The sequence below is a fragment of the Anas acuta genome, chromosome 4, assembly GCF_963932015.1.
Source record: "Anas acuta chromosome 4, bAnaAcu1.1, whole genome shotgun sequence".
Classification (NCBI taxonomy): Eukaryota; Metazoa; Chordata; class Aves; order Anseriformes; family Anatidae; genus Anas; species Anas acuta.
Window position 1 is genome coordinate 65,086,404 of NC_088982.1, and position 1,034,317 is coordinate 66,120,720.

At 37.2% G+C, this 1,034,317-nt stretch overlaps 3 protein-coding genes and 4 long non-coding RNA genes across 17 annotated transcripts; 4 read left to right on the top strand and 3 right to left on the bottom strand.

Annotated features, from left to right (window-relative positions):
* The first annotated feature begins 15,676 nt into the window (after positions 1-15,676).
* LOC137856385 (uncharacterized) lies at positions 15,677-17,124 on the top strand. The gene is made up of 2 exons (XR_011096412.1): positions 15,677-15,847; positions 16,451-17,124. It is a non-coding gene; the product is annotated as an uncharacterized lncRNA (long non-coding RNA).
* A 29,774-nt stretch (positions 17,125-46,898) lies between these two features.
* On the bottom strand, positions 46,899-53,700 carry LOC137856386 (uncharacterized). Of its 2 annotated transcripts, XR_011096414.1 has the most exons (3): positions 53,314-53,700; positions 48,635-48,780; positions 46,899-47,850 (listed from the first exon to the last, which is right to left on the bottom strand). It is a non-coding gene; the product is annotated as an uncharacterized lncRNA (long non-coding RNA). The 2 variants fall into 2 exon arrangements; XR_011096413.1 differs by lacking the exon at positions 48,635-48,780.
* A 43,548-nt stretch (positions 53,701-97,248) lies between these two features.
* On the bottom strand, positions 97,249-167,401 carry SNCA (synuclein alpha). The gene is made up of 6 exons (XM_068681704.1): positions 167,156-167,401; positions 165,286-165,431; positions 158,732-158,773; positions 149,534-149,679; positions 99,440-99,529; positions 97,249-97,875 (listed from the first exon to the last, which is right to left on the bottom strand). The coding sequence occupies exons 2-6, from the start codon at positions 165,404-165,406 to the stop codon at positions 97,843-97,845; spliced, it is 432 nt and encodes a 143-aa protein (XP_068537805.1). The 5' UTR covers positions 165,407-165,431; positions 167,156-167,401; the 3' UTR covers positions 97,249-97,842.
* Positions 167,402-186,640: 19,239 nt separating this feature from the next.
* Positions 186,641-204,182, bottom strand: LOC137856390 (uncharacterized). The gene is made up of 2 exons (XR_011096416.1): positions 203,864-204,182; positions 186,641-186,984 (listed from the first exon to the last, which is right to left on the bottom strand). It is a non-coding gene; the product is annotated as an uncharacterized lncRNA (long non-coding RNA).
* Positions 194,926-236,899, top strand: MMRN1 (multimerin 1). The gene is made up of 8 exons (XM_068681705.1): positions 194,926-195,621; positions 208,907-209,026; positions 211,470-211,576; positions 216,868-216,966; positions 219,724-219,897; positions 224,895-226,874; positions 233,988-234,134; positions 235,288-236,899. Exons 1-8 carry the CDS (start codon positions 195,068-195,070, stop codon positions 235,707-235,709), a joined length of 3,603 nt encoding a protein of 1,200 aa, XP_068537806.1. The 5' UTR covers positions 194,926-195,067; the 3' UTR covers positions 235,710-236,899.
* A 13,450-nt stretch (positions 236,900-250,349) lies between these two features.
* LOC137856391 (uncharacterized) lies at positions 250,350-292,711 on the top strand. Of its 4 annotated transcripts, none has more exons than XR_011096420.1 (4): positions 250,350-250,579; positions 257,818-257,967; positions 275,403-275,575; positions 292,595-292,711. It is a non-coding gene; the product is annotated as an uncharacterized lncRNA (long non-coding RNA). The 4 variants fall into 4 exon arrangements; XR_011096418.1 differs by lacking the exon at positions 292,595-292,711 and adding an exon at positions 275,877-277,452 and having other exon boundaries at positions 250,354-250,579; XR_011096419.1 differs by lacking the exons at positions 275,403-275,575; positions 292,595-292,711 and adding an exon at positions 261,267-262,995 and having other exon boundaries at positions 250,380-250,579.
* A 7,079-nt stretch (positions 292,712-299,790) lies between these two features.
* CCSER1 (coiled-coil serine rich protein 1) lies at positions 299,791-964,499 on the top strand. 7 transcript variants are annotated; one of them, XM_068681710.1, is made up of 11 exons: positions 299,792-300,053; positions 367,343-368,707; positions 371,283-371,470; positions 441,627-441,720; positions 490,921-491,041; positions 576,123-576,333; positions 627,970-628,047; positions 683,307-683,390; positions 738,862-738,939; positions 843,750-843,795; positions 957,643-957,864. In XM_068681710.1, the coding sequence occupies exons 2-11, from the start codon at positions 367,387-367,389 to the stop codon at positions 957,726-957,728; spliced, it is 2,307 nt and encodes a 768-aa protein (XP_068537811.1). In that variant the 5' UTR covers positions 299,792-300,053; positions 367,343-367,386; the 3' UTR covers positions 957,729-957,864. The 7 variants fall into 7 exon arrangements, with proteins under 7 accessions (XP_068537810.1, XP_068537811.1, XP_068537808.1 ...); XM_068681707.1 differs by lacking the exon at positions 843,750-843,795 and having other exon boundaries at positions 957,643-964,499; XM_068681711.1 differs by lacking the exons at positions 843,750-843,795; positions 957,643-957,864 and adding an exon at positions 740,151-740,405.
* The last annotated feature ends 69,818 nt before the right edge of the window (positions 964,500-1,034,317 follow it).

Sequence of the window (1,034,317 nt, forward strand, 5' to 3'; positions counted from 1 at the left end):
GCATTGGGCTCACCCTTATGAGTCTCCACTGGAACACATTTCCCCACACTCCCACTGGGAATGACCTCAAGCCTCATGTGATGGAATCTTTCACCCTCCCATCTTTTCCATAATTGTGCTAAATGTTTCTGAGCCAGCTGCCAGTTTTTCTTGGAGGGCATATTGACGGGGTGACTACAAAACCTGAAGCCTGGGGCTAGTCCTGCCTTCCTGCTCATCATCAGATTCAGATGGTGTGAGGTCCTGAATGGGGTCACTGAGTGTGATGCCAAAGCTGAGGGAGAATAAAGCAAACCAAAGTCCTCTTTCCTCTACTACTTCCATACTATAGATGAAAAACAGCAAAGCTCTCAGTCATTATGGTCAATGTTTTCTGTGGGTACATACAAACAAACACAATGAGATATATCCTTCTAGGCAAAGGCTAGCATAAAAGCTAACTTTTAATGCTGCATGAGTGTTTTCTTCAAAGGATCTGGACCTCCCCTTTTAATTATTTAATTATTATTATTATTTTAATATTTAGTCCCCCTAACATAACCATGTTGGATTTAAATGAGAGAATTGTACTTATTTATTTATTTTCTGAGCCAGGCTCTTAATCAAAATGAGGTCTACTGATTATACTGCAAGAAGAAATCATTATCAGTAAGCTGAAATCAATGGATCTTTGGCAATTTATAATGGATAAGAATCTGCCTTTAGCAATAGATAAAGCCTTAAAGCTGATCTAAAATGCCCAGTAAGACACAGAAATCTTCAGCAGTCATAAAGCTGTCATAACGGGTTAAGTGGGCAACCTGGGGATTTAGAATGAGGCAGCATTGGCAGATACAGCACATGCTTCAAAAAGTCCTGAGATACAAAGCAAATAGCTGCAGCTTCAAGTAGTCATAAAACTGGCCCTCCTTTTGCTGGGTATTTAGAGCTGCAAAGACTCTGAGAATGAGGTAGTGACATGAGGCAGCCTGGATCCCAGGAAGACATACTGAAGTTCAGCCAGAAAAAAAAAGAAAGGTTTCTGAATGCTAAAAAATGACTTGAAATTTTAACTCTCTCTTGGTGTTGACTCTTTAGAATACATGGAAAAGGAATGTTTCTTACTTCCAGCAAAACACGGTACTTTAATGTCACTAGAATAAAAAATAAAATAAATAAAATTTATAGGGGTCTTTTTCTATCAGCTCTTTGTCCACATATAAATCACTTTTACTCGTTACGGGGGAATAAAAGCATAAATATGACTTGACATTCTTATCACCTACTCAGTCCTCAACCAGAAGATTTATTGCATTGTTCTCTGGGAAACATTCTGTAGTTAAGGGACTCAGAGAGAGAAAGTCAGCTTACCATATGTACGTATATGAGAGATGTAAGTGAAGCTATAGCCATCTCCATAAAGCTACAGTATATTAACTACCAGATTGCAAAGGGTGGCTAAGACTCTGCTATTAGTCACTTTACTTTGACATGACTATCATACAACCCATATTCTCCACAGAAGATTATCATGTTTGAGAGGCTCATGGCCATTTAAATTTGCTAGAGAATGGTTTACTATTCAAAACCATTTTTTTTTTAAGGCAGTGAATTCTTTGCTGAAATAATATCATCAACCTAACTGAAAGAAATGATTTATATTTCGTTAATGTTATTTTCACCCAGAATCATTGCAGATTTCCTCCAATTCCTTTTAACTCACATGTATATGCGGAAGCATTCTGTTCCAGGAGACACCAATACCCTGTTTCAGTAGGCACCAGTGCGATTTTTTCCATGGGGATGTCCCCAGTTCTATCAGATCTTGCAGTTACTTCACATTTTTTCCTGCTTTTCTCTGAAAAGGGTCACATTGTTTATTGGAAAAGCAGTCCATGAACTCTCTTCAGCACAGGAAATTTGGTTGAGCCTGGTCTTAACGTGGATTGTGCTAATGGACAAAAAGGCTGAAGCCTGTAACAGATGGTGTACAGCAATTTTGGCAATATAGCCAATAACAGTCTCATATGTTGCGGGTCCTCTAGAAGAACCTCTGCGCCTGTGTAACTTGTCTTGAACCCAACACAGCATCAACCTTTAACATAGACAAAGATAAACAATAACTTCAGTAATTACTGAAGATGGTACTGAAGATCAGCAAATACCTTTTAAAGTAAATCTTAATGGGATTAACTTCCACTAAGATGAATGAGTTTGCATTTGATACTAATGGCAACATGGTTATCTACCTGTACACATAAACAATTTCCTATTGTGCATATACATGCAAAGAATTCATATTGCCAAGAGGAAAAAAATGTAAACAAAATAGATTGATATGAGTTGAAGAGCAGTATGAACAAGTCACATTGGCATAGACACATATGGAGAAAACCTACTTCTGAACCTGTTCACATGATTCAACCCCTCTCTATTTTATTTTATTTTGAGCCAGCTGAATTCTTTTGTCCTGGAATAAATGACAGAATGTTTGGAAATTTGACAAATGAGCCCTGGTTTAATCAAACGAGACTGAAGGTTAATCCTTCCCAACAGGAATTGCCATCCCCAGATGTGTGGAAGAAAAAGGGTATTTGTGCTTCACCTCAGCTGCTTCCATGCCAAGAGTGACATGCTTAAAGCCATCTTCATTGTGATTTTAATAAAAAGCTCTAAAGCCTATCTTTTCTTTTAAAGTTCTCTGATGTTCCTCCTCTTTTCAGCCTAGGTTGCCTTACTCTTTCTCAGTGCATTCTCATGAGATGATTTTGACAATCTTCTGCTCTACGAGCAGGCATCACTGCCACAGCAAGATGATGCTGACAAGAAGAGCTTCCTATTTCGCCTGCTTTCTCAGGAATGCAGCCTTCTGAAGCATCTCAGCCCGTACTTAAGTACAGCACATCCTATTCTTTAACCACTGTGTCCTTTAACCACTGGTGACTTTTAAACAACACTGGCCATGAGTTTACACGCATCCACCACTAGCTAGATAATTCAATGGCTGTTCAGGGATATATTGGAAAGATTCAATTAGTCCTTGAAGAAGTGTGTATTAATGAAGCGTGTCTATCTATGAAAGTGCTGTAATAGGCAGCAGGAGAATTGTTGTGAATTCTGCCAAGGGCAAAGGGTACAATTTATACCACTAACAGGGGATATCACTCACAATTAGAAGAATAAATTGGATATTACCAATGTACTGAATGGCTCTCTTGAAATAGAGGTGGGGAAGAAAAAGCAAAATCTCAGTTGCAATAAAGAATCTATCAAAGAGTTTGAGGCTTTTTATTAAAAACTGTAATCAAAGATAGATCCTATTGTGCTCTCAGTCTAGGTTAATGGTTGGCAATACTTCTCTGATCTCAACAGCAGTGCTAAGAAGGGACTCAGCTTCAGCTGAGCACAGTCAGAGGCAGATTCTTTTTAGTCTCACTTAAGAGGCAGATTCTTTTTAGTCTCATTTACTTATATTAAGAGAAATGTGGACTGAAGAAAAAAACCACACAACTATTTATGTACTGAGGTTGACGAGAAAAGGCTAGATAAATGAAAGCGATATTCCGTCCTGTGTTCATTTGTATTGCACAACTGCACAGGTTAACCATTCCACCTCCAGAGGCAAATCCCCATGGATTTGAATCACAGTAGGGCACAGGGGAATTTGTATGTGCTTGCCTGTTTGCTATGGGCTGCTCTATGACTGCCATTAAGGGCATGGTGGTGCTGATCAGAACTTCTGTTAGATGACAAGCATCTTGACATACATACCCTATAGCCTTGGTTACAAATTACTGGGTCAAGTCATTAGCACCCAACTGGGCTTCCTCAGCAAGGCCAGCCTTTCAGAAATGCATGGTTTCTCCTTCAGTTTGGGAGGTTTCTTCCTCTGGCCCCCACAAACAGCATCTTGCTGTCAAAAACTGGGATCCCGTGTGCCTTCTTCCTGCTCAGCAATGCTTTCCCCAGGGTCAGGAGCAGGTCCTAGGACCAGACATTTCAAGCAGTGTCCTGAATCACACTGTACCTCATTTTTCAAAGAAAACAGCACAGATGACCTAAACTTGGACAAAGCGTCTGTGAGAATTTGACACCTTTATAAAATTAGGCTAGATATATTGCTCTTTGCAACATTGGCTAAAGTTGAGATTCGTATTTCTTTAAATTTTTTTAACTGCTTGGCTCAGGCTACCCTTGCGTAAGGCAAGAGTATCTTAGGGAAAGAAGATGCTGAAGACACATCCCATGCTAGGAAGAGATAAAACAAAGTCTATTCCTCTCTGAAAGTCACTGAGAGTTGTGTAATATTCTAGAGGGAGCAGAACTGAGTCCCTCATTAAAAAATAAATAATGAAACAAAACAAAATAGCTCCCACCCTCTAAAAAATAGCAAACCACTAGAAACGTCTCACAAAAAATCTAGGGCATGTACAGTTTTCAAATATTTAATCCTCTGGCAAATACCGTACATCCAAACGTGCTCCTAGTGAGGCTTCTCAATGCAGTCACTTATTTGTGTTCAAGAAAATGTTGGACCTGTACGTGAGAAATAAGCTGGATACATTTACATGGGCATTTCTAACAAATAGCTCCTTGCATGGGCTATGACTTAATAGCCAGCTTTATCTAACTGACTCTTCAGAAGTTAAAGAAAATTGTGAAGTGAATTGAGACAAATGAGTTAATTTCGAGTCTCTTGAACCAGAGAGATGCAGTGTATTTGAGGACTAATCAACACATTGCTTTTCCATGTAAGTCAGCAACGTGTGGATTTTTCTTGTGCTGCATGTGTTGTTTACTGACTCGTTTTAATCTTGTTTCCATAGAGGAGAGCAATACGCTTGCTTTCCATAGCCACAGAGCTCAGGCTTTGTCCAGTCTCCTCCAGGACGTTTCCCCTGGGAGCCTCATGCAGGAAGAATTTCCCTGCCTGCATGATGCAGGAGCAAGGACAGCCTTTCCAGAAACATAAAACAAAGACACAGAGGGAATTCAAGGAAGAAAACAAGACAGTTACCTAAGATATTTTTCTCCCTTTATAAGATTTTCTGAAAATCCTGCAACCCAGAGGCTTTCTATAAGACAGGCTATCCCTTCTGAAAAGTTTATAGCCATCCACTGCAACACTCCAGTGCGAGTTGATCAGGATCATGCCTTCATGTATTTCAAGATTTTATTAGTGCCATCTAGCAGTCTCCCAGTCAATTCCTGGGCATGAATGGCTGGCAGGTAGGATGCTCCAGATCCACCCCTAACAGCAATTTCCATGCAATCATCCTGTTGTAGAGGATATGAGAATTTACAAAATTCAATGCAGTTTGCTTCATGCTATTTGGACTCATCCTTTGGTAAAGGGAGCACAGACTCAGCCTTTGCTTGAGGGCTGTCAGAAGGATGTGCAGGAGTGTTGTTTCAGGGCAGTACAAACTGGCTACAGCTCTGCCTGCCTCACTCCCTCTCCCAACCGCACACTTCTGCCTCTCCCCAGAGCAGCATAAACTCCCACCCTACCTTCATCATGAGGTGGAACTGAGGGCTAATCCAGGCATAATCTGTCACTCTACAAACTCGTAATTGTAACAGCTTTCCAAACCACTTCACCCCCAAGTGCCTACAGAACTCCCATCACCTCAAGTGACGTGCAGATACAGGAGTGAAGCCCCCAGATCATGGACTTCAACTGGCCTGAGCTTTTGTGGAACTGTACCTAAATCATAGATAAGATCCCAGTTCTCTATCACTTCTCTTTTCAACATTGATATGAAAGTCAATTGTTTCTCAGTTCTGCTTCAGAAAGAAGAAGTAGGCCTTTCAGTTTCTATAAATAAAAACAAGCCTTTTTTACAATAAGACAGTACTCCAAGGTTTATTGAAAAGAAAGGGTGGCTTCTTCAAAGGCTGAAATATTAAAGAAATATTTTAATGGATCTTACCACATAGTGGTTACTATTGCAGCAAGAAACTAATAAAAACAGTGGCCCTAGGAAAACAGACTCATGGAAAAGCTGAATGGTCACCTACAAGAGAATAACTTGTGATGGATACTGTAAGCTCATTTGGCATGTGCTGTTCCTTGTTGCATATCTGCATATTTGCACAAGGCTTTAAACAATGAAACCTTCTTTGTTATGGACTCATAGGCAATGCCACAGCATGCTATACACCAACAGAATCGTTGCCAGAAATCACTCTGTTAGGAGACTCTGGGTACAGTTTTCTTGCCAAGAAGGTTTGTGGTAATGTTAGTCAGGACATACTTAGGTTGCCATTTGTCATACAGATACTAATATATATAAACACATACATATAAATAAGAACATTTAAATGCTACAAATAAAGTATACCAAATGCACATAACTAGCAGAATTGTGTGATGAAAGACTTCAATCCAGTTACAGTATCTGACGGCTTGTATGTTGAGTTTCCTCTAACCTGTAATTTTGAATTACTTTCCCATTTAACCTACAGAAGGTGAAGTTCTAGATACAGTTGCTCTGTAGGGAAGTTTACCCAGAAGACTGTACTACAGCTGTGAGATCTGGAAGCCCTAACAATGTTTTTTTTTTTTTTTTTTTCCTGGAAAGCAAGAGCTCACCTAGGAGCCTCCTTTATGCTTCCCCATGTCTGCTCCCCATGCTATAGCCAAAAGGGCCAGGCCTCCAGAAACTGGGAAACAAAGCGCTGGTACAGTCAAAGCTTTTTGGAAGACATTTTCTGCAACAAATGATTTCTGGAGATGAAAAGGACCTTCAGATATCTGGAACTATCTCCATGCTGTTACATCTGCTAGAAGGCTGTTGAAGCGCAGGCTGAGTATGTCCCAGAACAGCTCAAGAAGCAAAATGGCACACTTCCTTGCAGAAACCAGGCAAATGGCTCCAGGAGCCTGCCTTTCTCTGGACTGACACTGAAAGACATTTGCCTTTACAAGATTCACCAAAATCATTTCCAGCTGAGCACTTCAAGTGGGTCTAGCATCCCTCCCTCCAGGACAGCTTGATAACGTGAACACACCATTCAAATTTTATTTTTGAAAGTGGTGGCACTAAGATTCTCCCCTTGAGAGGAAGTTCAGGTAATGCCTAGTTGGCAGCCATTTAAAAGTGAACCTTAGAAGCACCCAAAAATCTCCAGTTCCACAAGTAGTACATATATAAAGCATGCCCATTATTCATCACGGTGCTACTCCAATTGAATTCCAAATCAGCTCTGTAACCAGTGCAAAACCTCACTAACGAAGTGCTAAATCAAGCCCAGCAAGTGGAAGGATTCAATTCTTTTTTTTTTTTTTCTTCTCCTTTAAAGCTTTTGCAATTAAGGATAATTACGATCCAACATTTATATTGCTTCTGTTTCAGTTTTCTTGCAGATGAGATTTGGGTTTTGCACACATAATACTGTTTAGTTTCAGCAAATATTTCAGTAATAATATAAATGCTCCATTATCATGTAGTAAAAGTCTGTTGCAACATTTATTTACTAATAGCCCTGAACTGTTCAGAAAGAACCAAAAAAAAAAAAAAAATAGAAGCAGCAATGGGTTTACAAAAGCACTGTTTGCTTTTTCTCTGCAAGCTTCTATTTCTGCAGGGAAATTTGATTTATGAAGCCTTGATTCCATGTCTGCTACAGACCCTGGCCTGTTGCTTAATTTAGCAACAAGGAATCGGTTGTGGATTGGCTGCCCTGGAGCAGCACAGTGGTTGAGCTCACTCCTGCTTTCCCTTGTGTAAGGTCACTTTCTCCATGAGCATGAACATATGATGTGTTGCATACAAATGGACAGGAGAAAGCAAAAGCTTGTTTGTGAAAAATGACTGGCTTTCTGGTCCTCATCAGTAATCAGGTTTCTGCAACTGCAGTGATACTCCTTTACTTCTCCAGCCTTACACCTCAAATCTCCCTTTAGACCAATCTTTTTCAACAACTCTTCCCTTTCCAGCCACCTATGCTTCCCATTTGCAGTATTACTTGATAGCACATTTATCCAAGAAGCTTTATCTTGCATACTTTTTGGAGTGAAGACAGACCACCTGAGCTCCATTACAGCTCATTAGACCAAACAGAAGGTGGTATGACAGCTGGTGTAAGTGTAGTATCAGTAAGCACATGTAGCTAGGTGCAAGGGATTCTTAAGTCTTACAACTTCCCATGCTGAGTGGCTAGAAGGTGTAAGATCTGTATTTGGTAAACTAACAAACAAAACAAGTAACAGGAGGCCTAAAGGGTTCATCGCTTAAACTTTTTTTTTTTTTTTTTTTTTTTTCACAGAATCACAGAATTTCTAGGTTGGAAGAGACCTCAAGATCATTGAGCCCAACCTCTGACCTAACACTAACAGTCCCCACTAAACCATATCCCTAAGCTCTACATCTAAACGTCTTTTAAAGACTTCCAGGGATGGTGACTCCACCACCTCCCTGGGCAGCCTGTTCCAATGTCTAACAACCCTTTCGGTAAAGAAGTTCTTCCTAACATCCAACCTAAAACTCCCCTGGCACAACTTAAGCCCATTCCCCCTCGTACTGTCACCAGGCACGTGGAAGAATAGACCAACCCCCACCTTGCTACAGCCTCCTTTAAGGTATCTGTAAAGAACAATTTTTTTTTTTTTCCCCGGGCATCTCTTTGTGCTTTCAGAGCAACATATAAAATTTCTTCCTATTTTTACTTTATAGTCCTTATGTATATATTCTTCCTAACCTGTATCTGTTTAGATCTGGAGTAGCTACAGTTACTCCTAGGAATCAAATAGGGAATATGGGACGTCGTAAAAAATTGTATTTATCAGATGACAGCAAACAGAGATAGTGTTTAATGGTCAAGAAGTAGTGTTTAATGGTCAAGCCTCTTTTGTCCTCCTCCTGTAAACACAGAGCTTACATCTCTTTAAAAATCACTGATCTCCTTGGATGGATTGACATTTTGTTGGCTGATTTCAAGAGGTGGCCTGTTTGACCATGTACCTTTCTGGATACACACCTCATTCCCATGGACAGAAACTGAATGGAGCTTCGTAAGTGAAGCAGAGACATCCTGCAGCTCCAGGGCTGTCCTTCTGTCAAACATCGGGCTTATTCAAGCAAAGAAAAAGCCTCAAGTGCCCATTATAATGAAATCTTTCAGACAATCTAAATATAGATATTTCTATCAGCTTCCTCTCTAATAAATCACAAAGAAGAAAACATAATTGCTGTTTACATAGGAGTCAAATCAAATAACCTAACCTTTATTTAGCATTAATTTCTGCTATGATTTTTTCCATAGCTGACCTTTTCTACTCCAGAGAGATCTTTATAAAGAATAGGCAAGAAGGTAAAAAAAAAAAAAAAAAAAAAAAAGTTATCTTGTGAAATGATAATTAGGCAAGACAAGGGCCATGAAAATAATGTCTTTTCACGCAGCTTGCAAAGGTCTGTGTATACTCAGAGTCGCCTTGGGCAACGGGACAAACTCAGTGATGCTCTGACCCTCCTACAGCGCTTCCTGTCTCTGACATCAGCATGGCACTGTCATTATTACTGTTATAAAGAGGCAGACAGGGCTGATGTGCTGGCTGAGAGAAGCTGTGACAGCTGCTTCGTGTATGTCACTGTGTTTTATCACTCCCTTACAAGATAATAATAATGATTAGCCTTGCCCTGCTCTAAGACTGGAAAGAAGTATTTTTGTTGAAAGAAAATACAAACTTTGTTCAGGAATCATGGTGAGATTTTGAGAGTCAGTAACATCCCTCAGTACAACCCTGCATAGCTATTATAATCTGTGTTACAATAATGCCCAGCTGGCCAATGTGTGAGACAACCCCTGGCCTGAAGGGCTCATAGGCTAAAAAAATGAGGGAAATGGCATGGAGGAATCCATTCTCTGAGCCACACAGCAGGGATCAAGCTTTTCCAGTTATCTGTGTGTGAAACCAGAGTGTACTGGGTCAGCTTCTCTAATTCAGGTTGTGGGGTTTGTGACGCTTCAGCTGCCAACTTTACTCAGTCTCCCATCAGTCGTCAGCTCCTAGGTTGATCAAAAATATTTGTGGAGTGCAGTCAACTATTTCTCTGCAACAGCACCCTTTCTGCTTTACTGGTCTTCTAATTCCTTCTGCTGCCTTTACCACTGACTGTAATGCTTTCAGATAAATATTGCTCCAACATTCTTACAATCACCACTAGCAATGCTTCAAGATATATACTGAAACACCCACTTAAACTTTTCAATAGGGTAACTGAATAGGGGTCAATAAACGTCTCACTTCACATTTTCACCTGCCATGCAGCACCCATTGCTCTTAGCACTGCCCTTCTTGCACTAAGAAAGACTCTGTTTAGAGCTAAGATCTCTTCTCTCAGAAATTTTGCACCAGGCATCAGTTAACATCTGCCTTCTTTGATAAGAATTTGTACAGTAACTTACACAGCATTTTTTTTTTAGGCTGTGCTAAACCATAAACACAGATGCTAGACAAGCTGATCTGGATGAGGAAGCCAGATAGTAAAAAGTTCTGCTTAATTATTCCACTAAAGTACAATTTTTTTTTTTGGCCTCAGCCCTGAAGTTACCTTCCTAAGCATATTTAGGGAACTACGCTGCTAGTTCTTTAACATAACAGTTAAATATACCCATGGGGACCGTGCAGTGGGGTAAATGCCTCAGTTGCTGCCCAGCTCACTTTACTTGACTTGCAGGTTGCTGGAATAGCATGAAGGCTGTGGTCTGTACCTTAAATTAGACATGGGTCCGTAAGATGGCAGGATCACATCCACAGCAGCCCCTAGCGGGTGGTCTGCATAAACCAAACACTCTACCGACCACAGGAAATTTAACAAGAACAAATGCTGAATTCTGCACCCAGGATGGGGCAGCCCTGGATATATGTACAGACTGGGAATGAGAGAGCACAGCACTGCTAATCGGTCAAGGGAAGGGATTGCCCTGCTCCGTTTGGCCCAGTGCAGCCTCACCTTGAGTACTCTGTGTCTAAGAAAGATATAAAACTATAAAAGTGTCCAAAGGAGGGCAACAAAGATGGTGAATGGTCTAGAGGGCAAGACGTATGAGGAGCAGCTGAGGTCCCTTGTTTTGCTCAGCCCCGAGCAGAGCAGGTTGAGGGGAGGCCTCATGGCGGCCTGCAGCTCCCTCACAGGGGGAGTGAAGGGGCAGGCGCTGATCTGTTCTCTTTAGTGACCAGTGATAGGACCCGAGGGAATACTGAAGGCTATCCGTGTAGCCTTCCGAGTTCAAGAAGTGTTTGGACAGCACTCTCAGGCATATGGTCTGATTTTTGATGGTCCTGTGTGGAGCCTGGAGTTGGATGTGATGATCCTTGTGGGTCCCTTCCAGCTCAGGATGTTCTATGATTCAATTGCTTTGCTATTTCTTTTCTATTAGTTACTTCCCTAGTTTAAATGTTAGTAGTCTGTGTGACGATTCTAAATCCGCCTTTTCCAGTAATATATCAGACCAATCTGCATTTTCTTACCAGGGGCCCCGGAACGTTGTTAGCTCATGGAGTACATAGAGTGAGCAGTGCATGAGGAAGAACTGAAAGAAAAGAATGATTCTTTTTTTCTAAGCTTAAAACATTACCAAATTAGTTAAAGGTTTTGGTCAAGTGCAGGCTTCCTATTTGATGGTAACTGTATAACACAAGAGATATCCACAAGGACCTAAATAGAAATCACACAGACAACCTCAATTTCTGTATATTCTGAGAGCTCAAAATTTAAATTCTTATGCTCATTAAATTCTTAAAAATACAATTCATTCTCAAAAATACAAAAATATAAAAATACAATTCTTATGTAGTTTACGCTTTCAAATGAATGTGAAATATTCCTGATATTGATGTCTGACAACCACTTACATGAGTAGGTATTTGCACAGTTCTTAGCATGCCTCTCTTTATGCTTGCACTTAAATAGGAAGTAAAGATCTGTGTGCAAATACACCTACACTAAATGACTGAAAGTACACACTGATGTGCAGACACAGATTTTGTGGCTTGTCTTTGGCCAGGGTTTTTCATCTGCATTTACTTTAGGACATACCTTGCTCAGGAGATTACTGTGAATATAATTAGGATTTCCTCTGATTTAAGAATAAACAAAATCACAACTTTAATGAAGTATTTCACTTCATGAAGAGAAAAGCTGGAGTTCTCAGGAAAAAAAAAAAAAAAAAGCATTTTTGAATGAAACAAAGCCAAAGGAAAAAAATAAAATAAAAAAGTCAGCCTTTCCTTTAATTAAATGAGCCCCAGACTCAAGACTGTTCTGTGATGCAAGCGATCCAGATCTTCCTCTATAAGATTAAAAAGAACTTGAAGTTTGTTCATCTCCTTTGCTATTCTGTAGTCTGTTCTCTTCAACTACAGCTCTTTCATGCCCTATCAGCTAACTCTTCACTGACCACAGAGATCATGAACAAGATTGTCCCTCCTGTGTCCTGTGTTCTATCACTTGCCAGTGTGTAAGATGTCAGAGTTTCAAGGCCTTATCTTGCCTGATTGACTCAGTCTCACATAGTTAATACTGATGACTGAAACACCGGGGTTTTTGTTTGCCTCCCCCCCCCCCCTTTTTTTTTTTATCTTGGGACAGTAGATAGTGAGCTTTTTTTCCTTTTGTATAGTAAGTTATTGCACAGAATCACACACAGAATCACAGAATTGTAGGGGTTGGAAGGAAGAACTTGATTCCTTGTCTGCTAGATTCTTACACATTTTCAGGGATTAGTATGTTGTATAATCACCATATGTAGTTCATAGCCAAAGTCTACAGGGCCAGCTATCCTGAAGGTTGTTTTTTTTTTGCCCTAGGAGAGCTTACCCACTTCTTTCCAACCAAGAGAGAACTGGAGTTGAGTTAAACCATGAGGCAGGTAACTTGTGAGAAACTGAGAGCAAGAGAAGATTCTAGCTTCAGAACATACCAGCAATTTGGAATCCTAGAAAAGCCAGCCTGTAATCCACAGAATCAGTATAGGACTTGACTGCACAGTCTTGACATTGATGGAAGCAGAAGCAGTCATCATTCCTTTGTGGGTGTGTAATGAAGTCGAATACGGTTTGGGAGTAATCCAAAGATATCAAGTTAGTTACTCAATGCTATGTCTGTGTGTTGTGCAGAGGAAGAAAGTGGGTGACATTGGTGGTAGAGTGATGGTTGGACCAGATGATCTGGCAGGTCTCTTCCAATCTTAATGATTCTATGGTCCTTTACACCTGGTGGTAACAATTTTGTATCTGATTTAAGATTTATAGTTACACCATTTGGCTTAATTCCATACAGACTAGTTTAAAACAAAATAGACTCACAGTCAGATACAACAGTTTAATCAAATGAGGAAAATCATGCCTTAAACCAGGCTTCCCCTCCAGGTCAAAAATGGATAGAGTGGGCCTCAGAAAAGTGGTTATTTTGGGGCACCTGTATTTTTGTCTACTGCCTTTCTCAACTCATCCAACCCTCTGCCCTCCCCCAGCTAATCTTGTGCCAGTCACAGCACAGATTACAGATGGACTGCACAACAACCTGACTTGATATAACCAAGGAAGGCTGAGAGGGACAGTTCAGGCTGACTTCACTGAGCTGTGGGTCATTAGCACAAGGCAGTCTGGGGTACAGTCTCAGTGCAGCTCTGCAGCAAGCAGGCCCTGCAGGACTAGGGAGTTGCACACATCCTTATTTTCCTTTTTTATACTTTAACATTAAAATAAGTAATTGCTGAAATATATAACGCTTTGTAGCATTCACCTGCTGTAGGTCCATAACCATGGCACAGACAAGCAAGAAATCAAGATGTGATGCTAAAAATCAATATAAGTCAATAGATGCTAAATAAATATACACACCACACACACAATCTCTTCAAGAAGGGCTCCTGCCTTTACATGCCATGAACACCTAATCACTAGCCTCCTTCTCATCTCTAGGTATAATATGGGATACTACTAAGGGCATATTAGTTTTATAAAAGTCTTGTCAGATATAAAGCTTAAACTCTGGCTCCATACCAGCTGCCTGTTATTATTCTGGCTTTGTACCAGGGTCTGGGAGAACAGAAGGAGGAAAACCTTCCAGTTCTATAGCTGCTCAGAGGAGGAGGGCTTGGTTTGGTCCCATTTTACTTTTAACATTAATTGCATGTTTATGTTTTTGGGCAGGAGGCCAAAAAATGAATAACAGCTTCCACCATGAACACGGCTAGGGCCAAGCAGCAACAATTAGGGCCATCTTGTTCTTATTGTTTCTGGCAGTGAAAATCCTCAACCAGTTCAGACCCTCTCTCATTATCCTGGGTGGGTACTGCAGGATACCTTGCACATGTCACAGTGCAGTATGAAACATGGCTATAGATACCCACAGTGCGTGAGACCGTCTAAGAAAATGTAGTGGTTTGCAAACACCACAGTTTACTCTTGCTGTATTGGTAGTTTTGTTGTCTCTCTCCCCCTTTGCACTTAAGTTGCACCAGCCTCAGTTTCTCATTAAGAAAGTGAAGACTTAATATGCTCATTTTTTATTTGAAAATGCTTGTTTTTACTCTTTGCACATTACACTCAAAAAGAAACCAAGTCATTTTAAAAGAAATGTACAGAAATAGAGAATACATTTTCATTTGCTTGTCTCTCAGCAGAAAAAGGATTTGGTTTCTAAGTAGAGTTGCACATGACAGACAATACAGACTGATACCAGTAATCAGTTCTTTACACTTCAGAGAGAGTCAAGCTTAAGTCCTTCATAGCTTGATGTGACCTCAGCTACAGAAAACAGCACTGATACAAGATAGCCAAAGAAAACGAACCATGAGGAAGGGGTGGTGGGCTTAGGAAGAGAATGATATGATATGGTTATAATTCCTCCTCCCCAAGATTGACCCAAATCTCCCATAGTCTGTTGTGTTTGCTCTCAGGGCTTTGATGTGAACTAGAAGATGCCCTAGCACTACCCTGCTCATGCTGGCTTTACAGTTCATCCAGAGACATCCCATTGCTTACAGGTCAGCTCACCCCAGCTCCCAGGCAGTTCAGGAGGATCCTGTGCCTCCATGTGCATCTTCAAAACAGATTGCAGCAAGACCATTTGCAAAGGACCTGAGCTTACCTTTCCGTGTGACAACCACAACCCCAAAAGCAAACAGGAACAAGCTCATTCAAAATTGTGTTTTTCCTTCTCAGCATGTTTTGACTATACTTATTACAAAATAAGTTCTTTTCCTTACTACAACTATTGTAACTAGTTATTCAGCAGTCATCTAGTATATAATTGCCTTCCTTCCACCAACACTTTTCCCCAGGTCCAAAGTCATTAGAGAAACAATTAACTACAAATTTCATTTAGCTGACTAAAATAGGAAGAGATGTGTTTATTTGTTTGTACTTGTTACTATAAGAATAATAACAACATTGCTTGTTTGTTTTTGCAGTGACTTAAGGGGGAAAAAACACCAACTTCTTTCAAACATGTAATAAATACCTAATGAAAAATAACAGTACTTACCAGTAAAATGTCAAACAAGTATGAATTCTCCAAATCCTCTATTTCACTTTCTTAAGCTGTTTCTATTTTTAAAGAACTCTTTATTTTTTTTTTTAAGTTATTTTATTCTTAAAATAGATTTGGATGAGCTGTTCATAGAAAATACTGTATTTGATGGCATTTTTTTAAAATTTTCTTCTCTGTATCAATGCCCTAGGGATGCCTGTTGAGTTTTCAGATGTATATGTAAATGTATCCCAGCCTACAGCTTGAATGTGTGCTATTTGCTCCACCTGTTCTGTGTTTGCAAAGTGTGATTCAATCCCCTCTATCAGATGGCACTGTTTAGATTCCCTCGTCGTCTAGCAAAAACATTGAAAGGTGAAGAAAAAGTAAGTAATTTCAAGATAGCCAAATACCCTTTCTCCTGGTTAGATATGCAGGTAAACTATCACCTGCCTAAAAGGTTTATAGAGTTTCTGAACAACACATCTAAAGAACAGAAAGGAAACAGAACAGGGGTTTTGATACTAATGAGATTTCTTTCATCTAAGGGAGAGTGGACAAGGGGAGATTTGTGGGAGATTTGCTTCTACTTCCCTCCTCCTATTCTTTGATATGACTTTCAGTACTTGGCATTAGGAACAACCTCCAAAGGTACACCCCTGCTGCATTGCTGCAATAGCACAGGGAGGGAGATAGCCAGGTTGTCCTGATCAGGCTGTATGGAGTAGCTCAGCTGAGAGTGCCAAGTAGCACACCCTTCTTGGCACTGTACTGCCACAAGCACAGCTAGCTCCTAGTTGCTGGAGAGTATCTCATCTATCTAATTTATCTATACACTGTGCAGTGTGCATGCACCTTTCATATGTTTCTGCAGCCCCATAGCACAAGAGGTCTACTTTTGAAGCATTACAGTGGCTTGCTCTTACATCCCATGTGGTGTGGGGAGAAAATTACTTACCAATGTCACAATCTGCTTTGTTTTATTTCAGGTCAGGTTCAAGCAATGTGGACAAGCTACAGTTTGTCTCATCAGCACAAGCAAGCAAGGGCTTTGAAGGCTAAAGAAAAGAGTGGATAAGCAGTTATTCTTTTTGTCATCTGTTGTAATGATAGACAAAAAATATGGCTGTCATCCTCAGCAAGCCCCTTTCCCAGAACCATTCCCTGACTCCAAAGTATCCCATAATAAAAATAACAACAAAAACCCCGGAGTTCATATTCAGTCACCTCATTCCATCATTCTTTTTACCTCAGAAACATTGGAAGAAACAGAAACATTCCTTCGTGAACCCCTCTCTTCTGCAATAGACTGCATGAAAAGCAAGAAAGCAGGGAAATAAAGGGAAAAATTTCCTGCAGGAAGTTGGCACGTTGTCTTTAGCAGTGCTACCCACTTCCCTTCCTGGAGCTTGTTTCTTCTGACAGCAATACCGGATGGCTTAGCGACTCTGCAAATGGTGAGACAAATGTACTGTGGAGCAAAAAAACATTTCCTCGTAGCCATGTCAGGTTGTTCTCCTCTGCCTCCCCCGCTGTTAAGAGCTACTGGTGTCTCGCAGCCATCTGGTGCAGGATTCAAGACTTCCTGCTGATAACCCTGGCCAGTCCTGGCATCACTGTGCACTTGAAACAGGTTTTGAGGTATTTGTACTAAGCTAGGAAAGCAGTGGAAAGGCTAGAGGCAAATGAGTGGGAAGGTGTGAGGTGGAGACAAGACAGGCTGGTGATGCAGGAGGCCTCCATGTGTTTCTCCTTTTTAGAGGATAAAAGACAGGGTTTTGCCAAGCAGCGATTCCTGATGGGATGCAGCTGTGGGAGAATACAGCAGTAGCTGACATGGCTCCTCTTTATTCCCTACTGGGGAATGGAAATGCAGACAGATTTACAGAGAAACCCAAGGACTTAAAGCCCTTAGGATGAAAGAAGGTCTGAGAAACCATCTGCCTCAGTTTCTTCCACCAGCTCCTCACTGTCTGATGGTACTCCTGAGTGACAGTGGGGAAGCTAAAGAAACATTTGTAGTACGTTTAGGCTAGTGCGCTTTAGACTACTTTGTTAATGCACTTTTATTTTTTTTTTTTCATTCCACAGGCATAGAGGAATGTCTCATACTTAATAAATGATTAATTTGGCTATGTCAGAAGATGTAACTGCTCTCAGACGCAGCAGTAGTGGTGCTAACAAAAGTGTAGAACACCCTTCCACAGCCCCAGGCAGATCTGGGAGAGCCACTACCATTCTAGTTCAGACCCAGTTTATCTCAGACTGCCTCCTCATTGCTTTGTAAAGCTGTCAGTCACTGGGACAAGTTTAGGATTTAGAATTCTAAAGTTCTTGAGCTCATCTGTGATGTGTCAAAAGCCCACTCATTTCTTACTGTGTTGTTCTTCTGAATTATGGATGAAGGTCATCAGTCATTCCTCAAAAGATGTCAGAATGTAAGTCAGAATTCCACATAACATTAGGAACACTTGAATCAATTAGTAACATTGAATAAAGACAAATATATATATATATATATATATATATATATATATAATTTGGCTAAACTGTGCCTGAAAAGTAAGTCTGTACTTTGGGCATAGCATACCTGGAACAGCCCTGACTTACACAGGGTCTCAGAGACACCTCTACGAGTTTTAGGCCTCTCCTTTCTACAGGTTTTCTTGTAAGTCTTGAATGACGTTTCTTGTCCTGAATCTTAGAGAAAAATGCAGACTTGGGAATCATGGCTTTTATTTCATAAGAAAACTCATCCTCTGAAATACCTTGTCCTTGCAATTACAGTGTGTGACTTGGGGCAGCCTAACACTAATAGAAAAAGCAAGGACTATTTATCTACTTCATTTCCCTACGCACATCCAAAGTTATAATACTTTGGATATTCTAAATATTTCGATTTATCAAATCAGGTTTTAAAAAGAAAGGCAAAGATCAGCCTGCAGCTGTATAGGTATTTTTAGTATTATTCCAAAAAGGAAGCTTCATAACTTCAATAAGGATTTTACCTGGATAAAGGTCCCGTGAGAAGACTCATTCAGCCTCTGGTTAGCTTGGGGGTAGATGTGTTAAGTTATCATTAGCCAACATGAATATCTCCTTCAGTCATATGTAGACTGTTTTTTTTTTCTTTTTCCCTCAACATTACTAAAGAAGTACAGTTTTCATGCAGAGAGGCTTGATTTTTCCCTAGTGGGAATAATAGGATGTCAAACATTTACTTATTTAGTTATCAGTATCTGAATTTTGGGAAGGAGTAGTTAGCTCTATGTGAAGGGAGAATAATCTTAGAGATTAAAAATAAAAAATTGTCAACTAGTTTTAAACACCCCTTCAAATATTTCCTGTAATATTTGTAATGTATGTTATGTATGTATGTATGTAATATTTGTAATGTATGGATGTAATAGCACAACCACAGGACTGAAGAGAAGTTTCCCATCTTTTCACACACCATCATCTGAGTGCTTGAAAACAATCAGCTGGAGGTATTATTAGGAGGTATTTTCCATTTCCCAACGAAACATTGATGAGATTATTTTCTCATATTTTCAAATTTTCTCATGGTTCCAGTCAATTTCCTGTGTCCTTACAGTCTCTGTCCACGTGTGAGGCTTTTTCTTCCTGTATCTTCACACAGAGAGAAAAACTTATTGGCACAAGCTGGTGTAGCCTCACTGAGTCATTATCTGCAGTGTTCTCAGTAGCCAAAGATGTATTCAATGTTATACGTATCCTTGCTAAGCACCATCTTAACCACCACCCAACTGAATGCCCTTGGAAGTCAATTAAAGAGTGTCCATTCATTTGAATTCTCTTGAATTCTCTTTCAGTCAGGCTCTAGCAAACCTACAACTTTAGTCCTATTCAGGCAACTGTACACGGACTTCAGGATAACTTCACTTCCTGAATAAAGAACAAAAAATATTTGTCCCACAAGAGCTGAAGTAACAGCAGCTCTGAGAAGTACACAGAAACTTTAATGGCCCCATACTAGGGCTGCATAAAGTGACAAAGCCATGCTTAAATGCAGTGCAGCATCTCCTCAGGTCTGAATTATGTTTGTGACTTGAGCAACCCAAGTCTTTCTGCACACCAGCCCCTTTACATATTAAAAGCAACACAAGACAGCTTTTACAGGTACCCTTGCAAAATCTGGAGAGGGAGACAATAGATAGAAATCCACATTTTGCCTTTCTTTGATGCCATTCTATCCATTTGCATATTCCTTTTATAGCTCAGTTAGATGATTCTAGGAAAACCACAACAATAATGTGCTTTTCTTTCTACCTTCAACTCATCACATGCCTGGTGGTCAAGGCCAGAGGATCCAAAACCAGCTATGGAATGGATCCATGTACAAACTTCACATAGATTTAGATATATGCAGGAGAGATGATTTTGCTTGGTCCGGGTATCTACCATAGACTTGTATTAATAGATCAGTCAGTAGTACAGATCATTGGTAAAGATGTTGAAGAGAAGTGGCCCCAATACTGAACCCTGGGGGACACCACTTGTGACTGGTCTCCAACTGGATTTAACTCCATTCACCACAATTCTTTGATTCTGGCCACCCGGACAGCATTTTCACCCAGCAAAGCATACACCTGCCCAAGGCATAAGCATCCTTGATAGTTTTACACTAGAAAAGTAGTATGAAGAATCAGCTCAATAGAGAGGAAAGCAATACATTCTTTTTCTTAAATGAAAGTTTATTTTGTTGCTTCCTACAGCTAATGCATAGGGAGTAGCTACCCTATCATAGGATGTGAAAGTAAATACAGAGAAACATTTATCTGTATGTGAGATCTGCAGATCATTAAACAGAGCCTTTTTTTTTTTTTTGTGAGGGTACATTTCTCAGTAGTATTTTTTTCTTCTTTGTAGTCATTTACCAAGTTTAGCCAGCAAATTAAAAGAATCAGCTGTACATTCAGCACCTTCAGAAATGATCTGCCTATCCAAAGACTTCTGCATGACAAAACAAGAGATTTGTGACTGTTTCAGCATTGCACTGGTAATGTAGGAATTGCTTGCATTTTCTTATCAGCTATAGAAGGATACAAGTTTATATGAAAGCTTTCAGATCTTACAGTATTCAAGTATTCAGAGATGAATTTATTAAAAGAGCTCCATAATTTACCATGAATAAAGAGAAATCTGGTGATTTCAACTCATTTTGGCTGCATTGCATTTGGATGCATAAACATCTTTTAATTGACTTTAGAAAGGACAGAGCCTCATTCACTGGTGTTTTGTATTTCTTGCAGTTGGGAGCCCAGTCTGACAGTGCTAGGATTAGAGCCCTTGGAATCCAGGGTCAGTGTGGTAAAATAGGACTGTTCCTTTGTTTCAGCTTCTATTCCCAAGTGGTCTCCTGTGCAATGGCAGGTTGAACCCTGGCCCAGAAATCCTTATTAATTGCACTGTGTATATACCACTGTCTTCCCCCAAAAAGCTAAAAATAAATGTATGTCTAAATCTGTAGACACATTTCCTTTCAATACTCTATGTGGAACTAGGTTGAATTCATTTTGAGGGCTGTGAGAACATCAGGAAGGATCTAAGAAAGATCTAAGAATGCCTTTGAAGAACTTCTATTGCCTAGAAATCTATGAAGACTGCTTTTACAAGTGTGATTTTGGGTCAAAATATTCTCCCCATCCATCTCACTCCTCATCTTCCTGTGGATATAAAAGCTTATGGCATGACAGGCAGCTTGCTGTCTATAGGTGGCTATTTGTTATTTATAGTTATTATGGTCTGTATTTTCCGATCTGTTACGTATGTGGTGATGTAAGACTTCTATTTTAAAGACAATATTTATTTATCACACCAGAAGTGGCCAATGTCTGGAAGGTTATATCGGTAAAGTAAACATGAAGCACTACTGAACAAAGTATAACCTAAATGGTCTGTTTGCATTCAGTAATGAGTTTTTAATCTTATTTCCCCATGCTATTACAAACAGTAAGGGGAAAAAACAGTATGGAATCCATAGGAAAAATGGAAATCCGTAGGAAAACACATGCACGGAGTCCTTTTTTTTCCTGTTTATAGCCTCACAAGTTTATTAGGGGTGAAAGCAAAGGTGAAAAGGAGGACAGGAAGGAAAGGAGGGCTTTGCGGTGTATAGGCTGCACATTTTATAATAAATGTCCTTGACCTGCCTGCTCAGAGAAGCGGACAGGGAAGCTGTTTGAAGGCCTGAAGCAGTTGCCAAGAGAGATGGATAGTCAGCACCCTGGAACCCCATAAAGCCTATGTTCCCAGGCAGCTCTACTCTCTTGGGATGCAGCCAACAGATAAGGGGACATATTCTACTTTCAATTCCCTTATTATTATGGCCCTGGAGGTGAGGGTAAATGAGAATGGGAAAAGCCAAACAAAGTGTAGAAAGAAAGGTAATGAGAGGTTAGCCATCTCAAATGGGGTGGGAAATCAGACTTCACTTCTGAGTCCTCCGTAAAGTTAGTGCAAGCTATCTGAGAAAGAGCCCTTCTCTCAGAAGGCACATGAGACCTACAAGCCATGCTGACCCTACTGGGCAGCCCAAAGATTAAAACACTCCTGTGACTAGATCAGGAGGATACACTGTATGTATCTACTCTATTGCCCTTCACAGCACCAGCCTGAGAAATTTATCCAGTGATTTTTGCGCTGTCCATGGTAAAACTTTTAGAACACTATCTGATATCATTTAAACACCCATTTGACAACTAATCTGTCATTTTTCCTGTTCAGTTCCTCTCTTCCAAGAATATCTTCATATGTCCATCTACTCTTTCCCTTTTTGATTAAATATCTGCATTTAAGTAACATGATTACCAGGTCTCATTATTTGTGATTCTTCCCTGAATCCCCTCCAGGCATCTATATCCTTTCCACATGATCCTAGAGGAAGCCTCAGCAGTTCTGTGTGCACAACTATAGGAATATGTCCATCTTGCATTTTGATACTGGTTTTATCCCTAAATCTTGTGTTTAGGGCAGCTGCTGTCATGGTTGTTTTAAGAAAAGTCTGAAATTGTATTGTTGAGCTTAAAAACAATGGAAAAGTCATAATTCTGTTGTGATTTCTGTGATGACACAATGAAGGTCAAATAGGCATGTTGAAATAGGAAGGTCAAAAAGTGAAGAGAGGGTAAAATCTTGAAATAAGATTTGCCAAAATCTCTGGACAAAGCAAACTTACTTGATTTCAGTTGACACAATCCTTTTAGCTCCATTTTTTCCAATGCCAGTCCAACAGCCAGACCCACAAACATTTCTATAAACAGTGAAAGCAGCACAAAGTAAAGAAGAACGAGGGAAATCAGAACTGACTACTATTGATTTTGTGATAAAGGCTCCATGGAGACCAGCTGTTAATTACCTTTCCAGAGGATAGACTCGTTTAGCTTGGAGCCAGGGTTGTTCCCCTCCTTTCCTCTCAGGTACAATAGACTGCTAGTACTGCTAGGATTAGCATAAGATTTAAACTATAAATGTGCATTGGCACTGAGTTATTATTATTAATCCATTTTATTATGGCACTGCTAAAGACCAGGCAAGAAGGATACAATACACAAAATAGATGCTCCCTGTCTCAATCAGTGTGCTGGTGAGTAACCTTTGCAGCAGAGTTTACCATCTGAGAGTCCCTTCTAGTCAAAGTTAGGCTGAAGCAGCATGCATCTGTCCATCTTCTTTTCCTTTCCACTGCTTCATTTACATGCATTAATGATCTAACCCTGCCAGGTACAGAACTCACCTGTCTCCTACTGCCTCCAGCATGGGGGGGAGAGGGAGGGCACAGCACAGAGTCACTGTGCTTTGCTTCTTTCCAGATAAAACCACTGAGCCCAGGCCATATGACCCAAGCTGTGCATGGCTGAAGACTGGCAGGTAGGGAGAAATGAGGCTTGAAAGCCATCTGTTCCCTCACCAGAGCCCGACATGGGCTAATTCAGCCCGTGACATGGCTGCTGCGGTATACACTGGCCTGCCCATGTGATGTTAGCTGTTACTTATGACAATAACAAACGCAAAGCCTCCTAACAGAAGTGTTGTTTTTAAATCCCTGAGCCTCTTTGATAACCCAGGGAGAAAGCAGGCTGAGCTCTTCAGAGCTGCAGACTGACTTTGTACATGCAACCTGAGCAATTACAGATGCAAAATAACACTGGTAAGCAAAGTCGCCCTGTTCTGTGGTTCTCAGAATTACTAGGGATAGTGCACAGAGAACAGCAAAACTTGGGAATCTTTGAAGAACGCATCTGTGCAAAGTAGACAGACTCTTTGGTTAGTCACTCTTTTTTTTTTTCCTGCTTAGTTTGCATTTATTCAGATTTTCTTTGTGCCTGTGTAGCACATCCAGTGCAAAATAAGTCAACAGTGTAAGATAGAAGCAATCAACATGATCTTAGATCACACAAACTGTCTCTTTACCTTAGCAAACTGCCACCCTCAAGGAAGTCAGTACAATCACAAATTAATGATCTCTGCTTGGTTTTGACTCCAGATCTATTGTGTCTTGAAAAATATTACATCTAAAAATACTCTCTGTTAAGATCCTCAGCTTGCTTTGTGCACAGTGTTCTGGAAATGATCTGTAATATTTCACACGTTAAAAAGCAGCAGTGGCCTTGGTGAAGAACAGTTTTGCTCATTTGTATTTATACACACTCTCAGCCTAGCAAGGCAGCCAAGGTGACTTTGGGGGGAAACGCCGCTCAAGTACAGCTGGCGCAATCTGGGCCTACAACTTTCTGTGCATATCAGAAAGTGTTTGCATATTCATTATCTTTTGATGGGCACTGAGTGGTCAGGGGAAATGTACCAAGAGAAATACACCCTTTTGGTGTATATCTCGATTTGCTCAGCTTTCTGTAAATCTTGTGCGCTGTATCAATGTGAGCATCAATGGGCTTGTTTATTGTAAGGATTAGATCTTTCCCCCAGATTACTGTGGGTTTTACTGTAAACACAACACCTGAGGAGGCAGAGAGCCTGTTGGGAAGCCTGCCAGGAAGTATAGTTGTTATACTCATTATAGTTATTAGCTGCTTAATCAAGACCAGTCCCTAGGACTGTTCTTGGAGGCAAAAGGAGGTGCTTGTTCACTGGGGTGCAGAGGCACAGCTGCCAACCAGGGTTTGACACAAAACCAAGAAAATCTATCATCAGAATCTGTCCTTAGCTGAAGTTAAAAAAAAAAAAAAACAAAAAAAAAACGAACAAAAAAAACCCACAGCTCTTCTGTCCTCACAAGGAAGGTGAGTGTTGTAGGAAGGAAGAGTTGAAGCAATTTGTGATCCAATCCTATAAATAAGACAGAAGCAGCAGCAGAAAGAGTTGAGACTTACCAGATGAGTGAAAACACTGTGAGTGATTTTAATCCTGGAGAGGTCACGTTCCTGAAAGCTGAATGTGCTTGCTCAGATTGCTTTCTTTCAGTGAATTCCAGGAACAGCCTGGCTTGTGGCTCTGTAGGAACAATCTGGTAGGATCCTCTTAGGGTACAACAGAACAGCAATGCCACTTAGTGGCTTCATGAAAGCTGTTTTCTCATGAAAAATATGTCTGTGTTAGCAAGAAATTAATCCAAGTGAATTGCGCAGCTCACTGTGGAGTCCTGAAAATACAGTTCTTTGTTGGAAAAGTACACCCTCCCCAAAAGTGCTGCAGAATAAGAAGAAACAGACACCACTCACATTTTCCTGCTTCCTCTTTTCCAGCTCTCATATAAGGTAAACCCTCCAGTGGGATGTGCTCCGTCCGTGGGTGAATGCCCAGAGCAGATACCATGAGTATGATATTATACGAGTCTTCAGTGTCAGATAGACAAGGCCGGGCTTTGGACACAACAGCCCACCTTGCCTTAAGAAAGAGCTTCAGCATCGCAGTGGAATTAGTGTGATTAACTACAATTAAGCAGGAAAAGTGTTCTCAGGGAACCACCAGAAGCTGGAGCTTGTTTACTGATGGATTTGTCAAGGTGCTGTGCCATCTAGAGGAATTTGGTATGCATGTTTCCATGCTCCTGCTAAAGCCTTACAGGATATCTGCCGCAGCCCCCAGACAGTAGGACCTGCTTCTGGCAGACTCGGTGCCTGGTGGTCCTGCTCTGGCACAGCAACAAGGCACAGCACTGCATGCACTTGCATGAATTATACTAAACACCATTAAAATGCACTGCCCTTACAGTCTGAATGTGCTGATCAAGGTTTTCTTTCCTGTTTCAGTTTACATCCATTGGTGGTTTACAGAAATGAGGGCACATGTGTACCAAAAATACCCTGCTTCTGTGGACAGAGGTACCCGTTAATAGATGAAACAACAAACAAGGGCTTCATCAATTCTGCTTTGTCATGTGTAGCATTCTCACCATCTAGAAATAGTCAGATAACCCTTCTACAACCTGCCCCTTCATGATTTGCCTCCACATTAAATGCCCTCTGCTCCTGATTTTCTCCCCATTGATCTGCAGAGCACTGCTCTGTGTCATTTGGCTCCCAGAGGGAAAAAAAAAGTCAGGCAGGAGGTGACTGTTACCAAGTGACTATCAGAGTGCAGTGTTTGTTATTTGAGCTGTCACCTCACTCCGTGTGGAATCAAGTTTAAAAGAAAAAAAAAAAAAAGAGTTCAAATGAAGTGTTATTGCTATGAGAAATAACCCATTAGCATCATTTCATTCAACATGTGTTCGGGAAGCCACTTGGTAAGCTTTACTCTGGTTTCTGAGAATTCATCAAAAGACATCAGCTGCAAGCTCTAGATGACGGTGAGGTGAGGAGAGTTGGTGTAGGCAAAATAAAAAAAAGAATTTAAAACTTCATTTGTCACTTGACAGTCCTCACTGGAAGTTTAAATGGGCTTTACTGGAAGATTTAAACATTGTCTCCAGGTGTCGAAAACATCTGCTCTGTTCTTAGAGGCTGAAAATGGAAGAACCAAGATAACATGGAAAAATTGTTCTCACACTTACTTTTCAGTTGGTATAGGTAGTGACTTAGGCATGGTGTCTCCAAAAGTTAAATACCAAAATGAATATTATCAAACAGGTCCAGATTTCACAAGAAAAATGAGCGATAGCAGCAAAAGTCATTATTTTTAGATGATTATTATACTTGCCAATGATTCGTCTTCACCTAGAAGCCCAGATGGAGATAAGGGCACCAACCTGCTGCATGCTGTATAAGCATGCAAAGCATCATTGAACCTGAGGGTTTTGAGGCTAAACAGGCACTGTAGATAAGAGGTGGGGCAAGCAGCAGAAATAAATGCAATTAAATGGATTACCACTAAAGCTAGGAACAGTGACAAGCTTCTCAAATCCTCATCCATGATCCTATCCTGTTGATCATACTTCCTTTAGCTGATATGAAAGTCTTTCCTGCTTTGTGACTTGTCTGATGAAAGAAAATCATGGGAAGGAATAATAATAGCAACAACATGAAGATTGATCACAGAACAAGACCATGCCTCTAGAGAAATTTGGGCAACTTCATAATGTATATTGTGTTTTCTAGCCTAGAACATCTTTTTCATGCTCTGGTCTCTCCAGAAGACATTAGGATTTTCATATATCTATTTCAATTGTCTTCATGCACTGCTCTTTGTCCCTCTAGTGAAGGAATACCCATATTTCCTCTTATGCACGTCTGCTGTTTAAGACAAATAAGATGACTAAAATATAATTCATATGCTCCTCCCTCTCCCCCCATCATTGTTCATTCACGGCTTCAAACCCCCTTCTCTCCACACACTCTGGCTGAACACTAACAATGTGTAGAGCAATGAGAAAAGAGAAACAGGACAGAATTTGTTCCAGCTGAAAAGAACAGGCTTAGCTTCCCTAACACAAGTTCTCAGTTGAAGCAATCCAACTTCCACCAAAAAGAGAATATATCTTTTTTAACAGAGTCACCTTGTTGTTCTTTTATGTGTTCCCTTTGCATTCCTGTCATTAGTTTGTTTAGCAGATGATAAATTAGTATGACATGTAGATCCTTTGCAGACAACTAGGAAGAGTGAAGCTGTCCTGTCACAAACATCGTTGCACATAGAGGGCTTGGCTGGACCATTGCATAGAGGTGATCAGAGAAGCAAAACGAGGAAAGCAAAGACTCTTAAAATAATTTAAATTAAATAACTAGGTAAAGAATTTGCTGGCATGCCTGGAAATATTTATGCTTACACAAAGATCTGACTTTCCCAAGCCTCTGGTGCAGTCACAGAGATGAGGGCAGAACTTCTGCTGCCCACAGACTGCAGAGTTTTACCTGATCCACATCCAGGTGCCATAAATCAACCTCCCCACAGAAAGGTGAAGATGGAAGCAGTGAGAAATGAAGTTCTGCAGCACAGGAGGAAAATATATGTATTATAGCTATGCAAGATTTGATCTAGTCCTTTTCTTTTAAGATTCTGTCTCATTCTTCCACCTCCAAGAGGAATACAAGGTAAAAAAAATGGTTGTCATTGCTGTTCCAATATACAATTCCATAAAATTCTATTTCTGTACACAAAAAGCTCATTATGACATATGGAAGCAGGGAAAGTAGAAGACAGATCTTGAATCTTTGGCAATGAATTGTAACAAGCATGAAACATAGCCATCAGCTTCATCTGGAAACTATATTTAATGCCCCGTTCCTTCAAATGTGCAAGAGGTGTTGCTCACAGGTCCTCTTTCATGAAGCATTCCCTTTCCTCAAGAGCATATCTTATGAGATTATACATTCACAGCACCTCAGCAGTTGCAACCTGAATAGTACAGTTAAAGCTGGGGGACAATACAAAAGCTTATTCTGAACCATACTTGTCTGTGTTGAAGATTGTTTTTTTTTTTTTTTAACCAACTTAATAAATTTCTCCTTCCAGGAAAAAAAAAACCTGTCTTAGTTTTTCTTTATGATAAGGATTGCCAGAACCTGTGTGTTTGAGGTGAGGGTTGAATTGGGCTAGGAAGAAAAAACAAAACAAAACAAAACAAACAAAAAGAACACAAGCAAAATTAAAAGACAAAATTGTCATTTTTAAAAATTTGTAGACTTTCAGAAACATCACCAGAGATATAAAAATAACAATGTGTGGAGTTCTCAGTAACTCATACCTGGGATGTAGACAATGAAGTCACTACCTGAATTTATTTTCCCCAACACACAGAAGGGATTATACTTTAGATTTTGAATTGCTGCTTATTTTCACCAGCTACCTTTCAAACACTATCTTGTTTAAAGACACAGGAATCACATATATTCATAATTAAATGTCTAAAGAGTGAAATCCAAGGAAACCTTGTAAACTACCACTGCTTCAAAATGAGATGATTTCACTTTACTGTGGGGAGCAGAGAGGACACATCCTGGCTTGCTTAGTAGCACTGAGTAGAACTGTATGACTTGTGGTGGACCAGTGCTCTTTGGAAACTGTCTTCCAAGACTGACCATGTGTGTGCTGCCCTCAAAATTATCAGAGCATGAGTCCCAGCACCAAACAACCAAACAGCACTACTCTTCCTAGTGGCATTTTCCCCTTAACACTGCAGGTGTCACTGTAAAATAGAAAATCTGTGTGTGACAGCTTCTGTTCTAGTTACTTTGCAGGGGGATGGACACAACTAGGATTTATGGTGAGCTGGCTGTGAAAATAGAGCTGAGAATTTTCTTCAGCTATGATAAATTAGAAGCTATCATCCATTCTAATACTGCTGCTGGAAGTGTATTTGAAGGTCCTGGTTCTCACAGAAAGAACATGTTGATGTTGTCAACAAAGGCCCTTTCCAATAATGTTGCCATTTTGTGAGAAAAATGCATAGAATTCCTGGTCTGTAAATTCAAAGTATTGTTTTGAAAAAGCATAGCAGAGCTGTGACGGTTCAGTGGTGTAAAAAACACTTTCTTTCTGTCTCCATGGGGATAGGGTTGTCCATGGAACTGTAGCTTTCAGGGATGCCTAAGTAATTCCATGCAGAAAGAGGTTCAAATACTTCACTCAGAGGGCATATCCGCAGTCCACAAAGTTGTTAGGACAGTATAATGTAAATCTACAGCAAGTTCCAGTCTAGTAAATGTGAGAGGTATCTTAATTTTGCTGTAACACAGTTCTGTACAACAGGGAAATTGTATCCGGTCTCAAAAGGAAGATAAAAATATTAAAGAATGTTGATCACTTAAATATTTTAGTTGTGAGGTTCCGATCAGATGCCAAGTGAGATTCACCTCCTACTCAGGAATACCAGTTTTTGCCTGTTGTCTCTTTATGTTCTTGCTGTATGATGGCAAACCACTGTGTGAAGCCAAAAAAAGTAAATAGTCTGCTGCATTCCCCACAGCAAGCAAAATTATCTAATTTATCCACAATTAGCCTTGTGTCCTTCAGCATTACTGCCTCCCAGAGCCCCATCTGCCATACAAGATTGAATTACAAGTCATAGTTCACAGAAGCAGATAATTCCACGTGTAGATTGATAACAGCTAGAGAAGTGAAGTCAAGCATTTCCCTCCTCACTTTGTATCATCACCTATCTTACATTTGACTTCTCTTTCCTATAAGGCTCTTGCTTTTTGTTTCTGCTCACAAATCAATGTGTAAACATGGATGCTAGTGAAAGCCAACAAAAGGCTGGTTCCTAGTTTACTTAGCCATTTCAGAAAACATTCACTGATTAACGATATGCACATTCTGGAGGCTTGAGCACCCTTGAAAATACCCTTGAAAAATCCAGTACAGGATTTTGCAGTCTGTCCTCTCAAGCCCTGCATCCTTCAGTCAAAAAAAAAAAAAAAAGAAAAAAAAGCCAAACCCTGATTTTTATTTATTTTGCCTTAATTGCAATTATCTATGCCTTTGAAATATCCCTAGGGTTACTTTAGTAATATGAATTTTGGTATATAAATGGCTTAATTCCTTTAAATGTTTCATACAACTTTAAATCCTAGCTGCAGCTCCTGCAACTGCTGCTGACAGCAGGTGCCTTAGAGATAGGATTAGGAGCATTTGTATTTTAGCTGCTAAATTGATTGTATTCCTCTTTGTCTTCTAAGATGAACACATTCTTTGCAATATTATGGGTAACAAATACTATAGGTAGGACTAAAGCAGCAGGTCTATCTTTTGCCCTTGTTTGTGCTTTGTGTTGCTCTAACTATTGTCTTTGGGTTACAGTGCCTGTAGCCTGGGCAGAAATTTAGTTTTCAGGAGAGCTAATGAGCTGGAATTCAGCCCAGAGCTAAAGCCATACATCTGTGTCAGCTATAGCCCCACTAAGCCACCTTGGAGACAAACACAGACAGACCTCTTCTAGCTGTGTGCTACCTGACCCTTTCTCTTGATGCTAATAGGTGGCATGGAAGCAAAGAAAATCTGGGCTGAAAGAGCCAGCCCATCTCCAGCCTCAATTCAGGAATAGCTGTACTGATGTTACCATGATAGACATTTCAAAGCCAGTACTTAAATTTTTTAACTGTGGTTATGCCACCACCTCTGCTGGTCCTCATCTGTCTTGCAATGCTTCATGTAAAACTGGACCCATGCTCCAGTTATTATATTGCTCTATATAGAATTACAGGGTCATAGAATCATCACAGAATGATTTAGGTTGGAAGGGATGTTAAAGATCCTTTATATCCAACCCCTCTGCCATGGGCAGGGACACCTTTCACAATATCTGCTTGCCCCCAAAACCCCATACAATCTGGTCTTGAACACTTCCAGGGATGGGACATCCACAGCTTCTATGGGCAACCTGTGCCAGTGCCTCACCACCCTCTGAGTGAAGGATTTGTTATTTAATCTAAAATTACCCTTTTTTAGTTTAAAGCCATTACCCCTTGTTCCATCATTACACTCCCTGATGAAGAGTTCAAATACTGCCAGTTATGAGTAAAGTTGAACACTACTTCATTGCAGATAGGTTTTAAACTTCAGCATAACAGAAGTGCTACTAAACCAGCTATACCCAGTGCCATCTTGCTATATGGTAGTGATAACTCCTTACTAAATATAAATAATAATTACTTTTTGCTTGTTGTTGAATTGCATCCTGTTTTTCCAAGCCATTATGCCAATTTGTCAGGATAATTTTGACCAGCTAATGACATCCTCTATTTGCACATATTTTCAGATTTCTTTCACTCGAAAATCTGACATATTGCCTTTTTAGCAGAAAATACAGACAAGAAGAACCAGACCTAAGACATGCCCTGGCAGCATCCTGCTTGGTATAGCATTTCAGTGATGATCCCACCAGTAAGTATTCTCCTATGCATCATTTCCCAACCATTATCTATGTTCTGTGGTACTTCCCCTAACCAGCTATGGAAGATGTCCCATGAGACAGAGTCAAAAACATTATTGTCTATGACATCTCCCCATGGAAAGTCAATTGCAGCAGAAGATAAAGTAAAAGCAACACATGAGCCATAGAAGTGTGATTCTATCTACTGTGCATCCCTCCTGAAACCTTCATATCCAAACAAAATGCAACCAAGATAGGCAAGTAGTGGATACTCACATTTTTACTGCGTGCTGCCATACAGAAGGGGGATGGTGGGCTCTTCTTCCTGGTAATTCTTTAGAGGGATAACCCACTACTATTGCAAGATATAGGACAATGACACCTACAGAATCTTTAAATACCGAAGATTTCCTCCCTCTTTTTAATTTTCTAGCTTTCTCTCAGCTCAGGGAAGTTCTAGGAATCCATGGGCCTGCTCAAGCAGTTCTGGTTAAACCCGTGAAGACAGGGAAATTAGGGTAGCCTAGTTCAAAGGTGATGACAGTTCCCAGGTTTCCACAGAGAACATAAGCTGGCTATAGGAATCAAACTAGATGAACCAAAATGTAAAAGTGTTGGACTATAAGTGGGATTTTGTGCTTGCAGCAGGGAAAACAGCTAGCATAGCCCACTGCACAGAGATCTTTTCCCTGTGATTAAATTGCACTGCCTCACTGCATCCAGATCTCTGGGGGAAAAAATAAATCTAAATGCTGCAGCTGAGTAGCCTCCTAAAAGAAAGGATGGGCTACAGTCAGGTTTCATGCACCTGTGGGGTCCTCAAAGTCACTGCTTCTCTCTCATTTAAAATTTTATAAAATTGTTTCTCAGCTGTCTCTTTTGTTCTGAGTGCATGCCTGTCATTTCAGTGTATAGTAATTCTTGTTTCACAGCCAAGTCTTTAAAGAAGAAGAAAACAATCCAAATCCATTAATTATTACTCCTCCACACACAATTTAAATGGTGAGTTGCTGTGCCACGTCCAGCCTTCTAGCAAATGGAAGATGATACTAGGGATCAGAGACTCAACATAGGATCCCAGCTTCTGCTGGTTGCCAGTTCAAAAGGATCTGAACAGATCAGAAGACAGAAAAAGGGCGGAAGGAATATTACAGTACTTAAGATGGGCCAGTATCTTCACATACCCGTAGATGGTGGTCTCATCATTAACTCTCAACATACACAGAGATTCCCCAAAATACATCTTCATGCTGTGCTCTAGTAACAAGGTGAATCCAGATTACCATTCCAGCCCTTAGTTCATCTTCTAACAGTCCTGGCAGCACAGGGAGGAGCTGGGGCGTATCTTTATAAACACAAAGACTCACCCAGTAGCACTATACACCTGGAAACCCTTCCCATTTAACACAATCAACAGTTGCTGCAGCCTTGACCAAAACCCAGTTGATCAGGTTGTCTTTATGAACCAGTTCTGTGATTTATGCTGAAATGACAAACACAGTGAGAATGAAAGGCTTCAGGATATTTACCCAAAAAGATCTGAAATAAGTTGCAGTCCGTCAGGTATTCCCTAGGTTTTTGCACTGCAGAGGTTTGAGCCATACAAAAACTTTGGTTGAGCGATCACAGCTTCCCTTAACCTGTAGAATAGCAGCTCTAGTATGCATCTCAGAGAAGGCTTTATTAATGCACCTGGGCACCAATAATCATTTTACTAATTGGGTGGTCGACCTTTTTGGCAAGTTGAAAGGCTTAAGTGAAAATGGAGAGCTCTATTTAGCACCTCTGAAAGGCTGACCTAGAGTGGTCAGTAATTTGATAGGAAGGGATTTGATGGGAAGGTGTGAGCTAAAATACCAACAAGTGGGAGACTATAAGATTAAAAGGGAACAAATTTCTTTTGCTTTTGTTCTCTCTCTCTCTCTTGTTTTTTTTTTTTTTTTTTTTTTTTTTTTTTTTTCTTCTTCTTCTTCTATGCTTCTTTTACTGTAATTATAAGACCTCCTTACCTTACTTAGCCATTATCAGATCACGATGAGCTAATGCTCTTGACTGAGTAGTTGAGCTTTCAGAGAATTCTTTTGCTTTTCCTAATATGTTTTCTTCTCTCTAAGACACCAAACCTTTAAAATACTGTGTGGTAGTTGCTTTTCTCACTGTACAAAAAAAGATCAACTGCTGAACTGTGGTAAGAAGCAAAAGGTGTATGAGGTACCTCAGCTGGAGCTATGCTCACACAAACAGAGGTGCCACATTATACTAGTACCATCCAGGGAGCAGAGGAAAACAGATTTTAAAAATGTGCAGATATGCTTGCTGAAAATACATACGTGTAGCCCTGAACACAGGATGAAGGCTAAAGGGGATTTGTCAGGAACAGAGTAGAAGGCATCCTAGGATCAGGATATCAACAATTTTATGGCTGCCATGGTCACGGTGGTCAGAAATTGACTTGCAGAGCCAAACAGAACACCAGTATTTAAACATTTAAGTCAAGATTTTAAAGATTTGTGCTGCTCTGTTTGGCTGGATTTGTTTTGCCTATTTACATAATTTCGTGAGCAGTTGAAAAAAGAAGAAAAAGAATTTTTGGATAATTTTTCAAATTTTTTTTTGCACTCTCAGTCAGCTTTGGGTGCAAGTCAGGACAAGCACGTTCCTTAATGCAGGAAGAGAGGGCAAAGCTACACCACAACACACTTCTCCTTGCTATGTATATACTCATGCTTTTCTGAAGTCAGTAAAAGACTGGAGCCTCTAAGAAACGGTTCAAGGAAGCAAAAGGAGCATCATTAATCTCAGCTGTGCTCCTGCTGTCCGAGTGTTCTCATAGCATCAAACAGCATTTTTTTTTTACTGTTTGTTCTTATTTTCTCCGAGTTAAACTATCTTAGGTGAGAGACTGTTTCCAGTTCCTAGTAAAGAGCACCCTCTTCATAACCACTTGCAAAGAAGACAGGAGCTGACAATGAACTATTGATGATGAATTAAAAAAATAGAATAGCAATGGGAAAGACTAGACTGGAAAGATCAGGCTTTGCTCTCTGGTGCTTATGTTCTTTGTTGATAGTGTCTCTGAGGGCTCAGCCTACAGAGCTGCTGCAAGCACCTTCACAAAAAACAAACTTGGAGAATGCCTCCAAGATTGGCTCCAAGGCACTGCTGTGGCACTTTTTTCAAACGTGGTATAGCTAGGCTTTAGTTTAAGATTACAAAACTGCTCCTCTGAGGCATTTTAAGATTCCTTAGCCATTTGAAAACTGGTACACAGTGGATTAATATAGAGTCAAGTTAATATCCACTTGATGGAAGATGTTTTAAAAAACTATTTCAGCTTCTTTTAAGAGTGATGCAAGAATCCACAGAAAATGTAACCTTTACAAATGACGTAGAACACAATTTAAACTTGGTATTAGAGATATTGGAACTGTAAACTGTGGGTCATGATGGAGTCTTCAAAATAGATTTTGTTGTTTTTTTGTTTTAATTTTCTGTTATGGATGTATGCATTTCCAACATTGTATTCATTAAGCTGCAAGCATCTTCATAGACTTCAAATTGCTAAAACTCTCCATCTCCTGTGGTTACACCAGTAAGGTTATAGAGCCAGTTCCACAGAATCACTCATTTTTATTTGTGATAAGATCCTAGAATTACAGCGTAGGCTCTCAGCAATTGCAGTGACAATAAGGAGACAATAATAAAATAATATCTACTTAATAAAATTTCCAAATATTTCTATATGTTTGTTTGTTTTTAAGCGGGCTGTTAAAGTCATAAGGGAGCTGATACATTCTGGCATATTTCAACAGGCTTTGCTCCTTCCCTCCATGCCCTATTTTATTAGCTGATTGTTCAGTGAAGTTTCTAATATTTACAGCAGGTAGCCTCGTGGCAGCTTTGTCCATCTACTACCCAGCAGCTCTGTTTTGATCCACTGTATTTATTCACCACTGTGCTGCTTATTTGAAATACAAGCTGTGCTGTGTAGATTCACTCCAGGATCTACCCATCTGGCTAGGAGGGAGGACTTGTGAACATTTAATTTCCTGTCTTGCTGACTCCTATCCAAACAGCACTGCCATTCTTACTAAATTATTTTAAAGGCTTTGGTAGCAAATCCTTTCTTCCTTCCTTTTTTTTTTTTTCCTCTAACAAAATTATTCTTAGTACATCATATGAGATTAGATATCATGGAGAGAGAAAGATCCTAACTGTCTAGCAAAGTGATATGGCACCCATTTAAATATTTTTCTATAAAAATCCCAAAGGATATTTGCCAGGATAACAGAATATCAATATTTCCATGCTTTCCATTTCTCAGGCTGGGCAGTGATCATTCACAGGTATTTAACAGAACATTAGCTTCTGTAGCATGAACTGTTGCTGTGCTCCACTAAAATCTTGACTACTAGAGTTCTGCCATTCAACCCATTTCTGCTCAGCACTCAGTGCAACAAGGATGTCAAGACTCTATAGTGACTAATTTTACTCGCTTTTCAACTCTGCATATGTGTAGGCTAACAACAGGGTGTCAGCAGGATCTGTAAAGAACATCCTTACGAACCTGCAGGAAAAGAGAAAATGTGCAGGCACACTTGAGCCAAAGTGTTTTATGCCAATATTTAAATAATATGTCTATACAGGACAAAAGTTCTCACCTCCCAGTATTTCACATGATTCTACTGCTATGACCATGAGCATGGAAAAATACTGTTGTTGTTCTTCCATAATTCAAAAGGAAATGATTGCTCTAGGCACATCTTTATCTTTGATTTGTGGGCCAAATCAGCCTTCAACTTCTCAACCTCTCCATATTTGTCTATATTATTATATGGTGCTTTATTCTCATGTTTGTAGTTCCTGCAATGAACTCAATTAACTTTTTTTTTTTTTTTGTATTACAGTTTTTCATAGAACATTATAAGAAGTTTCTTACTATTTAAAATTAAAACAAAATAAAGTACACCTTAAGGTTACAGAGAGAAAATAACACTACCCATTGCTTCATTCCAAATTATTTCACAAGGGAAGGAGTGTCCATTACATTGATAAGTAAAAATTCAGTTTCCACATTCCACTTCAATAGAATTGTTACTGGTTATCCTTGCTTTCTTTCTGCTCTTTTCTTTCTCTCTTAAAACACAATTAGCTATTCTTTCCCTAGTAGATATTCTACTATGCAACTTCCAAATAGAAGAAACTTTTTGAAATGTGAGGAACACTCAAAGTAAGGTAAGCTGAGAAGTTATATATTTCCTCAGTGAAACAGAGAGAATGATAATTCATTGAATTTCTTATATTATTAAATTTTATTTTTTATTATATCATTAAATTTTATTTTTTTATTCATTAAATTATCTTACTAAATTCTTATATTATACCCTTTTGGGTATAATTACATTTATTTTGTTCTGATATTTTAGTAGTCATTTATTTTAAAAAGTGGTAGTTTGGTGAAACTCAGCACATTGACTTGCTACATGACAGGTGATGATAAATACTATTTGTAGGATTAATAAATTGTTAGTCAAGTACTGATTATGTCTATGTATCCTTTAAACAGGCCAGTAAGAAATGGCTTACAGGATACTCATTTAATTTTAGCTATCATATTTATATACTTCTTCTTCCTCAGGGGTCCTGAGAACAATTCTCTTGTTAGACTCTCCTATTTCATTTGACACAGCAGAGACTTCAGTACTGCACTCTGCTGTGAACATCTATGATGCTGTAGAAAGGGGTGCAAAACTCAAGAAAGGAGGGGTTTTGATTTTTTTTTTTTAATTTTATTTTAGTGTTTGCTATTAGCTCATAGGAGCGAAATTCTGAAACCTGGGAAAACACTTAAGGCTGCTTCATAAGATGTGAATACAATGTGAATAAAATCCAATTCCTCTGAAAATTCATGGTTAGGACATCCACTCAAGAGCAGTCAATGTTCTTCTGTGGAATTTGTGATCGTTTGTATAGTAAAATGCTGCTGATGCAAGCCCTGATCCTACAAAACACTTAAATGCATGCTTAAACTTTAGTATCTACACATGTGCTTTTCTGCAGTGCAGTTGGTGTCTGGCAGTTTTCAGGTCCATTACCCAGTGGGAAAGGATTTTGAAATATTCCATGAGAACTGCAGAAAAAATAACACCTCTTCCAAACAGACCAACAAAGAGGAAGATATTTTCTTTTGTTCTGCTGGGCAGGAAGGAAATGGAGAATGAAAATATAGTAAGAACGAAGCCTGCTTGACTCAAAAGGTACATCACAGCTGTGGGCCTGTTTTCTGTGTTAGCAGTGATTATGAATAGGCTGCTGAGAGAAGAGTGACTGATGCAAAAAAAGTGGAGCAAATTAAACTCAGACATTTTCTTCACATTTTGTTAGTACAATACTGAATTCACACCAGACAGAGAAAGATCAAGAAGAATGACAATAAGGGTCAAACACGAATTGAGCAGGAAGTACGTCACTCTGACATGGATTGTAATTATTCTGAGACATGCATCACATCCAGATCTTGGTTTCTGTACAGTTCTGTACAGCCTATCTTTGTGCTCAATAGGTAGCAAATGAATCATCACCATTCCTGGTAGTCATCTAGCACTGGAGGAGGACTGGAGGTGACTGACTGGTCTTGAGCTCTGTGCGTATGTTTTGTAAAAATAGTTACCTTACTTGATTTTTTTTTACTCTGAAATCATAATATAGTTTAATATATACATATATATATATATTAATTTACACCAACCTGACTAGAATCTCTAGGGGATCTGCAAGAGCCAATGCAGAACTATTGTTTCTATTCCTTACCAGTACAACAAACTTAACATAAATATTCCAGCAGTTTTCAAGAAGGCCAAGTGCCTGGCCTGTACTTGGGCACAACAAGCCTGTGCAACACTACAGGCTTGGAGAAGAGTCTGAAAAGCTGCACAGAAGAAGGGGGCCTGGGGGTAGAAGCCAGCAGTGTGCTCAAGGTGAACAAGAAGGCCAGCGGCATCCTGGCTTGTGTCAGGAATGGTGCAGCCAGCAGGAGCAGGGAGGTGATCGTCCCCCTGTGCTCTGCTCTGGTGAGGCTGCACCTCAAGCGCTGTGTTCAGCTTTGGGCCCCTCACTACAATAAGGACATCGAGGCCCTGGAGCATGTTCAGAGCAGGGCTACGAAGCTGGTGGAGGGCCTGGAGCACAAGTCCTGTGAGGAGTGGCTGAGGGAGCTGGGGGTGATTAGTCTGGAGAAGAGGAGGCTCAGGGGAGACCTCATTGCTCTTTACAGATACCTGAAGGGAAGCTGTGGCAAGCTGAGGTTGGTCTCTTCTCACAGATAACTAGTGAGTTAAAAATACAATTTATTTTTCCATCTTATTGAAGCCAAAAAAGTGTTACCCTTCACAACAGGGCTGGATAGTGATTTCAGAAGTATTGATAGATATGAATCTTTCCTCAAAGTCTGCATAAGCAAATAAACAGATAAACGTAGTACATAGATTTGCCTGATATACAGAGAAATATGCAAGAATAAATATTACAAGAGAAAAAAAATGAAATATATTATAGAGAAATATTGCTAGAACTTTAGAAATATTGCTAGTACTTTAGAAATGCACTAATTTACTGTCTTAGAAAATGTAGTTCAATAAGAAAGACTTTTTTTTTCTGTGTGTAAAATGCATAACTTTGTCCAGTTTCATTATGGGATGTAATCACTCTTCCCATTCATACACATAGGCATGTACAAAGAGAATGTCATATTAATCTTTGCCCCTCTTTTCTTACAGGTAGAATTACCAACTGTGAGCTTTTTTTTTTTTTTTTTTCTTTGATCTTTTTTCAGATCTTTTTCACTGATCATAGTACTCGAGGTGTGGCCTCACCAGAGCTGAGTACAGGGAGATGATCACCTCCCTGGTCCTGCTGGCTACACTATTCCTGATACAAGTCAAGCTGCAGTTGACCTTCTTGGCCAGCTGGACACACTGCCAGGTCATGTTCAGATGAGCATCGATCAACACTCCCAGGTCCCTTTCCTCTTCACAGTCTTCTAGCCATTTTGCCCCAAGCCTATAATGCTGCATGGAGTTATTGTGGCCAAAGTGCAGGACCCGGCACTTGGTCTTGTTGAACCTCATCCCATTCACCTCAGCTCAGCAGCCCAGCCTATCCAGATCCCTCTGAAGGGCCACCTTACCTTGAGGCAAATCGACACTACCTCCAAACTTGTTGTCATCTGCAAACTTACTGAAGGTGCACTCAATCTCCTCATCTAGATCATCAATAAAGATATTAACCAAGATAGGCCCCAGTACTGACACCTGGGGGACACCACTTGTAATGGGACACCAGCTGGACTTAATTCCATTAACCACTACCCGCTGGGCATGGCCCTCCAACCAGTTCTTTACCCAGAGAAGAGTATACCTGTCTAGGCCACAAGCAGACAATTTCCTCAGGGGAAAAATAAATAAATAAATATATATAAATATATATATACATATATACTGCCACCTGTTCCAGCAGTCTCTATATATAGCCTGTCTCTCTATATACACCATGTCTCTATACTGTATATATACTGCATCTACATATACTATCTATTTCTATACATCTAAAATAAGATGGAAAATATGTATTTCAAAAGGAGAAGGAAATAAATAGGGAAATAACTTAAGTTTTTGTATGTAAACATGTTCATTTTCAATTTGTAAAGGTAGAGCTCATTGTTCATAAGCAAATCTAGGCACATACTGATGTCTCTAAGCAATAACCTCTCTGAAGTCCCTGAAAAATGAACAAAAATTATGTATAACATCTCAGATAGGAGACATACTCATCTAAACTAAAAAAACAATTGTCTCAAAACAGATTTTTCGTAGTCAACAACTTTTCTCTGTGTTTGTATCTGATGACTACGTTATTACTGTTTTATTTGTGCAAGATAGGAAGAGTTCCTTTTTCCAAGACAGGATGAGATGCAACCAGAATTATCAGATAAATCATGGAATATTACTTTCCAAGATTGTACCTGTGCAATCCCCTTGAAGGCTGTATTTAATCTGAGCAACAACATTACAGACCAGCTTTAGGTGATACAGACCAGCATATCTGTGTTTTGCTTGGTCAGCAGTAAAATAAATTTGATAGGCAGAGAACAGACAGACAAAATATGATTAATTTCATAATCACTTCTGAAATCACATATCACATAATCAGAAAATAAGCATTTTTCCCAAAACACCTCTCCCTGTAGATCATTGGGAAAAGCTGTGGCAAGCCGCAGTTCTGACTCATGGCTGAAAGTGTGAGAATGGGTACTGTAATAACCAATATTGTTGCTCAAAATGGTGAATTACTATTGGTGCTCTTATTCCATGAATCTCAAAACATTTTTAAAAAGGTAGAGTGTAATTTACTGTCATTTTCTAGTATATTGCCAATGGGCCCTAGAATAGCTTAAATTTATTTATCTGAGTTAATAATCATATGACAGTTGAGAAAGAAACATAATTCAGAATATACACTTTTTCCAGCTGGCTAACTCCTTATTTGTTGATAATGATGGAGAGATAATAAAGCCAGAATAGAATAAATGGGGATTCAAAGATGTAAGCACCAGTATTTACAGACATCAGTACAAAAGACAGATTGGTATAAAATAAACTATTCTGTCCATTCTCATAAGCAGTTTTAAGACAATTTTCATTCCTACTTCTCATCTATAGACCAAATGGTGTTTCTGTTTATATAAAAAAATATGCAAGGCTGCCTTTTGTGTTTTCTATTTCACAGCTGTGTGAAGCATTGGCAGTAGCAATCCACATTCGTCAGCATTCTCCAGAGGTTTTCTTTATTGTCATTTGTCTGACTTTTCCCTCTTTTCTCTTTGCTACCCTGTAAGCTCTGTGAGCTATATCCTGCTGCCAGTTCTGGTTCTGCAGTTCTTCAGTTATCCACTGTAGTAACCACATATAATTCATTTACAGTTGTGGTAGTCTAGCCCCCAAACTTGTCCAAGTTTTGTTATGATCAGCACTGCCATACCCTAAATGAACACCTAACAGGCATCAAGTCCTTGTTAGAGGAAGTTTTCATGGACCTCTTTCCCTGTCAGTTTAACTCCTGTACGACCCCATTTTTTTTATTTTTCCCTTTTACTTTTTTTCTTCCTTTCCCCAGTGCTGATGTGGTGCTTTCAGCATTCTGCATTTAGCTGTTACCTTGACACATTTAGAGACTACCTTGAAGATGGGAAGCCCAGATGAAAGGCAGTTTGGAAATGTGTTCTCACCAAACCAGGACGCTATACTAGGGACAAACACATGGTATTTTAACTATGAACTGCCTGATAGTCTACCAGCAAATTTCAAGGCTATATTGGGCCTTCCTCAAAACTTAGAGTAGCTTTTACACTGATGAATTTACATCTCTGCCACCATTTTACTATTGGGACTCTCTGTAAAGGGCTACAGTGGGAGAGACAGTTGTCAGCTTACTATAGTCCAGTCGCTGAGATAACTGCATAAGGTAAGAAACTAGGACTTGTAGTACTTCATTTATTTATTTATTTTCCTGTCGAATCATTCTCTGCCTTGGTAGTAAACTTTCATAAGACTTCAGCTGCATCTTGCTGGTGTCCTCAAGATATCTTGTCTGTTACTAAACCAGGAAATAAAAAAAATTCCAAAGTCCATCAGCTTCATCATATCCAGTACTGAATCTGCATTTAATACTAAACTCAAATACCAACTTAATGGCATCATGTTGTGTCAATATTTTGTACATAGTAAGGATCTTCCAAGTTTTGTGTGTTTAATTTCTTTCTTGTTTTCTGACTAAGTCACAGTGCAAGGTAGTTTAATTATAAACAACACTGTTATTATTTGAACATGTAATTTAGCTTTTAACGCCTCTGGTGTGAGTTATGAACTCAAAGCTTCTCTCAGATAAATGAATCAGTCATGGGTCACACAAACTCCTCTCCCCAGTAGCATCCTCTCAACTAGAGCTTGGAATTACCTGGAGAACCTGGACACTCATCCTAGAGTGCCAAACACGTGAACTCAGCCAGATGGCTCTGAGCTGAAGCAGAAGTCAGGGTCACAAGATTGCTTGGGGTTCATTTAAATTAAATTGTTTGTTGACTTCCTGACAAAGGCCAGTTTTCTCTCTGGATTCCTCAAATGCAAAGAAATATACTATTTGCGGACCTGGAACAGACAAACTGAGTAAGCTAGGGAGGGCTTCATTAGAAGACATCACTGTCTCAACACTGTCTCAAGACAGTCATTGTGAAGTACAGTAGAAAGCTCTTTCTGTGCAAGGGATTTGGGCTATTACCAACCTGATGCTTATGCACTGACAGCATACTGTGCTGGATGTGACATGCTGCACTGTTAGCTAACAGCAATTGATTAACATTGCACATAGTCAATAAAATCAATGTCTGCAGAATTATAGATGAATATTTTTAAAATGTTATGTTTTCAGGAGAAAGGCAGGAGAAAGCCTTATTTTGACTTACGCTTATCACTGAATTATTTTAAGAAATTCCCATTGTAGTTCCTAGATGTAATTTTATATAATTATAATTACATGTGATTCATAGCATTCAGTACACATTTTACCTTACCTCTGAAGCATAGGCATAGCAATAAAATGTGTGCCCATTTTGTTGTTGTTGATTTGTTTTGTTTTTGTTTTCTGGATACCATGGACTAACCTAGAAATATATATAAATAAAATCCCAAAGCAAAACATCCACTGCTCTAATTAAAAAAAAAAAAAAAAAAAAAACAACACGTATTTGAAATCAGTCTGGGCTGTAGTAACTGGTAACTTGTAGGATTTCAGTTATTTTGGCTTTGAGTTTCACATGGGCTTCATCCATCTGGTGCCACTTTACTACAGGCATCTGTTGGGTCTGGTTCATACCTGTTGTGTACCACTGGTCTTCTAGAAAGTTTATAACCCTGTGAATCAGATCAGGAAAGGCTGAATATCACGGAAATTGTAAACTATGTTTTAAGCTGCATATAAACAGCATTGCTAAAGGGTGACAAAACTGTCATTGAAATCTTTCTCTATTCTTCCTCATGGATGTAATTAATGGCAATTTTTCTTCTCAGCCTCAGCTGCTGCGCATCACTGAGACATTTCAAAGCTCTGACATGCTGTTGCCATTTGAATGAACAACCCTGTTAGCAGCCAAGATCATAGAAATATCAGAGATTTCCAATTGCTTCCAGACTTGAAGCTTCAGTAAAAGTGACATAAGAGACATCAAACTGTCTGTTAGGATGACTCCTTCCAACATACAATTCTAGTTAACTAGAGGCATCTCAGAAGGAATGAACTTCCTCCTTTCTGCCCACCTATAATAGATTGTAGCATCTCTGAAAATCCTTGTGTGCATGAGGCCACAACATGCCTTCTCATAGCAGCTACCCCATGGCCCTGCTTTGTCCATCCTGTTTGGTGAAGCTTCTGCAGTAACAAAGATCCGCTCTTCCTCTTGCTTAAGTAAGAAAATTTTTATTCTGCTGAATGGGTCTGTAAAGAGCATCCAAAGCACGTCTGTCATTTTGCCACCTCAGGCTGTGCCAAAAACCTCAGAAATACTGACCAGGCAAGTCGGAGTGATGTCTCGCAGCCATTACGTGAGCCTGGATTTAGGTGTGTGACTGAAATGTGGTGAGAAAGAGACCATACAGGTGCCTCATGCCCTATAACAATCTGGGACTGCTGAACTGCTAATTTCATTGAGGCTTCAGGGTTGTTATCAGACCATCGTGCTGATGAAGTGTGCTCAGAGGCCTCAGCTTTGACTCTCTGCCAAGGAGAGTCTGCTCCTTGGTATCCAAAGTAAAGAAATAGGGATTATTAGGAAGTAATTGATAATCTTGTCCTGCAACTGGTCACCACTAAATAGATCCTGACTCCATCCTCTTTGCACTTCCTCTTCAGCTATATATATAGGTATTTCCTTTTCTCTTGACTGAGAATTACATTTCTTTGAATGGTGTTCTACACATGTACAGTGTCTCACCAAAGTCCAGGGATTCTGTGGAAAGGTGATGAGAAAAATTATCTGTACCAGTAACAGAGCTGCTCTGCTCTTGCATTAAGACCTGGTGTTGCAGAAAGTGCTTTTGCGAGGAAGAGCAGATAAAGTTACTGCCTCCAGTAACTCTGGCAGAGCAGTATTACATTAAGATGTCAGATACGGCAGGTAAACAGAATATATTGCAGTATATTACTGGTATTCCATTAGTTTTTGGCCTCTGACTTCCTTTGTTTATCATTATTAGGAAACTGGTTGCCTTAAAATTTTTGGAATTTTTACATTCATACCTGATTGAGGAAGGATTCAGGTGTGAAGCTGTTAGCTAAGCAGGACTGTAACTCATTAATATTTTCAGTAAAATGAATGTTCAGACACTCTCCTGGAGATAGGTTGGCTTCACACTGGCTCAGCTGAGGAAATCATGAGGTCAAACATTAGTCACATGGTCTGAACTTTTGGGTAGACCTGTGTGGTGTCAAGAGTTGGACTTGATGATCCTTAAGGGTCCCTTCCAACTCAGGATATTCTATGATTCTATGATTTTGCCTGGAATGAATCTGAGTTAATCATGTCAGAAATCTCACCACATTCTCAATGACTGCTTGGCTTTTTTCCTCTTTTTACTCACCTGTGTGATACGAATCATTAAGCAGGCTCTCACCCGTATAGGTGGAGCAAGTCTTTTAAAAGAACATAATTAGCATGGAAAGAAAGCTCTCTTGCCACTAATTGTATGGCATGCAAACAAGTCTTGGAATGAGGCCAATCTACCTCAATAAGTAAATAGGCTACACCTACAGAAAACGAAGTGAAAATCAGAGGGAACTGTATGAATAGATAATTTCTTCCTAACCTAAAGACTGCCAACCATTAAGAAATAAATCAATTCCTCCTAACATCTCCTCTCCCAACATATATTTCAGACATCTCCATGTCTGTATTTTGCCACTGGTTTTGTCACCTTGTTATGCCAATTCTATTGAGATTTTGTTTTACTTGACTTGTATTTACCTCTGTTTACTAAAACTCTCCTCTGTAGTCTTCCCAGTTGTTTCCATACCTTAATTTCTTCCTTCTTGTGTGTCTTCTTCGTAGCTTTTGCACTTTACAAATATTATCATATTATAATCTCCCTGCTCCTGGCAATTTGAATTACAAATCTTCAGGAAAAGACAAAATCATCTGTTTTAGCAAAGTAAAAGAAACCTGATTTCTTTACCCTGTTTCTCTAGCTTTCCTTGATGGAAAAATCAAAGCAGTGCAATACAAGGATTATGGCTACTATTTAGACCAAGCAGACAAATCTGCTGAGCTAACACCCTTTCAAATGTCTCAGAGTTTTTAGTATGGCTGAGGCTTATAAGCAGCTACAAATGCCAGCCTAACCAATCTTACAAAAAGCTTTAGTTAGACAGGTGTCCATATCCTTAGAGAATGACTTAAAACTTTCAGTATTTCTGTGCTAAAAGTCTCCTTGCCCCAAACCAAACCACACAAACTAACAGGCCAATTTCCAAGGGTCTGGGCAAGCTCGCTGAGCACAGAGGCACAAACACTGTTTAAAAAGCTCATAGAAGGCCTTTTTTCTGATGTGATTCCATGAAGAAACCAGTGAACTGTGGAAGTGCATCCTTGCTTCTAGCTCTTTCTGCCAGGAGTTGGAGTGGTGCAAAGGCTTTGCAGAATAGCTGAGAAGATGTTTCCTGAATTTATGAAGAAAAGAAGCCATTTATAATGAGAAAGCACATATAATTTGTTTGGAATAAATCAGCAATTTACTAGAGTAACATTTTTTTTTTTAAAGTTAAATATAATCCATATTTTTGTTTTGAAGTTTTATCTGAACTGCTACTGTAGCTCACAAAGACTGCATGAATTATAAAGTATCAGCTACAGTATTGTTTATAACCTGCATTTTAGAGCTTTGGCCATTCATCTCCTAGGATACTGTTTAATATAAAGCTTCAAAGGGTAACTGGAATCCATGATTTTAATAAATTATACCATAATAACAATAGAATAGCATTCCTATCAAATGCAGATTTTATGTTACTCATTACTAAGTTTTCCAGTAAGAGTTGTAACAACTGACAGGTGCAGATTGTTTATTTAACACAGTGGGCAAGCATCACATGAATTGAATGAGACATCATAAACATATGGTTGGGATTTTATTGACAGATAAAGTTTAAATAATTTCCTGTTTTACAGAGAGCATACCTGACCATAAAGAAAAGAGCTTTGTAAAATAAACATTGCTTGAAACATGTTTCAAATTAGATAAATGTCTTAGAGGTTTTATAGCTCAGTAATATGTAAGATATAATACTTTTACCTACTAGTTATAGGAAATGATTGTCTGAAAACTTTTGTTTTCTCTAGTAGGGATACATCAGAAAACCAGCAATATCATCACACCAAAGGGACTGAAATTCTTGCAGTTACCTAGAATGACCTTCCTGATAGCCCCAGGGACTCCTGTTTTTCCCTACCCTACAGGGCTACCCCTGCTGCTTCTTCCTAGCCCATCCCTTCTGAAGAGTTTGTAGCCATCCATCGGAGCACTCCAGTTTTGCAAGCCAACCATTACATGTATTTTTGGGGGCCTCAAATGCAGTACTCAGCAATATTTTCACACTGATGTACCTTACAGCCCGTGGTGAGTAAGCACAGTGTTTATCCATCCTGTCATAATGTGATTTGAGTTGGTAGTTGCTGATGGGCTCCCCACATTTCTTTTAAATAAACACCTGTCATCAGAATCATTTTTAACACCTCTTCTCCCCATGTCATGACTAGCCCACTGCCTAAACCCAAGTGCTTGGCTACTGTTAACATTTTAGTATCTGAGCGCTGCTAACAAACTATCACAAAAATCTTTTGGGTGAAAGCTATAGAGTGCGCCACAGGAACTTCAAAGAGGCAGGATCCCCTGCTCCTGCGTGGGCTCCTCTCCATGGGCTGCAGCTCCGGCCCAGGGCCTGCTCCTGCAGGGGCTCTCCATGGGCCGCAGCCTCCTCCAGGCCACATCCACCTGCTCCACCGGGGGCTCCTCCATGGGCTGCAGTGTGGAGATCTGCTCTGCTGTGGGATGCAGATTACCTCTGCAATTAAACAGAAAACCATCCAGTGGGTGAAGCATTCATTAAAATCTTCCCACAGTCCTATTTTTTGACAGCTCCATCGCATGGATATACATGTAGACTGATCAAATGGTGGCTAACTGAATTAAATTAATTATGGATCCTCATCTTAAGCGTTAAAAATGTTTATCCTAGAGAAATTAAAAGTCACTTTAAACAAAGAGCTCTGTTGTCAGTCAAGTGACTGTCTCAAAGGTTAGAAAATAATCTGAAATTATCACGAACTTTTTATTCTCAGATGACGGGATACAGTGTTAATGGTAACTCTGGAAATCATTGCCAGATTTACTGTTCTAGGATGTTAGATGCTCTTTGCTGTTCCTCATTCATGAAGGTTTCAATTTCCTTCACAAATAATACATATTTCTTTCTTTCCCACCTGGATGGGAAACACCACACTACTATGCATTATCTTTTTTGACACCGATTTCCTTTTATGGGGCAGATTTCCAACATAAAAGAAAATATAAGGCTACTTAATAACAGCACAGGAAAAACTCTTGGCTGGCAAAGAAGCACTGCAGCAGCTGATCCATGTGATCTTCCTTTTTTCTGTAACTGAGGAAATTCATCATAATGACAGGCACACTCAAAAGAAGATCCATAGTCTCTCTTCTAGTCATGTATCCATGGAGCATGTATTAGAGACAAAGTTCACCCCTCCCTCTTCCACACAAATTTATGGCTATTATCTGACACTCAAAGCACAGAGAGCTGAAGAGACTGGATCTGACAGCATACATACTATTCTCTTTCTTCTGCTGTTCTGGATGAACACTCTGAATTGGTTTCTTCTAATAAGATGTTTTCACCAGCAGCTGACTTGTTTCCTCAACCAACACTTGACAAAGCGAATGCTCCAGACTCCGCTTAGCTGCATTTTTCTCAAATCTAAAAGTAATTCAGTATTTTATTATTCTGAAGAATGTCTTTATGGTCCTCAAAAATACCTGGCCAATCAATTATTCCACTATTGTTTAACCCAACAGGCATTTGTGCCACACAACCACTTACTCACTCTCCCCAAGTGGGATGGGGGACAGAACTGGAAAGGTAAAAGTGTGAGAACTCATGGATTAAGGTAAAGCAAAAGCTGTGCTTGCAAGCAAAGCAAAACAATGAATTCCACTTGCTACTTTCCATCAGCAGGCAGATGTTTGGTAGCTTTTTTTTTTTCCTCTCCACATTAGAAGTCCTGCATTTCCTGAGTTAAGTAAACAATAAAATAATTCAATATTGTGCTTAGAGAGGTTTATTTCTGCCTCTCCTGTGGAGAGTGCTTGGAAAGGGAATATGGGAGCTACAGTAAGGTCATACACTATTGCCCTTTTGGCTCACTGATGGCGTGCTTGGGACTAAGCATGAAGCTGGACATTGTGTAATTTGATTTCCTCAAATGGCATTAGAGAAGTGCCAGGTAGAGTTTTTCCTCATGATTCTCAAGGTAGTTTTCAAAAACACGTAGAAAGAGGGAGAACAAACATTAAAGCCTCTTTCCACTCTGAAAACATTGATCTGTCTTATCAGCCAGGGTAGTCAGTAAAACAAAGGAATGGACCACAGACTTCTGACTGGATATTGACTGGTCCCAGGCAAGTAACTGACTGAGGATCTGGAAGTAACGTTTGTTTTCTTGATCAGCCAGATTATTACTTCTATTGTGTCCACTTGCTGTTCCTTTGTAAATAGCTGAGTTTGGAGGAGGTGATCCTTGAATATTAAACAGATTTTCTTAGTCCCTCTTCCCTCCAGGACTTTGTCAGATCCCCAAAGAGGCCAAAGTTTGCTCTTTCGAAGTCCAGGGTAATGAGCTAGCTGTGCACCCTCCTTGCTGCCCTCAGAATCCTAAACCACACCATTTCATGGGCACTGCAGACAAGGCTGCCCTTGAACTTCACAGTTCAATTCCAGGCCCATCCCCCAGGTCCTTTCACTTTCCACCGGCTGCAAACTGTGATTAAGACTTTTAGAATCTTCATCCTATCAGATGGGTATAAAACAACTCCAGGATTTGTCACAGCAAACATGGCCTTAGACACCTGGACAATTAATACCTGGAAAGTGTATACCAGCATCCCCATCTCTACCGTACAGCTCCAGATTTACAGTCCTAATCCCCCTTTAGAGACATAAGCAAAACTGAGCTTCTTCTGGACAGGATAGAACAAATATGATTCTTTCCATGATATAGGAAAGTAAAATGGACAGTTAGTGAAGAGGATAGCAGAAAAATAAAAAGTATTTCACCCTCTCAGCTTTCCATGGTACTAACTGCTGAAGAATGAGACAGATAAAGATGTCATTGTTTGCTTTCTAATGGCTCTATCAAATACTTACACTTTTTATTCTTCATAGATACAGGTTGTTTCATTAAATACATTATTGGTTAATTTAGCTTCCGTACATTTTCTGTGGGGTTACAAACTCCTTACACCCAGGCTCAAATCATTCTTTCATTCCACGTTTCCTTTTTCCTGACTGCCATAACTCCATTGTTCTGGCTTTTAACTCTTCTACCAAAACAACAATTGCTGCATAAAATGCTTTTGTTGTCCATTTGCAAGAGGTGACCTTCCTTTTCCCTTTGCCACAAGTCCCCAGATGAAAGAGTAATCTTTCATGGCTGAATGACTTTCAATAAGACAAAAGCAGAGTGAAAACCTGCTATTAAAGCTTCTGTCTATAAACAATTACTTGTCTTAATAGGAATTAATATAAGAACTAATCCATTACAGAAAGAAACTGAAACCATTGCAAATCCTGTGTTGCAGCTGTAATTTCCTCCTGCAAATAGAGCTGTGGAGCTGCTAAACAAATTGGGCACTCTTCACCAGGGAGGTTACCAACAGAGTTTAAGTGCAAAACCAAGCTATAATAGTATTCATGGGTGATATATCATATTTTTATATATATTTTTTGTGTACATATATATATGATTACTTTTTAGTTATGAAGACTGAAAATAGATGATGACAGACATAAGATGCATGCTATATGCATTTTAGTGGCCTGTTAACAATACAAACTTTACACATGATTTCAAATATTGGAAAAATGACCAGGGTGTGCAGAAGACTAGAAAAAAAATCACAATGAGCTAGGTAATCATTTTTATTTGTAGAATTTCTAATGAACTGTCTGTGCATTAGAGTAACAACTACACAGAACAAACTACTCAGAGATGCTGAGCACTAGCATAATCAGTTAGATTAAATGCAACCTAGTGAACCACTAATCAGATTACATTTCAGTGAGCTAATCAATGCAATACTATGATTACATGGAGTTAGAATAGATTATTAGAATGGAAATAAGAACAGTCATTTAGATAGACTTAATAATTTGTCTTTTCTCATTTTTACGTTTCTTAATATACAAGCTCAGTGGCACTAGCTTTTATTTATTACATTCTGTTTATCTGCTATTCACTTGGATAACTTTGTTCATCTAAGCAGAGGGATTAGGAGAAGTTTATTCCCTGCCAAACTAGCAGCAACTATTTTTAAACTAGCAAGCTATTTCTATTAAATATTGCCTCACTTGTTTTAAATATATGTATATATATGTATTTAAATTGGTGGTACCATGTAAAATACTGTGCTTAAGTGTAATTAGATGAAAACTGTTTTACTTTCCTGTCTTAAGAAAAATCAGTCTTACTGATCCAGAGTTTAATTTGCTCCAGTCTGCTATCTACAATTGTAGAATATTTCTATTTTTTCCAGTCGTTTTCAGAATTTTGTGTATCCTGGGGCCGTATGACAAAAACATTTGAACAACTCACTTTTAAAAAGCAAAATTGATTCATTTGTTATTCCCTGGTTATGACATTAAAGGTACCTCAATCTGATGTTTATTCAATATTATGTATACATGTATATAAAAATCTTTGACACCTTAAGATCTGGGATGGAGGAGACCCTGTTTTTCTGGTCCTTGTGTCTTTTATAACCCTTAGGGTCCTATTCTACTTCTAGTTTCCTTATTTAACTATTTATTTCTATAGGTTAAACTAGCTTCTGCTGCAACCTTTGTGAACACTTAGGTAAACTGTGCTGAATTTAATCCCATTCTCTCAGTTTCATCTTTTCTTTTTCTCTCCACAAGACTTTGTTCTAATTTCCTTTCCATGGTCACTATCTGCCCGAGCAGCAGCAATTTTTGCTTTATCATTATTTTATGATCTCCTGATATCTTTTTTAATATCCCCCTACTGCAAGTTTTTTATTCTTTCTATTAAAATAAACAACAATTAGAATACTACTGCTACATTTTAATATTAAAAAAAAAGAATAAGCAGATAAATCCAACTGAAATAAAATCTAAACGCTATTTTCAAGCAAATCAGTGTGAAATGCTTGGTGGCATCAACCTGGTTTTCACCATATTTTTGAAGGTTTGAAGGCTAATCTACTTCTAAGCAAGATTTCAGGTTAGGAATCCTCTCCTTGTATACAAATGATCAAAGCTTTTGTAACTGTTCCTAAAAGCAGAACAGTTGGTATGGCTGTCCTTGCTCTGCTTGACATACATTCAAACAACATAGTGATGGTAGCATATGGCATAATAAACCAGCAGCCAGTCCAAACCAGCAATCACAAAAGCATGATATGGAGAAAAGAAAAAATTGAGTCCATAACCTAGTTTGTCTGTTTTTAATCTGAGTTTACAGTGTTTTGTCACCTAGTACAGTCAAGCCTGTTAGCCCAAATACATGAGTTCAAGCACTTAGAAAAATTACAGTTGTAAAAATCTCCAGCAACCTCACTGTAGAGTAGTCAGTCACGGTATGAATAGGAAGAGATCAACAAGCACTGATACTAATCACCCTTGCTCATTTGTTTCTTGCTTAGGAATAATAGAAAGCAATTATTCTATGCTTTTCTGATTTTCTATGGCTGAAAAAATGAATATACAAGGTCAACTCTACAAGTGCCTGCTACAATAACTTAGTCAGCAGAGTTTGGTAGGACTGAAGAAGCATAGCACGATGGTCTTGTACATGGAGACAGACAGCAGCTATTTCTTGGTATACCCAAGCCTTTTTTAGATTCTTCGCACTAACTGCTCAGAAATGAATTTGACTTACACATTTCAAATATTTAGTTATGGGACTGAGGTTCCAGAATAGTTTTTCAGCAGAATCATGAAGATAACCCACCACAACTGTATTCCAAAATGGTTTAAAGCCACTATAAAAGTGGTTTGGAATGGGCAGTTGTAACATCAGGTGACTGGGAGCCCTCTCCATGTACAGCACTCATTCCTGGTTGACTGTCTTATCAATCTGAATGGGCATTTTTGCTGACCTACATGAAAAAACATGCACTCAAACAGGAAAAAAAAAACAACAAAAAACACACAAAACAAACAGCAACAAAACAAACAGATGCCTCCACAGGAGGTTTCTTGGTGTGAACTTACACACTGATGGTGACAGGTATTATTTCTTCCATTTCTCTTCTTTATGCAGATTAGTTTCAGGTAGATTGCATCCACTAGCAACAGAACTCACAGCATGCAACGACTTCAAGGTGAGTTTGATTTGCTTTCCAGAAAGTTATACTTGCCCCCAAAAGCCTATAGTAGGTTATCTAAAAGTGGATAATAGAGGGTAGTTCAGAGAAGAAGTTCATCTCTGTTTTCCTCAAAAGGAAGTAAAGCCCTACGTATTTGCCCATCAGTGGTACAGGACCACTACTTTGTTTTCCCTAGCCTTCTATTCAAAAAAGGACTAACAGTCCATTAATTAAATTAATACACTGAACCACAACAGACAGTAACACGTAGATTTCACAACAAAGTCACAACGCTGTCAGAATTACCTTAAGAATCCCTGCCTCTTTTTGTAAGGCTCAGAACACCTGTGAATCACTTACCAATAGAAGATAATTAGCTTCTAATTAACAATTACACCTGTCACAGCAACTTTCTATCATTTAACATTTTATAGTTTTCCCAGCTTAGCCTGTTCTGAGCTATGAATGAACAGCTTTGCCTTACCCTTTTCTACTAACCATATTTGCCTTGGCTAATATTAGACTGCCACCCAGAAAAAAAAAATCTTGGCATGAAATATTTCTGAATGGAGATTCTGAGTACTGATGCTCTTGTACAGCCTTGTGTGTTAGACACCACATCGTGTTATACTGTTGTGGATCACTCTTTCTAGGGTTGTATCTCTCCAGGTACATAGACAAGATGAAAACACCTTTTCTAATATATTTTTAATTTTTAATGAAATTCTGATTAAGGCCAGAGCAACACAAAACTTAAGTCAGTAAAGAGCTCTGAGGACATGGTAGCAACTTGACTGAATATATGGGAAGCAGCTAGGTTGTACTTAACAGTGCATAATTTAGTAGAAAAAAAATAAAAAAAAAAAGAAGTATGAGATCATAGCTTCCCATATAGTTTCCCATTTCTTCCCTCACAATAGAAAGATTTACTGTGACATTTTCTAGTTCACTCACTTCCAGACAAGAGAGAAAAGCATCCTAAGGTGATGTCATGCAGAATTTCCTTCAACAAGTGGATTCAAGACTGTTCTCTTCTGTCTGCCTCTTACGTGTATGTTACTTTCACCAAGTAATATGCAGCACGACATAACCTAGAGTGTTGCCCAGTCCATCCGCAAGGTAGTGTTCTTCTATGTCCTGCATCTGCATGAGTATGATCCCCTCAAAATAGGAAGGGTAAGGAAAGCAGATTCATTCCCTAATATGAAACCTGTTTTGACTGGGTGTTTCCAGGGTGTATAATTTCTTAGTAATGGTCAAATATGTTCATGTTTTTTGAACTGAAGTGAGAGGAATTAGTTGATGCTGTTTTAGACAGTATCCAGTGAGGTGCAGCAAGAGTGGTGCTTATGGTGATATGAACCGTCACCCACTAGTCTATCCAATTATGTACCCACTCAGTAGGTATCTCTATCATGGGAACGTTAGATAACTCTGAAGTGGTTAAATGGAAACATATTCACGAATTCAAGGAATTTATTGATCTGACAATTTTCAGCAAGAGATTATAATAGGCACTACACCACCACACAGCACATCCACCTTCCTGAGAGATATTATGAAATAACTAGCAGTATTTCCACAATATTTTCAAATTTGGCAATGCTTCACAATGAGCATTAAAAAAACAGTATATGCAAACACAAAAAAGTAATCTGGATAAAGTCTCTTAGTCTGTATAACTTTCCCAGTTATATAATTCATTAAGTTAATTCATTAGTTTATTTCTTTCATTTATTTCATTTTGTTTAATTGATAATGATAGGACAAAGGGGAATGGTCTCAAACTAAAAGAGGGTAGATTTAGACTAGACATTAGGAGGATTCTTCACTCAAAGGGTAGTGAGGCACAGGAACAGGTTGCCAAGAGAAGCTATGGATGCCCCATCTCTGGAAGTGTTCAAGGCCAGGCTGGATGGGGCCTTGGCCAACCTGATCTAGTGGGTGGCATCCCTGCCTGTGGTGGGGGGGTCAGAGTAGATGATCTTTAGGGTCCCTTCCAACCTGAGACATTCTATGATTCTACGATTTCTTTTTCAAAGTCAGTTTGAGAGATGTGCACTCTACTGTTTCCCAATCCTGCTGCTAATCCAAACTGCTACACAACAGCAGTTTGGAGAGTAGTTTGGAGAGAGGAGTAAGAAACGAGGGAGAAACAGCCCTGCAGAAAAAAAGGTTGGTGAAGGAGGAGGAGAGCTGAGGGGGATCTTATTAGTCTGTATAAATACCTGAAAGGAATTTATCTCTTGCTGAAAATTGAAAAGAAGACAGAACCAGGCTCTTTTCAGTGGTGCTTGTGCCCGGTCAAGAATCACGGGGCATAAATTTGAACACAAGTGGTTTCATCTAAGCACCAGGAAGCACTTCTGTAATGTGCAAGGTGATGGAGCACTGGAATAAGTTGACCTGAAAGGTTGTGGAATCTCCTTCCTTGGAGATCTTCAAAAATTGTCTGGGAATGGTCCTGGACAACCTGCTCTGGGTGGCCCTGGTTGATCAGATGACCTCTAGAGCTCCCTTCCAGCCTTAACCTTCTATGATTCTATGAGTGGGACAGCTTCGAAGCCCCAGCATAGTGAAGTTAGAGAGGAAGCAATTTGTACAATAAGTCATGATGACTGGCAACTTCCACATAATTTACCAGTTCAACTGGTGAGTGAGTATAAGTCTTGTAACTCGGTCACTTCTGATCATATTTTGACCATTAAAATGGCAACTAATGGGTGTGGATCTTATAAATCCTTTCCCTATTCACCAGCTTAAGTTAAACAGCTTTTAGCTTTCACAGTGCTTGTCAAAACCTTTATAACATACTTCACATACAAGGGATTTTGCTGCATTTCTTAAAATGAGTACATCTTTGCTGCAAGGTTAGAATAACCTTGGTTTTCCTTGCTATGATAACACTCCTTGCAGGTAATGCTTTGCTTGGAGCAGTTTGTTCTCACTTCTTCAGTGATTTTACAAGGTTCTCTTTATCTCTTCATCCCAGACTAATTCATTATAAATGTCTTCAGCCTGTCTCTGGTCTTGTCAGTGCTTGTACTAGAGCAGTTTGCTCAGCTGCTGCTGCTGCTACTGCGGTTTGCTGTATTTCAGGCAGCTGTTTCACATCCTCCATACCTTCTTCTAATTTTCTCCATTGGTCTGCTGCATCTTGTTGACCACCAGGCTAGATCGGCCTCAGTTAATGCCAGCCATTTTTTGCTTGTTTCATTGCTGACAGTGGGATTATTACAGAATAGCACCGATTCACTTCGTCAGAAACCTTTGAATCTGGTGACAAAATCATAAATTAAAGCCTTGATAACAGCTTGTTTGTCCTTTCAAATCCATAATTTCTGAGGCCCAACAGATGAAGGTATTGACACTCGTTAAATGTATCACTCAGGACAGAATTCAAAATAACTGTCAAAAAAGCCATGCATTTCAATGGCTTAAGCAAGGCGATTTACCTGCTAATTTAAAGGAAGCTATAAGCTTTTATCCCACCAGTCCACTTGAGTAAAAATGATTCTAGTAGAAGGACATCAACACATTTATATTTCCATTACCTTCACTTTAACAATACAGTAAATGACACAGTTGTCTTGAAAATGTCTTCAGAAAATTGTAGACATCAGAGCAGCCCAACATGTCTCATGTCTCAGTTCCTTCTCATGCAATGAAGAAACATCCCTGTAATCCAGTCCTTATGTATTCCAGAAAGAGAAATGCATAACAATTTCATGGCCTTGAGAGCCAGTTGCCAATAGCAATTCATTGTGTGTATCATCCCTTTCCTATTTCTGTTATGCTGGCCAGCACAGGTGAGCCAGATTTAAGGACCAGATTTCTCTGTGCATTGTTAAACTCACAGTGACTTTAACTCAATCAACACTGTTCATTGTGTGCCACTCAATTTCTTTGTTTTTCCCCAGACTGTACTCAAGGTTACCTCCCACAGTAAGTATCCAGATGAGGGGAAACTGTCCAAATTTGTGAATCCCCAACAGCATGAACAATCTGAGCTGTCTTTTCCAAAGGAAAGGGAATCAATCCAGGTTGTACAGTGACTCAGACATTTTCAGATGACTATCCTTTGGCTATACTTCAAAAAACACTTTCAACCTACATAAACAAGCACAGCCATTGAAAGAAGCAGTACTGCCCTTTTCCCTGATCATTTATTTTCACTCATTTCCTTCCTTGTGCTAGCACAAAGTTTTCTGAGAATATACTGGGGAATTAGCTAGCTGAAAAATAAGCCTCTTTTTTTTAGTTTTCGTCAGGTTATATTTTAGTTCCTTGGGTCTTGCCTTGTCACTTGATGGCACAACTGATTTGTTCTAGCTCAAAGGCAAGGTAGGTTTGAGGCCAGAGTAAATGACTGGAGGTGGGTAGCTTCATTTCTTTCTGTGGAAGCACTGATTCAGCTTCAAGACAAGGGGAAACTACAGCCTTCCTACCTACGGTAAACTGTGCAGCTACTCCACCAGTTGTCGCCTGACAGCAACGATGTCCCTCCAAGTGAGGGTCACAGTCCAAGCTCCAAGTGCTCTGATACCTGATGGCACACTCGTGCAATGATGCACATTTGGTCTTCACAAAAGAAAAGGGGACTTCAAACCACCACTAGAAAATGATCTTCCAACAGCAAAATAGCAAGCGTCATTGGTCTATAAATGGCTTGAATGACAGGTTCCCATCCCATTAAGATTTATTTATTTATTTATTATTATTTATTTATTTTTTTCCCCAGAATAGCCCTTGCTTTTGGGCCGGCTTGTTACTTTTGATCTTGAAACTTTGCCTCATAGGAACCTTTGTTGGAAGAGAATTGAAAAAAACAGAAACAGAAAAAGGACTTTCTAGTTTCACTCCTGAATGACAATTTTGTTCTGGCTTTGATATGTCTTTTACATTCCTTGGTGTTCCAGCAGAAAGAGAGCAAAATACAATTACTCTTAATGTAAAGCTGTGAAATGGAAAAAGCTGAGAAAGAAACACAGCACAGCAAGCCATTTAGGTGAGCACTTTTGGCTCTTCCTGAGGAATACGAGTCCATTTATCTGTTAGGTTCATGATGAACAGCCTCAGGACTGGACAACTGAGTAGCCTGACCACCTGAAAATGACAAGTGGTGTCTACCATTAGGGACAGAAAGAGACTTTTATTTTTTGGTGAAATCACTGTATAGATTCTCCTGGATGAGGTGGGATGTATATTTGCACGCTTGCTTCAGTCACAGTCTGAATATCAGTAAAACCAAGAAACAGGGAGAGCAGTGATAAAGAGGGATCCCAGCAGATACTTTCAGAGTGGAGAACCAGCTCTTAGATGTTTTAGAGACCTGTCCTATGTGCTGCCTTAATCCAAATACAGGATAGTACTAGATAGTCGGTGTCTAAGGATTGTAATTGCAGATAGTTGTACTCTTGTAAATTTAAGCTGAATTAAGAGGAAGCAATACAGTTGTGCTGAGTATAATGATCAGCTCTTTAAATATACTAACTTACTGAGCAAATTACATGCAGGAGGTTCTTTTCTTTATGACTGACCTCAGCTATTAAACCTCCATAACATTTAAAGACAGATCATGACAAAAGTGCCACCGCACAAGACAACCTATGATATGCTGGTGACCTTCACCCAGCTCACTGATGTGAAATTAACTCCCTAGAGCCTCCCTGAGCCTGTGGTCATCCATTCACTTAGCACATTCACTGTTCATCATAGACAGTGTTCATCCCACTCACCCTTAGTCATCAAGGTGTCTTACAAAACCCATTTTTCTCTGCTTCTTCACTAGGGGAAACAATAGAGTTTTCAATTAGTTATAAAAAACAGGTTTGCAAACAGAAATACAGAACAGAATGTCTGCAAATGATTCAAGTTCTATTTTCTAAAGAGTGTTTTGCAGTTTCCTTGAAATGCAATGTGCTATTTACCTATTATTGGTCAAACCATGTGTACTTGTGTTCAGCATATTTTAAATGCTTTCTATATTGTCTGTAAGATTTGTGAGTTATGGAGTGAAATATAACTTTGCTTTCTTTTGCAGTTATATAAAATGTTGAACTTAATAATTGCCATTAACAAAATGCAGGACTTGCAAAATTAAGCATTATGTGTAAGAATTACATACTACATAGATTTCCTCACAGGTCCATAAATAATTATTTTTACTTATATAACCAGATTTTAGTTCTCTAACATTATTTGCTTATGCATCGAGGCAGTGAACAGATGTATCTGTTTTTCAAGCCAGAATAAATAACATTATTTATAGATTATAGTTTCTTCTTAATTCATTCTAAATTAGAACTAATCTCTTCCAAGTATGTTTTTTCTGTGCATTGTTTTCTCACAACAGAGCCTTCTGCTGTATTGGTCTTGTGTTTATACAGTTCAAATGGGGGTGGGTTTTTTTGTTCTGATTTCCCAAAGAGTGTTTGAAACACTGACTATTATTTTAAGCCTATTCAGCAACGGGTACACTGAATGTTGTACTAATAGGTGCTTATGGGAACTTTAGGCAAGTTAAAATAGAGATTTGCTAAAGTTATACTTCAAGAAATAATTCCAGATAAACATTAGAGTCATGTTTAACTATATAATATACAAAATTTGCTGGGGCTCAGATCAGCATTTCATTTTTTTATTACAATATGCTAGTTTTTAATGACTCATCAGTCTGACTTTCTAATTAGTGTAATGTATGTGCTCAAAATTAAGTGTAGTTAACATAGGGAACTTCCGTTCTACTCTTTGCTTAGATAAAACCATTATTAAATGTATAGATAGCTCTTACAGTTATAACTGTACTTTTTCTAACAGGTAGTAGTAATTCTTCAACCCTCAATGTGTTTTCCTTTCATTCTCACAGGTAGAAAGATACTTTTAGCAAAAATAACCAGTATATTCAGTTACTGCATTGAGTTCTTAGTCTGTTTGCTGAGTCTCCACCATCTGATGACTATTTGCTGGTTCTAGTGACTCATATAAACACCCCAAAAATTGACTTGTTTCTTAATTTCACCATATTCATCACCTGTGGGTTGGTTTTGTTTGTTAGTTTGCTTTGTTTTGTTTTCCTGATTCTGCACAGATCACAGATATTATGAGTCATTTTAGTAGTTAGAAGGAGCCACCTATAGTAGTTCGAAGGACCTGAAGACTGAGCATTTTGATGTTACATTTTGAAGTTAGATCATTATTTTTTATCTCGAGTTAGATTTTTTACAATTTGCGTAGCCCTTGTCTCTGTTGATGTAGTTTGCCATTATCTGTGATGCATGAACTAAACTGTACACTTTTTTGTTTTTGTTTTTGTTGTTGTTATTCATGTAATTTCTCATTTTATTTACTTTATGCTTTCTTTATACAAATGAAAATATCACATAAATAAAAGTAAGGGAATCATTTTTCCAGCTTCACCAAGCCCTTCAGTGATGATCTGTTTGTGTATTCGTTCCTCTTTTCCCTATTTTTTAGAGGATATGGAGGCACAGAACCAGTGTTGAGCCCAAGATCTTCTACACTCTCTTGTCCAAAACCAATACTTTAAATCCGTTTTGGAAAGTGATTATCATCATTTCAGTGACATTTGAGAATGGTAAACGTCGGGTTTGAGGGAGCTTCTCCCCATCAAGTCAGCAGGTGGCGATGTAATGTCGGCAAAACCAGCCTCTCCTGGAAGCTTGGAGATGTCTCTTGAAGATGTTCCCTGGCTGACTGGCATCAGGAACGCCGCCTTTCTGCGAGCAGCTTGAGCGGTTAAATACCTGATAGTGTCAGAAATTCCCTTCATTAGGTCTCCCTCTCCCCACAAGCCCTATTTTGTGGGTAATTCTCAACTTACTGGTGTTTGAGCTTGCAAATGCTGTTCTGAAACGTGCAAGATTTCTCCTTGACTCTCGCCCCAGCTTTATTTTTCCATTTGTGTTCTAAAACCTTACCAGAACTAAAGCATCTATTTTTCCTACATATTGTCTGACTAAGTTCTTGTATTGACTAGGTAGTCTTTTGGGCCATTTAAGATGTGAGAGTAAGAAGACCAAAGAAGGTGACAACATATTTTTCTAATATTTAAAAGGAAATGCTTTGTAAATCAGTTGTGTGAGGAATGTTTTAACAATTCATGTCAATAAAGAACAGTCCTGTCTGCCTCTGGGTCCTGCACTGGCAATTTAATTCTTGAACCACAGGTGCAGTGTGTCCCAGTCTCCCCCTCATTCTAGTCAATTTATCAAGTCTTCAGAAAATACTCCTCAAATCTATGAACCTGTTTGCTTTTGCTATTCCGAACTCCTATTTCTAACAGTTACAGCCTTTTTTTTTGTCTTCTTCGAGATTGACTTAACACTGCTATAGGTGTGACTGTCCCTGTGAATGGCTGGTGAGGAATGTTTTAATTACTCGTGAAGTGTCAATAAGAGCTATTTGTGTTTGTATGAAGTCTTTGATGTCTGGGGGTTTCAGAACAACTGATTACAACTAGTGACTGTTATGGGATACTATGCAGGCCTCTGATATCTGGCCAGGTGGCCAAGAGATTAAGAAGAAGAAAAAAAAGAAGCTGAAGGTCGGCTAGGAGACAAGACCTGCAGGGGATGCTGTATAAACTTGACACGGTGCCAAGGAGTACAAAAGGGAAGGAGAAGAAAAAAACCTGGAGAGGAAGACTACGAGCCTTCAGCATGAAAGACCCCTAGGAACCCCCAGAGGAGACTGATGCGCATGCTCCAGTAGGAGGGACTGGACCCCGGAAGCTAATTATAATAACCTATTTTTTTAGAAGTAGTAATGAATACGTATTAGTCTAGGAGTATAAAAACCAGCTACTTGATGTGGATGGTGTGCGTCCTGGTGGATGGGAGACTCCCGGTGCACCCAGCGCTGTTTGCTTACCTCTATTCTTTTAATAAATCCTATTTTTATTTAATCCTATTTTGAAGACTGAGCCATTTATAACAGTTATAATACTTTTTAATACATTCTGTAAGGCAGCATGGCTCTGCAGTACCATCATAATCATGAACTCCCTTTAAACCCGTGTGACCTGTGGAATGTCAGTGTCTCAGAATGAAATATTTTTGTTAAATTCATCTCATTTTTACTTGATAAAGCTCTGTTTTACCACCAACTGTAAAGCCAAATTCACAAAAGCTTCATAATTTCTAAAGCTACACTGAAGTGGTTTAGTATTGAACACAATTCTTTGCAAAAAAAAATTGGCTGCCTTTAGGACACAGTTGATTGAAACAGCATATACAACTTTTCCCGTCCTCCTGGTTTCTCTTGCTTGTCAAGCCCTTCACTAAGTACTTACTAATGCCAAAAGAAGAGAAAAGAAATGAAAAGGCATGAATTGTTCAGACAAAGAAAGTTGGAGAGTGTTTCAGGGCCCTCTCAGACATAATAACAAGAAAAATGTAGGTAGGTTTATTTTGGCAGGAAGAAGCAGTGACTAATCATGCACAAAAGAAGCTTCTATAGAGTGGGAGTTTCAGTTGCAAGTGGGGGAAGAAATAAAAGGACGTCACCAGGAGAAAGAAAATTAACATTATCAGGACAGGGAATTTATATTTTCTACGTGTGGCTGGGATTCCCTTCATGATGTCTCCATCTGTGCTGGTGGTACTCATTAAAACCAGAAGCTGTCACAAAATGATTTCAGCCAAACTCTGACCTATCTTGAAATCTTATGAAGTTAAAAGTAAAATGAGCAAAGAGCATTGCATTACGTGCTGTGAGAGAAGAGACAGAAAGGAAGGGGAGAACTGAGCCCAGAGCTACAGAGATCATACAGACTCTCAGAATACAAACATTAGCCATGGAATTTGAGCCCAGTGAGTTTGCAATGAGTTTAACCATGAGTGTCATCACACTGATTGCTGAGAAAACAAAAGGCAAAACGTATCTCTTTGGCTTTTGCCACCTGCAGCCAATATAATGTACAGTTTTTACGCAGCTGAAGAGGAGGAGGAGGGAAACAAGCCCATTATCTGCTAAATCTGCAAACAGAACTGCATTCCTGATTACAGCTCTATTTTAAAAGTAAGTACAAACTGTTTTTTAAGTCAAAGTCAGAATAAGCTGCAAGAATTCAGAAACATTCCTGAACTCCTGAAGTCTATCTATGCAAACATCTGGGAAACTAGCACAGAAATCCAGCTCGTGGGCACTGAAGATGTCATCACAGAGCTGTTATGAAGACACAGACAACCATTTACCTCCTCAAGTTGTGTCCTCCAGTTAGGTCTTTAAATGAGTTAGTTTCTGATTTGGAAGAGGACTTTTGTTTGCCTAACACACTATGCTGTTATATGCTATGCACAGGAGGACTGAAATTGCCAAGGTAATTTACCTTAAACAAATGAGCTTCATATGCCTAAACAAAGGCAGGAATCACTAGCAAGATGCTTCCAGGGTCTGGAAATGCCATACAAGTGTAAAGAGAGATTATTCTGTGAGCCCCATCTGCAGAAAATGATAAACACACATGTCATAACCTGCGCTCAGTGCAATGCATGAGCTGCCCCCGGATTTCCAGCATTCCCTTACCTGAAATGTAACAGAAATGGCCAAAGCAGATATGAGTGGGGGAAAAAAATCACAGAATATTTGAGGTTGGAAGAGACCTCTGGGGGTCATCTCATCCAAAATAGAAATTCACAAGTGTCAAATAACTATTGGGAAGTAGCTGGATAAGAATTGCTGCCTTTCTTTTTTTTTTTCTCTCTCTCTTTTTTTTTTTTTTAAGCTGAACTAAACTTTCATGAACTGCCTGCAGGGATTTCTGTTCAAAGAAGCAGCTTGAAAAGCCAAAGAATGGGTAAAAGTGTCCCAGAAGAGAGAAGAAAATATTCTGCCTTTCCAGAGCAAAAGAAAGCAATCAACCAGGTAGTTGTTCCAAAGACAAAAGCAAGTACTATGTGATGACCAGCAGACAAGCACAGGATGCACACACAGGTGAGCACATGAATGTCAGTCAGGACTATATATATCTAAATCCCTGCTTAGACTTTGTCAGGCTGATCAGATTTTCTACTGTAAGATTGTTGCTTCATCTGGTCGGGAACAGAAAAAAATAAACTACTACAATATGAAAATAACTAATACTAACTAAACCTTACCTATGAAATATTAAAGCATCATCCAAAGAACAGAATATCCAGTAATGTGGCATCAGTAATTTTTGCACTTTGGAATACAATTTTGCCTTGAGATTTCTGAAACTACATGAACACCCCCAAGATTACTCAGAATATAGACCTTTGGCATTTGCAGGATTCTTCTTGTTATAAGCAGAGATCATTAGTGTTGTGCCTCAGTCTTATTGTATAACGGAAACTCAGTTTAGCTCTATGGACAAAAAAAAAAGTAAATCCAGACACATGAATGTCTCCTGAGGTTTACAAGCACATTCCTCAGCTGTTCAAAAATAGAGAGAAACTGAAACTGCAGTTCTGCTCATGCATTTGTTATTTTCAACAGAAAATTTGAATGGGGTTCATCCATCCCTGCTGGGCAATTTCTAAGAACGAATCTGTGTAATTGTGTGCTTCTTACACTCTATATTGTATGCATATAAACTAAAGTAGGAAAACCTCTAAGTCATAATCCAAGCCACCTATTAGAATAATCAGTCTATCGTGCTTCTTGTAAGTCAGTAATGAGAGGCTGGAAGGACTTCTCTTAGCTGTACAGGAAGGTCTGGAAAAGATTCAGTCATTTCATAAACCTGAGAATGCCATCAGTAAGAGAGAAACTAAATGTACAATGTTATTATAAACAAATGTCCCCAAATTTCAAGCCCAATTTAATACTGCCTTTGCAATAGACCAGAGTAAGGGGTGATATGTGACTTTACTGCTCTGTCATGTTGCACATTTTCAACTTCCCATTTCTTTCACTCTTCCTCTCTGTCCTTTGGACATACATTTGTAACCTAGGCTCCTAGGCCATTTGTACATAAAGGGGGTACTGCGATGTTTGTGCTAAAAACCTTTTATGAACTGGTATGAACTATGTCTTCTTGGGATGCCTGGAAACCACCACACTCCATGAGTGTTGTGCCAGTCTCGGGCAAACACATCTTGCCTTTCTCATGGGTCAGATTGTGACACAGCACAATTTAATATCCTGGCCCACACTGGGCATCAGCTACAAGATGTCAATATCTTCACCAGACAATGTGGATTTGCTCCTTTTTTTTTTTTTCTTTTTTTTTTTTTTTTTCCCTATCACTCTCATCAGTGAATAATTTGAAAAGGGAACATAGGGACCATGAATAGCAAGATTTACCTTGGGAAGATTTTTGTCAAGCACCTGCAGTTTGGACACTGCGAAATAAATAAATAAATAAATAAATAATGTTTCAGAATTATCTTTAAAATCAGTCATCCCTGATAGGGCTGAGTTGGAATTATTCAGAGAAGAGGAATGCCCCTGTGCCATGTTTGGAGCTAACTGGTTTGTTTTGTAAATCTCATTGGAAATAAAAAGCTATGCCTGGTATATCTAAGACTGCATAAACATTCCCAGTTGATAACATGCATATTCTCTTCTGAATTAAATAATTTAAAATGCTCTCCACAGAAAGCCCACACCAAGTAATTCAGAAACATAAAAGAGTGTGACATTTCACTCTTGTCCAGTTATTTTAAGATTCTGATATTTTGAAGACATTGCAGGGTTTCTGGGTACTCTGTTAATGAATTAAAAATGTTCCAAGAAAACAAGCAATTCAGCAAGCCCAAAATATCTTACTAGAAGCCCCATGTGTTTAGGAAGCCAGGCCTGGACTATTTTGCATGAAGACTTTATTGTTTGACCACCTCAGGGCTAAGGCCCAGTGCAGGCAATGCATTTCCCAACACCCTTGCAGTCTCTGGGCTTGCTGGCGCTCCTGTCTCACCTCAGAAGTCCTCAATCCCTTGCCCTGCACCACGCTTTTGGTGGGACAACAGTCACAAGGCTCTCGTGCAACACCTGTCTCCCATCATGTAGCAAGAATCTGCCAACACTCCGCTCCAGCATCTAGAGGAATATACCGAAATTCCTAAACCACAGCCAGACATGTGAATGCCAGCATTCCCGTAGGAGAGCTGGGATGGAGGAGCTGGAAGTTTTGGGCTGCTTGTAAACTGTGTCCAGCAGGGGTACCCTGGGACCCCCCTCACTGTTTCGTGGACCTCATTGCTGACATCAAGGATATTATTGTCCCCTGCAGCAGCTGCTGAGTGAGTGAAATATTTTGGTTCAAATGCACTGTGTTCAAGTGCTTCTGAAATCAGATTTTCTTTGATTTCTGTTTCACAGATTTCTGCTTGAAATAGAACAAATCAAATTAAAAGAATCAAATAATGTCTCATAAATGGTGGACGCTGTCTGTGTGGCACTGTTCTGTAGAATAAAAGTTAATTTGAGGACATTTCCCATTGCCTTCCTGCTGGTAGATAAAATAATAATATGGATGCTGGATTTAGCCGTATTGCAGCTTTTTTAGTTACACAAATAGCATGAGAACCACAGTCTTAACACCTGTGCATGCAACAACTATGCACAGTTTTGCCAACATCAATCAAGGCAGGAATCTTTAAAACAATTATGTGAAGTGGGAGTAGGAAGCATTGCAGCTCTGATCCATCACTGTGTTCACTCAAATAATATACTCATTTTGAAAACATCACCTGAAGCAACCTCTCACAGAGCAAAGAAGAAGGGAGAGCAATAAAGTTACATCTGTGGCTGTTAGTTTCCCCTTATGAAGTGGCCAATTTGGTAAACCTCTACAGGGATCACCAACAGGCATTCTGCTTTCCTCGTCTTCTTCTGAATCATGTCACACCCCTAAAGGATTTCAGTTTCCTGCTCAGTAACAACTCAGTCAAACGATTTCTATGCAAGCAAGGTGACTGGGGAACTGTGTTCCAGCTGCTCACCTTCCTGTCTCTCGTGAGCAGCGTGCTGCAACCTGCTCCTGCAACCTGCTGGTGTGCATCCTCTTTAGCCAAATGATGTTTAAGATAAAGTTTTGTTTGTTGTTTAAAGTGCAGAGAGGTCAAGCAGGCAATAAGAGCATATGCTGTTTTGTACATAATAGGATTTGGTATGGGGTAAGGTGAGAACTCAGTAATGGTTTGTTTTCACATATTGGCTTCTTATTTTAACAGGTATTTCTGCTCTAAACAGGAATAGAATTGTGCTCAGTCTCTCCTTACTAGTTATAAACACGTGTAACCTAAGAAAGGATAACATAACTCTTCCTTTGTAGGAAGAGATTTCTACTGCTTATGAAAGACAACAGCAGTCCTGACTGCCTGCCTCAAGTGCCTGGCCACAGTCTGCTCTCTAAAGAAAGAGTCTTTTCTCCATACAGCAGTCTCATACAAATGCAATACCAAGTGCCTAGAGAAGATGCACAGTGCAACACCCATGTGTATTGCTCAGGTCAGAGATACAGGTGTGAGCAAGTGCTGCTGGGTTGTAGCACCCTGGTGATCGGCACGGCCCCCTAATCAAGGTGTTGATCCCAGGGTGAACATCTCCACATTGCCTTTGGTTGTGGCTCTGTATTTCCCTGACAATTTGGAAACTTTATTTTGAGTACCGATACAATAAAATATTAAACAAAATATTCGGCTCTAATTGCTTTGGAAAATTAGTTCCATAAGCATTTTTAAGTTGAATTACTAGATTCAATAAAACTATAATAAACATTCATTAAGTTATATAAATTAGAGATAAGGACATAATTTGCAAATGTATTTTTGCTTCACTTTGCCTCACTGTTGGCACAGATGTCTGGGGACTATGATTCATGAATACTGTTTTCAGGTCAGATTTACTTTTAAACCCCAAGGTACACTTACATTAAATGAACAACTTTGTGATGCTTTTATTCCAGATTTTCTGAGAAAAATGAATCCTGCTAGTTCTGGGCTGTTAGAAAGCCTGTAAAATGTTTGTCTCAAAAGCCTTTGCACAGCTGAGAGTGGTCTTTGGGCTTGTATACTTCATTATGAAAGGCAGAGGGGAAAATCGGTAATACCACCCCAATATTAAAATGTTTCCTATAAACAGTTAATATAATTTAAAGAAGAGGAGGCTGAGGGGAGGCCTCATGGCAGCCTGCAGCTCCCTCACAAGGGAGGAGCTCTGCTCTCTGCGGACAGCGACAGGACCCGAGGGAATGGCATGGAGCTGGGACAGGGGAGGGTCAGGCTGGGGGTTAGGGAAAGGTTCTGCACCCAGAGGGTGCTCGGGCACTGGGACAGCTCCCCCGGGACAGTGGCCATGGCACTGAGCCTGATGGAGCAATTTGGACAATGCTCTCAGACATATGTGCTGATTTTTGAGTGCTGCTGTGCAGACTCAGGAGTTAGACATGATGATCTTTGTGGGCTTCTTCCATCTCAGGATACATACTATGATTCTATGATTCAGTGTTTCTTTGGTTCTATGATTCTAATTTAAAGAGAATAATTCAAAAAAAAAGGCATAGCTTTCATACACTAATCCTCAGGCAATAGCTGGAATTTACAAAAGAACGTAAGCATTCTGCCTTTGTTTCAACTTGCTCGCTAAATCTTCAGTTAATAACATTGTGGGATTCAGAATAGTTTTTATTTTATTTTTATTTTTCCCATTTAAAGAGGGTGAACAAATTTGATTAAGGGTTCTATTAATAGTTTAATTGAACATCTGTCTCCAATTAAATTGTAAAAGTCTGCGCTAAGAAGTTTATAATTTGTGATGTTTTGATGATACTTAATTAGTTGAATTCACTAGGTGATGTGTGTACATTACCTTGAAGATGAATGCCCCTACTTAAGTGCTATGTAGTACCATAAACATATTTGTAATAGTTTGGGAGACTAATTTAGAAGGGTATTCTGAATAGTTTGTTTTCAGACTGGTAGTAGATTTCTGTTTATGTCATACCTAGGTCCCACACTTCCCAATACATTCCAATAAACCCGATTGTCCCTTTCCTCCCCCTGGCTGGAGGCAGGGCCCCTCTAATCCTGGTCATAATATTCATCACTGTCTGGGGGACTGCCTGCTGGAAATAGGAGCAGCAAGTTTCTCAGAAAACCTCCCTTTTGTGATTGTTTTTCCTTGCAACTCTCATACCCATGCCTCTAGGGTTGAGGTAGATTTTCCATCCCATTTTCTCATGTCCTATCCATGGTCACGTAGGTAAAACCACAGAGTGGCACGGGGTGTGTACCCACTGTATCTTCTTCCTTGAACAGCAGGATGCTTGCCCCTGATAACTGAGACACTGTTTTATTTTTACAGGTGGGGAGGAACATGAATTCTCTCTAAGTTGGTTGGAAACTTCAGAACTTTTCTCCAAAGTATCCTCTTTTAGGTGGTGGAACTCTTGAGAAAGTTTTTCCACAGCCAAGATGCAGGCCTGTAGGGAAGAGAGACTTTCTTTGCACCACTGGAGTTTAGCCAATTCATCCACCCTGGGCTCCTCATGGTCTTTCCAGGTCATTACTGCCAATGAATTGGCATATGATGATGGTGCAAACTCCGTACAAACTTCCACCACATGGGTCATATACACTTGACTTCATCTGGATCTTTGGATAGCTGGTCATTATCTAGGTCATCATAAATCACCTCCCGTTCAGCTAATTCCCTCAGGTAATGGATTCCCTTCTCCATGGTGGCCCATTTGCCTGGTTGACATACAAGATCTTCCTTGAAGGGATACCTTTCCTTCACACCTGACAGGAGATGCCTCCAGAGGGTGAAGACTTGTGTTCCATTTCCAATTGCTTTGTCAATGCCTGTGTCCCTAGCAAGGGATCCCAGCTGCTTGGCTTCCCGGCACTCTAATACCAGACTATTGTCTCCAGTGTTCCAGCACCAGGGCAGCCAGGTGACAAGGTGCTTACGTGGACAACAACCGAAATCCTTTTGCATATCTCGTAGCTCATGCTGGGATAGGCCTTGGGTAGTTCTTGATGCTTTTATGATATCTTCCTCTTCATCTTCCTCTTCATGTGATGGTCACTGTGGAGTAGCCCATCTCATCGTCGTCTTCCTCCCCAGTCTGAGTAGGAGTTCCTCAGTGTTCTAAATGACCTGACTTTCTCATCCAAAGAAACAGCTTTGAAGGTCTAATATCACCTACGAATCTGAAGAATCCAGAGTGACTCTGATGACATCAGGGATATCACATTATTTGTTAAAGTGAATTTCCAAGGAGAGTGAGGTATCAAAGTTTATACTGAGCCAATATAAAATATAAAATACATTGCATTTGCAGATGGAAAAAAATGGCGTTGTTCTCATTTCAGCAAGCTGAAAGCAAAACAGCAAGAATTGTACTTTTGATTAATTCCTTTCTTGAAGCTATTTAAGCAGTGGAATTCAGAAGAAGGTTTAGTGAGGAAATCTACTTATAAAACCATAAAAATCTAACAGTTTTCTAAGTGCAGTGAAATCATTCTTCTGTGCTTGGAAAGTGAGCAAGTATAAAAATGGTAAAACAGAGAAATATATAAATAAACTATATTAATTTTATTATTTCATCCCTTATTTGTATTGACAACACAAAATGTCTCATAAAAATTAATTTAAATTAAAAAAAAAAAAAAAGTAAATCTAAAGCAATTTCGTCTCTCTAAGAACGATTGATGGCATCACAGAAGAGCCCATGGAGGGTGAGAAAGTTACAGGAGCAAATAGGAGATGCGATTCAACCATTCAACCTCTTATAGAGGAGCATAATTTACAAAGCCCTGTATGTGATGAACTCACTCATAGGTAAGGAAACTGAAAGAGCAATTTCTTGAGGACAAAGGGCAGCATTGTGAGGGGAAGAGAAAAATGATACTTTTTTTCTAATAAAGTTTTAGATTATATCAAATAAAGAGAGTTATGAAATGCAAGGCTGAGGAAGATGACTTGTAGATTACAATCATTCGACAATATATGATATATATCAAAGAGTTCTATGTTGGTCCTGTGGTTTCTGAATGAGCTAGACTACAACTCTACAGAACATATTCTCATTCCAGAGATTTGATGTAATATAGAACCCACTGTGACAGTGGAGATATCTTTTTACATTAACCTTTTTACTGAAATACATCATCAGTTGAAAATTAATGGTAAATCATTGTCTTCCTCACACCTACAATAACTACTTTTTTTTTTCTGTCCCCCAAAAAACTCTATTTTGAAAATGCCACTATGGTATCCCAAGAGAGTAGTGGTTAGATACTTCCATGTCTCACTTTTCTTTGTAAACTAAGTGAATTAATCAGAACATGTCTCACATGGTACTTCATGCATCTTCAAAAAGAGAGGAGAAACACCTATGAAAACTCTGTAGGTGTTTCTTGTAACTCCTAAAATGTACCAAATGTGTAGGATTTAGTTGTGAGTGGATTCAGTGAAACAACAGATTTTCACAATAAGAAAAATCTTTCTGTAATAAGTATACTGGAAGCCTATTTTGCCTTTAATTAAAAATTAAAAATAAAATTAAAGAACAAAATGACCACAGTTTCCTTCCAACCAGCTCAAACTGAAACTGCCTTTAGTTTGGCTTTGTCTTCCAGCCTGTGTATTAGATTACACCTTTGTCTGAGAAGACCCCACCACTACCAGTGATCTGCAGGACATTGTGCTATTGGGCTGCAGAAGAGTACCCCTTTGGCCTTGTTGCAGTAGCTGAAGCGAAAAATTACCAGAGTACTTTTATGAGATCTAACCGAAACCCAAATTTGTAAGGAAAACTAAGAAACCTTAATATGACACTGATCTTATCAACCAGAACAACAAGTCAAATACTGCAGAGAATGTTACCAATTTGAGAAGGAAAGCTCTTGATTGGGAGAAAATATATATAAGAAATTCAGAATAAAAGAGAATGAACAACAGTGTAAATTGCAGCAGGCTTGTCACTATGAAAAAGAAAGAGTGAGTTTAATTAAAAATCATGCTTTTTGATGTAGGATTATGTAGTTTGGGTTGTGTCAACATGTTATCTGCCTAACAAGAGTATACAAAAAGCTGGTAGCCGTGAGATAAAGTACAAGCCAAGGCAACATGATTTTTTTTTTTTTTAAATTGCCTCCCTACCTCATATTCTTTTTTTGTTGTTGTTTTTCCCTGCATTAAGCAGCCTTACACTCTGCACTTCCAGCATATTTCAGCATACTTTCCAATCACATGAAAATTGTCGAAGAAAACTGAAGAGCATAAAAATCAGTCAAGCTCTATTTCCTCATGTAGTACCTTTTCTATTTCTATAATTGGTATATTTGTATGCCAGTGATGCTGAAGCCCGTATGTTTGTAGTTTCCAAGTTATAGTTACTGTAAGGTAGTAAAGATTCAAATTATTGGCAGACTTTGTTGTAAACTTTAGACTACGGATTTAGAATTATGATCTGATTTCTTTTCTGCATGTACTATCTTGTTGGGAATAAGCAACTAAAATGGAAAGACATAATAATGCAAATATGAGTGACTTTATTCTCAAACGCAATTACAGCAACTCAATGCTGAAGAGCTGGAGCAAAGCAAATTAAATGGTTTTAGTACTGATGCCTTTTTGCAATTTATACACAAGACTAGAGGGAAAGAAGCTTTCTGACCTCTGTTCAGTCACCAGGGAACTAGAATCTGGTTATCCTTTATTTTTGGTATATTTTGTGACCCCAAATCTGTAGCTGTCCAGTCACAACAAGGTTAAGAAAATTCTGAGGGCAAAAGAATCAAAAGACAGTAAAAAGCTATGTGTGTATTTATGTTATTAGATTTTAAATAAAAAATAATAAAATAAATATGTAATAAAATAAATCAAATTATATAAGATATATTTTATATAATGATATACATGTATACATTATATATATTATATTGAACAATTATATTTAACAATAAATATATAATAAAATAAAGATAAAATGAAAAAATCATCTTTTTTAGTAAACAGATGGCAGAAACTGTTCAAATATACATACTTTCATCTGCTACTTTGCAAAATATCTTTAATTCTAAGTGAGCAGAATGTTTTGTTTATTTTTTTTCTGCAAAGAACAGATATTGCTAACCCTACTGTATCCCCTTTTATTTCCTGCCAATATTTTCTTCCTGATAATTTCTGTCAAAGAATTACTGAAAAAAAGGAATATGAACACATGAAAATGTGCCAGAACCAGGTGTTTAGCTGACGAATTACATTTTCTTTCTACTCCTAAGTAGAATGGAGTGCACTTTCTCAGACAGATGTAGTTTTTATTTTTATATATATATATATATATATATATATATATATAAAAATAAAACTATACATATAAATATATACATGCAGACATATATATAGTTTGTCAAGAAACAATGGTTATTTGTTTCTGTTTTCAGGAGAAGTGAGTCAACAATCATCTGCTGCCTGCAACACTCACATGAATACTGTAATGAGTTATTTCTGTGGATGCCACCACATAGAATGAAATATCTATCTATATATATATATTAATTTCAGCTTGACCAACTAGTGATATTTTTTAGGCCAAAATTCAAAAAGCAGGAAGAAGATTATCTAGATAACAACAGACCAATTAATTCAGCACAAGTCCCAAATAAAGTCACAGGAGAATTGCTACGAGGTTTGACCAATAGGTAGTTAAGGATGCAATTAATAACATCAACACATCTTTATGGAGAAGATCCTTGAGGATCTATGGCTTGTTTAATGGAGAAAATTTCACGTGTATAGTGTAGCCTACATAGACCTTGTTGAAGTGTTCAGTTTAGCTTTGCAGCAGATTAGGTAAGATGGATAAGAAGTAGCTCATATAAATGGATCTGACATGACAGGCTGACAGATTTCAAGAACACAATTATATGAAGGAATTGTAATTGAAGTCACATTGTTTCTAGTGATATTTTTGCATGGACTATATTAGGTCTGATATATATATATATATATATATATATATATATATATATATATATTTTTTTTTTTTTTTCCCCCACCAGTAATCCAGAAGTACTTTCAAAAACTTTGATGATCAAATTTTCAGGTGACAAAGAAGGGTAGAATGAAAATGTTGTGACATACGAGCAGTTTTAGAGAGCAGCAGAAACAATTTGTAAGTTGGGCCTAGCCATGAAATTTTCATCCTAATAGGCTTCAGTGCAAAGCACCGCATTTAGATGCACTGATGACAGGACAAGCTTAGAGGGTGGTGGTCTCCACTCTTTTGTAGAAGCTCAGGGAAGGCTCTGCATGATGCCCAGAAATCTCAACCTGAGGTCACAGTGTCATAATATAACCCAAAACAAAACAAAACAAAAAAGTATTGCAATGGGAAAAGGAATGTATACTAGTAGCATTGAGATAGATGTTACAAATTCCTTTCCAAAGATTTGGAGAAGGTGCAGAAAAGAGTTTCCACATTGACTTAGGAGACAAGGAATACACCTTGCACTTGAAAGGCTTGAGGAAGACAACGTCTACTGCATATCAAAATGAAGAGTGAAAGGTGATGTGATTACGATATACAAGTACATCCCTGGAGGGGAACAAGAATTTCCTCAAGTGCTTTTTAATCTAGCAAGGAAAGGCATAACTTAGATCACTTGATGCAAGCTGATGCCAGATAAACTCAAACTGAGAGTAAAGTACAACCCTTCATTGTGACAGTCATTAATCATTGAAGCAAATTATGAACAAAAGCAATCGATTCTGCAGTGCTGGATGTCTTCATCAAGACCAGGTGCTCTTCAGGAGCATACGTGAATGCAGCAGAACACAGTGTCTAAAATGGCTTCAGGGACCTGAACACCCTGCTATGTTGCCAGTACTTCATAAACACAAAGCAAATCGTAACATCCCTTATCTCTGGAAATTAAAGAACATAGACACAATAGATGCCTATATACAGTCAAGTGGAAACAAGCATTCCCATTTTTCTACAGTATTGACATGGATCTGCTGTTGATGCCGATAGAAAACAGCACATCAGCTAACAAGTTAAATGCATCACAATAATAAGGATAAACTTTTCATAGGAAAGGGGGTAAACACAGCAGTGTAAGCCTACTGCATTTCTCAAGGTGAACAAGAAATGAGAAACTGCATGGACACAGGTATCTGAAACAAAGCCCTGTGATTTGAGCCACCTGAGGCTGTGTGATTCATGGCATTAATGATCCTGGCTTCTGAGAAAATCTGGCATCTTGTGCAACAGCTGCAACAGCCAACAGGACAAGGATCAACTCAGAGAGAGACAACAGTGCATGCTACAGATGGAAATGGTTAATGCTGAGAGGAGATTTGAGGATGAAATATTAACCTGCACTGCACTGTTTCAGATTTCTGCCTCTCCAGCCTCTTGGCTAATCCCTTCTTGACGTGGTTTCCCTGCATTATTCTCCAGTGGTATATCCAAGGACTAGATCTGATCTTGAATGGTGCCTTAGCAGATGGCAAGGCGGTAAGAGTCTCAGGGGTCAGCTTTCAGCCACAGCAGCTCCAGTTCTGGCCCTGGCAGTAAGTCAGAGCACACAACCAATTAGGACCACTAAGGGACCAATGACCAGCAGAGATTTGGCATCTATACAAAACCCTCCCCCATCCCACTCTCATTCATCCTCCCAACTACATGCCGTTTGGCTTGGAGTCCTACAGTAAGATGATCCAAAACACAAACAGAGGGATCAGGCATTTCTTTTCAGAAAGCCTGCCTAAAGAGTCAAAGACAGCAATGGCTTCCTCTTCCACAGACAGATTGAGCTGTGAAGGTTTGCCTGCCACACAGGAGGAGGTTAGGAATGCTTCCATCTCTGAAACACATAGCAGAGTTTTGCTTATACAAATTCAATTTTTGGTCAGCTGTTCTTTGCTAAAGCAAATATTCTTGCTCTTGTGCAAGAATAATAATGGGAGTTGGTAGCCTGTGTATGTGAGCAGGAGAACAAGAAAAAAAGTTCTCTTGCCATCTTATTCTGAAAAAGCAACTAAATATAAGGTGGCAGCCAAATCTTTACCCTGGGTAGTAAGGTTCTTTGTAAATTCATGTTTAATCACTGTGTCTTTTTGCTTCATCTCTACTCCTTTGTTTCTACTTTTTTCTTTCCTGGATGTTATCTACTTCATGCACAAATCCATAGAAGATATTCTGCTGACAGCAGAAGAAAGTTGTGGTAATGTAAAAGGATGCCATGTAATGCTTATTAAACACCTAGCTCAAGCCTTCATCCATGTCACTGAAGTTATCAGGGACAGAATTATGTCAAGTTCACCTGGAATAACACTTGAAGATGCCTTACCATCTCTCCCATCTGCGAAAAACACCTAGGGCAAGCTTAAAGTTGTACACACTCATTCCTGGGCCAAAATACTGGACATGCAACGTTGAAGGGATGCTCATGGTTCAAGCTGAACCATGAGCTCACTGCTTCTAGATCTCTTCAGGTGAACATCTCTGCTCCACAGGTTATATTTGATTCCTCAAGAGCCCCCAGGTATGACAGGTTAATAACAGCCATGAGTGATATGGATAGCAGTCATTTATGTTTTATTACTACTAAACTTCTAAGCAGGTGACAGATTTAAGGATATTGGTATCGACATCTGATGTTTGCCAGGTTCATCAGTGCTGTGCTAAAGCCGAATCCAGGTCTTACCCAGTACCGAGATGACAAGGTGGTTTGAGGCCTTTACACATGTCATATTGCTCTGTTCTTCACAAACTGAAGCATGACAAATACTAACTAGGTAACCATTATCAGAAGCGACAGTGTCAGCAATGGTTCTGTAGGCAGACAGCACAACACTTATGGGCAGGTAGGTGATACACTCCTCCAAGGAAGGAGCCAAGGAAGTTGCTCTGTGCTGCTCAGATGCAGTACCCAAGGACCACCCCTCTAACTCATCACAGTGATGTTAGGACCAGACCACAAGATGCAAACAAACAAACAAAAAAAAAAAAACACCATTCTTGTTCAACCCATCCCGATCCCAGTCAACTAGAGACTGGCTTAAGGCCTAAAGCCTATGGTTTAATATCCTTACTAACCCCTCCTGTCATGTTCAATTTCAGTTGTGGTTTGTCTGACTGTTCTACAGGTTAATCACACAGTATAACTGCATGAACACAGCTTCCGTGGCTCACCGGGACTCAGGAGAGCTGGGGCTGTGATGCGTTTCAAAGCAGGAGATCTAGTGGAAAACATCAGCCCACAGCAGTGAAGGGTGGGCTGGGAAGCGTTCAGAAAAAGGCAGTTGTAATGCAGCACAGGCAGGCAGATCAGCGAATGCTGAACTACCCCCAAAGCAAATGAGCTCTTTAGACTTTTCCATGGACGTGCTGCCTTCCTGTTGGGTGTCCTGTAGGCACACACGTATGCCCTCTTGAACAGCAGGCCATAGTTGGGAATGGTATAAAGGAAAGTAGCCTAAAATTAATTACAAAAATAAATCAGATTTCTTAAAAAAAAAAAAAAAAAAAAAGAGGAGTGTATGGGGGTGGGGGGAGAGAAAGCCTTGCTTGGTCAGGCAGCAGGAAGTATAACTGTTTTAGTACTTGCATTTACCTTGACTAATAACTTTTCCTGTGTAACTATGAACAGGATTGGAAGAAGAAACATGAAGTGAAAAAATTAAAACAAACAAACAAAAAAACAAACACAGAATGCGGGTGAATACACTTGCTAATTTTAAATCTTTTAAATGCATGAACCCACTGCCTTGAGACAAACCACATCCCTGTCACTTCTGGTTAGAAAATGAAAGCTGTATGCTACATAAAGATAAATGATTTAAGGTCTCTCAAAAAAGTGCTGCCATTCATTGAAAATTTATATACCATGAAGGCAGAGATGCATCTGGGAGAGCAAGATGATCTGTGGACTTCCTTTTGTCACCACAACACCATCTGGATCGGAGCATTTGGCACTGTTCCTGACTCTGCCTATGCTGTAGTGTTACCTAGGGGAAGGTGGCTGCTTCTACTAGGGCACCAGGCTTGTGAAACTCTGTGACCAACTCCAGTTTACTGAGGCACCAGTTGACCCAGAGCCAGCTGAAACCTAGGGGATTCTTAGCCCTGATTTCAATTGATTTTGAAGGAAAACAAGAAAAAAAAAAACAACTCCAAGTTAAAGTAGTCTTAATCAATCTTATTCACAAAATCTTTTTTTTTTTTTTTTTCCCCCAGACGAAGTATCCACGCTAACTGGAATGATCACGTCTGTATTAGCAGCAAAAAATCTGGAGGGACTTGCTTTGTGACACATGTTATTTGTCAGACAGTTTAAGACATTCATCAGTCAGTCTTGAGAAGTCACAGTGATTTTTTTGTCTGTATTTAATACAAACAACATCATAGCAGCTGAGTGCTTTCAAACCTCCATTACAGTCTAGAAAAAAAAAGAAAAAAAGGCAGAATAGGGGTAAAAGGAAATTCAGTTTTGTGCAAGACAACAGTAGAGTTCACAAAAGGATTTTGCTCTTGGACAAGTGAAACAGGGGGATCAGGCCTAGTCCACATGAGTTCATGAAATGCAAGACCTGCCTGACCAACCTCATCTCCTTCTATGACAGGATGACTCGCCTGGTGGAGGCTGTTGATGTTGTCTACCTAGGTGGGTAGGAAGGCCCTACAGAGGGGCCTGGATAGGATGGGTTCATGGGCAGAGATCTTGAACCTGCTCTTCGCTTACAGTGGGAGGGACTTCGATCCCCCATCCCTCTTCAGGTTCACGAGTAATACTTTTAAACTAATAAAACAAGGCAGGAATAAATTGCTGTTATCCCCACTTCAGCAGCAGCATTAGTGAGAGGGGAGCTGGTGAACTGTTGTAGAAGAGATATTTGAAGTCCTGTGCTCCAAATTGCAAGCATTTACCCTTACTTTTAGTGTTTTCCTTAGGGGTACTTCTTCTAGATACTGGCAGAATAGGATCAAAACTATATCAATCTGTAAGGCCGGAGAATGGGAAGGTTTCATAGGGACAATATTTCTGAATGAGATGGAGGTCAGGCAGAAAATAAGATGCACATTTAACTGAAATATGAATGACTATGCACTAACGCAAAGGGGGCAAAACGATGCCAAATATTTCATTGGTTTTGAATTTTTTTTTTGTTGTTGTTGTTTTTTTTTCTGTTTTTTTTTTTTTTTTTTTTTAAATCCAGTTTGGTCCACAGTCATACTTTTTGTTAACAGGCTAAATGTTTTTTGTTTCTTTATTATTTTTAGTCCCCTCAGGGTCTGTGACAATCACTTTCTCAGCAGTTTCTGAGGTTTTAATGCGACTTTTCTATTATATTCAACCTGTTGATTAATTGCAGTCTTTCACTAGTTGAGTTGGCAGGGTATTTGAAAGTAGTCTTAGATTGTTTGCCTCTATGAAGTGGAGAAGAAGCAGAATTAAGCAATTTACAGAAAAAATGAATAGACTGATGCTGGGGAGGCCCAGGAAATGAATGTGTTAGTTCAGAAAGGAAATGAGCTGAAGGGAATAGAAATGTTTTTGCTTTCCTTTCCACGCGAAGCAGTTCATCTCCAGAGAGGAGGCTTGCTTTCATCTTCTGACAGAAACCTGTATCAGCAATTTCTCATGGGATTGCCTTCCTGACAGTCCTTCAGTTGCACTTGTACCTAAGAGACCTTTGCTGATTTTTGTTTGTATTAGTCTTGCAGCTACTGGAAATTTCCTCATGCGTACCAGGAGCTATCATCCAGCAAAAGTGATTAATGTTTTATACAGGAAACATTCTGGTGGTTTTGAAGGCATTAATTTTTTGTGCTCACATGCTCCTGTGTTGATTTTTCCTCAGAATTATGTCTGCGACTCTCATTCTATCTTTTTTTTTTTCTGTCCCAGTATGCCATATCTTTTCACCAGAGTCATCACTACAGTATTTAAATCCTAGGCAGAACACTTTCTTTTGAAATACTCTGATTTTTTAAAGACATGCTTTTACAACATATACACACGAGCTCTCAGTCTTACGATGTGCTGAAGCACAGTCACACAGTTGAGAGCTGTGCTGCCCCCCAGATGAGCAGCTGGATTTCTAAAGCAGAAGCCTAATGAATTGCATGTCTCTCCATTCCCATCCCAGTAATGGCTTATACTTTTCTTTCCCTGTGGACAGTATAGAGAAATACATTAATATTAATTTAAACCCTATAGGTTATGGAAACTTTTCAGAAAAATATAGTCTTATATAGCCCCAAAACCTCAGAGTATACATCTAGAAAACATTTGCAAGACATACAGGAAAAAAAAAGTTATTAAAAGCTACATGTAGCTTTTAAAAAAAAAAAAGCTACATGTACCATCATCAGTAAAATCAGTTATTTTCCCTGCCTGCGAGCTCCCCTTGAGGGAGCCTTCAACATTTCACCTTGGGCTTCGAGTTATGCCTGAAATGTGAAGAGAAGACTGTAAGAGCGTGAGCATTGTAAGAGTTAGATGAAGTAAACTACACAAATTTATCTATTACAAAGACTAGTGGGTATCTAAACCCCATAGGCTCCTTTAAAAAATCCCATGCTATATTAGAACAGTAGCTAGCAAGTCTTCTTCTTTTATTACTCTGAATTTTATATGTATTTAAGGGTCATTGACTAGGAATATTTTTCATCCAGGACTAAACAACCAAGTACCCCTTGGTGGCCGTTATTTAACACAGAGCAAAACATTATCCTTGGTAATGAGAATACACTGAATCTTAAGTTAACAAGCAGAGGACATGGATATACTAAAACTAGACTGAAGGAATATAAAAATATTTACACATAGTAGTTTGCAGCTGTTTCTCAGCATAAGAATATTGCAGTACATGGGAATTGCAATGACTATTTTATTTTATTTCAAGTGCTATAGATTCTAAGTCTCTATATATTTCCTGTAGTTTCAGCAGTAGATTTGCAGCCCATGGATACATGTCATTCTATCTGTAATGTTTATATTAATAACTATATGTCTTTCCCAGTACTGTCCAACAGACATGGGAGTGTAGTTGGATAAATGGGTAGGGAAGGTTGTAATTTAAGCCATCTTTTAACTATCAGGTCAGTGTATAAGAGTCATGACATAACTTAAAGTGGTGCTTAATAATCACAATAGGCTCGTTTAGCAGGGGAGACTCATGGATTTGCAATGAAACTGAAGCTGAGCATCATAAAGAAAGAGCTAATAAATGACTGGTCTTCATAAAAATACAAGATAAAAAAAAAAAAAGAAATTGATGTTTTTAAGAAAGCATGTGAGTAGAAAAGAATGATGAGCTTGACAGTGCCTCTATTTCAGCCATTTTGATTGACTAAAATGTCTCTCATTGTTTTCTGGAAAATGGCAAATAAAAGCAGATCTGGAAAGAAGGAATACCAGCAGCCAAGACAGAATTCTAACTCAGCTGAAGACAGAAGCATAAAAGTCATGCCAGTGCTTTGAGCAACAGGCTATACTCAATACAGGCTTTGTTTGGAAAGCTAATTTACTATTTATACTTGATGGGCAGCCTTCCAGTAGCCAGGCTAATCATGTAACATTTTCTTTATAATATTTTAGTATGCCACACAGAGAGATTTAAGTCAGTAAGCAAGGCTGCCAGCACAGAAGCATGTCCTGTCACCGCAACCTCATGTTCTCCAGATTATTCTGGGGTTTGGGATTCCCAGCCCTCCATTTGACTGGCTTGGCACTGTGGCAAGTATTGCAGCCCAGAATTGACAGTAGTTTCTCCTTTGCCCACGTGCAATGATGGAAAAACCTTAGGAAGTCTGAATGTTCTATCTGAACAAGTACCTGACATATTTTACTTATTTTTTACTCCTTTTGGGAATTTAAATTTTGGTACAACTGCCTTAATGCACCAGACCTTGAAGATGCACCTTAAAGAACCAGACCAGGCTGGAAATATAATACAGCAACAGGAACTTGTGAAAGGGCTTAAACCTGAACTCAAGTAAGAGAAGCCTTTTTGTTTCCATCTTTTCTCAACCAAGTTCCAACAAAGATGCATATGGGACCTGTGTAACAGGAGAAATTTGCATTATATTGACAAGCTAAAAGGCAGAATTGAGTTCTATTACTGCCTTGGAGCACTATTTAGACCTGACAAATCAAATGCCACATCAAAAACTCATCAGTTGTGCTAGGATTAACCACCTACAACCCCCTCTCTCCCCCCATTATTATTTGTTGTTGTTGTTGTTTGTTTTCATTACAACCCTCCAGTCCTCTCCTCTCTCCAGATAGAAATAAACTCATTAGCCAAAATTGGAAACGGTGAGAAAAACAATGGTACTCCCTTTAACAAGCCTGTCTTCAGAAAGCAGCCATAAAATGCTAGGGAAAAAAAATAATGAATTTTATGGCAGCAATGAGAAAACAAAGATAATTAAAAACAACACCAAAATTCTTTACCATCATGATACCTATGTAATAGCTTCCCTATAGAAAAATAAAGGAACTATCATCCACGTATGGGGGAAGAAATGTTTATTTCTCTCAGGAGCAGAAATAAGCGACAAGTACTTGCACTGCTATCCACCAAAGAGATTTAATCCAAGGTACTGCAAGGCTAGAAACATTCTGGCAGCATCAATCTCCATTCACCAGGCAAACATTACGGTGACAAGGCCCTGTATGGTACTTCAGTAGTTTTTTTCCTCATTAGACTGAAAAGCGTAAGGAAATCATGGGTCTCTGGAAAAGGATTATTGCAGTTCTGCAGAAACTGTTCTTACTGAGCTGGTTTCTTCCTGTGGCTTTTGCAGAATGAGCTGTACCTTTTACAATACCAAAATCAGGTGTAAGCGTCTGGCCAACTACATGAAAACAACTTCTGTGCACAAGTAAATGAATAACAAAACCTGCTCGCTTTTAGTGGGCAGGCTCCTGGGCATCACAGAAGTTCTTCCTGCCACAGGGCTTAAGCCCACAAGCTCTCAACAAAATTCCTGGCAAAAGCAGGGTCATTGTCACCTCTGCTGCTCCAGCAGCTTCTTTCCCACCGAGCTGCACAGCCACTGTCTGGGATGGCATGCTGAGCTCTCCAGAGAGGGGAATATTTGACTTGTCTATCTACTGCACTGAGACACTAGCTGTACCAGCTGACTTCTCTTTTATTAATCCTTCCTTACAGGTGCTTTTAACTGCAAGCATCGCCTGTCCAAAGCAACGATTTTCTGCTCACACCGCACTTCATCTCTTCTCTTCTATCATCCCAGCTCCAGTACTTATTACTGCTTCAGAATTTCTCCTCCAATGTCATAACTGTATATAGTGCAGAGACTGAGCTGCTTATTTTGAGAGTTAAAATGGAAATAACTGTCATTTGTTACACCTTTCTTCTTGTCCTTTAAGAAGATTTCCCATTCTCCAGGTCTCACATGTTTTATTTTAGCAGCAGTTAAGAACAATTTTCAGGTTTTGAGCGGAGTAATACCAAAGTGATGGCAGAATGAAGTCCTGTGCTGGCCTGGTGGGCAGTGATGAACCTGTGCCTCCCCATCTCCAGAACCTTGCAGTCAGAGGTGCAGACAGGTTCACCCTGGTGCCCCGCCACCTTGCAGAGAAAAACAGAAATGCAGCCCAAAGCGTGGGCTGTGGGCATAACCACTGCAGCAGGGCTGCAGACAACCACGTTTCAAGGCTCATCTAAAAAAAAACCCACTGAGCTGTGTACAGAAATCTGCCAGTGCTGAAGGAGTAGGAGGCTTCCTGGGAGGTGACTGAGCACGAAAGGGCAATTTCACAGAACGGGTGTGCATGCTGGGGTGTATTTAAGGATTGTTTGCTTTTCTTTTATATTCACTTATTCTTAACAGTGCACCTAAGATTTAAATGCTGTCCACAAGGTCTCTGGTGAGAAGCAAAATCTTTGCAGATAAAACAGTTTAAGCTAACAGCTTCCCTTTCTGCAAGCATCTTCGAACCACCAGCTGTGTCTGCCAGAGTGAGTGTTGCCTTAAATAACTCCCTCTCAAGACAGTTAAGGTGAAGCTGGCAACAAGACAGATCTTTTGGATGAAGTTAAAAAAAAGTCAAAAAAAAAATCAGTCCATCAACAGCTCTCTAGAAGCAGTAAGTCTCACACCTGCCTTTTTAATTTTAATAGGCTTTAATTAATAGCACTTTTGGAAGGTGGGATTTACAATGAAACATTTCAGCTCTGTCCCCATGTTGTGTACAATTTCGTGCTGAGGCCATCCCCTGCTGCTGTTTCCCCACTGTCCTATCTTCTTGGAGCCCACCAAGCATGTGTCTGAACTCTTTCCTCCTTTCTGCCATTGATTTTCCTTGGTCGAGCATCTGTCCTCCCTTTTCTGCCCAAAGAGCTCTCAAAGCATCTGTCACGCTGGCCCTTGGCTTTTATTGTGCTCGTTTCTTTGAATATTTGTGTCACCAAAGAGAAACACTCCAAGCCCACCTTTTGTAGGATCTTTGCCAGGCTTCACCTTTGCCCCTTTCTTTGGTTTCTCTGATCTGACCTATGACCAGAGCCCTGGAGACTTTTTTTTTTTTTTTTAAATGGCAAAACCTCTTTTTAAGAAGCAATTTCTATGAATTTAGCAATGCAACGCAGGTAAAGGTACATACTCAAAAATACAAACACATACAAAAATCTCCCAGGTTTGTTTCTGTTCTCTAAATGCATATTGCAGACCAAGGTAAACATTTCTGTTAGCAGCTCCAGCAATCCAATAAGGACATGTAAAACAGTTCACTCCAACAATTCAACAGTTGAATCTGATCACCTGCAGTACCTCACCTTGGCCTTTATAAAGGTTTTCTATGGTGGCATCAAATTAGACAGCAAGCTTACCACCTCCCCCCAACAAGTTATTAAAGCTACCAGATGAACACTGAATTTAAACATAAATCATTCTTCCTCTCTTGGATAGACTTGATCAAGTCTCTCAGCATTGTCTGCATCTATATGCAGAGATGAATATGTAACATTTTTTGTGCATCTTTCCTTTCATTTAAGGAACAATCCAAGGCTGAGGAAGTGTCAGCAATTAAAGCATTATGGAGTCCTTGTCACTGTCGACATTCAAACATTATTTGTACTTTTTTTTTTTTTTAAAGCAAGTCCTGCTGAGATTCAGAAATATTTGCATTTGAGGATTACTAATTAACTCTCATTCATCAACCTCTTATCAGTCCACAATGTAAAATACAGTTGAAGTCTGAGTAGAAGACTGACTGGTTGTGTAAAATACCTATCATTCATCTATGGAGGATAAAGTGCCAAACTGCACTTTCTATAGGAGGATTCCTGTTTTTTGCCCCTTCGCCCAGCTCTTCCCCAAGATCAAAGAACTACTCTGCGAGCAGGAAGATGAGCAGGGTTTCTAACTCATGAAGTGCCAAATCACACAGGCATCACTCCCAAAGAAAATCCCAGCAAGTTTCAATAACCTGCTCAAGCCTACTCATTGGGATTAGTGCTTGCCATTGGGATGTAAGGGATGCTTGACCCATTTTTAATACATAGCTGGGAATAAAGACACCTCAAAGTGCTGCCTTAATCTAAGCTTTTATATCTTGGCACTGAGAAAATACTCAAAAGTCCAAGGCAACTGATCACGACATGGAAAAACTTGGGTAGTATAAATATCTTTTCACAGACTGGGTAGTTATCAGCCTCCAGGTTGTATTTTACAGTCCCCAAATACCTGCTGTTAACGTTCATCTTCTGCTAACAATATCAAAGTATCACAAGACAGAAAAAAGCCTCTGCTATGCCTTCACACATTTAACAATTTTCAGGTTTAGGATTTTTTTTTTTTTTTTTTCCCTAAAGCTTTTGTAGATGAGAACAGACTGAGTGAATATTGGTCTGTTCAGACTTTAAGAAGAGCACATCTGGAGCAGAGAGGGAGACAAAACTTGCAGAAAGGAAAACCTCTAATAGATTGGTTGCATGTCAGAATCTGTCAGCAGCATGACTCATTTGTACTGTAATAAATTACTGCTTTTCTAGGCTTGAATTTTCTCACTTGCTGTTTCACTACAGCACTGCATGAAATAACCCATTGCTGATCACCGCACTGCGGGAATGCCACATGCAGTTAATCATTAGCAATATAATTTTAGAGAAGAATGGAAAAGGGTGGTGCAATGTATGAATAAAGAAATATTAAACAAATAAATACAAACAAGCAGCAGGAGGATTAGAAATGAATGGCATGGCATAATTGCAGTGTGCTATCTTACGCTGAGTCATCAATTTGAGCCCAGCTTGGTTTTGTTAGTGGTATTGCCATAAAACAGACACCTGTTTTATCTGTCATGATAGTGGCCATGTGTGTGGCCCCTGGCCGTGTCTTTCTGAACTGGGAGGAGCAGATTTTCAAGCACACAGAGCTTGATCACAAGCAACTAAGGACAGAAAAAGTGGAGCATCCCTCCATCTGCATTCTTTCTTTCTTCACAACAGACATTTCTCTTGCCACTTTTATTATTTATTATTATTTATTTATTTTACTATCTTCTGTGCATGTTTCCTTTGTCCTAGTCTTTGGTCAGTTGGTGCCACATCTGACCAGCCATTTTTTAGAAGCCACAGTTGGATGCTGTGAAGGAACAGTGCACTCTGTCATTTCCCCAAACAACTAAGATATTGTCCTGCTTCAGTGTCGGTAAGAAGAGAAAGCAGGAGTGCGTGAAAAGGGTTGAAAAAAATAGAGGAGCCTTCTTCTGTGAAAAGGGTAGACTGGAAGACTTGTCTTGCTGGGCATTTCTACAGTACTTTTCCTGAAACCGGAGGAGGAAGAACAGAATTCTTCTTTCACTTCCCCTGAGGGATTTGTCACTGTTTTTTTTTTTCTCCCCTCTTTGAAAGTAGAAATTCAAAACTCAGATTTAAAATTAAAATTAGCACCCACCACCACCTCACACCTAACATGACATTTGAGAGTCAAGTACCCAATGTGAGTGTGACATGGAAGAGACTTTGCTGAAAGTCAAGAACTGATGCAAGAAATATGAATCCACTAATATGAAATAAAGACTTTTGACACACTTAATGCTGAGTTAAGTGAGTATTTTTAGAGCTGCTTAAACAGCACCTGGCTGTCCTCTTCCATTCTAGTAGATGTTCCTTTCCATCTGAGTTGCAGATGACATGTGACAAAAGGATCATGACTTCTAATCAATGGCAATATAAAAAATAATCAAGCACAGACTCTTTAATGTGACTGTTTTCACACAAGTACTGAGCAGGCTTCAAAGAGAGTAACTTCCTCCCAGAAAAAAAAGTGAAAAACAAGAAAGTTGTACTAGTCATTTTCATCATACTGGCTTGTGTCAGAGACAAAAAATCATGAGATAAGGTTTTTAAAAGTATCCACAAAAATCTGTTACTTACGTACATGTGAAGTGTTTTATATTGCAGCATAATAAGCCTGACTTCACAGGAACATTTGACAAATTATGGTATTTGTCTGTAACCCTGTTATTTTTATTTCTTTGTCCACCAGCAAATGATCTAAGGCCTTGACCTGGAAACGCCCTTCATCAGGCTTTTCAAGGCTTCATCAGCTGTTGTGTGTGCACATGTAGCAAAAACAACAGGAAATGTGGGGCAGGTGAAACAGCAATGAGTCAGGGGTGAACAGGCACGGAAATTCAGATGCATTGCCTTGCCTTACCTTACCGAGAGCCTGACCTACTGGGAATTAAATGTATACCATTTTATCACTAGATATCACTAAAAAAGTAAACAGTGCATGATGATTTGATTAATTATTCATTCAAAAAAAAAAAAGTAATCTTACATGTAATCAGATTCTCTGCTCCTCAGCTCCTCGTCTGATGGCCTGAGTGATAATTAATGTTTAATAAAAGATAAATAGGCATATTGGTGCTATGAATCAGATGATTTTAAGTTCTTAAGAAGAACCTATTCAAAAACTGTATGGAATAGGTAACTTTTAAGGTGTTTTCATACATGCTGCTGAAAGATGATACTGGTCTTAAAGATATAAGAGAATTAGTCTTAGAAGTTGGGGGCCTTTATCTAAAATAATAGCAATGATAAATATACAGAGCCAGAATCGGTTGAGGAGTAGAGTGCTGAGGGCAGGCCTAAGATATTACAGTATTTCAGTAGAAATACTGGCAAGGTATTTTTAAAGTATGTGGTGCTAGAATATGAAAAACCTTACAAATTTCCACCCAAATTTAAATCCCTCATGGGACTGAGTGACTTTGCCAAAATCTCACTGAGCAGAACAAAAAAAAAAAAACACACCTAAATTGCTAAACATCTTTGGAAATATGTGTGAATTTTATTTCTGTTCTGAAACCTTCCAGCTTAATAAACTTAAACTGTATTGTAAAATGAAATGTTTCCTCAACTCTTATTTTAGAGGGTTGGCAAGTAGTTTATTCAGGACGAGTGGAACCACACTAGTTTTTAATAATTTGCTCATAGATAACTCATGCTGATAGCTTGGAATTCATACAGGTGCCCTATTCTTGAGCACCTGTAGAGAGCGTAACAAACCTTTAATTAACTATCAGAAGTAATAGGACAGTCTTTAAAGTCAATCTGATTAGTTAGGTTGTTTATAGTCAAACACAGCTGATTGTTAGCAGTCATACAGCTCAAGCACCAAGTGCTGGGGTAACAGGTGGAGAGATTACTGGTTCTCAGTCAATGCATCCACACCACTGGGAGGCCTTTGAGTTGCATCCCAGTTTGCTGTCTGCAGTGCAGGTTGAGCATATGTTTTCCAACAGCACTGCTTGAGCAGTGAAGCACAGATACCCTGTAGAGCATTCTTATTCCAGCATTCAAGAGTCAAGGTGTGTTCAGAAAGCTCAGGAATGGTAACTCTCAGCCCAGACCTTGCTGTGACATCCTAACAAAAAGAGGAGTACACCAAGTGCTGGCTTGTCCTGTTACTTGCTGCTCAGTCACAAAAAAATACTCTCCAGTTTACCTGTTCTTTCATCAGAAAACACAATATAGATGAATGTGAGTGCCACAAATAGAGATAATGCAGGGCTACAAGAATATTTTGTGGAGGGCCAGTACTCAATCCCCAATGTGTCAGTCTGTAATGTATTTTTTTTTTCTAACTGATTCTGAAAAAACATCTCCGTCACCCTCAAACATCAGTAATTTCAGGCAAATGGGGTTACTGATGGCATTTGAAACTTAAATATTTTGAAGTCTTTCCCTGCAATATTGTTGTTTGTTTGCATGACGCTAGGGATGTACCAGATGTTCTAAAAAGTCACCAAAATTTCATCTCCCCTTCAGCTTTGCAAATCCGTTTATCAGCTATTTGTCAGCTCTGTTTCTTCAATCTGATATTTTAGAGCCCCTGGCCCAATCATGTCTAGGGCCCATGGATGCTCTCCTAACAGAGACAATAAATAATAATACCCAAAGCACCTGGGATTTCATGGATACATAACTGCTACAAAAGTAAGATCTGAAATAAGCTGCAGGCCTGCCCAGAGAATTTACAGTCTAATCAGAAAACAGTGAAATGGCACCAGTGAGTTAGCCAATAAACTGTACGTGACAGTCACAAATATAATTTTCCTTAAAAATAATGTTATTAAAAATGTCAGTAAAATGACATCACTGTGTAAGCACCAACGGGAAAATGATAAGTCTCTCTGTGCTTAGGAATCTTTTCTCAAGCAACAAATAAAGCCTTGCACATCCACAAAAACTGTAGCAGGATCCTTTGGGAAAAGTTAGACCTCATTTCTACCTGAGAGAGTGAGAAATCTGAAGCCAGGATGCTCTTGGTAGAGTAGGAAGAAATGGCTTCTTTTAGGATTTTTGGGCACTTTAGCAGTAGTATCTGCATGACACAGGAGAGCCTGCTATCTCATTTTTTGGTACTTGCAGTTCACTTGTTTTCTTGATATTGTGATATGTACTTCCCAAGTCAAGATAGCAATTTGGCTCTGGTAAAAGGCCTAAAAATGTGTGACAGGCCATTCCAAGACAGAGGAAAAGAACAAAACCCAACAACATCAAACTGTGGTACCTAGCTAGAAATTAATTTCCAGTTGTTTCTCTTTCATATTAGTCAAGGACATTAGATTAGCTTTAGATCTGGCAATAATAACACCTCCCAGATCTGCGAGCATTTTAGAAGCAGAGCTATTTCTGTTTTACAGTTAGGGTTGTAAATGCAGCTGGGGTGACTTTCATTCAATGACACAATAAGCAATTAGCAGAATTTGAATTAAGATCTGCTTCTATATCTTACAATACCAAAGGATGTCCTTGCCATGCTACAGTGTTGTAGGATATGCCGTTGCCCATTTATTTCTTCTAGTGGCAGCCCTTCATGCCCATCACAGACGGAAGAGGAGAAGGCATTGCCCTATATTAGATACACTTCAGGGACCGATGGCAAAGCAGTATTCCTCACTACCTAGATGCTTCAATTCATGTGGGCATAGTTCTACCCTGTTTGAGCAGTTGGTTTGGACAGATGACTTTCAGAGATCCCCTCCAGCCTAAACCATTCTCTGAAAATGACATCCCTGTTGGCCAGGTGGAGGAAGAGCTGCCTTTAGATACTCAGCAATGGGAGCTGGGCGAACACAGGGCAATCACTTTGGACAACGCCAAAATTCTTCGCTACTGAGTAAACCAAAACTTTATTTTCCATGGCATTGCTGCTGTTTTCTGTAATTAGAAGGCTGGTGAGAAGTCTGGCAACAGATTATGACAAGCTGGGGTACCTTGTAGGGGTCGAGAGCTGAACTCTGATCCAATGCCACCCACACCATTCTCCAGCAGTTCTCAAAAGGGTCTCCAGAGGCAACAGCTCATGAACCTCCAGTTCAACAGTATTATCCTCACGCTTCATCTTTGATTCAGAAATGCCTACGGTCCTGTTGCACTAGGCGGTGAACAGTTATGGAACAGGCAATGACCTTTTCTCCAGCAATCTTGTAGCAAGAAAGACAAGACAAAGTAATTAAAGAGAGAAAATAGATGGGTGATTTATCAACACATTAAATGTCGTTTCTCCCCAAAGTGCAATCTTCTCACAGCCCATTCTCCTCACTCCAGCCCCCAGCCAATTCCCTTCAGTGTTTTATTAACCCAGGTTTCTTTCAGAACTACCCATGCTCCTGAGGGAACATGCACTTTTGATTTCATTTCCTCTAGATGACTTGCATTAGCCAGCTAATGTCTGCATAGAGCAGCCTTGCAATCAAGCCAGTCATTTCATAGGTGCCACAAGCATCACAAGTGGAAATTCTGGGAGGATTTTATGTGAATTGGGCCATAAGCTGACACACAAACAAGCTACTCTGCGTCAGAGCTGAGCTACTAACAATCATTTATTCAATCTTAGGATGATTCCCTTTATTCAAGCAGCATGATTATCTCTTTGTGAAACAGAAACAGATGACCCTGCATTTAGCATGCTAGTTTGAGCATGGGCTCACCAGAGAATGGTTGACATGAAGAGCTTGCTCATGGTCACAGAGGAGCCATCATCCTACTGGCAGCCAGTGGTTCAGAAAAAACACACTGCTCCTAGAAGCACTTCAGAAGGCCAACTCCACATTAATAAAGGTTCGCCAAGAAATCCCTTGTGTAATTAAGCAGTGCCAGGGTTTCTGGGTAGGGTGCTTTTATTATCACACTCAGTCAAGTGGAACTGGCACTATGACAAGAGCTTCAGGCTCTGAAAGAGCACTGTACACAAGAGGGGAAGAATAAATGTGATTCTCTTCTGATGTAGATGTACTATCAAGAACACTTAGTCCAGAAGTATAGGGGCAGCTATGCTTTCTTTTATTTTTTTATTATTATTTTTTAATAAATATGGCACATTTGACTGTAGTGGGTGCATGGAACAAACAATGTTGGTAACCTTGCTCTGCAGCAAAGAAACCAAAACTAGGTTTACATGGCTATGCGGCTTCACCAGCAAAACTCTGTTAATGCAGACTTGGCCTGTTCACTGTGAGGCTAGGATTCTGAAGCTTTCAAATATTTTACCTAGTATTTATAATAAATGACTTAAAAATGCATTCCTTAAATTTGTCATAATCCTTCCGCCCTGTCCCTATCTCTCCCTCCCAAGGAAGATCATTATTAGAATTGTAGCACTTTACAATATGTAATGGTAATGCCCATACATACTTACCTGTGTACATGGATGCACACATAGAATATACATTAATATATATGTGTGTGTGTGTATTTGTATATATATTTGTAAGACAAACTCATAGAACACTTTCCTAAGGCAAGATACTTTGAAAAGCTTCCAAAGCAACATGGGCAAATGAGAAAAAAGACATACACGATGTGATCTAAGATGGTGGTGTCCTTGTGAACATGTGTAAAATCATATTCCACAGACACATATTAAAATACATGAAAATTGAAAAAAAAAAATAGAGAAAATCTGGCTTCCAGAAATTCCTTTCCTTCCTTCAAACATTTTCTGAATAGTGGGTCTCCATCAGATGAAGGCTTTGAATTTTCATTTATTTCACACCTAAGAACATCCAATTATTCAAATGAAATATATCACTGTTTTGCTGCAAATCTGGGCCAGGAATGGAAGTAGATTTTGGAGTGAGGAGGCTGAATAAATGGTAGAAGCTTTTATGAATAGTGAATTTTGTTTTAAGTGTTTCTTGGGAGCTGCCATCACCTTTTCTTGTCAATGAAAGTTGTCACTTAGTGACACTTAGTGGCCTGAGATAAGATTTCCTATCTTTTTGGTCATATTATTTGTAAATTATTGTCCTTTATGTTTTCCCTGCTAACAGATTTGTTCTCTTTCACTCAACAACAGTGTCCTATCTTCTTGGTAAGGTAGATTTTTTTTTTTTATTTTTATTTTTTTAAAGACAGGTCTCCTCAAGTGCATATGTAAATCTCACATTCCCTTTTTCCACAGAAACATGCCAGTTAGGGATCAGATGCTGATAGACTCTGATGACTCTGACCTATTCAGAGATGCAAATATTAACAAAAAATGCTGAAAACCCACTTTTAGGCCTCCATTGGAGGAAGCATTTTCAAAGCATTTCTTCTAACATGGAAGAAATCTCATCTGACCTAATTTTCTACCCTGTTTGTTACCTCTCGGCTGTCTCATCTGAGGTTCCACCTGCTGTTTCTCCATCTGCCAGCCTTTTTTAGATCAGATGAACCTTCTGAGTTACACATTAAATGTCAGGCTGGCTTGAGAAAAATTGTTTATTTCTGCTTTTAAACAGATAATATTTTCCATTAAAAATGCAGCATAGAGGCACTAAAGGCTAAGATCTCATTTGCTTTTGGTTACCTTCACTCTCGAGCAAGTCTGCTTTTGTGCAAACTGATGCTATTGGTTCAGACCCATGGTCATCCAAGCAGAATGATACCCTGTGAAGACTATTATTAGTGTCTTTTCCAGTAATATTCAAAGCCTTGAGCTGGAGGCTAAAAAGAATAAGATAACTCAGCCAATGCTACTGAAAGCCCTGTGTGGACTGAAATCAAACCCAAATCCAGCATCAAGCAACCATCTATCTTTTCCCACTTACCTTCTAAGCAATTCCAGAGCAGAAGACAAAGATTTAGTTTGCATTAATAGGTCATTAAGTATCAATTAGCTGAAGGATGTACAACCTAAGGACAACTACTCCGTACAAACCCAACATTTGAGGTATGCTTTACCATGCAGCATTTACAGAATTCTGCCAATGTGTAAGATCACATCTGAGAAAGCCTTGTGAGGGCTTGGCTGTGGGGTTTTATGGTGATCTTTGTTTTTCTGCTACTTTTGCCAATTTTACATATTCTGCCAAGGGACTTATGATCATCTGATCTCTGCTATTTCTAATTGCTCTGCAGACTTCAGAGAGGTACCAGGAATCATTCACACCCATGACAATCAATGGAAAAACTCCCTTTGTTTTCAGTGAGTTGGGGATCAGAGTTCTGGATTATCAACTCCACTGTGCACCATCTATCTGACAAAAATAAGATGCTGTGCCATCAGTGTTCTGGGAAACCCTAGAAGTAAAGATTTCAGGAGTTTTCTGCCTTCTGAGCGTAGGAAGAAGAATGGGAAATTCATCACATCAGTATGCACTGCCAAACCTCATTTTTGTGAGACGAGCAAACGTATATTGAAGCTATGGGTGTCCTAAAACAGCCATGTGAAGACAGTGGGGATCTTTCAAGCAACTTTGCATAAAATCTTAGAGGTAATTAAGTAGTCCTATGTGGTATATTAAGATTTTATGTGTAGGTAGCCTTCTCTGCCTGCCTACTGGTTTGCTCTTGGATGAATTTCAGCCACTAAATGCACAGCCCTGCATGTCCAAACTGATTGATCCTCTGTCCATGTCACATGCTTCTAAATGAGAACACAGAGACCAGAGTGCCCAAGACAGGAAAGCTAGGATGAGCTGAGTAGGTACTTACTGAAGTGAGGCAGGCGTGTAACTTCTCCTCAAGTTCAAGACATAACTTACCTTAATTCACCTACAACTGTGTTAAGGGAATAAAGGAAAGCCTTGTTAGGGGCAAGAAAGCATTTCTTGCCTTATGTCTCGTACAAATACAATAGCTTGAAAGTCATTAAACCAAGGGCATGTAACACAAGTATTAACACTATGATTTACAGTAATAAAAATGATATTACAATGTGTCTAATTAGAAGCCATTATAAGACCAATTAAGGCTGTCAAAATAGAAAAAAAGCAACACGTGTTTTTTTCCCTGGAGGACTGGGACATGGTGAGACTCATTATTAACTCATAATTTGAGGACAGAAGATTGCTTCCAGTTGAGTTGAAATCTAGGCTCTTGCAGAAAACAGAGCTCTGAGATATATTCCTCTCTGGCAGACATTGCTTAAGCAAAGATTATCGCAACATGGTAGAAGCACTTTTTAATACCCAGAACACTTTTAAAAATGTGAATACAGCAAAAGCTATATAGTTCAACTTCAGCATCCAGGACAATTCTGACATTTGCAATCCACATTTCAGCATTCATTTCACTGCAGGAAATAAGACAAAATGGCATTTATTGTACCTGGAAAGGGTGGCTGGACAGCCTTTAAGGAATCTAATTAAAATGCAGCTTGTTACCAGAGCCGTGCATCACACTGTGCTGCCATAGAAACCAGGGGTCCCATGGACCTTCAGGGCCATTTGAGGGCATGTTAGCAAGAGGCACGAGAACCACACCGATCACTTATGATACATTTTAAATGAATGACCTGAAAAGTCTGAATGACTTACTGATGTTAACCTACAAAAGAAAATAATTAACCCCTATATGCTCAGACAATGGGTCTGTCTCAGGAGCCAATTTATTCTCAGTGCTGCTTTTTATGACACAATACTCCCGCAGCTTATTTAAGAAGTGTGCAACTTATTTGCAACATCTGAGTAACAAAACAATTTAATTTGAGTTCCTAATAGAGAAACAATTGAGACCTGTGGAAGAGAAGATGAACAACAGAGATTTGTACTACACTTAGGCTGCTATTTCCAGTGTTTCCTGCAGTATCACACATTTGGCTGGTCATTAGGAAAGCAACTCTCTGTTATTGCTTTTGGTGGCTGAGTCTCTGCTAGCACACTAGGTAAAAAAATCACACTACAGCACTGTGCTTTTCTCCCAGTTCCTTCTGTTAGAAAAGAAAGATCTTTAAACAACATTAACAATTATAAAAGTGTGATCTTACATTATATGCTGTCCTGATACTAATTTTACATGGAAGCAATCAATAGATTTACCACTGAGCCATTAAGAATTTAACAGTATGTCCGGGTCAAGAGATTCTCTTGACACATCATCTGTGAAGGAGATTGAAAATTGATAATGGTTTGTTGCAGATTACCATAAAAGAATTCTGCAAAAGAGCACAGGGCTTTAAGCTTCATTAAGCAATTTAACTATTGATGAAAATATCCACAAGTTGTTTGAATGATCAAGGGGATTTTTAATTGCTTTTGAAAAAGAGTTTGGTAGCAATTCTTCTGAAATAAATGAATTTCTCTAGAAATATGGGGTTGGGACTTGAAGGTGACATTGGAAATAGAAACACCAGTTCTCAAAGCACCATGAAAACATCATGTTCATGTGATTTTGGCTGAAAGTATGACACGACACTGTCAGCTCCCACAGTATACAAATGAGACGAGCACATACCTGCATATAATCTGTTCCACATTGGGCATGCCCCAGAACACTGGAAAGACTTTAAGGGTACTTTAAAATCCTACTTAGGGTTACAGAATGTTAAATGAAAAAAAAACTGTACTGTTCAGGGTTAGAGGCAACATTTGATTCAGACAGTAAAACATGAGAGAAGTAAAAACATCTCATGTTTATATCTTTTTAATGTATGGAAAAGTATCCAGGCAACATAATAACTAAAATTACCACCTGTAAAAACAGACGCTAAACTGTACTTTTACTAAATGAGACTTTATACAAGACAGCTTGATTGCAACTAATCCATCACTCTTCTGTACTCTTGTAGCCCAGTGTGTTAACAACCTTGAAAAGGTAATTCCTTAAAGAGCCTCACAATACCCTGATAGCCTTCTGTAACCCATTATTAATGGCTCCATTCACTCTTAGGTTCTCCTTACAGTGGAAAGTTCATTAGCACTACAAATAAATCTCTTTTGTCAAACAATTTACTCCAGCTGAGGAACCAGCCCTGATACTCTCATCCTTCATCCTGATTTGGTACAAACCAGATATCTGCTTGCTTGTTTTGTTCCTCCAGCTCTTTCACAGGAAGCAATGCAGCCTGAATTTTTCACCATGTGCTATTGCAGAGAAAATAAGGTGTTACAAATCATCACTAACTTGTAAGTTCATTTTTAATGGGTTATATTTTATTTGCTTCAGTTGAACACTATTATTTACAGACACAAGTTAACAAAACACATCACAAAACAATAAAATTTCAACAGCTAATATTTATAGGTGCATAGTTCATGCTCAGTTACTTTTTTCTATATATAATACATACACATATATATAAAGCTCTCACAATAAGTCATCTCTGCACAGAAAGAATAGTCATTGGAAACAAATAAAAACTGTATCATAAACAATATCAAATTACTGACAGCCTATCAACAAAACATGTACAGAGTTAAAAATAAGCAGTAGACACTTAGGTGTTTTTATTTAGTATTTTCTTTTTAATTTTTAAACTTGAAGCCACAATATCCACAGCACAACAATGACCTTGCCAACCAGCTTTCATTTCAGCAGGAGGGAAATGCTGAAACAAGGTGGATGCAGTCACAGATACTCCAATCATTGCTGATGGAAGACTTCAAAATACACTGTAAAAACTGTAAAAAAATTTTACGACTGGGCACATTGGAACTCAGCACTTGTACAGCATGTGACGTCTTTGTTAGTAGGTTTCAGGAGATACAAAGGAAGGAAAGGTCTCTCATGCTTCGGGTTCATAGTCTTGATACTCTTCCTAATGAGAAGAGCAGACATCAGTGCTACTATTTCAGATAAATACAACCTAACATATAACCTAACTTTTACTGCTTGTCCTAGTCATACTAGATACAGTGAAAAAATATGGATTTTCATGTGATAAGGATATTGCCTTTTATTATTATTTTGTTACATCTTCCAGATACTCTGTCTTACAAACCGTGGTGTTTACAGAATAGGCTTTCACAGTGGTTAACATACAATTCAATTACCAGAAAGACTCACAGCAATGAACTTGTGAGTAATTCTCAGCAGGCATAATGATCTAGGGAAGAAGGGGAACATTGGCTTTCTGTGTGTGAAGTCTACATATATAACTCTTCGGCATTTATTTTTTTTTAATCCTGTTCATCTGAGTGGAAGCAAGCTGCTACACTTTATCCGGGATCCAGCAAAACACTTGGATGTGTGCTTCAACAATAAAGACCATGAATATCTGAATACTTGCAACTGGGCTCTTATGTCTGCTTACAGTGAGTTACATGAACCTGTCACTGAAGAATCAGGACTGCAGGCTGTCTTACAAAGGGCCATTGTGAAACACTTCATGCCTTAAATGGTTTCCTTAAACACCAGAGGCAGGTGAGCCTTATCTGTGGCTGAACTGTTAACATACACATTTCAGGCATGTTATCTGTACTGATACAGGACTTGACCCGGCATGGTCAGAATTACAGACGGATCTCTTCTGGTCCCCACTGATATTGCCTGGAGCCCATGAGGCCACTCACAGCAATTCACTTGCCACAGATGGGAGGAGAAGAACCTTTGGGCTGAACAACAAACCAGGTGCTGCACATACTGATAAGAGCTAGTAAATCATTTAAACATGTGTTTAACTCCAGGTACTTGAGAAGCATCCATATTTTCAGTTATATTCATGGTGTTAAAGATCAAGCAAGTTTTACTGCATCATGGCCTAGATGTTTTATATTCCTGATTTTCAGACTAATCATAGAATCATTTAGATTGGAAAAGACCTCTAAGAGAATCTAGCCCAACCTTTAACCTAGTACTGACAAGTCCACCACTAAACCATGCTACTAAATACAAAATCTACATGTTTCTTGTTGACCGCCAGGGATGGTGACTCAGCTGCTTCCCTGGACAGCCCATTCCAATGCTTCACAACCCTTTCAGTGAAGACATTTTTCCTAATATCCAACCTAAACCTCCCCTGGCACAACTTGAGGCCATTTCTGCTTGTCTTATCATTTGGTGCTTGGGAGAAAAAAACAACCCCTACCTCACTACAACCTTCTTTAAGGTAATTGTATAATGTCTCCCCGAGCCTTCTCTTCTCCAAGCTAAACAACCTCAGCTCCCTCAGCTGCTCTTCATAAGACTTTTTCTCTAGACCCTTTACCAACTTGATTGAACATGCTCCAGCACATCAATGTCTTTGTTGTGCTGGAGCACACACCATTATGTGCCACAGTAATGCCACCAGTGTGTGCCACAGTAATGCCACTCAAGCATGTGGCTCCCCACCCTTGCTTTTCTCCTGTGTGCATGCACAGCAAATACCACAACAGATTTACCTCTGGAGGCATTTCATAAGCCTCATTCTCAGGATCCACAGGAACATCTGTATTGTTCACCATTCCTTCCTGCAGGAAACCTTCTTCATTCTACATTTAAAACAGAGAAGAAAAGTGTCAGACAAACTGCTTGCTTCAACATTTATTCCAAAGCATGTCCTTCCTCCCCAAGCAGTGACTACTGACTGTAAAGGGATTTTACAAAGTATAAACAAAAACTCAAGAAATATGCACAATAATAAAAGCCCATAATGTATTTTGGATCCTAAGTGACCCCTCTCCTTGAGTCTGGACCTCTGTTTTGTAGCTCTGTTGTAAATTTTTCCTACTTAAGTACCATCCTGATTTCCATTTAACTGTCAGTGCAGCTACGGTGGCTCAAGGATGTTGCCGGGGGTTGTGAAGTACTAGAGAACATCAACTCCAGAGAGATCTCCTCCAGTTTCCTTGTGGGTGTCCATGTGAATGACTACCATTATCTTATTGTAGAGCTGAAGTGCTGCTATCCCACTTCTCTCTTGCCATGGACAAGCCAAGAAGTCAATCTAAACAAAAAAATGATACTGCCACCAAGTTAAACCCATTGCAAATGTGTTGGACAAGTCATAAAGCAAAACAAAACAAGCTTTTGCTCCTTAAGGGTAAATACAGTCCCACATAACTTGTTCAAGTTGGTTGTCCCATTTACATCTATTGGGGGAATTATTATCTAATTATTATTATTTAATTACTACTATCTAATCGAATAATCTATTATCTAGTATTATGTAATAATTATTATTATTATTATCTAGTTGGGGGAATAAAGTCATAGGTGTGCAAAAGTAATTGTAAGAGCAGGCAAAAAGAATTGAGTGGTATCAAGACAGAATGACACTAATCCTATTAGATATTTTGTTATATTATAGACAGATTAATCACTCTCATAAATCATTGCTTATTTTCTAGTTTTACCATTATTTCAAAGTGGCTAAAGGAGGGAGAAATATTATAATTCAAACTTCTGCATGCTGTTTTTTTTTTTTTTTTTTTTTTCTAACAGTTTTAGAACCTAACCATATTGGGAAAAGTCTTTTTTTTTCCTTAATGAGTCACATTTTTATATGCTTTCTTACGTCAATTAGCACGTTACTCTATGCAGTATTAGTATATGACATGAGGCACTATGTGATGCAAGACTTGTTACACTCTCCTCTGGGCATCGGTTATTGACCATTATAGAAGTGTTTCTACTTTCTGTGGTAATTTTTACAAGAACCTCTAAGAATTAATGGGATTACATAGGAATAAGGACTAAATTGCTGAGTAAAACTGTGTGTTTTCCTAGAACTGTATGTACTATTTATCATCTAAACCAAACACAAGTTCTGAAGGAAAACAAAATAAAACTAAACAAAAACCATGCCAATAGGGCCAATTCCTGTAGTAGCTGTTAATGCAGAAGGTCATGGAGAAGAAACATGAGTTTTGCCTAGCATACAGACTGCTGGAGTTAGTACTAAACTGTAAGAAAATTTATATGAAAACCAGAAGACAAGCTCAATGGCAGTATTGTGACTACATTGAATTATTCCACTTGCCAGTCTAGACAGAAATGTACTAAAGAAAAACTATGAAATTTAGGAAGAAATTCACTAAAAAAACCTTGCATGTGAGTACCGTGGAAAGGAATATAAAATTAATGATCTTTAAGGTCCCTTCCAACCCAAACCACTCTATGATTCTATGATATTTCTATAAATTACTTGAAATAAGGGGACACATTCCTAAAATGTTACATGAGACATCCTCAACGATACACCGAGATTTCACAAAACTAAACCCAGTAATTCAGACTGAACTTGAAAATGCTTAACACATGAACAAAATTTCTCCAAAATCATAGCTGAATTCAATCAATCCCTCTTTGCTCTTTTTAATACTTCCTCATCTTTTTTTTTTTTTTAGTTTTCTTCCTTTTATTAGCTTCTTTGTATAAGAATTTGTACATCCTAATAATAAGTGTTCAGTAGTAATAACAACTGTACAATACTAACATTCTGCAAACACAGGAACACAGGAAAAGGAGATAGGCCTTGCATATTTCGGTTTCAGATACTTAGCACTGAACACATTTTATCCTGCATATTGTTCATACTTCAGATGTGACTTTAATAATTACCTCTCTTTCACCCCCCCATCTTTTCTTTGTCCCCCTGTATGGCTTTTCGCACTGACTTTCATGCTTATTCTGATGTTCTGCTCCCTTCTTTTGCTGTTACTCCCTTTCACTATTTCATCTCAGCCTCACACTTCTGCTGTTCACTGTTTGCCATGTATCAGCTTTTTCTGTGGTCCAACCAGGTAACAACAGTCATATTCCATTCCTCACTTGCTGTATCCTTCCATGCACTGAATGTGACTTTATCTGCCAGATACAAAACCTGTTCGTCCTTAGTTCAGTCATATATTCACTTTGGTACTTGTGCACGTGCATGCGCACACTATTTTCACCCTCAATATATAAGCCCATGATGTGCAGAATTTATTTCTATAGTGTGAATTCTTCTCTCTTGCTCTTACTACAGATTACTGTTATAATAGTGACACAGTATCAGTCAGCAGCTCTGCTGGAGTCTTATTTTCTTATCTCAGAAAAATTTCAATTGGTTGTGCCTGTTTTTTGGGGGGGATAGAAGTATACAGTCTTTTGGTGAATTCCTCAAGTATACCTAAGTGAAAAAGATAGGGCAAGTAAAAAACATAGGACAAGTCACCAGTGTAATATAAAAGGTCCAGTATGAAGACATACATTGCTCCTAAATGGGACCAGATATCCTGTTTCCTTTAGAGGTAAACAGAATAGTTTGTGTGGAGTCAATACCTGGTAATCTGCTGAGCTCCCTTCACACAATGCCTGCTAATTAGTATTCTGCACTGCTCTGTGGTACAGTTAACATAGACAAATTCCACAATCGAAGGGACACTGATGAATAGAGCTGCTAATATCTTTATTTAGTCCTGTGTTTTCCAGGAGAACTAATATTTTTGGATGTTCACCATGACATGCAATTTCTCAGGCATGAAACTATCAGAAAAAACAGGCCCATTTACAGTCCTACCCTGGCTTATCAAAATGCTTAAGCTCCTGAGATTATTTGATGTGCAATATTTAATTATCCTAGCTTTTAAGCACATTTTTAGAAGTGTTTTTGCCTGGTTACTTCTCTGAGAAGTAGAATTAATCCCTACCAGCTCTGGCTGAATTAGCTACACCATGTGTGTGATGCAAATTTTAAAGCTGTTACAGTGCACCTCATCTAACGTATCAGCTCTAACGGCCTACAGCTCCTGTCTAGTGCTCACTCTTTTATTACAAAATACTGTTTCATTTCTGCTTCTCCCTATCATTAAAGAACAGCTTTGGCTAACAATTGGTACATCAAGTAAAAAAAACGGTGCTCAAAAATCAGCCTGGAGGTTGCATGAGAAAGAAAGTGAAGTTTAACGTTATCTGCAGCAGGAAAATAGGCAGCAAGTAAAACCACCAGGACCATTAGTAATGATGAAACAAAAGATTTGCCAGCAGAATTTTAGAAAAGAGCTTCAAAGCTCATATGGTATGTTTTTTGTAGTTGTTGTTAGGAACCTCTGAGCTGCCCATCAGGGTTACAGAGACACAATGCCTAAAAAAGGCAGAATTTATCATCTTCCCAACTTCCTTTAGCAAGTACCAATGGCAAGTTCAGGATGGAGAATCCTTTAAGGCCTCGAATAAAAGAACCAACAGCACTAGTAAAATACAGTGATCACAACATCAGTATTTCTTTGAAATGAAGCAACTCACAAACCATACCAAACCACCATGGGAACTCCGCTTTGGAGTGGCTTGTCACCTTTGTCTAGTTGTAAACAGTAACCCAAACACTACCCTTCATCTTGATGTCACTGCAGATCACATGAGAATGCTGTTACTCAATGTCACATTTGTTACATGTAAAGTATAGCACAGATCACCACATCACAGTTTTAATGGCTCTTCTCTCTGCTTCTAATGTACAATTCCTCTAAGGTTAAAATATCATGAAGGTAAACAACCACCCCTAGTAACAGAGACCCATTTAAGGTACACATTATATCATTACTTACTTCCATTAAAACAAAGAAATGCAATTTTACTTTCTCATGATCAATAATTCCATATCCTAACTTAGTTACAGAAGAGGAAAAGCACCTTAGAGAACAATTTTTTCATATTATGAAAGATGTTTTTCCCTTCAAGCTGCCACCTCTTTTATTTATTTATTTTTTAAACCATATAGAAAGGTAATTCCAGAGGGACAGTTTTTATTAGAAGATCTGAAAAGCTAAACATTAAATTTCTGAGAGATTACGTCAGTTCTGAAATGGGGAATTTGAACTCTTTGGCAGGCAAAACACTTAAAAATGGAAAATTGCAAATCATGCAATAATCAAGGTGTTAAAAGGTGAAGTGAAGAGAGATGCTTGTCTCCTGAGGCTTCCCTGAAGAACAAGTGCCTGCCTGTATCTTGGTTTAAAACCAGATTGCTCTGGGTTAGACTAGTACTTTTGCATTCTCTAGTCTTGTGGTCTCAGACCCTAACCTAAATTATGGAATTAAGGAATTCATACCTTGACAAAGCTTTGTGATTATCAGACTTGGACAGCCCAAGACCTGCACACCATCAGGCAGCCTAACCAGCCCTGTTTAAATTATAGAAGTATTTGACAAAACTTCAGGCTTAACCTTTTTACCAGGAAAAAGAAAACTAATGGGTTTCTCTTATTTCATTGTTTTCAGTGAAAAATAGCAACCCATTCCTTCCCTTTACTCATTTTTTTTTCACCTTATAACACTCTTGGTAGAAGGGAAGAGACTGTTTAAGATGCTCTACTCATTGAAAACTGACCAAGCTATCTGCTTGTGCTACTACATTTTGGTCAGCACTGGGTACCAAAATGGTCCCCTACTGGGTACTGGAGTGTGCATTTGATTTTCTCACTGAAATGTCTTTGAACGCTGAGTTATTTAAATCAGAAATAAATTATTTCACCTCAAGGCACAGACAAAAGCAACTTTAAAAGGAAGCAGTGTAATTGTAACCTAGCAGTAGTTCTATGCAGTGTAATTTACTCTCTCTGGCTAGTAACACATTTTTTCTTTCCAATATGAATGCTAAAAATGTCTTACAATCATAAATATTCTCATGATTACTGCAAAGTAATTCCTTCTGGAGTGGTTCCATATTCTGAGATAAGTAAAGCAGAGTATTTAAGTGTTAGGTCTTCAACTATTTATACCAGCAAGAGGAGATCACCTTGGAAGTCAGTTCAGTAATCACCAAGGCAGGAAGGCACCTCTGGAGATCTAGTCCAGCCCTCTGCTCTGCTCACAGCAGGGTTACTTACAGCAGGCTGCTCAGGAATATGTCCAGTCAGGTTTTGACCGTCCTCCCCACAATCTCCCCACAATACTGGATATTGTGGTCCAGCATTTGACCACTCTTGCAGTGAAGCAGTTTTCCCCTATGTTTAAATGGAGTTTCCTGCATTTCAGTTAGTGCTGACTGTGCCCCCTGTCATTTCACTGGGCATTGCCTAAGAGTCTGGTTCAATCTTCTTTACCACCACCCCCATCAGGTATTAATATACACTGTAAGCTCCCCACCCCAAAATGTTCACGTTCATGTTATTTAACACATGCTGGTTTTCTGTCTGTTCTTATGAAACAGACTGTTCTTATATTCTTATGAAACTTCCCATGCAGATAACGTGGGAGGATTATTTCTCTAGCAGAAAGCTCTACTGTCCACAAACCACGATATACATAAAAATAAGGCAAACAATAAGGTGGTTTCCCCAAACACCTAACAAATTAAAGTAAAATGAGAAATCATAATTATTTTAAAGAAAATAGAATATTATAAACTCATTAGCTCTGGTCACATCACATCACTTGCCAGTCTGTTATTGAATATTTTATAAATAATGGTTAGTTTTGAACCAAAAGGCTCTATGGAGAAGGCAGTGAACAAGAATAGGTAAGCAACTGTTTTACAGGGTAATTTTGGGATGGCTCTTTTGTAAAGGCCTTTAAAGTCCATTATGTAAATCTTTGAAAACCTCACTGAAACATCCCACGCAGAGCACTGTTGATGAAGTCCAGACATTTGTGCATATGGATCAGGTGCAAACTGGGAGGCTCAAAATAAAAATAAAACTGTAAAAAAAGAAATAAATTACATCCAATAGCATCATTACATTGCAAATTTCCATGTAGTGCTAAACTGGTGTAAGTCTAGTATTGCTCTCTACTACTGTATTTCCAGACCCTGTGCACATCAAGGACAGAACTGGCACAGAGGTGGGGCGGGATGTGATATTTGGTGGGCAAGGTTAACAGCTGTTAACTTGGTCAGCAGCTTTAACTTGGTTAACAGCTAAAGCTGTTAGTCTCGTGTCTGTTACCATATCCCAAACCTATAAACAGGCAGGGCTGCCTTAAGTCCTTACCACTGGTAACTGAATATCCCTTCCACCTCACTAAGCCCATTTCATTTTGATATTATGCACTCTGCAAGAACTTCCCTCATATAACCATCATTATATGGCAGATCTTGCAGAAAAATCTGGGGATTCCTGATTAAAAGATTACCTTTTGTATACCCATGCAGCTATTTTGCCTGCTGCCCAATTTAATTTCTTACTACAAGCTGAACTGCAGTTTGCTCTGCCAGTGGGATTAAAATTCCCCTTTGAAATGAAAAACCACGTGGACTCTTTCTTCTCCATCAAATGTCAAGATACTTTTGGGACTAGATACTGGAACAAAGAGAACAAGTAACTGCCTTTTCCATGTGGCAACTTACCTTTTACAGATATTTTGAACATAAAGCCGAACTTACCCAAAAGGGAGAAAAATCCACAAACAAAACAGAAAATCCAAAATAGCGTGCAAAAGAAAGTGCTGCCAAAATGGCCTTGATTTATTTGGTTTCCTAGTCCTAATGTATTCATTGTGTGGGGCTGATTGGTTATAACTGAGTTGTCAGGTCAGTTTAGGATGCCCTCAAGCTCCTGCTCACTCACTGAAACAGCCAGTGCCTCCCCTCCTGCCTGTGGCTGGAAGCCTCATCTGGGAATGAAAAAGCACTAGCAGCAGTCTAGTGGTTTTATTCCAGTGTCAGGGAGACACAGAGAGCAAACACACCCATACACTGCCTAGAAAAAAAAAAAAGCTTTTAATTATCCCTACACTAAACACCTATGTAAAGAAGATTTCAAGAAAGCACTATTGCTTACATGCAGCCTGAGATGTGAAGGAATCTAGCTGTCCTCATTCATGACTCAGAATGTTAATAGTGAAATGGGGCCACTGTTTTCCTCCTTAAATAGAGAGTGTAAGTGAAGAAGAGGCATTTAATTAAACAAATAAATGTCAGAGCAACAGCAGAAGTCCAACAAAATGCTAACATAGTGCCTGCAAGTGCTCCAGGCTGCATTTAGATTCATGTTTTTATGCCCTCCAGTTGCTAATGACAAAGAAGTGAAAAGGATAAAGACTGAGGCCTATAGAGAGAGGAAGAAATGTGATGACTGTCTAAATGTCTGCAGTTACATGCCCATCGTGGTGTCTGCAAGTGAGTACAAATAGTGGCTGTTTACAAAAATTTATGAACTGTTGCAAATTCCTTAAAAAAATGAAATATCTTAATACAATACAGAATGTGTATATTATTGCTTTAAAATTTCCCCATTTAATGGTACTTGTAAAGATGAAATCAAATTCAGTTCAGAGTACTACGCGAACATTTTTGTGGGCAATCAACTTTCCTAAAACCCATATTCATGTTTTGCATTAACCAGGCCAGTAAAATTACCTAGTTAGAGCTGCTGTTACTTTTGTTATTCATTTATAAATGTATGTAGTTTACAGGTCCTACTAACAAGTGGAATACATTTGAAAGTCACATGAAAGACACGTGCATTAATTACTGATGATGTGAAATAATAAATTGCATAGGGGCCGGTTTGATGTGCCATCCATAATGCATGTAAATGCATCCAGAACACACAATCCTTCCACCTTCACACTTTTCACCTTTGAACCATTGAAAACTCCACTGAAAACATTGAACATTGACATTGAAAACTCCACAGCTAGGGGAAGAAAAAGCTAGGACTCATTCCATCTAATTGTGAAGTACCAGGAACGACACATGCTAGCTAAACATCAAGTCAGGGGCAGGCTGCCAAAAAGCTCCAAACTCTCTCAGCTGCAAGGCAAAACCAAAACCTTTACTGAAGAGGGATGAGAGACTTGAATTTTGGAAGAGAGCCAACTTGTGCTCTTCCTCACGATGAAAAAAAAAGTGGAGCAGGAACACAGACCAGTCAGCTAAGTGCCCAAACAAATAAAATACCCAAATAAACAGAAAACTTTTTGAAACCAGCTAGAGAAAACAGGGAAATGGATTCAAGCCAAAATCAAAACAAACCATGACAAAACTATTTTTTTTTTCTCCTGGGTCAGTGTAATTCTCCTCATGGATATCAGATAACTTTAATTTACTACAGTCTTTGCTGTGTCACACTTGACATTCTTCTGAAAAAGGTAGAGAAGCATAGGTTAACAAAAATATTTTAGGGTGACTGTAAGTAGCCTTGTTGATACTGGACATTATTCAAGCGGATCATTCCCAAAATTGAAGTCTCTATCAAGTAAAATTTCACAGAGACCAGACACACAATTCAGTAACACCAATAACTTCATTAAGGATTTGGAAGAAGGACCAAAGACTGTATGTTCGGCCTTCAGCATAATAGAGGGACAATTTATAGCCTGAATTTATTTTTGTTATTCTTACTACAATTTAAAGTGAGCAGAACGAAATTGAATAAGTGACTGAAATAAATAACATGCAGTTCAATGGGAAAAAAGTGTTAAGATACTGCATTTAGGCACTCAACAAATCGAAGAAGATGGACAAATAGTGCACAGAAATGAATTACAACGTCAAAGAGTAATATTAGCCAGTGATGTCATGCTACTGGAAGAAATACAGACCATTCTTTTACATTTTAACAAGGTCTGTGAGGTAATTGGCTTGGTCAATTACAAGCATGCCTTCTCCTGAATCCAGACTTCAGTCTACACAATGCATGTTAAAAAGGATGTTGGAAGATCCCAAAGGAGAACAGCAGAAATTATTATGTCCTAGGATAGAGAGGAGAGATGAAGAGACCTGTCAGGAAAGTATAAAGGAACTTATAGGCTCATATAATCCTAAAGCAATCACCTGAATTAGAAGTCTTTTAGAAGAGGATACCCCTACATCTTGCAGGAGCTCCATGGGATTATCCAAACACATCTGACCTCCTCTACTGCAGCGAAGGAGTGTCTGATCCGTATGAACCTATTATCAAGAACGACCTCCCAGTATGATACCTGAGCTTTGTCTTCATTAAATAAAAACAGAACATAATGGTAAATAACATTGATTGATCATGTTAAGTAAACCAATGACTTTGCAGTCAGCATAGAAATAAGCAATCATCTTCAGATGTGGCTTCACTGTTAATGTTAATAAAGACGATTTAAAATAGCGTGGTCCCACTCAATGCTTCAAAGTTATTATACTTTGTTTAAGACCGCATGAAGATCATAATCACATTTCAAAGTAATATAAATTTTTAGTGCAGATAAATTCCAAAACTCATTGTACAGGCTGTACTTACTCATTGTAAGTATACATTCTCTTTACTAACAGAAAAATTTAGATGAGGAAAATAAGTTCACTCTAAAAAAGATCTCACCTCATGTAAATAGTTCATCCAGTGCTGTATTACCTAGAAAAAACAATCTCTAAAACATAATAATTTCTGTTATTAGAAAACAATCCCCTATACAGAGCTGCAGGAAAAGTAACGCTCTAGCATCGTGGACAGCACTAGTTCTGACACTGTTAGATGTAGCCCCAGAGACAGCACACGTTTCAGTTCTGTATCACATCTTATGTGAATGTAATCACCAAGCAATAAAATAACATGCAATCTTTGTAGGTACAAATGAAACTATTGTATTCTATTCTAACTTCACTCATTTCCAAACTGCCTACTAAAAAATGCAATTTAAACAACAAAATATGAATAAGTAAAAATGTACACACTTACAGGCACACACATGCACATGTATGTGCTCATGAATAGAGGCAGAGAGATTAATAAAATCCCATTTGCTTTTCATCTAATTGAACATTTCCAAAAAGCAAAACATTGTAAATGTAGGGTCAGATTCTGATGTGTTTATACATGTCACACGGTACTTCATTCCAGGAGGGTGCGAGTGGATAAACTACTGCAACAAGCATACACTCATTTGCTTTTACTCTCCAGCATATTGAGCTGTGGGTTGACAGGGGAGTTAGTGGCAGTACGGTCACATTCAGAGGCTGTAACTGATGGACAGGACATGCTGCTAGTGAAGGAGTTAACTCTCAACTATTAGCAGTGAGCATCTCTCTTCAAAGTGTTCCTTCAATTCCAACATATTACAGCACTTTACTAGATGGGGAATTTTAAAATGCTTTATCTAAAAAAGAAATAAGCAATTGCTCTGAAAAATGCCTGCAGCAATTATTTGAACTATAAAGATTTTGGGTGTATTTCCTGCAATTGTGATCTATTCAGCTGCAGATCAAACACTACAAATGACTAGAAAGTCAGGATGCATTTTAAAATTTAGAGTCCTGAAGTATCCCTCTTCATGTGGAAGCAAGCATGTAACTATTCAGATCTCTCACTTGCATTGGGAAAAATTACTTAGTTCACTGGCATGAAACACAAACTTAACCTAAACTCTTAACTTTTCTCCTCTAAAAGGGGAATAATTCCTTTTAGCTAAGTTGAAGGAATTATTTAATAAGACCATAGAAGGCAAGGAGAATATTACAGGACTAGTTCCTAAATATATGATACTTGTGTATCTGTGGTTTCCTTCCATCCTCCCTGGAATTTGGTACTGTTACCATTGCTTTTCTTTTTGGCTTAGAAGGAAAGATCAGACTGAAGTCTCCTGTCCTCTAGACTTTGTGAGAATGGAGTTCAAGGCAAAATTATGACCCTGTTTTCAGACATCTGCTGTTCTGAAAGTGATACATACCACGCAAATCTGTATTACTTCTTCATATATAGAAAATCACAAGAGTGCAAGTTTGGAAGGGCCTTGAGTCACCTAAGTCTCTGCTTTAGGCAGGTTCAGCTTTCCCTATGTCATTCCCAACAGATGTTTGGGAAAAGCTGACTTAAAAGCCTCTTGTGACAAAAGTTCCACAGCATGGCCAGGCAATCTATTCCTGCACTTAATTGCTGTTAGCATTAGAGTCTTACCTGGTGCCCAACCTCAATCTCCTTCACAGCCATTTAATGTTAGTATTTCTAGTCCTATTCCCACTGGGCACAATCCCCTTTCTCTCTGTAGCTGTCTGATACAGGACAGACCATTATCCTGACTCCTTTCAGTCTCCTTTTCCCTGGACTAAACAACCTGTTTCTGTTCATACAATACAGTTTGCTGATCTGTTGAGTATCCACTGCGCTGTATCTCCGTTGCTTGTTTCAGAGTCACACGTAAGGTATCTCTTGCTATAGTAAGGATGTGGCTGCTTGGTGTTTGGAACGGAGTCAAGTAGGTCAGAGAGGCAGTCGTCGGCCTGCTACAGGAAAAGGAGGCCAAGCCCCAGTGGGGTATAAAGCAGGAAAGCCACTTTAACTAATGTGTGCTGATGATCTCCTCAGCCACTGATGTAGCTTCATAGGGGAATTGTTACTGCACTGCTTTTACCAAAAAGAAACTTCTATTGATAAACTGTCAAATCATTTGAAATTAAAATACAGACCTGCTCATAAGTGATCAAAAATAAATAAATAAATAAACCAACAAAAACAAACAAACAAACATGGAAAATAGGTTATCAGAATTGTTTTTTTTTTTTCCCTCTGGTCCTCCTTTATTATTAACCACAGTAGTTCAACAAAGTTTTGCCTGTTTGGCAGAGGTCTGCTCTCTGTACTGGGAAGGAACTGCAGTCACAGTGTTGTGACACAGCAAAATGTTCACCATAAACTGCCACAATTCACAAGTGTCAGTTGGTGCCACAACCACAAGGAGCATAACAAAAGCAAAATACCCTCTTCTTCACTTTATGGCTTGAGAGAGGGAACTCTAACTATGTTAGAGGCACTGCCCCACTAATATTTAAGCATACAAGAGGAAAAAAATGGTGCATATTCACCATTGAGGTAATATTCAAAAGAGCAGTTGAGGTAAAGTATTCATTCTGTTCACTTCATCCAGATAAACAGAAACAAACAAATAAAAAAAAAAACAAACATTTATGTCTGGAAATTCTGAATGAAATATTACTAGCATAGCAATTGCACTCATTTTACCCTCAACTTTCGACTATTCATATATAGAACAAAATAAATAAACCTACTTTTCTTCAAATTGTAAGTCATTTACCTGTTATTTACAGAAGCTCAGTTGAAGTAGAGAAAGAACACTTTTATGTATGTCATGCCTATGAGAATAATTATCAAAGTTTATTCCGTCTTAATGAAGGGGTTCAGTTAAAACACAAAGAAGGAGCTGAAAGAACATACAGTTCACAAGCAGCAAATGATAGTTGCTGCGGTTCTTTCTCCTACAATTCACATTTGCAGTTTCTGTGATCAACATTGATATGCTGCCCAGAGGAATACAACATTTTCAGCATTTAGGTTCTCACTGTTGTAGAGCTCTTTCATATTTTACAGCTTTACAGAGATTTTCAGCACTGAGGATGATGCAAAAAGGCTGCCAGGACTGGTCCATGTTTCAGAAAAAGATGGTGTGCTTCTGACATGGCTCCTTGCAGTTTGAAAACAACACAAGAACCTATCTGCTATCACTTATAGAGACACTCCTCTACGCGCACTCTTTTTGGTGAGCATTTAGATATGAACGAGAGCCAGATCTTGAGAATCACTCATGCAGAACTCAACATGAACAATGCACTTGCATGATTATCACAGCTGGATGCTGAAGCGTTTGCAAATGCTCAAGCTATATCATCAGTTAGATGCCCAGCTGGTCAATTTATGCACAAATGCCATTTTAAAAATGAGCCAAGTTAGAAAATAATTAGGTGGAATACGAAGCTAAAAGTAAATGTAGTTTGCCATGAACGAAAAAACTAAATAACATTTGGCAGTACGCTATATCATCTTTTAATCATGATTTCCAAATTATTCATCTCTATTTTGTTCCAGTTGTCTATGATAAATGTTTGTGCTCTCCCATCATGGAGATACTTCAACAGCTGTCAATAAAGTATGGTAATTTTTGCAGAGGTTTAGCATGAAGCTAGTTGATGTGTTTACTATTTTATATAAAGAAAAAATAAAAAATCAACAAGCAGATTCAGCAAGAAACCATACTACTGAAAATAATGATGAATGGCATCTTGGCCTGCATCAGAAATAGTGGGGCCAACAGGACCACGGAAGTGATTGTCCCCCTGTACTTGTCTCTGGTGAGGCTGCACCTAGAATACCAAATTCAGTTTTGGACCCCTCACCACAAGGATATTGAAGTGTATCCAGAGAAGGGCAACAAAGCTGGTGAAGGGTCTAGAGAAAAAATCTTAAGAGGAGTGGTTGAGGGAGCTGAGGTTGTTCTATTATTCGGTGCACTCTTTGCAACAATGACAACAAATGTATATTTTATTGTAGCATTCTGATAAGTGAAGCCTAAAATAATATTGGCAGTTAAAGCTTAAAAGCTGATCTACTTGAACTTGAATTATTTTTACTCATTTAAATTCATATAAGCCCTGATTTAGCAAAAGATTTTAAAGCATATACTTAAGCAAATAGCGAGCTTCCATAAGAGTGAAAGATTTTATGTAGGTTTAATGCCAAAATAACTCCATAGTGAATCAAGAAGCAACTGAAGAAACTTGAAGTATTTCATGTGCCAAATCATACCACTTAATATAAGCTATGATTTCTTTGAAACCTGATGCCTATCACTTTTATCCAGTGAGACAGACAGGCTCAGTATTTATCCACCCATCTGTAATTCCATAATTAAATCAGTGATAAGAGAGCTTTTCTACTGCATCCTCTATGCAATAGAAGCTTAAAGATTCACACATAAAGGGACAGAACTCAAATAAAGTGTGTTCCTAAGACATTTTCCAAGGCCCTGTGGAAACAAGATTTATACAAGTCAAAGAAGCCTTTCAGAACAGGATTTCGAGACAATATTCCTCCGATTGCAGAAACAGAAAGCCTTGATCACTGAAGTTGTTTTTTATACTGCTGCTGATTACCTCGAGCAAACGAAAAATGCTCCAGAGCTGTGTGTTGTGTGGGTGATACTCCCATTTCCCAATTGAGTTAGACCCAACGTTTATAGCAGAGGTAAAGTGTTCTAAATTGGCTTGTATCAGTACAATGACTCAGTGATCACTGCATAAGTGGGAGGACTTCAAGCATTTGACATTGCTTCTCATATTCTTGCTGTCACAAATGCAAATGTTAGAGAATTTAAACTCATTTTTATCATGTTATTTTAAAATTGTAAAAGGGACTTTGATCGTTCAACAATCTGTTAAATATTTAGTAGTCGGGATGAGAGGATTTTTTTGCAAAGAGGATTTCTGCAAGTGTTTAAGTGCTTTCAAATGTAATATTCCTTCACATGAATACCATGCATTACTGTTTCTGCTTTTTTTCCAGCACAAAATAAATTCATAAATAAACTCCTCAATTTAAAAATCAATGTTTCTTTTCAACTTAAATGAAAAGAGAAAACAAAGTTAATATAAACAGGCAGAAGATGGGATTATGAACCCCATAAGCTATGCAATCTCTATGCACAGAACATGTGTGTATCTTGGGGCTTCCATGAAATACATTTTAATTGTTGTGTCTCTGTTCAAAGCTAAGTGCCTTGCAAATAGTGGCTGGAGACATGCTCATTGAATGCAGAATTAATGCTACCTCTTCAAAAGTGTAGGATGTTGGTCCTGCTGGCACCGATACACTAAAGCACTTAACCGTGTTAATCCCATTGAAGTGTAGGTGATTGTGTTTCATCGTAATATTAATCACTCGCTATTAGGATATCTGTCTCTAACCAATGAGCTGAAATTAATACCTGGGGGGACTGTGACCAAACTCACTCCGTTGGTCAGCCTCTCCTTCTAGCAAGGTAAGGAGAGGTGAATCCTTCACCTGCCCACACAAGTGCTTTTCCTATGCTTACTACCCGCCTGCCACCTTAACAACTCATCTACATTGCAGAGCACCAGTTCAGACACTTCTTTAACCACCTTAAGCATCTGGGTTTTGCAGTTTGATCAAAGCCTGTTGGAATCCCTACTATATGAATAATTCAGGTTTGATCCTTACACACACAAGGAAGGCAGTTGGGTACCTCACAGCAGGAATAGTACTTCAGCAACGACTATGTAAGTTCACAAAACTAAACAAAACAAATAAACAAAATGCCACCACCTTTTGGTCATATTCCTTTTTTCCATTCCACTACTGGGTATATTCCTGCTTATTTGTTATCAGCCAAAATACTGCTTGCAGAATGGGATTGTTAATTTGGGTGAATGGCCAGGCAGTCACCTCTGGTGACATGATTGTGCAGAGAATTAGCATAAATCACTGCCTAGCCTAAGCTTCCTGGAGAAAAGTAACTGACTATAGCTTGTTCAACAGTATGAAAAACCTAGAGTAAATAATAAATTCACTGTACTGTAAATGGATGAGAAAGTAAAAGGTCTCCATCCAAATATACTGCAAGAGGCATTGTATGTTTTATGTGAATGAAAAAGGTACGGAAAAACATTGCAAGATGTGGGGAGGAGTGTTTACTTTTAATGGACTCTTACACTTTTCTCCCACAATTATCATGATGCTACCACAACTGTGAAAGAAACTGGGCAGCTGCTTTGAAGAGACATTTTTTCCTTTCTGTTACTGAGTAGGATAAGCAAGAAAGCAAACATCACCCCCATAAGCAAGTTAAAAACATGGTTTCCAGAAGCAAGGCTTACAAGGCTAAGGTCTCTCCCTTGCAGTAGGCAGACTACACTTACTTTCAGGTTGTTGGAAAACAAGGGGGAGGAGGCCAGCCCACATGGTCTACAGCAATCTCAGTTTCACAAGAGAAGTAGAGATGGCTCTGGCAGCAGCCAGGACACAGCCTATGGAGTCAGATACTGTCAATTCCAAACCGGAGCCTCCAGGGTCACTGACACCATACCAGCTCCTCTATTGCTTCCTTCTGCCTGCTATGGCTGTAGTCTTCCAAGCCTTAGTCTGGTGCTGGCAATCATCCATAAAGGAGAAACACAAATGCTACTACAAAGAGAAGTCTCACATCTAACATGATCTTTCTCCACAGCACACAGATAGATCATATTAGATTAGATTAGATTCACAGCTTCTTTACATCTCTTTGAATTACAATTATCTGTTTCTTAATTCTTTCTGAAACAACTTCATTTTATTCCATTTGACAAATGGCTTCTTTTTATTACTGCTAATGACAAAATAACTTGGCATCATACTGTACATCAAACAGGTTTCACAGAAATAAACACTAGAGCAAAGTGCAGTGTTAGCAAAACATACATATAACTGATGCAAATTTATGTCCACCCATGAGTTAGGCCATCAATTTGTTTTCTGCTGAAGCTTCAAAACTACTGTCAGTCATTTCAACACCCCGAGAGGCTTTATCACTGAGACTAACAGAATAATTCTCCCTTCTAACTCCTTACACTGATTAATGTACTATTTGATGTACAGGTTTGAGCCAAGAACAAACAGTAGCACAAGTAATTTTATAGATATTTAAGCGATAAGATATTTATCACTTAGATATTAAGTGATACATCAAGACTGTACCACAACTTGACATACAACATTCTTAAAATATGTATTTTCTAGGTACTGAGAAACACACAGTCAGCAGGTGTATATCAGAGCACTTGCACTGACTTGACCACTGTTTATCTACCACGATCAATCACTGCTTACCTATCAAGACTGTATATACCCCAAATCATTGCAACTCTAAATGCAAAATTCGTTAAGGCTACAAAATCTTTTCAGGTAAGTTTTACATAGCCCTAAGTGAACTGTTGGATGTAAGATTTAGTTAACTGGAGCACTGATACATTTTCAAAGAAGGTCTGGTCAATCATACAGGTATCATAGAAGTTCTTGACAGAACAGTAAGTATTTTCTTAGTATTTTAAAGCTGATGAATCTCTACAGTGTTGTAGGAAAAGTAACTTGTACCATGTAAAAGTACAATGATGACAGTGATCTTAGGAGAGGAAACATGCTCATTCTGTCCATCTGTGAGGGCTTACAACTGCAACTGTTCATCACTTTCTTGGCTTTACTCTGTGAAACAAAGATAATAATAATGTGGAAATCTCATATCTCCCTTCTTGGTAACCATGGCTGAAACTGTTATTTGCATATTAGGTTTTGGCTGCTGTGGCATAGCGATCTTTCCTTGATTTTATCTTCTCGTGTCATTTCATCATAACTGCTTTTCAATGAGACAGTTTAAATCTTACTTAAAACAATGGTTGTATTTTTATTTTTTAAAAAATGATGAGCAATTTTGACCTCCAAATTATTAAACTGAGTGCTTACAGTCCCAATGTTTGTCTTAGAAATTTCAGTGCATAAATTCAGAGGGGGGAAAAAAAAAAAGACTATTACAAGGTGTATCTGTTTGGGAGGGATGTAGATTTCATAACCATGGGCATAAAAATATAGATGTCATTGAACACTTGGTCTAAAGTACTGCAGAAAATTTGTCTTGACCCCACCAAGATAAAAATATAGATGTCATTGAACACCTGGTCTAAAGTACTGCAGAAAATTTGTCTTGACCCCACCAAGATATTCTCAGATATTTTTGGCCTTAGTTAATACTCATCACTTTTGCTTCCTTCATGCAGTCAAGCCAGAATGTTTGCAGCTTTATCTGGAAGTTTTACAGCACCAACCAGTAACTCACTTGTCACTCTGCAATGAGAAACTAGCAAAGTTTAATTTCAGGAATATTTCCCAGTGGTGTGGCAAGCTTGGCAGATGGAAATAAATGACCTTCTGAGTATAAAAATACGTGTATATTGACAAAGTAATGTGGACATAAGTGAAGAAGCTTATTCGCATCCTTATGGGCACTAGCTGTCACAAAGTTTAGTTAACTTCAGCTCAAGCAGTTTGCTTCAGCCAAGTCAAAGGTATGGCTTCCTCTGCAAAGGACAGGGGAACGCCTGTCTCCTGACTGTGGCTACTGGAATCAAGCCACAAAAACAGAATTAAGACTGGACGTATTAGGCTAAATGGGTAATTCCCTAACATTTGCATCTTTGAAACTCCACCCAGTTTCCTTCTAGAGAACAAGCACCTGCAGCTTTCCTGAAGGAAGTGTTCATTCCTCCTCTAGTCTACCTAAATAATACCTTTCTGGCACAGAGGTGTCTGAGCACAGAAAACAACCTACTTTTACTCGTGTTGCTTACAGATGATACATTTCACTGTCAGACAGTAGCCTCAGACCCGAGCTCATCACAGAAAGAGGCTGCCCACAGTTGACAAAACTCCCAGCCCATCTGGGATCACTTCTCAAGGGGGTTTGTTTTTCTGCCTAAAATACATTTTGTTTCCCCTTCTGCTTTTGAATTTATTTATTTATTTATTTGTTTATTTAATGCTTTAGGATTGCACACCACAAATCCAGCATCTATTTGTTGCCTGCCCCTCAAAGTCAAAGCTCTTCTGGTGGGTGGCCCCTCAGTGAGGACCTCAGTCACAGTCCCACTGTGCTTTTTGATTTGGGTAACTGCTGTCCACTAAGAGCAGTTCTCACCCTGTGAGAACAGTGAAAACTGCAACACTGACTGATACAATGAATGGTCCCGGGTCATTACACAAGAAGATGTCCTGGCCCAAGGGGCAAGACCCTCGGAAGTAACTGGGCTTCTCTCCTCCATGTCCTGAGAGAAGCGCCTACCCTGGAAACCTGAATATCACTGCCTGATGTCTTGCAGGACAACTCCTCCAATATGCAGGCCTGGTAGCTGAAAACTAAGGAAGATGAGGAAGAAAAAATGCAGTATTGACCAAATAGTATTTGGTAAGCCGTACAGATAAAGAAGAAAAAATGCAGTATTGACCAAATACGCAAAAATCCTCAACACTCTTAATTCAGGGGACATTACTGGTTCTGCTCTGCCACTTAGATTCTATATTTTAACTAACTCTTAGACTTAAAATGTCAGTAAACTATCCACTAGGTGTTTAAGTACTCTTAACACACTGGTGTACTTATCAAAATACTAAAGGAGCTTTCCAGTTCAAATTAAACAAATTTTCCACAATACATTTCCTTGCTTTAGTCACGGCAAACTGACACCGCTCAATAGCCTGTATTCAACCATTTGCAAATTAAAGTTGTCTTTCTACACAGGAGTTTAACAATGTAATTAACTCTAGATGCTGAGCTTGCCAAAATTCAGAATGAAATCACCATAGAGAAAACCTAGACTGAATTTCCACTGGTAAGTTTTGCTGGAATAATTGTATGTATTGGTATCACAAAACTAGTCTGTCTTTATTTATGAGGCCATGCCAGCAACAACTCCCATAACACAGTTTCTTTACTGGTATGGCATGCTCTGAGAAACTTTCATATACCAATTTTTTGGTTTGTTTTTTAACTATAAAAGCTGTGTTGATGTTTGAGATGAAATTCCTCAGAGCTATAGCAGTGCCTCTCTGCCCTAGAAATATAATCAGCTCCTCAGACATCTATCAGAACCTCTCATGGACACACTGAACCTGTTCATGCTTTCCATACATTCAGTGACCAATTTAACCTTGCTTTTGCCAGATTTGGGTTGTATAGATCTGTCAGCACTTCTCTAACAACACTTTTTTCTTTTCTGTCAATTATTAATTTGTGTGGTTAGTTTTTTCCTCCCAGTGCAACATGACTGCTGAGAACGAGCCTTTTTCAAAGTCTGTACAGTTCATAAGCAAAAACTGTGCTTTGATGCTTGCTCCTCTTCAGGAAGAACTACGCAGCAAAAACCAGCTCCTAGTCCCTTCCCTGAACAACCTCTCAGTTTCACAGACTGCTTCTTGAGGTCCATTTGAAGTATGGAGTGATGAGCTTTGCACCACTACAAAGCCAAACAGTCCCAGAGGCTACCATGGCTTTGAAGTCAGGAGCACACCGTGTTTACTTTCAATTTCTGTTTCCTTCAGAAAGTTTTGGAGGGAAAAGTTAAAAATAAAACACTCATTGCTGATATAAAGCAGTGCCTTCCAAGTGCAAACAGAAAGTACAAACAAATATTTGTATGCATGAAGAGATGCTTAAGGTATCATGCTTTGACATGATCAGATATGGCCATAACTGAGCATAACAGTCTCTGCTTTGAAAAAATTCTGATTATTCTTTTTATTATTATTATTAGTATTATTATTATTATGTTTGTTTTTGTGGGGAGGGGAAGGTTACGCTTCAGGTAATATTCTTCAAAGGGCTATATTACAGATACTAAGATAAGCAAAGCACTCAAAAATCATGAAACACCATCTGCTCTGCTTTATCTCCTAATATGTACCGGTATTACCAATATTGCCAACATTAGTCACCCTCCTCATGATACCGGGTGTTTTTCTTATGCTCTCAGCTCCCATAATCAAAATTACACAACTGCATTTTAATTTAAAATTTCCAGTCCACCTGCTGCCTGAGAAAACTAGTGCAAAAAGTAAAGCCAGAAGCTCAAAAAGGCAAGTTAAAAGCAAGTTATTTAGACAGATTTGGACTCAGGGACTTGTTATGATAATAACTGTACACCAGGGAGTATTTTTCAAAGTAGCCCAGCTTCCACAGGGCACCAAAGAAATAATCAGACTTGAGATTCAGGGTACTGTATCTTTCAAAAAGCAGATTTTTTACTCCAACCACAGAATATTTGAAAAATCCATTCCTAACCCCATTTTAATATTGGTTTAGATTGTGACAGAGAAGTTAGTTGAACACCCTACCTACCTCTGGAAGCCACAACGCTCAAGTGCAAAGCCACTCATTAACCACAGGTCTCACATCCTGCTCATCCAAGCACAGGCTGTGTTAGTGTCTGGAAGAGAGGAGTGAAAGCTCTGCCTTTCCTGCCAACTTTACACTATCAGGATTACGTGTGACTCAGCTGCCTCACACCATCTTTATTTTTATGCAAAGTGAAGAAGAGTTTTGCTATTCTTAAACAGAAAGTATGTCACAGGCACTGCCTGCTAATGCCAACGAGTGCTCTGGGCGCTGTGCTCCAGCAAGGTACCAGCACATCCTTGGCTGTCAGGCAGGAGAAGGCAGCCCAAGCTGAGCTTCTCACACGTGCTTTTAGTCTGATGCAGAATGGACAAGACTGGAGAGATTTCAATTCCTTTTGGTGGAGAGTGCACCACAAACCAAGAGCTGCTCTGGCACCTGAGAAATACAGGTGGCACCCATGCTGTCCCCTGGAAACTTTCAACCAAAACAGCATCCCCAGCCTAGGCTTGCTGTAAGCACCAAAGTCTTTAACCCTGTCATTCCGCTTATCTCTTATAGGGCAATATAGGCTGAACCCTGTAAAACCAGTTAGTGCTCTCCATGCTAAGTTACAGACGTGTTTAATGGCTTTAAACTACAAGAGGGGAGATTTAGATTAGAGGTGAGGAAGAAATTCTTCACTCAGAGTGTTGGTGAGGCACTGGCACAGGTTATCCAGAGAGCCTGATGGCTCTCTGGGGCAGAGATGCCCCATCCATGGAGATGTTCAAGACCAGGTTGGGAAAGGCCCTGGAAAACCTGGCGTAGTGGGTGGCATCCCTGCCTATGGCTGGGTGGTTGGAAATGGATGATCTTTCAGGTCCCTTCCAACCCAGGCAATTCTATGATCTTTGGAAGAGTGCTGTGCTCTGTGATTGATAATCTGACTCACTGAAGGCCTGTATCGTTAACAGTATATGCCACAGTGACAAAACAGTATTTTCCCTCAGTTTAGAAGCTATTTTGATGTTATAAGTGATAAGGAAGAAACATTCACAAGCCCAGATAGCTTGGGATAATGCAAGGGAGTCTTGTGAGAACATGATGTTAACATGCTCCCCATGAACCTGGCCTAGACAAAGCACCAGAGTTTCCATGGGAGCTTGGGCGCAGGTAGCAAGGGTCTCAAGCCAGGATGCTCGCCTCATATCAGGTACCTCAGACTTGTTGATGAAACTGTTTTGGAGCCTTATGGCTGCCCTTAAATTCTTCACAAGACTGGGAACTAAGGAGTAAAGAGGAAAGAAAACAATTGGAAAGTCTCTTATTTCTCCCATTACAAGGTATCTGCATACCTGACGGTTTTTTAATGCACCAAACAACACTCCTTGGAGCATCACCCCCTTTCACAAACTCAGGCATAAGAAAATTAAGGATCAGCTTCTCAGGGTACTCAGGTTTTTAAATCCCTCGTTTCTTATTACTTTAAACACCAAATACACAAACTGTGGAAGTTTTAGTTGACAATAACCCCCATCTCAACATATTTCAACATCAGCACCCTGACGTCCTGATCCTGCTCAGGATTTTACATACACATGCTTAAGTTTACATAGTCACACCCAAAAACAAACCCAAGCATGCATCCTTTGCATGAGCTATAATGTTTCTTTCAGTGTGATTTTGGGGAGGCAATTCACAGAGTTGCTTATCTTTTTATTTCTATATTTTCCAATAGGAAATACTGCACTTAGTAATTTCCTTACTACTGTTACAAGTTTTTTCCCCAGCTGAGCCAGGAGGAAAAACAGGATTTCAGTACATTTGAACATTTCTTATAAAGTTACCTCCCTCTCTTGTTCACTGCTGAGACACCAGCCTTAATAAAACAAAGTAATTCCTCCCCCACACTTAAAACCACTGAGTTCATTAATTACTTAATGATTTTTGTGCTTTTCTGTTGCACAGCTGCAAGCCTCAGCCTATTTTCCAAGTATCAACTTTTTTTGTCATTTTTATTACCAAATTTTGTGCATAGAGATTTCCCAGGTGTCTTGTGGAGTGAGACATGTTTCTTCACAGTAGGAAAGGAAGAAAATGATAGAACGGCGGTATTAAAATTAATATTAAAACATTTATTTCATATGTCAAATCAAACCTACAGTACCAATCCCAGAAGCTGTTAGTTGTATTACACCAGAGTAAGGAAATATGGACAAAAGGTATATATATTGAAAATATATACTGGAAATGAACAATTATTGATTGAATATCACTGTGCTTTGAGACATTATCAGGTATATAACATTTTGCTATAGAAACTGTGTACCATAAAGCAGAATTGCCTAAACATTAGGCAATTACATCATTACTGTTTTTTCATTACATGTAATTCTACTGGAGAAGGCAATAATTTATCATTGGCCTTTAAGGGCTTATTTTAGAAAAATTTTCACAGGGTATTTGGATATTCAAAACAAGACAGCTTTTAGGAACCTATTTTTGACGGAATATGAAATTAGTCTTCTCTGAAAATCAAGCCTTCTTGGATGTCAGGGCAGATTATCTGAAGAAATTATTTAAATTATGCTTACTTTTAAGCCATTAATTTTAAGAACTAGAAGGGATAGGACAGAGCACAGGTTGATCTCATTTGTTGACCTCCAACGGCTACTGCCATTACAGGTGTTGGGAGAGTGCAAACATTTAACACATACAGGAAGCCATCCTCTTGTTTACTACAAATCAGAGCAAATGACCACCTGAGTAGAATTTAATAGCTATTATACACTACACCTGTAGCCACTATGCTGCAGTGGTCACTAATGCATGCTCAGATGTCTTTGAACTAATCACTAAACTCCCAGACTGCAATATCTTTCTAAAAATTAACCAAGCATCTATTATGTTGGCATAATGTCAAGTTTATATTTTACCCAGTCAAAAACACATAAGGCCAAAGTACTTGGAATTAAGCAAAAGGCCTAGATCCCGAGTCAGTGGCATTATTTGGCCCAGTCATTTTTTCATCATGCTTTGTGGCTGCAAGATTTTCAAGACTAGAGCTGTCATTCACCTCTTAGGTTTATACTGTTGGAATCTTAGCAATGACAATGAAAAGCAAAATGTGAGGCTGTCAGACTTATCACATCTTATCTAGGTCACGTGGATCCCTCTAGTATTACAAAAATCCTTCAGTTATATGCCCACAAAAAGTGGAGGTGAAAGTAGTTAGCAAATTGCAGTGATGTTGGAAAGCATCATGATTTCAGCAAACAGTACTGCAGCAACTGTCGACAGAGTCAGGAATATAAAGAAAACAACAGTGGCACTATCTATTTCCATGTTGCCAAGCCTTCAATTACCCTGCAGTTAATGGGGAAATTTCATCCTTGCTTCTGAGAGGTAGAAGAGAGGTGGGCAGACAGCGAAGATTATTAGAGGAAATAGTTTTGAAGAGTAACCATGTAAGCAGAGTAAGCAATTAGCAGATAGCTACAGAAGAACTGGAGGAAAAAAAAAAAAGAGAGAGAAAGAGACAGAGAGAATGAATCCCTGTCACAGGCAAAAACCTACTGTTCTGTCTCTTTATAGTGGCCTTTCCTGAGGCCAAAGGTTTAGGAAAGTTTTCCTGAGGCCATAGGTTAGTATTCACTAACCAGGTGTCCTGCTCTTCTGGCCTGGGAATAACTAGGGATGCTATACACTATTTCTCAGCAACACTTGTATTATGGAGAAGAGGAACCTTCTTTTCTCCTACTCCTAACATGCACCTGCCCCCCACCCCCTTTAAAAAAAAAAAAAAATGTTGATCCTGGCATTCACATTTCTACAGTGTTGTTCAGATTAGTACTGTGGATTTATTTTTCCTTTCCTACTTATAAAATGCGTGGTGAATAAAACAATCTATAATACCACAGACGATTTATTTAAAAACAGAAAATACCTCTATTTATGTTATTTGGCATCCAAGAATTCTGTATAAAAATAAAGAACAAAACAAAACACTTCCAGACAAAATATACAAATTGCAAGTGAGACGGTACCTGAAGATCCTACTGTGTAAAATCTGTATGAAAGAGGAATAAACGAGCAAAGCTGTCATTACTAAACCAACTTCCATGGTGCAATGAAATAAATGTCTCATGGCAGCTTTGGTGAAACTATTAAGTCCTCGTTTGTGATAGCTCTGTTCCTCTGCAGTTTCTGATGGGAAATGTGTGAACTAAATGGGGAAACAGATATCTCAACTACCCAAAAATCATTTCTCAACCAATAAGGAAACAGAGGGGAAAAAAAACAAACAAAAACCCACAAAGCTAATAAGACAGCTTCCGACAGATTCCTACATTCACCAAACCTTCTTTCCACCACTTTCATGTAACATTTCATTTCATTAATTTTTTGCTAATGCTACCATTATGGTAACAGCCATGTTACTTATGAGCTTCCATTATTGTGGGGACTTTGTCTTCACTTAATCACCTTATAGCAAACAGAATATACAGAACAAAACATCCAGAATGAACCTGTCTTGCACAGGAATATTTTTTGGGAAGAGTAGTGCTTCAGGTTTGCAGTAGAATTAAAGTCTATATGTCAATGTCAACCGAATCCATTCGTTGTCTTGTTCTGAATGCTTTACACTGTGCTGATGATATATTCACCTCTGCAAAAGCCTTCAACTTGCTTAAAACAGCAGTGTCACAAGCTCTTATGCTCTCTATAGACAAAACATAGATATATTACACACTGTACAGGTAGGGAAAGACGGCTTATCAGATCCTCAGTGATTCAATGCACAGTCACAGGAAGTTTATGGCAGAGCAGAACCATTCTTCTGATCCAAATTTCAAAACACTTCAAAATGCATCCCTGGCATTTTAAGCTCAAGAGTTTGCCTAGGAATGTGCCCATAAAATAAATGAATTGAAGCTGAGTCCTTGAATTATAGCTAAGCATATCACTTGCCATTCGTGAGCTCCTCCTTGGGAGATTTGGTAGGTATGTCACCAAAGTGAAGCTCTAGGACAAGTCTTAACCAGGTAGCTGATGCCAATACCATGTTGTTCAGAGCAGGATTTTGCTGGCAGAACATGCAATCCCAGATTTTGGTGATGCTGTGAATAGTCTGTCAGTTTCTGGCAGGAATCATAACTCTTTTTAGGATGTTCAGAGAAAAGTTATCTGATGGTGCATCATAGATGATTTTCATTTTCCTGTAATCCCCATTCTAACTCTCAGCTTGTCTTTTGATTCTTTCTTTCAGTCAGAATCCTTGGTATTTCTCAGGTCATTTAAAGAAATAAGAGAACTGTAATACAACAACTTTCTTGCAGAATGATGTATCAAAATGTATTATAACGGAGAATGAGTTAATTGAAACGTAAATGGTGCTGAACACTCTGCAGAAAATTTATTAAGCCAAAATAGTGAACGATAAAATTCCCAAACTTCCCAAATAGAGGTAATTCCTTAGCTATTCTAGGTACAGATTTTGGCAAAACCTTATGGTTTAAAATTCTTTTCTCTGCTCTGTCTATTACTCTGTGCCATGTTTGTTTTCATAAAAACGGTATCTTTCTCAGAGGCTCAAAGAAATGAAACAAATGATCTTATTTAGTTTCCTTCTCCTAAAAAGAGCACTAATTTCAGGGCTGTGTTGTAGTTTGTGGAATGGTATGTCTTGCTAATTAAACAGTGAGAAATAGCTTTTCCAGCAACATAGTGCATAATGCAAGATTTGGAGATTTATTATGTTTTTCAGGAGTCTTAACATACTGTATTTGTCTATTCACATTGTACTGAATCCTCCTTTTCAGAAGAGGTTCCTACACGAACCATGCTAACAAAGACGACATTTATGAGTTTCACCATAAGCCTTTTTTCTCCTCAACTGACTTTGTCATGGTAGGAGTATGTCAATTATTTATGGCATGCATTTGGGTGGAGTGTGGGGTTTTAATCACCAACTTGAGGAATTTTTGTTGTGGGACATTTTGACCAAGACTGCGATCATTTAAGAGTGGTTCAGAGTTAGTAACACTGAAAAGCCCAGTAGGACGCACATTCAAAATACCTATTTTTGGGCACTTATAATTAATCATGAATTAGACACTTTAAACTTAGAAACCTAATTATGGGTCACTCAACTATTCCTGTGGAGGGTGTCTTAATTTTTAGTTCAAAAATGACAAAACTTATTTTATAGGTGCTTAGAAGGAAACAAAGTAATTAGTTGTCCCCTTCTAACCAGCAATTTAAGTTTCCTTTTCACCTGGAAATATTCAAAATTGTACAGTTATCTTCAAATAAGGCTTCACCGAGTTAATTTCTCCACTGCCATGGATAGGCTCCCATTGCACAAAGACAACACCAGGAGACAGGGGAGAACTGCATCAGTAGAAAGCTAAAATGGGTATATTGTTCCACTTTTTCAAACAAACCCTGTTTCTCCTCTTTCATAACGTTAGAGTACAAACATCACGTCCAAAAGCAATATTCCCTCCAGTCATCTCAGAGAATGGAATAAAAGAACCAGGACAAGCCTACATTATCTCTTATGTGCTAGGTTTTGGGGAGCTTATTTTCATTTGTTTTTCTGTGGGAACTTACCATGGACAGGTGAATAAGAGTAAGTCAAGTCTGTCAGAAGAAATGGTTCTCTTTCCTGACTATATTACCTTTATGAACTCTTGAGAAGCTGGAGTTGATTTTACTGCAAGATGAGTATTAGTACCTATACTAATTTTTTCCTTTGAAGACTAACAGAATCACAAATGTTCCATCTTTTCTACAGCGATGCAAACAACAGGAAACAGCTTCTGTAACCTAGAAAACCCACAACCCTAAACAAATAAACAAACAAAAACAAACCAAAAGACAACAAGAAATGAAATGCTTTTTTTTTTTTTTCCTTAGATCTAGTTACCCTCCTACCAAATGTTCTAGTGAATACTTTGACCAGACCAGGTGGTCTAAAATAAGGATCAGTGAATACCAACAGACAACCAAAGAGAGCAAACATTCTGTCAAATAAGTAGACATCCAGGGTAGGCATTTAAGAACCACTCCACTCAAGCCTTAAAGCTGTTCTCACAGAAGAGATCAGTAAATCTCCAGCTGACTGCATGGATAAAAGATGTAGGCCACCACTACGCACAGCTGAAGATTCTAGGCCTGGAGGGAAGCAGATTCATGAGCAATAAAATGCATAGACCTGTTAAGAGCAAATCTTGCCTGACAAGATTTCTTCTTTTTCAGAGAAATGCAAAATGTGGGGATTAACGAGGAATTTGTATATTTAGATTTTAATGAAGCATTTAGTGTTGCAACTCAAAATTTTAATTAAAAGAATGATTGGTTTGAATAAAATGATATCTTTGCAAGCAAAACTGAAAGCCAGAAAAGAAAGAATGCTAAAAAATAACTATTTCAGCTGAAAGTAGGTGCCTCACCATTTACTAAAGCGATCTTCTTAAAAATGTTCATAGTGATCTGTGGCAGAAAAGACAGTATAGTATTCACTAATTTAAAAATGGTAATGAAGTGGAAGGAGTTCTGAATACTGGCAACAGAACGGGAACACAAACATCTAGAAACTGAATCCCAAGAACAAAAACTGCATAGTTCACCCTAGCAGCTGTATCTGTATTTGTTCAAGAGTCTTGTTCAAGACATGTATTCATTCAAGTCACTTAAAACAAACAAACAAACAATTTCTGGCACTTGTTAGAAGGAAACCTTGACAACATGAGCCAAGCGTAACTGTTCCATAGAATTGTGTTCAAAACATTAAGATCCAAATTATAGCTCAGAGATGGTACCTCTCCAATTCACTTCAGGCTGTCAAGTCTGAAACCTAACAACAGTTTAAAGGTCAGCACAATTACCTATCTGAGTAAGTTTCACCACAAAAAAAGCATCCAGCTAATGCCCATATATACCCACAATGGCAGATTCCCTTTCCCACAAGGATACAAGGATTTCCAGTATCAGCTGTGATAATCACGTCCATATGGAGATACACTGTTAAGTGTGTGTGTGTGTGTATATATATATATATATACATACATATATATATATATATTAGCGAAGGACATCTCCAAATTTTTGCACTAGAGCATTCCTGAGATAATAGTAGTTGTGTATACAATTTATCTTGGACTATGTGGTACTTTCACTTACAATGTTTTTCTTAATAAAGTATAGAATAACTAAAGATTTTAAATAAAAAAAATAATATATATATATACATATATATATGAATTTCTACCTCAATGTTGTATAGAAAAGAGAAATTTGAAGACAGTGTCCTTACAACACCCATTTTAAAGTATCTAGGAGAATGTGTTAGAATGCTAATCCATCACAAAATATTCCAGAACACTTGTACAAATACAATTCTTATAACCGTTTCAATTGTGCTCACCATTCATTTATTTACATTCTATTATCATACATATGAAAAACCACTGCAAATACACATGAAGTAAAGTATTTGCCAGAGTATTTGCACAGTCCCTTCAGAAAGGCTTTGTGAGTTTGGAAGACAGCCAATCCAAAAGCAGAAACATTACTGCATAACCAGTGGCCAAATGCATAGTACAAATAACAAATTGAAAATAACAAAGACAGAGCAATCAACAGTCTGGAACAGCCAAATAATTTTGAATAATGGGCAAATTCATGGAAACTGAAGTCTGTTCATACACCATTTATGGATGCAACTGCTGAAAAATCTTTTTTTTTTTTTTTTTTTTTAAACAAAGATTTGAACTAAGCATGGGAAAACGTACTATATGAAAAAAAGATCTCTACCAGGTCTGAGATGGTTGGTTTTCATTTCTCTTTTCAATTTTTTTTTTTTTTTTTTTATTATTCAGTCTTTCTATTACAACAAAACACAGTTCTATTGATTAAGTTACAGAAAAATGTAGGTTTTCCTCTTCTCTCCCATTTTATTACAATGTGAATATTTTTCAGTGAGCACAAATAAGAACAGAAGCCCAGTTAACACCAAAAAAATATATCAGCATGAAGAGCAACTGAAAGAGCTCAGATTTGATTTTTTTTTTTTTTTGATCAGCATGACCTTTACATGATAAACAGCAAAGGATGATAGGGAATAATAGGTCAGCTATCTTTATAGATGAAAACTGAAAGACAATATGAAATCACCAGTGTCACAACCAAACAGACAAAAAGTACTTTCTCACAGAGCATTTTAGTTAAAGTGTGGTACTCCCCTCTGTAGGACAATGAGGCTGAAGAGGGTCACATGCATTTAAAAGACTACTGGACAAAATGAGGGGTATCACATAGAAACATGGCACCCTTCATATAGCCTACTGGTACTTCTGAGTGCCAAAGTTTCTCAAATTTGAATCCCTGCTGGCAAAGGAGGAATACTGTGGAGCAATACCATGCTCCATGTGTCCTGCATCTTCAAGATGGGAGCCCATGCCACACCAATGTTTATAACTCTTCTTATATTCTTCTAACCGATGCATTTATAAACAACAGGACTAAAACACCTAATGTTAATTTCCAAGGTGGGGAGGATGGATAACTGTTCCAGCAACTACTCATGCTCCAGAGGAGTCAGTGTGACACTGTATAGATGGGAAAGTTTTCTCAAAGTCAGCATGTACTGGGAAGGTTAAAAAAAAATAATAATAAATAAATAAATAAAATAAATAAAAATAAAAGGGCCAGGGATGGCTTCCTTACACATTTGCAACATGTTCAAATAAGTGTGGAAGGGAAAGCACAAGTGGCTAGAACCTCAGAAAACATTGAAGGCCATTTCTATCATCTGTGGCAATGAAAAGAGCTATGATCATTTACAGCCTTATGGCTTTTACAAATGTTTCTATCACAGGATTTACTCATCTGTGTTGGGTGTTGGAGGGAACTTCTCACAAAGGTAGAGACTGCTTTGGCTTTTTTTTTTTTCTTTTTTCCTAGTACTTACCATACTTTCCTGGGAGTGAGTATTGCTGTATGTGTATGTCGTTAGGTGCTTTTCTAATTTTTGACTGCAGGATCAACGTCTACTCAAGCTGCTTGGCCACTGGGGTGAACCCTCACTCTTCTGACATAGGTTTGACCTCAATTCATGACAGCTTACTGAAGTCCAGACACGTATCTTTTGCTAGTGTCTGGTGTCACAAATGGTTACACCTAATAGCAATTGAAAACAGTGCCACCACCAAGTAAGAAAAATACCCTTGTTGGATATAGAGAAGGGAGTTACAGGAAAACCCCACTCACACACTGCTCCTTTTTTTTTTTCTCTTTTATTTATTTATTTATTTATTTATTTATTTATTTTATTATTTTTTTTTCCTCCACATTCTCCTCTCTTCTTTATGAGGTAAAAAATGATTCCTGCCCTCAATACTGAATATTCATTGTTGTCGTCCCCAGGAACTATTTGGGTATTTATAATCAGGAGTTATATCATTTGCTCTTCTAGAGCAAACAGGATGATCTTGCCTATTGAGTATGAAACAGTCTACTGTTAAAAAATTAGAATGAATTTTAAAATTAGAATTCTGTCTAGAATGAAATCATTCTAGACAGAATGATTTCACAGCCCACTAGCGCATCCCAAATCAAAACGTACCTTCCCTCTGAGCTGGTTCATGAAGGCCAATAAAACAAAACAAAACCAAAACCCTACAACAGCATCTATGCAGAATAGTTTATATACAGACAAACTACAAATTATATTCTCATACTTTTTAGACATTTCAGGACTGAGAAACAACAAAGGCTATGGCAGCAAATGTTAACTGAAGATCTAGCCACTTAAGTATCTTTTAATTCAAGCATTTCATTTTGATTCAACAGTGTAGAAGGCCAAAAAAAGCCACCATTTTTTCCTTTCAAAATTCACTGAATATTTAATATCATAAGCAACATCAAAGAATTCAGTGACTGTTGTAATTTCAACAAGCACAATAAAGAATTTAAATCTTACGTTGTAGGTGTAATCCAACTCTGAACCCTCAGAAGCAGTAATATCAAAAGATGCATTTCTGAATCTGAAGAAACCAGTGTCACGTCTGAATTTCACATTGCTCTGTGAGACTCCCCTTTGTCTTTATATTAAAAGCTATTAAACAGAAACATTGTCCAAAGAGAGTGCTGCCTAGCTTTGTTTTCCTGTTACTGTAAGCACCTTAATCTTCAAAAAGCTTAAGACAAACAGTCATCACCCAAATAAAATTTTAATTAGTTTGAATTTGAGAGGACAAGTGATTCATGGGGGTTGGGCTGTGCATGAGTAGACAGCTGGTGTCAACATTTCTTTCAGCATTCAGAAGCTGTTGACAGCATGGTTTCTAAAATGCTTTAGGAGTACTGGCAAATTTTAATTAATACAGATAGTTTTTGTAGAGGAATATGATACTGATCGTCCAACTCTGGCCTCCAAAATCAGCTCTGTCTCCCTCTGGGACAGGCCTGCAACTTAATTTTCACATCATGAAGTCAAGCATCCTGCAGTCACGTTCCTAGGTTGTTCTGCACTCTCAGGAAGAGGGACAGATCTGTGGTAGTTTTCAGCATGAAAAAGATTTTTGATCCTTAGACTGGTGCCAAAGTCACAGAGGATGCTCTAATAAACCATCTGAACTCTACCTGTAGGTGCCTACATTGAAACTGAGGCAGTGAACCTGCAGGTCTACTGCAGACAACTGGCCAGTTCAGCTTCCCACCTCTGACATTAGCATTACTAACTGGGCTAAGTAGTAGAGTACCTTCTTCTGCCTCCTAAACGGTGAGAGGAATCTAAGCTAAGACTCAGCTTTCCAACAGACTAGAAGCATCTGCTCTAAAGATGAAAAGCAACATTTGGCTTTTAAGATTTTTTTTTATTATTATTATTTTTAGTAATCTGCATGCTCTTTGGAGCATAAGAACAAATGATTTTTGTCAGTTTGAAAGTTTGTCTTTCTTGTTCTAGTGGATTACACTTCTGCATTTTTCTGCATAAAATGTAAAAAAAAAAAAAAAGAAAAAAAAAAGCCCACAACTAAACTAAACTAAAGCAAAAAAAGCAGCACACACTACAAAATCTGGAGTACTGTATTACTCTATCCATCTAAATTATACACTCTTCAGGATACAGTTCAACTTCAGGCAACAGCATAGGACTCTTCACCCAAAGACAACTAAAAATATAATTATAATGTTCTACTCACAAGCTTTTATTTCAATTTGTAATGGATTTGAGGGAGGCAATTAGCAGTCAATCCCTTGTGACTGGGGAGTTTTTTCTAATGAGTCTGGTCCAGTATTAGAAGTACAGAAAGAGAAGTATCAACATGATTAGCTTTGGGATTAGCACTGCCATGTGCACAGGTCCTCCTCAATGAGGCCCATAAAGGAATAAAGAATCCTCTGCCCCAGCCACAGAAGAGGTAAACTTTCATTTTCCACAAGGAGCTGTCTCAAAGCTACTGCAGTCAATGTGAGGAGACTGACCAGGACCTCATGTTGCTCACTGTCTTCTAGAATGGAGCTGGACCATGCAAATCCAGTTGTTTATGCAACATCTGTATCTATCATATCTGGACTGACTGTAAGAAGTCACATATGAGCCCACTGTTTTCAATTCAGGATGTCTGAATATATACTTTTAAACTCCATCTTTAAATATTAACCAACACTGAACACTTGATTCAGTTTCTCAGCTCTTACCTCAAACAGAACTAGGCATTTATATGCAAGATTTGAGACAGTCGTGTCTAAACAATATGACACAGAAGAAGAAAGTCAAGAAAAACACACATAGAACAATGCTGCTATCATAGTTCATCCTACTGGATATGAGCTTGTGTAGGGAACATTTCAAATACAGTCCAAGTACTAGGCTAATACTTAAATCACAAGGATGGAAGAATTACTATGCACTGGAAGATATAGCAAAAGTAAGCCAGGAGAAATTCTTTCTCTGAAATTTAAAGTATAATCACTATGGTGCAAAATCTCACATACATCTCACTGAAAATTTAATAGCCGCAGCTCTATTTTTCTGAAATGTTTCCCTGGTGTAAACGTGGCTCCATCTGCGATCACTAACAGTAATAAGATTGGATAAATTTCAATGAATCCAAACTACAAAGCAGACAAAAGCTCTGCTCCCTTTCTGCCTAAGCACTTTTCCTTCCAGTGATGGACATGTAGTGAAGGACAAAGGCTAGAATATACAGTATTCTACCACCCTGTCCTCCCAAAATAACTGTTCAAGAACTGAATTGCATTGCAATTTGACCAGCCTTACAATTGCTCTATCTGATATGCTCAGCAGCTATACAAAGACTCCATCACTGTGCAAAAATTGTCTGCTTCTCTGGCAATTTGAAGAAGGGTCTGATAGTTTATTGTATTACCAAGAAAATGTTGCTGAAGACACAAACTGCATGAGCTGGGAAGAAAAAAAAAAAAAGAGTGGAAAGTGGAAAAAAAAGATAGGATAATTCTAAATTGTTATCACTTACTACAGAATTCAAAAGTCTGTGTACAGAGGAGTAAATATACTAGTAGGGGAAAATAAGCTAAAAGGCTATGTATGCTTGTCACTGACCAAAGCACAAATAATAGACTTACTATAGACTAACTGGTTATTGATACAATTCTACTTTAGGTAAGCAAATATATGACAGTCGGGATGTTCTGTGTAATAGAACTACTCACATCTGTGTTTACTTTTTATTTATTTTTTAATTGTGAAGCAGTTCTGTACAGTGCTTCACTGAACATTATTTCATATATTCACTGCTAAAGAACAAAACAGATGACAAAAACATCCTACTCTCTGGCTTCTGTGTTTCTTCACCTTGTTACTAGTATCACAATTACATCAGTACTGATGATGAAGAAGTGGAATACAGTATTCAGTTTGAAATTGGCCTTGTACCAAATTATCTCAGATTCTCAGATGTTTAGTCTCCGCACAGTCTATAAGAACAAAACTGTTGATATGGCATATTTAAGGCCAGAGTAATCCTGAAGCAAATGACAAGTGAATGGAACACAAGTGTTTTAGGCTTAAGTAACAGCATTGTTCCTTCCTGTCTTTCCCCATCCTTCCCTTCTGAACTCACCCTCAAGGAGTGTCAGTCCACGCTTGACATGGCTGAGGAAAAATGAGCTAAAGCTTACTGTCAAAGGAAGTGAACAAAACTGAACTGCCACCTTTGTCCAGCTGACACCATACTAGCCTTACCCTCTCATTCCTAATAAATTGTAGTTTCTTTAAAATCTTACCAATTTTTAAGACATACCAGGGTGATCAATAAAACAATGATACAAACCGAAATAACAGTTAACAGGCTTAAAACAATCCTTTTTCATGAGGCAGTCTCAAATGAAATGGGATCAAGGGATGATTTTACCAGACCCCAATACCACTCTTCCATGGTACAAATGTTTCTTGCAGCTCTGTGTTATTTGGATGTTATTCACCTATTGGTTGATGTCTCTGGAATACAGCACCTGCCCAGATTATACACTTCCAATTTTAATGTTAGCATATTACAGTAATTAACCCTATTTAGCACACCCAGACATAGCTGATAATGAGTAGCATGCAGTCAAGCACAGGCATATGCTTTCAGTGAATGCTACTTTCTCATGCATAACTCATTTGCAAGTGTGTGCTGAGTCTCCCCCAGTGCTAGTCCATAGAGCACGCAATTGTTGAACTATTGTCTCTAGTCTTTTGAGTTTGGACTTGAAATTGTGTTTCTTCACATCCATAGTTCAATTCAAACATCAGCAAAGGCTCCCTCACTCCTAAGATGTACTTGGTTCCTACTAGTAGACCTTTCAAACTCCTCTTCTGTTAGCTTCCCATCCCAAAACAAGTGAGAAAACTTTGTGCCATGCCTCACTGTGAGGAAGAAGGCTGCTCTTAGGCAAAAGGAAACAGGACAGCTGTATTTCTTTGTCCCCACCCCTCTAATCAGTCTCAGACTGTGGCACATGCTGAATGGCATCACGTCAGATGTTTATGCATTCTGTTAACAAACAGCCAGCAATCAACAGATAGATACCCATCTACCCTGTTCGAAAGGACAGGCCACAATGTCTGGTGAAAAGCCAGGCAAATTCCTTCTTCCCCCTCAGAAGAGATTTAAACAAACAAAACAATTCAATACATGTACGTCTCAGATGTGAATCTGAAATTACATGACAGTCTTACAATAAGGGACATCACAGACGAGACGCTAACACAGTAGCTCTTCATTACTATAATGCATACTGTAGTTTGAAACTCGGTCATGATTTTAACAGCAATGTTGACATGATTTTTGCAAGCAAGGGATAGTTCATGTCACAACAAAAATTACAAATTATTTCAAGTTTTCTTCCTTCTAACGAATCTTTAGTAAACGCTATGACAGGTGTGTTTTTCTCTCTGAATACCAGATATGCTCATCTAAATGTAAAGAAAAGCCACTAAGTCAAGCTAAGATCTTATTTCCCTTGAATCATCACCATTTATAAAGACGTTTCCAGAAAAATTACATCTTCAGTTCCTCCTGCATAGACCCATAGGATAAAAATCCCGTACATATTCACATCTGGGCAAGCAAGTTAGTCTTCAGTTTAAATAACTGAAATTGAGCATAAGGGTAATAAAAAACTTGACTTGTAAGGTTATGATTCAGAAGAAAAGCAAGAACGCATCAATCCAGTTCTGATCTATCGGGCTACATGAGAGTTCCCTTGCCATCCTAGTGAAAGGCAGGCCAGTGTCTACCAACATAAGGTGGCTGCAGAAATAAAGAATCTAAGACACAATCTCTTCTTCCCGTAGGATTTATGTTAATGCCTAACACTGAAAAAAAAAGCAAAACGTCAAGCTGAAATATTCAAATTCCAGGGCAGCTAGACTTCAGAGCCACTATTTACCCAGCAAAAAATAACGAGCTGGGTGTTAGAGAAAGGTAGAAACTATTGCACACACAGTACCACTGGCTGAGCCCTCTTTCTTTCCTGTTCCCAGCACACTGGGAATAGCAGCAGCAGAAATTTGGGTGGAATTTGAAGCCAGCATCCCATATCCCAAAAGAAACAGGAATAAGAGGTTGCCTCATAATGTTTTGAGCATTAAGGAAATAAGAGAGCTACCTTCTCTGAGGCATGGTCATCCTCTTTTTTCACTTCTCCAGCCTTTTCATATTTCCTGAACCCAACCTGTCCCCACTGTAGGCTTTGACTCCACAGAGCAAAATTGACTTTTCCTACCTAGGCAATGCAGAGAAAAAACCTCAAAGCATTTCAGAGGAGATACCAATAACAGGTGAGAAAAAAACCTACATTTGCATGTCCTAGAACAGCAATGCATGCTTCTAGATCTAAGAGCTACTTGACTTCTGCCTCTTCTTTCCCCAAAGGACATTTTTGTAGTAACTTTTCCCTTCCACCACAGGCTGAAAATAATAAGGCGCATATGATTGTGAATACCAAACCCTGTGCACAGTTACTCTAAGCATTGTTGCACAGACTTGCTTTCATTCACCTGAGTGATTTGGGTACTTTCACAAACTCTCCAAAATAAATAAATAAATAAATAAATATTAAAAAATGTTTAAAACAAATCAGTGTTTGAAAAGCTGAAGACTTGAAGCATTATCATTCCACAGACAACAGTGACTAGTTCCTTATCCTTCTAATGTCAGAAAAACCTTTAGCAGACCATCCACAGCTATGATTAATCTTTAGCTAAATCTGTATATGATTTCTAAAATGGTAGCCAAATTCTGACATGGGATGCACATTACAGCCTGTGAACTTCACACAATACCTGATGTGTCATTTTCCTTCTGATTTTTCACTGTAAAGGGTATCAACTAAATGGTTTTAATATACACGCTTACAAAGCTTACCAGAGCCCAGAAACTTAGCTGCTGCCATCAGTGCAATCTTAGCTTTAAGCACCCAGTTACTGCAGTAATTGATACACGACCAGCCTTCATGCTGCTTTTGCAAAACTACAGTTTCTCTCACCTCTTCAGAGTTTTCAAAATTAAAGCCCTCTCAGACCTACAAGCAGGCATGGCTTCAATGCCAGAGACCTTAGAGACCTCCAGATCTAAAATCTGCAACTTTTAATGGCCTGGTAGCTGATTTGAGCAATTGTCAAAGATCTCAGTGGAGCTGATCATTGTGTTGTATACAGCAGTAGCACACATTTCAGAGCTGCAGGGAGTAGTGGCAGCAGAGTTAAAGAGAAAACTTTACCTGCAAACTAACCCTGTTTTGCTTTCATGGGCACTGTTGTAATCCATCTGCAGTAACACAGTTATGTACTTAGCTTCGTAATAATTACTGCAAAGAATACACTGCCAGGTTAACAAGATCTACCAGCACAAACAAAGTGTGACAGCAACTTTCAACAGCATCTCATCAATGGATGCTGCCAGGATGGGTCTAAAGCTGTCTGTCCTAAAGCTGTTAAAGCAGCTACCATCTTCTCAGGCAAATTTTAAATGTGAAGTGTTCCTTAGCACACACAGAACTTCAGGTACTAGAATGTTCTTAACAGCCTGAGCTAGAAGAACAATGTAGCTTGGAGGTGATTGCTATCGCTATAGATACCTTGACCAGTTACATTCACCCACGTTATTTCAAGTATGACCTATAGTCCTCCTCCCTGCTCTCTTCTCATGGCTCGCATACTGACATGAACTGCCAAGTTTGATTCCCCTTCAAGAAGCCAGTGAAGGACTCTATGTAGTTACTTCACTGCCTGTAACGTACCACACGTGAAATCTAGAGTTAAAAAAAATTGAGGTAAGGAACAAAGAACCCAGGAACATGATGAACAAACAAATCAACTACCTTCATCTAAACCAACATCAAGGTTTGTTCCACTCCCAAAAAGACTTCAGAGGAAGACCTATTTGTTTTATTTATTTTTTTAATAGTGGTTTCATTAATTCTTCCTTTATTTCCCCAGGTTGGAATACAGCAAACATTTACAGAATTCCTACCAGCTGTATTATAAACACACCTCTGAAATGAAGCTTAGGGAAAAATCTGCAAAGAGAATTAAGACTTTAAATTCTTATTTCATAGATGTATAGATAGTGTGTAGGAGGTGGAAAGAAGCATTACTAAATCTGTTACCTTTCCTGAGAATGATGAGCACGCCACCCCTTCCAAAAATAGACTGTGAAGGAAACATTATTCTGATGACCATGAAAAGCAAATTCACTATACTGGTTTAAACAGCCGGTCAGCTATATTCAAACACACTTCCTCCTTCAAAGTTACTAGTAATTCCTTTTTATTTATTTATTTAAGTAAAGGCCTGCAATTTATCTGAAATAATGATATTCGGAAAAAGAACCTCATCCTCGTTTCAAAAATCCATTTTATAAATTCTAAGCTAACAAGAGTAACCAACAACAGGGCAGTGCATATGCTGTCTTGATGCTGTGTACAAGGACAAATATTTAGCTGCTAAATGCCTTGGTCCAGCATGACCAAATACAGAAAATACACTTCAGATAAATTTCTAAGAACATGGTGGGGATGAGGAGGAGGGGGAGAAATCTTTCTTCATTGTGGTTGCCAGCATGAAACACACTCAAATTGACATCACCTTTCCAGTGACTTCTCTCTTGACCTGCTTGAAGAACTATTTCCACAGAGGGAAATTAATTCAGCCTTCAGCTCTGATCAATCTCTGATCTTTCTCTACAAAATCATTTAAATACAGTATGTCTATCTGAACTCTGTAATTTATACCTTGAGGGACTTGTAAGATAAAATATTGTGAGCACAAAATTAAAAGCAACCCTTAAACCTGGTACAAGTAGGAACCTGAAAAGAAGCATTTGTTCAGATCAATGACACAAAGCATTAGCAAAGTCAGATGGGTTAAACAGGCATGTTAGAATATAATTCTTACATGGCTAAGATATGCCAGGTGTTAAGTATTGAAATGAAAATTTTGATAGCTTTTTCAGCTACTGGCACCTTCACTTCTTCAGCAGGAATGGACCGTCCATGTTACAAAAGCTGTCACTATGGTTAAGAACACATTTCTTGTGAGTGACACTCATTATGACACTCTAATTGATTTTTTCCCACCACTCTATGGTGGGAAACATACGCCTTTGTTTAGACCAGAGTGCATCCTTTGGACACTTAACCTATCACAGTGAATTGGTAAGAGAAAAATCCCTGTATCTCCTTTACATATAATAGTGCATGAAGAAAGGATTACATTCCACAATACCAAGTTGTAAGAAAATAATAAATAAAAAATAAATAAATAAGCCTTGAGCCTTTGCTTCATCCCATAGCCCCTGAGAAGAAACAGGCATGGCTGAAATTACACTGGCAGTGTCAGCCGCTCTAGGTGATATCCTTTCTTCACAGGACAGAGTAGGATGTGGGGTAGAGGGCCTAAGCAGACTCAAAGGCACAAATCCTATTTCATGAATTTGTGAAGGAAGTACAGTTACAGACTGCTCCTCTTTCTGTTTGTGGCTGATCTACTAGGCAGGGCAAAAGAAATTCTTTATTAGCTGGTTATGTTCTGACAAAGCATAAGCAAACAGCTCTGAAAGCAAACATCAAAACCTTAGAGGGCAATTAGCATGTCCAGTACATTTCAAAATCCACATCTGGGTTTGCTTCACTCTTGCAAAAATCAGTTCTTGGTATGATCTTTAACAGCTCACACCTCCATTTTCCTCAAAGGAAACACTCTGCTTTAGACAGGCCACTGGCAAAACAAACAAACAAACAAACAAACAAAACCTGAGATATTCAATTTAGCTTTCTCCAGTAACAAATTCTGATCTCTAGACTAAAAGCTAGAAGCTTTTGAAACAAGTACTTAGAGACAAGTAATTTGCAACTAAAATGGTTATCAATAATCCTTATACAGGTCTCTTAAATTCCTCTAAGGGGCAGATTTAACACAGCTGAATGCAGGTGAAAGCCAGATGTTAGTTTAGTGTAGAAAAGATGGGTCATCATGACTTCCTTTCTCTTCAGTAATAAGCTAGCAGCTTTGGAGAAGTTGCAGACACACGTAGACTCTTTAGGAACTTCCGCTGGTGGTCAAAATAGCCATCAAAATGGGGCATATCATATGCCACTGATACTTGCTGATTATCACCACTCCTTATATAAAGTCCCCTCTACTAATAGGAATAACAACTGCATTGCCAATAAGTAGGTAATCCTAACCAAAGCATTCTGCCTCTTTCTTCCTCCCTCTTCTCTTTTACAGGTGTTTTTAGTTTGTTTAGCTTTTTAGATGATATTCTGAAAATACAGATCACCTTATTTCTCCACAGAGAGAAACTTCCTCTACACATCAGTCTCGAGACATTTTCAAGTTTCTATTACTCTCATCAGCACAGCAATCCAGGACCTCAATTTGCCACTCATACCTATCAAGCACCTCACTGCAGTGCTCCGCTGAGCAGAGACTGGCAGACATAAACAAATGTAGCACTGCTTTGCCAAAAATGTCACTTCAGCACCTGTCAGAAACTCTTTGCTAGCTAAAAACTGTCAACTGCAATGTTTGGCTTGTACTATATCAGCAAATGGCACCAGCTATATTCACAAACCTTCTGAAGATGACTTCCAGATAGGCACCAAATGAATCACATTTAAACTCCATGCCTTTCCAGGGTAACTGAGTTATGCTTAAACACATGATATTGGCCAGCAGAGAAAAGAAAGAACACAGCAGAAGGAGACTTGCAGATTATCAAACCTGTACCTTAAGCTTTACAAAAATACCACTATTATGTCTGCACAGCTATCATGGGTTACATAAAATTGTCTCCTATCTGAAACAGCAAAATCTTTTGTGCAACAGTGGGCACGAACAGGAATAGTTGGCATGAATATGAATCATCCCCAAACGAACTTAAACATATTGCTCTAAGCAAGCAGCACTTTTCTGAATATTTAACATGGGTTTGGCAACTATTTAGAACAGGAAAAATATATGACTGTGAACACTGCATGAAATCCCACAGATGGATGCATAGGAAAGACTGGAACACTGTGAAACAGAACTGGTGCCGCATGAGCCTTGGGGACTTGCACAGCTAAGCCTCTGTGTACACAACCAACCAGGATCAGGAGAGAGGAACACAGCAGCCTGGAACATGCTATGGGGGCATATATTAGGTTCGAAAGAAAATTGGAAATGGAAGAATTGGAATGCAGATGAGAGTAAAGAACACAACGGAGAGGAAAAAAAAACAAACAAACAAACAAGCAAGCAAACAAACATAGACTGCAAACAAGCAAACCCTTACAATAAATGTAGATGTCACTTGCCTGATGAAAGCATGGGAAAGGTCTTTTGTTTCTCCTTCACAAATTAAACATGTATTTTACTACTGTAGATAGATTTATAAACGTTCATTACATATGAAAAAATCATATTCAGAATGCATTCATCCTTTTATTAGCTAGCAAAGAGTTTTTAGGATCGGGGTGAGGAGGGTAGTTTTTTTCTCTAGGGTCAAAGCTAAATCTGCAGTTGAGCAATTGCTAGGAAAGAAAGATCAGTATGAAGCCACCCAAAAGCTCCACAATCTAAATTCCTCTGTAGATAATTAGGAATTCTTTATGGCCAGAAGGCAGCAGGTAGACTGGGAACATCAGTCTGCACTAAAATGTTATCCCACAGCAGGAAGCCAGGAAAACCCAGGAGACCTTTACATTAAACTGATAGTTGTTTCTGAATTAATGAAGAGCAATAAACTCCAGGACATCTAGCTAATACCACACAAGTTATCCTGCTCTGCAACTCAAACAACTCCTGTTCTGTTTGAGTCACAGATGTCAATACATGGAAATGCTTTAACACGGAGAACAGTCTGCCTTTAAACACTGCTCTTTTGCCCTCTGAGGAAAAATAGTGATGATGAGCCCCACAACAGGAAAGGCATTTTCTCAGCTAACCAGGGAGGCTAGGAACAGGTCACAATTCAAAATCCTCCTAGCACTTCACCACTCTGGTCAACAAACACTAAAACTCCAGCACTCCTAACTGGAGTCAGGCATCATCCATTTTTCCAAAGTTTTTGTTATTTTCCTGTGCATATTCATCTCTATATTCCCCAGCCTCATAAATATTTCAAATAGTGTTTCAATGTCTCAATGTTCAAACAGAGATTTGACTGTGCAGATTCAAAAAAAAAAAAAAAAAAAAAAAAAAGCAGAATCAAAATCTTAATATTGTCTACCTGGAAGTGCCTTATATTTTAGAAGAAACTCAAGTTTCCTGTGTTACTTGTTTCAGAAATATGGATTAGATTTTCAGAAGTGTTTTGTTATACGATATTCTGCTGGTTACTGTGAGACTTGAAGAGTTCAATCCCCTGTACAAAAGGCCAAGCCAAAATCAGTCCAGCTCTACTGTAACAAAAGACAGATCTCAGTTCACTTGGCAATCCCACTTACTTTGTGAATTTGAAGAAAAAACTAACAAATGGTTTCTCTTAAGAGGGCCTTTCAGTGATTCAGTTTGTGAACAATGTGGATCCCCTAATGGGGATTAATCTCTTCACTTGTTCTTTTACTCTCAATCCATCTACATGCGTTAAAAAAGGAAACAACACTAATTCCTGATAAATACCCTCTGTTTTGCAGCAGTCGTTCATACATTATGCACAGAAAAAAGAAATAAAATTATAAGGGAAAAAACAACCCTATCTCAAACTAGATGCTCTTTTTTATAATTTAAATAGAAATCTGAAAGCAAGTATTGTCTGATGGATGCTCAGTTGTGACAACATGAGCAGGCCTGCTTATATATGTCATCTATCACATCTGGTTTCCCCGAAGACAACACTGTCTGGTAGTTTTTCTACCGCAAATCACCAATGAAAGCTTTCCAAAAGCAGAGTCAACCGCTACAATTGCTTCCAGAGACAAAGCATGAGTGTCACCATCAGAACCACAGCCAGGCCAATTCTGAACAACCAAAAATTCCACCCTCTGTATTGCACTACAAGGCAGAACTGGCATTGCTTGGTCTAAGTTTAGGGAATGTCCTGATTCCAGCTGGGATAAAGTTCTTCCTAGCAGCTGGCAAGGTGCTGTGTTTTGGATTTAAGATAAGAGTACTGATAACACACTGATGCACTGATGTTTTAGTTTTTGCAGAGCAGTGCTTACACTAAGCCAAGGACTTCTCAGCTTCTCACACTGTTCTGACAGTGAGGAGGCTGGGGGTGCAGCAGGAGCTGAGAGGGGACAGAACCAGGATAACTGACCCCAACTGGCCAAAGGGATGTTCCATACCATAGGGAATCACGATGAATGATAAAATGTAGGGGGGGAGTTGGTGGGAGGGAAAGAGAGTGGAGGGGAGAACAGGGAACTTGCTTCTGCTCAGGGACAGGCAGGGCATTGTTCAGTGGGTGATAAGCAACTTCATTATTCATCACTTATTTTGTATACTCCTAACATTATTACTGTTATTATTGTCTCCTTTTTTTTTTTTTTTTTTCCCCTATTAAACTGTCTTTATCTCAACCCATGAGTTTTATCTTTTCCCCCCAATTCTCTGCCCCATCCCATGGCAGGGCAGGGAGAAGAGTGAGCGAATGGCTGTGGTGCTTAGCTGCGTGCCAGCTTAAACCACAGCCGAGGGTTAGACTTCTGGCTGCTTGTCAGGCTCAACAGGGATCTAGATTACATATACTTAATCACAAATGTGTCCATTCTCTGATGTGGCCTTCTATTAGAGCCAGAAATGGCAAGAACTAATGGAGTGAAGTTGTTAAGGAAGGCAATTAGATGATACTGCATCCTCTTAGACTACTTGCTTTACAGTGTCTGTAGAAAAGCACCAGGTCTGGAAGTTAATAGGATATAAGTCATTTCTGCATTTGCCACTTCAGTGGCAAATCTCACTACAGTTTCCTTAATTTATGACTTTACGTTTTAGCCATAATAAGCTCCAGGGGAAAGGAATAAACCTGCTCATCACAACAAGAGGACAGAAGCTCAAGTCTCATGTATCTCACACTTACTGTCCTGCTATTTGTTGGGGTCTAATAGTGTTTAGGGACGTCAGCTGTTTCAAAGCATGAAATGTAATGGAAAGGTGGTAAAAACAAACAAACAAAAACCCTCCGTAATTCCATTTCTGAATGAGGGAATTCTATATCTATGCTCAGCAGCTCTTCTTTAATGTTTCTGAGCTAAACTTTTTAAGACTAATTGACTCATGTACAGACTGGTAAGAAGGCAGGGAACAGTGATCTTTCAATAAGACAAGCATTCTGCAGTGTACACTGCGTGTGAAGGTGGTCAGAACCCTAGGAGATACTTATATTCTATCAAAATGCAGACTTTAAAACCAAATTTTACAATGATTAGACCTATTTCTGGAATGTTACTCACAAAAAAAAGTACATTAAAAATCAATTTTAACAGTTCCAAGCTTTTTACAAGTGTCATGTCAGTATTAACTCACAGAAGGAATTATGCACATTATATTTCAAAAGTTATAAATAGACAAAATCAGAAAATGTCTGTTTGAACTTCCCAAGATAACTATTAAAATGCTTTTGGATATTTCAGTATAAGATAATGTATAGAAGGACTATTACCTGCTCTCTAACTATATTTTGTTTATATAACTATTATATTATCTGCTATTGTAATTCCGTTTTCACAAGTATAATTCAGTATGTAATATGTTAAATTAAGAGACACTTTATTAAAAAAAAAAAAAAAAAAAGGATTTAGGGCATACAGATACCAAGCACAATCTTTAGGATGAGGCCTGTTACTGTTTGCCTTAAATTTTCTGTGTTGCACATCTCACTGTCTAAATCTTTGCATTGTTCTCCAAGTAACTTGAGGTTTGAGCTTAACTGTGTTTTGGTGGTGGTGGTTGTTTTTTGTTTGTATGTTTGTTTTGGTGCTAGAACAGTATAAATAAAATTATTTGTCATAGAAATCAGTGAACTTACAAACAGATTTATGTCCAAAATGCTAGAGAAACTAAACATGGAGTGACATGAATTTAGTGAGGTTAAGAACTTCCAATATTTAATTACCCCTTTTAAAGTAAAAAACTTTGTAATCCATATTTTCTTTTCTATATTATAGCTAATCACTAGGTAGTACCTCTTCACATTAACTGGATCTGTACATCCATGTTAAGCTGAAAATAGAGTACTCAAACGATTTTACAGTTTTCTTGACTTAGGAAAAAGCGTTGATTTCTACAGCAAATGTAATCAGTATTAATCTTCTTTTTTTTTTTTTTTTTTTTTTTACTTTTACATGGTTAATTTAGAAGCATACTCACACTATACAGAAGTAAATAATGCACAGTCACAGAATAAATGTAAAAATGTAGAACATCTTGTATCTATACTGCAGTATTTCTTTCTATTGTCTTCTCTTAACAGAAAGGAGGAAGCATGAAAAGAAGTTCATTTCTGATGCCAGGAGTTAAAATGATTACAAATAAAATTATTATTGCTCATAGACTTTAAAATTAAAATGAATTTATAAGTACTTTATAAAGAGTTAATATGCTTTTAATAGGTTCTGTGCTAAAAGCTAGTACAAACTAGAAAAAAATTCTGAGTCGATGCAGGCTGGCAAAGCATGAAAAAGTTTAGAATTCTAAATAATCTTAAGAATTGTTTGGCCATTTATTAAAGCATTACTCGTGGTGCATTAGCCCTTTTAATGCTAATGCAAGCCTACTAAATGCAACCATCCTCACTGTGTTAAGTACTGAGTTTCTGCCAACATGTAAATCCCCTGGAGCAGTTCTCTGAATGGCACTATCAAGTCATCCCTGTCACTCACTAGTCTCAGCTGTCATGTTGGCTGACAGCACAGTGTGACAGCAGCCCTCCAGGCTGGCCTCGGCTGGATGGCTATGCCTGCTCGTCATGGTCCACGTGCTGTGCAAAAAGCCACACAGCCAGTATTAAAAGCTACAGGAGCCAACCTCATACAAATGTCTCTAGAAAGTGTTTTACCAAGAATTTGCTCAGTATTTCATTTGCAGAAATACCATTTTATCCACAGGTAAACACTGAGACTGTTTTCAATGAGTTTAAAGTCAAAACCATAGTGCCATCATGGCACAAGAATAATGCCAGTCACAATGCAAGATTACAGGCTTTCACACTTGCACACAAATCACTAGTGGAAAATGCCAGCAATGACTGTTAGTTTATATGGGCTTCCAGACACATTGGGAAACAGCTGATCATATTTAATTCACAGTCCCTGATCCTGTAACTGAAGGCCTCTGGTTGCACAGAGGCTGAGTTTATCAGCCTTCTGAGTTTACAGCATAATTCAGTTGGACCTGATTTTGCAGGTCCACATTAACTGGAAGAAACAATTCATCACAAATTTAGAAACCAACTGAAACATATCACTAGCTAATGCCTTTTAGTCTTCTGTGGAGAAAAATAAAAGAAAGATTAACCTGTAATGACATTTCTATCCACTTTTGATGGATAATTTGCATTTTCCTGTCAAATCTCGTGACTTGCACTGTGTGAGCAAATGTTATTGCACGTGGGATACACAGTCATTTGCTTTAGGACAAACTCAAATAGATGTTCATAGGAAGAACAATCTGTAAAAGGCACTGGCTAGCCACACTCAAGCTCAAGGAATGAATTTGCTAGTCATAGTTGCATATTCCCAGTTTACAGTAGACTAGGGATAACACAGCCTTAAGAAACATCATGTTATAGAGATATATAAACAAAGTTACATTAAGATTCACATTACATGCTTCTTTTGTACCTTCTGTTATTTCAGGAAATCCCATCCTCTTTCCTAAAGGGACCTATGTCCCGCTTCCAATGTGGATATAATTACAGAAACCAAACCGTCTCATATGCATAGCTGGTATTCTGAATGCCTTCAACTGGTCCCCACCCAAACATCACTAGACTTGAAAAACCAAAGCAAAATCAATCTTATGTATCTCTGAACTGCAAATGAATGCAAAAAATACTAGGTTCTACAATACCTTTAGATGACTAAATTTAGATGTCAATGTTTTTGAAATGCCTGTTCGTCCCTTGCAAAAACAGTAAGACACAGAAATGCAGAGTAGTCTCTTAAGAGCCACAGGTACTAATCAGCTAGGTGGCCATACTGAACACATAACTGAGCGTCTCAGTCTAAAAATACCAGTATCAAAAATCAAATGTATGGTTTAGTGTACCTAAAGAACAAAGCATTGGTTCAAAATAATGATGCTGTTTATAGGACTATAAAATAATATATATGCACATTATAAATGTTCTTTAATTTCACAGACGTGATTTTATTCTATTCTAACCATCACGACTCATATTTAAGCATTACAATATACAGAAGAGAACTAAATGAAAGTCTGTCGAGATTCGTATCACATTTTTATAATTATAAGGCACTATAAGTATATATTAATATTAGCATGAAAAAAATCTTAGTTATAGTCAATACTAAAGTAGGTGATTGCATATTCAAACAATGATGATTCTTATGACACCCCACTAAAGGGTTCAAAGAGCTACCAACAGAAAATAACATTCTCAACATAAAACAACTGAAGGGCTATTGGTGAACATTAGATTACGGTATGGTCATTCCATACTCATGTGTCCCCTGGCATGTTCATTAGATACTCAAATCTATAAATCTTCAAAATAGCTTTTACAAAGGGCTGTGAGCACATCAAAAGCAAGATTTTCTTTATATCTGAACAAAAAGGGACTAAAAGCACATCCCCCCCAGAAAACTCCTTTGAAAAAGAACAAAACCATCATATTTTCAAGACCATTCTACTGCAGCAGAGTGAATGCCTACCACAATGTAATACCACTTTCTTCATCTGACTTAAGCACCAACAAATTTGTAAGACAGACAGAAATAAAACAGATAAGGATAAAGAAGAGCATTTAAGGATTCAATTTTAACAGCACTTCTGGACTCTAAGTGGAAAAAAAGGTATGCCATAGAACAACTGAATTCTAAATCAATATGACACCCATATTTCTGTGCAAATACTGGTATTCTTCATAACCCCATTTTGCTATTATGAACACACAAATGTTCATACATAAAACAGTATGAAAGGAGATGTTTGTCTCTTCTGGGTTATTTTTGTCTCCAAACACAAATATACGTGTTTTGGGAAGTATAATTCCCACCAGCTATAAGAGGTCATGTTTCATCTAGTGTAAGTGGAAGAGTATGACTGTAGTAGATCAACAATAAAATGTGAATCTTGGTATTGAGCAAATATATAATGTTCACCTCTGTGCTGAAATAAAAATACCTACAGGGTTCGTTTTTTTTTAAATATGATAAACTAGAACAAATTTAATCTGATGACTTCAGGATGGTTTGGAGGCATTCTTGAGTTCATGTCATTATAATCATGGAAAATAGGGACTCTCCAGCTACATCTTGACCTAAGATGCAATGTATCAGTGAACTGGTACATGACCCCTTCTGCTTTTCATCTGCAGAGGATACAAACTGTGCTGTTAAACTTGAGATTCAGCTGTTTGACTTCTCAGCTCCCGCAGGTTCCTTTTCAGTCCTGAGTTACTTGGAAAAACAGTTATTTTCCCATTATACTGAACAGCAGCAGTACAACTGCTGGGCCCTACTAGAAGCTACTGAGTTCAGAATCATCATTAGATAACACTTCAAATATATGAAGGCTTTAAAGTCAGATGCCCAATCCTACTCAAGTTCTTAAATCCTCTGTGTCATTCAAAATACAAGCTACAAAATGCAGATATTTTCTTTGATGATTGTTTGTTTAGCCTAACACAAACCATCCTCTATTCATACTATTTACATGTGCAAAAGGAATCACTCCATCTGCCCCTTGATACAGAAGCCACTCATCGTTTACTTCATCATTTGGAAAAAAGTGTAAACAAACCAACCTGTTTAGCCAACTGATCCTTCTTCACCAAGCCAGTGGCTGCAGCAATGTTCCCTGCACCTTCCACTGTCTTCTGGGCCACTGCCGTCACTCCTGTCACCACAGCTCCCCCAACATTAGATACTTGCTCTTTGGTCTTCTCAGCCACTGAGGAAGCAGAAGACAGAAAAACGCATTACACCTCTGGGAACTTTAAGTTACTGACATTTTTAGAGAGTCATATTTATGACTAACAGCTCGTTGTCATGAAAAACCATTGGGCCATTACACTGTGTGCACCCCAAGTGGATCTTCAGAAATGAGACTCTCAATCTGATCATACTGGAGCAGCAAAGGTAAAAATAAGCTTCATCTGTAGCTCAATTTCTTTCATGTGAAAGACATTCAACATATGCATTCACATCTAGCCATACTTTAGGGAAGAAAACTCATTACTCAAGGGCCCTGACTATGCCCAGCTCACTGTGCAATGTATAGTAATCACATTCAATATAGCAGTTTGGAAATGCATTCCAATTAGTTCATCAAACACACTTGCTGCATGTTACAGGGCATGGAAGACACTTTATACTTTAGACACAAAAGCTATTGATTATTCTTTTTATTTATTTATTTATTAAATATAAGCTTGATTAATAAGCAGAGCTACTGTTGCTTGACCAGAGAATTTCTAATACAACATCTTATCTGACTTTCTGAGATTTCTGCCCAACAGCTGATGTTTCCATCCATAACATACTAATCTACAAAAAGATTGAATGCCAAAAATGCCAAAGCAAACTGGATTAATAGCTCACTTCAAAGCCCCAGGGAAACAACAACTCATTTAGCCTACATATACATCAGTGGTTGCCTTTCTACTTTTCAGAGTATTACTGAATTCTTTCTGCTCATTCATTCCCAAGTGCTCTTTCCTGCCAGAAGCTTGTGCTATAGTGAAACCACTCTAAGAGTAAAGAGAACAAATGACTTCATGCCTTCAAGTTACAGGGCCAGATTTCAGGGAAAAGGAAACAAAAACAAACAAAACAAACAAACAAAAAAATCATTTATTTATCTAAACAAAGAACTGTTCTTAAAAAACATCCAGAACACAGCTTTGTAATTCCAACTAATCTTATATTTTCCTCCAGACAAAATTCCATCTGACCCATAAATTGTATTCATAGCTCTAGTTACACCCCTTGTGAGCGCAGGCTGGATTTTACTTAGCAGACAGACAACCCTTTCAGAGACTGCTTTTGGAAACATATACTAAGAGATGACTTTCTATAGATAAATTAGATTTAATTCCTGATAGAATTTCTTATCAGCTGTCCATATCAGAGGGCATGCTATATTGCTATAATTGACATATAAAAATAGTCTGTTCCAAAGATCTTTCAACATATACATGTTAATAATATACAAATTGGCAACAAACATCATTGTATCCATCCAGTATTCTTACCCCACACTTTTTCCAGAAAAAAGTGTGTTTTGCTGAAAAACAAACATCATCCTCAGGGAAGGTTTGATTTAGTGCTAGCAGGTGCAAGATAGCATTTGTGAAGATCCCACATTTGATTATTACCAGCTACAGAGTACAAAAGCTCAGGATTCTACAGAAGTCTCTATAGGAAGTTTTTCACCAGTTCTTGAAAATGCTTGTCTTAAGATCCTTGTTCTAGTAACACATTATAACTTTCAGATAACATTAAGATCTAAAATTGTGCATTGAGTCTTTCAGAAACAAAATGAATAGCGTGCTGAGATGGAAATAGGTACTGCTTCCATATTATTTAGAACGGTAGAAAGAAATCTCAGAGCTATGTAAAAAAGCAGTACACTGCAAAAATATGTGTTAAAGTACTATTCTCCAAGAAATTAACAACAACAAAACGGTAAATGGAGAGGGGAATTTTGAATAAGTTTCACTCTTGCTTTTCATTTCTTATTGTAGTGGGTTTAAATGGCAAGGTTTGGGGTAGCAGGGTCCATCGGGTTGGCTTCTCTGAGATGAATCCAGAAGCAGCCCCATGTTAGATAAGGGGCTCACTGCTGGCCAGAGCCGAGACAACAATTGATGTTGTTTGTGCCTCTGTGGGAACAGATTTAAGAAAGGGGAAAAATAAACAAAAAAAAAAAAAAAAAAAAAACAAAAAAAAAACTGCTGCACAACAACAGCTAGGAGAGTGAGGAGTGAGAAGCAGCCTTGCAGACACCAAGGTCAGTGCACAAGAAGGGCAAGAGGTGCTCCAGGCAGGCAGCAGCAGTTCCCCTGTAGCCTGTGGAGATGCCCCTGGTGGAGCAGGCTGTCCCCCTGCAGCCCGTGGGTCCCACATGGAGCAGATCTCCACACCGCAGCCCGTGGAGGAGCCCCCGATGGAGCAGGTGGATGTGGCCTGGAGGAGGCTGCAGCCCATGGAGAGGAGCCCATGCAGGAGCAGGGGGTCTGGAGGGAGCTGCCGCCCATGGGGGACCAGTGCTGGAGTAGTTTACTCCTTGGGGATGGACAGACCCCATGGTACAGATCCGTATCTGGAGCAGTTCTTGAAGAGCTGCTTCCTGTGGGCAGCCCCTGCTGGATCAGTTCAGGAAGGACAGCATCCTGGGGGAGAGACCCCACATGGAGCAGGGGAAGAGAGTGACTGAGAAGGAGTGGTGGAGATGAAGTGCTATAGACTGACCACAGCCCCCATTTCCCCATTCTCCTGCACTGTTTGAGGGGAGGAGGTGGTAGAGGGTAAATGGATGGAAGGCATTTTTAATTTCTTTCCTTTGTTTCTCACTTCTCTAGCTTGTTAGTAATAGGCAGTAAGTTTTACTAATCTCCTTACTCTGAATCTGTTTAGCCCAACATGATAACTGTTGAGCAATCTCCCTGTCCTTATCTCAACCCTTGAGCCTTTTCATTGTATTTTCTCCCCCTTTCCCTTTGAGGAGGGGGAGTGAGAGTGGTTATGGTGTAGCTCAGCTGCCTGCCTGAGTAAAACCACCACACCTATCTCATTCTTTTTCTTCTGTCCCAGAGGACAGAAGGAAGAAGAAGAAAAAGCCAAAAAAAAAATGTATAAATCAAGATCCTTTGTGTGTGTGTGTGTATATATATAACATATATACATGTATATATATATTCCTTTTTTCCTCATTCCTGTATGGAAGTGATATATGTTTTTTGAAAAATTCTCCCTTTTTCCAAAATGCCTCAAATGTCAGAACTTTTAAAAACAAACAAGTTCAGAAGGTTTGATATTGGCAGTGACTCACATGCTCAGCTGATCCGAAGCAGACTCCTCCCTCTGACAAAGCACAATTGCACTATGCTCCATTGTCAGTAGTCATAATTAGTGTCATTATCTTAAGATCTTCAAAAAGTGCACCTCAAAAGCTATGTATAAAGAAATAGAGTGAAATTTGGTGCACCATAGATGCTTCAGTTCAGCTGCAATATAAAATGCCCGATTACTGATGCCAATATTAAAACCACATTTCTCATACTACGTTGTCATGGCAAGTATGACCACCTACCAAGCACACTACCTAGCGGCTACAGTTCCTGCTATCAGTATGTTTTGGGAAAGCTCTTTCTGAAGTCTGTTTTTTCCTACCAGAAAAAAGATTTCTCTAGGAAAGGCTTAATACTGCACACAAAACAACAAACAAAGCAAACAAACAAGCAAACAAGAATCAGGTCATTAACGCTGTTACTGGCCTTACTGTGGAAGAAGGGTGCAAAGAGGGATCGATGGTCTTTTCAGTGGTGTTCAATGCCAGGACAAGAGCTGATGAGCACAAACTGGAACACAAGAGGTTCTACCTAGTCTAAACACCAGGAAGCACTTCTTCACTGTGCAGGTGTTGGAGCAAGGGAGCAGGTAGACCAGTCTCCCTTCTTGGAGATCTTCAAAAGCCACCTGGTCATGGTCTTGGGCAACCTGCAAGTTGGACCAGATGACCTGCAGAGGTCCCTTCCAACGTTAACCATTCTATGATTCTGTAGGAATCACTGACCCACACTGTCACCACTAAGAGAAGCTGCTCAACAGCTAGACAGCCGTATTTTTAAGGAAAGCTGCATACAAGAGACAACTAACTTGAAGTGGTTCTGCCCTGAAAGAATAAAGCAAGCTGTTCTATGTAGAAAAAGAACAAAGAGTGGCATCTAAGCAGCATCTTCCAGCTCAAAACTGCAGCTCCTACCTAAGTGGTTCTGCCAAACACAGATTTAGGTATTATTCTTAGCTGAAAACTTCAGCAAAACTGAGGGCCTCAAATTAAATTTGGGTTTAGGTTTACAAGCCTGTCTATATATAATTTAAACTCTGAGGCTTTCTAAGTGTCTGAAGATGCTAACAAGTTCCTACTATGTCATGTATCTCATAAGAACTTATCATTGGGTACCAAACCAATAAGCTGGCTTTTTAGTAAGATACTGTCTTTCAGAAATCAGAGTCATTAAGATAAATCCAGAAAACTATACACATAGCACAGATCTGCAAAAGCACTAATACTAGCAGGAGAAACTCTACTTTCCTATTTCTAAGGAATAGGAAAACATCATCAAAGTTCTATTACCAGAGTGATTCTGTAAATAAGCTCCAACTTTGTAAACCTTCAGCTCTGTAACCCTAATAACAAGAGAAGGAAAAACAAAATAGGTTTCCAGTCTTATGTGTTTTATTGATTACACTAAGTAGTATCAAGGGAAAAGCATTTAATGCACACAAACAAATCAGTTCAGAATGCAGGGAGTTAATACCAACTAATTAAATTAATCTGAATACTAGGTTGTTTAATGATCTTAAGCCATTAAGTCTTTGTAAAGTTGATGTCTGCTTTGTATCACAGTGCTGAGAAACAGAGGAAATCAGCTTCTGTAAAGCTTGACTCTGCTATAGCCCGACTACTTGTGTCCACCTGTGGAGTAAGTGATCTGGAATGGTGTACAAAGGCTAACATTGAAATAGAAGTTCTAATACTGACTATAGCATACTGCAAAAATTATTGGCTTTTAAGGTTTCTTTGTCCCTGCTTGTCATAGATAACTGGGTAATACAAGCTTTTAACATTAAATTTCTAGAACATTTCAAAATGAGAACTTGCTGCTTTCTACTTTGAGCACTAGATGTAGATGAAAACTGCATGCTTTCTCTGGATTAATAACATTATTCTGACTGCACTAAATACACTTTTGAATATTAATTTTAGATGATCATATTGCCTCAGGTACTTGAAGAATTCATTTACAAAGAAGCCATAAGTATGTTGTGAGTTCTTTAATTTATTCATTCACTATAAGACACCTGGTAAAGTTAAAACAAATGCAACTGGAATACCAATGACTAAGTATATTAAGGAAAACAAACAAACTAAAACCACAAGAATGATCAGATAAAAGAATTAAGAAAAAGGTTCACTACGGTTCATAGCTGTTGAGACCACGCCCTCATTTCACTTCAGGAAACTGACATCTGCTTGAAGTACTGAGTTAGGGGTTTTTTTCACCTTGAGCTTTCCACAAACCATTGCTTTTCTTTGGCTATCAGGATATACTCTGTAAATATTCCATCTTTGAAACTGTACATTTGTAGCCGTTTATCCCTGGGAGATGAGCAAGATGGATGAATTACGCACAGTCAAAGAAAATGGATAAATTATTATAGCCAAAGGCCAGTAGACATGTTAATTAGATAGGCTAGTCAGATAAACAAACTAACACCCCGTAAGACCAAAAAACGACATTTCTTCCTTTACAGAAGTTCTGAGAAAAGGCAACCTGACAAATAGCATGCTCTCTGTATTCCTGTGAATCACAGCCAGGCATCCTCATTTTAGCGTCTTGATGCAGCTAAGCCTAGTGCAATCGGGTCATACCTTAAAACAAGGAACTCCTCAGTCTAGTATTCCTGAGTTTGGAAAGTCCCTAACTGAAAAGCATATTTAGTTGTTCAGCACTTTGAGGTGTGTCAGTACCCTTACCAGCCAAGGGTTTTACACCATAAACTATTCAAAAATAGCAAAACTAGCAGGACCTTAGAGCTCAAACAGTAAGAAATGGTTGATTGAATAACTGTCAACACACATTTATTTGGATCTGTGATTCTAGTTCACATTTGACTGTCTCTAGCCTCTTGAATCATTTTTCTGCATGTAACAAAATGTGTTATTGCACTTCAGGTTTCACATATCAACACCCTAGAGCATCATAAGATCACCAGAACTGGCAAACTCCTAGTCCTATGAAAAAAAGACAAGTAGGTCTTTATAAGTATCCTAAAAGACAGTTAACACAGCAACTTTAAAAGCATTTATTTAAATGGATTAGATTTATAGGACAACTTCACTAGCATTTCTCAGTGTCTTTACATTATATCTCAGAGCATCACAACAGTGAACCCAAATCTTTTTCCACTTACCTTCTCTGCTTTCCAGAACAACTCATAGATTTGCTTTATTTATTTATTTTAAAATATGTCTAAAAATAGAGCAATTCCTCTATTCTTTTACTATCAAGCCCATACTGTTTCATTTTAGAAATTATGCTCTTTAGATTTTGCATTAGGTCCCTTCTCCTCACTGCCACATATCAGTCTGCTCTCTATCCATTTTCATTCAACAGCTAAACTCCTTTCAGCCAGTTTAATGGGCCAGAATTATTGAAGTTGTGGCACAACTTTGAGAACATTATTCTCAAGCTTTGGGTGTTTCACTTTGAGTCACCTTTTTCCTAAAGTGGAAGAGGAGCTTTTTGCCTAAAACAAATTTTGCCTTAAATTCTCAGTAACGTTGTTGAACATTCTATTCATAGTTGCAGTACAGAACAGATGTGTTCTCCTTATGTTTTGCTTTGTAGTCTGTTTTATATCTTGCAGAACAAAATTTAACATCTTTTCAAAAACTTTGTTCTTCTACCTAAGATTTCCTGTCTTGCTCCACATATTACAGCAGATCAAGATGGAAGGAAAGAACTCCCTCAGTAAGCTAGCCTGGTAGAGAAACCCACCTCTTCAGCAAGTTTCACAGACGTGCAAATTGCCTTGACTTTTATTCTAACACAAAGCCCAGCTTAGTTAACATCACCTCTATTAACTTGCTTGCTAGTGCTATCCACTGCTGTTCCCACATCTGTGATAATATGGGATATATATGCCTCAAATCTCATTCTAATGCAATCATCTACTGGTTACAGTAATGATCCCTCTGAGTATTTCTCTTAATTGAGGTTTACCATTATGAGATTTCAAACCTCGCAACAAGAGCATAGATCTGTTTAGCCTGCAGCTAAGTTCGGAGGGCCTGTGAGGGATGTTCCGATCAGTTTTGTTACTAAAAATACTACTGGTTTATTTCTCAACTCATTATTTGCATTGTGATATTTTGTACTGCCAAGTTAAGTCCAACTACCGTTGTTTATCCTTGGTATTGGCCTGTGTGAGCACAGATGAATGACACACTGGTTGTACCCAAATCAAAAGAAAGAAGAAATCCTTTTCTAATCCCACTCTCATTTGTTTTCTATTTTCTTAAGGCAAAAACACCTTCAATTTCTTGACCAAGCATCTTCTTCACATCTCTAGATGTCCCATAATCTATAGCAGAAGATTTCACATTTGACTCTATGCACTACGGTCAGCTCAGGTTTTCCTTCACTCTGTATAGATATAAGGCTTCCATTAATTTTGCCACCCACTTATCACTCCAAATTATTGGTTAGTTGTTTCAGTTCTTATCTAAAATGAACCTTGCAAATCGATTTGAAATGCAAATTTACTCTTTTTCAGTGTAGAAATACCAATGTGAACATATATGCCCAGCATTAACTTCAAAGTTTCAAAGTGTTGTTGCTACTGAGAAATTATGCAGTTCTAAAAAAAAAATAAAAAATATATTAAAAAAATGAAACCTTCATAACTGTGACAAATTCAAATTAGTTTATCAGAATTCTGAAATGTGTTTCTTTCCTGTAAGCTATTTCCCTCTTTTCTTCCCACCCAACCAGTTCCAGGGAGACATATTAATGAGTCACAAGAATCTTTCAGGAATGGAAGGAGCGATGGGGCACGTCCATACTGTCATTGTAGCATGACTTTACCTGAAACCACATTATTTGTAGATCTCAATCAAGGATGAAGAACCACTAAGAATACCACTGATATTCAGGTATTAAGTTCAAGTGGAATTCTCTGCTGCCACAGATACAGCCATAGTATAGTTATACTATACTACAGTTATACTTCGTTATACTAGAGGCAGCCAGCTTAATGGTAGCTTGGGTATAATCATGCAGGCTGCAGATAACAGCAGTGATTACACTGCAGAGCTGTTAATGACTGCAGAGGTGAAACTCCATTTTGCATCACTGTTTCACTGTGGATAGTCAAAAAGACAGGCATGGACAAGCTATTGACACTGCTGTTTGCCTTAACTGCAAACACTCACAGTGATTTTTCCTTTCTACCCAGCTCTTACAATCCTAGCTGTATAAAGGAGGTTCCTTCCACAATATTTTCCCTCCTTCATGTGTCACAGTAGTTCCTGTCTGTTCCACGAGCAGCAGTCCTGTCTGACTGTTTCTATGAAGTCCTAAAGCAAAAGATTAAAGTCCTCCCAACATATGTCCAAGTCCCTACACACTCTGCCTTCCACATTCCTCCTTTAGTGGCACTCCTCCACTCCCACCTCCAGACACCACTGTTCCTCCTCAGATCACAAGGAGACAGACTTGGGCATAGTGGCATAGTCTGTCAGAAACCAGGCTGTTTCTACAAGAAATTCTTCACAGGAAAAAAAATACAATAATTATTTTATGCCAGCTAGTTCATAACTTTCTGGCATCAAATATTTTACCTTTTGCAATAAACAAAGAACAGAAAGACCCTTGATTTTTCTACTTCTACAAACACACACTATTTCCTTCTGTTAAGGAATCTGGTTTCATTAGCCTCCTGGCTCATCCTGGTATTACTTGACTTCAATTCAGAATATTGCTCAGAAAACTCTCCTCACACATAAACAGCTATATTAAATATACATTTTCAACTGTAAAACTATGCATTTTTGAGAAAATGAACATTGCTTTCTGCCTCTCAGTTTGACGATATTTTTCCATCCTTCAAATATTGGAGTGCTGTCAAAGAAATACACCTAAAATTTAGAGATAAATGGTTGGTTAAACAGAAATAGGGAAGCAGTTGAAATTGAGAGATAATTATCTTACCTGTTGTGACACCATGAACAACTCCTTCCTTGGTCCTGGAACCTAAACAGAGAACAATATTAGGTTGAAAATATTTGTTCTGAAGTACTGGTAAAGATAAGATGGATAATAAAGCAAAGTGAATAGATAGACTACAAACAGTTGCACACAGCATTTCCTAAAATGATTAAAATTAATTCAAGTGAAATTAATTCAAGAGATATTTAATCTAATGGAAAGGCCAACACTACCAATGAAGAGCAACTGTGTGAATGTAGATTGACTATAGAAATGAGTAACACTGGAAACACTGCTGCAGCTTATTTCTTGTACATTTTGACTTCATTGTCATTCTTTTAATAGTCACATTAATTAAGCCTGCCATTCTGTAAACTAATATGGACAACTCTGCACAGAAGTCATCTTACTGTTAACATTCTAATGAGACTCGTGTATGCATTTTTATAAGATTAGAGCCAAAGTTCCCAGAAGATCCTTATTACTTGTAATAACTCTTACTTAGATCTTGGTTTGCAGGGGTTAACAAGCACTACTGAGCCTGTGGAAAGACCCAGTGGTTAAAATCATGGGGAGCTTGTAGGATAGCCAGATTTAGACAGAAGGAATCCGAAAGGGACATATAACGTAGTAGACAGTTCTCAAACATGAAAATGCCACTGGAGTCAAACCCAAGATCTGCCTAATTCAGTTTGTTTCCTTGTCACAGAAAAAACAATCAACATAAAGACTCTACAGACCAAAATCTACAACTTGTGCTGTACTCAGATATAACGTAAGACTTGTGTGAGCAACGTAATTCTGAAGCCAAAACATATTCTGGAATGCCTATGTGAAAGTATCATGATAATATGACTTGAAAAAAAAAAAAAAAACAACTATCAGAAGTTACCTTATTTGTTATACAACTTTTAGTTTGTATGCCATTCAGTATTTCAGATATCATAATTTGTGGTTCTGACTTTACACTTCCAATCTCTATAAAATTTTAGCATTATCACTGTCTATAAATATAAACATATACAACCTGCTATGAGCAGAAATATATTAGAAGATAATAATAAACCAACAGAAACGTATTAGAAGAAAAAATACTTTTTCCACAATGCTATATAATACAATTAAACACTGAAATAACATACAAGCTCATTCATCAATGTGTCTTATTTGCTGCTAGTGCCAACTTGTAGAGCTTAAGCCATGGCTCTATCAGATTGGTTACAACATTGAAAAGGCTCTGTTATCTATGAGCAAGAGCATTATTCCATTATAAAAAATAAAAAATTGTTTCATCAAGTAAAATGACTTCCTCTTCTTTAGCTAATGAAGAGGATAAACAGTTGAGAAATCTTCCTACCTCCTTATTTTGATTTTCTCTTTAAAAAGCAGTAGCTTGTTTTCTGTCGTTGAAAATATTTACCACTGAACGAGACATTAGTTTTATTAAATACAAGGTAATAGTGTCTAAGGACTTGTTTTAGAATTTTGATTCTCAATCTGGCAGCACCATGGGAGCAGAACAAGCACAGTACTTCAAACACATACTGGAATACAAGCAGATGACTAGTTCTACTGACTGCTAGAAAGAGACTAAACACCATTTTAGGCTTACAACATGTCTGTTGGAATGTTTGACATTGAGGATGTACTTTTAACTTCTTTGTTAGATCTGACCAAAATCTCATTCATCTTGTTGAAGTTATTGCCTGCAATCCAAGCCATTAGCAAATCCAAACCTGTGAATAGCAAGTATGCAGTTCCCTAGGGCTGAGATGGATGAGGGTAAGAGATTGATGACATGACAGAACTCCCTGGGGGCTTCTGCAATGCACGTATCTCCAAGGAACATCCACAATTGATTACTATTTCATGTAAAACTGCTATAACCACAGCTCCACAGCTAATCTAGAAACGCTAGTCTCTTTGCATTGATAGGCTTTGTTTTAGTGAAAACACAACTTGCAGACCTGTATAGGACACACACACACACACACATATATGTGTAAATAACCAGCTAAGCAGTGGTCCAGACCTCACAGCATACATTAGAGCTAAGCATTATTTGTCCCACTACTGCACACTTATGTGGAAGTAGCTGTTCCTCCAGTTAGAGCTACAACAGGACCTGTAAGTACATTGGGACTTGACAGAACTGGCCTATAAATGCAACAGCTGAATTTGGTAGGATGGCTTCTGGCTAGGAACAAATAAAAGCTGGTCATCCACATAGTTTCTCATAGAAACTGTCTTTCATTCTGCCATTTCCAAAACATTGACAATCTTTCTCTTTATACCATGCATAAAAGAAAGACTGCCTATGGCAGAGGGTTTGAAACTAAATGATCTTTAAGGTCCCTTCCAATCCAAATCATTCCATGATTCTATGATTGGAAGAATCAGAATATGGGTAATATAAAGACAAAAAAAAAACAAAAATCTGACACTGACCAGCACTACTTGGGTGAATCAAGAGCAATAGCTGTACATGCAATGCTCCTTTTCCTTGCTATAATACACAATTGTGTGAGCTGGAGGGAACCAAATCCCCATTTTTTGCCTTTATGTAATTATCCAAAATACAACAGCCTCTCTTCACTTCATTATTTATCATGATCAGTATCATTATTCCAAAAAAGAAAGCATCTATCAGCAGTTTGGCAGTACACTCATTTCTGGGCCTTCTGAGAGATGAGCAGAATATTCTAAGCAAGCCTTTACTGAGATTCAGGCCACTTAGTAAGAGCTTGATGAAGACAGGGAGACATAAACCCAAATTAGGGGAAGAAAAAGTCATTGTCTAAGGAAAATACTTGTTCACAAGTACTGAAGCCCGTTATTCCACCAGATGGACCTTGAGTCCCATTTACTACTCTACCAGCTGCCATTACCAAAGGAAAATAAGAAATCTTAAGAAAACAAAGTGCAACAGAGGAATTTGGATGGTCTTGCCAAACAGGTCACGACTGTACTTATCTACTCTAAGGGCAGTTAATGCAGGATATAATAAATTCTTCTGTTACCCATTCCTCACCTGATAAGCTATTTCTCTATTTTGCTATGATTTATAACAGCCAAAACGATCAGATTGGAAACTTTCATTCCTGAGAACTAAACGTGCACTCAGGAGTCAACTGAGTACAAACTGTAGCTCCCCAGTACCAACACAGAGCTCAAATGAATTATTTAGCAGTATATCACTGATAGCATGCAAGAGCATTATCCTCACTCACAGTTCCTGGTTTCAAAATAAGCGTGGGTAGGCATTGCCACTCTTCCTTACCGCATCGCACCAACAAGTTTTGAAAGATACATGGAGACCCAGTTCTGAATTTATGGCATTCATGATCCAGCACAAGACTGCTGAGTTGCTGTCCTCCTTTCTAATTAGTGACAAGGTGCTTCTTTGACATAGAGAAAAGTCCTGGTGCTGCACTGGCCACTCCAAAGCCACTGCATTTCAGCTGGCCAATGCTCAATTACATCAGCAGAGGAAATTAGGAAAAAAGCTAACTGAAAGCATATAAGCACACTATAGACCGCACTGAACTGTCTGTATTGACTGTATTAGGTATTTTTTAGGTTATTAAAAAGCAGGACAAACATGGTAAGAGGGAAGAAAACGGACTTCTACATGAAAAAGAGAAAGAATCCAAAGTATATCCTTCAATAGACACCCTCAGAGCAGTAGTTTTCCCCTTCACAAAAGGAAACTTCCCCCCCCCCCCAGTGACCACATTTGATTCTAGCTTTTGTTAATAGACCTGTATTACGTAGAAGTATGTTTCAACCTTTTAGTGTAACCATATAGCTAACCATAACCCAGACAGAAAGGTCCAGATGTTTTCATTATTTACTTAAATAACACTCTTAAATTCCTCAAATTCTACTAATAAAATTCCTCTCTTAAATGAAAGACCATAGCACCTTGAGGTGCCAGCAATTTTGTATTTTATTAATTCTTTAATCACAGTGGAAGGCTGAATGTCATAGAGGTGACTGTCAAAACTGAAAATGATTAGCAGGTCCCTCTTAGCCCAGTTTTGTCAGGCTCTTCTTTGCAAGATGTCAAGTAGCTTTCACAATCTGGCTGTGAAATTTGTATCTGAAAATCCACCTACAAAGGCAAGGAGAGAGAAACCTTTAGAAGCCCTAATGCAGTACCCTGTTCCTTCCCTGTGATTATAAAGGGTTTTCACCATCTTTCAGGATGCAACCATTATCAGCCTACAGAACCAAGAGATTATCACATCAGCCTTTGCTAATGCTGTTCAAGAGATGAGTTGCCCCTGCTGTGTGCTAGGGAAGCAGAGATATACCCAGTTCAGAAATTGAAGGGTGTTCAGGGCAGCCTGAAAATGCTGCTTTGGCAGGGAGCATAGGGATGTGACCTACTTTCGGCTGGCCTCTGCCAGACCCAAGCCCTCACAGAAGTCCCCTAACACCACTACAACACTTCAATGATTTCTGCTCCGATGTTTGCTCTCTTAGTTTTATTTCTGGCTTTTCCATTTACAGCTGGAAAACCTGAGGAAGCAATAACCCAGCGGGCTCATCACTGTGGTCCATATCCTATCGCTGATTGTCTTGAAAATTCCTCTATGGAAGCTGGCTTGCTAGACCCAGGCACACACCCAGACAGATTACCTGCCAGAAATCTTGGGAAGAGCTTCCGATGTGATGAAAGAAAGGCTCTTTTGCCTGCATATATGCCTAAAACTATGCATATAGCTCTTTCCTCCTGAAAAGCAGCCATCTGCTTCAGGAAGGGTCCTTCACCATTACTGCAGTCACATGCACAGACCTCTATTATGGCTTAGGGCTCTGTTGTCTTATTGTTTTTGGAATAAATAGCAAACCTGCCCTCCAAAGTTCAATCTCATAAAAATAGGAAACCTGTTGCCTTTGGGAGGAGAACTAGGTTCAGACATTACCGTGATCAGGAGAACATGTCAGGCACAAAGATTATTTCATACACAATGCAGGTTTTTAATACAAAGAAATCAATGAGTCTAAAAGCATGTTCAGGAATGACAAGAATATTAAATTAAAAAAAAAAAAAGAAAGCCATACCCTGAAAACTAACTCCACTATCAAGCACAATGTGCAGTGAAAGAACAGCTATTTTGATACTGAAAATGAGCAGACGCTCATTTTAAAATAGACTCATCTTACAACTAGTTTTCAAAATGACTTCCATCTCTGTTGGCAAGACCACGAAGCTTTGCTACAGCTCAGCAGGAGAAAAGTATATTCCAAATAAGTAGTCCAAACTATCTGGAGCAGAAATAATTTTTTACGGACTGACATTAGCCTGCGATGGCAGAGGGAATCCTGGAAATACATAGGAATTGAAGAAACCCCAGTGCTCCCATTTAAAAGAAATGTCTCCAGTTTTCAACTTCATTCAATCTCTCTTTGATGTGTGTGTGCATCTCCCTAGGCTCAAATAGCATCCATTACAGAACTGACCTGCTATAAAACCATGAGAGCATAAAAGACCTACAGAAAACAGTATATTTTCCATTCTGCTGCAATACAAATTAATTTGACGAACAGAGAAAGAGGTTCCATCATTTTTTTTAAATGATCATTTATTCATATGGTTCAGAAGATTCTTTTCCTGTGAATTTTTCATGGTGGCATTTGCAAGAGATACTTGCTAAGTGAAGATGACGATCATGCAGTCAACATACCAATCCGGGATTTGAAGATTATCTTATCCCTGGCTCTGTACAAAATTCTTGTGTGGCCTAGATAAGTCAATTAACAACTGTTTCCCATCTTCCCCATTGCTGTCTTGGGGGGCTACCTGCTCTACCTCACTGACTGTAAAGGTACTTCTTGGAGGAGCCATGGAATATAACTGGTATGGATATGCAATATTAAGTACAGAACATTAATTTAAAAATTTAACTTCAGAAGACAAGGAGCTGATACTTTGGTACACAAAACATTACCACTGAGGATCTGTATGTACGATTTGTGAAAGAAGAGAATAGGCTCCCTTCTATGAAGTGTACACCTTTCCACTTATCTTCATTTTATTCCAGGAAAAGCCATGGGCATGTCTTAGGCTCAGCTCCTGAATTAACCTCTCAAGTTTCTTCTCTCAAAACCCTGCTTAAAACCTATGATTTCTACAGGAGTGTTTTTTATACTGTTTTTTACCTCTTCAGCCTTAACCTAGCAAATGTATTGGATACAGTGTCAGCTAGTCACCTGTATTGTAAGACCCTTTCTACAGCACAATCTTGTACTGGATGCTGCTACAAATATGGCTCCACAGTACAGTCACGCATGGCCAGAAAAACGCAGCGACATATGAACCATCAAGTCACATAAGAACCAGCAAGCAAATGCTTAAAAGACTTGGAGCTCAGAAAGGCTCAACTCTCATCTTGTTTACATTGCAATAGTGTCCTATGAGTGGTTACACTTTTTTTTTTTTTTTTTTTTTAACAGAGGAATAGGTCTGATGAGAATCCAGATCTTTCTTTCAGATGAACATGAAGGTCAGGGTACACCAACCAGAAGCATGAACTCTACTGTCCACCTACCGACATAGAGGACGCCTTCTTTCGTCTTTCCTGCTGCTTCTGCTACACCCTGCTTGGTTTTTTCTGCTGCTGCTACGACTCCCTCCTTCGCCTTGTTAAGTCCTTTCATGAACACATCCATGGCTGAAGAATTTCTTCACACAACACTAGAAAAAAGAGAGCACACTCTAAATAACAGTTTTTCAGCTTTTTTTTTTTCTCAGAAAAGAAAGACTTCATTCAAACTGATTAACATATCCATTATTTTAGAATATTATTTATATCCATATACTATGTAGCTTTGATCTACATCTCTATTAAAATTTAGCAATACACACACCATGTTGCATTCAGTATTTCAAATAAACAGTTAAATAAATAGAAAACCAAGGAGTACAGTTACACAAATCGCCTTTATGTTTTCTCACATGCTGCCATATATAGCAAGTCAAACAGCACTGCAAGAATGGTCCAAGAAAGGCTCAGGAGTTTCCACAGAAACCTACCGTGGGGTTGCTGATAACATAGTGCTGGTTGGATGATGGATTCATTGATATAAGTCCTTCCCTTGCCTACCACCATTTCATCCAAAGGACAGTTCTGTGCATGTACAGACTGCAAGATTTAGTCCTGTGATTTGGTGATACTCCATCTCATCCAGAGACCAACTTAAACACTAGCAACTTTAAAAACACCCCTTCTAAATGACAAATGTTAATTTGCTATTGTTAAAAGAACCTTCTGCCATAACCCAAAAGGACCAGAGCAAATACAAAATGCTGCTTTTCCAGTAGCCCAGCAGATTGTGCACTGTCCATATCACTCTTCTAGAAACTGAGTTTTCCCAAATGGATTCTCCACTTGTATCAGGACTGAGAAAGATTTTACTAAAAAGCAGAAGCAGGAATACACAATTTTAACAGTGCTGCACTAAAGCTAGCAAGGGAGTTCTGCAGCAGGTATACAAGCCAGGACTGCATTTAAACTACTAGCTAATTAATAGTAATTAAAACCAACAAGTCAGGGTTCCTTCAACGAATCTATTACCAATAATCCTTTCTCTCCTTCCACCGACACAGAAAGATGTGGTGCCTGCTATTTCCTTTCCTCTGCTGGAGGCCAAGTAGGAGGAATGGATGTCTAGGAAGACATCTGCGCTGCCGCAGCTTTCTACTAACTTGTGACAAGCGTTTGAAGAAGGGCAGGATTCGTGCTCCAGGCACACTGCCCACGGTGCCTGTCCCCCTGGGGCTGTGGGGCGCCTTGTGCACACACGTTTGGGGGCAGGCAGCTCCCAGCTCCGCCGACACTGAGGGATCCCCGGGACGATCCCCGGGGCAGCGCCGCGGCCAGGTGCGGGAACACCTGGGGGCAGCAAGGAGAGAAGCTATCTATACATAACTATATATCCCTATGTAAATCAAATAACGGGCACCTGTGGAAGGAAGGAGGGAGAGGGCAGGGCGTCGCGACCATATGCATGTATATAAATATATAGCTGCCTACCGAGGGGGAGGCAGGGCGACGTGACCAGATGGGCACCCAGAGGCTCCGGCTGACCCGCCGTCGGCACAAGGTGGCCACAGCGCCCGGCTTCCCTCCCTCCCTCCCCCGTGGCCAAAGAATAAACGTGCATGGGATTCAAGGATTCGTGTTCAAGGTTAAATGTATATATGCCTGTCCACGTACACACACCTATATGCATGCGCGCACACCTCGTACCCACGCACACCTATGGCTGCCCAGCCACAAAAGCCCAGCTCCAGGCACTACCGAGAGAGAAGAGCGATGTAGGGGCGAAGGAAAGGCTCCGCTCGCTCCCTCCCCGACCCGACCCAACCCGACCCAGCCCTGCCCTGCCCTGCCCCCGGACGCCCTCCCCGCCGCTTACCGCCGGGCTCCACCGCCGCCGGCTCCGGGCCGCTGCGAGGAGGCTGTGGGCGGGGGGAAGAGGAGGAGGAGGAGGTGGTGAAGGAGGAGGATGATGATGAGGAGGAGGAGGAGAAGAGCGATGCGCTGAGAGGGCCCCTTCTCAGCACATCCCCGGGGCGGGGGAGCGCGGGCTGGGTCTCCTGGCGCCGCCCCGACGGCAGCGCAGCGGGGAGCGAGTGTGAGGGAGAGGCAGGGCGAGGAGAGGAGAGGAGGGAGGATGCGCCGCGGGGAGGCAGGCAGGGAGCGGGAAGGAGGAGCGGAGGAAGGTAGGGAGGATCCCCCCCGCCTTCCCCCTGCCTCCAGCCCCGGCTGAACGAGGGTTGCCGGGGGGCGCGATGAGGCGGGAGCCCCCGTCCGGGCTCCGCAGACCGCGGGGGGCACGGGAGCAAAAGGGGGCGAGCAGGCATCTCGCCCTCTCCCCCCGCTCTCTCCAAAAGCAGGAGCTCCGCGAGCTGTTGATGGCGATTTCAGCAGCACAGCCATGTTTCGCTTCACCGACGGCTCAGGAAATTTTCTTCAATCTCTTAGTTACTTTTTCTTTCCCTTCCAAATCATCACGCCTAAACGTCTCGAGTTAAATGATGCTGTTCTCTCAAGATTTATGATCCCGATGCATTTTTAAGGATGGCAGGAGATGGTCTTGCAAATGTCATGTGTGTTAACACTACCACACACACTAAATAATTAACTCTACATCCCAGACCAGGAAGAGAAACCCAACCTTACTCCTGTCAGATCCCTGCACTTCTCCTAACATCCTCCACCTCTCCATCCATCCTCTTAGCCCCAGGGCCACTGCTACTCCTTCCTCTCTGGATACCCTGAAGTCACTTTTCCTCCAGAGAGGGAAAGCTGTCAGACTTCTCTATTTTGGTTTCAGAATTTAGTCACAAAAAGCCAAGATCAGTAGGAGACAAGGTATCAGAACAGATGGACTTTCAGCTTCAGTACATCAGTTAGTGTGCTGTATAAAATCCTGCAAGACCTGGAGAAACAGTTTTTTAGTTTTTTTTATTGCACTCCAAAAGAGAAACAGAATATGGTATAGATGAGACACAAGGATGGGAGTTGCATGGAATATCTTCCATCCATCATCCTGTGCAGGCAGCTGATGAGCCCCTGGTTTTATTTCCATTCTGAACACGTAGTGCAGAGTTTTCAGCCTTCCAGGTTTCTTTATAAGTCTTAATATTTCTCTACTGCTTGGTAAAATTTCTTGTTTCACCCCACTACTAGTTTTAATCAAACAAGCATTTGGCAATATATTTTAATTCGTTGTGTAAGGAGATGCTGACAGAATACAAATCATTCCTTTGTAATTCTGCCCTCCAGAAATGCCTTAAAATTTATCCAGGAACTGTATTGCATAAGGTGCCTCATCCCATTCATTATGTGCAGCACATTCACACTTAGTAGTGCAACAGCTAGATCGGGTTATTTCCCTCCAGTTTTGGGGAAGGAACACAAGTATAGTTTTAGACAGTAAATCCAAGTAAATCAAAATCATACACTTTCTGCATGGAGGCAATGATTTTTCCTTCCATATGTGACAAAAGCATGCAGGGAATTTTACTTAATTTAATGCCAATTAACACTTATCTTGTTTTTAATACTGGGTTCAATAATTAAAATACAACATTAACAGTACTGTTTATTTCCCTCATTCCTTCTTTCCCCTCTCCTTCCTCCACACTAAGTTGGGTCCCTCTAATAAGCCCAGGACACTTGCTGGAGTCAAAGCACTGTGATTCCTTTTTGCTATACTATTTCCTCATTCAACTTCTACGGCCCTTTGGCTCACCCTTGCGTTTAGGGGGCAGAAAAAGAAGAGCAACTCCCATTTGAGATGATCTCCTATGGTAACAGTCTTACCTCAGGTTCTCTCTCTTGTTCTGCCACTAAAATAATGAAGTATTAACTATCAAAGCCTTATTACAACAGGATTTTCTAGCTGTATTGCAGAAAGCTCAAACATGCTGTAATAGACATTGTGCTACACCTCACCCTTTAGAATCATAGAATCACTTCAATTAAAAAATACCTCTAAGATCATAAAACCCTTCCAACCCAAGCTGTTCTATGATTCTGTGATTCCATTCAGAACTCTTTAGACCCAGTCACACAGGCAGTTCTTTATCCACCAAAGCATATGCCCAACCAGCCCATGAGCAGTCAGTTTCTCCAGAGGAATGCTTATGGGAAATGGTATTAAAAGCTTTACTAAAGTCTAAGTAGATAATATCCACAGCCTTTCTCTCATCCACAAGTCATCACCTTGTCATAGAAGAAGGTCAGGTTCCTCAAGCAAGACCTGCCTTTTGTCAAACCCATGCTGACTGGGCCTGATCACCTGGTTGACCTGTAGGTGCTGTATGATGGCACTCAAGATGATCTGCTTCATAACCTTCCTTAGCACCAAAGTCAGACTGATAAACCTGTAATTTCCAACATCCTCCTTCTGGCCCTCCTTATATATAGGAGTCACATTTGCTAGCAGCCAGTCAGCTGGGACCTCACCTGATAGCCAGGACTGCTAATCAATGATGTAAAGAAGGTTGGTGAGCATTTCTGTCAGCCACTTCATTACCCTTGGGTGGATCCCACCTATCTCCATATACTTGCATACCACTAAGACTTCATTCTGCTCTCTGTCCCCATCTATCAAGCCACAGAGCTGGGTACCTAGAGAACAACTGCTCTTGCTGCTAAAGACTGAGGCAGAAAAGCTTCACACTTGGTAGAAAGCCAGCTTCTAAAAACAGATCCAGAGATGTTAGAAGAGCTCCAGGTTTGCTTAGATTTACTCAGTGTACTACCTTTTATTGTCAGCAGGTCTAGCAATTCATATGGCTTAGGGAAAGCCAGTCAATCAAGCATTCTCTACTTACTACTGAAGCCAGGAAACTTAGATGAATTAGTATGCCCTTATAAAGAGTGAATATTGCACTCCTTATGTGAGTATTATCCAAGTTTAAAGCACCTTTCTGTTTCTCTAGCATTCAGAGGTTCTTTTTTTCCCATTGATGTATTAGAGGGAGGCACGATGTTCTACTGTTTGACAGAGTAACAGCTTGTGGGTTAATAAAATCATGCAGCTAGATATAGAGGGCTAGATACAAGAGGTATCAGTTTCCAGAGCAGAAATAAAATTTAAAAATTCAGCTGTAGTGCTCAAAAAAGGCAGATGTTAAGTTCTAGATCAGAGGGTGAGAGGCAGAGAAGGTAAAAAAAAAAAAATAATCTGAAATTCATTCTGAAAATGGGTGGGACTTAGTGGAAAACAGAATTAACTATGGTAGGGAATTAGCACTGTATCTCCAAGGTAATACCTATTTAAATCACATTGTCTACAACAGCTGGCTTTTTTAGGTTGTCTCCTCAGCGCTATTACTATAACAATAAGTTTTCCCCTGAAGCCTTTCCTGTCTGAAGAGAGGATTGTAGCAAGCAGATTGCCCACTGATCACATTTAAAGCAAATCTTTATTTAATGGCACTATTTACTTTGCATGAGCATTTAGAGTAAAAATCAATTAAGTTGTAATAAAAGTTCCTTCAATCAATCTTGCATTGTGAGCTAACTTCTTGGTTTACCTGCTAGTGATCAAGTAAATCTACTTCATCACTATGAAAAGAACAGTTACAGAATTATTGACAACTGACTGATATTGCAGAGTAAAATTTATCAGAATTTGCTCTCTTTAGGTAGAAAAAATTAGAATGTAAAACTCTTCACGCAGAAACACTGGAAAGATGTCCCCCTTGAAGACTATATATTAAACTGAAAGCACTGTCCTGTTTATTCAAAGTGACTCACAAATGTTCCCTGTTGCCACAGAACTGGTATATGATGTTACTCAGCAGAGGGGTACCTTTGAAAACCTGAAAAACTGCAATATGAAAGGAAGCTGTCCTAGTCTACATAACACTGCAAAATGAGAGAAAATGGGCAGGCTATTCACAGGTGACATTTATTATTCCACTGCAGGGTGTTTTTTTTTAATGGTTGCACATAATATGAAAACTGCCTTAATTTCACAAATTCATTAACTGTGTAAAAATGGGATTTTTATGCAAATGTATTTCAGTCTTAGGTTTCTTACAGGACAGCTTACTATCTGTATTGTTTTAAACTCCACTGAAAGTTCAGACCATTTTCATACTCTTACATCACACCGTTTGCATTTCTGTACACGCTCACGTCCCTGTGTGGGACATTGCTGTTCTTGACCATGCTGTATGTGCATGAGCAATTTTTTGAGAACTCAGAAACATGTTCAATTTCAAAAAAAAGTTGAGTACGACCTCTCATTTGCTTACAAGTGAGTCTGAGTCTTGGTACATCATTTTCTTAATACTTAGCATGCTCCGGAGTGCTTTGATTGTCAGTGCAGGTGGATTCATTAGAGATCTAACCAAGAAAAAGATCTCTGCCTGGGCACAGAAAGCCTAGAAGGAGGGGTTTTTCCCTATGTCTTAACACTTGAACAAATTTCACTGGAACGAAAAGCATGTCTGAAAAATAAATAAATAAATAAATAAATAAATAAATACCCACACATGTATCCCAGCTGTGATTGCTAACCCTCAAATTCCTTCTTTCAAACATGAACAGTATAAACATTCTCAAAACAAAATTTCATAGGTAAAACATAAGATTTGTCCCCATCATCTCAGGCTTAGATCAGCCATTTTAAGCAATTACTTATTATTGTGCACATGTATATTTATATATATAAAAGAGAGAGGGAATATATATAAAGTGCATAAATTAGAATCTTTCAATTGAGACTGATAAACGTACAAAAATACCATGTTGGGTACATATGTGTGTATGAGTAGGTATGTATGTATACATATATATATTTAAAGAAGGCAGAAATGACCAGAGGTGACTCTCTGACCTAATAAATATCAGCTCAAATACACAATCCTGACCTATCTTTAGCCAATGGAAAGAGGGGCCTCATAGCTTTATGCCATCTCTGTTACACGCAAATCCTGCTAGACCTTCACCTACTTTACTTGCAGTCAAGGCTGAAGTTATAGAGATACCACATTTTGCATAAGCAATGGTAACATTTTGTAAATTAATGAATTTATCTGGGCTAGAAACTCAGTGCATAAGAGGAAAGCAACCCTGTTTGTTCCACCTGTGACCTTAGGTGAAGCTCTACTCTGAAAAGCAACAGCTCAAGTGCCAAGGAGGCCATCTGGCAGCATGTTTCTACTCAGACATGCAGTACATCAGATCAGGCTGACCAGAGGGTGTCTGGCAAAGCCAATGCTGATTGTTCTTTAAGATGTTTCCCATTACATAGCACCAACAAGATGACTGTAAATGAGGGAAAGAATCATCTTCCTCCCATGTGATGCAACATGTTAGCACTATCTGATATAACTAACAAGCTAATACTAGAAAAGTGGGACTTGTCATGCAGGATCATGTCTGATGCCTGTGTAGTCCCAAATCCTGTTTCAGTTAGAGGTCAGCACCAGATGCATCCAAGGTCAACGATAATACTGTATGCTCTGAAGTAACCTGCCACAAACCTATGTATCCAAGCTGGTGGAGGCACAACACATTAATTACCTGGCAGCATTCTCAGGAGATACACCAGGAAGGCAGCAGCTTTAATTAGACACTAATGTTAGGAGCCAGCAAACTGTTTAAACTGTTTAAAAAAGTGTAAAACCCAGGCAGGACCATACTATATTCTATCCAACTGTCTTCTTTCTACAATTTTCAAGGGGAGGCAGACATCGCACAAAAGAAAAGTGTCAATTTTCAAACAGGTTGCAGTTTTGTCACCAGAGGTATTAATAGCCTAGAGGTGGGAAACATATTTCACAGAATTTCACAGAATTTTCTAGGTTGGAAGAGACCTCAAGATCATCGAGTCCAACCTCTGACCTAAAACTAACAGTCCCCACTAAACCATATCCCTAAGCTCTACATCTAAACGTCTTTTGAAGACTTCCAGGGATGGTGACTCCACCACCTCCCTGGGCAGCCCGTTCCAATGCCTCACAACCCTTTCAGTAAAGAAGCTCTTCCTAACATCTAACCTAAAACTCCCCTGGCGTAACTTTAGCCCATTCCCCCTCGTCCTGTCACCAGGCACATGGGAGAACAGGCCAACCCCCACCTCGCTACAGCCTCCTTTAATGTACTTATACAGAGCAATAAGGTCACCCCTGAGCCTCCTCTTCTCTAGGCTGAACAAGCCCAGCTCCTTCAGCCGCTCCTCATAGGACTTGCTCTCCAGGCCCCTCACCAGCTTCGTCGCCCTTAAAGCAATCCAAGCACATGATTGCACCTTCACACAGAAATTCCTGTTTTTCATGTTGCTTCTGAAAACGTTTCCTTTATTGCTACAAGTCTTTCATCTGACACATTTAATAAACAAAAGCACGTTATGTAACTGATGTTCCCCAACAGCTGTTATGCAGAAAGGAGATTTTGTTATTGAATATTCCATCTCTGGAAAAAAAAAAAAAAAAAAAAAAAAGTATATACAAAGATATACAGAAAAAGTAGGTAAAGACTACATAGCTTGCTTTATTACGTTTTGCCTTATTAAGTCATAAGGAAAAGCTAAAGTCTTCTCTGGAAAAGGTAACACATTATTCCCTTCCCATTTCTTTGATTCCAACATGCAAGATTCCCAACCAGCTAGGTCCCTTAGATACATACTGTTTGCTAGGACAGGTACAATCACCAAAACCTCATTACATGGTCATGAATTGCCAGCACTTTTTGTAACATTAACTGTGAGTCCAATTCAATTCTCATTTATTCTGAAACTAATCCAGAGATTTCCTCAGAGAGAATCAAGAAGAGCAAGAATATAGAATCATAGAATCATAGAATATCCTGAGTTGGAAGGGACCCTTAAGGATCATCAAGTCCAACTCTTGACACCGCACAGGTCTACCCAAGTTCAGACCATGTGACTAAGTGCACAGTCCAATCTCTTCTTAAATTCAGTCAGGCTCGGTGCAGTGACCACTTCCCTGGGGAGCCTGTTCCAGTGTGCAACCACTCTCTCTGTGAAGAACCCCTTCCTGATGTCCAGCCTAAACTTCCCCTGCCTCAGCTTAACTCCATTCCCGCGGGTCCTGTCGCTGGTGTTAATGGAGAAAAGGTCTCCTGCCTCTCGACACCCCCTTACGAGGAAGTTGTAGACTGCGATGAGGTCTCCCCTTAGCCTCCTCTTCTCCAGGCTGAACAGGCCCAGTGCCCTCAGCCGTTCCTCGTACGTCTTCCCCTCCAGGCCTTTCACCATCTTCGTAGCCCTCCTCTGGACACTCTCCAACAGTTTCATGTCCTTTTTGTACTGTGGTGCCCAGAACTGCACACAGTACTTGAGGTGAGGCCGCACCAGCGCAGAGTAGAGCGGGACAATCACCTCCCTTGACCTACTAGCGATGCCGTGCTTGATGCACCCCAGGACACGGTTGGCCCTCCTGGCTGCCAGGGCGCACTGCCGGCTCATATTCAACTTGTTGTCTACCACGACCCCCAAATCCCTCTCTTCTAGGCTGCTCTCCAGCGTCTCATTGCCCAGTCTGTACGTGCAGCCAGGGTTTCCCCGTCCCAGGTGCAGGACCCGGCACTTGCTCTTATTGAACTTCATGCGGTTGGCGATCGCCCAGCTCTCCAACCTATCCAGATCCCTCTGCAAGGCCTTTCCACCCTCATTCGAGTCCACAACTCCTCCAAGTTTGGTGTCATCAGCAAACTTGCTCAAAATGCCTTCTATTCCTACATCCAGATCGTTTATAAAAATATTGAAAAGTACCGGCCCTAAAATGGAGCCTTGAGGGACCCCACTGGTGACCGCCCGCCAGCCTGACGCAGCCCCATTCACCATAACCCTTTGGGCCCTGCCCGTTAGCCAATTGCTCACCCATCGTATGATGTTTTTATTTAGCTGTATGCTGGACATTTTGTCCAGTAGGATCCTATGGGAAACCGTGTCAAAAGCCTTGCTGAAGTCCAAAAAAATCACATCAGCTGGTTTCCCTTGGTCCACCATACGGGTGATCTTATCATAAAAGGAAATCAGGTTAGTTAGGCAGGACCTACCCTTCACAAACCCATGCTGGCTGGAACCAATGACTGCTTTGTCCCCCAGGTGCGCCTCAATACGTTCGAGAACCATCTTCTCCATGATTTTACCAGGCACTGACGTGAGACTGACAGGCCTGTAATTGCTAGGGTCTTCTTTCTGACCCTTCTTGAAAATCGGCACAACATTTGCCAGCTTCCAGTCTACCGGGACCTCTCCAGACTCCCAGGATCGTTGAAAAATAATTGAGAGAGGTTCCGCGATGACGTCCGCCAGCTCCTTCAGCACCCGGGGATGAATCCCATCCGGACCCATGGACTTGTAGGGATCCAGGTGGAGTAGCAGATCCCGCACACGTTCAGGGTCGGTTGGGAGTTTGTCATCCCCACCGTCCCGGTCCTCCAGCTCGGGGCACCCTGGGTCCCGAAGCCCATCATCGGCATTGAAGACAGAGGCAAAGAAGGCGTTAAGCGTCTCTGCTTTGCCTATGTCATCGTCTGTGAGAAGACCTTCCCTGTCAAGGAGCGGCCCTATGTATTCTTTAGTTCTCCTATGATGAAGGATTTCATCATAGGATGGATTAGGATGATTTCCTAATATGAAGGAAAATATCTGTATAAGAACTTGTATTCAATTTTCTCTGCCTCCATTTATTTTTTTTTTTAATGACATGGAATCAATTAGTGGGATCCTATCTCCATCCCACACTGTACCTTATGTCTATGTTTTTATTGCCACAAAACATTTAGGTACCTGTCTTGATTAAAAATCCTTATCTTTAAGGCAATAAAAAGGGTATTAATATTTATCTATATGCAGCTCAGGGCACACAGTGGCTGCAGAGAGCAGTTTCACAGTTCTTCACAAGGGGATCTAGTCTTAAGCTTGAGCACTGGAGACAAATAATAATAAGAAGAAGAATAAGAATATTTTTCCTCTTATTCATGCACAAAATAAATGCATCTGTAAATTAAATTTAATTTAAATTACCATTCCAGGAACAGCCTCAGGCTTAGATCTTGAAAAATATCTACATTAGCAACACTTAGTTTTTGTTAGGTTCTCTGATTTTTTTCAGTTCACAAGTAGTTTGAAGCATTCATATTTACAGTGATGCCTAGAAGGTAGAAGAAGACTCAAAAGACCACTTAAGTATGGAATAAGTTGGTTAGGGAAGAGACAAAGGGAGAACAAGGCCACCCAGAACACAGGTGTACAAAGCAGCAATGTGGTGGCAGCAGTCCCAACAAAAGGTCACAGGAGGCCTCAATTCAAGTTGTCAGTGGTATAAGTAGACGTGTCTGGGGAATAACTTCTCTTGCATTAAGGTTGATCGGTAAGAAAGAACAAAATATTTTCAGTCATTAGCTTTGGATGCCACAGACACCTGGCAGAAGAGAGGCAAGAACCGATGTGTTGGCAGCAAACAGGTGGCAGTAGGTTCTGCAAGGACAGGCCACAAGGAGTGCTGTCCAAGAAAAGCAAGGGACAGTGCAGAACTGTGAAAAGAGTGGTGATATGGTGGAAGCAATGCCCTAGGAAAATGATTTCTATAGCAGCTTATGGAGGTGATATGAGTGGAAAAAGGAAATATTTGTCAAAGTCAGAGTAGAAGCTGTATTTGCCAAGGCCTATCCTACAAGCTGTCAGACACTCAGATCATCTTAAGTGCTCCAACCCAGCAAGTTACAGCAATCATGTTCAGCCTCTGCTAGGATAAAAGTTTGTCAGACCAGACAGTAGGAACACTTGCTTTCCAGATCATTTGTACTATCGGTGACTGTAAGGTGACTCACTGTCAGACAGAGAAATACTCAGAATTTAATGCTTGGGTGAGTGAGGTCAACCACCCAAAGCATCTAGACAGGAGTCCAGGTTTGCAAAATTTCTGCCTGTAACAGATGAAACTCAGCTTTCTCCAGAACCAGCACTACTGTTTTATTTGTCTAAATAGGCTTTTTCATTTCAACAGTTAAGTCTAGGAACTTTGACATAATTTCATAATCTCTCTGTGACACAAAGGCCAGAGTAATGAAACTGTAGGACAGCTATACTGCTTGGTTTTTACTATTGTTTTATTTATTTATTTATTTTTAAACCAAATTGTATACAACTTTCATCACTTTTAATGATAATATCACTATTAAACATTAAATATTAGTAAGATTCAAATTCAGATGATACTGATTTGGCAGACACTAACCTCCCCAAAGTACTGTTTTTAATTTTAGCCACTAAAGATTAGGATTTGATTCAAATTTAAATTTAAATGTTCTTGTCTTAACTTGCTACCAGGACAAATATACACTTTATTGGGGATTTTAGAAGGAAAAAGGAGTTATAGTGAGAGAAATCAGACACTGCCTGGACTATGGAGTGTGAAAATAATGAACACAAAATCCAAATCAAGGCCCTCTAAAAGTCTGAAGTTGTTTCAGATCCCTAGATTTTGTTCAGGTTATCACAAACACAGAAGCTCTAAGAAATAAATTGTTCTCAATGATTCACTTTGCTTTGTCCTTAGGGTGCATTCAACACTCGTTGTTGCGGCTCAGACTCATTAGTAGCCACTCCCCTGCTTTGTGCTCTGTGTAAGAAATCCAGACAATCTTGCCTGAAACAGCTGGATCTCGCTTTTTAAAACAAGTAGTCAGTTCCTTAATATTTGCACTCTATTTAAAGAGTGGTCTGCTTTCATACTGGCCATCTGTATCTTTCCCTGGGCCAAAACACAGATTTCCTTTTGTGTTTTGAAAGATACAGGACTTTTACAGAATCGGTGTGTCTCAGGAGGTCATCTGCATCTTATGATACTTCTTTATTCAAAATACATAGAAAGACCAGAAACTATCTTTTTTTTTTTCTTTTCTTTTCTTTTTTCTTTTTTTTTTCCAAAAGAGCTTGTTTTGTGACAAAGTACAAAAAGGCAAATAAAGCATAGATGAAGGATGTGAGAAGGACAAGTGAGAGTGAAACAGGCGAACCATTTGCAGCAACCAATAATCACAGATCACTGCCTGCCTAGGTACCAACTGCCCTGCAAAATGAGAGTTTAGTATCACTGTAGCTTTTATTTATTTATTTATTTATTTATCTATTTTTCCCTTCCTCAGGGAACTTAGATTAGAGAATGGGTTGTTTCTCTCCAGCTTCCACTATAATTTTCTCTGCTATTTGCTGTCCAGGTTTGCATGTGTTCAACCCATGGCTAACACACCACAAGATGCTGCCTTTGTTGCTGTTAATTTCAAGCTTCTCTGATAGAGATTGATTTGATTTGCTACACAATTAAAAGATTCTTGCTTACGCAGTTGCTCAAAAATATCGATGTCAAGATGCATTGATCCTGATGCATCCTTTCATACACCACACACCCCCATTCAATATTTTCCTTTCCATGCTGTCAGGAACAGTGCTGCTTTGGTTTGGTTAGGAACAGCAGAGGCTAACAGCAGGGTTTATGGCCCTAATCAGGACCCTCTCATAAATAAGACTGTTTTGTCTACAATCTATGCTAAGAATTTGTACGTAAACTGTTTATAAAAAGCTAATGTGTTTTCAATGTTTGAATCAATTGTTAATAATAATTATTTACTGTTAATGTCTAACCAAGCAGTAAATTGTTCACACCTGTGGCACAAACTCATCAGTACTGTCTTCTGCTGGTGTCCTTATAACCACATTTCTAGGTACTTCTGAAACTCCCATCAAATATTAAACTCTTTCAGAAGTACTTGAAAAGGGCATAAATCATAGCGGTAAATAATTTCCCTTGCTATTCACAAGCCAAATTCATCTTTCTTTGTTCTATGACTAGCTTGAATGCTCTGCTGAAGGAAAGCATTCCCCATCATGAGCAAACTTGTGTTTCAATTTGAAATGTATCTGCTGACATACTTTTCGGCTCATTTGGGAAGCTGACTACAATTTGACTGATGTTCTTCACTTAAAATCAGTGTGCTGAACACCTTAAAGAAATGATGGGTATTATATTTCCATTTAGCGATTTTAGAAGATTGCATTTCAGTCATTGCTACTCTTGTCTACTGTGGATAATAATTCAGTCTGTGGGGGTCATCTGTGCTGTGAGATACTAACACCATCAATAAGAAAATGAGACTTTGACGCCTCATTAAGCCATCTCAGCCTGAGAACAGCATTTCCAGTGTCTATACATATTTTTTTTTTTTCGCAAGTCAGTTATATTGCTCCCATCCAGAACCTTCTGAACAAACACAGTGTTATAATTTTGTAGTTTTGACACATTTTTGTCGTCCCAAACCATCTTTGGTTGCTTTTAACTTCAGTGATCCCCATTTGACTGCACTTGTCTAATTGGGGCTACCAGTTAGTACAGCAGAAGGAGGGAAGGAAGGAGGGAAGGAAGAGCAAACCAACCAACCAAATGTTATACCAAATACATACCAACCATATGTATTTCAGATAAAGGTATTCTAGGTTAACTCTAATTTGTCCCGTGGACAGAATACCCATGAGTGCAATGAGCATATCTTTTTGTTTACTTTCACCCAAGTGAAAAAGTTTGTGTACCCTGAGACAGGTCTGTGATGCAAGTCAGTAAGTCAGGCAGAGTGGGAGGTCTGCTCCAGGAGTGCTCTAGTGCTCTCCTGATCTGATTTAGAACAGTAATGTAGATTCACTGAGGCAAATCTCCCCTAATGCAATTGTGAATAAAAGAAAAAAAATGTATTGTCATATGGCCTAAACTAATTTGAATGCTGTTCTCCAGCAATGAAACAATGAATCCATCAATGTACTTTGTACAACTCACTTTCCTTTTCTTCTGAGTTGTATAAATGGGCACAGCTACAGAATGAGAAAAGGTTCATTTCTTATCACTTACAGAATGTCTCTATATGGTCTATTTTGTTGGTAAAAATGTGGGATTGGGATTGTAGAAGATAATGTCCTTGTGCTGCATGATAAATTCAGTACAGCTTTATTGTAGTATTTCCAATATTTGCAGAAAACATAACTATTGTATTATAATTCTGTGACAATAATACCTCTCTTCGATGTCTGAGTTAATTTTACTACTACTAACAGAGGAAATAGGGGTTAGTTTTAAAGATAACTGGCATTGCTAGCTTCAAGTCTTGTGTAAAAGTCATACCAACTAATATGAAGAAAAGATTTTCAGTGATGATAAAGGAATTCTGGTACTCCTAGTGTAGTATTTGTTGCTTTATTTCACAAAACAGGACACTGAGTATTTTTTCGTTTTTAGTCTTTTTTTTTTTTTTTTAAATCTACGATGTTCAAAAACATTTTAAGAGTTTAAGAGTTTTGCTAAGTAAGCAGCAAACTGCATAGCTTAGCCTGAGCTATGAGTTGTTTTGTTTAGAGAAACTACTTCATGAAGAAGAAAAAGAAAAATCTTAAAAAGAAATTGAGAGTTACTAATTCTGCTTTGGTTACTGGTTGCTTCTCAAGGAAATTATTTTTGAAAAACACGCCTGTCTTATGGAAAGCTTGTTGGAGAAAATGGAGAATTTCTCATTAATTTCATCCATTTTGTAATCTTGTCTTTGGTGTTCCATTTCTTAAGCAAGAAGTTTTCCCTTTTTGACCTTTTTTTTTTTTTTTTTTCAGATAAATTAAAAAAAAATAATCCTATTTGGCAGGCAAACTGCTCGTTATCTGACATTATCAATTTCTATGGGAAAACAGTCACATACAAATTATGTCAATATTTGATATCTAGTATTATTCTTAATTGAATATTCAGAACAGAAATATATGTGGAACAGGGAGGCACTTCCAAAGGAAATTTTAGTTGTGAGGTATATGTACTGGTTGTTAAGGTAACAGAATAACGAACCAAGAGAAATTTTCATTTAAGTCTAATTCTCATTGAACTCAATGCATTTTGCTTGACTGAAGAGTTCGTTATCTAAAAACTATAAAGAACATAGCAAGAGGTTGAACACTGAGAAGCATTAATCCATTGGAGAAAACAGATTGATGAGTCTGCTGTTACTGAACCACTTCTTCTGCCACGACATAATGACATATTCTTCATGTCCCTCTCTGCAAATTTTGTACATTGAAAAGAGAGAGACAAGGTTGTAACTGACAGAGTATAATAGAGGATAGGAAACGTAAGGACACTGCACAGCATCTCAGAACTTAGAACCTGGTAAACAAATGTGGAGTCAAGTTCCTAATATTAACTGCAGTTCACACATCTAGAAAGAAGGCCAGAAAGGTTGCAAACTAGAGTGAAGGATGATTCGACAACTAAGACAAAGCATGGAGACAGTAGCTTGGAGGAGGCAAGCAGGCTGTTGACCTACTCTGTAAATGAGACTCGCTAAGTGCCTCATCTAGGCTGCATCAACATAGACAAATGAAAGTCTTCCTTAGCTAGGCCTGTCAGTGTGGAATAGCCTTGTTTGGAGAGGGCCATTTTGTTTGCATGTACATTTATATCTGGAAGCTGTACATTACACGGAGCCTTTTAGCAGGGCTGAATTTTATATCTGTTCAGCTACACAGACTCCCAGACTGAGTTTCCTCACTCCAACACATTCAAGTCTTTCTACATGTGCCTATGCAGGAATGTTGATAAAAACACATTTGATCTTCATCAGTTTCTCAGATGGAAAGAACTGCCTTTGTGGACTTATATCAACAGTTTTATTGCAAGAAATACCTTGTTCTCTCCTTACAATTACAAAAAAAAAAAATATATATATATATATATATATATATATATATATATATATATATATATATATATATATAATACTGCAACTTGCTTAACCTTATTTCATTGTTTCTATCATGACTGCTAAAATGCATTGCTCTCTCAAGTAGTCCTGGTCTCTCAAGCAGCTCTGGTTCTCCCAATTTTCTTTTTCTGCCATCAATAGGCTGTCTGTCTGAAATCTGTAATCACAACAGCAGATGAAGAAAGTCTCAAACCCTGCATTACAGGTTAGCCTGACTGCACCATTAGCACTCAGGTCAATGCTGCATACTAGAATATGTAATTTTCTTTGTGTACACTCAAGCCATCACCATCTTCAGTATGCAATTTCATTTCGATATCTAAGCTCTGTAATACCTCCAGATTTACAAGGGTGCACAAGACACAGCTGCTTCACCAGAATAAAGTTATTTCTGGGTAAAGGGAAAAACATCAAAATATCAAACTGGGGGCCCCTACTCACCTCCCAGCCTTTCCACCAGTTTGTTGGTGGCCCTATGAAGGAGATCCAGTGCTGAGGCTAATGGATCCATGCATATACTCTGCCACCTCACACCTGATCCAGACAACAGCAGGACTGAATGCTGAGGCATGCTTCAGGCAGTGCATACAGAGCCTGTCACTCCCCTAAACGTATTATATGCCTTCTACTGTGGGTTATTCAACATCATGATGCACCTTCAGTCAGGCGTTCCTGTATTTTTTTATATAACCTGCAGTGATTCCCTGAATGACTTCACGAAGGCTGTACCCTACTGCTTTAGGTAAGTATATTTTGTCGCACAGCAACAGCTACCATTCCAAATACCGCTGTCTTTTCTACCCCTGTCTCACAAATTTATCAGCTAGGACTGACTAAAACTCAGCAAACGTGGCTGTGGCAAACCAACAGTGAAGCAGAACATGTAGAAATTGAAACGGGGCTCATAGGGAAAATTTTATTATTGCAAGGGGTGAGCATGGCTCACACTCAATCGTAAGCAAATGTCTTGGGGCCCTTCCTGCCACATGACAGTAAAATGTGCTGTTCAGTTCAAGCAGTTTGCAAAGCCAGTAATTAGCCATTGTCATTTCATTTTACTATGCCTTGTAAATTTGCCAAGCCTGCACTTCCCAGCAGACCTTGCAACCCATTCTATAAACCCAGAGAGCTTCCCAGGCAGCCAGGCACGGTGTCACCCGCTCTGTTCTGTTACATTTTCTTTGGGTTTTCATCCACAACTCATGTCATTAACAGAGCGTCCTTTTACAAGAAATGAGGCTGCCCCTCCAGCAGTTGGAAACACCCCTGATTAACGACCCTGCTTACTGGCAAGCCTTGTGCTGCACTGCAGCACATAGAGATTTTTTTTTTTTCTCCTGCTACTTTCAGTTTGCTACTAGCACTACAGACTCTGTTCCGCATGTTACCAGTGTGTTGCATCCAAATTAAAGACCAGATTACTCAAATTCTCCATCAGGTTGACATACTTCAAATCCTGTTATGAGCAGAAAGGGGAACACACCTTATGTGTAAAACCAATAACTGACTAGAGCCGAGCTGTTCACAGTCCTGGGACCTCTGATATCCTGTGCCGATCCTTTAAATTTTTCATGCTAATCCCATGCCTGTGGTCCTTTTTGCTGCATTTTATTTGAGGGCCACAGATAATTCATTCTATACATAATATCTACTTGCTATTGCTGTGTGTTAATTATAGATAACAGTCAGCGTTGCATCACACAATTTTACAAAGCTAGCAAACACTAAAATCAGGTTGGCTATAGTTACCTGGTCATTAGGCAACTGTTGCAACCAAACAATCTAAAACAAAACTTCAGGGAAGCCAGAAAAAGTCCAGACATTTCAGAAAGGCTGTTTGGTACAAATAGGGAGAGGAGAAGAAGCACCTACACCACTCCCTTTCCTCTAAATAGAAAAGAGCTGGGGGACATAAAAATAATCAGCCTCCATAGGGCTCAGAGCTCTGGTATTCCCCAGGAGTGGAAAGTAACACGCACATGCAGTGGGATCAGCTGGAGAAAGAAGTTCTGCAGATGTTGAAAGAGCAGGATTTCTCTCTCCAACAAAATTAGATTGGAAGAACTCAAAATCATGCAGAAATTTTACAGAGCCTTTCTCACCAGTGATATTCACTGCAATACAATATATGAAGTCAAGGTCAGCTCCCTCCCAGGCCAAGAAGCAGCCAGTCAAATTAGTGGCTCGTTTGTTGTTTCTAGGTCTCTGAAGGATCCTGGCACTATGGCCCAACAATGTGACTTCCAATGAAAAGCCTGGCGTTTTCCATAATAGATGCTTCCTGTTCCCTTGAAAAATGGAAATGATGGATCAACCATTTAACTTCTTAAAGGGAAGGTGAAGCCTCGGTCACTCCTAATTCCTCTGGGTATTCATTCCCAAATGGGTTCACCTTGGGCACTAACAGGCCATGTTCCCAAAGCCCTTTTGATACACCTGCACCAGGTTTGAATAATCCAATTGCTCAATGCTTGGAAAACATCTTTTCCTTTTCTTTTTCAATGTCTGAATGTGATGTAGAGGGCTTGAGCAAATCTCAGTGCCTTCCTGCCAAGGATCAGGGAGGCTGCCTGATCTTTTCAGAAGGATTTAAAGCCACTCAGAATATAGATCAGACAGGCTCATATTGCTGTACCTCCTGTAGGAACACTGTGCTCAGTGTCACACTGAGATCTTACATTCCTCAGTTGCTAAAAGAGGTGGTAGCAGGCCTTACCTTTCAGCTACAAATGATAAAACGTATTGGGTTCAATTCATCTCCAGTGTAGCTCTAAGCAGAGTTGATAGAAGAGAGAAAAAGGGTTTCATAAGAAGCTTTGAAATTTAAATTTCTTAGCTGATAAAGTGGAGCAATTTTACATTCACTTTTGTTTTTTTCTGTGAAGTATTTTTATTTTGAAAGCCTTTTCTCAGTTACTCAATTTGTTTCTCTTCTTTTTATTTCCCTTTCATCTTTTCACCACTGGTGACTAGTGTGGAAATGAAAAATACACAGTTATTAATTTGTGGGTTTTCTAACATAAGAAAAGGAAAAGCATTTTGATGAAATGGGACATTATTATTATTTCTATTTTTTAAAAATAAATAAACCTTTTCTGTAGATTTACTGGCACACTCCTGGTGATTCAATCTGAAAGTGTAAACAAAACCAAGAAGCCAGGTGTGAAATTAGAAATCATGCTTATTCACTTAGTACAAGGTTTTCCAGCTCTTTCATTTGAAATTAGTAGCTGGTGGCCATTACTACTTGCTCCTATCTTCTTTGACTCTCTCTTAACCTCCCATTTTCCTCTTATTGATGCAGCTAGGAAAGAGACCCTTGAAATCCAAGAGCTCGTGTACTTACTGTGTCATGGCTACTATACATGAGCATACATACATATATTTAGATATAACACTTACTCCCAAAGCTCATTATTTTCTAAATTAAGCTTCTTCAGGCTCCAATCCAAATCTAAACTCCCAGCTGCAGCAACCGTTGCACAGTACATTAGTCACCCCTCCTTTGCTTTTTGGTTCCAAGGAAAAAATTAGTCACTACGACAGATCGACAATTGTTCAAATTGGAGATTACACACAGAGTTTTCTCTTGCCCTCCTTCATTTTTTTCTCTCAGGGCATGTCAGGTCTGCTAGCTAATTTTCTAGGAATAGAGTTAATTGTATGGTCCTGGGAAAAGTCTCATGAATCTATTTTCCTTATGATGGTGAAAGCTTCTCTGTAAATAAGAGAGGGCTTGTTCCTAGGTCTTGGAACTGTAACCTTCTCCTTGAAACAGCAGCATGCTTTGAAAAACCTTCAGCATACACAAGCTTCACACATAACTAAGGTTTCTGGAAAAACAAAGGACAGCCTTAAATAGTAGCAATGTACAGAGTGACAGAATGTAAGGTTTAAAATCTGGATACAAAAGATATTTTCAAAATCTTTCATCAAAGGCTACAGTAAAGGGTAAGTTTCAGCTGGTTTGTCATCTCTTTTCTGACAAGATAAATCCAGGTTTTTAGGCTTTCCCCATGGCCATAAACCATTTTCTGACTGGAAACTTAAAATTTGATCTCACTGGACACATCCAGAGGTAATTTGCCCTATCCTCAAATGCTCAATTTTAAGGAACATAGATCCCCAAGTATTTTTATAAGTAGAGAAAAATGGAGAAAAACATGATAAATTCCATGAAAGAAACTGAGCAGCTTAAATCAAAATCAGTGTTGGAAACTGGCTCCAGCCAGTCATTGCAAATCATATTAATCTCTTGTGAAGGCATTCAGCATTTTCATCTCTTCTACCAAGCTTATTCATATAAAAACCTGCTTAAAGATCCAGCTAGACAAAATACCTCTCTGCCACAGGACTACTCTGATCTGGAGATAGCTCCTTTTACAGATTCCTCTGTAACGTGCAGCTCAGGGATACCCAGCTTACCCCTGAGTCACAGGTGAGTGAAATTATGACACTACTATATCTTGACCTAATGTACTTCACAGGATCACAGAATTGTAGGGTTTAGAAGGGACTTCTGGAGATACTTCAAGTCACAGAGATGGCAGTTGGGAAACACCAGGCAAATCAGTTCTTTCCCTACTGGACTACAATGTGATTATCAAACCAAAGCTCATTTCAAAACACAGAGACTGCCATGTTTATTCCTGTGCAGTTTGTACTTGCAGTTTTGCTATGAGCAGCAACAAGCTTCAGCCATGTATCCAGCCAAAGCTGGATACATCAAGCACAACAGCAAAAATTAAGAGGCAGGATTATGGATAAACTTGGATTTAAATTTATGCAGACTGAAGGGTCAACAGCTGTATTCTCACCTTCCCTTTTAGAGGACTATTCCACTAGCACCCCAGGCAGTTTGGCACTGAGTCACATGCATGATGGAGGGCCTTCACATCTAGCTGCACTTCCATCTGCAAGACTGGGGCCTCAGTGCTGGAAAATGGAAACAGGTTGATTCTGTGCATAAAATACAGAGAAGAAAGTTGACCCGTAGGTGAATCAAATAACCAAAATGTAGAAAAATAAAAACATAATAAGAATAATAAGAAATAATATTAAGAAATAATAATAAGAATATTATTCTTATTATTAATAATAAGAAGAAGAAAAATAAAACAATGATCAGAATGCTTACGGTCTTAGGAAATCACATGCGGATTTTCATGGAGCATTTTTCATTGATTGCATTCATTAAGACTTGCTCTTTGTGTTGCACATGAATTATGCTTAAAAAAAGTAAAGGGCCTTTCACTGTCCCTTTAAGCATCTGAGACTCTCACTCCAGACTGAGGTGCTCAAGAGGGAGGAAAAAATCTATTTTTTCCTTGAAATACATATCTACAAGAGAAGTGATAAAAGAGTGTGCTTGTAGAAAGCCAAGACTGTATATTTGTCATGGAAACAGCAGTTAAAAGAAACAGTGATGGGAGGGATATCAACTATTGCTTCAATCTGATTATTCCAGCATGCAGGCATAGGCAACTGCGGGTTGCTCCTTGCACAGTCTGACAGATCCACCAATTACTTGGTAATTTTGGGTTGTTTCAGGCTGCAACTTTTGAAACACCCTAGGTATCCTTCATTATATTCAGAAAATACAATGAATTAAATGGAAAGGGGGAAACAAAGTTGGGAAGGCCCCTCACTGGACACTGGACACTCTGCTCATGTTTGTGAGGCTGGCAAAAGACGCGATGCACATTTCGTTTGCCAGGTTCCATATGCCTGTTTCTGGCAGTGGCATGCAGTATGTCCTGGCAGTGGCATGAAGTATAAGGAAAGAGAGGGACCTGTGGAGACAAAGCAGCATAGGTCTCATTCCAGTGTTCTACTTGTTGAAACTTCTTGTTTCATCCTTGTCAGGAAAAGCTTGGAATTAAAAGAAACTCTGAGGTCTAAGTCAGCCTAATCAAAGATGCAAATCCAAAATTTAGTAAAGAGTTCCCTTTCTAGGACTATCTCCTTAATTGTCAGCAATTTGTTCTTTGCCTCTTTCAGTTTCCTTTCTGCTTTATGCCTTGTTCCTCTTCAGTCACCTGTCCCTTAGCTTTTCCCTTCTTTTTGCAACAAAAGGATTATGGAAGCATCCTGATCTCTCTTCTCATCTCCACCAATGTAAAGCAAAAATACAGCCAAACCAAGTGACCATTTTTTGCTAAAGGGAAGAGAAACACATGTTGAATGCAATTTGCAAAACAGAGATAATTCATGTCCTGGAGGAATTAGCACCATTTGATGAGCTGCCATTGTAAGAAAGGGGTTCAGTTACTTCTAGTTTTCAGGTGAATGTCATTCTTCCAAGCACCTGCAGCTCTTATGTTCACGAGGTTCCTAATGATCTCTCTTTGTGGTGCCATCCTCCACTGTGAGAAAGCAGCCCACTGTAGATCTAAATGGATGGTACCAACAGAGGAATTTCTTACTGCTCTTTTTTATTTTATTTTTTGTCACAGCCCTGGTTTCCACAGAATATTATTGATCAATATAGTAGGAAATGAACTAGCATGGGAGCTTCTCGGTGCTTGTCTCTAGCAGCACGGTTTGTTTTTCACAGAGTGTTGCTAACGAAGCTTTCTCACTAGCAGATATGCGTGGGAATGTCACACCACCAGACAGATTAAAAGTGCATCCAGGAAATTTCTGTCCTTCAGAAATGATTACTTTTTCCACAGCTTGCCACAGTCTCCTGAATTAAATGCAAGTAAGGCAAAGCCTTGACTCTGGGGGTTAGCCAAGCTTTTCTTAGTGTTGGTTCTGAAAGCTATAAAAGTAACTGTTGTTTTCCTTTATCTTTGCTGATTTCTAGGCTCATGCAAATGGTTTGGTCACCAAAATATTGCAGGCATTTCCTAAGCTAAACTGACTTTTATCTGAATCTGGTGGAGGCTGCTAAAAGAGGCCATGATACTCACCAAAGATCACTGTCTCCATCATACTTGGGAAGTAATACAGAGAATGAAATGTCCAAGATTAGAGCTCTGCAGCAAGTTATTTCTTTTGTTCTAGGAAATCCTAGTGCTTGTTTGCTTTATTTGCATATTAAGATCAATTTTGGGAAGAAAACTCTAGAAGCCAGACCACATCAATTCCCACTTGCTTGATGTCACCTTTATCTTAAGGATAGGCTGAAGTTAGAGACAGCAAAGCAGAGAGCAATCTCCCTCACCAGCTGCCACAGTTCCCACATAAAGATATTTTCAATACGAAAATATATATATTTATGCCTAAAAATGTGCCTTTCGGGCTAAAAACTTGCTCACAGTAAAAGAAGAAGACTATACGGGAATCAGTTTCAAATCACAGCTCTGACATGATGCTATAGGAAAGGTTTGCTCAGATACTATGGGCTATTGTTTAGTTTGATCAAGGATGATGCTAAAGATGGAATATGACTCTTAGCACCTAGATTGTAGCTGAGTCATCAAAACCACTAAGAACTCATGCAGTAACCATGCAAACTGCACATACTGACCTTTAATTTGAAATTCCCTGTGCTGTTATCTCCTTGCACATAAGGTAATGATTTTTCCTTTTACGAATATTCTAAGTAAAGATTCAAAGGAGTTGTTTTTGAGAGGGATATAGTGGTGTTTCACAGTCAAAATAAACCTAAAGGAATCTTATTTATTCATTGAATCCTATTTTAGATTTACAATGTGAACAAACAATGTTGATTTTTCTAGAGAAATGTTCTACACAATGCTTATATCAGTTATATAGGAGCACCTCTCCTACAAAGATAGGCTGAGAGAGATGAGGGTGTTCAGCTTGGAGAAGAAAAGGCTCTGGGGACATCACGTTGTGGCCTTTCAATACATAAAGGGGTCTTATAAAAAAAGATGGATAAGAATCTTTACTCAGGTAGATAATGATAGGACAAGGGGGAATGGTTTTAAACTAAAAGAGGGGAGATTTAGATTAGAGGTTAAAAGGAAATTTTTCACTCCGAGGGTGGTGAGGCACTGGAACAGGTTGCCCAGAGAGGTCTTGGATGCCCCATTCCTGGAGGTGTTCAAGACCATGTTAGATAAGGTCCTGAGCAACCTGATCTAGTGGGTGGTGTCCCTGCCTAAGGCAGGGGAGTTGGAACTGGATGATCTTTGAAGTCCCTTCCAGCCCAAGCCATTCTATGATTTCTATGATACTGTATGCAGCCACTTTGAGCATGATGGCATCTCTTATATGGCATATCCTATCAATTCATGCTAACCAGCCATACACATTGGATACATGCTGTTAACTTTTAAAACAATGAATATGGAAATTCAGAACTGCTCAGAAGCCTAGTGCTTACTTTGGGAGCTGATAGGGAAAATATTATGAGAAGAAAATGAGACTTTGCTTTCTCTTATTATATAGAGTAGATTTAGAGCTTATATAAGTTGATGAGAACTTTTTCCACCATGGCAGAGTTACATAAGTTATTTCTTCTTCCTGATTCAATATCTATTTTCATGATCTTAGTGCTGCCCTATCCCGTCTGTATATGAGAGGAAAACAAAGTGGTTGTTTCACTGGACCTGGTACTAAAAGTAATGTGAAATACTATCTCAACACAAATGTAATTTATCTGAGACGCAGGAAAGCTAAATTCTCCCAGCAGCAGCCATGCTAGTGGAATAAAATGCTACCAAATGGCAGCTTTCTCAAATAAAAACTCATATTTTTTACCCATTTTGCTTTTGACACTGCATGCTAAGCAGACAAACAGCCCATGGGCTAAGCAGTGTTTTACAGATGCTGTAGCTGCCGGCATAGTTGGAGAAAATGATCTGGCTGTGCAATCCTTGACATCACGTATTCTTGGCTGGCCAGCCCCTACAGATTCTGGCAGCTTCAGACTACTCTAAGGCTAAGGACAGCCTTACTACTAGTAAACCTCCAAGAGTGAGGATGATAAAAAGCAGTGAGACAAACCACAGCAGTGTAGCAGAGGTGAGCTTATAGAAGCTGTTTAATAATCTGAAGAATGAACACTAGCTCTGCCAAAGTGAATGTGCCGTCTAACTGCAGAACAGAGCAAACCCAATACTCCCTTCACTTTGCTTGGGGAGAGTTTAAAGTCCCCAGAGATGACTAAAATTATTCAATGACATGAGCAAGGATTTGTCTAAAGTCACAGAACTGAATGAGTGCCATAACCAGATGTTAAGTACAAGAGTGTTTCTAAAATCCCATCTTTGATCAGTTTACTCAGGCTTCTGCAAAGTGCTTGCCCCATCGCGAGAGCCACAGCTGAGACCCTGAAGATAAAGGCTCTTCTCTTTCTTCTACAGAACTAAGAAGTGATAGCTCTTCTGTGAGAAGGGTGTTGCTCTTCTAATGTAGACTGTTGATTTGAATGCTCACCAGGAGGTCAGCTACATCTTCAGACCATATCTTCCACCTCCCAGCAGTTTTTTTTTTGCCACCCTGTGTTCTCATAGGAGAAGAAGGAACTCTGCCATCCCTCCTGCTCAGTGTGCCGATATATATTAAATTTAAGATTCACTGAATGGAAGAATATGTGTACAACAGTAATGAATGTAGACTCCAGGAGGGGTCACTTAGTAATCCATGAACTCAGAACCTGAGGTTCGGTTTCTGCTCCAATACTAACATTTAAATTTTACAATAAAAATCCATGAGGCTAGCCCACTATTCAGTAGCACTTTAATACAACTACCGAAAAAACAGTGGCATCTGTGGATTTACGCATAAGGGAGTAAGCAGTGTGTTGAGTAGGAGTTTTCAGGATAATTTTGAACCTACATGTATTTCTACCTAAGTTTTACCAAATGCGTCTAAGCGCTTATCTTTCCCTATCTTCAGTTTGCAGTGAGACAAGCAGCACTTAGATGTAAACTAATGCTGAAATACTATTTATGAGGAACTTGGGATTTAGATCCAGCATGCAGCAATCTGAAAACTGATAGCCAGTGTTTCTTACAGTCCAAGGTTATTCTGCTAAATAAAAACAACTTCAACTAATTTTAACTTGTGATCAACTGCCCAGACATTTATTAATAAAATTATATTAATACTAAATGTTAATTTAAGGGTATTCAAAGAGGGAAAAAGCACTGTTGTAATGAAATTTTCCAGCCACCAAAAGCCAGATTCTTCTACATTGCTTTTCTCTGCATTGGTGGAAATCTGCAGTTGCTGTGTTGACTGCAGAGACATAATTAACACTTGCAGTGGAGTAATCGAAGGAAGAATACAAGCTTTTTTTTTTTCTTATTAGGCAAGTTGATTGTATAAATAAACACACTATATACCAGCTGTTACTATTTTTTTAAAGCCAGCTTGCATTTAATTTGCAAATATGGTCAAGAGTAATTTACCTCTCTTTTTATCTTGGGATTTCTAAAAATAGGGGATGACAGATGCTAATTCAGGTAATGGTATTAATTCAAAATCGCAAATGTAGAGCTCAGAAAGAGAAGCACTCACATGAAATAGTTTATGTTAGCCTTTCAATGAGATTGCTCATTAGACTGTGGTCTACATACAAAAGGTTTTACAGGCTTTTATTATGAATGAGAAGAAGAGGGAAATAAAGTCTCTGAAAGGGAGCACAGCTGCATTTCTTCTTTAACATGTTATATCACAAAATGGCAGGGGTTTCACTTGCACAGTAGAATCCTACACATTAAAGATACAATAAAACAAAATGATAACAAATGGAAAACCCAAACTTTTGGCATACCTAAAAGGCCAGACTATCAACTGGAAACTGAAGGCAAGACACTGTTAATCCAAACACCACAAAACATGAGCCGGTATTACAGAAATTTAATTGACTTCAATAAGAACTAATTGAGTTTTGAATATATCGAGGCACAGAGATCCCACAACTTCTCCGGGTAATCTGATTCAGTATTTGTTTACTTTTCTGGTGTAAAAATAAATAAATAAATATATTTCACTCTTTATATTGAACATCCACCATCTCCATCTGATCATTTATGTAGAGTTCCCAATATCATGCTAAGGCTGTAATTAATGCTGGTTTAGAATAGCATCTTGTACTACTCAGACTCCATTGTGAAAATAATGTAATGCCTTGTGAGGTATTTAAACAACTTACAAGTAAAAGATGTAGGAAAAATATATATACCAAAACAACCTTAATTTTAAGATCAACCTTGAAAGTTTTATGAAAGAGGTTACAGGAATTTAGAGTGTGCAATAAAAGGGAAGGAATTCCCTTGTACTCATTGATTCAGGATATTCATTTAAATCTTGTCTGTATGTGGGATTGAGCTAGCAGAATTAGAAATATGGATTTAGATGTCCATAAATATGAGTCTGTATTTGAACTAGGGGTCTAAACTTCGGTTTATAAGCTTCTAAAATCATTTGAAATGCTCTCAAATATCCTGCCCCTGAAGGACACATATCTCCCATAGATTATACACCATCTCTGCCACGACCATGTAGATGTCTATTCCATCCAAGACGATCTTAAAAGACACCAGACACAGAATCACAGAATCACAGACTGGTTGAGATTGGAAGGGACATCTGAAGATCATCTAGCCCAACCCCTCTGCAGAGCAGGATCACCTAGAGCACATTGTTCAAGATGACATCCAAGCTTATGCTTGTGTGTAAGCAGCAAAACCAAGCTCCTAATCAAGACAGTCAATAAGTCAATGAGTTTAAAGAGCTCTTTTGATCATCCTAAAATAGCCTCCATTTAGTCAGGTAGTACTATAAAGTCCACCTTCATTAATGACCAGGGTAATGAGACAGGGTGTGCCCGCAGCAAGTCTGCAGATGATAAAAAATTCAGAGAAGTCCCTGATGCACCAGAGGATCCTTCTGCTATGAGATGATAGGAATGTCCACAAGGGCATGTGAAGTTCCACAAGGGGAACTGCAAAGTCCAGCATCTGGGGAGGAACCAGTACATGCTGGGGCCGGCTGGCTGGAAAGCAGCTTTGCACAGAAGTACCTGGGAGTTCTGGTGAATGCCAAGTTGACCATGAGCCAGCAATGTGCCCTTGATGCAAAGCAAGCTAAGAGTATCTTGGGCTGTCTTAGGAGGAGAGTTACCAGCAGGTTCAATGAGGTGATGTTTCCCCTCTATTCAGCACTGCTGAGGCCACACCAGGAGTGCTGGCACCAGTTCTAGGCTTCCCAGTACAAGAGAGCTACGAAGATACTGGTGGGAGCGCAGAGAAGGCCCACAAATATAATAGAGGGAAAATAATAGAGGGACTCAAACATCTCACCTGTGAGGAAAAGCTGAGAGAGCTGGGACTGTTCAGGCAAGAGAAAAGATAGCTCAGGGGGAATCTCATCAATATGTATATTACCTTTGGGTATTTATAGGGGAGGGTGTCAGGTTGTTTTGAGTGGTGGGAGCAATGCTATAGGACCAGGTTGTGGTATACATGTATATAGCCAATGACCTACAGGTAAGGGATTACATAAAAAAGCTTGTACTACAACAATGAGTACAGCATGATCCTATTTTTCAACACCTCCCTATGTTTGGCAGCAGTGTGATTAATTATTCAAAGCAGAAGAGAAGACACAGCAAACCCTGAGCTTTATGTAGCACACCAGTTTTCCAAGTCATTTTTCAATAACAAGGTCACAAGTACAAATCATTCAAAGTGCATGTGACAAGTCACTTCTGCTCTCTGCACATGTACACGTGAAAGGAAAATTACCTACCAATTTCAGTTTTTATCTCTCAGGATTACTTCACAGTACATATTTTTCCACATTTCTATTGTGCCATTAATCTTTATCCTGTGCCTTCTGCAAAAACTTCTTTTTTTTCCTTCTACACAGGCTGCCAGGCTCCTGCTCTCTAAGGGGTCAGAGGTTGCAGAGGAATCCAAAGAAACAGGAAACCAGGCTTCCTCTGTCAGTTTTGAAACACCAAAACCTGTTTCCTTTCTACAAAAAAATAAACCCCAGCAGGACGTTCTCTGGATAGGCTCTTTGCTGTATGAGTAGCAGCTCAGGAGGAGAGAAAAGCCACAGGGTTCTTGCTTGGGAAATAAATGTGAGACATCCTTAGCATTTATAAACTAGCAGAATGAAGGAGGTTATCTTCTTGCTGTTCCTTTTGCACTTCCAGAGTGGCAACCTTGGATTTAATACTCCAGGAAAGCTTTGGAACACAGAAGAGGGTGATGAAAGCCCAACAACTTACTCAGACATGACCCCATCTCCAACTGCAATGCCTGGCTCTGTGAATGCAGTGACAACTGCGGGGTCACCCTATTCTGAGATACAAGTTGTCAAGGAGAGTGCATCACAGGCACCCACTTCTGCATCTTCAGGCAAGACTCTGGGAATTAAAGCAGCGAAGAAAACTTCCAATTCTACAACCTCCATCCCTGCAAGCCAGTCAAATGGACACAGTGATGGGGACTCTGACAAAGATAAGATGAGAAGCTCATCTAGCAGCAAAATGACATCTCTACAGAGCAATGCAAGAGAGGCCCCTCTCCAGCAAGAGGTCACTCCAAGCCAGGATAGAGCAGCACGGAACAGAGCTCTCAAGCAGCCATCCTACAGCACTGATATCACCAACACCCAAAGTGATGCCAAATCTAAAACATCTGGCTCTCAAACTACCAGGGGAAAGTAAGGAAAACTAAACTTTTTCTTTTTTTTCTTTTTCTTGTCTTCTATGTACTGTTTAGCAATGCTATTCATTAATTTCCAGTGAAATAAATGGCAAGTGTCCTAGTAATTTCAAGTAAAACTGTTTTCTGAGCTTTAGGAAGATCATGAAAAAACAAACAAGGGACCAAACCTACAGTATTTACTCAGTCAAAACCATTGTGACAGAGTAAAGACTGAAATATTTATTTCCTCATGGTGCTTATCTCAAAACCAGCAGGAAAGTCATTAACACATATGGATAAAAAAGGACTACAATAGATGCCTCTGTTTTGTTCATACTAAAATTTCGTTGTTTTCTTTGTTGTGGGTAAAAGAAATTTTAAATGCAAGATTTCATTCTATTAAAAATGATTGTGTTTCTAAACTTCCTCACTACTCTGAAATTACAAACAATTAAAGATACAACAGTGTATGACAATTGCAGCATTTTATTCTGTGACAAAAACTTATAGCAAATAGTGCTGCAGGTGAATGTGCATTCAGAATTGTATAGCTTAATACATAATAGCTATGCTTAATGGAGTATATCAACTTGTACTGGCTATCTTTATAGCTCTAAACACAATTATTTTCTTTGAGCTTCAATACCTTCAACTCAAATGGGGATGTTAATACTGACTTTGGAGTTGTTGCAAGCTTCACGTAATTACTGATATATATTCAGATACTGATGTAAATGGAAGACACAAAGGACTGGTGATTTTCTGTCATATTTAAGGATAGAGGGCTTTCAGAATATAGATTCCTTCTTTTGATTGTAGTTGACAAATGCTAACATCCAAAATGTGGAAAAACTCTTTCTCTTAAGTTCACAAAAAGAGAATAAAGCACTCCTTAGAAACACTCCTACAATTATGTTGCAATGTGAGGCTGTGAGCTAATATTCCTCCAAGACAAAGAAAAGATTCCCATAGACCTGAGTGTCTTTTGGATCATGCATAGATGAAGTGATGCCAGAAAGATGCAAAGCAAAGGAGTTCTTCACCTCAGCGCAGAAGAAATACCCAGTAAGAAGCAATGCTTCCCAGGCTGCTTTCCTAGCATACTCCTTTAGAAGTGAATGTCATCTCTTACAATACCTTATCACAGTTTTTGGCAGTGTCTGAGATAACCTGGCTTATGTGGGCTCTCTTTATTTGTTAGAGCCTATACACCATTTAAATAAGTCTTAGAATATGCTAAGCTAGAGACTTTAACTTTCTCGGCTTCTCTCAAGAATAATATTCCAGTGAAATCAATATTCAGAAAAACTCTGTGAATTGGCAAGTATTGTTTCTACCCTTTACATAAGGTACAAAAGCAGAAAGTGAAAAATCAGTCTCTGCTGAAGAACTCACATTTTAGTTATCACAATGGGATGTGGTTGCAAATGTGGAGAGGAAAAAAAGCAATTTTGTGTGGGCTACCACCTTATTTCATGAGTGGTTGAAGAGCAACCTGCTGTGCAACCTGCATAAAGGTCCTATTTTGTTTGAGTGCTTTAAGCAAGTTAGACACAAAGCAAGGTTTACATATGATATTACAGGATTGAGTAACAGTGTGAAACCCCAGCATAAAACTGAATGCTAACTCCCCCCTCTCTTTTTTAAACTGTTCCTGGGGTGGTTTATCCTTCACACATTAAGATGTTTGCCTTACAACTCTAGTCCTCCTACTGCATACAAGTGCTTTTGCAGCCAGATTGGGTGATTTGAGCTTATCTTGCAGTTTTGTCACCGACCTTTGTCACTGTGAATTGAGTCACTTCACTGTTCTTTCTCCCTTTCCCTATGAATTAGACTTGGATAAATAAGAAAGTCTTTTGCCATTCGACTTTTTTCAGTAAAGTCATGAAAAAAAATGTCTGGTGTGCTCAATATTACCAATCACTGCTGTGAAGCATCTGGAAAACTACTGCTGAGAAACTATGCATAAGAAAACAACTATTTATATTTATTATGTGCAGGTGTTATTGACTACACATTACATTAATTTCTAGCTTATTTCTTATTTTTTTTTGCCCTTTTGCATCTTTATTGCAAATAAAGTGAAAGAGATGCACTAAAGCTTCCAATAAATACATGCAGCTACCTTTGAGGTTTACTTCTCTAATTCCTGAGTGCATCTTGAATGAGTCAGTAACAGATTTCACAATTGTAAAGCATACTACCTCTGAGGAAATTTGGAAGCACAATTTGCTTTTTGGTTTTATTTTGAGTTGAAGCAACTGTGTAGTGACAGTGCCTATCCCAGCCTGAATTTTGAGGTGACTTTGTAGAAACTGCATGATTCTGTTCTCCTTTATGGCAACCCATTGTGCTAACATATGTGCAGAAATGCTGATGTTAAAAGATTCCATACAGAAGGGCCAAAACAAAGAAGTCAGAGAGACAAGAGTAAGAAAAATAAAGGAAAGCAATTTAAAATATATATACTTATAATTAAAAAATAATAAAGTAATATACTTTATTAGAGAGTCTCCACGGCTGTCAGGTTACCCAAAAGATACAGTATGTGCTCATTGTACAAGATTAATTACCAAAATACCCTCTTTCTGAAGGAAAAAGGTTGTGTACTCAATTGGCTTAATTATAAAGAGATTTCCCTCAGTTGTCTCTGCTCTATGTTATCTGAGGATAAGACTATGTACATATATCATGCACATGGTAGAACTAGATTTAAAAATAAAAGTTCTTCTGGTTCGTTCTGTTTTGGCAAAATTCCCATGAAAATGTCAAAATAGTATAATTTGGAAATATTTTATGGATTTTCAAAGTCTGCGCCTGAAAAATATTTCTGACAACCAAAAACAAATGCAGGCAGGGCAGACTCAGATATGGCAACTAGCATCAGCCCAGAGGCCAAATCACAAAGTGCTGCTGTGGTGAGGCTTCAAGCCAGATGTCAAGCCAGGACGGCAAGTCAGTGAGTGCAGATCAGGCCTGGTGACTTATTATTTCAGAATTTACAGAAAGAAAAAAAAATGCATCTCAGAGGAATCTAAATATGCTAGCTCCTAAAAACTTCCCTACTCCTAATTGTTTACTACTTGGGCATCCCTCTAGGATGAGTAATGCTGGAAAACTAAAGCTGTGCTTCAGCAGCAGATTTTTTTTCCAGAGTTGAGTTAAATTAAACGTGAGCACCAATTTAGTGTCAAAGAAGAGAATTGATGATACATTGTTTTCAACTGACTTCATGTGAGATACATCTTTTTCAGTCTGCAGAAAGGACTTAATTGAAGGATTTCGCTGTATGAAACAGACCAAGTAACTATGAGACTCTGGAGCGAGTTTGAGGCTGAGTCTTGGGATGAGCACAGTCTCCTTTAATTCTGAAGCCAATTTTATTAATTATTATTCAAGGCAGCTCCTGAATACTTGAAACATTCATTCAGGCTGTAAATTAACTACGCTACCTCCACACTGTTGGATGGCTCTGTATTACTCATTTCTCTTAGTACGTGTATATTCCACATTTTCCAATTATCATGAATCCACTGAGGGTCTTCACTGGCTTCCCCTGCCATTACCATGGGTAGTGGTGAGGTGACAGTATTTTATTACTAAGCACAGAAGATTTAATAAAGTCAGCACCAGGGACAGATTTACTTAACTGTCATATGTGATAGGAGTGCTGAAATATTTCATTCTCAAGACCAGAGCTCTGGATTTCTCCCCAGAAATTGCTTTTACTGGCTTGGTAGAATTTCTAGTGTACTGGTGAATTGAAATGAATGGTTAAGTTCAGCACATGTTTCAAATACAGAAGAAGCATAGAAACTGATTTTACTGCCTGGGTAATGTAAGGTCCACAGTCTCTTTTGATCATGTCACTTTTTAATGGAGCAGAGAGAACAATTCTTAAATGGATTCCTTATGATTTTGCATCACTGTGCATTTACAATAAATAAAACTCACATGACTTAAGTTTCTGCCTCACTAGGTGTATTCACTAGGACCTGGAAGAAAGAACCCCTTACACTACTACTTAGGCTGCCCTGGTGGCTAAATGTCAGAATATGTTTGACAGTGCTTTGCCCTCACAATGTTGCACTCCAGCCATGCAGAAGACAATGATACCTTATTCTCCAGCAGCATCTTGAACATATTTCTTAAGTATGGCTATGAGTCCACTATCTAATTTCCCTGCATATGCTGAACACAGCATTACTCCCATTGCACTCCTGGAAAAATAGTAATAGTAGTAGTAGTAAAACTACTAGTACTACTAATAATAAATGAAATCAGTAATCCAGGAACTGGTATTCAGTACAGGGGAGCAAAATACATAATTATGCACTTCCATAATGATGCATGAGGCATGGCACCAAGAAAATGTAACTCCAAAGAGAATTTTAACACAAGTATTTAGAGATCGGCAATTAACAGGTGGCTGAGGGCACTGGTGTGAAGTAGCCAAGTGCCTTACCACATCGTGCAGATCACATACTACTGCAAGCTTTACAGCAACACTGGTATAGGGCAGCAGGTGCAGAGGGTTCATGCAATTCACAGACATATTCTTTATATCAGTTTATATCAAATATCCCATGCACTGAGGAAATCTTTCCCACTGCTGATGTCCCATGCACAGAAAGAATTAAAGAGTCTGTTTAAATGCGAAACTCTGCAATGTTCACATTTCAAGTAATTCCAGTACCTGAAAGGAATCATTGAGGGAGACCCAGCTTGTACTGTCTCCCAGAGTGACCCTATAGGATATTTTGTCTTTCAGGGAGAGAAGAAATGGTAAATATATGCTCATGCAATTCTGGAATATAGGTGATAAAACTGTCATTTCTGAAAACTAGACAAAAATTCCAAAGTAACAAAATCCATAGTTTTGGTTTTCTCAGACAGCCTTTCAGCAATGATGGCTTGGCACAATCATGACAGACTTTTCAGTAGCACGGGAAATATAGCGCTGGTAAAGAAAAAACACATCTCCACCCACACTGCTTTTGAGACACTCACATGGTACTTAAAAGAGAGGGAAAGTCCCAGCCCCTTAGTCCCTTACCTCTTGGCTTCCTCAGAGTTTGGTTACTTAGTTTTTTTATGATCAGATTTAGATAAAGCACTACTATGCATATGACTTCTGAAATACTTTAATGATGTTAATAAAGGTTTCCATTAATTTTCATTAATTTCATTACACTGACTACTGCATCAATGCTCATGCTTATCCTTGCTGTTGCTCTTTGCTTCATCTGCCATGGAAACAGTGAGGATTAAGAAGAGAATGCTTTCCATCCCTATTTATATCTCTCCATCTCACTGAATAGATCAGAATTACTTTAACAAACTGGACAGGGTGTTAGGATTTATCTCCTGGTAACTGCAAAAGGTATTTTTTTTTTAAAAATATAATTCCATCTAAGGTACACCAGAAACATCTGCTCAAATTTCCACAGAAAATTTGCATTATCACAAACCCAAATATTATTAACATTGTAGAAAACTGACACTCTAATTCCTGGAGTAGATGTGGCAAGGAAAAGAACAGTGGCAAGGTGTCCCTGTATGTTTTATAAAGACATTCTTTGTGTTGCTAGTTAGAGAATGTAAGTGATTCAGAAGACACTTCTTGTGCCAAATCTCATAACATCTATGCTGTATTATACTCCTAGCAAGTAATACCATAGGTCATGAGGAATAACCTGGGGAAAAAAAAAAATATAATTTGATGGACTTGTGCTTGGATTCTTTTTGTGAAAAAGCTCCACAGAAATCAGTGAGTAGAGACACAGCTCTGCATGAGTAAGTGGCAAATCAGGTACAAAGTGAGACAATTTAGCCATTGAGTGAAGCTAAATAAGAAAAGAAAAGCTGCCCAAATACTCTAAACAGATTTAAAAAAGAACAACATTTGTCCTGGGAACTGGGATGGGATCTTCTATTTTAACATTTTCATTTTGTGTCACTTTTCCTTTGCAGTATGTCAGTAATGACTTTACTCTGAGAAATGCTGACAATCTCCTTTTCTGTAGATTAGAAAAGGACTAACACAATAGCAAAAACCAGTACCACTGAAGGTCATCTGAGAAGCAGTGTCAGTAAATTAGACCAGAATTAGATTAAATTAGACCATGAATTCTGTAGTCTGTGCCAGATAGATGATGGAAAATCTATATTCCAGAGGGGGGGAACAAGAAAAATTAAGACACTTCAAACAAACAAAAATTGGTTTGACTGGATTTTCAAATGTTAATCGGTTTAACTGTATTTTCAAAAGTGTTTTCCTGGATGATTCTCAATCCAGATTAAAGGAAGTCTTCTTAAAATTTTAAATTTCATCTTTAGAAAAGTTTGATTATTTTGAGGGGCTTCAAACACAGTGAAATAAGTTCTAAAAGACCTAATGTGGTATGCAGCAAGACATCTTTTTTAATGCTAAAACTGATGGGTAAAATGCTAGCCAAGTGGAAAATGTGAATTAATTTTTGTAGCACAAGACAAAAAACACAACTGTTCACAACAGTAAATAAAAATTTGAGTGAGACAAAGAGGCTATTCACAGTCCAAGGTTTCAGCACAGTACACACAAAAAAAGGAAATGAATGATGACAGTAGAATTTGTATTTTGTAACAGGCAGGACAAAATGTCAAGACCCCAAATCCTACAAAAAACATGGAATAAATGGTACAACTCCCCCAGCTGATACTTTAGTGTCAACAAGTCAACTGTTTCTCAGGGTCAAGAACCATATCCTATAAAATATTTTAAATCACTTACTGTACTGTATTGCCTATCAAAAATGTAATTTTCAGAGGTCATCCAGGTTTGTCATTCCAATCAGGACATAAAACAGATTTCCCAATCTGATTTTTGTTTATGTTTTTTTTTTTTTTCTCCAGTTTCTAGTGAGTTTTCATTTCAGCTGAGATTAGTAAATTCATATATTTTAAAACTAAGGAAGCTGAGTAGAAAACAGAGAAAAATACCCAATTTTGCCTCAGCTTTATGACTTCTGTTTGAAGTAGAGCTTATACTTCAGAAAGATATCTGATGTTCATTTAAAGATACAGAATTTGCTATAGAATCATAGAATCACAGAATGGCTTGGGTTGGAAGGGATCATTTAATTCCAGCCCCTGCAGTGCGCAGGGACACCTCCCACTAGATCAGATTGCCCAAAACCTCATCCAACCTGGCCTTGAACACTTGATGGGGCATCCACAGCTTCTCTGGGCAACCTGTTCCACTGCCTCACCACCCTCACAGTAAATAATTTCTTCCTAATACCTAGTCTATACCTACCCTCTTTCATTTTATAACCATTACTCCTTGTCCTATCAGTGCACTCTCTGGTGGAGTCTCTTCCCATCTTTCCTGTAAGCCCCTTTTATGGACTGGAAGTCCACTAGAAGGTCTCCCACAGTCTTCTCTAAGCTAAACAACCTCAACTGTCTCAACCTCTTTTCACAGGAGAGGTGCTCCAGCCCTCCGAACATCTTTGTGGCCCTCCTCTGGACTCTCTCCAGCAGGTCCATATCTCACTTATGCCGTGGGCCCTAGGGCTGAATGCAGCACTCAAGGTGAGGTCTCACTGAGAAGGGGAGAATCACCTCCTTCAACTTGTTAGCCACACTTCTTTTAATGTAGCCAAAAGGCTATGATTGACTAGTATCAGAAAGGTCAGAGGTCTCCTTTGTCACCTAGTAGAGTTCAAAAGAAGTTGCTGAAGCCAAAATCTGGTCTCCCATGCAATACCAACAAACCAACCAAACCAAACAAAGAAACATAAAGGTTTCAAGGATGCTTTCTCTCCTCTTAATCTGAGTGTTAACATTTTGTCAATCAACGTTATCTCTCTTCACCAAAACTTGGCAGAATAGTTAAAGGAAGCTGAAAATACACAACGGCAATGTACTTTATACAACCTAAATCCAGGGCCTCTGTTTAACACTCTTTCATACTTGGAAGTGTCCTATCTTAAGAAAAACTAGAAAAAGATTGGCTTCTTCCACACAACGTCAATACATGTTCTTCCATATGAATGCTTGTATGCTACCATATTCAGAAGAACAATCATACCACCTAAACTGTATTTGTGCATAAGCAAAGAGCATAGGTTCACAGAATCATAGATCAGTCAGGTTGAAAAGGACCTTGGGAGGTCTCTAGTCCAACCTCCTGCTCACACCTGGGTGAGTTATGAGATCAGACCAGGTTACTCAAAGCCTGATCTAGACAGATCTTGTGTTCCAAGGCTCACCTGTTCAAGGCTGGTGACTGTACAACCTTTAGGTCCTGCTCCAATGCATGGTTGTCCTTGTGGGGAGCAAGCTTCTTTTATTCAGTCTGACCATCTCTTGTTTGAATTTGTGCAGGTTTCCTCTCATTCTCCTGCCACACATTGCTCTAGGTCCAAACGCTCAATAAGGTCCCTGTAGGTCCTTGGGGTGGAGCTGGGGCAGAGCTGCTGTTGGGTGCCCCTGAAGGCCTTCCTTCCTCCAACTGAACATGCCACAGTTCCTCAGCCTTTCCTTCTAAGGCACTGACTATAGCTGCTCATAGCATTTTTCTACATTCTCCTTGCCTAGGTATAAAGGAAGGCACTAAATGAAAACAGGTGTAGAATTGGGATTTGTATTTCATTAACTGTTCTATGAAACAGCCATCAGCTGCATATAATCTGAATGAGGCATGGCCACCAAGCCATGCTCTGGCTTTAACAGTGTCTCCAGCTCTGTGTCCTGCTGTCTTCCTGCAGCAACACAATAATCTCATTTTCATGATTCAATGATGTTCAGCTGTGCTGATTCAATAGCATTTCTATTAAAAGTCAGGTAATCTAATTTACTTATGGATAAAAATAACTCATTTTCAGATATCATATGAAAGGTACAGAATGAAAACTCTACCCTTCATGTCCCAGCTACCACTGGTATTCCTTCTGTGTGGCTTTAAGACTATTCACAAGGATTGTCTGAAAGTATGATCTGTGCTTAGAAGCAAAGGGAAGAAATTGTGTACAGCTACACTTGATCTCTAGCCAGCAGTGTGTTGTTGTTCAATTACCCAAGGAACAGCTTAAACCAGCGGTGTGCTGTGGAAGGGGTCACTGAAGTCTCATAACTTCCACTCACCCTCTCACTTTCAGGAAATTGTCATTTTTCGATGATAGCGTAAGTTGTACTTCCCCTTTTACCAACACCAAGCCTGCTGCTATGGGAATAATTCTACTGACTGCAAATGTATTAACAACAATCCTTGTGCAGACTGGATAACTTTACCAGCAAGCCAGCGTATCCTCATCACCTAATTTCTCAAAACCAGAGAATTTATTTTCACCTAAAAAGTGAATGAAGAGCACATCCTCAAGGACAAAAAGAGAGAAAGGGACAGAAGTCAGAGCACTCTCATTCTTCAGGATTTGGAAGCGAACATAAATTTATTTCCTTCTTGGCCACTATTCCTGTCAACAGACCCTCTGCCCTCCCTCAGCAGCCTCGGGAGCACGCAGAGAGGCGTTAACGGCCGCCGCTTTCCCGCCTCTGCGGGCAACGGCCGCCACCTGCCGGAGCCTCGCGGCAGCGCCGCCCGCCTCGCCTCGCCTCACGCAGCGCCTCCTGGCGGCAGCGGGCCGCTCGGGCAGGGCTGCCGGGCTGCTGTCGAAGCGGTGTAGAGAGGCTTTGCTAATTAAAAAATTAAAAAATTGAGAGGGTTTTAAGAGCGCTGGCAATGCGCCAACGGAGCAGCAATGAGTTTAGGAGCTCTTGTTTGCAGTCAGGCGTGACTGCCAGTCCCCTGATTCAGCGCCCAGAAATACATGTAAGAGGACACGGAGATACAGTTGCTTCAGACCAGCTGGGGTGTTTTTCTTCATATACCCTCAAGTCAAGCTTTGGAAATCTGCGTAGTAAATTAAGAAACTGTGCACCAAAGGGCAGACCTCCCCAGGCTCCACGGTTTTATGACACAGACAAGGAAGTTGCTCTTTGCTGAGAATCGAGTCCCATTAAAGTTGCAAAATGTCCAGTAATTCAGGCTGTATAGCTTCGTAACTGGAGTCTGATGTAAATCACCAAGGATGAGTCAGCTAAACACAAGGAAACACTCCAGTAATTTGTCCCCCCACCCTCTTTTTTTTTTTTTCTCCAGCTGACAGAAGTACTAATACAAACTCATGTAGCCTGGGCATGGGGCTTCTTGCCATGGAGTAAACACAGTGTGGGCAGCCCTTCCTTACGACTGCCCTGAAAAATCTTCTATTTCACAGTTATCTCCAACCTATTTTCTGACCAATAGCTGAAAGGAAGGAATGCCTCACAGGAATGTTTTCTCTGTTGAAAAAAGAAAAGGAATAGGAGTGGTGTAAGCAAAAGAGAAGAGAACTTATGCAGTAGGGTATTAATACAAGATCTAAATGAGCCTTACAGGACATGCAAGATCCCAAAAGGCAAAGAGAGGCTTATAGGCACCATCTAGGTTCCATTTGCACTGTCAGTTGTAGGCTATGTGTGCAGACTCCACAGGTTGTAAGCTACACAGACCTTGAATTTGCAATGGCCATAAAATCCCCAAGATTCAGGCCAGCTGGAGTTGTCGAGCTTGCATGCTTATTGCTTGCACAAGAAAAAAACGTTGCTCTTCATATTATGCCCAACTTCTCAGATAGGGTCAAACAGCACTTGATGTATATTTGGTTTAGGAATATTTATATTTGAGCTGGAAATACTACTGCAAATATCACAAGTGAAGAGGCTATTTCAAAAGTCTGAGGACTGAAAGGTATTCTTTGACACCTTGCTGTGAGCGAGCTTTGCTGGTCAGCACATGACAGAAAAGGATAAAATCTGTCACATTGTCTTTATGCCAGTCAAGACTTGCACTACACTCTCCAGGCTGGATTTCTGTTGTACACTGTGAAAATGTTGTTTTGGTTTTAAGAACAGTTTTCCTGGTTGAAATCGGACCCAATGCAAAACAAACAAGAGATTCCTGCAGCTTTCAATAAAATCTACATGTTAGAAGCTTGTGTTGCTGATCTGAAACATATTATTCCATGGAGTAAAGAAGATTTTCAGGTTTAAGTTCCTGTTATGCAAAAGAGTTGTTTTCCATTCTGCCTTTGCATTAACACAGCTTGTCATAGTTCTTCCGCCATGCTTCACCTTCTATTTTCAAATCTACATTTTTTCAGACAATTTGATTTCAAAATTATATTTACATTCTTAACATCTCTTAATGAGCTTATTTCATTGGTAGCATAAACCTAATTATAAGTCACACCAGGGGCTCTGTGGATATTTCCTCCAATTTAGCCTGATCAAAGATTTCTGGGTCATGTGAGAACAGCTACAGCCATTGTACTCACAGAGCTTAAGAATAAGTTAAGTGTTTTAAACAGAAACAATCTGTTCAAATTGAGTTAAATTTTTGATGGAAATCACAGACTGAGTTTAGGCTATTTTTAAAAACAAACAGCAATCCTTAACTGTTAAGTTTGGAATGTATTGTACTGATCTTTCCTTGAGGGCATCTCCAAATGGACATGTTCCAGTAGCTGTTATGTTGAAGTTGGCTGCTTTCAATAGTAATGATAATTGTTGGATTTATATTATGAATTTTAAAAAGTAGATTATTTTTTTTTTAACTCACCTCTCTGTATTCCAGGACTTTCATATATTTTGCAGCTGCTTTTTATGCTTGTTTTCATTGTTTTATCTTTTCATTAATCACATTTACTTTGATGTGAAATGGAATCCAGTTACTAAAACCTGTACCTCCATATACACTGCATAAAAGACCAACACTGACAACATTGCTGTATTTCCTCTTATTAGTCCAGCTCTGGTGAGTTGTCAGGCCTGCATGTGAGGGTAGAGTGCAGGAGAGGGAGCCAGGAGCTCAAGTCCTAACCATAGCACTGGCAGGTTGAGATGATCCACTTCTGCCCAGATTTTAAAATCTGACTCCTATTTTTGGGTCTTGATTTGTAGATGTGGCAAGACACCTTTCTGCTGTTTACTCTTAGTCCCTCACTTTCTAGACAGATAACTTGCTTCAGTAAAAGAGGTGTGGTACTGAACTGAGGTGTATTTATCACTTCAGATGTCTTCTGATCAGAGTTTATATGCTATCAGTTAATTGCTGAAAGTTATTCAGAAACTTATATGTTTATATTTTGTATATTGAGTTTAAATCATAAGCAAATCGTAAGCAAATCACCATCTTTAATCAGGGGTCATCCCCCCCCCCCCCCCCCCCCCCGCCCCAAATAGAACACTGTCAGTCTGGACCAGCATCACTTTATTCATCTATTAAGAATTGTTTACTATGACATTCATGTGTTGATAGATTTCTGTGTTGTTTGCTTGTTTGTTTTTTAATTTAAATCTCAGTGCTGCAATTCAGAGAAAATTATGCTTTTTAATATCAGGTATGAATATGCAGAACCCTTACTACAGCTATGAAATAGAGGAGGCTTCATACCTGTACAGAATTACAGAACATCCTGAGTGAACTAGAAAGATCACCATATCCAACCCATTTGTGGTCAACACAGAACCACCCAAAAATCAAACCATATGTCTGAGAGTGTTTTCCACATGCTTCTTGAAGTCTGACGGAGCAATTACTGATATTACCTGAAATTACTTTTAAAAGAAAGTGGCCTTACACTTTTCAGCTCCCATAATTCTGTACTGCAGTTAGCAGTCTGGTTGTTTCATATGTAGCTTCCCTCTAGGAAAGGGTGTGGAAAAAAAGGCACAGGCAAAGGCAGTGCTAAGGCACAACATAGTCATGTGTGTCCTTGACCTCAAAGTGCACTCAAAAACACAGTCTAATTGTACTGACAATATTTCAAGGAAAAGGGAGGAAGAGTTGAAATATCTATCCGCAAAATGGAACCTATAGGTGATTAGGAACCTTGTTAAACAATCTTTTGACTACTGGAGAGACGGATTCTATGGTCAGAAATATAGGTGTGTTATAAGATCTGTTATTACTGCAGTCCAGAAAGGCTTCTTTGCCTTGGTGTTCTGCAAACATTTACAAATAAAAAATCCGTTATACCATATAAATAGATAGAAGTTTAAAAATGATTGCTTTCTTTGCTAATGAGTAGCTGAAGCACAAAAACTAAGTAATTTGCCTAAGATTACACCGTCAGTCTGAGAGAAAGCAAATTTTATTTTCATAACTTAACCCTATCCCTAAATTATGAGTTTGACTTCCCCACTAAGTATCATATCATATTGTGTGAAATGTTATTTGTCCTTTAATTATATTTACATTTTCTTTCTTACAGAAACTGGTGCGCTTATGTCCATACCAGACTATTACCTACAGTAGTAGTGGACAACCTGGAAACCTTCTCATCAGGCAGAGCGAAGCCTTGCACTTGGCTTATTGGATCCTGTGCTCAGAGGTGTGTAGACAATGGAACAAAGAGTACTTGAGGTTAAGAGTGCCACATAGGCCTAATGAATACAACCACAACTTCAGAAATTTAAAAACAGAACAACACAACAACAACAAAGAAACACCCACGCATTCACAAAACGCACACAAAATAAATAAATAAAAAATAAAGCAAAGCAAACCAAACAAAACAACAACAACAACAACAACAACAACAAAAACAATGAGCAAACAAAAAAAAACCAACCAACCAAGCAGAACAAAAACCACCAACCACAGGAGGGAGCAGAGAGTGTGTTTCGAGTTCTCATCATGACGTGTTGCTAGTAAAGCAAGTAAGCATAGCAAGTAAACAACATAGTGAAAAAGCTCATGACTGGAAGTATCCTTGAGCTCTGCCATATGGGCTTGGTACACCCTCACTCTGGCACCCTCTGATCTGTTCAAAGCCTTCAAGTAAGCCCAGTGCCTTCTCCTCTCTTCTGAAGTACTACAAGAGAAGGTACAAGGCTTTAAAGCATGTGTGGGAAAGAAAGTCTTTTCTGTGCTTATGCACAGAAAAACTCTTTTCCAGGCTTGTGCATTGTTGGAGCAAAAGGCTTTCTCTGAATGGCATAAATATTTTTGTTACTATCTTTGCTGGGTGCTTATTTGTGGCACAGCTTTGTTGCTCAGGCAGTGAACCTAGAAAAGTAATTGGCCTGAATGCAATGTGTAAATAACAACTGCTAAACATATTCAGATTGTCCTTTGTGATTTGAGTGCCTCATTGGATTCTCACGCATTAGATTTCAATAGTAAATGAAGTTTGATTTTAGTGCGTGAGACTGGAAAATGGCATCCTGAAATAGCACCAGCAAAACAGAGGCTGTAATACATTTCTTCCCTTGAAAAACTTCAGAAGCTTCTTACAAACCAGCTTGTTCTGAAAATTGCCCTCTAGGTGGTAGGACTGAACATGCTTAAAGCTTTGAGGTGAAACCTGGAACAGAAGTGTCCTTAGGATTTGCGAACTCTGAAATATAATGAATTGCATCACAAAACTGTGAGATGAGCCCTGTGGTTGCAATGTTGCCAGCTTTTTTTTTTTCTAATTCAATCTGGAAGATTCACAATATCTCTGATTATTATTATTATTTTGTTTTTAAGGAAAATGAGTTCACGGGGCTGTTCCTGTAAATAAGTCTCTGCTATATACACTTCTTGGTCTTTTCTACATGGAAGTTATTTTTGTAGTATCTATTTCTGATTAACTTCTTTTAGGGACATTTGTTTTTAAGGTTGCTTTCAGGAATCAGTTATACTAATGCAGAACAAAGCAGTTGTACCATAAAATAAGAGCATCCATATGGTTAAAGAACTGAGAAGAAATCCCTTGATTTCAGTTCACCTTAATCTTTATTGAGTTCTTGTAGCTGAAAAGCCTTTTCTCAGAGGCAAAGCTGTTTGGGGACATATGCAAAGCTCCCAAAAGTTGATACAAATTTTAATATGCAATACTGAATTCCTTGTGAAAGGCCAACCAGATTACCTACTGTATAAAACAAGATGGCATGTTTTTGTAATTCAGTGGGAAGGCATTTTTTGGTCTGACAGTCTTCAAATATGCCACCTTTCTGGCATGATTTAGACAGGGATTGTATGTCCAAGAGTTCTGTAGACATTATATTTTTGTATTTTCTGAGATTTGAAGTATTCTTCATGGTAGTGTTTAGCAACTACCAGAACCATTTGATACACTTTTTATTCAAACTTTATATTTAAAAAAGACAAGTTTAGTTGCTGTAGTTTGTTTCTTTCTGTTGCAGCATGCCTATTCTACACTAACTTCTCTGAACTTCAGAAAGCTAAAAGTGATGGTGTAGCCAGGACATACAGAATGTGACGGAACACAGAAACAAAATTGCCGCTGACTCTGCAGTTACCTACAGTAAAAACAGAGGCATCACAACTACATAGCTATACCCTCCTTTCAGCAAGTTACAGAGTGGAAATTTTCATATTTTATCAGAATAATGTGTCTGTAAACCTACAAAAAATAATCAGAATGGAAGGTTTCTGGTATGTACTTAATATGAACTGGCATGGCATAGATTCATCATAAGTGCTTTTTGTCACTGATTTCAAAGTAAACAGGATTTCACAATTTTATTTTTGACTCAATCTGTCCAGTATAGTATGTATGAATTATAATAACATAACAGTTATTAAGATTTGACTTCTGAATAAGATATTCAGGGAAGAAATCTGACAGCCCTAAGTAGACATGATCTGAAGGATGCAATTCTAACACTGATTGCTATTGAAACACCAAATCCTAGTTAGGCTTCACTTTCAGTTTCAATGGGTTAATGAAACAATACATAAGAAAACATATTGTTGATGTACAGGTATCCTACAACTCCTGCTTGGTCACCTAAAACAGATTTTAAAAGTTTTTTGTTTTGCAGGTCCCAGACAACAACGCACGTGGCCTACAGAACTAAGCATAAAATAGTAACATCACTGGAGTGGAAGTGCTGTCCTGGGTACAGTGGGCAAAACTGCCAATCCATGGGTAGGTGAGAGTTGCACTAATTTCCAGATCAGCTTAACCAGAACATCGCTTCCTTTCTTCCCATCTAAAACTCACAAAATCTTCAGCCTGATTCCATTTTGCTGAAATATGGAGTTTGCATTCAGTGCTTCTCTTCTTTCAACCTTTCAATTATTGAGTATTACAGTGCTAGGATATTAAGCCCAGGTCCTGTATTGAATGCTTACTGCATTCATCTGCAGCACTGTGACCCTTTGGCTTTCAGTTTCAGTATCTAAGAATATGTTTCACACATATGATAAAATAATGTACCAACATTGTTTCTCTCTGAATCGAGCAGGAATTTTGCTCAGTTCAATGGTGACTGAATTTTACTCAGTATTACATGTGATCCATATATAACTGTGTCCTTTTTCAATAAAATAGAACATTTTTCCTCTGCCCTGGTGATCAAACATATGGCAATATACTGTAGTTTAACATCTGTGTAATAGCTATTTCTTTGCTGCTGGCCTTAAACAAGCTGCCCTTGAAAAATAAGATATGGCATCAGCATACATATTTTAAATGAATGAATATTACAAGAAAGGCCATTAGATGTGGTAGGGAATTCAATCAGCAGTGGTAAAGTAGGGGTTGTGATTAAAAATTAATGTACAGGAATGAAGAGAAATCACTGTTATTCACATCCAGGAGGGAAATTTTAATGCTGAAGAGCCAGAACCTCAGCAGGCACAGAACTCTCTTCTGTGTAGCTGAGTATGGAGTCAGGTATTAACAGGGGACACAGTCAGTCAGCAAGGCTGTCCAATGAGCATGGATCAGATGTTTTAAAGATTTGCATTTAAAAAACTCAAACATTAGCAAAAATAAATTTCAAAAATGCTTATAAAAGGGTCAGAATACAGTTGATAAAATGGAAACGACATCAAAACAACATGGAAGCACTGACCAGGAAAAAAAGCTATTAATTCAATTTGTAGTGGTATCTATGTAAAAACAAGAGTAAAGGAATGCATTGTCAAGTGTTACAGGACTGGGTTTGAAATTACATCTCCCGGGTACTGTTTTCAAGCCTCTTCTGACTTGCTGAATAACTTGGGGAAGCCACTTATAATCTGCATACCCAAGTTTACCCATCTAGAAAATTGAGATGACATTTATCTCACAGGGGCACTGGGATATTTAATTAATTAATGCTCGTAGAAGTGTTTAAAGAGACTGGGATGAAAGGTGTTATGTCAGAAATGCTCCTCTTCCCTGCTACTGGAATCCTCCCTCCCATGAGGGGCAGACCACCAGCACAAGCCCTGCCTGTATTATTCAATTCCCATGAAGGGACATCAGCTAATGAACTTGAACAACTGGGAGTCCAAGAGCCCTGTCTTCAGGCACTCTATCTCTACAGTGGTAGGGAGAGAGATGTTGTAAGCTCTGACAGTGGCTCTCCAGAGTCCCTGAGGCCTCCACGTGGCCTGTCTGTGCTTGATCTGCTTAACAACAGAACCATTTATTGAAGGATTTCTGTGCTAAGGGAATCGGGGTATTCTGATGATTTGTTTTGGATCTTGGGAAGGCACCATTAGTGTGATGTGGATTGGTTGTAGCAAACGCTAATTCAAAACTCGTGTTTTAGCTTCCCTGTCAAACCAAGTTAACCCATACTTAATGATTTCAGTACAACATTCTAGGCAGCAGAAAAACTTGTTTCCATCTGACAGCTATTTCTAGACATTTGTAAACTGCACTTGGTATCCTCATTATAACTGGCTACAGATACTTCTGTAGGTAACAGTACTGAGTGACACAGAAGAGCCTCTGGAAAGAAAGTGGTGTTCATATCACTATTTCCAGCTCTACTTCCCATGTGGCTACACATTCCTAAATTGGGTAATACATGTATCCTAGCGTAGCATGGACAGCGCAACTTTACAAGAAAGGTTGTTGTTGTTGTTGTTTAAAGAAAAACTATAGACATGAATTCTTTATTATAAATCTCATGGAACAGCAGAATACGAACAATTCAACAAACAAAATGACAGTATTTCAATTCAGAAATATCAAATGTTTAACTGTGAGCAAAACTGCTGAAATTAAAGAGCTTGTCAGTTCTGAGTTACAATTTGTGACATATCATTATTGCTAAGCACAGCTTTATTCTAACTATTTATCCTTAAGTTAGAGAAAACAATTTGTCTGTGGTAATGTTTTGGGGTGGGAGGGAAATCTCATTTCATTTTTGGACATAAGGTTAGTGGATACTACATGATGTGTCACAAATAACTTCAAGAACTGGAAAATGCATCTTCAAATATAGGTCATGCTGCATTCAGCTTTGCTTTGGAGTGAGGTAACTTAATGTGTGGTAATTTGTTTCCATCTATCCTGGCTGTGGTTTAGAGCAAAGGGCTTGTTATTGAAATTGCTGACAATACAGTAGCCATTGTTAGCACTGAATTCTCTTGCCTGGTAGCGATGTCATTTCTCCAGCAGATGGCTGTAAAATGTTCTGCACAGGAGTGAGTGCCGTCCTCAGCGTGGGGTGAGATCCAGACACAAAAGGTAGCAATTCACCTTTAAACACAGGAGTGCTCTGAGAGGGAGTGGGAGGAAACTACCTAATTCCCCACAGGGATTTCTCTTGAAACACTCCTGCTCCATCAAAAGTTTATTGAGAGAAAAAGATACAATTTTCATATTTTTAATATTCCCTGAAATCATTTTGCACATAATTTTGTTCTATGTATTTAAAAATTATACATCTAGGCCAATATATTCAACATCAGGAACCTAGTGTTGGATTCCTATGTGCGTTACCTGATATTTGGAAGTGCTAGGAACCTTCAAGCTCCTTGAGCTTCTTATTGTAAATGGCATCTGTAGGGTGGACTGGAAGTCTAATTTTGAATTTATATTTTCTATTTTAGCTTAAACTGAGCATAGCATATCCCATTTCAAGTTATTTGATGGCTATTTTGAACCTACAGAATGTGTGTGTTGGTATTTCAGTTTGGTGCTCCTGTCCCATCTGCTGCTGTTTGGGATCTAGGATGGGGATCTCAGCTGTGGGACCAATCAGCACCTAAGACCTAATTACTTTGTGATCCTTTGTGATTCCAAAGTGGTTCCTTTGGAAAAGGGCTGAGCTAGCCTAGAGGAATAATAAAGGAGAAGTTATATTGCCACTGACTGTTCTGAATTTGTTTCACCAATAAAATTCCTGAATTTCTAGGGCTGTATGAGAAGTGCCTTTCCTATACAGTGATGAAATTCCATAAATGTACAATCCAGAGAATTCTTTTTTTTTCTCTCTCTACTTTATTTATTTATTTATTTATTTATTTATTTATTTATTTATTTATTTATTTATTTATTCAGTTGGTAGCTGGGTTGGTTTTCTGTGTGTGTATGTGTGTGAATTGCTGGCTACAGTCCTTGCTGCTGTTAGAAGCAGTACAATGCATTAGTGGTTTGCTCCATTACTGGGTTACTCCAACAGGGTGATATCTATGTCCTGGGTTTTACAGGGATTAAGCTATCTGAGCAGTTCAAAGCATTAGTAAAACAATCATGCAGCAATACATACATGTCCTTGAAACTCTAAAAGCAAATAAAACTGACTGTAAGCATTTGGGTGTTCTTCAATGTAAGGCACTTGATTTAATAGGGAGAATGAAAGATAAGATGGATAGTATAAAAAATCTGATATCTGTAACAGTGGTGCTGAATACATTTAGAGCAACAGAAGGATCAGTAAAATGAAAGAATAAAAGGACATCAATCAGCTGGTCTTTATCATGGGCAAGTAACTGACTCCTTTGTCATAGATTATATCATCACATCAGCAACTGGTAAATGCTGTGTAATGAATTGGGGTGAATGCAAGTATTTAACTCCTGTCAATAATCATGCCATGGAAAAATAACAGAACCTACTGAAATTGTTACTAAGGATTTTGTATTTTTTATCAGACCATTTTAGAAAATTCTATGAAAATTTCAGTCCATTTAATAATTTCCTTTGATGTTTTCCCATTCTAATTGTTACTTCGCCCATTAATTTACAACCTCAAACACTTTATACTTAAATGAAATCTATTGATCCTCATATACACTGCAAAAAGGCTGGTGGAAAACAGAGAATTTCTTGATTCAGCATTTTGTTCTGTTTCCCTGGAAACTCACATTATGGTCGTACTCTGTTTTAATATTTGAACTGAAGAATAATGTTGCCGTATCCAAGTTCTTCTTTTACTGTACTAAAAGGCTGGAAATCACATCAGCTAAAGTGTCATTCCTCAGATGTGCTCAAGATGGAACAACAGCCAATACAAAATGCTTCATGAACTTAACAAACGTAAAAATTGGTCTGAATTTACACTAACAAGTTTACAACCTGCTTTGTACATATTTCATTTTTTCCCCACTACCATGAAATGAAAGTGAATTGAAAGAGAATTAAGTCCTGAAGGTGGAAATCTCATTTCATTTCCCAGAACCATCAGCTGTTTCCTATGTTTTGTGGGTGACAGTATCCCCAACAGTAGTACTGAAATAGTAATGTTAGTCCAGCTTTTTACAAAGTGCTTTTGTATCTTGGGATTGAGAGGTAAAACAAGCACAGAAAAACCTCATCTACCATGACCAGAGGAAGTATTTACAAACTTACCACCTTCCTAAGTTTAATTAATAATGTAGGTACCAGTTGAAAACCTCAGATAATAGTTGTTGGAATCTGGAATCTGATTACACTTTATAATTTTTTTTTTCATATTTTTTTTTTTAGGTGCTGCAAGCATCACATTAATGAGAAGCTTATTATAATTTGAAGATTTATGTAATCTACCAAAAATAAAAAATAATTAAAAAATAATTAAAAAATAATTTCAACAAACTTTACTATTATCCCTTTCACCTAGGAAAAAAATAATCTTATAGCTGCAAGTAGATAATTTTATAGCTAGCAATCTTTGTATTGTATTTGTATTGCTGTTTAATATTGATCTAAAATGTTCATCTGGAATTTTTAGCCCTGTATATTTCCATGTTCTGTTCATTCTAGGGCAAGTTCTGACCTTATAGTATTAACACCAACCCTCACCAATGTCAGGAAGACGTTTATAAAGCTGTTCACTATGTTAATAAATATGTGGTTCTGCACTCTGTTACATATGTACTAAGCAGAAGAGTAAGCTGCAGTGTTTTTTTGTTTTGTATGGTTTTGTTTTGTTTTTGAAAGCAATTGATTCAGAATCCTCATTTAGGTACATTCAGTATTTCACTTACATCCTTTCTTTTTTGTCTGTCTTTTAGCTCAAGAACAACAATTGTTTCTACACAGCAATCAGGCTGAAAGCAGCAGAACTCTCAGTGAGAGGACACCAGGAGTTTCACAGGACCCCAGTGGTCCAGGTCGGTACTTATAGCTAATTTCACGGTGGGGCAGTGTGAGAAGCTGAAAAGTCTTTGACTTAGTGTAAGCACTGCAACAACTAAAACATCAGTGTGTTATCAACATTATTCTCATCCTAAGTCCAAAACACAGCACCATACCACCTCCTAGGAAGAAAATGAACTCTATCCCAGCTGAAATCAAGACAGAACTATAGAGTGTCCATGACAAAGCCAAAACCAGAAAAAAAAAGAAAAACAAGAATAAAAAATATTTAACCCACTGCATTACTGAGTTAGATGAATTAACAGAAGAACAAACAAACAAAAAATGTAGTAGTGTAGACTGCCTTTGCAATTTGAAAGAAAATGTAGTGATGTTAATTATATTACCTGAATACACAATTCTGTTATGTATTTGCTTATAAAAATTGTTGCTCAAAAAATTGTTGTTATTCAAAATCAGTACAGTGACTCTTTGAACTTTGGCAAAGGTAGTTTAGATGTTTTTTAAACTACTCCATCTATGATGATCAAATAACTAAGCAACACAGGGACGATATACCACTCCAAACCACAAATGTTTGAGACCGTGTCTTATTGCACTACTCATTTGCTCACTACGTTCATATTTTGCCCACATTTGTTAATTTTAAGCCATAAGGTTTTGGAACATATTGATCAGTGTTTTCCTCTATGGGCGTGTACAGAGGGCCCATATGAAAAAGTGAGCCTGATCACTAGTGTTAAATAGAGACACTTCTCTTAGTAGCAATTCTGGCCTGAAAAATAACTCTAAAACTGAAATCTCAGCACTCCATGTTAATTGATAGGATTAGTTTAGAGTATAAAGAGATACCTGTTCTAGTTGCCAACTCTGCAAACACAACCTGGGGTCAGGAGTATTTGACTACCCTGGTCTGCCACTCCGTAAGCTGCTGTCAGAACTCAACAAGCCAGCTTCTATTTCCATCTGCTATAGCATTTATAAACCACAGTTTCAAGTTAATTTTTGAAGCTTGTCTACTCCCTTTAATAAGACTGACAGAAATGTAACTGAAGAAAGTGTTGCACTCTGCAAATTAATTATCATTCAGTTATTAGATCTGATGACTATACATGAGCCAGTACTGAAAACAACTCAGTTTATTATGGTGGTAATTCAAATAAGAGAGATACTCCTTCAAAGAGCAGAAATATCCAGACTTGTCTTTTTGTCTTTGTCAGAGAGTAGTATTATGCCATGGAGCATTCAAAAAGAACCACCAATGGCTTGTCTCCACAATGATGCTGAGGAAAGCTGAGGAGAATTGCCAGACTCTAAACTACTTAGTTGAGATATAATCACAGTTTTCTGTCTAAGTGGACACCAAGTGGGAAAGTAAACAGCTGGAGATGCTAACACTCTAACCTAAAACACGTTATTCATCAAGCTATACCTATTAAGAGTTTTACAGTCAAAGTGTCTCTACAGGAAAGAATTCTTGTGGGTTTTGGCACAATTCATCTGTACCGACTTGATGCATTTGGTGAATTCTCTGTATTTTCCCACATGCTATTGAGTTAGATATGATACATTTATTTTTTTTTTATTTTTACATATTAGAATATTTAAGAATCAAATTCTAGTCAGAACATTCAGGTTTTAAACTTGCTTTTTCTTGTCTTTAGGACCCTGTGCCTACAGCCTGTATTTTACACTAAACCTGTGCCTACATGATTTCTGATTATAAGTGTACTGCCATGAGAAAAGACACTAATGCCATAATGAAAAGTGACTAAAGATCAATAGCAATACTGTAAATTTGCAGTAATAAATATTTATCTGTATTGCTTAAGAATCTTATGCATAGCAATTTGTTAAGTCATGGTATAGTTTGGATAATGTGGTGTAGTATATTATGTGTATAATGTATGTGTATAGGCCATTTGAACTCGATTGTTGAAGGACCTGAAGAGATTTTATAGCTTTGCATACAGGAATTAAATCATTTAATTTTCTCAATATCTCCTGAAAATCTCAGACTAAGTCTCGTTCCTGTCAGCTGTGAAACTCTGGTGGATAGCTGATGTTTCATGAAGTCTCAGTTTGCAAAATCAAGGCCTTCTTTACCAGTATCTTACAAGCATTCAGATAGGCCTTTTTGCACCTGAAGAGACTACAAATGCCAGGAAAAATTTGGGCAGGTTTTGAAAAAAATTGACTGAACAGGTTGGACATCTTTTCTTAGTGACAGACTAATTATTCTGAAGTCATTTATCTATTAGCTGTTTTTCTGATTTTTTCCCTTGCTGCTCTGTTGAACAAGTCTTTATTTTGACCCCAACACTGAAAATATGATGTGTTTCTTCAGAAACAAGCCTTGGAAATTCATGAAGTTATGCTATAAATGGAAAGTAAAAATCAATGCTTTTGTGATTGTGTTAAAGGAGGTAGACTAAATGAGAGTTAACTGAATACCCTTAGGGTGCTAGGTGGAGAATGGCATTATGCTGATTAAAATATGCTAACCATTCAAAGTACTCTTCTGGAATTATAAATGCTTTATAATGGATACAGATGCTTCAGTAATTATTTACTGCTGTGCTGCTGAATGTCACTAATACATGATACATGACAAAAATCAAGATGATTCACTCCAGGCTAATAATTCAGAAACTTTTCACTGCACTCTCAGCTAATGTCTCTCAAGTCAATTGCATTTTATTTTTACCCTCACAATTTTGTAATGCTACTTTTTTTTTTTTTTTTTCTTCTCATTTTTTTTTGTGAACAAGCACTTACACAAAAAATGAGCGAGAAGATTAGCAGCCAGGAGATGAAACTGACTTTTCTACAGAAGAAGGTTGACAACATTACTGCTGCCATGAATGATGCAAGCAAGACTCTTTCTTCTCTGGAAGGCAAAATCAATGAAGATAAGGGCAGAGACCTCCAGTCTTTTCTAAAAGGTAAGAAAAATAAATTAATGTAATCACTCACCCAGTTAAAGGTGCCAGGAAAAAAAAAAAAAAAAGGAAAAAAACAATTATCGGCTGTCTTATTCTATTGTTCAACATTTGGAGGGAGAACTCTTGTTTCATAACAGAAAGATTTATTTTTTTTTTTAATTTTTAATTTAAGCATTTGTTATGGTATCTTTTATAGTAACAAAAAGGACTTACATTCTTATGTACTACATCATCTATATGGTAACTTAAGCTACTATCAACGCATTTTCTCTTAGAGCTTCTGCAAATTTTCTTATCTCTGCTTTTAATTTACCTGACAGCTGCTAAAGGAGGTAGCATTTCCTTTTATACTAAGTTCAAGCAATATTCTTTAACACATAATTCACATATGCAGAGGAAACATACAAGGATTTCTGTAGTTGCATTTATAACATGTCAAACATCCCCCTGAATAATTTGCCTCTGTGATAACATTAGGCTAACTTTGATAAAGATCTGAGCTCATGAGCTAAAAATCAAGTAAGAAATTATCCTTCTTCTATTGGATGAATGAGAAAGACGTAGACAGGGATCAGAAGGTTGGGCAGATTTTTATCAGCAAAATTATGCATCCATTCTTTGTAAATCCCACAGCAAGATCTGTTCGATATTTATATAGAAACAGTGCTTAAGAAACAGACTGGGACAGAAGCTTTCATTTCCTTGATATGCAATACTTTCCTATTTTTTCAGGATTTTTCCCAAACTGATTGTATAATATGTTACAGAATCCAGAGAACTTTCTGTTGATTAAAAATAACATGGGGGAATTGGAACTTTTTCACAGAGGTAAAACTAAATGAAGCAATAAGTGCTTTCGTATTTCCCTTACAATTATCTGGTGTTGTCCCATTTCATGTATTTTCAGTTCTCTTTTGTTTCCCAAGTTGCTCATGCCAAATGCTAGATGGCTCTCTTGTACCCTGGATCACATTTATCCCATCTCTCACTTTGTGACCTGCTTTCACCTCTCCACATATTGCTAGATGGCATTCTTGACCCTTGGGCATACATTTAATTTGTCTTTGAATATTTCCCATTTCCCTTTCGCTTTCTCTTCATTCTTTTTTATATTCCACTCATTCTAGCTGTCATTTTGATGCTATTCCAAGAGGTCATTTGCTGTGCTCCTGCTTCTCCATTCCCTATCTATATTTAGGGGCCCAAGTCCTAATTAAAATGCACAGTTAAAAAACAAAACAAAACAAAACAAACAAACAAACAAACAAAACACATTATTTCCTACTTGTCTGTAAATGTGGTTTAAGTCTTTATTGTTTTTATCTACCATGTTCTATTTTATACCTGCTTCAATGAAATCCCCTCTTGCTGGCCTTTTTTTTGATTTATGTCCTTGATCTACCTCCTAATCAGGTAGCTGTAATGAAAATGCTGCCATCAGCTACTTTCCTTAACTCTCATTATGGGCACTCCAATACAGGTTATTCTTGGCTTGTACATAGGTAAACAGCAGGAATGAATGGAACAGGGGAGAGAGGACAAGCTTCATGTTTCTGTTGGCTCATGTAATAACATTAAAGGGCAACTGTAGTTTCTGCCCAGGGAGTATCATTCTGTCATATCCCAAGTGGGCAAAGAATATTCTAAAGAAACTGAAACTGTCAAGAGTTCCATGCTGTCCTCTAGCTCAGTACAGACGCAGAGCATACATCAGAGTTGCTAAAATTACTGTTAGAAGCTCACCTGAAGCAAAACACTTCACAAGCTTCCCCACTACCACTGCCTGCTGAAGCAATATGCTTTCAAAGAATAGCTAAGACTGTACTTCCTTCATGTTATTCAGGTTTCTTCCTCCTGCCTTTGCATTTTCTTTGCATGATGCCCACCTCCTTTCTCACAAACATTATTCACCTTTTTTTCATATCAGAAATTCTAATGGCTGCCCAGATTTTTATCAAGGTTTGTTTGGAGTGAAGTCTTTTTCTTTGAACAAACAATTCAATACAGTTTACAAAGTCTTTATTTCTTGTTTTTATCTGTAAATAGACTTTGGTCCCACAAATCTGTCATCTGTTGATACAAGGTGACACTGTAGTAACTGATATGCTCCTCTAATTTTATTATTGAAGTCTTCCATGCATTTAAAAAGACTGCTTTCAGTACTCAGGAGACTCATCCTACTTTTTACTTGTCTTGAGAAAATGATTTGGCGTTCTCCCTTTCATTTAATAAACTCTGCTTATTTTTTGCTATTCTTTCTTCCTTCTTTCATCCACATCAAGCCCTTTTATATACTCCTTTCCTCTTCATTATTAAAATGCACACTCCTTTAAAAATGAACTCAGCAATGGAGAGTTAATCACTTCCAAGTCAGAAATGTCATTTACAGCTGGATGTATAACCTCAGCTCAGTCTCCTGTGTACATACATTTATTTTGCACACTATTCTTCAAATAGTAATTGAAACTGCAGAGGGAGTATATGTTGACACAGAGTAATTACGCACTGTGGATTTCAGCCAGGGAGTTAAAATTAAAATTCATAATCTCATAAAAAGTTCAAGAGATCCTTAGTGATCACAGGTAGTTTGGAACTTTCCATTTCAAAATGAGCAACAGAAAGATTGAGTTGCATCCATGAATGTACCCACATGTATTCTTAGCTCAAGCTTAAGATTGTCACCAACAGCAGGAATTTGGTTCAGGTTTTCCTGTGAAGTATGCTCCCACAGCCTCAGGTAGCAATAAATTCATAACAGTACTTGCTTACCAAGTACCTAGTTGTCCTAGCCAGGAAACAATGGAAAGAAACCCCAAGTTGTTTGTTTTGTCAGGTTTCATCATCTTGGTAATAACAAGAACACCTGAAAACCAGAGCTGAGCTCCACAAAACACCCATGATCCAGCTAAATAGAGTAGGAATGGGAGAGGAGAGACTGGCAGTTTTCATCCAAATATGTTGCTGACATGAAGAAATGGAATGAATTCCTCATAGAAGGCATAGAGTAACTTTGTTTTTTTTTCCACAGCCATTAAACTTCTCTTCACTCCTTGTGACTCTTAAAACTACAAAATATTTTCTAGCACCTTCAAGTATCCTGACCAAATCATCAGTGATAATGGTTTCCTCTACATGTCAATTATTTTATTCTTCATTCATATCTTGGATCCTCCCCTCAGCTGCCAGTATATCCTCATTTTTAAATATCTTGCTGTTTTTCTTTTAGTGAAGTTCATTGACAAAACTCTGCATATATGTGTGCACATTCATGTATACATATTTGTCTAGTCATTTACTTGCTGTTTGGGTAGTCAAAAGTGAAAAAATAGAGGCAATCTCAATATTATCACTTTGTTGTTTTGCATATTGTATGTAAAAAAAAATGCTGTAACATCTGTGACCACAGTTGACAGTAACTGAATGTATTGCTTGGGAAACTTCATTTTGTATTTCTGAAGTGGCTTTTTTCTATGCTATCAAATTTACTGCACCTGCCTATTATATCCTACATTGAAAAAAACACTTGAACAAGTGACAGATTTCTCCCCTAAGCATCAGAGATGTTTACTGTCCATTTTACCAGACATAATGAAGACTGAAACTCATTTATAGTTCATAGAAAGCAGCCATTATCAGTTACATTAGCCTGTTTACAGCTGGAAGGACACACATAATTCAAATGGATTTCCTGAATAGAAAAAGTACTATGTTTCTAGCTTTCTGAACAAACCCATTTTTATTGGGACTTTCTTTTGCACCCTTGGGGCCCGGAGCTGTATTGGCATTTATTGTCCTTATATTTTATGGATCTGATTTCCTGCCAGTTATATTGCTCTTGCTGAGAATGTATTTTCAAATAAGGTTTCAGAGTTTGCCTTGCTGTTTTAGAGGTGAAGGCTCCAGCCCTCAGACTGGATATAGCATTCCAGGCTATAGAAGTAATTTAGAGGAAAACAGAGAAAGGCAAAGGAAGAGTTTCTATCTTTATCAATAATTTTTAATCTGAAAACTGATAGTCATCAAGGTATTGTAGAGCTTGAAGAGTATAATCATTATATGGCAAGCTGGCTACAGGGTCACTGGTGTTTGTGCAAAGAATGTTTCAGTGCTTTAACTGGACACAGGGGCTACCTTTGGAGAAAAAAAGAAAAAGAAAAAAAAAAAGAAAAAAGAAGAAGTCCTTCTAATCTCATAATGGAGCAGAATTATTGCTCTAATTAATTCAATATTTTTATGCAGCAGTCTTGATGGACAGTATTTTATGACTGCTTTTACCCACTTAAGACTATACAGGATTCATATTTTGATATTTTACACAGGAGCAGAATTCCCACATAATTACCTTTAACCATTGCTTTTCAGGATCAGTATTCCTAGGAGCTATTAAAGAAGTTATAGTATTCAAGACTAACTTAAAATGTGTACCTTAAAAGTCTGTCTTTTGCAACATTTTTATCATACCTTAATTTTAGATATGTAATAAGGCTATTACTTTTATTTTCTTCTTTCTCACTATAGTGCGCCATATGATCACTTATCATACATGATAGAATAGGAAGGTAATAATAATCTCTGCTATTACTTCTTCTTGACCGTAATGTTGTTAAAGCCATTTTTTTTCTTACATTCCAAATGGAGAAAGGACACCTTGTTTTCTTCTGAGCAAGCCACAAAAGCATACAACTCTCCTAATTTCAGTGCTCAGAGACAGCTTATCTAGGCAATCAAAACTGAAACTATATATGCAGCAGATGAGTTTGCATTTTCAAAATAATAGCAAATTTCCCTCTGATTTCATTAAAAGCAGGGATGAGACTTCATACAAGTAGCCGTCTTCTGTGTTCCTCAGCTGCACATTTTCCTCTGTGGGTGGGTAACCAAAGTGGGCATTTCACTTCCTTATAGCACTGTGCTCACATTGTGGAGAGAAAAAAAATATAAATAAATATTTCTGACTATTGATTTGATTGTTTGCATATTTATCCTTTTTCCCAAAGGTCTCAAATCCAAGAGTATTAATATGTTAGTCAAAGACATTGTCAGAGAACAGTTAGAAGGATTTCGAAGAGAAATACAAGAGAGCATTGCTCAAATTTTCAAGACTGTGTCTAGTTTATCAGAAGATCTTGAAAATACAAAAGAATTAGTCAAACATCTGAATGAAACCCAAAAAAAATTTGCTCAAGAGAAAGAGAGTGGGCCAACAAAGCTTGACATTCTGGAGCTAAAAAGTCATATGGTGCAGATGAAAGAGGAAATGACCCTAACTTGTGACAAGCCTGTGAAAGCTTTACAGAAAAAGCAGAAATCCTTGGAAGAGAACTTGGAACATCAACAGTCAAGAAGTGTCATTTATTTTGAATCTTTAAATAGGACCCTTACTGAAATGAAAGACGCTCATGAACAACTTTTATCAGCTGAACAGTCTTCAAATCAAAACATCCCTTCAACAGATCAAGTCACAGAGTACAACATTACAGAGTACATGTTCACACTGAATGAGAAAGTAAAGAAACAGGGCCTGATGGTGCTGCAGATTTACGATGACTTAAGAATCCAGGACAGCAAAATCAGCAATCTCAGTGTTGAACTGGAAATTCAGAGAGATTCTGTTCTGGGAGTCTGTGATGACATGTTGTCAGAGAGCAGAAAGGATTTCCAAATGCAGCTGGCAGCAACCCAAGAGAACGTGCTTATCCTAAACAGAAGTCTCTCTGATATGGTCCTTCCATTGGACAGTAAGATTGATAAAATGAATGAGCAAATTAATGATTTGTGCTATGACATGGAGATCCTGCAACCCTTGATTGAACAAGGGGCACCTTTTAGTCTGACTTCAGAGTATGAACACCAAATTCAAGCTGAAGCAATCAATGAAAAGCTTGAAAACCTCACAACTGTCATTAACAGAATGAGTTCTACAATCAAGGGACTTTCTAAAACTCAGGAAGGACTTAAAAATGAATCTCAGGCTTATCAGGAACTCTTTGACAGTCGTATTAATGAATGCTCTATGGAAATAGAGGATGGATTAAACAAGACCATGACAGTAATAAACAGTGCTATTGATTCTATTCAAGATAACTATGTACTTAAACATACGCTACATGCCCTGAAAAATGAGACTGAGGTCTGCTGTAGCAGAGCGGAGAAGCTGGACAGCCTGATGGCTCTAATTTCCCAGTTCCAACAGTTGAATGAAACCCTCTGGACATTGCTTACTGGCAAGAAACAGGAATTCACTTCACAAGTAGTTACATCCATTTCTGATCTTCCTTATGTAGAGTCTGACAAAATTATGCTCCACAATTTCAGAAGACTTTACTATATTTTAAATGAAACATCATCAAAAGTGGACAATCAACAAAAAGAAATCACCCGACTGGAAGAAAAAATATTTGACTCTGTGGAGGAATCTAGGGACCATGAGGTTCGCCTCCTGGGTGTGGAGTCAAAAATTTCTAAGTTTTTGGCAAATAACTGTGTCTCACTGAAGAAAAACAAGGCTGCCTCAACAGAGAAAGAACAAATGATCTCACTTCAGCTCCAGGCACTGAATTCCAGGATTAAAGCTCTGGAAGCCAAGTCGATCCGATTCTCAAACAACATTCCACTTCTGAACAGGACTGCTCATGAAGCCTGGGGGCTGTGTCAGGATGCCAACAGCAGCATCCAAAAAGTGAATGCAAGTATACCTGTGCTAATTAAACTTGCTCAGCCAGATATTCCCTTACTGCAAAGAGGCCTCAAAGAGCTCATTGAATCTGTGCTTGAAATAAAAGCAGGGACTATCCTGATGAATTTAACTGAGCATGTTGACATACTGGTGGCAAGTGCAATGAACAACATCACCAAGCTTCAGAAGCAAGTGAAACCAACAATAAAGAAACCAGCTCCAGTGAAAAAAGGGACAACAAACTTCACCATGAGCCTGCCAAGCCGAAGTCAGAGGAACACAGATAATACTATAGATTCAGGTAATGTGTTTTAGTTTAGGAAAAAATTTTGTAATAGCGGGTGTTATGTAATTGGTGAGATGAACTAAGTCAGAGAGTAGTCTTAACAAGTGGCATAATAACTTAAGGAGAAGGAGAATAAAAACTCAGAGAATGCCATAGTGTTTTGGAGGAACTTGAGGTTACTCTTCCAAGAAGGTTTATTTTTCTTATGAGGAGACTTTGCAATAAGACATCCCAGAAGCTCCATGTAATTTTCCTTAATAAATTCACATCTAATCAGTTTAAGATATATGTGTATGCACACACTCAGCTGAGGACCTGACCTTTCAAACCTAACCATCAATTTAGAGAAAATCTAAACTACAATAATTTTGTGCCTGCATCTCAATTAGCAATTTCAGTAGAAATGTGAAACTTGGGAGAGATATCTATCTATTGCATCAGTCCTTTGCAGCATCAATGGGGATGAAAGGTATTAAATACCTAAGCAAATAAATACACCAAATGATTGCAAAGAAGCTTTTGCCATCTCCTACTTGAATTCATTAAGATAAGTTACAATAATAACAGTGTTCTTGCAGAATCAGTAGTCCAGCTAATAAAGTGTGTTTGACTCTTGAATTCATCTAGAGAATGGCTCAACTGAGTAGAAGCTGCCATTCTTAAAAAGGACATTTTGGATATGATTGGCTTCCTTACTTAAATTCAAACATCATCACATGAAATTAATTTATATGGATGAATTCATAGAAATACAAAAGTTTTGCCTTTTGGCATCATATCTGAGTGAAAATCGATAGCACAAGCTGATGTTTTATGGAAATATAGTTTCTGGAAAAAAAAATCCTAGAGGAGACTAATTCACATTAAAACAAGCGAGACAGACTCCTAAATGACACGTGAACGTCCAGATACTTTTGAATGTCAAGACTTAAATCTTTTCTATACAGCATTCTTAAATGTATGAACATTTCTGAAAGCATATTTCGTCCCTGTTGTAAGCAGATGTAGTGGTAGAAAGGGCTATGGCTATTGTTATGGTGCAGTCTTGCCCTCCATCCCTTCTTTTTTCCTCCTGTCCTATATACAGCACTTTTCAGTAATCAATGGAAAGGATGCGCATTAAAGTTCTAATCCCACAAGTATCTGACTTATGATGAACTCCATCCCCACTGAAGGACTTAACACACTTCAATTAGAGGGAACACACAGCTATTCCAACAAGCAGTCACACTTAAAAATGCACTTGCTACCAAGAAAATAATTTATTTTAACATATTGAAACAGCAATTCTTTCTCGGTCATTTTTGTTTTCTGCCTGTTCTCACCACTGCAAGGGATGGAAATTCAAAACCCTTGATCACAATTAAAACTAGGTGAAAATGAGATCTGATGTCTTTGATCCCTCCTGAGTCTTCTACTGTTTTGGAAACTGTCACCAGTGCCACCTGCCTGGAGCACGCAAAGTTGCCACCTGCATTAGTGAATTAATGTCTTTCCTATTTATTATTTATCTCATGCCATATTTATTAAATAGCTTACTTGATAACATTAACTATGTGCTCGCACTTACAAAAAGTGCAGATCATTGCAGACATAACAAAGCCGTATTTTTAAGCAAGGTCTTTAAGTAGCAGTGTTTATGCAGTTTTCCAGCAGTAATGAAATTTTGCACTCAATGAAGTTTGTTGCCTAGCAAAGTCATACATTACATTTCCATAAGTTAAAGAAGTCAGACCATTGTCTTAATTAACAAATATCCATCTTCTACATCAGTAGATTTTACTTCTCCAGGAAAGCTTTTTCTCTCTAAGTTCCATGAGACCATCCAGAGATATATGCTGGCCCTACTAAAGTTTCTAGAAGAAATCCTAAGGTACAATCAGCTAATTATAAAATGCATTAGCTCTTAGACCATCATTTTAATCCACAAATCATATTCTATAAACAGTAATAAGGTGAATATCAATTCTTATTGATTCTAACATGTTCATTATTCTATTCTACTCTAACAGACTGAAATTTTTCATTGGCTTTAATGTGTTCAGGATTTGGCCCTGAGGTAACACTTTCCACAACAATCATTTGACATCAAGGAGAAACATTGTGAATTTCCACTATGTATGCAGGTACATGCAAGTTTGAGGACTTCTCAAGTTGTGGATTGAACAAAAGAAAATCTTTTTTTTTTTTTTTTTTTTCAGCTAGAAGGTGGAATATGTGTGAGGAATACAGAATATCTCTCTCACCTGATAATAACTTAATAGCTATGTGGAATGGATAAAAAAGCAATTAGGATCTTAAGATACTTTCAAGTATCTAACAAAGGGGAAAAGACATCCTTTAAAGAAAAAAAAAGTAGTAAACTCTTCATTAGCCTTGGTTATGGATTATGTCTGGTCCTACCCTCCAGTACACTGTTCTACTGCAAAAATGCACGATGCAGAGCAAGGGCAGCTTAGCTAAATTCCAATTTTCCCATTGCCATTTAGTGTTGGTTTTGTTCTCTAGAGAACCTAGAGGCTGTCACAGTTTTCAAAGTTGAATGCACTCTTGGGGCATGTCTTGTGTTAGTTGTGGCTATGCCTTATTCAGATTATTCTGCCCTCCCATCAACATGAATAACTGAGAGTGCAACTGTGTTATATTTATGTATTTAAAACAGTGCATCATTGTAAGATAAAGGTCATTTAATTCTTCACCTTCTTTTGATCTCACTCCAGATCTTAGTACACTCTTAGTACATCTTAATACGCTCATCTTAGTACACTCATCTTACGTAACTTAGTATACTCACATGGGAATGACAAAAATCAGTGTTCTCAGTACACTGGAGAATGAAGTACCAAAGGAGTTAAAGTGTATTTAAGATTTCAATAATAGTTACGTTTTATCTCCTATCTTCTTGCTTCTGTCAAAAACTCAGCAAAGCAAGACAACTCCCTGTACTGAAAGGATGGTCAATGCTCCTAACTTTCAATAGGCTACATTCTATCTTTTAGTTTTAATCCAAGCTCCCATTTGTTTTTTTCAGCAGGGACTACACACTGAAACTGAGGGCAAAGTCAGAGTGTTTGCAGTTGTATATGTGGAAATCATTTTTATTTATTTTTTTTTCTGTCAGATTTTAGTTTCTCATGATTTCTGACTCCTGACATAAATGCAAGCCTCCATTGCCACTCTTTCATTAAATCCTGCAGTGAATTTAAACAAATTAAATATTTTGATCCCGTGTTCCTGTGATCCACTAGTTTGATGATTATTCTAGTTCAGTTTGATGGCACACACCTCCATTTTGCATAATTACACTTCAGACTAACAGGTGGATGAAATTTCTTTGTTGTATTTAATTTAGTAAACCTGAAAAACATCATGGTTGAAGTGTTAGAAATCTCTGTTTAACAAAGAAGCACCTCAACAGAGTTGCCAGAGTCTAAGTAGTTTGGGTCAAGTTTGACAAACTGTCTCCACCTAAAGCTGGGGAGAACAGCTGCAGTGATGAAAAGGCCTCCTGTCCTCACTTTTTGTCCAAGATCATTGTGTGGTGAGTGTGCCTTTTTGTAACTTGGATAACTTGTAACTTCATAGAGCACTTGCACCTGAATTCCCTACCAAGGCCCTGAGGGCACCAATAGCCTGCATTGCCCCAGGCAGCCCTCACACTGCACCCCCTGCCCATATGACTGAGAGCCCCAGTCCAGCTCAGGCCAGGATTCATGATCTGGTCTTTTGTGAGTCATGCTGGGCTGTGGCTGATCCCGGTTGATGTGATTGACCTGCCTCACTCTGCTCATCACCTCGCCCCATGTCACTCCTTGCATCCTGGCTACTGAGGATGCTCATTGCTTTTATCGCTCTCAGATTTCCAATCTCTTAAGGCTTCCACAGAGACAGCTACAGATAACCAAATATTGAGAAAACACTGGAAAGTCATTTCTTGTTCAGACACTTCCAAACTGAACCACTGGAGTCACTTCTTTCCATAGGGAGACTATTAGATTGCTAAATATTTCATTTACTTCTAAATAATGCTGCAGTAGATACTGACAAATCTTCATTATTTGTTTGAAGAGTTGTTTGTACAGCATTGGCAGCCTATTTCCCAAAAGAGTTTCTGGCTGCTTGCCCTCCCAAAGTAGAAAAACTTGGCATTAATACACTATCTCCACTCTTACTGTTCTAAGCATAAATAACAACTGCATTTCATTTGTTCTCCACTATTCATAGCTGCAATTAAAGTTTTTCATCCATTTTCTAAAGTGTTTCTTCTTCCTCATCTACACTACTAAACTGTGAAAGATTAATTAAAAATAGGATGTGTACAATAGTAAGAAATCTTTTCCTAATCTGAAACTTTTGGCATCTTTACCCCAACTAGAGTATCTGTCACACGGACACAGTGTTCCAGAATGCCCTTCAGCAAGGAACAAAAAGAAAATGCAGGGGAGATGAGCAGCATCAGCCAGAAGTGACAGCAAAAATATGCTGTTGTAAAACACACAGATGTTACACATAGATTGCTTATTCCTTGGAGGTCTAGGGCATTGGCCTCTTACTCTAAAACTCCTTATTTGACTCTAGTCTTCACAGATTCTCCTAGCTTGTAGAAAGTAAAGCAAACCCCAGCAATGCTGCTCCATGAGGGTTAATTTACAAAAGTAAAGCTATGTCTGAATTTGGTTTAACTCCAAGGTTAAATTCAGGCAAAATCATCCCTCTGCAGACTGCTAAAACACTGGTCTCAATCTCATTATCATTTCCTTTCGTGTGATCTTTTTCCTGTTTCTTGGGTATACTTGCTTATGATAAGCAGAGGACAATTAGCAGAGAATGTGCTGTGTTTCTACACAAAACATTCTATGGTATTTTGGGAATATGATACAGTCGACACAATCAGCTGTTTTCCTTCCTTTTTCTGCTTTCCTTTAACACAACTTCTAAACCGTTGTGGACACTTGGCAAATATGAGTGAAAAATAACTTCAATTAAATCTGCAGCAAAACTATAATCAAGGAAGAAAAGCATAATTTCCTCGTGTCCAGTTGCCTGTGCTGTGACCTCCATCATGAATTACTGAGTTCCTTTATTTTAGGCATTATAGGGTGAACACCATTTTCTGTGAAAAAAATTACTGTTGTGTTTTTAGGTCTATATGGTTCATCAGTGCAAGTTCAAGTGGCACAGTACAGTATGCTTTAGCATTCTACTCTCTGAACTAAAATTTCCTGTGGAATTTAGTTGCCTTAATGCAGCAGTCTGTGAAATAGTCCGATAGGAATCTTAGCTAACTGTGGGAATTACTGGAATACCTATGTGAAGATCCAGTTTAATACTTCCTTGGCAATAAGTAAACTCTTTCACGAAAGGCTTTTTCAGTTCCTACCTACCAATCTAGATTTATCACAGGACTATATGGAGTTCTCTTTCCACAGCTCTACTGGTAGTTACTGGCAAAGAAAAGTTTCATTTTCTAAAACATCCGACTTTTATTTGACCAAAGCAAAAGAAAAAAAATATGTATAGTTTGGGAATACTTTGTGTTTCAAATTTTTCATAGTGATGTTTAATTTTTAACATAGCTTGAATGTTGTTCCTCCAAACGGCTATGACAAAACATTATATAATTTCACTCAGTAATTATGCTTCTGAGCTCAGAAGCACTGGAATTACAGATTTCTCCATATCGGTTGAGCATGATTTGGCCAGGACATACATAGGAAGAGAGGTAAGGACATCCTCAGTGAAGATGCTCTGCAAAATCATCAATAATTTTTATTGCTTGAAATATAATTTTTTTTTTACAGCAATTTTGGTGGATATTCTGGAACTGAGTTTATTTATGGACAAAGAACCAGTACTGGAAGTGGTTTAGATAGCTTTTAAGATCTTTCATCTCCAGTAGCTGGCTCACCCCCAGTGGTTGTGACACATTTGGATGAATAATGTCATAGACAGGACAGCCTATCCTCAACACCAGAAGTACAAAATCTGTGTTTTGCTACGCCCAACAATGAATTGAATATGCCCTTTGAGAACAACTTTCTGTGCTTGCATTAGTTAAACCAAATCAAGACACAGATTTGCTTGAAGCAACAGAAAAAAAAATCATTTCATTTGTCTTACCAAAAGAAGGAAATAAAATTGCATATGTCAGCATTGCCTCTCCAAGTTTTGCTGTTTGTTTCTGAGGGGCTCCTGCAGTCAGCTCCAAACCTCTCAGCACATTCCCATTAATAAGCTTATCCAGCCTACTTCTTTAATCACACGATCACAGACTGCCTGATTTTCACTGTGTCTTGTTTTGTTGCAGTGTCTAAGAGCTACAATACAGTAAGAGAGGATGAGGACTGAACCAGCTGTGTGATAGTCAGCAGAGAAAGTCAACTGACAGTTGATGCTGGACAGACTGCAGGTCTCTGTGCCAGGAGGGGTGGATTCTCAGCACCTTTTCCTCCTTATGGGAATGAGTATCTTCCAAATGGAACCTGTCCCAAGGACCATCTGTAGGTCCACCCTGCCTTAAATTGTTATAGAAAGACTATGTGTCAGGAACAGCAGAAGGAACATTTCCTAATGCTCGGCTGTAACCAGGCTTTGCTGGCTTTAAACTTTTATTACGAGGAGGGAGGTCATTAAATTTAAGGAGGAAGGAATGGGGAGAAATGAGCAAGGAAAGGTTGCTATTTCTTGACAGGACTCTCTTGGACTATGCAATCACAGCTGTTCAGATATCTCAGTCTTTTAATGCTTCTCATGTGTGGCATGCAAGATGCTCCAAAAAAGGTAGACTTATAATATCTTTCATCTTATTACATGTATCTGACCCCCAGAGAAAAGCAGAACTAAGCTTTTATAGGTATTTCTGAATAATTTGGAGACCAGCTCAGGATATGCTATGTTCAGGGAAAGAGGCAGGCTGAATTAGCAGAGATGCTGAATGACCTGGACAGGATCTGAAGTTAGCCTTCACACAGAACCTCAGCAGAAATGACACCAGCTTTATGAATTGATGAAAAGACCATCCAAAATCCAAAATATTGAAAATTTGGGCAATGTCACTGTAATGACTGTTTGGGTATGTACATGCCATTGAAACTTAAGGTTGTTGATTTTTCTCTCTCTCTATCACAGGGCAGTATTCAGCTTGTGGCAGCTCCCCATGCCAGAATGGAGGAACCTGTATCAATGACAGAGAGAATTTTATTTGTGCTTGTCGCCACCCCTTTGGAGGAGTCAACTGCAGTACGAAGCTGGTGGACGACAATTCTCTGAGTGTTGGCAAGTAAAAAATTTAGTAGTGCAATATGCTAGCAGCACGGGCATTTGCCCCAAGGTCTAATTAGAGAGCATTTGCTGGTCAAAGGTCTCACATTTCACTTTAATGAGTACCAACTGAAGAAGTAATGTCCTGTGTTTTGGTGCTGAAGACATCAATTCCTGTGGGTGACTCTCGATCTCTTTCTTTAATATGACCAGACAATAGGATTAAATTGGGTTGGGACCAGCCATAATAGCTGGAAAGCTCCCTGCTGACTTGTGCAGAAGGCTGCTGAAGGAGGGAATGCAATAGATGTAGCTGAACATGACATCATGGAATTCAAGGGGGGAGGTGAAATCACAACACTTGGGAATACTAGCTTCAACACTGCATGAAATGCCCTATAAATACCACTAGCTATCATAATATATGGGACTATAGCCTGGAGGAGTCATTTTAGGCATACCTCTGATTTTCAGTAGCAAACCATACATCCCTTGAAAGATATTTCAAAGAAGAAAAGTGCAAACTGTGCTTATTCAGCCCAGAAAACAAATAAATAATTTACATCCAGGCTGCATGGAATGAGAATTTAATGCAGCTTTCAGCAGCTGTTTGGCTGATTCTCATTCATGACAGCATATGAATAGTGAATAAAATCATTTTTACAGTGGCAGGGAATCACAGTGTGCATGCTCAGCTGGAAGAGAAACACATATACTTTTACTCTCTCATTTAACATCAGGAGGACTAAACCTCTCCACTATTTGTCTAAGATTTGTGGAGAAAATTCTTGGCTTCAGCACACGCAGATGAACAATGAAAGATATCATGGGGTGGGGGTAGAGAGGGGAAAAGAAGAAAGAAAAGAAAAATAGCACCTCTCTTCATGTTAACTTAGCATAGTCCATCACAGTTACCTTGCTTTTTTCTAAATTTCTTCTTTTGTGGATACACCTAGCACTAATTCTGAAGAAAAATGCTTTTTTATACAATATGGAAAAACTGTGTGCTCATGTAGAAATACTGTTTTAGTTGCTCAAATTACTCAATTATGTGACTTCAGAAAAGCTTTTTCTGATCTTCTTACTAATCCAAGTCTACAATATAACAGGAAGAATGAGAGGGAAATGCCATGGATATTACTTGAAATTGTTCTTTATTCCTTTCCAGATTTTTCAAAGGGATCATACAGATATGCACCTATGGTGGCTTTTTTTGCCTCTCATACATATGGGATGACGACTCCAGGACCCATCAGATTTAATAATCTGGATGTCAACTACGGAGCTTCATTTGCCCCCACAAGTGGGAAGTTCCATGTTCCATTTCTTGGGGTGTATGTTTTTGAATATACCATTGAATCATTTAGTCCCCGTGCCTCTGGCTATCTGGTCATTGATGGAATAGACAAACTTAGTTTTCAGGCTGAAAATATTAACAGCAACAAGTACACTGACAGAGTAATTACTGGAAATGCCTTATTAGAATTAAATTATGGTCAAGAAGTCTGGCTCAGACTGGCAGCTGGCTCTATACCAGCCAAGTATCCACCAGTCACTACCTTTAGTGGTTACTTGTTGTATCGTACATAAGTCACTCATAAATGTATAAAGTAATCATCAAATGAAACAACTGGCATATAAATTTATCTTTGCCTTTAAAATACTTAATTTCTTTCACTTCAATAAGTTTCTGAAAGTAACCAAAGCAATTGCACTGGCATTTGTGTCTGATCCTACAAGTTGCTTGTGTGTAGCATGTACACACCTACAAAGAGTCCAGAGGCTGGGGACAGGGGAAAAGTAAGCATCTTTCTTCTATGAGTGAGAAACACAAATATAATTATTTTCTACATTTACATCTCATAAATATACTTACATAAGGAAGCTGAGAATCAGTTCTCAAGAAAAATCAAAGCTGGTTTTGATGATCACTTTACAAACTGAGTGCACACCTAAGTGATGGATAGATTTGTTGATTCAGATGTTGGGTTACTGTGTAGCTCATTGTATCAAGTGATAGTCATGTATATATTGTTTGGAAAAAATATATATATTTTTTTTTCATTTTGCCTGACATCATTGACCACATACCTAGAGAATTCTGCATTTAATTGTTTCAAAATTTTGTATGTAATCAGTATGATAACAAACTGTATTTTTTTTTTCTAGCAGAAATAAAACAGGGAATACTTAGAAGTTGCATATTTATATACTCAAATCAGAAATAAGGTGGTCATTTTTCCCAGTGAATATAATTAGTCATGGCAAAAACATTACAATGGATTTGATGGACTCTTTCTATTGCTTGAAGCATTTAAACCACAGAGAGATTTTCCTTAGGTGACATTTGTTTGAGTAAGCATTATTATATGGGCTTCATATACATTTTGCTGTACAAACTTTGGCCTATGTATAAAATGTTAAATGAGATAATCATAATAGTCCTTTCCAAGTTTGAATTATATAAATCTATTATTTTATTTTTTTCTGCATCATATTCACTAACTGTTAAGGCAAGATAAAATGAACTTTGATCTGAATAATCCAAAATGTGATTTCCAAGCATCAATACAATAAAAAACAACATATTTTCACATATGACTGCCTGTATGCAATAGCGGATCACATTGCCTCATAAAGTAACAGCTTGAACATACATGTGGATAAAAATAAGATAACTGAATTGTACATACTTATTCTAGAAAAATGCTACTACTGATGTATATGAATTGGGAATTATGTCCTAGTAAAATTTTACAGTAAAGTCAAACAAAAGAACACATACTGTAGTGCTCCCTCTGTCCCATCCTGTGTCCGTTCCCCCTCCCACACCCTGCCCCCCTTGAGTTTATTAAATATTTTCACTGCTAGATGGTAGACTAATTCTTCATTCTTAAGGGATACTAAGAGCAGTCACCTTGACCAGCAACCCTAGCCCAGGACTCCTCCTGCTCGAGCCCAGGCCAGTGTCCAGGATTCAACTTCTGCTGAGCTGTGAAGTTGCTTATCTTGTTGGGAAGGGAAGTTATTCAAAGTGTCCTGTAACAGCAAACACCAGCAGCGTATCATGCATAACATGACCTCAAATTTAACGCTGCTCTTAAATGCTAGAAAACCCAAGGGAGGGCAAAAAGTGATTTTACCATCTGCTCTAATCTTGGTTTAATCCTGCTGTGGAATATGAAGTCTATTTGACCTAGGGAAACGGATACAGCCTACTGCAGGCCAAGTTTTCCTATTGCATTTCTTTTTAATCTGAACACTGTTATCTGAAAGAAAGCCTCTTATCATTTCTTTGCCTACATTAGCTAGTTGGTTACATGTCAGAGGCTTATTTTCCGAGATTTCAAGGGAGATGAAAACTTTAGATAAAAGCCTATTTTCTGAAGCCTTAAATCCACTAATTAATTGTTAATGGATCCTGCAGCACATCATTAATCATACAAAATATCCTATGTTTCCTTAAAGGATCTGAAATAAATAGAGCCACTGTAATAAAGGTCAACTGCAAATCTCATTAACAGGTTGGAATGTTTTGCTGTTGCTTGTATTTTTTTTTTATTTCTATTTTTTTCTGAGGCCACAAATCCTTTCACTTTCATGCCCAATGGATTCTCAATATACCATGAACGCTGAATGAGCATGCTACAGACCTTTCTCCTGTTGCATACTACATTTTTCTGTAAATACTCAAAGTCCTTGGTATGGCACTAACTCAGCCTTCCATATCATTGAATTTTATCAAACATAATGACCACGTGCCGCAATCCCCCCTTGTATGATTTTGTCATTTTAATGTGTTTAGTCTTCTTTACTCCTGCTATGGCTATGGCTAAATGGCATGAAAATTACTCTGCAGATGAAATTCAAATGACCCACCAGAGACTGCATCTCTGTTTTAATGTAACTTTCTTTGCCCTTGCTTCTCTTGCCACTAAATCGTTCAATCTGGATCCTCATCTTCATAGGCACTATTTTTCCCCCCAGAGCCAGAAACTTTCCAGATCATGGTATTGGTTTTCTTTCCTCTCTCCTTCTCTCCCTCTCTTCCTCTCTGCCTCCCATCCTCCCTCCCTTCCTCCATCTCTCCCTCTCCCCCTCTCACTTTCACCACCCTCCCCCCCCCCCATTTTTTTTTTTCTCTCTCTCAACTCCAGGTTCATTAGTAGTAGTGTAAGGATTCTGATTAAAGCCATGTCTGTAGCTGTAACACACAGAAAAATCATTTCCTTAATTCAAAATAGCACTGAAGCTTATTATTTAAAATATGGAAGAAAAAAAAAAAATTAAAAAAAAAAATCAAAACAAACATAATAAATGTACCCTATACAATTTTACTCTGTGCAGATGTATTAAAACTGAGTACACTGGACATTGTCTGTTGTTAATAAACAAAGTACAGATTCTTCACCATGCATATAGGTTTGCATTGGCCCTTGAGGCTTATTTATGGGCCTGTGGCTCTGTACATTGGCTGCGTAGACTAATGAAGCACATAATATTGAAAAATAACTGAAGATCAATAAAATCTGAAGCCATTATGCAGAATAGACAATGATAAATTAATCAGCCTGAAATCCCAGGAGAACTTTTTAGGAAACAACCAAGAAAGGTCATTCCTAAGGTACTTTGTCACCCCTCTACTTTCATTTTCGCTGTCTGATTTGCATTCCCTAATAATAGCAGGCAGCAAATCTGAATGTTCATCTCTACCCACAGCTCCTGTGAGGGACCACAAAGACATCCTGAGCCTTTGTACTTTAGAGTGAACAGTGTTCTCTTTATTTGGGTGATTCAATAACCATGGCAACATTTGGTCTGGTTTGGCTTTGACAAGCCCATCCAATTTACTTTGAAGCTTGCATTATCATTTCCTCACCTATACCAACCAAGTTATCACTAAATGCACTCCCCAGCCCTTCATATACTTTGCATTCATGTTGAGATTAGCAGTTTATTTTCCTCACATACCTTTTCTAGTTGAATAGGCAGCACAACTCTGCTTCCTTCCAGCTCATGCCAAATCCCTCTGTTAACACATGCCTGTCTGATGCTGACTTACATGTATGGGTATTGCCTTCCATCCATGCATCTGGGATATTTTTGTTCAATTGTTTTTTTCTTTCTGGGGAAAAAAATAATTACCGACATTTACAGGAAGTGTAAAGAGAGGTGTTATTTCTGAATTTATGCATTGATGTGAATGTACCTATTAGAAGGAACAATGCAGCTAAACCCCACCAAATGGTTTGGTGCCTCATGATTAAGTACCTTTGCAGTGTGATTGCAAGTGTTTTAAGACAGTTGTGAAAGTGAATCTTCCTAGCAGCTGTATCTGGACACAGGAGAAGAAAAGCTCAAAACTATTAAAAAGAAACAAAAATATACTTGTGGCATTTACAAAGAAACTGCATGCAAAAATGTCCCCAGAAAGACCATAGATTTACACATTTTCCTTATCAAGTTGTAGTGACTGGCCTAACATTTTATATGACCCAAAACTCTGCACACACATTGCAAAGATCAGTTAATAAAATATTAACAGACTGCTACTATGTGACTGCAGGAAGCCTAGAAGCTTCGTGGATTTCATTAACCCTTTTAGGCCATCAGATGTGTCACAGAGTTAACACGGTCTTCATTTTTTCATCCTGTTTTAACTTGCTTAATTCTTCTTTGTACACTCAACTGACTTCTAAAAAGCAAGAGCCACATACATAACACTGTCCCCATGCTACAGTGTTATCAAAAGGAGAAGGCTTCTTGATTTACAGTAGAGGAAGTCTTTGTATTGACTAAGCCTTCCCAATGTAATTATGTTTTCAGCAGAGTTCTATAAGAAATACAAGTATTTATTACCACTTTGTATTTAAAATATTCAGTAAAAGTCTAGTTCTAGTCATTTGTTATTTGCAAAGCTGTCATTCTCCTTTTTGTATGAGAGCAGAAATGGCAGGAGAGTTGACAAGAATTAGATATAATAAAACACAATCTTTAAATGGAATTCCAGTCAAGGGAGCTTAGAAATAAAACTTTATTATCAAGCTGCTTCCTAGCTGAAGTTGCTATAGACATGTTAACACTGAACATACTGACTTGTAATGAACTTCATTGCCCTGCTTAAATCTGTGGTGGTGGCTGCTAAATGAAAACAGTCTTCTGCATTCACATATTCCATGTAAACACACTGAAGTGTTTCTGAAAATATTTATTTTGGAGGTTGCTGTTGAAGATTCTTATTTTACAGAAAGCAACTTGCAAACAGAATAGACCATGGCTTTTTACAAACAGTGGACAAGTGCTTCCAGGAAGCTTGCTGTGTGGATCTGCAAGAGTTGGGATGTACCATACAAATGATATGAAGTGCCCAGAAGTTCTTTACAAATACCAAAAACCTTCTGAATGATCTGTGAAGCCATTATTGAAAAACAGTATATCTCATCCATGTAGATTTAGCATCATGAAGGCTTGGTCGTCTCAGATGAAGTCATACATTTGACACTAAATGTCTACTTCCATCTTATCTAGTGGCAAAGTCAAGAATGATCATGATTTAAAAAAAGAAAAACAAACAAACAAACAAACAAACAAAACAGACTAAAATTGTGGATCTGTTTAGACAGAGAATTATCCTCAGCTGTGTTTGACTACTCTGAATCTTCCAGAAATTACCTTGGAAGGGAACAAAAAAGAAAAAAAGAAAATCACTTAGGCTTCTTATATGTTTCAGTGAAGTGAAAAAATGCACTTATGAAATGAAAAAACACATGGGAGAAAGTTGTATAAGGTCACTTCCTGACAAAGGAAGTGTCATTACCAGCTTATACAAGCAGGAGGCAATTTTCAGATAGTGTTTAGACACAGTCAAGAGGAACGTAGTAGGCCTCAAGTATGTTTTTCCACAATAATTTTTAGTGTCTAAGCTCATCATCCTGTTGACTTGGCCCCAACACCTGGGCATTGCTATAGCTTTTTAACAGATACACACTACCATAATATATTTTATTCTGAAAAAAAAAAAAAAAAAAGGAGCTACACTTACATGAAATGGAGAGAGAGCCTACTGAAAGCTAAAGGGAACCAAAGAAAACCATGGAATGCATTAAATACAGATAATATTGGTGTGTTGGGATTATGTGGCAAAATTTTGGTAGCAGGAACCTACAGGAGTGGCCAGTCTGAGGAGTCCAGAAGCTGCTCCATAAGGGCCAGATTCAGTTGGCTTCAAAGAGACCTGCTGCTGTCTAGGGCCGAGCCAATAAGCCCGCTGAGAGAGCAACTTTAAGAAAAGGAAAAAAGAGCTGTGCAACAGCAGATGGGAGAGAGAGGAGTAAGAAACAGCAGACACCAAGGTCATTGAAGAAGGAGGGCAGGAGGTGCTCCAAGCACTGGAACTAAAGTTCCCCTGCGGCCTGTGGAGAGGAACCTGGTGGAGCAGGCTGTCCCCCTGCAGCCCATGGGTCCCACATGGAGCAGATCAATCATATTTTCTCTTCCTTTCTCTATGAGGAGTGGGAGTGAGAGAGAGTTAGTGGTGGAGAATAGCTGCGCAGCAGGGTGAAACCACCAGACTTAACCAAAAGTTGTTAATGGCTGTCTCTTTAGATGTTGAATTATTTGCATGAGCTAAACAGAAATATGAAGGTAGCAATGAGGAACTGTTAGTTTCTAGAGCAGAAGATACTAGGTAAATTTTTCAATATGTCTATGGGTTTGTCTTGTTTGCATAGGTTTGGACTTGTACGTATGGCCATTTTCCCCAAAGAAAGTTCAAATGCTTAAATAATCATGAAGTAAAGACACAGATTTGTAATTTAGGGAAATAACACAGGCCCTGTTTGTAGGGAGTAAAGAATAAAATAAACTTTTACCCTTTTTCTTGTTTGATGACCTGTACAACCAACCGCGTAGTAAACAGTCTACAAGTTGTTTTTTATATAGCAAACATCTGGAAAATAAAACAAATGATGGCTTTAAAGAAAATGTATGAACAACAATACATGAACCTATCTAAATAATGATGAAGAGAAAAATAAGATGAAATTAATATATTTTAATATACTTGACCAATAAATGAGAGTGCTCATCACCTAACCCATAGAAAGGCTTAATTCTGAATGATTTCAGAATAGAAACTATCTTTCCCCATGATTATTTTCTTGGAAAATCATTTCCATGTTTCACTGTATGAAGCAGATTTTCTTGTGGGACTTCACCTCTGTGGTTTGAAAGAAATCTTATTTGCCCAGTGCATAATGTTACTACACAAGTAAAAAACTTCACTAAAAATTTTGTAGAAGGTGGACAGCTTGAACTACTGCTCCTTTGAAGCCATGTGACAAGTGTACTCAGTACACGCATTTCCCAGGTATGTCTTTCAGACTTTCCTCATACAGCAGATATCAATAAAACATACATAATAAAAACAACTTATTTTGAGAATGTGCTTTTTATTTTGAAGGACACTTTGTTAGAGTAGCCTGACCCGATGTGCTCCACGCTATTCATTTTCTTGCAGTATGAGTGTACATTTCCTATGATTTAAACTGAATAAGTCATGACTTTTCTAAGGCTTTCCTGTCTTATACAATGCATTTCTTTCTACTTCCCTGCTAGTTTTGAGAACAACTGGACTTCAGTGAATTTGGATTTTTTTTTTTTTTTATGATGCAGTATCTTTGTGTCAGATTTCTTCTGAGCCATAAACCCAAATCTTTATTTATTTATTTATTTATTTATTTATTTTGCTAATTCCTATAGTCAACCGTATTACTGTTATTTTAGTTCTGCTATACTACACTGAAAAATCCCAAAAGTTTGTGTAGAATAATGGGTAGAGTATTTTTTTCAATCAATTTGTACACAGAGACAATAGTTTGTTGTTATTGTTTGTGTCTGTGTTTTGTTTTGCTTTGTTTTGTTTTTCCAGGTAGAAACAGAAAAAAAGCTGGTGGGGAAAAAAATCACTTTTCAATCCAGTGATGTACACTTTTGTTACAGGAGAAAGTGCATATCTGAGAAACTGTCAGGTAGTTTCCTGTTCAAAACTTCATGCCATTCTTTTCTCTTTTACCGATACATATACATTTTGACTATTCATTTGTTGGCTTGTTTCATATCTCTGTCTGCAGATGATACTCTCTGTGGTTATTTTCCCAGTAACTGATAGTAAGATAACATGTGTATGTGAAAGGCTCTTCAATGGCAGGGAAAAATAATAGATATGTTATAAAAATCCAAGGAGATCCTTTCAGACTTTGCTTTGTTACTTGGAATAATGTGATTAAACTGGGAGCTGCTCTTATTGTGGCATCTCCAACTATTAGATCAAACGTACAGTATAACTTACAACAGGTGTGTAACAAGCCTAATTCCACCTTGTACACTGTTGCATACATGCAGAGCTTCCCTTGGCTTATGAACACTGATAAAAATAAACTCATTAAATGAAGTGTCTATCTCATTTCAAATTACCTGGTTTATACGATTCTGAATAGAGTTTTGACCTAACTTACCTTGGGAAAAAAAAATTGAATCCTTATCTAAATGAGAACTGCTTGTTCAAATTTAAGCCAAGTAATAACTGTTGCATAAATATTTATTTAAGATGGTAATGACATTATGTTTTGCAGTTAAACTCCCAAGACAGGCTTTAAAAATTGTAGCAAAAAAGATCGGACAGTTTTTCCCTGCATACTGAAGGAAGTTAAAAGGGGGAGTTGGTTTTGTAGCCTTCAGTTCTGCTAGTCTCATTGAACTTGTTGGAGGGAGGAAAGAAATTCTTCCTGCACATGGAACAGTATTAGTGGCAGTATTAGTGTGAGAAAAAAAAAAGTTAAAAAAGTTAAAATCTTGAGCTTAGGTGGTTACAGTAATGGGTGAGGACAGGTATGTATGAATAAATACTGGACTACATATGTGTAGTTGTTCTTGTCTAATGGGTTAGAGCTATGTAGAGTAACATGTACATAGTAGGTACTCCAGTGCAATGATGTATAAAAGAGTGATATGTCTGACAGAATAAAAATAACATTTATAGGAGGCATGAAAATGCTCAAGTACCAGAGAAGTAGAAGTAGGGCAAGTGCCTGATAGTACTGAATGATTGAAAGCCAGGCTCCATCTCAAGTAAAGTTTTGTTGTTCATCATCTGTTTGTACCTTTCCACCTTCGTGCTACTGTAAGATATGATCATGCGCCTCATAGCCTGCAACCAGTGTGTTCATTATAAACAGCAATATCTGTTTTCTGTCTATCAAGAGCATGACCAGAACCAGTGAATTCTGGTAACTTGTTTCAAAACCACCTAGTGCTAGTGTGGACCACTGCCTTCATGTTGGTGTGTTGCCTATAACTAGTTATGCTGCTGTCTTTGTAAATTGGAAAGCTCTTGCTTCTCAACTATGATGTTCAGTGGTAAAGGGTCTGTCCTGGAGTAATCTTTCATCACCATCCAATTTGCTACTTTTCTTCTCACCATGATTTTCAAAAATGCTGACAAAGACAACTTGGTTATGAAGCTGCTTCCCAGCTAACACCTTTAATGAGAAATTCTTGTTTGGGTTTTGATCTTTTACCAGCATGATGACTATCCATTGCAAAGTTACAGTGCCAGTTATGTGCTTATGTATGCTGATAACAGCATGCTGCAAGTGCTGATGTTGTTGGACCTGTCTCCTGAACCTGACAGAATTGATCACAGGAGTTCACATCTGCAGTGTTCAATACTTCTGCAGTATTTCAGCCTTTCTGTAGAGAATCTCATACAATTTTGTACTTTTAACTTGCTTTTATTTCTTGCCACTTCACTCCATATACACTGTGAAATCTCATGAGGACTCAAATTTTACATCCATGCTTTTCTGAGCTTCTGTATTTCTTTCAAGAACAAGCACTCTACAATATAATTTCCACTCTCATTGTTATGCTGATGATTCATTGGTTTATTAATCAACTGCCCAGGGGTGTGACTTCAAATCCTATTACTTCTGTAATCTAGGAAGCATAAAAGGAATTACCTTGTGAATAGCTTCTTTTTGTACCACCTCAGTATAAGTCCGCATTTGTTTTTACGCGTGTGTTGTGTGATCTCCGAACCACTTTGGTTTACAAAATTTAAAAACATCAGTGTGTTCCTGTGCACCTGCTTAAAGCATGGTCTGTGAGAATGCTGCTTCAGTCAGCCCCAGTAAGTTGATTCACACGTGCCTTAAGCAATTAACTATCTCTTCAGGGTAAATTCCCTTCAAGGCTGCACTTGAATAGTTTTCCTTTCCCCACTTCTTTCACAGATGTGCCTCTTTATATAACATAGTGTTTGTACTTAATTTTCATCTGACCAGTCTGGGCTTGCCTACCCTGTCCAGGGACACCAGGCTTGGGAGCTGTATGAATAAGAGTAATTTCTATACAATGGGTTTCATGTGGAACTGAAAATATTGTCAGGATCCTGCTGCCAATACCCAGAGGCAAAGACTTCTAAGTCTCTGAGGATAAAAACTAACTTCAGTAGAGCTACACATCGGAAGCTGTACAGAACTAGTTCCTAATCTGGTATCATGTCTAGTTTTATACATTTTGTTTGTGAAAAGCAATTTAAAATACACTGAATACTTCTATTTTTCTCTCCTCCTGGGATCGCTTTGATGTCTGGTACTTTTCTTGTTGGAGAGGAACTATTTGCCACAGCATTTCAAAAAATTCACTTGAAACTATATATTCCTCTGGAGTCCCCAAAACATTTGAAGCTAAACACTTTACAAATCAAAGGGGCTTTGCTCAAATACATAGATAAAAAATGCTTTCATAGGAGCAGTTGAAGCCCTTTTAAAACATTCCCTCATTTTCCACCCTGAATTCGTGTTGCAGCTTGCAGATCTTAACTGCACATTTTGAAGTCACGAAGCTTTCTTGTACTAGGAGCTGTGAACACAATCCCTGTGTGAAAATATGCAGATTGTTGAAGTGTCATAATCTTTCAGAAAATAGTGAATTTTTTACTTTAGATACTCACTCTCATTTACTCATAGGTTGCCAGTTTTACATGAATTGTCAGATACTCCTGCAAATCTAAAATCCTCCAAATAAAATGTCTTTAGCATGTGTGTGCCTTCATGGTCCTTTCATCCCACCATATAGGATGAGTTTGGGATTTATAACTGCTAATTTGATAATTATTAAATCATGCAATAATACAGAATGGTAACAATTCAAGACTTATAGAAAAACAAACAAACAAACAAACAAACAAAAAAAAACAACACTGAAAACAAAAGGAAATCATCTTGCTTTGTTCTTTGTTTCATTCCTTTATACTAATACTAACTAAAACAGTTTTTTCCGATTAAGATTGAAACAAGAAGCCTGATTCTTAAGGATAGCAATTCTCTTCTCTTCTCTTCTCTTCTCTTCTCTTCTCTTCTCTTCTCTTCTCTTCTCTTCTCTTCTCTTCTCTTCTCTTCTCTTCTCTTCTCTTCTCTTCTCTTCTCTTCTCTTCTCTTCTCTTCTCTTCTCTTCTCTTCTCTTCTCTTCTCTTCTCTTCTCTTCTCTTCTCTTCTCTTCTCTTCTCTTCTCTTCTCAGTATAATTGCACTGTCAGAGTATAATTACACTGTCAAGTGTTCATTTATGTTCCTCTGGTAGCCATGTTGTTCTATTTCAGCTTTCCAATTTCCATCTCTTATGGGATCCACAGCCCTTAAATGGTTGTAACATTGCTACCCATCTAAAACATTTGTGTTCGTGCACTGATGAATTGCATACCACCTGCCCACCACCCTAACTTAGTGCCAAACAGATAAATATGACAGACCCATTCCCAAGAGGCTCCTGGCCTCTGCTTTGTAACAGGTGGCTGTACAGCAGGATCCGAGCCAAGGAATGTCACTAGGAAATGAAAGTGGGAAAGAAAAAAAAAAAAAAAAAAACAAAGTTCAGGAAGGAAGGAACCATATTTACCAGATTAATGCTATGAGAAGAACTGTTTAATTTATTATTATTATTTAGTGTTGAGCAGAATATGCTTTCCTATATTCCTGATTTTTTCAAGCTAGACCAATTTGTCCTCATGCTATGTAAACCTACTACAACTCGCTGCTACTTGTTTTTGTTTTGGTTTTGTTTCCTCACAGAGATATGCTGTAATAGCATGTGCTGCACAAAGCAGGAGAGGGAGAGACAAGGTGAATACTGGGGAGGGTAGAACGGAGCAAGATAGTATCCTATGGATGTATTAGTTTTAATTATGAAAGATATGCTATAGAAATAGGGGACAGACATGAACTCAAAGAATGAAGTTTGGTTTATTTTTTATTATTATTAATATTTTGATTTTTTTATTGCTCTTACTCATTATAGCTGTTTTTAATGCAACTTGCAATTTGCAGATGATTTCCTTGTGTGCCTTTCTGTCCTCATGCTCTTAATTTTGTAATGTGTTTCTGGCAATGCTGTGAACTATATAATGGTTTTTGTAAACTATGTATATATATTTTTTCTGCTATTCTTTCTAAAGCTCAAAAAAACATCTAAAGCGTGATATGGTCTGAGTTGGCACTGTTCAATTGATTCGCAAACAGCTGAATGTGGTATGGTGGAAGGGTGGGGAGAGGGGGAACTTTACCCTAGTATTTCAACACAAAATTAATAGTGATAGAAATGATACTGTTCTTAATTTTTCACCAAGACTGTTGAATCTGAACAGATATTATTAGTAAAGCTTTCCATTTTCTATTCTCATTTGATATGATGCTCTGTTGACAGAAAGATGATTTATTTGCTTTTCCACCATCTCTGCAGAATTCATGCTTGTCACATGGTGAAGTCTTCCTGATTCAGTGGGTTTCTGTAGAAAAAATGCATCTCTTTTTCTTCCTTTTTCATAAGATACATACTTTCTTCCCCAACTGTATTGCAAGTGGACAAACATGGGATTAAAAATTAAAGATGCAAAATTTTGTGCTCATTGGTTGCTTGGTTGTGGTCACAAAAGTCTACTCAGACATTCGGAAGCACAGAGGTTGCCACAAGGTGTGTCCTAAGTAGATTTGGCTTGCCACAGGCAGCATGAGAGAGGAGTGAAGGTTGATTATATCAGATGAAGCAAGAAACAGGAAGAAGCAAGAATCAATGTGAAGTTAAGGTGAGTCTGTGTATGCTTTCCTTTGAAAACAGTCTATTAAAGCTGAAAAAGCAGTCCTTCCTTGTGATTTGACTTGTTTCTGGAAACAGCTTTCATATTTGGCTAGGAATACTCAGGGCTCAAAAATTCACTGTACTGTCATAAAAACCAGGAACAAAAGCAATTTTTTTTTTTATTTTTTTTTTTGGGGGGGGGCAGATTTTATTTGCCTACGTTTCCAACACTGAGATCTATTAGCTGAAAATTAGCTGAAAGGGGTAGAAAGGAGGGCTGAAGGTGGAGGTATCAATTTTGAGTAAACGTTAAGGTTCTCATGTAAACCCTGGCTTTATGATCTGGACATTCAAGGAGGAGTACTGGGAGAGTCAAGGAAACTTATGATTACATTTGTTTGTACTGAATGTCAGGCTTGCATACCACAGCTGCAGCCTGAGAAGTTGTGGTTTATATAAACCAGTCTTGAATAGGTTTCTCCATCCTTCTTTTTATTCTGATACAACATTCATGACTATCCTGTTACCATTCACTAAGACTGCAACAATTATCTATTACAAAATTCAGGGCTGTGGCACTAATAAAATGACAGAAGGATCAGTACGTGTGCATGTGCAAATAATCATGCGATGCTTTTTTTTTACTGGATCTTATATATTCAAAGCCCAACACTGTATCCGGTCCCACCAACACTTTACATTTAAATGTAAGTCACTGTAAGTGACAGATGCTGAAATAAATATACAAGTGTGTCTGTGTGTTTGGGGAGGGGGGGAGCATTAAGGTATTCATTTATATATAGTCATTTATCTTCTGATAACACGAGCAAAGCTTAAGTCTGACACAGTTAAATGAACTGAAGCTTTAACAGTACCTTTTGAACTGCTTGAATTAACAAAATCAATCCTCATAAATTAAACTATCATTGATCTATGATACAATTAAGTTCTATAATCAAAATACGCTATCAGTGCATGCAGTGTAACCATACTTGTTCCAACACTGAATTTTAACCACTGCTGGCTAACTGCTCCTGTCATCTTGTGTGAGACTCCCATCTGGCATGTGAGACACTAACATTATGATACAGTATTTCTTTTCCATTTTTCAATTTAGGCTGACATCTGCTGGTCTACGCAAATGGTAGGCAACCCTGCTGAATGCAAAACAATTTGAGGCAGCAGTGATTCCAGTTTTCCTTTTGTCAGTTTACAAAGCTCAGAACTGCAACCATGTCACTTAATTACAAAGGAAATTCACGCAGAATAATAAGTCTCTGGAAGAAGAAAGGCAGCAGCAACACTGTGTAAAAGAAAATGAGTTTGACATGATAAATTACATGCATGCACGCCCAGTGTGCAGTGTAAGCATTCAAAAGGAGCCAGTAGAAACTACTATATATTGGCCAATTAGACCTACACAAAAAAAGGTGTTATTTAAGGGCACCACACTGTGGGCCTTAACAAGGAGGCGGTAGATAGGGGTTCACTCTTTTTACCCTATCAATAAGGCTAAAGAGAGGGGGAGTGGCACCATGTTGGGCAATCAGCTCTAGACATTTGAGCAGGCATAAGGCAATTATCACATAGTGCTTGGCTTTCAAGGGTGTGAGAGGTTCCTCAGTAGCTACTGGAACTCCAGATGGAGAAGTGTTTTGCAGCTTGTCAGAAGCAGTAGCAGAAAGGGGAGGCTGCTCTCCACCATGGAGACCTGGACAGGCTTGAGTTGTGGGCCTGTGAAAACCTCATCAAGTTCAACAAGACCAAGTATAAGATCCTGCACCTGGCTCAGGACAATCCGAAACACAAATACAGGCTGGGTGGAGAATGGATTGAGAGCAGCCCTAATGGGAAGGACCTGGGGGTGTTGGTTGATGCAGCCCACGATGCAGTTGACTTTCTGCATGTATTTGGCCTGTATTTGTACTTGGGATTGCCCCAGCCCCAGTGCAGGACCTTGCACGTGGCCTGGTTGAACAGAGGCCTACCTCTCAGGCCTGTTCAGGTCCCTCTGGATGCCAACCCTTCCTCACAGTGGGCCAACCACACTGCACAGCTTAGTGTCATCAGCATGCTTGCTACAGGTGCACTCAATTTCATTGTCCAAGTTGCTGGCAAAGATGTTAAATAGTGCTGGTCCCAATACTGCCTCCTCATTACTGACCTCCACCTGGTCTTCAAGCTGTTGACCACAATTCTTTGAATGCAACCATCCAACCAACGCCTTCTCCCTGGGAGGTTCATCAGTCAAATCCACATCTCTCCAATTTAGAGACAAGGTATCATGCAGGGAAAGAGCAGTCATCTCTGATTCAGCTGTAAATATGGGTAAGTACTGAAAGTTACAATGTTCAAGTTGTAAACAACATTTTTGCTTTTGCCACCTTGTTTTCCTCCCCCGCCCTGTTCCTTGATACTGGTAATGTCATTGTTTACTTCACCTTCTATTTCCCAAGCTACTTCCTAAGCATAAAAAAAGATAAGGGAATTTAATTACACGATAGCAACTACTCCTTTAATTTATGGGTGTTTTGATCACAAAACTGACTGTCTGTTGCCTGTACCAGCCACAAGCTTCCTGGCCTTCAGCAGCAGATATGTGGTGGTTGGAGTATGACCCTGTTTTTTCTATGGTAATTAGCCCTGCTTTTCAGCAGCACAATTACATCGTCAGCTCTCTCACATAAATCCCTGAGACATTTCAATGTTGTGGTGGGTTTACATGGCAAGGTTTTGGTAGCAGGGGACCGTAGGGGTGGCTTTTGTGAGAAGAATCTAGAAGCTGCCCCATGGTAGGTAAGGGCCCTGCTGCCGACCAGAGTTGAGCCAATAAGGGATGTTGTTTGCACCTCTGTGAGAGCAGATTTAAGAAAGGGGAGGGAAAAAAAAAACCACACTGCCACGCAGTGGCTGGGAGAGTGAGAGGAGTGAGAAACAGCCTTGCAGACACCAAGGTCAGTGCAGAAGGAGGGGGAGAGGTGCTTCAGGTGCTGGAGCCAAAGTTCCTTTACGGGCTGTGGAGAAGCCCCTGGTGGAGCAGGCTGTCCCCCTGCAGCCTGTGGGTCCCACGTGGAGCAGATCTCCACACTGCAGCCCATGGAGGAGCCCCTAGTGGAGCAGGTGGATGCAGCCTGGAGGAGGCTGCGGCCCATGGAGAGCCCCCGCAGGAGCAGGCCCCGGGCCGGAGCTGCAGCCATGGAGAGGAGCCCACGCAGGAGCAGGGGGTCTGGGGGGAGCTGCCACCCACCGGTGGGGGACCCATGCTGGGGCAGTTTGCTCCTGGGGGATGGACCCTGTGGTACGGAGCCATGTGGGAGCATTTCTTACAGAGCTGCTGCCTGTGGGAAGCCCACACAAGATCAGTTCAGGAAGGACAGCATCCCATGGGAGGAACCTCATGTGGAGCAGGGGCAGAGAGTGACCAAGAAGGATCGGTGGAGGCAAAGTGCTATAGACTGACCTCAGCCCCTGTGCTGCTTGGGGGGAGGAGGTAGATGGGGGGGAAGACATTTTTGTTTGTTTTTTTTTTTTTCCTTCATTTCTCACTTCTCTAGCTTGTTAGTAATAGGCAATAAATCTTACTGTCTCCCTACTCTGAGTCTGTTTTGCCCATCACGATAATTGTTGAGCGATCTCTATCCTTATCTCAACCCTTTTCATCATATTTTCTCCCTGCCCTTCTTTGAGGAGGGGGAGTGAGAGAGTGGCCATGGTGGAACTTGGCTGCCTAACTGAGTAAAACCAAATTGTACATGCTGCTAGTACCTTTTTTTTTTTGGCACAGGTATAGTGGTGGTTACTAATTACAATTAACAATTATTGTGTGTTAAGTGCTGACAGACATGGAAGGAGACCATGCCCAAGTATAATAACAATCAAATAAATCAGCAGTTGTTGCCAGCAATCCTGATCGCAGGTGCTAAGGTGCAGCTGAAGTACAGAGCTGGGCTTGATGAAGATTCTGCAGTGTCTGGCACAATGTCAGAGCCAGGACAGTCCCTTGTGCTTCTCTTGCTAACTCTGCAGAATTTACAAGAATAAAATAGAATTTCAAAAAATATGTCCTCTGAGTCCTAACTCTGAGAATGCATTTAGGGAGACAGACAAGCTAGCCAACAGGTTGACTTTTTGTCTTTGTACTCCAGGTCGTATCAATTACCCAATTAGCCATACCAGTACATGCAATACAAAACTATAGGACTGAAGCTTGTGCAAAAGTTTGCATCAATCCATATAAAGTATGTTTTTTTTTTTTTTTTTTTTGTTTGTTTGTTTGTACCTTTTTCTGTTAAGGTTAGAGCTTTGAATCATCTTTATAAAAATGATGTGAGAAGCAGTGGTGAACAATAAAGCAGGTGCCATGGCAATATCAGTGTAAGCCTCAAGAAAATCCTTAAATTACCTTAAGCCTTTAAATAACCTCTTTTCTGTTTGAACTGCTATTTAAGTGACCGTATACTCTCGGGTGCTTCTTCAGGCTAAAGCACTCTGGATGTTCCCAACATCTCTGAATTGCAGTTCAGACTGTTTTGTGTAGTTGCTTCCAAATGGAAGTGAATGCATTTACCATTGAATTGCTGTCTTATCACTGGCATTCATTTCTCTCACTCTCAAATTCTGCAGATGCCTTGTTTCTGTCTATGACAATATAGTGACATACACCCAAGTATGGTGTAATTTACTAGAGCTGATGGGGAAATGTTCTCAGACCTGCGCTTGCAAAATGTAGCTGTTTTATAACTTTCAAGATTGATGTTCTTGAGAACTTCATCCCTCTGGAAGTGCTGATAGACAATTTTCCTTTCCATTCATTCCTGTGCTTATCATAATAGATACTTTCAGCACAGATCAGTGACCTGTAAATCTGAACAGACTCCTCAGTATTTCGAACAGTAGAAGTATCATAGAAATCAAATTTGTAACAAAGCTAAAATAAATTATAGCACAAAGAAAGCTTGCTAAGCTAGCTTTTAAGCACCAGATCTTCAATGTCAGAATGAGAATATCCCTTCAGGTCAAGGTTTTATATCTGCCTACTGTAGTGCTGCAGGTGGTAGACATATTAAACTGAGTGATATAATGGATTGCTGGATGAACCTCTGAAGTTCTCATTTGAACGGACTTCTGTAAATGGAGGCTGATGTTTACTGTGCTGGACACCCTGTATTCAGTCAATGGTATGGTGTAGAATCACTTTGTACACAAACAAGAAGCCAGGCCAAAAGTCAAACTGTTCCCCCATTGTGTTGAACCTTAAATCATTAGTGGAAAGCTTTATTGTGTATTTGACTTTGTTACAATTAGAAAACACAGAGCATGACACACAGGAAAAAAAAAGACTAAAGTGTGTGGTCTTTTACTATTTGTTCACTGCTTTTTAGTACTAAAAACTTTTGCCACTTGATTATATGATAGGTAGAGCTTTCCTAGTGAAAGTTGAGGTAGTTGATTTCACATTTATGAATATAGCAATACCTGAACATTTAGCATGTGCTATTGTAACACCTAATTTTGTGTCATTGTAGATATTCAATTTGCATAAATGCTCTCCCACTTAAAGAATCTCTTTAATAATGGCATTACTGCTAATGAACAAGACCTGTAGATACTATTTTTTCTGAATTTAAAGTATAATCAAGTGAGAAAGTCTAGAGGATTTCAGTTGGTTAGGATCCCACTTGAACTGATAATGCAGTTTTATTCTCTGGGCTCCTATCGAAATGAACATAATAGGGATGCAGAACAGCATCAGTTCAGCTATACAGGGCCCTCTTCAGATATTCAGTTGACAACAAGAATCATCTTTTGTCCTTTTAGTATTTCTGACTTGTTTCTGTTGAAGCTCATTAGGTTTAAAAAAAAAAAAAAAAAAAAAACCTGCTTGATACAAATTGAACTCTATCAATATGACCTCTCAAAGCTTTACAGAGAGCTGAGGTCAGTATGGAGTTGGCAGCCCCTGAACTTGAAAGAGAAGAGGAAGATGGGAATTAGTGAGTTCGGTCACTGGGATGACCTTTTACTGAAGTCAAATTATAGAAAACTCTAACAACAATATGGAGAGGGGGAGTGAAAGCTTTTATTTCACTGCAACATCACAAATAAATAGAAGAGGTCCCAATGCTATCATGTTATTTCTTGCCTGAGAGTCTTTTTTACAGTCTTTTTTGCCTGAGAGGATTTTTACAGACAATATAGCCTTCCAGACTAGCTTCTAACTACTTTAAAATTTCTGGTCTGCTTTCCCACAGCCTTCCGGGTCTGTGTCTTTTATGCTAGTAGAAGTTATGAGCCATTTTAGAACAGCTCAGATGCTAAAACTATACACAATTTGCCTCTCATTATTAAGCTTAATATGCTAGTGAAATGTAATGCACAGATAATAGGCCTGCAAACCAGCAACGATTCAAATGGTGACCCGATACGGCAAGACTGGGGCACTTCTAAGAAGGGTGAAGAGCAAGGTGAAGACCTCTTTGCACAGTGGAGCTCAGGGCAGCATACACTGAGTGAAGCTGTTCCAATGGTATGTGAGACAGAAGTAGGGTGGAAGCTGGTGGGGCTGGACAAGGTCATGCTGGGAGAACTGGTGTCACAGCCTGAGTAACTGTGAGGATTTAGGGGGCTGCAGTGTGGATGCAAATTCTCCATAAGCCTCAGCAGTGAAGAGCTCAGGCCCAAAAGCTTCAGTGTTGCTATAAAGTCGTCTTCTGCCCCCATTCAGCTCGCTCAAGTGTGCTTAAGCAGCAAAGTTTACACTTAATCGAGTTGTGTGAGCAAGTAAATTTTGCTGCATTTCCTGTTGCCCTACCACAATGATGTGCTTTGATTTTTGTTTATTTGTTGCTTAAAATCAAGGTAAGGATCTTTAATTCTTTCAATATAGTCTATCTTCCTGATTCTTCACTTCTTTGTGGAGCTGCTGCTCCTAGGCTCATGTGTACTTCAGGCTGCATGCAGTGTATATCTGCAGGGAATATTGTGATCTGCAGAGCTTTCACCTGACCTCAGGCCTGAGACAGAATGTCAAGGCTGGACCCTGAATATCTGAATTAAAGGCTTAACTTTGAAAAGCAAGCCATTGAAGAAGTGGCCAGGAGGCCTGTGTGGCACACAAAGCAGGTTATTGTGCATTTGGGCCCTGCACTAGCTTTCCATCTGCTGCCAGCAACCAGGGCTGAAAGAAAGAGCTTGTGTTCCACAGCACCAGGTAACAGTAGGAACAATAATCTGATGAGGGAAAAGAAGCAAAACTCCTTCTGAAATGCTCAGTTTGGCAGGGGTTGCCCTTCTCACCTCAGTTCTGCACCTTTGAAGCAGCTGACTTTCTCTCCCCTGGTGACTGAGCTCACTCAGTTCCCTTGCTATTGCAGTCTGCAAAGCCTTGCTGTCTTGATAATTGACACTTGTAACAGCTGTATAATGTCTTTATAGAGGCACAGCTTCAATTCTGTAAATAACAGCACTCACGAAGGCACACCTCTCTCCCAGCCTTGTCCAACCCATGCTTCTCACCTCATCATGAGTGCAGGAGGAGCTGCTAGTGTCCCAGGGTGATGTGGCTCCTAGGCATCTTTCTTCATGAGTCACACAGAAACATTTAATTTACAGAGCTGACATATTAACTCCACTGGCCTAAAAGAATAAATGAGTAATACCGTAGGGTTGCCCGCTCAACAATGGGAATGTTTTCCCAAAGATCTCTCTTTAATTGAAGCCATTTGTCATTTTGAATGTAGAATGTATTCATTAGAAAGCAGCACCTCAGAGGAGGCTGGAAAGCTCAGGAGATTAGTAACAGGGTACAAAGCCTTTTGCCTCTAGGTTGCCAGTTTCAAACCTGGCCATGTTATTATTGATCAGAAGAAGTCATTACAGGCTGACAGATGTTGGAATGCTTATATCGAAGTGACCTTGTCAGACTAGTAAAATTCTTTGTTAGGAGATATCTGCACTCACAAAAAATAAGTCCTCATTAGCACTTTTTTGGTAGTCCTTACAACTTCAGTATGGACAGGGTGAGCTTGTTTATGCAAAATCAGAATGGAGGGAGTTTTCAGCTGTAGGAAGGTTGAGTGAAACATTTTCAAAGCATCTCATGATGTGCTTTGAAATTTTCAAGCTGATTCCCCTGCATAATTTAAAATGAACCCTTCTTGCAATACTTGCCACACTTAGATCAATATGAACTTTTTTAAAAGAATCTAAGGATTCATATGTTTTTAGAATCCTCAAGATGTGTATTAACAGTAAAACATTTTACTAGCAAAATATACATTTGAAATAGTTTCAAAAATGAACAGATGTACCACATAATTTCTTTTCTTAACTTTCAGAGTAAGGCCCGAAGTGTTTTCAGTCCTCATGCTGAATGTCTTTTACCAATGCTGAAAGCAGAGATCTCTCCTTAGAAGGCTCTTTTACTTCAGCATCATCCTTATCTTTTACAACTATACAAGTTAACCACTTGAGAGAGTGTACATGTGGGCTTTCAAACACAGGCTCTTAGAGAGACCCCTTTTCCTTGTCCATTTGAGGATCCTCCAAGGAAGATAATTCGCCTTGGAACAGAACTTCCTCTACTCAAGGAGACCTAACAGAAGTGCAGGGCAGAGCTGGAGCTCTGGATGAAAAACTTGAATGGGAGATGCACCCCATTAACTTCTCTGGAGAGGAGGAAAGAAAATGCAAGAAATCCAGTGGGAATTCAATTTGCTATAAGGAAGAAATGATGTTTTTGTGAGCTTTGCAGCCTGTGCTGCAAATTAAGTTTGAGATAGTATGAACACCCCACAGCAATTTTTCTTTATACATCAGCAGCAATAAATATCAAAGCCAGTTTGATAACTTTGTTGGAAGAAAAAAGAAGTACATGTGACATTGGTTTGGTGTTGCAAATGGCAAGTAAAATGTCTTGGTTGGTAAGGCAGGTAGTGGAGAATTTGTTCTTTTTTTTTTTTGATTCCAGGCCAAATTGTACTTCTAGGATGTTGGATCAGATGCTTTCTTAAGTTAAAGGTGCCTCCATACATGGGCTTTGCACAGGACTCTGTTTAATGCGTTCTAACATCTCCACAATGGGGATGAATATCTTCTGCAGTGCTATATGCATTCAATGATACCTTTGGGCTGGTCTAAGAAACTTAAATTTTTGGCACCCCTTGTTGTGTGTCAAACACAAACACCTTTAGGTAATTATAGCATGTGACTGGCCCTTCCTGTGTCAAGAATATTTGTTGTAAAATGTGCAAGGATATGGGAAGGTGTGCCAAGACTTCTGTGCACCTTCAGCCACTCTCAAGGTGGTGTGAATACACAGGTGCTTACATCACTGTCAAAACTGGGGATTTATCCTTTTCAGAACAGAGAACATCATGTAGTATTCAAGTGTTGGGCAAAAAGCTATGACGATATACTGTATTTGAGAGTTAAGGATTGTGAATCAAATAGTGTTTTTGTATTATTTGTATTAAAGTATACATATATGGACAAATGTATAATGTCAAAACACTTCAGCCTTCAAACTCAGATGATTTTATTTATTTATTTATTTATTTTTATCACAGAAGGGATCTGACCTGTCTCCCCATAACCAAGCTCTGGGAAGGACAGTTTAACACAATGCGGATGCGGAAGACTAGCTTGTTCTTAAAGCAGTGACAAGTAAATGGTGACATCGCCAAATCATATCAATAGGGTCTGGATCTTCACCACAGGTAAGGGTCTAGTCCTCTAATGATTTAATGATTATCTGCAACTACTATCTTTTTTTTTTTCCTTTTGATTTTATGCAAGTTCACAAGCTAAGTTTTAAATAACATAGTTAATGATGCAACTGGAAATATAACCCTGTGATTTTATAGGTGTCTAAAAGAGAAAATAAGACATATTTTTCAGTGTATTTTCATGGGAAAAATACAGAATCAACAGGCATCTCTAATTAATCTCTAATTAAGTAAAATGGTGATGAATGCTGTGTTATGGACTGGTATATGTGCCACAGGCTTTTATGGATTGTCTCCTAATTAATGTTAGGAGATGTTGCTTTGACCTGGACGTACCTGGTTATGTATTATGTTCCTTTGACTTGAGATAAATAATACCCAATGAAAACTCTTTCAAATGCTACATATCAAACATGTATCTGTTAACATAAAGAACAGAGTCCCTGATGACAAATAAAACAAAAACATCAGTAGAAATGTATTTCAGAGTGGATGTATGCATGGGAACACTGATGGCTTTGTGAAGGCAATTTGACTTGGCTCTCTGTGATGGTGTAGCTAAACAGATGCTTGTTCTACCAGTCTGTGCAGCCAGCCTTCCCAGACGTGGTGTTTCTCGATGGACTCAGGGAATTTTTTTAGCCTGTTTCAAGGCAGTCAGCCAAATTAATTTAAATTACCACTGAAGGTGTTTCAGAATAATCTGGCTAACTTCTCTGAGTGCGCTCAAAGCCTTCACACAGCCAGCAAAAGCTGCTTAGCTGGGGTGTTCCAATGGAGTGATTGGGCAGCAACTCTCTAAACCACTCCAGTTTTCCTCAACATAATCATGTTTATAAAGCAGAAGAAAGACTACAAATAATACTGCAGAACTGTGTAAGAAGGCTAAAATAGCAAGGCACATGATTTATTTAAGGCTTTTCCTCTATTTTCAATAATTATGGTTCTTCCGTGCATAAAAATTAGAGCAAAAACTTAAAAGACTAAGGATTTTTCAAGGTCAAACAAAGTTAAGAATTTTAAATGTCTGTGCAAAAAAAAAAAAGTTATGAAAGGGGTTTGGAAAAAGAGTTTGTAAGTGTAAAACATTCGAGCACAGCTTTTTCAGTATTGTTTCAGCTAGACCTTTGCCTTTGGTCAGGTAAAGGTAGCCATGCAGTAAATTAAAACAAACAGTGTATTATACAGAGGACTACATCTTCAAGAGAAAAAAAAAAAAAAGTAGAACAGCTTAAAATGCACAGCTACTAAAGAAAAGATCATTTCTGAAGCTATTACAAGTAAATATATCACTCCAGGAGATTCTGCAACACAGAAAGGAAAACTAAGCTTTACTGACCATATAGCCTTTCACCAAAAGAAATCACTGTATTGTTGGTAGCCTTGCTTCCATTTTTCATTTGCTTTTCATTACATTTCCTATTGAGATTAATAAATACAATACACATCCAAAGTGGAAGTGCATAATTTTATTTTCTTGGTGATTTCTTTGCATTGCTACAAAGCTTCCAAAGGATGAGTGAGTGAATGGTGTGAAGTCTGCATAGCTTGAGCTACACTTTCTTAAACTGCTGAAACAGTTACCAGCATGACCAAGCTGGTCTTTGCAAGGCAAACAAAGGGAGAGGCAGAAGAAAGTAATTTTGAACCACTTGCTCTTTTGGCTCGTTTTGTATTTGCCTGTTTCTACCATTCCCAAGTGCCTGCACTGTCCCTGGGGAAGCTACCTAGTTGGGTAGGTACTTCCCTTTTCTCCTTCCTCCTTCTCAAAGGAATGCTACTAGAAAAGCTTCAGCTGGGTGTCCCCAGAACATACGCAATGTGCTCTTTGCACGCACAAATGCTTTTCTCAAACCATGGCTGTGAGCAGCTAATCACTTTTTAATCTTACTAGCCTATTTGCCTCAGCCGTATGTTGGGGTCAAAATTCCTGCTGATAAGATTAAAGGCTGTCTTTGACTGGGGCCTACATAAATAATAGTGTTATTTCCAGAGTGGCATACATTAGAATAAAATGTTTTTTTTTTTTTAAAAAATAAGATGCCAGTCTTCATGCTGTGGGAGACCAGCCAGCTGCTAATTGTTTGTGATCAAAAAAGTTCTTTATTTGTCATCCTTCAGGGGTCTTATGTCTGTTGATACAATAACATTTTATTCCTCACACTGAGCTCACCTGTATTTATATAGTGTTGGAGCTAGATCTTTACTTTTTGAATACTGGACATCTGAAGTGTGGCTGTATTAGGACTGTTTGTCTTTAACTTTCTTATCAGGTTATAATTTTTGATTTGCTTTGCACCTGCTGTCAAATCTTCCTCACTGGCAAAGAGCGTCACCTCAGATTTAATCCTCTCATAAACTGATGTGTTTTCCCTATTGTCACACCATTTGTGACTCATTACTCCCTTCTGCTGACAAGTCATCCATTATATTATTATGAGTCTGAGAAGTACAAAGACATCATTCTAGCAATCTTTATTTAAAAATTAATCAACATATGTTGGAGAAACAAAGTGGATAAGTCTCTTGTTGCTTCTTAGATTATTCAGTAAAACATCTGCCAGAGAATGTACATTGAAATTGTGGCTTGACTCTTTGAAGATGCTTTGTGCTCTGTCACCAGCTTAAGCATAAAAACCAGTAGAAGATGAATTTTAGTCACACCTGTCTGTCCTGTAGTGACTAAATGCTTTGGTTGCTTTAGCCTTATGTTGGCAGACTGATGAGGCTCTTGGATGCAACCAGTGACATCTAGAAAATATTCTGAACCAAATAATGTACCAAGACAAAAAATTCTTTCAAGCTGTGTTCTAAATCAAATACATGGTTTAACTTGAAAAATGAAGGATATGAAAAATAAAACCAAACACTAGCTTTCCAATCAACAAATGCCTCATGTTGAGTAATATAGGCATGCCTGAAACCACTTTTGATGTCAAAGAAGTGCACAATAACATGTATTGTACAGATATGTTAACATTTCCAATATTGTCTGTTTAATTTTTAAAAAATGTGTTTACATGTTAATCCCTCTGGGGGTGGGAGTAAGATGGCAAAAATCAGCGTATTTCATGCCTTTTTGCTAAAGGTATGCAAAGATTGCTTTGAAATCCCTAGCTGAATGGCTAAAATCATACAAGAAATATGACTGATCTGGGAGCAGTGCTTTTGCCAAAAGAGCTTTGTAAGTCATGCCTGCATATATGTCAAATAAGACTTGCTTGTGATGCCATTCCCAGTTGCGTGTGTCATGAATTATCTTCGTTGTTCCTGTGTTGTGCACTCTTAAGATAGAAATGCAAATTTCCTGATGTCATCTGGATGGCCATGGAGGGAAGAAAGTGAGGAATGGAATCAAAGAGAATATATTATTGGTGACAGCAGCTATACTATGTGAGAGATGCAAGCATGAACTGAAGATCTTGTTAATGAGAGCATGGGAGGGAAAGCAGACCACCGTACAAGCTAAACCAGAGGTTGGGGGAAGGGGGTGGGGTAGAGAAAGGCACTTGCTGAGAAAAACAAAATAGACCTCATCTGGTGATATTTCTGATTCTGCAACCCTGGCCTTCTCAGCAAACAGAACTCACTTCAGCTGATATGGCCAAAAGCCCTCTAATCTTCCTCTTCCTATTGGTATGCTTCTCCTCGAGAGCACAGGTGTATTCCTGAACTCTCATGTTCTCAATAGTGATGCTAAAAATATTCAAAGGAATGCCGTTTTGTAATGAATTAGTTATGACTTACACAATTATTCTTTCACTTTCTAGTTTGCTGTTACTGTATCTTCTAGTATTTTAAGTACAAAATGTTTTCTTTATTCGAAAAATAAGTTTCCAAGCAAAATAATATTCTTCCCAGAATATTTCTTCCCTAGGGATTTCAAAATTAGCATGTTTTATTGTAACTTACATTGAAGCCAAGACAGCTTTTGAATTAACTGAAGCCTTTGCCAAATAATATATTCATCCTTTTGCCAAGTCTAGTTCAGGCTTGTAACAAAACAGCAACAGAAGAGATCTTGTGTTACACGCATCCCTACCGCTGTTATGTAAGACATGTAAACAAGTGTGTGTCCTCATCTTGGCCTGTAACTTCATTTCACTGCTTCTTTAGTTAATTTTTATTATATTACTATTACAATCCTTATTTCTGTCTTTCCCTAAAGGCTCAAAAACCACACTGAAGAATTTTATCACAGTACCATTGTTCTTAAGTTATGTACTTCTGGAAATGTTTGGTACTGCTTTTGTGTAGTTATTATCTTGTAAAATTTCCAGACCCTTGGTTTATACTTTTATGTAATATGTAAGCATCATTCCACTTTCTACTAATCATTCTTTGTGTTTAACTACTATTGGCATTCTTTCATCTATGATTAAGGTGATCTTCTCTGATCAATACAGTTTCTAGGTGTAGGTTTTACACATACTGTCTTATTAGCATCTCTCTGCAGAGGTCTTGCCTTTATATTCTCTGCTCTGTCACATTTAAAACTCCTTCAAAATATTCTGAAATCATAAAATCCCTAACCAAGATCATCAAAATTAGCTGCATAAAAATTATCATCTAGAGTGAGATGGAAAAACTGGATGTATACTGCCTTTTTCTGTTAGAGAAATATTACTTAAACTGTTGGTTTCTCTGCTTTCAAGTAGAAATAAAAAATAGTATTAGAAATTACCAAGTGTGTTACAAAGCATGAGGACTCAAATCTTTTAGAATCAGGCCTGCAGATAATGTCCAGATGTGGGTAACTTCAAAAATGCAGATGGGGGTTCTAGTAGATGTATCCATAATACCTTAGAAAAGCTTTACCTAGAAATTAAACATGAGGAACTTGCTTTAGCACTGCTTAAGCTTCAACACTCAGTCTTCATGGTGTGTTGAAATAAGCTGTGCCCTGTATTGTGGGGAGAAAGACACCAACATTTTAATGAATGGCTGTTATGAATGCATGCAATGTGTCTCTCCTACTCATATTACCATGTTATCTGAACTATCTCCCCAGACTCATCATGTATGTGCTGATGTTTAAAAGCACACGCCTGTCAAACAAGGTCTACAACAGAAATTACAAATGTCATTGGGGGGAATACCAAAATAAGAGTTCAAATAGAAAGTTAAGATGAATTTGGATAACCAATATATATCGGTTATTTTAGAAATTTAGATCAGTGAATTCAGTGTAAATCATACACACAAAAAAGTAATACGCAAGTCATATTCAAATTTTATTCCAAAAATTTATAGTGTCGCTTTGCTTTCAGATCAGGTAACAATGATAGTGCATGTTGGTGAAAGCTCTTTCTGCCACTCTAGAAAGAAAAGTAATTTCTGAGGTTCTCTTTGAGAGCACTTCTAACAAAAAAAAAAGACAGTGGAAATGAATTAATATTTCTCATAGGGAAACTATACAATCATTTCATGGGAAGGTTGCTTGAAAAATAGAAGTCATGTTGGGCAGGAAGGAATAGCTCCTTAGATGGTCAGGTATTCGAAATAGTAGGGAGTTAAATCAGCCCACTTCTCTTAGACTGTTAAGAATCAACCTTGTGTTCTACAGCACTCTTAATGCATGCAAGCAGACAAATCATTAGATGATTTTTAAAAAAGGCTCAGGTATAAAACTGTGTAATTTATATCCATTTGTCCACTCCCAGAAAACTCACATTTCACATGAAGCTAATATTGAATTAACTTGAGACTTCTTGTAGGAGGAAATCTGTTTCCACAAGTCCCACTGCTCAGAAAAACTGCATGCATTTCTGGCCTTTGCTAAAGCTGCTCAAGTTTTTCTGCTTTTCAGCATGACTACCTTTTAGTACATGTTCTTAGTCAATGTAATTACTACTTAGATTTCCTGTAAAATAATAGGAAACAGGAAGCAAGAAAGGTTGTTCTGTCTTGGAGATAAGTTACTGGAAATCAAAGTAAGGGGAAGAGGGTGAAAACAGTCTTGCAGGACTGAGGCCTTCTCCTAGTGTATGAGATACGTGGTCCTTCATCACTGAACAGATGTCAGAGGTCTGGTAACACAGCAGATCTACAACACAGTGACAAAGCCAGAGACATCTAGGCATTAACACAGGTCCTTCCTGATAGGCCTGTGGAGTGAAAAAAAATAAAAGAGCGTATAGCACAACCACTACAGCTCGAGAGAAGTGGATTTGTCTCCAATTTCCATTCTGGCCAGGAGGATGGTAGCAGAGGGAAGGGATTTGCTGACTGTCAGCCACCAGTGCCAAAAGCCACAGAGCACAACTTCAGTTCCATGGGAAACTTTCAACATTCTTCCTACCAAGAACAGCTCTAATGCATTATGGAAAGCCCACATTTTAGGAAGAGCCAAGATCCATAGACAAAACACCCTCCAGTTCTAGCAGCCTTAACCTGCTGGGGACACAAGGTGCCTACGTATCCTTTCTCCTCCATAAGCAGACAACTGGATGAGAAGGACTGTAATGATTTGAATTATCTCTTGCCAACAGCAGAAAGTCTGGCTGTATTATTCTAAGACAATTTATAAAAGAAAAACTATTTATACAAATCATTTTCCAGGCAGTGCATAAATATCTTCTGAATTTGTATGTTGAGGTGCTAGGAAATATGATTGCTAACTGGAGTATGGAAAGGTTAATAATTTTAATTCTTTTTGAATGTGGGAATGCATTAATTTGAATAGAAATGTCCTCCTAGCTAAGGAATTGTCCCCTTCCTAATTAGCAATCATGATTCTGTTAGTTCTATGTATAAAATAAGTATCATGCTATAAAGCATTCTTGTAGTTCTTACTCTTGTCTGTTTTGTGCATTTGTGATTTGAATGCAGAAACCTTTTTGTGTGACAATGAGTAAAAAAACATCAGCAATTTTCTTATCTTAAGGCAGGTATAAACCTATGCCCCCAGAAACAGTGGTTTCAGTGTTCACTTATAATGTATGTCAAGAACTGCAGCTATTCTACAGAGTATTAGTACGAGAACTAATTACTTTTTTTTTTTTTTCCTGCATTTTTCCTTGATCAGAATCTGATGGTTTCCTACTTTGGACACATTGAATTTATTTATTTATTTATTATTATTTTTAAAGAAAAAAAAAAAAAGGATGAATCCTCTGCAAAATGAACAAGCTTCATTTGAATTCTTCTCTTGTAACAATGTATTTATGGATCTAGTTCATTCCTTCCCTGTTGGGAAAGGCTTATTGCAAAATACTTTAGCTTCCGTGCACTGGATACCAACAATTTCATTCTGATTTCATTCTATAAAGCTCAGAAGGTGGGAATATCGAGTTCAGATGGGGCCAGTCTTGAAAACTGCAGGGCAGTGAGGCCCAAGTTCAACAAAGCACTTGTTTAACTACCAGCAAATTCAGAGTCACATGGCAGATAAGAAAGCAACTTTTATACTTAAAATTTATCACACGTTTAAGTGCTTTTTTGGACAGAGTCCAGAGTTCTCACCACTTTGCAGGACTGAGCACACACGTAACCTGCTCACCTGCCCAGGTCTGAGTCCAAACTCATTGAAGTCAGGGACTCTCTCACTCTCTCTGTGTTAATGGACATTGTTATCTTCATCAGCCTTTGAACAAGGCTCTTTCACTGCAGATTTTTTTCTTAGCTTTCCCGAACACTTTGTTTCTTAAATTTGAAGGATGGGAGAGATGGAGATTTCAACACAACTTTGTTTTTCCTGTCTCTTAAATCTCCTCCTAAAAATTTTACAATATTATTCTATTACTTCTATAACTATTTCTATTATCTAAGTCCTTAATAATGCATATTGCTCATACTTCTTCGCTTTTTTCCTCTTCAGGGTGACTGGTAAAAGATAACAGTTCATTAACCCTGCCATTATAAAATTCTTGTTAATTTGATCATTTCCCTCATTTATCAGTGGACCTGTTTTTCTCTGGTTCTTCTTTTATGCCTCTTCCATTAAACAGGTTTTTGCAATCAATGCCCCTTCAAGCATTGCTAATTCTTTGCTATTTACCTGAGTGACTGTAGTTCAAAAGAAACTCAGCCAACATCACCCAAAAGAAACCTCCTTTATGCTCCCCTGATTTCCTACATTTGGAAGATTCATGACCAGGGTGTTGCCAGTCTGTGCTCACAAGGGGAAGGAAAGTCTGTAGCTTAACTTCTTTTGTACTCTTACACATAATCTCTATTTATGTTACTAAAGCACTAGGATTAGAGTAAAAACACTGAAGTAGTCCCAGCAGGAATGGCAAAAACAACTCTATTGCTTATTTCCCTAGAGCCCTCATCATGGTTAAACCTCCTACTTTATCTGATTGGTAGCTGGAGAAGAACAAATCACAAAAGAACAAAGATAAACCCCACCAACTTGAATGGAAGAAAACCCACAGCTGTATCAGCTGGATCCATGTCAGCATCTCCTATTTAAATATTTATCTCTGGAAAAGATTTCTAAATATTCTACTTGTACAGAGTTCTACTCAGCCACATTGCTGGCTAAAAACCAAGTAGTCCAAATGCTGGTTCCTAGTCTTGAAAAAAAGGAAAACTTACCCATTCCAAAGCATTTACTCTCTTCTATAATGTATTAGTGAATACTTTTTTTATGACAAGACCCCAAAGATTCAAAATATGTGTAGGGTTCTATACAATTTAATAAGAAGGCAGAGCTTGTAGTCATTAAATTCGGTCCATCCCTCTATATAGATCAAGGCTCTTCAGGCACAAGAGTTCACCTTCACAAACGTGTTAGACTGGAGGTTAAGCTGAGAGAAGACTGCAAGAGGTTTTGACCTTTGATGAGGTACAAATTCAACATGGAGGATGAGATTAATGACAAATGTATGAAGATTGGACACACAAACAGATGGGATGATGCTACACTAATTTCTATCAGGCATCTGATTGCAGGAGCCCATTCCCAGCAAGGAATTACCATGCACAGGTTTACCTGATCTGTGGGTATATGTATCACGGAAAACAAGGAGTCATCCAGCATTTTCTTTATAAATCCATAGCCCTTGAAGAAGACATAGGAAACATGATAACCTTCTTCCTGACATACTCTCTCTCTTTTAAATGTTTCCGTGTTGCCGCTTGGAAATAAGGACCAGACACAAAAGCTCATCAAACTTGGAGTTTTCTCCTTTTCACTGGAACAAATTCTCGCTCACCTCCTCTAATGTGGGGATCCTGCAGAGAAAAGATGCTCAAAATAAATAAAAGCCCCCTCCCCAAATTTGAAAACACTGTGAAGTTGATGCTTAATACTTGTATTTATTGTTCACAGAGCATCATAATTAGCAGGACAATCTAGAATACAGACAGGTTATGCATGATGCATGCTTACTGCATGAACTCCCAAGTTGTTCTGAGGAGTATACTTCCAGCTCCCATTCCTAAGCAAATTAAGTGTTTTAATGACATATGCTATTCAACATGTGTTGAATATTTTCATCATATTCAACTAGCCAGCCATCAGGAACAAACAATAATTTTGTTTTGCATTGTTTGTAGATCTCAGCCATATATGGAATAGCTCATAGTATCTACTCCATATCAAAACAGTTTTGGAGAAATTATCCATATGAATGACAAAAGACCCTAACTCAGAGCTCCCACACTCTTTTGACTCTTATCAGAAAAGTGTTTTTCTCAATTAATTTTTTCCACAGAGTACTGTAAAATGTGACATAGCTGCATGCCACTTGCAACAAAATCAATATTTGCTTAATATTCTGAATACACTGATTTTTTTCCCTTGCATTCTCTTTTCTAAAGCCCCACTTGCATGCCAGCTGGAACACTGCAGTGACAAGGGAATTGGGACTAGGGATGGTACTAGGGTGAGTAAGAGGGGAAATGGAGAGGCACAAGAGACCTCTGTTTGTGGATACAAGATTTCCTCTTGGAGCTATCATTAACAGCTCCCACATCTCTCCTTTACTTTCTGTCTCCAGCATGGATCTTAGTCTTATATAAGTTAGTATATCTTGACAGGGTGGCTAATAAGTTAACATGACCTAGATTTTTTTAGTTATATATTGCCCCTAAACAGATGTGACAAGATAATATTTAATCACTGTAACATTCTTGACATCCACTGGGCTGAATGCCTAAAATCCACCTCTCATATCAGAAGTGTATGACTGGAAAAGAAAAAAAAAAAAAGTATATTTGCCTATTTCCTCAATTGTTGAGGAACTATAGACACACAGCTGCTCTTTTTCATTACTCCATAGCACGCAGAGCATAGTATTCACTGCTAAGCAGAATAATTGCAGGGGAAAAAATTAAAAAGGGAGAAATGAAGAGAGAAGAATGACTTGTCTAATTAAGATAATTTGTTTAGAACTGGGAAATTTGTGATTCTTCCATCCATACCTATTGTTCACTTGTATTGTATTTGCTTCTCCATCGCTGAAAATAAGCTTAGAGATTTTTTGTTTTGTTTTTCATCAGAGAAAACCACCAGTTTTATTCATTTGTCATTTATGGTGTGCATTCTTCTGTGCTCTTTGTCAGACTGCAGTGGCATATTATTTGGCTACTAAGAAGCATTATCTGACACCGGAGTGAAGTGGGGGTAGAAAGGCAAATTGACTTTTTCAACCCATGACCACGGAGCCACATCTGGAATTGTAGGATGTCTACAATAAATCCCATCTTATTATCCCGCGTATGAAATATAACTCAGTTAATGACCATATGGAGCAGATTAATGTGAGCAGAGTCTAATTTAGTAAAGACAGGAAAAAAATGGAATTTCTTACTTAATTATCTAAGGCAGAAATAAAGCAACAGACAGCATGAAAAAAGGATCATATTTAAGGGGCTGCCCATCAAATGTTTTAATGACATATGGGAACCAAGGCTAATCTGAAAATTCCTGGCATTGTCAAAATACTTGTAATATGGCTTTGCATTTAAAAACATTTGGCTAACATTTTTGAAAAATATTTAATTATTGGGGATATCTTGATTTTTCTGTCTGTCCATCTTGCAGTACCTCCAAAGGAGATGATTTTTGGTGACTATATTCTGTAATTAATTATTTCAAGGTGGAGTAAGTTAGACTTTCCAAAAATCAAGGCACCCCTGACTTGCTCAGAGGAGGATATACATGAGGCAAAAGACAAGATAAATCCAGATGCTGCTTGTTCCCAAGTGGTACTCCAGAAATTTATCTCATCTGGGATAGCAGTCTTCCATCATCTTAATACATGTAAAAACAACTTTCAAGTATCGTGTTCTGTCTGTATGGGCAGTGGGCCATCACTTTCCATACATCACTGCTTTTGATTCCTTATCCAACCCAGACAATTCCTTTGATTACTACTGCAGCCCTTAGAGACCATTTGTTTTCTCATGTATTCAGATTAGCCCTGGTGTATGACTGCTATAGTAATACCTATGAAGAGTGTTTTTTCTTTCACAACACTAGTTTTAAACTGATTTTTTTCTGTGCCACTGAAAGGCCCCAGCAGCTGTCGACCTGGTTGTGAAGTATGTTGTGCAGACTCAAAGAAAAAGATATTACTGTCTGAGAATTAAAGAATGAGATAAGTGATTTGTAAAAATCTACAGAGAAAGTGAACATAATTTTATAGCAGGTCTCACAGTTGTGCAGTAATTGTGAAGTCTATTTTGCTTTTTGCTGCTCTCTTTCATTATCAAGTTAGCAGTCACGTAAGTAAAAGATAAAACAATGTTGTAATTTATTTTTTTTTTTACCTACAACCCTTAAATCTTGTAAAATACAGGAAAAAACAGAGTTTTTTTTTTTTAATTATTATTATGTATTTATTTATTTATTTTTATTCCTGACAGCCTTCCTTTGGCTTTACCACCATCCTAGCTACAAAACTGATTTCTATCTGTGTTGTCACATATATGATGCTGGATGGCTTGGATTATGTATAGCAAAATGTAATTAAAGTTACATATTCCATGAGAGAGGTTGATTCACCAAGGAAAAGAAGATTTGCCAATCCAGAAATGAGGATTAAGAGAGAAGGATGTTTGCAGAGACTTGAATACATTAATTTTTGTAACAGCTTACATAGCAATTCCAAGACTTCTATTGTGTACAGTGTAGCTACTGCTTTCCTTGACCTGAAATTAAGAAGAAGGAGTGTACCTGTGTGGAATTAGATGCAAGAATATTTTATTTTGGAGTCAAAGAACAAATATCCTAGACTGATAAGAGTAGCTGATAGATTGCAGCCAAGTGGCCAGGTCACAGATGAAAAAAAAAATATGTTCAATCTTGTCTTTTGGGACTGCAGTTGACTGAAAATTAAATGGTTGACAATGATATTTTCCCATATCTCATTGTCTCACAGTGCTTGTTGGGCTTTTGTTGCCTTGGGCTCATGATGAACCAGATCTGAGAATGAGATAGAAATGTCACTCCAATGCTCTCTATGAGCTGTTGAGTCTCAACCAAAGGGTCTTAAGCCAGCCTCAGCAGTTAACAAAGAGAAAAAACATCTGTGTAAATGTAGGTGTGTAATAGAATGAAAAATATTATTTAGAAAAAAAAAATCTTTAGGAAAAAATATTATTCAGAAAAATATTCATTATTCTCACATTTGGTGTGTCTGGACTGTGGTAACAGAAAAACACCCAGGACAAATTATGTTATCTTGATATCTGCAATGGGAAATTCTGTATTTCCTTCTGAGTCTTGAAAGACACTGCTCCTGTCAAACAAATACATCTTCATTAATAAATGCATGTATTTAATAATTACTGTAAAAAGGAGCCCAAAACACATCAAATTTGTGGTAAGACTTCAGGAACGTGAGTCATTGTTTTTGTTCTTTGGAATCAGATTCTTTAGGTTTAACCTTAATCCTAAAGGATTCTTTCTTCACACACTTGTTTCTCCACACAGGCACAGACCTGCTCGTGGCTGTGGCTGGGGTCTGCAGCCCATGGAGCACAAATTCTTCCTAAAGCCATTCACGTGCTGCCTGGCTGCATTTCCACTAGCTGCCCAGCCCTTTACCCATCTGCTCGCTTCAATTGTGGTAGCAGTCCCAGTGCACTGGATGCATAATTTCCTGCCTGTCACCCAGAACAATCCACAGTGATTGGTCATGTGTTAAATATGGGTCCTTGCAAGCATTGCAATATTTCATTTTATGCTGCTGAAGGATCTCAGTCACGTGCCAGGTGTGTTTTCTACACGCTGAAAATCCTTGACTTGATTTTATATGAACCCGTATGATACATGATTTTTCCTGTAGATGTTGAAGTTTTTTTGTAGAGCCTGAAGTATGAAAAGAAAAATGTGCAGCTGGCCTGAGTTAAACGCAACTTTGCATTTTGTCCTGTCAATGGAGTGTGCATAAGTGATTTCGTTGTGAATACAGATTAAGGCTTTTTTAAATTCAGGGATTATTATGAGAGCTGAGCTTTCTTTCAAATCATGGTTTGTTGGGAAAGTGAGAGCAACTCCCTCTAAACCTTATGCCCCACAATAACCCCACATGGGCTCATTTCATCTGGTTCTGCAAATGTGTGTCCATTGCACAGAGCAAGTGGCTCCTATCCAATGCTTTCATTTCAGCTATATTTTGTGATAGAGTGTGTGGGACATGATACTGAAAATGCACTGAAGGGGATTGTTTTAGTGGGAGTTTTGAGGTGTCTTTCCCTCAGCTTCAGCCCTTCCTGAGAAGCAGCATAACAGATGGATCTTGGGCCTGCTGCTGGCTCCTCTGGGAAGCTTGACAGTGCTTCCCAGACCTTGTACGCTACCACTGTCTTAGCCACAAGTGTGTTCATCATCTCAGGCGAAAATTATCTGTGAACCTTCAGGTGTCTTTTTCTTAACTATTAAGTTATTTCCATACTTTTTTTTTTTTTTTTTTAAGTTCTTTGATACTTTTGGAGCTTGTCACAGCCACCAATCTCTTCAGGAAACTACTAGAGAATAAAAAGAAACAAATCAGAACAACAACAATGACAAAACACAGGAAAACGTCTCAGCCCACCACATATGCTGGTTAAGAGCAGATTGGCCAACTCCCATTCACAATATGTTGGATGTTGCTCCTGTAGTGAAAAATACATCCCCTACACCACTGGTGATTTGTACTGAGTTGGAAGAAGATGTTGAAGTGACATGCAAACTGCTAACATCTGTTAATACTAAAGGTTACAGGAATTTTGTGAAATTCTTCATTATACAGAAACTGCCACCTCTATATGTGATTGATCTGCAGCTGCATAGGAGCCTGCCCAAATTTCTGCCAAAGCTGTTCTCTTACTGCCTGTGCTCAGTTAATTCATCTGCTCTTGAGACACTCTGAGTGTGCTGAATCCCTAAAATGTTTACTAATGTATCTGAGCAAATGCTTTAACATAGTGTGGAGGTATGCAAAATAACGGTAGATTTAATTAAAAGCCACTGGATTTAGAAAATTAAAACACAAAAGTTAATGAAAAGGAAAGGTAGACAAAGCTGAAGAGCAGAGTTTAGATCACTTTTTTAACCTCTATCCAAATTTCCTTTAAGTTGCAAAAAAAGGATTTGTTGAGAAAGATTTAATTATTATTGACTGATCAATCAATGGCATTTCCTGCCAGTTCCTTTTAGAATGCCATACGCCAAATGCCAGTTAATCACACTGGTCTCTTTTTAAACATCTTTTCAGGAATCAGACAAGACCAACTGCATGCTGTCTAGTACACACTTGACTATTCAGTAATTAGCTCCTGTTATATCATTAATATTAAATCTAGATTTTGGGAAACGGAGGCTAGAGGATGGTGAAAACAAACCACTCAGCATAAATTCACATACAGACTATTTGATTTGCAAAAGTTTGTGTCTGCTCTTATAATGATTTGTCCTGGAAGTGCTTCATAATCTCAGATGTTACAGAAACTGTGGAGGGATTTGTACAATCTTATTTTATTTTGAGAATGAGGCAAAGCCATTTATTAACCCCTAATTCATACCCTTGCATGAAAATGCTCCGAAAAGAACTATTTACAGGAGCTAATTGTGTTATACTGTTTTGTTTTAAACCAAAACTAGTGTTTAAAGGTTGTGCATTAGCTATACTAAGTGGTATATGAAGCTGTGTGCTCTGAAAAATCATGTGCTATGTCTATCAAATAACATCCCTACAGTGATAGTGTCTTTTTTTTTCTCTTGCCTGTGCTTCAGTTTCTTTTCTGTATGACAGAGATAATATCATCCACTCATCTCACAAAGAGTGCAATGAAAATTAATTAATTTTTGCAATACACCCAGGTATTAGGGTAATGAGATTCTAATCCTCACCCCCCCAACTTTCTGTAATATCTGATTCCTTTCTCTTTTACTGATTCCTATTTTTATTTTAGTATGCACCCCTTAGAAAAAATGACATATGTTCAAAAGTCCAGAAAAAATTAAGAATAAAAACATTGAACAATATCAAACATTTCTTTTACTTGGGATAAAGACTTTCACTTTCAGCCTTTTTAACCATCTTTGTTAATAAAACAAATGTGTTATCTCCAAGTTAAGTGTTCTGAAAACTTTAATCCTTTCCAAAAATCTTCTCCTCTTCCTCTTCTATTTTGAAACAAACATATTTGTTAAATCCAATTTGAGGGCACAAAACCATTTTGTTCTTGGAACATTTTCTCCTATCTCCTTAAGCTGAAATTGTCCCTGAATTGCTAGCCCTGCTCTCTAATAAAATAAACCCCAGATGCTTTGAATCAGTGTAGCTGAGAGATTTGCACAGGTTTCTGATTCAGGTGTGAGAAGTCTTTGGGGTTGGATCCAGGGCTTACTTGTACCCTCCTTCCCTCCCTCCCTCTTCTCTCCCTCTTTCAGAATGTATACCTGTCCTATTCCTTCCTTTCATTTGTTTTGTGGTGAAAAATGACTGAGGCAGCAGTGCAGAGGTAAATTCAAAAATGCTATGAAAAGAAAAGTGCTTCTTTTGATGAGCAGAAAAGGAGCAAGTAAGAGAGTGAATTTCATCAGTTTGCATGGAATGGATTTTAACTGCTCAGCTTGGTGCAAAATGACTACAGAAGATAGCAAACAGTAAAGCTTTCTTAAGGAGACCTTGCATTCATTTCATTTTTTACATAAAACTGTTTTCAGTGTGAAATGTTTGTGCAATTGCCATGCAGTCTTGTGCTAACATTCTGCCTCATTTTCAAATTGGTACACAAGGGAGATATGAAATTTCACACTATAATCACAACTTGGTCCATAATATTCTAGATATTGTGATAATAGCTAAGAGAATGTGAAATTAAAATGCATACTTATCTAGAGGGGTGAAAATCAGTACACAAAAGAATCACATGGTGAACAGTATTGTAACTTAGCATTCTTTCTTTAAACTGTTTTTGAACTGCAGCAGTTAGATCTAGATATTGGAAAGCAAGCTTAGGGAATAGCCATTCATTAAAAACTACTTAAGCTCATGTTCCCGTAGAAGTAATTATGTGGTCTTTACTGTGAACTTAATACTATTAATATAAATATCATAGCTTCAAAAGGCTGGTTCTAGGAAAAGAAATGTTTTGCATCTATGCAACTAAACTACTCAAAACACTTGTTGATGAAGCAAACATTCACAAGACAAAGTAGTTGTGAATTATGTGTCTGATGACAGGTATTTTGGTCATTCTTGTATCCCGTAAACCAAAAGAATTAAAAGATATCTGATTTTTAATCCAATCATGTATGTGTACAAAATGTTTACTATTTACTATGTACAACGCATACACCTACAGGTCCTTATACATATTTGTGGGCATAACTCTATAGCCTATTCAACCAAGGCTTGTGTCCCAGGTTCTTCCTATCCAACCAGTGATAGCTTCATGCAGAGGTGTTATCCTAGCATTCAGGGACTTAGTGAATTTCCTTTCCCTTGCACACTTGGTTTGTCCTCCACCCCCGTGGTGTACACAGCAGATGATTAGGTTTAAAATGATGGATGTATGTTGCTTTTTGCAGACACATTTGCAGAAAACTAATGACAAGAGATTCAATAGCTTTTCCTAAAACTTTCCACTTAGGTTTCTTTATTTCCTATGTGCCATGATTACCACCATTAAAATTTGTTTTGAAGGTAGATGGTTTTAGGTAAAGAAACTTGATATTCCTAGAAATTAAGAGAATGAAATATGTGTATTTCCCCCAAGGGAGAAAGGGGGGTATTTTCTGTTATGTTTTGTAAGATAGTGATGGAGATTCTTATTTATCAGATTCCATATCTAGTAATGAAATATTACTATTACCTATTATAGCATATTTTTTTTTGAAATTATGTCTCTTTTTCAAGATTATTTCTGCATAGTTACTGTAGAAATGTAACTCACTGTTAAGTCAAAAAAAAAAAAAAAAGTTCCTCTGTGCTACCATTTATAGGAAGGTACAATTTTTTGTTTGTTTGTTTTTGTTCCAGGGATTTGTGACATCCAAGAAGTCAGCAAACAAAGGATGGCAGTGCGAGTCTTCCTGTATTCTGTCAAGGACTTCTCAGTCTTCATGCTTGCTGTGGTGCTGTGGTGTAGCAGCTGTCATGTTGCTGATGTCCAAAGCTAGGGGTGCATACTATCATCTACTGAACCATACAAGGTAGGAATTATTTTTCTAGTGATTTCAACTTTAGCTTCTAAACTCATTAAGAAAACACTACCTATTCTATAGCTTCAGGCAAAAATATTTTCACATGATATCATCCACTCTTGCTTGTAGTATTAGTCTACTTTCCACAGAAGTATTTCTATTTCTTCAGCCTAACACAAATACATACATGTTGGTATGATAAGTTGCCACCAAAAAGGCTGTTTCCACAGTTTGGAGGTGAATTACACAAAATAAGTGTTTCACTGGGGAAAAAAAAGCTGATTTATTGCTTTATTGTTTTCATTTGAAGCCTGAGGCTCTGCAGTCAGAAACAAAAAAGGAACCGATGCATCATGAGAGATGTATCCAGGGAATGAGTGCCTCTTTTGACAAGTGTTTCTGACAATTGACAAACTGTTGCCTGCCATGTGGATCCAAGGGTTGACTGATGTTAGCAAACTCACCTCTCAACCCCCTCAGATAGCACTGGAAACCTGAAGGAAGGTAGAGACAAGTATTGCCACTGCTGCCAGGTTGCCCTTCCAGAGACTGTGAGAGACCTTGGATAGGAGCTGAGCAGCAAACATGAGGCTTTCCCAGCAGGTGGCTGGGCACTCTGAAGATGTTGGCTTATCAAATCCTCTATTTTAGGTGACAAACAGGCCATAAATCTGAGCATCAAGCATCTGTCCTTGCTAGTGAGCTCTAAAGTTAATGTGGGTAAAAGATATTCTCTCCTATAACCACCAAAAAAATATAGGTGAAAAAGTGTTAGAAACTGCCTGTAAAAATCTGGATTTAAGCCTGAACTATGTTGATTGGCATTAAAGTATATCACTTTTTTTTGCAATGTCATGTCACCCTGAGATGCACAACATGAATATACCACCAGCTCAGTGAGACCAAACTTTCTATTTTCTGCCCATTTGTGCCCTGCAAAGACAGGCCACATCAGTAACAACAGATATCTTGGTATCTTGGATATATCAGATATCTTGGTATATTGCTTATGTTCCTGCTAGAATTTTATTCCTATTTTGAAAATGTGATGCTACTGTCTGTATTCTAACGCATAGTAAAACATTCCTCTGATGTTAAGTGCATATGCAGACATATATTAAATAAAAGCATGATTTTTTTAATTTTTTTTTTTAAATACTGCTCTGTGGAAGACTGCTCAAGCTCGAGAATATACAACCACTAATTATCACAGATACCTCTGTTTCAGTAAGTGACAAAGCTGCTCATCCCTTCCCCACTACTCCATTGGCTTCCTGCTGTAGAGAGGTAAATATTATTTTCAGCCTTCCCACAGCCTTCAGGTTCTACGGTGGTGCACAACTTAATTATATAGCTTTGTTTGAGAGAGTGAATTACTGTTTGATAGCATAAGATTTAAAACCTATGAAGTCACATCCCTCAAGTTCTAATCTGTGTTTTCAGAGATCTGTAAGCAGACTTTTAAGTATGGTTATGAATGTATCTTGTGTGTGCATCTGTATTCTGTATGCTAGAACTAGAGTCCTTCACAGATCTAAATGCAAAATTTCTACCTGTAGAGAACATAAATGATTCCTGGGAGAGTATTTCTGCAAGTCACAAAATTATTGTCAGAAAAGCTGTAAGCTTTCTTTTTTAGACTCTGCTCAGATATTTAGTCTACTGATAGGAAATTGCAGAAACCTGAATAAGTTAACATGAAATATTTAAGCATTAAAAAGAAAATCTGGTTATCAACTAATCTTAATTGGTACAATTAGTGAGCTCAGTGGAACTCTCTAGATTTTTATATTGTGAAAATTTTGCCATTCAGTGGTGGATATGTGTTTCCCTGGGTTTTTCTCATTTCCATTCCTCACCCCTGCAGAAAAAGTAGATTGCTTCCTCTCCACAGCCCCCTGCCTATTGCTTATTAAAAGCAACATGAAAAATGAATAGCTGGAGTGTCAAATTATTCTGAGTAATCAAGAAAGCTAATTATGAGTTTTAATATTTACTTTTAAGAGCAATTAGCCATTGAAATAAAAATGCCTGGGGAAAAACTGGGTTTTCTTTCTTTTGCTGTCCTAAGATCTGGCTATCTTTTTAAAAGATAAGCTATAGCTCAAACCAAATTTAGTTTTAATGTAGATGTTTCTAGATTAGATTTTAACACCTAGTTTAGTAAAGTATACAATATAACAGTTTATTTTACCTGGTGTGCTTACAAATGTCAGAGGGAACATTTGTTTTTTGGCACATGAAAAGGACCACCAGATTGCACGCTTAGAGCAGGATTAAATGCTGTTTCTTATTCTTACAACAGCCGTCAGAGAGGTGGAATAATCTGCTGAGGTCAATAAAAAAAAAAGTATTGTAAGAACCAATTATGTGATTCAAATCTTGGCAACACTTAGGAAAATGTATTGTGTGAGATGGCTTCAGTTAAAGCGGGACCCTTTCCTGAACTTGGAAACTAGAGGCATCGTAACAAACTCTGAAATACATTCTGCAGTTCAAAAAGGACGATTGAACTATGTTACCTGGTTGAAACATTTCACTGACTCTGGGCTTTCTCTGGTGAATACATTTTTATTATGGTTATATGACCCTGTTCATCACTGACTATTTGACAGATCAGACATGGAGATGGGTCTTTTTAAGATATTTGGTGCTTGTCCCCATAGAACAAGATACAGATTCTCCTTTGTGGTGTGCAGGTGCTGCCATAAGTTACGTTGTCATGTTGGCACAGTATTTCATGTGCCATTGACCTCTCTGAGAGCAGGCAGAAGTGAAGAGCATTGAAATTCCCTGAATCCTTCAGTCTGAATCAATGCTGTGACAGCTATGTGAGGGCCATAAACTTGAGGAGTCTCCCTAGTAGTTACAAGATGTGGAAATTTTTTAAAACTTTTTCTGTATAGACCTACACTTGCCCTGCATACTTCTATTCAGCAATGTAGTCAGGCTCAGGATAATTATTTTTATGCTTCTTTTCAACACTGAATACTGCCTGTTACTTGAAAGAACTTTATTAAGGAAATTTTTGCATTATCAGATGCTCGCGTGTTAACATCTATGGTTAGGGCTGATGTAGCCCTCTGTTGACTGGTAGACTAGAGTAATTCCTGAATGCATCAGGAAAGAGTGAAATAAATCTCAGCCATCTACATGAATATTCAGTGAGGCCTACACAAATGTTTCTACTCATATATTATAGGCAGAAACAGCCTCAGGAGGAGCTAACTGTACTTTGGCAGAAGGGATGTAAGAAGTGCAGGGCCTTTTTCCTTTTAGTGCCATTACCCTTAGCAGAGAACTGTCTCAAGTGGAATGCAGAGCCCCGCTTACAAAGCTGCTTGCAGCTGGACCCAAACATTTAACAAATCTCCCCCTGCTTCTGTCTTTAATGCAAACCTCATTTGTGCAAAGCAAATAAAAACTGTTGTACTTTGCTGTTCACTGCAGATTTTCAAGGCTCTGAGAACTGATAGAATAGTTTAAACATTAGCTTTATAATATAGGCTATGCAAAATCTCTGCTACATCACAGAAGACAGTAAAACAGGAGTCTGCTGAGAAGATAAAGGGCTCAGTTTTCTTTGTGATGTGTCACTGTAGAGTAACAGCTACTAATGTGAGCTGTAGTTAATCCTGTGCTGCTCATGGAAAGGAAGGTAGAGCTCAATGGAAAGATGACAAGATTGGTAAAACCCAGCCCCCCTCCTTTTCTGTGTTGCTGACCCTCAGGTTCATTATTGCTAATGCTTCTGCAAACACGTGCTTCTGATAGCACTCATCACCGAAGTATCTGAATGGTGATCACAGGAAAAAGCAAGAATGGCCATAGAGGTGTGTGCTCTATTGCCAACCTCCTCCCACGCTCAAGGTTTCCTTAGAGCCTGCCTTCTGGCACCCTGACGCTGACAGTCAGTCTGCAAATGTCTGCCTGTGTCTGTTTTAAGTTGCCTCTTGTTGCAGGAGACAACTGTCTGTAATTTGACAGGTGGCCTCTTGTTATGCTTGGGGTCCTGCTTGAGGCAGCGCTGTTGTACAGCCTCCAAGTTTGATCTATGAGAGAGCCCTTGGGAAGCCTAATGTGGTGATAAGGATGCAGTTTTTAAATCTTTTTGCCCCTCCTTGGAGAGTGCTGGGAGTTGGCTTGCTATGGGAAGTCTAGGAGCAACTGACATTGCTCAGCAAGATGCTTCTGTTTGAAAGGTGAAGGCTCCTAAGCTGTCCTGCATTGTTCTCATAACAGAAGCAGAGTGGGCACATCCGGATTTATCAATTACAGGCTTGTTAACAGGCACAGACATTCCATATATCCTGACAGCTTCTTTTAGTAGGTAGAAATTAAACTACTTGGTATTTGGCAATAGAAAATTCTCTTGGAGGTGGGTGAAATGAGGGGGAAGAGTAAATTTCTTATTTTACAATTTCTGGTAAAACTTTCCAATGAAATCTTACCCTTTGGTACCATCACTTCCACTTATTTGTTCTGTATGGTGGTATATTTCCAGTGCCTTGGCACGTGGGACTACCTAAAATGTGATGATCTGATCCTTGGCTGACTTTCTTTTATGTTGTATTGTAGCCAAGTAGTAGATAAAGAACAGTAAAATCACAGCAGTTTTACTTTCTGTTGCTACTCAGGACTGCCCTAAAATGAGGTATTTTTTTCCTTGACTGTTTGTATTGTTGTGTTGTTTTCCATGGGAAAGAAAAACAATGTAAGGATGCAAGGTATATGCTAAACATGTCACACATCTAATACACCAGTCAGTGAAGACATGCCAAGACTAAATTCCAATCAATGAAAAACTGCAAGTTCAAGTACTATTTTAAACATATTGCCTTTGTTCTTAATTAACACGGAAAGCTTTGCCGAGATGGGGCAGTTTCTCTGTTCAATTTTAAACAGAGAGCCAGGTAGGAGCACCCTGAGTGCATGAAGCTCACTGATGGTCCCAGTGGAAGATCCACATGACCCAAGCTCCTGGCCCTTGCTTGTGCTTGATACCACAAAACACCCTGCAGCCATCCACACCCAGAAGTTCAATTTCATAAACATAAATGGAGTGTAAACAGGTTAAGTGACATACAGGTCTGTCTTCTCGCAGGTTCGAAACAACAATAGAAGGGGTTGACCACATTTTCTAAGGATACACTTTCTATCATTTAAGCACATTCTTGTATTGACCTACCAATCTTTGCCAGTTGACATTCTGTTTCACTAAAAAAATTAAATAAAAAAAATGTTCATTCAGGGTCATCCAATTTATACTGGGATACTTAGGAATGAAGAGAAGCTGTGGGCTTTATGAAAAGCTGAGTATTGAGCAGAGTAAATTCCAACAATAAGTATTCAGTTATTTTGTGACTTCTATAACTAAAACAAAAATAAGGCAAAGTAATTTAAGTCTCCCTTTTGAATTAATCTGATGTGGCTCTGAAGCAGTACTGATGGTTATGATTTTTTTTTTTTTCCCCAGTTACATGGACACCAGCTATACTGCCATTTGTCCTGTACAATTATCTAGTGGTATTTATCACTGCACTTTTAAAATTGTTTAGTATGAATTCACACATAATGCGAACTGCTTAGATGGTAAAACCATATGCAGCAAAAATAACTGATGTTGTTTGTGAGTGTTTAAATGCACACAACTACAGATAGTGCATTTTAATGCACATATTACTATCAGTGTTTTTTTCTGTTCCATTGTAATTAAGTTCCACAATTAGTTTTAATTATTACCAATCTCGTGGTAGCTTTCTGCATACCACAGACATTCATAAAAAATACATACATGTATAGATGGGTAGTTCTTGGAAAAAAAATTAAGACCTGAGCTTTCAGTAAAATAAGTGGCTAAAAGTGAATAATAGAAACACTTTTTGTTATTGTTGTTAATAATCTACAGAGATGCAGAGATGCTTGACTGTTTAGCATACACACAGCTTAAAAGGAAACACCTGAAGCATGGCCCAATCCTGCTCATATGATGTTAAATGCAGTTCTTTTGTGAGCCAGAATCTGCAAGAGTCATTTTAATGTGGACGAAACAATACATAGCACCTTTGCAAAGCTGAGCAATGAAGCTTTCTAGAAAAGGTAGGATTTTTAACAACTGCTAAAGGAAACATGGCTGGTACACAGCTTTTGTTACTGAGTTAATTTTTAAGGGCACAGACAAACACTGAAGAAACATCAAATTGCAAAAGAAGGTGGAAGACAGAAAGCAATTAAATGTATGGCTTCAGGTCAGAATACAAAAGCAACTCCTGCTTTCTCCAGGAATGGGATGGGATACCAGGGCTGTTTTTCCAGTCCAGCTCCATATGTTTGGAAACCATGCTGGGAAGGCAGAAGAGATACAACTCCCATGGCCAGAGCACAACCCAAAAGGAAAACTTGGTGCACCAGCCACACACCACTGGATGGGGGCCTCTGTTCTCTCCACCTGTTCTGTCTCCATGGGATTAGGCCATGCTTTAATAATCTCATTCAAATCAGAGCAGTTGTCTGGCCATGGATTGGAAATGGAATTGGAAGAGCACACTTTCATGTATGTCGAGGAGTGTTAGAGGGTGTGAAAGCACTTGTAGTGGTGAGACTTCAGCAAGCAGGAACAGGAAGAGTGACCAACATTAACATCACGACAGCCAGCCACAGAAACCAATTCTGTAGTAGAGGTTCCTGTTGCCTCCAGAATGAGGCAGATTGTTTGGGACCGGTGGCCTTCACTCTCATGATGTTGTGCAGCTGGGATAAGCAGAATCACCAGATAACCTCTAATCTCCCAGCTCTTCCCCTCTTCATCTCCCCTCTACAACTGGGGTTTGACACTGTCCAGAGACAACATGCAAGTTCTCTTTAACATGATGAAATCTCCAGCATCTGCAGGGTGCTGACGGCTGCCCTCCACCAGTTATTCCTGCTCCTTCCAGGCAGTCACAAAGGATGCTTCAGTGACTGCAGTGGCATTGTTATGGGTGCAAGTCGTGCAAACTTTGAAACCATCATCACCTCCCACAACCTGCAGCTGGAGCCAGGGACAGGTTTGACTCTGACAGCTTCAAACCCCAGGGAAAACTGAAGGAAGGTGTATCACCTCGCTAGCTCCTTTTAAGCACCCGCTGACTCAGACTCACTGGTGCAGTGTTGGAGGCACTGAGACGAAATAGTTATTCTTGTGTAGACTGAGGAAGTGCACGTACAATTTAATCATGCTGGTGATTTAAAAAAAAAAAAAGAAGAAGAAGATGAAACACATTCCAAGATTCTTTTTGTGTCTGCCTAGGTATTCTTTAAAAAATAAATAAATTATAGTATCTTTCTTCTTAATTTTATGCTTCTTAATTTGCATGTCAAATAAAACCTCAGCAATTAATTTTGATGACATTGCAAATGTTTAGCTCTGCAGACAATCCCTGCAAGACGTCATTCATTATCAGATAACCATTGACTAACTAGCTAACTGCTTGCTTCATAGTCTAATGTGTAACATTTTTCTCAAGAAATTAAGAAAACTCAAGATTCCTACAGAATTGTGGCTTTTATTTGGAATGAATTACGTGCAATGCAGGAAAATAAGAATCAGGTCAAGAAGTCTGACTGAGAATCCTTCTCCCTCTACACCAAAAGCCTCCCCTACAGCCTATACACCCTTGAGACATGGGCTATATTCCAGTCTGTTTTAACCAAAAATATTCCGTACCTTTATGGATGTGAAACTGCCAATGTGGTTTCAAGATTATCATTCTGGACCAGTCTAACAATAATGCTGGTGTTGCAGATACGTCCTGAGTGCTATTGATCTTAGTGTTATTTTTCCTTTTTATTTTCCCAGTGTGGTTGTTTATTATTATCATTATATTTAATAATGCATCTATTTCATATTTCAGTTGCATCTGATTGGATTTTAAGTATCTGTGAACAGCCATTTGTTAGGTTGCAGAGCAAACTTGAGGCAGAGACAGCGGAGCATGTATATGGGTATTTTGCCTGGCAGGGGGTATGTCCTTCGCTAAGTTATGGAGAATGTGGATATTGCATTTTCATATCAGGCACAGTGGCGAGCCTCAGGTTTTAGAGCTTAGTTTCCAGTCAGTTCCCTGAGTCAGTGAGGTGAAGTGATCCATACTAAAGAGATTTTTCAACAATATCCTAGCAAATGTCAAAGAAACCACCTCTTTATTGTTGGCAATTATTGTCCCCCATGGAATGACATCCTGTTTTGATATGACAAAACAACAGGAAAGTGCAAAGTTGGCCTTGTCAACTATGATAGAAGATTTGATTGTATGCACAATGGCAAAGAATAATTAAATACATAAGCTTTTCCTAGGAAATGCTAGCTAAAGTGATATTTTTGGGTTGTATCACAGAACAGTATTTCATTTGTCTCTGCATTATGGTTAGCAGACAAAATAAAACATCTTACATGTGCAACGTTATTACTAGATGTTACTCATAAACATGGTTTTGCATTAGTTCAATGAGCTGATGTAATGTATAGCAGAAATATTTATTTTCTCCTAAAAAAAGACATGATGATCAGCAAAGGATTTTTTTTTTTTTTCATGAATGGAATATGAATGGAATTCAAGTGTAGGTGTCATAAGTCATTTAAGAAGAAATAAAAGATCCTATGGAAAGGTCATGTAGAAGGTTTACCTCATTTGAAAGGTAAACTTGAGCTGTTTCTTAAAGTCCCCTCCTCAGGGTTTAGTAAAAAACAAACAAACAAACAAACAAAAAAACAAAAAAAAACAGAGTGAAATCTTTGAAATCTTTCTTTTCCTCTTTCCCATTCTCAGGATTTCCTGAAGGCTTTCCTTGTCTTTGCACCTTGCTCCTCTCATGATGGGGTTACTTCCCCTTACTCTGTTGCTGAGCACACATAGGGGAGGCTGCTGCGTGGGGCTGGAGTGTTTCTGCAGGTGTTCAGTGCTGGCAAACAAAGGGCTTTGCTGTCTTTATTCCTCAGCTGCAGAGAGGCGAGGGAACAAATTAAAACTGATGTTAAAGTTTCCCATGTTAATAACATGCTGCCGTCATATTGTGGTTAGAAGCTTGTGTTACCTGTGCACCTCTTCTCCCTGCCTGTACAAAACTATTCAGGTGCTTGCTGGCTTACTATTTTGAGAACATTGCTTGACAGCTCTTACCCATGGATGTATGCATTCTCCGTTTGTTCAGGTGCAAATAGACCAGAAATGCTGCAAAAGACTCGTGAAATTTTGGCCCCTGTTCTGAGGGTCTGCCCCAGGTGCTGGCTTCATCTTGTGCTTACCGAGAGCAGGAGCAGACCAGGGAGAAGGAAGAAACAGGAAAGTGAGAAGCCATACCCAGGCTTTCTTCCATCACAGCGGTGCTTGGAGGAGGTTGTAGCAGTGAGAGCACAGCCAGGGCCAAAGAGCTTTTCGGGGCTGGCCAGGACCCTCCTCTCCTCTCTCCTTGAGCACCTGTCTGTGCACCTAGCCTGGCCTCTCCTGCAAGGAGAGGAGTTGGGGGTGGTCAAAGAGAAGGTATTCAGTTTCTCAGGAGGTGGATAGACTCGAATATCTGGTTCCATCATGGTTCACAAGGTCTGCTCACTGAAGAGATCAAAGCCTATTTATTTCTAGCACAATACTGACACAGCTCCCTCCAGCTGTGTCAGCAGAGCGTGGATGAGCTCCCTGACCGCTGTGTTCACTGTTGCCACACCAAAACTTCACCATCCCTCTTTGTCCCTTTTAGAAAAAATATGTTTTAGCTACAGACCAAGTTTCCCTATTAATTAGTTTGTAATACTCTGTAACACCAAATTGTCTTGGTTGTTTTTTTTTCTGTTTTTGATAGTTGCGTCACGTATCAAATTGACTGAAATTTCCAGGCATCCAAGCAGAATAATTGTGAAACAAGACAATCGACTGATTCATCTAAGGTCATGCTATAAAATATGGTTTGATTCAGCTCAGAATTTAGGCTCTGCTGAGCTACCCAGGTGAATCATTACCTCTTTGTCACTGACCAGTGTTGCCTGGGCTCTGTGACTGAAAAAAAATACAATGTTTATGTGGAAGTTAGAAACTATCTAACCCTTGGTCCTAACCTATTGCAATTGATTAACGGCATAGCTACTATTCTGATGTTCATAGGGTTTTATTTGTTAATTTTCTCATGCTTTCCTTAGAATTTTTCTCACCTTGTGAAGAGACAGGTTAGTCCAGAGCCTTTCTCCCCACAGTTCTACCACATCAAAAGCTGTACCTTGTGTTAGGGGGACCGGTATTGCAACGTCATTTCTTCTACTGTAACCATAGTGTTTCTATTCCAGTCATCTTCATCCATATTCATTTTCTTTATTCAAATAATAATTCACACACTAATGGAATTTTGTTTGAGTCCATTTCCAAAAGAGTAGCTCTTAGCCTTTTTATTATTATTATTTTATATAGCTGATATTGGGGCATCTCTACTATTTTCAGCAGTATACCAGAGGTAAAAGGAATTTTAGTGCTCTGGCGGCAGAGCCACTGTGGATTCTGATCTCTTCTTTGCCTCATGACTTTCTGTGGCAATGCCCCTTTTACAGAGGCTGATTTGATGTCTTGTAGGGTCAGCAGAAAAATGGCATCATGGTAAAGGTGCTACAGAGCACTGCAGTGCTTCCAGAAGAGGCAGGGTGCTCAGCATGCCAATGCCACCTTCTGAGGGCTTCCCCACATGTCTCAATGTTCAATGTATAATTAGCATTTAAGCCTAAATCGGGCATGCAGACTCCCTGTACAATGCACAAAGAAGTGAAACAAAAGTCTGAGGAAGTGATCCTCTGAAATCAGAAAATCCCCTGTTGCCTGAACCAGCTGGGAAGTGAAAATCAGAAGAGTTGGAGCTTATGTGCCCCTCACTGCCTCTTCACATAGGATCTAGAGGGTCAGCCTTTGCCTCGATTTCACTCCAAGCTGTGATGGCAGTTGGATACATCTTTGAAGCTGGCCCTGCTTTGAGCAGGCATTGGAGCAGATGACCTCCTTAGATCCCATCCAACCTAAATTATTCCTGCCCCATGGGGACTGGGCGGAGGGAAATAACACAATGTTGCTACATTTCCAATGGCTTGTGACTAAAGCAGCCACATGTGAGAGGCCAAGTTCATGTTCTCACTCAGCCTGTTTCACAAAAATGTTCATCCCTGTGATTTACTTCTCAAAGGGACTGTCCTGCACACACACCCAGTTAATAAATACGTAGTTATTTATGCTGTGTAGATTGGGAAGAATAGAAAACAGCTTCCAGGTTCCTGTGCTCACCTTCAGTGTTGGCCAGCTGGGTGGAGAGTGTGTTTGAACATGACTCTGACCTCCTGGCTCAGCCCATTCACAGCACCAGTAACTGCTTTGGCTTCCAGCAGGTTTTTATCTCTTTAGACAGCATTTCTATTTATGCAGTTAAATGCACACCAGTGCCAAAAACATGTTTACAAACAGGGCTTGGCAGCAACCATCCTAACATTGAGGAGATACCAGCAGTTCCTGAATGAAGCTGGAAGGTGCCCTTGTGTCTTTACAAATCCGGCCCCTGGTGCGGCAACAGAAAGGTCCTGGAGGCCTTATCTGTTTTTTTTTTTTTTTTTTTTTTCTTCACGAAAATCTTATTCTACAATGTGTCAGGAGGCTTTCTTCTATAAATAATGCACAAACAAGTTTCCCAACCAGTGCTGAACATCACATTTCCTTGAAGTATTGAGTAAATACTAGAATCTAGGTTTCTAGATATTTACCCTACTGTAGGGTCTGATCATATTCCTACAACACTGTAATTAAGATCCAGATAGTTTATAAAGAACACTTCATTTCTACAGGCACGCACACATAAAATTATGTTGGTGTAATGGAATTTCTGTTGCAAAAGATAAAAAAAGTACATATTTTTTGCCTCTGGTTTGTAGAAGTTAAACAAGTCAGTGTGCATTTCAAATTAGGCACTTTACATAAATCATGAATCACTGAACAAGTTTAGGTACAACACCTAGAAATAGCATTTTTAGGCCTTTTATTGTAGTAAAAGGGACTGTTCTGCAAAACCAGCTTCAGCTTCAGATGAACTTCTGCACATAGATTAATATTAGTGGAATTAATATGTGAACTTGGATCAAGTCCAAGGAAAAATAAATTGCAGTGAACCCAATGTTGAAGTTAAAGGTAATTCTGTCATTGATTTTGGTACAGACAGCTGTTGGAGCCAAGCAGGATGCTGTAAAAACTGACATTATTTCTATTATTAGCTCTGTGCTGGGGATCTGTCTGCTTCAGATACCTCATCCATTTGATAGTACTCAGTCCTGATTCTCTTAATGAGTTTAATCAAATCTTGCTCGGAGTTTTTGAAGCTGCGCAGGCACGTGGGGAAGGAGCAGGCAGTGGGCACGGCAGCTTGGCAGAGCTGCTGGCCCCAGGTGTTGCCTGTTGAGCAGAGCCAGAGCTCCAGTGTGGGGCATCTTGGGCTTCTCAGTCAGGGTCCAGGGTCCACATGCAAAGTACTGCAAAGAAATATCCAAATGCTGGCAGCTCCTTTTCATCACCCAAGTAATTCAATATTATTGTTTTGTTGTTTTCCAGAGAAAATGGTTGACTTAAGTGTTCAAGCACTAATATAGCAGGCTCCTAATAGTCCAGTCATGAAACTCAAGGCTTGATAGCCAAATCTGTTATCTCACCAGTCTTCTGATAAAACAGCCTAGGTGTTCCTGAACTAGAGGACATCTGTGGCATCGTTTTCTTCACTGTGATGAGAATCCACACAGTTCTTTTAGATAATTGGGTTGCTGTATTATTTTTTTTTCACACTAATTAAAGGGAAAACATTTTGAAGTGAAGTCAGTCAGTCTCTATTGGCAAAATGCCACACTGAATCGTGCAGGGGTGGGCTCATTCACAGCACTCCTAGCTGCATAGAGCATACTGTGAGGGACATAGAAAAAACATCAGTGAAAAATGGACAGTTCAGTGGAGACGTAAGCCATAGCATTATTAGATCAATAAAATAAACATTATGGTTTTTATGTACAGCTATAATTATTTTCCACTAAAAAGGTTGCATGAAAGGGAGAAACATAAAGAACAATGTAGTTCAGTGCTGGCAGCCTGAGTGGCAGAATGTCTGCCTCCTCCTCTTTGCCTCTCTCATGCACACATCAAACAATTGCATTAGCACTTCTACTGCCTTTCTTCTCCCACCCTCTTTTTTCACACTATTTAAAAGCTAAAGCAGAGTGGTGTTGATAGTTGAACCTAGCAGCAAGTTTTGTTTGAACACAACATATACTATCAATGATAATTCAGAAATGTCTGCATACATTTTGAATGCCAGTTTGAGTAAATCTTAAAGACACATTTCAGCATTTACAAATAATAAATCAGTTTTTCAGTTTACTGCTTCCAAGATCATGTATTTGTAGAAAAACAAGGTGGTAGATGTTGGAACAGCATAAAATCCTCACTCTGCTCACAGGGATGCACTCCATGTACCTGTAGATTAAGACTATAGTATTTTAAAAAACTGTTTTTACCTTATTATCCCTTTTTATTAAAAATATGTTATTGTGGAAGAACAAATTTAAATATTCAGTCTTTATTGCTGCCTCTAGTACTGTGGGAGCAGCTGTTAAGGAACGGCATCTCAGTAACAGTGTGCTTGCTGCAGAGAACTGCTTTTTTCTTGACATGTTTTTAACAGTATTTAGATCAGATCCCAAATATTTGTAAATACCTTTCTCTGTAAAAAGCCATTATAGTGTAGTCATCCTCCCACCTGCATTTCATGTTCTGGCTATTAATGCTATATAGATGCTTTAAAATACATAGCTGTATTCTTCCTTCCTTCCTTCCTTAGCTGTTCCGTTCCTATTAGTTAATGCCCCACATTCTCTTTCTGGCAAAGAGGCAGAGAGAAACTTGGAACTTTACATAGAAGCACCCCCTTAAATGGGGCATGTGTTTAGCATTGTGCTTATAGTCAGTTCACCCACTGAAACGACTCCGGTGCTGGTCCCGTTAAAATTACTGGGGCATTTGCTATCAAGTTCAGCAGATAGAAGTTTGTGTTCTTCATTTAAGTATTAGCAAAATATACACATATCTACTCATGAGCTTCCATAGCAAGCTTGCTCTTTCACTGAGTTAATATGCCTTCTACAGGGCTGAAATTTCATGTTCATCAGTGGTCTGGTGTAATGCAAGGTAGTTACAAGTCTTAATTTCTAAATAAAATCTGTGGACATCATTTGGAAGGTCTTATTTTTTTATATAAAATAAAATAGACTTACAAATCTTATAGGCTCAATTTAGCATGGAACCCATTTAGTATGGAATATTTGAGGAAGTCTGTGGGAGCCAGCATCTAATTTCTAATATTTTGTAGGACTTAAATCCCTAACTCCGATATACCCTCTAGAATATCTCAGACACTACCCAAAATCTTATTCCCCAAAATCTCAAAGGAAGACCAGAATCCAGCTAAAAAACAGCACACAAACACATAAGAAGTATCAATTTCTTAAAAAAAAATAGAAATATAAAAAGGAAATAAGAGCCCATAGGTTTGGGTAGAAATGTCTCATTCCAACAATACCGAAAAAAAATATTAACACATGTTGGGGTTATTTTGGCTTGACCCAATGTTTTTTTGAATCATCATTTAATGAATATAATTATCTAATACATTTTTTCTCAAAGATTAATTCAGTATCTTGGAATTAATTAAAGTACATATGATTCCTAAGGTTTCATGGCAAGTATACAAATGTTTATTGAAGACAGAATCATTTAGGGACATAAATCCATGCTGCTTGTTGAGGCATAACTTACTGTTGCCCTTGGGAGGGAAAAACGCACTGTATTTGTGTGTGTGTTAATGAACACACATTTAATATACCAGAGCATTTTATTTGCTGTGAAACTGGGGTTTTCATTTTATATTTTTATATAACATCCATTTCAATAGCATTTAATTGTCTGGGGTGTAGGAACAGATGAATTAAAGAAGTCTCAAAAACTCTGAAAACTAAATAGAGCTGGTAGCAAATATCTATGTTTATTTCATAACTGCTCTATACATGTATCTCAGAAGGAGCTTATTTATTATCTGTATATGATTCACAGATTGTCATGGTAAAAATAAAATGATACTCAGGGGGAGAGTAAATAGGGATATAAAAGTCAGCAAACCTGACACATGAATTATTATCACTGTATATTAGCGAAATAAGTTCTGCTCTCTGAACAGTTTTTGTTATTGATTTGGTTTTGAAGTGTGTATATTAGGCAATGTTTGGGCACCACTGAACTCAAATTTCTGGTACATTTTTGCATGCATCCATTATGCTACTCTGTTTGCTACTGCTTTTGAAATCCATGCTACTCAAGATTTGGCTGTTTAATGCCAGTTATCACATTTACAAGACTATGAATAGCATAATTAGTTAAATTATGGAGGACAAGTTAACAGACCTTTCTAGTGTCGTTCTTCAGGTCATTGAAACTGAATGCCACCTGAGAGAGGAAGGTGCCTGGCAGAATGGCAGCTGTCAGTTCTGTGGCAGTGGTGTCTTTCTCTGAAAGCCTTCAGGCTTTCTGACTCAGGGTGGGGAAACTGCCTTGGACTTGTCCCCTTATCATAGATCCTCTTCTCCTGATGCATGTTCTCTAGGAAGGGATGTATGCTTCAGGGACCTGAGCCAACACGTGAGCCTGTTCAAATATTCAGAGCATGAGGCAACACTGAGCATTTCTATATTTGGGGAAGTGTGCTGTTTTTTTTTTCTCATATTGACTGTGATAGAGATATATATCATGGGTGTTTGTGAAGCTCATAACAATAATATTGTGTAATAATAGAGTATGTAATGGAGTGGTAAGTATCCTTTAGGATCTAAGCCAAAGCCCAGTAAATTCATTAAGCATACTAGATTTCCAGCCACAAGCAGCAGACCTTGCACTTACATCAGAATTACAATATGGATTTCAGCCACAGTTAGTCTCTAACAGTGTCTAGAAAATTTCAGGATCTGACTTTAAAATGAGATTTTTGAATAAAGCTTTTGAATGGCTCTTTCTTCCATAAATACTAAATATGAGGGCAGGCACAATGGGCATGAATGTGAAAATGGATACATCTTAGCACATCTTTGCCTCTCAGTTTGATTGCACATTATGAGAGCTTGAGGTGTGCTACTTTCTCTCCTGAAGCCTCATGATCATACAAGCCAGTGCAACATCTGGTAAAAAGAATCTGTCCCTGCCACAGCAGCACTCTGAAGTGAAATGCAAGGCACCAATCTCTTGCAGATTTTGTTAAAAATTCTGTAAATTTTCATCGCAAGTAGTACTCTACAAAAGTGCTATCTCACATTTGCATGCATCTGCCTGAGATTGTATTACTTGTGGTAGCAAATATAAAGTAAGGGTGCTTCTGTGGAAAAGGCAACAGGCCTTCTTCTAACTCCAGCTCAGCAAGGGGTTTCCAACACGGCACTGCCAATTCATTTAATCCTGTATGTCCACTCTCCAAATGCCAACTCAGACAAGGCACAGGAACATGCTTGCTAAGTACTCAGGCACCCCATAGTAGCTCATAGTAGCTCATAAATAGTCTGCTTCTGAGATTAAAAAATAAAGAAAGAAATAGATGTGTAGTTAATACCTTAGTTTTTACTTGAGTACATTTTTACTGTTTTATCGGCATTTAAGGTTAGCTACATTTATTTATTTATTTATTTATTTTAACTTGATGTAACTGCTAAAGGTCTAAAAAACTAATGTGCTTTTTTCTGTCCTTGAGGAAATATGGAGCTGATATTTATTTCTTTATTTGTTTGTTTATGAAGACCAAAAGCTTTGCCTTACTGGAAAAGCACTAGGGAGCACTAGTGATCATCCCTGTACAACTCTCTGAGTTCTTGCCACTGTGGCTGCTAAATAGCCAACAGACAGAGATACCACACTGAGGGGACTCAAAAGGTATTGTGTATTTAACTGCAGGATGTTTTTCCAGGTAGATTCCTCCAACTGAAGATCTGACTGAAAGGCTGCTTGGAAGAACATCAGTAAGTGAATAATTTTATATTTTTTCTGGATGTTGCCAGGATGCTAGCTATAAGTAATACAAGTGGGTAATAGTTGAATAAAATAAAATTCATTACATATATTAGTTCTAGTTCTTTGACCATTATCTAAAGGTTTTTTTTTGTTTGTTTTTGCTTTACAATTATTATTATTTAATTTACCAAGCTAAAGAAGTAGAGAAACCAATGTTTTCTCCTCAGTGATTGTCAGTATAGATTGAGTGAAGCATGAAGAACAGGTATTTCAGGAGACAAATGTGGTCTATAGCAGCATAAGTGAAAGAGAAAATTTGGAAAGGAAGTGCTGAAAATCTGGCATTGCTCTACCTCGTTAAATATTACCAAGCAAAACCTCTGATAAAGAGTTCCTGAAATAGCTGTAAACATGGACTGCAGGGCCCTTAGTCTATCTGTGCTGGAAGCTTTTTCATTAATTTGTCTTTTAGGTGTTATGCTGCATAATATGTGCATAATATTGCACCGTGTATGCTTTATGTATTAATGCATATGCCTGGACATCCTGCATTCCTCTGCATTATCTCAGGTGATTTCTACCTCTTACATGCCTCATGTATGGTCTTTTGTCTGCAAGGCACAGAAGTTGTTGCTCGCTAAACATATGATGAAAACTTTCATAATTCCACACTAACTGAACAACCTTAGGCATTGCTTAGGCCTAAGGCAAACCTAATTAATTAAACTTAAAGGCAGAATTTTTTCAGACCCCCAGGATCAGTGGTACTGTGGAAAGCTCCTGCTGTGATGATACATTAGAGTCGCAGATATGATAAAATGAGGCATACATTACTTTTTTAACAATCCTTTATTCCTGGTACAGAATGCCACCCTCAGACTATGTTTTCACTGTTAACAATCAATCTGTTTCAAATAGAAATGCAGTTTTCCCTTCCAGCAGGTTTCCTTCCTATTCCCATTTTGTACAATGGATAAATAACAACACCGAAAGGAATGCTTGTCAGCTTTAATTTTGCCAAACATGTAAATGTTATAAAAATAAACTTAAAAAAATTCCCTAGACAAACCAAAATATTTCCACAATTTAAATACAAAGAATGCAAGTCTGAACAGACAAATTACAAAGGAAAAAAGCCTATTAGCCTGGAGAACCAAAATATTCTGACATGGTGATCCTCAAAGGGAAAAAGCTCAGAATGAAAAGTAAAACTGACTTTATACGGGCTTTTGTTGTCCAAATAAAAAGCAATGCAAACACACAAAGCACGAATTACATGCTTTCATTAAGCTCTTGTCTGTAAAAACAGTGCCCAAGTCCTTTGGAGTCCTTCAGATTTCTATAACCACGTGGAGCTTTGGGGATTGCTTCAGGAGCAAACCAGGAGTTTGTTCACCTACTGCAGGATCAGCCCCCCAGCCAGCTGGTGTGAACAGATTTTACTGCAAAAATACTCCTCTGAGTTAGGAGTGACAATTTTTGCACCAAGACATTTTTGCCAGTGGAACACTGAAAGAAATTCCTTTATGCTTCTACAGAACTATGTTCTCCAGTTATGGCATTTTTCTATATGGAAATGTAAACAAACTGTACCACTAAGGTCATTTATATAAATAATAGAGCTGATTAGAACTGATAACTGTGGTCCAGTTACACATTCATTGTCATCCCAATTGGATGATGCCAATATCTGCATTAACAGTTTGAATGCTAGATTCTGCACTTGGGTAGGAATAATGCTGGGCATAACTACAGATTGGTTAATGAGTGATTGGAGAGCACCCCTGCAGAAAGGGACCTGGGGTTGCTGGCTGACAGTAGGCTCAACATGAGTCAGTGAATGGTGTGCCTTGGCAGCCAAAAGGGCAAACCACATTTTGGGATGTATTAAAAACTGCATAGCCAGATGCTCAAAAGAGATGATTCTCCCTCTGTATTTAGTGTTGGTGTGGCCTCACTTTGACTATTGTGTGCAGTTCGGGGCTTCACAATATAAAAAAGATGTTAAGGTACTTGAATGTGCCCTGAGGAGGTCAACAAAGTTGGTAAAAGGGCTGGAAGACATATCCTATAAGGAGAGGCTGGGAACACTGGGTTTGTCAAGCTTGGAGAAACGGAGGCTGAGAGGTGACCTCATTGCTCTCTGCAGCTTCCTGAGGAGGGGAAGTGGAGAGGGAGGTGCTCGTCCTTTCCCCTGCTATCTAGTGACCGGACACATGGCAATGGCTCAAAGCTGTGTCAGCAGAGGTTCAGACTAGACATCAGGAAAAACTTGTTTACCAAGAGGGGACTCAGACACTGGAACAGGCTTCCTAGAGAGGTGGTAGGTGCTTTGTGCCTGTATATATTTAAGAGACATTTGGACAATGCCCTTAATACGTTTTAACTTTGGGTTAGCCCTGAAGTGGTCGGTCAGTTGGACTTGATGTTCTTTGTAGGTCTCTTCCAACTTGAACTATTCTCCTCTGCTCTGCTCTGCTCTGCTCTGCTCTGCTCTCCTCTCCTCTCCTCTCTTCCAGATACCTCACTGGTGAGATAGTAGAAAGAAAAAAGTTTTTCATTCAATTTAACAAGATAAATTTTGAGATTGTAATGAGCATTTCTCTTTTTGAGTGAATAGAAACTCTACACTTCTAATTGTCATTGCTCTTTTTGACCCTAGTAGTGACGGTGATCATCTTGCAAAAAAGTGGTGTCATTTGTGCCATTGACACTGTGGGAGTCCAATGACAGAGACTATAAATCAATTTACAAGAAATTTAAAAGCAGTGGACAAAACCCATGAACATTAATTTAAAAACTGCTTCAGACCACCATTATTTTTTATTAACTAAAGTGCACTTTGATCTCCTTTGAGATTTTAATGTCAGTGTGATGAAATCCATCACATTTAACAAACTGACCAGTGTCAGTGACAGTATTTATCCAGTACATTGCACATACATGGCACTACACAGCAAACAGAAGGTCACTCAGTTAATCCTGGCTCCAAAGGTATAAGTGGATATGATGGCACACAACACAAAAGCAATACATATTGATCAGTATGGCACTGCTCCACTGAACAGATGTTTCCTGAAAAGATAGTGGAAGTAATTTGGTACAGGAGGCCTCCTTTGCTCTGTCCTGTGATGGTAAACTGGGACTTGACCAGACTGCTTCATGGTTACTGTGGAGCAGCAACACTCCCAACGCCATCCTGGCTCAAACAGTATTGTTTGAGAAAAACCTGCAGTGAAGTCAATGCAGCTTTGCATCCCCTCCCAAGATGCCCCAGAGTATCCAAGTGCTGAGGTTAGTTTACTCTGCCAGCATGTGGCTGTGAGTCACAGCTTGGCAAGCAGAGTTGCTCTCACAGAACCGGTTCCTTTAAGATTCATTAAATGCTCCTGCAAAACAGAGATGAACCTGTTTTACACGCCCCCCTCTGGTGTTTTACCGGCCCTCCTCCCCCCAAGTATTTTGTTTTATAGCTATGTCCAGCCCCTAAATCTCTGCAGTTAGGGTCAGTCGTGCAGAGAATCACCGACTGTCCTGACTGCTGAATAAGGCAGAGCAGCTCTTCTCTGCACTGAAGGCTTGTATCCAGAGATCTTAAGGTCTTACAGAAGGTTATACAGGGATGCACACTGAACCCTGATGGACGTGGCTGTCAAAACTTATTTGATCTCACATGCCTCAGCTCCCTCCATGCCTACCCTGAGATGAATCCACAACTGAGGTGGAGAAAAAGTGAAAAAAGTGTGGTAAAAAACACAGCCCTCTTTTTTATTAAGTAGGTGGCAGCATCAAGCACGGGGGATCATGTGAAATGATTAGTCAGGAAACAAGGAATGAACTCAAACTGAGAGGGAATAGAAATAGCTGATAGACAATGCAAGGGGATCAGACATGTCTGCTGTAGTAATTTTCAGGACATTTATACCCCAGCAAGAAGAATGCATTCATCCTGATGAATCCACATCTCTGCAAACCTGGAATTTTCTGGTAAGACTTGATTGTGTTAGCAAAGCCTGATGATTATTTTGGTGTAATACCTGTCATACAGAGAGGTTTTCTGCAAAAGTCACTGGGGCCACACTAGCAGGAAATGGGTGGGAGACTAGAATCAGGTTACTTATGCTTGGGAAGGTCCTGGGTGTGGTGGCCATAAATTTTCCTCCTCCTGTAGCTCCCATAGCTATCTGCTGAGGTCTCCGTTAGCAAAGCCACTTCAAAACAGGTATTGCTTGATGCTTAAAATAATTACAATGTTTTGTTCCCCCCCCCTCCCCCTAGAATGAAATGTAATTTTTGAAAAGCTGCCATTATTCTGTACAATCTCTAGCTGCTGGCTGTTCTTCTGCCTGTGTCACTGGGCTGATCAAAGCCTTTCTGACTTCACTAGAAGCATCAGTTGTGAGTGTGTCTGGAAGTGCCACTTAATCACAGGGGCTAACCTTTCAGGGCAACAGCAGGCAGGAGAGCTTAGAGAAACATGCCAGAGAGTCAGAGTTAACCATTAGGAGGCTGTGAGAATCTTCTACTGAACACAGGCAGGAGGAAGAAGGGTGAGAGATGGAGTTCAGAAACCACGCAAGGCTCTTGGGAGAACCCTGGTTCAGCAAATCACAGATTCCTCTGTCTTTAACTTCAAGGTTGCCTAAACTTAATAAAGTGGCTAAGCAGACATATAATTTTAATTATGGCAAAAAATCCTAGTCTTCATTAAGACAATTTATGCACATAGAGCTGCATACATGCTTAAATGCTTGGATGATACCGGCACTCAGTAGAACTATTTTGCCACCATATCTTCTTGGTTGAAATTCCCACATTGCGAATATAGGCACTTTGAATAATGAATATCTACTCTTGAGGTGGTGTCCCATGAGATTTTTGAACATTTTAAAATGTGGATGACAAGTTACTAAAAATGTCTATCTAGCATCATTATGGTACTGTTGTGTTCAGCATACTCCAACTGTTTCTCTGTGACTGTAGAACATTTTATCTGTTACTATCTGGCCAAGAATCATAGATTTATAAAGATTGGAAAAGACCTCAAAGATCATCTGGTCCAACCATCCCCCTACCACCACTGTCACCGACTAAACCATGTCCCTAAGCACCATGTCCAACCTTTCCTTGAACACCCTCAGGGATGGTGACTCCACCACCTCCCTGGGAAACCCATTCCAATTCCCGACTACTCTTTCTGAGAAGAAATGTCTCCTAATTTCCAACCTGAACCTCCCCTTGCACAACTTGAGGCCATTCCCTCTAGTCCTATCACTGGTTACCTGTGAGTAGAGGCCGACCCCCAGCTCCCCACAGCTTCCTTTCAGGCAGTTGCAGAGAGCAATGAGGTCTCCCCTGAGCCTCCTCTTCTCCAAACCAAACACCCCCAGCTCCCTCAGCCTCTCCTCACAGGCCTTGTGCTCCAGGCCCTTCACCAGCTTCGTAGCCCTTCTCTGGACATGCTCCAGGGCCTCGATGTCCTTCTGGTAGTGAGGGGCCCAAAGCTGAACACAGTGCTCGAGGTGTGGCCTCACCAGAGCAGAGCACAGGGGGACGATCACCTCCCTTCCCCATGCTGGCTGCACTATTCCTAACACAAGCCAGGATGCCGCTGGCCTTCTTGGCCACCTGGGCACACTGCTGGCTTGTGTTCAGATGAGCATTGACCAGCACTCCCAGGTCCCTTTGCCTGTGCACAGCTTTCTAGCCACTCTGCCCCAAGCCCAAGTAGAAACAGAAACAAACACCTTTCAGTTTGGTCATTACATTTCATACAGCATAGTGGTGAACTTGTTTGACTGACTGACTATTATATCTAAAGATAATCGTGTATGTCAGATGGCCTTGTCTGAAAATTTAGATTTTGTAAAGACATATTTAAAACCCTCCAGATTCCTGTCAGTTTCATACGAAATCTACACAGACGTAACTCCCTCTTTATTTTCACAGAAGTATTTTCAGGATTTCAGCCGAAATTGGCCTCATTGTTGCTGTTAAGTTGTAGCTGCCTGCATTTCACAGAAATGTGTTTTAGTCAGAATTCTTCAAAACTCTCATTGACTTAATTTTGATCTACACTTTAGTGTATAAGTCTAGTACTTAACATTTCTTTGAGTTCTTCAGTTTCAGAATGAGCAATGATGTTTACAAAATGAAGTTATTTTGCTAGTTGGGTTCAAAGCCAATATGATACTCTGTGGCAGAGTTATGCATGTTAGCTTTTGTAAGATGAGGTGAGGTGGTGCCTATCTGTAGCCTGCCATCCACGTGAATTGTCACTCATTTTACTTCAGCAAGGTAGCTTTGATAAGGGATGTGGGAATGGTGCTGTATAAATTGGCAAGAAAGAACATAATACGAAAACTTTATCCCTTAAATATTAGTTGCATAGAGCATGGCTATTCCTCTGTTTTACCCTTCCTTTCTGGGTTGGGAAGGGACCTTCATTCCTTACAGCAAATGCCCTGTAACTGGCTGCTGTCCTGACCAATATTCCAGGTGGATTATTTCTGTTTTCACACCGATGTGGATGAGACCTTGCCTTTGGTACCGTAACTGCTTTTTAAGTGCCCTTTACACGATTTTATTTTATTTTATTTTATTTTATTTTATTTTATTTTATTTTATTTTATTTTATTTTATTTTATTTTATTTTATTTTATTTTATTTTATTTTATTTTATTTTATTTTATTTTTTACGTATGGCAACGCGCCTGGACTGTGACGGGCTCACAAGAAAAAAAAAAAATAATAATTACGAAGCGCGTTATCAGAAAAAAAGGAGATGAGGAAGTGAAATCAGCCGGTTCCCCTAGCGTGCGGGGGAGGCAAAAAAATAAATGAATAGGTAAATAAATAAACAAACAAACGCGAAATCCTTGAGCAGATGGCGAGTGTAAACACACCGGGGCAGCGCTGAATTCCTGCCCGGCAGACGCGGACTTTCACCCCCCCCCCCAACCCCAACCCCAACCCCAACCCCAACCCCAACCCCAACCCCAATCCCCCCCAGCGCTGCTCCAACCCCTGCCGGCCGGGGAGGCTGCCACGCAGGGACACCCACCCGCGTGTGCAGCCGTGCCCCCCGCAGCCCCCCACGCGATCGCAGCCGGCCCCCCCCGGCCCCGACACACACACACACACACACACACACACACGGAAGCACCGCCCCGGCCCGCCCCCCCCCTCCGCCCGCTGCCTCCCTCTCTCTGTCCCCGCACGCCGCCCACCCGCACGCACACCCCACAGCCGCAGCATGACCGACTGACACCGACGGACAGACGGATTGACACCGGCTTGGGGCGAGCGGCCCCGGCCGCATCGTTCTCCCGGCGAGCCAGCAGCAAGGCGGGCGGGGAGGTGGCGGCGGTGGCCGCCGCAGGGGTCCCCAGCCCCCGCCGGTGGAGCCCGGCCAGGTAACGCGTCCCCTCCCTTCAGCGCGACCCCCGGGCGGGTGGCGGGGGGCGCCAGGTGCTGAGGGGATGCCGAGGGTGGCGCCCCGCGGCGGCCCGGCCTCGCTTCGCCTCGTCTCAGCGCTGGCGGGGCGGCGGCTCCCGGCCGCCCTGCGCCCTTGGCTGGGCGCTGCCGGTGCCGCAGCTCGGTGCCGGGGGGCGAGGAAGCGGCGGGGAGGTGGCGGGGGGCAGCCCGCAGGTGGCCCCGGGGCTGCCGTGTGGCGGCTGCAGCTTCCCCGCTTCCCCCCCCCCCCCGCGGAGCCGGGCTGCGCCTGCAGAGGGGTGTGAGCCCCGCAGGTCGGTGGGGAGACGCGGTGGTTTTTGTCTGGAGCCTCGCCTTGGGGCTCCTCTCCTCATTCTTCTCCTTCTCCTTGCCCGGTCTATCGAGGAATCTGCCCGCGACCCGTGGGGGTGAGAGGCAGGAGCCTCCTCAGCAGCGTGAGCAGCGCCGTGGGGGTGCTGCGGGGCCTTTGCGCGGGGCTGGGTTTGGGGGAAAGGAGCTGGAGGATGCTGACAGCTCTCCAGAAACACACGGCAGGCTCGAGAGGTGGAGCAGATGGCGGTGGTGCCGCTTATTATGGGAAAGGTTTGTGAAAATCCCACCTCTCCTCTCGATAATTTGTGCGTTTTCTCCTGGCTGGAAGAGGTGATCTTTCACTTTCCTGCAAGGGAAAGAAAGTTGCAGCGAGTTCTGTTATTTTGCTAGGGAACGCGGCAGTCCTGCTTTTCCGCAGAGAGCTGAACCCCTCAGAGCTTTGTGTCTGTCTTGCCTTTGAAACTGACAGCAGTAAGTTTCTCAGCTTAGAGAAACGTGGTCCGCTTTGTTTTCCTATCGCACACCTTTATAGGGGAACGTAACCAGAAGGGAGACTCAAAATCCCTTCTTATTCTCTTCTATGCCAGATGCGTTTTTTCCATCTAGTATATATTGCACTTGAAGTGTTAAACTCTCAGGGGGCAGGGAGGTGGGGATGTGAGGCAAGGTCTACTAGTTACTTCAAACAATTCTCTGTGCTCACACTTAAGAAGGAGAGAAAGGAACATGTTGTAAAAGCAGCTGAGGAATATATAAAAGTGAAATATTAATGAACTGGAAAAGCTTAGATAGTAAGACATTGTGCCTAATCATTTAGGGGGGTTCTCGTCCTCCTTACAATTCCACATTTTATGTGTCTCTGTAGTACAAATGCAATTAGTATAAAGGACGACAAGATTTGTATTTATCTAGCTAGAAGTAATAATAATGCATAAACCTTGTTTTGCATTGGTGATTATCTCTTGGGGCTTGCTTTGCCCATGATTTCTGAGGCTGCCGTAGAACAGAGTATTATTACAGGAACAGTGGAAAAAAAAAATATGTCAAGAATGTTTTCTTAGAAATGGAAATGTGAAAGGCTGACTCAGTCCTAGAATAACTCAGAGGAAGGATTAGCCTTCGAAAGTCCTCTCAGAGACATGATAATGACTTTTCACTCTGAAGTTATTGTTCTCTAGGATCGCAAGCAGAAAGCAACACCCCAAAAATAGGCAGCGCCGTCTCAGGAGAAGGTAATAGTGTGACTGTCCAGGCTATGCTGGAAGCGTGTCATGCAAACAAGGGATATGTCCTGCAGGTTGGAGTTCCTTTACCTGCTGGAGTCTGGAGTGTGGCAGTCCCTTTGGTCTTTCAGTCTGGAGTCCTAACATGCATTTCCAACTTCTGGGTTGTTTCATACATCTGTGAGTGAATATACTTACTGAGGAAGAGTACAGGCAAATTAAGATCCCTTGCTCTGGTAAAGACTGCCTCAATCTCAGTAGTTCAGCCACTGGGAAATGGAAAGAGATTGTGCAGCTGTCCATTTACACTGTTTTCCTTTTAGTTCTAATTTGTTTGCTTTCTATAAAGATTAGTCTCTGGCTTGCCAGGATGTTCCCATTTGTTGTTGTGGTGCATTGTGTGTGTGTTTATTTATTTATTTTTAATTAGTTCTTAGAAAGAAGCAGATAAAGATGAAAGCCTTACCCGATCCTACTGGGAAAGGTTACAGAGAGGAGCTTAGGTCTCTTCTTACTGGAGACTGATCCACTTTCTGCTAAATTCTGAATTCTTGCGGTAGCTCTCTCAGGCAGCTCGTTGGGAGAATTTAGTTCAGTAGGCAAGTTGTCTGTCAGTCTGCAGCGTGGAGTACCATAGCCCTGACCTTGCTCCCTGGCAGGACTTTTTGGAATATCTTGTGCAAGGCCTAACTTCCGGAGGGCTTCGTGCAGGCCTGAGTAAGGAGATGGGTGTAGAGTCATACCAGAAGGAGGACCTCAAATAGTATGTAGGTATGTACCATATCTGGGTTATGTGGAGAGAGAGCATTTGGTATTTGTCTGTTAGTCACAAAATGCTGAGAAGGTGAAGTCTTGTATCTTCAGGCCTAAGCATATGGTTGTGTGAGAGTACAGTCTGTTGTGCTGCATAAGCTGTGGTGGAGTTTCTGATTCAAGCCTAATGCCTTAAATCAGCTTTGTAGTCAGTAGCTGAACATGGAACAATTTTAAAATACATTTGGCAATGTTTCTGTTTTTTAGTTGGATTGTTTTATAAATTACAAGAGGGGTGTAAAGCTGTTGCTCCATGTGGTCAAATTCCTACTCCTCCATGAAGGTTCTTGGGCTTTGGTTTTATGGCTTTATTGGATTAGCTCATCTGGAGCAGTTGGAAGCTCACAATTGCATAAGGTCCATGTGTGGTTTTGACATGTGGTTACAAATTATACAAATCCAAGTCTCTGAGAAAAATATTCTGTGAAAATAAACTTAATGGTAGATTTTGAAAAACCTAAAAAACCTGCCTGTTCTCAGGATGTGACATTTCCATACCGTTTTAGTTTGTGGATCTAGTGCTTTCACTGCACTTCCAGAGATGTCCTGGTTTAGGGAGGCTGTGTGTTTACCAGGTGTTATCAACCTCTGAGGCAAGGTTGGAACTGAAAACTGTACAATTGTTTTTCTGTGGTTGATTAAAACAGGTTGGATGAAATGGTATTTGCGTATCAGTGAAAGTATTCATGGAAAGGAAATCTTATACACACTTCAAGTCAAATTAATAGGCATAGTTTATTTTTAGAATAACTACCAGCTTGTTAGGGGCAGGAATTTAGAATTCTACTCTCTATCTTGCAGACATTAATACTTGTTATAAGATTCAGTGCCTCAGGTCTTCTACCTTGTGAGCAACTGTGTTGAAACTGGAGGGGCTAGTCACAGAGGGAGGGGAGGAAAAAAAAAAAACACAGGCCCTGCTTGCCACCGCATATGCATATTTTCCTGAGAAATAATTTTGCAGCTTTATTGTGCTTTTGTCTCATTGTGTTTATTTGGCCATTTTCTACAATGACAGTAAATGGCTTTACGTTGACCAAGTAAGTACACTTTTGTATTAGACCTTAACTATTGAGTGTTTTGGCTGTGTGGGATGGCATGTCAAATACAGCACTTGTAAGCGCTTAAAATGCGTAGCATGATTTGTGCCTGTACCATTGCATGTTGATTTTTATGCTTCAGGAAGGGCCTGTAACGGTGAGGTTATGGAAGATGCAGCCATATATTTTACATGCAGCTGTATGAAAAGCCTGTATAGCAGTTCACTAGTTAACTGTCTGGTTATTTTTATTTACTGCTTTTTGATTTCTACTGGATAGTAGGGTGTATCACTTAGGTATTGTAAATGCACACACTTTGTGACTGAAGAGTGTAGTTTGTTCTCCATTGTGTGGCAACGAAATGTTAGTGTTTCCTACAGAGACTCTGTTTCTATCTGAAAGAGGGGTCTGCCCTGTGCAGGATACTCGTTTTATACTAAGATACAAGGATAGTAGTATAAGAGAACAGGCAAGCAGTAAATAGAAAATGACATTACATTAGAAAAATCATGACATTAGAAAAATGGATTGTATGTTGTAGGCATTTTGTGATTCTACACAAAAACAATAAAAGAAAAAAGTAAATACACTATTGAAGTGTATTATAGAGATATGAATGATGATGCTGACACAGAGTATCAGCAATGTTTTCACCTGACCTTAATGACATGCCAGAAACTTGCAATATCCAAAAGTACTGTTACATTACTTTCTTTTTCTTTATTTTTTCCCCCCTACTTATTAGTATTAAATCCCCTGTGAGTTTTGAAGTGTGAATCTGTAATTATTATCTTCACAGATGAGAAATTGAGCCAGTGTTTGGGTTGAAGTCACACAATTGATTTGTGATAGAAAAACACAGTTGAACTGGAATATGTATCTCAAGTTCCACAGTATTATCTTAATGACTCATCTGTCTTAGTATAGTTTTTTTATTATTATTATGATTTGGCATAGATGTGGAAATCTTCTGCAGATATGGTTGAAGGATTTGGACATGAAATTATGCAGCATTTTCTCTGTAAAGATTCATTACTAGCAAACCGTTTTTTCAGTCTAGGAGAAAAAGCTTTTCCAGGATTTTGTTTTGTTGTAAGTGTAAGAGAAAGTAGTTCAGTTGCTCCTAGAATGTAATGACACTTTTACATTATTTAAGAAAATGCCACTTAATTTTTTATAATGCTCTAGCATATCAGGAATTGGAGATCCAACGATCAGTAATGCTTCTGAGGGTCACAGCTGCCTTCTAGTGAGAAGAACCAGTTGTGACAGATTGGTAGGAAGCTTTAAAAAATACTCTTTGCCTGTAAATTTTTATAGTGCAAATCACTGCTTCAGAAAAATATATTGGTTCCAGTGCACTCCCAGCTTTCGTGTTCTCACTCTTGTTTTTTGGCCTCTTTCCTGCTGCTTCCTTATGACATGCCATCTTGATGTGATCTTTTGAAATGTTTTGATGAGAAAATATCTGTTCTCCAGTGATTTTTTTTTCTTTTTTTTTTTTTTGTAGTGCTGTGGTATTTAGGATAGAAATATACATACATATATACGCACACATGCCTACAGGTTCCTTATCTGTGTTTTGCTTGTGACATGGATTAAACCTTGAAGCAGAACCTGTGAAATAATGACATTTGTGCAAATGCCACCTCCTAATGATGTTGGCCTGTCCTGGTGGCCAGCACATAATCTCAGGCCCTAAGAAAGATGGAGTAACCTGAGTCAGCTGGAACGTGGTGTAAGGTGTGTGGGCTGTGCAGGTTACAATGGCAGCTTCTGCACCCTCCATCAGTAACCAAATACACCAGTATTCATTAGTGTCTCATAATTATATGTAGTGCAATGATTATACTGCTGATGTATATCTGAAATCTCCTTTATTTATTATTTTTTTTAATTACTCTAGTGTTTTGCATCCATTTTTCATTGTGTGCCTGGTGAGGGGTGGGAGGGGAAGAGTGAAGTTTTGCAATACATTCTTGCAGAATTTTTGACCAGTGGTGGAACTGCTACTGATTTGAATGGGAGCCTCAGTGATTATTTAAACAGCTTGTATAACTTTAAAAAAGATTATTAAAATATGCATATGCAGGTTGGATTCTTGATGACCAACCATACAATGAGTACAAAGATAATAGAATAACAGTCCTGCGAAAAAGAAGATTGCCTTTAATTTTCTCTATTAATTGTCTTCATACTTATTACTTCAGTCTATACAAGAAAAACAATATTTATTCTGTTAACACAAAAGCCTTAAGTAAGAATTTAATATGTCTACCAAAACAATGAAAGTGCTAACAAGTTAATTTCATTTGCAGTATTCAGACACATTAATAAATTGCCTTGGTAAGCAAGTTCTTCCAATGTTATATTAATTTTTTTTTCTCTTCATATTGCTGAAGGGAGGTGACTGGCAGAAAATGATAATACAGAAAATGATATGGCTTTCTGCATGCTTATGTAGAGCAAAGTGATGCTGTAAGTTGATGTTGATTCTTTCAGATTCACAGACCTCCTAAAATACCGTGAGAGCAGATCATGCTATTAGCTGAGTGTGAGCTATCAATTGTACTTAAAATGATAAAGTAGCCATAGGTAATAAATATTGATATTCTTTTATTTATTTATTTATTTATTTATTTATTTAATATTTCTCTATATTTAAGAAAAGTATTGTTTGGGACACATAGTGTTTATAGGAAATAACATTTGCAAACTGACGTAATGTATCACACATGTTAGTTTTGGTATGCCTATAGAAATGCAAACATTGTGGTATAATCCCTTGTTGCATTACTGTGCTATTTGAAAAAAAAAAATCTTATAACATGAAAGCACACCTGCTCGTCTTCCAGAGACACTCTGAGAAGGAATGCTAATTGTTCATGTACATCTTTTCTGTTTGAGATTGAGCTCTAAGGAGCCTTGAGTGGGTGAACCATGTAGGTACCTTCTATTCTATTTTGGTTTTGCTGTTTTCCAATGTAAAAGTAGATGTGATGGTAGAAGGAATGTGGTGTGCAAAGGTGATGTGTGGCAACCTCTGCCCTCACCGTGAGCAGCAAAATAAAGTAGTTTAGATTTGTTTGAATTATCTGGTGTCTTGTAGCTATAGTTAGTGTGATGACTATACTGTGAGTAGAAAACTGAAGCATATTTTTTTTAGTGTTTTCAATACATTTTTTGTTTAGTTTTAAATGTGTCGGCTATTAAGTTCTTTAAGAAAAGTTGGCTCTGTAAACCAGTGGTTAAACTGGTATTGATTTTAATGATGCCTTGATTATATCCTTAAATAATATCTTAGAATCTGTTAGTTCACTTTGTATGATGTGATTTTTTTTTTCCTGTGGACATATTTCAAAAGTTAGTGGGCATGTAACTTTTAGTCTTGTTTTTATTTATTTATTTAACATCATTGAATTGTTATCACCTCTGAAAATAAAATTATCACCACTTTTTTTTTTTTTTTATGATGTTGTTTATAATGGCCAAAATGCTGCAAATACAATTGATGTGAGTAAGTTCAGTGTGTCTGAAAATAAACGGATCTGTACCTAGAGGCAGCTAGTGGCAGTTATTCATGGGCACAAGACCAAGTGGGAAACAGGATATTTAGAGTTTTTTTTTGTTTTTTTTTTTTGTTTTTTTTTTTTTGTTTTTTTTTTTTCAAAGTTCAGGTGGAGCAAAATGGGGATGTTAAAATGCTTGCCGGGATCTTAAATATTCAGAGAGGAAATACGGAAAAGTAAAAGGAAGCATACAGGATTTAGAAGAGTTGTATCAAAACATAAAAATGAGGAGAGTTATGGAAAACATGCATATGGAGTACATGGGGAAGAAATAAAAGGAACATAGATGAGTAAGTTTGTCAACTGCTAGGAGCTGACACTACAAATGGTTTCTCTTTATCTGCTGTTCTGCTTCATAGCTAGTAAAGTTGGGCATCTGTTGAGAGGGGGGGAAGCAAAAGAGGCAGAGGAGAAATGTTTGGGAAATGAAAGAAAAATCAGCTGTTGTGTTCTCTCAGCTCTGTCTTTGTTCTACCCCTCCACAAAAAGGCTGTTAGAAGAAATACAGGGATTAGTCACATGAGCGGCAAGGTAATCTCAATCCTCTCTAAACCCTCATATTAACATCCTGATCTTGGTCAAATGGGTTTTTGGTGGCTGACTGCCTGTGGCAAGGTCTCAGTGAATTTCACACCAGTCTTTAGTACTGGCTCATGGCTAGCAATAAGGGAGTCATGTACAGGTTGAGAGTTTTGTCTGTTAATGTAGGTTTTGTTTTAGATTAAACTTTTAACAGGCAGAAATTGGAACCAGAAGAAAGCTGTCCTAGACTGTCAGATCTGCAGCTCTGCTACGCATATGTATATTTTTTATGTAGAGATGTTAGCTAGAATTTGTTTAGTGTTTGACATGAGCTAAGAGCATTCATGCAGTTCCCTTATGAGGCATAACTAAGGCCTAGTAACTTGATTATCCATCTGAAACGTCTTTGCCAACAGACGCATATCATTTATATCTGTAGTAGTTTCAAATTAGGAATGCTAACAAATGATGAAGGCTAGGGCATTAATGAGACATCAATGAGGTTTTTAACTAACATATCCTGTGTGCTGTTTAGAAGGATACCTAATATTCCCCAGACAACGCAGGGATCAATTTTCTGGGGTAAATACTGCGTGCAAGCATATACTTATATGTAAGCATTTATGTAAGTTAGAAGGTAAGTTACGTTGCTTTCAGTTGAAAGCTAGGCCCTGTTTGAGATGTAGAGTAGTGAGTGTTGTGCAATAGTTCAGAAAAGAAAAAAAAAAAAAAGGTTTTCTTTCATTTACTTGCTTTATTGCAATAAAATCCAAAAGTATGTTCACAGATAAGCTTATAAAAATCTACTCCCACATCACTAAATATTTAGTAATTGGGGAGGGGAGAAAATAACAAAACAAAAAAATACTTCTCATTCTGTTTTTAGGGAGTTTAACATCTTGTGTGCAGGTGCTTCTGAAATCTGTATATTAGCACTGTTCACGTTACAGCTTTCTTTAAAAATGTCCTCAGGGTGATATTTGTTGTTCACTGAAGAAGGTAAGCAAGAAGTTAGCATTGGAAAATGCTGTGAGAATTATAGAGTTCCTGTTTTTTCATGCTTTCATGTTTATTGGATTGGGATCCTACAGTGTAGCTATTTTATTGTGATTCTGTATGCTTTGAAAATAGTCAAGGGAAAAAAAAGAAGTTGTATGTTCAGGTTAATGGTTCTCTCTTCCTTATAGTTTGCCATTGGTTGGGACAATACCTTTAACTTCCAAAATGCTGAAGCTGAACACCAGGGAAATTATAAAACACTTACGCAGCACTGTATCTTTATACAGCATTTTCTAAATATAGTCTAAGTCCTTGTCGTAAAGAGTTTGTGTACTTTAAATAAAATAAGACATGACATGACACAGAGCAGTTTGAGAAGCCTGAGGGCACATGAGAGCTATTGGTAAGGGAATGGAAGAACTCTTTTAAGTTAAGAATTTGAGGAAGGCTTGAATGTATAGTGAAAATGCATTCCCCCCCCCCCCCAAACAAAACAAAAAACAGCCAACCAAACAAAAACCCACAAACTTTGAACTCGTTGTCCCTGTGAGGTTTTTATTACTGGTTTGCAGAAACCACTATTTCTTTGTACATAGATAATAAAGCAGTAAATACATGAGATTTTTTTCATTATTATTATTATTATTTTTTTAATCTGCATGGTATTAAATAATGAAGTAATAAATAAAAGTAGCTTGTGGGTCTGGATGCTCAGCCAGTATTATAGTATTACTTCCTTTGATGGAGCCAAATGTACCTACTGCCAATAGCTCCTGTTGGCCTTGTGTTTATTATACTGAGTGGTGTCTGCTGATGCTGAACTATAGCGCCTTGAGCACTTATACTGTTGGTTCTCCTCCATTCGTCTTGAAACTGGTTCTCTGTCCCAGAATTGAAAATGAAGCTTGCAAAGCTTTGGTAAATTATGTTACTCAGAGGATAAATGAAAACACAGTAGCATGACAAAGCTTGTCCTGATTTCTTACAAAACCAATACCTGCTATCCTAGTGTCCTTGTGTATTGTTTCTGCATTAATCTGCACCAGAATTTTTGAACTTACTAGTTGCTTTCAGCAATATTTGACAAAAGGTTGGAGATCTCCAAGCTTAATTAAAGTTTTAATAAGGTTTATGAAATCTGAGGAGAGGTAGAGACTAAGTTCTTCAACTGAGAGAAAAGATGCCTGGTAAGCTCATTCTATGTTAAACAGCAAAGAGTTGAGCTAGAAGAGGATTCTTGTACGTGTCCTGGCTGCTGGGAGCTTCCTAGGCATTAAAATGAACTAACCACAATATGCAAATATATAGGAAACTAGGTCTTGTTAGATCTGGTGCTCATTATGATATGCAAGAAAAAAGCCTGAGCGATTTTCTTAATTATTTTTTTTATGGTCTTCCTCCCTTCCCCTAGGTTATTTTCATATAACTTTTTCTAAAAGTGTAGGGTGGAGCACTCGTTCAGGGCATCGGACTGACGCCTGCCTTAAGAGAGTTGATTTGTTTGAGCCCGTATGCTGTATTTGTTTACACCATCAGAAGATTTGTTTTTGTTTTTAATGCTTGCTTACCTGAAGTTCTCAAGGAAGCATGTTGCAGGTGTGGAGTTTTTGTTAAACTCTGCTTTTGACTAAAAGGACAACAGGTATTGTATTCCTAAGTTAGTCTGTTTTCATTGACATCCAGTGAGTCTATCAGCAGAGACAAAGAAGGCCAGACTTGATTTCTGTCTGTTGTGTGGTGCCAGAAGAGGATGGAGAAAGCCCAAACAAACCTTGTTGTCAGGAAGGTACAGATTAACTGCTTTTGTTTTGAACTAATGCACCAAAATACTTGGAAGGAGAATAGAAAACATGCCAACATACTGAACTGGCCATAGTGTAAGTAACTGAATGAAAGACCCCAGTTACAGGTACCCAGCTGAGAATGGGAAACAAAGTAAACTGTGCGATGTTGTCAGTCAGTGTAAGGAGCCACATCAGAAGTAGAGAATCAGGAGAAACTTCAAGTAGAAATATGCATTTTTCTGTGCAATAGCAAAACACATAGCAATTAGTAGTCAAGGCAAAATCCAAATACACCAGAGTGTGTGATCCTACCAGAGTTTTCCGTGATTAGTTGCTCTAGTAGCAAATGAGCTTAAAAATAAAGCAAAAGAGTCTTTGTGCCAATAGAAGCTTAACATATGCGTGGAAGCATAAATTTCAGTACTTCACTCTTTGTGCTAAAATTTACAAAGCGTATTACATTTTTAACTGTAGCTGGTCACAATTTATGATGAAGAACAACGTATAGTATAAATACGGAAGAGGTGTTTGCCCTAGACTTTGAAAAATGATCATAAGGTATGAGTGCTTGGCACAGTTACAAAAGCAAAAACCTACTTGTGTGGTTATTTATTTTGGAAAACAGGTTGGGCAGATTGCTTGATAGTAATTATTCAAGAGCATGTTTATACATACCGTGAGCTTGGATTGCTCTGTCAGACAGGTGTATGTTGACATGTTCCAGTAAAACCACTCACTGGGCCTGTGTGCAGAAAAAGCACCTATTTATTGGAAAGCAAATTTCAGCTGAGATAAACTGGTATGCAGGGTACAACAAAGTGACTCCAGGGTGAAGCATCCTTTTGAAGCTGGAATTCTTGCTTTGGCACTGAGATAGTTTTGTATTTGTTCGTCTTAGTCGCACTTCAGTCAGTGTTAGTTGTACTCAGGTTACTCTACATGTGTATTAGACCTTTTGTAGTTTATCAATTATGAATTGTTATGAATTGCTATGTACGAATTGTTCAGGAAAGCTGTATTTCAAGGGCTGTTTTATTATCTTGAATACCACAAATCTATAATATTTAGAGATTTACCAGAGGGATTTAATGAATCTGGGACAATAGAAACAATTACAGAGGTGGTGGAAAGAATCCTTGAATGCATTAATTTTATTTCCCTGGAGTTAATCTTCCCATATCAAAGTAAATTAAGCAGAATGTGCTGCTTAGATGTTTTTTGGATTCCCGAGCCAAAAGCTATTATGAACACAATATAATTCTCTTTATTCCCTGTCCTATAATCTTTACTTGAAGTATGCTCCAAGTGAAGTAAAGTCAGTATAACTGCAGAATCATATTCTGCATCCATTCATGGTAGTAAGGAAAAGACACCGTCAATGTGGTGTGTGCAGGTGCAAAATATGTTTCATTATTTCAGAATATACTTTGCCATCACTTTTTTTTTTTTTCTCTATTTACTAGGTCGGTGCCATTTGTTAATTAATGCATTAAAAATTATCAGTGTTTTTCCTGTAGTGAGTGCTAGCTAGGTCATAGACTTGTATCACTCTGCAAAGATTTTTTTTGAAGAGTGCAGTGTTTCACCATGCTCTGCTAACATGGAGTGTTTGCATGTCTCACTTTGTCTATTTAATACCCTTAGGGTTTTCCTGCTGAGTGGCATTTACTGGAGAAGGCAGATTTGATGGAAACCAGAATGATATAACTGTCTGGAGATGGAACAGAATATATTTTATATTTGTTTATTTGCCTAGGCATAGATGCAAAGAGAGATGAATTTCAGTGTAATCCTCAAACTGTTTACTATGTTGTGCTAATCTCTACAGCTACATCTGATTACAAAAGCAAAAAAAAAAAAAAAGCCACCAGTAGGCTTTAAAAGTTTCTGCCATCTGTCCTGGTGCTTACCCTTCGTTTGCCATAAGGATGTATTGTCAGCAGCTTGACAGGCTCCCAGTGTATTGCAACCTTCTATATGCAGTTTTACCTTCTGTCTTTTCTGCTCTGTCTGTTCTAACAGAGCAGTGTGTGGGTTATGTGCTTCACCACCAGAACGATACATAACCTCAGATCCTCTTCTTCAGTCTCTCAGTGTAGCAGCTTTGTGTTTGGGACCTTCTTTCTATACCCTATCTAAAATGACACCTTGCACAGTGAAGTTTTCACACGCAACTGGTCTTCTGGGTCTGCTGTAGAAACAGCAGCAAGTAGAAGTGTGTGCTTCCCAGCCCATCCACCCTTGGGGTGTTACTGCTCCCAGGCTAGTTTTACCCTGCTTGCCTTTTTAGCTGATTGCTTCTCCAAATCCTTACCACTTAAATGACCATGCCCTTTAGCTAACTTTATGGATTGTGTTCATCCTTTCTCCTCATCTGACACTTCACTGTTTCTGTGTGCTGCAGGGATCTTGCCAGATTTGAAACCACAGGAGGGGGTTGGCATGTGCTTTCGGCAAGACAATAGCTTTCTGGCAACTCCTGGCCTACTTTACAATATGTGTGAGCTCCTGTAGTTGAAAGGAATATGATCACTCGTGATTGCTGTGGAAGAACAGGCTATTGTCTTTTGAAGAGCTGGGTAAGGTGTGGAATTCACAGCAATGTTTTTGCCATGCTGAAGTACCTCATACATCTAAATCACATTTCATCACAGTATTGAATGTAATAAACAGTATGTCATTAAAGCTAGTCATGACCTCCGTGGACTTTTGAAAAAATACTACCTTTACTGAAAGGCTGGATTAATCTCTCCCTAAATCCCTAAGTAATTCAGGCTGTTACTGTGGTTTTAGCACTTTTCCCTAGAAAGCACAGACTGGTCAAGTGATGGAGATCAAGAACATAATCTACAGATGCAATATCTGAAAACCAATCCATGCATTTTTAAATATGAATTAATAATTTATTAAAGTATTTAAAATATTTTCAATATTTAAAGTATTGTTTAAAACACCATTTCAACAACTCTTGTTTTCTTAATTTTTTTTTCTTTCTAAATGTTTCATGATAGAAGTTCCAGGTATGATTTTTTTTTTCCCCTTAATCTATTTTTAAATGAAGTATCCTATATTGTTCGTGAACATAACATTTTGCTAGTGCCTGAGGCAGGATTGCAGGCTGCCTGAGTTTTAGGAATGGCCAGATCAAAGTTCTTAATTGGCAAAATTTCCTCAAATTCCAAATGCGTAGACTTGTGGAAATGAGGAACTTGGAAGTCTCTGTGAGAGCTAGTTATGAACACAGTGCCCAAGATGATGCAAATCACACTAGCTGACAACATTATTCTGGGAGCTAAGGGAATCTAGCTGATTTTTTTTTTGAACACTGATAATCTGCTGTCCCATGTGCCAAACATGTGAGTTCTTGTTTTCTGTGTATCAAATGATGGCAACGATTTCCTGGCAGCTGAATTTATTTTATATTCTATAACATGACTTCAGATTAACATTTGATTTCTCACAGGTAATGGTATTTTAGCCTCTGAACTCTGTTGAAAGGAAGGGGAAAAAAAAGTCCTCCCTCTGAAACATTTATGTTTTAGATCTGATCTTGCTCTCTCTCTTATGCAGTGTGTTTGTCAGTTTGACCCCTTAATGGGTAGCTGCATGAGAAGCATTGTGGCCATGATGTTAGCATTGCTTCTTTTTTTTTTTTTTTAAATAAATAAATATCAGTTCTTAAACTCCAGACTCTAGGTGAATAAAAAGGTTGTTAGCGTATAAAATGAGAAATTCAATTTCAAAGAGTGATCTGAACTGTATTAACAAGGTGAACTCACTTGTACAGGATTCATTTTAGTAAGCTAAATGAAGCATCATATGAATAGGAAACAGAGATTTTAGGTCACCCTTAAACTGTTTGAAAAACAGTGACTTACTGAAGTGGTGGGTGGGCAATCCCCATTGCATACAGGCAATGAGGTTTTGTGTGCTGTTATGTAGGAGGTCTGACAATCATCTTGGTTGCTCTCTCCTTGAAATCTGAAAATAAGAGTTATTCTTTGGATGCACATGATCACACAGAAACTTTATTTTAAAATTCTGGGTTGAATGGATTAAAAAAGTGGTTGTTTTCTGAGTACTCAGCCCAGATGTCTTCTGTATAGAAGTACAATATTTTTAATACAGAAGTATTTTTCACTGCTCATATTAGTTTACTTTTTTTTTTTTTATAGCAGACAAGTAGAAAAATGGTCTAGCCTCTTCCATCTTCATGTTCTTGCGCACTAGGGCAGATTTAATAAGGAAGTTGATGGAGAGAGGTTAATTCCTTTAATTAGTTTCAATGGGATTTGAAAAATAAATATGGATACAGTTCATTTTTTCAGAGAGGACTGTTTTCTGTAAGCCTACATATTGAATTAAATTTAGCTTAGAATCTGTTTGGAGGAACTGTTTTTGATATAGTCTAAGCACAAGTGTTTGGGGAGTAAAAAGAGGACAAGAAGAGTGCTTCTTTCCATTCTTGGTAGCAAATATCCTTCCCCAGGCTACTGCAGAAGTGACTTCTATGTTGCATGCCAGCCTGTGTTCAGGAGGAGGCGTTCAGCTGCCGGGTCTGCATTCATTGCTCAAGCAACCGTTCTGCATCTCCTCCAGGTGATCATCCAGATGGAAGTGCCCCCACATGCCCGGGACCATCCACAGGCGGTCCTCCAGATGATCCAAATGGCTAGCCTGTGTTCATAGCTCTCGTGATAGGTATTTCGTACTAGCATAAGCAGGTTTCCTAAAAGGTTGCAGTTCTGCTGTGCTTAACTTTGCTTTTTTTTTTGAGAACAATGATACTAATGAAAAAGATCAGGTGTTTTTTCTAACTCAGAAATGGAGTGGCTGTGGATTTTGCTAACCAGAAATTGATGTTTCTTCCCCTCTCCCTAGCTATGACTGCAACTGCTTTCCTTGCTGTTTGCTGGCCTTTTGCCTCTTACATCTGTGGCTGCATGTGGTTGCAGTCACCCTCTATCCTACATTAGCACTCCATGCCAAGAGGAGCCCTCAGAGACCATGGCTTAACTCTTCTTAGGCTTTGCTGTACAAGCCTGTTGTTAGACAAAGCTTCACACTGAATTCACGTTTTCATTATGGAAACGTGCATCTAATTGGTTCCTTCAGCTAGCTTAAATGAAAGATGGGTGGCATCTGTTTAATAAGATCCATCATCATCTGGAGATTAAAGGGGGAAATATTTATGCTTTCCTGTATGTTAGTGTATTGGCTTAGTACTTCTATAGTGTTCATTGCTGACTTGGAATTTTATAAGTTTTAAATGAGTTTTACTTACTGCATAAGTAAATTTTACAAATAATAATAAGTAAATTTACAAAGGCTCTAATGTAACAGTGTTTCTCTCATTTATTTCCACTATGATTCTCTGTTAAAATAAAGCAGTCTGTATTTATAGGGCTTCAGTATATGATTTTTGTCTTACATTCTTAGAAACAGTGCCTTTCCGAAGAAATGTTTATGCCAAGAGTGATGTTCAAACTCATGCATTTCAAAAGGAAAGCAAACTACAAAAGTTTGTAGGTAATTGAGGTATATCGTGTGTTGTCACCCACTTTACCACAGCTGGCTTCTTCAGAAGATTGTCAAGGTAGTGTTTGGCTGGGTGTATGGAGAACATATGGCATGTTTCTTAGCTAGCCATGAACTTCTGACTTTCACTGTATATAGCACAGACATAATGCTTTTTTAATATAGGTTTTGTGTGTGTGTGTCTATGGGAGTTGATTTTATACTACAATATCACAGGGTGTCATAAGGTATAATTAGGCAAGCTATAATTAAACTACTACTGAGTTGTGTGGTTTAGGATGATACATTATTTCCTTTTGGATTGAGGCCCTTTCTTTCATGTGGTTTCCCTGTCTGCGATTTCTTGTTCTTCAAAATATGATTAAAGCCTCAGCAGACATGCACAGCTAATGACGTAGTGGGAAATTAAGTATTTTAATGACTTTGAGGCGTAAAGCCTGCTGCGCCCCCCCCCCCGCCTTTATTAAAAACATTATATAATTCTTAATCATGTGAAAACGTATGTGAATTAAGTATGAAAGTTGGACTTGATGATCTTCAAGTTCTTTTCCAACCTAAATAATTCTGTGATTCTGTGATAAAAATGAAAGTGGTTTAATAAACACAAGCATAAAATGTCTATGGAGAAGCTGAACTGTAGATGCACAGGATACTGCAAGTAAAGGGTGTGCTCCAAGGCTGTTGTAGTTGATGCAGAAAGGATTACAGCGATGCCAGGTCACAGTAGCAGGCTATAGTGGGAGCACTGATTGCTGAACAAGAGGCTAGGTAAGTGTCTGATGACTGAAGGATTTGGGTGGGGATGCCCTGTGCTAAGGACTGGCTTTGTTTCTGCCCAGTCAGCTGTAGCAGACGTGTTCCTGGAATGGTTTGTGTCAGCCACTTCAATGCCATGTTCCAGCTCCAGTTATAGCAAAAGATCATAAGGCAACGAAAGACTTTGATGGTGCCTGCCTCTGAAATGGAAACATGTCTTCATGGAAAACTGAATGTAATATCAGTAGAGGGATAGCACCGAGTGCCTGTGAACAGGGAATGAAGAACTCCAGTGCTGTGGGAAGAATGGTATTTTGTGTGTCAGCATTCAGGTAGTGTGCCAGGCACTTGACAGTATGTTAAAGATGACAATAGGACTGCCGATGTTGAATGATGCTCCTTTTGCCAAATGACAGCTCTACAGCTGTTCTCTTTTGGATGAACCTGTTTGGCTGGAGACCAGGGACCAGGAGGACTGGGTTTCAGAAGAGACAGAGAGACAGCAGCACTGATGTCAGATGGACAGTCTGACAGTGAATGCCAATTTAAATTTTTTTAAAATTTTTAAATTTTTTTTTTTTGGTGTGTGTGTAAAAAAAAAAAAAAAAAAAAAAAAAGAAATTGGAACATACATACATTGCGTTTATGCATGTGTGGTATGTGAAATATCTATGTAAGCTGCTGTCCTTTTGCAGCATAATTTCTATGGTGCAGGATGATACAATTATTTACTAGAGTCTGATGAAAACTGTGTGCTCTGACTAAATGTTTCTGTCGAGATTTCTGCAGTAGTGATCTTCATTTCTATTTGATTTTTTTTGTGTGTGTGTGATGTTGGTTATAAGTAAAAGCAAGATGGATTAAAGCTTAATAAATATCTGCCCTGCTACAAGAATATATAGTGCTTTATTAAAACTAATAGCATATAGCTTTTGACTAATTTAAAACCTTTTCTGTCTCCTTACCACAGCAATAACATTTGGTGCTTACACAGTGCTTGACCTTTCAAAAAGTACTTTACAAACATTAATTAATTGTTTCCTGAGATTGAAAAAGCCACACAGTGAACACTGTGGGCAGGAACAGTGGGAGCAGCCAGACCAGGAGGACAGAAAGCACCTAGCTACACCTTGTTATTTCCTGTTGTAGACTATTGACGGAGGTGCCAGTCTTCTTTCATGGTTGTTCCCTTCTGAGAGCTCTTACCTTGAGAATTTCATCTTGCGTATTTCATAGCAAATTTCTCCTCTGACAGTGCACAACAAAATTTTGCCTCCTGTATGCTTGCAGGCCCACTGAGGTTTCCACAGGAACTAGCTGGTATAGCTATATTCTCTTAGTACATCTCAAACCAGGAATGATGAGCATTTGTATGGTACATCCAAGCAGTGATCCTAAGGAGTGTAATGAAGTTGGCATTTCTCTGTTTTGCAGATGTGTAAGAATTAAAACTCAGAGAGGACAGAACTGGAAATAACAAATTGGTCTCCTGGCAAGTTGCTCCATAAGTGAACATGTAATATCGTCTAAATATGGAAAATAAATGCTTTGAATTCTGAAATAGAACAAGAATAGAGGACTTAAAAGGTGCAATATATTTTCACATCCTGTGCCTAAGTCAGAGGAAAGGGAAAGCCAGTATAACTATGCTTGTCAAATTGAGTTCATGGTAAGGTAGTGCATACCCTTGGGTATTTGTGAAATAACGTCTACTATTGTTAATTAATTTCATTAGCAGATTGCTTGGCAATGGCCAAGTAAGCTAACTTAATAACCACTTAACTACCACCACTTAATAATTACTACTTAATAACAACTAACAGCAAAAAATACTGTCTCCAACCACACCTATTGCCATTGCTTCATGCATTTGAGATATAGACCAATGATGACTTCTGTCATCAGGGGAACTGGCACAGCTTTGTTGAAATCCCAGTTTTACTACCAAGCACATTAAGCTGTAGTCCTCTAGATTGTAACATGTGCCCTAGGCTCTGGCAGCCCACTGAGTTTGTGTAAATAGTTGTCTGGACTAGAGCTTGTGAAGTTTGAGTGCACCTTTCTTTATACCTTGCCCCATCCTATTCCAGGGTAACAGGATGGCATTTCCAGTGATCCCACAGCGTCTTAGTTCAAAAGTTGATTAAGAAAGGGAAGAAGGTGTCAGGAAAGAATGAAAAAGGCAGATGAAATCAGGAAAGAAGCTTCATGTTTAACCGTGTTGAAACCTGCTGTTTAGCTGGAATAAGGTTTTTGTAGAGCAATGTCTGCTGCAGTTTCAGGAAATGGTATTGGCAGATGAAAGATTAAAAAAATGATTTGTTTTGTTTTTTATTTAGTATGTTTTCTTGACCCTTCAGAAGCAGAAACTCAATTAGCTGATGATTATGATAAATGATGATCTCCTGAGAAGTCAAACAGACTCAGTTCAGATGATAATTATTTATCATCCTTGCCTACTAGATAACGATCAGTCCCGTATACTATTGCCTCTCTTGCTGTCTTTCACTGCACATCTTAGTTAAGGTTTGGACTTTCTATGGGGCATTTTGCAAAGTTAGAACATACCTATGGCTGAAATAGGTCATTCTGTGGCCTATTTAATCCAGTGTACTACCTTGCACAGGAAAGAACAGCAAGTGCTCCAGGAGGAGTTACAGGTGTTTCTTGCATTTCAAGATTTTGTGAAGCTGAAAGATGATGTAACAAAATATTTGGACAGGTTGTTAATATTGCGTACCACAGTCATCAGCATCATCTTCTCCATGAAATTGGACACGTGGTTTCTGTTTCATTTCAGATTCTTGCCTTTACAACTGGTATGCACCAGGTTTCTGCAGTCTTGGTAGCCCATCAAGAAATGAGAGCTGGGAACATAGATGACAATTGGTGCAAAGCATCTGTGGATGTGCTAAAATCCCACAGAATTACAAATTTTGATCATTATATGCACAGTGAATCAATGCATCTTAAATGGCAGAGGGATTGCTTTAGAAAAATGGACAGCTAAACCCTAATAGCCTAGTCAGCACAGTGTATATTCAGTGCTGACAGTCTATTTGTGCTCTTACTTTGAGGCAGCTAAAAACGGATGAATATCCAATGTTAGAGGCACCTTGTGTTAGTTTAAATTGTAATGACCTGGAGAGCTAATGTGTATACACAGGTCAGTTTTAAGTAAGAGTTGACTTTTTCTTTTTAGATTTTGAGTACACATCTTTGCTTAATTATGCTCTTCACTTCCTTTGAAGTCCTCTCCATTTGTATGTTTGCAGTTTTCTGTATGAGAGTGTACATTAATGTTGAGGAATTCTTCAGGGACATAGGACTGAAAGAGCTAGTACAGTGGATTTTTGGATTTTCTTTTCTTTTCTTTTCTTTCTTTCTTTCTTTCTTTCCCTTTTTAGGCAGGTCTGATAAGGTGTAATTAGACTCCCAGTTCATCACCTCAGCAGGCAGCAATTCTACTCTTGTTCTAATGTCTCACTGCACTGTGTCTGGTGACACTTGATTAAGATGTTATCTGAACACTTTATCTAATTGATCAATGACAAATTTCTTAACTTGATATTTAGATTACTAGGTTATGCATTGTTTTTATGAACAGTTGCAGTTCAGTGTCACACATAGGGATATATTTATAGTCTTCAAGCAGAGAAATAACTCTGCTTTGGTTTCTGTGTATTTGTAGTAAGAAACTTATCTTGGAAATATAGGGTTTTATCGGTATTTTTGGCAGCCTAGGTCTTGCAGGAATGGTTAATCCTGTAATCAGAGCAGAAACTCTAAAGTTTTTGAAAATACAGGGTCCTGATTGTTGCTTATTAAGCTGAGTTTCCACATTACGTAAGAGTAGTAGTAATAATAATCAAGGTGAATATCCAATTATCCAATTAGCAGAGTATACAGTATAACACAAAGGCTACTTAGAAACCAATGAGCTGAAAGATTTTTGGCTTTATAAAGGTGATGTTGAAATCCACATTAAGTAATCCAGATTAAATGAATGGAGTGAATGGGGGCTGCTGCTGTCACTGCCCTATATATATATATATATATATATTTAAAAAAACAACCAGATGTTCTTGTTGTTAGTTTCAGTGTAATGCTGTGATGGGCATTTTTCATCTGTATAGGAACATTCTTCATGGAAGCATTGAACATGAAATGAACATTGTTTACCCAAGCAGTTCTTGCAATATAAATAGTGGCATATATTCTATGAAATGTCTCTGCAGACTGACTGCTGGAGGTCAGGGAGTTAAATATTGGAGTTGGATTCAAACAGGACCGGGTAATTTAATAACCCATAAAAGCATTAGTAGTTATGCATGCTAAGATAAAGGTTATCATGCTTTGCTCCCTAAGCTGATTGTTGTAGGGACCTGTGGTGCCGCTTCTTACCTCTGCTGACTTTAGAACAGCACAAGAGCTAATGGCATTGAAGAGGTAGAAGGGTTTTCTTAAAGTTGAATCAACTTTGCAAAGAAGAAAGATAGTGGGTTTAAATATTCAATGATCTCAATTTGTAATCTTACATTGCTTTGTCTGTGCCAATGAGATACTTGCAAAGAAAGTGTTGCATGAGGGTTGGTTAATGTTGATGCAGCACCACGAGGAGGTAAAATGCTGAGTCTTATTCTATTGCCAAAAATATTACTAGGGTGAAGTAATAGGAGCAGCTTGTTATGAGTCAGAGAATTTAGAAGTGGATTAGGAATTTTTAATCTCCATGTTGGTCCAGATGGATACCTCAATAGAGAGAATCTGGTAAGCTTTTGGGAAAAGATGTTCATAACAGCCATACTGAGACTATTAGAAGAGCTAATCAGAACTGAACAGCTTTAAGCTGCTTGCTTACTACTGCAAGTGTGCACACAAGGAAACATGGAATAAAAATAGCATTTGAAAGGTAATAAAATATTTCTTGTTTGTTGATTTAGCATACTTCTTTTGAACAAAACTCATAGCCAATTAGTGTTATGAGAGAAGAATGTAGAGTATGCTAGCCAGACACGCTCGACTAGGAAAGAAAATCTACTTTTTAGTATCTATTTATTCAGGACTGGCAGCAATTTCAAGTATGCCTCTTGATCTGGACTTCATGAGTGAATATTGAACAGAAGGAACACATTTTGAGTGGGATTGTTACTTGATGGTCAAGCACACCGAGGCAGCAGTTGAGTGTGTGCTGAAACATATTGTGCTCTAATACCAGTCTGGGTATATAGAAGGTCTCATTACAGTTAGATTTTTAATTCTGAGGGAGGAGCTATTAACTTGAAATATAATTACCTTGTCACTTATAATATTTGTTCTCATATTCTGTTCCTCCCTTTCTATTTCTACTTTTTTTCCCTCTTTTCTTGGAAGTACTTATTTACATTTTCTTATTTCTTCTACACTTCCCTAATTAATGGGAAGATGGAGGAGTACTGGAAATGTTGAGTTAGTGTTAACTGTGCATTGTCCTTGAATTGCATTCAAACATGGGAATCTTAAAACAAGGAAAAAAAAAGTGCATAGTTCTCTAGTTTCATTTTACAAAGGTGGAGGACTTCAGGGACTTTTCTTGGTGTTATTTTTTTCCCTCCATTCTTCTGTCTTTTCCAGTCTTGTAGTTTATAGTCACAAAAGCCAGGGATGCCTTGAGTTGCCAATAACAGGGATTCCCTCCCCCTTCTCAATCTCAAGCAGCAGAGGAAAAAACAATCCCCTCATCTAACTGAATATCTAACTGCTTTTCATGCTGGAGGTTACTGTAATTCGCATCTACTGAAGTTGGTCTAGGAGTCTGGAAGGGAAACGATAAATGAGTCCCTGTGTAACCGTGACTGATCTTTCAGAGTGTAGGCAGTTTGTCTGGTGTCATTGTTAAATGTCAGGAACAGTGCACAGAAATTAGGATTTCAGCAAACATTTTTACCTGACTTTGTGAAATTGTGGTGACCTTTTAAATCTGGTTGCTGAGATTAGAGGCGTAGGACAGAAGGAAAGTTTAATTTTGAGGGTTGGTTGTGTCTGTACACATCAATCCCCCTGTGATGCAAACGTTTGCTCTTTTATTCCCTTTGATTAGTGATAACTTAGTGAAAATCAGGAAGTGTTCATAAGCAGGTATGGAGATAACAGAGTCAATTAAATAACTCAAGTGATCATTTTGAGGTTATCTAATTACCAGTTGTGTAGTATTATAGAGCATGGTATACTTGAATTATTTTTTAAAACAACTTTTGTTAAAATATTTATGTATTTTTGATACATAATGATTTAAAGAAGTCTTTAAAAACTGGAAAGACTTTTAAGCTCCTTGTGCTTTGCCAGGAAGGGAGAAACTGAGTAATCCACAGATAGTGAAATTCAATAAACACAAGTATTGCATACCTTTGGAAAGTAGAAAACACAGATGTATTAATATATAGTGTTAGGTGCAACATCTAAGTGATTTTTTTTACCTTTTTCATCAGAAAAGCCCTCAGCTGTGGTTTTACTGTTGGAAAAAATACTAAGTAGAGCTTTTGTTAATTCTGTATTTGAATAGGTTATGGTGTGTTCTTTGTTTATGCCAAATCTTTTTTAATTGAAAAGACTAAGTGTAATATATTAGCTGAAGGCCTGTGCTGGAGGTGCCTGTCAGAAGGTTATCTGGAAATTTGTGACAATGGTTAGTACATCTTTTATGCACAAGTGCTCATCCCTTGGAAATAATAGTAAATGGACTAGAGGGCTTTAGTAAATGGGCTTTTTTTCTCTTTTAACATGATCAGAGGTTGCAGTCACTGTGTAGTTACCACACTCAAGAAACCAGTCTTGCTTTCAGGTAGTGGGAACTGTTTATAATGCTATACAAGTTCATGGGCAGTAAGGAAACCTTTAGTGGTTCATCTGATACCTGAAGGAACTGTCACTTGTGAAAGCCAACCTGGCTTCTAGAAAATAGGTACAAGTAAAAGCTCTGGTTGGATTGGAATGGATTATGATAAAACATGCAGGTTACTTTCAGAGAGGCAAGAACAAGGGGTCCAAAGGCCTTGATTAGCTTGTTTCAAATGGAATGAAAATAAGATGAAAATAAGAAATGAAAAATAAGACTTTCCCTCCTAACGTATCTGCTGTGGTTTAACAAACAACCTCCCCTCCAAAACAAGTGAAATTACAGCTTGAAAATTGACATTGAGTTCTTCGTGTTATTTGCTCAGAAACCACCTCTGAAAGGAAGTTTCCCAATTTTCTGCCATGGAATTCCACTTCCTTGTATTTGTTTATTGTAATGTTGTTCCTTGAAATGTTTTGGCAGAAGAAATGTTTTAGTTTAGCCTTATTTAAAGACCTTGTTCGTGTGTGTAACAAATGCGAATTTTTATGTGATGGGGTATGTTATTTTTTGTTGCATTTTGGTAAAATGGTAAGTATAGATTTATTTCTTTCAGATTTTAATGTGTATTGGTATTTTTAATTATTCCGTCCGTTAAAAGGCAGGTGGTTAGCTTAATGCACACTGAACTGTGGTATATCCAAAGGGGTTACATTTCAGAGTCTAATCCCCTCTTAGATGCTTCAGGGAGTTTCTGGAGTATTTCCTGATACCGTCAAGATACACTAGCATACTGTAGTGTGCTACATAGTTAACAATTATGACGAGGAGAACAAAAAAATGTTCTTAATTCTATTTATGACCCATGTATTTCAATTTTGGAAGTTTTGAAACTGAGAGGGAGTAATGGTCAGAATTTCTGAAAAAAAAAAAAATCCACATGCTATTGATTTTGTATACAGTAATAGCGGACTGATTTGAGGAAAAAAATGTTGAGCATGCAGGCTCCAAGGATGTGTGCACGGGTCTTGGACTTGGTCTGATTTACTTAACCATTGACATGGTGACATTACAGCTGTAGGAGTAAAAATGCTTTGTTCTCCGTTATTGACCAGTAGCGTTGGTGGACAGTTGCAAGAATAACTGCAAGCAGTCAGACTGAGGGTTAAGCAGTGTTTTTTAAGTTGCAAGTTTCCTAGGATCACTTGGAGTGCTTGAAGTTAATCATTAGCTAAGTGCTTTGTTGGATCAGGGCCAAGGCGCTCCCTTCCTCAAGGACCCCGCCTCTATTTATTTTAATCTGTTTTTCAGTCAGTTAAGGGGGACTTTTTAAAATTCAAACAGGTCATCTCAGTGTCGGCATTTGATGCTGCTTTATTCTGTATTGTTCTTCTATGTTTCCTAAAGTACAAGCAAGAAGGAGAAAGCTCCTGGCGGAAGGAACCTGCAGCCTGATGGGAGGCAATGTGAGAAAGCGAGGTGGTGTTCAGCTGGGCTGGGGTAGGGAGTATGAGGGCTCCTGCAGTCAGATCCCACAGTTACTTGAGCATGCATGCATCTTGATTCAATTATTTGGGTTAAACAAAACAATTGCTCACTAAGCTCAAAACAAAACATAATGAAATCTCAAAATACATTGTTGGAACTTCTTGCCTCTGTGATTTTCAAATGAAATAAGAACTATTAAAAATTTGTCCCAAATCAACAATATTTACACTGTCTGATGGCCCTTTCTCTTGCAGTAGCTGTTCTCAGTGTTCTTAATCAAACAGCAGGTGCTGTTTCCATACAAAAAGAAACATGCCAAGGAGAGCAGCAGTGTGGCCAGAGATGCTTTGGCTGAGATTGGACAACAGTATTGAATGAGAAAATGTTTGGAAGGATATGTAGTCTGTTTGAAATATGGAGCTACATCTCTTTATAACCCCATAATGAAAGTAAAATCACACGTATAAATCAGACTAGTACATTCAGTTGCAAGTGTGGCTTGTCAGAAGGGACATAAAATAGAGAAATATTTTAATGAATTATAACTCTTTTCTGTGAATGTTTGGGTTTAGAATAGAGGCAAACATAAATAAAATTCTCACAGAGTAATTTCCATGAAGGTAAGTTAGTGGGCTCCATGGACTTGTAAGGCTTCATTCCTTCAGCAGATCATACATACATGTATCTGGAGATAAAAAATACTTAACTGTCTGAATGACTGATTTTAGGAGCTGTCCTATTGTCAGAAGCACAACACTGTAAAATCAGTAACTAACTGAAAGTAAGGAAGCTCACTAAGAAGTGAGGATGTTGTACATCTGTGTTTAGCTCAGCCTCTGGTTTTATTCTTTGCTTGTTTCCGCTCTTAAATAGTTCACACCAACAAGGCAAGGTGTTTAGTTCTGGAAAATGGCCTGAGAGCTAGGACAGCAGCTTGGCGATGAGCAGGAGTATGCTCTGGGCTAGCTGGAGAGCCCTGCAGCTCGGGTGTGTGGCTGCATGGGGCCGTCGGTGCTCAGTGATGGATGCATCAGTGCTCCTTCCAGCTCGGCTCAGCCTTCACTTGGCTTCGCTTCAGGAGCAAGCCTGAGCTGCCTTGCTTTCTGTGCACTGCTTCTTACGTGGTCGTAAAGGAGGAGTTCACAAAGCTGTCTGAATTGGATTATTAGGCTAATAGTGACCTGCTTGAAGCTTACCTGCTGATAATATACAATGGCACACACAAGCATTTTTCTGTGCCATTTGTGGAGATATATATATATATATATATTTTTTTTTTTTTCATAAGTAATTTTATGGGTGCTTTCATTTGTTACTTGAAAAGCAATTATTTTAGGTTGTAATGAAAAGCAGATTATTACTATTTTATTTTTTTTTCATAGAAGTGAAGGCATATTACCAGACCTTTTCTGTCTTCAAATTTAAAACACCAGCATTTTCTCGGGAACAGCTATTTCTGCAAATAAGAACATTTTGTCTTTGAAGGGCATTGCTTTGATTAAATTTAAGTGGAAATGTTCACCCCATGTCTGTGGAATATTCTTTTCATTATATGCAAAGTAGTCAGTCCATATAAAATTCAAATGTATAGGCTGCTGCTGATTTTATGCCACCACGTGAAGCCAGAACAGGGAGTGACAAGGCTAACTGGAGCCTCTTTGGCTTACTCATCCATGTACAGTGTTTGCTAGTGTAAAATTCAAGGTGCATTGCACTCAAGAAAGATATATTTGCTCAGAAATGTTTAATATGTTCTAGAGATGCTTGGGAAATTTTGAATAAAATCAGGAGATTGTAAAAACCACTTAGGTCTCTCATTCTATTTCTGGTAACTTTGAAAGCAACAAGCGTGGGCTGGCAGGGATGTTGAAGTGCTCATGTGTGCTTCTGCTTTTCATCTGGAGGTAGCTGAGGTTTGAAAAGCTGACACCTTTTTTTCAAGTGAGGTGTATGGCTTTTCATTTTTTTAACCAGGGTCCCAGAAGTTATATAAAAGCTTTCTTGGATCTTACCATCAATATAACTTCTCATAGTTCCTGGAAGGACTTCATGATTATTCTCACTGTTGTGTGTAATATTTTGATTTTGTTATAGATTGTCTGTCAGTAAAAATACAGCCGGTCTACTATTACTGTGCAGTAGGACAGATACTGCTTCCATACAAATGTTGATGAATGGCAGATTAATTAAACTTAGTTGTTGACTGATCTTGTCCTAGTTTTTGTCCCTTTCTTTTTTTTTTTTTTTTTTTTAAACCGCTATGCAAATACGCTATATAAGGCCTCTACTAGCGATGGACAAGCAGCTGAAATCACCTCCTGTAATCATGTTCTCAGTACGGTGAAGTATCAGACTTTCACAGAGTGATAGCTAGACTCTGATAAGCCTGAATTATACTCAGGGTGGATGTGTGTACCCTGAGGGCATCTGTCCCCTCCTTGAAGTGGCATGTCAGATCACATCTGTAAGCGTATGTAGCCAGTATTGAGATTGAGAGGACTCTTAAAATGCAATTCAGAGTGATTTGTAATCCTTTTACTGGGACCTATTTCTGGGTTATTTTTCTTGTATTCATTTAGTTTAAAGCTGTGTCTATTAAATTAAGTTGCCTTTTTTTCCAATGCATTTTCTCAGCCTCTCGGCTTCTTAAGATAATAACGAGTGAAAACCGAATCTCACACTGTGACCTTCTAGCTTTTTCTTTAGTGGTCCAAATCAATCATAAAGATGTGCATGTTACATCAAATACGTATTTAAAATGCAGCCTGAACACAGAAATGCAATGGTGAAATGGTGCAGAATCAATAAAAGTCAGCTACAGCTCTTGCTGTTTAGCTAGCTGCTGGGTGTTTCAGCACATAGGTAAGAGAAAGCTAGGGTCCTGGTTTACAAAGGACAGAGATACTAGCAAGGTAATTGTTAAACATTTTTCCTGCAGAGCTCAGCTTGTGTTAAATATTGTCAGTTCATTGCCCTGTAACTTCAAGCCCATTTCTTCGCAGGATTCTTTCCCCCTCAAGAAGCATTAGCATCAAATGGTGTCAGTTCTGTTTGGTACAGTGCATTGAGATGTGGGGATTGATCAAGTGTAGCTAATGATACAAATTTGCTAACCAGGCGGTGGAAGCGCCATGCTCCTCAAGCACCCCTACAACATTGTTTTTTTTTTTGTTTTTTTTTTTTTTTTCTGCACTGAAATGCCTTGATACAATTGGGAGGTATGTATTTGAAAGTAAGTGCCACCAATTCCATGTAATACTTTTATGGGCTTAAACCACCTGTTTCCAACTTTACAAAAAATACCCTCCTGATGGGTATAACATGGAGCCACTCACCTTCCCTCAGAAAGAGTAGGTGAATGCTGAACAGTAAAATTAAAGGCACTGTCACAGTAGATACAGCTCTTGGAGTATCTTCCATTTATGATAATAGGATGTATAGCTTCCAGAATGAAATCCACTGTTTTGAATAAAGCTGTTTGTACAGTTGATACTGCATCTGGTTTATATTTTATTTATTATTATTTTTTTAACGTCTTGTGAGCATCAGCTTGTAGTTGGCACCATCTGTCAGCTATGGAGTGACAGGTGAAGATGAACTGATGCCCCTAGCTTATTTCTTTGCGTGCAGGTGAGCTTGTGTTGTTAACATGTGCTATGAAAGGACCATTCAACAGAAGCATCTTCTCTCAGTAGCATCTAATACATACTAGATCGATGATTGGAGGGAATCCTGTGTTATTAACTCATATTCACATTTGTTGTTAACAAAATACCTTTGAAAATATTAAAAAATAATTTTAAGAGCAATTTTAAGAAAGAAAAGAATGCTGTAGAATCCTTGTGAGTTTCTTTCTTTAAGCAACTTCAGTAGAAGCCCTAGAAATGTAGATATAGACTAAAAATGGGGGGAAAAAAGGCACTGAAAACATAGTAAACAAACAAACAAAAACATTTGGGAGCTGGTCATAAGATTTGGAATTTTGATTGTTGTTCTGACATATTGGAAACGTTTTGGGGGCAGTAATCAAAAGAGTAAGTGGAAACATTAATATACTGATTAACCTTTCAGATCGTGTACAGGTGTAGGGAGGTTTTCTTACAGCTGAGTAGATAGCACAGAAAGAGAAGGACATACTTCAGAATATATTCCTTCAATTTTGGAGCCTTTTTACCACATTTCCGAGATGGTAAAAGCTTCCAGATATCTCAGTTTGAAACAGATCTTGTACCATCTTTCTATTATGCTCAGCGTGAGCCCAGGGAAGCCGAAGCTTTGGCCAGGGCATGGTTTTTGGCCTGTGTCTTTCTCTGGCAAATGGCCTGCAAGAAAATAGCCTTCATTTGTGCTTTAGACTCAGGTCCAGCAAATAATTCATCAAATGCATCTGCTGTCACAGTGCAGTAGAAATTGGAGAAGAAGGGGTGAAAATGGGTCAAAAAACGAAGATTGGCATTGAGAACATAGGTAACAGAAAGACTGCTTTTTCTTTGTGGTGTTCCTTTTTCTTTAGAGAGCTGATTCCCCTGGAGCAAAAAGGTGATTGTTTTGGAAAGCTGCCAGGTATCAAGTAATCAGACTGTTTGTTTATCCATGCTGACAAACGGGAATTGCTGTTTCAAGACCTTAGAAATGAATGGTATGGCCAATTTAAAATTAAACCTCATAGAGGAATTAATTTTCCTATTATCTTCCCAGGTATTTTCCTTTTCTATGAAAGGACGTCAAAGCCTGAAATGCCATACACATCTTACCCTCAAATCCTGGGAGCAAAACTACTCTGGGAAGTTCTTCAGTCCTCTGTAGAGGAAGCACAGAAGTGAGCCATAAAGTTAGACTTAGAAAATACAGATTTTCTTCTGTGTTCATCCCTAAAGTCTGGAAGGCTTATAATAAGCACCACATCCTCACATATTGCTCCACAATGCTGTGTCTAGGGGGATAAATACTGTTATCTTGAGGTAGTGTGAGCAGAGACCAGCCTTACTAGGAAATGATGTGAAAATTTATGAAGTCTTCCACATCCTACCCCTTGAAGCCCCTGTTGAAGGTGTGAGGTAAACAGAGGGAAATATTTGACCGCCACTCAAATTATGATATATGGGCAAGTGCAAGGATGTGCATGTCCTAGGCTTGACTATTGCTTGATGTACAGTCATTTTTTCTGCCATGCAATTAGGGGTGACAGGGCAGCCTTCCATGTGTGCGGAAGTTTGGTTTGCAAAGCAGCACAGATTACTTGGCAAAATCTCGCTGCTGCAGAACACACGTGAAGAAGGGAGAGGCCTTTGTGTAGCCTTGTGCTTACAGGAAAAAGATGTTGGGAGTAGTACGAGAGCTTCCTGCAAAAATTTGGAAACATATAAAGGTTCAAATGTTATCCCTTGCTCATCTCACAAGAGAACGAATTTTAGTCATTTGCCCCAAAAGGAAGGAAGGAATAATTTGTCTGAAACTCTGCGGAAATGGTAGAGTTCCCTTACATACACACACAGGTGTTTCCTGGATTGAATGTGATATATCCATATATTAGCATATAGCTTTGCATGTCTTTGGCATTCTCTGGAGCAAAATAGGTGAATGAATTTTGTTTTCCTTAGCCTTGCAGTTGTGGAAGTAGTATAAACAACTTTTCAGCCACAGTGCACACTGGATATTTCTAACATCAGCGTTCCTCGTTTTGTTAAAACAGTTTTTCATCAACACAAGTCTCAAGGAAGGACAGGGATGCTTTTCATAAGGCTAGCAAGTTAGCAGCAATAATATAGGTCCTTAGCACCTCAGACATAGCCTTATAAGTCATCTCCTACAGGGTGAAGATGAATACATCATTTGAGACATGTTTTAGAACTAAACTGAGCAAAATTATGAGTAGACAGTACACTGAAACTGCAGTCTTGAGTGCTGGGCATTCTTAAATGCTGTAGTCATGACTGGGTGTACTGAAATTCAGGGCGTCCGTGTGGGATGATCCTGCCATTATCTTTGTTCCAGGCATTAACGTTGGGTGGCTGTTCCTTACCATAGCTTGTGGGAAACTTGATTTGCTTTTTTTTCTAGTTAGTTTTCAACCTGTTACGTTCTCTGATTTGGTTTATTCCCTGCTCTAATAGCAGCCATGGTGGCAGGAAAGGATGAGGTGGGAGAGGAGGCCAGAGTCCATATGCAGTGGCCAAATGGGTTGAAGTGACTTGCAGCTGTTTGCTGGGGTATTTAGCATGCATGAAAACAAACAAACAAAACAAGCAAAAAAGGGAAACTAAACATTGGATTTTGTTTCTGCTCTTAGAAAATATTTCAAGGGGGGGTGGGAGGAGGGAAGGAGAAAATGATTAATGTATTTCTCTTAATGTTGCAAGCAATGAATACTACTAGATTTGGTGTGCAATCACAATTTCTGTACTTTTTTGATTGTTATTGAGGCACACATTAAAGCTAAAGCTTTCTTACGGAAAGCAGCATGTCTAGGCAGCAGTGTGATTGACAGCCATGAGGAATTTCCAGCTGGCACACAATATGCTAGTGTACCAGCAAACAGCATAAATTGGTGAGGATGCAGGCTGTGCCCCCTGTTCCAGGTGTTGCTCTGAGTCCCTCTGCAATTCCCATTTGAGCTGAACTCCTAAATGCTGATCTTTAAAAACCCTCCCTTGGCTGAACTTCTGCAAAGGATTACAGCACAGGGATGTTCTGCTCCACGGGGAATTTCCCTTTTTGAGAGCTGGGGGATTGTCTGGCCGGTGTGTTTGTTCTTTTAGAGGGCACTGCCAAGCCCATCACTGTTCTGTGTGGCTGAAGTGCTGCTGCCAGGTAGCATTCCCATTTCTTCCTTTGAGGACTCGGTTTTAACAGCTCAGTGAAGTTGTATAAAATGTATTTAACACATAGTAAACAGGCTCTTGAGTTAGCTCATGTATTTTTCCAGTTAATTTAGTACTTTACTAAGCACTGTCCATTTGTAAATCTGGTATGCATCCTGTACCTTTTTTCTGTCCATACAGCACATTTGAAAAAGGGTTTTTGCTAATTACAGTTCAATAGTTCAGACCTATTGTATGGTGAAACCATTCTAATTGCATTCTCAGAGCATATATGGAGTGCACTGGTGACAACATTCATGATTTTTTTTTATTAGAATTGCTACCTCTCTTCTCATTCCTGGAGATGCTTTCTCTTAGAAACACAGCTACATTTTGCTGTATTATGATAAAATGAATTGATAATTGATATTCAGAGTCTCTTGTTTGTACCTTATCACAGATTCCAGACTAAAACTGAGAACATTTTTTTTTATTTTTTTTTTCTGGATGTATGAATGGTACAGGACATGGAGAAACTATGTTTTAGAAAAATATGTAAAAGCTCCTACAAATGGGCAAGCAAAAGTCTTAACACCATGTTTTTAGTATGAGAATGGTTCTTATGCTGATCATTAAAGAAAACACTGAAGTGGCTCCTTTACTTATGCATTAAAGTGATATACTTACCACTGAGCAGAAAATACATATTGCTGTTTTAAAAATCCTTGTTTCAAGCTTTTGTATATATATCAATGAAGGAGATGATTTATGCTTCTGCTACAAGCAGTTATATTGCATCTTAAAGCTGCAGTTGCCATACAAGTTCAGAAAAACAAAATCTCCAAGATTAAAAGCCATTGTCCAGCTGTGGAAATGTGGTGATTTCTGAACTGGGGGTGTGAATCTCAGTTCTAGTGATCTCAGATTATACTTTAGCCAGAAGTGAAAGTTCTTCAGAGTAGGTTTGTGTTCATGCATTTGCTAATACACGTAATTTGATTTTTTGGTGGATGACAGCTGGTGATGCACAGTGCCTCCCAGTCAGGTCTTTACATTTTTTTATTTTATTTATCTATTTATTTATTTTGCATTAGAAACCTTGTAGGGAGTACAAATCTGCAAATCTAGTTCATGATTTCAGTAGTTTTTGTGCAAGATCTGCTTGATGAATATGAAGATATATTTCAATACTAGGTTTGCTTACAGCTTGGCAAGGTAGGAAAGTGAATTTGTACATGCTTGAGCTGAAATTTTCCTGGTACCAGGCTCTTTTATTGTTTAAATTTGTATTGCTGCCATAATTCATTAGAAATTACCTTCAAGAATGCATCTACAGCAGGTGGTTCTTTGTATTGATAAATGGAAAATGGGCAAGGATTCTTTTCTGTTTCTTAATTGTGTTCAGCACACACAGTTTGGTTAAACTAAGGATCATTCTATTTGCCCATGGATCTAGATTTGTGATTTATTTTCCGTTAAATTAATGACTATCTCTCTGTGTATTGGAGCCTGTTGACTTCAAAAAGTATAACTGCATCTAAAAATGTTACGTGGTCCTTTCCACTTAGTTGTATTTGAGATTTTTGCTCTTTTTCAGAAAAACATCTCTGCAGCAAAAAAGATGTCAAGCCCATGTGGTAGAGATGTTATTTTGCTTTTACTGTGTGCTTATTAACTATTGAAAATGGAATGTATTTTGATGAAAGTTGACAATGCTTACATATTAAATCTCAAGTTTTATGTATTTTAAATAATTAGCTAAGAGGATTGCTAGGATTGAAGAAATAAGTGGAATTGGTTTTGTTAATATTTGTTGCAGAAGCAATGTTGTTTATATTTCTTAATGTTTTTGTGCAACATATGTATCTGTTCTAATTGCTTTTGGTTAATATAGAATATGCTTCTTCCAAGGAGCTGAACAAATAAACAAACAAAAAAGCTCCATGTGTTAACACAGGTGAGGATTTCAACAAATAATTGATCTTTGGCTTAATGTCTTAATCTTTGACAGCAGTAGGAGCTGTATTAAAGTACTTGTTGCAGGAAGCACAGCCGAAAGCACGACAGACACCAGTAGAGTCAGATCATGCTCCATTTTATTGCCCAAATAGCCTAACTTTTATAGTGAACTTAACAGGGGCGGACGGTGTTTCACACAAGATTATTGGTCAAAAGCACTCAGACAAACAACTACAAGAAAACAACCCCACCTGCAAGAAAACAACCCCCTTGTGATTAGCAGTCACACAGACCTTGTCCTTGAAGCCAGCTGCTGGTAACAATATTTTTCTGAATTCCTCAATTGGGCGATGTGGGAACACTGTCATGGGAACTTCTCATAGTTGCCCTGGTAGCTTGGTTTGCTCAGCTACAGCAAGCCATGGGATTTTTGCTGTTTCAAAAAATCCCTCAACAAGTACTAAAACAGAGTCTGAGGTCTGATTTTTTTTTTTTTATTTTTTTTTTTTTATTTTTTTTTTTTTTTAATTTTTAAGTCTATTTGTTTTGTTCTGGTTTTTGGACCTGGTGCGTGGGGCACTGCCTTGGCTCAGATTCCCTCTGCGTGGTTCCTAGCAGAAAGAGGCAGCCCAGGTTTTCCGTGTCCTGAATCGGAGTCCCCTTCATCGAAGGTTATGGTAACCTAGCCAATGGCTCTCCCCTGACCTAAGACCTTTTCTGACCAGATGTCACCTTATCTTACCAGCTTGGTTATTTACGGTGGGTAACTGCACTAGTTAGCTAGGGAAAACGCTGCGTGAGAAGCAAGGGGGAAGAGGTAGGGAGTGCTACACAGGGAACGAGTGAAATCTCACCGGCCTTCGGCAAGGGGGAATAGTGCTTCTTGTTTCTTCACTAAGCAGTTGACAACTCATAAAAAAGCATTTTACTTGATCCGCTTTTACTTTAAAGAGCTATATACCCTTTACAGTGAAGTAATTGATTAAAAAGACGGTGAACAGAAGACCACTTAGAACATGGAATTTAAGGGCATAGGTATGACAAGCAGTTAGTTACTGTGCTGTGAGGATGCTGGAGGGAAGGAGAAAGCATGGGAGTACATGGCAGGTGAACAAATAGGCTGTGGATGGTATGGAGCTGAGAAGTACATCATGTTCTAATGCGGTCTTAATAATGACTTCTGTGCTCTAAAAATGGATCAAATTGATGCGGATTTCAGGAAGCGAGTTGGGGTATGTTTCTTTGGTCTAATCTGTACAGATGCGGTGCACTGTTCTGCTAAATTTGTTTGAGCTCCATTTAAGTGTTAGGATCTGTGCATGGGCAGCTGAAAGAAGCAGGATGGGAGATAACTGAATGTCCAAAAATCAAGTTAGGAAAAGCAAAATTCTGTTTCTACATTCCTATTAGCAGTAAGATGTTTTTTCTCTCTCTCAAATGCCATGTTTGTCTCTTCTAATATTCCTGATTATCCTCTGTGCCTATTCACTTTCATCTTAGAAATTTATTTCACTTTATCATTATCTTTTTTCCCCCCTCTGTCTTCCTCAAGCCTCTTCTTTTTCCCAAGGGTCCTTGTAGGATTTTTGGCTACAACCTTCCCTGCTACCTCTGCTATTTTTGCTCACTAACTTGTGATTGATGACTGTGCTTCTAAAGGTTACTCTTTAATTTCTACAGTCCTCCTGTCTGGCAGCATCCCAAAACATGTTTGGAATGGCTGGAGCTGAAAGGTGGAGGAATAGTTATTAACATGTTTGCTTTAGGGTGGCCTTAAAGGGATAACAGTTAGCAGAACATCAACCTCTAAGACATATTATTTTTCATGTAAAGAAAAAAAATTAAGCATGTATACCGATTGGAGTGGAACAGAAGTTTAGCAGTGTAATTCTTGTAATACCCTTCTACTTTTTTTTTTTTTTTTTGAGTAGTATTTAAAAGTTTGCTTCTATGATTTGTTTTTCATTACATTTTGTTTCATATTCCAACTACTCATTCATTTCTTTATATACTGTCATGTTCTTCTAAATCCTGTAGTAACTCTTATGACAGACAGCTTGCTTAAGAGAAATATAGGTAAGGCCATGGAGTTTGAAAATTGTTTTATTTTTTATTTTTACAAGATTTTTTAAGATGGATGAGTATTATATGACAGTATTTACAGTACAATTTTGAAGTAGGTTCTTCTAATTTGAAGTAGGGCAAGATTTTTCATTCTGCAAAAAATTGGTTTATTTTCTTTCACATAAAAAATATACTTTTTTTTTTTTCCCCTTGGTAAAATACACACTAAATTAGCTTTATTTTCCAGTATGTTTTTTCTTGATTAATATTGATTTGGGGGAGATAGAACTCTTGTGCTTTATTTGCTTATGGAAAAGAAGAGGCCAGGCAGTACATGCTGCCTTCATTCGAGCTACAGCTGTAATTTACTAGTGATGTTAGTAATAGACTAAATGAACTGTCTGAACTTTGCACTCCTCAAATAAGATTCAATGAGCTTTTTCTATGTTTGGAGAAGAAAGAAAAAACTGGAAAATTGAGTGTGCTTTGTTGAATGAGAAGTAAATTTAACTTAGCACATCTACATACAGCCACATACATGCAGTTGAAATTTGACTCCTGCTTTTGACAGAATGAATGCATTTGATTCTGAAAATTTCAGCACTTCCAGGTTTTCTAGTATGGTTGGGTGAAAGTGCTAAAGCGGCTTAAACAAGCTAATGGTCTGCCAGGTTGTGCAGTGTAGTTCATGACTTGATTAGGGCAGGGTTTTTCATCATGTAGTGATTGAGTGGTATTGAGTGGTATATATTAACATCAAGAAGACCTGAATGAAATATTTGTCATTTGAGTTGAAAGGGAACAGGGGAGAGACCTTCAGGTTTTTCAGTAGAGACAGATGTGATCGTATTAATTCTGCCTTGATAATTATACAATTCAACATTGTTTTTTTAAAAACAAAGTCTACCATGGATTTAGTTTCTGGCTTATCTCTACTGAATAAAATACGTAAGAGAATGGTAGATTTTTGTTGCAAACGGTAGCTTATCTGAGATTTTTTTTTTTGTTTGTTTGTTTTAATTTACTTGATTTTAGGTTTTTCTCATGAGAAAGGGATGAAAAGAAATACAGGGATGTTTTATGTATTAAAGTATCCAAAACTGTTTTAACAACTGATAGATCCTCTCTGCCTCCTGTGATTCCAGGCTTCTGAGAAGTATCAAGAATTTGGAGATTCAAATCCTTTCACATGGTAGAAAGGTATCCTTGGATGTGGTTTTTAATCTTTACACCTACTGAGCAAAACAATCTTTTTATTTTAAGGACTAATGTGATTCTAGTATAGACTCAAAGTTTTTTTTTTTTTTTTTTTTTATGATTCCTGAAGCTGTATATTGAGGCTAGATACTGTTCTCACTTGAGATAAAAAGGACAATGGGTACCTTGTTAAGTGGTACTGGCACGATGAAAAGCGAGTTGCAACTATTTACATATTCCGATCTCAACTGACATTTCACGTGTGCCTTAGGAACTTTACAGAGCTCCCTCTTTACAAAAACTTTGGAAGCCCATCACTCATTTATTTAATCAGAAATCTTTTATATGCAGAACGATACTATTTTACTCTTAGAAAAGATGCATTGAAGCCCAAAGCTCACTTTCCCTATGTAGATAAAATGATTCTTTGTTCTGGTCCATATTGTGGCCTGGGCGGTTATACCACAGTCCTCACTGACTGTGAATCAAGTTAAGCAGAGAAAAGAGAATTTAACTGCAATGTTTCTGTTCACAGGCTGCCCTGAGATCTGTTAATAGCATAACTGTAGCTACAGGGCTCTTGGTGAGTCCTTCTATTTAAAAGCTCCTCAGGGAAGAAGTATACCTATAAATACTGCTTAGAAGAATTAATTTGTACAGAATTTCGAAAGTAGGTCAATTGTTCTAATTGTGCTTCTTCCAAGAACTGTTCTGTTGTCATTGTTTTCCTTTTCCATATTTCCTTTCATGTGTGTGAGATTCTGATTTTGAGAAGCAAAGTGTTCTCCAGGATTTAAAAAGAGCAATGTTCATACCACAGATTCCTGATCGGGTATACATAGGGAAGTGGTAAAATATAGTACCGAAAGTAGTAACTTGGAAAATCTTGGGGAAAACAAAAGCCTCATTCACTTGTTTGGTATTTGATTAAACAGCTTAGGTATGCTTCCTGGTAGAGCAATCTGGGTATTAGAACCAGTTGTAATATGAATGTGAAGCTCTCTAGACTCCTGAGGTTAAGCCTCCAACATTTGGGTGTAATCAGGATGTTCAAAGTATGCTGTTAGCCCTCTCACTGGCTGTGTGGAACAGGTGCATTTATTAAGCTGACATTCAATACCCATAGGTGGCCTGATTTATTGTATGCACAGCATCCATGTGTATGTAGACTGTAGAGCTTGTAGTTGTGCAAGGGCCAATAGTCATATATTATGTTTAGAGAGGACTTGTCAGTTACCCAGCATATTCCCAAGGTTTTAGAGAGTGCATTTCATGTGTAGATCGTTATGCCAATTATCTTCCTTCCAGAGACAGGGAAGGCAAAGCACGGGGACATTAAGTTACCTGCCTGAAGTCACAAGAGAGTCCACAGGCAGGAGCTGACTCCACATCTCATAAATCTCTTGTCTGTGTTATGCCCACTGAACCACAGTAAGACGTTCATGTTGACTGAGTTTAAGAACTTTGAAAGTGCTGCCTTGTTGTTACAGGCACTGCCTTTCAGAGTGCTTTTAGACACCTTTTAAGCAATACAATTGATTATACTCTGAGAAAGGGGGAAGAACCCAGGTGCTTTTTCACTTGTACTAAAACAGGCGTTCACACCCAGACGTAAAGTCCCATCCCAATGCAAATTTTACAGCTCAGGCTATTAAACCGTGAAAAAGAATTCATAATGGAAATGCTGACAGTCCCTTAATTACAGTGATTCTAGTAAAACCTGTAATAATAAGATAGCACCTAAGTTGGTTAAGCTGCTGTGTCAGCTGTCAGATCCAGACTCACAAAAATCCCTTTCTGAGTGGGGATTCGGTATAATGCCTTCCAAGGACATCCTGCATCTGCTGTTCCCAATGAACGTCAGCTAATGCCTTTAACATCACTTTCCGATCATCTTGGCTGATGTCCTGCTGCTGGAAGTATGTCTTAACACAGCTGTAGTTGTCTCTGCTTCTTTGCAAGAAAAAAACATTTCCTCCTTAGACTGGGTAAAAGCTAGTGCTGTTCTAGGCAACTGGGGAATAATAAGCCAGGTAAAAATAAAAATGGTAGTGGTTCTTTTTTTCTTTGTTGTTAGAATGCTCATAGCACTGTAGAAGGCTGATACACCAGTGACCCTAATTTTATAACGTGTTCATTTTTCATTCTGCTGTGTGATAAACCAATACTTTTTCTAACTTACTTCAGAGTTTAGAAAATAGTTAATGAAATTAGATTTGAAGAGAGAAAGAGCCTTTAACTGGCATCATGTGTCTGAAAAGCTCAGCTGGGGAACAAAATCCTTTCCCAGGTATGCTGCCATCCAGAAGTGGGCACTGGGTTGCGCTCATTACCATAGGTAGACCACAGTTATTTTTAGTCTCTAACAACCAGCTGATATTCGTCCTTTCTTTGCCAGATCACGAACACTTTGCCAGTACAATACCCAATAATGCCAAACCAGTCATTTTAGATGAATATTTATTGGGTTTGGGTTTCCTAGCACATAAAAGCACACATGAATGTTTAGATGTGATTGGTACCTATTGTATTCCATTGTTACTAAAAATACTTCATTTTGGGTTAGGGATGAAACCTTTCTTGTCACTGTCTATCCAAGAATTTGTATAATTGCTCTTTAAATATCAGTGTCATCCGCAACAAGACTTTCAGAGCAGGAAGAATAAAAGAAGAAATCGCTGAAACAAACAAATATCTTCTGCATTTGTCTAGGATTTCTAAAACATATTTCAAATATGGGATGAAAAAACAGATTTTTTAGAATCATTTTGTGTAGTGCAGAGACCATCTGAGGTAACAGTCAGAATAGTGTTTGTATGTGTCTTCCAGGAGCTAATCTTTTTATAATGGCTTTTCTGATGGCTGTTCAGCCAACTGTATTGATCACTTCAGTGCTACTGAGACATACACTGTGCTTGGAGCATTGATTTGTGACATTACGAGACCTCTTTGGATAAATAGTCTTGTATAAAATAGATTTCGGTTTTATTTTTCAAGGGATGTATTTTTAAGTGGAGAAAAAAAAGTCACCACAAATATTCCAAAAATCAGTTTCATTTGATATTTATTAGTTATAAGGATTTAGTTAGCATTACATCATTTGTAAAGAATAAGCAAAAAATAAATAAATATATATATATACTATATATTATAATACATATAATATATTACATATAAAAATTATATATTTATATATATATATATATTTCCTAATAACAAGAAGCCGAGAACTAAGTGAAACAGTTTCTTTGGCTATCTTAGAGGTGGAGGGAGCAATTCTTTTTTTTGTTGTTGTTGTTTTTTTTTTGTTTTTTTTTTTTTCTCCAGGTGGTTTCATAAATATGACTATAAGAATACAAACTTTTTTACTTTGTTATAAAAATAAATCTGTTTTTGATGACACTGGACATCATTTCCTGTTAATATTCATTTGGAGTGGGGAGCGATTAAAAAACGCTTAATAGAGATTTGAGGCTGGGAGCCTTAGGCTTGCATTCTCATAGGCAGCTGGTCATACAGGTGAAGTCATTGAAACACTCTCTGAAGAACGACATCTGAGGCATCAGTAAGCTGCCTTTGACTTGCAAACATTTCTACACTGTTATAAAAGCCAGTCGGAAAGCCACGTTTACCTTGAGAGTCTAGCCTAGGCACACAGCATGCAGTTCATTGTTACTAACCTAAATAACGGTATTGATTTTTAGGTGCTAGGGAGTGTGTGCACCTGCACTGTTCGATTTGATAGCACTCAGTCATTTCTAGAGCTTTGATACTGATATCACCAAAATTACAGTTCAGATAGAGATATGCAGGTATCTCTGCCGTGCCATAAAACCGCATACTGTCAACTGCTGTACAGTTTTTGTACTCTTCCTATGTTTGTCAGGTATCAATGGCTGTTGGGTACTGTGTAAATCTTACTAATAACACCAGCATTAGACAAAGAACGTTAAAGAAACCTACTACTTTTGCCACTTAATGGTGGCAATGTGGCATCTCAAAATTCAGATCATAGCAAGAAAAATGCAAGGATAGGTCTTTCTCAATTTCTTTCAGCAATTTTAGCATTAGCTAACATATTTCAATTGTTTTAAAGTGCTCATCGTGAGATGTCAGTGGTGATCCATGAGTCTGGGAAGGCTCTTAACTTATGAAACTAGTTTGTCTGTCACATCTTCCTCTTTGAACTTAATCTGAAATCTGAATCCATTACTTTTTATTGCATTCTGTTCTGAGTTGCTTATTTTCTTTTGCTTATCTATGATAGAGAAGGCTGAAATAAAACTGAAAGAAAAATAGCAAAAATGATTAATCTTCAGGTGATAAGGATAATTATATGTTCCTTCTCTTATCTCATCTTTTCAATCCCCCCCCCTGCACTTTTATCCTTACCTCTTTCTCCTTTCCATGCTTCCTGCCTGGAATTAGGCTTTTCACCTTTTTGGCTTACACTTTCTTCCCGTTGCTTACTGCAGTGCTCAGATCACTGATGTAAAGAGCAAATGAGTTTTATTTTCAGTACTCAGGGATTGGCAGTGGGAATTTCTTTGGTGAGGCAAATAGTGCATGTAGTCACATCTCTGACTTAAGCACTCTTGAAAGCCTGTACCGTGCTAGCTACTAAATGTGATGCTAATCTCTGGTCTAAACAAAACCTTGGCAACTTTGATTCATTTACTGTCTGTTTTGCTTTGGACTCCTTACCTTCTCTGGGGGGATGCCAGCCTACCCCTTGCTGTGGAATATATCCAATTGCTAACGTTGGTCCAAGTTGTGCCTAGAGTATTTGGTACAAGCATGTTAGAGAGATTTTGGGCTGAGTGGCCTCTGAGTGAGGCAGATAATGGGGAATTACCTCTAGTTGAGTGTATGTGGACAGTGGGTTCTTGGTTCCACTTATAGAAGAACTGTGTTTCTGCCTAGCCTCACCAGTGCAGATTTCAGCCAAAGGTTTTGCTCTAAAAATTCTTTAATTGTTCTCATTCTTGAAATCTCTGACTCAATCCCAAGTATGCTGGCAGTCATAGCCACTATTGCAATAACAAGTGCTGCTGCGGGGGATGTCAAAGGATGTTGGTGTATTATATTGTCTTTTATGTAATAAAACAAGCAAACAACAACAACAACAAACTATTGGATAATGACCATCTGTGTTTCAGATAGAGTTCAGTGTGGTTGAACTTGTGAAGTGTGAACACGAACAAAGCTTCTTCTCATTTGGAAATGGAAGTGCTATAATGGCACACTTTGCCATGTATGATTTGGGTAAATGGGCAAGCAAGGTATAATTGGCATTAATTAATCCGTCTTTGCATAAAGTGGTCTGAGTTGCACACTGCATTATTACATATCTTGTTGTGCCTCAGGTGGCTCCGGTTGTGAATCGTGGGCTGTGTTCATGGCTGACATTTCACAGGACCATTGTGCTGAATCCTTCCAGGCTGATGCTGGCATTTCAGTTATGTCCATGTTACTTTCCTGTGGCACAGCTGTGGCCATCATTTCTTGGGGGTGTTGTAGCTATTCGTACCGTTGTGCCCTCACTGCATCTGGCCTGTTATACTTACATGTTTGTCAGCATACTGAATATTTCTTCCTTCCCCGTAGTAAGAATGCCTCCATCCTTGGGAAGTAGAGGTCAGTTTGGCTTTTTACTGCCCCAAATAGTAAATTATAGCCAAATATGTTACACTTTCCAGTTGGCGTTTCCCATGCATTTTGATCAGAATAATGAGAAGTCATCAGAAGAGGAGCTTGTTAGAGAGATTTTACTTCTCTTGAGTAATTCTCCCTCCCTCAAAGAAGGAGACTAATTAAATGTTTCCTGTTTGGTATTGTGTTCCTGTATAGCCCATTCCTAAATGTGTGAATGACTTAAGTATTCCTGGCTAACCCTATAAGTCTTCCTGGCTCTCATTCAGTGTCACCTTTTTTGGCTGAGAGGTTGAGAGGATATCCTTCTGCCCTATTCAGCCCTGGTGACTCCACATCTGGAGCACTGTGCCCATTTCTGGGCTTCACAGTACAACAGGGACATGGATTTCCTGGAGAGAGTCCAGCGGAGGCCTACAAAGATGATTGGGGGTCTGGAACATCTCTCTTAGTAGTAAGAGCTACTAACATTGAGTTATCTATCACCTGGACATGTTTCTCACTGCATTGAAATTTCAGTGCCTCTAGATATTGCTTTTCAGTTTCTTACAGCACCTGTTGCTTTTACTGCCTTTCCAGAAACTCGCTGTACTGCCCTATTTCAGTCTTCCCTTTCTTCTCCCTTCCCTGTCCCCAGTGAATCTCAACTTCAGAAGTTGCAGAGGGAAATTCAGGTTTGTGCCGTTCATTCAATTCATCTGTTGTTTCTGTCCCTCAGAGCTTGAGGACTACAGTAGTCACTTTGGCTATTCATTCAAGAAGCTTTGGTTCTTTTAGATGTTCACGGTCTGAAGCTGGGGAGACATTTTGGAGCAGGTTCCCAGTCATGCTGCAGCAGGTGGACAAGGGGCAGGGCCACACCAGGAGCAGCTGTGCGGGTATGTGCCTTCTATTGCTGTCCTCAGCTTGAAAACTTCACACAGCATAGACTGGCCTGAGCTGAGGACGGTCAGAGCAGGAGTCCTGAGAGCAGAGAATAATAAATGCACAGACTGATCTTTTTTTTTTTTTTTTTTTTTTCCAACAACATTTTATCCTTCCACAGCAAATTAAGCAATTGCAGATGACATGAATTGCTGATCAGGGCTAGGTTTAGCACCTCCGTATTTGCTGTTGCCATATAACTTCGGTTCTTCTGGAATACAGCAACTGAGTTACATGTATAGCAAATACAGATAGGTAATAGCTTAAAATCAGCTGCAAAAAGGTTGGTTGATGTTGACATCTGGATTTTTACCAGTATCTTTGGCATGGACATTCCCTGTAGTGTTGTATTTTCGAGGGCTGAAAGTGTTTTTTTTTTTTGTTTTTGGGGGGGGGAGGGAAATAATATGCTATTTATAATGCTTTAATATATCAAATAACTTGTGGTTAAATTTTCAGTGCAATCTCAATTGCCTGTCTAGCTATCTCTTCTACAAAACTTTGGGAATACTTAAGTAGTTCGACTCCACCTCTGTTTTTAGTAACCTTCTTAGTAAACCTCACTTTCCTTGGTACTTCCTATGCAGCTGAAATTCCTGTGCATTTTGTTCTTTGTTTTATAATAAGCCATCTTCCTGGGCAAAGTTTAAAGTCTGAGTAGTTGGCTGCCTTCTCCATTTTATGGGTGTGTCTGCTTACTTGCTTCCAGCTTTCTTCAGGTACTCAATATAAAAGGAGATTTTTAAAGTTGGAGTCATGGTGGATCAAGAAGAGACCATAGCATGTAATATAACCTATTGGCCTGAATATTGCAAATATTTTCCTGCATAGTTTCCTCAAATCCAACATAGGCAGGTATGTGAAAGTGCCATGTGCATGCCTATGAAGTATTTGTGTAAGAATAAAACTAATTTCAAGCAGTCACTCCAGCATCTGAACTTTGATCTGGTAATGACTTCCTCATTGAAAAATTGTGGAGCATTGAACTACTGTGCTTGGCAAATTCAGGCTGCTTTTCTGTCAAAGCTGAATAAGAGGGAAATGTATATTTTGTAGTCCATTTCAAAGAAAATGTAAAAACCAGAAGCTGTTGTCAAAGGAGCAGTAAGATGCTGAATAGCCTTTTTGTATGTTAAAAGCAGGTGAAACACACTAGGACTAATCCCTAGTATATGATAGGTGCACTTGCATTTGTGTTAAATTAGATGATTCATCTGCTCATATAAACATGGGAGTGTCTTACACGCTGACGAATGGGTAGTGGTAGAGGACTGGAGATAGTGGGAGTAGTAAGAGGTTCACAGATATATGAAATCATTTACATGTACTCATACATCTCATATTACTTACTACTCCAGCACATGCAGGTTTTTGATGGGCATATTTTGATTGCAGAGTTTAGTACAGACATCCAGCACAGATTGTAAGTCTGATGCTGTAACACAGAGTTTATTTATTTATTTATTTATTTAATATCAAAACAAAAGTAATTCTGAACCTATTTATTTTCTCTGGAGGTTAGCCTGTTACTGCCACTTAACCCAGAGAGAGAAAGATTTTCGTATACTGTTTGGTCTGTTGAATGAGTTAGGGCCATAGCTACGCATTCAGAATGGGAAAAAACACAAGGACAAAGTGAACAGTGCAAAACATGGCAGTGCAAGCATGTGCTCAACCTATGATACTCAATGCTACAGCAACTTTTGTGTAGTTAGTGCAAGAAGATGAACAGTGCAAGTACGTCTCATGCTATGCTTTATTATCTAAATAGTGCTATATTCCCTTAGTCAGCAATTCCTGTTAAAATTGTACCATATGTTCTCAGAAAACAGCAGATGTACAGTCTAACAATTAGCAACAGAACTTTCCCACTTGAGGATTTGGGATAATACCAAACTAATTCATAATTAACTTGTGCTCCATGTGTAAGGCAGATCTTCTGTTTGTTACTGTTTGTCCTCACTATTTGCTGTGCACACGTGGTATTTCAAAAGGGTTTGCCACTTGACAATTTTAGAGCTCTTACATAGACACGGCATTAAATCTTTTCAATAACCCTGAAAGGATTAGCCACTTTAATGCTAGAATGACGAGGTGACTTTCCCAAGATTGCACAAGGCACCCTAGAGATGCTGGAGGAAGACCACAGGTGTCTTGAAGGATAATGTTCCTGCCAAGACAGCCACAGCTGCAGAGCTGATGGGGAGCTGCCCAGGGGCACAGCATCTGCTCTTTTGAGAAGGTACCGTCTTGGAGGTAGTGCTGAATGGCAGTGTCTCTTCAGCCGCTTCACACCTTTTGAGTACTATATATTTCATTAATAAAAGGAGTTCCAGGTATTGGATTTTAATTCCAGTTTTCTCTGCTGATGGGTGTTGCTTGCTTTGTAACACCACTGAATGCTGAGAAGGTTGAAGGCAGGTATAAATTATGTCAGAATAGGATGCAAAATAATGGAAGCAGGGGAAATGGCCTGATTTCCACTGCAAGTTTTGATGGATCTTCTCAGCCCTGAAGTAGTCTGAAGGATACAATCTAAATTAAATTCCACTAGAATAAGCCTTGCTGTGGGAAGGAGTTGACCAGCTTAAGAAGATAGATTTTTTTTTTTTTTTTAAAAAAAAAAAAAGCTAAAATTGCTCCAGCCTAGTTTTCCTGTACTGTTTGTTGTGAATACTATGTTAGCCTTTATATCCTCCTGAGAAATGTATTAATTAACTTCCCTTTTCCCAGTTTAGCCTCATTTCTATGGAAATGTGTATGTTGTTTATGAACCTTCCTTCAGTGGAAAATTATCTTATGACTTTCTTATATAGCCCTTTGTTATAGAAGTATGTAATTTTATGGGGCTTTGATTCTTGAGTTCTTGAAAACAATGCCAAATCTGTAAGAAAAGGTAAAGGTTACCTCTTTCTATTCAATACTTTTAACCATTGAACTTTTTGTAGTAGTTTTGTCAAATGTCAGACTTTGATATTTTCTGTACAATGTGTTATGGTCTCTTTCTACAGTTTTTATTTACAGTGGATTAGATGTCCACTTGTTTCTTTTTCTCCATTCTTCTTCAGTCAAGCAATAATTGTCAAGTATTTCCTTAGAAATTCTGCAGTCTGTAGATGTTTGATCTGAGAACCAGTCAATGCTGAATACTTACTTTTTGATGTTCATAAAGTTATCAGAGGCACCATAAACGGGAACAAATGGCATGTTTTTTTTTTTTTTTTTTTTTTGTTGTTATTTGGACAAATTTCTTTTAATTTGTTTCATACATCATACATGTAGATAATTTTAGCTTATCCAGCCACTGTAGTATTCAAAGTGTCCTGTGAGAATAAAACACAGGCAAAAAATCCTACCACTGTTCATTTGTATTTCATGGTCATATCTGGATGAGTGATCAAACTGTGTAAGACTGAATTAGTTGTATCAGTATTCTGTACTTTCCCAGAGTATGCATTGTGGTTCTGGTGGTGAGGCATGGATATTTTTTTTTCACTAGGAAGACAGTCATTAATTTTGGCATTCAGCATATCTGTCTTTAACTTTTCTGTCTGCTAAAGACATTTGTTAATTTGACCTTCACTGTACTACTTGTTTTTCCAGGACAGTCAGGTAGCTATGGCTTTGAAAAACATCTGGTTTTCTTCTATGCTTTTTCTTCTAAGATTAAATCACCTTATTTGTACAAAAGATGAAGCTCATAGGGTTCAGATTTGAAGACAACTAGCTACCCTAGAAGTATAAAACCACTACTCTTAAAACCTTTTTTTTTTTTTTACTAGTTTGAAACACCTCCCTAAACTCAAAATACCTTTACTTCCAGAATCCTTTGGTTGGCCTTAAAGTCCCATACCTGCATCTGTTACAGGTGTATCAATTTTATTTGAAAAAAAAAATGTCACTCTTTTGGCCATTGGGTATGGAATTATATTGAATTACTTTCAGGTCATGGCCTGAAGAGAAGAGGAGGTAACCACTTCACTGTTGGTAACAACTGTCTTTAGTGTTTTCTCTGGTGTTTTCTCTCAAACCAACTGTAACAGTTATATCTCAAAATAGTCATCTTGGAAACAGAATTACGATAAGAAAATAAGTGCAAAAAATAAAAATAAAAGTGTTATAGGTTTCATACTGACCTGATGGGTCATATCCATATGGGATTCTGCCCAGTTTATTCTTGGTCAGAGAGCAGGGAGTCTCAAACCCCAACCCTACTTTGGTCTTAGCATCTACCTCCCAGTCTCTCCTCTTGTTAAATGGGTTTCTGCACCCCTTTCTTTGAGTGAGGAAATCTTTCCTAACTTGAAAGTTAGTTTTTAAAAGGATGGTTTCCTAAATCCCTGCTTCGGTTGTAGTAATGGTTAGAATGGCAAAGACAGATAGTTAATTACAACACCTGAGACCTTGATTGAGGACAAAGGTGCATTTTATGTGAATGAAGAGGCATGCGTAGCAGGGTGAGTGGAACAAAGGAGGTGTTTGGGCAATGAAAATAGTAAGAATTGGCAAAATTTTATGTTGGTCTGTGCAAGCATTTGGATGGGAATTTTTACATGGGAAAGCAGCCTTGCTTAACCCAGTGGGACTAATTATAGGAATAATGTTATTCACATGCAGTAGAGGTCTCATTTTTTTTGACAGTGCTTTAACTGCTGCTGATATAGTACTCCTTGTTTTGTGCTTTTACTTTGGAGAACCCTGAATCAGAAACCTAGATGGAAGTTAAAGGTGCCATGTTAGTTCAATTTGCCTTGCTTTTGTTTATTAAGTTTGATTTCTTACTATAATAATGAAATAATTTAAAATCTTATGGTTGGAACTTTTCTTTATTCTACAGTAAATAACATTTTATATACATTTCTTAACATTTTTAATATATTCAATTGTTCTCATACTTCTCAATATAGCATAGAGATGACACAAATATCATTCTTTATTAAATGGAAGAAGTTTTCATTCCCTATCCTTGTCCGTTTATTGGCATAAACTCAAAATATGTAATTTGCTGGGGCACATTGCTTCCTGATATAAGTCTTGTGACTTTAACTTGTTTTACAGTGGTTAAATTTGGTGGTAGACTGGCTGCTTTCTTCTTCACACCTTTTTCACTGTTCAGTATGTAGCTTTTGTTGTGGTGTTGTTAGATAAGGTCATACCATTCTAAAACACCCGTGAATCTTTCCCTTGGGAAGCTATACATGCTTGATGAGAGGACTTTTATTTTGTGGGAGTGTCGATCTGCTTGAGGCTATGTAGGAAGGCTCTGCAAAGGGATCTGGATAGGCTGGATGGATGGGCCGAGGCCAAGTGCATGAGGTTCAACAAGGCCACGTGCAGGGTCCTGCACTGGAAGCAAAGCACCCCCACATAACGCTGTGGGAAGAGTGCTGGAAAGCTGCCTGTTGGAAAAGGACCTGGGGATGTTGGACGATAGCCAGCTGAATATCAGACAGCAGTGTGCTGGCTACTAGGGGTGGGTGGCCAAGAAGACCAACAGCTTGTTGGCTTGTATCAGAAGCAGTGTGGCCAGCAGGCCCAGAGAAGTGATTGTCCCCCTGTACTTGGCTCTGGCTCTTGGTTGCACCTCACCCTGTGTTCAGCTTTGGGCCCCTCACTGCAGGAAAGACACTGAGGTGCCGGAGCACGTCTGAAGAAGGACCATGAAGCTGGCGTAGGGTCTAGAGAGCAAGTCCCATGAGGGAAGTTGTTGCGATGCCATCCCTGAGATATTTAAAAGACGTGTAGATGTGGTACTTAGGGATACAATACACACAACCTCCATTGTTTTGTTTCACACACATTATTCACTGGAGAGAAATCCCCCAATTCCCTCCCAGAGCTTCTTGGGAGCTGTGGCTTTCTAAGCAGCTAGAGAAAATACTATCCTCCTCTTCCATGTCTTCCACCTTTCTCTTCTTCTTGGTTCTTTGGGTCCTGCCAGCTTTTGGGTGGTGGAGCAGCTCTCTTAGGTGCTTCTGCATCAGGATGACGTTTCTTTCCATCCGGCATAGCACCTCATAGCTGTCGTAGGAGTATCCACAGTGGCAGCACGTCCCTGATGAAGCTGATGGTGTCTGGCTCACCTCCTGTAAACAAGAGGCCAAAGGGGCATGATGAAAGGAACATGGGCCTTGGGGGGCTAGAGACATCTACAGCTGGGCTTGGCCTCTTCTTGAGAACTTTGGGTCCTGCTGGGCTGCTCCAGGCAGCATGATGTGCAAAGAAAGCCTCAGGCAGGCCCCATATTTTTCTCCCTCTGGCATCAGCATGTCACTGTTTCTTCTTCTGAGGATGAGACCCACCTCTGCCTCCCACGGGTGGGAGGAGGTCCAGGGAAGAACCAGGGCACCTTTGGGTCCTACTGAGTCCTTCATGACCACATAGGCTGTTACTCCTTGTCCTTCCCATTACTGACCCAAAGTCCAAGGCCTGGCAGTCCCAGCAACCTGGCACTGTCTGACCTGCCTGACCCCCATACTCACCTCTCTCTGGCATCTCCTGGCTTTCCTCCATAAGCAAATCCTCCAAAGGAAAACCCCGCCAAGCACGCACAGGGCTGGGCTGCTCCTACAGAGCACCTCCATGGACCAAAAAGCTCCATCCAGCAAGTCGAGGGAGGACCACAGCTGGTCCAGAAGGTAGGGCAGGTAGGAGCACTGGCTGCCCGTGCCAATGCCCTGGTGCTCCAGGTCCTCAGGACCCACGTCCCACATAACCGTGGCCCAGGAGGGCCGGCTGGAACAGCCAGGGCTGCTCGGGAGCTGAGAGGCCATGCAGAGCAGGAAGATGAGGGAGAGCCCCAGGCTGAGCATTTTGCTGCTCCTGCTCTGGGCGTGATCTCTGGCCGTCACCAGCAGCACCACTGTCTGCACGCTGAGCGGGTGATGGTGCCAGCAGCCCCACAGTGCTGTCACCGATGGCCCTGCGATGTCACAAGGTCTTCGCGGGGCACCCAGCAAGAGGGGACGGTCTTGGCGGGGAGGCAGGGCCCGGGGAGCCGAATTTCTCAGCCGGCTGCTCCTATGGCTGCTGTGGCATTGCCCACAGCACTGGTGGGGTACTCAGGGGCTTTCGTGACACAGGCAGGAGCAGATTGCGGGCCCAGTTGGGGTCCTCTGGGGTTGGAGTGGCTGCAGGGCCTGCAGTGGGAGACAGATCCATGTTGAGTGCAGCTTGGTAGATGTAGGCCAAACTCAAGCATGTTGCAGTGCTTTGTGTCTCTTGGGGATTGCCAGTGTGCTGGCTAATAGGTGAAGATGGCCGAGAAGACCAACAGCTTGTTGGCTTGTATCAGAAGTAGTGTGGCCAGCAGGCCCAGGGAAGTGATTGTCCCTCTGTACTTGGCTCTGGTTGCACCTCACCCTGTGTTTGATTTTGGGCCCCTCACTGCAAGAAAGGCACTGAGGTACTGGAGCATGTCTGGAGAAGGGCTGTGAAACTGGTGAAGGGTCTAGAGAGCAAGTCCTGTGAGGAGAGGCTGAGGGAACTGGGCTTATTTAGCCAAGAGAAGAAGAGGCTTAGGGGAGACCTTAGAGCTCTTTACAGCTACCTCAAAAGAGGTTGTAGGGAGGTGGGGGTCAGTCTCTTCTCCCAGGCACGAAGTGACAGGACAAGAAGAAGCGGCATCAAGTGGCACTAGGGTTGAGGTGGGATGTTAGGAAACCCTTCTTCACTGGAAGGGTTGTGTGGCATTAGAACAGGCTGACCAGGGAAGTGGTTGCGACACCATGCCAGAGGCTGCACCCAGGTGGGCCTCGGCGGGGCTGAGGAGGCGTGGGCCGAGCCAGCAGCAGCAGGGCCAGGCTGTTAAAATGGGGCCTCGCCGCCATTTTGCAGCCAGACCTTGAGGCAACGGGCTCTGGGGCAGACGCATTCTGCGGGCAGGGCTTTTGCTCTGGCATCGAGGCCACTTGAGGCAGCTGCCAGGGCCCGGCAGCCCTCACGAGGGAGGCTGAGGAGGTGCGGGCAGTGCCAGCAGCGCCCCCTCCACTGCCGTGCAAAGGCGGTCCCTAGGGAGCGCAGAGATCAGGGCATGTGCCGGCAGTGCCTGCAGGCAGGGCACTCTCACGGCTCTTTTCTACTGGTGGCTGTAACCTGCTTGTGAAGAGTCCAGCCTTGGTACCCACCCCACAGAAAGCCATGGCATCTGCATCTCTTGTGGCCTCTCCAGCCACTGTCACTGATGTGGATACCCAGACAGAGGTATTGGGAAACAAGCAGCTGTGTAAGTCTTGGGCTGCAGGGTGTGCCTGAGCCATGTGACAGTAGTGGCAGTGCGTATGCCTGTGGGAGGTGTTCCAAGGTTGAAGAATTGCTCAGCCTGGTGGCAGAGCTTCAGGAGGAGGTGAGCAGGCTGAGGAATATAAGGGAGTCAGAGAGGGAATCTGAGTGGTGAAAGCATACTCTGCCCTCCCTGAGACAGACTCGGGACCCAGCCACCACACAAGAAACAAAGGTTCCCATATCCCACCAGTCAGCCACTACAAAAAAGACGAAGGTTTCCCCATCCTAACAGGCAGTAGGAAGGACCTAGGTCAAGGGGGAGAATGGAAGCAGGTTTCTGCTCGGGGTGGTAGGCGAGCCATCTCCCTGCCTGCCTCACCTTCCTGACTACCCTTAAATAACGGGTATGAGGCTCTAGAACTTGACAGTCAAAACAGCAATGTAGACGAAGAAGAAGCGGCATCAAGTGTTACCAGGGTTGAGGTGGGATGTTAGGAAACCCTTCTTCACTGAAAGGGTTGTGTGACATTAGAACAGGCTGACCAGGTAAGTGGTTGCGACGCCATCCCTGAGGTACTTAAAAGATGTGTAGATGTGGTAATATGGGACATAGTTTAGTGGTAGACTTGACAGTGCTGGGTTAACGGTTGGACCTGGTAGTCTTAGAGGTCTTTTCCAACCTTATGATTCTGTGATTCTGTGATTCTGTGATTGCTGTGCCTTTGCTTGGAGCACCTTTTTTCCTTTGGGAGGACTCGTTATCTCATGCTTTGGTGCAGAGGGACCTCTAGTGTCCCTTTCTGGCCCATGCTTTGGCCTCACAGTCCATAGCTTGCTATTTCTTTGTCAAAAGACCTTCCTTTCAGACATATAAGAAATCCTAATATGAATTGTAAGTGATGAGAAAAAAAAAATTCCAACAGGAAAGAAGAGGTAGTAGTAAATTGAAGTTAAAAAATACCTGTAGTACCTTTAGAGTCAAGGCAGAGAAGGAAGACTCATTTATACTGACTTCCATCAGCTACGTTGGGTATACATGTAATTCTTGCTTTTAAGACCAACTTAGAACCATAATAGAAAACTTCATACCATGACAAAATAGCTCTGTAGTTTCTATATCATTATATTTAAATTCATTTTGCACCATTAAGTTGGCCCAGTTTTTACAAAGATGCAAAGAGAGTCTTCACACAATGTACTTAAATGTGTGATTTAGAAGTGCAGAGCAAGTGCTCCTTTTCTGATGTGCAGGTGATGGTTAGGACTAATGAGAGATACTAGGCTAAGTACTAATATACTTAGCGTCATGATGAGACTTGTTCCATGTATTGGCTTGCTCCTAAATCATAGAATCATCTAGGTTGGAAAAGATCTCTGATGTTATGAAGTCCAACCATCACCCAACACTACCAGGTCCTCCTTAGCATCACATCTTCATGTCTCTTAAGAACCCCCAGGGTTGATGACTCCAACCACTTCCCTGGGGAACCCATCCCAATGCCTAACCACTATGTTCTGTGAATAAGTTATTCCTAATACCCAGTTTAAACCTCCTCTGGTGCAACTTGAGGCTGTTTCCTTGGGTCCTCGGTGACTACTTGTCACCTAAGAAAAGAGACTGACGCTCTCCTCGCTGCAATCTTGTTTGAGGTAGAGACTGATGAGGTCTACCCACAGATTTCTTTACTCAACACTGAACAATCCCAGTTCCCTCAACCTCTCCTCACATGTCTTTGTTTTCTAGTCAAGTCATTGTTCTCTGAATGCATTCCAGCAACTCAGTATTGTTGTGGTGAGGGTCCCAAAACTGAACACAGTACTTGAGATGTAGTCTCACCAGTAAGGAGTACAAGGGGACAATCACTTCCCTCATCCTGCTGGCCACAATATGTTTGATGCAGGCCAGGATGCCATTGGCCTTGTTGGCCACCTGGGCACACTGCTGGCTCATGTTTGTGATTTGTGCTATCTATATCTTGTTTATGCTATCGTTGTGTATCTGCACAAGAACAGCAAACAAGTGTACTAAACTTGCATTTACAAGGTTGTTTCATGCTTTCACACTAAGATTGCTTGGACTGACTTCTGCTGTTGGAATTAAGAGAATAAAGTAATGTCCCCTAAAGTTGTGGTTTCAGTTCACATCTTCTAAAAAAACATTATTTGTGTATTTAGTAAGTAGTAGAGTATTTTCATCTGAAGATTTGGTCTTTTTTTTTTTTTTTTTTCTTTTTTCTTCCTGAAGAAGGATAACCAAAGAGCACATTCAGTTTCTGGAAACTAAACTTAGAAAGTACAGGGAAACCTGCAAATATGGAAAGAGAGAAACTGTTAAACAAGTATACTTGTTTCAAGTGCTGCTTATTCACTGAAGCTGGTAATAACAATAGCTTAAATGTCCCCATTCTGATTTTTAACTTGCTAGTTTGTGCCAGTTTGCAAGCTTCATTATGTAACAAGCAAAAAGATGACAGAATCCATAAAAACTAATGAATGAAAACTAGTATACATGGAGATCTGCAGCTGGTTTTTGTATTCAAATGTAAATGTGCTCTGCCTTGGGAATACATTCATGTGTTGTGCTACTACAGAAGAAGTCCCAGCGCATTTCTATTTTTTCCTTTCTTATTAAAGAACTTTCCCAAAGCTGCAGGTCTTAAAATCAGTTTGGGGCCACCTTTGTGAGTCACCTGGAATTCAGGTTTAACATTCAGGTCTACCAGGTGTTTTGCTTTGGCATGCAGTTATTCTAGCAGTCTTTGTGCACAGTCAACTGTGCTGTCAGTTGCACCCTTTTCCATGTTCCTTGGTGGCTCAGGGAACTGGACAGAATCAGTTGGCTTAGTTTTCAAGTGCAACAAAACTTTCTGACTGACATTTTCCAATTTAAACCATGTACACACAAGAAGAATAAAGTAGAATTATTGCACATGTAAAAGCAAGCCCTTTTACTGGGAAATACTAGCAGGTTTAATACAAGGCACAAAAGCAATAATATTTACTGCTGGGAGTGGTAGCTTTCTTTTGTGTTCACTTCAGGGCCATGGAAGAATGAATGGCTCTTGATCAGTTGTTTTCAAAACAGCTAAGAGACTTCACGTCTATATTCATAGAACACTTTGTAATATTTTAGGTTGCTTTGAAATTACGGAAGCGTCGCTGCTATTTAGTATTGTAGAGCTCAGACATAATTAAGTAAGACATGAATAGACACTATCATGGACTGATACTTAAAGCTGTTCAGATCTTCTAACTGTGGGCCTGTAGTGACTCGGTTGTGAGAACAAACATAGTAAATGAAATCATACAGTTTAATTTTCTGAATTTATCCTCCTGTTTGCTAATATATTCCACCCCCTGCAAGTTTTCTTCAGACTAACCAATACTAATAAATCAGCCAAAGCATGCTTGTGTAAAAGGATATACAAAACTACTTATCTCATTTGTCCCAAAAGAGCATGACTAGATCAGAAAAAAACTTCCATCTTGTATAGAGCTAGATGACAGTGATGTATGTGTTAGTATTTCATGAGTATTTACACAGAGATGCAGTAATATGTGCCCCTGAATCCATTTTTCACCTGCAAATATAAAGTGATAAAAAATAAGTGTACAAACTGTTAACTTATTAAGAGCAATTGATGTAATTGGAAAATACCCAAGGTTGATTTTTGATACTTTTTATGTATTGCAAATTGTGTTTCAGAACCTCATGAAAGCACAGAGATCTACTGCATTTAGCTGTCTTTTAATCGGAGTTTTGTGTTCACACACAAATGTGTGAAAGCTGCTTTTATGTCTCTGATTTTTTGGAACTGAGAATCACATGATACCTTGTTTTTACATTTCTTAGATCTTCGTAGCTGTGTTTGCATAGCAATTAAGCTTGTGCATAAATTTAAGAAAATAATAGATTCATTTGTTCTAGCTGTAAAAAATATGCTGAGAACTCATTAGAGCTTTTACCCTAAAAAGCATTCAGAGTAGGGCAATTTGGTTTACAGTTATATAGCAAATTTAACCTTTAAAGTTTGTGTTTAATATTCTGTCTTTTATTATGAAATGCAAGATACAGGATGCCCAACTCATCCAGTGAAGGGGGGGTAAATTATATCCTGGTTCACTGATCCAGTAAAGCATTCAGAATTGTGCTTATGTCCCATTGAAGTCAATGGGACCACTCATGTTTTGAAAGTTAAGTGTGTGCATTTAAGTGTTTTACTGAATAGGAATGGGATTATTCTTAAAGTCAAGCATGTGCTTAAGTGCTTTGCTGAATTGAATTTGTTAGCATCTGTGAGCTAGCACAAGGATAAAACAGTATACACACTTGTGCAGAAGGTCCTTTTTGTTAGTACCATTGGATTTGACTGGCTCTGAGGTACTGCTGTTAAGCAATAACTAAGCGGTTCTACATGATGTCTTTCTGTGGAACTGAGGAAAAAAAAGTCAGGATTGCCTGGGGACTCTTCCCATTCTTTGTTTTATCACCCAATTTTTATTTCTTCTATCTTTATATCTTCTGTTCACTTTTCTTGTATTTTCCAGCTGCTTTTTCTCTTAATTGTCCCTTTTATCCATTTACATTCTCTATAGCTTGAGATAAGAGTTGAATTTCTTCCTTGAGTTTCTGAGCAGTCCTGTATTTCACTGAGCATCTGTCCAATTGGTGCTATCTTCCTCATTCTCTGTATTCCCTAGCCTTGAGGTAGGTCCCCAATGCAACAGCCCACTTGAACTTCACATAGGAGATGACTTCTGTCATTATTTCTTCCTTTGCTCACCAGACTTTGGGCTCAGTTCAAAATTCTTGTATGTTGAAAGTGGTTGGAGGGAAAACGCAGGTGACAGATGTGTATTTTTAAGATGTGAAGGGACATTCTGTAAGTAAAGAAACAGGTGTTGGTCTTCCTGCCAGACTTGCTGCCCTCATGTAGTCACCTCTGCTTTTTGTCTTCCTCTCCAGTTCTGTGGTAAGAAGTTAAATTTTTGATTAGGCTACCAGGACTGAATTGAAACTTTTGCTTTTATGAAAATGCCATCACAGGTATACCTGATTGGTCAGAAGACTGTGCTAGCTTTGAGAGTTGCCTTTGATGCTAGTGGGAAGTAAATGATCCTAACTTAGAAGACATTATTTATGATGGAGTCTGATGATAGATGTTTTCAAACTGTACAGCTTTATTTTGGTTGAAGATGACAACACACAATAACTGTCTCAGGATTTTATCAATTTGGGGGATGATTGTTCAAAAATGTTAAAAAGTGGTAGTGGAGGGAGGTTCAGATAAGAGATCTCAATTGAGAGAGACAATATTGTGAGGCAATAAGCTTTAGAACAAATGTAAAAGATTACTAATTGAACACCTAAACTGGTTTTACCCATTTGAAGCCTACTTCATTCACTTTTTTGATACTCAAGCAATCTGAATGAAACTAAACTGTCATTTGTTCATAGGAGCCACCATACAGCTTCCCTTTTCAGGAAACAACCTCACTTGCTATAAGCAGTATTTCCCCTTACGTGTTATTCTTCTGTAAGGGTTGTTTTTCACCACATCTCATCACCTTATCTCAATACAATGCTAACCTGAACACTAAATCTTGTTTTGACAGTAGTTGTAGGTAGGTCACTTCTCTTTCATTTCATACAGTACTAACTACTAGAATTGTCTTGAGTTTGTAAGGTGTTACGTTGGTGTGAATAACTTTATTAAAGATTGTTTCTGGTATAATGTTTCATAATTCTCTGATAATGCTATAAGACTTTACTATAGCCTTTCATCTAGCTGTCCCAATTTGCTTTTACAGGACAAAACTAAAATGCCTGTGTGATAGGTCAGTATGATTCTCATTTTAGATGAGAAGGATGAGTTTCCACAGGGCCCCTGGTCACATAGAAGATCATTGAAGAGACTCACTGCCATAGAAATATGGTCTACTGTGTTTTCAGCATAAAACAACTGATTAACAACTCAGTCAGAATTAGAGTATATGAATATATTTAATAATTGTGAGAATTTTCATCTGGAGTTTTCCTTTCTTTCATTGTTTTTATTAGTAAAATGAGTCTAATACATCTAATATATTATTATTATTATTTTCAATAAATCAAAAGTGGAATTCCCTGAGTCTTTGCTAAGGTTCATGGAAGTCTTCATAGTCATGTAGTCGTCATGATAAATGTGATTTATTTCTAAATATAGTGTGATTTATTTGTAAAAATGTGTTCTTACAAAAGTGATGTCCAGTGGAGTACATGAAAATATAAAGAAACCAAAGCAATTAGGTTGCAGCTGAAATTACACAATATCGGAGGTGGAAATTATTAATGTATTTAATATTCAGCCCCATGAGGCACACATCTTATGTCTGGTAAAGCCTGCAGGGAGCAGGAATTGTGCAGTTCCTTTCACTAGAAGTCATCAAGCTCTGGATTTTCTGCGGATTGTCTGAGGATTTTCAGTTCATCTTCTTACAAGGGACAGCATGGGAATTGTTTCTGTCTTCTGTTGAATTTAGGGGAATTTGGAAAAGAGCATTTTCTCTCCTGTTGCTGTTAATGATATATTATTTCATGTGAACATAGTCAACAGCTGCTACAGTGATGTACTACAATTATCTTATTGTTAATCAAAGACTGATCTATAAATTAGCCTGCATCATGTTAGGCAAAGCCATCATGATTTGCTTTTATGAGTGCTATTAACTACATTGATTTATTTTTATTTTTTAAATCCCTCTATTTATCTGGACCCCCTGGCAGAGTTCTTATCACCCAGTCCTTTTTTCCTGTAAGGATGTAAGGTGGGCTATGGATCCTTCTGTCTTAGTATTGGTTTTAACAGACACTTAAGGAAAAGTGGGAATGGAACACATATATAATATGAGTCTTCAGAACTGCACAATTAATTTGTAAGGGATTTGTCAGTTTTCATTATAGCCCATTGAGGTATGAAAGGGTTATTGCACTTTGCCAACAAGAAAAAGAGAAACACAAACAAAACCCTGCTTTGATTCAGTTAAGCTGGGAATCTGTGTACTACAGGTGATTATATCATACATGTCTAAGGATTGCTTTTGCAAGAGTTAAAGAAATATTAGCAGTGGGGTGAGCAAGGCTTATAAGGAGGAGAGGCCAAATGGTTTAAATCAGCATGATTCACTTCAGCGGAGCCCCATGAATTTACAGCAGATGAGGATTTGTTTCTTTTTAATGCAGTTAAGGTCACACATTCAGCCAGTGACAGAGGTAATAAATGACCGTAGCTCTTGTTGTCACTATGGTTGCCACATACACAGCAGAAGCAGGCAGCTCTTGAGACTGCAAATAGCCAGACTAGAAAAAATACAGGAAGCTTTAGCATAAAAAATGCTTATATTTGCTGATGGCAATGAAGTTGTGATTCTGGAAGATAAGAGGAATAGACAAGAGAGAATACGGACAAAATACACTTGATCCTAATGGGTCCACAGAGAGCTAAGGCAGTTGTGAGATGGTTGCTTGAAGGTGTCAAGAGAGATGAATTTGTAATGCATTGAAAGAGATTTTGGAAGGAACACATTAAAGCAGAGCTTGAAATCACTAGTGACTGTGCAAATCAACCAGAGTGTGCTCTAAAGACACTGACGATGTCTTGTGAGCCAGCAGAATATTTTAAGTTGTTTCATGGGGGAGCAGATAGAGGTCCTTTAAATGCCTCTGGGAGCTGTAGTCAGTATTGGCACTTTGCTTCATGCTACTGACGGATTTTATGCCATGAACAGTGCAGTGTAGATATAGGGCTAGGGCTGTGTTGTTTCCTGTGTTTTTCTTGTGAGAATATCAGCTTGCTTGTGCAGCAGCGATCTGTTCCACTTCAATTGCAGAGCAAGGAGCTGGCAAGGAGTCTCTCCCGCTTTTCATGTTGTGGGCCAAGTGAAATGCCAGCTCTGTTTGCTGGTATATGAGCTGGTCAGTGCTCTCATGGGTACGTTACACCTGGTTTTCCTGCATGAAGGAACAAGAAGATCCTTGATGTCTTCTTGATTGCTTTTCCTTTTTAGATACCTTTATGCATGCTGAAATAATTAAAACTAAGGAAAGACTGCTTGTAGTGAGGAGCAGGGTGTTGTGTATACACAGGTTAGTAATGGGGCTTGAAATCAAATCACCATCTATAAAGGAACACCTCCTGTGTTTATGGCTAAATCCTAGTACTTAGTGTGAAGTCCAAATGCACTTATTTTTCGTAAAGTCTTAATTACACAAGATTCTCTGTTACTTCTAAGCGTCATAAAAAACCTGCCATCAGCATCATGGGTGTAGGGGAGGAGGGAAAAAGGATGTCATTTATTGCTGTTGAATCCTGTCTGATTACCAGACTGCCGTTTCTGTGCCCATTAAAGGTGTCTCAGCATTAGCCAATGTGTTCAGGCATGGTTCAATTTCCATTTGCACTCAGGGACCTAAGCAAGTCAAGGCCACTTCACTTGTTACAAGTGAATAATTCACTTGCATTTGAAAACTTTTAAAAATAGTAGTCAGAGGAGTGGGTGGCACGACGTGAATCACGAAGCAGGAATAAACTCTTTGAGATTTACACCAGGTTATTTACAATTGTAACTGTTTCTAGTTAAGCTACATAAATAATTGTGAGTAGCAGATACTGGTAAGAAATGCATTGTACACATCTCCAGAATCCAGATAACAAATGAGGGTGAGAAATGCAGTTTCTGCTCTATTCCAGACAAACCCATCAAAAAACATTCACACAAGTATGGCTGCTACCTCCCTGTGGTATGATCCTTGCCCCATTTCTGACCTACTTGTGTCTGATTGCGGGACAGGTGAAAAACTGTTGTTTCACTTCTTCATACAGTGAACTTTTTGCTAGTAGATGATACCAGGTCTTACTGAAGAGTAACTGCTTGCTGACTGTGTGTAAAGAGTACCTGTAAGATTGTTTCACTGATGTCCCAGTATTTCGTGTATTATAGTGAAGTTCTTTGAAATACCTTTCCATATGCTACAGAGGCATTTGAGTTAGTGGACATTTTAAATTTAAGAAGGGAAGAATTGTGGCGTGCAACTTTCTGGAGATCAGTTTCCCTGCTTCTCTTTTAGTAAACCCACAAGTTCACCTGATATAAGTGGTTGGATTTACATACCTAGTGATAATGAATAAAAGCAGTAGGCACCTCTGACTTACCTCATGCTAACATTTGCCTCCTGGCTAATTTAAAGTCAAAAGGTGATATAGATAATTTATCTCTAGTTTTCTTCTTTGAATGTTTGTTACTGTTCAAATTTAATCAAAGCACTGGGAATAGCAGTTAAGGATTTATAAAATATCTGTCTTCACTTGGTAATTGATTGGTCAGAACTGGAGAGGGGGTGTTGGGATATGTGTGTGTGTTCAGTTTTATTTCTTGAAAATTCATCTGACTCCTTCCTCTCTTGTTTCCTGAAAGCATCAGAACATTTGAAAAAACAGGTGTGTGCTCCAGGACACGTAAACTGGAGGGAAATACAATTTCTCGCCTTCTTCTTGCACTCTCAGTGCTTGTATTCTGTGGTCTTTTTTTTTTTTTTTTTTTACTTTTTTTCTTTTTAACTTTTTTTTTTTTCCCCCCAGATACATAAAAGCTCTTTTGCCCAATCAGCTTTCAGTACAGAGAGGAAAAAGTATTGGGTTGTATGTGCATGCAGTTTTCCAGAGGTTTAGCCCCTTAAGTTGAGTAGTCTCTTTGCTTATAAATAACTGTTGAGGAAAAATCAAACTTAAAGAACGTGCAAACAGCATCGTAGCTTATAAAATCACACACGGAGAATACAGCTGTGGTCACTGTTCTGCAAAATAAATGATTGAGCTCAGTGACATGCTACAAGGGTTACATGCACAAAGAAAGAGGAGAAAGTGTTATTCAGAAAAGCAGATGGAGATGTTAAATGTTAGAAGGAGTAGCATTCATTTCATTTGCAAAAACAAATTGCTTCAATATCAACAGTCCAACCTTTCTTAGCTTGTGAAGGTGTTCTGTTGTAAAGGCATTTATCTCTGCTACTATTTTCAATGAGGTCATTTTAATCCGTTTGTGTTATCCTGGATGACGACTAAAGTTCTAGGGGTTTATATATAGGAGTTTTACACTAAAAAAAAAAAAAAAAAATCCAATATTAGGCTCTTATATTTACCTTGGGTACAGGTTATAACTGACTTCTGGAAGCTATGCAAATTAAAAAAAAAAAAGTGTTTCAAATGTGCTAGAGAAACAAGTAATATTGGAATAAAATTGGTAAAATTGGAATAGTTTTGAAGGCAGTAATGCTTAGCTGCTAAAGATCCAAATGTGGAGTTTCTTGATTTGCATGGGAGCCACAGGCTGTTATGTTACCTGTTGGGTTCAAGGACAGGACTTTGCAATGGATTTCTGTTGATGCACCACTAATTAAATATATTCATTTTGCATATATTTGTTTATTTGGGAGTTATTTCAGGTATCTGTATTACCCTGAGGTAAATATCTGCTCTGTGCAAGTCTGGAGCCAAGTAGTCCCTTCAGACTTACTTCTCTGTGATGTGACCCCTGCATCCTACCCTGTGGTAGCTTGTGAGGATTGAGCACGTTTGCAGTTTATAGTATCCACATGATACTCCTGTGTGTTTCCTATACCAGAGGATTCCTGATTCATAGCATTTAAAAAGAAAAGTATCGTCTCCCGTTTCTAACTGTGAGCTCAGCTTAAAAATCACACTGCTGTGGAGCAGTGCGGTAGGGAGCAGAAGAGTAGGGCCTTTCAGGTATTATGTTAGCTTCCAATTTAGAATTAGACAGTTTTCTCCTTTGTTTGGGGGATATTGTTTGATGTTTCTAGGAGGTGTATCTTTAAGGAGAACATCTGTAGGAAAGATTAGTATAGAAAGTGTTGAGAGGTAGTATTTTATAAAGGGAGCATTTGTATAGGCCTATACATCACGGTTACTTCTTGAGTAAGCATCTACTAGCTTTCTGTGTGGACATGTATTTATGGTAATTGCAAAATTCTTAAATAATTTCAAGTCCTAAATTTGTCTCAAAGGGCACGGGAAATGCAAAAAGCACTGACTAATGCTTTCTCATATTTGCAGTTGATGTAAGAGTGGATCCACTGCTCCATCTACTGGAATTCAAAATCCCCAGGCAGAGCTGCATGCTATTGAACGCATCGTGTGCTTTGGCACAGCTTTGTGAACAACCCTTCGCAGAAGGTTCAAAATGTTTTTTATTTTTCAGTTGGTGAATTGATGGAGTAGATTTCCCTAGAGACACTTTGTAATATTTTGATAATTTTACCCCTTTTAATATTTTTTCCCCCACTTTTATTGTCTGAAGGTTGACCACATTGTTTATTTTGGCAAGATGCCATAATACATGAAGTACAGAACATGTAAAATTCTTAGCCTGTTTACGTATTTCATACTCATACATCTTCTAATATTGTGTGGTTGGATGATTCCTCCTAAGAACTCCTGTGAAGAAAGAGTAAACCTTCAAGTTAAAGCATTCAGCATCTTTGTTTTTTCTTGCAATGAAGTACATCACTTAAAATTATTTTGAAGATTACGCAGAGGCTTATTTTATTTATTTATTGTTTTTTTTATTCACATTTCTGCAATATCTTGGTGCCCAGCAAACCTATTTCCATTTGATCAACTTCTGAAATTGCTAATATGAAGGAAAATGTCTTGTTTGCACTTTGTCTCACACTTTGTCTGTTTCTCATTTGTGTTCGTTTCAACATTGGAGCTGTAGCCAAGTGTTTGAGGAAAAGCAGATCCTGAAATAACCTTCCATTGCTCTGGCTTCAACTAAGCGTTTTAAAAATTGTTTACTTGATTTCTTCCAGTGTATCATACTTTGTCTCATATGATACCATATGCAAAATGGCTCATCAAAAAGCCATCCCATAAAAAGCAAAATTTGAACTTTTATCTACTGCAGCAGTTTCAGTATTATTTGGGTTTTAGAATTAAAATACATTTTAAAAGTAGTGGTTTATGTATTTACTGTGTTAAGTTATTATATTAGCAAACAAATACATGATTAGAATAAAACCTAATGCATTTTTTTTTTTTTTGGCAAGATACATGCATCATTTGGAACATAAATATATATATTTTTAAATGAACAATAATTTCAAAATGAATGCAAAAAGTATATATTTATTATTCTGGCTGGTTTGATCCACGGTGACTCGAGTAGTTGGATTTTGACTTCCGTATAGAATAGAATACCATGGAGTATTTTGACTATTCACATAATATTACAATGGTGCAAAATATTTTTCCTCTTAAATGAGGAGCCAGACATAACTGGAAGTCATCCCAGAGATTCTGTCTGTCTTTTTCCAGGATCCTTCTTGTCTGTTTGACTTTGTGCTAGTATTTTAACAAGGCTCCAGTTTTTTTAACAGGGTTTTGTGGTAGATCCTAGATTGAACGTGCAGGATCAGAATTGCTGTGATTGTTGTAGAGAAGTCCACTTTGGTTGAAAGATTAGTCTGGAATGACATAATGACCTTGAAAAGGTGTGTTTCTTTGCTGTTTTCTTTTTCCTTTATCGTGGCTTTTAAGATTTATGTTGGTAGGGATGAGAATGCTGTATATAGAAAATTAAAGGTTTAGTAGAGAGTGAGTATACAGCTGTGCAGAGAATAAGAATGTAGCTGAACTGAATTTCACTCTGTAAGGGTTACAGCTATGAAGTGGTAAGCACAGTGTTTGAAATATGACGACTGAACGGAAGCACTTCCTATTTCGAAAATGTTAGGACACAGATGGCATTTTATAAACCATGTGCAATTAAAAAAATAAAAATAAAATTCTTATGTAACTAATGTCTGAGGGTATCGATATATTAAAGTATGTATTATTTTTTCCTGTATTTCAAGTAGGATTGTCAATTTAACTCAGTGCCAAGCTTTGTCATTTAACACTGTCCTGTACATGCAAAGAAGCATACATATATACATGTACACATATGTGGATGTTTGTTCTCAGAAATGTCCTCTGATAGCCTTTGTATACTTAGAAAGAATGGTATATATTATAATGGGCTTATACTTCATTATAATGGGCTTATATTTTATTATAATGAACTTTTATTTTGTGTGAGGATTTCTGCTGCTTAGACAATAGGAGAAGAGTTGACAGCTTCTTTGTGTTCTTCCTTCAAGAAGCAAGGAAGAACGAATGAACACCATTTATGCTAGTTGTTTTTACAGGGAAAGTATTCTATTTAAAAGATGTTACCACCTGTATGGTACCATGGGTCGGTTGATAGGAATAATCTCTTATTATTTTAGACACAGACTTCTTATTTCCATTGGAATTACAGTTCTGTGCTTTTTGCTTAGTTTTCTACTTCTTAGTTCAAATAATTCCTTAATTATAGAACAGAATGGCTTGTTCTACAGTGAAGTGATACGATGTGGCCATGAGAGTGAACAATGGGAGCGAATAATGTTTTGCCTGAGCATAAAAAAGTCTATAGCAATTTAATATATTTTAAAAAAATAATAATCTTACCTACTGCAGCTGTAAAATTGCATTCTAAAATCTCTTTTTCAGTAGTTATGTCTGATTAAAATACAAGGAAGAGCCTTCACAATCTGTAAATGAATATGCTTGTGTGGTGCATATGTGCATATCTGCACACATCTGCAAACCCGCCAAAAAATCCCATGATATATCAGTGGTTAAACAACTAGGATAGATTTGTTTGGAGGGAGAAGGAGGGTAGGGAGGGCTGCATGTGGCTTTCTGACACACGTTTTCAGTGGGTTGAGTTGTGGTAGATGAGCAATTTAGTGTAACATAAGCTCCTGTGCAAGTTGGCAGGGCCTTGGCTCTTCTGTACCATTGGCTGCACTCTTGCTCTTATTGTTTACTTTACATTTCAGTGAAATACAACAACTGGCCTTGCATCAGTCTGTTTAGTGGATACAAAGCTACTTTGATAATCTGTGTCTGTTCTTGTACCATCAGCTTTGTCCCAGTAAGACTGACATTCAAATGTGTGTTTCAATTGCAAGACCTCAGCATCATACAGCTCAGGTTTTAGCTTGTCATCAAAAATCCCCAGTGAGTTCTATAAATTAGTGACTGTTTTCAAGCTGTGCCTCCTTTCATAAACGACAAAATTGCTTATTGATTCCTGATGCTTGTGGCTCCTTATATTGTGGCTGCTTGGCAGTGCATGTTCAGATTAGAGCTATGCTTGCTTTCAAAGAAAAAAAAAATCAAAGCAGAAACTGCAGTTCAATGTCTAGTCACAAGTAATCTCTGAATTTACTCTTTACCCTTGATTTTCCAATAATATGCCATGTATGCAGTTTCATTATTCCTTAAATACTCAGTATCTATTTGAATATGCATACATGTGTGTATACATGTATAATACATACTGCATAAATATATATACTGTTCATAGGCATTTGTTATATCCACGTAAAGCACATTAAATTGCTTTTTAGATTAATTCATTTGTTTTTGTGCTTGGCATACAAATATTGTTTAGATAAATGACCTGATTTTATTCCTATGTGCTGAATACTTGCTGCTGAGGAAGTTTTGCTTAGGCATTATACCTCTTGTTCTTCTGATCATACGTCACCTGTTTTTATTGCTCTCTCCATGGTCCTGTCTCTCGCTACAGTAGTTTATTATAACAAGAACAAAAAGGAGATGGAACTGACATACATTTCTTAAAGATTATTTTTCTTCCAGTGTATCTGCTGAGCCGATAATGTTTTTATTGCTTAAAATTTGCCAAATGCCTGTGTATGAAACACATTTCACTAATTTCAAAGAAGTCCAAAAACATCTAGTTATAAGTAAGAAAAATAGACTTCAAGAACAATTTTAAAGAATAGTTAAAAGGAAAGCTTCAAATTCAAATCTAGAAACATGATCACATATTTTGACAGTAAATTCCAAGAACTTAAAGTTCTCTAGGAAGAATGGGTGTTGGTGCATATTTTAGCATGACTGTAACACTAGCATTTTGTCTGCTGTAAGATAATACGTACCGTCTTTAGTGGGAGAATATGAAGGAATTAAAAATCCAACTGAACACGAAGATTGGAGACTTTAAATCCTGTTGTTTCTTGCAAAAATGAGTATTTAGGAAGCCAAAATAATATTTTGCTTTACTCAGATCATAAAAAATCAAGTCTATTCTGTGAAAGCGTACAGTTTATAAGACTTGTCCCTAGAACTTAGAGAAACAAAGGACTTTGGGGTGAAATGTTTGTATATCATGTAGATATATACTGTTACCCAGTATGATGTGCATTGCATTATGTATAAGATTATATATGTCACATGTAAAATGTTTTGAGCCATGTCTTTGCTCAATTGCTAGGATTTTGGAGATACAGATCAAACATCACTTTGAAAATCTAAAAAAAATGTTCAGCACTATATATATGCAACAACTTGCAGCTATACATAATATAGATATTGGCATCTGGGGTGTTTTGGCTGACTTAAAGCTTGTTCAAATAGACTTTGAGGCTGAATCATTTCTCTCTCTTTTTCTCAACCCAGATTAGCGTATTGGCTGCGAAGAATTGCAAACGCTTCGTGCCCTGATGGGGGACTCAGGATCCAGACGATCAACTCTAGTATCTCGGTTGCCAATATTCAGGAGAAGTATTAGCCGGAGACACGACTCCCTTCCTTCCTCACCTTCCTCTGCTAGTGCCGTGGGTGTCCACACCTCCTCCCCATCCAGCACTAACTCCAGCTCAGGGAGCACAGGCAAGCGCCGGAGTATTTTTCGGACTCCTTCTATTAGCTTCCATAACAGGAAGGGGAGTGAACAGAAGCCTGACTCCACCAGCCAAAATGTTAACATCTCAAATGGTGCCCAGTCCTCCTCTCTCAGCACTTTTCAAAAACTGAGCCTAGATGAACACATTAAAAGTAGAGGAAAGCATTCAGTTGGCTTTGGCAGCTCACGTAGCAAGAAGATAACAAGGTCTTTGACAGATGATTTTGAAAAGGGAAAGGAGCCCTCAGCTAATAAGAACGTCTTTATAAATTGTATAAGCTCTGGGAAAAATGAGGGCGATGATTCTGGCTTTGCAGAGGAGCAAAGCCGATGCTCTGTCAAACAATCCACACGGAAACTTCTCCCTAAATCTTTCTCATCGCACTACAAGTTTTCCAAACCGGTTCCGCAGAGTCAATCCATTTCCTCTGTGCAGCAGTCTGGATGCGTGCTGGAGATTAAATCGTATGTTGAAAGTGAACCGGTGATTGCCAGGTCCTCTTCTCCCTGCTCGGCTGAGACGACGGAGTGCGTGGGAAGCACGTTGCAGTCCCCACTGCTCTCGGCCGACCTCACGGCTGCCCAGACGCCCTCAGACTTCATAGCCTTGACAGAGGATTCTGTTTCGGAGGTTGATGCTCTGCCCAGCAGTGGGAATGGAGTGCTGCTGGCAGAGGATTTTGGCCACAATGTCTCTACCTCTCAGATCTTCTTTAATCCTGCTGCTGGTCCGGTGAGGGGAACAGATTACGTGGAAAGTACGTGCCAGTCTGCTGGTGGTGTATCTCCTGTGAGCCGCACAAGCTTTTGTAGTGTTGAATCTAATACCTTATTCAAAACCTCAGCTGCTAATCAAACAAAAGTATCATTGCAAGCCAATGAACTATGTATTACAGATACCAGGCACATAGGAGAAGTTAACTCAGCAAAGACAGAGTTAGAAACCTTTGGGTTACAGCACAGAGAAGAACCGGTGATGCACTCTCCAATGGCACAGGGGTTGAGTAGGGACCAAGATGAAAGCACTCTAGCTAAGCACACAAAAGAAACAGTTCCTGTAATGGAGTCTAAGATTATTCAATGTTCTGAACCTCAGTCCCTTAAAACACAACTGGGATATGAAACAAACCATCCTAAAGGTATGTATTCCGCTTTTTCATTGTAAGGTTTGATGGCTTGGGGGATGCTTTTTTTTTTGTTGTTGTTGTCCGTAGTTCTTTTGTAAGAATTGTTTGGTCATGAAGTGTTTGTGTACTTAGAAAGATCAAAAGTTAGGAATTTTACTCTCCTTCCAAGATGATGCTTAATTCAGAATTATAAAAGGAATAAAAAACAAAATGCTTTGAATTTTGAGTTGATGTTTTTCAGTGTAATAATAATCATCAGTGCTGTTGGTCACTCTGTTTCCTTCTGATAGAAAATGAATTAAGAAAGAGTATTGATTCTCACCTCTTGTTGAAAGCCGAAGCTGGTATTTTTGAGGCATAACTATTTTGGACTTGAACCAAAGAGCTGCATTGTTTGAAGAGGAAGGATTGCCAGAGAATAAACTTCCTTTAGTCTGGTTATGAAAGATAACATACTTTTATCTTATATTGATCTGGGTTCGTGACTCTCAGATACATTACAGAGCAGCTTGGACAAGAATATATTGCTGTTTCCATCTGAAATAGCACTGCGCAAGTTCTTACTACATAACCTATGAAATATAGGAAGTTCACTACCAAGTAAATTTCACACTGTGTCTTTAGCTTATAAAAATGAGTTTGGAAATATTAACAAGAATAAGTGGAAAGGCTGTACTTTGAATTATCATCTGTAGACATGCAGATCTTCATCTTCCATCAAAGACACCCAGCCTTTGATTGAAGGACACCTGCCAAATGACATTTAGCTCTGCCAGTTTACTTTCTCAACTAACCTGAAGACCAATGCTTTGTTGAATAATCCTGAGCCTGTATCTGGTGGGGCCAGATTTGTGACGGTTACCAAAAACGCAATTATGTTGTTAGTATTGAAAGAGGAATGAATGCAAATTCATATGAGTCCATACCCATCCTTTTGCTTGGTGATGTAGTCATGTAGATTATAAGCAATCGGAAGCAATCTCACTTTTGGAGTTACTTGTCTCTGCACAGTATTAGTTGCATATCTTGTAAATAAATAGCTATGTATAGTCAAATTAATCCACTAGATTATCTTTCATAAGAAGAAAACTGTTTGCCTCAGAACATTAGTCAGCTGGGACAAAAATATTTCCATTTATGTATATTATCTGTCCAGAGCACTTTGGTTGGTCTTCTTTGCAACTTTGGCTCATCTGTGAATAAGTTCATGCTTTTAAATTTAATTTACTGGAGTGGAGTAGTTGTAGAGCAGACCAGTGAGCAGCTCAGAGTGATGTTTGGAAATACACAGTGTGTTTGAAACTCATGCACCAGCAGCTATATATTTAATCTTCATGCCTGTAAGGCAGCTGGAGTTGAAACTGCAATAGAGAGATTTTTGTAAATAGGCTTGGTATTCACAGAAACACTAGAGCTAATGTTGCACTATTTAAAAGTTGATGATTGATTTTTATGGGTTTATACAAGTAGTTTTATTCCTAATGCATTTTTTTCAATTTGTATAGTGAAGAATGTATTTAAAATTAGAAAATTGGAAAGCAAACATAGGGACTGTTGGAAAAAAGCATAAAATCCTGCCATATTAAATGAAAAGAGTAGAGAAAAAGTTTGTGGTGTTCAGAAAGGTATAGTATAAGTAGTTATATATTTTGCCAACAGGCTGTTCGGACCAATTGGTTTTGCTATAACAGTATTTAAAACCAGGTGCAAATGTAAAATATTTTTGTGCATGTTTTGGCGATAGATACTTTCTTTTCCATGGTAAATCTCATAGTAGATTTTATTGATAGATTACAAGGTTTGTCATGTCATACATTTTTTAATATATGCTTATATATTTTTAAGTGGTATGAACCTTTTTGAAAAGCCATTGAGGAAATGTTCTCTTGCAAAAGGCAAAAGAATTTTTTTTTTTTTTTAATGTTACATCTATTATGCTATCATGTTTTTCTCTTTTCCTCATCTCTAAATTTTCCTTAACACTTCAAAATGTAATTTTCTCCTCTTTTCCAATATGTTATTGTTTAAAAGGTGTTGGGGACTGGGATGCAGCCTGAATGCTGTGCTTTGAGAGCACAGATACAGAGCTGATGTGGGAAGGCCAAAGAGAAACTAAAACCTGTATGCATCAGGATGCTATGCGCTGGAAACAAAACTGTGAACTGGCCCTAAAAAAAAAAAGGGCTTGGCTTAGGACAGGATAAGGCAGGCTGGGTTTTTGCACCATGGAATCAGTGATAGTTTCTCTGGTGGATTTTACTGTGAAGAAATTCCTAAGTGTCCAAGAATGAGAGGAGAAAGGAAGGAAAGTGGCAAAAATCCCACTGGATTTGTTAAAGAACTGTGGGCTGGGCTGTAGCATGCTGAGCACGTGAGTCAGCAGGAGCTGAGCAGTTAGCAGGTGGCCCAGATTGCTTTGCCTAGCTAAACAGGATCTGCTTTCTACAGAACACCTAAGAAATTATTCTTACTTTTTTACGATTACTATTCAGTGGTAAACATTTAAAGCAAAGCGCTGTTCTTCCTAAGAAAATTTTTGTAGAGAATAATTCTCTGTAATGATTGGTGATTGTTTGTCTATTTGTAGTTGATCTTGCCAATAGCTTCAGTCCATACCGAGACGGCAGATTTATTGAGAAGCGACTGAGGTCCTCTTCAGAAGGTACTGCTGGAAGCAGTCGGCTGATCATAAAACCAAAGGATGGAAATTCAGAAGAGCTTAACAGCCTACGGAAGCAGAGAGCAAGCTCATCTTCTTCAAAAATGAACAGCATGGTGAGTTTATTCTCATACACGTATTTGTTTGTTTGTTTTTTCTACGATAAGCGTAACTATACTAAGCATCGACTTCACAAGTAATAGATGGTAATAAAAATTAAAAAAAAAAAAAAAAAAAAAAAAAGCCAGCTCAGGCTTCCAAAATGTGGCAAAATGTGGTCTAGGCTAAGATACAGAGATTAAAAAGCAAAAACAAAAACAAAAACATTTGTTTTCCACAATGTGACACTGAAAAGATTTGTCTATTTTCTGTGAGGAGGCTGAAGTCATGCTTTGTTGATTTGCCTGGGATATTACAAGATTCAGACCAGAAGTTTTGTAGAGAGGAAGTTGTTGGTGAAGAGGCTCATTATGGAAAGCTGGTCACAAGGTTCAGTGCTTTCACACTGAGCACAAATTAAGGATGAAAGGAAAGGTTCACTTCTGAGAACCCTTGAGAATGCCTAGGACTAGGAAATCTAAGACAGATCAGATCACTGTGGGAGAGTACTTCTGAAACCTCTTCTGGTGCAATAATAATAGAAGTAACTGACTGACAAGTGTGCCTTCCTATACCCAGCAAGAAAAAATGTTTTAAGATGAGTGTAATTTATAAATATGCATATGCTCTCTAGTGAGAGAAAAAGAAGATACTAAGGTTGAACATTGACAGCAGTGGTATCTACTCTTCAGTTTATGGAAATCACTAAAACAAGTTTTACAGTTATTATGAGTTTTAAGTATTTTATTCAACATGCTAACTGTAAAAAAAAAAAAATCATTTTGCACTCATATTTGAATAGTGTTTACCACTGAAAGTAAAAAGCTGTAAGTTTTTTGCCCTTGTCCAGTGCTGTTAAACAGATATATAAATAAATGTGTTTTTTTCCTATTAAGGTTCACTTAATAGCAATTGTATTATAATGTTTTAGGACCAAACACATTCCTAAGAGACTCAGATGTGAACACAACTGCCTTTTCTAAGATAATTTTTTTGCAGTTTTTCAAAGATGTGAAATTAATTGTTGCAAACTGACATTAGATTTCCACAGCATGTTATTATGAAACAACATGTTCTTTTGATGTGGTTTTACAGACTAACACAAAAACTCAACAATTAATACAATTACTTACGTAATGTTTATGTCTCTGTGCTACCTTGTCTGCCTTTAAAGGTAAGGAATATCCTATCTCTCTCTCACCCAAGAAGCCAAGGAAGGCTAAACTTGTCTTCCTGTGTCAGATTCATCCATACTGGTTCTTGGTTGGTAATTTTAAAATAGGTCCCTAGATACTAAAATGATTTAGCATGAATTCTCCTTAGGAAAACTGTGTCAGGAAAATGTGATTTGGGGTTTTCTCAAAAGCATGTGAAATTTGTCTTTGGTCGTGGTAAATCTCACCCACATGTAAGTTAGTCAGCTAAACCCTTGCTCATGTTCAACACTGCTCTGGATGGCAGGAGAAAATTACATCAGTACTGAAGGTATTCGTGCTATGTCTGGCCAAGGTAAACAGGAAAACAGGTTTTCTGGTTTTCCAGGTAAACTGGAAAACAGGTTTTCCAGTTGTACCAGTGTCCTTAAGTATTAGTCACTACATCTGCCTTTTTCCCTCTTTTCTAGATTGCTGCCAGCTTGTCAGACGTGGTAGTAATGTAAAGCAAAATTTATGTCAACAACAAAAAAAACCACACACCTGTTTTCTTTTTTAATAAATCCACTGAATTATTACACACAGAGATGCAGGATGGAAATAAAGATGTAGAATGACTAAAAAGTAGAAAAATAATTTGTGCTATTAAAGTGTATAGGTACAACATGTTTATTCAGTAAGTTCATATCCAAATATCACTGAATAATATCTTATTTTTCAAAATCAGAACACTGTGACATTTGAAGCTCATGTTTCCATGTAGGCATACAGGGCATTATGCAGGCATAGTTTCTGCCCTAAAAAGCTCATTAACCTTGGCTCAAGCCTTTAAATACTATTTGGGTCATCAGGCCCAAGCTATTACGCAGATCTTTGTATTTATTTAAATACTAGACAGAACTGATGTATTAACTTCATTATATTTAGTCCTGTATTAACGATGCAACTGGGAAGTGACAACACTGTAGCAACTGGAAAAAAGCAAAGTGAACATGGGATGGTTTTTATTTTATTTTTTGTTCATGTTTTGCGTATGAAATCCACATTTTTCGTTGTTTGTTTTAACTTTCATTAGCAATATTGTCCACAGATTTGCTAGAATTTGTTTGTGCTTATTTGTATTTCGGTCACAGACCAAGAACTTCACCCTCATGAGTGAAAGTAAAGTTCTTCCTGTTTTCCACCCAATAAATGCAGCTACCATCTTTCTATACTAAGAGAAATGCTAAATGAAAGATTTTATATTTAAAAAATGAGATTTAATGGGAAGGAAATAAAAACACGGAAGGCCAAAAAAATAGCAGAAATTCAAAAAAGGCAAAAGGAATTAAAAATGAAACAAATTAAATGTTCATAATAATAATACAAAGCTAAAGAGAAAAAAGGCCTCTTCAAAGTACTTGTCACAAGCAATTAATGTTTAACACCACAGTAGCAGCCTGTTGCCAGTGAACGATCGTAATGAAGAATAAATACTAGGTAAAGAATTGGAGTTGCTAAACCAAGTATTATTAAAAACCTTAACCTAACTTTCTTGTTTGCCTAGAAAATCATTAATCACTCTTCTGTAGCTATTCATATTCATTTTCACTTCTGGAAGAAAATTAAAGGTTCATGTGAGATTCCCTGGGTTTCCCTGAGGAGGGCAGCGTTGCTATTCAGTTTGCTTCTGTGGCACCAAGCAGTAGTAGCTGTGGATACTGGTATTTTGGCATCATCCAGAAGTCATGTTATGATGAAGAAGCTTTGTAGCCTGTTAAATACCTTTTCCTCACAAGCTGAAGAAAGTCTTCCAAGACTGTTTGCTTTCTTTCTTGTTGGCATAAAGCATGGGATTCTTCTGCTGACTGCCTAGAGGGAATCAGAAGATCTGAGGGGATACCAGATTTTTACAGGAGATGAAGAAAAACAAACAAAAAACACAAACAAACAAACAGAGATTACATTTGAGAAATTGTTCTTCCTCCTAAAGAATTCACTCAGCATAGTATTCCTGTTTGATCAGTACAACAGGTACAATAGGTAAAAGCTTAAATAGGTGGATCTCCCACTGTATGTGTCAAAACCTATAAAGAGAGTCACCAGCTCCCCAAAGAGTGGCATTATTTACTTTCAAAACCTTGCAAGTGAATTAATCTCGATGAGAGCAATGCAAATATCATGCAAGGAAAAAAAAATAAATATTAAAATAACTCTGCAAATGTGCCAACTTTATAGCAATGTAAATAATGAACTGAAGCAGATGCATGAGATTAACTGCTCAGATTACTTATTATGTGTGTTTTAATCAGAATAAACAGTTTTGAAGCAGTCATTCTTGCAGTGACTGATTTATGCCACAAGATGTCAGTATTTCACTAAAAATTGTTTTAAACTTCAGTGTTCCCTAGTTACACAAAAGGTGAAAACTGAAATTCAGGACAGATTTTTTGGAACACTTTGAAACTGATTAGTCCGTGCAGGATAATAAAATATTTTCAAATGCGCATGGCTAACATGGATGAGAGGTTTAAAGAGGTTCATATTTCTATAGAAAATCTGGTCATTAAAATGTTAAGTCATCAGTTACAACTTTAAATATTTAGACATAAGATGTAGACAATTGGCTACGGCTATCCTTCTTATTCTCTATTTAAGTTCCCTTTCTTTTCCAATGTGTAAGATTGGAAAATATAAAATACACAAGAAAGAAAGAAGGAAGGAATTATGGAAAGGAGGCAAACAGCCTGGTAAAAGACATGAATGACCTGAAATACGCAGACCTGCAAGACTAATGGAAAGAACATAAATCTGGGAAGTTGAAATGTAAGAAAGAATTAAAACAACCACACTGAAAATTATGATCAAACCCCCAAATCAGTGTGAGTAAATTCTTTAAGAGCATCAGGGAACAGATTACCAGGTAAAAAATAAAGAATTAATGTGCTGGAATACTTAAAATTAACAGTAGAAATTGAGGTGAGTGTAAGCAACAAAATAATCCATCACTTTTAAGAGTAGTATTTGATGTGGAAATGTGACTACCCAAAATATCACCTTTACCAGTAATAAAAGACAAAACCGGACAAATGAAACAAACAAACAAACCAAAACAATAACAAAACATGGAAATTGCTGTTTAAAACATAATAATAATAAAAAAGAAAGTGCTGATAAAGATTTTGAAAGGCCAACTTAAATTACAGTCAGTTGTTAAAACCAAGTAGTCCTAAAGGGAGATGTGGATGAAAATAGGTGTACATTGTACAAGTTTTAAAAAAAGAAAGTTCAGAAGACAGTTGGAGTTCTTAGACCACAGCGACCAACATGTGAGCTATTCTGTGCTACAAACGTGTTTTCATTCTATCTAGAAAGAATAGAAACGTGGCTGTATGTGTGCAGTGGAATGAGACAATACACTTATGTTTGGCTCTGACTGATCTGCCTTTTTGTCTCTGTGGCTCTGCATTACACAAAAAATATCTGGCCTTCTTTGCAACTGCTCCCTTGTACACACTTACCTATCAGCATATGCGCTGCCTCAAATGGACCTAATTTTTCTGCTTTTTCCTCTCTCAGTGAGGTAAACATTACTACATTTACTCGAAGGTAAACATTATCAGTGGTCTTTGCATTCTGCAGGCCCCCATTTTTCTGGGCTTTCCCTTGGGCACAGTTTTTTCTCCAGTTTCTCATATTTCAATGTTGTCTGAACATTGCAAGTTTTTCATTTCTGAAATTGAGATATGAGTTTTCATCCTTGTAGGTAAAAAAAAATAAATACGTTTGCCCTCTGTTCTGCATTCTTCTTTAGCCTCAGGCAAGGCAGCCTTGCCTACTTGTGTCAGTCCAATTAGAACTGTACAATTTATTTTTCTAGATTGTGGCTTTGCATCTTTTCCATGATTCCAATGCATTAGATAAAAAAGTGTGTTTCCAGTTAAACAACTTTTATGGCCTAAAGTAACTCCAGCTTTTTTTTTTTTCTTCAGCTTAAACAGTGATGCAAACCTTCATTGCCCACTTGTCCAAGTATCAAATAGTTGCATTCATGCTTTCTCCCACACTACCTATCATTGACTAGAGTAACTGCAGTTGTCATGAAACTTTCTTCACTTCTATTCCTTTCACTTTACCTTTTGCCTTGCTTAAAAATGACAACACAATACTGAACTAAGATCATTTATCAAGAAGCACGCTGGCACTGTGTTTCTGAGGATTTTTTGTTTAATCATCCAGTGCTAACACTTCAACAGAGTCCCCTTTTCTTCATGTTTGCACTATGCTTATTACGTAAGGATGCTTTGAGTATCCAGTGTCTTAGTAAATATATCTACAATATACAAATACGCAAAAAAAAAAAACCAACAACATTGGAATACAAAAACCTGTGTTTGGACCATTTTATGAGCTATTTATGAGCTATTGCAGGCTTCCATATGATAATGGAAGGGGTTGAATTAAACAACATGGCAAGCTGATCAAAAGAATTGATTACCTCACTGTATTTAGCATTGATCACCTTTAATATCGTATGCAGTTATGGGCTCCACAATATAAAGAAGATATTAAGGTACTTGTGCCTTGAGGAGGGCAACAAAGCTGGTAAAAGGGCCGGAAGACATATCCTATATGGAGAGGCTGGGAACACTGGGTTTGTCAAGCTTGGAGAAACGGAGGCTGAGAGGTGACCTCATTGCTCTCTGCAGCTTCCTGAGGAGGGGAAGTGGAGAGGGAGGTGCTCGTCCTTTCCCCTGCTATCTAGTGACTGGACACATGGCAGTGGCTCAAAGCTGTGTCAGCAGAGGTTCAGATTAGACATCAGGAAAAATATTTCTAGCTAAGAGAGGACTCTGACGCTGGAACAGGCTTCCTAGAGAGGTGGTAGGTGCCTCACGGCTGCCTATATTTAAGAAGCACTTAGATTATGCTCTTAATGGGTTAGCCCTGAAGTAGTAAATTAGTTGTACTTGATGATCTTTGTAGGTCCCTTCCAGCTAAAACTATTCTATTCTAAGTGCTCATGCTCTGAGAATGTCAGCTAAATATGCAAAATTAAGGATTGACAAATTTAGTGTAGAGAGGGCTGTCTGAAACTTTGGAAGGACATGACAAAGGTAAATGATCGGCACAGGAGTAGCAAGGTACCATCAAAAGAAATACTAATTACAAGTATTTGACATTTCTGATGTAGCCTGGGACGGAGCAGAACGGTAAAAACAAAGGACACTTTAATGGAAATGTGTTCTACATTCCAAACAGGAACCATATTTGTGATAATTATTGCTCGTTAGCAGCTGGTGTCTGCATTTTGTTTAGATGTCCTGAATATTCTGTTCATTCACTTTAATTGGGTTATTTGGGGTACCTTAGCAACTAATAGTCACATTCCTAGTGTACTTTAGAAATAGCCCTTGTTATCAAAGAGCAGTTCTCCAAGTCACTGTATTCAGACCTGTCCTTGCCTTTGATATTGTACATTATGAAGTAGTATTGAAGTCTGAAAACTCATGAATGTGTGATAGCTTTGTTTTTAGTGTTTCCCAAGTAATCTTATTATCAAGCATCCGTTGTACTCCAGTTACTACATCATGAGAAGCAAAAAGATACTGTGCCCCTACGGACTTTGCTGAATGTACATCTGAGGCTGCTAGAAGAGTGAAGGAATGAAGGCTAAAATACTTTTCTATTTTTCTCTTCTCTGCGCTGAATAGTAATCATGTTTTCTAGTGTCTGGTGAAGCACTGAGCATGGGTAAAACTGACTTGGCTGGTAGTCTAGAGAAGATTGAAATGATTTTCCTATTCACTCCAAGTTGCTTCTACCTGATTTTCTTCCACTTTTTATTTTCTCCCTGACTGTGGACCTGACCTTCTGCTTCACACCTTCTGACAGTCTGTGCTGAGACCATTTGGAAGATGAGATTTTTAAGGCATCTCTGGCCAACACATAAGGTGGGAGATGCTGTAAAAATACATGAGTTGAATGGTTTATGAGTTACAGTGGGCAACCAGGAGACTTAAAAGTGGAGTTGAAGATGGTTGTTATTATAACCTGTAAAGGCCTGAGACAGCCCTATGGGATATACCACCTCTCCATCCACAGACCGGAGACACATTAATGTTTAATCTGTTAACAGCAGCATAACTTCTCTCTTGAAAGCCTGTGCTGGGAAGGCAGTGAATGAAAGATTATGGAGAGGATGTGAGTTTTCAGGGTTTCACTTCTAAAAAAACAAAACAAAACAACCTCCTTTTCCAGATATACCAAAAGTTTTTGTTTTTGTTTTTGTTTTAAAAAAAAAAAACATGAACCAGGTAAGCAAAATGTCTACGTTCCTTTAATATCTTCTATACAACTATACAACCTTCTTTAGAACTAACAAGGTTATGTTTTCTCTGAATAACCACAACCTGTTGTCAACTTGCCATACATGTATTATATCTCGTATCTGTGATGTTTGTACAAGTTCTTTTAATAGTTAAATTAGGCATTACGTTTCCTTCTGTCATTCAGTTGTGATATTTCTGCTTAATTCAAACTAGTCTTTGCTATTTGAGAGGAATCTCCCTCTTCTCAAGGGAGAACACTTAGGAACATCAATTTTTATTGAACTGTTCAAGAAAGCCCTGTAAGGCAGCTGTTCGCCCTTCATGTGAAGTAGACTCGACAGCATGCGTTTATAACTAGCTTTGCTCTCATGTAACAAAATTTCCCCATTTGCAATGCATTTGACTTTTGCTTCCTTGTAGAAGGAAACTGTGGAAGCCACTTAAAGCAAGAAATGTTACGATCGTTTTCATAGTATAAGTGTTGTACAGTACTGTGTAAATAGGAACAAACTGCTGATTGTAGGTAAGCAGCAATTTATGTTCTTAATTTTGCACAGAGAAAATGGCTTTCATATACTGTTAGCATAAAAAGAAACTGGAAAGGGCAAATTGGGATTTAAGAATTTTGTCTATAATTTTTAGGTCAAGTCAACTAGAAGCTTTTCAGCTAAATACCCTGTGGGAAATTAATGTCTGTAGTGTAATACTCATTTCTTAACATATTAAGAGCTCGTAAAAAAATCAGATTGCAGTTGTTATACACTTTGAATTCATTCCTGAGATCAAGTAGCTAACTGAAATTAATTTAGACTTTACTTAATATTAAAAATGAATGTTCTATGCACTTTTTAAGGACACAATCATTATAGTCCAAGAAAAGGGTAAACTATTGTTTTAATGTTAGTACAAAATTTTCATTTGAATACAGTTATGTTAGTACCAATAAAAGGTAGAAGAAGTTATTAGCAATTGTACATCCCAGAGTAATCGTAGTAATGGATGAATGTGTTGCTACATAGAGAATATAGAACAGAATTAGTTCAATTGGCAATATGGTATTTTATTTTTCTTTTGAAGCTTTAATATGGGAGTACTTGTAAGTATTTCCTGAATTAATTCACAGGGGACTGGGCTTTTAAAACTATGGATAGGTGTTCTCTGTAATGTGTAGCGTTTGTTTTTCTGTTTTCATGTTTTTGTGGAATGTTGAGCTGTTTATCGAGACTCAGAAATGGAAGTGTAAAACACAGTGGATGGATTTTTCTCACACTTCTCTTTTAGTCTCACGACATCCCACTAACATTTTTGCCTGTTAATGTGAAGAGGCAGCTTTTCCCAAGCCTGCTTATCTTTTAGAATTGGTATTATTTTTTAGGATTTCTTTCTCTGCACGGAGATCTGGGTGTGTATTAAACTATGCAACAATGATTGATGCTGTTTAAACAACTATATATTTGTTAGGCCAAAGAAGGCTTGTTCTTTTTCTATTTTATTCAGACTTCTACATTTTACTTTCCTATTCATCATCGCGTTTTCTGTTATCACATCTGCTGAGTGCAGGCAAATATTGTAGTGATATTGTTATGTAGTGTGGTTGAAAAAAACATTCTATTGTCTTCAGTCTGTGCATGCAGGCTACTGAAATATGAATGTCACCACCTACGTGTCCAAAGAGACAACTCAGTTTGGTGAAGACCTTTACCTTCTGTTTGGTGTCTCTCACACTCTGAAAATGTGGGTGAGGACAGGGTTTTACTGTGCATTAAACAGTTTTCTGGCAAATCTAATTGATGGTCCCTACCAACTATTGCAATACTTAAATTGATAGTTGGCAAGGTTTGAGGGTGACTCTGGAGTTTGCATGGTCCTATGCCTGTGGTCAGCTAGGATTTAGGGTGAAAAAGGGTGGGTGAGTGGGTGGGAAAGTCCCCTTTCCCTCTTTTCCTCTTTCTCAGTGTAGTTGTGACATAAGTCAGGAGAACTTGGGAGTTGTTATTGATGGAGACAGGCTGTGTGACTTTGTAATGTTGTGTGGCTGCTTGGATCTTTATATTTCAATGACTACACTTGGATTTTAAATGACAGACAGGTCATTATGCAATGAGTAAAATAATTACATAAAAAAATCTTTCTATCTGTTATTTGTGTTAGAAAATAATCCTTCTTAAAAAAGAAGGTAAATGATTTTAATTACTTCTATGCACTGGAAGACTACCATCACATCTTTATTTTGAGGCAAGCCTTTAGCACTAGCAGGTTAGCTTATCCAAGTAAATTTAACCAAATACAGTAGGAGAACTGAAATTATAATGAAATTTCTCTAAAGGTGACAGTTAATAGACATATTATTCACTAGAGCTGAAGTTTATGACTAGTGAATATAAATTAAAGTATTTAATAATAATAATAATAATAATAATAAAAGCAACAATACCCTAATTTCCACTCAGATTTATGAAAATAAATCAGAATACATAGCTCAGAATAAATATGGTATTGTTTTCTCCCAGACAATTCAAGGTAGGGTGCTTCCATGCTTTTGATCTCTTTGATTGATAAAGAGAATGTAATGGGGGAAGAAATTGAAATGTTATTGGGTCACTTGTTTGGTCATTATTTCTGCAGTCCTTGTCTTGCCAGTGTGCTACTGGAGGCAATCCTAGATGATCCCTGGGTTAAGAACATGGTACTGGCAGGAAAATTAGATGCAGACCCCAATGCTTGCTGTCTAGAATGTTTTCTGATTTAGAGTCAAATGAATGCTAACCCATTAAAGACTCAGGATCACATTTTGCACAGTATATTACTGATAGATATATGGAAATTATGTTTGGGAATCCAGGTTAATGCACCTTGTAAAGGATGAGCAGGCAAAAATATAATTAAATCCTTCAAAAAAAGGAATGAAGCATAGGCAAATTTATTTATTTTTTTATTAGTTTTTGCTTGGGAGATTGTTTTCTGTATTCATGCCATTGCCATTCACTCAGTAAAGCTCATAAAATTCATTGAAATAATATAGGCCCGGTGAATAGTTTAATATCTTTCCTTCTGAACTTTCGTAGCTCACTGGATGGATGTTTTATATAAAACAACAACAAAACACCTAAACCAAACACACACACACACACACAAATATACACCACATACTTTTCTTAAACTTTTGCACTTTAAATTCAGGACAAAAGTCTATATTTTTGTAATTGAGTTTTTGATAAAATAAAGATATATTTTGAACTTTTTGTACTTTAGGAAGCTTTCCCAAAGTTTTCTGATCTTGAAGAATTTTAGTGTTAGATAATTGTCTGGGATTTCCAGTTACGTAAACAGACTGTAAATCTGTTATGATTCAGAGCTGATGGGCAGTCAGAGAAGCATGCCACTTGAGAGCTAGTTAGTAATAATAGAGCAATGTTAGTTTGTAATACAGTGGACCAATTCATTGTATGTTTATTTAAAATCCATTTTTGATACCAAAGAAAACTTGGGGAGGAGAGTTAAAATGTTTAGAAACAAGTCTGCTTTAGGATCTTGAACATCTGTGATGGGAAGGAGAGTTTTAATCAATCCAAGACTACTGGAAGATTGTTCACCGAAGTCTGCTTCTGTTTGCTCAGACTGAGATAGCTTGGACAAAAAGGAGGGCTTCCATTTTTCTTACTCAATTTTGTTTTTTATTTGTATGCATGTTTTAAGTTACTCCCACATACCCACCCTGTTATATCTGATCTTGTAAAGTAGACAGCAGTGTAGCAGAACTCATGTTGTCTGCTAAAAATGACTCCTACAAGATTCTTCACTGGGTAACTTTTTGGAATATATTACAGGAAATTAGGCTAGTTGTGACTGTTCCATAAATCAGAAGTTTGCATTTGCATGAAAAGTCTCCTGTCATCTTTTTTGGCATGTTGCAGTTGATAAAAGTAAAACCCACCAGTTTTGACTTCATTATTCTAACCTAAAATGATCAAACTTTAAGCATTTTGAATATATTTTGAAGAAATTATCTTAAAATAAGCATCATGAAATAAGTGTTGTGCAAAGTAAAATGAATAAATAGTGGGATGGAACACTTACTGAAATGAAATTGTCTTTATAAATCTGCAGACTTGGCAGACTTGTATCTTGGCAGACTTTTGTCTTTACAAATCTGCAGACTGAAGTGGATGAAGTGGAAGTGTGGGAAAGTGAGAGAACTGATCCAGAAAGGAATGGGGAGGATAAAGAAAAGTTAGGACTTACTGGAGGATGGGCTATGTTCCCACTGAAAAATGGGCAGGATTATCAAGTGCTGATAATAAGAGCAAAAGTGCTGACGGTAAGAAAACTGGGACTAGGTAAGTGGTGGAGTTAACAGGGTAATGTTCACTGCAGGTAATGTAGCAAAGGAAATGGTTAGGCATCAGAAAGGAAGGAAGTGTATAGAAAACTTAGGGTTTGTGGTGCCTCTGAAAGTAAGAGGACGGGAAGTCAGTCAACAGAAGCAGCTGGAGAGAGTGGAGAAGCTTTTATTATTTTATTTATTTATTGATTGTAATTTACACAGGAATTGAGAACAAGAAACTAAGAAGGTCAAGAGCTGACAGAAATGGTTGCCAAGAAAAATGTGTAACCTTGTAATTGCCTAAAATACTGAAATCTAGGGGTTAGTTTTATTTTCTATAAATATTCTCTCTAAAGAACATTGTTCATAGGAAATTAAGACAGCTCGTTAAATATGCTTTGTTGGCAATGAACTGTCAGACATTTCTGAAAGAGGAAAGAAATGCAATTTTCCTGCTGTAAATGTGGCACTGTGCATGGCAGTAGATGTCTCTTCATATTTTAGTTAGTCACATTTTAAGAGATTTTCCTCCAGACTAGAATAAGAAGGTTTTTTTTTTCTGTTCTCTTTAATGACGCATGACATGGAAAACATTTTGATCTTGTTATCAAAGCTATGTCTTTTCTTTGAAAAACTTTCCTCTTTTTCAGGCTCATATAAGGTAAAGAAAAAAAAAAAGAATATTTTTGCATCTTGATAAATAGAAATTTATGCCTATAATTTTCATTCATGTTTATTGATAAAAGTTAAAGTGCAAGGTATCCACAGCACTGTTATCTTTCTTAATTTTGTTAATTTAAATCTTCATACAATATAAATTCTTCTGTTATGACAATTTTATGACAATTATGCTTTTTTCAATAAATCACAATATTTCTTGTTCTGTATCATTTGTCCTTTCACCTGTTGTTCATGAGACACATGATGTGACTGTTTTCACGGCTGTTGTTTAGACTCCACCTTTCTGTTCCTTAGGTTACAGGCATGTGACACAGAAAATAGTATTTTTCTTTCATCTGTGATTAAGGCTTATGTTATGAATTGATTCCCGAAATGATTTGGCATTCTTCAGGGCAATATTTAAAAATGGTAGTGCAACATGTTAAAGTGTACCTATGAATAGTTTCAGAGCAAGACTGAGGCTATATTAAGTGGATTTAGACAAAGAGGGGGAAAAAATGTAGAGACTGACAATTGGTTAAGGACAGAATTGTATACAAGAGAACATATACCTGCAGATAGAAAAGTAAGCTTTTGAAATGATTTATTTATTTTTTTTAAATTAATCAATATTTCCAAGGGAATTACAAAAAGATGTGTCACCTGTTTATTCATACCATATTCTTGCTGTTTTAGCACTATGCTTCTCATCTTCTGCCTGATAATGTAGGAAGAGAAGATTAATAAAGGAAATTCATAAAGAATAATGGCTGGTCTTCAGAAGCTGTTCAAGTCCAGGGACATGTTAAAGATCTGTTTTTTATGTAACATAACCTATACTTAATGTGAAATAGTTCTTATTTAACCACAGTGTAGAATGCAGTTTGACTTGTTTTTATGCTTTTAAAATATTTGATTGAAATAAGTTAAATATCTCTGTTTCAAGTGCCGAAATATTCATGCTGCTTTTCAGGTTCCTAGGAGTAGAAAGGTAGCAGAAATAAAATAAATTCCACAAAATGGTATAGTTTAGTAACAAAATATGATCAGAACTGGCAAATTTATGTTAAGTAGGTGTTACTGAGTTATTGTGAGTTTATATATTCATAAATATGCATATATTCTTATTTTTCTCTACAACTTTGTGTAGCTCAACTCCAAAAGCAGTCCTCTTTTTTTTTTTTTTTTTAATCTTCATTTTCACTGTATTTAAAACATAAATACTTTCAGAATGCTAAGTTTTCTTGTATGCTAAGAATTTTGCATATGTATCATGAAAGTGCTTCAGGATTTCAAAATGTATGTCTTCCTAATGTTCCTTGCATGCATTAGTTGTATTGCATGACTTTGTTTAATACATTGAATGAAAGAAAGTGTTTGCATCCTATTGTACTCCTTACAAAAAATATTTTTAATGATTGATGAATACAGAGGGAAATGGCTGGGATTTGTTCCTTAATGTTTCATTTTTATCCAAGTTCAATTTTGGGGTCACCTTTCAGTATTTCTAAAATAAGAACAACATGGAAAATTAAAGTGTCCTTATTACTTTTCTGTGCCTAAATGCAAAATTGTGGGTAAAATAATCTATTGAAAAGTGAGTAGTGATGCACAAAGCTTATTTGTGCAAATGAAATCTTCAGAATAGACAGATTTAGGATGGGGGTTTCTGAATATCAGGTTCTTCATTGCATGTATTAGGCTCTGATAAGTTGAAGCATTGAATCTCAGCATGTTGGTGTCTTTGTGAGGTTTTTATTTCCAAAAGATACAGATACATGAATACAAGTCCTGAACTTGAGTTGAAAGGAATAGTCAGCCGTTCAGCCATGGTTCATGAATCACAGCAATTCTTGTTTTAATAACTTCAGTTGGGAAACTGGATGCCAAACTATTCTGAACTTGATGCTTTAAGTGGACTCAGCTGTCTACTGGAAGAACTTACAGGTGGAAAAGAATAGAACTGAGCAGGAATGCTTTGCTTTCTAACACAAGAAAGGAAAGCAACATTAATGCATGGTTTTGGTCTCGGATAGCATTCACCCTTCTATATAGTCTGCATGACAAAGGCAATTGTGGCATTATTAAATGGTATGAAGTGATACACTGATTTCTTGAGGCATATTTATTGCCGCACTGTAGGAGGTCTGTAAGGTCTATTAACTAGAGAAGTTCAAAGATACATGATGTTGTTCAATATTTATTTTTAAAAAATTCCATGCAGCAGGGTGTCTGATAAAAAGGTTTTAAGATCTTCTGTCTCGGTAATGCACATTTCAGTTTGTTTAATGGGGCTCTCTTTTTGGAGCTAACGCATGAAGCTGCCAATGCTAAATTGTTCATGAGCCTGGTTGTTGTCAGGAAAAAAAAAATCAAAAAAAAAATCCTATGGGTAAATTAAAAACTGTTTCATGAATGCATGCTTTAATCGTTATGGCATGTTTTAAAAGTTGGTGAATAAATGCATTGTTCATTATTCTGTCTATTCGCTGTGATGGCAAACGTCATTTGTTTACTGAAAATAGAATAAACACTACATAGAGTCGATCCAGGGCTTTGTTCATGCTTAGAGTAGTTTGACAAACAGAAAAGGAAGTTTCAGTTTTCATTAATTCTACATGTTCAAAGGTACAAAGATGCAGCTTCAGGCAACATTTTTGTATAGATGTACTGCAAATTATTTTCATATTCAGTCCTTTCACGGAAAGGATTAGCAGATCCTAACGGGAATTAGGATTTAATTTCAGACCTGTGTTCCATTTTGATATGCTGTTGCTAAAAGGAGATTTTGCACACTAACATTACAATACTTACATGCTAATAGGTATTTGTTAGGAATAGTTGTACTTATAAGAATAAAAAAATATGTAATGTAGGGCAGACCAAACTCATAAAAGTTTTGACTCTTATGAGTGTCTTCACAATAATGACAGGTTTGAATAAGACTAAACTTGTGTGTAACAATATTCCGGAGTATAAATTAAAAGAATGTATGTGTATGAATAGAAGAAAAAATAGTCTGCTATTGCGCAAGAGCCTGTCTTTTGTAGCTTTTTTTTTTCTTAGCCTGTTGGAAATTCCTTTTATTTACAGTGTTTCTAGAGCAAAACCAGATTACTTTTGCATTTATTTGTACTTGTGTTTACTGAGATAGGAGGTGGTGCTGTCTCCAAGTAGAAGGCAAATATCAGTGCATGTGGTTAAAAAACTTAAAAGAAGACGGGGTCACAGAAAAGAGAACAGAGCAATGGCGTGTGTGTATACAAGAGGTGATGCCAAACAGCTTCCTGTTGCATATGTAGCCAAAGCTTTTGACAGAAAAATATTAATGGATTTCTAGAAGCAGAAAGGATATTGAGATTCTCTGGCTAGACTCTCTCTCTCTCTCTCTTTTTTTTTTTTTTTTAAGGTTATGTCATAAAACTCTATCAGTTACCTCTCTATAAAGGTCTATGTAACATTGAAATAAAGATACCAAAAGCATGAAGAAATGGAACAGCTACCTTTTTGCTTGCTAGGTTATTTAAAAGGCTTTTTTTTTTTTTCTTCCCTTTTTGCTTTTTTTCTTAAAAATCCTAACTTCTAAATTAATGGTAAATATACTTCCACCCATTAGGCCTCAGTTCATCTTCTGTAGCTACAATAAAGAACATCTTTTAGTATTTGGTGTTTTTCTGTCCATTAAAGTTGCTTGTAAATTGTAGACAAGGATACCTTCTTGATCTTTTCTCTTTTTCACTTGAACAGATTGAAATTTTAACATAGCTAAAGTGGAATATTTTGTGACTTCTGTTTCTATAGCTTTTTACTTGGCTGTATGAAGAAATGGTGGGGGGAAAAGTTGATTAAGCGGAAGCAAAATTTGATCTAGTGGAAGTTGTCCCTGTCTTTGGCAGGAGGGTATGAAATAGATGATCTTTAGGGTGTCTTCCAACACAAACCATTCTATGGGAAAAAAAAATACGTTTGATTCCAATAAAATAAATAATATCCATGTACTCAAAATAAAATTAAAAAAATCTCTCAAGCATTTGTGAAAATAACTGATATCAAAAATATCCATTTTTGTCTTACTGTTGTATGGATGATAGCTGTAATAGCAGTGAGTATCTTAGTTCTGCAGAGTAAAATACCCTGCGCCTCCCAGGAAGATAATCCCTTTCCTGCAAAGCTTGTTGGCTTCGCCTAGATGTTACTCATGCAAATGATTTGAACATCTTGTCCCTCATTAAGCATTTTGCTTAGCGAAGAGAGTAGCTTTTTCGAAATTCATGCAGAACTGGCAATTTTCCAGTGTGGTAGCTGTTTTCTGTAAAGCCAATGCAACTATTTACGCATTAAAGAAAACAGCGTGTGGGCAGCAACACACATTTCATGTTATCAGCTGTAGTCACTGAAGTAGGAGTCCTGTGGTAGTTCAGTGGGATGACACATGAAGTTATTCCAGTATGTTACAGAAAAAAATGTGACTTCACATTTTCTTTGTTGCAGCTGTTCTGCTATTCTTAATGTTTTTCCAAGAGCTACATAAGTATTTTCCGGAAGGGTTGCTGATCATAACTGCTAATTTGTTAGCAATTAATTGAAAGTTATTCATTAGTTAATTCATGTATCATCCATTTTCACTGAATTACACAGATGTTGTGAAGAGGTATTTGTTCTCATCAAAGATGTGCTGCACTGTGGTGCAAACAGATGTGAACAATATAAGGAATGTATTTTATTAGTTTAATTGAAATGGAGGAAAAATAATGAGCAGGCTTTTGGCACATAAATCCTTCAGGGGCTGTTCTTTAGGTATTATATAATTATCCTGGAAGATGTGTTTGTGTCCAGGGAACTTATCTGTTTTTTCTAGATATAAAATTGGTCCAGTAAGAAGAAATATTTCTTTTAATAAACCTCACCTCTCCTATATCTTCAGTCAATCATGGTTGCAACAGTTCTACTAATGTAGCTTTTTGTTTCTTATCTCCCCACTTCTATGTGCCAGCAGCAGACACAAGCAGAAGGTGGGGTATCTATTTTTTAAAATATGGAAAAGTCTGGAGTAGCAGAAATACATCATAAAACAAACAACAGCAACAACAACAAAAGTTTGATAAACTTTTTATATACCTAATGTTTACAAAGGTAATGCCATTGCTATTGCTCATCTCCCATTTCTTCATACTTATTTTGTTGATTTAAACAGAAGATCATGTCCTTCTTAATTTGACAGTTTCATCATTTACATTTTTAGGTAAAAGCTGCCAGGTTTTATTAGGGGGCTTAGCTCACCGGGGGATACTTGTGTTGTTTCCTCATGCTTGTCAAGTTCTCTTCTGTACAGTCATTAACTCAAACTGTCAGCCTCTGAAGTCCTCTTATAATGTTTGCACGTGAGGTGCTGCAAGAGGTGACATAAGCTAATAGAAGGTGTTGATGGTAACAGAAAATCTCGTTTGTGCATAGTGGAAGTGATGAGCTCAGGGACTTCTGCTTTGATTGTATTATAATTAACAATGCTTTGTGTATCTTATTGGGATAGCTTCAGAGACTGCTGCCATCATTGTGGCCATGTCTGACAGGTTCCTTCCCCTAAGAGATGTTAGACAGCAAGGAAGAACTGAGCAGGCATGCTATCTCTATGGGCTGATTGCAAGCTTTTCTGCTAATCATAGGCACGTCATTCATGGTTAGGAATCAAAACCCAGCCTTAAGCTTTACATTCTGGTTGTGGATGTCGTGGCTGTAGGCCTGTATTTTAAAAGCATTCATTTTATCTAGGAACAGTAGAAAAATTAGATAACCACAGGAATGAATGCTAAGAAGAGACCACAAAGATGGAACATTTATAATATATTGCCATATAAAAAGATGGATAAACTTTTTATGGCTTCTAGAGATGAAGTTTTCTGCACCAGATGTTGTTGAGAACCTGTAGGCTATTTGGTTTTATTTTGTTGTTTCTGATTACCTTTTTAGAGAGCAAAGACATAATCTACTGAATTTCTTATTGTGCTTGGCTGCCATTCTTTCCCTTTCCTGAAAAAAGGGCAACGTGTGAAGGGAGAGCTGTTTCTGTTGGGTAGCTAGCTCTGGTTATCTTGCATTTGCTTTGATTTGCACTGATGGTAAACTTGTTTAGTTCTCTTTCTGTGAACCCCAAAATGCTCCCCTCTACTCCTAAGAAACAAAAGCCCATGTCAGTGCACAAGAGAGACAGACTATTTACTGTCTCTTCAGGATCTGCGTTGGCCCCATAGATCTTCCTTATCAGACCTGTAACATCACTAAACCTGTTGTTTCTTCCATTCCTCATGCTTTTAACGTCTTGTAGGATTGAGGATTCTGACAGTAAACTATTTCCCTGGCTGTTTTTCCCATGTGGTTTGATCAAAGGCTTGATGAATTTGGCCTTAATGAAATGCTTCAAGGGTTTGGCATGAACAGCTTAATTCCTTCAGGGTTGTCTTGCAAACAGCAAGTAGAGTTTATTATATTTTGCATAGCTTCCCAACATTTCTCGTTTATATACTGAAGATTGCATCTCTGATTTTTATTGTGAGCAAGTCTTTGAGCCTAGAGCTAAAGGAAGAAAATATTCGGCTAACTCCTAAGAATATTTAATATTAACTCAAGGTTGATAAATAAATTACTCATATATTAGCCTTACTTGCATTGCATATGGATTTTCATGTTTTCTGATCTGACCAACATCTCCTAGCCCTGGACATTTTTCCTCTGTGATTTTATATAACATGTATCTGGTAGGATCTGTTTGGTTACTTGTGAATGTACCACATGGTTACAGATTTCAGCTGGTAGCATTTCTCCTGTTGACTCTCAGTCAGGTTTGGATAGCCAGATTCTGTAGTATCAGCTTGGTGTTTATTACTTGGATGTAAATATGAATATTCATTATGTAAATGAGACAGATTTTTCATTTCATCTATTTGAGCCAGTTTATACTGTTTGAGATCTAACTTGAGAGGCCTGTACACAACATTTCTCATTAAGTGGGAGTTGGTTTAATATTGCTAAATAAATACTCTATTTGCACAGCTTATAGAGGTCTTTTTCCTATACATACTGACTGGTGCTGCCATGTACAGGAGATGTGAGCCAGCATTTTCTTATGGAAATGTTTCTTTTATTTGCCGTGAGATTTTGCATCCCACAGTTGTCTTAGCCTTGTTGCTAAATGTTTCCAAAAACGTATCCTAAATCTTGGCTATAAGGGTATTACAGGGCATCACAAACGGCTACAGCAAGTTGTTGAAAATAATTAGTTTCAGGTTTTCATTTGATTTCCAAAAAGGTCTTTTGGAAAAGTGATTGGAGTAGAAGACAAAGGCTTTAAAGAGTGGATGTAAGTCTGAAATTTCAGTGTCCTGTGCAAATCCTTAAAGATCTGGAAAACTGCCAGGCTAACTGCCAGACTTTTTTTTTTTTTTTTTCATTCCAATAGTCATTCACATGGACAACATGTTATGGATGCTATGGGTAAGAAAATAAGCCTGTTACAAGCATATCTTCAAAATATTCAAAAACAGATTACTGGTTTATAAACTTCTTTAAGAAATTAAGTTCTATGTTTGCCTCTCAGTCAAATACAGATTATTCTGTGTTTTTCTAGTTTTGAGGCTCACTCAGTGCAGTTTCAGTATAATAGCTGATACCATAAGCTGAACTGATACTATAACCTGGATGTTGTTACTTCTTTTGGATTTTTTTTTTCTTTGTTTTATTAAGGAGTCTATGAAAAGTCAGGCTTTCAGAAGATAATTTACCAGAATGTAGAGGTGGAATTTGTCTTACGATAAAATTCAAATTTTTGTGGTTTTATTTTGTACTCAAGAGTCAGTCTGTTCTATTTCAGCCACCTCTATCTTCTGCTCTCTTATTGTAGAATTCTTCTACAAATGTGGAACCATCCCCTTTCTTTGATTTAAAGTCAGTAGAAATTTTGGTTACTTGCCCAATGACAGACTTATAGTTGCAGGGTTTTCAGAATAATCAAAAGTTTTTCATAGTTCTTTCATTTTTCAAAAACTGTCCTCTCTGTTAGGTTTCTTTGTTCTGTATTTCATATACAGCAGGTATATCCAGAGCAGTGTGTAACAGAGAGAAAGCACTGAAAGTATGAATGTACAATTTGCGACTCAGTTGTTGGGGAGCATTTTCAGAAGGCAGCTTCTGGGCAGTGATAAATCAGGGCCTTTCACAGTTAGCTCCAAAAGGAATTAATGGTTTTCACATAGGAAGAGAGCTTTAAAGTTGTTTTTTTTTTTTTTTTCACTGGTGAGCATTTTTTTTAATTATTTAAAAAAAAAAAAAATCTTTCCTTACTAGTGTTTATAAGTACACTTGTGCACTAACAGAATTGGTCTCTCTTTGTCTTTTCGTTTAATCTGTCTGTTGTTATACATAGCATGAGGGTGGAGTAAAATCCCTAAGGAGCTTTGGCTGGAAAAGGCTTCCCAGGGTTTTTGGATCTTGGTGGCTGTGTGGTCTAGCTGAAGACAACAATGTTGTCTTGTTCTTGGTTTGTTGTTTTTGTTTGTTTGTTTTTGTGAAGTTCAGTTCTTATTCTCAGTGGCCTTTATTTAACTGAAAAAATTTCTGATGACCATCAAATATTTTGGTCAGTGACTTTACCCCTGAGACTTTTCTATGCACTAATACTGTATTTTGAGATCAATGACAACTAATCATTTGAAAATTGTGCTTACACTAAGGTGTCACTCACTATTAACAGGCATGGTAGAAACAGAATTATGGTTAGCTTCCTGTCCAATGGACCCATGAAAAAAAAGTGGCAAATTACAGCATTCTTTCAGGACAATTCTGTTCCCTTCAGTCTGTCATTCTTGAAGTCAGGAGGCTGTATTCACACTCAAAAATGCATTCAAATTTAGCAATTTAAAAAGTGTGCAGTAACTACAAAATTACATATTGTTCATACTGTTCTTGCCGATTTCAATTGATCTAAAGTAGCTGAAGTCTATTATCTGTTTGACATAAATATCTCATCACAGATTTGCAAGAAGAGAGCATGACTGACTTCTACAGATGTCCTGGAATCTGTAGATAGATTAATGTTTTTTAGTAAACACTTCAAACTGAACATATAAGAGATTTAGTTGTTGATATTATCTTAATTATATGGATTCTTTAACCTTGGCAAAAACATACCCTCCCTTTTTATTTTCTAGACCATCATGGTGCACAAAACATACCTTTTGTCGTATGAGTGTATTTTTTTATTTGAACAGAAAAACATCTGTAATTAGATTGCTTACTCAGTATAAATTTCAAAATACTTTTTTTTTTTAATGAGGTTATATTTTACTGAATTCTTACATGAACTAAGTGATGATGTACTCTTATCTTAGATGATCCTGGATTTAATGACCTGAGAAATCAGTGAAAGAGAACAGTAGATTTTTGTTGTGTGTAAATAAAGCTTTAATGTCATCACCAATGTAATATTAGCCACTGAGCAAATAGATTCCTTTTTGCATGAGAAAGTTAAAAAATATTAATAATAAAAAAAAAAATCTGTTCCAAACCTAGTACTGCCAGGCTTATTTTATTTTATTTTATTTTATTTTATTTTATTTTATTTTATTAATTTATTTTATTTTTTTTCCTATCATACTCTTTAGTAAAGAGGGGTCAGAAAAACTGAAAAGTAGCTTTGTTCTCAAGAAAGCCCATGGTATTACAAGACTTTTCTCATTTTTGCAAAAGGACCGAAAAGGGTTTGTTATGGTAAATACTTCTGATGGAAGAATGTGTTCTTACTATGAAGAATGCTGTGCCATTGACCCCTCACTGAGTGTTAAATAAGGAATCATCAAGACTAGGAAGATTATTGGGATTGTGAATAGGAATCCTTTAGATTCCTATTCTAGATCTTTTAATGGTAGAATAATGTTTATCTCAATTTGCCCAATAAGCTGAAAATACAGATGGAGCTAAAAGGAAAGAATGTGGAACAGATAAAGAACGAGCAGCCTAACATTTAGAGTACAGACATTACTTGTTTCCCTCTCTTGATTGATGTATTAGGGTAATTTGGTCTGCTGCTGCCTTTGGGAATTATTTCTAAATATATGAGTATTATATAGCACTACATCATGTTCTTCAATGTTCCTGCCTACTGATTCCAGGGTGAAATCTGTTTTAGGCTTGATACACTACATTTCACCCATTACATTCTCAAGGAAGACAAATGGTTGTAGGTCTTTGCAAGTCACCAACTCATAAATAGGACCTTTAGGAATTAGAAATTCCTTCCTCCAACAGTATAAGCTGTGTGAGAAGAGAAGAAGAATCAGCAATGTATTATAACTGCAAACAAAGGTGTTTCAAGAAACAAGTGTGTGCGTGTGTGTGTATATATATACATATATATATAAAAGTGTATATATATATATATATAAAAGGGCGTTGATAGTTGACTATGTCCCCAGTAATACTCATAGCATAGCATACAGTTACAGTTCACTGAGAATATAATGTAAATGCTTGGCTCCTTATCATGAATGCACGCATTATAAAGTGGAAGCTTAACTTTATAAGAAGAAAATTATAATATGGTTATTAAATCATACTATTCCTTTTTTCTGGAAAGTTCTGTAGTCACTATTTGCTTAAATTCTCATTCACAATTTTATCACTCAGAACATTCCGTTGGAACCGTTAATGGAGCATCGTTAATCATTCACATTTATTTTTCCTTTCTGTTTTCTGTATCTAGGAGAAATGAAGAGCCCCATTTATCTTACCTGTTTAATTTGTAGACTTTTATAGTCACAGCATTGCTTTTCTATATGTACAAAGCTTATGGCATGCTTGATATATTGTGCCCATTTAAAAATATATATGATATTTTGCTCTAGATCTTAGGGTAGGATAGCTTTATTTACTGTAATTGAGAGAAGTTAATTATTAATTTTTCTTATATATATACTCAATGTTCATATGGTATAATATGGTATGAATCAGTCTTTATTGATTTTTTTAGATACTGTGGTGAAAGGAGAGTAATAAAACCTGGGAAGATATTTTTAGCTCACATTTGTTGAAGAAAAACTTTGCTTTGCTATTGCTATACGTGGAACTGTAGTTTGTGAAGAGACCAAGGACTTGTTAGCTCAGAGTTTCTTCCTTAGCCTCTCTCGGTGGCTGAGCTTTAGCTGAGTCTCTTAAATGCCTTCTTTTTTTCCCCCATCTATAAAATAAAAATAATGCTGGCTGTGAAGATGCTGATGAAGCATTATCTCCTCAGAAGCATAAGATGATGAGAGATATTTTACTAAAATTTTGCTATCTCTTAAAACGGGACAGAAAAATCTGTCCTTTTCATCTGAATGTGTGCAAGAACTAAAAGTCTTTATGACTTCTGTTTTTTGCTGTAATGAATAGAATCAGAAGAAGCTGTGTATACAAGCATGATAAAGGGAAGATAATAAAGATTTATGATTGTAATTATGAGGTAGCTACTTCATGTTCTATCTTTCATTTTATTATTGATACAATGATACAGATTTCTGATGTTTTTAGACTGGAAATACACTTGAAAACATTGATTCAGCAAGTAAAGCTATTATTATATTATTCAGAATTAATTTTCCATTAATTAAAGATGTCATAGCCAATTATAGGTATCAATTTATTTTATGAGACTATTGACATTTTAGCTCAGTGGCATTTTTCAAGAGGAAAGTCAATTTTTTTCCTGCTAGCCTTGCAAGCAATAAACTGAAATCTCTTTTTTATTCAGGAAAACATTTATTTAAAAGATTGATATTCTAATGAGTGAAGGAGATACTTGTTAGTTGTTTAAGGAAAGTTGCAGATTTTTGTTCATCTAGGAAGAAAAATGTCTTTGCATGAACTTCCTGCTGCACTTAGGAAATGACCAACCCTCTAACCAGATAGCCCTGTGCACCTAGTTACATGTTTTTACTGTAGTGCAAACCTCCATTAACTTGACTGGCTTCATTGCCTTTATATTACCAGAGAAAAAAAATGAAGTCTGTGGTGCAATGCCCGGCCAAGCACATCCAATCTTGAGGTTGAAAATGGAAACTCCATCTCCAGTTAGCCTGTAGGTAAGGTTGAACTGTTACGATGAAGCTATGCTATTTATCTGAAACAAAAAATTACATGGATGCAAAGTAAGTATGACAAAGCAGACCTACAGGGGAAAGTTAGCAAAGTACCAGGAAGATTAACTAATTAATATGTACATATTTTTTTCTGTTAGAACATTTCATGATACTGTCAGAGGTACAGTTTGTACCAGATTTTGTTGTTTTGTTGTTTCTGTTTTAATAATAATTTTCTAGTGACTGTTGCATTTCTTGTTCTCCGTATAAATATATTATAGTTTTAGGCTTAATTGATTCTTTACGCTCAAAGTAGGAGAGTGATTTTTTTCCAGATTACTAGATCACCCTTTTTTTCACTTAAATAACTTGAATGGAGATCAGTAGCAGTACTGTTGTGAGCAGTACTTCACTGGCAAACACATGTGGTGGTTTTCACTCCTCTGAGCTTTGCAATACTAAATTTATTTCTTTTTATCTTTAGATCATTTTACATATGGACATTAAATAATTAATATCTGAATAATACTAAAAGAACTGATAGTATGGAGATAGTATGGAACATTTACTTTTTTCACTAATTTATATAGATCTGTAGTGGTTAGGTTTTTTTTTTTTTTTTCCTTTTATTTGTTTATTTTTACAAAGAAAGTGAGGAGTATTAAGAAAAAGAGGAGGAAGATGACTCAAATTTCTCCATGGAGAAATAATTTGCTGTTAACACTGCATGTTTACTGAGAAACTTAGGACCTGCTATAACTAGCAGTTTTATATGGTTTTACTTGCTGTTGTATATGTTGTTTTTATACATTTGATTCCCCATACAAATATACATTAGGTGTGTGAGTGTCTGCAAGATCTGCAAAAGACAATGATTTAAGGTTTTACTTAATGCTTTAATACAACCCTTGATCAAGTTAATGAAACTCTGTCACCAGGGGAGCAATCTTCTCTGACTGGGCTCTGCTCTAATCTTGAGGATCAGCACGGACTGCAAAACCACAGATGAGAAACCCATGTTTGGCTTTGCAGTACTGAGAGTATATTATACTGTGAGGTAGCTAGTTTTTCACTCACCAGTATAATAATAAAACACATTTTTATAGGTGAAGAGATACCAAGATACTGGTTCTGAGCTGTATATAGCCTGTTGTGGGTAAATAAAGTGCTACAAAAATATTGATGCTTCAGGCACAAATCATGAAATAGTGGTTTTTGGAACACGTATTTTTCAGCTATATTAAACTTGGTCTAGCAGACAAAACCACATTGCTGTTAGGCAGTGTGAGCCCTTGGAGGTTGTGTGTCCTGCACTTATATTAAGGAGAGAAGTCTGTCTAAATATGAAAAGCCAGGCCCAATGCTGGGGAATATATATATGTAGCAGAAGGGGAAGAGAGAAGTGGAAGTAAGCTCCTCTGGTACATCCTCCCATACCTCACCAACAGACGCCTTTTGTATTGAAATGTCTGTTTAGTTTTTAGCTGGTAATGCCATTAGTACCAGCAACCTTCCATATTCCTTTTTTATTGTTAGTTCAATATAAACTTATTCTAGAGTATAGACAAGCCTAGTAATAAATTTCTCTGAATATGAAAGGCCCGGGCAAGTTGAATGACAGAAGAAGATGGATTTAAATTAGAAAGTATTAAAACCTCATTTTCTCTAGTCTCGTTGGTGTTACAGTTGTGAGAGAGATTCATAGGTGGCAGTCTGGGAATACCTGCCAAAAAAAAAAAAAGGAGTTGGACACCTTTCCATGGCTTTTCCCTGATGGATCTTGATGTCTCTGAACATCTGCCAGTATTTTAGATAGTATTTTCTCATCTGAATCAGCTGAGAGCATGAGGTGAAGGCTGTCGTTATCATCCTGGCTCTCTTAATACCTCTGTTCTTTAGTTTATGCTTTCTCTTTTTCTTCTTTTTGTTTCTTTTTCATCCTGTTGTGCTGTTACGTTTCTTGATAGGTTTCCTTTTACTCTTCTTGCTTTTGCTGTTTGCTTACTAATAATTATTTTTGTATTATTTTTATTATTTGCCTATGTATTTATTGAGAAGAACTTCAAATAATTGGTATGCTTATGAAGAGTACAAAAGTGTCAGAGATGTTTTTACTGAGTGAAGGTAGCTTTCAGTTTCTTTAAGCCCATATAGCACTGGGGTAGTGGTGGAGCTCTAACACTGGGGATAAAAGTTGTGTTGAAAACTGGCTGTTTGCCAGGCATTTTAAGGTAATACTTCAGTTTGTGATGCTGTGTGACCCCAGTTCAGCATAAAACTTTGAATCTGTAAGTCCTCAAGCGTCTGAACTGGAAAAAATATTTCAAATTATGTAAGTTTTAATATCCATATCCTGGTGCATAGAGTATACTTCAGAGAGAGGTATTTTAAACATGGTCTTGAAAATTGTATAACTCAGAATATCTGTTACTGGAAAACCCTTTGTGCTTGGAAGAGATGATTCCCAACTCTGTGATGCAGAAATATGAACTTGGTTTTCAGCAGAGAGTACTGTGTTCGGTTAAGGAACCCATATATCAAAAATTTGTGAAGCATGAGGTGAGGTAGCAAGAGGAAATATCAAAGAAAGCCCTGGGAAATATTTGAGTGATTTGACATTGAATTATACTGAGAAGAGCCGTTTGAGGAGGAGGTAGTAATTAATTTCCAATACATTAAAGTCTGCTGGAAAGATGGATAAAATGTTCTCTGTATCCAAAATGGCTAGGACAAGAAGTAATTGTCTTAATTTGCTCTAAGGAGAATCTAGGATGTGTATCAGGAAAAGCTCTCTAATAGTTAAAGTGAAGTAAAAACCTGAGCCAGCTTAACTAAGGGTATTGTGCAATCTCTATATTTTGTGTATAAGCAATGGCTGGAAATTATACACACATATTTCGAACTGTCTTTGGGTAGCAGACATGACTTAGTAACTGCCTTTACTGTGCTTTAGTCTTTCTGATTCCACAAACAACACTACGTTATGTACTATGTTCTCTCTGGGCAGTTGTGAAGCTTCAGCATGACTCACCAGCAGGTAAGGTTGATGTATGTAGAAGGCACAAAGTCAAAAGATGCATGATTTTCAACAGGCAGTTAGTTCATTTATTCTCTGCATGACTAAAGGAAGAAAAAATCCTGTTATTAAAGGAACCAACACCAGAGAATTAGCAAGAGCCTGAAATACTCATTGAAAGCACTACGAAATCATCATTAACTGGAAGTATCTTTCTCATTTAGTAGCATCGTTATCAATTTTTTGGGCTTATATTACCTGCCTGCCTGAAACAGTGGGTGTGTATGGGTGTGTATGCATAAGAAAGGTTGAGTTTTATAGTAGCTAGTGTGGGCATACATGCATGTTTAAATTATATGGATTTGTCATGGGTTCAAATGTCCAGAAATATCAATTATCAACTACTTCGGAAATGTCTTGGAGGTACTTTTTATATTTTTTTAACTTTAGCAATCAGTATTTTTTTTTTCCTACAGTAACATTTTACAAACTTCTTTCAGTTACACACACATCAAGGTACACTAGCACATCAGAAAACTAGTGGAAAGCTCTTAAGTGTCAGTTTTGTTCCCCAAACCAATGGCATCCCATTCTCCTTTTTCCAGGAGCAAAATCTTCTGATTTGAGGCTTTAAATATTTCAAGTGGTACTGGTAGGACCAGTCATCTTAAATTCCACTAGTGCCTTCTGCCTTCAGTGCATCCCATTGGCTATTGCAGACCCTTAAGCCAACCAGCAAAAGCCACGTGGATGGAATCAAAGCATTCTGAAAGTGAGCCTGTGTGTGAAACAAAAAGTTTTAATTCCTTCCTTAACGAGGGGGCAAGATAATAACAGGCCCTGTGTTGAGAAATACAATCATTATCGTTTATCTTCCCAAAGAACCATTGACAAAATGTTTCAAGGATCAAAGTTCTGTTTAACACCCCTCACCCCCCTCCTCAAATAGTACCTTGTAAGTTTAATCTCTTTTTTTTTTATTATTTATTTATTTATTTATTTATTTATTTATTTTAATTTTTGATTACCTGAAAGTCCTACAGCAATAAATTTCTCAAGCAGCTTGCAGCTTAGTTAACTGAAAGAATGTATTAGTATTAACTGAATATGCTGTCTGCAGGTTTGAAGGAAAATATCCAGTATTTTAAGGTGGAGGATTGCTTTGGTACAGGTGTTCTCCCTGCTATGTACCATTTCTTTTTCTATTTCTTTCATCTTTCTAACCTAGATTAAATACTGTGTCGTGGTGCTCATGAGAATAATTGGAACGAGCAGAACCATCACTAATAGGAAAAAATTGCTACCTCCAGCAAATACTTTTTCTTATTAGTCAGTATGCCACCTTATGAGAATGCGATTAATTTCAGACCCGAACTTCACTTTAATGATATACTGATGTAATACTGTATGTGGGTGATTTGTTCCCCTAACCTTGATACATCTGCTAGTCAAGGAGGCAGTCCTTGTCTTATTTTTATATTTGTGATAACTACTGATGATGAAAGTGTAACTTTTTATGCCTAGGTAGTATTTTCACTGGGAGTGTATCTTGGTCTGAAACAGTAATATAATACTTGTGTTTTTTTTTCTTCTTTGTTTTCCCCACTCAACTCAAAACTCAGTGAGAGGCCCATTTTGATAGGAATGCATAGAGGGAAAGGCAGTCTGATCCACTGGCTGTACCATAGGAATGGAGAACTTTGATTTCTTTTTTACTTTGCTATGTCAATAAAAGCCCCTGGGAGTCTGCGAAGAACAGTATTTCTGCCAGCTTTTTACTGTAGTGCATATCTTGAATTATCTAGATCTGAGATGAAAAATGGAAGAAGTACAAAACATTAATGCCTGCTAAGCTATATACTTGTCAAGAGCGTTGTGCTCTCTCTCTTCCGGTACTGAGGTTGGATAGTAATGAAGTTCAGTCAGAACTGGAACTTTATATGACGATTCCATATAGTCAAAGTGTTTGGTGTGGAATTTGTTGGGCATCCATGTCCTCTTTATAAAGACCTTTGACACTTTAAAACAAAAACAAAAACAAACAAGCAAACAAACAAACAAACAAAAAAACAACAAGCAAAAACAAACAAAAAAACAACAGATGATCTGATTCCTAGTGATACGGAATTGTTTTGTGTTCATGTTGGATTTGCATAGTATGTCTATGATTTCACTTTTAAAAATAACAAACTTGTGTTTGTGCTGCCAATAAAGAACATCTAAATGGAAAACAAACAAACCAAAAAACAGCAAGGAAAATGTCATCATGAAAATAAGAAGGGAAGACTATATATGCTTAAGGCTACACTGGAGTGTAAAGAATTTGAGGAAGCAAGGTGTGAATATTCAGCTGAAGTGAAATGGAGATGGGAAGACTGTAAGTTTTGAGTTCTAAAAAAACCCACTATATTTCAATGAATTTACGTGACTGTTTTAGTTTCTGGGAGTTAAACGAAAATGTTCATCAGTGTCTCTTCTCAAAAAAAAAAAAAAAATTATGCTGGGATTTCCTTATAATTCTGGATGTCAGAATTGGACCTTGACTCACACAGTAAAACTCTCAGGCACAATTCCCAACTGATGGGAACTTCCTTGAAGTCATGCAACATATTTCACTGGAAGAAGCCCATCTAAAACATCTAGGAAGGGCAGTGATGTTGAGATACTCAATTACAAATGTATTTCAGAATAAACACTTTGGAATAATCACACTTCTGCTGAGCTGCACATTTCCACTTCTTGCTTACATCAAGTCATTCAATGATACTATTTTATTTTATTTTATTTTATTTTATTTTATTTTATTTTATTTTATTTTATTTTATTTTATTTTATTTTATTTTATTTTATTTTATTTTATTTTATTTTATTTTATTTTTTCACAGGAGACTGCACTCTTGGTACAGTCATTTAGTTAATAAGTGAATAAATTCAAAAGGGATATTTTCTGGTCTTGTTCCTGTCCTCTGTTAGTTAATGCATAGTTCCAGTGCAATAAACATGAAATTTGATTCACTTTGCATTTTAAGATGGATTTAAAGATTAACACGTATGTTCTGAGAGTCAAATTTTCTTTAATGGAACTTCACGGCTCCTGTCTGTGGGTAAGGAATTGTTGAAAATTGTGGTCTTGGGAAAGTATTTAATTTGCAAGTCTGTGGGATGGCAGGACAATTTGAGGGAAACTGCATGTAAACTTCTGATTGATCTCCTGTGTTTGCTAAATAGTAGACTCAATGAGTTGTTTTTGCAGAGCGTGTACTGCATTGTGGACTGTAGTCTAACCTCCTGCTCACAGTAGGGCCAGGTATGAAATCAGACTGCTCGTGGCTTAATCCAGATAGGTACTGAAAGTCTACAGAGCTGACTTGGTGTCCTGTTACAGTATGTGGCTGTCCTCATGGCTAATGAATTTATATTTATACCTAGTCTGAACTTGTTTCAATGTATGCCTCTATTATCTCCCGTCCTTGTACCATGCTCCTACTGTGAGGTATTCTCACTAACCTCCTCAACACTCCTGGTAGCAGTTGCTTTTAGCTCCTCCCAGAGCCTATCTTCTACTTTCATTTCTATCACATTGTGTTATATTATCAGCTAAAAACAGAGAGATTATTTAATTAGACTGCATAGACTTAATTAGGCTTTTTTTTTTTTTTTTTTTTTTGAGTGCATAGATAATGTATAAGTAGAGTTAACTTAATGGATAATTTAGAGTTCACTTAATGGAGAATTTAACTACCACTCAGTATTCAAAAATAAAAACAATCTTTAACAACTTTTCTTTTTGCCCAATGCTGACTTACAGTACAGTAAGATGGCTTATGCAAGAGGCTGTTAGGCTGTTATTTTTCTTCTGAGATGAGTAGAAGGAGTTCAAGTATGTCAAAATGAAGACATTATTTTTCTTAGCTTTGTGTGTTTGAAAATATCAACTGGTGCTATAAAATGTCCATGTTTCTAGTACAGTGTATCACATGAAATAGAAAGTGCTTGCCATCCTGAACAAGTTATGTTGTTGATAATGGAACAGAGAGCTTTAGAGCAACTCTGTAGTATAATGCATAACTGTGATATAATGTATATGGGTACAAAAAGTTGTTATGATTATTATACCTTTTTAAAATATAATTCAGAGAAAATGAGAGAATAGAAGATTGGCCAGCATGTCTTCTTTAATAGTACCTTCAAATCACTATGAGAGGGCCACAGACTCATAACAAGATTATGCCCAGTGTAAGAACTCCCATGAAGAAATAAGGAGACTTTTTTAAAGTAGACTTTGTTCTGAGGATTAAAAAAAATAATAATCCCTTTAGTATAATTCTTTTCAAATTACTTTTTAAAAGCTTTTTTTTTTCCTTTTTTTTTTTTTTGAGTGAAATTTTGAAATATAAAGTGTATATATACAGGGCAAAAAGCAGTATTGTATCATCCTGTTATTTTTAACTTAAAAGGAAAGCATGGATTTGATTGAAATCTAAGTATAGCTGAGAATGCAGCTGGGACCTCTACATGTGGAATCAATTCAGAAGAATGCCAATGGTATCAGGTCTGTCACTGATAACAGCAGTAATGATGTACTTATTAAACTGGAGGAAGCATTAACATTTAAATTTGTATGTTTCTTCATTACAGTTTAAATTAATGATAATGAACCCTGAGGCTAAAATTGAAGGCAATTACACTGAGGTATCAATACATTGTCTCTTTCAGTGATCCAGGAGGAATGTCTGTTTGTTGTTGTGCCTCTAAATTAACTTCTGATTACTGTATTTATTTTTTTTAACACAAACAGACCATTGACACCAATTCAAGGTCATTCTTTTGGGAGATGCATCAAAATTAGGATCTGCAAACTTTTTGCAGTCTTGGTGCATTTCATTAAGACATTTCATAGAATCATAGAACATCCTGAGTTGGGAGTGACCCACAGGGATCATGGTGTCCAACTCATTGGTCCGCATTGGACCACCCAAAATCAGACCGTATGTCTGAGAGCGTTGTCCAAATGCTTCTTGAACTCCACAGGCATGGTACCATAACCACTGCCCTGGGGAGCCTGTCCCAGTGCCCCACCACCCTCTGGGTGCAGAACCTTTCCTAACCCCCAGCCTGACCCTCCCCTGTCCCAGCTCCATGCCGTTCCCTCGGGTCCTGTTGCTGTCCCCAGAGAGCAGAGCTCAGCGCCTGCCCCTCCGCTCCCCTCGTGAGGGAGCTGCAGGCCGCTATGAGGCCTTCCCTCGGCCTGCTCTGCTCGGGGCTGAGCAAACCTCAGCTGCTCTTCCTACATCTTGCCCTCTAAACCTACCACCACCTACCTTTGTAGCTCTCCTTTAAAAGCTAATAGTTTTATGCACACATTTACTTTTCTCTTAGCCGCTTGGTGGCAGTAGCTGTCTTTGTAACAGTAAACGTGACTTTAAAGTGATTCTCAGTGTAGAAGGCTGTTTGATTTCTTCTATTGCATGAAAGATAAGCATTTCAATTAAAACAGTTATTTGAACAAAATAATGAAAACAATTTATGTGTGATAATGCTTTGGAAGCATTTGGTAGAAGCATACCACATTGTATCATAGAAAAATGTTTCATGGCATGGGGAGAAAAGCAAGTGAAATACTATTGTTTCTCACCATTTGAGGCCCATGACAGGAAAGACTCTTTTAGCTTTTATTACTGCTGATATTATTGTCAGAGCCAGAAAGCAGTAAACCTGTGAAGTTATGAAATATGCAGTGTGTTGTCCTTGAGAGTAGAAGTACCTGAGATCACTCACCAGTAAACAAGCCTGACAGATAAATTACTCTGACCAGTCAAATCCTTATGTTACACCTCAATACGGTCAGGCATCAGGCTTGAACTTCAGAGTCATGGTGTGTGGTGCAGAGGGAGGTGAAACCCGAAGGCACTGTGGTAGTCTGAGCAGTTCACCTGGTGAGCCAGAGAAATGCCTTCCAAACGCAGTGATTGACAGGCCAGCTCAGCACCCTTTCCCTCTGTCTCTGTAAGCAGCAAGAGGGTGGAAAAGAAATTTGTCACTTTTTGAGTTAGTCAAACTCTGCAGACTATCCAGCAGAGGAAGGAGCTGCAGCAATGTAATTGTGATATGAGGTGAGCTCCAAAGAGGGTATGAAGGCTAAGTGAAGAAAAAGACACCTCTTATTTTTTTCACCTGTCAAAAACTAAACAAAACTTCCGTTTATTTTTACTACACAGTAATTTGTCCAAACCCATTTGAAAGCATATTATCCCATAATGTTCTCATTAAAATATGATACAAAAGTCCTTCATCAGTGTGAAGTTTAACATACATGTTTTATAACTGGATTTGTCATGCATTCAAAGTTGTTGCTCAGTAGAAATGCAAATAGTACCTGGAAGGAACAATAAAATCCGAGTGTATTGTTGCTGTTGTCTCAAGGCATTTCAGGAAAGAATTATATAATAGCACATAGACACTTTGTGCGAATGAAAGAGCTAAATTTCATGAGCTAAATTCATAAGCTAAATTTACCCTGCAAAAAAGAAAGTAAAGATGTCTTGTGAATTTTCTTCATATAATATTTTATGAAGTACTATTCATAGTACTTCACATAGTATTAGGCAGATTTGACCTTATTTGTGTTATTTTATCATATGAACACTTGCATAAAGCAGCCAATCAGAAGTAAAACCTGGCATTCTGCATAGACGTAGAAAGCTGCAAGTGAAATAAGCTATTAAGTCTGAAGCAGTTGCATCCGTCTGCTTTCCACCTGGGTCCTTTTCTGGCTGGGAAAGCAGACTTTGATGTGACTGCTCCTGGGTCATAAACATTTGTATCACAGGATGCTGAGATTAACTAACTAAAATAGATGTATTTTGACCCTCCTAGTGGTAACTTGTGGAAGTTCAGAATGGATTGCTTGTCCCACGTGTTGTCGTAACACCATAATAAATTGGAGGACTGCTGGAGCAGAGAGTTGGGGTTGCTGATCTCAGTTGTCCCTGCTAAATCTCCATCTGAATGTGAATGTGAAGTCACTTGCAGAGTTATTACTCTGCAATCTGAGAGTTACTATTTGAATGAGCTAGACAGACAAGAAGTATGAGAGGAAACTACTTTCAGGTTGAAGAGATTATGTGAGGTAATGAAGCAGAAAGTACAGAAAGGTATCAAAACTAACAGTTTCTCAGTTGACTGGTGTTCCTTTAGATTATGCTGCTGCTTGAGTTTATTACCTAAGTCCTAGTTTATAGCTTTGTCAAACTCAATACATTAAAGCAAAATATAACCAGTGGACAAGTTTTTCTTATTTCATATCCAAACTAGATAAAGATACAAGTTTAATATAATCTGTAGTAATTCAGAAGGTTTTTGCAAGATACGTATCAAAGAAAATTATACACTGGCTTGAATTCCCCTGCAAATGCCCTTCCAAGCAGCTTCAGGCCTTTTTTTAAGCTGTGTGTCAGTGAGTAAAAGGTTATCACGTGCTTTTCTTCCAAAAGGCATGAAATCTACTTTTCCTTGGACATTTATTCCATCCTATACAGGAAGTAGAGCATATGAAGGATGCTACTTTGGTCCATGCAAGCATACCTTTGTAAGTCTGAGTGCTGGGTTAATTATGGCCCAGAAACCATGGGTCAACTAGTGTAACTGTATAAAATAGTAATGATAGCTAATTTTAACGAACCATTTTGCTCTTGACAAATACATGTTTATAGGTAGCCTTTCTCTGTTTAATATTTAAAAATGGCAAAGAATCTGTAGTGTTATATTTTACTTTTTTTTTTTAGATAGTGCATGGAAAAATGCATGGAAAATCATATAGATGAACAGTTACCGCTCTGTTCATGATTGGTGTGTGAAGAATTCTATTGTAGATAATGATAACATCATTCTGCACACAATTTTTTATTCATTTTTTTTTAAATAAATTTATTTCATGTTTACTTTCATACAGATTAAAATGGGCTTTTCCCAAGGGATCAGAATGTCAGACTTTTACTTGATATACTGTATTTTCAAATTTTTCAGTCCTGGCTTCATGTGTATCCTGAGGGAAAGGAAAACAACAAAACTATTACATCTTTGCATTTCATACTTCCGTGATAGTCAGAAGCATCATCTTAAAAACAAAAATACATGCTGTAAAATTATTTACTGTAGAAAGCAGGTATCTTGAGGCTGAAGTACAGAATTGGAACTGAAACAGTGCAATCTTATTGCAGCAGTAATGAAGTCTTGCCCAGATAGTCACCAGTAGAATGGGAATATAGAGTTTTAATTTTTGTTTCCTTTCTCATCCCTAAAAGAACAGATGAAAACAGAAATTGGTTTATCTTGCTCATACTTGTGAGAGTAGTTTTTGTTTGTTTGTTTGTTTTTCATTGCTATTGTTGTATCCTGGCCCGGAACTTACAAAAGTCTGCCTCTTGCACTCCTAAATCATTGCCAATTGGTCAATAGTGTATTGTGCCTATGCTATTTAGCTAGACAGCTATTTCAGGAGGTTGAAGTCCTAACTAACTGGCCATCTCTCAGGCCTTGCTATTCCTTATACCTTTTATTATCTGGCTGTTGCCCTTTACAGTGAGTCAGAACAGGGAGGAAGATACTGAAATTGTGTGTTTGTGGTGATGGGTGTTGCTGAAGCAAACAAGCTGGTCTTCATCAAAACATCAGTTTGACTGTACCAAAGGACCATGTCTGTTCCTCAGTCAGTGTCAATCATTGTGCCTTTATAATACAATCACAGTGTTTACACATAACCTTTATTACAGAGAATCTCTGAGTATGATAATCTGTGTATAGTTTTCTAACAATTTGGGGTTCTCACCTATCTGGAGAGCTGTTAGAATGCAATAGTAAGGAAGAAAATCCTCCCATTTCTGTTAGTAGCAGGCTACACATGATTATAGCAGTACATACTCATTGTTTCAGGAGGTATAAGAAAGGATATGGGGTTCAGCAGCTAATATGGCAACACAGACAAACCTGTCTAAGAGTCTCTGGCAATTTAAAGAAATCGATCTCTTTTTCCTTCTCTCTTTTGTAATTTATCTCTCTATATATTTATTTATTTATAGTCAGTCCCACCAGGTGAAAGTTTACTCAAATAACACTATGATGAGATTAAACAATAGCCTGGTGTGGCTACGTGAGGCTGGAGTGGAAGCCAGAGTCTCAGTCTGTGGAATAATTTCACCTCTCTCTGATTTATCTCCTAAAAGCAACAGGATGTTGATTTGGTCTGTATTAATTAATATATGGAAAATAATTCCATAATACTGTTTAATTGTATAGCAAGCACATGTACATTTTTGAGAAAGGGGAACCTGACTGCAAATGGATTTTTGTCTTGGGACAGATTAATCAATGTCAGTATCAAAGAAAGATGTAAGGTTCATCTGAAAATTTTTCTGTAATCAAGGACTATTTCATAACTAATTCTGTAATGTGTGAATTTGTACCACAGTTTTACTCCTAGCAGGTGCACTGCAGCAATCTCACTCTTTCATCCAAATATCTGCTGTCTTCAGTTTCAGCATTTTGCCTTTAAGACTGCCATCTTCCAATCCAGTTTAGTTGATGTAGGTAAAGAGATTCAGAGATTACTGGTAAAAGAACAACAACAACAAAATGTGCTTATGCAATGGGATGACATCAACCTTTAGGAAAGTAGGCTAATGAGTTGTCATCTATGAAAGTATATGCTCACTTCCACAGAAGTGCTGGAAATAATATTACTGAATAGGACGGAACACTAGTCCAGCATTTATACACGTTGGCTTTATTACAGTTATTATATTTACTTTATAAGCAGAAAGAAAACCCTATCTATTTTTTGGCATAATCCAGTCTATACATACAGAATTAAGACTGTAGAAGGTATGGGCATTGATAATCTGGTCAGATATCTTTTGCTTTGCACATCCAATAGTATCTAATCTTTATGTAGATCCTACTGCATATCTCTAAAACATCTTTACCTTTATATTTTCCTCATATTTTATGCTAAAAGCAACACTGCTTTAGAACACTCTTACATGAGGAGTATCATCTTAAAAATAGGGATATTGACCAAGAGAGAACATATCACCCTGCTTTGGATATGTGAAGATGTCAGCTAATCCTTATATTTAAGCTTTATTAGAATCTGTTAGCTGAAGCAAGCTTTGAATCTGAGTGATAATCACAGCACAGGAGAAAATCAAGTAGTTCTACTGACACTGATGTCAGTATAGTACAAGTACTACAGAAGTGCTGTATTCAGAAGTATATTACAAGTACTTCCTCCCTTTAGTAAACATTTGAAAATAAAGGCAATCTGCCATCCTAAGACAGTTTTTTTTTTTTAATGTAAGACTTCAATTTCAAGTTTCAGCCCTCACCAAGATCATCAATAAAGATATTAAAGAGGACTGGCCCCAGTACTGAGCCCTGGGGGACTCCACTAGCGACCGGCCTCCAGCTGGATTTGACTCCATTCACCACGACTCTTTGGGCCTGGCTATCCAGCCAGTTTCTTACCCAACGAAGCGTAGGCCAGTCCAAGCCATGAGCAGCCAGTTTCGTGAGGAGAAAATTGGCAATTTGGGCAAAAACTGGCAGAATTTGAGCAATGTCCCTGCTGATGGAAAAATGGAAACATCATGCCCCTACCCTTCAACGAATAAAACAAAGAATTTTTTTTTCAACATTTACATTTCAACAATAAAAACAATTAGGAGACATTTCTTCTCAGCAAGAGCAGACAAGCATTGGGACAGGCTGCCCAGGGCAGCGGTCGAGTCCCTGTCGCTGAGGGTGTTCAAGGAAAAGTTGGACCTGGTGCACAGGGACATGCTTTAGTGGGTGACCTCGGTGGTTGGGTGATGGTTGGACCAGATGATCTTGGAGGTCTTTTCCAACCCTAATGTTTCTATGATTCTGTGCTACACTGATGAGAGGCTAGAGCCTGAGCTGGAAAACATCATGTGGAACAAGGCAGATAAGGGTGCAATTTGCGATGTCCTGTAGTTGTGCCACCTAACCTAACCCATAAAAGTGGCCTAAGAGAAAGCTGGAGATGGGCTCTGTCAGGGAGGGTAGTGATGGAACAAGGAATAATGGCTTTGAACAAACGGAGGGGAGATTTAGACTAGATGCCATGTGAGGAAGAAGTTCTTCACTCAGAGGATAAAGCACACATGGGCATTGGGGCTGAAGATGCACCGCGCTTTTGTTCTTTTCCGTAAACAATAGAATGAAATTCCATAAAAAGCAGCGTTAAAAATAAACCCAGGGCACAGGATGCGAGGTGGAGGGCAATCCCTGTGGCCGAGGGGCAGCCTTTGTCTCTGGCAAGCCAAACGGCCCGGGGAAGCCAGCCCCACACAAGGGGCCCTCAGCCACCCCAAACTGGCCACGCACGGGCCCCTGCATCACAGAGGCTTCCTGAGGTCACAGTGGCCACCACTGCCCCGCCCTTGCTGCGGGCCCTATAAAAGCGGACCCCCGCCGCTGGTCCGGCACTCGCTGAGCTTCGAGGCCCTCTGAGAGCCGGCATTGGCGGCAGGAGGAAGAGCCAAAGCAGCAAGGCGAGAGGCGGCCCTCGTTGGTGTGAGCGGGCAGCGTTGCAGGCCCAGCGAGCACCAGTAGTGACGAAGGCAGCTGTTAAGGAGAAGGAGATGGAGAAGAGTTATGGGTGGAGGCAGAGCGCCGGCGGCACGACCGACACCAGTGCCCAAGGCAGCTCAGGCACCCAGCCCACCGACACCCTGAAGCGGTACCATGGGTACCGCAAGGATGTGAGGAACAGGCCGGCCCCCCAGCCACACAGTGACAGGGGGCCTGGGCCTTCTTCCAGTCTAAATGGCAGCGTGAGGAGCCAGCAGGACCAGCGGCCAGACCACCACCAGGAGCGCGGGCGCAACAACAACGCGCAAGGCAGCGTGGGGCCCAAGCACGGCCAGAAAGAAGATGGCAGCATGGGGCCCAGAAACGGAAAGGAGGCGCAGAGTGGAACAGGACCTGGGCGTGAAAATGAACAACCCCACGGCTCAGCACCCCAGCCAAGAAAGTGCACGGAAAAAAGGCATCACATCGAGCCAGGACTCGTCAAGGACAGGCTCAAAGTTCAGCAAGGCCAAGCCGTGCGCCACCCCTCCCCTAAACGAGACAGCGACTCGGGCCATGGGCCTTCCAATTCACCCAATGACGGGATGGGGCGAAGGCAGGAAGATCGGGCAGGCAGCCACACGGAGCACAGGGGCGCCCATGGAGCAAGCCCAGACACCTACCGGCGGTACCACTGGCACCGCAGCGATGCCAGGAGCAGGCCATCCCCTCCACCACGCAACGACGGGGGGCCTGGGCCTTCCCAGAGGCGCTACAGTGGCAAGGAGCAAAGGTACGTCTATTGGGCAGACGGCCCCATGCAGCAGAGGCGTGCCCAGAGTCCCCAGCACAGCGCAGGATCCAGGCATGGGCAGAAACCTGACGGCAGCATTGGAGCTGCAAATGCAAATCCACCTCGCAGTGGCACGGGATCTTGGCGTGCAAGTGAACGATCCCGTGGCTCGGCACCCCAGCCTGAAAGGTCTTCTGAGGGAAGGCATCGCGTGCAGCCAGGACCAAGCAAGGACGGGCTCCGACACCAGCAAGTCCAAGCCGTGAGTCGCCCTTCCCCTAGACGATACAGCGACTGGGGGAATGGGTCTTCCAGCTCACGCCACGATGGCACAAGGCGAAGGCAGGAACATCAGCCAGCCAGCCACACGGAGCCGAGGCGTGCCCATGGAGCAAGCCCAGACAGCTACCGGCGGTACCACTGGCACCGCAGCGATGCGAGGAACAGGCCATCCCCACCACCACACAGCGACGGGGGCCCTGGGCGTTCCCACAGCCACCACAGTGGCAAGGGGCAAATGGAGGACTATCGGGCAGAGAGACACGGGGAGCACAGGCATTCCTACGCCAGGGAAAGCAGTGCAGGACCCAGCCACGGCCACAGATCAGATGCCGGCAGTGGTGGCACGAAGGAAAATCAAGCCAACGGAGGCACGGCACCAAGGAGTGCAAGCGGACGAGCCCCTGGATCTGCTCCCTGGGCTGAAAACATGCCAAGTGGACGACAGCCCGTTTGGGCAGTGCCAGGCAAGGACTGGCTTTGCCTTCTGCCCAACACTGTGGAGCCGATGGAGACGGATCCGCCAGCAGACGAGGAGGAGCCGATGGAGGTGGATCCGCCTCCGCCAGAACTGAGCTGGGACCCCCGCGGCGCGTCCTTGCTCTCTACTCTCCAAGCGCACAAGGAGCGTCGCAAGAGTGCCCGCCTAGTCCCCTACTCGTTGTCGCGCCGGCTCCATCGCAAGCATTAGCTTGCGATGGAGCCCCCAAACACCATGGACATGCCTACCTGCAGGATGTCCCGCCAATAAACCACTGTGTTGCTAATTCTCAGGGGTTGTGTGTGTGTGTTTCTTTCCCATCCCCCAGCACTTGTGCCAGAGGCGCCGCCCCTTCTGCACAGAGCCTCGAGGAAGAGCACAAGAGAGGACCCAGCTGCCTTCGATCTGCTGCACTGGGGTGACAGGAGGAGTCCCCGAGGGCCACCATGCACCTCTAATATTTGTGAAAATAGACCGAGGGAGGGGTGAAAATAGGAGTGTGTAAGCGATGATAAGTGGCTAAATTCTTCTCCTAGGAACGGGTTTCTCTAGCTGAGTGATTGGTAACAACAGTCGTGGAGAAGGCTGAGGTACTCAGCAATTTCTTTGCCTCCATCTGCACTGGTAGACGGGCTTCCCAAGTCTTTCATGGCCCTGAACCCATAGGTGGAGGCTGGGAGATCAAAGTCTCACCCACTGTAAGTGAAGAGCAGGTTCAAGACCTCCTGATGGATCTCAGCAGGGATGCCTGGTGTCGTGTTAAAGGGGTGTAGCTGATTAACTGTTACGGGCCCGGTTGGATTCAGAGTACGTAACCAGTCGGACATTCACCAAAAACGTATTAACCACGTGGGGGTCCGTTCAGACATTCACCAAAAACGCATTAACCGTCTGGGGGTCTGGTTAGATTCAGAACACTGAACTATCACGGATAACCACCCTCACCCTAGTTGCATTAATGAGAGCTATCACAATGCAATCAAGTATGGTTTATTACAGCAACGGATAATCAGGTTCTTTTGGATTGCCGGCGATAGTGACTGTCTGCAAAAGCAAGCTAGTATGCATGAAATACACAGGTGTTATAGGTGTCACAGATGTTACAGGTGTTATAGATGTGTTAGATGTGTTAGATGTTACAGATGTTATAGGTGTTGTAGGTGTTACAGGTGCGCAGCCTAGAAATAAATGCCTTAAAAGGATTAAAGACTCTATAGAGATTTATAAGCAAGTATTCAGATCTCACCCAAAGGCGTCCCAATGGGGGGGGGGAAGAGAGGCTCAGCCCGTCGACCGATCGATCCCAGGAGTCAGGAGGTCCTAAGGATGTTGTATTTCCTCGGGATGGTATCTCCCCTGACGGTGGTATCTTCCCTAACATCCCCTCTCTCTTGGGTCAATTTATATTATTTTCTATCTTCTAGGTGGAGCTTGAGTGGCTCTAGTCATACATACCTTAGTTATGATTGGTGTAAAGTTTTCCCGTCTCCGTTTAAAGTAATAGGCTCCGAGAAATTCAGGGCGCATGCTTAGTGAGGGGTGGTTGCACCTTGGAGGTGGGTAGCTTTTGGGATGGAGGTGTGTTTTGGTATTATAATGATACTATAATGAGCAAAAAGTACACTAGGGTACAGCATTTGTGAAAACATGACAGGTCTTTGGCTCAGGGTGGCAAAAAGTGCATCTTTGTGCACAAGAACAATCGAGGCCCCACCTGATTAGAGAGCCTAGCCGTGGTGTCTCCACTCCACTCTCCGCTCCGTGCTGTTCCTTAGGGCTAGCACACCAAGTTTCCCCAGCGCGATAGCATCTAAGGTTGGGAGCCTAGGGAACACTCAGGTAATGCAGTTATGCCCTACCCTGAAAGCCTCTTCAATGCTGTACCTTTTCCTTAAAAATGTGAATGTTAGTTTTATTTTCCTAGTTACTTCAGGCATTTACACCACATAATCCACCCCGTGACTGTAGTCACTCAAGCTTCACGACGGTTGGAATATGTCGGGGATATCACATACATCCTCGGAATGAGGTTTATCGAGTGTATGTACATTGTGTAGGGATGCTAAACGTTTCATCATAAACCAGAGTTTAACATAGAAACTAATGGTCAGTATAAAATATAATACGGTGAGTATTAGCAGAACAATAACAGGGTGAAGCATCTTGTTGAAGATTCCCTTGGCAGCTGGCGACCATCCAAACAAAGTGTCCCACCAACGGTGTCTCTCATCTCTCTTTACTCTTTCCATCACTCGATGTATTTCTTGTGCATCATGATGGACAGTAATCAGAGTCTTTTGTCCATTTTCTCGGACCTGTGTCATCAGCTGCTTCAGGTCCTCATGTACCAGCAATTTCTTCACCAAGGTGAGGTTCATTCCAATAGGAGTAGGCAGCAGTTCATGAAGCAGAATATAATTAGATGCAATAAGTTGGTAAGAAGTGACGGGAACTGAGTATTTAAAATCACATCCTAGAATTTTGGTAAAATTGCAAACACAAACGTTAGAGTGATTACTGGTATCTACCGCCGTATTATCTACTACTATAGAATCACAATGAGTTCTCATACAAACACAACCTTTCCCAATATATACAAGTACAGTTTCAAGGGTTTCATTAGGATGTATCTCAAAGTGGCAAATATTTTGCTCAGTGTCAAGACAAATGTCTTGAGATTCCAGCGTGTTACTTTCACAGATGAAACCTTTTTGTTCACACAATTTACATCAATTGTTTGCCACTTTCCTCCCTTTTGATAGGCCCATACTTTATGCTCTTTAGGATAAAGTATAGTTCCATTATGATTGAGTCCTAATGCAATGATTGGATATACATTGTATATGGTGGCATTACTTATAGTAAGTATAAAGGCAACAATTTTATCATTTTCTGCATAATGGGTAAAGTTGACTAATTGCCACCATGCTTGAAACTCTTTTTCAAATTCTGAAGCATTATCCCAAATCAGTTTTCAAATTTCAGTGGGCAAAGTTTTTCCTTCTCCCTCTCTAATAATAGCTGCTGCTACAGATTGTATCCATAACTGCGCTTGGATGCAGCTCAAGGCAAGGGAGGTATTGCCTTGGGCTTTTCCAAGGGCATTTACAATTAATTGATGATCATTTTCCTCAGTTTGTTCCCAGTGGGGAAAAACATCTGATAGAAGCCACTGATTAGCTCCTAAAGCCAACAAGGATGATTTTATTGGTTGTTCCCGTCTCCTTAGGTCATCTGTAGTCATAGTTATTCTACTCATGAAGACCTCAGCATCAATTCTATTTAACACACCTAATCCTGTTCCCTAATAACCCAGTTGCATCCCGTGGCACGCGCTGAGATTGTTTTAGAGAACGTCCATGTAACCATGCTAACCAGCCGGTGTAGGCAGTTCTCAGAAAGGTGGTACATTTTGAGTTAATTTCAGAGATATTAATGTGCAGCGCTAGCTCTACCCTTTTTAGGGACCAACTAGGGTTAAAGAGAATTTGTTGTTGTCCCACCTTTGTAATCATGTAAGGACCTGTGTTGAAGATGGAAGGAGTTAGACCAATGGGAGGCTGAGTCGGTTCGTTTTCAAATATCTGCAGGGGCAGAGGCTTCTTATCCTTTGACCATGAATTCAAATAGTAATTCTGTGCCTCTGTAACCCCAAAGACAGTACACAATTATAGGTTTGGTGAAAGTAAAATTGTTTCAGTTATTTTGGAAACTGTCTTATTTTGAGTCGGCCGATTATAAGCGGATCGGTTAGTTACTCGGCAACCAATTTGTATTGTCTGTCCAGACACGGCTTGAAGTTCAGCCATTCTTAGAGAACTGTTCCAACTCCATTCATCTTTTGAAAATATTTTGTTTCCATGTAGAACTAAAGTAGAGAGATTTAGGTCCTTTCTGTTTTGAGATGTTCCAGTGACTGTGCTATACTGTGACAATACATGGTTACATGCCATGGTGAAACACCTCAGCTCCATGCACAGCCACAGTAGCTAAGTTTCCTTTAAGGTCTGTAATTGCATCAAGGTCGGGGTAAAGCATAGCATCATTAATCCAAACTGTTGATTCGTCATCTTCCAGCTGTCCCTATACAGTTTGCTCAGGGTTCCTGTGAACACAAAAGAAAATAAAATATGCTCGGTTGTATTCAACCGGCAGGGTTAGAAAGAGAGTGAAATAGCAATCTTTGATTTCCCATGCATAGAAATATTAGGGAGTAGTTAGCACTATTGCTACTGTTAGAAACACAGAGGGCTTTCACTATCTCTGCCATGTTTGGAACTGTGGCAGTCAAAGGTGTAGTGTTAGCATTCAGCTGTCTGTATTCCACTGTAAAATGCCATTGCCTGGTTGGTTTCTTTACTGGCCACGCTGGTGAATTGTAAGGTGAATTGGTCCTTTTAATAATGTCTCTTTTTTTCAATTCTGTTACCACCGCGTCAATCCCCATAAGTGCTGCTGCTGACAACAGATATTGCCGATCATTAATGATTTTAGCAGGGGATAAGGGTATGGATGTTTGTAACAGGCTTAGTCTCACAGTGCCTGAATCCCTTTGATGTGTCGCGAAACTCCACACAGTTCCATCAGGGAGTTTCCACATATGACCATGCAGTATGTCAAATCCTAAAATATTTGTGTATGCAGAACCAACTAATACTTCTACCCTGGTAAATTTTTGTTCTTCTGGCAAACAGAGTGAAATTTTTGCAGTGGGGCATTGTTTTTCCACACCATTGATTCCCGTGATTTTAACCCTGCGTTGACCAGGTGTTCTGTTCAGGGTTTGTGCTGTCTCGTGCGTAATTACTGACATTTGGGTCCTAGTATCAATAAGAAAATTTACCAATATTTTTTGGGGTTCAACAGGAATGGCAATGATAGGGTCAGAGTGTTCATTAGAGAGCCATTGAATTGCTAATACCTGCAAGAGCAGACAAGCATTGGGACGGGCTGCCCAGGGGAGCGGTCGAGTCCCTGTCGCTGAGGGTGTTCAAGGAAAAGTTGGACCTGGTGCACAGGGACATGCTTTAGTGGGTGACCTCGGTGGTTGGGTGATGGTTGGACCAGATGATCTTGGAGGTCTTTTCCAACCCTAATGTTTCTATGATTCTGTGCTACACTGATGAGAGGCTAGAGCCTGAGCTGGAAAACATCATGTGGAACAAGGCAGATAAGGGTGCAATTTGCGATGTCCTGTAGTTGTGCCACCTAACCTAACCCATAAAAGTGGCCTAAGAGAAAGCTGGAGATGGGCTCTGTCAGGGAGGGTAGTGATGGAACAAGGAATAATGGCTTTGAACAAACGGAGGGGAGATTTAGACTAGATGCCATGTGAGGAAGAAGTTCTTCACTCAGAGGATAAAGCACACATGGGCATTGGGGCTGAAGATGCACCGCGCTTTTGTTCTTTTCCGTAAACAATAGAATGAAATTCCATAAAAAGCAGCGTTAAAAATAAACCCAGGGCACAGGATGCGAGGTGGAGGGCAATCCCTGTGGCCGAGGGGCAGCCTTTGTCTCTGGCAAGCCAAACGGCCCGGGGAAGCCAGCCCCACACAAGGGGCCCTCAGCCACCCCAAACTGGCCACGCACGGGCCCCTGCATCACAGAGGCTTCCTGAGGTCACAGTGGCCACCACTGCCCCGCCCTTGCTGCGGGCCCTATAAAAGCGGACCCCCGCCGCTGGTCCGGCACTCGCTGAGCTTCGAGGCCCTCTGAGAGCCGGCATTGGCGGCAGGAGGAAGAGCCAAAGCAGCAAGGCGAGAGGCGGCCCTCGTTGGTGTGAGCGGGCAGCGTTGCAGGCCCAGCGAGCACCAGTAGTGACGAAGGCAGCTGTTAAGGAGAAGGAGATGGAGAAGAGTTATGGGTGGAGGCAGAGCGCCGGCGGCACGACCGACACCAGTGCCCAAGGCAGCTCAGGCACCCAGCCCACCGACACCCTGAAGCGGTACCATGGGTACCGCAAGGATGTGAGGAACAGGCCGGCCCCCCAGCCACACAGTGACAGGGGGCCTGGGCCTTCTTCCAGTCTAAATGGCAGCGTGAGGAGCCAGCAGGACCAGCGGCCAGACCACCACCAGGAGCGCGGGCGCAACAACAACGCGCAAGGCAGCGTGGGGCCCAAGCACGGCCAGAAAGAAGATGGCAGCATGGGGCCCAGAAACGGAAAGGAGGCGCAGAGTGGAACAGGACCTGGGCGTGAAAATGAACAACCCCACGGCTCAGCACCCCAGCCAAGAAAGTGCACGGAAAAAAGGCATCACATCGAGCCAGGACTCGTCAAGGACAGGCTCAAAGTTCAGCAAGGCCAAGCCGTGCGCCACCCCTCCCCTAAACGAGACAGCGACTCGGGCCATGGGCCTTCCAATTCACCCAATGACGGGATGGGGCGAAGGCAGGAAGATCGGGCAGGCAGCCACACGGAGCACAGGGGCGCCCATGGAGCAAGCCCAGACACCTACCGGCGGTACCACTGGCACCGCAGCGATGCCAGGAGCAGGCCATCCCCTCCACCACGCAACGACGGGGGGCCTGGGCCTTCCCAGAGGCGCTACAGTGGCAAGGAGCAAAGGTACGTCTATTGGGCAGACGGCCCCATGCAGCAGAGGCGTGCCCAGAGTCCCCAGCACAGCGCAGGATCCAGGCATGGGCAGAAACCTGACGGCAGCATTGGAGCTGCAAATGCAAATCCACCTCGCAGTGGCACGGGATCTTGGCGTGCAAGTGAACGATCCCGTGGCTCGGCACCCCAGCCTGAAAGGTCTTCTGAGGGAAGGCATCGCGTGCAGCCAGGACCAAGCAAGGACGGGCTCCGACACCAGCAAGTCCAAGCCGTGAGTCGCCCTTCCCCTAGACGATACAGCGACTGGGGGAATGGGTCTTCCAGCTCACGCCACGATGGCACAAGGCGAAGGCAGGAACATCAGCCAGCCAGCCACACGGAGCCGAGGCGTGCCCATGGAGCAAGCCCAGACAGCTACCGGCGGTACCACTGGCACCGCAGCGATGCGAGGAACAGGCCATCCCCACCACCACACAGCGACGGGGGCCCTGGGCGTTCCCACAGCCACCACAGTGGCAAGGGGCAAATGGAGGACTATCGGGCAGAGAGACACGGGGAGCACAGGCATTCCTACGCCAGGGAAAGCAGTGCAGGACCCAGCCACGGCCACAGATCAGATGCCGGCAGTGGTGGCACGAAGGAAAATCAAGCCAACGGAGGCACGGCACCAAGGAGTGCAAGCGGACGAGCCCCTGGATCTGCTCCCTGGGCTGAAAACATGCCAAGTGGACGACAGCCCGTTTGGGCAGTGCCAGGCAAGGACTGGCTTTGCCTTCTGCCCAACACTGTGGAGCCGATGGAGACGGATCCGCCAGCAGACGAGGAGGAGCCGATGGAGGTGGATCCGCCTCCGCCAGAACTGAGCTGGGACCCCCGCGGCGCGTCCTTGCTCTCTACTCTCCAAGCGCACAAGGAGCGTCGCAAGAGTGCCCGCCTAGTCCCCTACTCGTTGTCGCGCCGGCTCCATCGCAAGCATTAGCTTGCGATGGAGCCCCCAAACACCATGGACATGCCTACCTGCAGGATGTCCCGCCAATAAACCACTGTGTTGCTAATTCTCAGGGGTTGTGTGTGTGTGTTTCTTTCCCATCCCCCAGCACTTGTGCCAGAGGCGCCGCCCCTTCTGCACAGAGCCTCGAGGAAGAGCACAAGAGAGGACCCAGCTGCCTTCGATCTGCTGCACTGGGGTGACAGGAGGAGTCCCCGAGGGCCACCATGCACCTCTAATATTTGTGAAAATAGACCGAGGGAGGGGTGAAAATAGGAGTGTGTAAGCGATGATAAGTGGCTAAATTCTTCTCCTAGGAACGGGTTTCTCTAGCTGAGTGATTGGTAACAACAGTCGTGGAGAAGGCTGAGGTACTCAGCAATTTCTTTGCCTCCATCTGCACTGGTAGACGGGCTTCCCAAGTCTTTCATGGCCCTGAACCCATAGGTGGAGGCTGGGAGATCAAAGTCTCACCCACTGTAAGTGAAGAGCAGGTTCAAGACCTCCTGATGGATCTCAGCAGGGATGCCTGGTGTCGTGTTAAAGGGGTGTAGCTGATTAACTGTTACGGGCCCGGTTGGATTCAGAGTACGTAACCAGTCGGACATTCACCAAAAACGTATTAACCACGTGGGGGTCCGTTCAGACATTCACCAAAAACGCATTAACCGTCTGGGGGTCTGGTTAGATTCAGAACACTGAACTATCACGGATAACCACCCTCACCCTAGTTGCATTAATGAGAGCTATCACAATGCAATCAAGTATGGTTTATTACAGCAACGGATAATCAGGTTCTTTTGGATTGCCGGCGATAGTGACTGTCTGCAAAAGCAAGCTAGTATGCATGAAATACACAGGTGTTATAGGTGTCACAGATGTTACAGGTGTTATAGATGTGTTAGATGTGTTAGATGTTACAGATGTTATAGGTGTTGTAGGTGTTACAGGTGCGCAGCCTAGAAATAAATGCCTTAAAAGGATTAAAGACTCTATAGAGATTTATAAGCAAGTATTCAGATCTCACCCAAAGGCGTCCCAATGGGGGGGGGGAAGAGAGGCTCAGCCCGTCGACCGATCGATCCCAGGAGTCAGGAGGTCCTAAGGATGTTGTATTTCCTCGGGATGGTATCTCCCCTGACGGTGGTATCTTCCCTAACATCCCCTCTCTCTTGGGTCAATTTATATTATTTTCTATCTTCTAGGTGGAGCTTGAGTGGCTCTAGTCATACATACCTTAGTTATGATTGGTGTAAAGTTTTCCCGTCTCCGTTTAAAGTAATAGGCTCCGAGAAATTCAGGGCGCATGCTTAGTGAGGGGTGGTTGCACCTTGGAGGTGGGTAGCTTTTGGGATGGAGGTGTGTTTTGGTATTATAATGATACTATAATGAGCAAAAAGTACACTAGGGTACAGCATTTGTGAAAACATGACAGGTCTTTGGCTCAGGGTGGCAAAAAGTGCATCTTTGTGCACAAGAACAATCGAGGCCCCACCTGATTAGAGAGCCTAGCCGTGGTGTCTCCACTCCACTCTCCGCTCCGTGCTGTTCCTTAGGGCTAGCACACCAAGTTTCCCCAGCGCGATAGCATCTAAGGTTGGGAGCCTAGGGAACACTCAGGTAATGCAGTTATGCCCTACCCTGAAAGCCTCTTCAATGCTGTACCTTTTCCTTAAAAATGTGAATGTTAGTTTTATTTTCCTAGTTACTTCAGGCATTTACACCACATAATCCACCCCGTGACTGTAGTCACTCAAGCTTCACGACGGTTGGAATATGTCGGGGATATCACATACATCCTCGGAATGAGGTTTATCGAGTGTATGTACATTGTGTAGGGATGCTAAACGTTTCATCATAAACCAGAGTTTAACATAGAAACTAATTGTCAGTATAAAATATAATACGGTGAGTATTAGCAGAACAATAACAGGGTGAAGCATCTTGTTGAAGATTCCCTTGGCAGCTGGCGACCATCCAAACAAAGTGTCCCACCAACGGTGTCTCTCATCTCTCTTTACTCTTTCCATCACTCGATGTATTTCTTGTGCATCATGATGGACAGTAATCAGAGTCTTTTGTCCATTTTCTCGGACCTGTGTCATCAGCTGCTTCAGGTCCTCATGTACCAGCAATTTCTTCACCAAGGTGAGGTTCATTCCAATAGGAGTAGGCAGCAGTTCATGAAGCAGAATATAATTAGATGCAATAAGTTGGTAAGAAGTGACGGGAACTGAGTATTTAAAATCACATCCTAGAATTTTGGTAAAATTGCAAACACAAACGTTAGAGTGATTACTGGTATCTACCGCCGTATTATCTACTACTATAGAATCACAATGAGTTCTCATACAAACACAACCTTTCCCAATATATACAAGTACAGTTTCAAGGGTTTCATTAGGATGTATCTCAAAGTGGCAAATATTTTGCTCAGTGTCAAGACAAATGTCTTGAGATTCCAGCGTGTTACTTTCACAGATGAAACCTTTTTGTTCACACAATTTACATCAATTGTTTGCCACTTTCCTCCCTTTTGATAGGCCCATACTTTATGCTCTTTAGGATAAAGTATAGTTCCATTATGATTGAGTCCTAATGCAATGATTGGATATACATTGTATATGGTGGCATTACTTATAGTAAGTATAAAGGCAACAATTTTATCATTTTCTGCATAATGGGTAAAGTTGACTAATTGCCACCATGCTTGAAACTCTTTTTCAAATTCTGAAGCATTATCCCAAATCAGTTTTCAAATTTCAGTGGGCAAAGTTTTTCCTTCTCCCTCTCTAATAATAGCTGCTGCTACAGATTGTATCCATAACTGCGCTTGGATGCAGCTCAAGGCAAGGGAGGTATTGCCTTGGGCTTTTCCAAGGGCATTTACAATTAATTGATGATCATTTTCCTCAGTTTGTTCCCAGTGGGGAAAAACATCTGATAGAAGCCACTGATTAGCTCCTAAAGCCAACAAGGATGATTTTATTGGTTGTTCCCGTCTCCTTAGGTCATCTGTAGTCATAGTTATTCTACTCATGAAGACCTCAGCATCAATTCTATTTAACACACCTAATCCTGTTCCCTAATAACCCAGTTGCATCCCGTGGCACGCGCTGAGATTGTTTTAGAGAACGTCCATGTAACCATGCTAACCAGCCGGTGTAGGCAGTTCTCAGAAAGGTGGTACATTTTGAGTTAATTTCAGAGATATTAATGTGCAGCGCTAGCTCTACCCTTTTTAGGGACCAACTAGGGTTAAAGAGAATTTGTTGTTGTCCCACCTTTGTAATCATGTAAGGACCTGTGTTGAAGATGGAAGGAGTTAGACCAATGGGAGGCTGAGTCGGTTCGTTTTCAAATATCTGCAGGGGCAGAGGCTTCTTATCCTTTGACCATGAATTCAAATAGTAATTCTGTGCCTCTGTAACCCCAAAGACAGTACACAATTATAGGTTTGGTGAAAGTAAAATTGTTTCAGTTATTTTGGAAACTGTCTTATTTTGAGTCGGCCGATTATAAGCGGATCGGTTAGTTACTCGGCAACCAATTTGTATTGTCTGTCCAGACACGGCTTGAAGTTCAGCCATTCTTAGAGAACTGTTCCAACTCCATTCATCTTTTGAAAATATTTTGTTTCCATGTAGAACTAAAGTAGAGAGATTTAGGTCCTTTCTGTTTTGAGATGTTCCAGTGACTGTGCTATACTGTGACAATACATGGTTACATGCCATGGTGAAACACCTCAGCTCCATGCACAGCCACAGTAGCTAAGTTTCCTTTAAGGTCTGTAATTGCATCAAGGTCGGGGTAAAGCATAGCATCATTAATCCAAACTGTTGATTCGTCATCTTCCAGCTGTCCCTATACAGTTTGCTCAGGGTTCCTGTGAACACAAAAGAAAATAAAATATGCTCGGTTGTATTCAACCGGCAGGGTTAGAAAGAGAGTGAAATAGCAATCTTTGATTTCCCATGCATAGAAATATTAGGGAGTAGTTAGCACTATTGCTACTGTTAGAAACACAGAGGGCTTTCACTATCTCTGCCATGTTTGGAACTGTGGCAGTCAAAGGTGTAGTGTTAGCATTCAGCTGTCTGTATTCCACTGTAAAATGCCATTGCCTGGTTGGTTTCTTTACTGGCCACGCTGGTGAATTGTAAGGTGAATTGGTCCTTTTAATAATGTCTCTTTTTTTCAATTCTGTTACCACCGCGTCAATCCCCATAAGTGCTGCTGCTGACAACAGATATTGCCGATCATTAATGATTTTAGCAGGGGATAAGGGTATGGATGTTTGTAACAGGCTTAGTCTCACAGTGCCTGAATCCCTTTGATGTGTCGCGAAACTCCACACAGTTCCATCAGGGAGTTTCCACATATGACCATGCAGTATGTCAAATCCTAAAATATTTGTGTATGCAGAACCAACTAATACTTCTACCCTGGTAAATTTTTGTTCTTCTGGCAAACAGAGTGAAATTTTTGCAGTGGGGCATTGTTTTTCCACACCATTGATTCCCGTGATTTTAACCCTGCGTTGACCAGGTGTTCTGTTCAGGGTTTGTGCTGTCTCGTGCGTAATTACTGACATTTGGGTCCTAGTATCAATAAGAAAATTTACCAATATTTTTTGGGGTTCAACAGGAATGGCAATGATAGGGTCAGAGTGTTCATTAGAGAGCCATTGAATTGCTAATACCTGCAAGAGCAGACAAGCATTGGGACGGGCTGCCCAGGGGAGCGGTCGAGTCCCTGTCGCTGAGGGTGTTCAAGGAAAAGTTGGACCTGGTGCACAGGGACATGCTTTAGTGGGTGACCTCGGTGGTTGGGTGATGGTTGGACCAGATGATCTTGGAGGTCTTTTCCAACCCTAATGTTTCTATGATTCTGTGCTACACTGATGAGAGGCTAGAGCCTGAGCTGGAAAACATCATGTGGAACAAGGCAGATAAGGGTGCAATTTGCGATGTCCTGTAGTTGTGCCACCTAACCTAACCCATAAAAGTGGCCTAAGAGAAAGCTGGAGATGGGCTCTGTCAGGGAGGGTAGTGATGGAACAAGGAATAATGGCTTTGAACAAACGGAGGGGAGATTTAGACTACATGCCATGTGAGGAAGAAGTTCTTCACTCAGAGGATAAAGCACACATGGGCATTGGGGCTGAAGATGCACCGCGCTTTTGTTCTTTTCCGTAAACAATAGAATGAAATTCCATAAAAAGCAGCGTTAAAAATAAACCCAGGGCACAGGATGCGAGGTGGAGGGCAATCCCTGTGGCCGAGGGGCAGCCTTTGTCTCTGGCAAGCCAAACGGCCCGGGGAAGCCAGCCCCACACAAGGGGCCCTCAGCCACCCCAAACTGGCCACGCACGGGCCCCTGCATCACAGAGGCTTCCTGAGGTCACAGTGGCCACCACTGCCCCGCCCTTGCTGCGGGCCCTATAAAAGCGGACCCCCGCCGCTGGTCCGGCACTCGCTGAGCTTCGAGGCCCTCTGAGAGCCGGCATTGGCGGCAGGAGGAAGAGCCAAAGCAGCAAGGCGAGAGGCGGCCCTCGTTGGTGTGAGCGGGCAGCGTTGCAGGCCCAGCGAGCACCAGTAGTGACGAAGGCAGCTGTTAAGGAGAAGGAGATGGAGAAGAGTTATGGGTGGAGGCAGAGCGCCGGCGGCACGACCGACACCAGTGCCCAAGGCAGCTCAGGCACCCAGCCCACCGACACCCTGAAGCGGTACCATGGGTACCGCAAGGATGTGAGGAACAGGCCGGCCCCCCAGCCACACAGTGACAGGGGGCCTGGGCCTTCTTCCAGTCTAAATGGCAGCGTGAGGAGCCAGCAGGACCAGCGGCCAGACCACCACCAGGAGCGCGGGCGCAACAACAACGCGCAAGGCAGCGTGGGGCCCAAGCACGGCCAGAAAGAAGATGGCAGCATGGGGCCCAGAAACGGAAAGGAGGCGCAGAGTGGAACAGGACCTGGGCGTGAAAATGAACAACCCCACGGCTCAGCACCCCAGCCAAGAAAGTGCACGGAAAAAAGGCATCACATCGAGCCAGGACTCGTCAAGGACAGGCTCAAAGTTCAGCAAGGCCAAGCCGTGCGCCACCCCTCCCCTAAACGAGACAGCGACTCGGGCCATGGGCCTTCCAATTCACCCAATGACGGGATGGGGCGAAGGCAGGAAGATCGGGCAGGCAGCCACACGGAGCACAGGGGCGCCCATGGAGCAAGCCCAGACACCTACCGGCGGTACCACTGGCACCGCAGCGATGCCAGGAGCAGGCCATCCCCTCCACCACGCAACGACGGGGGGCCTGGGCCTTCCCAGAGGCGCTACAGTGGCAAGGAGCAAAGGTACGTCTATTGGGCAGACGGCCCCATGCAGCAGAGGCGTGCCCAGAGTCCCCAGCACAGCGCAGGATCCAGGCATGGGCAGAAACCTGACGGCAGCATTGGAGCTGCAAATGCAAATCCACCTCGCAGTGGCACGGGATCTTGGCGTGCAAGTGAACGATCCCGTGGCTCGGCACCCCAGCCTGAAAGGTCTTCTGAGGGAAGGCATCGCGTGCAGCCAGGACCAAGCAAGGACGGGCTCCGACACCAGCAAGTCCAAGCCGTGAGTCGCCCTTCCCCTAGACGATACAGCGACTGGGGGAATGGGTCTTCCAGCTCACGCCACGATGGCACAAGGCGAAGGCAGGAACATCAGCCAGCCAGCCACACGGAGCAGAGGCGTGCCCATGGAGCAAGCCCAGACAGCTACCGGCGGTACCACTGGCACCGCAGCGATGCGAGGAACAGGCCATCCCCACCACCACACAGCGACGGGGGCCCTGGGCGTTCCCACAGCCACCACAGTGGCAAGGGGCAAATGGAGGACTATCGGGCAGAGAGACACGGGGAGCACAGGCATTCCTACGCCAGGGAAAGCAGTGCAGGACCCAGCCACGGCCACAGATCAGATGCCGGCAGTGGTGGCACGAAGGAAAATCAAGCCAACGGAGGCATGGCACCAAGGAGTGCAAGCGGACGAGCCCCTGGATCTGCTCCCTGGGCTGAAAACATGCCAAGTGGACGACAGCCCGTTTGGGCAGTGCCAGGCAAGGACTGGCTTTGCCTTCTGCCCAACACTGTGGAGCCGATGGAGACGGATCCGCCAGCAGACGAGGAGGAGCCGATGGAGGTGGATCCGCCTCCGCCAGAACTGAGCTGGGACCCCCGCGGCGCGTCCTTGCTCTCTACTCTCCAAGCGCACAAGGAGCGTCGCAAGAGTGCCCGCCTAGTCCCCTACTCGTCGTCGCGCCGGCTCCATCGCAAGCATTAGCTTGCGATGGAGCCCCCAAACACCATGGACATGCCTACCTGCAGAACGTCCCGCCAATAAACCACTGTGTTGCTAATTCTCAGGGGTTGTGTGTGTCTGTTTCTTTCCCATCCCCCAGCACTTGTGCCAGAGGCGCCGCCCCTTCTGCACAGAGCCTCGAGGAAGAGCACAAGAGAGGACCCAGCTGCCTTCGATCTGCTGTGCTGGGGTGACAGGAGGAGTCCCCGAGGGCCACCACGCACCTCTAATATTTGTGAAAATAGACCGAGGGAGGGGTAAAAATAGGAGTGTGTAAGCGATGATAGGTGGCTAAATTCTTCTCCTAGGAACGGGTTTCTCTAGCTGAGTGATTGGTAACAACAGTAGTGGAGAAGGCTGAGGTGCTCAGCAATTTCTTTGCCTCCATCTGCACTGGTAGACGGGCTTCCCAAGTCTTTCATGGCCCTGAACCCATAGGTGGAGGCTGGGAGATCAAAGTCTCACCCACTGTAAGTGAAGAGCAGGTTCAAGACCTCCTGATGGATCTCAGCAGGGACAGGTCTTTGGGACCTGATGACATTAATCCCAGGGTCCTGAGGGAACTGGCTGATAGAGTTGTCAAACCTCTCTCCATTTTAGTTGAAAAGTCCTGGCATTTCACAGAATCACAGAATTTCTTGTTGGAAGAGACCTCTAGATCATCAAGTCCAACCTCTGACCTAACACTAACAAGTCCTCCACTAAACCATATCACTAATATCGTTGATACAAATACATCAACGCCAAACAGAGGACTAAGGAGAATCTTCATCCGTTACTGGATGCAGGGGGAAACTTTGTGATGAGAGATGAGGAAAAGGCGGAGGTGCTTAATGCCTTCTTTGCCTCAGTCTTTAGCAGCAACAGTGGTTGTTCTCTGGATAGCCAGTACCCTGAGCTGGCGGAAGGGGATGGGGAGCAGAATGTGGCCCTCACTCGATGGGGCCACTGGTTGAACTCGATGAATTTGAGGTCTCTTTCAACCTAGAAATTCTGTGATTCTGTGATTCTTTAATGTCTTGACTACAAAGACATTGAGGACACATCTCGTTTAAGAATCTAAAGTTTTTCTAGCATAAATTTGAGGATCAAGTTTGTGTTTTTACATGCTGAATATCTTGTCTTAGTAAGTATTCTCCAGGTGAGTTTGTTGCGATGGCCCTGCTGAAACTTATTACTTGAGGATTCTATTTATTCACATTATAGGTTAAAAATCTATTCTTAATGCTGAGCAAGTCTGCAATTTTTGTCTTTGCTATTTGGAGTGGGAATGAAACAACAGCATTATTTTAACTGAACCTATACATACTCCTATTCTATTCAAAACAGAAGACTAAATTTCACCCCTTTCTAAAAGAAAATAATAACTGTTCTAAAGAAACCTACTCTTATACTGTATGTATTGCTGATTGTTTTTAAACTTAGACTTTTGACCAAGAAGCTGTCATCTTATTTTAGGCTTCTCAACAGTATGTATTCAATGTCTAGCTACTAACAAATAATGAGAGCATTGATTCACTGAAAGGAGAAAAAAACTGGAACGCATTAGACTATTAAATTAAAAATTTATTCCAATTAGTACTGGGGGGACTGCTTTCTACCCTACTAAATTAGGCAGCTGGGAATTAATGGCAAGTGAAAATCATTATAATGACAGTCCTTTTTGGTAATGATTTGAGAAAGTTTCTGACAGTGTCACCGTGACCTCAAAGAGTTTCAATTGTTTTCTGTGCTGAAGATGCATAAATGTTGATTAGTGGCAAAGGGCTTTGGAGTACTTTCTAGTAAAGCTAAGCCTTTCCTAAATTTCTAAGGTCTGACATCTAACTTGTCAGTTAGTGTAATAAGCAGTCCATCTCCTTTTGTTCAAATAGCACACTTGTGTGCTTAAGACGAGGAATTCTATGATTTGATACATGATATTTAATGGCAATCCAGAGAGCCTTCAATGAATAAGTGATTTACTTATTAAGTGAGTGCATATTTTCATTCATTGTCCTTTTAAACCTAGAATATGCTGTTTCATTGCCATTTTATATTATATGCACAGTATTTCTGTTAGGTTTATGAGAAGAATGGGCACCGTCGGAGAAATCTTGCAGATGCCATTTAAACTGCAAAGCCACACAATGAGTAGAAATAAATGGAAATAGAATTGCAGGTAAAAGACCCATAAGCAGAACGAAGAATAGGTTTTGTGTTTTGCTTTGTGGCAAGCCCAGTGTGTATTTTTTAGAAAGCTAATTTTATGCTGACTTAATCAGCAAATTTGTAGGGGCAAATACTATGACACAGCCAGGTTCTGTAAGTTTTCTGTAGTTTTGGTTGGCAAGGTGTCTGGCAGCTGAATCTACTGGTTTGGCCTTTTGTGAATTCAGATATAAAAGCCAGGTGACTGATACTCTTATAGTTTTCTGTTCCTTAAGCTGCACGTGCATGGCAAACCAGCCTTACCCATTCAATTTAAACACTTGTATAAATCATGGGGAAAGGCTTTACACTCATTCTATAGGTATTCATGTTTTTCTTCCACTCTAATGTCTAGGGAGCTAGATGTTTGTTAGAAGAAAATGTGCACACAGGTACTGAGAGAGTCCTTTTAAGCATTAAAATTTTAAAAGTACAGAGGAGTAGCAACAAAGCCTGTAAAATCTATGCATTGCAGTATGTCTGACAAGGGGACATGTTTCTTAGTCTCTCTGAGATTTAGGTGCCTTTCCAAGGTGGAATATTACATTTTGATCTGATGTTAGGTGAATCTTGTTATAGGATGCCTTGTTTCCTGAAGTTCCCACTTCACTGCCCATTCAACTGCAATAACTAAAAAAAAAAAGTCAGTAATTGCCTTTACAGTTTTTCTTTGTGAAAAAGAACAGAACAAAGAAACTGGGGAAAATATTCGGTAGCGGAAAAATGACATTTCAGCAGAAGCCTTTCTCAAAGAATGATTTAAAACCCTGTTTACCGGAGCAGCTGTAGGCCAAAGTTACCATGGAAACAGAAAGAATTCAAATAATATTAGCAATAGCATATCTATTATGTTATTGCATTAATGATGCCATAGCAAAGGGTCACTTGTGGTTTGATTTAAAGGGCTCAGTTTTTAGTGATTTATCACCAATATTACAGGCTACAAATTAGAATTAGAAACAGAAGATTCAGTCTCAAATTGGCTTGTATTGTGAGGAAAAAAGTATTACATTTTCTTGTTACTGGACAAAAATATTTGTTTTAACATATGTTTAGGAAATTTTTGAGTTTTTCATACGTGGCAAGTTTATAGTCTTTTCTTAGAAATAAATTAATGCTCAAGCTATAAAATGGGTTATCTTCATTTAGCATCCAAAATTGCTGACTCCATCACAAGCAGAGTTGTGATGACACAACTAGAACAGTGACATTTTGTGGGAAGATTACCTGCAAGAATAACAGATCAAATCTTGAGCTTGCTATACCTTTGCATATACTTTTTTCTGCATTGCTTTTCAGAAATACTGAAAACACATTGTAAGCAATGTTGATTTTGTTTGGAGAAATGGGGTTTAAATTCCACTGTCAATACAGGGATGGTGGCAGAGGGGGAATTGTTATTTTGTGTTTTGTCAGAAGAACAACATTCTCGAAAGAAATTGCCAAGGTTTGCCTTTCAGAGCAGTGGTGAGCAGTGGTGGATTATCAGGATTGTAAATGCTAAGGTTCTGCCTCTTGTATCCCCTGAATTTAAATGTTTCTATTTTAGGGAGGACACTAAACCTCACTAGTAATGTGGTAATGTGGTTACATCCTTTTTTTTTTTTTTTTTTTTTTTTTTTCCCTCTGCATACTGCTGGCAAAGAAAAGCCAAAAATGAAAATGAATTCCAAGATTGATTACGTTTGATTTTTGACTGTTTAGATGTTGGCTGAAGCATTGACTTGGGTGTTGTCAGGACAGAGCCAGAAGTCTCTAGTTGCCAGAAGGTTTAGCCGTAAGTTATGTGTTTAATTTCAATGTTTTTAGTGTTTTACCTGACCAATCCATGCATTGAATGACCTATTGAACACACATCCCTAAAGTGCATGCAAATACAGAACAGTCTGAATTGTGTTCTATGTAAATGCAGGACAGAGATACCTAAGGAGCTTTCTCTGTGTCTGGCACAAAAATCTGGCACAGGAGATGTAGAAAACTTTCCCAAAGCTATATGATGATAATGACTGTACTAGAATGCTCGCATAGTGCTTTGCCTATTACAAAAGCTGTAAAAGCAGTAACTAATCCACAAAGCAAATTATGTGCTGCAGATGTATCCATCTGCTGAGAGAAAAGCATGTGTGTGTATGACTGGGGAAAAAAAAAATCTATTAAGGCTTTATTTGGTCATTTTAAGCTTTATTGCATTTCTTTGAATGCATTTTTATCCTTTCTCAACAAAAGATTTTTCTTCTAGAGTTCTGTTGGTGAAAATTAGAGATTGATGTATGAAAAATGTTCACACCTTTTTTCTTTCAAATGCAGAAAATCCTGTTGTCATTATACAATGAAAGTGAACCTCAGCACTTCAGAATTATTTGGAAAAAAAAATGGCAAACAAGCAAAAAAGTGCCTCTGACTGAAATGTTTTTGTTTTCTTTTTCTTTTATTCACAGACTCAAATCTCGAGCTTTCTGGTGCACAGAAGCATGTACACATTTTAAATGTGGCTTTTGCTTTGATATTCTACTGCTTGACATTTAATTCAATGTTAAGTGAGTGCTGCTTTGTTAAGAACTGATTCTTATCTGGTAGTTGACTTGAAGATGGATTCATTTGAATACTTTAACAGAATCATAAAAAATAGTAAATTTTAAAGGCTGAGGGCATCTGTTCCCTCCTGGTTCTCTAAGAGCTGTTTGCCTGTGCAGCTAGCTCATGTGTTGCAAATGGGTATACGAACCTTTGCATACATGTTTGCAAGTTTGGGAATTGGAGGTTGCTATAAGGGGGCTGTTTAGACACTGGCAAATGAGTCCAGTTTTGCCAGGGTGTGGGTACTGGTGATGGTTATGGTCCTTGACATCTCCCTTACTGAGGCAGCGGCAGCCGAGCTCCTGCGCTCTCTGATGTTGGAAACCGGAACCTAAGTGTGCAGCTTCTTCTTTCCACATACCTTGCTCATCCTTGGTGGTTTTGTGCTTCTCAGCCTCCTCCCTGAAAAGAAGGGGTGAGGACCTTGTCTGCTTCTCCCATAGGTCATCTTATTTTTGGAACCAGGACTTGCCCTGTTCCATCACACACCTTTCCTGCCTGTTCTGCCTCCTCTCTTGTTATCTTACAGGCTGTTTGGTTGTGTGTTTTGCTGTACACTGTTTGTGCAACTATGCCACAAGTCTCTGAATATTTGGAGTTGATTATTATTTATATATTTATTATTTATATACCTTTGCTTGATGTGTTCGTTATAAGTTACTTATGCACTCTTATTAATTACACTCTTAGTGGTGTTATGGTGTTACAAAAATCATATGCACTGGTCATTGCCTCTCTATTTTTGTATACATACATATGAGTGCAAGTAAAATACTAATTGTATAATTGGTTACGTGTGCAAAGGTGAATCCACTGGTGTTCAAAAGTATTCCTGTAGGGGCAGATAACACTGCTTCATTGTGATCAGTACTGTAGTATGTTCATCCACTTCTGGCTTTCATCTGCACATTATCCTCAGCAGTACTGTAGCATTTGGATGACCAAGCAGCAGAAAATGTGTTTAGGTGGGCTGGCAGCAGCTCCAGGTGCTATGCAGGAAGAAGAGCTGCAGGTCTATGATGGGAGGGCGAGGAAGGTGCTGGTCACATCACAGTACCCTGAAGTATGGTTCATGTATGTGCTGCTCTAATGACAGGAAAGTTGGTTAATACTGTAGAGTGACTGTTGGTGCTGTATATTAACATGTTATTTGCTCACTCTTTCACCCATGAACTTCTGAAGGCAGGTGTCACTTCCCTCTGGTTTGATCCTGATTGACTTCACAGTGTATGGCCTGACAGGAGCACTGTCAGCTCCTGCCACCAGAGGTGCTCAAGCTTTGTGTTGTGTTGTATTTCTGTGGCTTCAGCAGGAAGACTGTATTGCAGCAGTGAACCCCATATGGTCAGTGCAAACTGAGAAGTTAGGAGAGTCCATTAGTTATAATCGATCAGGCAAAAGGAGCATCATTACAGACATTGATTTAATGCACAAAGAGAATCAAAAGGGCAGAAACAAGAGTAGGATGGAAGACGGTATGCTTCCCTTGCACAGCCAGAACTGTGTGCAAAAAATATTTTGAGGAGCAGTAGCTCTGTACTTGGACAATTTTCTCCACTAATAATCCTCTGTCTTTGGGTCTGAAGGGCACATTCATCTATATTATAAGTGAATTTCCACATTAGCTACAAAAAGAGTGTTCTTGCCAACCATTACAAGATGTATTATTATTATTATTTTTTTTTTTTTTACCTTTTCTAATGTGACTAGGGAATAATAAGCTTTTTGGGTGGTGCTATTCAAAAGAAAAGAATACTTTTAAGCTGCTCTTGGTATATGAAAGTTATCCAGAAACTTTACACTTGATGCAGAGACGTTTATACCATTGGCAGGGTTTCTGTTTGCAAGGCTTCATGTATTTTCATTTTCCTTTTGAAGTATGTGGGAGAGTGCAGAAGGCGAAATACTTCATTATGTCCATGAATTATTCAGGTACGGTTCTAGGAGTTAACATTACTTTAAATAGCTCAAGGTCTTTCATTTCCTTGAGTATATCTCAGAGTTTTCATTCTTATGCTGATTGTACACCACATTTCTTTGCAGAGTACAATTTTGATGAAGTGCTATCTTTTGGCAATCTCTAGAAATCATTTGAGACTTGAAATATTTAATTCTGATCTTTTCCGGCATCAGATATGCAGTGACCCTGAGCAGATACAGGTGAATTGCCATACATATGTTCTTACAAAAGAATCAAATTATTCTCCCTAGAGTGTGTTTTCTTTGTGTTCTTTCAAAAGCATTGATCTCAAATAGCCTTCCACATGTATTTCTACGGAGGGAAAAAAAGGAATCTATAATATTAAATACAAAAATAGTACTATACATATAATAACAGGCTATTTTTCTTCCAAAGAGGAATTTAATAAACCACATTTAGTGCCTCATTTGTACTGGGAGGCATGAGCAGTAAGCCCTTATATTTTGGAAAACAAAACAAAAAAAAACACACAACACACACACAAAAAAACAGACAATAAGATTTGAAAACCTGTGTTCAGAAAATGGTTAAGAACAATAGCACAGAAGAGTATGATTCAGAAAGATGGCCAACACAGGGAGACAGGAAAACAAAACAGAACTCAAAGTATTTTTTGAAAAGTGGTTTTTATTCTTGTAGTTCTAAGCAATCTTTGAAATTCCAGTGATTCTCACATAATCGCTTATGAAAATGAGACATGGGCTATTGTATCAGGAAAAAAAAAAAAAAAGTTTTAAAAGTTACTCCCCTGGATTTTAGGAATTTTCTAAAATACATGTATGTCCATATAGGATGTAGCTGCTGCTGCAGAACTATGTTTCAGAGTGGTACTCCCATGACCAAAGCTCCTCTTCTTGGTTTGGATTCTGGTAGCAGTATTTTACATAGGCACACACAGACATGAATGCAGGTCTTGGTCTCATGTTTGTTCTTCAGGAATACAGATGCAAAGCTTAATCAAAAGCAATGTTAACGAAATGTATTCAGTATATTCAAGCTCATGATAGTAAGGTTGTATCATTGTGTGTATTGCCCAAGTTAGCATTCAGTGACTTCTGTGGGTGGCATCTTCAGCCATATTTGTCTGACAAATATCTATGAACTGAGTAACTGTGAACATGTAAGGGCTTCAGCCTTGTAGCAGCATTAAGTTGCTTACTGGACCTCAAGATCTCAAAGGTCTTGAACAATCTCCAAGCAATAGTCAAGATTTTGTTGGAATATCACCATACTGTAATGAAATGGAAATCTCTGACACCTGTGTAATAGAACCGTGAAAACCATGGGAAAATGCCAGGTCCCAGTGGCAACATTTGTGTGAATATACAAAAGTACTGATCAGAGAACAGCCTACATCCCTTTGCTTAAACACAAAAAAGTTGTCAGAGCTGAATCTCCCTCAAGATACCAGCACAGAAAATGAAAGGAAGCACAAGCTATTGAACACCATATTGACTATGGACTGCATGTTAATTAAAATAAAATTACAAAATAATGCATGCAACTCTCTGAAGATGCTGGTTATGGCAGAGAACCTGTGTCAGCTGCAGTTAGGACCTTGCTATTACTTTATTATATCAATGGTGTGTGAGAGGGAAGTCAAGAATAAAAATGTGTGTAAACATAAATAAATGATTTTTAAAATTTGGTTCCATTGATTTCTGGATTTTTTAAATGAGCAGATTTCACACCTAGAGCCAATGGTTCAGTATATTAGTTAATATACTGAATTACTAAATTAGCAATTGTTCAAATATTAGTTGTTAGTGTTCAGTTCTGTATGGATTTGCCCTACCTTGTTTATATATGTTGTGCAATTTATATGATTTTGTAAGGTCCATTTTGGAACTGAATTGCATTGTTTGATGAAATAATATGCTTTAGTACATTTGTATATTCATATGCATGTCTTATTGTCATTTTTGAATATCAGGGTAGTCAGTTTTTAAATGAGTATGGTTTAATTCCACAAGCAGTAATTTTACTAGCTATTTATATGTTTAAACTGTTTATTTGGAGTAATAATAATAATAAACAACAATAAAAGGTGTTTCATAAAGAAAATGTTATTTGGTTTTTGTTGTTTAATTAAGCCTAACAGTAGAAGTGAGACCTGTTATGTTGGGAATTTAATATGTACTTATTACTAAGTCTCTTCTTATTTATTGCAGCTTTCAAACTTTCTAGAAGTTGTAGACTCTAGGTTGGAATAGGGCTAAAAACATTGAAATACTTTACTGTTTTGGAAAAGGACCAAGAACACATATATTACACTTAAGATTTCCTTGGAGTGAATACAAGAAAGAAAACTAGGAAGAAAGACAGAAATAGGGAAGGAACTAGGATAGGTAGGTAGCCTCCTTCAGCAATCCTGGGTAAATTTACTATACTGCCTGGATGGAAGGACTTATATTTCTAGTATGTTTCTATTCCTGGAATATTTTAGCTATTCCTGAGCTATATCCATACAAACTACTGCATATCTTTTATAATTAAACTAGTCTGAAGTCCTATTTCTTTATTAAGAACATCTGGACCCAGTTAAAACTAAACTGAATACCACTGGTGCCAATGAGCTTTGAGTAAGATACCTAATAGTTGGATGGAAAACTGTAGCTAAACACCTTTTGTTTTGCTGAAAGAATTTTCAGTGCAAAAATACTTACTGAAAAGTTACTGAAATATTCTACTGAAATATTCTTGGGTTAATGCTGTGTTCTGCTACAGCCATCAAAGAACAGATGTACTGTTACATTTATCAAAAGTAACCTGAAACAGTGTACAAGTTACTGTTTTTTCTTCCACATTATTAATATTGTAAATATAATTGTTAAATTCTTGTTTAAATGTAAACTTGTTTACATAGCCATAGTATTTCACCATGTCAAAGTTAGAAAGAGAAGTATGGAAACTGGGGCTGAAGCATGTCTTGAACAGGAAAACTGGAAAAATGACACCTGAGAGATAGACAAATGGTAACTTCAGTATACTCACACCTTCTCTCAGATAACGTCGGTCCATTTCTCTCTTCTTCCAACTAAGAAAATTCCAACTTCCCTTTGGGTTTCTGCATCTTAGGTCTTGGTCTATTAAAATAACAGCAATGAAGGTCAGAATAGATACACTAGATTACATGCATTTGAGTGCTGTAACAAAAAGAGCGTGTAAAGACTCTGGATGGAGATGTGCTCAAAGTTGTTTTATACTGAGCTTTGCATACAGGTTCTGCTCAAGGAAGCAGATGCTGCTGAGTGCTGCCTCCACAGTGGCTGATCAGCCTGTGTTGATGCAGGGGTGTGTTGTAGTTGTTAATGCAACCACCACAGAGGGAGAGACACTGAGGTATACAAAATGGTTAGATAAATTGGAAGGAAAAAAACACCACCATGTTATTTCCTGATCCATTTTAAAGGCAGAATGGGGCTAGAATTCAAGTAGGAAGCAGACACAGAAGAAGGAAATATGTCTCAGGGCTTATAAAGGGGCTATTACAAACTAAATAAGAAGGTTTTGCTGCAGAGCTTCTGCCCTTGCTAAATGATTTACCTTCTGGAACAAATAAATATGTCACCATAAATAGACCTTTCCTTGGAACCTTGATGAAAACGTTCATTTCTTTATGTAACAATGCCTTAAAACTATTCTCTTTGAATGCTGGTTTAGGGCTTCATCTCTCTCTTTTATTTTCTCAGTCCCTCTTTAATTATTATTATTATTATTTTTTAATTTAATTGCCTTGCTCTTCAAAGAGTGTAGTAGCAGTAGTGAGGGGGAGAGCAGGGAGAGGGTCAAAAGGTATTAAGCTTAAGAAATTACAGATGTTACCAATTGTCATATCAACAAAGGAGTTGCAAGGAGTGATGAAACTCCTAGCTAGGAGGCATAGGAGTGGAATACATTGGCATGTCTCAGAGCAGTACTGCTGAACTGTGGCATTAAGCAGATCCTTCTAGGGACCTTCTATTATGTTTTATATCTATGTAATTACAGAAAATATTACTGTGAAGACAGAAGTCGGAACTTTACCAATGCTCCTCTGCTTGGATGTGCTTTTATGCATTCATGAGTTTGTTTGTACCTCTTTTGCCTCTGGGGAGTGATTCCTTGCAAGCAAATGTTCCTCCTCAGTGGTGGATGACAATAAGGAAGCCACTAAACTGGCAGAGTTGACACATCTAGCAGATAGAGAAGCTCACCGTGGCAAGTGTTCATTCCTGTGGTGGTGGGTAGCAGCTGCTTTGTTTGTTCCCAGTTTTGTGAATTGTTCTTTTATAAAGAACAAGCAAACTCCTGAGGAAAGAGTGTTGGTTTGTTTGTTTGTTTAGTTAATTCTGAGAAAAATAAGTATCAGAATAAAACTTTATCGCTTTTATCTTGTCTACTGTTGTTGGCACAGTCAGAGAGGCTTAGGAAAGGGGAGACAAGGGGGTTACAGCTGCATGGGGAAGACATCGGGTGGATAAGCAGAGATGTCGCTGTAAGGAGCAGGGTACACACCAGCCTCGCAGGATGCGGAAGAACTTCCCAGTCAAGGACAAGAACAGATAGATGGGGCATGATTTTTCTCTGCTCTGAAGGTTACTGGAAGCAAGGGCCTTCCTAAAAGGCAATTTTATGCAGGAGGAGACTTGTACACAACATTTTATTTTTAGTCCATCTTACTCAGTGGAGTTTCTTCAGCTTAGAAGACAAGGCCTGTGAATCACTACATTTTTGCAGTAATTGCAAGGAAATTGCAGGCAATCTCACAAGACTTCTGATGATGCATGATGATGCGCAAGGAGTAGGAGATACTGAACTACCTTGAAATCATGCTCATTGTTATTGTTATGGTTCCTCAAAGGATGTTTAGCATTAATATCAATATGGGTTCAGTTGGTCAACAGTAATATGAACAATATTTCCAACTTAAAGAAAAAACCTGTGTGCTGCTTGCTTTCTACGTTTAACCAGTACTGGCATGAAAAACTTTTAGATACTGCTTAAAAATTGCAGGAATTGTTCTGGACCTTTTCACTGGAATGCTTTTATTAAGTAGTAAAACAATAGAACAAGATATGTTTTACCTTCTCTGAGTTGTTTAATACATCATTTTGGTGAACCTTGAGTGCCTAGTAATGTCTAAATTTAAAAATGGAATTTCAAAATAGAAGAAAAAGTTCTTAATTTGTTTAGACACCACTTCATTAATTTTTTTCTGATCTTACCTTGCTATAATCCTTGATTCTCCTTTTGGAAGACAGCTTGTAAAAACAGTTGGACTAGAGATGGTTAAGTCATGTCTCTTGGAATACATGAAAAAGAAAAGAAAACAAATTTTCGTAGTGTCTTGTTGCTATTTTGAAAGATACTTAGCTGCTAATGGATCCACATAAGCCCTAAATGAGATTTGTAGTCTTTGGTATTTAATTTGCTCCAACAGTGATTCAAATTTGCGGTTATCTATAACTTTGAGCAATAGGTGTTCTCCCACTTCCATTTAATAGAAAAGACAGTTTTTTTGTCTTTTTTTTTTTTTTAATTATTTTATTTTTAATATCAGAAAACTGGTTTTACTTTGGGTTTTTGTTCTATGTTAACATAAATGCAGACTAGATAAGTATGTATCTCTGCAGGTATCAGATACCATAACCTGATACAATGCATCTGCATACTGCATTTTCATTACCATGCTTTTGTTTTCTATGGTAAGAAATGATTTGATTATTGAATATCTACGTTTTGTCACCTTGAGGAAAAGAAATAGTTACTATGAAGAAGGTTGGCTAGCAGATCTCTGAGTTAAATGTTGAACGTTAAGATAAAGGGATTAAGGTGTTCTGTGCTTGATGTGACTGTAGTCACATGTGATGGGTGTTTTCCTTTGTATGAAAGTTTCTCCACTTGATAATTCTCACTTTCTGTGCTCGGCATTTATAAATGCAATAACAGCATTAACAATGGGTTCTGCATCTCAGAAGAGGTATTCTCATGCTAGCAGTAAGCTAGGGAAAGAAAGCAAAAACAGTTATTATGTTGCCTGTACACTGTTTCTGAAATAGTGGAAAACAGAATTTAAAGAAATCATTACTTGAGAGTTGAATAAGTGTAAGCTTTGAGTGTGAATAAGAATTGACATCTCTTATGGAGGGAAAAATACTTGAAAGAATTAGAAGGAACATGAAAAAAATACTGTTGGAAGTGAGGTCAGGAAGGGCTTTTACTAGTCTGAGGTATACTACTCTTACATTTCTCTGCTTTCTTTACAGCAGATTTCTATAGCAATCTCTAGCCCCACAAACAGGTTGATTCATGGCTTCTTGCATGCTGAAATCCAGTGTCCCTTGGTTTAAATTTGAGTGGGCAGCATAAGGGATGTCTGGGGTGCCAACATATTAAGACGGGGGGGGGGTCTACTGAATTTTTTCTCTGGGGAATAGGCTACGGATCATGCCTGTTGTAGTTTTGTAGATTTTCAAACAAAATACTATCTGGAGAATATGTGTATTTTTGATTAGACATTGGAACTGTGGAGAAGATTATGAATGTCATGATATTATCATGTCAGAAGAAATGCTTACCTGACTGTATGTGATACTACTAATTCTATTTTCATCTGTTGAGCATAGCTTCTTTAAATTGGTAGAGACTAGAGAAAACAATCGCCTCCTCTCCTTGTTTTCCATAATTGCCTGTGGTGAGCATAGGAATGGAGAACAATAAATAGGTGAACTGTCCTGGTGTGGGTTGCCTGCAGCCATGCTACCAGCAGTTCGCTTTGTTCCTCTCTGAGTGGTGAGAGCAGAGGCTGTGTTCAGCCAGGGCTCCCTGTATGGAGCTATCTATGTTTGTGGGTCACTTACTTAGAGACCGATTGTTGTCTTGTGGATGGCTGCAAGTAATGATTGTCCGAACAGGCCTTTATTGAGGCCAAACTGAATGCCATTTTGTGACCACAAATGAAACCTGAACGGTGATACTGATGGACTATAAGCTCACAGAGTAAAGATGTCTACCTGAGGCACAATCACTTACTTTACCTTCCAAGAAGCAAATCCTGGAGAGAAAAGTGTAGTGCAAAGAAACTAAACTTGAGTTTCTTTTAATTTTAGACAACCCACCCCCATTTAAAAATAATGAATTCCAAAGATTGAATTATATAAGCCTCCCTTACCTGTCTGTGTTTGAAACTTAGCAAACAAAATGAATTACAAAGAGGGAATAGGGACCTAAGCAGCTACACCTTACAGTCAGGCTTTCTTCTCTGTCATTGTAATTCTATACTACCCATATGAATACTTAAAATTCATGAATTGATTGCTCATGTCTGAATTTGCTGTTTATTCTGAACTTGTATCTCTCTATGTCTTGGATAAATAGAATAGTAAATCTCTGTTCCGATAATATTGGCAGACAATGCCAAAATGTAATGAAAAACAGATAGTGATAATTGTATATTGTGCTAAAAATAACATTTATGCTTCACAAAAAGTTATGTTTAAACTTGGAAAAATGCAGAAGGTATCATTGAACAGTTTAAAAAAAATAGTAATACAGACAGCATTACTTTTTTTTTTTTTTTTCAGTTAAATGTTCAAGATCCTCTAAAACAGGGAATGGTGACAAATACTTGTCCTACTTACATAACAAATACATGGCCTACTTGGATGGTTATTACATACATTTTCTCACTAGTCCAATGTTAATAGAAAAACTTCCTGTAGCAACTTAAACATATTTTCCAGGTCTGACTCTTCATTCTGTTGTGTAGAAGAGTTTGGTTAACCCATTTGTCTAAATGCTTATTTTTCTTTTGTTGTTTGTTTTTAATTTAATATGTATTAGGATGTTTTGAATAACTTGGGTTCCTGTGAGTTGGATGAAGATGACCTAATGCTTGACTTGGAGTTTGTAGAAGAACAACATCACCATCGTTCCGGTAAGACAGATAAATACTGACTATCTTCAAGGAGACTATTATTTTAGAAATATGATGAAAATGAGTTCAGTACAATTACTTGGAAATAGCGAAGAGTCATTTTCTTAGAAGGGAAGAGCAGTATGCATTTCTTAGTATGATTTCTAAATGCTTGTGCTGTTTGCTAGGAAGATGCTCTCATATACTGCATTCGGTCTTTATATGGGTGGGTTATCAAAGGGAAGACATTTTTATAGATACAGAAGAATTCCATCTGCACAGCACCAAGGGCTGACCCATTTGATTTTCTAGATATTTAGAATGACTTCTTCCACCAGGCTGTTACCATTCTGATATAACTGCAACCTGATTTTGTGTGTGCTAGAATAAGATGCTTCAAACAAACAAGCCTTCCTTGTCTTCAGGCATGAGTTCAACTCGAATCTTTCACTCATGGTTGGTATGTACTCGTGGCTGGTTAAGGCACTGTTGCACTGCATTGATTAATCACAATAGCCAAGGTGAACTTACAGTATATTCAGAATAATTTCACAATAGGATTACCCAAGCCATGAGTGGGGAATCCTGCGTTCCTTTTCCCAAAAACAGTAGAAGTCCTGCTTGCTCCAAAGGACTCAAGAGAAGTGTAAAGCGTGTGAAATTTATACTTAATCAGAGGTAGAGGTCTGAATTTGTACTCTGTTATGATTTGATATATATTTTTGATACTCTAATAATCACAGGGATGCTTATAGGTAGGAATATCTCTGACTATCTCTTTCACATGCTTTTTTCTGACCCTTTACTACTTCATCCACACATGGATATACCGACACTGCCCATTCATAAAGACTCACGTGGATGTGGGTTTATGACATATATCCCTGCAGGTGTGTATCATTTTAAGTTCTGCTCCCTCCTTTGATGCAAATGTATGCAGCAAATGAGTGCAAAGAAACCATTGCTGCTTGAATTACGCTCCTGTTTCCATTGTTCTTTGTATGATAATTCTTGAAGTTTGTATTTAACCATTGTGTTATACCATTTTAAACCTGTTTGCACATCTACCTTTAGAACAAAACATGAGCTCCATTGCATTTGGTAGAAAGCAAAGTTGCCAGAGAGTATGGAGGGCTATAACAGCAATGTGTATGATCATAGTTTCCTAAATTGTCAAGAGCTAGGAAGCTGGAGGGTACAATAAATTAACTGCACAGAAAGGTCCTTTTAAACCAATAATGAATAACACTGCTAAGTGGTTACAGAAAGTCAACTCATGGGTGAAAAAACATGGGTCAAAAATCTCCAGAGACCAGCCTTGCTTTTTATAAGAAATTGTAATGTTTAGACTTGCTTATTCCCTGGGCCTGTTGGAAACAAATTAACTGGCAGAATCATTTTCCATAAATAAAATTTCCTAACATGTTGTGCTTTGCCTCATGTGTGTTTTCCTCCTTTTTTTTTTTGATATTTTAAAGGACTGAATTAATGGTGACAGAAAAGTTATGCCCAGTGTATTGTTATAAAGACTTGTAGCAGGTTCTGGAAAAGCTAGGATTATAATGCCTATTTTACATTTTCTTTGTGGAAAAGTAATTAAGATGGAGATGTGATATGACACATAATCTTTCTACTCTTGGCTCATTATCCAGAGCAAATGAGATGCCTTTAAAATGGAAAGATCTACGTTGGCCTTTGAAAAATGGTAGCCATTTCTGTTCTGAGCAGTAATGTAGAGACATGTTTGTTGCAGTATATACGTCATCTTTAAACACAAAGGCGTTTCTCTTAATAGCATTTGCCTGGTGATTTGTCTGTCTGGTGGTGGTGCTAGCTACAGAAAATTTAGGATTGGCCTAGTTATCACTTGTTTTCTTCAATAGTTCAGTTAGAAGAAAGAATTGGAAGAAGAGATCGACAGTATAAGGTGAACGAATTTCACCAGATAAAAATGATGTCTTTGTTTATACTGGGTTAGGATCTGGCACAAGATGGTTATATGTGTTTGCTTAAAAGTCATTGTCTTAAGTCTTCTCACTGTATTATGGATTGATTTTCAGAGACTTTTATCAGCTTACTACTGAAGTACTTGAAGTCCCGAAGTTAGATGCTGCCATCTAAACATTTTTGACAGGTTGCTGTTCTGGCTGCTGTCTTAAGCTTTGGCCTACTTCCAGGATAAAATCTTTTCAGCCAGAATTCCTGTTAGTAATACCATATCAGACTTTCGTTTGTTTGTTTTGGCCTTGTTTGTTTGTTTGTTTTCCCCCAGTAGCTATCTCCATTGATATGTAAATAGCATTTTCTGACCTTTTTCAATTCAAATAAATTATAATATATTTTCAAGACTTTTTTTTTTTTTTTTTATGAACAGCTTAATATAGAAATGATCACATGGCCATGTGCAAGTTAAGTTATGCAAATAATTAAACACAAAGCTTTAAACTCTGTAAGGTCACGAGATTGGAAGTGATCAAATTTATGGCTGTACATATATGAGCAAATGAAGATATCAGATAAAATATATATTTTCTGAAAGATCTTTAATCTTGCCCTTTTCATAGAATCACAGGGAGACATGATACACAGATACCATGCTGAAGATAAGCCAGTATTAGATTTTTTTTTTTTAATTCTAATAGGATTTATTTAATGCAAGGGGTTATTTTAATTCTTTCAGCATGTAACTCTTCTGAAAACCAGGGTAAATAATTTTCCGTGTATTTGAGAGTAGTTGATTTGTTGGGCTTTTTATAAAAGCTTCTTTAAGGCAATGGCTTGCTTATGGCCTTTGCCAAAAGTCATTGAAGACAATCCCAGCCATGAAGATTTGTGAACCTCATTTTTGCTGTTGGTATGTACATCATACATAGGCTTTATCCCTGCACTGCATAAGCTTTATGTATTTAAACAGTTTTGTAGCAATATCTATTTATATTCATAACAAGTTCCTTAAGTTGCTCTGTATGTGTGACATTCACGTGTATTGTACTGTAGGTGTAGTCAGCTGAAAGTTAATGCAAGTGCTTTTAGATCTGTTATCAAAATTAGAGTGTTGATTAGTATAAAAATATGACATGAAAATAGAGAAATATGTGCTGCTTTTTGCATGAAAATCTTCACGTTGTCTTCAGGAAATCAAACTTACCAACACTAATGTGATTGTACTGCAAAAATATCCTATTATGTTCTACATGATAATTCTGATAATAACATTTATTAGGTTAGAGCCATCAGTCCTACAGCCATCTTCCAATTTACTTGTGCCCCAACACTGCACTTTGTCTCCTTATAAGAAAAGCTGTGGGGAATTACTATAATGGGAAATGTTCCAAGAGAAGCTCTGCTTGGTAATTTAATAAATATGTTGAAATATGAAGAGGTGTAATTGGAAAAGAATTCCGTTCTTCTGTTCTTACTGAGGGATAACTAATGAATCGGGCAAGTTCCTATTCTTCAAGAGCCTAAAAAAAATCTCAAAAATGACAAATTACATGGTTATAAGCGCTAGCATGACATCTTGACTTGAATATCCAAAAAATGTTCCTTGGTTAGGAGGCTATATGCAGCAGGCTCTAACACTGAAGCATAGCAATCCTCAAGCGAAATGCCACACTTAGTGTAAATACAGTTGATGAGTTGGTTAATGGCGAATTGAGAAAGTCTCTTAACTGTCATTAGGAGCCCCAGAGTTTTAAAAATATATTAGTTAAAATCAGATTTGCAATGATTTCTGTTGTTTATCTGCTGTGGTTGAAAGGAATAGTATTTGTTAGGGTGTATAGTAGCATAGGCTGAGGATACGTCTTTCTGATTTTTCTACCAAAGTTGACAGTAAGTTGAGAATTTAATGAAACAATTATGATGTGTTGATCTCCTTTAATTTTGGTGACTGATTTTGAATAGAAAAATCAAACTCTGCTGGAAGATTTTCTGGGAGAAATGTGTATTAAGGAGTGAATTTTAAAACAGGAACTAGAAGCCAGTTGACAGGCAAGGGAACATTGCTCCAAAAAGTAGAACTGTGTATTAATTAGTGTAATTAGTAGTTAATTAATGTGTAATAATGTAGAAGTAGAAAGGTAGAAATGTAGAGGCCAAGATCTTTTGCCGCTTCTTTGCTTCTTTTGTTTGCTTTCAATTATTTATTTATTTTTTTATTACTCCAATTAAATTTGTGCTTGTGTTCTTGTTCTGTTCTCTGGTTGCCCTCCAGCAGCAGCCTCATGAAATGGAATTCCTTCAGAAAGGTGCTGTGAACTGTGATGACTACTAGAAATTGAAAACTATCCCTAGCTTTTTGTCTAACCATATGATTGAAGATAAGGAGATCCCTGCAAACCTAGTGTAGATGTTCCTACATTGAATGGAGAATTCTGTGCTCTGCGAATCTAAGCATGGCTTTACAAGTCTGGAATCCTTAATTTCTGACCTTTTCTTTAGTGAGTTTAGTGTAGTAATTTCCTTCTTTTCCTTTTGTTTTTAAGACTATATTGCTGAGAAAGATAATGTAAAATAGAGACTTTTTATTATCCCACCTAACACAACTGCTTTCAAATCTAATAAAATAATATTTATGTATACTTAGTGATTGGAGAGCACTACTGCATACAAATGCAGAATATTAATCAACTTGATTTGCTGAGATTTTTCCATACAGTTCTCTAGCTAGAGTGTTTAAAGCTAAGCATAATATGACATACATGATGAGCCTTGAGGGGGGCTTTTTATTACTCTAAGTAAATTAGACTTTTAAAATATGCTACAGTGTTGATTTCCTGTTGTAAACTAATGAAGTTAGCAGTTTCTATAGCAGGAAACCATGACCTGTTTATAGAAAGTGACAGCATTAATTTAACCTTACTTATTTTCGTTTTCCCTGGTGAAACATAACTTACAAGTATTGATTACTCAAATATATAACAAAGACCTTTATTTTCAGTGATATAAGCAGTGGAGAATTTATGAAAGCAATACACATTCATGCAGATGAGTTGTGTGCTTATGTTATGCATAGCCTATTGAAAATAAAAAATATTTGGTGATATCTGTTTAGTTGTGTTGTTCAAATATGACTGCAGTAAATAGTAGCCTTTTCTAAGAATTCACAAACGCATAGTTATGCAGGGTCTTGTGTAATTTCTTAACTATTTGCCATAGGTGTCAGAAAACTGGCCCTGCTACATCTTTAGACAAAGATATATGTGCACACCTGGGATTTGCAGTGAGCAGCCCAGCTGAACTTGTTGGGAGCCCTCACAGTACTGGGTGTTAAGCACACACACGCCACATCTCCACATAGGGCTCCAAAGTATGCAATGGCTGTTCAAGAATGCAATATTGATTAGCTGTGTACCCAGGTAGGCCTGCTGCATCTATCATGTTGCTACTTGAATGCTTGCTGAATAGATTTGAATAATGTAGTTTGGTACAAGTTTCGGAAGAGATTTGTCTTCAGCCAGAGCTTTAGCCATTTTGGATTTAATACCTCAGCCTCATCTATAAAGCAGTGATCCAACATACATGAAAACATGACTTGACAAATAATGTCTGAAGTGGTGGCAGTGACAGAGATGTGCCATGTGTATATATATATATATATATATATTATTAGTTGGTATTCAGAAAGAAGGGCCTATTCTTGGTGTAGTTTTGTATTAATATAAATGTAAAGAATGAGCTTGTGAAGTTCTGATGTAGTAATCTCTCTTACAATGTAACATGTTCCTGTAGATCCAATAAAGCATAAAAAGAATTATTAAATAGATACTCTTTGTGTCTAAAATGTAATGCTGCTGGACAATGCTGTTTATCACTAGAATTGTTAAGTAGGAAGAATCACATATCAGTGAGATGATTAGAACCAACGGGCTCTACCTTTGATACATATTCTTATTAGATGATCTTTATTTGATGCACGCTAGTGAGGTCCGAACCATAGAGAGCTGGGTTGGAGTACTCCATCACAACACAAATAGTTAGTGTTCGTAGTAACGTAGTGTTCATAGAAAACAATTATATAAATATATCAATTTTTATATATAGTTATAGTTATGAATTTGGCAGATTTAGTTTTGCAGACTTCTGAGGATAAGGTAGAAACAGCATATTGGTTTTTGAAATGAATGCACAACATAAACATATTTATTTTAAATGTCAAATTGCTGTCACCATACCAGATCATGATCTATTAGTAACATAATTATGTTATTTATTAGCAATGTCTCCAACAAAAATGCAATTTGCTTGTTTTTGTGGAAATTAAAAAACATAAAGGGAATTTTTATGGTATTTCTTTTATATCCAGATAGCGTGCAGGCCAATTGCCATCAGTACTCTGCCAAACCTAAGAGCTGATGTAATGACAGAGTGATATGAGGTAGTTGCTGAGTTACTCTAAATGTGATGAACAACCTGTATGAAAATTCTGTGGTTGGTTTGGAGCTACTCCTATGTCAATTAATTAAATGCACTAGTTATTTTTATTAATTCTAATGAAAGATAGGATTGTTCATCGGAACTTTAAGTTCAGATTGTTCCCTTTGGTTTTATCTGTTTGTTTGATTGTTTGTTTGTTTGTTTTTGACCATGAGTGGAGGAAATGCAGATGATATTAAAAAGTACAGAAAAATTCAATGCAGGTAGTAGGTCATTAGCATAGATAGTTACAAACTGTAAACTATAAATGTGCTTGATAGTGAATGTGAAGTATCTTCTAAGTATAATAAAGGAATAGAAAAATATGCTGTTCATCTTGTCTACGAAATGCCAACTGCCTGTTCCTTGGCTACTGTGCATCAGCTCTAATTCACTGAAATCAACAGCAATAGCTAAGTGTTTTGCTTTGAACGTGGCAGGTTACAGTGTGCCTTTGAGGCCAGTCCTCAGCCAAGTGAAGGGCCTGAAGTCATCACTGTTTGCTATGAAGGAGTGTGGGCAGTGAGCTCTGGCACTGCCTCAGCTGCTGTCTCATTAGCTGCTGTCTTACTGGTGCTTGACACCAACACAGAATCTCAAAAGGGGCAAATAACACTTGTTGGATGTTTTTCCAAAGATTGATAGTGAAGCAGATGTACTGCTTCCAATGAGAAGTTACTGTCTCTGAGTGTCTGACAAAGAGCTTTTGTGTAATCCATTCTTGTTTGTCCTTTTAAGGAAAGTAAATTTTGCAGTGTTTTAAATCTGTGTTTTAAATATAGAATAGGAAATGTTCTTTCTCTCTCTCTTTCCCTCTGTCTCAATATTCATGGAGATACCACTGGCAACAAATTATCTCTCAATGTATAAAAACAGTGACGTATTTTGATTTTCAATCAGAATTGGGTACCCAACACCTTGAGATCTTTTGAAAGCTTCATCATTCTCTAATGCCACCCTTTAGAGATGTATACATTGCATAGGTTAAACTAGGACACCATCATTTCCATTTTCTGCTTGCAATTCCTGTGTGTAATCATATTGTAGTTTATATTTACCGGTTTTGAACAAAATAAAAGTGGTGAGAGTAAATTAACAAAGACCTCTGCATCTCTGATAAATTTACGTTCTTGGGTTATTTAACTTAGTAGCACTTTCCATTGTCATGAGAGATTTTAGACAAGATGGTAATAAAAAGATAATCAGTACTAATAATGAAAATGACAAAAACTAATAGGTGACTTCACTTCATTCATTATATCATTATACAGATAGCCTGATTAAAAGGGCAAGTTCTTGTTAGTTTTTAATTTTGCAAGGGAAGAATGCCCTGAATAGAAGCATGCTATTTGTCCAGGAAACTTGTGAAGGGAGCATAGCATGAGTCAGGACTTCAGTCTGCTGGATGACACATGTAACATCGAATGTTCAGCTTTCAGCATGGCTTACATGTATGTAGTGGAGAGTTTCATCCTGCTATTTGAGAAAAGACTGCAACTAGTTTCTCCATAGCTAGATGAGTTAGAGGGATTTTTGTATTTTTGGAACAACCTTTTCTACAAAGCTGTCTATACATTTTGCCCTGAAGCATTGTTTAATAAATCTGACACAATAATGGAGTAATTTCGGGTATCCAGGGAAATGAAACAAAAATTGTCTTCTAAACTTCTTTAACTGTGATCTATAGCTTCTGAAGGAGCACCAGGCACATAGGAAATGGATTTTATGGGCTTTACAATGAAAGAGTAGGTAGTATTATCAAATTAGAAGGGCATATTTGTGTTAGTTAAAAATAACCATTACATGCTTGTGGCTAATGGTGTTATTAGGAGTCGTAAAGCTTAACTTATTGACAGTAAGGAGAGGAAGAAAAAAGCGCTAGAGAAGTTAGTACTAAATTAGAATGCAACTAGATAGAAATCATAGACTAAGGTAAAGTTAATCTACCATCATCCTGGAGCACCCTCATCCGTGTTCTGGAAAAAAGTGCTGAATTGAGAGTCCTGTTTCTGTTCCATTATTTATGTTAATGAATGAAGTCGTTCAATTTTAATTGAGGAAAAAATCACAGCATAAAAGTACTGTCAATTTAACATTATCCTAAAACTCTTTCAGTGTGTTTCATCTGAATGTTGAGGTGCAAATGCACCTAGTTCTATGGGAGGCATATAGGTATAGGCATTTAGCTGTGCTTCTGAGATATTATAGAGATCTGGCCTGTGCTGAGCACTTAAAGTAGATCATTGAAAATAATTGGTTTTCTGAAGAAATACTATTTTTCACTCTTTTTTCACTCTTTTTTTTTTTTTTCCCATCAGTGTAAAGAGGGGTAAAGAACTGGTATTTCCAAGTAGTGAATGTAAGTTAAGTTCCTTTCTAGCTCATACAAATTTTAATAATGATAAGTGCTTGTAAATAATATTCACCTAAATGGAACAGTTAGAAGATCATCATCACAGAAACCACACCGATAATTTAGATGCCAAGAGCTTTTTGCTTCATAAATAGACAAGAAAGGTGAAAGAGCAGAGTCCTGAACTCCAGGGTCATGAAAGAGTACTCTGAGTGAGATGCATTTGCATGGTTATCATGAAGCAATTAGAATCAGAATCTGTATCTCAATTTCCTGCTCTTTCATAATTACAGTGTGATATTTAGTTACAAATCCTTATTCATATTGCTATGCTCAGCCATCATTTATTGAAAGAACCAGGAAAGTAATTAAATTAGTCATACTGCCTTCCTTCGTTCCTTTGATTTTATACATATATTGAGATGAAACATCTTCCTTAATAGTATCTGCAGGCAGAAAATAAATGCAATAATAAACATGATGACAAATCAAAGCATACTGTCTTATTTAAGCAATTCTACATTTTTAGATGGTAAAGTGTAAGCAGTATTTTAAGTGCTGTTTTTTCTGTCCTGCTTTGTAAGTTTACAAAGAATGACTATTGCCAAAATAGAAATGTGATGAGAACGTAACATAAGAGCACGGTTTTCTTCTTATTCTTCTCCTTCTTTTTCTTCTCTTTCTTCTTTTTCTTCTTCTTCTTTTTTTTTTTTTTTTTCTTTGAATATAGTCCTGTACCACACCCCTCAGCCAGTGCTGCTGTGTGCCTGTGCAAGAGGCAGTGTGGATATTTGTAACACATCCAAAAATCCAAGGGCATTTCTTTGGGGCATTTCAGTGTTTCACATGCTGAGTTCCTCTTACAGTACAAAGTCTTCAGGAAAAAAAACAAACAGGCCAACAAACAAACAAAAAAAACTCCCAACTTTTCAGAAACAGGGTCACGTGGTTTTATTCATTTATTTGTTTGGTATTTTATTTATTTATATTCACATGGTAACTGCTGAATCTGCAAGGGTGAGAAATAAAACAGAAAATTGTCAGTAAATAAGTGTAGTCCTTTTTGGTTACAGGAAGGGTAAGATACTCATTCTTTTTTTTCCTGTCCAAATATTTTCAGCCCTGCAAACACAATTCATATATTCTTTTTAGAAATTAAGATTAAAGGAGTATCTTTACAAATATGAAAACTACAGAGGCACTGAGACCAGAGAAATCTCCATGGAAAAAAACTGCTAGTGGCAAAATTCTCTTTATTATAATGATTGTGATTTTGCTGACTGTCAAAAGCCCAGGCAAGATGATTAACCAGTTGAAGATCTTCCTGACTTGACCATTTTTTTTTCTCACAGTTGTTCTTTATATATATAAAAAAAAAATGCAATCTACCATAAAAATACACTTATTTAGAGGTTGAAAATGAGGCAGTAGATAAAACAAAAGTACAGCTGCGTTGTAATATTATTTTTGTGCTTTTTCCCCTAAACTGCTAATTTCACAGAAAATAGTTTTGACAACTCTCTGTATTTCTAATACATTTTTTCCATGAATAAAACATAGAATAACTTTAAGGCTCAATTTCATTGTTTTCTTCCATACTCCATCTTTTCTTCTCTGACTTTATTTGGATTTTATTTATTTATTTATTTATTTCCTCCAGGATTTTGCTTGCAGGAAACAGTGTTTCTTTAGCTTCTTACTGTAACATTCCTGACACCGTGTATTTGTTGTAAATTATATTTTTAGACTAGAATGACATAGATACATTTTTTAACCATCTTATTTTCAGTGTGTATTAGATTAAATGCAAAGAGCTCCTGATTCTGTGGAATTCTGGTCTAAGGCCATCAGCTTGCAAATGTAGCATGCATGTGTTCAGATACTGGGTTGTGCAAAGCTATCTGGAGTTACTCATGAAGAAACTAGCGACTCTATCACTGTGCATCTGGAAAAGTTCATTTTGGCTGCAGAAGGAGGTCTGATGCAAAATGCATAGGCTTGTATTGACTACTTTTGTGGAATCTCATACAGTAATCTTTGGACCCTGAGTTATCACATGTAGTAAATGGTAGTGGTAAGTAGAAAGATGAAAAGGAAGAAATAGAAATAGAAGGAAAAATGGTGCAGGAAAATCTCACCTTGAAGTTCTGGGAAAAATAGCATAGTCTGGAATGAAGTTGTTTTCAATTTGGTTTAGAATGAAATGCAGCAAGTGACTTCAAAGAATTTAGCAAACTCTCCTGGCCGTCAGATATCAGCAGAAGTATTATTCCATGCTTCTAGGCTGAAAAGAAGTCAAGTTGAATGAAATCCAGGAATATATTCTTCAGACTGCAGAGATCATAAGTAGGAGCTAGCTGTAATACAAGCATGCTTGCTTGCTTTGTGTGCTGCTCTCCCCACAGCAAAGGGAATATGGATAACAAGTGATGGAGAGGTGTGTTACATGGTATATCTAGTCTCACAATATTATTCATTCTTACATAACCTGCTAGAAAAGTTCCTGAGGATTTATCCTCCTGGAATTCCAGAATAATGAGCCATTGAATCAGCTCATGGTAAATGGAATTAAATCCAGTTGGAGGCCAGTCACTAGTGGAGTCTCCCAAGGCTCAGTACTGGGGCCAGTTCTCTTTAATATCTTCATCGATGATCTGGATGAGGGCATTGAGTGCACCCTCAGTAAGTTTGCAGATGACACCAAGCTAGGTGCGTGTGTTGATCTGCTCGAGGGTAGGAAGGCTCTGCAGGAGGATCTGGATAGGCTGCACCGATGGGCTGAGATCAACTGCATGAGGTTCAACAAGGCCAAGTGCCGGGTCCTGCACCTGGGGCGCAATAACCCCAAGCAGAGCTACAGGCTGGGAGATGAGTGGTTGGAAAGCTGCCAGGCAGAGAAGGACCTGGGAGTGATGGTGGACAGTCGGCTGAATATGAGCCAGCAGTGTGATCAGGTGGCAAAGAAGGCCAACAGCATCCTGGCTTGCATAAGAAGCAGTGTCCAGCAGGGCAAGGGAAGTAATTGTCCCCCTGTATTTGGCTCTGGTGAGGCCGTGCCTTGAGTACTGTGTTCAGCTTTGGGCCCCTCGCTACAAGAAGGACATCGAGGTGCTTGAGCGGGTCCAGAGAAGGGCGACGAAGCTGGTGAGGAGTCTGGAGAACAAGTCCTACGAGGAGCGGCTGAGGGAGCTGGGCTTGTTCAGCCTGGAGAAAAGGAGGCTCAGGGGCGACCTTATCGCTTTCTACAGGTACCTTAAAGGAGGCTGTGGAGAGGTGGGGGTTGGTCTGTTCTCCCACGTGCCTGGTGACAGGACGAGGGGGAACGGGCTAAAGTTGTGCCGGGGGAGTTTTAGGTTGGATGTTAGGAAGAACTTCTTTACCGAAAGGGTTGTTAGTCACTGGAACAGGCTGCCCATGGAGGTGGTGGAGTCACCATCCCTGGAGGTCTTTAAAAGACGTTTAGATGTAGAGCTGAGTGATATGATTTAGTGGAGGACTTGTTAGTGTTAGGTCAGAGGTTGGACTAGGTGATCTTGGATGTCTCTTCCAACGTAGATGATTTTGTGATTTTGTGAGCTCAGTGGCAGGTGCTAGAAGGGTGGCAGTGGAAACACTGTGGGGTCAGAGGAGCTGACTGAAAAGGCGGAACTTTCTTCCACTGTGATAATTTATATTTCCAAGATCTTGAAACTGTTAAAAAAAAAAAAAAAAAGTTTAGTCATGTAACCTTCTTAATATAAGTGAGGTTGATTTGCTTTTATCACCCTCTAACTCATATGTAGCATGTCATTTCTCTCTTATTTCTTAATCAGCTTTTTGTCCTTTCTTGGAATGTGTAGGAGCATCTTATCATGGATGTCAATTGGATTTATTATGATAGCTACATTAGCCTATAAAATGAGTTTCTTCTGTTCTAGATGCAGTTCATTTTGGAGGCGTCATGCAAAAATCTTAGTTCTTCATCTTTGGTCTTTCTCTTGACCTAGTTCTGTTTGCTTTCTACTAAAAAGAAACTAAAAAGAACTTTACATTCTTGTTCAAGTTGCATATTGACGTTTGATACAGACAACCTGTATCTTTCAACCTTCCATTAGTTCTTCATTTCAGGTAAAAGTGTATTCATTAAATACTCTCTTTTGAAGCTGTAAGTCAATGACTGTAATTCTTGCTGCTGTGTAAGCTTAAAAGTCTACACAACTGAGACATTAGCTAAGTTTGCAAGATTTTTACTGATACAATAATGAAGAATCCTATTTCCCAGTAGACTATTTTGTTTCTTGTATTGTGGAATAGATTCACCATGATTATTTAATAAAGCTAGTTTTATTTATAAATTATAGGTTAGGCATGCTGGAGTTGGCAGAACCCCTTGGAGATCAGCCTCCATTTTAATTATGTGTGGGAATGAACTGTCTGTATATTTATTGCTGCTAAAATATATTTGAAATTTTGGTATCTCATCAGGATTTAGGTCACTGTGTGTGCTGTTTCATTCATATTCCGATCTGTATCCAGGATGATTCAGCATGTTTTACATTTACCACTTGTACTTTTATTTATTATTTTTTGTAAGTTCATTATAAATTCAGACCTCTTCTATGACCTTACTCGTTTAGTATATATGCATGTTCGCTGTTTTATGGAAAAAATGTTGCGGTTGTGTCGCAGGATATGTAGAAAAAAATGCATCTTTCCTTTGGGAAACAGTCATTATTCTGTCCTGAACAGAATTTGTTTTGAAAGCTTCTTAGTGGGGCATTAAGCATGTATTAAGCCTAAGACACGTAACTATCTATCTGAAGTCAGTGAGATCATACTACTTAGATTTAAGCTCTTTCATAAGTGTCCTTGGCCTAATAGCTTGGATTCATATCATATAGTGACCCCTGTGAGACAGAATCTTGTAGTTATTTAGTTGCCATTGTTTGTTTTAAATACAGTGATGATGTGGCTACAACTATGAGTACGGTATTGCTGATAGGTATGGTGCATGACCAAACTGTGTTGTCTGGCTGAGGAAGATATGGTTAGAGTTAGCAAATGTAAAGACTAATTTTTGCCGAATTTTGGTAGTAATAGCAGTGTAGGTTAGAAGAGCAAAAAGTCATATTAAATGATTAATTATTATTTTCCCAAAAATAAATTCAGCGATGCCATCCAGCTGCTTAATTTCATGTAGTTTCCAGGCATGGAAATGTAAGAAAAGGACCAGAAGATACTACAATTGTTTGTTGTTGTATATATTGCAAGGAAATTTGAAGTTGGTAGGAAAACACAGTATGTTTATTTAAATTAAAATGCTAATGTCTTTTCAAGAAAAAAAAAAATCCTTTGGAAGGTGAGGATTAGTCTGTACAAACTCTGCTGTTTTCCCAAAACGATGAGAGAATGAGTCCTGACTCATTCTTAATCATCCAAGCAATGTAATAGGTAATACAAACATTTTACTTCTAATAAATATATTTTTAATGGATTTTTTATTTTTTTTTTTTAATCCCTGCTAATTTTCTACACTCAGTAGTCTGAAGAGATTTTAAAACATTTATGTAGGGAGAGAGAGAAAACTCACAACAAAAATAACTTATTTAAGGTTCATTTAGATGAAGTTCATTTAAAATCTCAGCATGCCTTTTAACCTGCTAGGCTCCTGTTTCAGAAGTGAAGTGAGATTGGTTCTTTAATAAAGCAGAAACTCTTAGAAGGCGATTAGCTCCCACTATCTCTCTTCTTAAATAAATTCATTTTCTTTCTCTTCCATGAATACAGTGCCTGAATATTCTCTGTCTAACAGGAGAAATTGTTAGGCCACATCAGTTCCTCTTGTAGTCAGTTCCACTGATACTGCTTCAACTCTGTCTAGAAGGTGCTGCAGTCTAGGTTTCATATGAACTGAAGCTTTATCCTTCTTTTTAGCCTTGATCACATAAGCAGGTTCATACAAATCTGCACTGGTCTGAGTAGAGCAATCCTTATGGAGGATATTTGATTTTTCCTTCTAAACCAAAGAGCATGATGTCACGGTTTTGTTCTGATATATATATATATATATATATATATATATAAATAAATGCTGTATTTTAATGCTATATATACATAAAAATATAGCACATATATAGCATTACATATATATATAATACAGCCATATATATATATGTGTGTGTGTATATATATATATATATATAGCATTAAAATGCTCTATTTAACCCTAGACAAGTTCTTGGCAGACCTAAAAAAGCCCTAAACCACAGAGCTTGCCCATACCCTAACCACAGACCCACAGAAGAACACCAAAGCTTCCCATTAAGCCTTTGCTAATTTCTAACTCAGAAAGGTGAGCCCTAGTACTGTGGGAAAAAGAAAGTCAACAGATCTACCTCAGGATCTCCTGAATTTTGACTGTGGAAGTGACTGTGATGTCACTTCTGTCTTCGCAGTAGATAGGGTGGCAACAGGAACGTGATATAGAAAGGGATTGCGAGGTCACTTCTGCATGAGGTAGCTGACAGGTCACCCTTGACTCACACCTGGGATCTGTAGTTTTTGAGTTATTTTGAAAGAGCTTTTGTGTTGTAAAGTCAAATCACAATTTCTGGAAAAGCAATTCCGTCTTAACAGGGGGAGGCCATATATACTGACTTCTAATGGCACCTTACCTCCTGCCTGAGTATGTGGTCTGTGCCAGTAAGTGCTTTAACCTCTGCTCCTTGCCCTGCTGGTTAGGGAACAAGTAATCACCTCATTGATAGAGATGTTGCATACTGATTAGAGTGGTTTTATGGAGTTATGGAGCACTCACTATTTAAGTATCAGATATCATGATTTGGCAAAAAATCCAAATACTGTCTGTATTTTCTTCATCTGATAAATACGCTGCAGTGCATTCCTACATGTAGTAAATGGGGTGCATATGGATGTAGAAATAAAGTGGCTTAGATAAAGCCTGTTTACAGGAGAAGTAAATCTGTGAAGCCATTGTTCTTTTGATTGTCAACAATGTGGTGAGCTGTAATTTCTCATGTGCTGATGCAGGTTTTCATACTCCACTCAGTATGCAGCCAGACTTGGCCTTCTGCTCTCTAACAAACTCAGTATTTATTCATTTATTTTTTCTTGCTATTCATATGTAACATTCTGTGTAGTATAGCTGTCCAGATTGCAAGAATAAACTGATAACTTTTCACACTTTTTTAGCTTACCTAAGTATTTAAAATATAATAGTCAGTGTGTTACTTGAGCAGAGGACAGGAGGTAGAAATATTTATCTGATATTTGCAGTGCTCCACCTTGGAATATAGCATAGTAGCTTAAAAGGTATAATTGCTATTTCCCCAGACAATAGCATAGGGAGAATTGCACTGTATTTATTGTATACCTTCAGACTGTTTCCTGTTTTTTTTTTTTTTTTTATTATTATTATTATTATTTATTTATTTATTTATTTATTTATTTTAATCCTTTTTCCTAATTGGGATTTACTCTGAAAAAATAAAATGTATTATCCTGAGAAGACTTAAGTTCATGTGAGATAGTAGTATAGTATTACAGAAACAAACCTTCTTGTAAGCTGAAAACACTGGAAAGTCTTTATTTTCTAAATTCTTCAGGTGGCAGCAAAGCAACACTGCTGAGTCACTACTGATTGATTATTGCTTGTACATTTTATCACTTGAAAATGGGGTTCAAAATGGGACAAAAGCAGTTCACATACTTTGTGGGTGACACAACCCACATTTTTAAAAGGACGTTCTCATTCACCATGCCAGAGTCTTTTAGAATTTCTAATTGAGAAGTAACCTTAAATTTCACTCATCTTATAAGGAGTAAGTTTGCTCTTATTGATACCAAAAATGGGATTTTGTGGTTGTGGTCTAGGGATCTCTTAATGCCCCTATCATGTGCTGAATACTTGGGCTGTAGTTTAAAAGGGAAAATGTTATTAAATACATTATTTATATTTGATGATGTTTTCCAACATTTTTGGTTTAAAAAATCTCAGATTGGTAAGGTAGTGATAAACTTTCTTATGTGCGTATTGGCTTTGAGAGCAGCAAAAATGTGTTAACAATATAATTTTATAAGCAGATCTGCTTTAAATAAATATATTTGTTAGGAATTTGGCTTTACTTTCCAAATAAATGCAGAATTACATTTTGCTTTTCAAAATATACTTGGCAAATACATTGGTAAAGACCTATTTTTTCTCCATTTTTCCAATGCAAAATCGCTTAATTACATTATTGTCTCACACTGTCCTCCGTGGTCTATTGCATAGTGATTTATGATATTAGAGTTGATTCAAAACTAATGAAACAGGAGAGGTTCAAGGATAACCTGAATTTCATGGGTTTGTGTTTTTTAGTGTAGGCTAGCCAGTTTCCTGACAGATGTATTCTTTTACATAAACTAAAATAAATGGATGCCAGATATCATTGAGAGGTTTAATTCTGTCAAGTACCATCATTTTAAATAGTTGACTACTGAGTCAGATGAAAGAATTTACTTCCAGTGACTTTGGAGAGAGTGACTTTGATTTGTGTTCCTCTACGCATTTGTACCCAGTAGGAGACTGTCTGGTAATGTGAGATCTCATATATCTTTCACATAATTCAGAGAGATTCTAACAGTGCATCTAGCACTCAAGGGCATCATACAGATTTGTGGATTCCCTGCAGTACCTTCAGCCCAGAAATCAATAATTAGACCGACACAAAAATGTTGTAGGTTTGTTTGTTGGGTTTCTGCTTGTTGAGGAGGAAGAAAGACTAGGTGAGAAGGAGATAAATCTCTGTCTATAAATATAATAAGCATATTATATGTGTCATATATTATGTATGTAGATTATGGATTTTTATTTTATTTATTTATTTATTTTAACAAGATACAGGTAGATGCAGTGTAAACATTAACAAATAAGAATGAACATATTTTTAACTGTTTTTACCTGATAAAATATCCTAAATTAAACCACCATTAGCTTTCCACTTATGTGTTTGTCTGTTGTATTCTGAACAGCTTCTCTTCTGGTATGTTTTATAGTTTTCCCAGAAACTGTAATGGAATTGCAGCCTTATTCTGTACAAGCAGAAATAAATCAAACAGTTTACAGGAAAAGAAGGTAGTCCCGATTCAGGAAGGTTGAGGCCTGCTTGTATATGTACAACAGATGATCTATTTAATTCTTTGCAAGATACCTACTCTATTTTATTTACTCATTAGTATTTAACTGTCTCATAAAGATCCTGTTGGGATGCATTCTTTATTTCATTGATATTTATATAACGTGATTCTGAGTACTATAATATGTTCTGCCGTTCAATAAGTTACAGTGAGTGTTTCGCAAATAAGATTCTGATACTAACTTGATTGTTAAGAAAGGTTTTGTTATTTTTTTTTTTTTTTCTGCTGTACTTCTGCAAGTGATGTTTACTTTTAATAAAATAGAAAGTTTTAAGTGATGGTGAGGAAACAAAACTCTCTATGGGGATCTTGATTGACAGTGAATAAAAGCAAACAGGAGTTTCTGATCTGAAATTTCAGCAATGAGGATCCTCAAGAGCTGCATCCTCAGGCTGTGTAATTCAACCTGCACTGAAGAAGGTGCTGATCCAAGGGCTCCAGTGCTCTGCACTGTCATTCTGCTTTGGCAAATTTATGTGTGCTCTCACAAAGCCTGTTGTATCAGTGTATAAAATGTATTTAGTTCACAAGTATTTATTCTGTACATGCATCCATATTTTAACCAAAGCCATCTATTGTGAAGAATCTCCAAACATTCTATACCATTACAGACAACATTAATGGAATTATATCACTAAATGTATTCTTAGAAAAATGAAGTAAAATAAAATAAAATAATAATAATAAAATAAAATAAACAGCAAAGCAAAAACAAACAAACAAAAACAACACCAAGTTGAAAAATTGAGCCATTTGCATCATCTTCACTGAATGGGTATGTCCTATATCCAATTGTAAGCTGGATTGTTTAGTGGGTTTTTTTGGATCCTGTGGTTATGACTGTCTCCTCTGTACTGTTTCCTGGTATCCACTAGTATTTGCGTTTAGAGGCTTCCACTATAGAAATTATTAGTTATTGTACTGCTATCTTCAGTTTATGTGCAGAAGTGGAAAAATAGTTTCTTCTAGGCTCAAAAATAAGTAAAAAAATCTTGAAAGGACTCATAATGGATCCTCCCTATTTGTGCAAAAAATATTTTGACATCTTTCATCTGGCCAATAAACACAGATTTTATAAGCCAGTATAAATCACTTCAGTTCTGGAATAAATCAGTAGTGCTGGGCTTATGTTAATGACCAAAGCATCTGTCTTCCTATGCCATAAATATGAAAAGGCATAATATCCTATTGCACAATATTGAGACAGAGAGCTATTGGTCTTGTCAAGGCAACAGAATCAATCCCTAAGCCATAGGCGTTTCCTGCTCTTCATGTGGTTTTTCATCTGAGTAATGGTCTGGCCTAATATGGACTATGTTGTGATGGGGAGATGACAGCCTGAAATACCACGCCTGAAAATTAGTCTGTTAAATGCAGTCTTGTCAATTTACAGGCAAATGGCATGATACTTTTTGTGATAAGTTTCACATATTACCTCTGCACAGAAGTCAAGGGAAGAACAGTATGGTTTTATACGTAATTCAATATTGTGGTCTGATCATCATAAATGCATTGTTCACTTTAAGGAGGTTGTAGTTTCTTAAGTACATCATAGGCTTTAAGCAGGAAAACTGAAGTTCAAAGCTGTTACTAAATCTTTTCTGAGCCTCAGGTTGAAGAATTGAATATGTTTGTTTAAAATATAAGCCAATTATTCCTGAATTAAACTGATCACCATAGTAACCTACATTCATTGTGTTTCATATGAAGTCATTTAAAGTCACTTAGCTGGAAGAAATAAGTGTTGTCAATTATTGATATATGAATGTAGCCTAATTATGTTGTGTGAAAAATTTTTGTAGGATGAATATATCTTCATGCATTGCAGTTTCATATCATTGTCAATAATTAGTGTCAGTCATTTTGGTGTACTGTAATTCTCAATTTTCAGAGTTTTTTTTCCTTTTTTGTCTTTTTTTTTTTTTTTCCATGTTGCTCTTACACCATGGGTTGTATTTAGAATTTTTAAAGCATGCTGTTATTTCAGTTTTTCTTTTGGTATTTTGTAATTGCAGTCTCACTTCTGCTGGGAGACATCCATTTGTTTTTAATTCCAATATCTCCTCACAAAGACTCTGCCTTGGTTGCCCATCTGACTTGCAGAAACTGCATATATTTGAAGACATAGAAGGGCACGGAAACATCCTTATATATTAACATTCTCTATATATTTTACTACTAGCTAGCTACTTGGAATCATTGCTCTACTCTGTGATTTAGTTGTTACTGAAAACTGTCCTGCTGCTAAGCCTGGACTCTCTGCTCAGATGTCTGAGCTGTCAGTGAATCAGTTCCCGAGCCTCTGTGGTTTACAACACAGCGTTCTAGGAAAAATCAAGATCAATGGCAGTTTTCCTTAAAACGTAGTTCAGGAGATCCTAGAATCATCACAGAATGGCTTGGGTTGGAAAGGACCTTAAATATTACCTAATTCCACCCCCGCAGCCTTCCAGAGCAGGTTGCTCAAAGCCCCATCCAGCCTGGCCTTGAACACCTCCAGGGATGGGGCATCCACAGCTTCTCTGGGCAACCTGTGCCAGTGCCTCACCACACTCAGAAGTGTGTGTGAATTTCTTCCTTAAATATAATCTAAATCTACCCTCTTTTAGTTTAAAGCCACTACCATTTTTTAGTTTAAAACACCTTTCCTATGAAGACAGGCTGAGAGAGCTGGAGTTCAGCATGGAGAAGAGAAGGCTCTGGGGAGACCTTACAACAGCCTTCCAGTGCCTAAAGGGGGCCTAACAAAAAAGCTGTTTAAGAAAGAAATTATTTACTCTGAGGGTGGTGAGGCAGTAGAACAGGTTGCCCAGAGAAGCTGTGGATGCCCCATCCCTGGAGATGTTCAAGACCAGGTTGGATGAGGCTTCGAGCAACCTGGTCTGGTAGGCAGTGTCCCTGCCCATGGTAGAGGGGTTGGAATTAGGTAATATTTAAGGTCCTTTCCAACCCAAATCATTCTGTGATGATTCTATGGTTCATAAATCACAGCAGCATTTAAAAGTGTATGTTATTTAGATACAACTCGGTTTCCAGTGCTCAGGAGCACATCAGAAACCAGCTGACATGTCTAACAGGAAGTCACTTACTGATAGCATCATTTGAATACATGCCTTCAGAATCTTTGTTTCCTTCTTTATCTTGTATTTATTTGTTTTTCTTGTGGACCATTATTTATATGACCTTACAGAGCCTGATCGCAAAGCCTCTTCAAGTTGCTAGGAAAGTTTCCTTGATCCTCATTTTTCAATGGCTTATGCATATGTGCTTGATTAATCAAACTGTTGCCTATTTGTTTAATTAATTAAACCCAGTGGTGTTTGAAGAATCAAAAAGCAATGGAGTAAACAGTCTATAATTGACTGAAATGGGAATTCCATTTGAAGAGCTGTTGTAGAATTAAGATCACTGTGCAATGTTGAAATGTAGACCACTTTTGTTGTTTATGTATGCAGCTTTTGTTCATTATCCTGAAATTGAGCTGAAAGTGTTTTTTTTTTTTTTCCCATTAATTTTAATTTTTAAATTCAAAGCAAATTAAGTTGCTAACTTGAACAGTTACAGAGATTACTTCCTAAATATGAGAGAAACTCAATCTCCAGCTATGCCTAACAAGCCACATCTTAGTAGGTTGTTTCCAAATACCTGCAGCGAATGCTAATGTATTTGAAAAAGAATGTGTCATGGTTGCTCCAACTATCATAAACTGCATGTTGACAGCAGTAGGAAAATAACCCTAATAACCCTAAAGTTTATTGTTGAAATATTACATGCCAGCTTTACCTCTTTTACTGCGAGTCACTTCACCAGACACATTCAGTTTACCTGGTAGGGCTCAATAACACAGAAGTTACAGATGAGAAGAGCTATTTACCTCATCTGGCCTATTTTTTTCTTGCTTTCTTCCTTTCTCCTGCCAATACAGGTGGTTACCTGTGGTGTATTTCCAATTAGCTTTGCATTAACTCATTTATGAGACTATGGCCTGCTGCCCTGAGAGTTTTCCAAATTTCGGAGTTTTCCTTATTTTGATTTCTATCTAGCATTCATTGATCCAGATGGTGCCTGAAGTGATGCAGAAGGTGTGTAGACAGTGAGATGAGGGAATCAACAGACATGTCTAGAATTCCACTGTTGTGTTCCTTACATCTGTGACCCTAATTCTTAATCAAAAATGTGGGTTTTAATGATATCTGTATCAGATACTTATTTAAAACTCATAGGGGTACTCATATTACTTGGAAATCCCCACACACACACCTAGAGAGAGGAAATAATAATTTTTAAAAAAATGTTTTTTTCTTTTACCTAATCTAGGAAACATTGATATTTAAACTGTTTTTTACATAATGTAAAACAAGTAAAATAGGTGATCTTGAAACAGCCATATTACTAATCAGCTGTTAGTTTAAACCTCATTGTCACAGAGATATTGTTCAGAAAGGTAAGAAATTACCACTTTGTATTCCTTTTCTTTCGTGACTTCTAGGAAGCCATATGTTTTATTTATTTTCATAAGGAAAGTGGCTAGATAAAATACTTTCTCATTCAGTAAAGTAGTTTTTGTAGAGTATTCTGATTTTGATCTGCTCACTTTTTTTCCAAAACTAAATGTCCAGATTTGTAAAACTTTGTTTGATCTTTAGCTTCATTGGTGGAGGAAAGAGTTTAGAAAGGAAAAAAAAAAAAAAAAACACATTTCTTCTTGGTTGTAATCAACATTTTTTTCAATCAGCAGAACTGTGAGCTGCTTCTGATTTTTATTAACGATTATTCATTAGCCTAAAAAGAAACCCAGAGGCTATGTTAAGCATTCTAATGTTGCCACGAGGGAGAAGAAAAAAGTTTTAGTAATAAATGGAGCATATTTGCTCTAGAATCATTTTGAGAATAAATCCAGGGCCTCATGAGACTATTCTGTATAGTGTCATTCTGAGATGATGCTTTCAGTAATGTCAGTCCCATAAATAATACAAATATAATAATACAAATACATATCTGTTGGTGTTTAAATAGAACTCTCAGAGAAGGCAAGTGGCTTGGCCTTGGGCAGTTAAATTTGCACTTTAATTTGAATATTGTCTCTTAGTCTTTTGGTTTCTATATTCATCAGTGCTTAAGTGCAGGTGCCTAAACATAAACTTTAAGAGCATCGATTCCAATAGTTTGGTTTTGGTGCTCGTGTTGTTTTAAACAAAGACTTGTTTTTGTCATTCTTGCTGTTACTCAGTGAGGCGTATTTCCCAAAGTGTTCCATGTCTACATGGAAAATAAATAATAACAGAACTCAACCGACCATCTAGAAACTGGTGGAAAGCATAGACTCCTGCATCTGCCTGCTGGTCTCGTGAAGACAGAGACCCTAGAAGAGCATATTAAAGATCAGAAACATCATCACTCTTGTAGAGGAAATGGTAAAGATCCATAGCTAAGTTGTGCAAATTACCCGTCTGGGCCCATGCACATCACAATCGTATGTTCATCAGGTAATTGTTCATTCAGTACTATGTCAGTTAATGGTCTTTTGACTGAGCAGCCTCTGTGTTAGAAATCATCATTTTGATTTGTTTGCCATAATCCTTACAGTTCTCCGCTGCTTGGAAATGATAAAATAAAACATAAAATAGGTAATAACATCCAAAATAGGAAACAATTCCCTCTCTAGTAGACATATGTCTACTTTTGTAATTTTACAGTAAGGAAAAAATCTAGATACAGCTGAAGAATTCACATACGCAACTACAGTGTGGAAAAGCAAAATAGGGACATAATATTCCTTCCAGATGATCCAGAGCAAGAGAATTGTATTTGTTAACTGCGTGTATGAAATTTTTAGTTAAAGAGAAAAGTTTTATTTGAGACTTTATCATGCTGCTTGTATGGCAAATTGTACCAGGTTAAGTGTATTGGTTTGGAAATGGTTGGCACATAACCAATGTCATACAGGGACAATCTTACCTTAGTTTCACAGTGCTTTATTGTTTTATTTTAAATTAATTACCACTTCTGTTGTTGTTGTCTTTCATTTATAGCTGTTTTGCATAGTTTTATCGTGTACTTTTTAGTAAGAGAATTTGTAACTTTTTTTTTTTTTTTTTTTTCTTTTAATACGTTACCTGAACAGTGCAGTGCAGTGAGCTTCTGGCAGTGCCCAGATCTCCAAATTCAATATATTTTAACTGTAAAAGATAGAAAATGAGGGATATAGCTATGTGCAGCACGGTGTTACAATGTTGTGTAATGTTTTGAGTGAATACGGGGAATTTTTAAGGGAAGAGCTCTGGTGGTGAGTGGTCAGCTGCAGGTAGCTTTCTCTGTCATATGTTGCTCAGTGTGGTGGTTCTTCATACGCTTCGTTAAGTGCCTTGTATTGGCATGGTGGCTGTAGAGGATGTAAGCCTAATTGGGAGGAGGAGAAAAAAAGTCTCTGAACACTTTCATCTATGACAGTAGCTGTCAGAAAACATGAAAGACTATTCCTGTGGTACTTAATTAAGCCTTGAGTCTTTGTAATGAAAACAGCAAACAATTAATTAATGATTAAAAATTAACTGTGTGTCCTTTGTGTAGTGATTTTTATGCATAATTAATGCTATAACATTTTAAGGTGTTAGCTTTTCTTTGCAGAGCTGGGTAATAAATGGTGGCTTCAGAAGTTGTTAAAACTAAAATTAGCATTTACTCCCCAAACATGCATAGTAGTAAGAGAATCACCCAAAGAAAGGGTGACCTTTCCTTCTCCAATTTCATATATCTGTGAAGAAATGTTGACCTTGCACAGAGATTATTGTATTGTACGTTGTAATGTATTATTGTACATCTCTGCTTTAGCTGTATAGGCTATTTCTGCTTCCAGTACATGGATGTTTTATACCACTTTTGTTCCCAGGCTATCAAGAGGATCAATTAAACAGCCATGTTGTGCAACGCTTGTGTGTAAGATGTTAGTGGTCATTTTGGGTTATTCCAGTGTTCCTCAGCTGAGGGTCTCCATCCAGGTTTTTAAAGACATTGTTGTAGTAAGCACTGCAAGATCTAATTGACCTCAGTCTTATTTTATAAAATCACATAGTTACTTCAGGGTTTTCCTTTTGACTTCCAGTGAGATGCAGTGTTTCTTCTTGGACTTTGGTCTTTGTTCTGATTTCAGTGGTGATGGATTTAAGAATCCATCCATTTTCTGTTATGACTAGCATCTTCATCTGCACTCCAATTTTGTCAGAAAGAGACTGTTCATTCAAAATATACTTTCAAAATATACTTTCACATTAACTGTGATATCTCATTTGCTTAAGTATTTTTAAAAATGCTTAGAGCTTAAAAAACTGTTTGAAAACAGTTATTAATCAAGGAATATTTTTTATGATAGTGCAAATACAGATTTTCAACTATGAGGATTGCTTAGAAATATATAGATAAAAAAGAAAGTGGTGCTTCAGTGGCTATAAAGGGCTTGAAAGGAATCTGTGAATTAAGGCCATAAGGAAAAAATACTGCAGCAGCATGCTTTGGGAAAAATTGGGAATTCTTAATTATTTTATTTCTGACTTTACCTATGATTATAGTCTACCTGCATGTGGGATGATAAGGATGACATGCTATAATACAGTAGAGATGATTATTTATTTCATAAAAATTGATTTTGAAGTATAGGGAATTCTTGTATATAGATATTATAATGAAAATGATAGTTTCTTGTATGGATTAGGACAATTTCTATTCTTATCCATTCTTCTTTTTTTATTACCTGGGTGACCTTAGCAGAACTTATCTTTGTTTTTTTTTTTTTCCTTTATAGTAAGACTAAGTATAGTTCAATATTTTATTTACTTGAAAACATTTTTAGGTCGGAGGTTGGACTCGATGATCTCGAGGTCTCTTCCAACCTTGAAATTCTGTGATTCTGTGATTAAGGTAACAGCACAAAATGCCAAATTCATCCCTCGTATAATTTTCTGTACTCTGATTGTATTTTCAGGTGTTAGGAAAAAGCTTTTATTGTTCAATTGTATGATGATATTTTACAAAATTTAGAGAAACTATCCTATACTTCTGTACTCTCATGACCACCTTTTTCTCCAGCCCCTCCATGAAAGTTGTTGTTCATATGTACTCTGAGGCCAGCATCCAAGTCATGCAGTTGGCATGTTGACTTGTTTTTGTACTTGACCTGTGATTCTGTGTTACAGGCAGCACAATTCTGCTTGGGTTTATTTATTGACTTTATTAAAGTCAGCAAGTTTAATCTTTTCCAGCTTATTATATAATTATTTTAAAATTTTATATAGTATTAATTTCAGCAGTAATTAGTAACCTGGTAACAAGGTCATTATGTCTATATAGGCTGCGCTTTTCACTTTTTAATATGAATGTTTATCAGTACACCTAAAAAAAACTTATGCCACTGAAAACAGAAATAAAAAAGAGTATTGCATTTAGAGCAACAACGGATTTGGTCATATTGTTAAAAGAAAAAAAAATAATCAAAACAAGTCACTGAGAAATTGAATGATAATCCCTCTCTACCTGTCAACTAAATAATAAAGAATAATCAGATTCTTAAATAGCAAATTCTTCTATGAAGTATAACTCTGCAATCATTCCTGTTATATTTCAGGATCATGGCCCTGTTTACACCTTTTCTAGAACCTGTGGGATTTTTGTTACAATGTGAGGTCTCTGTAGTATGTGCATGCTCTATCAAAGAGGCAGTGGTACATATCTGAAGCCTATATAAGACATTTAGAAGATTAGAAAAAGAATTAAAATTCAAGGTGGGAACATCTTCTTAGTTAGTCCAAATTCTTTTTGACATTAGCAGTAACTGTGCTGATTAGCTATGGGCCCCGAGAGCTGGTTTATGAATTAACTGAATATTAAATTAATTTCAAAGGCACAAGGAAAATAAACAGCTAATTTTTTGAGGTTTTACAAACTGTTCTTCATGTTCAGATAGAAAAGCAGACCACAGCCCTCCACAGAAATGTGTATTTGCTAGCGTATTTTTATTCAGTGTATAAAATGCAGTATATGCATGTTCTGTGCGCTCTTTGCTGTGTTACTATTACTAAGCTTTTGCACTTGATTTGAATGGGATATGGAGCCTTCTGAAATAGCTGCCCGCTTGAATGTGCACCTTAATACACAGTGTAAGCCACTCAAGTGGACTGCTTGCTTCTTCATTGATTTCTTGGTTCTTTAAAATGCAAAGTTGGGGCTGTGCTAATGTAAATTTTGCTCTGCAAAATTTGTAAAGTTGAATACTTTTGTTTAAATTCTCCTGTCTTAATAACATTACTAATTCACACACATGAAAATTCATTCCTGCAAATTATATTCAAGGGTGACTTCCACTACATGGGACTTCAGTGTTCTCATACTATAACAATAGTTACTAAACTGTGAAAATACTTCTCAAGGGAATGGAGCTCCATAATCAAAACTGTGAAATACCTGTTTAACAGCATGGTAGTAGTTTACCTGCAAACTGAGCTTGTAATGTAGGAAGTACTTTTATTTTCTCTGTAGAAACATTTCTAAGAGATTCCATCTAAATTGATTTCAGACCTTGACTTTTTTTTTTTTCTTTCTCAGTGAGAGATTAGAAAGTCTGTTTTAAAAAGGCAGTCATACTTTCCTAAAAGTCAAGACTTCACATGTCTGGGAGGGGAATAGGTCCTTCTATTTTGTAGAGAGAGGAACAAAAAAAGAAGTGCAGCACTGCAATTTGAGGAAATCTGGTTTGAAAGCGAATAAGATGTTGCCTGCTTTGGTATACAGAAATACAATCTAAAAGGAGACAGACCACTGCCCAGAGCATCTGGTGTTTTGAAAGTTGTGAGTTCATTTAGCTATAGAGTTGATTATGTATGGGAAAGAAGGAGAGAATCATGTGATTTATGGAATAAATGACTTTCTTTTTGTTAAGTATTCTAAATAACGTACAAGATATGAATTAGAGCCTTTTCCCAACAGGCTCCTTCACAGTTGTGAGATTTCTCATATACTTATTTCTCCTTAGCCCTTTATTATTAAGAAGAGGTTAACTGGGCTGTTAGTTTTCTGTTCAGCATATTTATTACTCTAAGGTGTGGGGTAGCATCTATAATATACTGTTAACAGGAGTGTCCAATATTAGCCTTCAAGTCATGATATGCATGCATGGGTGTAGACTGCATGTATAATTTCCGGATGTTCTTACTTTAGAAAAAGCTTTCATATCTTTTGTTTGTTTGTTTTTTTTTTTTTTTTTTTCAGGTAGAACTTCTATAAACTTACAGGAGTTTAAACATGTCATAACTATTAAGTATTACTAAATTAAACATTATTAAATAGATAAACATCTTCCATATGCTTTTCTAGCAGCTTGCTAAATTTTTGCTTCGCATCCATCATTAGCAACAAAAAGGTAGTGCTGATAAGCATAAAATTCTGTTTACTGTCGTCATTCATGCTATGTCAACACCCAGGCCTTAGTCAAGACACAGGGCTCTGCTGTCAGGCATCTCAACCAACTTGGGCGAACTTCAAATAGTCAAAAATAATTTAGCCTAAAAGTGCCGAGAGTTTTAAAATGCAGATTTTGTATTTTGCCCTTGCCTTCCAGTTTCGTTGATACACTGAAGTCATATATTTTCTGACTTCACTCACAGTCACAGATAAGCCTGTGAAAACAAACAGGAGCCAGACTGAGCCTTCACTTGAAGCTATGTGTAATAAAGCAGCTCAGCACTTGTATTTCTTCCAGAGGTGCCTCGGGAAGTACTGTAAACTTAAAGTAATAGCTGACCCCTTATTTGCCTTTGCTCAACTGTGCAGAGAAATTTCCTGTAGCCCGCATCACCATGGCTCTGGCATCTGGCTCATGGGGCTAGGGATAAGCTGGGAGCTGGATTTATTCCTATACCCACCCTTGCTTTACCTCTTGTGAGCACTGTGTCCACCCGTCTCACCTGCCAACAGGACTGGGTGTTAGACACGTGGAGGTTTCTCCCGAAGCCCAGGCACTGCACATCCAACTGAATGTTACTACAGCACATGGTAGGTCCTGCTGTCCCTTTCAGCCCTTGTTGTTTTCTGGGATTTCCGCTGGGTTAAGTCTGGGTTAAGTCTGGCAGAAGCAGTTCAGCCTTCAGAAATATATTTGGTAGCATTGAAATCCTGTCTGTAGACTTTTCTCTGTTTCTTAGTATGAGTCTAAACTAACACTAGCAAATCTCTGTAAATGAATAAATGAACTACTTTTCTAAAAGAAAGAACATTCAGTTTCTAAAGATGAAAGTGTTACTTGTTTGGGATGGCACTTATGAAAATGAAGTGTTTATTTTGGTGCCTTATATTCACTAGAAAATTGGACAGTGCGTCAAGAGGAATTCCTGCCCTTGTTTTCAGTAGCTCTAGCAATCAAAACACCATTCCTTCTTAGATTTCAAAGAAGCTAGAGACTGGAAGACAGCACTAACCCATTAGGTTCTTGAGGCTTGTTTGCTGAGACATTTACTGTGGAGCCAATCAAAGGACCTCTCGCTCTTTGAAAATCCCTCTTAAACCAGTTCATCATTTCTCCCTTTTACTCATTTGGGAGACGTTGTGTAAGTATCAGTGTTTGTATGTTACCATAAAAGACGGTTGTAGTTTGCTGTCTTTCAGTAATGTGCCACTGGAGATATATCTGCATGTCAGTGCAAATGCACGTGACCAGATTGTTATCAGTAGCAGTGTCTTAGCCCCCAGACATTTCTTGTGACATTTCGTTGTCCTGTGAGATATTATAAAAAAACAAAATGGTCATTACCTCCCTTGTTTTCTGAGCCTTATACCAACAGTGTAGAACCTGGCAATTGCCTAATACATTTCTGTGAGCTGAACTTCAAACCACTTTTTATCAGTATATTTAGAAATATTTCTTCATTCTCTTTATATTCCTGACTTCTTTAAGCTAGATAATCCATAACAAAGAAGGATGGAACAGAACTAATATGTGGGGTAACCGATTGTACAGCTCTCTGTACATCAGCACAGGGACCTCATCCCTGCTAGCTTCCACAGCAAGCTCCACATCTTCCTCTGTGAGTTGTGGGAAACTTCTATTAAGAACAGCAGCTGAGCACAGTAGCTGTATCTTGGATTTCATATAAAGTTTTACATTAGATGCAGTTTGTATACAACTTTTCAATGTGTTTCCTTGTCTTTTAAAGGCATAGCTCGATGGTTTAAACTTTATGCCATTTCTGCATGCAGTGTACTGAAGTGGAGACTCTCATATCTCACAGATTTCTTCTGGATTACTTGCTTTCCTCCTGCTCTCAACATGTTCTTGAAAGTAGAATACAAAGTGCTTCCTCTAACTCCTTCAGGACTATGCCAACATCAGAAAAACCAAAAGAGCAATATAATTGTGACCCACAGAATTGCTTCAAACTACCCACACTTTAGGCTTTAGATGCTAGGCCAGACACCAAGCTGAGGGCTGTTATTTCTGACTGATGCACCCAGAAATCTTGAGTTCTACCATCCCAAAAAGACACCTCTTGTCAGCTGCTTTTTTTAGTAAGTAGAATAGCTAAAATAGTTATCTGAGGAAGGAGGGTTTTGTGTACACCACAGCTATCGTATGTCTTCGAGATTTTCATGGTCAGCCTTGATCCCACGATTGTCCCGACTCTCAAACATAGTTGTCAGTCTTCAGCTACTTGTTACATCTCTGACTTTCAAGGACCGAGGAGGATTTCTGGTCCTTCTGCCATTTTTGACATTGCTTGGGAGGCATGGAGGTCTACGTATATCCAATCTGAAGCTGCAGCGAGCCATACCTTACTGTGCAATCTGTGCTTCCTACTCTATCACAAGGAATCACGGTTCTGTAAAGTAAGTAATCATTCCTTTCTTTCATGTTTGTGGCCCGACATCATTAATACTGACAGTACAGCTCTGGGAATCATTTGGTAGTTAAATTGAACAGTCTCTCTTCTGGCTCCACATTGACAGGTTGTAAAATGTTTAATATATTGCTTCGTATTAAAAACGCATTTGAGCAACAAACCCACTAGTAGATCTAAAAATCAAAATAGATGTCCAGAAATCAGAAGTAGTCTCAATATCAAATTTTAATATATTACTCTTTTATAGCATTTTTCATCTGTGGATAGCAGTTCTTTATGTAATCATTGCTGTCCACGTTTCTTTTACAGTTATCCAAAGACAAACAGGGAGTGGTGTTCAAATGAAAATTTGGTCAAGTGTTTAATCCCAGGGGATTGCAGTTGGGGGAATCCCAGGGAAAGCATAACAGTATTTTATGCTTTATATTGTTATATTAGACAGTATATCTAAAACCAAAGCTGTAGTGCCTTAGTAAAGAGAAATTGATCATGTTAAAGGAAACTAAAAGGAAAACTAAAAGTATATTGTGAGAAAGTTTTGTTAATTAGAATGTGCACTGCCTGCTTTTTAATTCTAAAATGGTGCTGATGGCCTGAGCATAGCAACTTTAACACTTTTTATGCATGCCATCTCACATCTGAAGAGTGTTGCTTTATTTTTATTTACTGCAGAACTCTGGAAAGATATTTCAACTGAAATGGAGGAGTTATTCTTTCATATGCAATAACATTACTTTAGATAGTTGTTTTTCCTTCATTTTCATGCTATCGAGTGCGTAAAGCACTTAGCAGGCTCAAATGCCACCGATGAAACAACAAATTAATTATGTAAGACAGTTATGAGAGGTGTTTTTAAGGAGAATGATGTATTAAGTATGTTTCCTTCAATTATTGGATCATTATATTTTGAATAGTAACTGTAGATTAAATGCATTACATAAAATTCATATCTAAGCTTTTTTTCAGAAGTGAAATTATATTTTCATTAATACATGTGATATTTAAAATATTGGGTAACTTCCAATTAATTCATGTTTTTAAATTGGAGGGCTTTCAACAAATGTCAAGTATTAATCTTAGGCCTGCTCTTAAATTCCAATCAGCTAAGAGTATAATTGTTCACTAGAGAGTGAAGTAAATTACCTTCTCATACACAGCAGCTTTAAGAACTACTAAGAAGGAAGTTCCAGGGTTGGTGGTCATGCACAACAAAGTGCAAATAAATGCATTTTAAAAAAAAAGCACATTGTAAATCACATTAGTCACTCTCCCCTTGAAGACGAGGATAACCTTTGCGCCCTGGTGTCTAGAGTACACTCGAAGTTGGTGGGACTTCTTCCAATGAATGCTAGTATTTTAAATTAGGTTCTGGAGGTGAAGGCTATTGACATTTGGATGAGAATGGAACAGTGCCATTACGCCTACTACATTTTAGCAGCTTGGAAGCTAATTTATCCAGCTTTGCGGTGTAGGTTGCAATTTTTGCAGAACCTGGATGTTTGTGTATGAATGTATGTGTGGTGTTTGTCTGTGCCATCCTTTAGTGACAACCTACATAAATATATAGAAAAGGAGACCAGTGTCCCTTGGACGTAAGTGGTGGACACTAGTGGATATAGATGATTTTATATAAGACCAGATTCTCTGGTATTTGTTTACAGGTAAAAGATGTCTCCAAAATCACTGCATATTGCAAGAAAAGTGGTTCATCTTCATTTTCAGATACATCTAGAAAATCAGTCCATTTTCACTGTATGCTAATTTTTGAAAGGATCTGTTGTACTTGACTAGTTCCGTGGATGCTTCTGACATGACATCTGAAGTAAAGATCGAAAATTTCCCAGGGGAAGATGGAACGTAAGGCTGTGAATGTGTTCTCACTATTTAAATAGTCATTAGGCCAGATTCTGCTGCGTTCACAGATGCACAACCAGTCTTCCATATTCATGAATGCTCTTCATCTGCTTTGACAAATGGTGCAATTTGAGAATTGAGCTTTCATCTTTTTGCTTCTGTTTAACTGGTTCACCTTGGTTCAGAAATCCTGAGCTTGATGAATCCAGAGAAAACTCCAGGTGAATTTGGACATTTACTTTTTATTTACAGATGGAGTTATCCTGTGAAAATCAGTAATGTGTTTTACTCCTATTTCCTGTGCATCTTATGCCGTTTTATAACATAATGGCTTATTCTCTGAAACAGATTTTCAAGTTATCTCCCTGCCAGCACCTACAGAATTTCCCAGTATCCTCTTTTGTATTCACAAAATTTATAGCCCAGATTATCGTTTGGTGGGGTGCAGGAGAAAGCACATAGAGTTCTTCCTTATCAGGGCAGCCAAGGCACAAAAAGATTAAGTGCACGTTCCAAGTCATGCTTTAAATAAAACATCATCCTTCCCTTCCAAACACATTTACAATATTTCATCAAGTAATAACAACAATATTAATAACGGTATTACTTAGCATTTGTAATTCTCTCACTAATATTACTACAAGTGCACAATATTCATTGTTTAAAAGGTGCAGTAAATCCACCTGGCCACTAAATGGCACTATTTCCTTTTTAGAGTCAAAACCAGAGGAAAGGTTCTTAATCAAGGTAGAGAGATAATATACAAATGTATATAGGCTTATTATCAAGTCTCAAAATTATTGCTTGCCAATAGGAGGAAAGTGGTTTATTTATTCAATCTTTGCTTTGAAGTTGCTATGACTAGTACAATCTGAAAAGACTGATTAATTTGTAAAGGGTTTGGGTCTTGCATTGGCTTTGTAGGTTTGCAACAGTGAGTATGTGATGAACTTCATGTTTAACACAAAAGAAGAGAACTCGTTAGGAATTTTGAATTACTCCCTATTGCTGAATTTTCTGATGTTTAACAAGATAGTAGAGCATATCTAAGGCAAGCCTGCGTTGAGTTCTGGCTATTCTGCTTCCAGTACCAGTCTATCTGCATGGTGCTTCGTTGTCCTGTGGTAGCCTGCTCTGAAGTATTTCACTTGCATTACATGTCCGTGCCAATCTAATGGTCAGATAACAGACCAGAGTACAGATAACATGCTGAGCAGTTAGCAGAGGAAAATGTATTTTAAAGAAATTAAAAACATGGGTCTTTATTTTTTATTTTCTAATACATGGTTCTTTTATGACACGAGCAAGCTCTATGGGGCTGCAATGTAAAATTCTGTATCAGATCTGAAAATGGCAGGAAGAGGAAAAATGATTTCGATAATTTTCTTATGGAAAACGTCCTCCAAGATACTTCTGAACATCCTGAAGTTATTTCACTGCTCAAATAATTAGAAAGTTGTTTACAGGTCAGGTTATCTGAAGCAACTCTGTCACATGCTTGCTGTGTGACCTTGAGCAACCAACTACTATGACTTTTGTAGTTAAATAAAGGCTCAGTTCATCATGTTTGGTCGCCCAAACAGCAAAGTGATTATACTTTGCATAGTTGTACTTGTAATGAACCTTGAAATACATATGTAACACACATATTTCAAAAAGGTATTTGTCTTAATTTTAAACTTACCTAAAGACAGACATCCACTGGATTTATGTTTATGTTACACCTTCTTGTCTTACTCAAGGAGGTTTTCAATTTGCTTGGGACTTTTTGCCACACAGGATGAGAAGGTGAGATGGTAACCAAGTTGAGCCTGACCTCAATGCCACTTATGTAGAACCAAGTTTGAGCTGGGCATTTTTGCAAGGGCAACACATTGCTGTTTTGCTATGATCCAAAATGCTACTTCAGTGGTCTAGTGATAATCTGCATTCCTTGTTTCTAGGGTTATTATCCTGCATTTGGCTCTATTTAAACATGGTTTGTTAGAATCCCCTTGTTTAATGTCTTTTCAAGACCTGCGTGTCCTGTTTGTCATTTTGACCCTGACCCTTTTTAGTATAGTAGTTATAGCATAGTAGTAATCTACTCATATTTTAATTTACTTGTATTTAAAGTGCAATATATTGCCCTCAAAACTTGCTTAGACTTCAAGCATTAGGGTTGTTTTTTTTTTCTTTTTTCTTTTTTTCTTTTAATATTTAAGATTTTTCGAGGAAGTGAAAAAGTTAGTGGAATAATCAATTGTTTTATTGCTTTTCAGATGGATGCATATATTTTGCTTGGCATATGCTTTATCTCCTTCATTGATGTTTGGCTAGCATTCTGTACTTCTGAAAATCAATTGGAAAAAATATGCTGTTATTTTGACTGTTAATTGGAAGAACTCAGCAAATCACTTGCAACTCTGGCACAACACTGAGCTCTGTTGTTCAAAGTTTCACATCAGGGCTATAACACCTCACTTTTGGAAGAACCAAAGCATGTGCTTGTGCCACATGCCAGATCAGATGACCATAATAGTTTCATTTGGCTGTGAAATCTAGTAAATTTACACCCTCAAGAATAAAACAAAAACAAAACAAAAACTATCCACCTTCGAGAGGGGAAAGGTGTGAAATATTTTCTTTGCACTTTATAAGAAATATGGAAGATATATGCCGTGAGAAAAGCGAGGGCATTTTTGTTATGGATCCTCCACTTGTTTCAATGTCTGATGTAAATTTCCGATACATAGCATAGGGGTGGCTCCTGTGAAAGAATGAGTAAGTTTGGTGTAGCTATGACAAATGTGCTGCTATGGGGGCTGCTCACTGGGTTGCTTGTCACAGAGGTTGACAAGGGCTGTCATTTTGCGACTTGGAAGATGTACAGCTCTACTGGCAGTTATACCTACATTTCTGCTAGCAGGTACTGATACGGTTATAACAGAAAGCCAAACAGCCTTGTACTCTTGCAAAACAAAAGTATCTCACATCATTTTCCTGGTGAGCTTTTGTTTTTTGAAACTGCAAGTAGAACTGACATTGTGGCTTTATTTAATAACTTATCTTGGGAAATTGGGCTTGTAGAAGTTTATTTGTGTATTAATTGTTTAATGTCTTGTGACAACAGCCCTTCCATACAAACAACAGTAAATTAATCTTGCTTGCCTTGTCAGTCTTTATTTCAGCAAGAACAAGAATGATAGGTGAAGCCAAGAGACTATGCTCCTAAAAATGCTTACCGTGGAGCTTTGACAGTTTTACTTGTGGTAAGTGACAGTCAAGGATATTGTTGTTAGAGTAGACGTTCCTTCAGGGGCTTTTATTGTGCCTACAGAAAAGCCCTGCAGGTCTTTTCATATTCCTCCTTTCAAGATACCAGCTGCTCCTGCTTCTCTTCTTCTTTTCTTGAAGGCATCACACAGCTTACATAAAAGCTCAAACCCAGAAGTGATCACAAAACTGAAGTGAAACCATCTTTTTTTTATTTATTTTTTTAATCTGAAAATGGAAGCAGCTGGTACTTATGGCTGGTAAAATCACTGTTAGGGTTTTCTCTGTGTTCTTTGAAAAAAAAGAGGCAAGGGTTTCCCAGTTTCTAGTATCTTGTGACAATTACCAGAGGGTGGCTTTATTCTTCTATATAAAATTGGCACTTTTTATAGTATCTTTTTTCCATTCCTTCTGGAAAAGCAGATGCTTTGGCTATCCATTTTTCTTGTGTCATCCACAACTGTGGTGTTTTTCTGTCTTATTTCCCAGTGATAGCCACTGGTTGACTCTTGCAGGCAGCCTTCTCCTTTGCAGTCACAATGTTTTCCATAAAGGACCAAGGAGGCTGAGGGCACTCTGCGTCATATAGCATCTGCAGGTTCAATTTACTCATAGGGTTCCTGCAGCTTCATCTGTTGCTTCAGCTGATGAGCCAGATGAATTTGCCATTGATAGCTGCAAGGTAAAGACCATTAACTTAAGCCCCTTGACTGAGATGTCAGATGTGGTGATGCTTTGTCCTACATTTGCCACAGGCTGAGTGTGCTCTCACAGGCATGTATTGAGCTCAGCTGGCATGAAATGACTCTTTTAAGCTGCAGAAACTCAATGGTAGGTGGGATCCTGGCCTAAATCCATTGCATCCTATACTTCCCGAGGGCCTAATCCAGGAAAGTTTCTAGTGAAATGATCATTTTAGACCTTGTGCTGCAGTTACCAGTCCTGCTCACTGATCACTCATAGCCAGCAGTTCTCATCAGACCTGCTGGTGGGGCTGGAAGATCATGTTGGAACCCAGGTTGTGTTGTTTGAATTCTTTGAGTTAGTATTTTGAAATAGATGGATGTTTTGCTTTTTAGAGGTTATCAGGCAGTATGTGTGAGTCCTGTCCTCTTGGCAGGATAGAAGACTTTAAATTATTTTCATCCCTTCATAGCCTTTGCTTAGCTCTAAAAACAGATCTCAGAGCTAATACTTTGCTCTTTCTGATGCCATGTAAATGTATATTTTTGTTCAGACTTGCTTATAGGCCAAGCACCATGAATGTTCTACCATCAGAGGAGGTCTGGGTGAATATCTTTTGCCCCATAAACCTGTCCGAAGTCACTTAGAGCAGCACATTGGGCAGGCACATATTCATTATGTTTGGTAACTCCAGCATGTTGGATCCTGGGTTCATTTCTTTAATCTTTGATATTATTATTATCAGGAAATGTGATTCATTGCCAACTATTACCATATATATACCACATATATATATATATACACACAAATTATTCATTTAGAATGACTCAGTAAGATAGCTTTTAGGAAATTACAGTTTTTAGTTATTGTGGTGTTCTCATTTATTCAAGTTCCCACTAACTTGCATTCCTATATTTTATCTAAGTGTAGCATAATAGCCTCTTAAAGGCATTGTATTTAAATGCACATATATCTACCTATACATATATATTTTACAAAGGTTTTACTGTTCTCTACAGAAAAAGTATTTAACCAGTTATGTTCAAAGTCTCTCCATAAATAAACCATTGTACTTATTTGGACCACATCTTGATTATTACCATACCTCCTAGACTGAATGACTAAGCCCCTCCTTTTTTTTCAAATGGATATTCATACCTTCCAATTACGCAACTTCCTGCAATTTGTCAGAATTAGACATTATTATTTGGGCTCAAATCATTAGTGTTTCATCACAACCTTTTACTCACTTATGCACATGCTATTTATTCATGTCCATGTCATAAAAAGTCACATACTGCAGTGCTAAAAATATAAGCATGTGACATCATTCTGACTGATGATGTGTTGCCAAAAGCTAATGAAATTTGGTTGCTGTTTTAAACCTCCTAATGTTGCACTAAAACACTGCTTTTTGATACTGAGAAGTAATAACAACCTACTGAAAATAGAATATGCTTTTATTTTATACTCTGAAGATTATTTTTTTCTTCAATTCCTGTGTAGGATGTGTGGAACAATATTAGCTTTAAGTAATTCACTATGAATAAAAAGTTTTAGAAGCAGCCTCAAGCATAAATAGGTCTACTTTAAATGTTTTAGGTATGGAGTAGCCACAGTTGAAAAACTAGCCTACTTTATTTCCTGTGAATACTATTATAGTTTCTCCCAGTGCTGCTACAGTGATCCATCATGGCAGGGTTTACCACAAAAGAGTGTTGTTTGCAGAGAGGGTAACAAGGTGGTCAGGCATACAGAACAGATTTTATATGGGAGCAGACTCGGATTCTGCAACATGTAAAAGAGAGGACTAGCAAAGCATCCAAAAGAAGTGTTTGAAATCATGAGTGGAAAGTGAAGGGAGGAACTATGCATTGTCTTCTCCAGTACTAACACCGAGGAAGTCAAAGGTAGGTAGTTGGTGGCAAGTTTAAAATGGACTTTAGAAATTCCTTCATGTAACCTATAGTTCAGCTTTGGAATTGTACAGGATGTTGTGGTTGGTTAAAATTGTGCAAGTGCAGAAGTAATGGAACAAATTCGTAACATCCAGAAGGATTTAGTAAATACAGACAGAACCCCTTTGGTTAAGCAAGTCTGCAAGTCATTGTAAGCTCAAGGAGGATGCTTGAGAAGACTGAAATAGGAGTGAAGGTGCTGCACTTTCCTTCTTAAAAGAGAGACCAGGCTACAATCATTCTGTCAATGCAATGTGCTTAACAGGGAATATATGGGAAGTTGGCCATCAGTGTCACCGTTACATAGGTGATTATCATATCAGTCACTTACTATTTCAGCAAGGTCCATAGGTGACCATGGACATGGCCTTCCACAAAATATTGACAGTAAAAGAAGCATTCTAAACATTAGCATCAACAGAAGCAATATTAGCTGCTTCTTATAGTTTAATTTCTTATGCACAGAGAATGAGTCAGAAGGCACAAATAGCATATATGGCTATTACCCTATTATTACAGTGGCTTGTAACAATAAACAAACTTGGGCTACAAATGCAAGGATGCAGATAATCACTAGAGCACTGCTGTAGTGTCTTAGAAGAATTTCCTGGCTTCTGATTAATGCTGTGCTATGTAACCTTCACAACTGGGTGCCAGTATAGATAGCACAAAGCAGATAGGTGTATGCAGCCTTTGTGAATACCACAAAAGAGCAAGGACACATACGGACCTGGTAGAATGTAATTCATTTGCCTGTAATGGCCCTGTAATTGTCTCTATTACAAAATTTCTTATTGTGACTGCACTGTGTTTAAGAATTGGGCCTGTGGTTTTATTGCAGAATTATTACAGTAAGCCCATTGGGGACTGTGAACATATAGTCTCATTCTCTAAAGTATTCATCTGGCCAATATTTTGAAATGCAGCTGTTTCTAAGGGACAAGAGGCACTAGAATAAGTGTAGAACTAATAACAAAATAGAGATCCATTTAGTTTCTTTTCCCAAATGCCATCATCAAATCCAGAATCAAGAAGCAGCAAAATTAAGCTTTTTTATTATTATTATGTTTTTTATTTCTTATTTTATATATATATATATGGGGTTTTGGGGCAAAAATGGCTTTCACGCAAAGTTCCTTGACCTTTTGTGTTGCTTTAAGTAGACTGAGAACTTTAAAGTTTAAATGCTTAAAGGTTAAAAACTAAAGAAATAAAATATTTTGTTGTGTTTCTGAGGGTAAGAAACATATGGGCAGTGTGAAAATGAAATCATATGCATGGTTTTGTTGAAATGTTTAATGCCAGTGATGTTTGGAGTTGGCAAAGAAATAGGCCTGAATAATGGTTCTTTCTTTGAGCCCACTGAACAGATTGAGAATACGAGTGGACACATCTGTGCGGTGAGAAGGGTGATAGTAAAGTGGCTAACCACATTGTTACTGGATTCACCACAACTAATAAACTGCATTTAAAGACCTTCTCTTATAAACTATTCATAGAGTCAGCAGTTTTCATGGGAAATTAGCTTGAGTTTCAGGTTTTAAATGCTCCTCTTTTAAATGCTCTTCCCTCAGCTCTTCATTCGTCCTCCAAAGTGGACTAAGTTGCTGAGGAAATTTATAGTAGCCACTCGATTTCCTTTTTATTTGGTTGTTGGCTTGTTTGTTTGCTTTTGTTCAGTTTTTAGCAAAACCTGGAAGGAGTATATCATGATTCTTTGTCCTCCCATATTTGCTCTATCTGAAGAACCTACACATAGGTGGGATCTTGCAGTTCTTCCTTACCCTTTGTTCAGAGCACCTCAGCTCATTTCCTGAGCCTCATCATGGCAAAGCTAAGCTAAAAAAACAGTATGCAAAAATGCAAATGCCTCCACTGGGAGTTGGTGCTCTACAGTAATTACAACATATTTTCTGGCGTTTGGTGGTTAAAAGGAATGTGCAATTAGATACTTTGGATACAGATGTTGCTCCTCTATGTTTCAGTCCCCTGTCTCTTACACTGGAATCTGTAATTTACATTTCAGGGGAATGTATGTACCGCCTTGTATGTACCTGCTCCTGGCAGGGTGCTTGGTGTTTTACCAAAGCAGATGTTTTCTTTCTGTAAAATAGCACTTGTTTCCAGACCTGATCTGTTTATTGAATGATTTCAGATTATTATTCTAAACTTTATAGTTGCATGTGTAAATACTTGAATTGTCAGAATAAGTGTCTAGCTCTTAAATCCAGAAATACTTTAGAGATTTTTTTAAGTCCTGCATCATGAATGCCTTACGCTTCATTGCACGCTGCATATAAACGATTCCCTTCTGTCTTCTCTAAACAGGTAGTACTTACTGTTAATTTCATCAAACATTCTCTTATATCTTGTGTCAAGGGAGAAGGGAGACTTATTTTTCATAGTCAGTATTAATAGCCAGATTTTCTCTCTACTCTCTTTAGGAGAAAAATAATAATAATAATAAAAAAAAAAAAAAGGACAATTAATTAGTGTTTGAATAGTTGCTGGAAATGAACCCCCTAGACCTTAATATCTTTTTGTTCTCAAGAGATATATATTATATTTAGTAGCTGTTGAAGGCTACTTTGGGGGAATTTTTTTATTTTATTTTTTTTACTGGTTGGTCAAAAGTAGAAGAAAAGTAGAAGAAAACTGCTTAAAAATAGTCATTCTCATTGTTCTCAAAAGAAATAATCAAGGAAAAAAGTTTATTTTTCTTCTCCAGATGAAAAAATATATATATATATTTTGATAGTAAGTGATGTTCTGGGACTGTTTAAACCAGCTAGGATCAGTCAAAGCAAACACTGCTAGTGATTAATAGAAGAGGGACTTTAAAAACATTTGGCAATGGAAAAAAACAGTGTGTTGAAGTATAAATTGAAGAATCCAGGGAGGACTTATGTACGTTTGAAGGCAGTCCTGATTTCTTAGAACAGTATTATATGAAACTAAACCATTTTTTTTTCTTTTTCTGTAGAGTTGTCTTATAAGATTTACAGTCAGCATGTACCTTTTATTTCTTTAAGGGAAATATGTTAGTTAAAGATATTACATAGTAAAGATGTTCCCCAATTGTATTATTTCACTATAATTATTGTCTGGCTCTTTTAATAGTTGAATTGTGAATAAAGGAGATGCAGTGGTACTAGAAAATACCATCTCACTTGCATGTGAATTACCCATTTTTTTCAGCAGATGTTCCCCGTATAACATATTCTGACTTAATATTAGTTTATTAAAGTTAAAGGAATTGCTCCAGGTAGTATGAAGTTATCTGATTGTCTTCTAGCTGATTTCTTGTACCATTTTTTTTCCAGTTTCAGAGGTATGCAGCAAAAAATGTGATAATGAACCTCTGTCTAAAATATATAATTAAAATTTATGTACCATTGTAAAAATGCAGCACATATGTGGAGATTTTTTCTTTATTGGAGTAGTGGAAATTGTGTACCTTGACTTCAGTAAGGTTTATAATGCTCTCTCTTAGAGGGAAGCTGTTGATGTATGGGCTGGATGAGCAGACAGTGAGGTGGACTGAGAACTGGCCAGTCCCAGAGGGTGGTGATCAATGTTAGAAAGTCTCATTGGAGGCCAGTAGCTAGCAGGGTACCAAGGGGGGTCAAAACTGGGTCCAGTTCTGTTTAATGTCTTCATTAATGTGCTGGGTGATGGGGGCAGTATGTACCTTCAGCAAATGTGCAGATGACACGCAACTGGGAGAGAGTGGTGATAAGCCAGAGGGTTTTGCTGTCATCCAGAGGGACCTGGACAGACTGGAGAAACAACAGGCTGAGAGGAATCTTATGAAATTCAACAAGGGGAAGTGCAGAATTGTGCACCTGGGGAGGATCAACCCTGGGGAGTTACGGAGAGAAAAAAAAAAAAAAAAAAAGGCACCAGTGCATGCTAGAGACCAGTCAGCTGGAAGGTCTCTTTGCAGAGAAGGTTCTGGAGGTCCTGGTGGACACCAATATGACCAAGAGCCAGCAATGTGCCCTTGTGGCAAAGAATGCCAATGGTATTCTGGACTTTAGCAGGAGCAGTGGTCAAGGAAGGTGATCCTTCCCCTCTACTTAGCACTGGTGAGGCCACACCTAGAGTGCTGGGACCAGTTCTGGGCTTCCTCAGCACAAGAGAGACATGGAAATACTAAACAGAGCCTACTAAATGTCTACTAAGATGATGACAGGATTGGAATATTTCTCCTATGAAAGGAATGGGATTGTTCAGCCTAGAGAAGGCCAGATGACTTCCAGAGGTCCCTTCCAACCTCAACCTCAACCATTTTTTGATTCTGTGAATCTGTGAATCCGAGGTTGCTACTTTATTGTAGAAATTGTTTGGAAACAAAACAGTAGTTATTTTTCCTCCCCTGAAAATTGAGTAAAGTAAAATTGAGGTTTCATAATAATCTGGTCAAGCTAGAGGTAATGAATGCATCACGAACTTTTCTCCAATGAAGCCACTGTTAATTACAAATAAATGATAACTTAAATTTTCCAGTCTCTTATTGGCAGATGTATGCACATTGTATATATTTTTTGGTTATGTCATCTGTGGAGCAAACTATTGGCCACTGTGAACAAGGAAGCTGGGCTTTGGTTTTAGGGTGACATATACAAATGTAGCAGCAGCTCAGCCTCAGGAGGCCATTTTTATTACCACTTCAGTATCTTTTGTAGCATATGAAAAGTAAAGTGCTGAACGCTGACAGACATCCTATACAGTACACAGAACATGGACACAGAACATCAGCTGCTTTGGGAATGTGTTATAAATGCAGAGGCACCTGTATTATCATTTTAATATTTGTGATTTGATTAAGCATGTCTCACTTCACTTACTACATACTATAGGCAAGGGGCATAGTTTTTATTCATAGGCTGAAGAAAACTGCTTTGTTTTATACAGCAAAGAGTTAGGGAAAATAGGAGAACAAGATGAATGACTATAAGCAGGAGTTATGGAAACTTCCTACTCAATACCCAAGAATACAATTAAAATTACCTGGAAAAATCCTCAGTAAAAAAAAACAAAAACAAAACAAAAACAAACAAACAAACAAACAAAAACAAACAAACAAACAAACAAAGATTTAAGCATCATCAATACTATTGAAAATGATGAAAAAGTAATGATTAGAAAATACAAATTAAAAGATGCAGGAACGAGCTATATAAATACACCATTCCCACGTTTAAAGTACCCATTTTCCTTTTTTGTCCATTAGCAGTAGTGCTAGAGGAAGAATTAACTTTCACACTCACTTCAGGAATAATGTAGTAGACTGGGGCAGCAAACTACAGACTCTGATAATTAAAAAAAATACTTTTCTCTGTTTTTCTTAACAATTTGTGTGGCATGGGTAAATTTCTAAAGCTCTGTCTGGTTGTTGAAATAACCATTGGACACTTGAGAGTATTTACGATTAGAAAGGGTAATCCCTTAGTGTATTGGGTTGATATTCTGAGGCTTGTAGTATTTGGGTACTCTAAGAGATTCAGATTAATGAAGAGAGAATATGTAGAAATCACTAATTGTCTTTTGGGGGGATAATGTAGCCCATCGGTACATAGGAAAATAAACTGGTAGGTAAGAAGCTACACTTAAGAGAAGTTTGAAGTGACACATGGAAATGGTTTCCTTAAGTAAATGTGTGCCCATCCCTATCAGTGTTAAAAATGAGTTAGTCTGCATTCAAGCACATTGTCATTATTTTAATGAACATTATGAACAGATAATAAGAGAATGCACTCCAGTAGATAAAAATTAAATACTGTCACTATTTCATGACATTTTAGTTAATTATACTATTCCCATAATGACTTATAACTGTGTGCACAGAGTCTTGAGATAAAAGAGAGGAGTCACAGTGGTTTTGAAAAGCCATACCAAAGTATATCTCTGTTTAGAATGGGAGGATAATTAATTCCATGAACATGGATCACCAGATGACCTGGGTTTTTCTTCAGCTGTAAATCAGGGGATTATACAATCCCTATGTAGCATTAATTACTAAACAAAAGAAATTTCAGAATGTTATTCATTCATGAAATTTTTATAAAGGATAGGAGACTAGTGGTGTCATCTTTTTTACTTGGGGTTTTCTGTTTTATTTTTCTTTGTTAACTGCTTTGATGGACAGTGGATGATCCTACTCTGTGATGCTTTCGTAGTCCCTAGGCCTTTTGCAAGTTCTAAATTAATGACTAGATAGTTAAGTGGTATCACAATTTTTCTTCTAAAGAAAACAATTACATTTGCTTCATCCTTTACTCCCCCTTTTTATCAGCATTTCAGGTTAAAATGCAGGTCCTGAATTTCAATACCACCCTTTGATAAAGCTATGTTTTTACATTTCCTCAACTCTAAATCAAGAGTTAAATAGATATAAATGTCTTTATTTGAACATGTTTAGTCATTGACTGTAAGTAGAAGATACTACTTCGTACATTACTTGGTGTCTACCAAATTGCACCTTGCCAATACATTGCCTGCTGGTTGTACAGAATCACAGAATAATTTATTTTGGAAAAGACCTCTAAGATCATCAAGTCCAAATGTTAACCTAGTACTGCCACATCTACCACTAAACCATGTCCCTAAGACAACATCTACACGTCTTTTGAATACCTCCAGGGATGGTGAGTCAATTACTTCCCTGGACAGCCTGTTCTAATGCCTCACAACCCTTTGATGCAGTTGTAGAGAATGTAATGATAAGGTCTCCCCGAGTCTCCTTTTCTCTTGGCTAAATAATCTCAGTTCCCTCAACTTCTCCTCATAAGAGGAGCTCTCTAGCTTGGATATAGAATATTTCATCTTCCTCTTCATCCAGGTTGGTTGGTGAATAAGAGTCTCACTGTGACATCTGCCTCGTTGGCCTTCTCCCTGATTCTTTTCTATAAACACTCAAACACGTTGTCACCAGTATTAAGCTCTAGACAATCGAAACACTCCTTAACATACAGAACTACCCCACCACCTCTCCTTCCTAGCCTGTCCCTTCTGAAGAGTTTGTAGACATCCATTGCAGCACTCAGTCATGTGAGTCATCCCACCATGTTTCTGCTATGGCAACTATGTCTTAGCCCTCCTGCTGTGCAGTGGCTTCCAGCTCCTCTTGTTTCTTGCCCATGCTGCATGCATTGGTGTAGATGCACTTCAGTTGGCCTAGCAATTCTGTCACCTTTTTTGGAGGAGAAGCCCTAATTCCTTTGTGACCTTCCTCAGGCACTTACATGATTTCTAGCCCCTCAGTATCTGTTGTGCCTTTGCTGTTGCCTGGCTCTCCATGCCCTATCTCTACTGAGGTGTCAGGCCAAGGGACTTTGCTAACCCAGCATTCCACAACCACTGGCTTACTGCCCTCAGGCTTATCTCTAGCAAGCCTGTTTTTATCCCTTTCCCCCTTCAAATCTAGTTTAAAGACCTTTTAGGTCTTAAAGACGGTTTATGTATTTTTCTAGATTAAAGGCCTTTAAAGGCCCTGCTGCCTCCTGAGCAAAGGTCCTTTTCCCCTTTTGAGACAGGTGAAGCCTGTCCGTTGCCAGCAGGCCTAGTGTCGTATAAAATGACCCACGATTAAAAAAAAAATAAAATTTCTGCCAGTGACATGAGGCTCTGTTGTGGGTTTATGTGGCAGGGTTTTGGTAGCAGGGGGGCATAGGGGTGGCTTCTGTGAGAAGAATCTAGAAGCTGCTCCACTGGTGAGGGCCCCACTGCTGACCAGAGCCGGGCCAATAAGCAGTGTTGTTTGCACCTCTGTGAGAGCAGATTTAAGAAAGAGAAAAAAATGCTGCCACACAGCAGCTGGGAGAGTGAGAGGAGTGAGAAACAGCCTTGCAGGAGCCAAGGTCAGTGAAGAAGGAGGGGGAGAGGTGCTCCAGGCGCCGGAGCAGAAGTCCCCTGCGGCCTGTGGTGAGGACCATGGTGAAGCAGGATGTCCCCCTGCAGCCCATGGAGTACCACGGTGGAGCAGGGTTCCACGCTGCAGCCCGTGGAGGAGACCACGGTGGAGCAGATGGACCTGCACTGATGGAGGCTGCCGCCTGTGGAAGACCCCTGCCAGAACAGATTCTGGTCTGGACCTGTACCTGTGGAGAGGAGCCCATGCAGGAGCAGGTGACCTGGCAGGAGCTGCTGCCCGTGGGGGACCCAGGTTGGAGCAGTTTGCTCCTGAGGGATGGACCTTGTGGTACGGACCCATATCTGGAGCAGTTCTGGAAGAGCTGCTGCTTGTGGGAAGCCCCCACAGATTCAGATTGGGAAGGACGGCACCCAGTGGGAGGGATCCCGCGATGCAGGGGCAGAGAGTGACCGTGAAGAAGTGGTGGAGACGAAGACTGACCACAACCCACATTTCCCTGTTCCCCTGCACCACTCGGGGGGGGGGAGGAGGTAGAAGAGGGTGGATGGGGGAAGGTGTTTTTGGTTTCTTTCCCTTGTTTCTCTAGCTTGTTAGTAATAGACAATAAATCTGTCTCTCTACTCTGAGTCTGTTTTGCCTGTCGGTTTAACGATCTCCCTATCCTTATCTCAACCCTTTGCACTGTATTTTCTCCCCATTCCTCTTTGAGGAGAGGGAGTGAGAGAGCGGCCATGGTGGAACTTGGCTGCCCACCTGAGTAAAACCACCACAGGCTCAGAGCCAGATAATTGATCTGTTGCCTCTTTATTTTTCTCTCTTCAATATTCCCTGCAACCGGAGTGAGGCAAAATAGTGTGATAAAAATCACTTGGTAGATGGTATCAACATAGTAGGATAAAAAATGAGAAAAAAATGGTTTTCTTCTTACTTTGTAGTTCAGCGTATTTTACATTATTTCCCTCCTTCATTTTGTATGTAGGAAACTAACGTATATCCCACTTGTGTATCTGTAGGCAATATAGCAAGTTGTCTGTGGGTGTGACCATGTTTAGGAGATGGATGTTTGTGATAATAACTATGTTGTGAGTAACACTGGTTCCAAAACAAAGAAGATAATGTTTCAATCCTGGTCATCTAATGCGTCTATTCATGGGCAACTTGCACATTAATAATTAAACATATAGGCATAAACAGTCCTGGAGGGCATACAATGTATTAAGTGTGATTACATGCACTCCGCAAAAATATTTTCTTCCTGGAATCAGACCATACTCAGGATGTTTGCTAAACATCCTGCTGTTTGCTAAATGGCTCAGAATTGCTCTGAAAACTGGAAGCCCTTGGGACATTTCGGACCTTTGTGCAAATATCCAAGCATGGTCTGCCCTGTTCTTAAAAATCTACTCCCTACCTGCCTTAAAGTACCAGGTACTGCTCCAGGGTATGTTTTGGGCATGCAGTATATTTTGATGCACACTGAGTTCATGCTGAATGTAATTTGAGTAAAACTCAGGGTAAAATGCCATGATTAGTTGTTCTGGATTGGCATCCAGTCAAGGCAATATGAATGAAGTTTTACTCCAGTTTTACTTCTCTTGTAAGTATAAGTTTTGCAAAAGGTATGTTGTCTGAGGAAGCATATGATTGTGGAGGACAGAAGGTTAGAATGTCATCAGAAACAAGTTGTCCATTGATGTCACCATTCAATATCCCCAGCTATCACAACCTTGCACAAATGTTTGTAGTTGTAAAATAGGTTCTTTCTAGCTTTGAATTCTTGAGAATTTGTGACCATGTATGTTATTGGCCGTGTATGTGCGCATGTACACCCTATAAAATAATTCCTATGTTAAACATATAAAATATCATGTGACTTTCTTCTTAAAAGATGAATTACCACGTTTCCTCTAACTTACATATGACATATAACAGTACCATAAATATATAAGTGTGTGGTTTGGGCTCAAAAGTATACCTTAGCTGTGCTGAAACTCTGTACCTTCAAAACAAGTAGCAATGAGTGGCGGCTGCCAAAGTGCTAAATTACTCGTGACACTTGCAATTGAGATTTTAGAATACATATAACTTAAATACAGCTATCTGTTTGGAGGTCAGGTACTTCTAGTATTCATTCATCAGTGCTAATTGAGCCAGATGTTCAGCTGAAATACATCATCATTCTTCTAGCTCTAAATATCATGAGTCATATCAACCAGCACAATAATGCATAAATAATTTGTATTAATGGAAAAACACATGAATCAAAATATCATATGTTACTCCTAGACCATTTGGATTTGGCCTTTTTGGATTAAAGTGTGGGATGTAATGGTTGAGTACAAAAAATCACCAGTTTCTCAAAAATAGTTTATTACAAAGTCTAAAATTTTTAAAGATGGGAGGTTTATTTGAAAATCCTCCTTAATCTCCACTCTGGTTTTTGATTTGTGAAGAAAAAAGGAAGTGCAAAATATGATGCTAGGACATACTGTTCCTTTTAAGGACTCAGCCAGCCAATGAGATAGAGCAGAGTGACATCTTGTGCTAGGTGAAACTTAGAATGATGATGGACATATCAACCCATGGGAAATAAAAGTGCCAAGCAAACAGTTAGGAAACAATGAAGTTTTCAGATGACAGCATTGAAGTTTGGAGAATCATTTGCATTTTTCTTTATCACGATATGACTTGATTATAATATATATATATTTATTTAAACATTTAAAATATACACTGAGATTAACACTGAAATTTTTATCTTTGCAGTTTGCCGGGAAGACTCATACCAGTCAATAGTCTCATGTGCTGCTGTAGTACTTACCCCTGTAGAGACGACAGTGGATACAAGCAAAAAAGAACGGACAATAATGCCTGATGTGTCTAAACCGTGAGTTATTCAAATAACATGATTTTTTACAAATACAGTGTAAACATCAGGCCAGATTCATTCTCATGGATATGCATATACACCTCCTTTCTGTTTCACAAGGGGTTATATCTGCATTTCCAAAAGCAGAACTTGGCCTGAGGCTAAGCTGGTTCTTTTGCTCATTAGCCTTTTTTTTTTTTTTCCAAGGCTTTTGGTAATGAGGTATACAGAGAGAATGGGCATTTATACTCTGAGAAATTGACTTTTTAACAGGCTTAATAGAGCGATTCCTTTTATTTAAATAGTTCTTTCATTCTTGCACAATGTTTTTAGTCAGCAGTTGCTTTTTAGAAAGAACATAATTTTGAAATGCTCCGCTCATTTGAGATATTTCAGTATTTTTCAGTGACTATTTTTATTGCTGTGTTATAACATATGATGGCATCTTCAAAAGTGGGATGGTAGTCTTCCAAAAAAAATCTATTAACTTAAATAGAGTGTAATTTGATATCTTGCATTAGATGAGAATCATAGCCAGTGCGTGTGTAGTAACACTTGTCTTGCAATATCAGACAGGATGGTTGTTTCTTAACAACTGAGTTCTTGGAGAATGAAAACATAACAGAAATCACAACATGAAAACAGTAATCACAACATGAAGTTGGGGTCCATGCATTTTTAAATTGTAGAAGGTAATTAAAAGTATAAAAATGAATAATATGAGGTCATTATTGATCCTTGCAATTCATGCTTTGTTCTCAGCTTCTCTGCGTATAAACAAGTTTAGCTTTGAAATTGTCTATCTGTCGGTTTATTTCTATGAAGAACTATCTTGCACACCTGTTACTGTAAGAAAATGAAACACACAGTTACCCCTGCCTGTACTGGGTCTGGCTGAGATGGAGTTAACTTTCCCTGCAGCAGCCCTTACAGTGCTGTACTCTGCACTTGTAGCTAGAACAGCATTGCTATCATACCAGTGTTTTGTCTTTCGATGAGCAGGGAGCAGAGCTGGCTCAGCACCCTCCAAATGCCTCCCCCTCTCCCCAGCCCCCTGCCAAATCCAGAGTCCATTTTTGCTTTCTGTCCATTAAAAAGTGATCCTTCAGTGTTGTTTGATTTCCGTTTTTCCTCCACTATCAGCAATTTCAGCATGTCATAATTCCTTATAAATTCAAAGTAAGGTCTTGTATGTGGTTAACATGTACTTGAAAGTTTTATGATGCCATCTCTTACATAGTTTTTCCCTTTGCCTTATTGATATTAGTAAGTGTATTAACCTTTTTTCTATTTGTTGTTGTTGTTTATTTATTTTTGCTTTACAACCTGACTAGTGATATCATTTAAGTACTTAGACTGAAATCATACTTCTCTTATGCATGCAGTGGTCTCAAAAATATGCACTGGCCTCTGCTGCTCTTCCAATTTGCATGTCTTAAAATATGACTTGCAGCTCTGTCATTCTTTCAAAAAGAAAGAAGTTTTTGCTTAGACAGATTACATATATTTGAACTTTTTCACATGAAACAGCATCACTGCATTAGTATCTTTAAACCAACATTTATTACAAATATAATGGAAATGAAACCAAAACAACTTTCTGGAAAACTTTTTCATGTTGTTAGAACAGTAATTATGTAAACTGTCTGTCTATGAAATTTCAAAATAATTATAGGGGGATGAAAGCATGTTGCTTCAAGGACATCTCAAGCATTGTGAAGCATCAGCTTCACATTCACTTTTCTTTTCACCTTGTGCTTTCTACATGGAGATCTTTGTCCCCATACCCAGTTTTAACTGAAGCAAAAGAGACCCCAGCTCCTGTCTCTATATACCCCAGTGCCATCTGTTTTTATGCACTGTAAATATCAAGCAAGGAAAAGCCTTTGACACACCTTCAGTTCCCTTGACTTTAGCACAGACTCCATGTGCGGTCTGATCTGCACAGGTGAACTATAATTACAGGTATTTATAAATTACCTTTACTGAAAATAACATAAATGCTTTGATTTTTATGCTTACCTTTGTGAACCTCAGTTGTTTTGACTTGCGTGTCTCAAAACTGAGTATCACAGGGGGTGAGCAGTGGTCTACTCTGTAAGAATAAGTCCTGTAAAGAAAACATTGCTTAGTTTAGGGCCTTGCACAGAGTATGTTTAGAACCACATATGAAAGCAATCCAAGACACACAAAGTACACATTACTGATAATAAACAGTTACTAATTACTAAATACAATTATACTGTAAACCCCAGTGGAACTATATGCAAGACCTTCAGGACACAAGAAACTGTGATGCGTGGGTGAAGGAAAAATGCCTTTAGTGTGAATCATATAATATTTGACTAATGATGTTTCATCTTAGAAAAAAGCTGGTGTGTGGCTTTAAATAATGCACTGTATTTGCTTAATGTAATTTTACTGTAAGCAGCAAAGTATCATGCCAGAAATGGTAGCAGCAAAATTTAATGATTCTTTGTCAGTGAATAGATATTATCAGGATCAGAGGATTAGAGGTCATTTTTTTTCCCCTGTATTTTTCTTCAAATTGCAAAATACTTAATTAGGAAGGAGATTTTTAGTGACAGCTAGGGGATCGTGCACTGTGGGGGACAAAATCCCCACCTCTGTAAGAATGCAGATGCAAAGTAAGTGGAAAAGACTCTGGCCAAGGAAATATCATATCTCAAGCAGCTTGGAAGTGACATCCTTTGCGATGTCAAAGTGACAAGAAATTGTCTGCACCCAGCAAAGTATACTTTTGTTCTGCTAGCAGTAGCAAGAGCCCCACTTTTTAGCTTTTGTCCTGCCACTCCACAACAGACTATAAGAAATGTATAGTCTGAATGTCAGTGTGGGGTCAGGATTAAAACTAAAGAATGTGAGCTGTACCTTACTGTGTCCTTTGTGGCCTCCACTTTGTCTGGGATATTGCACTGATTTTATTTTCTTTTGTAGAAATACAAGACTTAGAAAACCCATGCTGTCAACAGTTCAAGGTATCAAGGCCTCTTGATGTTGCTTTTGCAGCAAATCAGTCAGTTGCTCTTGAAGGTGCACAGATGCTAGAAACAATTTGAACGGTTCATTCTGTTTATGTAGTCTTAATTTTAGTTCTTCCTATCTGAATTCAAATATAAATAAATCAACTGCTGAGGCAGAACAATGACAAAAGGAATTATCTCTTCCATTTTGAGTTCTTACAAGCACGGGAAAGAAAGCAAGGCTAGAGAACTGAATTTATGCTTTAAAACCACTTAAGCTTCAACTTCTGTGATCGAATTATCAACTGAAAGCTCACACTACAAGGAACAGTGTGGAAAAAAGAAGTTGCTTAGGCATATGTCTCTCTGAGTAGACCGTTTTGCTGCTGCAGGCTGTTTATATCTAAACACTGAGAAAACCATTCATGTGCTACTATTGCTTGAAAAAAGTACAGTGAAAATTCAGGTGTTTAATTTTTCATTTTTGTTAAGTGGGTGATTATGTACTTTATTTAATGTACTTTTAAAATTGGTATTTTGCATATGATGGCACTGGAGTCCAGAATAGCAATGACAACACGTGACCATCAGAGCTGGATAATTTAAAGCTGCATAAAGCACATTTCTACTACATCTTTTGTCACATTTCTGATTTTGATTTTTCTTTGAAGATATTATTTCAGTTAAATTGTTTTTACAGCTACAGACCCCATTGTTATGAAGCAGCCATAGTAACGTGCCAACTGTTTGCCATATCAGAAATAATTCCAGAACTTTAGGGGACATTACCTTAGGTTGCAGATGCCTGGTAAATGCTACAGCTCCTTTGGCAGTTTTTTAAGCTCTTAATAATCAAGTCAAATTTTTCTTCTGATGAATATATGAATGGGCCTACGTAGTGAGGCTTTCTAACATTACCTGTTCCAAAGCTGTTTAATTTGTACTTTGCAACTTTGCTTACCTGAGCAAGATTCTTATGTATGAGTTCAATTTCAAATCCCAGGAGTAGGCTTCTGGTAGTCACAGTGACTAGTTGGGTGCTTACTGATAGGTAAGGTAGAGGACTGTAGCTTTAGTGCTGTATCATACTGCACTGTTTAGTACAGATATTTAGTTTGGCAACTCAGAAGGTTTTGGTCCATGTCTATGCTGTATTTGCTTACTAAATCTAGGAGTTGTTTTTTTATTCCCCTCTACAATCTTCAAGTAGCAAAAATGTCATTGTTTCTTGTGAAGATGCTGCTGGTCCTTTCTGACTCTTGTAGCCTTGCCCAATTCCTTTCAAAAGGAGTTGGAAAGGAAGTGTTCCTATTCTACTGTCCATTTCTTTCACTTGCAGGTTTGTGTTTTTATTTATTTATTTATTTTTTCCTAGTTTAGTTACATCCGTGTGAAGAATTTTTTTCCCCTCAAAGTGTCAGTGTGGTTTTACCTTTGTGCTTTCCCCTGGTCCTAAGTGGTGACATGAAGAGTGGTCTTCTGCTGTCAGGCTGTGATACCCCACTGCAAGATTTGTATCTGGTATGACACCCCATTCAAGAAGGCATGTTTTGATAATGTGAAAAATGAATGCTTTTCAGACTCATTTGGATAATCAGATAAAAGATGATTGAACTATTTCAGTTCCCTGTATAACTGTGATGATGCACTCTGAAAGCAAGCATCATTCCTTGCATAATACTAATAGTATATGGGTGACTCTTGTTGCTCTGGAAATATATTGGTTTTCAAGCTGTGGTTCCAACTCAATTGAGAAGCAGCAAAAGACACATCAGATGAATTAGAGTATACTACCCAGCATAGCATTTTAGCAATATGTAAGAGGTAGGGGAGGTTGGATTTATATCAATTTCTTCAGAACAAGTACTTCAAAATTGTGGAAAGAGTTTGTAGTACAATATGCACGTGCTATCAATAGTCAAATGCATCATCAAATTTAATTCCTGAACTGGTAGGAATTGCTGATATTTCTACAAGGGCCAAATGCATTCCTAGAACCGATTCACACACATGAGGTAGAAGGAGGTCCTTCTTGGGGAAACAGCAAGGGCTGTGTCCAAAGGTCTAAGGCCAGAACCTATCTCCTCAGGGATCAGGAGTGTGCGCATGAGGATCTCCTCATGTTTCCAGTTCCTACGCATCTCCTGCATGGGCTGCTTCCTCTGCTTTTTCACACTGCATCTACTCCCTGCACTCCTGGGGGAGCTCAGCCATCACTCTTCCTCCCTGCCACATGTGCTCTTCACAGGACTGTGCAGCCCACATGGTTTACAGTTCTTTGCTGGTGGGTGTGCAGTTCTTCGTATAGATGTAAGGATGACTCAAATACATTAATGTCTCACAAGACCGGAAATTTCAGTGTTGTTTCCTTCTTATATCTGTGGAAAATAGATACAAGTGCTGCCTGTCTCTCAGTTTTATGACAGACCGCCTGTAAAGGGTGTCTAGGAAGGTAACAGCTGAAGTAAGGTAGAATCTTTGATTTACTGTAAGACCCTAATGAGCACATGGGTTTTGAATGTTAGATATTCTTCAGAAGATTTTTGTATATTGTAGTTAAGAAATAGGGGATGAACTGCATTTTTCATAGTAATATGTATTGGTTTCCTTTGATAAAGTTACACTTAGTGAAATAATTTTTTTTTTTTTTTTTTTGAAAAAGCAAATATTTCTTGGAAAAAAAAATCTGCTAGATCATCGAATCTTCAATTTTTATACTGGTGAGAAAAGCATACTAAAATATATATAACCAACTATATTCACTATGGAAGGGATTAATAAATAATAAAAACATAATCAGGGTGAAAAACAACAAACTATTTGTTTAAAAGGCACTTTTAAACTGTTATGTTTGATTAAGTGCTCATTTTTAATTATTCTGATTCTCTAACCCTCTGCAATAAAACAGAGGGAAAACAAACCATAACCCATGGCCACAACAGTTCTGTGGACTCACTGTATATCTTCTATTGCTTTTTCCACATTTCTGAAATAGGAAACATTTCAGAAAATAAAAAAAAAAAAAAAACAACATAATATTTACATTTCTTCTATTGTCTGCTATTCCATAACCCCAGCAAATATGGCAGAAACTTTGTATCTGGTTACAGAGTGGGTGTATCAGCACTTTTCATGTTCCTTCTCAGTCATAGCAACCAACTACTCATAGAAAAGATCAACTGAAAATTAATTCAGATCAGATGACCTCCAGAGGTAAATACTTGTCCAACCCCCTGCTCAAGCAGGACTGCCTAGAAAAAGTGGCCCAGGACCATATTCAAATGGCTTTTAAAGATCTCCAAGGAGATCAACATCTCTGAGCAACCTGTGTCTGTGCTTAAAGGGTATTTAAAGTGTGTACTTTAAAGTGTTACTGACATGAGGCTGAAGTTCTTAATGCCTTCTTTACATCTGTCTTTACTAGCCAGACCATTTATTGTCAGGGTACTCAGCCTCCAGACCTGGAAGTCTAGGACAGGGAGCAGAAGAACACCGGCCCCCCACATACACACAAAATTCAGGTGGAAACATTTAAAGACCTGCTACTCCACCTGGACTGTCACAACTTCATGTGGCCAGATGGGATCCACTTGAGGGTGCTGAGGGAGCAGGTGGATGTGATTGCTGAGCCACTTTCCATCATCTGTTGGTGGTCATGATCACCTGGAGAGGTCCCAGATGACTGGAGACTTGCTAATGGGATGCCCATCTATAAGAAGGGTCCTAAGGAGGACCCAGGGAACTATAGGCCTGTCAGTCTGACCTTGGTGCCAGGAAAGTTGATGGAACAGGTTGTCTTGAATGCAACCACACAGCATGTGTGGGACAACCTGGTGATCAGGCCCAGTCAGCATGGGCTCATAAAAGGCAAGTCCTGCCTTACCAACCTCATTGCCTTCAATGACCAGGTGACCAGCCTGATGGATGAGGGAAAGGCTATTGATGTAGTCTGCCTAGACTTCAGCAAAGCCTTTGACACAGTCTCCCACAGTGTTCTCCTGGAGGAGCTGGCAGCCCATGGCTAGGACAGGTATGCTCTTTGCTTGGTTAAAAACCAGCTGGATGGCTGGGTCCAGAGAGTGTTGGTGATATCTGCTGATGATTTGGATGAGGGAATTGAGTGCATCCTTAGTAAGTTTGCAGAAGACACCAAGCTGAAGGGAAGTGTCAATCTGCCAGAGGGTAGGAAGGCCCTTCAGAGGGACCTGGACAGGTTGGGTTGATGAGCAGAGGCCAATGGGATGAAGTTCACTATGGCTAAGTGCCAAGGCCTGCAGTTTGGTTACAACAAAAGCTGTGTAGAGGAAAATGACTTGGGGGTGCTGACTGATGCTCACCTGACCTTGAGCCAGCAGTGTGCTCAGGTGGCCAAGAAGGCCAAACAGCATCCTGGCCTGTATCACAAATAGTGCAGCCAGTAGGAGCAGGGAGGTGATCGTCCCCCTGTGCTCTGCTCTGGTGAGGCTGCACCTCGAGCACTGTGTTCAGCTTTAGGCCCCTCGCTACAAGAAGGACATTGAGGCTCTTGAGCATGTCCAGAGAAGGGCTATGAAGCTGTTGAAGGGCCTGGAACACGAGTCCTGTGAGGAGTGGCTGAGGGAGCTGGGGATGTTTGGTCTGGAGAAGAGGAGGCTTAGGGGAGACCTCATTGCTCTCTACAGCTACCTGAAGGAGAGCTGGGGGTCAGCCTCTTATGGATAACTAGACATAGGAATAGAGGGAATGGTCTCAAGTTGTTCCAGCTGTGCCCATTCTTTCCCTTTTCTTATACACTAGTATGTCTGAAATGTCCAAGATTCTACAGAAGTTACATTGCTTTAAAACTGGGGCAAAAATGTTTGTTGAACTTGACTTCTTTGACTTAAGTTTGCACAAAATTAACTGGAAGTACATAGCATTACATAAGCACTCCAGAAACAGAATTGTACTTTCTAGTGTGTAAAAGTATCTGCTGTTGCAAAGCTGTAATTAAAGTAATTTTTGAGCCACAGCTGGTGATTGTGTGAGTTTTATAATCTTGCTAGAAATTTAAGGCAGTTTTGGGCCCATACTTCTCTGTAGCAGAAACATCACTTTGAGGTAATGTTCTGTAAATGCTGAAGAGTGTGAGGTGGTGGTGGGTGATGGCAAGGGAGAAAGGACCAAGAGGATAATTTTGTTTTGTAATTTAGAAGCCTGTGCTGCTTGTATTAAAGTACAACCCTGGTTCTTACAAATTAGATTTCAAAGCATAATTGCAGCTCAAATGTAAAAATTAATCAACTATGTTATTACTTGTGAACAATTAAAGTATCATAAAATGGAAAACAAATATGAAGGAAATATGTTTGAACATGTAACACTAAGACTGCGAAGTACTTAATTTGGTTAGACAAATGCATTGTAGATTAAAACTAGGAAAAAAAAAACAGATTATGTGTCAGTGATGTATTTGTTTCACTTTCACAGTAATTTCATAATATCTCTGAAGCATAACAAAGAACAGTGTATTTTGGTAACTTCTTACTCTTCCTGGAAGATATTGGGAAAAGAGGAGAAATGTTAGGGGAAAAACTAGGTAGGTCTACAGTTGTGATTGTATGGTATAGCTGTTGGACTATGCTTTTAGTTTTATAGCTCATTGTACACTTCCAGTGAAAATATTATCACGTGTTCTTTTCAATGTGATCAGTGAGAAGCAATAGCCTTGTGATGGTGATGTTACTGGTTTTATTAAGAGGTTTTCTAAACCACATATTTTGTAGAGCATTCCTAAAAGCATTATCCTTACAGTGGCAGTCGCCTTTGTTAGCACATATTTCTCTAATGAGAGTCACCTTATCATGACTTAAATAGGAATACTGCTGGAGTAAACTAAATTCAATGAGCACACTGCTTTAAAATACAAAAATGTTGTACAGGGAATGAATTATATGAAAATTACATGAAAACTGTGTATACCTGCATAGTACATTTAGCATACCATCAATGGGATTTCACTTTTTATTTCACAAAACTAAGTGGCAAGAGGTGCTACAGAAGTGTGCATAATCTCAATACTAGTATTTCTAAAGAGCAAGATTTGTTCTGTTTTGTGGAGTAAAAAGAGTTATTAGAAAAGTGTAGAAATAATTTTAAGAATCTCCTTATGTTTATCTCCAGCTCCTTGGTTTGTTTGTTTCTTTTGTTCTTATATATTTTTCCTGGAGGTAAGGAAGATATGGAGACAATATCCCTCTTATTTCTGTGTTTGCATTTTCATGTACTTAAGAATATCTCTGGGAGTAGGTATTTTTGTGACCCTGTTTTATGTAAACCTCTATTTTACACCGAGAACTGAGTACATTGTGATTTACTTCTATGGATTTACTAATAGCAGAGGTGGATGGCTGGGAAATGAGGATGGAGGAAGATCAGTGAAAGGCCACTGCTTTAACCTGTTAGAACACATGCGGTGTTAGTGCACGTGGATTGTTTGAAACTACACTGAAATGAAGTTGCAAAACAAAATATTGTAGCAAGCAACAGTTAATTTACTTTAGCTGGATGCTGTGAAAGTTATCCATACAGATATGGAATGAGTATAAATGTGAGTACATCCTTGGGTGCTCTGGGACCAGGATTCAGCTGAGTTATATGAGGAGATTACTTGCTCAGGCTTCTTTTTATCAGCAGTAGCCACTGTGGAACACCTCACTGAAGTTTGTGAGGGAAAGTTCTTTTTTCTTTTCCCATATCACACCTGTAAGTATTTCATGTGTTTCCTGCACCTGGTCCGTTTACGAGTTCTTCATGGATATTGTAGGATTTTGCTCAAAGGATGACTGTAACTTGCTTTGCTTTTGGTATTTAAATCTTCTCTTTATTGCTACACAATGGAGTAGTATATAGTTTTTGTTACAAATCAAAACTATTTGCTGCTGCTACAACATTGATTAAATATGTAACAGTATGTATTGGAAATAAATCTACCTATTAATAATCCAGATTTAGAGATTACATAACAGCAGCTCACATCTGTTTGTGCATAACTTTGATAAACCTCCCAAAAAGATAGAAGCAGGGAAAAAAAAAGAGGCCAGTGCTTGTGCCAGAACTGCTTCTTTCTGTGTTGAACTACTTAGTTAATTATATTTACAAGTTGCAAGATGTAAATATTTATTTGCACTTGTTCTAGCTGTCATGTTAGGTATTGCATTAATGCAGTGGGGTTAAATAATATACAGACCTTTGTAGGTCTCACAGAGCTCCATGTTTTGACCTGTACAAATTAAGACAGCTAACTAAAAAGAAGCATAAATAGGTTCGACAGAAGAGGTGGAGTTTTTGGAAATGCATTCATCAAAGTATGACATAGGTTGCAAATTAACCTGTGGTTCTCTCCATTTTTTAACTCCAAGATTGGCTGTTTCCTATGTTCAGCAAATCCCCCAGATCCCAGGAGGATTCCTGGGATGAACAAGACAAGGAGGATGAAAGAAACACAGATAAAAGAGATAACAGGGAGTGAGCTATTGAGGTAAAAATCAAGGGAAGAACAGGCAGGGGAAAAAGAAGAGAGGTAGTTTTCAGGTAAACTTTCCCATGTGTTAATCATTCATGCTTATTATGTGCAGTGTTGGTAAACATACTTATTTCTGTATACAGGAAGCTGATAGGGTGTTTACCTGGAAGTGTTTTAATTTTCATTTAACTCTGTTGTACTGACCTGCTCCTCCAGCTTTTTATTGTGTCCTTTAATATAATATGAATCTTTGTATACAGTTTTGGTATGTGCTGAGCTTACTGCTTTGGAAGATACTAAATTGAAAAGGAGTCATCTCTCCTGGCAGTACTAGGAGCAGAGGTGGCAGAGACCTCAACTCAGAGCTACAAAACCACCAGGAATGAGGAGTGTGAGAACAAAAGGCATTCCTGTATTTTCAGTAATATGTCATGTAATTCTGATTTCATCAATCTAAAAGTGTCATGCTCACAGTATAAAGCCAAAACAGGAGAAGCCTGCCTTTTTTTGCCAGAAGAACAAGTACAACAGTAATGCCAAGTTACTTTGTTCTGCAGTAGGGTTTCTTAGGTGACCCTATTAATGAGGCTGTACTTTGAGCCATAATTTTGTAATCATATTTTAATCTAATTTTATGATTTTATTTTTCTAATCCTTACCTGGATCTGAATATAAAAGAGGGATTAATATTTTTGACTGGAAAAAAATAAGTAGTCTACCTAAACATTTTTGGAGATAAGGCCAAGGTAAACATTGTCAGAGTTAATAATTATCAATAGAGAAAAATGTATTACAGAACTCTAAAATGAGCTTTTTTCTCCATAGCTAAATAAAAGCCACCCTTGTTTCTTGTCCAAGGAACAGTACAGTCCATTAGGGATAACTAATGGAGAAGCTTGAAAATATCATTTATGGGTCAGGGAGAAAGTACAACTGTTCAGAAGCAGTTGCTTCTGAAGCTTCCTTCATCCTCACTTTCTTTGGCGTACTTTTGACTTTATTCACTTAACCTGGAAATAATGTATTATTTGGAGGAGGAAGAAAAAAACATTACCAGTTTTCTTTTTAAATTATGTGCTGGTGTTATAGGAGAAAATATACATAAAAATATGTTTAATATATTTTATTTTAATATCAGATGGAATTGAAATGGAGTAATGAAACTATGATACGTAATAATAAATACTATTTGTAGTGGTTTTCAAGTTCTCTATCCTTTAACTCTATTGCATTTTAAAATTGTATACCACCACTAAAATCCAGAGAATAAATACAGTGCTGAAATGCAGCAGGTCATTTTATTTAAGAAAGAGTAAGAAGGCAAATCATCATTCTTAATTTATCCTCACAGAAATTTTGTATGTTTTTCAAAGATTTCATTTTTTCTTTATCACCTTTAAACAGAAATACATTTAGAGAACTTGGAATTCAGTACAAGTCTGTTGCAAGAATGAATTACAAAGCTTAGACATAGTTCAGAAAGTCTCGGAAAAGAGTCATATGCCCTTTCACGCAGGGACTTTTGATATTGGCTCTACTGATGCTTGTTTATTCTTTTTTTTAAATTAAAAATAAAATTCACCTGTGATATTTAATGCTTCCAACTCTGTACTATGTATATACTTATTGATGGCTTATTTTTTAACCTGATAGTACATAACAAAATGTACTAAATACTTTAAATTCCAAATTATTGAAAACAAACTTAGATTTGTAATGAATGGCTGATAAAACTTCGGGGAATCCATATTTAGATGTCAACAGAACACACTGACTCCAGCTACTATAATAGATGGTACTTGAAAAAGCAACAATTAAATACATATAATAGAATGGATTTAGTTACTATGGGAACAGTTAAAGGTTTTTCAGCATTGCAAACAACTATGTGTGTACAAGAGAAATTATGTTCTTAGTCAAAGAAGCTATGAAAGGTTTCCAAGGAAAAGATTAAATAATATGAAATGTTTGAACCAAAAGCTTTCAAATATCTATCTAAAATATGGCACTCTTTTTTTCCATCTTCCCCTTCTTTTGCCACTGGTTGTTGGAGTTTCGGATTTTGAGTTGTGTAGCAAAAAGCACTTTTCATTCACTAATGCTTTGCAAAAGGAACAGGTTTAAGTTATTTTCTTTCTGAAGCCATTGTCAATTTACAAAAGATCTAATCCTATCTCATAAATGTAATCTAGTTTAAGGCATCTGAACCATAGTTTCATACTTTCTTTGGCATACTTTTGACTTTATTCACTTAACCTGGAAATAATGTATTATTTGGAGGAGGAAGAAAAAAGAAAAAAATATCAGTTTTGCATTTCACTGAAGCTCAAGTTTTTTTCCAAAACAGATTGCACAGCCACATTCTGCATATCATGCTTAATAATATTGCTAAACTAGGTGTTAGCCCGTTATTTATTAGTATTTTTATGTTCTCTTATTTCTATTATCTTTTTGGTTCTTCACATCATCTGTACATTAATTTTGGTATTTGCTTAAAGAAAAGGAAATAAAAAAGGAGGGTACTTACAGCATCAAGTTTGCAGTAGAGCAAATAATAAATCAAAGCATTTAAAGTGTCTTTTATGGTTGATATAAATCAAAGAATTTGTGTATTTTATGTAGAAAGATTTGCTTGAAAAAAAATGATCATTAGTAATGTTGAGATCTGTACTGAAACTAGTACAATCTGCTAGAGTTGGGAACATCTGAAATTTGGTCCCTGAGAGTGAGGAACTAGCTGAAGCCAATTATTACTTTCATGATTTTAAAAGGAGAAGATTCTTTGTCTTTTAAAAGAAAATGCCCAGAAGATATATTATCAACCCTAATTTAAATATGTGCTAAACAATGTGTTGGTTTTGCATTTATCTTTACAAGTGTAGATATTGGAATGTGTTGACATTGAACTACAAGCCAGCAGTTACATTAACTGTTCTCAATATGTCGTCTAATCTTTTGTGCTTGCTTGTGAATTGAAAAAGGATACCTTTCAGTGTGAAGTACTGTACAGCATGCTTGTTTTTCTTACTGAAGTAAGAATACAGTAAGTTGAGAAATAAATATTCAGTGTTATTGAAGATACATTTAAAAGTCTTAACTCTTTTGTATAGTATGTAATACTTCTTATGATACTGACATAAGCATTTTGTTACAGTTGTATATGAGAAAAAGGAAGGTTTCTGTGTTCTGGGAAGTGCTTCTGCATCATTATGTCAGTTACTCCTGACTGTGTATGTGTTCAATCATGAGTGAAGAAGTCTTGAGTTTTAGACTAATTTCTGATAATTTGGGATCTTTACTGTACCTGTGTGTTGTAGTTTGTTTTTTTTACATCACCTTTAAAAAGTGAGGAGGTGTTTTGTGTCTTCCAGCCACGATGTCATTAACTGAAGCGTTCTGGATAATGCATTTTGGGCAAAGAAAATACTTCTCTTTATAAATGCTTTACATTGTCACACACTTTCATTTGCTTAGATCATTTAATAACCTTAAATGTCTCAACCTAACTCCAAACTGCTATCAAGAGTGAATGAACAGAAAACTGCTAGGAAGGAGTGTAAGAATGAGCTCAGTGGCCTGTTCTCAGCTTTCCAAATACCCCTGACCCTGACATCCTTCTCCATAAAGATGATGTGCAAAGGTAGTAAGTTGTGGTATAGATAGTTTTGTCCTGATCACCACTAGTAGCCCTTTATGAATCTTACTCAAATTCCCACCAAGCATCACTTGGCTCCAAACGTATAGCTGCCATGATAATTACATGCTGCCTCCTTACCATCCTGAGCCTGTTTGAAGCAGTACTGAAAAGCTCATGAAATTGCCTTCAATAGGAATTTAAACAAATTTGTTGTGCTCCCTGAAGACAAAATTGCTAACAGAACTGTAATAAATATAGGGTTTAGAATTACTTCTTTGAAATACTTCCTTGCTTGAGCCCTGTTTCGCATCATGTAGGCTGGTAGTGTCACTGGTAGCCAGAAAGCGAAGCAAGTACAGGCACTGCTCAGCCGGTCTGTGCGAGAGTTTGTACAGATCTGGAAGGAATGAGCAGCTTTTCCTGGTGTATGTCCTCTGGTAGGAAAATACCTTTTGTAGCATTGACAGAAATCAAGGTCTTTTTTTTTTATTTCACTTTTTGACAGCTGCTTCAAAGATGACCTCTTTGAACACGTCAAAAAAATAATAAAAAACAAGAAGTCCGGCTTTTGACAAAAACATGAGTATGTTTTTATAGCTTGTTTTTCTCACTTGAATTTGAGCAAGTAACTTGAGTTAAGCCATCAAGAAGGATTGGGTACTCGAGTGATTTGGGCAGTCCATGTATCATCATAGAATGATTAGTCTATTTTCTATGAAGTAAAAGCAGCCTTGCATCCATTAGTATTAGTATGGCATTGGCCTGATTTGCCACCTTCACCTGTTTTCCTAAGAGACACTTGCAAAGTAAGTACAGGGCAAAACAGACTTTCAGAAGGTTTATATTTATGCACCATTTTTGCTAGCACTAGCTAAGCATGTAGCCTGAACTAACTTTCCTCTGACATTGAACACTTTCTAAAAATATTTTCCAAACACATCCTCCATATTATTTAGAATGATGTAGTCATTAGTGAATAAGCAAAACTATCGGCAGAGATTTTAAGTTAGTATATTTACAATACATCAAACTTTCCTTTGATCATCTGCTAACCAGTGGAAGACTATTACCTCTTCTCTAAAACATTAGCTACTGGAGGCAGGCAAGATTTCAGATGTATTAGAAAATACATATAGGCAATGGATCTTTGGGGGGATTTAATCAATCTTAGGTGAGGTTCGTAAGGGTTAGTCATGTTTCCTATGTTTTCCTTATACCAGAGTAAAAACAAAATGACACAGGCTCAGATTGCTCCTGATAATGCAGAAATACTACTCATCTACTCTTTTGCTTCGTTTTCATTCCTGTAATGGGGAGAGAGATGACACATAAAATGGGATGCCTGTGCCATCTGTACTGGATTCCTATGTACCTTGCGAATAAATCAGGTTGATCAAGGCAGTTCCGTGGCTTGATGTCATGCCTCATAGCAGTGAAGCTACAGAGATATTTCTCAAAGAATTAATAGTTGCAGCTATGCATGTAGGTGTCAGTGGTTCAATATAGTGCCATGACAAGAAACCTAAAACAGGTGTTGATCAGCCTTTATTAAACCCTAAAAATAACAAAGTTAGTATTTTCATTTTCTCTCATTAGTTTTACTGAAAAACAATATTTTAGCATGAATGGAATACTGTCTGATGTGGTGGAAGTGTTTGCATAGCACTGTTGGCATAAGTACATAGTTACTTACTGTCAGCTAGTTCTCTGGGAATGATGACAGATTAATTTATTTTTTTTAGTTGATATAGTTCAGTGTTTTCTGGATGCTTTTTTTTTGAGTACCGCCTGCATTTCTCTTTGACATTGTAGCCCACTTTCTATAGATTTTTTTTATTGACATCAAAGGGATGAAGCTGGGTGTTTTATATCTCTCAGAATGTTCTTCATTGTTGACAGTGAATGTAAGAACACATGCTTATCTCTGTTCAATCATGCTTTTGTTACAGGAGGGGTTTGCTGAAGTCCATTTCAATACAGCTACTACATTTTGTGAGCTGCCTAATCTTGAATTTGAACTTGCTTACATTAGGACAGTCTTTTGTAATGGGCTTGTGTACTTTGTGAGCTGTTGAAAATGAAAACATGCACTCCAACCCGGTCCATTCTGTGAATGCTGATGAGCAGAAAGCATTGCTGTCTTGGTGTCTACTCCTCAGGTTTCTTGGGGTTATGAATCCTATTGTATATTGATGATACAGGGATAAACTTGTTCATTCAAGCACACCTATAAAAAATTCATGTATTCTAAATAGCTGTCACCTTGGATGCAGACTCTTGGCTATGTGAGCACATCACATCACATATTGGTCAAAGACTTTTTTTTTTTCTTAATTTAGTTCACAATGGCTTTATTAATCTGCCAAAACTAAAATAATAGAAAACCTTGGGTCAAACAAGATTTTTAGGGAAACTTTGACTGTAGATGATACCTATACTAAGGTTGCTAATTCCTATAGGTAGTGATAGACTAAGGTAATTAAAAGCAATTTATAATCATTAGTTATGTAGATCAATAACTATAAACTGCGGCAGCTGTAATATTGTCTTCAAAAGACTAATCACAGTCTCCCTTCACATTTCTTAAGTTAATGCCAATACACTGTAGTTAGGTAAAGCAGTTTAACAGTTGAGATTTGCTTTGTGGGCTTTAATTTTCTGTCATTAAAAATGATAAATGATAAAATGCAATGTCTTGTATTATGCCAAGTGCTTTTGTCCAGCAATTTGTACTGCCCAAGTCTGCTGCTCTGATTACCTTCTCTACTAGTAGAGGATGTCTGTCCTTATACATATATGAGATCATAAAATTGGGACCTTTTCTTTCTTCTTCCCATTTTTTGAAAAACACAAATTCTGGTGTTTGAGTTTAGCAGAAAATGTGACTTAACATAAATGAACTTTTATCTGAAGTCTGTAAGTGCTGTAGTGAAGTTAATATATTTTTAAAATTCAGCTACAGTGCTATGAAGATCTGCATACTTAATCAAATTTAAGCAAATGACTTGTCCATTGAATTTTAAGCCTCTGTATAGTCTTTGTGGCAAGCTTATGCAGTTTTATCCAGTGTTCGTTGCGTAAAACAAACAGATTATATAGTCTTGTGAAATGTAAATATTTTTTTTTCATAGCAGTGTTTAAAGAACTTTAGGAACATAAGTACTGTAAACTGAAAAAAAGACATTAAAGATAAAAGAATTCTTATTTCCATCAAAACTAGTCAGATTTTTTCAGCTATTCAATGGGAGGAGACAACAAACAGCTGTAATTCAGAGGTGAAAGTTGTGTCCTTACAAAGAAGGGACTTAATTTCTATTTTGAATAATTTAAATTATTTATTTCTTTTGAGGCAAAGGCTGTAGAATAGAAACTCTAGCACAGTTCCAGCTATTAAAAAGAAATTTGGCGATCTCTTACCTTTTCTGTCCTTCATTACATGTACATTTAAAATGCACTTTAGATATTAATGATACTTATAAATAAATTTGCTATCCATAGTGATTTCAGTAGGTAAGGATGAAATCTTTCATGGTAATGGGGTTCTAACAAAGTATTAGTTATTAGATACTTAAGGTCTAACTTCTTTCCAAATGGAATACTTTGTCTGGATCCTAAGCATTTGTGATAGATAATGATCCCAAACCTTGAAAAAAAACAAATACATTACTCCTGGCATTCTAGTTGAATCAAATGGTTGCTTTACACCTTGCATAGTAGCTTTGCCAGGCTATTGTCACCTTTTGCAGGTTGCAAACCTTGATCATTGTGCTTTAGCATTGCACAGAAACCTTCCAGCAGGGAGGGAGGTTACAGCTGCAGTCTTGAAGTCTACCAGAGCATTTTTGAGTTGCACAGAAATGATGTAGAGAATAGAGCATGCTGCAGTAGAGCTAATAAGAAGTGGGAGTTTGTATGAAGCTGTCCCTGTCAGAGTTGGCACTGTTGAAAAACAAAACAGAATGACCAACAAATTTCATGTTTTTCACATCTTTTCATTACTTTTCCTAAGTAAAACTCATGCTTCTGTGACAATTAGTAAAACAAATCTCAATTCCTTAGGAAGAGTCATTAAAACAAGTCTCAACTCACTAGGAATTCCAATATACAGGCTGCAAACAGGTGAGGACATCTAAAAAGAAAAATTAGTGAAAACAGACTCCTCATGTAGCTGCTGAGTTGTCATATTTGCACTTATTTCCTAATCTACCAGCTGATTTCTAGTTTGAATGTATTTGTTGGTTTTATATAAGCTGATCAGAACCATCTTAACACAGCATTCCCATAGCTGATATTTTGTGCCACTGTCTGGAAGAGAACCACACAAGTGTTGAGTCAAGTCAGGCCAGAATCCTACTGTATAGATATAATTCTGTAATGTAGAAGCTTAGAAGCTGCACATGTATTTGCTATTAGACATGAAGCCTTCACTTTTTTATTTTTTTCAAAAAAGATACTAATAAATTATTTGCTTTCTATAATTACTCTTGAAAGTGAACTGATAATTTAGGGGTACCATCAAGTAAAGCTTTTATGGAATCAAATTCTTCACTTTAAAAAATATTACATCAAAATTTCCAAATGTCTTTTAGATTCTCTAGATCAAAATCTTGTCTGAAGTATAATGTTCATAATCATTGCACATTAAGTTTACCTTCACCTCAAATGGACTTGGAACTGTTGGCCATTGTTCTGCTCTTTAGATTTAAAAAAAAAAAAAGAAATTGGTCAATGGGAGATGAAATCAGTGGCTCAGCTGAATGAGAATTACCCATGCATAACTGTGGGCAAAGCAAGAACCATTTATGCTTAATTAAATGTAGTGGTCTTAGTGCAAAACAGATCTAATCTTTATTTAGTACAATGTAGGAATGAGAAACCTAGTTAAGCAGCAGAATAGCCGTTCTTTGGGGGATCTAAGGAGCCAGAGGCATTGTTAGGCGCATAATGCTAGAGCTTCATTTACACTGGAAATAAATTATATGGATGGCTTTAATTAATGATGCATTGTAGTTTCTTGTACCAATGAATTTCAAAAATTAATAAAACATATTGTAGAAAAGAATGGCTCTGGAAAAAAAGGCATCAGTCAAAGACAGAATGCTTTTGTATTAGCTCATTTTGAGATAAGCATTTAAAACTCTACTAGATGTTCCTAAGGTTTTAAAAGCTTGGTATCTTTTTTTAATATCTGTTTTAGTTTGTGGACAAGACATTCTTTGAAACTCACTGATTGCATATATGGCTTATGCAAGCATATATACGCTACTTTTCTACTGACAGGGAATGTGATGTCATCTTTTTCTTTTTCTTAAAAGTAATGATACTTTTAACCAAAATAATGCATTTTTTTCAGTCCGTTCAAGGAAGAATTTTTTTTCAGAATAAACACCAGCTTTGATTTTGAAGTCTCATAATCTGCATATCCCAAGAAAGTAACATGAGCAGTATTTATTCATGCTGAGCTCAAATAACATGGAAATTAATCTGCACCCTCAATGTTGTGGGTAATTCTTCCAGGTTTCCTCTATGGAAACTTCTATGACATCCTATCAGTCAGATAATAAAAGACTGGAGTCTTTATCAGTGAAAGGTATTTAAGCAGTATTAAATTGTTGCTGTTGGTGTTTTTTTTTTTAAGAGTTGCAAAAAAGCCACGTTCTGTGGTTGGAAGTTTCCTATTCTACATCTGTATGCAGTATGTTTGACAAAACCAAAATGCAATCCCAGTAGAGATGGTTTGTTATCAGGCCAGAGAACCACCTTTAGTTGTTAGGCTATTAATCATTTAATTTGCTGAACTCCATAGCATATTGAATTTACTGAATTAACTGTGGAGAAATCACTGTAAGTTTGGGGATTTTGAAGGGGTGGGGTGGGACATGGATGCTTTTTTTTTTTTTCTCAACTTCCTCTGGAATATATTTCACTTTTGTCTGTGATTGGGTTTATAAAATGTAAAATGAGATGGTACAGCAGCTATAGCTATAGAACTGCCTTCGCCATGTTTAGTGAAAGGTAGATCTATCACTTCTACTAATTCTTGTTGTGGCTGGGTTCTGTGTTGACAACATAATCAAAGCTCCAGTTAATGTCCAATGTGCTTGAAAGTAATTGCATAAGTAGTATTTGCTGAAATGATTCTTCAACAAGGAAATACAAATGTATAATTTCATTTACAGTATTGAAATGGGTTTTGGGGGGCAAAAGAAAAGATACCAGAATATTGATTTTGCTGGTTGCTTATGGTATAGAACGTTGCTGTAATGTCATACTTAACTTACCTATACTTCTTGTTTTTGTTTTTTCTTTTTTTTTCTTTCTCTCTCTTTTTCTTTTTTTCTGTTTGGTTTTATAACTTACTGTTACTTGCACTCTGGAAACTAGTTGTTTCTTTTTTTTAAGTTGGAACTGAAGCAATGTGCTTGTGTTAAGATACTATTTCAGTGTATTCCAGTGAACTCGTGCTGTTTGAAGCCAAACGATATTGCTTTAAATCTCAATTTTCTCACTGTTAGCATTTTACTATAAACATATTAAAGAAAAAAAAAATCTTGCATGGATTATATCACTAAGCAAGAAAAGAGTTGTTAAAATGTTCCTTTTGAAAGATCTTAGCACTGTTAGTATGCACTGGTGTGCAAGATCTTAAGAGAAGAGAAGTCATTTGCCAACACAGCAAAATATAAAAAACTCATTAGTTTTGCATAGGGTTTTTAGATGGTATATAACACCGACAAAAATGTTATACTGGGGGAAAAAAAAGCTGCTTTCAGATGCTGTTTAGTGCCCTCTGTCCTGCTAATGAAAGTTGGTTGTTATGATGTAATGTCTTTTCATGATCTTGTACATGTGTTTTCTGGTTGCTGAGTCCATCAGAAGAATTTTGATAGTAGAGTTTCAGATTACCAGATGTATAACCTGATGTTGCTCCAGAGAAAAACCATGACCTTTTCTCCAGGATTATTATTATTTATTTTTTTTTCCAGGCAGGGTGAAATATACTTCAGACATTCAAAGCCAAAAAGATGTTGAGCCATGTAAGCAGATAGTATCTCTTGAAAACTGTATTTTGTTGTTGTTTAGGATGTAGGATGGTGAAAGGTCTAGAGGGGAAGACATATGAGGAGTGGCTGAGATCCCTTGGTTTGTTCAGCCTAAAGCAAACTGAGGGGATGCCTCATGGTGGCCTGCAGCTCCCTGATGAGCTCTGAGCTCTGCTCTCTAGGGACAGCACCAGGACCCAAGGGAACGGCATGGAGCTGGGACAGGGGAGGGTCATGCTGGGGGTTAGGGAAAGGTGCTGCACCCAGAGGGTGGTGGGGCACTGGGACAAGAGTGTTCACAGCACCAAGCCAGTCGGAGTTCCAGAAGCATTTAGATGGCACTCTCAGACACACAGGTTGACTTTTCGGTGGTCCTGGGTGGAGCCAGAAGTAGGAATTGATGATACTTCTAGGTTACTTCCAACTCAGGATAGTCTACGATTCTATGTAACTAACATCTAATGTAAAGTTAATATCTCCAAATTTGCATATACTTAAAAAGAAGTTTTATGTGTATTATGAGAAGATGCATCACAGGAAGAACCGTTTCTGCCTTTTTAGATGCCAAGGATACAGATGCCTACACTAATAAAAATTCTTAGTAAAAGTTCTGCTTTTGTTCAGATATGTGCAGTGCAGTGGAAACTGTTGAAGATTCATTTCAGTGACTGATAAAAATTAGCTTCTTTTTTCCCCTTCATGAAAGTAATGTAAAACATCATCTCTTGTGCAATAATCATAATTTCATATAAAAAACATTACCTCATATGGATATATTTGACTTTAGGGAATACCAACAAAGATTAACATCAGACAAGATAAATAAACCATTACTTTTTTTCACTGTCAAATCCGCAGTTGGGCAAGAAGCTTCATTTTCTTACTGAAACACTTTACTGCTTTTAAATTTGTATTGGTATAATATATTAAGGTATTTCTGCAGTATTGCAAAATTCAGTAAATGGAAAAATATGGTATTACCAGACAACTTAATATTACTTTAGTGAACATTAAAGTACATGCACAATGCCATGACCAATTGATAGTCTTTATCATGAACTGGGCAAGCAAAAGTGAATGAAAGGACCCAAGATTTATCATAAAATATATCCTGAGTCCCCCAATATCTGCTGCTTTTAACATGACTGTTTTCAAGCAGTCTTCTTACTGCAAGTACATAGCTGATCTTTACCCCAGACAGTAAAACCCTGTTGCAGATGAGAATTAGCTTGTTTTCATATTGACTAGTTTTTGAAACCTGTTGTGATGACACTGGCCCCGGTTTCTGTTTCCAGACTCCTAAATGTCAGTGATTACATTTAATCCCAATTTACGGGTGCATATTGTCACAACTCACAAAGAATTCCAATGATGGAGTTTCACTTCAGGCTTAACATACTGGTTTTTGTGTTTCCAAATATTGTAAATGAAACCTTAAACTCTCTTTTCTCTGAGATGCAGTCTCAGTTCATGACAGGAGTTTTATTTAGAGCTGCCTTCCTTGCCAGGTTATAGAAAAGATTCCCAGAGAAGAAGAGTAAACAAATTGTACTGGGTAGCAACCATCTGTAAGGGGTAGGGCCACTAAAAATGTAGCATCTACATCCTTCAACATGTGCCATTGGCAAGTGGATGAGGGTAGTTGCGATAGCTGCTTTGCTGCAGTGCCGGAGACTCTGCAGGACAGCACAGCAGTATGTTGCAATGCAGTGGGCGTGCTGGCAGAGCTGTGGGAGTGGTCTCAGTGCTTTGCAAATCCTGACTCTACTGATGTCGACATGCTGTTTCTTTTCTGTAATTATTTCTGCTATAATTATTTCAAATGACAAAAAAAAAAAAAAAAAAAAAATTACATTGTACAGATAAGGTAGATTTCAGGAACTGCAGGTACTTTTCAAGTCAACAGTTCATCTTGCTCCCTTCCTCCAAATAAGATGAAGTTTTTTGTGTACACTCTTACGGAGTGTGTTTTTTAAAGCTTTGTCTGAAGGCAATTAACGCTTTGCATCTGTAGTGATGTCAGATTTCTGTGGTTTATTAATCTCACAGTATGTTGGAATTTAAACAGTTTTCTTACAGTATTCTCCTTTGTGTTGCCATGTAGTTCTTAACAGGAAGGGAGAAAGATACAAACTTTAATGCTGAAAAATAAATGGGTATTGAATGTCTGTCATTTTTTAACAGACTCTTCAGATACCCAAGTTCTACAAAAAAGAAGAAAATGAAAAATACTGTAAGAGCTGGAGGAGTCCCATAGTTCAGTAGCATTTTCACTATCATTATTCACTTGAACTGATTAAAATCCTTTTGTAGTTTAAGTGCAGTGTATCAACAAACTGAGAGACATTTTGAGTAAACAACTACCTGCTTTCTGTAGGTTTTATAACTACCTGTTTAGTATCTGTTCACATGATACTGCGAATTTTGTACAGTGCTCTAAGTCATAAAACATCAGTTTTGTGTCCGAGTTGCTGGTTGAGGCTACAGTTCTCTTCTTGCTCCTAACCTCATGTCACTTCATGGTACTGTCTGAGTATCAGGAACTGCTTTGTCTCTGAACAGAAGATACACCTGTGAAATGCACCTAAGAACACAAACTGAAAACCTCACAATGTGGGCAAAGAAGGAGGAAAAGTGGTTGGTTTTTTTTTTTTTTTTTTTTGAGACATGCTTATAAAAGGATATTTTGGAGACAGCGTGCAGACTCAGTAACTTTCTATTTCTTGCATGAAGGAACGAGCAGCAATTAGAGTAGCAGAAGTGCTGCAGAGAACACTAACCTTTTCCACTGTGTTTTCAAATATATTTTATCCATACTGCTTACAACTCTTCTGTGTTCACATTCAAAATTTCTGTACTGCTACATATAGATGAAGCTTGGAATGATGGTTCGTCAGTTAAATATGTCTTTAGCTGTTTTGTCAGGATGAATGTGATACTTAAATAGTCCTTAAGGGGGCTTCCACTCTACTCCAATGCTGCTTTTGAAGGCCTGCTTCTCATGTATACTCTGAAGCAGAAAGTATTTTTGTATTTATTAATGAGGAGACAACATATTAAGATTTAGGAATATGCCCCATTCATTTAATTGCAAAAAGAATTATCAAAGCCTGAGGTCAGAGTGCAGCTGAGAGGTAAAAAGCATACAAGGTAAAAAGTCAGTTTCTAATTTTGAGAGTTCTCATATTGTCATAATACTTAGAGAAAATATATAAAAACTTCAAACCCATCATGTCTGCAACTCTCCCTATTGGCTGCTTTGATTAAAAAGGTTAATAAAACCTCTGGGGTTTTCAGAGAAATTTAGATGGACTTAAATTTTAATGTGGTTATTGCCTCCTTTCTTGCTGCGGCTTTGCAGAAGTAACTGTGATGTGTATTTTTTTTTTTTAATGTTACTCACTTAATCGTTCTGATATACTCTCAAACCTGTCTTCCGTCAGAGAAATCGGTGGTATGAGAGACTCTTTTCAAACCTATTTGCAGTTGCTCACACACAAAAAAATCCTCCTTAATTGCCTCACTGCATGTGGACAAGAGCTTAAGAAGCGAAATATAAAAGATTAAAATACAAAGATTCAAAATACAAAAGAAGCAAGTTATAAAAGCATTATGACTTAGCAAAAGAGTGATCTAAAAGGAGAAATATGATCTAAAAGGAGAAAAAAAAAAAAAAAGGAAGCTTGAAACTTGAAACCTTTTTGTGTTTTCTCCAAGTTAGTAGGGAAACTTTGGAAATGACAGTAGCATTTCATTGTTTTCCATTTCTGTCACTGTTTTGCCTTAACTCAGCTGGCAGCTAAGCACCACCCAGCCGTTTGCTCACTTCACCCCAGTGGGATGGGAGAGACAACTGGCAAAAAAGATAAAGCTCATGGGTTGAGATAAAGACAGTTTAATAGGACGGGAAAGGAAAATAATAATAATAAAAGAATATTTAAAACAAGTAATGCAAAATGCTCACTACCTACTGGCTGATGCCCAGCCAGACCCTGAGCAGTGGCTTCCCCACCATGGCCGTCTCCCCACACATTAATTGTTGAGCATGACACCCCAGGGAATGGAATCTTCCTTTGGCCAGTTTGGGTGAGCTGTCCCGGTACTGTCCCTTCCCAGCTCCTGCTTCACCCCCAGCCTCTTTACTGGCAGGGTGGTATGAGGAGCTAAGAAGTTCTTGACTTAGTGTAAGCACTGTTGCTTTGCAACAACTAAAACATCAGTGTGTTATCAGCATTGTTCTCGACCTAACAAACAAACACAGCACCATATAAGAAAATTAACTCTATTCCAGCCAAAACCAGGACACTAAGCATAACATTTTGAAATCCGGAGTGCATATATCACTTAATAATGTTTTTTAGGACTACATAAGAAGGTGTAATATAAAGCACAAATAAGCAAGACTTCCTTCTGCTTTTTTACCACAATGACTAAAAATACTATCTTTTTTGACTTGAAATAATTCTGTTAGGAAATGAAAGTTAGGTAAGGCTAAAGAAAAAGGAGATTGATACCAGTGAGCTAGCGGGTAGTATTTACTTCATTGCAAACTGAAATCTTAGGGACCCAGAGTCATGATGTGCTGCTGGGTTGTAAAGTGTGATGTAAAATCATGATTCTGACCTTTTGTGGTCATTGAAGATCCCCTAGCTCTTCTGTTCTGGCCAAGTTTCATTATGTTTAGTTGTGTAGTGCCTAGCTTATTCTCCTTGCAGTTTCAATAAGATGTGACATTCCCCCCTTCCCATCCTGCTCAGAGTTCCTTTGATTTTATTTGCTCAATGGGTTTCACACTAAAGGCTATTTCAGTTAATTGAAATGGCGACCATATTTCTTAGGATTGACACACCATGCGTACACAGTGTCTGATGATGTGTGTACTAACCTTAGCCAAGGACCTGAAAAAAGCTCATATTTTCCAAATGTTGCTGGAAATTTCTTAACTATTAGTTCAAAAACGGGACTGATTTTTTTTTCTGAACACAGAAGTGTAGACTTGTTATGGCAAATGCAGGTGTTTATGCACCTAGTATAAAGGGACTTCGCAGACATCAATGTGCCATGTCTGCAGTAAATTGAATTATTCTTTCTGTTTTTTTTTTTTTTTGTTTTGCTTTTTTTTTAACAAACACTCCCCTGATTCCAGAACACAAAAGAAACTGAGGTTCAGAATTAGTTCTGATGCTATCTCTTTGTAGCATTATAGTTTGTTTAATTTTCCTTTGTGTTATTTTAAGCAGATGAACGTGACTAGCATACTGATTATCAGGTTTCTCAATTTCCAGCAACATTCTTTCTTGCTGAAGACATGCCAAATTACTCAAGAGCAGAATAAAACATTTCCCATATAGTTTCAGAATCATATTTTGTAAGTCTGATGGACTTTGTTGGCATTCATCAAAGAACATTTCTGTATTGTTGCTCTGAATTTGTAGAGTTTTTTGCAGTACCTCTTAAAAATATTATGTCTTTGCAATAATGGCTTGTGTCTTTCTGAGTGAATGCGTTTTGGTATGGAATAGAAATCCTGCTCTCTTGATATAAAAGCAACATATTTATAGGTTTCTTAGGTCTCTAGAAGTCAGCAATCTATAATCCTTTCTAGTTTTCAGGTATATTTTTTGTAATGCTTGTAAAGAATATATTTTTGTAAAGAGGCTGTAAGAGTATGCATGCAACCTGAACTGAGGGAACGCTTCTGCCATTCCTAAGTAGAATTTCCATTTTAGGAATACAATTCAAATGTGTTAGCCTTCAAAATGCTTTCTATGGTTAAGGTGTGGTGTATTTCCTTCTCTCACACCACTTTTCGTGTTCTACCTCAAGCCTTGACTGAGCTTCCTGTATGCCCCATGTGTGAGATTTCACTCACTGTGCCAGTCTTTTCTGTCTTTCCCAGATGGGTCACCACAAACTGTAAGCCTTCTTTCTGTCAAGGAGGAAGTTTCTAGCCTTTTTGGGTTAAAAGCTATCTAGGTGGCCAGGCTTAAAAACTTGAGATGAATAGAATTAAATTCAGTTGGAGGCCAGTCAAAAAATTTGAGAATAAAATTCAGGCTTTGAATGGGAAGTGAGCTTAAGACTTAACTTCACCTGCTTCACTCCTTTTTCCATGATGCTGTGGATGAGGAGTCAATTATTTTTGTATCTAACATTAATATTTCTGGCATAAATTTTTTTCAATATCATTAACATCTTCACACAGTACTGCTTTTACAAACACGGTGCTTTACTGAAAAAGACTTCAGCAAAACAGTAGATGGAAAAAATCTCCTATCTAATTGTATTCCTCAGTGAAACTCTTCAGCTTTTGTTGCTATCACTTGGACCTTTCACCTCTGTCTCAAGCAGAAATAATTGCAAGTTCTCTGCAGTGAGTTATGTGAAAAAGTCATTATTATTTCATTCAGATGTTTTGAAGCCAGATTTTAGATGTTGTTTGAGGTGCTGACATGAGCACTTTTGGTGAGCTGCAGCAGCTGTTATGCAGTTACTGCTCCTTAGCTAATGCTTTGAGACCAGCAGATTATTTATATTTCATTAACATTTAATTAGCCCACAGTACCTATGCCTTACTATTGACAGATGGATACTGTGAACATCAGGACTAGCTAGCTTCTTAAAACGTGTTATTTAAGAAGTTTTGCTGTCTTTCTTCTTGCTTTCCTTATAATAATTTGACATTATGATAGCTTTTATTTTATTTTGTTCAGTCTTTGGATACTTAAACATAAAGAGGTAAGTATCTTTGGGACATTTGAAATCAGAATGTTATAAGTGTTCAGCAATTGGTTCTTCTTCAACATATTGTTTCAAGAAGACCTTTCCCAAAGGATTATGATATGGACCTGTGGTGAATCATTAGAATAACAGGGGATGCAATGACTTAGCCAGCCATTTTAAATTTTTATTTTTCCAAACACTAGGTTATTCTTGAAGGCAAATCTGACCAAAGTATTTGTTTGAAAGAGCATTTTAATTGTTAGCAATCCTCTTACAGCATGAATAACGTTCATGCTGCTGTAAGAGTGATTTTTATTATTATTATTGTTATTTAAATTGATACCATAACAAATAATAATGTTGTCCCTTTTGCTTCTTGTGGTAGTATGTTAAAATATAGTATAGAATGTGGAAATCTTTCAGCCCTTTGAAAGGGAAAGAAATACATCTGAATATACTCCAAATTTTTTGTTTGTTTGTTTGCTTTTGCATGCAAAAGTGGTATTTGTTTCTTTGTAAGACTCTTTGAGGTATCCTTTTACCTACTAAAATACCATTATGCAAACTGATGACTGCATACCCCTAGGGATATTGCAACATTAAAACTCTGTTTTTGTGAAATTAATCTCTGTAAAGTTGAATAGTAAACATAAGCAGCATAGCTCTTGAAGAAAATCTGTTGACTTGAGCAATTGCATATGCCATTTTGGTGCTGCCAAATATGATCGTAGCTCAAAGGTATTATTTACATATAAAAATACATGACTTACTGCCAAAAACTCAACTAATTCCATATTTGTGTGCATTCATTCTTGGTAACCACAGTTTGATGGGCCCACTATTTTTATCTGCAATTAGCAGATAAAATTGGATGGTGGAATTCATTTCTCGTGGTTTGATTTGTAAATTTAAAAATAATATATTTGTAGATGATGAAAAAAATATCAGCTTTTACTCTGTCAGTTACTGCCATCTGAGTAATGTCATATTGAGAATGTAGGAGTGAAACTAGACCAGTGAGCACAATTTTGCTAGTCATTAGTATTGTGATACTAGGTGAAAATACAGGAATACTTATGTGTCTCTGACAGAACCTGAGTTTTCAGGTACTCAGAACAAAAGGCATTATGCTAATGTATGCCACATTACAAAATTTAATCAAAATATTTATATTCAAAGCTTTCTACGAGAATATCATATGTCACAACAAATTGGTGTCATTGGGCATGAACCAAAAAAATGATAGTACATTGCTTTTGAAACAACTACACAAAATTATACAACTCTTAAAAAGTAAAACACACTTTTTTTTTTTTTTCAGATATTTCTTTATCACCATATTAAACCTCCTTTCTGACAACTAAAAGGAAATTAAAATGATTTAGGGAGTGAATCTTTATCAGTAGTCGACAGGCAGAAAAAATGATAAGGCTGTGCAAACAATTATTTATAATAGTATTTAGCTGGAAAGTGGCAATTACGCAGTATTTGATTTACGTAATTTTTTAGGGCAGTAGAAATACCTTCTGCAGTCCATCAGGCACTTTTTATGAGTCTGTTATTGAAGCATGAAAGTCTGCCTGCTCATTGCAGAAAGAACAAGATAAATGCAAAACTGGATACAGTTGCATAGCAGATAATGCAATTACAATTTCTTGTCCTGCTTATAAATGTTAATTCCTTATAAAGTCAAACTGATATTTAACCATTCTGGCTTCCGTTTTTTTTTTTTCCCATCCTCCTTCCTTTTTCCTAAAGTGCACACAGTGGCCAGACTGCACATAAAACTGAGTCTATTACAACAGATGGGAGGTTGGCACTGCTGTTGAAGATTTACCTATTAGAAATGGAGTGGTGGAATTCTTTCTCTTTTCCTTTTTTTTGTTTTCCTACAATCCCATTCCACTTCAGGAATTCCTCATCCTAACACTAAATACCTTTATTTAACAGGTGTTTCATATAGAGAAAGGAATGTCCTATCCCTGTCAGGTGTTATTGAGGAAAATTTAATTTATTTTTTTTTTGAAAAATATGAGACTGCTCTGTGCCATGTTTTGTTGATTTCTGGCCAGGAAAAATTGAAAAGCAAAAATGCAAGAAGGGGTTTTCTTTTTTTGTTGGTGTTTCTGGCACTTACTGAGACAGAAAGCACCAGCATGAGTCTTAAGATGATTTTTTTTTTGTTTATGTTGATTTTTTGTAGCTTTATAAAGGTGTAAGTAAGCAGCTGAAGTTTTAGAAATTTAGATGCTTTTGGGTCTCTTATTTTCTTTCTCACTTTCTCCTAATTTTCAGTCGACCATAAAAACTAATGTTGTGACAGTGCTACTTTTTTTTTTTTTTTTTTTTTTTTCAGCTAGTGTGTAAAAGTGATTCATTTAACAGTTATTCAGTCAAAAATGTGTGGAACATTAAAACCTTCAGCAACTCTGGGTGGCTGTGTTGGAGTCTGACCTCTGGCACTGTTAGTCTGGAATGCCAGTGAATGCATTCCCTGGGGGGATACTCTACCAGAGAAAATGTTTTCAAATCACTAAAACATAGAAATTCAAATCCTATAATGATGCGACTATCCATGAGTTGAGGAGATGACACCAAGCTATTTTAGCTGAGGTGCTGTCCTGATTAGGATTCTTATAAAATATTTGCTGAATATTGAAGAGAAAGATTGCTCATTCAATAATCATAGTCTAAGATGACATAATGAATTAGCTTTCTTGTTGGCAAACCTATGTTTTTCTTTTTTTTTTTTTTTCCCCAGCAAGTTTACACCCTCTACCAACTCCTTTTGTCTGTGACTAATGCTTTACAAAGTGATAGTGAATTAATAAAATGCTGCTCAAAAGTGCTCACTGAGAAAGACAGTCTTTGATACAAGAATTGCATTCTTAAAATATGGGGCCTTAGGTCAATGTTACTGTGCCTTACAAGAAGCAATAGCATCCTAAAAACAGCTATTACTGTCACATGAAAAGTATAGGAGAATATTGTATTTGACCTTTGCTTCTGCATGCAGCTCTCTACTAAATGTGGTCACTCTTGCTGTGGGTTTCTTTTAATTTATTTATTTTTAAGATTTTGTCTTCTGTGCTAGTGCAGCTGATGGTTTTACAATGCCTTCCATAGCAAGCACCAGTCAATCATAAGGTGCTTAGATTTAGGATCAGATTTGTTTTTTGTTTTTTTTTAAGTCTTCTGGTGTAGAACTTTAATAGGAGTTTCAGTGCTTCAGGGAAAAAATGCTAACTAGCCACCTAGCTGAGCTTCCTCATTATATTGCCAATATGCTTAGCTGCTCAGATGAAATGAATATTTTTTTGCCATGGCTGGATTAGCTCTACAGAAGTACTGTAAGCATCCAGTTAGGTAATTCTGCCTGAACTGTTTTTAATACATCCGTTTCAATACCAGTTTAATGTGGTTTGCTATGATGTTACCATCACACATAAAATGGCACGTGTTTTAACAATTTTGTTTAAATTCATTTTGAGCTCGCTATGTGTTAGGTTGTATATGTAACCAATGATTCGTGGAGGTGTACATCTCTGTTGCATGATATGCATCAGTTGTTTGAATAATTAGGTAGAGGCACTGAATGTAGACTATGAAATAGAAATACTCAAGTGGAAATTCTAATCTTCCACAATAATTTAAAGAAAAGGTTTGTCATTGCCTCCTATAAATCTTCAACAGTCTGTTATCTTTCAAAGCCACAATAGCATAAAATTTAGCTCAATTAAAATATATGTGCTTTTCTAATATCCTGGATTTTATCTTCTGTAGGAAAAGGCATCTTGTAAATCTAAAAAAAAAAAAACCACTAAACATTTAATAAGGGAGAGAGTGTCTGCAGCAAAGCATGGATTTTTATTTTTTTATTTTTTTTTTTGGGGGGGGTAAAAGATCTAGAAACTAAGAACTGAGTTGAGAAGATTCTAAATGCATTGGCATTACAGTGGAGAACTCGTTAGTCTGAATAAAAATTCAGAACTCTTTTACATATTTTGGTTTGGTCCCCGTGTGGAGTTTGACTTCAATATTGGGCAAGAGCCCTCTGCTGGAGGAAATATCTCAGTCTTTGTCATCAACTATGATTTGAATCTGTAGCTGTATTCTTGTTTCAATTTTTTTCCATATTTTTAGTTTACATCTTGTGCCCTGTAATGTTAAAGGTCATATGGACTAAAGATAGAGGGAAATGTTTGTCATGTCTTACATTTTAGTGTATTATTGCCAATTTATCATGTCACTTGGCATCATATGACAGGATGATGAAGATCAAACATTGCTTGTCGGAGTCATATGACAAACCAATGCTAAATTATTGAGTCTTGGTTGACAGTAGTGCAGAAAGCCTTTGAGTCACAAATCGCAAAACCTATGGGTATTAAAAGAAGTCATTAGTTACCAAGCAAAACTGAAATAAATTGTTATATCTACTCTGCTGGCTTATGTGACATGTCGATTTACTTTTCTATTTGTTTTTTTTTTACCTCCATTTATTTAAAATAAAAATGTATTTCGTTTGTCAGTATTTTACAGTTCTCAGGTGAGCATAGTTGTCTTGCTAATAACAGCATGATTGATTTCTAAGGTTCATATGGCTACAATTTCTGGCTAATGAGCGAGAGTCATGATGTAAGGACCTAAGTTAATAAATTACAGCATTTACAGGTGTGAAGCAGAATCTAGGTTTGCCTTTCATTGACTTCACCATCGTGAGCTAGGTAAGGTTTCCTGTGTCTGCTTGAGACTGTTAAGCAATGTCCAGTTTAGACATGGATTTATGGATTTAAGTTGTTTTTCTTGTACTTGGGTACTTGTTGTCATATAATGTGGTAAATTTTGATTTCTGTGAGCTGCACTAAGTATTTACTCTTTTTGTTGAGCATTCTTTCCATTAAACTCACTTGAAAGGAGATTTAGAAGCAAAGACTACATTGTGTGCAAAGAAAAGTGAAGAAAATCACATTTTTCTTCTTTTTTTTTGTGTGTGTGTATGTATGCTCATGGAAGATCTTATGATATTCCTCTGGCAGCAGTTGCTTAGAATCAGTGGTGGCTCTGTCCTTGATACCAGCTGGAGCATTAGTAAGCTTATTGCAAGAATGGCTACGCAGCCAGTTTCTAACCCAACAAAGCATACGCTAGTCCAAGCCAAGAGCGGACAGTTTTTTGAGGAGAATGCTGTGGAAAATGGTGTCAAAAGCCTTGCTTGAAATCAAGGTAGACCACATCCACAGCCTTTCCCGTCATCCACCAAGTGTGGCACTTCCTCATAGAAGGAGACCAGGTTTGTTAAGCAGGACCTGCCTTTCATAAACCGACGCTGACTGGGCCTGATCGCCTGGTTGCCCTGCAAGTGCTGTATAGTGACACTCAAGATAATCTGCACTGAGATCAAACTAAGAGGCCTATAGTTTCCCAGGTCTACCTTTTGGCCCTTCTTATAGGGGCCAAAAGGGATTTTGCTAGCCACCAATCGACTGGGACCTTTCCTGATAACCAGGACTGCTGATAAATGATGGAAAGGGGCTTGGTCAGCTCTTCCACCAGTTTCTCAGCACCCTCGGGTAGATCCCATTCAGCCCCATCGACTTGCTTACACCTAAGTGTTGTAGCAGGTCACCAACCATTTCCTTGTGGATAGTGAGGGCCACATCGTGCTTCCCATCCACTTCCACCAGTTCAGAGTACTGGGTACCCAGAGAACAACTGGTCTTGCCACTAAAGATTGAGGAAAAGAAGGCATTAAGCACCTCACCCTTTTTCTCATCTCTTGTCACTAACTTTCCTCCCCACATCCAGTAAAGGCTGGAGATTCTCCTTAGCCCTCCTTTTTGTGTTAATGTATTTATAAATACATTTTCCATTGTCTTCAGCAAACAGTAGCCAGATTGAGCTCCAGACGAGCTTTGGCCTTTCTAATTTTGTCCCTACACATCCTTACAACATCTTTATAATCCATCTGAGTGTCCTGCTCTCTTTTCCAAAGATCATAAACCCTCTTTTTTTTTTTCCCTAAGCTGTAGCCACATTTCTCTGTTCAGCCAGGCTGGTCTTCTTCCTTACCAGTTCCTCTGTGGAATGTAAGCTAATGAATGGTTATCCCATAATTTTGATCTATTTTTATGTACTTAGACTGTAGAAATTATGAGATGCAAGTAAATAAGGAAAAGAGAGAAATGGCAGGGTGAGCAGCATATGAATATTATATGAATATATGAACGTATACTTAGTATAATTCATATACTGAATGTGAACAGTTATCACTGGGGTCAGTCATAGAACAATTTAGGTGGGAAGGGATCTCTGGAGCTTTGTACTCCAATCCTTTGCTCTGTGCACATCCAGTTGGATTCTTGTCCATTTGAGTTGTGAATACCTCCAAAGATGGAGGTCTGAAAGCCTGTGTAAGGCCCTCTTCTAGTGTTTGACCACTTCCACAAGACTTTTTCCATATCTAATAAGAATATATTATCTTCTGCGCCTGCATGCTGCTGTGTGTTGTATATTCCCTGCACTTGGCATTAGGTAGTTTTAGAAGGTAATAAGACTTTCTAAGGCTTAAGAAACCCTGTTCTTTCAGCTTCTCTTGACAAGGCCATCTAGTGCATTAATTTCAGTATATCTATGTCTTTCTTACAGTAGCAGGTCCAAGTTAGGCACAGTACCACAGTGGTGGTCTCACCAGTGCCAAACAGAGTTCAAATCATTTCTCTCAACCTGCTGGCTTCACTATTTCAGCCTAGTATGTAGTTGGCCATCTTCATCGCTGCTGGGCATGATCTGACTGATGTTCACTTGCTGTCTGCCAGGACCCTGAAGTGCTTTTCTGCAAAGCTGATTTTTATCTAGTCAGTGCCCACTGTATTGGTACATAGCAAAATTGCAGCAGGACAGGAAAAAAGCTGTATTCTCATTTCTTTCTGCTGGCTTGCATTTATTTTTGCAAAATGAATGGTGAAGCATGTTCTACTGGTTTAGATGCTTAAAGACAGTAAACAGAATATGAGTTGGAATCTGATGGCTGTAACTGTACTATAGTAGCTGTGGATTGTAGTCTAACAGTTTTGTATGTCTCTGCCATCTGATTTAGTCACTATAAATGGAAAAGATTTGAGATGTTCTTCTGCATTGAGGATTTCACATAGGTTACTTAGGGGTTCCTGTTCTGAATCTGGTCTACTTTTAGGCAACTTCTTTTTCTCCACCCACTTTATAATAGCTTCAGGTGCCTGAGGCCTGTGGTTTCTGCCCCAGGAGCTGGGTTCTCAGCATCTGTTACCATGTTCAGTGTCACAACCTTTAAGTGTCTTCTGGATCTCACCACAAGTGGCTGGATCACTGCATAATTTACTTGACGTATTTGGCTTGTTTTTTCTTGCTTCATGTTTGTGAAGAGTGCATTTTAGATGAGCTATCTGAAGGGTTTTGCCAAGTGTTTTTAGAATCACAGGCTTAACTGTAGGAAATTAATATCCTGGGTTCAAAAGGTGTGCTGTTTTGCCGAGTTGTCCTTACTCCTTTCATTGCTGCCTATATTCCTTTTACTGTGTTAATGTATCTTCTGTGCTTGCAGGTTGAAAATCACAAACTAGTACAGCATATTTTAAAGAGTAAAGACAGGTTAGCGCCCAAATTCCTCACAAAAAATATGTTCTAATGTCACCTCCTTGTTTCAAAGTGTGGTCTGGGTATTTCATCCTTTGCTCTTTACAGTTTTGTCACTATGCAAGTGCATATGTATTGCATATATATAGCTGTCCAAGGGAAAAAAATACAAAATATATTTAGAAAAATTCAAAATAAATCAGACCTGACTGGCAGACGAATAACTCGATATGACAAGAATTACTGTACTTTTTAGATAATGACAAACTATATTGAATCCCCACTTACATGAATAAATTTTGACTACCTTAGATGAGGTTTGCATTTTTTTCTTAGATTTTTTTACAGTTATGGTGTCCCATAATTTGTGTGTATAAATATACATACATATATAAAAGTTCCAAGGTTATAATTATAATGTGATAAAGTGAGATTTCATAGACTCCTTATTAATCCCTCTAATTGGGGGGAATTTATAGTGTTTGCTAATAAATATTAAAGCACTGAGTCTCAGATGACTTCTCATGAGGAGTCATTTGTTTCTTTATTTTTGGTTTTGAATACAAGCACGATGTAGTAACAGATCCATACCAGGAGCCAATTCATTTTCCATCACTAACGAGACATGAAATATAAGGGGATGTCCAAGATCCATTTGGGATGAGGGATGGGAAAAAAAGCAGAGAGATTGTTTTGTATAAATGGAAAAGGAAGATTGAGAAGAGGGTAGTGCTAAGGTACAGTTTGATTAAAAAAAGAAAGAAAAAATAAAGAATCAAAAAATGCATGAGCAGTTACTGTTTCCTGTATCCTTCAAAACCTAACAAAAGAATTGTGGAGAAAATCTGAATGGTAACCAGTCTGGATATAGTCACTATGTCAGCTACAGTATGTATTTGCTCAATTTTTATGATTTATTTCTATCTATGGTGGGAGATGAAACGAATCACTGTGGGCAGTCTGAAAAAAATCTGTGCTTTTAAGAACTTAATTTAGTAGATCTGAAGATCTACTGAAGATAAAATTTTAAGCTGGAAAATGGGCAAAATATCCAGCCTCTTGTGGGAGGCTGAAATATATTCAAATCAGCTTGCTGTGTTCAAAGAAGCAGCTTCTATTCAGTGCTGTAGCTTTTTGGGAAAAAAAAAAAAAAAATCAAAATGCTGTTTAATAATACTATCTAACAGGTTTTTTAGGAACAACAATTTGTGAAGTTAATATGTTATGTTGTGACAACTCTTACCAGTGCTTGGTGTTAAGTGAAATAGATCTTTGGAAGAGCAGTATTCAAAAAGAGGGGTAGCTGTTGAGCATGTCTTGATGAACAAGTACGCTAGGTAACACAGACTGTTTATGACAGTAAGGTTGCTTTTTATGTAGTGTTAGTGAAAACTATATTTAATTCATAGATCTTTTTCTTATTCATTTTAGTTAGGCTTCAGATGTACATTACATGCAGGTATTGTGTGTGAAACCCTTGTTTTTTATTACTAGCCTAATTTTGTGTTCTTTGTATTTAGCATCATTTTCTGGCAAAAAGAGAATTGCTTGCTTGCAAACTCAATTACAGACAATTCTAATGTAAAAATCTCCTTTTAGTTGATGTAAAAATTGTATCGTTTCCTAAAACAATTTTAAAATCAGTTTTTTTAATAAATGATAAAGTATATATTACAGTTGCTAAAGGTAATGTTTTCAGAAATGCCTGGAAGTAAAAGAAACAATAAATTAGTCTACTTAAAATAATTGATCTGTTTCATACCATCTTTGGTTTCTTTGCACACAACAAAGTACACAGTGCAGACATATACTAGATCCTAATTCATTCTTACAGTTACGTAAGACACTTTAGGGCATATGGTTAGAGTGCATACTTGATTGTATGTGTATTATGGGCAATGGAAGGTTGCAAAAGCAACCAAGCTTCTAGGTGTGAGTAAATGTCATCACTACCCTACTGAAGTACTTCTGGAAATGGCAGAATATCCTCCCCATCTTCAAAGTTTTAAGTTTGTCTGGTCAGTCTTATTGAACATTTGTGGAAATTAGATCCATTAAAAAAGCAGATTTTTAAAGATTAGCACTTGTAAAATACTGTCTTTTCTCAGTGTAAGCAAGGAGTTAGGATGACTTCTGAATTTTGACCTTGGACCAGTCTTCTTTAGACACCAAAGTATTTAAAAGTTTCCCCTATGCCCCAGGAAACTTATTCAGCTAGTTTCTCAACCACTTGTCAAATTGTTCTCTTCAGTCATATGTGTTTGCAGGTGTCTATCACCGTGCTCCACATCACTTGAAGTGCTTTTGTCTCGATTTGACAACTAGAAACGTGTAGGGTGGAAGGAAGGACGTATTCAGCAGAGCACTTCGGTTTATGAAATCATTCTCTCACCAGGCAGTCCATGGGAACAGGACTGTGGCAAGCTGCGGGTGTACATATTTGTGAGGCATTTTTGTTGAATGATCTGAGTGATTCTTTCACGTGATAGCAAGAAGCCTGTATATAAGCTCTAAAGAAGGCTCAGTGCTTCAGAACTGTACAATGATTACCTGCTGCATCGGAAATCTGTCATTGCTAAAGGATGGGTTTCAGGAAATATCACGATGCAAAGTAGAAATTATTAAGCATTCTTTTCAGTGAATGCCTCTGTTATATATTAGATTTGAAAATGAGAAAAATAAAACTTCCTGAAAATAGGATAGGTAATAGAGTGTCTGTGGGCTTTTTTTTCCCCTCTCTTTTATATATAATGACACAATAGAAGACAGACTGTCAGATCACATTAGATTCTCTGAAATATTCTGTAGCTTAGATGAAAACAAGAGTCTTCACACAGCAGGAAGAAAGTGAGAAGTGCATTTACGCCCATCAAGCTTATAGACATTGTACTTTCTTATACTTTTTTTTTTCCCCTCTCTTCCCTCATTGTCTCTCCCAGCCCCCTCCCCTTCTAACAATTGCATCAGTGATAGGAAAGCTATCAAGTTAAGGTTCATGCTTCCATAATGAAGTTGTTTTGATGCAAATAGGGTCCAATTGCTTTAGTTTCTCATTTGTGACAATCTTTAGTAACAAACCCGATAAATCAAATTGAAGCTGGAAAGCAAATGTGTAAAGCAAGATAAAGAAGTTGACTTCCTTCTGTAGTTGCATTGAGGGATTTTTTTTTTTCCTCCCCCATAATTAAAAGGAAAATTATAAAGTTTAGGGTAACATTTTTAGAAGAACAGCTTTCTGTAACTGCAACTCTCTGAAATGACATCCAAAATGCTTCAGGATTACCAGCTGTGCTCACACCCTTTGAAAGAAGCTAGACAGACTGAGAATCACAGCCAGTTAAAGCCCCAGATAGTTCAGGACCATGGCTTTGGAAGATCTCAAAGGAGAGAGACTCTACAACCTCTCAGGACAACCTGTCCTAGTACTTAGTCACCTGCACAGTAAAGAAGTGCTTCCTGAACAGCATTGTGATAAACAGCTTGTCACTCTGGATGGAAACTAAGTCCTAAATTCTGGTTCTAGCAAAAATCAATCATTTGGGCCACAGAGAGACGTGCAGCCTTGAGGGACAGTCTGGGAACGTGGGGAAAATACATGCTAAGTTGGCACAATCACTTTACCAGTGGTATAACACTCACTTTCTAGAATTATTTTTGATGCGCCTGTGGGATTATCATTCCTGAAAAAGATGGTTTTAACAACATCTAGAAAGGCAGTAAACTTCACTGTAGGCATTCCTGCATAACTGTTGGCACAGTTCTAACAGGGAGCTTCCAAATGTTCCTCCTCCAGCACAAGACAGTTTCACACCCGTCTGAATCTATGCTTTCATTTTTCATAGTTGAGTCTGTGTAGTGTTTTGTTCCTACCCAGGAGACTGTAATGGGCTAAGGTGTATCATTTTATGTATTTACAGGCTTTTGTATATACAGGTCACCAGTGTTAATTTAATGCTGAATTGCTGGCTGACTCTTGGCAATTAGAAGTTTCAGATAGAGAATAGGTGTGGAAAATCCAGTCATCAATGAAAATAAACATTTCAAGACCTTAGTGGGTGGCATTTCTTAATTAGGTTGAAGAAAAAGCCTGAGAATCCCATAGTAAATAGGTTCTGTCACCTTATATTGACAATCACACAATGTTAAAGTGTATGTCAGCAGTATTATGAACCTTCACACCACTAAATGAGTTTGTTTATTGAGCATGGAAGGAAATGTTCCTGTGCCTTGCCAGTGGTGTTCAAATTCATGCTTTTCAGCCTGCAGCATTTGCCACACAGATGAAGAATTTTCACCAAAGTTGGTGTCATACTGGGCACAGGCTGGCCCAATACTTAGACTTGTTTTCAAGTAAAAGGCTTTCCAACATTCAGAAAAGGGAGGAACCATTTTTTTTTTTAAATCTTTGTCCCGATTAAAATCAGGAAACTTGGGATTTTACTTCCACTCTGACAATATTAACATCATTTTTTGTTATTTAATCGTTATCAGTTTTTAAAGCAAAAATGACTGGATAAAGAACTGTGGTAAAGACAGATGCAAAGGTCTCTTATTATACATGTATTAAGACTGAGTGTTGTAGATTTAGAATAGTGAACTGTCAGATTATTAGTTCTTTTTCTGGATCTACTCTACATTTAAAAACAATAAATTTAGTTTTGCTTTTTTTTCTTCTTTCATTGCATATACTTAAACTGAGAGTTCATAAATGAGGGTTTCCTTCAAATACTAGTTTTATAACTTCCCTATTATGGGCTGATGTAGCTGTTCCTTCCTTGGACAGTTCTATCAATGTTATTTGCCCTGGAAAAATGCTGTTTTAAATGCTTAAGTCACCTAACTCTCACCATTTTCCACAACACTCAACATAGTCAGCTTACATCATTTGAATAAATGGTTCAGAAAGCTTGGGTATAACACAATTGCATGATTATGCTTTGGTTACTTGGCAATTTAAAACTATTTAATTCCAATTTGGAATTACAGCTTTTATTGGCAGATTTGGAAACAAGAGTAAGCTGCGTGTCCTCAAAATATTTGCTTCTGTTTCGAGCTTTTAATGGTTTCTTGACTTAAAAATAAAATGCGATTTTAGTAAGAACAGCTATTTCCAATTTACTCTTTTTTTTTTTTTAAATTATAAGAACAGGCTATTCGTAGTATTTTTTTTTTTTTTTTTTGAAAAGAGAAATCCAATAAAATTGACTCAGAGTATTCCCGCCTCTCCTCTCCCCATTTATTTAATCTGTTTGCATCCAAGTAAAATTAGTTTTTTTTTCCATCTTTTCTGCTAAATGAAGACTGAGGAGATAAATTGAGTAACATTTTTATGCTTTCATTTTAATAGATTAAGAGTTAGAAATCTGCAATAAAGACCCAAATTCTTTGCTGCACATTTAATTCCTAGATTGCATTTTCAAGATTGTAACATGTGTGTGTAGGCATATCCACATATGTAAACTTATTTGATCAGGTCCTTCCTTTATGTTGGAAGGATATTGTATTGGTTTGAGGAGATTCATCTTGAGTTTTTGTTGCTAGGGCAATCCCCTCTCTCTTTTCCCATTAACCTATCCAGTCAGATAAATCTGTATGTTACATACAGATGTATAAGATCTAAAGGTCTAAGGCATAGCTCTGTCTTTCAGAAACGGTAGCCCTGTTTCTGTTGTTTCTTAAGTAGAGGCTGGAGTCTGTTTGGAGGCCCCATATTGTCTCCTTAAAATTTTGTCTGAAGACAGCTCAGACGAGTTGGAAACTCATATTGGCATGAGTTAGACATGACTTGGGTTGGAAGGGACCTTAAAGATCACCTAATTCCAAGTCCCCTGCCAGGGGCAGGGATGCCCTCCACTAGACCAGATTGTTCAAAGTCCCATCCAACCTGGCCTTAAACACTTCCAGGGATGGGGCATCCACAACTTCCCTGGGCAACCTATGCATTATTCAATGCTTTAGAGTTTTTATGACAGTTTTCATTCAAGAATTCTTCTTTTCCTCCAACATCATGTAGCTTCTGAAGGCTTACATTCTCAGTTTCAGTACGCTGTGTCTGTAGATGTGAAATTCTTGATATTAGCAAAATAGCTTAAAAACTTTAATTCACAGAACTTCCAGATCAAATTCAAATATTTATTTTTGTCTTTATTAAAAAAAAAAAAAAGAAATAATTTAAGTGTGGAAGTACATGAAAACTAAGCATAATTTATGGCACATAAATTAATGTGCCAAACGTCACAATCTTTCTCCCTGTATTTCTTTGACTTTCTTCAGATGCATTCCTGACCCAGCTCATCAGGAATTTCTTTGCTGTACCAGTTAATTCATCACTCTGAGATGTACACTCACTTTTATGACTTTTGTTGGAGTTTCACAGGACCTTGATTCAGATGCATTAACACTGCCAGAAAGCTCTATTACTGCAGGGTGGTTTGACAGTGCTAAATTAAGAACGGTTGTGTATCAGGAGGTACAAATACTTTTTTTTTTTGATCCGGTGTAGTTGCCTAATGTGATGGTAATTCCTTGATTCAAGACAGTAAAATAAATAAATAAATAAATAAAATCCCCTTTAATACCATTTTTGGCTGACTCTATATTTTCTCTTTATTGTAAAGTTTCTCTGCTGCCTTAATATTTCATTTTTTTATTAAACTATGAAGTTATATTAACCTAAACTCTACATGACACAAGAAACTAAATTGGATTAATGTGTGAAGCCTATTAATAGCTCTGGACTGAGACCAGACCCAATGGTAATCAATTGCTTTGGGATAATATTAAGTTTGTGACTGACTCTAAATCATACCATGTGGTGTTTCGACTGCTGGAGCTAATGAAGTGGTGTTGAATATGGCCTCCTTTACAGCAATGAAAGTGTGCAGCTTCTTTTGATGATTTCAACATGCTGTGACAATATATCAGAAGACCCTACTCAGGAGATGGTTTTCTCTTCAAGGTTTTGATATTCTTTTTCCCTATTTTATTTCTATTAATATCTGTAACTCCTAGTTTCTTACTGTTAGCTTCTCTGTGTAGCCCAAATGATAACTTGATCTCATTTTCTCAGACAGGCTAGTTTTTAAGACTAGTTTGTAAGGGTTGTTATGCAGCTTTCATAGGCTTCTTCTGAACATGGATTAGACATGTTGATTAAATATAAACTTTATTTTTTTTTGTTTGCAAAAGATAGATTGCTTTTTTTTTAGTTTATAGTTAGTTCTTGCAAGGTTAGAGAGATAATAGACTTAAAGAGTTTAGTGTGTGTAAGGAGGTAATCTTTCACAAGTTTTGTGGAATTAATGACCAACTTACTGAATCTTTGTTGTTTACTCTGAAACTTTGCTTGCTCTTCTTTTGCTTGTATGTATACCTAAGGTCTGTCACAAAATCTGTGAGCTTTGGGTAAGATTTTACAATAAATTCATTCCATACTAGTATATTATTATATTTTATTATTTATTTTATTATTTATTTATTATTTATTTTCTTTTTTTTTCTTTTTTCTCAAGTATTTGTATTTTTAAAGGAGCTCAGTAGTGTCATATGCAAGTATAATGGATCATGGGTGGGTCCTCATTGCATGGTGTCTGTATCTTATTTGTTTTGCTATTTGATTCTAAGTATTTCATTTGATAAGTGTTGGAAGAGACATAGATATGGAAGATTTCGCAGCTTTGCTCAGACTGCAGTTGCCAAAATATACTGTATACTTTATAAAACTACATTGTCTACCCTAAAGTTCTCTTGGCTGATATAGGAGGACGTAGCTCCTCTTATATAAGTGTAAGTATTGTAACTCTTCTGTGTTCTGGGTGATTTAGTTTTTGTCAAAGGTCCAGAAGTTCTCATGTTCACATTTTCACCCTTTTCTACCACCTACAAATGCAATTTTCAGTAGGAAAAAAAGGGGGGAAGGGGGGAGTATGTGTGTCTAGTCAAGATGGGTTCATGTAAAACGTACAAAATTGAACAAAAAAAAAAAAAAGAATGACTAACTTGATGTTTTTTTTCCTCCCCTAGTACTTTTTCCCTTTGAAACCAGAATAATTTGTGCACAGTTTGGCCTAATAAAGTAAAATGAGCCTTTAAGTCATTACTAATGACCATGAGACGCTGCTGTGTTAATCTTATATTCTCAAAGTTTTCTAATGAGCATAAAAAGCACATTTTTTGAGAGACTGTTTGCCTAATAAAGATTAATGGCTTCGGTAAGGAGTACAATACATTGTCTGCCTTTGCAATCAACTATAGCACGATGTTATGTCCATCAGATAGCTGGGTTGAATATACATCATGTAACATACTTGTGAGAATTCAGAAACAACCCCAATCTGCAACTCATAGGAAAACGAATTCAGTTACCAGTACCTCATATGAAGAGGTTTTGTGGTAGACCATTGTGTTCATTGTATCTTAAAATTGTATTCCAGTTTAACAATATTGTTGTTCTCTTGCTTGTTGAAAATAAAAGCAAAATTCAGGGGAATGTTAATGTAATAAGTATCAGATGCTGTAAAAAAAAAGAATATTTTACTATGGTGTTTTTTTAGAGGTACAATAACACAACACAAAGTTTAATTTATTTATTTATTTTTCTCTGTTAATCGCACTGTAAGTCAAAGAAAACACAGGAGAACTACCATGAGTCTCCTGTGCTTGTAGACTTATTTCATCTTATACCTCTTCAGTTTGTGCCTCTATGCCACACTCTACACTTTTCATGTATGCCAGCAGATTAAATGTTAGGTCACGAGACAAGAAAATTTCTTAACTCCTCCCTTTGGGGATCCCTGAGTGAGTGTTTGCTAACTCAGCTCATGCTCTCTGCAGTATAAACTCCAGTTTTAAGATCTGAGGATGGCCAAGTTGAAGATTGTTATGCAATTGACTGGATTCAGCCAGATTTAATAGGATAGTTACTTGGAAGTTAGCCTAGTCTTCAATAGCTCTGAAGACTCCAGTTCTGAATTAAAAAAACAGGGAGGTTATCAGGAGCAGGAATATTCATTTGGTGGTTGATTCTTGTCAGGAATTGTGACTGAAGGCAGATGATCTATGTTCATTCACACTAAGGGATTTCGTAACTTCTCTAATTTTCTTGCTTCCAAGCCCAGCAGGATTTCTTCTCTTAAAACATCCTCAAAGCTTTGTGTTAATAATAAAAAAAAAAAAAAAAAAAAAGTCTTCAGACTAGTAAAAGATTAGTCTGTGCCTCAAAACTGAAGTGCAAAAGGATGACCAGGAGAAGCAATGCTATACTTTTAATCTAATTTCTAATTGATGAGATGAATTAAATGAAAACTCAGCATCTGTTGTATGTGATCGGTTTATTATAGGCTATGAAGGTTAAAAAATATTAGGCACTCATAAAAAGCCTGTGCTAAAAATCTTTGAGGAAGTTTCACAAGTCTGCATAGAGACTTTTCTGTCACCTTATATATTTGAGATGAAATACATGTTTGATAAATTGGGAAATTAGTTTTTTGGTTTTTTTTTAAACAATGGAATGATTGTAATTGCTAAGGAAAAGAGCAAGAACAAAAAAAAGGGAAAGACAATCACAGCAGCAAACACACAGAAAATACAGGACTTAAGTGAAAGGAAGTAGCAAAAAGTGTATGAAAGTAATTTTTACATTTCCTAGAGATGTTTCTCTTGTCATTTGAAGCTTAAAATTCATGAAACAAGAGATGTGTGGAAGTTACACTCTGTAGGATGGCAGTACAAAACGTATATTGGAGTAGAAGTCTCTTTCACTAAGAGATTTACTTACAAACCGGATAGTGAGCTGCCCTGGTATGCAGAGTGGTATTTTAAGTTATCTGGGTAAATCCTCCACTAGAACTATATTAACATCGTGTCTCACTGTTCAAATATACCTTCTGGCACTGATCCTGTGAACTCTGTGCTTTGTGTTCAATAAGATATACATTAACAATTTCATTGAATTACAACTTTGTCTAGGTTTAATTTAAGTCTATACATACAGTTTGAAATATGAAATCTGTGAGCATTATGATGAAAGCCTTAATTAGAAACACAGAGGGAAGAATGGTATTTCTTAAATAGCTGTTGGGTGCATCCTTAATTCAGGAGAGATAATGGCAAAATCTTACTGTGTTCAGTAGGGCTAGGCTTCTAAAAACATTTGAGTTAAATTATTGGCTTGTGTTCAATGAAATGAATTGTTATATATGTCTGTTTGAGTTTATGCATGTATATAATCTATATTTATTAACTAGTATATGCAAAGTGCATATGAATTTCTGTTATAGCATCTTTTAGTGTTGCAGAAATGTGTTTTGATCCTTTCCATAAATCTGTTTCCTGGATTTCTTAGACACCTACCACTGCTCCTGAAACCAGAGCCTAGTGCCAGGGCAACAGCCAGCTGGGAAAATTTGCATGAGAATTATTCCCACAAAAGTGTTGATGTTGCTTAATCTACTAGACACAAGCTACTGTCAGAAAATCCCCCCACTTGTATTGGCCAAAAAAAAAAAGGGGTGGGGGGGAGGCAGAGAACAAATTAGCAACTTTTTTTTTTCCTCCAAGGTTGGAGTTACTATATTTCATTTATTATTACAGAAGATACTGCAGGTACTGTCGTTGTGTGTGCTGTAATCAGCCACACCAGCCTCTTACTTGACACACTGTGAACATGGCTTTATGAATTAAGCCATCTTTTCAACGTAGTATTTGTATTATTCAATGGTATTAAACCTGAGTACATTACTGTTGAAATTTATTAAGAAGCAAATTTGAGGGGGAAATATATTGATAGGCTATATGGTCTGAACCTAGAAGGAATGTAAACAATATCACTGAAAGAACATTTCACTAAAAACGTACAAGTAATATGTCCTGGGGAGGACTTGTTGGCATATGTAAGTACAGATGGTGATTTGGGATCTCCCCTTGGCCCTTGCCACAAGTCTTTGGTTTGCTGCTGTTAAAATGAGATTTAAAGAATTTGGAGTTTGCTTTAAATAAATAAATAGAATTTGTCTTTGTCAATTAGTTGACCTAGGCAAATGCTATTTCATAACGGAATTTTATTACTTTTATCTTAAGGGTAGAGTTGCAGTTATATTAGTGGAAAGATTTTTTTTCCACTGTTCATTCATCTGTCATATGAAGGAAATAAATATTAAGAGATGTAAGATGCATTGGGCTACAGTAGCATAGAGTAATATATTGTGCCCTTTTTAAATTTTAGAGGCTTTTTGGGCCTTGGTGCTTCACAGGTTAATGCTGAACAAAAGGATGAACATTCAAATGAAAAGCTAATCTGGATGCAAGTATGGAGTATGACTTCAGTACCCCCTTAAAGGTGGTGGGAAATAAGCGATTGCTTAGTAATATTGAAGATATCCACACAGAAAAACAAAACACAATATGAAAGTGAAATAGAAGCAAGAAAACCCATTATGACCAACTAGTAAAAGAGATGGGAAAAATATTTGGAAGTAATGGCATGCAGAATAGAGCTTATTCTGACATACCATATTAAACAGTGCTTTGCCTAAACTAGAAATGATAAATCATGCACTATTCATGAAATAACAGCAGACGTGCTTGAAATGGCTGGAAAGAGTGGGAGGTTTAAATAGACTTCGTGCTGCTTGTGCTGAGGAAAGTTCAATGCTGTAATGGATTATGTAAATAAAGTAATATAGATAGTGTTTCAATAGGGAGGTGACTAAGTTTAATAATCGTAAAATGCTGTCAATTTTCTTTGCAAAAAGACAAGTTTGCAGAGTAATTCTACTTTGTTTCATAAATATACTGGGTCTTGAGGTGAGACAATTGTGCGGATTGTGCTTATATCAACTGAGGTGGAAAGAAGCAGTAAAATTCACACCCTTGTATATTTTATTTTAACAGCATACGTTAACACTACTGAGATTTTAGTCCTTATGGAAGAAATATTTACAGAAGTAATATTTATAAATGTAAGGAGTGAAGTATTATTGTATATTGACATTATTGTATATTAATAAACTGAGACCGATTACCTCATCAAAATAGTATTTTTAGACAAATCAATTTTCACTTAACAGCTCTCAGAGAACTGTTATTACATGTCTGCTTACTGAGCAGTCTTGTGCAGTGTGAGCAAGTCTGCATTTTTGTGCAGTGCAGAAGCTTCTGAAGATATTGGAATCTGATCAAGATACTGACAGCACTCTTCCCAAAAATATGATACAGATCTTGTTTTTGCTCCAGTGAATGAGCCTGACCAGGTCAATGTTAAACTTGTGTTTATTAAGTTTTGTCAGAGCACAGCTTTGCATGCATGCAGGGAAACTATGCATCTCTGTGGAATGGTTACATACATATATCTTTGGTGTAGATTTATACCTGTAAGATACATATGTGTGTGGAGAAGCCCTGGAAAGTGCCCAGTACTTTATCCCAACATTCCCTGAATGATGAAGTCTTTTGGGTTCCTATTTGCTTGCCACGGTTTTCAAAATCCATGTAAGGCTGCTGAGGGCTTAATGATCTCCTACTATTTGTGCTATTAGGCAGTTCCAGCTGGATTCATTTGCAGAATCCAGTACTCTTTGCTGAGGAGTAAGCCCTGGGGGCTTTAGTTGCACTGCAAGAAATTAAAGCTACAGTTTCGTACTTGTGCTTGGCACTTTTTCTTTTATCTAAATAGTCAGAATCAGACCACAGGTACAGACTAGATTTATTTGGGAGAGACCAAATAATCTTCAAGTCAGTGGCTTGAAGGGAATTTGCCAAAATTGCAAATGAGATCTGTTATAAACTATTTAAGTCATTGCTGTTGAAAAGGTCTGTAGCCTTTTGCAGAGGTCAGTGAGGGCTACAAGCACTGAACGCATTTGGATTCAATCAAAATTTCTTAATAAATATGTCACAGAGAGAAGGAAACTCTGAGAAGAAAGAATTTCCCTATTTTCTTCTTGAAAATATCTGTGTAACTAAACATCGGTAGAATGACACAACTACTATATATATTTCTACTTCTTCACTAGAAATAAGGTCATTTTCTTATGAAACATGAGAGGGATTTAGTCATATAAATAAATCAGTGTACACTTAAATAATTTTCATAGGAAAGTCTTAGCTATAGCTTGTGAGTTAAGAAATAGTTTTCCTGTTTCTTTTTAATACTTCGTTCTCTACTTCATGAAAACCAAATAGAAAATTACATAATTTCATAAATTACACCATTTGGAGACCTTTTTCCTGTGTACATACAAGATTACTGAATATTGATGAAATTTTATATTAGAGGTTAAAACCTCAAAATACAGCACAATTTCCTTCTAGATCAAAAACCTGACAACCAATCTGCTTTTCTTCCAGTTTACAGATGATTGTTTTATTTTGTTTCTACTCATGCTGATATAAAACCCTGATGTGTTGATTTTCACTCTTACTGTATTTTACAAAATAAGGTAAGGCCAACCATACAAATAATGAAAATATCCATTCTGGTCATATAGTAATGATATTTAATAATTCATAGATTCTCCTAGCAGGCTGGGATCAGCAGGTCATGATGTCTGACCTCTTCCAAAAAGTAAGCACAAGAATTTGATTCAGGAAGTCTTTCTCTAGGAATATTACAGCTATGAAATAATATGTCACTCATAATTAACAAATTTGCTACTTCATCCCAGATGGATAAGATTGCTTTTTCTTTATGTAATGAAGCCTTGTATGAAACAGGTAAACATTTATTTCAAGTATTAGGAAGCTTGGACCTTATCTGGGGTAAAATGCGCAATGTGAAGGGCTTGAAGATACTTAGCAATATAATTAGCATACTAAGGGAGAAAGCACTAGGAGAGGTTGCAGATCACTAGTAATGGTGTCAAGGGTTAAAATTTCTCAAGCACTTTTTAGTAACAATCCTAGTTTCCAGGAGTATTTTACACACATTCTAATTCTCTCTCATCATCTAATTGTTTTAAAATTATAGAATATAGTACTTAATTAAACATATTAAGATCCTAAACATAAAAAAGTTATTTTTTGTAGATGATTAAATACAAAGAAAACACGAATTTCTAGAAAATAAAAAATAAACAAGAGAAGCAAACAAAAAGCACTTTTGTCTATATTTCTGTAATAACTTCCCAGAATCAGTCAATATGTGAATGTAGTACTGAATCACTGGAAATATGGGAAATAGCAAGAACGGTTGAGGTAGGATTCCATTCAAGTCTGGAAACTAGTTTTGCTTTATATTATTATTGACAGGTATTTTAGAAGCAGTAAGGGGATTAGGCATTTGGCTCCAAATGAAAACAGCAGAAGCTGGTACGGAATCCTGGAATATCAGAGCCTATGTGAATTCTTTGTTAGTTTTGAGTTACTAATGTCAGTCAGGCTGTTATCTTACTCTATCGTCTCCATCTTAGTAATTTTTCTTCAATTATTTATGAAATTACTATTTTTAAAACTGTTGCTGTTCTCCAATACATTGTATTTCTGTCTTTTTAAACTTCAGCTAATTTCGACCTCTTCTAGTCTGTATTTCTGACAAATAACATGGTTGAATTTATGTACTACCAACATAAAAGTGCAAAAATGTACTTAAATAAATATCTTAGAACAGGGGCTTAGCTTTTGCCAGAAATGATCTCATAAGTAACCTGTACTTTTCTTGATGGATGCTAGGTTTCATGTTGGGATATGATTATACAAACAAGATAACCTATTGTCTCACATGAAGGCGAACATTCACTTTAAAATATACATTTTTACCTGAAATTTGTTTGAGGCTTTTTCCTGAAGAGAACTGGAATACATAACAAAGTAGTGATGTGTTCATGCATTTGAATAGCCTTATCTTCTCTAGTGTCAAGTACCTTTTCCTTGTTATTCCTCTGGCGGTATACATGCACTGAACTATAATCTCATTGATTCAACAACTATTTGTTTACCTGTATGGTTCCATGTACACTTCTATGTATTAAAAGCCATGTATGCCTAAAAATACAGAAGTAATACAATCTGTTCTGCCACACAGGTTTTAAGAAGGATAACATTACACTGCCTGTCGCCTGTCACCTTTGTGAAGTATTGTTCTGCCAGTAGCCATTGATTTTTGTGAATCATTTGGGGCTTATGGAGAGTAGTGAGTTGGAAAATGTCAAGACACCAATCACAAAGTGTTATGTTGTAGTTTTGTTCACAACTAGTAATCATTTTTACCAATAAAACTGTTGAAAGGCCTGACTATAGAACATCATCTGAATATAGACTGGGCACACTATCAACAAGCCTACGTCTGTTTTCAACTAGCCCATGTAGCCAAAGAAATGATTGTGATTTTCCTTTTTTGAAAGGACTTAGGCTATAAATACGCAGTTAAACATGCTGATGAAAATCTGGAAGCGTGAGGGGGAAAAGATGGAAAAGGTATGGGATTTCAATGGGTAACACAAATTTGAATTCTGGTAGTATTGTTACTACTTATATCCCAGCAATGAGAGTTTTCAGAGTATAGTGCTAACGCATCATTAGTTCAGGGAAAAAAAAAAAAAAGGAAACCAAGAAACCACAATAGTAATGGAAATGAAGATAATTTTTAGGGAGAGATAAGGCAATCTAATTTGGGTTTTCATGTTAACTGTTGTACATCTTACTTTTTATCTTCTTATTTTTATGCTTGGTATGTCTATTCTGTAAACAGAGTGATAGTTAAAACAGTATTTTAAGTATTTTAGGCCACTCCTCAATGCTTTTTCCCTCTGTAAATGCTTTAATATCAAGTGCTATCAAGTTGTATCAAGTTATTAGGCTTGAGTGCTTAAATGAGACCATGTTCCAGTGGCAAAATCCCTGCAGCAAGACTGAACCGTATCTCACTTAACTGTAGTTACCTCATCAACTTTTATAGAGTTGCAAAAGGAGATTGGTCCATTTATCTTCATAGATCTCTAGACACCATTAAATTGGGCTTGATTGTTATTTTATAAATGAATATAGTGATACGTAGAAACTCAAAGGTTTTTTGTTGTTGTTTGTTTGTTTTCAGAATCCCTCAGCTAGTAAGTTCTAAGAAGCATCTGTATTTGGCAATCCTAATGATGTGTAGTGTCATACTCTGTATTTGAGAGGAAATGCTACCATAATTGCTAATTTCTCTTTCACTGTTCCCAAAAGACAAAAAGCATGGACTCAGAAGAGTAGAAGAGTAGTGAGTTTAATAAAATAAGATTACTCAAATTAATATTAGCTTTGTAGTTTGTATGTGTTTAAAACCATACAATAGAGAAAGTAATAATGATTTAAAAAAAAAAAGGCAGGTAAGTTGTTTGTTATCATTATTTTATTTATTTATTTTTTTAAGCCTGGTGTTATTAGTCTGTAAATGAGGAAGATGTCCTGTTCTGTCTGTGAGAACAAGGACTTGGTGTACTGTGAACATGAAGATGAGGGAGAGGTATATGGCAATTCATTCAGAAGGGAGATGGAATACATCTGTGATGGAAGGAATTAGTTGATCGTAAGGGTTTTCTAAATGCTGGAAATAACTCCTTTACAAGTATTATTCTTTTACAGTGTTTTCTGAATGTATTTGAAAATCTTTTTCGAAACATGTCAACTCATTTAGTAGATGTCATTTTTAAGGTTGAAAAAGCTTGATATAAAAAATTCAGCTTGGACTGGAAAACTTAGAGCAGCTTTTCTGGCAGATGATCCCAGCAACATCACAGAAAACTTCCACACTATAGGTGATGAGGTTTTAACACAGTTGTCTTAGTGCTAGATGAATTTGTAGATACTATCACCTAGTCATTTGGCATTAGGGCAATTTGAGAAAGAAGGAATTAAGTTCATATAAACAAGTATACACATTTTGACAGAAGGATCTAAGTTTGAGCAGATACAATATCAACCTAATTACCTACTTTTGCAGCAGCAATCTAGGTTGCTTTCTTGACAAGGACATAGAGCTCTATTTTTATTTATTTATTTATTTTACATTGTGAAAGCCTTGAGAGAAGACTGTGTTAACCATTGAATCAGTGATAATGTTCAGGTTAAGTGTTCTGTTTGGTTTTCATGGAGAGTTCCTGCCAGTAGTGGAAATAGAAGGCAAAGGTTATGTACCTCGTTCTCAAACCAGATTTCTCAGACTATGGACAAGCCAGTTCTTCTGTACTCATCTTCAGGAATGTTAGGAAGAATGAAAATACCTGTTCATGGTTCTTTAGGTTTCATTTAACCTTTTCCACTGATTTCTGGAGTCCTTAATTGTTGATATCACGACCGTATGCAGTTTGCCTTAGGGCTGTTATCTGCAACATAATAATGTTTATCAAGTGGGAGCCTTTTTTACCTAGGATGTAGCTTCTTGAAGATTTACTTTTTGACTTTTTCTATGCTCTTGGAAAGCAAATACATGATCTCTGCAACTGCTGTCATTTGGAAATGATGACTTGTAATTCTTTCAGTCTGAGGACAATTTTTTGTTCTTTTACTGTAACAGGTCATTCACAGAGCTCCTTATCAGAGATAACCTAGCTGTGCTAGTATGAAATAATTGTAAAATGTAGAGCATTTCATCTAAAGAGTTTGCAATAAGGAGGATGTATTCTGTGATTGCAGCTTGGGCAGGTGTCCTTGGGCTAGCTGCAAACCACTCAGCTCAGTGACTGCTAGCTGTCTGGCTAGCATCAGGGGTAACACCTGGGGTCTCACACTGGGGGAAGGAAATATACCTCCCATATTAGCTCCATCTGGTGTTGTGTGCATGGTCCATTTTCTTTTTAACACTGATCTCTCCAGTTCATTCTGTTAAAGAAATTTCCCTAGGTATTTACTCAGTGTTGGTGTTTTGCAGCCCATGCTAAGCTCTGTATTTACCTAGTTTAAAACTTGACTTATGTATACATAGCCAAGATTTCATTTCTGTGAAGTAATTCCACATTAAAACCTTTGTGTTAGTTGCATAGTTATACAGTGATGTATTAATGCCATGTTGCTTCTAAGACAAGTAATTTTTTCAGACTAGTGTGAAAGGAATGAATCTGTTTTAAGTTGGCCTACATGACAAAGGATAGAAGATGAATTGCAATCTCTTCGGGCTTTGAACTGTGAAGTCTAGAGATGTTTGAACAGTATTTGGTGAATGTTTCCGGAAAAAAATTGCATACTCTATTGGAAATCTATTGCCGATACTTTTCAGAGTTTAAGGATATTTAACATCACTTCCATTTGTGTGAATACTATTTTGTAGAGTCATACGGAACATAGAAGAGAGCTATTGCTTTTCTACAGAATTGACAAACCATCCACAGAACCGAATAAATAGGATTTATGTGATAAATAGTAGGAATAGTATTTATGATACCAGTCAGGAAAAAAAAATGTATAGGAAGAAATCCCCTCTGTTAATCAAATTGAGACAGTGACTGGGGAGATCTATGATGAGTATTTTTACAGAATGTAAATAGGACTTTCAGGCACTTCTAGCATTCACAAAATCTTTGTCAAATTTGTGGTGCTCAAGTTTATGCCTCTGGGCATGCTCAAAGCCAGTTAGTTTTGACAGGAATTGCTCTGTGTCTGGCTTGTTTTTCATTCCCTTTGAGATTCACAGAATTGACATTGCCCTGACTTCCTCACCTGTGGAACCAGCTGTTACGAATATGCTAGATGTGTTCTTTCAAAGAGCCACTAACAAAATACTAAGGAGCAGTTTCACTTGATTCTTTCTTACTACCATCTCTTTAAACTTGACAGATGTATTTCTAACAGTTTCTTTATTCAGTGTTTTGATAGATAATATTTCTCCATTTGTACATACCGTTTTTTTGCTGCACAAAAGGCCATAACTGACCTGACAGAAAATTTTGGAAAAGATGAATCACAGACTTGTGGAAGTCAGTGCTCTGGAAACTAGCCTCTAACTGGAAACCTCTATTTCAGTCCTTCTGGCATAGTGAACATGAAACCTGACATCCAAGGAGAGCTTCTTGACTTAAGTCAGTATTGTGAGAATATTTTATCACCGTCTGTTCAAGCTCTTCTATTTAAAATGGTCAGAAAACCAGTGGAGCATCCAACACTTCCTGAAAGATTCCCTGTAGCATTGTGGTTGAATCATGAGGAAGAGTAAAAAACATGTAGGTCAAAACTGTCAGGCTGTGGAGGGATGGCGGAGGGACTTCAAACTGCTCTATGTAGTGCACCTCATGGATTTCTCTGTCAGCTGATGTGTACCAGTATTTCATGTTCCTCTAATGACTTAAAGTGTTTTCTACCTTAGCATGAATTTCACAAAAGATGCTATCTAAATGAGTGTCTTCCAAATAGGAGGAGCTGATTTTTGTTGTTACCGTGGTATGTGCAGCTAAGGGTCACCATCTGTACTCTTTTGCTACCTCACATAAATTATCAGTAGTTTAATTTAGCTTTTTTCTCAGGTCATTTATTTCCACATAAGGAGGTAGCAGCTTTACCAGTAGATAATAGAAAGTTATTAACTTGTTTCACCTTACGTTCCCACAACCACATGCTACTATTTCTTATAATAACCTTGGCTCCAGTAATGTGTCCCTTTGTGGGATCTTGGTAGTATGTTGTATAATTACCCTGTGACTACAAAATGAATGTAGACTGGCATTGAATTATCCTGCTAATCTAATGTGGTGATTGGAGTGTTGTTTGTATGATACCTTCCCACATTTCTCATCTGATTCAGTTTAAAATTAACTATTTCCTTTTTCTGTAGTGCTGATGGATTCTGCTCCACTACACAGCCAGTGTAGGAGTAAGGAAATGTTTGTTAAAGTGCTAAAACATGAGTATTAAAATGGAAGGAAACAGTATTAACTTCAAGGTGTTAAGAGAATACTACGAGCAACAGAGTCAACAAAAATCTAAATAGTCTTGGGATTTAATTTCAGTAGTTTTAATATGGCAGTTCAAAATAATATTTTTCTGAAATGTTTTAACATAATATGACTACAGGTCATGTTTTAAAGGCACTTTTTCAGGTCATTTTTAAAGGTACTGAAAAAAAAGACAAAAACAGCAAACGTTTATTTTCTTTTTAATTATGTATTTGTTAGACATTTGCTATATTCTGAACACTACAGCCTTTCTTTGTAAATTGCAGAGTAAATTAAATGTAACATAGATGATTGAAAAAAAAAAAAAAAAGGCTGAACACTAAAATGTAAAACTAAAAAACATATCCACCATGGGCATTTAAGTTCTTGTTGTTGGTGTTTGGGGCTTCTTTCAAGATTATTCCCCTAACAGGGTATCTGCAAGAAGATGGCAGAAGACACAATTTGTCATCCATGGGAAAGTTTTGTGGCAACGCTCCTATATATAGATCTTTTTAACGTGTTGTGTTTTGAAGTAAATGTCCAAATTTTTGGTAATGTAAATTAGCCTCTTGAAATAAAAATTTATGGAGTTTAGCTAATAAAACCACGAGAGTCTGATGTTCATTTCAAGATGTTCATCATTATTCATTAAAAGATTTAATCAATTGTTAGGACAGATGTTTTTAGTGATTGTTAAAAATACAATGGTTTCTGGAAGATGGAAAGATAAGGAAAGATAAAACTTAGTACCATTAACAGATGGAAATCTATACGTAGATTAAACTTTCTGATAACTGAAGTGGAGCAGAGATAATATATGCCCCTACTATTTTCCCATATTTAACAGTAGTGATTACAGATTCTTTAGTGTGTCTTGGAAAAGGTCAGCATGTAGCTTATCTTTTGTTGCACTGAGACACAAATTTCATACCACGAGAATGGTGGTGTTGTCTGTCTTCTCTTATGGTGCTCTGAAGAACTTCAATAAAATGAAGATCGTATCTGTCAGAGATGAAGGGAATGCTTTTATGGATCAGTGTAATCAATGTATTGGTTTATGAACGCAAAGTCCTTTAGACAATGCCACAAATATTTATGATGTACTTGAGCATTTGATTTTACCCTGGATCTGTAAATTAGCAGAAAGATGTGTAAAATTTCATACAGTCAGACAGTTCCCTCCTGGCTACACATACACAGTAGCTCAGGAGCATAAATTATTCCTGATGAGGTCAATCATAATTTATGCTATTTTGCCTCTGCATCTGCCATTCAGAGGAAGAATATAAAGAACATTTGCATTTGAAGAAAAATTTCCCTCTCATCATATCAAACTTCATTCACTTTGGAAAACCTGTTGCTATAAATAATAATCTGAAGAACTTCAGCTGCAATTGGGAGGTCACACAGGAAAAATGCTTCAGGTGTAGTTTTTGAAAAAGCTGAAAAAAATGACCACAGCCTTGACAAGTGAACCTTAGAGATCTGAAGATGTGTTGTTATTGAGGTTTTATTCTGTGGATTTCACTGTGTAAAAATGTAAAGCAAAAAATACATGATGGCAGAAGATTATTTTTTATTTTTCCAGTGCCACATTAAAAATGTAGAGACAATTGCAAAACAAAACACCTAAATTACAGTTTCTAGAGCAACTTGAGTACAATTCTGTTGCATTAAAAATTTCCTATTGATAGCTGAGTTAAAAGACCTGCTTATGACTTCAAGAGTTTTAAGTGGACTTCAGACCCTTCTCTATTTGCATTTGATAGTTCTTGAATTGGGTCTTGCTCTTTGAAAAAGCTAGTTAGCTTTTGGCAGAGAAGCCATTTAATGATATCATTATTCTGAAGGCTTTTTACTGTTCTTTGGGCTGTAATATTCTGGATTTAGTGGAGGTCCATGTAATTTGCAAACACCTACTTGATGGGTTTCATTGAAATGATAACATAATTCCCATTTTCAGTAATGTGGTATAAAGTTTAATGACAGAATTGCTAAAAAAAAAAAAAAAAAAAAAAAACAAAACAAAAAAAACGTATTACTATGTTTCTGCTGAGTAATTGTTGTTCAAAGGTTCTGGAAATGTTCTGAATACGTTCATGTACTGAAAATGCTTCACTTCAAATATACTGAAAAAGTTCAAAGGTGAAATATAACTGTTTAGACAAAACATCTTCATTTTGTCTTAAAAATGTCTTTTAGATTTTCAAAATGAATTATAAGTGAATGGACAAAGCTAATTAATGTTTGTAAACAGAGACCAAGGTGTCAGCAGTCTCTGTGACTGTAAGCACATAAGAATTTATTTTCTTTCCCTAGAAGCAACTGATAAGTGATACATCCTGAAATAATAGTGACTACAAAATATCATGAAAACAAAAACAAACAAAAAAGATTTAAAAAAAAAAAGCTCACAAAATGAGTATTTATGTTTGAAACTGATAGCAGATAGCTAAAAGTGGACTGATGGCTAAAAATAAGAAAAGATGTGATGTTAAGATCCCTGTATCCCATGGCCTCTTAACACGTCAAGGACTAAGTTCCTTTAAGCTGTAATCAGTGCCACAAATGTTTAAAAACAGACATAGACTTATATGTTAATTTTTATATAAGCCATTAGGATGAATTTTTGCAAAGTGCCAGGAGGTGTAGTCTGAAAAGTCTAATTTAAAACAGCTAGGACTAGCTAATGCTGATTTAAACTAAAATCCTTACAGTGTACTGCCAGGAAAAAGAAGCATGTACAAAAATCCTAGGTTTATATTCCGTTCTTATTCCTTCATATGCTGAGGAAATAATTTTGCTATAATTAATCTCTCAGGAATTTATTTTTTTCCAATGTATGATTGTGAAAGCAGAATAATACTTAGGGAAAAAAAAATCCAAGTCAACTCAGCCTTTATAAGACATAGGGGAAAAATGAAACTCATAACATCGAAGTTGTATTTTGGTGCCAGAAATTGCTTCTGATTTCATGCTGACAATGAACACATTTTACAGCTTCTCTTTTGTTTAGTTGTCTCATTCTAAGTATGTTTTTTAAGCTGATGAGTGTCATCATAGGGCACTTGCAGGGCAAACCAGGTGATCAGGCCCAGTCAGAATGGGTTTATGGAAGGCAGGTCCTGCTTGATGAACCTGCGCTCCTTCTATGACAAAGTGACGCGCTGGGTGGATGAGGGAAAGGCTGTGGACATGATCTACTTTGACTTCAGCAAGGCTTTTGACACCATTTCCCACATCATTCTCCTCAAAAAACTGTCCGCTCTTGGCTTGGACTGGCATACGCTTTGTTAGGTTAGAAACAGGCTGAGTAGCCAGGCCCAAAGAGTTGTGGTGAATGGAGTCAAATCCGGTTGGAGGCCAGTCACCAGTGGAGTCCCCCAGGGCTCAGTACTGGGGCAAGTTCTCTTTAATATCTTCATCGATGATCTGGATGAGGGGATCGAGTGCGCCCTCAGTAAGTCTGCAGATGACACCAAGCTATGCGCATGTGTCGATCTGCTTGAGGGTAGGAAGGCTCTGCAGGAGGATCTGGATAGGCTGCACCGATGGGCTGAGGTCAACTGCATGAGGTTCAACAAGGCCAAGTGCCGGGTCCTGCACCTGGGGCGCAATAACCCCAAGCAGAGCTACAGGCTGGGAGACGATTGGTTGGAGAGCTGCCAGGCAGAGAAGGACCTGGGAGTGGTGGTGGACAGTCGGCTGAATATGAGCCAGCAGTGTGCTCAGGTGGCCAAGAAGGCCAACAGCATCCTGGCTTGCAGAAGAAACTGTGTGGCCAGCAGGGCTAGGGAAGTGATCGTCTCCCTGTGTTTGGCTCTGGTGAGGCCGTGCCTTGAGTACTGTGTTCAGCTTTAGGCCCCTCGCTACAAGAAGGACATCGAGGTGCTTGAGCGGGTCCAGAGAAGGGCGACGAAGCTGGTGAGGGGCCTGGAGAACAAGTCCTACGAGGAGCGGCTGAGGGAGCTGGGCTTGTTCAGCCTGGAGAAGAGGAGGCTTAGGGGCGACCTTATCACTCTCTACAGGTACCTCAAAGGAGGCTGTAGCGAGGTGGGGGATGGCCTGTTCTCCCACGTGCCTGGTGACAGGACGAGGGGGAATGGGCTTAAGTTGCGCCAGGGGAGTTTTAAGTTAGATGTTAGGAAGAACTTCTTTACCGAAAGGGTTGTGAGGCATTGGAACAGGCTGCCCAGGGAAGTGGTGGAGTCACCATCCCTGGAAGTCTTTAAAAGACGTTTAGATGTAGGCTTAGGGATATGGTTTAGTGGAGGAGTTTCTAGTGTTAGGTCAGAGGTTGGACTAGGTGATCTTGGAGCTCTCTTCCAACCTAGATGATTCTGTGATATTTTTTTTTTAATATACCTGAAGTACATCAAAATATACTCCATAACGAATACCTAAAAATACCTGAAGTATTTTAGGTGTATATGTTGATGATACCTTGCATGGATTAAAGAGCTTGATGAGATTTTAATTTCACTAACTCATTGTCTGCAATTCTATGCCTTGCTTTATTTGGTTTAGTTATCTGTTTTTTTATTTTGTATCATTTTTATTTTTTAATATGTCTAACATAAATAAAACTAAGAGATGAGAACTGTAGTACTACAGGTACTCATCCAAGAAAGTAAAGTAAGACTGCTAGACTTCTACCAAACAGAATTTCCTGTCTTTGTCTCTTAGAGCTTTATGATGATTTTATCTGAAGTTCCAAGCATTACATACTATATATAATAACTCAAAAAACAGTATTGGTTTAAGCTTTTTTTATTAATTTCAACTCTTCCTGATATTTATCACTAAATAAAGATTGTATGTGCAACCATTTTGAGGAAAAGAAACTCATTTTTCTTTATATCACTTTCAAACTAAAGATTTCTGTTTGTCCAAAGTGGCCAATTTAGAAAAATGTTAAAAGCTTAAAATTCACGTTTGTAGTCTTACCTTCAGTCTCTTTTTTTTTTGTTTGTTTCTAAAGAACAGGAAGAAAAAAATTATCATCTTAAATTATTAAAATTCACCTTTTTGATACACAGTACGACTAGTGGTTTATATTAGCAATGGGCTTTGTTCATTTTAATTCAGTGAAGAACACATTTCCTCGTTAAATTTTTATTTTAATATCTAGCTCCCAAAGCTTATTTAATGTCAACCTACAAAGAAAAAAAAAAAAGAAAAGAATAAGAGGCAATTATCTTTCCTTGTCTCTCTTTCACTGTAGCCTGGTTATTCTTGTCTAGTTAGTTCTCCTAGGCAGCATATGCCATGCTTTATTCTAAAAACTATTTTATAGCAAGCTTTCTCTAGATTAGCAAATTTATTTGGCAGCAAAATGAATAGTGAACACTTATCTGGTATTTGTTTTGCTATGTTGATGTGCTATCTCAGAGCAAGGAATGCTAGTAGTAGAAAATATGAAGTATTGGAAGTGCATGAGGATGCCGAAGTCGTCATTATGTTTAATGATCAGGAATGGATGTTGGTCATTTTACTTTTACATATAAATTGTTTCATATTAATACTTATAATCAGGAAGCTGTGCTTAATCTCCCTTTATGAAGAAGTTAGGCAGCCTGACATCAATGTTGTGAAGTGCTCAACAACTCCAAGAACTCTTTAAGCTGTGGAAACAAGAATCTTTGTGATATAATTATCATTTCTGTACAAGCTCTAATGAAGAGAGACGTTATATATATATATATATATATATATATATATATAAACTTCTGTTTTATTTTTAAAAGACAGTTTGTCTGAATAAGACAAACCGGAGTTTACCATTTTCAGTGTGAATGTTGTTATTGCTTATAGAATGAAAATTTTGCTCTTTGCACTCATTTTACATTTATTTGTGATGTTCAGCATTTTTTTAATTTCATTGTCTTTATAAATAATAAACAAAATAAAGTGCTTTCTATTCTGTACTCTAATTGAGTATAGCATATAATAGCATCTATTATAATACATTATGTGAATTCATTACATGAATTGCTTCAAATGTTATATACTTTATTCCACTATTTCTAGAGGTGCACTGGAACAAAAAATGTATGTTTTACTAGCTTTAGGCTCTCTTTGGGAAGAAGAAGAAGAAGAAATAATTACGCATTTGAGTATTGTGGCCTGGAATAATTTTTGATTTTTTTTCTTGGACCTAGAAAATAAAATTCACAAGCATAAATCATTGCTTCTTTTTACTACAATTCCTTAATCCTGAGTTCTAAATATCATTTTTTATGCTCATCTTGCTACATTCAGCCCTTAATGTTCAGTCTTTGTATAACATATAGGTATTTAGCATTTTGAATTTCAATAAAAATGAAGTGCTAAAGACAAATGTCTTTAGGTTATTTTTATTTACAAAGTTAATAAAAATCTTAACCAAACCTTAACCACATATTAAAAAATACTAGTTGGTTGTTTGTTTACAAACTCTGTAAGGCTTACAAAAGTCAAAAGAGTAGCAGAAAAATCTGGGGCTCTTTCAGAATAACGTGCAATAACTTTGCTATTATAAACAAGGCATACCTTCACACAAAAAAAAAAAAACTTTTTTTTTCTTTCTAACATTTTACGCACTTAAAATTGTTTGTTTGTTTGTTGTATTTAAACCAGGAATGCCAAAATCCATATGGTGCTTTCCAGGCTGTTAATCCTGTCTTGGAAAGTAAAATGTGTCCTCTTTCAGTTCACCCCCGGACAGATGGAACAGAGTGATCCCAGCTTTGCAAAGCCATCATTATTTATCAATGGTTTGAATGCTTGTGCCTTCATTACTTTCCTAAAGCAATGATTTTACTAATAGCAAATCGAAATAGTGGTTTAATTTTAGCATTACATTTTCTGACCTTTTTTTTGGTGATCACACAGGGATAGGAGTGCCATGTCTTCTGCAGAGTAGATTGTGGCATTATTGCCTTTGTTATTCATCTTTCCTAATATCATTTCTCTTCTGGTCATTGCTGTCACAGAAAAAAAATCCTGAAGCATTGGGGCCAAAAGTTGTCATGACATGTCTTGTAGTCTTGTAGCTATAGATCAGGTGAAACCTGTCTAGTTTCTGTAGCTGGATTGACAGAGCTAAAAAGTACCAGAGGAGTAGCTGGAGGAGGAAGGAGTTTAAATTGTCTTCTGGAGAGTTGTCCTGCTGTGTGGAGGAGACCCCAGTGGTGTGATGCTGTCCATGTGGCTGATGGTATCATCACCCTTCCCACCACACAGAAAAGGAACAAAGCATCAACTCCAGACATGGAGAACCAAGTGTTGAGTCACTTGAGCGATAAAAACCCTTCTCTTCCCTTTGTTCTGCCAGATGCTTCAGACACGTGTTATTATATAGTTTAATTTTGATAAGCTGATTTTTTTGCCTCGTTGTACCTTGTAACAGCACACAAATTCTGTAAGAGCACACACGTGAACAATAAGGTGGATAAATAAATAGTCTCCACAATATTCAAAATGCTAACCTTTTAACTGCTCCTGGAGTGTTTATAGGGGTGCCAGGACAGCAAATAAAAGTTTTTGAGCTAAAGAAAGTTATTGATTGTCCAAAAGCTAGCAAAATACTGATTTGCCTGGTTCATAATAGGAGGGGGAGGGGCAGATGGACATTAAAAAGGAGATCACCATTTTATACATAGAAAACAAGACTATAGCCTTTTACTGTGCTAATAAAAATGATATGCCACCATAGATTTCTAGCTGTGAAACATTTGCCTTTATATCATCATTTACATGAAGATTTTTTAAAATGAAAACGAATCATGATTCAGCCATTTGGCTTAATTACTGTTGTTTGTGTAAGATTATGAAAAAATTAGTCTAAATTAGATGGGCATTAAGCCTGCATTTTGAAGGGTCTTTGTTTTTGTTGTCATACAGGCATGAGTCAGAAATAGTGTCAGGCAGTTTAATTCAAATTTTTATTACTTCCTGATAAGCAGCTGAAGAACTTAAACTATTCTATAATATTGGTTCTTACATTACTATTGAGTGCTATTTTCTCATGGACTGTTGATGAAATTCACATGCTGCTTTTAGGATTGCTTGCTGTTTAAGTCCATTGTAGAAAGGCACTTGATGCTATTTAGGAAACAGCAGAAGAGCACTTTTTGTACCATATGGCACTTAAAATCAAAAGTGAACTCTGTAATAAGTGCAAGACCCTTTCTGACTTTAACTCATTTGTTTTCCGTCAGTTTTAATGTCATGAATTTTCCGTAGTTGAATTTTATTCTCTGTGCTAGTGGCTAGTAAATCTTTTCCATTCACTATAAATAGGTTGGTAAGTAGACAGTCAATGTTTGAACCTACATTTTGCCCCTTATCACATATGACAAAAGACAGCAACTCCTCGCAGCCATAATCAGCGTAAGAAAAAGTTAAAACAATCCCCTTTTGTACTGGGTCTGGCTGGGATGTTGCAGCAGCCTGCAGTAGCCCATACAGTGCTGTGCTCTGTATTTGTAGATAGAATGGCAGTGGTATCACACGGGTGTTGTGTTTGCTGTTGAGCAGTGCTGGCACAGCATCAGGACCCTCTCTAACTCTCCTAGGGGGTGGGGAAAAAAGTGAGAAAGAAACACCACCAGGGCAGCTGACCTAAACCAACCAAAGGGATATTCCATACCATACGATGTCACACTCAGCAATAAAAGGTGGAAAAAGGAAGAAGAGATGAGGGGTGGGTTCTCGTTGTGAAAACATCTGTCCTCCTGAACACTGGCTACATGCGTTGAGGCCCTGCTTCAAGGACGTGGTCAAGCGCATTTGTGGGAAGTAGAGAGTAATTTCTTTCCTCTGCACTTCCACATAGCCTTTACTTTTTTTTTTTTTTTTTTTTTTTTTTTTTTTTTTTGTTTGTTTGTTTTTTTTTCTCTTCCTCCCTTTCCATTTTTTCCCATTAGTTAAATTGTTTAATTAATAATAATCTTTCCTTAATAATTATTTTTTCCCTGTAATTAAATTATCCCTATGTCAACTCATGAGTTGTTCTTCCATTACTTCTTCCCCTCCTCCTCTAAGGAGGGGGAGTGAGAGAGCTGTTGTGGTGTTCAGCTACCTAGCATGGTAAAACCACCACACCTTTCTAGAACTTTCTAGAAGCCTGATAAAAAGCCTTTGGTAAGGGTAATTTGGTAGAATTCCCCTTAAGAAAGAGGAGGAGGTAGAATGGAGATATTGGTCAGGAGTTCCACTGTCATGCCTGGGTCTCTAAGAGGTATGGAGAAGAGCTTTTTTACCGTACTATGTAGTAAATGGCAAGCCATCAAGAGAGAGGTCACATTAAATGATATACATTCCTTTTAAAATATGGAATACCATAGCCTGTGTCGTGGCTGAAGGAGAAAAATTAAATTAGGTCGGTATGGTAAGGTAACCAGAGCTTATTTACATGTAGAACAGGGCAGACACTTGACAGCTGGTATCTAAGCAGGAGGACATGATACTTGTTGGAGTGGGTGCAATGATGAAAGGAGGGATTCAAGCTTGAATTAAAAGGCATCTATGCACTTTAAAACAGAAAGCTGTAGGTATGAGAAGTGCAGCAGCTGGAGGTGAAACGAAAGGTCATAAAAATGATAGGTGTTGTAGACACAGTCTGGCCTAGGATAATGTCAGAGACCTGGTAGCACATCTGAAAGACCGGTGCCTTTCTAATGGCAGGCATTTAGGCTGCTTTATGTTTTTTCTTGAAAGACATCAGAAGGCACAAGATAAAGACAGGTAATATAAGGGATGATGCAAAGTATGATTAGGTAGAACTAGGAAAGTGAAATGAAGGAAGAAATCAAAAGGATATGGATGAAAGTAGAGAACATAGAAGAAGGAAAAGAAAATAAACGTAAAAGAAAAAAAAAGCAAAAATGCTTTAAAGAAGAGGTGATTAATTAAAAACTATGGAACTAAGACTAGAAATGGATTTTAAAAGATAAGGATAAGGGTTAAATTCTTCTCTAGCACAAATTCATATTCTTTTGTTCCTTTCTTAGAAGTGTCAAAATGGGAAACAGGATGTGAGTGATTTACTGTCTCTCATTGGAGTTCTTTCAGCTACGCCCTTCCTATGATCTCTTTCAAACCAGGGTCTATTAAGCTCCTTGGAAAAATAAAACTAAGTTTACAGGAAAAAGAGATGTAGTAATTTTGAAGCTGTCGTTTTGGCTTGTTAAAAACAAATCAATTCCAAACTTCTTATTGGAACAATTTCATTTTAATTCATACACATACAAGAAACTTTCTAAAATTATTTTTAAATAAGTTCAAAAAAAAATCTAGAGTTTTTAAGATAACTGCCAACAAATGATACTCCTGAAGAGAGCGAGTTCAAACATCCACAATCTTAATGAGTCACCTCTTTTTTTCTCCTAGAATTATAGAATCATAGAATCATTTAGGTTGGAAAATTCCTCTAAGATAGAGTCCAAATGTTAACCTAACACTGCCAAGTCTACCACTAAACCATGTCCCTAAGCACCACATCTACACGTCTTTTGAATACCTCCAGGGGTGGTGACTCAACTACTTCCCTGAGCAGCCTGTTCCAGTGCTTCACAACAGTGAAGAAGTGTTTCCTGATATCCAACATAAATTTCCCCTTACTACAATCTCCTTTGAGATAGTGATAGAGAGTGATACTGTCTCCCCAGAACCCCCCTTTCTCTTGGCTAAATAAGCCCAGTTCCCTCAGCCCTTCTCTGGACATACTCCAAATAGGTTTTATATGTTATATGGATAGATTTTATGTTTCTGTCTGTTTTTGAGTAAATGCTCAATTTCTTACTTTTTCATTGTTAGAATTTTGAGCAAATTGCCCTTCCTGATATGTAGTATAAATGGATCCTTTTTATTTTTATTCTTGGAGCATTACGCATCATTTCACACCAAACCAGCTGCATGGAAATTTTGCAAAAAATGCATTAAAAATTCTAATTTAATGGTTCATTTCCTGAAATTATTATTTCTCTCAGAGGTAATAATAATCACTGATGTATGCATTTATCTATTCAGAAATAAGACAGGGCATCTGAAGACATGAGGGTTAATCTAGAACTCAAATACATAAACTCACTCATAATGAAAACGTATTAGGACTGGCATTCTTGCTCTTGGCAAAATATGTTTGGATTTGAAAATCAACCACTGTATTCACAGTTTTTACATGGATAAAGCTTGGGTAGAATTTTGCTTCTTGCATTATAAAATTTGATTTTACTGCATGTCCGGAGGTGTGTGATATGCATGAAGTGGCTTTATAAGGGTTCTTACTTAAAAGAAAATTACATTTTACTGTACAGCACAGAGGGTTCAATTATTCATTTATCGTGTATACAATAAACAGCCACACAGTTTGGAGTGTGAATTCACACTGTTGAAGAAGTGGGGAGAGGATGCGAAGATTTTTGCCTTTCACTCCCCCCTCTCTCTCTTTTTTTTTTTTTTTTGAGAAGTATTAAGTACTAGTAAGTTGTTTTCTTGAGTGAAAAAATATCATCGTGAGAGTTTATTCAGTGAATTCTGTGAGCCTGTGTGGCCTGTGCCTATTGCTCAGAGTTCATTTATTTTTCCTATTTTTGTTTCACTCCTTAATGAATAACTACCTGCTGAAAGCAAAACACAAATCCTGCTGATACAGACTCTGTTCTGACCAACTTGTTTCCTTCTTCTCGGTCATTCTTCTATGTGTTTTTCATACATGATGACGATTACTTAATGAAAAAAAAAGTTAAATAAGTTCATTCTTGCAAATACTCTAGATACTTTTGTCAAATACCTGTCAAATACCTCAAATACCTTTTTTTTTTTTTTTTTTTTTTTTTTTTTTAAGTACTCCAATTTATACCAGATACATCTGGAATGTTTTTGACAGTTGTGAAACAAAGATCATCAGATTTTAAAGTACACCAGCTAAACACTTGAATGGCTGTGTTTCAGCTAGGATTTATGTGTCATATAAGTAATATCCATGCCATTAACAAAAATGTCAGCCTGGTAAGGGTAAATCCCCTCTAAAAATGTTTCTATGATCAAGGAGACCTTTGAATTTAGGAAATGCCAGCATTCTCTTCCAGGAAAGAAAACAACATGTCTCTTTTTGCAAGGAACATGACAGAAAGCTGAGCAAGGAGTTGAAAGCTCTGAAGAGCTTTCTTTGCTTGCTCCTGTGGCCTTACATCTAAAGTGGAAATTTGTTTCAGTCAAACTGTGGTTGCAGTACCTTCTGTCACCAGGGCAATGATGACAACAGAGAATACCAGACTGTCAGGTCTGCTGCAGCTATCAGAATTGGAAATTTCCATTCATGAATCACCTTGATTTTTTGATTTTATTTTTCCATTTAAATAGTAGATTTATTTGGTTGGTTGGTTGGTTGCTTGTTTGTTTTACAAGATAAAATGGGCATTTTTCTCAACTACTGTTCCTTCCTTAAATTTTAAGTTTCATTTTTTATTGTGCTAAACCCTTTTAAGCTCAAACTGTTATGCAGATTAGGGAGAAATCTGTCCCATAAGAATGGGTTCTGGTGGAAATATTTCATACAAAGATAGTTGACCATGATTGTTCATGGAGCATTTCTGAAGGAGGCAAGGAGATTACCAGGAGGCAGCTATTCCTTGTGTTCTGCCAGCAAATAAGCATAGTTATTGCCCTGTGAGCCTCACTTGGGGAGAATTGCAGCAATTTTGCCAAGCTTTCCCCAGTTCCAGGGACACTTGCCATTTCTGGTAGCTGCTGCAGTAGCTTATGCAGTTGAGTGTTTCATCAATTTTCACATTTTAAATATATTCTATGCATTTTAGAGTAACACCAAATTCACATCCCACTTCCTGCTGTTTCTTTTTCCTCCTGACTGCTTTCCTTTTGGCATTGAAAGCCCTTCTGGCACACAGTATTGAGCAGGCAATTTACATTCAGGAGAACAAAGATTTCACAATTTGAATTTCTCAGCTATGTACTTTATACAGAAGAGCATGTTTAGCGCATTTTCCATAGGGAGTGAACCAAAGCCTGCTGTCTGCTGTACATTATTATAATGGGAAGTGTGCATTTATGTGATCTTTAATATTTATTTTATAAACCAACATTAGGAAGGCTGAAACTCTGTCATTGCTATTTATACTGTATTTGTGCTTTGGGATAAAAAGGAAAAGCATCTGCATAGAAAAGGCTTATGGGAACTGTTCACTGAAATTTTTCATCTTAGGGGTATGAAATGTATTATATAGAAAGCATCAAGAAATCTTAATCCTGTTTATGCTTCAGAAGTTCCCTCTGGGGTTTATATTTTTTTGACTGTGGAGACTGAACTCTTTATGAAAACATTAACAGTTAGGAAGGATTTTCACATTAAGTGAAATAAAATCATTGTATTTTGTTCAGAATGAGATTGTATAGAGTAGCTCATATTATTGCTTTTATCCAAATATCTTCTCTACAAAGATTTAAAAGACAGGTGTAAATGTAATTTGTGGGTCTCTAATGTCAGACACTGTGGTCTGCCATTAATTTCTTCAGGAAATTAAGATATTTTAATGATAATGCAATTAGAACTGCCATAGGAATTAGCTACTTACTGAATTTTCTGAGGTTATTACTCCATATATTTCTTCTCTTCTCCCTATATTATTTCTATTTCAAAAAAAAATCTCCTTACTTAATTGGCTACTTCTACTAGTTTGCCCATGCAGAATAGATGTGCAACTTGTACTCCATCTTTTGTTGTTTTTGTTTGTTTGCTTTTACTATACAGGAATGCATTTAAAGAAAATAAACATATAATTCAGTGTTTCTGGATATGCGTTAAAATATTGCAGCATATCTGGAAGATTAATGCAATGGCTGTAATAAGAAAAATGACAACAAAGGAAGGATAGGGAAGGTACTATGCATGATAAATATTAAGTCAGTAGTATACTTTTAATGTGTCAAATGCTTTGTTTCTAGAATTGAGAACACTGTAAGAGTTGCATACGTACTGTTATTTATACTATGCAAGTGGCAAGTTATTATGCAGGTCACTGGGGATAGAGTGAGTCTGAGAGACGGTGTTTTGATAAACTTCACAGGCAGAAGGATGAACTTAGTATTTGCATTCTTATAAATACTTAGACCTAAGCGCATATATATATATATATATTTATTTATTTATTTATTACTAAAAATTAATTAGCATGAAGGGTGAGAGTTTCAGTCTGTGATTCCAGGACCCATTTTTAAACACTGTAGCCCAGGCAAGGTGTTTAAGGCTAGACTGAAGTAAAATTTATCTTTTCCCAAAGGCTGCTTCCTCAAGGAAGAAGCACCAGAGTGGTCCTTACCTGGAGAAGAGATGTGTTAGAAAAACCTTAACTGACAGCTTAGCAAAGGGACTAATCCCTAGTCAGATCTCCATTTTGAAAGGTTGAACTAGATGAGCTTAGAGGTCTTTCCAGCCTGAATGGTTCTGTGATTTACCTATATCATGCTTTTTTTTTTTTCTTTTGAGTATAGTACCCAGTTGTGTTTTTGATAACTTTTTTTTTTTTTTTTTTTTTTTTAAGATTAGTATTTATTAATTTTGGAAAATGTCTAGGATTTATAATGAACTCAAGGAAATCTAAGAATAATAGTTTTGCAAAAGCAATGAGTCCAGATAAATCAGTGCTAATAAGAACTATTCTTCCTTTTTCTGTCTTTTCATGCCTGATTGGATGAAAAAGTGTGTGTATATATAATATATTATATATGTATATATATTATATGTGTATATGTATGTACAGACAAGTTAAACTCTCCCATTGCTGCTTTCAAGTACAAGCACAAATGAGCACTAATAATTGTGTGAACCAGTTTTCAGTAATTAGCCCAATTGTCTTATTGAAATGCTTTGGTTTCGTTTTCAAGGTCTGACACCAAGCCTCAAATGAACTTTGTTGAGAAACATAATCAGTCTATGCCTGATCCATCAGTATGCAGGTGACAGTACTTCACCATCCAAACACACTGCTTATCTTTCTCTCTTGTTTGGGTTCGTCGACTATCAGTCAGGACTTGCCTGCAGCTGTGTACTTGCACTGCAGTTCCTCTCATTTGGGCTTCTTGGGTTTACTGTAAAACCGAGATGCTGCTAAACTGAAGCTGAGTTCCAAATACTCACATTTAGTCTGCTTTATCCTGCCACATACATGTGTTTGAACTACAGGATCTGGACATGCAGCTTGTAAAGCATAATCATCGTTCTTTCTTTGTGGATTTTATGTTATCATGTGTGAATAGATAAAGCATAAATATGAATGTCTCTGTCCAGCTGCCTCACATCACTGGGTACTTGATGTATTGTACATATTTACAATTTCTTTTTGTTGGTCTTCAGACCTGTCATTCTGTAAGTTAAACTCAAATTGCTTGTATTGTAAATTTCACATTTCAGCTATTGATTTTCTTTTCCATGAATTGTTTATCATGTATTTATTTTTTTTTAGTGCTTAAGTGAAGGTGTTTCAGCTTCTATACTCTGCTTCATTATGACATGCCTGTCATAATGATGTTCATTTGTCTTTCCAGTCCTTATTTCAACTAGGAAACAGTTGCGAGTAGTGAAGTGATATGGTGTGGCTCTTGGGTTTTGGTACTTGGTAGGATTTTCAGAGCAATAACAAGCCTTGTCATCACAAGTTTGGAAAGAATATGAAAATGGAAGAAGAACAGGCTTTAATGTTCCCCTTTGTTTCCAAGTGACTCTGCCAAAAGAGCAGGAGAAAGGTCACTAACATCTTTGAACAATATTTATACTTCCTTATGACTCTACTGCCCCAGGGATTTCTAATGCAGAAACCTCTTCCTATCCCTTTTGTCTATTTGCAAGGTTTCATCTCTTGAAAACAAGTGCAATGGAGGCAGCATACAAAAGTGAAAACAGTAGAATGGTAAAGAGTTCTTGAAATGTCTTTGAAAGGATCAAGGAAACAAATGAATAGGGCTTTTAGCCAGCATGTGTTCACCTAGAACCACTGGAATCACTCCTTGCCATCTGTTTGGTATTACTGGAATGTATTTGGAAGGGTAGTTTGGGGGATTTGCAGCACAAAACAAGGTGATAACTTTTCTGTATCTTCTGCCTTCACATACAAGTCCTTGAGGAAAGGAGTATTTTTTGATGCTATGCCTATTCACCAGTTCTGCATGTTTTTGGCTGATTTGTTGCATTGTTCCTGGAAGTGGCTCAGAGCTTCCTACTGTTTTCAACCACCTAAGTGCAATTTATACATTTACAGGATTAGTCAAAAAACAGTGTTAATTACCTCATGTAATGAATACCAGTTGTTGAGATGTTGCAGAGGAATGACATAAAACCCATACCTTAACATAAACGAACATTGATTTTCCCCCTAAAAGTTCCCTTCATCAGTAGTAACTTTCATCACCCCAGATAGATCCTAGTGCTCTGCTACATGAAACTCTTTCTATTATGCATCTAAATGTTTATCAGAATTTCTGTATATTTTGGATAGAGGGACACAATGAAAACATTTAGCAGGAACACTCCTCTAGAGCTTCAGAATATCTGTTCAAACGTATGTCAGAATTAATTAAATCCTAGAGCCCAGGGAACTCATATGGTTTTTAGCTGGGATGGATTCACCCTTTCTCTGCCTTCCCCAGCCCTGAGGCCACTGTGCAGGCACAGCATATTTCTGGTTCAGGTGTGCTCTGGTGTTGACTTTGGTGATGGCACATCTCCTGGGGCTGCCTGCCTTTTACACAAGAGGAAAACAATTCAGAAATACTTGACTGAGCTGATCCACTAACATGCTGGTAGGGATGGACCCTAGTGCTGCCCCTACTCCTCAGATTTTTTTTAGTAGAAGAAAGTAGCCCTTTTTTCAAGTCTCCTGCTTTGACTCTGCTTTGTAACCTTCAAATACTTGAGAAAAGCTAACTGAAAATGGAATTTTTTCCACTTAGATATTAAAATTTGAAATTCAGTGGAGAGAGTCAGGAGAGATCGCAGTTGAAGTTACATGGGTACTGTGATAAGCTCTGAAATGCCTCAGCAGAATATGAAATTGCTTTTGATATGCTGCTGAGTTGGAACATGAATGAATGTGCACAGAGATAGACTGCTGGAACACAGGTGAAATAGTGTCCCCCATGCTGGGATGATGACAACCTTCAACAGTACTTCAATATAATTTTATCCTTCGTTATTTCACATCCTCTCTAAAAATTTCTTAGGATATATTTTATGTGTTATGACCAACATTTGGATGTATAACTGCCATGAAAGTTACTGCTTCTGTAGGCAGTAGTGTTAATGAGAGGCTCAGTACTTTTCACATTTCAATATTTTAGTGTAAGGATAAAATATCCCACCCTAAACTGGGATGTAAAGTAGAATTCTTGCCTATATTAAGTTATTAGAAGTCCAGATGCTTCTCATTTTTGAGCAGTAGCCCCAGCTATTATTTGTAATTGATAAGTATGTGTCTAAATTTCTTCTTTAAGTCAGGCAATGTAGTGTTCAAAAACTTAAAGATTTTCTAGTCTAGAAAGAGAAATTGGTATTTCAACGGCAAGTAGGTTTATGCATTTTAACTTGTGTACTGTAATAAACAGTGAACTTGTCTAAGGATCCAATTGTTTTCAGTGGCAAAATCAAGCATAAAAGAGCAAGTATGTACCAGATATTCACGGAATGACAAAACCACCAACTGCCATGCATCTTTAATATTCATTTTGAAAAAACTATTTAATTGCATGCTGCCAGATTTCACTGGCAAGCATTGTGTTTTGCTGTATGACCCTGGCCAAGCTGAAAAGTTTGAGAGATGTCCCATACTCTTCTTTATTGCATTGTAGACTATTCGTAACAGTATGGAATTGTCTGTAGTGAACTAAAAAAATTATACTTGACAGGTCCAGTCATGCAATTATAGGAGTGGGACTGATAGTTTCCTTTTGTCTTCAGGAAGGTGACTTAGGCAGGTCCTCCCTTCTGTATTGTCATTCCACAGAAATATTTCCCAAACTGTGGATACTTTGCACAATATACCATTGAGTAAAGATTTTGAGTGTGATGTTTTCTGTAGACTTAATATGAAATCCTATGGTTCCATCTAACTTAAAGGAGTAGATCTATTTACTACCTAGCACAACACATCACACTACCCATTCAGACATTCGAAGTTTTATTTCAAGTAACTTCAATTGGTCAAATTTCTTAAGAGGAAAAAAAAAATAAATTGTTTGACATTTGAGAGATGAAATAGAACTGAAAAGTGATACCTAAATCCCTGGTACCAAGGTACCAGGGATCTGTAACTGAACTAAGGTCATCTATAGATGAACCAGATCTGGGTACTGTGAGGTTTGGTTTCACTGTGTTGAAAAATAATGAAGCTGAGCAAAAGGAATGTAAACAATTCCTGGCTACTCCAAGGAACAAGTAACAATACAAACTGTTCATGTGACAGGTCCTTTGTGGCCTCTTGTCTGCTTGGAGCTTTGACCAGTATTTGCATCAGCTTGATATTTTATCCAATAAAAGAGCTTTTTAGTTATGTGGCATAAAAGTTCCTTAAATAGCTAGATGCAGACCTGAAGGAACAGTATTTCCATTTGAGGGGCCTAAGTATTGTGGGTTTAAAATGAATGGTACTAACTTCCCTAGGGTTTTGCAGTATCAAGATTTTTTAAGAGTAAATTTGTTATCTGCCTCATTTTTCTCTATCAATTCCCACAAAACAGGTGAAAAACAACATTATAGTATTTGTCAGTCTTGTCAGAAAAAATGAACTTTTCCCTTTTTGACCAATGCTCTTCACTGTATTCACCAGCATGAGTTTGTATCTCTTGGGAGATGTCACAGCAGTGAGGAAAACTTACACCATTTTCTTTTTTGGACATAGCAGTTGTTTGCATTCAGGGCTTTGTTTCAAAGACAATTGAACAAAGATAATGATCAGTGTTTATGCAGCTTAGAGTGAATAGAAACCTTCCCCTTTGCTACCAGCCAGTGTTATCTGGTTTTAAATGTCAAGCACCCTTCAGTGTGCACAAAAGAGAAGATGAGATAACATTCCCATTGGCCCATGCTAAAAACAGAGTTATGGGCTCCAGGAGCTTGGTATTGACACCTTCTATGCAGTCCTTCAAAGGACACCCACCCAAATGCCACACAGTGCACTTCTGAACACTATGTTCTGACGCAGGTTGTACTGAAGTTGTGACATTAGTCTTGAAACAGAGAATCCCCAAACCGATTATGTTTATGCCTGGAGAAAGTGTCTGTATTGCTAGGCATGTTGTTTGTTTCTCAGTTGCTCTCAGAATGTCTCATTGCTTGTTCAAATGCACAAGAAAAACTTGTTTTATTGAACCAAAGGCCAAAACCCAAACCAACTATTTTGTTAATAGAATTCTTGTTTTTCATCCATTACCCTGTCCTAAATAATCCCTTTTCTTTTTTTTTTCTCTGTTCTCTAATGCAAGCATCCCATATCCCAGTTCACAACACTATCCCAAGCGTGCATGCCCTAAAAAGTTTATAAAAGTGTTTGTGCGTCACATACACAGAATGACGCCCAGAACAGTAATATGTATGCTGATGCAAGTCTCTGATGAATTTCCAGTCCTGAAAGCAAAGCCAGGTATGTGGCCTTGCACAACACAAAAGAATCAGATTCATAAGTCAAGTGATGCTAAAATGCAAAGGCTGAAAAATGTCTATATGTATACAGGCATCTCGTTTGAGTTCCTTGTCTTCTGCTTTCAAAATCCATAGGTTGTGCTTAGATCAAACTGTATGAACTGTATGTATAATCAGCAATACAGGACAGAAATTGACATTTCATGCCACTTTTTTACTTTTTTTCTTTTTTTAGAAGATTAAAAAAAAAAAAAAAGCTGCAGTGGTATTGCTAAGTGTCTTGAGAATAAAGAGCTGCCAAGTTCAGTTATATCTCTGTTTAGATGGAGCATTGGGCAGTAAGTTTTAACATATGCTCTAACAATTACTAGGACTGCATGTTCTTATCAATGCACTTATGACAAAGATTTTGCAAAGTTAGTAACTACTAATAATATTACTTACTCTTTTATATAATGTATATTTAATGTTTCACAGATGAAGTGCTCTGAATTCTATGATAAAGTAATAATCCTTCTAATATTTTAATAAATTTCTTGAAGCACACTTCAAAATGTTTTTTTTTGTTTGTTTGTTTTTTTTTAATTAACATATTTGTTTGAATTTTGAATGTGTTAAAGATACAGGTTATAACATTATTGTTAGGTTGAAAGAAACTGTGTTCAAAATACTACTTTTGTCTTGTGCTCAAAATTCAAATACATGCAGGCCAAAGAATTCAGACATGAGACATGAAAATCAAATCATAGGCCGTATGTTTTGAATGAGATGCTCTCTTTCAAAACTTGCATAGTTTTGCACAGAAGTGCTCTTCATGTTATTCTCAACCTTAAACTAGCCTGGCATTGCAAATTAGAAGCAATTACAGTAACTCCAGATACTCAGGTAATTCAAGCAGAGTCCCAGAAATTGAGACTGTAACAACCACAGAATAAACAACTGAAATGAGCACTTAATTTTAATGTGACAAAATAAAAAAAATAAAATAAAAATTAAAAGGCATGGGGCCTAATTTCCTCTTACAGAAAGAGAGGTGAAGCATTGTAGAGAGGATAAAGTTTCTGATGGGGCATAAGCACTTACTGATCAAGTAACAATGCACCAACAAAAATATGACAAGCAACAAACAGCTCAGTGCTATTATTTAGTTTTTGCATTCTGCTTTCTTCTGTGTGCTAGAGTACAAAGAAATATGTAGACATATTTAAATATAATTCATAGAGCTGAGCTTTGGGCCTAAACCAAATGCTAACCAAAATCTGAGAAGTCTCCTGTAGGTGGGATAGTTTCACCTCATAGTAAAATAACATGTTTTTGCTGTGGCACTATGTGATTCATTATATCATGTAAGAACAAAGCAATTAGGTTAATTTGCACATTAATTATTTTATTGCTTTCTTTTTGTTTTGTTTCTAATGTCTTTCTTAAAAAAATAAATACAACTGAGAATGTGCTTTTAGAGGGGTTTAATTTCCCTAATTAAAATCCAAGTGCACGCACTGCAACACCTGCCTCCTAAGTGAAACCTGCCTGAATGGATACAAACCCTCCAGTAGTTTGAGACGCTCACAAGGAAATAATGTTTGAGAGGTCCCACAATTTACAAGCTTTCATTCCCACATGCAGCTGGGAATTTGTTCTCAATTTATCAACCTCTATGCCAGTGGTATTTTGCAAGTCAATGTGTTGAGCTGTGTAGTGTTCAGGGGAGAAAAGGAAGATTTGGAAGACATGTGGTTCCTAGTACCTCTGTGCTGCAGAAACTCCCTGTTTCTTGCATATGTTTTAAGGTAACATATACCTGGACAGGAACTATTTAACTTCCCCTTTCTTAGCTGGCACTCTTCATAGACAAGATCCAAATAACAGTTTATTTAGCTCATAGTGCTGGAAGTACAGATCTCAGATAGTTTATAGCCAGTTACTCTAAAAGGAAGTTTCTTTATTTCTTGTGTTCTATATGCTTAATTTAGTTTTTAGTTGATTTGAATCCAGAAATTTAATGTTATTTAACTGTGGGACAATGTGGGACACCGTAGTGTCTTACTCTGTCAGAAGCTGTTAATCATGAAACAACGATTCACATCAGCAAATAGACTAAAGGAGATTTCTTTATAATTTCTCACTTGAAAACAATATTCTTCATTAGATGTTCAACAACTTTGTGATAAAGTAAAACAAGCAAATATATGGACATGCACACATAGCTGTGTTAACAATTGCTTATTATTTCGGGGACTATGTGAAAACAAAGAGCTAATAATGAAGTTTAGGACTACTAGTTGGAATTTCTTGAACTCACAGATTTGTAACTACCTAATCGTCATACCAGGAATTCCTTAAGTCTAACAGCTAAGGTCCCCTCTTGGTCCTCTTCCTTCTAATCCCCAGCACTCAGCTGTGATTCAGTCTTCCAGGCATATGCATTTTTCTAGTGGAGGAACGTGTGACTATAGCATGATAATCTATAGCATGACTATGACCTCTGTCTGTTCGCAAGTCCTGGTGTAGTCTGAAGCCAGGGCGATTCAGTAACTGGACCCAGTCCAGGAAGAGTTCCCTGAATCACCTGCTCACTATGAAGGCACCTCTGAAGGGGCTGGGATGTGAGAAAAGCAAGCAGAATGCTAAAAGTGTACTGAAATACTTGGGTTATTTTAGTAAATATTAATTACATCCTTAAAACTGACTGTTATACATCTCAGGTGAACCGTTCAACCAACTCAATGTATAATGAATTGCCTTCTTACTTCACAAAAGTGCTCTTTATGCTTAATAGCTTCATCAAAAAATAGCATCTTGGTTTACACAATAGTAATGTGCTTAGGTGCTTCCCAAACACTTGAAAACCAAGTTAAACAGGACTTGAAGAAAATGGCTTCTTTCTAAAGTATATGCATTTTCTACTTAATTTTCTGTTTTCACTGGAAATCTGTGTTACCTGTCTGACTCATGTATGTGAATTCAGCCTGGCACTAAACCCTGCTTGTTGTAAACCCTTAAATTGTTGTAAACCCTGCTGTGCTTTTGTCTTTTAGTAGATTTAACCTGTTACCATACTTGTTTCCCCACTGAAATTGCTACTAGTGATACTACATGTATATCTTTCTACAGAGCACAATTTTTTTTTTTTTTATTATTTTTTTTTGATGTATTTTTGGCCTCACCAGGACTTCAAATTTTATATTACATTTGCATGGTTTCTCAAAGCAGATCCAAAGCATTTAGAACAGAGAGCAAAGATGAGGAGAAACATTTTAATCAAAAAGTGGCAATGGCAGAACAGATGTACTTTTCTCCTTCTCTCCAATATTGTAGAAATTTGCCTGGCACACTTGTAAACTTCTTTCATATATTGTGTCATTCTAGTCCCAGGTCAGCTGAGTGGGTCAACTATGTGGAGCACATTTGGAGTGAGATTTGGAGAAGACACCAAGTGCCTTTAGCTTTAGCTATGCTGAAAGTGTCTAGTCAGAAGTACGCAATGTTTACAAACTCTGCAAAGAGAGCAGATAGATTTATCCTTAGTCAGATAAACGGTAAACCTTGTTTTGCTTATATGCCGGTAAAAGATGTAATATGAATTACTGCTTGCTTTTGTAAGCAAGCTGCACTTTTTATTATGTAGACCAGTGGTAAAATAGCTCAAATAATGATCACCTGCTGAACTGTTAAAAATAAAAAGACACAAATTCTGCAGAACTGTCAGTGCAGAGATACACTCTTTATTTTATTTTATTTTATTTTATTTTATTTTATTTTATTTTATTTTATTTTATTTTATTTTATTTTATTTTATTTTTTTATTCACAATCATTTTAAAAAATTATCATAAAATAAAATAAAATATTTTATTTTTTAAAACAAACAATTATATATTATTATATATTTATTTTATTTTTATTTTATTTTATTTTATTTTTTATTTTATTTTTTATTTTATTTTATTTTATTTTATTTTATTTTATTTTATTTTATTTTATTTTATTTTATTTTATTTTATTTTATTTTATTTTTTGTTGTAATGGGCTACTTAATACTGCACTCCTACCACTTGAAATTAAGTAAGTCCCACTGGTCTTTTCCAAGTAGCCATTTGTTTGGACATTATCTGATTACTGTATTGTATTACATTATCTTATTTTTATCATATTTAAATTTTCATAGTAGATTCCAGAAGGAAGAAGAGGACCAAAATCTCAAGTGTTACGTTTTTGTGTGTTAGAGATCAGGTAATATAAACAGAGCTCTTGACTCCTGTAGAGAAAGAAAAGAAATGCTTGATGTGCTCTTAAGAGCTGTACTTTTAGCAGCAGCTGAAAATGGAAGCCCCCTCCCTCCCTTTCTTTTTTTTTTTTTTTTTTAAATTTGATTCTGTATTTCATGATTGCTGAGTTCTAGCCCAAAGGAAATCTTTATGGCTGTGATATAAACCTTTGAAAGGAAAGGGGCTGTAATAGAAAAGTCTGACAGTCTGTTAACTTGTAGCAGCACTAGCCATTACAGTTTGTGTGCACATATGTGTGGGTGCATAGTTTGATAATGACAGATGCTGAACATCATTTTTCCAAAAGGCTGACCTTGAAAAATCATCGTATCAGAGTACCAGTAAATGATACATCGTTCTAAAAGCTGTAAAATGACAAACAACGTGTACCTTATGACATGGTGCAGTTTAATTTTCTCAGATGTCATCCCTATAAGTTTTGAAGCAACAGAACTTTTTAAAGAACAGATATAGCATTGAAAAATTGGGTGAGGAGGCTAGACAGAGAGAGGTATAAAGACTTGATGCCAAAGATTCTGTTCTGGTTGTTGTCAAACTCCTTGATCCGAGTTTAAGAATATTTAGGCCCTTAATAGTAAACTATTTGATATGACTATTGGAATATTTAGACGCATGCCTTTAAAAGTCCGTGCCTTGGTTTTGCTAAATATGGGCTAGGGCCTTTCATTTTTACAAGAATGAATCTATACATTTCAGTTGTTAGGTGTTTGGGATAGTGAGATTAGTAAGAGATTACTCAGAGTCTAAGATTCACGCTCTGGTGACTGTAGGACTTGAAAGTAATGTACATCATTGTAAGAGTGCCAGAGAGTTCCTTGAACTCTGTTTTGGAAGTGATTGAGGTAGGCAGATTCTTCTCTAAAAGTCAAATATAATTGTTCTTATTTGTCTTACGTGATTCAGCTAAGGGACCTTTATTTTTCTAAAAGAGGATACCTTATTTATCGTTGGTGAGAAAAAAGAATGGATAGGAGAAAAAGTGTGGTTGGAAGACTATCCGTATCTGTATGAAGAAAAAAAAAAAAGGATCATTTCTGATGTAATCTATGTATCAAACTGATAGCAACTTTCTGGTATAAAAGAATAAATGTTTCCTGGTGGGCCAAATTATGAACAAATAAGTGAGGTAGGTGTTTTTGTGTTTTTCTGAAATATTCGTCACACTTCATACAATCTTCATGAATGAAGTATAAATTTTATAACTATACACCTTATGTAAGTACATCGTATGTATATATACATGAATATTTGCTGTTGCACATTTGAAACTGAAAAATAAATTATTTAAGGCTTTCTCTAAGTAGCTACTTTAGAAGATATGCTCTCAGGGAGGAGAGAAGGTATGTTCAGTACTTCCAGTAGAGGCTGAGTTTTTTTGCTTGGCTTGTAGAGCCTTCCTGATACCCACAGAGTTACATGTTCTCTCTTCTGTTAAGCTGGTATCAAGAAGTGCAGACTCTGTGGGACCAATTGTATTAGTTTAGGCTAATTCTGCAGTAGCAACATCTTGGGCACTGCTGATGAAAACTAAGAAGATTAAATTCCACATAATCTGGGGATCTTTATGTAAGTGAAGTTCAAATTACCATAAGCTCTTCAAATCATTGATTTGTGGACCAGTAAGAAGGGAAAAATAACTCAAACTAGCTCAAGTTGCAAATCTGTGTGTCTTTTCCTTTTACAGTAAAAACCCTTTAAAGATGCTTTGGAGTAAGAAATTTCTTGTTTTACCTTCGTAAGGGAAAGAAGTTTTGAAAAGGGCTGCACAATATTACCTCTTTCTCAGTTAATGTGCAGTTACACTGGATTTATGGAGGCTATTTAAATGCTAAGAATCACTGATTGATTATTTTAGTGCTTTCTCACTGTTTCAATAAAGATCGCTTTTCAAATAGAACTGCTTTGTCTTAGTGACATTGCCATTTTGCTAAATGTGGATATTGTAGCTTCTGATTTTTTATGTATTCAAAATGAAAAAAAATATATTCATGGTATTCAGTGGGTGTGTCCAGATAAAATAGAAACAAGCCAATAGGCCCCAAATGCTACCTAGTTGCACAGGTTTTTGCCCTTTTTTATATTTACAAAATTATAACAATTTTTTCTGACTTTTCAGACCTTATAATGACATTTATTCTACTGACACTAAGCTTACTTTTCTCAATTATCAGTTGTGGTTCCCTTAGATATAACATGCTGCTGTATTCCACAGGCTTCAGGTATACCCTGCTTGTGCAATTTGAATTACCCTATTATCCTATGACATTGATCTAAAGGACTGGGCAAAGTTTTAGTATGACATCTTTCAGGCTTCATCTGACCATTATCAGAGTATGAGAATCATTTGTTAGCACTTGTTAGGGGAAGTGAAGTCTAAAACACCCGGAAGGAAATTAAGAGCAGCTTCCTACCACTCTTCTCAGTTGTGATTTGCCACTCCCTCCACAGTTTATATCAGACTTCTCTGAAGAAGGCTGCCTCTTCTCTTGACCAGAAGTCTATCTGGGTTTCAAGACAGATGTGCAATGAAGAAGATCTACATGCATAATCTACATATTCTTCAGTACACATTTGTACCACTAACATCCTTCAGAATGGAGTGCCTCCTTCCAAAGTAACTTTACTGGCAACCAAACCATGGCAGGGAGTCATTTGAAAGCGTGATATTTGGCTTGAGTCAAGCCATTTCAGAAGTGTTTTAACAGTGACAGAACTGTTGACTTTCAGTGCCTAGGAACGTTTTCTGGTACAGTTTCATTAACTAGGAAAGGCATAACCTAAATGTGTATGACAGGAAAACTTAGAGCTCAGACAGAGGCACTGTATTCAATAATGACAAAATTAGCTTTTGTGAAATGTTTTATTTTAAAAATTTTATAGAAACAATACTGTCATTTAAATGAAATGCATTGTCTTCAATCATAAAAAATGAGCTTCTAAGGATTTTCATCCACGGTCTAGAAGTTTGTAACAGATAAAATTTACCTGATATGTTTTTAAACCCTCTGCCTTCCAAAAAGGTGGATTGACAATCTGTAAATGTTTTTTCCACTGCTGGTCAAGGATCTAGTCGCTTTTTAAATTCAGAGGCATAGGTGTTTTACTGGTAAGGGGAAACTTCTATTTTTAGTAAGAACTTCTTTTTCCTGCTAAATCTCTGCTGCTGCTTTGAGATGAATTGCAGTGGATTACCATAATAATACTGTAATAGACCACCTGGACATTGTTAATAATGGACTTGATGAAGTATCAGTTATAGAATGAATTGAAAATTAGCTTTTTCCTGAAGCAAGTATAGGGATTATATCAGACTGTGAAGAGTTTTTCTGTCAAAGATCAGTTATATTCTCTTCAGGTAGAGTTCAGAGTTACCATGCAATGTGAGCACTTACTGTAAGCTGACTCTGAGTAGCAATTTTCCAGTAGCAACTGAGTTAGATTTTAAATTCTTATTGTTGTGAGTGGTAATGTGTTACTATGGTGCTTTTCATACTTTAGTACAATGTTCTGTATTTGAAGAGACAGTGATTTTGTGTGTTGAGCGCTTTGATGTCAACATACAGTTCAGTGAAGTTGAAATTAAGATTGATACTATATCTTTTCCACATAGCAGAGGATGATAGTTCTCTAAGAGTACTGTTGGTTTATCTAGTCACAGAGGGAGCTGGGTATTGCTGTTGATGCCAGACTCTTTTCTCTTCCCTGATGACGTTATGTAGCTGTAGAAGACTCCTGCTGGGAGGCTTTACATCTCAGTTGGTCCTTTCTCAGTGTCAGCATGTTATCCACATAAGATGCCCCTTCAGGAGCATGATGCCAAAATCGTTGTGGGACTCACAAAGTGAAGATGCAGAATATTATAAGCAATATTTAGTCTCCCAGACAGTGAGCCCTGGACCAGGAAACCAAAAAAAAAAAAAAAAAAAAAAAGGAAAAAGAGGACCTTGTTGTTTTGTTTTGCTCAAATTAAATAATGAGATTTTCTGGCTACATAAATCTTACTCCAGCATAGCTTCCAATAGATTGGACATGGCTTCTCTTTTATGAACCTTTAAAGGTGCCTTATGTTGTGAAACTTTGGTTAAGAGTTGATTTTTGTTTGCATAATTTATACCCTTGTCTTCTTTAATAAAAGCTATGAATTAGTAATGGCTTAATATCCTCCAATCAAATGTGTCTTTACTGTCTACTTCAGACTGTTACTTTAAAAGGCAAAATATTACTCTACAAGTTGTTTCAATGTATTTTTAAAATTAAAATAGTGTAATTTAATACTTTTATTAGTCTTGAAAAGCCTAGATTTGAAAATTTTATTTCTATTGGCCATCACGACTGCCTGTCCATACCCATGATTTCTTGTGTATTTCCGGATCTAACACATTGTCCCTACTGCACTTTACATAGCTTGCAAAATACAAAAATAAACCATCCATTAAAAGATAGCTCTAGTAGCATCATTTCACATTTGTTGTATGGCTTTGGGAATTCTTTGTTCTGAGAAATCATGTTAATCTCTTTTTGCACGTGGTTGTAATGAAACCTGTAGTAAACTTTAAAGAAAATCACAATTGGAAAAATATCTTAGTTCTCCAAAAATATGCAAGTACTTAAAATTCGGAATCAGTTCTGTGTTACATGAAAATTCAAATGGAACAGAAAATCGGAACTATACATTAAGTTAATAATAGCTGTCTTTTTCTTTACCACATATGCTAAAATTTTTAATTATAGTGAATTAATTCAGTATGAATATAGGTGTCACGCACTGCTATTACAACCCTTTTGTAATTTAGTAGTAATTAATATAACATTATTGTACAATGCAGCCATATTCTCAGATTTATTTTCCTTTCAGGTTTGTCCTTTTTCCTACTGGTTAAAAGTAAAATTGGTACAATGTTATAACTGTGGTTGATTTCATGCCAAAAAAAAACCACACAAAAAAAAAAAACCTTGAATGATTTTCCCCTAGTGGATGGAACATTATATTCCATCAAAATGCCAAGTAATCTCTTTTAAAATTATTTTGCTACTGTGCTGTTAAACTTCTAGCTAATTGTGACTGATTTGGGCTGATTGAGTCTGTGACACTCTTTGGAAGACTGAACAGCCTCTACTCATATGTTGTATGCTCCAGTTCTCTCAGCATCTTGTTGGTCTCTGCTAGACTTGCTCCAGCATAGGAAATTCTTACAGATATTAAAGGATGATTGTATGTATGCAGAACAGGATTTCAGGTGCAAAAAGCAAAATACTATTATTCCTTTACCTCTAAATCTTTCAGAGTCTTTCTGTTGTCTTGAATGGATTCTCAACCACAATTAACATTATTTTTTGTCATGTTCAGTTTAATTAGCTTCAATGGTAACTAAATGTCAGAGTGTGTACAGAATAATTATGTTTCAAATTCCAGTTTACATAATAATGTGTTCATCTTATACCACTGGGCAGCCTAGAAAGGAGTATTTTTTTTTTGTTTGTTTGTTTGTTTTTGGTATGAAAGAATGTGATTTAGCTTTTCAAAGTGCATACAGATTATGTGATTACTTTTTTTGTAAAGGAGAGCTGAAATATAATAGAGCCATGGTCTTGCCCATAGGATATTTTGTTTCAAGAAAATGCCTTTCTTCTGAAGGGCATAGAATAGAGCGTGATTTCAATTCCTGGAGAAAATGGTAAATTTCTAAATGAATATTTTATTGCTAACACCATATGGCCATATGTATATTAAAAAAGCCATTCATGCTAGCAGGCTCAAAAAGTGATGTCTTTATTCTCAAATGAAGGAAAAGCTGAAAACTGTAGTGTTTTCTTTTTCACCATTCACATTTCAGTGTTTATCTCTCTGTTTTCTCTTGTAAGGAACCTATCTCTGAAGCTGTCAAAGGAGGTAGACCAAGGAGAAGCCAGGTACCCACGTGTTAGCCAGCTGGCTGGTAGCCCATCCGTGGAGTGGCCTTTTACTGGTCTGGAAGAAGGCGGAGGCATTGAATCTTTGCCCTTCAGACTGATGCTTCAAGATTGCACAGCTGTAAAGACATTGCTACTGAAAATGAAGAGGGTTCTTCAGGAGGTAATCACCCACTCATTTGATAAATTAATAGCTTTCAGTATTAATGAGCCAGATAGCAGAAGAGGGTCAGAAAAGTTTATGAACTTGATGTCTTTTAATATGTCTTGAATTTATGGAATTGATTCAGAAATGTAAATAGTCCTGCCCAAACATGGCTAAGGTCAGAAAGTTTATACCACAGCAGAGTTTAACGGACACTGCCATCTTGGTGTGCGGAGAAAAAAGCTGATTTTGAGCTTTCACTAAAAAGGAGATGGACTACTTTAGGTAAAGGAAATTGTATTGTCTTCCCCTCCTATTTTGTGTTTTTTTTTTTTTTTTTTCTTTTTTCTTTTTACACATTTCTCAAATATTATGAAGTCCCATGCAATTTATTCAGAGGAGAGATGCAAAAGGAAAAAGAGACCTAACTAGGAGTATTAAAATTAAAGATTCCACTCTTGGCTTTGTAAATGATGGATGAAGTCAGATTTCTTAGTCCATTATAACAATTTTAAGAGTGCTTTTCCTGTCCTGCTATATTCTTCTGCCTCTCCTATAGACTGCTGGTGTTGCTTTGATTTTTTTTTTGACAGTTTCCAGCTATGGAACTATGACTCAGATAAATTTATGAAAAGCTTTCATCTTTGTGTCAGTACACTAGAGCATGCTTGTTCTTTGAGATCTACAAGAATTATTTTTGTTGTTGTTGTTGCTTTTATCTATATAGTTCATAGAATTGTAGAATAATTTAGGTTCAGAGGATTCTCTGGAGGTTTAGCTCCTCTGCTCAAAGAAAGGCCAATTTAGAACAGGTTGTTCAGGGCCTTCCTTGTCCACTTAAGTTTTCAGTAACTTACTGGGAGGGCTTTAAAGGAACTTCTCTTGGGGACATCCAGGCCAATATTTAACTATGTTGTTGCAGTTTTTTTCCCTAAGATATAATCAGAATTTCCCTTGTAACTTTGTCCTATGGTAAAATACCATTTAATTGACTGAGATATTTAAATAAGGCCTTAGCAAGTGGTTTTTGTTTGTTTGTTTGTTTTTTTACTGCTCATTTCTAGATCATCTATATATAAGGTCAGCCAACTGCAGTCTTGTCTGAGAAGGTTTATTAAGGGTTTTTATTAAGGGTTTAGCCATGATAGTTGTCCATTAGTCCTCCAAAATAGCATTTATTTTTTTTTGGATGTTGAGACCCATACCTTCCAGTTTGCTTCACATGGAGCTTTACGCCATTATGCTTCTTAATGTCCTTCTGTTTTGCTGAACACAGAACAGAAATAATTAATTCTCTATCACTTCCTGCTTATGTGATGTCAGGAGAGTGGATTTAGAAGTTCTTGTCCACTGAGCAGGATTTGTAACTGCATTAAAAATGCAAATAAATACTAAGGATTATATTACATGATGCATCAGTTGCACTTAAGCATTGGAAGCATGCTCTGTTACTTATATGTTTTGCCCAAAACCATTCTTTTTTACCATAAAGGTAAGGATAAACATTTATTTTTTTAACTTAGAAATTCCATTACACTTTTGCATGACTCTACTATGATTTTCTGCATGGTGATATATTGTACGTTATAGTACTTTGTGTTTAAATGCATTCACCAGTTGATTTCCACAAAAGGAACGCAAGGTATTTAATATGACCCCGTTACTAACACCTTCTGAAGTAACTCATATTGATTTTATTTCTTCTTATTATTCATTACATTACTCTCACTTCTTCCTTAGTACCATATAATTTCTGTCTCCCCATCTGACTGTAACAGTATAATTCTGTCCCTTCTCTTTTTGTGTTGCCTTCCTTATGAAATCAAAACAACCTTTTTTAAAAATTCTAACAGTTGGGTATTATGTGCTGTGCATATATAGTAAATATGTGCTGCAATTTAGCTCCCTGTTTTTTCAGCACTTTTGAGGTAGAATATCCCACTAGTAGCAGACATTGTTCCAAAGCTGAACCAAAATATTATTTGGTTAGAAATAAATCACCCAGCTGATGATTATTTAAAACTCTTTGCTGCCTTGAGTAGTTTTTTGTTTTTGTTTTGTTTTGTTTGTTTGTTTGTTTGTTTTAAGTGAGTGACATGCATAATAGCAATGATATTGGAAAATGCTGTAAAATGGTGCGGGTATGTAATTCTAGTAGCCCTAAATGAGAAATGATTCTTGATTTTTACAGCAGTATCCCAGTTCTGCTAATAAAACCACATACTAATTCTTAAAAGAAAAAATAATTTTTCAAGTTTGTTCCTTAACTACTCAGACTTCCTATCTATATGAAGGAGTTAGCAAACCTGTCCACAATGGGCTTCATCCATGGTATAAATGCAGGAGTTTGAAAGAGCAGTAACAAGAAAATATTCTCAAACAGTCTCTTAAACACATTGAAATACTAGTAAATAAACCAAAAATGGGATATTATTCAAAAGAACATAAGTAACATAATACTGAATCAGGGAGCAACGTGGCAGTTTGCAGGGCAATTCATGTGGGAGAACACAGGGAGTGCACAAGCTTGGCCAGATCAACCAGGGAGCAATGGTATCCACTCAGCAGATGGCCATGGCCTTGCAGCTCTGCACCCACCACAACTGCTGCAGCAGCTCAGACAGAGCTCCAGGGGGAATGTGCTGCTACACAGGCATCAGGTTGCAGGGTGTGCCCTCCTCTTCCTCTTAATCTTGCTGTTTCCCACAGCATTCTTCTGGAGAAACTGAGTGCTCGTTGCTTAGACAGGTTTATGCTCTACTGGGTGAGGAACTGGCTGGGCAGTCAGGCCCAAAAAGTTGTGGTGAATGTAGTTAAATCCACTTGGAAGCCAGTTACAAGAGGGGCTCAGTACTGGGGCCACTTCTCTTCACTATCTTTATCAATGATCTGGATGAGGGGAGTAAGTGCACCCTCACTAAATTTGCAGATGACACCCAGTTGGGCAAGAAGGTTGATCTGCTTGAGGGTAGGAGGGTTCTGCTGGGGGATCTGGATAGGCTGGATCGATAGGCTGAGGCGAAGTGCATGAGGTTTTACAAGGTGAAGTGCTGGCTCCTACACTTGGGGCACAACAATGTCATGCAACGCTACAGACTGTGGGAAGAGTGGCTGGAAAGCTGTCTGGAGTAAAGTGACCTGAGGGTATTGGTCGATAGCTGGCTGAATATGAGCCAGCAGTGTGCTCAGGTGGCCAAGAAGGCCAACAGCATCCTGGTTTGTATCAGAAATAGTGTGGCCAGCAGAACCAGGGAGGTGATTGTTCCCCTGTATTTGGCTCTGCTGAGGCTACACCTTGAATACTGTGTTGTACTTGCGACAACACAGACATCAAGGTGCTGGAGGATGCCCAAAGAAGGGCAACAAAGAAGGTGAAGTGTGTAGAGAACTCCTCTTGTGAGGAGTGGTTGAGGGAGCTGAGGTTGTTTAGCCTAGGGAAAAGGAGGCTCAGGGGAGACCTGATCTTGCTCTACAACTGCCTCAAAGGAGGTTGTAGCAAGGTGGGGGTTGGTCTCTTCTCCCAGCAACAAACAACAGGACAAGAGGAAATGGCCCTGATTTGCACCACGATATGTTTTGGTTGGATATTAGGGGAAAAAAAAAAATCACTGAAAGGGTTGTGAGGTGTTAGAACTGTCTGTCCAGGGAAGTAGATGAGACACCATCCCTGGAGGTATCCAAAAGATGTATAGATGTGGTGTTTAGGGATGCAGTTTAGTGGTAGACTTAGCAGCACTAGGTTAACTTTTGGCCTTGATGATCTTAGAGGTCTTTTCTAATCTAAATGATTCTAAGTAGCGTAGTATGGATGGTGTGAACAAAGAGAAGATGACCTTGAAAAGTATTAAAAATTTGGTAATCGAGTGAAATGATTATCTTCAGAAGTATGGACATTTATACATTTATGTCACTTTTAAATTTTGAGTGAAAAACTCTAGGAAAATATAATTCCATAAAATTGAAATATTTTATGAAGCATCTGATAAATAATTGATCTGAGCATATTTGGCAGGCAGTTTCTATGGAGAATGTATCCTATTTCTATTGTAACTAGATGTAATTTCTTTTTATTAGGAATTCTACTTCTGCCCCGACCAATATTACGTGTAAATCAAACACGGCTGTATGGAATTAAAACACATGAAAGAAAAATGTGTTCCTTACTGTTGAACTCTCTTGTATTTTTAGACTATGTCAAACATAGTCTCTGGCAGATTTATGTGGTATAGAAACAAAATATTTTATGCCTATAACAGTATAAAATAACTATAATGATTTTTAAAATTAATAAGATGTCACATGTTTTCATCCACTTCTAAAAATATAGAAAACATACAATCTACATGGGGAAAATTATACAAGTGATTGGAAAAAAAGCTGCACTTTTTCCATTTTATAGCTGATGTTATCTGTAGAAGAACAAATCAGAGTAGTGTATATCTCTTTATAGAACAATAACACATTAATTGAGTTAAAATACTAGCGCTGCTATTCAAAATAAGGCTTGTTTTAAAGCACTACACACCACTTCTAAGGAACAACTTAATTATGATCTGCCAAAATATACTAGGTAGAATGATATGTAATTTTTTTGTTGTTGTTGCAGTTGCTTGTAATTGAGGAATTTATATGGAAAAACTGAATGCAGTGTATGTTGTACTGTGCTGCAGATTTATTAAGCTGTAAGTTCAGCTTGTTTTTAGCCTTATCATGAAAAGGGAAATTGAAGACATGACAGTAACGTGCAAGATTGAGAATGTTATTAGGAAATGTATTTAGTAAAAGACTAATGAATGATTGTTAAAATAAATGAATTAATTACCATTTCACTTTTACTGAAAAAGTCTTGGAATTGTCTGGTTTTGGTTCTTAATAGCTTTGACCATACACGTCTCATACAACAGGTTGTCCTCTAATGTTTTGAGAACCTCCGTGAACAAAACTGAAGGCAGTCTAGCACATGGGAAACTCAGTGATCCACCAGAAATCAGTTCAGAAAATAATTTTGAATCTGTTCTGCAGCTTTGTCTATTTCATATTTCCATGTATGTTCTATTTCTGACAGAATTTTGCAATGAATGGGCCAGACAAGACCTATGACCTGCAAAGTTAGAGATGATTTTTGAAAAAGCACTACCAGAGGTTAGCATGACAGGCAGGTTGATTAAAATAACTCTTCAGTATATAAGACAGTATAGGCTGCTGTGTAGCCCACAGAAAGATCTTGGTCTTCTTTTTCTCTTCACCTCACTTACGTTTATTGAACTGTATTTTTTTTTCCTTTAGATCTGTGTGATTTTGGACTTTATTAAGTAATAGCTCCTGTCATTCAGAAAACAAAACAAAAAATCATACAAGAAAAATGGGGAATCATATACATGAAACTGGTAGATCTGTCCTCTGCTAGGGAACGATTTATTTACTTTCTGACCTCAAATGAGCTTCTCTGCTCTGAACTCACCTCCAACACAGAATCTGTGTCACTGTCTTTTCCATATGTTGTGCTATACTTCCTAAGTTTTATTACATCTCTGGCCATTAATTGATTGCATATAATCAGTGAGCCTGTAAAAATAAGAGCATGGGTTCTTTCTCAGTTATTGCTGTCAACAATAATGAATATATAATGCCTCTTTCCAAAACAGTATATGGGTTTTCCTGCGCTCTTCCAGGTAAGACTGAAGTTATATCTATTAACTTTTTAATGGTTTGAGATATAGTTAGCAGAGAGATTGTCAGATGCCGGCTAATTGGGAGAACATTTAAGGGCTTCGCCTTTGTCGAAGTCATTTGTAGAACATTTCAGTCAGAGACATATGAAGAGAGCTATTTTGGGCTTGTGCCTGGCAAGAGAGGGTCTGTATGCTGAAATAAACATAGTAGAAAAAATAAAGCTATTTTGGGAAGGAATCCATTTATTCAGTGGTAATGGGTTGCTGTTCAAAGTTTAGATGTTGAGCTTGTTGATCAATTTGGGCTGAAACTGAATGTCCTAGCATAAAGAAAATCATGTCTACATTTAAGCTTTTTTCCACACATCCTTAAATTCTTTATAAAATATATAGATTATCACTATATAATTCCACTTCTATATATTTTTATGAGGCTATCAAAAGTGATTGCTGCTAATCTAGAAAAATAAGATGTGTTGTCAATCTGTTTGTGTCATTTGGAGAATAAATTGTTCAGCGCAGTACCCATGCGTTTTTAACAGCTCTGTAAAACACCATGCAGGCAGTGGGGCTTTAGAAATTGAAGCTAATTGCTACAATTAACAACAGGAATAAGTCACTCTGGACATATATTGCATATTGTGTTTTACTAATTAATCATTCATTTTACTAAGGGGAATTGCAGCTGTCTGTGACTGTCATTAAAACTTAATGCATCCAATGCAGTGTTTTTAGATTGTGTTTGAAAAAAAAAAAAGAGAACTCTGGAAAATTATGTCAGAATCATTGTGAGACAGGCCATGACAGTTGCCTGAGAAAGGGGACAGAGTCAGACCACTCAGTCTGCAATTAGCTTGTCAGGTATCACTGACTACATTACTTATCATGCATCTTTCACCTTGTCAGTAAAATAAGCATAATTATAGAGTTCTCTTCTGTGCTGCACTTCCAGTCTACAAATGGAAAACACTAAGATAGCAAAGTGTGGTTTGCAATATTTTGCAACCCAATTACCAAGCAATATTGGATAGGCCTTGCACTATGTTTTTTAAAGACATTAAAGTATTTGCTGCAGTCCACTGTGAAATGCATTGTTTGCTAATATTGTTAGCCACTTAGGAAGCAATTGCAAGCCTAATACACTATAAAATACTTCAGGTTTTCTTCCTTTAGATAAGTTTGTAATTAACCAGTATAGCATTACTAATTTGTTCAACATCTGCATTCAGTGCAGTCCCCTTTATCAAGTAATTCATGCTGGAAATTGGTAATTCCTTCATTTCATGGTATATTGACATTGCCTATACCCATAGATTTAAATAACTAATAACAAAAATGTACCAGATTTAGTAGTAGGATTTAACTTCATCACATTAAATTGCTTTTTAAGTTGAAAATATCCTTTGACACCCTTGCCCAGCTGCTTGCAAAGAGAGAGCAGAATACCCTAGTACAAATACATAGCCAGTATTGGTTACTTTGCTAAACATCCTCAATGTACAAGAAAACAGATAATTTTTTTTTGCTCTTATAATTTTAAGGCAAGTTATGTAGAGCAAATACTATCTCCAACATTGATGTGTGCTGTGTCCAACATATGATACTTTGAAATAGTACTGTAATTCCAGTCTCAGTCGTATTGCGTATGTTTCTTAGCTGAATAAACCTTAGTTCAAATGATAAAAAAAATGTGCAAGAGGACCATTAGACTATTTAAGTGCAAACAATACCAGTTTCATTGTGTGCAAAGTTGAAAATTTCTCAAAATTATTAACTATTATTTCATGGTACTTGGAATAAACATTTACCTCAAAAATCAAGGCATGCTTGTTTACTTAGAAGGCCTCACGTGGTCAAAGTTGAGCAATTTGGGGAATTAATTTAAAGATGAAGGGCTGAGAAGACTGTTCTATGTGCCTGTATCTTTGTACTTTGCAGCGAGTGCTGTAAAGTACAGCAGATTGTGTTCATTTGCTGACACTCTTGAGTGTGAGGTTACAGGCTGGGACTGGCAAACAGCTCTGGGATTCTGCAGAGCCACACCAGTCTCAGCTCAATGAAAAGCTATTCTGAAATAATCCAGCTCAGTTACCAGTTCATGCCATTGCTCACACTCACACTCACTACAAAGTCCTTTTGCAGGCCACATTCAGAGTGTTTTTGAGCCACATTTCAGACCAGTTTCAAATAAATACTTTAATCTTTAATACTGAAAATTCCTCTTCCCCCTTCATATTCTGTTTGTTCCACTGATGACCTAGTGGCTTAATCCTTGTAGACTACTTTTGTCTGTGTTCCAGAGATTTATTAAAGCCAGAAAGTAATTCACCGTGAAATACCTTGTCTTCCCACGTGTACAGATCATGTTGGTGTGTACGTATCTACTCCATGTATTCAGCCAGCAGGCAAGTGATTAGCTTCTTTCTTGGGTTTTGACATTAAGCTTCTCTAGTGATTCCCTGAATGAAACATTTTCATATGGCACTTTGGTGGACTTCAGTTTGGCATGGATCTGCATAGTATTCTGCCACAGGCTCTTCAACAGGCAAATATTGGCAGCACCTTGCAGAGAAGCATGAAAAATAGCAACACCGTTAATATGTAATGTCCCAACATCAGCAGTTCTGTGCAATTGTCTGTGATGAAATTGTGGCTGAAGGCCATAAAATTATAAAGCTACAAAAAAGAATCCATTTTCCTATTTAGTACTTGGTTTTGATCAAATTGTTGCAGGTCAGTCAGCTAAATCCCACCTGACCTTCCATGGCAATGGAGTTAACACCAGTTATGTTTTCTGATATATCTGCAAATACTGAAAAGTGTAATGCTAAATAATGAGCAAGCAACAGAAGAAATTCAGAATGTGTGTAGAATAAATTGATTATACTCTGTTCTTAAAAATAGCTCATGAGTAATTTTGAGCTTTTTAAAAAAAAAAAAAATACTGAATTTTGCTTCTAAAAACTGGTGCGACACTAAAATTATATTATTCCAAATATAAAATGTTTTTAAAATCTGTGTTTCTTAGCAGGTTGTTTAAATACCGATCTTTCCTACTCTCATTTTGTCTGTTATCGGACTGTTTTTTGTAATTAATATGGACTCATATTATTTTCTTATTCATGTGAATTATATGTTTCTTAGTTATGTTGTTTGTTTTGTTTTGTTTTGTTTTTTAGATGCTGTTATGTTTTGACAGTGTTGGCTTCATAAGTATATCTTGAGCAATTTATTTGGGCAATATATTAAATCTAAATATAATTATTTAATATTTATATTGCAAGTTTTCTCAATTATTATGTGGTGTTTGGATAGATTATTTTTCTCATATTCACTTCACTTTTCTCATATACACTTTGGGACTTACATTATGTATCATTTAATTGGACAGAATTAGTAAGAATTAGTGTACAGTTATATGCTAGTGTTGGAATTAGTATACAATATTCTTCTCATTATTTTGATGTTGTTCAGTTTCCTTCCTCCATATTTGTTTTACATACATCCCCATAGGAATATTTTAGAGGATCTTAGAGAAGCATTTTTTTAATATCTTAACAAGCTTTTAGATATAGAAATAATCAAGTTGTTTAAATTGTATCCTTAAACAAACTTGCACTATGTTTGGACCTATTATGTTGTCATAACATAATTAAGTATTCTCTATAGTATTTAAAATGGTATGTTCATGTGTGCAGATAGCTAAAATATAGCATGGTCTTATGGATGCTACTGGAAAACAATTGAGATTATGATAGTTTGATGGCTTAATAGTCTCACAGAAGATTTTTCCATCAGAATTGGAGAAGTCACCTTGCCCGTGTAATATGGTGGCAGAATCATCCCAGGTCTTTAAAGTCAAAGCTTATTTGCATTTTTCTCATTTGTTCTTTTAACAGGACCATTATATAAATATATGTATCACTATACATATATTCATCTATTCTAGTGTTCAAGAACATATAATTCTCATGATGAATTTTTTAAGATCTCATTTAGTTTTGTCTGTGCCACATTAACAATTCAGAGTTTTGTTCCATTTTCTATAGAATAAAGATATAAATGATCCTTTTTGAAATGCCAGCAACTGAAAATATGTATTATTCTAAAGCTGTTTCAACATGTCAGAATAATCAAAAGCTTCATAGTCATAAATGTATTTGTCACTCATATCTGCTTTTGGGAAAATGCAGTACCAACGGTGATTAATAGCTTTATTCATATATGTTATTTAGAAAGTCATTCTTTGCAAGTTACACCTAAAAAACCCTTCAATGCATCCATCTTTGTTTTAGTGTAAAATTTCAAATTCTTGTCATGCTCTGACATATGGTTGCACAAAGGAAGCAAAGACACAAAAATGGGAACAGGAGAAAAACCATGAATTAAGAACTCAATATGGGCAATATAAATGCTTCTCTGGAAGGGCTGTTGTTTGAGCTAGCCTGGCGCTATGACAGGCTTGCTTCTCTATTTGCTGTTTGCTGAAGCAAGTAATTTATCCTGACAGTAACTTTGCCAGTGCTACAAGAATCCCATTTCACTAAGATTAACAACTTCTCCCTTCTTTCTAAGAACAAATACGCTTTATTACTTGTTTCTGGATCATCTTATCTCTCTTACTGCTCTTGCTGTGTTTTCTGTGTGCATGTTTTAGCATTTTTTTTTTATGAACTCCTGTAATAAGATCTATTAGCTGAGCTTTTTATCTTAGTCTTTTTTTTTTTTTTTTGTCACAAGGCAACATTGCATCTTGTAAGAGTTGAACCTTTCTCTGCTTTGCTGCCCTAATTACTCCCAGCGTTTAAACTTCTGTTTTTTAACATGTTGAGAAATATTTTTTTCTCTTAAATGCTATCTTCTGATGTAAAAATTTGAGCTCCAGATGTAACAGAAAGCAGAACAAAAGTATGGGTTAACCACTCTTCCAGGCAGCTTTTGGAGCAAACACTTTTGCTCCAAACTATTTATATACTGACTGCTGAAATTCTCAAATTATCTTCTGTAAAATACTGGGTTTCAGTGAGGTATGTACTGATGTAGCAAAGTGAGCAATGTACGATGTATAATTTGTCCAATTCATCCTCAGATTTGCAGTTAATGTGCAAGAGTTTTCCTCAAGCCATTAAATAATCAAAATCTGCAGTACTCAAATGCAGTGCAAGTTTGCCTGCCCTGTACCTTGACCCAGGTGTGCCAAGGCACTTAGGAAAATAAAACAAGAAACCCAAAGCAAGCAAAACAATTACATTGAAAATCTGCTCTCATGCAGATTAGCAGGAATTTTACACTAATGGTCTTTATTCTAGTAGTAAAAAGCCATTGTGACACCTGGGACTTTTACTATGGTCTTCATGTCAGATTGGCTGCATAGTACTGAAAATGAATTAAAAACGAAGTAAAAAGCATAGGAAAAAGTGTACAGTGGGAATTCTGAAAGTGTGCTTTAGCCCATGATATTATTCATGCCTTTCTTGTTCCTAGCCACTAAAGCCAACAAATGGACTCAACTGTTTGAAGGAAAAATATTTTAGAAGTGTGTGTGGGGGGAGAACCAACAACAAACATTTATGTAACATACAGGATTTATTACAAGTTAGGAGTGTGCTAGTAATAAAATCATGAGAATTAACATAGAGCAAGATTATTAATTTTTTTCTTCCTATATTAGGTTTTAAGGCCTGTGTTTAGCCAGCAGAGTGCATTGATAGCTTGTAACGTTGGCAGATAGAGGAGTGCATGTTATGTACCATTGCCTATAAGCAGAAAGGCTGTAACAAAGAAGTGTTAAGTTTCATATTGTGATTGGCGAAGTGCAGCTGAAGTTAAAATTACGTTAATGAAAATGGATTCATTATTTTAATAAGACAAAGGAAGCAACTTTTTTTTTCCTGATATTACATGGATTCATTTAAAAATAAAATAATCTTAATTTTCACTGCAAACAAGAAGTCAGTATTATTCTCAGCTTCAAACAGCAGTCTGCTTCATGTCATGGTCTTACAGCATACGTAACTAAATAATCACTGGCATAGTTCTTGTCTTGGATGTCTGACTTCCCATTTTCTGCCAAAGTCCAATATGTAGCAGCTCCACTGTAGCATAATGTACAGGCCTTCTTGAAACAGAGCTTGAAGGCAATCTGACAACTTGAACTTGCAAGTTGTAAAGTAATGAGTGCACAGCATATGGAGGCCCGCCCTGTGCACTGACCATCTAGAAGGCCTAGAGAGTCCACTTGGATCAACCATCCAAGCTGGACCATGACATGAAATAACTGGGGTGCCCACTTTCATTCTTGTATCTAAAGCAAATACACAGTGGCTTTTCTCCACATAGTGTCTAGAAGAGAATGTTTTTGAATCAACTTGGATTTCAGTAACATTAGATAATGAACTTAAGACAGTTACCGTGGTGCTTTAACTTCTGTTGCAGTAGACTGAAAGAAAATCATGACTATTAATTTACAATTACAGTCACTGAGCTACTAAACACTTTCTCTCCCCTCCTGAAAACTACTTTTAAAAAGCACTGAAGTTGAAATTTTACAGAAGTTTAAATTTTGAGAGTGAGGCATCTCAACAGCTTGACACACACAAAGCTGTTACGGGCGACAAGCATCTTCTGTGTCCCTGCATGGTGCTGTTTGTTTGTAACTTCATTCTTTGCATGCTAACAGTGAATAGTGTAGTCATTAGTTTTATTTTGAAAGTCTGCCCGTTGCAGTTGTCTTGTCTTTGAGTAGACTATAAAAAGATCCTCGGCTGCAAAAATTAAAAAAACTGTTATTGCAACTGTGTAGCACAGAATTGGTACAATACAAGTTAGCTCAAGCTAGTACTATTTACCAAAATATTTTTAACTATAACTAAAATAACTATTGTCATGCTTTAATGTAATTTTAAGACTTCCTCAAGCCAGATCAATCCCTGAAGTTACATTTGTTCAAAAGGTTTCTCACTCACTTGTACTTCTAGTGCACCCTTGTATTCCAGATACCATTTTGGATAAAAGGCATATTAAGTCTGTTTTCAGAAGTATGGATGGTGCTGTTCTTGATCTGCATTTTACATTTGCGCTTTAAACGTTCCTTTTTTTTTTTTTTTTTTTTTTTTTTACATGAATCATGCTAGATGTCAAAATTTGGGAATATTTTGTGAACACTGCAAAATACTGGTATTTTCCTTTTTATTTGCTTTATGCAGAGGTGAACTAATCTGTCAAAATTTCTGCTGCTGTATACCACTGGCCTCTTGCTCTGCATATGCATATTATTTTTTGAAATGTCCATCTTTTTCAGACTGTGTAGTACATAAAAGGTCAGTTCAAGTCTTTCCATTAACCTTTTTATGCACCAATTTAGAGAAGACTCCAAAAGAGTCTTTTGTCTCCTGTTTAATAAATGTTAGAGAGTTTAATGTAGAATGATTAAACCTTTGTTAGGCTGTTTGGGTTCATCTGCCAAAAAAAAAAACAAAAAAAACAACAACTCTACAGGAACTGCATATTTTATTTTATTTTTTTTTATGATTTAAAAGACCTGTTAAAAACTTAACATTTACTGAGGAATCCTGTATACTGGTTTTGTTGTATTTTCAACTTCACTGATTGTTAAAAGTCAAAAACAGATCAATCTCTAAGGACATACAGCTCTGTGCTCAGGACATGTGCATGTTTGTAGGCCTAACAATATTGCACCCTATAAAATCTTTACAATTTTAGGTTTTGAAAGTCATATTCCTAGAATATTCATGTAGGTTTTATATATATATATATATATATATATATATATATATACATTATATACATACATATATATATATACATTATATATATATAAAACCTATATATATATACATATATATATATATTTATATATATATGTATATATATATTATATATAATACAAATTAACATATTAATTGCTTCTGAAGACAAAAAATGTAATTTTAAAGTTAGCTAGTGTGTGCATACATGTAAAATGATTTTTGGAAATAGAAAAAAGGTTGTCTGAAGTTCCAGTAAAAGTGAGATAAGGGTTGGTGTATATAATCTGACTAAATTTACAGCTGCAGATGAAAACATTACATAACCATCTGCAGGAATTTTAGCACTATCTGAAAAAAATTGCAGTTGTTTATTTGTCTTTTTGTACTGTTAGTTTTTCAGCAGGGTGGTTTAATCAGATGCTGATTAGAAGAAGTAATAGATCTGAGAAGAAAAGACAAACACAGCTTGGGAAACAAGAAAGACAAAAATATATAGTAGGCAAAGAATTAAAGGCTTCTGAGATTACTTTTGAGCTGATTTCTTGGTGGGAATAGATTTATTTTTTATGAAATATGTGTGGGAGTTGAGCAAGTTGTGCAAAACTTCCAAGAAACATTTTAAGTAGACAGGTTTACCTGCTTAACAGCTGTTAAACTATGTTCAGTATAAAATGTCTTCAGGGAGTAGAAGCTGTTGTTTTAGAAACAATATACAAGACGGCAAGAGCTTGATGATTTCTTCCACTGTGCTGCTGCTTCTTTGTTTCAAAAATTCTGACAAATGTTTCCTGTAACTTTAGTTTTTCACTCTGAAAAGTATGATAGAAACCCAGGAGATTTAAATCTGGTGCTTTCTCATTTTCTCGTATAAAATATATTTTGCTCTATACTCAGACTATGAAAGATCAATTGGGATAGTCAGTCTTTCAGCACATGTCAACATGAGCAGCTGGTAACTGCTTCTCTTAGAGGAAGCCTAAGGAAGAAATGATGTCTTGTTTCCTGCCTTACTCTCCTTTTGGTCTAGGGAAGGTCAGGGAAGAGAAGGAAAACTACTCCAGTTCTTCATAGAGAGAATCTCATTTCCTATCTTGTGCCTGTTCTGCTGCTCTGACTTCAAATCGGTATAACTAAAGTTCTGCCTTCTTTTGATATATGGCTTCAACACCACTTTGGCAGGAAGGGAGAATTCACTGGGCAGCCACCAAGGGAGTCATTAAATCAGAACAATTTCTGGGTAGGACGAGTAAGGTTGTAGGGGGAAATAATTTATTCTTCTACATGGCTGAGAGTGCACCAGCAAAATCTGACTTCCTTCTGAGGATTCCATGTACAACCTGCCTTTAAGTTCAAATTAGGCAGCATTTTCTAGCATGCAGGTCACTTGCAAACACATAGACGATGAAAATCTGCTTTTTTGAATTTACCTGTGAATGTATAATATAAAAATACTTGTGAGTTTTTACAGTGCCTCTGTGAATGATAATCTGAGATTCGTCATGTGTACATTTAGCTTTAAATATTGAAGACTACGTAAGCTAAAACAGACAACTAGACACTTCTTCCTAAAAAGAGGACTAGAATTTATGAATTACATTCATCCTACTTATATTTCCAAATGACAAGCCCTTTTGAATGATGAATATGTTTCCTGCTTGATGCTTGTACAGATTTTTTTTTTAACTTAGAAGTGCATTTGCAGATTGCAGAGCCAAGGAAGTTTCACATCATGACAGACCAAACTAAACACTGTTGCTGAACATAGGGGAAGATTAAATTATCTTTTTAAAAATTTGTCAGTCATTACACATGATGGAATTCTTAAACTTTAAATTGGAACTTAGTGGAATAAAAATAGCTGGGAATAAAATTAAAACAGAATATAGTGAAGCTAACCTCTTTGAATGGAATACCACTTTTAAAAAGTTCTAATAAAAGACCTAGAGGACACAAAATACATCTTTTTCAGTCTCCAGAAAGATTGATAGCCTTAAAATGTGTCTCATTTTGCCAAAATAATCTTTATGCTAATGGACATTCCTTATAATATTGCCTATAGGTAATTAGAAATTATGAAAGAGGGCAAGAGACCTTGAGTTCACATTAATAAAGTAGTACAGTGAGGGAGGATAGGGAATAGCTAATGTGTACTGCTGTCTGGCAGACAATAGGAGAGATTATTGAAAGGATATTTAATTTTGATACTACATCAAAATTGTGCTAGGAGATGGAATACAAATTTTTTTTTCTTTTTTTTTTTTTTTTATGGTTACAATTAGATCTTTGGCTGTTTTTAATGGTAAGTTCAAGAATAGTAAATGATTTTCTTATAGCTACTTCCTTTACTGGGAAGAATCTTCCAAAGATGTGGGGACCTTTGGGTTCACTTTTCAATATGGTAAACTATAGTTTCCATCTATTGGAGAAAACAGAGAGGAAAACACTCAAGTGTATGTGAGGGGGAAACAACTGTTACAGGTGGTGGATAGGAGTATAAGTTGTGGAAAATGGAAAATTAAATATATCCATCAGTATCTGGCTGAAAGTAATAAGAGCCATCCCTCCTGAAGCGCTTTCCTACTATGTACAGGGGAAGAAAATAAGAATACAAGAGATGAAAGATTTTTCAAAGCAGTATTAAGGTGTAAGAGGAACTTGAAATTAAATGACTTCCATGGAATGGTTTGTTTATATTCAGACAAAATATATTTGAATATATTATATTCATGAGTTCTGAGAAACACAATGTTAGGGATTGTGCTTCCTCAAACTTTCTAATTTGAGTTCCTTAAGTAAAAGATGTCATATAAAACTGAGTGACAGAGGCAGTTTGACTTTATTCATCTCTAAGAAATGCTGTACTGGTACTGATTGTACTGGTTCTAGCTACTGCTAGAACTCTGAAAGATTTGGGTGGTATTAACCCTGGTTTGCTGTAGCCATGATTATATAAAGTTGAGCAAACATTTTGTTGGTTCAGCACGTTAAACTTCTTCTAGAAATCATAGAATTGTTAAGGTTAGAAAAGACCTCCAAGATTATCTGGTCTAACCCTCCCCCCTACCACCTATGTCACCCACTAAACCATGTCCCTAAGCACCACATCCAACCCTTCCTTAAACACCCCCAGGGATGGTGACTCCACCACCTTCCTGGGCAACCTATTCCAAAGCCTAACCACTCTGAGAAGAAACGTCTCCTAATTTCCAGACTCAGCATAAGAAGATGAGTAAAATTTATTGCCTATTACTAATAAGCTAGAGAAGTGAGAAATGAAAGTGAGAAACTAAAAACACCTTCCTCCAACCATCTTCTTCCACCTCTTCCCCCTGAGCAGCACAATGGAATGGGGAAATAGGAGCTGCAGTCAGTTTATAGTGTTTTTTCCTCCACCGTTCCTTCTCTGTCACTCTTTGTTCTTGCTCTAGTATGGGGTCCTTCCTAAGGGATGTCATCCTTCCCAAACTGATCTTGTGTGGGCTTCCCACTGGCAGCAGCTCTTCAAGAACGGCTCCAAATATGGGTCCATACGCTTGCTGTTGTTCAGCTTCTTTTTTTTCCCCCCTTGCTTAAATATGCTTTCACAGAGGCTCAAACAACATCGCTTATTGGTTCAGCTCAGGGCAGCAGCAGGTCCCTTCAGAGCCAGCTGAAACTCACCCTTACCTAACAGGGGGAAGCTGCTAGACTCTTCTCACAGTGGGCAACCCTGCAGCCCCTCACTACAAAAACCTTTCCACGTATACCCACTACAGCTTGGTCAGGCAGGACTTGCTTTTCATGAACCCATGCTGACTGGGCCTGGTCTCCAGGTTGCCTTCAACGTGCTTTGTGATTGCACTCAGAATGACCTGTTGGGTCATCTTTCCTGGCACCAAGGTCAGGCTGAGAGGCCTGTAGTTTCTTGGGTCCTCCTTATGACCCTTCTTACAAATGGGTGTCACATTAGCAAGTCTTCAGTCATCTGGGACCTCTCCAGATGAAAATAATGGTTGACTGATGAGGGAGAGTGGCCCAGCAATCACACGCACCAACACCCTCAGCACCCTCAGGTGGATCCCATCTGGCCACATGGACTTGTGACAGTCCAGCTGGAGCAGAAGGTCTCTAACCGTTTCCACCTGAACTGTGGGGAGGGGTGGGTGTTCTTCTGCGCCCTGTCCCAGACTTCCAGGTCAGGATGCGGAGCACCCTGAGGATAAGTGGTCTGACTAATAAAGACAGACGCAAAGAAGGCATTAAGAACCTCAGCTTTTTTCTTATCCTCAGTAGTCATGTTCCCCCTGCATCCAGTAAAGGATGGAAATTCTCTTTGGTTCTCCTCTTGCCAATATATTATATATTAATATATTTGTAAAAACACTTTTAGTTATCTTTTACCATCGCAGCCAGATTGAGCTTGTGCTGCGCTTTGGCCTTTCCGATTTTCTCTGCCACCAGGCTAATCAGATTCCCCACCTGCTCACATGTCACACAGGTGGTATCTCTGCCACCCTTCATCGGCAGCAACAGATTCAGGCACTCCCTGCAGCTGGCCACCTGAACAGATGCATTTTGGGATAGGCAGTTAGTCTGGGTTGCTACAGTTATTTTGGTGAGAGCTTTCTGCTTGGTGGAGACCATGGCTGGGTTTGCTGTCTAGGAGGTAGTTGTTAGGTGAGCTGTTGTCCTGATCAGGGACAGGTACTCTGCTACTCCTGCATGCACAGTTGTGTATGTATCATGCTTCCCTGGGGCTGCCTTAGTATGATAGAGGGGGACACTCCTGGCTCTGCCCATGCTTTGTTAGCCACCCTCACGAGGTATGCCGAGTCCTGGTGGCTCCTTCAGCTGCCTTGAGGGCCCTTGACATAGGGAACCACCTGCACGACGCTATCCCCTGCTCTGCTGCGGAATGTGCCTGCCGTAGCGCTGATCTTCTCGTCTTCCAGTGGCTTCTGGAGTGTGAAGTGGGCCCTGCATGTCTGCGTATACGGAATGAAGAGAGAGTGTGAGTAAGATAAAATTTTGTACTCAATTTTCATAATTCTCTACACAGCAAGAAGAAAAAAAAAGAGATAAAGACAAAGAAATGATGAATAATGTAAGATAAGCCTCTGTAAGGATTATTCTTTTTGATTAACTATTCTTAAGACTTCTTTTAAAGGTCAGCAGTGTCATAGTTTCCCATGTTGTTTCAGTTTTGATGAGACCTTCTTTGATGCACCTTCTGAGCTGGCAAAGCCTCCCTCCAAGTGCAGGGAGTCATAGGTGAAGAACACCTCCTTCCTACAAAGGTTCTTGCAAATTTTAACTATATCATAAACTATACTCTTGAAAGTTATGTACACTAACAAGGTATAAAATAAGTTTTTTTAAAGACTGAAAAGGCTTGATTCAGTTGCTTTACTGTAGATGTTGAATGTCACTTAATGTGTTATAGTACTCTGACATCTATAGGTGTATATGTATTACATATTTAGGCAGCCCCAGATTCCCAAACCGGAGACCAAATGGGTCAAGACAACTGCAACCTAACCATGATTCAGTTTTTGTAGGGAGTGACAGAATATTTAGCTGGCATAATGTTTGTTCTATTTCTGCTGTTGTAAGGCTAATAATGTGGAAGTATATACCCTGTTTTCTTGTGTGAAAATTAAAAGAGAATTGTTTTATCTTATGCTACCATCATTGTTGTTTTCTTTCTAAATCTGGTATAGACTTAAAAATAAATAAATAAAATGCAGCTTATGTGCAAGTATCCATACTTAAAAGCTTAAATCACCATTTTTCAGCATTGTTAAGCTTGCAGTAAAATAATGCAGTTACAAGACTTAATGCCAGTATCAAGCCCACACAGTTTGGCTGTATTTTTCAAAAGAAAATTCTTATGTGAGGCAAGAGTGACGCTAAAATAGTACATCAGCACTATCAGTGCTTTTCTGCTAGGTTTAATCTCTGAAGTTGTGGGCTTTTGCTTTTGAAGCTCAAATTTCAACAAGAGTGTGTATTAGATTTAGTGAGCTGTTTGATTTCATTACAAGGCATAGGTCTGTGGCATTTTTCTGGCTGTACAATCCACCTGCCTTTGCAAAGAGTACTCCCTCAGGAATAAGTGTTCATACTATGATGAAAAATTAAACCTTCCATTTGATGCTCCTTTTATTGAGGCTCTGCAAGCGGATGTTGAAATACCTTCTGTGTAATAGGCAGCTGAAGTAAAGTATTATCCATCCGTGTGGACATAGCGATTTCTGTGAATACATATTTATCACTGAACCTGGTGACGAGATCCAGTGAGGCTTGGAGTGTTCCTGGTGGTTACCCAAGGAAGGTCATTCTTGTTAGAATTCCATGTGTTGTTTTTTTTTTCCTAATACAAGTTTTTATCAGTTTCTCTGTATGCCAAGTGAAGGAGCACTGCTTTCAGCCAGTTAATCCTGCCTTCTGCGTAGGCAATACAACCTCCTCAGGGCAGCTCTCTCTGCACAGAAAAATTACAAACCCATCTACAAGAGCTGTCAACATTAAACTGGAAAGGAACAGACATGGGATATGTCTTCAGTGCAGGGACTGCAACTTGTATAGATGCAATGGACCTTGTTCTAAACTTGAAGTATCTTGTAACATAGCTGCCACACCATTAAACACAGCATGAGCTTCAAAAGCTGCTTGAAACTTTGAAGAGGTTCAGAGGTGGCTTTAGCACCAACAAGACTTACAGGCTGCTCCAGGTGAGCTCACAGTGATCTGGGGGCTGAGCAAGAGTGATTCCAGTGCAGTCAAAGGGTTGTAATGCTATATTCTCTTAAAGAACTTCCCTTCTCATTCTTGAAAAGGAAGATAAAAATGAATTGTATGAACTCATTGCAGGTATTTCAATTTGGTTGTTTTTATCATCTGGGATGGCTAGTGTTATGCAGAAGGCACAGGTGTTTTCCACCTCATGTTGGTCTACGCTTCTGCAGGATGCAAGCAGTGTATGTTACTGATTCCCCTTTTCCAAGACTCCTAGTTTTTTTTTTGGCAAAGGACATTAAGCCTATGAAATTTCAACAATCTCCTATGTATGAGTACCAAGACCTTTTAATGTTCTTGTTTATAAACTCTTTAACCTCTAAAGCTATTAATTCCGTAATGAGCAAATTGCCTTATTTCCTTCTGAGGAAACAATATTGTCCCAGCTGTGTGATCTTTTCAGGATATTACAAAAAAAAAAAAGTAACAAGATCAAAAACTATCCAGGATTTCCCATTAGCAATTTCCTTCATTATATGCAGCTCTTTGGTGGCCTCTTGGCATTGCTAATTGCTTGTAGTGCAAAGTAACTTTGTCTAAAATAGCTTACATTTCTCTGTCCTGGGTAAAGGCCAGAAACCTGGCCAGAAGTTACAATCGATAAATCAAAACAAAATCCAAGTAGAAGTAAATTGGCTTGTACCATCCTCTGCCTGTCACCTCTGAAACATGTCTTTCTTTTTTTTTTTTTTTTTTTTTTTTTTTTTTTTTTTAAGTGAGTTAGTGGTTTTAAGCCAACCAGTTGCATTTTGTGAAGGTTAATAGCTGTCTGTGAGCTGGAATGGGTTTGTATTCCTGACCATTGGTCCTATCCAGAGTAAGTCTGAGGCAGCTTTCCCTCTTCTGGACACCTCAGCTTAGCAAGCGTATTGGGTTTATGTGGCAAGGTCTTGGTAGCAGAGGGGCTGCAGGGGTGGCCTTTCTGAGAAGAGTCCAGAAGCTGCCTCCTTATGGAAGGAGACCATGCTGGAGCAAGGTGAGAGAGTTAAAATGAAAGAGGGGTGGAGACAAAGTGTTACAGACTGATCACAGCCCCCATTCCCTGTTCCTCTGTGCTAGGCAGAGAGAGGGTTTGGAAGAGGGTGGCGGGGGGGGGGGGGGGGGGAAGGTGTTTTTAGTTTTCATTTCTTGTTGCTCTAGTCTTTTGTTAGTAATAGGCAATAAATTACATTTATCTCTCTGTGCTGAGTCTGTTTTGCCTGTGACGTTAATTGGTGAGTGATCTGCCTGTCTTTATCTCAAACCATAAGTCTTTTTTCACCGTATTTTGTCCACCTGTTCTTTTGAGGAGGCAGAGTCAGAAAGTGGTGTAGTGGAGCTTAGCTAGTCAGCGGTGTAAAAGTACCACAGCAAGAAAGCATCATACCATGATGTAAGACATGTTAATATGTTATTTGTAGGAGTCTGAATACTGGTACATCTGCTGGCAAATTTCTCTTATTCAAAATGCTCTCTTTCAATGAGGAAATCTGGATTCGTGCCATACAAATAAGTTATTAGGGAAGAATTCATAGCCTGAGGGGGGTAGTGCCGCCTGTAGTGATGCAGATTATGAGTTTTAACTTTATTCAGGTCAATTCCCAAAGTGGTTTTGTTGTTTTGTTTTCTTTTAAACTAGATCTCTTGCAACTCATACTACCCGTGTAAGCAAGATGGATATCTTGAGTAATTTGTTTCTGAATATTTCAGGATAGAGACTCCTGGAAGATAATTGAGTGTTTAGCCATAAGTCAAGTCAAATTTGAAGCATTCAGCAATGACATTTCCCTGTGTATTTGTACAGAAAAGCTTTTTTTATCCTCCATCCTGATGCTATGGGTATAAATTACTTTAAATTAGAAAATAATGTGTTTCTGTGATGGCATCTTTTATTCTTGATCCTGAAAAATAAGTATCATTTTCATTCATTTCTAGTGCTACGCTAGGATAGCACATCTTCTTTACTAAACAGGGCTTGTCTGCTGAAATGAAGGATGTGTTTTATGTTCAGCTTGCCCGAATGCCCTTTGCTATCATTCAGTGTGGCACAATAATAGGTTAGATGTCTTTTGCTTAGCATACACCTTTGCAGTTTGGGAAAATTATGAAATCATGGTTTTAGTGTTGCTTGTCAATAAGTCCTGAAACTGTCTCTTGTTGTATACCTTCACTTTTCATCTTGTGAACAACAGAGGCCTTGTGTATTAATTTCAGATTGCTAAAAGAGTAAAAATATTTTATATTTTTGAGTGCAAGTGTGTCATTGAATAGCATTTAGAAGAAAGACAAAAAATGATTTTCAACAGAAAAGTCTAAAATAACAGATACGGGTTTTTGTGCTTGAAAAGCTTTCCATGTGCATTGTCTTGTTATTGATAACTTGTCCTGCCATATAGAAGTCTAAAATTAGAATTCTGAAAGGGCAAATGTCATACATATTTTATATCCAAACATATATCCAAAAGGAAACAGTAACTTTTTGCTAGTTTTATGGGATGTGTAGGTCTAGATTGTCAGCAGCTGCCCATGAACTCATGTTGTCTGCCTCACTCTCTCCTTGTCTTTTAAATCTCTGTGCTTTCATAGTCTTTCTAAATACTGAACAATTTGATTAAAATAGTTTTATGGAAAGAATTCAATATTGAGTTATTTTGAGGACCTCTCATGATTATTTATCTGAGTAATATAAAGCAAAATAGTTGCACTTGTGCAAATACTTCATTTCAATTTATTCTGAGAAATTAATCCAAAGCAGTCTCCTAAATCCAATCTTGAATTATGCAGTAGCTTGAATGTTGATCTGAAAATTGTACCTAGTTCAGCCTCTCTGAGTATACGTTCCAACTCTGAAGTCAAAGCCTGTCTCTTCCATGGAAGAGTGAGTGGGCGCAGGGCTTGGATCAGGCTCTGCAACTCATGATGCCAGCTCACCTTGTGTCTGCTTGTTAAACAAAAAAAAAAAAACAACAGCAGTGCTCTCCTCTAACCTCTATTAGCAGCCAGATGGCATTGGCCGATTAGAGTAAGCGTGTACTGTTAACATTGGGTAGTATGACAACAGCTGGTTCAAGCCAGACCATCCAATTGTTCAGAGGGAGAATCTTTCAGTAGTTCATCTGAATATGTGTAGTTGTTTCTAATCTTATCTATTTCTGTTACCGTTTTTATTTCTGATCTAATAGTTCACCTTCCTGCATTATACATGTGACAGAAAGGCAAGAACTTGCTTTTAATTTCTGTTTTTCTGTTGAAAATAAAATCTGATTAATACAGAATTAAGGTTTTCCTTAGACCCTCCAAAATGCTTTTTAGTTTATTGTTTAAATTACTGTTAGCCAAAGCAGAGTGTTATACTGATTTTAACTTTAAACAGTCTTTCTCTGTCTTTTTGAGATGGGAAGATGTAAGGTCAAAACAATGGGAATAGTGAGCAGACTTGTAATCACTACTCAAACCCTTGTTTATTTTCAGATTTCTTCTGTGGAATTCACAGAGTTGTTTAGATGATCATTTATAACACCACTGAGGTAAATTAAATGTCCTGTGCCAGCTTCGTGGCTCCATGCATGTTCCATGCAATTCTGGAAAATAGTGTTGTTTGAAGTAGTGTCTAAGTACATTTTAAAGTCTTTTGGAAGTCAACAGGTTACAAACATCGGCTTAGATTTAATTTGTTCATCTAAGAAGGAGTGATATTAGTAATTTACACGTGTTCTTGAACGGAAACCTCAGTTTATGAATTCAGGCAGGAAAGGTCTGCCCACTTACAGGAATCTCTTTATATGAACATTAGTAGTGTAAATGTCTAGTTTTAACTTCAGCCAGTAGGAATTAATGTAATACAGCAAAAGAAGGAAGGGGAGCTTATCAATGTAATTATCTATCTGGAGTTTTATATTTTCTTTTACCCACATTCCTTCTTTAGCATGGTTTAGAAATGTCAGTAGTGAAGTATCTTTTTTTAGGAAAAAATTGTCTGAAATTAAGAGGAATATGTTAGCACAGATAAATCTACCCATCTCTCAAAAACTCAGAGTGCTTTCTGCAGATGTCAAAATATGACAACACTGCAATCACTGCTGTGATTGCACTTCAGGATTAAGTATTTGTTAGTATTGCATATCTGTAAAGTACTGATGCTGAATTGATGGTTATTTACCTGGAACGGAAGGGAGTTACATGTGGGTTGTGAAACCCACCAGCATATCAGGAAAAATTTATCCTAGCCTGTCTCTGTTTATAGTAGTATATATAAGGAAGAAGCCAAACTCCATCTTGTCTATCTTGAGGTTTATTTTTGAAGGTAATGGAAAACATTCTTTAATGTGATGCTAATATTCTTGGTAAAAGTGGCTCTTCCTTTTACAGAAACACTGAAACGTTTGTCATTTCTTTCTGAAATAATTATTACTTATTTCAGGAATTATAAAGTGTTATGCAAGTGCCCTGTTTAAAAAAAAAAAAAGGCAGGTAGATTTGGAGGTCTTTCTCTTTTGCCAGGCATTGTATACAAGTAACTTTTGCAGTCTTGTATTCTGTAGAGCCTAATGATTCATCAAGCTTGGAAAATGCCTTGCGCTTGACCCAGGCTTCCCTGGTGTCTGGAGGAGTACTTGATTCCTGCTGAACTAACCTGTCAAAATAGCAACAATTCTAGAAATTTGGGTTTACAAGCCATTGTAGGTTTGCAACACTGAGCAAACAGGGCTCCGTATTCTGTTGGTGCCATGTGAGTCATGGTGCCGTGTGTCATGGAGAAGACTCTGCCTAAGCATGCCCCTCCAGGATTGTGAGATACTGTGTTGAAGTTCTTTTTTTGCCATGGCATATGTGAATGGTATGAATATGATGTAGTCATCAGCTACTTTTAGAAAGAAGATTTGTCTTGACTTCATGTTTTGTTTTTAGGGTATAGGATTAAGACCTATCACAGCTATCACTGACCATTCAACAAAAGAGTGCAAACAAAATGTGTCTGTATTAAAACAAAAAGAAATTTGACGCAGGTCTGTCAGCAGATACTTATTTATAGTAACCCATCTACTGGCCCTTCAATAAATTATTTTTAATATAAATTTCATTAGGTTGAATCAAAAATCCAAAGCAGACATTTAATTTATTGAGTTATAATTGGATGACTTCAAAGCAGTGTAATATGTAACTGTTGTTGACCAGCGTCATTTAAGGTTATCATACTTAATTTCAAAATGAAGAAACAGTTCAAGTTTGTAAATTAAGTTAGACTAAAGGAAAAGTCATTTTTGGCTTGTTTGTGTTGTGTATTTCAAAGATCACAGAATCATCTAGGTAGGAAGAGACCTCCAAGATCACCGAGTCCAACTTCTGACCTAACACTAACCAGTCCTCTGCTAAACCATATCACTGAGCTCTACATCTAAACGTCTTGTAAAGACCTCCAGGGATGGTGACTCAACCACTTCCCTCGGCAGCCCATTCCAACACCTAACAACCCTTTCAGTAAAATATGAAATATATATTTGAAACTTAAGTATGTGCATCTCTGTGTATATATATACACTATATATGCATACAACATGTGTACCAGCATGCAAGTGTGTGTTTGTGTATGTGCACATGCATGCACACAAAGTTACTCTTGTTCTTATAAAATCCACTACAGGACAGGATTTACACTGTTTCCCGCATCGTGGGTATATTAGAAAATCTCAAAGTTATCCATTTTAAGTGGGTAACTTTGTAGCTGGGAATATTACTAAACTGTTCTTTTTATCACATATTTGAGTTTGGATTATACAGGCGTATTTTGAACTAAGCATGTGCCCTGCCAAATGGTTAGAACAGTTTACTAGTCAAGTGGAAAAGCAAGAATCTTTGTTTGGTTAGGCACTGACATTTACATATATATTTCACCATTTGCAGATATATTCATATAGTTGTAAGTGCTTCTGTTTTTGTAAATCTAGATCTTACTGATCATGCAGAACTGTTAACAGTTCAGATTTGAAGAAACTTAAATCCTATAAGAAGGGTTTAGGAATGCTGTTGCTGAAATACAAAACCAGAGTCTGGCAAATATTCTCTGTCATGTTATGGGTTTGCCAGAATGCATGTGCATTCATCTCAAGGTTGAAGCATTAAGACCATGCTCATCTAACTATACTTAAGGGTCAGTCTCATAGATGTTTGTTTTGGTCACGTTTACCAAACAACAATAACCTTGGACACCACAACAAACCCACTGATGATCTTTTTAGTAAACAACCAGGGAAAATTTTAGCAGTAGTGCCCTTCTTTGCCCTTCTTCGTGCAACAGGAAATTGGGAGGGGTGCTTGAGGCCTACAATCATTACTTTCAGTACCCAGTGAAATTCAGAGCCACTTCTTGCAATTAAGTAAGAGATTTCTGAAGGTTCTCTATTCGTCCCTTCAACGTTGTTCATTTGCGCAAAAGAACTAGCCAAGATTCTAGTGGAATCACAGAATCATAGAACAGCTTGGGTTGAAAGGGACCTTTAATGATCAACTAGCTCCAGCACCAATCCTGTGAACAGGGTCACCTTCCATTAGACCAGGTTGCTCAAAGCCCCATCCAACCTGGCCTTGAAAACTTCTGGGGATGGGGCATCCACAGCTTCTTGGGCAACCTGTTCCAGTGCCTCACAACCCTCATAGTAAAGAATTTCTTCCTTATACCTAGGAGTGTTTATTAGTTCGGTGCGGGGGGAACCCACCAAGCAGTGTGTGAGTAACAGTGAGCATGATTTTGCGTTTATCATTGTTCAGCACTTGTCTAAGAAAAAAAATAAAAAACACTTCGGTTTTGGTTCTGGATCCAGAAGCCATCTCTGTGCTTTTATGTAAATTATGTTCTTAGGAATGACTAATTTAACAAGAAATGTTACCATGAAAATACTGAAGTCATCTGATGCATTGCAGAGAGAGTTTTCTTTCACTGTGCTAGACTAATGTAGATAACAGCAAGCTCAAAGTAAAAAGTTAATAAATCATCACTGGGAGTTAATAAACATTTTTCTTTTTTAGAGAGATGAATAAAAATAATAAAACTTAAAAATCCAGTTCTTAGAAAAGCAATTGTAAGAGTTACTTGTTTCCTAAACAGGGATACCAGAAAAATAAAATAAAAGTTAGCTTCACCTTCTGGTTTTCCCTTGACACTTAGGAAACCACAGGTTATGTATTATGAATGTAGTCTAATACTTAAGTCAGGATCTTGACTTCATTATCTTCCACCTAAGGACTGATGCCTCAAGCTGATATGTTCATTCATTTGGCAGTTTCATCAGTTCTAGGAGAATTACTGCCTCTTCCAGTCTGAAGCACTACCTTGGTCACTGAAATTGAATTTCAGGTTCCTAAAGAAGTGAAAAATTCTTCACAATGTGCATTTTCCACGTTAACCAGCAGAGATTTGGTCATGAGCTTTATTTTTGATGTAGTGGTAATGCATGTTTTACTAAATGGACAACCCAAAGGACTGAATAGTTCATACAGAATTTAGTTGACTGGGAGGAGGAAGATAAAGTAATATGCATATAAATTTGCCGAAGGTACTCAGTTTGTCCCATAACTCGTAGGCATTTACATGCCTGATACAAAAACAAACAGAAGTGGGGATAATTATGTATTATGTTACTGGTTGTGGTCAGCCTCCTTCACCAAAGACTGACATGAAAATAAGCATTGTTAGATGTCCCCTGGAAAAGATTTCTGTTGCTGAAAGAAAGAAAAATCCACTTTTCTCTCTTGGAAAATTCTGCCTTTTCTCCAAATGCCTTCTGGTGAAGACAAGGCATTTTCATTAGGCAAGTTAAAGAATGTTAGGGGCATTTGCACAGTCAGAGTTACACTGCTACACAATTCGAGCATATTTGGATTCTTAAAGGAAAAATAAGTAGTCTAACTACAATTACATCATTCACTCCACATAGTTCTTCCCAGAACAATATAATGCTTTACTTTTCACAGTTGAAGAGTGAGAGGAAATGAGAGCTGACCTGCCTAGGAATTGGGGTCTACTTCTATAAATAGTAAAATATGGGAAGTATTCTGACTGTATCGTATTTGAACAGAACAACTAAAGATTATAACCATAAGCTATATATCCTAGGATATGCAATGTGTAGCAGAAGTATGGCATTAACAGATTTATTAGTAAAGAGAGATTATAAATGCAATGTGAATGTAAGTGGAAATGTAAGAGGAAAAATTGAACTAGAATGTTCATTTTTCTTTTAAGTCGGAGTCAAGACAATGTCACATTATATATTAGCTTCTTCCCATTATTCTTTGGATATATGAGTTGTAGAAGTTGCATAACATAACATTCCATGTTGTCATGCAATAAAAGTGCATGCTGTCTTGCATTTTGATAATGTATTTTTGTAATAATTGTATAATATTCTATAAATTGTGTGTAGACTGCAGTTGTTTAAAAACACAAATCCTGGGCTTGTACCCGTAAAATTAACTAAAATTTAAGTGCTAATATTTGCTAGTATAGTTCTGATGGAAAAGGTAGGAGGATTATTTCACTCAAATTTTCATCAAAAAGAAAAAAAGGGATTTTTAAATGAAAACCAGAATTTAAAGGCATCATTCCTGTTCCATCTTTGTGTTTTCAATGTCTGACTTCTGTATATTCTGATCTTTTCTTTCTACTTTTATAGACCTCTTATAATAACGTGGTCTATTATACAGTCCTTAGTGCTTTTCCAATGCACATAACAAGGGAACCTTGTCAAAATGCATTTGAGGCCCTTAGTTATTATATTAAAGAGTGATGTCTTCAAGTATCCTGGTGAAAATGAGTTTGATCCAGTTGATGACACCCACTTTTTTGCACTTCGATTTTCTAAACGTGATGATTTTAACATTCCGTTTTCACATACTATGTTATGCTCCTTAAATAGTGCCTTTTTTAATTTAATGAGGAACAGCATTTTATGTCCTTGAAATTTTATATATATGATTTTTATGTTCCTCTTCGTAGCTTCACATTGACAGTCCATTTCACTTAAGTACAATTGGCCATCTGTCTAGATACTCTCCCTTGGAATGATGCTTGGCAGCATCCACTTTTGGTATAGTTCCTTCCAAATCTTATTTTGTTGCTATCTGCTGGCAGTGTGCACTTACAGTCCAGAAAGCTAACTATATCTTGGGCTGTATTATAAGAAGCATGACAGCAGGTCAAGGCAGGTGATTCTCCCCCTCTACTCCTGAGATCCCACCTGGAGTGCTGCATTCAGCTCCAGGGTTCCCAGCATAAGACAGACATAGAGCTGTTAGGGTGGGTCTCCAGAGGAGGGCTATGAAGATGGTCAGAGGGCTCACCTTTCCTATGAAGACAGGTTAAGAGAGTTGGAGTTACTGGAGAAGACACCTTGTAGTAGCCTTTCAGTACTTAAAGGGAGGTCTACAGGAAAGCTGGGACTCTGTCAGGGAGTGTAGTGACAGAACAAGGAGTAATGGTTTTAAACTAAAAGAGGGAAGATTTAGATTAGATATCTAAATCCGTGGTGGATGGGGATTTGGGCAACCTGACCTAGTGGAAAGTGTCCCTGCTCATGGCAGGGGGTTGGAGCTAGATGGTCTTTAAGGTCCCCTCCTACCCAAACTGTTCTGTGATTCTGTGTTAAATGGTGAAAGCAGTCACCTGCTGTGTGGAGCTTTTGTGAAATATCTATCCAAATAAAGAGGGCCTATTGCAATCTCTCCATGGCACAGAACAGTTTTATTCTTCTCCATAAGTTTTTTAAATGAGATATTTTTCTGGCATAGTGCAATAATAAATATTGAGATGTACAACAGAAGGAAAGACTTAATAAAAATAATAACAGCTACGAATAGTTGAGAGCAAAGTTTGTGAAAATAATTAATGTTCTCCTCCCTTCTGTAAGCCTACTATTTTCATAAGGAACTTTCCTTGATGCTATGAAATTTCTGGAACTTTATTTCCTTCTTTATTTTCCTTTCCTTCTTATAATTCTAACTGTCTCTCTGTCTTCTCCCCTTCTTCTGTAGGAATGCATTGTTAAATTTTGTAGAGATTCCAGTCAGTCTGGGAGTGAAACAGCAAGATGTAGACATCCTGTTGTGTTTTTTCTAGGTAGAATTCATGTAAGAACAAACTCATTATTATTGTTTTATATATATATATAAAAGACCCAATTTTCCTCAGTGTTTCAAACAGCATTGTGGTTGCATGAGCATACCAGCCATTGGTGATGCTCACCTTGTATAGTGTTCTGTGGTCACAGAGGCCATTTATATGACAGGGCAAAAGACACTGCACTTGATTTTGTACCAAGAGTATCCCTAATCTGGAGACAATGATAGAATAGCTTGTGTAGAACCCTAGGTTAAAGACTCGCATGAATGGGTTTCTGTTTAATTTGATATGGCACTTCTTGTGCATGCATGTTTGCTGAATTTCACTGCATTTAGTTCTACAATTAATGCTAGCTGTTTACTGGGGTGTTCTGATGAAAGGAAAGTTTCTAAATGGGTTTGACGTGACTGGGAAAGGAGTTACTTGTTTTTTTTGTGTGTTTTTTTTTTTCTTTTTTCAATTTTTTCACAAAAGCTCTGACTAAAAGCATCACTTCTAAGTGAAATATTTATGCCAAAGACACTTGAAATCCAAACACATATTCTTCTCAGGCCATCGTTGAAATTCACAATTTTAATATTGTGAATACAATTCACAATATTAAAATTGTTGAATTGTTGAATGTTGAATTGTTCAATTCAACAATTGAAAGCAGAGGAGCAACAGGCTCTGGAAAATCAGAATTTCCCATAACATAAGGTATTTACATTTTTCCTTTTGTGTCAGTACTTGGTTTTGAGTTGTAATTGAATCAAGTCAAGAAGTTAAAAGAATTCATAGTTTTTATATGATGCTATGTATTTGTATATTATATTTTTAATTGGCCTGTATGAGTATCACAGAATCATCTAGGCTGGACCTGGCACTTGGCCTTGTTGAACCTCATACAGTTGGCCTCAGCCCATCGATCCAGCCTATCCAGATCCTCCTGCAGAGCCTTTCTACCGTTGAGCAGATCGACGCCTAACTTGGTGTTGTCTGCAAACTTACTGAGGGTGCGCTTGATCCCCTCATCCAGATCATCGATAAAGATATTAAAGAGAAGGGTTCTGCTCCAATGGTTTAGTGCTGTTAATGTTTAAAAGAGAAAGTATATCTTAAAAAAATTAAAACTGAATGAGAGTGAGAAAGAAAGGCTCTGCTGCCTTGATGAGACAAAATGGTTAGAACATAGCTCTGACTGCCTCAGGAGAAAAGAGCAGGAGTTTCATAATTTACAGAAAACGAGTGCTGGAGGAAAGACTTTGATACTCTGGCATGACATTCTGCATGGTTCCTCCCAAAGCCTGAGAAAATTAGTGTGATTGTGATGTTATGCATTATTAATTTGAAAAGAGCTTAAGCTAACTAATCACCCTTTACAAGGTAGAGGCTGCACCCTTCATGATGAGTGCATAGATTTGCTGAGATGAACATCAGCATGGTCCTTATTTACTGCTCTGAGGTTATGTCTTTGAGTTTGGGATCTCAAAATTTATCTGTCCATAAAACTTCTCCAGCGTGTATGGTGCAGAAAAATGCAGTGTATCATTAACTTTTCCTAGAAACTGATCTTTCAAAATGGTTTGTGACCTGGTCAAGAGGTGAAGGGGATGTAGACCTTTATAATCCCCCTCTTCTTGGTTCTGTTTTCTCCTTGGCACTTCTGGGGTAGATATTTCAGTGACTTGTGTTTTCTACTCAGAGAGTACTTAAGATTACTTTAGTTACTACATTAGAATTTTTGAAATTCATTACAAAACATCCCAGTCAGAAAATGTCTGATAGAGGTAGTAGGATATGAAAGTGTATCATTGTGGTACCTGTGTAGCTGATGTTTACTACTGCTATGTTTCCCATTTACTCCACTCACTCGTATTTTTTTACTTTAATTCTCCTTAATTGTTTGTTTCCTACTTTAGCCTGTAACCCCTGTGAAATATATATTTTTCAACGAGAAAGTGTTTATACTACAGCAATGTGTTTGCATTGCTCTTACTGTTTTTTTCTTTTTTTTCTTTTTTCTTTGTAAGCTCTTTGCTTATGGTCTGTGAGCAAGTGATTGAAGTAGGTAAGAGTGAGAAAAGATTGCGTGGGTGAAGCTCAGATTTGAAATACTGGCAAATAGGAGATTAGCGCCTGGACCAGCCATAGAGTCGTTAACTTTTGGACCATTTATTTACTATTTGCATCTTAGTGCCATAGATTGTTATGAAAATGAATTAATTTGCCCTCGGCTTAAATATCTCTTTACTTTTTGTAGCTCAGATAGCCCTGTCTTAATCAGTCAGATAGCAAGTAGGATAAGGGTTATTGGTTTTGACTTTCTCAAATGTTTATAGACAAGAACCAATAAGTGCCAGTAAGCTAAGAAGCAGTCTGAAGATGTTGGCTGAATTCAGTTTTGGCATAAGCAGCTGTTATTCAGTTTATTTGAGTTGATCTGCATTGATTAGGATAGTAGTGCATCTGGCATACTCTCTTCATTTCCCTAGCACTCAGCCAAGAGTGCTTGAATTTACAGTATGTAATTGATACTTGAGCCTAAATCTTCCTTTAGCAGATCTGAAGAGCTGCTCAAATGTACTATAGGAATTAGTCAAAATAGTTGGCCTCTGTTTGCTTCTTACTTACCCACTTTCAGATTGATCTTTGCTCCTAACAAATCCTGTGGGGCAAAAACAGTAGAGCACCAAACCATCCTCCAAAATCTATGACTTGTGTTGGTTTGCTTGAGACTCCTTGCAATGAAGACTTATTGGATTAACTTTTTTTTTTTCTCCTTGGCTTCTTTTGGTTCTTAATAAAGTCATGTAACTTCTGGGTAGCCTTCTAGGTAAGAATAAAAAAAAAAAAAGGCAGGAAAAATTATATGTATGCTTTAATATTGATTTCAGTCCATTGCAATGCTTTACAAGTGTATTTTATTTCCTGTTACTACCACTTGAGGAGGCAGTTCCTCTTGGATACTTTTTGATGAAATACAATAGTCATTGCAAGGCAGTTAAATACAAACCATACTAAAATAAATCTGTATTTGAGTCCTCGTATTTGTTATATGTACCAGTTCAAAAAGACATTTGTACTTAAGTATATGTATGCAACACCATGCATAAATAGAAAATTTTCTTGCCTGATCTTTGTGGAGATGCTAAAGATACTGTAGCAAATGTCTCTGGGGAAAGAAGGGAGAGACAGAAGAGTGTTTTTGAGAGGAAATAAAAGGTTTATATGCAAGCTATAAAGCAACATTATATTGTATCCTGATTTACTTTATGTTGCTACTTGCAAAACTGTGGAAATGCTTTGCTGAAAGCATTCATGTATTTGCTGGTGCGTATCTGATTTTGGAGGAGGATGCCAATACAACCTCTGAGAAGAGGTTCTGCGTTTAGAATGTGAGAATTAGATTCACTATTACGATATTTTCCACCTGCACACATTGTGAAGGGAAGGCAACTTCTGTTTATGCTTTAAAGAAAGCAAGCACAAGTGTAGTGTTTTTAACATGCTACATAGAGGTTTTAGGTTGTTCTTTTTTTATATATATATATATAAATATATATATATATAATATATATATATTATATATATAAAATATGTCTTTATATATATATATAAGAAATATATATTTTTATAGATACATATATTTATATATATATTCACTATGAGTGATGCCATGCTGCTGTTTGTAGCAGAAGGAAAGTTAATGTTGAGGAGGGTGGTCAGGGTGGGCAACATGCAGTATTAATTACAAAAAAATAAAAATAAATTATTGTCCCCATGACTAGATTGGTATGAATAACTCTTTCTAGCCCCTTCTGCTACATATAGAAACCATGGTTTATATGAAACCATTCCCCTAGCAAGTACATGTCATTGCTAAGTTGGAAGCTAAGTCTGTCTGTGTAAACAAGGCTGCAAGCCACCTAGAGCTGGGGTCTGTCTCCAACAACCTCCATCAGTCTCCATCACTCCTCTGGTGAAGGCTTCCTTTTTGTCCCCTGGTATCTCACCCTGTCCTCAAGGATGCTTCTAGAAAGCTTGTCACTTGGGAGCCAGAAATACTGTGAACAGGTAAAGCTTTCTAGCCAGCACACACCTGAGAGCCTGAGCTTGCAATAAATATCACCATCTGGATTCAGATCAGCAGACAAGGCTTGGTAGTAACCAATTTCATCCTGAAAAAGTAATGAAATAACCAACCTGTTTCAGGTATTACAAGACCAAGGGATGAACAATTACAGTGCGGAATAAATGAGCCTGTTAATGGCTTTGCTGAATAATGTTAAACTATAATAACAGAGCAGTATGGTTGTTTTCTATGTATTTGCAACATTTGTCTATCTCTTGTAAGATCTCTCAGGCCTAGTCTAATTATTTCACCAGAATTTTGACATTGAAGGAACATTGTCAGTTAGTTGAGGTGTAACTTTCAAGTGTGTGTGTGTGTGTAATGGTGTCTTTGTATGAAAAGAGCAGGGGCAGGACAGAAATGTTTGCTGGTCTTGATCTGAGAGTCACCACTATTGAGGCACAGGCGAATGCCAGTGTACTGCTGCCTCTTTTTCCAGTGCTGCCTTTCAAACTACAGTCTCTAGTTCAAGGCAGCATTGATGTCTCTCTATACCAACTGATGATGAACTGCAGTAGCATTCATCTTTAGAGAATTGCTTCCTAAGTTCCCAGATGTGCATAAGAAAAGGCATTATATATCCCATAACAGAAGGATAAATAACTGATGGCAGATACAGTGGGGCACGTCTGCTTTTATCATCTTCTTGTACGTGTTGTGTGTGATTCCCGTGTATTTCCTGGATCTCCTTTCTGCTTTCTCACAGGAGGTGTCCACGTTTGTAATTAAGTCAGCTACATCAGCAGTCAGCATGTACAGTTAGAGCCTGAACAGTTATGCCTTTTAACACAGAACAACTGTTCTGAATATTTTCCTTTTAAGTCTGTGCTGTATCTGGTGTGTGCTGCTACGGTTCTAGGTAACACAGATAACTTGCCAGTCCATATCTTCTAGGTATGGTATCTTTGGTGCATTTACAGTGTAAGGATTTTTCTTCTGCTTCCAGGAATTTATCTATATAGTTCTGTTCAGGTGAAAAATTCTTCATTTCCTGCCATAAATTGTATCACTGCTTCATATGGTTAAGCAAATCAGATTATCATTTCACTGATAGAACAAATTTTAGATAAAACAGAAAATTCTGTCTTCCTACTATACAATAGCATGTTAGCATATACATTGGACTGTACAGTTACTGAAATTGTAACTAGAGTGTATGTAGAAGCTCGCATTGTTTAAGTTTTAAAATCATTGTTGCCTCCCAGGAGATGCTTTTTAAAATGAGAATTTTTAACCTTTGGGAATGACACTTCTTTTTCATATCTTAACAGAAATCTCAAAGTATTTTTTTTCCACATTGGGAAATACAGTATTGTGCATAAAAGAAAAAAAAAAAAGCCAAGAAAGTAACAGTATTAGTTTAAAAACAAATCCACGCTTCTTCATGTTCCATTGGGGTGATCCTAAAAGCAGATGCTGCTTTTGTAGTATTTACCCATTGTACAGAGAGGTATATAGTTGAGGTAGGAGGTGTACATGGTGCTAGTTTGTGCGTATATGCATAGGGGCATGCATGCAGTATTTTACATGGATTTTTTTCAGAAATTCTAAAAATATTTATGATCCCAAAAATCACAGCAGTGATCATAGCCGTGTTGGTGATATGTGCAGATAACCTTTTTTCCTTGCTTTCAGAATATGGGTCTTCATACAACAAATTGACGAGTTCTTCTCGCTGGCAGCTCACAGCTATTCTCTTGTGGAGTTAGTAGCACCCAACAGTACTTTAGCAGTATTACGGGCTAAGTAATTTGCTTTTCTGGTTTTTATGGGTTACTGTTTTAGGTAGACTGCTGACATTTTCCCAAGAAATGCAAAGAAGTGTAGCAAAATTGTACTTCTAAATGCTTTTTTACCTCAGCAAGATTTCTTGAGACAAAGAAAAGTCACTTCTTCAGTTCAAGGCTGTTTTCTGCACTAAATATAAAAGACCTGCAGAGAAGAGGGTGTGCATGAAAGCTTTGAAGAAAAGGTCACGGGAATTCTTTATAATGAAAAACATTAAGCAGGCTGCCTGTAGGTGTCATTACAAGCTGCATTGTGTGTACCCAGAGGCCTAGTCTTGCAAACAATTAAGTGCAGACATGTGAGTAACTTTAATTGTGTACCTGCCAAATCACTAAGACAAATTTAAATCTCTCAGCATTTGTAAGATTTTTAGTTTACAGGCTTTCCTTCAGCTGTAAATTAAATGTTGAGAGCTTGTCTAATGCAAGTTTGGTATTATGTTGCAAGATATCAAAGAACTCTTTTACATAATACGTGTTCTTTTTAGTTTTATGCTTTAAGTTGGGTAATTTTGCTAAGGACATCAATACCTGTACAAATAACTATCATGGCTTGTGTTCTCTGTTATGATCTAGGATATTCCTTGGTCTCAAACTGTGACTTCATTTGCTTTTTGATCTTTTAGAAAATATTTTCTTCCACATTGAGATTTATTATAAACCAGATGATTTACAAACGGTATGAATGCGTTTGGCTTTCTGATTTTTCATCCCCTCCAGTAAAATAGCTTAGTTCCCAGTTCCTCTGAGTGATTCTTTGTTGCAGGGTCGCACTCACAGCAAGCAGTTCAGGTATCATCTGAACTGATGCCATAATAGAGATTGTCTTATTAATGTTTCCATATAGGAATCTATTAATTCTTTCTTAAAATAAAATATACAATATCTACAGAACTACTAATCAAAATTGGGTACCAAAACTGTTGTTGATACACCACAGATACTTTAATTATACTTGATCTTACTCTGAATTTATACATACTTAAAGAATTGAGTAGCTAATGAATTATTCCAAATAAGTATTTTTAGACTTTCACCCACTTTGTAACTATGTATATGAGTTTTTGCTAGGTATCAATGGCAACAAGCACCTTGTAATGCCCACAGGGATATGACAACTGTTGAAAAAGGCATAATAAACCAAATGCAAACAAACCACAAGTATCTCATCTTACATCAGGATTGTAGCTCACCACAGAATCACTGAAGATGACAGAAAGACTCATCCACATCTCTGTGATAGAAATTCCTGCCAACACCATTTTTTAGATGCAATGATGACTCACTATGTGAAAATCATGTAGAATGATCTTCTGTATCCCTTGGCAACCAGCAACAAAATATATCTGTTCTTGTCTGGTGGCCTTCAAGAATACCTCTGGAAAGATATTTGTTTTCACAAGACAGCCGTGCAACAATAGAAGCCAGCTACCAAACATTCTTCATAAAGAATTCTTCATAAAACATGAGCAAACCAGAGATCTTTAGAGTTAGCATTATTAATCAACTAGGTATTCTAGCTCTTGATTGAATATAGAGCTGAGGAGCTGCTTTTTCTTTTTCTTTTTTTTTTTTTGAATAATATATGTTATTTAAGATTATACTTATGAATTTGTCAGGCATGAAAATTCATACTGTACTTTCTGTAAATTACTCTTAGTATCCAACATACAATTGAAATCTGAGATGTGCATTTTTCAGATTCCTATAGCAACACAGGATCATATTTTTTATTATTTGATGTACTGTTAAATTTTATTCTTTAATCTACTTACTACCAAGAAAATTGAGGTGCCATATTTCCACAAAGCAAATCAAATGAGTGGTGTATCTTTGTGTAGGTAACTGAAATAAGTCAAATTCTTAAAGGCTAGTGTCAAAATAAGCACAAAAGAGACATTCATTTTTGTCATGCTTGTTTTTCAGCAATCACATACCCTGTTCTCTTTCCTCCAAGCATTTAGCAATTGATGCTATTTTTAGAAATTATCCTGATAACAATCACTCAGGAGGCTTTAAGCAGAGTTGTTAAGAGTACACTACTCTTAGCTGGAGAATTGCATGATGATGGTTTTGACCTTTGAAATCTCCAGTTTTCTCATTTTTCTTTATAGAGAGTGAGAAAATCTTGAAGAAATTTACTGCACAGTAACAATTTGCATTTACCAAGCAATGGGTTTCCTTCAATTCCAAAGTAGCGTTTTATATTCCACACGGGTGATTGGGGAAAGAGTAACAAGTCAGTCCAAAATGGGTTATTTACCGTGTAAGTCCACGTCCTAACTTCCTGTGCAGTAGCTCCCCTCATTGACAACCCACAGGAGAGAAGACAACTCAATGCTGGAGGAACTGGATAACATTGGCTCACAGGTTAATTTCGAGCTTATACAAATGCTTGAACTTTAAATGTGTGCACCCCAAGCAGAGATTTAAAAGGCAGGAAGAGGGATAAGGCCCTGTTCTCTTGGAAAGTATTAAAATGATCATGACAATTGAAGTTCTTATTATTTTCCTACTATAAACCATTAATCAACTTTAATTATAAGTGTATTCAAGTGAGATTGCTGAAGTGATCATACTGCTCAAAATGGAAATGAAGTTATTAATGCTATTTTTATGCTCATGGATTTTTACATTTTTTTCCTCAACTTAATGTTTCTTTTGTGTTTTCCATTGGTGTTGATTCCATAGATTACACTTTATGAATTGATTCTTCATATCTGTTCACCACTTCAGGCCCTTCTTACTTATAACTTCTATATATATTCATTATATATTCCTAACTTACGTAGTTATGTATAACGCTCCGTGCAGGCTGTTCACTTCATCTGATTGAAATGACTTTGAAAACAGGGGCATCAATCACTTAAATCTGTGACTGTTGAGTATAAATCACTGCTGTTGAAATCTGTTGAAGGTCCATGCTTGACTTTCTGAAGATTTGGAATTACATGGAAGCCTATGTTCAAGGAAAATCTTTCTTTTCTCACCAAAATTGCTTATGAATATTTAGACTGGAAATAATCAGTTCTTAGTAAGAGAATGTAGCCCCATGACTACCTTTTTACATGCAACTTTACAGAAACATAGATAAATACAAAGACCAGTCCTCCAAATGGCCTACTTTGGCATAATGCTCTGTATGAGCCTTTTGTATGAGCCCTTCTGTTGATCCTCATAATTTGACCTTAACAAACCTATTCAACATTTAGTGGAAGAGTTCTCTATTGAAATGTTTGGCTGTGATGTAAATGATGCTGCTGATTATGCAAACATCATATTTCTGAGTGCAAATATAACAGGCTATGTATTGCAGGTCAACACATGACCCTTTGGATACCTTTTCCGTTTATTCTGCCATTATTGGTTGTTAAGCTTAATAGGGTTATTCATGTGATTGTGTAGAGTTTCTGAATAATTGAATGTGCTTATTGAAAAAGCATAACACTTGGCTTTTCAAAAATGATAGATCAGACATAGAATTTATAAATCATAATAGTTAGTCACTGTAAATTAGCATCTGATTACCTTTAGCGAGATTTTGTTGTTGTTTTTAAAGTCCTGATATATTTATCTGAGAGGAAACAATACAAAGCAACAACAAAAATAACAACAAAACCCATATTTGCATGCATTTTGCTTGCCAGCTCTACTTGACTGTGGTTTATGGTTAATCTCAGGTATTGGTACTGATTACAGTATGTTAAAAAGGTTCATAGCTTATCAGCTGGATGAAGCTTGCTTCATTGAATTTGACATTTGATGAGTTAGGATTGAAATGTTGTGTTACTTTTAAGAATTCTGCTTTATTTTAATGCAGATTGGTGAAATGATGTTTCAGTTACAGAATAAATAGGGAATTGGGTAATGAATTACTAGATTGCTTCTGTGTGTATTTTCTTTTTTTTTTTTCCTTTAGACCTTGCAGTTAGAATAGCAACAAATAAATGATACGGCTTCCCAGCGCTCCTGATGCTAAACTCTGTCTCAGGGACAGCTCCAGCTATAATGAGAGTTAAAACTGCTTCCAGGCACTTACCCCTTCTAATACAGAAACCAATTAGGCTTTATACCACTGAAGGAGACGCATAACTGAGTGAAAGAAATGGAGTCGTCATGCTAGAAAGGAATGAAACGTGACAGCAGAATTTTCTTCTGATCATCTGTGGTCAGCTTCTAGGCCCTTAGCAACATCCCAGTGTTGCAATATGAATGTGGTATGGTAAAATAAATAAAACATGATAAGTTCTTAAAAGCCATCATCATGTCGACTGACTGAGGCTGGACTTGTGGTTTAAAAAAAAAAAAAAGTATGGCCATTAATTTAAAAGTATAATACACAGACTTGGGTTATACTGATTTTAGCATTCCACCAGTGTTGATTTCTCCTGTTGAAACCACAGTATATCACAAACATGTTCTTGCATGTGCACTGTATGTACTAAAAGTTTCTTATATTTGGTCTGTTTATTTCCTGAGTTCTATTGCAAATTCACTACAAAAAAAAAATAAATAATCTCTTCTCACCACATGTAACAGCCTTTCCAGTTTTAGGAAGATGTTGGAGAACTAACTTCTGCCTGTAACTCAGATGATAGCTCATGACTAGGACTACAAAGTCACATGTTGTTCACTCTTTGCAAGCTTGCCTCTGGAAGCAGCTGAGAGAGTGACAACCACAAAGCCTCCCTGCAGCAGCCAAGGGGTGTTAGCACCTGCCATCACCTCTGTGGTGCTGAGGAGTAAAAGATGCAGCTATGATGCCAAGAAAACTTCTGTTTTTACCATGCCAGAGCCTGCAGAAATTCTTGTAAGCAGTGACAGCTGCTGAGAACTAAAATTGTAGTGGTGTAAGCAAGGGGATGGGAAAAGTAGCAGATGAAAGAAGCTCGACGGAGCCACCTAGAAAGATTGCCATCAGATAAACCAGGGTGGCAGTGGCTTTATAGCCTAACATGAATATGAATAAACTCCTATCTCATAGCATGAACCTGGGAGTTTGCTGACATGTCTACTTATTTGTTTTGACTCTTGCTGATTTCTTTTTGTAACAGTTCTACCAAAGCTACTTCAAGGAATATCAATTTATCACATGGTGACTGAGCCTAGTACCTTAAACTCATTTTGTAGAATTACCAAACTGCGAAATAAATATATACACAAAATAGTGGAGATATAACAATACTTCCAAAGAAAACAGACAGTATTTATTTTTAAAAAGTATTTTTCATCTGAAAAGCCATTTGTGTTTTATTGTAGTTAGATGAATGTGAAAGGTATGTTCAATTTTTCTCTCTGGTTTCCCTATTAATGTTGAAGGGTAGAAAGAAATTATACTCATTTGTATTCGTGGACATAATATAAATGAAAAAGGAATATTTTATTGCTAATAGCTTTATAAAATGCTATTCAGATATCCCAGCAAGTTTAATATATAATTCCACTGATAAACACAAAAATGAAAAAAAAATACAAAGGTGAGGACTCTAAAAATAACACATTGCTTAAGTACTAGTACAGGCAACTTCAAATCCATTGTTCCTTTGGAAGCTGCATCAATTCCTTAAGCAATGCATCGTAACCTCCCCAAAATGTACAGAGCTAGGGGCTGAGATGCTATGCCCAATAGAGGTTAACCTGACACTTTTTGGATGTGTGGTATTTGACTAGCTTCATCATATCTCTTTTTCAGTAGCAAACCAATTGTATGGCTATTGCATCACAGCAACTACATAGAGATATTTTCATTTAATTTTTGCATGTTTGTGTGTGTATATATATATAGATATATATATATATATCTCAGCCTATATATATGGGTTGAAGGGTGTGGGCATAGGCCAAAGGAGAGGACAAAGTGGGAAGATTTTCTGGTTTGGATCAGAATAAAAGGAGTAGTGGTAGTGATGGGATGTATGTGGGAGGGGGAATCACTGTAAACAGAAGATACTGTGCAAGATACTGGTGGGAAGAGGAGCAGATATTTGACTAGAGAAGTAAAGAAGAGCAAGTAGAGCTAGAAAGACTGTGGAGACTGCAGAAAGGATGATTTCCATTGAAGCCTCTGCCAGGGTGGGAGTTGAATGTCGTGTTGTGCCTTCCTCTTCTTAATCTTTCGCTTGAGAATTATAGCTGCTGTCAAAAGGTAGAACAAACTTGGTGTCCCATATATTAACAAAATCAAAGAGTACTTGTTCTGCTTTGCCAGACTCCACTCTGAAAGCTGCTCGCTGAGCCAAAAACCAGGCTCAGCATGCTTTGAAACTGTGTCAATGATAATCAGAAATTCTTCATTTCAAGAGCAGAAAGATTGCCTCATTACACAAAAGTATTCAACTTGCTGAAAACATTAGAGAACTTTACTGTTACAGATGCTGTGAAGTAAATACCATGGTGAAACTTACTTAGTAAACATTTACTTTATATTTTTACAAAATCATACAGAAGAAGCATTGTAGCCAGGGAAACCATACTTCAGATTGTTAAATGTCACTCACTTCTTTCCTTGCAGTAGAGAAAATAATCTGACTTCCTTGATTTAGCAGCAGATGTACAGATGTTTAAGATGTTTCCTTTAAGTTGTTATTGGGGAATTCAAGACAGTTTTGAGAATGAAGCCTCTGCATCTAAATAAGTTAAAATACCCTGTCAGAAGTGTTTCCATACTGAAATTTTAAAAACCCTTTGGAGAACTGATGAAGAAGTGAGAATAATTGCAGTCACAACATTTGGAAAGTGCAAAGTGGCTTGTTTGAAGTGAAATGCATAGCAATTCAAGGAATCTGAATCTTTTCCAGGAGAGACAGAAAAATTAAATATAACCTTGCATTAGAAATACCAGTGTGCAAGTCTGGCAACATTGTTCTTGATGCTTGCAAGGAAAACCAAAGGTGGAAAACAATTGAGCATCAAATTATTAATGAAAATCAAGCTGGCTTTATTTAATTTCACATTAAAAATTTATATTTTTTTTTAATGTGTGCTGGTTTTACTCACCTGGCCATTTGAGCTCCACCATAACCACTCTCTCATGACAACTCCTCAAAGGCAAAGAGAGAAAAAATACAATGAAAGGGGCTCAACGGTTGAGATAAGGACAGGGACATGACTTGACAGCTATTGTCACGTCAAAACAAACACAGCATAGGGAGATTAATGTAAGTTATTATATATTGCTAACAAACTAGAGCAATGAGAAACTGAAAAAGACAAAAACAAAACAAAAGCTAAAAACACCTTCCCCTACTTGACCTTCTTCTATGTCGTTCTCCTGAGCAGCACAGGGAAATAGGGGAGTATGGGGGTTGTGGTCAGTCTATAGCACTTTGTCTCCACTGCTCCTTCTCGGTCACTGATGATCTTTAAGTTCCCTTCCAATCTAAACCGTTCTCTGATTCTATAATGCTGTGATCTGCTCCTTATTGGCTCCACCTTCTATCTTTGTCCCAAAAGGTTATGACATAGTAATGATGCAAAACATGCATGAATATGTAATGGAAAGAAAAGGAAGAGGTGATTCTGTTATGAAATTTGATACTTCTCAGTTTGATTACTTCTTTTCTAAGCATTTTTTACTTAGGGCAGAAAAATGACAGGCCTGTATGCAGCGTAGTAGGAACTTGAGAGACCCCCGTGTCACGTTGTTTATCACAGTCTTGCCTGTCTCAGAGTCCTGCTAAGGGCTTTCACTGAGTCAGTCTTACGAAGTCGAAAGGTTTTGTAGTTCAACATTTGCCTGTTTCAGAGCCCTTCTAAGATCTTTCACTGAAATAGCTTCACAAAGTTGAAAGTACTTGCAGTCCAACCTTGCCGATTTGAGAGGCCTGCTAGGACTTTCACTGAGACAGTTTCACAAAGTTGTATGTATTTAATAAGGTGATAGATATAACAGATTTGGAATTGTTGATAAATACATTACTACAATAGCGTAAATATATGATATTATTGCTAGCAAAATGCTATCCTTGGTATTCCTCACTGAAGGGTGAAGGCACAGAGCTTATACTAAGAAAGCTTCCCTGTCTGGGTGGAGGAGAAACTTCTTCTAGGTTTCCAATTTCTTCATTCCTTCCCCCTCCTACCTCTTTTTTCCTCACTCTAGCTTCAGCTTCTGCTCTTTTTTCCTTCTTTTCCTTTTTTATATCCCAGCCTTATCTGTTCCCTTTCTGGGGTGACATTTAGCATGATTTGGGTGAAGAATAAAGTATTATAGTCATATATGTTTTGCATGTACTTCTGTAAGCTCATTATCGTGTTCAAGGGTGTGAACTTTAACATCGTTTTTACACATAATGAAGCAAAAGGTTTCAGTTGGGCACCGTGGCCTTCAAGACTCTATTCTGCCACCAACACGACTCCTTCCTCCAGCAACCTCTGACACAAAGCTTGCAGACTTCCCTCCACAAAGTTTTTGTAAGAGATAACATGAACAAGCTGTTCCATTCCCCTTTGCCCAAGGCTGGTGCCAGTGACACTAACAAGTCTGACTGTTCTCTACACCCCAGACAGACATACTGTGCTGGTATGGTCTTCCACGACTGGATGCAGACTTGTTTCTTCAAGATCCAGGCAATGGCTTTAGTATGGACTACTGGTTACACTTAGGGCTGTGATGCAGGTTTTGGAGAAAGAAAATGTTTCTAGGACTCAAGGGAAAATAAAACATCACCGATGCCATTATGTGAAACAATCTTCATATTTGCTGCAAAACTGAATGCAGTTAGAGCCAAAAAGCTTGTATATGCACCTGAAGGGTCTTCTGCAAAGAAAGAAAGAAATTGAAATAGGCAGCCTGCAGATTAAAATCCCTGGAGAGTACTTGGCTGTTTCAATTGTCTGCTGAAAGAGCAGAAAAAGCTGATGTTATATGATATTATTAGAGAAGAATATACAATAACAAAATGTCAAGGCTGGATAGTATCGTCAATGAAGTATGAAAGAAACAATAGAAACTGGAGAGGGAGTAGAGTTTTGCTCAAAGAAATCAGTTCTCCACTGTGTTGTCAACGAAACATCTATGTCTGTGAAAGCAACCCTCTATTCACCTTATTCATTAGGATAAAAGTATGACTTGAGTTGCATTCAATATAATATGTCATAGTAACATTCCCAACTCATGCAGTGACAATCATTAATGATCCTGCAGCTCTCAATATAAAGACATGTTAACCGTCAAATCATTGTCCAAATTACTTTCAAAATGACATTCTACCTGTGGATGGAACTGAACAGGGTTTTTCGATATGAACTAGGAACAAATTTGATGTTTAGGTTGATGTTGAGGAAGTATTTACTACTTAGGGAATATGTTTTTCCCTTGTGAATTAATGAACATAAAATTGGACAGTTCACCTAACCTCTAGGTTCCAAGAAGTTACCTGGTCAATGAAACTCATATTCCTGTTTATTAGGAGTATTGTGGAGGAAATAAAGATAATTGGGAAGGATGAGCAATGAAAAATCAAGGTGGAAATAAAGAGAACTAAGGAGGGGATATTTGTTAATATGTAATTCTATTAGTTATATAGTGGTATGTATTATTTTTTCTTTTTTTTAATTAGGAAAAAATGAAATGTGTTTATAAAAAGAGAGCTTTTTTCCCCTGCATGTACTCAATTGTAAGCCATCAACCTTCAATTCTTGACCTTCTATTTAGACACTTAGTTCAGCTTCCTACTTTGTTTACAAATTTAAGTGCATGTGTAAGAAGTTGTTTTCCTTGTGCCAGCTGCCAGATGTTTTAGATGTTACGTATTTCCATTTCCTCTTCTAGCAAATGGAAAACATAATAATAGAAACTTGCTCCCAGTACTTTAGTGTTTTTATATGTCTGTATTTAATGTAAGGAATGTGGATATACCAAAGTAAATTTAAATATTTTGAGTAAATTAAATAATGTGAAAGTTTAATCTGAATCTAAGCTATTTTAACCACTGTAGCCTGTAGCCCTGCAACTATGGGCTAGTTATCTACTGTTTACGTTACTGGCTGGTATAATTAATTTAGCCTAATTAATAGGCTCAAAGCATATTAGGTCTTTCTAGCTATATTTTTAACATAGCAATAAATAGCAGTCAACAAAATATCTTTCATCCTACTCCATCCTTGTTTAAGAAAATTAATGTGCACCATATCATATTTAACGTCTTTGCCCAGAGTTCCTGGGAACTCTGGGTCTTCTAAAATAAACAGCACTAGACATACAAATGTTGTTAGGTGATAATTCAGCATCTTATCTTAAATGAGGGGAAATTTCCCACTAGCACTTCACATTTTAGCTGATTACCTTTGCTTAGGTTGTAAGAGGAATTGAGCCTAATCTGTCTGCCTGTATCCAAAGTGTAGGTAGAAAATCACTACATAATTCAACCAATAAAAACTTGTTTCTCTATCCACACCTCGCTTACTAGGATAAAAAGAGGTCACAAAAAATGGTATTAGCTGTAGTTTATGATTCTCCCCAGGGATGGGAGCTAAGAGAACATGGTACAGAGACACAAGACGCTTGCAACCTTCAAAGCTATGGGAGCAGCAAACAGTAGAGAACATACCAGATAAATTAAAACAATAACAAACATGAAAACAATAATCAAATGTCTCAGTTGATAACTGCAAGTATTAGTAATCAGTAAGAACAATTAACTATACCTATTAACAGAAAAAAAAAAACATGTGAAATACAATTATAAATAACTACCTGGATTTTATTCAAATGTGTTAGGAAGTAGATCTAACGCATTTTAAGTAGGCATTTCCATTCTTTGTCATTGAATGAGATAAGAAATGTGAGGGAAAATTAATCTAAGATGGTGGGAGATAAAAGTTGAAAGGTCATTTCATGCGTCTGATATTTTTTCTTACCAAAACCAGTTTTAATTTTGCTGGTTTTGATGGTTTGAAGCAATTTTATTTGCAGGAAATGTGTGTATCAAACAAATAAACAAAACCCACCTCTTCATGGTGTTAAATAATATAGAAACTACAGAAGTCACACCAGTCCAAAAGCACATAGGGAAACCCTGTGCACTCTGAGTGAAGAACCAGAGTACTTGGACTTGTGAATTCTTGACTTTCATTTCTGCCTTTGAAAAAATCACTTCCCCTTCTTTTTTCACTCTCCTTGGTATAACAGGATAATAATATTTAAGCATAATATTTCATACAGATATATTGTGCAGATCCAGTAATAAATCTATTTACAGCCCTTTGATTATCTTCAGTATATCAAAATGTCACTACTGAGCTTGCTTGCTGCACTTATTTAATTTCCTACTTGTACTCAACTTCTAGATTATAAAATTATACTTTGTGGCATAATTCATATTACAACTAAAACTATCATCCCAAAAGTAAGATCAACACTCATCCACTACTCCTTAGCAAAAACTATAAAGTACACATATTGTCTTTTATTTTTGTATGTTATTATAAAGATTTATTTAGTCTCTAGCTGTAATATCCACTGAAGGTTTTCTCTGTCAGTATTAACTTCTTGGATCAATAAATTACGATAGTGATCTCCAGAGAAGTCAATGCCTGCCAACTATCCTTGTGGTGTTTACCCTTGTAGAAAAACACTTGTAGCAAATTAAATTGGCTTCTGTCTGTGAGTGATATATAGCACACGGTCCATATTTTATGGTACAATTAACTAAGGTTGATACACAGGCCTCTTGCTAGAGAAGATCAGATTAAATACAAGGTTCTATAGTGAGAAAAGTCCCAGTTTATGTGATGAGGTGAATCTATTTTCATTTAAAGAACAATTACTGAAGACTTATGGATGACTATTGATTTTAAAAGAGCATGGTCTTAATAATGTGCATTTGTATATTCTTGATCTACTGTATTGCTTGAAAAACATTGTCTGCATTCTCTTAGAGAACCAGTATACATTATTATGAAACGCTGTACTTTGAGACGGGTAAACACAAGTAGAAGAAAGCAAAACAATGCCAAGCTTGCAACTACTTCAAAGCAGATCCATAAAGAGCTTTTTTCATCTAGCTAAACTGGTGTGATTCTGTCCTCAAGAGGATCCCAACCCTCAGTCACCAAGCAAGACACACACGTGGCAAATGTTTGTTCTAATAGACTTCTTTTCTTCCTTTGTTTGCTTCATTCTCAAGAAATTTCCTGAGAGTTAATCACTTTTTCGAATATTTATCTCTGGGGATAAATGATTAACACAGCCTAGCAGTGACTCTGGGCTGCCTGTTCACTTGCACAATGAGGATGATATATATTTACAGCTCAAGAAAGCATGGGCATTGATCACTGAAAATGTGGAACAGTTAGCGAAATTGTTATCCATTTGCTGGATTTTAACACCCTGCTCCAAATTAAAAATTGTGTAAAAACACTGAAAGATCATGAGACTGTTTTTGACACAGGCAAGACACTTTATTCTTAGCTGTTGTTTTGAGAAATAGTTGAATTGCTTGATATTCAGATATCTATCTGTTAAAAAATGGAGTTTAGGTATTTAAAGGTTTGCAAAATTCCGTGCCGTCCAGGATACTCATGAGTATCCAGCAGTAAAGGGAAAAGGATCAGTCTGCAAAACCTGTGTGGTTACACAGTACATTGAAAGTATACATTAACAGTGTTACGGTTGGAGAGCAAAGTACTGCAAAATTAGAAAATGTCCTAATTTCCATGATTTTGCCTAATACATATAATTATGATACAAATGATGTTTCATATCTACTCTGATTTAGAAGACATTACTATATCCAAATGGCGTAGCATTTTCTTCTTGATTTATACATGAAATATATCAAAATTAAGACAGACAACCTGCTTTTATGAGAACAGAATGGGCTTAGGAAATGTCATATTAAAGGTCTTCATTGGATGAATTCCTCACAGTTGTATTTTTTTTTTGGTTATGAGAAGCTTTAGACTGCAAAGTGTGATTAAGAGAAATACCCCATGGTCAGCAAATTTAGGTGGGAGGTGTTGCATGTTTTGAAATGGTTAATGTTTCCCTTCAGGAGGACAAGCTGACAACACCTCTCAAAGCAGTGATTATTTTGGAAGTGTGTTGTTTTGTTTTGTTTCGTTTTAATAGCTCAAGAAACAACAATTTTGATGCTGTCTCACTCAATTCTCTGCTATAACAAACTGTGTTAATGCTGCTGGATTTAATTAATTTGCACTGACAGAGAGGCTGTTCTGCATTCCTTAGAGAGGAAAATAACTGAAGTTGCTGTAGGGGTCACCGAGGGTACGTAAATGTGGACAGCTGCAGTCACACACAGGCTCTTCTGACAGTGCTCCAAACTGGCCAAACTCAAAGCAGCTGCAGTTCAGGAGCTGTGTAAGTCACTATGCCCATACTAATGTAACCTGCCTCGTGGCAGCCCTGTTAGTGCAGGCATGGTGCCACATCAACATGGTGTCCAGACCTGGGCTGGCTCATGTCCAGTCAGCAGGAGGAACTGACGTTCCCCTGAGGCCACCATGTGGATGTGTCCTGAGAATTCTTGTCAAAGCCACCTTGGCATCCTTGGTGTTTTTTGACCTTGTTTAGATTCCAGCTATCGGTGAAGAATTTGCAGCTCGTGTAGAGTATGGGGACCAATCTGTTTTTGTAGATTTTCATACTGAGACTGTTTCAGTGTTTGTTTAAAAGATTGGACTGTCTTCCTGCTCACTTCTAATTGGAAATTAGTGTGCTTGATTTAGTTTGGAAAACAGTTACTTTTTTTTTTTTTTTCCCCAAATTCTGCGTAAATTAAAAGACAAGCTGTCCTTAACTGAACTGTCTGTCTTTAAGACAGAACATTCTCAAGGAGGAGGTCTCTAGTTTTGACTGCACTTTGAATTTAATCTAAAAGAGCCATGCTTCCTTTCTGTTTAATAAATATTGTCAGTCATTTTCCTTGATGATCAAGGGCAGGAGTCTAAGTGTTAATATTTGTAACTTTACTGAAACCAAAGCAATGGATTCAGCAAATATACTGGCTTTCTGATATGTTATAATCTTCCTCATTCCCTAAAAACCTTTTGCGTGTTGCACAGATTTTAAAGTGTCTCTCTCTCTCTTTTATGAATAATCACCAGGTCACTCTCTTTCCTTCTTTACATATATCCCTTTTATTCAACAACTGTTGTCTTTTCTTTTAGGCATAGTATAACTGACACAGACCTAATTAAACTACATGATTTTCTCAATAGGCATAAACTTTGAAGTTTGTGCTTTCTATTTCAGATCTAACATAGGGATTTTGTATCCAAAATTTTGTTAATTTTTCATCCTTTACCAGTTGGTTAAATAAAATACAGTATCTCTGCATACAATTTTTCTGATTCCTACACAGTTATAACTTCACAGGTGTGTTCTTCATTTGCAGAATTTGTGCTTATCAAAAGAGTCCCATCATAGATTCCTAGTGATGTGAAACCAGATACCTGATTAACTAATTGCATAAGCTGAATTCATTAAATCATTGTGCCTTGCAAAGCCACAGTGTGAAAAAATATATATTTTTCTGGCTGCCCGTTTAAATCTGTTTTTTGTATTCTCTATTGCATCTTGTCTTCTTTGTCTTTTTTTGTTTGTTTGTTTGTTTCTTATTAGTTAATGTTTTTCCTTTCATTTTAGCAATCAAGAATTTGTTTCACAAGAAGTATTATATATGCTACTGTTCTCCAGAACTCTTGTATCATATGTGCATTTTCTTAAATTAGATTTTGTTCTTCTGTCATTATTACCATTCCAAATTCAAAAGAGTTTCCACAGTCACTTATTTTCACACCTGTCTCATCTATAAAAAATGATGACTATGTTAGCCAACAGGTTACGAAAATATCACCCAAATAAGACTGGGTTTTTACATCAGTCTTTTAGTCATTTTGCCCTGATACATCAATTGAGGTATAATGACTTATATTAGTTATTAACATTGCTGTTCACTGTTCCTTTTCATCTGTTAGTGCTCAGTTATAAGATATATTTACTCATGTGAAAGGGATCTTTTTTTAAAAAAAACAAAACAAAACAAAAAACGTTGATTCAAATACTTTCCTGCAATATATTTTCATGGTAATTTTACCTTTAGTATCACAACATTGAATTAAATAAATAAAATATATTGTATATTGTTGTTTGTTTTGTATAAAAGCATTTTCTGTTCTCATATATCATCTCATATTTTCTTTTGTAGATGCGTTATGTTTGCATATTTGTGCATGTGGCTCAGTCTTTGAATGGAGTGTTAATTCAAAATGAAATATTCAGTACTTACTCATTTGTGAAATACTTAATTTTTTTTTAGTAATTATTGATAAATATAGTACAGACGAGAATTGACAAGATTTGTCAATCTTGTTCTGTTGGATTTTCAGTGCTGTTTTTGAGCTCTTTTTTCCCCCAAATACAAAAAGGTGTCTCCAACATTCTACTGCAAATGCAAACTCATGTATGCTTTTCTTTCAGAGTACAGACATGAGTCCGGCTAGTAGCACCACCTCACTCCCTGTTAGCCCTCTTCCTGAGGAGCCGTTACTCTTCAAGGTACAGTTAATTCATTTTATAATAAACACTGTGTTTGCACTTTGGCTGTCCATGCTATCTGATGCATTTTATAGTGCAATTACTACTGCTTCCTTTTCTTTAAATTACTCTGATGTCAGCAGATGTCAGGTCTTATGTATCACAATACCATGCAGATTTTAATAAGTAACTAGAAGAAAGTATTATTGGTTTTGAGAGGATTATTCTTCCAGTAACAAAAGAGGCTACAGCTATTAACTGTTATTTAAGAAAAAGAAGACTATATTTTTATACATCTCATCTGCTAGTGATTCATTCTGATATATGCATTTCTATATATGCGTGTATCTCATTTTCTTTAACACATTTCTCTTTTATATTGCATTTGAACTACATGTTTTAAAGAAACAATTACTGCAAAGATACAAGAGATGTTAAAGATACCTCAATGTACAGTTTCAGTGTAAATCCAGTGTAAGCCACAGGCTTGTAATTTTAGTTAGTGTTAATAATAAATGAGGGGGTAATATCCACAGCTTTGTAAGGTTTCAGCTATGAGGAAAAGGTGTCCTGTGTCATTTTTCCATTTCACTTCTTTGGTATCCAGCAGCCCAGGGACATGGAATGGCCTTAGACAGAGCCTGACTCTATACAAGATCTTCTGAGGCTACCCATGTGTTCAGAGCAGTGCTGCTGCTGCAAGCCAAGTGGTTTCATTGCCAGTTTTTGAGTGAGACAAGGAAGAGGGGACTTGGGTTTTCAGCACCAGTGTCTCAAATGTGTGGCATACAGTGGTCAAAGCTACATTTAAAAAAGCATCCCTTTCAAGATTTCCCCTATCTCCAGTAAGTTTCTCCCTACTGGATAAGAGCAGTTAGTAGCTTGAGCTGTCTATGATGTCTTTGTGATGACACTGAATTACGACTGAGGAAGTTGAATTAATCAATTTTCGTAATCTTGGATGTGTGCCCCTCCAGCACACATCTCCAGTGCAGGAAGTACCAGCTTCCTCCCAGCCTGCCCAGGCCCATAAAAATAAAAAAAAATAAAAGTCCTCATTTCTTATGACCTGTCTCACCTGCATTGTCCCCTTAATGTCCTACTTCCACTTGCTATGCCCACTTAGTTTCCTATATCTCTTTTCAAGTTCCCCCTCCCCCCATTTTTCCCTTTTTTTTTTTTTTTGGAAGAGTTACTATTCATAACCAGCTAGCTAGTCAGCTGAATCCTGTTTCTTGAAAGGTTAAGGACATGGCTTGCTCAGTGGTTTAATCAGTAGGTATACACATGGGGTCTTCGTGGCCAACTATCCACAGATTTTTCCCTCTACTTCAAGTGTTCAATATTTTCAAGATCCTTGTCTCTCAGTCAGATTTGGCTGAAATTGAGTCTCTTGTTGCCAAGATACTAGAGTGCATACTTTTTTTTTTTTTTTTCCCCTTGAGAAATCACATGAAAAATACATTGAAAAGTGCTGTGCGTTCCCTCTGCCTGGGAAATCTGTAAGATACTTCACAGACAGAGTAAGGGGCTGTTCAACTTATATAAAGCTGTAAGAGGTAAGAAAATCTAGACTGAAATAGTAAACTCTCATGTTTAAATTCTCAGCTGAAGTAAGACAGCATTGGTCTGTTCGCATCAGGAGGTTTCTGACAAATACATCATAGTGCCTTTATTTGCTTTTAGAGGAAATCATGCCTGTATAGCTGAAAATGGGTTGTAAATGGCTTCTTTGAAGTGGAATAGTTGCTCTAAAAAAAAAATAAGGCATTTCTACATATTAAAAGTCCCCTTCCATTTTTTACATTAAAAAATGTTACAAGAAACAAGAAAGGGAAAAAAAAATGTCAAAGCTTTATTTATTCTTTAATTTTAAATCAATTTTCAAAATGGGATACATTTTACATTTTCCTATGGAATTCAAGTGAATTGCAGGCCAGACTAAGAGAAAGTCAAATACATTTTATATTACTTTTACTTCTATTTAAAGGCATTGGCTTTGAGATGTAACTGTTTCTGTTATTCCTTCCTGGCCCACTCCAGAAGAGCAATATTGCTCCAGTAGTAATGTGAATGACTGGTTTTACAAGCCATAAGCTTTTCCAAAAACCGTCAGTCTGTAATGGCCTTTGATGATAGAGTGATGCATTTCCCTTAGCAACATGATAATAACCCTTCCCACCTTCTTGCTGTATGAAATTAAAAGATTAAAAACAAACAAAATCCATTCTGTGATTCTGAAAACACAGGTGTAATGAAGCAGGGCAGTATAAACTCTGCATATCTTTGGGCTAGTTGAAGATCTCTATGCTAATGAGCTTTTGTATTAGACTGTGAAAAGAATCCAAGCCCCTATTCTCAATCATATCTGCTTTTATAGCAAGAAAGAGAACTGTCCCTTCTTGAATTTTATCCATTTATCTTTGAAAGACTGCATTTCTGTATAAAGAAAGAATGCAAATCCTGCCATCATACCCTTATTACATCCAACTTTACCAAAGCAGATGCTTATGATTTTTAAACCAGCAGGATATGTGCTCTATAAATATGAAGGAAGATTTAAGCTTCTTCAAAAACGTTTTAAGATATTGAATTTAATCCAAGGAAAGTGGGAAACATGATGCCCGTGGGAGTGCTTGCATGTTGCAACTCAGCTCTAGTGACAGTGAACTCAGGTACTGTTTTCAGTACTGTTTTCACCTTACATTGTGCGTGCTATGACATGCAGTACTGCCAGAAAGATCCAAACCATGTGAGACCATACTCTGAAATACTTAGACGGAAGTCTTTTCCAGTACAGTAGCAGATGCTCCACCTGTATCCGTTGTATACCGTTAGTTGTAAAGAATAATTGTTATGCTCGTGTTAAGTACCAATGGAGGAGTGTAAGTGGTATGTATCAAAAGGAATAGAAAGAATATGAGTAAGAAATGAAAGTAGCCAACCCCATCACTATTTAAACCTAACCCCCTGAGAAAATGAAAACATAAAAGTATTTTAAATGCCATTCAGCAGCCTTCACTCTGTAACTGTTGCAAATAGTGATATACTAATGGAAGCTGGTTTTGCTTGAGGAAAGAGCAACTTTGCACAGTTGCCAAAAGTACACCCAATTCTTCTTGTGGCTTCAGATTTCCTTCTCCCTGTTTAGTTAGTGACACACTTGCATTTGGAGCAGCCTTCCATAGCTGTGCTCTTTAAAAGCTTAGAGAAAAATTCTGTTCAGACATGCATGCTGTCGCGTTAAAGGGGTGTAGCTGATTAACCGTTACGGGCCCGGTTGGATTCAGAGTACGTAACCAGTCGGACATTCACCAAAACTGGGGGTCCGTTCGGACATTCACCAAAAACGTATTAACCACCTGGGGGTCCGTTCAGACATTCACCAACAATGCATTAACCGTCTGGGGGTCTGGTTAGATTCAGAACACTGAACTATCACGGATAACCACCCTCACCCTAGTTGCATTAATGAGAGCTATCACAATGCAATCAAGTATGGTTTATTACAGCAACAGATAATCAGGTTCTTTTGGATTGCCGGTGATAGTGACTATCTGCAAAAGCAAGCTAGTATGCATGAAATACACAGGTGTTACAGGTGTTCTAGGTGCGGGTTCTAGGTGCGGGTTCTAGGTGCGGGTTCTAGATGTTCCAGGTGTTCCAGGTGCGCAGCCTAGAAATAAACGCGTTAAAAGGATCAAAGACTCTATAGAGATTTATAAGCAAATATTCAGATCTCACCCAAAGGTGTCCCAATGGGGGGGGAAGAGAGGCTCAGCCCGTCGACTGATCCCAGGAGTCAGGAGGTCCTAAGGATGTTGTATGTCCTCGGGATGGTATCTCCCCTGACGATGGTATCTTCCCTAACATCCCCTCTCTCTTGGGCCAATTTATATTATTTTCTATCTTCTAGGTGGAGCTTGAGTGGCTCTAGTCAAGCATATCTTAGTTATGATTGGTGTAAAGTTTTCCCGTCTCCGTTTAAAGTAATAGGCTCCGAGAAATTCAGAGCGCGTGCTCAGTGAGGGGTGGTCGCACCTTGGAGGCGGGTAGCTTTTGGGATGGAGGTGTGTTTTGGTATTATAATGATACTATAATGAGCAAAAAGTACACTAGGGTACAGCATTTGTCAAAACATGACAGGTCTTTGGCTTAGGGTGGCAAAAAGTGCAGCTTTGTGCACAAGAACAATCGAGGCCCCACCTGATTACAGAGCCTAGCCGTGGTGTCTCCACTCCACTCCACGCTCCGTGCTGTTCCTTAGGGCTAGCACACCAAGTTTCCCCAGCGCGATAGCATCTAAGGTTGGGAGCCTAGGGAATGCTCAGATAATGCAGTTATGCCCTACCCTGAAAGCCTCTTCAATGCTGTACCTTTTCCTTAAAAATGTGAATGTTAGTTTTATTTTCCTAGTTACTTCAGGCATTTACACCACATAATCCACCCCGTGACTATAGTCACTCAAGCTTCACGACAGTTGGAATATGTCAGGGACATCACATACGTTCTCGGATTGAGGTTTACCGAGTGTATGTACATTGTGTAGGGATGCTAAACGTTTCATCATAAACCAGAGTTTAACATACAAACTAATTGTCAGTATAAAACATAACACAGTGAGTATTAGCAGAACAATAACAGGGTGAAGCATCTTGTTGAAGATTCCCTTGGCAGCTGGCGACCATCCAAACAAATTGTCCCACCAACGGTGTCTCTCATCTCTCTTCACTCTTTCCATCACTCGATGTATTTCTTGTGCATCATGATGGACAGTAATCAGAGTCTTTTGTCCATTTTCTCGGACTTGAGTCATCAGCTGCTTCAGGTCCTCATGTACCAGCAATTTCTTCACCAAGGTGAGGTTCATTCCAATAGGAGTAGGCAGTAGTTCATGAAGCAGAATATAATTAGATGCAATAAGTTGGTAAGAAGTGACGGGAACTGAGTAATTAAAATCACATCCTAGAATTTTGGTAAAATTGCAAACACAAACATTAGAGTGATTACTGGTATCTACCGCCGTATTATCTACGACTATAGAATCACAATGAGTTCTCATACAAACACAACCTTTCCCAATATATACAAGTACAGTTTAAAGGGTTTCATTAGGATGTATCTCAAAGTGGCAAATATTTTGCTCAGTGTCAAGACAAATGTCTTGAGATTCCAGCGTGTTACTTTCACAGATGAAACCTTTTTGTTCACGCACAATGCATGCATTTACATCAATTGTTTGCCACTTTCCTCCCTTCTAATGGGCCCATACTTTATGCTCTTTAGGATAAAGTGTAGTTCCATTATGATTGAGTCCTAATGCAATGATTGGATATACATTGTATACGGTGGCATTACTTATAGTAAGTATAAAGGCAACAATTTGATCATTTTAATGGGTAAAGTTGACTAATTGCCACCAAGCTTGAAATTCTTTTTCAAATTCTGAAGCATTATCCCAAATCAATTTTCAAATTTCAGTGGGCAAAGTTCCTCCTTCTCCCTCTCTAATAATAGCTGCTGCTACAGATTGTATCCATAACTGCGCTTGGATACAGCTCAAGGCAAGGGAGGTATTGCCTTGGGCTTTTCCAAGGGCATTTACAATTAATTGATGATCATTTTCCTCAATTTGTTCCCAATGGGGCAAAACATCTGATAGAAGCCATTGATTTGCTCCTAAAGCCAATAAGGATAATTTTATTGGTTGTTCCAATTTCCTTAGGTCATCTGTAGTAGCAGTTACTCTATTCATTAAGACCTCAGCATCAATGCTATTTAATATACCTAATCCTGTCCCTAATAACCCAGTTGCATCCTGTGGCCCTTTTTTAGGGACCAACTAGGGTCAAAGAGAATTTGTTGTTGTCCCATATTTTTAATTATGTAAGGACCTGTGTTGAAGATGGAAGGAGTTAGACCAATGGGAGGCTGAGTCGGTTCGTTTTCAAATATCTGCAGGGGCAGAGGCTTCTTATCCTTTGACCATGAATTCAAATAGTAATTCTGTGCCTCTGTAGCCTCAGAGACAGCACACAATTATAGGTTTGGTGAAAGTAAAATTGTACCAGCAATCAAAATTTGGTTCAGTTATTTTAGTTATTTGGCAACCAATTTGTATTGTTTGTCCAGACATGGCTTAAAGTTCAGCCATTCTTAGAGAATCATTCCAACTCCATCTTTTGAGAACTAAAGTAGAGAGATTTAGGTTATTCTGTTTTGAGATGTTCCAGTAACTGTGCTATACTGTGACAATACATGGTTAAATGCCACGGTGAAACACCTCAGCTCCATGCACAGCCACAGTAGCTAAGTTTCCTTTAAGGTCTGTAATTGCATCAAGGTCAGGGTAAAGCATAGCATCATTAATCCAAACTGTTGATTCGTCATCTTCCAGCTGTCCATATACAGTTCGCTCAGGGTTCCTGTGAACACAAAAGAAAATAAAATATGCTCGGTTGTATTCAACCGGCAGGGTTAGAAAGAGGGTGAAATAGCAATCTTTGATTTCCCATGCATAGACTATTGTTAGATACACAGAGGGCTTTCACTATCTCTGCCATGTTTGGAACTGTGGCAGTCAAAGGTGTAGTGTTAGCATTCAGCTGTCTGTAATCCACTGTAAAATGCCATTGCCTGGTTGGTTTCTTTACTGGCCACACTGGTGAATTGTAAGGTGAATTGGTCCTTTTAATAATGTCTCTTTTTTTCAATTCTGTTACCACCGCGTCAATCCCCATAAGTGCTGCTGCTGACAACAGATATTGCCGATCATTAATGATTTTAGCAGGGGATAAGGGTATGGATGTTTGTAACAGGCTTAGTCTCACAGTGCCTGAATCCCTTTGATGTGTCGCGAAACTCCACACAGTTCCATCAGGGAGTTTCCACATATGACCATGCAGTATGTCAAATCCTAAAATATTTGTGTATGCAGAACCAACTAATACTTCTACCCTGGTAAATTTTTGTTCTTCTGGCAACCAGAGTGAAATTTTTGCAGTGTGGCATTGTTTTTCCACACCATTGATTCCCGTGATTTTAACCCTGCGTTGACCAGGTGTTCTGTTCAGGGTTTGTGCTGTCTCGTGCGTAATTACTGACATTTGGGTCCTGGTATCAATAAGAAAATTTACCAATATTTTTTGGGGTTCAACAGGAATGGCAATGATAGGGTCAGAGTGTTCATTAGAGAGCCATTGAATTGCTAATACCTGCAAGAGCAGACAAGCATTGGGACGGGCTGCCCAGGGAAGCGGTCGAGTCCCTGTCGCTGAGGGTGTTCAAGGAAAAGTTGGACCCGGTGCACAGGGACATGCTTTAGTGGGTGACCTCGGTGGTTGGGTGATGGTTGGACCAGATGATCTTGGAGGTCTTTTCCAACCCTAATGTTTCTATGATTCTGTGCTACACTGATGAGAGGCTAGAGCCTGAGCTGGAAAACATCATGTGGAACAAGGCAGATAAGGGTGCAATTTGCGATGTCCTGTAGTTGTGCCACCTAACCTAACCCATAAAAGTGGCCTAAGAGAAAGCTGGAGATGGGCTCTGTCAGGGAGGGTAGTGATGGAACAAGGAATAATGGCTTTGAACAAACGGAGGGGAGATTTAGACTAGATGCCATGTGAGGAAGAAGTTCTTCACTCAGAGGATAAAGCACACATGGGCATTGGGGCTGAAGATGCACCGCGCTTTTGTTCTTTTCCGTAAACAATAGAATGAAATTCCATAAAAAGCAGCGTTAAAAATAAACCCAGGACACAGGATGCGAGGTGGAGGGCAATCCCTGTGGCCGAGGGGCAGCCTTTGCCTCTGGCAAGCCAAACGGCCCGGGGAAGCCAGCCCCACACAAGGGGCCCTCAGCTACCCCAAACTGGCCACGCACGGGCCCCTGCATCACAGAGGCTTCCTGAGGTCACAGTGGCCACCACTGCCCCGCCCTTGCTGCGGGCCCTATAAAAGCGGACCCCCGCCGCTGGTCCGGCACTCGCTGAGCTTCGAGGCCCTCTGAGAGCCGGCATTGGCGGCAGGAGGAAGAGCCAAAGCAGCAAGGCGAGAGGCGGCCCTCGTTGGTGTGAGCGGGCAGCGTTGCAGGCCCAGCGAGCACCAGTAGTGACGAAGGCAGCTGTTAAGGAGAAGGAGATGGAGAAGAGTTATGGGTGGAGGCAGAGCGCCGGCGGCACGACCGACACCAGTGCCCAAGGCAGCTCAGGCACCCAGCCCACCGACACCCTGAAGCGGTACCATGGGTACCGCAAGGATGTGAGGAACAGGCCGGCCCCCCAGCCACACAGTGACAGGGGGCCTGGGCCTTCTTCCAGTCTAAATGGCAGCGTGAGGAGCCAGCAGGACCAGCGGCCAGACCACCACCAGGAGCGCGGGCGCAACAACAACGCGCAAGGCAGCGTGGGGCCCAAGCACGGCCAGAAAGAAGATGGCAGCATGGGGCCCAGAAACGGAAAGGAGGCGCAGAGTGGAACAGGACCTGGGCGTGAAAATGAACAACCCCACGGCTCAGCACCCCAGCCAAGAAAGTGCACGGAAAAAAGGCATCACATCGAGCCAGGACTCGTCAAGGACAGGCTCAAAGTTCAGCAAGGCCAAGCCGTGCGCCGCCCCTCCCCTAAACGAGACAGCGACTCGGGCCATGGGCCTTCCAATTCACCCAGTGACGGGATGGGGCGAAGGCAGGAAGATCGGGCAGGCAGCCACACGGAGCAGAGGGGCGCCCATGGAGCAAGCCCAGACACCTACCGGCGGTACCACTGGCACCGCAGCGATGCCAGGAACAGGCCATCCCCTCCACCACGCAACGACGGGGGGCCTGGGCCTTCCCAGAGCCGCTACAGTGGCAAGGAGCAAAGGTACGTCTATTGGGCAGACGGCCCCATGCAGCAGAGGCGTGCCCAGAGTCCCCAGCACAGCGCAGGATCCAGGCATGGGCAGAAACCTGACGGCAGCATTGGAGCTGCAAATGCAAATCCACCTCGCAGTGGCACGGGATCTTGGCGTGCAAGTGAACGATCCCGTGGCTCGGCACCCCAGCCTGAAAGGTCTTCTGAGGGAAGGCATCGCGTGCAGCCAGGACCAAGCAAGGACGGGCTCCGACACCAGCAAGTCCAAGCCGTGAGTCGCCCTTCCCCTAGACGATACAGCGACTGGGGGAATGGGTCTTCCAGCTCACGCCACGATGGCACAAGGCGAAGGCAGGAACATCAGCCAGCCAGCCACACGGAGCAGAGGCGTGCCCATGGAGCAAGCCCAGACAGCTACCGGCGGTACCACTGGCACCGCAGCGATGCGAGGAACAGGCCATCCCCACCACCACACAGCGACGGGGGCCCTGGGCGTTCCCACAGCCACCACAGTGGCAAGGGGCAAATGGAGGACTATCGGGCAGACAGACACGGGGAGCACAGGCATTCCTACGCCAGGGAAAGCAGTGCAGGACCCAGCCACGGCCACAGATCAGATGCCGGCAGTGGTGGCACGAAGGAAAATCAAGCCAACGGAGGCACGGCACCAAGGAGTGCAAGCGGACGAGCCCCTGGATCTGCTCCCTGGGCTGAAAACATGCCAAGTGGACGACAGCCCGTTTGGGCAGTGCCAGGCAAGGACTGGCTTTGCCTTCTGCCCAACACTGTGGAGCCGATGGAGACGGATCCGCCAGCAGACGAGGAGGAGCCGATGGAGGTGGATCCGCCTCCGCCAGAACTGAGCTGGGACCCCCGCGGCGCGTCCTTGCTCTCTACTCTCCAAGCGCACAAGGAGCGTCGCAAGAGTGCCCGCCTAGTCCCCTACTCGTCGTCGCGCCGGCTCCATCGCAAGCATTAGCTTGCGATGGAGCCCCCAAACACCATGGACATGCCTACCTGCAGAACGTCCCGCCAATAAACCACTGTGTTGCTAATTCTCAGGGGTTGTGTGTGTCTGTTTCTTTCCCATCCCCCAGCACTTGTGCCAGAGGCGCCGCCCCTTCTGCACAGAGCCTCGAGGAAGAGCACAAGAGAGGACCCAGCTGCCTTCGATCTGCTGTGCTGGGGTGACAGGAGGAGTCCCCGAGGGCCACCACGCACCTCTAATATTTGTGAAAATAGACCGAGGGAGGGGTGAAAATAGGAGTGTGTAAGCGATGATAAGTGGCTAAATTCTTCTCCTAGGAACGGGTTTCTCTAGCTGAGTGATTGGTAACAACAGTCGTGGAGAAGGCTGAGGTGCTCAGCAATTTCTTTGCCTCCATCTGCACTGGTAGACGGGCTTCCCAAGTCTTTCATGGCCCTGAACCCATAGGTGGAGGCTGGGAGATCAAAGTCTCACCCACTGTAAGTGAAGAGCAGGTTCAAGACCTCCTGATGGATCTCAGCAGGGATGCCTGGTGTCGTGTTAAAGGGGTGTAGCTGATTAACTGTTACGGGCCCGGTTGGATTCAGAGTACGTAACCAGTCGGACATTCACCAAAACTGGGGGTCCGCTCAGACATTCACCAAAAACGTATTAACCACCTGGGGGTCCGTTCAGACATTCACCAACAATGCATTAACCGTCTGGGGGTCTGGTTAGATTCAGAACACTGAACTATCACGGATAACCACCCTCACCCTAGTTGCATTAATGAGAGCTATCACAATGCAATCAAGTATGGTTTATTACAGCAACAGATAATCAGGTTCTTTTGGATTGCCGGTGATAGTGACTATCTGCAAAAGCAAGCTAGTATGCATGAAATACACAGGTGTTACAGGTGTTCTAGGTGCGGGTTCCAGGTGTTCCAGGTGTTCTAGGTGTTCCAGGTGTTCTAGGTGTTCCAGTTGCGCAGCCTAGAAATAAACGCGTTAAAAGGATCAAAGACTCTATAGAGATTTATAAGCAAATGTTCAGATCTCACCCAAAGGCGTCCCAATGGGGGGGGAAGAGAGGCTCAGCCCGTCGACTGATCCCAGGAGTCAGGAGGTCCTAAGGATGTTGTATGTCCTCGGGATGGTATCTCCCCTGACGATGGTATCTTCCCTAACATCCCCTCTCTCTTGGGCCAATTTATATTATTTTCTATCTTTTAGGTGGAGCTTGAGTGGCTCTAGTCAAGCATATCTTAGTTATGATTGGTGTAAAGTTTTCCCGTCTCCGTTTAAAGTAATAGGCTCCAAGAAATTCAGAGCGCATGCTCAGTGAGGGGTGGTCGCACCTTGGAGGCAGGTAGCTTTTGGGATGGAGGTGTGTTTTGGTATTATAATGATATTATAATGAGCCAAAAGTACACTAGGGTACAGCATTTGTCAAAACATGACAGGTCTTTGGCTTAGGGTGGCAAAAAGTGCAGCTTTGTGCACAAGAACAATCGAGGCCCCACCTGATTACAGAGCCTAGCCGTGGTGTCTCCACTCCACGCTCCGTGCTGTTCCTTAGGGCTAGCACACCAAGTTTCCCCAGCGCGATAGCATCTAAGGTTGGGAGCCTAGGGAATGCTCAGATAATGCAGTTATGCCCTACCCTGAAAGCCTCTTCAATGCTGTACCTTTTCCTTAAAAATGTGAATGTTAGTTTTATTTTCCTAGTTACTTCAGGCATTTACACCACACATGCATACAGTGTGTTTTTGGAAATCTTTTCTTTTTTTTCATTTTTTGCTTTTCTTTTTTTCATTTTTTGATGAAACACTGAAAGTTGCTTCTTTTCTGTGAGGGTTATTTTGATGTGAAATTTCAGCTTTCAATCCTTTGCTGCCTTTTTGTTTAAAGTTATTAAAAAACAAAACAAAAACCCACAGATCTTTCCCTATATTATGAGAAAAGTTTATTCTCTCACAAAAGAACATATTTTTTGTTGGTGGGGGTTTTGTACTTAAACATTGTAGTAGGGAATTATCTTCCTTTGAACAGGGTTTTATCCTTCTGTTGCTCTATAATATTCCTTTAAGAATTAGAACCTTACCTTGGGGGGGAAAAAAAAAAGAGAAAAAAAAGTGATGTCACAGTTGAAAAATTTCCAAGTTAAGAATCTGAAATACAGCAGAACAGAATGATATTTGTCATGCAACCTTAACTCAAGTGTCCTTCTATGCTATAGCAACAATACTGTAGCTGGCTCAAATGTGAGAGACTTTTAATTATGACTACTTATATCTGTGTTCATAATCTGTAATTAAAAATAATGCTGCCTTTCATTTTGAAAACCAGTGAAGGAGGGGAGGTATTTCTGAAAGGTTAGCTTACAAAGCAATGTCTCATCCACTTTTGAGAACCTGTTTCTTTCTCCTAGTCACTATATCATGCTTTTTTATAATCGTATTTCATTATTTTAAAAATTATTCTGCAGCATAGTGACATGAACTTTTAAGAAGACAGCCTCTTAGTCCATAAGATATCTTATAATGCCTTATTAAACATCTGTTATTATGAGCAACAGTCTCACTGGTTATTAGCCACAACCGCATTGCAAATGCTACCATAATAATTATTATAGAAATGTTTAATTGCATTTGAATTCCACAATTAATCTCAACCATGCTTTACTAATTGACATTAAACATAAGAAAAAACAAAACAAAAACGTACTTTTTGCTTTGAGGAAGCTGAGAATTTTCTTCAGGATTTATCATCTTACAGCATTGTGACTTCTGTAATTAATATTCTTGAAGCTAATTCTCTGAGTAAGAAATGGAAGTGCCAACATGAGTAGTAAAAGCTAACAATCCTTAGCAGTTACCATTGCTGTAGGTCTGGTAAGGTACAGGTCGATGTTAAATTAGGTCAATGCTATAATTCATCCAATCATCCCACAGCTCTAGAGGCTCTGTGACCCAGATCTTTGAAATAACAGGCACGACTCTTGCAGCTTGTGATATTTGTGTATACAACTCTATCAAGAGGTACAATTTATTTTCTGTCAGTTATCAGACTAATATTTTTAGTGCAGATGTTTGAAATAATCAGACAGTCACCATAATATTCACCTCTTATCCAAATTAATTTATCTTTCAGAGTGTGACTTCTCTAGCTGTAGAATAAGGTCTTGTCCTAATATAAAGTTAGTCAGCAAAGTTGATAACAAATTGGGTTTATACTTCATAAGGCTGTGTTAGTTGACACAGACCCCTTTAAGCACTCTGCCTTAAATACAGTTTCCAATATTTTTAGTATTTGCTGGCACTTTGGAAAATACCATTTTAATGTATCTTTTCATTTTCAAATCACATTTAGAAATAATCACATGGGTGTTGTGACTCATGAGTGGATACAAAACAGGTTTCAGTAACTCTTAGTCATGGGCTGGAGACTATTAGCTCGTGTCCCTCTTGTTCTACCCCCTCTCTGAGTTTCTGTCTCCTCTGAGCAGCAATGGGAGCTTTGAAGCATCTAGGTATTTGCTTTTGCTTTTTGTTTGTTTGTTTATTTGTTTTGTTTTTCTTCTGTTACAAAACTGTTTTCAGTATTTCTACTAAAGTAAAGAGAATTATAAAAGCGTGACTCACTCAATCCCACCTCCCCCAATCTGTATGCCCTGATCGCCGGTTTATTTTAAACCAGTCTCTCATCTTCAGTGGATTAATTCCTCCTACTCTTTGCTTTTATTTCCTGTATTGGTACTCCCTTTCTATAAGTCTCCTTATGTCTTATTTGTGTAGCTCAGATTATCAAATGGCTTTTTGCCTTAACAAAAGGTTCCAATTGTAATTTACAATTTCTGAGTGTGATGGGTTGACCTTGGCTGTTTGCCAGGTGTCCACCCAGCCACTGTCTCAATTCCCTTTCTCAGCAGAACAGATGGATAAAATGAGGTGAAAAACTTGTAGGTCAAGATAAGGTCAGGAAGATCTCTTCAATTACTGTTTTGGGCAAAACAAACTTGACCTGGGAGATATTTATTTAATTTATTGCCAATCAATGTTAAAAGTAGACAAAGATATAGAAAAAAAAACAAAACACTAAAACACCTTCCCTGGCACACTCCCCTTCTATCCCAGGCAACTTGAATGAAGGGCAATGAAGGTACAACTTCACTCCTTCTAGCCCAGCTCTTACCTCTGCTGCCCTGCTCAGTGTAGGAGTTTGCAGTTTTTGAAAGGAGGGGGTATGGAAGGTACTGTATGATCTGAAGATACTGCTGTACAACTTCAGGAATACTCTATGTGATTTAATCATTCAACATTCATGCAACATTAATAATTTCCTAGTGTCACCAATATAATGACTGAAAGAATTGTAAATGAAACTAGAAACTGCACCTGTATTGCCAGATCTCTTTCCTCCTCTGTCTCTCTATCTATGCCTTGATCATAACTGCCTTTCTTTCCCAAATTTTGTGAACGTGTTATTATTTTTTTTTAGTCCTTTTTCCTTAGTTTATTAAAACTTTCTTCATAAAATGAGGGTCAGTTCAAGATTTCAAAGCATTGAAAAACATTGGCTAAGTCCAAATTGATGCTCTTAATGCATCATCAATTATTTTCTCTGCCAGCCACATATAGAAATAGGATAAATGTATTTCTTACTAAAATCTCCAAAAGCCAGAAATGCAAATGATGATTCAACCACTAGAATGATATTTCAACCACAGGCATGCAGAATGATCATCGTTACTTTTTTTAGTTAACAGTATTTCCAGTAAACCATGAAAATGAATATGTTTAGTACTACAAGGGTAAATATTAGGTCAATTCAGATTTATTCCTTCGGGTAGACATGCTGTCGCACATTGAATTCTGATACATACCTACAGGGTAAGATTCCTGCTGAGTAAAAAGATCAAAAAAGATCAGAAAGTCATAATATCTGTAATATTACAGGTTGCTGAAAACATGTTATGACTAAGACAACGTAGAAAAATTTTTTTGAATCTCTTTTGGAGTTGTATTGTCATCAATGAGAGAAAACTGGAGTGTTTCCATATATTTCCTTCTTTGTAACTAAAATTTGTACTATTGAAAATAGCAGAATACATTTATTAAAATTTACAGTTTCTGATATGTATTGGATTCAACAGATATTTTCTCCCTAAAATAAATTAAAGAAGCTCATAGACTTGAAAACAGCATTTGAACATCTCAGATGAGTATTTTCACAGTAGCTGGTGGTTTCTCCCTCCTTTTTTTTTTCTTTTTTTTTTTTTCTTCTTTTCCTGGCTACTGATTGTATTTTCCATTCCTAAAACCTCTGTAAGAGACTTGCATGGAAACCAATATGTTTCTGAGAAAAGTTATGGCTTTGTCAAATAAATTTCCTAATGAAAAACATCCAGTAAAAACTTATTTGATTGTTCTATTAAAATGGGTATAAACATTCCCAGAATCTAAATTAGTAACAATAATGACCCACTGACAAGTTTTCAAACATAATTCTTTACTGGGGGAATTACGGGGTTGTCATTTTGAAATTCTTATCAAGTTGGATGTCTGAAAAGTACAACACTAAAAATAAATGACTGATGTTGAAAATGCTCTCCTAGAACTTAAAAAGATAGATATTTTGGTAGGCAATTTAGACAGCCATTACAGAGAGTGGGATATATTGTTAATTTTAATCACCTGAAATTAAGGGCAAATTTAAGTTGCTGAAATACAAACACCTTATGCTGCTTAAGAAACCCAGCTATATTCTGGCTTTCCTTCAGCTGCCTCCCTGGTAGAGCAGGCCAAATATATATTATATATATATATATATATACTGCAATGTGATGAATGCTTTTTTTTTTTTTTTTTTTTTTTTCTTCCCCTCTCCCTTTTATTTTGTATGTTTTATGTTGCTGTTCTCACTTTTGGGTCTGTTCCTTTGGTTGTTCTGTACCTCTTCATAATCTCTAATCTTGCTTTTGAGTCTAGTGTTTATGTTGGGACATTTAATTTTCCTGAGGAAACTATATAGGAGAATTTTATCACGTGGTACCACTGAACCATGTGATTGGCAATTTTTGGTTGGGACTTTTCCAAGTACTCTTTGCTTCCCCATCAACCCTGTGCATGGTTGGGTCGTGTTAGTACTAGTTCAGTATTAGTATTAACAAAAAAAAAAAACGATATTTAAATATTGGAAATATAACATGGTTATAGTATAATTGGGGTGAGATTTTTGTTTCTGAAACGTGAGATGTACGCTGATTTTAAACTATATTATCTTCATTCCATTTATTCTATGCCCTTCTCCTTGTTTCAAGTACAGTTCAGTATGTTGATAATTATCTATAAATGAAATAAATGTCAGTGACCTTTTCATACCTCAAGTTTCCTTTTGTCCCTAAATCCTAAAAGCATAGGATAAGTAAAAGAATATTAATCTCTTAAAGAGTTCTTAAATATGTTGGAGTGAACTGGATTATTCTAGTAGTCTAGGAAAATTATATCTCATGACATATGTAGGATAAGAAAACTATTTGGGCTTCTTTATTTATAAGACATCAATGGGACTGCTGAAGAGTATTGGGGATGGAGGCAGTGGAGAGCGATTGTCATTTATTTCTTTTTAAAATGTCAAAAGGCTATACCCTTTAGGCTGTTGGTGTGTTGCATTACCAATGTGGGAAATAGAGAATCATAAACAATCCTGAATTGGAAGGGTCCCACAAGGGTCACAGAGAAATCCAACTCCTGGCTTCATGCAGAACTACCAAAAAATTGGACAACTTGTCTGACAGTGTTACACAAATGCTTCTTGTACTCCAGCAGAATTGATACCTTGACTGCTTCCATGGGCAGCCTGTTCCAGTGCCAAACCACCCTCACAGTGGAGAATCTTTTCCTGATATCCAATCTGAATCTTCCCTGATGCAGCTTCATGACCTTCCCTCTGGTCCTGTTGCTGTCACCAGAGAGCAGAGCTCAGTACCTCCTGTTCTGCTCCCCCTCGTGAGGAAACTGTAGGCTGCCATGAGGTCTCCCCTCAGTCTTTTCTCTAAGATGAACAAACCAAGTAACCTCAGGCCCTCCTCATACTTCTTGCTCTCTAGACCATTCCCTATCTTTGTAGAAGGTCATCCCAGCTCAGCCAAATTGGCCTTCTGCCCTGCCTGCTCCGTTTGTGGCATTTCAGAATAGCCTGCTCCTGTGCTCTGAGGAGGAGCAAGCATTTAAAAAGTGACCAGCACTGATGTACCCTAAGACCTTCAAAAGCAGAATCCCAAGGGACTTCACTAAGTAGTTCCCTCAGCAGCCTGAATTGTGCTATCCCCAAATCCAGAGTTGAAGTTTTGGTGGCAGTTTTCTACCTATTACCAAAGATTTTAAACTCAATTACTTCATGGCTACGGTGGCCAGGGTGACCACTAATCACCACTGCACCCACAAGACCTTCTCTGTTTACAAGCAACAAATCTAGGACAACACCTTTCCTAGTCAGCTCCCTTAGTATCTGTACCAAGAAGCTATCATTCACATGCCTCAGGAATTTCCTGGACCTGTTTTTATCAACTGTTTGGTATTCCCAGTAAACTATCGTACCTCTCCCTTACATACAGCACCACCCTGCCATTCCCTTTTGAAGGGCTTAGAACCATCCATCACAGTACACCACTTGCAGGACTTCCCATCAAGTTTTGCTTATGCCCATCGTGTCATGGCTCTGGGATTGAGCTGAAGCTTCTACCTCCTCTTGCTTATTCCTCATGCTGTGTGCATCGGTGTAGAAACATTTCAAACGTGCTCCACTGTATCCCTCATGTCGTGGAGCAGATTGAAGGACCATGCTGGCATATTGTCTGTTGAACATTGGCATGCCATCCCATGGCTTATCATTAGCAAGCCTGATGTTATCCCTTTCTCCCTTCAAATCTACTTTAAAGCTTTTTCACTAAGCCCTTCTAACTTTTGAGCAAAAAATCAGTTTTCCCCTTTGTGAAAGAGGAAAATGGCATCTCTACTTTATGTACATTACTGATAACTTACACTTTTAACAAATATTTTAATTTTTAGATTCTATAAACACTTGAAGCCTATAAATTGCAGTTGAAAAAAAAAATCGCCAAAAATAGTGCCTTCATGGCTGAAGGAGTTGGCAATGGGAGGACTAAAAAGCCCTTATGCAGACTTAGTAATTTGATTCTGACCAAATGAAAAATGAACAGAACAGTCAGTAGATCATCTGTCAGAAATTCAAGGGGAGTTAATGAAAAGAGGAACAGAAACTTGTCTTACCTCTTAGAAATGACAACTTCAAACCAAGATTAATTCTATAAATGAGAATGAGGAACACAATTTGTTTTGGATAATGTTTTTGAAGTATTTTAAATGTACACTGCTCTGAAGTGAACAACTGTACATTATTATGTGTAGTCTTATAACAGATTTTAGAATTAGAAAGAGGAATTCTAAAAGATTAGTTTAATGAGTGCACAGTGAAAAAAGTTCTTTTAGGTGTAAAATGGTTAGTGGATTTATCTTACTCCATATCTGCATCTGTGAAACTCAGTGTTTGCTCTCAGAAAAGGCAGCTTTGCATGTGATTAAATCATAATTTCACTTAACTAGATCCAGTTTTGCAGTTAATTCCTGACACTTTTGATCTTGGGGAAAAGCACAGTATGAGCAGAGGACAATGAACATTGACATCAAATAATCCTAAATTTTGATAGGATTAAGGGCAAGGCATTGCAGATCCAGATATATGAGCAATGCCTTGATAGGTATCCTTAAGTACAGAACTGAGGATTTAAAGGAGCTGGGAGAAATCCTTTTTCCTTGATGCTGAGTAGTTCAATTCCTAGACAGCAGGTAATTAAGTTCATCAGTCAGCAGCATGATTCCTGTGGTTCCTGATTAAGGATCAGGAATAACAGAAATCCCCTGTACCTCCAAGGCAGTTCTTTACTCTTGTAGGCAGTAGTATTGTATAGGCCCAATCATCATAATTTGATAAATTTCACTTTAGAACACTGTTTTCATCCCCTAATGGTTCTGTTCCAGTGGTGTCTGACGATCTCTCTTGCTTGAAATCAACATTACTGTTTGCTAGAATAGTTTCATTTCTGGATGTCTTCAGTAAGCAAGAAAGGAATGAGCAAGCATGGTTAATTTTTTTCCTCCACATTGCAGAATCTTTCCAAAACAGAGAAAAATTTCATATTTATGTGAAAAGGAGAAGCACATAATCCCCCACATACAGACTGAATCTTGGTTTCTGGTGCTTCTAACAGGATGCCTAAATATCTAGCTGACCTAAATAAATCAGTTTTACTTCAGTGCCTGGTAAGAAGACTATACTGGGAGTCATTGAAAAAACACCTGAAGGACAATGTGGTCATAGCTAACATGGGCTCACAAGGGGAAAATCCTACTTAACAAATTCCTTTTATGACAAAGTCACCCATCTAGTTGACCAAGGGAAGCCAGTTGATGTTATTCTACGATATTCTGTGATTCTATGATCATCTCTCATGTAGTAGTAAGGCGTAAGGTTCAGGGGAAAAAAAAGTATCTAAAACTGAACATAGGGAAGACTAGATTTGAAGAATAGAGTTGGTTTCAAAGTCAATTAACTAACAAGCTTTCACAAGCAATATCTGTTTCACAAGCAAATTCTATTGCTGAATTTTTTTTTTTCTTTATCTTTCACTAAAATACTGAAAGACACAACTCTTTCATAGAGTGCTATGATTACATTAAATTTAAAATTCCTGGGAAACCTTCACTGAACAAAAATCTACCAAATATAATGTTGTATCTTTAAAAAAAAAAAAGGTATGATGAATATATGAGAAAGAGAAATAGGAAGAAAACTGGTGGCATTAAATATTTAATTTAGAAAGGTACTAGAACATTAGTGAGCTAATTTGCAATGTCAGTGTAAAAGAATCTATGACTGACAAAATAAATAAATAAATACTGTTAATCCCTCCCCCACCTCCCCCCCACTTTTTTTTTTTTTTTTTTTTTTTTTTACTAGAATGAGGAAAAACTGAAGATACTGAATGTTTTTTTCATGCTTGTGTTGTGACTGGAAAGTGGGATGAGGTTATGGTAGTATTTGATGGGAAAATTATGACTTGTGCGTGGATAAAAGAATTTTCATACTAGTTTCTCTGTGTTGAGTTTGGCACTAATGAAAGATGAACTCTGTAAAAAAAAAAAAAAAAAGTCTGAAGAAAATGGGCCTAATTCTTCCTACTCCCAATATTGATTTCAATCTGCAAATTGAAATCAAACTGTAAAATGAGTTTACTTCCATGTAATGTTAACTTGTTACCATTTGTGTGTGATTATTTGGCTTGTTTGTAGGTCAGTTTTCTTTGCTTGACCAACTTTTCAATCTCTTTGTACAGACAGTAAATGTTCCTGTATCTGAAAGCTCAGTAGGACAGTTTCTATACACATTTCTGGATGTGCATTTGCTGCTCTGCCCATACTGTGCTCTGCTGATGGAGCAGCACACCAGCAAGGGTTTTGTGGATAAGAAAGGAGTGTGTTGAACTAGAACACTTGGGTTCCATTTATCAAATCAATACAGAGTTAAATTTGGATGAGAAATGCTTTTTCTGTCCATGGAAATTTCAAGTATTTCAGGTGTTCTCCTGCTCCACACAGGCAGGAAACAAGCAGATCATAAGTCATATAATTTGCACACCCCTAATAATAAGCAGCAAAGCCTTTTAGCTGTGATAGTAGGTATGTGTCATAATTAAAAGTGACCAGAATGGTACTTAGGTCTTCTTGGTATCATCATTATTTTGTTTTGTGCTGTGGTATATTCTTCAGGACATTCCTACATTACAACTTTGTATATTTTATGTTTATTGCCATAGTTTTTTAATTAATAATACATACAGGCCTTTAGGTTACTAATCCTTTAAGCCTTCTGCTTTACTTTCTTCTTCTGAATGTTTTTTCACCCTCCACAACTTCAAAATGGTTCATTCCACTAGCCTTCATTTGATTTCTGTAATTATTCTTGGTGATGTGTGAGCATGCATGCAAAATTGATAACAAAATGATAATTCATTATTGTGACAAGAAAAAAACAACAAACACTGTCCATAAATTAAAACAACACTATTATTGTTTAATGCATTTTATAAAGCAGTATGTACCTCTTAGACAGAAAAATGTCCTTAGAGTAAATGAAATTAATTGCAAAAAAAATGCCAAATGTTATGAAGCTGTCATATTATTATTTTTTTTTTTGTACCACAATCATATAAATGCTACACACATACTGTCCGGGCATGTTTCAAAATGTAAATTTGAGGGGACTGATCATCATAAATATTAATTTGTTCTGAGGTGCTGATGATCTTGCAAACACTAATCTTCACAGCATTCCCATACAACTCCTGTAGGCATTATTATTCTATTTCTTTCATTGAGAGAGTTTCCATTGTATTTCTGGTATTACCCACGGTCTTGGTCTCAGGGTGGGGAAGAGATTCTGTATTTCTTGCATTCAAGTTCCAGCTGTAAGTTATTCTTGTGCTTTACTCAAAGGGCTGATCTTGCTCCAAAGAAAAATTCTGCAGCTCCTTTGCTGGCCAAACCAGGGAGCCAAGCTGGCTGCACCAACAGATCTCCCTGGTTACAAGCACATGTGGGAAATTGTAGTTTTAGTTTAAATAGAAAAGTGGTACCTAAGGAATATTTATTATATTTTAAGATAACTTTTCATTCAATATGGTATTAAACAGAGAATTGACTGGTACTGTGATGGGTCAGTTTTCTGAATAGTGCTACAAATTATTTGTTTATAGGGATGGAAAGATAACTCTAAAAATGTATATTTCAAGCTTACATCATGTTATTTGATAGGAAATGTAAAGTGGTTAATATTCCTTTGTACAGTTATTTATTATTTTCTCTCTACATAGTCCTTCCCATGTCACATGGAGATGTTTCATCTTTTTCCACTGTAAGCTGTTTCTCTTCTGTGAGTCTGTACACAAAGGGCTTAAAAAATAGGAAATATAACTTGCAGACACTTGCTAAAAAAAAATTAGTCATAGATGTATAAATGAACAAATGTATAAATGAAGTATAAGAGCCCAGTTCTACTCAACTCTGTTTCTCTGATATTTTCATATGCTTTTTGCTTTTTTTTTTTCTTTTTGGTTTATGGAAATCATAATCGCTCACCTGCTCACAAGAATGTCTAGCACCTCCATGAATCATTCAACACAACAGCACAGGCAATCTTCATGATGCAGTTAACTTAAAAGTGTATTCCCATAAGGGTCCAAAAAGGCAAAACTAACTGAATTTAAGCAAGCACATGCCTCACCAGGGAAAAGATTAAGTTAAATTGGCTTATGATTATGATTTAAAGTGCATGAAATGTTCTTTTGTGATGTATCTAAAGAGGTTGCTGTTTAACTATCCAATTGCAGCAGCTTCATCCCTTCAGGCTGTATTGGCAGGGTGAAAAAATATAACTAGACATGATGTTGTGAACTGGAGTGCAGCCGATCGCTTTGTCAGGTACTTGTATTCTCTGACTGTAGGAGGTTTGTCAGGGAAAAAATAAGAAAGATAGGAGTGCAAACAAAGGTAGTATTGAATGTCAGTGCAAGCCTAATGGTAGAGAAACAAATAGTCAAGAAAGAGTGATGTGACAAGTCAAACACAAGATGAGAGGCAAATGAAGCGCCTGCTTTCTTGTGAGAGCTTGGAATGGTGATTCTGTAGGCTCTTACAGCCTAGAGGCTTGGGGCTTGTTATTTCAAACAGCAAGAATGAAAGGAAGCCTGAGACCTGCACTTCCAGCATTTCCGAGCTGTCAGTAATTCCAAAGGTGTCCACTTCTGATGGCTGGAGTTGGGGAGGGACAGAAGGACAGATAATGTCAGATGGACTACTCAGTTCTGTCCTGTGTGATGAAGGAGTGATGCTTCCCCAGATCCCTTTCAAAGCATAAATGTGCACTTTGGGGCACCACTGACCTACAGTTTGGAACGGTGTCTGAAGTATTAATTAAAATGACCATCCTAATCAAGGTGACTGATGTTCTACTTTGTACCTGCATTAAATTATATTGAAGGCAGATTAATATAGAAGAGAGACTTTTAACCTGACTTTTCTGCATTACAAAATTTACAGAGTGCTGCCACAAAATTCATCATTCAGCTGAAAAAGATATCCCTGCAGATATACAATATACATAAGCTGCACTGCATACTTTTCAGCCATACCAACCTGTTATCCTGAATTTTTATGTATTTATTTATTTGTTTATTTTACAGTTTAGATGTAGTTTTCGTAAGAGCAACTTAGGTCATCCTTTAATCATCTTAAGCCTATGAATCCTTTGGGTTAGGAAAGTACATTTTCTTTATATGATTGAAGTAACATCTTCATTCCTTGGTACGTGGGTGTTGCGGGGGTAAAAAAATAAAAATGATTCTGCCTTACTGTGAATAATGTAGCATTGTACTTTTCAGCAGAACCAAGCATTTGGCAGCATAACCAAAATGTTTACAATCAAAATGCTTAGTGGAATTTGCCAATTGTTAGGTTAAATCAACAGAAGCCATATTTTCTTTGCCCTGCATGAGTTCAGTTTATCAGTTGGCTCTTTCCATCTGTTTTTTCCTGCGTAGTCTTAAATAACAGCATGTTCATCTTATCACTCTCTTGACTCAGTTTTGTCTCTGTGATATTAACTTGTACAGAACAAAATTATTGTGCACAGAAATATCACATGGCTAACACCAGCAAATCTCTCCTCTATAAATATTATACCTACAAAAGGACTTAAATATTGTCTGCAGTGTGACAGTTGATGTTAATCCCACTTTTAAATTAAAATGTTTGTACAGTATATGATATGAGATAAACACTGCTAATATGAATAGAGAGATGTTGCAAAAGAATGTCAAGAAAAATATGAGCATCAGACAACATTTTACTGTCATATCAGCTTCTTGTTGATTGATTCTTATTCCTTTCCATTTTTTTCAGTAATATAATTTTTAAAAGTAAGAGCTTTGGAGGCTTTTTTGTTTTGTTTTGTTTTGCTTTGCTTTGCTTTGTTTGTTTTCAGGAGAGCTGATTATATTTGTGACTTCAATTGTTTTGGACACAAAGTGTTGTTCTAGGAATCTCCTGCAGAGATGGTTGAACTTTGCTCAGCAAAGAACACACTTAATTTTCTTGACAAATTGTGATATTAAACCCCTTTGGCATGAAAATTAATATTTACAGTTATAATGGTGGATAAGCAATACAGAAAGGATGCAACATACTTCGAAGAAACACCTTACAGAAGTTACATTTAAGATGCATCTTGAGCTGTGAAAATATTTAAAAGCACTGAATGAAAGTGTGATGGATAAGATGACCCCAAAAGAGCTATAGTAGTACGAAAGCCAAGTTAGTTCCTTAGGGATGACAGTGTTGCAGCTCTAGTAAAATGTATGTACCTAGAAGAATGATAGACTTGTGAAGATAATATATGCATGGCATATACATATGTATGTATTTGTGTAACTGCTATCATCTCACTATGAAGAGTCAGCTGAGAATGCCCACTGACATTTTAAAATTCAGTTGAAAAGGACATGTTGCAAATTGTTTCATTCCTTATCTTAAAAAAAGATACAGAAAGCATAACAAATCTGCATAAAATCTGGTGTATTTTTTGTTTTTAAGTATCAACTGTTTTTATATGCCAGGTGGGATTGTTATAAGAACAAGTATATAAGCCAAAAGAAGCTAATGGACGTATGAGATGGGATGAGTATATGGTCGCTAGGAGAAAAGACATATTGTCGAGTTACATTAGCTAACATGATACTGAACAGGTGTTACATAAAAGTTCATTTCTGTCATTTCTGATTTTTCTTTTGTATGCTGTACAGTCCCATTTGGTTTAACTTGCTATCTTACTTTCCTTGTTGGGGGACTTTATCTAATGAATTGCCAATGAATGAGAATTATTCAGGAAAAGTAAAAATACATAACGTAGAGCAACAGAATTCTTGCATACCTGAATCAAATAAAATTTCATACCATGTAGTTCTGGAACTTTTATTTCAATAGTTATTAGGTTAAAACTTTTTAAAAATATTATAAGGTTGGATTTACTATACTTGAACTCATTTTATATATATTTTTTTTAATCTTCATGCACTTAACAGATTTAGGCACACTCTGTGATATTCCATGCTGTGTGACTCTCTAATGAGCTCTGTTCAACAGTGGATGTTTTATATGTAAGCAAGGATCCCTAGTTTTGTAAAAGACCTATGCTGTTTTCCCACAGAAGTGGAATAGGGCAGCTTTCTTCATTGTATTTTTGAGCTGTGTGAAAAACACTGTGAATAAGTATATAAGAATAAGTAAATGTGAAGATCATGGCTTGATACCATTAATTCTAATTTGTACTGAAAAGATTTGATAATTTGGAATAGAATTTGATAATCCGAAATGACCTTGTTTTAACCAAAAAAAAAAAACTTGTTCGGAGTGGGAATGTAAAATACTTGTGTAGCAGATGACCTGCAGAATGAATCTTATGCTTGTCAATCTTCATTACATGTGTGAAATTCTTAAGAGTATTTTAAAAGAAAAAGTCACTGTAACAATGTATATATAGTACAGATTGGCAGGGCTACGCTGTGTTACACAGGCAAGGAATTGTTGGGTGGATTTCTCAAGGTCATAAGCCAACCAGTAAGTGTGAGCTGCCCTAGTTCTTTTTGTTAACAAGTAGACTATTCTTCTTCAATTAAAAAAAAAAAAAAAAGTTTCAAAAATTTTCAATGTAAAGTAACAGAACAAAAGAGAAAATTTCAGCAGAGTTCTCTGTGACTTAAAGAAGGTGTCAGTGACAGAAAGAAAGACATCTCAGGATCCTCCACTTTATAACTTAGCATTTCTTTAGCTGAGGCTTAATCTTTTTTGAATTTGGTACAATTTCATTTTTTGAATTTGGTACAATGTCAAGATGCCAGAAGAAGCAGTCACATGACCAGTCTCACTTCTCTTCTGCCATCACACCTCATTTTGGTTTGAGTTGGCTAGTTTGCATACAGGTGAGAAAGAAGAGCTAGGGTAGAGAAAGGGCTAAGACTTTGATGCAGGACCAGCTCATCCTAGTAAATTGTTAATTGAACGTTAATTCCAAGACAACTTGTGCATAATGTAAGTACAGTAAAGTACATTTTTAGTCAATTTTTTTTTTCTTTGTGTAACAAGCAAGAGCAAACTTATCTGAATGATATGGCTTTCAGTAAGCCTATGTGTGACAATGTTCTGGTCTGGTCAAGAACATGTAAGCATCCAGCTGCAAACAGAATACGATGCTGCTAGCCTTCTAACCAAAAGAGATCAGAGATGCCAGCAATGAGTACATAGTTTCTCAGATAATGTGACTTCAGTACATAAAGAGAAGCTTCAGAAGATTTACCTGAGAAGTGTCATGGGTGGCAGGACTGGAATAGAAAGAGTTCAGCTTTTCACCACTGTCACAAAGTAAATACAATTTAATCATGCAGAGTAGGAGAGAGTGTTGTGTGAGGTGTGATTGATGCTTTTTTCTGCTGGAGCAAGTAGAACAAGTTCTACCAATGTCTCCTGTGGAGAAGTACCCATCCTGGAAACAAGGGGAGATTACCACTGCCTTTGGGAGAGCTAGCAAGCCTGCACCAGGGCAAGGAGGTTCAGGCAGGGGAGGGGGCTGCAGGGACCTGGAGACTAAGTGAAGAACTTACTAATGGAGCAGCTGCTGTGGTGAGGGCAGGCAGCTGGACCCCTCAGGTACCCAAAGGGAGTCCTGTGTCCCCTGACCCTGGGGCAAAGCTCATGTGAGGAGGGGCTGGAGCCAGACCAGCAAAGTTCAGTGTACAGGGATAGCTCGGTGGTGACTGCAATTTTCTTTGCTAGAAAACTCTAGAAAAATAGAGTTTTCTGTATTTGAAAAGTCGTCGTCATCTTCTTTTTTTTGTGAGGCAAACCTTCTTATGGAGTTTACAGCAAGCTTAATATAGAGTTTATTTTACTACCAAGTTCACTTGCAAGCTCACATGAGAACTGATTTTGGCCTGATATATATATCTACACAGAAACGCAGGTACATATTTCTGACAGAAATACTTACTATAAACATACTTTATCTTTTTTTTTTTAATTTACACCTGCTCTTGTTCAGAGCTGCATCTGTGTAGGTCTCAATGCCATCAGCTTACTCATCCTTCCCTTGTCCTTTATTTCTGAAGTGAAAAGGTCAATAAAAAAAAAGGGAGAAAAAAATAGAAAATGTCAATCAAAGCTTCTTAACAAATGAAGGAAGGTGGCAGAGCAAGGCACTGCTTTTACCTGTGATTTTTTTTTCAAAAGTAGCTTTTTTTTTTTTTTCTTTTTTCTATTCCTTGGTGGACAAAAGGGAGCAGATTTCAGGGGTGGGAATTTCCTTTTGTGGTTCATAATGATGTGCTTAAATTGCAAATAGTTGTTGCCATGTGCTTTTTCAGTAGGTTCTTTATTGGGAAAGATGGCCTTGGGTTTAAGGGAGGAAAGTGGATATCAGAGAATATAGACTTCTGTCCTAGAATCTGCATACTTTTCCTAGGAGAAATAATGTTGGTGATTTGAATTCTATCTGCAGAACTGCCACAGTACATTTATTCTTTTTAGTGGTATAGTGAGACTAATTTTATTAATCCTTTGAAGTGCTTTGCACATTCTCAGTAGGCAGCTGTGGTAGATGTGCAAAATATTAATTCTTGCAAATGTTCTAGATGCTAAAATATATAAGAATAAGGCAGTGAACATGATACTGCAGGCTACGTACCAAAAACCATGGGAGTGCTAATTGGGAATAAAACTATTAATCCATATCAAGTAGTCCACACTGACATCTGACTCACTGTTATGAAAGTTATGATGTAATTTCTACTTTTAGGTAGGTCTGAGGATATCCCATCAAATTTGTAAGATTAGATCCGGTATGCATGAAGGGGATGGGTGATGTCTTGCCTAATACAGCTATGTCTTAATTAGTCTTAATTCCCTGCCATGAGTATAAGAGAGCTTCAGAAGGATTGACACCTTACGTTACAGGAAACATACTGGAACCATCTTGCTCTAGTTCTTTAATCTCATGCATATGATGACATGCCTGTTTGACAGCTTCAATGAAAATTATGTTCCTCTGTGAATAGCATTGTTCCCCAGCAATTAAGTTGGGATCAAGAGTGCTGCTGTAAATAACATAAGATTAATCAATTTTGAAAAGGCTGCCAACCTTAAAATTTTGTATATTAATCTATTAGTAGTCATCTAATATATTATGTACATAAAGTATGAAAATTTAGGACTAGTCTTTGTTGTTTAGAATGTTGAATTCAAAGCCATATTTCATTAGCAGTTTTCCTCTCTTTCCAAATCTCTTCACCTCACCTCATATTACGAGAGGAAACCAACAGTAACTTCTTGATTAGCAGATAATGAAATTGAAATAATAATGAAAATGTCATTTACGACATTAAGAAAATTGCTGTTTTCATCCCTCCATTTTTCTGCTACCCAAATTGATGAGAGGCTAGGAACATATGGCAGACTGACACAGTGGGGTAAAAAAGTAGTAATGTGATAGTAAGGATGACATATGGTTTCATCTCTCCAATTATTTCATTTTAAAAACCCCAAGTCCTTACTAAGACTTAGTCCTATTTTGGACATTTTCAGTAGAAAATAAGCTTAGAGCTGATAATTCAGTTGAAAGTTAGAGGAAGATCAGTTATAATTCCTGTATGAAAAACAAGAATAGAACATGACTAGACAGTTAGATGAAACTGCCTGTGAAGATGGCTAGATCCACATTCTAATTCTGTTACAGCAACACTAATTTCTTGCTCCTAAATATATCCATGAGATTTCTGTAGCTATTAGAGCATGATAACAATGTTTCAGTTAATCAGCCAAAATTAAATTTTCGTAAAGCAATGAGCAAGATGGAGAGAAAAAGAAAACTTTAAATGTGTTGTAATGGAGAGCTTACCGATATATGATGATACACTTCACAAGTCGAACATTTTTATGAGAAAGGCAGAGAGCTAATAAGTTGCAGAAAAGCCACGTGGCAAAGAGTAGCAGAATACGTCTAAATTAGAAATAGTCCCCCAAGAGTAGGTAAGCCACACATCTGCAAGACAGTATAAATGGAGATAGAAGAAGAGAGGCTGTGAGTTTGCTGCTTCTCTAGCCAATTGGCCAATCTGAATGGAAATGGTACGGACTAACTGCTTAATAACATTAGTTTAACATATATCTGTTGGACTCTCTGGAGCAAGTTTACTTTTCTGATGTAAAATTTAGGCCTTACTGGAAACTAACAGGCTTTCTATTGCCAAATTGCCTTCTCCCAGTTCTGTTGTATAGTGTCTGGAAGATGCTGGGCTGGGCTAGAACCCCTTCAGGCAGCAAGGACTAGATCTGGAGAAACCTAGTGCCCTTATATTGTGACTGTATGTGCTACTGTTATGTGGATGGGAAGGATTGGAAATGCTTGGCTATGTTATTTCTCTGCATGGTGGAAGAATGGGTTGTGCTAGCCTGTGTTAGGAATGCTTTTGAGGAGAGGGCTAGTAAGACACTACTGAGTGGGTTGAAGGACAGTATCCCTTACAGGGATCACATGGAGGCAGTGTTATTCTGGTAATTTTTTTGTGGAAAAGGTCTTGACTGCATTGGAAATGCTCCTGCACTAGGAACATGATTGTTCCAGCTGATTATGCTATCATAAGGAAAACACTCCTAGGCAGAGTTTTGAATAGGGTCTGTGTAACCTCCCTGAGTTGCAGGTTCTTTCACTGATGAGTTCCATACCTAACAGTATTTTCCCAATTAGTTGGGATATGCCACCTATTCACTTTCACTTTGGGAAATGACAGGTTGCTCAACATTCACCTGAACAGAATGTCATTTCCAGAACCAATGGCTAACCCTGATCTAAACAATCAAATTAAAGGACAAAGATTACTTGAAGTGAGGGTTTTGGCTAACTGCTAAGTTTTTCCTGGCTAGATTAACTGTGTATTTTCAGCTGCCTTTTTCAATTCTATATTTTGTGGTGATGTTAGTGGAGGAAAAATTGTGTCTTTCCATTATAGTAGCAACACCCTTGCATTTACTAAATCTTGCTAATGAAGAGTGACTTCAAATACCATCTCCTCTGCTCTTTGTCCAATCAAACTAAAACATATTGGAGGTATTTTGTCTATAATAGGAAGGTAAAGATTTTTCTTTGTCTCTTATTTAATTCTTCAGAAAATCAAGTTAATTTAGTGTTCCTTTCAGGAGCTTTTACAGTAAGCTTCTGCAGGAACATTCATTTTCTCTTGCTCTTGGGAAAACATTGCACTTGAACTGTGAAATTCTGTATATGCAAAAAAAAAGATGCATCAGCAGTGTCTAAAAAAAAAAAAAGCATTCTGTCTAATCAAATGAAAATCAGTAAATTATTTTCTAACTTGAAAACATAATTCTCCATCATTAGGTTTTCCATGGGGGAAGAAAGGGACTGAGGGACAGAGGATTAAAAAAATGCTTAGAGTCAAGCATGTCATTCAGTGTGAAGATTCACCATGAGTGAATCTTCAAACTGAAGTTTCAGGCTTGTTAGAAGTAAAAGAAATGGTTGATTTTTCAATTCATCACCACCACCCATTTCTGAGTGTCTGTAATGCAAAAGCATGTAGATAGAAAGAGTTTGCTGCTTTCAGGAAGGAGATGATTTTTTTTTTTTTTCCTTAAACATAGCTTTTCCAGATGTAGTGAATACACATTATTTAAAATCATCTGTTCTTAGCTACAGTTCTCAAAAGTGCCCTTTGATTTAAGCATTTAATTTTTTCCTATTTTGCGTAGGATATGAAAAAGTGATATTTTGAGTGTAAAACAACAACACTTTCTTCAGCTCAGGTCTTTTAAGAATTGATGATACCTCAAATCAAAATTGACTTAAAAGCCACTGTAAGCATTTCCTGTACAAAATAGAAATGCTTCTCTTCAGAAAAATTAATGCCTGCTCTGGTACATAATGAAGCTTTGTACAGGAATTTAACGTTTGAAAATTAGAAATCAAGCTAGGGTGCTGAAGATTAAAACATCAAGAGTTATTAAATTTTAGTTGGTATATGCCTTTTTCTTCATGGGCAGGTCTGCAAACATATTGTCAAGTGCTTCCAATGTATATGTAATATTTACTGCAAAACTTATTACTGATCTATTTGTGCAGAATTGCTTAGTATCACTTTAAAGTGTTCATTGTACCATGTCATAAATGATAATTAAAATAGAAGAAAACTGTAGTTATGGTAGGTATTTTATATAAAGTGAGTCTATATTAGAAAAAGTAGTCACACAATTTACACAACGCAGTGGTGAAAAAGGTTTGTCAAAAGAAATAGTTTAACTATTATCCACTGTTTGTAAAGTGTAGAACCAAATATATATTCAAGGTGGCTACTTATTTTAGGACATAAAATAGATTTCTAAAGAAGTACTGCAATAAAACTGACTCATTTGTTTGGAAAACTTGTTTAAGCCTAGTTCATATATGTTTTCACCACAATATGTAAAACATTTTCAACTTTTTACTGTATGAATTTATCAGTACGAGAAATACAAGAAGTTGCTAGAAATGTCCATACAACCTTGATGTTTTCATCAAAATAGTGATTTTTATAGCAGTTTTCCCGAAAGTATAAATCAAGTACCCTTTAATTTTCATGAAAGATGACTTCTATATGTCCGATGTTTTGCTTGAAAGGATAAGGTTTTTTTGCACAGTCTTTGAAGACACTGACATACTACACTTTTTGAATTAATACATATTTTGAAAAATGTGAATTCAACTGCAACAACTTCCTTTTATGGTCTTAAAATGTAGGTCTAATGTAAGCATGTGCCTATCTTTGTAAATGTGCTTGTGTTGAGCAATATTTTTCAGTGCTGGAGAAATAGAATCCAAGTGTGCCCTTGAAAATGAAAGCCATACTGAACAAGGGTCCCTCCTAGTGGAAGAGTCCTAAGAGACATAATGCATTAAAGTAGAATTCACTAGCAATTGTACAATTTGGCAACTGAATTTGTTTTTTTTGCATTTATTATAACAGCAATATTCTGATTGTAAGCAATTACTTCCTTAAAAAACAGTGATTATCTAGCATTTTTTCATCATATTATCATGCCCAATTGAGAAGAAATTGTGGCTAATCATACATGATAGTGTAAAGGGCACAAACAGTATAAAAACATATATCTAGGATACAAACTATTTAAAAAAATATAAAAGAAAATGAAAGAAGAAGCTAAAGTGGGATCATGTATTCATGTATTCAGATATGTAAGGAAATCGTTTTAACAAACTTAATGTTTCAAAATGTGAAGCCATAACATGGCAACTAGAGAGTTCCTATATTGTACATCTGCCAAGCAAGTGTGCAGTTATGAATAGCTGCTAAAAGAAAGCACACACCTGTGATCCCCAAAGGAATATTTGATAAATATCAAAACCATCCTATTTGTCTACAAATAAACAAATGCAAGACATCTGTTTAACCTTTATGTACAGCTGCAACCTAATATTTCAAAAAAGATACATACATTTTTTAATTAGTGAAAAGTAATGTGAGTAGTAGTTTTTTGGGGGGATATGATATTCTTTAATTTGAGTGATGTATGACATGTATTTTACACACTGGGAACATAGTTATACAGATAAAAGGTCTGCCAAATCATGATTAATTTCTAAATATTTCCCAAACTAAACATTAGATTCAGAAAGCGCTTGACTTGTCAGTCTAAATGAGCATAAATTGTCTTCATTTCATCCTGATTAGTCTGGTAACTTTTACTAAGAAAGTCTTCTGATTTATTTATTTATTTATTACCAAGGTTTGTTTGTTTTTTAAGTTATATCAAATCTGCATTTGTTCACTTCTGGCATACTGGCATCTTTCTATTTCACTCTTGCATTTATTATGTTTTTATTAGCTAAGGTTTTATTCATTAATGTTTTTTGGAATGTTGAAATTCTATATACATATATTTAATTTAAAGTATTTAATTACACAGCTGATTTATTTATTTTACATGCGCTGTAACAGTTTAACTGTAGTTCAAATAATGGAAAACCAAATTTTTTGTCTGACCATGAGCTTGTAACTTTTAAAAATTATTTGTCATATTTTCTGTCTGATCATAGTAGGGTGTAATCCAGAATATCCTTCACTGTGACATGTCACTCCACTCAGTCTGCATAATATCTTCCCTGAAGGCTTATAGAAACACGCTCCACCCTCAGCATGGTTTAGTCCCTGAATCCTCCTCACACTCTGGCAACAGATACCTTGAGAGTCACAAGTTAAAATCACATTTTCCCTCCTATGTCCATGGTGAAACACCAGAAGTTTTGTTGGCCTCCTTCCTTCTGCAGACAAATTCAAGATGTTTGTAAATCTCTTATCCTTTTTACTACAGTAAAAGTTACTGTATTTTTTTGTGTGGCTGGAACCAAGAAGCTGATCTCTAACCTCTTGTGGGATTAGAGATCTGGAAACCCTCAATAGAAAGGCATGTAGCATCCCTAACTATAATATATATAATACTATAATTATATTATAATCCCTAATTATAATATACATAATACTATATAATAACCCCATTTGCTGGGTTATTACTGTTTTTCGAAACTTTCAAATTGCTTTTCTTTCTGGACAGAGTAATAATAGTGTTTCCTTTTAGTACTTGGTTATGAGCTACCTACCTAGTACTCTTCTGAAGGAGGAAGCCACCGCTTGAATTAATGTCTTCTTCCACCTCTCCACCCTTTGCTCTTACAAAAACATACCTGTATGTTTTTCATGGCTGTGGTCCATTTCATCACCCTTCCTGGAGGTTCTGCTCTGGAGACAGCATTACCTCACCTGGCTCTCCAGTCTCCCCAGAAAGTTCCCAGTAGGCTTTGTTGTCATATAATTCTCAGCTCTAGAATACATAATTTGAGTTCAATAGCAGTTTATGGGCTTTTCCAGCCCATATATGCTATAAGAATAATACCACCATACTCCCCAGAAGCCTGAATAAAAGCCAGTTCCCCAAAGATAAGATGAATATTTTGTATTTTTGTTGCATTTAAGTGTTTTAGTTTATTTGTTGCATTTAAGTGTTTTAGTTTATTTGTATACATTATAAACAGTCCTTTGCAGAATTAGTTGTCCTCTAACTTTTTTCCTTCTGCAAAATATGAACTTAAGCTATTGATTGACCTAACTAGGAAACATCTTTGATGAACAGATTTTTACCATTAAAAATGTAATCCATCAGTTGTTTTATCCCGTGCTTTTAAAAATGTCTAGATTTTATCAAAATGTTGGTGAGCAATTGAAAGACTGAAATAGAAAGGAATGCCTTAAAGTTTAAAACTATTTTGAATGGTGGGAGAGGAGAAGGTATTTCTGCCTACTGATATAATGATATAGCTGCATACAGTGGTGAGAATAAGCCATACCATCCTGAGACTGTGATTTGACTTAGAGCAGTAGAAAGCTTGAGAAAGGAATAAAATGAGGTGTGATTCCTTTTTTGGTTCTTAGGTTTGGAATCTCAGTACTTCTGTGATTAGCAACATGGCTCTTTGGGCATTCTGTCTTAAAAATAAGCCAGATCCATTCCTACAGTAGTTTAACCTGCATTAAAAGGAAAAAGAAATGTAATCTATATCTTAATTTATTTTCAATCATGAAGATTATTATTGTGTCATGAAGCACAGGCAGAATGTTTTTGTCAGTACAAAAGTAATACCATCTGGTATTTCATTTCAATTATTATATGAAGCTTAGAGTAGATTTATATTATTTTCTGTCAAATCTGTCTCAAGATATACATATCCCTCCATTAAATCACATTCATTATGTGATTCATTATCATTCTGTTGATACTAAAATAAGTACAACATAAAGTTATAAAACATTTATGAAATCTTCACTAAGGAGGCTGATATGAAATGGTGATCCATTCTTTCTGTCTTAGAAGAACGAGCACAATGCATGGCTATTTTAAGACATGGGCTGAACTGAAGAGGCATAGGTGAAGAAGTGCCTTGCCAGCCATGTGTGGGCTTTTATCTGAATCTGGAGACTGAATGTGATACAGAAATAATGTATAGTGATCATAGTATTGTCTAGGAAAAAAAAAAAAAAAAGAATAAAAAGTATTAGGCATATCTGCCCTTCTGTCAAACCCCACACTTTTCATTCAGCATCCAGAAGTTTGGCCTCCTCACTTCCTCATGCTGCCTTCTTAGTTCTGGCTCATTATTCTCTGTATCTGTAATTTTCCGCTTCCCCCCATGCAAAATGATGCTTAGGTTATGTTCCTGACCAGACACCAGGTCCAGATCCTTTTTTTTTTTTTTTTTCCCCCCTCCATTAACGTCTCATCTCTTATGATCTGTAACATCAAAATTCTCTTTCCTTTGCTGACTTTTCACTGATTTGAGCATTTTTTTTCCTGCTGGAACAGCAGATTTCTGCTGGGGTTGCCTCTTTAAAAATTATTGAATACTCAGAATTTTCCAACCGTGGGCATTTCTTGATGTAACCCTGACTTCATTCCGTAGGCCATTATTTCTTCTAGATAATTTCTACAGGGTTGCCTTTCTTTTGAAGGCAAGAATGAAAGATTAATACTGCAGCCAGTCTTTCAGCAAATTACTTGCCCATCAAAAGTTTGGACATTTGATAAAGCATTCATTTTCGTAGAATCATAGAATTTTAGGTTCTTGTACAAGAAAATTATATTCTATTTATATACAATATGCCATTATTTATATTACTGTATCTGTTTTGGTATTGTTTATTACAAGTTGTACATGACCAAAGTAAGTTCAGATTTTTAGGGTTAAACAGTAAGTAATCCATCTCCTGCCTTCTGTGTTATGTAATAATTTAATCCTTTTGTTGATATGTTTGGCTACATACCAGGAATTTAGAAAGTAGAAATAAAGAGAGTAAATAAATAAATAAATTAATTAATATGGCAATAAAATCCCTAGCAGAAGACACGTTAGTAGAGAGCAAAAGAGGGGTTGCCCAAATTGATCTTTATAGCATCATATACCATCGTGTTTCTTTCATAAGTTGCTTCTTTCTATTGAATCAAGAAAATCTGTTTCATCTCTGTTTTAATGGAGAAGTTCTGCTCTAGGGTTTTCAGTCTATTTGACATCTCTACAAATTCAGTCTGGCTTTTTCCGTTCTCTGAAGTCTAATCTCATCTCTCTGCAGGGTATAAAAAAAATTACTGCTCACTCCCATAGGTGTTTAACACAGGCTTACCAGTTTGCATAGTCCCATTAATTTTCATAATGCTGTAGTAAGTACTAAGCCTGTCTTTCCTTGTGCAGACTCTCAATGTCTGTGAAGTCAAAAACAGCTCCTGGGAAAATGCGTAGGTCAAATCCCACAGCTGTGGAAGCATATAGAGGATGAGAATCTAGTTCCAGAGGTGTTGCGGCAACTGTTTTTTAATGGCAGAGGATAAATGTTCTGTTAAAGTAATTATTTTCTTTTGTAAGTGATAATGCATGCAGCAGTGTTCAACTGCACAGGATCAGCTTCAGCGTAGATAGAAGGAAGGTTGTGCTGCTCTGTATTGGGTGAAGCTGTATATGTTAAACATACAAGCAATCTTGTCTAGCTTCGAAATTTGTAAAGTTTGCAACAACAAGAAGATGGAGTCCATGACCTTTGTTTGGTTCTGTATTACTTATTGAAGTGACAGAAAATTTTCTATGTTTTGCAATTTTGTTTAGAGTAGGAGGAGGTAACTGTCTTTTTGGTTACAGACTACAGATTTGTTGTAATGTTGTTCATAGTATTTTCCATGAGTTCTTATAATATATTTGGCAGACAAAAGAAACAAGGCAGTGTGTCTCCAATAGCATACAGAAGATAATCTTTGGAAGCGGCTTTTAATATGATGAAAACTTGCTGTTGAAATGAATCATTCAGTGAACAATGACAGTAAATTGTGAAGTTTGCTTGAAAGTTTTAACCCATGAAATGGAGTGCTTAATACCATTATTAAAGATCAGGACCTCATTAAGGCATGTGTTTAATCATATAGATAGATATGGAAGTCATCTCTGTCCCAAGTTTATAGCCTTAATTAAGCTCCTCATCCACAATCTGAAAGGTGCTGAAGGACAGGGTCTCCAGGACAACATAATTTTTTGTGACATTCTGTACTTGTACTTATGAAAACCCTATTTCACATGCCTAAATTTCCTGGGGAGAGGATGGGGGAAATCAGATGAAACCATCTGTATATCCACAGCAGTCGCACACTCATCTGATTTTCTCTACTAATTCTAGTAGATATTTTTCTTTAATTATTATTATTTTCATTTTTATTTTTTACTTCTCATTTATTGCAAAATCAGCCATTTTGTATTTTCAGGAAATAGCATCTGACTTTTATAGGACATAGTGAATGCCAAGGGTACATAAATATAGCAGCAGCTGACAAAGAATACTTAGGTCTAAATTCTGCTTGCCTTTCTGTCAGGCTAAAGATCTTTGAATGACAAGTGTTTGAAGCATTGACAACAGCAGATACACTCTCAGGAAGTGTATCAGTACTTAGTGTCAGTCAGCTGGTGTTAGCCCTGGGATCTATCAACTCCCCTTAGGTTTTAATTTAAGCTCCAATTGAAAAACTTAACTGAGAAGGAAATACTTGTTTTTCAGCTTCAAACTTGCTGACATAAGGTAGTTGGTGTATGAAATTTGAATTGAGCAAGAAGAGAAATAACTTTTAAGTATGAAAGCACATAATTAGCTGTACTTGTGTGAGTGTAGTCACCGCTAACAGTTTTTAAACATTTATGTGCCAGCAAAGTTAGGGTCCATAGTAGTAGTGCTTTTTATTTAAAATACATAAAGAAGTGGTTTTTAATATTTGTCTTTTTCTGAAGGACCTGTTGCTTAATTCTTACTTTTTTTTTTTACTTTTTTTTTTTTTTTTTTTACTTTCAATGTATGTAGAAAGAGTAGGAAGTAGGAAGAGTATGATAGAAAGAACATCTTTCCTTTAAACAAAAGTAAATGGCTAAGGTCTTGCCTGTCTTTTGAAGTGGGAGCCTCAAAGGCTAAATTTGACACATAGATTGGTACAGATAAGAGGTACTATTTGGATAACTAAGGAATCATTTGCCATGAGCAGGTTATACTGATGAAAAATGTAGGTCTTATTTTCAGGAGAGGAGAACAATATGGTTGATAACCTGTTTTCTAATATAGATTTCAAAAGAACACGCCTGAGAAAATATAATGAAATTGACTACAGTGAATGAAGCGCTAATAACATACTGAAAGATTCTATTACCATATTTAAAAACTGTTGCAATTGGGTATTAAAGCTTAGTAAAACTTGAGATACAGGAAAATTTGCTTTGTGATTTCACATACAATTTGTTTTAAAAGAAGTGGATTGTGTTTCTTCAAACAAATAAACAAAGATATATCTTTTACAGAATAATAGGCTAGATTAATACAATTTGTCTAAACAGCAAAAGATGACATAACTTTAGCTGACTCCTGCTTACTCACATTGTGCAGGAGGTAGAAAGGCTGGTTATGAGTGTTTTCTTTAGACTGGAACTCTGCTTAGATATTCATGTCAGGTACCCTAGAACCGAAGGAACCAAAATTGTAAGTTTATTTTGAAAGTGTAACTTATATGGTTCTGTATGTATATGATAGTATAATTCTAAATATCTGAAGAATCCTATTGCTATTCATTTTTAAAAAAGAAAAAAAATCGTTTATTTGGCCAAGTACTTCATCAACAGCTTTTGTTGTTAGTACTAACAGCTGACAGTGAGTGATAGAAGTGTGACTGTATTTTTTCTACAGCCAAACTGATACAAACATTCAGTGACTACAGGGAACAGCATTAGCATCATGTACAGATTCAAAGATCAGTTCAGTGGGGATTTTGAAATTATTCCCTTCACAAATAAATTATTTTCCTACTATGTCTTTATTGTGTACATCATAGCAATTTACAAAACATCTAAACAGAAAAGGTATAATAATAGTGAATCTGGATGGAGAGAAATGGAAATTAGCTTAACAGCGTTGTTCAATCTTCAAGAGTCCCACCAAAAAAAAGGATTACATTCTGGGATCTTTTTTTTCCTTTTTTTTTTTTTTTTTTTTTTTTTTTTTTTTACATAAAAGGCTTAGCACATATTCACACACATTTCTAAGATGTCTTAGCCGTTACTAAAATGGTTTACAGTCTGATCTCTGTATTTCAATTTAAAACAATCATGACTACCTTATTTTAATTATACTGTCTTGTTCTAAACAGCAGTAAATCACCCTAAATGCTGCATTCCTGATTAGTTGTTGTATGTTAAATATACTAAGTATTATCAGGCTCTGTGGCTTATCAGCAATTAAATATTTGTTTTAAAATGAATCTTAGGGGAATGTGTATTCTTTACTGAAAGGGTTGTTAGGCATTGGAACAGGCTGCCCAGGGAAGTGGTTGAGTCACCATCCCTGGAGGTCTTTACAAGATATTTAGATGTAGAGCTTAGTGATATGGTTTAGTGGAGGACTTGTTAGCATTAGGTCAGAGGCTGGAGTAGGTGATCTTACAACCTAGATGATTCTGTGAAATGCAACTGTCCTATTCATGTAAAATGAAAGTGTTAGGACTATAAATTGGTCAGTGATAAGGCAGTGGATGATCATTAATATGACATACTATTGAGAAATTTGAAGTATGGAAAATTATGACAGCATGTGGCAAATTATGACTGTGCATATCTTTAGTGAGAGGAATATTTTTCATTTTAAGGTAATTTTCAGGTGGTTTTGGAGTAGCATAATGTGATAATTCTTTCTTCTTCCTTTGCCCCCCACTCCCCCCACCCCCAATATATGCTGCAATTAAAAAATGTAAAATAACAGCTGCTTCTGAAGTTATCTCAGTTCTCAAGCACATTACATTTTCGTGCCTTGTGGTATTCAGCCACTCCAAATATACAATACTTCAAAGCTGTTCTTTCTCAAATTTTGCAAGCAAATCCTTGGTTACATGTGAATTTTCTAGTGTGAAAGAGAGTTTGGTTCTGATTACACAGTGGAGCAACATTGTTATTTTGAGGCTGGTGAGAAAATAGATGTCATTAGCCCCTATTGACCCCTTACTTCTTTATATGAATTTTGCACTATTCCCCTTGGCAAGCAGCCAAACTGTTTCTTAGTTGAGTATGACATTGTCAAACATGACTTAGGGCAGCAGAATCTGGCTGATTTATTTTTTTTTTCTTCTTCCTGTCATCAGTATGATACATGTAAATATTACTAATGAAGGGCTAACAAAAAGAAACAGAAAGAGAGACAACATATGTAGCTTTATAAGATGTCTTCTGTGAAAGTCCTGCTTGCTGTTACCTTAAAGGTATTCCTTGCCACTGCACTGTGGACCATGATACTGAAACAAATCTTACTGAATGTTGTTGTTATGATCTTACAGAAGCTGTAGTTGAACACAAAAGAGGACGAAAAATCTCAGAATAAAACCTGGAAGTTTTTATCTTCCATTTGTTGCCATAACTAGTCTCTTTTGCTTGTTACTGGGTCACTCTCACACCTCATGATCCCCCTTATCCTTGCATTACTCCTAGGTCTGGCATAATTAAGAGCTGCATAGTTTTCCCTAGCTACACTGGTTCTAAGCCTAGGATTTCATATTCCTAAAAGATTTCTAATTACATAAGAGTGGATAGAGTGAGCCAATATTGCCAAAACGGAGAATATTCACTGATAAGATGACTGCATCTTCTTTCAGTCATTGAAACAAAGGAATTTTGGGGGTGTTTTTTCAGGCATGATTAGTACTAACATTTCCGATTAAGTTAGTATTTGCACTTTTTTTTTTCTCTTTTGAATTATTATCTTTTTGAGGCAAAACAGTATTCTTATCAACTGAACTGGAGTACTTAATCCAGCTTGAACTGGGATCATTTTATATTTTAGTAGTCCTATATAAGGAGAAAGATTTTCTACAGCTTAAGGTGTGAAATAGTAAAAAGAGAAACAAAACAAAACACACACCTTCAGATATGGATGGGAGGATCTGACCAGATTTGGTCATAGACATTTTGATGACTGTAGATTGTGGGTTTATGAGAGCTGAAAAAAATAAAAATAATAATAATAAAAAAGAGTAGTTTCAGCAATGAAATATACAAAAAAAATAATCTGTTCAAGTAAAATTCGCTCAGCGTCACAATTATTTATGTATATAGGATAAAGGTAGCTGCAGTTTAGCTAATCCATGCCGGCTGATCATTCTGCACACATTTTGGAGGCTTCCAAATTCCTGTCATCTCACCTTGTTCTCACTTGTATCACATACTTATTTGCAGTTTTCTGGGAGCTGTGGAGTAGAACTGGCATTAAGAATCAAATCTCAAATAAGGCAGTAGCATAAAAGAGATGTGTCAGAGCAGCTCTGTCTTGCTACTTGGAATTGATTTTTCCCTAAACTTGAAGTATAATTGCATTTGATAACACAAAGTTAATGTAAAAGCTATTTTATATTTGTTGGCTTGAAAAGTTTTTCAATGTATTAAAAAGTTACTTCTGCCCCAGAGTAAGACCTATTTGGTTTCATGGTTTTGTTTAGCAAGAGAGTTATCTTGCCTTCTAACTCAAAGCCTTATCATCTATAAATCTCTGTGTTTGTCAGGGTAGGCTGAGGAGCAAAAAGAATTCTCACATTTGGGAATTTTAATTTATTTTTAGAGAGAAATGAGGTAGGAAAATGCTGTATGTCAGTAGGCACATTTCTTTTTTTTTTCTCTCTTATCTGTACTACTGTTCAAATTCTCTGAAAAGCTTCATTCTCTTTACTAAGTATGCTTTATTTATTGGCAGTTGTTACATAATATTAGTTTAACACCAATTTTAAGTTCTTTTCCCTGAGATATTTTAAAAGACTGATTTGTGTGCTTGCAGTTTTCTTTCATAAAGCTACAAAACACAATACATTTACACAGTTAATGCTTAAACTTTTCAGCACTTTTAAATTTGTGTCTTTTTGCAAGTTCCAATTGTCAAGAAATACATAGAAATGCATTTGTTAATTTTGGGGATGATTGGGAAAAGAGGATAGTTCTGTAAAAATCCCAGTTACCAATTAACATTTTCATTAGAATATTTGAGTCATAGTTAATTTGCACTAGGATTTATTGTCTGAGTAAACCTGACCTATTAATCCTTCTAAGTCTAATACTGTCAGCTAATGTCATGATTACAGGAAGAGTACATGATGTGCTATAGCAACACAGCTGTTCTACCAAATTTTTAACTTAAGATTGCTATTGTGCTGTTTATCAGACATGATAAATTATTTTATGCTAGCCACTCTCTTGCCCACCTTTTTAATACCTTCCTTGTCATTATGTGTGCCCTTAGCCTTACAGGCTAATGAAAAGTTCTTGTATCGAGTCTGATTACTACTCTAATGTTTTCCAGGCATGCTTGGTGATGAGCTTGGCATATGAAACAATTTCCTACAGTAATAAAACTAATTGAAGTGGGCAGTCATCCCCACATCACTCTTCAATGAATTATAATGAGCTCATTAATCTCTCTCTTCTCACTTGCCACATGTATTGGCTAGGCTTCTCTGTGGATATGTTGGGAAAGAACTCTTGCCCAGAAGAAATGGGCACTGAAAAAAAGCACCCGTTTTCCCTTGTTTGATAAAAAAAAAAAAAAAAGTAACACAACCCAAACACACACACACACACACACACACACACAAAAAAAAAAAAAAAAAAAAAAAGAAAACAGGAGACAGAGGTCTACTGCAAGTGGAATATGCTTTTCAATAAACAAAATAGTAAGGGGTAAATAGCTAAGTCCTTGTAACAGTGGCAGAGGAAGAATCATGCAGCAACTTAACTATGTGTAATATTGGGCTGCAAATGACAGGATAATTGATGCCTCTGTGGCACACACAATTCACTTTAAAATGTGACTTAGAAATAATGTTTTGATAACTTGAAGATCTTCGGGAAACTGCCTAAAGAAAATAGTATCAAGCTCAGTTTTGGCTAATTTCCTTGGTATTTTTCTATGTTCAAAATGAGCAGAAAAGGGGTTGTGAGGTTACAATTCCCAATTCCATAATAACAAATGTTAGACAATTAAATGGTAAGACTTAGGAGTGGAAAGAGATGATTCATACGAATATCCATGCAGAAGTACCACCTGGTTTTCATAGATTTCCTCATGTAATTTTCCTCATCTTTAAAAAATCAAGTCTAGTAGTAACTAATCACAGTTGTCCACTGGAGTTCACTATTTTTTCTAGGATTTGAATCCTTTTAATTCTACTCCCAGAGTGTTGAATTTCAATGTTATTGCCACAAAAATTAATCTTCAGTTTACTTTAAGTCATTACATGTATTTTAATAAAAGAAGTTCCAAAAAGTGTATGTTTCCAGTTCATACAGAGGAAGTAAAGCAAATATGCTGTTCCAAAGCACAAGCAGGAGCAGTACTCAACAGCGAATTTCTGTTGGTGTCTTCACCACCACAGACTCAGCACTCCTTTCTAGATTGTAATTAAGAAGCTGTAATAATGCATTTGAAATAGGAGTTCATTTTATGTAAACTACTGAGGCTTTGTTTCATTTTTCTGTAGAAAGAAAAACAGTAGGCTGCTTGAGAAGTAGCAGGTATGTTGTTATAAAATCTCCAATTCGATTCAGTATTAAAAAAAAAAAAGAAAAAAAAAGTTGACTAATGTGACACTCAAATACAAAGAAATAAATAAAGAGAATCTCTTTGTTTCATGGCCATTAGTCTTTCCTGTGGTATCTTGCCATTATTAGGGGTTTTGTTTCTTTCTTTTTACAGAGGAAAATTTTACAGACAATATCCACCAAATACACAGAATGCTCCTAAACACATTTTTAGTTACTTTTTAGGAAATTAACAATATTTTTTTAGGTTACTCTGAAAGATTTGTATACTTGAAATACTCGGATTTAAAATGTGCTATGTAGAGGGAGAGAAGTAATAGGGAAAAAAAAAAACAACTTTCTATATTTTTTTTAATTAATGCATAGAAGTCTATTTCTATGTGGCTTAATGCAGTGATATATCTCTATACGTAGTAGCTCAAAAAGGAACAGCAGAGATGTATTAGTAAGTTGATTATGCCAATGAATGCCTACCAATTGGACTGTACTGTTTTCTGTGTTAGCCAAACTCAGTAGGTATTTCTATTTGTCATTGTATTGTCTGGGGGTTTATTTTTTCCCATGTTTTTTTGTAATTATCTTGTGTGGCATCACAACAGTTTTCTGATAGCTTGATTTTGTCTTTCAGTTATTTGACAAAACCATTTTTATTTTGGTTTTGCTTAAAAACTTAATAAATAACGATGTCTCCTTTTTGCAATGATTGTTATTGTTAGATTGTTATGATTGTTAGAAATTAGATACTGTAACGGTATGCAAAAACGTTGGTATTTAAAAATTGATTTCACTGTGTAAAACCTCACAAAGAATGTCACATTAGTTGAACAAAAGTTTATTCTTAAATGGAAAATGCATTTCCATTTAAGATCAATAAGTAATTGGGTGTAGACTTTGTGAAGCAGTTGCACTGAATGTATAGTCTAGTAAAGCTTTCTATTTATTTATTTATTTCTGTGACCTCCTAACTTAAAGTCAATACAGAACAGAGTTCTCTTCTAGAAATGCAAGTATTCTAAAGGTCTCACGTAATTATTCCTGTTTTCCCCATTTCCCCGGAAGTTTATTGGAAGAAAACACAAGAAGCTGATGGGGATGTAACCACATGAAGAGGAAAAAAAAAAAAGCAAAATATTTCATTGAAAGCATCACACTATTCAGGAGTAGCATTAATAGTTTTAATATCTAGTTTATATTTTATTAAAAAAATTAAACACAGCTAATCATCCTTCTGATAAGATACGTATTGAAAATGACGTCTTTTCGTTACCCTGAAGTTTCCTTTATGTAAGTGAAAAGCCTAGCTATTGGCTTTATACAGAAAAGCCAAAAAAAAAAAAAAAATTTAGCCTCCCTGAAGCAGCAGCCTTCTCACTGCCTCCTGCAGCTCAGCCACCTGGTGCAGGCGTTGATTTCTTTCACCTGGGCACACCCGTTACAGGCAGGTCTGCCACTTGTCCCTGCCCCAGGGGAAAGATCTAGGTACTTTCTACTGTCTGAAGTCTGCACTGCGGCCTCACCCCTCAGTAGCTCTGTCTGGGTGGAGGCATCAGCCACTGTTGGGTTAGATCGTGCAGGCCACCCAGACAGAGCCACAGCCTTTTCCTTGAGATGAGCGTCCATCATTTTGCCTTGAAGATCAGGTAGGGTGAGTGCCTTCGGCCTGTACAGACGGTCAGAGAACAGAGCCCGGTTGTGGGGTTAAAGTATACTTCACGCCTCCCACTTGGTTAATAGAATAGCCCTCACATGTAAACTGCTGTACCGTGTGCCTGGTTGCTTGTGCCCTCCTAGGAGCTACTTTTTGGGGAGTGAGACATGGGTGCTGTTACTTCAGGCCCCAGCCACGTTTTGTCAGCCGCTTCCCTGGGGCTTCCCCAGCTCAGGAAACCCCCTTTATGCTGCAAACCCCTGCTCTACTGTGGAACGTACCCACGCTGGATCGGGCTGAGGGTCAGCAAGTATACTGTGCTTTGCTTTAATATTTTTTTTACTATTATTTTTTTCTTTTAAAGTCGTTTTCTAAATGCAGGCTGCCATGAGGCCTCCCCTCAGTCTCCTCAAAACTGAACAAAACAAGTCATCTATGATGACTTCAGCAGCTCCTCATACACCTTCCCCTCTAGAGCTTTCACTATCTTTGTTGACGTTCTTTGGATGAGCTCTAATAGTTTTATATCCTTCTTATATTGTGGCAGCCAAAACTTATTCTCTAGATAGTGTTTAATCAGTTTACTTTTGCGAATTCCTATGTGTTCAGAAGTTGTAGAAGTTTATTCATTTGTTCCTTTCCTTAGTCATCTTGGTCAACCAACAAACATGTTTATTCAGATCCTGAAGAAAGTCTTGATTTGGCATTAAAAAGAACTCAAAAACATACAAAAATACCATGTCTTTTGGCTGAAGTCACTATTTTTTAAGGTCTTCCTGTCTAAAACTTTCATTTGATTCCAAGGAGTATGAGGCAGAACAATTTAAAGCATAAATGTGAACTCAACATAAAATAACAGGAATAGTGCCTCATTTTCAAGCCAACAGCAGAAGACTACAATGTGTTGAGGGGAGAGTTCAGCTCAGTGCCCTTTGTAGTGTTGGATTTGGAAGGAACTTAGGTATTGATTTGCTTTCAGTGGAGGCAGGATCTGATTTGGATTCATCTTCTTCAATTTAGAGAAATGAGGCTTTGCCTACGGCATTATTCAGTGTGTATGAAGAACTGTATTTATGGGCATGACGATAAAGACATTTTTATGAAAACATGGCAGTTAGCAGATATTTTTACTTCTTGGTCTAAATGGTTTTATCATGCTGCTTGGCAGAATGAAATTGAGATGTGCTTGCATTTCAATTGTGAATGAAATTATGTCTGTAGAGGGCTATAAGTCTTCTGGGTAATCTTTGACATAAATCAGTCAATATATATATTACATATTTAAGGTTATTTGCATGTAAGAGTATGAAAGGTTTTGATGATTTAATACTACAGCAAAAAATAAAATATAAATGGGACATTTTTCCCTGATGATAGTAAGAGTTGACAGGAGAATACTCAATTTCTCAACTTAATGTTTATAATTTATTCAGAACTCTTCTATACTGCTGTAAGGAAAATAAATAAATAAATATATGTATATGTATTTATATATAAATCTCCCTTCAGTCCTTTATGAACTATACATCAGTAGTATGGACTGAAAATCGTCCAAACCTATTTTATTTCATTTCCTATTCACATGAAGCTTGTCATTCATTTTCTTTTGCGTGAACTTTGGTATATCTAATGTAAATATGTAATAAGCAAAGCCAACATACTAAAACAAACAAAACAAAAAATAAAATCAACACCCTGATTATAAAAGTTGTATCAAATTCATAAATGGCATGAGGTCTTTCAGTGGGTGTGCAAGGCTGAAAGGTAATTGTGTAAGGCAGCATTCTTGGCAAATAAGGCTATTGTAAAAAAGAGCTAAATACATGATCTGCATTTGTTTCCACATAAGTGGATACACCAGCAGTACTGGAGGTTCAAATCTGAGGAATGAGTCTTGCAGTGTGAGCTGAAGATAAGTGAGAATAAAATGGAATAATATAGAGTAAGTAATCTCTCTTACTAGTTATTCATTCAAGATAGCTGAAGAAAGTAAAATAAGAATGTCTAACTACTAACTCTTGCCCATTACCTATTGCTTCAGTCTTCATCACAGAAAAATGATAGATGGACATAAGGTGACTGTTTTGTTTGTTTTTTTTGTTTGTTTGTTTGTTTTTTAAGGTCTTTTAATCTGACTTTGTTATGGGACCAATTACTAGAAACTGACATAGAAAATACATCTGGTTTGGTTATGAACGAGTATTAAAATACGGGGAAGAGGAGACCTGATATTTTGAGATTTTAATTGTACCTCAGAAAGAGCTGTCAGTGCATGAATTAGAATGATCTTGTTTTTTGTGTGGTCAACTCCATTTCAAAAATTTCAACAAGGCCCTTCATCAAGTTTTTTTTTTTTTTTTTTTTTTTTTTTTTTTAAAAAAAAAAAAAAAAAGGAAATAAGAGGATGAGGTGGAAAGTCTTCTCTTGGATTAATGGGAAATTAGGTGTAAAGTACCAAAGGTGTGAATAAATAGGTACTTATTAAAGGAAGAATTACACTTCAGGAAGGATCACGAATAATCAGAATTAAAACGGAGTATGAAGTAGTACAGAAATATTTCATCACACCAAATGATTCAAAGATGAAAAGCAATTGAAATTGAATGTCAGTAGACACAAATGAATATGCATGTGGAAGAACAATTCTGGACATGGACATACTAGAACAAGTTCAGAGGAGGGCCATGACTATAATCAGATGGCTAGAGCACGTCTCCTATGAAGACAGGCTGAAGGAGTTGTAGTTGTTCAGGCTGGAGAAAAGAAGGCTCTGAGGATACCTAATGGTGGTCTTCTCGTACCTAAATGGGGCTTACGGGAAAGCTGGAGAGGGGCTCTGTTAGGGAATGTAGTGATAGGGCAAGGAATAATGGTTTTAAACTAAAAGGGAGGAAGATTTAGATTAGATATAAGGAATATTTTTTTTTACTGTGAGGGTGGTAAGGCACTGGAACAGGTTGCCCAGAGAAGCTGTGGATGCCCCATCCCTGGAGGTGTTCAAAACCAGGTTAGAGGTTGTTTGTAGTGACCTAGTCTAGTGGTACGTGTCCTTGCCCATGGCAGGGGAGTTGGAACTTGATAATCTTTAAGGACCCTTCCAATCCAAACCATTTGATGATTAATAGTACAGGCAGGGCTCTTGGTGAATTAATTAAGTACATGGACAAAGCTCCCAAATGCTGTTTATTGTTAAGTTTGTGACTTTAATTCTAGGTTGTGAAGGGGTGCACAACTGATTTTTTTTCCCCTTTATACATAAAATATAGAAGACAGGGATTTTCTGTATATCTGGTCCCTTAAGAGTTACTCAGAACACTTATTTGGAAAGGAATATGAAACAAAATAGAAAATGCAATTGTGTGAATGGATGTGTTTACCCCCTGCTTGAGTGCTTCAGATGACCCAGGTCTAGTGAATAATACAGTATAACTAGAAAAGGTGGATCACAGTTTTTGATCAGAGATACAAGGTGGCTATTATAAGAAGTGAGGTTATATAGACAGCAATTCCTGAGCTTGAAACAGATGACAGAAGTTGTGCAGTTAACATGTAGACATATAAAACCAAGGGAGACATGGGGAACATGAATAAGAAATACTTATTTTCTTATGACGGAAACAATGACATTGTTCAGCAGCAGCTTTGAAACCAAAGGAAAGCTTGGGGTTTGTGCTTTCTTATTATGGTTTGTCTGTTTTTGTGAATGTATGATTTATTTAGAGTGTATCACCAAAAGAGGCATGGTACTGTGAATATAAATGCTAGCTCAGGAAGAGCCAGAAGGAGAGAGTAAATGGAGTGGTTATATCAGGAAAAATACATTATATGCAGTTATACATTTCCACTCCTGGCTGCTGTTCATGATTTCTGGTGGTTGGATGTATCTTGAGCTTGACCTGGTATGATCATTCAGTTTTATGTTTTGCAGTTTATTAATCAAATTGCATTCCTTTAAACTCCATGCTGTTTATTTTCACTGCTGCAGAGAGCAAAATTCAGCTGAAGCAAAAATAGCATTAATTTGCTCAATCTGTAATTCACAGTTCACCGACAATTGGATCACTGTGAAGAAAACATTGTTTATTTAGCTCCATATTCATAAATATCTGAGTCTAAAGTAGCATAGCCTGCATAGTCTATTCGATTGTTACCTTCATAGTAAAATACCAATTCAATTCTAGTATTCAAATTAATGTATATGTCCTAAATTCTTCCAGTAAAATATTTGATCACATATTCTTTGTAACTGTACTTACGTAGAATATAATAGAGAATCACAGAATGCTTTATGACTGTTAATAACCCTTATTTATCATTTTTGGGTGCACCTCAGACTCAATTTGATTTCATGATCAGTAAATGAAATGTAGAGCTGCTTATATAGAAGAGTCATTTGAATGCTGTAGTTGCATTAAAAGATGATGTACAAAACAACATTTGTTTCTGATACGACCACATCATCCAAATGTTTTCATTCCAAAACTTCTGAAATGATTTTTATTTTTATTTTTTTCCCATCCTGGACAAGGAAAGATACACCATAGTGAGACTGCTGGTATCGAGCCAGGGTGGCCTCAGGGGATCACTTCAAGTTGTTGTGTTCTGCTTTAACGGGAATTCCTGAGGTGTGGACTTGCCTTTAGCCTTTCGCTGTGCCTGAGCAACAGCTGGTACAGCCATGCGAAGGGAGAAACAGGCGAGTAAGTATGGCCATGGCCTGCTATGAGTTGTCAGGACTCCTGCCAAGGCTAACTGCCCTGGCACTGAGTGCCAAAATAAAAAACAAGCCAAAGAAGCATATTCAATGTGCTTTGCATATGTGAAGAATTGAAGCCAGACAATTCATTCCTCTCTTAGAGGGACTGAAAGGAATTGATATGACAGATATAAATTGATACAATGCATAGAGCTAGAGTGAATTAGAAAGGAAAAAATAAAATAACACTGGAAAACAAACTGTGTATGTACATAGATATCATGATATAAATACACTCTGGTGTAAATATATACAGGGGCCATCTCAAAGGTGGACCTTTTGAAATGTCTCCAACAAATAATGCAGTCTCAGGTTCTCTGCTTCATGACACTTAAATAATCTTTAAAAAAAATCATTAACAACAGCAATAAACAACAACAAAAAACAATAAACAATTGCAACCAATAAAACAATTACCTGAGGGGATGGGACAGGACTTTTTTGAAACCACAAACTGCAATATCCAGAACTCTACTTACTAGACTAATCCCAAAAAACATTTTTTTTCTTGTTAATAAAACGACATGTTGACATGCTACATGTTAAAACAAGTAGGATCTCAGTTTCTAAACACAACATGGTGCTTTTCTACAAATTTCAGGTAAGATCTTCAAAAGTAATTTCTGCTTTTCAGATGCAAAGTGGTATAAAGTGGACCATAAGACATCCCTAACCCTGTACATAGTCTAGAGTCCTATACTGCTGTAATAAAAATCCTGTTCATGTTAAAGTAACCAGTGTTTTCTCTGAATGGTCCTGATAGCTATTCAGAAACACTGAATTTGCTGTATGAGTCTGCTGCATAACTTAGAAGAAGCTTCTATTGTCACAGCTTTTATGTAGCTTTCTGGACCTGGTACTCAGTTCTAAATTTCTTAGTTTGGATTGTTCCACTTAGGATGATATTTTTTTAAGAAACTACAACCTAAGTAATTGTTATTTTTTTTTGTATCACCCTAAGTTGGTTAAGTTTCTACTTAGCTGAAATTTAGCACATTTATCAAATGAGTTTTATAATATTCTAATTTTATGGTGCTATTTTGGCAGCATATCCATTTTATATCGAAGTCAGATTGCATTACATTTATCTTCCATAACACTTGTTTATTTCTGTTTATAGCACTTTGTGATTTCTACAAGTACAATATGCCCATTGGCTCCTAAGAATGAAGAGGTATAAAGTTTTCAAAATGGAAATGATTTTGCTTTCTGGCACTTATGTATAACCTACTGCAGCTGTCTTCACACGTGCAGTACAGTTTGTCATCCTGTGACCTGATCTGATGAGAAACAAGTTTGCTATTATGTTTAGCAGTTTTCCAGATGGACAGAATTAAACTAAAATAGGAGAATGCTAGCACTGAGACATACCAATTGCTGTCATAAAGTAAGACTGAAAATAAGTGAAGGGCTGATAATCTGAAGAGGTAAAAAGATGGTGATTTGAAGAGCATCCTGACCATAATCACATACAATTACAACAGTAGATATGAATATAAACTAAATCCTGGATATTTTTTTTTAACCGTATCAGAGAATGTAATCAAAAAATACGACTATATGTCTATACGATGTCTATACGACTGATGTCTCTATTCTGAGAAGAGTTTGCTTTTTTTGTGTGTGTGTGTGTGTGTGTGTGTGTGTGAAGTATACTTGGAAGCCAGTTCTGTAAGAGCTGAGAGCTGAAATTTAGACTAAAAACTTTTTTTTTTCTTTGATTACCTTAATTTAACAAAAGAAAATAGTTTGAAGACAAAGCACTTCATTTACAGAGCATGCTGTGTCCCCTACAGTCTAACAGTACTTTTTCAGAACCAGCTGTTAATTGACTTCGCTTTTTATCACGTATTTGCAGTTTTGGAAAAGTCTCTGTTATGAACATGCTTACTATATGGGAGAGCCGATATCTTATCCTTTTCTTTTTTTCTTTTTTTTTTTTTTCTTTTTTTTCCTCAAAATAGTATAAAGAAAAACATTTATAAAAGTAAAGAGAATAAGATTACAGTATGTAATACTGTTTTTAATATGTAGTACATAATTTATTAAACTCAATAAAATACCCTCAGAAACCTAAAATGTAGTGAGACAGTTTATGAACACATGCATAGAATATATGATTAAATGATTTGGAATGGTAACTAATATTTTCATGTCATCCACGTTCTCATTGGTCTGGAATTCTTGATAAAATATACAGTTCTAAAATCTTTTTGCAGAAAGGTAAGAAACTACAGCGTCCAGGGATGTTGATACAGTAAATGCTAAGACATGGTAACTGTTACTTAGCAGAATTTTAAATGTTTGATCTCTTAATTGATTCTGGTTGGCACTTGAACTCAGGTATACTTATATGTAAATTTGTTATTCTCTTAGGCTCTATAAATACTATAAGGGATGCTATGAGGTGAGAAATATTTTGCATACATTATCATAATTAGCATTATAATAACCAGCATTATAGGCAAGATTATTTTTCTAAACATAGGAATACATGGACAAAGAATCTTGTATAAAGTCTGAATGATATAGCCCTACAGTACTCATTTTTTATATATAATTTATATATGTATATATATATATATATATATATTTTAATACCCTACTGTATTGGGGGAGATATTTCTTTTGACTCCATAACTACAGCGTAGACTGATAATGCAGTGGTTGCACTCTCTGCTAACGACAGATGATCCTTTCCAAGTCCATTCCTCTGTAATGTCTGCTTTTGTGACAGTTCTTTAGAAGGGTACTCTGGTTCTTAGGTAGTTTAATTTTTACTATAAATTCCTATTGGAGTGTGTCTTTTATTCCTCATTCACTTTGAGAAGCTTTCCTCAACAAATGTGTTGGCCTTTCCTTGACTGCCTTGTAATATATACTACAGTTTCACAGTGGATAATGAAATATTACCAGAGAGTAAAGGTAATCTGTTTCCAAATTCACACAATTTGATATGCATTGCTGCTTGCCCTCTAGACTAATAAAGAATGCAGCATTCTACCAGCTTTTCATGCCCCCAAATGTTGCAAATATATGTTATTTTGTTGGTATCCTCCATACAATCCTTCATTGAAATGTTTTATGGTCCTTACACAGAATGTGATTGTGGAGCCTTCTCTTCTTTTCTAGCTCTCAAAAGTTGCTTTCTGGAAGAACCGTATTCATTGTCTTGGCAACAGATAGTTGGTTCCATTGCGTTTTGTTCTTCTGTTACTAATACAGATATATGGGATACTGAAATTACCCAAGCCTTTCTGCAATCTGCTCTACTTTTTTTCTCTTTTATTCCTGGATGATACTGTGTTTCTTGTATTCCTGTTGTCAGTTGGTATTATAGTAGGAATGTCTTCAAAATATAATAGATACATAGAAGCACCAAGCAGCATTTTTCTTCTCTTTTGTCTTACATTTTGAGAACGAATGATGCCTACAAAAACACCGTGCAGCCAAATAGGATTACAAAATCCTGATTCTACACTCTGTTCAACAAGAAAGAGCTCTTAGCTTCTTGCAAATCCTGTGTGGTGTGGATTGTTTATTAATACTTATTTTACTAAACAGTGACATAAAAATCTGGGAATTGCTAGTGCTTGCCTTTTATTAGCCAGTTCTGGGTAACTTGCATACATATTCAAATTGATGTGACTGTACAGCAAATAGCAAGGAATTCTTTTCTGAGATGCTTGGGTGGCAGACGAAATATCCATTTTGTTGACAGTGATTCTGCAGTTAAGATGTTTGTGGTCAGGAATCTGAGTACAAAGCAGGGTTAAGTGGTGTTTTTTAGATCAATATATATTTGCCCTTCAGTTGTCAAGAAGCAATATATGTTAGAATTTCCCAACCTCACTTGACACAGGGATCACCAGCCAGACATGCCATGCCACATATATATAAAAATATATATACCTGTATATATTTTTACCCATTAAGCCTCCTCTTTATGGAGAACTAATAATGAGACAACTCTTTTGTTACCATTTTTATGTTTATTGTGTGCTCTTGACAATGTTATGCATTTGAACTGGAGTATTCTTAAACTAAGGACAGAACTGTGGTGTGTGTGTATATATATATATATTTATGTATATATACACACATATATGTTTATATATATATACATGCACATGTTAATTCCCAGAAGTTTTCTTTGGTTTATGGCTTGCTTTTGTTTTGTTTTTCTTTGACAAAAATAATAGAAACCAGCAAATTTCATAAATGTTTTAAATAAGTCTTTGAACTAGAAAGATATAAGGATGCAGTTCTCCATTTATAGTTGTAAGGCCAATTATTATGATATATATATATTTTTTGGAATGGTTAGTTTGTTGGGTTTTTAGTCTTCAACACTTCAGAAATTTAATTTGGGTTTCTCCTCTTGGGTGTTTACTAGAACAACACACAAAAATGTGATTGACATTTCTTCTCCAAAGGTGTTTAGATTTGCATGAATTCTCAAAATTGCCTGGAGATTTTTTGCAAACTGCAAAAACTGCAGACTGCAATGGAATTGTTTGCAGACTGCCTCATGGATCTGGATTTGGCTACAGTTTAGCTACTAGGTCCATTTTCATGCACATCAAATTGAGGTGTTGTCAGTGGTTATATCACTAAGTACTAAGTGGAAAGTGTTTTTTTTTTTTCTTTGCTCATGTAATATCAGAATTGCTGTTGTTTTAAATGATGTGGAGGAAAAAAAGAGGTATGCATGAGAAGGGTGCTTTACTTTTCCTGTGCATGTCTTTTTTAATTTCTTTTTTGCCCTCTCCAAGATCATAAGCTCCACAATAATGCTTTAAAAATGATACTTCTCTAATGTTCTCTTGTATGAGAAAAATTATGGCATTTTGTAGATATTCCTTAACTGAAAGGGAATGACCTGATGGGATCTTCAATAAAAAGGGCTTTGAATAATCAGAAAATAATGCAATGGACTTCTGTGCAGGGAACTATTCACATTTTTGTGTAATGTCTTTGGATGTATTAATTTGTTTATGCTACAACTTTAGAATGTGTTATTGAAAATACAACAGATGACAAAGGAGAATTGAGTTTCATTACTTGAATGTAATCATCTCACGTTATGTGAATCATCTCAGCCTTTTCTTGTCAAGACCAAGTAAAAGCATTAAACCTATTATAACATCTCTTTTAATATTTTTTGTAGGATGGAATTAAAGATGAATGTTCGGTGCTGAAGTTGCAGCTGAAGGAGAGAGACGAACTCATAGCCCAACTTCGCGAGGAGTTGGTAAGTGAGAGAACTATTATTATTTTTTTTTTTTAAGTTCATTTGTCTGATAATGTTATTCAAGACCAGAAACTAAAGAAATACAATTTCACACCAGCTGCAAAATAACTAGCTTAAGGCTATGTTAACTATTCAGATTAACACTATGAGAGCACTGACTGAATGGTTTTAGGGACTTGACAGCCTCTGAATTGGCTACTATGTAGATGCACTGCTAGTAGAAGTTTCTTTTAAAAGATTATATTGACAGTTGTCTTACAGTATCATCGTATTAAAGTTTTCTTACAGTATTAGTGGCAGAGAAGTAGCACAGTACTGTATGCATATGCCAGAAATCTTGAAGGGTCTAACACATTTCCTGGTAAACTATGAATACTAATGGAATAATGAGCTGTTTCATGTCTACAAGACTGTCCAGTAGATTTTTTTTTTTCCTGCTTAAGTAGATGTATTTTTAATTTAAATAAAATAATGAATATTCTTAGGCTTGCTGATCTTATACGAACTACCAAGTCTTGAGTACTAACACTTTAAGATGAGGCAGAATACTCTCAAGTGGCTGAGTTAGGTAAAACAGAAGCTGCCCCTATGGCCCTCTGCTACCAAAACCTTGCCACGTAAACCTACTACACAATGTCAGGCTCAAACAAGAGGTCAGAAATTCTAGCCCTGTGACTGTGGCAAAGTTGCACTGCATCTTTTAAATACTACCAAAAAGTAATATGTTTTTACATCAGCACAAACAACTAAGTTTAGCATTGAGTAATATAATGCTGCTAAAGAATGAAAGATTCCTTTGTTATAGTAACATCTGCAAAATAAATACAGGTCATCAATATTCTTTGTTTCATATTTGGCTACATTAAAAAATGATGTATTATGCAATTATTATCTAAAATTAAATGACAAAATGAGACATTGGAAACATCAAGCTTCTGCACAGTCTTGGAGCATTAATTTTATATCAGCCTAGCTCAAAACGTATGCTATTAACTGGTCAACAACTTTGTCAGTGTTAAATTATCCCATGTTGATACAGTGAGCTGTAGTTACCTGTTGCTGTATCTGTTGTCTAAGTTCACCTGTGTATATTGCCAGTTGTGGAAAAAAGGTCCATAGGGACTTCAGTTTTTCTGAAGGCATAAGAGGCAGAAAAGTTTGTCTTCCTAGGGTCATGAAATAAGGATTTCCTTGAGTAAAAGTGATTATGATGTATTTAATCTATGTTTAACAGACTTCAGTTTTGACACTTTAGGGTTTAAAAAAGAAAACAAAAAAAATGGAGAGTACAAGTGAGAGTCTTGAGACCGCATTTAGTGATTTAAAATGTAGTTTTGAAAGGATTCAACATATCTCATTTACTGCTATTAAATAAAGCATGATTGGGAGATAAAGCTACATTTAAGGTTTATGCCCTACTTTAAAATAAAATAAAACAGTGTAGATCCAGAGAATTGGAGGGAGAAAGGGATTTTTGTGTGTCAGATGCATAATCATGGAGTCAGCATCTTGGCTTTGGCTGTCTGTGTATTTATTTATTTATTTTCAATTTCTCCTGCAATCCTATATATCTGCAAAAGGTTGGGGGTTTTGTTTGTTAAGGCGTGTGGCTTTTTTTGTCTCCTCTTACCAGTTGTAAGAGCTGCCAGAATTTTCTAGAGCAGCTAGAATTTAAATGACAGACTAGTATAAAAGCTCACTAAAAACACACTTAGAACTTGTGCCAAAACTGAACATTTTTGTCAGTCTTCTGGATCAAAGTGACTACTGCTTTGTCAGCATCTGTGGAATCACTACACTTACTTGTTGAAGGACTTCAGCAATCAAACAGGGGAGGCACCCAGTTGGTTTAGGCTTCTTTAATGTTAAACAGTTCTGGAGCAGCTCTTTCCAACATAGTTTTGACCTTAAGCATCCAAAATGTCTCACTGTACTTATAGTTGTCCCCAAGCGTGTCCCTGATCATAGAATCATAGAATCATAAAGGTTGGAAAAGACCTTCAAGATCATCTGGTCCAACCATCACGCTACTACCTGCTAAACCATTTCCTAAGCAAGCCTGTATGAGGCTAAGAATGCATCTTGAAGTCCTCTGAAAAGCATCTTCGGGGCTTTTTGTGGGGCTGGGTAGGGTAAGCCCCAGCTGCTCATCCCAGATTCACCCTCCACCCTGTGGCACACCTGCAAGGCTCAATAACCCACTTTGGGCATCATATGGTTGTCACAATCCCCTTTTTGCATTTCTATGCTTTCCCAAGAGGAGCCTTCCATTCTGAATATGGAAATTTAAAAGTTGTAAAAACAGCAACCTGCTATAGTAAAGTCATAGTTCTTCAAATGCTTTGTTTTCTTTTAAGGATAATTTTGCACTGTAGTTCTTATTAACCAAAGGTGTCTTTCTGTCTATGATGAAATAAATATATGTAGGCAGAGCAGTGGAATTGCTTTCTCTGTTCTCGTATTATGTCCTGAAAAATACTTGCTTCAGGAGCTGGAGGAGAGTGGCCTCCAAGATGTCTGGCACCCAGAACTGCTCTAAAGCTCCTGGAAGATGGTGAACTTAAAATTTGGGTTCAGAGCTTTGGCTTTCTCTCAGTGCTGTACTCATTGGTGAAAATGAACTCTTATCCAGAAGATCAAAGAAATTGAGTTCATCATGCAGGTTCATGACAAGGAGTTATTTACTTGCACTTTCTTTTTTTTTTTCTTTTACCTAAAATATACAAACCAAATGGAGGTCTCTGTTTCCATTGGTCACAGGAAAATGTGTGAAACATCAGCTGTTTCCCATTCATCTCTACATTGAATATGCATCTCTCTATATATAGTTTTAAAAAAAATAAATCTTTCTTCCTGGTTTGGTTTGATAACTTAGAACTACTTCAAATAGAAAATATTTTCATGGTATAGGGACAAAAATAACTGAGTGCTGCCTATGGTAATATTTATTTTACCGTTGTCATTGGTACAGAAACATTAACACTGAAAAATGACTGCTAACATCATTATCCTTTCACCCTTAATGTCCTTGTGTAACTTGAGTCATGCATGTTGTCCCATTGAAATAAAAAATGTAGTGGGGCAGTTTGTGTGAATTCTGAGTAGAGCAAGAGGCAAAGTCAAGTCAGGTAATGAATCTTTTTTATAGCTCAGCAGTTGGAGGTAGTTTTCTGCTGTGGAGTTGCCTCTTTATCAAATGTTTGGTCTTTTTTTTTGGCTCCTTATCAAATGTAAAAAGGAGTTTTTTACTTTTATGGACTAGCTAGGCACAGTGATAGCTAATTGAGCTTTACCTTAAACTGTAGAGATTAATGCTTTAGTTCCACGTACTGTAGAATCACCAAAAAATAACCTGTATTTTTTTCTTTTATCTTTGCAAATTGTAAAGGAGTTCAATCTTCATGTCTAAAATCTATGTTAAGCCATGTGTGTGTTTTTTTGAATCATAGAATCATAGATGTTGTTTGTTTTGTTCTATGTCTTTGTGTTTGTGTTTTTTTGTTTGTTTTTGTTGATTTGTTTTGCTTTTCCTAAATATAACTTGTATAATCCTGAAGTGCAGAATGATGGCAAACTTAGTTCTTTTCTGCGGTCTGATTTCAATAATGGGCAATTAGCCAGTTGCTGTGGTTTTGAAGGATCCTGAATATGACTTATCCAAGTTTGAAGTGTTACAGAAAGCCTGAGATGCACTTGAATACTCTTGACAAATGGTTTTTGAAGGACACTGTGTTTAAGTGTAAAAATCACTTCAAAATATAGTTCTGCCAATATAGATGCATTGGAATGTGCAGTACTGGAATCACAACTTGTTTTGACAGGCTGAAAATGAGATTTGGCAAAATTAATGGAAATCAATTTTCAAAAAAAAAAAAAACTCATGGTGAATACAATTTTTGGAATTGTTGGCAAAATGGAGAAATTTTGATTAGTCCAATCTATTTTATAAACATAAAAATATATTCCTCAAATTTTAAAGAAGCGAGATAACCTTATTTGAAAAGAATAATTGTCCTTACGTATTAAAAAAAAGTGACATTCTAGGTTCATCTTTGTACTGGTTACCCACTCACTTTACGTTCTACTGGTTTGTAGTATTATTTCATGTTGGCTGTTTTCTGATGGGATATTACACACCCATGGGTGATTTACATAAGAATAGACAGTTGTTAAGTACTTTAAAATCTTCTTTCTTCCTCATATTTAGGAAATACTAGGAGCAGAACAGGAAGAGATTAGATGTATTTAAACGTTATTGAAGTGTTCAGGCTTCTTTCCCCCTTTTTACAAGAGAATTAATTGTGTATATTCCGGAAAAGACCTATCTCTGCTGTAATTACTCTCTGAATCAGTTGTACGAGGCAGACTCCGAGTGTGAAAGTGGCAATATCCTATGACACACAATGGGGATTAGCCTCCAATTCCTTGTCTGTGGCAGTCCCTTCGATGAGAAGCTTCCAGTAAGATATGATCTTTAATATTCCTTGGCACTTGAGAAGGCAATTCTGCATGTTAGTTTAAATCCTTATCACTAACAATTGTCATATTGTGGTGTTTGGCATAAATAAATGATTATGTCGTTTGTGTAGAGTAGTGTCTTCCAGATATTGCTGAAATGTTGTCATAAAAAGGATGTTGTAGAAATGAGCAAATCTGAAATACAAAAAGTTGTCCTAAGTCTCCCTTGAGACACAAAGCTTTTTGTTCATTTAATGCACCACATATGCTTATCTTTGACACAGCATCACTTGTAGACTGCCAGCTTTGAAACATGCAGCATAAACATGCAGCATTTTACTGATGGGCCTTTTAGTAAAAGCAGGCAAATATGACCTGACTTTACTCTGAGATCTCTGAGATCTTCAGTTTTGGGTTTGTATAGGACAGAAAGTAGGTCTCTGTTTCACTTCCTTTTTTCACCTTTTTTTTTTTTTTTTTTTTCTCTTTTTACCAATTTACATGAACCAGCTATCAAGAAAATACCAAGATATATAGCAATACATAGCTACTGGTTAATTTTAGGACAAACAGAAATGGCAGCTTCTTGGAGATGTGATGCTTTATATGTTGCAATCCATCAGCTTTATGTGTTATGCCTAAGAGGAATATGTTATCTGCTTTTAACTAACATATTTTTAGATATTCAAATTTAACCTTGAATATTAGATTATATTTCCTGTGTAGCAACATGTTACTTTGTGCTTGTCTTATTCTACAACTATGTCACAATTGAACTAGAGTGTTATCTGGTGTCCTCCAAGCTCTGCAGGCTGAGCATGGGGAGCTGGCTGGAGCATTGCTCACCTAAGATTTGCAAAGGGAGTTTTGGTCGTGCAAAACAGGATTTGTACCAATACTTAGTGGGCAATTGAAATAAAGCTAAATCAATGTAGCATTGTAAATACTAGAAATGAAAGATATGAGGAAGTCAGCAAAGTACCAGTGTCATTTTTGTATAGTTTTGGTCACTTAATCAAAATGTACAGCACACACACGTACTGTCTCTATTACTCAGTATGTTGCTTGGTAGTTACTCTCCACTCCAGAATAACTAATATTTTGATGCCAAGGGTACTAAAAACACAGAATTTTCCTGTTGCTTGAAATAGCCATATATTCCTGATATTAGATACATTCTCAAAGCATTGCTTATTCGAGTTACATGAATGTTTACAAGATAGTTTTCTGTTGGTATCATCCGTTGACATGCTATTAAGTTATTTGTATATATACGAGTGAAAAGAGAAGTAATGTGGCTTAAAAACAAATACATGTATACTGGAAAGCTTGTTTTGCTTAAGATAAGCAGTTAAATTTGTATGTTAACAGCTTCTGTATGTTGCTAAAGGCATCTGTGTGACATGTTCTTACTGCAGCCGTCTGATGTGCATGAGTTTCAGATTAATACATGCTTTATTGTCCGTGTTGCACAGAAATGCTTAATGAATCAGCTGGTACTGCCATTTCTTTCAGTAACTAATTTTCTGTCTGAGGAAATATTTTTGCTTTTGAAGATGTAGGGGTGTCTGTGAAATTCACTAGAGACCTAATATAAGAAACGGGTTTGCTTCTTCTTCAGTTATAAATTAGTGTCTTGTCCAGTTTTCCTTGCTGTGCTGGGCATGATTCATGGAAATGTCTGAGCATACAAACTGGTATAGCAAACATCACAAATGAAGAATGCTGTTTTTTAACAGCAAAAATATCACTTTGTTAAAGTTCTAGTGAAGTGCTGTAAGAGAACTGTGCTGTTTTCCTCCTCAATTTTTCTATAAATTAGCTGAATATATTTTCCTTCACTCACAGTATATTCATGCATTTTAAGACTTAACGTATTTTAATGGACATATAAATGTCCATTACATAATTTTATGTCCATAAATGAACACCCCTCTTCAAGTGCTCTGGTTTCTTTAAGACAAGTTCCGCAATGATTTTAAGCGGCATTAGAGCTGTAATATGTATGTAGAGTTTTACTGTAACTTTCACAGAAGGATATTACTGCTGCTTACCTGTTTGATCCATGTGAAGTGTTAACTATGAAATTAGGAAAAAATTTATGTTCTTTCTTCCAGTTTTTGGATAGCAAAACTGTTCTTTTCCTGGCTGCTTAAGGTTGATTTGATTTAGAGACCAGGAAGGATAGCAGGCAAGAGATGAAATTCTCCCATGACATTTTCCAGTGCTTGGCAGAAGTGAGTGAATGGAATAAAGTATTGGTGATTGACTGGATTTGAGCAGCTAATCAACACCTTAGATGTCCTGTGTTATTTTTGCTAGGATGGTGTCGCGTTAAAGGGGTGTAGCTGATTAACCGTTACGGGCCCGGTTGGATTCAGAGTACTGAACCAGTCGGACATTCACCAAAACTGGGGGTCCGTTTGGACATTCACCAAAAACGTATTAACCACGTGGGGGTCCGTTCAGACATTCACCAACAATGCATTAACCGTCTGGGGGTCTGGTTAGATTCAGAACACTGAACTATCACGGATAACCACCCTCACCCTAGTTGCATTAATGAGAGCTATCACAATGCAATCAAGTATGGTTTATTACAGCAACAGATAATCAGGTTCTTTTGGATTGCCGGCGATAGTGACTGTCTGCAAAAGCAAGCTAGTATGCATGAAATACACAGGTGTTACAGGTGTTCTAGGTGCGGGTTCTAGGTGCGGGTTCTAGGTGTTACAGGTGCGCAGCCTAGAAATAAAGCGTTAAAAGGATCAAAGACTCTATAGAGATTTATAAGCAAATATTCAGATCTCACCCAAAGGCGTCCCAATGGGGGGGGAAGAGAGGCTCAGCCCGTCGACTGATCCCAGGAGTCAGGAGGTCCTAAGGATGTTGTATGTCCTTGGGATGGTATCTCCCCTGACGATGGTATCTTCCCTAACATCCCCTCTCTCTTGGGCCAATTTATATTATTTTCTGTCTTTTAGGTGGAGCTTGAGTGGCTCTAGTCAAGCATATCTTAGTTATGATTGGTGTAAAGTTTTCCCGTTTCCGTTTAAAGTAATAGGCTCCGAGAAATTCAGAGCGCATGCTCAGTGAGGGGTGGTCGCACCTTGGAGGCGGGTAGCTTTTGGGATGGAGGTGTGTTTTGGTATTATAATGATATTATAATGAGCAAAAAGTACACTAGGGTACAGCATTTGTCAAAACATGACAGGTCTTTGGCTCAGGGTGGCAAAAAGTGCATCTTTGTGCACAAGAACAATCGAGGCCCCACCTGATTACAGAGCCTAGCCGTGGTGTCTCCACTCCACTCCACGCTCCGTGGTGTTCCTTAGAGCTAGCACACCAAGTTTCCCCAGCGCGATAGCATCTAAGGTTGGGAGCCTAGGGAACGCTCAGATAATGCAGTTATGCCCTACCCTGAAAGCCTCTTCAATGCTGTACCTTTTCCTTAAAAGTGTGAATGTTAATTTTATTTTCCTAGTTACTTCAGGCATTTACACCACATAATCCACCCCGTGACTATAGTCACTCAAGCTTCACGACAGTTGGAATATGTCAGGGACATCACATACGTTCTCGGATTGAGGTTTACCGAGTGTATGTACATTGTGTAGGGATGCTAAACGTTTCATCATAAACCAGAGTTTAACATACAAACTAATTGTCAGTATAAAACATAACACAGTGAGTATTAGCAGAACAATAACAGGGTGAAGCATCTTGTTGAAGATTCCCTTGGCAGCTGGCAACCATCCAAACAAAGTGTCCCACCAACGGTGTCTCTCATCTCTCTTTACTCTTTCCATCACTCGATGTATTTCTTGTGCATCATGATGGACAGTAATCAGAGTCTTTTGTCCATTTTCTCGGACTTGAGTCATCAGCTGCTTCAGGTCCTCATGTACCAGCAATTTCTTCACCAAGGTGAGGTTCATTCCAATAGTAGTAGGCAGCAGTTCATGAAGCAGAATATAATTAGATGCAATAAGTTGATAAGAAGTGACAGGAACTGAGTAATTAAAATCACATCCTAGAATTTTGGTAAAATTGCAAACACAAACGTTAGAGTGATTACTGGTATCTACCGCCGTATTATCTACGACTATAGAATCACAATGAGTTCTCATACAAACACAACTTTTCCCAATATATACAAGTACAGTTTTAAGGGTTTCATTAGGATGTATCTCAAAGTGGCAAATATTTTGCTCAGTGTCAAGACAAATGTCTTGAGATTCCAGCGTGTTACTTTCACAGATGAAACCTTTTTGTTCACGCACAATGCATGCATTTACATCAATTGTTTGCCACTTTCCTCCCTTCTGATGGGCCCATACTTTATGCTCTTTAGGATAAAGTATAGTTCCATTATGATTGCGTCCTAATGCAATGATTGGATATACATTGTATACGGTGGCATTACTTATAGTAAGTATAAAGGCAACAATTTTATCATTTTAATGGGTAAAGTTGACTAATTGCCACCATGCTTGAAACTCTTTTTCAAATTCTGAAGCATTATCCCAAATCAGTTTTCGAATTTCAGTGGGCAAAGTTCCTCCTTCTCCCTCTCTAATAATAGCCGCTGCTACAGATTGTATCCATAACTGCACTGGGATACAGCTCAAGGCAAGGGAGGTATTGCCTTGGGCTTTTCCAAGGGCATTTACAATTAATTGATGATCATTTTCCTCAATTTGTTCCCAATGGGGCAAAACATCTGATAGAAGCCATTGATTTGCTCCTAAAGCCAATAAGGATGATTTTATTGGTTGTTCCAATTTCCTTAGGTCATCTGTAGTAGCAGTTACTCTACTCATTAAGACCTCAGCATCAATGCTATTTAATATACCTAATCCTGTCCCTAATAACCCAGTTGCATCCTGTGGCCCTTTTTTAGGGACCAACTAGGGTCAAAGAGAATTTGTTGTTGTCCCATATTTTTAATTATGTAAGGACCTGTGTTGAAGATGGAAGGAGTTAGACCAATGGGAGGCTGAGTCGGTTCGTTTTCAAATATCTGCAGGGGCAGAGGCTTCTTATCCTTTGACCATGAATTCAAATAGTAATTCTGTGCCTCTGTAGCCTCAGAGACAGCACACAATTATAGGTTTGGTGAAAGTAAAATTGTACCAGCAATCAAAATTTGGTTCAGTTATTTTAGTTATTTGGCAACCAATTTGTATTGTTTGTCCAGACATGGCTTAAAGTTCAGCCATTCTTAGAGAATCATTCCAACTCCATCTTTTGAGAACTAAAGTAGAGAGATTTAGGTTATTCTGTTTTGAGATGTTCCAGTAACTGTGCTATACTGTGACAATACATGGTTAAATGCCACGGTGAAACACCTCAGCTCCATGCACAGCCACAGTAGCTAAGTTTCCTTTAAGGTCTGTAATTGCATCAAGGTCAGGGTAAAGCATAGCATCATTAATCCAAACTGTTGATTCGTCATCTTCCAGCTGTCCATATACAGTTCGCTCAGGGTTCCTGTGAACACAAAAGAAAATAAAATATGCTCGGTTGTATTCAACCGGCAGGGTTAGAAAGAGGGTGAAATAGCAATCTTTGATTTCCCATGCATAGAAATATTAGGGAGTAGTTAGCACTATTGCTACTGTTAGAAACACAGAGGGCTTTCACTATCTCTGCCATGTTTGGAACTGTGGCAGTCAAAGGTGTAGTGTTAGCATTCAGCTGTCTGTATTCCACTGTAAAATGCCATTGCCTGGTTGGTTTCTTTACTGGCCACACTGGTGAATTGTAAGGTGAATTGGTCCTTTTAATAATGTCTCTTTTTTTCAATTCTGTTACCACCGCGTCAGTCCCCATAAGTGCTGCTGCTGACAACAGATATTGCCGATCATTAATGATTTTAGCAGGGGATAAGGGTGTGGATGTTTGTAACAGGCTTAGTCTCACAGTGCCTGAATCCCTTTGATGTGTCGCGAAACTCCACACAGTTCCATCAGGGAGTTTCCACATATGACCATGCAGTATGTCAAATCCTAAAATATTTGTGTATGCAGAACCAACTAATACTTCTACCCTGGTAAATTTTTGTTCTTCTGGCAACCAGAGTGAAATTTTTGCAGTGGGGCATTGTTTTTCCACACCATTGATTCCCGTGATTTTAACCCTGCGTTGACCAGGTGTTCTGTTCAGGGTTTGTGCTGTCTCGTGCGTAATTACTGACATTTGGGTCCTGGTATCAATAAGAAAATTTACCAATATTTTTTGGGGTTCAACAGGAATGGCAATGATAGGGTCAGAGTGTTCATTAGAGAGCCATTGAACTGCTAATACCTGCAAGAGCAGACAAGCATTGGGACGGGCTGCCCAGGGAAGCGGTCGAGTCCCTGTCGCTGAGGGTGTTCAAGGAAAAGTTGGACCTGGTGCACAGGGACATGCTTTAGTGGGTGACCTCGGTGGTTGGGTGATGGTTGGACCAGATGATCTTGGAGGTCTTTTCCAACCCTAATGTTTCTATGATTCTGTGCTACACTGATGAGAGGCTAGAGCCTGAGCTGGAAAACATCATGTGGAACAAGGCAGATAAGGGTGCAATTTGCGATGTCCTGTAGTTGTGCCACCTAACCTAACCCATAAAAGTGGCCTAAGAGAAAGCTGGAGATGGGCTCTGTCAGGGAGGGTAGTGATGGAACAAGGAATAATGGCTTTGAACAAACGGAGGGGAGATTTAGACTAGATGCCACGTGAGGAAGAAGTTCTTCACTCAGAGGATAAAGCACACATGGGCATTGGGGCTGAAGATGCACTGCGCTTTTGTTCTTTTCCGTAAACAATAGAATGAAATTCCATAAAAAGCAGCGTTAAAAATAAACCCAGGGCACAGGATGCGAGGTGGAGGGCAATCCCTGTGGCCGAGGGGCAGCCTTTGTCTCTGGCAAGCCAAACGGCCCGGGGAAGCCAGCCCCACACAAGGGGCCCTCAGCTACCCCAAACTGGCCACGCACGGGCCCCTGCATCACAGAGGCTTCCTGAGGTCACAGTGGCCACCACTGCCCCGCCCTTGCTGCGGGCCCTATAAAAGCGGACCCCCGCCGCTGGCCCGGCACTCGCTGAGCTTCGAGGCCCTCTGAGAGCCGGCATTGGCGGCAGGAGGAAGAGCCAAAGCAGCAAGGCGAGAGGCGGCCCTCGTTGGTGTGAGCGGGCAGCGTTGCAGGCCCAGCGAGCACCAGTAGTGACGAAGGCAGCTGTTAAGGAGAAGGAGATGGAGAAGAGTTATGGGTGGAGGCAGAGCGCCGGCGGCACGACCGACACCAGTGCCCAAGGCAGCTCAGGCACCCAGCCCACCGACACCCTGAAGCGGTACCATGGGTACCGCAAGGATGTGAGGAACAGGCCGGCCCCCCAGCCACACAGTGACAGGGGGCCTGGGCCTTCTTCCAGTCTAAATGGCAGCGTGAGGAACCAGCAGGACCAGCGGCCAGACCACCACCAGGAGCGCGGGCGCAACAACAACGCGCAAGGCAGCGTGGGGCCCAAGCACGGCCAGAAAGAAGATGGCAGCGTGGGGCCCAGAAACGGAAAGGAGGCGCAGAGTGGAACAGGACCTGGGCGTGAAAATGAACAACCCCACGGCTCAGCACCCCAGCCAAGAAAGTGCACGGAAAAAAGGCATCACATCGAGCCAGGACTCGTCAAGGACAGGCTCAAAGTTCAGCAAGGCCAAGCCGTGCGCCGCCCCTCCCCTAAACGAGACAGCGACTCGGGCCATGGGCCTTCCAATTCACCCAATGACGGGATGGGGCGAAGGCAGGAACATCGGGCAGGCAGCAACACGGAGCAGAGGGGCGCCCATGGAGCAAGCCCAGACACCTACCGGCGGTACCACTGGCACCGCAGCGATGCCAGGAGTAGGCCATCCCCTCCACCACGCAACGACGGGGAGCCGGGGCCTTCCCAGAGCCACTACAGTGGCAAGGAGCAAAGGTACGTCTATTGGGCAGACGGCCCCATGCAGCAGAGGCGTGCCCAGAGTCCCCAGCACAGCGCAGGATCCAGGCATGGGCAGAAACCTGACGGCAGCATTGGAGCCGCAAATGCAAATCCACCTCGCAGTGGCACGGGATCTTGGCGTGCAAGTGAACGATCCCGTGGCTCGGCACCCCAGCCTGAAAGGTCTTCTGAGGGAAGGCATCGCGTGCAGCCAGGACCAAGCAAGGACGGGCTCCGACACCAGCAAGTCCAAGTCGTGAGTCGCCCTTCCCCTAGACGATACAGCCACTGGGGGAATGGGTCTTCCAGCTCACGCCACGATGGCACAAGGCGAAGGCAGGAACATCAGCCAGCCAGCCACACGGAGCAGAGGCGTGCCCATGGAGCAAGCCCAGACAGCTACCGGCGGTACCACTGGCACCGCAGCGATGCGAGGAACAGGCCATCCCCACCACCACACAGCGACGGGGGCCCTGGGCGTTCCCACAGCCACCACAGTGGCAAGGGGCAAATGGAGGACTATCGGGCAGAGAGACACGGGGAGCACAGGCATTCCTACGCCAGGGAAAGCAGTGCAGGACCCAGCCACGGCCACAGATCAGATGCCGGCAGTGGTGGCACGAAGGAAAATCAAGCCAACGGAGGCACGGCACCAAGGAGTGCAAGCGGACGAGCCCCTGGATCTGCTCCCTGGGCTGAAAACATGCCAAGTGGACGACAGCCCGTTTGGGCAGTGCCAGGCAAGGACTGGCTTTGCCTTCTGCCCAACACTGTGGAGCCGATGGAGACGGATCCGCCAGCAGACGAGGAGGAGCCGATGGAGGTGGATCCGCCTCCGCCAGAACTGAGCTGGGACCCCCGCGGCGCGTCCTTGCTCTCTACTCTCCAAGCGCACAAGGAGCGTCGCAAGAGTGCCCGCCTAGTCCCCTACTCGTCGTCGCGCCGGCTCCATCGCAAGCATTAGCTTGCGATGGAGCCCCCAAACACCATGGACATGCCTACCTGCAGGACGTCCCGCCAATAAACCACTGTGTTGCTAATTCTCAGGGGTTGTGTGTGTGTGTTTCTTTCCCATCCCCCAGCACTTGTGCCAGAGGCGCCGTCCCTTCTGCACAGAGCCTCGAGGAAGAGCACAAGAGAGGACCCAGCTGCCTTCGATCTGCTGCACTGGGGTGACAGGAGGAGTCCCCGAGGGCCACCATGCACCTCTAATATTTGTGAAAATAGACCGAGGGAGGGGTGAAAATAGGAGTGTGTAAGCGATGATAGGTGGCTAAATTCTTCTCCTAGGAACGGGTTTCTCTAGCTGAGTGATTGGTAACAACAGTCGTGGAGAAGGCTGAGGTGCTCAGCAATTTCTTTGCCTCCATCTGCACTGGTAGACGGGCTTCCCAAGTCTTTCATGGCCCTGAACCCATAGGTGGAGGCTGGGAGATCAAAGTCTCACCCACTGTAAGTGAAGAGCAGGTTCAAGACCTCCTGATGGATCTCAGCAGGGATGCCTGGTGTCGTGTTAAAGGGGTGTAGCTGATTAACTGTTACGGGCCCGGTTGGATTCAGAGTACGTAACCAGTCGGACATTCACCAAAAATGCATTAACCGTCTGGGGGTCCGTTCAGACATTCACCAAAAACGTATTAACCACGTGGGGGTCCGTTCAGACATTCACCAAAAACACATTAACCGTCTGGGGGTCTGTTCAGACATTCACCAAAAACGCATTAACCGTCTGGGGGTCCATTCAGACATTCACCAAAAACGTATTAACCACCTGGGGGTCCGTTCAGACATTCACCAACAATGCATTAACCGTCTGGGGGTCTGGTTAGATTCAGAACACTGAACTATCACGGATAACCACCCTCACCCTAGTTGCATTAATGAGAGCTATCACAATGCAATCAAGTATGGTTTATTACAGCAACGGATAATCAGGTTCTTTTGGATTGCCGGCGATAGTGACTGTCTGCAAAAGCAAGCTAGTATGCATGAAATACACAGGTGTTATAGGTGTCACAGATGTTACAGGTGTTATAGATGTGTTAGATGTGTTAGATGTTACAGATGTTATAGGTGTTGTAGGTGTTACAGGTGCGCAGCCTAGAAATAAATGCCTTAAAAGGATTAAAGACTCTATAGAGATTTATAAGCAAGTATTCAGATCTCACCCAAAGGCGTCCCAATGGGGGGGGGGGGAAGAGAGGCTCAGCCCGTCGACCGATCGATCCCAGGAGTCAGGAGGTCCTAAGGATGTTGTATTTCCTCGGGATGGTATCTCCCCTGACGGTGGTATCTTCCCTAACATCCCCTCTCTCTTGGGCCAATTTATATTATTTTCTATCTTCTAGGTGGAGCTTGAGTGGCTCTAGTCAAGCATATCTTAGTTATGATTGGTGTAAAGTTTTCCCGTCTCCGTTTAAAGTAATAGGCTCCGAGAAATTCAGGGCGCATGCTTAGTGAGGGGTGGTCGCACCTTGGAGGTGGGTAGCTTTTGGGATGGAGGTGTGTTTTGGTATTATAATGATACTATAATGAGCAAAAAGTACACTAGGGTACAGCATTTGTGAAAACATGACAGGTCTTTGGCTCAGGGTGGCAAAAAGTGCATCTTTGTGCACAAGAACAATCGAGGCCCCACCTGATTAGAGAGCCTAGCCGTGGTGTCTCCACTCCACTCTCCGCTCCGTGCTGTTCCTTAGGGCTAGCACACCAAGTTTCCCCAGCGCGATAGCATCTAAGGTTGGGAGCCTAGGGAACGCTCAGATAATGCAGTTATGCCCTACCCTGAAAGCCTCTTCAATGCTGTACCTTTTCCTTAAAAGTGTGAATGTTAATTTTATTTTCCTAGTTACTTCAGGCATTTACACCACAGATGGAAGAAAAGGATGCTGATTTTACATATGTCCTGGAATTGGTGCTATATTTTTAGCAGATTTTATATAAAATGTGATTTTCTTGTGCACAGTAGAAATCTGACAGTTTTTGTGTCAGAAAGAGGTAGGCTTTGGATGCAGTTCCAAGTCTCTTTCTTCCATCCAGCTCTTCTACGTTTGTGTTCTACATTTGCAATTTTAGGTCTTGTTTCTGCTATTTTGATTTCCTTCATCTTCCTTTGTCTTTTGAAATATTGTTCCCTCTTCCTTTCTTTAAAAATCAATGCACAATGTACAATTATTTTGTTGTCCTGTGCATATTTCATCCACAGTTTGAGAAGGTGGACTTGATGCCTGTTTCCAGTTTCTAGTTCTACTATTTTCAAGCTCAGTATTCTGGCCAATGTTCAGCTGCAGTGCATTTGACACTGTCCCAGAAGGGGATGGATTCTGTGGCAAAGCATTTAAACTGGAGTTTTGGTGAGACAGACTATCCAAATGCTTTGGATTCCCCATCCCTGAAGATGTTCAAGGCCAGGCTGGATGGGGTCTTGGCCAACCTGATCTAGTGGGTGGCATCCCTGCCTATGGCAGGGGGGTTGGAACTAGATTATCTTTGGGGTCCCCTCCAACCCGAGCCATTCCATGATTCATCACCCTTCAGAAAGGAAGCATATTACAAGACTATACACAAAAACCTGACTAGACTCATACCAGAAAGTTAGCTTACAAAGTGTACTTTCATTGATAAATTACTTTTAAAAATATATTACTTAAGTAATCTCTTTTCATATTTTAGCTTCTTTGATCATTTAGCTGGATGAGCTGTTACACTCCTTTATACCTCAGTTTAGAAGAAAATAAGGTAATATATGATCATCACCAGAAAATCAAATTAAAGACAATGATCTTACTAGCTTTTAACCACATACTACTTTTAAATCACAAGGAAAAGAAAATAAGTTACTGGTTAATACTAAATTGACTTAATCTCACACGTTATACATTTATTTTATTTATTTATTTGTTTATTTTCCCCTGGGGTATTAAATTCTGAGTATTTTCTCATTAGGTTGCTTTGGATACCTAATACAACAAAAAGCAATAAACTGGTGCTTACCAGTCTTTGTTCAGCACAGAATATAAAGCGAAAATATTTCTTTTTTCTTCCTTTTTTTTTTTTTTTTTTTCTGGAGCTATTGTTTATGAATTATTCAATATGTTTGAAATGTACTTAACATATTTCGGAGTTTTCTGGCAATAATGCATGACATTTGTCTTACGTTTCCCAATTTGACTTACAGATTATATTGTTTTTCTCAAAGGGAGCTCTCATGATTTACCAGAAGAGTAATAGAGTTAGCAGGCTGTATTATTTATCAGAATTCACTGACTATGGCCAGACTTTCTCAGTGTGTTATTTGTGCTCCAGCTTACAAATGAGTGTTTCACCAAACATTGCTAGTTGTGCAACAGTGTTCTGTCTCATTACAGTTTTGGAAAGAACAAGTGTATCTATTGTACTAATCCTGATGGTGATGAGAAGGAATAAATATACTGTTGTGTTGTGAACTTGTATCAGCATATTTGCTGTTTATCTGGAGGAGTTCAGGTTAATAGGCTGGAAAAATAAAAAATGGTGCAATTAAAGGATGATCTAAAGCAGTGGGAGAGCTCATTGTTGCTCAGCTAAGATGCATATTTATTATGCTATTTGCAAAAGCAGAGTTATAGATTTTGAAGGAAGGGTTTTGTAAAGAGGATGGGGGATTTTCTATATTGTCAATAGGCCTATTTTCTAAGACCACTGCAAACATAGATGTACTCAGCTTACAGAACTTGCTATGCAAATGATCCTTACTAGCCAGTGTGAGTAAGCAAGACTAGATCAGTTTCTGGCATTCCATGGAATTTATTTTGTTGCATCTTCTTTAATGCATCTTCTTTAATTTATGGAAATGGAATTCAGTTCCTAAGGGACAAAGATGTTTGCTTTTATCTCCCTTCAGTTCAGAATCACTAGAATGATGCCTTGCCTTCTATCCTGCAGTAGCTTGTTGAGACATCTTCACTAGTACTATTTGATCTTTAATTGTCAAATTGGAGTTAGTAGCATGTGTGTGTTTCTTTTGATTTTTTGGCTCTTAAAATGTGGACCATTTTGCTTAGCCAGAAAAATTTAAGTAGCATCCAGCAAGAAGGCTTTTTTTCACATATATTGTTATGACTGAACTTTTTTTTTTTTATCTTCTGCAAAATCAAATAAGAAGAGAGAGAGGAAAGGAAGGAGATCCTAACTAGCAAGGTGATGATAAACTGGGAAATGCAAAACATACATAACTTGTAGGGAATCAGGAAAGTGCATGTTACATGCACATCGTATTATCTGTCTACACAGAAAGGAAGAACTCCGACAGATTGGCAAAAGATTATGTCTTTAAAAAATTCTAGAATCTATAGATAATAGGAAAATGTTTCTTAAATCTTTCTGATTTAAGAGTCTGAACATAAATCCTAGATTTTTATTATTTATTAACATTTTCATATTTTAAGCAGCTCTCTGTTTATTAAAAACACAATTCTTCTTTCCTATGTGTCTTGCCCAGAAAATCTAGTTAGTTATCAGACTCCTAGCATGTCTTCTAATTGTATCTGATGTCAAACTGTTATTTAGGAACTTATAGAAAATAAGAACTTATAAGAAAAACTTATAAGAAAAATAAGAATAACTTATAAGAAAGTAGGAACTTATAAGAAATTTTAAAATCTGGATTCAGGCCAGGATAAAGAATCAAGACCATGTGGGATACATTGCTGAATAATATTTTCACATTAGTGGATGAGGTGCAAATAACTCTTAATCACCTGGGAAAGATGCCAACAATCCAGGTTAATGTTAAATTCTGAGACTGAGTCACTAACATCTCTTAGAAACTACCATCACAACAAATTTTTTACCAGATACTGTAGTGATTCCATCTCTAGATAGATTCGCATATTTAAAATAAATAACGGAAAAAGGAAGACTCAGGACAGACCTGTATTCTCCTTTATCTACTGCTTTGCCTGTATGTAAAATGGAATAAAGTTCATATATATGTATACATACACATCAGTCTGTGAGAATATCATGTGAATTAGAAGGTATCCTTTGGACCTGACCTGAGAATCCAGCATGGTCTCTGTTTAACTGAACCTTAGGGGTAGCCTGAGTAAGTACAGTATACGATGTTGAAATAGGATATATCTTTAAGGAAATAAGACATAATTTTAAGAATAGGTCTCTTATGGAAAAAAAGTGTATGTACAAATATTTTTCATGTAAAGGCTATGTGACAGTAAAAAAAATTGCAAGTAGATGAAATGATACAAAAATGAGAAAGAGGAAGTGGAAGACATACCAGTGTATGTTTTTCTGAGTGATTCCAGCTCAGAATTTTGGCACTGCATGGGACCATGTAACGTGTTGAAGTGAGAAGAGGGGGCCCAAGTTTCTCCATGGTGCACCAACTGGATGTAACAATGAGACAATCACTCTTTCTTTTTAAAATAGGACTTATGGGATCCCTCTTCACATTCCTTTTATTTTTTTTCTCACTTTTTTTCCACTGCTTTGACTAACCCAAATTTTGAAATTTGTACGTTCTTTGTGACATAACTTTTTTTTTTAATAACCATTGTATTTAGTATGCATAGATAGGCATACTGATAGGTTATGTCCTGCTGTTATAATTTTAGTGATCAGTATAGACGATCTATTTGCACAGAATGCTATGTAGTTTAATTATCTTTGGACTTAGCATATAAGATAATTAACGAAAGGACATCTCAGGCTAATGAAGTTTATCAGAAATAAGTTTGTTTAGAAAGATAAGGAAGTTATTAACCTTTCCTAGAAGAGTAGCTGCCTCCTGCCCAAGTGGCTACTAGTGTACAGGGAGAGGACTTTTATGTATCCTTTTAAAATATACTTACACTAGTGCACACTAAAAGCATCAAATAAAATATTAATAAAAGTTAGCTCATTTAGTTAACTGAACATTTCTACATAACTATATGGTACCATATGTCTAACCTATGGAACAACATCTTTCAAAGGGGTCTTAATAAAGGGCCTTACTTACACTTGCAGGCTGCATGAGTTTAGCTTTGTGAATACCTAGCATTTCTTGATCAGTTTTCTTGTTAATGACTTCAGGCTGTATGATTACAAATGTTTATTGATGAAGAATATTAAGGAAGTGTCCACCCCAGTTATTTTACATTTTGTTAGGATTTTCTCATCTATTTTTCGTAGTTGTATTAATTGTTGGAATCTTTTTTGTGTTTTGTATTGTTAGAGTCTTTGTACTTGTATACACTTACATGAGTAAATACAACATAGAATAACAACATTCCATAACCCTGTAGTCACTCAATGAAATGTTGTAGTTTCTACATTGTACTATAACTTTTAACTCCATTCTTCTCTTCAAACTACAGTTAACAAATATCCTCTCCATGGCAAAGCAAAAACCTATTAATTTTTCAGTGCAAGACTGAACATATTTGAGAATGAAATCAGAGTTGATATACCCTTTTTCTGTGCAAAACTTCCATGTGAAATGAGAAGAGGAAGGAAAGCTCTCGTTTCCTCTCATGATTTATCTGTCAATAAGACCTATGTCTTTAGCTGATGCACAAAAGTGTAGCTACTTGATGTGCTGATGAGCCTTGCTGATTTACAGCATGTCCTGTCATGGAATGCCTAGAGGGGAGGAGTGGAAGTATCCATTTTGTTGAATAATAGAATGTTTCATTTACTTAATAACATGCTTTGATAGACAGGTATATTAGTGTAATACTTGACATATAAAGATTGTTTGCAGCTTACTTTGTTGTTTGTTAGGTAAGATTGTGCACTTTAATTTAAGGAAGATTTGTGTACTGAACTGTAAACAGGGGAGTGCAAAAAAGGCTAATGTTACCTAAGTTGTGTGTCTTCCTATGATTAGTGCTGTGACCTCCTGAAACATAAGCAAAAGAAAGAGGTTGTACGTCTAACAGCAGCCTGGAAAAAAAAAAAAAAATAAAAGGCTGACAATGGCACCTGCCATCTCACATGCAGAACTCCCCCCACCTTTATTTGTGTAGAAAATTAAAAAACAATCATTCTGAAGTGAAATAACAACAGTGTTCACATGGTAAAAATGAAGAAAGAATAGTATTATTTGGAAGGTTAGTAATCCTTCTTGTTCTGTGAAACTTTTTTGGTTTATGGTAACTGAAGTACATGATAGAAGCTATGAAATTACAATCACAAAATCAACCAGAATGATAGATGGCCTTTAGGGAAGATTTGAAAAAAAAAAAAAAAAAAAAAAAAGTGCTTGAATCCTAGAGAAACTTTCATTTCTATTCACAGTCATCTGTTGGAGGTGATTATTACTGCCTCTTTCACTGCAAGTGCTGTGAATCCTGTAATATTTTTGTCACACAGAGGAATCAGAAGTGCATTAAAAAACATTTAAGCTCTAGCAAAACTTAGGTAGGAAATGACTTCCAGTGTTTTTTTAGGCACTTGCATCAGCTTGCAAGTATGTTTCTGTTGTTCTGAAAAAATGTTTTATCAAGTCAGAATATGTGACTTTTGACAGAGGAGTTATCAAAAACCTAAGTATAGTAGGTAATTTGTTTCTGAGAAAAGTAATTGGACACCCCTTTTATTGCTGACTCTCTTGATGATGGGGTATTATAGTTGTATATATACTTCTGTATTATGTCTACCCAGGCATAGAGGAGATGAATGAGAATTAAAGAAAAAAAGAGTTTATGCTCTTTTGTATCTCTCACTTTCCATGGTCATCCAAAGGAGTCTCACCCTGCCAAAACTGTATCATTATATTTATGAATTTGGTGGTCTACAATTTTACTGTCAAAGAAAGATATATATGTATTTCCTCTTGGGGCAGAGACAGTTAAACACCAAGAGCAAAGTGCAATTTTATACTTTAACAGACAGGGTGTTTTGTGTATATATACAGAATATATTGTAATGAGTACCCAGAGAGATATAAAGCTAGCTCAGTATGGAGAGATGTGCGACGTGGTGTCACAGGGGTTTAAAACAGTACATTACCCTTTAAGCTTTAGAAGACAGAGTTCCAAATGATCATCTGAGACGCCCCTGCAGTCTATTTAACACAAATTTTTATTCATTTTGGTAAAGAAAAAAAAAAAGTAGAATATACCATGTCATTCAGACCATTCTTTTAAAATACCATTAAATATAATGGTATTGTATTACACTTAAACCACTGTATGAACTTCAATAGGGGTGAAATCTCGGCAGCACTAGGCTTTTTGCGTGCAGTCCCACAAGGGTTTAGTACTTTTCTATAGCTGACTTCTAGAAGTGAAACTGATGTTTTATCTCCCTGCTGTCAAGATACATAGATTCTAAAAAATTTCTGTGCAACCCTTCATGGAGCAAATAATATTTATTGAAAAATATTTGTGTTTTTGTTTGTTGGGTTTTTGGAATAGCTCATTTTCATTTCAAGTAGGACTAGGAAGAACTGATGGAGTATTGAGATTCTTCTGTAAGGCCATCCATTACACAACAAGCAACTTTTTTCTTAAATGAACTTTTCTTTTAGAACATTTGTGAGAGCAAGGCTAGCTTTTGAATTTGCTCAGATGAAAATCCAGAAGAGTACCTCCAAGTCGGCAATGCAGATCTAGTGGTTTTAAGAACCTTTGATTTCACTTTTATGACTAAATTAACACACATTAACTTTTTGTTAAAATTGTCCTGAAAGTCTCAAAAAGGGAAATATGTAGATTCAAACTTGTCTTGTTTCAGAACAGAAATAATTTATCAGTCAGAAATGGGGTTAAATTCAAAGTAAAAAAAAAAAAATCTTTTTTTTTTCAGTTTAAAGTTCTCTGAATTTTTCAGAATTAACTTCAACATCACTATTTATTTTTATTTTTTTCTCAGAGTCTGTGCTAGTGTAACAGTAAAATAGATTAACAGTAAAATTCTGTGTTACTAGAACAGTGATTTGTAGCCTGATAAGTTGTCTGTATTGCTTATGTCATGAGTCAAATGTTTGTTATGAGTCTCTAAATGTTTGTTTCTGTACTATCAAGTAGCATTTGCCAGCATCAGTATGAATGGATCTGAATTTTGTTAACAGCTGGTTCTGTTGATCCTGTATCCACCTGCAGTGTCCTGAGGGTTTACTCCTAAATCTCATCCTCTGGACTGGGCCCTCATTAAGAGTTGACGAGCACTGAGTGTGTTGCTCAAAAACATATTTTGATTCAGTTTTATCTGACAGGAGCTGAGTTCATATGCTGAGGGTCCATTAACTGGTATGAACCACAATGGGAGTTCTCATTTAATTGGGAATTTTCATTTTGAAACCCTGTCTGAACTCAAATGTCGAAGTGCATACATCCCTTGGCTGGTTCAGATTTTTGGTGACTTCTTTTGTGAACTAAATGGTATGGGTATGGTCTTACATTTGGAAGCATGTATCATAGAATAAAGTGAAATTGCACTTCTGTCAAAAGACTAAAAAATGATGATTTTTCTCCTGGGGCTATGATATGCATTGGATGTACTCAAATGCTTCTTAGATGAGCCACTTAGATATAGTCCCATATGTGGTTGGTTTTAGTTCTTAAGGTGAACTGAAATGGATTATTTGCATAACTTTATCACATGATGTATAAATTCAGTAAGCACTGAAAGTATTTTTCTCTTCTATATTTGAAGAAATAAAGGTTATAAAATGCTCTGTTGGTGTTCTAAACTTTCCTTCTTTCTGTAAGAGGTGGTTGAAATTAACTCCATGTTTTGCCGCTTTTCATTGACTGTAAATCCCTGAAAGAAAAAAAAAATACATAAATATTCCTTCCTTACAGCATCTAATCAGTTTATAAAAATTCAGCTAGTTGCATTATTCTTGCATTCATGCTATTGTGATATCATCAGTGTAGATCTAAGGAGAGAATGGGACCTTGAATATGGGGTGATAGCATAAAATTTTGCTGTTAATCAATGAACTAGCACAGAATTCGTTCAGTTCTCTCTGATTATTTCGGAATGATTCATCATATTAAAAACCTCAGTAGTTCTACAGTTTCCGACAGGAGATACCAGTCACTTCTAGAAGTTGATGACAAAAATTCTGTTTGATTAGGTCAGATTTTTCCTGTGTGATTACAGATACAAAGAAGAGAAATTTGCTGTGGAAAAGATTTATACTGCTATTTTGTGGTAATGATGGGGCTCTGCTCCCATTTAAACTCCATTTCATTCAAATAGCTCTGCCTTCTATCAGTATCAGTGTTGTTTCTCATTGTGCATTTCCTCTGTGTACATTGATTAAATAGATCTTTTGTATCTTTGTTCTGTTTACATTTCTCAAAACTTGGAGCCAAATTCTGATTTCTGTGCTTATACTGAACAATGCTTAATTCCAAAAGTGATGCTGTGTGTAGAATAAGTGCTGTTTAGTATAAATTGGAGAATACATATGTTCAGATCTTAAGCAGAAACAATAAATTAAACCAAGACCTTGAATAACCAATCATTGCTTAGTTTTGATTTGGGATACTTATATTAGGGATTGGGACAAGTGTAAATGCCATCTTCGGTCTTTGAGTTGCTAACTGAGCAATCTCTTTAAGACCTGGATATACTGGGGGTTATATACTGAATATACTGGTTCAACAGAGGGTCACCAAGATGGTTAATGGATTAGAGCACATCTCCTGTGAGATGAGCCTGAGAGAGCTGGGACTATTCAGCCTGGAGAAGAGAAAACTCAGAGAGGATCTTATCAATGTGTATAAATTCCTGAAAGGGGGGGGGGGGGGAAGGGGGGGGGGAGGAGGAGTGAAAAAGACAGAGCCAGGCACTTCTTAGTGGTGCCCTGTGCCAGGACAAGAAGCAATAGGCACGAACTGAAACACAAGAGCTTCTGTTTGAACATCAGGCAGCACTTTACTGACAGAAAACTAGCAAAGGTTTCCCAGCGAGGTGGTGGAGTCAAAGTTTTGGTCTTCCTGCATGATTCACAGTTCTAAAATGGGAAGTCAGGCTCTGGAGCATAGTCAAGGATTTAGTTTAACATTTCCTCAACCATTAGAAACATTCGATTATGAAGAAAGTGAAATCACTTGTGTCTTAGGACACAGTTGTTCTGTTCATTACAAAATGCTGTGTCACTGGAAGACCTATGTATATTTTTTACACATAGACCTTAGTGATAGTCTTAGGAGGACATGTTTTGGGAAAGGCTTCAAAACACAGTCATTTCATTTCTTATGTGCTTTAAGAACACAGAAATATATTTGAAATACACATATTATGAGAATTCATATTAGCCTTTATAAAATTAAATGAAATAGGCTCAGTCTTCAAACTGTCATATTGTTATCATTTAAAGGTGATGGTGCTGGTGGGCTCATGTAGTTGTGAGTTATTTCTTTTTACAAAAGGTAAAGGAAAAAATAAAGTTTTCTCTCTGTTCCCCATGTGTTGGATGCTGCTAACTCAATGGTATGTTTTCTCAATATTTCATTTTTCTTGAAACTGGCTACTTTAAAAATATTTAAATTATGCAAGGTTGAGTAAGGTGAACATAGAGCACCTTGAAAGAATTGCAGATTTTCCAGCTTTTTTCTTACCTATGGCATGGGTTGGTAGTGCAAACTCGCTCCGCATCTTAAACACTAAAAAGGAAAAAAGTATTCTTATTTTACAAGTAGAGAAAGCGAAATCTACTGAATTCTAGTGCTTTTATGCAGGGAGCTAGGGGTGAACAAGTAGTTGAAGAGTGTGGTTCTGTGGTGGAATTTGCTGAAGACTGGTAAGGGAACCAGATGAAATATTAAGTAATTGTTATAGGATTTATTTATTTATGTATTTATTTTTGCTGTGATACAGGATTACTAATTGCCAGCTCTTGAACTAGAAATATAGTTACAGAGGCATTATCATCATATATTGCTTTTCTCAGTCCTGTCCTTTGAAGTTGTTGTTTCAAATAATATTTCACTGAAATGAAAAAACTTCAGTGAAATCATGAATAGACTCTACGTTTTACTGAGAGGCTGAAAAAGATATCTCTGTAGCATATAATACCTAGCATTAAGTTAAGTACTACCACAAGCAGGAAACTTGTGATTTTTCAACTGACATTAAATGGGATATTGTTAATGACAATTGATATTAAATATATACAGTGGTACTGAATTACTGCAAAATGAGTTAGTGGGATAGAAAATTGTCTTCCCATTAAGTGACATTTTCCATTTAGCCACTTGTTACTAAGCAGAGCCGACTATCCTCACACTGTTCCAACAGTTAATTTAATGTGTAAAACATTAGAGTCTTATTTTTGAGATAATTTCATAGATGTTTGCTTTAATGCTCACAAATGCATTTCTTTTTCTTTATTAGTGTAGAAAGCATTATAAAGAAATATTATTAAACTATACCCATATCTGGAGATTACTGGAGATATTTATGACCAAACTCCACAAGTCGAAAGACCATGATTATGGAGTTAAAGAATAAAAACTGCATTAGACTGCAACCTTTGACTTCATGCTTGTACAGGTCTACGCATCTAGTACAGTGAATTAAAGTCCAAATTGATGTACCCTTAAACCCTTTGAGATGTGTTTTGCAATCCAGAGGGTATTGTTACTTTGAAACTTTGTTGTGCTCCTACATTTTCTCTTCTCTATAAAATTATTAAACTTAATTTTATATAACAGAAATCCTAATTTGGATCCATTTACCTTCAGTCAAAATCTCTTATGCCAGCAGAGCTTGCTCTTTGAGTGGAATGGTGTTCACAGCAGAGTTTTTATTGCACTGTGAGTGTGCAGGAGTCTCTAAAGGATACTGGATCTGCTGAGTGCATCTGACTTCTACCTACAGCAGCAAACTAATATATGAGGTAAAACTAACTGATGTTACTTTATATTCCATGTATGCATAATATGCATACATGCAGGTTCTGTCAGCAAGGGCTGACTGCTTCTCTCATGGTACTGTGAGCTGTATCAATGTCAGCCAGTTGGCTTATTTATCAGTGTAAATGAAGTCATAGCAAAGGCCATGATGCACAGTATGCAGGTCCATCTGCTTCGGTAAGAAACTGCTTTCCTGACTAAAACACCATCTCTGCGGAACAGGTTAGTTAGTTGCTACTGAAAAGCTGCTGAACTCTTCACACTGTCTTGGATCTTCTATGTTCCTACTTCCAGACTGCAAATGGGATTTCAGGGGGAGATAACTAACAAAGCAAGCAAAAGAAGTAGAACATGTTAAAATTGGTTCTTTTCCCCATAATGTTACTGTTTTTTGTGTATGAAGAGGAATTTCCTTGTTACAAGAAATTAGTCTGAATATATCACAGAATACAGGAATTAAATTCTTATATAGGAATTAAATTCTTATATAGGAATTAAATTCTTTCAGTGGCTATTTGCTGCCAGTTCAAAGAGGAAGAACATTTAGTAGTACTGGAAAAGAAGACATATTTTTAAGGATAGTTTTTGTGATAAAATGTCATAGCATTTTAAGATCTTTTCACATACTCTGCGCAAAAACACTGTTGTGGAAAAACTATTCATGGCAACTAAGTTAGTTCATTTACAGTCAAATAAGGGAAAGAATATATTGGAAATCAAGGTATAGTTGATCAGTTGTTCAGATGTTTCTGTTTTATGATTCTGAAGATGATATGTTTCATTCAAGGTACACAGCTTTTATTAGTGTCTTTTGATATCAGCAAAAAAATATTTTGGGTTATTCTGTGACTGTTAAGTATTTAATGCTATGAGGATCATTCTTGACTGTGGTTTGCAAAGATGAAGGCATTTTTTTTTCCTTGTTTCAGCTCTTGGGAAACAAATTCTGAAATGAAATCTATTATAAAACTGTAAATTTTCTTATTTACTGAACAATATGAATACATGTAGCTCTTTTTAATCAAAATAAACGCATTAATAATATTTTTTTTTTCCAGAAATGTTTAGAATGGTTATACAAGCACCTGATGTTACTTTTGCCATTTTTTACCATTATTTACCTTACTTCAATAGAGAGGAACTATCTGAGAGTAGACACTAGCTGTATTAGAGTGCAGATGTGCAGTAATCAACAGCCACTATTCTGAGGAGCTGAAACATCAGAATTCAAAGTATTTTGGTCAAGGTGTGCTATATCTCTTTCAGTTACCATATTAAAGACTTATTAATTTTGGAAGTTTAATAAATTACCAAATAGTATCTGGAGCAAGGAATTACATTTGATCAAACTGATTTTTCTAGGGAGGTATTAAAACATGTCCTTATTATCTTATAGGGATAACAAGGTTACTGCAAACTGGGGAAAGGTAGTTTATAAAATTATGAATAAGACAGCAAATATATTTTGCCACTGAGAGATAAGTAGAGAAACACAAGGAAGTTATCTAACAGGCGTGTTTCTGGATACTTAAATTTCTTACATCTCCGCAACTTTCATACTTTCTTGTAACCTAAAGAGAAATAACATTTTGACATTTTAGGTCTCATTATCCACATGGAGAAAGCAAAATAGCCTGCTTTGTAACATACGACAAAAAGCAAACATTTTGTTGTATTGGCTTATTTCTCTTCCAAAAAGGAAGTACCTGCTTCCAAACACATTGCCATGGAATGAAAATAAGACTTCTTTTTTTTTTCATATTATAAGCTACATATAAAATACCAAATGAATAACTCAACACTATTTGTACACTGACATCTGTGAAATGACTATGTTAACCATATTCAACCAAAATAATCTATTTCATATTCTCATTTAATGACTTTGGTGCTCTCTATCACACAAATGTCAGAAATTATTGGAGTTTATGTTCAATAAGCCTTACTGATATTTAAAGTATGTTAAAGCAACATCCAAAGTCTAAGATAACAACAGAGTTGATTGTATGCAAAAACTCTTCTTTATAATAAACCAGATGTTAAGCTAAAACTGAAAACTAAGGAAGCTTATGAGCAGTCCCATACCTTCCTCTAGGTCATTTGCTACTGCAGCAAAGCACTTGAGCATTTCACGTGATTTAAATATGTACTGTGCTTTTCTTCTAATTTTAATTGTGCATAACCTTCAAATTAAACATATGTTTAAGTTCTTAGTCAGAAATAGGCTTTAGTTTCCCTGAAATTTCATTGTTAGCTGTAGTGCCTGCTCCCTTCTGATGCTTGCACCTTTCTCAGTCAGATCATAAAACCAAAAGGATATAAGAACAATAACTTAATAAAAATCTGAGAACAGTTATCATTTGGTTCAACTGAAAGGTTTGTCTCATACAGTGTCCTGTCTCCACTAGCAGTCAGTAGCAGATACTTTGGAAAGATAGTAAGAAAGGACAAATACTGCACTGTTGCTTTTTGCATTTTTCTAATGACTGAATACTGTCAATGTGAGTATAATGGAAAACTGATAGAACAATAGTAAATACTGTGTACTTTTGTATCAAAGAGCTGATCCAGCTCATTGTGTGGCCATATAAGTGCTAGGTGGGATGTAAGAGGTGCAGTGTAAATGAACAGCCGTACATTGGGGGTTTGGGAGAGAAGAGTAAGGACAGACAAGGATGCCTCATAGGGTGATGTGAAACTCATCCATCACTCTAACATAAACATCAGATTTCTAAGTAGTAATAAACTGTCTCTTTTCACTGATATGCAGAGCAGTGCTACTCTTTTGTATCAGTATGACATAGATATTTATAGGTTGCCAATCTTTCTAAAATTTGTATTCAGACAAGTCATATATCAAGATTCTTCTCCTATGGTTAAGATAAGTCTTCAAGTTACAGGGTTTCTTTAATGCTCTGCATACTGAAGAAAACATATTTTCATTGAGGGCACCTTTCAAGGTTTCCAGTATTGTCTGAGATGAACTAGTTATTTTTTTGATTTATCTTTTTTTTTTTTCCAGATGTATTCCTGAAGTGCTTGGAAATTGTTTCCCTATTCTCTCAATTCCATGTGTTCGTAAACATCTGAACAGTAGGCATTATCTGAAATAGTATGACGTGTTGTATTTTGGCTTCAGAAAGTCTCATTGCAGAGTGCAATTCCAAAGACTGGTTGTGTTGTACCCCACTACATATCTGTCCAGCAAGTCTGTAAAGACAGGGCATTAGCAAAGTGACTGGGTATTTAGAGATGTCAGTGGTTTAGTTAAACACACTGATCTTCATAGAGGCCAAATAAGAGAAAAGCAAAGCTGTACTCTGTCTAGCAGACTGAACTACAAATCGAATTCCTCTAGTATTTTCACTGTTTATTGTATGTAAGACAAAAGGGAAAAAAAAAAAAAGATTTATATTGACTGTAGATAATATATTTCTAGATTTCTAGATCTTGAGCATAATAGAATTAAATATGAGCAAAGTAAATTTCCTAAAATATTGCAGTTATCCATATTTTATAAACTGTAAAAAAATCTGATTAGTTCATTCATTTTTAATCCTTCTTTTTAATATACTGTTAACCTAGATACCGATTATTTATTTATATACATATGCAAATGCTTTAAATATTGTTTTATATTCCTACCCAAAAGGCCATCAATATTCAGCATAACTAATTTTTGTCGCTTTCCATTTCCTTGCTTCTATTAATATGGAATTAAGAAATTAACACTGACTCTACGGGTAATGATATGTACTAACATGTCTCATAAGTATTCATGTGTTCTCCCAATACATTTTTAATCTTCCTCCAGATCTGCAGATGAGAATGAAGTATCAGTATTAGCAATTCACTGTGATATGTCTCTTATAGGCTGATGATGCTGTGCTTAGAAATGTTTATTATATTTTGCAGTGACAATATTGTGTATGCAAAACAATATTGCTCGTATCAGGTGCTGTGTCTTCTTTTACCCTCTTCCCAAGAAGCCCACTGGAGGTCTCCCAGGTGGTCCCTTATGGAGCAAGGAGCTGTTTCTCACTCCTTCCTAGAGCTTTCTTGGTCTCCTTGAACTACAGAAAGAGCAAGTGAGAAAGGCTGGCCAATACAGTGTACTGAAGCCTTCAAATAGAGTGTACTGAAGTCTTCAAATCTTTTTTCTTATGAAGGATAGGTGTTTTATATGTTTGGCCATGTGTTTTTGTTTGGCAAACCACTTTGCAGTGGCTTGTAATAAATGACTTTGAAAGGGGGTTTTCAAACATTAAAACAAAATTTGCAGTGATGACAACTCTTCAAAAAAACATTCCATACTCACATAACAGTAGTCTTTCTTGTAATTAAAAAGTAGTTTGATTAACCCTTGAACTGAAATAGAAGTCTAATGATAAACAAAGCTTGAATTTTGAAAGAGAGAAGGATCAATATTTCTATGGGACTTGATTTCTTATTGAATGTGCAAACTGCTTCAGTACTTCAGCACTTGGCAGTGTCCTGAAACTATATGATTAAAAAGGAGTTTCCTTAGAGGAATTTGTTCTACGCAGTACAGTTCTAAAGCTGCAAATCTGTGCGTGTAAGTATGTGTGTGTGTTTAGAACATCTGTTGGCCAGTTTTACATTATTACAAATTATTTGTTTCTTGAGATTTATGGAAAAAAACATAACTGTATAGAAAGTAAGACTTAGATCATAGCACTAATTTGTTTTAGAAAGAGATTCCATGAATTATGAGTAAAAGTCATTTTAGTCCTGAGTATAATATAGCCCATGGTGAGAAGATTAAATATTTTTCACTTGGGTTTACTCTAAAATCTTTGTTTATACACTTAGTATTACCAGAACTTATATTTTCCTGAAGCATCCCTGCCATTTCATATAAAAAAGATATAATTAGAGATCTGATAAAACAGATATGATTTTCCTCTAATCAGATGTTTTCTGATTAGAGGAAACTATCACCTCTACCACCACCTTTCTCCGGCTTCATTCTACTCCAAAAAGGGGAGGTCAAATCTTAAGTGGTAATATTTAATAATTATCAAAACAGAATACAAGGAATTTTATTCGAATTGATTTGTGAAAAATGGAAACTAGTAGGAAAAGAAAAAGTTACACACGCACACTTAGTAAACATGAATTTGTAGGAAATTCTTTAAATTATGAAAACCATTGTTCTTCTAGAAAGTAAAAGTGAAATAGAAGGTGGAAAAGTAGAAAATTTATGTATTACAGGATAGTATTCGGAAAACCTCTAGTCAGCAAGCTGTTTTAGTGCTGAATTCAGAATGTGACAATTATTTGTTAGAAGCTAGGTAATTCTTTAAAGTATTATAGAAGTTGCAGAAGATGCATTTTTCCCAGAAAACTTTCTTGTTTCATAGTTGTTGTTGTTCTTGTTGGTTTTATTCCACAAGAGAAAATGGAAAATAAATTATCACAGTAGTTCTGGACATATACCCTTGAAGGCCTATGTTTGCCCAGAGAATTTGTGAAGTCTCTGTCCCTGCAAGTGTTTAAGGCCTAGTTGGATGGAGTTTAGAGCAACCTGGTTTAGTGGAAAGTGTCCCTGCCCATGGCAGGAGAATTGAAATTAGATGATCTTTAAGGTCCCTTCCAACCCAAATCATTATGTGAATCTATGATTATATATATTCCATATCATCATCCAGTCTTCTTTATGTACATCTATCAATATTCTAAGTTTCTGATAGAAAATACTATTTTACACACTACATCATCCTTGCAAAATGCATCTTCAAATGCTATTCAAAGTCCACCAAAAAAAAAAAAAAATGTTTTTAATGAAAACTTCTGAAGTTATGTGCTACATGTATAATTTCTATACGAGAAAGACAGTTTTCCATTTTAAAATACTTATCCCTTCAAGTTCCACGAGGCTTGATGCTCACTGTAGATTGGGAAAAAGATGAGGTCAACTTGAAAAAGAAATTTAAGATTGTGGTATATATCCATTGTTCGACATGAGCTTTATTACTTTGCTAACCTGGAATAATAAAGAAATAATACTCGTACAAACTCAATTGTACTCAGAGTTAGAGGCTCTGTTCATGGATTGGAAGCCACTATCTGAAAGAACACTTCCTATTCCTAGTAGCAGGAGTTCAGCTCTATAAGCAGCAATCTTGCACATCTGAAGTACCAGCATGGAAATAAAGTAAGCTGTTTTCTCAGCATACATACATTTACCTTTTTATTATTACTTTTATTCTGGTGTCTTTAGAGGAAAATGCTAGAAAAATCACTGAATTTTCAGCAGTCTGAAATCATTCTTGGTGCTCTGTGGAAAATGCTATGGTTGAATTTTAAAGACTTCATTGTCTTTAGGAAGTCTCAGGGAAAGTCTCAGAGTTCTTAGGGAAAAAAATAAAATTGAGTTATTTCAGTAATTTTTGCTGGTATTTACATTAAGCAAAGTGTTACTGGAAATGAAATGCTAATCATTAACTAGTTAAAAGCAGAAGAAAAGTTACTCAATTCACGTTTGATTTTTTTTTTAAATATTTATTTGTTTTCCCTTGCAAACCTTAAATTATAGATTCTTCTTCTGGTTTTTGGAACTCTTGATGTTGTGATTTCTTGTAACAGAATTTAAAGCTTACTTTTACAGGCACTAGATCTAATTCACTGTTACCAGAGTAACATAAAATTCTGACTTCAGTAATTGGTAGGCAAACAAAGGAATTCTGTCAAGGGCTTTGCGTTTAAGTACCATTATCATGGACCTTTATTTTATAGGGTTTTTTTGGGTGTTGTTTTTATTCCTGTCTTGGTTGTAACTAGTGTCTGGTTGAGAGAAAGACTGTAGCCAGTTGAAGATTGTAAATATTAGGGCTCTGCCTTCAAAGGTCTTCCATCCACATAGTACTTTGTTTTTTCACAATTTCTGTTCTTTACTGTGGAATTAAAGTGTGTGCTTGAAATTATACAAATACTATATGGTTTACATAAACTTTTATACAAGTGTTTAAGTGATTGTCACTTCATTATTATGTTACTGAAGATCCAGACAAGTACTCAGCACAAGTATTTCACTTTAAAGTTGTTGGTTTTGTTATTGCAGTTGTTTAAAGGTTTTTTGTTTGCTGTTGTTGATTTTGTTTTTCCTGTTAAATCTGAAAGATTTTGAAATGTATATTGTAGAAAACATAAATGTATGTGGTATCAGGTAATCTCCAGTTTTCCAAAATAATCTCCAAATTTTCCAAAATATCTCATCTGATTACATGAGTATCAAAATGCAGATGAAAGCAGCTGATTCTGGGCTTGCTTTCATCCTTCTCTAGATCTCTATAGTTTTTATCACAAAAGCAGTAGTAATCGCCTTTCAAATAGTTCGCTTTCTCAGTTCTTTGACTGATGAAATTGCCAACAGCAATCATGAATAATTGAAATATGGTAGGAAAGGAGACGGGTGATTAAAATGATTTTAGAGAAATAGAATATGTATTTTTTAAATTAAATTTATTTAAAATTTGGTGAAGTTCCTGGGTATTAAAGCTGGAGATCTTCTCATTTTTTGTCAAAATAATAATGAGAATTCTGTTTGTCAAAAAAAAAAAAAAAAAGTATTTCGGTAGAAGCAAAATCTCTGAAAGAGATTTTGTTGTAGTAGAATTATTCTCCTGTCCAATAAGGGAAGATGCACTAAGAAAAGTAGAAAAAAACTACAAAATTCTTGATTTAATAAAGTTCATTTTTCAATAGCTGCCTTCTTAATGTAGATCCTATGCTACAAATGTGAAGGGCTTCATTTTACCCTTCTGGTGGAGCTTTGTCCCTTACAGCACAGCCTTTTACTCTCTGCCCATGACATTGCTTGTTTTGAAGGTTTGCTGTAAGCACAAAGATCCCATCTACTGTTTTGCTGATGTTGTGTCGGTGTTTTGGCTCTTAAGGAGGATAAATTCAGGTGTAACCAAGAAAATTTAGAGTTCTCCTTGAACAGCTTGGTATCAGTGAAAATCAGCTTTCTAATTTACTGGAGGCACATACTAAGTAAGAGTTATTGATGCATCCTACTAGTCGGGATATATGTTTTATGTATTCTTTTTATATAAACGATCACATCTGTAGCTTGCACTTTTTAGAATAACAGTTGTCCATTCATGAACTATTCCGCTAGTTAATATGGACGGTGTTTTTTGGCATGTATCAATAGTCTTGCTGACTTTGTTCCAGATTGTTCCTATTCTAGAACAATAACCTGAAGTTTCAACTTCCATTACTTTAGTTTTCATACTTGTTGCATCTGATATAGAGCCATATCTTAGTTTTATTCTCTTCTATATACTCAGAACATTCCGAAGGCATCATTACTCAATCATTCATAAAGTGCTATATCTTTCTACTGTTACACATTACCTTTGACAAGACCAGTATAATGGTTTAGACATTGTTGAAGGGAAATTTCCTTTAAGACTGTTTGATAGTTAAAGAAAATTGCTTGTTTGGTTGGTTTTGTTCCAATTATTTAACTCTATGTACTGTATCTGTGAAAATTGTTTTTGTTTTTGTTCCAATTATTATTCAGCTCTACATACCATATCTACTTGGACAAAATATCTGCTAAAAATTCTGCATTATGGCAAAACAAATAAATAATGACTTTTTCTAATTCTGGCTTTCTCACAAATGGAGAAACTCCATTGCACATAATGAAGGCTAAAATATAGGAACAGTATAACAGCACATTAGACCAGAAGGCATCAGATCTGTTCATTCAGAGAAGGGTAGAAAAGGTAGTTCATTTATTCTCTATAATATACATTTTTGACTGAATGCTTGTGCTCTTTAAAGACCCAAAGCTTAAATGACTGAATATGTTCCAAGTAAAATGTGGGGAACTTTGTAACCATGTTGTTATTTTATTATTATTTTTTTTAACTCCATTTAGTTTAGTAACATGAAATATCAGTTATTCCCTAAGGTATTGTGTATTTGTAGATCATAAACTTTTAGCTTAAATTAAACATCACAGCTGGTTGCCTTAATTTAATGCATTATAGCACAAATGTTTCAACAGCTTGACTAAAATGAACCATACTGCAAATTCAGAGGAAGAGCGAAGGTCAATGCACATGGTGCCTAGTGATTTGCAAATTTTCTTTATTTGGATATATTAAATGTATTCTGTGCAACTTTGTTTAGTGGAATGGAATTTGACAGAATAGAACAGATTAGCAAAAGATGTTGAATCAGTTTGGTTTAAAAATAATCTGGTATAATAAGGAAGTCCAAAACAACATAGCTGTCTTGAATTTTCAGAAAGAAATTAAATACTGAATATCTTCTGGATAACCAGGTCTTTTGGATTCTTTCACATATAAAATGAATTTCATGTAATTTATAATCTATATCTGTAATCAGTTTATCCTATTAAACATTTTTTTCTTAAGAACATTTTATTCAGTATGGCTATCTCATCCACATACATGTATAATGAATTTCTTAGTCAAACAAGAGAAACTTAGAGATACCTAGTCTGTAGCTGTATTTCATGTTTACTGAGAAAGTGCATGTTTTCTATTCAAGAAGATCTGCAACTTAAATAGGTTGCTGCTGATTGCTATCTATTTAGTATGAGTGTTCAAAATTCTTAATGATGTAATAGAAAACTTTGACCTCGAATTCCGAATTCTCTGTGTGATGGTTTTATTCGGGTAGGCAGCCAAGCTCCACCTCAGCCACTGTCTCATTCCCCCTCCTCAAGGGGAAAGGGAGAGGAAATACAATGCAAAGGGCTCAAGCGTTTAGATAAAGATGGGGAGATTGCTCAACAATTATCATGACTCAGATAGGGAGACAAAAAAAAATAAAATAAAATTATTGCCTATTACTAACAGGCTAGAGAAATGAGAAATGAAGGAAAGAAACCAAGAACACCTTCCCCCCATCCATCCTCTTCCACCTCCTCCCCCCAAGCGGTGCAAGGGAATGGGGGTTGCGGTCAGTCTATAGCACTTCTCAGTCACTCTCTTTCCCTGCTCCACGTGCGGGTCCCTCCCACGGGATGCCGTGCTTCACAAACTGATCCTGCACAGTCTTCCCACAGGCAGCAGCTCTTCAAGAGCTGCTCCAGTTATGGCTCTGTACCACAGGGTCCATCCATCAGGAGCAATCTGCTCCAACCTAGTCCCCCACGGGCAGCAGCTCCTGCCAGACCCCCTGCTCCTGCATGGGCTCCTCTCCATGGGCTGCAGCTCTGGCCCAGAGTCTGGTCCAGCAGGGGTCCTCCACAGACTGCAGCCTCCCTCAGGGCTCCACCTGGGGCTCCTCCACAGGAATAAGGAAACTTATTCCACAGTGATAGTCCATGGGCTGCAGGGGGACAACCTGCTTCACCATCGTCCTCTCCACAGGCTGCAGGGGAACTTCTGCTCCAGTACCTGGAGTGCCTTCTGCTCTCCTTCTTCACTTTCTTTGGTGTCTTCAAGGCTGTTTCTCACTCCTCTCTCTCTCCCAGCTGCTGTTGTGCAGCTTTTTTTTTTTTTTTTTTTTCCCTTTTCCTTTCTTAAATCTGCTCTCACAGAGCAAACAACATCTCTTTTTGGCCCAGCTCTGGCCACTGGTGGGGCCCTTATCTAATGTGGGGCAGCTTCTGGATTCTTCTCACAGAAGCCACCCCTATGGCCCCCTGCTACCAAAATCTTGCCATATAAACCCACTACACTCTGTAGGTTGTTGTATTGATTTTGGTTTGGTTTGTGGTTTTTCATTTCCATATGCACCCAAAATCCACATAGCTGGTTATTTGTCTGCAACTGTACTTTGTATTCATATCTCTATACAGAACTGAAAAACATGGCCCAGCAGTTTTCACTTACTTGAGCAGTAGGTAATTCAAATTTCTATGTGCTTCAGGAGTTTGATCTGATTTATACCTATGATAATGAGAAGGAATAAACTTTATGAAGTCTTTAGATTGAATAAAAACTTGCAGAAATCTATTGGTTCAGTTTGCTTGCTTATATTGTTTTGTTCTGTTTTGTTTTTGGTTACTACATTGCTTGTCTGAGACAAAAATGGGTGCTGTCATCTGTGTTGCAGATTTTCTGTTTCTTGTAGATGTGTATTCATTCAGATTTTTTAAAATCTTTACCAGACCTCAAGATTTTAATCATGTCTTTTTCATCATATGGTCTTCTGATCGAAGTTGTCAGTGGTCTTCGATTTGTAGTACCTCTACTGATCTGTTGAAATATCACAGTTCATGGAGCAACTCTCTATTACAAAATATCGTCCATACAAATACTGTTGATAATAGCCTTTCTGCTGTTAGCAGATAGTGATATTGGTAGAATATCCTTATATAATCAGTTATTAAGCAATGGCTATATCTGCTCCTTTACCATCTTCCACGGTTGCCTGAATTTCCAGAAACTTAGTCATTCATTTTAGTTTTTATTCCTGTAAAATTAAAACTGCATTTTGCTTTGTTAATTCTGTACTTGATTTCTTTTTACCTATTTCTCTGTCCTTGAAAAACTAAGCGTGGTTTCTGTTTTTCCCCAAATATACACAATCGTATACAGATCTTAAGAAACATTAAAATTAAAACATTACTTAAACATTAAAATGTGATTAGATTATTAACAGTGGGTACTTACGCATAGCAGCAATAATTATTGAGAGACTGAGGCCCTCTGATTATAAAATAAGGCCTTTCTTATTGCAAATGCATGCAAATTTGTCCTTTCACATTAATATTGATGTGGAGTTAGGAACATGATCCTTGAAATACTTTGTCACCTGTGTGAAAATAAGTGTTGCTTTTTCTGTGTTTCACCTGAAAATCCAATGAAGTTGTAGTGATTTCATTTGATAACTTCTGGATTCACGTTATGATACCCAAGATGAAATACGGTGCTAATTCAGTATTGGATTTATCATAAGATTGGCTTTAGCCTTTGTAGATTCATGACTTTCTGCCACAGTAGGAATTAATAATCTAAGGCAGTACTGCGTTAAAACATTTTCTTTCTACCATTTTAATTATGGAGAACTTAATTGAAAGTTACTGTGTTAATAAGAAATAGAAGGTACGTTCATTAACTTAAGTAATTACTTGATTGACTTTGCTATGTAAAAGAAAAGTTATGTATCTGTAATAATATCTGCTAAATATTTACATAAATAAAAATAAACAGACAGTTATGTTCACTGGAATTAGTTTTTTGTTGTTGTTGTTTTTTGTTTTTTTCACAAAGCACCTGTTCTCAAATCTCCATGATACAACTTTCATAATATTTTCAAAAATATTCTTCACTTCCCACAACTAAATTTCTCATATTCATGTTTGTTGTTTTTTTTTTTTTTGAATCCCTCTACTTCTGTGCTAATGCAAGTTTTCATTTAATTTCATTTTACTTGACAAGTTGACAGCAACAATTGTTGCTCATTGGCTTTTGAAAACTTAATTCAGTTGGTGACAGTATGTTTTTGCTGCAAATATGTAAATGTTATTTGAATCTGATGCTATAAAGTACTTAACTTGCGTTTCTCCTCTGTTTTGGTTTAAAGGCATGAATTTATCATAGAGCCAAGTTTTGGAGACTCAGTGTTAGCTTTTTTTATTTATTTTTTTTTTATTTTTTTCTTATTAGGTTTAGGCTTCTAGTTTCTTACTTAGAAAACTGTACGAGTCTTCAAATACAATAAAAATTTTGTTTTCTTACAGAAGTTAATACAAATCACTGGGTACTTACAGCATTTGAAAAATGGGTTGTTTATGGGCTTAGTAACTTATCTCCAGATTTGCATTCTATTAAAAATGTATCAGTAAGTACATTCATAAGAACGTGTCATCTACTCAATGAAATGTTTTAAAAAATTTGGTGCAGCTGTGGCTACTTCAGAAAAATATAGTGCTGGGCATCCCATTCAAGAAAATAGTTTAACTGACAGTACTTCATAAGAAATTATTTTTAATTCTTTAAAAACCCATCTCTTAGTCTGTGCATAAGAAATTTCTGTTAGCCATGGGGAAGTATGATTGAGAACAGCCTTGATTCAGTAATAGGGAAATGGAATCAGGAAAAAAAAAAAAGTTTGTATTTAAAAGTTTGACACCATTATGGGATGAAGTTCAGCAAAACCAATTGCCAGGTCCTGCATTTTGGTCACAGCAACCCCATGCAGCACTACAGGCTTGGGGCAGAGTGGCTGGAAAGCTGTGCAGAGGAAAAGGATCTGGGGGTGTTGGTTGATGCTCGCCTGAACATGAGCCAGCAATTTGCACAGGTGGTCAAGAAGGCCAACAGCATCCTGGCTTGTACCAGGAATGGTGCAGCCAGCAGGAGCAGGGAGGTGATTGTCCCCCTGCACTCAGCTGTGCTGAGGTCACACCTCAATTACTGTGTTCAGCTTTGGGCCCCTCACTGCAAGAAGGACATCAAAGCCCTGGAGCATGCCCAGAGAAGGGCTATGAAGCTGGTGAAGGGCCTGGAGCACAAGGCCTGTGAGGAGCACCGGGGGGAACTGGGGTTGTTTTGTCTGGTGAAGAGGAGACCCTACAATCACCTGAAAGAGAGCTGGGGGTCGGCCTCTTCTCACAGATAACTAGTGATAGGACAAGAGAGAATGTCTTCAAGTTGTGCCAGGGGAGGTTCAGGTTGAATATTAGAAGAAATTTCTTCTCAGAAGGAGTGGTTAGGCTTTGGAATAGGTTGCCCGGGGAGGTGGTGGAGTCAACCATCCCTGGGGGTGTTTAAGGAAAGGGTAGATATGGTGCTTAGGGACATGGTTTAGTGGGCAATATTGGTGGAAGGTGGATGGCTGGACTAGATGATCTTAGAGGTCTTTTCCAACCTTAATGATTTTATGATTCTATATTATGCAGTCTTTGAATTGAGCTGCAAGTTAATCGACCAGATAGATGAATGTCAATTTTAAATCATCACTTCACAGTGAACACTACCATGTTGTTTAAGAAGCTGTGTCCCAAGGCTAACTTTTAAGTTAGAGTATGAGTGGCTGGACAGAATCTTAGCAGAAAGGAATCTGGGGATGCCAGTTGACCATAGGTTCTAAAAGAGTCATCCATGTGCCTTGGCAGACGAATGAACAAACCGTATTTTGGGATATGTTAAACACAGCATAGCCAGGTGGTCAAAAGAGGTGTTTCTCCCTTTGCATTTAGCATTGGTGCGGCCTCACCTTGAATACTGTATGCAGTTTTGGGCTCCACAATATAAACAGGATGCTAAAGTATTTGAAAGCATCTAGAGGAAGGCAACAAAGCTAGTAAATTAGCTGGAAGACAAGTCTTATGAGGAGAGGGTGAGGACACTTGGGTTGTCTAGTCTGGAATAGAGAAGGCTAAGAATTGATCTTATTGCTCACCACAGCTTCCTGAGAAAGGGAAGCAGAGAGGGATGTGCCAGTCTCTTCTTGCTGGTAAATGATGACAGGATGTGCAGAAACAGCACAAAGCTGCACAGAGGATGTTCAGACTGGACATTAGGAAAAATTTCTTTATGGTGAGGGTAGTCAGACACTGGATCAAGCTGCCTAGCAAGATGGTTAACAATCCAAGCCTGTCAGTTTTTGAGAGACATTTCAGTAATGCCCTTAATAATATGCTTTAACTTTTGGTTAGCCCTGAAGTGGTCAGGCACTTGGACTTGGTGATCTGTATAGGTCCCTTCCAGTTGAACTACTCTATTCTGTTCTATTCTTAAAATAAAAAATAAAAATCTGAAAGCAAGGATATCCTATTATCGCTTAGTTTTGCCACTGGGCAAAGCAAGCTGTTACCACTGAGAAGCAAATATTCAGGTGTCTTCTTTTTAGGGGACAGAATTAGAGAGAAATACCTAAATCAAAATATTGTTTATGTGACTAAATTATGGAAATATAATTTCAAAACCTTTAAAGAAAATGTAGGCTGCAAAATAAATCACCCCTGTTGAAATTACTGTAGTGAGGATTGCCTTCATTTCTGCTTGTATTCCTGCTGGCAGTGGTAGTATTTCCAGCGACCTACTTCCTGCATCCTCTCTCCCCACCCCAGTCCTCAAAAGAGAGAGGAATTAATCTTCTGATGAGATTTTATTGCTTTTAATTTAGCCATTGTTTGTGCATGATTCAGATTTTGTTTTCTTTTTTTTAGCCAGACAAAAAATGTATTTCTTCCTGAGCTAAACATGGTGATATGTCCTTGGAATAGCTTGTCTACCCCTTAGAAATTTCCACCTTCCTACCAGAAGTCACTGCTGAAAGGATGGAGACCTTAGAAATAAAGGAAAAAGGTGTATTTTAAATGAATTAATTTTTTATAACACTTTAAGCATTTTTTTTTTTAAAAGTTCCAAGACAAAATATCTGGTAAGAAATATGCTACTGAGAAGCTATTGCCAAGGGAAAGCACAACTTAGACAATTATTTATAAGGTAGTGTTCAATTAAAAAGCAAACTAGATTTAAAAGCAGTGATCTCTATCTGTAATAATGGAAAAATTGTATCACATACAAAATCAGTCTTCCGACAACTTTGTATAATATGAATGAACTCTATTTTATTATTTCTTCTTTGGTACCTGATTTACTGGGACATTGCATGTGAACTAGTGGCTGGCTGGGCCTGATTTTCCACATGTCCCAGAGTAATTTTAAGGCGCATCTGCTAACACATTGGTATGAAAGAGTTTCACAGTACTTTACAAAGTCTAGACAACCAATTTTGTGGAATTACGAATTGCATAAATAATATTATTTGTTCAAATAGACAGGGAGATGTTAATGTTTTTCTATGGATTTTCTACAGATATTTATTATTTATTATTGCAATGAAGTATTCCATTATTTTGGGTTTATGACTGAAATGCAGTGAAATTTCTATTCATTGTTCACATCTGTAAAATAAGTCTAAAAGGGTGATTTTGAAGCATCCTTTCTAGACAAGGAATGAAGTGATAAATTGGATATGCAAACCTAGCAGATTGTAATGTAAACTTGGGGAAATCAGAATTATTGTTCTTTGAAAAGTAGCATCCTGATACTACACTCAGTAACTGTAGGGAACAGAAGTTCAGAGATGGATTAAGTAGCCATCTGTGTAAAGCAGTCAGTTGAAACTGAAGAGCAGACAGAACAGTGAGGAGTATATGAACTATGTGACCTGTACTGCAAGGCAATTTGGTAAGAATCATTGGTACAGAACACTGAATTTCTGGTGACTTCCTTTTTGATCTCCAAAATGAATGAAAATACAAGAGGAAAGGGTGCATGAGAGAAGTACGGTACAGCATGACTCTCCTTCTCCCTTTTGACCTTGAATCTCTTATTATGTCCAATTTAAAGATTCCCCTGGAGAGAGAGAACCAAGCCATGAAATGTGATTCAGAACGTTATTATTATTATTTCTTTTGCTGATATCTTATTACTAAAATTGTGTGTTAAATTAAATACAAAATCCTTGGGCTTTTTGTAGAGTGAAAAGAGATACTTACATTATACCAGATATAATGTAGTTGAGACTTGTGATATTGACTGTTGCATTCACATCAGCTTCTTCTATGTCTCTTTGGACCCTGCAACTAAGTTTTCCAAACTTCTTGCATCTACCAGTAAAAGCACAGTGCAGCAATACATTTTTGTCCTAATTATACACTCAAAATTTCACTCCACTTGTACAGAAGCACTTGAACTGCAGAGTGCATCTCTTGCTGGCTCACCTTAGCTGAGTAATTAGTGACCAATAATAATAATACTTTTTAAAAAGCATCATATGAGAAGGCTGCAAAACTTAAAAAAGGTAGTAATCTTGCAGAGTGCAGCAACGCATATGCAACTGTATTCTCTAACAATGCCTTTGTAGTTAAAAACCGATTTGGACTGGAAGTTCAGGAGTGTTTTTCTCTTTAAGTGGGAGCAACAGGAAAGAAGTAACCCACCGTCAGAGGGAGGAACATTTTCACCTATGTAAATGTATACATATATAAATATGTATATATAATTAGTGATTTTTTCTTAAGAAAATAGTCCTTTCATATTTTCTGGTTCTGTGTGAACTGCTTTGCTGAGTTCAGAGGTGTTCTGGCGGCATAAGAAAGTAGGGTGAAGACTGATAGAGTGTAGTACAGGCTCTATCCTGCTCTGCTGTGAATGTGACCGGGGAGTTCTGTATTCTTGATGATTTTGTGGAGTCCTCGGTACAGAAAAAGAAATAGTTGCAGCTGGGTTGTTGGTTGCAGTGTAGCTGCCTGTAGTTCTGCCAGATGGAAGAGCTCTTGTTCTACATGACTTGGTTTGTTGGAAGTGGTTGGAAGATCAGGCAGAAACTGAGGGGTATCACCTCACCCTCTGGAGGACTGCTGGTCTTGACTTAAAAATCCAGATGCACATTTAGGATATGATATAGTGTATACAGTCAACATGTACAGGCAAATGTATACAGTCAACAAGCTTTTCTGTGGTGGAGAAAACAGGTGTTGCCATCGCTTTGGGAAAACAAACAAACAAATGAAAAAAAAAACATGGTAAAGAGGATTACCAAGATGCTATATGCATCTTGTATTCCCATGTGTCAGGATGTTCTAAGGCTGTGGAAGTTTCAGTTCAAAGGTAATTTTTGTCATTAATTGAGTTCTATTTTTGTTCTTCCTGTGACATCTTTACTACTTGAGTAAGAACCCTGAAGAGGTTACCCAGCCTGGCACTTTGGCAACCAGTTTGTTGTGACTAACTCTGAAACTGAAATTCCTGTAATGAGGAGGGTCCTTGGATTTAAGTCATCATTTAGAAGCTGAAGTTTAAAGGAAAAAGCGAAGTATCTTGCTAACAGAGAAAAATGACAGTTCTTAGTCATTTATACCAGGAAAAGAAAGGTTCACAGAAGGGTACAAAAAAGGAAAGAATAGGTGTACATAGCAGCAGTAGAGAAACAGGTTGTTACTCTACCTGAAGGTCTCACAACTAAACTCTAAAATACTTTTGCACTAGCTTTTGGATGAACTTCAGAGGCTCTTGTTGGTCTCATCTTTCTTCAAGATTAATAAGACACTTGTTTCTTTAGTATGCTGTATAATGTCAGTTATCTACTTTGAGATTTTAAAAATTGAGAGCTGACATATGGAACGTAGTTGAGGGTACAATGTAACAGGTAAAAAAAGAAGATGGTAGGGTTTTTTGATTGTTTGTTCCTTTTTTCTTTTTTTTTTTTCTTTTTAAAGTGTTTCTCGTGTCTTAAAAATTCTAACCAGTGCTTAGTCCCTGGACAATGCTGTGCGGTTGCTAAATATTTGTAACTAAAGATCAAACCATCCAATGAGCTAACAGATACTGTTTTGTTTTGGTGGAAGCATTTTAAAATGTGACATCATTGTGCCTTGGTAACATCAGCCATGGGCTCTAACATTCGCTTAGTGCCTTTCTTGTACACTCTCCATTAATTTTGGTTACTGAAGTTTACTTCCCATCTACACCCTGTCACTTAGTCATATAAATCATAGAATCATTCAGGTTGAAAAAGACCTATAGATTATGTTACCCTTCTCTGCCACATTGGTCTTTGTTGATTTTTTTAAATATTTCTTTAAGTATTTCTGATTTAAACTCTGGATCCTGAATCTTCAAAGTACAGTCAGGTTTGGATTTTTGGATTTACATGTGAAAAATGTACACAAGGCTTATTTTTCAAAGTGGATACCACTATGAAACTATCTGTATGATACCCAGTTTGAAAATACATACTATTGTTAGACCACATGGGCAAATATTACTGTAATGTGTAATCACAGAGAACACTTATTTTGTTTGAGCTTGTTTTAGTTATCTATAAAGTTCTCCCTAGGATGTTCCATTTTTATTTCGTTCTTAGCTCCTAATACTACAAGCTTCACTGAAGAAAGGGGGAAAAACCTACACAAAGTATTTTTCTCTTATTAAGAAATGAGAAGTAACGAGCAAAAGTAAACACAACCAGTTTTCTTGTTGTTCGAAAACTGTATGTGCCTGGGAGGTTGATACTACTGTTCTGTGAAGTGGAGTGGGCTTGTTTTATTCTTTAGGATATGAAGTTAGAAAAGCTGTGCAAGCCCTTCAGTCTGTCTCCAGTGGTGGCCAAAAGCAGCTGTTTAGAGAAAAGCTGGCACCGTGAAAGCATGTGATATTTTCCTCAATGATCTTTGCAGTCTATCACTTTGCAGCTCAAGGGATGTCCTGAACCTCTTGTTGCCTGTTTATTCCATAACCCTTCAAAGTCCTCTACTGCTCATTTATACAATCCCCCCTCAAACTTGTGAAATTTTGGGGTGCTAGTAGCTTTATGCCTTCATTTTCTACTTCAGCCATTCATTACATCTTCTAATATGCCAACAGTTTGAAATCCCTTGTTTACAGCTAAAGATCAGAGGAAGGCCCTGGTCTTTAGCCAACAGATAGAATTCCAAATCTTCTCTTCTGTATCTTCACAAGATACTGTTATAGCATTTGTTATCTGTTGAGAAATGAGGCATCTTCCTAGGAAATGCTGACTTGTCTAAAGGCAGTGTTTGCAAACAAACTCTTTTTTGATGGTAGGCATGCATTATGACCTAAGACAGCAGTGGGACAGGAGTGAGGAACACTAAAAAAATTAGCGAAACAGTTTTATCAACAATGGTGTACCAACAAGCTGATTATGAGCCAATAAAGAGGTTTATTTGGCACAATGAATTTATATTATGGTATAAACTGACTATTACTGTTTTTAAAGTGCCATAGGTTTTCCTTCATCTCTTTTTCACTTCTCATTTTCTGAGGCAAAATTAGAATTTATTTTGCTTTTGCCTGAAAAGCTATATAAAATTGTATCAGGGTGTCTCTTCAGAATTGTGTAATGGAATTGTGCTTTTATGAATAGATCATAATTTGGGTTGTTATATCTCCTCTTTGAGCATTTTTATGTTGCAGCTGCTTATGGTCATGATTCTAAGTTGTCTTTGTGGTCCCATTACAGCAGTAATCTGGGGACCATTGCAACGTGTTTTGCTGATGATATATATCAGTATGAAATGGAGTTCTAGTCACTGTTTCCTTAAGTTACATTTTTAAAAGGAAGAAAAAAAAGAGAAATCTTGTTTCAATGCTCTTTCCTCAATATCTTATTCTTTACTATTTTGTAAGTATTATAAACGTTTCAGATTCTTGATGCTATTGCTTCTTTGTGCATGTTCATCACAACAAAAACTAGATTGTAACGGCTGCTTTCTATGTACAGTATAAGAATTCTTAGTATCTTTTGTAGAGGCTTGGAAAAGAAAAAAAAATGGTGATGAAAATATTTTGCTATGGCTTTCATTACTTTCATCAACTGAAATCAAAACTTTGGTGCTGTAAATGCACAGCTTGGTTCCAATATGACAATAATTTGCTGTAGAATTCTTAAGTCTTAAAATTTCATGAAGTCAAACTCCAATCACTGGTAAAGTTTCTGAATGAATTAAAGAAATGTTTGGGAAAAAAGCAGACTTGACACGTTCCTCTTACATCTTGTTCTGTAATATTGCTATGTCAAAGTCTGACAAGTATTATAGAAAATACACAGGCTGCTTTGGAATGCTTTTGTATTGTAAAAATGAAAACTGAAATCTTTTTGCCTGATCAAATCTATTGTGCTTTGGCAGAATAGCAAAAAGCTGCTGAGCATTGTTTTTGGGCCTTGGATAGATGTGGGAAAAAAGTATTTGGAAAAATGGGATAATGCATATTAAAGTATGTTGGTTTTGTTTGATCAATTTAAATATGTTACTTTGCCTTTAATTTTCTGTGCCTCAGTTAAGGTGAACAGATGAGAGCGTAGGGCATGAGTGATGAACCTAAATTCACAATAAAAAGCGTCTATCTTAATAACATTCCAGTGTTAATTGCTGGCAAAATCCATGCTGTGGCTTCACCTGACAGCAGGTTCACACAGAGTGAAAGTGTCTTTTGGTACTTGCTTATGCAAATAATTGACTGAAAACAAACAAACAAACAACAACAACAAAAAAAAACCTTTGCAGTGCATCTGTGAGCCTGCTTTTAGTGACTTTTCCAGTAAAAGTAACAATACTTATAGCTCTCTAGCTCAGCAACTGTGTCTTCTGGGTGCACATCTGGCTGACCTTGCAGAAAGCCTGATTCTCATGATGAAGCCCCTTGCTGACTTTAGGTCCTTCACATCTGTCTAGTAATTAAACTTAGAGAAAGTTTATTTCTTTAGCACCTCTGTTGCTTAGACAAGTTGGTATTGATCACTGTAATCAAAAATTGTTATTGAGGATGGCAGGCAGTGTGATCACTTCTAGTGCATGCGTAATAGTCTGCATATGAGTGCAGGACAAAATCATGTCACATATCAGCAGTGAAGCTAAGCTCTGTGCAAACTATTTGCTGAGATAAAATATCGAGTAATTGATATAGTGGCACAGAGGAAACAACTCAAAAACAGGCAGCTGTGGGTTGTTTTCAGTATTGCTGGATATATTTCTCGTGATATACAGGTCATACATTTTTCAAATAAATTAATAAAACCAAGGTCTTATTTATTGGAAAGATTAGTATATGTTCTTCTTGATTTCCATGGTGGCAGTAAAAATTTTATTTTTATGATATTTTTTTTTTTCTGTTTTGACCAACAGTGGTCAAAATCTGCCCTGTGTAAAAGTCACTGGAACTAATTGAGTATGATGCTTTGATATGTTTATAGTATACACTGTTAATGCTGCAGTCTTGAATCTCTTTACTCAGGACAGCAATCTGTAAAATTGCTGTAAACACTTAGCTGTGTGAGGTTTAATTAATGCTAGAAGCCTTCGATATACATTAGTTGCAATTTGTAATGTGCTGAGTTACTGATTTCTGCACTCTGACTAATACACGTGCCATTAAATCTATGCACTAAGTGACTGGCACTGATATTAATTTCCGAAAGAAACAGGAAACACCAGAAATGTTTGATGAGCAACATACTGAAATATCTCCACTTAGAGGTCTAACGGACAAAGTGCATAAAAGTATTTAACATTGTAAGGAAGAAAAACATGAAGAAAAGTAAATGAGTACTTTGATAATTTAAAAAGTTAATAAAATATCTTCCCTAAGTAGTACTTCATATTAAATGTGTTGCAGTTATTGCTACAGAATTTTCATACTGATGTTTGTTCGTATTGTTCTTGTTTAACAACTGAGTTTTCTTTCAATGCCTTCTGCTGGTAACCAAAAAGAAAAAATCAACAGGCTCTGAAATTCTATTCTTGTACCCATGCAGAACTTATCTTTAAGTTTATATCTTTATGTAAGGTTTAGGATACTATTTTGCTAACATGCAAATTTCTAAAACTCTTGAACGCCAATTTGTTTGCTTTACAAGCAATGTAATTATTGTTGGCTCATTTTTAATATTTTCCACTTTACATGCTTGTTTCATTTCCAGCTAGTAAACTTAGGACAAGGGTACCTTAAATGAGGTAAAACCATATTAGACTTGATGATCAAGTGCTTTACAACTGATACAATGAATGGCTGTGTGAAAGAACAGTAACCAATTTCACATCTTCTGTGGTGGTTATTTAACTCTATGCAGTTAAGTGAGATCTGTAATATCACTGCCCTGTGATGCCCATTTAGAAATATGTTGAAATATTATCACTCAGATGTTTGCATCCAAATGATCATTGAAACTGAATGTGATTTCGAGCTTCACCCTAACCTTGCATGTTACTGAATAATGTTCACTGTCATGGACTTCTAGAAGATAACTGAACATAAAATTCATATCTAATACAAATGTTTTGAAGCCTTATGGCATGAGGAAGACTGATTTTGTGCATGGGACATAAGACTTGGAGCATGGAGCTATAAATCACTCCATAACTCTGCAGATGCTTTTACACATGACCTTGAAAAAGTATTGACTATTTTTCTTTAAATATGTGTAGGAAGATCAAGTCAATAGTGCTAGATGGATGCTTAATATTTGTTTTGGTTTACTGCTCTAAGGTCTAATGTCCCTGTATCATGATTTTTGATTTATAAAACTTGAGATTATGTTGTCTCCTTAGCTTGTTTGTTGAATGTGTTTTGGGACAAAACTTTCTCTCAGTGGTACTAGTGGTGGTGTAGCTATGACAGTCTAAAGACATGTGGGCTGACAGAGAACTCATTCTTTATTAGATGAGCTGATATAGGACATGGGATATCTTCCCAGACATCTGGATGGAACTGTAAAACAAAATGAGACTAACAACATTTATAAAAAAGTTCAAAACTTTACTTGCAGAGTTGATTTCTGCATGAATGGCTATGCTTGATATATCCACTTTTTAGAGGTTTTTAACTGCATTACTGCTTGTTCTTTTTTTTTTCCCTTCCAATAGTTGTCTCAGTTTTTGTTAAAGACTGGCATCACTTGTTGAAGCATCTTATTCATAGAATGTGACCATATAAATTTTTCATTATATTAAATTATATAAAGCATGCATGGACATGTTTGGGCCATATATGAATGTGTGATTTGTAATTATTTTTTTTTTTTTAATTACTTTTAGAGACATGATGACTGGAATAAGTTCTAATACTTCAAGGGTTGTGTGTGCATGAACTTAGCAGTACTGATTTCTTTTGGGAAATGTAAGCAATGATAATATAAGTAATTGCAATACAACTTTACTGAATGAGAGAATAGTTGTAATACACAATAATTAGATATTGCTTTAAAATATAAATTACAAATTGTAATAACACCTAGAAATTGAGTCATTTACTTTATGATGATGCAACTGAGGAAATAGAAAACAATTGATCAAGATGCATTTTTTGGTGTAAGAAAAAAATAAAAATCCCCTGTTAAGAATGGCAATGCTATTTTTTTTTAACATTGCACAAACAAATAATCTGTCAGTATATGTAATGCTGTATCTTAAAGCATCTTCAAAAGATGCTTTAAAAATATAAAGTTAAAAGCTCAGTGTTTGCAAAATACTTACCCTGAAATTCTGTGGTAGTCTCATGTCTCTGCAAACATTTGCTTTTAATTTTGTAATATATATATAGAAATGATAAGGGTAATAATGTTTAGGACACAGAGTGGTCCAGTTAAAGAAATGGGAGTTGGAAGATTCAGATTTTTAAATTCTAGTTCTGTCCCTGGCATTCATCAGCTCAGTGGCATAATGTGTTCACAGTTTGTTTGTTTGTTTTTGATTGATTGTTTTCTGGTTTTGGTGGATTGGTTCTGGTTTTTGATAGCCTGTGCTCTCAATGTGTGAAGTCCTGATTTTTTGGTAAGGTTGTGCAGCACTCAGCAATACAAAGATGATTTTTTGCTTTTAGAGATTGGAGATAGAAAGCTTAAGAAAATACTTGGATTATGAGGTTTTCAAAACCTTTTAAAAAAAAAAAAAAAAACAAACAAAAAAACCATCAATAATAACCCTCTCCAGCTAGGATCTAGTAAACCTTTCCATTACTGTAAGACTAGCTAGCATGACTATAGCGAAGCCTATAACTATATTAAGATTTTCCTAAATATTGTTATCTTTTAAAAATATAGTTACTTCATAATAACTCTTTGAAAGTGTTTTGTTTGTTTGTTTGTTTGTTTGTTTTTGGTCTCAGACTTTTCACTAATTATTAAAGCAGTTCAAACTACCTGGAGACTGACTTGTCTTAGTGTTTCTTGATTCACACCTGGACACTATGTTTTGAAAGTTAAATGGAGATGAAATTTCATTCCAGAAAATGTACTTAACACATACATAGGACTTTGCATTTGTGTTTTACTAATAAAATAAAATAACCCAAAATAAAAATATGTTACAGTAACTGAAAAACTATTTTGGTTTGTCTAAGTGTCCTGTGTGAAAAATAATGTGTGTGAAAACTATGAAACATTCATTGAAATTCCATGTTCCTTTGGTCTTTATCATTTTTTGTTGATTTGACAATACTATAAGACACCATGAAAACTCTATTTCTGCATGCTGGTATGCATTCCTACCAAGTTCTCCCTCTTTTTTTCTCCTGGATGATGAGCTCGTGCCCTTGTGGATGATTGTACCCGTCCACCGCTGTAACTGTAGAATAATGCTTCTATTTTTATTGTTGTTTTTCAGCACCTTAGTTCAATTGGTCTCTCCAAATGTTGTCTTTGTGTAGACTATTTGACCACACTTCCTCTAAACACTTTTTTTTTGACTGTGCTTGAAAGACTGATGGGCTTCACAGAGCACTTTCAAGCGTGATGTGATTCATCTGTACCTTGGCTGATCACTAGAACAATGCTTTGTTTGTTATATTTTATTCCAAACTTGAGACTCGAGCCCAAAGGGACTGAGTTTCTGTGGAAATAGCTATCATATAGTCAGTTCTGTTGCTTATTGTAGTTTGTAAATTAAACAGAATAGATGTTGGAAGAGCAGGTTTTTTTGTGCTGCTTGTTTGCTCTCACTGCCTTCCTGCTGCTGTTGATTAAGTTTAATCTCACAGCACATCAGAATTAACAGGCTGTGCATTTTGTAAGTCTTTTGAAGAAAGCTTTTGTCCCCAGGTTCCCTGACAAACATAAGTTGTTATTCGCAGTGGGGTAAATGCCTGAAGCAAGGGAAGCAATTGCATGTAAATTGTAAATCTGACTGCAATGCCGATGCATTGGCTGTATGCTGAGAGTAAACCCAAATGAAACATATTTGTCTTCATAAAGCAGTAAAATAATCTGTACAGGCTATAAGAGAAAGAGGTTGAGTCATCTGAGGATGAAGTGATTTGAATTCAAAATGGTTAATTGTGGACTTTTATATATAAAATATTCTTTTAATCTGGGTGACAACAAAGGTGCAGCAGCTTTTAGAAAAAATATATTTGGTAAAAGAAGTTATTTAGTATGTTACCAACTGGACAAAATAGTTTACTTAGTGATGAAAGCCACAGCTATATGGATTAACAAACTTCTAATTCATCTAAAACAGGCAGTATGGTAAATTGTGGTCTGTTCAACGTAAATTTTATTTTGGAATTTGCAATTAAGCAAAACGCCACAAGTGGTCACCATGCTTTCACTGATACGGAATTGGATATGAGAATTTTAACCCAGTCGCAATCAAAGCTATGAAAATTGTTTTAGCATTTTTCTTCTTGGAGGAGAAATGTAGTAAAAAGCTAGTAATGTTTTGAGATGTATTAGCCTATACTGACTCTCTAAATATAAATATTCTGCTAGCAATTCACTCTACTCTTTCTCAAGTACCTGTCTTGCAGTTGTGAAGGCTAAGCACATCTTTTAGTCTGGAAGTTCCCATTCCAAACAATTGAAGTAGCCTGCAAATGCTGCTTTTCAGTATCCCAGCTGACATTCCACTTTTGTTCGTGTTTGGAATGCAAATTTGGCTGTGAAACTTTCACCGTTAGAAAAAAAAAAAAAAAAAAAAAAAAAAAAAGGAAAAAAAAAAGGTTTTGTTTCAGTATTAATTTAAGATGAACAAATTTAAACCATCAATATTCACGTATTTACTCTTAATTAAGGGATATTGGCTAAACAACTGGAGGGGGGAGGGGTCAGTGGTTCAAACAATGCAGAATATTTGTAACTCCATGTGGATTTGTTGGGAATGTAGCTTTAAACTGGACCTGGGTAGTTTCTGTGTGGATGTAACATTTAAAGTACAGTTTGATGCAGATATTCCTCTGCTGTGGAATATTGACAATAAAACATTAGCAATAAGAGTAGTTCTGTTAGTGCTTTATGCTACTTCACTTATATTGTAGCATGCAGGTTAAAATAGATAGATAGATAAAAAGAAATCAAAACCCAAACTGTAACAATAAAAAATGTAGTTCTTGTACTGTGGAAGGCAATTCTGGTATGTACAAATGTTAAAAGGATTTGACAGGCTTTGGTGTGTGCACTTTTTACAATTTGAGGCATTGCTACTTCTAATGTCTATCATGTCATATTAGGAGGAAGTACTTTGTGAACTGATAGTTCAATTCACAATCATGTTAGTAGAGAAGTGAGGTAAGTAAGAGATGTCTGATGATATATGTGTCATCACGTCAGGAAAACTCTTGCTGGCATGTGTCAGAAAAACTCCTGCTGGTCCTGTCTGCAGAACTTTTAATGTTGGTGCTGAGGTTTGTTTTGGGTAGGCCTTAGTTGTATTCTTTTCTATTTTTCTTCCAGTAGTGATAGCAAAGCAGGGTAATGAGTCCAAAAATTCTCAAGGTAGCTTTTGCTGACACGTTGTAAATCATGCACATTTAGGGGATATATAAATCTTGAGAATCACACTGGGTGACTTTGTTTTCCTTGTCTGTTTCTAATGCAAATGACTGTCTTTACCATCATTCTGACTGCAGTAGTCTCCCTTATTTGTTGTCTTTCTGGAACTAAACTTGTTTTGGTCAACACTTTGGCACCTTATTACAAATTCAAGGAATACTGCTGTTTTGTCTCTCTCTTTACTTACATCTGTTTGTCTTACTTCTTTATTTATTTTTTTTACATAGAATCTTTTTACATGCTTGTGATCAGCTGGTGCCTCCTATCTTCCTATTACAGCACCTCTCAGGAACTTACTGTGAACATAAAATAAGTATACAAGCACAAACTCATGAGAGGGCATTTTTATGATCAATGCTGATGGCGGTGTTGTGGAGTTGCTATGTGTCTTCAAAACTTCCAACAGTTCTTCTTGCCTATTTTAATTAGTTAGGATGAACCCAGTGAAGGAGAATTTTTGTGCTGTTAGTCCTGCCACCATACAAGTGTACTCTTAATGCTATATATGTTAATAAGAAGGAAAGACAACATGCAGAATGGTTAAGAAAAACTGTTCATTTATGCTCTATTTAAAAAATGCACCTACATGTAGTTTGTAGACAAGATCTTAAAAATCTGAAAGAATCTCAAAAACAAATTATTAAGTCCCTTTTTGGTCTTCACAGAGGTTTCTTTCACTGGACCACTACGAAACACAGTGCAGTGAAGTGTTTGGTCTGAGTTTTACTCATTTATTTATTTATTTTTGAAGAGTTGAGATGCTAGAGACAGGACTGTTTTGATGTTGTCTTCCTGATATTTACAAGCTTTGGGTGAAAATTCACTCAATTTAGTGGTGTGTATCTTGCCTTGAAATTAACAACATTTGACTTTTAAAATAAATAGGTACTTTTGAAAAACAACACATAGTAGCTGAAAAAAAGTTTCTATATCTTTATTGAAGTAAAACCTGAGTGTCATTCAACTCAAGATTCATTTAGCCTGAATTTCAATTTACATAAATTTAGTTTTACTAATATTACAGGCACAACAGCATATGAAAATATATTTTTTGTAAATCTCGAGGAATTTGCATATAAGATAAGTATTTTTTTAATGGGTGTAGCTAAAAAATAAAACTGATCTGGTAGATAAGAAAATATAAATCAGTGCACTAAAGGACTTTTAGCATTCTGTGTTCATGAAACCTTACCCTCCTGTGTGCCTTTTCTTACCTTATTCTATGTATTTACAACTTTTTCGTTGTATAATTTCCTTGAGAAAACAAAAAACAAACTACAGTTTCTTCCTCCAGTCTTAAACTCCAGACTTCCTCCAGTCTTAACCTCTTTAAGGAGCTCTTCCACATTGGTGAGCACCAGGCCCAGTAATGCTTCTCCTCTGGTATGTTTGTCTAACACCTGGAAGAGGAAGTTATTATCAGAGGACTCCAGGAGTCTCCTGGATTGCTTACTGCCTGCCACGTGGCTTTCCTAACAAATATCCAGGTGGTTGAAATCTCCCAGGAGGATGAGAGCCTGTGAGCGAGAAGCTTCTTGTAGTTGGAGCAGCTCCCACTGATCATGTGGCCTGTAGCAGACCCCAACCACAAGACATCTTTTGTTGGTCCAGTCCTTAATTTTTACCCACAGGCTCTCAACCAACTCTTGGCTGTTTTCTCAGGGATGGCTCTTCACAATCTGACAATTTCTTCTTCGTCCACATCCTTCCTGTGGATGAAGCTCTTCTCTAGAGTTGGACTTTCCTGTCTATTTAAGAGGAAGACACGTTGATGTAGGAAATACTAGTAAGGAAATAAACCTTACAGTCAGAATAGTGTCCTAGTAAAATTCATATCTGAACAGCTGGCTGTGCATGAGTTTTGTACTTATTTGATAGCTGCAAAGCTCAGTGAGCAAAAAGATGACTAACCTGTGATATGTTATTTTGTTTTACAGGAAAAGGCTCAGTGTTTGCAGAAGGCTTTTGTTTCTCAAGCAGATAAATCCACGCAGACAGAACTTGTAGGCCATGATGTAAGTAGCTGTATTGAGCAGTCCTTTTTCTTTTTCATCTTTATGGGTTTTCACAGTTCTATCAGCCTGTTTGCTTCTGCTGCTGTTGTGTCTGTGCACTGATTTAATGAGATTTACTGGAACACCATTCATCCTTTGCTCTTAAATGATTTTTAAATGGCTTCTGCAACATGAGAAGATAATTGCAGCTACCTGCCAGCATACCGATACCCTATTAATTTTATGCTTTACAAACAGCTCAGAATTAGCTTAAATGAATGCAGAGGATATGTATTAATGGATTGTAATTTTTTCAGTGTCAACAGTCATTTACACACTTATTAACAAATTAATTAGGTTATTATGTTTATAATCACCATATGGTATCCAAACAAAATTTGAATTTTGGAAGATAATGGAAGAGGTCTAATAATGACAAGTATTGTTAAAGTTATATTTCTTGAAGAGCGTTACTCAAAATTTCTGCTGGAAAGTGAAATGATACTTTTTACCCCCATGGAAGACCATAAGAACATTTTGTCAACTTTTTTTTTTTTTAATGTTATCTTTTATTTTTTGGGAGATCAGTTGAATATATGTGAGAAATTTACTTGTTCTTTATTCATAAATAATGTGTGATTAAAAATGCCAGAATGTTGTATATTGACAGTTCTTTTGTTCTATCATTTGAGTAGAATCTAACAGTACTTCTCACCAAAGACTGTTCTGCAAACTAAGGCTGTGTTTCTGCACTGATGTATACCAACATGCTGCTTCCAGTTTATAAAAGAAACACTGGAATCAAAGCAGGTTTTGAAACCTTTCTTTCAGCATGTTTTTTTTTTTTTATCAGTGGGGCATTAAAGTTTTTGTCTTCCAAGTCTTCAGATAATCTTGTGAAGATAAAAAAAAAAAAAAAAAAGTAAGATTTTCACATTTTAATCAGAAATGTTATTGAAGCCAAGTGTGCTTTTCTTTTTTTTTGTAGTATGCTTTTCTCTTTTTTTTGTTTATTTTTTTTTAAGTTGATTCAAACAAGGAGTGTGATCTATTATTATTATGGTAAGTAAAATAGTTTGCACAAAAATGTTTACTAATAATTACTATTTTTGTGTATATTACTTTTAACACTTGTGGGCTTTTTGTTTTCTTTCTTCTAAGTATTTTTTCATGTAGGGCACATGTCAATATTTTATTAAATGTACCTACCTCCACTGATTTCTTGTGCATAGGTTGCAAAACATGAGCCTGTGTATTCTGTTGCATTCGTGTATTCTGCTGTATTCATCTGTGAAATAGCAACAGTGTCGTTTGGCCATACTGAAACTGTGAGGTGTATCTACTGATGGTGAAAATCCCATAATATTCAGAAATACCTTTAAAACTGTTAATGGTATAATTCTGTACCTCTTTCTGCTGGGGCTAATTATCCTTAATAGCTACTGTACTAACAAGAGCTCAGATGTTAAGTAAAAGTCTTCGACTACAAATGACAGTGACCAATTTCTAGGATATATATATATATATATATATATATATATATATATATATATGTATATATTTAACAGTTATGATTTATGCATTTGGTTGTTATCCCTACCCTGCCCTAAACCATGTGGTATATGCTGCAGTGATTAATGCTGTTAACTGAGTTTTTCTTCTTTTTCCAGTAATTTATTTTTTTTTCCTATGGAGGGGGGGGATTTTTTCTGTTGGTAGTGGGTTGCTGATTGTGTGGTAAAATTAGATGCCCCACCCTCCCCCAGACAGATACAGTTTTCTAGATGAGGTCTGAGTATTGAAGATAACAACAATAACAATACAAATCCTTTTCTTTATCAGTATTGTCTTAAACAGTAGTGAAACATTTTTCAACCTTCCCTGGTAAATTGTCTCTGTCATGTCATGGCTGAAATCGTATGTTTTCTTATATAGTACACAGGAACAGAAGAACAAAAGGATATGTGGAATATTTTTGTATTAACACATACATGTCTTGTAGAGAACACTTGCAGAAATTGTGTTATTGGGAATAGATTACAGAGAAAGTTGAACTGGTCTACAGGAATGAGTCATGCTTACTATGACCATCATTAAGGGAATTCAAGCCATGCAAGAATGAAGAAGAATGTACAAATAAATAATTTTAACACTTTTCATAATACTAGTGTTATAAACTTTTGCTTATTCATTTGTTAGATCATGCAGCTTTCCTTCAAAGGTTGTTTATTACAGGTAATTAGTTCAGCTGTGTTTACATTATAGCCAAGTGGCAATTGCATTGGTATTCTTTGCTTGTATAAGAAATTTTCAAAACCAAAACGTAACCCTGGCAAGTGGTATCCGTACATCATTTTATCTAGGATTTTGTACGTGTAACTACAAGAGTACCGTGCTAATGTGAAATTAGATTAAATAGTCAAATGCAAAAGAGAATGCAAGAGAGAATCTTCAGCACATTGGTCACACATTCTGAGCACAGCATACATTGAATACTAAAGATATGTAGTTCAACAGGTAAGCAGAAAAAATAAGTTAATTCCCTCATCACTACAGATTCGCTACTGTAAAGCAAAACAAGCAATCAAAAAAGTCAAATATTTTAACCCTTAATACAACTTCAAAAACGAGTGATAGATAAACGTGTTATCAATAATAGCATTATTTCACTGATGTTGTAAACACAGAATATACTTCAGACTGTAGTATTTCTGAAATCCTTAAGTTAGTGTTTAACATTTGCTTAACCACTGTGCTACTTGACTACATTGAAAGTAAAATATCAAGCTAGCTGCCATGTGTATCGTGGAAAGACATGAGAAAATAATCCAGGTTTCATAGAAAGCTAATTGCTTTCTAGTGCAGAATGACAAGGAATTTCTATGTAAGTAGTCCTAAAATTAATATTTCTTAAAGTATGTGAACTAAGAATCATTTAAAACTTTTTGGAAGTCTTGCAGAAAGAGCCATGTGCACAACAGATTAATGTGGGAGACTGCAAAATGATGAAGTTTCTTAAGTAATTATAACAAATAATTTCTTACATGCCAATCAAGTTTACAACTAACATTGTGACTGATTACAATATCATGTGAACTGATAGAATTCTAGTAATGGAGCTAAAGAAATAGTCCTAAGTTTCATGCTGGCATCGCATAAGCACGCAAGCATGTGCTGTTGCAAATGAGTTTTCTTTAAAATGTGTCCTGAAAGCAGAATCAAACAACCATAGTACAGTTCTCTATTTCAGTCAAAAAAAGAATTCCAGCTCATTATCAGTCTATCAGGTTTTGGATGAAAATTATTTGTCCTTAATTTTGATATACCTAGATAAGAAGTTTCTAGGGGTTGGCATGATTTCTAAAGTGCCTTTTCTATGTTTTCTTTATTGCTGATATTACAGATTTCACAACCCTGAACTGCTGTTCTGTGCTTTCTCTCTCATGCTGAAACAGATATAAGCAGGTTTTAGACTGGTTCTTAACTTGTTCCCCATTTATTGAGTACCCATTCCAGCTTAGTGATCACCTGACATTTTGTCTTGTGCTTCTAGAGTCTCAGACAACAAACTTGCATGTTATTGCTACCAGTCTGCTTACTATTTGATTTGCATATGTTTACAGCAGTGCTGGCTGATACGCAAGCAGAGACTAACTCCAAAACCCTGTACTGCCATGCAAAATTAAAATTAATAGGTGTCCATACTAATACATTTTCAGGGTATTTGTCTTGTAGCTTGTTCTACTTCACCTTGGACACTATTTCCCTCTCAAAACGTGTGGACCTCTCTCTACAGAACCGCTTTGTTTCACTAGGAGGGGGTGGAAGATATAGATCTGGATGCTGTAACTTCCCCTCCACCTCCTACCAATCCTGCTTGTCTTCTCTGGCTGCCAGGCTTTATGAATACTGTGAGGAACTACAATGCATTATGTTTTTTCCTTTAGGAAGGGAAGAGAATACTAATGTACTTAAATCTTCTAGTTTAATCCAAATATATCTAAATATGTATATACAGTCCACAGTATCATATAGTTTGTTACAGTGTGAAATGGATTTCATTATCCCACCTAAACCAGAAAATCATCCTGCTTCTACTTTTTTCTTTTTTCTTTTAGCCTGGGAAACTGATGTCCACCTGCTATTGTATGTTACTACTACCTTTTCTCTACTTATTTCTTATTTTATCTCTTGGGGTTTGTTTTCTAAATTATATGGTGAGATAATGCAAAATCATGCCTAATATACCTCTAACACAATTCTTCAAAAAGTAAGTTCACTTGGAAATCAAATCTGTGGTTAAGCATTTCGGTCTTTGCTTTTCTTGTACTCCTGCGTACCTAACCAAAAATGGATATCCAAGTTGTTCTTAGAGTGCATATTCATTTCCCACAACTTCCTCCATCAGTCATTTTCTTGTCTTCTCATTTCATTTCCCCATTTTATGTACATCATTTCAAAACTTCTAGGCACAATGTGTTCCAGGCTGTCCTAGTCCTGCAAATTATTTCAAACTTTCCGTCCGGTGATTGCAAAATATTTTGCTGAAACTTTTTTGTTGTTGTTGTTCTTAATGATTGCTTCCCACCAAACCTTTCCAAACATTTTGCTTAACCATCAAAGCCTAGGTTATTTGCCCTGTGAGTTTTGATAAAGGTAGTTACATTTATTAGTTTAAAAGTAAACTGGGTTTTGGGACAGAAACTGTGACTTGCAGTGTGGAAATCAGAGAGGCTTCCACTAACTAGTTTACTTTGCATTCTGTGGTGTTGCTCAGTAAGTGCAAATGCTCTTCAGTTGTTATTTTTGAATTCAACTTGCTTTCAGTACAAATAAAATCAGTTGTAATATCTGTAGTAAAATGTGGCTTGATATGGTAGTGGAGTCTCCTCGTAGACAAAAATTAGAATAATACTGTAGTGTCTGCATCTTTTAAAACATAGTCTTTCTGTAATAAGTGTAATAAGATATAAGATATTTTTACTTTTCCATCTTCCTACTTACTCTGTATTTCTCTGTCACAAGCTTCTTCTGTTACACTAATGAGATTAGTAGGACACTAAAAAATGAGACCTTTCAATAGTTTTTACTTGGTTAAAATTTTAAAAAAGCTATCTTTTTCTCACTAAGTCGCACTTTACTGATTCTATTCATGCACTACATTGAATACTATTAGTATCCTATTTATAAGGCCAGAGAATGGTTTGGGAATATCTTAGTAGCACTGAAAGCTTTTGAATTTTGTTCCTTTATAAATAATAACTGGTGAAAAAGAAAGGTAAAATGAGAAAGGAAAAGTTGATTTCAAAATTTAATAGTTTATCAAAAGTAAATGAATTTGGTACTTAGTAAAATGGAAATTCTCTTACATAGCAATGTTTTGAAATTGTTTTTGAGCATGTTTTCTTAAAAATATATTAAAATAAATAAATGTGGATTCAGCTGGAAGAAAAGATCAGTGAGCAAACTTTAGAAATTAACAGTGTATAACCACAGTATTATAAAGCAATGTATTTTTAAGAATATATGTTTTGTTTTAATTTTATTTTATTTTATTTTACTTTATTTTACTTTATTTACATATTACTGAGTTTAAAAGGAGTGTTTTTTAATGCAGAATGATGTACTCACACAGTTCTATCATAATGTGGAAATATTTTCATGTGTGCATGCTGCATATAGATTCCCTCTTTTAGCATAAACTGTCTCATTCTGGTGACCTTTTTCCTGTACAAACATGGCATCTGTTGTAAATATTTTCTAACTAGAACTGTCGTACACAAGCTGAAGATTTGTATTTCCATTTTTGTGTGCATTATCATTTAACTCATGGTTATGTTGATCATTGGTGTGAAAGAAGCTTTATTATTACATGCTGCCTGCATGCTGGCTTACAACAGAAATGAACAATGTTCATATAACTTTGTGTTGCCATCAAACCATTCATCTTTAAGATTTCATTTCATTTTTCTTTTCTTTTTTCTTTTTCTTCTTTTTATTTTTTTTAAAGGCCCTGTGGAATTCTTCATGTTCTGAAGGCTTAGTTTACAAACCTATCAGCATCTCATTGGTTCCATCATTATTAAACTAAAAAAAAAACCAACATCTGGACACTCCACACTTATGGATTTAATTAAATACTGCTGTATATGAAATGAGCTGCAAGTTACCATTATTGGCAAAATTGGATTACTTTGTATTTACATTATCAACAGCCAAACATCACTCTTTTGTCAGCAATACATGCATTATTAAATGTATTAATGAGTAAATTATTAGTAATATATCACGAAGTTATTATCATAAATAAAATTCATTTATTCTTATTGTACGTACTTTAATCATCCATTGGTGATTCACAACAAGTAAGAAAATACTTCAGTGATGCTTCTCTCTGAGATTGGAAATACATCAAGATGTGGAAACCTAAGGAAACTATTAGTATTGCAACCTTATATTTTTGTCTTCCAGTAATAATACCTTTGCACTGTTTGTAAATACAGGGTCAGTGCCTTTCAGTATTTGCTCTGTTTGATGAATTCATATTTGTAATTTACATGTGAGATTCAAGAGACATTTCTGCAGGGGATTTCTTAACCTTTTATAAGGTTAGAACTTACTCATCTTTATCCTATGAAATGGGAGCTGATCCACTGTGATTTTTGAATCCATTTGAATCACAGCTTTACTCTACTTTTTATGTTATTTTTTGAGTACTTTGGCTTCTAAGAGATGTTGCTAAGACACCACCAATGCACGTGAGCAAAAAAAAAAAATCAATTGTATTTCCTGGACATGAAGGTGTTACTTAGAGCAGTCCAAAAAAAAAAAAAAAGAAAAAAAAAGTCATCGCTGGATTATGGCCTTATTAATCAAGAAATGAGAAGCAAAATGGAGGGTTTACCACAAACCCTGTCACCACTTCTTTCAGTGTTCCCTTACCCCTGATTGACTTAATTCACCTGAGGATGTACTTCATTCACTCACCTTTACCAGGTAAGATAAGAAGGCAACTGTGCAAGCAGTATGCTTAAACCTTTCCTGCTAATATGTTCTTGTACAAACAAGAGGTAATACTTCAATCTTCTTGCTGTGCCATTTTGATCAGGCCACGTAGTGTATAGTAGGAACATTTATTCAACCTGAGCAACTGTTCAACATCTTTGGCTTTAATTTTTGCAGCCCTATTATTGTCATTTAAAAATAACATTTCACTGGTTATTCTGAAATGGATCTGAACTGAAAATAAAATCAAGTAACTAAAAAAGACCTGTAACTCTTTAAAGTGAACAGACCTTCACAAGTGATGTTCCATTATCTTGGCTTATTATGGTACCACTCAACATGGTGCTACAATTTACCAATCGTATTTCATCTTCTTTTGTTTACAACAGCAGTCTTCAGCATGCTCTCATTCTTTCAGTCAGTTTTCCTGAGACGTTTTTGTGTATATAATTGCATAGTTCTTTTTCTGTTTGTCAGAAGTAGCAAATACTTTACAGAAACAACTGAAATAAACATGTGCATATTACCCTTTTTGAATTTCACCTTCCTTATTGAACTTTATCTGTTGCCATTCTTCCTTCTCTTCCTTGGTACTTGAGAATCCTTCTAATAATCTTTCAGCATAGAATTGCCTACCTTTTGCTGTTTGTCATGCTTTCTCTTTTTTTTCATCAGTATCTTTATTATGCTAATATTTTCAGTCTGTGTAGGATAATGTTATCTGGAAGAGGATAGGGAAAGCATTTTTCATTGTGGTGCTTTGGCAGAGAGATTAGTATGCTGCTTAAAGAAATAGATCTAGGGAATGAAGAAAGTTGTGAAAAAAACTGCATAAGGCAGTGAAAGAAGAAGCGTAGAAGAAAAAAAAATAATCAGGATTCAGGCAAGAAGGAAAAACTAGTTTTGCTTCCTAAATGATCAGTCTTTGTACCTGTTTCTCCTGAGTCTTTATAAAAGTGTACGTAAAATACTAGGTATTTCTAAAACTTTCTTGTGGTAGAGGTGTTGCTAGCAGCTGTCACTTCATTGCAAAACTGAGCACAGTCCTATGACTTTGGGGATAATGAGCATGAGTTGGGATTTTAACTTTTCCAGGAAATTACTCATAATTTCCACTACCCTTTTCTTAATTTGTTTTAGTTTTACGTTTCTGTTTTTGTTTGTTTGTTTGTTTTTTCCTAACCTTAACAATATGAACCAATAAAAAATTACTTGGGGTTGTTTTTTTGCTCACATGTCATTCCAATGGCCTGGAAAAAAGTCATGATAGATAAGTAGATATTTAGACTTCAGGGAGAAAAAATCAAAGTATCTATTAAGGTCATAAACATACAAAAGTCACTTGTTTTATAAATTACTGTGAATGGAGGACTTATTAGAATATCTCTATACAGTGGATTTTCTCTTTACTTGGTAGCAGTTAGCAGTACAGAAGTTGTATTCAGATTTTATGCTCATGATGAAGACCAAAAAATAGTTGACAAGGCAGTAATTCTTGTGTGAAAACGTAAAACAATCTAATAAGTCTTAATTGCTCTACCAATCAGTTCTTTTGAATGTATAGTAGTGAGGAAAACAACTATTTTAGCAAATGCTGTAATAATACTGAATATGGAAAATATGCAGTTGATCCATTTATGATTTTTGCCCCCTTGCAGAGTAGTTTGATAAGAGTTCACACCAGGCTGTTACATTCAAAATCTTTTCATGAGCAAAACCCACACTTCATATGCATGGACAAGAACTTTGTTAGTCTAATTAAAGTCTTAACAATTTAATAAAATATTTTTTATTTTTATTATTACAGTTACAATGATACTAATATGTCTGTTTCAAATTATAAACAGATAAAATTAAATATACACAAAAATACTAGTACCTACAACTTTTTTTGTAATGCCCACTATTGCACAGCTTCTCTTGATATAAAGGTCAATAGCTCCGTGTCAGTCATGGGAGTGGTACCATTACAGCAAATCTGGTATCACAGATCCTTGTCAGGACTCTGATGTTAACATTGATTTCTTTCCTACTCCACTTTTTGGGGGTCCTCTTGGGATCTCTCTTATATGTTTGCTCACATGTTCTACACCTTGCTTTTTCTCATTGATCTGCAAGTCAGTCCACATGACGTCTCTGTTACCTTTGCAACCAGTTTTACTGTGCTCCAAAGGTTTCCTTCCTTTGATGGTGAGTAACTGCTGCTGAGTTGTTCATAGACCTGGGGCATCTGGTATCATCCAGTGTCTGTGCTTTTAATGCATTAGCTGTCACCCATGCCTATACGTGTTTTGGTTTCCTTTTTGTTTAAAGATCATTCTTCACTGAAAAAGTGTTTGTTGCTGGTGTCTGCAAGATACAAACGTACATTTGTGTGGCATAGCATCTACTATTAGCTGCAAAGATAAACTGATTATGAAAAAATAATAATAACCTGCTCATCAGATAATTGCTCTTAGGAGCTAAAGCAAATCTTTAGGAGGGCCAGACAAAAAAATAAAAATAAATAAAAAGATAAATAAAAATAAATAAACATTGCTTGTTACAAGCAATGGCAACTGGGTGTTTATAGATATACAATGTTAAAATCTTGTTGGCAAAATACTTTATTCTCATATTGAGCATTGACATTTACAAGTCACACCTTCTTTTTCCAATTAATGTTTTGCAAGAGGTATCAAATAACCTGAATTTAGTTTCTGCACCTTTCTCCAGGGATTTCCAAAGGTCTGTTTGAGATAGTGTGAGGGTGATAAAAGTGGATATTGTGTCACTGGATGTAAAAACAAACCAAAACAAACAAAACATGGGTGCAAAAATGATACAGTTTGAGCAAATGTTCTGTTGTAGACGTTGAGAATTTGAGAAGGACCAAGAGTAATTTTAAGAGTGACAAGTAATTGGAGACAGACATATCTCCAAAAACCTGGGGTGGGATACATATGAAAAAAGGATATGTGCTGCTTAAACTGAAGGGAGATTGTTTCATTTTTTAGTGTGTGTGGTCGTTTGTTTTTTGTGGTGTTGTTTGTTTGGTTGGTTTGTTATTTAAACAAAGCCACCTAATCTTCTGAAGCAATTAAACATGGAAACCTGAAGAACAGTGTAAATGCTGGCACATAAATTATTCTGCTGTAACTCAATACGCATTTGTGCCAATAAAAAGAGCGTACAACATGTCTATTAAGAAACGTAATCACTGGGACTGTTTGAGAACATAGGTAGTTAGGTAGTATGTGCATAGTGGCAGGGTTGGAAAGTCTGCTTTTAGTTAGGATGCCTGTGGTTTATCTTCTGGAGCTGAATTTATGCAGTGCTAACTTTTTAGGTGTGTATATATGATTTGGTCATTTGTACTATAGTTTGAATTCTTCAGTATGATTTAGACCTTTGTATAAACTTCAAGAGTTTAGAAGGACAACCTTAGCTTACAATGTATGACCTATGTTACACACCAATAACCGAAACAGAAAATGTCACGTATATTACTACTCTATTACTAGTATTTTCTCAACAGAAATGCAGTGAGAACTGCAACCAGGCTGTGTACTATGCCTTTATTTCAATACAGTGCTTTTCTAGTTCATCTCATTCATTTATTCATTATTAGTAATGAAAAATTCTACTTATTATGAGTAGAATATTAGCATTAATGATAAAGCATCAAGAAGAAGCATGACGATGGGAAAGGATGAGAAATGACATTTGGGGAACAATAACACATTTCTTTTGTAGTGTACAAAAATGTATTAAATTGAAAACAGAATATGGGTAACAGTAATAAAAGAAAAAAGTGTTTTTTTTGTTTGTTTTGTTTTTAATTAGCAAACGCATTGCCTAAAAAACTTGCAAAGAGGTATTTTGTGTGTGCACAATGGATGCTGAAGTTGCAAGTGCATAAATCATGTTACAACCTTGTGTATAGTACCAGCTTCGTTACTTTCAGGGAGATTTTTATTCATCTAAAAACATTCAGAAGAAACTTGGTAGTGCTGATAATGTTGACTATCACAATGAAATTAAGTTATAGCTTTGTGTTTGATACTAAAATAAGAGGATTAGATCTATATTGTGTAATAATGCATACAAACTAACCTATATTTGGGGAGAAATACCAACACCTTCACTGACAAAATATTATGGTTTTAAGCGAACAAGAGCAAAACACAACTGGATAAGGGGGGCAGATGATGAACACATAGAAGCAGTAGGATCTTCACACCTAAAATATATGAAACAATTTTAAGTTCAGACATCGGAGATATGAGTTTACCAATGTGCAATTATTTAAAAGTGTACATCTGAATACATTTGTGTATCTGTGTACATCTGTACTTCTTCTTCCAGTCGTTTAAATGATTGAGAAGAAAATATTAATGTCAGGCCAAATTGAAAGACAAAATGAAAAAATACAAGTTTCCCCCATTAGAGTGCAAGTTTGCAAAAGGACTGGTTCAATAGGAGAGTGGAGCCTCTCTGGCTCCAGTGGAGTTTACTTTTAAGATTCTGTGTATTTTGCAAGCATCCAAATACCCTGAAAAAAAAAAAAAAAAACAACTTGCATAATTGCAGAAAGTGCAATTACAAAAAATTACAAAAATCCTGAGACTTACATGAACTGATCAGAGTTTGTTCTGTATTTGCTCATACTCCTGCTTTCACAAGATTTTTTGGAGGCTTGTGAGACTATCCCCAGAAGCCAGGAGGTGCTTACTAGAGAAACAGTAGCTAGCATGTTAGTTGTGTACCTAAGATTGTTTACATAGTTTTGTATAACAAAATAATTCCAGGAATTTCTAATCATTGTAGTAAATAGAAGTGAGCACATTGTTTTTATGCAAGAACATTTCTGAATTGCAAAACTGAACATAAGAGCTGAAGCCACAGGCAATACTGTTAGCGGGACTCTGCAACTGTTGAGAGCATATCAGTAAACTCACACTAGGGCTACGAAGTCAGACTCATTAGAGCTTTCCTGTTCTTTAGTTGGGCTTTAAAATGGAGGGGCTGACTATGTTTCTTCAGAGAATGTAGTAGTGTCTGAGCAAACTGCTAGGTGGCTGTTGTCATGTACAAAGGCTGTCTTTGGCAATTGCCAAAGAACAAGTCACAAGAAAGCATTTAATACTGCTAGTATGGAAAAGTTTTTTGTTTTTTGTTTTTTACATTTACTTGGTGAATATATGGTGGTAGTGTATACCAAATAGTTTCTAGGGAGTAGGACATGATATTTGTCCTTTTCCTGTAGTTAAGAATGATGCTAGCTACAATTATGAAAACCTGCAAAAAGAAAATAAAGCTATTGTGAATTATTTGGATATTAAGGTCATTTTAGATATCTCTTTACATGTCTAGAAATTTGTATTGTTTTATTCTGTTTTGTATCAATTAAGAAATTTGCAAATCAGTTTTCTTGAACTATTCATAATAGATTCTGATTGGCAAATATCAAGAGAGCTTTACTGTATGCTGTTAACATGGATCTTAGACTTCCTGCAAAACAGCTATTTTCAGTTGACAATGCAGATGTAAGATTTAATTAAAATACTTACACATTGTTTTGGGCATCTACAGAAAACAGTCTGCCACAAAGCTTACTTTTCAGTAGTGTTTTGCATTATGTTATATTTCATAATGCAATGAATTTCAGTAGGTCTTGCCACTTTTCTGGCTAAACACAATGTTTTTTTATGTTTTTCATACCACACATTGGTGAAAGATCATAGCATACAAGTGTGCAGAGAGGTCAGTGACATGATGTATTCCACTGTCGTAATACTAATTTGCGCACTTTAGTACAAATAACCCTTGTTATTGTAGGCAAATATGCAAACAATTCTTAAAATTTACTTCTGAAACTCTAGGTGAATTACTGTTAGAATAAAGTTTTAATATTTTGATGATGTTGGACAGCTTTCCTTCTACTTAAGACACTTATTTCAGCATTGTTTCTGTCCTGTGTTGTTCCAACTGTTGCTTTCCATCACTCTTTGGTTGTAAGTAATGATTTTAATGTTCTGCTTTACCCTTGATAAATTTAATTAATCTATTATTACCAGTATTTCTGCATGAGCATAAAAAACATTTTCAGAGACTTGAGTCCATGAGCTTGTGAAATACACAGCTTGTTCTTGAATTAATTTGGGTAGACCACTGGTAAGATGAAATACAAATATTATTGAATAAACCCGAAAAAGCATACTAACTAAAGATTTTGCATGGCAAGATTTCTCCCCCTTTTCACACAAGGCTTTTTTTAAAGGTCAGTATCTTAAGGTTAGAGAAATCACTATCTGTTCTTTTGTCTAGAGAATTCTTGCCCAGGGTTGGCATGTTGCTTCTTTAGATTTTCTTATCCAGCAGACTCAGAGAAAACTTCTACAGAAATATTTACAGCGTACAGCTCAATATCTATAGCCAGAGGAAGCTCTCTCTTGATTGAAAAACAAAGAAGTGTGAACACCCTGATACAACCTCCATGTTCAATTTCGATTGCCAGAATGTTGTATTGAACTATCCTGAAGGCATTAGGGTGAGCCCATTTAGAACACAATATCTCTTCTGCTCATTTTCTTAGTATTTAGGTTCCCTTTCACACAATGATTTAATTTATGTGTTTGTTTGCTTGTTGCTAGAGCACATTGCCATAACTTATTAAATAAAAACACAAACATGACATTATTCTGTAACCCATACATAGATTTGCTCTACAATGTGTATGTGCAAGAATGATGTTTCAGATAGCTAGTGGGGAAACATCCCCTAGCATATGACAATTATTCACCCTTCTACCTCTCCCAAGGCAGAAGTCTAGGTCAACACTGGGGATGTTCAGCCTGAAGAAGGGAAGGCTCCAGGGTGACCTCACTGCAGCCTTTCAGTACTTAAAGGGGTCTTATAAAAATGAAAGAGAGCAATGTTTAGCTCAGGTGGATAATGACAGACAATGATAGTTATAAACTAAAAGAGGGGAGATTTAGATTAGACATTAAGAGGAAATACTTCACTCAGAAGGTGGTAAGGCACTGGAACAGGTTGCCCAGAGAAGTTGTGGATGCCACATGCTTGGAAATGCCAAAGACCAGGTTGGATGAAACCCTGGACAACCTGATCTAGTGGGTGGCATCCCTGCCCATTGGCGGGGAGTTGAGACTAGATGATCTTTAAAGTTCCTTCCAACCCAAGCTATTCAATGATTCTTTGATTCTTTATATAGAAGGATTATAATTTCATCACTATCTGTAAATGGCAACAGAACTCAAATCACAACATAGATTATCAAAGGACCATAAATGCTAGTATAATGCTAACGTGGTATCCCAGGTGCTTATTTCCATATGTGTTAATAATACTACATTTTCAAAAGGATTAAGTTACTTGATGCAACAAACATTAACTTTCATAGCTTAATATCTTACTGCAGTGTTCTTGTTTGAAAATAATTAGCTTTCTCTGATGAAATCAAAGGTTGCAGTAATTGAATACTTAAAGTCTGAGGCCTCTGTTCAACAACACAAACAAACAAAAAGTCTTTAACAGCATCTTCATAAGTAATTAAACTGGTTTCTAAAAACAATCAGCATGACATTTGTTGGTGAGCAGTGTTAAATTGGTACAGTAATCCTCATCTTCACTGAAGATTTTGCAGAAACCTGGAACCTACAAAAAAACCTCCTAGTATGTTAATTTTTATACTACATCAGTCCAAATACCTACAAGTATTTAAGTTCCAGATGCGCTCAACATCCTCCAAAAAATTAAATATATTTTTTAGATTTGGATCAAGGTAAATGTTGTAATTTTAAATATTTTCTTAATGTAAATGCCCCAGTCACAACTTCTACAAATATGCAAATGCAAATTTGGATGCAAATATGAGACCTAAGGATTTGTAGAAAAAATAATAATAATTACAGTCTTGTGGTGTTTTTTGTTTGTTTGTTTGTTTTTAAGAACGTTCTTTTTCAGTAGTGATTTTTTTTTCATCGTTGTATTTTCAGTTAGCATAATGGAGGTTTCCAGTGTGAACATTTTATAGTTAAATATGGTGAAAATTGTATTGTGCTAATTAGTATTTATTGCTGTGTAACTTTGTATGAATGCATGAAATTGTTATGTCCTGGTAAGTATTTTCTGCTGTATTTGCCTGTAAGAGGTTTTCACCATTGCTTAAATAGAAATCTTTTTTGCCTTTGAAAGGTACAAGTAGGTTGCTGTGAAGTGTGTCAGAGTTGAGAACCTATCCTTTTTGTTTGTTTGTTTTTTCGTAATGCAATCTAAAATTGAATATTTTGTTCAGTTATTTGTATGGCCTAAACAGGATAGCATGATTTATTTATTTATTTTTGCACAGTTCATAAGAACATATGTATCAAGATTGAAAAAAATAAAAATTCTGAGAACTAGGGGGACAGCAATTGCTTCCTCTTTCATTGGTTTAACTATCCAAATTTAAAAATTATCAGAGTTATGCCTTGTTACCCTTTCTGGGCTTTAAAGGCCACCATCCAAAGAATTTAGGAAGAGATAGATAGGTATTAGTTATTTTTATTATTAATAATATTCCTTGTGACTGGAGAGAGCAGGGGGCTCTGAGTATTCGGTGTTTAGAAAATCTTATTTCCTTTGTAAAATGAAACTGTTTTTTTCTATCTACAAGGTGCTTGATGAAGACAATAAAATTTTAAGTCTACATATAGTACAATATGGCACTACTTTATCAGAAAATAGTTTTGGCTTTGGCTGTATGGTTTCATATGACTTTTTCAGTATAATTATCTGATCACGTCCAGTTTTTTTACAGAACTGTGGGTATTTATCATTTTTGAGGCAGAAAAGATGTAAATATTCTGTCTGGTTTTCTTGTTTGTCTCATGTTTTAGCACACTGAACTTTGGGATCCTGATCTGTGCATACCAATAACACTACACCAAAGCAAACAGGTCCATCAAAGCAATATTTTCAGTGTCTTTCACATGGGCATGATCTGTGTCTTTGTGTATTTTCATTTACTAAAAAAGTTTCAAAAATTATGTTGAAGTACAGCTCTCTTGTTATCATTCCACTTCTCCCCCCAGATAAAAGTTATGCTAATTTCATTTATTCAATTACTTGAGCAAGTGTTATTCACAGTTAATCTCCACTTGCGTATGCTATTACAAACACTAATTAATCCTATTTGCAAAGACAAATTATGATTAATGCATGTCCTTAAAATTTACACCTAATTACACAGAATATAATCTCTAAATTTGTATAAATAGAAGTTTTAATTTTAAACATACATTTACATATACTAATTAAGGACTGCTTCATTGTATTTATGTTTGCAAACAGGTTTTGTTCTTATTACTTAACGTGATGCTCTGTGAACAGAGAGGGAAAAAATACACAGTTTTTGGCACAGGTTCCAAATACACATCTTAAAACAGATTCTGAATCTAGATTCATCTTTTGAAGTTATAAATTAGTTGAGATTTTTGTTGGGATTTGTTGGGATTTTGTTTTGGTTTTGGTTTTATTTTATTTATTTTTTGTCATTTTGATAAATACTTTTTTCTTCTTAGCAAGCTTAACATCTAATAAAGTTGATCATGGTGTACAAATAATATGTGGCTTAATTATCAATATAAGAAATTTGTTGTGTAATAATAAGTATCTCAAGATATGCAGTGAAATATATTTCTTTTGCACTTCGATATCTGGGCAATCTAAAATTCTGAAAAAGAATTTTTCTAGGATGACAACTCAATTATTACTTTTCAGGTTTTACACATTCCCCTGAATCAAAATTTATATGCACCAGTTTAATGGACAGATTTCTTTCTGTAGGTTTATCATTTATTTATAAATTCCTTGACAAAAGCCTCTGGGAAGATCTTCTGAGAGGTTTTCGTTTTCAAGTGAGTCTACAGATGTTAAACAATATAATTCTTATTGGGGAAAAATAAGAATTTACTAGAGAACAGCAAAAGCTCATAGGTGTTTATTTACTGAGATTTACTTGATAATTCCAGGTTTGATTTCTTAATAGTGCTTCATCCAACTTGGACTGTTAAGGCATTTTAATATTTTGTTTTTCTACTTCTTAAAATTTTGGATGTAATGCATTTTGGGGTCAGAAGAAGAGAAAGTTTCTGTTAATCCTTACTAAACTTGTATGCAACAGAAAAAATACTGAAACTGAAGCAGCAAGAATGGTCCTGCATTCTAAACAATTTAAAGGAACTATTTTGCTACAAAAACGCATTGCTGTTACACCAACAGAATATGAGAAGTGACTCATTTTTCTCAAAAAAAAAAAAAAGTAAGGGAATACTTTTCTGCTATAGGTGACTTACACAAATAAGTTACATTCTACTATCCATTTCAAGGACAAGTGAGAACAGTAAATTTCTTCTAATCCACCCAGGAAAACTACAGCTTATTTACAAGCTGATTCAGAATTACAAGGTAATTCTGGTTTTAACAGATTACTTCTTAAAAGGCACATTGTCACAACTATACTGACAAAATAATTGCATTTTTTAAATAGCATTTACTTCAGAAAACTTGAACCGATCCACTGCTTGCAAGTTTTCATTAGTAGCTATTACTAGCTACACCTTTTTACTTTCCATAGGCTGTTTCTTCCCTCATTTCATGTTCTGTGAAATTAAGCCCTTTGCTTCTTCACCTGATATTAATTCTTCAGGTCTACTGAAAGCATGTTAATCCAACCTCACATATTGTGGTACTGTTGTATCACTGAAGTTTCTGCATTTTTTTCTGTGCAGTTGCCTACCTCACATATAAAATATAATTTCCTCAAAGTCCTAGCTTGGAAACAGCCCAGGACATTATTATTCATTCGTATTTATTCTTATATTAATTTATTCCTATTCATATGTGGAAATATGATTTTAGGTACTGAACAATTATTACCCTAAAATTAGTGTATGTTTGTCTGTTTAAAGGCTTTCTGGAAAAAGATCTTCAAAATCAAAATGTATCATATGTTAAATACAACACCATCCATTTCACTGGCATCTAATTTAAACAAATTACAGCTCTTCATTAGGTCCTTATTTATCCTTTATTTTAAAAGTTTAAGCAATGTAATTTGTGTAATGTTTTTCTTAAAATAATGTTGCTGTTAAACTTCCAAAACTGTTCACAAGATGTGATCTAATGGTAATGTATGTAGTAATGTCTGCCAGGGCCTTAAGAGAGCCAGAAACAATCACTGGTGAGGTGATTTGAGTCTGGTTTGAGTCTCCCTGTATATGTCCTCATTTGGGATATTCACTAGAGTTCCCATAATCCCTTGAATGTCACATTTAAATGCTTCATCTTTTTCAAGGCCTTAAGAAAGCAGAATTATTGTAGTGGCAATATGAGTTATCTGCAGGGAGGGAATTATTGCCAGAACCTGGATTGCTACATTTTCCACTCCCTACATTTTCCATTATTTCTTGCTCCTTTTGAAAGTTCAGATACAATCGTGATGTGATGGCTGTATGTACTGGATTAATTTCAGTAAGAAATCACCTTAGTTTGTATATATATATACACACAGGTGAATCAGAAGTTTATTGGCAAAGAACACAAAGTAATCCTTATTATCCATTTAATACTGGTATGATCTCCCGAGTGTGCTGCAGTGTTTTGGGGAATGCATTTCAAGACCAGAGATAAATCAATCTGTGAAACTTCAAAGGAAGCAGGGTGGGTGGGGTGGGGAGGGAACAAAGCAGAACATGGAATTCATTCACTACTTCCCATTGTCACGCAGATGTTTCTTTCAGGAAAGCAGGGCTCATTACACCTAACAGTTTCTTGGGAAGACAAATGCCATCACTTCAAACATTTCCCTCTTTCTCCTTCTTTACCTCAGCTTTTATTGCTAAGCACGATGTCATATGGTGTGGAATATCTCTTTGGTGAGTCTGGGTCAGCTATTCTGGCTGTGTCCCCTCCTAGCTTCTTGTGCACCCTTCAGCCTCCTTACTGGCAAAACAGCATCAGAAGTAGGAAAGTCTTTGTGTAAGCAACTTCTCTGCAACAACTAAAGACATCGGTTTGTCACCACTGTTCTCTTAAAAAATCCAAAATACAGCACCATACAAGCCCCTATGAAGAAAATTAACTCTTATCCCAGCCATAAATAAATAAAAACCATGACACTGCCTAATGTCTTAAATCCTTAAATAATCAACCTCAGAGTTGCACATTGTAGTTAGTTGATAGACTTGCTTTTAGAAATGAAGCAGCACTACTAATTTTGTGAACTGTGTTTTTAACTGGATTATTAAAAATAGTTCAGTTACTATATGTACCATAGTGCTGAAACCCTGAAGCTATTGAAAGAGGTAGTTTAATGTTTTCTAGGAAAACTCATTGCTATTAGTGGAAGACTGGCAAAAGATAGATGCATCTACTCATCAATATTTAATTCAGACAAATTTATCTTAATATTTTCAGAAGCACCCATCATTAAATTTATTCCCTAAACTCAACTGAAGTGTCTTGGAGCTCCATCCTTAATCTAACATCCTGCAAACCCATAAGTATAGGAGTGAGATGTTTATGTAGTATGTTAGCTCCAAATGTTCATTTCTCTCTTTTGTTGACAGCTATTCAGTCAACTGTTACTAGATCTTATGGGATGATGGTTTAATAAATGTGGGAAGAAAGGATTAATGCATAAATACAACTTGCAAATATTTTTTATGCCTGTAAGTGACAGTAATATCTGGCTTTCTCTGTTGGGAATTGGTTAATCAAGGTGTTTTGTATGTCAATAACACAGATATCAGCATCACTGTTGAATTTAAAGAGTATCTCTAAATGGATCTGAAGTCTTCTATGGACATAGCGTCAGCCTTAGCCTTTGATATGCCAGGGTGTAAGATACCATATCCTGGTCATTATGGTGCAAGAGGAAAGTTTAAAAACGTTTGGAAAGTGTTACTTACAGTTACCGTAAGGGATTTTTTATTTTAGTTTCCTAACAACCTGGTGTGGCTGTTATAGTACTGGCAGATTCAAGGTTTGGATCTCCTTGTTACATATATACCTCACTTTTTTCTTTTTTTTTTTTTTTAAATCATAGTACTGGCAGATTCAAGGTTTGGATCTCCTTGTTACGTATATACCTCACTTTTTTCTTTTTTCTTTTTTTCTTTTTTTAATTCTTCTTTGTAGTATACAATTCATGATGACAGCATAGTTTCAGCTAAGAGGTGACTTAACAAGGTGATATGGACTCTTTAATGAAATGTCATGGTGTGTTGAGGATTTCCATAAAAGAGAATATACTGAAGCCTCATTTTTCTAAGTATAGGTAGATAAATGCATGACGTAACCTTCTGCTGTTACTTCAGGTGACAGTAGATGAAAAGATGCATCTTTTCAGTTGATGCATCCTGAGTGCTCAAAGTGAACAACCAATACCATGTTATCTTAATAAGCTGGAAGACCTTTAGAAGATTCAGTGGTAAATATATTTATCTCTGCTTCCATTTGCTTCTATGACTCTTGGAGAGTACAGGAATTTCATCATGTTTTCACAGGTGACTAGCACAAGGCACATAAATTTAGTGTTGGTGTGCTATGCAAGTTTAGCTTTGGCTGTAACCTAAAGTAACCTTAAATAAACTAACCTACAGTAACCTAAAGCCATGAAAAACATTTAAGATATAAGGAAGAGGTGGTGAAAAGAGAAATACAGATTGAAGTATTCATATCCAACTTCTGTGTGTATGACTTGCACACACAAGAGACAGGTGGAGATAGGTCCCAGTGGAGAAACATTGAGAAACTGATGTCTCCTTCCCAAGTTTGTCTAGCCTGGTACAAGATTTTTGAACACCTGGTCCATCGATGTTTGCCAAGTAATCTATGCAGTGGAGTTGCAATGTATAAAATGATTCTTAGAGAATATTGTGTATTGCTCTCTAAATTAGTTATTATTACCTGTATGTTACAAGCTCTTGATTGAGACAAGACATGTGGTGGTTGTGGTTACTACTTTGACATTTTTATCAAATAGATTTGTTAAAAACAGGTTATACCTTCTCCCTTGTTCTGTGTATAGGATTTGTCTGATGTTGTAGTAAGGTTATTCATCTCACTAGGCCACCTGAGCTCAGGTGAGCACTAATGATTCTGTGAAGGGATTGGGACCTTCATCTTGTATCAAATTCTAAACACTTCTAATGTGAAGTTTTCCAGGTGGTTAATCATAAGCAGAATTCTTTCATCTGTGGCACGTCTTGGAGAAACCTGTTGGTATACCTAGTTTGGTCAGAGAATTTGTCTCGTGCTGCTACAGATCTGCTTTGACAGAAAATGTTGCAAGTTGCTTGTTCCTAGAGAGCCATGCTACAAATGGTGAGCAGTTGACACACGAGCAATTAATGTCCCACATTCTTGATGACGATGTAGTAAATTATGTAAATACCTTCAGGAAGATTACTTGTCTGTTTTTGGACCAGTTTGTCTGGTTTTGGACAGCTCTAGAAGGTACAGCATGATGGCTTGATATTTCAAAGACATGCAAACATTAAAAGTTATTCTCTGATAAATTTAATGCTTAAAAACAATCCTTGCACACCACTATCCATTAAAAAACAAACAACAAACTAACAAAAAATAAAGTAAAAAAAAAATAAAGCTATGTACAACATGATTAGAAGGAGGAGAAACACTTACTGGGATAGTACAATTGAAGCTCAGTCTGATAAAGAGCATTTCACTTCATCTCAAAAAGATACAGAAGTCTGTATTAGCATATACAAAAAGAAATAGTCCATGCCTACTTTGTAAGTCCTATTACCAAAACATCATGTATATGCACATTTTCATTTTACTGTCTTCACAGAATTACTACCCAAATCATTTTATAGCTTTTGGAAAAATGTAGAAGTAGTTCTACATGTTAATTAGGTACTTGTTGAAGATAAAATGCTGTCATAAATCTTATGACACTGAAGGGAGCAATATATCAGTGATATCTTAATACTGGTATTTTTGCTTTCTCATTGTCATTGCCATCTTATTCTGTATATGTAGCTGTAATGTCACTTGGTGTATTGAGAATTATTCTGGCATTCCCTTTACCTTTTTGTACTTGCATTTGTCTCACAAGCATTGTTTAGCACCAAAGCTTTTGAATTTGTTGGAAGGAAAACTGTTTTCCGACTTTATGGTGCTGCTGCTGCATGATCTCACATATGCTATTTTTCCTTTTGTACCTCAGTTTCCTCATTTGCCATTTTCTGAAGTGCTTTGAATTTTTTGAATGTCAAGATTTATTCTTTATTAGAAAATGGTACCAGCTTTTGTTATTTGCATAAAATTTGTGATGCTGCATTATTGGTTTATATATGTTCAGTAGAGGTAAAAAGTGCAATGGCTGGATGTCCATATTTTACATAAAAAGAAGTGTTTATAATACTGTGGTGGTTTTACCTTGCTAGGCAGCTGAACTCTACCACAACCACTCTCTCACTCCTGCTCCTCAAAAGAGGAGGGGAAGAAGAAAAGGAAAGAAACAAGTCATGAGTTGAGATAAGGATAATTTAATTTAAGGAAAAATAATTATTAAGGGAAAATTATTATTAATCAAATAATTTAACTAAAGGAAAAAAGGAAAGGGGGAGAGGGAAAAACAAACAAAAAACAAACAAGCAAAGGCTGTGTGAAAGTGTAGAGAAAAGAAATTACTCGCTACTTCCCACCAACGAGCAATGCTTGACCACATCCTTGAGGCAGGGCCTCAACGTGCATAGCAGGTGTTTGGGAGGACAGACGTTTTCACGAGAGCCCACCCCTCATCTCTTCTTCCTTTTTCCACCTTTTATTGCTGAGTGTGACATCACATGGTATGGAATATCCCTTTGGTTGGTTTAGGTCAGCTGCCCTGGTGATGTTCCTTCCTCACCTCTTGCCCATCCCCAGCCTGCTGGCTCTGGGGGGGGTTAGTGGAATGACCGCTGCCAGAAGTGGTCTACTAAAAAGCAAACTTTGCATGTGAGAAGGCTTTTATTAAATTTAGTAATATTTCTAGAAGAGTAAACTGAAAGACAACTCTGTCCTTTTTTCTTTTCCTTTAAAAAAAATAAAAAAATCACATCGTGATGCTGTGCCAGCACTGCTCAGCAGCAGACACAACACTGGTGTAATACCAGTGCTGTTCTAGCTCCAAATGCAAAGCACAGCACTGTATGGGCTGCTGCAGGGAAAGTTAACTCCATCCCAGCCAGACCCAGTACAAACATGAAAGCCATTAGCTAATCAGATTGTTGTTAGCATCTAAGGGTTTTAAAATTACCTATTTAAACTGTTATTTTGATTAAAGCACCACAAAATATGGAGCAGCTGGACAGCAACTTACAATATGAGCCTTAAGATGTTTCCAAACTAATAATTCTTGGTATGTACTATGTCTCATTTTCCTTCTGGATTGACATAACCTACTACTACATAGCAAGGTTGAGCTAATGTATCAGGCTTTAAGGAAAAAAATAGAGAAAAATAACTCAAAATAGAGAAATACATCTCAAAAAGACAGGACTTGTACCAGTGAGTTCTGCTGTATTTTTGTATGATCAGTCCATTGGATTGCACTTTTACATTCTGGTCCTTTTGAATTTGATTTAAGGCTGTACCATTTTGTTTTTGTAAAGTATCAGTTGGCATTGTGTGTCAATTGAGTACTTTCTGGTTGCAGATAGACGCTATTTTGGGTTACCTTGTAAAGATATCAAGATGCTTCCTTTAATTTTCTAAGTGAGCCATCTGGCTGTTTTGTGGGGTTATTTGGGGTTTCCTTTTTTCCTTTTGAAGTGTAGAAGGATTCATTATCTTCAGACATGCCCAACTCAGATCACAGCTTCCCTGACTAGTTTATACTACTATTGCACCAGTCAAATAGAAGCACTGTAAACCTAAAGCCTGCGTGCACTTCTTATTGCCTTGTTCCTTTCAAGAAGACATCGTATAGAGATCAGAAGAGGATTTAATTCCAAGGAAAACATGGTTTCCTATCAGAAAGAAAAATACTTACATCTGTGTGTTTCAAACAAATATTTGTTGTAGTGCATATCTTAATGTAACAGACAGTATAATGAGAAACGTAACTTTACATTAAGTGTATATTAAGTGTATATACATGTATTAATAGTAGCATACAAAAAGAAACGTCCTGTTTCATCAGGAAATGCAGTGACTCCAAAGCTGACCTCTGCATCAATATTTTTGGGACATAAAAATATATATATATATAAATTAAAATGCTGTGTAAGGCATTTTTCATATTTCCTTTTCTTTGCTTTTTTTTTCATTGTTTACTGTTTGCTTTGCAATGACCTCTATTTTTTCAGATTGATACTGATCAGATGGTGGAGAGCATGAGCTACATTGAGAATGTGAGCCTGTGAGCTGCCAGCAAAATATTTTGCTGAGGCAGCAGGTTGCTAAATTGAGAGAGATGTGCTGAATGATAGATAACAGGAATTATCTTAATAAGTGTCCCCTATTGAAAGTGCTAGAAATTAATATATCCAAAACCAGCTTGTGCTGCTTTTACGTATCTTGTGTCTCTCCTGCTGTGCTCAATGGTAGAGGACTGGTAAGTAATGTACTAGTTAGTCCTTTGGGTAGCTGATTGAGTCTGAGGTTTCAATTTTAATTTAATTGCTAAAATTGTCTTCTGCAAAAGTTTTTTTTTATTATTATTATTTTTGATAAAGAATTGCCATCTTATGAAAGTGCCCATCAAAAGTCCAGTTATGTTATTGAAAGATAAGAAAGAATTAGTGTGACAACATGAGTACTAGCCTCAACATAACTAACTGTACACAACTCATTTCTGTGTACTTGCTACAGAAGTATTAATTTCTTTAAAGTATTTTCAGTTACTTTTTTTCTGCTGATTTACAGGGTTACTAGAATTATCTAAAAATACAAATAGAAATTTGGGGGGGGGCAGGGGATAATTATTTGAAATGACAAGATAAAATAGTAGCAGTTAACTGTATATTGACAGTATGAAATTTGTATTGCAAAAAAAATAGATCCATTTCATAGCTACCTTCAGGTTAGTACATCTAAAAATGCACTCTAAATTTATGCCAGGATACTGCATCATTAATATTTAATGGAGAAATAAATCTAGGTATCATCAGAATAGCAATGCTATAATCTTTGGAGTAATGTGTCTCATGTGGGTGGGCATGAATGGCAAGTAAGATAGGATGAAATATGCAGCTTTATGTGAGGCACTGTGGGGGATTGGTGAAGATCTGGTTGCTATTCTTGAAACACAGGATGGTAATGTCCTATAAAATCAGACTTGCACCATAAAAGAGAAAGAAACATTAACATAAAATAAAAGCTAAGAAATGTTATATGCTGTTACTTTCATGACAGTGAAACTCCACCATAAACAGACAACAGATATTTAGAAATTATTGTTAGAATTATTTTCCCTCTTGCAGTAATTTGTTTACCTAATTCCAGTAACTAGTTTTCTGTAAATAACAAAAACAAATATTTAAATAAGAAAGATTAACCATATGAAAGAGCAATTTTGGCTCATTTGTTGGCATTGGGTCTGTGGATTGAATCTCTGCTCATTCCTTAAAGGAAATACTAGGAGAATCCTAGTCAAGAGCATAGCCCAATATCAGAATTTTTATTGAAGCTTCATTAGCTGATGATAGATTTCATCTATCTAGCACTTAGCTGTCTTCCCACATATTGCATCTTTTGCAGGTTTAATTAATGATTTCTTCAATTTAAGACTACTTTTAGAACTCTGCTGAAATTTTAACATTCTTCCAGACACTGCTAGAATTGGCTTCTCATCAACACAGGATGAAATTCTATTATGATCACTATTATTTACGGTTTGTCATTGGTTGTGACTCATCTAGTGATACTCTCAAGCCATGTTAGTTTAATTTTGTCATTAAGCTTTCTGACATGATTTACCAGTTTGATTGTATTGCTTATTGAAAGTAATAAATAAAAAAAGAGCATCAGTAATTCAGAGTTTTTACATCTTTTTAAGTGACTCATGAAAATTAAACATTTTAGAAGCACCTAGGTAGAAAACAATTAAAAAAAAATCCAAATTTATCCCAATTTATCCTGTTTAAATGTACCATTAATAAAGACAGTGTTGTTTTTTGTATTGACTCAAAGTAATACTAGGAAAAAAAAAAAAAAGCACATAAGTTTCCTGACCATCTCTACAAAGGCTTTATATATTTATAAATTATATTTACATTAGTGTACATTTTAAGCTCTTTATTTTTCCCATTAACTCAAAAAATTCAATTGATAAGACTCAATAGCCTAAACTACTCTATTTTTTATTTTATGCATAAAGAGATTACATGCCAATGAATTACCATAATAGACAAGTGAGCTGTTGTTTTAGCAGATAAAACAGTCATGTGCAATTATTTCTTGAGTCTGTGGCATTAGCTTTTTTTTTTTTTTCCCGTCTTAACAGTAATAAACCAAGTATTTACCTATTTACCTAAGAAAATACAGGAAGCTGAAGAACCTCACTCAAAAGCTTATTTTCTCTGTAAGTATGGTACATGTTACCAATAAAGTTCCCAAAATTTGTTGCACCTTTTTTGCCCCTGAATAAATCTAAGTCATGTAAACAAGTAGGTACCCTCCGTCCTGCATCTATGCATAAATCCTTTATTTATTTATTTAAAGTATTTCCCTTTTCTGCTGTTTTTAGCAGCTGCATCTTACTATAGTTGTAATTGTTAACTATTTCTCCCTCTTGTAGATACATTTTAAATATATTTATTTCTCGAAGGTATTTGATTATTTAGTTATGTATTAACAAAAACTTAAAAGAGTTGAGAGCATACACATATTCTTGCTCATTAAGGAAGGTCCATAAGAAGCCCATAGAGGTAGGAGAAGTCTCAGATAAACAGAGACTGTAATTCAATGACTTATTTAATATTTGTAAGCTTTGTTAATGTACTAGAAACAAAAGTCAAACAGAAGCACCGGTAGTCTTTGGAGTTTTGTTGAGTTGGATGCTAGATGCTAGACTATCCGTCCTACGACAAGAGGGGAAATTTATAGCAGAGCTAGGGATGTAGCCAAAATACTTTAAAATGTTACTCAGCTCCTAAGAGAGAAGCATCTGCTGTCCCATTTACTTTATTTGACAATTAATCAAGGTGTACTACCCAAAGAAGGGAAAAGATCTGTATTTCACTTTCTTTCATGCACTGCATTTTTTTTTACCTTTTAATTTCATATTGTGAACTTCTGTCCACAAAACGTAGTTGGAGTTGAAATATGTAGCTTTGACCATAGCTTGTAGATTTGCACCAACAGTAGATTAACAGAATCACAGAATTGTCTAGGTTGGAAGAGACCTTCAAGATCATCAAGTCCAACCTCTGACCAAACGCTAACAGTCCCCACTAAACCATATCCCTAAGCTCTACATCTAAACATCTTTGAAAGACTTCCAGGGATGGTGACTCCACCACTTCCCTGGGCAGCCCATTCCAATGCCTAACAACCATTTTGGTAAAGAAGTTCTTCCTAACATTCAACCTAAACCTCCCCGGCACAACTTTAGCCCATTCCCCCTCGTCCTGTCACCAGGCACGTGGAAGAATAGACCAACCCCCACCTCGCTACAGCCTCCTTTAAGGTACCTGCAGAGTGCGATAAGGTTGCCCCTGAGCCTCCTCTTCTCCAGGCTGAATTGTTTTTATTTATTTGTTTGTTTGTATTATTATTTTTTGTTGTTGTTGTATTATTCGGTATTATTATTTGGTATTTATCAATAAAGAAATTTAATGAATTAGAAATGCTTTTCTCACTGCACGTTTGAGACAGTAATAGGTGTTTACATGCTCACTGTATAACCACTGTGTCCTCTCGGCCTTACAGTCCAAGAAGACTTGCAATATGTATGTGTAAAACACTGCTAGAATGTTAGCCTGGGTGTACAGTGCTGAAAATTTTATATATGACTTTTTAAAAAAATTCCAGTCATTAAAAAAACAGCAACAAATATAATGACTGGTCAATTTTTTAAGTTGTGCTTCAGTTATATCTGACTTTGTCAGAATTTTAAAACTTTGTAAGTACTTTCTAAGTTAATACCTATCATAAAGTTTTAAAGGCTATTAAACAGATTTAAGCTCTCCTATTTCAAGTGAGAAGCCATGTTTTTGCACACCATTTAGCTAGAAGCTGTATGTAATAAAAAGTAGAGTTTATTGGGCAGTAATGATGAAAATAGAAGATATTTATTTTAATTTCTTGGAAAATGTGTTCATATGTGTGTTCGGCTTGTAGCCGGAGTCCAGCCTGTATGAACCTGAATCCTGCTCAGGGCCCCTTTCCAGTATTGTTGTTGTTTCCATGATTTTCTTGTCACATCTTTTCCTTAGGGAGGGGTGGCCTAGGTTTGTCACCACAGTACATCCATCAAAACCAAGGTCTTGTTGCAATTCTCAACATCACCTCCTATGGGACTACCAAGCCTCCTGTGATATACAGTAAGAAACAGATGCATCTTGCATCCAGAGATCTCTCCCTTTTATAATAATAGGGATAATGATAATGACAATCATCATCATCCCTATAATTATATGTCCAAATCTGTCCTTTCATTGTATTGTTAAATATGCTTTCAGTGATGTGTCAAGAACAAAAATTTATCAAAGTAGCATTCCTTCAGTGTGTTATTGGAAAGGGGTCTTTATTTCGTTATGTTTCAGCCCATTTCATGAATTGATTTCAAAGAATAAAACAGAATGAAATACAAAATTACCATTAGAGAAGGGTTGGGAATGAACTACAACTGTAGCAACTATGAAATATCTTATACAAAATTTACCACACACAAACACGGTTTATAGATGGCAGTTATTTATTTAAATTATTTCCACTACAGAAGCCACATTTGGTATAATATTAATAGTGTATAATAATAGATTATATTATAATTATATAATATAAGTATAATAGTGTAAAATATTTTTTTTTCCTTCATGCAAATCAACAGTTCTCTGTGCATAGAAAATAAAGACAGTAGTCTCTGATCTTGGTGAATGTGATGTGCATTGTCTTTCAAAAGACTTGAAAATGATGTTATTAGCTCTGGTAAGATGGAGTTTGGTCTAGGACAAATGCTTTTAAAGTATTACAACAAACCATTTAAGCATCTAAGAGTCTTTAATACACATTGTTAATGTGATAGAAATGGTTATTAGCTGTAGGTAGAAGTTAAAGATCCAGACACCACAGTAACTAAGAGCAAGGCTTACTTTACAATTACTGTAAATCAGAAAATAATAATAATAATACAATGTTTTTTAAAGCAGGGAGAGCTCATTACTTGACTAGTATGCCAGCAACCAACAGAAATGACCAGCTGATTCATAAGCTTTGTGGGAAGGCTGAGCATTTTTTGCATTACTTGTTTAATACAGAAATTATTGATAAAATGGAATTAGCTACTTATTCTTTCCCTTCAGTTTCTCCATATTCATTTTGCTTCAGATCACACTGTGTTAGCAGATTAAAACCCTCAGTGCTCCTTCTCACCCATAGTGCAAAGTTGGTATGGTTCCGTGTGGTTTTTGGGTGGCAGAATGTTTATGATATTTATGCTTGAGCTGTAAAGATGGGAAAATAATGTACAGGCAATGGAGATGGAGAAGGACTGATTTTTGAAAAATTTGTGAGCATGGGGGCTGCTGATTAAAACTATGAAGAGGGAAAAGAACTGAAGAGCAGGAGGTCAGATATAAATCTCTGCATTGCTCTGTCAGTGCCAGCCTCTGCCAGCTAATGTTCAATTGCTGACTGTAAGGGAAGAACAAGGACAGGAGACTGTGAAGATCCATAAAACTGTCTTTCACTTGATGGGATGTGAAGGAATTTTCTTTCTTTTCAAGAGACTTTCCAACCTTTCCGTCCTTCTTGCTCATATTTGGTCTATCATCCGTTTTCAGCTTGTTTCTGTTCAGGGCATGCTTTCATGCATGCATCTGTCCTATTGGAAGGGAGGTGTATCTGCAAGGAATTTTGTCCATAAGCACACACATATTCCTTGCATCACAAACACTGTGTGTTTATAAAGGACTCCATCATGCAAAGTTGAAAATGGAAGTGTAGGCAGTAAAATAGTCAATTCTTTCGTTTCAGACCTGTTTCAAAATTAATTAATGTATACTAGTTGTAAGCTAGGAAACATTATTATTATTCAAGATTTTTTACAACAGGGTAAGAAGGAAAGCTAGCTCTTCATAAGCTAGCAATTCAAAGTAGTTCTGTTTTGAAGATGGCAATGTAAACTGTTGTATAAACACTGTTATTTGCAAACCACATTACACTTTTGCTTTTTATTCATCCCCATTTGAGGACTAAAGCCTAAAATACATATGCATGATAGCTGCCATCTAATTATTTTCATTTATTTTGATTAATTAATAATATATTTACATGATAAATTATGTGGCATGTTATTGGATTGAATTAATGCTTCATTAATTTATGTAAAGGAAAGTACAAAAAAACAGAGGTAGTTGCTGCTCTCCAAAGTTTATAACCAAGGTATCACAGTTCAGAGAAGTATTAAAGTATTGATTTCGGTGACTTAACATGTTCTTTCCTAATCCAATTTGATGATACTTTTAGCTGGGGAAAAGATTTGATGCATTTATATTTTTTAACCAGTATTTTTAACATATGTTGTCAATTTGGGGATTTTATTTACCCTGGAGAGGAAATCACTTGTAAAAATGAAGCATGTGTTACACTTGAATACAAGTGCTTCACTTGTATTGTGAAGCAAAACATGGAAGGGATTTCCAGAACTAAGAGTTAGTTGAAAAAAAAAGTTAATATGGAACAGACAAATTTTGTTACAAGTGTCTAAATAGTGGCAGAGAGAAAATAGTCATCCGAGATCAGTGACAGATGAAGAGGTTACAGTAGGCTTCATTTCTTATAAATTCTTATCTCTAGCTTACACGTTGTGTGATGTTTGCTGTTTTTCGTCCTATAATCAAACTAGTCTTTCATAATCATGTAAAGATCATGTAAAGGATGCTTAATGAAAGTTACATAAAGTTAGCTTAATCTGGTGGAGGAAACTGAATTCTTACCAAAAAAACAAACAAACAACAAAAAAAAAAAAAAAAAAAAAAAAAAACTAATGAGACTGGCAGTGAGTCACACCTAAAGAACACAGACAGCTTTAAAAAAGTGTGGAAAAAGACATGTTTAGCTGTCTGTGAAAGATTATGCTACTATAAATCTAGTGACTTCCATGCTTGCTTTGATTTTCTTCGCTGACATGCACTTAAACTTCTTGTGAATGACTATGCATAGCATGACTATATCCTTTCTAATTGATGTTCCTTTTTTTTTTAGCTTGTTAAAAATGCAAGTTACATTGTGCCAAAGTAAATAATGACTGGCACATGTCAGAAAACATTCCAAATAAAACAAAAATAATAGTAGTTGTTTTTTTCCCTTAATTCAGAGTTAACTGTGCAGACGAGGATAATCCCATCTGTGTTACTCAATCTTCAAATGTGCAGATAAATCTCATGTCAGATCGTGTATCTATTCATGAGCCATGGGTATTTTTAGTGTAGAATGTTGCACTCTATACATTTCTTTTTTGTTTTAAATTAAAATGTTTCCATAATTTAACCAAACACCATCTCTTGTACCACTCTGCCACAGGAAGTTTTGCTACTTAAAAATAGCATTGATATGAAGCAATTCTGGAGGATGTTTGATTAATAATTAATTAAGTCAAAGCAGCCTGTTCAGTAAAGACTGATCGTTTGCCATGTGTTTGTGATCTTGTGGTGATGGGAAGAAACCCTTTCGTAGTTCTGCTATATTGGCTTTCCTCAGAAAACACATTACAGGGTGATACAGACAACAAAACACTTTACAAAACGCAAGTTTTCTCCATCTGTCTGCACCTGGGTGTTGTACTTAGATCAGGAGAAAATGTCAAAACCATTTGTATGTGAAAGGATACAAATCCTACTTGTTGGTACCCCAACCCAAGTAGGGTTTCTGATTTATTAATGGTGTAAAATAAGGTTCCTTGGAGGCAGTGTCTAAACAAGTGAGAAAGGAATATGTTTTTGGCCTTTAAACATTTAACGCTTGAAATAAATGATTAATTCTGTGCAGTAATGGTGAAGGAAGGAAGTTTCACTTCATCCTCTTATGGTTAGCTTTATTTTTCTGTATGCACAGTATAACCCAAAGCGTAGTCTCAATGTGAGATTCTGCACAGGTGAAGAACAGTAGCCAAATTTTTCATCTTCTGAATGGAAGATTTTATTGATTTATTTATTCTCAGTGTTTATGCAATAACGTTGAGTAGTTCACTTAAGGGTTGGTAGAGGTTTTGTTTGTTTTTAATTACTTCTGGTAAAATAATACAGAATAATAAGGACAGTTAAATAATCGCCTGACTGTTTGCCAGGGAGTCAGGTAAGTGTTGCTTTTGTGCCTGAAGAGATATTTTGAGGAGGGAGAGTGGTTATAGTACTGAGAAATGAGTTAGGAGAAGCAGTATTTCATATTGTGTATTGCATTTTGGATTAAGAAAGTCATACATACTGGAGCGAGGAGGGAAGTGCAGATACATTTATTCTGTTATGTAGCATTAACATCAGATCAAGAAAGCACTGGAGGGAATGTGCTGGTGATATATCAGAGAACACTGAAATGAAGAGGAACTCTCTAGGTTGCTAAAGTAAATGTATCCTGGGTGGAATAACAAAAGGAGGAAAATGAAGAGTAAAATCATAAGATTGAGAATCCAGGAAATGAAGAGACTAACATGAGGCATACTGTTGAACTCTTGAACATCACTCACTTGTGCACTTGTGGTGGTCTAATTCTGGGGAAATTCACTTGCATTTGTTGACCAGGAGAATCTTTCATTTATTTATTTATTTATTTATTTTTGGGGTGGGAAGAATTTTGTGAAGCAATAAGTTATAGGTAGTAATATGTTCTAAAATAGTTTTTGAAAGCTTTGTAAACAGAAAAATTAAGAGATGAAACAAAGTTTTTCAAGATTTGCAAACATCTGGCTCAATAGAATGATTTTTTTTATTATTATTTTTGCACTTGTTACTGGATGAAAATCCCAGAATATAACAGTGGTGAAATAATTGCCTAGAATTTATGTAAATTATGAGCAACAGTCTCTATAACAAAGCTCTTGAGGTAGAAGGCTAGAACTGAAGAGTTATCATTTCATTATGCAAGAAGTCCCTAGGTATGGAGGGTGCCATAGGCTGAAATACATGATTTTGACATGACAGCTACCAGGTGTTCCCTTTCTATTTGTTTTCACACACACACAAAAAATCTGAGGGTCTATCACAAATGAAGCAGAACTGATGCTGCCAGCATAAAATTTCTGTTTAGAAAAGTAAATCCCAGCTGCTGTGTAGCTAAGGGTTAGATCATTTGTTTCAATGCAGAGGAAAGATAACATAGTTGAACACAGTTAAAACTTTTTTTTTTTTTTTTAAATAAATATTGCATCTGCTCATTAACAACAGAAATTCAACCAACCTCCTGGAAGTGAAGAGATGAATTTAATTAAAAAAAAAAAAAAAAAAAAAAAAGCTTAGAATGTACTTGAGATAAAAAATACATTACTTTCATGAGATAAATGTCTAATGTTGTCCTTTAAGTATGTAAGATGTGCACTTTTTTTTTTTCCCCAGCATCAAACTTTGTGTGCTTCCTAAAACAGGTAAACAATTTAAAATGTCTTTTGTTCCCCAGTTTTGCTGCCAATGTACAGGCAGAGATCTTACTGTTTTTTCATAAGCTTCATGCATAGAAAAGCTCTTGTACACTGGTACTTATTTTTACATGCTTACAACAAAATGAATACTAAAATATAACTGATTATTTAATATCTCATTATAGTACAATGTCAGACTTGTATGCATATTTCTAGTTATAATATTTTTTTCATGTATGTAGGAGAGAAGAAATTAGATTACCTTATTTGAAACTCAACTCACTATATTAGTATTTTGTTTTAAAATTACCTGCTTTCTGCAAACTGCATAGTATAGTTCTTCTGGAGTATATTTAATGGCTTGCATTATTTTCTCTTTGGAAACCATACACACCTACACAGATATTTCTCATAAAATCGTGTCTGTCAGTTGATAAGGTTGTGATTATAAAACTTCCTCAAGGCTTTTTGGCTTTTGGCTTTTAGCTGCATAAATTCCAGGTTGTTTGCTATCCTGCGCTTTGCTTTTAGCATGCAAAGTAGGCTGTTTCTGCTGGAGAATCTCTGCATTGCTAATGCAAGCTGCTGCAAACTTCTCCCCACCCTCCTCCTGCAGACCAGTGGACATGAAGTTTCTTTGTGGTTCCAACTTCTAAAATGATGCTCCAGAGCATCTTAAATTCTTGTATTACTGCATTTAAAAAGGGGAACAGGAATATCTTTCTCTGTTCCTTTACACCAGAGCCATGTTATTGTGACCATATAGTGTATGGTGGAAACATACTAGTTTACAGCTGTTACCTCAACCTATTGGTGTTTTTTCTTTTGTTTTGTTTTAAAGGGTGTTATACATAATACAGTGTATTAATGGTTTATGATGCAGAAATCTAGGAATTTGTATTTAAATAAGAGGTTATGAAACTGGGATGCATGGGAAACAAAGCAGACTCAAATCAAAATGCATGTGTAAAATACATTTAAGTGTATTTGTGATCTCTGGAAGAACATAGTACAGACCTGCCAAGCTCTGCTCATATTGCCCCTTGGAATAACTGCTGTTTGGTTCCACTTTAGTAGAACAGAATCTACCAAAACCGAACTCTCACAGTACCAACACTAAACAACTACCATAAAGCTGACAAAATTTAATCCCTGGCCCATCAGCTATTTTAGTAAAGGAATACTTTTCTTTGCAAACAGCTTCTTTTTATGTCTGTGGGAATGGCTGCATAAATATGATTTTATGCATTTGGATGAGACCTCTGTGTGGACCTGTGCCAGAAGCCTGTGTTACCCTGACTTGTGTAGCCCTGCGTAAGCCTACTCTTACTTAACAGTGTTGTAGGTAAATAACCATCTTTAAAGCCAGATTGAGTCACAAATCCATGAACAGATCTGTTGTTTTGCTCATGCTGGAGCGATAGCCTGGAGAAAAGGAGGCTCACGAGAGACCTTATCACACTCTACAATTACCTTAAAGGAGTTTGTAGCAAGGTGGCGATTGGCTTTTCTCCCAAGCACCAAGTGATACAACAAGAGGAAATGACCTTGAGCTGCACCAGGGGAGGTTTAGGTTTGGTACTAGGAAAAATTTCTTCACTGAAAGAGTTTTGAAATATTGAAACAGGCTGCCCAGGGAAGTAGTTGAGTCACCATCCCTTGAGGTCTTCAAAAAGCTTGTAGATGTAGAGCTTAGGGACATGGTTTAATGGTGGACTTGGCAGTGCTGGCTAATGGTTGAATGAGATGATCTTAAGGGTGTTTTCCAACCTAAATGATTCTATGATACTGTGAATAAATGAGATGAGATATTTGTTATTAAAGGAAGAGTTGCTCGAAGTTATACTTTCTGGTTACAAATTTTTGTAACTGATATGGGCCTAGAGAGTTTCTGGTTGTAATACTGCTTCCATTTCCAATATGTAACTAGAATGTAATTAAGACTGTAACATCCTGAAAGACTGCAGAGTATAGCAAGAATCTTATATGCTTTAAACCCCACTCCGTCTCCAAATAAACCAATAAAAAACAGACAAAATCTGGCAGGTTTTACCATGAATATACTTACTGATAAGTTACCTCTGTTTGAACACTGGGTTTTGGAAGCAAATTGATATTTTGAATGCAAGTTACTGCTCATTTTAGATGATAAGTAAATTAGTCTTTTGTATTTGCCATTGCATAAGGCACCTTTTAATTGTCGTCTTAAAATACAGAAGAACATTAGCAGTGAGCTGTCTTTACTCCTTCCCTTTTATGGTGTTTTTTACACATCCCAGTTTACACATTTTTATGGTGTTTTTTACACATCCAAGTTCTGAAAGGTTTTTCCTTCTCTTGTCCTGCTTTTAATTGGAATAAAAGCATATATAGAGATACAAACTTAGCTGACAAAGTTCTCTTCAAGTGTTTCTAAGTGGGACACATTGCAGAAGTGTGATTTTTTTGGATTTGTTTGTTTGTCTGGTTGGGTATAGTCTTCCATATTATGTTCTTCCTGCTATCTCCACCTATCTTAGCAAAAACTAATTATTTGAAGGCTTATAGACTGCTGCTGCCAAATGGTCTCACAGTTAGTGACTGAGTATCGAAATGAAACAGAACACTAAACCTTGGGGATTCACCTGGCCTCCTTTGCAAGCCAGGTTGGTTCCCACAGTGACAAATAACAATTAAAGGAATTGAGGTTTTGACTCTTTAGAGGTCAAACTACAAAACAAGTTTCAATTTCTAAGTGCCATAACTTAGCATAGAAGCAGAGGAAAAAAAAAAGGAGGGGGGGGGGGGGAGAAAAAAAAAAGGGGGGGGGGTGGGAAGGAAAAGAAGAAAAAAAAACACACAGCAAAAACACTGTTACATGGGATAATGTTTAAAAGTTTTCATCATCATATACAAGATATTTACTTCCTAATACCCATTTGTTACAGTTTCCCTAGGGCCATCACCATAAAATCATGTGTGCATGCTTACATTCATACTTATCAGAAGGGCTCCAATATGAGAACTTTACCAGTTTTGTAAATATGTAATATATATTTATTCTCATTAAGCACATTTGCATTTATGCATCAGTATAATGAATGCAAGTGTTTCCTTTTATCTTCTATTGAAAAATCTCAAATCACTCCATAGACTTGACTAATCAACCCTTAACTGAAAATTCCAGAGGTTCATATCCTTATGTATCAACTATTTGCACTGTTGAGTCCTGTGCCACAGTAGTCAGATAGACAGATGCTTAACATGAGCCACTTGAGATGTAGGAGACCAGAAGGGAGATCCACAAAAGGTTCTTCTTTGGACATTGGAGTCCAAACATACCTGCTTAGCTGTTGTATTTTTCTTGAGGTACATACATTCCTGAATCTAGGTACTGTGGGATGCACTCCTTTGTCAAACAATGAAGAGAGGAATACTTTCATAGTAGTAGTTAAATTTAAGTCTAGACTCGATTTATGGTGTATGAGTTTTGGGAAGTAAGTTTTATGCTTTAACATAACTTGTTTAATGTATATTCTAAGCATTGCAATAATTTATGTTATGTTATTTTATGTTATTTCATGGAATAAATGCATTCCAGCAAATAAATTCTAAACACCCATAGAAGAAGATGAGTCTGGTCCTGGAAAGACTTCATTTAAGATTGGGCCTGAGCTATATGCAGGGTGAATTAGATTATTGAACAAAACTGTCTTTAAGCACATATTGTGAACAAAATTGTTGTTAAGCAGTGCATGTTGTCAAAGTTAGTCTTTTGCTCTGCCTACATATTCAGAACTTCTCCTAATGACTTTAGACATAAAAGTTCAACATACAGAGAGGAGAGATCATCAGGCTTGAAAGACCTGACATCTGGAGCTGAAAATGTTATCCTTTTAAGGTTTGTGTTGTTTATCTGACAAAAGCTGGCTGGCATGCAGTCTAATGTCTGAACTGAGAAATGAACCTTAAGATTTGGTGTGAGTGAAGCCATGATAGTTCTTAAATCTTCTCCATGTACAAGGAAGAATTATACAAGATATTTCACAGTATATACATTTCCATAATGCTATGATTATAATCTGTGTTTTTGACAATGATTGAATTGCTCACTTTTATACCAAAAATATGAACATTGCTATTTTAACAGTTTATATCACAAAAAGGCAACTAATATATAGATATTATTCCCCTCAGAAGATACTAAGCCTTGCCAGAGAGGGAAAAAGCTAATAATCAGATCCACTCTAACATCAAACAAAAAATATTTGTTTGTTTGTTTGTTTTTCTTTCTTGGGGTATTTCTCTGAATTATGGGTGGTGTAGAAAAAGGGCAGAATTAGTATATTAATTACAGGATAAATGAACAGGGGAGGGAAGAAAGGAGAGAGATGAAGAGAATAACTGCTGAAAGGAGTAGTGACGATATGGTGATTTTTGGTTGAAAAGTGTAAAGGAGACCAGAGAATAATGTTTAATGGAAAGGTTATTCATCACGCCATATGTGATTTAAGAGTTCCCAGTTGCTCCACAAATCTAATTAATGGGAATAAGTGTTTGAATTTAAATTTTAAATTACTGTAGTCAGCAGACAAATTTGAGGGTTCCTTAGAAAATAAATTTTGTGTAATGTTATGCTAGTGTGAAAGTATTGGATATAAATAAGGATAGAGGTCAATATGCTCAAAAGACAGTAGCTTAAGGGCAAACAAGATCACCTTTAATAGAATTCAGATACTGCTAGGTTAAAGATCTCTGCAAATTAAGCATCCACAGAATCCTTTGGGGGAAGAAAACCAAAACAAAGCAAATAACAACAAAAAAACACCACAGGTTTTCTAACTTTTTCATACCTTAATATAGAATTTTTGGTTGGAGGTCAAAGCAGTAGGACTCATTACAGTTACTACTGTAGTACTGTACTACTGACTCATTACAGTTACTACTACAGGACTCATTACAGTTACTACTCTTTACTCATTGATGTGATGGAGTTTATTTATGGAACAGGAAGAAGTAAGAACAGCTGATCAACATATGATTCAAACCTTCACTCAAACTTAATATGTTATTTTGCCTTTAGCTATGATAACCATAGACAAACCCTATGAAACATTCTTTGTGCCTGTAGAGTACCATTAATTTTCTTTTAATTTTTCTCTGCCCCAGGAAACATTTAAATTGAATTTCGCTCTTCATGCAAGGAATCAAGAGCACTTACAGCTAAGATCATTTCCTTTCATTTTCCCTTTATTTCCATATTTGTAATAGATTCATCACCCATGGTGCTAATACTGGAGTTACTGTAAGAACACATTAAATTAAAAATATGTATTTATTGTGTCCATGTGTTAAATTGCCAACATGTTTCTAGAGTTTTTGAATTTCCTAACATCAAATCTCAGTTTTAGAGTTTGGTCTAGTGGCATTTTCCTGTAGTAGACAATTTTCTTCTTTCTGTCCTTCTCATTGCATCTTTCTTTCATTGTTATACTCATCCTGTCAGGATTCCTTGAACTCCTGCATTGCTCTGCCCATTTTTATTGGCCAAGAACTGTCTCCTTTTAACTCTGTCACTGTTCTCCTTTTAACAAGAAACTGTTAAAAGACAACTTAGCCAAGTTGTCTTAACCTTCTCTACAGCTTTGTCCATTATGGAAGTTTTGTTACATAGACACCTTTCATCTTTTTCCCTATTCCATTAGTTATTCCCCTTTTATTATTATCATCATCATTATTATTAATAATAATAATAATATATTTATTTATTTATTATGTACTTCAATCTGCACTCCAGTTTGAGGAAAACTGGAGTTCAGTGGCATTACAAGAACTTGCAGAAATTTGGGAATAGTTTGTAAGAGAATTTGGGAGAGTATATTTTACGCAATGAAAAATAGTAAATAGTTCTTCATTTAATACCCTGTTTCACTGTTGTATATTCAGCATTTTGGTAACAAAGTAATGCCACAACACAGCTTAACAACTTTTTCTTTAACGTAGGCTTTGGATTGGTATAAAATCAGGATCTCAGCTGAAAGATAACACCTCTAGCAATCTCAACCCTGAATACTGGTTCAGAATTAACTCAGAGGGAAGTGTACCATCTGTTGCTAAAACCTAACACTAACAGCTCAAGCAATTTCTAGCTTAAAGGAAAAATGTGGACCTGAACTTAGCCAATTAAGAGAAGCAGGGAGAGGGATGGAAGACAAACTTAAAAATAGCTTCTGGTCCTTTGCTTATGCCTGGTGATCACTGCCAGTACAGGCAGCAGAGAAAATTGACACTGCAGCGAAAACAAACTTCACAGAAAGTACTGTCAAATGCCCAAAATAAACAAATGGGAAACTACAAATATTGTTTCTTTGATATTTGATTTAGAATAACTGTACTATGCAAAGGCTTGCATATGGTGTTTAAACAGTTACTGCTTCTTTAATGCTTGATAATCAGGGCTACTTTCTGTGCCAAAAATATATCTTGAGGTAACTAGTTGATTTCAAGCCTGCTAATCCAACAAGATTAGCAAAAGAATCAAAATTTGCTGTACATGATTTTTATTTTTTTTTAATCTCTAATTTTTTATTTGAATGTCTTTGGTTATATAAGCAAGCAAACAAAAAAAAACACATCAACCACATATCAACCACATCAAAAAAGTTCTAGCAAGCCTTGTTTTCAGTTCTGCTCAGACAAGAAAAAAAAAAAAAAAGGCAAAATAGAAGCTGGAGGCCACAACTGCTTGAGATGAAATAGAATGCTCCAGCTTGCTTGCCCATGCCATATGTACAGATATTGCAGTGATAAATCTGCAATAACTGTGTGACCTGGATAAATGCAGATCTGACCTTTTGTTTACAGGGCATCAAGGGAAATCTTTGAGACCACAGAAATGTTTCAAAAGGTTTTAGAAACATTATGGGATGGTAAAATGTGTCCTCTGTGAATAACTTTGACAGTGCAGATCTGACACCATTTCTCAATGAGCAGTGCCCTTTCTATAGAGATTTGAACAAGATATTTGGAATGATATTTGAGAAGCAGTTTTGGTAACCTAATTCAGGAAAAAAAAAAAAGGCAAACAACTGAACAGTGCTATTTTAATTAATCAGGATTTTAATGTTATTAAAATATTGATTTGAAAATGTATGTACAGATGTTGACACTGGTGCAATGCTAGATGTAATTCTGATATATCTTCTCACTTGCACACGGAAACATATTTCTTCTCTCACTTGCATAGGGAAATATATCTAAAGTTTTATATTACTTTTTTTTTTTATAATAAAGATATTTGGTCATATTCCATTCAATGTAGTCATTATAAACTTTACAATTCAAATACATATATATTTTCTTCTGCATGTTTCTTATAAACCTATTAGAATTTACTAAAGTCTTAACCCTATTATTGTGCTTTATGCTCACAGTACTATGTTGGTATGTGTTTTCATCCCTGTCTTATACATGTGAATATTCCTCATTAAATATATATGTACATACATAAATGCAGACAGAATATGGTTTCAGAAGTACATATGCATGCATCTGCCTGAGTGTGTAAGCATATGAAATCATCTCTTGAATATTGTGATCAGTGGGAGATACTGAGAAAACCCAAAACAAACAAACAAAGAACATAAAAAGAACCACCATATGCAAACTGAACAAGAGAGGAGAACTATGTCAGTATCACAGTATTGTAGTAACATAGTGCAGCATCCAAAGTCATGATTTGTAAGGAGGAACTGCTTTAGACAGCCTTTTTTTATGCAAGTTTACTAACCTCAAGAAATGCTTAGAAAATTATTGTAATTTTACTGGCTAATAAGTGAAAGATATATTATTTATGATCTGAATTACATATATACTGATGCCAGTCACCAGAACATGCTTTACATGTTTTACTGCAGTTGTTTTATTAATGTACAAATTAAGACTGTACTTCATTATCTGAAAATTGTTCGAGTCAATATTCAAACCTAACATTGGAAATATGCAATAAATATGACATAATCAAGGTCATTGAAAACCTGGCTGCAAAACAGCATGTAGGTGCCAAAGGAATTGAAAACAAATCACTGAAGTGATAAGCCCATGCCTGATGGATTCAGAGCTACATTTTGTAGTTGGGGTTCATGAGAAATGAATAGGTTGGACTTATACTGACTACCATTTATGCAGGGACTTCTGATATACCTGTAATAAGAGACTCATTCTTGGTGGATTTAAGCACTTCAGTTAAATACTCCGTCCAGCAGTGCTACATCCAGATTTGTTCTTTAATTTTAACTTTGTTGTCCTGGAACTGTTTTGTGTTGTGTGCAATGTACAGCACAGTCGGTTGCTTTGGCATCGTGGCTGTTACAATTGGTTGCTACAGCAACAGGCTTCTGCAGGGAGAAGATTATCTGGCAAACATTACTATGCATGTATGCTGTAGATCTGTGTAAACACAAGTTAATAAACTTTTAACATTGCAAATAAGACAGCATCTAGGGTTGTTGTCTCTGTCACCCTGTATAGGACCAGCCAAGCATCCATCTCTAGCTGAAACAAAGGGCAAATGTCACTAGTTGTAATTCTCAGTTCACTATATTTATATATATATAATGTATGTATGTATGTATGTATATATCCAACTGCTGATTTGTGGTGCTAGTGTCTGACAATTAGTTCAGTAATAGTCTAAAGTTCCCAGTCCTCTATTATATAACCTCCTCTGGTTCTTAAGTTTTTGCCAGCAAACTCCCTTGGTACAAATTTGGCTTAGAAGACAGGTTGAGAGCTGCTGCTATCCTGATAGTTCTTCTGATTAGTGGCAGTGCAGGACATTGTGGTGTTTTGCTGCTGTACCAAAGCCATAAGAGAACTGGGATTCAGTGGAACCCAATGGAACTGAGTTGTTCCATTTTTGTCGATTTCCCACTGAGTTTCAGTAGCCAAGATAGTTTTAAATTATGGCCACTGTATTTTATAAAATGGCAATAAAATATATATTCCCCTGTCATCAACATGCTTTTGAATTGGTTATCCAATTTTCTGGGCTTTGAGCATATAAAATCACAGCCCAGGTTTGGTAGCTTTGTTTGTGGGTGTCGCTGTGTTTTGACACAACCTTACTTGTTAGCTGTCTCAGGCCATTAAATAGTTATCTTTAAATATTACAAATATAAATGTAACTACTACAAAATGTGTAATCCCTCCATATTAATTAAAAGCAAGCAACTAGTGTAAGACACATGCCATGTGCCACATGCCTTTGCTCTAGCCTATGATCTCAGAAACTAGATTGTCTGGAAATTAAGCAGATGGAAGTGCCTTTAGACTATGTGGGTGTTGATGTAGGAGGGAGAGTGACACAGCCAAAGGCACCTTCCAGGGTGAACAATGCTACTTTAACAGTTACCTTTTCCTTAAGTTGAAATCTGATGCTGATAGCAGCATCAGCCTTACAAATAAATTCACTGTGATGCACCAGCAAACGGTGTGGCTGTGTAAGGATAGAAAGAAGAATGAGAGAGTCAATAAATATGATCTCAATATATTGGTCTCACACACCGGCCTATATTGATTCATTCCTAAGCAAAGCAACCTGCATCATGCTGTTCTCATGTTCTATAATGTAAGCAACATACAGAAAGAATTTCTACCTGCCATCTCTTTCTTTCCCCCCCCTCTTTCTCCACCCCCCCCCCCCCTCCCCCCCCCCCAGGAATGTGAGCTGAATCTTGGGAATGCTTCACACTATTAAAAATAAAGAAGTATTTCTATTAAGAAATACATATATATATGTATTTAAAGAACTGTATTTATAATAAGTGAAACTTAAAACACTGAAAGAATACAGAAAAGCTCATTATACAATAGTGTGTTTGTTTGTGAATTGTATTCTCCATTCTTATCTAAAAAATTGTTTTTACATATAGAAGAATTTAATATAGCATTCATAAATATAAAAATCAGTCTTGTTATGTGTTTCTCTGAGTGGAATCAAAACTTTTAGTTATCCATTCACACATTGCATTCATTGTCAGATTAGTTTTTGGTTTAGTTTGGTTTGTATGTGTTTGTTTGTTTGGTGGTTCATCCATTACATACATTGGTGTTTGCCTGTTTAATGTTGACAGCAAAAAATGCAAGTTAAAAGCTAAGTTTAACTATATATATATATATAAATATATATAAACACTGCCATTTCACTGCCATTTTCAAAACTGCTGAATCTGTTCATATAACTGACATGTGGAAAGTTTGATATTGATTGCAGAAGGAGTTGTAGAGTAAGCTATAGATAAACTCTCCAATTTCTTTGTTGTTGTGATGGTGGAGAAAGATAAAAAGGATTTGGTTTTCAAGATAAAATGGGAGGAGAAACAAGGAACATCTCAGTACCTTGTCAGTTCGTTTAGGTAATATTTCTGGCTCAGAATTATCAGAACTGGTCTTGCTTGCAGACAAGACCTATAAGTCATTGTCTATTCATGAAAAATTAAAGCGTATGCAAATAGTGGTTTGAAGCTTTCATCATGAGGATGTAAGTGTCGCACATAATAGATCACAAAAGTCAGTCTGTTGTATTTTTATTTTCACACTGTGACATCAAATTTTTACTTTTTTAATGGAAAAGATATTGTATGGAACAAAAGAAAACATTATTTTTAAATTAGGTATTCAAACATATATACTTCTGAGCTGTTGTAAATTCATAACACTTGCAAAAAATTGGCAGAAGTTAACATTCTTCTCTTTTACCCACTGAGTAACAAATATGAGCAGTTCTTGTCTGCCTGTTTAAACAGAAAGTTAACAAGATCATTTTGGACAGGGTGAATAAATAAATATATGTATATATTTTGCACCTAGAGTCATTTAATAAAACCCTTTCCTGAACAGGTTCTAGCTGTGATCAGTTAAAGTGAAAATAGTGTTTTCCTGAAACAGGTGTTTTTAAAACAAAAAGAAATAAAGTATTCAAGCAAAGCAGAGTAAGCAATATCTAAAATACTGTACAGGCTGAACAATGTAGTATACCAACCTAGGATCTGATATATCTGTGGTAACATCTGAGATTTGCCGTGGGCTTGCTGTGTGACATTAGTCAATGATTTAGTATTTCTGGGCCTCGTTATCTAAATTGCTGAAAATGGTATGTTAGTGATTCCTTCTTCCATTATTTGTATTTCTTGTTTATCTTCTGCAATTTGCTTTAATGAGATGTGATATTTTTCTGTGGGCTGAGTGTGATAGCGTAATGAAAAATTACACTGCAATCTGAAATTACACAGAAGTGAAACAATCTTTTATTTAATTGTTGGGCAAAATATTTTTGTTTTATTAGCAAACTTATTTGTTTTTGAAATTATTTTGAAATACAGTATTATATGTAGCATCTAAACACTGTATCTTAATATGCAGTGTAATGGGAATCCTCCTTAGGTTATTCTTAGTGGAACTTCTCCATATACAGACATACAAAATAAAAATAATAATTAAAAAAAATACCAATCAGTTCAGTAATATTTTTAAAAAATTGGTGCTTCCTGAGCTTAGATTGTTTAAAGTTGTTCTAGTTCATCTTCAAATATGCAGTGAAAAAATCTACATTTCCTTTCTTTTTCTTTCTCTTTCTTTTTTGTTTTTTTTAGGTATTGTAGTAGAAACTAAAAATTAATAATGTGTCTTCATTTTTAAATTTCTGTTTTATTTATTTATTTTTATTTATAATCCATTTGCTTTAAGTATGACAGTGGAAGAAGTGGGTAATATCATAATCTATTTTTCATAAACATAGACTGATTAAATTATGCCCCAGTTTATGTGATGGACCAGACAGCTCTGATTGATAGATTTGGAGCAGTGAGAACACAGGAACTGACATTATAGCATTCTTCACTGTAATGGGAGTGCTATCATTAAGCTATGCATGTGCTGCTTGTCATGATTTTTTTTCTGATAAATTTATTCAAGTGCCTTGAAGGTGAGGTGAAGATGGTTCTGGGGAAGAACTTCAGTAGCTTTAGGGAAAGTGGGTAAGTTCTCAATATGGATTTGAAGCTCTTCTGAATAGGCTTATGATACTTACTAGATTCTGTTTTCACAGTTGAAATACTATTAAAAGATGGACTGACATTGTTTTGTTGGAAGTTAGTTACAACCTCTTGTTCAAAGTGTTTCAGTTACAAAATTCACTTCAGTTCAAAACATAATATAGACTTAACAAGCTATTATAGATGCTTCCTCTCCCTGGTCTGACCATCTTTTTTTTTGCTATTAGTGAAGGCTTTTTGGTTTGTATCTTGGCAACTACATAAATGTAGCTGTACAGGTAACTCAAAATATCATTTGAAGAAAGGCCATAAATATTTCAGGACACAGAGATTTTTTAAAAGAATATGTAAAAGTCATGTGCACAGGCCTCTCTGAAATTTTAATTAGGTCCAACTTTCAGAGCAAAGAATTACTCTCCACTACTGATGTAGATATAAAGGAAATGATTGTTATAGGGGTGGTTTTTAGTCAACATAAAATCATAGAATTGTTTAGAAAAGACTGTTGAGATCATCAAGTCACAATAAGGAGATATCACAACATGAGAACAAAACACATGTGAGACTAGCACATAAATGTGTTTTGTAGTGTTGGTTTGGTTTGGTTTTAACAGCCAAAACTGTAAATATAAATAAAACTATATTGTGATATTTGTCAATATCACAAATGTGTTTCTGTTTTAATTAAAATTTCCTTTGATATTATCCATAATATCCTCATGACTTTTAATTGTTTCAGAGTGATTTTTTAATTAGATTGGGAAAATAAATTAATGAAAGCATTTCCCCTGTGAATACATCTTTCCATTTACCCTATTGTTTAATTTCTATTTAAAATGACAGAATATAGGAAAACAGAATAAAGGCATGAAGGTCTAGTTCATTCCATACAGGGGAAACAGAAGATCAGAATTCCTGCAATGTTTGCTTTTATCATTGCACTTTTAAAACTTATTTCTAAATACATCCCTTTTCTGACAATGCAATCAGGAATTTGCTGACAGTTCTGCTAACTTTTTCCTAAACTTCTGAGAAGTGCAACATCTGGTAACAGCCAGCCTTTGACAAGGTGATCCACATTGAATGTGATTGCTTCCATATCTCCAAGGTCTTGGCCCTTCATCATTGTTTCCAACAACTGATGCTCTCTTAGCATGGAACATTGAGGTTACCCAATCTTGTCAGAGGAGAAGGGAGGGTTCTTCCATTTCCAAAATTTGTTTGGATAGGATTTCAAGAGCCTTGCGTGTTTACTTAGGATTTCTGTTCTGACTAGACCGTTAGATATACAGAAATCCTACAGGTTTCACAACTCTTATGCAATGAATAAGATCCTTTAGGAAGTATCTATGAGACTTTCTACTTTCAAGATATATAGCTTACCTGTGGTTGTGCAGAAAGCTTTAGGAATCCTGACTGTGTAAGACTTGTAGCACATTTAGACCACCTTTATATTGTATGTATCATATTGATGCTTTTCACAAGATTCAGACTCATGTATGCTCTACACAGTCATATCTTTATCTGGGGAAAAAAAAAAAAAAAAAAAAAAGGCAGTAAAATGGCAAAAGCCAGACATGTTTTGCTACTCACAAAGTTTAGTTTCTCCATTGTAATTTAGAGCTGCCATGTTAAAAGATCTGTTAAAAAGAAGCCTGCAAAATGAAAGGTGCTAAAATAATTTATGAAGTCTGACACTGGAACACTAACTCTGATGAAGATATGAGACTCAATTATAGGAAATTGAAGCTCATCCAGGAATGACCATCATTAGCTTACTGATAACATAAACCAGCCGTAATTCATAATTCTGATTTCCGGCAGTGTGACCCTTAATGCCTATGCACAGAGGGTGGCATTTTAGGCCTGATATCCAAAAGATGGATTAACTGGGGGCAAGTCTTTACATGGGAAGCCTCAGTTTCTTATGTCCTGATGTATGCAAGATCTACCGATAGATTTCCGTTTGGGACACTGACTGAGCTGTACATTAAGTTGGTTTGTAGCTTGCCATCTAGATGTTCTGCAGGTGTAAGCCTGCTAGAAGTCTTGAGCTGAACAGCATGTGACTCTGGCCTGACACTTGGGCAAGCTATCACATCATAGATTTTAAGTTTTAAACTCAGAGGTTTTTTGCAATAATTGCCTACTATAGTGCACTGATTTACTCTAGTTCAAACTGCAGCTACTTCCTAAGGTACATTCCTACATATCTACTACCAGATGTTTAGAAGGTAATTGCCGGCTGTGTCACTGCAAAGAGAAGTTACGTTTGCTTAGTGGAGGAAATGACAACAGCTGAGGTATGCCTGAAAATAAAAGCAGGCAATAATATGCTATTTAGCTAACTGGTTAACATGCCAACAGATTGGCAGCCAGATTACTAGATGGCATATCAAACTTTGAACATAATATGCCAAGTACAAATGTAAATTAAGAAGAAACGATTAAAATATAATTTATTTTAAAAGTGGAGAATAGTACATTGACTTGTTACTGTATCAATTTTAATAACATTAAATTATGCTTTCAATATTCCTTGCCTTATAACTTCTAAGTATGAAGATATATCCATATAAAGTATTACCAATAATGTCTTAAGTATCTGAGAGGAATTATGTTATTAGTCATTATACCTTTAAATGTAATTTGTTAAAATTGTGTCGTTTATATAGTGGTATAACTTACCTGTTTCATTACCATAAACCTGAGTGCCTTATTAGACTGCTGAATGCAGTCCCTGTGAGATACTGATTTTTCTTTTATAAGCCTATATAAAGACTATATAGACTATATGTAGTCTAGAGAAAATGAAAATATATCCTTGCTTAAATTTGCAATATATAAAAGGGAAAATATAAATTTATGTTCAGACTAAATGCAAGAAGCTTGCAAAGAAAATATATGGATAAATCAGGAAGTAAATTCCAGTGCGTTCCTTTGCTTATCACAGTACTTTCTCGTATGAGAATTCAGCTTCATTGAATGGTGCAAACTGCATATACAGAAAATTACACAATGTTTTTCCAAAGAAATTAAACTAAAATTTTCATTAAGAAGCTGTAAAAAATAACAGGAATTATGGTGTCCAAATCCATAGAAAGCTTTAAAAATCTCAACTGCAAAATAGTTTTCTTCTACTACTGCCTTTGTCAAATCTTTCTCTCATGCTCTCTTCATACCAGAAGCTTTCCATGGCCTCAGGAGATTAGATGGATCTCTTACAAATGAGTAGATCAGAGACACAAACTCCAGTCTTGGGAAGAAAAAAAGGCTAATAACTTGAAACTGGTACTGCTTTTTACAGTAGTCACTTATAAAGTAGGAGATAAGATTCAACTCTCTGTTCTAATGAATATTAGTTTGCATATTCAATGATCTCTCAGGAGAAACTGGGATTTGCCTCTGAGTATCCTGTAGCTGTGTCCCAGAGGATTCCTCTGGAGTGTGGGTGGTATCTATCTCAATAGAGCAGATTGGAGCTGCTCTTTTTTCCAGGGAAGTTTTGAGTCCTGAGCTTTGCCTACCCAGATTAAGCTGCTTCTGTGTTTTTTTTGTTTGTTTGTTTTTGTGTGTGTGTGTGTGTGTTTTTGTTGTTGTTGTTGATTTTGTTTTTCCCTTCATTAAGAGGTTCTCAGCTGACTTAAAACAAACATTGACATAAAAGAAAAATTTGTTTTTCTGTTTCACTGTTGGTGCTTTGTTACTGAGATAGTAAGTTGAGTAGTTTGATTAGGCTAAGAGTTGTAGAGTATCGTCAGCAGGCTTGGGCTAGGTACATTCTTAAATAATTTGTGTATTACTCCAATCACAGAAGACCTGCAGCAAGCAATGTCATACAGTTTATTAATCGATTACTCTGAAAGTGTGTAACTTGGCCATTTAGTTTGTTGAGAAACTAGAACCCCTAGTAGCTACTGCCTGCAAAGAACAGAAAAAAAAAAAAAAAGATCAAAATTTTACTGCAGAGCACCTGTATATGTGTGATTTTTATTTTATTTTTTTTTTTTTTTGCATGTAGTTTGTCAAAATAGCAGATATTTATGTACCAGCATGTGTCAATTTGTTCAAATATCTTTAGAAGAGAGTATTCTGAAACCAGGACAGACAAAACTTAAAATCTAAAGCAAATATTTACTGGCTAACACAGATACAAAAAAATCTAGGATTCAGTGAGCTTTTAATTTCACCACTGCTAGTAAAGCATCCAAAGAGTTTTTGCTGGCCAGGAGGCATCAAGCAGGGAGGGAAGGCTAAGCTTGCTCAGCTGTCTGGATTGCATCTTCAGGTTGTTGAGTTGCCCTATCCCACCAGCTCCACTGGCACAGATAAACAGATCTGACATTTCCTGACTAGTTCCCAAGCTAAATAAGACTACCTTGTTTGTTTGTTTTTTCACTTTAGGATTTTATACTTTTTGTGGCAGGTTGACCCTTGCTACCGCCCACCCAGCCTCTTACTCACTCCCCTCTCCTGTGGGACTGGGAGAAAATAGGAGGAAAGTGAGACAATCAAGATAATAACAGGTTGACAGGGAAAGGGAAAGATGAACACACATGCAAAGAAAGAAGAATTTATCATCTTGGCAGGCAGATGTCCAGCCACTTTCCTGGGAAGCAGGGCCTCAGGATATGTAACTGTTGCTTGGGATGACAGATGCCACAACCACAAACTTCCTCCTTACACTGAGCTTCTATTGCAAGGTATGCTGTCATATGGGATATATCCTTTTGGTCCGTTTGGGTCAGCTGCCTTGGCCGTGTCCCCTGCTAACTTCTTGTGCACCTTCAGCCTCCTTGATGGGATGGGAGTGGAGAGAAAGCCTTGTCACTACTCAAAATAGCCCACACACTGGGTAATATCAACACTTGTAGTCACAAATACAAAGTGCAGTTCTGTATGGGTTCCATCCCAGCCAGACCCAGCTGCCCTGTGAGGAGCTGCTGTTTTGCCTCTTGAAACATAAAGCCACTAACAATCCCATCTCAACAAGTCTGCTCTCAGGCTGTATTTTTACTTTTCTACAGATTTTATAACAGCTCTTTTGTGGCTCTCTGAGACAAGGTTATGTAGGTGGGCCTCATCAGAGCTTGAGTCCTTGTTATGAAGGCTGTTAAACCCCTGGGATGGATGTACATGTATGTGGGGAAGGAGCTTCCAGCAGGGGTTACAAAGAGAGGGGAGCAAATAGGTTTATGAAGTTAACCTTGTTGCAAATCACTCTGCCACCCATTCTCTCCTAAAGTTAAAAAAAAAAATAATCAAGATAGGATTAAAACATCCCCAGTCTTAACAGCTGGGTGCTTCATTCATAATAGCACACATCAACTTTCATTCCCTTGGGAAAAATGCCACACTTTCTATAATGACAAGTTTGTAGTTATAAAATGTATCTCATTTTCAATTCTTTAAATAAAAAATTAGTTATTATATGAAAAATCAAAGTTTACAAGTATGTTTATCCATAGTGCAAGTATGCAAAAAGCCTCTACAGCTGGAGCATATTGGGTATAAGGGATATCTCTGGGCTCCTGTTTCTGCTCTGTGGGGCCAGAAAACAGTGGGCAGACTGTGAAACTCCATAGACATTTCCAGTGTTAGTTCCTATAGCCAGCTGCCCTTCTGCTAAAGTCCGTCCAGATAAGAGATGAAAAAAATGTGTTTGATCTAGGGATTCTCTAAGAGTGAGCAGAAATATTATTCTCCACTCTCCTCCTTATGTGGATGTAGCAGGAGTCTGTTTTCCATGTTTGATGTGTGCAGTGAGATGTGTCACATTTGTAGAAGCTTTAGTTCTGTTCTTCTGCTCAGGCAGTGCACCTTTATTCTCTCTTCAGCCCAGTACAGGTTTCTGAATACTTCTCTTTTCCTATTTAGAATTTCAGTATAAGTCAAGATTCAATATTAAGCAATTTTGGTTTTAGGCAGCGCAATAGAGGAAATACAGGGTAAAATCTATGCTGCAGTTGTCGAAACAAAATAAAGTAATAGCAGAAAACTGATACACCAAGCATTTTTGAGATGAGTACTGGGGAATGATTGACCATGTAATAATCTGGGTTACAGTATCCTTCACAAACTCCACAGAGTGTACAATTTGCACATTACCTGAGGCATAGGCATCAGTACAGCTCTGCCAGGTGAGCAGGAACAAAGCCTGCCTCTGGCTAAACCAGCAGGGATGCTGCTAAGCTTGTTTCAACTTGGAAGATATTATGCATATCTTAGAGTAAACACAGAGGGATAATTTAGAGAAGAAAATTAATGCAGACATAAAAAATGATAGATGAGAATGTAAACCTTTGGTGATGCTTGACGATCAGTTTTTGGTTACTACATACACAGAAGTATCTGCACATAGTATAACAGGTCAAATCTGCATGTACTACAATAGGTCAAATTACACAAACTAATAGATGAATAGATATGATCTCTGTGGCAAGCTCAGTGTTTGTGTTTTTTTCTTTTTTCTTTTTTTTTTTCTCATTAATTCGTTTGTAAGTGTTCAGTGTCCATGATTTGCAAGTGTTCAATGGTTAATTAGAAATTTGCGTTAATGAAAGGTGTTCTGATAAAGGGTATCTCATCGGTACATTACTTGCTGATTTCATTTTATTTTTTCTTCCTCCCCATCTTTTTTTAGATCAGATTGATCTTAGCAAATTACCCTCAATGAAATTATCTCTGAATTATAAGACTGTAAGAGCACCATTAAAGTTTTAAGTTCAAGCATTGTCTCTTGTGATAAATCTCAGCAGATATTCAGAGCTCAAGTCATTTAGTAAAGCAGATATATTTTTTGACTAACATTACCAAAACGAGAAGAGAGGACAGAAGTAAAGAGCTATGAGAGAGAGCTATAGGGAAAACCACTTAATTGTTTTCATATCACTGACATTCATCCTTAAGTACTGTCATTAGGAGAATGAATTATATTGGCAGGGTCAGTAGGACAGTAGAAAGATTACTTAGGGTTTAACAGGATTATTTTTTTTTCCAGAAGTTCCTTATTCTTAATATTCAGAGTAAGTCTTGACTGAAATACTTCCTTATACTATTTGCTAACCAGCAGTAACAGCCCTTAAGATGAGGCCTCAACAAGTGACAGAGCTGAAAATAATTGATTTTAATAGATAAAGCTACTTAAGCTGAGGTGCAGGCTCTGTAATATTTCTTATATGAACAGTCATCACGTAGAACCTAGAAGAGTAACTTAAAAAAATAATAATAATAATAATTTATAGGATTTTCTCTTTTTAGTCCTTTAAGATATGATTTGGCAGTACTTGAATTTTCCAAGAGAAGTGACGATTGCAAGCAAAAGTAATATATTGAGATATTCAATTTATTAAGTTTTTTATTACTTACTTATTTTATTAACTATTAATTATTAATTAATAATTAATTTATCATTGAATAAAAGATATATTAATGTATCTTGTTCAAAATAATAAAATTTATATTTAAGCAGTCATGCTTTCTTTGAAACTCATACCTTTCTCTGGTAATTGACAGGATATAAGCCCAATGTTTTTGGTCAGAAAATTCTATTCAGGTCTATTGCACTTAATACTCTGACTTTTTTTTCAGTGAGGGCAATAAGACACATTCTCAGCGGTGTGCCAAAGTTAAATTTCCACTTTAAGCCACAGTGCGTTTCCTGCTGCCAAAGATGGAGCAGCAGTTAATGCATGAGAGTGCATACCCTACACTCTAGGTAAATAGTTAATCAAAGCTAAAGTCAGCGTGGCTGTTCTTTTATCGCTGTGCATATACATGTACAAGCCAGGTAAGGGAATGTTAGTTTGGACATACCTAGAACTTGTTCTTGCTCTTCTGATTTCAGGGTTTACATAGTTTCCCTTTTGCTAATGACACATTCAGATGGGTTAAGCTGAAAATTTCCTTGGAAGCCTGTAGATTCTGGCCTAAGATATATATCTTTGAAGTATCATCTGTAAGTTACAGCATAAGTGCATGATAATTCAGCCCAGCCAAAGGAATACCTTTTTAGTCTTTAGATCCAGATTTCAAAGTTAAAACCAACACCCATCCCCATTCAGCAAAGGTAGCAGACATATCAATTTGATCCTGAGAGCTGATGCAAAAGAGAAATTCTCTGTGTTCCTTTCCAGTGGTGGAAAAAAAAAAAAAAAAAAAAAAAAAGGCTGGTACATGTACTTTAAAGAGATGTTTCACTGTAAAAAAAAAAAAAAAAAAGACTTGCATGAACTATTTAACTATTTGCAAAACATTTGGTATCCCTCGAGTGAGAATAAGGAAATTCAAAATATGTTATGGTTTGGGATTATCCACTGTTTTAATAATCATTTTTTGCTTTATCAAATCAAGCTAAATACGAAAAAAAAAAAAAAAGACACAGCTACTTTACATTCTGGATAGCTGATCCTCTACTCTGTAATGGAAAATGATATACTTTAAACATAGGTACAGCTTTAAACAGTACATTATTTCAAACTTAGGGAAAAGCAATATATTTTTAAGGAAAAAAAATATTATAACAAAAACAGCAAAAGTGCAAGCTCACAATATTTGCATAGACCTTTCTTTACCTAACGTCGTGCTTGCCATGATTAAAACACTGTGGCAATTACAGAAATTGGGCAGATTCTTGGGACATTAAAATATAGAACAGGTAATAAAGTTTTGTGGCCCAACTGGTACTTTAACATGGCTTTCTGTCACTGATTAGCTTAGTATTCCCATGTTTATCTGCTTTAGGATTTTAGCACATAATTATACTATACTGATATTGTAGATGATACCCCATGTTTCATAGATAGTTTGAAAGGTAATAGCATTGCATCCACCGTCAGTGCTTTGTCCCTTATGCTTAGAATGGAAGGTTTCAGAAGTGAGAAAGGAATTGAAATTACATGCCCAGGAGCACCCTTTTGGAACAGAATATTTTTCTTCATTTGGGATGAAAGCAGAGGAAATACAAAAGGAAGAATGGGGACTGGAGTGTCTGTCCTTGCTTCTTTTGTGGTAGAAGCAGCCATGTGCACTCTAGTGGCTGTTATGAAGAGAATATATATGTGAAGAAGAGCACAGTGTATGTTTCTTATTTAAAAGAAGAGAGCAGAAAATTCACTTGTATATGCTTGCATATCACTCTAAGTATCATATGTATTGCTTTGACCTTTAACAAGCAATGGACATGGGAGAAATATACAGTAGGATTACCAGTCTCAGAGCCAAAATCACCATAGTCACATGTGAACCAGATCATGCACACGTTTCAGCACTTAGCATCACTGTAACATACTGAAGTAGGGGCACATGTATTGGTGCATGAGTACATAACACTTGAATTTGTTTCCTCTGTGCAATATATAGCACTGTGAAACAGGAAAATACAATTTCTGTTTACATCCTTGTATTGTTTATTATATACATGGTTTTTACCTTGGTTAACTGCTTTGGAGTGCTGTGACTTTCCACACCAATACAGTCATTGATACAGTGAGTTATTCTCCTAACAATAATATGATTTTAATGTTTTTATTTTTGTCAGTTGAAACTGATTCACAGCCATCAAATTTTAAACCAGTTTTTCTGTAGCTGATATCTCCTTTTTGGAGGTATAACTCACCACCATGCCTTTCTGCTGTTCTTTTCCTGGTCTTGTGCCCATTTGTCCTGCTCTCTGGTGGTAGTACCCTCCCTCTTCTCTTCCACTCAGAAAGTACTTTCTGTTACGTGAAGTACAGACTTTGATGAGCTGTGGTCAACTAAAGCAGACAGTCTTGAAAAGAGGCTACTGGATCACATAAGGTTTGCTCTTCAAGGCAGATGATTTTAGAGATGTGAATTACTGCCTCAGATCAAACTTAAAAGCACTCTGATCTTGTAATGCCATGAACTTAGGCATTTTTATAACTAGATAATAATTCATTTTAACTATATTGTGACATTTTGTTGTCATCCTACAGCTTTAAGTATTAATGTTTTATGCATGTCTTTGGTTTTCTTTTCCAGCACCTTAAGCGGAGTGTGATTGATATTCAAGATGAATTTACTAATTTGTTGAAAAATAGTGCTAAAAAAACCCACAATATATATGTATATACATAATATTATATATTATATTACAATAATATATATATTATATAATGTGTATTATATATTGCTATAATTTTCAATTTGATGTGGTTGTAAAAAGTGGGAAAAAATGATTATTTTCATTTAGCACTATGTTCAAAATTGAAAGTTTTCTGGTAGGATTTGTAGAAAAACTATGGATTTAACATATTCATTTAACAACATATTCATATAACAACCATTAGAGCCGGATTGTTTTTTATGTTGCTTCATTAGTTATGTCTTGTCTTTTTTGCCTTCTCTTGACCATCTGCAGTTAAACATATATTCCATCTTCATCTTCTTTCACTAGAACAGTGAGAAAATTCATTATTTTCCAGTTCTTGTTCACAGGTAGGTGACACTCTACATAGGCAGAGTAATAAACGTGAGCTGTGAACCTCTGACATTTTATAATTAATCAGTGACATGTGATATGTTTTAAATTCTTGAGTTATTTGCCCTTCTAGATAGTTCTTGGAGAATATAGAGAGATTTTGATGCTGATGCCACAAAAGGCAATTTGAAAATCAGTTTATGACAGCTAGAACAGCTATTAATTGTATTGTCATTTTGTTCTTTAGCAGAAATTTCAGATGGATGTATGATATAATTCTTGATAATTTTTTTGGAAAGACACAAGTAAATGAAAATTTCATTATTTTTCTTTGATACGTATCAGTGTTAATCATTCAATCATTAAGGCTGGAAAAGACCTCCAAGATCATCTGGTCCAACCACCCCCCTACCACCACTATCACCCACTAAACCATGTCCCTAAGCACCAGGTCCAACCTTTCCTTAAACACCCCCAGGGATGGTGATGCTACCACCTCCCTGGGCAACCCATTCCAATGTGTTAAGATGTATCTCTTCTCTTTTTTTCTCACATAAATAGAAATAATATGTTTTTGTGCATACATAATCTTACTAAATTTCTAATCAGATTATGATGGCTTTTTCCTCTCCTAAACAGTCCTGAAAGTGTGCTGGTTTTCATGAAACTTGAGGCTTCCCCCCAAAAAAAACAATCACTTCATTTCCATTCTGAGGCCTCAGAAGCAGTGCTTTGAAAATCTTAGCTAGAAATATGCCATATACATTCAGAAACTGGTACAAATTGAAGGAATTGTTGTTGTTTCATGATGGTAAACTTTTGTTTCGTTTTGTTTTGTTTTTTCTTTGTTTTTAGGTACTAGCTTAAATTCTTATCTGTAGATTTTAGTGATGGAATATAATGATGATTGTATTAGGGCACGTTATTAGAATATGCAAGTATATCTAATTAAAATGCCTGGGTTAAAAAGGCTAATGGCACATTATTATGTTTACTGTGTTAATGTGCTCAGAAATTGCATTTCAGCAGCTGTATTGAAAGATTATTACAGATGCTAACACTTCAAATTGTGAAAAATGCATGTTTTGTATGCAAACATTTTTGGCATATTCTTTTTCTTAGTTTTAAAGTTTTAAAAGTATGGACCCAACTGACTTAGTTTGCAATCCTGAACATTCTGAAGTTTATCAAATCAAACCCTGAATGTCTCAACTAATCCTGAAAATGTAGAATATACAGTCTAGTGGATATCTGTGAAAACTTCAGGGAGTGTTGGTGTCACTGCACTTAATTAGAAACTTGATGGTGGAAGCAGGGATAAGATTTCCTATAGTTACTCTTCAATAAGTTATACTAGCTTTTCTGTTCTTGCAGTTGTTTGCCTCATTCCTTTCACATCTTCCAGTTTCTGCTTATCAAATATATGTCTAGATAGAAGGTTCATGTAATGCATGGACGTGATAATTCACTAAGAAGTATCTACCCTGGCCAATGATTGAAACAGAAGCTATAAGGAAAGATACATGCTTACCAGGTTCTGCAATAATTCACCCAGTTGTGCTGTGCATTCACGCTACACCAAGAACCTGAAATTCAGTGTCTTCTCTCTCCATGTTTGCCTTTGTAACTTCAGTGATTTCTGGTAAAACTTTTTATTTAACCAATGAACAAAGGTACAGATTTGATTGGAATAAGGAAATTTCACAGGTGATTGCTGACACTTCTTTGTCCCAGAATAGGGAATAGAATAGTAGTAGGCTCTTCTTTTTGTCTTCTTTTCATCTTTGTGGCTTTAGTCTGCATCTGATTTCTTTGATTTCTTTCATCCTTATCTACTGTGTCTGCACGTTTTTTTATTTTTTTTTTTCTTGCCCTTTCTCTGCGTCTCTGTTTTCTGACTCTCTGGGTCCTGTGGCCTGTCTTCTGGCATTCCCTGGGTCCTGTGGCCTGTCTTCTGGCATTCCCTTCAATTCCTAGTCTTTAAATGAAATACTTTTTGCTTTCCCCACTGTGTGAGCATCTGCAGAATAAGAGGATAATTGTTGGGGGGAATGTTGGCAGCACATTAAGAACTGCAGAAGGAAACCTGGACATCTGGTGGGAAGAGTAAGTGCCAGTGATGTCCTGCTTGGTTGCCTGTGGCAATGGAGTCATATCTGGGACATGAGAAGGTAGGGCTTATTTTGTGCTTATAAATAAATGTAGAGGCCAAATATCAATGTCTCTTCTGTGAAGCTGCATGAAGATGGCTTGCAATTTGCTCAAGCTAGGGCAAATTTCCATGAGAAGAGGCAAAGGGTGTATCCAAGAAACCAAGAGGACTTTCTTAAGTCCTAACTGTGAGGCCCTAAAACTTTGAAGTGAATTATGTTGGTTTGGGAACTCTAATCTAGAGATTTTTGCTTTGATGCCATTTTCAAATTTAGCCAACTTATTTAAATTTAAAGTTTTTAACAAATCAGCTTGAGACCTGGGAAATCTAAGCCCAGGTAGTTTAAAACTTAGTACTTGAAAAAGCTTTTATGTATGAAAATGTTCAGCAACTAGAACAATATATAGAACTATAAATTCAACTTATGCTTTATCCTGTTCATTAGCATATGTTACTAAAAAAGATTTTTTCGAATAATAGAAAATAAAAATAAAAATTCTGCCCAGTAACTGTTTAGTTGGAGCCATTCCAGAAGAGAGCCAGCAAAAATACTTCCAGGTTTCTTTCCTACTATTATTGAGGCCTCTAGGATGGATATTCCCATGCAAGATAGGTGGCTTGCACTGAGTCTCTCTTTTTCACTACAATAAGGCCTGCAGCATACCAACTTGTTCCTCAGTTGCTACGTAGGTGACCCAGTTTAAACCACTAACATTATGATGGCCCACTTGCTGCTTTCTCCTCTTTTAACATTTGATTGATGCTTTACTTGTGATTGTAGCTGGGCTTTGCTTTTTTCTGAACTCTTCTAAATAAGTATACGTGATCTCAGAGATCCACGTGGTTCTTCCTATATTTATATTAGTGACAGCTTGAGAATGACTTTGAGATTGCAGGCCTTCATGTGAAACGTGTTGACATCTGCATCTACCCCTCTGTGTTCTGGATCAGGTCCTGCCTTACAAAACTGTAGGTGAACTCAGTTCAAGTTTTGTGGGCTCCTGATGCCCCAAATCTGTCCGTACTTGATGTTGGTCTGGTAGTTCAGTGCTTCACTCTTCCACAATGTTGTTGCTGTTCCTCAGTTGGACAGATGTTTAAGAAAGATAACGATAACTAGGCAAAGCAGGGCTTATTTAATAAAAGAAAAATTGATTCTTTATGCCTAAAGGCTATTTGGTATTAACAGATAATATTCGTCTCTTTGTGCACATAGATATCAGTGACAATGTTTTTGGCAATTTTACTGCTTTCTTTGACTCTTCCTGATACCGGATATCAGGAGTACTCTCAAGTACTCAGTAAAAGGAAAATGTCAAGCACAGGAGGGAAAGGTTACCATATAAAAGCCAGCCAGTTAAGTTTGAGTAGGGAGCCATGATCTATTTCATATATGCAACCAGCCTTAAAGACCATCAACCCAAAGAGAAGGTGACTCATTCTCCAGTAGACCAGTGGATGCCTTTGGCCAAAGAAGGTTAAGAACCACACTAGTGCAAGTCAGGAGGGTCCATGATAGAGCACATTTTCACTCAGACTTGCCAGTCAAGAGGTGAATACATTCAAAAGATAAAATGCACAATTACCCTGGCTAATTTCAACTATATGCATAATTTGTAATTCAGAGGAATACTTTCTGACTTTACTGCAGTAGTAGGTTGGCTTCTTTCTTTCTCACTAATGAGGCCATTTCAGCTCTTCTGCATAGACACCTAGTTAGATCAGTATTAAGGAGAACAACTCATTATTAACCTAGTAATAAGGATGTAAAAACTGAATCAAAGCACTTTGAATCAAACCTGGTGACTTTCACATACATGTATTTCTAAACCTACAATCTAATCATTAAAGAGAAACTTATTTTGGTTCAAACCCTTTACATTTACACACTGAGCCATCTGAGCTCACAGAGCTCATTCAGAGGAAGCTACTCAGAAAAAAATTGCTTTTTTAAAAAACATTTTATTTATTTATTTTTAGACTTCTGCATGGTCAATTAAACACACACATTTATGCTGTTTTCTCTATTGAATAAATACGCACTGTAAACAAGGTACATTCTCTATTATAATTTCTTATTTCAGAAATAATTGACAAGTTGAGCTGAAGTAGTAAATCTCAGTTTCAGATCCATGCCCCTGTTGTGCCACTGGGCTTTCTCCTGTTCTTTTTTGCAGCTGGATCAGTTTATTTCTAAAAGTGTGCTTGTGAATAACCAACTAACCAACTAATTCCCAAATGCAGAGATTTTTTATTTTATTTTTTGGAGTTTGTTTGGAAGCAAGCTTTCCCTTAAGGAAAAAATAAATTAATTAATAAGGTGTCATGAAACAAATGCATCTTTTGCTCTTGTCAGACTGTGACTAATTGTTGTGACTTCTAGCACTTTTGCCACAGTATTCTGCTGGGACCAAGTGAGGGATCTGACCACCTGCAGCCAATGATTAGGGAAAAGCAAGATAGCAAGTGCTGCACTTCTGCTGTACTGTATGCAAACCACATTCACTTAATACACCTTGATATTGCAAGTAAAGAAAAAAGTAGGAAATGTAAATAAAAAGAATAATGCCAACAGAAAGCTATATTGAACACTGAATATGCACAGTGATGTGTGAAATCATATTCTGCATTAACAACAAATCTACTGTTCTTACTCTCGGGGGTATGTATGGCTTTAGACATATTTTACTGTATAACAGCATATAGAATTCAGTGCAGGTACTGCTTAAACATATTCAAATAACAGTCTTACCTGAAACAAACATTTATCATATAGTCAGTTCAAAGCTGTTTTTTATTGCTTCTGATGGTATTCAGGTAGTTCTCATGAAATTATGCCATCAGAATTTGGCCAATATAGGATGCAGGGATTTTTCTTATATTTTTCTTTCCCCCTCTTCTGTAGTGCTCTTTGTAAGGCAGATCACACTAAAATTATCTAGGGAGCCATCTTGGCTTGTACTTGCTCAAGAGAGCTCTGTAAGTGTCTAAGTGTATGTGCTTTGCCTGTGCCTTTTAAATTACAAGCATTAAGCTTAATCACTTGCTGTTTCAAGTCATTTGCAATCATCTGCTTTTTTAATATTTATGCTTTCTTTATGCGTGCTGTGGAAAGATTATTTTCTCTCATATATAATTATATTTAAATGATATGATGGTTATGACACAAATCAGAAAAGCAGCAACTTGTTTGTGGGAAGTATAAAAATGGGGGAGGCAGGTCAAACTGTCATTGAGGCACCTCTGACAAGCTATCCCTTTAATTAGTCATTAGCAGACTTTCCCATATAGTGCCTCAGCCACAATTTCGTAAATAGTGTTGTAAGAGAAGGCATTGTGTGGCAAAAAGGAAAATCTAGCCAACGGTGTCAATCAGAGCTGTTTTTAAATGGATGATTTACAGTCTCATGTCTCTTGTCAGGTTAAGCCATTTTTTCTCCCTTTTGGCTAAGACTTTTTCCCTTAGCAACAAATTAGTAAGCTGCATTGTTATATACTTGTTGCTTCTTGATTTATTTATTTATTTATTTTTACTATGCAAATACAGAAGGTTTTAATAGCATTTGTTGTGATACAAAAAATTAAAAACTCACTATAAAAATTGACCTATGTAATCATTATCTCAGCTTCTTCACTGTCTCAATTTTCCATGTAAGTGTATTGTCCTGGTCTAGAAAAATATATACAGATAGGTGTTTTTATATATATATGTGTAATGTAATTTTAAGAATGCTGATGAACTATGCTACATTACAGTCCTAAGCAAAGTGATCTTCTGCTTTCTAAGACAAAAAATAATAATTATACAGGTACTTTGAGAGTAATAAAGGTTTCTCTATGTCTTCATTTTGTCTGTGAGCTGGTTGAATAGTGTCCTTCCTAGAAATGTGAAAGGATTCACTGTAGTACTGTAAGCCCTAAAACCAGTATCTTTATTTTCCATTCCGTTTTGCTATGGATACTGAGTTTTATTTCAGTTCTGTTCTTCACACAAGCAAGAAGTTGGGGTTAACAGAAGAATTTCTTTAGTGTAGTTCTACTTTTGTATCCTGGAGAGTTACAGATAACTGCAGACTGGCACTGGCTTTCTAGCTGTTGCATAGTGAAAACCACCCCTTCTCCCCAAAAACCTCTGTAAATGTGAAAGTCCTTCATAAATTCTAAGGTCGTTGCATCATTTTTGCTTTATATCTCCCACCACCTTTTAACAAGCTTCTGTTTTGTCTTTCCATGGGTAGCAAATAGTTCATTCATTGGTTACCATGATAGTATCTTAAATTTTGTCTTGAGATATTTCATTCTTTGTAGCATCAGATTCCAATAGGTCTCTCATAAAAGCAAGCATAGCCTTCATCTTAGCCTTCTGCACACAACGGTTGTCTCACTGTGGGGAATACCTCTAGTTAAGTATGGAAATCATCAGATAAGAGCATGAGAAGTTAACTCATACGGTTTATTTTTCTTTGAAGATATGTAAAAATAGTCAGCACTTTGACATGTTTTTCAAGTGGAGCTAGCATTCAAATTGGCATCCGTTTAACAATGCATTCTTCATGTAATTGCCATAATTTAGGGAGAAAATATCAACTGGATACTTGCATGTTTTCTCAGTCCGGTACATTTTATATCAGTTTTTATAGTAGCTGACCAAGATTTGTGAGGTTTACTGCAATTTCTAAGTCTAAATTAAAACAAATATATCCAAGTCAGTATTAAATTACTAATCTCTGTAACTGAATGTATAGAAATCAATAAATGCCCAAGTCAGTACATTTTTACTTTTTATATTTACATAGAGACTCATCTTAATCCACAATATTCTCTCAATACAAAGTGATTACTCTATAACCGAATGTAGAGGAATAATTAAGTGACTCAGTCAGTACATTTTTACTTTATACACGTACATATTTATCTCAATCCTGAATATTGTCTCAATACAGTGATTCATTTTTAGTGTTTGTTACTTTTTATATAACATAGTAGAAAAATTTTATTGTTTTCATTTTTTTCTTCTTCAGAAAATAAGGGCTATCATAGTATTTAATTCAGTATTTAAATGTGTTATGTAGATAGTACATAATAGTATTTATATGCATATGATAAGAACATGAGGTAAAAAATAGCAAATTTAAATTTTAGTTATTTTTCTCTTTTGCTGAAATATCAGAATATAGTCATCTAATACTCTGACTCTAATACTCATGGGTGCTGCTTTTCAGGCATAACCAAACTTCTGGGAAAGAAAAAAAAAATCCCATTATTTCTCATTATGCATGAGAAATCCTTTTGCATTTGGATATATTGTACCTTATCTAATAGAAATGGACAATTTTAGCAATAGCTATTCCTATCACATAGTTACATTACTAAGCTTTTTCAAAGGTTTTTCAAAGGTATTTTTCTTTATTTGAAGTAAAAATATTTGTCTATTTAAGATCATGAAAAAGTTACTATATTGATGTTAGCTATGGATAAGTAATCATTAGATTTTTCTTTTAGCTTTATTATAATTTAATGTTTCTATCATCATTTATATGTGGAAAGTTTCTTTTGTCCATCTCCGCCTCCATGGTTAACTGCTGTAGTTTTCTTGGTTTTGGATTCTTATCTTCAATACTGCAATTTTATTGTTGTCTACTGCTGAAGACATACTTCTTTAAGAGATTTTTTTTTTCCCTTTGAATTCTGTTAATATCTCCCACCAATACACAAGAGAGTTCTACATTCATTTACACTGCTCTCACACAAAACAAATAAAATTTGTGACCAAATAAGAGTGTCATTAGAAAGTGGTTGTGGAAATGGTCAGATCAGTTTGCTGTGTCAAACAAACTGAAAATTAAATAGTCTGGACTCTGAGTTTGTTGTGGAACTTGAATAATGCATGTGAAGAAAATGATGTCTGATGAGAGGTGATATACAGGAGGCAAGTATTACAATTTATTAATTAATGGTAACACAACTTACACTGCAGAGGAAACATGGTCCCTGCGGCTTAGCACTGGTTTCATTAATTTGTTTACTCTCTGCATATGTCTTGTAGCAGAAGTTTCCAATAACATTACATTTTAGAGCCAGATGTTTGCAGAGTTTTTCATCTGTCACAGCTTAAGCGAGACAACCAGTGGATGAACAGTAATCTGCATGGGCTCTTTTCCCACCAGCAGCTCCTGTGATGGCTGATTGCTTGTGTCTTAACTACTAACATAGACTAGTCACATCTTCAGGCTCCCTTGCTTCTGTATCCCACCATGGAAATACTGGTGGGGGGTGGGACAGAGTGATTAGGGGAAATGCTGTGTGATGCTGAAATAGGATAGACCTTGTGGTAATGCCAGCACAACTGCAGATCAGAAAGGAGGAAGAAAGCCATGAAGTAGTTCAGCCTCTCGGTGTCATCTCCATGGAATGAGAAGAATACAAAATATTTTCAAATCAATTATGTCTTGGAATTTTGAACTGAAATTATTTTTTCTTCTCTTACATCATTTTCACTCCTTTACATTTCTTTTATACATTGTTATAAAAAAAAAAAAATGGTAAAACACAAGAGGACGATCAAAATAGGCTCCTAGAGCTTCAGCTGTAGACAGTGTACAACTGCAACAGGATGCCAAGTTAGTTTTTGTTTTGGGGGAAAATGGTTATTGCCAAAGCTGGTTCAAGACTTTCCAGCAATGTAGACAAAGCTGGGTTTAAGAATGGAACTTTCTTAAGACTGGAACTGAAATCACTCTCACTGAGAAGATGTAACTGAAGTGAAGGGGGTCATGGCCTATTTCTACTAGGAGTAGCAAGGGTGAAGGCAGCTGTAGCATCTAGATAAAAAGAACAGGCAGAAGAGATCTCTCTGCCTGTTATTCAGCTTGCAAGGTGGTTCAGGTAGTTTGTATCTGATCTGTGCAGGTTTAGCGTGTCTAGGGTAGCTCCTCTTCTGCTGTTTTCATTTCCTATTAGATTGTTACCTGCTATGTCTATCTGAGAAGCTAGCCTTGACCTTAGGTAAGAATTGGCACAAAGCAAGTCATGAATAAGATAAGTTGCTTGGCTTTGAGTAAACCCAACCCAAGTGCAGTAGGATCCAGTGTCCAAAAAAAAAAAAAAAAAAAAATTTAGCTAGATGTTTTTTAATGTGCATTTTCTAAATCTCACAGTAAACTTTTTTTTTTTTTTTTTTTTACATTTTGAACTGAGATTAATGGACTAATTATCTTCAGTCATTATGTATGTACAATGTGGAGTCCTGGGAGTCCTCAGATGAGCTGCTGCCTTAGATCCCTTTGAATGTCTGTTCCACACATACTCCTGACAGCAGGAGTGGCCTTCTGCAGCTCTTTCAAGGTGGAAACCAAGTATTTAGCTCTATTTAGCTCTAGTATTTCCCTTGAGTTTTCCAAATATGTCCTAGTCATGATGTATTCTTCCTTTCAAGGCCCCTGAAAGTAGTTCAGCCCAAAATACAGACTAAATGGCACAAGGTAAAAAAAAATATTGAGTGTTTTGGCCTTATAAATTTGTAACAGACAGCTGTGTTTCTTGATCAACATCCAAGCAAGCATATTTTTCTCATTTTTTGAGATTCCATATTTCAGAGTCTGAAGCATCCCTAGCCCAATCCACTCATTTCTTCCCTCATCAATGCCGTAACTTGACCCCCTTATCCCTGGGGGTCACAAACTACTAGCCTGGAAGGATCTGCATTTCTCTTACTGATATTTTCCTGCAAGGTCCTTATAGAATTATTCACTTCGCTGTTATACAGTGCTACAAATGCTGGTTTGTTAATTTTTAAGTTAATCTTTGGCGTTTACTCCAGTGCTTCAGCTTCTTTTCTCCTCTTAGCAGTAGAGTACTGTTTAAACTAGCAAATAGACAAGCCACAACAGTGCAAGAGACTGCTACAGAGTGCTGAATTTCTATATAGAATTTGTATCAGAAAAAAAACTATGTTTCATTTCTTGGCTTGTCTGCTTGGACCTGGTATGTGAGTAAAGCATAACAAAGTCCTTGGTTTTACATTTTTTGTTACTTAAATTCCCAATCTTTCCAACCTCAAGTATGCTTGAGGTGTCACCCCTGTACATACCTGCCTGACTTAATTCATTTTGGAACAAAGTTTTTTCTTTACCCCTTAATGTATAGACATCCTAACAGAAGACACCATGTTCTAATTCTAAGTGCTACCACACTAGGATGAGCAAAATATCAGCCAGTCTTGGAAAAAAAGATAGGAACTTCTGTTTTCGTTTGACCAGTAAGGCTTTTCATCAAAATACCTGTTCTATTCTTGTAGATTTTTGGGATCATTCTTTTCTTAAGGTCTGCTTTGTGGATGGGGTAACTCCAGTTACAATGTACTGAGCAAACTCTTGGGGGCTCGACACCTTATTGCCCCCTGCTCATACTATTAGACTATAAGCTACTACCATAAGCAACATACTGATGTGTCTCAGGATTTCTGAGCTGCTCTGTCACACAGTGTTGTGGCTGGAACCAGATCATCAGATCTGCTGATTGGGCTTAGATTTGCTATCTTGAAAATCAAGATTTTAACTCTGCCAGGACTCTGATTTCTACAGTATGTATTTTTCTTTATTCTCTGGATTGTCTATCACTGTTGCTTTTAGTGTTTTAGGCCACAATGTGTATTCAGCTCAGGTTTTATTCTGGTACACGTCTTCTATTAGGACCCTTTTTTTTTTTTTCCTTTTTCTTTCCTATCCTTCTTTTTTAACCCTTCCCTGTTGTACTGCTCTCAGTCTGCCTGCAGCCCAGAACTCAGATGTATAGCTGTTGACTAAGTGTAGAAGAACACAACAAGCACCAATCCATTCATTCATACAGCATTTAATTTATAAAAGAAAAAGTCATTTTGAATTGACAGTTTTCATTTACCTTACATTCCCACTGCCGTTAGGAGCCTTCATGTTCTGTGATAGAGGTAGCTAACAGACTTGAGACATTTGCCATATTGTCAGCAAGCATTTGGAAATGCTTTCGTAACCATGTGGCCCTTACAGACTAACACATTGCATCTGACTTCTGGCCAGATGCTGAACTTATTTAACAGGCATCTATTTGAGGAGTGGAAAAGTGTGCTGCTGAGCTGTTACTACAGCAAATCCAAGAAAGTTCCAGTCACTGTTTACAGACGTGTATTATATTGTTGTGTAGCTAACAATTGCCATGTCTGCATCTCACAATTGAGCACGTTTCTAATCTGAGTGTTTTTCCAATAAAATACCAAAAGTTAGTGACAATTAGCTTGGAAACGTAATTTTGAATGGTTGACCAAGAAGTAATGAATTATTCATAGACTCTGTCAAAATATTTTTTATGTCAGTCATATGCCATTTTCTCAACATGTTTCTTCAAATTGGAAAGGAGGGAGGAATTAAAAGGGATTTTTAGTTAAGACAGCGGCAAAATAACAAAAATAAATGTGTTAAAAGTTATGAAAAATATCAACAAGCATTCAAGTTGACTGTCTAATTAGTTCTTGGAATTCACTGCTGAGGACTGTACAAAAATGTAAGGTATAGTTGGAATATTAGATAATGAACCTAATAGGGCAGTATAATTCTGAAGCAATATATAATAGGAACTCAAGCCAATCATTTAATGCAGTGGTTCAGCTGGTAGAATTCTTGGGTAGCAGCCAGCTTCTCATATAACCTCAATTAGTTCTGTTCTTTTCTCCTTACTGTCTTTCTCCTGAGGATGATCAGACTATTTTTCTACTACTTATTTTATGAGGAGATTATAGTGAAACTGCAAAAGTTAGAGGACTTGAAAATCCAGTGCCATTCTGAAACAGATTCAAAACAATTCACGAGGCAAAGCAAAAGGAAAGAGTAGTACGTCAGTAAATAACTTAGATGAAGTAGAAGGCTTGAAATTAAACATTATGTTCTGTTAAGAAGGTTTTTGTTTGCTTGCTTGCTTTTTTTCACAGTCATATGGAGACAATAGGCAAATGTATTTTTGAAATATAGCCTTTTGAAGCCTTCATTGTTACCTCTATGCTGTGGGTATAGATTCCTATGTATTGTTTCCCAGCCTAAAGGATTTATTTGTGTGTGTGTTTGATTCTCGTGCGTGTGTGTATACCAAAAAGGTAGTGAGTGTTCTACATATTCTACGGTGCTTATAAATTTACTACTATTTGGCATCAAAATGCAGGCAAGCTAGAAGTACTCTTAACTCTTAGTACTCCTTTAATATATGTTTAAAAACTTTGTTTAAAAACTTTTTTTTTTTTTAAAGGAAGGGACAGTAGATCACATTTGTATTTACTAAATGAGATATCCATAAAAATAATAAAATATTCAGGAATTATTTCCAATTCAAGTCTGTTTATATTGAATATGAATAGAATCACTGAGTCTACAAATTTTCTTATTTGAGAAGCACTAAAGGGTGCTTCAGTTTGCTGTAATTACTTAAGAGAATAAGCCAGTGCTGAGGCAATTTAAGTTATCAGTTTATATTACAGCCAAATCCCAGTAACTTCCACTGGGAGTTAGGATTTAGGAGCGGTTGTGGTAGTATGATTTAGGAACACTTTGTTTTTTTCTAGGACTTCCTATGTGAATTTTAAACCTTTTGTTTAATACATAAACCTTCTGGTTTTCCCAGGCCAGCTATATATTTTTTCATTACCTTAATGGATGCTTTAGTTAAAGAAACCAATACATATTCAAAGAAATCCTCAGAAAGAAAGAAATCCAAATTGCTACTTGAAGAAATCCAATTGCTACTTGAATCAGTTCTGTGATTCCAGATTCTGCAATTCCAGATTCTGCTGCACTGCTGGTTATGCTTACACTCTCCCCCTGGTTGCCAGGGCTTTAGATTTCCTATAATATTAACTATTCATTTCCGTAGGAACTTTACTGTTAAATTGAGCTCAAATTTCATGATAGATTTTATTTATTTATTTATTTATTACCTTTAGATACTATGCAAGAATAAAATAAGCATCTCTTTAAGAAATTCCTCAATGCTTTAATCTTTCTCAGACCCTCTCCAAATTTTTAAGGGATTATTCCTTCCTTTTCTGTAGCAAATAAATAAAACTAAAACTAGCAAAAACCTTTCATTTTCTAATAGGGCTTTTATATGTATTTGTATTTCTATCCAAGAGTGGGTAGAAACAGTCACTTGAAACAATGATGGTCACTTAGTCACTGATCTTTTTTTTTTTTTCTATGTATTTTAGCAAATATATTTTGCCATAGTAGTCATTATAAGGAAATGCCTTTTTAGAAGGTCAAAGCAGTGGTCTGTATGTCAGTAAGACATGCCATAATATTTTCTTTTGCCTGTAAAACTACCTTGTGCTGATGCAATTTAACCTGAGGAAATGAGTTTAGGCAGTCCCATTATGGTTTAGTATCATTGTACATTTACATGGAAGACCTTATAAGAAAATAAGACATAAACAAAGAGCAGAGTAATATTTTTGCAAGAAACCAAACTGGAGAATTGAAATATATTATCAGCTGACAGTCCACCAGACACAAACAGGTCTATGAAAGAACTCAGAAGAAAAATGTAACAGTAATGGAAGCCTCATCAGGATGCAAATTCTCCAGTCAATTTCTACATGAAATTGCATAGTCCTTTGTCCTGCAAGTGGTGCATTGAGGTACAATGTCTCAAATAACTTTTTTTTTTTTTTTGTCCCATGTTCTTTGTTTACCTATGAAAGGGAAAGGAAGGGGGGAAAAAAAGGGAAGATAAGCAACATCCTGTTGCAGTTGTCAAATGCATAGCAAGCTGTCCCACTCTAGGAGAAACTAAAAGCTATCATGTACATGGTGCCTTCTGACAGAATAAAAATTACGAATGTAATTAATAGAATACAATGTGTGTTTCTCTAAATGTTATCAGTTTCTGACAGGTGAGTTTTGAGATGAAGCCAAGATGTTTATTCTTGAAGCAGTTACAATCTGTTTTCAGAATCAAAGCTCACATCCTGTCGATGTTATCACTGTTTAAGCAAATATTAAGCTTTTAAAGCATAGATTTCCTTTTCCCCAGAAGGTAGTTCAACCTGCCACTTAGATCACATAAAAAATTCTTTGAGAATCCAATGTTCTTATTGTGACAGCACCCAAAATATCATACGCGCACACATACACACTTTCTCTTCCTTAGAAAGCTTGCCATGTGATGGTAAAATCTCACTACATAAAGTTAGTTAAGTAGTGAGATTACAGAAGGTTAGTCAACCTTCTGTGGCTGGTGTTATCCTGTTTCTAATGCTATAGGGCCTTGAAGAGCTGGTCCAAACTTTGCCATGTAAAATGAGATAGTTATTTACAAGTAAGAATTTTTAAAGGCTGTTCCATGGTCTCACCTATTTGCTCAACTTCTTCCAAATTTAGACTTCAAAATGAATGCATTTTCCCAGTTTCAGTAGTCATTCCTCACCCTTCCTAAAATCTGCTAGCACAATGTTGCAGCAATAGTAAAAGACGAATGCCATATAGATTAATAATTCTCCTCTTAAGAGTTGAGCTCAGTTTTGGAAATTAAGTTCTTTGATGCTTTGTCTCACATTACAGCTCATGAAATAACGCTTCATATTTCTTAGCAACTCTCTTTTCTGTTGTTTTTCAAAGAATAATAAAATACACAGAATTCTTGAAATGCAAATGTGTACTAATCCAGCATTTGTGATGAAAGAGTCTGTGTACGTTATCCCTTGATTATTGTTTGAGTTGCCACCAGTCTCGATACCAAGAGGGTGAGCTGCTAAGCATACTGGTAGCTTTAGTAGCTTTTGATGGCCTCCTTCTTTCAAATAAACTATATTCCTGAAGTACTATTGTAACCTGTTGTTAACTAATCTAAATCCAATTTCTGTCCATGCAGATGTGCCACAGAAAATCAGAAAAGTCATGTCAAGCAATAGTTAAATTTTTACAGGTTATCTGTAAAATACAGTGCCAGTTAGAATGGATGCAGTTCCACCCTTTGCACATCTAGACTTTTAGAAGAAGGGACCTTTAAAATCATTGCAGATGTAGAAAGCTCAAATGAAAAATGTATATAGTTAAATTCATCTGTTTAAAATGAGAAGTATAATTGATGGTTGAAGATGGGATCATATCAGAGAAAGTTTCATGTAGGAGTAAGTTTCAGGTGGAATAAGCCTTCTGGAAAAAAAATAGCCAGTTAGTTAACCTGTTATAACAGGTTTTGTTTCATGGTTTTCATCAACCCCCAAATACTATTTCCCCTAGGAAAGGCACTTTAAAGTATTTTCCTAAGGCTAATATAAGGTTGTTTGGTTTCTCCAGCAGTCACAACCTCACAAAGTATGCTATTGGAATGAGCATTTGGCTTCTGTAGACTTATTCAGACTAGTTTGATTCCTTTTTAGTTGCTTCCTATTTATTTACATATTATCTGCACTCTTGTAATCTCCCAGGAGTGGGCAGATGTAGTTGACATATCTTCTGTCTGTGAAGTACCTTCCCTGTAGCTTCAGAAGACATTTTTCAGAACCTGGCAACTTAGAATATGTTTCTTGTCTAGCATTATAAAATCAGATGAGTGGCTTTCTGCCCCTGACAGAATAAACTTCAATAGTTTATTAATAAATGCATTTTATGTTCTCCTCACAACCGACTACTGCTGTTAGGATTCAAATCACTGGGTTCTGTTAGGAGGTAAATGACTTATATTTTTGTGTGTTGGATGCTCTGTGGATGCCCTCTTACTCTAAGGAGGTAAATAAGTAACCAACACAGGACCAAAGATGGTGGCAAAACTGGGAGGTGTAAGGCTACATCACACCAGTGTTCATGCTTTAATCTTACTTCTTATTCTCATTTTCAAGAAATAGGAAACAAGAAAACCTAACAGTTCACAGGCAGGTATTTCTCTACTGTAACATAATATTGCCCCATTTCACTCACTAAAGCTACACTGTTTTATGAGTTGAAGGTCTGACCACACACAACTTAAAGTACATCTCTCTACCAGAATATTTTCTACATCATAAACCAAATACATTTTCACTTTTAATGCATGTCTTGACAGGCTTAAAAAAAAAAAGAAAAGCCGTGGGTCATCCAATGTGTTGACATTGGTAAAATGCCTCTCCATTTTACAGCAACATTACATCCTAAGGGGAGGAAAGAATTAAGTTGATGATCATTATGTAGCAAGATATTCAGCACAAGTTCGGGCTTCAAAGGAATTTCATTTCTGTGGTAGCTTGGATTTTGCCTAAGCAATTTGTCAGTGTATCATCTTCACTTTTGTCTCTACTTCTGTTACATATTTCATGTAGCTGCCCCTTAAAAAACCTGCTCCTACACTACCATACACCTTCCCTAGTATTATTTTCCCTTACATTATGTTCTATGCTGTAGTGCTAAGACATCATAGAGTATAAAAAATATTGCTGTGACAGTCAATTAGAAACCATGGATAGTGTTAAATGCTCCAAGGATGGAACATTAACTTAAAAACAGGCCTGTCGTCTGAAAATCCTGTCAACATTCCAGAACTATGCATACTTCTAATACTTCTATTTATTTGTAGATGGTAGAAGAAAAGAAACAGTAATTGAAATAATACTCATTTTTATCTTGGCTTAACCAAAAACTTAACACTATTCATAAAGTAACATTTAAAATAACAATAATAATCAAATCACTTCCAGGATTATATCATTCTCAGTGGATTTCAAAAATACTCTAGTGGACGCTGAACCCATCTTGAATGAACAAATCAGCAAGCTAGTTGTTCAGTTACCTTTCAGAACTTTGATTTGTTTTAAATGAGTTTAAATTTCTCTGAATTGTATGAATCTATGAGTAAAAGAATTAGTCACAGTTTCAGAAAAAGAACCTGTTTGTTTAGGTTATTGCATCTATAATGCTATATTTTTACTATCACTTTAGTATCCAAAAGGTCATCAGAATAAGTTTACTGTGGTTTGAAATGTAATTCCTTCAAAATCCAAATTGTCCAAACAAATAATAGAATTCCATTCAAAAAATTTGCATTTGTTCATTTATATTTATATCTCAATCTATATGGTAATGTCAGAAACCACATTCAGAGACCATGAGAAGGTCTTTTCCAGAAATATGTAACATTTATTGCAAATGAAATGTCAAGCCAGATGACCAGCTTATGGTACCAGGTCTGAGGTCATCATGCATATAGATCTCTTCCAGATGATTAAAAAAAATAAAAAATAATAAGAATAAAAAAAATGCATCTAGCTAGGAGATAAAATCCTACACGCAATTATTATGCCATTTAACTTGTTCAGGCCTCTTGCATCTCAGTCTGGTAAAGACCACCTGTTAAATGAATCATGTTTGCTATGACTAGTAGACTGATTATGTCAGAGGAAATACAGCCATATAATTTCATATTCTGTGATGCTGCTTAGAAAGCCCTGGGAAATGGAAACTTTGTTTTTTGAGATGAGGTTGCATGGTCTTAGAAAAGCTTTTTTTTTTTTTTTTTCATATTTATTGCTCCCAAGTATATATAGGTATTTTTAAAAGTCAATATAAATGTTAATATATATTTCAATAGCATGAAGTATTTCAATATGTATATATCCAATACATAAAACAATTTGAAGTGTGGCTGAAATAGCTGCAGCTTTACAGCTGTAAAAGAGTTGTATGAAATATCTCTGTGCTAAAGAATCTCTTTGCTTTTCTTTCCACACGCTTCCAATTCAAAATAATGTGACCCCTCATTACTGAAACTTACTAACCAAGACATTACCAGTTATAGAAATTGAATTTAAATGGTTCTATTCAAAAGCTTTTAGGTCATAATGATGTATAATTAGCTTAGATATATATATATAGAAATAACGTTAATAACAGTTAAAGATTTGAAGACAATCTGTCACTCATTTAGGTATGCCAAGATTTCAGGATGGATTTTTTTTCTTTTTTTTGAGAAGTAACTGATATCACAAATATTTACAAAAACATTATGCATGTCTACCAGCTCTACTTTTTCAAGATAGTCCAAGATAGTCCCATAGGCAGTGACCGTTCTGTGAGTTTCCCAAATTAAAATATAATTTAAAGGTGTAATTGACACAAATTTGATATAGAGTTGATGAGTCTTCTAAGAAATTTCTGCTTGTCTACACTATCTGAGATCTGGCGCACTCTGCATTAGCAACAAAACATAAATACTGTCTATGTACATATTTCTATTTGCAATACCTATATGTATATACTTTTATAGTCTAGAGTATATATATATAAATAGAAATACATGTAAAAATAATGTGAGGTATAATTGCATAGACAGAAAAAAATGTTTATTGGCAATCATCGTTATGTTTATAATGTGTGAATAAGCTATAGATGTAAACCCGTAGAAATATAAATGCAATGGTGTGAATCATTTCTTCTTGTAGACAGTACAGACACGAAAATATTAGCTGCTCTGACAAGTACTGGTATGGCACTTACATGGGCCGATTTGGGTGTGTTTATATTTATCTGTGTATAAATACTTTCCAGTAATACTGACATTTCAAAGGTTGAATAACAAACCTTTAGTATTCTTAACTTGACCAATTTTCTGCTTAATATATCACTTGGCAGACGTTGGCAGGTTCTCTAATGTCTGTCATTAAATATACAGAATCTGTGGTGTTGCTGAGTAAATTAAATTTATCTTTTCAACTTTGGAATCTTAGTATCATAATATTATGGCTTTTGTTCATTCTTCTCAGTCTAAATTATGAGTAAGAGATTGAATTGTGTTCAGTAATATTTGCATAACTTAATGGTTAGGCCTCTTCAAGGTGAATGTAGGGCTGTGCCTGGATCAGTTTACTTTTATGATATTGCAGGTGTTAGGCTGGAGATAAAAAGGCCAATTATACTTTTTAATTGCTTTGTCTCCATTAGATGTTTTGCACCATAAAAACATTAATAATTCATATGATACTAATAACAACAATAATAACAAAATCTTTTTGAGTCATCAGGATTTTTATGTTAGGTCTTGTTTCACTTGGTCACACTTAATCCTTAATAGCATCGAGAATTACTGAATGCAACAACTTTTCAAACATGAAGGTCCAGCCCTGGTTCCCCTGAAATTGGTCACAAAGTTTACACTGAACTCAGTGTGGCTGTTACAAAAATATCGTGTTTTATTATAATAATTGCTATTTTCATACTTTTTTTCAGTTCTAACATAGCACTACTTAATACTCCAGCTTAGATAAATCACATATTTGTGTATTGTCACTGCAGCAACAGAATTATGCTTTTTCTTTCTCCTGAAAAGTAATTGGAATTTATTGAATATTGTGGGCTACAACAGAAGTTTTTGCCAAAAGTAATTATCTTGATAGCTGAAAATTTTATCATTATCATCATTACTTCTTGTTCCCAGTACTAAAAAAAATGGGCATCAGACATGTGCCCACAAACCAAGTGTAGAGGTTTCACTGATGAACTCTTCCATATTTAAACTGTCCAGGTTGATTCCAGTTCAGTTTGGGAGCAAAAATCTGTTTTTCAGAAATGCTCGAGAGAGGAATTCAGTGGAGGGTTTATTAATACCCTTGGCCTGTTTCTGTACCATCACATAATTTCAATTAAAGAATAGTAACATTTCAAAATCGTCAACACCTCCACCCCCACCCCTATTTTTTTCAAAAACATTGTCAGTATATGAAAACAACTTGAAAAGATAATTTGAATATAATTATAAAAATTAGAAAGCTATTGTCCTAGGGCTGGAATATGTACAGAGATTTTAAAATGCAATGTACCTCCGAAGATGTGTAGTAGTAATATTGCTCTATGATGAAAGAGTCCCTGACTAGAGATAATGACTTGGTTTCTTTGTTGAAGTGATAATCCATTCAAATGCTTTTACAGTTAATTAGCTCTAAATTACTTGTATTGTATTAGGTTATTCCTTTAAAAACAGGACATGCTAACAGATAAAAGTAGGAGATAGAATCTCAAATTGGTTTATGATGGTCTGCGTATCACAGCTTGGTAATATAGTCATTTTTCTTACCCTGCTTGACACAGATGCCATGTGATATACTTCTCAGAGTATCTTTTTTTTCTTTTTACCTCTTCACCTTTCAAGTAAATCTTAATGGATTTTAATCCTAATCAAATTTCTGTCTGTGTATTTCAATTACCAAGATCTCTTGGTGGAAGACCTAAGATGCTCTTACTCATTGACATTAAAATGTTTAGATTAAAAGTGAGACCAGAACAATAAAAAAAAAATAAAATATAAATAAAAAAAAGGTAGTGGATGGTAGGCTCAAAAGCCTTTTCACATATGAAACTAAGCATTTATTTTCTCAATGCAAAAACAATGTTTTTGCCTAATTCTTTTTTTTTTTTTTTTTCCCTGTACAGGAGAAACGAGTACGAAGAGAAATAAGTAATTGCCTTGCTTATAGAATTGTTTTGTTCATTTGGATAAGTAAAATTGATTGTTTGAAACTTTTATAGAACTGGTACTTCTAAGAGTATCATTTTTCATTTCACCCTTTCTATTATCTCAAGTTGTGTCTGTTTTGTGTTGCCACATTTCGCTCTGTATATTCTTCAAACTACTCATTACCGAATATCAGTAGCTCTGCCAAATACCACAAATGTATTCTTAAAAACAATACCAAAGATCTAGCCGTGTGCTATTTAAAAAAAAAAAAAAAAAGTAAATAAAACTTTTTTTTTTTTTTTTTTTTCCTTCTAGCAGTTTTAAACTCTTCTGGTTATAGTTGCTTTTTTATTCTCTCTGCTGGAATAAATGTAAAGCTCAGTGTTTTAACAACAGGGTATTGTGGGAATGATGGAATGCTCAGTAAAATTTCAAATTAACACGGGATGAAGCCCAGACCCTGATATACAGGAGGGATATTAGAAATGATTTGTTTAGTCTCTGTGGAGAGGTGCACCAGATGTCCCTCTGTTTAAACAGTCCCTGATGATTAACCAGTGAAACAGTATTCACTGTTGCTAATAGAGCTGCTTGCCTGCTCTCAGCACCAGCTTCTGCAGTGAGGTTCTGGGGGATTGCCTTGAGAAATCTCCCCACAAAAGTCAATTTTCAACAAAATATATACAAAGTGCAAAAATGTCAGGCTAGGTAAATGGCATAGCCTCCTGTGATTTGTGGTTTCTTACATACAGACTATATGTATGTAGATGCAGTCCAAGATGATCAAGTAATGCAATTTTACTGTACTCAGTCTGCTTTCCCTTGACTAAACAGCCAAATAAATCAAAACAGGTGTGGTTTACAAAAGAAATAGATTGACCACAATACAAGTTTTTCTATTGTGTCTTTATAGCATAATTGATAAGTGTATACGTGTATATTCATACACACTGAATGTATGCAGCATTTTTCCAGAGTAGAAAAATTATCTGAAATTAACGCTGATATCGTGCATTGGTAGCATAAAAGAATAGTATTGTCCTAATAAAGGGTAAGGCACACTGCTGGCGTAAATTTGTGTAGACCTAGTAATATCTGAAGATTTGCTAGCTTTAAGACTTTAGTTTTAAGCTTTAAGGCTTTATTTTTTTTCTCCTCATCTGTATAACTTGGTGAAGACAGTAACTGCTGAAGACAATAACTGTTTAAAAATGAACACACTTTTTTTTAATCACCGCTTTTTTTAGCAGTCAGTGTCTATATGATGAGTGAAGACCTTGCTTTCTTGTGTAATACTCTATTTTAACAACAAATTTATTTTTTTAATACAATATAAGTGATTAGGATGATAGAGTTAATAATGGGTGCTCTATTTTAACTGGGCAAAAATCAGTAGCTGACAGTATCACTGACTAGAGATGCTGAGGAGCTTGGTACATTCAGTGTGAGACCATCCCCAAGTTCAGATGTTGTCATTGGCCTCCTCTTCAGCACAATTGAGAAATTCTTGTTAAGTATTGTGTCTGCCCCTTCCTTGAAAATGTTACGTAGATTGTGTATTTTAGTCAAGGTAGATGAGTTGGCTGGCTTTAATTTGCTACAACTATAATGCAAAAGCTGCTACTGTGACAATTAACTGCATCCCAACAGGAATTAGGATCTCAAAGTGACATTTAATGGGACAAGAATGTCAAAAGCAGCCTTCAGCAGGTCACAAAGGCTTCTGCCCTTGAGATTGCTTTCCCAAAGGGCTTGGATCGACACATCCCAGGGGAAGGTGTGTGTATATATTTTCTGCTTTGTGATAGTTGTTAGGATACCATGCCAACTGTTGATGTTTGGAGTCCCTCACATCACATAAGTATTGATTGTGGCCATTCCTGGAATCCCTCGCCCTGCACAAGTATGCATTATGACCATTTCAGAGATTGTGAGTGGCACTGACATGGGGCTAAACTGTGTTGACATTTTGACTCAGATTTAGCTGATTAGGAAAATATTTCCATTTCAAATTTGGCATACACTACCATAGGCTCCCAGGAAAACTAGGGCAAAGATTCCCAGAGGATAGAGGTTTTGAATTGAATGTGTGTTTAAATGCATGCTTATGTAACCATGTAACTGCTAAATCACACACCCATTTGTCTATTTGACTAATAAATAGACAATACAAGACATTGCTCTTTGATTTTGTTTTTGCGTCCCCTGCCGAACCTGAAAATTTCTTACAGATAAACTGGATCCAAGAAATGCCATAGTTGTGATTTTCCATGTGTAAAGCTCAATGCATTTAAAGGCACATAACGTTTGCAAATTCTTTATGCCTAGTAAAGGGTGGAACCATGTATAGCCCAGCAAGCATGAAGTTTCCCCAGCATCCATGAGATTTGGCACTGGACAGCATGACTAAAGAATAAGGAAGTACTTCCAAACAGAGGTTGTGCTCGGCCTTGCCAACATTACTGCTGTATAAGTAAATGAACTTTGTGGATGGACACTAATGGTTTTCCTTGTAAAAAAAAAATAACCTGGAGCGTGTTGTGGTCTTGTGTGTATGTGTAAATCTATGTAGGAAGTTAGATGCCTGAAATACTATTTACATTATAGTTCCTAGTTGTTTGATGTAAATAATCACTTAGTAGAAAGTAACTTTTAGCCAGCTGGTTCCTTACTTCTGTAAAGATTTCTCTGGAGGAGTTATGCATCACAAGTTGATACTGAAAACATGCTGAAACAAACAAACAAAGTCATGGTTATTAGAGAATATAATCACTGAGTTGATTAGCTCACTCCTACTTAAATGATTGCCAGCATAATTAAGTATGCTAGTTGCATAATATATAATAAATATGATATCCAAAAAGCTTCCATGAAAAAATTTACTTTTGTTATTTTTACACAATCTTTTAGCAATCAAATTATTTCTTTCATTTGAAAAAGTAACATTTTAGTTGTTTATGTATTCAGAAAATGTAGATTTGATGGTCTTGGAGGGAACAGGAAATAATTATGACAAGATTTGTATGTGGTGTGGTGTTTAAAATTATACATCCCAATATTATGTTTTTAAGTGATTACATATACATCATAAAACTGTTGAACATTAGAAAAAAGAATTAATACACCTTTAATGGTTTTTATTTATGATCTTTACTATCTAGATTTATCTTGTTTCCATAAAGATTTTCTATTCTTTCCAGTAATTCAGCAAGACTTAGATTTCATTATTTCAACATTAGTGTTTGGCTCAGTTCCTATAAGCCTGTTTGCATTTTTTTTCAGTACTTATATACCCAGTTATCTATCTTGATTGTATAATGCAGCAGTAGCTCTCTCAGTATTTAAGGTTGAATTGAACTTTCCAATATATCAATCTTACTTTTATTTTTTTTAAACCAGGCACCAAGATTCTTCAAGATGAAATAATCTCTGAAATTATAAATGAAACATCTTGCCCAGGGTTTCATTTCTGGGAGAAGTATATGTATGGAACAAGTTTTTGAAAAGGAATCCTGTTATGTGAGGGTGCCTGCTTTTTTTATAACAGATTTTGGCTGTTGGGATCTTGAATGAAATCACTGGGGAAGACAAAGTTTAGCAAGTCTCTTCAAGATATATTTGATGAAAAGAGCAATCCTTATAGCTAGATCATGTCATGCACCTCCTCCCCCCAAAATAAAGTTTATAAATTACCTTTATAATTGGTTGTGAACACTTTGAAATTTGTACTTCTGAAACACAAATCAAGGGTGAATGGGATACCATCCAGTCTGTAAAACTTGGTTGTTCAGTATAAGGGAAGTGAATAGCTGCTTAAAGCACAACTTACATTTCAGGAGCCGAATAAGCTGAAAATGTAAAATAAACCCTTAGATTTTTTTTCTCCATTACTAGTAAGGAAGTTGAAAATATTTTAACTTCTTTACTCCCTATTCCTGGAGGATCACTCCTGTTGAGATGTAGAAAAGTTGTCACTTAAATGAAGAGAAGCTTTATAGAGTGCAAGGATACAGCCATCAGGGGTAAGAGAGCTCATTCAGAGGTGTAGCCCATTGTCTTAAATTTCACATCTACACTTATGAGTACCTGTTTAGCAGTATCAACAGCATGCTAACTACTACTGGAACTTACAGATGTAATTGTAGACTTTGTGTACATCACGGGAATGTTTTAAATCAATGTGAGTATTACAGCTCTTTCAAGAAGTTCATTCACCCCACCCAGTGTTGTTAATTTGCTGCCCCTGCCCACTGACCCTATTACATCTACCTTTAAATCACGTGATTGCAGTAAATCAGCAATACTGTGCTGCATATCTTTGTGTTTCCTCCTTTACTAACCATTTTGTTTACAGAGAGGTTGACACTAGTGGAATATATTGCAAGCAAAGAAGGTCATTACCAGAGCTAAGATGCCCTGGTGGGGTAAAAGGAATGCAGGCCAATGCAAGCATCATTGCAAACATTGTGGATTGATGTCGTTGGCTTTTCACATTTTTGCAGGAACTGTTCCGTTGTCCACTGGCAGTACTCTGTGCTTTGCCATTGGAGATTCATGTTCCTATTCCTCCTTCTTCTTCTTGTGCTCTGCTGAGTGCCTTTGTGCCTGCTCTGCACTGATCCACCCCTCACTCAACATCCTAGAGCTTCTCTGAGACAAGGAGAGAGACATGGCAATGGACAGGAAATCCATTATTCCAACCTAAGAGTAAAATAATGTGTTTCATAAAATTATGGAATCATAGACTGGTTTGGGTTGGAAGGAACCTTGAATCTAGTTTTAACCTCCCTGCCAAAACTCCATCCAGCCTGGCCTTGAACACTTCCAGGGATTGGGTGAAGAATGTCTTTCTTATATTTAAACCTACTCTTTCTTACGTTAGAATCATCACTCCTTGTCCTCTCACTACAGCCCCTGATAAAGAGTTTCTCTCTAGCTTTCCTGCAGGCCTCCTTTAAATACTGGAAGACTGCTATAAGGTATTCCTGGAGCTCTTCTCTCATTTAAATAATCATATCTTTCTCAGCCTTCCTTCACAGAAGAGGTGCTCCAGCCCTCTGATCATCTTCATGGCCCTCTTCTCCAATCTTTCTTATGCTGTGGGCCCCAGAGATGAATGAATTACTCCAGGTGAGGTCTCCTGAATGGAGCAGAGGGGAAGAATCACCTCCCTCAACCCGCTGGCCATGATCTGATGCAGCCCAGGATACAATTGGCTTTCTGGGCTGCAAGCACACATTGCCAGACCACAGAAGGCTTTTCAACCACCAGCACCCCCAAGTCCACATGGCAATTTCTTTAAACTACTGAAACTGTTTAAATTTCTGCATGAGCTGATTGTTTGTCTGTTCTTTGAAGTCCAAACTCTTGAATTATGCTTGATGAAAAAGTGTGTTGTTTTTTTTTTTTGTTTGTTCCTTTTAAGCTTTTCTCCTTTTTGTTTGAATCTCAAAAAGCTTTTACAGTGTACTTCCCTGTCCATTAGGTCCTGATATGCTTTCCTCTGTTCCAGCAAGATTGAAACTCGACATGATGCCTTGTGACCTGCAGAGTGTGTTAGAGAGTTTCAGAAATGGAAAGGAGATATATTCTTCAGTCCTGGTATTAGTGTATTTTTTTCAGTGCATGAGGAAGCATTTGATTTAGATTTCTTTGCAAAATGGACAATTATTTCTAACAGCTTCCCAGTAAAGGCTGATCACTTGTGACTGTGATCTTCTTTTTCCTATTTTTGTACTAATGTGCTAGAAACTCCTTTGGAAAAAAAAATGCTGCCCAGATTAATTCATTTTTATCATTCTGATTTTTATAATTTTTATAATCAGTAGTTCCAGTAAGTGGGGCGGGGGTGGGGGAATGGTCACTCTGTCACTGTAGTCATTAGTGCTACAGAAAGAAAGATCCTTCCTATCTTTGCTGTAGTAGATTTCCCATATTTCATCATTCAAAGCTTAGCATTAAGCTAAGTGCCATAACTCATGACAAAGTTGGCAACTTTTTCAAGACCTTTGTGGAGAAAAGGGAGTTCTTGTCTTTGACTTGACAGATGTCTTTTAACACAAGTAGCTACCCAGTCCCCATACATCTAGAGAGGTATCCAGATAAACTTTTCAGGAAGCCTGAAATGTCCTCAGATTTGAGCTAGATTGCTTGTAGAAACTCAGCAATGCAGAAAGGATTCAGGGTGCGGATAAATCAGGCAGAAAAACAAACAAAAAAGTTAGCAAGAAAGTTAACAGAAAAAATGGAGACTGGGAGAAAGAGAAAGCCAAGTCATTTATAGGTTTTGAAGCAGAGAGTTTAAGAACAAGATCAAAGTAAATTTTATAGCGGATGAGGAGAGGCTGCCCATTCTAGTCTTTCTGGTAGGGTAGAAGAGAGTGTTAAGTCTGCTTAAGGTATGTGAAGACTGAAAAAGAGGGAATTCTCAGTTCAGCCAAGATCTGAGGGCTGAGGTTGAGGACAGAGGAGAAACTTTTAATGCTGATGATCTGGTGGTTGCAGAAAAACACAGGATGGACTAATGACCATTTTCTTCCATGAATAGTTGTCTAGAGGTGGGAATATGGACAAGCTCTAAGTGTCTAAGCTCTAGACACTGGGATATGTGTCTAGAGCTTAGCTTTATGTGAAGAGACTTCTCCACTTGCAGTTTCATGAAATTTGAAAAGTTTTTGCTGGTCATTTTAGTTACACTTGTGTGTTTTGTTACTTTTAAAAGTCTTAGTGATTTAATAGTAACTTGCCTGTAAACAGCAGCTGTAATGAAAATACAAAATAACATAAACACAATTGGCATAAAAGCCAGCCAACTTCTTGTATTCCATTCTGAGAAGAAAAAAATACTAAGAAACTGCACTCATTTACATAAATCTAGTGTGTTTTCATTTTGTCTTTTAATGAGGTGGTTCATAGGATATCTAAAGCAAGTCGGAAAACAGGGAGGAAAGTAAGGTTAATAACCAATAGATTGGATCTGCTCCAAAACCCATAGGAACTGGAGTTTCTATGGGGGTTTCTGTATCAACATTAATAAGCTCACCTTAAATGAGCAAAATAAGAAGAGAAACAGAAATTGTCTACATGGTGCTCCCACTAGAACTTACTTGCTTGCAGGAGTTTAGTTCAATTTGGTGAGACGCATTTGGAAAGAGGTCTCAGAGCTTTGTTTCATCTTCCTTCTTGATGGGTTTCATAAAACTGGCTTTTAAAGTAATGTGTGAAATATATCATATTTATTCTCTTGGTTTTCTTTTTATATAGAAGGAAGGAAGAAATGATTTATCAAAGGTATGTGAGTTCCACCACCTTGCTACAAATTAAAGTCTGTATATACTCTATTCAGGAGAGCACTGATGCAGACTGATGTTTTGAAGCCTCATAAACACTTGTTTTACTATTATTCGGTCTCCCTCTCTTCAAGGAGTGTTTTTCTATTGATTAAACACTGTACTTAAAATCCTGAAAGACTGAAAAAATGAAGAAAAGCTACAGGAATGTTCTGAATGTAATATCCAGTGTTTTAAGTTTAGCACAGAGACATGTTTTTGTTTTTATCAGTTAATTGTTAAAAGGAAATCTGACTTGTGCGTCAGAATCTGAAGAGGTAAAACCACGACCTCTAACTTGAAAGGTCAGCTGTTCAGCACACTAACCATCTCCAAACTTCTGTAACATGCCAAAAGTATTGTATAACCTAGTACAGTGAACTCTCAAAACATAGAACTGAGGAGAAAAGTTTTGTGGAGTATTTATTTATTTATTTATTTGTTATTCCATTGATTTATGTTTTCAGTGTATGTTATGGACAGACAGTTTGTCTGACACTAGATTTCGTATTTTTATACCATGTTTGTTAAGTGCAGTTACTCCTCTGTTCATTTGAAGAGGCCTTGGTCTGTACTTGACTAGAACAGACTTTAGCATCTGACTTCCTCCTCTAAGCATTGATTAGGGCAAATGGAAATACTGTATCTCAGTAAAAAGTTTAGAAGTGAATAACTCTAAGTTACCAAGAACAGGTGTCACGTTACATTCTCTTACTCTCAGTTCTCTTACTCCAGTTTTTATGCAAACTAAAATAATATTTAATGTACAAAATGAGATATGCTTGCTCAGTTATTCAGAAGAGAACCCTATAAGACAGGGAGTACTGAAACCATCTGGTTCATCCCCCTGAAACTGTGAGGTTTATTATTCTTCATAGGATATATTTCTGAATGTATTGTTGGTTCTTATTCTATGTGTGCATTGGTCCTGAGATTTAAAACCAAATCCATCTGATCTGTTTTTCTAAATAATGAATTTTTAATGACCCAGGTTGAGTCATTGTATTTCCTCTGGTAGTTTAACAGCACTAGCATTCAAATAGTTCCAGTTGGCCTTCAAAGTTAACTCCTTGCTTAATACAAATGGCACAAGTTCCCAGCTGGGGTGGCTTTTTCAACCAGACTAGTCACAGACTGAGAAGAAGAGCAAGATGGTGAACATGCATTTCCTACACAGTCATAGTGACCAGAATGAGAAGCAGCAGACCAGGTTTTGGAATGTTTTAGAACAAGTGTAAGGAATTCAGAGCTTGTTGATTGATGCCTTTCTTGTGATGTTAAATTGAAAGAAAAAATACTACTAAATGTTGGTGTAGAGGAACTCCTCTCACGTGCTCTCTCCTGATTTTCAATAATCATGTATGTCAGCTTGTCTGGTAAAAGTCATTTGTGATGAGCTGTGAAGTTATATACAAACAAACAAATGAAAATTTCTGTCTTAGTATGGAAGATTATTTTTTTATTTTCTTGAGCAGTATGTAAGTAAATTTGCACATTAGAAAAATACGTGATCCAGGAGGCTAGAAAGTGATCCCTCTACTTTGTGTGTGTGTGTGTGTGTGTGTGTGTGGTTTCATATTACTATACCTTGTCCTTTGAAACAAAGATATGAGTTTCCTCTATTTAGAAGGGGGTTGAAAATACTAGATCTAAGTACACATAGTTGCAGTCAGTATTCACGACTATTATGGAAGACTACAAATCCTGTTCAGCTGAACAGCACAAATGTTCATCTGAACGCCCCTAATCACTCCTTGAGTTGCTGCCAGTCATGAATAAACACTGCCTGTATTTTACATTTTGTCCATGAGGTGGCAAACACCGTTGATCATTGCCTCATCATACAAAGGTATATGTCAACGTTGCTGTTATTTTTTATGATCAGTATGGTAGTTACAGCAACCCTTCTGATGTTTTACAGTAAATATGTTTTGCATTTGCCAGTATGAAGCAGCATCAAATTATGATTTCTCCTCTGAAAAAGCTGTTCTAAAATGTTATTATTCCTTGTTTTTCCTTCTGCTCCCTATCAAATTGTGTCTCAGCTTTCAGTGGCAATAGACACCCATGATTTAAATGATGTAGTGGGCATAGTGGTGACCTGGAACAGAGTGGAGATTGGAGTGAATTTCAGCAGGCTTTAAAACTAATCTGTTGTAAGAACAATAATCTGTTGTAAAAATAATGACCATGTTGATTTATACCTTAGTTTCCATGAAAAAAAATACAAAAAGATAGAAAAATCTGTTCGTTAATTTTTCTCTTTTCCCTTTTAACAGTTGCTTTGGCAATCTCCAGTGGTCTACTCCATTCTCTACTGTTATTAATAATGACAGTCCCATGATGGAGAAGACCTGCTACCATTTTTTTTCTTGTTAGCTGGCTACTAGGAGTCACTATCAGCAGTCTTCTACTCTTGTAAATAATGAACTTGTAGTTAAAGGATAGGTAGGTGACATGCCATATACAGTATGCAGTAGCTCTATGAAGAATATCCTTGTCTGGTGATGTCACCAGAAGTCACATAAAAGTAAGATGATCTGGTGGATTAGATAACCCAGGTCCATGGCACAAAAACAAGCCCTTTCGTCAGCAGCTTCTGGTCATCAGGATGGGGTAGTGTAGAGAGATGCTGTGAGAGATCTGCCAGATATTTCAAGACTTCTAATAAACGTTTCACTGTGTAACAGAATCAATCAAAGAATGGCTCAGGTTGGAAGGGACCTTAAAATTTATCCCGTTCCAACCCCCTAGCATAGGCAAGGGCACCACCCACTAGATCAGGTTTCTCAGGGCCTCATCTAACCTGGTCTCAAACACCTCCAGGAACGGGACATCCACAACCTCTCTGGGAAATCTGTTCCAGTGAGCTAAATATCTTTAAGAGCTAAGTATCTTTATTATTACTAATAAGCAAATGAGAGAAAAGAACCACAGAGGGGTTACAAATAAAAAATATGACAATTTATTATAGGCTGTGTCTTGTAGAATGGAGTTGTGGCTGCAAATACAGGAAATGCCTATACAGGCAGATCTCTGCGCTGCACAGACATTATTTTGGCTTCTCTGTGGAGGTTTCCAGATTGCTGGTAACAAATAATTAGTTACTGAACTACATTTGTTTTCAAGAGAAGCTCCAAAAGTCATTTGATATGTGCAGGAGGGTGTTTAGCTATTCTTTATGGTTTCCTGCAATATACTATGCACTAAAAGAGTCTCATGCAATTTATTTTTTTTTCTTTTGTAGAATTCATAAATCCATGGAGATTGTTCATTGAGGTATATAATTAACTATGAACTCTCTTACTTTGAGAATATGTTACTAAAAGAAAGGCTTCCTCTAAATATTTGTAAGCACTCAGGAGTTTCTGACATTTAGCCTTTCTTTCATTTTGTCCTTTAAATCAGGCCTGCTACTGGCATTTATATAAGGTCCATTTGTTCTTGTATTTGGTTTGTTAATTGCTTATGGAACTCCATATTTAATGAGTGTCAAAGTAATAAAGTGATATGTACCCTATAAAAATCAATACTTATAAAAGTAGACAATCATCTTCCAGTTTCTCCTGCCTATTAGCATGGGACTACAATGTTCATAATCTGGGGTTTGTACTGTTGCCTTTTACAAGGCAAAATCAAGAACTGCAGTTATTCTATGGCAGTCTACATTAGCCATACTTATTACAGACGCATTGCAAATGGTGAAATGAATAGCAGCTGTGTGGTTTGCTCACTGTCATATGTGAAGTCTAGCAGGTTTGCATATTTTTTAACTTGACACGACACTGATAGAACACTTTACCACTGTCTGGAGAAGTATGTGAAAACAATGCATTGGTCACACAGAAATAGAAGTTTTGCTGTTGACAAAAATAAGTTTTTGTTTGTTTGTTTGTTTTCCAAATATTTCTGAAAATATTGTTTCTGAAAATATTTATGTGCCTTAAAATTAGATTCTTACCGGTGCCAAGTATATCACAGAATAAATGATCAGAAGGAATAAAAAGTGAACAGAATAAAGGAACACAGGGGTGGACCTAGCTTCCTGTTACTGGGCTTGAGTACAGTTACATATGTTCCTATGGCTTTTATCAAGTCATGGGGACAAGTCTTTTTGCTTACTGCATCTCACATCACCTTTGACTAAAATCCTAATTACAGGAATTGGGTCTTGTGAAATTCCTAGCTTTCCACAGAAACTCTTCTGTCCTGCAGTTTCACAGAGGAGAACATTTTGTCTCTTAAACAGAATGAAATTGCCATTTTTACTATTATTTTGTGGAATGGGCAATGTTTGATCTTTCAGAAGACACTGGATCATGCTTTTTCTCTTTGGTAGGTGCATTCTTAATCAGCAATTTTGGTACTTGAGTTTGGGCCTATAATTATATCTTGCACGGATGAGTTCAATTTGTTGGGAATGGAACATTCCCCACTGTACTTTATGGCAATTTATGTCTAATATATAACATGAAGTGTTGAAAAATGTTCTGAAAATTTATTATATGAGTTGGAAAGTCTAATTCCCAGCTCTACAAATAATTTGCCTTCAATTACCTTTAAAATTATCATCAGTCGGAAATCAGAAATGGAACCACTTTTGTGACAGGCTGATTAAAATGTTTATACAAATAAACATTTTATGCCTATAATATATCTGCATCAGTCCATGATTTCTATTTGCAATGCCCTGAAAAACAGTTCCTTTGGCATACTTATCAAAGGAAAAAAAAGAAGAAAAAAAAAAAAGAAAAAAAATATGGTGCAGTAAACACATATTATCATTTAGATAATTATGTTTGATAGTTATATTTGTGTATTGGATGTGATTATGGTACCATTCTAATCTTAGATTACTGTCTCTAGGAGAGGTATAAGGAAAGAAGATGTTCTTCTGCTGAAAAAGAATTGTACTCTTAATTGATTATTTTAGTTGTTTTAGAAAGATGTTCTGCTTTTTAACATTTTCATAAAGAAAAAAATATTTTTTTTGCATATTTTGCAATTTCTGCAAATTAGAAAAATGTATAAAATGAATATTACAAAAGTACCAGTGTGTTTTTGAAATAGTCTTACAACATTTCTTTTCATGCAATTAATTCATCGTTACCCTGAAATAACAGAGTATTTTACCTCCTGATGATTAGTGCTGTAGCTAGATGTTCAAGGTCACTTTCACTTAGATGTATTTTATTTTTAACTTACATAGTATTTTCATTTAGCTAATCCATGATCAAGCAGCCTTCTTTTTCTTTTCGCCTTTCCTTTAGTTTCTTTGATAAAACTTGCCTGGGGATTCATTAAATCTTAATTCACAATACAAATCTTAACTCTGCTCATTCCCTGCAGTATAGCCCATCATTGATTCTATGTAGATCTGTCCTTTTATGAAGTAATTGCCGTCTTCCACTTCCTCTAATTCTCATGCTAGCCTGAGCATTTCCAGAGACTGGGATTCATAACTGTCCCCCTGAAAGACTAAGAAGTTGTAAAGGACCAGAGAGAAATGTTATACTTCACTTTTTGTTTTGAATCATACACCATCATGTGAAACCATGTGCAGTCTGTTAAGCCTAATACCTAGAAGTGCAGCCCAGGAAAAAGTTTAGGAATATCCTTAATCACTTAATTTTCAAAACATGAATAATTTTATCAGTGTCAGTGAGATTACCAGTGCTTGTAAACAAGTTGTCATATATGTGCATGTTGTGTGAAGATTCAGAAACTATTTATATTCTTTTATGACCAAAAATAATGTCATCAATACAATTATTTTTAAGCCTACTACAAGACTTTAGTTGAAGGAGTTCTCCTAGTGTTTCAAGCATACCTGTTCTCCTACAGGAGGAAGGCCTTATACCAAAAGCTGGTCATAAACTTGAATTACAGAGTAGAGGATTCAGTTTGCTGTATAACAAATAGGGAACATATATTGTGCTTTTGATTAGTTGGCTGTTGTTGATTTTAATTTATATATATATATATATATATGTATTTGGTGATGGTGATTTTTTTTTGCTTTTTTTTGCTTTTTTTTTTTTTTAACTTATATGTTCTTATGGCTTTTGCCTTTTTTTTCTTTTTTTTTTTTTTTAACTTATATGTTCTTATGGCTTATAGAAAACCTAGGAAGAGGCTTCAGGATAAAAAAGCAGTTTGGCAGGGGCTAAAATAAATAAATACATAAACAAAAACAGAGTATATAAACTCATACTGTATATAGGAACCCTTAATTTTCATCCAGATTATAAAATAAAAAGGAAACAATGTCTGCCTTTTCATTTCTATCTCTTTAAATGGAGCAAGAAAATTCTTAGAATTCTTAGAAGAAAATTCTTCAACCTCAATACAATTTTGTTTTCCTTTCAATGGGAAGATTTCTACTAGCTTCCATGGCATCTATGTCTTAATATGATTTGAGTGTATAAAGGAAGCCTTTTTTTTTTTTTTTTTTTTTAAGCCTTCAGAGTTTGGACGTAGTTAATAAAGGACATTTATCACAAACTATATTCTCTCAAATTGTGTTTGTCACTGACACATCACCTATCAGAGGTGAAGTGAATTACTTAATGAAATAGTAATTTTTAGATAAGTCCTTTTATCCTTTGGTGTTCAGGAATAATAACAGGGCAAGAACGGTGATTTTATATAAATGAATGAAGTTAAGACTGCACTGAAATTCTGAAGCACTAATACATAACTTAAATAAATCTTTTGTAAGAAATCAACTGGGTAATTTTGTATTAAAACATTCATATTTTCCCCCATTTAGCTGTGTACTCTAGTAGACAGGTGAAATAAACTTCTGTTTATTTTTCCATGTCAAATATTTGAATTTTAAGTACTAAATTATTATTATTATTTTTAAACACTAAAGAGTAACTTATCCTCTGTCAGTCAAAAATATCCATACTATATATTTATACATATATATATATATGGTGACGGTGGTCCAAAAGGATGGCGTTTATAAATGTAAATACAGTGAGCAGTGTACATCACTAGAAGCGTAGATTTGTCTTTACCACTGTTCTGCTCTTTTTCTATTCAAATCAAAAAGCAATTCAAGACTCTGCTGTGTTATAAGCAACATAGTTTTTTGAGTCATGTCCTAAAATGTTTGTTGAAACTTATCTTGACTTTGTGAAACAACAGCATCTATTTGCTGCAGTTGCTGCTGTTGGTATTTCTGAAAGCACGGCTGGGCTTGACCATTTGGGAATTTGCTACGTTTGTTCTGAAACCTGATGAACTGTTTGTGCTCACTTCAATTAGGACTTTAGAAAAGGAGAAACCTTAGTTGTGATTTTAAGCTTTTACAGGCAGGGAACTAATGGATGGCTGGTCTTTTACAACATGAATTAATATGCTGACCGATATAAAATGATCTGCTATTGTAAGATCATTTCATTAGAGAGGAGAAAAAGTGTGAAGTACATATTCTTTTCCCAACAACCTCTTTGAAACCTGCTACAGCTTGATCATAGAGTTAATGTTGTTTTTGATGTTTAAAAAACAGTCAGGGAACAGTTTTGTGTGGGAAATAATAAGAACACATACATTTCTCCTTTTTCCTCAATGGTTGCATGTTCTCCATATTTACATGTGTTTCAGAAATTATTTACAAATATCAGTGTATTATGGCCATTTGTTTCCATTACATTGTTCACATTATTCTAAATTCAGTGTCTATGAGAACGTATGTAGGAAGGTGATCACATATAAGTCTATGTAGACAGATGGATCACATCAAAAAATGGGGAAAATAAAGTAATATTTCAAAAATCAGCTTTTAGAAGTGCTGGAGAGCTATATGATGCTGCTACGTGGGTGAGGGATAAGGGTAAACATTTGAAATACGGAAATTTAAATACATGAAGACCACTGGTGTTTTCCAAGAATGGAAATAAACATCAGCTGACTGACTTGAGATACTTTCCAATTTGTGGCTGGATAGTGGCTGCTCTGAGAGCATGCAAAAAATGTTCAGGGTGAGATGCAAAGTAAATGTGAGTCCCATTTTCATTTTGGATTGGAGATAGACAGTAAAGATGTACGCATAATTAGAAACAAAAGTTCATGTTCAAAAATCCAAACTTGCCTAGGGTAAATATGATCATTCATATCTTTCCTGATCTCATTGTAGCACTAATATGTGCTTTGTCTTTTCCTCTGTGAATTAGACCATTTGTATCCTACAGGTGGTATTTCAATATTGTATTCATTTTACTGCTTTTCATCATAACTGACTGCCATCTGGAATTTTTCTTGCCTGGGAATCTCTAAGCACAGAACACTTGCTGAATTTAAGACTTTGGGTTACATTCTTTGGGCTCTTCTAAAAATAAACACTATTTTATCTATTTGTATTACAGCAGGAAAAATAGAATTGGCACTTTTTTTTTTCATTATCCTGGCAAAGGTCAATTAAAAAAACTTTAAAGTAAAGTTTGTTTCAGAGACCTCTATTCCAAGTGTATTTGTGTGTTATGGCAGGTGTTTCAGCAATTATTACTAATTGGAAAATTAGATGCTGTTACTATAGCAACATCTTTATTTGCTAATTGGTTTTGGCACATTTTAAGTAGCACTAGCTTAGCTAGACACAAAGCTATTCAAATGAGGCATGTGAAGATTTCTGTCAAAATGGTGAGCCTTTGTTGTGAGTCAGTGCATTAACCTTCTACGTCTATGGCCCTGGGCATAAACCAGGTTCTTCCTGGGACCGAGTCTACAGGATCTGAGTCTGGTGGTCTCACCCGTGTTGCTAAAGCACAGGAGAACAGGGAACAGGTGACATTCTGAGCTATAGCCCTTCATTTTTCTTTATTCATTTCTGTTTTGACTGTGTGGATTACAGCAGGGTCAAAAAAATTATGCACTTTTCAGACTGTTTTGTAGCTGGATTTGTCTCCTTTCCAATTGTGAATGCATTGTTGCTTATAAATGTGTTTCATTTTGGATCTCCAAAACATTTGAAGTTATTTTTCCTTGATGCATCTTGTGCTTTTTCCTTCATTTCCTGTAGGAAAATATTTATTGGGGCTTGAGTCAGCAAACTGCAATGCACTGTCCATGTACAATGTAACACTTATTTTCTGGGCGATTTATGTTTTCCTTTGAGTGCCCCTTTGCATCTGCTTCACAGTAGAATGAAGCTCCACTGTCATGCTGCAGTCTGGAATATTTTCATACTTTAAGCATCTAATTCACTTTTTGGACTTTGAAAAGTAGAGCTTGCTATGCAATTTTCATTTTCTTATTTCTCTGCCAAACCTGTTTTTCCAGAAGATTTTGAAGTCCTGGAGGCTAGCAGGCTTAGAAAATGAACAACAGTTTCAAATCTCCTTTTTCTTTTCTTTTTTTTTTTTTTTCCTTTTATTTTTTTCCTTAGTTATTTATTTTCAATTCCCTTCTACACTTTTTGCAACACTGGTATTTAGGAATTGCATAGTTTCCCTTCAAAGCCTTCGCATTCATTCTTCCTTTTGTGGCTGTAGGTACCATGTAAAGGGGAAAGAACAATTGCTCAACTGTGGTTCCTTGACAGGTATTATCTTTTCAGTATCCATTCTCTGCTGTTTCTTTATTAGAGTATTTCCAAGTTTCTGAAAAAGTAGCTGAAGAGTTTCTTGAAGCAAGGGTAGTGTGGAATATTTCTTTGCTCTATGTCTAACTGAGGAAGACAGTGTGAGTGTACACTGGAGAAAAAAAATAAAAATGCCAGTTTTGGGTACATAAGCAACACTGTGAACATATACAAGTGAAATATCTCAAAGATTTTAACTTACTTGGGAAGTACATTTAGAGCTGTACTTCTTTTCACTGGAAGGTAATTATGTGCTTGTATGTCAGGATGCTGAAGTGGTGTGAGCCATAAAATTGTGAAAAGATTTTTATTCTCAATTATACATTTTGGTGAAATAAACCATTTGATCATATGGCTTTTACTTAAAAATAAAAAATAAATGAAATAAAAAATAAAAGCACTTTTATAACGATGGGATCTTTATTTGGAGGCGTGTTGTTCAGGCAGTGGACGAACTGTAAATGAGGTTTTGATTGTTGAATGTTATGTTTGTTATCACACCTTGAAAGCTTTTTTAATAGCTTTTGCATTTGTAATACTTACTTTTATTTATAACAGTTTAACTGCTGTTTTTAATGAGATGAGTACTCTGACAACAAATACTCAGATGTATGAGTTTCTTGGCAGGAACAGAAATACTCTCTTGGTGCTCGTACAAGAACTTTTGAGTTGTAATCCATAGAGCATTTGCAAAAGTAAAGGAGTTTAATTGTCAGTTTAAATGTTTGTCAAAATAAGAGACAGAAGTGCCCTCAGTCCATAGACAAGTTGCTGTATATAAACTTTATGCTCTTGGTAATACTTCCTTACTTGTCCTCTAAGGGGAAAGGAGAAATACTTTGAAACCCATGCTTGTCATTATTATAACAACTATCACTCTAGGTCAGTTGTTACTGCCATCAAGAGTTTGTAATGGCTGCTTTCCTTGTTTTTGACAGTAACTAAATGTGTTAGCCTCCAGACTATGTAAAAAGAAAAAATCACAATATTGAATAATAAGTAAAAGTCATGGTGATTACCATCAATGATACGGTAAATAAGCACATTTTGCTGTCATTTTTGTCATACTTCACAATACTTTGGTATGGTGTCAAATCCTTTGTGTAAGCATGTGTGTAACTAACACTCCCCTCAGTAAAAGACCCATTGTAATAACTTGCCTTGGCATACATACTATTTTACAGTAGATTTATACCTGTGATTTGAGGGGTTATGAAGTTTCAGTTAGAAGACTTAGACACAGCTTGAATGTTTCTCCAAATGAACAAAGCTGGGTCAGATATTGCTGTAAATCAGTTCTAATCAGGTGAGAATTTCGAAGATACCAAAGACTAAAACCAAAATTTATTCAGAGGCTTAGAGTTCGAAGTAGAAAAGTCACCTGACTTATTTTTAATCTAATTTGGAGCTGTGTATAAGAAGTCATTTCCACACAGCTACTAAACTGGTACATATGCTGCAGCTGAGACTTTCTTGATCTTGGCATTGTTGATGATTCTAACAAGAGAAGAGGACATTTAGCCTATGGACTTTTACCCATTTGTTTATTTGTTTCATTTTAGTTTCTCTTGCCCCTGTGTTTCTTTCTTGTTTTATGCCTCATTGATGAAGCTACTTAGTAAAACACTTTTTTTTTTCTCATAGCCACTCAGTATAAAGTTGGAATTTATTATGGCTTATACACTACTGGCAAATCTAATTATAGTAATAAATTTTAATGCACCAACTAGTTAAAAGACTTCTTTATAAAAGAAGTCTTTATAAAAATATTAGTTCCATTGCAGAGTATGGGAAGAAAGAAGTGTTTGGAAACAATTTAGGTTTTGCTATGCCACATATCCTTTCTGTGAGGCATGCAACATTGTGTTCTTAGGGAAATATCCATTAACAAAATGTCATGGCATCTTAAGAACAAAGGTAAGGAACTGAGCTGCATTCAGAATGTGTTAATGTAGTTACAAGACATTCACTTTTGTTCATGTGGTGATTTTTCTTAGGTGGGCAGCTGAGCTCCACCACAGCCTCTCTCTCACTCTCCCTCCTCAAAGGGAAAGGGGGAGAAAATACGAAGCAAAGGGCTCAAGGTGTTAGATAAGGATGGGGAGATTACTCAACAGTTATCACGATGGGCAAAACAGACTCAGAGTAGGGAGACAGTAAGATTTATTGCCTATTACTAACAAGCTAGAGAAGTGAGAAACAAAGGAAAGAAACCAAAAACACTTTCCCCCACCCACCCTCTTCCACCTCCTTGCTCCAAGCAGCACAGGGGAACAGGGGACAGGGGAACAGGGGTTTGCAGTCAGTCTATGGCACTTCGTCTTCACTTCTCTTTCTCAGTCATTCTCTTCCTCTGTTCCAACACGGGACCCCTCCCACAGGATGCTGTCCTTCCTGAACTGATCCTGTGGGAGCTTCCCACAGGCAACAGCTCTTCAAGAACTGCTCCATATACAGGGCCATACCACAGGGTCTATCCATCAGGAGCAAACTGCTCCAACATGGGTCCCCCACGAGCAGCAGCTCCTGCCAGGTTGCCTGCTCCTGCATGGGCTCCTTTCCACAGGCTGCAGCATGGAAACCTGCTCCACCGTGGTACTGCATGCGCTGCAGGGGGACAGCCTGCTTCACCATGGGCCTCACCACAGGCTGCAGGGGAAGTTCTGCTCTGGTGCCTGGAGCACCTCTTCCCCGCTCTTCTTCACTGACCTTGGTATCTGTAAGGCTATTTCTCACTCCTCTCTCTCCCAGCTGCTGTTCCACAGCAGTGTTTTTGTTTTGTTGTTGTTGTTATTTTGTGTTTTTTTTTTTTGCTACCAAAACCTTGCCATTTAAACCCATTACAGTTCAACAGGTTATCTGTAGGTGAATTTTGAGGAAGGGACAGAACTAAATGGAATAGAGAGTATTTCTGGAAGGTGTGCCAGCACTCATAACTGAAGAAAATATAAAATCAAGTACAAACAGAAATACTCAGTTAGTAACACCATTCAGGTTACTAACAGAGTGATTCCCTACAACCATATATAAGGTTATGTTGTTCTTGCAGTAAATTCTTTCAACAGTTAAGATGCTATTTAAACACTGTGCTGAAGGGCTACTGTAAAAAGATGATTTATTACGTGCCAAAAGACCTTAAATGCTATTTCACTTCAGTGAGCATAAGTCAAATTAAGACAAAACAAAAGAATAAGTCAGCAAATCTAATAACCAGCTTCCATGATAAACCATCTGTTCAACAAAGTATCATATTTTATTGTATAATTCCAAACTTAAATTCTGAAAGAACTGGATTTTGATCCACGAACACAACCAGATAATGGTTTAGAGATGGGAATCTCTAAAATGAAAATTTTGTGACATGTTCTGTTTTCTTTTCTGTCCAATTTGTAAGGTTCAATTGCCATGACGCTTATCTAACTAACTAAAAATAAAAAATATTTTATTTTGAAGGGAAAAGAATAGACAGCAAATAGACAGGAGCAGAGAAAGTAAGAGATTTACAGACATATCATTTGAAGTTAATTTCTTATAGCTAGTCACACTGAGTGTAAAATAAAAATAAGGTTTATGCAGAATCATGTTATTTTCTTGTGTGGTGTGTGTTTTATGTGCATTTTAATTTGTTTTTGAAGCAAAGTTGAATAAACAGGATGAAAAGAAGTCTTCTGTCTGAAAGTGATAGAAATTAACATAGACCTCAGCAGTGAAATCTTTCTCAAACAAATTTCCTTGTGGCTGACTTCGTGGGGCAAGTAATATAAAGAGACTCCGTAATGTATTTGAATTTCCTAAGGAGAAAGAACTTTAGGATGTGAAAGATTTCCAGTGGCTTTTGGTCAGAACTATAATGTAATCACATCAAAACATACAGTGGTAATTACCTTTATGGTGATTTGTACAAAAATATTAAAACTTCATATTCATCATTATATGAATATTTCAGATGGGCACTACTACAGAAAATGCCTTACAGAATTGTAGGAGTATTTATTTAATACGGCAAAGCAAATGTTACAGGTCTGCACTTTCTATCTATGTGAATAAATTTGCAGTTTGCAGTAGAGAGAAAAGTATGAGTTTCACACTTTCATTGTTCATTGACATATATTTCTTTTTAACCATTAATATTTTTTAAGAAAGAACTGGATTGTTTTTGTTTTTGTTTGTTTGTTTATTTTTGGTTTTGTTTTAGTTTTGAGATAAATGAGCTCTAGTGCAAAGGTGGCCATAAATGCATGTTCTGGCTTTATGTTCTGACTCTAAATTAAAATTGGAATGTGATTCCCTGGTGATTCGGTTTCATTTTGTACAAGCATTTACTGCAGCATTATATTCTGATCTAGATATAATCATCCAATGGTCTCTTTTTCAATATTGAATTTTTAATTTAAGGGTGGATTAAGTTAGAATTTGTTGCTGACCTGGCTTTGAGCATGAGGGGGAACTAGGTGATCAGCTTAGGTCTCCTTCAAACACAATGAATACTTATTCTGTGATACTCAATTGATAGGATGTGCGTACAACTACATATGCATCTTTTGAAACGTTATGTGTATATTCTGAACACAGAGTTGTGTAGACAGAAGAAACAGCAGCTAAAAATGGAAAGGAAAAAGAACTACACAAACAGAATCATTTGCCTTTTTGTGTCCTTTTGAATCAAATGAAGTTTTCTTATCCTTAAAGCAGGAAGTAGACCTAGGGGTAAAAAACAATGCGTAGCCATAACTCAGAATCATTATGTGTATGGTTGAACCGTATTGGCTTCACCCAAAGGGGTTGAGCCAAATGGTTCAGATCAGAAATATCCACCCAACTTGCAAAGTTAACACACTCTGAGAGGTGGTGAGGTACCCATTACTCTTTAAGCCACCTTCAGTACTTAACTAAATGTAATAGCAGAAAGTATTTTTCAGACCTTAAATAAACTTCTATGGTTCTTTTTGTTTGTTTGTTTATCTGTGACTTTTTAATTATTATTATTTTTTAAGTATGTAACAATATACCACGTAGTAGGTTTCGAACTGTCCTTAAAATATATGCCAAACTGACTTGGTATATAATGCAATGGACTCTTTTCTTTGTTGTTTTTTTTTTTGTTTGTTTGTTTTGTTTTGTTTTGTTTTGTTTTTTTGTTTGTTTGTTTTTTTTTTTTAATGGGATCTATTATGTGCAAACAACGACTGAACATTGCTATTCAGAACTGGATAACATACTTATAAAACACGTACAAATAGACAGAGTGACCATTCATAAAAAAATCACTGCAGGTAAGAGGACCTATATACCTTGTATCAGCTCAGATAAGACTGTCAGCCGCAGGGTGACTTTTGGCAAGAACAGGAGGTTGATGAGAACAAAAGAAGTAGTGGAAGTTGTCTAACTACTGAGACTGTCCAACAGTTTCAGCCTGAATTTCTAGCACATAGCCCCCTAATAGAAATACTTTTATTGCAGTTAGTACAGGTAATTTGCTATAAATGAAAGATATTGTAGGCAATAATGCCTAAGAGGCCTCTAAGATCAAGCTCATGAAAGCCTTAAATGTGCAAAGCAGGAAGGCTTTAAAACAACTTGGGCAAGTGTGGAGGCAGGGATAGCTAAATTCAAGTTTTCTTAAGTCCCTGAGAGGATAAAGAATCAGACACATCAGGTCATGCTGTGAATAAAAAATTAATGTAACATAATATCACTGATGTGAATGAGATGTGGGCAAATGAATTACTATTTTTCTACTTATTTTTATTATTATTACATTTACAAATGTGTGTTTTTTAAATCAGAACAGTATTTCAGCAGATGTAGAAGTATGCAGGAATTCACAAATTATCCATTGGAAATTTCTACCTAAGCAATCAGAGCAGATTGTTGTTGTTGCTAGTGAGGTAGTTGCAGTAAAGTATCCAAATACAGCTAACTGTCCTGTAGCATTAGTTGGATTATTTATTTGAAAAAAAATTATTGTATTGCAATCACATAAGGGACGGTAGGTACACAGAAAGACTGTTACTACCTAGTCTGAGTGTTGTAACTAGATCTAATGTAGCATGCTTAGTTTGGCCTTATGAGATTGCAATCCAAACTGTGGTGTTAAAGTATATTTTAGGATCTTTCACTTACATGTGGAAGCAGATTGCTGACAAGTGCATGTACATGTTGATTCAGAGTTGAAAATGTGCCAAGAGACTGCTAGTAAAATATTTACTGATAACTTTAAGATGGAAATATGTCTTCCTTAATGAGCTATAATTTAAGATTGAAAAATGTTTGGAGGAGAAAGATATTTATATTACTATATCTATAGACTACGGAGCAGCATTCACTCTTGAGGCTTTTTCTTTTAGTAATTTTTTTCATGCCTGGCATAGCTTTCACTAAAAAATAATAATAATAAAATAAATTATTTGCTGTTACCTTTAATTACACATAGCAGTAAATATTTTGGAGTTGTGTGAAGGCCATGTTGTATTTCAGCCCACTGTAGAACCAAAATATTTTTATAGTTTCTTTTTTTGAGTCAACACACATTACAATCTGAAATCTAATAAATGGAAAAGACACAAATGATAAGCAGATTTTCATCAGAAGGATTGTAAAGACTGAATGTTGGCTGTTATTGAAGTTGGATAATGCTATCAAAGACATTAAGATATAAACAATTGCACGTGAAAACTATTTATTTAGCATTTTCTAATCTTTTCTTTCTAAAAAGAATAAGAATTCTTCTTCGTGTGTTTTGCTTTAACACCTCAGCCTTCCTCTTTAATATGACTTCTTTGAGTGCCATTTTTCATGTACATTTATGCAGTTGATTACTCTTCCAAAAGTATCAAACTCCAGACCTCTGTGTATTCAACTGTTCATTTCTTTGACTTGTCAAAAGGAGCCTGAAGTCTTATTTTGTCTATACAGTGGGGATGAGCTCTGAGTAGAAGTGGTGTCAGCACTTAAAATTTTATTTTAGAATTTGTTTAAATGAGAGACAGAGTGAAAATTGAAAGGCAGTATATTAATTATGGAAATTCAGGTAGAAAACTGGGCAGAACAATCCTAATAAATGTAGTTACATTGAATCAGCTTACACAAAAATAGGACACCTGACAAAGAGAAAGTTTTTCCATCAAAAATGTAAAAATCTGAAAGGCAAAATTGCTGAATTACCATGTCCTGTGTGTCAGTTTTACACAGCTGGGAAGCTGAACTCCACCACAACTGCTCACTCACTCTCCTCCTCAAAGGAGACGGGGGAGAAGATAGGATGGAAAGGACTCAGGGGTTGAGATAAGGACAGGGAGATTACTGAACAATTATAATCACAAGCAAAACAGACTCAGCATAGGGAGATTAATATAATTTATTATTTATTACAAACAGGCTAGACCAGTGAGAAACTGCCTTGCCTTCCCTTTCTGTTTCCCCTTCCCTTCCTTTCTCCTCCCCTCCTCTCCCTTATTTTTCCTCACCTTTTCTCACATTTCCTTTACTCACAATTTCCTTTCCTCACCTTTCCTTGTCTTTTCTTTTGCCATAAAGCATAAGATGTAAGAAGGAGGCAGGAACCAAATCCCGAGTAGGTGTATTTTCTCATTCTTCTGTGGTGATGTGCAAAGAAGTCCTTAAAAGTGTATTTCCCTCATTGTTCCACTGAAGAGACCAGGTGTTGTAAATGAGGCACCCTGAGAGATTCACTTGTAGTGGCTTCCGAATCTTGACTAATTCTTTCTTGGCTGCAGAGCTCTAACTTTTCAGATATTGATGACTGTATTTTCCTCACCTGCATTTTCAAAGGTGAAATGTAAGGGCTATTTATATTTAAACCCTCTCTCCAGGAACTCTTTGATCACAAGCTTAGTTTTCATTTTCACTACACTGGCACATTAAATCGCTGACGAGGAAGTGTAGCTTTCTGTACTCATTAAACTATTTCAGTATTGTTGAAAACATAATGTACTTAGCAATATCAAGAATACATTTTTTAAACTAATTCCATGTTAAAAAAAAAAAAAAAAAAAAACAGGACAGGAGGCACAGTGGGCACAAACTGGAACACAATGGGTTCTATCTGAACACCTGGAAAAATTAACTGTGTGGGTGGTGAAGCACTAGCACGGGTTGCTCAGAGGGATGGGGGAGACTTCCTCCTTGGAGATCTTCAAAAGTCACCTGGTCATGCTCCTGGACAACCTGCTTGAGTAGTGGGGTTGGACTAGATGACCTCCAGAAGTCCCTTCTAACCTATTCTGCGATTCTGTGAAGTGAATCAGCAGAGACAGATTTATTTTATATTTGTTAAGTGAAAAAGGTCTTCAGAACTAATTGGTTAGAAACAGTTGAAAATACAGTAAAATTGATAAAGTGAAAATTATTTCTCTTCTTCTCATTGGTGATAATATAGAATGGTGGGATTTTAACATTTAAAAATTAAATGACCTTGAGCTGTTATAGGGAGATTTCAACCAAAACAAATAAAATAAAATGTTTGCACAGTGATCCTGTGAAACTACACCTCTTAGAACCTACACCTCTGTTCTGTGCATTTCCATAATAAAGGTTTAGAAAATGCCAGTTATGTTTCGTGTACACTTTAAAATAACTTAAAAGGATTTTAAATGTAATTGAAGTATATATATTTAGAATGCATGGAAAAGCTTAACACACATCACTGTCCTCCTATTCAAGTGTGTAACAGTATTAAAAGATGATCCCAAACAGAATCCAAATTCAAATTTTGCAGTAAACTAAGAACTGTACTTTGAGAAGTTTATTCTGTAAGTGATCTCTTAATTAAATTTAGACAGCAAAAAGATAGGGAAAGGTCAGCTACTTAGAAACATTAAATGAGTGTACCAATTTTTATAAATCGTTGAATTAGTAACAAGGTAACTCATCTGCAATGCCTCTACACTATTAATAACCTTATCTTGTTGCTACTTAAGGTTCTGCATTTCTAGGAATCATTGCATTAATGCAAAAAAGCATTAATGCACAGAGAACAGAGAGGATGGAAAATGAAGCTATATCTGTTTAAAACTGTTGAACGAGTAAGAGTGCCAGCAGAGTTTGGATTTGCCATGCAGAATGTCTTTAACTTGTCTTGGGTTCAAAAATGCGCCTTATTGTGCTGGATTGTACTGAAGGACAACATTTATTTCTGAAGGAGGAAATGGGGAAAAAGATAAGCTCTGGTCTGGGCCTTTTCGTCCTGGTCTTTCCGTCTGCAGAGCTATTTACTCTGGAAATCAGAAATATGAAAATGCAATGCACTCAAATCATTGGCATTTTGCTTTTCAGGAGTATTATGTCATTAGAAATATATTATTAGACAGTAATAGACAGTCTATTCTTCAAAGCTTCTGCTTTGCCTTAGATGAATCTATGTTATCTTAGCATGTATTTCATTTCATAAAGACTATGGGGAGCACTAAAAACAAGGAAGCTAGAGTGCTTTTGCCTCACTATCATGAGTTGACCCCAGCTTGTCCCCTTGTTTTGATGACTGTTACCTCTTCCTAAAGTTGAAGGAAGGAGTTAGTCATGGAGTGACATATTCAGGTTGTAGTGAGATAAATGGCTTCTGCAGAGCTACACAGCATTGCATATGGCCCATGTGTTGCAAGCTGTTGTCTAAGTAGCACAGCCACAGCAGCTTAAATGATGAATAATTCTTGTGATTCTGGTTTTTATTAAATAACATGGTACACATGGAACACAGAGAAACAGATGGTTTCTTTGTGGGGCTTGCTAGATACACATATGTATGCACATAGGTAAAGGAAAAAACAATTTTACAAGACCTAAAAAATAAAGTGACCTTAAGAAACAAATGCCTAGCACTATCCAAATGCCTGGTAAATCACTTCTCAGCCTGGAATTCAAAAGGATGGTGGAAGTGAAATTATTTCAAAGGAAGTCACTCTCCAGTCCAGTTTCATAAAGTGTATGTTTGATTTATTTTTAATTTTATTTTTTCAGGCAATAAGTGCAACCTAAATATTTCTGTTACTATTCACCCTCAACTACTCAGTCCAAATCAGTGTTCATTTACACTGGGAGATGAGCAAAACCTTGGACACAAACTCAAAGCAAAGCTTTGGCTTATGATCTAGGTTCAGAATGAGACAACATTGTTTATCTTAATGCTGCTCCACAGTTGTTATACACTAGTTTCTTTTTACCTAGTCCTTTTTACAGTCTCTTTCTCTACTTTTTTTTCTGGGCTTGTTTTATGGAGTTTTGGTGGGTAGGGGATCACAGGGGATAGAGGCTTACCTACACATCCCAACCAATATGACTTGCTTGGCCTTTGATTTGTATTTTCTTTATGTGCACAGTTGGTATTTCAGAGCTATGTGGCAATTACTGGCATGATACAGAAAAGATAAATCTCTCTACTGAAAGAGCACACTGCAAATATTGATCAGGGATTTAATAAACCTGCTTCCTATCAACTGTCATCAAACGTGCCTAGTGAGTACTTGTTACATAATTATAGAGAGAATATGAGGAGGAAGTGACAGGAACCAAACTGCACTTCACTCTCTCTCCTACCTGTTTGAAACATATTTTACATTCAAACAGTGACAGTATCAGCTAAGACATTGGTGTAATTGAATCTTCTTATTTTTGTAAAATAATCCATTCTAATATATACTCCATATATTGTCCTCTCCATCAAAATTAATTACTGACAAGTGTGAGCATGCCTGTCTTATGCTGATACTTTTTTCTTACCTTCTCTCTCTTTCTCCTTCTCTCTTTTTTCTCTTTTTCTCTTTTACTGGCACATTGTGGCCACTGATGGGTGGATTACTAAAGAGCGTTCTCCACTATAATGTATGTTTGTCTGAAAATAGGAACTGCAGTTCTTTAGTAATAACAAGCTCCTCTATCGAAACAGTCTCTATTTTGTTTCGGTGCCTTCATTTTCTTTGTGTGTCATTTTTTTTTCATTTGCTACCACTGTTAAACTGACATCCTTTGCTCCAAAAAATAAAAAATAAAAAAAATGAAAGAAAGGAAAAGAAAAAGCCAAAAAATGTGTTTTGTTTACAGGGCACAGCATTTGGAAGTGCTCCTGTACCTTCTCGCAGGCAATTATGTGAGTCTCTTAAATTCTGCTCTGTGTTGTAAAGATGACTATGTGTTCATGTGCTGTAGCATGGCATGCTGATATAGAGTTAATGCCCTAAGGTCAATATTCAACCATTGGTGTTGTATATTGCCTGTAATGTGTTTGTAGCTAACAGCTTATACTGACCACCCCCTTTTTATTTTTTTCTCTTTGTTTTGTCCAGCACGTCATTAATTGCGACTGTGATGTGCATTATAGAGTTGTAAAAAAGGAAGAAAATAACATAATGGCTCAAAGTCTGGAGGGGAATATAAATAATATCCCCAGATTATGTCTGTAATTAGTAGCATTGTTAAAACCAAAGGATATCTCTTTTCATTCTTCAAATTGATTTCTCAATTGTGTAAAAAAAATACAAAAGAAATCTGGATCTCAAAAAAAATAAGAAATGGAAAATCAAGCAACGTGGTGTAAGTCAGGTGTTACTAAGACCAGCTTTGTTTCTTATAAGACTTTTCTTCTAATTAATATGAAGAACAAGTCAGTCCCCAAAGCCAGGGACTTTTTTAGAGGTATTTCCTTCAATATTTCCTTAAATCCATTATAAGTATTGACAATAGATAATAGTTCTTTGAAAAAAATAAAAATAAAAAATCCCCTAGTTCCCCCCAAAAAAGCAACACAAGAAATCACAGATGTAATGTCTGTATCTTTTTTCTTAAAAGGAAAATCTACATGCTAAGTCAAGATGATCTCTCTGCTGGCTTAATAGTGTCTGTGTATATTGAACATGTAGATGCTCACAATACCATCAGACTTTGAGATTAGGACTTTCCTTGAGTCTATTTCTGTCTCTCTGCTCCTAGCTTGAGTTAAATGTCCATCCTAAAGACATTGGTGTCTTCCATGTGCATATAATAAGCTACAGCCATGCACTGCATTATTATAATTATTATGCACTGCATCACACCACTGAATGTCAAATAGATTCATCATAATATAACATTACAGGTTTATTCATAAAATACAGTGTAGTTTGAACGATGCTTCATTGTTGGCAGTCTTGAAATGTGTTGCTTGCATAAATTCACCAATGCTGCTCTTGTGTATTCATAGAAAAACATACAATATCTGTCTATAAGTGTGGGTCTTGCAAAGGTAATGGCAAATATGATCTGTGTATCACTGTCCATTCTTTTGTGCAAATGTCTAAGATCTATTTTATGGGATATATCTAAGGGGAAAAAAAATATCAAGGTGAAATACTGTTCATTAAATATTATTGTGCTCCTATTATGGTTACTTTCCACGTATGGTGGAAACTGCTGTCTGGCTTACCTTCATTTAGGCTAATTCACTACTGCTTTTCATGACTAACAAAATTGGTGAAGACTTTGGAAACACACCTACATGGTAACATGCTTCAACATGCTTAGCTATAAATACTAATGTGTGTATTGTATCACAGCTGACAGCTTACTTCCTTGCATGTTATCCCTGTTTGAGCTTGAATGATGGAACGTCACAATTAAGTGTCTGAGACTTGAACATAAGGGAAGATGTGGGAAGGGCAGAAAGTATTTTATCTGGCAAAGTCAGCGTAAGGTTTACATAGGAATAAAGATGTAGAACTACAAAGTAAATGAAGAGTAATGGATAATCTTTGGGTTAAATATATGGTTAGATAGGTAGGAAAGAGTGATTAAAGTCTTATGAAATAAGATCGATATATGAAATAAGGGTAAAACTAACATCGCCTAAATGGTGAGATGAAAGATGTAAGTTTAGAACTGCTTATATCGAACGTGATAGTAGGTAGACTGGGAAGCAATTAGAAGAAAAAGAAGCACATGAATAAATGAAGAATAAATGTTATTTCAGGTAGCTATTTTCTGCTTTTATGTTTAATAGAAGGCAATAATGATGCAGAACTTTGAATATATTTTGGCAAAACTCATCCTCAAGCCATTGGTGGCAATTTTTTCTTGTCTTTGCAAAATGTTGAACATTACTCCGTTCTACTTAAAAAAATGGGAAATGAGAATGTCTGAGAATCCAGAGCACATTCAGTAGCAATGCTACTGAAAAAATAGTGTGTTATCATGCAGAAATTTAAAAGTAGGCTATGTTTTTGTTGTTGTTTTGTTTTAATTGATGTTATGAATGATCTTTCAATTATTCCTCTGCAATAGAATAAACAAGATTAATTTGATCCAAGATGTTTTAGATTGCCAGAGACTTGTAACCACATAATCTCCCATGTACACAGGGTAGATGACACACCACTCAGTGGTAATGTTGCAAGTCACTGGGAAGTCATGCACTTCTGGGTATCAGAAGATGTCAAAGACATCAAGTATCATTTGCAGTAGTGCTGTGTTATGACAGTTCCTCTTGTAGCCTGCAATCAAGAGAAGCTGCTGGCGAAATGTGGCAAAGTAATGAGTGGTTGAAAATAAGATGCTGTTTAAACAGTATTCTCAAAAAACATGCTTTTTCTGATGGGATATTTCAGCATTCTGGCTCTTAGACAGAGAATAAATAGATAACTTAAAAAAATCCAATGTGGGAGTTAAGACTCCTTAACAAAAGATAAAACCTTGCCATTTCAAGTACTATAGACTGTGAGACACCAACATAAGTGGGAATAAAGGAATAATAAGGAATAAATACAGTCTAAACTGTCTCAGAAGGTCTGTATGTAGTAACAAAATAAGATGAAAAGACAGAGGATAAAGTGAATGGGGAGTCCAAAATGAATATAGATGTCATCAGAGGATCCTAATGATAACTATACTATTATTGTATAATGTTCATTTGAGAACCACTGACATGAAAGCAAAATACAGATTTACAAAATACAATTACGACTAAATAAAATGCTATATTAAAACAAAATGAAGTTCTATCTTTTGGGGCAAAAGACTGATATAATTGTTCAACAAGAGAAAAGGTTTCATATTGTGTCCTATCACTGCATGGCTGTGGTGGTTTGAAACTGATGGCTAACTAACCTCCACCACACTGCTCTCTCAATCACCTTCCTCAAAGAAACAAGGGGAGAATATATATTAAAAAGAAAAATAGCTCAAGGGCTGAGATAAAGAGACAAAAGGTTTAGATAAGTTTGGCATAAGGCCAGAAGATCATGCACAGGCAAAACAGATTCAGTGTAGGGAGATTAATATAATTTATTGCCTATTGCCAACAACAGACTAGTGCTGAGAGAAACTAAAAGCAAACTAAAAAAATCCACTTCCTTCTCCAGTGCAGAACAGGGAATGGGGGTTCAGATCAGTCCATAGCATTCATCATCTGCTGCTTCTTCATCTTCACTCTCTTCCACTGCTCCAGTTTTAGGTCCCTCCAACAGGATGCTGTCCTTCAGGCAGCATCTCTTCAAGAATTGTTCCAATATGGTTCCATACCATGGGATCCATCCTTCAGGAATGGACTTCCCCGGTATGGGTCCTCCATGGGTGGCAGCTCCATTAGGCCTGCTGCTCCTGAGGGGGTTCCTCTCCACATGCTGCAGCTCTGGCCTGAAGTCTGCTGCCATGAGGGCTTTACATGGACTGTGGCCTCCTCCAGGCCACATCCACCGGCTCCACCATGGGGTCTTCTACAGGCTGCAGCAAAGAGATCTGCTCTGATGTAGCATACCATGGGTTGCAGGCGCACTGCCTTTTCCACCATGCCTCTCCACAGGCCACAGAGGAACTTCTGCTCCAGTACCCAGAGCACCTCCTGCCTTCCCTCTGTGCTGACCTCGGTGTCTAATAGGATCTTTCTCTCTCAGTTCCTCACTTCATTCTCTCAGTGCACAGAAGCTTTTTCCTTTCTTCAGTGTGTTGTCACAGAGGCAACAATGGCAGCACATCTTAAGAAAATGTATTATAATTTACATGTAATTTGGGCAATGACAAATATTTGCCAGCATTTGATTAGCACTACCTGGAAGAAGAAATCAGTGAGAAGGAATATCCAGTCATAGAGAGAACCTTGCTGTAATAGATGTTGCTGAAAGACAGTAGAATCTCAACAAAAATCAATACTGTTATGTGGTACCTGACAATCAACTTTACAGACAGAACAAATTGGATCAGACACTTGAAACAGCCATATAACATCCAAAGAATTTCATACCATCTAATGATAAAAAAATGCCAAAACCTTACACAATTAAACTAACCTTTAGGCAGGGGATTTCATACAAAGCAGAGTATCCTGTTAGAAAGCACTAACATAAAAACTAAAGGAAGAAAAATACTTTGCTACTTTATAAATAGCATTTTAATGTTCTAATCTCACAACTCGAGTTACTTAGAGCAAACATAAATAGTTCAGTGTTTTAAATTCACCTGTGGTGCATTTTTAAAGTATAAATTACAGCAGAAAATATGTAGAATAGAAAATAAGAGAGTTAAATTCTTAGAACAGATAATCCAAGCTGTAAAACAATCTCAGTGATATACTTGCATACTGTCAAGATATTTCAAAGATGTTGATGATTTCTTTGGTCAGCCAGATGGAGAAAATGAGGAAGATAGATATGACGCTGAGAAGATAACTGTTTACTTGTGTCATAGTGCATTGTGGAGGAAGAAACCTTTTTCTTGGGAGTGGTTTTCTAATACAGAGAACAACCTAAGTAGGTAATGATAAATGTAGAATTTTCAGATTATAAGATTTAAAACATCTTCTTGCAGAAACTTAAGTTAATCTACTAGTGAAAATAGAAAAGTACTGGCAGACAGTTCTTTTACAGTGCATCAAAGTATGTGGATTCAAGAGTTGTAAGTAATATGTCAAAGTAATGCCTAAAAAAGAGATAATTTCTGATTTTCTAACATGTTTGTTTTATTGCAAGATATGTCTAAATGTTTACAGGGTATGCAGAAACATGCACTTAAAACAAATTTTGTTAGGAAAAATGCAAACTCTTTAATTGCCATTAAATATGTAGGTTCTTAATCCTATAGAAGTTTAGGTTTATGCCAGGGTGATGTCCACAGTTTCACTTACTGTATATCTGGAGTTATCTGAATAACTGTAAAAGATTTTCAATCGTTCAACCCATTCTCTAAAAATGAATCAAGAGTAATATAAATCAATTACGTAAATAGGAATATTAATTAGTATCTATTGTTTTATATTTTTAGATCATAATTCATCATTGCAATATTTCTAAAAATGGTTTCACCTGGCAGTCACCTGGTAAATTTAATTTAAAAATTCATTAGGAAGTTATCAATTTAACAAAATAGGCTTTTGATCAGATTTTTTAACTCAGTAATACATTCTTAGGTATTTAGGCCTATTCTATTGTAATCAGAAGTTATAGTCCTGGTAACTTTACTGGATGTAAAATTAGACTCCATTTTTCAAAATTATAAAATATATATTCTGACAATAGTTTTATTAATATATTATTATTTTTAAGTCTTTCATTTGTGGGAGAGAATTCTAGTTCTTTTAATGGCAGCTTCTGCTTTCAGTTCTGTTTCCATGGAAACAAACATTAGCATAGTGAAAGTTTTCAAAAAGTGATTATTTTAAAACATTAGGGACTGGAGAATTCATTTAGGCAAATTTGGAACCCATTCAAAACAAGAAAAAAAAAAAAAGAAAGAACATAGAGCTTAGATAGAGAACAAAAATTAAAAAGTTTTTATATTATAGATCAGCATGTGTTTTTTAATTGTCTTTGTTTCTTAATTCCATTCTTAAAAAGAAGGTAGGATTTCTCCAAAAAAAAAAATATATATATATGTATATATTGCATTTAGATTGTACTAGTGCAGATTGTACTAGTGCAGAACTCCCAAAGATGGGTATTACACAGTGGCATGTGTTTTTGTACCTAGGAGAATTGAGGAATTTAGAAAAAATTAGTTTTCAAAATTTCAATATAATAATGATCTTTATAGCCCTCCTCTGACTCACTCTAGGAGCTCCATTTTCCTCTTATACTGGGGAGCCAGAACTGGACACAGTACTTCAGGTGATGCCTCACCGGTGCTGAGTAGAGGGGCAGGATCAGATCCCTCAGCCTGCTGTCAACACTCTTCCTAATACACCCCAGGGTCCCATTGGCCTTTTTGGCCACAAGGGCACATTGTTGACTTGTGGTTAACTTGCTGTCTGCCACGACCCCCAGGTCCTTCTCCACAGGGCTGCTTTACAGCAGGTCAGCCCACAACCTGTATGGGGTTATTCCAGCCTTGGTGCAGGATCCTTCATTTGCCTTTGCTGAACTTCATGAGGTTCCTCACTACCTAATGCTACAGCCTGTCAAGGTCCCTCTGAATGGCAGCACAGCCCTTTTGGGTATCAGCCACTCCTCCCAATTTTGCATCATCTGCAAACTTGCTGCTCTGCAATCTTTCATCATGGACATATGAAATCACTGAAGTGATTGGCTCTGGGGCAGACGCATTCTGCAGTAGAGCAGGGGGATCTCAGCCTGTGAGGGGTTTTTCCTGCACCAAGGCCACTCGAGGCAGCCAAGGGGGCTGCCAGGGCCCAGCAGCCCTCATGAAAGGGGCCAGCAAGGCATGGGCATAGCTAGCAGAGGTGTCCGTTCCCTGCCTCCAGTACAAAGGCAGACCCTAAGGAGTGCAAGTGGCCTGCATCACAGTGCATCAGTCAGGACATGGTACGGCAATGTGCCAAGGCAGGGCTGAGCATCCCTTCCCCTTCAGGGGAATAGCTCATCTACTGGCTGTCTACCTGTAGCTAAAACCAGCCATGGTCTGCACTAGGCAAAAAGCTCTTTCCAGAAAGTCTGTGGTGACCCAGACTGTCTGCCCGCTCAAAAATGTGGCAGTCCAGGTCTCTGGATGCAGGGAGTGCCCGAGCCTGTTGCTGACATCTGAGGGTGGCAGAGACACCGTGTGTGTGAGGTATGAGCAAGTGGATGACCTGGTCAGCCTGGTGGCAGAGCTCAAGGAGGAGGTAGAGAGGCTGAGGGCTACCAGGGAGTGTGAGCAGGAGATAGACTGGTGGAGCGACTCCCTGCAAGGCCTGAAGGAAAGGCACCAGGGTAAGAAATTCCTAATAGTGGTGGACCCCCTGCCCTGTCACACAGATGGAGAGGACCTAAGAGATGAGGAGGAATGGAAACACGTCCCTGCTCAGCATCACAGGAAACCCCCCTCCCTACCAGCCTCACCTTCCCAGCTGCCCTTACACAAAAGGTTTGAGGCCTTGGAGCTTGAAAGACTGGTGAGTGAGGATGAGGTTGAAAGTCCCCCCAGGAGGTTGTCTAGGGTGAGGAAATCAACTCCACGCCTCAAGACTACCTCCACAGAGAAAGAAAGAAGGGTACTCGTAGGCGACTCCCTTCTCAGCAGAACAGAGGGCCCTGTATGTCAGCCTGACCCTACCGGTAGTGAAGTCAGCTGCCTCCCTGGGGCCCAGGTCAGGGACATTGCCTGAAACCTTCCCAACCTGGCTTGTCCCTCTGATTACTATCCTCTATTGACAGTCTAGGCTGGCAGTGATGAAATTGCTGAGAGAAGCCTGAAGGCTATGAAAAGGGACTTCAGGGGACTGGGATGATTAGTAGATGGAGCGGAAGTACAGATGTTTTCCTCTATCCCTTCAGTGGCAAGGAGGGGTACAGAGAAGATCCAGAAAGCTCACCTGGTAAACACACGGCTCAGAGGCTGGTGCCAACACAGATTTTTTGTTTGTTTGTTTTGACCACAGGGCACTTTACTCGGCCCCTAGCTTGATAGCTGCAGACGAGTCCCACCTATCTCTAAGGGGAAAACCAATCCTGGCGCAGGAGCTGGCAGGACTGATTGAGAGGGCTTTAAACTAGGTAAGAAGGGGGACAAGGATGAAATGAGGCTTGTTAGAAATGAGCCAGGGGAACAATGTCAGGGCCAAGGGAGAAGGTGATGGCCCAACTGAAGTGCATCTACACTAATGCATGCAGCAACAAACTGGAGGAGCTGGAAACCATTGTGTGACAGGCAAGCTATGACTTGGTTGCCATCAGTGAAATGTGGTGGGACCACTCCCATGACTGGAGTGCTACAATGAAAAGCTATAGGCTCTTCAGAAGAGATGGGCAGCACAGAAGGGGTGGCAGCGTGGCTCCCAGTGTTTTGATGTAGTAGAACTCAAGGCTCGGAATGATAAGGTTGAGTCCCTATGGGTTAGAATCAGAGGGAAGGCCAGCAAGGCATCCTGGAGGGGGTTTGTTATAGACCACCAAATCAGAACGAGGAGACGGATGAGGTATTCTACAAGCAGCTGGCAGAAGTCACGCAATTGCCAGCACTTGTTCTTGTGGGGGACTTCCACTTCCCAGATATCTGCTGGAAATACAATATGTCTCAGAAGAAGCAGTCTAGGAGGCTCTTGGGTCATGTGGAAGATAGCTTCCTGACACAGCTGGTTAGTGAGCCTACCAGTGGCGGTGCCCCACTAGACCTGCTGTTCACAAACAGAAAAGGACTGGGTAGTCGGGAGCTGTCTTGGGCAGAGTGACCACAAAATGGTACAGTTCTCTATTCTTGGCCAGGTCAGGAGGGGGATCAGTAAAACTGCTATCTTTGACTTCCAGAGGGCAGATTTTGAGCTGTTCATGACACTGGTTGGCAGAGTCCCTTGGGAGGCAGTCCTGAAGGACAGAAGAGTCCAGGAAGTCTGGGCATTCTTCAAGTAGGAAATCTTAAAGGCTCAGGAACAGACCATCCCCAAAAGATGAGCCAGCATGGAAGAAGACACACCTGGTTGAACAAAGAGCTGTGGCGAGAGCTCAGGAAGAAAAAGAGGGTTTATGACATTTTGAAAAGAGGGCAGGCCACTCAGGAGGATTATAAGGATGTTGTGAGGCTGTGAAGGGACAAAATTAGAAAGGCCAAAGCTCAGCTGGAGATCAGTCTGGCTACTGCTGTTAAAGATAACAAAAATGTTGTTATAAAAATAAAGAAAAGAAAAAAAAAGGAAGTCTAAGGAGAATCTCCATCCTTTACTGAATGTGGGAGGAAACTTACTGACAAGAGATGAGGAAAAAGATGAGGAGCTTAATGCATTCTTTACCTCAGTCTTTATCAGCAAGACTAGTTGTTATCTGGGTACCCAGCCTCCTGAGCTGGTGGATGCGGATGGGAAGCAGAATGTGGCCCTCATAATCCACGAGGAAATGGTTGGCAACCTGCTACAGCACTTAGATATACACAAGTCAATGGGGCCTGATGGGATCCACCCAAGGGTACTGGGGGTGGGGAATGGGCTGAAGTTGTACCAGGGCAGGTTTAGGTTGGATATTAAGAAGAACTTCTTTACGGAAAGGGTTGTGAGGCATTGGAATGGGCTGCCCAGGGAAGTGGTTGAGTCACCATCCCTGGAAGTCTTTCAAAGATGTTTAGATGTAGAGCTTAGTGATATGGTTTAGTAGAGGATTTGTTAATGTTAGGTCATAGGTTGGAAAATCTTGGAGGTCTCTTCCAACCTAAATGGTCTGTGATTCTGTGAAATAAATAGTTTATCAGGTTGAGATTCACCAAATTCACGTATAATCAGTTGTCCTTTCCTGCTTTACATTCATGGACTTGATCAAGGAAAGTAGAGTACAGAAGAAATAAGCTAATAAAGTGCTTGTGCTGTACTTGCACTACAAAATTTTAAAAAGAAAGTGTGCTTCTCTGAGCTTCTTGAACTACCTCAAATACTTTGAACTACTTCAAATAGCTGTAATTGCATATTTTTGGATATTCTGTCAAGTTTCTACAAAACATTTGTAAAATATTATTTATTATTATCAAAGTGTTTTAAAATAATTTCTATATGAAATTCTACTTTTCTGTAGAAAAGTGACAAGTCGAGATGGCCTCCAGAGGAACCTTCCAGCTTCTGGTTCTCTGATTCTGTAACTGGGGGAGGGGGGGAACACGACACTGGTGGGGACCAAAAGAAGGGAAAATCTCAGTCCTCTGAAACTGTATTTTTCTTTCGAGTTTAATTTGTGTTTGCAAATTCATATGCAGTAAATCTGCTGAAGACACTTTAGTTGCCACTATTGTCTGCTTTTGGTGGTTGTTTTTTCTGAGAAGTTAGAGATTAGTTTCAATTTTTGAAAATGAGATTGACTTTTCTTAAGATCGATGCATATTTTAACCTAAAAATAAATATGATAAATGATTCTTGAATTAAGTAATATTTCATTTTAGGCTTAACAAAATATTTCTGATTGATCTTAATTTTTTTCATGCAGGGTTCAAACTAAAGTGTCCATTATTTACCTAACTCTATTTTGAGTACTGAAATTGAATCTCTGATAGCTCTCCATCAGAAGTTAACCCAGTAATTCATTTATTCTGAATAAATCACCTGTCAAAGTAATCCTATTTACTATTAGTGAATTATCTAAAAGATGACAGTGATACTTCTAAAATTATTTTTGGAACTGTAATGAATTGTCAGTATACGTGTGTATTAGTTTATGCTTTGTCTGCAGAGTAACATCCCTCATCCAGTATTTCTTCTGAGCACTGTAATATTTCTGCCGTTCCTGAACTCTTTCCCAGGCAAAACCTTCTCTTTCTCCAAATGACCACCTACTCTGCTATAATTATAGCAATACATATTTTCAAAATGCCCATTGTTAAATATTCCGGGGTGGGGGTGGGGAAATCCTACTGACAGAGTAGTTGTTCAGTTATTGTAAAGATCCTGGTGACTCAATTGTTGTTAAGCGCTTATATATGGAGAGTGTCAGAAAAAGGAAGAAAAAAGACTCGCAGAAAATCGATGCTTTAACTCATTAATGAATACAGTAGGGTAATAGATTATATTGGAGTTCAAGATAATCTTGAGCTTAATCTTAATCTTCCAATGAAAGAAACTGCTATAGAGAAAGGTTGAATTATGTTGAGCATGAACAATGGACATCATCTGCTGAAAGAATGTAAAACACAGAGCTAAAATGTTCTTTGTCAGGACCTTTGAGTTTCAGAGATTTCATGACTTCAGGTACTATTCCTCTTGTGGATGTTGGAACGAGTTTAAGCAAAGTGGTCTTAGGCAAAATTTAAACTGAATCAAACATTCAGCCATTCTCTCCAGTTTTAGAATATGTGTAATCCTGTCATTTAACAATATAAGGAATTGCAACCTCTTTTTATGATGAAGATTTATGGCCTATGCATGTGCATCTGAGTCACCTTTGGTGACATTCAGTGTTTACAATCATGGAGGCTGTATTTGGTTTTAAATTCATCATTGTAATAGATACTGTTTTTATTTCAAGCACAGTTAAATCAAAAAACTATTGCTTTTTTTGTTTTGGTTGATAATTCTGTCTTCATGAGATTAATGTAATTTGGGACTGCTGAAGATGGTTATTTAAATTACTGAATGGCTTAATAGCCAAGTCAATAGTAATAAGTTTTCAAGCTGTTCCCATTAGAGTCCGTTAAACAGTGAAGAAATCCTATGCAACTGCATTTATTGGCAGTCTAGTGATTGTTGAATATATTACTAGAGATATGAACATGTTTTTCTTTGGCATTAACTACAGATGTGGATAGGCTCATTTACGAATGATGCCATTTGATGTGTTTTCTTCTGATATGGGCATTAAACTATTAACAGTTTTCTGTACTGTGTTTAAATCCATGGGATAGACAAAAAAATGCTACTTTAAATTAACTGCCGCTGCAGAAGGCATGATTGTTCCCAGATATCCCTTCTAAGATTACGTGCAATTGCATTAAGCAGTGCGATCACTTCTGCATTTCATCAACATAGGAAAAAGCATACTGATAGGCACTTTATTTCAGATGATGGAAAAGTTAAAGGATGAAATGAAAACCACATATGTGACACATATGCTTGCACCTTTTGCCTTTATCCCTCATATAACATAACACAATATGTATACTTATAGAGAGAAGCTAGACAAATGATTAATTCTGTCATTCCTTCTAATTTTACATTTATGTTGTTCATTTAGTCATTGTCCTATGAAATCTATGGATTTTATATGCTACACAGAACACTATTTAGAATTACCCTTTTTTTTTATGTGACAAAGACATTGCTAATGCATGAATTATTTGTGGATATTTCTCAAGCTCACCCATACAAACTACAAATACAAACAATGCAATATAGTTTATTAAAAAATAAAAATTTAAAAAAATTATATTATGCAACTTAAAATAGCAATGTATGTAATACTTTACATGAGTGTTTCAAGTCAGTTTATTCAAGTTCATTCCTCTTTCAGTTATTTTCTGATTAGCTTTTCCTCCTTTTCATTCACTCTTTTATAACATCTGGAAAATATATACTGCTTTACTCTTCTATAAATGCCAATTCATTGTTGTCATTTGGTCATGACACTTAAACACACAGACAGAGAATGAGAGGTTTTTATGTACTTAGTCAACTATTTTGGGGAGATAAATATGTGCTGAATGTTTTCTGCACATTACAAGTGCTTATTATAAGAAAATACAATAAAAGCAGCACTCACTGCAAAACCTTGTTCAGCTTTTCTGTAAAAAAAAATGGTCATTTTTACATCCTTTCTCTCCAAAATGCTAATAATTGCCTTAGTTTTGTTGATAAAATAGTATATTATATAAAGTTTATTACTTTCAGAATTTTATTTTAAGAATGACTGTTGTTTGTTTGTTTTTTACATTTGCCTGCATATCTCATTGCCTGGATTTTAAGAGTTTATACTTCCAAAGAAAATAAACATAAAAATTAATGCCGTAAAAATAAATTCTATCACATATGATAAATATATGCTAGGATTTTATTACTTGTTTTAGAATTACAAGTCTTGACAATTAAAATCTTATCCGCTGTGCTAACAAGCTAGCTGAAGAAACTGAATAGTAATCCTGTAGTTGAAATAATTTTTCTATTTACCTTTTGGGGTCACGTGGTCACTGTTCTTGTTCTACCACAGTGTTATGCCAGATCTCTTGAATTAATTCTAGAAGCTACTTCAGACTTGGATGGGAAAAACAGAAAGTAGAAATGCTGATATTGTGCAGGTAATTGAGTTTCCCTTTCCTTCACTCATAAAATGACACAATATTCCTAATTTTTAACAGTTAAAATTGTGTGAAAGGTTAACAGAGACCTTCATATGCTAGAATAGTGACTGTCTGCATAAATTCACACTTATAGCAGCGTTTAATATTTTTCTCATCAGATTTTCATTGTTACCTCTGGAATGCTTTTGTTTTTCTATGTATATGTTTATACATTGAAATTAAGGGATCAGGATCTTAAGCAAACTGAAACATGTCTCCCAATGCAGTTGTGGAAACAATCAACTGAAGAAAAAATGTCATCATCCAGGCAAACATAAGTGTATGGTAGACAAGCATAGACAGGAGTAAAAAGACACATAGTTCACTAGCTAGATACAGAAGTAATCCAGGGGTATAAATTCATATCTTTTGGTGTTCCTACCAGTTGGTCTGAGGCTAGATCAGCTTGCACAACTCATATCTTTATGTACTGGACAGTCCACAGCATGTCAGCATTCTCATTCTTTCCTCCTCCTTTAATTCAGGTGTTCCTGTTTGTTGGTGGATTGTTCCTTGAAAGCAACCTGTCATGTCTGACTGTGTTAGATCTCCTCTAGCATTAATAATTATGTGAAAAGAAACTATGAATAAATTATTAAATTATTTAATTTATTAATTATTTAATTATTAAATTATTTAATTTATTCATAGTTTCTTTTAGTATATATATATATCTGTGTATACTGAGAAAAGACATAATACTACTGGGAAATACTTGGTCTGTTCTTGTTACTAGAACAGAATCTAGTTACTAGAATCACTTTGGGTAATTCTGTATGGAACATGCTGTGCAGTAAGATGAACCGGCAGGGAAGAAGACTATCCTGGCTGAACAGGGAACTTTTGCTGAGTATCCAGGAGAAAAACATTGTTTACGTCCAGTGGAAGAAGTGACCAGCAACTTTGGGAGAGTACAATGAAATTGCCAGCATATGCAGGGAGAAAAATCAGTAAGGCCAAAGACAAACACAAGCTCAACCTGGCCACTACAGTAAAGGGAAAAAAATGTTTTTACAAATATATTAATGGCAAGAGGAGGGCCAAGGAGAATCTCCATCCTTTACTAGACGCAGGGGGGAACATGACTACTAAGGATAAAAAAAAGGCTGAGGTTCATAATGTCTTCTTTACATCTGTCTTTACTAGCCAGACCACTTACCCTTGGAGTACTCAGCCTCCTGACCTGGAAGTCTGGGACAGGGAGCAGAAGAAATCCCCCATAGTTCAGGTGGAAACACTTAGAGACCTGCTGCTCCACCTGGACTGTCACGACTTCATGTGGCCAGATGGGATCCACCTGAGGGTGCTGAGGGACCTAACGTGATTGCTGGGCCACTTTCCATCATCTATTGGTGGTCATGATCACCTGGAGAGGTCCCAGATGACTGGAAACTTGCTAATGGGATGTCCATCTATGAGAAGCATCCTAAGGAGGACAGTGTCCCTGGGAATTACAGGCCTATCAGTCTGACCTTGGTGCCAGGAAAGATGATGGAACAGGTTGTCTTGAATGCAACCACGCAGCATGTGTGGGATAATGTGGAGATTAGGCCCAGTCAGCGTGGGCTTATGAAAGACAAGTCCTGCCTGACCAACCTCATCATCTTCAATGACCGGGTGACCAGCCTGGTGGATGAGGGAAAGGCTATTGATGTAGTCTGCTTAGACTTCAGGAAGGCCTTTGACAGTCTCCCACAGTGTTCTGGAGGAGCTGGCAGCCCATGCCTGGGACAGGTATGCTCTTTGCTTGGTTAAAAACTGGCTGGATGGCTGGGCCCAGAGAGTGGTGGTGAATGGGGTGAAATCCAGCTGGCCACCAGTCACCAGCGGTGTTCCTAAGGGGCTGGTTTTGGGCCCGTCTTCTTTCATATCATTATTGATGATTTGGATGAAGGAATTGAGTGCACCCTCAGTATGTTTGCAGAAGACATCAAGCTGGGGGGAAGTGGGTAGGAAGGCCCTGCAGAGGGACCTGGACAGGATGGGTCAATGGGCAGAGGCCAGTGGGATGAGGTTCAACATGGGTAAGTGCTAGGGCCTGTACTTTGGCCACAACAACCTCATGAAGTGCTACAAGCCTAGGAGAGAGCAGCTGGAAAGCTGTGCAGAGGAAAAGGATCTGAGGGTGTTTGTCAGTACTCACCTGACCATGAGCCAGCAGTGGGCCTGGGCGGCCAAGAAGGCCAACAGCATCCTGGCTTGTACCAGGAATAGTGCAGCCAGCAGGACCAGGGAGGTGATCATCCCCCTGTACTGTGCTCTGATGGGGCTGCACCTCAAGTGCTGTGTTCAGTTTTGAGCCCCTCACTGCAAGAAGGACATTGTGGCCCTGGAGCGTGCCCAGAGAAGGGCTACAAAGCTGGTGAAGGGCCTGGAGCACAAGTCCTGTGAGGAGCATCTGAGTGAACTGGGGCTGTTTAGTCTGGAGAAGAGGAGGCTCAGGGGAGACCTTATTGCTCTCTACAACTGCATGAAAGGAAGGTGTGAGGACCCTGGAGTTGGTTTCTTCTCACAGGTAACTAGTAATAGGACAAGAGGGAATGTCCTCAAGTTGTGCCAGGGGAGTTTTAGGTTGGATCTGAGGAGACGTTTCTTCTCAGAAAGAGTAGTTAGGCATTGGAGTGAGTTGCCCAGGGAGGTGGTGGATTCCCCATCCCTGGGGGTGTTTAAGGAAAGGTTGGACCTAGTGCTTAGGGACATGGTTTAGTTGGTGATATTGGTGGTAGGGTGATGGTTGGACGAGATGATTTTGGAGGTCTTTTCCAGCCTTAATGATTCTATGATTCATTCTATGACTCTATGAACTGTATCTCCTGTCTGGTCTGATATGACATTCCTCAACTATGATGTGTGTGGTTGTTTCTGCACACCGGATAATATTCTTGTTTGCTGGTTTATGGCTGTAAGCAAAGTTACAGTCTAGTTGTACAGAGTGTTGTACAGTCTTGTTGTCTTCATTGACCATCTCACCCCTTTCCTGGGCAACGACATATGTTGTGTTCAGTGAGAGAAAGCTGAGATAAAGAGTTCTGTTTATCTTATTCACATTGGCCAGGAAATTTCAAAGAATAAAATTGAGCTGTATTGTGGAAAAGATGGTAAAGATTTCTTTTGGCCATAACTTTTAACCCGGCAGGCACTAACTTGTGCTTAACTTCACAAGTGTGATTGAACAAAATGACGCCATTCTTGTGTATGCTTAAATATATCTGGGTTTCTGAAGTGGAGGTGGCAGTGTGTCCACACTGTGAGGGATTTTGTGTTGTCTTGCCTCAGGGTGGCCCACACAGCAGTAGTACCTGGGCTGGGGGTAGCTCCATGTCATTTAGGAGGACCTCCTGTGACAGGGAAGTAATTTTCTTATAAAATGCTTATAAACACTTGAAAGATCTTGCTTCCTGCTTTCAAACTTCCCAGTGACTGGTACATCCAAAGGATCCATTAGGAGCAATGGAGCCACTAATAGCTGAAAGTTTTATCAAAATACATATATTTCAGTAAGATGCCCAGGTTGAATATGAAAGGAGCTCTGAGAAGTCATCATTCTATTCATCTTTGTGAAGTGTCTAATCTGCCTTTGATTGCAAACACAATCCCTTTTATTGTTTATTCAACACAATACTAAATATTATGTTTATGGTAGTATAAGTTTCTCAAATATTTTTAAAGAGACTGACAAACAGCCACATACTAAAATGAGAATCACATCTGGATATGTTACAGATGACTTCAGAACTAAAATAAATGCACTTTATACAATAAGTATACAATATGGAATAAAACAATAGAGTGAAAAATACCCTGCAATATTGATTGATTTTAGAAGGAAAACTACTGAGTCTGAGTACTTCAGTATATCAAATATGTTTCATTGCCCTGGATGTACTGTGAGTTGCTGCAGATTCTGCCTTCGCATTTGCATTGTGGTGTAATGTACTAAAGGAACCATTGCAGAAAGCAAGGTAGTAATGTGATTACCTAATGAACTTAGAATGTCATGGAAACTACTTCGCTGAAAATAGTTAATTAAATAATTACAGAATGAGGGACTATTGTGTTGTAGTTTTTCAAGTACACTATTTAAATAGTTTCCTAAATTAGGTGGAACACCAAGAAATGAAAACATGAAGTAATTTTTCATATTGAATATTTATTTTGTAACTAACTAATCAAAGACTACTTTTTTTTTTTTTTCATTTGAAAAACAACGGGCAGAAAGCAATTTAAGTACTGTAATTTATTTTTGATGGATGGTATATTTGAAGTAACTGAAATCAAGTAATTTCAGCATGTAGCAATTAACATTCTGATCCCATTAAAGAATTCACATATGCTGACCCTCACCATCCAAATAAGGCTCTTAGCAGGTATGAGGTCTAGTTTTAGTTTCAATTGTGAAGAAGAACTGTTATATTTCCCTGTATTGATTTGACATAAAATGCCAAAAAATTCTACAAAACTGCTTTTACCACACCCAGATTTAGGTGGCCAAATTTTCTTTTGCTAGAAAAGAACCTGAGAACTTCCCTCTGGGAAGGTGCAAAAAGGAATCATGACCCAGTGACCTATCAAAGCCTAAATAAGATGAGCTAGATATTATATGATTGATATACGTTATGTGATTGCTTATGTTGTGGAGTCCCACCCTAGGCAATTTCCCTTTTTCCTATTGTGTTCTTTTGTTTAATACTTCTTGGAGAAGAATCAATGACACCTCAGGGACTGTGCTGTGCTTAACTGATTTCATCATTGGCAGTATGGCTCTAGTTAGTACAAGTGGATTTTGCCAAGTGTGTGGTGTGAAATAGCTACTCAGCTTCCCTGGAATCTGGATCAAAAAGTCAGGAAATGCAAAATGCAGTGTGTCATCTTTTTGCCATGGGGTACTGCAGCCGTGTAGTTATATTTTATGTTATGTTACAAGTTGTTGAACAACACAGTCTTGCATCACTTCTTCACAGGTATCTCCTAGTGAGAGCTAGGTTGTGGAAGAAGTGTAGTTTAATGCCTGGTTACACTAAGTTTTGAAGAAAAAAGGAAAGGTACTTCATAAAAGAAAGTCTGGAGCCGGATGAGCAAAATCAGTGTGAAGTCAGATTTTAGGCACTAGCTCTACTTTGTTTATGAACCAATAGAGAAGCCACAGTTTGTAAGTGCATACTTCTGGGTGAAGCAGGTGAGGGGTATAAAATTAGAAAAATTAAATAGCCAAGTTGGAAAACAATAATTCCTTTTATATATGGTCCATACGGATTTGCTCAGATGTTGTAAATTACTTGCTTACAGAATAATATGCTTATTTGAGGGAATAATGAACATTTTTAGGCTAGTCCCTTGATATTCTAGTCATGTTAATTCCTAAATGCCTATGTTCATTTGCTGATGTCATTTATAGATTTTAGACTAGATTCAATTATATATATATATATATATATATATATATATATATATATGGGGAAAACAAACAGACCTCTTCATATTATAAAGTAGTCCTATGCCTTTATTGCCAATAAACCAAACATACTGAACTCTAACTTTTGTTCTTGTTAAAAAGCATTACCTAGCAAATAGCTGAATGGTTTTGATGTAGGAGGCTACCAACAGAATAAATACTGAAGTTACAAAGGGCTCATCTCAGAATTGGGATCACCTTTCTAATGCTGATGAAACTTCCAAAGTTAGAAGCTTCGTTATGTTAGTAGTATCTCAGTAAGAACATATACCAGATGTCTTCCTCAAAACTCTGAACTTGTAATACTGAGATTACATGAAAAAAAACACTGCTTTGTATTGCTTAGTTTAATTCCGAAGTATATTCTGATCTGTTTCAGCCAATCAAGCTGATCTTGGTTGAGAAAAATATAGCAGCTCTAAGTAAAATTAGGAAAATGACATAAAAGAAGTGTTTAAATTGTGATATTTTCTGCCTATCTAAAGTTGAAGTAAGAAATAATTGCAGTTTAGATACTTCTTTCTTTTCTTACACCCTTTTGTTTCTCTGGCTAAATCTTAAGTTAACAATGACCCCTTTCTGAAAGGGCACTGATAGCTATCTGGAGCCATTTTAAAGCTATTATTGAAGAAAATATATTTACTTTGACATCATTGGCCAAAGTATATTTAAATAATTGCATTTAAAACTAACTTACAGCTTTGCCATCATGTTATTGACGTCTTTTCTTGGCTCCTCAGTTAACTCATCTGGATTATGTAACAAAGAATAGAAGGATTTTCTGAAACATTTTCTTTCTATTGTGGTATTGAAATAAATAATAAATAAATAAATAGTTGGCAACCAGTATATAGATTGTGAATAGGGTTTGTCTGTGCAAAATATGCCCATAAAATAAAGTTGAAGTGGAAAATAGTTCTTAGACTGATCCAATAAGATTTCTGTTTTGTTTAGTACTTTTTTTTTCCCTAATAATATGAGGTGGCTTAAGTGTGTGTGTGTGTGTGTGTATATGTATATATACAAACTAAGATGGATGTGCTCATGTTACAGTGGTAGACAGCAACCCATACTAGAATTAGTTTATGTTCGATACCTCATGACTGTGGTCCAGCTACACTTTGAGCTTTACTACATGACCTGTTTTGGGGACCTGTTGCTTCTGCAGTCTTATGAAGACATGCTCAGAATCTCTAAAAGGTATGTTGCTCTACCAGAGCACATAACGCGATAGCATTTAGTGTTGAATTGCTATACAAATGCGTAGCTTGTTACAAAGTATATATTGATGAAATCATCTACTGCTGTTAGAAACAGTGCAATGAGTAATTTTACTCCTAATAAGCTTTTTTGAATATATGGAAGCACTATTATAAGAATTAAAATAACTCAAAATGTGAGACTATTGCTTTTGGTACTTAGTGTGGTAGCAGAGCTTTTCATTTAGATTTGTAATACATATTTATGTGAGTCCTCAAAAGAGTTTTGTTTGGAGTAAAGCATCGATTTTGTGGTAAAATATTCACTTGAATTTGAATGAGAGAAGTATGGAACAAAATACATATTAAAACTTAATGGAGGATGATTTTTGAAGTAATTCTGTCTGAGCAGAAAATTGAGAAATATTGGGCCAATGACCTTATAAGAGGAAAAGGAAGGAAGATAAAAAATTAGAATGCAAAATATTCGTTGGGTAGTTTGACCATTTACTTTCCCTCTCTATCACCCTTCTAGCCTTAACAAGTGCTTTCAAAATGACACAATCGCTGTTTTTACTCCCTTTCTGGTACGCTTTGACAATAATGCATTCAAAGATATTGCATGTAATGTGCTAAACCTTCTGTATCAATAGTGAAAATAAAGTTGAAAAATCAGAATGACATCAGCTTCTACAGCTTAAGAAGAGTACATGTTAGAGTATGTTTTGTTAAAGAAGTAACTTTTCAAGTTCTCATTATCATTTGTGTTTACTGGTAGGGTGCACTGAGAAGACATGTAATTAATTAAAACAATTAGAAAAGTCATGAGGGAAGTTAATATCTATTTACTCTCATTCTCATAATCATGACAACCTCTATGGCTTCAGAAGAAAGACTTGCCCGTCTTGATAAGCTTACTTTTTACTATAAATTAATTTCCATTTCCCATTTAAAATACTAAAATAAGAGATGGAACTGCTTTATTATGATTTTTTTTTTTTTTTTTTTTACTGATGTCTCAAAAACAACAGGTTTAGGCTCTTGGCATTAAGTTCATCTTGATATAGTTCAGTGCATTGAAATAAGTTAGGGTTTGCCCTTTTGGTTGGATTGAAAGGGAAGAAAAGAGGCAAAATGCCACTTTTCATTCTCTTCAGTCAAGATCTGTGTGGATGTACTTTTGGATCCACAGCTGTCTTGTCCTGTAAAGTCAAATCCTCTGCCTTGTGGAAACAGCTGATGAGGTTATAAAGCAGGGCACGTGACCATTTTCCTTTAAAAAAAAATAATTAAAGTCCTTTTTTTAACTTCATGCTGCAGTCAGCTAGCTGTCTCACTACATTTACCAAGATTTAAACAAATTTGAGTTCTGCTCAAGTAGCTTAAGATGTGTATCTATATCTCATAGAGTCAACCTGAAACCTACATACTGGGATGCAGGTATTGCAAGCATGAAGACAGGCATCAGAATCACCTCTTAGTCTTTTTCCATAGAAGTTCCCCTGAGAACTATTTTTTGATGTGAATGCTGACAACCCTGTATATTATCGTTGCAGGAAATAAATCTGTATTTTTACATTTCAGTCTTCCACTTAAGATATTTTAGGGCCAAATTTATAAAGGGGACCTCATCAGGCTTATGTAAAAATGGGATTATTTCACCTTGTCGCAAGATTTTTTTCTCCTCGATATCAGCCATGATAAACAAGTTCTCATAGGTAAACATAATTGCATGTAATAGGACCTTTGAAGGAAAACATGAAATATATCTCATGGTTCTCCATTATGAACTGAAATCGGTGGTACAAATGCAAATCTGTAAAACCAGAAAGATATGTTATAATCATATTTCCAAGACACAATTTGCAAAGGCTTTGGGTGATTCACATTATAAAATTTTGCACTATAATTTTACCCTGAGATCATGACATCAAATGTATTAAATGTGTCTTTGTGCTTCAGGAAATCTTTTGAACAGCTTTTTTTTCACTTAACTTTTTTTTTTTTTTTAGGTAGCCTCAGATTTTAATTTCACTTTAAATATTATAAGCTCATTTTAGACTGAAGTGAATAGAAATATAAACTATAATTTTCTGAATGAGAAAGTTTGATTAGTTCGATTGCCTTTTCTGGACACTGAAATGCTAGTCCACTGATTAATAATGTTAGCATTTCATCCACTGATATTAATGGTTTTAAGTTTACCAGGGTATTTTAATTTTTGGCAGTTATAATTTTACCTTGATTGTTTTCATTTGTGGGAGTCAGTTTGTGATGCTTGACATTTATAAATACATACTTTGTAGGTTTCCAATAACCTACCTGCATGGGACCAACTGTGGTTCATAATAGTTATCATGATTAGACATTGTTATCATTTTGTAAAGTTGGAATAGGCTTATGATTATATTTAAATTACAATTTATAGGTTTGCTATTAATATGCAGTTTATTTAATGACTACTTTCAGCAAGGTCTATTCTCTCTCTCTGAACAGCTAGATTGAAGGATAGATACTTTAAAAGTATTCTTATCCTTCTGATTCAGCTGGAGAGCTGCACAGATTTTACACAAACTAGAGCTGTACTTTCTTTTGAGTATGAAAGTTAGCACATCTTATATAAAATACTTTCAGCGCAATTATAGATGAGGCTTAAAACCTTCACATTGTGTTACTAGATTGTGCCCAGCCCAAGGTGAGGCTGAAAAGTGAGTCTATGACTGTTCTTGAATGTCTGTTGTCATGAGAAATAATTTAGGTACTTTCTCACTCCCTTATAAATCACTTGATATAGTAGGATGCCACTAAACATACATTAACCTGTGGTCTTCTAACAGTATGAAAAGGGAGAAAAAAGATGGAAGACCATATTTCATATCCTCAGCACAGATCTGTCTGAGATAACACAGCCCACATACAGTGTATGTATAAGCAATAGACACATTGCATACGATGAAATCTTACATGATGCATTATAGATACACGGATTTTGTAAAGCAGACTTATAGCTTTGGTGGAAATAATATTTCTGGTTGTCAGTGAAGTTCAACTAGTTCACCTGAGGATTCAGTGTTTTTAGAGTTTTCTTGATAAAATATTGAAACTTCCAAACCAGAGTACTTTATATTCTCATGACAGATTTCCTTCTCGATGTGATAAATACCAAGACAAGATTTCCATCATGCACAGTATTAAAGAATGAATAATGGTAATATATGGAAAAATTAATGGATTCCTTTATTTCAGTGCAGCTGGATTATGTCATCTTTGCACTACCTGAAGATTGGTTCGGATTTGCACTTTTAATGAATTTTAGAAACATTCCATTCCTCTATGCCTGTTTATTTCCTACGGTATCTTAGATGGAGCTGTTATTCGGGAACTGGGCACTGCTGTGAGGGCTGTCTTCTGAGACCGAGAAACCAGGCAGATATTAAGACCTGGAACAAGCATATATTTATGCTCATATACTATTGTTTGGACTGGTCTAGATGAGTGCTATCTCCTGCCTGTGAAGCTCTTCTGGTTCCTTAAGGCCAGTGTTAACTATTTACTGACAGAATCCAACTCATCTTGTTACTTATAAGACTTACAAGATGGATCATAGTTTTACTATTTTTGTGCAACTCTACCAAACAAGACAAAATTTTCTTCCTACCCTAAGTCATTGTGGTATGTCTGAGTGAGGCAAATGGTACAAAAGCACAGATAATTCACCGTGCTCTATTACATCCTAACTTCCATGTGTCTTCCTCTTTCAGGTTCTTTAAATAGCAGAATTCTCAGTTTTAGGTTGCATTAGTTAATTTTACGTTTACATTAGTAAATGTGCACCATTTCTTCTTCCATTTTCCTTTTGTGAAAAACAAGACATTGAATTGATTGATAAACTCAGACATAATAGTCCTCAAAAAACATAGTAATACTTTTAGTCATTCACCTGTTCTGTTGTTTGCATTGTGTATTTCTGTCATGTTGATTTAAAGCAGAAACCCCCTAAGGCATGAACTTAAGTCCTATGACAGGCTATAAAATATCTTGAATAGTCTGTGAAGTTGAATGAATCTGTGAAGTTTTAGATTCCATTTATTGTAATAATTAACTAAACCTCTCACAAAACCTTTGAGTGAAGTTCAAGTGATGTAGTGTCTCACAGAAGGTGGTCCTAGAATAGTCTGTTTATTAAAAAGGAAGCTGTTTGCACTCTTTATCATAAAAGATATAAATACAAGAGGAAATAGAATATAGGGAAAATGTTTAAAATAAAATACTTTGTTTTTTAAGAACACAAAAATGTCTTTTTTTTTTTTTTTTAATATTGCCACCTAGGAAATAATTGTTTTATATTTAGAAAGCCTCAGTGTCTGAGGAACAACATTGCATGTGATGTATGAACTTTAATATAAGAAAATTGCAGGTTCTGATATAATACAGTTATTAAGTGATATTCAGATAGCGTTACTCAACTGCTCATAGGCTTCAAAGTCTATGCCAATCATTTGATCCTGGAGTGAACTTAGTTGAAAAAAGGCTGTGTTCTTCATCTGTGGAAAGCAATACAGATTGCTGACAATATTGATTTTAATGCTGAAAAGCAGAAAGACAATCTCTCAGGGGAATTTGCCCTTTTAAATACCAACCTAAGCATTAAAATTACACCTTTACTGAATACTAGTTTTTGAAGGGAAACAGAGGTTGGCATTTAGTCCCTGGTTGAATCAAGGTGGTATTGTATTCAACAACAGTGTTCTAAATCTATGGAAGGCTCCACAGACACAGCAGATTTCAAAAATCAAAATATTAACTGAAACCAACCAATATGTTGGTTGTACATGTAGACATTTATCAGTTTGTGTGTAGAAAGGAACTTGGCATTACCATGATACAGGAGATGTTAGTAGCAGAAATGTGATAAGATGTAGCATCTAAGGAGAAGAGAGGCAAAAAAATATTGTATGTCTCCATTAACTATGGAGACAAGGAAATCATTATATTATGTATATATGAGGATCTCCTGGGAGAAAAAGGAAGAGAAATGTCTGGGAAGTATTTACTGCAATGACTGTGGAAATGAGTCAACAAGCTGTGCACATATAAGCAATCATGGCCTACCTATCTTTGAGGTGTGTTAGTCCTCACAGAATATGCTGTTGATGATGAGCTTTGCAAGTATAGGGAGTTGCTTGAAATACAGCAAACATGACTCTGGAAAGATTTCCTTGAAGATTGAACATTTCTGGTGCTTGAAGTTAACTGTTAAATCACTTCTAGTATTGCTGCTAAGGTAGACTAGTATGTGGCATCTAGGGTGTACAGTCACTAATTGTGTATTACATTAAACGCTTACGTATTATTCAGGTGGCTCTTAGAAACATACTACCTGCTTCCCTATAGGAGTGTTTCATAGATAGCACTTCCAGAACACAAAGTACTCAGTATTAATTGTGCATTTATTTGCTTAGAGCTGTGTATTTTTTTAAGTAAAAATAGCACAGCAAAAATATGAATGGCATCTGAAGTTTAAGACATTTTTCACTGTCCACAAAGGTCAGTTTATAAAGCAAGGGCTTAAATACTGCCATTTTAATTCCTTTTTTGTAGTAGATTTTATCAGTGCTGATTTCTCAGACAGCGAATGCAGCAAAGAGCTTGATTTGTAAAGAATATTTACTTCTAGACTGATCACGGTAATGTGATTCATAAATCTCTCCTTTCACCAAGCTATTCCTATGAAGGATTATACATCTCCAGTTAAGCCTGAAGAGCTTGGAATATTCCTTACCTCCTAGAATGATTAGTTAGATAGTCAGTTAGACCATCCATAGGATAGATAAATAAATGTATCCAGCATGCACTGCTCCTTCTGTGCTGTAGGATGTAGTTCTGCAGCTTCATATGTACACACAGTGCATAAGAATCCTAATATTTTTTCCTTTATCCCATATTTTTCTTAATTACATTATTAAAATTTGTTGCTTTGTGGCCTAGAATTCTAGGGAAAAGTTGTTTCCAGGCAAAATATAACCCATTGATTTGATGGCAACCAGTGAATAAAATAAACCACACACGAAGGGTGGGTAAGGTGTTGTGGGAACCGGTGCCTGAGTCAGCTCTAAGAAATTTCCCACTTCCAGAAATAATACAGCTCATAAACTTCTTCAACTGTACATTGAAGTGTTAAGTCATGGTAATAGACACCTTAAGAATATGCATCGCGCCAGACTTTGTCTTTGGGAGACCAAGAACATGAAAGAAGAAAGCAGGGATAAATAGCACACCTGGACTCCAGGGATGAGCTGTTATGCTTTGAGGTACTACCTTGACACACATGGAGGACTGTGTCTGCCTAGCAATGGAATAAGAGTTGTAAAGCAATAATAATTTTGCATTATATAACTTTCAGTACGCTCCTGTGCAGATTATTTGTGGCCTTTGAGATGAAGCTTTTCATTACACTTTAAATAAAAAATTACTGTGGGTGATGGTAGTGTTAAGAAAGTAAAAACATTTCACTTCAAAATAAAACTAAAAATTTGGAGATGAGATACTGTATTGTAATAAATGATGAGAAACAAAAAAGAAAACATCATTCTAATCTGTCTTTTAATTTATATTTTAATTTTTTACCTTATCAACCATTTGGTGAAAGTCTTTATATAACTGTGCATTTAATGAAACTGCAGTTGTTATAGATTAAATGATATTCCAAAGTGTAGCATTCTTCAAAAAAGCTTGTATTCCATGAAAATATTTCACTAAAGTACATGTTAAAAATCAAACAGTCCACTGGATGTTTGATTCACTGTGTGTTTGATCCAATCAATCTACTGGATAGACATACATGAGAAGTACATGACCTTCCCCCTGCAGAAGATAAGGCTGCAATATCAGTATGTATTTTATTTATTAGAAGCCTCTTGAACTTTCACATAAATTTGAGAGAGCTAGAATCAGGTTTCTCAGAAATCCTGGAATCACCTGTAGTTTCTAAGGCTAGAAAAAAAATCACCTCTGAATGCAATGGTTTTCTGTTTTGCAGCTATGTATTTGAGAGACTTTGCCTTTTTCTGTCTGTGCTGTCCAGACAGAAAAATTAGTCCCTATCAACTGCATACATAAAACAACATCAGAGGTAAAGAAAAAGTTCCATTATTGTGGCCCTGATGCATTCACCAGAAGCAACTCTTCATAAATCCATTCATTAATTCATTTATGTGTTTAAAATGATAACATGGATTTAAAGGTTACAAACCTTAGTTTAACTTAGTTTACAGTATCTTTCCTTTAATAAATGTATGCTGCAAACACTCCAGTCAAATTCTGGATGCTAACTTCTCTAATAAATAAATATATAGTCTGAAAAAATCAAATACATATATATTTTTATATATATATATATTATATATAATATACATATATATATTTTATATATATATATATATATATATATATAAATACTCAAGCCATGAAACAGTCACACAAGCTATGCAGACAAGTTTTACATAAACATTCAAATTTGTTGCACTTTAGGAACACAGCTAACAAATATAGCAAATGCTTCAGAGCCTGAGTCCATCTGTGTTTGCTGGTTAATATACAGGTGCTCTGAAGCCTTGCTGGAATACTAACTTTATTAATTTATTTTTGCCTAGGAGTTGAGAACTTTTGTGTAAGGATTTTATTTGAAAACAATATAATAGCTTGATCGTAAATGCAAAAAGTAATGTGATAAAGTAATGATTGCATTTGCAAACCAATAATTTTCAGTGACAGCACTTCTTTGATTTGTTAAAAAAAATCCATTACTTTTTGGGATGAGTATAATAAATTTCATATAAAATATTGAAAATACGTATTAGTTATGGTAATAAATTGTTATAAAACTTACCTGATTATACAGAATGAGTAATGAGTTTTGCAGCTTAAAATATAAATAATCCTTCCATATCAGGGTGAAAAAAGACCATAAAAACAACCTTTCTATTTATGTAGCCTTAAAAGAGGATTATGGAGATGCAATATTTTCTGGCACGCAGAAGTCCAGGCTGTGAAACCATTCTGTATAGGTATCTCATATTTCTTCATGACTTGACTACTTTCTGTGATGCATTTTATGTCCTTTTGGTGTGTAGATACACATAGTTTTATCATACTGTTTTTTTTCTTTTTTTGTTCCTGCTTTGTGCGAATAATTGTAGACTACCTAATAAGAACCAATTGGAAATACCTACGTTGAATCCACTATATCAAATTTCTGAAGTAACATTTCCTTCCCCTGCTTGCACAGATGGATAGCTGCACAGGCACATGCTTATACACAAATATGCACATATGTAACTATGAGCATATTTCACCTGTTGGAGATTGATCGTACCAGTCTGTATTAGTGAATGTTTGTGCTATAAATTACAGGTAACTGAACTTTTACTTGAACCTTTGTTAATGTGATCATAATGCAATTCCTTCTATTGTGATTATTTTTAGAATATATACCTGTCTTGAATAATGTGGTGGGGAAATATAAAGCAGATGCTGCTGTACTGTATTCTACAGTCACCAATTTGAACAAACCCACCTGTGAAAAGTCTGACACAGTTCTATTATCTCAAATGCATAATGGAGTATGTTTTATAATTAAGTTTGTTCAATAGGGGTATGTTTTTTCCCCTTTCACTTAAAAAGAAAAAAAAAGCCAGGTAACCGTAGGTATCACAGTTATCACAAGTTACCAGTGTATAGATTCTTCACTACAAGTTAGGGAAAAAAAAAAAAAAAAAAGGTAAGCTATAACTTGTATAGCTCCCTTAAAACTTGAAACAGGGATTTTAATTCTTTCTTCTCTCCAGTGCCGAAGAGCAATTTGGTATTTCGAATAGGCCTGAGGGTAGGAAAATATCGGTAATTACAGTTCTGAGTACCTATCACATAAGTGAAGCACAGAAACAGGTAGAAACAGTAATCCCCAAGGCCTCCTCTTTGGAGGCTTCCTTTCATACAACTTGTAAAATTGTACATTTATTTCAAGTTTCAATATTACCATCTATATTTTTATGGACGATGGAAGATGCTAAAAATAAATAAATCATTGTTCAAACATAATTAACTACTTGGTTTGGTTACAGAAGTTCATTTATGTTTTAGTAATAGAATTTGATCACTACAAGCTTTTGATAATTGATAAGATACTGCTTATACACAAATAATATTTTACATGTGTGGTTCATGTTGTAATGTTCTAAATAGGGGAGGCAGTGATATATATCAGTGAGCTTTGGTGGAAAGAGCAAAAACAAACCGGAAACTGACACTGGAGTGTTTAGGACAGATTTAAGAGAGACCCCAAAGGGTGATGTAACAGGTGTATTGGTGGATAATTACACTTACTTTGCAGGTATTCATGGCAGCTTCATGTGCAGAAATTTAATGTTACTTTATTAACATACTGGTTGTATGAATGATCGAATACTCCTTGTGTCTTCATGATCCACCTGATAACATCTTTCATTCCTGTCAGGCTCTTTACAGTAGATTTCAGAGCAGATTTTTCAAATGTTCTATATAGGTCATGGTAGAGTGAAGCAATGCCTTCGAATGTTTTATACATGCTAATTTTCTGTCTCTTGGAGAGGAAAGTGAAAGGTTATTCACCAAAGTATTTGCTGGCCTGTGGTGGTTCTGCCTACATATTTTCTCAAGTCCTTGGAGTAATTTTTCTTTTCCTGTGCTTCCTAATAGTTTATATCACTAGAGAGGGAGTCTGGACAATACAGCATTTTTAAGTCAAATAAAGCTGTAAGTATGTGTACATGAACCATGACTGCTTTTGGCCTGCTATACATGCAGAGGACATGCAATTTCATCAGGAGAAAACAAACAAACAAACAAAAAAAAAAAACCAAAAAAAAATATACCCACAATATATTTAAAATTGAGTTAATGATGTGGAGACACTCACTAGTGTCTCCCTTTAGTGAGGCACTGACAAATTCACATTTGTGGGATAGGAGTATTCTCCTTGACCTGCTCAAAATGCAAGATACCTCATAGTGATGGAGCACCAAAGGCAGCCCACAGAAGTTAATGATGCTTTAGATAGACTGTCCATCCTTTCATTCAAATAATCCTCTGTTCTAACATTTCCACCACCTTTTTAATTATAAGGCCAGAGAAAACTGAGGAGTCTTTTTATCATAAACTTTATAAGACAGATAAAAGACCACGACAGAAATATTTTGTTAGTCAACATTGCTTTCAGAGTTGTTAGCATTCCACAGAGAAGCAGAGATAAAAGTGGCACGGCTTTGTAGTGTGATGTCTTGAATCACATGTGGTCTTGCCCATTTTTTTTGTACTGAGCATTACTTACTTAGATTGGCAGCATTCCACATTATTAATGCATGAGCCAATTCACAGTCCTTTCTTCCCCTATTACTTTAATTTTTCTTTGCTATGAATAATGTGCCTGCACATCTTTAGTACTTGGTCATGTTCTGTTTCTCTTTCAATCCTAAACAAGAAAAACAAGCTGAAATCACAATTAAATATTAATAGCTTAGAATACTGAGGATGGCAAAATGATTCATTAGTTTTATCTCAGAAAACCGAGATGTTTGTTCATTAATCACAACTTTATGAATCGATAGTTTAATGGGAAATTAATCTTGTTTTTTCTTGGAAAAGTAATTGTTTGACATTATTGTATCTTGATTAAAATTCATCTCTTTTAAGTACAACAGAATTTTTTTTTTTTGTAAGAGTAACTAAAAGTAACTACCTCTTTCATACATGTATGCTTAATCATGTGTAGGAAAAGGACAGGGTATTTTCACGCACGCAACCACCAGAAGAACGTAATTATACTGAAGAATATAATTGAATGAAGAGTTCACTCGGGCTATGAAACAGAGCTTACAATTCTTTAGCTAAAATGCACACACAGAAAATTAGTCATATCACGATTCTTATTTACAGTGTGGGTGTGACAACCTGATGTTATTTAAAGTCATGTATTGTCTTAGCAGTCAGTATTCCTTGATTTAGCCTCCTTGTACAGGAAACTTTTCCATACTTTTGATAGTACTTGTTACCCTTTGGATTTTCTTTCTAAAATTTCCAGTGTACCATTTACTTTCTTGACTGCTGCTGAGTGCTGAACTGATGTACCACAGAGCCACATATCATGATACAGAGATGATCTCACTCTGGCCATTTTGTGTCCATCCATTCAGTCTTATAATGGCCTGCAATTCTTAACAGTCAGCCTTTGCCCTATATACCCTGAATAACACAGTATCAAACTGTCAGCCAGCCAACTGCTCTCAACTAGAAAACACTTATTCTGATGTACACCAATTCTAGACTTTCTCCTGTTTCGAAGCCCGTGCCTAGGAAGACATTAACAAGATCTGAAGGTATCCATATCTGTGACTTTTTTTTTCTCCATTGAGATCACATTTATCATTTAGTCTTTAGATGCTAAGTCTGTTTTAAGCATGAAAATATATACTGCAAGTAGTAATTTAGCTATTTCATCCTTCACATCCTTTAGGCAGACACTATCCTGTTATTTCTACCCCCACTTTTCTCCAAGATGTTCTTCCTTGTCCAGCCCTTTCTTAATTTAATACTCCAATTTATTGGACTACTTATCTGTTTGGTTTTGGTATGGAGGTGGATTTTGTGTGTCTTTCAAAAAGAAAACCTACTTCTGCTGAGACATGTTCTTACACCAGTAAAATGGGTTGCTGCTCTTGAAAGGGGTCTGATCATTACCTTGTGCTGGAGAGGTGTGTTGCTCTCATCTGGGAGAAGCAGTGCTGTAGTTCTTTGAAATACTTCAGAATTTAAGGTTATCAACATACTGTATTGGTCGTATACAATATGAAAATTCTAATGAACATATTTTTATGAGGTTCTGTGGCTCCATAGAGACCTTTAAAACAGTATGTGATGTATTAGTATCAGAGTTCATGGACTTGATGCTGCAGTTCTTGGATCCTTGTATATTAGTTTTTCCAGGTTGGTAGGTATCGAAGCTTTTTCACTAATTAGAGAAATTATTATATTCAAATTCTGTTAATGCTTCTTTGTAAAAATTGGAAAAGCAATGTCAAGCTTTTTTGCTTTATTTGGATGCCTGCATTGAGGCAATCACAAACATGAAAATACCTGATCTTGGACATATTTCTTTTTGATGGTTTTTATTTCTCCCTTAAGTCAGAGGATTTTGCTATTTTGAGACCACAAAAGTGAAAGAGAAATTACTTTAAATATTCTTAAATGTTCTTTTTACAGTTCTTGAAAAACTGTGGGGTTTTTGTTTGTTTGTTTTGTTTGTTTGTTTTTCCCCTGCAGGATTCAAAACTTCTATGGGAGTTTTTCAGTTTATCTCAAAGAATTTAGATTCAAAAGCTTGTTGCAAGTTTTGAAGCTTTGAAAGACTTGTAGACTGAAAAAGGTGAGAGTACCAAACATGAGCTACTCTAAAGACTATATCAATAAATATTTATATTTTAGCTTTATATTTAAAAATAACTAAAACAAATAGGATACGTTGATAGGTAGTGTTAAGTACACTGTATTTGGGACAACATTTTAGCTTTCAATTTTAACATTTTAAATACATGGCTGAGGTAGGTTTATTGAGGTCTAAATTACATAAATATTGTAATTATTTCTTTAATAAGTAATATATTGTAAACAAAGCCTGCTTTTTCTTAAAAAAAAGTGCATGCGAATTAATTTTTGCTTAACAAAAAGAATTAGATTAATCAGTTTTAGACTCTAAATTTTAGAACTTAAAACTTGATCTTAATTTTCAGTCCCATCCCATAAATGACTATGAAATTGTAATAGTAATAAAACAAACATATATGGTGTAATTTAAAGGCAGGCAATATTAAGTTTTCCTGTAGCCTTGATTCTCTTATTACTGTTGCTGTCCAAAAATTATCAGAAACAAGCTATCAAAAAAACAAAAGTGAACACAAGTGGTCTGACAGGCTAAAAATATCCTTATTATATTTTTCTCCTGATGTGTTAATTATTAAACTAAGGTTTAAAACTGTTTTTATAAAATCTTCCAAAATTTATCTTAACATTGTGCAGAATGAATTATGGCTTGATAATATGTAACCTTTTTTTTTCCTGAATGAAAACTTTTCTAAATTTTCAAAACCACTTTTAAGCTACTTTTTGACTCAGTAAATCTTCAAATATATTTATATTACAGGGAAATTTTCTCTTTATGCTTTTGTGTAACCAGCCATCTTTGTCAGAAAAAGCATCTTTGCTGCATATAAACATTTGGGATACTATTGTTATCAGAGGAATTTTCCAAGTGTGCATATTTTTAAAACATGCTATTATGCTTAGATTGATAGCCTAGGAAGAGAATTTTGAATACCATGTACTACACAACCTATATCAGTTATCTTGGCATGTCAGCTTCTTACTTGTTCACCTCAGAAGCATCTAAGTGAAAATATGTATTTGTTACTGTAGTAATAAATTGTACAGCATCGGGAAAGCAGTCTTTTCAAACTAACCTGTAAGCTAGGGAGACATTACAAGCTTGTGACTATTCATTCCTTTTCTATTTGTTTGAGAAAATAGTAACAATGGTTGAGCTTGATACTTCTTCGTTTCTTTCTTTGTGTTTATCCACTTTGTACAAAGAAGCAATGACAGAATTTGAATACAACATTTTCTCTATTTAGAGAAAAGCTTCAACAACTACCAGCCTGGGGGGGGGGGGGGGGGGGGGGGAACACTAATATACAACTAACATTTCTCTAACTTGTTAAAGCACAGTGTTGAGAGAGAGGGGGGGAAATTTTTTTTGAAAATAATTTATTCTGCAGTTCCATCCCATGATTCAAATTTACAATTCAGTTTTTAAAGTGGAGTGAATCCCTTCTTTCTGTACACCCTGTAATTTAGTGCAAGAATGTTTTCTCCTTTCAAAATTTGACAAACCTTATGCTGTGGAAAATCTTAGAATCAATAAATGCTGCTTCTTAACCATGTATTCTTTGGAGAGCATGGGTATGACCTTGCCATTGTACTGCCACTCCTAGCCCTGTCTGGGGATCAGTACTCTTGGGACCATCCTATTTTTTTGTATTTGAAAATGAGAGGAAGTCTGGTGTAAAATGGCAGGTCTGCCTGGCTGAGGATTGTTATTGAAGGATGGAGAGTATCTAATTAACTGATGAAATTTCTGAAATTCAGAAATCCACCAATCCCTCCTGAAGTGTAGTTCAGCAAAGTTGAAAGTCACACTAGTGATCCAGTTTCATATGGAGACATGCCACTTTCACCTGAAATTATATAATGTGATACCTTGGCTGTACTTCAGGGGGTAGCAGATGGTGCCAGGACCTTGGCAGAAGCTTTCTGGATGTAACTTAGGCAATTCTGGCTGACAGACAAAACTGTTAAAATACTTGAAGGCTCCTCAAATTTTGGAAAAGCTACCATATGAGTTTTCTAACTTTATCATATTTCTGTATGTACATCTGAGTCAAAACTGAATTTAGTCCTGTGCCTCCATCCCTTATCACTTGAAGTCATTCCTTCTAGATTTTGAACTCTGCGTTTTGAACCCTTCTCCAGTTTTGAATAAATCTCAAATTTTTATAATGTTTTTTTTTTGTTTGCTTGTTTTGTTTTGTTTTGTTTTTGGCAAATAGGAAGTACAAATTGAAGTAGAGTACAGCTGTGGTGTTACTTCGTAAAAATTGACCATTGAAAACCCAAACCAAAGTCTTGAAATGACACACAGCTCTTAGGCCTGCAAATCTTAGCATTTTTGTGACTCTCTGTGTGAGAATTGTATAGTATAAAGTCTATTAGCACAATTGTTTTGTCTCTGACTGTTACTGTGCAAATTCAATTGCTTTGGTACTGGCGGAAGTTACCTTATTCAGGCGTCTGGAATGTCTATATTGTATTCTTAACTTTAAACCAGTTTTCTTACGAAAATTATTTACTGTCTAATTTACTACCTTTTTAGATTAACAGCTTTGCAGCAGGTACCTTTTCAATATTGCTATCTCCATAAGAAATTCAATACTCTCTGCTCTCAAAAGCAGAGTTCCAGATTGTGAAGAGACATCCCAAGCAATAGTAAAAAGAAAGATAATAAAAGAAGCCTCATAACATTGCAAAGATAGTTGATATTTTTCCTTATATGTGAAAAGTCAGCTTAAAAGAGAAAGTTTGTTTGGGTTAGAAAAATTAGAAAAATTCTCAAAAAGAATTACTACTTCTCACCAAATGAATGTTTTGTCATGACAGACCTCTCATGTCAAAAGGTTAGGTTGTTTCTCATAAGGATTTTAACTAGATGTAGATGCACATTTTCATTTTTCTCAACAGAAGATAAAGGTTATTGTTTGTATAGTTAGATATATTAGAAGCTTTCTTAAAGATGGCATATGAGTAAAGAAAAAGTATGGAAGGTACTAACTAAAGGTGTAACAATGTTCTCTCAATAGTTTGGATTTTATGCTTTAACCACCTTAGCACCTGATTACATCAAATATTTATTTGAGATGTATAGAGTAGATTCACACACACCACCTTGGGCTTGAAGAATGAAGTGGATTTGCAAGTAGATGAAGGCAGTGAACTTCAAAGTCTTTCAGATATATTCGTCAAATAGTCATACCAGGTTATGTTCAAGCTTTTACATTAAAAATAGTGTTATTCTGTATACTTCTGTTCATCGTATTCCAGATGAGCATTTGGCAAATTGAAAGTATTTCTAATAGTTGTTTCAATTTCATGAAGACCTTAAGAGTTATGGAATGAAATGTAGATGTCAAGATGGTATTTCATAGGAACTTAATAGAATTGTAGAATTATGGAATGGTTTGGGTTGGAAGGGACCTTAGAGATCATCTAGTTTCAACCCCCCTGCCCTTGTCAGGAATACTTTCCACTAGATCATGTTTCCCAAAGCCCCATCCATCATAGTCTTGCACATTTCCAGTGATGGAAGAGTTGTATGGACTTGGGTATTTTGTTTTTTCTGTGTGAGATTTTTGCCTGCTCAAAGGGATCAGCTCAGGGTTTCCATGGCTTCCATAACACTGAGGCTGTACATCTAGCATGCTTTTAAAATAATACTGCTGAGCATGCTCTTAGGTGTGCAGGATATTCTGTGTGTGCCACAGCTCATAAAATGTCAGCATCATCGAGGATGGAAGTGCTATTTAGTTTGAACTCTTGGACATTGCCTGTTTCTGTAACTTTGACATTGCAAACTCTTCTGCTTAGCTGTGAGTCTGAACAGAAGAACTAGGAAGATGGTGCAAAGTACATATTGCCATAATTCACAGATGATTTTCCGTAGGAAAACTCAAAATAAGGGCTCAAATTTGTACCTGCACTTTTGCAAATCTCTGCTACATATTATGAAATAAAATACCTTGACTCTTTTCAACTAAAAGAAACTTAAGTCAAAAAATTTTTCAACCCCAGATTGCTTTTGCTTAAGCCCAAACTTGGAGGGTAAATCATAAGTGTGAGTATGCATATATATATCAGTAACAAAGCAAACATTCCCTTTATGACATTTTAGATCAGTAAAACCACTAGGCTAATAATGGAGCATGATGTAGTACATAAAACCATGTAGTTTTCCAGATTCAACTAATTGGCATGTTCTGACCTCCCCAGTGGAGAATTTGGGGTATACACATTTTCTTGCAGATACCTTTTGGAAGGTATCTGCAAGAAAAAAAAAATCTTTTCAGTTTTGTCAGTGAGGCTCTCAGCTTTTTCTTCTCTTCGTGCTCTTGTTTTCATAGTTATAGACATCAAAGTTATATGTTCTTATACCTCAATCTTATTACGTATGAGTAATGCAAGATCAATGACCAATACAATATCAAAACTTCCTGAAAAAAAAAAATCATAACTTAATAATCGTAACTAGGACTTCATGCTGTAGTAAGGTTGAATAAATATAGGAAGGGGAGAGCTTTCCAGTAGGAATTACATAAGTTAAATAAAATGTTCAAAGAAAGAGCTTTTTTCTTGTCTGATCAGCATCCTCAGAGAGAGATGTGAAACATTATTTCTGAGCAATAACTGTTTTTCATTTACTTCTGCTCAACTCATTAGCACAGTAATAAAGCAAGATCATGTACTAGAGATGATTAAATAATTGTTGCAAGCTGAATTTGTAGACACATTTACAAGTTAAATGTACAAAATTTGTCCATTAAGATCCCTTGTGCCCCCATTATATTAATCAGTCCCAATTAGGAATTTTCTTTATAACAAAAAATACAAAAATCTTGAAAGGACCAATTTTTCAAGGTATATTGAGATGGTGAACATCCCTTGCTTCAGGTGAAGTTACCTCTCAGAAGCTCAGACATTCAGTCTGATGTGGTGGGTTCTTCTGTAACCAGGAATTTCAGCAGAAAAGTATGTACTAGTGTTAAGTGGGTGGAGGGGATAATTCTGGTGAAAAGAAATCCCTATAAGTCTGTGCAAAATAATTCATTCTCTTGAAAAGCTTCTGCAGCGTCCCAATGAATTTAGGTAGTAGCTTTGAGGTTTCAGGAGGAAATAAAGGGATGTTCTTTCTTCAGCCAGAACAACTCCAGAGAAATGTTAGTCACTATCGTGTTGAAGCAGCTAAGAAAGCTTTAAATTTCAGATATGGTTTTAATACAGTAATGTCAGCAGACCTTGTGGCTTCCAACATCTTCCTGTAGAAGATGTTGGATGCAGGTGCTTGCAAAGTCGTGTATAAATGACAATGACTGCTTGCTTCTCTTGCAATTTGTTGAATGTACCAAGGCATCCAACTCTTGTTTTACAGGACAGTTGGATGACTGCTGTGTTTTGCTGAGTATGTGACTATGCTTAAGTACAGGGTATCTTGCGCATGAATCGCTGTGATACCCGAAGCATTCCTACTTAATTTTATTTAATACAAAATAAAATGAGGAAATAATTCGTTTGGAAAGGAACCTTTTTCCAGTCAGCAAAATGACTGTAAGTAAATGGATTGATTAATCAAAATCAGTATGTCTACTCATGGTGTAAGGTGCTTGAGCATGATATATATAAGAAGTTATTGTCCTGGAACTCTTGATCCCTTGCTTTGAGAATTAAATGCAAGAGCCTCATTCTCAAGGTTGGATTCAAACCCTCATGAGTCTACCTCTGTTAAATTGTGTCCTGACACTTTCCCCAAGCATTCAAAACATTCATAAATTCCTTTCCTTAGCTTTCTGCTTCTGTGCTATCTTCATAGATCTATCTTCATAGATAGCACAGAAAGTGAGAGTTTACTGATGTATTTTCCCAGTCTTCCTATAAATCTCGATCTCTCTTACACTCTTACAGTGCCATATAAAATTCGTTGACAAGTGATTTAATGCATAGTACTTGGATGCTGGATAACCATAATAGAAATAATCATAAGTATTCCCTTTCATTCCAAAAGACTTATTATACATGCTCCATTGGAGAGAGATTGTTTTATCATATATTACATAATTCTTTAGGGTTGTATCTTTTATTTTTAGGTTATTATAAAGTGTCAGGAAATCTATTTATATCAAGGAATTCTTTAATAACATTTATTTTATCTATAATTTATACATAATTCTTAAAGTTTTCCAAGTGGTTATTTGCCGTTTGCAGACAAAAAATGTTTCTCTTCCCCAAAAAAGAGAATTAACCAAGGTAATTGTGAACCACTCAAATTAGACGTACCATGATTAAAGAAGAAGGAAAGAATAATTCCCAAAACAGGAAAGAGCATCTTTTTTTTTTTTTTTTTTTTTTTTTTTTTTTTTGTGAGAAAAACACTTTTTATGATTTTAACTGTGAAAAGTAGTTTACAAAGTAGGGTACAGTGCAAGGATCCTGAAGTAATTCATAGGCAAACAGGTGTAAATCAGTGTAAAGGAACAGGAAGTGGCATGAAATAACAGAGTTGATCCATTCAATGAAAGACATTGTCACTTGATGCACTGAACACAGAGCACTGCTGCCTGACAAAATTGAAGGGCATCACAAGAAAAAAAAAAAAAAAAAAAAAACCTTCAGAAATCCATCTCATATTTTCAGAAAAATAGTTCCATGAAAAAAAAATATATAGGGGAGCACTGAATTTACATAAATTTTGGTGGTAGATGTATTTGTTTTTGTTTCAGTTAAAAATGATTTTATTAAAGGCGGCGGATTGCTTTGTGTCTTTTTAGGGGGTTATATAGATTTACAAACTTCTTAAAAAATATTTAATTTATGTACACATTATATACACAACCTAGGTTTATAAAGCAGTTATTTATTAACTTATACTCACAGTACATAACTGGGAGCCAGCTTAAAATTAATATGCTCACCACCTTAATGAGACTACTTGCCCATCTCAACGGTTACTACAATTTGTCCCAAGACTTTGTAGGACAACACGGAGAGAGTAATAACTGACTTCCAAGTCCTCCTTCTGATTTCTAAAAACACTGCTTAAATGGCACAACATCTCCATGAATGAATTTCAATGACAGACAAAGCAATGTGCCTGCCCCTTTAGAGCGCTGACATATCCATGTGAGAATACAGATATATTGGTCCCCATGAAAAAGATGAAAGAGTAGGGGGATCAATGGACACTTCTTTAAATTATTCCCCAGTCTCATCATTTTATTAAAATGTTAAAAAAAATCTAAGGTGAAACCCAAAACCTAGGGCTGTGAATGTGCACGTGTCTTTAAAAAACTGTGAGTCCATCTGTGCTTGCATCAAGTACAGGTTGTAGCCAAGTGAGCTGGAACAGAGTATTGAGTGGTTTCAGTGGCACAACCTGTGCTATGAAGCTGCTGAATTTGAATCTTGGTTCTGGTGTTTTGCAACTAGAATTATTTTTATTCATGATGAGGGTTTTCCTCTGTCAGTCCTCAGTAGACTTTTTAAAAAGGATTTATGGAGTCTCAATTACAGGCATCTTGGTTAAACGCCATTTGTTTAAGATTTTCTTTCAGTTCTTAACAGTATCCAGTTAGTATTGGAAGGTGTTTATCTTCCATCAGTTAACCATGGCTTTCTTGATATATTATCTGTACTAAAATTTAGCAAAATCTGTAACTGAAACTACTGATAAATTTTAAAATTTTAATGAAATTGCTTGGAAAGGTGGGATAATGTGGGAACTTTGCTGCCTGTACCGGTGGATTCAGCTGCTGTTTCTTTCTACGGCTTTGAACTTCATGTATTGCTGTGGCCTTCAACTCTTTGATTTATATGTGACTTTAGAACAAAACTTTTGTGTGCATCTATGTTTTATATCTGTGTTTTATTTTTAGACCTATTTTCTCTGTAATTGAAAGCTATGATGATGCACTGAGGAGAATGGTTACATAGAAGAGCCAACTTGCGGCAATTCCAGCATTTCTCTTCTTTGAGCCAGCAGTCAGGCTGCACAGTATAGAACAATTTTGCTTTGAAACATGGGATTTCAGTTTATCATCTAATTATTACTGATTTAGAACATAATTTAAATTATTTTGAAAATAATATTAATGATTTTTCACATAAATCAGCTGAATAACGGGAAAATATGATGCTATTTTTCATCATTAAATGGTTACTTAAGTTGTGTTTGGTTTCTCAGCTTCATTTGTTATGCTGTTCAAATTACACCAGTAAAATACATGAACCAAAAGCCCTACATAGTACTTAAAAGATGGTTTCCTTAAAATGAATAAATAAAATGTGTAGGATAAAGTAGATACAAACTTAGTTCTTAGTAAATAGAATTATTTAACCGAATTTATTTTTCCCTTGCTTGTCAGCTTAAAGGATACACGTCAAAAGTTTTACATTGATTTCCAAATTAAGTACGGGTCAGAAGATACATAGATGATATGTGCATACATAGAATATACAATATGTAAAAGTAAACAGTTTATAGAATCATCTAGGCTAGAGAAGATCTTCACATCATCAAATCCAACCATCAACCTCACTTACTGAGTCCTATCTCTAAAGCATGTCCCTTATACTATGCATACAATACACACACATACAATAATGTATGATATAAACAGATGCTATATAGGCAATAATGGTAACCAAAGCAATCCCAATTCAATGAATTATTATTTTGTGGACATATACGAGCATTTTTTTTAAACGATACCCAGGCTAATATTTTCCTCTATAAGAAATTGAAAAGGTCAGAACAAGAAAAGATTATTCAAAGATTCAGGAAATCAAGCAATATTTAAATCTTTAGTTTCTAATGAAGTTCTATTCTAAATACCAAAAGCATGCTAGGATCCCAGTTCTTTTAAAAGTATCTCTTATTGTGAGTTCAGAAATTCAGTCCATCTTCTTTCATTTTGTCTACTTCCTGTGCAGAAGAGGGCATTGCAGTTAAAGATGCAACACTCCCTCCCTCCACAGTTAACAAGCTGGCTCTTTACTGTTAAAGAAACATATAAATATAGAAAAAAAGAAAATAATAATAAGAGCTGTTCCTTACAGCATAATTTATTTTATATCTCTTTTTATGCATGGCTTTTAACAGTGATCATAAAGCTCAGATTCATAGAATGGTTGGGGTTGGAAGGGACCCTACAGGTTGGTCATTTAATCCCAACCCCTCTGTCATGCTCAGGGATACCTTCTAGACCTGGTTGCTCAAAACACCATCCAACCTGGTTGCTCAAAATCCCATCCAACCTGACCTAAAACAGTTGCAGGGAGGGAGCATCCACAGCTTCTCTGTACAACCTGTTCCAGTGCCTCACCAACCTCACAGTAAAGAATTTATTTCTATGATCTAATCTAACTCTACGACTTTTTGCAGTTTAAAGCCACTATTCCTTGTCCTAACACTACACTCACCGACGAAGAGCTCCTACCCAGCTTTCCTTTAGGCCCCCTTTAGGTGCTGGAAGTCTGCTGTAAGGTCATCCTGGACCTTCTGTTTTCCAGGCTGAACAATCACAACTCCCTCAGCATGTCCTCATCAGAGAGTGTTCCTCTCTCTGATAACACCTTGGCAATTGGGTTTACTATTTAAATTAACCAATGTAACTTAAAAATTGTGAATCTTATAGTTCTGTTTTGTTTTGTTTTGTTTTTAACACAGGTCATTAAAACAATATATGAAAATGAGTGATTAAGATTGGAGGTTAACTGTATATCATTTGAAAGGTTGTGTACGGGAGTTGTGAACAGTCTTGCTTCTGCTTAGGCCTTGCCTGACAACTGATTTCAGAGGTCCCCTCCCTTTGCCTCCCATCCTTGCTCCCCCTGCCTACAGTAGATCATTTTCAGGTGGAGGTTGTCTGTCAATACTGGGACTAAAGCGGAAAAACATTTATCTGTTCCTTGTCTGGAATTTTAAGATAAATGTTAGATGGGTTTTCTCATAGCAATTCAATTGACATTCCTCTTCAGTGACTGCAAAAGTGTTAAACGTCTCACTCAATGTGTTCATAACCTAATGCAATGTATTGGTTCAAACACTTGATGACGACAACAACAAAAAAAAAAGGTTTTGGTGACAGTGGTGGAATTTGTTACCACAGCTTGTAATACTCCAATAACAGACAATAATATCAGCTGAAATGTTATATTCACAGAAGACCAGTCTCTCTTTACTACAGTTATAAACATAAAGCAAACAAGTGTTAGAGTGAGATCCCCAAAAGTATGGGCTGTGATCAGCTTAGTTCAGAGTTTTCAGAACTACATTGAAGGGGTCCTTCAGTATTGCCATGAAGTTTTCTAGTTGTTTGTCTTCATTTCATGTGTTCTGATACCATTCTCATTCGTTCTCTTTTTTTTTCTTCTATTTATCCCTCATCATGTCTTGCGTTCTTGATTACAGTGTGTGTAATCATTACCACTGTGTGAAGGAAATTCCCTACATCACCAGGTACAGTGCTACATTTCTCTGGAAACATGTATGTGTGTTTTCAAACCTTTTCTGTGTCGTGCATTGTCATAGCAAGATTCCTTTAGATTAACATCTTTTCTGCTTCTCTTCTTTTGCTGTTAGATTTGAATTAGCATTCATACAGGAGACTTTTTTTTTTTTTTTTTTTTTTTTTTTTAACATTTTATCTAATGCTCTGGAACAAAGAGTTTCTGTCTTTCCTATTGGCTTAGAAAGCAATACTCTACAGGTTTATTATTATTCTTAGGTCATGGCCTCAATCCCATAATATTTTGAGTGGATTAACATTTTATATGGGTTTTCATTTTGAAGAACCCCTAAACTGCATTTTATTGTGTTTGTGAAGAGAATATACGCTTGATGCTCAGTTGTAGTTTCCACCCTTGCAATGGTAAACACCAATGGATAAACATGTACTTTTATTGTTCCTTATCATTCTAGTTCTATGTATCCAAACCATAATTCATCAGTATTGATGTGGCCTTCAGAAACATATTATGCACAGATTGGTATATGGCTAGCTGATTTTCTTTTGGTTTTGAGAAGGGAGAAAGAACCTAAAGCTGCTCGCTTGGATGCATATTTTTCTAATTTCCTAATATGTTTCTGAACATCACTGGCTTGTAGGTTGATTAGTCCATATATTTTACACTTAGGCATTGGCAGACTAAAATTTCATTAAAGAAAAATTCATCAAAGAAAATAAGCTACTGTTGGTGATGGTGGAAAACTATGTCTCGCAACTTCTTTTTCAGAAAAATAAGTGTGAATGTGAGTTCATAACCTTATGCACTTTTATACATACACATGTTAAACATTAATAATGTATTTCTATGCCTTGTCCTTCACACAAATGTCCTCTTTAAATGCAAGGTACCAATTCTGGAGCTGATGAAATGAATATAATTCACCTGATTCTGATGATGATACAACTTGTTCACCATTTGAGTTGCCAGTCTCTTGTATTTAACATTTGTCTTGAAACAATTTACAGTCCTGATAATTCCGTAAGCTGCAGTGTACCTAGAAATATAACTGTTTAGAATGAGAGGGAAAAAAAAAAAACAAAAAAAACTTTTTTCTGTGTGACCGTTTCTAGGCTCTTCAGTTGTTGCAGTGTCTCTGAAACAACTGTTGAACAGCATAAGCATTTTCACTAATGAAAACATAATTAATTTTTTGTGTAAGCTCTTCTTTTGCTAAAGGAGGTGTTTTGTCTTTCCTCTCAACTTCAGACTGTAAAATGATGTCAGATATTATTCAAAAAAAGGAAGTGGCAAAACTTCTTTTTAAAGTAATACTTTGGAAAGCTGGATTTATATGCACAATTTTTTCTTGTATTGAGTGCTAACATTTGAACTTGTGAAGATGATCTCCATACCTTGTTCACAAGTTTACACAGAGGCATTGAGGGTGTATATTAACATAAATAAGATGTGGTCTTAAAGAGTTGCAAGCTGTGGCTTCATAGCATGCAGTCTCCAAGGTATATTACTGAGAGGTCAAACCTAAATGAACTATCATTTCTTTCCTGTTATGTTCCAACCTGTATAATTATATTACCTTAATGGATTTTCCCTACTTATTAGTGAAGTAAAAGATGAGGGATTTAAAATTAGATATTAATTGCCTCAATTAAGCCAATGTATAAGGATCATGGCTCAGTTATGGTAATCACATAGGGTTATAGCTTTGTTATGTTACCTACTGTAGAATTATATTTTGCAAAAGCACAAATGGGATTTGATTTAAAATAATTAAAAATCGATCTGTTTTGAACAGTGAGCTTCTTAGAGAAGAAAGAACTGGAAACGTGAGGTAACTGGATGTAGATTTAATGGGTGGACTGATAGTTGAATGACTGAGTCTAACCCCGCTGGTAGGCTTGCCCAGTGGTTTTGCAGCATTCTTGGATTCAAATTAATAGAGACAATTTTGCATTATAAACACTATTTCAGTAATATATCTACACAGTATGTCCTACTAAAACCAAGATTTAAATCTGCTTCTGAATTTATACATTCCACTTTTACTAGGTTTTTGCAGTCTCAAGATCACTCTTGAAGTTCAAGCTCCTGCCTTTTTGATTTATGAGGACTATATTATTCCAGCAGCTTTTTTAGTGTAACCTTTAGTCTGTTGGTCAAAGTTCAGTAAATTTTAGGCATTGAGAGTCATTTTGAAAGTGAAGATATATGATAATTGAGGGCAAGAAGGGGATCTAAATGAAATACATAGGCCTGTAGTTTGCTTCCGGGAATAGTCTGAAAACATACAGAACCTTTGTTTGCAGAGGTGCTAATAAAACCTAGGTAACTCACACAGAAGCATGATTATTCTGTATTGATAGTGAATTTGCAGAGAGTTTGAAAATGAAAAGTTTTTATTGTTATTTAAAATCCAGCCCTGATTATTTAAGCATTCTCTGATTACGTTAGTTAGTATTACATTATTTATCACAAATATCCCTTAAACGAATTCATAGAATAGGATAATTAGACATTAGCACTTTTTGTATGTAATAATTAATGAGGACATGCAAGTGGTGGTATTTGTCAATGTAACTGAACTTTGTTTTCTGTTTATATTTATTTTCACTTTCAAATTCTTTTTCTTCAATCACATCTTGGCAATTTGAATTACCTCACTGGGATTACATGGATGTGACTATTGGCATATAATTTCTTTTTGTTTTTACCCATGCTTCTTTTATTTGATTTTTAAGACATGTAGGAAATACAAATATTTTCATGAAACCGAAATGCCATATAGTTAATATTACTCTTTTTCACTAAACACTGTATTGTTCATATTTCAGGTTATATACACATTATCCCATGATGAAATTTTGAGTTTACAACATATTTTTCTCTCAAATCATTAAAAATCTGACAGACAAAACCCAGGCCCCCAAAGACTTAAGTTAAAGGAAATATCTCAAGTTTCACTCATGAAACAACTAAAAATCTACACACGTGTAATTTTGTGCAAAAACAAGAAATGAAATCTATTTGTATTTTAATTTTATAAACAAAAATACTGAGGTTTCAGTGAAAATGTGCTTGTGGGCAAACTTGAAATGCACTGGGAATATGAATGCTTAATGGAATTAAACACAGACACTGAATCACAGCGATGTCTTTTATTAACAAGTATCATCTTTTAAAAAGATTAATTTTTGTAACTCAGAGAACCAATCCCTTTTGTTTCAGATTTAAATTGAACAATTCACTTCTGGCACAGTACTGCAATGGACAAATGCCAGAGGATAGAAGCAAAGGGCAGTGTGTTTCTGTAAATCTAAACAATAGATAAATGATATTCAAAGTCAATTTAAATGTCACTGTTGTTGTTTTTAAGTCTAATCCAGGTCCTTTGGAGATCTTAATTGGTGTTTGTCAACACAGACTGGGAAGAGAAATGTGTCCCCATTTGCTCAGTACACTGCTGCAGTTAGGTTGGATGAACTTGATGTAGCTTTTGACTCTCTTCCTGCTTCCTACAATTTTAATTTCAAGCAATTGATTAAATGAGGGTAAATTGCTTATGGTTCAATATATTCCTGTAAGCCTTTGATAATTGGGATAATCACTTTATTTCTATTTCCACTTGTCTGAGCTATATAAGAGGATGCTACAATAGATTCAGGCATTGAATTTTTCTTCTTTCCAGCCACGTCTGTCATGCAATATAACTGCAAATCAAAGCCAGATAGCCTACCAATTACTAGTTCCAAAACTTGCCTTTGCCACAATTTTTTTATACATATTGCTAATTAGCCATTGAGATTTTTTCCACTGGAGAACAGCAGTTCCATATGTGTGATACCCCCCAGAGGTCTTAAAGTATGGGCAAAGATGTCTGCATTCAAGGCCCCAGGTCTCCTGTTCCTCAGTGGGACATTCTGGCTTTCAGTAATAATTAATATTTTAAGACAATACTGCCACTATTATTTGTGATAGTGGTTTGTAATTTCAAGTAATTTCCTGAAGGAGGCAGTGACTCTAGGCAGGATCAAGATAAATAAAACTTTATTCAGGGAGAGTGCAACACCTTTCATGCTCACCACTCACAGTGTTCACACAGTGCTGATGGGCCTTTGAAACTGGCTACAATTGCGGGTTCCCAATTTTCTGTTGATTTAAAGATGCGTCAAGGCACAAAGCATTGCCTTTTGCTGCTTCTCATATAACCTCCATTTCTGATGTTTTCAGTGTTTTGTTGACACCGTTCTGACATTCTAATTGTCAATATAAATGCTGCTTAGGAGCACATGAAAAGCTTTCCCCCGAAGTTGTTTGTTTGTATCTCTGTGGTTCATAGGTGGTTTTCAAATCACCTGATTTTTCAAAATAGCAATTCTCTTTTATTAGAGGGATTAGATAACTTAATTTCTTCTATTCATTATCTTAAACACATTCTTGTTTGTTTTCAGATATTTAATCCAGAAAAAATGTGTACTTTAACTAGCTTGACTAACTAAGACTTCTTTTTTTCTTTAAAATATGTTAATGCATATTTCTAAAACAGAAGGAAATAGTACATATAGGTAGTAACATAATATTACGCATTAGGGGGACACGTCTGCTCAGACATATAGCACTTGCTTCAAATAAACAAGAGGTTGGTGAGAAATCTATAAGACATCAAACTTTCAAATGCAATCAAATGAACTTGTCAGTAGATGAGGAAAAATATACAGAAATGAACTGAGGAATATGATTGAGAGCAAGCACTATGCAGAGAAAGTTATTACTGGTAATCCAAGTAACCGCTATAGAATGAAAAGAGTTTGTAATCATCAGAAACACAAAGATGCAATTAAATCATGGGTATAAGTATGTTGAGGGGGTTTTTTATGTAGTATCAAGGATCAGAACACCCATACTGTTATTCAAACCTTTATTCTCTACTCCGTAGCATGAATTATGTCCTTCAGCAGGCCGTTTATTAAGCACTCTTTTAAGTAATAAATAAGGAATCCAGGTGCCTGATTAAGAGCTATGGATTTTTCTCCAGGGCCAATCATTTGAAAATGAATTGCTGCCTTGTCCATCATTTACTTGCCTGAATTCTTGGTAGTTTCTTAACTTGAAGGCAGGTGCAGAATGGGATACAGGAAGAGAAAGAAAATGGGAGCAAAATTAATTCTGAGTTTGGAGACTCTAAAATGATATTTGTAAGTAAAATTATCTTGTGTATCACTCTTGAAGAACATTGTTTTTGCAACAAAACGTTTTATTACATCATGCTATGGTACATTACTCAGCAGCAGATAAGTGCTAGGGTGCTATGATGACAATATTTGAGAAAAGGGTTATCACAGTACTCTTCAGAAAAAAAAAATCACATTGTGTCTTTGAATTTAAAAAGCATATATGCAGATCATAAAGATGATATTTATATACTAACTTAAGAAAATCCAGCTTTATAGAAATTTCAGCAGCATGTTTAGAGGTCAATGATTTTAGTTACTGTCGAGGAAATCACTGTAAGCAGGAAGGAAAAACTGCAAAAGTTGAGAAGAGAGTGAAGCAATAGATGAAGGAAAGAAAGAATTTGAGCTCACAAGTTCACATTTTATTCAAAATGTTGGAGTCCCAGGAATCATAGCCTGGGTGATTTAAAACATTCATATTAAAAAGTAAAATACAGTATGTAACCTGAATCTGTGATAGCGTTATCATCCATAATAATGGTAAGCTTTCAGGTTGTGTGTGGTGTGTGGTTTTTTTGTTTGTTTGTTTTGTTTTTGTTTTTGTTTTTTTTAATATCCATTACTGGATGAACAGAAACTAGGATTTAATATCACTAATCTGAAGAAAAAGAGATGTGCCATTTTAATACTTCTACAGATTATTTTAACCCTTCAGTTGAGCATCTTATTATAGGAGTAACAGTTCTCTGCATTCTCTGGCCAGTAGAAGAAGTTTTGAGTATGAAGGGTATTATGTACATAACCTTTCAAATGAAGATATAAGCAATGGTAAATTTCTACAGTGGTCAATGATAAATGCATAACTCTATCATTTACCATAGTAGAACGTATTGGTCAGAAGGCTTGTTCATTTCGATATAAAAAAGATGCTGTTGCACTGTCAAACATGCCCATACAATGCTTTATGGAATCATTTTTCATACTTGTTTTGTATTTCATAGAAGCAGCACAAATAGAATGGGTTCATTTTTTAAATAAATTTGAAGTTTATTTTTAATCAATAGCACATCAGGGATTTAGTTAACAGAACAGCTGTACCATAAATTGCAAAACTCAGTTCTCTCAACTCAGGAAGAGAGAAATTTTGACATTCCTGAAGATGTGGATGAACACCCAAAGGACAGACAGATGGGAGACTTGTTTATCCAGTTTCATGGCCAGTCAGAAAAACAGCTTTTTTTTTTTTTTTTTTACATCTTCAGATGGGAGAGGGAGAGGAATCCTTTAATTTGTGTATACAAACATAGAGTAAGATTGTACCAAGTACCACAGAGATAATTGATTTAGAGAAAATGACAGTCAGCTCTAAACGAGACTTTAGCCAAGCTACCAGTATTAAAATAGATTGAATAAGACTGAAATAGGAATGTTGTGACAGCACTGTAGGCATAACTACTCCATACAAATCTGTCTGTGTAGGTTCAGTAGTTAGCACCAGTTGTGTTTTCTTATCAGAGTTGTAATGCAGCCTAATGGGGGGTATAATTTTAAAGATTTACTGAACTGTGATGACTTAAAATAAAAGCTGTAGATTTATGGGACACTGTCGTGTATTGACTGCAGTGACAGTGGCTACTTGTTTCAAATATTCAGCAACTTTTTGAGCTATTCAGTCAACCAAGTTCTTCAGAAAACTGAAGTGTCTCTTGATGCAGTTTTCAACTACAATAACAACTGGAACCAGAAATAAAAAATAGTTTTTTTTTTTAAATAATAATAATAATAATTTTAGAGGCAAAAAATGAAGATTTTGTTGTGAGGATTACTGGGGAAGCTTTATCTGTGTTTTAACTGGCAAATATATCAAAATGTCCAACAAAAAAAAAAATGAATAAATAAAATGTAGTGCATGAGTTAAGCACCTTGCTTGAAATTAGTCTTGATGGCAACACAGTGAAGACCTCAGGAAGCAATTCTGTAACCATATAAAGTTGTTTATGGGTCTGTAATTAGGCAGCAATCAGTCAGTGCTTGACATTTTAGCACTTCAAACAGCTGCAATTCAAAAGTAAGAACTTCAACCACAAATCCCTCATTAAACTTCCAGTAAAACAGCATTACTGACTGTTACGGTTGTGAGCATGCATTTTATCTTAAATCATAATCAGAAAAGTAATTGCAGGTCATTTTATAAATATGCACATTTCTTCTATCCGTTTTAAAAATTTTTAGCTCAGGTATGATACAAATTAAGTAGGATGAGGTCATGGAGCTCTCTCCTCAGAAATAGTGTATAGTTCTGTGCCAGCTAAAATCTTTAGCTTCAATTATAAAGAAAAATTAAGATGTGCTGTGGAGTGAAACTACAATGGTGAAAGATTAATTAGCTAATATTTGTGAAACTGAAGATAAATCAGGCTACGCAGTGTGTGTGTTAAGTATTGCTGTAACACAGTTGCTGAATGCAATGTTGAGAGTGGGTTGGAGGGTTGAATTTCTTCCTGATTCACATGCTGCACCTGAAATCTTCTGTATCATGATGTCTTTGTGTCTAGGCAAGTAAACATGCATAGTAATCTCCCTGGCACAAGTAGATCAATACTATTCAATTAGTTCAGCCCACACTTGTTTCACAGTCTATTAGTGCCTCTACATGTCTCATCACACTAAGCCCTTTGGGGGAAACTAAATGGTGAATCATTCTTCATCTGCACTTCCTTGTCTCTGGAAGATGCAAAACCAAGCACTTCGGGGACAGTAGCAACCAGTGAAGGAAAATTCCTTAAGTAAAGTGGCTGAAGCCTGGATAAACATCCCTGCACAAGCAGATTCTGAACTGTCAACTTCTATATAGACAGAAAACTGTAGTGGTGTGTGTCGACCTCTTAGTATCTGATCACAGTTATATCAAGTAAAATGCCAATGGAGTATAATCTCACTGATTTGAATAATCTTGACGCATTCATTTAACACAACAAGCCTCAGGTGGGTTCAAGCATTGCTTGACCTTAACTGGCACAAAGCAAGTGTAACAACATTTTTTTACTAGGTAGTTAAAAATAACTTTTCTTCTGCGTCGTACATTTCAAATAAAATATAGTCATGGACTCAAGTGTTTACCAAATTTTTTTTTTTTACAATGTGGTCTGAAAGTCCTCACGCTTGTTAAGAACAGTCACAGAGCTACAGCCTATCTGGCCAGGAGCTGAGAGTCAATGATTTGGAAAGGAACTAGCAGATAGCACCAAGTTTACACCAGCTTGAAAGAAAGAAAATGAAAGAAGGAAAAGTTACGCTAGATTATTTCTGGAAGACACTTTGTCAGTCGCATCTTGTCATTTTGATTTAGTAAATCATGCAAAAAAATCTAGTCCTCCTTTTTAGCCATCTTTGGGCTAATCAGGTTGAATTTGAAAGAAGCTTAATTTTGCCATCTCATTCAATGCTAGTCCTGTAACATCACTGTCTTTATGAGATTTATCATACCAACAACATCCTACAGATGACCCTGTAATTTTAGTGCTTTCTGATACTTTGGCAAATCTCCTTCATTGCTCATCAGCTACAAACACATTTCTCTCTCTTTTTCAGAACTGAGAGGTTGCCTTTTCTGCCTGTCTTTGATTACATTGTAAAAATAAGGTTTGATTAAATAATAATAACTGGGGGTGGAAAAAAAAATGGGGAAAAAAAAAAAAAAGGCAGTTTGAAGTTGGAGACTCTGTCCTGTAAGGACATGTAATTAATGTATTATAACTAAGATTTAGACTGCTTGTCCTCTACTATGTACGTACATTCATACCACTTAGCATACAGTAGGAAGTATGTTTGCACATTTCTTGATGTGCAAACATAAACTTACCATTACCTAAACTTACCACTTGCATTTTGGTAAAAACTGCAACTAGGCAGTTCCTGGAGAACATCATTCCTCTGGTGGTGCCTTGCTGAGGGTACCATTCTTCAAAGTTCCTCAAGCCAAGACTTCCATCTTCTGTGCAAGACCAGCAGAGCCCAGTTGCGGTTGTAGTCATACACTGCAGTTGTAGTGTGTAAACTAGGACATTTGTGAATATTTCAGCTAGTTTTCTGTTGATTGCAGAAAAGGCAGTTCCAGGTTACTCCATGATAAACAATGGAGACCTGTGATTTATTTACTATTTATACACACTGAGTTTGTCATAAGTGGCAGTGCAAGGAAAAAGTATCATATCACCATAAAATTTTCTTAAGTTCATTGCAATTAAACCATGGCAGCAGTGTATCTTTTCCTTATGGAGGAATTACTCAAATTTTAGTTTCTATCTCACTTGGCTTCTTTAGAGATATGCAGTGCTGCCACACTTGAATATGATGGAGATACATTGAGCTCCTTTTGTGGAGCAGGTTGAAAAGTTATATTTAAATTTTGCTGTAAGACCTGGAAATGCCTTCAAAGGTAGTTGGATTTAATATGCTGAACATGAGTTATATTCTTTGATTTTTACATTCGAGCAACTCCGGTTCTGATGTATAGTAAAAAGGAGACATTTATCTGCTCTTTAATTAGTAGTCAGATGGACGGTGTTTTCTGATGATATGGGAGGATTTGTTCCTCCTCTCTGATAGTAAAAACACCACAGGATAGTTTAAGGGTAAATGTATGATTAGGAAAATTCTGTTTTTGTCATTGCAGAGAGGAAGCAGAATTATTTTCCTGCTGGACAGTAAGTCTTTCTGTCTTTGCAGTGCTGTGTCATTTCATTTGAGAAATTCTCTGATATTTCAAATGTACATATATTCTTTCTACAGTGGATCTGTAACTGCACGTATCAGGTAAACTTAGGTGTGGTAAAGAGATTTTCTCATTCTAAAGCATTGTGTGTGAAACTTTCTGCATGTTTGACTCTTGTTTCTGGAACCCCAAAGGAGAGATCTTTTCCAAGATTTCAGAAATACTAAGACAAGTTAGTCTCCCTAATTTTGTTTCTAAATAAGTGTACTAAGTTATTCCTAAATAAATACTTCTGGAGTTCCCACTTGCCTATTGGTAAAGATACTATTTTGAGTTTTGCTCTGTAATTTCATCGTCATCATGTTACTATAATCATAACACTATTAAGAATATTTATCATTCTTGTCTTGATTTTCCCATGGATTTACAACTATGTTGTGGTAATCATGCATGGTCACAAAGTGGAACAATAGGTTCTTTCCTACAGTTTTTAATACTTGATTTGTATTTATAGATTTTATGTATTTATTTATTTTCAAGAAATGCAATATTGCAGAAATGTAGTTGGATATCTATTTTTTTCTTTGAAGGTTTTTGGGTTTTCCATCTGAGATATTTTGTAACAAAGCATTTTCTTTTGAATATCTTTATTCATTATTGGGAACTTGTACCCTGTTGAAAGAAGAACCTGATATTTTTTTCTTAAGTTCTTCTATCTTTTCATTTAGTCTAAGGTTTTTAGGGCAATTTTCTGATAGTAAATAGCAACCATCATCGCAGTAATGCTTCTGCTGAATACCCAGGGACAAGATCTGAGCTCTTAAATGTTTTCGCATGTTTTTCTTCATTGAACTTCTGAATGAAAAGATATTTTGCTGCTGTTACTCTCCAATAGTGCAGACAAATAGCAGTTGCCTGGAAAAAAGTCACTTCTTCTCAACACTTCTCAAAACCACGTTTGTTATTCTTGTAACCATTATTGCATGCTGGCTTTTCTTCTGGGTTAAATACAGTTGGATTATGTATTGATTTAAAGCCACAGTGTGCTCTACAAAGTGATGACTTTGTAAAGTGTTGTTTTAATACAGTTACTCTGAACTACTCTTTCATTTCACAATAGATTTAAAAGTGCATGTAGATTTATCACATTGCCCATTTGCACAGTCCAGGCTCCCCATATAGCTCTGATGGATAGCTGAAGTGGCAACCGGCAGCCCTGCAGGTTGTAGCTGCATGATGAGATGTGCCTGGTGTGCAGGGAGGTGGTCTGATAAATGCTGGTGGCATCTGCCAAGCAAAGAAGGTGACAGATGAGAAGGGGCTACCCAAGGCTTACTCATATATAAACGCTGGATATTTGGCAGGCTTCATTTCCATCCCTTACCATCACAGTACAAGAGCAAAATGTTTTCTCCACATCAAATATTCTCTTTATTTCTAATGTAATTCACTTGCTATTGTATCCCAGCCCAACTCATGCTTGCTGTATTCCCTTTTTCACAAAATCTGAATGACATTATATGAGAAATACTGTTAAATCTTAACGAGAAGCAAAACCATCTTGAATTAACCAGGTCTGGCTATATCAATATTTTAACTATGTAATTTATAACTACATGTAAAAGGAGGCATGTAATTCAGGGGATTACCCACTATTGTATAAGGAGGGGTGGGAGTGTGGGGGGGAAATCTCATTATAATATTTTAATTCCTTTCAAGGTTTTCTAAAGTTGAGTTCTACCTTGATTATACTCATGATCAGAAGGATTTTTATATTGTATATTTATATTTATATTTTCATCTCCATCTGTTTCATCTCTAACCTTTATAGAAAAGCCCTCTGGACCAGTGGAATGAAACTAGGAGAAAACAGTAGTTTGTTCCTGAAAATAAGGGCCAAATTGTCATGCTACCGTGTCTCTCTACAAGGAAGTAGGAGTAAAGGCTCCCTTGGTCCTTGTGATTACTTTGAACGGTGGAACTTGCTTCTTTATCTTCTACTAATTAAGAAGTATTTATAACACCATAATGCTGATACTAATCATTTCATCACTTGTGCTTTGGAGGATCATGACTAAACTTTTGAGCTACATTTTCTTTTCTCCTCTCTAGCACTTGCTCATAAATTGTGACAAAATAATAATAATAATAATCACACAGTAACCACAAAGCAATATATTTTATATGGCGTTTGCAGCCGTAAGTTATATTGTGATATATATGTAATAAAACTTTTGAAATGTGGCATACTTATGTGTATCTCAAGCTTTTCTTTACTGTGTGCTTTCCTAGTGCTTGCAACATTTTAGAAAATATATTCTCACTCTAACACAATTTCTCCAAAATTTTCAGTAGTGTTACTGAAAGACCTTTTTAGTGAAAATGCCAAGTGACACATCTGCACCCAGAATTTCATAATCTGAGATATTCCAAGTCTAGGATTGATTACAGCCATGCTATCAAAATCTGATGAATTTGCAAAACAGGAAAACAAAGTCTATGCATTTTGTTCTCAGAAAATGTCAGCTTCATGTGCCATTCAGCACGCATTTATTGGGTTTACAGGGTACCAAGAGAAAAGAAAGCATTTCAGAGGTTGAAAAAATTAGTTCCTTTCCTCGTTACTTTTCATCCAGTTACTCCCCAATATCACATGTGGTTTTAGACCCAAGAGTTGTTAATTCAGAGTGGCTTCAGAAAGCGGCATTAGGAGGCTGCATCTCCTCAGCAGTGTTCCAGTGCTTCCAAATGATAAATAACTTATTTATGTCACTACTTATTTATATTAACTTATTTATTATGTCACTACTTATGACAGTTGTTGTGACAGCTTTGGCTATCTCTTGGCTTTCACCTCTGTGATGTGATGAGCACAAACTGGAACACAAGAGGTTCAGTCTAAACATCAGGTAGCACTTCTCTGTGTGGTTGATGAAGCACTGGGCACACATTGCCCAGCAAGGTTGTAGAGTCTCCCCCCATGGAGATCTTCAAAAGCTGCTTGGACATGGTCCTGGGCAACCCACTCTGGGTGTCCCACTTGAGCAGGAGGGTTGGACCACATTACCCCCAGAGGTTCCTTCCAACCTCAGCCATTCTGTGAAAACATGCTTTTGATCATTTAAGCAAAAAAAAAAAAAAAAAAAGAAGTAGTCCTGCATAGTATTCTCTCTCAAAGAAAAAAAAAAAAAAAAAGCTTCTTTTTCACACCAACCTAGGCAGAAGTTCTGAGGTGTCTATGGGATTGGCTTTCCACAGTCTGCAGGCCTGCTGGGAACAGGTACAGCCTGTAAAATGCTTCTTGAAAATTGAGCTCCCTAAGTGGCTCTAAATCTGCATCAGCAATACAGTAAACAGAAGTCTTGCAGAATATTCTGAAAAGCTTTGAGGACTTTTTGCATTCAGTTTTCAATTTCCCCGCAACATTATTAAAAATAAAAATAAATAAAAAAAGTAGTTCACAAGTACAGTCTTTATCAAGCAGCATCCGCAATGAGAGATAGGAATCATTACTTCTGTTCACAGCATTTAAAAAAAAAAAAAAAGTGTATTTCTTTGAAAATCTTTTCCTGTATAAGTATTGCGATTCAGATCAGCTATTTACAAAGGAGAAGTGTGATCTGAGCTCAGGACAGAAAGCTTTAATCCTGCTTCTGGGGAAGCCTTCTCTCTATGGTAAATAAAAAGAATTTATATGAATTTATAAAGAATTAAAAAGAATTTATATGAATAGATTTTTCAGAGGGGATATGTGGAACTGTATGCCTCTTTTTTTGTCTCTGTGAAAGAGCCGTGATTAAATGCAGTAGGCATGAACAGTAAACAGTCATGTACGCTGGCATAACAAAAGCACAGTGCAAGTCTCAGGTTTCTGGTCCCAGGGACTCCATGAACCATTTTCCAGCTTTAGTTCACAAGGTATTGTTACTCTTGCATTATTTCATTCTTGCTTTTTAACAGAATAAACCTGTAAAATTTCATAAGTGGCTGAATGCGTTAGTTGCTGGGATCACAACTTTTCCAAGCCACTTCTTGGAGTTTGCAAAATCTCTTTTAGAGCCAACTTACTTCTTCCACTCCTATGTTAAATGACTAAAGAGCAATTTGCTTTTCCATTCTTTATCTTTCTCAATTGAAAACACATCAAGAAAATTAAACTATTAAAAATAACATCCAAGAATAAGCTGGTTTTATTTAGTTATTTAGACATAGTAGGTAGATAGATTGTAAAGGAGTTGTGGGTCTGAAAATGTTCCACATTATCATGCTGCAGTTGTTGTAATGATTATTTTAGGAGCTAATGTTTTGTGGTCTACCAAATGCATTTGTATCATGGACTCTGATTATTTTGATTATTTGAACTCTCTTGTGTTGTAACACACCTGTTTCTCCTTTATCAACCTATCCATTTTGTAGGACTCTTGTTACCTTATATAATTACAAACTCACTGTTCAGTGAGTAAGTATTAATGGTATTACTAATGAATTTCTTTTTATGACCTGAAAACCTGCTGTGTCGCCAGCTAGTATATTAGAATCATTTATAAGGCAATTGACTATCTGACAGTGATACTCTATAGTATTGGCTGGTCATATCAATAAAGGTAAACATTGCCTACAATTGAAAAGGCTGCCATTCATAGTATAATTAATTTTTTACTGTTTGCATTCTCTATACAGTCCCACAGCTTCCCCTAGAGTTTCTCATAGAAAAATAAGAGCAATTACTCAGTATAAGCGCTCTTATTTTTAATGAGAGAATACTAATCTGTGAATTTTACAGGCTGACAACTGTACTGTAGTATCTTGTCTCTCTGTTAGTTTAACTAATAAACGTACATGTGCTCATTTTGTTAGACCAAGTTTATTGATGTAATGAAATAATGTTTTACCAGTGAATGAAACTCTCTAAATCTTCATCTTGATTAATTCTTACTGTGAAAATGAGATGGATTTCTTTTATCAAACAGGTTATTTTAAGGTGAATTTAATGTCTTTTTTATTAATACCTTTTGCATAGAATTATTTTCCTCATTGCTCAAAGCCCCATCCAACCTGGTCTTAAACACTTCTAGAGAAAGGAGCATCCACCCTTACAATAAAAAAAAATCTTCCTAAGATCTAATCTAAATCTATCATTTTTACTTTTACTTTTACTTTACTTTTTACTTTACTTTACACTTTACTTTACTTTACTGTTTTGTTTCTTTAAAGCCATTACTCCTTGTCCTATCACTACACTCCCTGATAAAGATGGCATACTATAATTCTTACAGACCCTAGTACCATTTTGCACAGGCAGTAATACATACCAGTTCTTGAAGAACTGCAACTAATAAATCAAATTTACCATTGCACTTTAGTGGTTATGTTGAAAGGAGTTCAAAGCACATGGTACAGCTGCATGCTCCCTCACAGAGAAGAGAGCATCTCTGGCATGGTGGGTGGTACGTGATAAAGCAGTGGGTTTGGCTGCCCTCTCTGGTCCACCGAAGAGCAAAGACTTAGCTTGTACAGCTGAAGTAATGTCAGCATAAGGCTCCCGTGGTGGCCCTGAATTACCACAGACGGACTTAGCCATTGGCACTTTGTAAGGAAATGCTGCCAAAGGTCCAGCTGCTTCCTGTAGGAGATCTGCCATCTGGAGCTTTAAGAGTGATCCCTTTGATAGACATCTCTGGCAGTGAATGATTTGCTGCATGTAATTTTTTTCTTATTCTTTTTACTCCCCTGAAGTTTTGGAGGATTTTCTACAGTAAATTTTGAGAAATGTTGAGAATTCTCTCCTCTCTGGGTTGACTTCCACTTCTCTCTGAGTGGAAGAAGTTGTCTGGTTAATTGGTTGGAATTCAGCCTTAAATATCTGAATTTCAAAATTAGAAATTTTAGACTGAGGGTCATATTGGACTCTTTTACTCCTGATTTGCTTTCTGACTTTGGTTTACACTTTCACAACTTTGTATTGTCTTGGCTACCAAACTGGAACTTATTCAGATAAGGATGGCTCCTTGCCATGACTTACACAAGTCCTACCACAACAGTACTCCGGTTTTGCTTGAGTACATGTATATGTACTGTTTTCATTCACAGAATCTGTCTGTAAGAGTCAGCTGTTTCTTTTCATGTTGGCATCAAGGAGTTTACAAATCTTGCACTGAAGAAATAATGCTAACTTAAATTTAAAGCTTTATTTTACATGGCTTTGATTTCATACATAGATCTCATTCTTTGTAGTACAGCAAAATAATAAATAATTGCTGCAGTTAATTAAAGTAGAAGTACAATTGAATTCTTCCGTTCTTTGAAAAAGCTATTTATTTTGTACAAACTTCAAAACAAGAAAGATAATTTATTTTTATATAAGGTGTACATGTGTTATTAAGAAACAAAAGAAGAAAGCATCACAACCTTGCATTTCTCTTTTAGAGCTTCAAACTACAAACTGCCTCATACTTTTTGGTGATATGTGGGCCTGGCATAGGAAAAGAGAAAGTGGATGTTTATAGTTGATGACTTACTAAGGAAATAACCAGTGTCACAGGAGGGAAGCTGTGCCATGCTGAAATAGAGGAGGTGTTTTTGAAAATGCTGTTTGTAGCTAGTTTGTGAAGGGTTTTTTGGAAAAGAAAAAAAATGCTGTGTGTCTTAAAGGTCCTTTCAATACGTGGTCTAATGTGACATATCCAAAATACCACTTCATGTGTATTTCTCCTGAATTTCAGACTGGCTAGATCTGTCTGCCTGTGTCAGAATAGGGCCTGAAGCTGCTTTTGCCCAAAGCTGCCTTCAGTGATATATATATATAGTGTCAAATATCAGCATTATTCCTTTGGCTATGGTTATTGCAGTTTAATACACTACCAACACCTGTTACCCACCCCCACCTCCCCCTGTGGCAGGGTTAGTAACACCACAGCAGGAGTGGCAGACAGAAAGGCATGCCTAGCTTGTGGTTCCCCCTCCAATTAGTCATTTTTGGTCTAATACAGACTGGGAGCTGCAATCATTAAACCTAAGGCACACATTTATTCCTGCTGCCTCTGCTCTGTCTGCAGTCTTTTTTGACAACAGTGACTAGCTGAGGGAGTGCAGTCAAGAAGGCATATTTGTAGCTGCGTAATGTGTTTTGGAGGAACCAAAAGAGGTAGAATTAAGAATGAAAACTGAAACTTTAAACTAGTAACTTGCTTGTATTATACTATATGTTTTATAAATATAACTCTTTCAGTCTAGTTCACATAGTTTAATTTCTTGTAGCAGATTTGTTCTACTAACAGCTGCTTTATTCCATCACTATAATAGCTTGATAGCAAATAGTCTTTTCTTTTTTATCAACTTTTTTTATCAGTTTTTCTTTTCTCTTTAGGCTGATACAGTAGAAGCAGTGTTCAAGATACTAAGTAAAATAAATTAATAATAATAATAAAATTGCACTACACACCTCCTGTAAATAACTTGCTAGTGTTCTTTTCCCACATAATTACTAATAAAAAGCAGGTTCTCTAATGTCTTTATAACACAATTTCTGGAGGATCTGTTTTCTTTTCTGTGTACACCTCACATCTACTGTTTGCAAAACAGGCATTCTTCACCGTGTTATTTGTTGATGCTTAAAGGTTCAATGAATAATTCAGCCCCTTTACCCTTCTTGCTTTGCTGCACACCTATTGAGCTCTCAGAGCAGAGTCATATCAATAAATTCTGACTTGCTGTACAGTTCTAATTTCATGTTTGGACTTTCTGAAGATGCATTCAAGCATAAATAAATAACTGAAAGAAAGGAAATATCTGTACAAATTGCTTTACCAAAACTCACATGCATGTAATAAGCCCTTCCCATCCTTCCTAAGCTAAAGTAGATTGATAAAAGGAGCCTATATATTTTCTTCAGGGTAAACCCTTCTGTACTAAAACTGCGTTTGCCAATGTGTTGCTGAGAGTGCAAAAACATAATGAAGTTGTATAGGACTGTAGATGCTATCTTTAAAGGCCATAGCACTGCACATGTACCTAAGCAAAGCACATGTTTTGGTAAAAAATTGAACCATTCAGTTCCATGTGTGTATACTTATGATAATTGCAGTGGGAGGCCTGTTATTGACAAGTAGTCAGGCAGATGTCATGTAGTCACCCACATGTGCTTCTAAGTTTCTCATGGTGATGAAATCTGAACAAACACACTACCTTTGTCAACTGTTCTTTTAAGTTGTTAATTCACATTCTTTAGGTCACTCAAAGCTATTCATGTACTAAATAACTGGAGGTTCAGCAGGGGAAACAATGTTTTTTAACCTTATTCTGTACGAAGAGTTACCCTCGTTGGAAAATTGAGCACTGTTTTACTAAGCATGCTGTGAAAACTGGTTCATTCCTCAATGTGGTCAAGATAGTCATTTCTAGTTTTACACCAGAAAGGAAAAATTTCTTCTCAGGTTCCAGAAATATTTAGGAACCTCGGTGTCCTTGCAGTTAGTGGGATTTAGCAGTCTAGGTTGAGTTCAAGCTTCATTCTTCTAGGAAGGTGGATGAGAGGATTAACCACAGCCATTTGAAATTATTACAAATGGAAGGGTTCATTGTCCTCAGTGAATAATAAGGCATATTCAACATCCTTGCCTTAATTAGGAGTGATGTTTTGCAGTGGTTGAATAAGTGAGGGATATACTTGTACAGTGGAAAAGATTATTTAAGGACTTATTACCTTTGGGCTTGCTTGCTATTCTTTTTTTTTTTTTTTTTTTTTTTTTTTCTTTCAAGGAAGCAATCATTTGGACTCTTCTGAAGCTGAAATTCTGTTGGAATTTAAATAAAATTATTTCTGATTTTGCTCAGTTACCAGCTTATCAGACAAATGTGAAGTTGGAGTTGCTCAAGAGAAAAAGACAATGTCCCTTTCAAAACTGCTCTTCATGAAAAATAAATTTTAACATTGAAGAGAAAATCTGATGAAGCACTCAAAGTATAAATTAAAATCATGTTGGTTTTCTTTTTTCTATATATAATGATATGAAAATGGATTTGATTCATCTAAATAAACAAAACCTCTGGTTACGAATGATTACTAATGTCTGTAGATTTGTGAGAAGCCGTGGTTGTTGTTGTTTTTGTTTGTTTTTGTCTGAGTGCTGCCATCTGACTTCTGTTGCTAAATTATTTGCTAGATCTCAAGGTGTTTTTAAGTATAAGTTTATGTTCCCTCTCTTCCATGTAAAAAAATATTATTTACAAAAGTTGTAGGAAAAATCTTTTCTAAAGCACAGCAATTCCAAATTTTAGCAGATGGAAGTCACAATTTTTATAACTATAAATAGTTAATTTACTGTCATTCTTTATTCCGCCAGAGATAGAGGAAATCATAGGAAGCAAATTGATACAGTAATAAAAATAAATTTGCAAGGTTTTTACACTGGCCGTTACTATTATGTTTTTGTATGATTGATCTTTTTAGCCATTTTTTGTTTAATGACGTCAATGGAAGTATAATGAAATCTCTGTTCAAAGAGTTATTTAAAATGATTATCCTCTAAATAATACTAGCTTTTCAGGGAACAACATTATGATAATGATCTCCTCACTTCTTGTGATTTGTGTACTGTTACTGACCTTAATGCACATCCCGAACATGGGTCAGTGAGAAATATGCCAGTGAGAAAAAAAAAAAAAAGTGTATTATGGATATGTCAAGTCAGATGATTCTCTTCAGTGAGAACTTGAATTCCATTTATATTCCTGTTTTTCACCTTGTTTCATTTTTATTTTTTTTCTCTTTCTCTGAAGCTTTTTGTGTTTACAACATTTGTACATTTAACTTCCAGTAATGCAGTCATGCTTATGTACTTTGACTAGCCTGGCTTTTCCCATACGCTTTACCTCTCTGCTGTCTTACCCATTATTGTGGTCGTTGATAGCCATACCTATGCTGACACAGCTACTACAGGAGATGCACCTTTTAGTAACACAGTAATATGGCATCCCTGTAACAGTGAGCACACTTCCACAGAAAACCAAGAGCAGTGCTCAGTGCTGCATCTTCTACAATGTTAACCCCAGAGCACAGATACAGCACTGTGGTTAGGAGGCATGTGGCATGGTCACTGTGGACAGCAAGAAGCTGGTTTCCATATGCAAATGAACTTTGAGCATATTATTTTCTTCCTAATTTAAGAATCTGAAATAGTTTTTCTGATCTGTGAGGAAGGCAATACATAATATAGGTTCCTTTACTTGTATCTCACACATGAGAATTTTCGTTATACCTTCTATCAATGCTGTTGGTAACCAGACTAAATAGCAGATTTGAAAGAGGTACTTAAGAAATTACACTTAGTAAATAATGTGTCATTATGAACAGTGGAAAAAACAACACTTCTAAAATAAGTGATACAGAACAGCATGTTTCAGAATTAGTATCATTTCTGAACACTGTTCCCATGGACAGCATGAATTACCAGCTCGTGGTAGCAGCTTCATTCAAAACTGAAATGACTACAGTGGCAGGTCATTATATCCTCAAATATTTTAAAGTGTGTATTTGTCAACAAACTGTTACTTCTGTTCCCGTTAAAATAATTTATTTTTGGCCTTCATACCAGTCTTTGATGGGACTTTATTGTTATTAAGCAAGTAAAGGCATCAACTGAGTCAGAAAAGCATCTCTTATCCACAAGTTTTCAAGCACTCATCAGAATTCTATTAAAATAGGAGATTGTCTCTAAACTAGTATGTTTTACACAGCAAAACAGATACAGCAAATTTTAAGTTTATTCAATGATTTACTGTAACAAGTGGGCAGCTTGTGAGTGGGATGAAGGGTATGAATCTGATAAATTGATGAGAAATCTCTGTATGACAAAGTACAAGAGCCAATTAGGACTGCCGTTAGACCATTTCTGTATTGCTTTATATTAAAAAGCTTCTTAGAAAGAAAAGATCCATAAACATATATATTGGTGCCTACCACCCTTAGTGGGCTTGCTAAGGGTAAATATTATCAGGAAACAGATACAGGCACTAAGGATCAAATCTGTGTAACTAGTTGGTGTGGAGTGAAATTCTGCCCACAATCAGATGAAAGATACAATGACTTAGTCCAACAGGAGCAGACGTCAAATCAACAGTATTGAGAGAAGCATATCAATTCAGCAGATTCATTGGCAGGTGCAATGGGAGTTAAACAAAACCCATGAGATTTATTTTTCTTGCATTTTATTTTTCTCTATAACAATTTTGAATGAGTCTCATAATGAATAATTGGGGTCAGATTTCCAAATTTGTTCAACACTGTCCTAAATCAGCTCCTACTGAAATCACTGTGATTCTAACCATGTCTTTAAGACCAGATTTGAGCCTCTGCTGAATCCTTTAAGTATGGTTTGAGGAGGAGGTGGGTTGTGTGTCCATGAGTGGACTGAGTGATTTATAGTTTCACATGTTAATACACTGGCAAATATCACATAGAATGTAATTTTAAAGAGGCAAAAGACAATTCAAATTCTAATTAGAAAAAGGGTATGTTCTTTGCAGCATCATAACATAAATGTAAATCCTTCTGTCGTAGCATATGTTTCCAGCTTCTAACCAAGATTAGGTTTTCTTGCAGCTGTGTTAATTGGCATGGGTCATCTTTTATGATGGAAACAATAACTTACAGTTAAAATTAAAGGTATTGCAGTTAAAGTAAGGGGCAAATACCTGGTGTATTTCACTATCTACCATATAAGTTACAAAGTGTGTCCTTATTTCCTTCCAAGAAAGTAGTATGCATTTGAAGTAACAAATATTCCCTGCTGGGGCCTCTACTAAATTAGGGTACCAGAAGAAACGTTTTTTTTTTCCCCCTGATGAGTAACCTGGTTTCTTCCTGCATACGCTGTTTGACTCAACTTCTAATGTTCCAAGTGAGCTCTACTACTGCTCCACTTTTATGCAAGTCACTGAACAGCATTATAAAAAAAAAAAAAAAGTTTCTAAGTTGTATCATCAAAATCTTCCTGTTTCAATTTTCTAACACAATTTTTTGAAAGAACCCTTGAAATTTGAGTGCCCGGTTTGTATTTATTGCATGACATTTGGATACATTGATAATCAGGCTTCTTTGAAAATCTAGCCATCAGCAAGTGTTTTCAATATCAATTAAGGGAGCTGCTCAAAGCAGTACTTCTGATTCTACTTATGAACACACACACACACCAAAAAAAAAAGATATGTTTTGAGGTATGTTAAATGACCTTAGAATTTACCTTTATTTAGGATACTAGATTAATACAATCATTCTACCTTTGGGTTTCCTCTTCTGTATTTGAGATGCTTTAAAATGTTCATGCAAATCTTGGGGGTCTCCACTGGTTCTTGTGGTTGATGAACATAATTCTTTATGAAGTTAATAATATTTTATATTATTATATCTTTAAATAATATCATGTTACAAAATAATTCTAAGAAACTCAGTAGAAATGAACCTGAGAAATAAGCTGTGTCCTAACTGCACTAGGGATTTCTGATTTGAATCTAAATGAGGTGGAGTTATAATGGTTTTAAACACAGGAGAAGAATTAGAAGAAATGTTCAGCACAAGAAGTCAAAATAAGAAATGGCATTTGACTGCCATTCTTCCATACTTCTCTAGACTGGGCTGCTGGGATCAAAACTAACAGTACTTATAATATTTATTTTTCTCTCTGTTGTATCCTTAAGAAGGATATCTGTCTTTCCTTGACCTCCTTTATTTCAAGGAGAGCCAATTGCTATGCAGCAATTTCTAAGAGCACACAGGAGGTTCTCTTAGTGTGCACATCAAGCCTAGCAGTCTGTTATTGGTTTCACCAAGCTTTTTTGTTCACCTGTTATATTTACTGAGCTCTTTTACAGGTTGTTTTGAAATGGTGTTTCCTCTCACACATGGAAATAGGTGAAAACAAGTGATCGGTCAATATTTGAAAGAGAAGGTATTTGGGTGGCAGATGTGTTTGTGCGTCTTACTGGAGCATCTCTACTTTAAGACTTGCAAATATGCAGCTGAAGCTGGGGTCTGGAACTGCAAATCTAAACATAGTTGGGCAGAAAATATCTCCATATCGATTACACAGCAGAAAATTTTGTCACTCCATTAAAACATTAACAACAAAAAAGTATTTCAGCTGAAAAGCAAAGGCACATGGTAGTCTCAAAAATAATCTTTGCTTTCAGTTTCCCAAGAAAAATCACAGGAAGCAAATATTTTTTTATTATCATTATTGTATTTTCTTAAAAAAAAAAAAAAAAAAAAAAAAAAAAAGCTTTTTCTTTGAAAAAAGCTTCCAAAATACTCATTAACCTTAATTCTTATTAATTCTTTGCCATTGATAGCGCCTTGAGACACTCACTAAGTCTCTCTGTCTTTTTTTCCCTTCTCTAAAGGCAAACTAGTAACACTTTATTGTATCAAAATATTGTGAGGAATCAGAAAACAGCTTAAAGGAAAGATCTTTAAAATCAGTAGGTTTCAAACTGGCAAATTAAACTGTTTTTTTCTTTTCCTTTTTTTTCCCTTTTTTTCTCAAGGCCTAGACACAGTTAAATAATCTACCAAAGCAAGCAATATGGGAATGGTACTGAATTAAAATAATAATAAATCATAATATAATCTAGGAGCACGAGTGAAGTGAATGGGTAGAAGTCGAAATTAATGCATGCCTTCCAGTAGCACAGGATGTAACTGTGTTGGGCTATATTAATGTTAATGGTAAGACAGCGTGATTCTAGCAGTTGTTCTGCTAATTGCTTGTATTCCTAGCTTAATGTTGCTAGAAAGAAATGGTACATTTCTCAGTATAATACATCTGACACTTAAACCAGCATTATGTTCATCTGTGATCTAAGTGACTGTTAGCTGTGTGTAGCTCACTTTGCTAGTGTTTGAAGCCATGCTATCTTTTCAGATTCCCCAAGGGAGAGGAAGTGTTACGCTCTTGATTTAAAATTTATCACAACTGTTCACATGCTAAGCAAAATACGCATTGAGAGATTTCTGTAGACTCACAAGAATGTTTCATCTCTTTCACACTAATATTTCCAAGTACCTTTTGGAGCATATATGTGCGTTTTTACCTCACAGGACTTGCTGTTGTCAGTTCCTTGAGCTTGGATTAATGGGAATAGGAAGCTTTAGAGACAAAATGTGCTTAATGAGGAAAACTCACCTTCCCTTCCCTTCCCTTCCCTTCCCTTCCCTTCCCTTCCCTTCCCTTCCCTTCCCTTCCCTTCCCTTCCCTTCCCTTCCCTTCCCTTCCCTTCCCTTCCCTTCCCTTCCCTTCCCTTCCCTTCCCTTCCCTTCCCTTCCCTTCCCTTCCCTTCCCTTCCCTTCCCTTCCCTTCCCTTCCCTTCCCTTCCCTTCCCTTCCCTTCCCTTCCCTTCCCTTCCCTTTTCAAAGAATGTAAATATAAATTTCAGCAACAGCACAACCATAATTGCATTGCATAGGTACACAGGATGGAAAATGAATACATGCATTACTGAATGCTGTGCTCTGAAAAAGGCTAGTGAAAGCCATAAAGTTACAACACTGCCTTCATGACTGTTCACTTCATGACTGTTCACTGTCCTTCAGAGTTGTCAACACTTCAGACAACTGTGAGCTCATATTACTTTTTTTTTTTTTTTTTTTTTTTTTACTTATGTTTTGGAATTCTTGGTCTTTTCTTGAAGTCCTTCCTGTAAGTTTTTCAAGTTCTAGCTTAAAAAAAAAAATTCTTGCCTTGCTGCACTGTTTGGAAAATAGTGCCAGAATTTCTTTCTCCTATTTTCTGGTCTAAATATACTGCAATACTGTTTTAATACATTGCAAATGAGACTGTGTATATGTCATATAGTGCATCAAAATATTTTATCATGTTTATATTGCTTTGTTACATTTATTGCATATGATCACAGTGACTGCACACACTGAAAGACAATATATGCATGTATGAGAATACATAGATATATTACAAACAATAATAAAATAGTAAGAATGATGGGTTTTAGTGCAGCACACTTCATGCACAGAAACCCTCAGTGTGGTACCCTAAGTGATTATCAGCACATATAATGCATTGGAAATGTTTTCACTGACTTCCCAACACAGAAACCTTGTATACGGACCAGGTTCTCTCTCTTTTTTTTTTTTTTGTTTTTCTTTCTTTTTTCCACTGTGTATGTATGTGAAGAGTACTGAAGACCAGTTCTTAGCATGTAAATTATCACCAGATCCCATGAAGGAGTTTCAGGATGGGGATTGTTGATGGTACTGGCCTACCTAAGCTTACATGTATGTAGAGTTTTCACTGTATGTGGATTTGACAGTCAATTTGAAGGGTGAGAAATGTCTCCATATTTGCATTTTTAACATTCATTATGGAGAAGCAAGAAGCCTGTGGTTTTCAATTGCCTTTCTAACGGTGGTCAGATGATGAAGACAATCTGTTTAACAAACTGGCATAGAAGATAGCTGTCTCCGTATGTCACACATTTGCTGTTCCATCTGCTGGGTAATAAAGCCAACAAAAACCCAGCCTGACCAGCCCCTTAGGTGATCTTCTTGTTGTCTTCCAAAAAAAAAAAAAAAAAAAAGTGACAAACTCATTACAAACTCATTTAAACTTTAACAGATTTCATTTCATTTAGTGCTTCCTGTTGTTCTTGTTACTACATAATGCAAAGCCAATAGATGTAAATGAAGTATTTGAATTAAGTCAAATACTTCAATTTTTAAGTCTTTCTTCTTAAAGAAGGGGATATATGAGGTTATGAGAATATGATGTCCATTATTAGTATCTGTAACAGGTGCTATAACTTTTCTGCCTTTTCCTTTGTTTAGGTCAATTAGCATTAGTAAAAAGTGTCAGACTCACAAAATTGGAATAAGATTTCCGTGTTACCGGCGTAGGTGATAACATGGACAAACAAATGGATTTTTTTCTGTGATTGAAAGAAGTCCAGAAAAATGCAAAGAGAAAATAAATAAATCAGTGATTTGCCAAAACATATTTTTATAGGCACTTCAAATCTAGTGGAATGTGAAAAACTTTGACAATAATTGATATGAATGTATTTTTGAAGCTAAAAATAAATAAAAAAAAAAAAAGAAAAAAAATCTGTTGCTGTAAAACTGCCGTTTAATGTTGGGGTGTTTTAGAACTTCCTTGATGCTAGGCCTTTAGCAGTCCTCCACCAAATGTAGTATTGGTCATTGGCAAATGCTGATATGGTTATACTGAAAACAGTCAAAATGAGATTCATCATACCGTGTGACAGTGAATTTAAGTATTTTTGAACACAGTGTTTATCTCACAGTTTTTAAAGGAAAAAAAAAAAAAAAACAGCAAAAAGCTTCTGTCATAACTAGGTCTTCTTGTTAAAGGTGCCTTCATTACCTTGGAGATGGCTAAAATGACTACAAACAAGTGTTGTCCTCAATTTTTTAGCTATACCCAACTACAAAGCTGTACCAGCACAGCAATAAAATGAAGATTTAGTTTATAGCATTGTTTGGGTAAAAAACACTTTCAGAGTGCTTCAAGGAAACTTGTATTTTAAAGAAAAGTCTTTTAGGTAGGCAGAACTCTTCTAGAAAATAATTTCAGCTTTTGAGAGTTACTTGAATTAAAGATGATAGCAGGAAAACATTATTATTTACCAGACATTGGACTATAAGATGTTCTCAGCTCAAAGATGTGATCAGTAGCTGCATAATTGTTATTTGTATCCTTAATGGGATGGTCTTCTCTACCATTTTATTTTTATAGTGTGAATAGAGCCACAAAGTTGATGAGAGGTCTGAAGCACCTCTCCTATGAAGAAAGGCTGAGCGAGCTGTGGCTGCTCACCCTTAAGAAGAGAAGGCTCCGGGGTGACCTCATTTCAGTATTCAGTACTTAAAGGGGGCTTATAAAAAGAGAAGGAGAGCAACTTTTTCTCAGTCAGATAATGATAGGACAAGTGGGAATGGTTTTAAACTAAAAGAGCAGAGATTTAGAGGTTAGGAGGATGGTGAGGCACTGGAACAGGATGCCCATGGAAGTTGTGAATGTCCCATCCCTGGAATTATTCAAAACCAGGTTTGATGAGGCCCTGGACAACCCAATCTAGTGCGTGGCATCCCTGCTTATGGCAGGGGGGATGGAATTAGTTGGTCTTTAAGATCATTTCCAACCCAAGCCATTCTGTCATTCTATGAATAGAAAAAGGGTGCATAGAAGCACAACAAGGCTTTGAACTATGTATGAAATCATGCATTCCACCTGCCATAGCTGAAGTGCATGTATTATCAGATGGTAAAAAGATGAATACTGAGATGTCCTTGGTGGATGTGTTTGGAAGTCTATCTGTGCATGTTGTCACTGAAATGCTCAGATTTAATATTAGAAAAACAGGTATGCATTAGGGAAGTTCTCTCTTCTAATTTGAAAGCTTCTTTTTTTTTTTTCCATAGATGTGGACTGGGACAACTATTCATTCTTCAGAGGGTGGTGAGGCACTAGAACAGGTTGCCCAGAGAGGTTGTAGATGCCCCATCCCTGGAGGTGGTCAAGACCAGGTTGGATAAGGCCCTGGGCAACCTGATCTAGTGGCAGGGGGATTGGAACTAGATAATCTTCAAGGTCCCTTCTAACCCTAGCTTTTCTATGAATCTGTGATTCTCAGTTTACAGCTCCATAAGAGGATACTGTTTCTCTAGCTTTTGTTGTTGTTGTTGCCGTTTTCTTAACACAAAACCAAATACATTAATACTTGAGCCAAAATTTATCCTTTGACAAGCACAATTGTGCAACATATGTTAGCCATTCATATCTTAGTGCCATGAAGACCACGTAAGAGCATGAAGAAACAAGGCTTTGTCAGATGATGAATGTTGTGATCTCCTTCTGTTGAAGCAGAGGAGCTTCATATGACATTATCCCTGTACTGGTAAGTTAGTATTAAATTTAAGATTATGTTTGCTATTTCGAGGTTTTATTAGCTCTTGCAGATATCTTCATGTAGTCAAGAACAGGAGAGAAGTTCTTACTAAACTACTTAAAACATAACTGTTATAAAGCACCACAGAGAGGATGCCTTCTATTTTTTTCCAGGAGAGCAGATTTTTACTGAAACAAAATGTAAATATGGATGGATACTGCTGTGATAAGAGCATTATAAAAGTACATTTAACATGATGAAGGGCTGCTCTTGTAGGGAACACTGGAATATGCTGAGTACACTCTGGTAAAAAGGGCAGTTAATTTCAGTTACACTGATAAGCTTTTGATTACTTTTGTTACTTGTAAATGTCTATATTTTGTACTCACTGTTAAAACATATTTAAGAGTTAATAGTAATTGAAGACACTTTTTAATTTTCAAGTTTAATTACCTACAACAGCTCCCTGACTTAGAGAGCTGTCTTTTTAAATGATGATAGCAGTTATAACTGCTGTGGTACTCCACTATGCCTGTTGTCCTCAGACACTTGGAAAAGACCTACAGAATCATCTGGTCCAACCATCACCCTACGACCAATGTCACCCATTAAACCATGTCCCTAAGTGCCAGGTCCAACCTTTCTTTCAACACCCCAGGGATGGTGACTCGACCACCTCCCTGGGCAACTCACTCCAGTGCCTAACTACTCTTTCTGAGAAGAATTGTCTCAGAATTTCCAACTTAAACCTCTCTTGCCACAACTTGAATCCTATCTACTGGCCACCTCTAGTCCTATCCCTGGTTACCTGTGAGAAGAAACCAACTCCCAGCTCCTCACACCTTCCTTTCAGGTAGTTGTAGAGAGCAATAAGGTCTCCCCTACTCTTCTCCAGACTAAACAACCCCAGTTCCCTCAGCCGCTTGTGTTCCAGGCCCTGCACCAGCTTCATAGCCCTTCTGTGGATGTGTTCCAGGGCCTTGATGTCCTTCTTATACTGATGGGTCCAAAGCTGAACACAGTACTCGAGGTGTGGCCTCACCAGAGCACAGTACAGGCGGACAATCACCTCCCTGGCCCTGCTGGCTGCACCATTCCTGACACAAGCCAGGATGCCGTTGGCCTTCTTGGCTACCTGGGCACACTGCTGGCTCATGTTCAGGCAAGCATCAATTAGCGCCCTCAGATCCTTTTCCTCTGCACAGCTTTCCAGTTGCTCTCCCAGGCTTGTAGCACTTAATGAGGTTGTTGTGGCCAAAGTACAGGCCCCAGCACTTAGCCATCTTGAACCTCAACCTATTGGCCTCTGCCCATTGACCCATCCTGTCCAAGTCCCTCTGTAGGGCCTTCCTACCCTCCAGCAGATTGACACTTCCCCCCAACTTGATGTCTTCTGCAAACTTACTAAGGATGCACTCAATTCCCTCATCCAAATCATCAATAAAGATATGAAAGAGGATGGGCCCCAAAACCAACCCCTTAGGAACACTGCTGGTGACCGGTGGCCAGCTGGATTTCACCCCATTCACCACCACTCTTTGGGCCCAGCCACCCAGCCAGTTTTTAACCCAGCAAAGAGCGTACCTGTCTAAGTCATGGGCTGGCAGCTTCTCCAGAAGAACACTGTGGGAGACTGTGTCAAAGGCCTTGCTGAATTCTAGGTAGACTACGTCAGCGGCCTTTCTCTCATCTACCAGGTGAGTCACCCAGTCATAGAAGGCAATGAGGTTGGTCAGGCAGGACTTGCCTTTCATGAACTCGTGCTGACTGGGCCTGATCCCACGTTGTCCCAGATATGCTGCATGATTGTATTCAAGATGATCTGTCACATCACTGTTCCTGGCACAGGTCTGGCTGACAGGCCATAGTTCCCCAGGTCCTCCTTAGGATCCTTCTCATATATGGGCATCCCATTAGCAAATCTCCAGTCATCTGGGACCTCCCTGCATGACCCCAACTGCTGAGAGATGATGGAAAATGGCCCAGCAATCACATCTGTCAGCTCCCTCAGCACCCTCAGGTGAATCCCATCTAGCCCCATGGACTTGTGACAGTCCAGGTGGAGCAGCAGGTCTCTAAGTGTTTCCACCTGAACTATGGGGGATTTCTTCTGCTCCCTGTCCCAGACTTCCGGGTCAGGAGGCTGAGTACTCCAAGGGTAAGTGGTCTGGCTAGTAAAGACAGTTGTAAAGAAGACATTATGAACCTCAGCCATTTCCTTATTCTTAGTATTCATGTTCCCCACTGCATCCAGTAAAGGATGGAGATTCTCCTTGGCCCTCCTCTTGCCATTAATATATTTGTAAAAACACTTTTTGTTATCCTTTACCATAGTGGCCAAGCTGAGTGTGTGGTGGGCTTCGGCCTTCCTGATTTTTTTCTCTGCATACGCTTGCAACTTCCTTGCACTCTCCTTGAGTTGCCTGTCCCTTCTTCCACCTGACATAAACTCTCTTTTTCTCCTGGATACTCAGCAAAATTTCCCTGTTCAGCCATGCTTATCTTCTTCCATGCCAGCTCATCTTAGAGCACACAGGGACAGCCTGCTCCTGTACCTTTCAGACTTCCTTCTTGAGGAGTGTCTGTCCTTCCTGGACCTCCTGGCCCTTCAAGACTGATTCCCAAGGGACCCTCCCTACCAGTGTCCTGAACAGTTTGAAGTCTGCCCTCTGGAAGTCCAAGGTAGCAGTTTTACTGACCCCCCTCCTGATTTCACCAAGAATAGAGAACTCTATCATTTCACGGTTGTTTGGACTAAGACAACACCCTACCACTACATATCCCACCAGTCCTTCTTTACATACATCCATTTTGGTTTGTTTCATTTACTTCCATTATTTATCTAATAAAAAGATCTCCATGTCAACCTATAGATAGACTAAAAAGAGGAGGGGTGGGAAGAGAGAAAGGATTTTAAATCACTTGTGCTGAGGAAGTTATCCCAAATTAACTCAGGTCTTCTGGTGGAGCAGTTTTGTAATGTATCTAGCCCTAATTTATGTAACTCATCTTACTGGCATACCATACTCACGCTGGTTGTAGAAAAGCAAAGCTTTTGGCAGCCATATATCTTGATATAGCAAAAACAGTGTTTGCTGGGCAAATGATTAGTTGCACTAGTATCGTTCCTCAGATCAGAGGAGATAAAAGGATGCCAGTATGGAGAGATTCAAAAATTTTATAGAATTTATTGAAATTTAGAAAAATTGTGAGATGAGAATATGACTCCCTACAGCAATATTCTGTATGCACTGCATTTGAAAATGTGTATTGTTAGATCTTCACTACACTGGCATCTTCTTCAGCACCTCATCTCTGGGCTGTGGAGGTATGTAGAAGGCTGAAGGTATGTAGTACTGATGGGATGTGTTGCCACTTGTTTCCCTGGGGAAGATTAAGATATGTGGAGTACAGGAGTGCTGCAGATTGTCCCATGTTGACAGGTCTTTCTCAGAATAGCTATGTGGGAGGCGGCTCTAGCAGTGATTATCTAGTGATTATGTTATCTGGAGAATTATGTTATCAGAGATTATATTATCTTTAGTATTATCCCAGCTTAGAGAATTTTAATTACCTCCCTTCAGATCTCTGAGTTAGAAAAGTCTTCTAAAGGAGCATCTATGAGCACTTTCATACTCATTAAAAATAAATAAATAGAAGATTTTCTGAAAATCGTTTGAGTTTTTGGGAGAGAAAAATTGGGAACAGACAAGTCCACTGTGTATCACAGTTTGGGTTCCATTTAAGATGTTTGTAGAAGCAAGTTTGATACATATTATTTTTGATTTGAGATAAAAGCTTGTTTGGGAGAGATCAGTGTTTTGGGACTTGAGAATAACCACATGGAAGTGAAATATTAAATTATTCACTGCTTTAAAAATAAGGACTGGAGTTTGTAATTGCGCTAAATTTTTCCTTACTCTGAAAAACTATTTAAAATCTCATATGTTTGTATACTTATTTTCTGTGGGCACTTGTGTTGTCTGATACACCTCTGTAGCAATATGGAATTTTATGCTGTAAAAGCATGTCTTTATAATCACTCCAGAAACTCTTTTGCTGCCTTCTCATTTGCCCTTGTTGCCTAGTGTATTCTTTTTTTCTCCTTCTTCTGCAAGAAAGCTTTTTCCTTTTTTTTTTTTTTAATCCAATGAAAATTAATATTTTCCCTTTTTCATGAAATAAACCCTTGAAATTGTTTAAATTAAAAACAAATCTTAAGCTTATTTAAGACAGGATGTTGGTTTTGGTTTTGTTTGAGGATTTTATATGTATACGTAAAAACAGAGCAATAGAAATGTAGGGCCATAGTGACAGAAAGCAGGAGGACATTAAGCAGTTTAGCCAATGTATAACATAGGCAATGAGCATCCAGACTGATTTTTTTTTTCTTGATTTAGGAGATTTAAAATCAGATCCTATTCATAGAGTCATAAAATATCAGGGGTGCATTGTTTTCAGGCTTTGCTGTTGATTCTTTTCTGTAGTTTCAAACATGATTGTTTTGTTTGGTTGGTTGTTGTTTGTTTCATTTAGTTTAGTTTATTTGTCATGGAAGAAGGAAAAAGAGGGTATATAAGTGGCAGTGATCACTTGGGAAAACAATGACTATATTTCAGTCCTTATTCCAGTACATACACGTGTTGTATATTTGTTGTTAGAAATGATGGTGGTATTTTGTTTGTTTAAAAAAAAAAAAAAAAAAGAGAGAGAGAAAATGATTAAACTTATCTCAGAAATTGTATAGCTCAGTGGTTAGAGCCCTTGCTTAGATATGGGAGTTCATGTTCTTTTTAATACAGAGATTCAAATCTGTTTTGTCTTGAATTGGAGCTACTTGACAGTCTGCTATTCTTGGAACAAATACTTCATGCTGAACAAAAGACGTGCCTGAATGTTATCTTCTTCTGAAGTGATATGTGGGGTTGTTTTGTTTGGTTTTAAATTTAAACAACTTTTTTTTGTTGTTTTCCAAGGTTGAAAGATGAGTATTGTCTCTGATAGGGACCATTATGGCTAAAGTTTCTCAGATAAATAAGGCTTCCTTAAAGATAAATATACAGTGTTCAAAATTTTCCATTCAATTTATGCTCAGTTTACCAGAGTGTACAGCTAAATTTTTGATGTGTTTTGAAATTATTGTGGCAAATTAGAAAAGTTAAGGCTTCCTAACAAAAGTTTAACTAGGTAGAAAAAATGAAATCAAAGTGAAGGGTGACAAGGTTTTGACAGCTTTTGTGGTACAACATTTAAAAGAATTATTTGAAGCATTTCCTCTCAGAAATGCTTTAACATATTTAAGTGTTTCATTTTCCTCTTTCTTTTTTTTTTTTTTTTTTTCTTTTTGTAGTTACTTGTAAATCTTCACAATATTTTTTCATAGCAAGTTCAAAAGAAATTCTTCTGATCACCTCCCTCCTGGAAGAAAAGAAGCTTGACTGTATGCACTCATCTTTACATAACATCCTTCTATACATTTCTTCTAGTTTGGTAGTCATGTGCTTCAAATTTAAAAGCAGCTGCTATAGCAGTAGATTATGTGTAATATAATACATACAATAATGTAACAATAATGTATGTGATGGCTTGTTTTGTGCCAGAAAAGAGATTTTTACCTATTACAGGGATTCTTCTCTATGTTCGTTTCAGTCTTTTCACCACTGGCTCAAAGTCAGTCTACTCTTTTTAGCATTTATGCAAATACCACATTTAGTACTTGGTCTGCAGTTATAACTTGTGACCTTAGGCTTCAATTTTCTTATGCGGCCCCAGGATACATAGTGTTCACATTACTCATGACTGCAGTCATTGCAAAGTCATCCAAATCATATTTGTGGAATTTATATGTGCCATGGTGTACTGACAGTTTTATGGGTGAAATTAATCGCAGCATCTAAAGATAAGTTTGTTACTTGCCATTCTCTTTCCTCTGTCTCATTGTAATTAATGGGAACTTTTTTTCTTTTATTTTCTTTCCTTTTTATTTATTTATTTATTTTTTACAGAAGGCTGACATAATTTTAATGATGTTTCTTCTTTGCAATCTTTAATTATATTTTATAATTTGTGATACATTACACTTTCTCCTTCCTTGTTCTAACTGGGTGATAATCTGCAAAATGATATTTCTCTCTAGGCTTGTACAGATGAGGAGTGATGAACAGTATATATCCAAGCTGTTTATCTCTTAAAAGGAAAGTAAAGCTTTACTTGCTCTAAAGCTGATGATATTCTTGAATATATATATATATATAGAGAGAGAGAGAGAGAGAAGCTATAAAACTATATGGGAATGATATGTGAAGTCTCATTATATTCAATTATTGTAACTGTAAACAGCGATGAAATGAGGTGTTGCAGTGTTCATACAGAAAAGATGAAGAAGCTGGTAATTGCCATATTTCTTGATACACTCAGGTGACCTAAAAGACACAAGAAGGGAAACACCACATATAGTAGAAAACACAAGTATGTTCCTGATCTGTTTGCCATACCGCATATTTTCAGTAGAAGCATTTTAGCATTCATTTTACTCTTAAGATTGAATGTTTTCCAGCATGACTATATGAAAATGTACTTTGGATAATTCAATAAAATCCTAGTTTCATGAAAGCCAGTGATGTAGAGTTTTGCTACTGTGCAGCAAAGTTCACGGGTATGGATGACCTGGAATATCAAATGCAGAAAACTACTTTCCATTCCAGATTGGAAGAATAATGTTAAATTTTCTAAGGAACAAAACTTCTGAATATGCTTAATCATAAAGAAAAAAAAAAAAGTTATTTCACATTAGTGTTACACTAGAATCGTTAATGTAGTGTTACACATACATCTTTTACAGCAATCAAAAAAAGATGATTGAACCAAATGATGGTTTAAATGATCAGAACTACATTATCAGAAAAAAAAATAAAATACATTATCAGGAAAAGGAAGTTTATTTATACTTTTTAGGTTTAAAAATTGAGTAATTAATCTATTTTCCTAAAAGCAGTTTATTTTGATGGGGCTGCATTTGATTTTCTAATGACCAATGTTACAAAAATTATAACCAGATGTAATGAGAAGGAAAACCCTGAGTAACGTTCTTGCCAGTTAGCCTGAGATAACAACCTTTCTCAAAAGTGCTTTGGACACAGTAATACAGAAATAAAAGTTGTGGCTTATTTGATGATATGGGACTTCAGGCTGCCAGGGAATGTTTCTTAAATATATTTGAGAACCTTAAAAGAAGTGATTCTTTTAATATTGTATCTGAAGCTTCACTCTGTTCTTAAAAAATTGATCCACAGCTTTCTCTCTCTCTCTTTTTTTTTTTTTTTTCCTTTTGTTACTATTAATATTTTTTTCCTCTCTAGTCTATAAAGCACTGAAAAATTTGCAGTGGTTGAAATGAATTTGAATCATAATGTGATTTAAAACTTGTGGACCAGATTTGAAAAATAGTCTCGGGAGTCTTAACCCTTGGCTGTTCATGTCTCTAAAATATGAACATAACTTCAATGGCCATGTTTTTAATGATAATATTAATCAATGGGAACAAGTTTCCTTGTGATTAAGGAAAATAGTGGCTTTGTAACTACTAATGTTTATTCTACATAATTTAAAAGTAGCTTGGATATGTTAAAACAAGGCAGACTCAGCACAACTTTTCAGTTAACTGTTCCACAAGAGCTTCATAGAAAGGACTGAATTCTCAGTAGCACTTGCATGAGCTGGGAATAATTCTAACGATTTGAGGTGTATGTATCTGTAGGTGTTTTCTCTTTTGTAATTGGCAGGAAGAAAATCATCTCCTTAGCAATATTACCTATGTTTTGTTCTGAGTGTGTCTTTTGCTGTTCCTACATAAGTCACTTTCTTTTTTGCTTGTAGTAGTCCAGTTATAATTTTCAATTTACTGCAAATTTTATTGTGAGACTTATCATCTGCATATTAACACAGTTTTAGAGAGATTTTCAGTTCACCTTGTAACATCTTCTTGCTGATGAAGACACTGCATCCCCTTCTTGAAATTATTTGCTTTGTTCCATGGTATTTGGAAATTGTGTCATCTCCCAAGTCACTCATATTTAAGGAATAAAACCCAGACCCACATATATGAACTGTGTTGCACAAGTAGGTCCACCTATTATCTTTATCCATTTCTAATAATTTATTTTTGCTCAGATTTCTATTGTAAGCAGGACTTAATTCATTTTAATAATTCTTTTCTGCTTGTGACACTCTAACGTGAGCAATCGTACCTCACCGCAGACATGAGTTTTACAGTGGGAGCCTGATTTTTGTTTCATACAAATTGTACCCGTTATTTCACAGTTTTTCCTTCCAGTTCAATAATGTGCTTGAAGGAACTCAAGCATGTCTGACAGGTGCGATCCTCTTTTTGTGAATCTGGGCTAACTGGCCCTGCCTTCACTGAGTGTTGTATATAATTTATTTCTCTCAGCAGTGTGTATTCCAATTGAGGACAGAACCATTCTTTGATCTTGTTGCAGTTTTTCTTACCTATGGGGACATACTGGCCATCTCCTAGAACTTGTTCAATGTCCTGTGAATGGCAAAACCATCTTCTAAATGAAGATGGTTTACCATTTCCCTCATGAATTTCTAGACCTGCACCCTTCTAATTGCTTGAGGGTATCTTTCAGGTCACGGTTATCAGCACACTGAACTATTTAATTGATTCCAGGTTATTATTTACTCTGCACCTGTAGTCTTGCCCAAGTTTCAAGTGTTCTTTTACACTACGGTAATCAAACTAGTAAATAAAGTACATCTATATCAGAAAAATCTCTCTCTGAGAAACCAACCTTTGGTTTTCAGAAATCATGCAACCTCTCAGCAACTTCACTTCATCTCTTACCATGTTATCACTCATGTCCCTTAATGGTCCAATTGTTTCTTTATCAAGCTGCTCATACCTGATGTATTTAAAAGATTTGCCAGCAATTCATCTTCATTTTCTGTGCTATTTTTATTTCATTGACTGTTTCTATTCCTCCTTATCCATGCTGAGATTCTAATTTATGATTGTGTATCTTTCACTCAGCCTCCTTTATTGATATTTATACATTCCAGTAAGACTTTTTCTCAATCCTTTTGTCAATCTGCCTTTGCAGCCAAATGTCACAGACTTGTGGCATTGCAGCAATGTATTATTTACTTTACAGCTCCTATAATCAATGTCAATACTATCTTTAAGTTCACTTAATCATTCTCAATTCCTTCCTTTTCACTTATTCTCACTTTTCTGCCTCATTCTGTTTACTTTTGTAGGGGCAATTTTATGGATTTAACTGCACCCAACCTTGTCAGTAATTCTCTTATTCCTAAGTTAACTTCTTTTTTAATCAAAATTGTGCTGCTGGAAGATTCTTCCCTGCCTGTAGTCACACCTATTCTGTCACTTTCTTGCTGTTCACTTGCAATTTGATGTATATGTTGAATTTAGTCACATTCTAGATAGTCTAGCATATTGTGCCCTCTGGTATTATTACTTCAAATAGATGCAATCTAGGCTCTATTGCTCTGGATAATTTAAATTTTACACTACGATCATTTCAACCTTTTAATATACTTTTTTATTAGCACAGTCATTTCGTAGTGCAGTTGTTCTTTCTGCTGAGAATAAGGCCAACAATCTATCCCTGTAACTAACTTGCTGTCTAAAGCATATTCAGCCACCATCCATATGGATTATTTTCTGTCCTCATTTCTCTGCTGTTCCCTTATCAAAGATATCTAAGTCCTCTGATAAATCAGACTCTTTGTTGTTAGCTGTGTAATGCATCTCTATATTCTGGCTTTCTGGAATATAATACTGAAAATCTTCCGGACAGTTCTTGTCATTGTATGATAAAGAGAATAACTTCTTGCAATTTTTAACTAAGAAATTAATACACTTGAACAGAGTGGGAATTCAAAAGTCATCTGTTCTTCATGTTCTTGTAGGTGCATGAGAAGTAGGTGTTGTCCAATTCTCTCCAGGTGTAGGGTGAAAGTGATGTATAAAACAAGCAGCATAAAGTCGCTTAAGGTTTTACTCAGTATGTTTGTGCATTGGCATCATCTTCCAGTTTCGTATAAACAGAGGCTTAAATATGTATTATTTTTTCTAACACTCAGAGCTGAGTTCTGAGGAACAGTAGATATTTTGTTTATTTCTCAAGGGGAAATTGTCTTGAGGGGAAAAATATCAGTTTAACCTAAAAGCACCAATACTTTTATTATAGAAAGGGAAACATGCAAGTTTCCTTTTCTGCAAAGTGGAAGGAATTTCCAAAAGCTGAACTGAAATGGTCAGACATAGTGCACACAGGTGAGAAGACTATGATCTGTTTTCTCTTCAGAGCCTACAGTGTGTGTGAAATATTTGTGTTTTTGACTGCTTGATGCTCAGATGGACACATCACCTTCATCGTGGAAAGTACATACTCCTTTTCTGCTTTTGTTCAAATGAGAAAGAAGTAGAACATTTACTATAATTTATTAAGTGCAAAATTGATCAAAATTACATTGTACAATTTTATAGCTTTTTTTTTTTTTTTTTTTTTTGAGTAGAGGAACTGCTAAAGTGTATAACTAGAACTTCTCTGAGATGTATGGTGCTCTGAGAAAGCACCAGTTTCAATATCCTGAATTATATGTAGCTGTATGTTATACCACTAAAGTCAATATTGCTACAGAAACAAGAATTAAAGGTGTCAAAAAGTGTAAAATAGGATCTTCTTTTCTAGTAAGTGTATTTATCTGCTTCCACAGATGACACAAAATATACTATGTTAACTTTTGTGAGTCCATAAATGATAGAGTTTCATGTTACACAGAAATCTCATACTAATTAGGATTCCTACCATTAGCAGGTACAGGCTTTTTTTTTTTTTTTTCCTTTTTTTCTTTTTTTTTCTTTTTCCCCCTTCTGTTTCTATTTGAATGTATTGGAGTGGACTTGTAGCTGATAGAAATCATTGTGCTTTCATTAGAAAGTGGAGGTTTTCACTGACCAAGAAGACTGTGGAGTCAGGCTTTTAGAATTGCTCATGAGAAACGCTGTCTTCTGATACAAAAGAGGACAATGCCAAGTAGTGCCACAGCTTTTCTCTTACCCACCTGCCCTGTGCTCCATGGAGGAAGAAAGTTCAAGCAGCCAAAATACAAATGCCTTTACCCAGATGAAGCAAAGTGAATATTTCATTAAGTATTCCTGCATATGCAGTTAATCAAACACTTTGAATGTATAGCTCAACCAGTGCATTATGTAACAGTTTGGAAACAACAGGAGTTAGGATTAATTTGTTCTGTTCTGAGATAATCTACTGCCTTGAAGACTGCTCTGGCTGAGTCAGCTTCTCCTTCTGCCTGCATTTTCATAAAAAAGATTTCTAATTTCTAATGTTTACCTAATAATAGAAACATAAAATATGTCCTTTTGGACAGTTCTTATTGACACATTTAATTTGTCTTTAAAACTTAGGTTACAATCTACTATACTTCTTTCACTATGAACAAAATGAAACTTACGTTTAGTGGAAGAAAAAAGGGTGAATTTGTGAATAGAACATCAACAGTCTTTGGGCAGAAATCAACAGTAGTTGGCTTGCTTATTGCTCTATCTGGTTTAAGAATAGTTGTCATAGATAAGAAGATAGACAACTGCAAGAAAGGTAGAAGAGACTTAAATCTTCACAGGTACACGAACTGTAGCTAGTGGAAAGTTCCAGCATTAAAAGGAGCTCTTCCTTGTGAACAAAGACAACAAATGTGTAAATTGTAAATAGCAGAATCAGATTTGAATTGTTTGCTCATGAAATACAATATTAGTGGTGCGATATTTTCATTGATGTAATGAAGGCGTGAGTGTACTTTTGCATGGACAAGAAACGACTGTTCTTGACGGCCTCTTTTTTTCCTTCAGTTTGCAATTGGTTTAGTTTTACTGAAACTGATATTACAGTGCAGACTAGAAGGACTACTTAGTGCTGTGCAGGTACTAGATTTTCCACTTCCCAGAAGTGGGGGAGGAGAACAGAACATGATAGCAACACAGTAATCAGTTTATCAGCTTTACAGTCATTACTAAATGTCACTATCATCAAAAGGTATTGTTCCAGAATACTTTTAGAGAACAAAAGGATGATTTGACAAGCTCTGAAAAGGTATGGCTTGTGAGAGAATGGGAGAATATGGGAAGGAGTGAATTAACATTTCTGAATTATGACAGATTTATAGTTTAAATATTTCCATATAACTAATAATTTTATCCCCTTTTTGCTTGGATCTTTCTTTCAAAATGATAGGGAAAAGAGAGGCCATATTTTCATTGAGGAATGGACAACACTGATTAATATATTTTTAATACATTTGGAAGGAGAAAGTATGATGCAGTAAGCAAGACAGCTGTTACACTACAGTTTCATATTTTTCAGTGACTCTTTGAACAATGCAACAAAAAATGTGTGCCCTTTCTTTAGTGTTTTTGGAAGTGAGTTCATTTGTCATAATGGTCTTCATCAGTGGAGCCATTACATCACAGCAATCATTATTTACTGTAAAGTTAGCTATAATGGCCTTTCATTGTTCTACCTTTAATTAATTTGTTTGATTTAAATAATGACAAGGGTTGTCGTTTGCAAGGAAACAAGGGTGTCTGGCAAAAGCTCTTTAGCATATAAATGTGTAAGCTATGGTCCAAACAGAAGGTAGTAGGTATGCTAAACAAAAAGTTAGGTAAGGTATTCTGTGCAGTAATGAACATTTCAGTGGTGGAGAACATTTTTTCAGTTCTCCTACTTGTTTTTGAGCTAGTGGTTCTAGACTTCAAAAGGATAACAAGATCACAATGGAAGGAGCTTTGGTCTGAAATTTCTCTGTGTCTCTGAAAAGAGCACTGTAATCGTGGATTTTACCACATCATTTGGAGCTAATCTTCTATAAAAAAAAAAAAAAAAAAAAAAAGTGATGCCATAGATGAATGCTGTGCTGCTAAAGTTGAAACAAATCAAAGCTGTGTTTAAAGCAGAGCGTGTTAGACAGTTTTTAATTAAACTCTCTTGAAAATAGCTCTTTGAACGAGGGACCCCATTGTTTTTACAGACTTCCACTGTCTTTATTACAAAAATGATCTGGCTATTAATGGGGCTTGGAATCTTATCTTCCGCTGCCTTCCTTTGTGCTTTGTTTCACTTTGTAGTAGCATTAAAAAAGCTATGTCGCCTTCTTGTAGCTCCTTTCCAGTAATGTATAAGAGAGTTTAGGTTACTAGTAACAGCAGCTTTTAAAAATGCCAGAGGGCACAATAATGGTACACCTACTGCAATCATTAGATACAGAAATTGCTGCAGTATATTCTTCTCTTGTGAGTAGGACATGAAAACGCCCCTGCAGACCAATAAATATCCAGGGAATGAAAAAATCCATAGGTGAACTGTTTTGACATGATAAGTAAATGGTTTATTATACAAGGAAATGTTAACAGAGTTTTAGTACTTTTGATTTGGGTCTATTTTTCCACTAACTTATCTAGCATGAAATTCAGCCAGATATCAGTTCATACAAACAGCTTAACAAAACATTGGTATGAAGGTCAGGAAATTGCACGTTTCTTTTCCTATATTACTGAGGATTCAAAGGACTTTGCCTTCTTTATGAGCTGTCACTGACAGAAGTTTAATTTAGGGAGACTTGAATTCTCTCCCTAAATGGGGTAATTCAGCGTAGTGATGATTATTAGACAATCTTTTTATATATGTGTGTGTGTATATATTTATATAAATATTTTTTTCTGATCTTTTTTCTCTATCAATGAGGAGCAATAGCAGAAGTTAAAATTTTAAAAACTGGTCCATGTAGTTGAGTAGTTGAGGAAGGGCATATGTTCTCTGTCAAGAAAAAATGTATGAAAGTAGAATCATAGGTTGAAGGCTCAGGTTGAAAGGGACATTAAAGTTCATCTAGTTCCAATCCCCCTGTCATGGGCAGGGATGCCACCCAACAGATCAGGTTGCCCAGGGCCTCATCCTGGTCTTGATGGGATGGGGCACCCATGACTTCTATGGACAACCTGTTCCAGTGCCTCACCACCCTCTGAGTGAATAATTTCCTCCTAACCTCTAATCTAAATATCCCCTCTTTTAGTTTATCCCCTCTTTTAGTTTAAAACCATTCCCCCTTGTCCTCCCTTATCTGACTGAGAGAAAAGTTGCTACCCATCCTTTCTATAATCCCCCTCTAAGTACTGAATACTGAAATGAGGTCATCCCAGAGCCTCCTCTTCTTAAGGCTGAGCAGTCACAGCTCTCTCAGCCTTTTTTTCATAGGAGAGGTGCTCCAGCCCATTGATCATCTTCGTGGCCCTCCTCTTGACCCATTCTAACAAATCAGCCTCCTTGTGCCTCAGACCTGAATGAAGTACTCCAAGTGGGGCCTTACAAGGGCAGAGTAGAGGAAGACAATCCCCTCCCTCCACCTGTTGGCCGTTCCTCTGTTGATGCAGCCCAGGATGCCTTCTGGGCTGCAAGGGTGCCCTACTGGCTCATGTAAAGCTTTTCTTGCACTAGAAATCCCAAGTCTTTCTCTGCAAGGCTGTTGTCATGAGTTCTCCCAGTTTCAGACTGGGAAGTTCCCAGTTCATCTAATCCTATTTCTGTTGTAATCTTAAGCACATAAGTAGTTTTCCTAAAGTGAAAAATAGTTGCTAGAATGCTTAAAATTAAGGATGTTGCTTAAGTGGTTTTCTAGATTAGAACTAAGTCATTATTAAATAGCATCATATCATATATATCGAGCAAAAGTTAAAATTTCATAATATTAATGGCAAGGGACACCTGGAATAAATGACCCATGTGGGCCATTAAAAATAAATAAAATAAACAACCTGTAATTAATAGACTTTTGTATAAACTTTAATTTCATTAAAATAACTAAGATAAAGATAGATAAAGAAGTGGTGGTAACTAATACTCAGTGTTTATTTTGACTGGCTTTTACTTGAAATGTTCCTTATTTGCAGTAGTAAATACCTGTTAGCAAATATTTGTGTATATATTTAATCTTAAGAGCTAATCATTTGTTTAAAAAGAACTAATGCTGCTAAAACAAATAAGTTTTCCAAAGACTAAAAGTAAACAAGGCATGTGTTAACTTGTAAGACACAACAAATCAGGAAAAATGGGGGAATATTATAAAAGTCACTATAAAAACTGCATAAAGGGTTTCCAACTAACATTATGCAACTCAGCAGCTTGACATAAGTGGGGATTTATTTGAGGGAGGAAAGATAATGTTAAAAGAAGTATGGTATATAAGTAAAATTGCATTATAATAGTTCTGAGTGAGGCTGGAACCTGAAGAGGTTACCAACAGGAATCATTACAAGATTTGGTTTCTGCCGAAGGTGTCATGGTTAATCAAGCTGCAAAGATGCTAAGGCATTACATTAGGTCTTCATTACAGTCCACTGTTTATCTTCTGAATACCCATTCCGCACAGCTATGCCTCTGCAACAAAATACTGCCTTTGAACTGCTGTATCTGTTTCCCATCTTTTAACACAAATCCATTGGAGAACAAGACTTGGTTTGAGTTAAATTTCTGAGCTCAATTTTTGAATTGAGTTGAAAGTTTGTATATGAAAACCCTAAACTAGCATGATATTTTCACACAATAATAATAATAATAATAATAGTAATAATAATTTGTTATTAAAGAAGTTTTATCTTTAATCCCAGATTTAAGACAAACAGTCTTATCACTCTTAAAATGGACATTTGTTGGTGGTTGTTGTTGTTTTTCCTGCAATTATTTTTAATGTCTTCCTTCTTAATAACATGTTTTCATAACATTCTGCTTGTGTCTTTATTCTCTGAATCTATCTTTTATCACAGAGTCCCTTTGAAACATGCAGTGTCTGCTAATCCTGTAGATTAGTTTTATGAGAAATACAGCATTTGTTAATGTTTGCCCCAAATTTACACATTTTAAAGGACACTCCAAGAAAAAAACACTTCTGTGAATTTATGAACAGCACTTGGCAACAGCAGTGTGCATTTTATATGATATTTTAAGAACAAAATGAAGCTATTGCTATATGGAAAACTTAGAATCTGTGTTACACACTTTGATGTTCTGTGCAGTATATCTGGTGAAAACTTGCTGTCACACTCATCTTCACGGAGAAGGTCTATATTCCAGAGCTCTAAGGGTAATGGATTGTGTTATCTGCATAATAGCTGGTACACGTCACAGATGAAATCCTTCTCTTTTACAATAGAAAAAGTTTTTAATCAAAAATCACATTTTCTGAACATCTTCTCTGAACCAATGTATTTTCGATAGTACCTGATTCTAGATAGGAGATGCTTACAGACTGACATACATGTAGTTTGAATATTTTCCTTAGAATGACCATTTATGATCGTAAAAGCTCAGCTCTTCATCGTAAAAGAGTGGTTACAGTCTTATCATGCTTTTGTTTCCATTAATTTACTTTTCTGTGATTAACAATGTTAGATGTCCTTCTAGCTAAAGTCCATCATGATATGCTTGAATGTTTCATTATAAGTTGTGTCATCCTCCATGCCTGCCACCTTAGCAAGACCTATGCACTTTCCTATATTAACTAAGAGAGGAACAACAGAAGACAAAAATCCAATCTTGATGATTAAAACATATACCAGAAACTATAAAAATCTGGAGCTAGATCGTATTATTCTGTTTACATCAAGTAACACCTTACTGTATACTGGATCTCATTGAATTCATGACACTTACTTACTTTCTCACAGCCAGTAAAATGACATTGAGTCAAAATGACTGTAAAATGATTTTTGCATGAGAGGATAAGCACAATAAAATTATTATTGGTCTATGAATTATCTCAGACACCAAAAGGTAATTCACGTGGTGGTTAAAAACAACAGTAAGTAAATGCAGCTCTGAATATAGTAACTTAGAATTATTTTAGACCATGGACGATAAATCACATTAGTAGTAATTCAGATCTGTGTTATTCAGATCTGTGCTATGGGCCACTATACCAGTCTGTCTTTCTATATACTTAACTCCATCAACTCCATCAAGAAATAGATGTTAATATGCCACATATGTGGGTGACAAATAATAGAAAATATGAAACAGGAAGGTTTGGGTTTTTCTTTAAAAGACCTTTATATTAGAACAGATAGATCTGATTCATTATTCCATGAGACTTTCAAAAGCTTTTAGTTTTCAGACCAATCATGTGACACAGCTGGCATTTAATACGTCATCATTCTATTAAGTGAATAAAACATGAAAAGAAATTTCTGATTTATTTAATTGCCTTTCTATCCTGTGCATCATTTTTTCTTGGTGTTGTTGGTGTTCTTTGTTTACAGGAGAAGAGAAAGTGTAAAATGTACACTTTTATGGTGTAGATGGTTGAAAATCACTTTTCATCCAAAAGCAAAAGAGTAGCTAGACAAATCAGCTTAGAGGAGATTTTGAGCTGCAGAAAATCCTCATAAGACAAAGCTAAACCAACCAGGGCAACAGGGGCTTGTTGCAATGCCCAACTGTTTATAATTAATTGTGCTGTGCAAGTCTCGAACTGCAGGGGTTGCAAGCACAACAGGTTTCCTTATTAATACTTACTAAGTGTTTTGTGTCATTCCTCCATCAAACTCCAGTGGAATGGATGCCAGAAAAGCTGATGAAAAGAAATTACACGTAAAATGTAAATAAATAAATAATTAAAAGCAGAAAATGATGGCAAAGATTCCACTGGTTTACCACTCAAGGAATTGTATTCATATTCTTTTCCTTCAAATGAATGGTTGGAAATATGGAATTAGAATGACTTGAATTTTAACTACACAGATCAGAATTCTGCACCTGAGAAAAGTAATATTGTTAAAACTAGTGAGGAGACAAAAGTGTGCCTTTAAAATTGAAACCCAAAGAATCGCATCCCTCTCTTCCATTCTATTGTTCCACAGTAGTTACCTCCCCTTTTTGATTTATTTATTTTTTTTCCTCTCAATATTCAATGCCATCAATACCAGCAGCATTTCCCTTTCGGCTTCCAAAATGTTATTCTCCACATAATGCAGATACAGATCAAGAAAAAGCAAGTGCAGAGCGCTTATACATTTGATCATTCTTTCTAAAAATAGGTGGTCTCTATGGCAATATTTCTCAGTGCCCTTAAAGGTCAAAATTCAATTTTGCTAAGCAGAAGTTTTTGGCAAAAATGACGGATCTCAATTCTGTAAGGAGATTGCTGTTGTCAAATCTGTATTGTAGAAAAAGTCACAAGAATTCTGAAAAATATCTTTTAAAAATTCAGAAACTAGACAAACTTTTTAGCTAACTTTTACATTGAATGGATGACTTGGAACAAAACTATATGTATTTTAAAGGTAATATCAGCAACATAATTTGTTACCCACATCTATTTAATCAACAAGCTGAAATTTTATATAATTTAGTTTGCTAAAGTTTTAGTGCAGCAAGTTAACATCAGTGTTACAAAAAAAAAAAAAAGAGAAATTTTAAAATTGCATTAAAATGCAAACTTTGAAAAAAAAAGATAATCAAAAAGTAAAATACATTAATTTTATCAATGTAAATAATATCGTCTCTCTAATAAAATAGTCTAATAGCTGTGATTCTGCCTACTTATGAAAAACTACTACTGCTTCCTTATGCCTACTATAAAAACAAGAGAAAATTTATATTTATGGCAATCCTTGATTAATTTATCCTTTGGAGTCCTTATACCTATATTTGTAGCTCCACAGTATAGCCTTCATTAAAATTTTACAGGCTCACTTAATTCGTAGGTATAAGGACATTTAAAATATTTGACACATAGCAGGAGTACAAGTATTTATATTTTTTTATTTCAGCAAATGACACCACAAAGGTAAAGCATTAGTTATTCAAGTTTTTTATGTTGTGAGAATTGCTAAGATTAGTACTGGTGGAATTTTAAAATGTATTTTTGTATGTCTGCAGTTTCATAGCCTTAAGTATATTTGCAAGACATGAAACAGCAAAGTGACAGATCCACAGTACTTTGACATATATTCTGTCGTGGGTGTCATGGAGGCAGTAAACAAATAAGGATTATCCTTTAGAGCATCTTATCAACTGTATATCCTCTAGTATTTTTCATTAGAAGACACCGAGTTTCATAAAATAAGAACGGAAAGGGGAATAAAGAAACAATCAAATACGATCATGCACTGATTTTTAATGCATACATATATGTAAACAATACATATGAAGTTATGCTAGTCTTTTTAAATTCTTAAATACTTTGGTAATAATAACTTTTACAGAGTGTAACAGAGTTAGAAGTATTGAGGAAGCTCTAAGATTTATTCATAAGATTTTGAGTGTCAAGTTGCATCATATCTTATGTATCTTATATATGCACCTTATATATATGCATTCTTAATATCAGGTGTATGGTCCTAATAAACTGAATTTAGCAAAAGTATTCCCTAAGAATCTGTTTAGTCCTGTCATTATTCCTAAAAAGACACAAGTATATTCTATTTTAGTGATCATAAAGCCTGTACAATCACATGAAAACTGTGCGTAAATCATGTGTGGCAAACTAATGTGAATTAATTCCATTAACACCAGTGACAGGACCCGCGGGAACGGGGTTAAGCTGAGGCAGGGGAAATTTAGGCTTGACATCAGGAGGGGGTTCTTCACAGAGAGGGTGGTTGCACACTGGAACAGGCTCCCCAGGGAAGTGGTCACTGCACCGAGCCTGTCTGAATTTAAGAAGAGATTGGACTGTGCACTTAGTCACATGGTCTGAACTTTTGGGTAGACCTGTGCGGTGTCAAGAGTTGGACTTGATGATCCTTAAGGGTCCCTTCCAACTCAGGATATTCTATGATTCTATGATTCTATGAATTATTCTATATTTGCATCAATTTTAGGTTTATTTTTCATGAGTATTATGTCATTAGATGTTGTGATGTAGAACCTGCAAAGAGAATCTGTAATGCTGCACCTGTTATTTCTTTAGCCTGATATTAAAAAAAAAAAAGTTACAGAGTTTTAGCCATAGTCTGGTTACTTTTTTGGATTAGAAAACCACTCATTGGAATAAGAAGCCACCAGAGAACCATGAGAATGACTTTGTTGAAAAGAAAGTCATTGCTTGATTTTCTTTGGTCTAGACTGAAGAATAGATTTTTTAATGAGTTTTCTTTGGGTTCATTCTTTTCTGCGTCACGTGTCTGATACATGTTCTGAACATTAGTATTGACAGAGCAGGTTGCGGATATTTACACAAATTCACATTGGAGGGTAGCAAAAGGAATTTATTTACTTTTTGCATGTACATGCATTTTTTCCCTGAAGCATTTCATATCCCAAGAGTGTTCTCCTCTCCATTATGAATCATTTTCATATCCACTGAGCACTGAAACTGCTTTTCAGATTGAGAAAGAAAAACAGAAAATCAAAGTAAAATATGCTTTATTGAGGCAACAAATCTGGAACGCAAATACCTATACACAATAACTAAATGAATTGCTGCAACATTTCCTTCTTCTAAAATTAAAAAAAAAAAAAAAAAAAAAAACCACCAAGTCAGGAATGGAAGCCTTATGGTAAGCTTATTTTTTATTTTATTTTTTGCACCAATAAGGCAAGGAAACTGTGAGGTTTAGAATGATACAACCAAACTTAAAAGACATTAATTTTTCAGTTGTGGTGCTAAGAATGCACTTTAGGTTGTACTAAATGACCCTGGTACTAAATCTATAAGTAATATGTTTCAGAAAAGTATGCTTTGATTCCTATAAAGGAATACCTATTTTGTGCTGATAGTTAACTGATCTTTTCTGTTTTGAAGAGTACTGAGTCAGTTCATTCTCTGAACATTTTTACTAAGTTCAAGTAAAAGAAATAGAATTTATAGATGTACCAAAACCCCATCTCATTATTCATTGCAAGTGATCAACATGATCAAAGATCACCTTTTAGAATATTTTTGAGCATTGTGTAAATAGCAAAGCATATTCACTTATGGCTTTATGAAGAGGCATAGGGATGGAAAAAAGTTCTGTTGAATTATTAATAGATTATTTAATATTTAATAATAATAATAATGAATTAATACTATATATTTTTCTTTATGTGACTTCCTCTTTCTTTCTTGTTTTTTTTTTTTTCCTCCAGGGAAGATATTGAATTTTGTATCAAATAATATAATTTGTTTTAAGTTTTGGAGGCCTGGATTTAACATTTGAATGAATCATTTTACTATTTTAGACAAATTGTCATTTATAATACAAAATATATGAAAGTACCATAAAAAGTTATAGTTATGAAATTCTTGGAGGTTTTGACATTTTTAATCATAGCTTTTTTTTTTTTTTTTTTAATTTAGGAATTCGTTTGCATATTATTAGTCTGATGACATTAGTGATACACACATAATGTAGGTTAGAATTTGAGCTATTTAGACATTTATGTAACATTTCTCTCCTTTTGACAATTACCATTATGGAAGTATATGGTGCATATTTGTATAGGTACGCTTTGTCTTTTGCATGTTTGTGATGTAAAAAATACATCATATTTCTCTATAATACTATGTAAAATCTTTGATACTTCTTCCGTGGCTGCAGAGTTTATCATATGCTCATTTAGGTGATGTAGTCAGCTACCAGCCTTACGTTCATGAGAACTTAGGAAAGCAATTAAAGGCAAATATTTTTAATTCATATTATTGCCTCAAGATGCTGTGGAGAGTTAACCTTGCCTAACATCCAAATGCCCACACAGCTGCTCACTCACTTCTTCTCAGTGGGACATCAGAGAAAATAGGATGAGAAAACTTCTGGGTCAAGATTAGGATAGGGAAATAGCGTACCAGTTCGAGTCACAGGTGAAACAGACTTGACATGGGAAAAATTAATTTAATGCATTGCCAATTAAAATAGATTTGGGTGGTGAGAAATTAAAAGACAATCATTAAGACAACACCTTTCCTCTCCCCTCACATTTCACAGTTTGAACTCCACTACTTCACTCCTGACTCCTCTACACACCCCGCTCTGCCTCAAGCAGCAAAGGAGAGTGGTAGGGTGGGGGGAATATGATCTATAGTGGTTCTGTAGTGGTTTCTCCCTGCCCCTCCTTCCATCTCACACTCTTTCCCTGCACCATTGTGCGTTCCCCACAGGCCATGGTTAATTCAGAAAATATCCCCCTGCTCTGGTGTAGGATCCTCTCCATGATTGCTGTAAGCTGAGTATCTGTTCCACTGTGGTCTCTCCACGGGCTGCAGGGAAATCTCTGCTCCAGTGCCTGCAGCACCTCCTGCTCTGACCATGATGTTCTCTCCTTTGTTTCATGCTTTTTCCCCCACTCCTCTGCCTGACCAATGTTTTATTCCCCTTTCTTAATTATGTTTTCGAAGAGGTGCCACCAGTTTGGCATCGTTTAGGCTTCACATTGGTGTTGCCTTCTCAGGTAGAAAAAAATTGAATCAGCCAGTGGAGAGCAGAAAAATTGGGTTTTGCTGATTCAAAGACAAATGTTCCCTAATTATACTGCAGAACACAATGTAATGTAATCTTTACTGATGCTTTGTTAGTAATGCATTATTATAAGACTACAAATGGAAAATAGTGTGCATTGTTTAGATTGACCATTTTACTAAGCAACATAAGCTAACTGGGACTTTTTCTTATTAAGAGGTTTTCTACACAAGATCATTACAGAATATTGATTAGTTATAAGAATTACAATATGTTTCTCATTACTGCTTGACTGAACAAAATTAAGAAAATAGCAAAATAAGTTACTGTAAGTTATAATCTGTCTTCATGTTCCTTTGAAAATACAAAGGCTCTGTTTCAATCTTTCCTCTCACTAATCTGAACTGTGATGTCAAACAGGAAATGCGAATACTGCTTTCCATAATGAATACAATGAGTGATATATGAGCTCAAAGCTCTCCGTTTTTGAGAAAGTTTTGATCTGTATTTGATCCTGACATCCACAACATGATAGGTTTGTTGTTTTTCTCAGTAAAAATTACAGTAAAAAATTATATAAACTCCGTCATTAAAATCCATGTTGTTTTCTTTCAAGGACCATTGAGGAAGCTGCTGTACAGCATCCTTATCAACAGAACATGACACTTTGTACACTTGCTGAGAAAGAAATGGGCTGAAAATATTCTATAGCTTTATTATAAATGAAACTTAAAAAGTTTCATTCTGTAATGCAGTATAGTGCTAACTAAATTGGTATTTCAAACAGTTTGATGATACTTTTTATATACTTTAAAAAATAACTAATCATATGGTTCCGTTTGTCATGGGATTGCTACCACATTTCAGTTGTCCCTCTACATTTTTTCCCTCTTTTCCAGAGTTTCAGTACTATTTTCGAGCATTTTGTGATTTGAGCAATTTCAGAGCCAAATTTCTTGCTGAGACCACAGCAATCTGGTGTCAGCAACAGGAAGGCTGCTCTCAGTTCTGCGTTGTGTGTGAGTGCCATGAAGTTCCAGCCTATTCAGGTCCTACAGCACATGGCCTCTTCCTGGAGCATTTCTGACATTTGCCAGCCTTCTGCAAAAGCAGATACTGGCAGAACTCTCTCATGAAATCACCCTCAAGTTTCAGCCAAATCATAGTCATAATTAAAAAGCATGTGCAATACAAACAAAGACTATGTGCCTAAAAATTGATGGAAAGAATGAAATAGGAGTGTTAAGATAGCCATTACCCACTGGGAATTCTCCATCAGTGCTATCCAGCTGATTTAATGTGTTCAGACTGTGGTCCAGAGCTCTGTATAATTTGAAAAAGAGATGCCTGGATTCATAGAAGAAAGCAACATTTATTTCTGACCTTAGAATATTTATAAAATTTGAGAAATTTAAAACTTAACATAAAGGCAGTTAAATGTATTCTTTGAAGGTGTGTGTGTATGTGTGTTTTTCAGAAATCATAATACCTTACCACTTAAATCTTCTACATGCATATATTTTCATTCGATTTATACAATTGAAAACAGCCTTAAACATTATTATCTCTCCACCATTCTTCCTGCTCTAAACAATTTTCCTTCCCCTGGAAAATGAATGACAAGGAATTGGTGGCTAAGTTTTTCACTACTCATACCTCAAATTGTTGCAGACTTAGGACAAGCAGTTCTTTCTAGCTTTACCAACCTCTGAAGTAGTTAGATATCTCTATCTTGGTAACATGATCAAGAGTTTTAAGATGTGAAACCTCTAAAGGTATCTAATTTTAAAGACATTATGATATGCCAACAAAACAACACCTTGTAAACCTGTCAGTAAAATACTGGTTTGTAAACCAGTTGGCTGTAAATTAAGAGAACTGCAACAATTTTCATTGAAGTGGTGATCTCAAATTTATATTGAATCTAACAGACTGTTGTGCTCTACATTACATACAATCTTTTCCTGTTCCATTTTAGTCTGTGCTGAAAGAGAAGGAAGAAACAAAGACAAAAGGATTACAGCAACCCACTTGGGTCCTGACCCAAAGCACAGCAAAATCAATTGAAGTTTTTTCCATTTTGTTCCACAAGGATTGAATTAGGTTAAATGTGAACAAGCAGCTTTGTGAATAAATTTAAGAAAATTAAAATGCTTTTCTGTTGCAAATTAATTAGCTCCAGGAACAACAAAAGGAAATAACATTAAAAAAAAAAAAATAATGTTTAGTTAGAGTCCCTAGGACTTAGTCTCCAAACTGAATTGGATTTAAATACTACATTACAATTTATTGTGATTTTTCAAAAAGACTAAATACCATGATCTCCCTTTTAAAAAGGTTCAGCCGGGTTACACAAACTTACTGAAATTGCAGGAAATCCTTTATAACTTCCCCAGAAACTCCTTGATGCTTAGTACAAAACTTTAATTTAGAGCTTTCATATGGCAAAGCTCAAACCTCAATCATTAGAAGAAACTTTTGAGGTTTTGCTACTTTAATGTAATGGTTTTTACTACAGACATTATTTCCACTCAAATTCAGCTTGCTGTCCTGCTGCATGAAAATGGCATATTTTGTCAAGAATACCGAAGCTTGATATTTTGGTTATTATTTCTAGGTATGCACTCCATCTGACTTAGGAGATATCACTGCAGGATCATAGAAGAAAAATGAACATCTCTTTTGAAATATCTTACATACTAATATAGTTTTTAGGAATCTTCTTTCCAGCTGGTACCTAATGTGCTCTGGGACTCCCTACACACTTAAAAATACAGAAATAATTTCCAATTTCTAAGGGCCTAATACAGGGCCCTCTGTAGAGAGTAGGTCAATTTGCCAATTCTTTAGTAAGAAACTACTGAGTTAGATTATTTAAGGGCAGAGCATGAGCCTAAGAATTGACTTAAGAGCTTAATATAACTGCACCTGAAAATTTAAATTAGATTTTTTATTTACTTTTTTTTTTAACGTTAATGTGTGCATAGTTAGCAGTGCTGGGGGGGAGAGTTCAGAAGTTACCCATTTCAGACAGAAAGGCATTCCTGAATAAAAGAGGAGGTAGTTTGAGATTATAGGAATCATTAGAAGAGAAGGATTAAAGAATTTTTTAACAAATCTGCTCAGACCATTGATTGAGATCTACACCAAACTTCAGAGAGACTTAGTTTATTTCTCAGACAAGAAGGTTATCAGAAAATGCATAGCTTAAACATGTGACATTCAAATAAGCTGGTAAGATTGTTTTGATCATAATATGTACAGTGGATATAAGGATAATATATGGAATACATATATCTGCATGTAAGTGTTCTTAACAACCTCAGTAAACCAGCCTGTTGCCTTATGTGCAGAGTTCAGAGACTTGAAATAAAAATGCGGAGAATTCCTCCATTGTGGTAATTTCCTCACTGCAGAGTATCTGAGTTTCCATCACAATGGAGAATGTAGGAGGTGAACAAGGATTTCTGCTTTGCAATCTGGCTCAAAAACTCAAAACCTACAGTGTGTACTTACTGATATTCCTTAAAATATCTGCACCTAAAATCTGAATTTGTACATTTCACTATATGTAATTGAGAGAAAAAATAATTTCTTATTTTTAAGTAATCTAATATGCTATGTATAAAGGTAGGGATAATAAATTTTCACTCAATACTTGATACTTCTGGGAGTTGGAAGCTCTCATATATTCCACTACCCAAAAGATATCAGAAGGGGAAGTATAAAAAATAAGTAATAATAATGATGAATAATGATGATAATAATAAAGACTTTTACGTTTATTACTTCAAGCCCCAAACCTTCAGTAAGAATCATGTAGGTAGATGCTTGATTACAGAAATAGATCTAATGAGCAACTGCTCTTTGTAAGCAGCTAGCATAAATGTATACAAAAGACTTAAATTTTTGATGAGCTCTGTTTCCAGGGATAAAATTTAGCTATAGCTAAATTACCATTCATCTTCTGTATGGTTTTACATCACCATCTGCAATCATTTGTCTAGATTTAAGATCTCCTCCCAGAAATCTGTCAAGAAATATATATATATATATATATATATATATATTTGTGAAAAAGTCTTTGTCTGAGTCATTGTATCACTTCATACAACTATTTGCATTATAAGCAATGCAAATATTCCCCACCCTACCCCCCAAACAAACAAACAAACAAAACTGATAAACTAGGTAAACCAAAACAGAGAAACCAGGAAGTCAGATATGGCAGTATGAAAGCATTTATATTTTCTTTCTTTTTTTTTTTTTTTCAATAACAAATGATAAACATATCATATAAACATAAAATAAACATAAACATATCATATAAAATACGTAAATGTAAACATACCATATACAATAAACATATATAAAATGTAAAAAACATTTGTTTTTTACATTTAAATTTACATTTAATTTAAATTTTTTACATTTACATTTAAAAAAATGTAAACATATCATATAAAATATACATATGTACAAATGTAAAAAATTGGCTTTGTGTAAAAGTGAGTATCATCTTCAGGGAGCAAAAGTGAGACAACTGTGTTCTTCTGGACTGGAATCCAGAAAAACAGAGCAAATCCTGGAATCAAAAGATCCTTCTATAAAATTAAGGAGTTACTAATCCTTTGTCTATCATGTCCTATAAGCTCATAATTCTGCCTTTTCTCTATTGATTGTCATAAGAATAATTGTATTCATGTTTGTGAAGTGATCTTATAAAGGGTTGCATGTGGAGGAAAAAAATTGCAAAAAAAATGAAATAGTAAAAATGATCAAAGCTGAACTGCTGAGATATGAGACATTCAGTCCTTTATTCCTGATACCACCCTTGCAGTTGACACTTCCATAATGTGTCCAAAAAATTTCTTTTCTTGTCCCCCGATGGTCAATATATTTTCATAGCTACCTTCACTGAAGAATTTTGTCTCTTAAATTTAGTTATAAATTTTGACTTTACATTTTCTTATTTAAACCTGGAAAATGTAAGAACATTACGTGTTTTCAGGTAGTTGTTTTTATTTTAGAAAAACAAAAACAAACAGCCCCCCACCTTACAGAGTAATGTCTTATGCCTACTTTTGAACAAATCTGATCTCAGACTGGAAGTCAATTGGCCATTTAGCATGTTGAGATGATGTGTGACTCATGCAAACCCCATGCAAATATGTTTATTTTAAAGCATTATGTTTAGTTTATATGTTTTAGTTTTTGATTGTTTTCTCTCTCCCTCTTTCTCTCTCTCTTTTTTTTTTTTTTTATTTTTTTAAAGACAAGAAAATTTACTGTGGTTAAGTCTTTCATTTTATGACCTATTAAGACCTAAGACGTGTACATGTATGTGTATGGCTTTATCATAATAAACCAGTGAAAATCCATTAAAAAATAATAATAGATGGTGAGCTTGTGAAAATGTTGAAAATTTAGCCAGTATTTGCATCTGCTTCCACTTTGCTGGATCAGGACTAGGAACAAGCCTCAGAGAGGAATGCAGCAAATACTGAAGCCAGGCAAACTGGGTGGAGGTGACAGTGACTTTACACTAGGAGTGAAGGTTATGGTTAGATGCGGGGACAATTCTGGCACTTAAGCAGAGGAGCAGATGGATGCCCACAAAACTGTTTTGCATATCTCACTTTCATTTCCCATTGTCTAGCCAAAAAAAAGTTTTGAAAGAAGTTTGAATAATGCTGTGTGAAAGTCAGTTTTTAGTACGAGCTTGAGGTACCTACAAAGTAGACACCTTGCTCTTCTGTATTTGAGATAGAAACAATAATGATCACAGTTAACCAGCAGAATGCAATCTGAATAGAGTCACAGCTGTTAAACAGAGGACATTTCTGAACTAGGCTTTGGAATGCTGTGCATTTGCTATAATTCAGGTTTAAAATATTGGCAAGATATTATACTTTTCATCATACTTTTCTTTAATACCACACCCCTATAAATTAACTTATTCTTATACGTTATTTCCTTGACTTCCCCAGGCAATTTGTAAGCACTGGAAATCACCTATAATTAGCAAATTCTACTGAGAAAACCTAATTTAAGGTTTTGCTGACACAGTACAAATGGAGAGTAGCACATATTTTTCTTTTGTATGTCCTTTTCTGATCTAGCATTTTGGATACTAAAAAGTCAAGTTCTTATTGCTTTCTGCTAGCAAGAGCCATAAATGGCTAAGAATTAAATGAGAAGAGGTTAGCAAATTACAAGGTATTTCTTTTCCTAAGAGAAAGGTGTGAAGTATAATAGCTATTGTTTATGGCATTTTGGACTACTTAGATTTAGTATGCTTTTTACTTCACCCCTACAAAAACTATATAAATTCAGCCCATACACCATGTCAATGTTTCCAGGGACATTGTGGGAATATTACCTGTGCAAAGTATAGGTTTCATGACTGGGACATCTATATTTTCATGAGGTCATATATGCAAATTCAAATATGTACATACACATGAATTTAGTCTGATCTGACATGTCCTAACACTTCTTGTGGATATGGAATTATATATATATATATTTATATATCTAATTATATCTATACCTATTATATCTAATGCTAATTGTAGTATTATATCTAATAGTATTATATCTAATACTATTATATCTAATACTAATTATAGTATTATATTTAATACTATAATATCCTAATTATATTTATACCTATATCTATATATCTAATTATATCTATGTTAATATCTATACATGCATGTTATTTTGCGTTTGTGAGATTTATTTTTGGTAAATTATTTAAAAAGGATTTAATATCAAATGCTTTGTGGAAGAAAGTAGAAATATTTTTTTCATGAAATAGGATCTTAAATAACAATTATTTTTCCATATAATATATATATGTATTACAGAAAACAAACAAAAAAACACTATGTTTATACAGTAGATATTTCTAGTTTTATATTCCTCTACATAGATATACAAGCCTGCTTGATCTTATTTTAAGAAGATATTGTGAGATTTAAATCCTATTCGGATAAAGCTTAGTGATTGTTACAAGGTAAAATAAATAAGAAAAGATTAGATGCCCTTATCAAAGCTTTCAGGAGGACATTTAATATTGAGAATTCAAAATGAGACATCCAGTTTACAGATTCCAGTAACTGTATTTGTTGAATTTATAGCATAAATTTTGTTAAATCCACTATTAAGATTTCAAAGCAATGGTACTCCATGCTGAAATTAAAGGTGTTGAATGTGGACTATTTTTTTCAATTAAATAATTTCTGTGAATTCAGGAGAACATACATTTCTGCTACTTAAAAGCATTTAGATTTTTGCATGGGCATATTTTTCTTCCCTTTTAAAGCTTTGTATTCAACTTCACTTTCAACATTCATCTTCAGATACTAAAAGGAGACTGCTTTACTTTCCATATAGCAGCCACATCCTATTTATTTTCTAACACATGCTTCTAATGGACATTAGTCTGAAAAGTTAAGATCCTCCTCCAGTAATCTTCTAGTAGCTCTTCTGGCACCGCTGTTCGAATTCTTCAAAGCTTAGGGAAGCAGCAGTTCTCTGCACTGCAGCTTGGCAGTCAGGCATTTTCAACAGTTCCTGTTGGCATTTTTTGACTTATTGTTGCTGTGATTGTTCAACAAATCAATTTTTGGAATAGCAGCAGCTGTTATATTCTCCTCTTCCTTGTAGATGCACCTCGAAGAAAAAGAGTAAGTGCAAAAAGAGGACATGGAGGAGAAAGACGAAAGAGAGTTGCTGTTTGAGCGTGAATTTTCTCAAAGCAGCAACATACTGTGCACTAAGAAACAACTGCTGAGTGGTTGAAAAAAGTGGGCTTTGTTGCAGGTTTGGAGCAATCATGTTTGGTGATAGAGCTCCAGCATGTGATGTACTTCCCCACTGCCACAGAGGCAGTGTATCATCATGGGAGTTTGTCTGCTGAGAGGTGTGTAACTATTTCTGCCTGAAAAGCCACAAGTCAGCTGTTAACCTGTTTGGTCTGAAAGGTGAACTGCTTTGATGGGGTGGCTTTTGTGCTGTTTATTTCATGTGGCAGGTAGCAGTTGGCATGTCTCCTACTGTTTGCGTTTTCCTGAGGTTAGCAGTGGCTCTGCATGGAACTGTTCAGCCAGTTGCAGGGAAATGTAATTTCAGGACTATCCTGGCAGCAGTAAATTAGCTATATGTTAGGATGAATATGCTCAGTTTTGCTCTAATGCCCAAGAAGAACTCAATATATTATTTTTAGTCTTGATTGGCCTGGAAATGTTTGTGAACTGGAGTTTTCAAAATTTTTGCTTGATTTTCCTAATGAGAAAAGAGCACCTTTTCAGCACGTCTAGCAACATAGGCACAAATAGCATCAGTATCCTTTTTTTTACTCCAGGATACCCTCCTTAAACTGCTTTCACAGATAAGAAAGCCCTTTACTTTGGGACCAGAAAAAGAAACTGCCAAACTGGCATTTAAGCAACTTCCAGACCATAACAGAGACTGTGTTTGAGAGACTGGAAAGGTAGACGGCATGCAGTAGCTGGATGCCTGGAGGCAGCAGAGCAGATCTGAGTTATGATAGTATTCACTGTTTCCTGCAAGGTTTATGAAAGTGATGGAAGAGGTTTGCTAGCAGCTGAGAGGCAAGAATTCAGAGGTTATAGGAGCAACTTGTAAGATATCCTTTCCCAAATAACGACCACCTAGGATGCACTATAAGCACAGCCTACATAATTCACCTTGAACGTGCACTTGGGATAGTTAGCAAAGTTGCCTGTGTGTGCTTCTCAAGCTTTTATGATTTGGAGAATGTCAGTGAAGCTATCTTTTATCTACAATCAGGGTGTGGGTGTGCGTGTGTGCACATTGTCCTCCTTCATGAATTTCAAACACTGGTCATCTTTTATCTTTCAGTGAATGGTCCAAGACAGCTTCATTGTCTATGCAATGCTTCGCTGTCCTCCAGCTCTCATGAGTTTTAAGCATAGTGCCTTTTTTGCCACATTTGCTAAATTTTTAGCCAATATTAGTGTTGGAGCCTCTCAACAAATAGCAGGTTCTTTACCTCTGGAGTAAACTTAGTGATTTTTTTTATAGATTAAACATATTTTTCAAAACAGTGCTGGTTTGGCTAATGGTGGAAAACAGTGTTACAGAATGGAGGAGTTTAGTGGGGATTTAAACTTAAAACAGAAAGACAGGATGGAGATCTCAAGACTGACCGGAAAGCTACCTGTTGCTGGAACAGCATGGCAGCAAGCCTGTACCAAGTCTTGTGGTGGCTGAAGACCTCAACATGAGGAGAAATTTGTTTTCCTTGCCGTATTTGGCTGTAAGCTCTTCTGCTCCCACTTATGACCAATGCAGTGGGTCAACATACTTCAGAGCTGCAGCCCTGGCTGTGGGGTTTAGATAAAAAGAGGTAGAAAGTGAGCTGCAGTCTTTATGTATATGTAAATTCCTAAAGCCCATCTCATTAAGCCTTTTGCTTCTTATTTGTCTCTCATTTGAATGCCACACTAGCAAAATGCCTTGTATTTCAAAAATGTCTCTTTGACATTCAACTCCAGCAAAACAGATTTTTGTCTTTAAAGACTGCTAATCAGGATAAATATTTCATTATTTTTTCTTAAAATGTATTTAAAAGACTTCTTTTTGCAAAACAGTGTTTTACTGAATACGTTTAAACATATTAAATTGGTTATGAGTTATTTAAAGTAATTTTTAAGGGAGTAATCCTCCCTTAACTTTGAGGGAGGAAAAGATAAAAGGTTGTCAAAACACAAAAGCATGAGGTGGTCAGACAAGAAAAAAAAACAACCAACCAAAAAAAAAAACACTAATGTGTACAGCAGTAAATAGCTTTCAGGCACATGTGTGTGTTCATTCCTGGCCTGTGGAAGTTTTGCTAGTGGATTCAATGGGATAGTGATTTCACTTAAATATTTCAAACATTAGGGATTCCATTAAAACTGTGCTTAATGAAATAGGATAGTAAACAGTGAGGTTAACAGATAAGCTGATGTCTAATTGACATAAAAGCCTAAAATGCGACCACTTTAGCAGCTATTATGCAGCAACTGATAAGTCAGCAACATGACATGAATTTACAGCTGAAAAACATACAAACACAAGTTAGAAAATCATCCTTATTACTTTTTTAAAGTGAAATACCCGTGGTATGGGCAATAAAGGAAATGAAATGTAAACTTCTGCATTTATGGGGAAAAGTTATATTACATGAGGAAGTAGGTAAATGCTTCCCTATGTGCATTATTACAGAAAGTTGGAGGTATAATATGAAATACAATCTTGCTAAACTTCCTTATGGTAGGTAATAAAGAAGCAGAAATAGATAAAAGTAATTCAGTGATTTATCCAGTGAGGACCTGGAATGCAGTGCTTGAAAAAAATTTTATTGGATGATGAAGAATTAAAATACATCCTCAATTACTTCACATCTTTTAAGTTATACTTTAATTCTAACATCTTTTTGGCGTTCCTTGATTTCAACAAGAGAAATATATAGCTCCTACTGCACAGAAGATCACACAAGATGATTGTAATGTTTTTTGATGGCCTTAAAATACATGGGATGTATGAAATAGTTTTACCTTGTTAGAGTAAAGCAAGTACAAAAGAGTAAGCTGTACATGTTGTAATGAACACCATGATATACTAGCTGTTTTTAAAAGAGCTGAACTAATGGGGTTATTTTATATATTTATCTGATGGAATATCTTTTCTACGTGATTAGGATGAAATTATGCATTAAAGGAAATTTTCTGTCACCACCAACTTTAAACAATTTTGAAATGATAAGAGATTGGTTTCTGTAATTTTTTAGAATGTGAGAAAAATTATATCATTCAACTACACTGTTTGTTAGAGTAACATCTTTTTCTGGTAAACTAGTTATATGACTTCCTTATGGAGGTCACATCTCTCCTACAACTATTTATATTTCTTGGCTGTGTGTACCCTTTCTTTATCTGACAAGACTTTCTTACTGTAAATATGTTTGATAATGACAGGTGGAGATCAGAGAACAGAGTTTATATACACCAATTCCATACTGACAAAGCCAATACATTCTTAAGTCAGTTGCTTTAACAGAAAACAATAATAAAAACAATAACAATAATAATAATGGCTGTTATCTCTAATTTTGAATTACTGGTGTTGAATTACTTGTTAAGTGTAGGGATTCATTGCAGGTATGTTATGATGTTTTTGTATAACCACAAAAAATAACTCTGGAAATTTACTTTAGCAGTAAAAGAAATCTGTCTATTCTGTGGTCTTTCATTCCTAGAACAGGTGCCCTCCTATATATATATATAAAGACTATTTTCTCTTTCTCTTCAGGGATGTCTGTCTCTCAGTAATCTTGTCATAAAAATAAAGAGTCAAGTCAATTAAAGGATAATTAGGTTTTCTTTTCTTGTAATCAGGATACGATCTGCCCTTTTTTTAGTCCTTTGATTTCTCCTTTGCAGACTGTATATTGAGCTGAGGGATAGTGTCACTGGATAATATGGCAGTAGCTGAACACCATTTGACAATGTATGCATTTCCCTTGTTGTTCTTATGAGTCCTTATTTCTGTCAAAAGTAAGGTATATGAAATATACCTTACTGAAATATATGAAACTCACTTTAATAGAAGATTATTTTATTATTATTATCATTATTATTATTACTGTACAAGAATATAAATTGATATTGGCTAAGTACAATTAACCTCTTTTTGTTGATTATTTATTTGTTTGTTTTTTGAAAAAGCAAACAATGCCTTTTTCAGAAGGCAGATTTTCAGCAGATATCTGATTTCTGGCATTCATCCATTGAAAGTGGGACAGGAAAGTCCTTATAAGTGTATACGATTATCATGTTCATAGAAGGTAGAACAACAAAAATATACAGAGGCATGATAAAGATTTGAGTCCAGCTGATAAAGCAAAAGCCTCATATGCTGAAATGGTTAGGATTATCATTCTATACGTGTAATAAATACCTCCACTTTTTAACTGAGTATTTATAAGCAATGTGAACACTTTAATTATTCTTTCCTTTCGTAAAGGTATGTTACAGGTACATAGCTATATAGTATATATGCAATTGAACATTGTATCTTTAAAGCTTTTTGAGTCTATTATTTATAAGACAACTGTATTCTGATATCTTATTTCACTGAATGCATAGTCATGTGAGCTTCATTTTACAAATGGAATTTCTGGAAGTATAGGAAGGTGATGTTAGAGTAGCAAAATAAATAACTATAAAAATTTTAACTTATATTTATAGTGAAAACTAAATGTATAAAAAAAGTATATGAACATTGCCACTGACAAGTCAGTTTTAATTCAGGTGATCTACAGATATAATAATCAGGTTTTAGTAACCATATTCTGGACTTGAGGTTAGAAATGGACTTCATAATTTCAGGCAGCTGGTCATAAAAAATGTATAAGGCACAAGGTGGAGGTCTTAGAACAATATATTATGTCTACATGGGACATCAAATACTGTGCAGAAATACTGGTTCCACTTGCAAAGCCAGAACAATGTGTCAGCACAGCAAGAAATGTCAGCTAAGTAGCACTATCTTTCAGAAGGGCTAATTAGCACTTGTGCAGGTTTCCTGCTTGTAATTCCAGAGCAAGCTCTCGTGTTTCCTCGGGACCTTTGTGTCATGCTTCACTGTTCATCCTGGATGAGATATGTTCTCTTAAAATGCCCCTGGTGTTCCCATGGATTCACGTCTCCATTTGCTATCTATTCACTTAGGTTGCAGTTATGCAAAAGAATCTCAAGGGTAGAGCCTATGATTTTCTATACCACTGTAGCTAAAAGCATAGCACAAGTGACCCTTATTTCTTGGTCTGGACAAAGATAATGAGACCCGAAGTGCTGGGTGAGCACAGGGCCTATTCTGTCACCTTGAATTTCCATTGAAGCTGAAGGGGTTGGAGATCAGTAATAAAGGGGCAGGAGATCAGTAAGGAAATAATTTAGAGAACAAAAAAACAAAGTGTCTAAGACAAACTCTTGGGTGAACACAGAAGAGAGAACAGTTACATAAGAGTTGCTGGAAGTGGGGGAGTTGGTTGGGGGAGTTGTCTTTGCTAAACATGGGATGTTTCCACAATTAGGCATTTACCATATTTTTAAACCAGGAGTAAGAGTCCATTGCATCTTTCTTACACTTCATCACAATTTGTCCCAAGGTCCAAAATAAGAAAAGTCTGTCTGGTAAAAATTGCTTTCTTTGGACTGTCTTCCTGATCTTGAGGAGGTCTTAGACAAGGACTCTGCAAAATAAGATTTGTTATCTTCCATAGTATGCCCTACTGTTCTGTAGTCATGTTGTTGGAACACCTTTACTATTTAGTAGTTTCTCATTTGAATTTTTACAGTTATCTGAATTTTAAGCCATAGATTGTGACAAGGGGTACTCTGTATCTAAATGAATTTTGTATCTCTGTGGAAGAATGACTAACAATGGTGAATGGCTCCAAAGTTCCAAATGTTTAATTTGAAAGGTATCGTAAACAGCTGTAATGCATAAAAATTTCTATTAGCTTTAGTAAAGAGAAAAATCTTTCAGTTAGCCCTATAAACGCAGTATTGAGAATTCAGAGTAGTGAGTTACTGCAAATTACTGGAGATTAATTGGAAATTCTTTACTGTTTTCTTCCTACTTTATAAAACAATTACATCCTTTTACACCTACATAACTGTGTTTTATTAGTTATACAAATGGAAATTTTCAAGGATAATTCCATGCATTAAAAAGATGAGCATCTTAATTCAGCCCTCTTTGGGGTACTTACCACACTGTTGTTGCTATCAGAAAATCTTTCCAGGACATTAGCTGAACACTCCAGGTCACTTGTATTCAACTGGACTGTTGATTACAAGGGTGTTACAGGAAAGAGATGTGCATTTTAGCCTGTATCTTAATTGTTGCCTTCAGTAGGTAAATAAAGATTTCAGAAGGCTGAAAGGGAGAAAGAGAAATGCTTCTGATCTATGGTGACTGCATTCATTCTGTAAATGATGGCAGCAGAACCTGCAAATTGATCAGGAGCTGGTTCTTGCTCATTGCCTGTTGATACAAGTCCATTCCTTATTTTGACACGCTGGGCTTTGCTTCTTTCATGTATCACATGTTGCCAGAAGGCAGCATCAGTTGATCAATAGGTGCAGATCTGGGTTTAAAAGCTGCAGTTATGTTCTAGATGCTGCTGAAATCGGTAAGAAAAAGTGCTTTTTGAGAGACTTGAATGAAGAACAAGTACCTACTGCAACAAAATCACATTTCATATTGGATCATCTCTAGGCTGGAGGCTGCGAGCACAATAGTGAGGAGGTGGAGAAATTAAAGAGCTGACATAGTGACAGATGTGGCATACCAAAATACTGAGTTAAACTGTGTTTTGGTAAATTAGATCTGCACTTACATAAACTGTCAAAACTACAAAAGGCATCTGAAGGGTTATAAATTCAAACACATGATTCAGGGCTTCATCTTTTCCATACTTTGGAGAGGTATAGCATTTTGGTTTTTTTTTGTTTGTTTGTTTGTGTTTTTTTTTTGTTTGTTTTTGTTTTGTTTTGTTTTTGTTGTTGTTTTTATCTTCTTTATGTTGCTTTCTATTTTATGAATTTGGGGATAAGCTGGGAAGGGAGACAGTCCTGCAAAAGGTGCTGAAGTCACTTCAGCTGAGACCTGACAAGGGACAAGTGAGCTCTGCTGGGCTATGTAGTTAATACTACATTTTGCATTCCTTATGTACTCACAAAAACAAAAGGAGGAAGTGGTAGAAATCTTGAGAGAGTCCAGAAAGTCTATAGGCTCCTGTCAGAATAATTACTCTCCCTAGAGTACACTTCTTTTAACACCTCTGAAAGCAAAAATCCTTTAGGGTGGTAAAACCTTGTTCTTCAAATGCAGTGTTGTTAGTTGGTTGGCAGGATAGACTGGGTGCACTGTTGAGAGGGTTCTGTGTGTTTTTACTCTCTGTCTGCTGCCAGAATGGTGTATTTAACAAAGTTGCTCTACTTGGAAGAATTATATTATAGGCATTTAAGACTCCCGGTTGCCTCTGGGCATTGGCATCTTAAAAATCTTCACTTTTGGGGGGTGTTTTTTTAATTCACATCTTTTTCTGTCATTTTATATCGGTGCTTCATCATAAGACATTCAGCAGCAAAATCCATTCTCAAATGTCCTGCAGCAATGTTGTCTTGTCATTAAGTATTGTCATATTTCACTCACTGGGTTTGGAAATGGAAAGTGATGAATGGCTGCAGTGTTTTTTAATAACATGTCCCATTCTGGAGTTTTCTATAAGGGTAGCCAATTTTCATTACTTTAAAGTGGGTTGCTGAGGGTTTTTGTTTTTGTATTTGTTTTTCTTTTTAATATAAGAAAAGGCTGCCAGAGTGACAATTACACAGAGCAACCCTCAAAACAATTTATTGAACAAACATCTTAAGAACGTTGATTTACAGTTTGGGGTTCCCAATCTCCATGGATTTAGCATCAGTGTGAAATGATCAAACCTAGAATACTTGGACCTTTCTCATTTTCATGTACTTTAATGCAGGGTTGATCATGATTCAGATCTATCAAAATGTTATTGTATTGTAAATCCATTTATTTTGTTTTGTTTTATTTTAGAGAAATAGACTCCTTACGCAAGGGAGCATGCACTTTTTTTGTATGTATCTGATCAGGAAATTCAGATGTTTAAAACTCTTAGTATAAGACATTGTTTTATTTTGGCGTATTTGAAGCATCAAGGGAGGCTTTTACTTTATTCCCTGTATGTATAACTTTTGAAATAAATTTCAGAGCCACATTTGTATCCTAATTGTAGCCTATTTCTTGGGTCCACCATTAGGCAGAGATTAGGGTGGCCTTTGGGGATGTCTGCAGAGAATTTGGTGGTTCTAGCTAAGCTACTGATAGAGATGAATGGATTTTTTAAAATTTTTTCTTTTTTTTTTTTTTTTTTTGGCCTCAGCAGTCACCAGCTGGCAGATCAGCTTCTTGGTGCACTGCCAAGCTGCAGTTTACAGCAGCCTTGCAGCTGCTATAAGCTAGACTGGAACATACTTGGCATGAAGCCACCTTCAGCTTTGGACAAGAACTCAGCCTTCAAACTGGCAAACAGATGTGCTGGGATTGTGGCTTTGCTCACTCATGTCTAATGCTCATGGAATGCATTTGTACCTGCAAGTCTAAAGCAGAGAATTTTGTGTAATACTTCTACAGGAGAAATAGGTTAAAAATGAAACTTCAATTTTTTTTCTAAAGCTTTTTTTTTTTTTTTTTTGGGGGGGGGGATATTTTTTTTATTCTGCGTAGATTATGAGGATTCTGAATAACTGTAAAATAGACCAGCAAGAAAACTGATAGATCTGATAGAAAGAATCTCTCTTACCTTGTTAACAACCTCTGTCCTATTGCTGGAGGCAGAGTCAAATCAATGTCATACAATTCTGTTGATTTATTGTAAATTTCAATTGATGCTTTAAAATTTAGGTAAATTATCTCTCAATTTGTCACCACATTTTTTGTTTAATTGTTCAATACAACAGGAATTTCATCAAGTTCCATCTTCACAAAGCTGAGAAAGACCTTCCCCAACCACATACAAATTATTAGACGTGTTGTTACATACACACACACTGTGACCCCTCCATTAGCCAACATCTTGAAGACAAAATTGGAGACTTACAAACCCAGTATGTGTTTTCTAAAATGAAAATATGTTAAATATAACCCTGAGAAGGAAGAGGAAAGAGACACCACAGTGTCAGATATTCACAATAGAGCATTTCATTTAGATTAATACTGTAATTTAGATCAAAACAATATAATCATGTCTTGTACCTTTTACTGGTACCCAGGTTCAATAATATGCCTTTCTTTGAACATATTTATGCACTCATTTTCAAAACCAGTTGGTTGCTCTGTATTAATTTTAGAACATACCTTGATGGTAAATATAGCTCATAATAATCATTTCCCTACTCTGCTTCTCCTTCTCCTTCCTCTTCTTCCTCTTCTTCCTCTTCTTCTTCTTCCACTTCTTTCTCTTCCTCTTCTCCTTCTCCTTCTTTTTTCTTCTTCTTCACCATCAAGAGACAAAAATAACTGCTAAGCCATTCTTAAGACCACAAGACATCTCATATCCAAGACCTCCAGTAATTTTCTTGTTTATCACTAGAAGTGGCCTCAGTATCCATGGCTGCAACCATCTGCAGTAAAATGCTTAAAGTCTGATTATTCACAGGTTGTATTGGTTTTGACTGAGTAATCTCGTTGAATGAGGACAAAAGGGATAGTTGCTTATTAAACAGATAAATTATGCTTTCATGGGCACTTCAATAGAAGCTGTAAGAAAGGGAAGCACTTAATCCTAGACATTTCACTGAGCAGTATACACTACCATGAAAAGTTGAGGCATTTTTATTAAAGCAGATCAATGCAGTATTAGTGTCTATTTTTGTCAGTGTTTGGGCAAGGTTATGATTCATCTTAAATGTACTGTAATGTTTTCCATCAGTTTAACTTCAATTCTCAAAGAAAAAAAAAAAAAAGGCAAATAGTGAAACAATTTTAAGCACAGAGAAGAAAACGACATGAACGAGAGCCAACATGGATTACAAATCAAATCAATTGCCAAACCAATCTCATTTCATTCAATAGAACAGTAACAGGCCTTCTGGCTAGAAGAAAAGCTGTAGATATCAGATTTCTTGCTTTTAGGCTTTGTTAAGGCTTTTGACACTGTTTTTTAAACATACCATGCAAACTAAATGAAACAAATATAGAACAAACTGCAAAACCATCCTTGGATATTACTTACCAATGGCCCAGTGCAAAAACAGAAGGCTATACTGAGTAGGGTTTTAGTGTCCTCTAATATTCATTTACTATTTGGATTATGGACTAGAGAAAAAATTTATTAAATTTACAGATGACCTGAAGTTGGGTGGGAAATAAAACGTGTTAATGGATAAAATTGGAAGTCAGATTGAACTTGATGTATTAAAAGTCAGAAGGAAAACGAAAAAATTCAGCAAAGACAAATGAGGAAATAGGCTATCTGACAATAATCAGCTGAAGAACTTTGTAATGGTTTTATAGACAAAAGTTTTGGAACTATTGTGGACAGACAGATGACCAGGGAATTACCTTAAGTACTATACTCTTGAGCCATGTACTTCAAGAAAAAAAAAAAAAGGTGGAATTACTGAAAAGAATTACTACAGAAAAGGCAAGTGAAAATGACTCAGATCTAAAAGACGAGGAAAAAAAAAAAAAAAGATCAATGTGATGTTTTAAGTTCTAGAGCAAAGAGTAAGGGGTAGCTTGACAGCATTCTTCAAAGGCAAAGAGTTATTTAAAGATGAAATAGCAATTCTGTCAGGAACAACATGGTGATAAGCTGATCCTGACCAGAAGTGTAGAACAGACTAGATGTCCCGCCATGAAGCTCCTCCCAGTACTATGGTACTATGCTATGGTACAATGGAGTATTTCATATTTTCTATAACTTTGATTATTCTTATATCATAGCAGATTCCTTCCCTCAGGGAACAATTTAAATACTTTAATTTGCATCAGCAGCTCCTAAAGGTTTTGTTTGATTGTTCATTTGCTTCTTTGTTTTTGTTGTTTTTTTTTTTTTTTTTTTCTTATTAATGAATAAAAAAAGCTTGAAATACTTTCTTTTATTTTCATTAAATTCATTTAGTATTTTTAAGTGCAGACAGACATATTGGTAATCTTAGGATATTTATGGCTGTTGTGGAATGAAACATCAATTTTTAGGTTGTCAAAAAGCATAGGGTGAGACATGGTAACTCCAGAAACATTCTCTTACCACAAGTATTATATTTTTACATAAGTATTATATTAAATATATATTTTTGGCAGGGTATTGAATTTGAGTCCCTTGTCCCAGTAGGAAGATTTTATTTATTTTTTATTAATAAATAAATAAGTGATTAAACTTACAGATAGGTCTTCCTGGCAGTGACTCCCTAGGAATTAAACTGAATTTCTTCTCAACATCTACGGGCTGCAGGCATGAAAACTTAAGCAATATTTTTTATAGGTGTTCTACTCCCGTTTATGAGTAAAGGCACAATCAGCACTGAATAAAGTAATAAAAATGTTACACCAGTCCATTTTTTTTCTAGAACTACCAACTCTGATGTCTAAAATGCGCTGCAATACTTGTACTTGTATCCAAACCTACATATGAATCTGCATAGAAGCATGACCATTAACCTGACTACACAAACATTAAAAAAAAAGAAAAAAAAGAATTGTAAGCCATGACTATTAACTATTAATCTTACGCGTTGCTTAAAAAAGACATGCATGCAAAATGATATAGATTGTCCTGAAACAATACATATGTTCCCAATGGAATCATGGAAACATCCTGAGATGTTTTTTAGCAAAATATTGTTATAAGATTTGGGAGTATTTTTGATTCCCTCTGCTTTATTTTATATATATACACACACATATATATATTGCATATAGCAATGTAAAAGTCTAGAAACTGTGACTATGTCCTCTTAGAGTTCTGTTGCAGAAAAACTGCATGGTATAATATAGATTTTATTATATTTTTTTTTTCAAATGAGTGGCAGAAGTTGGTGCTTTCGACAGAAAGCGTGGCAGGGATAAGACAAGGGAAAACACATATTCCAAAATAACATAGAAAATAAATAACTATTTCCTCACAGAATTGCAGAGATACCACAGATTATAAGTAGATTTCATTAACAATTTTTGAAACTCATTTCCAAATATTTAATCTTTGTTTTGCAAAAAGGTGTCATATATGCTTTGCAACAATTTATGAAGATCTCTTATGAAGCTTTCTTATGAAGTCATGTAGACCTAAAGCTCAGGTTCTAGGCACTAGACTTCTGAACATTCAATACTTGGCTAGTGCAATTCCTCAGCCAGAAACATATCTCCCAGTGAACTTGCCTATTACAGTCTGTCATAGAACAGGCAGAATCTTGCTCTGACTGTACTAACATTTTCCCCTCAACACTTTTTTTTAGTTTAGACAATGCAAATATATGTTTGCTAAATGTGTGGAGAGAAGGATTAAATGTGGTCTCACAGGCTAATCATAACCTCTCAGGCCAGGTGTTCTGCACATCAAAATGAAGCATCACACTATATGCAGACCAGAAGTCCATAGTAATTTGCTTTACCATGGATAGATAAAGCACGTTTATTTACACAAATGTAAATGCCTGTATGCTCACACAGCAAATCAAAATCTATTAACACTCTGGAATCCTTACACTGTATTTTTTTCAGGCAGCTGGTATAAAATTACTGTTCTGCTCTGGCAGAGCATTTCGACATGTATTTGACTCTAAGTGAAACACCTAGATTCAACGGACATGGAAAGCTGGGCTTAAATGAGGCATGAAGATATTCTTAAAACACATTATTAACATTTTCTAATAATTTGAGAGTATTAAGTGTTGAACTCTATTCAATAAAAGTTCTTGTTTCATCACATGAAATGCTTTTGAAAATCTGTTAGCAGTTCATGGAACTTTATTATCCTTTTATATTGTTCTGGAAAAAAAAAATCTCTTCTGATTTAAACTATTTTTTAAGGAAATGCCCCAGACCCTTACATCTAATAAGTATTTTTCAGTGTTTCTGTTGTTGTTGTTTTTAAATACAAATTAATACTTCATTCAGTTTATGCTAACAATGTTTTGAGAGTTTTATCAGCATTTGAGATTCATCTTTCATTTTAATTCTCCAGCCCCATCCTCTGTACATATGTAATAAGGAGTGTTTTATATACCGTCTGCTGTTTTCCTGCTAATGTGTTCTGTTGCTAAAACTTCTGGCTTTTGTTTGTTTGTTTTGCCACAGGTTACATATCCAAACAGAATGGTGAACCAAAATCTCAGCACAAGGGACAGAAAGTCAGTACATACTCCCACAGAGGACCCTTTTAGATACTCAGGCAACCGAGCAACAACCTATGAAAGCAAAAGCTGTCAGCTGTCTAATTTGTGCCTGAGCAACCTCCTGAAAGAGAAGGAGATAGTGGAAGTCATCAAGCATACTAGAGGCACATACGAAACCCTCACTTCAGAGGTCACCCAGAACGGTTTGGCCACCACGGCACCAAGCACAGCAAAGCCAGCATCCAAGACAGACAGCTACCCACTCTTCTCAGGAGCTCCAAAAGACCAAACTGCTGTACCTCGGCAACATACCACTTTCACAGGGAGACTTGGCCAGCCTCCAAGGGGACCCATCTCTTTACACATGTACAGCAGAAAAAATGTTTTCCTCCACCACAATTTGCACACAGCAGAGCTGCAGACTTTAGGTCAACAAGATGGGTAACAGTGCATTCTTGCCGTGGAAGGAGTGTCAACTGAAAGGAAACATAAGCTCACCTACAGCTCAGTCTTAAGTTTTCATCTGCTGCTACCTTTACATGAAAAAAAAAAAAAAATAAAGTAAAAATTAACATTGTGTATAGGTTTCATACTTTCCCATGTAGGACTGTAGCATACGGATGAATTAGATTGTTAAATAACTAGATTGATTTGTCACGCAAAAGTCGCTATTGGTAGAATAAATGGGATCATTTGCCTGGCACTGATAGTCCGAAATTGGCTAAGTATTTTTTTCTTTTGTCTTTATAAGCCACCAACACAACCTGAAGTTCTAGAAGGTGATCTTAATACTATGTATGTTTAATAATTTTACTGTTAAAGTAGATGTGAGGAATGAATAGGTACATAATTAGTAAATCCACTTGAAATTCATATGGACTAGGGAAACAGTCAGAAGTCTCTGAGGACCACCCTCTTCTTAAAACTACAATAAAATTTACTCACTTGTAGAGGTGTGTTACCACTTCTTGCTGTATTTTACGAATGCCTCGTGCCACAAGTAGAGGAAGTAACTGATTTTCTTCCTCTAACAGGAAATCATAGAGGCTCACTGGATATTTGAATCAGAATAATTGGAATACATTCTGAGGATGGCAGCTTGATTTCTTGATTTTCCTTTCCTTCTCCCTGCCCTTTTCTGGCTAAATTTGTTCTACTTTTTTGTTCTATGGAGACATGTCACATTGTGGTGATGATTGTGCTCTGCAGACACTGTCACTCATGACACAATTTGACAGTCTATGTATATAAAATGCATCATATAATTTCATTTCACTTGCCAAAACAAAAACAAAAAAAAATCGATCAAACAAAAGGTGAAAGACTAAATTAAGAGAAATTGTCTTATTACCCACACCAAATTACCTGTGTAAATTGTGATATTTGTAGACCATATCTGCACTTAATGACCTAGTTTATACCAACTCAGCAGGTTTGCTCATCTTAATATATTACATGCAAGTGAGATGAATCTAATGCTACCAGACATGCAGCATGCTGGTCTCAAGGGAATGTAAATTCATCTGATCATGCTACGGAACCTGAAGACTTTTCAATACCAGAAGATCCTGTTTTCCCCTTTCATAGGGATTGAAAACAGGCATCTCAAACAAGATGTTCAAAACATGTGGCATTTACTAAACTTGACACTTAGTTTGCAACCTCCAGCAGGTAATCTGTTTGAATAATATTAGCATGTATAGTTAGTTGCTTTTAAATAATCTGGCACGTTCAAGTATGATAGAGGCAGATCAGATAAAAGTCATCTCTGTCTTTAACTGGCGATGAATAATGAAAGGCAAGAGTATGGCACATTCCCACACAAAGAAACAAACTAGTGTGACAACTGAAGTAGCATACAATGAAAAATGGAGCTTCTGTAACCACTAATAATGCTGTAACTTTTAAAGGTAAATCCCATAGGGCATATAAAATGAATTAACAGCATAGATTTTAACTAGTTTTACAAACATCTGCTTAACTACTTAATATTCAGATGAATACAACAATTGGTTAGATTACGAAACAATTAGATTATGAACTTGGCAGATTCTCTGCAAAGCCATTTTAGCAGTCTGAACTTTCAGGACTATATTTATTGAGGATTTTAATTTGGTTAGAGTAAATTTGATGACATCATCTGATGTTGAAGAGAGCAGGTTTTGTCTACATATGATATGGGGGTAATTTTGGGTGTCCATACGAATCAATATAAACATTTGCCAAAAGTGTTCATGTTTTTATACATGTGGGTGTGTGTAGCTACTGCCAAAACTTTTAAAAAAATAAAATAAAAATAAAATGCAAAAACAGTTTGATCAAATGAACTATGGGTATTCAAGACTCCCAGGCCTGCACTGAAACTCATAGTTTAAATTCTACCAAAAAAAACCTATATATATAGTAATAACAGAATGTCACTATTCAGAATTGTGTTTTCATCTGAGCAATCCTTTAAGGTTATGGTAGATTGAAAGTACAGTTGTTTATTATTAACAATACACTTCAGTCTTCTTCATCCCAAGAGCTGATGTATGCAATTATATTTCAGATCTGTAAATAAATTAACATACACTGTAATAAGGGTTTTTTTCCCTATGATACAAATGTACTATAAGTGCATTTAAAAACAAAAACACAAAAACAAAAAACATAACCTTTTCAATTTTAACTTACTGTATCTATAGTTGTTGGTGGTTTGTTTGTTTTTTGTTTTTTTGTTTTTTTGTTTTTTTCTGGAAAATGGACTTTTGGATTACAATTTCTTAAAAAAAAATCCAACTATACATTTCAAAAGAAAAAAAAAAAAACAAAACAAACAAGAAACACATTTTAAACATTACTATTTTCTTGGAAAATCTTTTATAAATCTGAAACTTAAAAAAAAATCTGGAGAAAACAGTTCAATTAAAGCAAGGGATATTTTTAAAATGTCATCTTGAAGGTGTTTTGTATCAGTATTTTCAGCATTGTTATATTATTTGTAATGCTAAGTGTAAATCACACCCAGAGAAGGGTATTAGCCACATGTTAATGTACAGTACAGCAGTAACTGTAAAACAGAGGTCCTTTGTTTGATCCTCTTGTATATATAGTAAATTATAAAGTGACAACATGTGGACATTCTTTCAGTGAATTGATTCCTTTGTACTAAAAATCTCTAGTTTTTTAAGAGTTTCATGTACAAAATGATTTATACATTTCTCCAAGGCTGTACATACCCAAAGACATGACACTAGGGAGGGAAAAAAAAAAAAAAGTGTTATTTTTGCCACAGAAGGTCTTTTTTGTTTGTTTGTTTTTGTTTTTATTTTTTTTTTCTAATATATTTCTGTATACAAACCATAACTGTAAAATTTTTACTGAATATTTCTTCTTCTTGTTACTTCCATATTTTTTGGTGTTATAAGAGGGCATTTTAAGGAGAAGGAAATCCCCAAAGAAAAGCCGTTTCCATTTGAATCGGTGTCCCATTTTTCGAAACATTTACTTGGCACAAGTAACATTGTATGTGCCCTAAATATTTTTTTAATAATTTAATACACCCACATCTGGAATGGTAAACTGTCTCTGTAATTATCCTTACTTCCCCTACTAGAATAAGCTCATTCTACAGGATCCATTAATAGCATAAAGTAACATACAGGAAGGGATTTTTGATATACCCTGTGCACATGAATGAAGTAAAAACTGTGCTTGCACATATTGGAAGGAGAAGATTTTCCAGAAACCTGACTCTTATTTAGGCTATTTGACAGCGTTTGAAAACATTCTGTAAGATAAATTTCTGCTGCTTTTTAAAGATAGCTCATCCCTCTATATATAAAATTAAACAGATGGAATAAGTTCCTTTTTTAAAACCCAGACTGTTACATTTAACTTCATTGCTTTTAATTCCAAAATACACACATCCATGAAAACGTTATAAGGGTTCCCTTCCCTTCCCTTCCCTTCCCTTCCCTTCCCTTCCCTTCCCTTCCCTTCCCTTCCCTTCCCTTCCCTTCCCTTCCCTTCCCTTCCCTTCCCTTCCCTTCCCTTCCCTTCCCTTCCCTTCCCTTCCCTTCCCTTCCCTTCCCTTCCCTTCCCTTCCCTTCCCTTCCCTTCCCTTCCCTTCCCTTCCCTTCCCTTCCCTTCCCTTCCCTTCCCTTCCCTTCCCACTTTTGAAGAATGCATTTCCAGACTAAAATTTTTCACATGGGGTTTGAAGCATTTGAAAGTTTACCTAGGATATTCACATTGGTCCCACAAGTGCATTCCATTCACTGCCTAAAAATTGATAATTTTCCCTTTCTTAAAAGCCATTTGGAAGTAGCAAATTCTGGCTGCACTTACTGATTCACTTGATACTATTAAATATACAGGACACACTGCAAACTAATAAAAATAGGCTATCCAGAAATCAGTACTGTCATTTATATAACAACAGTTATACCATGTCTCCATTGGTTTGATCATCGACTTCTGTTAGACTACACTGAGTTGCATCACCTGATGATTGGGATTGTGGACTTCAGTCCACCTTGTCTTAGTTTATGCAAAAGATCTCTGAATTTTGAAATCTTTTCTGTTTTACAGAAAACGATGAGAAAAGACTTGACATAACTAAAACACCAAGTCACAATCTAGAGCAATTGTCCTTTTTTTCTTCCTTCACGTTAGGGAAAAAAAAATCCTATAAAACTCCTCATATATCTCCATAAATCATAACTTAAATGCAGTACAGTAACAGTGACTTCTAACAAAACTTTGAAATAAATACCTGGAGCAAAAAATCCAGTGGAGTCTTCTTACAGACATTTGGAGTTGTTTGGAACTGTGAGGTCTGTATCTTGGTGTGTTAATGAAATATGTCCTATAGCCTCTCCTCCTTCAGCCTCACTACAGATGATTTTATTTATTTATTTATTTATTTATTTATTTATTTATTTAGTTATTTATTTCTGGCAGAGAAATTATTGTTTGAAGCCTGTGCTAGATAAAACAGACAATGCAGTGAGAAAGTATGCTGAGGAAAATGGTGAAGGCCTTCTCCCGTCTTGGAGAAACATCCAGCATTCTTCTAGGAGGCATTTTTATCTTCCACAGTCAGCAAGAAGTTGGCAGAGATCCCTCAGGAGAAGAACATACTTAGATCATGCAGGGCCATAACTGCCTTTAAACTGCCTTTACTCTAATGTGTCCTACATAAGGCATTCTTCAGATTGTTTGGAAATTTCAGCAGCTGCAGAATGAGTTTTGCTGGTATTTAGCCAACCAACTTAAAGATAAAAATGCCATGTGCTGCTTTCAACTCTAGCTGTTCAGATCTTGCTTCATCGTTGATTTTCTGTCCAAGTTGTAAGAGTGTACACACCGTGATGAATATGATACTAACTCCTTACAGTATAAAAGACAGTGGAAGTCTGTCCTCTAAGAGGCTCAGATTTGCAGTTTAAGACAACTGCCTAGATTTAATTATTATCAGTGTCAACTTCAAGGATTTTCAGTTGTTGCAATGGTAGTGGTAAGGAAACATTGATCTATTTTGGAAATATTTGTTTAATTTTTGTTTGAATATACTTAAAATATTCCTCAGTATTTAAGGGAAAAAAAAATAACTTTTATAACCATAAATTTCTTATAAATTCTCAGTAGTCACAGTTGCCCGTTGCATTTAGTAGTGCTGTAAAATATTTTGGATGTGCCATTTTTGTTGCATTCATTACCAGCAAATCTTACTTGTTATTATTTTTTGTCCTCAGTCCTGTGCTTAAAGCACAGAGAAGACTTCTGAAGATTTCTGTAGAAATAATCCTGTCCTTATGAAAGCAGAGCAAAAATAAACTTACCTGTGTGATCTATGTGATCCCTTGGGATGGAAAACCTTTTCAGATTGATCTGAACTAGGAAAGATTTTCAGATTGATCTGAACAAGGAAAGATTTGTGAGAGTCTGATGGATGTGACAAATGTCATATCTGTTGTTTTCCCAAATCCCTATAGAAGTTACAGAGGATAAAATACTCCACAGAGAAGGTTTTTCCAGTGTACAAATAATACTGCCTTGTATTTTATATTGCCACCCTTGCTGTGCCTCTCTGGAATTCAGAAACAATAACTTTAAGCATGTACATAGGCTGACTATGTAGACAAGCTACACCACAGTACCATTTCTGCTTTAAAACGCCTCCTCTAGATTCTTTTATCTGATCACTAAGATATTTAATCTAACCAAAAAGCATCTCAAACTTATTTAAGCACCTGTATAGTAAAATACTAATTTGAGACTGTTTTTATCACATTGAAGAAGCTCTGATAGGGTATTTTTTTAATGTCTGTAACAATGGTAGTAGTATAGTAGAATTTTAATTTATATTTATTTTTCCATTATGTCAATGCACTTTATATGAGGGCTTAATGTGAATTACAAAGTAGCCTGCATTCTTTTTTCTTACCTAAACTTAATTTCAACAGGGTTCAGAATTCTCTAGTTAAGTTTAAACATGTGAACAATCCCATCAACATAAAACAACCAAATTCTGATTCTTTCAAAAAGGTAACAAACAAATAATGTTTTTGTCTAACTTAAATAATTTCATTCATATTTATTGTTTGAAAGGTATGACATCTACATAGTTTTTTGGTTTTTGTTTATAGATATATATATATAAATATATATATATATATATATATAAATACTCATCAAAACCCTACTTTTTCAATTAGAAAAGATACAAACCAGCCTTCCTGCTTAAGTTCCTTGTCCAGCTATATCATCAGGCTTTGTTTTCCAAATCATTATTTATTTTTATTTTTATTTTTATTTTTATTTTTATTTTTATTTTTATTTTTTTTAATCTATTTGTTTCTCATGGTTAAAAGTAAAAAAAAAAAAAAAGAATAAAAGGGTTTTGTACACATTCTACACATTGTGTGTACAGATAATTACAAGAAGAATATAAGAAATCAAAGCTCTTAATCAGTGATGCATCTGACATTGTTTAAGTAAGAGGTTCAACAGTATATAAAAATCTATGTAAGTGGAGAACAGATGTTTTGTAGCTGGGATAAATCTGATGGAAGGGTAAAAGGTGACAGATTTATAGCTTTTATTCTGTTCTGATAGCTGTTTTCTGCTAAATATACTGAAGTAATATTTAGGCAATTAACCTCTTGGAATAGAAAGAGTTGATTACTCAACACCACAAAGTATGGTTCAAGGTACTTCCATATTTTGATTTAATAACATCCAAGATAATTTATATATCGTTTTATTACTACGGTGTGGTCTGAAGTGTAAGCAGAACAACACAATTGCAGTTTAACATGGAAAAAAAAATAGAAGAAAAAAGAGTGTCCATCTCTAAAAGATCTATCTCTAAAGCCTTGCACTTTGTGTAGTCATTTCTAACTATCTGAAGCAGGTTTGTATAATTGTATTTCATGCAAACATGGTAGCACCCTTATACTAGGTACTGGTGTTCTCTAACCAATGAGGAAACATTGAAGATGACCCAGACCAAATGTCAAAGAACCGCAGTTAGTTAATAGCATCATATTTGGTTTTGTAGTGTGTTTTTTGTTTGTTTGTTTTATTTTTTTTTTTACTTTCCAGTGAAAGACCATGATTTTTTTTTTTGAGAAAATTGTACACAAATATCTCCATAAGGTGTTTGGCCTATGTGACTTTCAACTAATTTGGAGAGAATTAAAATTAGGCCAAAGCTGAGAGATTCTGAAAATTATGACTGTTCTTTAATACTGACAATGATCATAAGATATTTTTAGGCAATTTTATTAAAATACGGTGTTCTACTTTGTGTATTAAAATTAGTTATGTTATTGTCTAATTTTTTTAAAACTTCTGACCACTATAAAAATTGAAGGACTAGACATTGATTTTTGCATTATATGATGCAAGTAACCATTTAAATTCAACAACAATCAAATTGTTACATAATATTGTAAACTATTTTTAATGTAATTGAAAAAAACATTGGTATTACATGAATAAGGTGCTTTGAAGTAGCAACAAAGATGAGAAATAGAGGAAAATATTGAAAATATTATAAATAAAATATAAATAATGCACTGTTGAAGAATATAGAAAAAATAATAGTTCTACATGAGGCAGTGGAAGACTTTTTACTGTTAAGAAATCTAGGATTTCACACTGATGATTTTAAATGTAACTTTTTGTAAGTAATTTTGAAAGATTTTTTTTTTTTTCTAAGAGATAACAGACTTGAAAAAAGAACTTCAGATCAGTCTTGGAGTAGAATTTACAGTAGCGAAGATATCTAGCCCTACAGTAACTACCAGTTAAGTTCAAAGAAAGTTGTAAAACATATCTAAGATCTGATTGGACAAGTCTATTAGTAATTTTTTGTGTGTAGCCTACAAAGCCATAAATTAGCTAAATTCTAATTCTTATTTAACAGGAAGATATTATTTAATATTCAAAAATGTTCAAGGCATAACTCTAACCTTTGATTTTAGTGTCAGTTTCTTCTCTGGTTTTCTTTTTTTTATTCTGTGTTTTTAAAAATAGTTTTGAGGCTTTGTCATGGACATTTTCAAATTCAATTTTTGTTCACTAACTGAAAAAAACAAAAAACATGTCACCTTTGGATACAAACACTGTTGCCTCTGAAGAATATCAAGCAGCATTCTGTTTGCATTCTGTTTTTTGTTTTTGTTTTATTTATTTATTTATTTATTTATTTATTTATTTATTTTTATCAGATTACTGAGGATATAATTTCTGTGGGTTACTTCGAAACTTCGAATAGTTATAGCACTTCATTAAACAGTACTATGGGATTTTATTGATATCATTTAATGAATATTTGTTTGTTCTTATTTCTAGTTGGCATCTTTACTTTTACATTTGATGGAAAAAATATATATATTATTTTTCAATATTTATATGGACTTCTAAGTTTAAACCTGTGTAGAGGTGCAAATTCAGATACTTCCATATCTGAAGTGAACATAAAGGGCTCTTACAATTTTTCTTTCTTTTATTTTTCAAAAAATACAAATTGGTTAATAAAAATCGTGTTATTCTATGATGATCCTGTGTTGTTTTTCTTTGAAGTACCTATCTTACACTTATTTGACTTTTCTTCATACTTCTGTTGGTGAAATACATGTTGCACTTTAATAAACAGAAACACTTTAGAATCTTAATGCAGTTATTAGCAATCTGTTATAAATAAGACTTGTATTATTTATCCCCTAATCTCTTTAATCACTTGATGATAATTGTACTTTAAAGCTGTTTGATACTACTCTAACTCACAAGTGCAAGCACATCTTCAGAACTTTATACACAATCAAAAAGGTATATACAAAAATTAAAAAATCTATGGTGCTAATACTGCTAAAACCACAGGAATTTTCCATTTTGTCCTGGCATTTTGTAAATTCTTTACTATACTATTTCCTGAGTATTGAAGTAGTTTTTTCATCCAGAACTGTTCTCAGTTCCCAACACCATTTCCCAATTGTTCTTATTATAAAATTTTAATCTCCATAATCAAATAAGGCTTGATTTTATTTTGTTTCTTCTCTGCAACTTCTTGTTCTGTTATATTCTTTTGCTTATATTGCAGGTATGTTTGCTTATTGTCCATAACAGTGTTTCAAGTAAGGATGTTATAACATAGTCCTCCACTTCGCTTCATTTTCCCTGTAGCATATTTAAACGATTCTCTTAACCTTCAAAGGCCAAAACCATTATTATTACTTTGATTCAAATATATGAAGAAATAGGCAAATTATCACATTTGCAAGGCTGTAAAATATTTGTCATTGCTAACAGTGTTCTATTAATAAATAAAGTATGAAGAGCAAGAAGATTGATGATCCTGCAATAATTGATAATCTAGTGGCCAGCAAAAATGCTACTTCAGCTTATTTCTGCATGTGAATATTTCCTACACACTGGACTCTCAGTACAGCAGGTTTATTTGGCTTTATTTTACACGACCTACGGTAAGCAATTTTCAGTCCCAACTGTGAAAGACTCAGCCCGGTCTCCAATTCTGCATCCAGAAATAGTTGTACCTCATTTCACAGTATTTATATGTCTATTACTCTGTCAGTAATAATGCTAAAATATATCTCCTACTCTAACCTCTTTGTTACTGTTACCATACATTGTTCAGTATCTGCTCCATCTCAGTGGTGTACATAGTGATGTTTCTAGCATTTAAGTGCCTTTCTGGAATATGAAGCCTAAAATTTTACATATATTTTATATATATATGCATATATATATATGTAAATATCTTCAAAGGAAAAATATCAGTAGAAGAATACTTTCTAACCTCTGATAGCGTTATACCAGTCCATACCTATACTCAATGCTGGTATTTCCCTGTGAATTTAAATTACGGTATATTTAGTCTTCTAATCAATGAAATGAAAATCAAATTAAATTGAATTGGAAGGAAGTGGAAGTTTCTTTGAAATTTGCACAGGTCATACAGAATGTTTAGGAAGTAAGGAAACTTCCCTAAGTGACAACACTTCTTTGAAGCTTGAGGAGGCTTAGCTGTGTTGCCAAAATGATGGACAGCTTAGCTTTTGTATGGTGATTGTCTATAAAATGACTGAGAAATTTTCAGTGGTTACATATTACAGATGTTTCCTTACTTCCCTCCAAATCCTCATTTTTTATGAGGAACAACAGGACAGGAATTTACTCCTGAACACATAAATAACTCAAAAGCTACTGATGACTCAGAGTGAGACAGTATTCTGTAAGCAGCAAAGTCATTTGTTAGTTGTTTCACTGCCTAATGTGAAGTTCAAATTAGGATTTTGGGGAGATACTCTGGGAGATGCAAACAGATCACCATTCTGTTGCAGTTATACAGCACCATACTTGCAACATTTGCAATAAAAGCAATGGAAGCAATAAAAATTGGAAAGCATTATTATTTGTAATGTTTTATTTTATAATAACTTCAAAAACATGATGGATATTGTTGCTGTAGAAAACCACATGGAGGAGAACAAGCTAAATTATATTTTTTTTTGTTTCAGGTTAAAAAAAATAATAAAAATAAAAACACTAATATCTATTAATCAATAAATTAATCTCTAACATATTTCAAGTGTTGAAAAAGTTCTAATAATAAGCATTGTTCCTTGAATTCACCTTTCTTAATGATGAACATGAACTACTTTATCTAATAATTAAGTTTTATGATCCATAAAAACTCTTCCATGTACTGACTTACTTCAAGTTAACTTATATGTGAGTATAATTGAATTTACATGTGACACTGTTTTAAGCAAACTGATGTTATGCACAATTCTATTTATAGGCATACATCTCACACATCTACCTCTGATGTGCTCCATAATATAGATGTGCACTCTTATTAGCAACACCAGCTAGACCAAGGCTCTGCTTTAAATTAATTCTCTTGTTTTAATCATTCTTCCTTTTCTCTCTTTTTTTCTCTTTTCTTTCTTAACTTTTTGTATTCTCTTCTGTAGTTGTTACAAATTTTGATCTGTAATGTAAGGTATTCAGAGTCCTTTAAGATAGCTTCTTGAACTGAGTTTCACCTGTGCCTGATTTAAGTATCAGGTCATGAGATAAATACCTGACCTCAGAAAGGGCTGAATTTAAAAGGAAGTTATTGATGTCAAGGTTCTTCCTTAAGTAAAAACACAGAGGAATCTAGAGGTATATAGTATATTTTCTGGGGAGACGATGCAAACTGTATGATGAATTAGCTCAAAGAAAGCCTGAAAAATGGTAAATTGTGTAGGAAGAAGTTTAAGAGAAGAAGGAAATACAACACTAAGAATGCAGAAGAGCTCATTAATTGAAGACAAGCAGATGAATTTTAGATCCAAAATCAGGAAAAACACAAAATACTTCATAAAATCATAGAATGAATTCTAATTCCCCCACAGTTAAGAATATCTTCCTTATATCTAATCTAAATCTACCCTCTTTTAGTTTAAAGGTATTCCCCTTTGTCTTATCACTCCACCACCTGACAGTAAGTCCCTCCCTAGCTTTTCTGTAGGCCCACTTTAGGTATTGGAAGGCCACTATAATGTCTTCCTAGAGCCTTCTCTTGTCCAGGATGAACAACCCCAACTCCCCCGGGACTGTCTTCATAGGAAAAGTGAAGGTCATAAGAAAAGCCCTCCAGTCATATTCATGGTCCTCCTCTGGGCTTGTTCTAATGCTTCCTTATGCTGTCCTTATTGTGCTGGGTGTCCCAGAGCTGAACATAGTCTTCCAGATTGGGTCTCTCAAGAGCAGAGTAGAGGGGGAGAATCACCTCTGTCAAACTGCTGGCTACACTTTTTTTGATACAGCTCAGGATACAGTTAGCTTTCTGGGCTGCAAATGCATATTGCTGGCTCATGTTTCATGTAATGGTTTCCTACCAACCAACAACCCATGACATTTTCATCAGACCTGTTTTTAACCCATTCTGTGTCCAACCTATATTTGTGCTTGGGATTGTCCCCGCCCAGCTGCATGACCCTGCACTTGTCCTTGTTGACCTTCATGAGGTTAGCACAGGCCCACCTCTCAAGCCTGTCTGTGTCCCTCTGGGGGATATCCCTTGACATCTCTTCCCTCCAGTGTGTTGACCACACCACACAGCTTGGTGTCATCATCAAACATGCTGAGGGTGCACTGGATCCCACCCTCCATGTCACCAACAAAGATGTTAAAGAGCACTGGTCCTAGTACTGACCCCTGTGGAACACCACTCATCACCAATTTCCACTTGGACCTTCCATCTTGACCCACTGACTGCAGCTCTTTGAGTATAACCATCCAGCCAATTACTTACCACCAAGCGGTCCATCTATCAGATCCATGTCCCTGTGTTTTAGAGACGAGGATATCATGGGGGCAGTGTCAGATACTTTGCACAAATCCAGGTAGATGACATCAGCTGTTCTCCTGTCCACCAGTGCTGTAACCTCATCATCAAAGGCCACCAGGTTTGTCAGGCATGACAAATCCTTAGTGAAGCCATGTTGGCTGTTACCAATCACCTCCTTACTTTCCATAAGCCTCAGCACTGTTTCCAGGACGATCTGCTCCATGATCTTGCCAGGCATAGAAGTGAGACTGACTGATCTGGATTTCCCTGGGTCTTCCTTTTTTTCCCCTTTTTAAAAATGGGGGTTATGTTTCCTCTCTTCCAGTCAGTGGGAACTTCACCGGACTGCCACAACTTCTCAAATATGATGGACAGGGGCTTAGTAACTTCATCTGCTAATTCCCTCAGGGCCTGTGGATGTATCTCATCAGGTCCCATGGATTTGTTCAGGTTCCTTTGATGGTCTTGATTGTGTTCTACACTGTGTGGTTCTTCATTCTTCCAGTCCCTGCCTTTGCCTTCTGGGACTTGGGCTATGTGACTAGAGCTCTTGTCAGTGGAGACTGAGGCAAAAAAGTCATTGAGTACCTCAACTTTCCCTGTATCTCTGGTAACCAAGTCTCCTGTTCCCTTCTGGAGAGGGCCCACAATTTCCCTAGTCTTTTTATCACCAATGTTCCTATATAAGTTTTTCTTATTGTCCTTAATGTTCCTGGCCAAATTTTATTCTAAATGGGCTTTGGTTTTCCTAACCCGATCCCTGGCTTCTTGTAGAATTTCTCTTTATTCCTCCCAGGCTACCTGTCCTTCTTTCACCCTCTGTAGGCTTATTTATTTGTGTGCGTGTTTGTCTAGGAGCTCCTTGTTCATCCCTGCAGGCCTCTTTGTTGGGATGCATAGCTCCTGAGTTTGAAGGAGGTGATACTTGAATATTAATCATCTTTCTTGGACTCCTCATACCTCCAGGGATTGTCTGAAGGTATTCTTACAAGCAGATCCCTGGAGAGGGCAATTTTTTCTCTCACAAAGTCTAGGGTAGCAAGCTTGCTGTGCTCCCTCCTTACTGCCCTCTGAATGCAAACCGGCACCATTTCGTGGTCACTGCGACCAAAGCTGCCCTAGAGCTTTAGATTCCCCACCAGCCCCTCCTTATGGTGAGAACGAAGTCCAGCGCAGCTCTTAATTCGGCCGTGGCCGCCATTTCGCAGCCACTCGCCGAGGCGATCGGCTCCGGGGCAGATGTGTTCTGCAGCGGAGCGGGGGATCGAGGCGGGCATAGGTTTTTTTCTGTCATCGACACCACTCGAGGCAGCCGAAGGAGCCGCCAGGAGCCCGCGGCCCTCGTGAGGGAGGCTGACGAGTCACGGGCGGAGCCAGCAGTGGCAGGAGCAGGGCGTTTATATCGCCAGGGCATCGCCGGCATTTTGCAGCCACTCTCTGAGGCAGCCAACCCCCTGGCTATGTAAAAGCAGTCCCTACGGAGCGCATTTAGCACATGCAGTTTGCACAGGGCAGGGAGGAGTGCAGAGAGGATCCTCTCCTCCCTTTCCCACTTCCCTTTCTCTTCCTCTCTTAAAAGTTTTAAGTCACTGTGGTGGGCACTCATCGCAGTGGCTGGGCTGAGGCAGCAACCCAAGCTGAGGAGACACGGCCTCTCTGGGCTCATGTGGGCAGCCATGTGGATCCCCTGAGGGGTGAAGTGGCAGTCCAGACTGAAAACTGTGGAAAACCCTGGAGCCCCCCCTGGGCCCTGAGGGAAGAGAGGGCTGTCATGGGTGCAGGTGTGTCCTGCTCAAGGAACTGCTTGAGGGAGAAATCCTGAGGGGCTCCTGGGAGTCTCTGAGGGAGACAGATAGGAGGTGTCAACCTACCCATACTGAGGCCCAGCAGCCCCCTCCTAGGTCCCTCACATGCAGGACAGAGGGCTTGACAGCCCACAATAGGAAAGAGGCTGGACCCTCGTCCCTGCTCGAAGCAGAAGAAAGCATCTGCCCCCAACACTCACAGTGCCACCAACCCCCATGGTGTCCCTGGGCAATAGATTTGAGGCTCTTGGGCAGGAAAAGGATGAGGGTCTGGAGAGCAGCCAGAACCCAGGCCCCAAAAAGCATGTCAAGGTTGAGGGAGGTACCAAGCACAGGGAGCAGGGCTGGTCGGGGCACTGTACCCAAACCAGTGCCACAAAAAAAGGGCAGAGAGTCTTAGTGATCGGGGACTCTTTGCTGGGAGGCACCAAGGCTCCTGTTTGCCATCCAGATAACCTCTCCAGAGAAGTGTGTCGTCTTCCTGGAGCGCGTGTCAGAGAAGTTAGGAAGGCTCTGCTGCAGCTCATTAAACCAGAGGACTATTATTCTGTGACTGTCATTGTGTGAGAATTGTGGGTGAGAATTAAGAGGCAGGCTGGTATGGGTGACACTGTTGTGGGGGTGTACTACAGGTCACCAGATCAGGTGGAGGTCAGTGAGGCCTTCTACAAGCAGCTGGAAGTAGCCTCACAATCCTGGATGTTGGATCTCATGGGGGCTTTAATCATACGGTCCAAATGGTCTGCAAAACAAAGATGTTGGACAGAAATTGCTGATGGACATGAGACCCAAGAGCTGTTTTTGCCATGGATCTTTTCTCTCTTCCACATTTAATGCTAAGACATCCCCTCTCCAGTGTCTTGCATTATCTCAGGTCTCCAGTTTTGAACTCCTTCACCTCTCACAAGGGTACACCTGGAAACTTCAGGCGCTGATGGCAACAGGTTTTCCTCAAGACTCCTGTAAGATCCCAAATGCCCAGCCTTTGTATAGCCAAGCTACCTATTCTACAGTTAGTTTAGAGCACTTACCGTGCTCAATAATATTTTTGTATTTTGGGAAGACCTCAAGTGCTCCATATTCTGTACCAAGTACCAGAAAAAAATGTTCAAACGATTTTACACTTGTGGCAACAGATGCAAACTGAATCAAATTATTCTTTACCCATACTTTAGAGCTAAACTGCTTATGTTTAAACGGCCAGCTTTTAATGCCAGACTGTCCCACTGAGGGATGTTCTTTCTTTCTTAAGAATTCAGAAATGTACATTTCTAGACCAGCCTGCTTCATCACAAACCAATGTTTTGAGAATGCATTGCAATGGGTCTAAAGCCTTTCAGGAAGTTGCCTACATATAAACTCCAGGATTGTGCTGTAAACCTGTATTGAGTTTATCTAGCAAGGTTTTGGTAGCTGGCGCTGTAGGCGTGGCCTCAATGAGAAGAGACCAGCAGCTGCCCCACGTTAGATAAGAGCCGGTTCCAGCCAGCTCCAAAGGAACCTGCTGCTGGCCAGAGCTGAGACAATAAACTGTGGTTTTTTTGCACCTCTGGGTGTGCATATTTCAGAAAGGGAAAAAATCTGCTGTGACAACAGCAGCTGGGAGAGCAAGGAATGAGAAACAGCCCTGTAGACACCAAGGTCAGTGAAGAAAGAAGAGTAGGAGGTGCTCCAGGTGCTGGAGCTCAAGTTCCCCGTCGACCTGTGGAGATAACCATGGTGGAACAGGCTGTCCCTCCTTCTGGCCTTCGGTACCATGGTGGAGCAGATCTCTACACCGCAGCTTACAGAGATGGGAATGAATAAACAGGTACTGAACCCACAGGAACACATATAGCATAGCACACATGCCCTTACCCATATGGAGTACAAGTCCTGACCTTGCCAAAATGCCACTATCCCACAATGATGTGGGATCATTTCAAATTCTGCTTTCTGAAATAGCCACAGACTGATCCACAGCAGTATGGGCATGTGGCCAGTGGGTCACATCGCATTATTCAGAGTTGCCATATGGGTGTCTAATTTGGTCAGGTGGCTTTAACCTTCTGTCTGCTGGCATAATGAAATATCACTGCAGATTCTGTGCACTTCCCAAACCTTGCCTCCATGTGTAGCATAACTTCACAAACATCAAGCCTTTAGCCCACAAAAACATTAATGCTTTTGAAAGCATCAGTGAAACTGTGCTATGTTTATCAGTATAAAACATTCTGGTGATGAGGTAAATATACCACTATGTGGGCTTTACATATGTTTAATTAAAATATGACACATCAGAAAACAAGAGCCACAGTCACTTTCTGTTTGGGAGGCATGCCATAAAGGATGTTGATTCTTTGTTTTACTTGCTGTGGACATACAGCCAACTGAGTTAGCAAATTACCTGAAATATTTATAAAGCAGCAAAATATTAATTAAAAATTGCTTAAGATATTTTAAATATTCACAGAAATAATGTCAGTTTCCATCTGTCATTAAAAATGGTGCTGGTAATATCTGTAATATTTGAAACTAGTGCTCTGGGAAAGTCAGGGTGGGTGGAGAAGTAACTACTTGTTTTTCACCTGTGTAGATTAACAAAATTGCTCAGAAACTTGTACATATATAAAAATAATTAGAAAAAGATGTCCATGATACATAGGACACACTAGGAAAGCAAGCTATTTGTTTATTTATTTGTAGGGGGTAGGTGGGCAAAAAACTCCACCTTGAACTCTAACAGAAAAAGTCATACTAACATGTATTTTGTAACTTAGAGTTTAAATAATCAATTTACAGGACAACCAGGGTTAGTCTATTAATGTTTGAGGGTCAGAAAAATGACTGCAGAAGTATTATTTTGAATTCTTGTCCAAAATGCTGCCCTACAGCATAAAGCAGATGTACAGAATTGATTGATCACCACCTCTTGTACACCATGAGTTAACATCACCATTATCAGTGGTAGTGGATGGTATGGGGCAGGCTGAAACTCTCTGAGCAGTTTTTTTGTGTATGAGAGAATGGTAGGACTTAGCAGTGCCTAGAAAAGATTCCCCATTACAGCCACTTCTTTTCCCATACTCTGTTAATACCCTGTAACATACTGGAGCATGCTGAAGGACTGGCAGCTGCATCTGTGCCTGACTTTGGTCTAGCTAAGTAATCATGCTGCTACTTGGTACTAATAGCAAAATATCCTTCAGGACATATATCAGGCAATCTCTTACGTAAGTGTTGAAGATACCTGGGCCCTTTGGCCTCACATTTATTTTCTAATAAAAATTGTGATTTCCTTGATAAGTTAGGACTGCTGAAATGGATTCTGTAGCCAGATGCTGCAGCCATTGCTCTTCTGTTACACATTTTTAGGAAAAATGGTTGCTTTGCTGGACAGTCTAGAGATGTTTCCTCAGAGTGAAGCCAAAGATTTAAGAATGTGTAATAATATGTTACGTTCTTTCTCTTTTTGCTTACCTTATTTATTTAGGTAAATGCATTTAAGGCATTGACATGGGCTGTGTCATCTCATTCATGAAAGACTTCAGCTTTGAGATGTCAATTCTTTTTTTCATCAAAGGATTACACATTTCTTAGTTCTTATAGCATGCTTTCTGTTCTGCATCAGCTGTGGGTCTCTTCCAACTTTATGGTTATTCTATGATTCTATTATTATGGTATGTGGAAGATTAACATGGTGAAGGTACTTTCATTACTAATCAAAATATAACATTTTTAAACTATCTTTCTCTACAATTTATAAAATTTGACTTAGAGGGAAAAAAAATGGTGTCTAAAATCCAGCAAACAGTACTTTGTTTACAGTATGCTACATTATATTGCATTGAGTTTCTTGGCTATGTTACCGCTTAATCAGATGGCTAAAATGGAAAACCTAAGAATGATTTTTGTTTAAAACCACTGCTAAACTTGCTAATCAAGCCTTTTTAAAAACACATAAACATAAATTTTCTGCATGCTAAACAAAATAAATATTCAAAATATACCATATCTTTGATAAATAGTAAAAGTTTACAGGGCAAAATTTCTTCCTTAATATACTAGCTTATAATCCTTACAAATAAGATTTTGCACTCTATTTGTATTCTAACTCTTGGGAAACATTTAATGAATAATATGAGCCATTTAGTGAAATTCACCATTTATTTGTTTAGTAATTCAAGTTCTAGCTACAAAAATGTTGTAAATGCCTGCTGTGATAGGCTTATCTTTTCCTCAGGCTTTGTCCTTTTTTTTTTTTTTTTTTTTTTTTAGGATGAGCTAGAAAACAGGCTGGAGTGAGTTGTAATACAGGAGTGGGGGAAATAGTGAAGTTTGTTTAAGGAATAAATTGAGCAAATAAACTCCATAAGCTGGAGCCGTTTGTCAAGGGGAAGCATCCATCTCGTGTCCTCTCTGCCCCAATATATATATATATATATATATTTTTTTTTTTTTTAATTGTATTCCAGACAAGGAGTTTTGGTTTGGATGTTTTGATGTTGTTGTTGGGGGTGGAATAAGACTGTCTCTTCCCTCATCCCTGGTTTTTGTGTAAAACCAGGATGCACCATTTATCATAGTCCAGAGAAATTTCATTAGTCCTTCTTACAAAAGGCTTGCATTGGTTGGAAAAAAAAAAAAAAAAAAAAAAAAGCCTTACTTTTATTTGAACACAGGGATATCCTGCAACTCGAGAGTAAGAATGCCTATGTCTTGGTGGCTTTGCTCATGTTCAAATAAAAACGAAATAGAAAATAACAATAAAAGACTATCAAGTTAAGTGTGTCTGTGAGAACAACCTCTACAAGTTCATGCTAGATGAGGGGAACCAAAGCACCTACAACTTAGCTTTGATTAAGTAGCTTGGATGTTTTTTTCAGTGAGTTCTTGTAATCATTGGAGCCCATATGATGTCTTGGAACTTGGATTTACCAGAAACATTATCAATGTTTCCTTCAGTTTCTCGTGGGTTTGAAGTATTCCAGGGTGTAGCTCAGGGTCATGATTCGATGCTTTTAAAATTTTTTTATTTTTTTTTTGTCACAAGTAACAAGTCAAATCTAGTTCTAATCAGATGAATGTGAGCTTGCTTCTCATCTGAATGACCAAAACTCTGCAAGTCACTTTCAACACTTTGAATTCCATCAGCTACATGACATAATATATAAATGTGCAGTACTGAAGTGAGACCTAAGTTATCACTGTTCAGTGTTTAGGGAATCAGACAAACTACAATTCCTTTAATTTGTCTTAACATCAGAATTTGAATTTTATTTTGCTTTTTAGTCCATAATAAAACTGAATAAAAACTTACAAAAATTCATTGAAAATGAAAAGTGTCTAGAAAACAAAACTATGTAAGTTTTAACAGGTTTAGAGGCAGCTTTCCAATGAAGTATTAATCCCTACATACAGGCATGCTACTTTAAAAAAAAAAAAACAAAACACAACAACAACCTCCACTGCACAAAACAGTGCAAGAAAAATGAGTCCAAATGATCTTAATATTGCCTTCAACCTTTTATTCAACCTTTTAGTAGACAAGTATATAAGATTTAAATAAAAATAGTGACATCTTAGCAGCGCTTAATAATAAAACTTTTATTACAAAAGTAGTGAAGTGTTATGAAGGATTTTTTCATTGGTTTTGTATACTAACATACCATAATCACAATTTTAGGTTTATAATAAAAAACAAATGGCTTGTCTCCTGCAATGGAAAAATGAGAGCCTCTTTGTGAGGGGGTGCACAGGGACATTAGAATTTGTCCCATGAAGGTTCTTTCTCCTTTTTCTTCCCCTGTCCGTGAATATTATGACAAAATACTTGGAATTGTTTCTGCTACTTGAGTACACTATTTTACAGAAATTACGCTTGCCCATGGTGCTGTCCAGCTGTTCTGTCTATTCATTTTGGGATGATTTGGATCTTTCTTTCATTGTCAATTGTACCTATACAGAATAGCAAAGGTGAATTCTGAAAATTCTTTTCAGTAAGAGTAGAGCAGGTTCACTCTATTTTTATTCAAGAATTCAATACATGGCTTTTTTTTTTTTTTTTTTTTCAGTATTTGTGTGGTTAGTGTTTGTTATTTTCATACACTCAGATACCTGTAAATTGATTCACACCAGGATATCCTAAAATGTGTAAGCCTGCGGAGTTTTCCTTGTATTTAAGAAAATCTGTACCTGTTATAATATATGTATTTTAGTTCTGACCCATTTCTGTCTTGTTTTTCTTTTCTGTTAGAAATGCAGGTAGGGAAATATATCATGTTTTCACAAAAGCTATCAAAGGGTTCTTTTTGTTAGTAAGGCACCTGAGGAAAAGATATATTTTTACTGTAGAGGGCTCAGGGTTTTTTTGACACCACCTTACACTATAAAAACATTTGTAAGATATATGCGTGTATGTCTGTTCAGCAGGAATTCATTTACCTATTTCATATTGGTAACTTTTTTTTGGAAAGTCTTATGATCTGTATGATCATAAAGTCTTATAATCTATAGCTGTTTTAAGCCTAATGCAGGACATTAACAGTGGTCCTAGTTACAAGCAGTATGACCTTTACTCATTAACAAGCATACAACAGCCAAAGTGCTCTCAGAAGAAGGATCTCTTCTTCAGGGCTGGCTGTAGCACTGGTGGGTGTATGTGTATGTTTCTTTTTTTGTTATTTTTTTTTTCTTATGCTTAGTTCATAACAGTTTTATTCCAATATATTAATTAGGTATGGTCTGTTTTTTCTGTATGTCGCTACCCAGTGCTTTTGATAAATAAGTGCATCCTTCTATAATCCTTTGTATGGATGATCATTTTGGAAAAAAAAAAAAGTTTAAATTTTGCTTTTATCCTGATTAAGGTCAAAAGTCTACTATTTAGTTCACTTTAATTTCTTCAGACTGTTCTAGGAATTAGCTTTTACTTATATATGTGTTTAAGCTGTTGTAGGAGGGTAAATTCAACTTGTATTTTAGATTGTTGTCATTTCCAGCTACTTGATCCCAGATGTAGTAAAGAAATACTCCTATTGTAAAGTCAGCAGAACTTGCTTACTGATTTCCCAGCAGGCTCAATACATGCAGAGGGCAGGACTCATTTGCACAAACACAGCTGAATGCTGAACACCTGCTTGAAATGATAATCCATGATGAGTTGTTTTATTCCATTGGGAGCATGACATTTATCTCTGATAGCTATGGTTCCCGGATGGCATGTGCTCCCACCTGTACTACTTGCTGAAGTAGAAGATTGTTCTTCATTTAAAAAGTCATGCATCTTTTTGGATGGATTTTTTGTTGCTTTGATTTTTCAGTAAGCAACAGTGAAGCCTTAAACTGGGCTAAGCTAATTTACCATTGTCACAATTCAAGACAAATTTGAGCTGTGTTCAGTTAGTAATTGCTTTGAACTTTAATCTCAGGTTTCATTCCTGGAGTTCAGTGTGAGTCCTGAAAAAAACTGCCACCGGTCTTGCTCTGGCAGTGCTGGCTATCACCTGTAGAGATGGCCTGGACCCTGGTCCCTGGTCTTTCTCCTGGTCCTGGGAGGCTTTCCTGTGGGCACGTGCTGTAAAGGCAGCCTTGCCTACACAGGGTTGAGTCTGACGTAAAACATGGGACAAGGGCTAATAACTTAACTGACTGTCAATATGTTTTCGCTTTTTCCCATAATGACTAAAAGAGTGTTGAAAGAAATCAAAATAAGAGCACCTTGGAGGAGAAATTGTTCTTTATTGAGGATCTGTAAACCACCGTAGCATACTTCAGATTCTTTATATTTACAAGGAATCCATGGAATTGAAAAAAATGATCGCTAATGTATGTGTCAATTAACATCAGTTCTGTTGATGTAGATTGTGAGGTTAAGTTATTTGATCAGATTTTTTTTTTACTCATGACTCAAAATATTCAGCTTGTATCTGGATATATTGGAAACATTTTACAGGAGTGAAGCACACAAACTTGTAAGGTCTTTTTGTTTGTTTGTTTGCTTTCCAAGCAGGCTTGCCAACACTCTAAATGAATACAGATTGGGATTAGACTGATTAATAGAAAACACATCCCTCTGGACTACTAGACCATGTTTACAAAGTCCCTGATCTGTCAGTGAGGCTTTTATGCCACATAAAGATTCACCAAATTCATGACCTGACTCTTATTGTTTCCTATGAACCAGCTTCTGGCTATTGTCATAGACAAGGTATAATTTACATCTAATATTGCTAAATGTGATCTAAAAGTACAACCAAGTTCCTTTCCACCTATCTGGGACATCACCCCGCACACACACTCCAACCCTCACCCCAACACACATCTTGAATAATGTTTCCATTATGTCTAGTCTTTCTGCTCCTTGGTGGCATTAGAAAGTCTCACTTTACAGAAATGAGAACAGAAAGTTCCCATTTCAATGGGAAAGTGTCTTTCCCACTTAACAAAACGTACACTTTACTCCAGGACTTGTAAAGAATGACTGGATTAGATATGTTCTGGAAGTTTCCGAGCAGAGTCAGCCAGATCATCTGAAGTGTAAATAGTAGGGAACAGACTTGGAAATGATCCAAAATCTGTTGTGTTGGTTACTAGATATATTATAGATAGATATTTCTGAAGAATGCCTTGTTGGTGAGCAATTCATAAATCAGTAGAACTAGTTTGATATTTAAGAGGTTGCTAAAGAAGCAGTAGACTGGAAGTAATAGTACAAGGCTTGTATTTGTAAAGAATTTACACACTTTATTGTAGAAACAGGCAAAAAGAGAAATTCTTTGATCTTCTAGCCTCCGACCAAAATAATGAATCTGAATTTTTCACTGTCAGTATCCAGAGCTAGTTATTCCAGCAGTCTTTCTGAACCTCATCTTTACCATTAGAATTACTTAACCTAATTTTACAAGCATTTGATCTATATATTAGTTTACAAGTGCTGTGGAATGCAATGCAATAAGCAACTAAAGGCAAAAAAATGAAAGAGAGAAGTTGGGAACACGAATGCATTCTGACATGAAATGAAAATATAATCTTGTTGGAACTGAATTTCTTTGACTAACCTCAAGTCCAGGCAACATGAGGGAAAAATACTGATGTTGGAAAGAAGCCTTTCAGAAGCCTATCCAGAAGCCTTGTCTTCAGATCTCTTTAGTAAACAGTAATTGTTGAAGTCATGCACTGAAATTCTGGCAAGTAAGAGGAAAATTTATTGGACTGTGCACAAATGTGCATTTTGTACCTTTTAAAAGGTATACCAGAATGGATTACAAAGAAGCCTGAACCACAAAGCTCATGGTTTGATAGTTTTGAAGAGTATCATCTCAATTTATTCAGGTTACAATAACAAGTGGAGAATAAAGAAGGACAACACATATTAGAATGATTACAAAACAATTCAGAACTGTTTAGATCAAATGTCAAATTAGGAGAATAAATGCACAACTCTGACAAACAGTCTAAATAGATACCCATATTTCATGCCCAGAAAGGGAATTCCTTTTGTTTAGAGGAACTCAACTGAAACACAAGCTTGGCAAACACCTCTTGGCAAACAAATTATGTATACCCTATAGACACTATAAGCATGAGGTGGGTTTTTTTTGTTTGTTTTTAATAGATATGTATTACTGACCAGAAGCTGTCAAAGCAGAGTAATACTTTTTAGAAAGGATTAATTTCTTAAATAACTTTGTTCAGAATAAAATTGGAAATAACGATATGAAATACTGAACATTGATTGACTTGAGACGAAAGCAAGCTGTTAACAGACGTGTAGAAAGCTTAAGTTCAGCAACCGTTGGCCTTAGGGAGCTTCCTTGTGTAATGATATAGACATAAATGACAAATCTCATGGAATGAGGTCTGATCAGCAAAAAAAAAAAATGGTACCCAATCATATATTGAAATCTCCGTTGTGGTCTTACATAGACATGGAAAGTAATGCCTTTAACTTAAAAAAGTTTAATACCTGGAAGGAGTCCAAGAAATATGTGAATGTAGGAGAAAATATCTTCAGTGGGACGGTTATAATGAGCACATATTTGTGGGAGGAACTTAAGGTCACCTTTCTGACACAAAGTAAAAAAAAAAAAAAAAAAAGCTTACCCAGCTTCCAACATGCAAATTGAACATGAAGCTAGCCATCTGGGAAATCAGAAGCACTCCAAGAGCGTGATGGAAACACAAAGGGATATGGAGAGCAAACTGCTTTTTTGATTAATTCCCATGCCTCGAGGGTTTATTTTGTTTGGTCTCTGGAGAGAACAATGACTCAGAGCCAGACCCTGGAAGAGGCTAACTGCTCTCTTCCTGACTTTAGTGAAAGCTCCACACTTCACACAGTTATTTAGGACTGATCATATTTAACTGGCTCCTTCAGAAAAGCATTGTTTCAGGGACATCCAGGAGATACTCTACAGGAACAGGGTCAGCCCCTGAGATAGTCATAATTGAAATACACCTTTTAAAAAGGTTTTTATTAGTAAAGACAGATGCTGTTGCATGGTTTTAATGAAAAGTAAAATGTAAACTAATTTTTAACAGCAGAAGCTACTTTTCACTTACAGAAAACTAGAAGTGTGTCAAGTTCAGGAGATTATGGAAAACCTCTGATTAAGTGTGGCATGTCTTCATATACCTGCAGTATCCTTTGTGGACTAGGACGTTAACATTAAGGCTACAGATCTGTGACGGCAAAAGTTGGTACTATTACCAACTTTAACTTTCCAGACAGTTCTGGAAAGTTCAAATCTTAGGATTGGCAGGCATCCAGCAGACTGCTTCTTTTACTGGTCTGAAAAGCTGTGCTAGCAAAACCAATGCTATTTAGTCTGAGGTAAAGTTCAATTTGATGCAAAAGTGAACCTCAGGAGGGGAAGTCAGACAAGGTAAATCATATTCACCCCCTTAAAGATGCTTGTATATAAGTAAATCAACAATAGCTGTAAATCACCTAAAAGTGATCTATGAACACAAATTTTTCAGGTCTATGAGCATTAATCCTATTCACCTCTGGATCTTATTTTGAATAAAAAGATAATAGAAAAGCAGGGTACTTCACCGTAAAGATGGTGAAGGGCCTAGAGGGGAAGATGTATGAGGAGTGGCTGAGGTTGCTTGATTTGTTCAGCCTGAAAATGAGGAAGCTGAGGAGAGACCTCATCACGGCCTGCAGCTTCATCACGAGGGAGAGTGGAGGGGCAGGCACCAATCTATTCTCTCTGGTGACCAACGATAGGACGTGAGGGAATGGAGTCAAGCTGTGACAGGGGAGGTTCAGGTTGGATATCAGGAAAAGGTTCTTCACCGAGAGGGTGGTCACCCACTGAAGCAGGCTCCCTAGTTATGGCACCAAACCGGTTGGAGTTTAAGCAGTGTTGGATTGTGCTGTTAGTCATATGGTCTGAATTCTCATTTTTTGGTAGAGCTTTGTGGAGCCAGGAGTTGGACTTGATGATTCTTATGTGTCCCTTCCAACTCAGGATATTCTATGATTTATATTACAGTGAACTTTAACTAAGGGTTTGCACCTAGTTGCAGGAGACTTCTTCCTTCATATACATAGTGCTATTTCATGAAATATTTTTAAGAACATCTTTAGTGCCATTTCCATGGCTTTTTCTTATAGTTATCTGATAAGACACTGAAAGTATAGCAGTGATGGCAATATCTTTATTGCACCTGAATGCACATTCTTGTGTCCCTTACTCTCCAAGTACTAAAATAGGATTATTTCATGAAAGAGGACGTTGGAATCTGAGCTTTGATAATTGCTTGGTTTATATGAATTAAGTCATGAAAATATATCGAAGTAAATCCTACTTATTAAACAATACTCTACTAAGCTTATTTCAGACCCATGTTCTTCGATACCTGTTTACAACTGATGTGATTGTGTTTTTGTGTGTATTCCAACTGGAGACCAAAAAAGGATGTTTTTACATAGGGAAGTTTTCTGCGAAGTTCAGTGTATCACCTGGAGTCCGCTGAACTGATATACATCCCTACAATATATGTATTAGATGGCACTAGGACTCTTTGCAAAATGTTTTGTTTTTAATAGACTCAGAGTCTGTAGTTTTTATTCATACAATTTCCATGTTCCTTTAACAAGAAACTACATAGAACTTCTCCTATTCCTCTTCCAAAAGAACTGATGTCTCTATAAAGATTGTGAATTGCTTGGTGAGAAAAGATAACTAGCAAATTTGTGGTGCCCCGAAGGAGATGAGGATTTTTTTCTATGCACTTTTTTTTTTTTTTTTTCTTACCCAAAGCGCTACTTTCACCAATAAATTTGTTTAGAGCAGAGGAAGCTATCACCATGAAAGACTCTGCAGAAGTTCTAAGAATGCTAGTAATAGATAGTTTTGATTCTACCTCGAGGCACATGAGAATGGGCCTAAACACAGCAATGATTGTCAATGTCACTACTGCTTTCCCAAGCACTTGGGATTTCTTTTGCTAATAAAAGAAATTGTGGTTGCTCATCATTGCGTTTTTTTTTTTGTTGTTCGTATGTTTGTTTTTTTTGTTTGTTTGTTTATTTTGTTTGTTTTTTTGTTTGTTTTTTGTTTTTGAAAAAATTGTTTGTAAGACTGTTAAGCTCAGAAACCAAGGCTAGAGCCTTTACCACTCTGCTTCTAACACATTCACAGTGTAATCTGTAATAGTGTTCATAATACATATTACAGCATGGAAAAGGCATGATATTCAATCAAGTATTCTTTCTAGTCAACTCTTCGTAGAAAGATACACAGGCAACAAACATAATCGGGAGAGTAAACCACAGAAGAATTACATAAAATGCGTCTACTTTGGTATTCTTAGGCTATTTTAGTGTTAGCTACTGTTAACCCCTTATTAATTCAGCATAAATTATGTATAAATTATGATTTAGTATAAATTATGTATTATAGTATAAATTATAATAGTGTATATAGTATATATATAGAATATATAATAGTATATAGTATAAATATATATTATAGTATAAATATAGTATAGATTATGATTTAAATGAAGTTTCAATAAAAAGAGTAATTGCTCTTAGATATTAGTATCAAATGTTTGTTACTGTATTGACAGCAGGTTCAGTAGATGGAGTCACTTCACTCTGAATTAAACTGTATACTCAGGATGAGTCATTGCTTCAAAGTCAGAAGCAGGAGATTTGTTAATTAGGCAGCCAAGTATGTGAGATAATATCTGTCTGAAGAAAGGACATTCACACCTTCAGAAGAGTGAGACAATTATGTTTCTATTAGACAATTTGAAAGATTCTTGTAAATTAAAGGTAAATAATCTTCAGATGATAAATAAACTTCAGAGTGACAGTTACCAAATCTATTTATAGCCCCTGGAGGCATTCAGAAAACTATAGAACACGATGTGATAAGTGGTGGTTTTCTCCAATGGATACAACTGAAGAAGAGGCTCTTATTAGACAGAAAGACAGAAATCCTGAGGGAGTGATGTCAAGAAAGTATCTGTTAGCAGGCCATATGGCTAAAGGTGAGGGTGGCAAGCCCTCATGTTTAATCTTGAAAGATATTTATGAGATGGCTGAAACAAACTCAGTGCTGTCAAAAAGGGACAATCTAAATATTCCAAGGTCCCAAACATTTTCATTTTTTGGCTTTCACCAACACATCTCTTGATCAGCTGGTTCTGCTTAATAAACCTGCAGGAAATATGAACTTTTATCTCAATTACTTTGAGATATGTCTTTATCTCAATTACTTTTTTTTTGTCACTTCCGTAAGCCAATCCAGTTCACTAAAGAAAGTGCCAGACTTGGACAACTGAAGCAAGTGTTCAGATGAATGGAAGGAAAAAAATGGTGGAATAGAATTTGTTGTTGTTGACAGTATTGAGCCTTTCACTTGGCACATATGTCTTATAACTCCATAACTTTGGATTAAGCAGTTTTTAATTTTGTTTAGTTGTTTCAGAGCTGCTTATAATGTTTTGCTTCTCTTCTGGTATGCTTAATTTTTAGGGGAGAGGAAAGGAAAGTCAAAAGATTTATCAGTATCACCGCTCTATTTCTTTATGTGCAGCATAGGTCTTCTACAAAATCTGTGTTTTAAAAATATGTAAATATTTACCTTTCAGTCCTCCAGAAGGCTTAAAGCCAAACACAAGGGAGCACCGTCCAATTCTCTAAACTAAAAACGTTAATACATATATGTATATTGATGTTTTTAGTTAGAGGATTGGACATATATATAATTTCAATTAACCTTCTCCATTAAGGTTAAAATTTTAGTGTCACATGGCAGGCTGTTACTCCAATTAATAATAAATCTTTGTATGCTCTAAGTCCACGTTGCCATCATGCATGTATATGTCTATCTCGTTTATAATCTGTGGTTAGAGAAAATCATCTACTCAAAACTCAAATCTCTTCTCCATTCATTTCAGATGAAATTATGTCTGACAGAAATTAGTTATTAATAGACAGTGGAAGTTGGTCATTGGAAAGTTTCATTTTATAATGTCAAATTTTGTTTAGGTAGAATCTTATGTTAATCTAATGTGTTGTCTTTGGTTACCTATAATTCTGGAGGTTTTTTTGTTTGTTTGTTTGTTTTTGGTTAGAAAATGTAGCTACAAATTAATCATGTAACAGAAAAGCATATTTAAAATATACTCCACTGAACAATATTTTTACCTTTAGTAAGTACACAAGTGTGGGGTGGTGGTGATGGTGGGAATTAAAAAGACAGATGGAGATAGTATTACAGAAAGAGGAATGAAAGAGATGGTACACAAACTCTTCAAGTCTTTAAACACAGAATATAAAAAATTTGAACTCACATTAATTCTGTGGTCTTTTATGGAATGGATTACCTCTTACTGTATTTCTCCTGCTTGTGTTAAGGCACAATGCTACTTTTTCCTACAGGTTTCAGACACCACTGACTGAGGTTCATTGCCAGGGACCCCATTGTTCAGTCCTCCCACTCTTCTTATTACTATGGAACACTACTCTTCCTACACAAAACTGATGTCTCCTAAACCAGCTCACTCACCCTGAAGTCATTCATCCCACAAAATATGAAACGTGTGGCTGTCCTGTGAGCTGTCTTCTGTAATTCTTGTGTTTGTGATCTGGCTGCGTTTTCTTCTATGCATTGTTTTTACATCTCCATTTAGTCAGTTGCCTCAGTCTGCCTACTTGTTCCTGTTCTGAAGAAACTCTCTGTTAGGATCCATACTTCTTCCTTTGCTGCTGTTCTGAATGTCTCTGAAGATAGAAATGAAAATATAATGCGGAAAAAAATCACAAAAAGTGAAGTCTTTAGTATTTGTTATCAAATTTGGCGTTAGTTTGTTTATTTGTTTGTTTCATGGTGAGTGAATGGAATGAAGTGAATGGCATGATTAATACAAATCATATTTCTTTTAAGGGAAACTAATCTGTGGACTTTACTATATTTAAGCTAGGAAATAATTTGTTTTATTTTTATTTTTATATAACTTTTAGGTTTCTTCCAATCCATTTTCACTGCATAAATTTCACAACAGAATAGGGTGATGATATTCTACTCAGCTTCAAGTGAAACTTCATTTTTAACATGTTGGTGAAAATTTTAAACCCAGTGAGTGAGCAAGCTGACATATGGCTGGTAGTTAGTTTGTGTGTTTGTTTGTTTTTAAGGAAGTTATATGCTAAGACTTTTTAATGGTTTTAAGGTGTTTATTTTTTTCGTTATATTCAATGCACATATTTACTACCAAGGCTGCCCATCAAAGGAAAGTACACAGTTTTAAGAGGTGAAAGCAAGAAATACGGGTGTGACATGTATGCTAGCTGTGTCTGCCAAGTTCTTTATTTGATATAGCTTTGTATTTATTTGCCATCACCACACAGAATGTAGAAATTTAAACATGTAAATTATTATATATCATTAAAAATTACCTGACTACAAGGGGAAGAACCATGAAAAAGAAAAAACTTCTTGCCTTTTCTGAAAAACTTAAGTAAGGCTAAAGTTCTTGAAGTATCTAATCTAAATCAGAGGATGACACATAGCGTGAATGAGAAATAACTTGTCCATAGGCCTTCTCAATTCTCTGTTCATGTAGGTTTTTCGTGCTAAAAAGCATACTTAAGAAAAAGTAGGAGTATGTAAGAAGCAGGAAGAAAGTAACTGAGTAGTTTGGGGCACGAAAAGAAGTGAAAAAGTGGATTGTTGAAAGGGAAGCCCAATAGGCATAGGGAAAACAAAAAGAAAAAACAACAACCACACACGTGCACGCACACGCACACACACACACACAAAAACCAAAAAAAAACAATGAAACACAACAAAAACAATAAAACAGTGAAAGTGAGAGAACAAACTCAAAGCCAAGGGAAGAAAAGAGAACAGTTCAGAGGGACAGAGGGCTCCTAGGTACATTTGTGGTTTTGGAGTTGCAATTTGATGAAAATTAATTTCACAAAACTCAGGGGAAATACAGTAATCACTTGATATATTTCATCTTTTGTATTAAAGTGTTTAATTTTGTTCCTTGTAATGTGTATTCAGAAGAGACACTATTACTTCTCTAAGTATTTTAATGGTATTGTTTGTGTTTGATTTCTGAGGCATGAACAGTATTTATCTAATAGTCATTCTATATTCCAAGATAATCTTTTAAGAGGTAATCTTTTAAGAGGATTTCCCTGTTTACAGGGCTGGAATGAACTGATTCTCACTAGATATTGATTAACAAGTTCAGTCGTACAACATTTGAGAAGAAATATTTTGCCAACTGCTGTGGCAGGGTTTTAATTAGTACAGTTTGCTAAAGTAAAAGTAATTTGAGATAATTATAAATATGCTCAATTATTTCTGGAATTATCAATTATTTACTAGGAACCGTAAGAGAATATGTTCGAATGAAGAACTGAATGTTCACAAATAGCAGATGTGGAAATACAAAGAAATAAACCTTATCACACTTCTTGTGAGAAGGAAGTATGAGGAGAGAAAAAAGAGACTCAGAATACAAGTATACCAGAGCATGGTATTTCTGTGTATTTAGACCATTCTGTAATCAAAAATTGTTTTACTTACCTAATGCGCAATAAACTCACCTCAGACGTGCACATAATTGAAAGCTAGATAAATGCTTAAGTAGTGGCATCTTTATACTGTGCCTGTAAATTGCTCATAAATTCTTGAAAAACTCATGCATATATTTGAAAGGTTGTTAACCTGCTTCAAAAACAGGGTGACTAGATGAAATTGGAGATGTCATTGCTTTTGACATGCACTCCTGAGATTATGGTCATACAACCACAAAGTGATATTGTATGCATTGAAATGTCCAGGTTTCATGTAGAAGTAACTGCTGAATGAACTTAGAGTGTGGGGAACAGAAGCAAACAGGATGTTATGTGAAAGAGACTTGGTCAAGTTAACACAGGGTTTCTCCCTGAGTTTGTAAGTGACAGAAGTTTGTTTGAATACACAAGGTATGGATTTAACAATTGCAGGAAAAAGTTAAAGACACTATTGCAGAGAAAGAACAAGAGAATATTTATATCTCTAGGGCTGTTTCTTGCCTCTTCAGCTAACCATTTCTTCTCATCTATAACCAACTTGCTCTTTTTAAGATGGAACTAGGAACTTTTATGTAGCTGTTATAGATGCAGTTGCTTTTCAGTTTCTCTTCTCTGTCCTGGTCCAAGAAAAAGGGTTGATGGCTAAGGAGACTGCAGAAGAAAAGAGTTGCATAGATTTCAGGGCCTGGCATTGGTGGTAACACTTCTGATACTCAAAATAACGGCAGAGAACAAAATCTAAAACCTACAATAGTACTTCAGTGGCTAACCAGTGCATGTGAAGGGCACATAGATAGACAGAGTAGAAGTAGAAATTACTTCACATACCCTGACATGATGCCACTTCAGTACATACTTCTGCAGATAAAACTATCTTAATTTTTCTTATGTCTATTCCATTAAAAAAAAAAAAAGCCTTCTAAGTGATGTTTTTCTAGACTGTTTTCCACATAGAGCCTCCTATTGTATTATAACTGATTCTGCTTGAACTTGCCATTGTTGATTTGAGACAGTATCATTAAAATTATATTGAATATTGCACTCATTTTATTCACCTAGGGATATGATTCTGTCAATTGTACAGAATACTGCATATAAGGTATCTTTAAAGCATTGTGAGTCCTTTATTGTATCATAGTATTTGTGTAAGAAATGGAAAGTCAATTTAAATGAACTGTACCAAAGGTTCTTTCCATAGTATCAGTAAATGAATAATGGATTGCTGAGGATGTTTCTAGATATAGAACATCAGCTGATTTTATTCACTGTCACTTATTTATGAAATAGTGATTTATGTTTTTTATGGAAGAGCAGAATGCCCAGCAGTTTTCTGTGAATGTGTTGAGATTGAATACGCTCCAGCTGCCTGATTGTTTTAGCCGGAACGAAACATGTTGCAGCCATTCTTGCAGCCATCATGCCTCAGATAGTCTACGTTCCACATTGGTATAGGCATATTTAATATACAGAATCCTTTTTGATTAATAAATATTAATTCATTTTCTGAGATGATTACATCGAAGTCTGCATCTATTCACCAAAATAGATATGCATGTAATCAAATTCACCTAACATTTCTTATGGCAGAAATAAACATTTTTCTTATTTAAAAAAAAAAAAAAAGCAAAATAAATATATTACTTCATAGTCTACACCTTGATTTACTCTCGTCCTCCAAAATGTCATAAGCTGGCTATGTAGACTTTAACTGTAATGAAACCTAATAATGAAGAAGGCACTGTACTTTGGGCAGGGTTGACTCTTCCATATATCACATAATAACAATGCTTTCTGAGAATGAATGCTTATTCCTGTCTGAAATTCTAGACATGAGCCCAAAGTAGTCTGCTTTATACATTAGGGAAACAGAGCAATATTACTTCATATAAGATTATTATAAACCTGAAATACACAGACCAGAGCTGCTTCAAGGAGGGGAAGATTTTTTTTTTTTTGGATTAAATTAAAATCCAAACATTTTTGGCTTCAGTATTGTAATAGTCCATAGTTATAATAACAAAATGAAAGCAACATAGTTTATTATAAATATGTTGCTGAAATTTCTTTAAATTGATCGATCTATATATATATAAGAGTAAAAAGACCAAGACAACTTAAAGGAACTTAAAGGAAAAAACAGCATACATTTGAGGCAATTTGAACAGGTGATTTGAACAGGAATGAAATAGTGGGTCACTGATCTAAATCATTCAATTGCAAATGAAAGGATGAAGAAGGGCCTAGTCATCTGGTGTTTATACCTTGTAAGAAAATAAACCTCATAGAACAAGTTTTTTGCTTCCCAGCACAGCACTGTGGGGCAACTAGGTCTAGATCAGTAAACAGATTTCGGCTGTGGGAACTTAGGGAACTTCTAAATTACAGCAGAGAAAAATTACCTTTTCTATTACAAGACAAAAAAAAATGCATTTTCCAAAATCTTTTTTTATTATTACTCTTGTAATGCTATAATAAAAAAACACGTATAAATTCTCCCGGGATGGATTTGGAAATGCCAGCTGTTAATTCAAGAAAACATAACTACTAAAGAAAAGGTAATTCATGCATCATTCCTTTGGAAATAATTTTCTTATGTATCCTCTTAGACCCAATAGATGAAAAAAATCAAAACATGGTATATGGAACAATGTCGCTGGTACACTGAAAGGCAAAACCTATGAGTTCATGGTTTATTTAAAAGCATATAGATGACATTTAGAAAATGTTGCAATAGTCAAATTGAGATAAGAAAAGATAGGTTTGCTTACATATTTTTCATGTGTTATTTAATCTGCTTTGTGTAGCTTTCAGTTTTGGTGCTAATAATACTACATTCTGCTTTAAAATTTTTAACGTGTTTGGAGTTTCTGTCACTCCTTTGTTATAAGCTTTTATCTTTTTTCTTCTTGCCTTTCTTAGTTAATTCTCATTTACCTGTTGTTTATATCATTTTCCATGTAGAATAGAAATATTTCTTCTACACTGCATTCACAATCACCATCTTCATTATTAATCCTAAGAGCAGAACTACTAATGGATTCATTATCATTTTCATCACTTAAAAACAAGGTCATTATTTGATGAGATGAAATTTTCTTCATATGCATTTTGAGACCCTTGATTTTCTTTATTTATATCCTTTGTAGACAATCCTTCCTCACAATCTATAAAGAAGACAACTATTGAATAAATTGTTAAACTTTTCCTTATTTCTTATGACCATTTTCCTATTGCTTTTCTGTCTAAATATGCTTATGTTAAAAAATCCTCTAGCACTTCTCAAGTATTTTAATTACAATGTTCAAGTGCTATGTTTCACTTTATTGAGTTAGATATGTTATTTTAGAAGTGTTTAAGATCAGCAAAAGAAATGTTGTACAAGGAATAAATACTCATTTTACAATGAGCGCTTATCCTCAGCATCTCTTGCACACATGCACATGTATTTCCTTTATATGTAATACAAACTTGAAATGTCATTAGGTCTTTTTTCATATAAGTCAAAATCTGAATTTTTACCTGTTTCAGTTGACTTTGGAGTAACTTTCACAAACTGAACTGGTCAGACTAACTGTGTGTACACAAGATCTTTGTTCAGTAGTATTCATGAATTGTTATAGGTGCTTCAACAGAAAATAAGTTTTAGCTGTGAATGGTGATATCATGCTTATATACACACACATATTAAAAAATATATATAGTTAACTATAGTATTGAATTCCTTTTTCCATTCAGAATGTGGATCACTGTTTAGATTATCATATCTCTTTGAAAATATATGTGTGCATATATATATATATTATACATATATATATTATACACACACACACACACATACATATATATATATTTCGGGTCCAAATCAGCTGATCTAAAAACATAAAAATAGAAATAAATTTTCAAGTACGCTTACAAAATCAAAAGGCCAGGTGCAGCTTACTCTACTCGGCTACCGACTAAATTGAAGAACTGGATCCTAACTAAATATATAAGCCCAGACAATGATTTAATTAATGAAATATTACCTAAAAATACCCCTATTCAACCAACAAACCACTTCAACAAATTTCGATGTTTGTTTGGGTTGCATTTTATATTTTATTATTTTATTTTATATTTTATATTTTATATTTTATATTTTATATTTTATATTTTATATTTTATATTTTATATTTTATATTTTATATTTTATATTTTATATTTTATATTTTATATTTTATATTTTATATTTTATATTTTATATTTTATATTTTATATATTTTATATTTTATATTTTATATATTTTATATTTTATATTTTATATATTTTATATTTTATATATTTTATATTTTATATATTTTATATTTTATATATTTTATATTTTATATATTTTATATTTTATATTTTATATATTTTATATTTTATATTTTATATTTTATTTTATATTTTATTTTATATTTTATTTTATATTTTATTTTAATTTTTGTCATTCTTAAAATTGAGGGTAAAGATCTGTTATACCTTGTCAAGATATCTTATCTTTTATTACATCCTCTCTTATCTTTTATTACATCCTTTGTCTGCTGTGGAAGTCACCCACACACTTGCATGACTTTAAAGATTGGGAGACGTCTGGTAGTTGTGGCAATGCAGTGACAACAGTAAATAACCTTCTTCTAAACTCAAAAGGCTTCTGAGCCCCTACTGTAGTGAAGTCATTTATTTCAAAAAGTAGAATTTCCTTGAAGTCTTAAAGGGTATTCTTCTTCAATTTGCTACCTCAGTTTTCCCTACACTAAGCTAAAATTATTATTTTTCTTATCCTTTGACTACCCTAGAAAACTTTTTTTTTCCTCTTTCTTCTAAGTGTGTAACCAAAAAAATCCAACCGCCTATATAATATAATAATGTTTTGAATTATTGCAGTACACAGCAGAGGCAAGCAATAGCAAAACCTCTTGTTATAGCATGTATTAAGAATTCCTTCTTTATTCTGCTTACATTTTAGAGAGTCATTTTATAGCTTCTAGGAAACAAACTCTCTAAAGACCAAATTAAACAGAAGTTAAAGCCTACTGGAATTTTTCATCAGTTAACTGATAATAAAACAAAATTCAGTCAGGAGCTCATCTGATAACCATTTGTTAATTTAAGGCTACTATTTCACAGCCTAATGAAGAGTTTTACTGACATTATGAAATGTGCAAGCTGGCAAATGTCCTTATGCAGCATATAAGGAGCTTTCTATATATTTTTCCCTTAAAAAACAAGTAACAATTTAATTTGGAAAGATACATGATAGGAGATCTGGACTACAAATTAGAATTTTTTATTAAGAGAAGCTAGGGCCTTGAATTTTTTGGACTTGTGTTATACTTGTTGCTATCTGTGCTACCCAAGTAAAGGAAATCTCTGTGACCCACTTGATTTTTTTTATGGCTTGTGGATAAAAGTAATTGAATGTGGATTGATGTGAGGGGGAAAAAAAAAGCCTCTGCAGCAAGTAATGTAGAGTATACAAGTATATAAGGCAATGTAGAGTATACAAGTATATAAGGCAAATCCAATGTAGTCAAGAATAGGCCCTTGAAACAGAAGTAGTGACAACAGCAGAGGCCATGGCAAGTAGCAAAAAACTTCATCTATGCTGTTTTTATGTACATTAGGTCAAATACAGAATACTGTAGTAAGAAAGAAAGTTTTTATCCTCCACTTATCTACTCCACTTAAGGCAAATTATATCTTGTGCACTGTAATTTCTAGGATGCAAATTGGTATATATAACCTTTAAACAAGTGAATACAGATCTACTGAGATCCAAATACCTGTTATTAAGTGTAGACAAAATTGGTCATTTTGCCTTCCCTCAAGTGCAATGTATCGATGCAAAAATGTGCTTTAAGCTCCTCTCATTAGAATAAGTTTTCACAAGTCTTTCTAAGAATTGGCTTCTAATATGTTGTTTTTCCTGCTTCATCCATGTGTATGTCTGTAATAGCAATGAAAAGCTAGCATGATTTGTTCCATTATAGTAGCAGAAGTCTCACAAAAAAATAGGATATTTTACAATATAAATTTGGATAGCGACAAAATTACATTCAGCAGTGAGGTTTTAGAAATAGTTAAATCCCCACTTATAAATTGTTGAATAATTCTCTTTAAATTTCAAGCATAGAAAAGACATGATAGGCCTCATTAAATGATCCAAAACCTGCAAGGCATGTTACTCTCAAACTATCTGGATTACTGCCTTGATTCATTATAATAGTAGGTCCTGTTCACACCACTAAGATTGAGATTCATTTCTACTTTAGTGGCCTCTGTATTCTGAATCCCATTACTCAGATGTTTATGGCTTAGCCACTTACAGGCTAAAAAGAATATCTTATAGAGATTGTGAAGATACAGACATAGGCTTATGGTTTTTTTTTTGTTTGTTTTGTTTTTGTTTGTTTGTTTTGTTTTATTTTTTCCAGATATGAGAAGGAAATGACAAGATTATGGAGATGTGTTCAGCAGTAGTGTATCAATAGCTCTACATAAGTGGTGTCGGTGGTTTGGTTTTTTTTTTTTTTTTTTTAAATAATAATCTGAGGTTTTGTTGTTTGAAGAAAAACTTCGCATTGAACTGGGATTGGGCTTTCATCTGCTCTTCAGTATGTTATACTTCATTAAGACATTAGGAACACCTTGTTTGCTTCATTTTGCACCAAGGTCAAATAAACCAACCTTCTTGTAAAACATTAAAAATCACCATACTATTGTAGGTTATATGTTTGGATTATTGGGAAAAGAGGAGGAGGGTGACTGGAACTGAGGAGTAGGTGTGCAAAACTGACTTTAAAAATATTTTGTGTTATATACCTGTTCAGTATTGGCACACATAATGAAAACCTGCAGCCTTCTTCCTTTTCTTTTGTCAGTTTCAGGTTGTTCATTTCAATAAGGGGTAGAATATAACAATTTAACAGGATTTGTTTGGAATATAAAGTTCTTGGTTAAAATTTGCAGGATAGAACAGCACAAATTAGAGTTGTATGCCCGCTACATACCAGTGTCTGCATTCCAGATTTGTCCTGCATGCTCAGAATTCAAGATGAAAGTGGCAGTGGCAGTGCTGGGGAGAGGAGGGGACAAGGGAGACGGAACTAATAATAACATTATTGTTCATGAATTAGAAGTAAACTGAAACATAGCTATCCAGTGTGGGGGGCTTGGCTTTGGCTCTGTTCAGGAAACAACTACACATTCAGAAGACATTGATTCTCCTGAAGCCAGCCTAGTACCCATGAATTTACTGGCAGAAGAAGAAAACTGAGTAAGAAAACACCAAAGCAAATTATAGTTAACTTAGCAAAAATTTGAGATTTTAATGAGGTAGGTGACAGATCTGCACTTCAGTCTTGATCAAATTGTTTACTTTGTAATTAATATAAGAATCAGACTCTTTTTTCACAACTTGATAATGAAGTTTTGACACACAAAAATAGGAAACTGTTCTGAGTGAAGTGCTTTACCAACAGAAATTGTGAAACATGTCTGCAGGCAGTTCTTCCTGCTATTTCAGGCCTTGGCAGAAGATCAATCACATTCAATTATATGGTGAGACTCTGGTATGTAATATGGGGGATTTTTTTTAAAGTCTGAAATATTTTCAGTCAACATAAAAAGACTGGAGTTTTTCATCATGAAGGAAAATCAAAAAATCCCAGATATAGATGTCTAGGTATTCCAGATTTGCATCTTGAGATTTGATCACTGAGGCTAGAGGCTGAAGCATTTGTGAGAAATCTTAGCTCTTTCGAAGTATCACAGACCTGACAGTTGGCATGGTAGACAGTGTATATTCAAAATCTGGAAGGCATCTGACAGCATGTCACATAAAATATAACAGCTAAACTGATAACAAGTGAAATTCACGTAATTTGCAGTGTGCCTGTGTGAAATAAGACTACTCCATTTTAAAACTGTAAGACAGATATTTTTAAATATTAAGCCACCAATACCTAAAAAAAAAAAAAAAAAAAAAAAAAAATGATTTAACCTTGGAGTTGCTGGATTAACCTTAAAAAAAAAAAAAAAAAAAAAAAAAAAGAATGAGCTTACATGAAATTCATGTCATTTATGTCCTTTCAGGGAGCTATACTTACTTATACCTGGTTAGAAGTCAAAGACCTGTGACTTCAACTGGGAATTTTTTTCTTGCCTTTTCCTTCTTGGAAGACTGGATAAAGTCTATGCCCTCTTTTCTGACCTATTTTATTTTCTCAGTTACTGAAACAGATATTTGCTATTGTTACTGGCAACACTGACCTCTAAATGTGTCGTATATAATTTGTCTCTCATTTATATACAGTAAAAAAAAAAATCTGTGGGAAAAAAAAAAAAAAGGATTAGACAGAATCTCTACGAAGTTGCTTATTGCTCAGGGTCAGTGAAAACAGAAAAATATAATGTACAGGTCTCATTAAGCAGACTGTGGGAGTCTGGCTCTGAGGTAAGAATCCTGAAGTGCAGTGTTCTTTGTGCCAATATCAACATTTTTAACTCTTGATGCTACTCCCTTGTACCAGAAGTCGAGTTAGTTTGTCCCCTCTGACCTTGGTTTAAAAAAAAAAATAAAATCTTTAGTTTGTCCCTTCTGACACTGATAAAAAAGCTTTTTAAGGGTTAACATACAGAAAACTGCAAGGAAGCTGCATCATTGCAGATTCATTGAAATATCATCGATTTTTGTAGCATGCTGTTGACCTGGTGTTGCAGTACCCTATTTCATATTGCTTGCAGTAGTTGACATCTACAATGTCTGAGAAAACTTTCTTAGGATGGACCTGTTCTTTTTATTAGGTTTTCTTAAAATCTTGTTTGTTTGTTTGTTTTTTCCACAGGAGTTCTGTAGTGTGTGTGTCTGTGTGTGTTTCCCCCTAATATTTTAAGTGAGTAAGTGAATAATTAACAGCAAAGGAGTAAAAGTTTCAATTACAGTAGAGCCAGGGAGCTTGGCAGCAAGAATTCTTTTTATTCAGTATTTTGTGGAGAAAAGAAACAAACAAAAATATGGTATCCTTTTCCTTTCGGAACTACTTGTTCCAAAGGAAATAAAATGATAAGAGTGTATTTAATTCTGCAGCCCTAATAGCAAAGGGAAAAGAGTTGCCTAAACTAGAAATGAAGAAAAAATAAATAAAAAATCAGAGAAATTGCAGATATACTTTTATTAAAATTTTAAATTAATGAAACAAAAATTCTGAGTAGAACAGCAGTTTTACTTCTACTGTTGAAATGTTTATTGCAACATCTTACTATGCATAGATTAGCAACAATCTTTTCCTGTGTGATATCCAGAAGTTGTCATGGTACAGACAGGCAAATCTAGAGAGATACATAAATGATCTGTGGTAATTTGAATTGTTAGACTCTTAGAATCATATCTTAGACTTATAGAATGGCTTGGGTTGAAAGAGACCTTAAATCTCATCTAGTTCCACCCCTCCCTACCATGGGCAGAGATGCCACCCACTGGATCAGGCTAGCCTTTAGGCTGAGGAATATACTGGATGCTTGCTCTTAATGGTTTGAGCAGGAAAAAAAAAAAAAGCCTGGCACATGGGTAAGTTGGGTATGTTTTCATAAACTAGCAGCAGGGAAGGAAGCAAGAAAACAGGAGACAACGCCTTTACAGGTCTACCATTTCACTCAGTAATTTGTGCCACTTCAGTAACGCTTGACCTCAGAAAAGCCCAAATAAAGCTTTTTTCCTCAGTTCATAAATATCATGAATATTTATATGATTGAGTGCCTAAATTACAAGGAGGAAAAAAAGAAAGATGCACTTAAAAAAAAAAAATAAAAAAAAATCTTGTTTCTGTCTGCTGAGCACAAATGTGGTAACTGTTCAATAACTGAACATGAAGATGCTTCATTTCCTTTATTTTTATTAGAGGAAAAGAGCTGCTTTATATTGTAATTTACATAACCTGGAAAACATTATCTTGCCCTGCTCTCATAACTGCAAATATGCTCAAATATTATTTTTCAATATCTAATAACATCAGGAAAAATAACTTTTTTTTTTTCACAGTAATTAAATTACTCCTTTTTATATCTTTATGTATTTTCTGAAATTGTATCTAATTCACATCTCTTTGTAAAGAGATATTCAAATCTGGATCTCCAAATGTGTATTTTATCTAACATATTCTCCACATACTTGCCTTGTGTTTGTCATCACTGCTTTGTGAATTAAAGAAAAACACAAACTTATAGTTACATATTTCTATCTTGGACTGTATTTTACATGTAGTGTAATTCCAGTAAATGCAAATATAGCAACATTATTATCAAGTTTTGTTTCGCCTTTGAATGTTGGTAACTCTTAAATGCTTCCAGTTATATCAGTGTTATTTTTATACTATCGGCTTCTACCACCACATGGCCCATTACTCGTCCTTTTATGCAAAGACAGAGCAAGGCTTTGTAGCATTCTGAGATAAATTTTAAATAAATCTTGACAATTATCTTAAACGTACCTTTTTAAAAGCAGTAACGTTATCAAATGCTAAGAGGGCTGCAGGACACTGCAAAAACTGTTTTGCAGGCAAGAGGTTTCTAAGAGCTTTTTTTCTAGCACTGGCTAATTTTAAGAAAACAGAAAAATAAAAGGACAAATGCAGATCTGTAATACCATTGTGACCATTGACTCTAACTATACATGTAATAACTCTTTCAAGCTATAAGATCTTCAGACAGTGATGCTAGGTGAAATACTTAGTGCTCTAAATGTGCCTAAAATTTCAACATCCAAAGTCCTCAAGTATCTCTTAAGTCTGAATACCAAGCTACAATGCTGATGTTAATATCCATATGAATATTTGTGACTATTTCTTTAAACCTGCATTAAGGATTGCATAATGTGTGTTTCTCATGAGCTCTCAAGATCAAACTTAAAAGAAGACATTTGTTTGATATATGTTTTGCGTACAAGCATTGTAAAAATGTAGCCAAATTCTGCCCAAATCTGAAAACAAGTACATTACTTTGCATTTAATCATTGTAAATACATATTTTCTGTAATAAAAAGATGTCTCACAGTACCCTGAGAATAATTCTCTCTCCTCTAAAGCTGGCTAGACATTATTCTATCATTTTCTTGATTTGACTGACTGCCAGGGCATTATCTTGTTGTTTTTCTCCTTTCTCCCATCTGGGATCTTGGTTATAGCAGAAAACAGAGAAGTTGCTACCATTTCTTCCATCTGGATACTAAAATTAACCAACCTATGTTAGGAAAATGATACTTCTGCTTTTGAGAGTAGGCAGGAATTAGATTTAAATCTTACATCTGGTAACAGAAGTTTTGGACCATATTCATCATCTTTGTCCTCACTACTCTGTCTAGTAGGTGGACTAACAGATTGCACAGAAGAGTAGCCCCAGACAGGAATGGATGGGTAGGAACTCATATCCCATGCATTTCTTTTTGGAGGTCTCATTAGTAAGCAGCATTATCTTCTGTAGTTCTTCTGGGAGGACAACAGAACCAACAATAATAATAATAATTCCCCAAATAATCATGGACAGATGAAGGAAAGAACTACCAATCCATGTTATGCCTAATGTTTACCTACAGTACAGCCATTTGGGATCTGTATGTTCTAAAGATTTCTTTCCTATCTGCACTTCACCCACAATCCTTTCAATTAATAAATAATTCCTTAACGTGGTGTAAGCCATGAATCTATCAAATCTACTTGCCACTCTATTTCTAACGTTCTCTTTCCTCTTTAGCACAAGATGCACTGTTTCCCAAAGTTTTTTTACTAAAGTAAGTAGTACTAAAGAACTATAAGTTCTTTACTAAAACCTGCACTCCACATTTTCCCTACTTCCTATAGAGATGAGGACATAATAGTATAAAGCTCACATTCCAGCAATGATCCCATGGACATTAGAGCTAAAAGCTACAATTATTTCCAGCTCTTAATGCATATATAAATAAATTTGTATGCACTATATCTCCATAGTCCTTAAGATGGAAAAGTTGATTTACTGTCAAAATACTTGAAAATATTCGTTATTTACTTTTCAAAGATTACTGTATTGCTGTGGTTTGACCTTGGCCTATCAATTCTTAGACAGATTTGACTGCAATGCCCAGAAAATGTCTCTGCCAAAAAATTTAACTGACAGCTGCTTTCTTTCCAAACCTTGTCCATTAAAAGAAGTCTTTAGAAAAACAAACAAACATAAAACATGAGAGGAATCAACTTATCTTGGCAGCAACTTGAAGATTGTCAATAAACCATAAAATGAAGAGTCTGACTGTACTCTGTAGAAACACCAGGAAGAGAGATCTCGGCGAAGAGCATTACTTATAAAAATGATTGTTGGTTTGAAATATTTCATTATTTTTTACATACATAGTGTTAATGACTATGTATGTAATATGTATATGATATGTACTATCACATCCGACATCAGCATAGTACTCCAGTTGTAGTGAGTCCCTGTCCTGGACAAGCAAGGTAGTTGTGTTTGTCTAGTATTCTTAGCTAGTTTTGAATAGAAATATTTAGAAGGGTGGTTGTTGGTGTTTTTTTATTATTATTTATTTATTTTATTTTTTTAATTTTTTGGTCATACAGTATAGCTAAAAATTGCATAACATTTTTGTTTGATTGTTTTTCATTAAAGCAAGATTTTTATTGAAATAAAAAAGTTGATTCTTCTCTGAATTTCTCTGAAGAATCAACTTTTTCCTTCCTGGGACATTTTCAGTTTTCTCCAGAGTCCTTCCCTAACCAGAACCAGGGGGTACTACATAGATAAGAATAAGAAAAATCCTCAGAGCAGTCAGGGCACATAGCCTTTTGGCATTACTGGGTATAAAGAAAAAAAAAAAAAAAAGGCCTTGTTTACTCCAATCCATGCCTGTTTCCCCTCCGTATTTTGAGAGATGTGTGTTGTTACTCACTCACTGATCAAACAATTTTGCTTTATCTGGTACTTTGCAGTGGATGTAGAAACTTAAAAGCAGCTTAAGCTGCTTTTGAAACTGAAATCAAAGACATATCTATTCCTGAGTCTAGCAACAACCACACTGCTTCTAGGTCTGAGAAGTAGTGTAGGTGCAGGGAGAGGGATTTCTGGTTATAATTTGATATTTTGTTCAGATATTATTATGTGGATATAATAAGTGAATTGACAGAAAAGTGGAGGTTTTCAAAAAGCAGTCCCTTGCACAATGCAGATGTGGTATAGGACTTATTTTGAAAGCAGTAATGTATAAACCAAACATCCTTTTCTTACACTGTCTTGTTCATCTCATGGATGCCTATGCACCCATTTGTCAATAGAAGAAATACAAATGCTTTTTGAAAGTAGGACTTCAGTACTCACTTTCATAATTGCTTTAGGAGAATCGTATCCAGGACTCAGGTAACAAACTTTAGGATTAAAATTTGATACAAATACTAACCTCTAAAACTTTGGAAGACCTCTGGATCAAGACTTGGAAGCTAGAATCAGTACAATTAAAACACATCACATATTTCAAAACAATTCAAGACAGAGACAAAAAAAAAAAAAAAAAAAAGCAACCTTAAACATTTTCAAAAGAGTGAGCTCTAGCCTCACTCTTTTAAAACTGTCATACTTTTTATCTCAATTTTCCACAAGCCCGTAGAAGACTGATTCTGTTCATGCCTAAAAAGGCTTCAGTTTTGATAGGACTGAGTATTCTAGTTCCCGCTTAAAAGAGTCACTATCCAGAAACAGGTTATTTTCCTCCCTTGCCACTTTCTGCCTCATGGACCTTAACAACGGTAGTCAGAGGGTACAGGTCATTTAAGAGAAAAGGAATATTTCTTGCTACTTTCTCTGCTCATTCAGTAGCCATGCATAATATTTTCGTACAAAATTGTATGAGAGAGAGTTCAGCTCCATTTTCTACCTGAGGAAATTCTCATCTCCCTGTTGGGTGGATTGTGGCTATTTTGGGGTAAGATGATTTCTGCAATTTCTTTAATATTGAGAGAGAGAGGAAAACTATGAAAAGTTGTTTTTTTTTTTTTTGTTTTTTTTTTTTTTTTTTGTTTTTTTTTTTTGTTTTGTTTTTTTTAAAAAAAAGGGGGGGGGGAGATTATGATACCACAGTCACATATAACTGGGCAGGAGAATCCTATCTTCCATTTCCTACTCCAAGGCTTATTCATGAATTTTACTCTAAAAAAGTAGTTTAAGACGCAACTCTCCTCTCAGACTGATTTGAACTCTTTTCTCTGTTTTCCTCTAGGAAGAAATTTCAAAATGCATCATATGTGTTCTGATTTCACATAGCCACAGTAAGGAAAGAGATTCATTATAACCACCACTCCCCTCTTTTTCTCCTCCCCTGCACTTTTTAATGGGTCTTTAACCCCACACACTCTAAAAAGTATGGTCTTGCTCTGTTTTATACTTACGAATTCTGAATTTTCTTTTGGTGTTATCAGTGTTTCTGGCAAATTTTAGACTTATGTCCTTCAGTCCAGTTTGAAATTAGTGAACGGTTCCAGAGCAAATATCCATTTTCTCTGTGCTGAAAAAAAATCTACCAATCTCAGGAAGAATTCCTCTGAGAAAACAGGGCTTTCCTCCTCTCTCTGTGTGTTGCCTACGTTGCTGGTGTTCATGTATTCAAGTGAAGGACAGTTCTTTCATCTTTTTTTCCAAGCACCAATACTATGCGTGGTTTTTTGTTTTGTTTTGTTTGTTTCTTTCTTTTTTGAAAACCACCAGTGGGATTTAGATGGGTATTCTAGTGACTTTTGCAGTCCTGCTTCCCAAAGAGGAAGCACTAGCTGATTTCAATACAGTAAGAGAGCAGCAGTACTTTAAAGGGAAACAATTCACATTTAATGGAATATCTGAATTGAGGCATTTTGCTAATAAGATAAACTATGTTTTCCAGCTTGTGTAGTTTGTGTGTGTGTGTAAATTTGTAAATCTATGGAAGTGGTTGTACCTATGTTTGTTTGTTTCTTAGATGTCCTTACCATACCAAAAAACTTTGGATACGCTAGTCTTTTCAAGGATATAGCAGGAGGTATACAAGTTGCTTGTATTTCAACCTCTTCTAATGAAGGCCACACACCTGCAGCCCCACCACCACCACGAAATTGTTTTTTCCTCTTCTAAAGAACAGAAGAGGAAAAAAAAAAAAAAAGAGAGAGAGAGAGAGGAACTAGAGCTATAAAATATGTTGAAATGTTAGTGTCACCTTTCTGTACCTCCATATGGAGAAGGATTAAAGAAGTGCAAAGAAGAAGTAATAGTAAAGCTAAGCCTTGTAAAGTTCAAAGTGCAGTAGCAGGTGTTTCTTTAGGCCTGCTTCTTTACTGACACTCGGGAACATCTGAACTACTTCTTAGGAGAAGCATGAAAATGGCCATATTACATAAACACTGTGATGAAAGATACTATTCTGTTTACTTTTCCAGTCTAGTATATGAGAGCTGACAGAGGAGGAGAACAATTTCTAGTCTGGTAACTTTTAAACACCTATTTTTGGTTGAAAGGGTATAAGCACAAGTTGGTCATGGGAACCCCATGAATATGGGGTCTTGCTTCTTCCCCTGCTTGTTCCTTTCACTGTTTACAACTGTACTTAACAGTTGCTGCAATTTACCATCATCTGTTTAATGTTTTTATTCATGTTTGGATGGTAAACAGATTCAGAAGCCTATCTTGTGGATTAGTTAATTTCTAAACATCCCTGATGAACTCTCTTTAGAATTGCATTTAACAGAGACATAATTATGAGGCTTCTGTGTGCGTCTACAACACCTTGCAGGCTCTGATATAAACCAAAGACACAGGAAGAGCCAAGAGGTTTTTATTCTGCTGAAATTATTATTATGCAGTTTTTCAGTGAGGTGATTTCTGATCAGAGCAAATACATAGTAGTCACCTTTCCTAACATACGTAAAAAAGTAACGTCTTTTGGCTTAAAGAAGCACAGAGCCCCATAACGAATAAAAATAATGAATGAATATAGAATTTGCTTTTCTTTCTTACTATTCTGTGGGAAAACTAAAGTTTTCTTATCTGAAAAATCAGGATAACGATATCCTTCTTTAAGGATGTTTTGAGAAAGAAACATGATTTTAAAAAGCACTGTGGTATTGATAACAGTGTTTCTGGCTCCTCAAGTCACTGAAAATGCATTGGTGCACTCCCTCATTACATTATTGCTCCATTCCTTTCCATCTGGGTTGCTGAGGTATTCAGCCTATGAAACATAGTGACTGAAATCCAACTTGCGTCCATATTTTTGTCACAGTGTTGTCTGTGCTTTTTGATCTCTCTTTACAGTGAGTTTATTCCTGATTACTGAAAAATAAGCTGTAGATGCTTTAGTTGGTAACATTTTCATATGAGCACATACATGTTTTCTTTGCAGCTCTCTGCCACATTACATGAGAAAATAAGCTTTTAATTTATCACCACCAAATTTCCATAAGGAGAGGTCATAATTAGATTGGGACATTTTATAACAGTTGCAGTCCCTGAGGAGTAGTGTTCTTCCTACAGAGTGTAGTCATCCAAAATACGTGAGTGCTTCCATTGGCTGTGATACTAGATCTTAAGAATTAAGTCAACCTTTCAAAGTGTAAGGCAAGCACATACTTTCAGAAACACACTCAAGCAGTTAATTTTATTTTTAGACAACTAAATACTTTAAAACCAAACAAAACAACACTTTATTAATTAGTACTCTGACCTGTACAAGTTACATCATCGCAGTATCTTAAAAGAGGCCACCACTTTCATTGACTTTAAAATAACTTCAACAGTTAGTGATACAAACTTTTAAAATGTTTTTTCATTTTTAGTTAGACAACCCCAAAAGAAACTACTAAAATGACTCCTGGAAGGACCTCATAATCCATTGTATTTCTAGTTGTTGATAACTAGTAACATATCTAACTATAGGGATATAGGGGAAAGGGGAGGGGAGAAGAGGAGAGAAGAGAAGAGAAGGAAAACATCACATATATTCCCCCCCCTTTTAATTAAAAAATTATGCAGACAAAATCACTTTGATTTAATGAAACTGATTCACATTCTCAGTAAAGCTATTTCAAAATGCAGGAGTTGGGTGAGGAGACCTTAGTGTAAATGGTAATTTTATTTGAAAAACACCAGCACCTGAGTTTAGTCTTTTTATGGTGGTAGAAGTGTAAAGCATCCTAATTCAATCAAATATATCTGATTCTCTCTCACATTAAGACTATCAGTGACATTTTATCACTTTCCAAAGAACTTCAATTGGGACCAGTTGCTGTCAGAACTGATACATTCATAATGAAGGAAAATGTAAACTAGGAAACCATGGAATTCTTGTGTCTTCTGTAATACGATAATGAAATATTTTCCTACCATCTTTTAAAAATCATTACTATTAGAACAACCTTATGTTACAAAATGAGACTAAACTAAGCCATTACACCACGCAATAAGGGCATGTCTGTGACACAAATATAAGTTAGATGCTAATGTGTAAATTTATTTGGAAATCTTGTAACTGAAGACATTATCAAATATATCTGTAGACAATTTGAAGAGAAACAGAAAATCTTTTCTTTTTTTTTTTTTCTTTGAAACATAAATTTTGTTCACTTTTTTTTTTTAATATAATTTTAATACAGTGCATTTGAGTATATGCATAGTGCATAATATATTGTTTCCAGTTCTTTTGGTTTTGCATTTTCCTTCTATCTCTTGAGTATGAAAGGGGATAAAAAAGGGAAATAAGAATAATGCAGGGAAATTACTCTTGGGAGAGGAAAATGAGCAACAAACCAAAAATCATTTGTATTATTGTCTATCTAATTTGCACCGCTTTCATTGCAAGAAAAAGCTGGGAGGGACTTAGTCCAAATAATTTTGACCAACTCTTGCTCTTACAAAGCAACCCATAAATTATGCCCTTATGCACACGCTTTGTCATTCAGTGTTCTGTTATGAACATGTAATCATTCCTTCTCCAAACATGAAAAATAAAAAAGCCAGAAAGAAAAGTATCCTTATATCTTGAATTATAAAGTACTATCTTGATTCTCACTTCTGCCTTTGGAATGGGAATACAGTCCTATGAGGAATCCTCACTTATACATGTATTCTCTTGTACATATATTAATGAATAAATTTCTCATAAACTATGGAGAACTAGGTATCCCCTTTGAAAAACATTTCCAAATATATGACTGCATCCCATCTGAAAATGCAGTTCCATATTATCTCCTTAATTGGAAATATCTCAGTGGACAGCTTTGGTCCAGTTGAACAGCTTTCCCAAAACAGTAGGAGGTCATCTTTCCTGTAAACCTAAAAAGTCTAAATGACATAAAATACTTAACTGAATAAAAATGAGATTCAGTCTGTTTCATCTTTATTTGATCTTTGCTTCTTTAAATTTTTAGTTGGCAACTTCATTATTAATAGATTAGCTCAGACTTTCACACCTAATTAAAGCCTGGTTAAGCACCATTTGAAATGTGATTTTTGCTTCTCTGAAAGGCAATTCTAAGGACATAGTTTTGTATACATTTAAATTGGAATAAACTGTCCCTCTACCTAAAGTGAGCAGTGTAGGTCTGCATAACAAATACATAAATGAATAATTCTGGCTGGTTTAGTTTTAAGCAAAGATCACTTCTATACCCCAATATCATTGTGTAGGTATAGCAGTATTAATGTAAGTATTCAGGAGAGGATGCTGCAGAGGCAGGGCAGGTCTGCAACTTTAGAAGGAAGCATGGTGGGAGGGGGACTTTTACTTGAACTATCACCAATTTGCATGATGACTGCTCAGTCAGTCTAAATTCCCCTGGGAGCGCAAGCTGCATCCAGAAGTAGAGCAAAGTTAAGGGTTTGGGAAAAGCAGAATAAAACATATTTTTAAATGTCCCCTGATTTGCTTATGAGTTTATAGTCTTTGGTGATATGCGATGTTTAGCTACACATCTTATGAATCCAGTCTAACTTGTCTAAAAGTAATTCAGCCAATTCTTGATACCCAGATATATATGAAAGCTTTCCAGCATAGCACAAACCACTGTTTTTTTTTGTTGTTGTTGTTTGTTTGTTTTCCCAGAAGTAGGATGAACTATTTTAAATGAAATTTGAAGTCAAAAGAAATCAGCAAAAGGCAGACATGCAAGACAGAACATTGGCAATACACTTAGAATTTTCAACTTTACATATAATTTTATTTTAGTCCTAATTTCTTTTGTTTATTTAAGTTCAAAAATACACATACATGTATTTGTTCTGAAGCACTTTTATTCATCATCGGTAATTCAGCGTTCACAACACCATCATTATGTGAAATTAGAAAGATACATGACTTATAAAAATAGTACTTTCCTTACGGACACAGTAATAGGTGCAAAACAATTAGCAGAACTTCAGCTTGTGTCTTAATATCATAAAATCTTTTAAAAATCTAATTTAAAAAAGAACCATGGAAATGCTTTAGTCAAAGTAACAAGAGAAGGAAATTTATTGTTAAATACCTAACACGACTATTTAGTTCAACAAACCATGTAATGTTTAATCAAAGTTGCAGTTCCTGCAGCAATTGTAATTAATTTTTACTGTATACAAATAGCATTTCTGATGGTATTTATCATTGCTATGTCTTCATTTGACCATGCAAGGTAAAGCTGATGACAACTTGGAGATCAATGTGAAACAGAGTACTAAACTGAGGGACCAGAATTAGAATTATCTAGTTAAGTAATTATTACCATTCATTTGGTAATAATAAATTGTCAGCTCCTGAAGTCATGGGAACCTATGATACTCTCACTTTTTTTTTTCCTATTAATTCTTTTTAGATGGTATTGCATTTCATCAAGGTATTATGTAGTGTGAATTGTACATTTTATAGAAAAATCTACAAATGATCTATGAAAAATTATCTACGAAAATCGTGAGTCAAAAAAAAGAAAAGAAAAGAAAAAACAAAAGAAACAAAACAAACTACAACAACAAAAAGAGAAGCAGCAATCAAACGAGCAGTCAGAATTCATTCATCTCCTACTGTGTTCATTTTCTCTAGAGCTGGTTCCAGTTTCCTGACAAACTCTTTGTTTCATCCTTCTAGTATCTCAAACATTTCACCATAAAAACTCCTTAAAGGAGAAGAAAACTTATCAGATAAAATTCTGGACGTCAAGATGGTAAAGAGAGCTTGAAAACTTGAACCTTGAAAGCTCATGAAACTGAATGTTGGAGTGTGGCCATGGGGGTCGGCAAGCCCCATGGTTGGCGATAACATCGGACTCTTAACGAGTAGGCCATCAGGAATGTAAAGAGTTTAGAGGGAACAAAGAAGGGTGATTCAGGAGACGCTTTGCCGTCTCGGGTTGCTTGTTCTCCAGCAGTTAAGGCATAGAAGCTGCTGGGCGTTCGCTGTTGCTGGACAAAGTTGTTGACCAATGAAGTGGAAAAGTACTGCTGTGGGGTGAATGGTATAAGAAGGGATCCTGTCCTCAGGATGGGGAGGCAACATGGATAATGCCATGTCATCAATAAAGAAGCAGCAGTTACTGATCCTAAAAGAACCCTGGTGTCCGTGTGGTCATTTAGCCACAACTGAAGACAAATGAGGTAAGCAGTATACATGTATATATATGAACACAGGATGAGAATTTAATCTAAATATTTTTTTGAAATGTTTGGTTTGGTTTCAAATATTTGAATGTTTGGTGATACTGCAGACTGATTGAGGACCACTAGATTCTGCATAGCATATAACAGGTGTGCAAAATGAGTATGAATATGACACTTAATCCTCTCTTCAGAATATACTTCTCTGGTAATTGGCAGTTCTCTTCTCACTGTCTTCATTGTGATTTACTCCTTAACAGTTTAATTGTTTAATAAGAAATCAATATTCTTTTAAAGACAATCTTAAATTTTATGTTTTGAACTGTTCCTAAAAACATGTAAAATTAATTTTCTGCGTGCAAGAATCTGACTCCCTTTTTTACTCGATGCTTTGTTACTTTCCATCAACTTGGTTGTTGTCCCTTCTCGCTACTCAACATGGCATTATAATGTATTTTTAAAGTTTCAGGTACTGCAAGTACTGGAACTTTCCTAATTTCTGGGTACAATCTCAGGGAAAGTGGAATTTACTGAAGAATCATTGCAATACATAGATGTTCTTAGCAAATTCATTTAAAAAGAGTATTAGTTCCACATGTTGTGAAGGAACAGAGGAAAGGAACTCATGAGATACTTCCCTTTCTTGGTAGAAGGTTTTCTCTGGATCATTTTTCTGGTTTTCCTAGCCTTCAGCTGAGATGATCTGTGGATAACAGAGCTGTCCAATACTCCCCTTAGGAGGTCAGTGTTTGGCAACTATTTCTATTCCATTTCTATTCTATTTCTACCTTTCCTGTTTGGTGTAATGAGTGTTAAACCCACTCTGGTGGGTTTCTCCTGTTGGTATGTTCAATGAAAAATCCTACCTATATCTGATGTTCATGGGAAGGCAAGCTGCAGTTACTTCATTATAGATTGTTTTGGAAAGCTGCTATATGTAGCTGCTATTTTAAGAAATAATGCGAGAGCTTTCCTGTTCATTAAACTGTGGAAGAATTACTCAAGTTAATAGTTGTAAGTTACATCTTCTGAAGTCCTTGTGTAAAATTCAGTGACAGATATGCAATGTACTGATTATGACAAACTGATACTGTCCTAGGACTTGTTAAACACTATTCTTACTGTAAAAACACACTAAATCTGCAATAAGTTATTTTTAGTTGCATACTGTAATAACAGTATTTGCAAATTGATTTTACTGCAACTTAACTGTGTATGTTACTTTAAAAGACTAAACGGTTAGTTTAGGTAAGGTAAGGTAAAGGTAAGGAAAATCCAAGGTGCAGAACTAGGCAGAGTACAGTTGCTATGAGTTTTGGAGACTGAGGTTATCTGTTATAAATAATAATAACGCTAATATAAAAATACTGATATTTGCTCTCCATTGGTATTAGTCTGAAGATAAATAGAGATCAGGGGATTAGTTTATCCCTGTAGCATCTGATTTTTAATTTAATGACATTAACTGGAGTGATAGCTCTGCTTTCATCAGCAGTGTCTGTGCTCAAATCATTGAAAACAGAAATCAGTTCACCTCTGCTTTGAACCTCCTGAACGAGGAGAAATCAGTTCTTAAACAATTCGTGTTTTGGTCAAGCCTAAATGGTGCAATGACTACATTCACATCCTTTTCTGTTCCTACCCACCCACCTTTTCAAACATACTCAGTCACTAAATAAACACCGTACACCTTTATCATCTCTCTGATGTTATTCCTAATAGAATGTGCATATCAAACATACGGCTTTGCAACTGAGCTGGGAAAGAACTGAGCAGCTTCATAACCCCACAATAATGGGTGACGTTTGTGGAAAACTGGAGAGAATGACTTCTCAGAAGGACATCGCAGTGGAACATTTATTTGGTAGTGGCTGAGGTTTTCTAGGATCACAGCTTTTGCCCACAGTCAGCCTGAACACTGTCAGGGTGTGCAGTGCGGTTTGTTGCTGGTTTTACTGTCAGTATACTCACGGTGGTGATGGAGAAATGAACCAGATTTATGCCTTGATGTCTTTTTTTATGTCCCATGCTTACGTCTAAATTTTGGAAGTAGGAAATCATGTTCTCTCCCTGTCTTTGATTCTCTTTGTTTGTCAGCTTAACTCTAAATGTGTGCTACTGTTGCACACACTTCCTTTCCTCTATGTCTTTGATCCTTTTATATTTGCTCCATGAAAGTTATTTTAGATATGTTTGTTTGTTTGTTGTCTTCGACTCAGACATCAGTCAAAAGCATTGCCTTTGATGGCTGGATCAGACTGATATTTGTCTGGGAAAATACAGTAAGGTTTCCACAGGGAGGCACCAGTCTGCTGGTTTGTTTCTCTGAATGATGCAGCCCCAAGCTGGGCGATGTTAGAGGACATGCAGAAATCTCTGGCTGCAGCATTGTTTTCTGGGTTTAGGAAAAAACAGAATCCATCCTGTTTTAGTAACCCTGGACCTCTTTTCGTGGAAAGTGCATGCAAATTTCATTAGAGAATTTCTTTTTTCCTCTCAATTTTCTCAAAAGGTGAAGTCTTAATTAGTAGTTAAGGTGTAATGACTTCTGTCAAGTATTTCTTACAGATTTATCATAGCTCTTCTATACAGATGTTATCCGCTGACTCCAAAGCAGTGAGTTATTGAAGACTAAACAAATAATTGTAATATACTTTTATTTAAAATGGAGAGGAACCTTGACTACTTTCCAGTGTGCATGTATGTACATTTGCATAAACATAACATATGTATCACAAAGAAATTTTAGGGTACCAACACAAAACATTTCCTAAATGCTTTTTTATTATCTCAGCAACAATCTTTGTATTCATGCTTCACTAACTGAGTAAGTGCTGTGCACAATAATCTTAGCTGCTTAAAATCATAACAAGAACATTATAAAGACTGGCCTTACAGTAACAATATCCCATGGCGCTGATCACTTTTTTAAAACCATCTGCATTTTTGTGATATGTAGAGCAGTATTTTAAACAGCTATAAAAATCTTCACTATCTTCTGCTATTTGTCTGTTTAGTAGAGTAAAAGGGAAAAAAAAAAGTGGATGAGGGACTACAATCAACTTTGAAGAATAAAATGATATCTTCTTGCTGAGTTTCAAGAACAGATAATTTCTCATTTACAAATCTATGCTTCAGGCAGAACTCAATAAAATATATACAGCTTTTGTGGCCTTGTGAGATTCTGTAGTGCAGAAACTGGATATATTTTTATTGAACCTATCTTTTAGAAATTTATTGAGTAACAGACAGGAGGTTGTGTTTCAGCTTCAAAGCAGTGTTGCAGTTTAATGATAGTAACATCCAGTTGTGCTATTCTGTTCAAGACTGATCAGATATTTTTGCTATATCCCCTCTATTCAGAAGCTTTGTTACTAAGTCAAGTCTGAAGCTTGTGCTAAAATGGGCTTTAAGAAATTTCTGATCATGAGCAAATGTTGATGTATTATGAAAAAGACAGATTATCTATCTTTGTCCCATCTTCTACTTTTAGCATTTTAATTCATCCATCAATTTATGTACACCTTGGTTATGTGTCTTTATGCATTAATCTATGTCATTTACTTTTGTTCCCAAAAGTTAAGGCACTGTTTCAAATTTTCTCCATCTTCTCCAGAAACTCTGATTTTTAATTTTTATTTTCATTTGCTATCCATGGTATAAGCAGCAAATAAGTAGTGAGAGGTAACAAGAGAATGAGAGGAGACAAATAAGATGAGAAATTTTTAGGATTCTGGAGAACACTCCCTAGCAATCTGAAGCTGGAACCATTGTTCCTCTGCTATCATTTCACTGGAAACATTTTGCTCCTGGAAATTAATAACACTATTTTTTTATTATTATTATTTTTTTCGGTTCTTTTTGGATTTATTCTGAGAAACATATTTTTTTTTCTTTTTCCCTGTAAAATCCTTTTTTTTTTCATTCTTGTCAAATGTCATAAAAATGCTGCAAAATACTTTTTGATAAGCCCAGTATTCCATTGGATATATATGCTGCTTGGATAGAAAATGTGCTATAAAAACATTTGTAACCATTCTACCTTTAATAAATGATTTTTCTGAAATGTATTTGCAAAGGAAAAAAAGCTACAGATTTTACTTTTCTTAGCTTAGCAAAAGCATTCAGCAATGCATGACTAGGAGCAGGGAAATGAGTAAATAGTGAAGTAAAATACTGATAAGGATACTAATGTAGTTCTAACATAGAACAAATCTATAAATACTTTTGAAAAGTAATTTGACTTTTGATTCATGCCAAATTCTTTTTATAAGGCAACAAATATACCAATGTTAGCCCTAGAAACTTCTTTGAAAAATTAGTCTTCTTCAGTTAGAATTCTGTTAATTTAATACGCACTCAGTGGACAACAGTAGTTTAATAAAAGGCAACATCATAAGGTATTGCTATTCCTCAAAATCTATGCACAGTGAATGGTGCCTCAGTGCAAACTGACATTTTGCTGTTACTTTTTAAGAATATGCCTCCTTCTGGGAAGAGCACTGATATACAAGAAACACAGTTTGACAGTGAAAATAAATGGATATATAGACATTCTATGAAGTTGTGAATGCTCATGTACCCTGGCCAGTTATCCTATCTAAAGACATCCCTATATACAAAATACTTCCAGATGAGCATAGCTATGATGTCTCTGCTGTAAACAAAATCCTTGAACCAGTTCTGTTGTCCAGCTGGAGAGGAATTTGTAATTTACCCTTATAAGTAGATGCACAAGTTGATTTTAGAAAGCTGACTGTAATTAGCAGGTGTTTAATATTCCAAATGTGTTTGCTCAGGTATACACAAGCAAGCAAACTTCCACTGATACTGTGTATGCAAGGAAATTCTCATCCATAGGTTAGTAATTGAAAGCGAATTGAGTTACAAACAGATGCTGAAAGAGCAGCTAATGTGCTGAAGAGAAACTTGTAGCTAACCCACTTTTCTCTTAATTAAAAAAAAAAAAAAAAAAAGGAAGAAAAGAATTAAAAATACAGAAAAAGAAAAACACATCCAATCAGCAGATGTATCATTATGCACACAGAGGCATGGAATATTGCCTTACTAATTCATCATATTATCCAGTTTAGAGAGATCACTACAACAATGTGCAGAACATATCAGAAAAGAAGGAAACGGGCAAACATAACCTTAAAATGGCAATTTTCTCAGTACCAATACTTGTCACTGTATTGGCATTAATAATTTGGTGGGAGAGAGTTACAACCCATCCGTTACATACACTAATTATTTCAAGTAACATTAGTCCTAAGTAAAGTCTCAGAAATGCCTTTCAGATAAATTAGCTGTAAGATCTTCTGTTTTTGGTGCTTTGATGGTGCCAAAATTTGAGTCTTCACTATCTCATTTAATTGTTTATGTGATATTACATACCAAGATGATTGATCAGATGTGTTTAATATCCATTACCAATATCTCCACTGAACATGGGTTTAATGTCAGTGGTCCATACAATTTAATTTGATTCCTAGGTGCAAGTTAATCCTGGATATAAATTAATGAAGAGAAGAGATTATTGTAACAGAGGAAAAGTCAACAGTAACTCTGTTAGCCTTAAATACTTCCAAGGATGGGGCATCCACAACTTCTCTGAACAACCTGTTCCAGTACCTCACCATCCTCACAGTAAAGAATTTCTTCCTAATAGCTAATTTAAATCTACCCTCTTTCAGTTTAAAGCCATTACCCCTTGTCTTATTACTACACACCCTGACAGAGTGCCTCCCAAGCTACTTGTAGGCCCCTTTAGGTACTGGAAAGGCATTATAAGGTCTCCCCGGAGCCACCTTTTCTCCAGGCTGAACAACCCCAACTCTCTCAGCCTGTCTTCATAGGAGAAGTGCTCCAGTTCTCTGGTCATCTTCATGGCCCTCCTCTGGACTTTCTCCAACAAGCCCATGTCCTTCTTGTGCTGGGGGCCCCACAGCTGAATGCAGGAATCCAGGTGGGGCCTCCCAAGAGCAGAGAAGGAGAGAATCACCTCCTTCAGCCTTCTGGCTACACTTTTTTTGATGCAGCCCAGGATACAGTTGGCTTTCTGGGCTGCTGTCATGGTTTAACTCGGCCAGCAGCTAACCACCACACAGCCGTTTGCTCATCTTTCCTCCTCGCTCTCTGGGATGGGGGAGAGAATCAGGAAAAAAATGAAATCTGGTGGGTTGAGATAAAGCAGTTTATTAGGAGATAAAATAATAATAATAATAATAACTAATAATAATAATAATAATAATAATAATAGCACAACTACTAATAGTGTGTACAAAACAAGTGATGCACAACGCAATTTCTCACCACCTCACTGACCAGTGCCCACCCTATCCCCGAGCAATCACCCCCCCCACCCCAGTCAGTCACCCCATATAATTGTTCAGCATGATGCCATATGGTATGGATTCTCCCTTTAGCCAGTTGGGGTCAGCTGTCCTGGGTCTGTTCCCTCCCAGCTCCTGCTGTACCCCCAGCCTGCCCACTGGCAGGGCAATGTCAGAAGCTGAGAAGTCCTTGGCTTAGTGTAAGCACTGCTCTGCAACAATTAAAACATTAGCATGATATGAATGTTATTTTCATCCTAAATCCCAAACACAGCACCCTACCGCTACTTGGAGGAAAATTAATTCTATCCTAGCCAAAACCAGGACAGGTGCAAATGAACATTGCTGGCTCACGTTGAGCTTCTCATCAAGCAACACCTCTGAGTCCTTTTCCTCAGGGCTGCTCTCAATCCGTTCTCCACCCAGCCTGTATTTGTGCTTGGGATTGCCCTGGCCGAGGTGTAGAACCTTGCACTTGGCCTTGTTGACCCTCATGAGTTTCTCACCTCTCCAGCTTATTGAGGTCCCTCTGGATGGCACTGCTTCCCTCCAGCATGTCAACCACACCCCTTGTGTCATTGGCAAACTTGCTGAGGGTGCACTCAGTCCCACTCTCCATGTTGCCAACAGAGATGTTAAGCGGTGCCAATCCCAGGACTGACCCCTGAGGAACACTCCTCATCACGGATCTCCACCTAGATATCGAGCCATTGACTGCAACTCTTTGAGGGTGACCATCCAGCCGGTTCTTACGCACCGAGTTGTATACATTCCTAGGTATACACTTCATCTTGCTTCAAAGGAGTAAAATGAACTGGATAATCCCACTGGATGACTTTCAGTCTAGGACATCTTTGATTTTCACATCAATAGTTTCTTCACCAGCAAGCTTTTGCCATTTTAAAGGATTAGTATAATGAAAAAAAATGGAAGGTGTTAGCACTTAAGTGATACATTTGTTTGAAGGACAGCCTGATTCATTGGAAAAGATTTTGGAAAGCCTCAATTTCTTTACTTTTGTCTGTCACTGAACTGGTCTGCTAATTTGGGCAAGTAATCATAATTTTATTTATTTATTTATTTATTTTCTGAGTGCCATATAAACAAAATTTCAGCCATACACTCAGTCAGATGTGTAGCTTTACTGCGAAACGAACAATCTACTTCTCTACATACACGAGTTGACTCTTCACTACTAAAATGTCTCTTGGGATGGTCATATTTGTAATTTTTTATTTTTTTTTTTATAGATCAGTGATTGAACAAGGATCAAACAGTTTGAAAAGCATCTTTGAATTTCATGCTTTTCTTTATGTAAGGACAGAAAAAGAAGTCTCCAGTTTACGAATCTTTAGAACAGGCTTTTTTTTTTTTTTTTTTTTTTTCCAAGTAACATATTTTGTAAAAATGTGTCGCAACATTCAGAATGTCTAGTATTTATTTCAATATATCATAAGAAAGTCAACATTTCAGATAGTTTCAACTTTCATTTCAGAAGGGTGGGAAATAACTAGGCCCTTAATTTCTCTGTGTTAACTTGCATCGTTCTCATGATCAAGAAAGAGTAAACATCTCACATACTGAACTGACAGTCTGTCTTGGAGTTACTTTATTTTGACTTGGCTTATTTGGCTTCAATCTTTCAGATTTTAATAAGGCAATAGATTTTGTTTAAATAATTATATTGAAGAATCCATCTCTTTACCTAGGCCTCCAATTTATTTATTTAAGTTTTAATTTCTTTCCCGTTCATAATGAAGATCTGTAGATGCTAGCTCCATTAAACAGGAGCTGTTATTGAAAAGTTTTACTATATTTCTAATTGTAACAATTGGTTTAGCATAATATGAAGAAAGTGACCCTAGAGACTTAGCTCTGTGTGAGCTCTGTTTGGCAGAAAATCAGTGCCAAAGTTAAGTATTTTTAAGCCACCTGTATCTTTTCTCAATTTCACATCATTTGCAAGCAGCCTGTAAGGGATGGTTTCAGCAAACAGGGATTAGATTCTCCCAGCTGTCTTGAATCAGTGTGCAAGAGGAATGATAATACGAGAGATGATACAAAGGCCACTGTAATTAGAATATTCAGGAGTAATCCTTGCCAGGCTTCTTAGTCAGATTTACCAATGCTTATAGAGAAGAATTTAAAGCAACACCAAAACTTCAGAATTTGGCACAATCAGCAAAGGAAGAGTTCATATGAGGTGAGGAAAATAAGTCCTGGTACCTGTATTTCTTTCTTGAAACTTATCAGATGGTGAAGCTTATCTATGAAACCTGCATTTCTTTATCTTCCACATGGTTGCTGTTTTCATGTATTCTCAGAGCACTCTTTGAGTGGCTGATACTTCACAAACAAGTAAGGAAACAAGAAACTGTCTCTTGCTGCATAGACTTTTTAATGTAACAATAGTTAAAAGCTATACAAACAAACATTAAAAAAAAAAAAGTGTTTTTCATTTCAATTTCTGTGTAAAGGCAATGCATGTTCTGGAACATCTTGTCATTGTATTTTCAGACTAAAACCATTCATATTGTATTATTTTTATCGATGACTAAAATAATTATCTTCTTGGATTATGATGTGGATTGAGATATTGCATTTTCCCCCCTCCCATTGTGGTAATTGTTAAATTCCTAATAAACAGTTCTATCACTGAGCTAAGGCTCCCAAAGGCGTAATTTATTCACTGCTGTGACAACAGATAATAAATCTGAAGTTTCAGTCTGATATTTATTTTTATTGTTTCAGAAATGGTGCTGCTCTAGAATATGCAATATTAAAACTGTTATGACTGAGGTGGCTATAGCCCCTCATTGATTATTGCTTTCTCTTTAGGCATCTCACCATCTTCTTGCAATTGTGTTTTTTTTTGTTTGTTTGTTTGGTTTGGTTTTCTTCTTTTGTTCTTTTTTTCTTCCCTTTATACTTGTATTCTGTCTCTGAAAGTCATTTTAAGCTTGTACTTCTGTCCTTCATGAACATGTCAGAGGGTGCGACTGCTGGGACTAAAAAGGAATTGTGTATGGTTGAATAGAAATTGTAATTAAGGAGAGTGTAGGCACCCCATTGTCCTGGCATGGGTTTTGCAGACTGTCATTTTGTATGCCATCTCGTGGCTGCACAAGGTTGTAATGATTTCTGATTTGCCTCTGATTCGGTATGATGGCTATTCTTGGCAATATATTTTTTTTTTCCTAGTTTACAGAGTGGTAAGAAAACATGGATTCTGGTGGCTTTCTTATCTCTGTTCTTTAAATATACATTATATAAAATGTTCATACTCAAATGATAATACAGAAACAAAAATAGTGCTTTCTCATTTCAGATGTTGGTAGCTTGTTAATGCTTTATCTAAAGGAATTGTTGCTCTAATGTCATGGGGTTTTGCTAATGACAGATAGATTACGAGAATGAAGTTTCTTCCCTTTCCATGTCTACTTTCTGTGTTCCTAAACTTACCCAATAGTTTTTTCTAAGAAAGATAGTTGTTTTGAGCTTCTTTTTTAAACTTATTTCACTTCATTATTTTTTTTAAATCTGATGCCAAGCAGTAAGGGTTAGTTAAGAACAGAAAATCTGGACAGTTTATTGTGCTCCCTTCCTCCTCCCTTTGTTGAAAAGAGTAAAGCAGGAAACTGCAATGGTCAGAATCTTAATGTTTCTTATGTTAGATATTCTTTGTGACCCACTAATAATATTAGCTCTTTTGTTCCTTCAACATTTTCATTTTATCTATCTGAGGCTCCACTGACACTTCAAGCTTGAGTCATACTTGTACTCCCTGAATCTTTTGTGTGCTCTGGAGCCCTGTTTGAGTCACACAGTAAAGACCTTGTTACATGAGTAACACAGCTCTAGCACTATAGAGCATTGCTGATCTTCAATTCCTTTGAGGAGAAAAGGTTTCTGTGTTTTTGCCTTTGGTTACCTTATGGTAAAAGCAAATTTTGTGTAAAACTCTTTGCTTTGGCAGAAGAATTCATTCCCATTCCTTTGTTATCAGTGAAGACTCTTCTGGAAAGGTGAAATATATTAAGGAAATCAGGAGAAAGTTGGGTTTAACAAAAATGCCCTGTGCATAGTGCAATGTCACCAAAGATCTTCAAAGCTACTAAATGGTAACTAAGAACTAACAACTTAAAATTATTGTGACATAGATAGTTAAAAATCTTTTTAGATTCGTAGCATATAAATATAACAACATGCAGAGGAGCCTAGTTTTCTCAAATAAATCATCATCAAATATTCAGAGGGATACATGAATAAATTATGCCTAATTACCATCACATTTATGGTTATTAAGGATGTTTCTTAACATTAAACATTAGAACTAAGTAATTTTAAATAACCATCTGTTTTCTTACATTAGATCATGGCATTCTTTCTGTAACTAATATTATTCAATTACTTGTACATGCAAGATAATAAAAGGAAAAAAAATGAAGATGTCTATTTGTGAATCCACCAAAGAAAAAGAAAATGTTAATTGTTAATAAATATCAAGGAAATAAGTAATTTATGAGCACTGTGAGTGAACAATATGGTATTCAGTTTCTGAAAGGATGAACAAACAAGAGAGTGAGAAAATACAAACACTAATGCAAGCTTGCTTCTGTTGGCACATAATTTTCTATGTTCTGAGTTATACCCAATGTTGATAATGTGGCATTTTAGCAACATAAAATGAAATTTGTTTTCCAGTCATTAAGTAAGTTCATAGAATCACAGAATAGTTTGGGTTGGAAGACACCTTAAAGATTATCTAATCCAATTGGATTATCTATCCAAACCCACTGCCATGGGCAGGGACACCTTACTCAAGATCACACTGCTCAAAGCCCTATCCAACCTGGCCTTGAATGCTTACAGGGATTGGGCATCCACAGCTTCTCTGGTCAACCTGTTCCAGTCCTCACCATCCTCACAGTAAAGAATTTCTGCCTAATATCTAATCTAAATCTACCCTCTTTTAGTTTAAAGTCATTCTGCTGTGTCCTATTCCTCCATGAAAAAGAGTCCCTCCCCAGCTTTTTTTTTTTTTTTTTTTTTTTTTTTCCTGTGTGTGTGTGTTAGATCCAGCCGTCCAATTCCTCTTCAGCCTCCCTGGTGCTGTGCAGTTTTTTCACTGCTTCCTGCTGCTTGGCCACCTGGTGTGGCAGGTCTTCCACCTGGCCCCGACTTTGCAGGCTGGGGTGCTGCTTATCCCTTGCCCCAGGGGGAAAGGTCTATGTGCTTCCAGCTGTCTGAAGTTTGCCCTGCAGCCTCACCTTTCAGTAGCTCTGTCTGGGTGGAGGCATCAACCACCAATAGGGTAGACAGGGCAGACCACCCAGCCAGTGCCACAGCCTTTGCCCTGAGATGGGTGCTCACCATTCTGCCTTAGTGATCAGGAAAGGTGTGTGCCATTGCTCTGCACAGATCTAGGTGCGGGTTTAAGGTGTACCTGGTGCCTCCTGTTCATCCCGCAAAATGGCCCTCCCTCACAGGTCCCCCTCCTGTACAATGTGCCATTCCATGCCATGCTCTGGCTGATGCACTATGCCCACTCCATTTGCCATGCTCCTGGTTGCTCGTGCTCCCCAGGAGGTGCTTATGGAGGACTGGGGGATGGCTGCCATTACTGCTGGCCTTGCTATGCCACATCAGCTGCTCTCGCACAAACTGCCTACCTCTGGGCAGTCTCTGTGCTCCCTTGGGTCTGCCCTGGCTCAGGAAACCTTCCTATACTCTGCCATCCACAGCTTTGCTGCAGAATGCACCCACCTGGAGCTGATTGCCTTGGTGAGTCATCAAGGCATCGTCATCAAGGCTGAAAACAAAACAAACAAAAACATCCTTCAGATTTATGAAGAGGAACACAAAACCAAACTTTTTGACTTCATTTCTGTGAACTGTTGGTTAAACTGCAGGGAAGTGTAACTCTGGAGTGGACTTAAGCAAGAAGGATTACATCTTCTTGTAAGATGTAAGAAGGCCTTACATCTTCTTTCCCTTGCAATAGAAGGAGTTATTTAGGCAAAGAGGAATAAAATAAGAATTGAAGCTAATAATTAGCTTAAACAATTGTAAGAGTGAAATCCTTTTGTGACTCTTTCTTATCACATCTTATAGCCTGGTGATTTTTTTTTTAAGCAGTCTGGCATTCAGCAACATTCTCAGGTGGGAAACTCATTGGATTTCTCTCCATTTCTTATTGATAGACCAATAGGATAACAAAAAAGCAGCTGAAAAGACCTGTCAGCTCTTGTTGTCTCCCTCTCTGCTCATTCAGCACTACTCTTCTCTGTATATTTTTAGCACTTTGCAAAGCACAAGGTTCCATATCTGTCCAATCTCTATTGGGAAAAAAAATACTGCGGTATCTAATACATACATGTATAATCATTTGTATGGTCCTGGAGTTTGTTTACAAAGGCCTGATTCTGGCCTGTCTCCAGCTTGGTTGTTTTGAATTATTTTTATCAGTGTTCATGGTGGGAGAGTTAAAACAATTTGAACGCATTATAGTTTTAAATAAGATGAACTTGTATTTTATTAAATTTTACTGTTGAATTTGTTCATTCTATAAGCTGATTTGAATATTGAATCCTTAGGAGAGTACTTCATATTATGTTTTGCTCTTCTGTTTACTTCTTGTTTATTGCCTTTTATGAGGAATGAGTATTTAAAGAATAAATCAGTTGCAATTCTATTGATTGTATACTAGAGGCATCCTGTGAGGATTACCAGCTCATTTTTACAGAGAAATCAGGTTTAAGGACATGTTTTTCCTCATTATTCTGTGTAGCTCAAATCAGTAAGTGTTGTCATTGTGCCATCATTATTATTTCACTGTCAAGATTACATTGAACAGCATAAAAAAGGTCAACTACTTCATTTCCTCTACAATGAAAATCCAAGTGCCTCCATAATTTTCCTTCATATCAACGTGTGTTTCAGTTCAAAACCTACATGCTCTTCAGGTTATTCTGTAAAACAAAAACAAAAACAAAAACACCTTATGTTTCAGAAGAAAATATTGTTTATGTCTGTGATGTCTTGATAGTGAGTATAAATGGATAAACACTCTAAAGTGCCTTTACATAGTATCTTCAATAAGAAGTCAGATTCAATATGACATGACTCCATTTGAATGCTCAGTTAAAGAAATTGACTTCACAGAATAAAAAAAAAAAAAAAAAAGCGCACAAAACAAACAAAAAAAGGAATGGATTCTTTCCTGCTAGGATATTGAGTGAATAACAAGTTGGTTTTTGTTTGTTTGTTTTTAACATAAAATACTTTATGACTAGTCCGGTAGTAAAAAGGTTAAAAGAAGTTAAAGTTATTCTAGCAGAGGTTTTCAGAGGTGTAAGATGCTAACAGAGCCAAAAGAATCCAGGAAAATCAAAGGAAAAAAGGTTTGAATACTGCCAATCTGTCAGCCTGGAAACCTGCTGGAGACAGTCTGAGATACCCAAGCAGCCTTTTTGCACTTGGAGAAGCTTTAAAGTGAGCACTTCTTGCTCTGTCCACTCAGGGCCACTAGAGGATCCTACAGGCAATACAGACTCGTGTGAGACATTGATTGCACACTAAGACTTACCTCTGATGTTGCACAGAAAGTGAGATTGGTTATAGATCAACATGCTGTTCTGCGGTTGTTGCTGCTTCATTTTCATTCCTCTGAAACCTGCTGTTTCCTCCTCACACTTTAATGTTAACAGCAGAAGCATAAAATAAAACTCAATAATATCTGTTTATAACAAAAGCAAAAGCATCTCTTACTGATTCTGTAATGTTGTGAATAATACAGCTAGTGGGGGAAATTGCTGTCCTTGAAATACACTGATGTCCCATTTTTGAAGGTGATTTGAAAGTCCAATAGAGCAATTAAAATACAGTAGGATATTTTATTTCTCACTTTTTTCCCTCTACAAGATAGCCCTAGTAGCTTTGTAAAAGCCATAGACCTCATTTCACATCGGGACAAAGGAGAGGGACTCTTTTTGAAAAAGAAACTTGAACTAATGTAACAAAGGAAAAAAACTGAAGATGAGTATTTGCTGTGGGTGGTGTTTGTCAGAGACTGCTCTGGTTTTGAGCTCAGCGTTACTTTACTGGTTGCTTTAGTTAAATTCACGCAAAAGCATGTCAACCTATAGGCAAATATTAAACCAAAGTTGTCTGTAAAACCATATTTGAAGTAAAGCCAGTTATAAAAAAACAGGGGGGTCAAGTACAAAGTAGGTGCAGCAATTGAGATTTTTTTATTATTATTTTGCAGTTTATAAATATCTTTATAAAACCCTCAAAGATACCAGAAGGTATAAGCAATGTGTTTGCATTTATGATACACTTCAGAAAGTGTAAGAGTTTTAATACAAGTCAAGGACAGGACATTTATATTTCAAGTTAGTCCTTTTAGAGAATACTCAGCACGACCATCCTGCAGTGACGAGCCATCACAAAGCAAATGAGACTCTCCCATGCATCATTAGTCTACCTGGTGGATGCAAAATCTTCCAGAAGACTTGGGATCTATTCTGTCAAGTCAACAAGTTCTAATTTCAAGCTGTTTTGCTTTTAATTATTAAAGTTCATGCTCTTTGTGCAGTTTGAGTAGTAAAAAAAAATAAATAACATTCTGCTATATACATAGGATTAATCTCCTCTTTTTCCTCTGCCATTCCAGATACTTGTTATCAAAGGCAAATAGACACCCATAAAACAAAAAAAAAATTTTTTTTTGGAAAACTTCAGATTGAGATAACTCAGCAGGCTTTCACCTTTGCTGTTCTTTTACATGTCACAGTCTGTAAAATTAAAAAAAAAAAAAAAAAAAAGGCCAGAAGTTTAGTACAATCTTTCTTTTTTGTTTTAGATTCATGCAAACAAACAAAAACCTGTTTCTCTTGTTCTCTATTCCTCATATTATGCTTGTCCTATAAACAAGTGTTTGCTACAGTCATGCACACAGTTTTAATTCTTAAACATAATTTCCCAAATCTTGGGTCCTACATTTAGTATATGTTATTATGTACCCAGGCTCTCAGAGGTATTAAAATCAGCTGGAATTATACAGAAATGCATTTAAGGATCTGTGTCAAGGTGCCTTGAAATACTGAGACCTAAACACCATCTGGTTCTATCAAAAGCTAATGTGTCAGACAAGTCAAGCAGTTCTGAAAAATCAGGCCACTTAGAGCCTCAATATGTAACATGCTGAGAAACTCCTGCCCTTCAGGATCAAGATTCTTTTTTAAAAAAATTAAGTTTGAGATGTTGGTCATAATTAATTTTCTGCTACAATTAGTTTGAGGCCAAACAATAGAATACAGATCACAAATCTAGTCTTTAGCTGGATCCTAAGGACGTCTTTGCTTTGAAATGTAATATGCCTGAAGAAAAAGAGTGTCCCCCACACTCTTTGTTCCTTATGAGAATTTAAATATTTAATGTGGGAGAATGTAGAGTTACATTTTAAGTCTATGTACTGAATATAGCTAAGCCACTCGTATTACACATTTCTTTGTTAAATTTGTTCTTCAGAAATCCTTTTGATGATTTATTTCCCAAGTCAACAGGCATTATAGGGAACATCACTGAGACATGTAATGTAATTGTTAGTTTTTCATGACAGTTTATTATTTTAAATTGGTGCATTGTTATTAAAAATAACAAAACTTTATTAACTAGAACTCCTAATTTAGCAAATCTCACAGTATAATTTCTGCTGAGATTTTTGTTTGTTTGTTTTTCAGTATTTTTTTCCTATATTTATCCTTATTCGGGGTTATAAATACTGTTTTTCTCAGGCTTGTACAGCAGAGTTATGAAATCCTGGAGGTGAAAGACTATTGAGATCCTAACCCTGATATCACCCAGCCTACTGATTTTTATTTTTTATATTTCGAGAGAGAGATTTTGTGTACCCCATTTACATCTTCAGTAATGCTGTTTGTGACTTTTGCTGGTCCACTATTCTTATTGTGTATGCACTCTTTAAAATAAATTAGGAGGAAAATTGAGACAGTGCTATGCTGGCAGTTGCCTATTCTTTCATCGCATACCTAACATGTCCACATTATCCCCTCTTCTACCAAAACAGATTTCTTGATATGAATCTAAACACAAACAGTCTGAGAATTTTCAAGTGTGGTTAGTCATTTTCTGTATTGCTTAGAAAACACTTTTTGGGAATATTCAGTGCTTTGGTACAGTTCTCTGCTTGCCAGAAATGGCTGTTTCCCACTGCTTTGCTGGGGGCCGTGGAAATAACCCAGAAACTTTTAAAACTATAACTCACTAAAACACTTTTCAAAGCTTAAAAAAAGTAAGAGGGAGAAAACAATAAACACCACCACCATGTAAGACCCATTGGAAAGCATGTGTTTAATTTCCTCACAGAACTTTCTCCTTTATGCTGCTTGAATTCATGGGTGCTACCTCACCTTCTTCTTTTGCAGTTTCTTCAGTCTGCATGACACTGACAGTTTTGCCTGCCCCGTATAGTCAAGAGTGTGGATATATGCTACTGGGAGTATTTCCCTCTTTATTAGTGTTCCTAACTCACAAAACTAAGGTAACAGGTTCCCTTTTCTGACTTAACAAGCTGTGTATGAGCTTCTCAACACCTGCTCCAAGCGCATTCATCCCTACCATGCTCAGCCAGGCTTGAATAGCTGCAAAGATCAATTACTGTAATTTCTTATTGTTCATGAAGAGTGTTAACTCCAGCTACCCCATGTTCAAATACAGGCATGAAGTAGGAATTGGCAAGGAGTTACAATAATAATGGTTATCAACAGTGTCGCTACAATTATGAGTACTAACCAGTAAAGACTTTTTTTTTTTTCCCCAAGGATTTTATTTATTTACTTATGTATTTTAGCTACTTGAGTGTTATTTTTTCTTGCACTTCCATCAGGTAAGATGGTAACATCAATATGCTGCAATTTTCTGTCTAATGCACTCTTCACTTGTAACATGTGGTTTAAAATGACCAGGAAAAAACTAACAAACAAACAAAAGTAATTGAAGTGTGGACATATTTGCTGCTTGTTTCAAGTATACCACATGTCGTTTTGGTCTCTAAAATGGATTATATCATCTTAATTACCAAAAACATGAAAATCTAACTACCGCACTGTTTTAAACAAATTGGTCCGTCAGAGCAACAAAGTTGGAAAAATAAAATATGCATTTGTATCTTTTACTATATATCCCTGCTAGAAAATAAATAAATAAATAAAAGGAAAGAGACTCTCCTAAAAATAAAAATAAGTTTCTGAAAATTCTCCTTTGAAAACCTGAGGTTTCAACAGAAAGTTTTCTACAGCTTAACAAGCTAGAACTTATGGCCTGGCTTTTGTTCTTCCTCTAAGACTTTTCTCCCACTGCTTTCACTAGTTCAACTGCAGTGCTCATACCATTGGTAGACTGCCACAAAGGACAGTGGCAGGATCCAGCATTCATTATGCTTGGTACAACTGGAATTCAGCACTATTAATATTACCAGAGCAATCCTCAAAGCAAGCAGTACTCCCATCCTAACAGTAGCAACTCAGCTCTGTAAGTGTCAGATGATGATGTTTATTTTCTCTTAGGGTCAGTATATACACAGCACAAACAGGAAAAAAAAAAGGAGAGAGAGAGAGAGAAATATATTGTAGCTGATGAGAGAAGCACTTCTCCTCCAGTACTGGCTTTGAAAATATCTACACTATGAACACTAAGATGCTTGAAAAATATACTGATTATTAGAGTGTAATTTCCACTTATGATGTTGTTGACTGAAATGTGTTCCAGATTCTAGGAGCAGCAAGGGAATTTCTTGCTACAAAACGTATGAAATAAGGAATGTCTTGGAATTCCTACTTGGGCACACCAGTGAATAAACTCATAACCAGCTCTGTCACAGCACAGTTATGCAGAAACTCTGCTGCTGATGCTGCATACAGATCCCAAGTGGTATGTTGAAAGTGAAACACAGATGAAAAAACAGTGTGGGGTGGATGGTGAAGAAAAGGGACAAATACCTAAAAAATTTGCTTAGAGGGACGGGAGGGCTTGACTTAAGTTTTTACTAGATGTCTTGTTTACAGAATATAAATGCTCAAAGTTAGTCAAAGGAGCTAAGCAAACTTCATTTCTTTTCAAAGTGTTTTAATAAATCTCACATAATGCTTTTAAAATATTTTGAACATAGTTTGCTTCCTCTGTATGTCTTAGTAAGAAACTGATGCTGCGTACTTTTACCTCATTCATTAACCTCATTCTAGTTTCTGCTTCTGTTGTGTGTTTTGTTCAGTTTTGTTACAAATGTTTGGACTTCAAGCAAGCTGCTCTAGGTTATTTTGAAGTGTTGCTCTATGCCAATAGCAACTATTCTGTTGCCTCCAAGCAGGTTCATTAAAATCTCTGTGGAGTAGCATGCTTTTTTTTGGAATTAATTCTAGCACAGCTCTTGAAACAGCAGTTTCTGATTGATCTTGAAAGCTACTTTGGGTTTGGCTTTACTGCAAACCCCTCTGGTGCACCTTGTGCCTTTTAACTGGGTTCACTATAGACAGCTTTTCAAACTATTTAAACCCTTGGAAAGCTATTCCTGTTATAAGATTCAGTGATTTTTTTGTTTTGTTTTGTTTGTTTGTTTAACTCTACAAGTAGCAAGCTATGAAATTCCAGTAAGCAATAATTTTCCCCCCTGCTAATCACCTTCTTTCACCAGATCATTTCACTTTTTCTGGCTGCAATACTTTTTTTTTTTTTTTCCTGAACATTAACATGAATTGGTATTTGTTTTCATTTAAGCTATACCAGTTTGCACAACTTGTTTTCATTTTCCATGTTAATGGCCATCATCTTCTTGCACGGTTATGAATTCGGGGGGGGGGGGGGGGGGGGAATAATCAGTTTGCAGTTTTTAAACCAAGTATGATCACAGTTATTTTATCTCTTAATCTTCATCTTACCTCCAACTTTGGAAAATTGTTAATACAATTGCAAGTAGCATCGCTAGGTCTTGAGTATTATCTTAAATTTGAAGAGAAATGAATGTTGATATTTCTGTCTGACATGTCTTAAATTATAACTATTTTCCAGTGATGAGACGCTTCATCACTTTTACAGCTTGTCTCAAGGACTTGTATTGGTAGGTGGAGTGCTATATGGTTCTGTGTTCTTTTTACTGATAAAGTGAAAATTAGTAAGAAAACCCAATTACTATTTTGCAAATGTCTTTTCCAAGTGACTTTTCTTTATTGGAGAATGGCTTCTTCATTCTGGTTACTCCTATTGTTACTATTAATTACGGCTGTACCTAAAATTCTTACACTGGGGTAGAACTAAATTGTGTTTGGTTTGTAGAAGCATTTACAAAAAAAATCTAATAATTAAGCATAAGGTAACAAAGAAATACAGTCAATTTGTAGTGTCAGGCAGACAATATTGAAAGGCTTCAATAGAATACAGCTTACAGAGCTTCAACATTCTGAAGATCTTAAATCTTATAAAAGTGCCTTTTAAGTTTTTGAGGAAGAAGGGAGTTTTGTTCAATGTGAAATTTTTCCCCCTCTAGCCTGTCAGTATGACTCTACTAGGGCTTTCCATGTCAACGTGTATTTGTCTCCATGTGGAATGGCACCAAAACTTAAACACCACTGCTTCTTTCATGTGTTTGGTATGATAGATCTTTATCTGTTAAGGAATCCACTGCAGTCTGTGTCTGCCTATAGAATAACAGAATCATTAAGGCTGGAAAAGACCTTCAAGATCATCTGGTCCAGCCATCATGCCTAACCTACCACCGTACTACTACTGTCACCCACTAAACCATGTCCCTAAGCACCACGTCAAACCTTCCCTTGAACACCCCCAGTGACAGTGATGCCCCCACTTCCCTGGGCAGCCTGTTCTTCCACCTGGCAGATTTCTATTTTAAAGAACTCATATGCAGACATTTTCATTCTTCTTTGTTTCAACGATTTCCACGGACAAATAAAAATTGTTGTGATATATTTTCTGCTGCCCACAACTTTTCCTGTATTCATTTTCACTTCATGACTTTTAATACAAGAGAGCATTAAACCAGCCTTTGCAATACATTATCCTCCTTTTTCTTTCAAATGGAAACATTCACCTTGTTTTTGAGTAGAAGTAGGGCAGACTTTTAGACATTTGATGTTGCATTTGTGATGCTTCCCTTTCTGTAGCATTGGATTGTATTCAGCTTTCAGCAACAAGGGAATTCATTCCCATCTCTCAGTTCCTAATACCCATCTTAATTTCTTGAGTCTGGCATAGGTGTCAGTGCTCTATTTTGCTTCAGACTTCAGCACTTGGTAAGGTTTTTACACTTTGAAGTGCAATACTAATATTCTCAGAAATCACCTTAATAAGGGCCTCTTTCCCTTGTCTGTTTCTTTTGCACCTTTTTCTTTGACTTCACTATTTTGGTGCCTCTTTCTCCCAGCCACGTTCTGGAACTTGAGCTCATACTGAAAAGCATTTTGATCCCCAAATAACCTCAACGAAATCACTAAGATCTTGCAGAGCAGATTGTTAAGCACTGTGTTCCAAGACTGCATGATCTCAGCTTTGTTGAGACTGTAAAGTAGTTAGATACTTCTGTTTTACCAGGCTCTGATTTCATTAAGGATTGCAGACACTCTCTGAAAATATGTCCTGGCTTATCATCCCTTACAGTTTCCTTCCCTTCTCCTTCTTGCCTGAATTTTCCTCCTCAGAGTACTCCCTTTTCAATATTCCTGCATATCCAGTTATTAGCCCAAACACACTGCTATTTCCCAACACTGAACAGCCTACATCTGCAGCCATCCCCTACCTAAGCAGCCCATACGCAAGAACATTGCCATCGCTTAAGTGTGGTCACGCACTTTGACTAAGTGTTGCTTTATCTCTTTCCAGATATATTTTCTGATGGTGATTGGTCCTACGTTACTCTCCCTTGCTCTACCTCCTGGAGTACCTGAAGGTACTACGTTACTTTTCTGTGATGTTTCTGTTGGCATTAGAGAAAAAATAAAGCTCCATGAGAACTGAAATAGTGGATATGTTATATCACTAAAGAAGCCATGATAAAATAGTTCATGAAAAAAGGACACTTAGTTAATTGCTACTCTCCGGATGAGAGTAGCAATGAAAGATTTCATACTCCTCATACTCCTCATCTTGTCCTCTAGACCCTTCTTTGTAGCCCTCTGTTGTCTCACTAGTAGTTTTATGTCCTTATGTTGTGGCAATCAAAACTGCACACAGTACTTGAGGTGAGTCTGCAACAGCACAGAATGGAGCGGGACAGTCACTTCCCATGACCAGCTTGCAATGCCATACTTGATGCACTGCAGAATATGGTTGGCCCTTTTGGCTGGCAGGGTACGCTGGTGGCTCAATGAACAGGCATTTCAAAAAGCTCATTTCTGCTGCCTATTGTAAGCACATTCATCTAATATGCATGTGCTATGGAAACAGATGAAAAAAGTTATGGATTTTTATAGTACACAATGACTTTTTGGCGGCAGCAGCACTATTTGCACATACTATTGGAATCAGAAAATTAGATTTTTAATGTCTTTTTAAACATAGCTAACACATAAGTAAACTGCCGTGCTTATTATAGATCTATAATAATAATAAAATAAAATTAAAAAAAAAATATATCTGATTTGAAGCTCACCCTTCCAAAGCATTCCCCTGAGATGGATTCTCTTAGCTCCCAGCAAAGAGTGGGAGCCAGAGCTTCTTATTTTCCAGAATCAGGCCCTATGGGACCAGAATGTTTGTTCTTTTACATTGTTCAGTAATATTTAATACCCAGAAAATGCAGATTGCCAGCTGTTAGACATAATCTCACAGCAGTTACACACTGTGATATTTAAATCTTATAGTTACTTTTGTATGAGTGATACTCAGAAAACTTGAAACTTGACAGTAAATAAATACTCGGGTGTTCAACTTAACTTGCTTATTGGTACATGTCGTTCAAAGCTTGATAATACAGATTGATTGTTCAGAAAGTTAAACTATCAAAGGTGATCAGGAGGGGTGATATGTTTATGCAAGTGTATTTGCATGGTTTACTCTGTTCTGCTTGAGCTAATAATATCAAATTATGATGCATTTTCCTCTTGGGAAGCAAGGTGACGGAGCTGGTTGGACCTGTGGGTGGTATGGTTACCTGTGGTCCCACCTGCACTACAGAAGACTGAACTGTAATAAATCCTTGGCTTGCCACTTCCTATTTCCTTTTTTTTTTTTTTTTCTCTACTTGTTTAGTTTGCCTGTGCATGTGTGTTTGGGGTTGGTATTTTTTTTTCTTTTGTGTGTGTGTGTTTTCTTTTCTTTTTTGTTTTGTTTTGTCTTTTCCTGGATGTAAATAAGGTAACAAGAAAGAGTGTTCCAGAATGCAGTTCTTAGGCATGAACACGTGGAGTGTCATCTTTTTTTCTTCACACCTGCTGGAGAGACAAAACAAGCAAACAAACGAAACAAAACAAAAACACAACCTGTAACAGTTACAAATGCAGTTGTCTGTCACAATAAATGCAATGAGATACTAATGGGACAACTGTTGAATGGCTTCGGCACAGAAGAGGTTTGACAGACGGGCTTTCCTCAGGCAGTACTCATGGCTTCAGCAAAGCTGAATCAAGCACTCCACTTTGCAGGCTTGCAGGATGCCATTTGGAGAATACATTTTCAACTGATGTTATTATACAGTATTTAAAGGGAAACAGTAAGACTCCCATGTAGGATGGGACTCCATCTGGACTATGAAAAGTGTATTGCTTAGCAACTAGCCATTTACTGTTTTGTTATTGTTGCAAGTATATCTCCAAACAAGTCTGTCTGTTGTTGTTGTTGTTTGTTTCTTTTTTTTTTTTTAAACCACCTTAAAATACAAATGAAAAAAAAATAATAAAATAAAAAACTAAATCCCAGAGCTGCCTTGTGACAGAATGCATGGCAATTCTATCAGTCCACATCTAAAATCAAGACTGTGATCCTACCACTACTCACTATCATGTAAAAGGACAGACTTCTCTGTAAGACCTCATTCTCCATGACCAACTTGATACTCTCTTTTATATTCATTCACTGGCTATAGAATCATTAAGGTTGGAAAAGACCTCCATGATAGTCCTCCCATCTGAGGATCTGGTCTGATCCATCCTCCTCCTCTGGTCCAACCATCCCCTACCAGCACTGTCACCCCCTAAACCATGTCCCTAAGCGCCACATCCAGCCTTTCCTTAAACACCCCCAGGGACAGGGACTCCACCGCCTCACTGGGCAACCCACTCCAATGCCGAACTACTCTGAGAAGAAATGTCTTTTAATTCCCAACATGAACCTCCCCTAGCACAACTTGAGTCTATTCCCTCTAGTCCTATCACTTGTTATCTGTGAGAAGAGGCCAACTCCCAGCTCCTCACACCTTCTTTTCAGGCATTTGTAGAGAGCAATAAGGTCTGCCCTGAACCTCCTCTTCTCCAGACTGAACATCCCCAATTCCTTCAGCCGCTCCTCACAGGACTTGTGCTCCAGACAAAGGTCTTTGTAGTCCTACATCACCTCAAGTAACTAATGTATTGGAGTTAGGAGCCTCAGTCCCTTTCTGTACAATGTATTTTTCTTTAATTTAGCTTTCTAATGTCTGCAGCTTTTGAATATATGAAACAGAAACCATGAATGCAAACAAATGCAAGTATACATATACCTATATATATTTCTGAAAATCTTGTTTTGTCCAATCCTTTACCTGCAATCACTTATTCAAAATACTTATTCAACTCCTTCTCTTGTTAGATAGGCAAGAATCATCACATATGGATGTTAATCTGTCCACCAAAAGACTGAAAACTCTAAGTCATAGAGTAATGCAGGGCAACCCAGTTGTAACTCCTAACTTTGAAAAAATTGTTTTGCCCACAGATAGCATTTATTTATGTAGAGTTGGC

What these genes read in the sequence shown, in the direction of transcription:
- MMRN1 (XM_068681705.1), top strand. Translation starts at nt 195,068, where the DNA reads ATGAAGGAGGTTATCTTCTTGCTGTTCCTTTTGCACTTCCAGAGTGGC. An exon ending in ATTGGATCCTGTGCTCAGAG is followed by an intron (nt 209,027 to 211,469) that starts GTGTGTAGACAA and finishes TTTGTTTTGCAG; the next exon opens with GTCCCAGACAACAACGCACG. An exon ending in ACAGGACCCCAGTGGTCCAG is followed by an intron (nt 216,967 to 219,723) that starts GTCGGTACTTAT and finishes TTTGTGAACAAG; the next exon opens with CACTTACACAAAAAATGAGC.
- SNCA (XM_068681704.1), bottom strand. Translation starts at nt 165,406, where the DNA reads ATGGATGTGTTCATGAAAGGACTTAACAAGGCGAAGGAGGGAGTCGTA. An exon ending in AGAAGGCGTCCTCTATGTCG is followed by an intron (nt 158,774 to 165,285) that starts GTAGGTGGACAG and finishes TTCTCTGTTTAG; the next exon opens with GTTCCAGGACCAAGGAAGGA. An exon ending in CTTATGAAATGCCTCCAGAG is followed by an intron (nt 97,876 to 99,439) that starts GTAAATCTGTTG and finishes TCTTCTCATTAG; the next exon opens with GAAGAGTATCAAGACTATGA.
- CCSER1 (XM_068681707.1), top strand. Translation starts at nt 367,387, where the DNA reads ATGGGGGACTCAGGATCCAGACGATCAACTCTAGTATCTCGGTTGCCA. An exon ending in ATGCCTGATGTGTCTAAACC is followed by an intron (nt 491,042 to 576,122) that starts GTGAGTTATTCA and finishes TTCTCTTGTAAG; the next exon opens with GAACCTATCTCTGAAGCTGT. An exon ending in AGGAGCCGTTACTCTTCAAG is followed by an intron (nt 628,048 to 683,306) that starts GTACAGTTAATT and finishes TATTTTTTGTAG; the next exon opens with GATGGAATTAAAGATGAATG.